Source organism: Trachypithecus francoisi, unplaced genomic scaffold (genome assembly GCF_009764315.1).
Source record: "Trachypithecus francoisi isolate TF-2019V2 unplaced genomic scaffold, Tfra_2.0 Lachesis_group16, whole genome shotgun sequence".
Classification (NCBI taxonomy): domain Eukaryota; kingdom Metazoa; phylum Chordata; class Mammalia; order Primates; family Cercopithecidae; genus Trachypithecus; species Trachypithecus francoisi.
Genome location: NW_022681461.1, coordinates 8,182,320 through 9,255,429, shown reverse-complemented (window position 1 = coordinate 9,255,429; position 1,073,110 = coordinate 8,182,320). Strand labels below are relative to the sequence as shown.

General features: G+C 44.2%; 7 protein-coding genes, 4 long non-coding RNA genes, 1 other non-coding gene and 4 pseudogenes across 43 annotated transcripts; 10 read left to right on the top strand and 6 right to left on the bottom strand.

The window, feature by feature from the left end:
- The first annotated feature begins 57,389 nt into the window (after nt 1-57,389).
- NXNL2 (nucleoredoxin like 2) lies at nt 57,390-93,473 on the top strand. Of its 4 annotated transcripts, XM_033236869.1 has the most exons (3): nt 57,390-58,027; nt 61,784-62,057; nt 66,640-66,763. In XM_033236869.1, the coding sequence occupies exons 1-2, from the start codon at nt 57,396-57,398 to the stop codon at nt 62,055-62,057; spliced, it is 906 nt and encodes a 301-aa protein (XP_033092760.1). In that variant the 5' UTR covers nt 57,390-57,395; the 3' UTR covers nt 66,640-66,763. The 4 variants fall into 4 exon arrangements, with proteins under 4 accessions (XP_033092760.1, XP_033092762.1, XP_033092761.1 ...); XM_033236871.1 differs by lacking the exons at nt 61,784-62,057; nt 66,640-66,763 and adding an exon at nt 93,368-93,473; XM_033236870.1 differs by lacking the exon at nt 61,784-62,057 and having other exon boundaries at nt 66,640-67,230.
- Nucleotides 93,474-140,093: 46,620 nt separating this feature from the next.
- LOC117099528 lies at nt 140,094-140,242 on the bottom strand (annotated as a pseudogene).
- A 9,584-nt stretch (nt 140,243-149,826) lies between these two features.
- Nucleotides 149,827-174,234, bottom strand: LOC117099299. Its single transcript, XR_004443750.1, has 4 exons — nt 174,058-174,234; nt 169,403-170,147; nt 150,891-150,980; nt 149,827-150,040 (listed from the first exon to the last, which is right to left on the bottom strand). It is a non-coding gene; the product is annotated as an uncharacterized LOC117099299 (long non-coding RNA).
- A 45,651-nt stretch (nt 174,235-219,885) lies between these two features.
- Nucleotides 219,886-228,202, top strand: LOC117099298. Its single transcript, XR_004443749.1, has 4 exons — nt 219,886-220,033; nt 221,680-222,188; nt 223,944-224,631; nt 228,024-228,202. It is a non-coding gene; the product is annotated as an uncharacterized LOC117099298 (long non-coding RNA).
- A 105,889-nt stretch (nt 228,203-334,091) lies between these two features.
- On the top strand, nt 334,092-349,603 carry LOC117099297. 3 transcript variants are annotated; one of them, XR_004443748.1, is made up of 5 exons: nt 334,092-334,278; nt 338,442-338,598; nt 344,141-344,308; nt 345,424-345,490; nt 349,068-349,603. It is a non-coding gene; the product is annotated as an uncharacterized LOC117099297 (long non-coding RNA). The 3 variants fall into 3 exon arrangements; XR_004443746.1 differs by lacking the exon at nt 344,141-344,308; XR_004443747.1 differs by lacking the exons at nt 344,141-344,308; nt 345,424-345,490.
- Nucleotides 349,604-365,303: 15,700 nt separating this feature from the next.
- LOC117099504 lies at nt 365,304-365,429 on the top strand. The gene has a single exon (XR_004443840.1). It is a non-coding gene; the product is annotated as a U6atac minor spliceosomal RNA (small nuclear RNA).
- Nucleotides 365,430-427,927: 62,498 nt separating this feature from the next.
- Nucleotides 427,928-462,434, bottom strand: LOC117098373. Its single transcript, XR_004443388.1, has 3 exons — nt 462,255-462,434; nt 429,387-429,556; nt 427,928-429,297 (listed from the first exon to the last, which is right to left on the bottom strand). It is a non-coding gene; the product is annotated as an uncharacterized LOC117098373 (long non-coding RNA).
- Nucleotides 462,435-517,529: 55,095 nt separating this feature from the next.
- LOC117099296 lies at nt 517,530-517,878 on the bottom strand (annotated as a pseudogene).
- Nucleotides 517,879-539,235: 21,357 nt separating this feature from the next.
- Nucleotides 539,236-541,630, top strand: CUNH9orf47 (chromosome unknown C9orf47 homolog). The gene is made up of 3 exons (XM_033236868.1): nt 539,236-539,457; nt 539,730-539,955; nt 540,120-541,630. Exons 1-3 carry the CDS (start codon nt 539,296-539,298, stop codon nt 540,185-540,187), a joined length of 456 nt encoding a protein of 151 aa, XP_033092759.1. The 5' UTR covers nt 539,236-539,295; the 3' UTR covers nt 540,188-541,630.
- On the top strand, nt 539,669-553,348 carry S1PR3 (sphingosine-1-phosphate receptor 3). The gene is made up of 2 exons (XM_033236867.1): nt 539,669-539,955; nt 549,400-553,348. The coding sequence occupies exon 2, from the start codon at nt 549,547-549,549 to the stop codon at nt 550,681-550,683; it is 1,137 nt and encodes a 378-aa protein (XP_033092758.1). The 5' UTR covers nt 539,669-539,955; nt 549,400-549,546; the 3' UTR covers nt 550,684-553,348.
- A 2,491-nt stretch (nt 553,349-555,839) lies between these two features.
- LOC117098371 lies at nt 555,840-557,973 on the top strand (annotated as a pseudogene). The gene has a single exon (XR_004443387.1). The product of XR_004443387.1 is annotated as an uncharacterized LOC117098371 (transcript).
- A 4,365-nt stretch (nt 557,974-562,338) lies between these two features.
- Nucleotides 562,339-861,256, bottom strand: SHC3 (SHC adaptor protein 3). 3 transcript variants are annotated; one of them, XM_033236864.1, is made up of 12 exons: nt 726,545-729,041; nt 663,143-663,213; nt 628,162-628,225; nt 625,442-625,561; nt 621,525-621,578; nt 615,234-615,285; nt 604,057-604,183; nt 597,744-597,894; nt 596,625-596,724; nt 592,986-593,144; nt 588,211-588,506; nt 562,339-562,781 (listed from the first exon to the last, which is right to left on the bottom strand). In XM_033236864.1, the coding sequence occupies exons 1-12, from the start codon at nt 727,016-727,018 to the stop codon at nt 562,653-562,655; spliced, it is 1,797 nt and encodes a 598-aa protein (XP_033092755.1). In that variant the 5' UTR covers nt 727,019-729,041; the 3' UTR covers nt 562,339-562,652. The 3 variants fall into 3 exon arrangements, 1 of the variants encoding a protein (XP_033092755.1); XR_004443385.1 differs by lacking the exons at nt 562,339-562,781; nt 588,211-588,506; nt 592,986-593,144; ... (7 more) ...; nt 663,143-663,213; nt 726,545-729,041 and adding exons at nt 772,132-775,028; nt 775,569-775,631; nt 785,620-785,756; nt 859,221-859,322; nt 861,125-861,256; XR_004443384.1 differs by lacking the exons at nt 562,339-562,781; nt 588,211-588,506; nt 592,986-593,144; ... (6 more) ...; nt 628,162-628,225; nt 726,545-729,041 and adding exons at nt 660,121-660,410; nt 859,221-859,322; nt 861,125-861,256.
- Nucleotides 861,257-861,551: 295 nt separating this feature from the next.
- CKS2 (CDC28 protein kinase regulatory subunit 2) lies at nt 861,552-867,038 on the top strand. Its single transcript, XM_033236865.1, has 3 exons — nt 861,552-861,775; nt 865,532-865,659; nt 866,719-867,038. The coding sequence occupies exons 1-3, from the start codon at nt 861,717-861,719 to the stop codon at nt 866,769-866,771; spliced, it is 240 nt and encodes a 79-aa protein (XP_033092756.1). The 5' UTR covers nt 861,552-861,716; the 3' UTR covers nt 866,772-867,038.
- A 2,040-nt stretch (nt 867,039-869,078) lies between these two features.
- On the top strand, nt 869,079-918,211 carry SECISBP2 (SECIS binding protein 2). 16 transcript variants are annotated; one of them, XM_033236841.1, is made up of 18 exons: nt 869,079-869,218; nt 875,809-876,058; nt 876,277-876,418; nt 879,088-879,320; nt 883,920-884,001; nt 885,532-885,740; nt 889,463-889,585; nt 890,891-890,980; nt 892,368-892,500; nt 897,968-898,134; nt 899,156-899,294; nt 900,863-901,016; nt 901,723-901,943; nt 908,456-908,610; nt 909,044-909,236; nt 909,781-911,010; nt 911,913-913,234; nt 916,437-918,211. In XM_033236841.1, exons 2-16 carry the CDS (start codon nt 875,831-875,833, stop codon nt 909,882-909,884), a joined length of 2,373 nt encoding a protein of 790 aa, XP_033092732.1. In that variant the 5' UTR covers nt 869,079-869,218; nt 875,809-875,830; the 3' UTR covers nt 909,885-911,010; nt 911,913-913,234; nt 916,437-918,211. The 16 variants fall into 16 exon arrangements, with proteins under 16 accessions (XP_033092732.1, XP_033092731.1, XP_033092737.1 ...); XM_033236840.1 differs by having other exon boundaries at nt 911,908-913,234; XM_033236853.1 differs by adding an exon at nt 870,629-870,774 and having other exon boundaries at nt 869,082-869,218; nt 885,649-885,740; nt 909,781-913,234.
- SEMA4D (semaphorin 4D) lies at nt 912,665-1,051,612 on the bottom strand. 8 transcript variants are annotated; one of them, XM_033236861.1, is made up of 22 exons: nt 1,051,446-1,051,612; nt 1,030,150-1,030,215; nt 1,009,749-1,009,814; nt 969,393-969,455; nt 956,512-956,860; nt 954,533-954,678; nt 950,236-950,298; nt 947,378-947,476; nt 944,333-944,426; nt 943,192-943,305; nt 942,031-942,182; nt 939,636-939,811; nt 939,399-939,555; nt 938,177-938,399; nt 937,186-937,301; nt 931,954-932,126; nt 931,836-931,879; nt 927,587-927,805; nt 916,774-916,920; nt 914,834-915,043; nt 914,521-914,618; nt 912,665-913,503 (listed from the first exon to the last, which is right to left on the bottom strand). In XM_033236861.1, exons 5-22 carry the CDS (start codon nt 956,615-956,617, stop codon nt 913,477-913,479), a joined length of 2,364 nt encoding a protein of 787 aa, XP_033092752.1. In that variant the 5' UTR covers nt 956,618-956,860; nt 969,393-969,455; nt 1,009,749-1,009,814; nt 1,030,150-1,030,215; nt 1,051,446-1,051,612; the 3' UTR covers nt 912,665-913,476. The 8 variants fall into 8 exon arrangements, with proteins under 8 accessions (XP_033092752.1, XP_033092753.1, XP_033092754.1 ...); XM_033236862.1 differs by lacking the exon at nt 916,774-916,920 and having other exon boundaries at nt 1,051,446-1,051,610; XM_033236863.1 differs by lacking the exons at nt 916,774-916,920; nt 969,393-969,455 and having other exon boundaries at nt 1,051,446-1,051,610.
- Nucleotides 1,002,854-1,004,744, top strand: LOC117098369 (annotated as a pseudogene). The gene is made up of 2 exons (XR_004443386.1): nt 1,002,854-1,003,072; nt 1,003,687-1,004,744. The product of XR_004443386.1 is annotated as a proliferation-associated protein 2G4-like (transcript).
- Nucleotides 1,051,613-1,073,110: the final 21,498 nt, after the last annotated feature.

Here is a 1,073,110-nt window from a genome sequence, read left to right as displayed (position 1 = left end):
TTTTTTGAGACGGAGTCTTTCTCTGTCGCCCAGGCTGGAGTGCAGTGGCCGGATCTCAGCTCACTGCAAGCTCCGCCTCCCGGGTTCACGCCATTCTCCTGCCTCAGCCTCCGGAGTAGCTGGGACTACAGGTGCCCGCCACCTCGCCCGGCTAGTTATTTGTATTTTTAGTAGAGACGGGGTTTCACCGTGTTCGCCAGGATGGTCTCGATCTCCTGACCTCGTGATCTGCCCATCTCGGCCTCCCAAAGTGCTGGGATTACAGGCTTGAGCCACCGCGCCTGGCCTAGATTCTTAATGTAGTCTAAATCTGGTGGATGCTACTAAGGACAAAACTGTGGTCATTTTCAGAGCAGTCCTTTAGGGGAGGGCAGCGTGTCAAAGACAAGTGAGCACAGTGCAGGCCTATGCCTGGCCCAGGGCGTGCCGCCGTTCAGCTGGCCTGTCATCATTGGGCGTCACTTAAGGCCTTACCATGTTTTGCTTTGTTTTTTCTTTCTTTTTTTCATAGATGGGTTCTCCACTGTGTTGCTCAGGCTGGTCCTAAACTTCTGGACTCAAGTGTTCCTCCCGCCCGGCTGGCTTTATTTTTGATGTTTGAGATTACACTTTCAGTTCCATGCAGTCAATTTTGCTTGTCATATAATGTTCGTTTTTAGGAAGATTTTAGTTGTTACATCTTTTTTAGAACACTAGCATCTTCTAGCATACATAAAAGTTGTAATAAGCAGTGTTAAAAGTTTAGTAGTATGTTTCACGTTTTCTACTTCATTGTGATTGAGAAGACTGTACATCTAACTTTTATGAATAAAGTGACACATCTATGTTTGTTTTTTCTTGAGACGGAGTCTCACTCTGTCGCCCATGCTGGAGTACAGTTTCATGATCTCAGCTCACTGCAGCCTCCACCTCCTGGGTTCAAGCTATTCTCCTGCTTCAGCCTCTCGAGTAGCTGAGATTACAGGTGCCTGCGACCACACCCGGCTAATTTTTTTATTTTTAATAAAAACAGTTTCACCATGTTGGCCAGGCTGGTCTCGAATTCCTGACCTCAGGTGATCCACCCACCTTGGCTTCCCAAAGTGCATGGACATGAGCCACTGCGCCCAGTCCAAAGGGACCCATCTGTTTTACGTTTGCTTTTGCATTGTCTTAGCGTTCATGAACACTGAATTGTCTTCTTAGTTCATTTGTAAAACATGGGGCTGGAATTTGCAGTCTAAGCTCATGACTAGATGAGTAGTGACTTAAATAGCAGGTCTGCTTTCAGAATGTATTCCTGCAGAGAGGGAAGCTGCATTCTTTTAAAACAGACAGTTGTGCCCAATAAAGTTTTATCTGTTGAATACTACAGAAAAGTAACCATCATCTTTGTTTCTACCTTTAAGCCTTAGATGCATGATGTATTTAATTAGTCTTTTTCTTTCAAATATAACCTGAAATAGTTGATCTTTGGAAAAGTGTTAAAAGTTGATTATATTTCTAGGGGGAGAAATTTGCAGATGTTAAAATTCACCTTGAATTTTTGGACGTCCCGGCCAGGCGCGGTGGCTCACGCCTGTACTCCCACCACTTTGGTAGTCTAAGGTGGGCAGATTACTGAGGTCAGGAGTTTGAGACCAACCTGGCCAACATGGTGAAACCTCGTCTCTACTAAATATACAAAAAAAATTAGCCGGACGTGGTGGCACACACTTGTAATCCCAGCTACTCGGGAGGCTGACGCAGGAGAATTGCTTGAGCCCGAGAGATGGAGGTTGCAGTGAGGTGAGATCGCACCACCGCACTCCAGCCTGGCCAACAGAGCAAGACTCTTGTCTCCAAAAAAAAAAAAAAAAAAAAAATTTTTTTTTTTGACATTGCATCACTAATTCAGTTTCTGGTATGGATTTATAACATTGGTCCTCACATTCTTAGTAAAGCTAGCTGCTTTATCACTTCCAAGAGAATCTCATTCTCTTAATGTATGCTCAAAAGAAATAACTATCAAGATTGCAGGAGCGATTTCTAAAGGCAAGTGGGTCATTGTATGTTCTACCATGTGGAGCTTTGTGACGTGGCAGAGGGTGTGAATGGTGTCAATAATATGGCAAGAAAACTTGCATCTTTTGGTCCCGAGAAAGTGAAGGTAGTAGGCTGCCTTCCTAAAGGGTTAGCAATTTAAGGGACATTCTAGACCTCTAGTCTAGAAAATGTAACTGTTGGCTGGGTGCCATGGCTGATGCCTGTAATCCCACACTTCGCGAGGCCAAGGTGGGCAGATCACCTGAGGTCAAGAGTTCAAAACCAGCCTGGCCAACATGATGAAACCCTGTCTCTACTAAAAATACAAAAATTATCTGGGTGTGGTGGCACATACCTGTAATCCCAGCTACTCAGGAGGCTGAGGCACAAGAATTGCTTGAACCCAGGAGGCAGAGGTTTCAGTGAGCCGAGATCACGCCACTGCATTCCAGCCTGGGGAACAGAGGGAGACCCTGTCTCAAAAATACAAAATACAAGAAAGTGTAACTGCAGGTGAAGGTTTAATTAAACTTCTTTAGACTGGAATTTCACATGTTTTACCTTCCAAGCATTGTTTTGTTTTGTTTAGAGGTAGGATCTTTTTGTCCCAGGCTGGGGTGCAGTGGTACAGTTACACCTTACTGTAACCTTGAACTCCTGGGCTCAAGTGATCCTCCCAAGTAGCTGAACTACAGACAGGTGCCAGCACAGCCAGCTGATTTTTCAGAGACAGGATCTGTCTGTGTTGCCCATGCTGGTCTTCAACTCCTGGCCTCAAGAGATCCTCCCACCTCGGCCTCCCAAAGTGCTGGGATTTGAGGCGTGAGGCACCCACATTCGGTATTCAAGTTTTTATTGTAACTTTTATAAGCAAGTCAGTTCCAACTTAAATTGGCTTCAGTGCTATTTATATAGTAGCAAAAGTGTATGTTTTCTTCTAGTATATTTTAAAAATGTGGGTATATATAAATAACTTCATAACCCACCTAAAATATTTTATGGAACAAAGTGGATATAAATAATTTTGTCCTTAGAAAGTTCTTTGCCATTTAATTATGATTTTTTAAACATCTATTATGCCATAAATTCATAGGTACTGGGTTCCAGCAGCCCAGGCTCCTTTCCATTGGTTCTCGCAAAGTGCAATTCTCTGAGTAGAGCAGGCTGGCGTTTAGTGGAACCCAGGCACCTTTCTCTGGCTTCCTCCTTTTTTCCAATCATTTTCCTTCACGAGTTTCAGGAAGCTATCCTGGCTCTTAAGAGTGCTTAGTATACTCTATACATACACACATTAATTGTCTTAAGAATCTTGCGCTTACCTTGTGTACAACAATACCAACAGCATGCTGGGTAACACTGTAGACTGCTCCAGTTTTGCCATGGTAACGTGGACATTCCTCGTTGAACAGTACCCATTCCCGTAATGTCTACTGTATCACCTTTCCTTACAGGTACACGTATATGTGGGCGAAGGAACAACTCCATGTTTTCTAAAAGGTTTAGAGGAAATGTATCAGGTGCCTCTCCTCTTCCCTTTTGTGTTCATAATTTTGGCAAATTACTGGAAGATGGTGGTTGGGGCCAAAAAGAATAATTACAAATTTTTAAACTGTCATGTTAAATAATTCTTTCTTCCTAGATAAATGTAAATTGATGTGGTGTTCCACCACCTATCTTCAGAGATGCAGTTAGCAGAAATGGCTCCTAAAATTTGCGGTTACTGTTACATTATAAAAATGTGCCAGGCTGGGTGTGGCGGCTCACGCCTGTAATCCCAGCACGTTGGGAGGCCAGGGCGGGTGGATCGATTGAAGTCAGGAGTTGGAGACCAACCTGAGTAACATGGTGAAACCCTGTCTCTACTAAAAATACAAAAAATCATTAGCCAGGCATGGTGGCTGGTGCGTGTAATCCTGGCTACTCGGGAGGCTGAGGCAGGAGAATCACTTGAACCCAGGAGGCTGAAGTTGCAGTGAGCCGAGATGGTGCCATTGCAACGGAGTGAGCAATGGAGTGAGACACTGTCTCAAAACAGAAAAAGCCTGAAGTTCTATGATAGTTGTGATTTGGGGGGATTTAGGGAGTACCGTCCCAGGTGACAGTTGGACTGAGATTCCGATAAGAATTAGCCTTAGGCAGGGATTTTGGAGTCCATTCTGTTCTCCCTTTTAAAATGTCTCTGTGCCTTAGTTTCTTTCCTTGCATGATTTTCTTAACATGTTTGACCTGATTTCTTTATCTAGAATAATAGTATGATTTCCTGTTTTTTTTAAAAACACTTTGGAAAGCTTAATTTGGTTTTGCAAAGTTTGTCACATTCAGTGACAGTACATTGCCCATAAAACTAGCAACATAATTCGAATCACGTTTGTTTGTTTTTTGAGACAGAGTTTCACTCTAGTTGCCCAGGCTGGAGTGCAATAGCATGATCTCAGCTTACCGCAACCTCTGCCTCCCAGGTTAAAGTGATTCTCCTGCCTCAGCCCCCCAAGTAGCTGGGGTTACAGGCATGCACCACTATGCTCAGCTAATTTTGTATTTTTAGTAGAGACAGGGTTTCTCCATGTTGGTCAGGCTTGTCTCGAACTCCTGACCTCAGGTGATCCACCTGCCTCAGCCTCCCAAAGTGCTGAGATTACAGGTGTGAGCCACTGCACCCAGCCACTAACATGTTGTTGTCTGTAAGTCATTTGTGTCTATTCTAAGTATGACTAGTGATAAGCTTTCCATTGTTCAGTTTTTTTGAGTTTTTTTTTTTTTTTTTGAGACAGAGTTTGGCTCTTGCTGCCCAGGCTGGAGTGCAGTAGTGCAATCTCAGCTCACTGCAATCTCCGCCTCCCAGGTTCAAGTGCTTCTCCTCACTCTCGGCCTCCTGAGTAGCTGGGATTACAGGCATGCACCCTCATGCCTGGCGAATTTTGTATTTTTAGTAGAGACAGGGTTTCACTGTTTTGGTCAGGCTGGTCTTGAACTACTGACCTCAAGTGACCTGCCTCAGCCCCCAAAAACTGGGATTACAGGCATGAGCCATCGCACCCAGCTGCTCACTTAGTTTAGGTACTTTGCACTGTTGGTGTCTTAAAACTAATAATGACATCTGGACTTTGGACTAGAAACGTCAAGCTGATGAAGGCATTAGGTCTTGTGGTGTTCTGTGATGATCCATTGGGGAGCTTAGGTCTAAAGATGGCCCTTTTGGTGTAGCTTTCAGGAAGAGAAAATAAAAAGTAAAATACCAGTTGAAGCATATTCTCAGTTTACAGTCATAATTCTCCTAGCTGAGCATTAGCAGACAGAATGTTAACACTTTGGAATCCACCAAGGCCGTTTCTGCATCTGCCCCAGAACCACACAAATGCACAGGATTTGGGTTCCAGCAGGATTCCTTCAGCTACGGTCAAGACCTTTGGCTTGTCAGGCACTGTATCTACTACTACTTATGTTTTATGCGCACACTATTCTGTAGTTTTATCACGAATTGAAAGATGAAGTTTTAGGTTCCTTCCACATTCCACAGAAAAATATCCAAAACCTTTCCTAGTTTATATGTCTTTATACTATAAAATTTCCTAAGATCATTTATATATATATATTTTTTTCTCCCTCTGTTTAAAAATAGCCGTAGTTAACAGTGTCAAATTAGAACAGGGGAACAAGGTGCTGATGTGATTCTGGTTGGACACAGTCTTGAAGGAACTGGGTGAATCACCGACTTAAAAGTCTCGTGTTCTGAGCTCTACTTCCATGGAAAAAATACCAGCTTTATCTTTCCGATGGGCATATTGTGGGATTTAATGGATTTCAAAAAACGTTCATAGAATTGTGGGAAACTATTAAAATGGGACTTTAAAGTTCCTTTTATAACTAACCATAATATCAGCTGCCTTTGCACTTCGTAAAAACCGGGATGTCTTAAATTTGTCGTACTTATTATTGAGGATTCTTGTGATGGTATAATTTTGTGCTGTATTTTTTTTTTTAGTTTTTAAAGGAACAATTTTAAGACTCATGTCATGAATAATTTTTTTCAGATTATGTTCTAGGTCATCAGTGTTTGGGAAGTACTATCTAGTGAAAACATTCTGGGTTTGAGTGAGTTTGAGAAGAAAATCCCCCAAAAAGAAACATATGACAGTACATAATTGAAAAAACAAGGAAGTTAATTGATATAGTGCCTGAGGTGCCTTTAAGCAATGGAAGAAATGCTCTGAGCAAGTTCCTCACAAGTTCAGCAGTCAGTCTTTAGATTGGTCTCCACATCAGACTTTCAGGTGCTGAGACCCAGGTTGTGGTTAAGGGGCACCTCCAGCTGTGCTATCAAGGCACCACCCCAGGTCCCCTCCATCGTGGTTCTCTGGCCGAGCATGGAGTTGGTTAAGTATAGCATTTCCTATGATGTGATGATGGGTGTTACAGGCCGCTTGAGTGTTGGTGGTGTCACCTACAGAGGCCTCTGTAAGATCCAAGAAGTAGTCCAGGCCTGGTGCCCAGCGAGGATTGTAGTCCCTGGTGAGGAAATGCAGTTCTTAATTGATAATGAACGCATCAGCTGGATGCAAGGATGACTCTTAAACCTCAGAAAGTCAAGGTATCTGCTTGTCCTGGAGCCCGTGCTGCCCGGCCACCCCTCAGGCTACTTTCTAGTGGGAGAAATGGTGCTCACTGAGTCATAAACGGAAGGCTGGACCTTTCCATGGTTATCCTCCTGTTGTGGATGGTCAGGAGGACTGTGGAAAAGGTCCTCACAGGTTTACAGACAGAAAAGCCTAATCTGAATCCTACAGGACCAGGCTGGATTTATAGCCTTGGCAGCGTCCCGGTTTAATGCTGTAGCAGAATGAGTGGTAGAAGGGAAGGCCGGTCAGGGTCTAATTGGTTACTTCTACTTTAACCACCTCTTGGAGACATGATTGCAGGGCAAAGAGCTGTCAGCCAGCCTCAGGTTGCTTGTTGGGAGTCGGCAACTAGCTAGGTATCGTGTAACTTAATTAGCTGCTGGCTGGCATGACCATTTTCTCTTATACAAATTATTCCCCAGTCTTTATGTTTTTTTATTTTTTGAGATGGAGTCTCGCTGTGTCGCCCAGGCTGGAGTGCATTGGCATGATCTCGGCTCATTGCAAGCTCTGCCTCCCGGGTTCAAGCAATTCTTCTGCCTCGGCCTCCCGAGTAGCTGGGACTACAGGCATGTGCCACCAAGCCTGGCTGATTTTTGTATTTTTAGTAGAGACGGGGTTTCAACATATTGGCCAGGCTGGTCTCAAACTCCTGACCTTGTGATCTGCCCACGGCCTCCCAAAGTGCTGGGATTACAGTTGTGAGCCACCGCGCCGGCCTCCCAGTCTTTTCATACCTTTATTTCCCTTGTCTTATCAACAGTTAACACTTTTTAAAAGGTCTTGAGCCCAAATCACTCCTTCCAGAAAATTCAGTTGCTACCTTAGATCCTTAAAAACTGGTGTTTTGTGTGCTTTTTGTTCATTAGTATCTGCTGAAGTGCTTCTAAGTCACCATTAAGTTACTCCTCTGGGACGGAAAAAAATTAAAGGTCCAAGAGACCGGAATTTATTGCACATTAAGTTTGTTACTCATCGGAGATGGATGGTCTGTTTTTTTTTTTGTTTTTTTTTTGTTTTTTTTTTTGAGACGGAGTCTCCCTCTATCGCCCAGGCTGGAGTGCAGTGGCCGGATCTCAGCTCACTGCAAGCTCCGCCTCCCGGGTTTACGCCATTCTCCTGCCTCAGCCTCCCGAGTAGCTGGGACTACAGGCGCCCGCCACCTCGCCCGGCTAGTTTTTTGTATATTTTTTAGTACAGACGGGGTTTCACGGTGTTAGCCAGGATGGTCTCGATCTCCTGACCTCGTGATCCACCCGTCTCGGCCTCCCAAAGTGCTGGGATTACAGGCTTGAGCCACCGCGCCCGGCCTGAGATGGATGGTCTTTAAGAGTGATCAGTAAGAATGTGAGATTGTTATTGCCGTTAAAGACAAAATTACAAACTTAGCTTAGATCTTAACTGGCATTTATTCAGGATTCTAGAATTGGATAGCTCTCCAAACCAGGATGGGTTCAAAGAACTCCTGTCACGTGGCCAGACAGCGTTTTTGAACAGAAAACAGAAATGAGGTAGAGAAAAACAACTGATACACAGAGACAGCTTGATTGAGTACAACTTGATGTTTACTTTTTTATATAATTTAAACAGTGCCCGTGTTGACTGAAGCTTGGCTGCTATGATTGTCTGAGACTGTTTGACACAAAGGTATGAAAACATATACCGTTATGCATTGTACTGTTATTCATCGCTTTTGGGGGGATACTTTTTGCAGAATTTTATATTTCATTGTTGTGGGAACATCTTAGAGTGTACTTACACAATCCTGGAAGATACAGCCTACTATACACCTAGGCTGCCTGGGATAGCCTGTTGTTCCTAGGCTACCAACCTGTATAGCGTGTCACTGTACTGTATGCTGTAGGCAGTTGGAACACAATGGTATTTGTATGTAAACATACCAAACAGAAAAGGTGCAGTAAAAATACAGTATTGTAATTTTTTTTTTTTTTTTTTTAAGACAGAGTCTCGCTCTGTTGCCCAGATTGGAGTGCAGGGACACAATCTCAGCCCACTGCAATCTCCATCTCCCGGGTTCAAGCGATTCCCCTGCCTCAGCCTCCTGAGTAACTGGGATTACAAGCATGCACCACCATGCCCAGCTGATTTTTGTGTTTTTAGTAGAGACGGGGTTTCACCATGTTGGTCAGGCTGGTCTTGAACTCCTGACCTCGTGTTGCCCACCTCATCCTCCCAAAGTGCTGGGATTACAGGCGTGAGCCACCGTGCCTAGCCTAGTATTATAATCTTATGGGACCACTGTCTATGTGCTGTCTGCTATTGACGAAAATGTCATTATGCCATTCATGACTGTACTCCTAAATTGGTCTTTTAGTTAGTTACATACTAAGTTACGCTGCAGTTCATTACCCTAAGGACTTAGATACTGAGGCGTCCTCAGGCCAGATACTTTTAACCCGCCTCAGGAGTGTGCTGAGTGCAGTGTGAGTGCCGGCTACAGCAGCTGTTTGAGGGGTATTGAAAGTGCAGATTCGCCGGGCGCGGTGGCTCAAGCCTGTAATCCCAGCACTTTGGGAGGCCGAGACGGGCGGATCACGAGGTCAGGAGATCAAGACCATCCTGGCTAACACGGTGAAACCCCGCCTCTACTAAAAATACAAAAACTAGCCGGGCGAGGTGGCGGCGCCTGTAGTCCCAGCTACTCGGGAGGCTGAGGCAGGAGAATGGCGTAAACCTGGGAGATGGAGCTTGCAGTGAGCTGAGATCCGGCCACTGCACTCCAGTCCAGGCGACAGAGCGAGACTCCGCCTCAAAAAAAAAAAAAAAAAAAAAAAAAAGAAAGTGCAGATTCCTGGGTTTCACCCAGACTGAAATTACGGCCCAGGAAACTGCAGTTTAAGAAGCACGTTCCCCCACCCTTAAATAATGTTAGAGGCACAGACCTACCATCACTCAGGTTTGAGAACTACCATTTTAGATTTTAGAGATAGTTAAAAGGCATGGAGTTTTTTTATTTTCGAATACTTGCAAGGCTATATCTTAGGGATGAGGAGAAAATGGTTTTATGTTCCTAATGACCTGAATCTTCCTGTTTTAAACCTGCAGATTAAGTTTTATATCAATATATGAATCTTAAAAGATTTCGAAACTGTGGGATCGATTAAAGTTGTTGAGTTTGGAGTTGTGCATGTGCCTTCCAGATTGCTGAGATTGTCAGCACATAGTGTTACAGTCCCTCAGTTTCCAGGACCCCTACAGATGCCAAAAACCACATAGGCTTAAGTTCCTCATGTAACATGGTGTAGTATTTGCATATAACCTGCCCACATCTTCCCATATACTTCAAATCATCTCTAGATTACTTATAATGCCTAATACAATGTAAATGCTATATAAATAGCTGTTCTGTACTTCTTAATGAATATTATTTTTGTTGTTTTTTTCCCCAAATATTTCTGATCCATGATTGGTTGAATCCACAGATGTGGAAGACCAGCTGTACCGTGACTTGCCCATTCATGAGCCAGGCTTTGTTTTACCTATAGCCCCAGCCAGGTGACCCTTATCTGCCTTTGGCTATTAAGAAGGGACTATTCTTGATGGGGAAAACCCTTCAGGCTTCAGTACAAGTGATGTTGGTAGTTTCATCAGCAATGAAGCTCAGTCACTTGTAGATGACCTCCGGTTTATTCCTGAAAGCATACAAAACAAGAAGAATGCTGCCAAACATTTAAAGAAGAAATACCATTTTTCACAGACTCAGGAAGCAGAAGAGTAAGGAATACTTACCAACTTATTCTGTGAAACCAGTATTACCCTGATAGAAAATCCCTCATGAAAATATTAATAGTTACAAAAACCCATGAACAAGTCAAATAACATATAGATTTAGATACATGACCAAGTGAGACATGTTTAATATCAGAAAAGCAATTAATGCATTTTACCATATTAATAGATAAAGGACAGAAGGCAGGAGTCATCTCAAATGATGGGGAAAGGGCATTTGACAAAATGTAACACATATTCATGAGAAAAATGGAAAAAAATTGGAATAGAAATTTTTTCAGCCTGATAAAAGACATCCATAGGCCGGGCGCGGTGGCTCATGCCTTTAATCCCAGAACTTTGGGAGACCGAGGTGGGCGGATCACTTGAGGTCAGAAGTTTGAGACCAGCCTGGCCAATATGGTGAAACACTGTCTCTACTAAAAATACAAAAATTAGCCAGGCGTGGTAGTGGGCGCCTGTAGTCCCAGCTACTTGGGAGGCTGAGACAGGAGAATCGCTTGAACCCGGGAGACAAAAGTTGCAGCAAGCCGAGATCGTGCCATTGCACTCCAGCCTGGGCGACAGAACAAGATTCCGTCTCAAAAAAGACATCCATAAAAAAAAGTTACAAATAAAATTATACTTTGGATGAGAGAATATACCCCTAAGGTCAGTAGTAAGTCAAGGGTGTCTATACACACCACTCATTGACATCGTACTGCAGTTTCTAACCAGTGCAATAAAGCAAGGGAAAACATCCAGATTGGCAAGGAAGAAATAAAATTGTCTTTGTTTGAAGATGACATAATTCTGTATGTAGAAAATCCTAAAGGGTACATATACTCACACTCCTGTGCACACAACGGAGCTAATGAGTTCAGCAAGGTTGCAAGATACAAGATATGCAAAAATCAGTTGTATATGTCTATATGCAATATAGCAATAAATTGTGAAAACAAAACTAAACAATACCATCCATAGTAGCATCAAGAAGGTCAAAATAGGGCTGGGCGCGTTGGCTCAAGCCTGTAATCCCAGCACTTTGGGAGGTCGAGGTGGGCTGATCACGAAGTCAGGAGTTCGAGACCAGCCTGGCCAACATGGTGAAACCCCATCTCTACTAAAACTATAAAAATGAGCTGGGTGTGGTGGTGTATACCTGTAGTCCCAGCTACTTGGGTAGCTGAGGCAGTAAAATCGCTTGAACCTGGGAGGTGGAGGTTGCAGTGAGCAGAGATCGTGACACTGCACTCCTGCCTGGGCCCCAGAGCAAGACTCCATCTCAAAAAACAAAAGTCAAAATACTTCAGAATAAATTTAAAGTGCACACTTTGTATACTGAAAACTGCAAAATATTGCTAAGAGGAATTAATGATTAAATAAATGGAGAGACATTCCATGTTCATAGGTTGGAAGACTCAAGATGGCAGTCCCTATCAAAATCCCAGCAGACTTTTTTTCAGTAATTAACAAGCTGATCCTAAAATTTTTACGGGAATGCAAAGGACTCAGAATAGTCAAAAAAATCTTGAAAAATAATGAATTTGGAGCATTTCCAAATAATAAAATTTACTATGAAGGTATAGTAATCAAGACAATGTGGTAAGGATAGACATATTCATATATATATATATCAATTGAAGATTTGAGGGTCCTGAAATTAGCCCTTAGATTTATTCTTAATCAGTTTTGCTCACAGGTGCCAAGGCATTTCAATGTGGAGAAGACTTGCCCTTTCAACAAATGAGGCTTGAAGAATTGGATGTTCGCATGTAAAATGATGGATTTAGATCCTTATATTTTCCACAAAAGTTAACTCAAAATGGACCATACACCCAAATATAAGAGCTAAAACTCTAAAACGTAGAAGAAAACATAGGCAAGCATCTTCATGACTCTGGGTTGGGCAAAAATTTCGCATGTGACACCAAAAGCACAATCTTTCAAAGGTAAAATGGATGAATTGGGCCAGGCGCGGTGGCTCATGCCTGTAATCCCAGCACTTTGGGAGGCTGAGGGAGGTGGATCACAAGGTCAGGAGTTCAAGACCAGCCTGGCAAATATGGAAAAACCTCGTCTCTACTAAAAATACAAGAAAATTAGCCAGATGTGGTGGCGGGTACCCGTAATCCAGCTGCTCAGGAGGCTGAGGCAGGAGAATCACTTGAACCCAGGAGGCAGAGGTTGAGGTGAGCCAAGATTGCACCACTGCACTCCAACCTGGGTGACTGAGCGAGACTTCATCTCCAAAAAAAAAAAAATGAATTGGACTTCATTAAAAGTTAAAAACTTGTGTATCATAAGCCACCATTATGGAAATGAAAAAAAAATCACAGATGGAGAAAATGTTTGCAAATCATATTGATAAAGGATTTATATCTAGAATATATAAATAAATCTTCAATAAGAAGTAACGCATGTAAAAGATGGGCAAAGGATTTGAATAGACAGACATTTCTCTAAAAGAAGATATAAGATGGCCAATAAATATTGAAAAGATGCTCAACATCTTTGGCCATTAGAGAAATACTAGTTAAAACTATGAAATACCACTTCTCTCACACTAGGATGGCTATAAAAAGAGAGATAACGCAGTAAGAAGTGTTGGTCAGGGTGTGGAGAAGCTAGTTGCAGCCCCTTCGGATAGCAGTTTGGCAATTTCCTATGGTAAATACAAATTTACCATATTCCTAGGAATAGAGCCATGTGAATTAAAAAAAAATACGTCTATAGGAAACTTGTAAACTAATACTTGTAGCTGCATCATGTAGTTCATATAGATCTTTGTATCTCTATTCTTGGTGCCAAACTGGACACAACCCAAATTTCCATAAGCTGGTGAATTGATAAACACAGTAGGTTATATCCACACATGGAATCTTACTCAGATATGAAAAGGGACAAAGTACATGCTACAACATGGATGAACCTCAAAAACTGATAAAATGAAAGAAGCCAAGGGGAAAATACCATGTATTGTATGGTTCCATTTATGTGAAATGTCCTGAAGAGGGAAAACTGTAGGGACAGAAAGTGGATTAGCAGGGGGCTGGGACTTGGGCTGGCTGTGGACAGTAGCTGTGAATGAGCACAAGGAGCTCTTTTGGGATGAGGGGAATGTTTAAGATTGGCTAATTTTTTTTTTTTTTTTTTTTTGAGACGGAGTGTCACTCTGTCGCCCGGGCTGGAGTGCAGTGGCCGGATCTCAGCTCACTGCAAGCTCCGCCTCCCGGGTTTACGCCATTCTCCTGCCTCAGCCTCCCGAGTAGCTGGGACTACAGGCGCCCACCACCTCGCCCGGCTAGTTTTTTTTTTTGTATTTTTTAGTAGAGACGGGGTGTCACCATGTTAGCCAGGATGGTCTAGATCTCCTGACCTCGTGATCCACCCGTCTCGGCCTCCCAAAGTGCTGGGATTACAGGCTTGAGCCACCGTGCCTGGCAGATTGGTTAAAATTTACGAAAATAAGTAGAATAGGTGATTTTATGACCTGTATGTAAATTCTACCTCAATAAAGCTGTTCAAGGCTCCTGAGATGAGACATGAATTCTAAAAGGAAAGTGTGGGAAGAAGTTTATGATTGTGGTTGTGGGCTGGTGCCTTAGAATTTGTTTTCTGTTTTTGTTTGTTTGAGACAGGGTCCTGCTCTGTCGCCCAGGCTAGAGTGCAGTGGCTCAATCTCAGCTCACTGCAGCCTCTGCCTCCCGGGTTAAAGTGATTCTCCTACCTCAGCCTCCCAAGTAGCTGGGATTACAGGTGCATGACACCGTGCCTGGCTAAGTTTTTGTATTTTTGGTAGAGATGGCGTTTCACCATGTTGGCTAGGCTGGTCTCAAACTTCCAGCCTCAGGTGATCCGCCCGTCTCAGTCTCCTAAAGTGCTGGGGTTACAGATGTGAGCCACCGCCTGGGCCTTAGCACTTGTATTGTTAACAAGCTCCCAGGTGGCATGTTGCTTCCATTCAAAGCCCTGGGGCTAGACCCAGCGCCTGTGTGGCAGGATATCCACTTGTGTCTGAATGAGGTGAATGCCTGAGGCGGCGGCGGTTGGGGGGCCCTGATCTCCATGGTGCTTTGGGTAAAATCTGGTGACCAGTGACAGGGCTGAAGTCCTGAAAAGCTAAAGGTTTCCCTTTTAGGAAAGAAAATGGTGAAAACCAAAAGATCCTGAGGAGGAGGCTGTCATGACCTACGAAGCTCTTGTTGAAAAGCGCAGAAGGAGTGGCTGAGATCAAGAGCAAGAACACAAGAAAAGAAGCTACAAGTGCTGGCTGAGCTGGGCGTCCGGGCACAGCTATGGAGATGCGCTCCAGGAGGCAGCTTGTCACTCGGCCTGTGGGCACTGCAGGGGACAGGGCTGAGTGAGCGAGACCGTGCAGCAAGGCCCACGAGTGACCAAGCGCTCAACGAAGTACCTCGGTCCCGGGCAGGCCCTCCTGATGCTGGAAGTCTGATCCTGCCCAGAGACTAGGAAGGGCTCAGTCTCAAGGAAGGTTAGCCAGTGAGAAAGGCAGATCCCCAAGAGGCGGCCCACGGACCAGAGACTGCAAGAGGCCGAAACCAAAACCCAAGAATAACAAGCAAAATAGCTAAGCTGACCGAGTGTGAGACCCTCATGCAGTTTATTTTCACTGCCTGTAGTTCTTTATCTGAAATCTGCTTTAGGTGAGTTTAGCTGGGAATTAAGTTGGTTGTGCCAGGGAGGTCACGGCCCTCAGGGTGGGAACTCTGAGGAGGTGGACTAGGTTCATCAGGCTGTGGCTAAGAGCGCCCTTTTTGCTACTATTGAGAAGTCTCCCAGGATTTCCCTCCATCAAAATTCGGGCCAGATGTGGCGGCTCAGGCCTATAATCCCAGCACTTTGGGACTACAAAGTGATCCCAACTTTGTAATTGGGAGGCTGAGGCAGGAGGATCACTAGAGGTCAGGAGTTCAAGACAGACTGACCAACATGGTAAAACCCCATCTCTACTACAAAATACAAAATTAGCCAGGCGTGGTGGCGCATGCCTGTAATCCCAGCTACTTGGGACGCTGAGGTGGGAGAATCCCTTGAACCTGGGAGGCAGAGGTTGCAGTGAGCCGAGATCATGCCATTGCACTCCAGCCTGGGCAACAAGAGTGAAATTCTCTCTCAAAAGAAAAAGAAGTTCGAGACTAGCCTGGCCGACATGGTGAAAATACAAAACTTAGCTGGGTGTGGTGGTGGGTACCTGTAATCCCAGCTACTCAGGAGGCTGAGGCAGGAGAATCACTTGAACCCAGGAGGCGGAGGTTGCAGTGAACTGAGATCATGCCATTGCAACAGAGCAAAACTCCATCTAAAAAAAAAAAAAAATTCAGGCTACTGCTGTGAGGAACCGGCTCTGCCAAGGAACCTTCCAGAGCCCACTTTGGGGATGGGAAGAAACTCGTTTGTCCTTGCTCCGTGCATATATGCCCCGCACATGTTTGTGTGGATTTGAAATGTGCTGGCTGGAGCAAATGTGAGAGCACATAGGTGACAGTGTGGAGGGCCAGAAACAGTGGTGGTCATCTGACATCTGTGGTTCTGTGGGGTGTTTTGAAAGATTTTTGACGAAAATTAGCTATGGAGGCGATCTTACAAGTCAGCCCAGCACCAGGGTCAATTTAGATGGAAAAATATCTCATCAAGGTCCTGCACCGGGCCGGGTGCACTCCCTAGCACGTCCACCGACACCAGACCATGCATGGGGCTCGCCTGAGAGTCAGGCCTGGCTCTTCACATTCCCTTGTGCTGCCTCCTTCCCATGTGCAAAATGGACATGGATGAGAGGAGGGAACAAAAGGTATGTTTAATCCTTTCCTGCCAAAGTCCCTGGACTTTGAGGGAGAAACAGATCAAACATGTCAGAGGCCTTTGGGGCGGGGAAAGGGAAAGTCATTTGAGAAGCAGAATGCCATCCAGGAGCAGATGCTGGTGGGGATAGTCTGCAGGCGAGATGTTACTGAGGCTGTTTGGGATAACAATTCGTATGAGTTTCAAGACTCTCTTCTACTGGAATCCCTCGCTGGAGGGAGCACCTTATTTTTGCTGTTCTAATGCCTTCCGTGTGTGCTTTTGGTCACAAGGTTTCTCCATGTGAGGTTCCACTGCTGTCATTCAAGGGATATTCTCACTTTACTGGTGTGACTGGGGATCCCCTCTACATTTCCCCGTGGTGGCTCACGCCTATAATCCCAGCACTTTGGGAGGCTGAGGCAGGTAGATCATGAAGTCAGGAAACTGAGACCATCCTGGCTAACATGGTGAAACCCCATCTCTACTAAAAATAGAAAAATTAGCCGGGTGTGGTGGCACATGCCTGTAATCCCAGCTACTCAGTTGGCTGAGGCCGGAGAATCGCTTGAACCAGAGAGGCGGAGGTTGCAGTGAGCCGAGGTCGCGCCATTGCACTCCAGGCTGGGCGAAACAGCGGGACTTTGTCTCAGAAAAAAACACAAGATTTATTTCATTTGATTTAAATAGCCATGTGTGGCCAGTAGCTCTTGTGTCAGTGCAGGCGAGGTGCCAGCAGTACTCTGCGTCTTAACCTAGGGGTCATCTGTTTATTGCTGTTCTTGAAGCTGTTTAGCTAAATGTTAATACTCGTTAGTATGCATGGTAAATCCCACACTTTGAAAGGTTGTGGTCCGCCTCCTCCAGCCTCTCCCTTTAGTCTCTGAGTATGACTTTTCCGGTGGCTTCTGTTCAGATCACTCCAGGCCATCTTGCTCCTCTTGCTCAAGTCAGTCACATATATAAGAGGGTCTCTGACTGGGGCCCTGTACCCCACCAGCTGTCTTTGAGATTGTCACTGTTTTATTTATCCCTTGATAAGATCACACAATAGCCAGTGGATCGCTGTTTCTAATTTGCTGCAACAAATGAAGTTGCTCTGCCGGGTACAGTGGCTCATGCCCGTAATCCCAACTACTCGGGAGGCTGAGGCAGGGGGATCACTTGAGGCCAGGAGTTCAAGACCAGCCTAGACAACACAGCAAGGCTCTGTCTCTACAAAAAACAAAACAGAGCAAAATTAGCCAGGCATGATGCTGTGTGCCTGTCATCCCAGCTACTTGGGAGGCTGAAGTGGGAGAATCACTTGAGCCTAGGAAGTCGAGGCTGCAGTGAGCTATGACTGCACCACTGAATGCATTGTGGGTGATAGAGTGAGACTCTTTCTCAAAAAAAAAAAGAAAAGAAAAGTATCTCTGTCGCTAATAGGAGCTTATTTCAAAGTAATAAGAAGAAACGACAGTTTACTGTTTTCAGGCACTTTTCAGGATGATTTACGTATGTCATCTCATTAATTCCTCATTTAACGATATTACTGTCTCCTTTTTATAGATGTGGAAATTGAGGCAGAGGGATGGTAAATAACTAGCACAGTCACTTTAGCAGGAATTGGGCTGCCTCATCCATGTGTCCACACCTCTTGAGCCACAACACTTGTGGGGCATTCGAATCTGTTTATTTAATTTAATTTAATTTAATTTATTTATTTATTTAGAGATGAAGTTTTGCTCTTGTCACCCAGGCTGGAGTGCAATGGCGCGATCTCAGCTCACTGCAACCTCTGCCTCCCAGGTTCAAGGGATTCTCCCACCTCAGCCTCCCAAGTAGCTGGGCTTACAGGCATGTGCCACCACGTCCAGCTAATTTTGCATTTTTGGTAGAGACGGGGTTTCTCCATGTTGGTCAGGCTGGTCTCAAACTCCCGACCTGAGGTGATCTGCCCGCCTCGGCCTCCCGGAGCGCTGGGATTACAGGCGTGAACCACTGCGCCCGGCTGGAATCTGTTTATTATTATGTGTCACTGAAAGAGTTTTAAAATTTGGGGATGATAGAGAGGAGAGAGAGATTTGCTCTCAAAAGATATGTATTCATACTTGCTTCATACCCTCTAGAATGACTCTAGTAAAAAAGACAATAACAGGCGCTGGCAAGGAGGTAGAAAAATTGGCACCCTTCTGCCCTGCTGGTGGGAAGCAACGCAAAGGGACGCAGCTGTGCCAGGTGCAGTGGCTCATGCGTGTAATCTCAACAATTTGGGAGACCAAGGTGGGTAGATGACTTGAGCCCAGGGACTGGAAACCAGCCTAGGCCACATGTCAAAACCTCATCTCTACAAAAGATACAAAAATTAGCTGGGTGTGGTGGCGCGTGCCTGTAGTCCCAGGGAGGCTGAGGTGGGAGAATCATTTGAGCCTTGGAGGTCGAGGCTGCAAGAGAGCCATGATCACGCCACTGCACTCCAGCCTGGGTGACAGAGTGAGACTCCATCTCAAACAATAAAAATAAAATAAAGATTCAAAAAATAAAAATCAAGTGGTGCAGCTGCTGTGGAAAACAGGAGGTTCCTCAAAAAGTGAAGCACAGGATTAGCATGTGACCCAGCAATTCTTGTCCTCAGTGGAAATGAAAAGACATACCCACACAAATGTTCACAGCAGCATTATCCACGATAGCCAAAAAGCAGAAACAAGCTAACTGTCCATTGGCTGGCGAATGGATATGTGGTTTATCTGTAGCATGGAATTTTATTTGGGCCATAAAAAGGAATGACATTCTGATACATCCTACAAGATAAACACATTTTAAAAATGTACTAAGTGTAGCCAGGCATTGTGGTTCACGCCTATAATCCCAGCACTTTGGGAGGCCGAGGCAGGAGGATCACCTAAGGACAGTAGTTGGAGACCAGCCTGGCCAACATGGCGAAACCCTGTCTCTACTAAAAATACAAAAATTAGCCAGGCGTGGTGGTGTGCACCTGTAATCCCAGCTACTTAGGAGGCTGAGGTGGGAGAATCTCTTGAACCCGGGAGGCGGAGGTTGCAGTGAACCGAGATCATGCCACTATACTCCAGCCTGGGCAACAGAGCAAGGCCTTGTCTCAAAAAAAAAAAAAAAAAAAAAGTGCTAAGTGAAAGAAGTAACAAAAGGCCACATTTCATATAACTTCACTGATGTTAAATGTCCCGAATTGGCAAATCTGTAGAGGCAGAACGTAGATGAGTGGTTTCCGGGGCCTGGGAGGGGCAGGTGAGAAGGGAGAGTAACTGTTCAGTGGGTCTGGGGTTTCTCCTGGGGACTATGAAAATATTCTGGAGATCGTTGGTGGTGATGGCAGTCTGACTTTGGGAATCTACTGAAACTCATTGAATAATGCTCTCAGTGGGTGAATTTTACAGTGTGTCAATTATCTCTCGGTTTTTCAGATCTCCATGGTCTAGCCTGGAGGACAAAGGCTGCGGCCTCTTTGTCATGCCAGCAACCTGACCTGGTGCTGCCTGTGTCCTGGGGACCTGAACAGATTCACACTGTGGCCTGGATAGCCGAGTCAGCACACAGGTGGCTGCCATACTCCTTGTGTCCCCCAGGCTGCGCCTCCTCCCCTTGTTCCTCACTTCGCAGCTCCATTTGCCCTCATATGTGCCCAACAGTTCCGGGTTTACTGGGGCCTTCCGGTGTGCTGGGCTCTGCTCTAGTCCTGCGTACACGGTGAGTGGGATGTGGGCTGGCCCTTGAGGCTCATGGTCTGGCAAGAAGACAGTAAGTCAGCAAGTCACAAGCAAGATGGACAGGAGGGCAGCGGGCCCAGGGTGGGGACGGTACTTTGGGATGTGCGTTCTCAAACATCCTGGGGAGGTGACATCTGAGCTGAGATTCTTACTGGGAGCCCCAGAGGCTTGCTCTGGGACAAGGCTATCCTCTGATTTATTGACCCATTACAGTGAGACTGAGGGAGACTGCTCCCTAAGAGAACCTCTGGCATCTTTAGGAAACAGGAAGAGACAACCCTTCTAGGATTGGGGAGAAGGATGGAGCTGGGGTAAAGTTAAGTGCAGCAATGTGTTGATAGGCTTGAAGCAAAGCAGGCCTGTGTGGATGGGGCCACAGCAGGACTGGACTGCAGAGTGACTGAGGCTGGTTTCTCTGGAAACAGCAAAGTTGAGAGAGACACGAATGTCCAAGCCACTGTCTGAGGCTCTCACCTCTTCCTGACTCAGGCCCTGGGCGACAGTGGACTGCTTCATCCTCACTACGGTCATTTCAAACATTTGAGCTCTGTAGCTGGTCTTACCTGGATGTCTTCAGGCAGAGGAAGGAGGGGCGGGGCCCATCCACTTTCACCGAAGGCTCTGCAGCAGCCCATCTGGCCAGCACTGAGCGACAGCCACCAGGCCCTTCGTGATGCTCAGAGCCATGGGGGGATGAATGTCACACTCCTCATTATGCTGCACACGTGGGAACCCTTAGACAAATGCATGTAACAGAGATTTGGCTGCTTCGCTCCACATGCAAAACATGCTGAGTGCCAATAGTATAGGGCACCATTTGAGCTAAACTGGCCTGACAGAGGCTGGGGAGAAAGATCCACCTGTGGAGAGGACACTGCAGGGAGGCCCAGGGAGCGGGAGGAGTGGGTTAGGGAAGGGGCAGAGGCCCTGGGCCAGGTAGCTGCAGCTGCTTCGGTTAGAGGGACAGAGGGCCAGGAGAAGGGCAAGGCCAGTCCAGGGAGCCTGGCCTCGCCCAGCGCTGGAGGCGAGAGTCATGCGTGGTGTGTGTGTCATGTATATGTGCTCGTATCCTTGTGTCCTCTCCTCCTTGTCAAACACAGGCACATGCACGCAGCATGCATGCACACGCACTGGTGCTTGTCTTCATTCTGTCACCAACAGACTTCTCTGTGAGGTCTCCTCATGCAGGTGGCCCCGCTATGCCACACCGTGCAGTTGTGTCCGCCAGAGAGGACCCTTTATGCGCTCTACCACCTCATTCAAGGGCCTCACAGGGATGTGAACTTGCCATCACAAATGCGGGGGACTGGGCCACCCATTCTCTTGTTCGGAAAGTCACCACCCCAGCTGATGAAGTCATTGCAGTGGGAGACTCGAAAGCTGGACCCTGTGAGCAGCAGGGCAGCTATAGAATCCGCACTCTGTACAGGCAAAGCACTAGCGAGATGGTGCGGCCACTGGGACGCCAGCACAGGCCCTGGGCCCTGCTCCTGATGTGTGGTGTGTGTGTGTTTGGGTGGTGTGTGGTGTGCATGTGTGATGTGTGCTGTGCGTTTATGTTACGTACAGTGTATGCATGCAGTGTGCGCGGGGTGTGTGTGTGTGGTGTGTCTGGTGTTGTGTCGTGTGTGTGGTGTATATGTGGTGTGTGGTATATGTGGTGTGTGGTGTGTGTGTGGTGTGTGGTGTGTATGTGGTATGTGGTGTGTGTGGTGGGTGTGTTGTATATATATTGTGTGTGGTGTATGTGTGGTGTGTGTGGCATGTGTGGTGTGCATGTGGTATGTGTGTGTTGTGTATGGTGTGTGTGGCATGTGTGTTGTGTGTGGTGTGTGTGTGTTTATTGTGTGTGGTGTCCTCTGTCCCCACCTGTCCTGTGTCATCCTGGGATCGGGGAGCTTCTCCCTTAGGGAAGGAGCTCACACCACAAATCCAGGCATGACCTGGGCTTTCACAGTGAGGCTGGGGCCCCTGCTGGGTCCTGTGTGGGTTCAGTAGACCTCAAGCCACATTAAGAAAACACTCCAGAGCCTCACAAACAGCACATGACTGAGCTCGGAAGGGCAGAGAGTCGCTACCAAAGTTTATTACCTGCCTATGTGTTTGGGATTGGCATAAAATAAATTCTCACTGGAGTCATGTTCCAAAAACCTTTGAAAAGTACTACTTTAGGCCGGGCGCGGTGGCTCACGCCTGTAATCCCAGCACTATGGGAGGCGTAGGCGGGCGGATCACGAGGTCAGGAGATGGAGACCATCCTGGCTAACACGGTGAAACCCCGTCTCTACTAAAAATACAAAAAATTAGCCAGGCGTGGTGGCGGGTGCCTGTAGTCCCAGCTACTTGGGAGGCTGAGGCAGGAGAATGGCGTAAACCCGGGAGGCAGAGCTTGCAGTGAGCTGAGATCCGGCCACTGCACTCCAGCCTGGGCAACAGAGCGAGACTCCGTCTCAAAAAAAAAAAAAAAAAAAAAGGAAAAGTATTACTTTAGTTGAATCATTGTGCACAGAATGAACATGGTTGGGTCTACCACAAAGACTCTCACCCACGGATCATTAAAGAAGTATGTTTGGTCTTGGCGTTTTCAGAGAATTATGTAACAGTGAGTGTGGACGGTGCATGTGGACGCTGTGGATGAGCAGTTGATCTAGTTGGTCCAGTGGCCCTATTCCAGAAGCAGAAATATATTTTGTTGGGTGTGATAACCAGCTCACACTGCCTCTAGACCCGCCTCATCCGTCATGGTAGCCACAGCCACGTGTGGCAGTGGGCACTGGAAATGTGGCTGATCTGAATGCAGACGTGCTACAAATGTGAGAACTGGAAGACTCGGCACACAAAATATCTCAGTAATTATTTACTGTTGGTTAGATGTTTAAATGATAGTATTTTTGGCACATTAGGCTCACTGTGCTATATTTTAAACATCAGTGTTACCTGTGTATACTTTCTGTGTTTAATGTGGCGACGGGAAAATTTAAATTTCCATTTGCGGCTTGCATTCTCTTTCTGGGGGCTGTACTGATGTCCATATAACTGGGTGCTGTTTGTCCGCTAACAGAGAGCCCCACAGGCACACTGCTGTCCTTGTTTGCAGCCCAGAGCCAGCCCCTTTGTGGCGTTCTCTTTCATCTGGTAGACAAACCCTTCCCAAACTACTCCTCGTTCAGTCCACGCTTCCTTAGGAGGAGCTAAGCAGAGCCCCGGTTCCTTCACTTCATTTGCTTTAGTTGCATGTGGCTTTGTTTAGCTGGAGACCATGACCCTGAAGAGGGTCTCTGCCAGGGCTGCTGAGAGGGGCCTGCGTGGGACTGCGCAGCTATGTCTTCCGTTCTGTCTGGCCTCACACCTCCTGCAATCTTGCCTTTCCTGCCCCTCGCTGTTGCAAGAATGCAAACGTATACTCCCTCCCTCCTCTTCTTGCTGACCTAATCTAGGATGTCTAGGTGACCTGGGCATAGCTCTTGAATTCTGACTGTTCACCTTCCAGTTTTACCAACTCACTATGACATTTTTCTGCCGAAATACAACAGATTTCTCTTCTCTTCTGATCAAAACTCTGTGATAGGCCAGGGATGGTGGCTCATGCCTGTAATCCCAGCACTTTGGGAGGCTGAGGTGGACGGATCATTTGAGGTCAGGAGTTCGAGACCAGCCTGACCAACATGGTGAAACCTCCTCTCTACTAAAAATACAAAAAAATTAGCCAGGTGTGGTGGCGCACACCTGTAGTCCCAGCTACTTGGGAGGTTGAGGCAGGAAAATCTCTTGAACCCGGGAGGTGGAGGTTGCAGTGAGCCAAGATTGTACCACTGTACTCCAGCCTGGGCAACAGACAGAGACTATGTCTCAAAAAAAAAAAAAAAAAAAAAATTAAACAAAAAAACCGTGTCATTCAATGCACGTCTTTTCCATCTAGAAGTCCCTTCAAATGTGCGGAAGCCCCAGGGTGCATCCTGAGGCACTGGGATTGTACAGTGGGCTCCCCCACAGTGGACACAGTTCAGGGAGTTGGTTAGCCTTGCGCTGTTTTTGGAGCTTTGCAAATGGAAAGAAACCCTGTTTATTTTCATGACTTGCTTAAGAGTAAAGATACTCAGGACATTTTTGTTAACTTTACATCTAGCATCCAGAGGAATGTGTCAGTGTTTTTAATCTCAGTGTGCTGTTAATCATGGTCTTATACAAAAAGGAGTGGGGAGGTTGGGTGCGGTAGATCATGCCTATAATCCTAGCACTTTGGGAGGCCAAGGCAGGCGGATCACTTGAGGTCAGGAGTTCGAGACCAGCCTGGCCAACATGGAAAAACCCCATCTCTGCTAAAAATACAAAAATTAGCCAGACGTGGTAGCACATGTCAGTAACCCTAGCTACTCAGGAGGCTGAGACAGGAGAACCACTTGAACCCGGGAGGTGAAGGTTGCAGTGAGCCAAGATCACGCCACTGCACTCCAGCCTGGGCAACAGAGTGAGACTCCATCTCAAAAAAGAAAAAAAAAAACGGTAAAAGGAGTGGGGAAAATCAAAACCCCCAAAGTATGTTAATACCACAAAATAGTAGTGATTTTAAACATACAGAAGTAAGGGAAATTTTTATAGCAGCTGTCACTGAGTCATTTTACAAACAGAAGAATATGAAATTACCCTTATGCACATACATAGCAATCCAGTGTTTTAAGAAGAAACCATCATTTTAAAGTCCTGATGCTATGTATGGTATTTTCAACAGGAATGAAAATGGAATGAAGCCAATAGGAATTAAATTGATGGCCAGAATGAGTGTCCTGGTTATTTTTATTAATAAAAATCCCCATTTGTGACAAAACAATTGAAATTCAGTTCAACCTCCAGCATGAAAATACTGCTGGTCTGTCCCACCAGGCTGCCGGTTATCTGGCCTATGTCCTGGTCATCAAAGCCAGCAAAGTGTGGCTTCTCTTTCTTAGGGCCAGGTGGTTTGTGAGTTAGTGGAAAGCTAAGGATGGGGATAGAGGAACAGGTTAAAGGCCACCTAGAGGAAGTGACTGGCCAGATTCCTAGTGTGAACAAGGCTTTTGGGCAACCACCAAGGAAGTGTCCACAAGTCTGTGGCATAAATAACTTGGGGCGGGAATGGGGGCGGTGGAGACTCTTATAGATTACAGACCTAAAAAAAAGAGACTTTGGAGGTATACAAACCAAACGCAAAGGGTGGACCTTGTTTGAATCCTAATTTGAACAAATCAATTATAAAAACATATTTTACAGACAGTTGGGGCAATAAATAATATTGTGCTCTGTTTTTGGAGCTTGCAAATTGGCTGTTTTTGTTATGTGTGAAAAGTTAACAATTTTATAAGAAGTATCAATGGGTGGAATGACACCATGTCTGGGATTTGCTTTAGAATGTTCCAGCAAAATGTTGGCATGTGCCTGTAATCGAGAATCCAAGGCAGAGGGGCCTGGCCTCGTTTCTGCTTCAGCCCAGAAGTTCAAGATCAGCCTGGGCAACACAGTGAGACCCTGTCTCAAAAAAAAAGAAAAGAAAAGAAAAAGAATGTTCCAGCAAAATGCATCAATAAGCAGATACATAAATGTTGCAGGAGTACACAAGAGGAATCCAGGATAAGCTGGGGTAGAGGAATGAAGCCACATAGCAAGATACAGTTGGTGGTTGGAACTGCGGAAGGGATTACTGGGATCCCTGCACTCTGCTTTTGTGCATCTTTGGAACATTTGTAAATAGCCTTAACAGCCCCCATTTATTAAATGCCTGCCATGTACAGAGCACAATGCCAGCTCCCAGGATACCTCCCACCCAGTTCCTCAGTCCCCAGCCATGTTCCCAAGCCACATCCCCCCCGGAGGGCTCTGCAGGCTGGGACTGGGGTGAAGAGGATCGAGGGATAGTAGGGTGACCCAAAATTAACATCAGGAAAAGTGTATTCCTTAAAGTAAAAACCATCAATAAGCATAAAAGAATGAATAAAGGAATGACTTCATTAGTTGATGATAAAAAGCAGCACCTTGTAAAGAATATATAATAATCCTATCCTGTAGATTCAAAATATATAAAACAGGCTGGGCATGGTGGCTCATGCCTGTAATCCCAGCACTTTGGGAGACCGAGGCAGGCAAATCATGAGGTCAAGAGTCTGAAACCAGCCTGGCCAATATGGTAAAACCCCCGTCTCTACCAAAACTACAAAAATTAGCTGGGCGTGGTGGTGGGCGCCTGCAGTTTCAGCTACTCGGGAGGCTGAGGCAGGAGAATCGCTTGACCCTGAGAGGCGGAGGTTGCAGTGAGCCGAGATCTCAACACTGCACTTCAGCTTGGGCGATGGAGTGAGACGCCATCTCAAAAAAAAAAAAAAAAAAAAAAAAATCTGATAAAATATACAAAACAGAAAAGGACAGAATACAAAGAAATTGCCAAGTCAGCTACCACAATGGGAAAATGGAACATAATTCTCTGAGAAACTGAGAGATCAGCAGAGAGAAATCAAAAAGGGCACAGAAGATTTGAACAATATAATTAATGAGTTTAATATAAGGACAGGCATAGATCCCTGCACCAAAAGGGATCTATGCCTGTCCTTATATCAAGCTCATTCGTTGTATGTAGCTCATATATTAATTATATGTAGGTAACATACACAATTGTTCCTGTTGTTAGATATGAGTTCTAAATTTCTTTTCTTTTTTTTTTTTTTTTTTGTTGTTGAGACGGAGTCTTGCTCTGTCGCCCGGGCTGAAGTGCAGTGGCCGGATCTCAGCTCACTGCAAGCTCCGCCTCCTGGGTTCACGCCATTCTCCTGCCTCAGCCTCCGGAGTAGCTGGGACTACAGGCGTCCGCCACCTCGCCCGGCTAGTTTTTTGTATTTTTAGTAGAGACGGGTTTTCACCGTGTTAGCCAGGATGGTCTCGATCTCCTGACCTCGTGATCCGCCCGTCTCAGCCTCCCAAAGTGCTGGGATTACAGGCTTGAGCCACCGCGCCCGGCTTCTTTTCAAATAATATGTCAGTATGTTCCATTATTTGCCTTCTACTTTTAAATTTAACTTCCTCCTAAAGCAACCTTTTTCGATTACCTGCTCCACCCTAACTCATTCCAATCACCTGCTCCACCCTGACTCATTCCAATCACCTGCTCCACCCTAACTCATTCCAATCACCTGCTCCACCCTAACTCATTCCAATCACCTGCTCCACCCTGACTCATTCCAATTACCTGCTACCTGCTTTGCCCTGACTCCCGCCAAAGCACTCATCCCATCAATCTCTTTAAATTAGCCAATCGGAATTAGTTTAGCCTGTGCGGTCTAACCCTAGCCAACAGGGGAAGGACACAGCAGCAGAGGCCGCCTGCGTCAGCGGTAAGAACCCCTTCCCCTCCCTTGTCCAAGTGTGCACTCACCATTGCTCCATCTGTGAGGGCGCACCCTTCTATACCTTGCCTTGCTGAGAATCAAAAAGAAAATTTTATATTCAAGTACTATTTCTTTTGCAGTACCCAAACTTTATATATAACACTCAGTGTCCACAGGGTACCAAAGCCAGGCAAGTTGATAAAAGAGAAGAAACAAACAATTTAAAGAAGAGTATCCGCCGGGCGCGGCGGCTCACACCTGTAATCCCAGCACTTTGGGAGGCTGAGGCAGGCGGATCATGAGGTCAGGAGATGGAGACCATCCTGGCTAACACGGTGAAACTCCGTCTCTACTGAAAATACAAAAACATTAGCCAGGCATGGTGGCAGGCGCCTGTAGTCCCAGCTCCTTGGAAGACTGAGGCAGGAGAATGACTTGAACCCGGGAGACGGAGCTTGCAGTGAGCCGAGATTGCGCCACTGCACCCCAGCCTGGGTGATAAAGCGAGACTCTATCTCAAAAAAAAAAAAAAAAAAAAAAAATCCAATTATGGATAAAGTAAATATTTTAATAGTTATGAGAGAATACTATGAATATTTTATACCTTTGAACAAAAGCCTTAGACAATATGAATAGCTTTCTAGAAAAATCAGTGACCAAAACTCATTGAATAAAATAGAAAACCTGAATAGGGTTTCTACCTATTCAAGTTTTCTACCTATTATTCAGTTTTACCAATAGGTTTTCTACCTATTCAGTTCATTTAACAGTTAAAGGAACTGAATCACCAAAAATGTATCCACAGAAACAAAACAAAAGGCAAGCCAAGATGATTTTGCAGATGTGACCTACCAAACCCTTCAAGGAACAGATCATCTCTACTTTTATACAGTTGCACCTAAGAATAAAAGAGAGAAAGCTCTTCAATTTGTAACTGCCCAAGGGGTTCTCCTTGCCCGCTGCCTGGACAGGGGGAATTGCAATAAAGAAAGAGGAAGTGTTTTTGTTTTTGTTTTGAGACGGAGCCTCGCTCTGTCGCCCAGGCTGGAGAGCAGTGGCGCAATCTCGGCTCACTGCAAGCTCCACCTCCCAGGTTCACGCCATTCTCCTGCCTCAGCCTCCTGAGTAGCTGGGACTACAGGTGCCCGCCACCGCACCTGGCTAATTTTTTTTGTATTTTTTAGTAGAGACGGGGTTTCACCCTGTTAGCCAGATGGTCTAGATCTCCTGATCTCGTGATCTACCTGCCTTGGCCTCCCAAAGTGCTGGAATTACAGGCATGAGCCACCGCGCCCGGCCCTAGAAAGAGGTTTACTTCACGCAGAGCTGGCTCTACGGGAGACTGGAGTCTTATTTTTATTCAAATCAGTCTCCTAGAGAATTTGGGGATCGGAATTTTTAAGGATAGTTTGTTGGGTGGGGAAGTGGGGAATGGTGCTGATTGGTTGGATTGGAGATGAAATCGTAGGGGATCTAAGTGAGTTTTTCTTGATGTCGTCTATTCCTGGGTGGGATTGCAGAACAAGTTGAGCCAGATTACCAGTCTGGGTGGCCTCAGCTTGTACATCGGAATGCAGGGTTTGCAAAATATCTCAAGCACTGATCTCAGGTTTTACAACAGTGATTAACATCCCAAGAGCAATTTGTGGAGGGTTAGACATTGCAGCTGGAAGCTGCGTGACTTCTAAACCGCAGTTTCTAATTTTGTAGCTTAATTTGTTAGTCCTACAAAGGCAGACTGGTAACCAGGCAAGAAGGGGGTTTATTTTAGGAAAGTACTGTTATCTTCTTTGTTTCAAAGTTGAACTATAAATTCCTCCCAAAGTTAGTTCAGCCTTCTCCCAGGATTGAACAAACACAACTTAGAGGTTAGAAGCAAGATAGAGTCGGTTAGGTCAGGTCTTTTTCACTGGCATAATTTTCTCAGTTATAATTTCTGCACGGCCGGGCGCGGTGGCTCAAGCCTGTAATCCCAGCACTTTGGGAGGCCGAGACGGGCGGATCACAAGGTCAGGAGATCGAGACCATCCTGGCTAATACGGTGAAACCCCGTCTCTACTAAAGAATACAAAAAACTAGCCGGGCGACGAGGCGGGCGCCTGTAGTCCCAGCTACTTGGGAGGCGGAGGCAGGAGAATGGCATAAACCCGGGAGGCGGAGCTTGCAGTGAGCTGAGATCCGGCCACCGCACTCCAGCCTGGGCGACAGAGCCAGACTCCGTCTCAAAAAAAAAATAAAAAAATAATTTCTGCAAAGGTGCTTTCCAATTCATTCCATGAGGCTAAGATTGTCCTGATGACAAGTGAATAGTGACAGTCTAGGGGCACCTCTTATGTTCCTGTTACTTATAAACAGAGGTGCCAATAGCCTTTGAACATCTTTGTTTATAGAGAATGAAGGATTTGAACCTAAGGGTTGAGGAGAAGATGTAGAGGAAGAAGAAATGAGTAAAAGCATTTTAAAGTTTTTTTTTTTTTTTGAGACGGAGTCTCGCTCTGTCGCCCAGGCTGGAGCGCAGTGGCCGGATCTCAGCTCACTGCAAGCTCCGCCTCCCGGGTTTACGCCATTCTCCTGCCTCAGCCTCCCGAGTAGCTGGGGCTACAGGCGCCCGCCACGTCACCCGGCTATAAAGTTTTTAATTCAGTTGATTTAGATTTTTTTACTTTAAGTAAAAGATTTCTAAAGTCTTATCTCTTGAAATCAATATTTTGATCTGCAGTAGGAGAGATCCTAAGGACTAAAGAACCACAAAGAAATTTTAAGTTGTATTCCTATGACTTAATTTTAGTAGTAAGATTGCTATTGTTATTTGGAAACTATTACATTTATACTGTAGAATAAAATAAATCAGTAATTTTTGATCATTGAGAACAAAACTTTACAGTGTAAAAGAAGACAGATATAGGTACAAAATTTTAAGTTTAGGGCCAGGCGCGGTGGCTCATGCCTGTAATCCCAGCACTTTGGGAAGCTGAGGCAGGTGGATCACCTGAAGTCAGGAGTTTGAGAGCAGCCTGGCCAGCACGGTGATGTAGCAGGACAAGCTGCAGAGCCGCAGACAAAACCCCTCAGACGCCGAGTTAAAGAAGGAAGGGCTTTATTCGGCCGGGATCTTCGGCAAGACTCATGTCTCCAACAACCAAGTTCCCTGAGTGAGCAATTCCTGTTCCTTTTAAGGGCTCACAACTCTAAGGGGGTCCACATGAGAGGGTCCCGATCGATTGAGCAAGCAGGGGGTATGTGACTGGGGGCTGCATGCACCAGTAATTAGAAGGGAACAGAACAGGACAGGAACAGAACAAAACAGGGGTTTCCACAGTGCTTTTCTATACATTTTTCTGTGATCTACAGATAACAGAACCAGTTAGGTCACGGGTCAATTAACTGCCAGACCCAGGGTGTGGTGCCGGGCTTGTCTGCCTGTGGATTTCATTTCTACCTTTTAGTTTTTACTTCTTCTTTCTTTGGAGGAAGAAATTGGGCATAAGACAATATGAGGGGTGGTCTCCTCCCTTAGTGAAACCCTGTCTCTACTAAAAATACAAAAATTAGCTGGGCATGGTGGCATGTGCCTGTAGTCCCAGCTACTTCGTAGGCTGAGGCAGGAGAGTCACTTGAACCCGGGAAGTGGAGGTTGCAGTGAGCCGAGATTGCGCCACTGCACTCCAGCCTGGGTGACAGAGTGAGACCCTGTCTTAAAAAAAAAAAAAAAAAAAAGATTTAGATTTAGTAAAACCTCTGTAATTTTAGATCAGAGTTAGAAATATCAGAATGAACTCAGGATTTATTTTTCTATTTTTACAACATAAATATTTCCTGGTTCTGGCCATGAAAACACCTAGAAGCCATGATAACCTGGTAGCAATGAGCACTTCTGTCAGGCGTGTGAACCAGAGCAACTCCATCTTAAACAGGAGCTGGGTAAGATAAGGCTGAAACCTACTCGGCTGCATTCCCAGACGGTGAAGGCATTCCGAGTCACAGGATGAGACAGGTCACAAAGACCTTGCTGGTAAAACAGCTTGCAGTTGCAGTAAAGGAGCCGGCTGAAACCCACTGTCACACGCGTCTGTGTGAAGAGACCACCAAACAGGCTCTGTGTGAGCAATAAAGCTTTTTAATCACCTGGGGGCAGGCGGGCTGAGTCTGAAAAGAGAGTCAGCAAAGGGACTTAGGGGTGGGGCAGTTTTATAGGATTTGGGTAGGTCATGGAAAATTACAGTCAAAGGGGGTTTTTCTCATGCAGGCAGGGGCGGGGGTCACAAGGTGTTCAGTGGGGGAGCTTCTGAGCCAGGAGAAGGAATTTCACAAGGTAATGTCATCAGTTAAGGCAGGAATTGGCCATTTTCACTTCTTTTGTGATTCTTCAGTTGCTTCAGGCTATCTGGATGTTTACATGCAGGCTTGGGCTCAGAGGCCTGACACCCACTAAAACCAAAATGGTGACGAGTGACATCTGGTCGTCCTCACTGCTATGCTCCCACCAGCGCCCTGGCGTTTACAAATGCCATGGAATGTCAGGAAGTTACCCTATATGGCCTAAAAAGGGGAGGCATGAGTAATCCACCCCTTGTTTAGCATATCATCAAAAAATAACTATAAAAATGGGCAACCAGCAGCCCTTGGGGCTGCACTGTCTACGGAGTAGTCATTCTTTCTTTTTTTTTGAGACGGGGTTTTGCTTTTGTTACCCAGGCTGGAGTGCAATGGCTGTGATTTCGGCTCACTGCAACCTCCGCCTCCCAGGTTCGAGGTGGCGTTTCACCATGTTGGTCAGGCTGGTCTCGATCTCCTAACCTCGTGATCTGCTCACCCTTGGCCTCCCAAAATGCTGGGATTACAGGCGTGAGTCACCACGCCCGCTGCTGGAGTAGCCATTCTTTTATTCCTTTACTTTCTTAACAAACTTGCTTTCACTTTGCACTGTGGACTTGCCCAGAATTCTTTCTGGCGTGAGATACAAGAACCCTCTCTTGGGGTCTGGATTGGGACCCCTGTCGTGTAACACTTCTAATTCTCTAATTTGGTTGCTAAATACCGTATTCCTCTAAAAAAAGAGTATGGCTCTTCGGAGCAATGGCTGATTCCGGTCTGGGGGCAGGAAATGCACGAGACAAACCTGAGGCACATTTTGTCCCAGGCAACAAAAACTACGGGGTCATTTTATTTATTATTTATTTTTTTATTTTATTTTATTTTTTTTTAAGATGGAGTCTCGCCCTGTTGCCCAGGCTGGAGTGCAATGGCGTGATCTCGGCTCACTGCAAACTTCGCCTCCCGGGTTCAAGCGATTCTCCTCCCTCAGCCTCCCCAGTAGCTGGGATTACAGGCGCATCCCCCCATGCCTGGCTAATTTTTTGTATCTTTAATAGAGAAGGGGTTTCACCATGTTGGCCAGGCTGGTTTCAAACTCCTGACCTCGTGATCTGTCTGCTTTGGCCTCCCAAAGTGCTGGGATTACAGCATGAACCACCGCACCCAGCTCTGGGTCATTTGAGAAGGACACAGCTAATTTGAAAGGAGCCCTACTGGTCACAGAAATGACAATTCGAGCATTAGAAAGAAAAACTACTACAATGCATCAAAGCACATCAAATTTATAAAATTCCATATGTATTAATAAAAATATTTAATAAAATGCATTAGCTCCCTTTCAAGGTTGGTGGGTGTAACTCGTTTTGAAAATTCATAAGGAATCAAACATGTGTCCAGCTTTTTCTGCATGAACGGCACCTCAGGGAAACCATACCAGAGGAGGGAAAGGTCTTCTTTATGGAAAAATGTCAGCGCAGAGAGCTAAAGGGAGGATTGGATTAGGAAGTCACCATGTTAAACACACTGAAGTAACAGACTGAGACAAAAATAATCAGTGGATGCTAAAGCCATGTGGGAAATTTTGATGGAAAACTTTTTTTTTTTTTTTTGAGGCGGAGTCTCGCTCTGTCGCCCAGACTGGAGTGCAGTGGCCAGATCTCAGCTCACTGCAAGCTCCGCCTCCCGGGTTTACGCCATTCTCCTGCCTCAGCCTCCCGAGTAGCTGGGACTACAGGCGCCCGCCACCTCGCCTGGCTAGTTTTTGTATTTTTAGTAGAGACGGGGTTTCACCGTGTTAGCCAGGATGGTCTCAATCTCCTGACCTCGTGATCCGCCCGTCTTGGCCTCCCAAAGTGCTGGGATTACAGGCTTGAGCCACCGCACCCGGCCGATGGAAAACTTTTAAAGGACAGATCAGGATGACAACACCTGAAACCACTGATCAGTTTTGATGGAAGTGATGCTGTGGGAAGCACTCAGCATCATCTAAGAGGTAGTCGCACCAAAAAAAGAAAAAAAAAGTTGATCCTCTAGTTTATTTTTTTAATTTTAATTTTAATTTTTTTTGAGATGGAGTTTTGGTCTTGTTGTCCAGAGCTGGAGTACAGTGGTGCGATCTGTGCTCACAGCAACCGTCACCTCCTGGGTTCAAGCAATACTCCTGCCTCAGCCTCCCTAGTAGCTGAGATTACAGGCATGCACCACCATGCCCATCTCATTTTTTATTTTTAGTAGAGACGGGGTTTCTCCATGTTGGTCAGGCTGGTCTCAAACTCCTCAGGTGATCCGTCTGCCTCGGCCTCCCACAGTGCTGGAATTACAGGCGTGAGCCACCGCGCTGGCCAAACCTCTAGTTTAAACCAATGTCTTACAGGAAATCAGGCATGGAGGGATAAATTACTGACACCACAAGGAAACAATCTGCCAAATCCAGACTTTAAGATTCTCTAAGCTAAACAACTCGGTTTCTTCAGTGAGTAAACAGTGTGGGAAAAAGTAGGCGGAGGAGGCTTTAATACTTTGAAAGAGGCCTGGAGACTAATCAACCACATTTTGTCCTTCCTTCCCTCCCTCCCTCCCTCCCTCCCTCCCTCCCTCCCTTCCCTCCCTCCCTCCCTCCCTCCCTCCCTCCTTCCTTCCTTCCTTCCTTCCTTCCCTCCCTCCCTTCCTCCCTCCCTCCCTCCCTCCCTCCTTCCTTCCTTCTTCCTTCCTTCCTTCCTTCTTTTAAGACACGGTCTCACTCAGTCACTCAGGCTGGAGTGCATTGGTGCAGTCTCACTGCAACCTCCGCTTCCCAAGTTCAAGCCATTCTCCTGCCTCAGCCTCCTGAGTAGCTGGTACTACAGGCATGCGCCACCATGCCAGGCTGGTCTTCAATGCCTGACCTCAGCCTCTCAAGGTGTTGGGTTTACAGGTGTGAGCCACCTTGCCCAGCCAACCATTTTTTTTTTTTTAATATACTTTAAGTTCTGAGGTACATGTGCAGAACGTGCAGGTTTGTTACATAGGTATACACGTGCCATGGTGGTTTGCTGCACCTATCAACCCGTCATATACATTAGGTATTTCTCCTAATGCTATCCCTCCCCTAGTCCCCCACCCCCCGACAAGCCCCAGTGTGTGATGTTCCCCTCCCTGTGTCCATGTGTTCTCATTGTTCAACTCCCACTTATGAGTGAGAACATGCGGTTTTTGGTTTTCTGTTCTTGTGTTAGTTTGCTGAGAATGATGGTTTCCAGCTTCATCCATGTCCCTGCAAAGGACATGAACTCATCCTTTTTTATGGCTGCATAGTATTCCATAATGTATATGTACTACATTTTCTTTATCAAGTCTATCATTGATGGGCATTTGGGTTGGTTCCAAGTCTTTGCTATTGTGAACAGTACTGCAATAAACATACGTGTGCATGTGTCTTTATAGTAGAATGATTTCTGATCCTTTGGCTATATACCCAGTAGTGGGATTGCTGGGTCAAATGGTAATTCTAGTTCTAGATCCTTGAGGAATCGCCACACTGTCTTCCATCATGGCTGAACTAATTTACACTCCCTCCAACAGTGTAAATGTGTTCCTATTTCTCCATATCCTCTCCAGCATCTGTTGTTTCCTGACTTTTTAATGATCACCATTCAAACTGGTGTGAGATGGTATCTCACTGTGGTTTTGATTTGCATTTCTCTAACGACCACTGATGATGACCTTTTTTCATATGTTTGTTCAGTCAACCACATTTAATGAGTGGTTTTCTTTGGGTGCACACCTGAGCAAACCAAGTGTAAAAAAAAAAAAAAAAAAAAAAAAAAAGACTTTTTAACCTTTTAAGCTTTGAAACTTGGGAGAATTTGAACAGGAATTTCCATTGAGTAAATTGGAACCTAGTTTGCCATTGGATGGGCCATTGGATGGTATTAAAGAATTATTTTACTTTTTAGTAGGTGTGGTAATGGCACTGTAGTTAATTTTTTAAAAGAGTCTTATATGTTTAGAAATAACATACTGGAGCAGTCATGTGTCAGTTAATGACAGGATATGTTTTTTTTTTTTTTTTTTTGAGACAGAATCTTGCTCTGTCGCCCAGGCTAGAGTGCAGTGGCATGTGGCATGATCTCCCCTCACTGCAACCTCTGCCTCCTGGGTGCAAGTGATTCTCCTGCCTCAGTCTCTTAATTGGAACTGCAGGCATTGCACAACCATGCCCAGCTTATTTATTTATTTTGTGACAGAGTTTTGCTCTTATTGCCCAGGCTGGAGTGCAATAGTGTGATCTCGGTTCACCACAACCCCCACCTCCCAGGTTCAAGTGATTCTCCTGCCTCAGCCTCCCGAGTAGCTGGGATTACAGGCGTGTGCCACCACCTCTGGCTAATTTTGTATTTTTAGTAGAGACGGGGTTTCTCCATGTTGGTCATGCTGGTCTCAAACTCCCGACCTCAGGTGATCCACCCATGTAGGCCTCTAAAAATGTTGGGATTACAGGCCTGAGCTACCGCATCTGGGCATGCTAATTTATTTATTTATTTATTATGTTTTATTTTTTAAGCAGAGATGGAGTTTCACCATGTTGGCCAGGTTGGTCTTGAACTCCCGACCTCAGATGATCCACTCACCTCAGCCTCACAAAGTGCTGGGATTATAGGCAGGAGCCACCATGCCCGGCAGACAGGAATATGTTCAGAGAAATGTGGTGCTAGGCGATTTTGTTGTCCTGTGAGCATCATGGGGTGTACTCACACAAACTTAGATGGTACGGCCTCCTACTCACTCAGGAGGCCATATGATAAAGCCTAATGCTCCTAGGGAACAAGACTGTACAGTGTGTGACTGTACTCAATATTGTAGGCAGTCGGAGCACAGTGGGAAGAATTTGCGTATCTATCATATCTAAACATGGAAAGGCACAGTAAAAAGACGCTATCATAATCTTACGGGACCACCGTTGTCTATGCCATCTGTAGCTGGCGGAAACATTATACAGTGCATCAATGTGTTTCTGAATGGTTAAAAAAAGGCTCATCTCAACTGAGAAGATGTGGCAGGTGAATAAAATGTCTGGTGAGGGCAGGTAGCCAATGCCTTGCTTGGATCTAAGAGTAGAGAAACGTGGGTTAGACTTAGTCATCAGGAAAGGGACCATGGAACATTCAGGAACATCCCTGCTTTCTGGTGACAGGATGTCCCTACTAGTGGATCCCAATTCTGGCCTGATCACTGGCATCCAGGCGTCATCTCAGCAGAAGCACAGAATAGGGGCTGGTTATCCTAGAATGTCCACCGTGGGGCCTCTTTCCCCTTCAGAAAAGTCTTCGGTTCCATAAGAAGTCAAGTGAGCCACAGATGTTGAGACACCCATGTGCAGGATTTCTGAGCCTGAATTCTCCAGTGACCCTGGCCATGGATGCTGACTGTCCACCTGAATTCCTCTGGGGGCTCAGATGTGAGGAGGAGCTGGTTTCTGCCCCTTGCTATGGTCTTGAAACTGCTTTTGTAAAAACTGTATCAGTGAGAAAATCATAACAGTGAAAGAGATCTGAGCTAACCTGCCCCGCATTTTGCCTTCCCCTTGATTATTCCTGGGCTATTGGGCTGAGCTAACTATGAGAGACTTTTAGGATATAGTGTTAATAGTTCTCCCTGCAAATTCAACCACTTTTGTAAAGCTAATGGGAGGCCATCAGGCTGGGAGGTGGAGAGCAGCCTGCATCTTGCTAAGGCGCAGACATAAATGATTGTCAGCCATTATTCTTGAGATTATAAGATATGCAACTTCCCCAATTACTCCTGCAAATAATATCACTATTGTAGAACCTAAGACATCTTTTCAGTTTTATTTTCATGTCTGACGTCTATGGCTCCACCGGGACCTACCAACCCCACTCCTGTGGCCCACCAGAAGCTATTGAGCCCACAGGAGGGCAGCTTCCACCCACTGTGATTTCATCTCCACCCCAACCAATCAGCAGCAAGCACCTGTTACCCAGCCACCCACACCCCTTTCCCCAGAATGCCTTTGAAAAACTCCTGACCGGGCATGGTGGCTCACGCCTGTAATCATAGCACTTTGGGAGGCCAAAGCGGGTGGATCACCTGAGATCAGGAGTTCGAGACCAGCCTGGCCAACGTGATGAAACCCCATTTCTACTAAAAATACAAAGAATTAGCTGGGTGTGGTGGCGGGCACCTATAATCCCAGCTACTCGGGAGGCTGAGGCAGGAGAATCACTTGAACCCATGAGGCGGAGGTTGCAGTGAGCCAAGACTGTGCCATTGTTCTCCAGCCTGGGCAACAAGATCAAAACTCCCTATAAAAGAAAAGAAAAACCCTTGACCCTTGTCAGGGGCGGTGGCTCATGCCTGTAATCCTTCCTAGCACTTTGGGAGGTCGAGGTGGATGACCAGCCTGGCCAACATGGCAAAACCCTGGCTCTACTAAAAATACAAAAAAATTAGCCAGGTGTGGTGGCAGGCACCTATAATCCCAGCTACTCAGGAGGCTGAGGCAGGAGAATCGCTTGAATCCGAGGGGTGGAGGTTGCAGTGAGCCGAGATTGCACCATTGCACTTCAGCCTAGGTGAAAGAGTGAGACTCGGTCTCAAATGAACAAACAAACAAACAAAAACAAACAAACAAAAACCCTAACCCACGAGCTTTGAACGAGACGATTTGATTATAAACTCCATCTCCCATGGTCGTGAACGGCCTCATGTCTATTAAACTTTTTCTTTTTTTTTTTTTTTTTTTTTTTGAGATGGAGTCTCGCTCTGTGGCCCAGGCTGGAGTGCAGTGGCCGGATCTTGGCTCACTGCAGGCTCCGTCTCCCGGGTTCACGCCATTCTCCTGCCTCAGCCTCCCAAGTAGCTGGGACTACAGGGGCCCGCCACCTCGCCCGGCTAGTTTTTTTGTATTTTTTAGTAGAGACGGGGTTTCACCAGGTTAGCCAGGATGGTCTCGATCTCCTGACCTCGTGATCCACTCGTCTCGGCCTCCCAAAGTGCTGGGATTACAGGCTTGAGCCACCGCGCCCGGCCAAAACTTTTTCTTTACTGCAATGCTGTGGTCTTTCTTTATGCAATGGGCATGAAGAAACAGCTGGGTGGTAACAACCTGACTGCGGGATCCCCAGGCCCTAGTGCCCAAAGGGTCCTGGTCTCTGCTCCTCCCCACACCCCCAACAGTGGGCCATGCTGATGATTATGCTATACGCTTTAGGACCTCACTGCACCCGGGGTCAGGACTCAAACATCAGCTGTTTGTCTTGTGGAATGAACAAAACTTTTCCATTTCAGGTGGTGGCACACAGACAGAAATTCTTGTGATTTAATGTTTTTCATTCCACCAGGGAAAAGCATTTTCCCCTTAGACACGCTCGTCCTGACAACCTATTTGTTTTCTCAAAGCAGTGATATTTCCAGAATTTGTAAGTGCCTGTGGTGGGGGAGGAGGGCTGATTGTAAGGGAGGAGACCACCCCTCATATTGTCTTATGCCCCATTTCTGCCTCCAAAGAAAGAAAAAGTGAAAACTAAAAGGCAGAAATGAAATCCACAAGCAGACAGCCTGGTGCCACATCCTGGGCCTGGTAAAGACTGACCCCTGATCTAATCGGTTATGTTATCTATAGATTACAGACATTGTATAGAAATGCACTGTGAAAATCCCTGTCCTGTTTTGTTCCGATCTAATTGCTGGTTCATGTAGCCCCCAATCACTGTACCCCCTGCTTGCTCAATCCATCACAACCCTCTCATGTGTACCCTCTTAGAGTTGTTAGCCCTTAAAAGGGACAGGAATTGTTCACTCGGGGAACTCGGCTCTTGCGACAGAAGTCTTGCCAATGCCCCCGGCAGAATAAACCCCTTCCTTCTTTAATTCGGTGTCTGAGGAGTTTTGTCTGCGGCTCTTCCTGCTACATTTCTTGGTTCCCAGACCGGGAAGCAAGGTGATTGGCAGATGGTCGAGGCAGCTCCTTAGGTGGCTTAAGCCTGCCCTGTAAACATCCCTGCGGGGAACTCTGACCAGCCCCAGCGACGAGGATCCTGAGAGCGCTCCCAGGTAGGCATTTGCCCCAGTGGGACACCTCGCCAGAGCAGTGTGTTGCAGGCCTCCTTGGAGGATCAATGCAGTAGGTGAACACCGGGAAGGAACTAGCACTTGGAGCCTGGACATCTAAAACTTGGTAAGATGAGTCTTTGAAACTTGCACGTTCCGTTTGAGTGGAAGCGTGGCCTGATCACTCACAGCATGCCTTTAGCAGCACTTTGGTTTTGGTTTTGGCTTTGACTTGGTTTAAATTGCTTGACAGGACCGGTTGTGGGAAGTTGCCCACTCCATTTGAGTGGAAGCGTGGCCTGATCACCCACGGCGTGGCTTTATCGGCACTTTGGTTTTGGTTTTGGTTTTGACTTGGTTTGAATTGCTTGACAGGATTGGTCTTGGAACTTGCCTACTCCATTTGAGCGGAAGTGTGGCCTGATCACCCACGGTATGCCTGTACCAGCACTTTGGTTTTTGTTTTTGACTTGACTTGAATTGCTTGATACTTTGGTTTTGGTTTTGACCTGACTTGGATTTCTGGATACTCCCTTGAGTTTGGTTTTGATTTTGGTTTGGTGCAAACTGCACAAGTGTGTGTGTGCCTTTTTTTACCTGTTCTTTGTTTTGTGGTGTGCATGTGGTTGGAGCATGGTGTTTTGTCTTGAAGAAGCATAGGTCAGGTACAAATAAGCCCATACTACTAGGACCTATGTTGAAAAATTTCAAAAAAGAATTTAAGGGAGACTGTGGAGTACTGTGACAGCAGGAAAACTTAAAACTTTGTGTAAGATAGACTGGCCAGCATTAGAGGTAGGTTGGACATTAGAAGGAAGCCTGGACAGGTCCCTTATTTCAAAGGTATGGCACAAGGTAACCTGTAAGCCAGGGAACCCAGACCAGTTCCCGTACATAGACACTTGGTTACAGCTGGTTTTAGACCCCCTGCCCCCAACACACAGTGGTTGAGAGAACAGCAGCATAAGCAGCTGGCAGAGGCAAGGAAAGACCAGCAGAGAGAGAGAAAGGAAAGAGAGAGGAAAAGAGGCAAAGAGCGAGAGGAAGAGATGGACAAAGAGAGAGTCAAGGCCAACATGATGAAAGCCTGTCTCTACTAAGAATACAAAAAATTAGCCGGGCGTGGTGGCACGTGCCTATAATTCTAGCTACTCGGGAGGCTGAGGCAGGAGAATCACTTGAACCAGGGGGTCGGAGGTTGCAGTGAGCCGAGATCGCACCATTGCACTCCAGCCTTGTGACAGAGCGAGACTCTATCTCAAAAAAAAAAAAAAAAAGAGTCAAATCGTATACTGGCATGGACAACATACAGGAAACCTCATATCAGTTACGAAAGGCCAATTGAGTGTCTTGCAGAAAATCACCCCCAAAGGAAGAAGGAGAGAAGGAGGCCCTCCTAACCTGAGTGCCAAGAAGGAGCAGGGCAGATTCAGGGGAGCCCAGACCAGGCCATGCGTTGGAGAGATGACCCGAGGGGCCTCTCCTTCTCTTCTTTTTCTCAGACAACTGGTCACTCCCCAGGGTTTGACTCTTTCATCCCCAAAGCAAGTTAAAATAAAGGCAGAGCCAGATGAGGACCTATCTTATTTATTTATTTATTTAACTTTCACTGCTTTACAAATGTTCATTTTTATGAGGAGAGTCTGGGACCATCCCACTCTCTCCAAGGGCCTCTAACTCCCCTTTATCCTGGCCAGACCGTGAGATCCTCCCTCTGGGAAGGTACAGGGTCACTCAGCTGAGTGGCTCTGCGGAACCCCAAATCCTGTCTTCTCCACAGTTGACTGCACCCTCCCTTCTGTGTGGCCAGTGGGGAGGAAGACAGAGAGGACACTGGTCCTGTCCTTGAGGGCCCAATCTAGATGCTGGCCTAGGCCACACTGCGTGGGTGACACGTAACCTGGGGCTGTGGTTGAAGGGGCTGTCTTGGATTGGGCTGCTTAGAAGCAACCCCTGCCCTGTCACACAGTACCTGAGGTGAGCACTTGAATGTAAATTATTATTATTATTATTATGATTGAGATGGAGTTTCACTCTTGTTGCCCAGGTTGGAGTGCAGTGGTGCGATCTCGGCTCACTGCAACCTCCGTCTCCTGGGTTCACGCCATTCTCCTGCCTCAGCCTCCCGAGTAGCTGGGACTACAGGCACCCGCCACCACGCCTGGCTAATTTTTATTTTTTTAGTAGAGACAGAGTTTCACCATGTTGGCCAGGCTAGTCTCAAACTGCTGACCTCGGGGGATCTGCCCACCTCAGCCTCCCAAAGTGCTGGGATTACAGGTGTCAGCCACCACACCCAGCTGAGTATAAAGTATTAATATTTGGAGTGATCTCAGGTAGCACAACCAGAGTGGGGCAGTGGGGCCAGCGACGGGGGAAGCTTCAACAGGTAAATTGTAAGGCAAATAAAGAGATGGACTTGGACAAACAGATAGAAACAGTGTCTAGGGATGCGGCCAGGGTGACGCACCAGGAAGAAATGTGAGGGGGCGATTTCTAGGGACATCAGGATGTGGCTACCTTCCTGGGGAGGGAAGGAGCCTGGGAAAACCTTGGGTGGGGGCAAAGCTTCTTCATGGCTTGAGTGAGGAGTGCAGGGGTATTCCTCTGAAGGTAACTCATTCAGCTGTATGTTTGTTTTGTGTGGTTTTCTGAATCTCATTTTTATTTTACAGTCAAAGCTGGAAGAAACACATGGATGAGATCAGGAAAAAAAATGGGGAGGACTGAGAAAATGTCTACGCGTAGGCTGCTGGAATGTGTCCTTTCTAGGGAGGTCTAGCAGACTTTTTACGCTACAGAGATTTTATGCAAAAAAGCTCTTGCCTTTTGTCTTTGACCTGGGTACCGAAGAGTTGAAATGATTTCCTATAACTATGAATTATGCCCCACTTCCTGCTTTAATTGCTTTTTGCTGAAGTTGATACAAAGATGAATGAGTCTGATAATGCAGTGGTTTCTCATCACCCAAATGCAGGTGACTTGAGGTCTCCAGGTTTGGTCTAACGTGAAGTCACGTGTTCTCAGGCGAGACCCTAAGACCCTGGGCATGTGCACATGCTAAAAATGGCCCAGGAAGGAGCCCAAGGAGTCCTGTATCCCTAATGACCTTTGGTGTGGCATGGAGGCATCCTAGCCATGGTACCCTCCACCCCAGGGGCTGGCCTTTAAGAATTCATCAAATCTCTCTCTCTCTGTCTCTCTTTTTTTTTTTTTTTTTTTTTTTTGAGATGGAGTCTTGCTCTGTTGCACAGGCTGGAGTGCAATGGCACGATCTCAGCTCACTGCAACCTCTGCCTCTCAGATTCCAGTGATTCTCCTGTCTCAGCCTCCTGAGTAGCTGGGATTACAGGTGCCCGCGACCACATCCGGCTAATTTTTGTATTTTTACTAGAGATGGGGTTTTGCCATGTTGGCCAGGCTAGTCTCCATCTCCTGACCTCAGGTGATCCGCCCACCTCGGCCTCCCAAAGTGCTGGGATTGTCTCTTAAAAGCAAGTAACTGGCCAGGAGTTGGGGAGGGAGGGGACATGGACAAACATTCTGATAAAATGATAAAACAATGACAGGTCTCAAAAGCTGAATACTATTGGGTTGTACTCAGGGGATACAAATTCAAAGGAAAAAGTTCCAAGTCAAAAGCTGTGTGAGTCAATGGAGTCCCCCACCTCATCCCGACATGAACAGCTATTTCCTGTTGACACAATTTTTGTACAGCTCCTTCTTTCTTCAAATTTCCCCTCACATGAAATGAGGTCTTTGGAGATGGTTTAATCTGGAGAAATAGTACATTTCATGAGGATGCGATAGGACGTGGGGCATGAACATCCCCTCTGGGTCAGCAGTCAGGTGTGTTGGCTCCAAGCAACAGTGAGTCTTTCTCAGAGGGGACAGGGGATGGTGGGGGGTGGGGGGCGGTGCATACAGATGCTTTTTAAAAGGTCCAAGAGCAGGTTTGGCTCTAGAAACAGGCATAACCCAGGGGTGGGGCCCTGCCCTGCACTCTGCAAGCCGCCACCCTGGCCCTTCCCACTGAGCGACCTCTTCCCTGTTACAGGACAAGAGAAGCCTCTCATGGGCTGAGCCCATGACTGTGCCAGGCTGTGGCTGCAGAGTCAGGGAGGAGCAAAGGAGGCTTCCACGGCAGGCAAGACCTAGCCCTGAGTCCTAGAGGGGCCATCCATGGGATTTGGAAGCTGGGACACACATGCATATATATACACTTATAACCCTTATGCACATGTACATACACACACAACACTCATATACACACCACCACACACACACACACACACACACTCTCTCTCACATATGGATGCATGCTAAGTTAAAGACTGAATTTTCTTCTTTTTTGTTTTTGTAGAGATGGGAGTCTTGCTATGTTGCCCAGGCTGGTCTCGAATTCCTGGGCTTAAGTGATCCTCCCGCCTTGATCTAACAAACTGCTGGGATTACGGGCATGAGTCGCTGCACCTGGACTGAATTTTCAACTGTGGGTTAGGACTATTGGGTTTTTGTGATTTTCTCACTTGGCAACGGTAGTTCTCTGGTCAGGCTTAACAGATGACTGAATGCTGTCTATGTCAAGGGCTTTGTTCTGAAACGAAAAGGACTTCGTGCTAGGGGGCTTGCTGCTGTCATAATTAGGAGTAGCTCGTGTGGTTAGTTTTGGGGAGTGTGATGAAGTGATGGTGACTGTTGGAAATGTTGTCTGTAGATGCTGCTGGAAAAATGCTGGAAAAGCAGAACAAAACAGAACACCAAAATCAAAAGCCCTGGGCACCTGGTAAATGTATTTTTAAAAATACAAGCTATAGAAATGTGTTCTATGTCATAGCAAAGCATCTTTCAGGTGCCCTGGTAGGTTTTCTCTTTTTATTTATTTTTTTGAGACTGAGTCTTGCTCGGTCGCCAGGCTGGAGTGCAGTGGTATGATCTTGGCTCACTGCAACCTCTGCCTCCCGGTTCAAGTGATTCTTCTGCCTCAGCCTCCCAAGTAGCTGGGATTGCAGGCATGCGCCACCACGCCCAGCTAATTTTTGTATTTTTAGTAGAGACGGGATTTCACCATGTTGGCCAGGATGGTCTTGATCTCTTGACCTTGTGATCCACCCACCTCGGCCTTCTGAAGTGCCGGGATTACAGGCGTGAGCCACTGCGCCTGGGCAGAGAGTGGGTGATTTTAATGTGACAAGTTACGTTTGCAGAGCAGACAGTCATGGCTTGTTCCCTCTTCATTTCCACCCTTCCTTGTGTTATCAAGAGTCCTGTCAGCTGAACCTCTTTCCCCCATACAGTCTGTTCTGTCGTGCCCTGCCTGGGCCGTGGGGTTTATCTCCTAGGAAATCCCCATAGGGGTTTGACCAGCTCCTGCTTCCTGGGCAACAGTGTGCCCAGCCCTAGAACTTGACAGTGGGGTCAGGTGTCTGCAGCCAGTGACAGCCACCCTCTTGCAGATCTTGCCACAGTGTGTTGATATTGTACATCTGTCACCTCTCTAGGTGGGAGCTACCTGGGGGCAGGTACTCTCTGACTTCTTGCCTTCCATCTTGGCCAGCTGGTACTACAGGAGGGCACCACCCATAAAGATTTGTGGGGAAATGCACAAGGGAATGAATGTGAGCATTTATTGGCTCACTGGGTTCACATTTCTTAAAATGATTTCTGAAGCTCTTTTTAACTCCAGTGATAGTAGCTGACTTTTGTGAAGGTTCCAGAGGAAGGTTTGAAGACAGATTTGCAAATTATTGGGAGGAGGACAGCTCTCTGGCCCTGAGGCCAAGCAGAATTGCTAGGAAAGGGTTGGACAGGGCTTGCTGGCGGGTAGGGAGGGCTCTGTTCTCTTGGATGGGAAGGAAAGCGGAAGGATACACACAGGAAATCCTCACTGAGTAACTGCACCATATGGCATGACTTAGAGAGGGCCTGGGGTCGATAGGGGCCCTTACAGCTATGTAGAGAAAAACCCCGAAAGAGCAGGAGAGTCAGCGAGAGATTCTCAACGCTCAGCTGCTCTAGGTAAGTTGCAGTTTTTGCTCTGTTCTGCACTGAGCCATCCTCCTGGTCCTATTTAGGTTACAGCTATCTTGAAATAAAAAGACAAGAATCACTGGGTCCGTTGGTGGATGCTGAACCATCTGGGGAGAGGAGGACAACACCTGGTCAAAGTGGACATGAAGGCTCCATGTGGGAGGGGTGTGAGGGGGCATGGGGGCTAATTTTTGTATTTTCACTAGAGATGGAGTTTCACTGTGTTGGTCAGGCTGAAATCCTGAACTTGAATTTCTGACCTCAGGTGATCCACCCACCTCGGCCTCCCAAAGTGCTGGGATTATAGGTGTGATCCATTGTGCCCGGCCAGAACTTTCAAATGTTGACCTAGTTCATATAACATAAAACATAAATCACATTTGTTAATGCCACCACCAGTCTGTCACGAGAAGTCTATAAGTATTGGGAAGCTGTCAAGCTCTTGGTGCTGGGTAGAAGCTTTTCAAAATCCTAATTTTTGCTTGAAATATTGAATGGTATCACTGGCAACAAAGGGTGTCAGTTGATTCATTTAAATGGACAGGTTCAAGTTATTCATGTCTAAGAAAATGTCTGTCACATACCTATGTCTAAATATCCATAGTTCATCTGTTGTTGTTGTTTTTTTTTTTTTTTTTTTTTTTTTTTTTTTTTTTTTTTTTGAGACAAGGTCTCACTCAGTCACCCAGGCTGTAGTGCAGTGGCATGATCTCAGCTCACTGCAACCTCCACCTCCTGGGTTCAAGTGATTCTCTCACCTCAGACTCCTGAGTAGCTGGGATTACAGGTACCCAACACCACACCCAGCTAATTTTTGTATTTTTTGGTAGAGATGGGGTGTCGCCGATGTTGGTCATGCTAGTCTCAAACTCCTGACCTCAAGTGATCTGCCTGCCTTGGGCTCCCAAAAGTGCTGGGATTACAGGTGTGAGCCACTGCACCCAGCCTCAAGTGTTCTTTCAAGAAGAAATGATATTCCATGAAAAAGTGGCTAGTTCAGCTGGTAACTAAAACAATCACACAACTGCATTTCCTCAAGAACACCCACGTACTTTGGTATGCAAAAGTGCCTTCTGCAAACTCCCCATTTTGTCCCACAGAATATTAAAAAGATTTGTACTCAGGGTTTGAGATGTAATAAAATGAGTAACTCTTGAGCATCACTGTGAACATTCTTAAGTGAAACTGGCTTATTTTTTATTGTGTATCTGGCAGAGAAGCATACAGTGACTACTGAGTATAGTTTGGTGCCACTGGCTTGATTCAGGTCCTGACAGCAGTTTATCCATCATTACTTTGGCATCATCAGGGCAAATGTCAGCACAGTGAATAAGACAAATATCATCTTTGTGTTATTAAGAAAACAGTTTTTCTGTATAATAAGTGGTGGCTGATGCCTGTAATCCCAGCACTTTGAAAGGCCGAGGCGTGGATCACCTAAAGTCAGAAGTTCGAGACCAGCCTGGCCAGCAAGATGAAACCCCATCTCTACTAAAAATACAAAAATTAGCTGGGTGTGGTGGTGGGTGCCTGTAGTCCCAGCTACTAGGGAGGCTGAGGCAGGAAATTGCTTGAACCCGTGAGGCAGAGGTTGCAGTGAGCCGAGATCGCACACCATTGTACTCCAGCCTGGGTGACACGAGTGAAAACTCCATCTCAAACAAACAAACAAAACAAAACAAAACAAAAAAGAAAAGTTTTGACCTTGCAAACCACCTCTATGGGTCTTGCGTCATCACCTGGGGTTCTGCAGAACATGCTTTGAGAACTGTCTACAGTTGGGATGTATTTTTTTGGTGAGCTGTGTGGGGATCGATCATTACTTGTTTGGGTTTGTAGATACAACAATATCAGAAGTTTAGGCAGATGTCTCTGAAATTCTCTTGGTCTTTTTTTTTTCCCACAGTGCTAAGATTGCTGCAGGAGCTCCAGACATCATGTCCTCATTCAGATTCAAAGTCATGAAGAGGGGGCAGCATGAGGCAGGGGATTCTTCTTATTCCTCTTGTATCAGAAAGAAGTATATCATTCAGGAAGAGCTTTATATCCTCCCACTGGCCAGGCCTGGGGAAGGCTTGGAAAGGACGTGTTGTGTTGTCCTGCTTCTGTGGAGGGTGGCAGGCAGGATTAGCCATGGAAAGCTACAGCGTCTGAACAAGCAGACTGCTTTTGGACTTCATGGTTTCTCATTTTTATATTTATATTTTTATTCATTATTATTTATATATTTTTTGATACAGGGTCTTGCTCTGTGCCAAAATTCCATTCTGTTCCTCTCCAGGCTGGAATGCAGTGGTGTGATCACAGCTCACTGCAGCCTGGACCTCCTGGGCTCAAGTGATCCTCTTACCTCATCCTCCTGAGTAGCTTGGACCACAGACATGTCCCATTAAGCCCAGCTAAGTTTTAGGTTTATTTTTTGTAGAGAGGAGTCTCATTCACTATGTTGCCCAGGGTGGTCTCGAACTCCTGGCCTCAAGCAATCCTCTTGCCTCAGCCTCCCAAAGTGCTGGGATTACAGGCGTGAGCCATTGTGCCTAGCCTGTTTCTCATTTTTAATAAAACCAAAGTCCATATTTCTGATATCATAGTTTCTTTTTTCCGAGTGAGGAGTTATATATATCATTTTGTTTCTGAAATACCTCACAGGAATTTTTTGAGGATTTAACAAATTAACATAAAATAGGTAAAGTGCCTAAAAGGGGACCTGGCACTCAATGAACACCATCATTGTTATTATACATCAGGCATCCAGGGCCACCCTGGCCACAAGCCACTTTCCCACTGTCTTCTCTACCTCCCAAACACCACGTTCACGGTAGCCAAACAGAGAAGCTCACTCTTCCCTCTCCCAATCCGCTCTGGCTCCGTGCTTGCCACCTCTTTCAAGGTCCAGCCTCCTTACAAACTCTTTCCCAGTCCTGCCCCTTGAAGAAACTCTCCTTCCTCCATACCTCTATTATGGGTTGGATTGCATCCCCCTAAAAGATGAACCCTTCTGAAGTCCTAATTCTCAGGACCTCAAAATGTGACCTTATTTGGAAACAGGATCCTTGTAGATGTAATAGTTAAAGTTAGGTCACACTGGAGGGACCCATTGTGACTGTGTCCTTATAAAAAGGAGACTGGTGAAGATCTAGGATTGGAGTGACACAGCCACAAGCCAAGGAACTCCAAAGATTGCGACAGCCATCAGAAGCCAGGAAGAGGCAAGCAAGGATTCCCTTAGGTTTCAGAGGGAGCACGGCCCTGCGCCACCCTGATTTCAGACTTCTGGCCTCCAGAGCTATGAGACAGCCCATTGCTGTTGTTTGGAGCTACCCAGGTTGTCTTTGTTACAGCAGCCCTGAGGAACTAGCCCAACCTCCATCCAGGAATGGACTGTATTTCCTGCTGCCAATGCTGGAGCAGGGTGGCTTCATGGCCATGCAGCCCCATGGAGGCACAGAGCCCTTCCCTTGGAGCTCAGTGCTCTGTGGTTGCTGTCTTGAAATTCTTAATTATTTTATCAGGCCGGGCATGGTGACTCATGCCTGTAATCCCAGCACTTTAGGAGGCCAAGGGGGGGCAGATCACTTGAGGTCAGGAGTTTGAGACCAGCCTGGCCAGCATGGAGAAACCCTGTCTCTACTAAAAATACAAAAAATTAGCCAGGCATGTTGGTGGGTGCCTGTAGTCCCAGCTGTTCGGGAGGCTGAGGCAGGAGAATCACTTGAACCTGGAAGGTGGAGGTTGCAGTGAGCCAAGATTGTGCCACTGCACTCCAGCCTAGGTGACAGAGTGAGACTCTGTCTCCAAAAAAAAAAAAAAAAAAAAAAAAAAAAATTCTTAATTATTTTATCTTTGAATTTGTGTGGTATGAGTGAGGCCTCATCGCACAGTGGAGCATATGTGAGCACTTGGAGCCTGTCTCATGTGTGCTCCCATCTGCTGCTGATTCGCTACCTCCCCCAGGCACATTCTTGACTGCTCATCTCCCTCCCTTTGGTGTCCTGGGCCCTACATGGCCTCCCCATCCCCACCCTCACGCAGCAACCACTGGTGCCCTCCATGGTCAGTGGGAGCCTGAGTGTGTATGTGTGGTGGGTGTGGGGTTGACATCAGATGCTTTTACTGCACTACCTGTGGCATCTCAGGGTGGGCATGGCCATGCAAGCAGCTGGTGGGCTGTGTACCCACCATGTCACTCGGCAGGGCCCCTGGGCAAGTGTAAAAGTTGACACTCACCCTGTCCCAAGAAAACATGATATTCAGTAGCAAATAAAACACCACGATCGGTCAAAAGAGACCATGGAAGAAAGGGAAAAGCCTTTGTGTATTTCAGTTCCTTTGCTGGCCCATTCTTTTCCTGCTTTTTGAACAAGGGGCTCTGCATTTTCATTTTGCACCGGGCCTTTCAAATGACGTGGCTGGCCCTGGTTGGGAGCTGCAAAGTGATGCTCCAACTTAGAAATGAGACACGGGATCCATCAACGATGATACAAGATGAACTCCTGGTGGATTGGAACCTGGCCAAGCAGCCTCATGAAGAAACAAGGTAGCCGGTCGCGGTGGCTCAAGCCTGTAATCCCAGGACTTTGGGAGGCCGAGACGGGCGGATCACGAGGTCAGGAGATCGAGACCATCCTGGCGAACACGGTGAAACCCCGTCTCTACTAAAAACACAAAAAACTAGCCGGGCGAGGTGGCGGGCGCCTGTAGTCCCAGCTACTCCGGAGGCTGAGGCAGGAGAATGGCGTAAACCCGGGAGGCGGAGCTTGCAGTGAGCTGAGATCCGGCCACTGCACTCCAGCCTGGGAGACAGAGCCAGACTCCGTCTCAAAAAAAAAAAAAAAAAAAAAAAGAAACAAGGTATGCATGATTCTATTAGCAGGCAAGGGCCCTGGTCAGCTGAGACGGTCCTGCTTCCTCTGGATAGGGTATCCTGGCCACTGGAATATTTAAAACCAGGAAATTCAGAAAGTTACGTTTGCACACTGGGATGTCTAATTTGTTTGTCACGCTGATCAATGCAAAAAATGTTTTCCATAATTGTATTTGAATATTCATAAGTTGCTAGAAGAAAAAGTCAATTTCACGTCAAACCACCAAGGATCACATTTTCTTCACATGCTGCTCTTTTGCCAGGGAGAAGCGATTCAATGTATGTCAACAAAAATCAAGAAGAGCGGAACTGGTCCAAGAACTTATGAAATACCCACATTCAGGGAGACTTTCTCTAAGGAGAAATATCCCTCTTCAGAAGTCCGGGGGGCTTGCATGCTGAGTAGAAAGGCAGAGCCATACCTCCCTGGAGAGTCTCTGAAGACCCCATCTGCCCAGCCATCCAGCATGATCTCTGGAAGCCTCTGCCTTTCAGTCTATGTCAAGGCTAAAAGCCAAGCAAGGTGTCACAGCCCTTCATAACTGTTCATGAGAAAGAGAACTGAATACTATCCAAGGCAAAAAGACTCTGTTCAGTACTACTGCAAAAGGAAAGCGCCAAGCACAATTCCCAACACAAGGACAAGTGGGAATTTACAGCCGAGGATCAGGGTGGAGGTGGGGGGCTGGCAGATGGAAAATAGAGGGGACCTTGATGGTAGGGGGTATCTTGCTAAACTAACTTAACAGGACGCTTGCTGCAGGCAGACCGGGGTGATTGGATACCAAGGGGAGAGAAGGACTTTACAGGATTCTTTGTTAAGACTGGCTCAGGCAGGCTGAGCACGGGGTCCAAGGACGAGGCCTAGTTGAAAAGAGTGATGGAGGAGCCTGTCTGAAGTTGGTCGAGCAGTGAGTTATTATCATGCTCTCGGGAGGAAACGCAGAAAAGATTACCCTTAAATCAGGGGCAGTGGGGTGGGGAGAAGGGCTCAGGGAGGGAGGGCAGGCCTGAGGGAGCCTTCACTGGGATCTCTCGGGCCAGCATCTGGAGTGGGACTGGCTGCCCAGTTTCCCTGTGGTTGTCCGAGGCAAGTAAAGCTGCTTACAGATGCCCACACTCATGTCACCTTTAGATGCCCTGGAAGGAGGTTTGGTATGAAAGTGACTTTGCATATCTCAGCTAGCAAAGCAGGGGCCACCTAATCTTGTTTCCAGGACTGCATTTGTGAGTGTTCCTGTGTGTGTCGTGCAGCGGGAAACATGAAGGAGAACTTGGCTCCGGCAGCGGTGGGAGAATGCAGGGCTTCATGCTGCATCCTGTGGCCCCTGCAGCCCACTCCCTCCCCAGGGAGAGGTCAGGGGGATAGCATTTGGAGGCAAATGATGCAGGCTTTCTGCAATAGGAAGGGGTTTGCAAAAGTCCATTGGAAGACTGGTTGCCCCGGAAGAGTCAGCAATGACCCTTGAGAATGCCCTTTACAGGTGGAGCTGAGTGAGCCAGGCTGAGCTATTCTGGAGTCTCTGGTGCACACATCTGAGGAAGACCCCTCTTCCTTGCTGTTTACACACAGCCGCTCAGAGCAGGCAGTCCAAGGAGAATCTGGGATGGGGGTGGCTGACTCCGTTCCCCCCATGATCACATCTCCCTGGAGGGCTTACTCGCTTCACCCAGGTCCCTGATATAAACTAAATATAAAATCCTAACCGTCTACTCACTGAACAGACCCCCTGTTGGCCAAGAGGATCCCAGAAAAAAGTTAAAAACCAAATTCCTGGCCACAGTGGGAAGGGAGGTTGGACTCATGCCTTGTTACATGCCCTCCCTTTTGGAGTTTAGGCAGAACTGACCAGCATAAATGTTAAAATAGAGATCATAAGACAAAACAAACTCTATGTGACAATATGGTACCAAATGATAAATAGGACCTAAGTCCATGTCAGGCAAGGATTAAGTCATACACCCCACAGGTCACTCTGACCCAGTGGTTTGGTTAACAGACTTCCTTATCTTAACTGAAAACATTCCTTTCTGCTGACTCAAAATTTTTAGACAAAGTTTTACTCTTTTAACCAATTGCAAATTGAAGACTCCGGAGCAACCTATGACCAGTAAGCCCCCACTTTAAGCTAGTCTGCCTTTTTGGGCCAAATCAATGTCTAATCTTCATGTACCGATTTATGACTTTTTCGTAACTTCTACTTCCCTGAAATGTGTAAGACAGAGTTGCGATCTAACTGCCCTGGGACCACTGACTCAGGCTTTTTCAGTTTATGTCTTTCCCTGGGCCGTGGTCACTCATACTAGCTCAGCATAAACCTCTTTCAAATAGTTTACCGAGTTTGGTTTCTCCTTTAACACTGAGTGGGCTGCTCTCTCCAGCAATGGAAATGCAGTGCCCCTTCCTTCCAGGAAAGGAAGGTGCCAGCAAAGGCACTAACATGCAAAAGCTTCTCTCTTTCTAGCATGGTCTTTTATTTACCATTGAATGTCACACTTTTTTGGGCACAGGGTGAATGTCAACTTTCACCCTTGTCTGGGGGCCCTGCCCAGTGACCTGGTGGGCATGCAGGCCACCAGCTATTCCTATGTCGTACCCACCCTGAGACCTTGTGGGGCAAAGGCATCGGACGTCAGTCTTCCCCCCAGCACCCGGGACCCCACTGACCATAGAGGACACTAGCGGTTCCTGGGTGGAGGTGGAGATGGGGAGCCCAGGTATGGCCCAGGACACCAAAGGGAGGGGGAGGATTGAGCAGTCAAGAACCTGTCTTGGGCTGGGCACAGTGGCTCACTCCTTTAATCCCAGCACTTTGGGAGGCTGAGGTGGGCAGATTACTTGAGGTCAGGAGTTCAAGACCAGCCTGGCCAACATAGTGAAACCCTGTCTCTACTAAAAATACAAAAATTAGTTGGGCGTGGTGGCGGGCACCTGTAGTCCCACCTACTCGGGATGCTGAGGCAGGGAAAATTGCTTGAACTCGGGAAGTGGAGGTTGCAGTGAGCTGAGATCACAGCACTGCACTCCAGCCTGGGTGACAGAGTGGGACTCCGAAGAAGAAAAAGAAGAAGAAGAAGAAGAAGAGGAAGAAGAGGAAGAAGAGGAAGGAGGAGGGGGAGGAGGGGGAGGAGGGGGAGGAGGGGGGGGAGGAGGAGGAGGAGGAGAGGAAGAGGAAGAGGAAGAAGAAGAAGAGGAGGAAGAGGAAGAATCTGTCTTGGGGAGGTAGGGAGGCAGTGGCAGGTGGGAGCACACATGAGCTAGGGTCCAAACACTCATATATGTGCCACTGTCCAAGACCTCTCATATACCACACAAATTCAAAGATAAGAATTTCAGCCCGGTGCAGTGGCTCACGCCTGTAATCCCAGCACTTTGGGAGGCTGAGGCGGGTGGATCATGAGGTCAGGAGTTCGAAACCAGCTTGGTCAATATGGTGAAACCCCATCTCTACTAAAAATAAAAAAATTAGGCAGGCATGGTGGCACACACCTGTAGTTCCAGCTACTCAGGAGGCTGAGGCAGAAGAATAGCTTCAACCCAGGAGGTGGAGGTTGCAGTGAGCTGAGATCATGCCATTGCACTCCAGCCTGGGCCACAGACCGACACACCATTAAAAAAAAAAAAAAAAATCACCAGACTGGGCAACAAAGGGAGACCGCCATCTCCACAAAGATTTTTTTTTTAAATTAGCTTTGTATAGTGGCTTGTGGCTATAGTCCTAGCTACTGAGGAGGCTGAGGCGGGAGGATCGCTGGAGCCCAGGAGTTTAAAGCTGCAGTGAGCTATGATCCCACTACTATACTCCAGCCTGGGTAACAGAGTGAGATTCAGTTTCTAAACAAAAAACAAAGCAACAAAGACTGCAACCGCAGAACACTGAGCCCCAAGTGAGTGCAGGGCCGCGTGCTTCTGAGGGGCTGCGTGCCTAGGAAGCCGCCCTGCCCCGACATTGGCAGCAGGAAGTGTGATCCATTCCTGCATGGAGGTTGGGTAGTTCCCCAGCGCAGGCAGGATTAACGCGAATGACTGTTGATTTTCTCGGGAGGGTGGCACCGTCAGCTAATTAGGAATGCTGTCTACTTTGGCTTATTGTGTGTTCAAGGATAAAACGACAAAACAAAATAGTCTGGATGATTTTGAGAGCTTAGCTGCATTTCATTCCTCTTATCTCTGAGTTTTAACGTAAGTCAGGGACCTCCTCATGCAAGATTTATACTGCTCACCGTTCCTCTCAATTTTTTCCTCCGATTTGTCTATCCATTTTCCCCAGAGGACAGTGAATCCGGGCTCTGACAGCCTGCTTCACCTAAGAGCGCCAATCAATCCTCCCGCAAGGGTTCCACTCAGCTTTGGCTGCTAAGTACATTTACGCAACCGAGCCCACGGGCTGTGCCTGCAGGCAAGGCGTCCGCCAATTTCCGTTCATTTAACGGCGAGACTAGGGGGAGCCCGCGCCGGTAGGCGTGTCCTCAGGAAGCGCAAATCTCACCTTCCCCGACTCCTCTCACAGCTAGATTAAAACTGCGCCCCTCGGTGGCTCAAGCCTGTAATCCCAGCACTTTGGGAGGCAGAGGTGGAGGGATCTCCTGAAGTCACAAGTTTGAGACCAGCCTGGCCAACATGGTGAAACCCCGTCTCTACTAAAAATACAAAAATTAGCTGGGCGTGGTGGCACGCGCCAGTAATCCCAGCTACTCAGGAAGCTGAGGCGGGAGAACTGCTTGAACCCGGGAGGCGGAGGTTGCAGTGAGCCAAGATCGGGCCATTGCCCTCCAGCCTGGGCAACAAGAGCCTCCGCCTCAACCAACCAACAAAACCAAACCAAAATAAAACAAAACAAAAACCTGCGCCCCTCCTCATGGCTCTTCTTTTGGCATAGCACCTGCAAAATATCTTATTTATTTTTTTGTGCCCATTAGAACGTAAGCTCTAGGCAGGCACAGGGGCAGGACTCAGGGGTCGGTGAGCGTGACGGGAGTGCGAAGTCAGTGGGGGATCCATCTCGTCTTAGTAGAGCAAAGACCTTCTCTCTACCCTAGTTCCATAGCTGGCTCTATGAAATTAACTGCCAAAGGGCAGTTGAACGGGGGAACGGGAATACACATTTATTAATCTTTAATATCACCTGCACAGGGGCATTGCAGGAAAATAGGTGAAAACCCCCCAAACCAGTGAATAGGGGAACTGGAAGCTGATGTAGGCCACTTAGGGGAGAGTAACCGACTTTTAGGAAAGATGAATAGGTCTTTATGAGTTTGTGACAGTTTGTCTAGGTGTGGTGTGGACTTCTGCTGTGAGAAGAGTCCATCCTCCCGGGATTCGGGAATTCATGACAGTTTCTTTTGGAGGCTCCGTCTTTAGACAGGTAAGGGGAGAAGGTCTCTCTGCATTTGCTGTTTTTCAAGTGCCTCTCGCTCAAAATAATCAATATACCAAAGCGGCATATTTTAGGATGGCATATTTTGGTTTCCTTCACTGTCTTAAGTTTTTGATATTTTGTTCATTATAAACTTTGCTTTGCATTCATTTTGACTTTTTAAGATACTGTATTAAAACATTATTTGCCCTGATTACGGAGTTTTTTGTCGCGCCCTTAAATTTTGCCCCCATGCGAGTGCCTCGCTCGCTTGCCTCCTTCTAGCCCGGGCTTGGCAAGGAGTTGCAACTATTTTTTTCACTGCTGAATTCCCAGGGCCTACAACAGTGCTCGCCAAAAAATTAATACTCTTGGTTCTCCAAATAAAACATTCTGTAAGGACTGCTCCCAAATTCTTCCTGAACTTCACGAACCCTCCCGGCCAGGACACAGGAGGTCAGGGACAAACACCCTGAACCAACGGAGCTCAGGTTCCCTACCGCCCCGCCCAAGTCCGCTCCAAGCCCAATTACCCTTCCCCTTCCTCATCGTCCCATCCTCCCCATGCCCCTTCCAGGGGGCTGGGTCGCGGCAAGAGCTCCAAGGCAGGATTCAAATGCCCTGGGATGACGGCTGCGGGACACTTGCAGCGGGGCCGGACAGGGAGCGCGAGACTGGAAGACAGCCCAGGAGGGAAGGAGAGCCACGCAGGGTTTCTGGGGAAGGGTGGCGTGGGGCGCCGAAGGGGAGCGCGAGGAGTGGGAGGAAGTGAAGGAGGAGGAAGAGCATGGTGTGCTCTGCAAGAGGCAGTAGGTGGGGCGGGACGAGGGGCGGGACGGAGGGCGGGGCGCTGCGTCCGGAGAAAGTGTAGACGCGCTGGGAAGAGTGCCCACTAAGGGAGAGCCCAGGGGCGGGAAGGCGCGGGAGTGTGGGCGGGGCGCAGTGGGGATGGGGGCGGGGGCGCGGGATGTGTGTGGGGGGCGCGTAGTGGAGCGAGAGTGCGGGAGTGTGGGCGGGGCGCAGTGAGGGGAGGGTGCGGAATGTGGGCGGGGCTCAGTGGAGGGAGCGTGCGGGCTGTGGGCTGGGCAACCAGTGGGAGAGGGCGCGGGAATGTGGGCGGGGTGCAGTCGGAATGGGGGCGGGGGCGCGGGATGTCAGCGGGGCACAGTTAGGGGAGGGCGCGGGAGTGTGGGCGGGGCGCAGTGGGGGGAGGGAGCGGGGGTGTAGGCGGGGCTCAGTGAGGAGTGAGTGTGGGGATGTGGGCGAGGCGCAGCTAGAGGAGAGTGCGGGGATGTGGGTGGGGTCCGGTGGGGGAGGGTGCGGAGATGTGGGCGGGGCGCAGTGGGTGGAAAGCGCAGGAATGGGGGCCGGGCGCAGTGTGGATGCGGGCAGGGCTCAATGGGGGAGGGTGCGGAGATGTGGGCGGGGCGCAGCGGGTGGAGAGTGCAGGGATGTGGGCAGGGCGCAGTGGGGGGAAAGTGTGGGGGTGCGGGCGAGGCGCAGTGGGGGAAGGTGCGGGATGTGGGCGGGGCGCAGTGGGTGGAGCGTATGGGATGTGTGCGTGGCGCAGTGGAGCTCGGGTGCGGAGGCCTGAGGGCTTGAGGTTGCCCGGCTGGCTCGGCTCCCAGAGGCGGGTGCCACGCTGTCGCCCAGGCATCTGGCGTCTCCGGTGTCTGAGTGTCTCATTGTCAGCGCTGACACTCTTGCCCCAGCCACAGGCGAGGCCGGCCCGAGGTGTGGGCGCATCTCGGGCAGGTCTTGAGAAGTCCAGCGCCCGTCGGTGCGGACAGTGGCGGGGCACCGCGGCGCTCGCCACCTCCTTCCCGCAGGTGATCATCCTCCTGCAGGTGTCCTCGGGCCTCAGGTGGCTGCGCGTCCGCGCCATGGTTGACATTCTGGGCGGGCGGCACCTGTTGACCCGTAAGGGCGCGGCGGTGGAGGCCGAGGCGGCGCTACAGAACAAGGTGGTGGCACTGTACTTCGCGGCGGCCCGGTGCGGGCCGAGCCGCGACTTCACGCAGCTGCTCTGCGACTTCTACACGGCGCTGGTGGCCGAGGCGCGGCGGCCCGCGCCTTTCGAAGTAGTCTTCGTGTCAGCCGACGACAGCTCCCAGGAGATGCTGAACTTCATGCGCGAGCTGCATGGCACCTGGCTGGCGCTGCCCTTCCATGACCCCTACCGGCAGTGAGTGGGGGTCCTGGGGGGCGGGGGCCTCCGGGCGCGTCGCCCCCATCTTCCCCCAGGCCTCCCACTCTGCACTGGGGAGCTCTTTATGACGTCCCCCTCCCCCATCACCTCCCGTCTCTTGGTTCACGTCTTGGACTCGGGTAAATCACACTCAGTCTCAGTTTCAGCCTCCCTTGGAGACCAGGGAGGGTGCAGACCAGATTCGAAAACCCAGGGCATCGGCACCCCCACGGGGCTCGTGGAGCATGGACGCGGGCCCATTTGTGCTTAGGGTCTGGAGCTCCGGGAATCTGCATTGCGAAGGAGCTCGCAGTGGTGTTGATGCTGTGGGTTCGTGGCTCGGCTCCGGGAGCCGCCGGCCCTGGGCGCCGCTGCGTCATCCTCCCAGTTAGTGGGCAGGAAGCACAGGGCCGGTGTCTGGATGCAGGGATGAGGGATGACCTGCGAGGACATCAGCTCTGTGACAGGCACCCACAGTGCAGGCCGTGGTTGGTGTGCTGGGAGGGAGGGACGGGGACTCCACGGCTGGCAGGAACTCAGGTGCTGGCCACCTTTGCGGTTTCATTTTTACCGACGCTGATGGAATTTCATCACTAGAGAGGCATAAAACTCATTACTATAAACTTTATTACTCTAGCTGTTGGAAAGGAGCGGGTAGGGATTGGCAGAGAGGGGCATACGGGGATTGATTGTTCTGCTTTTGGGGTGGGTCTCCTGTGGTCTCCTATGGTGTAAGAGTCCAGACTTAGGTTTAAAGCAGGCCTGGTCCATGCACACCACTCTTCTGTTTCTGATGCTCTGGTCAAGCCTGTGAGCTCCAGCTGGAGGCAGTGAGCTGCCTGACCTGGGTCAGCAGTGTGCTCCAATCTTCTCAGCCTGATTGGCCTGGGAGGGATTTTTCCTTTTGTAAACTTAGCTGTTTGTCCCTACCCCTTTCCACACTGAACGTCGTTAACCCTGTTGTTGTCATGTGTAAGCTAGGAAGTGGGATATTCTGTGGGAATTGTTGGGGCTATGCCCTAAATTCTGCTTATCCTGTCCTGGATTTGTGGAATCAGATCATGAGGAAAATGGAAATAGCCACCGCCAAGAAGCACAAAAAAATGCACAAAGGCTTCAGGGGCCTTTTGGGAAGTTGCTAATGTGTGCAGAATACAATACTTTGTGGTTGGTGCTGTGGAGAGGTGGGGCCCAGGTGGTTGGTATTATGGGAGCTCCACTTGGCAGGTACAGGGTCACAGGGCCTCGTGCTTCCTTTCCTCAGAGGCCTGAGCTCATCACCCTCCTTCCACTGAATTCCTGGTAAATCACCTGAGTCAAGGGAGGAGAAGAAAAATGGCTGCTTCCAGAGAGATCACAGAATGGCGCCCTTGGGAGTTACTCTTGGCGTGGCTGGAGGCAGATGCACCTGCAGGGAGAGGAGGCCTGGAGCCCTCACCTTGTCCCCTAAGCTGTGTAGATCTCAGCTTTTCAGTGTACCCTGCACCATACACTCAACACAGCAGTGACGGCTGCCTTCAGCCCCCAGAGAGGCAACTGTTTACTAACGTCCCTGAAAGTAGAGATGCGGGTGTGTGGCCGGGGCTAGCAGTTCCCTGTCTAAGTGTCCCAGTGCAGGTGGGCTAGGAGGAGGTGCCAAGCCTTAATATGGGGACAGCTGCGGTGACACATGCCAGCACGCCCTGGAGGCATGTTTCAGGATGAGGTTCCATCCTGCCCTTTCTTCCCTGCATTACTGGGTTTATGAGTAAAACTCATTATTTGTCCAAGAATAAAGTGACACGTTCTAGATTCACCAGCAGGAATTCCCATTACATGCTGCTGTTCACGAAAGACATGATCAATGGTGATTTTATATGATTTTATTATAATGATTGTCTCATAACAGCTCTCGTCCCTACTTGGCCTCCAGAGCATCAGTGGACCCCAAAGAGCACTGGAGCAGGCTGTCCCTTCCTCCTGCCTGCTCAGGCTCTTAACACTGCCTCCTGGCCATGGCTGGTGGTGCAGTGTGCCTCAACTTCCAGGCCGACAAGTTTAGATCCGATGGAAAAGAAAAAACTGGCTGAAAAAAAGGGCTTCATTTCTCGGGTAGGGAATGGCTCAGTGGGGGAAGAATCAGTGCTTGTGCCAACGATTCCTGACTCTGCCTTTCCATCCCTTGACCCTCTCCAAGCTCCGTGTTCCCACTGCTTCCTGGGCCCTCTGGTCTCAACACAGCCACTGAATCCACTGATTTTGCGGCTTCCAGATCCTTCTCTGTCTTTCTACTCATTGCTGTTTCCATCACTCAGGTTCTGGAGCTGTAGAATAGTCCCCTAAGAGGTCTGCAGGGCCTTGGTGTTCCCATCTGATTGGCTCTTGCTCCAACTCTCCAGGGGTTTCCTGAGTTTCTGCTGCCCACAGGACAGAGCCAGACATGGTTCGGTGCCTGGCATCCCCAGGGAGTGTGTTTGGTGAGTGGTTGGAGCGAGTGAGCAAAAGACAGTTCTGCAGAGAGATTTGCTTGGCCACAGCCTTCTCCTGGCTGAGGTAACAGAGACTAGAGTCAGGAGTTGCTATGGCAACCCAGAAGTGTGGTTTATGCCAGCCACAAGGATATGGCTGTGTTAGTTGAAGGCAGGGACCAACGTTGGTTGAAGCAGCACTGAGGACAAGGAAGAACCGGGCTCTTGGATTTTCCCCAAATGCTTGAAGTCCTAAGTTATTACCATGACAACATTCTCTCCTCCAGAAACAAGTTATTTTCTCTGTGGACACAGCTCAGGGCCCAGAGGGGACTGAGATGACATTAGGGAAAAAGTGTGGTTCTTTGCCTCTCATGGCAGCTCCAAGGTTACGTTTGTCCCCAGGCAGAGGCTGCCAGCCTGGGGATTTGAGGACTGGTACTGAGTGTCTCTTGGAATATCAGTGAAATGACTACCTCAAGCCTCCCTCATTCCTCAAAGCCCAGCCTGCTCTGCATCCCCCTGACTGTGTCAGAGCTTGATTTAATGTTGCAAGTGATTAAAACAACAACGAGAACAACTCAGAGAGCTTAAACAGTAAAGGTTATGGGCTGGCTTTAATGAAACACCCATCAGCCAGAAGATGGTTTCAAGGGAAAGTTGGAGGCCACTGAGGATGATGCTTTGTGGCTCGTCTTCTGCAATGTCTGCCCCTTGCTCAGGCTACAGGCAGTGGCTGCCTGGCAAATCCTGCTTCTCCTCACGCTGGCAGAATGGTTGCTGTGTCTCAGACTGCACATTCCCGTACCTTCCTCTTTCCCAGCACACAGCCAGGTGCTGCACCAAGCCTCGCTGATTCTGATTCGGCTAGTTCCCCATTTCTGTACTAGGAAGTGTAACCAGGGGCCACCACATAGCTATGCTGACTGTGCAGTCAGCCCAGGTGGAACTGGACAGGTGGAACTGGAGGTGGGTCTTTCCCACGCAGTAAGAACAGCTAGCATTTATTAAGTACTTATTATGTGCCAAGCCTCATTCTTCATCAAGCTATTTATTTAATCCTCACAGCAACTCCAGGAGGTGGGTTCTGTTATTCCCGTGGTGCAGATGAGGAACCCGAGGTGCAGGAGGTTAACTAGCTTGCCCATGACACACAGCTAGTTCATGCCAGAAAATGAAGGAGATATGGTTTCCCAAGGAGGGTCACAGATGCTGAGCACAGCAAACCATAGGCCTGTACCTCCCGTGCTGTCAGGGGCACCGTGCCCAGCCTCCTCTCAGCTCGCTCTCTCCTACCTCCTCCCAGTTGGTGCAGGGAATGCAGAAAGCCCTGGAAGACAGCCGCGGGGCTGGCCAACTTGAGCAAGCATAAACCACCGGATCTTGGGCACTGCCCCAGCGTCAGGGGTGGGGAGACTGCATTTCTGATGAGTTTCCGGGTGATGTTGGTGTTGCTGCTCCTGGGACCCCACATTGTTCCTGACAGTGCTGGTCAAAGGCTGGTGCATAGACCCGTGTCAGTTGGGAATCTGTCAGGAGTGCAGACGCTGTGGAACCTAGGGGTGCTCAGGAATCTGTAGGTGAGATACTGCTGCTACTGCTGGCATCCCAACCCCTTCACGACCCACCTGCAGCAGCCCTCCAAGGAGTCCTCATGACCTTGGGGAGGAGGTTCCAGGTTCCTGGGATGACCGAGTCCCACCTGGTCTGGCCCCAGCCGGACAGTCTACTTTCCCTTCTGGAAGTGACGTCTACGGCCCTGCCCTGTCCCACTGCCCAAAGAACAGATGCTGAAATAACCCGTTTGCCAAAACTGCAGGATAAAGAGCTTAAATCAGGCTGCTGGCCATTTTGCTGTAGTCTTTATGCAAAGAGCTAGTTGGTTGTTTCTCTTTTCTTCACTTTTTTCTTTTTCTTTCCTTTTTTTTTTTTTCTGAGATGGAGTTTCACTTTCGTTGCCCAGGCTAGAGTGCAGTGGCGTAGTCTCGGCTCACGGCAACCTCCGCCTCCCGGGTTCAAGGGATTCTCCTGCCTCAGGTTCCCAAGTAGCTGGGACTGTAGGCGCCTCCCACCACACTCGGCTAATTTTTGTATATTTAGTAGACACAGGGTTTCACCATGTTGACCAGGCTGACCTCGGAACTCCTGACCTCAGGTGATCCCCCCATCTTGGCCTCCCAAATTGCTAGGATTACAGGTGTGGGCCACTGCACCTGGCCACACATTTTTGTTTTATGCCTTTGGGAAAAGCTAATTGCTTAGGCATTTTAAATTTTAGGTGTTGTGCAGCCAGGTGCGGTGGCTCATGCCTGTAATCCCGGCACTTTGGGAGGCCGAGGCGGGCGGATCATGAGATCAGGAGATTGAAACCATCCTGGCTGACACGGTGAAACGCTGTCTCTATTAAAAATACAAAAAACTTGAACCCGGGAGGCGTAGCTTGCAGTGAGCCGAGATTGTGCCACTGCACTCCAGCCTGGGCGAAAGAGCGAGACTCTATCTAAAAAAATTTAGGTGTTGGGCAGGATTCTTAAGGTGCTAGAGAGGGACATCTCTGCCGCATCTTTCATGACCACTGCTGTTGTTCACTGACCTGTGCAGGCTCCATCCAGCCGAGTTCCCCACGAGCCTCCCCTGTTGTGAGCACTCATGGCTGTTCATGAAGGAGCTGGTGTCTCCTAAACCTGCAGTTTGACCTGAATTCACATCTGCTCTGTGTTTGAGACATGACTTTCTCAGTTCTGCAAATACAGTTTGGACTGAGTGGTCTCTGCTGTGTCTTGTTTTCGCTACGCATGATAGGTTTTAGAGAATAGTTTACATGTTTATTTTTTCCCACCTTTCCTTTCCCTCCCCAGGTGAGTCACTGGACACCACAGGAAGGAGGTCCGGAGCTGCCAGGGTGGGGACTGTGTCCACTGGTTCTTTGGGGAATAGGCCTTTCCTGGCAGGGGTCATGCATCCCCAGAAAGGCCACAACCCTCCCACCAGTGTCCCCTCAAGAAGGTTCAGTCCACACTGGGCCTGTGTAATGACCAGGCTGGCCTGATTTTTTATATTCTTGTGTCTTCTCTCTTTTTCCTTGCTCAATCTCAGTAGATTTTTTTTTTAGAGATAGGGTCTTGCACCATCATCCAGGCTGGAGTGCAGTGGTGCGATCACAGCTCCCTGCAACCTTGAACTCCTGGGTTCCAGCAATCCTCCTGCCTCAGCTTCCTGAGTAGCTGGGACTACAGGTGTGCACCACCACACTTGGTTAACTTTTTTTTATTTTGTGGAGACAGGATCTTGTCATGTCGCCCAGGTATGTCTTGAACTCTTGGGCTCAAGTGACGCTCTCACCTTGACCTCCCAAAGTGTTGGGATTACAGGTGTGGGCCGCTGTGGCCAGGCTCGGTAGACATTTCTTTCACATTTTAGTGTTTCCTAAGAACCAGATTGGGTTTTATTGCTCACCCCATGTTGGTTTTTGTTGGTCCAACAAAAAAATAATTTTTGTTGGAACAAAAATTATTTCAGTAATTTTTGTTTTCAATCTTATTCTGCCTTCTTTCTACTTTCTCTGTGTTTGTGCCATCCTTATTTTTCTGGTTTCCTGAATTAGATCCATAAGTCATCCATATACAAGTTTTGGATAAGCGTGTTTAAGGCTACAGCTTCCTAAGTGTGTTTAATGGTGTTTACAGCTTGGGATTTGTAGTATATTCCATATTGTTCTGTTTTAAATATTTTGTCATCTGCATTGCTGTTTCCCATATCACATATAGTTAGTTTTAAAACTCATTCTTAAAAATGATTTCTTTTTGGCTGGGTGTGGTGGCTCAGGCCTGTAATCCCAGAACTTTGGGAGGCCGAGGCAGGCGGATCACAAGGTCAGGAGATTGAGACCATCCTGGCTAACACGGTGAAACCCCATCTCTACTAAAAAATTACAAAAAAATTAGCTGGGCTTGGTGGCAGGTGCCTGTAGTCCCAGCTACTTGGGAGGCTGAAGCAGGAGAATGGTGTGAACCTGGGAGGCGGAGCTTGCACTGAGCTGAGATCATGCCACTGTGCTCCAGTCTGGGTGACAGCGTGAGACTCCATCTCAAAAAACAAAAACAAAAACAACGAAAAAAATCTTTTTTAAAAAAAAAATTTATTTTTGAGATGGAGTCTCACTCTGTCACCCAGGCTGGAGTGCAGTGGCGTGATCTTGGCTCAATGCAACTTCCGCCTGCCAGGTTCAAGCAATTCTCCGGCCTCAGCTTCCCCAGTAGCTGGGACCACAAGTGCGTGCCACCATGAAGGCTAATTTTTTGTATTTTTAGTAGAGACGGGGTTTCACCGTGCTGGCCAGGCTGGTCTCGAACTCCTGACCTCATGATCCGCCCACCTCGGCCTCCCAAAGTGCTGGGATTACAGGCTTGAGCCACCGCGCCTGGCCCCAAAAATGATTTCTTATTGGTTTCCAATTCCATTACTTTTGGTCTCATTAAGTGATCTGTATGTTACTGACCACTTGAAATTCATTAAGACTTCCTTTGTGACTGAGAACATGACTGATGTTGTCACTGCTTCATAGATGTTTGGAAACAGCATATTCTGTCTCTGTTGAGCATAGAGGACACTGTATTTTTTCCTGCTTGAGTGATGGTGTGTTTTTGATCTGGATGCCAGAAAGTGGCAGGAAGAGCTTGATGGACATGTCAGAGGGGAGATTTGCTAATAGGAGAGTCTCAAATGGGTTTTTCCTTCCACTCAGGTTCCCAATCCTGAGGGTGACAGATCAAGGAAATCCGATTACTGTCCCCGTGAGGCCCTCGTGACCTGGCCATGGTAAACAGGAAAGGGATTTCACTCAGCTGCCCTGTCTTGAGGGAGTAATCCCAGTGAAGATTCCAAGAACTGCAAAACCAAGAAGGCAGATGCTCCTTTCCTTAAATGAATACAAATAGTTTTGTAAAAAGACCACTCATCAGATTATAGATACCGTAAATGTAAATGATGTAAAATGAAGCTAAGAAACCTCTCATCATTATAATGGCAATTGGTGCATCATTGAATTTGTGGAGTAGAAAGTCAAATGAGGTTCTAGATGTATTTAGAACTCATGGAATTTTAACTTTTTTGTTGTTGTTGCTAGAAATGGGGTCTGTCGCCCAGACTGGAATGTAGAGGCACTAACACGGCTCACTGCAGCCTTGACCTGTGCTCAAGCGAGCCTCCCACCTCAGCCTTTTGAGTGGCTGGGACTATAGGTGCGTGCCACCACGCCCAGCTAATTTTTTAACTTTTGTAGAGACAAGGTCTCACTATGTTGCCCAGGCTAGTCTTGAACTCTTGGGCTTAAGCCATCCTCCTACCTCAGTCTCCTGAAGTGCTGGGATTACAGGTGTGAGCCACCACACCTGGCTGGAATTTTAACTTTTACCATTATATGTACCTGATATTTTTCAACCCCTTGAGATGTAGAGGACATAAAAAATTACTGGGTTTATTTGTGGGTTCAGACCTGCACTATCCAATCTGGTAGCCACTAGCCACTTGTGACAATTTAAATTTAAATTAAAAGTTAATTAAAATTAAAAATGAAAACTTCAGTTCCTCAGGCACACTAGCCACATTCTGAGCTCTCCCAGCCATATGTGGCCGGTGGCCGCTGGATTGGGTAGCACAGATATGGAGAGTTCACTGCTGCAGGCAGCTCTCTGGGGTGGAACTGGGTTAGAAATGGTAGCACCAAGGCTGGGCGCGGTGGCTCATGCCTGTAATCCCAGCACTTAGACCAACCTGACCAACATGGTGAAACCGCATCTCTACTAAAAATACAAAAAATTAGCTGGACGTGGTGGCACACGCCTGTAAGCCCAGCTGCTTGGGAGGCTGAGTCAGGAGAATCGCTTGAATGTGGGAGGTGGAGGTTGCAGTGAGCCGAGATCACACCACTGCACTCCAGCCTGGGCAACAAGAGTGAAACTCTGTCTCAAAAAAAGAAAGAGAAGTAGTAGCACCAAGAAGAAAGGAGCCCCCACCCCAGCAGGAGGGAAAGCAGGGGCAGGCGGGGTGGGGCACCCGGTGCTTCCTCGAAGTTGGCTGTACCTCAGGTTGGAGGGAGGGGGCCTGTCCCTTCAGATGTGCGTGTGGAAGTGCTAACTTCGGTACCACTCTTCTCTCCTGCAGTGAGCTGAGGAAGAGGTACAACGTCACAGCCACCCCCAAGCTTGTGATTGTAAAACAAAATGGGGAGGTCATCACCAACAAAGGGCGGAAGCAGATCCGGGAGCGGGGGCTCGCCTGCTTCCAGGACTGGGTAGAGGCGGCCGATATCTTCCAGAATTTCTGCGGTTGAAGTGGGAGGGACCTCAGAGGGCCAGGACAGGTGCTGCTTTTCCAGCACAGACACTGGGGCAGAGAGGAGTATGCTGGGTTCCTTCCTCTGTTGGTGTGATATTGTATTTCAGAACAGAAGCACTAAGCTGTGTTCAAAAGCAACTATTGCTCAGGAAATAATGCACTCCCTATTTTGATCACGCAGCCTGTTTGTATTATAGTTGTTTTTGTTATTCTTTGCATACCTTTATCCACCTGTGCTTAAGGAAGGATTCTCATATGTTCATCCTGAGCTGTTGAATATCTATGCAAGACATTTATTTGTACAAGTCTCTTCAGGTAAAATAATCTATTTATTGATAACATTTTCTGGTGATCTGTTTATTTTAATGATATGCTTTCACAACTATCTTAATAAAATTTGCAAACTGTGTACTTTAATAAACAAGCCTATTGCCTTCTTTCTCATTCCAGTCCAAGTGCCAGTAGGAAGAAAAGGAGTCTCTTGACAAATACCATGCTTAAATATGTTTTATTTGTCACAGGTGGTAGTTTTTAATTATGTGTCATCTTGGAATTTTCTTCTTCTCTTTGTTTTCTTCACACTTATTTGTAACAGCATTGCAATATCCTAGAAAGCAATGAAATTTTCAAGGGTGTGTTTTCACATCTTCAGGATCAAACCTCAGTGTTACCTAAAAGTTAATAATCCATCGAAGTAAACAAAAAGCCCATTTACAATCGTTGTTAATGGTGGGAAAGCCGTCAGTGGTTCAGATTACTGTCCCAGCCTCCCCTGTGGCCTCTTGCTGGCGGGTCTTTCCTCTTTCTTTCCAGCCTCATTCTTATCCAATCAGCTGGGGTTGTGAAAATGCCAGTACCCATCTCTAGCCAAGTCCTCACCTGCAGATCCGGTCAGCTTGCTGGGTTCCTCAGCTGAGAATCTGGAGCAAAGCTGACACCATTATGACCAGGGATAGCAGAGTAAAGAAGCCCAGTGGGTGACACTCAGTGAACCCGTGCAGACATAAGCTGTTAATTAATTAGTCCCTTCAATCTCCCTCACCCTCGGCGCTGTCAGTTAACTTCCCTGACCACTGAGACCCAGTCTCCTGGGGGCCCTGTAGGTTGACTAAGGGTGCATTTACGCTAACCTGATTGTTATTTGCCCCCCCAATAAGTCATGTAGGAATGCAGTTTTCTTCCAAAACTCACAGATGGGGTATTTTGGTATTTGGTAATTATGGTATTTTCTTTTTTCTCTTTCTTTTTCTTTTTTTTGAGACAGAGTTTCACTCTTGTTGCCCAGGCTGGAGTGCACTGGCACGGTCTTGGTTCACTGCAACCTCCGCCTCCCGGGTTCAAGCGATTCTCCTGTCTCAGCCTCCCGAGCAGTTGGGACTACAGGCGTGCGCCACCACGCCCGGCTAATTTTTGTATTTTTAGTAGAGATGGGGTTTCATCATACTGGTCAGACTGGTCTCGAACTCCTGACCTCAGGTGATCTGCCCACCTTGGCCTCCCAACATGTTGGGATTACAGGCGTGAGCCACTGCGCCTGGCCAACGCATACTTTAATATTATAAACATCCCAAACAATTTTTCTTGATGTAAGGCAAAGTATTCCAGCCTTCTGTCTGAGAACTGTGTAATTTGTGACTATTTCTACAAGACCTTGTGCCACTTGTGTTCCAGAAGCAATACGTGCTCACTGTGGACAAACATCTGGAAAAACATTCCATCATCCTGAGGGAAAGCCACAGTGGATGTTTTAGTCCATCTCTATGTCCCACTAAAGTCACCACTTTTTAATTTTTTCTGTGTGTACACATTGCTTTTCATCTTTATACACTTGCCACTCTGCGTGTGGACATAGACAAGCAGTGGCAGCGTGGTGTGGGCACCATGGGGTGGGGGTTGAAAGACATGCAGCATCATTGTGACCCAGCCCAGGCCCACATCTCACCCAGACTCCCTGGTTAGCCCCTTGGGCACTAACATCTGACAAGCATGGCTCTGCAAAGGTGTCTTGTCCACTAAATTTGTTGATGTCAATCCAGTGATTTCAGTCAATCCACAACTGAGGCATCTTTATCAAAGCCCAAGGTGCTCCACAAGCCATCAGGCCTGGGGCAGGTAGGGGCCCTCCCCTCTCTCAGGAGAGGCCCAGCCACTGGCACTCCTGTAGGAGCGCGTGCAGGCCTTGGGGAGACTCATGAAATGTTGGTCACTGTGCACTCGAGAGGGGCAGTCACTGAGAGAACACACATATACACCACACATACAACCTACACACACCACAAACACACACACAGACAGACATTCCTAGAGAAAGGAAGAGGAGGGGTGACACAGAGCTCACCAGTCAGGAGAATTATGCTCTGTTGGGCTGGGCTGACTTAGGCAGAATTTACAAACACGATGACTCACCATGGGAGGTACCTTAAAACCCCATCCTTTCAATAGGGTGTCCTATGCTAATTTTGATTGAAAAGAGCCTCTATTTTAATCACCTCCACTTTGCCAGCTATCTAGAACCTTTGAGCCATTTGGTAAACTGGATTACCCTTCTCTCCTGCATTTTTGTTCAAGAATTATCTTATCTGGGCCAGGCACTGTGGCTCATGCCTGTAATCCCAGCACTTTGGGAGACTGAGATGGGTGGATTACCTCAGGTCAGGAGTTCAAGACCAGCCTGGCCAACGTGGTGAAACCCTGTCTCTACTAAAAATACAAAAATTATCTGGGCTTGGTGACAGGCACCTGTAATCCCAGCTACTCAAGAGGCAGAGGCAGAAGAATCGCTTGAACCCGGGAGGCGGAGGTTTCAGTGAGCTGAGATCACGCTATTGCATTGCAACCTGGGCAACAAGAGCGAGACTTTGTCTCGGAAAAAAAAGAAAAAAGAAAAAAGGCTGGGTGCTGTGGCTCACGCCTGTAATCCCAGCACTTTGGGAGGCCAAGGTATGCGGATCATGAGGTGGGAAGATCGAGACCATCCTGGCTAACATGGTGAAACCCTTTCTCTACTAAAAAAAAAAAAAAAAAAAAAAAGCCAGGCATGGTGGCACGCACCTGTAGTCCCAGCTACTCAGGAGACTGAGGTGGGAGAATCGCCTGAACCTGGGAGGTGGAAGTTGCAGTGAGCTGAGATGGCACTGCTGCACTTCAGCCTGGGTGATAGAGCGAGACTCCGTCTCAAAACAAAACAAAACAAAAACAAAGAATTATCTTATCTGGCTGTTTGCTTTGTGTGTGTATTTTATTCTGTGTACTTGCCATGGTCTGAATGGTTCCATCCTGTGTAATTCATGTGTTGAAGTCCTAACCCCCAGGTGATGGTGGTGTTAGGAGGTGGGGCCTTTGGGAGGTGATCAGGTCAGGAGGGTGGGGTGGAGCCCTCATAAATGGGAGTAGTGTCCTCCTAAGAGAGACCCTCACCCCTTCCAATATATGAGGACACAGTGAGCAGATGCCATCTGTGAACCAGAGGTGGGCCCTTAGGAGACACAGAAAATACTGGCATTTTGACCTTGGACTTCCAGCCTCCAGAACGGTAAGCAATGGATTTCTATTATGATAAACAGCCTCGTCTTTGGTATTTTGTGATAGCAGTCTGAACAGATGAAGACAGCGCCTATAAGTAGTTTAACCTGAACCCTCCGCTGGCTCTCCAGGTCTTCTCTCGAGATACGCAGACACATGTTGTGGGGAAAAGAAAGATCAGACTGTTACTGTGTCTATATAGAAAGAAGTAGACAGAAGAGACTCCATTTTGTTCTGTATTTGAGATGCTGTTAATCTGTGACCCTACCCCCAACTTTGTCCTTGCAAGAGACAAGTGCTGTGGTGACTCAAGGTTTAACGGATTTTGGGCTGTGCAGGGTGTGCTTTGTTAAACAAGTGCCTGAAGGCAGTATGCTGGTTAAAAGTCATCACCATTCTCTTAATCTCAAGTACCCAGGGACACGTATACTGCCAAAGGTCACAGGGACCCCTGCCTAGGAAATCTAGGTATTGTCCAAGGTTTCTCCCCATGTGATAGTCTGAAATATGGCCTCGTGGGATGGGAAAGACCTGATCGTCCCCCAGCCTGACACCCGTGAAGGGTCTGTGCTGAGGAGGATTAGTATAAGAGGAAAGAAGGCCTCTTGGCAGCTGAGATAGAGAAAAGCATCTGTCTCCTGCCTGACCCTGGGCAATGGAACATCTCGGTGTAAAACCCAATTGTATGTTGTTTACTGAGAAAGGAGAAAACCGCCTTAGGGCGAAAGGTGGGACTTGCTAGGGCAATGCTGCTCTTTATGCACTAAAAAGGTTTATGGAGATGTTTACATATGCATATCAAGGTACAGCACTTTTCCTTAAACTTATGTCACAGAGATCTTTATTCATATGTCTTACTGCTGACCTTCTCCCTATGATGATCCTATTATCCTGCCACTTCTCATTTCTAAGATGGTAAAGATAATGATCAATAAATACTGAGGGAACTCAGAGACCGGTGCCGGCATGGGTCCTCTGTATGCTGAGCGCCGGTCCCCTGGGCCCACTTTTTCTTTCTCTCTACTTTGTCTCTGTGTCTCATTTCTTTTCTCAAGTCTCTCGTTCCACCTAACAAGAAACGCCCATAGGTGTGGAGGGGCAGGTCACCCCTTCACATATATTGGTCTGTCCCTTCTATCTTCTTGAGGAAACCTGTGCTGAAGCCTCCCGACATCTCCGTAGGTTCTAGTGAGCTATGTGCCTGGTGTATCTGTCAAACGCGATGTCACTCTTTGGAATGATCCCAAGGCTACTCCATGGCTCTCTCCTGCATTGAGTTTCTCTTTCCTGTCGTTCTGTTTCTTGGTTTCTACCCTTGTTTTGTTGGAATACATCCTCTAATAGTTTCCTGAGGATGGGTGAAAGAGGGCAAACTCTGAATCCTCCGGAGTCTGAAAACCCTCCATTCTATATATACTCACTGGATGAGTGGCAGGTGCAGAATTTAGGTTGGAAGTACTTCCCTTCAGTGATTTGAAGGCACTACCCCACAGTTTTTTTTTGTTTCTTTGTTATTGTTGAGAGATCCAACTACACTGTGACCCCTGGCCCTTATGAGTGGTTACTGTATTAGGCCATTCTTTTTTTTTTTTTTTTTTGAGACGGAGTCTCACTCTGTCGCCGGGGCTGGAGTGCAGTGGCCGGATCTCAGCTCACTGCAAGCTCCGCCTCCCGGGTTCACGCCATTCTCCTGCCTCAGCCTCCCGAGTAGCTGGAACTACAGGCGCCCGCCACCTCGCCCGGCTAGTTTTTTTTTTGTATTTTTTAGTAGAGACGGGGTTTCACCGTGTTAGCCAGGATGGTCTCGATCTCCTGACCTCGTGATCCGCCCGTCTCGGCCTCCCAAAGTGCTGGGATTACAGGCTTGAGCCACCGCGCCCGGCCATTAGGCCATTCTTGCATTGCTACAGATATCTGAGACTGGCTCATGGTTCTGCAGGCTGTACAGGAAGTATGATACTGGCATTTGCTTAGCTTCTTGGGAGGCCTCAGGAACCTTACAATCATGACAGAAGGTGAAAGGTGAGCAGGCATGTTACATGGCCAGAGCAGGAGCAAGAAAGGGAGGGGGAAGGTGCCGCACATTTTTTTTTTTTTTTTTTTTTTGAGACAGAGTTTTGCTTTTGTTGCCCAGGCTGGAGTGTAGTGTTGCTATCACCACAAACTGTGCCTCCCAAGTTTAAGCGATCCTCCTACCTCAGCCTCCTGAGTAGCTGGGATTACAGGCATGTGCCACCCCACCCAGCTAATTTTTTAGTATTTTTAGTAGAGACGGGGTTTCTCCATATTGGTCTGGCTGGTCTCGAACTCCTGACCTCAGGTGATCTGCCCACCTCAGCCTCCCAAAGTCCTGGGATTATAGGTGTGAGCCACTGTGCCTGGCCCGCCGCACACTTTTAAACTACCAGATCTTGCAAGAACTCAGTCACTATTGCAAGGACAGTACCAAGAGAATGGCACTAAACCATTCATGAGAAATCCACCCCCATAATCCAATCACCACCCACCAAGCCCCACCTCCAACAATGGGAGTTACAATTCAACATGAGATTTGGTAAGGGACACACATCCAAACTACATCAGTGACCAAGCTGAACCTGGGTCTGCCCACCTAGCACAGCAAAGCTAAACACTGACATGGTGATTGCAGTGAGAGAAAGTGAGGCATTTATTGCAGAGTGCCAACAAGAATCAGGCAGCTCAGGCTTAAGACCCAAACTTGATGGCTTACATGTAAGGTTTGTAAAGGTGGGAGGCAAAGTTTACATGCAAAGTAATACATGAATACATGGAAGCTATACATTGGTTTGGCCTAAAAAGGTGGGACATCTTGAAGCAGGGAAGCTCATAGGTCATAGGTAGATTTAAAGATTTCCAGTTTGTGATTGGTTAAGCTTTGTCTAAAAACTTGGGGTCAGCAGAAAGGAACCTTGAGTTCTGGCCTATGGGTGTGACTTCCTCCAGGCCCCTTAGTAGGAAGAAATTTAGAATAGAGAACGGTGGTCATAGGTTGGTCCTCAGTTCTCTCTTCTCTGAGGTCTATGCGCCAGTAGATGACATTTTCCATTTGGTATGGTCCAGGTTTCTGAAAAGCAACTCAAGAACATTGTTAAGGTGTCATCTTTAGTTTCTGTAGGGAACCGAACATTCTGTGGCTCTGACTTTCTTGGCTATTGTGTGAGACTCTCCTCACCTTCTTGTTTACTAGGTTGCTTATTTACTTCTCAAGGCTAGGTAGGTGCCTGGAATTTCCCTTAAAGAAACTCAAAATGTTCCTTTATTTCCATGCTTGTGGGGGGTGGCAGGCCTCCAAGAGGGGTCCCTGCTGCATCTCAAGTGTAGTCTATTCTTTCTCGGGAACTTGTCAGATATTCTCCTTGCCTGTTGTACTACACTTTCATGATGACTTAGCGAGCCTCTGTTTTCACCCTAGGGCCTGTTGGCTCTTGTGAGCTGTTCAATCTGGAAACACACTAGTTTTCTTCTGGGAAATGTTTCAGAGTTATTTTTCTTAATTTTCTGTCTTCTGTTTTGTTGGCTTTGTCTTTCTGCAGTTCCTAGTATTTGAATGTTGGACTTTCTAGATTGAACCTCTAACATTCTTATATTTTTCTCTTCTATCTACCATCTCTTTTGATTTTTATTCTACTTTTTGAGAGATTTCTTCAAATTGGCCTTCAAGCCCTTTATCTGTGATCAGGATTTTAATACATATGAAGAGTTCTTTGTTGTCTGAGTCAGTTTCTCTTTGTCTCTCTTCTCTCCCTCCTTCCCTTCCTATCTCTTTCTTTCATAGCATTCTGTTCTAGTTCCATGAAAGCAATATCTCCTCACACCTCTCTAAGGATATTAACCATATTTTTGAAATGCCTTCTTTCTGCACAGTTTCTGTTCACCCCAAGTGGCTTCCCCTTCCCCTGTTGCTTCTCTCTCCTGTTTACTTTGGGAGGGACTTAGCAGAACATCAGTGGGGCTTGGTAACGCTGAGCTTCCCTATAGAGTGATCCTGCTGCAACCATTCTGTTAGCAAGATTGCTCTTTCTGGCTTGTCACATTTACTAGAAAGCATCCTCTTGTCTCCCATCAGGAGGAGGGATGAAAGGCTCAGTGTTCTGGGACCTGGGTAGGATCACGGCTTTTCATGCAATTACCCTGATTTTACTCTGGCACTCTTACTTTCAGCCACGTATTTCTCAACCAAGAGAGCCCGTTTGACACTCCAGGGGTGGTGAGTTCAATCACTCAGCATGTGGAGGTGGGAGGGAGCCTGGAGATCGAACCACTGTGTAAACACATCACACTCTTCCTTACAGGTGCCTGTGTTACTACCTCAAGGAGGCTTCTGGAGCCACTCGCCCCCAGGCATTTGAGGGTTCCTTGGGATAAACCACTTGGTTCTCACATTTTCCAGCTCTGGCCCAGATCACGCTTGTGTGTCTGTGGAGTCAGCCTCCACTCCCCTTGTGCTTTTGCAGCTTCCAAACATGTTTTTGTTTTGTTTACTCTTTTGTTTTCCCCAACATTAAAAAACAAATCCCTTTGCTGTCATTTCAACGGCTCTATTAGGGAGTGAAATTACAGGCATGCGTTTAAACTGCCTATTTGCCTGATTGTTGAGAAAAGTTAATTTTATGTTTGTAATTCTACAAGGAAGACTCCTTTTAAAATTTTACTTAATTTAGTGAACTGACAAAATGCCATGTGAATCTAGTTTTCTGCTTTAAACATGCGTTCTTTTTTTTTTTTTTTTTTGAGATGGAGTCTCGCTCTGTCGCCTAGGCTGGAGTGCAGTGGCTTAATCTTGGTTCACTGCAAGCTCCGCCTCCTGGGTTCACACTACGCTCCTGCCTCAGCCTCCCGAGTAACTGGGACTACAGGCCCCACCACGCCCAGCTAATTTTTTGTATTTTTATTAGAGATGGGGTTTCACCGTGTTAGCCAGGATGGTCTCGATCAACTGACCTTGTGATCCGCCTGCCTCGGCCTCCCAAAGGGAGGGGATTACAGGGGATCACTGTGCCCAGTGAAACATGCATTCTTAACCTTTATAATACCTCCACAGTTGTAATGACAAGTTCAAAGTTATTTCTACAATATCTGTCTGACTTTGCCATTGGAATATGAGAAGGAGAAAAACTGTGCCCAATTGAATCTGACCACTTTACACCAGAGGTAGGAAGTGGTGGAAAAATTGCCCATGACTAAGACCTAAAAGGATGATTTTAAACTGGGTGCAGCTAGCTAGGAATCTTAGATCTAAAATCCTGGATAATACCCTTCTACTCCACATGAAAAACCCATCTATAATCTAATGTCCCATGGGACCCAGTCTTGCCTTCAGTGAATCCCATAATAATTGCAAAAAGCAAACTCCAATTGTTACTTGCATCATTTGAAAAATAAGAGGAGATCCACTTCACAACCCAAGGCTACTTGTCTAAAACCCCCCTTGCTAGCCAGGCATGGTGGTGTGCGCCTGTAATCCCAGATACTCAGGAGGTGGAGGCAGGAGAATTGATTGAACCTGTGAGGTGGAGGTTGCAGTGAGCTGAGATCGTGCCATTGCACTCCAGCCTGGGTGACAAGAGCGAAACTCGGTCTCAAAAAAGCCCAAAAAACAACAACAAAAAACCTTTGCTTCTCCTCTCCAAATAGCCCTCCAGAGTCTTCCATCCACTCCTTTTGAGGCCCAGCCCATGTGGCTCTGCTCCCCACCCTCCTTCTCCTTGTCTCTGAATTCCTTGCTACATAGTATGTTGCAGCACGTCTGTTGAATCTGCATTGCTTTATTTTTTTCTCCTGGTGCTACATCTGCTGCTGGGTCTAACCCAGAGGCTCTTTTTAGTGGGTTGGGGAGGTGGAGAGTCCGACAGGGTAAAAAGAACATTTTTCTTATCTAGCTGTGGAGTGACAGAGAGAGGGCTGGCTAGGGACATAAAAAATCATATCTCCTTTATACTTCATGTAAAAAATCTGATATTATTCCAGATGTATTTACCTGGAATAAATGTATTTACCTGGAATAAATCCTCAAGATTAAAGCCTTATAGTTTTTTTTGGGGGGGTAAGCATTTGCAGTGATAAGGCATAAGAGACATCATTTTTCATTCCTATGTTCTTTTTTCTTTTCTATTTTCACTTTCTGAAACAGAAAAGTAATGATCTTTATTCTTCTTTCCTTATGTATGTGTTATCATGATTTTATTTGTTACAAATAATCATCTTCAGATAAATGTATTGCATTAGTACAAGGTTTTAGATATCAATTAGTTAATTCATCCATTCATTCAACAGGCATTTGGTTCTTGTCTCTCCGGGCCTGGGCTGACATGAAACTCATTGTTATAATGGTGTATGATGAGGTGGTGGAGTCAGGGCCTCAGGCAGGGATGAAGCTCAGAGGGAGAAGGTAGAGTGAGGCTGGAGGAACCTGTAAGGACCACTGCCCCATTCTGACACCATGGCTCTTTATTTATTTTTATTATATTTTTGAGATGGAGTCTCTCTCTGTCACCCAGGCGGGAGTGAAGTGGCGAGATCTCGGCTCACTGCAACCTCCGCCTCCCGCGTTCAAGCGATTCTCCTGCCTCAGCCTCTTGAGTAGCTGGGACTACAGGTGTGCACCACCACAGCAGCTAATTTTTGTCTTTTTAGTAGAGACGGGGTTTCACCATGTTGGCCAGGCTGGTCTCAAACTCCTGACCTCAAGTGATCTGCCCACCTTGTCCCCCCAAAGTGCTGAGATTACAGACTTGAGCCACCGTGCCCAGACATGGCCCTTTAAAGAAGACCTCAATGACCACTTCCCGGAGAGGAAATCTGATGCCTTTGGCAGGGAATGATTTATTTCTTTAAGTTGATAATAACCATCTGCTGGAGTTGAACCAAGAATTATCTATCTGCACTGAAGGAAATCATTTAGGAATATTTCTCTGTATTGCACAGCCTCGAATATAAAAACATTGTGGCAACAAATACTAATTACAACAAGTATATTTGGCAGGTTGCCATCTCGTTTACGTATCTCACCTGAATGAGGCTCCTCTTTTTCCGGCCTCTCCCTGGACATTGTAAAAGAAAATAAAATTTCAGGACCCTATAAATTTTTATGCCATGGGAGAAGTTAAGCCCTGGAGACTGAGTCACGTAGCATGTTGTTTGCGATTCTGCTTCTTCTTATCGCTTAACTCTCTTACTCACTGTTCTTGTCCTAGAATTGACTAGGAGAGACCAGATACCAGATCCACCCACCTTCCAATCACTGGTCTTTGTTATAGATTGAACTGCCTCATTTATTGTCCTGTACCTAACTCAGACCAGATGGTACTCAAGACTTGATGATGTTGCAGGGTAAACCCTGAAACTGGGGCTTAGCCCAGGAGGTCACGTGGGTTTTTTGGCTTTGCACAGGAAAGAATTCAAGAGTGAGCTGACAGAGACAGTGAGAGCAAGTTTATTAAGAAAGTGAACGAATAAAAGGGCGATTACTTCATAGGCAACCCTCATGGCTGCTGGTTGGCTATTTTTATGGTTATTGCTTGATCATATGCTAAACAAAGTGTGGATTATTGGTGAGTTTTCTCGAAAGTGGTGGTGAATTCTCAAAACCAGGGATTCCTCCTCTTTTTGGACCCTATAGGGTAATTTCTGGAAGTTACCATGGCATCTGTTAACTGTCATGGCGTTGGTGGATTGTCTTTTAGCATGCTCATGCACTGTATAATTAGCATATAATGAGCCAGGAGGACAAGCAGAGGTTGCTTTTGTAGCTGTCTTGTTTCTAGCTGGTTTGGATCTGCTTCTCTGCCACATTAGCAGCGTCTTTGTGACCTGTGTCTCGTGAAACAAAGACACAAACTGCTTTCTCAAACTTGCAGACTCCTGTCTCAATGGCAGTTACATTTTCAGTGTGGAATGTAAATATACTTTTTCTGAAAAGAAAAAAGCACTGGCGATTCCTTCCGTGCTGCTTTGCCAGCTGGAAACCTCTGTCTGGTAGTGCCTTTGCTTAGGCTTCACTTGGCTCTCGGCTCGGCGCTGGCCTCGCTCCTCCCACTTAGCCTGACAGGCTGCGCTGAGTTCTTGCTACTGTCCCAGATCCTTCACCCTCTGTGGGCAAGCCAGGCGCAGAGCAGCAAAGGGTGTGGGAGCCAGTGAGCAGAGGGTCCGGCCACAGGGCACAGCCAGACATGCTGGCCGCCGTGGTGGAGTGGAGTGGGCAGCTCTAGGTGCCAGTACAGGCGTGGGCTCCATGCCAGGCTGCAGCTGGACCAGGCGTGTCTTGGATGGCTTCCACCTTGGGTCCTGGCATCTGGGTGAGGGCAACACAGTGGCTCCCAGAAACTTGGAGACACAGCAACCCTGGAGCCCCAAGGGGGTGTTACAGTGGGTCACAGCTCTGACTCAGGGAGTCCCGAGGTCTGGGCCCCTAGAGAGTCACAGCTCTTCTCTCATAGTCGGGTGAATGGGAGTGCATCATCGCCTGCAACTTAGTGGGCCAGCCAGGAATATGTTTCAGCTCGTTCGGTCCTGCCAGTCCACTTCCGCCTGTGGCTCCTGGGCTGGCCTGGCCCCACTGCTGCTTCCTGTCACATGGGGCGGTCACCTGGCACTGGCAGAGGGTAGGAGGGCTACAGTGTTACAGCTCCTTTCTAGCTCACTGTTTGGTGGGTCCCGGGTTCTTGTCCTGTGTCCAAGAAGAATGAGGTTACATGGACAAGCAGAGAGTGAGCAAGGCAGAGAAGAGTTTTATTGAGTGACAAAACAGCTTTTGGCATGAGAGGGGACCTGAAGTGGGTAACCCCTATCTGAAGGTGGGGAGTCCCAACATATAGCTGAGTCCGGGGGTTTCATGGGCTCCGAATGGGGGAATGTGTGCTGATTGGTCCATAAGCAGGCCTGGAAAAAGCACCATTTGATTGGCTATAAAAGCATCAAGGAATTTCTCACTCAGGTGATGGACTCTACCTGGAGCTGGCTGCTTGGTTTGCAGGCTTCAGGCTGTCTATGGTTTGAGGATCGGGTTTCACTGGAGACCTGCTCCTGTCTGCCTAGGAATTTGTCTGCCTCCTACTGCTATCAACACTTTGGCTCATCAGATTGTTGTAACTATGCATTAAGCCTTCCATAGAAAGATGTTAGGCCAGGTGCAAGTGGTTCACACCTGTAATCCTAGCACTTTGGGAGGCCGAGGTGGGTGGATCACTTGAGGTCAGGAATTTGAGACCAGCCTGGCCAACATGGTGAAAACCCATCTCTTCTGAAAATACGCACACACACAAAACTTAGCTGAGTGTGGTGGCAAACACCTGTAATCCCACCTACTTGGGAGGCTGAGACAGGAGAATCGCTTGAACCCAGGAGGCGGAGGTTGCAGTGAGCCAAGATTGTGCCACTGCACTCCATCCTAGGTGACAGAGCGAGACTCCATCTCAAAAAAAAAAAAGTAAGATGTTAAAATTCTGTTAGGTTTCCCTAAGCTTTGTTCACAGAAGCAATCCCAAACTTCTACTACACTTTGAAGCACTGAATTCCATTCTTCAGAATACATTCTTCCCAAGTGGACTGTCCTCAACTTTGTACTGTTGGGATAAATTCCTTTCAAACTAGATTCTGAACCTTTTGATTATTTTAGGTTGACAACACTGTTGGGACATCAGCTTTGAAAGAGACCTGAGAAATCATAGGCTTCGGTGGCTTTCCTTTCATGCTGGGCATCAAATTTTCCAAATTTTCCTAGTGGAGGCTCCTACACCAGAGTCAGGATTTCTGCAGAGCTCACAGGGTGAACATGTTCTTAAGGTAAAAGTGAATTAAGCAAATGCGCAGACACATGAACAAACAACCTTTGCTGTCAGAGTCATTCCAATTTGCAGAATCACTGGGCTTGAAATGACTTCCCTACTCCCCGTGTTCAGGTGGAGTGGAGCCACCAACAGCTGAGACAGGAGGCAGGAATAATCTAATTTCTGAACAACTGACCTTTGTGCATAAATGAGCACTGACTGGCAACCTTGGTTTACAGTTGTGCTTTACACCCCACACTACCCAGAGGGGGAGAATGGCAAAGCCCAGAAAACCAGCCAACCAGCAGCCACTCATCAGAATCCCTGCAGTCACTCAAGAATCTGTGGGTTAGATAGGGCGTAATTTCCAGGAGGGATTATTTCACTCTCCTGTTTGAGAGCATACAGTTGGAATGAGGGGCCTTTGCTCTCTCTTTCCAGGAAATTTCCCCTGCAGCAGTTTTTCTGCTCTTGCTTCATTCAGCAGACATCACTGAGAACACGTTCAGTGGGAAAAGGATTGTGCCTCTGTGACTCTGTGAAATATATATTTGGGCTTCATCTGTTTCCTGGAACATGGCTCATAAAACACTTGGCATCTCCAAAGTGATAAGAGTCTTTTGTATGTCAGTGAAATGACTGCTGGTTGGGGGTCCCTGAATAGCCTCAGGATGGGGCTGGTTCCCAGGGGAACCAAACATGTGGTCAGAGGGTTGGAACTTTCAGCTCCAATGGGACCTCCTGGGAGGGGAGAGGGGCTGAAGACTGAGTTGACCACCAGTGGCCAATGATGTCATCAGTCATGCCTACATAATAAAGCCTCCATGAAACCCCAACAGAACAGAGTTTGGGGAGTTTCTGGCTAGCTGAACACGTGGAGATTCCTGGAGGATGGTGTTCCCGGAGAGGGCATGGAAATTCCGTATCCCTTCTCTCATATGCATCTCCCTAAGCTACTGCAGCAGGCCCCTGAGCCAAACTCTGAGCACAGAATCCACACTCCATGCCCTGCCTGTGGTCAGAGTCTCATTCTACTTGCCCAGTTTGTTTAAATCCCACATTTCAGAACAATCACAAGTAAGTCCCTCTACCCTGAAATTGGAAAACAAATGGCCTCAGAAGAAAGAGCGTGTGTGCCCATCTCTCAGGACAGGCCTGTGCCCTTCCTGGCTATTTCCACTCCTCATACAGAGCAGAGTCACCAAGTGGCAGGTTTTATGAAGTCAGCCTGTCCTGAGAACATAAAAGGTTTGACTGAAATGGGACATGTGTAAACACAGGATGTGAATGTCTGGAGGGTCTGTAAAACCTTTTCGGGTTAACTTTCATGGCCTGCCCTGTCCTGGCCCTGCTGTGTGGCCTCAGGATCTAGTGGGGCTCACGGAAGGAGGTCTGTCGTTTTCCCTGGGAATAATTGCAGGGTCTTCCTGTCTTTCATCATCAGGAACCTAATACACGTCCTTAGGCAGCAGTTTAAACAATTCCCAGTAAATTCTGGCCTCAGCGAAGATGATGAAAAAATGTCTGGTCACTTTTGCAAGACAGTCCTTCCTGGACCTCTGGACATGGATGCATCTCTCTGCCAGAGGGAAGTTATCCCTTCAGATCCCCTTACTGCCTTTCTGCTTGTTGGAGCTCCTACCCGGTACTAGACAAAGACACAAACTGGCAAGCCACAGAAAAGAGATGGAAAGGTTGACGCCTCCACGAGGAGATGCTAAACCTCGCTTGTCATCAGAGAAATGGATCGCCGGGGCATCTTTGGAATCGGAGGGGCCTTGCTGTCCACCAAAGCAGAGATCCATATGGTGGATGCAGCATCTAGGATGCAGGGGACTAGATGTTTATGAAGTGTAACCAAATCAGTTAGAAAAGGGAAACTGTACTACCTGCGACAAACAGAGAGAAGAGCATGCAGAAATATCTTGGCTATGCAAGGTTGGAGAGCAAGGAAGACACAGGCCAGGTGCAGTGCTATGCATATAAATCCGTGCTATTCCAGATGCTGAGGTTGGAGATTGCTTGAGCTCAGGAGTTTGAGTCCAAGTCTAGCCTGGGCAACATAGTAAAGCCCAGTCTCTAAAAAAAAGAAAGAAGATTTAGGAAGCTGCAGACAATGAGCCTGGGAATGTTGAATGTCACTATAGGTTCTCATTCCTAGCATCACAGTGTAGAGTGGAGAGGGGTGGCCTTGGGCTGAGACCCAGAACATGATCCCGCTGCAGCAGGGATGGATAGTGAGAGCACTGCACTGGGGGGGAAAGCAAAACACAGGATGACACATGAGCTACGTGTGCAACATTCTCATTTATGCAATTAAAACTATATGTACACACACAAGAAAACCCCACACGTGGGTTGTGATGGTTAATACTGAGTGTCGACTTGATTGAAGGATGCAAAATTGATCCTGGGTGTGTCTGTGAGGGTGCTGCCAAAGGAGATGAGCACTTGAGTCAGTGGGCTGGGGAAGGCGGTCATCTTAGTCAGGTGGGCACCATCTAATCAGCTGCCAGTGAATGCAAAGCAGGCAGAAAAACATGACGAGATGGAACGGGCCTAGCCTCCCAGCCTACATCTTTCTCCCGTGCTGGATGCTTCCTGCCCTCAAACATCAGACTCCAAGTTTTTCAGGTTTGGGACCCGGACTGGCTCTCCTTGCTCCTCAGTTTGCAGACAGCCTATTGTGGAACCTTGTGATCCTGTAAGTTAATACTTAATAAGCTCCTCTTTATCTATCATCTATCTGTCAATCTATCAACCTATCTACTATCTATCTATCTATCTATCTATCTATCTATCTATCTATCTATCTATCTCTATCATCTATCTGTCATCTATCTATGTAATTAGTTCTGTCCCTCTAGGAGAACCCTGACTAATACATGGGACAATGACACACACAAACCAGTCTACACAATAAAAGCCTTAGAGTGAATTCCTAATGCTGGAGGAGGGGGAAATGTAGGGGTGTGGGGATACGAAGGGGCATAAATAAGCAACAATAGCAACAGGGGAGCCTTGTGTGGACAGTAATCCCAATGTACCGAGAACCTCCGCCCAGAGGATTAGAAACCAACCACGCGGCCGGGCGCAGTGGCTCAAGCCTGTAATCCCAGCACTTTGGGAGGCCGAGACGGGTGGATCATGAGGTCAGGAGATCGAGACCATCCTGGCTAACACGGTGAAACGCCGTCTCTACTAAAAATACAAAAACTAGCTGGGCGAGGTGGCGGGCGCCTGTAGTCCCAGCTACTCGGGAGGCTGAGGCAGGAGAATGGCGTGAACCCGGGAGGCGGAGCTTGCAGTGAGCTGAGATCCGGCCACTGCACTCCAGTCCGGGAGACAGAGCGAGACTCCGTCTCAAAAAAAAAAAAAAAAAAAAAAAAAAAAAACCAACCACGCCAGCCGTGACACACTGGTGCACACCCACCAGAAGGACTCTGATCCTAGAGGTGGGAAAACTAAGTCAGGAGAAGAGGCAGAATAACGGGAAGTCTCTGTGCTGCTGGTGGGGATGCAGACTGATACAGCCATGCAGGACATTGAATTTGGCTGATTGTACTAAAGCTGAAAGAGTGCACATCTAGGAATTCCAAGGTGTATCCCAACAGATCCTATGTTACCCAAAGACACAACCAGGAATTTGCATAGCAGCAATCGTTGTAACAGGTCCTTACTGGGAATAGCTCCATCACCCCTCAGAAGTAGAATGCGTAAATCATTTGTAGTATATTTACACAACAGGATACTACGCAGGGACAACCTACAATTACGTACAATAGAGATGAATCTCAACACTCAAAGTGGAGGAAAAGGAGCCAGACACACAGGTACATACGGTATGTTTCCATTGATAGAAAATACAAAAGCAGAGAAGATTGATCTGTGTTTGTTAGAAGTCAGATAGTGCTCGCTCTTGGTGGAGGGGTGGTTAGAAATGCAAAGGGCACCCAAGGGTGCGGCTGGGGGTGGCTGGGAGTGCTGGAGTGTTCTGCATCTCCATCTAGGTGCTGGTTACACGGCTGTGTTCACTTTCTGAAAATCCATCAGGCCCTTCATTTCTGTTAACTTTCAAATAAACAATAAAAAAAGAAAGAAAGAAACGCAATTTAAATTGTAGTAAGGAGGCTGGGAGCAGTGGCTCATCCCAGCACTTTGGGAGGCTGAGGTGGGTGGATCACTTGAGGTCAGGAGTTTGAGACCAGCCTGGCCGATATGGTGAAACCCCATTTCTACTAAAACACAAAAATTAGCCAGGTATGGTGATGTGGCCCGTAATACCAGCTACTTAGGAGGCTGAGGTAGGAGAATCACTTGAACCCGGTGGGTGGAAGTTGCAGTGATCTGAGATTGTGCCACTGCACTCCAGCCTGGGTGACAGGGCAAGACGCTGTCTCAAAAAAAAAAAAAAAAAAAAAAATTGTAGTGAAGCATTAAAAGAAATACAAATAGTGGGACAGAAGGCAGAGGAAATTTTGCTTATTGACAAAATCTCAGCACTTTGGGAGGCCAAGTCGGGTGGATCACGAGGTGAAGAGATCGAGACCATCCTGGCCAAGATAGTGAAACCTGGTTTCTACTAAAAATACAAAAATTAGCTGGGCATGGTGGCACACAGCTATAGTCCCAGCTACTTGGGAGTCTGAGGCAGGAGAATTGCTTGAACCCAGGAGGCGGAGGTTGCAGTGAGCCGAGATTGTGCCACTGCAATCCAGCCTGGCGACAGAGCGAGACTCCGTCTCAGAAATAAAAATAAAAATAGGCCGGGCGCGGTGGCTCAAGCCTGTAATCCCAGCACTTTGGGAGGCCGAGACGGGCGGATCACGAGGTCAGGAGATCGAGACCATCCTGGCGAACACGGTGAAACCCCGTCTCTACTAAAAAAAAAAATACAAAAAACTAGCCGGGCGAGGTGGCGGGCACCTGTAGTCCCAGCTACACGGGAGGCTGAGGCAGGAGAATGGCGTGAACCCGGGAGGCGGAGCTTGCAGTGAGCTGAGATCCGGCCACTGCACTCCAGCCCGGGCGACAGAGCGAGGCTCCGTCTCAAAAAAATAAAAATAAAAATAAAAATAAAAACAAAAATAGAAATAAAATAGACAGACTGAGGGCTTACCACATGTAGGGTCTGGGGTCAGAACACAGAGATAGACCAACTTGATTCCTGTTTGTGGTAATGGACACAATGAACAGACATACACACATATGCTCGTGCACACGCATGCTCACACATATATATGTGTGTACACACACGTGTGTGCGCTCTTGGCCACTTTCTATTCTGACTTTTCTGCGCCCTGAATTTCTCATGTCACCACATCTGCTGCTGACTGCTTTATATTCATACATTAATTCTTCTCCTGACTTCCCGTTGCTCAGTTCAAAAGCTGTGGAGTCATCTCCAGTGCCTGTTGTTCTTCACATCCCAGACCCGGTGCTTTGGGAGGCATCTATCTCTTTTTTTTTTTTTTTTTTTTTTGAGACGGAGTCTCGCTCTGTTGCCCAGGCTGGAGTGCAGTGGCCGGATCTCAGCTCACTGCAAGCTCCGCCTCCCGGGTTCACGCCATTCTCCTGCCTCAGCCTTCCGAGTAGCTGGGACTACAGGCGCCCGCCACCTCGCCCGGCTAGTTTTTTGTATTTTTTAGTAGAGACGGGGTTTCACCATGTTAGCCAGGATGGTCTCGATCTCCTGACCTCGTGATCCGCCCGTCTCGGCCTCTCAAAGTGCTGGGATTACAGGCCTGAGTCACCGCGCCCGGCCGGGAGGCATCTATCTCGAACCGCCCACTCCCATCCTCCTCGCGCCCCCTTACCTCTCACTTGCACGGTCACAGTTGGCTCTCCGCTGGATTCCCAGTACCCACTCTTGACCCCCTATAATGCTTTGTCCACTCAAATGAGCCTTCTGAGGTTTCAATTGGATCATGTGGTGTTGCTGTTTCTCAGTGCCTTTAGACTAAAGCCCAGTCCTCTCCCAACCGCTCTGCTGCTCCTCTATTTCTCTGCACCTCCCTTTCTCCCCTCCAGACACACCACCCTCTTCTCTCAAGAGCTTGCGGCTGGCTGGGCGTTCTCTCAGGAGCATCCTTCCCCACCTCTTTGCAGTCATCACTCTCCAATTGTTCGCACCTCTGCCTAAATATCTCCTCAGAGGATCCTTCCCTGACCCTCCCTTTCAAAACTGGCACCTGACTTCTAATGCACTTGAGTTTCATCAAAGCCCTTCTCTGGGCCGGGCGTGGTGCGTCACCCCTGTAATCCTAGCACTTTGGGAGGCTGAAGTGGGTGGATCACTTAAGATCAGGAGTTTGAGACCAGCCTGGCCAACATGGTAAAACCCTGTCTCTACTAAAAATACAAAAATTAGGCAGGTGTGATGGCACATGTCTGTAATCCCAGCTACTCGGGAGGCTGAGGCAGGACAATCGCTTGAACCTGGGAGGCAGAGGTTGCCGTGAGCTGAGATAGTGCCATTGCGTTCCAGCCTGGAGGACAAGAGTGAAATTCCATTAAAAAAAAAATGCCCTTCTCTAATGTTATCTATCTATCTATCTATCTATCATCTATGTAGAGCTATCATCTGTTTATCTGTCATCTATTACCTATCATGTCTATATGTACCCTGTGTGTACGTATTTATTTATTTTTTTTAGATGGAGTTTCACTCTTGTTGCCTAGGCTGGAGTGCAGTGGTGCGATCTCGGCTCACTGCAACCTCTGCCTCCCGGGTACAAGCGAGTAGCTGGGATTACAGGCATGTGCCACCATGCCTGGCTAATTTTGTATTTTTAGTAGAAACGGGGTTTCTCCATGTTGGTCAGGCTGGTCTTGAACTCCCGACCTCAGGTGATCTGCTCGCCTCGGCCTCCCAAAGTGCTGGGATTACAGATGTGAGCCACCATGCCCAGCTGTATCTGTCTACTAATTTGTCTAATCTATTATCTGTCGTTTATTTATCTTTCTCTTTCTCATCTATCTTTATCTCTGTTAATCATCTGTCCGTTATACATTTATTGATACTACTTTTTCTTTAGATCTCTCGATTCTTATTTTGATTTTATTTTGGTAAGAAGACTTCACATAAGATCTCCTCTCTTAGCAGATTTATAGTTGACAATACAGTATTGCCAACTATAGGCACAATGCTTTGGAAGAGATCTCTAGAACTTACTCATGTTGCACACATGAAACTTCATATCCACTGAGTAGCAACCTGCCATTTTCTCCTCCCCCAACCTCTGGCAACCACCATTCTACTCTCTATTCCTGTGAGTTTGACTACTTTAGACACCTTGTATAAGTGGAATCATGCAGTATTTGTCCTTCTGCACCTGGTTTATTCCACTGAGCATGATATCCTCAAGGTTCATTTGTGTTGTCACAGATGGCAAGGGTTCCCTCTTCTGTAAGGCTGAATAATGTTCCACGATATGTGTGTGCCCCACGTTGTAGCCATTCATCTGTCGATGGACACGATGGTTCCTTTTCCATCTTGGCTATTGTGAATAATCCTGCAGGGGACTTGGCACTGCAGGTATCTTTCCCAGATCCTGATCTCAATTCTTTTGGATAAATACCCAGAAGTAGGATTGCTGGATCATATGAGAGTTCTATTTTTAATTTTTTGAGGAATTGTTCCATATTGTTTTCCATAGCAGCTGCATCATTTTGCGTTGCCACCAACAGGGTACAGGGGTTCCAATTATTCCACATTCTCTCCAACACTTGTATTTTAATTTTAATTTTTTTAAAAAATTTTTGAGATGGACTCTTGCTCTGTCTCACCCAGGCTGGAGTGCAGTGGCATGATCTCGGCTCACTGCAGCCTCTGCCTCCCAGGTTCAAGTGATTCTCTTGTCTCAGCCTCCCGAGTAGCTGGGATTATAGGCGCCTGCCACCACACCTGGCTAATTTTGTATTTTAGAGACGGGGTTTCACCATGTTGGCCAGGCCAGTCTCAAGCTTCTGACCTCAGGTGATCCACCTGCCTTGGCCTCCCAAAGTGCTGGGATTACAGGCATGAACCACCGTGCCCGGCCAACACTTGTATTTTTGTTGTTGTTGACAATGGCCATTCTAAAAGTGTGAGATGATATCTCATTATGATTTTGATTTGAATTTCCCTGATAACTATGATGTTGAACACGTTTTCATATACCTGTTAGCCATTTGTATGTTTTTGGAGAAGTGTCTATTCAAGTCCTAATCCCATTTTTAACTGAGTTATTAGTTTCTTGTTTGTTTTTGTTTGTTTGTTTGTTTTTTGCTATTGAGTTGTATGAATTCCTTATACACTTTGGAAATTAGCCCCTTATCAGATATACGGTTTACAGCTATTTTCTCCCATTGCATAGGTTGCCTTTTCACTCTGTTGATTGTTTTCTTTGCTGTGTTGAAGCTTTTCAGTTTGATGTAATCTCACTTGTCTATTTTTGCTTTAGTTATCTGTGCTTTTAGTGCCAGATCCGTTAAATCATTGCCAAGGCCAATGTCATGAAGATTTCCCTTATGTTTTCTTTTCTTTTCTTTTTCTTTTTTTTTTTTTTGAGATGGAGTCTTGGTCTGTTACCCAGGCTGGAGTGCAGTGGAGTGAACTCGGCTCACGGCAACCTCTACCTCCCGGGTTCAAGCGATTCTCCTGCCTCAGCCTCCCAAGTAGTTGGGACTACAGGCATATGCCACCACACTCGGCTAATTTTTGTATTTTTTAAGTAGAGATGGGGTTTCACCATGTTGGCCAGGCTGATCTCAAACTCCTGACCTCAGGTAATCCACCCAGCTCGGCTTCCGAAAGTTCTGGGATTTCAGGCGTGAGCCACCATGCCCGGCCAATCCCTTATGTTTTCTTCTAGGAGTTTTACAGTTTCAGGTCTTACATTTAAATCTTTAATCCATTTTGAGTTGATTTTTGTGTACAGTTTAGACAAAGGGCACATTTCATTCTTTTGCATGTTTCATTCTTTTCTGGTTTTCCCAACACCACTTACTGAACTTCTTTCATCAAAGTTTGTAGTTTTCAGTGTTCAAGTCTTTCATCTTTTTAGTTACGTTTACTCCTAAGTATTTTATTACTTTTGATGCTATTGAAAGTGTTAATAATCTATCTTTCTATCGAATCTATTATCTATCTATCATCTCTCTATCATTTCTAATCTATGATCTATGATCTATCTATCTATCTATCATCTAATATGTTTTCTTTCTCCACAGACAGACTGTGACTTCCTTGAGAGCAGAAATTCCATCTGCCTGGTTGATAGAACTGGTATGTAGTAGACTCTCTATAACTATTTGCTCACTTATTGAATTCTTTTTTTTTTTCTGGGGGAGTCTTGCTCTGTTGCCCAGGCTGGAGTGCAATGATGCAACCTGGGCTTGCTGCAACCTCTGCCTCCCAGGTTCAATTGATTCTCCTGCCTCAACCTCCTGAGTAGCTGGGATTACAGGCGCCTGCCACCATCCCCAGCTAATTTGTGTGTTTTTAGTAGAGACAGGGTTTCACCATGTTGGCCAGGTTGGTCTCGAACTCCTGACTTCGTGATATGCCCGCCTCAACCTCCCAAAGTGCTGGGATTACAGGCATGAGCCACCACACCTGGCCTTGAATTCTTTTTAATGTCTATGCAGCATGTGAAAGTGGACATACTATAATTTATTCTCTACAGTCCTTTGCTGATAGAATTGATGCCAGTCTTTAACTATTACTGCAATAAATGTCCTCGTATATATGCCAACCAGGACTTTTGTTGGACTACAATCAACTTGAAGATAAATTGGTAAAAGAGTAAAATAAGTGATTCATCTCTGTTTTTCTAAACAGTGTGCCAGTTGTCCCATCCTGACTTAGGGAATAATCTGTCTTTCTCCCACAAATACAATAAGACACTAATACGTAAGGCACTAATCTCTCACTTGCACCATAAGGGCCTTGAGCTGTGACTTAAGTACTTGGGCCTTTCTTCTCTGTGTGGGGAGCAGCCCAGACTCCAGGCCAGCCCCTGCACTCTCTCCATCGGGTTGCTCAGCACTTCCTACAGCAGGGTCAAGACCAGCCCGAGTTGAGGGAGGCACTGATGCTCAGAATTCAGGGGGACCCTCACTTGGGTGACACTGGGTGCCAGTCCCTCCTTAAATTTTGCAACCTAGGTACGTGGCTTGCCTCACCCAGTCCCAGCCCTGGCCCTAAGGTTGTGTTCTTACTGTGTGACCACAGATGGTTACTACTGTGGGTGGAGCCAGGCTGGGCTGGGGAATACCCAGGGGAAGTGACTCGCTTTTAAGTTAGAGATGATCAAGTACACTGCAGTCACAGATACATGCGACTATTTGAGCACAAGAAATATGGCTAGTGCAACTAACTGCATCTTTAACGATGTCTTATTTTAATTAATTTAAATTTAAACGCTCACACGTGGCTAGTGGCTACTGAATGGGATGGCACAGGGGGATCCACACTCAGAACTTCAGCTTTCCCCTCTCTGGCCAAGACTTGGTCACATGGCCTGTACTTGAGTAGAGAGAGCCTGGAAGTGTCGTCCTTGGTCAGACAGCCATGAATCCAGCTCCGCACCGGGGAGAGCGAGAGGCAGGCCCGGTGCCACTGAAAAGACTGAGGGGACACTGGGCCCCCCAGGGGATCAGCAGTGGTGGCCACAACCTCGAACTCTGAGTTACCTGCATCTGGTTATCTTTCCAAATTTATGTTTATACATGGGCTTCTTTCCGGTCTTTTCATGGAGTCCATCAATCTGTTTGTCTTATCAAGCTATTTTAACTTCTGTGTCATTATAATGTTTTATCATCTGGTAGAGCAAATCTTCCCTGTTTTTTCTTCTTTTGCAGAACTTCCTTGGTATTCTCACATGTTTAGTTTTTCTGCAATAAGCTAAATGTCAATATGTAGTTCAGAAGAGAATCCTGTTGTTTTTACATCAATCCACATTCATTCCACATTCATTTATAATCGTTTATAATATGGTTTGATGAGAATCCACTTGGTTACATCATGGAGGTTTCGATCCAACAAGAAGATCTGAGTTATCTTTTATTCAAATTTTGTTTCATGTCTCTTGATGAATTTTTCTTTTCTTTTTTTTTTTGACAAGGTCTCACTCTACCTAGACTGGAGTGCAGTGGCACACTCATGGCTCACTGCAGCCTCAACCTCCCAGGCTCAAGCAATGTTCCCACTTCAGCCTCCTGAGTAGCTGGGAATACAGGCACCCACCACCACACCAGGATAATTTTTTTGTATTTTTTCTGTAGAGACTGGGTTTCGCCATGTTGCCCAGGCTGGTCTCGAACTCCTGGTCTCAAGTGGTCCTCCTGCCTCGGCCTCCCAAAATATTGGGATTACATATGTGAACCACCATGCCTGGCCCACTTGCTGGAGTTTTAATGTTTTTTCCATACAAGTCTGCATGGCTTGCAACTTTTCACGTATGTTATTGCTGTTGTCATTGTAAAGATAATCCTTTCTTCCTTTTTGTTCTTCCTTCGAACTTTATATATAGAAAAGAAGTTCTGTGTAGCATGTAGTTTCTTGCCGGCCACCTTATTGTTTTTAAGGCATTTCAGTTGTATCTGGATTTCCCAAGCACATGGAGGTACCATCTTTCAATTTTGTCTTCCTTTGTATAATTTTTCATCTCTTTGGCTTTTCTCTTGCCTTAAATTGACATTTAATAATGGCAGAGGTGTAATGAAAATATGTCTGGTGTTTTGGTATCAAGTTTAACACTTATTTTTGGCTTAAGATATGCTCTTTATAATAATATGCACTTATTGTTATTAAGTGTTTTAAAATTTTAATCAGGAATGCTGAATTTTTAAAGTGCCATTTTAGCTGTATGCAGACAATTATGTGGCTTTTCTTCTTTGACTTATTAATAATGTGAATTATGTTAATAGATTCTTAATTTGAATTTTCCTTGCATTACTGTGGGAGAAATTCTATTTGGCCATGGTTTATTATTATTCTAATGAGTTTTAGAATTAGATTTGCTAATATTTTATTTAGGTTATTTGCAGAGATTGTTTTTTGTATGCTGTTTCTTCTGCCCTTTTTGCCCCCAGATCTTGCCATTCCCAGCAATGTGCAGTCTTTTCTGAAGGCCTCAGCAGGGTGCCTCATGTCTGCAAACCTCCATGCCCATTCAGGGCTTCGTCCACCCACCCGTGTAGTTTGCAGTGTACTCGGTGGTTTTTCATAGGGTGCCACTCTTGGTTTTCCTTGTTTTAATTTTTTAAAATTATTTAACTTTTTATTTTTATTTTTATTTTTGACACAAAGTCTTGCTCTGTTGCCCAAGCTGGAGTGCAGTGGCTCAGTGATCTCGGCTCACTGCAACCTCTGCTTCCCAGGTTCAAGTGATTCTCTTGCCTCAACCTCGCAAAAAGCTGGGATTACAGGCACACACCACCATGCCCAGCTAATTTTGGTATTTTTGTAGAGAGAGGTTTCTCCATGTTGGCCAGGCTGATCTCAAACTCCACACCTCAAGCAATCCCCAAGCCTTGGCCTCCCAAGGTGCTGGGATTACAGGCGTGAGCCACCATGCCTGGCAGGTTTAACTTGTTTTTAATTTTCAAAGATGTACTTTTCTTTTTGGTGAATAGAGTATGGAGATGTACTGGGTTTGAATCCTTTATTTAGATGCAAACTCCTGGGCAAGTTTATTTACCTCATCATGCGTCAGTTTCCTCATTTGTAAAATGGAGGTAATTATCAAACTTATCTCATAAGGTTGTTGGGGGAATAGATGGATTGTGAATATATGCAGACTTCTTAGAAGAGCATCCAGCAACCAGCAAACATTATGTAAATGCTTGGTTCATTTGGCTAGCTTCAGAGAATCTCAGCTTTCACAGGAAGAGCCCAATACTGGTTTTTGTTTTGTTTTGTTTTGTTTTTTGAGATGGAGTCTTGCTCTGTCACCTAGGCTGGAGTGCAGTGGGGAGATCTTGGTTCCTGGGTTCAAATGATTCTTCTGCCTCAGCCTCCCGAGGAGCTGGGATTACAGGAGTGCACCACCATGCCTGGTTAATTTTTGTATTTTTAGTACAGACAGGATTTCACCATGTTGGCCAGGTTGGTCTTGAACTCCTGACCTCAGGTGATCCACCCGAGTTGGCCTCCCAAAGTGCTGGGATTACAGGTGTGAGCCACCAGTGCCAGGTCCCCGATACCGTTTTGATGCTTTCTTTCCTTTTTCTTTTCCTTTCCTTTCCTTTCCTTTTCTGAGACGGAGTCTTGCTTGGTTGCCCAGGCTGGAGTGCAGTGGTGTGATCTTAGCTCACTGCAATCTTTACTTCCTGGGTTCAAGTGATTCTCTAGCTTCAGCCTCCTGAGTATCTGGGACTACAGGTGCGTGCCACCATGCCAGGCTAATTTTTGTATTTTTAGTAGAGATGGGGTTTCACCATGTTGTCCAGGCTGGTCTCGAACTCCTGACTTTCAGGTGATCCACCCACCTCGGCCTCCCAAAGTGCTGGGATTACATGTGTGAGCCACGCGCCTGGCCCTGTTTTGATGCTTTCAAATGATCAGAGCTTGGAGTTATAGGTGCTTTGGAAGATGCCTCCACTGTGTAGGAAGAATGTTGAGGCCTGTACATCGGAAAATCTTAAAGACCTTAATAATCTTAAAGCTAGCTGGCAGAATCAGAACTGATGTTTTATTTTCCTGTTGAAATTCCCTTTCTCTCCTACCACGGTTTGGCTCTGGTAACCGTGCTGCGCGTGTGGAGTGGGCAGGGAACCTGTGATTCTACCGTTGCTATGGAAAGAGCTCCTGTTTCCAAGCAAGGGTTGAATTAAACTCAATGGCAAGTTCCTGTGTCAGTGGGTTTAGTCCAGTCCTGTGTCATTCACCAAGGGCTTTGCTCCATCAGGAGGAGGGGCCCAGTCCCACCATGAAGCCTTGAACACCTGAGGGCATCTCACTGGGCAACACCTGGGGGCATCTCACTGTACATTCCCATGTACAGGCCTTCAAAAGAAAAGAAAAAAGAAAGCATCAAAGAAAAGAAAGCAGGCCAGTCCTCCTCAGAATTGTGCCTTGCCCATTTAAAGTCTCCACCGGAGACCTTCAGCCAGGAGAGCCAGGACCACATCTATTCAGAGAAACATTCCCATCGTCAGAGGGCACGCAGGGAGGGGGTGGAAGCATAACTTGGTTACAGCGTGCCCGACTTTGAGTCCTGGCCACACAGGGTCCATGTTTATCTCTTCCTTACAGACTTAAGTGGCCTCTGGTCCCCAAACAAATGAAGAAGGTGAGTAGGTGTCCCAAGGCTGAGGAGCATGTGCCCAGAGAAGGCGGTTTCTCCCTCCCTCAGTCTCCCACAGCCCACCTCCAGACAGAATGCATCTGTAGCACTAGAACCTTGAACACTTTTGCTAGCGTTGTTTCTGGGGCATGCACTCATTCATTCACTCTGTTGTATTACGCGGGGCTTTCTCTATCCCAGCCCTTGTGCCTGCTCTTGGGACACACGTTCGGACTCTGTGGATGGGTGGAGTAGATCCTAGCTGGGGAGAGCTCCTAGGGCCCTCCGCAAACCCCTGTTCGGCCTCCCACCCACAGTAGGAAAGAGCCTGAAACGGGCCATGGGGGAGAATTCACAGAGCAGAAATCAGAAAACACTTCTAAGTGGCGGCTCCTCCTGCAGCTGGGTGTTAAACACGCACAGCACACCCTGCAGTAGTCACACATGTGATAAGTGACAGGCATTTGGAGATGCCCTTGGACCGGGTGAGCCGTGCCCCCACTAGGCGACATGCTCAGCAGTGGAAGCTCCTTCCGGCTGGAAGGAGCCGCCAACTCTGGCAAACCACAGGGCGACTGGCCCGGGTGTTGGGAGGTGAAGGGGGATCATGAGCTTCCCTCCTTCCCTCCGAGGTGAGGCTGGGCCTTGCTTTAATGACGGACACCTTAGATCTCCATCCTCCATGTCACCCTAGGAGTATCTGAGTTAGGAGAAGGAAGCCCAGCACTTTGACGGCACCCTCAATATTCTTCTTTAGTCTTCCTGGTGAAGAGGCGCCCAAAACAGAGATGGATTTAAATCAAGTGTGGCCGGGATGTGCTCACAGGCTGGTGCCATAAGCCTCAGTCTGTGTCCACAGGAGGCCGTTGTGCAGAGACTTTGGTGCCAGCACTGCAGTCTCTGTTCTGCACTGTTGAAATTGGCACCCTGTGTGGGCCTCGGTAATCTTGCTCGTTCCCATTAAAATGTCCAGTTAATATTGCCTGAAGGGCAGAGTTACCTGTGGACCAGCGAGTTCCCATCTGAGGAGCAATTACTAGCTTGCTATTGAACATTAATGGAAATTGTTCCTATGATTGATTGAAGGACATAAAATAGTCAAAAAAATTTTTTTTTTTTTTCCCCAGACAAGGTCTTGCTCTGTCACCAAGGCTGGAGTGCAGCGATGAAATCTCAGCTCACTGCAGCCTCTACCTCCTGGGCTCCAGCAATCCTCCTACATCAGCCTCCCAGATAGCTGGGGCTACAGGTATGCACCACCATGCCCAGCTAATTTTTGTATTTTTTGTAGAGAAGGCATTTTGCCATGTTGCCCAGGTTGGTTTCTAACTCCTGGACTCAAGTGATCCCCCTGCCTCAGCCTTCCAAAGTGCTGGGATTACAGGCATGAGTCATTGTGCCTGGCCACACAGTAGTCTTGAAACGTGAAACACTCATAATGCCTTGGGTGATATTGGAGAGATGCTCTAACAGAGATCGGTGTGCCAGAGAGTTCCATAATAAAATGGAAATGTTTTATGTAGTATCATCACACCGGGGGATTGAACAGAGTTACTCATTGCACTCAAGAACAGGTGGTCGAATGCATGGAAATGGTAGACTGGTGGTTGCCAAGAGCAGGGGGAGGGGAAATGGGGCATGGTTTTAGTGGGTATGAAAATGTTCTGGAGATGGGTTGCCCAACAGTGCAGACATACTGACTGCTGCTGAACTATACACTAAACTGGTTAGCATGGTATTACGTTATGAGCATTTTGCCACAATTTTAAAAAAGATCTGTATAGACAGTTCTCCAAAGAAAATATACAAGTGGTCAAAAAGGATGTGAAGAGGTGCTAAACGTTAGTAGTTATCAAAAAAACGCAAATCAAAACACCGTGAGATACCACCTCCCTGCCACTAGCATGGCTAGAATGAGAAAGACTATTAATAACAAGTATTGGTGAGGATATGGAGCCTCTGGAACATCTGTATTCCTGCTGGGATTGTAACATGGTGAGACCTCTTTGTAAAACAGTTTAGTGGTTTCTTTAAGAAGTTAAATGTTTTCATATGGTCCGGCAATTCCATATATATATATATATATGCCTTTCTAGGGCATATACACAAATGTTCCTAGCAGTGTTACTCACCATTGTCAAATACTGGAAGCAAGCCATATGTCTGTCAATTGATGAACAGATACACAACTGTGGTACCATACTGTAAACCGAAGAGTATCTGAGACAAGTTTCAATCAGTTTAGGAAGTTTATTTTGCCAAGGTTAAGGACATGCCTGTGACACAGCCTCAGGAGGTCCCGATGACATATGCTCAAGGTGGTCAGGACATAGCTTAGTTTTATACATTTTAGGGAGACATGAGACATCAATCAATATATGTATGATGTACATTGGTTTGGTCCAGAAAGGTGGGACAACTCAAAGCAGGGAGGGAGCTTCTAGGTCATAGGTACATAACAGGCAAACGATTGCATTCTTTCGAGTTTCTGATTAGTTGTTCCAAAGGAAGCAATTAGATGTGCATTTCTGTCAGTGTGCAGAGAGCTGACATTAAGCTCTGTCTGTCCTTCGTCCACAGGAGTTTTAGTAAGAAATAGAGCAGTGGAGATTTTGAGGCGGACACTTCCTTATACAGCATATTTGGGGCTGGATCCTTAGGAAGAGGATTTTTAGCTGATCTGAATAGAGGGAAGGAGCCAGCTTGTAGGGGAGAGGAATGTTTTCCAGACTTGAATGGATTTTTGCAAAGACTGGAAACTTGCAGAGGGCCAGGGGTGGGGGATCCTGGCAGGGGCCTGGGGGTCTGAACACATGTGTTTGCAGATGTAGGGCCTGTCCCCTGCCATCCTGAGGGCATAACTCTAAGGACAGTGCTGTTTTTCCAAAGGGCACATGTTGCATAACTTACTTTAAATCATTTTTTTCTGTAGGACTCTTTGATTTTGAAACCACATTTTCAAGCTTAAAAGGAGGTCATTATAAGATCTGGCATTAAGCTCACCCTCTCCTTCTTATTCCTTTGATGCCATTGCTGTGAATTAGGTGAGGGAAAGATCTTGAAGAGGAGTTGGACACCCTGAGAGTGCAGCTGTTCTCCCGCCGCACCGCCCCTGTCCTGCATTCTGCTAGTTTTTGCTCATCAACCATGTGCTGGAACCATGTGGCTCAGCAGTCCTACTGCTGGGTATACACCCGAAAGAAAGGAAAAGGAAACCAGTATATTGAAGAGATATCTGCACCCCCATATTTACTGCAGCACTGTTCACAACAGCCAAGATTTGGAAGCATCCTAAGTGTCCATCAACAGATGAAAGGATGAAGAAAACATGGTACATAAGCACAATGGAGTACTCCAGCCTTTAAAAAAATGAGATTCTGTCATTTGCAATAATATAGATGGAACTGGAGGCCCTTATGTGAAGTGAAATAAGCCAGGCACAGAAAGACAAACATCACATGTTCTCACTTATCTGTGGGATCTAACGATCAAAACAATCGAACTTTTGGACATAGAATGGAAGGCTGATTACCAGAAGCTGGAATGGATAGTGGGGTTCGGGGGAAGGTGGGAATGATTAATGGGTACAAAAAAAATACAAAGAATAAATAAGACCTAATCTTTGATAGCATAGCAGTGTGACTACCGTCAATAATCATTTGGTTGTACATTTAAAAATAACTATAACTATAGTTACATTGTTTGTAACACAAAAGATAAATGCCTGAAGGGATGAATACTCCGATTCTTCCTGACGTGATTATTATGCATTGCATGCCTGTATCAAAACATCTCATGTACCCCATAAATATACGCACCTACTATGTACCCACAAAAACTAAAGATAAAAAAATTAGGCTAGGCACGGTGGCTCACGCTTGTAATCCCAGCACTTTGGGAGGCTGAGGCGGGTCAATCACGAGGTCAGGAGTTCGAGATTAGCCTGGTCAACACGGTGAAATACTGTCTCTACTAAAAAATACAAAAAATTAGTTGGATGTGGTGGCATGCGCCTGTAATCCCAGCTACTTGGGAGGCTGAAGCAGGAGAATTGCTTGAGCCCGGGAGGCAGAGGTTGCAGTGAGCCGAGATCGTGCTACTGAACTTCAGCCTAGGCTGCAGAATGAGACTCTGTCTCAGAAACAAACAAACAAAAAAACCAACCAAACAAAATATTGAAAAACACAAACAAAAACCCAATGCGCTAGACCGTCCTGACACGTGAGCCCTCAGCGATGGACCTAGACTTCTCAAGATTTCTCTCCTGCTTTTATACCCGGTTCAACAGGTGGCTGTTTCTTTCTCATCTGGGGGCTCACACCTATGTGGTGGCCTTGGACCCCCAGCTCCCACGTGGGCCAGGTTTCCCCGTGACCTCCAAGACCTCCCGAATTCTCCCTGTGTAGGGTGAGCAAAGAGCTTGTCTGCTGAAGATAAAATCTCTCAGGGGTGCTTGCTGAAGGAAGAAGAGAGACCTCCAGTTTGCCAGCAGGTGACAAGGGAGACATGTCTGCTGTCCTGAGGGGAGAAGGGGAAGAGCGAGAATGGCCAATGGAGGTACAGGAGGGGCAGCTATTCCTTGGGGCCCACAGGCCTGGAAGGATTCTCCTGAACTTGTGTCTTCTTGGCTGGGACTACTCCCTTCCCCACCAGTCCCTCAAAGGGAAAGGGCAGAGCTTGTTTTCCTGGGACTATGGGGTAGACTAGAGGCAGCCTGTGGCAGGGAGGTCGGCCCTGCTTTCCTCTGGGTTCTCTGGGACATAGGAGCCTGAGCACCAGACACAGCCCCTGCCATGTTCCTGCCTGAGTGTCTCCATGAAGTGCTTCTTCTCGGCCATGCTTAAGGGGCTTCAACACTGTGTTCCCTGCAGCCTTATCCCCAACTGGGGTGCGCCATCCCCATAGATGGTAGGTAGGGGGGATCCCAGCTCCCATCCCCCAAGCTCCAGGCTACTGCTTATCGCTGCCCTCAAGGTAAAGGGTGAGGGAGGGTCCTTGCAAAGTGTCCCGGCCACGAGGAGCAGAGGGGAGGCAGGGGAGTGGGGTGCCTGTGCTGAAACAGGTTGAAGCACACACAGCTGCCATCCAGAGAGGGAGGTCTGTCAGAGCCCCAGACAAGTGAGAGGGGTAAAGTGCGTGGATTGCTGAGCAATTCTAAGCATTAGGAAGAGGAATTAGCTCCCTGATTCCTTTCCTGGACGCTTATTTCTACTACTGACGGAGGGGGAGTGTGTGTTTGTGGCTGGGGGCGGCATGAGACCATCAGGTGTTTGTGGTGCACCCCTGGGCAGGGTTCAGACAGCCCTGCACAGACGATGGACATGGTGGTCTCTGTTCCAGGTGAGCATCTCTACGGTCCTAAGAGAAGTGCCAGCTCAGGCTGCCTCACATGATACCACAGGCTGGGGGCTCAAGCGACAGACATTCATTCTCTCACTGTTCTGGAGGCTGAAGTCTGAGATCAAGGTGCTGGCAAATCTGGTTTCTGATGAAGGCCTGCTTCCTGGCTTGTGGACACTGTGTCTTCACATGGCCTTTCCCTTTGTGCTTATGTTGGTGGGGGGTGGGGGGGGGAGAGAGAGAGAGAGAGAGAGAGAGAGAAGAGCAAGCGAGTGCAGCACCATGCATCTCTTCCTCTTCTTCTAAGCGTGCATCATCATTGAATCAGGGACTCACTTATGCTCTTATTTCAAAAGTGAGTCCCTGATCCAGTATGTCCTTCCAAGGGCCATTTCCAAGCCATATTGGGGTTTAGAGCATCAACATATGAACTATGGGCACATGATCCTGTCCATAACAAGAACCCTGGGTGGCTGGGAGTCATCAATGCTTAGAAACCCTGGGTCCAGCGGCGGGTCCGGCAGCAAGAAGCCACTGTTGGAACTGCTGTGTCCTGCTGTGGGACCCGCCCACAGGCACAGGCCCGGCCACTGTATTCAGTCCTCATGGCACTCCGTGTCCAGTGTCTTCACGGTGGAGAAATTGGGAAGGCTTCATGTGAAATGACTGCGAATTTGGGAAATGTCGCTATGAAAACAAGTTAAGAGGGGGGGTAGTAGAGAGCACCCCCGGCAACGTCCTCAAGCATACACAGTGCAGGCGCTGTTAATCTCCAAGAGAAAATGGGGTTCCGTCACAACCAAAATAACTGGACTTAGGATAAGAGACGCCTGTCCTCAAGGCGAGGGTTCCCGGACCCCAGGTGGACTGCGCTGGACCCCAGGTGGAGACGGGCACAGCGGCTCCCAGGGGTACAAATCTCCCTTGCCTGAAGCAGTCCCTGCCGGTCCTGGAGTGGTCCGTGCCGCCTGTCCAGGATCTCTGTTGCTGGACAAATGTGTGAATTTGGATACAAATAATGCAGAAAAACAGGTATCTACTGATCTGGCTTCTTTCTTTCTTTTTAGTAATAAAACTTATTTGGTAATCAGTTACTTATCAATTACAGGAAATTTGGGAAATAAGCATAATCTGCCACCCGCCACTCAGGATTGGCTGTTGCCGCTGGCTGCCTATTTTCTCTTCCCTCCAGCTGAATTTCCTGTTGGGAAGTCAGGTCCGGTTGGTCAGCCAGGAGCCGCCGGCCCGGCCTACCAGCTGCTCCACACTGCCCCCTCGTGGTCATCCACTAGGCAGCCGGCCCCGACTTCCGGAAGGCTGGACGCTCAGCCCCATCTCCTGACTTTCTTAGGAGGCAGGAACTGGTGGAGAAGTTCAGCCTCGACTGGGGCTCAGACATTGTCCACAGGCCTTTCTGACCAACCTGGACTCCATGCAGGGAACTCATTCACGGGGAAAGGGCTGGCCACGTTCGGGGATGCCCAGGCCATCTGAGGAGCAGTGGACGGAGCAGGGGACCTTGAAGTTGGAGATCTAGGCACTGGTGGGTGGCCTACATCTGTGTCTATGTGACAGCCACTCTGCTCCCTGCCCAGGAACTTGCAAAGGATGAACCAGACACGGGGATCACAGGAAAGGCTAGATTTCCTGCTGATTAAGTGGGTGAGTTGTCAGAATACCAAAGTATGGGGGCTTGCTGGCCAATGCAAAACATCTGTCCTTTCAGAGGAACACTGGTGGCCTCTCTGCCCTTTCCTCCTGTCCTCACTGCCCCACTGATGCCTCCTGTCCTCACTACCCCACTGATGCCGCCTTTCCTAACTTGAGGCTGTGACACCGCAGCATGTGGTTTGACTGCTCTTGACTTTCTCAGCAGGAGATGGAACTCAGCTAAACATGGCTCTCTTGGTTGCCTGAGGCCCCTGCAATCTGGAGTGCCTGAAGAACAGGGGGCTTCCTGACCCCTTCTAGCTACAAGGCCCACGGGGTGGCATCAGGTGTGGCCTGATCAGGGATCGGGTGCTGTGGCAGGACTCATTTCTGCAGCTTCAGGGCTGGCTCCTTGCTGGGACAGACTCCCTCCTGCAGCAGCTGGTCACAGAGGTAGCTTTGGTCCCCATTGTACTCATCCAAGTCCAGTGGAGGTGGGGCTGGTCGTGACAGCCTCCTGATGCTTAAGCCAAACTCTCAGAATGAAGTCTTCTTCCTGCTGTCACATGCCCTCCGTGGAGGGCCATTGCACTCCAGCCTGGGCAACAGAGCAAGACCAAGACCAGGGCCAAGGAGACAGAATATGCTGCTGGGTAGGCTTGGGCCATACACCTCTTTCCTAGGGCTGGAGTTAGCAGCTCCTTCCCCAGAATCTTATGACTGCGAGTCAAGTGAACAATAGACTCCTCAATGAAAACCTGGGGCGAGAGAAGTGGGTGAGTGGGTGATGCAGGATGGCCCCAAACAAATGTCCACCGCATGGCTGTCTCTTAACCTTCTGAGGGCCAGTAGCCAAATGAATTCAAAAGTCATGGGTGGGCGTGGGGCTCATGCTTGAAATCCCAGCACTTTGGGAAGCCGAGGAGGGTGGATCACGAGGTCAGGAGATCGAGACCATCCTGGCTAACACGGTGAAATCCCATCTCTATTAAAAAAAAAAAAAAAGTTAGCTGGGCATGGTGGCACACACCTGTAGTCCCAGCTACTCAGGAGTCTGAAGCAGGAGAATCGCTTGAAACTGGGAGGCAGAGATTGCAGTGAGCCAAGATCATGCCATTATACTCCAGCCTGGAGTATAATACTCCAGTTCGACACGAGCCTGGCCAACATGGTGAAATCCCATCTCTACTAAAAATACAAAAAAATTAGCTGGGCATGGTGGCTGGTGCCTGTAATCCCAGCTACTTGGGAGGCTGAGGAAGGAGAATCACTTGAACCAGGGAGACAGAGGTTGTAGTGAGCTGAGATCACACCATTGCACTCTAGCTTGGGCAACAAGAATGAAACTCCATCTCAAAAAAAAAAAAGAAATTATTATTATTATTATTATTATTATTATATTTTTATTTTTTTGAGATGGAGTCTTGCTCTGTCACCCAGGCTGGAGTGCAGTGGCCAGATCTCAGCTCACTGCAAGCTCCGCCTCCCGGGTTCACGCCATTCTCCTGCCTCAGCCTCCCGGGTAGCTGGGACTACAGGCGCCGCCACCTTGCCTGGCTAGTTTTTTTGTATTTTTAGTAGAGACGGGGTTTCACTGTGTTAGCCAGGGTGGTCTCGATCTCCTGACCTCGTGATCCGCCCGTCTCGGCCTCCCAAAGTGCTGGGATTACAGGCTTGAGCCACCACGCCCGGCCAACTTTTCTTTGTCTCTAATGACCTTTAGACTTTTGAAGAGTACTGGCCATGACTTTGTGGCTCATTCCTCCTGATTAAATGTAGCTTATGCATTTTTTTTTTTGTTGTTGTTGTTGCAAGAATATCATAAGAGTGACATGGTGTCCTCCTCAGTGCATGGTATCAGAGGGCACATAAGGCCAGTATGTGGCATGACTGATGATGTTAATCCTGCTCACCTGGTGAAGGTGCTGTCTGCAGCTTTCTCCTCTAGACAGTTGCTATTTTCCCCTATGTAATTAATCTGTATCTCCACACTGGCCTTTTCATGCACTGACTCACAGTGTCTGTCAAGTTAAGTCTTTTAGCTGCTGTCCCAGCCACTGCCTTGGAAGGAGCTTCTGTCTGCAGGCACCCACTGTGGGAAACGGGTGAAGCCCAATTGGAGCTGCACTGAAACCAAGAGGACAAAACTGGCTGGGGGTCCACATGGAGTTCCTCATCAATGACCTCCAGCACCAGTGTGCCCAAAGACAAAGGCAATGCTACCACTTTTCGGGAGAGTTTGGCAATAGTGAGTATGAGTAATTTTAAATGAAGCAACCACTTTTTTTTTTTTTTTAATGGAGTTTTGCTCTTGTTGCCCAGTCTGCAAGAGTGTAATGGTGTGATCTCAGCTCACCACAACTAATCCCAGCACTTTGGGAGGCCAAGGCGGGTGGATCACGAGGTCAGGAGATTGAGACCATCCTGGCTAACATGGTGAAACCTTGTCTCTATTAAAAATACAAAAAAATTCTCACGCTTGTAATCCCAGCACTTTGGGAGGTCAAGGCGGGCAGATCACGAGGTCAGGAGATCGAGACCATCCTGGCTAACATGGTGAAACTCCGTCTCTACTAAAAATACAAAAAAAATTAGCCGGGCATGGTGGCAGATGCCTATAGTCCCAGCTCTTTGGGAGGCTGAGGCAGGAGAATGGTGTGAACCCAGGAAGTGGAGCTTGCAGTGAGCCGAGATTGTACCACTGCACTCCAGCCTGGGCAACAGAGCAAGACTCCGTCTCAAAAAAAACAAAAAACAAAAAACAAAAAATTAGCTGGGTGTGGTGGTGGGTGCCTGTAGTCCCAGCTACTCGGGAGGCTGAGGCAGGAGAATGGTGTGAACCTGGGAGCCAGAGCTTACAGTGAGCTGAAATTGCACCACTGCATTCCAGCCTGGGTGACACAGCAAGACTCTGTCTCAAAAAAAAAAAAAAAAAAAGAAGAAGATAAAGTCTAAATGGGGAGATTGCACCATTAGCAAGTGTTATGCATCATTTGCTGCATAGCAAAATATCTTAAAACTTAGAGACTTAAAATAATTCCTTCCTTCCTTCCTTCTGTCCTTCCTTCCTTCCGTCCTTCCTTCCTTCCTTCCTTCTTTCCTTCCTTCCTTCCTTCCTTCCTTCCTTCCTCCCTCCCTCCCTCCCTCCCTCCTTCCTTCTCTCTCTCCCTCTCTCTCTCTTTCTCTCTTTCTTTCTGTCTTCTTTCTTTCTTCTTTTGACAGTCTTGCTCTGTCACCCAGGCTGGAGTACAGTGGCACAATCTTGGTTCACTGCAACCTCCACCTCCCGGGTTCAAGCAATTCTTGTGCCTTAGCCTCCTGAGTAGCTGGGATTACAGATATGCGCCCCATACCAGGCTAATTTTTGTATTTTTAGTAGAGATGGGGTTTTTCCATGTTGGCCAGGCTGGTCTCAAACTCCTGACCTCAAGTGATCCTCCCGCCTTGGCCTCCCAAAGTGCTGGAATTGCAGGTATGAGCCATTGAGCCTGGCCCAATGATACCCATTTTCTTTGGCTTACTAGTCTAGGAGTTGGTTGGGCATTTCTTCTAGTTTGGGCCAGCTTGATGGTCTCTACTGGACAATTCCATGTGTCTGTGACCAGTGGGCAGCCAGGCAGCTAGGGCACCTTGATGCTGCTCTCTGTGGCCTCTTTTCCCCTGGCAGTCCCAGCTGGGCTCATTCCCACGTTGATTTTGGGGTTCCAAGCCTGTGCAGCACTCTTCAAGTCTCTGCTGCTGCAGCATTTGTTACTGCCGCACTGTAAATGTGGATGGAAGCCCTAATGCCTGGCATGCTCATGGAGACCCGCTCAGTGTTATCTTCTTGGTTCTTTTGGAATATCAGGGTTCACTCTGTCACCAGGGCACAACTTCCAAGAGTGAGAGGGAATGTTCTCTGAATTCCCCCAATCCATAGCTCACTTTCTTAGGTCTGAGCAGGAATAGTGGTATTCGATGCTATGTGGTAATCTGGCCCTAAAATGGATTTCCATCACCCCACTGGTCTCTAGTCAGCATCTGAGGGGTCTGACTGTTCACAGGTGACTCCACTCTACACAGACACACCCACTTTGGGGGCATGAAATCTTAGGATGGTGCTGAGATGGTGCTGCTCTGATGTTTTGGGATGAAAGCTAGACTTTGGTCATGGTGGTGGTGGTTTATCATTGCTGTGGATTGAATTGTGTCCTGCATTTACCAAATTCATATGTTGAAGCCCTCACGCCCAATGTGATGGTGTCTGCAGACAAGGTCTGTAGGATGCAATTAGGGTTAAATGTGTCACAGGGTAGGCCCTAATCTGATATGAATGTGGTCTTATAAGGAGAGGAAGAGAAAGAGCTTCTTTTCTCTCCACCATGTGAGAACACACTGAGAAGGCAGTTGTCTGCAAACCAGGAAGAGAGCCCTTGCCAGGAACCAAATCAGCTGACACCTTGATGTGGACTTCCCCACCTCTAGAACTATGAGGATGTAATTTTCTTTAATCTGTAAGCCACTCAGTCAGTGGTATTTTGTTTCAGCAGCCTGAACCAACTAATACCTGTGGCCACTCCATGCCTGCACTTTCTGTTCCAAGCCATCTGGTGGAAGCAATCCAATTGCCTGCAGAATCATCTGAAAGCATCACTGGGAAGAAGCTGGTGGAACTAAGAAGCAATTCTTTAGCCTGACAGCCAGTCTGTTTTTAGTATTTCTAAATATGAAATCATCTCAGAAGAAGCCAAGGGTTGTTGAGGTGATTTGCCCAAGGTCATACAACTCATCATTGACTGTGTTTGGGGTAAGGAAGTAATTAACTTTAAATGTGATTAAGAGGGTGGGGCCTTAATCTGATAGGACCTGTGTCCTTATAAGAACAGGAAGTGTGTGCATTCACTGAGAAAAAACCATGCAAGGACACAATGAGCAGGCGGCTGTCTGCAAGCCAGGAAGAGAGCTCTGCCTAGAAACCAATCCTGCCGGGCATCTTAATCTTGGAATTCCAGCCTCCAGAATTGTGAGAAACAAATGTCTGTTGTTTAAACTACTCAGCCTATGGTATTTTGTTATGACAACCTGAATGAACAAATACAGTCATCTAATGTCCACAGAGAAAAAACACGTTTGAGGCTAAGAAACCATCCACTCAGGGAGGATCAATCATCAGTCCTCCTGAGTCTGAGCCATCTGAGCTATCAGCCCAAGTTCCTAGAGGCTCTAATGTTGCACCCGAGCGAGTTAGAGAAACGCCACACTTTGAGACGAATTTAAGAGTCCTTTATTAGCTGGCGACCGAGAGACAGCTCATGCTTGAAATTCTCTTGGCCCCGAGGAAGGGGCTCGATTTTCTTTTATACTTCAGTTTAGGAAGGGGAGGGGAGTTCAGTTGCAACAATTTTACAGAAGTAAAAACATGCAAAAAAATTAAAAAGACAAATGGTTACAGAAAAACAAGCAGTTCCAGGTGCAGGGGCTCCGAATCTTTCATAAGATGTTAGATACGGGGGCTCTGCCAGACAAAAGCTCAAGGCTTTATGGTGTTATCTCTTGAGCAAAATCCTGGGAACTTCCTACATTGCTTACTTCAGTACCTTATCAGTTAATTGGTCTCTTTGATATGTTGAGAGTCTGCATACACAAGTTAACTCCTTGAGGAAGGGGGTGGGTAAGGAGTACTTGAAGTCTTGTAGATGAAGGAGCCAAATGGAGTTTGTCTGGCTTTCTCAGCTAAGGGAGAGCTCATTCATGTGGAAACAAGGCTAGGTGATTAAGGGAGAAAGGGAGAGTCTAAAAACCAAGTTAGTAAAAATAAGGTTAGGTATTACACTAAGGACAGGGGAGTTCACCTGTGGCTAGTCTCCTGAGCTACAATGAGGTATGGGGTGTGGGTGTGTATTTTCTCCTGTTGCATTTCTGTTTTTTTGTTGTTGTTGTTGTTTGTTTTTTTTTGAGATGAAGTCTCACTGTGATGCCCAGGCTGGAGTGCAGTGGCACGATCTGGACTCACTGCAAGCTCCACCTCCCGAATTCAAGCAATTCTTCTGCCTCAGCCTCCTGAGTAGCTGCGATTACAGGTGCACGCCACCATGCCCAGCTAATTTTTGTATTTTTAGTAGAGACGGGGTTTTACCGTGGTGGCTAGGCTGGCCTCAAACTCCTCACCTCAAGTAATCTGCCTACCTCGGCCTCCCAAAGTGTTGGGATTACAGGCATGAGCCACCACTCCTGCCTCTCCTGTTGTATTTCTAAGTCAGTTCAGAAGTGCGTCCTGATGAAGAGGGTGAAGGGTTAGAGGCAGCAGCTTTAGCTGTGTTTGAAGTCTTAACTCATGACATCTCATTTCTGAATGGTGAGACACAAAGATCACCGCCTACATGTCATTCAGCACAGACCCCTTGATAAATTAATGAGAAAGCACATTCTCACTTCGTTTTATGAAGTCTAGGTTATGTAGCTATGTCCTTTCTCACATACATGTATGTTAGAAGTAAAGACACACCCCAGCAAGTCAACTCAGTTTTCCATGGAGAAATTATTTTCTTACGTTTTTTTTTTGAACCAGACACACCAATAATACCAGACAGAGCTGAAATTCTGCCATCATTGTCTTGGAAAATGGTCAATTCTGTGCACTTATCCCGGATGATTTCTTTTCCCTGAGAAGTGATTTTAGCATTCTCTTGAATCCAGACAAACATGTAATGATTATATGCAGCATTTTCTCCAGAAACCATGTTTATTTTCACCACTGGGAATTACATGTCTTGGACTTTTGTGGCACAGTTTCCCTGAATGTGTTCCAGCCATGTGCATAAACACAGCAGCAGTGTGTTACAAACAAATTCTACTCCTTGCCAAGTGTCCAGGAATACCAAAAGCAAATATTTCCTAGTATTGCTTAGGAGAGTAAAAAAGGAGTAATGAAAGTGAAGACATTTCAGTTTGAATTGATACCACATTTGACAATAAATTTCTCCCAGCAGTGAAGACTGGACAGGGCTTGAATGGAAGGCCCCTCTCACCTTTCCCCTTCCACCTGAATTTTGCACTTGTCTCCAAGGGTTTGCCTGCATCTGTCCTCTGGAGGTCCTATCCTCCAGCCTTGGTTATTTACTGCATCACATTCACCACCAATTGCTACTCTACTTCCTTCTGCCCTTTCATAGGCCAGACGTTGGTTTGTTCATCCATTGGGAATATTTATTTATTAAAATCAATAAATATATATTTATCAATGCAAAACATACTTATTCAAAGAATCAAACAGAACTGAAAATCTCACAATGAAAAGAATAAGTCCCCTTGCCCCTCCCCAAGGTCCCCCAGCCCAGCTTCTCAGAGTCACTCACTTTTAAACTTAGCAGTTTCTTCTGGTAGTCACCTCCATAGCTTTTAGCCAGTATGCTCATATAATTACTTCTTAATTTGATCAATTTTAGAAAGTAATTGTGAAATGATTTTCTGTAATGACAAATTTTCTTGCCTCATGTTTTTGTCTTCTCTCACATCTCATCATACAGTTGAATCAATAATCAATATTTTTATTACTAGGATAGCTATTTACATATTGTTCACTGAGGCCCCAAGAGGTGAATACACAACGTGTCAATTTCCTGTTTTGTGGAGCTTTTTGTTTCTTCCGGAGTTTTAAATTGCCTCATTTTTCACTTGTATATTTTCTAGTCACATATTTTTGTTATTGTCTTCAAATGTTCAATTTTTATAATTTGTTCTACTAGATTTCTCCCTTTCCCCAAGAGCCTTCCCTTCTGCATACTTCTATAAACCCATCACATCTGGGTTACTTGCTGTCTAGGCCTGTGGCACATTTCTCACCCTGGAGCTGCTTCTTACTCTTCTGGGTGGGGCCTACTGTTTCTTTGCTTCCTAGTCTTCCTAATGTTACTGGAGATTATTTTCAGTAGCTACTTAAGGAAGGATCAAGAAAGGTCAATTTTATGAATCTTTATATGTATGAAAATGTCTTTAGTCTGTCTTTACATGTGACGAATAGTTTGCTGAATGTATAATTTCAGGCTGAAAATAATTTTCCCTTGGAGTTTTTTAGGTATTAGTGTCTTCAGGAAGATAGGAGGAAACATAACATCTTCACTGATGATGAGGTGGTAAGTGAAGGCCTTAACTTTAAAGTTAAAGATTTAAAGATGCCCCTAGTTCCACCTCCTTTATACAACCCATTCACCTGTTTGCTTAACACTGAGCCAGTGCTTAGTGCTTCACAGTGGTCATTGTTTACAGGCTGGAGGGTCTTTGCCTAGGTGGTTTGTGTCTATCAGTACATCCAGATATCTTTCCCTTTATAAAAAATAGTGTTTTGTCATTTTCTTAGCAGGGTTTTTTTTGTTGTTAATTTTTTTGTTAAAAGATAGTCACTGCCCCCTCCCCAACTTGTGGTTGTCTTTCCTTTCAAATTGGAATGACTCATCTATTTCTCAATAGATCTGAAGGACTGAATCAGGTTGTGTTTTCTTCTTCAGTGTTGCTGGCAGCCAGCCAGGGTTGGGTGCCAACAGCACAGGGTGACACTGAGGCCAGGGCTGCAGGCTGTGTTTGGGTGAGGGCTGCGTGTTTCCTCTATAGAGCTGCAGTGGAGACAAGAGCCAAGACAAAGAAATTAAGGAGCAGCAGAGGAAGTGTGGGCATGAGGATGTGCTCCTGGTTGAATTCTAACTCTCTCAAGCACCCTCTTGTGTCCTTTCTGCCCAGTGATGGAGCTCAGACACCGGGCTAGCATCAGGTCCCAGCCCACTGCTGAAGGTCCCAGCCCACTGCTGAAGGAGAATAAAACTTGGCCTGTGTGATAGCATGAAAACCAATGATAATTTTGAATTTAGAAAACTAGGCTCTGACCCTTGAAAGACAGACCACCTTCAGAAAGATGCTTCACAGACAAATTTAGGATCCAGGCAGGGAACAGCCTTTCATGTCACCAAAAATCCCCTGCAAGTTCATTTCCCTTCAAAACACAATTTCTGCAATATTCTGCTTTTCCAGGCACAAAAGCCAGTGCCTTAAGCTCCTGAGGTACATGGTAGAAGAGAACAAGGACAGTTGACTCTGATCCCTGGGTCCCTGAGTGTGTGGGTGGGCCACTGGTCCCATATCCCCGTGCGTGGATCAGGACCTGGTCTGGAGCGTCCCTGGGTGTGCAGGGAGGGCTGGTCTCAGGGTTCCCCAGGTGTCGGTAGTGGGATCTTGTCCTTTTTTTGCGGTCATCCAGCAGGGTGTGCATTTGTTCAGGGTGAAGCACAAGGCCCTCTCAGAACCTCTTCTTCACCATGAGGTGCGTGTGCAATGTCCCAGGCCAAACACAGCCTTGGTGGGTTCTGAAGGGTCCTCCGTGGCTGGAGCCCTTGCTCTTGCTAGGTGTGTTGTGTCTGTGAAGATGTTTGCATATGGATTTCAGGCTACTGAGCAGGTCTCTGCTCTGCAGGCAGGAGACGGGGTGGGGGTTGGTGAAGAGAAGATAGGGACAGGTGGAGGTAGGGTACAGATGGAGATGATTCGTTTGGTGATCTTCAGTGGTCAGTGCACTAAAGATCATGGGAAAGGAACTGTTATGGCCTCAATGTTTGTGTCCCCTGAGATTCCTGTGCTGAAACTGAATCTCCAGTGTGATGGCATTAAGAGGCGGGGCCTGTGGGAGGGGATGAGGTCATGAGGGTGGAGCTCTTGTGAATGAGACTAGTGCCTTCCTGAACGAGACCCCAGAGAGCTGCCTCACCTCTTCTACCATGTAGCGAGAAGGTGCTGTTTCTGAGGAAGGAGCCTTCACCTGGCCAGACAACAAATCTTCTGGTGCCTTGATCTTGGACTTCCCAGCCTGCAGAACTGTGAGAAATAAAGTTTTGTTGTTTATAAACCACATAGTTTACGGTATTCCATGAGAGACACCCGAACGGACGAAGACAGGAACTAATACCACTCGTGGGCTGAGCTTCCTCGAAGGCAGGACCCTGCCAGGGAGGTTGGTTGGTGGAACGGCGGGAGTGGCGTCAATCCTGCCCATTCTCTCCCAGCAGCCATGCAGACATACAGAAGTTTGTGGGTTTTGTGCAGAGGGGCCGTGCTCTGTTTTTAAAAATTCTACTATTGATATACTTCAACAGGGTCCAGGTTGTCTCATGACCTTGTCTTTAAAGTCTTCAACAATGAATAAAGTGAATAGGAGCTGGCAGAACAATCCTTACCTCTCTCCTGACTGTGGAGGTCTTGTGGGTGGGAGACGACACATTTCTATAGCATCCCTTTTCTGCCTACAGAAAATAGTGGGAAAAGATACCCAAGAACCTCACACAAAGGAAAGAGAGATTTGATGTGCATCTGTCTGCCCTGCACGGCTGTGGGGCAGGGTGCCCTGGGCCTCAGTGTTTGCTCTATGCATGAGCAGGGAAGGCAACCAGCTGTGGGCAAGGGGATATCACCCTAGGAAAATGGGCCCCAATTCTGGATTTAGCCACAGTAGCTTGTGCCGCCTAGAATTCTCCTTTGCTCGTGGCAGGTTGTGGTGTGTGTGTCCATGCTGGGACAGTGTAAGCACAGGGGTGGGGAGTCATTGGTTTCACTTGGTTCCATGGAGAAACCTCAAGAGAAACTGAACTTGGGCTCCAAGTCTTCGTTTGTTCTACCACTCCGTAGCCTTTTTCTGTCAACCCCATGTCCTGCTGGGACACCTTTGTGTCACAGGATTTGCTCTGGTGTGACGAGGGAGCCAGAGTTAAACAGAGAGGCAGAGAGGCTTAAAAACTGGAATATTCCCAGGGATGGTGCCAAGGCTGGTAAGCAAGGTTGAAAATGAGGCTGTGCACACACAGGGTACAGGAGAGAAGCTCCAGGTTCCTCTTCTCTGTAGGAACTAGAACCCAGCTTTAAATGTGCCCCTTGCCACATGCACACCTGTGATGCCTCCAGAAGTCCCCACTGGCCTGGTATAGGGCTGTGTAGACACCCCTCTTGCATACCCTGTCCCCCTGCGGTGAGCCTGACTGAGGGCAGGGCTGAGCGTGGTGTGGTGCAACCCCAGCATCATCCCTGTTCTAGATGCCTTCAGGGAGGGTGGCTCTGCAGGGACTGGAAGGCTGGCACACACAGGCTCCAGAATCAATGGAAGGCAGTGGGGAAGACCTCTCAAATTCCTTGTGAGCCACCCACTGTGCCCATCTGAAGACAAGGCCCAGCAGGGAGCCACTGGCCCCACTGCCTTGCCTGCGACCCACTGTACATTGATACCTGGAATAGGGCATGGCTGTCACCTTACTTACTTTTACTATTTCCTCTTGATAGAGGCAGGAGGCAGAGAAACTTCAGACAGACAGGGGTGGATCCTTGGCAAAACCCCACCTTCAAGCCAAAAAACCTGACACCCACGGCTCAAAGTGAGAACTTCCGTCTCTGTTTGCTCGCTCTCGCTGTTGGTTTTTTCTGAGTAATGCGTTTTTACCACTTGAATGTTGCCTTTTCCAAAACTACTTATGGCCTGCCCCACCCCCTATCCTGTGCTTGTAAGGACTGTACATTTAGCTGGTAGAGAGAAGCAGCTGTACTTCAGAGAGAGGCAACTTGATTTCAGAGGAGGGAGGCAGAGGCTGCTTGACTTCAGGGGAGAGTGACCTGTCCTTTTTGTCCCCTTTCCGTTTCCACTCTCTGCTGAGAGCCACTTTCATCACTCAATAAAATTCTCCACATTCACCATCCTTCAGTTTGTTCATGTGACGTCATTCTTCTTGGACACCGGACAAGAATTCAAGACCTACCAAATGCAGGTACCCAAAAAGGCTGTCACACTGGCCCTTTGCCCTCACTGGCAGAGGGCAGCTGCCCCACGCAGTGAGGCAAAAGGCCCACTGAGCTGATAACACACTGCTGTCTGTGGACAGCAGAGCTAAGAGAGTATTGCAACATGCCCTCTGGGGCCTTGGGATTGCAGGCACTCCCACCTGGATGCTGACGCAGGGCCCACACGGAGTTTGCTCTGCTGGTGCCAAAGTGGCCGGCTGGTTCCTGCACTAGCTCGCCTACGTGCTCCCTCTGGCAAGGGGTGGAGTGTGGTGGACTGGAGTAAACAGAGTTTGCTCCTGCTTGCACAGAAGTCAGAAGTGGCAGGCTGATTCCTGCACTGGTTCACTTGTGTGCTCCCTCCTGTGAGGGGTGAGCACGGTCAGCTGAGTACAAGGGGCACCCTTCTCATGAGTCCCACAAAGGGTCAAGAAAATATCCTGCCTCACTCTCATCCACATCCCCTGGAGAGCATGCACCTCCAATGCCGATGCTCTCTTGGGAGCAGGAAGAGGGAAAGTGGATCAGGAGTCTTGGGTGATTTTAACCTTTGGTCAGAGATACTTTATGACAAATTTCGGCCAAAGAGGCAATTTTAACAAATACAACATTCTGTGGCAGACACTGCTTCTTTCTCTAATTAGCATAACACTAAGAAAACATTTCCCCCTACAAATGGAGATAGGAAAGAGACAGATAATGGATCCACTGGCAAGATGTGGCTGCCCTCCACACTATTGATTTTTCTAGCCATGAAATGTCTCAGGCCAAATGCAGTCAGCTGAGAGGTGGTAATGGAGAGGGAAAGGGTCTATTGTGTGCATATGTAATGCATACTGCTAAGTTGATGAATCTTCTGGAAGGACTCTGTTTGCTGTGGAAAGTAGGCCGGGGTATGCAGGCCATCCATTTCGTGGAAGATTTCATTAGAAACAGAAATTCTCCACTCGATGTGGGCATCGTGTTCTGCCTGCCGACTCTGTGGGTTCCTGGCAAGGACAGTGAATGAGGACCCCGCAGCAGCTGCACACATTTTGAGAACAGTATTTTGTTGAGTCTCAACACAGAATTCTTTCCCTCTTCGATGGGCCTTACTATTAGCAGCAGAATAGACTTGCTTGGTTCCAGGCAGAGGATGGAGCTCAGAAGCCATGTCGTTGCTGTGAGGACACGAACGTGCCACACACGTGACTGTGGACCAGCTCCCTTCGTGTGGGCAGCGTCGCAACTGGCAGGATTGCAGCTCAACTTTGTGCTCTTTACTTTGACCTAATGTGTCATCACAAAACTCCACTATAAAATTATGTAGCTATACTTTGTTGTAAGTTAAAAATTATATGTTGTACATAAAACTTATCTATTTTTATATAAAATAAAACTTAGGCTTCATGGAGGAAATTGCCTGCTGTGTTCCAGGCAGGAGAGCTCATGAACCTTCCTGCACTTTGCAAGTGAGTGAGGGGCACCTCATCGCCCACGGAAAAGCAGAGTTTCCAAGTCAGGAACAACTCTTTGTTAAGAAGAGGGCTCATGTTTGAAGGAAACTCATATAACAGTCACATAGGATATCTGTGACTTAACCAAGTGGCAAACGAGCATGAGGTCCTGGCATTTTTGGGGTATGTTTTGAAATGATTTCTATCTATGTAGGACATTGTTCTTTTATGTTTTTGATTTTATTTTAGGTTTAGGGAGTATGTATGCGGGTTTGTTGCATGGGTAAGTTGCATGTTGCTGACGTTTGGGGTGTGAATACTACCATGATATCATCACCCAGGCAGTGAGCATAGTACCTGATAGGTAGTTTTTTTTTTTTTTTTATTCGACTTTTATTTTAGGTTCAGGGCCAGATTACAAAAAATCACTGGTGGGTTCTACGTTCTACGCTTAGTACCTGGGTGACAAAACAACCTGTATACCAAACCCCTGTGCATGAGTTTACCTGTATAACGAATCTGCAGCAGTGGGCACACAGAGGGGAGCAACATGTAGGATGGAGTTCAAACCTTAAGGGATCAGGAGAAGGAGAAAGAGTCGGTAAAAATAAAAATAAAAGTGCACCATCTGCGGCTAGGTGAAAGGTCAGTGGGCCGGGGCATTCCCAAACTATTCAAGCTCATTCTCGGGCCTCAGCTACCAGCAGAGGAAAGATACTATTGTTAGTTATGTACGTGTTTCAGTGTTGTGTTTTCCCTCTCAATTCCCGAAAAGCTGATCTCAGGAGCAGCTGGAGGAGCTCTGGGTTCTCCTAGACCAGTCTGAGGATGCCACATAATACAGAATTTTGGGCTTTTGGAAAGACACTGAGATGCGCTCCTCGAAGCCTTCTGAACCCTGATCAGTGACACAAGGAGGACGCTGGCCCAGGCAGCACAAGCCTGCCGGCAGCCTCTTTCCATGCAGCGCCGCAATTTCTCAAGAAGGGAATCCGCAGTGAGACTTGGGTATATAAGGCACTCTGGGGTCGAAAAATCGAAAGTCATGATTAAAAATGACCTATCAGCATCTGTGCAGAGCCTGTAGACTGGTGCTGGGGGCTATGTGTCCCCTCGGCCCGTCGGATCTTATTGATTTGTCTGGTCATTTAGTCTGGTCGTTCAAGCCCAGGCCAGGCAGCTGAGCAGGAGCAACAATGGCGAGTGTGGGGTGCACACCTCGCAGGTGAGGCTTCTGGGGCAAAAGGGAGATCCAAAAGCCTTTGCCTAGGACACTCTCAGAGTCACTGACTTACAAAGAGGACGAGATTGCTAACATTTTTAATCTTGTGATTTCGTGAAAAAGGAACAAGTGCGGATAATTTTGCAGGCTCAGGACCCTGAACGAATCTCCACTGGAGATACAGGTACACATTCCATCTGCATATTTCAGGCAGACAAGGGGAATGAGCCAGGAAATTCTTTGCCTTTTGAAAAAAAAAATGCATCTACAGAAAGGTGCAAAAGCAAACAAAGAAACAAACAAAAACCAAAGGCAAACCTCGTTCTGTGTCAAGGCTTTGCAAATGCCAAATGGAAACTTGGTTTTTCTTTGCAGCCCCCTGCAGCCTCCTCCACCTGCCCAGAAGCTCTAGAGGCACTGCCTGGGGCAGATTCTTGGCAGGTGGGATTTGTGGGGTAACGTGGTTCTCTTTTGCCCCTGGAAAGGGTAGGCTGTGGTGGGGAGAAGAATGTGTAGGTCCTCAGGCTCTTTGCTTTCTTGAGGAAAAAAATGACTCAGCTTTCTTGGTGGTTAGAGCCCACATAATCTCATGTCAAGGGCTTGATTTATATGTGGGAAAATTGCACATACACCCAATATACAATTGTTGAGGGTTTTTATAGATCCCCTTCACCACCAGGGGGCCCATAACTCCAGGTTAAGAATACCCTGAGAGAAAATTTTGCAAAGTGCAGGAAATAAAACCAAATCATATTTCCACAGCCACCACAGTTAACATTTTGCTTTTCTTCTCAGTCTTTCTCAAAAGTTTATGCTTTCAAAAAGCCCTTTTCCATAAAAATTCTTCATAAACTCTTTTTTGATGGCTACATAATACTCCGTCTCCGAACCACAGTTTACTGTTGGATTTTTAGACTGTTCCCATTTTTTGACCATAGAAACAGCACTCTTGTCATCACTGTGTGGATATAAGTTTGTCTCTTTTTCATTTAATTTCCCTTGTATATATTTTTAGAAGTGGAACGACTAGGTCAGAGATTTAAATAATTTTTAACCTCTTGATACACACATTGTTAAATTCTCATTTTCAGACATGCTGTCCCAATTCACAATTTCGACAGCAGTAGGGTGAGTGGAGTGGGCTTCCTATGGCCTCCTTGCTGTCACAGGCTGTTAGCATTTTCAATGTTTACAATTTCGTGGGCAAAACATGCCATTCCAGTATGGCTCAAAGCTGAACTTCTTTAATGACTGTGAGTGCAAACATTCATACAGGCATTTGTTTGCATATTGCTCTGCTGACCACGCTGGAGTGCAGTGGCACCATCTAGGCTTACTGCAACCTCTGCTTTCCCGAGCTAAAGTGATTCTCCCATTTCGGCCTCCCGAGTAGCTGGGATTACAGGTGTGTACCACGACGCCCAGCTAATTTTTGTATTTTTAGTAGAGACAGGGTTTTGCCATGTTGGCCAGGCAGGTCTTGAACTTCTGGGCTCAAGCAATCCTCCTGCGTCAGCCTCCCAAAGTCTTGGGATTACAGGCATAAGCCACCACACCTGGCCTCTTTTCCAATTAGGGTTTTCTCACCAAATCTGTGGGCTCTTGAAATATTATGAATATAAACTTTCTCCTATTTAATGTGAACATTTCCCCTTTTGCTTACTGCGTTATTTAATTTTATTTATGGTAATTTCAGTTCTATTAGTTTTTTTGCTGTTTTTTATGCAAAATCTCCTACTGCCATGCAAAAGGAAGATAACTATTCACCTACAGTTTTTCTAATACTTTTATGATTTCAGATTTATATTTCATCTTTTAATCCATTCCACATTTACCTTGATAACATATCTTGATAACATGAAGTTAGACTAGAAAGCTGATTATTTTTTCCCTCAATGAGGTCAATAATTTTCCTAGCAGTAAGTATTGACTAATCCATTACAGTTGGGTTTTGTTAAAATATGTTAAGTTCTTACCTATAGAAGTATGTGGTAGGCAGAATTATAAGACATCTCTGAAGATTATGCACATCCTGGGACTATGAATTTTCACTTAATGTCCTTTGTGACAAATTTCAGTCTTGTGATTAGCTTAGGGTATATAGCATGGTTGACCTCAGATAGGGAGACTGTCTCGTGGGTTAACCTAGTCACATGAGCCCTTCTCTGGCTCTGCTGACCTAGAAGACAGCAGAGTGCCTGTAGTCAGTCAGTGAGGGGACATGTACCCCAGGCCCATAGCTACAAGGAACTGGATTCTGACACTACAATAATGAACCGGTAAGCAAATATTACCCTAGAACCTTCAGATGAAGACTCAGCCTATCAATACCTTGATTTTATGCTTGTGTGACTCTGAGCAGAGAACCCAGCCATGCCATTGCAAAATTCTGAGCTACAGACCTGTGAGCTGGTGAAGTGTTGTTTTAAACCATAAGTGTGTGATAATTTGTTACACAGCATTGAGAACTATTACACCTACCTGGTATATATACACCTGGTATAACGTGTTCAAATTAAATTTGAAGAATACAAAGTCATTGCCAGTGGACAAACTGGGTGAAAGAGGTGGTTCCTTCCATGAGAGGGAGCAGTGTGTCATGCAGCACAAAGGACACTAACAAAACAGCATTTTTCCAGAATTACAAAAAGCACAGAAAGAGCCCCTGACACCCTTCAGCCAGATTCTCCAGATTTTCACATTTTACCGTATTTGCCTCATCATTCCTTCTCTCTCTGTAGACAGAGATGTAATTGTAAACACACATACACACACACACAGGTCTTTTTCTATTCACAATATTTACTTACACCAGTGTGTCAGTTTTCCACACCAACAACCAATTCTGCAACTCTCCAAACACAAACTGAGTGTCCAATAACTCAGTCCTATTCTTGTTGTGGGCAAGCAGTGACTGCCTGGGCCAGTGGTGCAGGGGTAAAATAATTTATCAAGACAGTTGTAGGCAAAGAAAGGCAGATTTATTAGAGGAAGTAGGAAAATACATTGTAAGAAAGCAATGGACAGAATCAGCAAGAGAGGAGCTGATTGCAAGGAGACAAAGGCTTGGTGGGGATTTTATAGAATAGTGTTGATGCTATAAGCTGAAGAAGAGTTTGTGCAGTACTGAAAATGCTGAGGTTGCAGTGAACTGGCTTGCAGGTATCTGGTGACAGTTGGGCACAAGAAGATTGTGAGTTATTTGCACAAGAGGGTTATGTGTCCTGGATCATGAAGAAAGGCAGACTTAGAGCTTATCTGTTTTCTCTTTTTGTTTTTCCTTGGTCCCACCAGTCTTTTCCCTAATTAGGACTCCATAATTCTGACATGAACTGCCTGGAGTTACCTGACCCCACAGGTTTAAGGGCTCAGTCCCACAAGATAATCCCCAGTTCAGACTCCAGTTGCAAGAACCAAATCCTCAAGTTGCCTACATTTCTGTCTAATTTAGCTACAAAACTGGGGTTCCCACACCCCCTCCCAGGTTTAATAACTTGGTAGAATGACTCACAGAACTTAGAAAAGTGCTTCACTTACTGTTACCAGTTAATTATAAAGGTTAAATCTCAGGAGCAGCCTGAGGGAAGAGAGATAGAGGGCAAGATGTGGGGGAAGGGCGGGGAACTACCATGCCCTGTTTGGGCACCTCATCCTCCCACCATCTCCATATATTCTCCAGCCATGAAGCTTTCTGAACCCCTAATTTGTTTTTATGGAGGCTCCATTACATAGGCATGGTTGATTATTGGTTATTAGTGATTAACTCCCCTCCAGCCTTCCCTTCCTCCCTAAAGGTCAAGAGTGGGGACAAAAGTTCCAAGTTTCTAATGAAGGCTTGATCTTTTTGGCCACTAGTTCCAATCCTGAAGCTATCTAGGGAGCCACCAAGAGTTGCCTCATTAGAACGAAAGATGCTTCACCCTCCATTCCAAGATGGCTGAATAGGAACAGCTCCAGTCTGCAGCTCCCAGCATGATTGACACAGAAGATGGGTGATTTCTGCATTTCCAACTGAGGTACTGGTTCATCTCATTGGGACTGGTTGGACAGTGAGTGCAGCCCATGAGGGCCAACTGAAGCAGGGCGGGGCATTGCCTCACCCAGGCAGCACAAGGAGTTGGGAGATTTTCCTTTCCTAGCCAAGGGAAGCTGTGACAGACTGTACCTCGAAAAATGGGACGCTTCAGCCCAAATACTGCACTTTTCCCATGATCTTAACAACTGGCAGACCAGGAGATTCTCTCCTGTGCCTGTCTGGGCAGGTCCCACCCCACGGAGTGTTGCTCACTGCTAGCACAGCAGTCTGAGATTGACCTGTGAGGCTGCAGCCCAGCAGGCAGAGGGGCATCCGCCATTGCTGAGCTTGAGTAGGTAAGCAAAGTGGCCAGGAAGCTCTAACTGAGTGGAGCCCACTGAAGCTCAGCAAGGCCTACTGCCTCTATAGACTCTACCTCTGGGGGTAGGGCATAGCTGAATAAAAGGGAGGCGAAACTTCTGCAGACTTAAACATCCCTGTCTAACAGCTCTGAAGAGGGCAGTGGTTCTTCCAGTGTGGCGTTTGAGCTCTGAGAACGAACAGACTGCCTCCTCAAGTGGGTCCCTGACCCCTGTGTAGCCTAACTGGGAGACACCGCCCAGTAGGGGCCAACAGACACCTCATACAAGTGGGTGCCCCTCTGGGACAAAGCTTCCAGAGGAAGGATCAGGCAGCAATATTTGCTGTTCTGCAGCCTCCGCTTGTGATACCCAGGCAAACAGGGTCTGGAGTGAACCTCCAGCAAACTCCAACAGACCTGCAGCTGAGGGACCTGACTGTTAGAAGGAAAACTATCAAACAGAAAGGAATAGCATCAATATCAACAAAAAATACATCCACACCAAAACCCCATCTGTAGGTCACCAACATGAAAGACCAAAGGTAGATAAAACCATAAAGATGGGGAGAAACCAGAGCAGAAAAGCTGAAAATTCTAAAAACCAGAGCACCTCTTCTCCTCCAAAGGATTGCAGCTCCTTGCCAGCAATGGAACAAAGCTGGATGGAGAATGACTTTGATGAGTTGACAGAAGTAGGCTTCGGAAGATTGGTAATAACAAACTTCTTCGAACTAAAGAAGCATGCTCTAACCCATTGCAAAGAAGCTAAAAAACCTTAAAAAAAAGTTAGATGAATGGATAACTAGAATAAACAGTGTAGAAAAGACCTTAAGTGACCTGATGGAGCTGAAAACCATGGCATGAGAACTACATGACGCATGCACAAGCTTCAATAGCTGATTTGATCAAGTGGAAAAAAGGATATCAGTGATTGAAGATCAAATTAATGAAATAAAGCAAGAAAACAAGTTTAGAGAAAAAAGAGTAAAAAGAAATGAACAAAGCCTCCAAGAAATATGGGATTATGTGAAAAGACCAAATCTACGTTTAATTGGTGTGCCTGAAAGTGACGGGAAGAATGGAACCAAGTTGGAACATGCTTTTCAGGATATTATCCAGGAGAACTTCCCAACCTAGCAAGACAGGTCAACATTCAAATTTGGAAATACAGAGAACACCATAAAGATACTCCTCTAGAACAGCAACCCCAAGACACATAATTGTCAGATTCACCAAGGTTGAAATGAAGGAAAAAATGTTAAAGGCAGACAGAGAGAAAGGTCAGGTTACCCACAAAGGGAAGCCCATCAGACTAACAGTGGATGTCTTTTTTTTTTTTTTTTGAGACGGAGTCTCGCTCTGTCACCCAGGCTGGAGTGCAGTGGCCGGATCTCAGCTCACTGCAAGCTCCGCCTCCCAGGTTTATGTCATTCTCCTGCCTCAGCCTCCCGAGTAGCTGGGACTACAGGCGCCTGCCACCTCGCCTGGCTAGTTTTTTTGTAATTTTAGTAGAGATGGGATTTCACCGTGTTAGCCAGGATGGTCTTGATCTCCTGACCTTGTGATCTGCCCATCTTGGCCTCCCAAAGTGCTGGGATTACAGGCTTGAGCCACCACGCCTGGCCTCAACATTCTTAAAGAAAAGAATTTTCAACTCAGAATTTCATATCCAGCCAAACTAAGCTTCATAAGTGAAGGAGAACTAAAATCCTTTAAAGACAAGCAAATGCTGAGAGATTTTGTCACCACCAGGCTTGCCTTACAAGAGCTCCAGAAGGAAGCACTAAACATGGAAAGGAACAACCAGTACCAGCCACTGCAAAAACATGCCAAATTGTAAAGACCATTGATGTTATGAAGAAACTGCATCAATTAACGGGCAAAATAACCAGCTAACATCATAATGACAGGATCAAATTCACACATAACAACATTCACCTTAAACGTAAATGGGCTAAATGCCCCAATTAAAAGACACAAACTGGCAAATTGGATAAAGAGTCAAGACCCATCAGTTTGCTGTATTCAGGAGACCCATCTCATGTGCAAAGACACACATAGGCTCAAAATAAAGGAATAGAGGAAGATCTACCAAGAAAATGGAAAGCAAAAAAAAAGGAGGGGTTGCAATCATAGTCTCTAATAAAATGGACTTTAAACCATCAAAGATCAAAAGAGACAAAGAAGGCCATTACATAATGGTAAAGGGATCAATTCAACAAAAAGAGCTAACTATCCTAAATATATATGCACCCAATATAGGAGCACCCAGATTCATAAAGCAAGTCCTTAGAGACTTACAAAGAGACTTAGACTCCCACACAATAATAATGGGAGACTTTAATACCCCACTGTCAATATTAGACAGATCAACAAGACAGAAGGTTAGCAAGGATATCCAGGACTTGAACTCAGCTCTGCACCAAGGTGACCTAATCAACATCTACAGAACTTTCCACCCCAAATCAACAGGATCTACATTCTTCTCAGCACCACACAGCATTTATTCCAAAACTGACCACAGAGTTGGAAGTAAAGCACTCCTCAGCAAATGTAAAAGAACAGAAATCACAACAAACTGTCTCTCAAACTGTCTCTACAAACAGTACAATCAAATTAGAACTCAGGATTAAGAAACTCACTCAAAACTGCACAACTACATGGAAACTGAACAACGTGCTTCTGAGTGACTACTGGGTAAATAACAAAATGAAGGCAGAAATAAAGATGTTCTTTGAAACCAATGAGAACAAAGACACAACATACCAGAATCTCTGGGACACATTTAAAGCAGTGTGTAGAGGGAAATTTATAGCACTAAATGTCCACAGGGGAAAGCAGGAAAGATCTAAAATCGACACCCTAACATCACGATAAAAAGAACGAGAGAAGCAAAAGCAAACAAATTCTTAAAAGCTAGCAGAAATAACAAAGATCAGAGCGGAACTGAAGGAGATACAGACACAAAAAACCCTTCAAAAAATCAATGAATCCAGGAGCTGGTTTTTTGAAAAGATCAACAAAACTGATAGACTGCTAGCAAAACTAATAAAGAAGAAAAGAGAGCATAATCAAATAGATGCAATAAAAAATGATAAAGGGGATATCACCATCAATCCCACAGAAATACAAACTACCATCAGAGAACACTATAAATACCTCTATGCAAATAAACTAGAAAATCTAGAAGAAATGGACAAATTCCTGGACACATACACCCTCCCAAGACTAAACCAGGAAGAAGTAGAATCTCTGAATAGACCAATAACAGGCTTTGAAATTGAGGCAATAATTAATAGCCTACCCACCAAAAAAATTCCAGAACCAGACAGATTCACAGCCGAATTCTACCAGAGGTACAAAGAGGAGCTGGTACCATTCCTTCTGAAAGTATTCCAATCAATAGAAAAAGAGGGAGTCCTCCCTAACCCATTTTATGAGGCCAACATCATCCTGATACCAAAGCCTGGCAGAGACACAAAACAAAAAAAGATAATTTTAGACAAATATCCGTGATGAACATCAATGTGAAAATCCTCAATAAAATACTGGCAAACCAAATCCAGCAGCACATCAAGAAGCTTACCCACCACGATCCAGTCGGCTTCATCCCTGGGATGCAAGACTGGTTCAACATATGGAAATCAATAAATGTAATCCGTCACATAAACAGAACCAACTAGAAAAACCACATGATTATCTCAATAGATGCAGAAAAGGCCTTCGACAAAAGTCAACAGTTCTTTATGCTAAAAATTCAATAAACTAGGTATTGATGGAACGTATCTCAAAATAATAAGAGCTATTTATGACAAACCCACAGCCAATATCATACTTAATGGGCAAAAACTGGAAACATTCCCTTTGAAAATCAGCACAAGACAAGGATGCCCTCTCTCACCACTCCTATTCAACTGTGTTGGAAGTTCTGGCCAGGGCAATTAAGCAAGAGAAAGAAATAAAGGTATTCAATTAGGAAAAGAGGAAGTCAAATTTTCCATGTTTGCAGATGACATGATTGAGTATTTAGAAAATTCCATTGTCTCAGCCCCAAATCTCCTTAAGCTGTTAAGCAACTTCAGCAAAGTCTCAGGACACAAAATCAATGTGCAAAAATCACAGGCATTCCTATACACCAATAACAGACAAACAAAGAGCCAAATCATGAGTGAAGTCCCATTCACAATTGCTACAAAGAGAATAAAATACCTAGGAATTCAAGTTACAAGGGATGTGAAGGACCTCTTCAAGGAGAACTACAAACCACTGCTCAATGAAATAAAAGAGGACACAAACAAGTGGAAGAACGTTCCATGCTCATGGATAGGAAGACTCAATATCATAAAAATGGCCATACTGCCCAAGGTAATTCATAGATTCAATGCCATTCCCATCAAGCTACCAATGACTTTCTTCACTGAAAAAACTACTTTAAAGTTCATATGGGGCTGGGCACAGTGGCTCAAGCCTGTAATCCCAGCACTTTGGGAGGCCGAGACAGGGGATCACGAGGTTAGGAGATCGAGACCATCCTGGCTAACACGGTGAAACCCCATCTCTACTAAAAAATACAAAAAAAAAAAACCTAGCCAGGCGAAGTGCTGGGCGCCTGTAGTCCCAACTACTCGGGAGGCTGAGGTGGGAGAATGGCATAAACCTGGGAGGTGGAGCTTGCAGTGAGCTGAGATCCGGCCACTGCACTCCAGCCTGGGTGACAGAGCGGGACTCTGGCTCAAAAAAAAAAAAAAAAAAGTTCATATGGAACCAAATAAGAGCCCACATTGCCAAGACAATCCTAAGAAAAAAGAACAAAGCTGGAGGCATCACGCTACCTGACTTGAAACTATACTACAAGGCTACAGTAACGAAAACAATATGGTACTGGCACCAAAACAGATATATAGACCAATGGAACAGAACAGAGTCCTCAGAAAAAACACCACACATCTACAACCTTCTGATCTTTGACAAACCTGACAAAAACAAGAAATCAGGAAAGGATTCCCTATTTAATAAATGGTGCTGGGAAAACTGGCTAGCCATATATAGAAAGCTGAAACTGGATCCCTTCCTTACACCTTATACAAAAATTAATTCAAGATGGATTAAAGACTTACATGTTAGACCTGAAACCATAAAAACCCCAGAAGAAAACCTAGGCAATACCATTCAGGACATAGGCATGGGCAAGGATATCATAACTAAAACACCAAAAGCAATGGCAACAAAAGCCAAAATAGACAATTAAGCTAAAGAGCTTATGCACAGCAAAAGAAATTACCAGCAGAGTGAACAGGCAACCTACAGAATGGGAGAACATTTTTGCAATCTACTCAGCTGACAAACGGCTAATATCCAGAATCTACAAAGATCTTAAACAAATTTTCAATTAAAAAAAACAGCTCCATCAAGAAGCAGGCAAAGAATATGAACATGCACTTCTCAAAAGAAGACATTTATGCAGCCAACAGACACTTGAAAAAATGCTCATCATCACTGGTCATCAGAGAAATGCAAATCAAAAGCACAATGAGATACCATCTCACATCAGTTAGAATGGCGATCATTAAAAAGTCAGGAAACAACAGATGCTGGAGAGGATGTGGAGAAATAGGAATGCTTTTACACTGTTGGTGGGAGTGTAAATTAGTTCAACCATTGTGGAAGACAGTGTGGCAATTCCTCAAGGATCTAGAATTAGAAATACCATTTGACCCAGTGATCCCATTACTGGGTATATACCCAAAGGATTATAAATCATGCTACTATAAAGACACATGCACACATATGTTTATTGCGACACTATTCACAATAGCAAAGACTTGGAACCAACCCAAATGCCCATCAGTGATAGACTGGATTAAGAAAATGTGGCACATATACACCATGGAGACACTATGCTGCCATAAAAAAGGACAAGTTCATGTGCTTTGCAGGGACATGGATGCAGCTGGAAACCATCATTCTCAGCAAACTATCACAAGGACAGAAAACCAAACACTGCATGTTCTTACTCATAGGTGGGAATTGATCAATGAGATCACTTGAACACAGGGAGGGGAACATCACACACTGGGGCCTGTCATGGGGTAGGGGGATGGGGGAGGGATAGCATTAGGAGAAATACCCAATATAAATGATGCGTTAATGGGTGCAGCAAACCAACATGGCACATTTATAACTATGTAACAAACCTGCACATTTTGTACATGTACCCTAGAACTTAAGGTATAATTAAAAAAAAAGTATATACTTGCAAATTGCCAAGAGAGTAGATTTTAAGTGTTCTCACCACACTTGATTTAGCCATTGCACCAACACTATATGGTACAATGTAAGTATATATAATTTTGACTTACCTGATAAATAAGTTTTTGAAAACAATAAGATACATCTATATGAGCTGACATAAAATAATAGACATGATATATTGTTGAGAGAAAATAAGTGGCATATATATTTTTATCTGATATAAATTTTTAAAATCATGCAGTTTAATTTATTCCTTCTGTAGACAAGTGAATAACATAGGAAAAGGTGGAGAAACATTGCATAGAGTATTTATTTTTGGTTCCCAATAATTTCCTTGCTACTCCAAATAAAAAACTGTTTTTTCAGAATCACCTCAACTACGTTCAACCTCTATCTTGTTAGATGGGGGAGAGCAGCCACCGTCACTCCTGGGTGAGAGAGGCTCACTCAGGGATCACTGTCCTTCACTGCCTTGTGTTCAGTCTAGAGAGGCTGGGTAATGTTTCTGAGGACACATAGCTTATAAGACACAAAGCAATACTAGACTCGGGTCTGTCTGTTTCAAGTACCCGCAATTGTAATCTTCACACCATAAAGCCAATGAGAGTGTATCTCAACAAAAAAAGAAACAGTATAATCAAGTCTATAAATGCCCTTGACTAAGACTTTCAGCCCACTGTGTCACCATGAAACTCACTCTTAATTCTTAGATACAGGACAAAAACGAAGGTGAATCACTGACATGCTTCCTTTGTATGAATAGCTATTGTAGGCAGCAGGAGTAATAGGGTGATAGGCCTGCATTGCAATAGCAAGCTCTGCAGTTGCTATTAAATCTTGATAGGCCCCACTGTGGGACAAAAGACATGCTTGCCATGCCAAGACTGGATAAGATCCAGAAAACCCCAGTCTCCACCTGTGTTCTAGACTGAAGTCCACAGATCTGGTCCTCAAGTCTCAGAAGGCTTATCTTCATCTTATCCCTGAAGTTTTCTAATTATAGTCTTTTCCAATCAGGGTCCCAAAAGAGAATTAGCCTACAGACAAGTGATTTCAGTGACTAATTCTCCATTTCCCCAAAATGCAACATAGCTAGTACCATTGTAGATGGAGAGGAGATAAGCTAATTTGTTACATATTTGGTTGCCTTAATGGACTGGAGCTTTTATTCTATCAGCAATCTTTATTGAGAAAGGTCAATTGAAGTTTCCAATGTAATTTGGTTTACAGTGGGAGTACACAAGGTTGATGTGCAGTCTTCTGCTTTATTTGGGAAGAAATATCTGGCTGTATTTGAATGGGCACCGAACCTGAGCCCCATGAGCCCAGAAAATGGTGTGGCTTCATCTAGTCCGGGCTAGACATGCCCCTTTCCCATCCAGCCCTTCCTGAATCATTGGGTGAGGATGCTTATCCAGGCCAGCAGAAGACTCAGGGTTATATTGGGAAGGACAGACACACATCCTCGTCCTGGGATAGGGCAGGCTATGATCACTGAAATGCAAACGTTAAACTTGTTACTTCTAGGATGTGCCCAACTCTCCTCCTCCTGCTCAAATTCAGTTCCCATAAATGGACAGAGAGCTAATTTCCTCTGGCTTCATCTCAAGACCAGGTCACTATGTTCCCAAAGTCTAACTTGGCTCAAATGTCTTTACCTACTAAGGTTATTTTTCTGCTGCTGTGGTGGAATTGCTATTCTCAGTAGCCGAGAAAAATTCAATATTTATTTTTCTTGGTGGGAAATCCACAGTGCAGTAGGTGGTTCCTGGAAGTTGTTTATTCCCCCTATTGTACTGTCTTGAGCAAATGACTATGATTAATAATATTTAAAGGGATTAATCTCATTCTGCAGGAGGCAAGCAGTAGAGCAGATAGATAGATATAAATAGAGATACTGAAACAGATATAAATACAGATATCTCTTGCCCATTTTAATTCTACATATTTACAGCCTCAGGGCATAATACAAATGGACAAAGAACCTAGTTGGCAACAACTGAATAAAATTTCAACAGGGAGATTTATTACTGCCTCTGGAAGTAAATCATAGCTGATATTCTGGACTGAGTTTACTCTGAGCATGTGATCTTACTCAATCAGATCATGCTAAATATAGACTTAGAGAGGACTCATGGCAGAACGTCGACTGAGGCCGTAAGCTGCCATCTGGATTTTTTGTATCTTTTTTCAGAAAACAGTGAATTCACCCCGGCATTCAGCTTCCTTAAGATCAAGCACAGAGGTCAACTGCTGTGGATTTGTAGAGGGGAGTTCACACTGCTGTGAAAATATATTCCCAGTTATATTTGAATTTCTAGTTTTAGGAAAAATTCTGCTATCTTTTTACAAAAAGGCCCCCTGCCCTCACACCCCATAACATGCCACTCTTCATAGGATTATCACTCTTGATTATTCTGATGACAGGAAGCATTGATGATGACTCACTGATTTTTTTCTATATGCCCAGAGGAGTTGGTGTGATCTTTCTGGAAAAGAAGACCTTCTTTGACACATAATATTTATGAAAATATCAGAGGTTCAGGTTTGCGTAATCTGTCTCAAACTCTCCCCCCAGCCCCTCTACTCCCTCCAGGAAGAATACAAAATGAATCCTGCAGGGTGACTGAAAACTCCTCTGTTGATCAGGGTGTTCAGCAAACAAGTCTGTACAGCCCTGCTCACAGTCACTCCATTCTGAAACCAGTTCTGCTCTGGGAAATTATTTCTTGGGTTTAACAAAATCCCTATGCTGACACCTGTGTATTTTTCTTTATTCTGTTTCAATGTAATGTAGAACTTTAGAATCATAGAGCACTAGTGCTGTAAGGGAGCTTAGAGCCTAGCCTTAGAATTTAACAGGAACAAAAGCTTGGGCCCAGAAAGCCTAGGTTCCCACAGCTAGTTAGGAATAGAAGAAAGGCTTGGTCTCCTTGGCCTTCAAGGATTTCTTTTCTACCATAATGGCTGTATTTGAAGATATATTTAAATCCCTCCTCAGCCTCCATTTTTCAAGTTGAGATGTTCTTTAGTCTCCCAATAAGTATAATTTTCCAAACATTAGACTCTTTTCTCATATTTTCTCCTCTTTCTCCATGTGCCCATTAAATTATGGTGCCCTGTGCTCAGAATAAGTAGCAGACTTTAATACTGTCTGGGATAGTATTGTAATTCATAATAATCCATTGACTATGTAGAAATAGCTCTTAAGCTCTTAATTCATAACATGTCAGACAGTGATATATACCCTGAGGGTATAGAAATGAATAACAATAAGGTTCATTCTTCAAGGACCTTGAAGTCATGCAGAAGAGATGTGTATTGAGTGGTTGACCATAGCTAGGTAGGAGGTAGGAGGTGTGCATGTGTGTTGGGTAGAAGCATTGGGGCACAAAAGAGGGTATTCTCATATGTATAGGATTTTAAGAGAAATTTTAAGTCATTTTTTAACCAAAAGTGGGGTGTTTTAGCTGGATCTGAAAGAATCCAGCAATATTTAAGAATTGAGATAATGCTGTTACTATTATTTGTGTATATGTTTGTGTATCTTGGGTATTATTCGGAGTCATGTGATCACATTAGTTATGGAAAGATCACTTTGGTTGCAATGTGAATAATGGATTGAAGGGGAAAAAAAAAGAAAATTCATTTAGGAGACTAAAGTAATATTCCAGGAAACAGATGGTATAGATTTTGGCAGAGCTGTGTCAGAAGACTAATCCTCAGGATTTAGTAACCTCTTGAATGCTGAGTGTTGAGGAAGAGGTCAGCAGTGATTTCCAAAGTTGTGCTTTGGACAACTGGGTTGACTAATAATAACAGGCTTGTGGTTATTCTTTTAAATATATCAAATAATCATGGAATAGTAGAAGGTTTTGGGTGGAAGATAAGGAGTTCAATTCTAGCCACGTGCAATTTGAACAACTTGGAATTATCCAGTTTGCATTATCCAGTGGGCAAAAGGATACATGGGTCTGGAGGGCAGGGGAGAATCCTGGGATAGGATATAAGGTGGCAGTTAAACCAAAAAGTGGATGACTGTATTCAGGGAGATGTTAGAGTATGAACAGAAGAAGGTCACTTGTCAAAGAGTAGACAGGAAGCCTCATAAAGGAGACTGGAAAGAAGTGCTTGGATGACATGAGGAGAACCAGAAGCATGTGGTCAACAGGCCTCATGTACTTGAGGGATCAAGTGACAAAAAGATTAAAATCTATTAAATTCTGCAGTGAACTTACAATTGGTGATCTTAGGGCAATTTATTGGGGTGTGGAAAGCTCTGAATCCAGAATGCAACCCACTGAAGAATCAGTTTCTTCCTTTGTTCTATTGACAATGCTGTGTTACTTTGATTGATTTTTATATGTTGGAACCACTTTCACATTCCTGGGATTACTCTCACTTGGTCATAATGTATAATCCCTTTAATATGCTCCTGGATTCAGTTTGCTAGTATTTTTTATTTCATTTTTTTTTGGGGGGGATGCAATCTCACTCTGTCCCCCAGGCTAGAGTGCAATGGCGCTGCCTTGGCTCACTGCAACCTCTGCCTCCCAGGTTCAAGTGATTCTCATGTCTCAGCCTCCCAAGTAGCTGGGATTACAGGCACACACCACCACACCAGGCTAATTTTTGTATTTTTAGTAGTGAAGATGTTTCACCATGTTAGTCAGGCTGGTCTCAACCTCCTGACCTCAGGAGGCCGAGATGTCTGCATCGGCCTCCCAAAGTGCTGGGATTACAGGTGTGAGCTACCATGCCCAGCCTTCAGATTGCTAGTATTTTGTTGAGTGTTTTGGCATCTATATCCATAGGAGACTTTGGTTTACAGTTTTCTTTTCTTGTGATGTCTTTATCTGATGTTGATATCATGGTAATGCCGACCTCATGGAGTGAGTTAGGAAGTTTTCTCAATTCTATGCTTTTGGAAGAGTCTGAGAAGAATTTCTACAAATTCTTTAAAATTTGGTAGAATTCACCATCTGGTCCTGAGGTTTTCTTTATTGGAAGTTTTTGGATGGTTGACTCAATCTCTTTATTTGTTATAGGTCTATGCCAGATTTTCTGTTTCTTCCTGAGTCAATTTTGGTAGCTTATGTGTCTCCAAAAATTGTCCATTTCATCTAGATTATCTAATTTTTTGGCATATAATTGTTCACGGTATTGTTTTACAATTCTTCTAATTGCTCTACAATCATTAGCAACATCTCCTTTGTTCCTGATTTGAATAGTTTAAGTCTACTCTTTTTTTTTTTTTTTTTTTGAGACGGAGTCTTGCTCTGCCACCCAGGCTGGAGTGCAGTGGCCGGATCTCAGCTCACTGCAAGCTCCGCCTCCCGGGTTTACGCCATTCTCCTGCCTCAGCCTCCCGAGTAGCTGGGACTACAGCGCCCGCCTCGTCGCCCGGCTAATTTTTGTATTTTTTAAGTAGAGACAGGGTTTCACCGTATTAGCCAGGATGGTCTCGATCTCCTGACCTCGTGATCCGCCCGTCTCGGCCTCCCAAAGTGCTGGGATTACAGGCTTGAGCCACCATGCCCGGCCTTACTCTTTTTTTTTTTCTTGGTTAGTCTAGCCAAAGTTTTCTCAACACTGTTGATCTTTTCAAATAACTAATTTTTTGTTTTATTAATTTTTTCCATTGTCATTCTATTCTCTACTTCATTTATCTCTCCTATAATGTTTACTTTTTCCCTTCTTCTTGTTTAGGTTTAGTTTGCTCTTCTTTTTCTAGAGTCTTTTAAAAAAAACTTCTATTTTAAGTTTAGGGGTATTTGTGCAGGATTGTTATATAGGTAAACTATGTGTCGTGGGGGTTTGGTGTACCAATTATTTAGTCACTCAGGTAATAAGTATAATACCCAATAGGTATTTTTTCTTGATCCTCTTCCTTCCACCCTCCGCTATCAAGTAGGCCCTGGTGTCCAGTTGTTCTCCTCTTTGTATCCATGTGTTCTCACTGGTTAACTCCCACGTATAAATGAGAATATACAGTATTTGGTTTTCTGTTTGTGCATTAGTTTGCTTATGATGATGATCTCCAGCTCAATTTATGTTGTTGCAAAGGACATAATCTCGTTCTTTTTTATGGCTGTGTAGGATTCTGTGGTATATACGTACCACTTTTCTTTATTCAGTCTACCGGTGATGGGCATTTAGGTTGATTCCATGTCTTCGTTGTGAACAGTGCTGCAGTAAACATATGTGTGCATGTGTCACTACGGCAGAACAAATTGTATTCCTTTGGATATATATCCAACAATAGGATTGCTGGGTTGAATGGTAATTCTGTTTTCAGTTCTTTGAGAAGTTGCCACACTGTTTTCCACAATGACTGAACTAGTTTACACTCCCACCAGCAGTGTTTAAGTATTCCTTTACTCTGCAACCTCAGCAGCGTCTGTTATTTTTTGGCTTTTTAATAATGGCTATTCTGTCTGGTGTGAGATGGTACCTCGCTGTGGTTTTGTTTTGCGATTCTCTAAAGATTAGTGATGCTGAGCAGTTTTTCATATGCATGCTGGCTGCATACATGTCTTCTTTTGAAAAGTGTCTGTTCATGTTCTTTGTCCACTTTTTAATGGTATTGTTTGTTTTTTGCTGGTAAATTTAAGTTCCCTATGGATTCTGGATATAAAACCTTTTTTAGATGCATAGTTTGCAGATATTTTCTCTCATTCTGTAGGTTGTCTGTTTACTCCGTTGATAGTTTCTTTTGCTGTGCAGAAGCTCTTCAGTTTGATTAGGTCCCATTTGTCAATTTTTGGTTTTGCTGTAATTGCTTTTGGTGTCTTTGCCATGAAATCTTTGCCAGGTCCTATGTCCAGAATGGCATTGCCTAGATTTTCTTCCAGGGTTTTTATAGTTTTGGATTTTACATTAAGTCTTTAATCCATCTTGAGTTAATGTTTGTATACAGCTTAAGGAAGGGGTCCAGTTTGAATTTCCTGCATATGGCTAGCTAGTTATCCCAGCACCATTTATTGAATAGAAAATCCTTTCCCTATTGCTCATTTTTGTTGGCCTTGTTGAAGATAACATGGTTCTAGGCATGCAGCATTATTTCTGGGCTCTCTATTCTGTTCCATTGGTCTATATATCTATTTTTGTACCCTTACCATGTTGTTTTGGTCACTGAAGTCAGGCAATGTGGCCAGGTGCAGTGGCTCATGCCTGTCATTGAGTGCTATGGGAAGCTGAGGCTGGTGGATCACGTGTGGTCAGGAGTTCCAGACCAGCCTGGCCAACATGGCGAAACTGTCTCTAGAAAAAATACAAAAATTAACTGGGTATGGTGATGCATGCCTGTAACCCCAGCTACTCTGGAGGCTGAGGCAAGAGAATCGCTTGAACCCTGGAGGCGGAGGTTGCAGTGAGCCGAGGTCACTCTACTGCACTCCAGCCTGTGTGACAGAGTAAGATTCTATCCCCACCCCCTGACCCCCCTACAAAAAAAAGAAAAGGAAAAATGAAGTCAGGTAACATGATGCCTCCAGCTTTGGTCTTTTTTTTTTTTTAAGGATTGCCTTAGAGAGCTATTCAGGCTCTTTTTTGGTTCTACATGAATTTTAAAATAGTTTTTTTTCTACTTCTATGAAGAATATCATGGTAGTTTGATAGGAATGATGTTGAATCTATAAATTACTTTGGACAGTATGCCATTTTAATGATATTGATTCTTCCTATTGATGAGCACAGCATGTTTTTCCATTTGTTTGTGTCACTTCTGATTTCTTTGAGCAGTGTTTTGGTATGCTGTGTTTTCAGTTTAATTCACCTGAAAATATGTTTTAGTTTCCCCTGTGATGTGCTCTTTGACTCGCCAGTTATTTAGGAGTGTTTAATTTCTACTCTTTGTGAATTTTCTAAATTTTCTTCTATTAATGATTTCTAATTTCATTCCATTGTTGGAGAATATACTTGGCATAATTTTTATATTTTTATATTTGTTGAGATATGTTTTTCTGGACTAATGTATGGCCCATTCTGGAGAACAGTTCACTTGAGAAGAATGTGTATTCATCTGTTATTGGGTGGAGTGTTCTATAGATAACTGTTAGATTTCATTGGCTTATAGTGTTGTTCAGGTTTTCTATTTTCTTGTTGATTTTCTATATAGTTTTTCTAGACATCATTGAAAATTGCTATTAAAGTCTTCAACTATTATTGTTAAACTCTATTATTTGGCCTTCAATTGTGTTAATTTTTTCTTTGTGTATTGTGGTGCTCTGTTTTTAGGTGCATATATGTTTATAAGTGTTATACCTTCTTTTTTTTTTTTTTTTTTTTTTTTTGAGGCGGAGTCTCGCTCTGTCGCCTGGACTGGAGTGCAGTGGCCGGATCTCAGCTCACTGCAAGCTCCATCTCCCAGGTTTACGCCATTCTCCTGCCTCAGCCTCCCGAGTAGCTGGGACTACAGGCGCCGCCACCTCGCCCGGCTAGTTTTTGTATTTTTAGTAGAGACGGGGTTTCACCGTGTTAGCCAGGATGGTCTCGATCTCCTGACCTCGTGATCCGCCCGTATCGGCCTCCCAAAGTGCTGGGATTACAGGCTTGAGCCACCGCGCCCGGCTATACCTTCTTGATGAATTGACTCTTTTATGTTAATAATTATATAATGTTCTTTTTATCTCTTTAATAATTTTTATATTGAAGTCTATTTTGTTTGATATGCATATAGCCATTCCAGCTCTCCTTTGATAACTATTTGCATAGAATGTTTTTTCAACATTTTACTTTCAACCTACTTACGTCTTTAAATCTAAAGTGAATTCTTGTAGACAGAATATAATTGAACCATGTTTTAAAAATAATCCATTCTGGCTGGGTGCAGTGACTCATGCCTGTAATCCCAGGACTTTGGGAGGCCGAGGCAGATGGATCACAAGGTCGGGAGTTCAATACCAGCCTGACCAAAATGGTGAAACCCCATCTCTACTAAAAATACAAAAATTAGCCAGAAGTGGCAGTGTGCACCTGTAATCCCAGAAACTCAGGAAGCTGAGGAAGAAGAATCACTTGAACCCGGGAGGTAGAGATTGCAGCGAGCTGAGACCACACCACTGCACTCCAGCCTGGGCAGCACAGCAAGACTCTATCTCAAAAAAAAAAAAATCCTTTCTGCCAGGCTATGCCATTTAATTGGATAGTTTCATCCATTTATACTTAATAGAATTACTGATAAGGAAGGACTTCTGCCATTTTGCTATTGGTTTTCTATATCTTATATCTTTTTTCTTCCTCAATTCCTTCCTTAATTTTTTTTTGTTGAATAGGTATTTTCTTGTGTTCCATTTTATTCCCTTTTCACTTCTTTTACAATGTTTTAAAATTTATTTACTTGTGGTTACCTTGGAAATTACAATTAACATTTTAATTTATAATAATTCATTTAGATTAATAACAACTTAATTTTCAATAGTATACCAAAACTTAGCTCTTATACAGCTCCAGTTCCTCTCCTTGTATATTATTCTCACAAATTATGTCTTTATACATTGCATGCTCAATAACATATATTTATAATTATTGCTTTATGCAATTGTCTTTTACATTATCTAGGAAAAACAGGGGTTACAAACAAGAAATACATTAACACTGTCATATTATCTATGTAGCTACTTTTACTGGTGTTCTTTATTTCTTCGCAATATTTAACTTACTGTTTAGTGTCATTTTATTTCAGCCTTAGGATTCTTTTAGAATTTCTTGTACGACAGGTCTGCTAGTGACAAACTCAGTTTTTGTATATTAGAATGTTTTAATTTCTCTTTTATTAAAAATAGAATTTACTTTTTAAGCAGTTTTAGGTTTACAGACAAATTGAGTGGAAAATAGAGAGATTTTCTATTTACCACCTCACTCCTTCACCCTTAGAATCTCCTATTATTAACATTTTGGATTACTGTGGTACATTTGTCACAATTGATGAACCAATATTGATACACATTATTATTAACTAAAGTTAGTAGTTCAGTTTACATTAGGGCTCATTCTTCGCTTTTTATATTCTGTGGATTTTGACAAATATACAAAAATTTATATTCACCATTACAGTATCATCCAGAAGTTTCACTGCCTTAAAATACCCTGTGCTCTATTTATCCCTGTCTTTCTCCCCAAAGCCCTTACCACCACAGATCTTTTTACAGTTTATGCAATTTTGCTCAATGTCGTATAGTTGAAATCATAGTCTGTAGCTGTTTCAGATTGATTTTTTTGACTTAATAATTGGTGCATTGCTTTTCTGAGACTGTATTTCTATCTCCTGATTAAAGAACAGAGCTGGCTATATAATTTGCATTTAAGATTCCTCCATCTCTTTTCATGGCTCAATAACTTATTCCATTTTATTGCTAAATAACATTCCACTGTGTGGATATGCTGCAGTTTATTCATTCACCTATTGAAGGACAACTTTGTTGCTTCCAACTTTTGGCAATTACAAATAAAGCTGCTATACATGCTTGTGAAGAGCTTTCTGTGTAGACATTTTTCAGCTCATTTGGGTAGATACCAAAAAATGTGACTGCTGAATCATATGGTAAGAGTATGTTTAGTTTTGTATAAAACTGCCAATCTGTCTTTCAGAGTAACTGTACCATTTTGCATTCTCATCAGCAATAAATGAGACTTTCTGTTGTTCATTGCAACACATCCTTACCAGTGTTTGTTTTTTCCCTAGTTTCATTGAGGTATAATTGACAAGTAAAACTGTATAAATTTAAGGAGTACAACATGGTGATTTGATATACATATATATTATGAAATGATTACCATAATCAAGTTAATCTTTTACCTCACCTAGTTATCTTTTTTCCAGTGCTAGTAGAACATTTCTGCATAGTAGAACATTTAAGGTCTACTCTCTTAGCAAATTTTTAGTATAGGAAAAAGTATTGTTAACTATAGTCACTACACTATTTTAAACTGATAACAACTTAACTTTGATTGCAAACAAAAATTTATACTTTTACTTCTCCCCTCACATTTTAGTTTATTGATGTTACAATTTATATCTTTTTACATTGTGTATCCAATAACAAATTATTGTAGTTACAGTTTTTTTAATATGTTTGTTTTTTAACTTTTATACCAGAATTAAAACTGATTTATGCATCATTATTACAATACTAGGGAATTCTGACATTGATTATATATTTACCTTTATGGCGAGGTTTATACATTCATATGTTTTTATGTTGTTGATTACTGTTCTTTTGTTTCAGCTTGAAAAACTTCCTTTAGTGTTTCTTATAAGGCAGGTCTGGTGGTGATAAACTCCTTCAGTTGTTGTTTGTTTGGGAAACTCTTTATCTCTTTTATTTCTGAAGAATAGCTTTTCCAGGTATAGTATTCTTGGGTCAGAGTATTTTTTCTTTCACTGTTTTGAATATATCATCCAACTCCTTCCTGGCCTACAAGGTTTCTGTTAAGAAAATCTACTGGTAGTCTTAAGGGGGCTTACACGTATGTAATGAGTTGCTTTTCTCTTGCTGCTTTTAAGTTTCTCTTTGTCTTTGACTTTTGCCAATTTAATTATAATGTGTCTTGGTGTAGACTTTTTGAACTCAACCTATTTGGAGACTTTTGCTCCTCATGAGTGTGGATGTTCATTTCTCTTCTCAAATTTTAGAAGTTTTCAGCTATTTTTTTTGTCCAATTAACACTTTTAAATTTTTTTTTATTTTTAAAATTAAGTTCTGGGATACATGTGTAGGATGTAGAAGTTTGTTACATAGGTAAATGTGTGCCATGGTGGTTTGCTGCACCTTTCTACCCATCACCTAGGTATTAAGCCCAGCATGCATCAGCTGTTTTCCCCAATGCTCTCCCACCCCTGCCCTCCCCCAACAGGCCCCAGTAAGTGTTCTTCCCCTCCCTGTGCCCATGTGTTCTCACTGTTCAGCTCTCACTTATAAGTGAGAACATGCAGTGTTTGGTTTTGTGCTCCTGCATTAGTTTGCTGAGGATAATGGCTTCCAACGTCATCGATGTCCCTGCAAAGGACATGATCTCATTCTTTTTTATGGCTGGATAGTATTCCATGGTGTACACGTACCACATTTTCTTTATCCAGCTATCACTGATGGGCATTTGTGTTGATTCCATGTCTTTGCTATTACGAATAGTGCTGCAGTGAAAATACATGTGCATGTATCTTTATAACAGAATTATTTATATTACTTTGGGTATATACCCAGTAATAGGGTGGCTGGGTCAAATGGTATTTCTGGTTCTAAATCTTTGAGGACTCATCACACTGTCTTCCACAATGGTTGAACTAATTTGCATTCCCACCAACAGTGTAAAAGCGCTCCTATTTCTCCACAACCTCACCAGCATCTGTTGTTTCCTGACTTTTTAATAATCATCATTCTGACTGGTGTGAGATGGTATCTCACTGTGGTTTTGATTTGCATTTATCTAATGATCAGTGATGTTGAGCTATTTTTCTTTCTTTTCTTAAACAGTTTACTTTAATTTCAGGGATACATGTGCAGAATGTGCAGGTTTGTTATATAGGTTTACATGTGCCATGGTGGTTTGCTGCACCTATCAACCCATCATGTAAGTTTTAAGCCCCACATGCATTAGGTATTTGTCCTAATGCTCTCCTTCCCCTTGTCCCCCACCCCCTGACAGGTCCCAGTGTGTGTTGTTCCTCTCCCTGTGTCCAAGTGTTGTTGTTGTTCAACTCCCACTTATAAGAACATGTGGTGTTTGGTTTTCTGTTCCTGTGTTAGTTTGCTGAGGATGAGGGCTTCCAGCTTCATCCATGTCCCTGCAAAGGGCATGATCTCATTCCTTTTTATGGCTGCACAGTATTCCATGGTGTATATGCACTACATTTTCTTTATTCAGTCTATCACTGATGGACATTTGGGTTGGCTCCATGTCTTTGCTATTAACTAGCACTGCAGTAAATATACGTGTGCATGTGTATTTATAGTAGAATGATTTATATCACTTTGGGTATATACCCAGCAATGAGATAGCCGGGTCAAATGGTATTTCTGGTTCTAGATTCTTTTTTTTTTTGAGATGTAGTTTCACTCTGTCACCCAGGCTGGAGTGCAGTGGTGTGATCTCGGCTCTCTGCAAGCTCCGCCTCCTGGGTTCATGCCACTGTCCTGCCTCAGCCTCCCAAGTAGCTGGGACCACAGGCGCCCGCCACCAGGCCTGGCTAATTTTTTTGTATTTTTAGTAGAGATGGGGTTTCACTGTGTTAGCCAGGATGGTCTCCATCTCCTGACCTCATGATCCGCCTGCCTTGGCCTCCCAAAGTGCTGGTATTACAGGTGTAAGCCACCGTGCCTGGCCTGTAGATTCTTGAGGAACCACCACACTGTCTTCCACAATGATTGAACTAATTTACATCCCCACCAACAGCGTAAAAGTGTTCCTATTTATCCACAGCCTTGCTAGCATCTATTGTTTCTTGACTTTTTAATAATCACCATTCTGACTGACATGAGATGGTATCTCACTGTAGTTTCGATTTGCATTTCTCTGATGATCAGGGATGCTGAGCTTTTTTCATATGTTTGTTGACTGTGTAAATGTCTTATTTTGAGACGTGTCTGTTCGTATTCTTTGCCCACATTTTAATTGGGTTGTTTGTTTTTTTCTTGTAAATTTGATTAAGTTCCTCGTAGATTCTGATTAAGTTCCTCGTAGATTTGTCAGATGGATAGATTGCACACATTTTTTTCCCATTCTGTAGGTTGTCTGTTCACTCTGATAAGAACAGATACTACACTTGATCTTAGCCAAAAGGCCGAGAAGCGATGTCTGTTCACTCTGATGATAGTTTTGCTTGCTATGCAGAAGCTCTTTAATTAGATCCCATTTGTCAATTTTTGCTTTTGTTGCAATTGCTTTTGGTGATTTCATCATAACATTTTCGCCCATGCCTATGTCCTGAATGGCCTATTGCCCGAATTTTCTTCTAGGATTTTTATAGTTTTGGGTTTTATATTTAAGTCTTTAATCCATCTTGAGTTAATTTTTGTATAAGGTGTAAGGAAGAGATCCAGTTTCAATTTTCTGGATATGGTTTCAGCCTTATTTATTTATTTATTTATTTATTTTTGAGACGGAGTCTGGCTCTGTCGCCCAGGCTGGAGTGCAGTGGCCGGATCTCAGCTCACTGCAAGCTCCGCCTCCCGTGTTTACACCATTCTCCTGCCTCAGCCTCCGGAGTAGCTGGGACTGCAGGCGCCCGCCACCTCGCCCGGCTAGTTTTTTGTATTTTTAGTAGAGACGGGGTTTCACCGTGTTAGCCAGGAGGGTCTCGATCTCCTGACCTCGTGATCCACCCGTCTCGGCCTCCCAAAGTGCTGGGATTACAGGCTTGAGCCACCGCGCCCGGATTTATTTATTTTTGATACAGAGTCTCACTCTGTCACCCAGGCTGGAGTGCAATTGCACAATCTCAGCTCACTGTAACCTCTGCCTTTCAGATTCAAGCAGTTCTCTAGCCTCAGCCTTACAAGTAGCTGGGACTACAGGTGCACCCCACCATGCCTGGCTAATTTTTGTATTTTTAGTAGAAATGGGGTTTCACCATGTTGGCCAGGCTGCTCTCGAACTCCTGACCTCAACTGATCCTCCTGCCATGGCCTCCCAAAGTGCTGGGATTACAGGTGTGAGCCACTGCAACTGGCCAGTCATTATATTTAAAAACACATTCTATCCTTTTCTCTCTCCATCTTCTCCTGGAATTTCTATAATGCAAATTTATTTCTCTTGGTTGTGTCCCATAAATCTTGTAGGTTTTCCTCACTGCTTTTTGTTTTTTTTCCTTTTGCCCTCTGATCAGATTATTCCAAATGACCTATCTTCTGGTCCTCTGATTCTTTATTGTGCTTGACTGAGTCTGCTGTTGAAGTTCTCTACTGACCTTTTCAGTTCAGTCACTGCATTCTTAATCTGTGGGATTTCTATTTGGGATTTAAAAAAATTTATATTGTCTTTTGTTTCTTTGTTGAACTACTCATTTTGTTCATGTGCTGTTTTTCTGAATATCGTTTAGCTATCTACTTATGTTTTCTTGTAGTTCATCAAACTTTCCTAAGAGGATTATTCTGAATTATTTTTTAGACTGTTTATAGATCTCCATCTCTTTTGGGTAAATTACTGGAGCTTTGTTAGTTTCCTTTGATGGTGTTATGTTCCCTGACTCTTTCCAGTTTTTGTATTCTTGTGTTTGTTTCTGTGCATTTGTGGAAGTGCTCTCCTTGTCTAGCTTTACAAGTTCACTTTGGCAGGGGTATACCTTAACCATTCAGTCCAACCTGGGGTCTGGACAGACCAGTTGGTAGTGTCATTGGGCAGGTGGGGCTTGCTATTAATTCTCTAGTTGGACAGGACCACTGACTGTACTCTGAGCTTGGGTGGGGTTGCTGGATGGACTCTGAAGTCAGGTGGGTCAGCTAGCAGGGCTTGTAGTCAAGCAAGGCTGCTGGCTGGGCTCCGAGTTCAGGCAGGTTGTTGGCTGGGCTTCTTAGTTGTGTGGTGCCACTAACTGGGCTCCACAATTGCCTCTGGTTGTGGAGTTGTGGGCTGTGGTCCTGGCAAGGTGATGATAATGGTTGGACCCCACAATTAGGTGGAATGTCTCAGCCTCACCCCCAGGTTCTGGGATTGTCATAAAGGTGTTCTTGTCTGTGAGTAGTTGCTAGTTGGACTTCGTGTGTTGGGAAATAAAGCTGAAAACTTCCTATTCTGACATCTTACTAATGTCACTAACACCTTTAGTGTTTTCAATTTTAGCCATTCTAATAGAAATGCAGTAGTATAGTATCTTATTGTTTTAATTGCTTTTTTATTTTTATTTTTATTTTTATTATTTTTTTGAGACAGAGTCTCACTCTGTCACCCAGGCTGGAGTGCAATGGGGCGATCTCGGCCCACTGCATCCTCTGCCTCCTGGGTTCAAGCGATTCTCCTGCCACAGCCTCCTGAGTAGCTGGGATTACAGGTGCATGCCACCATGTCTGGCTAATTTTTGTATTTTTAGTAGAGACAGGGTTTCACCATGTTGGTCAGGCGGGTCTCAAACTCCTGACCTTGTGATCCATCCGCCTCAGCCTCCCAAAGTGCTGGGATTACAGGTGTGAGCCACTGCGACTGGCCTTAATTGCTTTTCAAAAACTTCCTTAATGACATAGAATGTTGAACATATTTTCATATGCTTATTTGCTATCTGTGTATCTTCTTCAGTGAAGCGTCTGTTCAGATCTGTGGCCTCATTTTCAGTTGGGTTGTTTATTGTCTCATTACTGAGTTTTAAGAGGCCTTTGTATATTTTGGATGCCAGTCCTTTAACAGATATATGTTTTGCAAATGTTTTTTCTAGTCTGTGTTTTTTTTTTATTGTCATAATCTTTTGCAAAGCATGTATTTTTGATTTTACTGAAGTCCAACTTATCAATGTTCTCTTTCATGGATTGTGTCTTTGGTGTGGCATCTAAACACTAAATCCAAGGACACTTAGGTTTTCTTTTATATTACCTTCTAGGAATTTTATAATTTAGCATTTTACGATTAGGCCTATGATCCATTTTGAGTTAATTTTTGTAAAAAGCGTAAAGGCTATGTCTGGATCCTTATTTTTCCTGTGAATCTCCTATTGTTTCAATCTAATTTGTTGAAAACACTACCCTTTCTTCACCAAAATGTTTTTGCTCCTTTGTTAAAGATCAGATGACTGTATTTATGTGGGTCTGTTTCTGGTATCTGGATTCTGTTCACTGATCTATTTATTTATTCTTCTGCCAATACCACATTGTTTTTATTACTTTAGCTTTATCGTAAGTCTTGAAATTAGTTTCTGTCCTTCAACTTTGCTGTTTTATAATATTGTCTTGACTATTCTGGGTTCTTGCCCCTCCATATAAACTTTAGAGTCTTGTTGTCCTTATCCACACAATAGCTTGCTGAGATTATAATTGGGATTATGTTGAATCTACAGATCAAGTTGGGAAGAACTGACATCTTGACAATATTAAATCTTTCTATTTATATACATGAAATAGCTCTCCATTTATTTAGGTATTCTTTGACTTCCATCATAGTTTTGTGGTTTTTATGCAACTCATATAGGTCTTGTACATATTTTGTTAGGTTTTGTTTTGAAAGCCCCTAGCTAAATTGGTGTTCCAGTACCACAGTGGCTAGTAACCCTACCCTAACAGGAAATGAAGGGTAGTAGATGGGGGTGTTTATAGAATGGCTTTCATGGGATCCTTATTTTACTTGGTAGACAGCCTAATGCCTCATTGTCTGACCTATGGCCAGTGTCCCTCACACACACAGGAAACTTGTTTACCTTAGCAGATGACCTTGTGGTTCTTGTTTGAGCTGTGTCCGATTTATGCCTACCTGAGTATTGCTTTGGTGCTGGGAGCCCAACCTTGAGTTCTCCTCAGTTTCCCAGGGAAAACCCAGCCTGGGGTAGCCCTTGGTTCTTCAGATGGAAGGCACAAATTCAGATTGAGGGCTCATCTGCTTAAAGGAAGCAGTAGAAAAAACAGAGAGCCCAGTCTGCTAGGCAGGAGAGATACCTCTAAGTTCTTATCTTTGGCCACTGGCTTGAGCTATTTGAGCGTGGTGTTCTATTTCTAATGCCTAGACACAGCAACCTTTGCTGTGCCATTTCCATTACAGATTTATACCCAAGGACTTCACTTTTTGGTGATAATAAAACCAATGTTGTGTTTTTAATGTTCAATTTCAGTGTTCATTGTTGCTATGTAAGAAAGCAATTAACTTTTTAAAAAAATTATTACCTTGCATTCTGCAACTTGCCTGTAGGTTAATTCTCCTGTGGATCCTTGGCTGAAGAAAGCTGTGATGAGAAAGCTCCAGGAACAGATTTAGGCCTTCTGAGGTTTCTGAGCCTGTCATTCATTCAACAGATAATTATTTACTACTTCTCTATGACAAGGTACTGTGGGAGGCTAAAGATGCAGGATTCCTACCCTGGAGAGGCGAATAGCCCCATAGGCATTGCTAATGACAAGTTTGCACATGTTATCAGAGGGGAAGAGAAAGAATTTCCAGGTATGAGGGAAGACTCTTCTTCCTCTTAGATGTCTCACTAAGAGGAGAGCATAGTGGCCCCAGAAAATTAAGCCGACTGGGTGCCACTAGGAAGATATTTTCCTAGTCTATTTCTCCCAGGGCAGAACATTAAAAATTGTTTTCCTCCAATATACATTTTCATGGAAGATAAAGATCAGAATTATACTGACCAGGAGAGATGGTGAATTAGAATGAATCTCATCTTCAGTGCTATTGATTTTGTTCAGGAGGCTAATCTCCAGATAGGGGTCACAGTATGCCTAGGTAAGACACTGCAAATATCAATTCATGTAATGAAACACACAAGTTAGGAATAATTATGAAAATATATTTGCATAATGTGAAATAATCTTAAGTACATGTGAAAATACATTCAAAATGCCACAAAGCATTAACTGGACATATTGTTTGTGTGTTTTTTCTACTAGTCATTTGTTCTTTATTCATTTTGTTTTCTACCAGTTCTCAGTGGATAATTGGTACCAAGCTTCTAAATTTAAGAAAAATTTAGGAGAGAAAAACTTAAAATAAAGAAAATTTTATCCAATATTGTATAGGTATGAGTATTTGGTAAAAATTTGGCATAATTTAATTTTAGCAGCAGGACATCTTGTTCAGGGTAGAGAGAAAGGGCATTATTTGAAAACTACTAATCTGAAAATCATGGAGGAGGATCATGTAGGAAATTCTCCTGAAATGGCAGAAACCTTCTCTTTATCTCCTGCCTGCAAGTCATTCTTTTTTTTTTTTTTGGAGACGGAGTCTTGCTCTGTCGCCCGGGCTGGAGTGCAGTGGCCGGATCTCAGCTCACTGCAAGCTCCGCCTCCCGGGTTTACGACATTCTCCTGCCTCAGCCTCCCGAGCAGCTGGGACCATAGGAGCCCGCCACCTCGCCCGGCTAGTTTTTTGTATTTTTTTTAGTAGAGACGGGGTTTCACCGTGTTCGCCAGGATGGTCTCGATCTCGTGACCTCGTGATCCGCCCGTCTCGGCCTCCCAAAGTGCTGGGATTACAGGCTTGAGCCACCGCGCCCGGCAAGTCATTCTTTATTCCATCCCATGAAGAACTTCGTTGTGAACCCTCATTGCCTCACTCTGTAATGGAAAAGCAGAGGTGGAAAACCCTGTCAACTAAAAGTTCAAGATCTGGTCTCAGCTGCATCATTACTTGGTTACTTAGGGCAAGTCAAAGATTGTTTTTGCTTCATTTTTCTCATCCACAAAAAAGAAATAATACCTCCTTGCTGGCATCACATTAATTTTTTCCATGAAAATAAATGAACCAATGAATAAATATAAAGAAGAATTAATTTGGTTGCTTGAGGATTATGTGTTCATTGTTCTCTCTTTTCCTGGGTCATAAGATGATGAGTTCCTTATGGTAGACAGCCTCCATGGCAGTTCCCAACCTCCCAAGATTCCCACCTCCAAAGATTCATGCCCTTGTGGGTTACTTTCTGGATTGTTCTGTGTGATTAACAGAATATAGCAGGAGTAATGACATATCACTTCAATAGGCTATAAAAGACTGTTGCTTCTGTTTTTTTTTCTCTCTCTCTCTGATCACTCACTCTGGGAGAAGTCAGCTGCCATTTCACTAAAAGTCTATCATGTTAGTCTATTTGCATTGCTGTAAAGAAAACCAGAGGCGGCCGGGCGCGGTGGCTCAAGCCTGTAATCCCAGCACTTTGGGAGGCCAAGACGGGCGGATCACGAGGTCAGGAGATCGAGACCATCCTGGCTAACACGGTGAAACCCCGTCTCTACTAAAAATACAAAAACTAGCCGGGCGAGGTGGCGGGCGCCTGTAGTCCCAGCTACTTGGGAGGCTGAGGCAGGAGAATGGCGTAAACCCGGGAGGCGGAGCTTGCAGTGAGCTGAGATCCGGCCACTGCACTCCAGTCCGGGCGACAAAGCGAGACTCCGCCTCAAAAAAAAAAAAAAAAAAAAAAAAAAGAAAACCAGAGGCTGGGTAATTTATAAAGAAAAGATGTTTATTTAGCTCATGGTTCTGCAGGCTGTACAGGAAGCGTGGTGCCAGCATCTACTTTTGGGGCGGGCCTCAGGGAGCTTCCGATCATGGCAGAAAGTGAAGGCAGGGGGCAACATGTCACATGATGAGAGATGGAGCAAGAGACAAAAAGGGTGCCACACTCTTTTAAACAACCAGATCTTGTGTGAAATCAGAGTGAGAACTCACTCATTACTGTGAGGAGGACACTAAGCCACTCATGAGGGATCCACCCCCAAAACTCAAACCCTCCCACTAGGCCCACCTTCAACATTGGGGATTACATTTCAACATGGGATTTGGAGGGGACAAACCATATCATTCTGCCCCCAGCCCTCCAAATCTCATGTCCTTTCACATGGCAAAAAACAATAATCCCTTCTCAATAGTCCCCCAAAGTCTTAACTCATCCTAGCATTAACTCAAAAGTCTCAAGTTCAAAGTCCGAAGTCTCATCAGAGACACAAGGCAAGTTTTGTCTACCTATGAGCCTGTAAAATTATAAAAAACAAGTCATTTACTTACAAGATACAATGATGGAACAGGTATTGGGTAAAGATTTCCATTCCAAAAGGAAAATAATTGGGCAACACGACCCACACAAGTCTGAAACCCAGCAGGAGAGACATTAAACATTAAAACTCCAGCATAATCTTCCTTGACACCATGTCTAACATGTTGGGCGCAGTGGTGCAAGGTATGGGTTCCCCAGGCCCTAGTAGTTCTGCCCCTGTGATTTTGCAGGGCGCAACCCCTCTGGCTGTTTCATGGGTTGGAGTTGAATGCCTGGAGCTTTTCTAGGCTCAGGGTATAAACTGCTGATGGCTCTACATTTTCTGGTCTGGAGGGCAGTGACTCTCTTCCCACAGCTCCACTAAACAGTGCCCTGGTGGTGGAGACTCTGTGTGGGGGCGCCAACCCCATATTTCCCTTCAGCATGTCTTTAGCAGAGTTTCTCTGTGAGGGCTCCACCCATGTTGCAGGCATCTGCCTGGGCACTCAGGCTTTCCAATACATCCTCTGAAATCTAGGAGGAAGCTTCCAAACCTCCTTCACTTCTGCATTCTGCGCATCTGCAGGCTTAACACCATGTGGAAACCACCAAGGTTTATGGCTTGTGCCATTTGGAGTTGTGGCCTGAACTGTATCTGTGGTCCTTTTCACTGAGGCTGGAGATGGAGTTGCCAGGATTCTGGGAGCAGAGCAATGGAGCCCTGGGCCTGGCCCCTGAAACTATTCTTTCCTCTTGGCCCTCTGGGTCTGTGATGGGAGGGTCTGCCTCAGAGATTCTGAAATGCCTTCAAGCACTTTTTTCTGTTGTCTTGACTATTAGCACTTGGCTCCCTTTTAGTTATGTTAGTCTCTCTAACAAGTGGTTATTCCTTAGCCTGCTTGGATTCTTCGCCTGAAAATGCTCTTTTCTTCTCTACCACATAGCGAGGCTGCAGATTTTCCAAATTTTTACACTATACTTCCCTTTTAATGACAAGTTCCAACTTAAGTTTTTCCTCTGCTTCCGTGTCTGATCTTAGATTGTTAGAAGCAGCTAGGGCACATCTTGCATGCTTTGCTGCTTAGAAATTTCTTCTGCCAGATATGCTAAGTCATCACTCTTAAGTTCAACCTTTCATAAAACTGTAAGACATGGACACAATGAAGCAAAGCTCTTTGCTAGGGTATAATAAGGGTGACCTTTGCTGTAGCTCCCTGTAACTTCTTCATTTTTGTCTGGGACCTTATCAGCTTGGCCTTCACTGTCTGTATTTCCTTTTTTTAAAGTTTTGTTTGTTCTTATAGTTTCTTGTTAGAAAAACACTGTCTATATTTCTATCAGTATCTTGGTCACAACCAGTTAACCAGTCTCTAAGAAGTTTCAAACTTTCCCTTGTCTTCCTGTCTTCTTCTGAGCTCTCCAAACTCTTCCAACGTCTGTCTGTTACCCAACTTCAAAGCTTCTTTCACATCTTCAAGTATCTTTATAGCAGCATCCCACTCCTTAGTAACAATTTTCTGTGTTAGTCCACTTGTGTTGATATAAAGAAATACCAGAAACTGGGTAATTTATAAAGAAAAGAGGTTTATTTTGGCTCATGATTCTGCAGGATGTACAGGAAGCATGGTGATGGCATCTGCTTCTGGTGAGGGCCTCAGCAAGCTTCTAATGATGGTGGAATGTGAAGAGGGAGCAGTATGTCACATGGTGAGAGAGGGAGCAAGAAAAAGGGAGGAGAGAGCTGCCTGGCTCTTTGAAGTGACCACATCTTACGTGAAATCAGAGTGAGAACTTACTCATTACTGCAAGGAGGGCACTAAGCCACTCATGAGGGATCCACCTCCATGACCCAAACACCTTTCTCTGGGTCCACCTCCAATATCGGGGATCACATTTCAACATGAGATTTGGAGGGCAAGCACATCCCAACCATATCACCTATGGAGGAGTCTACATAATGAGAAACTGAGGCCTCTTGCCAATGGCATGTGAATGACTTGAAGTGGCTATTTCTTGGAAGCAGATCTTCCAGCCCTAGTCAAGCCTTCAGATAACTGCAGTCCTGGCCAACAACTCAACTGAAACCTCATAACAGAGCCTGAGTCAGAAAGACCCAGATAAACCACTCCAAGATTTTTGACTGTCCAGAACTTTGTGAATTAATAGAGAATTATTGCTTTAAGTTGCTAAGTTTTGGGGGTAATTTGTTATGCAGCAATAGGTAACTAACGAATTCCCCAAGTACGAAAATACATGTATTTGCCCATGGAATCCAACCCAGTGCTGGTCACATAGAGGGCATGGAATTCAACAAATACTTGAAAAACGAAGTGAAATGAAAGGGAAGAATGACAGGGAAGCAGAACGTATATAGGCACACTTGCCATTTATCCCCAGCTAGGAGGCTGGCTGTTTGTCTTACACAGATGGCCAGAATGGTGCCATGAAGGTCTTTCTTCCAACTTCCTTGGCCTGATAACAAATGTGCTTCCAGGTGTGACAACCTGAGCCATTGTTTCAAATGAGCCCAGCCTTCTTCCCCTCTTTTTTGAAAAAAGCTCTCACTTTATTGAGGTATAATTGTAACACAAAAAACTGTATTTAATTAATGTATACAATCTGATGAATTTGGAGATAAATATATGCCCATGAAACCATCCTACAATCAATCTGCCTCTTTGTGGATGCAGTTCTGTGTGTGACCCTGTAGTTAGGGCAGACTTTCAGCATAACAACCTCAGAAGCCCAAGCGTGGAAAGGCATGATAATATCACAACGAGGAGGAGGAGATCATTGTCTCTTTCAATATAACTGTGTCCATGACTTCCTGTCTCTGTACACACATTTTTCCTTCCCTACCTTTAGTTAGATCCTTTTAATTGCTCTAGTGTGTTATATGCCATTCAGGGATTTGACCTTAGGTAGGGGTGGGAGCTGGTGATGGCAGTCGCCTTCATATTTGGTGCTGGAGCTTGAAGGCACCCACATAAAGGGTACCTGGAAAATAAGATGAATATGGAAAGGGGAGAGCAAGAAGGAGCTGAAATGCATCTGCTGGAGCCCAGGAGAACAGATAGAAATGCAGACCCTTTATTGTGTTCCTTCTGCCCTTGGTGGTCTGCATGTCCTGGAGAAGCCAGGTCTTTCATCACACACAGCTGGCCCAGCAGTCAGAGAACCTGAAGGAGGACTGGGGGGAAAGTGGAGCAGCAGGAGGCCTGGCTGTGCCTTGCGCCAAGGAGGTGCATCCACAGATGAGGGGTGAATACCAAAGGCATGTGAATGACTTGAAGTGGCTATTTCTTAGAAGCAGATATGGTAAGGTGATTTACAAGATGGTGGTTGCTTCATGTCTGTGCTTCAAATACTGCACTAGAGCCTTTCTTTGGCTCCCTCTGGCCAGAAACACATGAGAAAGGCAACTGTGGAAATGTGGTTCAGCCTGGCCAAGTGGACACCTTACAAAGCTGCCATATCTAGCCCCAAAGAGATTCTATCAGACAAGGCCAAAATAAAATAAGCCAATTTAATAAAATTGTTTGTTTTAAATTGTACTAGAGAAGTAGTAATCAATTTTTCTATCATTTCTCTTTGACATTCTTAAACATAATTGAGGATCCCAAAGAGCTTTTGTTTATGTGGATCATAGCTATTGATATTTATCGTTTTAGAAATTAAAACAAATAAATCTAAAAATTAACTTATTTATTTAAAAATAAGAATATAAACCATTACATGTTAATATAAATAAAATCTTTTTATAAAAATAACTACATTTCCAAAATAAAGGCTATTTAGGGAGATGAATGGCATTGTTTTACATTTTAAAAATATCTTTAATGCCTACCTTAATAGAAGGCAGCTGGATTCTCATAGCTGGCTCTGCACTCAGTCTGTTGTGATGTCACCCATCATGTAGCCTCTGGAAAATTCCATTCTAGACTCATAAGAGGATGAGACAAATAATGTCTTAGTGTTATCATGAAAATAGTTTTGACTTCATGAATCCCTTGAAAGGATCTTGGAGACTCCTGGAGTCCCTGGACCATACTTTGAGAACCACTTTACTGGAGAAAAATGCGTTGTTCTCTAATATTGGTGAAGCACTCGGGAAAAAAACTACACTTGGAAGTTTTAGTTCTAAACCTCTGAGTTATAAAACCTACGGCTATCCACAAGTGAATTCCTGAGGCAATGGTCTGGATAATATAACTCCAAGCAATATGCTAATGGCTCCATTATTTGACTAACTCAGGTATTTGTCCCTATCATTGCAAGAAAATCACAACAACATTTTGTCTCTGTAGATACTAATAGTAAGAGACAAAATAATTGGGAAGAGAGAGGGCTAGAGAAAGAACAGGGACAGGAAGAGAGAAGAAACAGAGAATGTCACTGGTGCAAGCATCTGTCTGCAGACCCCAGAGCCCATTTGCTGTTAAGGAACATGCTCTGGAGTTATGTGTATGGACTCAGAAGAGGTTGACCTTAGAAGGCGTTTCACCAGCCTCAGGAATCAGTTTCCACGCATTTCCTGAAGTTGTAAACAGTGGAACAAGAATTTTCCTGGGTGGGAGGAGTGAGCTCGTTGTGAATATTTACAGATTTTCAATGCCCGTGGCTCATCCCTAGTATGTTTACCAGCAGAATGTAAACCACATTATTGTACCGTTTGCCTGTTTATCATTGAGGTTTTCATGTGACTCAAAATATTTTTGCAGGTTTCTTTCAAGAAGTATTTGTTTTAAAGATGATTATAAGGCAAAACTCTTTTCTCCTAGAAAATATGAACATATTCATTGAGCAGCTAACTGCTGTTCAAGATAATATAAATTTTTATAATATCCTTATTATAAATCAAAGCCCTTATTTGGAATCAAAGTCCCTAGAAGATCAACATTTTTTTGTTTTCATGAAGTCGTGGGCCTTAGCCCAGTTTTCAGAAATATTTTGGAAAAGTACCAACTTGTGATACTAATCATCCAGATACTATCTGGACATAGCCACTATTTTTATAATCATTACCCTCTCATTGAACCTTCATGGAATGAAGATAAAGTCATGGTCAATGTTTTCCTGAAAATAAACTTTAAAAATGCAACATGATTTTCTTTCAAATTAAATTAAAATGATGAGGCATTAAAAACAATTTTATTTCAATAGTTTTTGGGGTACAGGTGGTTCTTGGTTGCAAGGATAAGTTATTTGGTGGTGATTTCTGAGATTTTAGGGCATCTGTCACCTGAGCAGTGTACGATGTACCCAGCATGTAGTCTTTTATCCCTTACCCCTTTCCAGCCTTCCCCGCTGAGTCCTCAAAGTCCATTATACCATTCTTGTGTCTTTGGGTCCTCATAGCTTAGCTCCCACTTATAAGCAGGAAATATGATATTTGGTTTTCCATTCCTGAGTTACTTCACTTAGAGTAATGGCCTCCAGCTCCATCTAAGTTGCTGCAAAAGACATTATTTCATTCCTTTGTATGGCTGGGAAGCATTCTATGCTATGTATATACACTTTCTTCATCTACTTGTTTGTCCATGGGCACTTAGGTTTGTTCTATATCTTTGCAATTGCAAATTTTGTTGCTATAACCATGTGTGTGCAAGTGTCTTTTTCATATAGTGACTTCTTTTCCTTTGGGTAGATACCCAGTAGTGGGATTGCTGGATCGAATGATAGCTATGCTTTTAGTTCTTTAAATAATCTCCATACTGTTTTCCAGAGTGGTTGTATTAATTTACATTTCCAGCAGTAGTGTAAAAGTTTTCCCTTTTCACCACATTTTTGACTTTTTACTTATGGCAATTATTGCAGGAGTAAGGTGGTTTAAATAATCATTTCCCAGATGATTAGTGGTGTTGAGTAATTTTTCTTTTTTATTTACTGTCGAGTATTTTTATTTAATATGTTCATGACATTCATTCAAGTTGCTGCAATTAGCAGTAGTTAAGTTATGCTCTTCTTTTGGTGTTTTATTTTATGACTATTTTACAATTTATTGTTATTTTTTAAACTTTTAGGTTTGAGGGTACATGTGAAGGTTTGCTACATAGGCAAACATGTGTCATGGGGGTTTGTTTTACATATTATTTCCTCATCCAGGTATTAAGCCAAGTACCCAATAGTTATCTTTCTGCTCCTCTCCCTCCTCTCATGCTCCCTCTTTGAGCAGACCCCAGTGTCTGTTATTTCCTTCTTTGTGTTCATAAGTTCTTATCATTTAGCTCCCACTTGTAAGTGAGAACATACAGTATTTAGTTTTCTGTTTCTGCATTAGTTTGCTAAGGATAAGAGCCTCCCGCTCCATCCATGTTCCCACAAAAGACATAGTCCCATTCTTTTTTATGACTACGTAGTATTCTGTGGTGTATATGTATTTAACATTTACACCATTTTCTTTAACCAATCTGTCATTGATGGACATTTAGGTTGATTCCATGTCTTTGCTATTGTGAATAGTGCTGCAATGAACATTTGTATACATCCGTCTTTATGGTAGAATGATTTATATTCCTCTGGGTATGTACCCAGTAGCAGGATTGCTGGGTCAAATTATAGTTCTGCTTTCAGCTCTTTGAGGAATTGCCATAATGCCTTCCACAATGATTGAACTAATTTACACTTTCACGGACAGTGTGCAAGTGTTCCCTTCTCTGCAAACTCACCAGCCTGTGTTATTTTTTGACTTTTTAATAGTAGCCATTCAGACTGGTGTGAGATGGTATATCGTTGGCTTTGATTTGCATTTCTCTAATGATCAGTGATGTCGAGCTTTTAAAAATATGCTTGTTGGCTGCATGTATGTCTTCTTTTGAGAGGTGTCTGTTCATGTCCTTTGCCCACTTTTTAATGGGGTTGTTTGTTTTTCTGTTGTAAATTTGTTTAGGTTCCTTATGGATGCTGGATATTAGACTTTGTCAGATGCTTAGTTTGCAAATATTTTGTCCCATTCTGTAGGTTGTCTGTTTACTCTGTTGATAATTTCTTTTGCTGTTCAGGAGCGCTTAAGTTTAATTAGATAACATTTGTCAATTTTCCTGTGTCCAGGATGGTATTGCCTAAGTTGTCTTCCAGGGTTTTTATGGTTTTCGGTTTCACATGAAAGTCCTTAATCCATGTTGAGTTATTTTTTGTATATGATGTCGGGGTCCAGTATCAATCTTCTGCATATGGCTAACCAGTTATCCCAGCACCATTTATTGAATAGGGAGTCCTTTCCCCATTGCTTGTTTTTGTCAGTTTTGTCGAAGATCAGATGGCTGTAGACGTGTGACCTTATTTTTGGGATCTCTGTTCTGTTCCATTGGTTTATGTGCCTGCATTTGCACCAGTATATGCTATTCTGGTTACTGTAGCCTTGTAATGTAGTTTGAAGTCAGCTGATGTGATGCCTCTAGCTTTGTTCTTCTTGCTTATGATTGCGTTGACTATTTGGGCTCTTTTTTGGTTTCATGTGAATTTAAAATAGTTTTTTTTTCCAGTTCTGTGAAGAATGTAATTGGTAGTTTGATAGAAATAGCATTGAATCTATAAATTGCTTTGGGCAGTATAGCCATTTTAATGATATTGGTTCTTCCTATCCATGAGCATGGAATAGTTTTTCCATTTGTTTGGATCTTCTCTGATTTCTTTGAGCAGTGTTTTGTAATTCTCATTGTAGAGATCTTTCACCTTCCTGGTTAGCTCTATTCCTAGGTATTTTATTCTTTTTGTGGCAGTTATGGATGGGATGGCTTTTCTGATTAGGCTGTTGTTGGTGTATAGGAATGCTGGTGATTTTTGTATTGATTTTGTATCCTGCAACTTTGCTGAGGTTGTTTATCAGCTGGAGGTACTTTTGGGCTGAGACTATGGGGTGTTCTAGGTATAAAATCATGTCGTTTGCAAACAGAGGTAGTTTGACTTCCTCTTTTTCTATTTTATGCCCTTGATTTCTTTCCCTTGCCTGATTGATCTGGCTAGGACTTTCAATACTATGTTGAATAGAAGTGGTGAGAGACGGCATCCTTGTCTTGTGCCGCTTTTCAAGGTGAATGCTTCCAGCTTTTGCCCATTCAATATAATGTTGGCTGTGGGTTTGTAATCAGCGGCTCTTACTATTTTGTGGTGTCTTCCTTCAATACCTAGTTCATTGAGCGTTTTTAACATGAAGGGGTGTTGAATTTTGTCAAAAGCCTTTTCTTCTGCATCTATTGAGATAATCATGTGGTTTTTGTCTTTAGTTCTGTTTATGCGATGAATCACATTTATTGATTTGAGTGTGTTGAACCAACCTCTCATCCTGGGGATGAAGCTTACTTGATCTTGGTGGATTAACTTTTTTTTTCTTTTTTTTTTTGAGACAGAGTCTTGCTCTGTCACCCAGGCTGGAGTGCAGTGGCATGATCTCGGCTCACTGCAACCTCCACCTCCCGGGTTCAAGCAATTCTCCCGCCTCAGCCTCCTGAGTAACTGGGATTAGAGGTGCCCCTGACCACGCCCAGCTAATTTTTTGTATTTTTGTAGAGACAGGGTTTCGCCATGTTGGCTAGGTTAATTTTGAACTCCTGAGCTCAGGCAATCCTCCTGCCTTGGCCTCCTAAAGTGCTGGGATTATAGGCGTGAGCCACTGCACCTAGAGTGGATTAACTTTTTGATGTGCTACTGGATCCAGTTTGCAAATATTTTGTTGAGACCTTTTGCATCAATGTTCATCAAGGATATTGGCCTGAAGTTTTCTTTTTTGTGTGTGTCTCTGCCAGGTTTTGGTATCAAGATGATGCTGGCCTCATAGAATGAGTTGGGGAGAAGTTTCTCCTCAATTTTTTGGAATAGTTTCTGTAGAAACGGTACCAGCTCTTCTTTGTACATCTGGCAGAATTTGGCTATGAATTCATTAGGTCCCAGGTTTTTCTTTTTTTTTTTCTGGTTGGTAAGCTATCTATCGCTGATTTAATTTCAGAGCTCATTATTGGTCTGTTCCGGGAATCAATTTCTTCTTGGTTGAGCACTTTTTCATATGTTTGTTGGCTGTTTGTATATCTTATTTTGAGAATTGTCTATTCATGTCTTTTGCCCATTTTTTAATGGGATTGTTTTTTCCTTACTGATTTCTTTGTAGATTCTGGATATTAATCCTTTGTTGGATGCGTAGTTAGTGAATATTTTATTCCACTCTGTGGGCTGTCTGTTTACTCTGCTGATTATTTCCTTTGCTGTGCTAAAGCTTTTAAGTCTAATTAGGTTCCGTCTATTTATTTTTGATTTTGTCCTATTTGCTTTTGGGGTCTTAGTCATGAATTATTTGCCTAAGCCAATGTCAAAAAGAATTTTTCCAATGTTATCTTCTAGAATTTTTACAATTTCTGGTTTAGGTTTAAGTTTTTGATCCATCTTGAGTTGATTTTTATATAAGGTGAGAGATGGGGATTCAGTTTCATTCCTCTACATGTGGCTTGTCAGATTTTTCCAGCACCATTTGTTGAATAGTATGCCCTTTCCCCAATTTATGCTTTTGTATGCTTGTGGAAGATCAGTTAGCTCTAAGTATTTGGCGTTATTTATAGGTTCTCTATTTTGTTCCATTGACTGATGTGCCTATTTTTATACCAGTACCATGCTGTTTGACATTGGGTAATGTGATGTCTCCAGATTTTTTCATTTTGCTTAGTATTGCTTTGGTTATGCAGATTCTTTTCTGGTTTCATATAATTTTAGTATTATTTTCTAGTTCTATGAAGAATGACAATGGCATTTTGATGGGAATTGCATTGAATGTGTAGATGGCTTTTGGCAATATGGTCATTTTCACAATATTGATTCTTTCTATCCATGAGCATGGGATTATTTCCATTTGTGTCCTCTATGATTTATTTCAGCAGTGTTTTGTAGTTTTCCTTGTAGAGATCTTTCACCTCCTTGGTTAAGTATATTTCTACATATTTTACTCGTTTTTTTTGGCAGCTGTTGTGAAAGGGACTGAGTTCTTGATTTGACTCTCAGCATGGTCATTGTTGGTGTATAGCAGTGCTATTGATTTGTGTACATTTATTTTGTATCTTGAGACTTTATTGAATTCATTTATCAAATCTAAAGGATGTTCAGGGTGAGTCTTTAGGGTTTTCTAGGCATACAATCATATCATCAATAAACAGCAATAGGTTGACTTCCTCTTTTCCAAATTGGATGCCCTTTGTTTCTTTCTCTTGTCTGATTGCTCTGGTTAGGACTTCCAGTACTATGTTGAATATAAGGGGTGAAAGTGGGCATTCTTGTCTTGTTCTCGTTCTCAGGGGAATGCTTTCAACTCTTCCCCATTCAGTATAATGTTGGCTGTGGGTTTGTCATATATGGCTTTTATTACTTTGAGGTAAGTCCCTTCTATGTCTATTTTGTTGAGTTTTTTCTTTTTTTTAATCATAAAGCATTACTGGATTTCATCAAATGTTTTCTCTGCATATTGAGATGATCATATGATTTTTAAAGAAATTTTCTGTTCATGTGATGTATCACATTTATTGACTTGTGTATATTAAACCATCCCTGCATCTCTGGTATGAAACCCACTTGATCAAGATGTGTTATCTGTTTGATATGCTGTTGGATTCAGTTAGCTAGTATTTTGTGGATGATTTTTACGTCTATATTCGTCAGGGATATTGGTCTGTAGTTTTCTTTTTTTGTTATGGTTTTTTTTTCCTGGTTTTGGTATTAGAGTGATTCTGGCTTCATAAAATGATTTAGGGAGGATTCTCTTTATCTTTTGGAATAGTTTCAGTAGAATTGGTACCAATTATTCTTTGAATGTCTGACAGAATTCAGCTGTGAATCCATCTGGTCCTGAACTTTTTTTTGTTGTTGGCATTTAAAAAATTACTAATTCAATATTGCTGCTGGTTATTGTTCTGTTCAGCATTTCTATTTATTCCTGACTTAATCTAGGAAGGTTGCATATTTCCAGGAATTTATCCATTTTCCCTAGATTTTGTAGTTTGTGTGCATAAAGCTGTTCATAGTACCCTTGAATGATCTTTTGTATTTCTGTGGTATTGGTTGTAATATCTCCAGTTTCCTTCTAATTGAGCTTATTTGTATCTTTTCTCTTCCTTTCTTGGTTCATCTTGCTAATGGTCTATCAATTTTGTTTATATTTACAAAGAAACAGCTTTTTGTTTCATTTCTCTTTTGTATTTTTTTTCTTTTTGTGAGACTGAGTCTCCCTCTGTCACACAGGCTGGAGTGCAGTGGCATGACCTCGACTCACTGCAACCTCTGCCTCCCTGGTTCAAGTGATTCTCCTGTCTCAGCCTCCCAAGTAGCTAAGATGACAGGTGTGCACCACCGTGCCTGGATAATTTTTGTATTTTTACAAAAAAATTCAAAATTATTTTATATTCTTTTGGAGATGAGTTTCACCATGCTGGCCAAGCTCTTCTCAAACTCCTGAGCTCAAGTGATCTGACTGTTATGGCCTCCCAAAGTGTTGAGATTACAGGCATGAGCCACTGCACCCAGCCATTGTGTCGTTTTTGTAGTAGTTGTTGTTGTTTTCTTTCAATTTCATTTAGTTCTGCTCTTATCTTTGCTTTTTTTTTTCTCTCTTGGGTTTGGGTTTAGTTTGTTGCTGTTTCTGTAGTTCCTTGCAGTATAACCTTAGATCGTCTATTTGTGCTCTTTCAGATGTTTTGACGTCGGCATTGAATGCTATGAACCTTTTTCTTAGTACCACTTTTGCTGTATCCCATAGGTTTTGGTAAGTTGTGTCACCATTATTATTTCAAATAATTTTTACATTTCCATCTTGATTTGATTGTTAACCGAAAAATTATTTAAGAGCAGATTATTTAATTTCCATGTATTTGCATAGTTTTGAGGGTTCCCTTTGGAGTTGATTTCCCATTTTATTCTACTGTGGTCTGGGAAGATACTTTATATGATTTCTACTTTCTTCAATTTATTGAGACTTGTTTCATGGTCTATCATATGGTCTATCTTGGAGAATGTTTCATGTGCTGATGAGAAGAATGTATATTCTGCAGTTGTTTGGTAGAATGTTCTGTGAATATCTTTAAGTCCATTTGTTCTAGGGTATAGTTTAAGTCCATTGTTTCTTTATTGACCCTCTGACTTGATGATCTGTCTTAAGTTTATATGAATCCTTATGTGTTAGGTGAGTCTCTTGAAGTCAGCAGATATTTGGTTGGTGATTTTTTTTTATCCATTGTGTCATTCTGTATCTTTTAAGTGGAGCATCTAGGCCACTTACATTCAACTTTAATACTGAGATATGAGGTACTGTTCTATTTATATTGTTAGTTGTTGCCTAAATACTTTGTTTTTACATTGTGTTATTGTTTTATAGGTCCTTTGAAATTTATGCCTTAAGGAGGTTGTATCTTAGTTTATATTGAGCTTCTGTTTCAAGGTTTAGAACTCCTTTCAACATTTCTTGTAGTGTTGGTTTGTTAGTGGCAAATTCCCTTAGCATTTGTTTGTCTGAAAAAGAATTCATCTCTCCTTCATTTATGAAGCTTAGTGTTGTTGATTACACAATTCTTGTCTGACAATTATTTTGTTTAAGAAGGCTAATGATATGTCCTGGGTCTCTTCTGGCTTGTAAGGCTTCTGCTGAGAAATCTGCTGTTAGACTGATAGGTTTTCCTTTGTAGATTACCTGATGCTTTTGTCTCACAGCTCTTAAAATTATTTCCTTCATGTTGACTTTAAATAACCTGATGACTATGTGCCTTGGTGATGATCTTTTTGCAATGCATTTCCCAGGAGTTCTTTGAGCTTCTTGTATTTGGATATCTAGATCTCTCAGACCAAGGAAGTATCTAAGACCAGGGAAGTTTTCCTCAATTATTCTCTCAAATAAGTTTTCCAAACTTTTAGAATTCTTTTCTTCCTCAGGGGCACCAATTATTCTTAGAGTTGGCTGTTTTACAAAATTCCATATTTCCTGATGACTTTATTTATTTTGATTCTTTTTTTCTTTGTCTTTTCTGATTGGGTTAATCCTAAAGCCTTGTCTTCAAGCCCTAAAATTCTTTCTTCTACTTGTTCTAGTCTCATGGGCAATTTTTATGTCATGTCTTTTCTGATTCTAAAACTGTTGCATATTTATTATACCAAAATCGAATAAAGCAGGGAATTAAAAAATCACTTGTAAATCTACTACTACTCAAACATGTGTTTTAGTGTATGTTCTTCCAATAACTTTTTCTAACCCTATCTATATATACAGTATATACATTCATGCATATCTGTACGTATGACTTTTAAACAAAATTGAGTACTGCATCAAAGTTTTGATAAGCCCAGGGCATCCATTTTGAGTATCTCAATGAGTTGAAATTTCCCTTGTGTGAGAGAAGGAGCTGGCTTGCATCTCTGCGTGGTGATTTGGGCTGGGAGTGACTCCAGTATTGCTGCACGGTCATCAGCTTATGAAAAGCTCCCTGCAGGTAGGAGTAAGGTGCCCAGAGACAAAGTGGCTTTGAGTCCTTATGTGTCAGTAAAGGGCACAGGGTGAGGGCAGGTTTGGGATGATGGGCATATTTATTCTCAGCCAAGAGAAGGAGAGAACCTTGCCTACCCCAGCTCTTGGCTGGCAGCATGGCAGCACTGGGCACTCAGCCTCACAAAGGTGCTGGGCTCAGAGAGCAGGAATTGGTCAGGAAAGAGGGGCCAGAGACGGCAGCAGAAGCAACTTCAGTCTGCCACTCTGTCAGGGTCCCCCTTTAGTAATGAAGAGGACGCTCTCAGGAAACTAGCAGGAAGAGGGTAAGAGAAATAGTAAGAAAGAGGAAGAGAAAGAGCAAGTATGTGACTGAGAACATGTGTGTGTGTGTGATGTATGTGTGGTGTGTGTATAGTGACTGAGAACATGTGTGTGTGTGTGATGTATGTGTGGTGTGTGTATAGTGACTGAGAACATGTGTGTGTGTGTGATGTATGTGTGGTGTGTGTATAGTGACTGAGAACATGTGTGTGTGTGTGATGTATGTGTGGTGTGTGTATAGTGTGCCTAGTGTGGATGGTATGTAAAGGAGGATAAAAAATATCAGGACTCGGCCGGGCGCGGTGGCTCAAGCCTGTAATCCCAGCACTTTGGGAGGCCGAGACGGGCGGATCACGAGGTCAGGAGATTGAGACCATCCTGGCTAACACGGTGAAACCCCGTCTCTACTAAAAAAATACAAAAAATTAGCCGGGCGAGATGGCGGGCGCCTGTAGTCCCAGCTACTCGGGAGGCTGAGGCGAGAGAATGGCCTAAACCCGGGAGGCGGAGCTTGCAGTGAGCTGAGATCCGGCCACTGCACTCCAGCCTGGGCGACAGAGCGAGACTCCGTCTCAAAAACAAAAACAAAAACAAAAACAAAAACAAAACAAAAAAAAATATCAGGACTCCCAAACTGAAGCAGGGAGGCTGAGCCGGGAAACACCAGCTTCCAAATGAATAGCTCTAGCATTGTGCGCTAGCCAGGTCCCCATGGACAGGTAGGAAGCCTCAGGGATCTACCATGGGCTGCCCCACAGATCATTCAGGAGTAAATTTTTTGCTGGCCTCTCATAAACAAGGACATGCCCATTGTAATTTTAGGTGTACAATCTAAGTCTAGCTCCTAAAACTAAAGTCTACTCATTCCATATTGATAATGTCAATTACAAGCTTATCTTCCCAGGTTCGGAGTGAAGACTCCTCCCTCCTACCCAGAGGTGGCTGCATAATTCACTCTTCCTTTGCTCCCTTCTTTTCCCTTCAAATAGTCACCTTTTCTTATGTGAAATGTAGATTAACTGGGCACTAACTAAAGTCTAACAGGAATGTAACCATTTGCTTTACTACCTGCCTGCCCGTCTTTCTGTCTGCCATCCCTCAATTTCAGGAAATGTATAAATACTAAGTCTCCTGAAAACATCTTTGGAAAAACAGCCACAGATGTGTCTGTGGCTCATTTTTCTTTTTTTCCAGACGTGCCCTAAAGCTAGCTTAATAAGCCTTGGTACCTTAGTCACTCATCTTGGTTATCAGGTGTGTGCGTGTGCAATGTGTGGAGGGTGTGTGTGATGTATGTGATAAATAACCAGCATTTGGAAGCTGACACCACAGGAGTGGCCACTCAAGGCCCAGCCATTGGAAGGGCACACCAGACAGGGACAGAAGACCCCAGGAGTGACAGAGACTGACCAGTTCAGGGTCCAGAGCTCATCCCAGTCTCTCTTCTGGAGACCTCCCTCTTGGTCTAGAGCTGGTGTCAAGAACTCTAAGCCTAGGTGGAGTGAAGGAGGAGCAACAATGCCATACCTTGCCCGGAGCGCAGAGCGGAATGTGAGAATGAAAGTTCTGGCTTGAACTCCTCTAAGGCTCCCCATGTCCTCGGGATCGAACCCCAATCCCTCCCCAGGCCCCGGACTCTGCGGCTCCTTGTGGGTTCATCTGCCCACAGGCCACATGTGGGGGACTGCTGCTTGTGTCCTGTACCCTGCCTTGCTTTCCCAGCTCTGGGCTGTGAATCTGTCTCCTTAGGACATGTGTCAGCTCCCTCTGTTGAATTCCTTAGGATTCTGTCTCACTGCTTTCTTTCTCCAGAGACTTTTCTCTAATGACCCCCAATCTCGGTCAGGTGTCCTCTGTGTGCCCTATGGCCCCTGGTACAATCTCTTGTCTTGGCCTGCCCTGACCAGAGTAACTTTGAACAAACTGTTTTGCTTCAATGGGCTTCTGGCTTCTTCATCTAGAACATCAGAGTTGGACCATGCGATGTGAAGTCCTCTTGTGTGAGAACCTTTGTGATTCTCCAAATTATTTTTTAATATTAGTTATTTAACCAGCTTTTAACTTCTACTCCTCTAAGCAGCTGGAGGAGAGAGGAGGAGGAAGGTGACCTGGCAATTCACCTTTGGAAACTCTTTCAGCTCTTTGCCCAAAAATGGGAACTTGGTTTCTGGGCTGTCCTGGCCATATTCACAGGCTGGAAACTACTTGGATTGATCGAATGAGACCAAGGATATGAGGAGATAAGAAACTGTGTTCTGGTTCCTAGTTTTCCCTTCCAAGGTCAGTTGCTCCCCTGTCTTCATGCCTAGAGGGGCATGTGGTCATTAGCCAGCTGCTTTGAAAGGAAAGGAAATCACCTCTCTAGAAGCAGAACCCTCTCACATCCAGGTTCAGGAGGCTTCGGCAATTGACTCACTTTTCAGACCAGTGAGGAATGGTTTGGGCTTTTGAATCACAATCTAAGAAGAAGAAGGTCCAGCAGACGCCTGCCTTTAATGACAGGAAGAATTTTGTTTGAATCAGTTGTTTCATTACAGCTGCATGTACATGATAAGCTGTTCCAGGTTGTGAACTAGAGCAACACAGGAGCTCACCGGGTACTTCCACACATCCCACCCTGTTTTGTTATTGCTGCTGTCATTTCTTTCCTTTTAACAATTTCTCGTTTTGAAATAATTTTGGACTTACAAGAAATTGCAAAACATAGTATAATGTTACCGAGTATTTGGTTCTCATCCCAGTCCCGTGTGTGCGTGTGTGTATGTGTGCACACTTGTTCGTGTGTAGAGTTCACAGTTTTTGTTTTGACGTATTTAAGAATAAATTGCAGACATGTGGTTCCCTTATTGGAACACTTCACTGTGCATATCCAAAACCCAGGGGTATTCTCTTTTATAACTCTAGTGCAACTATCAAAGCAGGAAATTAACATCAATACCATTCTATTGTCTAATCTACAGACCTTATTCCAGTTTTTCTAGGTGTCGCACTATTGTTATTTTTCTGATCCAGCATCCCACATTGCTTTTCGTTGTCCCGTCTCCTTGGTATCCTTTCATCTGGAATAGTTCTTTAGTCTTTTTTAAATCTTCCATGGTTTTGATGTTTGTGAAGAGTGGTGTTCATTATTTTGTTGAATATCCCTCCAAATGGATTTGCCTGACATTTCTGCAGAACATGTGTGTGTGTACGTGTGTCTGTGCACGTGCGTGTGCGGTGTGTGTTTGTGATGCGTGTGTGGGCATACAGTTAATGCATTTTTGGCAGAGATACAACAGAAGTGGTGCTGTGTCAGATCAGGAGGAACGTGGTAGCAATTTGCCCCATCGCTGGTGATGGTAGCGAGAGTTACTTGGTGAACACAGTGCCACAGGTTTCTTCACTGCTAAGTTCCTATTTTCCCCTTTGTCATTAAGGAGAATCTTGGGAGGTGATACTTTGAGACTATGCAAATATCCTGCTTCTTATCACACATTTGCCAGTTGATTTTAGCATCTTTTGATGATTTTTGCCTAAAACAGTCATTACAGTTGTGGGTGCCAAGTGGTTTTCTAATTCTGTCATTCCTTTTGCATATATGAGTTGGTATTCTCCTGCAAGGAAGAGCTGGCCCTTCTCCCATATTTATTTGCTCATATCTGTGTGGGTGCATGGATTCCTTGTCTATGATATAGGTTATAATCCCTCATTATCACTATTTAGTTCAAATTATTCCAAATTTGACCAGTGGATGCCTTTTTCAGCTGGCTCCTGGGTCCTCTTGCTGTGTCTCCATCCTCTTCTAACACTTCCTTAATTTCCAGGGCTGTGTGACCCTCCAGGCTCATCTTATGTGTTCCCTGCACCAGACCTGGGACCAGATATTTCTCTGAGGAGCCCTCCTTCCTGTTGCTGGAGAATGGCATTGAGCAGGTGTGATGATCTGAGTGTTCTGACTCACCACCCCCAACCCAGCTTGTCCTGGGTTGGGGTTTCCTACAGCCACCTGCACCTCTCAATCAGTTTCCCTCTCAGACTCTCTGTCTCCCAGCACAGTGCCCTCCCAGCACAGTCCTCTCTTCTGTGCTCTAAGCTTTATGGTACAATGGCCTGATAAACATTTCCATTTGGATCTTAAAGGAAGCATGTCCTTGCTGTGGGCTGAAGTGCATCCCCCCCACCAAAAAAAAAAAAAAAAAAAAATCATATTTTGAAGTCCTAACCCTCAGTAATTCAGAATGTGATGTATTTGGAGACAGGGTCTTTAAAGAGGTGATTAAGGTAAAATGAGATCCTTCCAGTGGACTCTAATCCAACCTGACTGGTGTGTTATAGGCAGAGGAGATGCGGACGCAGACACACACAGAGGGATGACCGGGTGAGTATACAGGGAGAAGACAGTGATCTGCAAGCCAAGGAGAGAGGCCTTAGAGAAACCAACCCTGCCAACACCTTGATCTTGGACATCCAGCCTTCAAGACTGTGAGACAGTAGATTTCTGCTGTTTCAGCAACTCCCCCAACAGCCCATCTGTGGTCCTTTGTAATGACAACTGAAGCAGGTGAATGTAACCCTTAACAGAACTCATGCCTTCTCTCTGCCCTGCTTCTCAACGTAGTGTGCCCCACCTCGAAATGGCGCCACAATTCAGCCATTTGTTTATGTCTGTCCTATCAATATTTCTTCTCCATCTTCTTCTTCCTTTTCCTTCTCCTCTCCTCCTCCTCTGCCTCCTCCTCCTCCTCCTCTTCTTCTTCTTCTTGTTCCTTTTCCTCTTCTTCTTCTTCCTCTTCCTCTTCCCCTTCTCCTTCTCCCCTTTCCTCTCCCCCTTCTTCTCCTTCTCCTCCTCCATGTTCTCCTTCTCCTCTTCTTCATTTTCATCTTCATTTTTAAAGCTGGAATAATTCTATAAAGAGAAAGTTTCCTCACAAACTTTTTGTTGTTTTGACATCTCATTTGTATAGGAAAAGCAGGATTAAAATATTTGATTCTTTTTTATTTTCTAGTTTTCAAAATAATGAGTTGGCTTCTTAGCATCCTTTAAGTGTGGCAAAGAAGTTTTTTTTTTTTTTAAGTATTATTATGGACTCATGGGAATAAACATATTTTATGTACTTCAAATTGTTGCAGTTATTTTTATTGATGTTCAAATGGTCCCATCCTTGGTAAATGGGAGATTAACAAGGTGCCTCCTGAAACTCATTTGGCATGGTTCTAGTGGACCTCATAAGAGGCTTTTCTCTTTCTATAACAAGATATTCCAGGATTGTCCTATATATTTCCTGCTCAGATCTTGAAATGCACCTTTCTTTAAGGGTTCTTAGTTGTTGTTGTTGTTGTTTTTTTTCTGGGGAAAAGGTACTTAGAGACAACTTAGGTACTAGGCTAGGATGCTTATTGCTGTTGTGTTGATTTTTGTTATTTGGCCTTTTCAGTAGACAGAACTAGGAAATAGAAAAGTAAAATATAAAGATTAAATACATCATGAATCCAAACTGCGGCTTCAAATTTAAATTTAAGTGATAGACTTCCCCCCATTTTTTAGAGCAGTAATCTCTCTCTCTCTCTCTCTCTCTCTCTCTCTATGTAATACTGTATATGATTTGCCATTTAAGCCATTTTAAGTATACAATTAGTGCCATTAATTACTTTCATAATCTTGTGCACCATCACCACTATTTACTTATGATTGTTTCATCATCCCAAACAGAAACTCTACTCATTAAGTAAGAATGTTCTATTCCCCCTCCCCCCAGCCCCTAGCAACCTTTAACTTAACTTTTTGTTTTCAGGAATTGTCCTATTCTGAACATTTCATATAAGTGGAATCTACAGTATTTGTTCTTTTGTGTCTGGCTGATTTCACTTAGCATAATGTTTTCAAGCCTCATCCACGTTGTTACATGTGTCAGAGCTTCATTCCTTTTTATGGCCGAGTAATAAATATCCCACTGTAGGCATAAACAACACTTCATTTATCCACTCATCTGTTGATGGGCACCTGGCTTGTTTGCCCCTTTTGGCTGTCGTGAATAGTGCTGCAATGAGCACTGGCATAGAAGTATCTCTTTGAGTCCTTGTTTTCAGATTTTTTGGGTATATACCTAGGTGTAGAATTGCTGAGTTATATGGTAATTCTGTTTAGCTTTTTGAAGAACCACCAAACTGTTTTCAATAGTGCAGCACCATCTTACATTCCCACCCACAATATCCTAGCATTCTGATTTCTCCACATTCTTGACAACACTTGTGATTTTTTTTCCTTAGTCATCCTAACCTGTATGAAGTGATATCTCATTGTGGTTTTGATTTTCATTTTCCTAATCATTAATGATGTTGAGCATCTCTTCAGCTGCTTACTGGCCATTTATATATCTTCTTTGGAGTGTTGACTATTCAAGTCCTTCGACAATTCTTTGATTGGGTTGTTTGTCTTTTTGTTGTTGAGTTGAAGGACTTCTTTCTATATTCCCAAGTCCCAGCTGGGCTGCAAAGATCCAATTTCTTCAATCAGTAAATAGCAAGAAAAAGCAACACAAATGTAAATGAAATCTAGATATGAAAATCTTATTATCTGATTTGAACATATTTTCTCCCTGTCTGTAGGCTGTCTTTTCACTTTCCTGATAATAAGCCTTGATACACAAAAATTAGATGAAGTCTAATTTATCTATTTTTTTCTTTTGCTGCTGTTGCTTTTTAGTGTCATATCTAAGAATCCAGTGCCAAATCCAAGATTATGAAGATTTATTTCTTTGTTTTATTCTGAGGCTTTTATTAGCTTTAGTAGATGCTTAAATTATAATTTTCCGTTGTATGAGTCAGGATAAGTTATACTGTTTTGCAAACAATAAACCCTGAAATCTCAGGATATTAACACAATTTAAAATTATATATTGCTTGGCACACAATGCATTATGGATTAGGCAATCCTCCTACATCTTGTAGCATGGAGTAAAAAAAGCCTGTGAGAGATGTTTTTAAAGATCACCCTTGGGCTGGACGTAGTGGCTCATGCCTATAATCCCAGCACATTAGGAAGCTGAGGCAGGCAGATCACCTGAGGTCAGGAGTTCGAGAGCAGCTGGCCAACATGGTGAAACCCCATCTCTACTAAAAATACAAAAATTAGCCAGACGTGGTGGTGTGCCCCTGCAGTCTTAGCTACTTGGGTTGCTGAGGCAGGAGAATTGCTTGAACACGGGAGGTGGAGGTTATAGTGAGCTGAGATCATGCCACTACCCTCCAGCCTCCAGCCTGGGCAACAGAGCAAGACTCTGTCAAAAACAAACAAACAAACAAAAAACAAAAAACCCAAAACCAAAAAAAAAAAAAAAAAACAAAAAACAAACAAACAAACAAAAATCCCACACCTGGAAGTATGCGATTTTCACCTATTTTCCATCAGCTGGAACTCAGTCACATGGTCTCAACCTAACTGCAATGGAGGCTGGGAAACGTAGTCTTTCTGCCTGCCTACTTGACTATTTTAAATTAAGAAATTATTGGAAAATATCATTTAATCGGGTATGCTATTTTTGCTTTTTGTGTCCTTGAATATTATAAGATGATAACCCAATTCATTCATGTTGCAAATACAAGACAGTTTATTGTGTTAATTTTAATATTTTATAATTTATGTTAGTTGCTATTTTCTAGCACTGAAACCAGCACTCATTAGAGCTAATGACATTCTATAATGGAGAATCAGGCAATCCCCTTAGGGAGGGAAGGACTGTGAAGTGTTTACAATGCCCTTTAGACGGCAGCCTGCTACCAGATAAAGAATGTGAAACAGTTTTGTCACTTTTGGCTCAGAGGATGCTCTCTTTATAAATGTGTTTTGAAAGCAGGAAACAGGACAAAAGCAAAGAAGAAAACAGTGACAGGAAAGAAAGAAAAGAATGGAGATGAAGGGAAAGAAAAGAGAAGGATATGGGACAGACAGAGAAGAAAAGGGGGAAGGCTACAGGACTGCAAGAGATACACTCACTTGCTGCTGTGCCTGTCTCACCACTGCACCCGAGCCAGGACAGAAGAAAGCAGTGCTGAGCACTGCCATGTCCCCATGCTTGTTGAGAGAAACCTGTGACCAGACCTTGAGAACCTCATCACAGCATGCTTGTCATTTTCAAAAAAGAGACATGTTAGGAGGTCTTGATTAATACAAAGTTATCTTAGGATGGAGTATGAATCCAGTGGCCTCAAGAGGAAAGACAGGGCTATGTGTCCTTTGTCACCAGGGCAAACAGTGCCTCCATGCCAGGCAAAAAGCAAATCATGTGGGACCTCTTGCTTCAGTCACGTGGAAGATTCTCCCTGGCCAGAATGTGAGCCTGCAGTAGATGTGGACCATAGAGAATGAGCATCTACTGAAGGTCAAGCAAGTTTATGCAACTGGAGCATTTTATTGGGAAATCACTGGGGCTCTTCGATCTGCATCAAGGTTAAATTAATACAAAATGTGGTGAAATGCTGTGCCCCAAGGGCAAGAGAACACAGCCTTTATGCTCCCTTATGCTTTTGCAAGCTCAGATTCCTGGTGTCTCTAGTCTGTGGGTATTAATGAGGTCAGAATTCTCATGACAGTTATTTTCTTTGGTTCTTGCACATACCTGCACGATACAGAATGTCTCTCCATTGCTAATGCATTGCCCACCACAGAGGCTGTCCACCCTGTGCACATGGATCATCCTCATACTTTTCCCTTCTACACTCATTGAGCTCCGTCACTTGAGAAGCCGTTAGAGGGTGCAGCTGTCACCTGCGAGAAAGCTGATGTCAGGCATGACATCTCCCAGGGTTTCCAAATCACAATCCACCCAGCATGAGCACTGCTCAATGTTCCTGGACAAGAAGGTATCATCTCACAAACTTATTCATGCAAATAGAATCATTTGACTACCCCACCTGCTCACCCGATTTTCCTTTATAGTTTGAATCCTGGCTGAGTCCCAAGAAAGACCCTGTTACACAACTAGCACATTCTCAGTTTTGAGGACTCTGTATTCTGTAACTTCTTGCATTATAAACCAAACTAACATGATTTCCTGCCTCCCCTGATTTCACTGGTGCCATCATCATTCATTGAGAGGTTGATGTGCAGAGCTTTTCTCTGGACACATGATGGAGAAGATGACAGGCTGGCCAGCCACTGGGAAGCATGTCCCATGTCTGCCACTCATATAAGCTCTTCAATGTATTTTCTCTGTTTATCATCACACAAACATAATGAGTTATCATCGCTCCTGTTTTGTATCTGATGAACATCATTTCCAGGTCTCAGCAGTGAGTAAGGGGTTGGATTAAGCACTATGCTTTTCACTGCTATTCTTTGCTGTCTTCCTGCTCTGAGTTTATCTGAAACAGAAGGGAGAGAGAGTAAGTGTCTACACTGTGGTTCTCCAAACTGACCTCCTTCAATGTACCTAAGAAAGAAGAAAGAGTAATCATCTTATTATCAGAAAATGATTCTAATGATTGAGCTGCTGATCTCTGTTATGAACACAAATCTCAGCCCTAAAACTCAGATGTGTAGGTTTTTAAAAAATCACCTGTAATTCAGCTTAATATCTACGTCAGGCCTCATTCCTCTGAGCTGGTGGAGCAGGGTAATTCCATTTCTTTTAGGGCCCCCTCGCCCTGGAGACAGGGCTTGTGTGGTGACCCACTCTCAGGGTGGTGGTTGGTGCCCGGTTGATCTTCGTCATCTCTGTACAGAGGTAATAACTTGGTCTTGGTCTTAGTCATTGTCCTGGGATGAGGTGTAAAAAAATGTGTTGTTTTATGCCTCGCATTAAGCCACACCAATCTTTCCAAGGATGCCAAGGCAGGCAGGCTTCCACGCGGCCAGAGCCTTGCTGTTTCTCTGTAGTTTGCTGGAAAGCTTGCAAAGCCATGACCCGTTCACGAGAGCAGTTCCCCTGCATCCACCCAAACCACTTTCCACAAAAGCCATAAAACCTGGAAGCAATGAGACCAAAAATGGTCTCATAAAGCAAAGTAAAATCCTACCCAGCCACATAAATTAAAAATTTTCCAATTATTATAAAATGTCTTTCTTCTTCCCTCTTTCTCTTTATCTGTGCATACTCTTGGGGTTTAGCTCTCTTCTAGAAACTTTCCCTAATTGCTCTGATCCCAGAAATATTCTTTTGTCTGAACTCCCATTTTTCAATTAACATCTGACACATCTTTTATTAGCTTAAAAAACAAAGTTAGCGTCTTGTCTCCTTAACAGATTTTGCTCCCCTAGGTCTGGGGCTGTGTCCAACTTCTTTATCCTTTTTTTTTTTTTTTTTTTTTAATACTTATATAGTGCTAGGTATAGGGAGTAGCCTAAAGAAAAGTATATTGAATGTTTAAATTACTAAATAAGTACATGTTCAAATATACATGTGCCTATATAGGCTACATGTTGTATTATTTGATTTTTTTCAAATAATACAAGAGTGCATAAAGCCATTTCCAATTCCTTCTTTATCACTGGAAATATTCTTTACTCTGAAATAAACTTTGTCTGATATTAATGTAGCCACTTCAGTCTTTTGTTTTGTTTTGTTTTGAGACAGAGTCTCCTTCTGTTACCCAGGCTGGGGTGCAGTGGCATTATCTTGTCTCACTGCAGCCTCTGCCTCCCACGTTTAAGTGATTCTCCTGCCTCAGCCTCCCAAGTAGCTGGGATTACAGGCACCACCACCATGCCTGACTAATTTTTGTATTTTTAGTAGAGACGGGGTTTCACCATGTTGGCCAGTCTGGTCTTGAACTCCTGACCTCAAGTCGCCCGCCTGCCTTGGCCTCCCAAATTGCTGGGATTACAGGTGTATCCAGTCTTTTGTTGAGAAGGGTTAGCACAGTGTATCGTTGTTGAACATTTTAGTTTTAATCAGTTTGTCTATTTATATTTAAAGAGAATTTCTTGTGTTTATTAGGTCTTGTTTTTTTGATTCAATACGACAATCTCGGACTTTTTATTGTGGCATTTAAACCATTTATACTTAATATGATTATTGCTGTGGTTAGGTCTAAGTATCTCCTCCTGCTATTTGCTTTCCATTTGTAACATTATTCAGTGTTACCCTTTTCCTCTATTTTTGCCTTTTTAAAAATTAATTGAAAGTTTTTATGGTTCCATTTTATCTTCATTGTTGGATTTTAGCTGTAACTCCTTGTTTTGTTCTTTTACTAGTTGGTGTAGGGTTTAAAATCTTTCACTTAACGTAGTCTATCTTCAAATCATATCATACAGGTTCACTGACAGTGTAAGAAGCTTAAATAACATACTTCTATTTGCCCTTTTCTGCTTATATAGACCTTATGGTTTTGTTGTCATTACATTCACTTATACGTATGTTATGAATTCCATAGTACATTGGTATTACTCTTGATTAAACTATCATATTTTCAAAAGATTTAAATTCTAAAGTATATATATTTACAGGTGTATTTACTAGTTATCATTTCTGGTACAGTTTATTCATTTTCATCTGGTTTTCATTTCATTTTCCTTCTGCCTAGAAGACTTCTTTCAATCTTTCTTATAATATATGTGTAACTAGAGTCCCTAAAGGACAGAGGTTGTGGGAAGGGCAGAAAAAATATTTGAAGAAATAATGACTGAAAAATCTCCAAATTTGATAAAATGATAAAGCCACAGATTAAAATATGCTTAAGGAGCCCTTTGCACATGAGATATGAGTGTCACATAAAACTGTCCTGCCACTCACTGTTGCTATTTTTGTGTTTTTCTTTTAAATTCTTTTTGTCTTTTTCATTTTGAATAGTTTCTATCGTTATGTCTTCAAGTTCACTAAAAGTTCAGTTTGGATCTTTTTTTTTTAATCTTCTTTTAAGAGACAGGATCTCACTGTGTCCCTCAGGCTGGAGTACAGTGGAGCTATCATAGCTTATTGCAGCCTCAAACTCCTGGGCTAAAGCGGTCCTCTTGTCTTGGCCTCCCAACGTTCTGGGATTACAAGTGTGAGCCACCACACCCCATCAATTTGGGTGTTTTTTTAAAAAATACCTTTCATAAAATGCTCATCATCACTGGCCATCACAGAAATGCAAACCAAAACCACAATGAGATACCATCTCACACCAGTTAGAATGGTGATCATGGCCAGGCGCGGTGGCTCAAGCCTGTAATCCCAGCACTTTGGGAGGCCGAGACGGGCGGATCACGAGGTCAGGAGATTGAGACCATCCTGGCTAACATGGTGAAACCCCATCTCTACTAAAAAACACAAAAAACTAGCCAGGCGAGGTGGCGGGCACCCGTAGTCCCAGCTACTCGGGAGGCTGAGACAGGCGAATGGCGTAAACCCGGGAGGCGGAGCTTGCAGTGAGCTGAGATCCGGCCACTGCACTCCAGCCCGGGCGACAGAGCGAGACTCCGTCTCAAAAAAAAAAAAAAAAAAAAGAATGGTGATCATTAAAAAGTCAGGAATGCCTTGTTAGGCATTTTGTTTTGTATCTTGTGAACAACAGTAACTCTTTAAGGGCTTTACTTAAGCTCAGATTTGCAGAAAAATCACTCTGACTTCAATGTGAAGAACAGTTTGAACGAGTTTCAGAATAGAAGGGGTGTCGAGTTAGGAAGCCACTGTAGATTTCTGAGTGAGAGATGAGTGTAGTTGGGGCCAGGATGGGAGCAGAGATGGAAAGAGGTGGGCTGACCTGAGATACAAGGTGTGGGGTGACTCTTGACCCTTCCCGACTGTACCCTATTAGATCAATCACCAAGTTCATGTGAACGCCTTTCTAAGGGGAATATTATTTTCACAGAGTAAACACATTTTTTATTAATATGTTCATAAATATACTTTGTTACAGTTCTGACTATTGCGTGCAGTACCTCAGAAAGGAAACCTATTTATTAACTTGTACCCAGAAAGGACTCTAGTGAATCTCTTCTGATATTTACCCAAGAATTCCCCTAAAACACTCAGTAAAGAAAAACCTCATTCCAAAGGCCTAGTTCAATATTCCTCAAACTGTAGTGTGCATGAGAATCACCTGGCAAGCTTGTTCAAACAAGTATTTCTGGGCCTCATTCCCCAGAGTTTCTGATTCAGTAAGTCTGGGTTGAGGCCAGTGACTTTTCATCTCTATCCAGTTCCTGGGTGATTTTGATGCCGCTGGCCCGGGGACCACTGTGTGGGAATCACTGGTGAATCAGAAGCACTATAGCCAAGAGGTGAACTTCCTGGATTTGACACAAAAACTCTGTCCCTTTCCCGTGCTGTGACTTGGTCAAGTGACTCACCCCTCTGTGCCTTTGTCTCCTCATCTGGGTCTTGATGAGGCTTAGAGTGAGGACTGTTTGGAAAGCATTAGGACAGATGTATAAGGAACATATACAAGCTTTTATACATAAGAAAGTAAGTTCCATGTGCCTTGCATATTCTACAGTTCTCAGTGTATGGTGAGACAGATCCTGCTTTCAGTTCATTCTTGGCGAATGCTAGTCAAAATTCTATGTGATGTCACCACAGAAATCTTTAGTTAACAGTCTTGGAAAGGACCCAAACTCTGCTCCATTTCCACCTCCTTGGGTTTGGGTAAATTCTCAGCAGGACTGTGCATTAGGTGAGTGTCTGCTTCTCCCCTGGGTCCCCATAACTTTGCCTGCTCCTAAACAGGCAGTCACATCTGGGAAGAGACAGTAGATAATGGAGCCAGAGAGCTGACTCACCACGTGGGATGGCTGTGGGCATGTTTCCCAGGTTGCACAAGCCACAGGGTTTTCTGAAACAGATGGAAAGACCGCCTCTGCTGGCCGCTGGCTGACTTCAAGATAGTCGTGCTGTGTTAAGAGGTGTGAGAAGAAAAGACCCATAAGAGACCCTGTCATCCAAGTTTTAGATTCCTCCGGATTCCTTAGCGGTAAGCCATGCAGGGCTCATTACACATTCCATTTATGAAATTTCCACGGGCAAAGACTCGAATGCCCTTTAACTGGGTGTGCACATGGGCATCGCGTAGTTTTCCAGAGTAACCCAAGATACTGGGGTGGAGAGAAAAATGGAACCAGAAGACAAGCCGGCTTCTACAAAAGCCACCCAGCAGTCAGCCAGCCCAGACTCTCAAATTGGGACCTGGGGGCCAGCCCTAGGTAGACAGGCAAGACGTCTTCCAAAGGCTCCCATGTCCTCTTAAAGTGAGAGCCAGACATTAGCAATCATTCTTACAATTTTTAAAAACCATATTATGAGCTGTTATTTTAAATATCCCTAACCTAGGATAGTTAATAACAGAAACAGAAAACATTTAAGATTTTTAAGATATAATAATTGAAGATCTTGAGTCAGGCTTTAAAATTAAAGTAACTTTGAAATGAGGTCAAAGTTAGAACATTCAGCAAGGAATCTTAATTAGAAAAGTGTGACTGGGCAAGACTAGAACAGTTCTGAGCAAATGGTTTTGCTACCAGGAATGGTAAATTCCAAGGAGGCAAATTAGCAGTAAGTTGCAGAGATGGTCACTTGAGTAAAACACAGGGTTAATTTTTTTCACTCGGTCAATTGTATTTCTCATACCAAGCTGAAAAATGCTCTCTTGTAATTTTCATTTTATAATACTGATTCTTTTGTTTTGCATTGCCCCTGCCATTGCAATCTGGACAAAGCAACTTTTCCCATCCTATTTTAGTTCTCAAAGTATATTGATTTTTAATTTCCTGGAGCCAGTTTTCCACACAATAATATTTTGTTCACCATGAGAAGTAGTGTCAGTTTTAAACATTTATAGACTTGTTTCTCCAGGGAAAAACACAAGCTAGAAAGAAAAGCTAAAATTTCATTTGATGAGATTCAAGTGGCAGTTGGGGTTTGAATGTAGAAGTGTTGTTTTCTTATCCAGAAGAGTCACTGGAAGTCCATTAAGGAAATGCTATCTGGTCAATTTTTGTTTACTTTCTGGAGATATGACATTTTCTGAGGATTCAAAACAAGTGGGAAATTGCCAAAGTCTTGCAAGCCTGATTTCAGAAACAAAAAAGAAGAGACAACATATAAAGTTTTCTCTTTGTATATATGAACACACATATATATTTAAGTTAATACATTAATGGATCATATTATAACATTTCGTTTCAAAAATATTTCTGTATTTTTGCTCTTCTTCTTCTCTTTCCCTTCCCAAACTTTCCGCCTTCTGCACAGGTCACTCATCATAACAGTATGTGGCCTATAATTTTCAGCTCACTTGCACTTACCTGCATGTATGTGCACAGATGTTAGAGAGTGTTTTTCTTCATTTTTGTTAGAAATGGGATAAGAAAACAGACTTTTTTTTTCTGCATTTGGTTTTATTTACTCCATAATTGCTCATGGAAATCTCCCAGAGTCATCAATGTGGCTCTAATTCATTCTTTTCAGTGGCTGTAGAATAGGTTGTGGTGTGGATGAGCCAGAATTTATTTAGTCATTCCTCTGTCATTAGGCATTTGTTTGAGTTCCAGCTTTTTGCCATTGGGAACAATACTGCAGTAAATTCTTATGTCCTTGCGTTTTCATTGCAGTGGGCTAGATGAAGGTGGCTCTAGACATTTTAGTTTTGAGTTTAACCTCTTTTTGCCCATCTTTATTTGCTGTAGGGCTACAAAGATAAAAACAAGCAAACAAAACAACTTAACCTTTATCAAGCCCTCATAGCTGAGAATGGCCACGGAGCTCAGTTTAAGGCAGAGAAGTGGCTTTCGCTGAGCCTCTTCTGATACAGGCTGAGCATGCCTAGTGAGAAAATCCGAAATCCAAATGCTCCAAAATCCAAAACGCTTTGAGTGTTGATGTGATGCTCAAAGAAATGCTCATTGGAGCATTTCAGATTTTTGTATTAGGGATATTGAACCAGTCAGTATAATACATACATTTCAAAATTTGAAAACAATCAAAATTCAGAACACTTCTGGTCCCAAACATTTTGGATGAGGGATACATACCCAACCTGTACCTCTTTCTTCCTGCTTGGAATGCAGCTGTTGCTAAAAGCGGCAGAGGTGAGAGAGAGCGCGAAAGAAAGAAGGAGCCTGCTATGTATGATTTAGCCATGTTTCAACAAATATTTTTGAGCATCTAATCACAAAGATATGGAATCATTCTAAGTGTCCATCAATGGATGATTGGATAAATAAAATGTGCGACATGTATATATATATATGTAGGAATACTACTTAGCTATAAGAAAGAAGAAAATCACGTCTTGCAGCAACATGGATGGAACTGGAGGCTGTTATCTTAAGTGAAACAGATCAGAAACAGGAAGTCAGATACCACATGTTCTCACATAAGTGGGAGCTAAATAAAGTGTACACATGGACATAGAGTGTGGAATAATAGGCTTTGGAACTGGGAAGGGTGGGAGGGTGAGCAGGGTGAGGAATAAGAAATTACTCAATGGGTGTGCTCTATACTATTCAGGGGATGATTTCACTAAAAGCCTGGACTTCACCACCACGCAATATAGCCACATAACAAAGCTTCACTTGTATCCCTTACATTTCTAAAAATAAGAAAAAGAAGACTAGAGATACCAAAGAAAGAGACATGGTCCCTGGCTTCATGAAATGTGTAAGTGCTTTGCAGGTACAAGACGAGGTGGCATGAAGCCACGATGCACAGGGAGCTAGAGTGATCTGGGGCAGGTCGTGATCACAGAAGCCCTAAAGGAGGGTGGTGTTGGTTAGGAAAGGCAGGGTGGGGGTGGGGGTGGGGGAACCTTCTGGACAGGAGTGCTATAGTGGTAAGACCTTGGCTTGTTTCTTGGAACAGAGAAAAGGTCAGCATGGCCAAAGACCAGCACTGGAGGGGGCAGACCGGGTTTGGTCTTGTTGGTCTTTCAAGGAACTTGAACTTTCCTGTTGGTGAGGAAGAGAGGTAGGGGTTTCTGGAGGCAAGTGTGCGAGAGCCCTTGTGAGCGTATTGGGTGAGAGATGACACTGGGTTAGATCAACAAGGTGCAACTGAATTTAGAAAACAGTTGACAGTTTTGAGATATAACTTTCCTTCATTTTAAAGATTATTATAAAACAATGGCTGCAATGAAAACAACTTTTTTTTCTGACTTGCCTGATCGTCTTTTTAGAATAAACTAGAAGAGGCCCTCTTGGTTAGAATTGATGCCTATTGACTGGAAAACCAAACACTGCATTTCTCACCTATATATGGGAGCTAAGATATGAGGATGCAAAGACGTAAGAATAATTCAATGGACTTTGGGAATTTGGAGGGAAGGGCGGGAGAGGGGCAAGGGATAAAACACAACATATATGGTGCAGTGTATGCTACTCCGATGATGTGTACACCAAGATCTCACAAATCACCACTAAAGAACTTACTCATGTAACCAAATACCACCTGCACCCTAATAACTTGTGGGAAAATAAAATAAAATGATAATAATTAAAAAAAAGAAAAACAAGGATGCCCATTAAGATGCTGCCACCCGTGATCAGACTGCCATCCTCAACTGCTATGTGGTGAGCACTCCCACAGAGCAGCAAGGATGGAGTTTCCAAGACCCTCGTCAGCACTGAGGGACTGTGGTCCGACTCAGACATCCCCAATCCAATGGTGGAAAAGAGAGTTTTGGTGGTAATTTGGATTTCTTTTATTGGTACTGTGGTTGAATTTCTCAGTAATATTACAACATCACAAAACATTCATTTGCCTTTAGGAGTTTACAATTTCTTAAAATGAAACGCATAAGTAAATAAAATCCAAGAAGAATGAATTTAGGACTTTCCATCTTTTAAAACCACACCTCCCACTAGTTACCGTAGGATTTGCTCTTCTCTAGAGACGTAGTGTGCACTTGGAATAGGTTTAAGTTCACTTTCCGTAGTAAAAATGTGGTGCCATTACTAAAGGCTGGTGGGGAAAATGCCTTGACTTTTTTTTTTTTTTGAAACAGGGTCTCATTCTGTTGCCCGGTTGGAGTGCAGATCTCAGCCTACCACAGCCTTGGCCTCCTGGGCTCAAGGGATCCTCCCACCTCAGCCTCCCAAGTAGCTGGGATTACAGGCACCTGCCACCATGCTCAGCTACTTTTTGTATTTTTTTTGGTAGAGATGGGGTTTCACGATATTGCCCAGGCTGGTCTCAAACTCTTGGGTTCAAGCAATCCATCCATCTCAGCCTCCTGAAGTGCTGGGATTACGGGCATGAGCCACCATGTCTGGCCCGTAGTCTTACTATTATGGCTACTCATTTCCTCATAGAGTTACAGTGAGGATTAAACAAGAGGATATAGAGAGACACCCTGGTACAACACTCACTCTTTAAAAAAATTTCCACCAAATGCTATTGCTTTTTCCTGCTATTTGTTTTCCAAATATATTCATAACAATATCTATAAACCAATGAACCAGTAGCTTCAATAAACCAAAGGAAAAAATTATGGCACTAGGTTTTTAAAAACATGCATGTCATCAGTAAAAGCAAGGTGAAATAACAGATGTACTAAATAATTTTTATATGAATAATTTAGTATGTACCAGGCATGGTAGCATATGTCTATAATCTCAGTTACTCAGGAGGCTGAGGTGGGAGGATTGCTTGAACCCAGGAGTTTGAGACCTGCCTGGCCAATATAACGAGATCCCATTTCAAAACGACAATAAAATAATTCAGTATGAATTCGGCTTATCTTCTTGTTGGGCTACAGAAATGAGCAAAAGAGACAATTAGCTTCGAAAATACTGAATGTGTGAACTACCTTATCCATCATCCAGTAGGCACTGACCAGGTTCTGGGTACTGTGTGATGTGTGAACACATTTCTAGTTCTGAGATAGGCCTGTTAGTTAACAATGCTAAAATGAGCATAAACCTAAAAATACCAATACAAACGCCCAGATTATGCCAAAGCTCTGACACCTTGCGTAGTCCCGTGTCTGTCCACAGACAGTTATCACTGGTGGTGACCTGAAGCATGGAGTTGTCAATATAAATCCAAAGTTTGTTAATTATATACATATATGTATGTGTGTGTTTATATGTGTGCGTGTGTATATATGTATATATAGGTTATTGGTTGGGTGTAGATATGCGTATACACACACACAACCAGTAACAGCTAGTAGAAATGAGAAAAGTTTTTGAGAAAAGAATGTCAATTCCCTTCTCTCAAGACAAATATTTTTATGCCTTTGCAGTTTTATAGAAAATTCATTGCTTCTCAAACACTATTCTTCAAGCATTTAAGTTAATACCAATCAGATTAAATGGGATTCCATTGTAGAAAAGTAAACAGGAACATGGGACCCACAAGGAGTGTTTGTGCACGGTGAATGTAAAGCCTTGGGGTCAAAAGTTTCGGGAAATGCTTCAGCCTCCAGGCTCCTGGCCACCCAAGAGGCACAGCCTGGGAGAATCATGTCAGCATCATTATCCTGAAGTCACTGGCCTCGTTAACATTATCAGGGCCTGCTGGCATCTGAACCCAGGGAACTGATTCAGTTATAGATGAGCTAGTCTGAAAACATCCCCAGTGAAGCATCTGTCCTTTTTGGTTTCTTTTTCTTTAATGTGCCTTTAAAATTAGTGAGAAAATAGGCTGCTGTGTTAACCTCACATGCAAGGAACACCATTACATTTCCACATACTTACTGTTTTTTCCAGACGTTCAGAGAAAGGCACATGTTCATTAGTGATCTTGGAATCACTTCTTAGGCCTGGAGATAATAAACGATTCTAGAATATGCTCTGGGGACTTAGTTATTGATCAAAGCCTGGGTTTTCAATGGCAAAAAGCATGAGTCACAAATTAAAGAATCATTTCTGGCCAGCTCCCAATGTCATGCCATCCAAAAGGAGATTTGCTTGTCAAGAGTTTATGTTCTCTTGGTTCCGTTTGGTGGATATGGGAGGATGCCAACCATGCAAGTCAATTCAAAGCAGTAAGGTAGGTGCTTCACTGTGTTCGGTCAAGACAAAGGTTGGCCTTTTAACCTGGGCAACCAACCTCAGTGTGTGAGCAGGGAAAATGGGACGAGAGTGGAGTAGCCCTGATGTCCTCTTTACATAAAACCCTCCTGCCAACAGTAACCCACACGAGGGAGGCTAAGCAGTTAGGGAAAGTTCAGTTGGGGTGCTGAACGATAGCTTCCAGGTGGGTTATACAACATAGAAGGTTAAGTTTTTTGTAGGTAACCTTAATAATTCAACTTTTTTTGAGAATATGTTATTACAACATTTTAAAAAATTGGTACTTATGAAAGGTTTACATACATAGGTTTAAAATGTAAATGTAAGCACACTTCTTTAAATATGCAACTTGTGGTGTTTTCTCTAGTGAATAGAAGTGTTCAACAAAGAAAGAACGGTGGGATCAAGGAATAATTCAACATTTTATTCTAGATTATCAGTTTGATTTGGCTTACCAATTATGGAAATAAATTCTAAATAATTTTGCACTGATGTGCTGTTTCCATTATTGTGTTAGTATAGGAGGGGGATATTTGGGATAATATTCTTCCTGGCTGCTCCTGCAGAGAAATGAGTGATTGCTAATAAGCATCCTCAAGCCTGCACATGCCCACGAATGCCCCTCCTTCAGGTGGCTCTCTAAGAGGCTGAGCTCACCTGCCAAAGCTGCTGGCATGGCTCACAGCACTGCTGGAATCCTTTCTGGGAATTCCCTTCAGAATACGCATGACAGGCCTGTAATCCCAGCACTTTGGGAGGCCAAGGCAGGTGGATCAGGAGTTCAGGAGTTCGGTTGGGGTCAGGAGTTCAAGACCAGCTTGGCCAACATGGAGAAACCCTGTCTGTACTAAAAATACAAAAATTAGCTGGGTATGATGGCACGGTCCTGTAATCCCAGCTACTCGGAAGGCTGAGCGGGGAGAATCTCTTAAACTTGGGAGGTGGAGGTTGCAGTAAGCCGAGATCACATGACTGCACTGCAGCCTCCAGCCTGGGTGACAGAGTGAGACTTCCTCTCAAAAAAAAAAAAAAAAAAAGAAAAGAAAAAGTAAATAAAAAAAGAATACGCATGACAGCTTCAATTGCCAACAGTTCACCTTTGTTCTCTAAGATGAGTTTGAATCTAAAAATCAGTCAAGTATCAGTAGGTGTCAAATCTTATTAAGAAAGCTAGTCATGAAGCAGGGTAATCAAACAGAAGTAGAACAAACTGACTGCTCTTTCATCCATGATCTATAAACTGGTTGTGAAGTTGGTTCTGTGTGAGGAAGCTAGTATTTATGGTACCACATTTGGAAGGGAGGGGCTCCAGCAGGTATTCAGGAACTACCACTTCACTGTCAGAATTTAATGTGTACAACTCATTTAGTAAGTCTGATGCTCTATTTAAAGAGCACTCCTGGCCCGGTGTGGTGGCTCATGCCTGTTGGGGAGGCTAAGGTGGGAGGAGCACTTGAGACCAGGAGTTTGAGACCAGCCTGGGCAACATAGCAAAACCCTGTCTCTACAAAAATAAAAAAGAAAGCATCTGGGTGTGGTGGCATGTGCCTGTGGTCCCAACTACTTGGGAGGCTGAGGCGGGAGGATCACTTGAGCCCAGGAGTTAGAGGTTACAGTGAGCTATGATTGTGCCACTGCACTCCAGCCTGGGTGACAGAAACCCTGTCTCTCTGTCTCTTAAGAAAAAAAAAATAAATAGAAGGAACACTTCTACCTTGCAGGAGAGCTGGGGTAGCAATGTGGCAATGGAGACTTGAAATATCTCAAGAATACCATGAAACAGGACCAGCTGCAGGTTGAGTACTGTGTCTGGGCCCTAATTTCCTTGTGATTGGGCTACTGGTGATCATGCAGTTGTCTTCTGGATGAAAGGAGCTGGTCTGTGGAGAGATCTCTGGCCACCTGAAGATAAGGGGAAGAGGTGAGTCTTTGGGGCCCCAACCAAACTTCAACCAGAGTACCTTTTCTTTCATTAGTTTGATGTGGTTTTTAAAAATTAAAACAAACTTTTAATTGTTGTGAGTATACACACACACACACACACACACACACTTATGGGGTACATGAGATGTTTGGATACAGGCATACAATCCATAATAATTACATGATGGAAAACAGAGATGTTCATTCCCTCAAGCATTTATTCTTTGTGTTACAAACAATCCAATTGTACTTTGTAAGTTATTTTACAATATACAATTAAATTATTATTGACTACTGTCACCCTGTTTTGCTAGCAAGTACTAGGTCTTATTCATTCTTTCTATCTCCTCCTACCCCCTAGCCCCCTACTACCCTTCCCAGCCTCTCATAACCATCCTTCTATATTCTATTTTCATGAGTTCAATCATTTTGAATTTTAGATCCCACAGATAAGTGAGAAGATATGATATTTGTCTTTCTGAGCCTGGGTTACGTTACTTAACATAATGACTTCCAGTTCCATCCATGTTGTTGCAAATGATAGGATCTCTTTCTTTTTTGTGTGGCCGAATAATACTCCATTGTGTATATGTACCACATTTTCTTTACTTGTTCATCTGTTGATGGGTACTTAGCTTGCTTCCAAATCTTGGCTATTGTGAACAGTGCTGCAAAAAACACAGGAGTGCAGTTATCTCTTCAATATATTGATTTCCTTTTGAGCATGTACCCAGCAGTGGGATTGCTGGATCATATGGTAGCTCTATTTTTAGTTTTTTGAGGAACCTCCAGATTGTTCTCCATAGTAGTTATACTAATTTACATTTCCACCAACAGTGTACGAGCGTTTCCTTTTCTCTGCATTCTTTTCTGCATTTGTTGTTGCCTGACTTTTGGGGAAAAGCCATTTTAACTGGGATGAGATGATATCTCATTGTAGTTTTGGTTTGCATTTCCCTAGTGATCAATGACGTTGAGCACCTGTTCATATGTCTGTTTGCCATTTGTATGTTTTCTTTTGAGAAATGTCTATTCAAATATTTTGCCTTTTCTTTTGATTGGATTAGTAAATTCTTTCCTTTAGAGTTGTTTGAGCTCCTTATATATTTTGGTTATTGATCCCTTGTTAGAGTGTTAGTTTGGAGATATTTTCTCCCATTCTGTGAGTTGTCTGTTCACTTTGTTGATTGTTCCTTTGCTGTGCAGAAGCTTTTTAACTTGATGTGTTCCAATTTGTCCATTTTTACTTTGGCTGCCTGCACTTATGGGGTATTATTCAAGAAACCATACCAACGTCCTGGAGAGCTTCCCCAATGTTTTCCTGTAAGTTTCACAGTTTGAGATCTTAGATCTAAGTCTTCAATCCATTTTAATTTGATTTTTGTATATGGCAAGAGACAGGAGTCTAGTTTCATTCTTCTGCATACGGATATCCAGTTTTCCTGGAACCATTTATTGAAGAGACTGACCTTTCTCCAATATATGTTCTTGGCACCTTTGTTGAAAATGAGTTCACTGTAGGTGTGCGGATTTGTTTCTGGGTTCTCTATTCTGCTCCATTGGCCTATGTGTCTGTTTTTATGCCAGCACCATGCTGTTTTGGTTACTACAGCTCTGTAGTATAATTTGAAGTCAGGTAATGTGATCCTTCCAGTTTTGTTCTTTTTGCTTACGATAGCACTGGTTATTCTGGGTCTTTTGTGATTCCACATAAATTTTAAGATTTTTTTTTCTATTTCTGTGAAGAATGTCATTGTTATTTTAATATTGTTATTTAATAGGGAAATAGGGACTACATTTAATCTGTAGATAGATTTGGATAATACAGACATTTTAACAATATTGATTCTTCCAATCCATGGAAATGAAATATCTTTTCATCTCTGTTGTCCTCTTCAATTTCTTTCAGTCCCCTTGCCTCACAGACTGAATCCCAGGCTACCACATAGGAGTTGAAGAGGCCAGGCTCCTCTCTCCTGCCTGTGGCTCTGCCCCGTTCTTCCAGTACTCATGTGGGCATGCTCAGACAAGGCCCTGGGCAGGTTCCCTCATCTGCCAAAAAGCACCTGATGTAAACACTTGTGGGGTAGGTCGGAAATTCTCTGAGGACCCCTTTTTGTCTGCCTAGACATTTGGCCTTCTCATTTGCATGATGTTAAACGTTATCTTTGTCACCTAAATAAACTGCAAGTTCTGTTAATGTTACTCAGTCAGTCACTACTCACGCTGATGGCCTAGGTCTGTGCAACCAGAGTCTAAACTGCTCCTAACAATGAAGCCTTCAGCCTCTGTCACTTCCTCAGGGAGGCGATTGCAGAGCCGGATAGATCCCTTCGATTGGTTCTTAAGAGCTTTCCATTTTATCTCTCTCCTTTTTGTCTCTTTAAATGAATACATTTCACAAAGGTATAGAAGGTTACTGTGGGAGCATCTCTCTTCCTGAAAATGAAGGCAGCCATCACTGAAACATTGCTTAGAGCCACTTTGAGAGCAAAATGATGACAAGTTTTAATGACTACAAATGTCAACCTCAACCAGATATAAGATCAAGAAATAAGAACATTCATTACTATTCTTGTCAGCAATAAACAGCTGGAAAATAAAATGGCACCGTGAAAATGAACTACCTAGGCATTATCTAATAAGAATGTATAAGACATTTATGGAGGAAAAACTTAATTCACTATTACAGGACATGAAAGAAGACCTGAATAAATGGAAAGATAAATCATATTAATGGAGGGGAAGACATCATTTATCAAGAAGCTGATTTTTCAAATGTTTAACATAACAGCAATGAAAATCCTAGCAGAATATTTAGAGAACAAAAAAGTGATTTGAGGCCTGGTGAGGTGGCTCAAGCCTGTAATCCCAGAACTTTGGGAGGCCAAGGCGGGTGGATTGCTTGAGGTCTGGAGTTCGAGACCAGCCTGGCCAATGTGGTAAAACTCCATCTCTACTAAAATACAAAAACTAGTCAGGTGAGGTGGCAGGTGCCTTTAATCCCAGCTGCTAGGGAGGCTGAGGCAGCAGAATTGCTTGAACCCAGGAGGCAGAGGTTACAGTGAGCTGAGATCACGCCATTGCACTCCAGCCTGGGCGACAGAGTGAGACTCTGTCTTAAAAGAAAAAAAGTGATTCTAAAATTTATTTGGAGAAATAGAGATTCTCTATTTTGAGCAAAGAGCCAAGGGGATGGGTTAAGAAACACCTTACACACTGTTTAGACATAGCACAAAACCATAGTAGTAAAACAAACCCTCAAACACCATGGTACCACAAAGGATTATGCAAAGAGACCAGTGAAACAGAATGGAGGGCCCAGTAACAGATCCAAGGGTTCACGTATATCTTTTACATATGAGGTGACATCACAGCTTTACAAGAAAAGGTAGATTATCCAGTAAATGTTGATGGAAAAATTGGCTTTCTAAACTGAGTAAAATAAAGCTGCATCCTGATATTGTGCCATATTTGAACAATATGGATATAGACCTAAATGCAAAAGGTAAGACTATAAAGTAAACGAAAGAAAAAATAAAATATTTGAGCAATCTTGGAATGTGAGATGATGTTTTAAGCAAGGCCCTAAAAGCATGAAGAATAAGGCAAAAATTTAATAAATTTGACGGTATCAAAATTGGAACATTTTTCTTCCATGAAGAACATGAAATCTGTTCCATGAAGTTAACAGAAAGAACACTGGTAGGTGTTTGTAGTGTCTAAATCAGTAAGATGATTTACATTTAGAATATATGATGTATTCACACATCAACAAGGATAGAAGGCAAGAAACAGAGAAATCAGCAAAGGATATCATTAGGTTAATTTACAGAAAGAGCAATCTAACAAGACAAGATGCCATTCTCACTAATAGTGAGAAAAATCCAATTAATTCAATTCAAATTAGTCTAGTATAATCAAATTAGTAAAAATGTAATAGTTGACTAATAAAAAGATCTCTATTTGCAATGCATTTAACCATTTCTCCTTTTCCAAAACCTACTAAGATCACATAAATGTATAGTTTTATGTTTAAGTCTTTACTAAAGTGAACAAATAAATGAATCAGTAAATAAGTAAACAAGATCTACCTACAAGAACAAACAGAACAAAAGAAAAGAAAATGCAGATAAAAGACACCAACATTTTGGAGATGTAAATTGGATGGAGGATGTAGCTAACCTGACAGAGAAGATGAGATGAGCATCCAGTGCCTGCAGGAGGTGATACTGATGAAGAGTGAGCACATTTACCTTGAAGAATCGCTGAACGCTCCCAATGGAAGACAGCAGGTACTCTGGCAGGTGAGGTTGAGTGTGAGCCTGAACACAGCATGAAAGCTGGGAAGTCTCTGTGAAGCAGCTGTGTTTCCTGGGTCCCTATCTCCACCACCCCCTGCAGCAGGTGTCTGCATGTCTCCTTCTGCCCTCTAGGATCCCAGAGATTTATTCCTGAGATGTTGAAATACAGAGGCTTTGCACATGAGGGCACTTAGACAAAGGAGCTACAGATATTGGCTGGGAGACCTCAAAAAAAAGTGCTGCCTTATTTTGTTACAGTGAGGTGCACATACAGCACTACTAATAAATCTTTTAAGGCCTCCCTCAAGCATAAATGACAGTGATAAAACATCAAACACTTGAGGAAAACCTCCAATGTGAACAAGAAATATCTACCTTCCCCCTCCTTCTACCAAAAAAAAAAAAAAAAAAAAGAAAAAAAAGGAAAAAGAAAGGGGAATGGGTAAATCTATAGAGAAAGAAAAATTAGCAGTTGCCTTGGGCTGAGGGGATACGTGTTGGGGGAAAATGACAGGTATTTGCTTTCTTTTTGGGATGCTGAAATTTTTCAAAAATTGATTGTGATGACAGTTGTCTAACTGAACATACTAAAACCCATTGAATTGTATACCTTAAATGGGTGATTTGTATGTATGTGACTTATATCTCAACAAGGGTGTTATACAAGAACAATAAAAGACAAGGGATATACAATGAAAATACTTCAGAGTATAAGAAAAATTGGATTGTATACAATTAAGAATGTCTTTTAATCAAAAGATGACTTGTGGAAAGACAAGTCAGAGGGCAGGAGAGGCGTTTGCTCTGTGATGTGTGATGTGTGTATGTGTGTGTATAAATACACACATATATGACAGGGACTCTATCCAGAATATGTAAAGAACTCAGTAGGAAAAAGATAGGCAATGAGATAGAAAGATGGTCAAAACAGTTGAACAGGAAGTTCGATAAGTAAAATGTTCAATAATAAAAATATGAAAATTTCTCAACTTTGTTAGCCAGGGGGAACTGAAAATCAAGATCTCAATGTAATACTACTACACACTACCACATCGGCTCCAGTGAAAGTCATAAACATCACCACATGGTGGGGACACGGAGCTGGCACAAGTGTAAGTTGGTTTATCCACTCCTGAAAGCCTTCAGCAGAATCTCCTAAGGCTGAAATATACATATCTCCTGACCCTGCTATTTCACTCCCAGGTGTATTAGTGTGTTAATACGTTTACTAAGAAGCATATACATGTTTCATGGCAGCACTATTCGTAATAGCCCAAATTGGAAACAACTCCAAAGTCCATCAACAATAGAAATTTAGATTTCATACAAAAGAATAATATTTAACCCTGAGAAGAAAAATATAAATCTCTCTCTCAAATTATTTTGAGTGAAAGCAACGTAAAAGTGTATGATCCCATTGATATGAAATTTTTAAAAGTCAAAGCCTACCGGCAGGTTTAGAAGGCAGGATATTAACTCCCCTTTGAGGGCATTGATGGGGACTGGGATAGGTACAGGGCCGCTCTGGGGTGATGGTCCTGTCTCGTGATTAGGGTGCTGGTTCCATGGTGCATTTCATTTGAAAATTCACTGAGCTGTACAGTCAGGATTTGTGTACTTTTTGTGTGCATATTACACCTCGATAACATGCATTTACAAAACTGTACTTGGAAAGATAATAGAAAATACTTTGTTCATTAAGAAAAACAGGGTGCTATAAAGCAATAATAAGAAAAACTTATTGGAAACAGAAAGTTAAATAAACAGTGAAGATATCAATTATTAACAAATTGATCAATTCCTATCAAAGCCCTAGCAAGATTATTTTTGATAGACGTAAAAAAGTTTATTCTAAAATTTATATGGAAAGCCACAGACCTTAGAATGGCTAAAACACTCTTCAAAAAAGGTAAAATGAGAGGAATCACTGTAGCCAACATTAAGTCTTCCTCTATAGCCACAGCAATGAAGACAGTGTAGAATTGGCAGATGAGTAGAAACATTGCACAATGGGACAGAACAGAGAACCCAGAAATAGGCCCATACAAACATGCCAAACTTATTTTTGATCAATGTACAAAAGCAATTCAATGAAGGAAGGGTAAACTTTCAATAAAGATGCTGGAACTCCAGCCTGGGCAACACAGTGAAACCCTGTCTCTACAAAAAACACAAAAATTAGCTGGGTGTGGTGGTGCGTATCTGTAGTCCCAGCTACTTGGGAGGCTGAAGCGGAGTATTAAGTGAGCCTGGGGAAGTTGAGGCTGCCATGCGCCATGATTGCTCCACTGACCTCCAGCCTGGGTGACAGGGCAAGACCTTGTCTCAAAAAAAGAAAAAAAAAAGATGCTAGAACAATTACATAGCCATTGGCCAGAAAGAGAACCTTGACTTAAACCTTACATCTTATATAAAAATTAACTTAAAATGGATCTTGGATGCAAATGCAAACTATTAAAAAAACTTTTAGAAGAAAACATAAAAAACCTTTGGGATCTAGGTCTTGGCAAAAAGTTCTTAGACTTGACACTGAAAGCATAATTCATATTAGGAAAAATTGCCAAATTGAACCTTACCAAAATAAAAAAAATCTTGCTTGATGTAATATCTTGTTGGGAGGATGTACAGATCATCTACAGACTGGTAGAAAATATTTGCAAGCTATATAGTGACTGGATCATTCTACTATCTATCATATAATATATAAAGAACTCTCAAAAGTCAACAGTAAAAAAACATTCAAATTACAAAATGGGTAACAGACACTTAACAGACACTTTATTGAAGAGAATATATGGATGGCAAATAAGCACAAGAAAATGTTGAACATCACTAGTCACTAGGGGAATACAAATACAAATTAATAGCACAGTGAGATATCACTAGACACTTACCAGAATAGCTAAGATACATAATATTGACAAGAAAGATCAAATGCTAGTGGAGAAATTGCATCATTTGTACATTACTGGTGAGAACATGAAATGGTACAGTGACTTTGGCAACCAGCTTGGCAGCTTCTTATAAAATGATACATAAAACTACCACATGACCCAGCACTCTTGGGGATTTATCTCAGAGAAATGATAACATGGTGTTGCGGGTTGTCAGTGGGTGGTTATAAAAGGACAAAATGAGAGATCCTTGTGGTTATGGAAAAGGTCAGCATCTCAGCTCTGATGGTGGATACAGGAATGTATGCACGTGGTAAAATTGCACAGAACTAAACATATGCGCCTTCTCACAGATGAGTACTAGTAACTGGGGTGATCTGAATATGATCATGGAGTGTATCTGTGTTAATCCCATAGTTGCGATATTGTACTATAGTTATGCAAGATGTTGCCACTGGGGGAAGCTGGGCAAAGAGCACACAAGACCTCTCTGTATCATTTCTCACCACAGCTCTTACATCTACAATAATCTGAAAAAAAAATTAGTTGAAGAAACTTCTGTCTTCTTGACAGAATATTGGCCAGAGTGGAAAGGAGACTGAGTAAATGGTAAGATAGGCGAGAAACAACGATCTAGAGTGCAGTGTGGAGGAGAAAGGAGCCGTGAAGGAAATAATAGATTAATCTTACTGGCCAGTTAGGGTCCCAGTGGAGAGGAGTGGGAAATTGGGGCAGAAAAAATGTTTGAAGAGCTAATGCCTGAGAATATTCCCAAACTGATGAAACACACCAGTCTTTCCCAACAAATCCCAAGAGATAGTTATACAAAAAGACGTCCACACCCAGGCACAATATAATAAAACTGAAGTCTTCTAAAAGTGCTCAGGGCCAAGACAGAGCACTTGCAGATGAGCAGTGCTTCTACCAACAGCTGATTTCTCTGCATCAACCACTAAAGCTCAGAGACAACGTGAGGACTTGACATGAAAATAACACTATGCTTCTTTGTTAAGAAACTGCATCCATCCAAAAAACATGATGATGAACTGTGAGAACATCTTAAAATACAATAGCAAGAGTATGTATTAGACCATGGGTCCCCAGCCCTCATGCCACGGAATGCTACCGGTCTGTGTCCTGTTAGGAACTGGGCCGCACAGCAGGAGATGAGCGGCTGGCAGGCGAGTGAAGCTTCTTCTGTATTTATAGTTACTCCCATGGCTTACATTACTGCCTGAGCTCTGCCTCCTGTTAGATCAGCAGTGGCATTAGATTCTCATAGGAGTGTGAACCCTACTGTGAATTGTGCATGTGAGAGAACTAGGTTGCATGCTCCTTATGGGAATGTAATGCCTGATAATCTGTCACCATCTCCCATAACCCCCAGATGGGATCATCTAGATGCAGGAAAACAAGCTCAGGGCTCCCACTGATTCTACATTATGGTGAGTTGTAAAATTATTTAATTATGTACTACAGTGTAATAATAATAGAAATAAAGTCCACAATAAATGTAATGCACTTGAATCATCCTAAAACCATTACCCGCACCCACCCGATTTGTGGGAAAATGGTCTTCCACAAAACCGGTCCCTGGTGCCAAAAGGTTGGAGACTGCTGTATTAGAGAACAGACATGGGCCTGGTTGTGAAAGATGAGGAGGAAAAGTAATGAGGTCAAGTAAACCAAGGAGGAGTCTTGCAGGAGCCATTAACAAGCATATGCCATGGACAAGGGGACATCGTTTAGGCAGCTCTATGTATGTTAGCAAAGAAGAGAAAACAAAATAAAAGCAGTGAAGGTTGTTATAACAATTGAGACAATGAAAAGTCATCTTAGTTTAGGTTCCCCTAAAAGGAGACTTGAGGCAAGAAGTTTGTTTAGAAGGTGTATTAGTGCATTCTCGCATTGCTATAAAGAAACACTCAAGACTGGGTAATTTTTAAAGAAAAGAGGTTTAATTGGCTCATGGTTTCACAGACTGTGCAGGAAGCATGAGGGCATCTGCTTCTGAGGGAGCTTACAATTATGGCGGAAGGCAAAGGGGGAGTCAGCACCTCACATGGCTGCAGCAGGAGGAGGAGAGAGAGGGGAGGTACTACACACTTTTAAAGAGCCAGAGCTCATGAAAACTCACTCACCACACAGTACAAAGGGGAACTGATGCTAAACCAGTCATGAGAACTCTCCCCTTCTGATCCAATCACTTTCCATGAGGCCCCACATCCAATCCTGGGGATTACAATTCGACATGAGATTTGGATGGGGACACATGTCCAAACCATATCAGACAGTGATCCCAAGAGATGTTGGTGGGGCAGTAGGGAAGTGAGACAGGGAAGTGAGGACGCCCATAAAGGCGAGTTACCAAGCAAAACGCCAAGGAGGGCAACTAGAGCTTAGCTTAGCTCCCAAGGGAGCGCCAGGGCTGGTATAAATATCCCTCAGCTGTGTGCCCCAAGGAGCTGAGGAATTGAGGTATTTACATACCAACCTCCATCAGTCTGGTTGGCAGTTGCTTCTAGATGTGCATTCTCCGGCACTCCTGGTCTATGGCATGCTTGGGCTGGGTGCACTCCACAAAGCCATTTAGTACATGCACTGCACCAGCATGCACAGACGACTGACCCCAGGAGCTGTTGGGGGCATGAGGGCACCTGCCACATAGTGCCCACATTTGGAGAAAAACTCTTCCTGCATTTCCCTTCTCTGATTTCCACATCTCTAGAGCAACCATTATGAGCAGTTGTGTTTCCTCCCAGAATTGTTCCTGGCACATGCAAATTATAGGTACATGTACACATATGCAAACGCATTCTCATGTGTACACAAACGTGTTTTGCTTACAAAATGGAAACTCTGTATATTGTTTTTCAACTCACTTAAAAAAACCTCAACACATATATGGCCATTCTTCCACGTGTATTTCTGTCATTCTTTAGATTTGCAGACATTGCACAGAGTGACTCAATGATTATTTATTAAATAGAGTCTTTAGGGATGGAATTGAAGTTGTCTCCATATTTTGCCTCTATAAACAATTAACAACTTCCTGTCTATAGCCTGGAGGACGTGTGCAAATGTTTCTAAACTATGAATTCCTGGAGTTAAATCGCTGCTAATTACTCTCTAAAAGGTTGTTTCAATTTATGCTCCAATCCTTTCCCTCACTCTTTTTGTTCAATTTTTATTTTAAGTTCAGAGGTACAGGTGCAGGATGTGCAGGTTTGTTACATAGGTAAGTGTGTGCCATGGTGGTTTGCTGCACAGATCATCCCATTACCTAGGTATTAAACCCAGCATCCCTTAGTTATTCTTCCTGATGCTCTCCTTACCCCACTCCCCCTCTGACAGACTCCAGTGTGTTTTGTTCCCCCATATGTCCCTGTGTTCTCATCATTCAGCTCCCACTTATAAGTGAGAACATGCAGTGTTTGGTTTTCTGTTCCTACATTAGTTTGCTGAGGATAACGGCTTCCAACTCCATCCATGTCCCTACAAAGGACATGATCTCACTCCTTTTTATGGCTGCATAGCATTCAATGGTGTATATATACTACATTTTCTTTATCCAGTCTATCATTTACAGGCATTTAGGTTGATTCTATGTCTTTGATATTGTGAATAGTGCTACAATAAATATATGTGTACATGCATATTTATACTAGAATAATTTATATTCCTTTGGGTATATACCCAGTAATGGGATTGTTGGATCAAATGGTATTTCTGCTCCTAGGTCTTTGAGGAATCACCACACTGTCTTTCACAATGGTTGAACTAATTTACAATCCCACCAGTAGTGTAAAAGGATTACTTTTTCTGCACAACCTCGCTAGCATCTGCTGTTTCTTGCCTTTTAATAATAGCCATTCAGACAGATGTGAGAGAGTATCTCATTGTGGTTTTGATTTTCATTCTCTAATGATCAGTGATGTTGAGCTTTTTTTCATATGTTTGTTGCCTGCATGTATGTCTTCTTTTAAGAAATGTCTGTTCATGCCCTTTGCCCACTTTTTAAATGGGATTGTTTGTTTTTTGCTTGTAAATTTGTTTAAGTTCCTTGTAGATTCTGGATATTAGACAATTGTCAGTTGGATAGATTGCAAAATTTTTCTCCCATTTTGTAGGTTGTCTGTTCACTCTGATAGTAGTTTCTTTTGCTTGCACAAGCTTTTTAGTTTAATTAGATCCCGTTTGTCAATTTTTGCTTTTATTTCTATTGTTTTTGGCATTTTAGTTATGAAATCTTTGCCCAGGCCTGTGTTCTGAATGGTATTGCCTAGATTTTCTTCTAGGGTTTTTATAGTTTTGGGTTTTACATTAAAGTCTTTAATCCATCTTGAGTTAATTTTTGTATATGGTATAAGGAAGGGGTTCAGCTTCAGTTTTCTGCATATGGCTAGCCCGTTCTCTCAGCACCATTTATTAAATACGGAATCCTTTCCCCATTGCTTGTTTTTGTCAGATTTGTTGAAGATCAGATGGTTGCAGGTGTGTAGTCTTAATTCTGAGTTCTCGATTATGTTCCATTGGTCTATATGTCTGTTCTTGTACCAGTACCATGCTGTTTAGATTACTGTAGCCTTATAGTATAGTTTGCAGTTGGGTAGTATGATGCCTCCAGCTTTGTTCCTTTTGCTTAGGATTTTCTTGGCTATGCAGACTCTTTTTTGGTTCCACATGAATTTAAAAATAGTTTTTCTAATTCTGTGAAGAATGTCAATGGTAGTTTAATAGGAATTGCATTGAATCTATAAATTACTTTGGGCGGTATGGCCATTTTCACAATATTGATTCTTCCTATTCATGAGCATGGAATGTTTTCCCATTTCTTTGTGTCTGCTCTGATTTCTTTAAGCAGTAGTTTGTAGTTCTTCTTGAAGAGGTCCCTAACTTCACTTGTTAGCTGTATTCCAACGCATTTTGTTCTTTTTGTGGCAATTTGTGAATGGGAGTGCATTCATGATTTGGCTCTCTGCTTTCTTGTTGTTGGTGTATAGGAATGCTAGCAATTTTTGCACATTAATTTTGTATCCTGAGACTGCTGAAGTTGCTTATCATCTTAAGAAAATTTTGGGCTGAGACGATGGGGTTTTCAAGGCATAGGATCATGTCTTCTGCAAGCAAAGAAAATTTGATTTCCTCTCTTCCTATTTGAATATGATTTATTTCTTTCTCTTGCCTGATTGCCCTCGCCAGTACTTCCAATACCATATTGAATAGAAGTGGTGACAGAGGGCATCCTTGTCTTGTGCCAGTTTTCAAGGCCTTCCCCTCACTCTTGTCAACACTAGATACTTCTACTCTTCTACATCCTTGTCGGCCTAGTCAAAGAAAAATGATCTTATTGCTTTAATTTATGTTATTTGATCACTACCATGTCTTTGCATTTCTTCTATGTATTGTCTGTTAGCTCTTTGAATGATTTTGGTCAAAAAATGTCGACTTTCTCAGCGCGTCCTTTCCTAGTTTAAGATTGTTCATGGGCATGCAGTGGAACTTACTGTTTAGTGCTGAGGTGTGTGGCTGTTTTCTAAGGTTAACATTTATTGAGCACATACTATGGGCTAGGTACTAGACAGCACCTTCCCTGCCTTGTCTCATGTTACTCTCATCGTAATTCTTGGGAGGTGAACTGCGGTGAGACACTGAGACTTAGAGAGAGTGTCTCACTCTTCAACAGCTAATCACCTGCAGGATTACCTAGGTGCTTTATTAGCGTTATCTAAAGGTGACTACATCGCATATGGAGCAAGTTGGCAGTGAGAAAAAATGACTCTCAAGCATGGTGGGATAGTGGATTAACACATGGTGTTTGCTTTGGGCTCACAGTTATGCTCTTCCACCCTCAAGGCCTTGCTGCAGGGCCCTTATCAAGACTCAAGTGAATTCAAATCTGCTCTGTCTTTCTGGTGTGTGCGTGTGTGTACAGTGTGCGTAGTGTGTGTGAGTGTATGGTGTGTGTGTATGAATGTGTGTGCTGTGTGTGTGGTGTGTAGTGTGTGTGATATTTGTGTGAGATTGTGTGTTGGGTGTGTGTTGGGTGTGTGTTGTGTGCATTGCGTGCTTATGTTGTGGACATGTTTGTACTGTGTGTGGTGTTAGGATGTGTGGAATGTATGTATGGTGTATGTGGTGTGTCTACAGTTTGCGTGCATGGTGTGTGTATGTGTGTAGTGTGTGCATTGTATGTGTTGTGGATATGTGTGGTGTTTATTGTGTGTGGTGTATAGGATGTGTGGAGTGTGTCTATGGTGTGTATGAAGTGTGTAGGGGATGTGTTTCGTGTGTGTAGTGTGTTTGTGTTGTGGATATGTGTTGTGTGTATTGTGTGTGCTGTATGGGATGTGTGGGGGTATGTATGGTGTGTGTGTAGTGTGTGGTCTGTATGTGATTGTGGGGTGTGTGTGGGGTATGTATGGTGTGTATGTGTGTGGTGTAGTGTGTGTAGTGTGTTGTCTGTGTGTATTGTGTGTGGGTGTGTGTGGGGTATGTATGGTGTATGTGTGTTTGTGAGTGGTGTAGTGTGTGGTCTGTATGTGGGGTGTGAGGTGTGTTTAGTGTGTTTGTGTTGTGGATATGGGTTGTGTGTATTGTGAATGGATGTGTGGGGATATGTATGGTGTGTGTGGTGTGGTATGTGTAGTGTGTGTGGTGTGTGTGTGTGTGTGTGTGGTGTGTGGTGTGTGTAGTGTGTGTGATATTTGTGTGAGATTGTGTGTGGGTGTGGTGTGTGCAGTGTTTGGTCTGTGTATTGTGTGTGGTGTATGGGGTGTGTGCGGGGTATGTATATTGTATGTGTGTGGTGTAGTGAGTGTAGTGTGTGTGGTGTGTGGGATGTGTGGATATGTATGGTGTGTATATGTGTGGTGTGTGTAGGGGTATGTATGGTGTGTATGTGTGTGGTGTGTGTAGTGTGTGGTCTGTGTGTATTGTGTGTGGCGTATGGGGGGTATGGGGGGTATGTATAGTGTATGTGTGTGGTGTGGTGTGTTGTGTGTAATGTGTGTGGTGTGTGTAGTGTGTGTGGTGTGTGTAGTGTGTGCATTGTATGTGTTGTGGATATGTGTTGTGTGTATTGTGTGTGGTGTATAGGATGTGTGGAGTGTGTCTATGGTGTGTATGAAGTGTGTAGGGGATGTGTTTCGTGTGTGTAGTGTGTGGTCTGTGTGTCGTGTATGGGCGTGTGTGGGGTATGTATGGTGTGTGTGTAGTGTGTGCATTGTATGTGTTGTGGATATGTGTGGTGTTTATTGTGTGTGGTGTATAGGATGTGTGGAGTGTGTCTATGGTGTGTATGAAGTGTGTAGGGGATGTGTTTCGTGTGTGTAGTGTGTTTGTGTTGTGGATATGTGTTGTGTGTATTGTGTGTGCTGTATGGGATGTGTGGGGTATGTATGTGTGTGTGTGGTGTGTGGTGTGTGTGTGTGTGTGGTGTGTGTGTGTGTGTAGTGTGTGGTCTGTATGTGATTGTGGGGTGTGTGTGGGGTATGTATGGTGTGTATGTGTGTGTGTGTGTGTGTGTGGTGTGTGTGTGTGGTGTGTAGTGTGTGTGGTGTGTGTGTGTGTGGTGTGGTGTGTTGTGTGTAATGTGTGTGGTGTGTGGTGTGTGTAGTGTGTTTGTGTTGTGGATATGGGTTGTGTGTATTGTGAATGGATGTGTGGGGATATGTATGGTGTGTGTGGTGTGGTATGTGTAGTGTGTGTGGTGTGTGGTGTGTGTATGGTGTGTGGGGTGTGGAGTGTGTATGATGTGTGTGTGTGGTGTGGTGTGTGCAGTGTTTGGTCTGTGTATTGTGTGTGGTGTATGGGGTGTGTGCGGGGTATGTATATTGTATGTGTGTGGTGTAGTGAGTGTAGTGTGTGTGGTGTGTGGGATGTGTGGGATATGTATGGTGTGTATATGTGTGGTGTGTGTAGGGGTATGTATGGTGTGTATGTGTGTGGTGTGTGTAGTGTGTGGTCTGTGTGTATTGTGTGTGGCGTATGGGGGGTATGGGGGGTATGTATAGTGTATGTGTGTGGTGTGGTGTGTTGTGTGTAATGTGTGTGGTGTGTTGTGTGTAGTGTGTGGTCTGTGTGTATTGTGTGTGGCGTATGAGGGGTATGTATAGTGTATGTGTGTGGTGTGGTACATTGTATGTAATGTGTGTGGTGTGTTGTGTGTAGTGTGTGTGGTATGTGGGATGCGTGGGGATGTGTATGGCGTGTGTGGGTGGTGTGATGTGTCCAGTGTTTGGTCTGTGTTTATTGTGTGTGGGGTGCGGGGTGTGCATGGTGTGTGTGTGTGTGGTGCAGCGTGTGTAGTGTGTGGTCTGTGTGTCGTGTATGGGGCGTGTGTGGGGGTATGTATGGTGTGTGTGTGGTATGGTGTGTATGTGTATGTGTGGTGTGTGGTATGCGTGTATGTTTCACACGAGATTTGTGGAGATTGTTTACCAGGCTTTCCCTGGCAAACAGCCCAGGAGGCTGCAGGCAGAGGGATGGTTTCCTGGGACAGAGGAGGCAGCTCTGACTGCAGGAGGCGCCATTTTCTGAGACCAGGGAAGCCAGGTTGTGTGGGAGAAGCCATCTTGGGGAAGGCCCAGCTCCTCACCACCTTGGGAGAATGTTGCTTCACCCCATGGCCTATCCTAGCTGGAAGGAGAGCATCCCAGCAGTCAGGCATGTGAACAGAAAAATGAAAGAGCTTTCAGAATATTCTACTCGGCGTTAGGCCCCCAGAACAGTGTAGAGCTGAGAGGAGGTTCCCATAATGCTGGAGGTTGAATTTTACATCAACTGAGTGGGATGCAGATTCTGACTCAGATTTCATTTGCTTTTTGGGAAAATAATAGGCCCTTGTATTCCCACATTAATGTTTAGAGGTTCATTTTCACTACATGGAAAGAACACATTGTAGGCTTATGTTACTAATATATCCAAGGCATTAACACACAAAAAGATGCAGATGAATAAAATAACTTTAGCTCAGCAAGCAAATGGGTAAGTGGGTACCAGAACACTAAACAACGAAGTTTGGGTGATGCTTTGCATCTGGTTCCTATTAACCAAATTTGAGACAAAATATGCATTCCAAGTTTCCTGCCGCTTAATTTAAAAAGCAATTTGGATTTCAGGGGTCTCAGCTGAAGTTTGGTTTCAGCAATCCCATAGGCATTGAAACCACGAGCAGCCATAATGACCTAGGCAGGCTCATCATTTCTTTCCCATTTTGTAAAAGCGATAACAACCACCTCTCAGAATATTTGGAAAATAGATAGTCGTGTCTTGAATCTCCTCCCAAATATAACTTTTAACACTTTATGGGACATTCTTTCAGTGTTGTTCTTGTGAAAATGGAAAGGATGTTATGTATATATATGTGTGTGTGTATATATATGACACATACGCACACATATACACGTTTGTATTTATATTAGTATGAAAACATTCATACAATAGAAAATGGTGTGCACCATCTTTTAAGTTTTATTTTAATGTTATAACATGGACATCATGACCCATGTTTTTCTTCTTGCTTATAAATGTACAAGATGCTTCAGATGTATATCCTAGTTCCTAAACTATCTCCTGTGGCAGGTCATCAGGATGCCACTGATTTTTTGCTACTGGAAATAATGTTGTAGTCAAAACCTTTGTGCAGAAAGCTGCCAGACACAGGATCTTCTGAGGCTCAATGTTTTCCTTATGTTACCAAATCACTTTCTCAAGGGCTGTGCCATTTTTTATCCAGCAGAGCCTATTTCACATACCTGTATCAGCCCTGTCCACCTCACTCTGAGGGTGCCTGGAAGATTCTGCTGCCTCTTATCCCGCAGGACTACTGAGGGAGACTTGGGCACCAACCCGGGCCATGGTTTTCCTCTGATGTTCAGTGTGCTGTCACCTTCGATAGTCTTAATGGGAAACAGAGACAAAAACTCTTGGACCACAGCTTCTGCTTAACCTCCCATGATGGCTGGATTCCTGTGTCATCTCGACTGGCCACAGTCCCCAGTTACCCAATCAAACACTGACCTAGGTGTTGCTGTAAAGGTATTTTGTAGATATGATTAAAGTTCATCATTGGTTAATTTAAGTAAGGGAGATTATCCTAGATGATCTGGGTGGGCCTGGTTCGATCAGTCGGAAGGCCGCAAGGGCAGAGTGGAGGCTTCCCTGAGGAAGAAGAAATTCTGCCCGGGGACAGCAGCCTCTGCCCGTGTCCATTCCAGCTTGCCCGTCCACAACGCTTCCAGATGGATTTGAAACTTGCCTAGCTGGCCGCATAATCACGTAAGTCAGTTCCTTGTGATAATTCTCTTAATATGTGCCTCTGACTGGTTCTGCTTTTCTGGTTGACCCTGACTGATACCCTCCCCAGGACCCTTGCCATTTGCCTCCTGTCTTTTTGTCTGTCCCCCTCCTTTTCCTGTCTAACCCCTCTCCCCATTCCTCTGTGAAAGGACTTTCCTTACACCTTCCCAGAGCCATCTGAGCAGACAAAGTATATATAGAGAGAAATCAATAACTAATCAGGAGCCATAAATCACGAGGCATTTCTGCCTGTTTTCTTCACCATCAAACATTTCATTATAAAAAGTTTCAAACTATAAAACTTTGGAAATTATATAGTAAACGTCCACGCACCCAGATTCTATTAACATTTATTACACTCACTTCTGTTATCTATCCATTCCTGGATCCCCCTACTCATCCATTAATCCATCTTCTTCTTTGCTGCATTTCAGAGAAGAAATAGTAATTTCTTAGAAATTAATTAATTTCTGCAGGTATTAATACCCTTCTCCCTAAGTACTTCAGCATATACATCACTAATCAGAATTTAATAATTATTTGTAGCTCTTTTTTGGAGGAAAATTTTACAACAAAATGCTCCAATCTAAAGTATACCATTCAATGAGTTTTGACAAATGCATCTACCCATGTGACCCAAACTTCATCAATAGGACATTTACATCACCTGAAAGTCTCCCATGTTCATTTCCAACCTGTGTTTCACTGCAACAGAAGCAACTGCTAATCTGCTTTATTTTCCTCCACAGATTATTTTTGTGTGTTTCGGAAATGCGTAAATGTGGAAGGATAAAGAATGCACTCTTTTGAGTCTGGCTTCTTTCCTTCAGCACAATGGTTTGGAAATTCACGTGTGTTACTGTGTGTACCCCTTGTTTGTTCCATTTTGCAGTTGAGAAACATTTCCTTGTATGAGTATACTATAATTTGCTTCTTTTCTCCTATTGATGGATATCTGGGTTGTTTTGTCTAGTATAAATACAGCTGCTCTAAATGTTCTTGTGTAAATATTTTGGTGTATGTATGTTTTTCATATATGTTGCGTTTATATCTAGGTTGAAATTGTTGTGTCATAGGAGAGAATTATGTTTAATTTTATATAAAGCCACTGGAACGTTTCTCAAAGTTGTTGAGCTATTTTACACTTCCACCAGTGATGTTTGAGGATTCTGGGAGCTCTACATCCTTACCAACACTTGGTACAGTCTGTGTTTTATTTTTAGACATTCTGGTGGTATGTAGTGATACTTCATTTTGGTTTTAGTTGCATTTTCCTGATGACTAATGATGTTGAGCTCTTTTTCAATGTAACACTCTTTGAACATATGTTGTACACCCTGAATCATTGTTTACCCCATCTTCATGGGGAATCGTGGAGACCTAGTCAAGAACTGCATCCTGAGATTTTATCATGAGTAGAGTCTGCATGAAGCCAAGGTGGAATTCTCCACTCTAGTGGTAAATGTGGAACCAGAGAGGCCTCCTACACATGCCAGGTTCCCAGAAGTGGTGGCATCCAAAAAAAGGCAGTGGAACTTAGGTTCGAAGCTGTGTGTGAAGCAAAAGAGCAACGGGGCCAGTGAGGACCATGGGGTCAGTGAGGGCCATGGGGACAGTGAGGACCATGGGGACAGTGAGGACCATGGGGCCAGTGAGGGCCATGGGGTCAGTGAGGACCATGGGGTCAGTGAGGATCATGGAGACTGTGAAGACCATGGGACTCTGAGGACCATGGGGCCAGTGAGGATCATGGAGACTGTGAAGACCATGGGACTCTGAGGACCATGGGGACAGTGAGGATCATGGAGACTGTGAGGATCATGGGGACAGTGAGAATCATGGGGACAGTGAGGATCATGGAGACTGTGAAGACCATGGGACTCTGAGGATCATGGGGACTGTGAGGACCATGGGGACAGTGAGGATCATGGAGACTGTGAGGATTATGGGGACAGTGAGAATCATGGGGACAGTGAGAATCATGGGGACAGTGAGGACCATGGGACTCTGAGGATCATGGGGACTGTGAGGACCATGGGGACAGTGAGGATCATGGAGACTGTGAGGATCATGGGGACAGTGAGAATCATGGGGACAGTGAGGACCATGGGGACTGAGGATCATGGGGACAGTGAGAATCATGGGGACAGTGAGGACCATGGACTCTGAGGATCATGGGGACTGTGAGGACCATGGGGACAGTGAGGATCATGGAGACTGTGAGGATCATGGGGACAGTGAGAATCATGGGGACAGTGAGGACCACGGGGACTGAGGATCATGGGGACAGTGAGATCATGGGGACAGTGAGGACCATGGGACTCTGAGGATCATGGGGACTGTGAGGACCATGGGGACAGTGAGGATCATGGAGACTGTGAGGATCATGGGGACAGTGAGAATCATGGGGACAGTGAGGACCACGGGGACTGAGGATCATGGGGACAGTGAGAATCATGGGGACAGTGAGGACCATGGGACTCTGAGGATCATGGGGACTGTGAGGACCATGGGGACAGTGAGGATCATGGAGACTGTGAGGATCATGGGGACAGTGAGAATCATGGGGACAGTGAGGACCACGGGGACTGAGGATCATGGGGACAGTGAGGACCTTGGGGACAGTGAGGACCATGGAGACAGTGAGAATCATGGGTATGGTGAGGACCGGGGGACACTGAGGACTGTGGGGACACTGAGGACCATGGGGATTGTGATGACCATGGGGATTGTGTGGAACATGGGGAAAGTGAGGGTCATAGGGATAGTCATGATTATGGGGACAGTGAGTACCATGGGGATTGTGAAGACCATGGGGACTGTGAGGACCATGGGTACAGTGAGGACCATGGGACTAACGACACCCTTTGTTCTGGGATTTTTGAGTGTCTGATTTGTTTTCGTACATCAGCAATGGGCTATATAGGGATATCTTGAGGTGAACTAACGATTTGGAACAATTTTTCAATTAGGGGAATAGATTTTTCTGGATTAGCATGTAATCTTTACATAAAAACACTGAACATGTTTCTCTTGCCCTTACTGTAAGCATTTTCCTCAATCTGTATTTTAAGGTTCCATCTTCATAAGTAGGAACCCCATTTAAAGTGTGGGTGCAGGAGAGTGGAATTGTGTGGTGGCTATCTGATGTTTATGAGTAATTTTATTTTTTAGTTTTTATTTATTTTATTTTTTTTTTGAGGCAGAGTCTCGCTCTGTTGCACGGGCTGGAGTGCAGTGGCTGGATCTCAGCTCACTGCAAGCTCCGCCTCCCGGGTTTACGCCATTCTCCTGCCTCAGCCTCCCAAGTAGCTGGGACTACAGGCGCCTGCCACCTCGCCCGGCTACTTTTTGTATTTTTAGTAGAGACGAGGTTTCACCGTGTTAGCCAGGATGGTCTCGATCTCCTGACATCGTGATCCGCCCGTCTCGGCCTCCCAAAGTGCTGGGATTACAGGCTTGAGCCACCGCGCCCGGCCTATGAGTAATTTAATGTCTAACCTTTAATGCCTCTGTCATTCTGCCATCACTGACAACTATGATTAAGGAAGACTTTTAACTTAGATAAATGTGATAGCCTTTCAGGAAAGACAAAGAGGTTTGCTGGTGAGCATTACTCAAAGCAAGACTTCAGGCAGAATCTATGCAAGTCAAGTTCTTGGAGTGAAAATGGTTTGCTTCTCTTAGGACTCAAAATCATTCACCTCCAGAGGAAAATGGATGGGAGCTGTTGGGTGGTGCCCCCTGCTCTAAGAAAAGCATATTTCGCCAAGTTGTACTTTTACAAAGGTTATGAAAATGAAGGGTGCTTTTATATGTTAAACAGCTTTTGGCAGATAACAGCTCCCTAGAGAATTCATTCATTCAAATTCCAAGTCTTTCTCCAGTCAGAACAGAATTTGATTGTTAAAAATTGATCTCAGGCAACTGATTCCACCAGGCAGGCACAGCCTCAGTGCGAGAATGGGGCCTCTCTGGTTGCTGTGGAGCCGTCGTCTTCCCAGGAAACCTGGCAGCAGGGGCTAGCGAGCATGCCAGGTAGCCCTGGTTTGTGCGGGGCCTTGGTCCTCGGTGGCTGGGCAGAGCAAGGCAGGACTCACTGGGGTCTTTCTGATTCAGCCTTGGTTACATGGCAGTGACTAGGGGAAGTGAGGGAGCAAGTGATTGATTGATGGATTGAGTGAATGACCCTGAGGGGCTCACGAGGCCAGGCAAATGGTAAGAACAGGACTGCATGCTTCCCAGGGAGTCCCTCATGAATCCTTTGGACCCTTCAAGTCAGCTAACGTGGTTACTCCCGGCACCTCAAAAGGACCCATGGCAGGGCAACTGTAAGATCAGGGAAGAGGAGGTGGAATAGGAGTTGATGTGGTGTGGGGAGGTCAGTGGGTCCCTGCCCTTGACCTGGTATTGTCACCTCATCCGGTTTGGTCTTCTCACCATGGCTTGTAAGTCACCCATACTCTCCAGTCTGAACATTCTGCTACACCAAGACAAAAGAAAACACTCAAGAGTGGCCATAAAGCACCTGGTTTATTCTCACCTGTAGCTAACTTGCATTTTCCCTGTATCACTACTCATGCCTGCACCCAGGCTTGGAGAAAACCTATGGAATGCAGGCCCCAGAGCGAGCCCTGCCATAACCCACCTCCACTCCTGGCAAATAATGGGATCTGTGTTGTTAAAGAAAAAAAATTATTCATTCACTTGCCAAAGCACAGTAACATAGGCTTTCACCAGCACAATAGAATAAGGACCACTGCAATGGGGTCTTGCAGTGGGAAGAGAGATTGGGCCCAACTCTAAACAACAAGGGAAAGAGGGAGTCTATAGCCAAGGGGCGAGGTGGGGAGGGGAGTGGTCGGTGGATGGAAAATTACTAAGAGGAAACCTCAGGTGTGGGGGATTCTGGCTAAAAGACCTTTTGCTGAAGGCAGGCCAAGGTGACCAGACACCACCTGGGGAATGGCAGGGAATGGGGAACCCAGATTCTGAGAGTGATTGGATATCAAGGGTGGGGGTTTCTGACAACACCAATTTAGCAAGATTCTTGCTAAAATCAGACAATGCAGAGACAAGTGTGAGAGTCCAAAAGTCAGGCCTGGTTGGAAGAGTTCAGCAGAGCCTAGGTAGCGTTTGGCCCAGGAGAAAATCTTTGCCGTGTTTTCTCACAAATAGAATGGGTTGAAGTAAATGATCTCTAACAATTCTATGATCCTTTTGTTGTCCCTGTAAAGCTTCCTTGGGGCATTTCTTGGTTACTCAACCAGAATATCACCGTCTCAGGGTAACGCCGTGAAACCCACATCATTCCACAGCCGCCAACAGAGGCACTTAGTGGACGCTCACCACATGTGTCTTTACTGAATTAGGAGGTGGCAAGGGTTCCGATTAATCCAGCTGCTGGGATGATGGGCACGCTTCTGAAAAATTTGTTTCTGTTTAAAAGAGAATGCGGGATTAGCGAGAAAACCTCAGCTGATGTGGGAAGGGCAGCAACAGTCTGAAAAAAGCAGCTTGGGACTTGACTCAGTGCAGCAAACTGGTTTAAATTCAATCCCTGCCTCTTACCATTGCTAGTTCATTCCCTGAGGGAAATGTGTGTTGTTCCTGTAGCTCCTGCTTCAGTTCCCCATCATGTGGATAAGTTCCAGTCATATACAGAAGTAGAAGGGATGACACAATGAATGTAGGTATTCCTGCTGTAGCAGAGGCCACTGTGCCCAGCCCATGCCCTTGGTCTTGGCAGGTCCCAGCACAGTTCCTTTGGATGCTAATGGTCCTGCCCTGCTGTGAAACAGCCTGAGCTCAAGGCTGGCCAGACACCCTAGGGGCTGCCATTAACTGGCCAGAGGGGCAGAAATTGGCTGACAAAGACCCCTCCCTCTTTGCCCTTGAAGAATGACTCTTGGAGGTCCTGCAGTCTCTTAGAGTGTTCAGATGTCCACTCCTTAAACCCCCAGTCAGCCTCTCCTCCCCTGACTGACTTCCTGTCTCCCTCCTGTGTTTCTGGGTCACCTCCCAATTCCTGTGTCAGAGCTGGCTTCGGGGAACCCAAACCGAGACACTCCCACTCAGGACTCAGAAATGATCACGATTTTGCCACACTTGCTTTATGCCTTCCCTTTCTTCTGAAATATTTTAGAACAAATTCTAGACATCATGAAATGATCTGGATCTACTTCTGGGGGTAAAAAATAGAGCCACCCCCTGGATATGGCTCCCACACACACGATCGCAGGTTCATTCACCTTTCCCACCCTTTCCCTCATCCGGGAAGTGGGCCCAGACTATGTGTGTCATCTGGAGACAAGTTGGAAACATACCAATCCGTGTAGTGCTATTTTTCTTTTAACACATAAACCTAGAATCTTAAATTGTGGGCGGGTGTGATAAAGTGTGGGAAGATTCACTTTTAAAAAGGTCGTCTTTCATTAGACAAAAGATACGGAGTTGGGAAGAGGATTGGTCCTTAGTGAGCCAAGTCCAAATTGCAGCCTAAGTGGGAGAGGTTGGCTTGCTATAAAAGAGCAACAGAAAGACGTCACTTGGCACCAATGTTGCTTCACAAGGCATTGTTTCATGAGGGCCAGTTCCCCACAGTTACCTGCATTAATGCAGTGATGTGGTCTTGACACATGGCCTTTCCCTAAAGCAGGCCTTTCCTCTTTCTCTCAGCCTCCAGAGAGGCTTGGTGAGGGTGAAACACCATGGCTTTCTCTCTTTCGACAGTCGAGAGGCCAGTTTGCAAAGAGAGGTAGGTTCTTTCCATGTTGTCTTGAGAGCTTCCTTTGCCGTCGGCATTGGTAGTGAGAGAGAGAAGGGCATCAGGACATTTTGACAGATGGCAGGGACGAGCCTCCTGTCAGCACTGTCCTCTGAGTGGTGGAGTTGAACACAGGGCTGCTGCTCTTCACGACTGCGTATGGCATGTAATGTTTGGACTTTGAGCAGAAACCCTGTCTTGGTGTGTCTGTGACAGGTGAGCAAGTGGCTTTGTTCTGAGGATTTCATAATGCACATTCCCTTGTAGAGAGAGGTCTTGTCTTCCTGTTAAACAAAACGCTGCTTACCTCCTGGATCCAACCAGAAACCATGTGCTGCTGATCACCACCCAACTTGGAGATAAGTGCTCCCTGGGGTGGGGGTGAGAGAAGGTGGTCCGTGTGGCGAGTAAACAAATGGGGATGCCAGGGTCTGCTGGCTGTGGTGTCTGTCTGCTGTGAGTGCATGACAAATAATGTTTCGTCTCTCAGAGAGCCACTGAAGGCGTCAGTAATAAAATAAGATATATATTTTTATTTTATTTTCACCAGAAATCAAGGAGAAAGATAGAGAAGAAAGGTAGATGTGCTTAGAATCTCCATTTTACAGTTGGGGAAACTGAGGCCCGGGCTAGGAGTGCCTTTTTGATGGGGACAGACTTGGTTACAGTGCTGGGAGGCTGGGCATGGTATCTTTTTTTTTTTTTCAGACAGAGTCTCGCACTGTCGCCTACGCTGGAGTGCAGTGGCACAATCTCAGCTCACTGCAACCTTCATCACTTGGGTTCAAGCGATTCTCCTGCTTCAGCTTCCCATGTAGCTGGAATTACAGGTGCCTGCCGCCACGCCCAGCTATTTTTTTTTTTATTTTTAGTAGAGATGGGGTTTCACTATGTTGGCCAGGCTGGTCTCAAACTCCTGACCTCGTGATCAGCCTGCCTCGGCCTCCCAAAGTACTGGGATTACAGGCATGAGCCACCGCGCCTGGCTGACATGGTGTCTTTTAATCAATTTTGAAATGCAAGCGCTTGGAAGCTAGGATAGTCATCTTGCCTCTTACTCACCTCTGTCCAGGCTCTGTGGCCCTTCTGTGGAGGTCACTGTGCGGTGGCTGGGAATGCCCCGCTCCTGCCCCGTCAGTGGACATCAGGGGATTCTCACGGCTCTGGGCGCCGTGCATCAGAGCTTTCCCAGTAGAGACCTCTGCACAGCAATGCCCCTGGAGGTGAAGACAAAGCCAGGGCACTGCTGTATGTTTGTGCTCCCGGCTGATTTACGAGCCTCGGTTGGGAACATTTCACATAATCCACAGCACAGCGTGGGAAGGGAATCACAGCACGGTTTCCTGACACAGAACGGCATTACCCACAAAGGCAAGCCAGGGTGTTCGCAGGCTGGCTGAGAATCTGGGAAGCCACCCCAGTACCCAGTGAGGCGGAGGCAGTGATGTCTGAGGCCCTGGTGGATGAGGGTGCTGGGCTCCGGGAGCAGGAAGCTGCTGTGAACAGGCATGACCCTAAATGTACAGCACCTCCCCTCCTGCTGCCTGCTCCTGCCCCCTCCAGTCCCCCCAGAGCATGCTGTCCTGCAAGAGTAAGGGATCCAGGGCAAATGCTTCTTTGGAATAAGGTATGAAAACAATGTAACAATACAAACCCACAAGACTGGGGAGAACCACAGGGCAAATTTAAATTGAAAAAACATCTGTTACATCAGTTTTCATTCGAAACCTTTTGGAAGGAGGTTAGCTCTTTGAAAATAATAATAAAAAAAGTCAATAGGAAATAAGCTAAAGGTGGACTCATGGAAGAGGAAGAATAACGAACACTTTATCTCCTCTCTGTACCCACAAAAAGATGCTGCCGCCCTTGATCTATGGACTGAGACTGAGGCCGAGAGGCCACACGCAGGGCTTGAGGCCATGCAGCCCCAGCCTTGCTCTCTGAGAGCTGCTGGTTCTCTGTGTTGTTTCTGGAGCTATCAGAGAAGCTGCCGACGGGGAAGACCACGGAGCCTCTCCCCATGCAGCGCCGGGGCCCCAGAAGTCAGTGGTGCTCTGTTCTTTGAGGCTCAAATATATTACTCTGTAAACTGCCACTCTTTGACATCTTTTAGGGCCAGCTTCTCCGGACTGACAGATGCCATCTGCTGTAGGATGAACTGTGTCTCCCCAAAATAAATAAATTGAAACCCTAGGCACCAGCACCTCGGAATGGGACCATCTTTGAAGATGGGGTCTTTATAAAGGTGGTTAAGTTAAATGAGGTTGTGGCTGAGTGCAGTGGCTCATGCCTGTGATCCCAGTACTTCGGGAGGCCAAGGCAGGCGGATTACCTGAGGTCAGGAATACGAGACCAGCCTGGCCAACATGGCGAAACCCTGTCTCTACTAAAAATACAAAAAATTAGCTGGATGTGGTGGCATGCGCTTGTAATCCCAGCTACTTGGGAGGCTGAGGCAGGAGAATCGCTTGAATCCGGGAGGTAGAGGTTGCAGTAACCTGAGTGCCATTGCACTCCAGCCTAGGCAACAGAGTGAGACTCGGTCTCAAGAAAAAAATAAAAAAAAAGGAGGTTGTATGGGTGACCTTAATACATCAGGACTAGCATCCAATAAGGAGAGGAGATAAGGACACAGACATACACAGAGGGGTGACCATGTGGGGATGCAGGGAGTAGAAGCTGCCTGCAAGTCAAGGAGAGAGGCCTCAGAGGAGCCAATCCTGCTGCCACCCTGTCTCAGACTCCAGCCTCCAGCGCTGTGAGATAACGCGTTTCTGTTGTCTAAGGCACCCTGTAGAGCTTTGCTTGGGCCTCCTGAGCTGACTGAGACATCATCCACGGTTGTGCAAGTGCGTTTTCTTGAGCCAGTTCTGCCTTCTCCACAAAGCAGGGAACTGGATTTCAGGACACCCACAGATCACTGAGCTGGCTGCAGGGTATTCACTCAGGCTGTCACTGATGAGTCTATCATTCTCATTATTATTATTCTGTGAAAGATGTATTAGTTAATAATTAGTTTTGCATTTTTATAACCCACAAACAGAGCCTGTGAGTAGCACAGTGAGATTAGTTTTATGTGCAACATTGATGGAATTTCAAAATGAAGACCAGATAGTTTGGTCAGTAACCTTGGTGGTAAAGGTGTAAGTTCTACCAGGCTGCTTGAAAATAGCCTGTGGATGGTTGTGGTTGGCTTTTTGTCCCCTAGACCAGACATTGGGCAAATTTATGCCAGGAAAGGGAAAACCAGAGAAAAATCCAGGGCAGACAAGCACACCTAGTTCTTGCTGAGCCACGTGGAGTCACTGCTGAAAACGCTGACACTAAGGGAAAGTTGTTCAATGAAAAATATTTCCATGAATGTTAATGGTGAGACTTACGAAGCATTCCATCCCCACCCAAGTGATCAAACACTTTTCACAGACAGAAAAATAGGTCAATTGAACAATGAAAACAAATTTATAAAAGCAATAGGCAATCATTTGAAAGCAAATAATGGAGTCTGTATAGTAAACACAGCGTAACGAAGCTTCATTGTTCTGGATGAAGGAGAAAGCTAAGACCCGCAGGGGTTGGGGTGGAGCTGGAAGATGTGGGAGGATCTCCTGGGATGCGTGGCCTTCCTTATCCACCATTTTCTTCGACAGTTTTTGGCTCATGGTCATTTTTCACTCAAAGTACTCTTAAAAAATAAGACTGGAGCTGTTCTGTCTGTGGAGTAGCCATTCTTTTTTTCCTTTACTTTCTTAATAAACTTGCTTTCACTTCACTCTACAGACTCACCCTGAATTCTGTCTTGCGAGAGATCCAAGAATCCTCTCTTGGGGTTTGAATTGAGATCCCTTTCTGGTAACATCTTTCTGGTGACCATGGAAGGGACAATACTGAGGAACACCCCCGCCCCCCACCACCCAAAGGCTAACTTTAGGTAGGTGGTAGGGTCTGGTAACATCTTCCTGGCAAACCACAAAAGGGACGATACTGAAGAGATCCCTAACCCAAAGGAAACTCATCTGCATCTTTAGCTTGTTTCTTTTTCTTTTTTCTTTTCTTTTCTTTTTTTTTTTTGAGGTGGAGTCTCACTCTGTTGCTCAGGCTGGAGTGCAGTGGTGTGATCTCGGCTCACTGCACCCTCTGCCTCCTGGGTCCCAGTAATTCTCTGGCCTCAGCCTCCTGAGTAGCTGGGGTTACAGGTGCGTGCCATCACGCCAGGCTAATTTTTGTATTTTTGTAGGGACAGGGTTTCACCATGTGGGTCAGGCTGGTCTCGAACTCCCGATCTCGTGATCTACCTGCCTCGGCCTCCCAAAGTGCTGGGATTACAGGTGTGAGCCACCACACCCAGCCAGCTTGTATCTATATTGACTAAGATTTTTCTTTTTTAATTTTAATTTTCAAAGAGCTGACCTCCTTCTAAAAGGTTTTGAATGTATACGGATGTAACAGAAGTTTTTAAATATTTTAATTTGCCCTGTGGTTCTCTCCAGTCTTGTGGGTTTGTGTGGGCTTGTGGGTTCAATTGGCTAACTTTGGGTAAGTGGGGTGCATTTACCCTGGTAAAGGATGAGATTGGGTTAGAGGCCCAACTTAGGGGAGTTAGAGCCTCTCCTAAGACGGAGTGGGTGAAAGGCCCCTCTTAATAAAAGGCAAGGACACTTGACTGAATTTGGGTTTGAGGCCCACCTGAGGAAGGTTAGAATGATTCCTAAGATTTAGGGGGTTAGAGGCCCCTCTCAGTAAAGTCCCTCTCAGCTAAGACCGGGTTTGGCACTGTGGGATGTTAACTGCTATTCTCTTTGGAATAATCTGCCTTAGACTCTGCTGATGACTGTAGGTGATGGGACTAGGCATGTACAAGATCTGGGGAGATTTTCTCTCCCCAAAAGGGGAAACTTGAGAGCTGATGGAACTGCTAGAAAAGATCCCTTCATGATCAACAAGCAGCCACCTGAACTTTTGGTTCAGTGTTGCTGCAATGGATGGATCTTTCCCTGGCCTCCCTGAACACTTTGCCTTCCCACTCTGCCACAGGCAATGCTTTTCTCGCTCTCCATTCTCTTTCTTATCTTTTCTATTACTCAGGGGAACCATCTTGCCCAAGGACTACATGTTGGAATTTCTGGTTGGAGTTTGGATGAACGATAACGAGCCCATTTGAGTGCGAGTTTGAGCCATAGCAGTTTGATATTGGGTGCTAAGCAGGGCAGCTAGTGTCTGTTTTGTTGCATGTATTTTGTTCTGGCCAGAATGGAAAAAGATAATTTTTCTTTGTGTTGTGGCTTGGCCCCCAGGGCTGTAGTGCAGTTAGCTGGGTCACCAGGGCTGCTCAGGGAAAGGGATCCCAGAAGCCTGGCATGTCGGCCAAAGGGTAAGAATTTCTTACAAGCCAGATGTCTGGCCTCTCCCTGTTTCTTTCTGTGCAAACTGGTTGAATGAGTGATAAAAATTACTGTTTATCTCCTCTATAAGTTTTGATTAATGAAAAAAAAAAGAATTTTTGTGGCTAGTCTTAAGCTATAGCGAATCTAGTGTGCTTTGTGTGTCTTTCTGTATTGTTGTGTCATAAAGAGGGATGCCCTAGGATAGAACATGGGCATAGGAACCTATAAGCCCACTGTTCAAGATGGTCCAGTAAACTGGTCAGTTATAAACTTTGTGGCAGGTCCCTGAAAGCAAACTGGATGAACTTCTCTTGTTTTCTTCTGTGTCCTTGGGAGCTTGACCTTGTAACCATGTGGCAGTACTTTCTCTTGGTCTCTGCCATAATAATGGCAGCCTAGGTTCAGGATTCCATTCCTGGCTTAGGGAATGAGTCCCTTATCTTCTGTCTGTGTATTTACATGTGTTGTGTGTGTGAAATGAAAGAGCTTTCATTAATTGGTTTAAAAACAATAAGAGCTTAAATCAAATGTTTTTGTGAGAAAAGTAAAAAGTATAATGCCTTTCAACTCATGTGACTTTAGTAATCTTGGGGAAATAAAGACAGTTTTAAAGATTATCAGTAAAATAAACCTTTCTTAAAAAATGTAAACATTTGGTTGAAATGAGACAGATCAGCTATTAAATTTACTAAACACCTTAAGTCACAAATTGCTTATTTGACTTTTGAAAATTTGTCAGTTGGCCAACTTTGGAGCATTAGATTCTAGATAAAGCCTGGGGACATGTTGGGAGCCATGCCCCTTAGCTATGCTGGAAAGAGCCAGCTCTTATCTGCACTTCTGTCTGATGTCCTAGGCCTCACACCTGGGACATAATTATGATCACTTACTAACCAAGTTTTAACCAAAGTAAAAGTTAACATTGTAACATGTAGTTGAAACTACTGAAGAAACAGTTTTACATGCAAGTCCTATAAGGAAAGTAGAATATACTTTGGCCTGGAATAAAAGGTTAAAGGATTGTTTTAAGTTAAATAGGGTAAAGCTAAAAGTTTGAGCAAGTTATGAAAGGTTTGTATGAAAGTTATGAAAAGTTAATCTTGTGAAAAGAAATTCTATGTGTGAACGTGTTGAATAAAGTTAAAGAGGTATTCAGTTTTTCCATAAATTGAGTATTGGAATGAAAGTGCAACAGGTTTTTCTTAAAGAACTGATCTTCTCTTTAATAAAGAAATTTTCAAGGGTTAAAGAAGGTTTACGAGAATCTTACCTTATGGTAAGGCGTTAATGTTGGATAGATTTGTCTATAAGGTTTTAATGAAAATTGGATTTAACATTAATAGTATACTAATGTAAAGGTGACATTTGGCTTATTTGGTGTAAAAATCGTACAGGAAGTACTTTCAAATATGAAATGGTATTTGACTTTCTTTGAGCTGTATTTGTGTAACTATGTTATGCATATGTGTTTCAAAATTATAGGAAACTCCTAAAATTCTGATGTAACTAAGTGTATGTTATTAATAATTATAAAATTTACATAAAATTATTGTATGCTACAGAGATAACCAAATTTCTTTGTCAATCAATCATGTTTTTCATTATGGCTGCCCTGAAACATTTTGTCATTCACAGGCATTCGTTTTCTTGTTTTGGTCCTCTTCAAAAATGTGGTTTTATAAGCAACTCTAAAACTTTAACAGGTGTTCTTAAATGCAGGTTTCTGATAACGCTGGACATTGTGACATTAGAATAGAAGAAAAACACTTTCCAAACTTTCATGGAGTGCTGAAATGTTTATGAATATCAAGTAGAATCGGAGTTAACTTCATGGACTAAACTAATAGAAGCCTGAAGTAATCTGTTTTAAACTTTTGCCTAAAATATTGCTGATCCTGTTTTGTTTTTCAGAATAAGGAAGGAAACTTTTCTTTCAATCTATTTGTAGCTTAACAATTGAGTAAAGTGTACTTCTGTGAACAAAATGTGAAACATATTTGTTTTTCTCTACCTGATTTCTCCCGAATTTGGAAATTATTTGTGAATATTCGTATCTTATGGCAATATAGTTATTTGCTTAAGTGCAATAACAATCTGCTTTTTTTTTTTTCTAACAAGACACAATTGAAGAAACTGGTTATTTTACCAAGGCTTTGACTGAAATGGTGTACTTTCCTTTAAGGAATCAAACTTAACTTGTAAAGCCAATAAAAGTCCCTTGGGAAAACTGATCTCATATTTTATCTACAACAGTCCCTGTACGGGATTTCTGACTTGTAGTAAGTAAAGAATGTCATTTTCTGACAGGTCTTGGGACCTCAAGAGGAATGGAATTTACCCAACTCATAGATATTTGAGGGTACGAACAGGGCTGGGCTCAGCTTAAAAAAAAGTCTTATCTAAGATTCCTTCTATGGAACAGAGTTCCATCAAAGCCAATTTAGAAAGAGGTTATGTGAAAAATATTTATTCTTGCTGTATTTTATGCAAATAATCAGGCCAAGTAAAATAAAGCAACTTGGTCATACCATAATTTGCCTTTAGGAAAAATGACAAACTGGAGAGAGAAATATTGTGTTTCAAAACCTATGTACACCTCTTATTAGATTCTAGTCTCATCAGTTTTTTTGTTTTTGTTTTTGTTTTTTTGAGACAGAGTCTCCCTCTGTCTCCCAGGCTAGAGTGCAGTGGCACAATCTCAGCTCACTGCAACTTCCACCTCCCAGGTTCAAGCGATTCTCCTACCTCAGCAACTCCTGAGTAGCTGAGACTGCAGGTGTGTGCCACTATGCCTGGCTAACTTTTTTTGTATTTTCAGTAGAGACAGGGTTTCACCATGTTGGCCAGGCTAGTCTCAAACTCCTGACCTCAGGTGATCCACCTGCCTCAACCTCCCAAACTGCTGGGATTACAAGCATGAGTAACTGTGCCTGGCCCTCATCAGTTATTTTTAAGTTTTTTTCCCTCCAATTTAGACTAGCCTTGTTTGTTCTTGTGAACCAATCAATGATCTATAACTTCAGCTCAGAAGAAACACGAGAGTTGAGTAATATAAAAATCTAGATCAATATTCTAATTCTGGGCACACTGTAATCAGCTAGCAACCCCATATCTGCTTGGTTCCAACAACTGTTCAGTTCATGGAAAGCCTTATAATTTAGTTTACTTGGAATAATTTTACTTTATTTTGCTTTATTGTGGAATATATTGCTGTTATTCTCTTTGTGTAGGAATGCAGAATAAGCTTATTCAACATTTTTAAAAACTGAACACTTATTAATCTTCCAGATATCACCTTTTGTCAGAACTCAAGAGTCGTGAATGACTCTCAGCATACTGACACTTTCTGACTGAGCTCCTGTCTACCTGGAATACAAGAGACCCCACTAGTCAGGCAGGAATATCATCATCCCTGTTCAGCATGAAGAAGTTGCAGAAGATGGATCATCATCCCTCTGTAACCTTCAGGATAGAGGGTTCCCTTGTAAAAGGGAGGGGGAAAGTGTCAGAGGCATTTGAACCAGAGCAATTCCATCTTGAATAGGGGCTGGGTAAAATAAGGCTAAGGCCTACTGGGCTACATTCCCAGATGACTAGGCATTCCATCACAGGATGAGCTAGGAGGTCAGCACAAGATAAAGGATATAAAAACCTTGCTGATATAACAGGTTGCAGTCAAGAAGCTGCTAAAACCCACCAAAATCAAAATGGTGATGAGAGTGACCTCTGGTTGTCCTCACTGCTACACTCCCAACAGCACCGTGACAGTTTACAAATGCCATGACCACATCAGGAAGTTACCCTATATGGTCTAAAAAGGGGAGACACGAATAATCCACCCCCACCTTTTTTGTTTAGCATATAATCAATAAATAGCCATGAAAATGAGCAAGCTCAGGGCTTCTCCATCTATGGAGTAGCCACTGTTTTATTCCTTTACTTTCTTAATAAACTTGCTTTTACTTAAAAAACATAGTAAGAAGGTAGCACAGAAAAACAAGGCAAAATAAAGGGTGCACGCCAGAGTGCTTAAAAACAGGTGGAGATAGCATGGAGCACCCAAAAAATGAAGAGGTCATGGGGACTCTGCCCCTTGGCCATAGTCCCTGGTGCCTCACATGCAAAGCAAAATATTTGGATTCAGTCACCAAGGCCCCACCACCGAAACTGATTTCACGTGATATTTTCTGATTGGACACTGATGTCAACAAAAACTGGTGCATGTGTTGTGTCTTTGCTGGAAACTGTGAAGTCAAAACATTTCATGTATTAATTTAGTATGTTTTAAGGTGAAAAAAGTCATCATTCATAAAGCAGTCTTATGTTCTGAGTCGTAGCTGAGCAGCTGCATTGTGTTGCGAAGCACCACTGGGATGGTAGAGAGGTGGGTAAGTGTGCACAGGCTGAACAGATGTGAGTGTCCATCATGGGTAACATTGGGGTGGCAGCCCCTGGACTTCAGGTTCTGACTCCAACTGTGGGTAATCGATTCTCATCTTTGGCAAAACTGCTCTTCTTTTAAAGATCAGGTTGGTTTGCCTTGTGGACTCTATAATGCTTGTAATTAGTTGGTTTTCCTTGGCCAGTGGTCAGCTCAGAATCCATGTGCTCCACTTGGTGACCAAAGGCAGGCCACCCAGGTCACCCACCTGCCAGGCCACTCAGAACTTCACCTTCCCTGCTGTCTCCTTTCCTTGGACTTTCATTTTCGTGTCTTCCTGATTTCTCTATCTTTGGGTCTCTTCCATTATGATGAATATATTTCCTCAAACCTCTTCACTTATTTTTGGAATAAGGAAGAAAACAAGAGGTAGAAACATTTTGTTACTGGCTTGCATGAGAAAAAACAGCAAAAGAAAACAATGTTTTATTTCTTTTTTGAGAGGCCTTCATTTTTTATTAGTTTTAAAGATCAGTCTTCCTTTCAAATAATCACTTCATGTATTTCTTTTTGTTTTTCACTAACATTTGGCCAACTATTCAGTTATGACATATCTAAAGATTGGAAGCAAGATTTCCTAAAGTTCAGAAGTGAAATCATATGAACAAACATGGAGGGAGCTGAGTATATTGACCAGAGAGGAGGGGAAAATTCTGCCTTCTCCATCGAAGCCCCATTTTCTCTGCTCACATACCCGGGAAGGGTGGCAGGTGCAGTGAGGTTAGCAGTATCCCTGAGGAAGAGGAGAAATTCTAGACTGCTTCATATCAGAGCCAGGGATTGCCTATGAGAAATAACTGAGACTGTCACCCTGATTTGGTCTCTGAAAGCATGATTATTCAAGCAAAGGTGGTGAGACTATGCAGCCAGAAAACACTTGCCTGGGGCTGTGATTCTCCAACCTGAGACAGGAGAACCCCCTGCATGGCTGCAGCCAGAGGCTCTGCCACAGCAAGTGTGGGCTGGGCTGGATCATCTGCGCATGTAACAAGTTCCTGGGTGATGCTGTGTTGCTGGTCTGGTGTGTGGTTGTGCAGGACATGGTGATTCTGCTGGACAGAACATATATCCTCTCCCTGTGTGAGTGTCCAAACTCCTGACATCAGCTGTTGGGTGGCTCAGGGGAAAGAGTTATCCCTGACGCCTCCCAGCAGAACCCCTCTGTACCCAACTCAAGACAACCAGAAATACAGTTTTTTAAAAAAACTTAAAGGTTTGCAAAGAGGAGAAATCAGCTGTGAAGACTAATAAAACAGACCAAAAGCTAGTCAAGAAGTCTGCTTTTAGAAAACTTGTTGTCAATAAACAAAAGTTATTTTTGCTTATATTGCTGGTGCTTTTGTTGTATGTCCAAAAAATCATTACCAAGACCAATCTAAAGGAGCTTTTTCCCTGTTTTCTTCTAGGAGTTTTACTGTTTCAGGTTTTACATTTAAGTACTCAATCCATTTTGAGTTAATTTTTGTATATGATGTAAGGTAAAAGTACACTTTTATTCTTTTTTTTAAATGTGGATAAACAGTTTTCCCAGCACTATTTATTGAAGAGACTATCTTTTCTTCATTGAATTCCTGGCACCTTTGTCCAAGAGTAGTTGACCTTATATGGGTGGATTTGTTTCCAGGCATTCAGTTTGATTCCTTTGGAATATATGTCTGTTTTTATTGTTCCATTGGTCTATGTGTCTGTTTTTAACAGTACCATGCTGTTTTGAGTGCTATAGCTTTGTAATATAGTTTGAAAGCAGGTAGGTGATGACTCTAGTTTTGTTCTTTTTTCTTAATATTGCTTTGGCTATTTGGGGTCTTTTGTGCTTCCATATGAATGTTAGGATTGTTTTACTTTTATTGCAGCATTATTCACAATAGCCAAGATATGGAACCAACCTAAGTGTTGGTCGACAGACGAATGGATAAAGAAAATGTGTCATATATGTACAATGAAATATTTTTAAGCCATAAAAATAGAAGGAGATCCTGAAATGTGTAACAACACAGATGAACATGGAGGACATTATGCTAAGTAAAATAAGCCAGACACAGAAAGACAAATACCATATGATCTCACTTACAAGGAAAATCTTAAAAAGATAAATTTATAGAAGCAGAGAGAAGAATGGTGGTTGCTAGAGGGTGGGGGCTGGGGGAAATGGGGAAATATTGGTCAAATTGTACAAACTTGCAGTTATAAGATGAGTAAGTTCTGCAGGTCTAATGTACAGCATGGTAATATAGTTAACAATACTATATTGTGTATTTGAAATTTGCTAAGAGATTAGATCTTAAGTGTCCTCACTGCCCTCTATGCGCACACACCATGGTAATTATATGGGGTGATGGGTGTGTTCATTAATTGTATTGTGATGATCATTTCACAATGTATGTGTATATCAAATCATCACATTGTATACCTTAAATATATACAATTTTTTATCTGGCAATTGCACCTCAATAAAGCTGGGAAACAAAACCAAAAACAAACACCCCCCCCATCAAAAAACAACAACAACAACAACAACAAAACAAATGAAATAAATCAAGAGAAGTTCACACTGTCCATGGCAAGCAGTGGTAACAGGAAGATTCGGCCTGTTCCCTGGGGATGAGTAATAACATCATGGGATGAGAAGTGACCAGAAATAGCAAAGCGCAGCCGCCTCTCCCAGCTGGTTTCAGGAAGCAGCAGAGTCTGCGGTAGGGGCTTTGGAGCATAGACCACGTCCTGCACGGAGCAGGGGAAATTTCTCATTATTCAGGACTGGAGGCTTCTCTGTACCATCTGTCTGTCCTTGACAGAGTATTCTAAATATTCCCATTGATTTGAATAATCTGCAGCATCCATTTTCCAGCCAATGAAGACAGTGTAGTGAGGAAGCAGATGCCTCGCAGGCTTCCTGGAACTTGCCCAGAACCTAGGAACCTGTGCGGGTTCATCCAGGCAGCATCTCTGCTTGCCTTTCCCTCTGCTTGGTTTTCACCAACATCAGCCTTTTCTGTCCCCAGTAGGATGTGCAACATCCCCCTGAACTCTGCCCTGCTCTGTCATCCTTGGAGGATGGTGGTTGCTCTGGGCGCCATAGAGCCCTATGGATCCAGAATGCTGAATGAGAAGACAGAAGGGCTTGGGAAGTCATGAGGTTCTGATGGAGGAGCTGGGGATGTGTCCTGTAGAAACGAGGGCTCTAATTTCAAGCCTGTCCTTCCTTTTGCTCTTGAGGGCTCACTCACGCACACTGGGCAGACTTACAAGGGCCTCTGCAGAGCAAGAGTTGTCATAGGCACAGGTTGCTCTCGTCCTGCATCATGGTAGGTGGGGAGGCTCCTCTCTGGGAGGCAGGCGTTGTCCATTCCAAGTGAGAAACGTTCTCTCGAGGGACAGTCCCATGACAACGTGGGGCCGGTCAGGACCCCCATGCGTGCCTTCCTGAGAACATGTCCAGGTGGAGGCTGGTCACTGTCCACCAGGGCCTTTGCTAAGGGGCTTCCTTCTAATGGTAAAAGATAAAACTAAATTACCTTAACATTTCTTCTAACCTGGATTTAAAAACTTGATTTTGTGCAAATATCTACACTTACAAAAAATAAACCACTGAAATAATTATTTTAATAGAAAAAGAGAGATGATTAGCAGGACAAAACTTTGAGGATAGCAAACAAAAGCCAAAAATGTTTTTGAGAAGCAATGAAAAGATTCGCACTTAAAAGATGAAGTCTTTCCAAAGAAATAGCTAGACATTTAGGGTATGGAAATGGAGAATAGAATACCTACCCTCCTGTGGGTTTTGCCCAAGGGGATGTAACTTCTAACAGGATTCCTAAACTTTTAATGCAGAGTGTGGGCTTTGTGATTTAGTTTTGGTCAGTTTTGTGGGAAAATTATCATTTTTCTTCTAAAATAGCAACACTTAAAGTCTAATATTTAATTATAACTTGTAGATAAAGCTGTTTTCCATGGGAAAAAAAAAGTCTGATTTTATCACAGAAGTCAATGCAGAAATAGGGTTTAGTTTCCTGGAGTTAACTTTGCAGGCTATGGAACAAAACTATTCTTAAAGCCAATTGGAGAACCCCGGACCGGTGGCCTCACTCTCTGGGCATCATCTTCCAGCCTGAGCATGTCTCGCCTTGGCATGGCCTTCTCTGTAGCTGGGCTGGTGGTGGTCCAGTCATGTACCCCTGTGTGTGTGGGCCTTGAAGCCCACACAGCTTCTTCCAGATGCAAACACATCGCCACCCTTACAAAGCAGCAAGAACAAACCTGGGGTTTCTTTCGGATACTATTGAGGGTCTTCATCTGGAAAAAAATAGGAGAACAAGTAGGCTTCTAAGAGACTCTAAAACATCTTGAATTAGTGCTTCCCTCAGACACACTTGTCAACCAAGATGTGCAGGTACTTCTGGAAGGCGAATCCCATCAAACATCCTTCCAAATTTAAGAATGGAGCCAGGTAGAGCTCTGTGGGTGTGCAGTGCTTCTCACCAACCAAAGCACTCAGGACTCTGCTTCCCCAGTGATTGGCACCACAGTTTGCCTGGCACTTTCCACCTGGCCATGTCTGCAACTCAGAGCAGAGGCTAAGGGAATCCACCTGCAAAAGGCATTCCGAAACACAGGAGGGTTTCGAGGTTCATGCCTCTTTGACGTTTCCCAGGCTCCCCTCACTATATCGGCAGTGCCCACATCGCAAACTTCAGGAGATGGGAGCGAGAGGGGCCTGTTGGGGGACCAAGCTGTCGTGGTTGCAGGGCTCCCTCTTCGCGGCCCGTCAGCCCCACCCCGGGCATCCGCCACCTGCTGGTCACAGACTCTGTCTGCCTTGGCCTCCAGGTCCTTAACTCTGGCTCTTAGGAGCAATAAATGAGCAGCATGGGTCCTTGGCCTGCAGGAAAGAGTGGGGGCAGCCTTGGGGCTGCGATGTTATTTTATAACATTTATTTTTTTCTCGTTACAGGATGAATATGTGTTTGTGGTGAAAAAGTTATAAGAATAGAACCATGAAAAAAATGGGCTATACCTGTTCTGGCCCACTCAGGTCACCATTGTCTCCTTGCTTCTACTTCGAAGCCCCACAGCTGCTTCCCGCCCAGTGGGGTGGCATCATTTAAACGGGACCATTTTTCTACTGAAGCCTCTCCATGTACTTAGTATGAAACCCAAATCCCCTGGCCTGGTGGACGTGCCCTCCTTCTTTTGAATGCTGTTTGCACTCCTCTTTACATCTGTGCCCCTCATTGTCGGTGCCATCCCCGTGGGAGACATCCCGTCCCCTCAATCGTTAGTGCTGTAGAGAGTTGGCCCCGTACCCTCCATCCCTCTCTATGTTACACCCGCTTTACTCTCAGAACAGGTCTTACTGCTATCTGCAGTTACCGTTTTTAGTTACTTATTCACTGCCCTTTCCCACTGAGAGGGTCAGCGTCATGAGATCAGAGCTCGTCAGGTCGGTGCTTCGTCAGCGAGGTGAGGAGTGAGCGCCTCGAGGTCCCCTGTGGGTTGGGGATGGGACAGTTTCTGAGCAGAAGTGTTAAGTTGTCCTCCAGAGGATCTGTGCCAATTTCCATGTCCACCAGTGTGCTTGGGAGCACGTCCAGTTTCTCCACCCCTTGCGAGGCCTCTGGGGATCTTGGACTCGATTCCCGTGAGCAGCCTCTTGCGACAGCCATTGGTTGATGTTCACCATCTGTGTGGGTTCTTGGTTACCCCTGCATCAAACATCAACTCTGTGATGAATCCACTCATTCCCAACCACTGCTTTTCAAAGTCACCCCATCACCCTTCCCCTTTCCTCTGAGTTTCCCTGAAAGAGATGAAATTTCTCAGAAGGATTCGGTTGCCTTTAAGATGCCATGATGTGCTCGGTGGCCTTGAATTAAACACCCCACCACATGGTTACACCCGGGCTGACTGGCTGCCCATGCGCTTCCCACAAATGGCACGTGCATACATGTGTGTATGCTTTCTGCTTCCCTCATCACTGCAATCCAGAGACAGAGTTTCTGCATTTCCTGTTTTGCAGATGGAAACTGATTTTTTTTTTTTTTTTGAGATGGAGTCTTGCTCTGTCGACTGGGCTGGAGTGCAGTGGCCATCCTCTCAGCTCACTGCAAGCTCCGCCTCCCGGGTTTATGCCATTCTCCTGCCTCAGCCTCCGGAGTAGCTGGGACTACAGGCGCCCGCCACCTTGCCCGGCTAGTTTTTTGTATTTTTAGTAGAGACGGGGTTTCACCGGGTTAGCCAGGATGGTCTTGATCTCCTGACTTCGTGATCCGCCCGTCTCGGCCTCCCAAAGTGCTGGGATTACAGGCTTGAGCCACCGCGCCCGGCGGAAACTGAATTTTAAGCCACACGGCTACTAAATGCGTGAACCAGGATTTGAGTCTAATGTCTCCCGTGCATTTACGACTTCATTCATTCTGTGTCTACACCATGTGCAGCCCTGCTATTTGAGAGTGTGAGATGCACTGTGCCGAGTGCTGAGAATGCAATTCTGAACAAGACATACTTCCTGTCCTTGCAGAGTTTACACTTCAGTAGGGAGGACTGCTGTTAGACAAATAACTATAGGCTTTAAATTGCAACTGTAGTAAGTACAACAAAGAAGAAATACGGGGACCCATTAAAACATAAAACAGGGTTTGGGAACATTTTAGGGGTTCCATGAAGGTTTGGAGAGAGAGTCCTGTAAAGGGGAGCTGAGGTGGCCCAGCCACCCCAGTCCCCAGCCCCCAGCCTCCAGCCCCAAAACCTTTCAGCCCTTTTAGCTCAATTTAGCTCATGAATGACCCTATCCTCAGCTCATCCTCAGCTCAGTTTAGCCACATGAATGACTCTAAGCAAAATCAACAGAGGTCAAACCACTATAAGAAACACACATGATTGTTTTTAAGCCACTAAGTTTTGGGGTGGTTTTATACACAATAATAGAAAACCAAAATAGAATTCAATGGCTAAACAGAAAATTACATCTTACGTTTTTGCTTGTGGTCACTTGGATTGAAGTGCTCAGTCAAGTCAATGTTTTTGCAGCTCATTTGCTGCCATTATAAGACAACATATAGTGTATTAGCCATTCAAGACCCCTAGGTTCTCTAAGGGTAGAACGATTACTTTTACAGGCACTTGGATAAATGGAAGTTCAAATCCCAACATATGTCCCCAAACCAAAGTCTTCTGAAAATGTGTGTTAATAGAATCTCTTCTTTCTTCTTCCCACAGGGTGATGGTGGCCAAGAATCAGAAGTAGAGTTGGATCCAGTGGCTTGCCAAGTTGGGGAATAGAGGCATTGAATGCTGGAGTAGGGAGATTTGGGGGGATGGGAAGCCTCAGAGCATGTGAACCAACCCAGCCTCTTGCACGTATACACTCCCCATGTTTCTTTTTGAAGATGCTGTCATGTCCTGGCCAGAGAGAATTACCCTGAAAGAGGACAGATCTGCAATTATACTCAATCCTTGGGCGGGTGAATTTCAGAGTCAAATCACACGGGAGAAAGCGTTCTGTGGTAGTTTTAACACATCCACAGTTTCATGTGGTCTCCCCTTGAACCTGGGTGGGCCTTTGTGATGGTCTGTGACTTCTGAGGCTTGGTGAGCTGAGCGCACACAGCTGTGCCTGTTTCTCTCGGGGCATTTGCTCTGGGGACCTCCAGCTGTCCTGTAAGAAGTCCAGCTATGCCAGGGCTGCTGGGTGAAAGGAATACATACAGGAACGGGCGAGAGGCCTCGGCGGTGGCAGCTTCCAGAAGTTTGAGTTTTTCAAGCCCAGGAGCCAGACATATGAATGAGGAAACCTCAAAGGCTTCTTGAAGATGTCCCTCCATTGCCACCGTCTGACTGTAACCACATGAGAGACCTTGGTGAGAACAGTCCAGCTAAGCTCAGTCAAGCCACAGAATGAGGAGAGGTAATAACAGTGTGTGATTGTATTGTTCCGAGCTACTCTTTGGGACTCAGAAGGCTGGCATACTCATTTACCAAATATACCTTGCGACAATGCGTTTACACAGGGAATATCTCGGGAATAGGTGTGTGAACCTGCGCTAAGGGTATAGAAAGCAGCAAGTGTCTTAAGGAGGAGGGAGGAGAAATATCACAAGACAGTGAGATGGCTGATTTTTTGTGTCAACTCGGCTAGGCTATGGTACCCAGTTGTTTGGTCAAACATCAGTCTAGATGTTGCTGTGAGGGTGCTTTGTGGATGGCATTAACGTTTACAATCGGTTGATGTTAATTAAAATAGGTTACCCCCCGTAGTGTGGGTGGGCCTCATCCAATCAGTGGGAAGATGACTGCAACACAGAAATCCTACCTGACTTTCCAGCCTTCAAACTCAGGACTGCAGCATCAACTCTTCGCTGAGTCTCCCGCGCTGTCTTACCGTTGTCAGGCTTGCCAGCCTCCACAATCGTGTGAGCCATTTCCTTAAATCCTCTCTAGATACAGATAGACATAGAGATATAGAAATAGATTAGATATCAGATGTCGATACAGATACAGGCACAGACATAGACATAGATTAGATATGAGTTAGGCACAGATACAGGTACAGATACAGACACAGATACAAATACAAATGCAGATATACATCTAGATACCCTATTGGTTCCGTATCTCTGGAGAACCTTCACTGATGAAACAGTAAAACTTGGCACATGTGTGAACTTGGTGGAGGGTAATGGCAGCACATCCTCTCCAAAGGGAAGGACATTTTACTTGTCCTCGCACCCCCATTGCTAGGAAGGAAATATGATTCTGGTTTGGCTTCTTTAAAATGCAGTGGCAGGCCAAGTGTGAGGGCTCACACCTGAAATCCCAGTGCTTGGGGAGGCTGAGGCAGGAGGATGGCTTGAGGCCAGGAGTTCAAGATCAGCCTGGGGAACATAGTGGATCTTGTCTCTACAAAAAAATGTTTAAAAATGCAGCGGCATCAGGCACAAAGTTTGGGTATGTGTGTGGGTTCACCAGGTGGCTGGCAGCTGTGGGTGAAGCTCAGAGACACAGCAGGCTCTCCAGCTGGACAGGGCAGCACAGCCATGGCTCTGCCATGGGCCTTGGAGACATTGCATGTTCACGAGGCTTAGGGTCCTGCGTGGAGTCGCTGGCCATCCCATATGGAATCACAGGGCAGCCCCTGGCATTTGAAGCACACCAGAACCATTGCAGCTTGATGGCAGGTGGTTCTACTGCTTCAGGGAACTTAATTCTGCCAACAACCATGAGAGCTTGGAGGAGGACCCCAAGCCTTGCGTGGGACCTAGCCCTGGCTAGTGCTTTGACTGCAATCTTGTGAAACCCTGTGCAGAGATTCCAGCCAAGCTTTACCAGACCCCTGACCAACAGAAACTGTGGCACAGTAAATGGGTGTTTTCTTTTTCTTTTTTCTTTTTATTTTTTGAGACAGGGTCTTACTCTGTCGCCCAGGCTGGAGTGCAGTGGCATGATCTCTGCTTGCTGCAACTGCCACCTCCTGGGTTCAAGTGATTTTCCCATCTCAGCCATCTGAGTAGCATGTGCCACCATGCCTAGCTAATTTTTGTATTTTAATAGAGAAGGGGTTTCACCATGTTAGCTAGGCTGAACTTGAACTCCTGATCTCAAGTGATCTGCCAGCCTCTGCCTCCCAAAGTGCTGGGATTACAGATGTGAGCCACCGTGCCTTGCCATAAATGAGTGTTTTAACCACCAAGTTTGTAGAAGTATGTTATGCAGTAATCCAAAAATAATATAAATAGTAATTAACCATAAAGCCTTGGCTGCTGACTGAGATTCCGGAATCCTCTAACTCATTTTTTGTTAAAGTTGGGAGTATCCACAAGCACTTGTCACCTGGTGGCACAGGTAAATACTGGATGGGGCTTGGCCATTCCCTGAAGGCATCAATTCTCACTCACTCACTCTCTGTCTGTCTCTGCAAACTGAAGGGAGCCAGATTCTCTCTCGCCTGCCTCCTGAAAACTGGTGTGGGATTAAAAATCTAGGCCAGGGCAGCTGGAAGCCCCCACCAGGGGTTCTTTATTAATGATGCAAAGATGCTGGGTAACTCAGAGACCATTCCTGGGGGAGGTGGCTGAGCCAGGAGGGTGGTCTAGGGGTTGGGAGAGACTGTCGTGGTGGCAGTGATTTCTCCCCGCTGAAGACAGGAAACTACTCTCACTGCTTGTGCCCTTGGCTCCTGACCCTTCTCTGCTCCTGCTCTGCTTCTGACCCTGGCTCTCCTGATCTCCCCTCAATTCCATGAGTTGCCTACTAGTCTTCCAGTACATTGCTGAAGTTAGTTAGGATCTGTCTGCCTCTAAGAACCCTTCCCAGTTCAGCTGAGAAGTGCTGGCTCCTCTGCCCTCCTTACTTTTTCTTCTCTATGTCTCCTTCCTTGGATAAGTATTAGGTTAATCAGATTTGATCGATGACATCTCCATAAAGCTATCCAGTTGTTGTGTCTAAAATGAAGGCTGACTCAAAGCAGGAACTGAGTGATTTCAGTGCTGCTGGGACAAGCGGTTCTCTTGTCTTGGTCCCCATGTGTCCTGGTACAGCTTGCCCAGACACAGCCTGCTCTCATCATGCAGTGACAGAAAGAAAAAGCCTTCTTCCTGCTTGAGAGAAGCTTCTTCCTTCTTTCTGCTTGAATTGTTATTGCTTCTTCTCCCTCTGTGGGGCTATATCTGAAGAATAGGTGGTATTTTATATACAGAGCAACATGAGATTTCTCCAGAAGCAGCAGAATAGCAATGTCCTTAGCGTGGAGTGAGCTAGCACCTGAGTGATATTCATTAAAGAAATGCATTTCCAGAAGGGACCAGAAATGTCCTCTTAATGGAAGGAAATCGCTGCCATGTTAGGATCAAAGATGAAAGGGGAAGGTAATGTGTGCTTAGAAGGACAGCTTTCCATCTCACACACTTCCCATGTTGGCTGCAGAACTGGAGGGTGTCACAGGTATCTAAATGGACATCTGCTCCCTGGGCACCACACACTGGGCCCTTGACCACTTCTAGAGCATGGAGGAAGGGGTTTGAGGGGCATGATGAAGAAAATCTGACTTGTGTTCATTAGTGCTTCTGTAAGTCAACTTTCTGTAAAAGGCTGCATAATAAATATGTTAAATGGGCAAAAGATTTTTATGGGAGTATTTTATCACTGACATTATTTAGGTCTGTTGGCTCAGGATGTTAATAAAAAGAAGACCCACATGAAGTCACAATTCTGGTGAGTGGAATGAGCCACCCAGGGGAGCAGAACACACAGAAAATGTTCATTTTGACTGCGAGGTAGGTAATAGAGTTTCTTTACCTCTAGGCTGGAAGCCAGAATGTAAACAAAAGGCATAACCCAGAAATGGACTTCTGAGTGGGTCATTAAGACACAAATACAGCCCAGCCACTGAGTGAGGAAGAGCGAGAGCTGAAGCCTTGATGGCTGAAATAGAAAAGCCAGAGCTGGTGGAATTTAGCATCACCTGGAGTCCACTAGACCACTGGGAGGTGAGGTCCCCATGCCTGGGTCAGCTGCCCGGGACATCAGTACTTTGTTTGAAGCTGAAACTTTCTCTTAACTGGAGCTTCGATTTTTGAATTAAAAACTCAAGCCAAAAAAGAAATGTACTTTTTCAGATGAGAGAAGAAAGAATGGTTCAGAACTAGGTATATACACGGTAATTCATTAATAGATATTATAATAAAGCAGGAAGGTGAGTTTGACACAGTCATTTTCCCGTTTAACTATCATTAAACACTGAATTCACATGAGAAAATTAATTCTGCAGAAAATTTTATTTGGTTAAGTGAATACCGATGATAGAGAGTGATCAGCAGGTCAGGCACGGTGGTCCACACCTATAATCCCAGCACTTTAGAAGGCTGAGGCAGGAGGATCACTTGAGGCCAGGGTCTGAGACCAGCCTGGCCAACATAGCGAGACCCGACCTCTACTGAAAATACAAAACATTAGCTGGAAGTGGTGGTGCATGCCTGTGATCCAGGTACTTGGGAGGCTGAAGCACAAGAATTGCTTGAATCTGGGAGGTGGAGTTTGCAGTGAGCCGACACTGCTCTGCCGCACTCCAGCCTGAGCGACCAAGCAGGACTCTTGTCTCAAAAACAACAAAAAACAAACAAACAAACAAACACAACACTGATCAGCATTGCAAGTGGGATTATAAGATGAGGAAGAATAAGAAATGGTTTGTACCTGGCTGGGGGCCAGACAGGGCCAGTGGCAGCATCTCTGTGTGTTCCTGTGCCCGTCACAGAGCCTGGATGTGCTGCAAGTGAGCAAACAAGGACAGGATGTGAAAAACGCCAGAGTGACTGACTGGGATGCTAAGTGCAGTATTAGTTTAGAGAGGCGGGAAACAGGCTGGTGTTTTAAAAAGGATTGTATTCAAAGAATAGGTGGGAATTAGATCAGAGTCTCAGAATATCTGGGAAGGGACTCTGAAATGTTATTTGTTCTGGGCCTTGTCTGGTGACTATTCAGTCTACTTTTCAAATAATCCTTAATTTAAAATACAATCTTTTTTCTTGTAGCTGCCACCCTTGGGTGACAAGAGGCTCTGACCCTTGGAATTCTATAAATAGAATGATGGTTTTGCATGGCAGCCATTTAAATAGTTGAACCCAGCAACTGTATCTGCTTTTCCCTCCCTGGAGGTCAACGTCTCCGGTTTCTACAAATGTGTCCATGTGGCATGGTGCTCAAGACCTCCTTGCCCCTCTCTGGGTTCCCAGAACTGAACAGGTACTAAAAGAGGTGTGAACTTCATCAAGGACAGAGGGACATTTACCTTTTGTGGCCAAATCAGTGGATTGCAATATGGCAGTCATCAGAATCAGCCCTGGGGGCCAACCTGGGGCTTCTGGGGTAACCAGTCTTGGGGCAGGCACCTCCCATGATCCCAATGTGCATCTTTATCAGCCCAGCTCATGGACGGCTCCTCTGAGTTTACTGTTGATGAAATGGCCCCGGCCAGTACTTGAAGCACAAGCTGCAGTTGCTGTGTCTTTATTTTGTAATTTTGCAATTGATTGATTGAACTATAGGAGGGATTTTTTTGGGTGTTTTCTCAGAACAACTGTCTCTCCTCACAGCCTTATTTGGCAGCAGATTTGACCACGCTGGGGGCCCATGGGTGAGCTGGTCAGAGGCCCAAGATGCATGTGGCAGTGCTCAGAAGGACGAGTGAAGCCACTCCAACCCCTTCTCTTAGGATTTGTAACAGGGTTTCTGGTGGTGGGTCTTGGAGCTGGGAGTTCACATAGATGCTGGTAGCCATTTGAGGCCTTGTATAAAATGGGTAAACAGAAATATCCACATGGGTGGCCATTTTAGTGGTCAGTAGAGTGGCAAAAATAATATGCATGTGTAATATGGTGTGACATAATGAAAAATCGTTGTTTCAAATGTGTTCATTGACATTTGTCATTAATAGCTGCACTTGAAAATTTTTTCATATCCTTTACAGTGGTTTCAAAAAAGTTCTTTTCAAACTTCTATATATGGCCTTGGGATCTATGTATCCACTCTTATTAATCTGTGCATCACATAAGTGCAATGATATGACAGCTTACTGAATTAGGAATCCCAAAATGTTGACCTCAAAGACAGCCGCTATGAAACCAAAGATTACAGCTTCTAGTGAAGTTGGCCCCAAATAGTCTCTTTCCTTCCTTCCTTCCTTCCTTCCTTTCTTCCTTTCCTTCTTCTTCCTTCCTTCCTTCCTTCCTTCCCTCCCTCCCTCCCTCCCTCCTCCCTCCCTCCCTCCCTTTTTCTTTCTTTCTTTCTTTCTTCTTCTTTCTTTCTTTCTTTCTTTCTTCCTTCCTTCCTTCCTTCCTTTCCTTCCTTCCTTCCTTTCCTTCCTTTTCCTTCCTTCCTTTTCCTTCCTTCCTTCCTTTCTTCCTTCCTTCCTTTCCTTCCTTCCTTCCTTCTTTCTTTCTTTTCTTTCTTTCTTCTGAGTTTCGCTCTTGTTGCCCAGGCTGGAGTGCAATGACAAGGTCTCGGCTCACTGCAACCTCCACCTCCCGGGTTCAAACTGTTCTCCTACCTCAGCCTCCCGAGTAGCTGAGATTACAGGCATGCGCCACCACACCTGGCTAGTTTTTTGTGTTTTTGGTAGAGACGGGGTTTCTCCATGTTGGTTAGGCTGGTCTCGAACTCCTGACCTCAGGTGATCCGCCAGCCTCAGCCTCCCAAAGTGCTGGGATTACAGGCATGAGCCACTGCGCCCCGCCTCCAAATGGCCTCTTGAGGACCTTTGAGACTTGCTCCTGAGGTTTTCCTGTAAGTTGTAATCTCTGATCATTGAAACTACAAGTTATCAAGCATCTGCCTCCACCGACCCTTCTGCCAGGCCCTTCACATACATTATCAGTACGGTTAGTTTTTAGCACAAACAATGATTATGCTAAAAAATGCATAGGAGGGACATACACTGAAAAAATGATTTGTTGTTTAAATTTGAACTTAACAATTTAACTTGGTGTAGTGTCTGTTTATTTGTTAAGTCTGGCAGCCTTAGGGGATGCAGGACAGAGTGCTAGCCTCACTGGGTTTTGTTAGGTGCTTCCTAGGAGAAAAAGACTAGCCCTTTGCTGAGATGATGCCTCCCCGTTGGGGTGCCGCCGGTCCGTTTGCGAGGGAGGTGGGAACATTCGACTCATGCCTGGCACCAGGCAGGTCGCGCCAGCGCTCTGGGGCCCTTCACCTCCCCAAGTGCTTCTGACTCGCTCGGCCTCTCAGGGGATGAGAGGGGCTTTGTCTGAGCCATGCCTCATTTGCCACTTCAGAGCTTCATGTCTGTTGACACTGCAAAATAGCAGAAGAATTCGACAACAGGCCTTTTCAGAATGTGCATCACGACTGGACAAAGGGCAGTCCTAAGTGGGTCAGCGGCTGCCCTGGAGAGTTTTCCGGGTGAGGAATCACATCTGTTTACTCAGCCTTCACATGACCTCCATTCTGCCCACCTCCGCCGCCCACTCTGCCGACTCGAAGGAACAAAGGCACGGGGTGTGTCCCTCCCTCATTGTGTTGGCGCGCAGCTCCGCTGCCTGCGCTGAAGGGCACTGTGTGGGAGGCTCCCTGCATGGCCTCTGACACTTTCCAGTTCAGTGGCATTTAGTACCAAGTTAACGCATCAGTTGTCGGGGAGGTCCAGAGAGCCTCCGCCTTGTGTGTGGTGGGCGCTCACCGGAGGCTGGAACGCAAAGGGAGTAGAGCCTGCAGACAGCTTCTCAAGGCCCTCCTGCCACTGTCTGCGGGGAGTGGCCGTGTTCTGCGCTTAGCAGGCCCCTGCGTTACACTGTCAGCTTGCGAGGGCCTAGCAGGGGACAGGACATCTGCAAAGGGTGTACGGTGCCGGCATGGCCCCTCACTGTGCTGTGGAGGCAGGATGGGCTGGCCACTGCAGGGTTGGTGTGGGGCCGGGGACCGTTCACAACCAATGATCAAGGGTCCCTGTTGGAGGAAGCTCCTGAAGGCTGGCACTGTGCCAGCCCAATGTTTGTGTAGCAGAATCTTCCCCTAATTAATTTATCCAGAAGAGAGTGGTCCAGGAGGTTGAGATGCTCCACAAATTTTCATATTAGTGACGTGGGCAGCATTCCATGATAGGACCACAGGACAAAGCTGTTGCTCTTGGACGAGCAATACTTCTTTTTTTTTTTACTTCAAATTATTTATAGTTAATGATCCTTTGCAATAAAGACATAAATAAGCAATTTATGTCAGAAAGAAAAACGTCCAGTAACATAAGGCTAACCTTACTTGAAATCAAATAAATTCATATTAAAACAAAACATTTAGTTTATTAAATATTACTTAAAGATCACACTACTCAGAACTGAGAACCACGTGGAGAAAAGAGCCATATCCTATATTGCTGTTGGGAAAATGTTTGGAATAACCATTTAAAAGCACAATTTGGTAGCCCATCCCCAAAACCTTAAATACGTTTGTATTCTTTGACCCAGCAGTTCCACTTCCAGAAATTACTCCAGGGAAATAAATATGGATATGAATAAGGTTTTAGATACAAAGAAGTTCATAGCAATAAAAAGGCTGGAAATTCCAATGGTCAATAAACTATTGTATATCCACGTAATGGAATATTTAAATAACAATGCAGATGTACAAAAGCAACTGTATATGAATAGCCAAGAAAATTCTGAGAAAGATAAAGGAAAGGGGTTTGTTATATGAACACATACTACAAAGCCAGACATTAAAACAGTATGGTATTGATTCGGCAAGGATAGAGAGATAAATGAAATAGAGAAGAGTTCATAAAGTGAACCATTTATATATATGTGTGTGCAATTTTGTTTGGTCATGAAGTGTATCAAAATAGTAAGAAGAGGTTTTGGAATAAATAATTATCCATTGAGACCCTTACTATAGTCTCAAAAATAAATTCCAGGTGGATTTAGAGAATATCATCTGTAAACAGTAGACAGGAATATAGAAGAGAGAAACATTTTCAGCCTTTGCTGGTGGGGAAGGATTTTTGAAGCCAGACGCAAAGCCAGAAGCTGTGGCAGAGACTGCTACATCTTCATCAAATGATGCCCTGTTTCTACTGGGCACACAGGAAGATGGCATTTCCTACCCTTCCCTGTGTCTGGGTGAGACTATGTGAGTTCTGCCTGGTGGAAAGTAGGGGAAAGGGATGTGTACCCTGCCTGGCACAGCCCTCACTGACTTCTAAGTAGTGTTGCCTGCTCTGTCTGTCTCCCAAGGCTGGGGGGAACGCCTCTGGTATGGCAGAGAAAGAGCTCAGATCCCTGAGTCACTGCCTAGAGGAGAGAAGCCAAGAATGGCTGCTGGAACATAAACATCTGCATTAGAAATAAAAATAATTTGTGCATCTACTTACAATAGCAAAGACTTGGAACCAACCCAAATGCCCATCAGTGATAAACTGGATAAAGAAAATGTGGCACATATACACCATGGAATACTATGCGGCCATAAAAAAGAATGAGTTCATGCCCTTTGCAGGGACATGGATGAAGCTGGAAGCCATCATCCTCCACAAACTAACACAGGAAGAGAAAACCAAACACCACATATTCTCACTCTTAAGTGGGAGTTGAACAATGAGAACACATGGACACAGGGAGGGGAACATCATACACTGGGGCTTGTTAGAGGGTGGGGGGAAAAGGGAGGGAGAGCACTGGGACAAATACCTAATGCATGCTGGGCTTAAAACCTAGATGACGGGTTGATAGGTGCTGCAAACCACCATGGCACATGTATACCTATGTAGCAAACCTGCACGTTCTATACATGTATCCCAGAACTTAAAGCAAAAAAAAAAAAAGAGTGTGTGTGTGTGTGTGTGTATGTGTGTATGTGTGTATTCATCAGGGTTCTCCAGAGAAACAGAACCAATAGGAGATACAAGAGGAAATTTATTTGGGGTATTGGCTCACAGGATCACAGAGGTGGAGAGGTCCCACAATAGGTCATCTGTAATCTGGCGAACTGGAGCAGTGAAAACAGTAGCATGGCTCTGACTGGAAATCTCAGAACCAGGAAAGCAGGTGTTGTAGCCACCAGTTAGAGGCTGAAAGCCAGAAAGTCCCCAAGGGTGAGAGAGAGACAGAGAGAGAGAGGGGGGGAGAGAGGAGAGAGAGAGAGAGAGGAGAGAGAGAGAGAGAGAGAGAGAGAGAGAGAGAGAAAGGGAGACAGCAAAGCAACAAAGCAAGCTGAATACCCACTTCTCCCAGCTACCTTATCCTGGATGGTGCCCGCCCACATTATGTGGGTTTTCCTCTTGAAGTCCACTGACTGACATGTCAATCTCTCTAGGAAACACCCTCGAGCAATACTTCACCAGCTGTCCAAGCACTCCTCAATCCAGCCAAATTGACACCCAAAATTAACCATCATTGTGTGTGTGCATGTGTGAAGTCACTGACAATGGAGTTTACAAATAAATCCACAGCCAGAACTAAGAAATAGTAAAAAGAAAGATTGTCAGATTTGGTCACATGAAAATTTAGATGGCCGGGCATGGTGGCTCACACCTGTAATCCCAGCACTTTGGGAGGCCAAAGCAGGCAGATCTTTTGAGGTCAGGAGTTTGAGACAAGCCTGGGCAACATGGTGAAACTCCATCTCTAAAACAAATAAACAAAAAAATACAGAAATTAGCCAGGCATGGTGGCACACACTTGTGGTCCCAGCTACTTGGGAGGCTGAGGCGAGAGAATCACTTGAGCGGGAAGGCGGAGGTTGCAGTGAACGGAGATTGTACCACTGCACTCTAGCCTGGGCCACAGAGCAAGCCCATGTCTCAAAAAAAAAAAAAAAGAAAAAAAATTTACAACTTATGTATAACAAAATAGGTGATAAGCAAAGTTAAAAGACAAGTAATAGATTGGTAGAAAATATTTGCAACATATTTAAAAGATAAAATATTGGTAAACAAAAAGTGTGCCTATAAACCAATAATAAAAGGTAAAACAAATAAAAAACAGGTGAAGAATAAAACAAAGATATTCACAGAAACAATGTAAAGGACAAATACAAAAATATGATCTATTTTATTTCTAATTATAAAATGCAAATTAAAGCCACACTATACCCAGTAATTTGCTCATGCGACTGGGAAATTTTTAAAAATTTCATTATATTCAAAGATTTGCAAATTACGTGGGGAAAGAGGCATCTATATGCTGTTTAGCTTTATTTCTGAATTGTTTTGGCAGCATGTTGCAATTAAAAAATATTTTGACCTTGAACACATCAATTCCACTTTTCAGAGTCTCCAGTAAAGAAGAAGCTTAAATAGATTTTGACACCTTCATATATGGAATATAATGCAGTGGTATTTAAAAAAACTCAACTATAAGGAAAAAGCAGAGTTTTTTTTTCTTTTTCCACACTGTTACACAAAATGCCTTGCAATGTTCTTTGTATTTCTTCTGTTTATGTAAATGTTCCCCAAAATGTCTTTGGTGAAATATATAAGTATGTCAGCCTGTGTGTAAGGGAGTACAGGGTGTGGAGGGAAGTCCACTGGGTGGACATGACCACTACCAGGATGGAAATGGCTAGGGATGGTGTAGGTGGTGGAGGAGAGAGTAGCTGTGAGCCTGTAGGCTTCTGGATTATTTGAGTCATGTTATAAGAATCTAGGCCGGGCGTGGTGGCTCAAGCCTGTAATCCCAGCACTTTGGGAGGCCGAGACGGGCGGATCACGAGGTCAGGAGATCGAGACCATCCTGGCTAACACGGTGAAACCCCGTCTCTACTAAAAAATACAAAAAACTAGCCGGGCGAGGTGGCAGGCTCCTGTAGTCCCAGCTACTCGGGAGGCTGAGTCAGGAGAATGGCGGGAACCCGGGAGGCGGAGCTTGCAGTGAGCTGAGATCCGGCCACTGCACTCCAGCCTGGGCGACAGAGCGAGACTCCGCCTCAAAAAAAAAAAAAAAAAAAAAAAAGAATCTGCTGATGTATCATTTGTAAAATTTAAAAAGAAGATCACCTGAGGTTAGGCGTCTGAGACCAGCCTGACCAAAATGGTGAAACCTGGTCTCTACTAAAAATTCAAAAAATTAGCTGGGCGTGGTGGTAGGTGCCTGTAATCCCAGCTACTCTGGAGGCTGAGGCAGGAGAATCCCTTGAACCAGGGAGGAGGACGTTGCAGTGAGCTGAGGTTGTACCATTGCACTCCTGCCTGGGCAACAAGAACAAAATTCCATCTAAAAAAAAAAAAAAATTGCTGTAAGTTCTAAAATGTTCGTGGGAATGAAAATGAAAATGAACAAGTAGAGGAACTGGCATTAGAATGATAGTAACAAAAGCTGTATAGCAACAGGAAAAATGTCTATAACATGATGTGAAAAAAATTGAAATTATAGATATGCTGTGATGGTTAAATAGAAAACATATTTGCCTGGGGACAAAAACTGGGAGGAAATATTGTGATTCTTAAAATTAATTTTCTAAGCTTTTATTTAAGTATTAAGATGCAGTTCCTCTCTCTCCACACCTTGTTTCTTGGAGGAAGGCAGAGTTTTTTCTAGTCAATGTTTAACAACCCTGGGAGGGTAGGTGGAGGAGCCCCGATGAGCAGTACCTGCCAATTTCTGTGGTGTAACTACTCTCACCATAGCTGATTTCAAGCTAGCAACTCAATGTCAGCCAGCTTCTAAAATTCCTGGCAAATTAAAAATTGGCTCTCACCAACTGATATTAGCTGGCTTCAGTACATCATTGAAGATGGGGTGGGAGTGCAAAGGCATGTCTTCTCTTGAATTTCTTGTTTAAGATGTTTCAGGACTACTTGTGATGTCATCCTGACTTATAGTAGCTAATTGAGTGTGTGGTTTGGGATGTCAACTGTTGTGGGGGCTGGAGTACTTGGGCATGTAACAGAGATAATATTTAAGAGGAGATTTTCAGGCCTATCTTGTGAATGTTTTTGCCCTAAGTTTCCCACCCTTCAGAACAATGGGTTTCAGTGTGCTGGAGAAAGGCAGTGATGAGCTAGACTGAGGCATGGCTCAGTTGAGACTGCAGGTGATGACAGTGATGGTGGTGGCAATGATGGTGATGACAGTGGTGATGATGGTGATAATAGTGGTGATGATAGGTGATGATGGTGATGGTGATGATGGTGGTGGTGATGGTGGCAATAATGACAAGGATGATGGTGGTGATGACGGTGATGGAGATGGGGTTGTGATGATCATGGTAATGATGGTGGAGATGATTTTGACTTCATATCCAGATAATGGGCCCAGAGCTAACTATTTTTGAAAAAAAAAAGATTTTGAAAATTTACTGAATATATCAAGAGATAAACTTAGTGGAGTAGATCACAAAGATCCGTGTATGAGAGGTTCCAGTTAGAAAGAGGAAGAGGGCAAGGCCCCCCTTCTGGCACATTGTGGGAAGAAGAAAAGAGACAGAGGCAAATGGAAGAGTTTGAGCACAAATGGAGCTTCAACTGTGAAAGATATGTAGCAAGTACCACAAAATTTATGAAGTTTGGGTTGTGAGTGCATGGATGTCCATTATAGTTCAGTGTGTTTTAAATATTTTCTCATTTACAAGTGGATCACATAAAAGCAAGTCCTTTCTGCAAAATCACTATATTTATACAGTATATTCAAGGAGGCCACATCTCATATTCATAGTTTTGAAGATCTCATTATCACTGCACTTGCAGCTCAATTCTGTTGCAATGAAATGAGGACAAGTGGGTGAGCAGCTAGGAGAAATGAAGGCAGGCCTAATTGATTGTTCAGTAACTGTTTGTCAAAGAATTTTGAACCTGAACTTTATAATTCCCAACATTGTTCAAGCCTAGTTTGCGTGGGCTGGAAGTGACAAGGAGTTGAATATAGAGCTTTGACTACTACTGCTGAGGCTGGATGCTCAGTTTTGGCCATGTCCACAGAAAAGGGGAGCCATGTGAGTTACTTTGATGGGGTCCAGGTACCCAACTTTTGAGGTAAAATCTCTATGAGATGAAAGCTGATCGGTATTCATAGCAAACAACTGGAGTCTACAGAACATGGCTGAGGAGCAAAGACAATTTGGAAATCTCTATATGGCTAATGGGAATCTGCTCAAGCACTCTCTTGGTAATTTGTGTGTAGTTAAAAAAAATCCATATTGATTTGGATTGCCACAGCCTCAACACACAGAGTTGGCACAGATGAAGAGGGAAAGGTACACGCATGTGTGTGGGTATATGTGTGTGTGTGTGTTGTGTATGTGTGTGCATGCATGCATATGCATATATATGTGTGTGTATGGATATATGGGTATGGTATGTGGTATGCGCCTGTGTGTTTGGTATGTGTGTGATGCATATGGTATGTGCATGTGTGTGAGCACACCTACAGGCAACTGTGCAGATTGAGAAGTCATTTTCCTTCTTGTACCCTGCCCAGTGGTTTGGACATAAACCCCAGTATCCCTACTGTTTATATCTCAACTTTCCAGTCTGGAAAATTCCAATGTGAGTGGCGATCAGAGAACTGGGAAACATGAAACTGACTTTTCTGTCATGGATTTGGCTATAGTTAAAAATGATCTCAAGGTCTCAAGGTGTAAGCTGGATTTGTATGTGTCTGGGGAGCTTGGAGGAGAAAGGACAAAATGTCTGGGGAAATCCAGGTGTGAGAGAGACATTTCAAATGAGAGAGATGTGGAATTTTAAAGAGATGTTTTTTGTGTACTATGACAACACTTTCTTTTTGGAAATCTTAATACGTTGTAGTAAAATGTTGAACCTTTAAAAATTTTTAATGTGGCTGAACTGATGTTTAAAATGATACCTTCTGTTGAGAGGGGGCCACAGGATGGCTGGAATGCGTTTAATTTTACCTCAAATCATCAGCATTTACGGAGCACTCTCTACAGACAGAAGAAGGAACTAGGTGTTGAAAAGATTTACAAACTCCTTTTAAAAATGTCACCATTGGCTGTTGTAGACAATCTCTAAGTCCTGCCTTGCCCTCAACCCTCATGTCCAGGCATCCAGCCTGGCCTCCAAGCCCCTCCGGTCTCTTTTGGCCTGGCCTACATTTCCGGGTCCTCCCTGTGTCCTCACTGTGACTCTGCAAGGGCTGGTCCCATCAACCCCTGCCTGGACCGGTGCCTCTACCCTCTCCCTGTGCTGGTCACCATGGACACAGACTCAGGACATAATTGCCCTAAAAGGTCACTCCATGCCTTTTATCCCCTTTCCCCATGTTCTCCTGTAGTGTCTGACTATCTGCAGAATAATAACAAGTACCAATGATAAAGTACCAATGATATTAATCATCATAGTAGGAAATATAGCTGATGTCTAGAGTCCCTAGCATGTGTGTGCTCCTACCCCAAGACAGGGACTGGCTGGGTGCAGTGGCTCATGCCTGTAATCCCAGCACTATGGGGGGCTGAAGTGGGTGGACCTCTTGAGGTCAGGAGTTCGAGACCAGCCTGGCCAACATGGTGAAACCCCATCTCTACTAAAAATACAAAAGTTAGCTGGGTCTGGTGGTGAATGCCTATAATCCCAGCTACTCAGGAGGCTGAGGCATGAGAATCACTTAAACCTGGGAGGTGGAAGTTGCAGTGAGCTGAAACCACACCACTGCACTCTAGCCTGGACAATAGAGTGAGACGCTGTCTCAGAAAAAAAAAAAAAAGAAGACAGGTACTACCGTCATTCCACTTACAACAGGATGCTGAGGCACAGTTTGGTGAAATAATTTGCCTAGGATCGAGGAGGAAGAACTAGACTTTGAAACTGGGAACTGTGACCCCTAGAGTCCTCTATCTTAACCACTTTTGTTACTGGATTCCTTTATTTTATCTCATGTGTCCCCCATAGAAGTCCTTTGATTTTCTTATTAGTCCCCAAACATGCTAAACACTTTCTTTGTGTGTGTGGTCACTTGTTCACACTCTTTGTACATTCCTTTCTTTCTATTTATCTGAGGCTGGCCTTCAAGCTTTGTTCAATGCTCTCAATTGCCTCTGGTCAGTTATTTAATAATGTCCCCTCTTCAAGATAATCTGCCTTGAGCATACATTTTCTTATATGTATTTCTCTTCCAGGTCTACATGTTTTCCCATCTAGTCATCTGTGAGATCTTTGAGGTCCACACCCATAGTCTTATATCCTATTTTATCTCCAGCATCTAATTCAGAATCTCTCACAGAGTTACGGTTGTACAAAGCACTGATTCCACAGGGAGTTGTTCTTTAGCTCTATAATGTCCATTATTCTCTGCCAATCTTTGAAATTGAATACTTTTCTCAAGCTTATTGACAAGTGACTGGAGGTGTCTCTCTGGCTCTTTTGTATATTTACCCTGATGAAGAGGCCGTATCAAGAAACTGAGGGCATCCTTTGGTCAGCCAGGGACAAACAGAGGGCCTTGGACAAACAGCCTTCAAGAAGCAGAATTTTGCCAACAGCCATGTGAGTTAGCTTGGATGCAGATCACTTCCCAGTTGAGCCTTCTGATGAGACTGCAGCCCCAGTTGCCACTTGATTACAGCCTTGCAAGAGACTGAAGCCGAGGACCTAAATAAGTCATGCCCAGATTTACTGTCCAAATAAACTGTGAGATAACATGTGTGCATATTTTAAACTGATAAACTTCAGGGTACTGTGATACATAGCAACAGATCAGCAAAGCACACACCAAGGGTCTCAAATGTTTGTGACATAATAGCATAAAAATAATAAAACAAGTGGACAAACAAATCTATGATCAATGAATGTCATGAAATGTCTCAGAGACAACTGGGTAACCACATGAAGAAGTTGTCCCATGTATATGTGAGGGCCAATGAGATAAAGGAGCCCTAGTTAGCTAGTTTGACTTCATAGGGGTTACTCTTGGTTGCATACATTTAATTAATTATTTGTTTACTTTTTTGAGATGGAGTCTCACTTTGTTGCCCAGGTTGGAGTACAGTGGCATGATCTTGGCTCACTGCAACCTCTGCCTCCTGGGTTCAAGCAATTCTTCTGCCTCAGCCTCAAGAGTAGCTAGGACTACAGGCACATGCCACCACGCCTGCCTAATTTTTGTATTTTTAGTAGAAACAGGGTTTCACCATGCTGGCCAGGCTGGTCTCGAACTCCTGACCTCATGATCTGCCTGCCTCAGCTTCCCAAAGTGCTGCGATTAGAGGTGTGAGCCACCATACCTGGCTGGTTGCATAAATTTATATAGTAGATTTTGCTTCTTTGTCTGACTTCCTACTATTTCCCACCCTACTGATCGTTTTCTGGGCTGATCTTTTTTTTCTGCTTTTAATTTAATCATGTTATGCTGTAGATGAAGTGAAACCTTTAATGGGATAAATCAAACTAAATAAAATGTTTACTTACAAGGAATTCATTTTTGAGGACTGATTTGGACCCAATTCTCTTCCTGGATCTGGTAGCAAATTGAAAAATGTGCCAATTTGGTCCAATTCCCAGTTGTTACAGTCTTTTTGATATGATTTAAATGCCAGTGTAGAGTTCTGAAAAGAACTTGGTCTCCTCTTTGCCTGCAGTTTATCATTCTATCTCCTTTTAGATGAATTGTGTGTCATTCCTATAAAAATACCACAGTTGAAAACAAGCATTTCCCAGCCATGAGCAGTATGCTTCCTGAAGACATATTCCCTGGAAGGGAATGACATTGCTTATTTTTTCTATTGATCTGAGACAAAGTGGGTAGGACAGACAGCAATTAAAGAATTGGCATAATATAGAGTTTCTCTGTCTCAGCACTTGTGGCATTTTGGATCAAATAATCATTTATTGCGCACTGTAGGATACTTACCGGCATCCCTGACCTTTACCCACTCGTTGCTAGTAGCACTCTCAGGTCATGACAATCAAAAATGTCCCCTGGGGGTTGAGAACCATTCACATTATTCCACTAAATGAACAGTCTGCCTCTATTCTGATTTATTCGACAATCAATAACAGCAATGGCTATAATCTAATAATACATCTACAAATACATCTACAAATTATTTACTATATGTCTTATTTATAGATTTTTGAGAATTCATATTTCCACTTTGGGGGTAAGGGTAGTATGTTTCTCTGGCATATTAAATTGATGTTCATATTTCAAACAAAATTGTAATGAACAAATATTCCAAATACTGCTTTAAAAGAGAAGATACATATCTCTTCATTAAATGATATTTTAGACCCTTTTTCAGTGTTTTAAGAATGCTGTATTCTCTTACCTACTGAGGAGGCAAACAATGTGTGTGTGACTCTGTCATTTTTGGTTGTATTCAAGAAAAATATTCTGGGAGCCTCCATTCAGTAAATGAACTACATTTGCTTGAAGTCATTGTTTGGCAAGAAAAAGTTTTCACTTTACAGCTTTAAAAGCTCGTAGTTTTATTTTTAAAAGTTAGTCATTTCCATTAGCAGGCAAGTAAATAAATATAAGAAAACAAAAATAAATGTTTAGTATGTTTTTCCCCTAGTTTTTGATTATTGATTTGGTTCATTTTTGGTTTGTGGAAGCAAAAGAGCACATTAGAAATTTTATCCTTTCTGATTTGCCTTGTGCAAAATTTTTAAAATGCATTATATGGATTTAGTATCCTACAGAAGAGACATGGAGTGGGTGATCATGGAAAATCACCGTCTTCCACGTCACATGGACCTGAAATTCAGTCTTCAACTCCCTTAGCTGTAAAATGGGACAGTAGCGTCTTCTTCATGATGCTCCCAAGAACATTCAGTGATGGACCCAACCTTTGTGAAGTTATTTCTGATCTTGTCCTGCTTTGTTTTTTTGTGACAAAAAACACATAACCTACATTTAATGTCATAATCATTTTAAAGTGTATAATACAGTATTGCTAACTACAGTACATCATTGTACAATAGATCACTAGAACTTTTTAATCTTGCAAAAATGAAACTCTATATTCATTAAACAACTCTTCATTTTCCCTTAACCCCTGGCAACCATCATTCTACTTTCTGTCTCCATGAGGTTGACTATTTTCGATTCCTAGTATAAGTGGGGTAATACAGTATTTGTCTTTTTGTAACCAACTTATTTCACTTAGCATAATGTCCTCAAGGTTCATAATTTACTTCCTATACCACATTTTCTTCATCCATTCATTTGACAATGGACATTTAGATTGCCTCCATACCTTGGCTATTGTGAATACTGTGACGAAAATGAATGTGCAAATATCTCTTTGTGAGTCTCTTTTCAATTCTTCTCATATAAACCCAGCTTGTTCTACATTTTAACTTCCTAGTCCTGTGAACATAATTTTATGATTAGAATAATAGAATCTTCTCTAGTATTTTTTGGCCCTTTTTTGGTATCTCTCTTTTAAAACCATGCCTATCTTCTCCTACTGGTCAGAGTAACCTGATGTCAGAGACTGTGTCTTATTTATCTTTGGGTCCCCAGCACTTAACTAGTGCTCAATAAAGAATGTTGCTTGTCTGACTAATTGGACCAACACATTATTTAATTGATGAGTGTAAATGGAGATAGTGGCATAGAGAAGGCTCTTGATAAATGTAATGTTTTCTCCTTCTACAAGTTAGAGTCATGAAGATGGGATTGGAACAAATGCAGTACAAAAACGTCATTCAATAACGTATTCTCCATTACATATAAGTGACAGAGAACCTCCTGTCCAAATATGGGGTTTTGAAATGTAACAATACATATTCTGGTAAAAATCAACAGTATAGTTTGAAGGATACATGATTAGTGTCTTTTTCAGTGCATTGAATAGACAGCAAACAAAGTAGAACCAGTTAAACACCAATATTTAGTTAAAGACAGGCCACACACTAAACTGAGATATTCTTATTAAGGTAAGGAGAAATTCCTGGTATCATCTTCTTGTTTGAGTTTCCACATGCAGACCTCCCTGCAGTTAAGTCAGAGAAGGTCTGCATCTATTTACTTGTTCATTCATTCACCCCTGAGTTAGACAAATTTTTATCTTGCACTTCCCACATTTTCCCCCAGCCTCTGTGCCTTTGTGGGATTTAAATATCAATGGATATGGACAATGTTCAAATGATTTCTAGAAGTTTTAATGAAATTGATTGATAATGTATATGGAATTCCCATTACATGGAATTGACTTTTTCTTTGAATGGAATCAGGTCAAGTCAGAATCTAGTATTTGAGAAAAGGGGGACATTAAACATCTTTGTTTTCTGTTTTGTCTTTATTTGGTTGTTTTATGTAACGTGGCACTGGTTGGTATACCATCTAGTGCTCTGCCACTCTGGTATTTATTTCAAATGTTTTAGCTTGTCCTGAATTAGCTGTGGTTTCTAACATATGTAATTAAAGGACATCAGTACTGGTCTCTACCTGACCAGAGGCATGCCACAGACAGATGATTCTTGGCAAATTACAACCTTGAAACCAAGGAACTGTGCTGGGCTCCCTTTCTGGTGGTGCAGAAGCAGTGCAGAAGACTGCCGTGGGTGTATCAGGAGAAACTGATGCTGATAAATTTTATAACAAAAATGATACAATCATAATAAACATACTTTACAAGTGGACACAGACTTACACTCTTTACAAAATGATTTCCTGGTCTTACCGGACCCTCATGGCATCCTTAGGAAGCAGGTTTAGACTTCAGAGGAGTTAAGTGACCAAACCCATGCTCCTTCCGTGCTTGTTAAAGTAGAGCTGTTGGAAATGTTTGGGTAATTGTCCCGCATCACCAGCTAACATAAGGGCTGCCTGGTTTGTGAAGAGAACAAGGAGTGCTTTGGATTCAAATATACCCAAGTCCAAATCCTTGTTTAAGTGCTTATTCGCTTTGTAACTCTGGCAACTTCTTAGTCTCTTTGCTTCAATTTCTTCATCTACAAATTTGTAATATAATAGTTAACCTGAAGGGTTGTTTTAAGTTTGAAATTTTCATGTTCTTTCCCTAACCTCAAGTAATGGTATCTTTTTCAATATTACTCCCCCAACTCTACGGACATGAATTGGGTGTCCTACAATTTATCTCATCCTGTTACTAACTCCTAGAGTTATTGCAGACCCAAAGGTAAAGGGCTCAGACCCACAAGACCGCCCCTACTTTGGATGCCAGCCATAGTGGAGTGCTCAGATTATCCACACTTCTGCTCAGCTGGCTACAAATTCAGGGGTTCCCTTGATATCCTCCCTTCCCCCACCACCTGGTTTGTGAATTTGTAGAATAATTCCTAGAACTCAGGGAAACAGTTTACTTATGTTTACCAGCTTGTTATAAAGGATACAACTTAAGAATGGCCAGATGGGACCTCATGCAGTGGCTCACGCCTGTAATCCCAGCACTTTGGGAAGCTGAGGTGGGCAGATCACCTGAGGTCAGGAGTTCGAGACCAGCCTGGCCAACATGACTAAACCCCGTTTTTACTAAAAATACAGAAAAAGTAGCCAGGCATGGTGGTGTGTGCCTGTAATCTCAGCTACTCAGGAGGCTGAGACAGGAGAATCGCTCGAACCTGGGAGGCGGAGGTTGTGTGAGCCAAGATCACACCACTGCAGTCCAGCCTCGGTGACAGAGTGGGACTCCATCTCAAAAAAAAAGAAAAAAGAAAAAAGAATGGCCAGATGAAAGGCATACATAGGGCAAGGTATGGGGAGTAAGGAACATGATACTTTCCTGCCCTCACCGAGGCACCTCACCTCCCAGCACACTGAGCATTTACCAACCCATAATTTCTCTGCATCCCATCATTTAGGGGTTTTATAGAGGTTTTGTTACACAGGCATGGTTGATTAAGTCATTGGTCGTTGGTTGCTGAACTCAATTTCCAGTCCCTCTCTCCTCCCCCAGAGTGGGTGGGACTGAAAGTTCTAACCCTCTAATTCCAGGGTTGCTTTTTTCTGGCAGCCAGACCCCTATCCTGAAGCTAGTCAGGGCCCCACCCCCAAGTCATCTCACATCAGCGTATAAAAGACCCTCATCACTCAGGAGACTCCGTGGGTTTTAGGAGCTGTGTGCCGGGAGCCAGGAACAAAGTCAATGTATATATTATGCTTACAGAAATGAAATAACATCCTAAAATCCTGCTTCCAATGGGAAGTTAACAGCACTGTTTCTTTTTTCTAGTATGGAGTTGTTACCAGAAAGGGGCCCCTATCCACACCCCAAGAGAAGGTTCTTGAATCTCATGCAAGAAAGAATTCGGAGTGAGTCCATAGAGTAAAGTGAAATCAAGTTCATTGAGAAAGTAAAGAAAGAAAGAATGGCTACCCCATAGGCAGAGCAGTGGCATGAGCTACTCAAGCTGCTTATACTTACTGTTGCTTCTTGATTATATGCTAAATAAGGGGTGGACTATTCATGAGTTTTCTGATAAAGGAGTGGAAAATTCCCAGTACTGAGGGTTCCTGTCCCTTTTAGATCATACCCTCCAAAGGGAGGGTAACTTCCTTTGCCATCATATTTGTAAACTGTCATGGCACCAGTGGGAGTGTTTCTTAGCATGCTAAAGCATTATAATTAGTGTATAATAAGCACTGAGAATGTCCGGATGTCGCTCTGGTCACCATCTTGGTTTTGGTGGGTTTTGTCTGGCTTCTTTACTGCAACAGTTTTATCAGCAAGGTCTTTGAGATCTGTATCTTGCGCTGACCTCCTATCTCATCCTATGACTAAGAATGCCTTAACCCTGGAAATGCCCAGTAGGTCTCAGCCTCATTGTACCCAGCCTGAATTCAAGATGGAATCACTCTGGTTCAAATGCCTCTGACAGGATAGAGCCAGGACTGGTCCCCAGGCCATCTAGCTGACCTCATATTTTTACCTATGGCAAAGTCCTACATCACAGTATTGACAAGGTAGAATAAAGGAGTCCTACATTCCCACTCTCTGGAGCTCTGGCTCTAACACCATTTCTAACACATGCTAGACAGGATTAACGGAATCTTCATTGACAAACATTGAGGGCACAGCATTAAGAGGGATTTTCCTGTTATGACTCCTTATTTCCACAAGATGTGGAAGGTTGTGCAAAACAAAGCCACACGCACACACACTTAGGTCCTTCCTGAGAGCCTAGACTAAATTTTATTGCAAACAGAAAGTAGAGAGATATGAAGGTCCATGGCATGTAGGATAGTACAACACAACACAATACAATATGACATAATCACAGAATATTGTTCATTAAGGGATAAAGAAAATATTGTATTATAAAAACAATTGAATACTATTCAGCCTAAGAAAATGAAATATTATCATTTGGGACAATATAGATGAACCTGGAGGACATTACGCAAAATGAAATAAGCCAGGCATAGAAAGATAAATGCCATATGATCTTACTCATCTATAGAATCTAAGAAAGTCCAACTCAGAGAAGTGTAACTGAATACCCCCATTTTTCTAAGAGGTGGTTTAATTATTTTTTTTCCCTCTATCACTTTTTTTCTCATGTCTCTGGCTCCCTATTTCCTACCTAGCCCTTCAGAAATGCAAGTGTAACATTTCATGTCCCCCATCACCAGACATTCCTTACAGGGCAAATTCATCTAACTGTGCGCTCCAAGATGGATCTCTCCTGGAGAGCTGACAGTTGATTTGCACACCAAAGCATGCCCCATGGAACTTTCACTTGTAGGGGGTTGCCTTGGAGCTTTGATCCACTAGAGGGCATATGGAAAGCATGCCTGCTTGGCTACTTTTAGAACTTACATCTGCCCAGGAAGGTGCCAACTCAACTGTCAATAGACAAGGCACCAACCTAACAGGGGGAACCCTGCCCCCTGCCCTTGCTCATTCCCCACCCCGCCACCTTATAAAGGTGCCCGCTTTCTGCTCCAAAGGTGAAGCAGTACAGCAGGACATCTGTGCCTCTTCCCCAAGCTGGCTTTGGAAGAAATTCACTTTTTTAGGTATCAGACCTTTCTTTTTTTAACTGGACTCTAAATGCAGCAAGCAACTAAACTGCATTTCAGTTACAGAAGCAGAGAATTGAATGGTAGTTACCAGAGGCTGGATGTTTTGGGAGGAATAGGGAGACCTTCGTCAAAGGGTACAACTTTCAGTTATGGAGGACAAATAAGTTCTGGAGATTTATTGTACAGTTTGGTGACAATGCTTCATTGTATATTTGAAATTGACTAAGAGAGTAGGTCTTCAATGTTTTCACCACCCCCAAAAAAATAAGTATATAAAGTGATGTATATGTTAATTTTCTTGATTTGATAATTTCATAATATATACATATATCAAAACATCATGTAAATATGTGTACTTTCTAATATTAATTTTTACATTTTATTTTTAATTGACAAATAATAGTTCTATATATTTATAAGGCACAATGTGATGCTTTGATATACATTTATAATGTAGAATGATTAATTCAGATTCATTAACAAATTCATTACATGCTTTTCATCTTTGTGGTGAAAATATTTTAAATCTACTCTCTTGGCAATTTTGAAATATATAATGCATAATTTTGAAATATACAATGCATGGGACTTCCACTTATATGAGTTCAACTTTTTTAGATTCCACATATAAGTGATATCATGTAATACTTGCCTTTCTGTGCCTGGCTTATATCATGCAGCATAATGTACTCCAGGTTTATCATGTCTCAAATAACAACATTTCCATGTTTTTAAAGGCTAAACAGTACTCCCTTGAGTATATAGATCACATGTTCCTTATCCATCCATCTGATGGTGGACACCTGGGCTGCTTCCACCTTATTGATTGTGAATTATGCTGCAACGAACATGGGAGCGCCAACATCTCTTCAACATGCTGATTTCATTATATTTCTATTTGGTAATTATACCTCAATAAAGCTAGGGTGAGGAAAAATATGTCAGCCACTTGTCAAATTAAAAAAAAAGAATATTTCTCATGTTCTTTGTCCTAAAGCAAGAATAAATGTAATCAGTATTTCTGGGAGTCCACACGAACTGTCTGGGATGTGAGAACAGTCCTTAGTCACATATCAGCACTTATTTTCCTCATCAGCTCAGGGCTCACTAGCTGTGACGGGCACAAGCACGTTCCTGCCAAGTCCTTCATCAAAAAATGTTTTCCTAACTCAGGCAGATGGAGATTATCATCAACTTCAAGACCGCCCAAAAGAAGAACCGAATGCTTCAGTTAGTGGGACTGCGTGGAGAAGGGTTCAGACAGAGGGAACCTTGAGCAACTGGATGCTGTGTGAGCCAGGGGACACAGCCAGGGGAGGTCCAATGGAATCAAGCCAGAAATGCTCCATCCAGACCCTTTTTGCCCTGGGCTTAAAGGACAGAGCTTCCTTATTGGACAACTGCCTTCATCTTAACTCCTTCTATGTATTAATACACGTTGAAAGAAAATTTATTTCCCTGGTTGTTTTAAAATATAGCGCAGTGGGAGAAAACTTGAGGCACAGTAAGGCCAACAGATAAGAACATGACTGCCATTGAAAAGATAGTTTGCTTCTCACAGTTCCCAAGAAGAGAGCCCACACCATGCCATGAGGTGCCATATATGGAAACACCAAGACAGGCCATAGAATGAGGAATCGAGGGTACTGTGGGCAAGAGCCTTTGTTTTGTTTTGTTTTGTTTTTGTGGGAAGGGACAGGTGAGGCAGGGTAAGCAGGCTTGGGATTGGCTAGTATGAATCATTTCAGTGGGCTGTGGGATGGAGGGGCTCTCCCTGGTTGTCTGGTACCTTCCCTGGGGTGATGGGGGTAAGGGGATAGTGGCCCAGAGTATGAAAGCCCCATAGAGGGGGCGGTGGGGTGTGGGCTCTGGGTTGGTTGTTTTACATATGAAAGGTGTACTCACAGGGGTCCTTTACTCCCTCTAGGAATCAGCTGGTCCTTGGGGCTGGGGTGGGGAGAACAATTCCTACAGGGCCAGCAGCCCCCAACATGTCAGGGCATCAAAATACAAAAAATAAAATACTTGGTAATACACTGGCCAAATTTTTATATCATTATTGCAAGACCATCCCAGATTCACACTGGACAGAAACGAGTCACCTTGTCAATGTCTAGATGGGGCTTTGTAAGAAGCCCGGTCATCAAAGGCTCAGCGCAGCCATGTCTAGGGAACATGCAGTTGGGCTCAGTGGTTCTGTGTGGGGCTGATCAAAGGAGCCCAAATCTTAGGGGTCCCTCCGGTGAGGGAGGCTCAGCTGAGCAGCACAGAGAGGGCTTGGTGATGGTTCTGATATTTTAGAGTTAATTGAGTCTTGGTTCAATAAACTTTATGAAATATGTCATGTATCATCCAATTTCACAAGCATTTCTATGTCAATTTTATGAAGATATTAAATCATTTCTTGAACCTGAGATTTTTATCTGGAAGCCTTTTCATGACTCTATTAATCCAGAGCTGCCTTTTTTTCTTTTCTTCCTTTTCTTTTTTGAGTAGAAGAGTGATAACAGAACCTGAATAGTAAACACTGTTTTGTTTTGTTTTCTAACTTGAGAAACTCAAGCCCAAATAATAATTTAAAATCTTTAAGAAAAATAGAGATTTTTTTTCTCCCTCAGCTAAAATCTAAAATTCATATGGCTAGAGCTGTACCTTTTAGTATTCAGGCTTGATTCTTTCTAAAATGTTGACTGGGAATAAACGTGCAGTTTTAAAAAGAAGCCTGTTCTTTCCTTATATACACATAGAATGTTCATCTACATGTTTAAGGCAACTGCAAATATTCTCCAGGTGATATAAAATAAATGGTTCCTGAAATCTAAAGTAATTATAGGGATATAGTATAAAGAAAGGGTCATATGTAAAAATCAGGATTATACTCTTGTGCTTATCAAAATTCTCCAGATAATAATGTTTAAAGATAATTCAAAAACATCTACTAGGCAATTTTATAACTTAAAAAACTCTTAAAAATAAATTGTTTTAATCAGATCAATATAAATCTCTGAATCAAATTTCACTTTTAAATTGTGCCTCCTGTAAAACCTTCCAGGTAAGATGTAAAGTATTTGAATATTCAGTAATAATCACGGCAACGCTACATGAAAAGTCAGAGCAGGGCCTCAATCTCCTCTCTAAGATTAGAAAAATGTCTCTCTCTCCCTTTGTTCTCTCTCCAGATATTCTTCTGATTTCTGCTGGGACCCAATTTTGTCTCGCTTTCCCTCATCTACTTTTCTTTAACCAATAAACATTATGCACCTACCTATTGTTGACAAAAAGAGTCAAACTGTAAAATATTTGAAGACATTTATTCTGAGCCAAATATGAGTGACCAATGGCCTGTAACACAACCCTCAAGAGATCCTGAGAACATGCGCCCAGGGTGATTGGGACACAGCCTAATTTTATACATTTTAGGGAGACATGGGACATCAATCATGTACATGCAAGATACACATTGGTTCAGTCCAAAAAGGTGGGACAACTTTAAGAGGGAGAGGGCTTCCAGGTTAAGGGTAGAATTTCTGATTGGCAATTGGTTGAAAGAGTTATTATCAATAGAGAGGAGTGTCTGGGTTACAATAAGGGGTTGTGGAGACCAAAGTTTTCTCATGCACATGAAACATCCAGGTAGCAGCCATCAGAGAGAATAGATTCTAAATGTTTCTTAACAGTCTTAAGGTCTGTGTTGATGTTAATGCTGGTTGGCTTTTCCTGAATTCCAAAAGGAAGGAGGGCATAATGAGACATGCTTGATCCTGCCTTCCTGTCATGGCCTAAACCAGTTTTTAGGTTAACTTTGGAATACCCTGGCTGAGAGGAGGGGCTGATTCCAATGGTTGTGAGGTGCTCAGAATTTTATTTTTTGTTTACTCTATGCAAAGCCTGCATTACACTAGGTAATGGACATGTAGCATTAAACAGGGCAGACACAGTTCCCAACCTCATATCCTTAGCATCAAATGAAAGAAAGATAATTACAGGAGCAATTTCAGGTTATTCACTATGATAAGTGTTATGATAGGGAAGTACAGTGGATGATAGACCAGAATGTTTGAAAACATTTTGAGAGATGATTTAATAAAATTTAATGTAATTAAATTTTTATGTTTTAAATACAATTTTATTTAATTTAATAAAAAGAGAGTCATCTATTGTGGACTTTTGAGGATCAAAGCCATTGGTCATCACTGGTGGTGGCCTACCGATGTACTCCTTTCTGAGGGAAGCCCTGGTCTTTTGTGCAATATATGAGAAGAAAGAACTACCTGGCATGAGAAGAAAGTGATAGCCTGGTTTGCTGACACGCATCCCATCATCATTAAGGGAGCTGGCCTTATAATAGATCCTATTCTGCAGAAAACAGAAGGGATGGTAGAATTAAAAGAACATTCTAGAGGTAGTGAACGTATGTGGAAAGGCCCATGGCTGGGAATTGAGAGGGAAGAGAGGGAAGTTTGCAGGGTTGTGGAGGACCCTGCCTATGGTCTATCCTCAGGGTAGTGGGAACCCTCTCAAGGGTTTTATTAGGGGTTGTTGTTTAATGACATTGCCCTGCAGGAGAGTCACTTTGGCTGCAGAGTGGGTTCAACAGGAGTGAAGGAGACTGGCCACAAAGCTGTTCTGGTAAATCAAAGAAAGGTTCTCAAACATTTTGGTTTTAGGGCTCCTTTACACACAAAAAATACTGAGGATACTAAAGAGTTTTTGTTTTGTGGTTGTACCTACCAATATTTGCCAAATTAGAAATTAAAACAGAAAATTTTAAAATTATTTAACTTATTAAAAATAACATTAATTAAACCATTACATGTTAACATGACTTTTTGTAAAACAGAACTCTATTTCAAAAACCAAAAATCTAGAGATTTTTGCAAATTTCTTTAAAGTATAGTCTAATGGAAGCCTGATAGAGTCTTATTTGCTTTCACAGTCAGTCTGCTGTGAGTGCTTTTTAGTTTAAGTACACAAAGAAAATCCAGACTTAAGCAGATGTATAGTTGGAAGGTCTTTTCAGATAATTGTGCATATTATTCTTTGATACTGCACCAACATTCAACAGATGGTAGTTTCTTAAAGGAGAATCTGAAACCATATCAGTGCACTTAAATTCTGTACATTGAAAACCATTAATCTCTCTTGAACTTTGAATGGGTTTTATCCATGCATGATATGATCTTGTAGATACCTGCAAGGACCTTGGAGATAGATCCTTAGGGGTCCCTGAATCACCTCTTGAGAATAGCTTTGGAAAATCAAAGAAGCTATGATAGGAGCTTGAATGAGGGAGGTAAAAGGAACAGTAGAGATGTAATGAGAGATGGATAAATACAGCACTGCTGGAGAATTGGGGATGGATCTGATTTAGGTAAAGAGGAAGAGATGCCTCCCAGGTTCTGGCCTGGGTGAATGATGGTGCATTCATTGATAAGAGTGCATTCACTGATAAGGTTGAGAATCAGGTTTGGGCAAAATGAGGTGGATTCTTTTGGGCGTGTTGGAATTAGGGTGCTTTCAGACATCCTAGAAGTGATGCACACTTGAGCCTGAAGCTCATGAGAGTCTTCGCTCAAGTCCAAATCTCAAGGACAGATTTGGATTGAAAATCTTAAGTGTATGCGACAATGAGTAAAGCCAGAGAGCAGGCAAGGTAACCAGCAGAGAGTTCTCCACAAGCTCAAAGAGAGGAGACTGAGGGCAGAAACCTATAAAGTACTGACATTTGTGGGACAAGAAGGAGGAAGAGGAAATCTAAGAGAAGACTGAGATGAAGAAGAAAACCCAGAAAGATTGCATGATATGGAAAGCAAGCAAAGAAGGGGAGTGCTTCAAGAACAAGGAAGTGGCCCGTGGGGGTATGTGCTGCAGTGATTCAGGAATATACAAACTGATGAGCTCAGAGCATAGACCTGCAGCGGCAGCTCACGGTGGAGGGAAGTGCAGGAGTCAGGATACTTTATCCCTCACTCCACGCTTCATACCACTTGCCTTAGTTGAACACCTGCTCAGGTACAGGCATAGCATTTTTCTAACACGGCCCTCACTTTTATAATGGTTGTAGTTAATACTGTGGGGAAAGTAGAGAATAAACAAGTAAACCAATATGTGCTTATAATCTGTTTGGGAATCCCCAAACAAGCTCTAAAATGTAGAGAAGACCAATTCGCATTTCCTTACATTCAATGCTAAAATCCAAAATGCTCTGGAAACTAAAAAGTTGATCATATCTCATTTGATGTCAAAACCAAACTGAGAAGACTTTAGGATGGTTACAGTCTTGTTTTAGCCCATTAAGTTTCTATTTACATTACTCAATAAAAATAGTCAGTGTTCTTGTTTTGTGGTACTGCCTCAGACCCAGCTGGAGGTATATATAAATTACATCACCCCTTTGAAATCTGGCAATGTCTGAATCCCTAACAAATCCATAAGGATTGCATATAAGTGATCATGGACCTGTTTTGTCTCTGTTTTACAAGTGAATAAAAAAGAAACAAAGGTTAAATAACTTCTTCATATTCACACAGCCACACTAGGCTACTGTACCAAACTGTCTCTTAATTAGGATATCCAACATCAAGTAAAGTAGCTCATGTATCCATCCACCTATCCATATGTCTATCCATCCACCCACCAACCCACCAACCCATCCATCAATCCACCTATGCATCCATCCATCCATCCATCCATCCATCCATCCATCCATCCACCTATTCACCTGTCCATTCATCCATCTACCCATCCATCCACCCATCCTTCCACCTATCCATGCATCTATTCATCCATCCATCCATCTATCCATCATGCATCCATCCATCCATCCACCATGCATCCATCTACCCATTCATCCATCCACTCATCCATCCACCCATCCGTTTACCCATCCTTCCACCCATCCATGCATCAGTTCATCCATCCATCTGTCTACCCATCCACCTGTGCATTCATCAATCCACCCATCCATTTACCCATCCTTCCACCCATTCATCATCCATTCATCCATCCATTCATCCATCCATCCATCCATCCATCCATCCATCTATCCGTCCACCCATTCATCAATCCACTTATCCATCAACCCATCCATCTATCCATCCACTTGTCCATTTATCCATTCATCCATCCATCCATCCACCCATCCACCCACCTATTCATCCATCCACTCACTCATCCACCCATCCATCTACCCATCCACCTGTCCATTCGTCCATCCACCCATTCATCCACCCATCCTTCCACCCATCCATGCATCAATTCATCCCTCCAGGCATCTACCCATCCATCCACCCACTCATCCATCCACTCATCCATCCACCCATCCATCCATCATCCATCCACCCATTCATCATCCATCCACCCATCCATCCACCCATCCATCCATCCATCCATCCATCCACCCATTCATCCATCTACTCATCCATCCACCTACCATACATCCATCTACCATGCATCCATCCGTCTACTTATCCATGTATTTATGGATGAGTATTCATCCATCCATCCATCTATCCACCCACCCATTTGTTTGTCCAAAATATTTACTTGAGACTCTGTTATGTTTCAGACTGTTGAGGCAATGGTTCAAAGTTAGTGGAAAAGTGAAAACTCCTTTTTTAAAAAATAGGACTTGCAGAAAGCATTCTTCCACAGATGCTACTCAAGGGATCTGGGAACTGAAGGAATGATTGTTTGTTTGTTTATTTATTTCGAGACAGTCTCACTCTGTCGCTCAGGCTGGAGTGCAGTGGTGTGATCCCGGTTCGCTGTAACCTCCACCTCCTGGGCTCAAGCAATTCTTGTGCCTCAGTCTCCCGAGTAGCTGGGATTACAGGCACGTGCCACTATGCCTGGCTAAATTTTTTGTGTTTTTAGTAGAGATGGGGTTTCACCATATTGGCCAGGCTGGTCTCGAACTCCTGACCTCAGGTGATCCACCCACCTTGGCCTCCCAAAATGCTGAGATTACAGATATGAGCCACTGCCCTCAGCCTGAAGAAATGATTTAATTCTGAGCTGCATCCTGGCTGTATCAGGTATTGATCAACAGAGTTCTTCCAGCTCTCTTACCATTTACTCAAGGGCAAGAACCACATCTCATCTCCTATGTCCTTTATATTATCCTTACAGGGCCTATTTTAGTGTTTGGAGACTGTGGTCTCTCAAAAAACGACTAGGAGGAATCGAATGATTGATTTTCTTTGTGCTGTAGGAGGCAGAAGGATAAAAACAGGGCAGTACAAATGCATTTCAGATGGCAGCCTCCAAAGGAATTGCAGAACTATTTTCTGAAAAACAGAATAAAGAAAGCATGCCTTCAAATGTCATTAGAGAAAACTACTCTCCAAGGGAGAGGAAAGGCTATGGGAAAGGAAAATAGAAAAGCAGTACAACTAAGTGCATATTCTTGCAATTGTGGGGAGGCCTGTGGGGGAAGGTATATGTAAGAGTCACAGAGGGAACAACACACTCAAGAGGTTATAACATCACAACAGAAGTGCTTCACAGGCTCAGAGCCAAGAAACACATCCCTAAGTGCATGGAGGGAACAGTAGATGAGGAGACTCAATGTGGAGAAATTGAGGGCAAGGGCAAAGTTGCATTCCACGACAGAGAACAGAATGACATCTACTCTGGAGAGCTGGGCACAGGATCCAGTTGCCTGGGAAGTACCCGCACCATTTCTGGGAATTTGACTGAATCATGTGCGCAGACCTGGAACTGAAACTTCCCACAGCTGTTGCTTGCATTAGAGTGGCGTGCTTTGGATTTGAATAACTCCATGGATTTAACCTGCAGGTTCTGGAGAAGACCAGGACGTTTTGCAAAAGCATAATGCAAACCACTCTTGAAGGAAATGACTTAGACAAGCGAAGTCTTTGCTCCAATGCTGGTATCATGTCCATTTTTGACTCTTGACCAGGGGCTCACCCATAGATCTGGTGCTGGGACATGCCCTGCTTCCATGTTGAGGTCTCTTGCCCACATTGGACCCTGTGTCCACCTTGGAGCCCCACCTGCCACCTGGTCTTGGCTCAGCATCTTTCTCTTGTGACAGCATGTCCCACATCCTGAGCTATGAATAGGAAGGAACCCTGAATCTTAGGATGAGATTGTTAACTTTAAAACTATTTTTTTTTTTTTTACATCAGATCCTCTCCTTTTCCCACAACAAAATCTAGTGCCCAACCTCAATCCTTAAAACAGTTAAAAGTAGAGGCTTTTGGGTGGAAGCTAAGCAGTGGTGAGATGGAATGGGGTGAACAGAGTGAGCCCCATGCCCCTCAGCTTTCCAGGCCCTGGGACCTGAAGATATAGAAATGTGGTAGGTTACTATTTTAATGATTTACATGGAATTTTCATTGAGAAAATCATTAAGGGTATACTTGTATACACATACACACTTGTGATATGTGTATTTTCTGTATTCTGTGTTATGCTTCCGTAAAAGATGGAAATATTTCACCAATTAAAAGATAAAAAGGAAAGATCGAGATCCTAAGCATGCATTATCTAGTTGAATAAAATTAGAACTTGGATTTTTCCATATCACATTTCAGATGACATGCTCTTTAGAGATATTAGAATCACAAAGTTGAATCTAATCCTTGTATGTGTTGCCTATCAGTTTCCGAAAATGATTATTTTAAAAATCATATCATGTTTCTCTGGATTCTGTCACTACAGAATCCATTTTAATTTCCAAGGAAATTAAAATGAACTTTAGAGACCTCTTTAACCCCCTCTCCCCAAGAATAGTTCTTGAAAGGATTGCTTAAGAATTCACCACCACTGCTCCCCACTCTCAGCTTTAATTCATTTTTCCTGATTGAGGGGGAGAAATGGAACTTTAGGGACGGGGTAAGGGATGAAAGAACCAGAAACCCAAAGCCAGAACTAGGCTTTACTTTCATGTGGCTGCACCAGATTACTCAGGAACAGGAGGAAGCTCAGTGTTCAAACAGACATGCTCACACTGCAGGGGTTGAAGTGGGGAGGTGTTAGAGATCCCAGGAAGCCGGGGGGTGCCTGGGATTACTCAGTGTTCCCTGAGGGGGAAGGCATTTCACAAAGTGGGGTTGCTTTAACAACTTTTCTTCCCTTCCTTTCCCAATTTTACAAGTCATCTGTTGCTGTCTGGGACACATTGACCCTGTTCCATGCATGGCTGTCCCAGGGGAGCAGGCCTTGTAACAGTGGGCATGCCTTGTCATGGGTGTCGTCAGCTCGTTACTGATGGTGTGTGTTTGCCAAAAGAACTTGCTTTTTCTGCTAGTATTGCCAAGTTTTATTGGAAACATGTGGGTCCTATGTCTTTTGGAGGAAACAGAATATTCCCTGTGCCAAGAATTTTACATGTATAATCTTCTCATGTATGTCTCACAAATTCCTAGGAATGGCTATGATTGTCCTCTGTGAAATCAAGGTTTGGAGACATTAAGTTGCCTGAGATCACACAGTGAGTAGGTGGTGGAGGTAGGATTCTTACCCAGGCAGTCTTAATTAAAATCCTGGGACTCTTAATGATTTCACTGGCCATGCAAATGAAATACTTTAGTGTGGCAGGAGGAAAGAGACTATATGCCACTCTAATTAGTCACTGGAATGTGTAGTTAATGTTGGCAATGACCTCATTAATTTGTAAGCGTTTGATGGGAGGAAAGTCCCATTAATAAAATACAGTTTTAAAAAATGAGATTCAAGATTTCATTAGGAAAATATATTAACTTATTTTCTTGGAATTAGAATACATGTAATGCTTTATCTCAGTTACATAAGCAGAGCAAAAAATTAATAGGCAGTAAAGATCCAAAAAGGTGAAAACAGAAAAATAAAAACTCCCATGAAAGCAGTATAAGTCATTGAGAGACAACCACAGGTTTATTTTTTCTTTTTTAGAAATAAACAGCCTCAGATCTCTCTTTTCCTGCTTGCTTATCCTGTACAGACATTTCCTTTCAAGACTGTGAAGATGTCATGCCATTATCTTCTATTTTTACTGTTTCTGCCGTGAAATCAGCTGCGTGCATGTCTTCACTGTTGCCCCTTTGAGGTTAATATGCCCTTTACATTTTTTCTGGATGCTCTAAAGGTTTTTTCTCATTGTTGTTGATTTCCAGCATTTTACCATGATGTTCTCTAGGTACGGTTTGCTTTGTATTTACCCTGCTTGTGGTTCGCTGAATCCCCGACTCTATGGGTTTCATGATAGTTGAGAAATCTTCAAATGTTGTTTCCGCCATAATCTCTTTCTCCTTCCCTTGTAGCACTTCAATTGTATATATATTAGGCCACTTCATCATGTCACGTTTGTTTCTTATACACTTTTTTGGTATTTTATGCCCTTTTAAAGACTCTAGTTTTTATTCTGGATTTTTATATTGGCCAATCTTCCGGTTTCCTAATCTTTTATTTGACTGTGACCAATCTGCTGTTACATCTATCTATTCAGCTCTTAATTTCAGTTATCACATTTTTCAGTTCTAGAATTTTCATTTGGTTTATTGATTTGAGTTTTCTGCTAAATTCCCATTTGTCTTGTAATTTCTTGAATATATGAATCTTAGTTATTTAGAGATCTATTTTTGATCATTCTCATATCTGCATCTGTTTCTATTACCTATCTTTTTCTTTTGGTTCTATTTTCTTGTATGCTTGGGAAATTTTCATTGCATAGTAGATATTGTATATAGGAAACTGTAGAAGCTCGATCTGTGCTGTCTAGTAGAGTAGCTGTAGGTGGCTATTGAACACTTGCAATGTGGGTTGCTTTTGTGTCAAGTACCCACTGGTTCACATCAATGTACTCCTTTTTCCTTGGGATATTGGCCAAGTTCTAGCTACCAGGTGTCTTCAGACAGATCCTTTCGTATTTTATCCAGCTTTCCAATCAGACATCAGCAGGATCAGGCAGCTACAAACCAGACTATTGGAGCCAGAAGTGGGCTTCCATGGCCATCCTCCTGCACTACTTCCTCCCACATAAATATTAGCCTACTTGCTTTTCCTCTTCTCTGTTTATCATTTGGATTCACAAAATCTTCTAGAATGTCTCCTCCAAGGGGAAGTTTTCCAAAGTGAGACTGGACTGCCCTGTATTCTTCTGAAGGTGAAGCTGCCTAAACAGGACTTGACCAGTCAGGTCCCCAGGGAGGATCAGGCTTGAACTCTGCTGGGAAAACATATAGGAATTCTGACATCAGCAGCTGGACTCTTGACTTTTGTTACACTTGCTTTAAAAACTTTGAAGCTATAATAGCAGCTGGGTGGTGTATACTTGTAATCCTATCCACTCAAGAGGCCGAGGCAAGAGGATTGCTTGAGCCCAGGAGTTTGAGACCTGACTGGGCAACATAGCAAGACCTCGTTTCTATTTAAAAGATTAATGTTTAAAAAGTAAAGAAAAAGATATTTTGAGACTAACCTCCAGATCACCTCTTATGTTATAGAACTTTGGGAGCTGGAGTGAGTCCAGAATTACTTGTTTGCTGTCTCTAGAATGTTCTTTCCATTCCAACATCCCTTCTAATGTGACAGTGGTGACCAGTCTGTCTGCCCAGGTTGACACTTAGGTGTTCACAGACAAGCAGTGCCTTCCAGCTCCAGTCAAGGGGTGTGGCCTTGAACTTAGTGGTGCTCAACACGGGAAAAGGTAAGTGAAGAATGGGCATGTAGCCCAGCTTTCCCCTTACATACGCAACATCTGTGTTTGGACTACTAAATCAACCACATACTACCCTGAGTGTATCATAGTGCAACCAACCAACGAATCTTTATTGAATTTCACTTTGGATGAATGCCATCGGCAATGATGGAAGATGGCAAAAGAAAGAGCTGATTTTTCTTGTGGACATTTTTTGTTTTGTTTTGTTTTTTAATTGAGACAAGGTCTCGCTCTGTCACTCACACTGCAGTGCAGTGGCAGGATCTTAGCTCACTGCAACCTCAACTTCCTGCACTCAAGTGATCCTCCAACTTCTGTCTCCCAAGCAGCTGGGAGTACAGGTGTTTGCCACCATGTCTGGCTAGTTTTTGTAGTTTTTGTAGAGATGATGTTTCAGTCTGTTGCCCAGGCTGGTCTTGAACTCCTAGGCTCAAGTAGTGTACCTGCCTCAGCCTCCCGAAGTACTGGGATTTTAGACATGAGCCACCATACCCAGTCCATACTCTTACTATTATGGCTACTAATTTTCTCATAGAGTTATAGCTACTGCAGCTGTTTCCAGTCTTACCTCCTCTCCCCAATGTATTATCTACGCTAGCCAGAGTAATTGTATTAGTTATCTAGTGCTGCTCCAAACTTAGTGGCTTAAAACAACAAACATTCATTTTACCATGTTTGTGGGTCAGGAATCTGAACAAGGCTTCACTGGGTGCCTGAGTCAGGATCTCTTACAAGGATGCAGCAAAGGGGTTGGGTGGGGCTGAGTCATCTGCGGGCTCAACTCGGACAGGATGCACTTCCAAGCTCACTCACGTGGCTATTGGCAGCCCTCAGGTCTTGGCTGGCTGTTGGCTGGAAACATCAATTTCTTGACCCATGGATCTCACCACAGAGCAGCTCACCACATGGCAGCTGCCTTTCTTTGGAGTGAGCAACGGGTAGAGTGAGAGAGAGAAGCCAAGATAGAAGCTACAGGCCTTTTGTAACCTAACCTCAGAAGTGCTATCTCATTTTTTTGGATGTATTTTATTCATTAGAAACAAGTCGCTAAGTCTAGTCTGCACTAAAGGGAAAGGATCACACAAAGGCATGAATTCCACGATCTGTGGATCACCGGGGGCCATCCTACAGGCTTTCTGCCACATCCCCTGACTACACAAAACCAGCATGCCTCTGCTGGAAATCCTGCAGGAGGTCCACCGTGCTCTTCAGATGGAGCGCAGACACTGTTACGTGCCTGGCAAGGCCATCCAACCATGCTACTCACCACTGTGGGCTTGTTTTGAGAGGCTTCATTCCTGGCTCATTTGTTTTTTCTACAAAGAAGAAAAACGGATTCCATTAAGTTTCATTTTTTTCTCTGTCCCAGATGACATTTTCAAAAAGTAGCAAACTTACCTAAAAAGCACGAAACAGGATGCTGAAAATGTCGCCAGACTAATATATAATCCAAAAAGGGGTCCCTGAATAATTTACAGCTTACGTAACTGAACAGAAATGAGTAAAAGCAGTCAGCGGTTAGCACTCGCTACTGTGTGTAGGTACTGCCCAGACAACTTTCCATGGATTGACTCATTTACCCTCGGAAAGCCCTAAGCAGTGTCCTCATTTCACAGATGAGGGGCAGGCAGGTCAGAGGCAGAGGGCTCACTTGGAGCCTGCCCCTGTGCCATGCGTGCTGCCCTGGCCCATGGATGCGCCCAGATCAGGCAGGCGACTGCATGGAATCCACAGCTGCTTCCTGTGCATTTCACAATGCCCAGCACACCACTCAGGATGGGATTTGATTCCTGAAAATAGCCTTTGTTAACTACTTCAGCCTATACACAACATTTTAAGTGAAGGGGTGGAAACAACAGCTTTTGAAATATTTTTAACGTGTATTAGGATTTCGTAAATTTGATAACAGAAAAAGACTTTTTGTAGTTTGTTTTTTGTTTTACTTTTTTTCGAAGTAATCCTTTGGAACATAGGCATTTAAAAAAGAAATTAAAGTTTCCCTGGACACAAGATTCTGCTTTAGAAGAATTGCTCCAGAGAGTTCTCAAATCGATTCTTCTCTTTCCTGGAAAAATGTAAACAACCACAATTGTTGGGAATCATCCTGCGTTGGAAGATTTTGCCATTGGTGGTCTGTCCACCAATAAGATAAGAGAAAGATTTTAACTTTCTCGTATCTGTTTCTTCATTCATCTTTGAGCATCCATGATGATATTTTTGGGATTAAGTAGCAGATAATTTTTCAGTCGAAGGAATGAGTGACATGAAGAGGAGGCTGGTTTGGGCTCAACTTCAAGAACTCTCCTGTAGTGGGGCATGGCTTACTTACAATGGAAGGAGCCTGACTGCTGGATGGCACCAGTAGAGAGAGGTTGCCCCTCCTCTGATGCAATAGTTGGAACTCCTTTCCCAGCCCTAATTCTAAACCACTTACATTAAAATGACTTCCATGTGGTATGGACAGAAATGCAAATGGAACAATCACATGTCCTTTGCAAGTATTAGCCTGCACATTTTTTTTTTTTTTTAACAGAAAGAACGTTGATAAAAGATCTAGGTCTCTGATAACAACACATGGGCCCAATTATTTCAGAAACCAGTTTCATCCACATGATCCAGAGCACTGGGGACTTTCCAGTATTTTCCATTGCACAGTCTGTCAGTGTTCAGACTTAGGATTCTTACGTAAAGGGTCACTTTTTCACTTAACCCATCCTATTCCCCTGCCCCAATTCCAAATGTCTTTTTTTATTTCACATTTTTAAAACTTATTTAATTTTAAACTTATTTAATTGACAAATAATAATTATATATATTTGAGTACAGTGTAATGTTTTGATATACTTTTACATTATGGAATGTTTTAGTGTTGTTTCATTAATGGTGAAATGATGTCTGCTAACTATTCCTCATTTTGCAATCCCAAGCAGTTCATGGGAGAAAACAGAAACAAAAATTTATGCATCCCTAAGTAGCATGAGTTCAAACGGGCCTTGTCGGAATCTAAGTGAGCCATCTGCCAGTTAAAAGTTGGACTTTCTGTCTCTTCTAACCACGGAGTTTATTTTCCAGCTGAACACATTTTTAAAAGGACTTTTAAGAAGCTAATCATATTAGGGATTGTCTAGATATCATTGCCTGGGGTACAGGAGACCACCCAACCTCCTGTGTAGAGATAGCCTCACTCTGGAATCTCTTTGTCTTACCCCTTTCTAATGGCCACATCCCCGGGTGCTCTAGGACCAGGATCTCTGAAGCACCGGCCGTCTCTCCTGCCTATCTTGACATTTCTCTCCCCACTCATCACCAATTTCTCACTATTGCTCTACCCAGAAGCATATTTGCTAATAATCATTTTAAAAATGCACATTTTTGCACACCTCCCCACAGTTGGAAAAATAACCCTTTATGTCAAATGCACATCTGAGCTTCCAAAGCACAGTCATGTCTTATTCTCCCTTAATCTTCACCCAAACCCAATGAAGTTACTTACAGTCACTGCCTGCTTTTCAGAAATAAAGAAACGAGGCTCCCAGGACAATGAGATCAGCCCAGGGATGTGCCCTTTGTATGTGGTAGAGCCATCTATGGACACAAGGTGCAAATAGTATTCAGGATGCATAAGTCACTTGATTCAGGGGCCTTGCCACATCTGGCCGAGTCTTCCTTGTGCTGTGATCTCTTGCCCCAAGTCCCTCCCAGCTCCCGCCATTCTCTGGACCCCACATTCACATTGGCTGATCCCCAAATGTAGGGAGAACACTACATCTCTGAAATACATGGTTACTAGGGATGTGAAATTGTAATGTGCCAGGTCGGGGCAGATCCAGGACTTAAAATTACAAAGGCAAACTCACCTGAGAAAGGTTACTTAGAATGAGAAAAGAAATCACAGTAAATTATGTATTTTTGAACGTTGACAAGTACTGTGGATCTCACAGTATCATAAAAATAACATTTTTATAAATTGACACACCTCTGAAATACTTGCTTCTTGAGGAATTTTACTGCATTGGTGGTGATTTGCATGTTTCATCAGGAACTGTCTACTTCTTGAGGACAAGATTCATTAGAATTCCTAATTTGCCAATTGCTAGTCTCTGGTGGGTAAGATGTGCCTTTTAAAAGTAATGCTATGGTGCTTTGCCCGACAAAAGAGGAGTTCTGATAAGTTCTATTGCACGTGACTTTCATCAAAATGGAGAAATATATGCTGTGTTTATAATTAAATCTACTGCACTTTAAGCATTTTCCTGACAAGAAAGCATTGCTTTTGCCTAGACATCAGTGAGAACTACTTACTCCTTATAAGTGTAAAGACTGAGAGAATTTTCCATAGACTAGGCTCCTGGCCCTTTGAAGCGTGTTTCTCTTCTACCATCCACACGTATCGAGCTGTAGGAAATAAGAGCACCTTCACGTTGAGACACGAGAGGACTGGCACAGTGGGCAGGGTGCCATTCCACGAAGTCGTTCCTACTCTGGATTGGCTAGCAGTAAGTTACTTATACATGGAAGTGGCTAAGCCGTGAAAATATACTCCTCACACTCCAATTAAGCACGTCCCTTGAACCTTCCCATTAGCTGGATCTCAAAACGCCTGTAGCCACTCCGATGTCCCCCAACATGAGGGACAGTGTGAATGAAGGGCAGTGGGAATGAGCATTGGAAACCAGTTGCCATGACAACACTGCTCTTTTCAAATCTCACAGAAGCAAGACCATGCAAACACATTGTTAGGGGGTACCACCTACGGCCTTAGAAGGGTCCTGTGAGAGTGATGGGTTGGGAGTGAACACCTCATCAAGCTTCAGAGTTGGAGGGGGATGCTCTATGCAGGGGGCAGCGATTATGGGTGAACTGTGACTTCTCCACAAATTCATTTGTTGGAGACCTAACCCCGTACCTCAGAATATGACTGGAGTTGGAGATAGGATATTTAAAGAGGTGATTAAAATAAGATCATCAGGGTGGACCCTAATGCAATATGACTGACTGGTGTCCTTATCAAGAAGAGGAGATGAGGACACATGCATGGAAGGGTGACCATGTGAGGGCACAGGGAGAAGACAGCCACCTGCAAGGCAAGGGATGAATCCTGACCCCATGTTCCTCACAGTCCTTAGAAGAACCAGCCCTGCTGACACCTTGCTCATGGGGTTCCAGCCTCCAGAACTGTGGGATAAGGGATTTCTGTTGTTTTAGTGCCCCCTTGTGTGGTTCTTTGTTGTGGCAGCCCCAGGAAGCAAATACGGTGGGACACGTGGGATGTTGTATTGAATATTTGCAGTTGAGTTGTAGGCGAGTGTTTAGTTTTTCAAAAGTATTTTCTGTGTCTATGTATACTCTTTTACATACCAGCAATTAGAATTTGCACAAGATATAAAAGAAATCTCTGCCTCTTCTACTGACAGTCTAGTGGAAGACATAGACAGACATAAATTTGTTATCATAATTATAAATAAAATATGTGCACAACAATACATTAGTGCAGTGTGGCTGCATCATAATTTTTATGTCACTCTTAGTCACGATTCAGGCCAAGGGGTATGCCAAGATCGCATCTTTTTCTCTATGGGAGTCGGTGTGCCGCTAGAAGAAAAACGTTCCTTTTCAAAACAAATGCATTGCTTTTGTTTTCCCCAGAAGGTGCACTCTGTTTAGATTGTGACATCTGTAGAGCTTTTGCTCATTTCTGGTGTTTCTATTGTCTTTGTCCTTTTCCAAGAGAATAATGCATTCCATTAATTTATTTGTTTATTCCTCATTTATTGGACACCTGTTTTGCCAGGTGGTATTCTAGATTATGAGAATAAAGACATAAACAAAGCAGGCCCACGCCCCTGCCTCTCTGGGTGCATCTGTTAATTCCAGTGGAGGTCAAGGTAGCCAGAACCTCATGAGGTGGTAGAGACGTGTGGGCAAGGAGACGAGCGTAGTGGGGAAGCTGGAGCTGGGAAGCACGGTGCCCGCGGGAGTCTGCAGTTTTGAATATGGTGATCAGTGAAGGTCTTTCAGGGATGAGGTGCTGTCCATTCTTCTTGCAGTGAAGGGTTTTGTGCTTCTGCTGGTGTCTGAGGGGTCAGGAGTGGAGATGAGCCACTGTGACCTTGAGCCCACTGCCCAGCCCTGGAAACTTTGCTCAAGCCGATCATGGGTCAGTGTCCCATCTCAATCTGTTTGGTCCTCTGGGTCGCTCTGCTTGCAGAACTGAATGCCTCACACCGGCCTCCCGGCCCACATCTGAAGGGGGAAAGCACCAAGCAGCTCTTCATGCCTGGCGCTGGTATTAAGTGAAACGTTTGCTAAAGATTCAGCCAAGGCCAAGCTGGCAGTTTCCTGAGACACAGAGGGTGAGTGTAGCCATTTTGGTATGGAATCAGATGCATATAAACTGCTGTTCATCTCTCGTCTTTCATGACCAGAAACACAGTTTCAGTGGCAAAAAACACTTAGAGCCCCACCCTCCGGATGCTGCAGATGACTCGGACTGGGGGTTTCACAGAGATTCCGAGTTTTCTTTCAATCAGTCAAGATTTCTTTTAGAAAAAAACAGATACGATGGGGTTATCACAAGTGATTTCTATTCTTGTATTTGATACCTTTCATATTCTCCACATTTTATTTTATAACCTGGTTAACTTTTATAATAAGAGAAAAATTAAGCTGAAACAAACAGAAAACCACACTGGATTTGGATAAACTGGAGACTCCTCTAAGTCATCCTTGGTTGCTTCCAAAGCCTATCTGATGGAGTTGGAATTTTATGTTTAATTCCATTAAGCAGCACACTTCTGCTTCTGCACATTTTCCCCAAGAAGTCACAGAGAGGAAAGTAACAAAATTAAAGACAAATGGACTTCTTTAACTGCTAGGAAACATTTTATAAAATCTTATCTGGGCAATCTGGCCTCCTATTTGTTTGAGTTCAGACAATTGAGAAAGAATAACATTGTTTTTGCTTTTAAGAAAGGATAAGAAGGCCGGGTGCGGTGGCCTGTAATCCCAGCACTTTGGGAGGATCATGAGGTCAGGAGATCGAAACCATCCTGGCTAACACAGTGAAACCCCGTCTCTACTAAAAAGTACAAAAAACTAGCCGGACGAGGTGGCGGGCGCCTGTAGTCCCAGCTACTCGGGAGGCTGAGGCAGGAGAATGGCGTGAACCCGGGAGGTGGAGTTTGCAGTGAGCTGAGATCCGGCCACTGCACTCCAGCCCGGGAGACAGAGCGAGACTCCGTCTCAAAAAAAAAAAAAGAAAGGATAAGAAGAAACGTGAGCTCTAAAGATCATCGTGACAAAAGGTAGCCCTGCTTGCCTTCCAGTCAATGCCTTCCAGGCTGGTCTGTGCAAAGTTCCCGAGCTGCCTGCTGCTCCTCCCTTGAAATGCTTTGCTTGTTTTCAGAAATGCTGCATGGAGGCAAGAGGTTCTCTTCTTGGTTTTCTAAATTAACATCTATCTTAGGAAGGGGGTGGAACTGCACACCCTGGGCTTTGCTGTTAGTGGGAGATGACATGGCCATCCGTCGTCCCTCGGGATTGTGGACAGGGTGCCGGCCTGCAGCAAAGGACGTACTGGGGCTTTATCGCTTCTGGCCTGGGAGGCGTCTCAGGGCTCCGAAGTACAAACCCGTCTGAGGAAGCACTGCTGCGCTGGCCTGGGCCTTGGGCAGGCCGCATCGAATCCGAAGCTGGGCTCTCACACGCTCTGCTGGGGCATTATGGACCATCTTTGCAGTTTGGCATGTTCCAAATTAACGAGGGCTCTGCTCTGTGGCCTCTTCCTAGCTGTTGATTCTGAATGAGTGATCATTTTAGTAGAATTTAGATGTTTCAGCCTGGCATTCTGAGGCAGCTGTCCTTAAGTAGAGCAGAGACCGAGATGAAGCTACAGCTGCAGTTTGTGATCAAAGCCGAAGCATATGGACCTCCTGCAGCCCCTAGCCCTTCCGCATCGTGAGCACCTGAAACGGCAGAAGGAAGCTGAGGGGGCAGAGGGATATGGTGATTTTAAGCTATAAGGAACTTCCGGGCAAATTTTGCACTGATTGGAATCTTTGCAATGCAATTTTTCTTAGAAAGCTTGTTGCAAAAGCATAATTAGGATGCTTTGTACATTTCTTTCTGTTCAATGGAGAAATTGCCCTGGGTAGATGTCACTCAGAATCCAGGTCTGGCCCTTTCAGGGAGTGAGACTTAAAATAAGCGCACCAGGTCCCGCTACTCTTGGTGACACTAAATGGCATTGCTCAATTCCATTCCCAATCCCCATGGAAAGTGTGTTGTGGGCTTTCTCAAGTAGCAGCAGCCTGACAGTATTAAGAGTATCTCTACATTGTAAATACAACCATGGAGGGAGAAGGGAGGAGCTCTGTATAAACAGGCAAGTATAGATGGGGCAATCAGGGCTGGGCTGCACCTGGGTCAGTAAGGTGGCTGCTCCCTGAGTGCAGAGACACAGCCTGTCCTGCCAGGAGTGTGAAACCTACTCAATCAACATTTTTGTATGAATGTGCATCCATGATCCTCAAGATATTAATAGGAGTTTCAGGGGACAAAGACATTCTAGTGGCCCAATGAGTTTGAGAAACCCCGCAGTAAATAGGCTTAAATTCTTGTAGCATCTGTAATGTGCTGTGGGCGTCCAAAATCCCAAATGTGTGTTCAGAGACACTTCCTCATTCTTTGGAGAGGGGTCAAAGGGCTTATTAGTCACTCCCAACAGAAGTGTCCAAGGAACACAAATTCAGAAAATAGCAATTCCGCTGCACGTCCTTATTTTGTAGGTGAAAGCAGCCCTTTGGTTTAATGGGAAGAGGTGGTTTTAGAGTCAGAAGATTGAGACTGGGATCTGCCTCCTAAGGATGATTGGATGTTGGAAAGTCACACCTATGTATCCATTTGCACATCTGAATAGGGGTGTAGTTGTGGCAATGATCTGTAACTTTCACTCAGCACAAGGTAGGGTGCCTAGAACTCAGGAGGTGTTTAATAAATGATAGCTCTTAAAATTACCAATGGAAAACTGAGTCCTGGTGAGAACCAACTGGCCCAAGGCCACCCAGCAAGGGAGGTGCAGGCAGAGCTGAGTCTGGGTTTCTTGACTCCCCATCAACATTCTTTTTACTGTACTACACTAACTGAGAATAGAAGTTGTACATGGTTGTATTTCTCTCATAAGGATAACAAATCAAATAGAAGTTGCCAGATGTTTCTGTTTCACAGAAGAATGAAGTTAATGGTCATATATTAGGGCTCAAACCTAAGATTTAAAGAGAGATTGCTGAGCAAGAGCAGCCATAAAAGATGTCTAGGTTGGTATTTCAGCATTCCTGGGCAGCATTAAGCACCATTTGGTCACATCTGGTCTCCATCAGGCCTGAAGTGTTACATAAATACGTGCACGGTTTAAAGGGTAAGGAAGCCCTACTGAGACGGGCCAGATGTGATCTGTTTAGGCTCTGCAGACAGGGCCCAGGAAACTGCCTGAAGGCCCTGCACAATGCCTTCCCAAGGGACAGAGCTCTCTGCTGCCATCAGTGCATCTAGGACAGAGATACCACGCAGCTGCCATCACTCATGTCCAACAAGCTTGGTGTTCAACCTCCCTCTGTAAAAGCTCTTCTTACAGACACCCAATGGAGTTCAATTCAGAAGTTAGAGAACAAAATGCTTTAATGAACTTGTGGGCTCATCCATCCATCCATCCATCCATCCATCCATCCATTCATCCATCCATCCACCCATCCGCTCATCCATTCATCTACCCATCCACTTCACCCACCCATTCATCTATCTACTCATTCATTTATGCATTTCTGCAATCATTTACTCACATGCCCATTCATTCATCTACTCATCTATCTATCCCCATCTATAGTCATCCATCTTTCTATCCATCCATCCATCCATTTGCCTGTCTGTTCAATCTGTCCATCCACCTATCCAACTGTTCGTTCTTGTCCATGCACCCACCCATCCACCCACCCATCCAGTTATTCAATGAACATGAGCTTCTTGCATGTGCAAAGCACTAGTTGAGGCACAGGGAATCCCGCAACAAGCAAGTCAGGCATGGAGCTGACATTTGTATCATGTTCCAGAGGGAGAGACGACATTGAGTAATTGCACAATTATTCATTGGCCAGGGTAATAAACTCTCAGAAGAATTGTGAAATGCTCCAAGAGTGTGTAATAGGAGATGCCTCCTAACTAGGAGGCTAGAAAAGGCTTCCCTGAGCACAGTGGGAGTGCCGTGGGGAAGCCTGGAGCCCTGGCTACAGCCCTGCATCCACTCTGGCTACTGCTTGGTTGGTTTTGCTCTCCCTGGGCCTGCCGATTTTACAGTTAACTCTTTCCTCCGTATCATAAGCTTCCAAAACAAGGTTATCCCTTCTTTAGGTAAAAGCATTAAAATTTTCCTAGTATTAAGTCCTCCAAGCAATCTAACTAAAAGATCGAATCTCAAAATAGAAAAGTCCCTTATACCACAATGAAGGCTGGAGGAAAACTCCGGGATCCCTGCACACCACTCTCAGGGCAGCATGCCTTCCTCTCCAGGCCACCCGGGGCTCTGGGGAAGGCTGTCAGACGCCGGCCCCTTCCTGTGTACTGAGCTCCTGACTACAGTCTTGTGCCAGTTTTGCTTTTTAAAAGGGACAAGCAAACAGGAATCTTCCCCATGCCTACCCGCACTCACGCACACACAGTGGGCCTGGCTGTCATTTCCTCCTGGGATCTGATATCTGTTTTATGCCCCTGCTTGTTGATTCTGACCCAGATAAGCCATACAGGGAAAAGCCATCTATCTCCCTGCTCCTTGCTGCGGGGGAGCAGAGTCATTTTCACACACACAAACACCCTGTGCCCCAGCTGCCTGCTTTCAGAGGCGGCTTGCTTGTGGCCAGACAGCCGAAGACCAGGCAGGGCCCGGCCTCTGTTCTCAGGTCTCAGCAGTGATTATGAACGCGAGGTAATTACACTGGTCTTGTTTCCGTGCTCTAGGCCAAGCCTGGATATTCAAGGAAGGGAGCCTCTGGTTTTTTGCTACGTTATAATTTCTTTGTAGGGACAGGACTCTAGGCGACTCCCAAATGGGCTACCTGTGCCATGGCCACTCATTTCCTATTGTGCAGAGTAGCAATTACACAGCCAGAGGCTGGCCATGGGTGGGTTTGTTCTTCTCTGTGACATGTATTTTTATTTTGTGAAACAGAAGAGAGATCCTCTGTTTCTGAAAACAACTCTTAAAATAAATACACCAGGCTCCTCCAAGGAATATTTGCATGAGAAGAAGTAAACTACTATGTCTAATGGTTCTCAAAGTGCTTTGGAGGGTTGGTCAGTCGGTCCACACAGGGAGAGAGAGGCAGGACAAAGGCCTCACCTCTCACTCAGCACTTCCCCTCGTTTTGGGAAAGTTAGCATTTGTCCACAGGTGACATGTTCTCAGGCCTGACTACCTGTGGGTGGACACCAAGGGTAAGCTGTGTCCTGAATTTTTTTAAAGCTTAAAAAGCAATTATTTCCAGCTGTGCATCATGAGAAGACACTGGTTGGTGTGTGTGAACCGATTTGCAGGACAAAGGACCCGAGAGTACTAGACTGGGGCAGATAGTGATGGTGACTCATGCTGTCTTTGCAAGATAGTGCATAAACCAAGAGCGAGACAGAAGTTCTTTCCTCCCCACTCCACCCCCTGGCTTTACTGAGATGTAATTGACAAATACACTTGTATACAGTTAATTGTACAATGTGATGATTTGATGCATGTGCATATCGTGAAGTGACTGCCAAGATGAAGCTGATCGGCACTTTCACTGCCTCACATGGTTACCATTATTTTTGTGTGTGTGAGGACACTTCAGATCTGCTCTCTTAGCACATTGTCAACATACAGCACGGCATTATTAACTCTAGTTACCATGTTGTTCATGGATCCTCAGAACTTATTTATCTTATCACTGAAAATTTGTACCCTTTGACCAAAATTCACACACTTTTTTCCTACTCCCCAGCCCCAGGTAACTGCCCTTCTACTTTCTGCTTCTAAGAGGTCAACTTCATTAGAGTCTGGTGCATATCTATGTACTATGGAGTAGTATTCAGCCTTAAAAAAGCAGGACATCCTGCCGTTTGTGACAACAGGGGCAAATAAGGAGGGCAGTGTGCTAAGTGAAAGGTGCCAGACAAGAGAGACAAATACCAGAGGGCTGTTCTTGAGATTCGGAACAGGAAGAAGTCACCCTTGACACAGAGCCCCTCCTGTGGCCGGAAGAAGCTGAAGGCAAAGAGGGCAGGTGGACCGTCCAGGTGAGCGGCATCTGACTGCCGGCTGTACAGCAAGCTTGGCCTGGGGCAGCAGGGCTGATTGTGCAACCCAGCTTTTGGCTTCTCAGAGGCCCTGGAACAGTGCACATTCCCTGGTGGTTTGAAATCTGAGAGCTGGAAAGAGCTTTCTGCCTTTGCTTTTGTGTCAGCTCACTTCCTTGAAGAAGGTCCATCATCGCAATGTTTTCTTTGGGCCCTGCTTACAGATCTGGGCTTGTTTTGTTTTTCTTCTTGTTGTGTAGGGAGTGACCAGGGTGGGAAAGCAATGTCCCTTGTAATTGTTGGGGTTTGTGCTTCTCTTGTAAAGCCTTGGGCTCAAGACCAATGGTCTGCAGTATAATGAGACTCGGCCAGGCCCTGCTCCCTGGAGAGGGAGACAGAGGGACCATGCTGGTAACTTCCTTAACATCATTCAAAAGAAAGCCCAGTTTTTGTTTTCTCCTAAAGTGAAACTGCGGCTCTAGGTGAAAGGTACCTTGTAACTCCATGGATCTCTGTCTTCCACCTTCTCATTTCCCTTCTTCCTCTTCCTTTCTTTTGCCTTTTTCCCTTTCCTTGTTTCTATGTTCCATAATCTGGAAGATCCCATGTATTTTCCAACTTTCTTATTGTTTCCAAGAATTTGCATTAAAAGTAGCTGCTACAGTTCCTCATTAACTTGGACCCCATCTCTGGCAGTAAAGTGGGCAATTATTTCTCTGATTGACAAGGGAGGAAACAATGGGCACGGGGGCTCCTTCAAACCCAGACAGTGTTGTTTGTATCTAGATACTGTTGACCACTTATGTCATTTTGGTTTGGTTCCCACATTTAATATCTTCCCCAAGTCACGCTGAGCAGCTCTGACTCAAAGTCCAGGACTCTTGGTTGTCCCAAGGCTCTGTTTCCCCACTGTTGAGTTGACAAGCCCACGGGGATTTCCCAGGGGGATGTGTAGCTCTGAGTGCTGGATAGTGTTTGCCACAGGACAGGGCTTCTTATGACACCAGGAGCACATACACATTGCTTAGCAAGAGTGTGCAGCCTACAGGATGGCCAGGCAGAAGGTAGAAAAGAGAGAGAAAGAAAACCAAAACTCGAGCTCAATCCGGAGACTCAAGCAGGGAAAAGATGCAGTGATTCCAGAGCAGCATGTGGGCCTTCAGAGGTGAACTCACGGAGGAGATGTGCAGAGTTTTGTGTCTGTGCCATGTGGCACTCCACTGTTTATGACAGTGAAGTTTCAACCACCAACAAATGGCCGAAGGCAGTGGATTGTGACTTTTGGATTGCATGGGTCAGCAATATTTTAAAAGGAGAGTCAAACAGCATAACTGTTCCTTATCATCTCTTCAATTCATAAGAGAAAGGGCAGCTGAACACTCCAAAAGTGTAAAAAGTACATAATCTCAGAACAATGGACAATCTTTAAATAGGATAAAGTTGTCTTTATGAAAAATTTATTACATTGTTTATATTTATCTGGTTTTATTATGGACTTGGAGGAACTTGGTTTCTGAGAGCATTGGTCCCATGCTGTCTTGGGCCACTGGCCTAGAGCAAGGGTGTTAGATGGGCATTAACTTTGGGGCCAGCTCCAGCGATGGCCCGTGGATGACTGGAACACTGTTGGGAAGGATTCTGAAGTGGAGTCCCGGCTCAATCGTTAATTGGCAATATCTGACATGGGCATCATGGTCATCCTGAAGCACGTTCACAAATCCTTTTGCACTTCTTTCATTGAAAGGGGGAAATCTAACTTTTCGATATGGGCTGGCTTGCTCCTGACAGACAGAATATGACTTTTGAACACTCGCACTTGGAACCAAGCCACCATTGTGTGAAGAAGCCCACAGCATACGAGGCAGCCAGCAACACATGAGTGCCCAGAGCAAGGGCCCGGCTGAGGTCCCAGCTGACAGTCAGCGTCCCCACCCAGGCATGTGAGCTAGCCTACCTGTGATCCCACCAGCTACCATCAAGCGTCCCCAGACGGAAGTGTGTGAAGCAGAGGGAACTTGCTCCTGCCAAGTCCCTGTCAATGTTACAGATTTGTGGTGAAAAAGATATTACCATTATGATAAGCTATGAGTTTTTGGAGTGGCTTGTTATGCAGCAGAAGATAACCAGATCAATCCCAGGACGGAAACGTGGCAGCAAGCGCTCACTATCACTATCCAGAGCATTCTCAGCTATTATTCTTCCACCTCTTCTTCCCTTTTCCCTCTCTTTCAAGAGAGGTTGAAAGATAAATTCATTCCTGATTTTAGCCGAAAATTTAAAAATGAAATGTGTCTTGCCTACGTTGATGAAAAAGGCCAAGGTCCCATTGATTTCAGTAGATTACACTCAAATGGTCCAATCCTCCATGTTGAACTCAACTTCTGTTCACTCCTCTGAAAGATAGTGCAGGGTTACCATGACAACCTGAATGCATGCTGGGTGAGAAACACGAAGAACAGAGAGCAGGGGAGCACAGGGCCATTTTTTTTGCTGGGAGAATGTTTTCTAAAAACTATATATTTTTTCCAGGCCAAATTATTTGCAGCTGGTCTTCTCTTGGCAAACACCCTTCATCTGGCAATGTATTTTCTGTCCTATAGAAGCAAAACATTCCCTGTAAATAGCAGGGAAATTAAAAATATTCTCTTTGTGTCACTTTTAAAAACCTTCCACAACTGCTATGGGCAGAACAGATGTCTCCAGGGACCCCGAGGTGCCCTCTCTGCCCCTGAAGGCTCGGGCCCACCTGTCCACTCAGATGGGTCTCTCCAGAGTACTTGCCCACTCACCAAAGCCCTCTATGTAAAAGGTTGTTGCTGCTAACTGTATTCTGCTTTCTAAAGTGGTTGCACCAGAAGAATTCAATCTGAGGTTAAATTAGGGCATGAGAATTTCGGAATTCGGAAGAGAGAAGTCCTGCACCCCAACACTCAGAAACATGCTCCTAGGCTGAACTTTCAGACAGCTGAAGGACACATTCCTGTGCTTGGATCATTCATTAGAAACTTCCTTTCTCCAGTAACTCCAGGGAGTAAATGTGAAATGTTTTGTGCTGCAGGTGGTGGTTGTGTTTCTACCTGTAGTTAAACCAGCTGCCTGTTAGGTGCTGCCTGTGTGGTGACGATGAAAGACTTTGAAGGTTCAAACAGCATAGACATGTGGTCAGTCAGAAAACTGCCTAATTTTAGTGCAATTAGGGTGAACAAAGGAGCAGTGAGGCCAGCTTCCTGGAGCGTGCATCCTCTGTGCTCCTTCCTGGGGATGCACTGGGTGAGCCAGGCAGAAGCCCGGGAGGCCCAGGTCTGGCTGGGCCCAGGGTGAGCACAGGCCCAAGGCTGGAGACAGTATGCTGCTCCCTAGCTGGTGGGTCACTCAACATAGCCAGGGCACCTGCATGGCAGGAGCAGCCCCATGACCACCATGCTGGGAGGGAGGGCCCAGAGGCTCCTGCAGGGAGCCTGAAACAGCTCACCAGCAGGGAAGAAGGGCTCACTGAGGCTGGAGCCCTTCCTCCTCCTGCTGGAACTCCCGCTCCTGTCCCAGAACCTTCTCAAGAGAAGAGAGGTTGAAAGACAGCAAAAAGAAGGCCCCAACTTTGCAATGTTTAATTATTTACAGACACTTAGACTCCTTAGTGGAACTCTCAAACGCTTCTGGACCTGAGCCTGGAATCCCCACCTCACAGGCCGGGGACTGACCCCTTGAGCCTCCACTTCCACCTGCACAGCCGCAGCCTCCACTCTGTGCTACAACCCCTGAGGCCAGTGGGTGAGGAGGCTGGGATGAGGTGGGGTGAGGACCTATTAGTGCAGGCCTTGGCCCCAAGAGGGCCCACGAGCATGGGGGTGGGTAGACCCCTCAAGTCCCCAAGCGCATTCCTTCACCCCTTCCTGAAAGTTCTGGGGTCTGGACTCCACCATCCCTGACCTCTTCCTTCCCCTTGACACCCATCTGCAGCTCCTGCTCAGTCATGACATCAAAGATCACTGCTTGAGGGTGGCGCTCCCGGATCCCCAGGGATATGCACGCACAGCACCTTGTACCTCATATACATCTCAATTTAAAATTAATGTTTATTTGTTCACATTGAAGTCTCAGCTCTAGAATGCCTGCCTAACACATGGAAGGAGCCTGGCCCAGGGGACAAGAGGGGCAGGAACCGTTCACAGAGGAGCCATCCCTTCAGAGCTGGAGCGGGGAGAGGGAGAGAGAAACAGAGGCAGAGAGAAAGGGAGGGACAGGGAGAGACCGAGAAAGAGAGAGAGATGGAGAGAAAAGGAGAGAGAAGGAGAGAAAGAGGGAGGGAGAGAGAGAGAGAGACAGAGAGAAAGGGACAGACAAAGTAGGAGAGAGAGGAGAGAAAGAGAGAGAGAAAGAGAGAGGACCAGGTGGACTTGAGTTTTGCCTGTTGTGACCTCTCTTTGGAGGCCACACAGCATCACTTCCACTGCTTCCACCCCTACCCCACCCCAGGCAGTCACCAACATCCGAGAAAAGGAAAACAAACTCTCCCTACTCCTTTAAAAAAATTGTGTCATGGTTCACATAACAACATTTACCATCTTAACCATTGGAACATGTATACTTCAGTGGTACTAAGCACATTCACCTTCAACAAAACTGAGAAGAGGTACAGTTTGTATTTAAAATAATAGCCTACAGACTATACTATCATTTAAAATATTCGTGTGAAATTTATAAGGTTAATAATAAACAATAGTATAATATTATATATGTTACCTAATATATACTATAATATTATTATAAATAACATTATAATAAATGATACCCATGGGGGAAAAAAGTACATTCACAATGTTGCATAATCATCATCACCATCCATCTCCAGAAAGATTTTTTGAATTAACCATATTTAGAGAACCTAGATCTGCCACTTTCTGCAGAAGAAAAATTTGCTGCAAGAAAACTGGATCCAGCCCTCAGGAAGGCAGCCCCCTGGTCAGCACACGTAACCCTGGATTAAGCTGGCTCTGTGTGGCGCCTATCCTTTCTGGGGTCCAGATAGAAAGATGGAGGCTTGGAGCAAGTTCCCAGCACCCACGCCTCTGGGCTCGGACAGCTCAAGAAAGGTCAACGTTCGAAAGTCCCTCAGATCCTGAAACATAAACACAGCATAATAAGAACGTTTGGGAAAAAAAGATGGTTTCCATCATTTCCCAGCTGTCTGGGTTAATGGGCCGCTTCTCTGAGAACTAGAGAGATTAGCCATAATAAGAGACACAGATGGCCAAGTGTGAACCCAGGGGGATACAGCCCTGGACCTTTGCACAGCTGTTTCCTGATTCACTTTTCTTCTTCAGTAAACACTTTCCTGCACTCTGGTTTGGAAGCAGAGCCGGGCCATCTGAGGCTCTTTGATGTGGAGGAAGAATGAAGCTGGATGTAAATTTCAATGGATGCAGGAATGAGGCCAAGTGACTTAAAGGAACTCCTCCAGCCCTCTAGAGCTGGAGCCCTGCAGAGCTGGAGCCCTCCGAAAGCAGGGATTCCGCCATGCAGAGAAGCTTGGGGTGTTGTGTGGGAAGGCTGCAGATGCTGCATCCAGCCCACCTCATCCCTTGCCAAATAATGCTGACCTAAAAGAGTAGGTGGTTTATCTGGGGCCAATATTAATAGAAACATGTCCATTCTTGGTTTCCATAATTACAGGTCAGGGTTTCCCAGCAAGCTCTGTTGAAATATTCCCATGCTGGGGTTGGGATAGAAACATGGAAAAGGCATCCCAGAGGTGCCTGGGAACCAGGACTTGTGATAAAAGTGAAGTGGATGTGTCTGTCTAGGCCCTTCCCATTGGAAGCACGTGTTGGAAACTGGCAAGCAGAGTCACTGCTGAAACAGCAACAGGCTTCAGGTGAGCACTGCATGTCAGAACTTGGCACTATGATCCAGACTGCAAAAGGGTGCCTCGCTCTGCAAGTGTGACCCATGATGCTGTCAGGTCGCATGTTGTGGGAAAGTGCACATGGACAGAGGCAGAGCAGACCTGTGCCTTGCCGGGAAACAGCCTACTGTGTTGTCTGTGTGCCTGAGCGCCAGATCCGCGTGTGCAAACCGGCAGGGATGGCTCTACCTAGTGGGGCTGCTGAAGGATTGCACACATGTATGGTAAGCTGACCCCAGGGCACCCAATCAATGCCTGTTCCCTTGCAGCTTTTTTATCTCTTCTATCTGACTCTGGGGTGTCAGATATAACCTAGCATAAACATGCAAAAAACAGAACACAGTTTCCTGCTGTCTATTTTGTGTTTTTGCTATATCATGTTCTCAGAAGCTTCTTCTCATTCCTGAGCCTGCTATACAAGATCAAGGAGCCCATCCTCACATTACTCCTGCTTTCCAGGAGTTAAGAACTCAAGGCCTCTTTTAGCAAGCTTGGCCCTGGCGTGTTGCTAGAGACCACCCTCCCTGACACCGACTCCAGCCGGCTGTAAATTGCAGCACTCACGAGCTGGAGGACTTTGCTGGTTGGAAGAGAACCTAAACACTCTAATTCCAATACAACTCATAAAATACGAACAGAAGCCTAGTCCAATCATTTGTAATCATTTTTAGGGCAGATAACATTCTGTTTCAGTGAACTACATGGGATACGACTTTTCTTTTACACTTCTTATTTTAGAAAATTATAACACGAAGTGTCAAAAGCATTATAAAGATGTCTGTTTGTGGCCAGGCATGGTGGCCCACACCTGTAATCCCAGCACTTTGGGAGGCCGAGGAGGGCAGATCATGAGGTCAGGAGTTCAAGACCAGCCTGGCCAACGTGGTGAAACACCGTCTCTACTAAAAATACAAAAGTTAGCTGGGCTTGGTGGCACAAGCCTGTAGTCCCGGCTACCCTGGAGGCTGAGGCAGGAGAATCGCTGGAACCTGGGAAGCAGAGGTTGCAGTGAGCTGAGATTGTACCATTGGACTCCAGCCTGGGCGACAGAGAGAGACTGTGTCTCAAAAAAAAAAAAAAAAGTCTGTTTGCCCTCTACCCAGTCTCACTCAAAGCTTAGATCCTGTAAAACCACAGTCTGATACCGAGAGTGGGATGCTGAAGTTGGTGCAGTGTGTGTGCACAGCTCTGTGCCATTTGGTCACCTGTGTGAATTCCTGCAGTGACTGCCACAATTTAAGTAGTAGAGCTGTTCCTCTACTGCAAAGTCCCCCTCTTGCGGCACCTTTGTTTTCTGCCCACCCCTCCTAAACCCTCCCCACCTAACACTGGACACCACTAATCTGTTCTTTATCTCTATAACTTAGTCATTTTGAGAATGTCTTATAGATGGAATGTTTTGAGATTGGCATTTTCCACACAGCGTGATGCCCGGCCGACTCCTCAAAGCTGTGCATCGGTAGCTCATTTATCTTCACTGCTGAGTAATATTCCATGGTACAATGTAGTACAGTTGTTTCAGTTTACCCCTTGAGGTTGCTTCCAGGTTTTAGCTATTACAAATAAAGCTACTATGAACATTCATCTAGACGCTTTTGTGTGGAGATTAATTTTTACTTCCCTGAGATCAGTGCCCAGGAATGTAATTGCTGGTTTCATGGGAAGCAGGGTAAGGGTATGCATGGTAAGTGTATGCCTTAGTATTATTTTTTTCTCTTTTTTGAGACAGGGTCTTGGTTCTGTCACCCAGGCTGGAATGCATAGCATGATCATAGTTCACAGCTGCCACAATCTCCATGGCTCACTCAGTCCTCCTGCCTCAGCCTCCCAAGTAGCTGGGACTAGAGGTGTGTGCCACCACGCCCAGCTATTTTTTAAAAATTATTTGTAGAGATGAAGTCTTGCTCTGTTGACCAGGCTGGTTTTGAACTCCTAGCTTCAAACTGCTGGGACTATAGGCATGAGCTACCATGCCTGGCCTGTTGCAGTTTTTAAGAAGCTGCCACACTGTTTTCTGGGGTGGCTATACCATTACATAAGCATCCCAACAACGGATGAGAAATCCAATTTCTTTGCATCGTCACCAGTATTAGGTCTATCACTATTTTCTTGTAGTTGTTCTAATAAGTATGCAATGATTTTTCATCATGGTCTTAATCTGCATTTCCCAGATGGTTAACACATGATGTTTAACGTCTTTTCAGGGGCTTGTTTGCCATCTGCATTCTCCTCACTTAAATCTCTGTTCATGTCTCTTGCCCACGTTCTCACTGGATTGCTATTGTTGTTTTAACTACGGAGCTGTGAGAGCTCTTATATTCTATATTTAAGCCCTTAGTCGGGTTTGTGGTTTGGAATTAGGTATCTCAGTCTGTCATCCAGTCTCTCATCCTTTCACCTGGGCTTTCTCAAACCAAACGTCGTTAATGTGGATGAAATCCAACTTCTTGGCTTTTTTCTTGGATGGACTGTGTGTCTGGTGCCATGTCTACTCACCACCCTTGGGGTGTCTGGTGCCATGTCTACTCACCACCCTTGGGGTGTCTGGTGCCATGTCTACTCACCACCCTTGGGGTGTCTGGTGCCATGTCTACTCACCACCCTTGGGGTGTCTGGTGCCATGTCTACTCACCACCCTTGGGGTGTCTGGTGCCATGTCTACTCACCACCCTTGGGCCCTCGAGACTTTTCTCCTACATGTTCTTCTAAAAGCTTTATAGCTTTATGTTTTACATTTAAATCTATGTTATTTTGAATTAATTTTGTTGAAAATGTGAGGTGTATGTCAAGTTTTGTTTTTTTTTTTTTTGACCTGTGCCATCCGATTGCTCCAGCACTATTTGTTAAAATTGGTATGTAAGATTTGAAAAGAGTTTTTAAAATGCCATTTTGTTTGTGAATATATATGCGACATTACATTTCATTGAGGCATGGACTGATTGGGAGAATTCTCTTCAAGACGGCTTTCAGACTCCAAAATGGGAACACAAAAGCCTTGTGCCTGTGCCTCCTGGGCCAACCCCACTTGAGGGTAGGGCCTGGTTTGGTGGGTGGGTGTGTTACCTGTTGTGAGTAACATATAGCTGGAGGGCTATCTGCTGTGGGTACCACCTCAGCGGGGTGGTATCTGTTGGTTGATGTCTCAGTGAAAGCTGTCCCTGTGCTTGTTACCAGCTCTTCACCTGCTTCTTCAGTTAGCACAGGGCCTGCAGCCTGCCTAAGATGAGTGGAGTGGGCGTGTATAGGGCACATCTCTGGCATGGGACCGTGTGACTGCTGCTTGTAGCACTGGCCTTGTGCCAAGGTAGGAAAAAGAGGTGTTTTTGTTTTTTTTTCAGAGATGAAGTGTCACTCTGTCACCTAGGCTGGAGTGCAGGGGTACGATCATGGCTCACTGAAGCCTTGAGCTCTTAGGCTCAAGCGATCCTCTTATCTTGACTTCCTGCGTAGTTAAGATCACAGGCATGAGCCAAATATCTGGCAGTTTTTTTTTAATAAACATATTAAATGAATAAATAAATAGTAGTTAAATCTATAAAACATTGTCAACATGGCCTTTTTTTCTGGTGGATGACTTAATTTGATAAGGCAGCACATTTTACTGCATACTTAATACGGAGATTTAATTAAATTCAATTTTCCTCTCTCCCCATCGAAACAAGACTGATTTTCTATATCTGTCTTGAAGCACTTACACCTGGGCACTCATTTTACACGTGGGTCTGGTCTAGGTGGAAAGCAATGGGACAGGGGCTTTCCTTTTCCTGTCCTAGCAGGCTCTCTGGCGCTCTGACTTGTGAAGGTGGGGGCTCTGTTTACTTGTTACTCGGGAGATGTCTTGATGTGATCATTCCATTCTGTTGTTGGTTTTTTGGTTGGTTGGTTTGTTTTCGTATTTCTGTGCTTTAGGGGGTAGATCCTCTGAGGGCTGAGTGGATGGGCTCCAAGGCAGACAACCAGCGACAGAAAGACAATGATCCCTGGCACGGTGGCTCACGCCTGTAATCCCAGCACTTTGGGAGGCTGAGGTGGGCAGATCACCTGAGGTCAAGAGTTCAAGACCTGACCAACATGGTGAAACTCCGTCTCTACTAAAAATATAAAAATTAGAAGGATGCGGTGGCACACCTTGTAGTCCCAGCTACTCAGGAGGCTGAGGCTGGAGAGTCGCTTGAACCTGGGAGGCGGGGGTTGCAGTGAGCTGAGATCAAGCCACTGCACTCCAGCCTGGGCGACAGAGAGAAACTGTGTCTCAAAAAAAAAAAAAAAGAAAGAAAAAGAAAATGATCTCTGTGGCTGCTTAGTTGACACTGGTGTCCACCCTCTGGACTTCCCTCTGGTCTCCGCTTTAGGCCCCACGTGCAGGCTGGTAGGACTTGAAGCACTGCCCCGCCCTGGAAGGCAGGCTGGAGTACAAGACACCCAGATAGAATTCTCTGAAGGACACTGATGCTGGCTGCTTCTCAGCAAATCACTTGGTATGATTCTGTCATGAGAGCAGTGGGGACAGTGAAAGAAGAGTGTGAAATCTCCCCCTTCTACCTACCTCCGCATTGCTCTCTATTGCTGTTGAATAACCCAAGGGCCCTTATGTGTCTGAAACTGCAAGACATTCAAGGATACTGCCAATGGGCTCTTTCCTTCTTGTAATCCCTCCAGAATCGGAACTTCTAACAGAGTACCAATAACCCAGAGGGCTTTTAATGAATGATTCTTAATTTTTAAAAATACTCAAGCAAGTCATGTCAATGAATATTGCCAGACTTGAGAAAAGGGAGAGATGGTCCCAGAGTGATACGAACAGGGAAGCCATTATGGATCGGTGGCACTTAAAAGGGGTAATAAAGGGAAGGTGTAAATTAAACGGCGAGTCCCCCTTTTCCTCAGTGCCCTTGTAAGTCTCCAGAGGCCTCTTCATAGTGCAGGCACTGCATCAGTACCGTGTGTGAGCCAGCACTCAAGGACTCAACAGCAGGCAGGCTGCTTGTATAAACTGAGTTTCAGGAAGAAACTGAGTTGATACATCGCAGGTTCTATTACTTGGAAAAATAAAGAGAAAAAGGTAAATCCCAGATGGTAGTGCTAGAGAAAATCCCAAGAGAGGCCAACGTACAGGGATCGGAGAGGGGGCTGGGCAAAGAAGTGGATACCGTGACATTTCAAACTTGCAGTTCCAAATCCAGAGCAGATGGGGAGTGCTGAGTTGCATTTCTGAGCTGGGTTATAAATGGCGTTCATCAGCACAAGGTAGCCCTGGCATTTCCTGAAAGCGCAATAGCAGCCTCTTTGGGGTGGGGGAACATTCCACATTCCACTGCCTAGAGCTGCAGCAGACCCTGCCATTTGGAGTAATTACAATGAAAAGACACAGATTTGCAGAATGGATAAAAAGCCATGGCCCTACTGTGTGCTGTTTATGAGACACTCACTTCACATTCAATTACATAGATAGGGTGAAAGTAAAAAGAAGGAAAAAGGTATACTATGAGAACACTAATTTTAAAAAAGACAGAAATGGCTACATTAGTATCCAATAATACAGTCTTTGGAGGAAAGAAAATTCCTAAAGACAAAGAGGGATATTACATAAAGATGAAAGAGTCAGTCTACTAGAAAGACATAACAATTCTTAATGTGTATACAGAAAACAACAGAGACTAGAACACATGAGGCAAAAAAATGACAGAGCTGAAACGAGAAATAGACAAACTCACAATTATGATTGGGGACTTCAACGCAAACTTCTGATCAACTAACAGCAGTACTAGAAAGAAAATCAGCAAAGATATAGAAGATTTGAAAAGCATAATCAACCAATAGGATCTAATTGGCATAGATTATACTTCACCCAACAATAGCTGAATACACATTTTTTTAAGTGCTCATGAACAATTCACAGACCATATCCTGACCAAAAACAAGTATCAAAAATTATTTTAATCTTCTTTCTTTTTAAATTTTACTTTAAGTTCTGGGATACATGTGCAGAATGTGCAGGTTTATTACATAGGTATGCACGTGTCATGATGGTTTGCTGCACCCATCAACCCGTCATCTAGGTTTTAAGCCCCACATGCATCGGGTATTTGTTCTAATGCTGTCCCTCCTCTTGTCCCCTACCCCCTGACAACCCTGGTGTGTGATGCTCCCTTCCCTGTGTCCATGTGTTCTTATTGCTGAACTCCCACTTATGAGTGAGAACATGCAGTGTTTGGTTTTCTGTTCCTGTGTTAGTTTGCTGAGAATCATGTTTCCAGCTTCATCCATGTCCCTGCAAAGGACATGAATTCACTCTTTTTTATGGCTGCATAGTATTCCATGATGTTTATATACCACATTTTCTTTATCCAGTCTATTATTGATGGGCATTTGGGTTGGTTCCAAGTCTTTGCTATTGTAAATAGTGCTGCAATAAACATATGTGTGCATGTGTCTTTATAGTAGAATGATTTCTAATCCTTTGGGTATATACCCAATAATGGGATTGCTGGGTCAAATGGTATTTCTGGTTCTAGATCCTTGAGGAAATGCCACACTGTCTTCCACAATGGTTGAACTACTCCCACCAGCAGTGTAAGCGTGTTCCTATTTTTCCACAGTCTCGCCGGCATCTGTTGTTTTCTGACTTTTTAATGAGTATCAAAAATTTTTAAATAATTAAATCATACAGAGTATGATTATCTGAGCATAGTGGAATCAAGCTAGAAATCAATAACAAAGAAATGAAGGAAAATCTGGAAAATCTGTAAACATGTAGAAATTAAACAATATGCTTCTAAATAACCCATAAATTAAAGAGAAAGTCTCAAGTAAAATTAAAAAACCGTAGAATGGAATGACATATACATATGAAAATACAACACATAAAAATATGTGAGATGTAGCTAAAGCATTGTGGGAGGAAAATTTATACCACTAAATGCTTACGTTAGAAAAAAGAAAGTCTCATATCATAAATCTAAGTTCCTACCCCAAGAAACTGAAAAGAAGAGCAAAATAAATTAAAAGCAAGCAGAAGAAAGGAAACAATAAAGATCAAAGCAGAAACAAATGAAACTGAAGATAGGAAAACAACAGAAAAAGCTAATAAGACCACAAGCTAGTTTAAAACAAATCAATAAAATTGATAAACCTCCAGCAAGAGGTTTCACTAACATCAGTAATGAAATGGGGGAATAACCCTAAAGATCCCACAACCATGAAAAAGATTATAAAGGCAATAAGACAATACTATGAACAACTTTATGTTCATATAAACATGAATATTTAGAAGAAATGGACGAATTCCTTGATAATCTAAACTCAGTTAACATGAAACAAATAATCTGAATAGTCCTATAATGATTAAATGAATTCTTAATTGAAAACCTCCTGAAAAAGACAGGTCCGAGTGCTATCACTGGATACTTTTCCTAAATATTTTAAGATGAATTAACACTATTTTAATACAATTTCTTCTAGAAAACAGAAGATTAGGGAACATTTATTTCATTAGGTCAATATTACTCTATTACCAAAACCAGAGAAAGACAGCTCTAAAATAGAAACTACAAAACAATATCTCTTCTACAAAATATTAGCAAATAAAATCCAACAATGTATAAAAAAAATTATATACTATGACCAAATGGAATTTAATCCAGGTACACAAGTCTGGTTCAATGTTCTAAAGTAAATACAATCTACCATATCAACAAGGCAAAAAAGAAAAACCATATGATCATATCAATTGATACATAAAAGGTATTTGACAAAATCCAACATCGACTTTTTGATAAAACTCTCTCTCAGCAAGATTAGAAGGGAGTGGAACTACCTGAACTGGATAAAGACTATTTACAAAGAACCTATAGGGAGCATCATACTTTGTAGTGAAAGACTAACTTCTTTTTCCCTAAGACTGGGAGCAAGGCAAGAATGCCAATTCTCACTTCTTTTATTCAGTATACTACTAGAAATTTTAGATGGTTAGAGAAGGCAATAGATAGATAGATTAAATAAATAAATAAATAAATGGCATACCAATTCTTTTTTTTTTTTTTTTTTTTTTTTTTTGAGACGGAGTCTCGCTCTGTCGCCCAGGCTGGAGTACAGTGGCCGGATCTCAGCTCACTGCAAGCTCCGCCTCCCGGGTTCACGCCATTCTCCTGCCTCAGCCTCCAAGTAGCTGGGACTACAGGCGCCCGCCACCTCACCCGGCTAGTTTTTTGCATTTTTTAGTAGAGACGGGGTTTCACCGTGTTAGCCAGGATGGTCTCGATCTCCTGACCTCGTGATCCGCCCGTCTCGGCCTCCAAAGTGCTGGGATTACAGGCTTGAGCCACCGCGCCCGGCCTTTTTTTTTTTTTTTTGAGACGGAGTCTCACTGTGTCGCCCAGGCTGGAGTGCAGTGGCCAGATCTCAGCTCACTGCAAGCTCCACCTCCCGGGTTTACGCCATTCTCCTGCCTCAGCCTCCCGAGTAGCTGGGACTACAGGCGTCCGCCACCACGCCTGGCTAGTTTTTTGTATTTTTTAGTAGAGACGGGGTTTCACTGTGTTAGCCAGCATGGTCTCGATCTCCTGACCTCGTGATCCGCCCGTCTCGGCCTCCCAAAGTGCTGGGATTACAGGCTTGAGCCACCGCGCCCGGCCTGCATACCAATTCTAAAGGCAGAAGTGAAATCATCCCTACTTGTAGGTGACATGATTATATCTATGTAGACAACATAAAGGAATTCACAAAATAAATAAATAAAAAGACAACCTCCTAGAATTATTGTGAGTTAAGCAACACTGTGTGCTACAGGATCAACATGCAAAAATCAATTTCATTTTTATATAATAGCAATGAAGATACAGAATCTATAATTTAAAAATAGGACACCATTTAAAATAGGAGTGATGAAAATGGGGCTATCACTAGGACCCTACAGAAATTAAAAGGAAAATAAGAGAATATTATGAACAGCTTTATGCCAGTAAATTCAATAATTTAGATGAAATGAACAAATTCCTTAAAACATACAAACTAATAAAGCTTATTCAACAAGTAATAGATGGCTTGAATGACACTATGACTGCAAAAGAAATGAAATTTGCAGATAAAAAGCTTTCTCACAAATAAAACTTTAAACCAAGATGGCTTTGCTTGTAAATTTTACTAAATATTTAAGGAAGATACAACGTCAGTTTCACATAAACTCTTTCTGAAAACTAAAGAGTTGGGGATTCTTCCTGACTCATTCTATGAGGACAGCATAGAGCATTACCTTGATACCAAAACTAGATAAAGATACTACAAGAGAACTACAGACCAATGTTTCTTGTGAACACAGAGGTAAAAATTCTCAACAAGAATTTAGCAAATTGAATCTTACCAAAGAAAAAGGATAATACCTTATGGAATGCAAGATTAGTGACCATTAGAAAATAATCAGTATAATTCAGTAAATCAACAGACTAAAGAAGAAAAACCATATAACCATCTCTATAAATGCACAAAAGGCATTTGACAGAAACCCAAATCCATTCCTAATTTTTTTCAATGGAGAAACTTCACTAACTGCATAAAGGGAGTTTACAAAAAGATATGCAGGTTACATTATGCTTAGTGTAAAAGACAAGATCCTTTCTTCCTAAGATCAGTATCAAGGCAAGGATGTGTTCTCTCAGCATTTTAATTCACCATTGTACTGGGAGATGCTATCTGGTACCCTAAGGTGAATGAAAGAGAAGGAAGGAAGGAAGGAAGGAAAGAAGAAAGGAAGGAAGGAAGGAAGGAGGAAGGAAGGAAGGAAAAGAGAGAGAGAGAAAGAAAGACTAAAATTACACAGATTGAAAATGTAGAAATAGAATTATCTCTATTAGCAGCTGACACGCTTGTCTATACAGGAAATTCCAAAGAATCTTCAAAAAAAAATACCAACTCTAGTGAGTTTAGGACATTTTCAGTATTTAAAAAATGAATCATATTTCTGTATAGTAACAGAGTAAAGTTAAAGTTAAAAAGTAAAATATCATGTAATGTATGGAAATTCATAAAATACTTAGATAAAAATCTAACAGAATATGTTCCATATCTGTATGCTAAAACTACAAGTCACTGATGAAAGAAATCTTAAAAAGCCTTAAATAAACAGATAAATATACTATGCTTATTGATTGGCTTGTTAAGCTGTCAGTTCCTGACCATCTAATTTATAGATTCCTTGCTATTCCATTCAAATCTCATCAGAATTTTTTTGTAGAAATTGATTAGCTAATTCTAAAATTTATAAATAAAACTAAACAATTTTTGAAAAAGAACAAAGATAACTCAGACTACTTGATTTCAAGATTTAATTAGTAGCTTTAGTAATCAAGGCAGAGTGGTATTGGCAAAAAGTCAAGAGTGAGTCTAAAAATAGACCCACATGTATATGATCAGTTGATTTTTTAAATAAAGGCACAAATGCAATTTAATGGAGAAAGTACAGTGTTTTCAACACATAGTGCTGAAAGGATTAGATCTTCACATGTGATAAAAAATATAGATTCTTACCTTTCACCATATAAAAAAATTAACTAAATGTTAGCCATACACTGTAGACCTAAATATAAAATTAAAACTATAAAAGTTTAGAAGAAAACATAGAAGAAAAATTTTGCTACCTCAAATGAGGCAAGATTTCTTAGATAAAATAGCAAAAGCATGATTCATAAAAGAAAAAAGTTGATCAATTAGATATCATCAAACTTAAAAACTTCTCTTTAAAAATCACTGTTAAGAAAATGAAAAGACAAGAATGGCAGAAAAGATTACCCAGATGGCAAAAGCACATAAAATGATGGGCAATATTAGTCATTAGTGAAACCATGAATGAGATAGCAATACACACCTATTCAACTAACTCAAATTAAAAGAAAGAAACTGACAATCCTAAATACTGGTGAGAATGTGGAGCAACTAGAACTTTTATATGTTGTTTGTGGAAATGCAAAGTGGTATGGCTTCCTTGAGAAACAGTTCATCAGTTTCTCATAAAGTTAAACATAAAATTACCATAAACCCCACAATTTCACTACTAGGTTTTTACCCATTTGAAATGGTAACTTACATTAACATAAAAACCTGTATGCAGATGTTTATGTTTATAATGGCTTTATTTATAATCTTTCAAATCTGGAAAAATCCAAATGACCATGTCCTTCAACTGGCAAGTGGGTTAGAAAAAAAACCATGGTACAATAATACCCTACTAAGCAATTAAAGGGAATAAACTGCTGGCATGTGCAATAGTGTGGATAAATCTCAGATAGATTATGTTAAGTATAAGAAGCCAGACTCAAAGTCTACACAGTACGTGGTTCCATTTATATCACATTCCAGAAAAGGCAATCCCAGAGAGACAGAAAACAAAGCAGTGTTTAACAGCAGCTGAGGATGGGGATGGGGTGGTCACTACAAAGGAGCACAGAGAATTTTTTGGCTGATGACACTTCTTGAATTTAGTGACTTTATATTTGTCTAAATTTATAGAAGTGTACAATTACATGGGTGAATTATACTGCATGTAAATTATACCTTAATAGAAAATAGAAAAAAAAGTCAAAGATAACATTAAAAATAGTATCATATAAGACTAAATCTCAGACAATTTTGCCGGCCCTCTAGAAAAATAACTACAAAATGTTTGTGAGAGAAATTAATGATGAAACTAAATAAATGGAGAAATATACCATATTCATGGATTAGAAAACCAACATTATAAAGATTTAAGTCTCCCTAAATTGAATTATAGGTTAAATACAATAACAACCAAAATTCTAGCATGAAAATTTGTAAAAATTGACAATCTTATTTGGCATCTATATAAAAATACCAAAATAAAACAAGGCAAACAGGCAATACCCTCTCAAAAATAATTTGTCAAGATGGAAGAACTTACACTATAATAAAACAAGACTTTTAATAAAGTTACTACAATTAAGACAGAATTCCAATGACCGAAGAATAGATAATTGTACCAAGTGACCAAAATGTTGGGTCCAGAAACAGAAATTTGTATGCATACTTGATTTATGGCAGGGTGGCACTGCGGAATAGTGAGAAGAGGGGGGTCATTTTAAGAAATGTTGCTGGGCCAGTTGGATACCCATATAGAAAAACTAATCAGGTCTACTAGACACTGCGCACCAAAACTCAATTCCAGGTGCACACTCCATGAATGTGAATGTAAAAGTATGAACAAGAAAACTTCTAGAAGATAAAATACAAGAGTATCTTTATGATATTGTGCTAGGCAGAGAATGCTTAAATTGATCAAATAAAGCTCAACCATAAAAGAAAAATAATGCTGAGTTGTACTACATTAAATCTAAAAGTGTCTGTTAATTAAAAACACCACTAGGAACATTCAAAAGGTCAACCACAAATTTAGAGAAAATACTTGAAAACCCACAACTGATAAAGCCTCATATCCAGAAAATACGGATTTTTTTCCAAATCGAGAAAATGACAGATAAGCCTATTTTAAAAATGAATATAAGACTTGAGCAGACACCTCACAAAATATACTATCTAAATAACGTATGAATCTATTTAAAAATGGTCAACCACATTGGATATAGGGAAATAAAAACTTAAAATTGTAGGGAGATACCACTACAAATTATAAATTTGACAATGGCAAGTGCTGAAAAGGTATGGAACAATACAACCTCTTACATAATACTGGAGAGGAGTGTAAAATGAGTACAATCAGTTTATAAAACTGTTGACAGTATCACTATAGCTGAAACTAAAGTTAGCTGTGACCCACCAATTTACCCTAGATATAAATTCAGTAGAACTACATGTACCAAAAGGCATGTATAAAAATCTTCACGACAGTAATTTTTCTTAATAGCCTCAAATTAGAAACAGGCTCAACGCCAACAATATTAGCATCTGTCAACATTAACATTGGTAAATAAATTGTGGTACATTCGCACAATGAAAATGAATGTTCTGTAGCCCTATGCAACAATTTGGATGTATCTCAGAAACATAATACTGAATGAAATAAACCAGACAAAAGGAATACATATTATACGGTTCCATTTATATAAAGCTGTTCAGTAGGCCAAGTTAATCAATGGTTTTAGAAGTCAGGGTAATGTTTAATTTTGAGTGAAGGTGGGTAGCAATCAGCGTGGTCATGAAGGAATCTTCCTGGAGGTCAGTAAGTTTCCATTTCTTTACGTGGGTGGTGATTACAAGGATGTGATCATTTGTGGATGATTCACTGAGAATTTCTTGCTCTCAACAGATACTATAAAGAGGGCAAAAAGTCACAAGCAAGAAATATGTGCTGTATCTATAACCAACAAAGGGTTAGAATTCCAAGATGATAAAGAACTAAAAATGAATAACAAAGAGAAAAATGGCAAAATACATGAATAGGTACTTTCCAAGAAAAAGAGCGATGATTGATCCAAAACTGTATGAAAAGATTTCACATTTTGTTGTCATCAGTGAGATGCAAATATTTAAAACTATAATGCAATACCTTATTATATAAGGATTAGATTGAGAAACATTTGAAAATCAGAAAACGCCAAGCTTAGAGGAGGCTGTTGAACACTGGGAACTCTCAGACACAGCTGAAGGTGTAAAGAATTGGTGCAACTATTTGGAAAACATTTGGTATTACCTAGTAAAGTTGAACACATACTCACTACATAGCACAGCAATTTCACCCCAAAGAACATACCCTAGAAAAAACTCTTACATATGCAGGAGATATGTTCCTAGTAGCACAGTAATGTCAAAAACCTGATAAAACCTAAATGCCCACCAGTGTTAGAAGGTATGAGTAAGTTGTGGTTTATTCCAGTTCCTTGAGGATGGAGTAACTACATAAATTATTTGGAAGTCTATATGAGAGATTTGTTTATTCTTCCCCCACTTATTTATTTATTCATTCATTTATATCTGCATGAGCTCATGGATATTTATTTAATACTTTCAGTTATAATGGACCATTTAATTTATTTTGGTGCTCAAATCTTTCCAGTTTTGGCCATTGGGAGCTCTCTTTCAGTTTGCTCTTTTTGACATTATCTGCTCATTGTGGAATTTTTGTTGTTGTTGTTCATTTGTTTTGAGTACTTTTTCTTTTTTTCTGACTGTAAGATACTCCGTGTTCATCTCGTATATTTCCTGCTCCGGTCCAGGAGTCATTCACTTTTCCAAGGAGTCCCGGCACCTTTTGTTGGAGAATTATATCAGAGATGAGGATCTGGGCACTGGTCTGCTCATTGTTACTGGGGTATCACTGCTTCTGGGCTCACTCAGCTGGAAGGAAAAAATGTTTGAGTGTCTACTAACCTGTGTATATATGTATCTATAAATATTTCCACACATAACATTGTATTCGCAATAAGCTAAATATGAATTCATGTTGAGGTCTCCAACTCTAAAACCTTAATACATAGACCATTTCAGCCTCCTCCCTTTGCTTATGTGGAACTTCTTCTTCCAATAGTGAGAAATCTGGCTTCCACCATCCACCATCCATTTACTTCCATTCCAGTACACATGTGTAGCAGAATTGGAATTGCCAATCCATACTCCCAAGGAAAACATCTTTATCAACTGGAGTATAGGGCTTATGAACACCTTCTTTCATCTTACCAGCACCACTAACTTCCAAAGTTACTTAACTCAGCACATTTCTCCTTCACCCCCTTCAATGAGATTGTTACATATATTTGTAATACAGTTAGATTGTTGTCACATTTAACATTCCACCTGGAATTCTCCCAGCTTTCTAAGTGATTTTGTAGAAATTTGCAGACATTAAGGTTTGCACCCAGAACTTTGTGTTATAAAGTCGTACAGGTTTCATTGAATGTGTAATGTCATATATCCACTATTACAGAACCATGCAGAATGATTTTACCACTCCAAAATATCCTGTGCTCTCATAATCAAGCCTTTCTTCTCCCTTCAACCATTGTCAGTGACTGATCTTTGCATCATCTTTTCAGTTTTGCTTTTTCCAGAATGTCATATAATTAGAATCATATGGCATGTAGCTTTTTCAAATTGACTCCTTTCATTTAGCAATAAACATTTAAGATACATATATATATATTTTTGTGACTTAATAGTTCATTTATTTCTTTACTGAATAATATTTCATTTTATGGATGTGCCATAGTTTATCAACTTACCTATTAATGGATATCTTGGTTGTTGATAGTTTCTGGTGATTATGAATAAGCATTCACATGACTTTTTAATTGGTTGGATAAATACCTAGGAGTATGATTGCTGGATTTTATTGTAAAGCTATATTTAGTTTTATAAAAAACTGACAAATTATCTTCCAAAGTGGCTGTGCTATTTTGCATTTCCTGTAGCAATGAATGACAGTTCTTGTTGCTCTGCATCTTCAACAGTATTTGGTATTGTCAGATTTAAAATTTTAGTCATTCAAATAAGTGCTTAGTTTTGTTTCAGGGTGCAATTGCCTAAAAACAAATGACGTTGAGCATCTTTTAAAATGCTTATTTCCCATATGTATATTTTCTTCGGTGAGTTGCCTGTTCAGATCTTTTGCCCATTTTAAATTGGGTTGTTTGCTTACTTGTTGAGTATTAAGAATTCTCTGTGTATTTTCATACAAGGCCTCTATTAGATATGCGTTTTTCACACAAGGCCTCTGTAGATATGTGTTTTGCACCTATCTTCCAATCTGTGACTTGTATTTTTAGTCTCTTAGCAGTGTCTTTCAGATAAAGGAAGATTCTAATTTTAGTAAATGTCACATTAATTTTTTCTCTTATGAACTGTGATTTTGCTGCTGTATCTAAAATCTCATCACCAAACTCAAGTTGATTTTGGTTTTTCTTTTCTTTTGTTTTTGTATTCTTTTAAAAGTTTTAAAGCTTTCCATTTAGGTCTATGATGTACTTTGAGTTAATTTTTGTGAAAGGCACAAAGCCCGGGTGCAGGTTCTTTTCTTTTCTTTTCTTTTTTCTTTTTTCTGGGGGGGGATGGAGTCTTGCTCTATTGCCAGGCTGGAGTGCAGTGGCATGATCTTGGCTCACTGCAACCTCTGCCTCCAGGCCGATTCCCCTGCCTCAGCCTCCCAAGTAGCTGGGACTACAGGCCCGTGCCACCATGTTTGGCTAATTTTTTGTGTTTTAGTAGAGATGGGGTTTACCATGTTGGCCAGGATGGTCTTGATCTCCTGACCTTGTGATCCATCCACCTCGGCATTCCAAAGTGTTGGGATTACAGGCATGAGCCGTCGCGCCTGGCCCAGGTTCATTTTTTAACATATGGATGTTCTAGCACCATTTTTGGAAAACACTATGCTTTCTCCATTCAATTGCTTTTGCTTTTTTGTCTAAAATTGGTTACACTTATGTGGGCCTATTTCTGGACTTCCTGTTCTGTTTGTTCCTTCACCAATACCACACTGTCTTGAGTATTAGAGCTTTATAGTAAGTTGTGGAATTGAGTAGTGTGAGCCCTCCAGTTTTGTTATTCTTCCGTATTGTGTTTGACTTTCTAGGTCTTTTGCCTTCTCTATAGACTTTGTAATTACTTTGTGGATATCCAAAAAATGGTTTTCTGGGATTTTGACTCCATTGCATTGAATTTAGGAAGAATTGACATCTTAAAAAAATTGAGTCTGCTATTCCTTGAACACGGACTATCTCTCCATTTATATAGATCTGTTGTTTATATTTTTCATCAGAAGAGTGTTGTATTTTATGCATATAGATCCTATATATATTTTGTTATATTTATACTTCATGATTTCACTTTTTGGTACTATTGTGTGTTTTTTTAAATTTCAATTTCCAATTATTTATTGCTGGTGTGTAGGAAAGAAATTGACTTTTGTATATTAGTCTGATATCCCACAATTTGTTATACTTGCTTATTAGTTTCAGAAGTATTTTTGTCAATTCTTTGGAATTATCTACATAGACAAACATGACATCTGCAACAAAAAATAGTTTTATTTTTTCCTTTCCAATATGTATATCTTTTATTCCCCTTTTTTATATTTTGTTGAAAAAGAGTGTTAAGAGAAGACATTCCTACCTTGTTTCCAATCTTATTGTGGAAAACTCTAGTTTCTCACCATTAAGTATGATGCTAGCTTTAGTGTTTTGTTGATCTTTGTTATCAAGTTAAGGAAGTTTCCTTTTACTCCTCGTTTGTTGAGTATCTTTAATCATAAACAGGTGATGGATTCTACTAAATTTTTTTGAATCAATTGATATTGTCATATGATTTTTATTTTCCAGTCTTTTGATGTGGTAATTAATCTATTCCCAATATTAAACCAGAGTTATCAATCCTGCTTAGTGATGGTATAAAATTCTTTCTATAACTTGTTAAATTTAGTTTGCTAATATTTTATTGATTTTTATATCTATTTTAATAAAACATATTTCCCTTTAGTTTTTCTTTATTGTAACATCTTTATCTGATGTTGGTGTTAGAGTAATGCTTGACAAATAGAATGAGTGAGGAAGTATTCTGCTTAGTTTTTCTGGAAGAGATTATAGGAAATTGGCATCATTTTCCTTAAATCTTTGATAATATTCACCAGCAAACCCATTTGGACTTGGTGTTCCCTTTTAAAAAAAGTTATTGATTATTAATTCATTATCTTTACTAGATAGAGGTCTATTTAGGTTGTCAATTTCTCCTTGTGTGAGCTTCTGGCCATTTTTTTCTTTTAAAAAATTGGTCCACTTTATCAAAATTATCAAATTTGTGGGCATGGAGTTGTTCATAATGTTCCTTTATTATTTTTATTATCTTTTTCATGTACATGGTAGTAGTGATGATCTTTCCTTCGTTTCTGATATTGGTCACTTGCGTCTTCTCTCTTTTTCTCTTGGTTAGCCTGAGTAAAGGTTTATGAGTTTTATTGCTCTTTTTAAACAACCAGCTTTTGATTTCATTGATTTTTCTTTATTTTTTCCTAAGTTTAATTTTCTTGATTTCTGCCCTAATTTTTATTACATCCTTTTCTCCTAGCTTTAGATTTTAATTGTTCTCTTTAGTTTCTTAAGATGAAAGCCTAGCTTATTGATTTTAGATTCTCCCCCCTTTTAATACATGTATTTAATGGTATAAAATCCTTCCAAGACTACTTTCACTGTATATCACAAATTTTGATACATTCTACTTTCACTTTCTTTTACTTCAAAATATTTTAGCTTTCTCTTTGTTGACTTCTTATTTGACTCATGTGTTATTTAGAAGTGTATTGCTTAACAATTTTCTAGCTATCTTTCTATTATCAATTTCTAGTTTAATTACACTATGGCCTGAGCATATACTTTGTATAAATTCTGTTCTTTTAAGTTAATAAAGTGTGTCTTATGGCACAAAATATTGTTTATCATGATGAATGTTCTATGTTCCAGAAAGCAGGCAGATGTAACTCCTAATATATCAATGATTACTTTAAATATAAATGTTCTGAATACACCAGTTAAAAAGTAGAGATTGACCAAGTAGATAAATGCACACATACACACACACACACACACGCACGCACACCCCAATTATATCCTGTTTACGAGAAACTCACTTCAAATTCAATGACATAAGTGGTTGAAAGTAAAAGGATTGCAAAAAATATTCAATGCAAACAGTAATTTAAAAAAGCAGGCATTGCTATCCTAATATCTAATAATGTAAACTTCAGAGCAAAGGACATGACTAAAGACAAAGGGGACATTACATAGAGATGGAAAGATCAATCCACCAGAAAGACATAACAAACCTAAACCTGTATACAAATAATAAAAGGGCCTAAGGTACATGAAAGGAAAATGATAAAGCCGAAAGGAGAAATAGACAAATCCACAGTTATGGCTGTAGACTTCAACTTTTTCCTCTCAGCAACTGACAGAACGATAAACTGAAAATCGGTGTGGATACAGAAGATCTGATTAACACAATCAACCGACAGGATCTAATTGGCATTTACACAACATTCCACATACAACTGCATAATGTGCATTTTGTTCAAGCACCCATGGAACATTAACCAAGACTGACTATATTCTGGTTCATAAGGCAAGTAGTAACAACTTTTTAAAAACTGAAATAATACAGTGTGTTCTCTGACCACAATAGAATCAAACTAGAAATCAATGACAGATGGGTAACATGAAAATTTGTAAATATGTGCAAATAAAATAACACACTTCTAAATAATTCATTGGTCAAGGAATAAGTCTTGAAGGAAAAATTTTAAAAATAGAACTGAATGATAAATGAAAATGAAAACAGCATAAGAAACTATATAGAATACAGTTGAAAGAGTATTGAGAAGAAAATTTTCAGCAATTAATGATTACATTAGAAATAAGAAAATCTCTAAAATCAGTAATCTTTCTACCTCAAAAATCTAAAAAAAAAGGAACAGTAAAATAAACCCAAAGGAAGCAGAGGAAAACAAGAAAGTTATTTTGAAATCGAAAATAGGAAAACAATAAAGAAAATTAATAAAACAAAGCTGGCTGCTTGAAAAATCAATAACATCGATGTCTCTAGCAAGAATAACAAAAACAAGAAGAGAGAAGGCGCAAATCATCAATGTCAGGAGTGAAATGTGATATGTCACCACAGATCCCACAGTCATTAAAAAGATAATAACGGAATACTATGAACAACTTTGTGCTCATAAATTTGATAACTTAAAGGAAAGAAATTTCTTTTTCAAAAACTACAAGAAACAAAACTTACCCGAAATGACATAAATAATCTGAATAGTTCAACAATCATTAAAGTAATTGACATTGTTATTTAAAATCTCCTAAAAGTAGAATTACCCATTTAATGGTGGTTTTTCAGGGGCAAGAGATTTCAGATGTTGACTATAGTTTTTTCCCATAAGTTAAGGAAATTGGGCTTTCAGTTTACTAAATTTTTGAGTGAGTTTCACGGGTAAACATAGTGATGGATGTTTAAAGAGAGCCATGACTCACTTCACCAGTTACAGTAACATAGTTTCCCTTTCTGTGCTTAGTTTGTTACATTATGGAAAAGTCAAACATGCTATTTTTAATTTCACTTTTTTTCACAATGGTACTTTCGCAGATTTTCTCATCACCCACTGCCTCAATTCTTTACATGACCCTTCTGTGGCATTCTCTTTAACATCCTCTTTAATTCTCCTCAGGCAGAATTAATTACTCCCTTATCTAGGTTCCCAGAGGACTGAATGCACAGTGTGAGAATCACTTGTCTTCAGGACACCCTTCCCTTTACATGCCTTTGCAGCTTCTTTCTTTGCCAGAGATCTGGTACATGGCAGGCATGCAATGATTTTTGCTGACTTGAAATCTAAATACAGAAAATTGTTTAGGACTCAGCCAACAACAAAACAGAAAGTGGTATCCTGCCCTGGTTTTCACCAAGTTGGCTTTTGATTACCAACAGAGAACAAATGAACATCATTCTCTTCAAAAGCAGTTTGGAGGGGAAGGTTATCAGTCTTCATAACAATAACAGCATTTGTTTTGTGAGATCGATGAAAGATTTTGTAACCAGTCTTGTCACCACGGGATAAAAATAATTGGTTTCATGGGAATTGTATCTCTTGAGCTTATAAAATCTTACTCATTTTTGCACAGAAAGTCCCACTTTCACATTGCTAAAATAATATAGTTTGTGGATAGGAAATTGAGAAAATTGTGAGTTTGGCCATGGCTGAAATGGAATTGTGGTATTAAATTGTGTGGTTTCAATCCTACCATATTTATTCATTTCCATACAGTTTGGGGGATTGTTTGTTGACAGTCACATAATTAATTATTGACTGTTATAGTAGCATGCATTTTCTTGACAAACAAGATTTTGGTTTAATTCAGAGAGTTAAATCTGCTTTAATATCCAGACACCTGTGGCTACAGGGTCTCTTTTGGAGATTGAATTCATTAATAATTGGCTCTTAATTTTTTGCAACTGTAATGTCCTCAAAGTATACAGTAGCTCCAAACAGTAAGCTTGGGTCTCCAATACTTGATTTTTAACTGGGTTTACAAGGCAGTCGAGAAGGAGATGCTGAGGAGAGCCACATCAAGGAACAATTGTGATTCTCCCATCTTGCCCACCCCATGGAAAGAAGGGTCCTTCCTTTTTCATCTAACTGCTTGAGGTAATGACCGCAATTCTATAGTCTAGGATAGACAAAGACTCCCACAGAAAACAGAAAGAAATAAATGAAACCCTTTCTGAAATTTTTCCTCTTGAAATAATATTTTGTTTGTACTTAAAAAAAGAGAGATGATAACTTATTGCTAAACCTTTAGTGTGTCTGCATGGAAGGAGTGACTCAGCAGGTCTTTGGCCAAACTGCATATTTGTTTAACTTCAATCTCAGGACAGCCAAGGAGTAAAACCATGGCACTATCTTTGTTGCAACGAAGACTTCTTGCTTGATGAGCATTCTTGGCAAGGGAGCCTTCATATTTTACAAAGCTATAACTGTTTATGGCTGTCAGCTTATCACTCTAAAACCAAAGGAGGCCTGGGGACAAAGAGTGAGCCAGAGGGGATGTTGAGGGAGGGAGAGTACCCCAGGAAGCAGAGTCCTGGGCAGTCTGCAGTCTGGGCCCATCACACTGCACAGCTGGGAACGGTGACCGGGCGTCTGCAGCTTTCTTGTCTCTGAGCAAGTGGGAGTGCCGGCCCTTGGATACCAGCACCAGGAATGAGAGCAGACGATGCAGGAGGGTGAATGCAAGTGGCACTCAGGGAGAAGCACAAACAGAGCTCTACAGGGATTGAAGGGATACCATTTTCTGGGTGGGAATAAGTAGAGATTTATGAAAGAGGAGATATTCATACTTGGCCACAGGATTTTGACAGAGTGGTGGCAGCTCCTCCAGGTGGAAGGAATCAATGAGCCAAGGTGTTGAGTCCTTAGGCACAGATGATGCCACCCGATGTGTATTTTGTAGGAAAACACATATTTGTTAGCCGTGTGTGTGTGTGTGTGCGCGTGTGCGTGTGTGTGTATGTGTGTATATATATATTGCTTTTTGCTTAATGTATGCTGACTCATTTAACCCTCATAGCGACTGTTATCCCTGCTTCCTTTTTTCTCACCCTTCTCCTCTTTCCCCTCTCAACATCATTTCCTCTCGTCTTCCCTTCCTGCTGGGAAGTCAAGTGGACGGGGTGGATGGGGAGGAAAGAGCTGAACAACTCTACGTGGAATGTTCGGGGAAGGACTCTCTGAGGTGGAAACGTTTAAACTCAAATCTGAAGAGTGAGAAGGAACAAGCCAAGAGTGTGGATTGGGGGACAGAGCACATCGCACTCGGGGAGCAGAGAGCCACTGGGGGAGTGAGTGCAGGTGATGAGGTCACAGAGGGCCAGGGCAGCTTGCAGGCCATGTGAGGATTCTCCCAAACTGTCTGGGGATCCTTGGCTTCATGCTGAAAGGGAAGACAGAACCCAGGCAAGTCCCAGGCTGAAAAGGGCAGAGTCAGAAGAGAGAGGGCGAAGCCACCCCTCAGGGGCTGGATGGGGGCTGACGGGTGCCCTTGGAGCTGCCTCTCACAGGGGTCAGAACTTCCACAGATGAATTTGGGGGTGGGATACAACGCAGCCCATAGCCATGGCAAATTGATTGGCAAAGGTCATCTGCCTTCTTCAGTTGCTTTTATTTTTCTCTCCTGGAGAGCCAAGAGTCTGAAAGGCAGAATTGGGAGCCTAGAGAATCGAGCCCGAGACGCAGTGAGGATAATTCCTCAAACTTAATGGCATCTCCTAGATGGATTGAAACTGCCTGAACTGGTTCCCCCACTTTCCCTTTTGGAACCAGAATGTCTATAATGGCTCTCCTACACTTATCCCATCACTGAATTGGGGATCACATTCCTTGTTTTCTAGTTTTAGAGGGCTGCAGATAGACAGGGTCTGTGGCTCAGGGTGTATCATAGCAGAGCCTCACCTGACTGCTCAAGGCAACGGAAATGATCAGATTTTGGACTTGAAGTGGGTGTTCTAATGGAATGAGATCTTTGTTGTCATGAGATGGGATGGATGCATTTTGCAGATGAGAGGAATGTGGTCAGAGGGTAAACTATAGCAGACAAAATTTTGGCCTCCCCCCATTTTAGACTTGCCTTATAATAGACTCACTTTGTCCTCTACTCACTCGCAGCCATTCTTCAGGACAGATATCCTTGGTGCTAACTATGAGCAAACACAGTTCCCAGTACAGCAGAACAGAGAAACAATAATGTACCGGGTTAGATCAGAGCAAAGGAATGTTTGCAAACTGGAAACATCTCATATTTAGAAAACAAGAAGTGGGCAAGAAACCAGAGTGTCTGGGGAGCCTATAAGTGCATATGAAAAAGTAAGGGCCCACGTTGGGCATGGTGGTGCACGCCTGTAATCCCAGGAGGCTGAGGTGGGAGATCAGGTGAATCCAGGAGTTCAAGGCTGAAGTGAGCTCTGATTGTGCCACTGCACTCCAGCCTGGATGACAGAGTGAGACCCTGTCTCAAAAAAACAAAAAAGAAAAAAGGGCACGAACAGAAGGTGTTTGTAGCAACAGGGCCAGGGGCATGGGCTCTTGGAGTGCCAGGTGTCTCAGACTCAGCCTCAATAGTCACCAGTAGCTATGGTTCCTCCTCTTGCGTCGTCACCTGTGGAGGGCCTGCAGTGAGTGTGCATGTGTGTGTGTGCATGTGTAAGGGGGCACAACACAGGTGGCAAAGCATCAGGGGAAATTTGGGGCTTCTGTGTTCAATAAATTAGTTTTATTGTAATTGTACAGAGAGAAGAATCCTACTTTTATGGAGTATTCTTATGCACTACTTTCTCTTCTTGAAAATTTTGGGGGAAAGATTGACAATGTGTGTTTCTTAGCTGTGGCCTTTCCTAATTTCCAAAGAGCTGAATCTCGTCCTGCCAAGGTCTCCCTCAAGCCAGACTGATCTGCACTCTCCTCTGCACCCCTCCCCACGGCATGACGGTTACTGCCCATCTTCTGAGATAACTTCAAGGCAACTGTGGCAGCTTCTGTTTTATTTTCTTTTCCTGCATCTGTCTCTGATTCTGTCTTTCAGCATTTAAGGATTGTCTTAATTACTCTATTCAGCAACTCCACCAGGAACCTTGTGTGTTCTTTCGCTCTGTTTCTCCCCCACTATTTGGGGCCAGAGCCCTCTGAGACTCACACAATGAAATTCAGGTCACTGTGCAGAAAATATTGAGCACAGAGAAACAAACCCCAGGAGGCAAACTCTGAGGCCGGAAGGTAGAATTAGGAGCAGCCAAAAAGGACAGCAGGCGAGTTCAAGCGGATGCATGATCATTTCCTGTTCTTAAAATTCCCTTTAATATCCCAAGCCCGGCCCGCTGAGTCGGTGAGAAGCTGGGGAGGAAGGGCCCTGGCTGGGGTCAGGGGCCTAGGCTGCAGGCCCAGCTGGTGGCTCACTAGTGAGGCCCTGGGGAGACCTCTCAGGCCTGTCTTCAATTCAGTAAGGAGGGGCCAGTCCTGCAGCTCTACCCTTAGCATGGGTGGTGGTGATGGCGGCGGCAGTGGTGGTGGTGGTGGTGGTGTGTGTGTGTGTGTGTGTGTGTAAGGCAGGTCTGGCTCCAAGCACCAGGAAGTGAGAACTGGGGAGAGATGTCTTTCGTGGGGTTCACACCCTCCCCAGCCGGGTTCTCCCACTCTCCCTGGGGAGGAACGGGCAGCTAACACCTCAGAGCTCGTGTAACAGGCAGGGGATGCCCACCTCCTTATTTCAGGGAGTAACCTGTGCAGAGTCCTGGGAAAAGGCACGGTCATCATGGTGGTAGTGACAGTGTGGCCTGGCCTGCAGCAGTGAGTTCTGCACACTTCATCGAGGGGAAGCTGGATGATAGAAAGCAGAGACATTCAACCAAGATGACGCAGTTGTTCGCAGCCACATGTAGACTTAAAGCCTGTCTGAAAACCTCCCCACTGTTCAGCCACGAGCAGTGCTGACCCTCACTCTGTCCCTGGGCTGTGACTGACACACACAGGGTCACTCAGGGCTCCTGTCTCAGGGCTCCTGTCTCTCAATACATGTATTTTCACAAAAAGGATGCTCACTAAAGTGATGTCGAGAGCCATCTTGAAGAGGAAGAATGAAAGACAAATAGGCCGGGTGCAGTGGCTCACGCCTGTAATCTCAGCACTTTGGGAGGCTGAGGCGGGCAGATCACGAGGTCAGGAGACTGAGACCATCCTGGCCAACATGGTGAAACCCTGACTCTACTAAAAATACAAAAAATTAGCTGGGCATGGTGGCACACGCCTATAGTCCCAGCTACTTGGGAGGCTGAGGCAGGAGAATTGCTTGAACCTGGGAGGCGGAGGTTGCAGTGAGCCGAGATTGCAGCACTGCACTCCAGCCTGGGTGACAGAGCAAGACTTTGTCTCAAAAAGAAAAAAAAAAAGAGACAAATAGTGGAGTCGTGGGGTAGAACACAAATAAAGGGAAGTCCCAACCTGTGCCTCTTAATATCTGGTGTCATTGAGAATATTCTTCCTCAGGCTTCTTTTGAACCTATCTCCCAGGCCACGTGATGTGAAATAAATGAGAGCTCAGAGGCTTCTGCTGGACTGTGAGTCCACCCCTCTACCATGGCTTGCTCCCTCCAGCCCTGGGCCTGGATGCCAAGTTCCCTGGGGACATGGATGCCACTCACCAGGATGGGACCCTTGTGCGTTTCCTCCAAGAGGATAGAAAATGACCATTGTTCCTGACATTGCTCACTTGAATTAGTCCACTAGATGCTCCAACCCTTGAAGGAAACCATGTTTCATCTCCAGTTTACACACAAGGAACCTGAGGCTTAGAGAGCTCTGACTTTAGGAAGTTACAGGTAAACTCTAGAACCCATGTTCCCTAACTTTGAGCCCGTGGACTGCTCATTTGGAGTTCTCAGGCATAGGGTGGACACAGGTGCTAAAGAAATCCCAGGGTCATGCTTGATCTGCTGTGCAACATGTTCAGCTCCTCCTGGATAAGTGCAAGGCATGTGTTTTATTTATTTATTTATTTATTTATTTATTGTTGAGATGGATTCTCTCTCTGTCGCCCATACTGGAGTGCAGCGGCGTGATCTTGGCTCACTGCAACCTCTGCCTCCCGGGTTCAAGTGTTTCTCCTGCCTCAGCCTCCCGAGTAGCTGGGACTACAAGCACGTGCCACCATGCCCAGCTAGTTTTTTGTATTTTTAATAGAGACAGGGTTTCACCGTGTTAGCCAGGATGGTCTTGATCTCCTGACCTCATGATCCACTCACCTCGGCCTCCCAAAGTGTTGGGATTACAGGTGTGAGCCACTGCGCCCAGCTGCAAGGTGTTTATTAAAAGGATTCCTGCCTATTAATGAAGACCTATTATTCACACTTTTATTTCAAAACTAGTCGTTTTCCTTTTTATGTTTCCTAATTGTTAAGAAATGGTTTTATTTCTCAATTTGAGACATATTTCTCAGCCACAGTGTTTCTCTTTCTGATATTGATAATTAACTTTTTTTAGCCTATATTTAATGTTGGAAGGCTATACTATGTCCCAACCTATACTTGAGAAAATGATGATGGTAAACTTCATCTTTTCACATTTATTCATTAGCAGTTATCATTTGGATGCTGCTTTACAGTTCAGATCTTGTAACTTCACTTACTCCTCATAAGGATCTCATAAATGGACATTATTATTATTATTATTTCCTTGAGAGCTCAAGAGCTGATAAGTAATTTGTCCCAAAACCATATAGCTGGCCCTCAAGCCCCGAATTACAGACCTGTGTCCATCTCACTCAGCCAGTGTCCCCAAAAACAACCTGCAACTGTCTGCATCAGAACCACCGGGGGTGCTGACTAAGGAAAGATGAGTGTTTCCCACTCTGCCTGCCTCAGCTACAAAGGACCGCCACTCCCTTAACTTCAGATCTCCAGGGAGGGGGTTGGAGGAGGCTTTTAAAAACCTGCACCTCATTTATTTACTTGAAGTATACAAAACAGTAGAGAGAAAAATACAATCAAGTGCGTTGTACCTAGCAAACTGCCAGATTTACCAAATACAAATGCAGGACATTCAGTTAAGTTTGAATTTCAGGTAAAAAATGGATGCCTTTTTAACAAAAATATAATGTCACGTGGGACATACTTACACCGAAACATCACTGTTTTCTGGGCCATCCTATTTTCACCCCCACTCTGCTCCCTCCCCAATCCTGGCTTATTTTGAAGCCAATCTCAAAATTCCTAGCATTTCATCTTAAACATGTCAGAATATCGCTCTAAAATGTATGACAATTTATTTATTTATTTATTTATTTTTTGAGACAGAGTCTCGCTCTGTTCCCTAGGCTGGAGTGCAGTGGCGCGATCTTGCCTCACTGCAAGCTCCGCCTCCCCAGTTCACGCCATTCTCCTGCCTCAGCCTCCGAGTAGCTGGGACTACAAGCACGTGCCACCATGCCCAGCTAGTTTTTTGTATTTTTAATAGAGACAGGGTTTCACCGTGTTAGCCAGGATGGTCTTGATCTCCTGACCTCATGATCCACTCACCTCGGCCTCCCAAAGTGTTGGGATTACAGGTGTGAGCCACTGCGCCCAGCTGCAAGGTGTTTATTAAAAGGATTCCTGCCTATTAATGAAGACCTATTATTCACACTTTTATTTCAAAACTAGTCGTTTTCCTTTTTATGTTTCCTAATTGTTAAGAAATGGTTTTATTTCTCAATTTGAGACATATTTCTCAGCCACAGTGTTTCTCTTTCTGATATTGATAATTAACTTTTTTTAGCCTATATTTAATGTTGGAAGGCTATACTATGTCCCAACCTATACTTGAGAAAATGATGATGGTAAACTTCATCTTTTCACATTTATTCATTAGCAGTTATCATTTGGATGCTGCTTTACAGTTCAGATCTTGTAACTTCACTTACTCCTCATAAGGATCTCATAAATGGACATTATTATTATTATTTCCTTGAGAGCTCAAGAGCTGATAAGTAATTTGTCCCAAAACCATATAGCTGGCCCTCAAGCCCCGAATTACAGACCTGTGTCCATCTCACTCAGCCAGTGTCCCCAAAAACAACCTGCAACTGTCTGCATCAGAACCACCGGGGGTGCTGACTAAGGAAAGATGCGTGTTTCCCACTCTGCCTGCCTCAGCTACAAAGGACCGCCACTCCCTTAACTTCAGATCTCCAGGGAGGGGGTTGGAGGAGGCTTTTAAAAACCTGCACCTCATTTATTTACTTGAAGTATACAAAACAGTAGAGAGAAAAATACAATCAAGTGCGTTGTACCTAGCAAACTGCCAGATTTACCAAATACAAATGCAGGACATTCAGTTAAGTTTGAATTTCAGGTAAAAAATGGATGCCTTTTTAACAAAAATATAATGTCACGTGGGACATACTTACACCGAAACATCACTGTTTTCTGGGCCATCCTATTTTCACCCCCACTCTGCTCCCTCCCCAATCCTGGCTTATTTTGAAGCCAATCTCAAAATTCCTAGCATTTCATCTTAAACATGTCAGAATATCGCTCTAAAATGTATGACAATTTATTTATTTATTTATTTATTTTTTGAGACAGAGTCTCGCTCTGTTCCCTAGGCTGGAGTGCAGTGGCGCGATCTTGCCTCACTGCAAGCTCCGCCTCCCCAGTTCACGCCATTCTCCTGCCTCAGCCTCCCGAGTAGCTGGGACAACAGGCACCCGCCACCATGCCTGGCTAATTTTTTGTATTTTTAGTGGAGACGGAGTTTCACCGTGTTAGCCAGGATGGTCTCGATCTCCTGACCTCATGATCCACCCGCCTCGGCCTGCCAAAGTGCTGGGATTACAGGCATGAGCCACCGTGCCCGGCATGAGCCACCGTGCCCGGCCGACAATTTTTTTTAAGAAACACAAACACAGTACCATTATTGCACCTGAAAAACATAACAGTAATTCCTTAATACCATCAAAACCTAGTCAACGTCTAGTTATCTGGATAAAATAAAGCGGTATTTTATAGGTTGTTTGTTGAATCAAAATCCAAATAAGATTTTGTTAATCTATAGTTCTCCTCTCTGCCTGTCTCTGCATACACTTGTTGAGACAATAGGTCGTTCATCCTCTCAGGATAGAGTAGCTCTCAGTTTGAATCATGCTTTCTTTTAAGTTTTGCATCCAGGTGTTGTCATTATCATGTTCCTCTTTCCCATGTATTTCCTGTTAGTTGGTAGTTAGATCCAATTAGATAGATCTAGCTAGATCTAGAGGCTTCATCTCCTTCAGGTTTCAATTTTTATCGAGAATATAACCTAGGGGGTTGTGTCCATTTAGCAAGAGGCACAGAATGACTGGCTGTCTCTTTTTTGGAGATTAGCAACTGTTGATAATCAATACCTACAGTCATAATTCTTTAGGTGATCCTGATACATAGTGAGAATAAACACCATTGCACTTTTCCACATTGCTCAGAGCGGGGCGGCCATGCCAATGCTTTTTTTTTTTTTTTTTTTTTTACTTTTTTAAATGAGCAGCTTCCATGCTAAGAGGAACTATCTCTGGTCCACAGCCTCACAGAGTTTCCAGAATGAAGTATACACCCTCCATCTTTTCTGAGCCCGGCCTTTCTCCTGGAGCATTGGCAATAACAGACTCCCTTACTCCTTGCGGAACTGTCCAGATGGTTCACAGCCAGATGTTGAATGGATTTCTCTTTGAATGGATTTGTCCTCAAATGACGGGGGATTCCTTCTAGTTCAGCATTCTGTTTTATTCAGATGCTTAGTTGACACCTTTCCTCATAGTGTGTGGTAAACCCTTAAGAGCCTTCCCTAGCTGTTGAGTGATAACTACATAACCTACGGGCTGGAGTTGGGTTGGCCCAAGGACAACACTGCTGGATGAGTCACAGTGGGGCCTTATCTTAAATGTGTCCCAAAAAAGAGAAGAAATGAGGACAGGCAGAAACTGTGTGAGTGGGATGGAGACAGGGCACAGCTGAGGGGCAAAGGCGGCAGGCAGTGAGAAGCAACACAAGAGAGATGAAAGAAGACAATTATCCAGAAGACTTTTTGGCCTATTTTCTTATGTGTGGGTAAAACACAGCAAGTGGGACTTGCAAAACAATATTGCCACTGTAAACAGGACTCTGCCTCCATGTGTATGCACAAGGAACCAGATCGCATGTTCTATCTGCCAGCAGGAGGCCCCCTCCTCAGGCTCCTGCCGTCTCTGCATTGTTTGGTGAGTCCTAGGAGTAAGCTGCCTGGGAAACAGGAGGCTTTGGCAGACCAGAGCCGGACGGCTGCTGATCAAAGGGGACTTGTGAAGCTACATCTTGTGTGTTATCCTCACTGTGAAGGTCATGGCAGGTTGGACCCAGGACTAAACTGCCCAGGACAATACAGGAGACTTTATAAAACGTGTGGGTGGGCCGGGTGCGGTGGCTCACGCCTGTAATCCCAGCACTTTGGGAGGCCGAGGTGGGTGGATCACAAGGTCAGGAGTTCAAGACCAGCCTGGCTAAGAGGGTGAAACCCCGTCTCTACTAAAAATACAAAAAATTAGCCAGGTGTGGTGGTGGGCTCCTGTAATCCCAGCTACTTGGGAGGGTGAGGCAGAGAATTGCTTGAACCTGGGAGGTTGCAGTGAGCTGAGATTGCTCCATTACACTCCAGCCTGGGCAACAAGAGTGAAACTCCTTCTCAAAATAAATAAATAAATAAAACACACACACACACACACACACACACACACACTCTTAAAACGTGTGGGTGAAGGAGGAGTACATCCAGGGGCAGCTGCTGCAAGGGAAGAGTGGAGGGGAAGACCCCAGTCACTGGCCAAGCAAGTCCAGCTTCCTTCTGCTGTGTGGTCTGCAAGATGCACTCTCCTTTTTAAATCCCAACAAAACACCCGTCCCTTTCTAGCATGGTCGGGCTGGCTCATTCTTGTTTGGAGGATGAGACCCAGGCTGCCACTGGATTTACAGTGGGTCTGGGGGCAGGAAGAGGCTAGCCTTGTTGTCACAAATGGACAAGAGCATAAAGAGGAATGAATGGCCACCAACAGGGAACAATGTTTCTGTGCGGATGGTTTCCATCAAAAGGTAGCTTCATGGGGGAATGCCTGCACAGAGGTACCTCATTAGGGATTCCGAGGACTTTTGTGTTTTCAAATTAGACTCAGAGAACAAACCGACGACTCTGAACACAACTGACTGCTTTGCTGACACAACAAATAATGGCTTGAATAGTGAAAATTCCAAACCAGGTCTGTGGCCAACCTTTTTATAACAAAAAGATGACTCAAGTTTGGAAATAGTCACAGCGTCAGTTTTCTGATTGATGGCTGAAGAATGGGAGACAGCAAGGGGTCCTTCCCACGCTATTTTCCTCTTTACTTTTCCCTAATTCTTTTCTTTTTCTCTCCCAAGTAGGAGATTTGCTGTGCTTGATATTTTTACAAAGGAAGAAAATGGAGGAGGCGGGAGAGCTTCAAAGGGGCCACTGTCAGTTCACAGCCCCATCCTGACCCGCAGCCCTATTTGTCTCTCCCATACGCCTCTTCTCACTTCAGTAAGAGGTTGTTTCTCTTCCCTATAAGGGGCTTTTCCTGCTACAACTAAAAGCGAAGGTCGCACGTTCACCACATTCTCCAGCGAGCTGCCAGTGACCAGAGTCCTCTGTGCGGCTCCTGGAGGAGGCAGGACTGGCCTGTTGCCATGGACCCCGACCGCTCCCCAGGCTAAAGAGGCAGCGTGGGAGGGCAGTCACTGGCCTGTGTAGATAGCAGTGGTGGGGAGAGACTTTCCCTCCCATGGGGGAGTAAAGGGGGATTCGGTTTTAGTCACCTCCTCCCCACTCAGTTGGCGAGGGAGGGATTCCCTGCACTGGGTTAGGCAGATGGGCGAACGCAGCTCACCCAGTGCTGGGCAGGTCAGATGGACAGTGTGTAGAATCAAGCCCGGGAGGGAGGATGCCACAGGCCATGTGGGGTCACATGGGGGCTGCGTTGGGAACAGCATGAGCAGCCAGGGGCTGTGGGGGGCAAGCTCCAGAGTAACAAGAAGGGGAGCTGCCTCTTGCTTCCAGGGTGAGGTTGTGATTGGTTTTTGTAATAATTCTTCAGACTGGCAGAGAACCAAAACCTGCTATTCAGGGGTAGGTAGTTCACCTGCCATTTGATGAGAAGGTTGTTGGGCTGAGAGGTCTTATCCATGGGACCAGAGAGAAAAGAAGAACTTGCAGTTAGGCCATTTGAGGACCTCCCAATTTTGCCAGATGTCAAGGCAGCACAAAAACCTTAATTTCAAGCCTTGCATCGCAAATATCTCTAGAAAGAAGTCACTAGTAGTAACGGGGGCACTTGCCAGGAGGGAAGCTGGACACCTCACTGCTGACCTGGAGACGTATGGCTGTGAGTCCTCAGGCCCTGCCGGAGCTGCCGTCCTGGGAAGATGCAGACAAGGAGCATCGGGGAGCCTGAGTGCTGTCGCTGCGCAGCTCTGCACTGCTCTCAGAAAGTGCAGAAGAGGCCCCAGTGGTTCCTGTCACCTCATGTGAAGGGACACAGAAGTCAGCAGAGCACCATAGGTCAGGGGACTGCCCAGTGGCCAGAGCAAGTCACAGCCCAGCCAACGTGGAATAAGACTGAAGAGAGATGTGAGTGTCCCCGAGGGGGCCTGGTCCTCAGTGACTGCGGGTCAGGATGGCGTGGATGGCTTGTATCATGCAAGGGCTCCATGCAGATCCTAGCAGCAGATGCAAATGTACCAGCTTGAATCGTAGATCTTATTTTTCTTTTGCATATCTTGAAGTCCAGGGGCACGTTGCTCAGGGTAAGAGTGTGGCTCCAGGATGTTGGCAGAGAGCCCCAAGATGGCTGAACCATTTCTGCGGCCCATGCCCCCTCAAAGAAGGAGGAAATGGCAAAGGGCAAAGGCCAGTGCCAGCAGAAGGCTCCTTTGTAATAACAAGAGGCAAAATAGTCATAGAATTCCCATACATACTATTGGTCACACATAGTCACATGGCTGCTCTTATCTGCAAAGAAGGATGGAAAATACTGTTTTAAGTTCATACACTGCTAACTCCTACAGGAATAAGGTTCTGTAATTAAGGAAGAAGGAGAACAAGACGTATGCAGAGCTGCAACTAAGTCTTTGCCAGCGGGGAGAAACGCTGCTGGGTGGCACTCAGAGTAACAGGATGCTGACAGCAAGGAGAACATCCCTCCCCATTCACCAGCCCCGCAGGGGTTGCAGGAACAAGGAGAGAGGGAGCCACAGAGGAACATAGGTATGGTAATTGACCTCTATTTCAGATGGAATAAGAGAGGAAATGGTGACCATCTTGGAACGTGGGATGACATCGCCTCCTCTTCTACGGTGTTGGAATGACTTGTGGGGTGTAGCCGCCAACTGAATAGTGAACAGGGAGCTTCTACCAATGGCTAACCCCGTCAATTTCCAGAGTACCAGGGAGCAAATGGCCTCACAAAGCCCCTGAAAACTCGTGCCTGGAAATACAGAAAGTGGTAGTTTTATGCCAACATCAAATCAAGCAAATTGAGAGTTATGATTAGATAAGAGAAATGGTGGGGTCTAATTCACACACTATCACATGCCACCACATCTTGCATGTGGATACAGCAAACAGGTTTTGTAGACTGAGCCCGGCTGGTGGTAGCACCCAATGTTTGTGCTCTGAATACTGCATATAATGTTGTGCAATCATTTCTGCTAACGCTCTGAACAAAACTTTGTAGTAAGACGGCTTGTGCATATGTTATACACTACAGAAACGCTGGAAAGGTGGAGGTGAGGAGATATGAGGAACTTGGACATATTTCATTGAAATAATTACCTGGGAGAATAAAAATCTGTAACAATTGTGATGTTGTAAGATTAATCGGTCAACACCCCACCCCCCACATCTGAGTGGTTTTGCCTCTGGGATTCTGTTAGCACCAGGAGGTCCAAGGTGTCTTCTCCATCTAAAGTGAGCTAAAAACCTAACAGAGATGTGTTGCCTGCTAGAAAAAGACTATGAAACAAACATCCTAGAAACTCAAACAAGTAAATAATACTAAAAGTACAACGAGTGGTATGTTTTTTCTGTTCATCCCCAGATCTTTCTTAAGAAACGAAAGAAAAAAACACACCAACAAATGAGATCAAGTACAACCCTACGGTTTAGAAGTCACTGAAAGGGGTCGTCGCTGAACAGTTCTGAATGCTCTGAATAGGTACCCAGACTGGATGAGCACAGCGTGAAGCAGCCCATCAGGCTCAACCTGCCCCAAAGGGTGGGGTTCCAAGGGTCTCGTGGCTGTGTTGCTCAGGGACTGACCACTCACTGCGCCCGATGCTGGTGAGTCTCAGGAGGTAAGGACAGACACTGAAAGGTGGGAGTGGGCAGAGGGGAAATGGGTGGTCCTGGGAAAGCCAAGCGTCTGATCACCCTGGATGTTTGTGAATCCTGGTTTTCAGTTCCATTTCAGTAACTCAACACATCCACATGATGTCCACAGAACCTCCCGTTTTGTCAGAGGGCTGCCTGTCTCTGCTCTTGTGTCTTCACCAACATGGCAAAGCTGCCTTCCAGGCCCAACTGAGCAGGTTCTTAGGGGGTCTCCCATCTTACCATGGGTGATGCTTCCTTCCATTCAAATTAATTTGCATATCTGAACTATAGTTAAAATCCTCTGGACCTAAACCCACTTGTGCATGTGGGCATGCGTGCTTTCTCTCCCCCTCTCTCTTTTTACCCTTGGTCTGACCTCCCTCTAGTGGGGTCAAACATGTCTTTGGAAAGTCCAGTGAAGCCCTGCCCTGACTTGTTCTCTTTCATATCCGAGTGACATCAGCTAATGACATTTCAGATAAATGGATGGCTTCTCAGCAGAAGGGTGGCATTCTGTGTGAGCTTGAGCTGAAGTATGAGGATGAAATGCTTCGTGAAGGACGGCATACTTGGCTAGCTTCTAGTTTTCTTCTCCAAACTGACAGGCTTGGCTAAGCTTCTGTGAGAGCCTGTCTTAAAGGCAAAGGAAAAAGGGTGGTGTACAGAAAGTGTGGCTGCAGAGTGGCCCCCTCACACGTGACAGGTCAGCAATGCACATGGAGAAACGTGCCTGCACTTAATAGCAATTTGTTTTCAAAATTGAAAAGGAGTTTATATGTAGTTGGTCAATATGGAAACTTCAGAACTTGCTGCAGTCTTCCTAATTCTGTATTTTTAACTCAGGCTGATAGTAATCAAGCATCTCTCTCTGTGGGCCGTTTGCATACACACCCCAGCCCTGTGCTGCAGCAGCAGCAGTCAGCCCTCTCTTCTAGGCTTTTTCTTTCTTTTATCCAAAGAGAAAGTTGTGGCTGTCAGTGAATGGGAAGGTGGCTTCCTACTCCGAGAGCCAGGTAGGAAATGGAGCTCACCTTCCTGGTAGGGTGCTGGGGAAGGGCTAGGAAACATTTCCTACATTTTGTTGAATGTTGTTTATGTTTGTTACCCCCATTTTTTTCCTCTATCTTTTACACCAACTTCATCTGAGCTTTGTCTCCACCTCATCACCAGACTCTTCTTGTCAAGGTTATCTGAGATCTCCACTTTGCTGAATCCAGTGTCCAAGTCCTGGTTGCTATGGGCTTGACCTGTCACATCGTATGATGGAGCTGACTGCTCTATGCCTGAGGCACCCCTCCCTTTTTCCTGTGCATAGCTCTCCTCTCTCACAGGCCGCTCTTGAATGGTCCAGAGCTTGCCCTCAGAGGGTTATTTTTCTCCTCTATTCACCCTCACTCCCTAGGTCCTCGCTTCCAGTCTCACAGCTTTTCATACCAACTGTATGCTGATGATGCTCAAAGCTTTATTTCCAGTCCAACTTCTCTACTAAACTTCCTCCTCAATGGCTCCTCCAGGAAGTCTGCCGGGGCCTCAAACTTAGTCCATCCAGACTGATCCCATTTACCCATCTGATTATCCCGCAGTGCCATCATCTTGGAAATTGCTATTCCCTCCTTCCAGTAACCAAGGCAAACACACAGCAAGGCTTGTCTTTCTCTCATATCCCACCACCAAAGCATTAGCAAAGTCTTTGAGTCTACCTTGAAAATATACACAGAATCTGACCACTTGTCACCACCTGCACGTCAACACCCTGGTCCAAGGCGCCACCGCCTCTTGCTGGGATTATTTCTACAGCTCCTAATTGGCATCCCAATTCCTGCCATAGCCCTTCCATAGACCATTTTCAATACAGCCTCCAAAGACAATCTTTTAAAGCCTAAGTCAGACCACATAACCTCCTCCCTGGGGCTTTCCAGTGATGCTCCATTTCACTCTGAGTAACAGCCAAAACCTACAAAGTGGCCTCCAGAACAACCCGTGCTTGTCCCTGTTACTGCTTCCAACTCATGTCCACCTACTTGCGCCCTCACTCAATTCTCCCTGCCCATTGGCCCCTCTCTGTTCCTTGGCCACATGAGATCCAAGCCCACTTTCAGAACTTCACCCTTGCTGACCCCCCTCCCTGGAAGATTCTTCCACCAGTTGATCTCAAGTCTTCCAGTCTCTCCTTAAATGGCACTGCATCAGCAGATCCTTCCCTGGTGCTTTCTAAAGGAAAGCACCCCACCACCTCCCACAAAGACACACTCAGCAGTCTTATCCCCTTCATCCCATTTAGTTTTTCCATTTGCATATCACCATTTGTCATCTGCATGTGAACTTGATCAGTTTTTTTTAAATGGTCATTTTCTCTCCTGATGGCCACAAAGACAAGGACTTTGATTTGTTCGCTCATCTATCTCCAGTACCCAGAACCATGCTTGACAAAGATCAGACTCAAAAATATTTTTTGAATGAATTAGCTAATTCGAGCCTTGATTAATATTCTTTTGGAGCTGGGCATGGTGGCTCACACCTGTAATCTCAACACTTGGGGAGGCCGAGGTGGGTGGATCACTTGAGGTCAGGAGTTCAAGACTAGCCTGGCCAATATGGCAAAACCCCATTTCTACTAAAAATATAAAAATTAGTTGGGCATGGTGGCATGTGCCTGCAATCCTAGATATTCAGGAGGCAGAGGCAGGAGAATGACTTGAACCCAGGAGGCAGAGGTTGTAGTGAGCTGAGATTGCACTCCAGCCTGGGCAACAGAGTGGAACTCTGTCTCAAAAAAAAAAAAAGAAAAAGAAAAAAATTCTTTTGGTAGCATGCATACTTGTGTGTGACCAATTTTGTTACTACAAAGTTTAAAAAGAGCTAGAGAACAGCCTTCAAGAGGAGACTGCTGTCCATACACTGCCAGGTCCTATGCTTGGCATGGACACAGTGGGTAGGAAAGAGGTGGATCTTCTGGGTGTCTCCCGACAATGATACCCTGTATATCACCCACATCAGGGCTGGTCCTTTGCTATATCTGGGCCTGAAATGACCTGGAGGCCACACTAGGCAGGCTACTTATGGGTGGACAACTGTTCTACCAGAGGAATCTGGTAGCCTCCTTAATGAGCAGGTCCAATCCTCCAAATCCTACATTAATGAGAAGTAACTTTTGGCAATTGAGATCCTGAAAGTGTAAGTTAGAAAAACCAATAGTTTATTGGCCCCAATTCCCATTTCAGCCTTTCCTGCTTAAAAAAAGAAGGCTAGAGAATTGATTGTCCATGATGTGAGTACTTTTCACTTTTTAGAGAACAAGACAAAATTGCTGAGGGGATTTTCAGAGCTTTTTAATGATGGAGTTGTGTTTAAAAGATACAGGATTAAAGTTGTGGGGGTCTCTACTGGTCACATCTTGGGCAATTTGGGCATCAAGATAAATTATCATAGTAGTAGACCATAGCCCATTCAAGGAAATAGGCCCCTGTGAGTCCTCCCTGATATAAATGAATGAGTAAATGGGAAAATAGAAGCCTCTCCCTTAAAGTAGAATGTTGACTAATGCATGCAAAAGGAATGATGGAATTAGAAAATTATCACTTGGAAATCACCAAAAGGGTGGTGATTCAGGGAGGAGTCATTACTAGGTATTGTGGCTAGTAAGTGGGAGTTGATGAGAAAAGGGTAGAGTTGTAGTCTCAGTACATCATCCACACATAATCATCAATTGCAAAGGAGAAATGCTGACTTTGCCATGGAGAGGGCTGGCAGGCTCTGAAGTGATGAAGGCGACTCTCTGCAGGAGTGGGAAGGGCCCACGTTGTCTGCACTGAGCACTGCACGGTTTCCATCACGGAGACCTGGCCTGATTCTGTTGTGAGGATACATCATGCCCCAGTTTCTCTAAAACTACCAAGGGCATCAGAGACAGAGAAGGAGCAAGGAATTGCTACAGACTGAAGGAGACTGAAAAGACAGGACAACTGCGTACGGCGTGCAAGCCTGGATTGAATTAGGGGCCAGAAAGGAAGTAGAGATGGTGCTGGGAAAGCCGGCACAATTGGCATGGTGTCTGTGGGTTGGATGCGAATGTATTGGTGTGGGTTTCTCAGTTAGAGGAGTTGTGCAGTGTTTATGTAGGAGAGCGTCTTTAGGGAAAACACAGTGCAGTATCTAGGGGTGTCTGCAGCATGCTCACAAATGGTTCCAAAAGAGATAAGTGATTTATGATTATAGATGGATACAGAGAATGTGTGATGGTGAAAATGATGATAAAATTTAAGCCATCATAGGAGAAATGGGATTTTTTAAAAATAAAAAATATTATTCTGTTAATTTTTCTGTAAGTTTGATCTATTCCAAAATAGGTCATTAAAAAGAAAGTACAGAAATGCTGGGATAAATAGTATCCTGATAGAATGAGATAATGAGCTTTCTATCATTATCAGGCAAAAAATTCAATTAGCCACTAGCAGAATCTACTCTCCCAGGTTAATTATAGTGGAAATATCCCATAAATGGAAACGAGAGTTACTCAGTCTTCAATCAGGGTCACAGGGATACAAAACTCTATGACCTACGGCAAAGCAGTGCTCATTCACCAGGAATTTCCCAGGGAGACCTGAACATCTCTATATTTCATTTTAAATTTTAAAATAAACTTCTTTTCACCTTGAAAGTTCTTAAAGAAAACTTAAAAAATACCGAAAAGTAGGGAAAAAGCACAGAGAAAACCTAAATACAGCTCTTGTTAATATTTTGGTCCATTTTCTTCCAATGTTTTTGAAGCGGAATTTTGCTTTTTTTCTTTAAGGACAAGTCTAATCATATTTATGTACATTTTTATTCTCTGTGTCTTTCTTTTAGCATCTCAAGCATTTTCCCATGTTGTTATGTAGTCTTTTTCAATGACAACTTTATTGGCCAATAATACTCCATCACATACAGGTGCCTGCCGGGAGTCTCTTAGCCCTGCCCTGTGGATGGCAGAGGAGGAAGTGGTCAGGTCCTTGTCAAGCTTTTGAGTCAGCCCACCTGGGCATTCTGGGTCCAAGACAATCCCTTTTCCAACTAAGTTAACTTTTCTAGAATTTCCCGTTACTTACAACCCAAAGCATTCTATCTGCTTCAGTGGTCTCCTGAATTTTTGAATTTTGACTGGAGTGATAAAAGAGCTCACAGTTCAGAAGCTATAAGTAATTTGTCAGTGACAGAAGAACTCATGGCTTGGAGAAGACAGGAAAGCATTACCCTGCCAGGAAATGTTCTTATTCATGCCACAGTGTGAGGCAATGGAAGCAAACATACTCATTTGACTTGGGAAAGCTTTCAACTTGCATCCACCCACACCCAGGACCTTTCACTTTTGAATAACAAGTGCCTTTGGGGTTGGTTTGGGTGTGTGGATTTGAAGATGCTCTGTGCTCCTTTAGGCAGCAGGGAGTTTTTCCAGATGAGGAAGCCTGCAGACTTTCCTTCCTGAATGTTCTCCCTTCAAGATGCAGACAACTAATGATGTCTTCCTCTCACCTGTTGCTCATATGGCTTCCATAGCGCCTTGACTCCTCTTATCTCATGGGGTTCTGACAACCACTCGTGGAAGTAGATAACTCTCATTATTAACCTCACTTTTCAGATTTAGAAATTAGGGCCCAAAAAGTTTAAATGACCTGCCTGATGGTACACATGCAGAAAGTGTGGAGTTATTTGTACATCTGATTTTCTAAGAGTAAAAACATTCATGTTTGATGATCCACAGTGGTTAAGAATACAATACTGGGCTTTGTTGTCAATAGACAACAAACTAAAGTAAAATAAAAAAACAAAGTAAGCTGAAGTACTGTCAGTAATTTACTTTAAAAATTCTTAAGTTTTTAGAATGGTGTGTGTGTATGTGTGTGTATATGATGTGTGTGTGATGTGTGTGTGTGTTTAGAATGTGTGTGTGTATGTGATGTGTGTGTATGTGATGTGTGTGATGTGTGTGTGTGTGTGGTGTGTGTGTGTGTTTATGTGAACATTGATCTAAACTCCCAGGGCTTTTAGCTACCATTCGGAGGACACTAATGAGGAATCCTAGCTACCTTAATTTAGACCTTAATTTGGAATCAGTTTTCCAGAAACAACTAAGGCAAGCCTTTAAATATTACCATCAGAATCAGCAGTAACAGGTCCATTGATCAGTGCAAGGTATGTTGGATAATTTTTTTTGATGCAATAAGTGGCATAATTATATGTGATTTGTTGGAAGACTGGCAAAGGTGCCTCTACCCATGCATGAATGGAGTAAAAGCATCCAGCAAACCCAGTAGTCTCCCCACTTTGGAGCAGTGCTCAGGATGTGGAAATCTGTTTCATCCTTCACTTGATTGGACTGACAGACCAGCTGTTCCCGCCTTCCCATGATGGTTGCAATTGCCAGGGGTGAATTCTTGTATACTTAATGTGCTTCCCAGGGTGGCTTAAAAGGATGCAGCAGCATAGAGGCTTAAGACATCACACTGTATGAAGGATTCTGCCTCAGCTGGTTCATACATTGAGCTAACAAATGTCTGTGTGAGTTCAGTCTGAGACCTGCTTTCCACACAACCCCTGGTAAGGAAGGTTGGGAGAAGAGACATGGTTCCTGACCACATCTGATGTTCAGAGGCTGTCAGGATGTTGGTATTTCCCCCAAATTGTTTGGTATTTGGGAACAACCAAATAATCTTAGGTCAGAAGAAAACAATCAGGATTCTCAGATTTCACTTGGATTTTTGTAGTTAAGGCCCTAATATCAGCCCTAAACCCGGTCTTCTCATATTTAAACTACATGCACATCTCTGTCACACAGTCTCTGGCTCCAGCATGACCTCAGGCAGGGGATGGTCCAATCATGCCCAGTATGTCTGGATCTCCTGTAACCAGGAACCGCTGTGGGATTCCAAGGAGCTCCCCATGTGTTGAGGAATAGAGAAGAGATTGGGATCTAAGGACACTGAATTCTGTAGCACCATTCCAATATATAGATCCAAATCACAGGCCCACAGGGAGCATGCAAAGTGTTCATGCTGGATAGAGGATGAATGATTTAATCAGGGCAATCAGCCCACAGCAATTCCTCCAAACTCAGTAGGAGGTCCATTATGGTTTACTTTTTAATGGAGCTAGACTTCATTTAGTCTGGGAAATGTTCCTAAAAGGTAAAAAGAAAATTAATCAGACTCCCGGATTCAGCTTTGACATGTGAAGAGATTGGAAGTTATCAACAAGAAAAAGTTTCCCAACACTCTGGGAGGCCAAGGTGGGCAGATCATCTGAGGTCAACAGTTTGAGACCAGCCTGGCCAACATGGTGAACCCCGTCTCTACTAAAAATACAAAATAATTATCTGGGTGTGGTGGTACGTGCCTGTAATTCCAGCTACTTGGGGGACTGAGGCAGGAAAATCACTTGAACCTGGTAGATGGAGGTTGCAGTGAACCGAGATCATGCCATTGCATTCAAACCTGGGTGACAAGAGCGAAACTCTATCTTAAAGAAAAAAAAGAAAAAGAAAAAGTTGAAAAAAACTGAAAATCAATGACTTTTTCTAGACCCATCAGAGAACTGAGATTACAAAGCACACCCTGACATCTGTCAAGACAGGTGACTTCAGGGACAAAGCCAAGATCTACTGGCCTGGGGAAGAAGCTGCTGGAGCCATAACTGGCAGGAAGTCTTAAACATGAATTTTGATGACTTTCTGGAGGCTGAGTATGGACTGGTGTGAAAGTGGGTACTTTCTATGGGCTGCAGTCCTAGAGGGACCCACTGTTATGGTTTTTACCTTCAGAAATACCAACAGCTTCTCACAATGAAGAGAAAAGCAAGATCTCCTCCTGTTTCTGGTGAGGGGTGGGGAAGGATGATCCTCATGAAGCTCCCCTAGAGCCTTGTCCATAACAGAGACCTGCTCATCAGGGAGAAACACTATCACACTCTTCCCCCAGCTGGAGAGTGTGCATTGCTCCCACTCCAGCTCACTCTAAACTTCCTGTCTCACCAAAGAGGGAGGAAGCTATACGACTAGAGAAACACTTGTGAGGGTCACAGCCTTGAGACAGAGGCCCATGAAAAAAACTACAATTTAATCATAAGATTGTAGAATAATGTCCCCCCACCCCCACCCCAAGCACACTCCTCTTAGCATCACATCAACAGGACTATGGTAGAATAAGAGTGAATTACAGCTGGAAGAGCTGCAAGTCACAGACACTGTCTGAGGAAGAGTACTTAGGGAAGCCCAAAGTTAAAAATAGAGGAAAAGCAAGGAGAAATTTGGGGCTTGTGGCATCTACAGCTACAGCAAATATTAATCAAAGTCCAACTCCTAGCCTAATTAACATAAAATTTCAAACTAAAGACTAATTTACCTTAGTCCCTATTATTCAATAAAACATGTCCACTTTTTTTTTTTTTTTTTTGAGATGAGGTCTTGCTCAGGCTGGTCTCAAACTCCTGGCCTCAAGCGATTCTCCTGCCTCAGCCTCCCAAAGTTCTGAGATTACAGTCATGAGCTACTATGTCCAGACAACATATTAACCATTCAACAAGGCAATACTAAAAGACAAACAAGGAAACCAACCAACCCCCTCAAAAAATCCCACCAAACTTGAAGCCCATAGTCTGAAAAGACAGAGCAAGCATTAGAAGCAGAATACATGTTGGAATTATCAGACAGGGAATTTAAAATAGCTATTATTAATATGTGAAGAGCTCTAATGCAAAAAGTAGATAACCTGCAAGAAGATATGGATAATAAAAGCAGAGTGATGGAAACTCTGAAAAGAGCAGAAAAAGCTCAAAAGTCAAAAGCACTGTGACAGAGATAAAGAATGCTTTTTATGGGCTCATGAGTAGACTGAAAATGGTCATGGCCAAGAAAAAGATCAGTGAGTTTTTTTTTTTTGGGAGACAAAGGTTGGAGTGCAGTGCTATGATCGCAGCTCATTGCAGCCTTCACCTCCTAGACTCCAGTGATCCTCCCATCTCAGCCTCCCGAGTAGCTGGCACTACAGGTGTGCACTAGCATGCTTGGCTAATTTTGTTTACTCTTTGTAGAGATGAGGTCTTACTACATTGCCCAGGCTGTCAGTGAGCTTTAAGATAGGTCAATAGACACTTGCAATACACACACACACAAACACACACACACAAAATTCAAGAAAGGACTGTGGGGCAATTACAAGAAATATAACTAAGTGTAGTTGCAATAAAGGAGAAGAGAGAATGAAGCAAAATAAATATTTGAAGTAATAATGACCAAAAACTTTCCCAAATTAATAACAGAATACAAATCACAGATCCATGAAGTTGAAAGAACATAAAAAATCTAGGCTTGTAGGAAAAACATTTACACCATATCATGTTCAAACTGCAGAAAACTAAAGACAAAGATCCAACTTGGAAGTAGCCAGAGAGGAAGAAAAAACTTTACCTGTTAAAAAAATAAGGATACGGATTCTGTCCTCATAAGAAACCATGTCAGCAAGAAAAGAATGGAGTGAAATATTTAAAGTGTGAAAGAAAAAAACCCCACCAGACTAGACTTCTATATTTAGCTAAATTAATTGTTCAAAAGGGAGAAGAAACAAAGATTTTTAACAAAAACTGCACATCTTCCTCAGCACATCTTCCCTGTAAGAACAGTTAAAGAAGCTTTTCACGGAGAAGAAATGTTACATAGGTCAAAAACTCAGATCCATGTAAAGAAAGAAAGAGCCCTAGAGAAGAAAGAAGTGAAGGTAAAATAAGATACTATACTTTCCCTAATTGTGTTTGTATTCATCTGTTCACACTGCTAATAAAGACATACTCAAGACTGGGTAATTTATAAAGGGAAGAGGTTTAATGGACTCACAGTTCTATGTAGCTGGGGAGGCCTCACAATCATGGCAGAAGGCAAATGAGGAGCAAAGTCACATCTTACATGGTAGCAGGCAAGAGTGCGTGTGTAGGGGAACTCCCCTTTATAAAACCATCAGATCTCATGAGACTTACTCACTATCACAAGAACAGGACAAGAAAAACCCACCCACATGATTCAGTTACCTTCAACCGGTTTCTCCTACAACACATAGGAATTATGGGGGCTATAATTCAAGATGAGATTTAGGTGGGACACTGCCAAACCATGTCAGTATTAATGTAAATTGTACAATTTTCTGTTCATTTCTTGGTTTTAGCTCATTTTTTTGCCTCTGTGACAAAAAAGAAACACTTGAAGTTTCTTAGGGTTTCCTTTTGTGTTTTTGAGTATATCTTGTGGTTTTTTTTGAGTATATCATGTTGTGTCACTGTCTTCGTGGCTGGTCTAAATATTAAAATATGCATGTGACATCATAGTCTACTGATGTCAGCATTTCATCACTTTCAGTGAAGTGTGGAAACCTTAATTTTATTTAGGTCCTTTTGTCTCCTTATTTTTAAATACTGTCTTATGTATCAGATGGTGTGATGATATTTTTCAGCCATCATATATGATTTAGAGAGTTCATGACAAGAAGGATAACCTATTGCGTGTATTCACCTTATTCCCTTTGCACTGGTCTGTCTTCCTCCTTGATGGTCCAAGATTCCTTTTTTTACTTTGTCTTTCTGTTTAAAGAGTTACTTTTAACGATGCTTTAAGGGTAGGCCTGCTAACAACATGATATTTTGGTTTTCTTTCTTCTGGAAGTGTCTTTATTTTTCTCATCATTTCTGGGGTATATTTTCATACAGAATTCATGATTGACAATTCTTTTTCTTTTCAGTGCTTGAAAAATGCAATGCCATTTCCTTCTGGCCTCCAGGGTTTCAGATGAAAAATCTTCTGTCCTTTGAATTGGTGTTCACTCCTTTATAGATAATGTGCCATTTCTCTCTGGCTGTTTTCTATTATTATCTATTTCTAATTGGTAAAAACTAATTGTGTGTTTTTGTAGGGTACAATGCAACGTTTTGATTTATGTATACATTATAGAAAGATTCAATCAAGCTAATTAACATCCATCTCCTCACCAATTTACAATTTTTTTTGTGGTGAGAACGTTAAAAATATATTATTTTAACAGTTTTGAAATAGTGATTTTTTTCTTTGTCTTCTGTTTTCAGAAGTTTAATGAATGATATATTTTGGTATGAGTTTCTTTGGGTTTTTGCTATCTGTGGGTTGCTCAGCTTCTTAAGCCCATGGGTTTATGTATTTCACCAAATCTGGGTATTTACAGCCACTATTCTTTCAGCTACTCTTTTATGTCCACTCTCTTTTTCATCTCCATCTGGGATTCCAGTGATACAAATGTTGTCCATTTGTTACGGTCATACAGGTTGCAGAGTCTCTGTTCGTTTTTTAGGTCCATATTCTCTCTGTTAAGATTGGGTAAATTCTGTTGATCTGTCGTCAAGTTCACCGATTCTGTCCTCTGTCATCTGCACTCTACTGTTGAGCCTACTTAGAGAGTGTTTAACTTCTGCTATTGTATTTTTCAGTTCTACAGTTTCCATTTGCTTTTTTGATTCATATTTTTATGAGATTTTCTATCTTTTAAGTTTTTCAAGAGAATTTGTAATTGCTTGTTAAGTCACTATTATGATCGTTGTTTTAAACTTTTTGTCTGATAATTCTAACACCTGATTTGTCTCAGTGCTGGCATCAGTGGATTATCTTTTCTTATTAAAGTTTGTTATGTTTTTGGCTCTTGGTATGATAGATGATTTTTTAATTGTAAGCTGGACATTTTATCTATTATTTAGGAGACTATAGGTTCTGTTAAATTATTTTATTTTATTTATCACTTAAGTATATATGTATATATATTTGAGATGGAGTTTCACTCTTGTAGCCCAGGCTGGAGTGCAATGGCACAATCTTGGGTCATTACAACCTCTACCTCCCAGGTTCAAGAGATTCTTGTGCCTCAGCCTCCCAAGTAGCTGGGACTAAGGTGTGTGCCACCACACCCAACTAATTTTTGTATTTTTAGTAGAGATGAGGTTTCATCATGTTGGCCAGACTGGTCTCAAACTCCTGAACTCAGGTGATCCAGCTGCCTTGGCCTCCCAAACTTCTGGGATTACAGGCGTGAGCCACCGTACCCAGTCACTAAAGTCAATATTTTAAGTATTTATTTTCATTTTTAACTTGTTAAGGCATAGCACACAGGTCCTGGCTTACTTTTGTGGCACTCTAATTTGCAGAGCCCTACTGGTGTACATGTGAACTGGGGGTATACCTCATGCTGCTGGGCTCCCACCAGGCACCTCACATGTTGTCTGAGAAGGCAGATGAAGCTTCCCCTGGCTGGGTCTCTATAAAGAGGGACATCGGCATTTGGGGACCATGAGGCCTCCCAGTCAAGGCCCTTGCTGTGGCAGGATGCCTCCTGCTTGTGGGGTCCAGGCACATGTAGGGGCAGGATCCCCATTAGTGGTGCCCCAAGGTGGGTGGTCGGGGTGGGGGGGATCTCCACCCCTGTGTTAAAGGAAAAGAGCACCTCCCCTGGTGGCCTGTTGTCAACAGGGCTCCAACAGATACTTAGATGGTTGCTTGGCCCACCGGTGTTGATGCAGGACTCTGTTTGATTTGAGGACAAATGAGCCTACCTGCGTTACCTCCTATAGCTAGGTTGGGTATTAGAAACACCGGGTCTGGTGGCCTGCTTCTGTCGAGTGAGGGCTGTAAGACACTCTGCCACTGCGTTGTCCAGTCCCAGGCTCACAAACCAGTTCATCTTTCTCTTTTCATCTTTTGTTGTTTCTTATGTTATTTACAGGGTTTATGGTTGTGCTCCAGTGGGGAGGTGAGACAAGTCCAGACTAGATATTTGCTGGCTTTATTTCAAATAGCAAAGTCTGTAATCTTTTCTTTTCTTTCTTTCTTTTTTCTTTTTGAGACAGAGTCTCGCTCTGTTGCTCAGGCTGGAGTGCAGTGGCACAATTGGTTCACTGCAGCCTCCACCTCCTGGGTTCAAGTGATTCCTCTGCCTCAGCCTCCTGAGTAACTGGGATTACAGGTATACGCTACCATGCCCTGCTAATTTTTTGTATTTTTAGTAGAGATAGGGTTTCACCATGTTGTCCAGGTTGTTCTCGAACTCCTGAGCTCAGGTAATCTGCCCGCCTTGGCCTCTCAATGTAATAATTCTTTTCATCATAATATTATTCAAATAAGTGTCCTTTTAGCACTTTGTGCTGTGAATAAATAGCTTCATTTGCCAACTTTGTAAAGTTTCTTCTCAAACATTTAACAGTTTCAGAAATTTAAGAGAATTCCACCAGCCATGTTTTAAATTTGTAACCTTCAAAGTAACAAAAAAGTAAACTAAGATCTGGTTGGCATCTGTGGTTTGTTTCCATCTGATGAAGTAAAATGAGGTGAGAGGACATTCTCTTCCAAAATAAATAATATTCAGCAATGCTGGAATCCTTTAATGAATATTTCTGAAGTTTCCAAGGAAAAAAATCATTGACAGCCTCAGAAGGCTCAGTTTGAGACTAAAAGGAGGGGCACTCTTCTTGAATTTCCAAAAGGTCTACAACTATTCTGGCATTCCAACACCTCCTAACTTGCATTCCATTTTTCCCTTGATTTTTCCTATGATCACGTGGCTCTGGGCAATGAGAGGACCTGGCTTCTTCTCCCTTCCATGTAGCTCTGCAGCCAGGGTGACTTGAGCATCCCCAGCTTCCAGATAGGAGCTCCCCCAGCCTCAGAAACAGCACATTGATTCAACGTGCTAACAGCACCAGTCTCTTAGCCCTTTTTATACTAGTTTGTGGGAACATAATGCTGCCAATGACAGGGCAAAAGAGAATCCAAATCAGGTCCTGGGCCTGTCGGGAGCACTCTTCAATGTGCGTGGCACCTCCTGCCTCTCACACCCATCCTAGCTCTCAACATCCTTGCAACTGGCTACTTCAACAGGAGCAGGGGCCAGCCGGGGGATTTGTCTGTCAGAGAATCACAGAACGTACCATTGTCTCATAAAGACTGCTTTTAGTAAAAAAGTGAAAAAGGAACTTACATAGACAAAAAGACATCAATGTAGACTCCTCATAAAATTGGAATTTTATAAATCAAGGAGTGGGCAAGGGATACGTGTGCATGGGTCAGAGGAAAAGACAGAGAAATGAGTGGCGGGAGCCTTAAGGAAGGCAAATGAATGAGTCGGGGCTCTGAGGGGAAGGGGAGCACTCCTTACACTAACTGCTTTCTGAGTGGAAAGATAAGAGCAGCAGGAACTTTGTCACCCGATAAAGATCTTGAATCCTTGAGATGGGGGAAGCCAGAGGAAATTGGGCCAAGATTAAATAGTAACACATAAAAAAGGGCAAGATAAACTCCCACCAAGGCTAGTGTTTAAACAAATTATGTTGCATCCCTGAGTTATACACAGTTATTAAAAGTCATTTTTGAAGAATATTTAATGATAAGAGGAAATAGCATATATCAGTAATAATTACAATCTTCTTTCAAAAAAATATATGAACTTCAGTTTGGGCAATAAGGTAAACTAAATAATTTAAAAACTATTACCTAGAAATATAAAATAACAAATACTGCTTTCAATGCATAAGTGAGCAGAAAAGAATGGTACAAAGTGAGAGTTCAGAAAGAGGGCTAGTATGTTTGGAAATATGTGGCCTATGTGGTGTCCTATGCTGGGAAATACAGATTATTAATTAAATGGACTGGTCCCTTTGCTATTCATGGGCTGAAAATATAAAACCCAATCCCAGATATCCACATACAGAAATTTGATGATGTAAAGACCTATAAGAAAACAAGGAAGATCCTATGCCCTCAGGGTGGAAAAGCATTTCTAAGACAAGTGTCAAAAGCATAAACCAAGAAAGGAAAAAAAGTCATATCTTCTTTTAAGTGAAAGCTTCCGAATGACAAGGATACTTTAAGAGTTCCAAGAGATGGCCCTTGGTCTAGGAAGAATGTTGGCAATGCTATAACTGAGGCTGGATTAGTGAAAATATTTGAGTGTTTCTTCCACATTGATGAGAAGGAGATAAAGAAACCATACTGGAACAAAGAGGACCTGTGCATATCCAACTCTTCCTCTATTCACCAGCCTCCCTTCCTAGACTGGCCATGAGCCTAAATTTGGCCAATGACATTTGAACAAAGAGCTGTCCTTCATTTATAGGTCTGGCGTCTAAGATGTCCCATGTAATCTTCCATGGGCTCGGTCTTCCCCATCTTCATGGCTGGAAGTGAAGGCTTCAGAGAGTCACCCAGTGGAATATTCCTGGGTCCCTGGGTCCCCTTGGAGAGGAGTCATGGTCTGGGCTAGATCCACATCAGGCTAGCATGTGAAGAGGAGATAAATATTTACTGTGTTACAACACCAAGATGAGTTGTTTGTTGGAGCAGCCAGTCTTAATTACATTTATCTATTCAAAAACTAGTGCCAGGGGTGGGGTGCTTGCACATAAAAAACCTGAGATATATGGTATTTTCTTAGTTTTGGTGGTAGGCGGCAAAAAAACAAAAACCTAAGCCTGGAAACACGGACATCCATGTTATGAACTGGTACACATTTGGTAAAACTGTTGGCCATGATAATTAGGAGGCATATCACATGCCTAATTAAGCTGGTAGCTTGAGGAGAAGTGAATCAGAAAGATTCAAGGCGTATCTGGGCTCCTTTTGGAAAGGTGTTCCAACAATGAGGTGAGCCCAAGAAAAAACTGAGCTGTTTAGAGGGAGAAATATAATGGGACTGGGAAAGTCCAACATTCTAGTCACTGCAGGGTTGGAAGAGCCAACTGCTTTCAGATCACAAACAATAACACGAGACTTGAAAAGAATTTGTTCAACAACAGCCTATAAATCTTCTTCAGTGATTAAAGAGAAAGATCATAGTGAGGGTATGCCCTTCCCATGCAAGCCTGAAAGCCTCCAGAAAGTTGAGAAGAAGAGGAATAGGGGTGAGTAAACATAATACAGAAAGGTTTGAGTCTATATTCAGGAAAACACACACACACACACACACACACATACACACACACACACCCCACACATGCTATGAGCATAGTGACTGAGGTTTGAACCTGAATGGACGCCAATGGACCAGAAATCAATTAGGTTTTTGGGAAAATCATGTTCCAAAGATACCATTAACAGGAGCAACAGCAACAAAAATGTTGACTATTTGAGGCCCGAAGGCTTCTGTGGCAGATTACATTTTCCAAAATGATCACACTACTACCTCTCACGCCATCTGCTCTTTTGAGAAGTGACCAATACACCTCTCACTGAGGGATGAGGAGGAGGTTGTCTATGTTCTCTCCCCCTGACTCTGGGTATGCTTGTGACTGTGGCAGAACTGGTACTATATGATTTCCATGGTAACTCATAAAGGACGATGAATAGTCTATCCGATTCTCATGGGACATTTTTTCTTAGGACCTAGTCACCATGCTGTGGGGAAGCCCAACAGCCCTGGGGGGAGCTCCACATGGAAAGAACCAAGTCTTCTGGTCCTTAACTCGAAATGAACTCCTGGCTGTGGCCAGTACCAACCTGTCTGCCTTGTAAGTGAGCCATTTTGGAAGCGGATTCTCCAGCTCCCATTGACACCACCGAGCCCTGTCCTATTGCAGATTTGTGAACTAAATAATTTTTGCTTTTTAAGCCACTAACTTTTGGAACTGTTTATTACACAAAAATAGGTGACCAGAACAGCCTCAAGAGCAAGACTCAGCCTTCTAAGCTTGTACATTCCCAAGGAGGAATGTACATGTTCCTGCCCTACCCATGTTTCCCATATGACCAACAAAATATACAAGGAAAGGCACCTAGATATTGAATCCATGGGTCCCAAAAACAAGTGGAGCCCACTGCATCCAGTGGAAACCCATTATAACTTTGAACCAATCATTGCAATGTGTCTTCTGTACTTCCCTTTCTTGAACAAGGTTTTTACTGCAGGCATACAGCCCTGCTCTGCTGTTGTCTGTAGGATCTATGGGGAGGAGAAGTGGATGGCTTACGTTTAGCCCACAGAGAGATTTCCCATCTAGTCCTGGTGGAGAGAAACATGCATTACCTGGACCTTCCGGACTTTGAGCTGAGCTGAGTACAGACACTCAAGGGCATTTTGTAAGGTTTCTTTGGGGGGACATGAGTATGCTGTATGGATGGGCAGAGGGGAATAACCTGATATTTCTTGAGCAGCAGGGCAGAATTCACAGAGCTCATTAGTGCTCACCTGGATCCATATGCATCTTTACCTTCCCAGACTCCTGCAGTTAGGGTGATCAAGCGACTGACTTCTGGCCAGTGAAATGTAGGCAGCTCCTTCCCCATCAAGGCCTGGCTCCTAGAATGTCCCACATCATCTTCCGTGTTTTTTTTCACTCTTCTATCCTCATGACTAAAGGCAAAACTCTTAAGATGGTTGAGTCACTTGAGCCCAGTCTAATCCCAGATTAGAGAGAGAGAGAGAGAGCTCCAGAAAGAACTGGTTCACATTACACATGTGTTGAGCAAAATTAACCTTTTTTGATGTTAAGCCGCTAAGATTTGTGGTTATGCATTACACTATGTAGGGTTAATTAGCCTGTTGATTATAACAAGCAAAGAACATGAATAGATATGTAAAAGAGCAAATGAAAAGGCACTCAGCATGATGCAAATCAAAACAGCACTTAAATACCATTTCCCCACCATCAGATTGGCAAAAGGCGGTCTGCTAATACCAAGGAAAACAGAAAGTCTTCCACACTGCTGGTGGGAGTGTGTGGAGGTTGGAGTTCAGGGTTGGAAACAGAAATCAATCTATTTTAAGCAGAAAGAGATTTCCTGCAGATAGCAGTGTGCTGGCTGGATCAGGGGAGGGGGTGTGTTTCCAGGAATGTCCCAAGAATATGCAGAGCTCCACCTGGGCAGCTGCCAACCCTGCCATACATGGGCGGTGGGAAGTTGGGAGGCTCTGTTAAAATCATTAGATTTGAGAGCAAACCACTTTACCTGTGTCCCAGAGACAAGTGAGCTGGAATGGAGTGGCCATGGCTGCCTCATGGTGGGGTAGGCAGCTGAAGGCAGCAAGTGATGTCTTCCTCTGGTTCTAGAACCACTTATAGGAGCACTCTGCCAGTGCAATTACAGGTGAAAAGACATATAGCCTACAACTAGAAATCCTACTTCCTGGTGAGCACAGGACGATGTGGGTAAAGGGGATTTCTCAGTATTGTTTGTAACAGTGAAAATGTTGGAAACAACAAACTATCTCTCAGCATAGGAATGGATAAATGAACGGTTTCTTGACTAGTGGAATATTCTTTACAGAGCACTTAAAATAAATGAACTAGATCTACATACATCAACAAAGGTCAATGGCAAAAACACGCCAATTCAAGGAAAAGACACGACCAAAAGATGCATGAATATGTCAATGAGGCCTATTCTAAAAAGCATCAAAGCAATTGCCTGTCTTATTTTTAAGTACACACATTGTAGTGATTGTTCATGACATATATAAAACTAATTCAACTGAGGGGTCACCTCTATAGAAAGACGGATCGCTGGCAGATGATGAAGGGATTTTAACTCAAATATTTTATCTTAAATAGTTGTTTATTTTATTTATAAGAATTTATTAAGTTCTTACTTATTTATCTCAAATATTTTCTTTATGTTTGTTTGTTTGTTTTCTGGAACCTGGAGCAATGATGACACAACACATACAGGTATCAATTACTGGTGGTAGATGTGCAAGTGGCCAGTAAATAATTCCATGGATTGGTTGGCTTTGAACTATTTCTTAATTAAAAAGAAAATTAGAAAGTGTATAGAAAACTGAAAGTAACTGAGATTGCTCATACCTGGGAAAATGATAAACTATGATTATAATCTTAATTTCATGCAATTTTGTATTTTTCATATATGCATATATAACATTTACAACTCATGTTGGTATCTATCAGCTAAGGACCAGTAGGGACACATCTGTGGTGGACAAAAACTTCTTATTTGTTATAACAAGGGAGCTCACACACTATGAGGACCCATGTGTGACCTGGGGTGGGGCGTGGACCTTATTAGTGGTTTAGTGAGTATGAGGGCTGGAGTCAGCTGCAGGATGGTCTTACAGGCATTGGTCAAACTCTGTAAATGAGGAGATGCTGAAAGAGCCCGTGGCCTTATTTTTAGAGCATTTGTTTCCAAATAAAGTTTCATCTTGTAACACAGTCAGGGAACATTTAAGAGAAGGACCACTGGTTACCAATCAGTTGATGAAAATGAATTCAGCTCCAGTTTCTCGAGGAAGACCGTTGAGAACATGAACACCTTATATTTCTCTGGTTTTCCCAATGTAAAATATGGAGTCATACTGGAAGTTCTCTACAAAATAGAACCATATTTAACCTTTCTCCTTATACCTTGGTGACTGTACTTCTTTACAACTTGCCTACTTGGATATTTTTAAAACAGTGATTAGACATACTAGCTTTTGCTTTGAGTTTTATTTCTGGCTATTCTTTTTAAAGAAAAGAATAGTAGAGTGGGAAAGGATGACTGCTTTCTTCTCACTTCATTTTGCTTTGGAAAGACATGGCTGACTGTGTGGTGGTCACTTGTTTTCATGATAATTTATTCAGGACAAAATAAATAGTTTTGACATATCTGATCTGAAAAACGTACAGAGTGATACCAATGGACACAAGCAAAGGTCTCATGAGGTACACAAGCCAGATTATTTCTAGAGCCAACCAGGGGCCCCCCAAAATGTATAATTATGGTCACAAATTTATGGCCCTTTCTCCTTTCAGCTTCTGGCTTTGTCACTCTCAGAAATTATCCACTGGGAATACCAAGCTCTGAGTTTGTTTTTAAAAAATATTACTCTTTCATTATTTTATTTTTTTACTTTTTGATTTTTTGTAGAGATGGGGTCTCGCAATGCCGCCCAAGCTGATCTGGAACTCCTGGCCTCAAGTGGTCCTCCTGCCTCAGTCTCCCAAAGTGTTGGGATTACCCATGGGAGCTGCCGTGCCTGGCCTTATTTCCTTAATTTATGCTAGCAGAATATGGCCTTGAAAAGCTTGCCTCTCATCAGATCATTGGAGAGATCTTTTCCAGCAAGTTCACCTTTTCCCGTTGTCGTCTCTCTTACAGCATAATCATCCCAGCACACTGCAAGGATTTGTGTGCCAGGAGAAGCACCGTCTTCAACAAGAGACATGGAAAAATTTCAGTTTATGTTTGAAGGGAACATGGATTCATTTGAAGAGGGATCTTGGAGGAGGAGGGGGCTGATGCGGGGACACACCACCTCTGTGGTCCGCGTTCGGGAGGTTACAGGGCACATCTGCTCAGCCTCCACCCAGTGCAGCCGCGTTCTCCTGGATGGGGGCCTTCAGTGTCACAGTTCTCTAGGGATTGCCTCCCGACCCAGTAAATAGTAAGGCAGGATTAGAGTATCCCAAGTTTGAGAGTAACAGGCACTACAGCGGTGGGTTCCCGCTTCCTCTCTGTCAGTGTCTCCTCTTTCCTGGGTGTGCAGTTTGGGAGCAGTTGGCCCCACCTCCCAACCCAATTTCTAAGAGCCCATTGGGAGTGCCTTAAACCAATCAAGACATGAACCCCACCATGATTGGTTCAGGGATAATCATACGACTCAAGTCAGTCCAATCAGGTTCAGTAGTACTCAAGTGCAAGACATTTGGGTCCCAGGGAAGCAAAACACTTTCCTCCTGATTGGAAGCTGGCAGGGAGAGAGGAAGCTGCTGACCGCCATTTTGAGATGGTGGAGGGAAAGCCAGTGCTGAAGAGGCAATTTTGAGAAACCAAGGGAAGAAGTCAGTGCACAACATTTGAACACCTGGATCAGCTATGGCCCGAAGCCACCCTTGCCTTTAGACCTTTGAGCCCAGTAAGCCAACAAATGTTCTTTCCTTTTTTAATGCCACTTTAAGTTATGTTCTCCGTTACAACCAAAGCTCTAGGATAGGAGTGTGGCTATCCCGGGTCCTGCTCTTTGGACAGAGTCCAAAGACAGAGTCCAAAGGCCGTGCCAGAATCACCATGAAAGGAGTTCTTGACTTGGTTGTTGGGACATCCGAACCCTGATCTCATTTAAACTGAACTGGTTGACGGTCCTCAGGTGTGATAGAGATGATCCTTCCTGGCGTGCTTAACACAGAATTGATGTGAAGTTACCTGAGACAGAGAAGGGGAGAACACACTGAAGAGCCTGAAGCTAGTGAGGCTGCTGTGCTCCTGGGAGCAGGCCGGGCACTCCCTGGGGAGGCACGGTCGAGGCCAGCCTTCTGGAACCGGGCAGGCATGAGGCCAGGAGGTGCTGTGCCCTTGAAGGGAGAGGCAGACTAGAAGGAGGGGCTGCACGATGGAATGTCCGGCCTGTGCCAACACCTGTAGGCAGGTGAAGGTCCTGTCCTCATTGCATGTCCACCTTCAGTGTCTGTATTTCTGCTTACCATGACACGGGAGAATGGGAGAGTTTGCGGCAGAAACTCCTTTGACCTTGCTGCTATGAGTCCATGGAGAAGGCAGCCGCCTGGCAGGTCATTAAAAAGGATTCAAGGATGTGATTCTGTAGAACAGCTGTGCATGCCCAGGAGATTCCTTTCTCCCCACTTTTGAGAAATTCTTTGAGAGCGAAATTAATTCATGTAGTATCTGTAGGAAGCAAATTATTTTCTTGACTTGAAAAGAATTCAAAAGACATGAGAGGGCAAGCAGTTGGCGGCAAGCACATGGCCAATGAGAGACACAGGCGCTCCTCCTGCTGCAGACCACCGTGGTGCTGCCTGGTGCTGAGCTAGCTGCCTTGCTAGAGGCCCAGGTTGCCTCTGGACTGTCCATGGGCAAACCATCCTTGTCAAACTCCCTGGGGTCAGCTCCTCTCAGCCTTGGGGGTCTGTACTGTGAGAGAAGCCCCTAGTAATTCATCCCTCAGCCAGGGTTGTGGCACCACAGCCACCCTCTGTAGCTGCCCCAATGAACACAGCTCCATAAGACAGCTTTTCCCACATCTACAGCCCAGGGTGGGTTATGTTAACCATGTCTTCTATTTTCTCTATTTCTTAATGCTTTTGTAACCATGAGACCAGCTTAAACCTATTAACCATTGCCTAAGCTGTTATACAAGGCACAGGGCCAAAATTGCAAGACACGTATCCTGGGCACTCACAATGGGAAAAGGCTTCAGCCTCCTAATTGGTAACAACACCAGCCTGGCAGGCTGGCTGCACTGGCATCATCTGGGACTAGTTAGAATTGCCATAAAAGCTTGACCCACTCCCAGATAGGCCTAGATGGCTAGAGGTAGAGAATGCTACAATTTTAAAATGTCGTTTTGTGTCAGAGCACAGGGGAGACAGATTGGAGAACTGCCACTTATCTCCTTGCCAGTAGACTCACAATGGCATTGGCTTTTGCCTTTCTCAAAAGCCAGTGCCATAATGTTGGCTCCTGTGTTCACTGGACTATGAGTCCATTGCTCAATGGCGCTTTGACAACTAGGGCCTTGCTTGCCCTGTAGGGACTGCCCCTCCCAGGGTTCATCAATTTGTAAAAGTAGTAAACAACTCATACAAGAGATGCTTCTCAAATACAAACCAACCACTCCAGCACCCATACCCCATCACCTTCCTTACTGAATTCTCACACTCCGGGCCACTATGCCTCAGGGGCACCCCTTATGCCCCAGAGCCTGTTGAAGTTAGTATTGTTGCAAGCCAATCCTAAGCTTGCTCATCCTGTATCACCTATTCTTTCCCACAGAAACCTCAATAAAGGTTCTTGGCCATGTTTTCCTCCAGTTCCCTCTGCTCCCTGACCAACCTTAGTGCTTCCCCACGCACTCTGGCATGAGGCAGGGTGTCCCCTCCTCTTGGAGTCTGAGTAACTGAATTATCTTTTCAATGGCACCCCTCTCCCCTCTCCTGCTCTGTTGGCCTTACTATACCTCCAGTTTTCTGTCAATCCACTATATTTTGAAATCTGGGCTCAGTGACAACGGTCCTCACTCAGAAGGTTCCAGCCATACTTTCTAGGAGAGGCTCAAAGTTACATACCTTGCATTTCACAAATGCCAGTTCATTGTTTTAAGCCTCAAATTTCTCAACAGAGTGGGAAGCCATTGTTGTTCTTTCCGTGTCTCCACAACTCGAGATAAACATCAGCCTAGAGTTTGGACAGAGGGTTGTTTATTGTTCTTGGAAAAATAAGGAGAGAGGAGGCAAGTCTTGCATCAGTGTGCTCGCCCCTGGAGAGCTGTTATCATGACGGGAACCCCAGGAGGAGGCCATCTTGTGAACAGTGATAGCTTCTAGCTCCTTCCACTGTGCACTGGATGGGTCTCTTCCGACATGGAAGTGAGCCAGGCAGCTGTGCCCAGACTGCAGGGCTCAACAGCTTGAAAGCTTCCGCCCTTAGGAACATAAACCTTAGGCCCTAAGTGGTTCAGAACTTACTGCCACTCAATCCCCCTGGCACGGGGCTTTTAATTTATTTGCAACAGTTTGGGAAAACAGGATTTAAATGGATAAAGTTCAAATATGAGCCAGCCAGTCTTGTCATCTTCATCACTGTACATTATTTACGTCAACAACAATCATGAACTTGTATGAACTGTCAGGAACAGAACCCAAATGAAGTTTCCCCTCATCTATCATGTTTATTTTTCTTTGTTAGCACAGCCAGCACGTTTTGCATTTTTATTACCCAGTCTGCAACAACGCCAACATTCAGCACGGCAGACTTCCGCAGTACGTTAGGGGAGCTGATGACTTAGGAACAGCATCAAAAGACAATGAAGCAAATGAAGATGAATTGGTGTTCATTTGCTTGCTTGCTGCTGTGCTATGAACTAGGAGAGGAAGGGCAGATTTTATGGATGTTGAAAAATAATCTTGTGTCATTTCAATTAACTAGAGCACTCTGCTGAAATAATAAGCTTGAAATGGGAATTTTTCCACTCCTGGCTTCCCTGGAATCTCTGCAAGGACAGACATGGGCCAGTTCTGTGGGGACAGAAGGCCCCTACAACCCCTCTCCTCAACTTCTCGGTAAAAATTCAGTGCCAGTGATGATGCCCTACAAAACTGCAAATGAAAACCACATAATATCCCACGGTCCACCGTTTTTCTGATCTATGAAAGGGACTCTCATTGCAAGAGACATCTGAGGGCCACTTTCCATGTTTGTGGATAATGTGTCCATGTGGAGACAGGCTGTGGATACCTCTCCAGTGTGGATCTCCCAACAAAGACAAGGAGAAGACAGTTTGCTCTTAAACGTCTCCCCACACTCCTTCTGTGGATTCACTCTCCTTAGCCTCTCCCGTGTGCTTCCTGACTGCCTCCTGTCAAGAAACGGCTGGTTGCCTACCCAGCTCCCATTATGCCTTTATTCTTTAACGGGAGTCTGATTTTATTCTTGGAGTCAGCATTCCCAGGTGTGAAATGAAACTTTCCATCCTCCATTACAGCCAGGGGTGGGCAGCAGACCCAGTTCTAGCCAATAAGCCCAGTCGGAAGGGCTTCCAGGAATGATGTATAAAGAGAGCAGATGCCACTGTTTCACCCCTTCCCCTTCCTCCTTGTTTTTTTCTGTCTTAACCTGACCTCCATTATCCTTACACATGGCCTCCACCCTTAGGCTTTCTCTCCTTAGACATGGCCTCTGCCCTCGGGCTCTCTTTCTCTTTAGAAGTTGCCTCCACCCTCAGGCTCCCTCCTCCTTATACATGGCCTATGCCCTCAGGCTTTCTCTCCTTAGATGTTGCCTCTGTCCTCAAGCTCCCTCCTTCTTAAATGTGGCTTCTGCCCTCAGGCTCCTTCCTCCTTAGATGTGGCCTCTGCTTGGAAAGTTTAGGGACAGTGTTCGTCCTTCCAGCCCCTACCCGGTTCCTGGATCTCTAACACACTTGTTAAATGAATAAATCAGTGGTTGTGGAATGCCCTTCACATTTAGCTGGACGGATCTGTTGCAATGTTGTATGGTATTTGCTTAGATACTCTAAGATTGCCTGAATCTTGCTCTGACCAAATGACTCCTTGTTTCTCTAAGGAGACGGTAGAACATGGAATCAACATTTCCGGCTGAATAGTGAGGTCAGCTGAAAAACTGCCCCGTCAACCCATAGAACCAGGAGAAACAACAGCATTGCTGTGGATGGCCACTCAATTTTGGACTGGTTTGCTATGCAGATGCAGACAACTGATAGGTAATCCTTTCTCCTTAATTCCTTATTCCCCCACTAATGAGGCAACTTGAGCATGTTTCTTGCCTCCCGCGCCAAGCCCATATCCCATCCGGCCTCCTGCACCCTGAGCACAGCTGGCTGTGAGAGGGCATCACTCCCAGCACAGTGGGTCTCCCATTCCCCATGATCCTCACAGCCACATGAAGCAGCTCCTCACACGGAAGCGGGCAGGGCGAGCTCTTGACTTGAGCTAAAAGGGAAAACACCTTCCACCCTACAGGGGACTGGGATACACGCTCCAAATATTCCTCCTCACAGAGTCTCCCACCTTCCCCACATGATATACCCTCCAAATATTCCTCCTCACAGAGTCTCCCAGCCTTCCCCACATGATACACCCTCCAAATATTCCTCCTCACAGAGTCTCCCAGCCTTCCCCACATGATACACCCTCCAAATATTCCTCCTCACAGTCTCCCAGCCTTCCCCACATGAGGCCTGGATGCTCCAACAGGTCCTCAGAGAGCAAAACCCATTTTTAATGAATTCCGTTGTAAATGTTGCACAGACTCCGGCACCTCACTTGAAATGCAACCATTCCTGTGCCCTGCTTTCCCAGCAGTGCCTTCATGTTAACATCTTTTCATCTCTGGGAAGAAATTACTTTCCATCAAAAGATATGGAAAGCATGGGATTTATAATTCTCTTTAATAAGCAAAACGGGCATGCAGAAACTCTAAGAAATGGGTGTGTGGGGTTTCCCCACTCAGAGCCCAGCCCTGCACTCACTGTGTTCCCTCCTCACCCTGGTCAAGGTCAGAGCCTCCAGGGTCCCTATGTGCCTTAGTCATTCTATTTAAACAGTCCTCTACTTTAGGGCACTTTCTGGTGACCTATTGGCCACATACTTTTTTTTTCTTTTTTCTTTTTCTTTTTTTTTTTAAGCTGGAGCTTCACTCCTGTTGCCTCGGATGGAGTGCAATGGCATGATCTCGGCTCAGTGCAACCTCCGCCTCCTGGGTTCAAGCGATTCTCTTGCCTCAGCCTCCCAAGTAGCCGGGATTACAGATGCCCACCACAAAACCTGGCTAATTTTTGTATTTTTATTAGAGACAGGGTTTCACCATGTTGGTCAGGCTGGTCTCGAACTCCTGACCTCAGGTGATCCACCCGCCTTGGCCTTTCAAAGTGCTGGGATTACAGGCATGAGCCACTGCGCCTGGCCTGGCCATATACTTTTAAAGGAGGGGTCTGCTTTTTAGATTTGGATAAAAAATATAGAAAATTAACTGCATGAAAAAGGAATTTGCAAATGGGTGGTTCAAGTCCCTCTTAAAGTTTGATACGTCTTTCAAGCTGAGAGGAAGTCTACGTACCTCCACCATCTCCAGAGTTTGTTCCCTGCAAAAGTGATTTTAATCTAGAGCAATGAATTCTGCAAACTCACATCTCAGGCATGTTCCTAATAATAGACTGCCTCCCTGCCCCCACGCTGGCAGCCGAATGTTGCCGGTCCCAAGGAATGCTCCATCATGATGCCATTTGCCTGTCAGGACTCTATCCCAGCAGCAGCTGCAGCTGATTATGGCTCGGCTGTGGGCTGTGTTTTATTTATGATCCACCTCCTCCCTTTCAAAATCAATCAGGGCACACTCATGGAAGTAAAATGAGAGGCCCTGGCCAGGGCTTCAGCTTGGGAAATGCACTTTCCCCTCCTTTTCAGGGCAGTGGTGTCCAAGGAGGCCAACAGAGGGGTGGACATCCCGCAGGAAGCCCTGCGACAGCCTCCACCCCCCATGTCTCCATCTACACGCAGATGCTAAGAGGCTTACAATGCTTTTGTTCCTGAAGTTTCTTCTTCTTCCCCCTCCTTACCACCCTGGCTTGGCCCTCAGCTCTCAGTAGATATTTCATGTTCTGTGCTCACCTCCAACAATGTTAATTTCTGCTTTGGGATACTTGTTGGAAATAGCATGCCATTAAAAGTCACAGACTGTCACCTTGTCCTTAGTCACTGCCTGCATTTCAGTCCTTTTTTCCACCTATCGAGACTCACTGGCAACCACCATGTGGCCCCTCCCCAATTATCCCACTGCTGTCTGGGCGTGTCATCCGAACTCGGTTGTCCCTCAGCAGCCTGGGCCAGATCTGTCCTCTTTGGTTGATTCTTGAAAAATCCATCACCTTCACATCCCAACAGGACATTTCCATAAGATGAAACTGCATTCTTTATCCATCCCTGAAGGTACATATTCATTTTCAAAAGTGTTGGCTCAATTAAATCAGAGAGAGTCATTTGGTCGAGGGCTCTATGGAAAAGACATTATTAACTGGAGTATTCTTCTCTTCCCTGTGGTGGCAGAGAAAGCATTTTCCAATTAAGGCTCTCATTCACGTTCAAGAGGCATGTGCACGGTTCTCAGATGCGGTATAAAGGAGAGCCAGGGAGATCCGAAGCAAGTGAAAGGAAGAACTCGTGGAAAATTAAAAAGAAGCGAGAGTATTCAGATGCCAGAAGAGAAAATGAAAGACTGACGCAGCGATGCACTCCTGCTCCAGAAGCGGAGTATCTGCCCAGAAGCATGAATTTGCACAAAAGGGTGGGCACCAAAGCAGAAGGGATTCTGTTTGCTCAAATGCGTGTTTCTATGGATGTGCATAAGATTGGTTGTTCTAACAAGAAATTGCTGAGCATTTCCAGCAGGTCACTTAGGGGCGAAAGGACTCTGCAGCCCTCCTGGCCCATCCTCTTCCTAGGTGTCCCGGGGAAGGGGCATTTCTCATCTGCCTCCTCCAAAGCTGGGACTAGCACTGGGCCACCTGCTATCACCTCCCAGGTGATGTGCCATAAAGTCAGAACTCATGAAAAGTCTCCCGGGCAGCCTCCTCACTTTCCATGTCCATAACGAGTGGAGAAATTTTGGCCTGGGTCTCTCTTTCTCCTGCTCTGTCTGCCCCATCTTCCTCATATCAGATATTCCTAGTGTGCTGGTCCCAAAATACAGGGAGTGTAGGGGAGGGGTGGAGAGAGTGAGGCAGGAGCTCAAGTTGTCCCAGAGCCCTGCCTGGGAGCTGGTTGTTGCTTTCCTGGCCACTGACAAAGCGCTTCACCGGCCTCCAGTCTACTCTCATTTCCTGCCTTTGACTCCTCAGTAGAGCGCCGCGCATCATAACTGATGACTGATTCCCTTGCTGGCTCCCTGCGGTCAATCCCTGGGCTGGGTTGAGGTGGACACTCCATCTTCATGGAGTGTGATCTACTGTGGAATTTCCTGCTGTGTTGGTCTCTGCATCGGTCACTGTGATGGTCCCTGGTCTGGAACAGTGTAGACAACAACTGAATCTGAAAGGAGAAGGGTGGACAGGATCCAGATCCAGGGCTTTTCAAGTTGGGATTCCCCTGGGGCCAGGTAATCTATGTACTCCAACGGCTCACTTTTTGAGTGGGCAATGTCACAGCCCAACTCCTTTTCTTCAGGTATATCAGGTGTACTAGGGTGTGCCAGAGTACCAGTTGTGCCAAGGTACCAGGTGTGCCAGAGGGATCAGATGTGCCAAGGGTGCCAGTTGTGCCAGGAGAACAGGTGTGCCAGGGACAAGGTGTGCCAGGGACCAGGTGTGCCAGAGAACCAAGTGTGCCATGGGTACCAGGTGTGCCAGGGGACCAGGTGTGCCCAACAACCAAGTGTGCCATGGGTACCAGCTGTGCCAGGGGACCGGTGTGCCCGAGAACCAAGTGTGCCTTGGGTACCAGTGTGCCAGGGGACCAGATGTGCCAGAGAACCAAGTGTGCCATGGGTACCAGGTGCACCCAGGGACCAAGTGTGCCAGGGGTACCAGGTGTGCCAGGAAACCAAGTGTGCTATGGGTTCCTGGTGTGCCCAGGGCTATGCACATCAGGGGTACCAGATGTACAAGGCATCAGAAGTGCCAGAGGACCAGGTGTGCCAGGGGACCAGGTGTAGCAGGGATACCAGGTGTGCCAGAAGTACCAAGGGTAGCTCAGCTCTTCTCCAGCTGATGATGCAGTGTTGACTCTATTTTTCTTTGAAATAAGAATTTTGTTCTCTCCTTCTCACACACAAAAATTATAAGGAAATTTTATTTATGTTTATTTATGTTTGCAAGGAAATTTAAGGAAAAATTGTATTTATAGTAAATACAAATAGAAAAAAATTAAAACTCTCTAAACTACCTCATTTAGGAATAACCACTTTAAATGCTTTAATGTCAGTCATTCCAATTAATTTTTTGATTTTACATATAATGTTTTCGATACACTCTAGTTAAAAACAGAATCATGATTTCAAAGCCTGTTAATTCAAAAAACCTGATTTTTCAACATCTTTCTGTATCATTAACACACTCCTACAACATCATTGTTAATAGCCTTCTCGGATTCCATTACTATGAATGTAACAAAACTTTTTCAAGCAGTCTCTTCGTTTTGGACTTTCAAATTATTCCTCCCTTATTTGTCTAGCCTACTACTGATAGATGTTTGCTTGGGTGGTACCAACATAAAATAGCCTTGGCAGGAGCCAAGTGTGGTGGCTCACACCGGTAATCCCAGCACTTTGGGAGGCTGAGGCAGGAGAATCGTTTGAGGTCAAAGGTTCGAGACCAGCCTGGCCAACATGGTGAAACCCCGTCTTTACTAAAAATTCAAGAAAATTAGATGGGCGTGGTGGTGGGCGCCTGTAATCCCAGCTACTGGGAGGCTGAGGCAGGAGAATCGCTTGAACCTGGGAGGCAGAGGTTGCAGTGAGCCAAGATGGCGCCACTGCACACTAGCCTGGGCGACCGAGTTAGACTCGTCTCAAAAAAAAAAAAAAATTGTCTTCCAGGTTGCTCGGTGTAAGATAACAGCTCCTTGGTTTTAATTTGCATTTTTGCATGTGAATCATCCTTTGGTATTATTTGCCCAATTCGTTTAGTGTCTCAGTATTAGGCTTTAAGATTTAAAGTATAAAATCTTCACCATGCGGAGTGAAAAACATGGTTCTTTCTTGTCATCCATCTCTCTAGTTTGTTAGGAATGTTTAACTCTGTATTTTCTCATTTGTTATGCTTTGAGTGGAAGGAGAGAGATCAGATCCCTTATTTTTTAACCTTGTGGTCTCTGCCTTGAGGCCCTATGTAGAGGGCCCTTTTCACATCGAGATGTATCTACACGCTTACCTGTATTTTCTTTCATTACTTTTATGTTTTTACAGAATAATTGTCTTATATCCATTTATTGGTATGGCGTAAGGTATTTAATAATTTTCTCAAATGATTAGCACAGTTACCATTTTTTATAAAAACAAAATGTTTAAATGCTCCCTTTCTCCTACATTAAATTTTTATATACGCTTCGATCTTTTCCTGAAACGTATGATCTGTCTTACTCATCTATCTATGCATTCCTGAGCCATGGTCACAGCTTTAAATTATTGTAGTTTGCAAATATATTTTTATTTCTAGTTTTCAAATATAATTTTTTTCTTATATACTAGGTGGCTCCTTCTTTAATTACTTAAATAAAATTTATTATCTCCTCTGAAATATCTTTTTCTTCCAGGTAAAATTTAAAGTGGAAAAAAAGCCTTGTGGATACTGTTTTCCAGCAAACTCCTGCTGTGCTCTTGCCGCACACCCCTGCCAGCCTTGGGAGAGCCATAAGGAATGTCTCATATGTGCTGTAATCCTGCAGCACTGTCACTGTGCCGATCCTGAGTGCAAACAACAGGTCCTGCCTGCTCTTTTGAGTGTGTGCGTTCCCTCCTCTACCTACAGAACCGCAGCAACACAAAGAACCGAAGGGCAGAAGTTGCCTAACATTGCCTTGTGCAAGCCTGGCCTGCGAGTCCGCTCAGGGCACAATTGCAGCTTGGCAGAAGGCAGCCCCAGGGGACTCCTGGGCACAGAGAGCTAATACCAGCTAGGTGATCACAACTCCCCAAGAATGCTGACCACGGAGGGAGGCTGTCCAAGGGTCTACAAGATGGCATCCCTCTGTAGATGGCCTCCCTCTGTGGATGGCATTCTGTGGGTGAATTGATACAAATCAGTCATCTTGTTCAGATTTCCCTATTATCACATTACCGGTCCTCCATGGGGACTCATCAGGATTCCTTTGTGGTCTGAAATGCAGGAAATTGAGCTCTTTGGGTCAGAAGCCAAGTTAAACAAGACAGACTCCAGATGCTCTGCAAGATGGATGCAGATGCCAGCAGCACCAAGGTTGAGGTGGGAGGTGTTCACTCCCCTTCCTCCCACAGGTGTCTGGTCCTTCCCGGACAGGTGGGCACCGTTCTTCCCCATGCTGCAATGGTGCTGAACAATTCCTGGGGCTAAAATAAAGTCAGTAATGACAACAACTTTCTCATGTAATAAAAATTAGCACCAAAAACAGAGAACAAATCAGAGCCGCTTCATGGGCAAGCAACCCCTGCAGGTACACAGGGCTCCACTGTCAGACAGGCCCTGTGCTTGGCCTAATGCTCTGCTGTCGCCATCTTCAAATTCTAAATAACTGTGAACGAAGCCTCTTTCATTTTGCGTCATGAAGCTGGTCCTAATGATCAGTATGGGAAAAAGTAGAATCTTTAATTGCAGTCATCTGGCTTGGAGCCTTCTCAAACTCAGCCCCCACTTGTGCATCATGCGGCAGTGAGGGTTGGGTCTGCATTCTGTCTCCTAAAAACCGTATGTTTCCATGCAGTGAATGAGTCTCCCGTTCCTAACATGGATGAGGCTCCCAAGATGCCCGAGGAGTTGACCTCTTCCACTGTGGAATTTATCCAGCCTGAAACAAGGAACATCTGACTTGGGATTTAACAATATCATTTTGTTTTAATTCAGCAAAACAGGTTGTAGGAGGACAACATGCAAAATTCTTGTGGAATTCTGGTCCTTCCAGGGCAGAAAGGTAACCACTTCTACCTTTCTCCCTATGCCCATCCCTAGCTCCAGCAACCACTAATTAGTATCCCCATCTTATAGTTCTGTTATTTCAAAAATGTCTTATAAGAGAAATCATAAAGTATGCAGCATTTTACAATTGGCTCTTTTCAATCAGTGTAATTCCCATGAGATTCATCAGAGTTGTGGTGTGTTTCAATTCTTAATTTCTTTTTTACCGCTGAGGAATGTTTCATGGTAAAGGTATGCCAAGGCATGTAGGCCACCTGGGGGTTTTTGTTTCCATGTGGAGGAGTCAGTGGATAGGTATGATCAGGCCGCAGCTGCTAGGTCACAAGGGCATTGTGTTCTGGGGCCTGTGGCTTGGGGCAGCCTCTATCAGATGTCCCCACACAACGAATCCTACCTACAGCCAAGAGCAAACATGTCAAAACCCTTATCCTTCTGCAAAGTCCCTCCAGCACTCTGTACTAAGAAAGCGTAGCATGGGACATAGGAGAATAGCTTAATGGAACTCTGGGATTTATCATACAGCACATATGGAAGTGTTCTTTGGAGCTGAGAGGAAATAAATTGATAACTGACGTGATATACACAAACAGGCTTATTTCTAGGTCTCTCTTCTGCTCAATTTATCTGTGTATCTATCTCTTTGTTGATATGACACTGTCTTCATTACTTTAGCTTAGTAGAGAAAGTCTTGATATTGGTTAGAGTGATGGCTTATACTTTGTTTTTCAAATTGTTTTAGGTACTCTAGTGCATGTGTTTTTCCATATAACTTTTTTTTATATATACTTTAAATTCTAGGATACACGTGCAGAACGTGCAGATTTGTTAACACAGATATACACATGCCATGGTGGTTTGCTGCACGCATCAACCCCTCATCTACATTAGGTATTTCTCCTAATGCTATCCCTCTCCTTGCCCCCCCACTCCCCAGCAGGCCCAGGTGTGTGATGTTCCCCTCCCTGTGTCCATGTGTTCTCATCGTTCAACTTTAAGACCTGGAAATGGCACAAGAAGCCACCACAGGACTCTGTGTTTGGTTTTCTGTTTCATGTTAGTTTGCTGAGAGTGATGGTTTCCAGCTTCATCCATGTCCCTGCAAAGGACATGAACTCATCCTTCTTTATGGCTGCATAGTATTCCATGGTGTATATGTGCTACATTTTCTTTATCCATTCTCTCCATATAATTTGATAATACACTTGCCAATGTCTACAAAAAAAAAACCTTGCTGGGACACTTAGAGAAATTGTATTAAACCTATATAGGGGAAAATATATCTTTATTATGTTTACTCTCCCAATTCATGAACATAGTATGTCTTTTCATTTATTTAGTATTTTTTGATTTGCTTAATCAGCATTTTGTACTTTTTTAGTACACAGATTCTATATATGTTTTGGTAAGTTTATATTTAAATGTGTCTATTTTTCCTGTTTTACAGATTTGATAAATTTGATTGATCTGTCTTCATATTTATTGATTCTGTATTTGTCATATCCACTTTACTATAAGCCCATTTAGCAAGTTTTTAAAAACATTTCTGTTATTATAGCTATTAGTTCTATAATTTCCATTTCATTCTTTTTAAAATTTCTGTTTCTTTCTGAGATTATCTATTTTTAAATTTTATCAAGAGAATTTGTAGTTGCTTGTTGAATCATTTTTATGGCAGCTGCTTTAAAATTCTTGTCAGATAATTCCAACATCTGCTTCATCTTAGTGCTGGCATCAGTTGATTATCTTTCATTCAAGTTGTGATTTTCTTGGTTCTTGGTATAATGGGTGACTTCTTATTGTATTGGGCTGGTGCAAAAGTAATTGTGGTTTTTGCCATTCCTTTTAATGGCAAAAATATTAATATTGAGAACATTTTGCCTTTTGCATTTTTAGACTCTGGGTTCTATGAGACTTCATTTTAGGAGGCAGTTGCCATGCTTAGGGTTACAGGTGGCCTGGCCTGCTTTTGTGTGCTGTGATTTCAATCCCATGAAGGTGTTCACTGTTGTGGGGTCACCCCTATGGAGCTGTGTGGCCCCTCTGTGACTCTGGTTGGGTGAAGACCTCTTTGGACTTCAGGAGCAAAATGTGCTTCTTGGACGGGGCTACTGTTGTTGCAGACAGCCTCTGTGAGTTCTCCCAGCTGCCCAGTGTCTTTAAGGGCCAAAGAGCATTCTCCAGCCCATGCTTCCTGCTGGGCAGAGATTGCCCTGTCCATGCCACCCAATGTCCCAGTGTCTCTTGGTGGAGGAAGGGATTCTTCAGCCCTCAGGGATGAGAGTACCTCTCTGGCGGAGGCATGAGCTGGGAGGGACCTCCTAGTGCTGCCCAGCTGCCAAAGCCTCTACCTGGGAGAGGCGAGCTCAGAGCCAGTGGGGAAGAAGCATGTTCCTTCAGAGAGAGCCAGACCGCCACGCCTGCTGCCAGGCGCTCTGGTGGTGTTGGCAGGACTCTTCTTTGATCTGGGGCAGGGAGGAGCTTGCCCAGGTTGGCCTCCATTGCTAGACTGGGGGCTCAAGGAATGCAGGGTCTGGGTCACCTTCTATTGTTGGGGTCAGTGGCCATAGGACCCTCTGGCACTATTTTGTTCCCCTAGTCCTGGGGTTGCTGACAAGTTTGCCCTCCTTTTTCTCCCTTTCAGAGTCCTGTGGTGGCTTCTTGTGCCATTTCCAGGTCTTAGAGTTGTTCTTAGGGGGAGAAGCAAGGAGAGAGACTGGCTGAGGGAGAAGAAAATCTCACACAGGGAGTGATAGGAGCCATGTGTGTTGGGGTGTGTGCGGTGTGTGAGTGTGTGTGTATGCAGTGTGTGCATGGTGTATGTGTTTGTGGTGTGTGTGAGGTGTATGTGTGCTATGTGTGTGGGTGATGTGTGTTGTGTGTGTTGTATGTTGAGTGTGTGTGTAGAGTGTGTGTGGTGTGGAGTACGTGTGTGTAGTGTACCTGTGTGGAGTATGTGTGTGATACGTGTGTGGTCTGTGTGGCATATGTGTGTGTAGTGTGTGTGATCTGTGTAGTGTGTGTGTAGTGTATGTCTGTGTAGTGTGTATGTGCCACATGTGTGTTGTACATGGTGTATGTGTGTGTATGTGGAGTATGTATGGTGGATGTGTCTGTGTTGTATGTGTGTGGTGTATAGTATATGTGTGTAGTATGTTGTGTGGTGTGTATGTGATGTGTGCGTTGTGTATGTTGGTGGTGTGTGGTGTGTGTGGTGAGTGTGTGCGCTTGTGCGGTTTATATATACTGTGTTTGGTGTGTGTGTGCATGGGGTGCATGTGTGCTGTGTGTGGTGTGTGATATGTGTGTGAACATGCCTGTGTATGAGTGTATGTGTGTGTGAACATGTGTGTGCGGGTGTGTGAATAGGAATGTGTGAGTGATTATTTATAAAGGAGTATTCGAATGTTCTGTGCCTGTGTGTGAGTATGAACATATATGTCTCCATGATGAAGACAGCTGGGTAAGAAGTTAATAAAATTATTAAGTGGATTACTTTTAATACACCATGCCAAGCATAGAAGCATGTGGATCCTCTTGCTGACTGCTTGACAGCATCCTTTTTACTCTTCCAGATTGCCTCAGCCAGCTCCAGCGTGGATGTTGGAGCCGAGCCAGCAGCAGAACAGGAAGACAGAGTCAGTGCTGTATTCAAGTTCAGGCAGAAGGTCACCAGTCCCATCCACTGTATTTTATCTCTGATTTCTTATATGTACCCTGGTGACCTGAAACCAAAAGAGAGGCATTAACAAACCCAAACCTCCCCAAAGCGGGGAAGCTTCAATCCTCCAGTATTCACAAGTACCTGGGAGGGTGCGGAGCCTGAGCATCTGCTCGGAATGGGTGTGGTCCTGAGCAAAGGTTGGACTCTAAGACCAGCAAAATGTCTGATTCTTACCAACTAAGTGGGTTTGAAACATATGAGTTTAGCCTGCCATATATTATACAATGAGTCAAGTGTCAATTATCGGTCTCTCTGGCTTTCCTCTATTACCATAGATCAACAAAAATTGAATTTTGATAGTCTTCCAAGGAACTGAGATTTCCACTTAGCTCTCCTTATATTAATCGTAGCATAAAGAGAGCTACAAATATTTTGGAATTAAATGGCTGTGCTGCAAATTTATATTCATTCATTTCTTTGACATATGACCATGATAGTAATAGCAGATGTGGCAATGGCCCCCTGGTGTGAGCCCCTTCTCCTCTAAGTCCCCTTTCCTGTGTGAGAAGACTCTGATTTAGAGCAGTGGCCACCCCATGTCCCTCGTTAAGCCCAGGTGACTGTGGAAAGAGACCCTGTGTTCAGGGAGCCCACAGTCTAGAGAATATGATTCAAGGAGGGTTTTTGATACGCATTTTTCATTCTCACTCCTGAGTTCATGACCTTCCCCTGGTCACACTAGGCACCTACTTGCTTGAGATTGTGTGGATGGGGTGTGCAGATTACAGCTTCCCATAGGAATTGACACCAAGTCTACTGACGCCAATTCTCAGGTTTCTCAAAAGAAATAATGTTTTCTAAATTCCTTTACTGTATCAAGGACAAAGCCTGTTGGAACCAGATCATAGGGTTACTTTTAAGAGTTAGAGAAGATGCCCTTACTCTTTGGCAGCCTGGCCTTTGTGTCTGCTGGGAGAAGTGAGAGGAGGTAGAAGGGATAGGTAGGCAGAGGGAAGAGAGCAGGAGAGACAGGAGGGAGGAGATGCCCAAGTCGAGCTCACTCTGGCTCAGATTGAGTAAGGACAATGCTGGGTCAGAGGGCTTTGGGGATAGCTGTCACTGCAGGTCAGCTGCCCACATGCCAGCTGGGTTCAGCCACATCACAGTCCCCATAGTGCTTCAGCTTGGACCAAGAACCAAGGGACTCTGAAGCCGTGCTGTGTCTCTTTGGCATAGTGGGACCAAAGTGGGCTGAAGGTCTCTCTGGAGGGGCCACTGTGGGGTGGTATTAGAGTGGCCCTGAGAGTGGGGGTGGCAAGGTGGTCCCCTGAACTGACTCTATGACAAGGGTGGTTGCCAGGAGCAGCAAATGTTGCCAGAAGCTGGATCCCCAGATCTGGGCAGGGGAAGAGGGAAGAACAAAGACTCCAGTCTTTGTGGGCTGCCTGGATCCTACAGACACCAGGAGGGGAGATCAGAACAGCACAGGCTGGTGAGGGGCCATTTGAAAAATAAGGCTAGCCTGGGGTAGAATCTGAGATTCAGGGCCCGTGACCCCAGGTGCTGTGGGACTGGCTCTAGAGAGCCTTTTCCTTGCCATACTGTGAGTGGAGCGCTATACTGTCAAGGAAGGTTGCTGTGGACTGAATGTTTATGTGCCCCCAAATTCACCCAGGTTCATCTGTTGAAATCCTAAACCCAACGTGACAGTATAAGGAGGTGGGGCCTTTGGGAGGTGATTAGGTCGTGAAGGTGGCGCCCTCATGAATGAGATTAGTGGCTCTATAAAAGAGACCCCAGAGAGACCCTGCACCTCTTCCATCATTTGAGGCCATGGCAAGAAGGTGCCCTCAATGAGGAAGGGATCCTCACCAGACACAGACTCCATTAGCACCTTGATCTTGGACTTTCCTGCCTCCAGAACTGTGAGAAATACATTTCTGTTGTTCAGAAGCAAGCCAGCCCATGGCATTTTGTTATAGCAGCTTGGATGAACTAAGACAGAAAATTAGTACCAAGGAGTGGGGACTCCTGTATCAAATACCTGAAAGTGTGGAAGTGGCCTTGTCACTGGGTAGTGCATAGAGGCTGAAAGAATTTTAAAGTTCTAGCTAGGAAAAGCCTATTTTGCCATGGATGGAGCAGTAAGGGTGATTCTTGTGAGGAATCAGAGGGAGAAGAGAAGAGCTGTGGGAAATCTTCTGTCTTCCAGGAAAACACCTAAGTGTTTGATAGCAGAATGCTGGTAGAAATATGAACAGTAAAGGCCATTCTGATGAGGTCAGATGGAAGTGAAGGACACGTGATTGGACCATGGAGGAAAGGCCATCCTTGTTATAAGGTGGCAAAGAACTTTGCAGAATTGTGTTGTTGTTCTAGGTTTCTGTAAAAGGTAGAACTTATGAGTGATGAAATTGGATATTTGGTTTTAAAATTTGCATATTAGGAAATTTCTACATAAGATGTTGAAGGCATGGCTTGGTTTCTCTTGAGTAATTATGGTAAAGTATGAGAGGAGAGAAATGGCGCAAACACAATGTTAATCAAAAAGGAAACAGAACTTACAATTTTGGAACATTCTCAGCCTATGTATGTTGTAGAGAATGGAAAAGCATGTTCAGGAGACAACAGCACCCATGTGATCAAGCCACTGTTTGATAAAAAGACTCGAATGAGTTGGTATCTCAAGGGAAGCCAGGTACTATTTATCAAGACAAAGGAGAGGACCCACAGGCGTCTCGGAGATCATTGGGGCTGCCCTTCCCATCACAGTCTTAGAGTGCAAGGGCCTGGGTGGGGAAAGAAGGCCACTGTTGCCCAGTACTACCTCATATTGTGGACTCTTCTTCCTTCGTTGCATTTCAGCGCAGCTGTTGAGCCTCAAAATAGTGTGCCTCGTACTTGGCAAAGCTGGGGGAACATCACTGTCTCCACCTAGATTTTAAAGGATGCCTCCGAAAGCCACAGGGCCAAGGCAGAGACCTGCTGCAGAGGTCAGGCCACCCCAGAGACTCCAGCAGAGCCATGGAGGTGGACCACTCCTGAGACCCCTTCTAGAAGAGCCACAGAAGCATGATTCCAGGCCAGGAGAGCTGGGGATGCGACCCGGACATAGAGCTACTACAGAGGTGGGGCCGTGGCAGAAAACAGCCTCGGGGCAAGCCGACTGCCCTAGTGGGCCTACATGGCAGAACTTCCAGCCAAAGATGATTCTGAGGCTTTACAGTTTTAGACTTACTTGGGACCAGTTACCCCTTTCTTCTTTCCTAGTTCTCCCTTTTGGAATGGGAATGTCCATCCTATGCCTGTTTCACCGTTGTAATTTGGAAGCACATAACATGTTTGATTTCAGAGGCTCACAATTAGAGGGAAAATTACCTCAGGATGAATCGTACCTGCAGTCTCACCCATATCTGTTTTAGATGAGACTCTGGACTTTATTTTGTTTTTGTTTTTGTTTTTGTTTTTGTTTTGAGACAGGGTTTTGCTTTGTTTCCCAGGCTGGAGGACAGTAGTGCAATCACAGCTCACTGCTGCCTTGACCACACGGGCTCAAGCAATCCTCCCAGCCTAGCCTTCTGAGTAGCTGGAACTACAGGTGTGTGCCACCACGCCTGGCTAATTTTCATATTTTTTTGTAGCAATGGGGACTTGCTGTGTTGCCCAGGCTGGGATCAAACCCGTGGGCTCAAGTAGTCCACCTCCCAACGTGCTGGGATTATAGGTGCAAACAACTGTGCCTGGCCTAAGACTCCGGACTTTATACTTCTGAGCTGATGCTGGAAAGAGTGAAGACTTTAGGGGCTATTTGGATGGAATGAATATATTTTGCATGTGAGAAGGGCAGAATTTGAGAAGCCAGGAACAGAATGCTCTAGACTGAATGTTTGTGTTCCCACCAAATTCGTGTGTTGAAATCCTAACCTCCAAGAGGATGGTATTAGGAAGTGGGATCTTTGGGTGGGAGGTGATTAGGCAATGAGGGTGGATCCCTCATGAATGGAATTAGTGCCTTTGTAAAGGAGACCTCAGACAGCTAGCTGGTACCTTCCACCAAGTGAGGAGACACCAAGGTGCCATCTGTGAACCAGAAACTAAGCCCTTGCCAGACACAAAATCTGCTGGTGCCTTGATCATGGACTTCCAGCCTCTAGAGCTATGAGCAATGAATTGCTGTTTATAAGCCATCCACCCAAGCCACCAGGCTCTTTGGAAATAAAGGGTGTAGGATGAAAAACCTTGAGACATGTAGGTAATTAAGAGCCTACAATTACAAAAAGCAACAAAACAAAACAAACCAGTCCTTTTCAGGAATAAGGATGATCAGCTGGGCAGGAAACTGCGAGCTCTGGTCTCAGGCTGCTCACACTCATCCCAGCCCCTGAGAATCAGATGCAGTCTAATTCCCAGCAGAGATGCAGATCAGGGCTTGGACACACCTCTTACTCTCTTTTTATATTTCCTGCTAGTCAAACAATAAGAGCAAAGAACTGTGAAATATTGGTTAGGTTATATGCTATGGTTTCTTTGTTTGTCAGAAAAATATTTGTGGGCAAAATAAGGATTTGGAAACTGCAATCTAAGAGGGAAATAACTGTTTTCCCCAATGTCAAAGATAAAAACCACACATGTTGCATGGGTATGCTTATGAAAACATACACTCTCCTTCATTCACACAGCAAATGTGTCCTGCGCCCAGCCCTCCTGTGGGCCAGGCTCCTGCATGCTAGAGCACAGGGAGGTACTGCCTGAGGCTGTGGTTTGAGCTCCCAATCAGGGGAAGATGGAAAGCTGAATTTAGGGGATTCCAGAACAGCTCTTGCTGTGACAGTCATGCCCAGAGAGCTAACAAAGGGGACCCGAGGTCCTTAGAACAAGAGAGAGGGCCAGGAGGCCTGGGTCTTTTCCAGAGTCAGAGAGACCATCTCAGTGGGCAGATAGAAGGGCTTGGGGCCACACACACGTGGGCAGCACAGATGCCAGGCAGGTGACAGAGGCAGCATTTGTGCAAAGCACGTATGTAGGGACAGAGGCCCAGAGGTAAGAGGACAGCAGCCGCGTACATGGACGGAGGCTCCTCAGAACCGTATCTCCTCTTTTCAGCAAGTGGGTGCATGAAGGTCCCTGTAAAGGAATGGTACCCAGGCCAGGCGACTGTATGGAGGCCATGCTGAGGCCCGAGTGCAAAGCCATGAGACTGTTGGTTTGGAAGAGAAGCGAGGAGGCTCAGTGTGCTGATTCCAACTCCACAGGCAGTAGGCAAGGGCGGCTGAAGGGAGGGACCCTCATGGGGCACTGAAAGGGGGCTGCCCTCGCTTGCCCTAGGTGCACCTCTGCATGCTCCTGAATAGCTGTGGCCCCCTTCTTGAGCGCCTGGAATCCCAGCTGCAAGTGACATTCTCCAAACGGTAGGAGAAACTGGTAAGAAGGCAAGGATGGGGCCCTTGGGTGCAATGGGAAGAGCACCCAGTCTCTCATGCTGCAGAAGGGTGGCATGGAGGAGCAGGGCCAGAACATCTGGGAGGACAGTGGTGAGCAGTGCAGGCTTCCAGGGACAAGAGTAGAGACACGATCATTGCCACAAATGGAGTTGAGATATGCATGGGCGTGCATGTGCTGAGGATGGGTGGGTCCCTGGAGTTGGATGTGGATGGTTTAGAGAAACAGTGGGATGTGGATGGTTTAGGAAAGAGGTGGGAAAGGGCAGGATTCAAAATGCTGCAGGAGGATAGACCTAGTTCAGGAGTGAGAGACTCACCCCCAGGATGGAAGATGGTGAAGGAGCACCACTCTCAAGTCCCTGCTGCCGTGCGAGGCCTGCCAGTGGCCGGCACAGTCTGAGGTTGTCAAGCACACAGGGATGCTTCGTCATGAAAGGCACGGCACCGCTCATGCTGCCGGCGACGTGGGTTTACATCATTTCAGGACATAGCGGAACCACGTCCTGATCTGCCCTTGGGTACCTTATGGAGCCTGAAATCCAGGGCGCCTGCTGAGTGGGAAGGGGACTGACAGGAGGCAACTTCAAGGACTCTGTATAACTTGCAACTAAAGCAAAAAAAAAGATGGAGAAAGGAAAAGGCCGCCACAAGCAGTAAATGTCTCCTCTTTCTTCCTATTTTTCCCAAGCAATTTCAGAAACTGCTTGTGACTGTTACCATTCTGGAATATTAGCCAAGAGACCATTGTTCCCCAGGGAAAGAAAGTAACAGATGAGAAACTTTGGGTCAGGACTTATGCCGTCACTAATGTGCTGTTTTTATAAAACCTGACAGGCCAGGGCAGCCTAAATTAAAAAAAAAAGAAAAATGAGTGATTTAGTTCCCTTGGTATTGCAAAATACTCAGCAGAATAATCTCTTTCTGTACCCCATGTCAGATTTTCTTTAAAGTGCTGATGAAATGCAGACCTTGGCAATTTTTGTTTAATCCAAACCCAGAAGGACTGGCTATCAGCTCACGGCCACCAGTTAATGCAGGGCTTGGAAGGCCGTTTATCAATCTAGTTCGTCAGCTTGAATCTGTGCCAGCCATTTTCTCTCATAAAATAATATAGCACAGCCCTTGATCTTGCTGAAACTGGGGGTGACAGCGTCTGTTTGTGTGCATTCTGGGCTGACACAGACCATGGAAACAGCCGGTGCAGGTGTTGCTGGCTTTGACTGAAATCCACAGCCCACCACGGCGTTGTAGATGCATGTGCATTGATTTGAACCTAGATGCCTTAGGAGTTGTGTGGCGTTCAGTAACTGACTTAACTTCTCTGTTTCTCACAAATTAGCGAGAGGTCATAATACGTTTCTCGTGACCTAATGCCTATTGAAAGGAAATAAAGCTTTTTCACCTGTAGCACAGCCAGGCATACAAGCTATAAGTATGAGTGATCATTATTGCTTATTCTTCATTAGCATTTCCCAATGTGTTATATAATTGTTATTCAAAAGAAAAAAAATCTTACGAAAATCCAGTTACTGCTGGGACAGGACAGCCCTAGCCATAGTTCCAGGCACCCTGAGATCCGTGTGCCTGTGATGAGGTTTAGTGGCATTGGCTCTGTATTTCTCATGAAGCTGTAGGACAATGAACTGAGATAGTAAATAAGAAAGCACCTTATGTGTTATCAAACCACACACAGGCATGGGACGGGGTACGCACACCGTGGCGACAGCAACCGGGGTTAATAGATACATTCGCCCAGCTCCAGTGAATGTGTCGGGGATGAGGTGCCCCCAGCAGTTACTGTGAGAGCTGTGAGAACAGAGGCAGTCAGCGCTCCAGCCTAGGGCCCTCAAGGGGCACTTGGAAGGTCCTCCAAGTCAAATTCCCTCCCCTTAAGGCTGGGGCAGAGACTCTCTATCTTCTATGTCTAATGACTAACCACAGTGGGTGTTCAAAGTCAACTCCAGACATGGCTCCTCCCTGCCATCAGAGAGGAGACGACGCAGGGGAAGACTCGTAGGCTCTGGGCCATCTCTATGCCAAGATCTGTTTCCTCTGGGCAGCACAGGGAACGTCAAGGATTTATCCTCCCTGTGGAAAGGAAAGGTGTCAAGTGGGAATGCTAATGTTGAAATGTGTGCTGGGCACTTCCTGTGTCTGCACTGATGCTTCTAGAGGGCGTCTGGGGAGCTCGGACCCTGTCTGGCCAGGGCTGCCAGGCATTGTTTCCCTGGGTTCTTTCTCATCCTCAAGCCCTGACCAAGCCTCAGCCCTGACTTCTGCTCCCTCCAGCCAGTCCTCCTCCTGGCCCAAGCTCTTTGTCATACAAATGCGTCTGGGCTCTTTCTTCACTTCGCTGTTCCACATGGCACACATCTCCTGTCTCTCCACCTAGAAAGCCCCTAAGTCTCTGTGGCCTGCCTCTGTCCCTAAAATCTCTCTGTGAAGCCACTGACATTGTCACTGTGCTCACACTGTGTTTGTGCCTCCAGGTGGGGCTGGGGAAAGGACTCTGGGCTGGGGGGGTGTGGGTTTTGTGTTTCACCCGCATCACTTGGCAGTTCTGTGACCTTGATCATGTCTTTGGAACCCTTGTTTGTTTTTTGTTTTTGAGACAGGGTCTGTCTCTGTCACCCAGACTGGAGTGTAGTGACACAATCATGGCTCACTGCAGCCTCGACCTCCAGGGCTCAAGAGATCCTCCCACCTCAGCCTCCCAAGTAGGTGAGTGGCTGGGACTACAGGTGTGTGCCACTACACCTGGATAAGTTTTGTATTTTTTTGTAGAGACAGGGTTTCACTATGTTTCCCAGGCTGGTCTCGAAATCCTGGGCTCAAGTGATCCTCTAGCCTTGGGCTCCCAAAGTGCTGGGATTATAGGCATGAGCCACCACACCTAGCCTGAAACTCTTGTTTATTGAGATTTTCCCATGCTGGTCTCCTTGTCATTCTGACTTGGTGTTCTTATCTCTATTTCACGGATGAGAAAAACCATGTTTCAGAAAGTGGGTTTGCAGGCTTGCAGACCCTGTGAGCACCATGGGTAGAGTGCCACATCAGACCTCTGGGCGTCCAAGCCAGCATCTCAGGATGTGCCAATGATGCTTCTCGTCTTGGCTCTTCCAGTATGGAATGGGGTGGTGACCACTGCTTCTCAGAGTTGTTACAGGGAGCAAATGAACCTACAGGCTTCCTGGACTGTGGGGTTCATGGGAGATGCATGCTTTATTCACTGCAGTTGTCTTAGCATCCAGAACTGGGCCTGATGCATAGAATAAGTACAAAATAAGTATTTTTTTAAGTGGACCACATAAGCAAGCCCTCTGCTCAGCACCTGGCAAAGGCAGGCATTCCATAAACTATAGTTATAGGAGGAGGATTTTTACGTATATACTCAGCCAAGTTACTCGTCATCTATTTTCATCCACCCTTTGTGGTCAAGCGCCCTTAGTGCCCAGTATGGAGCCTGGCACACACTGGCCACTTAACAACGATGTTTGTGCTGCTGAGGAGGGTGGTGGCCACATGCAATATAGAAGGGGCATGCCAGCCCTTCAAATGCAGCAGCAATCCTGAACAAGTGGATCCACATGGGGAAAATTAACACATTTATTTATACTCACTGCTTCTTAAGCAATGCAAACTTATTTTGCTGTGATTAATTTAATTCTATCACACACACACAAACAAAGGGCTCTGCCCTTTTTACAGGGTAGGAGACTGAAGCCTCAAGCAGTTGAATTGTTCACAGGGCATGAAAATTAAATGAATTATAGAAAAAATAAGTTTACAATGCCTAACATAACCGTAAGTACCAAATAAGTGTTTTGATTTTCTTTATTTGGAAAGGATTGTTTGCTCTAATCCACTGCTCCACATAGCCACTGGGACACCTCCACTGACCATAGGTAGAGGGAAGGCCACGTCCCGAGAAGACCTTCTCCAGGGAGGAAAAATGCCCTGAAAACCGCCCAAAGGAGCTGTTCTTGCTGCATTGGAGCAGAAAAAGAGAACAAAGAACATCTGGGGATTCTTCCTCCTTTTCCAAGCACAATACAGGCTGCCATTTTCCATTTAAAAGCTTAAAAATTTTTTAGTTAATAAGTGAAAAAAAATCTCTCACAATTCTTAGGGGAAATCCAAAGACAGTTATTCTCATCATATTTTGAGGAAGTCTTGAATCCTTCACTGGCTGATATCAGATTCTCAGAAAGCAACTGACCTGCAAAAGCCATTAAACAGCCTCATCTGGATGGGGGTTCTGAGAATGAAATACGGCAGAAAAATAAACCCAGACATTGGAGCCTTCGAAGGGGGCCTCCCAGAGCACACACAGACAGGCAGACACACACATGTGGAGGAAGGTCTGCAGCTTCTCGTTCTCTCCTCCAGGCTCCCAGGTTCTGGAATGCTGTGCATTTCCACTCCAGCAAGCCAAGGTGAAGCTCAGAGGAATGTTACATTTCCCTGACGGGCCACTTCCTTTCTAGCAGGAGAGGAGCCCACGCTGGAATGTGTTCCCAGGGCTGCTTTTAGGGCTTTTCACTACAGTAAGACTTTTTTCCATAATAATGAAAAGAATAGGAACTCACATTTGCAGATTACCGTGGATGATTTACTCTGTTCAATGACCTCAGCTCAATTTATAGTTGTGGGAAATGAGAACTAGAGAGAGAAGTAACTTGCCAAGTTTGCCAAACTGATAGGTGGAGCCTGAACCAGAACCCCCCCTCACAGCCCACACCCTCCATCCCCGTCAACATTGTGTCACTTATCTACAAAACATCGCCTGGGTACTTTGAAAATTCACAGCCAAACTTGTCTGTTCCTTGCTTAGACCCTTCTACATTAGACTGTTCTCACATTGCTGTAAAGAAACACCTGAGACCAGGAAATTTATCAATAAAAGAGGTTTAATTGGCTCACGGTTCTGCAGGCTGTACAGGAACCATGATGCTGGCATCTGCCCAGCTTCTGGGGAGGCCTCAGGAAGCTTACGGTTACGGAGGAAGGCGAAGTAGGAGCACGCACTTTGCATGGCTGGAACAGGAGCAAGAGGAGTAGTGGGGGAGGTGCTGCCAGTGTTTAAATAAGAACTCACTCATTATCAAGAGAAAAGAACCAAGGGGATGGTCCTAATCCATTCATGGGAAACTGCCCCCATGATCCAATCACCTCCCACTGGGCCCCACCTCCAACACTGGGGATCAAAATTGAACATAAGATTTGGGTGGAGATGCAGATTAAAACCATATCACCTTCCATTCCTGCTAGCTTGGATGAAGCTCAAGCATTTTTTTGTGACTCATGGCTTCCTGGGCCAGGTCCACACAAACCACTCAGGGCAAGTGATAAAGGATGGTCCATATATCATATCTCTGCATATTTTAAAGCTTTGGTCTCAGCCCAGCCCCCAGCCCAAAGGAGAACCCTTTGTGCTCAGGTACTCAGGTTTTCATGTCCTTGCAAGTAAATATTCTGGCCTGAACATCCAACCTCTGAGCATATGTGTGTGGACACCTGTCTGGGTTCCCACTTGCTTTGTTCTTCCACTGAACACCCAACTTCCGAAATCCCAGTATGGCTCTTACCACACTTACCACCTTGTTGTGCACATGTCTGTGCTTAGTTACCCCTTGAGCCCAGGGTACATACTGGACAGTTGGTCAGCCCTCAGGAAGAGACCTACAGGAGGTGGGTTTGGGACGTTTGGGCAGTGAATTCTGGGTTTTGGGGTGTCACAAGCATGATCTAGAAGGAGGGGTACAGGCCCAAGGTGGGGACATCCCCTCTGCAGAAATGGACCCAGCAGAGCAGGACCAGCATGGACTCTCTAAAGGCCAGCCCAGGCCCCTCCTTTCAGGCTGAGGGCCTCCCTGGCCAGACCCATACCCACTGTCCAGCCTCATTTCCTGCTGCATGATGCCAGCGTTTGTAAGTCACTTGTAGTCCCCAAGAGCAACCTCTGTCTCCTATCCCCATGGACCCAGTTTTTATTATACGCCTGCCTGGGATCCCCCACTTGCTTTGTTCATCCACTGAACCCCCAACCAACACCAAAACTCCAGTCTGGTTCTTATCCTGTTGCACAAGGATGATTTTATAGTCTTCCTTCCAGACCAGATGGATGTTCTCAGTCCAAGCACAATGCCCAGCGTAGGGTTGATGTTTAATCAATATATTGCCTGAACAAATGCTTTTCACTTGCCCTGTATTCTAGAAAAAGTGAGAGACCAGCTTTTGTTCAGAGAGTCACAGATGTCTGAAAAAAAATAAGGAAAAGCTGGAATACTATGGGCTTATGTCATCTCCCTCCAGGCAGGCCTCGGCTGAAGCGCAGCAGCTCCATACGGGAGTTTTTCTCACCTGGGAGAAGCGTGTGAACTTCATTTAGCATCATCCAACAATAGATATTGAGCACTGACTACCTGTTCCGGGCCGTGGAGATACAAAGTACAGACAATCAGCAAAGATACATCTAGTGCTGCTCACCCTAAGTGGGAGCAGGTAAATACATACCCACCAATCCATGCATTTGTACCTGTGTGAGCCTGGCATCATACACTGACAAGTGGATAGAGCAGGTCTGGGCATCTGCTTCGTTCTGGGAGACCAGAGAGAGGAGATGGCACATTGAGTTCCAAATGCCATGCAGCGGCAAGCCACATGCAGAGCAGCAGCGGTTTTGAAGCAGAAGGAGGAGCAAGTGCTAACTACTGGTTGTGAAAGCTCAGTGGTGCTGAAAACAAATCAATGTGTGAGGTTGCAGCTTGATGGGGACCAGGGGAGCAAGGAAGAGATGAACTTGAGACATGGCCAGGGGCCAGCTTCCACAAGTCGAATGTGGGCAAGGGTATTATACCTTATTTTATGTATGACCAGCAGTGCACACCAGAAGTGGGGAGTAACAGTCACTGAGTGTTGTTTTTCAATAACCATCCTGGCTGAATGCACTGCTGGACACTGTAAGGTCATTCCAAGGTCGCTCAAGAGTCTGGTGACTTGATCTTGATGGTTGAAATGAAGATGCCAACACATAGAAAGAGCTGGGTTAGATTTCAGTTCTCTTGTTGACTTTGAGAGGAGTGAGGGCAAAAAGGACAAACGGTGACCTGCAGGTGTTTGAGCTGAACACCTGGTTGAGTAGTGCAGTGGTGCCCTGGACGGAGGTGAGCCAGTGCAGTGCGGGGTGTAAGTATTGGGAGGCTGGACTGGGGGAAGTGCCAGGTAAGCAGGAGTTCTGTGTGGCCAACGTTGAGGCAAAATTGTGCTTTCCAAAATTTCAATTTGCTTTCCAAAATTTCATTTGTCACTTTGTCATTTGGGACTTGAAACTCATTTTCCTATCAGAATGACAAAAACTGGTAAAGCCCAGGCTACTCCACAAATTCCAGTTTAATACACAATGCACTGATCACAGGACAGATGAGCACACCGCTGCAGGACTTACGTATCCGGGGAAATGCATCTGGAGTTCCAGAGTGAGGTGTTGGAATCATAATTCCCTCCTGCCCAGGGCCATTTCCCTCTGAGGCATGGGTGTAGCAGGCAGGGAAAAGCTGGGACTCCAGGAGGCTGAGGGGAGATTGCTACAACGACTTGACAAAAGAGAGCAGGGTAGTGGGCAGGAGAAGGCAGGGGCATGAGAGCTGAGAGCTGGGCCTGAAGGAATGGAAGTGCACAAGCATCTTTTCTCTTTACCTGTTGTTCCCCTTTGTAAAAATGAAATACTAACAGGTAAAAACTGCACATAGATTTTTTTATTGGCTTCAGTAAAGTGATTAATCCTTTTAAGAAAAAAATAGTAATATGCTATCATTTTCACAAAACGTTTTGCACTTAGGCCTAGTAAACTCATGGATAATCTATACTAAGGAACTAGTATGAGGAAAATAAAGATGACAGTCATTTCTTTATGCAGCAAATTTTTATTGAGCCAGATGTTCCATGCTTCAAAGAGATGGCAGTGAACAACAACAAAAATTCTTTGCTTTAGTGAGATTCTATTCCAGGGTGGGAATCATATAAGCAAATAATAAGGAAATAACCTCTATGCTATGCTAGGTACCAACAAGATTTCAGAGAAAAATAAAAACGGAGGACATCCGGTTCCTTGAGGTGAAAGTATCCCCATTTGTCCCAAGTCTTCCCTCTTCTAGGAATCTTGGATGTAACATGACAATAATTGTTGGAAGACTGAAAAGGTGGGAAAAAGAAGATGAATTGCCTTGGGACCTCACAACTTGCAGAGTGGCATGACAGTGAGTTCCTAGAGTGTGTTTATTGCCTTCCTTGTATCCTAGATAGAGTACTGTAGAATCCTCCAACCTGGGACTGCCAACAGGCGTAGACAAAGTATCTCCAAGAAAAGCCTGTTCTCTTAAAATACACACCTACCATTCAACTCAACAACTGTACCTTTGATTATTTCTCCCAAATAAATGAAAACAAAAGTACACATGAAAACGTGCACACAAATGATTAGAGCAGCTTTAAGAGCTATTAGTGACCCAGATATCTGTCAATGGGTTAAATAAGCTGGTACACCTATATCTTGGAATACTACTCAGAAATAGGAAGGAACAAACTATTTATATTTGTAATAATGTGGATTAATCTCCAAGGGATTGTGTTGAATGAAAAGCCAAGTTCTAAGATAACCTACTACATAACATTTATATAACATGCTTAAAATGACAAAATTATAGAAATGGAGGACAGATTAGAGGGTATCAGGAGTCAGAGATGGAATGAAATGAGGTGGGGAAGTAGAAGTGGATATAAAAGTATAATATGAAGCATCCCTGTGGTGATGGAAATGTTCTATGTTTTGACTACATCAATGACAATATTATGGTTGTGATATTATACTATAGTTTTGCAAAACGTTAACATTGGAGGCAACTGGGTGATTTCTCTCCATATTTCTTATAACTGATCATGAATTTATAATTGTCTCAAAATAAAATGTTTAAAAAGTGAAGGGGATAGTGAATGCTTAGAAAAAGTGGAGAGGAAAGGTCTCATGGAGAAAGTGATACGCAAGCAAAACCATGAAGGAATGAAAGATCTGGCTAGGAAAACATCTGGGGAAGAGCATGCCAAAAGAGGAAACAAAAGAGAAAATGTCTGTTTACCAAAAAACAAAGAAATGATGACGTTATCAGCAAAATAGTTGTTATCCAAAGAAACTTACAAAAGCAAACAAACAAAAAATCCAGAGCTGTTTTAACCAACTTCATAGAAGCTCTAGAATACAGTCAAAGGTTTACAGCAACTAAGAAAACACCAACTCAAAAGAAGTCATTATTAAAATGGTGGAAAGTTGTACAGTAAGATGCCTTTGCCCCATCCCCTCTCCAGCATGGCAGTGCCTTTTGTTTTGGGTTGTGACAGCTCTGTTCCCAGTCCCTCTCCACCCTAGAACCAGAGGAAGCAGAGCAGATATTATTTGCAAATTACTGTGCACATCTGTTCTAACTTGTTTGGGGAATACCTGAAGAACTGATGCAAGGCACTCATCTGTTTCATATAACTTGGGGCCCTGGAAGGAAATGTGGCAGAAACTACTTGTAAAAGCTGTAAGGCAGACTACAAGCTCACAGATGCCTGGACAGGTTGAGGCATACAATAGACCATGAAAGGCATAAAAAGAAACTAGGGTGAGACTCTTTGAGAAATGAAGACATTCAAAAGCAGCCACATACATGGGAGAATTTAGAAAGTCATGAACATGCACAGGCAAGAGTCATGCTCAGAAAAGTCTCAAGAAGACATTAAGCTTTCACCTGGGTTGATCCCTAGTCTCAAAGCAAGGCTAGCTAAAATGGTAAAAGAGTGCCCCAGAACAGAGATAATCTGCAGATACCGGCAGAAGTAGCTATCTTCTCTCTCTCTCTCTGTGTGTGTGTGTGTGTGTGTGTGGTGTGTGTGTGTGTGTGTGTGTGTTTCTTTGTTTCAATTTCTGGCATTAAAGGATATCTCTATCAAAACAACTGAACACAACCTAAAGGAACAGAAACTTTGGTGATCATACACGACAAAACATGATCTTTGAAAAATAGTTTGCAACATTTTAAAAATGAGTGAACTATTACAACTTCCAACAACTAAGAAAAGAGGAAGAGATAATCTGATTTCCAGATACAGATTATCATTCACATTATAGTTCACATTATAATAGTCAAATGCTTAATGTTTAACAAAATATTACAAGGCATACAAAGAAACAGGAAAACATGCCTCATTCAAATGAATAAAACAAAAGGATAAAAACCATCACCGAGGAAACCCAAAATTGGATTTACTATGCAATTTATTTTATTTTATTTATTTTATTTTTTTTGAGACAGAGTTTTGCTCTTGTCGTCCAGGCTAGAGTGCAATGGCACGATCTTGGCTCACTGCAACCTCCATCTCCCAGATTCAAGCGATTCTCCTGCCTCAGCCTCCCAAGTAGCTGGGATTACAGGCGCCCACCACCACACCTGGCTAATTTTTTTGTATTTTTAGTAGAGATAGGGTTTCACAATGTTGGCCAGGCTGGTCTTGAACTCCTGACCTCAGGAGATACACCCACCTTGGCCTCCCAAAATGCTGGGACTATGAGCATGAGCCACTGCACCCGGCCTACTACACAATTTTTTAACTGTCTTAAATATGCTCAAGAAGCTAAGGAAAAACATGGACAAAGAACTAAAGAGCCTTAGGTACTGTATGAAAGGAGAAAAAATTAGAGTTTCTCTCAACAAGGATAGAAGAGGCCCTTGGGTCTGACAACAAACATACAGGTAAGGTACTGCCACCTACTTTGTGGCATCTAACGATGGTTAAAAATAATAATTTAAAAATATGAGAGGATATCAAGAAAACAATATATCAACAAAATTAGAATGTCAATAAAGAGATAGAAATTATAAGAAGGAACTGAACAAAAATCTGGAGCTAAAAAGTACAATAACTGAAATAAAAAATTCATTGAAATGATTTATCAGCAGATTTGAGCAGGCTGAAAAAAGATTCAGTGAATTTAAAGGATAGGATAATTGAAATTATTGAGTCTGAGGAGCAGAAAGAATAAAAACTGAAGAAAAGTGATGTGAATTTAAAGAATTTATGTTGACACCATCAAGTGGACCAACATACATATTATAAAAGTTCCAGAAAGACAAGAGAAAGAGAAGGGGATGGAAAGATTATTTAAAGAAATACCAGCAGAAATTATCCCAAATTTGGTGAAAAATATGGAGCTACAAACCTAAGAAGTTAAGAGACACATATTAAGACACATTATAATCAGAGTTTTAAAAGACAAAGACAAAGAAACTTGAGAGCAGCAAGAGAGAAGTGACTCATCATATACAAGAGATCATCAATAAGATTATCAACCAATTTCTCATCAGAAACCTTGAATGCCAGAAGGCAATGAGATGATATATTCAAAGTGTTGAAAGAAAAAGAAAAAACAACCCTGTCAGCTGGGAATTCTACACCCAGAGGAAAAACAAAAGCTGAAGTAGTTTGCTACCCTTAGACCTGCTTTACTAGGAATGCTAAAGGAAATCCTACAGGTTGAAATAAAAGGATGCTAGATATTAACTCAAAGCTGTATGAAAGTGTATATGATCTCCTGTTAAGGTGAACACATGGTTAAGTATAAAAACAAGTATTGTTGTAATTTTGGTTTGTAACTTCACTTTTTATGTTATTGTGCTCACAGTGTATAAATATGTAATTTGTAACATTAATAACATAAAGAGGGCATAGGGCTGTATAGGAGTAGAGTTTTGGTATGTGATTGAAGTTAAGTGGGTATTAACTCAGATGGTTATGAGTTCAGAATGTTACATATATATTCTTACATAAAATACAAAGAAAAATATTATTTTATGTGTATATTATATACACAAAAGGTAATAAGACAAAAATCAAAAGGTACTAAAATGAAAGTCAAAGTATATCATTAGAAAAAAAATCAACTAGGCTGGGCATGGTGGCTCACTCCTGCAATCCCAGCACTTTGGGAGGCCGTGATCTGAGGCAGGTAGATCATGAGGTCAGGAGTTCGAGACCAGCCTGGCCAACGTGGTGAAACCCCATCTCTACTAAAAATACAAAAATTAGCCAGGCGTGGTGGTGCACACCTGTAGTCCCAGCTACTCAAGAGTCTGAGGCAGAAGAATCACTTGAACCTGGGAGGCAGAGGTTTCAGTGAGCCAAAATCATGCCATTGCACTCCAGCCTGGGCAACAGAGCAAGATTCCATCAAAAAGGAAAAAGGAAGGAAGGAAGGAAGGAAGGAAAGAAGAAAGAAAAAGAAAAAAATCAACTAAACACAAAAGAGGGCAGTAATGCAGAAAATCAAGTGTAAAAGCTATAAGATACACAGAAAATCAATAGTAAAAGGCAGAAGTAAGTTTTTATCAGTAATTACTTTAAATATAAATAAAGTCTTCAATCAAAAGGAATACATTGGAAGAAGGATATAAAACCACGATTCTGTTCTTAAACGAACAATGGGTCAAAGAAGAAATCACAGTAGAAATTATAAAATACCTTGGGACAGATAAAAACAAAAATGCAACATACCAAAACTTATGGAATGCAGCAAAAGCAATGTTCAGAGGGAAATTTATAGCTGTGAACACATATATTAAAAAAGAAGACTCAATAACATAACTTTACACCTTAAGGATCTATAAAAAGACTGCCGAACAAAACTCAAAACTAGTAGAAGGAAGGAAATTATAAAGCTAAGAACAGAGATAAAGAAAATAAAGAATAGAAAAACAATTGTGAAAAATCAATGAGATCAATAGTTTGTTTTTAGAAAAGATTTATCTTTGGCTTGATTAAGAAAAAAGAGAGAAGACTTGAATTACTAAAATTAGAAATGGACATTGCTATCTATAAATTTTTTAAAAACAGATAGAATAAGAGATTGCTTTGAATAATTGTTTGCCATCAAATTGGATAACCTAGATGAAATAGACAACTTTCCAGAAACACACAACCTACTATGACTGCATTGTGAGGAAACAGAAAATCTGAATAGTCTATAATTAGTAAGGAGATTGGATCAGTAATCAAAACCTCCCAAGACAGAGATTTGACTAGAAGGCTTTACTGGTGACTTCTACTAAACAGTTAAGGAATTATCATTCTTTTCCAAACTCTTCTTCTTCTTTTTTTTTTTTTTTTTTGAGAAGGAGTCTCGCTCTGTCACCCAGGCTGGAGTGCAGTGGCCGGATCTCAGCTCACTGCAAGCTCCGCCTCCTGGGTTCACGCCATTCTCCTGCCTCAGCCTCCCGAGTAGCTGGGACTACAGGCGCCGCCACGTCGCCCGGCTAGTTTTTTGTATTTTTTTAGTAGAGACGGGGTTTCACCGTGTTAGCCAGGATGGTCTCGATCTCCTGACCTCGTGATTCCCCCATCTCGGCCTCTCTTCTAAAAAGTTGAAGAGAACACTTCCTAACTCATTCTGTGAGGCTAGCATTACCCTGATATTAAAGCCAGACAAAGACTAAAAGGCAAGAAAACTAAAAACCAATATCACTTATGAATATTGACCCAATAATCCTAAAGAAAATACTAGCAAACTAAATTCAGCAAACAATTAAAAGAATTTTATACTAGGACTAAGTGAATTTATTCCTGAAATACAAGGATGGTTCAGTATATGAAAGTCAACCAATATAATACACAACATTAACAGAATGAAGAAACACACACACTCACACACACACACACACACACATACACAATTATCTCAATTGAAACAGAAAAATCAATTGAAAATATTCAATATCCTTTCATGATAAAAAAGTCAGAAAATTAGGAAGAGAAGCAAACATCCTCAACATGATAAAGGCCAGATATGAAAAATCCACAGATAACATGATAATTAATGGTGAAAAACTGAGAGCTTTCTTTTAATGTCAGGAACCAGACAAGGATGCCTGCTTTTACCACTTGTATTTAGCATAATATTGTAAGTTCTAGTTTCATCTTAAACTATATACAAAAACCTACATGTAAGTACCAAAATTATAAAACTGTTAGAAGAAAATCATTGGGAAAATGCTTCATGACATTGTACGTAGCAATGATTTCTTGGTTATTACACCAAAAGCATGAGAAAAAGAGGAAAAAAATTAGATAGATTGGAATTCCTCAAAATAAAAATTTTATGCATCAGAGCACACTATCAACAGAGTGAAAAGGCAACCCACAGAATTGGAAAAATATTTTCAAATCACATATTTGATAAGGTATTAATATCTAGAACATAGAAACAACAAAACTCACCACACTAAAAACTTTAATTCAAAAGTGGCCAAAGGAGTTGAACAGATATTTTCCCAAGGAAGATACACGAATAATCAGTAAGCCTGTGAAAAGATGCTCACTATCAGTACCATTAGAAAAATGAAAATCAAAATCACAATAAGATACCACTTTATACCCAGTAGGATGGCTATTATTTTAAAAAATAAAGAAACAAAAAGTGTTGATGAGGAGTTGGGGAGATTGGAACACTTGTGCTTCTGGTGGAAACAGTATGGCAATTCCTCAAAAAATTTAAACATAACATTACCATATGATTTAACAATTCCAATTCTGAGTATATACACAAAAGAATTGAAAGAAGAGACTCAAACACCAATGTTCACAGCAGCATTATTCACAATAGTCAAAAGGTGGAAGCAGCTCAAATGTTCGTTGATTGATGGATGCATAAACAAAATGTAGTATATGCATATAGTGGGTTATTATTCAGCCTTAAAAAGAAAGGAAGGTAAGATTCATGTTACAACATGGATGAACCTTGCAGACACACTAAGTGAAATAAGCCAGATGCATAAGGACAAATAAATAATTTCACTTATATGAGGTACCTAGAGTGGGCAAATTCATAGAGACAGAAAGTAAAACAATAGTTACAAGACACTGGGGGTAGTTGGGAGTTATTATTTAATGTGCATAGAATTTTAGTATGCGGCAATGAAAAAGTTCTGGAGATGGATGATTGTGTAACACTGTGAATATACTTAATGCCACTGAGCTATATAGTTAAACATAGCAAAAGTGGGTACCAGTTATATTATGTATATTTTACTCTCTGTATACATTTGTTTTTGTTTTTATGTAAATAGAGAAACAACAGTGAAAGGGTTGGCAGAAGTTAGTGCAATTGGCCACCTGTAGGAGTTGGAATGGAACTGGGAAGACAAAAATAAATAGAAGCACTAATTCTCATAACATATCTTGTTACTTTGTTTTGACTTTTTGAACCTATTCAAACCTATTCAAAAGAAGAATAAATAAAAGTTTCACTGGCTAAAAAAAATGAGCTGTAAACTCTTCTATTTGTATTTTGAAAGATATTGTGTAGAATTGGTGTTACTTTTTCTTTAAATAGTTAATGGAATTCTCCAGGGGCACAATCTGGACCTGGATATTCGTTTTGTGAGGTTTTTTCAAGTTGTGTGTTTAATTCAAACTTCTTTTTATTATTTTCAATTTCAATACTTTTTGGGGAACAGGTGGTGTTTGGTTACATGGATAAGTTATTTAATGGTGGCTTCTGAAATTTTGGTGCACTCTTCACATGAGGAGTGTATACTGTATCCAATGTGTAGTCTTTTATCCTTCAACCCCCTCCCACACTTCCCTCTGAGTCCCCAAAGTCCATTGTATCATTCTTGTGCTTTTGAGTCATCATAGCTTAGCTTGCACTTATGAGTGAGCACATACAATGTTTGGTTTTCCATTCCTGAGTCACTTCAATTAGATTGCTGATCTCCAACTCTATCCAGGTTGCTGCAAATGGCATTATTTCATTTCTTTTTATGAATGAGTAGTATTCCATTTTTTTAATCCACTCATGACTGATGGGCATTTGGGCTGGTTCCATATTATTGCCTTTGCAAATTGTGCTGCTATAAACATGCATGTGCAAGTAACTTTTTTGCATTACTTCTTTTCCTCTGGGTAGATACCCAGGAGTGGGAGTGCTGGATCAAATGGTAGATCTACTTTTAGTTCTTTAATGCATATCCACACTGTTTTCCATAGTGATTGTACTAATTTACTTTTCCACAGCAGTGTAAACGTGCTCCCTTTTCACTACATCCACACCAACATCTACTTTTGTTTAAATTTTTTTTTTTTTTTTATCGAAGATGGCCAAATAAGAACAGCTCCAGTCTCCAACTCCCAGTGCGAGTGACACAGAAGACCGGTGATTTCTGCATTTTCAACTGAGGTACTGGGGTCATCTCACTAGGGAGTGCCGGACAATCGGTGCTGGTCAGCTGCTGCAGCCTGACCAGCGAGAGCTGAAGCAGGGCGAGGCATCGCCTCACCTGGAAGCGCAAGGGGGAAGGAAATCCGTTTTCCTAGCCAGGGGAACTGAGACACACAACACCTGGAAAATCGGGTAACTCCCACCCCAATACTGCGCTTTAAGGAAACAGGCACACCAGGAGAATATATCCCACACCTGGCCGGGAGGGTCCCACGCCCACGGAGCCTCCCTCACTGCTAACACAGCAGTCTGCGGCGATCTATCCGCAAGGCAGCAGCGAGGCTGGGGGAGGGGCGCCCGCCATTGCTGAGGCTTAAGTAGGTAAACAAAGCCGCTGGGAAGCTCGAACTGGGTGGAGCTCACAGCAGCTCAAGGAAGCCTGCCTGTCTCTGTAGACTCCACCTCTGGGGACAGCACACAGCTGAAGTCCAATAGGGGAAGCAGCGGGGGCCGGTGCAGACGCGAACGACTCTGTCTGACAGCTTTGGGGAGAGCCGTGGATCTCCCAACGCGGAGGTTGAGATCTGAGAACGGACAGACTGCCTGCTCAGGTGGGTCCCTGACCCCTGAGTAGCCTAGCTGGGAGACATCCCCCACTAGGGGCAGTCTGACACCCCACACCTCACAGGGTGGAGTCACCCCTGAGAGGAACTTCCAAAGGAAGAATCAGACAGGTACACTCGCTGTTCAGCAATATTCTATCTTCGGCAACCTCTGCTGCTGATACCCAGGCAAACAGGGTCTGGAGTGGACCTCAAGCAATCTCCAACAGACCAACAGACAGTCCTTCTGACTGTCAGACGGAAAACTATCAAACAGGAAGGACACCTATACCAAAACCCCATCAGTACGTCACCATCATCAAAGACCAGAGACAGATAAAACCACAAAGATGGGGAAGAAGCAGGGCAGAAAAGCTGGAAATTCAAAAAATAAGAGCGCATCTCCCCCTGCAAAGGAGCGCAGCCCATCGCCAGCAACGGATCAAAGCTGGTCAGAGAATGACTTTGACGAGATGAGAGAAGAAGGCTTCAGTCCATCAAACTTCTCAGAGCTAAAGGAGGAATTACGTACCCAGCGCAAAGAAACTAAAAATCTTGAAAAAAGAGTGGAAGAATTGACAGCTAGAATAATTAATGCAGAGAAGATCATAAACGAAATGACAGAGATGAAAACCATGACACGAGAAATACGTGACAAATGCACAAGCTTCAGTAACCGACTCGATCAACTGGAAGAAAGAGTATCAGCGATTGAGGATCAAATGAATGAAATGAAGCGAGAAGAGAAACCAAAAGAAAAAAGAAAAAAAGAAATGAACAAAGCCTGCAAGAAGTATGGGATTATGTAAAAAGACCAAATCTACGTCTGATTGGGGTGCCTGAAAGTGAGGGGGAAAATGGAACCAAGTTGGAAAACACTCTTCAGGATATCATCCAGGAGAACTTCCCCAACCTAGTAGGGCAGGCCAACATTCAAATTCAGGAAATACAGAGAACGCCACAAAGATACTCCTCCAGAAGAGCAACTCCAAGACACATAATTGCCAGATTCACCAAAGTTGAAATGAAGGAAAAAATCTTAAGGGCAGCCAGAGAGAAAGGTCGGGTTACCCACAAAGGGAAGCCCATCAGACTAACAGCAGATCTCTCGGCAGAAACTCTACAAGCCAGAAGAGAGTGGGGGCCAATATTCAACGTTCTTAAAGAAAAGAATTTTCAACCCAGAATTTCATATCCAGCCAAACTAAGTTTCATCAGTGAAGGAGAAATAAAATCCTTTACAGATAAGCAAATGCTTAGAGATTTTGTCACCACCAGGCCTGCCTTACAAGAGACCCTGAAGGAAGCCCTAAACATGGAAAGGAACAACCGGTACCAGCCATTGCAAAAACATGCCAAAATGTAAAGACCATCGAGGCTAGGAAGAAACTGCATCAACTAACGAGCAAAATAACCAGTTAATATCATAATGACAGGATCAAGTTCACACATAACAATATTAACCTTAAATGTAAATGGACTAAATGCTCCAATTAAAAGACACAGACTGGCAAACTGGATAAAGAGTCAAGACCCATCAGTCTGCTGTATTCAGGAGACCCATCTCACATGCAGAGACATACATAGGCTCAAAATAAGGGATGGAGGAAGATCTACCAAGCAAATGGAGAACAAAAAAAAGCAGGGGTTGCAATCCTAGTCTCTGATAAAACAGACTTTAAACCATCAAAGATCAAAAGAGACAAAGAAGGCCATTACATAATGGTAAGGGATCAATTCAACAGGAAGAGCTAACTCTCCTAATATATATGCACCCAATACAGGAGCACCCAGATTCATAAAGCAAGTCCTTAGAGACCTACAAAGAGACTTAGACTCCCATACAATAATAATGGGAGACTTCAACACTCCACTGTCAACATTAGACAGATCAACGAGACAGAAAGTTAACAAGGATATCCAGGAATTGAACTCATCTCTGCACCAAGCGGACCTAATAGACATCTATAGAACTCTCCACCCCAAATCAACAGAATATACATTCTTCTCAGCACCACATCGCACTTATTCCAAAATTGACCACATAATTGGAAGTAAAGCACTCCTCAGCAAATGTACAAGAACAGAAATTATAACAAACTGTCTCTCAGACCACAGTGCAATCAAACTAGAACTCAGGACTAAGAAACTCAATCAAAACCGCTCAACTACATGGAAACTGAACAACCTGCTCCTGAATGACTACTGGGTACATAACGAAATGAAAGCAGAAATAAAGATGTTCTTTGAAACCAATGAGAACAAAGATACAACATACCAGAATCTCTGGGACACATTTAAAGCAGTGTGTAGAGGGAAATTTATAGCACTAAATGCCCACAAGAGAAAGCAGAAAGATCTAAAATTGACACTCTAACATCACAATTAAAAGAACTAGAGAGGCAAGAGCAAACACATTCAAAAGCTAGCAGAAGGCAAGAAATAACTAAGATCAGAGCAGAACTGAAGGAGATAGAGACACAAAAAACCCTCCAAAAAATCAATGAATCCAGGAGTTGGTTTTTTGAAAAGATCAACAAAATTGACAGACCGCTAGCAAGACTAATAAAGAAGAAAAGAGAGAGGAATCAAATAGATGCAATAAAAAATGATAAAGGGGATATCACCACCGACCCCACAGAAATACAAACTACCATCAGAGAATACTATAAATGCCTCTACGCAAATCAACTAGAAAATCTAGAAGAAATGGATAATTTCCTGGACACTTACACTCTCCCAAGACTAAACCAGGAAGAAGTTGAATCCCTGAATAGACCAATAGCAGGCTCTGAAATTGAGGCAACAATTAATAGCCTACCCACGAAAAAAGTCCAGGACCAGATGGATTCACAGCTGAATTCTACCAGAGGTACAAGGAGGAGCTGGTACCATTCCTTCTGAAACTATTCCAATCAATAGAAAAAGAGGGAATCCTCCCTAACTCATTTTATGAGGCCAACATCATCCTGATACCAAAGCCTGGCAGAGACACAACAAAAAAAGAGAATTTTAGACCAATATCCCTGATGAACATCGATGCAAAAATTCTCAATAAAATACTGGCAAACCGGATTCAGCAGCACATCAAAAAGCTTATCCACCATGATCAAGTGGGCTTCATCCCTGGGATGCAAGGCTGGTTCAACATTCGCAAATCAATAAACGTAATCCAGCATATAAACAGAACCAAAGACAAGAACCACATGATTATCTCAATAGATGCAGAAAAGGCTTTTGACAAAATTCAACAGCCCTTTATGCTAAAAACGCTCAATAAATTCGGTATTGATGGAACGTACCTCAAAATAATAAGAGCTATTTATGACAAACCCACAGCTAATATCATACTGAATGGGCAAAAACTGGAAAAATTCCCTTTGAAAACTGGCACAAGACAGGGATGCCCTCTCTCACCACTCCTATTCAACATAGTGTTGGAAGTTCTGGCTAGGGCAATCAGGCAAGAGAAAGAAATCAAGGGTATCCAGTTAGGAAAAGAAGAAGTCAAATTGTCCCTGTTTGCAGATGACATGATTGTATATTTAGAAAACCCCATCGTCTCAGCCCAAAATCTCCTTAAGCTGATAAGCAACTTCAGCAAAGTCTCAGGATACAAAATTAATGTGCAAAAATCACAAGCATTCTTATACACCAGTAACAGACAAGCAGAGAGCCAAATCAGGAATGAACTTCCATTCACAATTGCTTCAAAGAGAATAAAATACCTAGGAATCCAACTTACAAGGGATGTAAAGGACCTCTTCAAGGAGAACTACAAACCACTGCTCAGTGAAATAAAAGAGGACACAAACAAATGGAAGAACATACCATGCTCATGGATAGGAAGAATCAATATCGTGAAAATGGCCATACTGCCCAAGGTATTTATAGATTCAATGCCATCCCCATCAAGCTACCAATGACTTTCTTCACAGAATTGGAAAAAACTGCTTTAAAGTTCATATGGAACCAAAAAAGAGCCCGCATTGCCAAGACAATCCTAAGTCAAAAGGACAAAGCTGGAGGCATCACGCTACCTGACTTCAAACTATACTACAAGGCTACAGTAACCAAAACAGCATGGTACTGGTACCACAACAGAGATATAGACCAATGGAACAGAACAGAGTCCTCAGAAATAATACCACACATCTACAGCCATCTGATCTTTGACAAACCTGAGAGAAACAAGAAATGGGGAAAGGATTCCCTATTTAATAAATGGTGCTGGGAAAATTGGCTAGCCATAAGTAGAAAGCTGAAACTGGATCCTTTCCTTACCCCTTATACGAAGATTAATTCAAGATGGATTAGAGACTTAAATGTTAGACCTAATACCATAAAAACCCTAGAAGAAAATCTAGGTAGTACCATTCAGGACATAGGCATGGGCAAGGACTTCATGTCTAAAACACCAAAAGCAATGGCAGCAAAAGCCAAAATTGACAAATGGGATCTAATTAAACTAAAGAGCTTTTGCACAGCAAAAGAAACTACCATCAGAGTGAACAGGCAACCTACAGAATGGGAGAAAATTTTTGCAACCTACTCATCTGACAAAGGGCTAATATCCAGAATCTACAAAGAACTCAAACAAATATACAAGAAAAAAACAAACAACCCCATCAAAAAGTGGGCAAAGGATATGAACAGACATTTCTCAAAAGAAGACATCCATACAGCCACAGACACATGAAAAAATGCTCATCATCACTCGCCATCAGAGAAATGCAAATCAAAACCACAATGAGATACCATCTCACACCAGTTAGAATGGCAATCATTAGAAGTCAGGAAACAACAGGTGTTGGAGAGGATGTGGAGAAATAGGAACACTTTTACACTGTTGGTGGGATTGTAAACTAGTTCAACCATTATGGAAAACAGTATGGCAATTCCTCAAGGATCTAGAACTAGATGTACCATATGACCCAGCCATCCCACTACTGGGTATATACCCAAAGGATTATAAATACTCTACTACAAAGACACATGCACACGTATGTTTATTGCGGCACTATTCACAATAGCAAAGACTTGGAATCAACCCAAATGTCCATCTGTGACAGACTGGATTAAAAAAATGTGGCACATATACACCATGGAATACTATGCAGCCATAAAAAAGGATGAGTTTGCGTCCTTTGTAGGGACATGGATGCAGCTGGAAACCATCATTCTTAGCAAACTATCACAAGAAGAGAAAACCAAACACCGCATGTTCTCACTCATAGGTGGGAACTGAACAATGAGATCACTTGGACTCGGGAAGGGGAACATCACACACTGGGGCCTATCATGGGGAGGGGGGAGGAGGAGGGATTGCACTGGGGAGTTATACATGATATAAATGATGAATTGATGGTGCTGACGAGTTGATGGGTGCAGCACACCAACATGGCATAAGTATACATATGTAACAAACCTGCACATTATGCACATGTACCCTAGAACTTAAAGTATAATAAAAAAAAAAAAAAAAGATTTGCCCCTGAAGGGCTTCCAGTGAATTTGAAAGGGGCATAAGGCAGATGAATGTCTATATGCTCATCTAGGTGTTGGGCAACCACATGTATGTGTTGTCAATCTCATTCAAACAGATATATAAGATCTGTGCATTTCTTTATATGAATTTTACCTCTATTTCAAAGAACATATAAAAAAAATTTTTTTTTTTATCGTGGCCACTCTTGCAGGAGGAAAGCGGTATTGTATCGTGGTTTTAATTTGCATTTCCCTGACAATTAGTTATATTAAGCATTTTTTCATATGTTTGTTGGCCATTTGCATATCTTCTTTTAAGAATTGTCTATTCATATCCTTAGCCCACTTTTTGAGGGATTTTTTTTCTTGCTGATTTATTTGAATTCCTTACAGATTCTGGATTTTAGTTCTTTGTTGGCTGCATCGTTTGCAAAGATTTTCTCTCGATCTATGGGTTGTCTGTTTACTCTGCTGATTATTTCTTTTGCTGTGTCAAAGCTTTTTAGTTTCATTAAGTTCCATCTATTTATCTTTGTTTTTGTTGTATTTGCATTTGGGTCATGAAATCTTTGCCTAAGCCAATGTTTAGAAGGGTTTTTCTGACGTTATCTTCTAGAATTTTTATGGTTTCAGGTCTTAGATTTAAGTCTTTGATCCACCTGGAGTTGGTTTTTATATAAGGTGAGAGATGAGGATCCATTCTTCTACATGTGGTTTGCCTATTATCCCAGCACCATTTGTTGAATAGGGTGTCCTTTCTATACTTTATGTTTTTGTTTACTTTGTCAAAGATCAGTTGGCTCTAAGTATTTGGGGTTTTTTTCTCTATTCTTTTCCTTTGGTCTAGTGCCTTTTTTTTTTACATCACTACCGTGCTGTTTTGGTAACTATAGCCTTGTAGTTTAGTTTGAAGTTGGGTAATGTGATGCCTCCAGATTTGCTTAGTCTTGCTTTGACTATGCAAGGTCTTTTTTTTGTTCCATATGAATTTTAGGACTTTTTTTTTCTAGTTCTGTGAAGGATGGTGGTATTTTGATGGGAATTGCATTGAATTTGTAGATTGCTTTTGGCAATATCATCATTCTCACAATTTTGATTCTACCCATCCATGAGCGTGGGATGTGTTTCCATTTGTTTGTGTCATCTATGATTTCTTTCAGCAGTGTTTTGTAGTTTTCCTTGTAGAGGTCTTTCACCTCCTTTGTTAGGTATATTCCTAAGTATTTTATTTTATTTTTTTGAAGCTATTGCAAAAGGGGTTGAGTTCTTAATTTGATTCTCAGCTTGGTTGCTGTTGGTGTATAGCAGTGCTGCTGATTCGTATACATTAATTTTGTATCCTGAAACTTTATTGAATTCATTTCTCAGTTCTATTAGCTTTTCGGATGAGTGTTTATGGTTTTCTAGGTATATGATCACATAATCAGTGAATAGCAACAATTTGACTTCCTCTTTACTGATTTTAATGCCCTTTATTTTTTTCTCTTGTCTGATTGCTCTGAGGACTTCCAGTACTATGTTGAATAGAAGTGGTGAAAGTGGGCATCCTTGTCTTGTTCCAGTTCTCAAGGGGAATGTTTTTATCTCTTCCTCAATCAGTATAATGTTGGCTGTGGGTTTGTCATACATGCCTTTTATTACTTTAAGTTATGTCCCTTCTATGCCAATTTTGCTGAGGGTTTTAATCATAAAATAATTGTATTGGTCTGTTCTCCCATTGCTAATAAAGACATACCCACGACTGGGTAATTTATAAAGAAGAAGAGGCTTAATGAACTCACAGCTCAACATTACTGGGGAGACTTCACAATCATGGCAGAAGGTGGAAGAGCAAAGGCAGGTCTTACATGACAGCAGGCAAGAAAGAATGTCCACAGGGGAGCTTTCTTTTCTAAAATCATCAGATCTCATGAGACTTATTCCCTCTCATGAGAACAGCACGGGGAAGAACTACCCCCATGATTTGATTATGTCCCATTGGGTCCCTCCCAAGACACATGGGAATTATGGGAGTTACAAATCAAGATGAGATTTGGGTGAGGACACAGCCAAACCATATCATTCTGTCCCTGCCTCCTCCCAAATCTCATGTCCTCACTTTGAAAACTAATCATGCCTTCCAAACAGTCCCCCAAATCTTACCTCATTTCAGCATTAACTCAAAAGTTCACAGTCAAAAGTCTCATCTGAGACAAGCAAGTCCCTTCTGCCTATCATCCTGTAAAATCAAAAGCAACTTAGTTACTTCCTAGATACAATGGGGGTACAGGCAATGGGTAAATACAAACATTTTAAATGGGAGAAATTGGCCAAAATGAAGGGGCTACAGGCCCCACGCAAGTTTGAAATCCAGCAGGGCAGTCAAATCTTAAACCTCCAATATGTTCTCTTTTGACTCCATATCTCACATCCAGGTCACACTGATGCCAGAGGTAGGTTCTCATGGTCTTGGGCAGCTCTTCCCCTGTGGCTTTGCAGAATACAGTCTCCCTCCTGGCTGCTTTCACAGGTTGGTGTAGAGTGTCTGTAGCTTTTCCAGGGACACAGTGCAAGCTGTTGGTGGATCTATCATTATGGGGTTTGGAGGACGGTGACCCTCTTATCACAACTCCATCAGGCAGTGCCGCAGTGGGGACTCTGTGTGGGGACTTCAACCCCACATTTTCCTTCTAGACTGCCCTAGTGGAAGTCCTTCATGAAGGCCCCTACCCTACAGCAAACTTCTGCCTGGACGTCCAGGCATTTCTGTACATCCTCTGAAATCTAGGTGGAGGTTCCCAAACCTCAATTCTTGGCTTCTGTGCATCCACACTCAACACCATGTGGAAGCTGCCAAGGCTTGGGGCTTCACGTTGCCTCCTTTTAGCCAGGGCTGGAGCAGCTAGGACATAGGGCACCATGTCCCTAGGCTGCACACAGCAGGGGTACCCTGGGTCTGGCCCATGAAACCAATTTTTCCTTCTAGGCCTTCAGTCCTGTGATGGGAGGAGCTGGCAGGAAGGTATCTGACATGGCCTGGAGACATTATCCTTATGGTCTTGGCAATTTACATTTGGTTCCTTGTTACTTATGCAAATTTCTGCAGCTGGCTTGACTTTCTCCTCAGAAAACAGATTTTTCTTTTCTATCACATTGTCAGGCTGCAAATTTTCCAAACTCTTATGCTCTGCTTCCCCTTTAAACATAAGTACCAATCCCAGGCCTTATCTTTGTGAGTACATAAAACTGAATCCTTTTAACAGTACCCAAACTACCACTTGAATGCTTTGCTGCTTAGAAATTTCTTCCACCAGCCGGGCACGGTGGCTCAAGCCTGTAATCCCAGCACTTTGGGAGGCCGAGACGGGTGGATCACGAGGTCAGGAGATCGAGACCATCCTGGCTAACATGGTGAAACCCCGTCTCTACTAAAAAATACAAAATAGCCGGGCGAAGCGGAGGGTGCCTGTAGTCCCAGCTACTCGGGAGGCTGAGGCAGGAGAATGGCATAAACCCGGGAGGCGGAGCTTGCAGTGAGCTGGATCCGGCCACTGCACTCCAGCCTGGGCGACAGAGCGAGACTCTGTCTCAAAAAAAAAAAAAAAAAAAAGAAATTTCTTCCACCAGATACCCTGAATCATTTCTTTCAAGTTCAAAGTTTCATCTATTTCTAGGGCAGGGGCAAAATCTGCCAGTCTCTTTACTAAAACATAGCAAGAGTAACCTTTGCTCCAGTTCCCACCAAGTTCCTCATCTCCATCTGAGACCACCTCAACCTGGATTTCATTGTCCATATTACTATCAGCATTTTGGTCAAAGTCATTCAAGTCTCTAGAAAGTTCCAAACTTTCCTACATGTTCCTATATTCTTCTGAACCCTCTAAACCGTTCCAATCTCTGCCTGTTACATGGTTCTAAAGTCGCTTTCACATTTTCAGGTATCTTTACAGCAGCACCCCTCTGCCAGTACTAATTTACTGTATTAGTTTGTTCTCATGCTGCTAATAAAGACACCCAAGACTGGGTAATTTATAAAGAAAAAGATGTTTAATGGACTCAGTTCCACATGGCTGAGGAGGTCTCACACTTGTGGTGGAAGGTGGAGGAACAAAGGCATGTTTTACATGGTGGCAGACAAGAGTGTGTGTGCAAGGGAACTCCCTTTGTAAAACCATCTGATCTCCTGAGAATAATTCACTATCATGAGAACAGCATGGGAAAGACCCACCCCCATGATTTAATTACCTCCAATTGAGTTGCTCCCATATCACATAGGAATTATGTGAGCTACAATTCAAGATATTTGGGTGGGGACATAGCCAAATCTTATCAGCGATGCCGAATTTTATCAAACGCTTTTTCTGCATGTATTGAGATGATCACGTAATTTTTGTTTTTAATTCTGTTTGTGTAGTGTATTACATTTATTGATTTGTGGATGTTAAACCATCCCTGCATGCCTGGTATGAAACCTACTTGATTATAGTGGATTGTCTTTTTGATATACTATTAGATTCAGTAATCTAGTATTTTGTTGAGAATTTTTGCCTGTTCATCAGGGGTATTGGCCTGTCGTTTTCTTTTTTTAAATGTCTTTTCCTGGTTTTGGCATTAGGGTGATACTGGCTTCATAGAATGATTTAGAAAGGATTCCCTCTTTTTCTATCTTTTGGAATAGTACCAATAGGACTGGTACTAATTCTTTGAATGTCTGATAGAATTCAGTTGTGAATCTATCTGGTCCTGGACTTTTTTTGTTGTTGGCAGTTTTTAAAATTACCATTTCAACCTTGTTTCCTGTTTTTGATTTGTTTAGAATTTCTATTTCTTCCTGGTTTAATCTAGGAGGGTTATATATTTCCATGAATTTATCCATCTCCTCTAGGTTTTCTAGTTTGTGTGCATAAAGGTGTTCATAGTAACCTTGAATGATCTTTTGTACTTCTGTGGTATTGGTTGTAATATCTCCCATTCTGTTTCTAATTGAGCTTATTTGGATTTTTTTTCTTTTTTTCTTGGTTAATTTCACTAATGGCCTATACATTTTATTTATCATTTCAAAGAACCAGTTTTTGTTTCATTTATCTTTTGTGTTTTTTGTTTGTTTGTTTCCGTTTCATTTAGTTCTGTTCTGATCTTTGTTACTGTTTTTCTTCTACTGGATTTGGTTTTGGTTTGTTCTTGTTTCTCTAGTTCCTTGAGGTGACCTTAGATTGTCTTTCGTGCTCTTTCAGATATTTGATGTAGGCATTTAATGCTGTGAACTTTCCTCTTTGCACCTCTTTTCCTGTATCCCAGAGGTTTTGACAGCTTGTATCATTATTATCATTCAGTTCAAAGAATTGTTTTAATTTCCATCTTGATTTCAATGTTGACCCAATGGTCATTCAGGAGGAGGTTATTTAATTTCCATATATCTGCAGCATTTTGAGGGTTCCTTTTGAAGTTGATTTCCAATTTTATTCCACTGTGGTCTGAAAGAGTACTTGATATAATTTTTATTTTCTTAAATGTATTGAGACTTGCTTGGTGGCCTATCATATTCTCTATATGGAGAATGTGCCCTGAGATGATGAATATAATGTATACTTTACAGTTGTTGGGTAGAATGTTCTGCAAATATCTGTTAAGTCCATTTATTTGACATACAGTTTATTATTTGTTGACTTTCTATCTTAATGTCCTAACTAGTGCTGTCAGTGGAGTATTGAAGTTCCCCCACTATTATTGCATTGCTGTCTAACTCATTTCTTAGGTCTAGTATAATAGTAATTGTTTTATAAATTTGGGAACTTCAGTTTGAGGTGCATGTATAATTAGGATTATGATATTTTCCTGTTGGACTAGTCCTCTTAACATTATATAGTGTTTCTCTTTGTCTTTTTTAACTGTTGTTGCTTTAAAGTCTGTTTTGTCTGATATAAGAACAGTCACTCCTGCTTGCTTTTGTTGCTTATTTACATAGAATATCATTTTCCACCTCTTTACTTTAACTCTATGTGAGTCCTTATGCATTAGGTGAGTCTCTGGAAGACAGCAGGTATTTGGTTGCTGAATTTTTTTCTTTTCTCTTTTTTCTTTTAGATGCCGTCTCACTCTGCTGCCCAGGCTGAAGTGCAGTGGTGCAATCTCGGCTCACTGCAACCTCTGCTTCCCAGGTTCAAGCAATTCTCTTGCCACAGCCTCCAAAGTAGTTATGACTACAGGCAGGCACCAACATACCTGACTAATTTTTTGGATTTTCAGTAGAGACAGGGATTCACTATGTTGGCCAGGCTGGTCTCAAACTCCTGACCTTGTGATCTGCCTTCCTTTGCCTCCCAAAGTGCTGGGATTACAAGCGTGAGCCACCATGCCCAGCACTGATTGCTGAATTCTTCTCCATTCTGCCACTTTGTATCTTTTAAGTGGAGCATTTAGGCCACTTACATTCAATGTTAGCATTGAGATGTGAGGTACTATTCTGTTCATCATGCTATTTGTTACCTGAATACCTTGGGTTTTCTTTTACCATTATGTTGTTGTTTTATAGGTCCTGTGAGATGTGGGCTTTAAGGAGATTCTATTTTGGTGTATTTTGTAACTTTTGTTTCAATATCAAATACAATTTGGAAACCCAAGAAGAGAAAGAAATTCTTTGTATTTACCCATATTTTTACTCTCTCCATTTATTTTTCTTTCTTTTTTAATGTTCCAAGAGTTTTTATTTTTATCATATCCTCTCTATTGAAAAAAATTCCTTCAGTCATTCTTTTTAGGGTAGGTCTATTTGATTTTAAAAAATTACTTAATTTTTACTTTTTCTGAGAATGCCTTGATTTTCCTTTCATCACTAAAAAGTATTTTCATTGGATATTGAATGCTTATTGGTAGGGTTTCTTTTCCCAGCACTTAAGAAAATTGTAGAGCTACTTCCTGCTGGTCTCTGTGGTTTTTGATGAGAAATTATCTTTCATTCAAATAACTCTTCCCTTATAGGTAAGGTATTCTCTCTCACTGCTTTCAAGGATTCTTTTTTGTTTTAGTTTTCAGAAATTTGACTATGATGTGCCTTGGTATGAATTTTGAAGTGGGGGTTATTCTATTTAGCATTTGCTAAGCTTCTGGAATCTGCAAATTTTTGTCTTTGCCAAATGTGGAAAATTTTCAGCCAGTATTTATTTGAATAGCTCTTAACCCCACACTCTTTCTTCTCTCTTTCCTGCACAACAATGATGTGAATGTTAGTTATTTTGTTAAATTCCAAATGTTCCTAAAACTCTGTACCTTTTTAAAGTCCTTTTTCCTTTTTCAGATTGAGTAATTTATATTAGCCTATTTTTAAATTCACTGAGTCTTTCCTCTGCCTCTCCATTCCTTTGGTTAGCCCACCCACTATGTTTTTTATTTCAATTATTGCATTTTTCAGTTCTGCAACATTTACTTGGTTTCCATTACATCTTCTCTTTCTTTGCTGACATTTTCTGTATGTTCATGTTTCAAGTCAGTTAGTAATTGTTGAAGTCTTTTTATGATTACTGCTGTAAAATCCTTGTCAAATAATTCTTGCATCTGTGTCATCTTGGTGGTGGTGTATGTTGCTCATCTTTTCTCATTCAAGTTGAGATTTTACTGGTTCTTGGTGTGCTAGGTGATTTTCTATTAGAACCTGAAAATTTAGATATTATGTTAGGAGACTCTGGATCTTAGTTAAATCTTAAATTTTAGCAGATTTTCCCTAGCATGGCTGTCAGCATGGGAAGGGAGGTATATATTTGTTACTTACAGCTGGAAGTCTTGTATTTTGGGCCATACCTACCTGAAGATTAGCTTCCATCATGCTAATCTGAGCTGACTTGGAGATGGGGGTGAGAGATGAGGTGGGGGAGGTGTAGGAGGTGTGGGAATACTTTGGAGTATTGTAGGTTGTGGCCCAAGTGCCACAGAATCTTGTCATCCTTAACAAAATCTAGTAGATTTTTTTGAATGAATATTTCTTCATTTTCCTTATGTCTTTTGTACAATTTCCATACACTTTAGTTAAAATAGTTTATACCCATTAAGATTGTGTCACTGGAAAGCATGTCTGAGGAGCTTCTCACAATGCCATTCTGCAACTGAATCTACCATTTTTTCAAAGTTGGCTTAAGAAAGCTGAAAAAATTAGTAGCTCAGACAGTTTAAACTGCTATAACAAAATACCACTGGCTGGGTGATTTAAACAACAGGCATTTATTCTCACCATTCTGGAGGCTGGAGGCCCAATATCAGTTGCTACAGATTCAGTTAGGGCCCTCTACCTGGCTTGCGAATGGCCACCTTCTGGCTGTGTCTTCACATGGTGGAGAGAGGGAGAGCAAGCTCTAATCTCTTCCTCATCTTATAAGGACACTAATCTTTTCATGGGGGTCTCCCATTATCATGACCTAATTTAAACCTAACTACCTCCTATACTGCTCTCCCTCCAAATAACATCACAATGGGGATTAAAACGTTTTCTTAGTCCATTTTTGCTGCTATAACAGAATACCACAGGGCGGGTAATTTCTAAAGGACAAAAATGTATTGGCTCATGATTCTGGAGGTTGGGAAGTTCAAGATCAAGCAGCCAGCACCTGGTGAAGACCTTCTTGCCATGTTATCCCATGAAGGAAGGGCAAAAGGGACAAGAGAGGAAAAGAAGGGGGCCAAACACATTCTTTTATAGGGAACTCACCCCTGTGGTAACAAGTCTACTCCTGTGATAACAGCATTAATCTATTTATGAGGCCAGAGCACTCATGGTCTGATCAACTGTTAAAGATCCCACCACTTAATACTGTTGTATTGGGGATTCAGTTTCCAATGCATGCCTTTTGGGGGATACATTCAAGCCATAACAGGCTTCAACATATTTCAGAATTTGAGGACAGGCACAAACATTCTGTTTATAGCAACAGGTGAAGGAATTCTCCTAGAAGAGAGAAAAAAGACAGAAAATAAGGAAGACAAAAGACCTAGAAGATAAATCTGGTGGTCAAACCATTAAAAAACAGAAATTCTAGATGAAGTGAAAAGTAAAAGATTAAAGGGAAGAAATTACCCAAAGAACTTCTCAAAATGAAAGTACATGCATCTCAAGATTGAACATATCCTTGAAAAGTCTACCACAATAAATTTAAAAAAACAAAAACAGTCCAATGTATACAATTATGGAATTTCAGGACACAATTACAAAATAAAATTTGAAAACTCCAAAAGAGAAAAACACATCACCTTTAAAGGAACATAACTAAGAATGTCATTAGCCTGCATGAGGAAGACAATAAAGCAATGCCTTCAAAATTCTGTGGAAGAATAATTTGGAGTATATAATTCTAATATCCACAGCAGATATTGAATAAGTATGATTATGGAGTCAAGACATTTCAGGCATGCAAGAACTCAAAATGTTTACTTCTTATTCAATCTTTCCTCAGAAGTTACTTAAGGTTGCACTTATCTAAAATGAAATACTAGATCAAATCCACCAAATAGAGCAATGTGTAAGTTTTTAGAAGCTGTTGAGCAGTCCTGGGGAACAGCCAGCCAAGACCAAGGAGCAGAATGGAAGGGTTCCAGGAAGGACCTGAAACAATGAAGTTTGGAGGAAAAATAAGGACTATTAAAGAGGAAGACATTGTTTGATAAGAAGTCAAATTAAAAAAAAAAAACCTCTAGAAAACCAGACTCAAAAGAAAAGGAAATTGTGGTAAACCACAGTCGCATAATAGCAGGGTAATGTAAGTGCCCTCTATCTAACTTAAAGTAGTGTTATGACTGTACTTCAAGATAGATAAAGGGAGATGAAGTGTAGTTTGAGAGAGCTAGCTTCTCAATTATCAGAAGCTAAATAATATTTAAATATTGAATGAACCAAAAATAATATAAGCATACTATTTAGAGTTATAAATGTAACTACCCGAAGAAATAGCTAAAAATGTTAAAGTGTGGTTGTTACTGGAAAACATGATAAATTTGTTTAAGCAGGATTTTTATATGACAATATTTTATATTGATATAATGATACTTTACCTGTATATCACTCTGATAAAAATGTCTTAAAGGTTTATTTTAATATACTTGTAGCTTAGCTTGGATTTTTATTTTATATTTCATTTCAGAAACTAATGTGACACCCACATCAACCATTCTTGAGCTTCAGTAATGTACAGACTTGAGCAATTTGCCTACGCTTCATCAAGCAAAATTTTGTTTCCCAAATCCAATTATTCAACCTCTAAATTGCTTGCTTCCCACTTCCTTTTTGACATAGTCTCTTTATATTAATACTAAACTTAGCTTCTTTTCCTTCCTTTTGTGGCCTTTCGGCCCAAACCACCAGTCCCTAGATAACTAATTATCTGTGTCCTCTGACCTCATCCCAACTTTTTAGGGCAGTGAGCTAACACTTCTTTCTGTATGTTAGGAGTTCCCAACTTTTTTGAAGAAACATGGTGTTTTCTAAAATAAATGGGACAAAACAAGGTAAAGCAAAACCAGAAGAAAATAATTTTCTTTGGAAAATCCCAAACTTCAGGAAAGTTTCCTAAAGACTGAATATTCTTCCCAACCCATATTCACTCCTTTATTCATTCAACATTGTTTGAACCTTCACCCTGTAATGGGCTTTTTAATGGCATCATGGCTACTAATGTGAGGAAGGCCTGGAGAGCCACCTAACAAGGCTCTGCTCTTCTCTCCGCTGCCTGTTCCACAGGCGCTCATGGCAAAACACACCCAGATCTCTTCATGGTGACCGCTTGTTCAGCCTTACATCTTCCCTCACAAGCACAGCCCTTTTCTGAGAGTTGCATTTGCTTTAAAATTTTGAATTTCCAAATTCCCAATGTGGTTTACTTCATAATTGAGACATAAAGTTTACTGCAGAAGAGAAGACACCTCCACAAGTCAGAAAATGCTTTTTAATTGTTTGTTAAACATGAGAGTGGAAATTATTGAGCAAATCCAAATAGAACAAATCTAAAAAATCCATACCAAGAGACATTGTAGTCAAATTTCTGGAACCTAAACAAAGAAAAATTCTTGAAAGCAGTGTGAGAGAATGACTCCTTAACCTATAGAGGAAAAGTCAGTTAAATGAAAGATAACATCTCATCAGAAACCATGGAGACCAGAGGGAAGTGGCTTAAATTTTCTTTAAAGTACTGAGAAAAGAAACTCTACCAATAAGCGTTCAGTATCCAATGAAAATATTTTATAGGGATGAAAAGAAAATCAATCATTCTCAGATGAATTTCAGAAATCATCATTCTCAGATGGAGCAAAAACTAAGCAAAATTTTTACCAATAGACGTATCCTAAAAGTATGGGTAAGGGACATTCTTTCAGCAGAAAGGATATGATAAAAATAAGAAATCTTGAAACATATAAAAAAAAAGATAAATGGGGAGAGTAAAAATATAGTGAATACAATAGACTTTCCTCCTTCTATTGAGTTTTCCAAATTATGTGTGATATTGAAGCAAAAATTCTAACACTCTGATATTGTTCTCAGTGGATGTTGAAAAAATAATAGACATAATCATAAACAGGAAAGGATAAAAAATATGCTAAATAAGGGAAGGTTTCTATGCCTAATTTAAACTGATAAAATGTTGAAGCCTTTAGACTGTAGAATTATATATATACCAATATGTTATATAATAAATATATTTTATATATAAAAGTGTATATTTCTCTATATAATATAATTCTATATATATATAATCCTATATATTTTATATATATATAGGATTCCGTTATTGATTCCTGCATTCCCTAAGTAGTCAAAGGTTTCTCTTGTTTTCCTACACATTTTGGGTGTCTGGGCTGTCTACCTGACTCAGATCTCTCAGATTATGTTAGTAATCAACTCAGCCTTGAGGAGTTCCCTTCCCAGAAAAAGCTAAGGCCTTGCTGCTGAAAGCCAGAACGTTACTGGAGTACAAATTTGATCCTCCTCTGAGAGGGAGCTGGTTTTCGTTTCCAAGCACTGGGACCACACAGCTGCTGCTGGATACCCACAAGCGTTTCACAAAAGCATCCTGTGTCTGGGGTACCCTGAGCAAGCACTTATAAAATGCTGCATCTTTCTTTTCCCAGGAAAAAAAGAGAGTGTTCTGTGCCTGACTAGGAAGTGTTGGTGGTTTTCTTAGTTAGCACGTGAGAGGTTGACAGTCGCCAGTCTCCAGTGAAGCTGTCAACAGGTTATACACAAATAAGAAATTACTTTAATGCATACAACACTTTTCTTTAGAGGAATGCAGACAACTTATATTCAATTTCATTTCAAAATGCTACCGATTTTCATATTTAGGGAAGATAATAAGTTATGTAACAGCTCCTGAAATTAACTATGTTCCATAATTGTGTGTGTGTGTTTGCACAATCATGGCAATAGTGTATCTCTGTAAGATATATATTTTTTTCTTTTTTGAGACAGTCTCACTCTATCGCCCAGGCTGGAGTGCAGTGGCATGATCTCAGCTCACTGCAACCTCTGCCTCCTGCATTTAAGCAATTCTCCTGCCTCAGCCTCCCACGTAGCTGGGATTACAAGTGCCCACCACCACACCAGGCTAATTTTTGTATTTTTAATAGAGATGGGATTTCACCATGTTTGCCAGGCTGGTCTCAAATTCCTGATCTCGTGATCCATCGCTTGGGCCTCCCAAAGTGCTGGTATTACAGGCATAAGCCACCATGCCCGGCCACCAATTTATATTCGTTGAAAATGTTACCCACATTCTCGCCAACAATGGACAATATTAAACTTTTAATCTGAGAGGTGAGAAAAAGAATCTCATCATGGTTTACATTTGCAGTAACATTAGTGATGAAGTTGAGCCTCTGTTCATGTGTATACTGTCACTGATATTTCTTTTTCTATGAACTACTTATTCAAGTCCTTTGTAGTTTATCTTCAATAGAATTGTTTATATTTTTCTTATTGATTTGTATGAGCATTTTATATATTAAGGAATTCTCTCTTTGTTGTATGAAATACAACTAATTTCTACTTCCTAATAAATAATATGGCATTTGTCTACTTCCTTTGTTACTTTGTGGAATTATTATTATTATTATTATTTTGAGATGGAGTCTTGCTCTGTTGCCCAGGCTGAAGTGTAGTGGCATGATCTCAGCTCACTGTAACCTCTGCCTCCCAGGTTCAGATGACTCTCATGCCTCAGCTTCCCATGTAGCTAGGATTACAGGCATGTGCCACTGTGTCTGGCTAATTTTTATATTTTTAGTAGAGACGGGGTTTCACCATATTGGCCAAGCTGGTCTTGAACTCCTGATCTTAGGCAATCCGCCCGCCTTGGCCTCCCAATGTGCTGGAATTACAGACGTGAGCCACTGCATCTGGCTGGAAATTTTTTATAAAGTCAAATTGGTCAATCAACCTTTTCTTTTGTCATGTCTGGAATTTATAGCATATTTAGAAAGAATTTCCATAATTTGGAAAAATCTATACAATTTGCCTATTTGGTTTATAGTGCACCTGTGGCTTATTTTTTTGTACTTAATATTTTTATTTGTCTGAAATGTCTTTTGAAATAAGGTAGGAATAAGCATTTTTGTGATGTTTCAAATGACAAGCTATCTTTTTCTACACAGGCATACTTTCATTTCAAACACCAATTTTTGATCTAGGGACTTTTCACATGCATTTGGCTTGTTTCTGGGCTTATGGACTATGGTGCTGGGCAAAAACAGAACTAGTTCCACTTTCTATTAGTCTATTCTTGTACAACACTATATTGTCCTACATTATTAGCACCACAATATATTGTATTTAACAGATATAACTAGACTCACATCATTTTTTTAAAAAAAATTTTCAGGCTTGTCCTACACATTTATTTTCTTCTGGTTAATTTTAGAATAATTTTGCCAGGAGAGTTTTAGAATTGCATTCATTAATAATTTCAGAATTATTGTTTAAGCCTTCTTTTCTAAGCATAATGAACTCATGTTTTCCATTTATTCAAGTTTTCTGTCATGTCCCTATTGCCATCATCCTCAGTATTATTTTTGCCCAACCACTTTGGACTGCCTAGCTGCCATCATAATTTTCTAGGCACAGAGTCACAGCAGCTGGTTATACTCATTACCCTTTTTCTTCCACCTTCGTCTTAGCTCTTCTTTCACTTCATTGCTTTGACTAAGTATTTACGACAATACAAGGAGCCTAAGTAGGTGTCTCCATCTTTCATCTGACTTTACAGGAAATACTTGTAGTTTTTACTACTGAGTAGTAGTTGAGAAGCTGGGTTTGGAAATTACTTTCCTTGGATTCAAATACCAACTCTATTTCAAATGGATACGTGACTTGGAAAAAGTTCTCAACATCTGTTAAATGGGGATATTAATACTACCAATTTCTGTTTTTATTTTTTCCATTTTGTTTGTCAAGTGTTGTAATCGCTGTTATGTTCATTTCATAGTAGAAATTTGGATGCTTCCCATCTTCCTTGTAAGTTCCAAACCATATAAATATCATCAGAATCATGTTTTCTTTGAAAATGGGAAAAAATATGGGCTTGGCAATTTGCGCAATATCACTTTAGGAATCTTCACGATTTATTTTGCTTTTATTGGTTTCTTTACTTTTTAAAAAAATCTCTTATAAAATCAAATTTTGTAATTTATATTTTCCTAGAAAATCGTCTATTTAATCAAGTTTTCAAATTTACTAGCACAAATAGGTAACTGTCCTGTTATACTTCTTTTGTTTCTTTGTACCTCTGGCTACGTCCCTGCACACAGTGCTAAGTTTGTGGTGCTTATACCTTTCCTTACCTTGTTTATTAATGAGTCTGGGCAGTTGGTGCAGCTGTATCCTGGGATCTATAACGAACAAGCACTGAGATTTGTCAGTTCTATTATTAATTGTTTCCTAGTTCTTAAAATCTTGCTTCTTCTGTATTGACTTTTTCCTTGTTTTTCATTTCTTTGTAATTTCTTATTTTTCTTACTTCTGAAGATTATTTTTTATTTCTCATTTAGCAATGTAAAGATTTAAGTCTATGAAATTAACTTTGGGAATAACTATTCATATCTCATAGACTTTAAAAACAGCTTTATCTAAGTATAATAAAGCACCAACATAAAATAAATAATAAATTATGTATATTTAAAGTGTTCAGTTTAAGTTTTTGACACATACACCCATGAAACCATCACCATAGTTAAGATAACGAAGATATTCATTACCCCAAAGGTTCCCTGTGCCCTTTTTAATTCCTCCTATATGGTCCCTCTTTGACTTACCTCAATATCCCAAGGGAATCACTAATTTTTTTTCCGTCTCACTACAAATTAGTTTGCATATTCTAGAATACTACATATAGTAAGTTATACACTATGTATTTCTTTAATCTGGCTTTTTTCACTCATTGTAATTATTTTGAAATTCATCAATGTCATATAGTGTATCAATAGTTAATTTTTTATTGCTGAATAATTTTCCATTGTATGGAAATGTCAACTTTGCCGAAGTATTCATCTCTTCATAGACATTTGGCTTATTTCCAATTTGGGTCTATTACAAATAAAGTTGCTATGAACATAGTGAATACATCTTTGTATGGATATATGCTTTCATTTATTTTGGGTAAGAATCTAGAAGTGAAATGTTTGGATCAGAAGTGTATGATTAACTTTTGAAGAAGTTGCCAAACCTGTTTCCAAAGTGGTCTTGCCATTTTATATTCCCACCAGCAGTGTATGAGAGTTACAGTTGCTTCAGGTTCTGGCCAATACTCGATACAATTAAATCTGTCTAATTCAATCATTCTAATACATGTGTGATGATACCTCATTGCAGTTTTATTTTTTTTTTTTATTATACTTTAAGTTCTAGGGTACATGTGCACAATGTGCAGGTTTGTTACATATGTATATGTGTGCCATGTTGGTGTGCTGCACCCACTGACTCATCATTTACATTAGGTATATCTCCTAATGCTATCCCTCCCCTCTCTCCCCTCCCCACAACAGGCCCTGGTGTGTGATGTTCCCCTTCCTGTGTCCAAGTGATCTCATTGTTCAATTCCCACCTATGAATGAGAACATGCAGTGTTTGGTTTTCTGTTCTTCATTAGTTTGCTGAGAATGATGGTTTCCAGCTGCATCCATGTCCCTACAAAGGACACGAACTCATCCTTTTTTATGGTTGCATAGTATTCCATGGCGTATATGTATCACATTTTCTTAATCCAGTCTGTCACTGATGGACATTTGAGTTGATTCCAAGTCTTTGCTATTGTAAATAGTGCCGCAATAAACATACGTGTGCATGTGTCTTTATAGCAGCATGATTTATAATCCTTTGAGTATATACCCAGTAATGGGATGGCTGGGTCAAACGGTATTTCTAGTTCTAGATCCTTGAGGAATCGTCACACTATTTTCCACAATGGTTGAACTTGTTTATAGTCCCACCAACAGTGTAAAAGTGTTCCTATTTCTCCACATCCTCTCCAGCACCTGTTGTTTCCTGACTTTTTAATGATTGCCATTCTAACTGGTATGAGATGGTATCTCATTGTGGTTTTGATCTGCATTTCTCTGATGGTGAGTGATGATGAGCATTTTTTCGTGTGTCTGTTGGCTGTATGAATGTCTTCTTTTGTGAAGTGTCTGTTCATATCCTTTGCCCACTTTTTGACGGGGTTGTTTGTTTTTTTCTTGTAAATTTGTTTGAGTTCTTTGTAGGTTCTGGATATTAGCCCTTTGTCAGATGAGTAGATTGCAAAAATTTTCTCCCATTCTGTAGGTTGCCTGTTCACTCTGATGGTAGTTTCTTTTGCTGTGCAGAAGCTCTTTAGTTTAATTAGATTCCATTTGTCAATTTTGGCTTTTGTTGCCATTGCTTTTGGTGTTTTAGTCATGAAGTCCTTGCCCATGCCTATGTCCTGAATGGTATTACCTAGGTTTTCTTCTAGTGTTTTTATGGTTTTAGGTCTAACATTTAAGTCTCTAATCTATCTTGAATTAATTTTTGTATAAGGAGTAAGGAAAGGATCCAGTTTCAGCTTTCTACTTATGGCTAGCCAATTTTCCCAGCACCATTTATTAAATAGGGAATCCTTTCCCCATTTCTTGTTTTTGTCAGATTTGTCAAAGATCAGATGACTATAGATGTGTGGTATTATTTCTGAGGGCTCTGTTCTGTTCCATTGGTCTACATCTTTGTTTTGGTACCAGTACCATGCTGTTTTGGTTACTGTAGCCTTGTAGTATAGTTTGAAGTCAGGTAGCGTGATGCCTCCAGTTTTGTTTTTTTGGCTTAGGATTGTCTTGGCAATGCGGGCTCTTTTTTGGTTCCATATGAACTTTAAAGCAGTTTTTTCCAATTCTGTGAAGAAAGTCATTGGTAGCTTAATGGAGATGGCGTTGAATGTATAAATTACCTTGGGCAGTATGGCCATTTTCACGATAATGATTCTTCCTATCCATGAGCATGGTATGTTCTTCCATTTGTTTGTGTCCTCTTTTATTTCACTGAGCAGTGGTTTGTAGTTCTTCTTGAAGAACCTTCTTGTAGAACCTTTACATACCTAGTTGTAGGTAGTACATACCTAGTTGGATTCCTATGTATTTTATTCTCTTTGAAGCTATTGTGAATGGGAGTTCATTCATGATTTGGCTGTCTGTTTGTCTGTTACTGGTGTATAAGAATGCTTATGATTTTTTACATTGATTTTGTATCCTGAGACTTTGCTGAAATTGCTTATCAGCTTAAGGAGATTTTGGGCTGAGACAATGGGGTTTTCTAAATATACAATCATGTCATCTGCAAACAGGTACAATTTGACTTCTTCTTTTCCTAACTGAATGCTCTTTATTTCCTTCTCTTGCCTGATTGCCCTAGCCAGAACTTCCAACACTATGTTGAATAGGAGTGGTGAGAGAGGGCATCCCTGTCTTGTGCCAGTTTTCAAAAGAAATACTTCCAGTTTTTGCCTGTTCAGTATGATATTGTCTCTGGGTTTGTCATAAATAGTTCTTATTATTTTGAGATACATTCCATTAATACCAAGTTTATTGAGAGTTTTTAGCATGAAGGGCTGTTGAATTTTGTCAAAGGCCTTTTCTGCATCTATTGAGATAATCATGTGGTTTTTGTCTTTGGTTCTGTTTATATGCTGGATTACGTTTATTGATTTTCATATGTTGAACCAGCCTTGCATCCCAGGGATGAAGCCCACTTGATCATGGTGGATAAGCTTTTTGATGTGCTGCTGGATTCGGTTTGCCAGTATTTTATTGAAGATTTTTGCATCGATGTTCATCAGGAATATTGGTCTAAAATTCTCTTTTTTTGTTGTGTCTCTGCCAGGCTTTGGTATCAGGATGATGTTGGCCTCATAAAGAGTTAGGGAGGATTCCCTCTTTTTCTATTGATTAGAATAGTTTCAGAAGGAATGGTACCAGTTCCTCCTTGTACCTCTGGTAGAATTTGGCTGTGAATCCGTCTGGTCCTGGACTTTTTTTGGTTGGTAGGCTATTAATTATTGCCTCAATTTCAGAGCCTGCTATTGGTCTATTCAGGGATTCAACTTCTTCCTGGTTTAGTCTTGGGAGAGTGTAAGTGTCCAGGAAATTATCCGTTTCTTCTAGATTTTCTAGTTTATTTGTGTAGAGGTGTTTATAGTATTCTCTGATGGTTGTTTGTATTTCTGTGGGGTTGGTGGTGATATCCCCTTTATCATTTTTTATTGCATCTATTTGATTCTTCTCTCTTTTCTTCTTTATTAGTCTTGCTAGCGGTCTATCAATTTTGTTGATCTTTTCAAAAAACCAGCTCCTGGATTCATTGATTTTTTGGAGGGTTTTTTGTGTCTCTATCTCCTTCAGTTCTGCTCTGATCTTAGGATATGACATGGCTGCTTCTAACAGTTTAAACTCAGGTATGTGAGTAAAGGAATGATTTAAAGTTGAAACATATTTAAAAGGGAAGCAAAGCATAAAAGTTTGGAAAATTCGCAGCCTAGCCCTGTGGTAGAGAAAGAATCCAAGCAGGCTGCAGAGCAACCACTTACTAGAAAGATTAGCATGACTAAAAGGGAGCCAAGTGTTAACATCCAAGGCAATGGGAAAAAGGCCTGGAAGGCATTTTAGGTATCTTCAAGGCAGCTCCTCCCATCACAGGCCCAAAGATCTAGGAGTAAATAATGGATTCAGGGGCCAGGCCCAGGGCCCTGACGCCCTGTGCAGTCTCAGCACACTGCTCCTCACATCCTGGGTGCCCCAGCTTCAGTCTCAGCTCAAAGGGCTCCAGATAGTACTCAAGCTGCTGCCTTGGAGAGTGCAAGCTACCATAAGGCTTAGTGGTTCCCACATGGTGTTAAGTTTATGGCAGCATGGAAAGCAAGAGTGAAAGGGGCCTGGCAGCTTCCCCCTAGATTTCAGAGGATGTATGAGAAAACTTGGGTGACCTGGCAGAAGCCTGCCACAGGGGCAGAGGCCTCACAGAAAACCTCTACTAGGGCAGTACAGAGGGAATACACAGGGTGAGGGGCCCCACACAGAGTCTCTACTAGAGTACTGCTTAGTGGAACTTGGGGAAGGGCACTGCCACCCTCCAAACCCAAGAATGGTAGGTCTAACAGAAGCTTGCATCCTGAGCCTGGAAAAGCCACATGTACTCAACTCCAACCCATGAGAGCAGCCATGGTCATGTACCCTACAAAGTCACAAGGGGCAGAGCTGCCCAAGGCCTTGAGGGCCCACCTCATGTGCCAGAGTGCTCTGAATATGGTACGTGGAGTCAAAGGAGATTAGTTTGGGGTTTTAAGTAAAGAAAAAGGAATCACTTTTTTTTTTTTTTCATGCACGCATCACTTTCTTTTGCATGGATGGAGTGATTCATCCATCATTTTTTTTTTTTTTTTTTCGCCTGTCCTTTGAAGATTTGAAGCCAGGCATTGACTTTTCTCTAGCTATGAAAGTCCCAAATGGCATGTTCTTCCAATTTAAGGTAGTTTCATCTACATGGAAATCTGTTGATTAGAGTAGGCACCTTTATCAATAATCTTAGCTAGATTTTCTGTATAACTTGCTGCAGCTTCTACATCAGCATTTGCTACTTCACCTTGCATTTGTGTCTTACAAAGACAGCTGTTTTTTTTTCCTTTAAATATCATGAAACAGTATCAGCTAGCTTCAAATTTTCCTGCAGCTTTCTTACTTCTCTCAGCCTTCATAAAATTGAAGATAGTTAGGGTCTTTCTCTGGATTAGATTTTAGCTTAAGAGAATGTTGTGGTCATTTTGATCTTTTTTCCAGATCGTTACAACTTTCATCAGCAGTAAGGCTATTTTACTTTCTTACCATTCACGTGTTCACTGGAGTAACACTTTTAATCTCTTTCAAGAACTTTTCCTTTGCATTCACAACTTGACTAACGATTTGGCTCAAGAGGCTTACCTTTCTGCCTATCTTGGCTTTTGACATACCTTCCCCACTCAGCTTAATCATTTCCAGCTTTTGATTTAAAGTGAGAGACCTGTGACACTTTGTTTAACTTGAACACTTAGAGGCCATGAGGGTTATTAATCGGCCTAATTTCAATATTGTTGTGTCTCAGGGAAGAGACAGACCCAAAGACAGGGAAAGAGAGGGGAAAATGGTCAATGGATGGAGCACTCAGAACACACACATTTATCAGTTAAGTTCACAGTCTTTTATGTGTATGGTTTGTGATGCCTAACAACAATTACAGTAGTTCCATCAAAGATCACTGATCATGGATCACTATCACAGATATAGTAATAATAAGAAAGTTTGAAATGTTGTGAGAATTACCAAAATGTGACACAGAGACATAAAGTGAGCAGTGTATGTTTTGGGAAATATGACGTCAATAGGCTGTTCAAAACAGAGTTACCGCAAACCTTGCAAAAAGAACTTTGTAAAAAAAATAACATAATATCTGAGAGGTGCAATAAAGGAGAGCACCCTAAAATGAAGAATGACTGCATTTCATTGATTTTAATTTGTAGGTTTTTATTATTATTGTTTTCTCGATAATCTGATGTTTTAAAATTATACTATTCTTTTTCAGTCAAGAAAGTTATCTTTAAACATTTGGCTTATTAGGTTTTCCCAAAATGTTTGGCATTATTGGGTTTTATATTTATGTATTTATTGAGACAGAGTCTAGCTCTATGGCCCAGGCTGGAGTGCAGTGGCACAATCTCTGCTCACTGCAGCCTCTGCCTCCCAGGTTCCTCCTGCTTCAGCCTCCCAAGTAGCTGGGACTACAGGCATGCACTACCACGCCCGGCTAATTTTTGTATTTTTAGTATAGACAGGGTTTCACTATGTTGACCAGGCTGGTCTCAAACTCCTGACCTCAAGTGATCCGCCTGCCTCAGCCTCCCAAAGTGCTGGGATTACAGGTATGAGCCACTGTGCCCAGTGTTTTTTATTTATTTTTTTATCAAGGTAAAATTTGCACACAAAATTAAGCATTTTAAGGTAGACAATTATGTGGTATTTAGTACATTCACAATGTTTTGCAAACACTAACTCTATCTAGTTCCAAAATATTTTCATTACTCCAAATAAAATCCTATATCCATGAGGCGCCTACTCCCCATTACTCACTCTTTCCAGCCCTTGACAATCACCATTCTGCTTTCTGTACCTCTGAATTTACCTGTTCTGAACATTTCATGTAATTGGAGTCATACGACCAATGTGTGAACTTTTGTGTCTGACTTCTTTAACCTAGCGTAATCTTTTGTAATATCTGAGTGATGAAATAATCTGTACAACAAACCCTCATGGTACAAGTCTATGTAACAAACCTGTATTTGTACCCCTGAACTTAAAATAAAAGTTAAAGGAAAAAAAAAGAGACTTAGAGAAAGAAGAAAAACAAAGACTGAATTATGGATGGGTGGATGGTTGGATGGATGGATGCATGGATGGGTCAATGAAAAGATGGAAGGCTCATTAAAATCCTAATGAGACTATTAGGATTTTATTCTGTTTATCACCAAACATACCTGTTCAGAAAAAGTGTAGCAATGTTTACATTATGTGATATGCCACAAGAAAGTCATCTATGCAAATATAAGAAAATTTGAAAGATCAAAAAAACTTAAAAATTCATCCATATTATATATCGTTATTCATTCCTTTTTATGACTGAATAATATTTCACTGAATGTTTACATCCATTCATTCCAACATTTATATGCTGAATTCTGTTCATATCCATGATTAATCCATTCATCCATTGATGGATGTTTGGGCTGTTTCTGTCTTTTGACTATTGTGAATAGTGCTGCTCTGAACATTCATGTAGAGTATTTGCATACCTGTTTTCAATTCTCTTAGGTATGTACCTAAGTGGAATTCCTGGGTCATCTGGTTTGACTTACCATGAAATATGTATTCACAGTGACTGAATTATTTTACATTTCCCCCAGTAATACTTGAGAGTTCCAACTTGTAGGTATCCTTGCCAACACTTATGTTTCATTGTATTGATTATAGACATCCTAGTGGGTTTGAAGTGGTATTTAATTTTGGTTTTGATTTGGATTTTCCTAATGACAAATGTTGTTGAGCACCTTTTCATGTGCTTAATGTCCATTTTTAGATGTTCTTTGGAGAAATGCTAAGTCCTTTGCCCATTTTGAAATTGTCTTTTCTGTTGAATTTCAATTCTTTATATATTCTAAATATTAATCCCTTATCATATATGTGATTTGAAAATATTTCTCTACAGATTGTCTTTTCATTTTCTTGATAATATTCTTTGATGTTAATAATTTTTGTCTTTATATGTCCAGTTTGTCTACTTTTTCTTTTGTTCCATGTGCTTTCAGTATCACATCTAAGATTTGCCAAATCCAAACTCATGAGGGTTTGTCCCTATATTTTCTTCTGAGAGTTTTATAGATTTAGCTTTTACCTTTAGATTGACGGTTCATTCTGAGTTCATTTTTGTCTAGTGATTCAACTTCATTCTTTTGCATGTGAATATCTGGTTGTTCCAGCACCATATGTTGAAGAGATATTCTTTCCATAAATGAATTATCTTGGTACCCTCTTTTAAAAATTTATTAATTTCTTGTTTATTTTCATGTTAGATATTGAATGTAGTCTGTACCAGTTTCTTTTCTGTGATTATTTTTAAAATTCTTGTTCTCTCTTTGTGGTCAATTTTTATAAACATTGAATAGATGCTGAAAAGTAGATGTGTATGTCTGTAAGATACAGAAATTTGTGTATATATAGTATACAACCTTATATCACATATAAAATATTAGTAGTACTGCTTAGATTCTCTATATTTCTTATTTTGCTAAGTATTCTTAATTAGTGATGGATTGAAAGAGATGAGTTGATATTACTTATTACTATTACGCTTTTTGGTGTGTATTTATTTTCATATTGTCAGTAGGTTTTTTCTGTGTATTTTTGTTAACATATTATCTGAGTATAAAGGTTCCTGACATTTTTACATTTATTGTGAAATACTTTCTGCATCATTAAACAATGAGCTCATTTAGGATTTTTCATATCTTTTGCCTAAAATTAAAATTTGCCTGCTTATTAATACAACAATCCCCACTTAAGTTTGTTGGCATTTGCCGGATTTATCTTTGTCTCACCTTTAATTTGCAACTTTGTAATTTTTTAACATATCTTTTACTTTTGGCATGTAATTAACTTTTGGATCAAACAAAGAAATATTATTATTTTTTATTATTATTATTTTTGAGATGGAGTCTTGCTCTGTCACCCAGGCTGGAGTGCAGTGGCGCGATCTTGGCTCGCTGCAAGCTCCGCCTCCCAGGTTCATGCCATTCTCCTGCCTCAGCCTCCCAAGTAGCTGGGACTACAGGCGCCTGCCACCATGCCCAGCTAATTTTTTGTATTTTTAGTAGGGACAGGATTTCACAGTGTTAGCCAGGATGGTCTTTATCTCCTGACCTCATGATCCGCCCACCTTGGCCTCCCAAAGTGCTGGGATTACAGGCACGAACCACTGCGCCCAGCCAGAAATTATTTTTTAACAGATTTTATATCTGTATTTATAACAGATATGCTTTCTATATGTGTAATATTTTATAATGTAAAACTTACTTTTCTGTGTGTGTGTGTGTGTATGTGTATGTGTGCATGTTTAGTGGTGCGTATAGAAGGTGGTGCACTTACTTTTCTCCTGGTAATTGGAAAGTCTTATTGTTTGTTTGTTACAGACTGAATGTTTATGCCCCTCTAAAATTCATATGTTGTAGCCCTAACACCCAAAGTGATGATATTTGGGAGGTGGGCCTTCATGTGGTAATTATTTCTAGATGAGTTCATGAAAGTGGGGCCCTCATGATGGAATTAGCATCCTTATAAAAAGAGGAAAAGAGACCAGAGATCTCTCTCCACACCACCACCATAAGAGAACACAGCAAGAAGGTGGCTGTCTGCAAGCCAGGAAGAGAGCCCTCACCAGGGAACCAAATCAGTAGCACCTTAATCTTGGACTTCCCATCTCCAGAGCTGTCAGAAATAAATTCCTTTTGTTTAAGCTATCCAATGCTTGACTATTTTTTTTTTTTTTTTTTTGAGACGGAGTCTCGCTCTGTCGCCCAGGCTGGAGTGCAGTGGCGCGATCTTGGCTCGCTGCAAGCTCCGCCTCCCAGGTTCATGCCATTCTCCTGCCTCAGCCTCCCAAGTAGCTGGGACTACAGGCTCCTGCCACCATGCCCAGCTAATTTTTTGTATTTTTAGTAGGGACAGGATTTCACAGTGTTAGCCAGGATGGTCTTTATCTCCTGACCTCATGATCCGCCCACCTTGGCCTCCCAAAGTGCTGGGATTACAGGCACGAACCACTGCGCCCAGCCAGAAATTATTTTTTAACAGATTTTATATCTGTATTTATAACAGATATGCTTTCTATATGTGTAATATTTTATAATGTAAAACTTCCTTTTCTGTGTGTGTGTGTGTGTATGTGTATGTGTGCATGTTTAGTGGTGCGTATAGAAGGTGGTGCACTTACTTTTCTCCTGGTAATTGGAAAGTCTTATTGTTTGTTTGTTACAGACTGAATGTTTATGCCCCTCTAAAATTCATATGTTGTAGCCCTAACACCCAAAGTGATGATATTTGGGAGGTGGGCCTTCATGTGGTAATTATTTCTAGATGAGTTCATGAAAGTGGGGCCCTCATGATGGAATTAGCATCCTTATAAAAAGAGGAAAAGAGACCAGAGATCTCTCTCCACACCACCACCATAAGAGAACACAGCAAGAAGGTGGCTGTCTGCAAGCCAGGAAGAGAGCCCTCACCAGGGAACCAAATCAGTAGCACCTTAATCTTGGACTTCCCATCTCCAGAGCTGTCAGAAATAAATTCCTTTTGTTTAAGCTATCCAATGCTTGACTATTTTTTTTTTTTTTTTTTTGAGACGGAGTCTCGCTCTGTCGCCCAGGCTGGAGTGCAGTGGCCGGATCTCAGCTCACTGCAAGCTCCGCCTCCCGGGTTCACGCCATTCTCCTGCCTCAGCCTCCCGAGTAGCTGAGACTACAGGCACCTGCCACCTCGCCCGGCTAGTTTTTTGTATTTTTTTTTAGCAGAGGTGGGGTTTCACCGTGTTAGCCAGGATGGTCTCGATCTCCTGACCTCGTGATCCACCTGTCTCGGCCTCCCAAAGTGCTGGGATTACAGGCTTGGGCCACCGCGCCCGGCCGACTATTTTTTAAGGCAATACAAATTTACTAAGACACTGTGCTTATTTCTTCTAGTGTTATCTTTGTAAATTTAGAGATATATGTCATCTTTATTAATTCATGAATTTTAGTATCAACTATTCTTACACCATGAAAGATTTGATATTTAGTCTTGATAGATCAAATATTCAGTAATATGAATTCTACTTTTGGAATTCTCCGTTAAATGTGCAATTGATTGGATTTGTCATCATGATTTTTTAAGGATGAATAGGTGCTATGTGTACTAAGAATACATAGTTTAAGAATAGCTTTCTTTTGTCTTTTATGTGAAGGATAAATTGACTACCTGCATAAGTTTGGAGTCCAACTTTTCCGTCTCAGAATTATCTGTATATTTCTTCACTGTGTTCTTCCATTGAAAATAACTATTTGGGGAAATCTGAGGTCAGTCTGTTTTTCTTTTTCTAAGTAACTTGGCTTTTTTCTCACATTTTAATCTTTAAATGTTCTGAACACCATCAGGACTTCAAATATTTTTTCTTCCATGCTGAATTTTCTTAACTTGCTTTTCTATGTATTTTATTCTCTCCAAAACTTTTTTTCACTTCTTCATTTTGCTTATGTGATCTTGTTAAAGCTGTTCTCCTTGCATTAAATCTATTTCCAGCAATCTCTATCTTTATTCCTGCTGCTTCTATTGTGATTTTTATTTCTGTAACAGCTCTATTGTTATCTTGAATTTTCTTAATCTTCCAACTCACTTTTGACCTTTTTAACTTGTCTTAAAAAATTTGTTTTGGCTGCATATGGTGGCTTATGCTTGTAACTCCAGCACTTTGAGAGGTTGAGGTGGGAGGATCACTTGAACCCAGGAGTTTGAGACCTGCCTGGGCAACATACTGAGACCCCGTAGTGAGACAAAAAATTTTTTTAAATAGCCAAGTGTAGTGGTGCATGCCTGTAGTTCCAGCTACTCCCAAGGCTGAGATGACTTAAGTCTGGAAGATTGAGGCTGCAGTGAGCCATGATTGTGTCACTGCACTCCAGCTCGGGTGACAGAGTGAGACCCTGTTTCAAAAACAAACAAACAAACAAAAAACAAAATAAGTCTTTAATCTCTTCCGTGAGTTATTTTTTCCCCAGTGTCCATATTTTCCTTTAATTTCTTTAACACTTTAGATTACAATAATTTGAAATTTTTCTTGATGCTTGGAACAATTCTTGTCTTGAAATGTATTTTAGTATTATGATATTTATTTACTTTGTCCAATTTTTTTGTCTCTCTCCCTCTCTGAGTAGCAGTGACAGAGATGAGGGTAATATTTATGCACAGCCCTGAACATTTTGGGCTTATAAGTCATCTTTGAAAGAGGAAAATTCCATTCAGGTCTGTAATGATTTTCATGAACAGAGTCTCCAGATGCTAGAGAGCACAGAGGGTCAGATGGAAACTTCAGTGCAAGTCTGTTTCTTTAGAACACTTTGTCAGCACATTGCTGAGTCATCTGCCCTTGGGGGCATGCCTTACTATCCTCAAGTCTTTACTCAGCCACCTCCCTTGTTTGGTGATATATATTTGCCTGTGTTTTTTCAGATGACTGTGGTCCACAGCTGCATAAATGAGTACCACGTGTCCCAGGATGTGTGTTCCCCATCTCTCAGGGTAAGTCAACATGATTATATATATCCAGACTCTTCCAATTTCTCTCTTGTCTAATTTCATTTTTAGTCCCTTTTTTCTGTACATCATTTCCATTCATCATTTTTCCTTCTTTGCCTATTCATTTGAGTGCATAATATAGAGATAATCATTCCCGTGACATATGGGCTCAAATATCAAAATATTGATCACCTGTACTCCTAACTTTCCCATCCACTTCCTTTTACAGACCATGTGTTTTCTATTTTATACAATTTGCCTGGATTTTACACCATTTCCCAAATTCCCAGATGGATCTCAATATTTGCCTTAAAGTATACAAGCACTTTTGTTTCTCATCTTCATTTTCACATCATGCCTAAGTCATGAAATTTTATTTGCTCTGCTCAAGCTTATAGTTTCTAAGAATCTTAAGATTATTAGTTTATAGGAACTGTAAGTTTATAGTTCATAAGAGTCCTAAGAATCCCCAAATTGTCAAAAATTTAGTATAATGCAATTGTTTCCACAGAATCAGTGGTAGAGAAATGGAGTTAAGAGACAGACTATTTCATACTTGAGGTTTATAGACATTTTCTCACAAAGAATTTATATTAATATTTTAAATGAATGTATTTTATGCTTTTCTAGGTAAAAGTGTTATCAAATAATACTTTGTAAAATGATAAAAACATAATTATCCTTCAAGTATATAAAGTATATAGTCAGTGCATACCTAATGTTAAAAATTCTTTTTATTTTTATTTTTAATATTATTTTTGATGGGCAAATCATACTTAACATTAATGAGGGAACCAGCAAGTTGACAAATGTGATTCAAAGGAGAATGTAAGGGTCTTATGTAGATATGGTTAGTGAAAGAAAGGCTGCTGGAATATGGTGTCTAAGTTAGATGAAAAGAAGAGGTTAATACTTTACCTGACAATATAGCCCTAACCGCTGGAGTTTTTAATTTTTAATTTTTTAAAATAAAAAACAACCTTAAAGAGGCATAATTGATATAAAATAAGTGTGCATGTTTAACATGTACACTTAATACTCTACTGACATTTTTATGCACTCATGAAACCATCATCATAACCACAATAATGATCGTATATCTCACCCCCAAAAGTTTTCTCATTTCCCTTTGGAATCACTCCCTCTTACAATGTCCCATGCACCCACATCCACAGACAGCCACTGGTCTGTTTTCTGCCACTATAAGTTAAATAGCATTTTGTAGAAATTTATAAAAATAAAAGATGAGTATACACATTGGCTTTGATCTGAATTCTTTCTATCAGCAAAATTATTTTGAAATTTATCCACATTGTAGCACCTATCAATAGTTTACTCCTTTTATTTTTTACTGCTGAGTTGTATTTCGTTTCATGCATGTAACACAATTTGCTTAACGTATTTACCTTTTGATGATATCCATTCAGCTGAGTATTAATTAATCAATCCATTCAGCTGAGGAAATTACCCAAGACCAGTGAGTGAACTATCTAGAAATGTAAAGGTACCAGTGTTTGGTGTTCACAGAGGGCTGGGGATGGTGCCTTTCCTAACCTTCCAGACTGAAAATATACATTCATAGAATTCTGGGCACATTACACAGAACTGTCTTGCTTCAATGGTAGAGAACAATCATCCCTCAACTAAATACTATATTATTCAAATAGAAAGACAATATATTATGACCAGGTGGGTTTATTTTAGGAATGCAAGGTTGGTTTAACATTCAGAAACCTGTAAAATACTCCCACTTCCATTTCCATGAAGGTAAAGTGGATGTGCTTTTTCTTATCTATCAACTTACATATACACCAACACTCATTTCAAGAAATACAAAGACTCTCAAGGGAGGAAGGAAAAAAAGACCAGCTATTAATAGGTACCTCAGTCTAAGTAACAATACCATGGACTCCTGAGTTTACTTTTAGCTCATATCTCAGAATGGATGTTGGCAAAGTTGGCAGTACAATGATGCCAACAAGTTCAGACAAAAATAGCCCAAATGAAAACCTACTCTTGCTATCCAAAAGACCAGAAAAGGAGCAGCCTCACAAGATATTAAACTTTTAGACAGCAATTGCTCAATTCCAGCCAAGCAACACAGAAAACACTTTGACTCCATCCCCACCCACACCAGCAAAGGCCAAGGACCCCAAACTCCTAACCTCATGAGGTAACAAGGTGCTCCAAACACCCCATCCCCAATTTCTTCACCCAGGTTGGTATCAGAGCAGCTGGAGTTAAGAGTCTAGACTTTCATCCCCACCCAACAGTCAGACACCTCCTATTTCCATGCTGTCAGTGGACACCATGAAAGGAAACTAAATTTCTATCCTCATTGTCTGTAATAAGAGTGTAAGAATAGAAATGCTGCAGGAACAAATATGTATCCAAATAAGTAATGGCTGAAAATATCCCAAATTTGGCAAAAGACTTAAACTACAGATTCAAAAAGTGAAATAAACTCCAAACCAGATCAACAAAAGAAATCCACACCAGGACACATCATACTAAAGCTTTTGAAAACTAGAAACAAAGAAAAAATATTGAAAGCAGCAAAAGAGAAAGGATGTCTTACCTACAGAGGAAAAACAGTCTAAATGACAACGAGTTTTTCATTAGAACCAAGGAGGCAAGAAGGAAGGGCCACAATATTTTGTAAGCACAGAAAGAACAGAATTGTCAATCTTATATCCTTTAAGGATGAAGGGGAAATCAAGACATTTTCAAAGGAAGAAAACCTAAGGGCATCTGCTACCAACAGACCAACTCCAAAAGAATAACTAAAGGAATTTATTTAACCCATTTCCTGTTTGCCCTGAGAATACTCTTCTCTGTAATCCTAACATGACATCATATGCATTTCTGTTACATTAGTATTAGAAACAAGTTCTGTTTAGAAGTAACTCCAAAAACAGTTTTTATGTTTCATTTTCACACTGAAAATCAGTCAGATTTGACTCAGCTTCAAAGAGCATATAAAATTAAATGAGTGCTGGCAGTGAGCTGCATTTTTTTTTTTGTAAAGGGAAATGGGTTAAACATAAAGGAAATGATAAAATAAGAAACCTTGGGAGCTTGGAAGCAGAGACTGCTATACCAGCTGGCACCTTGATCTTAGGCATCTAGTCTCCAGAACTATCTGGGAGAGAAAATGGCGGAGAGGAGGAGGCAGTACTAACTTCCAACTCCCACTCAGATGGACAGAGCAGTTTATGGAGACACACATTGTGAAATTTTGCTCCAAGACCTGCCACAGGAACATGCCAGGAATGCTGAGAGAATCCAAAGACCCTTTGAATGAGGTGGATTGCTGCTGCAGGCTCCATGGGAGAGCTGAGGAATTCTGATGTGCTCTTGAAAGTGCCACCCCCTGGCTGGAGGCCAACGAACACAAAACCAGTGCACTAAACAAAAATACAACCAAGTACCCTCACAGAGTCCACTTTACTCCTTAGCTACCTCCACCAGAGCAGGTGCCGGTATCCATAAGTGAGAGAGCTAAAGATGGATCACATCATAGGACTCCTTGCAGACACTTTCTCCCCAGTACCAATCCAGAACCTGGTACTCCTTTTGGGTGGCTAGATCCAGTGGAAAAATAACAATCACTGCAGTTAGGCTGTCAGGAAACCCCATTCCTAGAAGGGAAAGAGCACCATATCAAGGGAGCACCCTGTGGGACAAAAGAATCTGAACAGCAACGCTTGAGTCACAGATCTTCCTTCTGACATAGTCTGCCAAAATGAGAAACAGCCAGAAAAACAATTCTGATGATATGACAAAACAAGGTTTTAACACCCCCAAAAGATCAAGACAAAAATCTCAGAATTGCCAGAAAAAGAATTTAGAAGGTTGACTATTAAACCAATTAATGAGGCACCAGAGAAAGGTGAAGTCCAACTTAAAGAAATCAAAAAGAAGCTACAGGATATAAATGGGAAAATCTTTAGTGAAATAGATAGCATAAATAAAAAAAAAAATCACAACTTCTGGAAATGAAGAACATACTTAGAGAATTGCAAAATGTGCTGGAAACTCTCAGCAATAGAATCAAAAAGCAGAAGAAACAACTTCAGAGCTCAAAGACAAGGCTTTTAAATAATGCAATCCAACAAAGACAAGGAAAAAAGAATAACAACAATAAAGAATGAACAAAGCCTCCAAGAAGATTGGGATGATGTTACATGGCCAAACCTAAGAATAATTGTGTTCCTGAGGAAGAAGAGAAATCGAAAAGTTTGGAAAACATATTTGAGGGAATAATTGACAAAAACTTCCCCAGCCTTGCTAGAGATTTAGACATCCAAGTACAAGAAGATCAAAGAACACTGGGGAAACTCACTGCAAAAAGATGATTGTCTAGGCACACGGTCATCAGGTTATCTAAAATAAAGATGAAGGAAAGAATCTTAAGAGCTGTGAGGCAAAAGCAACAGGTAACTTATAAAGGAAACTCTATCAGATTAACAGCAGATTTCCTGGCAGAAACCCTACAAGTTAGAAGAGATTGGGATCCTGCCTTTAGCCTCCTTAAACAAAACAATTATCAGCCAGGAATTTTGTATTCAGTGAAATGAAGCTTCATAAATGAAGGAAAAATACAGTCTTTTTCAAACAAACAAATGTGAAGATAATTCACCACTACCCAGCCAGCACTACAAGAACTGCTAAAAGGACCTCTAAATCTTGAAACAAATCCTCAAAATATACCAAAATAGAACTTCTTTAAAGCATAAATCTTCCAGGACTTATAAAAGAACAACACAATGAAAAACCCAAGGTATTCAAGCAACAAATAGCACAATTAATAGGATAGCATCTCACATCTCAATGCTAATGTTAAATGTAAATGGCCTAAATACTCCACTTAAAAGATACGAAATGGCAGAATGGATAAGAATTCAACAACCAATTACCTGCTGTTTTCAAGAGACTCATCTAACACATAAGGACCCACATAAACTTAAGGTAAAGGGGTGGAAAAAGCTATTCCATGCAAATGGACACCAAAAACAAGCAGAAGTAACTATTCTTATATCAGACAAAACAGACTTTAAAGCAACAGTAGTTAAAAAAGACAAAGAGGGATATTGTGTAATGATAAAAGGACTAGTCCAGCAGGAAAATATCACAGTCCTAAATATATATGCACCTGACACTGGAGCTCCCAAATTTATAAAACAATTACTGCTAGACCCAAGAAATGAGATAGACAGCAACACAATAATAGTGGGGGACTTCAATACTCCACTGACAGCACTAGACAGGTATCAAGATAGAAAGTCAACAAAGAAATAATGAACTTAAACTATATCGTAGAACAAATGAACTTAAGAGATATTTATAGAACATTCTATCCAATAGCTGCAGAATATACCTTCTATTTATGAAACATTCTCCAAGGTAGGTCATATGATAGGCCACAAAACAAGTCTCAATAAATTTAAGAAAATTATATCAAGTACTCTCTCAGACTACAGTGGAATAAAATTAGAAATCAACTCCAAAAGAAACCCTCAAAACCATGCAACTACACAGAAACCAATAACCTGCTCCTGAATGATCATGTGTTCATTGCTAGTACATAGAAATACAGCTAAATTTTGAGTGCTAAATTTGTATTATAAGACATTATAAATACACTTATTGGTTGTAGTTTTCGAAGTTTTTTGTTGTTGTTTTAGATTTTTTGAGATTTTCCACATAGACAACCATGTTATTTTTAAAAGGAATACAGTTTTCTTTCTTCCTTTCTGATTGCATGCCTATTGTTTGCTTCCTTTCCTCACTGCACTGGCTAGAAATTCCATGACTGTTGTATAGTGATGGTGACAGTAATCATCTTTGCATTGTTGTCAGTCTTAGGGGGAAGCATTCAGTCTTTGGTATAACAGTACACCATTAAGTATACTGTTAGCTGTATGTTTTTATAGATGTTCTTTACCAAGTTTAGAAAGGAGTCCTTTATTCCCATTTTCCTGACTGTATTTGTCATGCATAGGTATTGAGTTTAGTGAAATGCTTTTTCTGTCTTGATTGATATCATCATGTGATTTTTATTCTTTAGTCTGTTATTATTCTGGTTTACATTGATTAATTTTAATATCAAGTTAGCATTGCATCCCTGGCATAAACCCTACTTGTTGATAATCTACACTCCTTTTTATATTTGCTGGATTCTATTTGCCAGCAAATAGAACTTTGTTAATATTGTATCTATACTCATAAGAGATATTGTGTAGTTTTATTTTTTGTATTGCCTTTACTAATTTTCGGATTGCGGTAAGAGTAGCTTCACAAAATTAATTGGGAAGCATCACCTCCTTTTCTATTTTCTGGAGCAGTTTGTGTAGAATTGGTATTACATCTTTAAACATGTGGCAGAATTCTCCAGTGAAACCACCTGGAACTGTGGATTTCATCTTTGTGAATTATTACATTATATAATCTATGTAATAGTTATAATGCTATTCAAATAGTCATTTTCCATGTTGTGTGAGTTGTGATGGATTTTACTTTATTAGGATTTGGCCCATTTCATAACTATTTGTCAAATATGTATGTGTAGATTTACTCACAGTCCTCCCTTATCCTTTTGATGTCTGTAGTGATATTTGTTGCTGATTGCTGATATTGGTCACTTGTTTCTTCTGTTTCTCTTTTTTCTGTTGGCCTTATTAGAAATTTGCCAAATGTATTGATCTTTTCAAAGAATCAGCTCTTAGTTTCATTGATAGGATTCATTCTCTTACTGTTTTCATTTCTGCTCTTATCCTTATTATTTCCTTCCATTGGCTTGCTTTGAGTTTTTTTGGCTCTTTATTTTCTGTGTTCTTGAGGCAGGACACTTTTATGCTTTTCTAACGTGTACAGTAAGTGCTATAAATTTCCCTTTCACTACACCCTATTTTAGCTGTGTTACACCAATTTTTTGATATATTGCATTTTTGTTTTCATTCAATTCAGTGTATTTCTCAAAATTTCCCTTCAGTCTTCCTCTTTGACCATGCATTAAAGTATACTGTTAAGGGTTAGGCACAATGGCTCATGCCTGTAATCCCAGTGCTTTGGAAAGCTGAGTTGAGAAGATCGCTTGAGGCCAGGAGTTTGAAACCAATCTGAGCAGTACAGTGACACGACACTCCATCTCTTAAAAAAAAAAAAAAAATTAGCCAGGCCTTGTGGCATGCACTTGTAGTCCTAGCTACACAGGAGGCTGAGGTGGGAGGGAGGATTGCTTGAGCCCAGGAGTTTGAGGTTGCAGTGAGCCATAACCATGCCACTGCACTCCAGTCTGGGTAACTGAGCAAGGCGCTGTCTCTGAAGGAAAAAAAAAGTACGCTGTTAAATTTCACATGTTTGAAGATTTTCTTGTTATCTTTCTGTTATGGAGTTATAGTTCGATTCCATCATAGACAAAAAACATTCGGTGTGATTTCAATAACTTTAAATTTATCAAGGTTTGTTTTCTATGATCTATCTTAGTATGTTTCATGGAGGCTTGAATAGAACTGTGTTGTTGGATGGAGTATTCAGTAATGCCAATTAGATATTTTTTCATGGCGCTGTTTAGTTTTCTGTCTTTGCTGATTTTTGTCTAATTGTATTAATTGTTAGGAGAGTGGTGGTAGTCTCCAGTTATAATATATGGATTATATATCAGTCTACTCAATTCTGAGACATATTACATAGCTACAATAACCAAGAGTGCATGGTATCAGCAGAGGAATATACACATAGATCAATGAAACAGTAGAAAACCTAAAAATAGGTGGGAGGGATATGTGAGTAGCTATTAAAAGGCCGCAGGAGGGATCCTTAGTTGATGGAAATGTTTTATATCTTCATTCTATCAATGTCAATGTCCTGATTATAATATTATACTATAAATTTGCAAGGTGTTACCATTGGGGGAAATCAGGTTATTGGTACACAGAATCTCTCTGTACTGTTTTTTACATCTTCATGTGAATCTACAAGTATCTCAAAAGACAAGTATCTCAAAGTCTAATTAAATATAATTACCTCAATAGACACAGAAAATGCATTTGACAAAATACAACATCCATTAAGGACAGACTCTCTCAACAAGCTAAAAGAGAAGAGAATTTCCTTAGCTTCATAGAGGACATCTATGAAAAACACAGTTTACACACATAGTGATGAAGAACTGAATGCTTCCCACCTAAGATCAATATGTCCTTTCCTTAGGACCCCTTACCGCAGGACTTCTGACACATCCTGTCATATTTTTTTCCCCTTGTTCTAGCAAAGTACAAAGCCAAATAAGGGAGTTCTATTTGGATCTTCTTTTCCTTCCATATTCAGATAATCATTCCTGACAATATTCTATTATTACTATCTGCTAAATTAAAATTATTTCCTTAATTAATGGTTCATATTTTGAAAACAGGTAGAGTGGGACACTTGCATGAAAAATATGTTTTTATTAAAAAATTTCTTAGATCCAGAGGAATAATAATTGTTTATGCAAAGTGAGTCAAAACGTTTGTGAAAGATTAAATATGAGAACCTTTTTTATGGTTAATTCTAAATCAAAAGTGTAATGTGCTATTTTATTTTGTTCTAAGATTAACCTTCTTCAGTATTTTAATAATTGGGATATATTCTGTGTGCTGTGATTATTAAGGAAATTCATTAAAAAGGGAGAATGGAAAAATATTGATAGTCATGATTAAACCTTATCAATCAATCCCACCTAATAATTATTTGATGTTCTAGTCAACAGTAGCTGGTGGGCTTATTGTTTACTCTTATTTACTGCCAGAGTTGGTAAGGTTAGATATTAACTTAATAAAAAATTGATAAGTTATCAATAATTTTTGCCACTGGGTATGAAAATGACTTCCATGTATGTGGTGGAAATGAGTACCCCAAAGTGGCATTTTTTCCCATTGAATGTGTGCATGTGCATTTGTATGCGTCCTCATATCCTCCTTTGAAAGAGCTTTGCCATCCTTCACCTATTAGTTTTCTCCTTAATGAGTTAAAGAAATGTGGTCTTTTGACACCTTATGAATATATGAGAGTCAGATGTTCAGAGGTTTGATAGCTAAGCTTTGATGTAAAGGAAGAAAGAGGATTTAGCACGTGTGGGGCTGTGAGCCTTAACATAGAGCTAGCATGGAAAGGATGGGCTCCAGGCCAGGCTGTGGCCATTCTGTCCTAACAGACAGCATTAGTCCATATGCTTGCTAATGCTTTCATTTATATTTATTGTGTATCCGTTATATATACAGAATGTACTAGGAGTTGCAACTGTAATTTTGGTTACTTTAATGAGAATACCTTCTGTTAAATTTTTTTTTTTCTTTTCCTAAATATCACCACATAAGAGTTTATGGACAACTCTGATTCATGGGCTTAAATTATCTTTGTATGCTAATTATACTGGAGGACTGGGAGCATATACTAGACTGTGACATTCTGAAAATTCATAAGTGTCCCTGTTCAGTGAAAAGGGTACATTGGCTGTGTTGTGTGCAGAAGAAATATTGAGGCTGGCAGGGCGTTTACTTCTCTACTTGATTGAAAGCAGTTCTGGAAGGGAGCTATTTGCTCAAGAGTTTGAACCTCTAAGCCAAATTCTAGAAATTTAGGGATTTTTTATAAAGGAACACAGATTGGGGGTAAGAGCATGAGGTGGAAAAGAAATCTCCACTGATCGTCCCCCCCCAGCAAGAACATCAATTTAACAACTATCTGCACACAATAAAACCACTTTCATGAGAACCAAAAAATCAGGTGAGCACTCACATTACCTGGTTTTAACCACATATTGCTGAAAAAGGCACTGAAGAGGTAGGAGAAACAGTCTTGAATCACTAATGCCACTACTCCTTCATCCCCTTAGTAGTGGTGGCATGGTGTAGACAGCAGCTTTGTGCCCTGGGGAGAGGGAGAGCATAGCAATTATGAGGCATTGAACCCAGTGTTGCCCTGTTATATCAAAAAAACGAAACTAGACCAAACTCAGCTGACACCTGCCCACGAAAGAGCATTTAAACCAGCCATAGCCATTAGGGAATCACAGTCTGATTCCCTAATCTCAGCAGTCTGAACTTGAATTCCCACACGCCTCATCACTGTGAGCTAAAGTGCTCTAGGGCTGTAAATAAACGTGAAAGGCAGTCTAGGCCATGAGGACTGCAAATCCTAGGTAAGTCCTTGTGCTGAACTGGACCCAGAGCCAGCAGACTAAGGTGGGGGCATAAAAAATATGATTATTGCAACAGATGCTGAAAAAGCATTTGATAAAATTCAACATCCCTTCATGATAAACACCCTCAAAAAACTGGGTATAAAACGAACATACCTCAACATAATAAAAGCCATGTATAACAGATAGTATCATACTGAATGAGAAAAAAACTGAAAGCCCTTTCTTTAAGATCAAGAACACTACAAGGATGCCCACTTTCACCACTGTTATTTACATAGTACTAGCAGCCCTAACTAGAGCAACCAGACAAAAGAGATTAATAAAGGGCATCCAAACTTGAAAGGAAAAAGTCAAATTATTTTTGTTTGCAGATGATACAATCTTACATTTGGAAAACCACAAAAACACTGTTAGAACCAATAAGCAAATTCAGTAAAGTTGCAGGATACAAAACCAACATATAAAAATCAGTAGCATTTCTATATGCCAACAGTGAACAATCTGAAAAAGAAATTTAAAAAATAATCCCATTTACAATAGCCACAAATAAAATTAAATACCTAGGAATTAACCAAAGAGGTAAAAGATATTTATAATGAAAACTATAAAACACTGATGAAAGAAATTGAAGACGACACACACACACACACACAAAATGGAAAGATATTCCATGTTAATGGATTGGAAGAATCAATATTGTCAAAATGTCCATACTACCCAAAGCAATCTACAAATGCAATGCTATCCCTATCAAAATACCAATGACATTTTTCAAAGAAATAGAAAAAACAATTTAAAAATTTATATGGAATCACAAAAGACCCAGAATAGTCAAAGCTATCTTAAGCAAACTGACAAACAAACAAAAAACCAAAACAAAACTGGAGGAATCATATTACCTGACATCAAATTATACTGCAGAGTTATAGTAGCCAAAACAGCACAGTACTAGCATAAGGACAGACACATAGACCAATGCAAGAGAATAGAGAACCCAGAAACAATTCCATACACCTACAGTGAACTCATTGTCAACAAAGGTGCCAAGAACATACGTTGGGAAAAAGATAGTCTCTTCAAAATATAGTGCTGGGAAAACTGAATATCCATATGTAGAAAAATGAAACTAGACCCCTCTCTCTTATAATATATAAAAAAATCAAAATGGATTAAAGACTTAAATCTAAGACCTCAAATTATAAAACTACTGCAAGAAAACATTCGGGAAACTCTACAGGACATTGGTCTGGGCAAAAGTATCTTGAGTAATACCCTACAGGCACAGGCAACCAAAACAAAAATGGACAAATGGGATCACATCAAGTAAAACAGTTTCTGCACAGCAAAGGGAACAATCAACAAAGTAAAGAGACAATCCACAGAGTGGGAGAAAATGTTTGAGAATTAGTCATCTAACAAGAGAATATATAAGAATCTCAAACAACTTTATGGGAATAAATCTAATAATCTGATTTAAAAATGGCAAAAGATTTGAATGAACATTTATCAAGAGAAGACATACAAATGGCAAAGAGGCATACATAAAGGTGATCAACATCACTGATCATCACAGCAATGCAAATCAAAACTACAATGAGATATTATCTTACCCCAGATAAAATGGTTTATGTCCAAACGACAGGCAATAAGAAATTCTGGTGAGGATGCAGAGAAAAGGGAAACCTTGTAAACTGTTGGTGGGAATGTAAATTAGCACAACCACTATGGAGAACAGTTTGGAGCTTCCTCAAAAGCAAAACAATTGAACTCAAAGAGATAGAGAGTAGAATGGTTACCAAAGGCTAGGAAGGGTGGTGAGGGGAACAAGGTAGGTGGGGCTGGTTAATATATACAAAAAAACAGTTAAAAAGAATGAATAAGATCTAGTATTTGCTAGCACAACAGGGTGACTATAGTCAATACTAATTTAGTTGTACATTTTTAAATAACTGAAAGAGTATAATTGGATTGTTTGTAACACAGAATAGACACTTGAGGGGATGGCCATCCCATTTTCCATGATGTGTTCATTATGCATTCCAAGCTTGTGTCAAAACGTTTTGTGTACTTGATATACATATATACGTACTGTGTACCCACTAAAATAAAATTAAAATGAAAAAAACACAATATATAAGCTTAAAAATTTTTGAAATTGATCTCAGTAACATATATTAAGCTGAGATGAGGAATAGTCTCTGAACATTAGAAACATTGGAAAGTGATGGCTTTGTTTCTAATACGCAAGTTAGACAGAAAATACAAGCTCCATAATCTTATATTGCAGAAGCAATATTTGTTTTAAGTCCTAGAGTCCACGGCCTCCATTTCCTCATCTTGTGTGAATGGAATTGTATCTGCAGCTAGAGAAAGAGGTTTCTAGTTAGTGAATATTGGCAAAGATTCTAGGAGAGTTTAAGTTTTACTGATGAAAGAGTGGAATGCAGACAAGATTCCAACTGGAGTAGCCCAGGAGAACAGATTGTCAGATAAAGCTGAAAGGTAAATTCCTTATCTGCTTGTCTAATGAGACTAGGTATATTTATAACCTAGTAACTTAATACCTTATAACCATCAGTTCAGTACCAGAAATGCGTGAAACTCTGTTTTCTAGGGTTTTTTTTTAAGTTTGTATTAACAAATAGAGACATTAAAAGACACACATCGTCTCTTGAGGCGTGAGGTAGCCATTCATCTCCATTGCCATGAGAAATCATCTGCCACCTGCACCTTCGCCTTCTTCTGTGCACAAAGCACTTTGTTTGGCAGAAGACCCTCAAGAATCGGGGGAAAAGTCTTCTTCCTGTACACCCAGTTGAATTCCTAAATCAACACAATGCAAGATCCATTGCTTAAAAAGAACATGAATGGATAATTTTTTCCTACTCATGGGTCGCAGCCCAAGGGACTTGCTCTGGCTTCCGACCCTCGTGGGGAGGCAGCAGCCCTGGTTAGTGGGTGGGCTCAGTGGCTCCTCTTGTGGTGTTGGGTCAGCACAGCAGCTGCAAGCCAGAGGGTCACCTGTCCGTTCATATCAGCAAAGGTTCATTTTCCTCAGTGTTTGCCCAAGGGCAGGAACATACATTTACTGGTGACCAATTCAGTTTTTCCAGAGGTCCATGTGTTTCTGAATTCAGAATTTTAGAATCTAGTAAAGTGCATATTGTCAAATAATCTATTTAAAGAGCTAGGGAAAGACTTGGGGAAAGACTTTCCAATTTCTCACTTCACTTCCAGTGTGAGATGTTATTTATATATGCAAAACTGGGAGGTGTATATGTATATACACATCTAATAAGAATAACTTGAGTTGAGCGACCCTAAGATGCTACTGTTTGTTTCATCCTTTGTAAATGTGCGTGGCCCCTCTTCAAACACACATAAGCAGTTTGAGGCAGGGACTATACTTTGTACTTTTTGCCTTCAAAGGGCATGATCCATAGCAGGAGCTACTAATGAGTATTCAATTATCATAATGATGAATTAAATGTAGATATTTTGTCATTTATTTATTTATTTATTGAGATGGAATCTTGCTCTGTTGCCCAGGCCGGAGTGCAGTGGCGCGATCTTGGCTCACTCCCACCTCCGCCTCCCAGGTTCAAGCAATTCTTCTGTCTCAGTCACCCTAGTAGTTGGGATTACAGGCACCCGCCACTATGCCTGGATAATTTTTGTATTTTTAGTAGAGACGGGGTTTCGCCATATTGGCCAGGGTGGTCTCAAACTCCTGATCTCAGGTGATCCACACACCTTGGCCTCCAAAAGTGTTGGCATCACAGGTGTAAGTCACCATGCCTGGCCAATTTTGTCATTTTAAAAATGTATTTCTCCACCTTCAGGTGGAGTCACAGGTCTCAGAGGACACCCCCACGTGGAGAAGCTGTGAGATGCTGATGGCCTCTAGGAGGGGAGGCCACTGGGGACCAAGCCCTCCCCTGCAGCCCAGTGCTGCGTCCGCTGCAGCATGGGACCCTTGGGCCACTGGCTGGGGGCATCTGAAGAGGTCGTCGCTTCACTGGCATGGACGGCGAGGGTCACACTGCCCAGCTGTGAGTTGCCCCTCAAGCAGCACCCTGCCACCATTCCAGAGGCTGTGCTCACCAAATTGCCCTGGTTCTCTTGGGAAACAAGGAACTGAGCTTAGCCATCTCTGGTCTCTCCTCCTCTCACTTTGAGGCCTGTTCTGACCCCCCACTCCCCAGCCATAGCCAAGTCCTTAAATGGGTCTTGTTTGAAGGAAGAGCCCAGCCACTCAACGCCCAGTCTGTTCCCAGCCCCCGGTTTTGATCAAAATGCAGTCATGCCCATGAAACTAGGAATCTGTGTTTTTTTTAAACTGCGGTGAGAGACAAAGAGCTGCTTCTCTTTGTCAACCAGACATTCCCCTCCAGACATTTGCTTCTGCTCAGAGATCTTACAGCCGGAAAATTCACAAGGCCAAATCAGAGACAGGGGAAATTCCTCCGAGGGTTGGTGAATGGAATAGAAATCCTGCTCTGAAGTGGAAAACGAAGTTGTGGCTCAGTCATTATTCCTGTCAGCATTCCAGGCCAGTCTTTGTCATTAAAGCTGCACTTTCATCCTGTCCACACACTCAAGGCCACACGAAAGTAAGGGACTGCCCAACACTAAGCTTCTTTTATTTTTTGAGGGAAGGGGTACTCCTCTGTAGGGAAACAATACGTTTAAGTTAAGCAAAGACGTTAAAGGTATGAAAACCATCTCTGTGCATTTTCCTTTTCCCCATCTCCCCCCATCCACTCTTTCAACCGTCAGCACTAATTTCTTGTTACCAACCTTGCACTAATACGATGCGACATTCTCAGGCCTGGAATTTGGTCTTTCAAAGCTGGTTCTGCTCCAAGTCCTCTGTGACCTTTCATTATTTTCTTCCACACCCCCTCATCTGAGCTGTCCATGTCTAAATGGAACCTACAGTTCCCAGAGAGAGGAGAGAGAGAAAGAGAGACAGATATAAAGAAGAAGAGAGGGAGAAAGAAAGGGAGGGAGGGAGTGACATAGAAGAGTCAGGGAGAAAGAGAGAGGGAGAGAGAGAAAGAGAGGGAGAGAGAAAACAAGAAAGAGAGACAGAGAGGGAAGGAGAGAGAGAAAGAGAAACAGTCAAAGAGAGAGGCAGAGAGAAGAAAGAAGGGAAGAAGAGAGGAAGAGAGAAAGACAGAGAGAGAGGGAGAGGAAGATACTGAGAAAGAGGCAAAAACAGATAGCAGGGTGGGGAGAGAGAGAGAGAGAGAGAGAGAGAACTGAGAGGACCAGGCTGACTTGAGTGTCTCCTGCTGTGATCCAGCTGTGGAGGCCACACAGCATCGCTTCCACAGCATACCACCCCACCCCACCTAAGACAGTCACCAAGATTCAAGAGACAGAGAGTGGGAGAGTGAAACAGGGGGGGTGGAGGGAGGGAGGAAGAGAGAGAGAGAGAACAGAAGAAGAGGAAGAAGAAGAAGAAGAAGAAGAAGAAGAAGAAGAAGAGGAGGAGGAGGAAGGAGAAAGAGAAGGAAAAGGAGAAAGAGAAGAGAAGGAGAAGGAGAAGGAGAAGAAGAAGAAGAAGAAGAAGAAGAAGAAGAAGAAGAAGAAGAAGAAGAAGAAGAAGAAGGAGAAGAAGAAGAAGAGGAGGAGGAGGAGGAAAGGGAGGAAGAGAGAGGTAGAAAGAGACAGAGAGAGAACAGCAAGGCAGAATGAGAGAGAGAGAGACAGAAATAGAGAGAGACACAGAGAGACAAAGTAAGAGAGTGAGAGAAAGAGACAGAAACAGAGTCAGCAGAAAATCAAAGGAGATAAAGAGTGACAGAGGCAGAGAGGAGAGAGAGAGAGAACATGCACTGGCAAATCTGTTTCCCATAGGAGAGGGGAAAACAGAGCCGGTGTGTCTGGAGTCACTCTTCTTCCCCAATCTATAATCCTCTTCTATGTTTTGATTGGAAACACTGTTGAGATGGAGCACCTGTGAGTGGTCGTTTTCCTGGTATGGTCACAGCCTCATCTGGGCAGCTCTTGGCTCTTGGGCTCCTGCCCCGGGGCGGGTCTTCATGAAGCGCTCATGCTGTCGCCAGGAGCGGTCTGTCCAACTGCATCATGCACCTGAGGACCCTTGTGCCTGGGGGGTGTGTACTCTCACTGCTAGTCCCAAGGTAGCAGAGAGCCCCACCAACCCTACTTCCTTCTCCTTGTCCTGGCCATGCAAATGCGCTTCTCAGGAGGACCAGGAACTGCTGAGGAAGGGGAGTCTGATCGGTGCAGTGATCAGGGACTCCAGGCTCACACAGTTTCCCCTGGAGAGCCCCAGAGGCAGGGAGTCTCTTACACTGCAGAAGAGAAAGAGGGGCCCTTCAGGATGGCAGGTTCAAGGATGAAGGATTCTCTCTGTTTCTTAAAGCTTTTGGGGGATGCTAGTTATCATTTCCATTCTTTAACATACATTCAAACGTGGGCAATGTGGATAAATATGCATTGCCACTATCACTTCATGAGTGACTTGAGAACTTTGGAATTAGGCAGAAGGTATGGCCCCCAAACCTGCTATTTTCTTTTTAATTAGACAATAGAAGTACTTGAAGAATTAATTTGCTGTTTGCTTTCAGCGCTGACACATGAACAGTGAAGGGGATCAAATTGTGCTGTGGCCATCTCCCCATCTCCTCCCCTCGCCTGACCTTGACTCGCCTGTGACCTTGGCTCTGTTGGCACTGTGCTAACCAGACTGGGTCATAGTGATGAGCCAATGACACTCACCCGGTGGCTCAGCCACATACCACAGTATGAGGCAGTCACAGCAAAGGAGTGGCTTTAGAATATGTGGAAGGATCACCCCTGTAAATATGATTCTCTTTCCTGGGCAGGAGAAATTGGAAGTTCATATGTTACTGATGGCCACCTGGCATCTCTGCACGTACGTGCAGGGCCATTATTGAGGACGGCAGAAGTTGTCACTGTGACTGAGAGACTGTGGTTCTCCAAAGAGTGTCTGCCGACAGGGACCAGTCTCCTTCGAGAGTATAATGTGTCATAGCACTACTCACTTTTGGGGGAAAAGAGCTTTACTTTTTAGAGTAAACTTGTGTTGAAAAGAATTCTACCAAAGCAAACACTGTAACCTATTCACAGACTGAAATCTTGTTTGCCTCAGGGAAATACTGTGCAAATTATTCTACAATCTTGAAGGCGCCCTGAAAATGAGTACTCCCTGTTCCAAGTCCTCAGATCCCATTGACTCCAGAGAAGGCTCTGTTCTCCAATTTCACCTAAAAAGTAACAGATCTCCTTATGTTTTAAAACTTGTTGGTTAAGCAGGAGCCTGAAACATTTTTTTAAAAATCAACTTTATTGACTAGCCCCGGTGGCTCATGCCTGTGATCCCAGCACTTTGGGAGGCTGAGGTGGGCGGATCAGGAGATCGAGACCAGCGTGGCCAACATGGTGAAATCCCATCTCTACTAAAAATACAAAAATTAGCCAGGTACAGTCGCGGGCACCTGTAATTCCAGCTACTCAGGAGGCTGAGGCAGGAGAATCGCTTGAACCCGGAAGGCAGAGGTTGCAGTGAGCTGAGATTGCGCCACTGCACCCCAGTTTGGGCAACAGAGCAAGAAGTCTCAAAAAAAAAAAGAAAAGTCAACTTTATTGAGAGATTTACATATGTCAATTTACATATGACACCCTGCTCCCTCTTTTTTTTTTTTTTTTTTACCTCTTTGTGGTCCCTCCCTCCCTCTGCTTCTGGCCCCAGGCAAGCCCTGATTTGCTTTTGGTCACTAAAAATCTCTTTTGTAGAGTTGTATATAAATGAAAGCGTGTAATATGTGGCCTTTTGTGCCTGACTACTTTCACTCAGCATAGTGATTTTGAGATGCATCCATATTTTTGCATATCAGTAATTGTTCCCTTTTATGTTGAGTATCATTCATCATATGGAAATTCTACTTTCATTTTGTTTATTTATTCATCTGTTGATGGATGTTTGAGTGATTCCCAGTTTTAGGATATTATGAATAATGCCGCCATGAACATTCATGTGTATCTCTTAGTGTGGACATTTTTCATGGATAAATACTTAATAACATAATATCTGGGTTATACATTCATTTTATATTTAACTATATGTTTAAAGAAACGGCCAGTTTCCAAAGTGGTTGCACCATTCCATTTGACTCACATCTCTGCCAATACCTGGTATGAGCAGTCTTTCTCCTTTCTTCATCCCAGTGGGCATGGAGTGGTGTCTCATTGTGATTTTGATTTGCATCTCTCTGGTGACCGACAATCTCAAGCATCTTTTCAGGAGCTTGTTGTCCATCACGTATCTGCTTTTAAGGATCTGTTCAAATCCATTGCCTATTTTTTTTTAAAATAGGTTATTTGTCTTCTTATTTCCCCAGAGATTTCAGGTAGTTGCCTCTTATATCTTGTACAAAGACTATAAACACCAGTTTTAAGAGTTTCCATTTCCAAAATATTGGAATCAGAATTCCTGATTAATTTGGTAAATGGAATCCTCAGTCCAGAATCATGTGCAGAGTGCAAAGTGATTTAACAAATGGGTACACTCAGGAGTTACATCCTTTCATTATAGAAAAACAAATACAAGAATTTAATTTTCTAAGAAGAAAAGCTTAAAACAAAGCATTTTTTTTTGTTTTCTGGTGCTGTGTCAGCCAAAACAAGGCTCGTTTTTCCTTTTGGGCTTCCTGCTGGCCCCTGATGCTGTAATCCAAGGTCTCTGATATTTCATTCTCCACTGACATTCGTTACACCATCAAGATAATATTTTTTTCCAGTAAAACTTGGAACACAACTTTCTCCATGTCCTTTTATTATATTTTGAATTTTACTTATTAATTGGTTAATGACTAGTAATTTTCAAAACAACCTATTGCTTGAATTCAATTATTAACATAAAAAAAAATGGGTCTTTGGAGATATCTGACCTGATTAGAGCAGACTCGTCTCCATGGGATCTGCTTTAATATACACATCAGCATTACTTTTATTGGGCAAATGATTTCATTTCTTTACATATTATTTTAAGTACTTAAGCACTTTGATTCACAAAGGCTAAATATTATTTACACAGCCCTGGATTTGGCATTCATTTGTACAATAAACGCTTTACATAGTGTACCAACTCAAACTCTGTTACAAGTGTAACCTAGATTATTGTCAAGTTCTGAATTAAGAAATCCAAATTCAGGAGTTTGGCAGACTTGAGCAGCCATCTTCACCACCTGTGATTCAGATTGGGACAGTGTTGTACCAGATGTCAACAATGATGGTGCCCATATTTATATTCAATGTTGAATGTTCCTCTTTCTATACCCTACTTTAAAACAAAAGCCCCTAACACATTGAAGAAAGTAAAGTTTGTCTACTTGCCCTTTCCAAAGACATGGCTCTGCTCACTCAATATCAACTTTGATTTCGAAGCCAATCCAGATATTAAATAGAAGGAATGTTTGGACATATATTCTTAATTTGAAATTTCAAATTGATATGCTTTTGACATGCCAAGTCCTGACACAGACAAATCAACTAGAAAGAGCAGGAGATTCTACATTTAGAGGCTTCTGATCTAGTCTGTGGAAGAAATTAAGGATTCTTTATATATTTCCACTCAAAATAGTATCTTTCTGTCTTGCCAATGAAAATATTTTCTATTATTAAATGATTATAATAGATTAATAATAGTGTAGAGTTGACATCTTTATAATAATGAACCATGATTCCATCCTCTGATTATTCATTATATTAATGGGAACCATAATTTTATTATATTTTCTGATATATTTTCTTTGCCAGGCAATCAGTATTTACCTAACCCTGCATCCCATCTGTTATTATGATCAAGGGAATCAGGTTTATTACCAGAAGAGAAGGAACAGCAGATAGAGATGTGCTTAGGATTAAGGAAGTAAGAAAATATGATATAGGAAAAGTTCCCATCAGACGAGAATGGGATGTCCCCTTAGTGCATGGAAGGAAGAGAGAGAAAATTGGAGACTTCCCTGAATCTTTAATAAGTGACCTAGTACCCTATCCTTCTACATCTGGGCAAAAATGAGTTATAAGGAAAACTCTTTCTAGAAGCCCAGGTGGGCTGAGGGACAGCTTCCTTGCCCCTCCCACCATGCCCGAGACTGGTCGAACAGCAGAAGCAAAGGAGGTGTCTAGAAAGATGGACCTGAGGTAGCCAACTGGTCGCTTGAAGGCACACCTGTTGAGTGTAGGTGACCCAGGGATCTCAAATGCCCTGGACAAGAGATGTGAGCTAATGAAGAAGCCACTGGATGGTCAGAGGCTTGAAGTTGGGATGTGGAGGCCTTGGAGCGTGAGGAGGTCAGTGAGTGGAGAAAGAAATGTTAGAGACCTTGGGCTTCAGCATTAGGGGCCGGCAGGAAGTCCAAAAGGAAAAACGAGCCTTGTTTTGGCTGACACAGCATCAGGAGCTTGAGGAAAAGACCAAACACCCTTCAGTGGAACCTGTTCGGCCCCAGAGCCCAGACACAGAGCAACCTCCCTGAGGGTATGCAGACTCCCGCTCCACCTGGGCAGGCAGAAGGGAGGTGAGGAATGATGCTGAGCACTTCAACTTTGCACTCGTCTTACCCAAAGGGCTATTCAGCTGAAAAAGTGATTCAAATCAAATGGGCAAGCTCCCCATTAATCAATAACAGTGCTGATACTTACTGAGTGTGTGCTGTGTGACAGTCCCTGTTCAGAGTCCTCATGACAACCCCATTTATGGTAGGTGCTACTGTTTACCCCCATTTTCCAGACAAGGCAACTGAGGCTCTGAGAGAACCATGGAGCTGATAAGCAGATAAGCTGGATGTGCTCGCCATTGCCTGGGCTCTCCTGGGGACACTTGCTCCCCCTATCACGAGGGTAGAGGAGACACCAAACAAGATGAGCTTGATTGGGCACACCCACGCAAGGAAACACGCTTCTCACACATCTGAGTCATGTTCATGTCAATCCTCTACATGGCTTTCCAAGCATAGCCATTTCTTCCCCAACACAGGGACCAGGAAGGATGCGTTGTAGAAACAGAGCTCCACGGATGCGTCACTCTTTTATTTTAGCTAATAATAGTGAACACTTGTACCATCAAGGTATTGATTGTAGCTTCTAAAAAGCATATAGAACAACAGGTGCAGGTTAAAATCCCTGCCTACCTTCCTGGTATGGGTGTAAAGGATCCCCTCAATGTCCAAACTATGGCCTTCCTCACCCAGCCCTCACCAAGTGGGAGTGGCTATGGCCTTCTGTTCAGGTCACGTCAGAAAAGATGGGCATGAGCGATTACTGGGAAGCCCAGCTGCAGAGCTGAACTTAGGGCTCCTGCCATGGGTGTGAGCCCTTAGCTGCAGGATCATGAGCCAAGTCTGTCTCCCAAGCATGGGCTGCAGCCCTTGGGCCTCGCCCAAAGCTCTGCGCCAGCATCTCCCCACCCAGGAGCTGCTCCACTGCCTGGTCAGCCCTTGGGGCCTGTATTCAGCACCAAGAAGGCCCCTCCCATGGCCCCATCCTTCCCTGTCCTCCAGAGGCCACCTGGACTCAACTCTCTTCTCTGCTGTCTCATCAACTGTGAGTAAATAATGACCCCTCAATCATATCTGATACTTAGTAAGCGTTGCTGTCTTTGCAGTTGTCAACCTTGAGTTCACACTCTTATTTTAAGAATGCAGTGACTTGCCCAAGTTTCTTTGGAATTCCATAACAGAACCTGAGTCATTTTCCTTTGGGTCACGCAGTGGTGGGTCACTCATCATTGACTTTCAGGGTAGACACTCATTTTTAGAAATGGGACTCACCAACCCCGTCTCTATTAAAAAATACAAAAAACTAGCTGGGCGATTTGGCGGGCGCCTGTAGTCCCAGCTACTCGGGAGGCTGAGGCAGGAGAATGGCGTAAACCCAAGAGGTGGAGCTTGCAGTGAGCTGAGATCCGGCCACTGCACTCCAGCCTGGGCGTGAGACTCCGTCTCTCAAAAAAAAAAAAAAAAAAAAAAGAAATGAGACTCACCACTTTGTGGAGGCAGGAATTGTGGCAAGAGGAGCCACTGGGATCAGGAGAGATGCTTTGGGAAATAGAGTTCTTATGTCCTGTCTATATTCTGTGGACTTCTCAATGTGAAATTCTTTGTTTTCTGCATTCTGACCCTATGTGTTGTAATTCAGAACAATCTTCATGTTATTATACTAAAGCGTTGGAGCAGACATTAGAATCAGGAGATCCTCACCTGAGGTCAGGAGTTTGAGACCAGCCTGGCCAACATGCCAAAACCCCGTTTCTACTAAAAATACAAAAATTAGCTGAGCATGGTGGCAGGCACCTGTAATCCCAACTACTTGGGAGGCTGAGGCAGGAGAACCACTTGAACCCAGGAGATGGAGGTTGCAGTGAACCAAGATCAAGCCATTGCACTCCAGCCTGGGCAACAAGAGCAAAACTCCATCTCAAACAAACAAACAAAAAATCAGAAGATCCTCTGACAGCACATGGGAAGCCCCCTCTCCAGGGCCCTTCTAAACTTATATAACAGAAGACACTACAGGGGAAACCCGGTAAGTCTGCCATAGAAAAAGATGAAGTGATAAATGATGATGACAATGTTAATTACCACGTGTTCCGAGGGCCTCCTACTTGTCATACACTTCACACACTATTTCTAATTGTCATGCCTATTTTACAGACAAGGAAACCAAGGCTCAGAAGGTTTAAATAATCATCCTGTCAAAGGTAATTACAGCTACCATTTCATATTCACTTACCTTTGTCCAGGCATCCTATTCACTAATTTAAATGCATTGTCTTATTTAAACCTCCCAGCATCCTACTGATTGGTATTATTTGGTTATTGTTTTTGTTGTTCTAGTTTTACAGAGGACACTAATAGTTGGGGAAGTTGGGCAATCTGCTTAAAGGTGCCCCACTGATTAACTGCAGGCTGGGGTGGACCCAGGACCCTCTAGCTGGCAGCCACACTTACGTGGCCCTCCTTTCTCATGGCCTTCCAAACCCTACAGCCTGTTCTCACTGTGGAGCATCTGCCCCCCACTTCCTCTCCAGGTCTGTTCTTCTCTCCCAAGGAGTTGAGCAGCTATTACCTAGGAAGGCAGTTGGCATAAGAGCTAACTTTCCAAGCCAGGTACAGTGATGCATTCCTATTCCCAGCAGTTTGGGAAGCTGAGATGGGCAGATCTCTTGAGCTCGGGAGTTCAAAACCAGCCTGAGCAATATGAAGATACCCCATTTCTACAAAAAAACAAAAAACAAACAACAACAACAACAAAAAAAAACACACAAAAATTAGCCGGGTGTGGCAGCATGCACCGGTAGTCCCAGCTACACAGGAGGCTGAGGTGGGAGGATTGCTTGAGTCTGGGATGGGCTGAGACCATGCCACTGTGGGTTAAGGCTGTGGGTGGGCTGAGACCATGCCACTGCACTCCAGCTTGGGCAACAGAGTGAGACACTCATACACACAAAAAAATTAGTTAACTTTCCAATCCCTGTGAAGGCCCACCCAAACTTAGGAGAGAACTACTTCAAACCAGTCTTACTAAAGACATCTGAGGAGCTTTGAGAAGACATAGCGGAGCATTCAGTTTATAAATGTTTTAAATGTTTCCACAAAGATTCGAATACCTCAATGTTTGTTCAAATGGCAAAAGATACGTTTACGTGCCTTGGCATTTCCATAATGAATGAAACTTATACTGAACCCAGCATCTCAAGGATTTCTGGGGCAATGCAAATACACAAAGTCTGCATCAGGGAATATTCTGTGGTTTGAAAATGCTCTTGGGAAACAGAGCTCTTGTATCCTGTTTATATTCTGTGGACCTCTCAATGTGAAACTCTTTGTTTCCTGCATTCTGACCCTATGTGTTGTAACCCGGAACAATCTTCATGTTGTTATGATACAGCATTTGACTATGTGAATGGAGGCAAAAAATGTCTACAGAGCGATCCACAAAGACACATCACTGGTAAGATTACCAGCCTTACAAGGGCTGACCCAGGCCTGCACACATTGGGTCTTGCATATTGTCAGAGGCAGCCCTGGACCCTGCCTTCCCCCAAGGAGCTGGGAAGCGTCCCAGAAGGTATGGTAAACCAGCTGGAGATGGGTGTGAACGTCTCTTCTAGAGACTCACAAGGGCAAGCTCAAGATCTGAGGTGAGCAGGATGAGGTGTGGTACATTTCCTCCCACAGGCTCGGACTCAGTCGTTTGAATGGCATCCTCAAGTGTAACGTGCAATGGTGCAGTGATGCACGGGCTTGCCAGGGAGCAGTATGTCCCCACGTGAGTCAGTTTTTTGGGAGAAATGTCTGTGTCATCATTGAGAAAGTCTACTTTCTTAAATGAGTGCCCTAGGGGTCAAGTGCAAGAGCTTTTTGAGGATTCTTGTCAAGCTGGTCTAGCTGCTCTGAAATATCTTCAGATGTCCAGGCAGCTGGAGGTGTCATACCAGGCTCACCATTTGCAAGATGCCTCAGGATTTTGCTCAGACACCCTCAGGAGACACTCCAGAAGGAAGTCAGTCAGCTGCCATGTTGTTGGCACAATGTGCACTGGGGCATGAAGCTGAGACGCCGAGAGTCATGTGGGCATTCCTTTGGTGCCGGAGCATGCCCTGCAGCCTCTTCGTCCAGGTGTGGCACTCAGCTGACCACACAGACGGGGCCGAGTCTGCTCACGTAACTACCCAGGAGCTCTCACAGGTCCTACGGGAACTTGGACTCCAGACTCTGTGATTCTGGCTCCATCATGCAATATGTTGAAGTCTTAATTTTCTCATCTGTAAACTGAAAACAGGAAAACCCATAAGGCATGAGCTGTTATGAGATTGAATGAGATAGCATATGCAAGGTCCTCCTGCATGAGAAGCACTTACCATATGGATGGGTTTGAAGGCCATGGAAAAGTGGGTGGTGTGGGCAGATCCAGAAGCACCTGTGCATCAGCAGGACGTGAATGGTATGGGCAGGTCCAGAAGCACCTGTGCATCAGCAGGATGTGAATGGTGTGTTCAGGTTTCTCACACCCACATTGCCTTAGTGATGGCTGAAAAGAAGAATGGGTACCCCTTGTCATCAAGGTAGCTTTGAGGCCTAACCAAAGATAAGCAGCCTTCAGTCCCCGTTCGTGCATGACAGCTTGCATTGCCCAAACCACAAGTAATTTTTTTTTAATTTGACATTTATTTTCATACTACATTCAGGGAGGAACAGTTAGAAAGTGATAGAGTTTTTCTTGAAGTTCATTTTATTTTACGTATTTTTTATTTTTATTTTTAAAAATATTTTTTATTATTTTATTTTATTTTTCCATTTGTTGTTGTGGTACAGGTGGTATTTTGTTACATAAGTAAGTTCTTTAGTGGTGATTTGTGAGATTTTGGTGCACCCATCACCCGAGCAGTATACACTGCACCCTATTTGTAGTCTTTCATCTCTCACCCCTCTCCCACTCTTCCCCCGAAGTCCCCAAAGTTCATTGTATCATTCTTATGCCTTTGCATCCTCATAGCTTAGCTCCCACTATCACTGAGAACATGCGATGTTTGGTTTTCCATTCCTGAGCTACTTCACTTAAAATAATAGTTTCCAATCTCATCCAGGTCACTGCGAATGCTGTTAGTTCCTGTTTTATGGCTGTGTAGTATTCCATCATACATATATATCTATAGATATAGATATACCACAGTTTCTTTATCCACTCATTGATTGATGGGCATTTGGGTTGGTTCCATGATTTTGCACTTGTGAATTGTGCTGCTATAAACATGCGTGTGCAAGTATCTTTTTCAAACAATGACTTCTTTTCCTCTGGGTAGATACCCAGTAGTGGGATTGCTGGATCAAATGGTGGTTCTACTTTTAGTTCTTTAAGGAATCTCCACACTGTTCCATAGTGGCTGCACTAGTTTCCATTCCCACCAGCAGTGCAAAAGTGTCCCCTGTTCACTGCATCCACTCCAACATTTACTGTTTTTTGATTTTTTGATTATGGCCATTCTTGCAGGAGTGAGGTGGTATTGCATTTGTGGTTTTGATCTGCATTTCCCTGATAATTAGTGATGTTGAGCATTTTTTCATGTGTTTGTTGGCCATTTGTATATCTTCTTTTGAGAATTGTATATTCATGTCCTTAGCCCACATTTTGTTGGTATTGTTTGTTTTCTTTCTTACTGATTTGTTCGAGTTCACTGTAGATTCTGAATATTAGTCCTTGGTCAGATGTATAGATTGTGAAGATTTTCTCCCACTCTGTGGGTTATTTATGCCACTGACTGTTCCTTTTGCCATGCAAGGGTTCTTTAGTCTAATTAGGTCCAAGCTATTGATCTTTGTTTTTATTGCATTTGCTTTCGGGTTCTTGGTCATGAAATCTTTGGGTAAGCCAATGTCTAGATGGGTTTTTCCAATGTTATCTTCTAGAATTTTTATAATTTCAGGTCTTAGGTTTAAGTCCTTAATCCATATTGAGCTGATTTTTGTATAAGGTGAGAGATGAGGATCTAGTTTTATTCTCCTACATGTGGCTAGCCAATTATCCCAGCATCATTTGTTGAAAAGGGTGTCCTTTCCCCACTTTATGTTTCTGTTTGCTTTGGCTAAAACTGTTTAGGTTTATTTCTGGGTTCTCTATTCTGTTCCATTGGTCTATGTGCCTTTTTTTTTATACCAGTACTATGCTGTTTTGATGACTATGGCCTTATAGTATAGTTTGAAATCAGGTAGTATGTTGCCTCCATATTTGTTCTCTTTGCTTAGTCTTGCTTTGGCTATATGTGGGCTCTTTGTTGGTTCCATATGAATTTCATAATTGTTTTTTCTAACTCCGTAAAGAACAACAGTGGTATTTCAATGAGGATTGCATTGAATTTGTAGATTGCTTTTGGCAGTATGGGCATTTTCACAACATTGATTCTGCCCATCTATGAGCATGGGACGTGTTTCCATTTGTTTGTGTCATCTATTATTTCTTTCAGCGTTGTTTTGTAGTCTTCTTTGTAGAAAGTCTTTCAACTCCTATGTTAGGTATTTTATTTTATTTTAATTTATTTTTAAGTATTTTTTTTTTGCAACTATTGTAAAAGGGGTTGAGTTCTTGATTTGATTCTCTGCTTGGTTGCTGTTGGTGTATATAAGAGCTACTGATTTGTGTACATTAATCTTATATCTGGAAACTTTGCTGAATTCTTTTATCAGTTATAGGAGCTTTCTGGAGGAGTCCTTAGGGTTTTCAAACGATCATATTGTCAGCAAACAGTGAAAGTTCAACTTCTTCTTTACCCATTTGGATGCCTTTATTTCTTTCTCTTGTCTGATTGCTCTGGCTAGGACTTCCAGCACTATCTTGAAGAGGAGTGGTGAGAGCGGGCATCCTTGTCTTGTTCCTGTTATCAGAGGGAATGCTTTCAACTTTTCCCCATTCACTATTATGTTGGCCTTGGGTTTGTCATCGATGGCTTTTATTACCTTAAAGTATGTCCCTTGTATGCTTATTTTGCTGAGGGTTTTAATCATAAAGGGATGCTGGATTTTGTCAAATACTTTTTCTGCATCTATTGAAATCATCATGTGATTTTTGTTTTTAATTCTGTTTATGTAGTGTATCACATTTATTGACTTGCATAGATTAAACCATCCCTCATCTGTGGTATGAAGCCCACCTGATCATGGTGGATTATCTTTTTGATATGTTGTTGGATTCTGTTAGCTAGTATTTTGTTAAGGGTTTTAGCATCTATGTTCATCGAGGATATCAGTCTGTAGTTTTCTTTTTTGGTTATGTCCTTTTCTGGTTTTGGTTTTAGGATGATACTGGCTTCATATAATGAATTAGAGAGGGTTCCTTCTTTTTGTATTATGTGGAATAGTGTCAAAAGGATTGAGACCAATTCTTTGAAAGTCTGGTAGAATTCTACTGTGAATCTGGTCCTGGACTTTTTTTTTTGTTGGTATTTTTATTTACTTATTTATTTTTGAGAAAGAGTCTCACTCTGTTGCCCAGGCTGGAGTGCAGTGGTACGATCTCAGCTCACTGCAACCTCTGCCTCCTGGGTTCAGGCAACTGTCCTGCCTCAGCCACCTGAGTAGCTGGGATTACAAGCATGAGGCACTGTGCTTGGCTGGGAATTTTTAAATTACCATTTCAATCTCACTGCTTGTTATTGGTCTGTTCAGGGTATCTAATTCTTCCTGATTCAAGCTAGGAGGGTTGTATTTTTTCTGGAATTTATCCATCTCTTCTAGGTTTTCTAGTTTATGTGCATAAAGGTGTTCATAGTAGCCTTGAGTGATCTTCTGTATTTCAGTGATGTCAGTTGTAATATCTCCCATTTCACTTCTTAGTGAGGTTATTTGGATTTTCTCTCTTCTTTTCTTGGTTAATCTTGCTAATGGTCTATCAGTTTTATTTATCTTTTCAAAGAATCCGTTTTTTGTTTCATTTATCTTTTGTATGTTTTTTGTTTCAACTTCATTTAGTTCTGCTCTGATCTTGGTTATTTCCTTTCTTTTGCTGGGTTTGGGTTTGGTTTGTTTTTGTTTCTCTAGGTCCTTTAGGTGTGACCTTAGATTGTCTGTTTGTGCTCTTTCAGACTTTTTGATGTAGGCATTTAGGGCAATGAACTTTCCTCTTAGCACCATCTTAGCTGTATCCTATAAGTTTTGATAGGTTGTGTCATTATTGTCATTCAGTTTGAAGAAGTTTTTAATTTCCATGTTGAGTTCATTTTTTGACCCAACGCTCATTCAGGAGCAGGTTATTTAATTTGCATCTGTATGTGTGGTTTTGAAGGTTCCTTTTGGAGTTGATTTCCAGTTTTAGTACACTGTGGTCTGAGAAAATGCTTGATATAATTCCAGTTTTCTTAAATTTATTGAGGTTTGTTTTATGGCCCATCATATGGTCTAACTTGGAGAAAGTTCCATGCACTGTTGAATAGAATGTGTATTCTGCCATTGTTGGGTGAAATGTTCTGTATATAGCTGTTAAGTCTATTTGTTCCAAGGAATAGTTTAAATCCATTGTTTTCTTGTTGACTTTTTGTCTTGATGACCTGTCTAGTGCTGTCAGTAGAGTACTGAAATCCCCCACTATTATTGTATTGCTGTCTATCTCATTTCCTAGGTCTATTAGTAGTTGCTTTATAAATTTGGGGGCTCCAGTGTTAGGTGCATATATGTTTAGGACTGTGATATGTTCCTGTTGAACAAGGCCTTTTACGATTATATAATATCCCTCTTTGTGCCTTTTAACTGCTGTCGCTTTAAAGTTTGTTTTGTCTGACATAAGAATAGCTACCTCTGCTCACTTTTGGTGTCCGTTTGCATGAAATGCTTTTTTCCACCCTTTAAGTTTATGTGAGTCCTTATGTGTTAGGCGAGTCTCTTGAAGGCAGCAGATGGTTGGTGAGTTCTTACCATTCTGCAGTTCTGTATGTTTTAAGTATAGCATTTAGGCCATTTACATTCAATGTTAGTGTTGAAATGTGAGGTACCGTTGCATTCATCATGTTCTTTGTTGCCTGTGTATTTTTATTTGTTTGTTTGTTTTGCTTTTTTTTTTTTTTTATTTTTTTTATTTTTATTTTTTTTTTTGAGACGGAGTCTTGCTCTGCCACCCAGGCTGGAGTGCAGTGGCCGGCTCTCAGCTCACTGCAAGCTCCGCCTCCCGGGTTCACGCCATTCTCCTGTCTCAGCCTCCCGAGTACTGGGACTACGCGCCCGCCTCGTCGCCCGGCTAGTTTTTGTATTTTTTAAGTAGAGACGGGGTTTCACCGTATTAGCCAGAATGGTCTCGATCTCCTGACCTCGTGATCCGCCCATCTCGGCCTCCCAAAGTGCTGGGATTACAGGCTTGAGCCACCGCGCCCGGCCTGTTTTTGCTTTTAACTTGTGTTTTTGTTTTATAGGTCCTGTGTGATTTATACTTTAAAGAGGTTTTGTTTTGTTGTGTTTTTGGGATTTCTTTCAAGATTTAGAGCTCCTTTTAGAATAGTCCTTGGAGTGGTGGCTTGGTAATAGTGAATTCTCTCAACATTTGTTTGTCTGAAAACAACTGTTTTGTTCCTTCATATATGATTCTTAGTTTTGCTAGATATAAAATTGTTGGCTGATCATTGTTTTGCTTAAGGAAGCTGAAGATAGGGCCCCAATCCCTTCTAACTTGTAGGGTTTCTGCTGATAAATTGCTGTTAATCTGATATATTTTCCTTTATAGGTTACCTGGTGCTTTTGTCTCACAGCTCTTAAGATTCTTTCATTTGTCTTAACTTGGGATAACCTGATGACAATGTGCCTAGGTGAAGATTTTTTCACGATGAATTTCCCATGTGTTCTTTGTGTTTCTTGTATTTGCATGTCTAGGTCTGTAGCAAGGCCTGGGAAGTTTTCCTCAATTATTCCCCCAAATATGTTTTCCAGGCTTTTAGAATTCTCTTCTTCCCCAGGAACACAGACTATTCTTAGATTTGGTCATTTAACATAATCCCAAACTTCTGGGAGGCTTTGTTCTTATTTTCTTATTCTTTTTTTTTTTTTTTTTGTCTTTGTTGGATCGGGTTAATTTGAAGACCTTGTCTTTGAGCTCTGAATTTCTTTTGTCTACTTGTTCAATTCTATTGCTAAGACTTTCCAGAGCATTTTGTATTTCTAAAAGTGTGTCTGAAGTTTCCTGAATTTTTTATTGTGTTTTCTTTAAGGTCTCTATTTCCTTGAATATTTCTCCCTTCACTTCTTGTATCATGTTTTGGATTTCCTTGCATCGCGCTTTGCCTTTCTCTGCTCCCTCCTTGATTAGCTTAGTAACTAAAATCCTGAATTCTTTTACAGGTAAATCAGGAATTTCTTCTGGGTTTGGATTCATTGTTGGCAAATTAGTGTGATTTTGTGGGGGTTGAAAAGCCTTGTTTTGTTTCATTACCATGATTGGTTTTTCGGTTCCTTCTCATTCCCTCTGTCAGGGGGAAGGTTTAGGGCTGAAGGCTATTGTTCAGATTTTTTTGGTCCCATGGGGTGTTCCCTTGATGTAGTACCCCCTTTTCCTACAGATGTGGTTTCTTGTAAGCCAACCTCAGTGATTGCTGTCTTTTGGATTTAGCCACCCAGCAAGTCTACCCAGCTCTGGTCTGGTACTGGGGGTTGTCTGCACAGAGTCCTGTGATGTGATCCTCTCAGTCATGGGTACCAGTTGCTGTTCCAGTGGAAGTGGCGGAGGCTGCAATGGACTCCATGAGGGTCCTGACCTGTGGTGGTTTCATCCTCTATTTTTGTGCTGGTTGGTCTCCTGCCAGGAGATGGCACTTTCCAAAAAGCATCAGCTGTAGTAGTATGGAGTGGGACCAGCGGTGGGTGGGGCCCTAGAACTCCCAAGATTATATGCCCTTTTTCTTCCACTACCAAGGTGGATAGAGAAGGCCCATCAGGCGGGGCTAGATGTGTCTGAGCTCAGATTCTCCTTGGGCAGGTCTTGCTGTGGCCGCTGTGGGGGATGGGGGTGAGATTCCCAGGTCACTGGAGTTGTGTACCTAGGAGAATTATGGCTACCTCTGCTGAGTCATGCAGGTAGTCAGGGAAGTGGGGGAAAGCCAGCAGTCACAGGCCTCACCCAGCTCCCTGCAAACCAAAGGACCATTCTCACTCCCACTATGTCCCCCACAACAGCCCTGAGTCTGTTTCCAGGCCAAGGGTGAGATGGGCTTGAAAACTTGCCCAAGGCTTTCTGCCTCCCAGAGTATTTGGGGTGTCTCCTGGGTCCTGCAGGAGCAGTCTGCTTCCTTCAGAGGGTCTGTGGGTCCTCTCAGGATTGCTGGTTTGTTCTTGCAATGGATCTGGAGCTAAAATTCACAGTGCAAGCTTCTGCATGCTGCTCTGTCTGGAGCTGCAATCTAGTCCTGCCTCCCATCTGCCATGATCCCAAACTCCTGATGGGTGGTTTCATATGCCAACTTGACTGGGCTATGTAGTACCAAGATGTTTGGTCAAATATTATTCTGGGTGTCTCAGTGAGGGTGCTTTTGGATGGGATTAGTGTTTACATTGGTAGGCTGAATACAGCAAAGCACATGGCACTCCCCCATGTGGGTGGGCTCATTTAAGTCTTTGAAGGCCTAAATAGACAAAAGGCCTGGCCTCCCTGAGGCTTCTCTGAAAACTCTTCAGATGACTGCTTTTGGAAACTCTTCTTGCCTGTCCACCTTCAAAGTGGGACATTGGTTTTATTCCCATTTTTGGACTTGAATTGAAACACTGGCTCTTCCTAGATTTGGGCCTACCAGCCTTCAGACTGGAACCACACCACCAGCTCTCCTGGGTCTCCAGCCTGCCGACTCACCCTGCAGATCATAGGACTTGTCCGTCTCCATAATCGGGTGAGCCAATTCCTTATAATAAATCTCTTTCTGTAAAGCTCTATGCATCCTGCTGGTTCTATTTCACTGGAGACCCCTGACTAATATGCAACCATTTTTTGGTTCATTTTGGGTCATTTCAGCTGTGAAGGAATGTAGAGATGGAGAAGAGAGTCCTACTGTGTGGTGCCCTGGGCTTTCCACCAGACAACAAACAGGGCCCAGGCCAATGCAAACCAAAGACATGTGGCCCTCAGACTGCATTTGAGTGTCCTTGCCAGAGTATACAAACTTCTGGGTGGCTGCCTCCTAAATTTTCAATATTGCCCAAAGTCCACCAAATACTTTTATGAACTTCATGTCCTGACTCCTTGGTGAGGTGTTATTTTTTTGTTTTTTGTTTTTTGTTTTTGTTTTTTTGAGATGGAGTCTATCTCTGTTGTTCAGGCTGGAGTGCAGTGGCACGATAGCTCACTGCAACCTCTGCCTCCCGGATTAAAGCAATTCTCCTGCCTCAGCCTCCTGAGTAGCCAGGACCACAGGTGCGTGCTACCACACTCAGCTCATTTTTTATATTTTTGGTAGACACAGGGTTTCATCTTGTTGACCAGGCTGGTCTTGAACTCCTGACCTCGTGATCCACCCAGCTCGGCCTCCCAAAGTGCTGGGATTACTTTAACAGAGTTACATAATGATTGGAAATATGTGAAATGCAAATTTTTACCAACTATTTCACTAAATAAATGCAGCGTGCTAAGACATTTTTGTTCTTGATTTCTTTTTTGTTGTGATTTTAATGTTTTTTGTGGAGAGTTTAGAAAATGCACAGGGATATAGAAAAGGAAGCCTGTAAGTAGCTACCGTCTCAGTGCCCGCAGGTGGGGGGTGAGTGTGTGATATTTAGGGACCCAGTGCTTTCCCTCTGCATGGTGGACGGTGGCCCCTCGGGGCATCTATTTGCAGGATCGATGTGCAGGAAGGTTTGACTTTGGCTGAGAGAGTTCAGGCTGGGCCCTGTTGGGGATGGGAAAGGATGGTGGGATGGACCTGCCTCTACCCAGCCCCACAAGGACCAGAGACTAGCAGCCCCTTTTTGGACACTCTCGAGGGTGGGGTTGGGGCAGCGGTGCAGGGCCTGGGACCTGTGGGCTCCAGTTCCGGGGACCTCTGAGCACTTCCTGGCCACACACAAAAACAACTGGGGTAGTGAGACAGTGGGGGTCCGGAGGCCTCCTCAGCAGGTGACGGCCCAGAGCTGCCATAATAAGGGAGAAAAGAGAGCCTCTGCAAGCTCACTTCTGCTCCCAGGCTGGTGAGACTGCAAACACTCAGGAGGATGACATTTGGGCCTTCGTTCCTTTCACAGATGCAAAATCGTTACTGTTGTCTTACAAAATTGGGACACTTCATATGCCGTTTTGTATTCTTTCTTTTTTTGGGGGAGTTCATAATTTCATGTTTATACTTTTTCTTATGTTCTAAAGTTTCTATAATAAGCATGCATTGCTTTTAAAATCAGAAAAAGTCATGTGATTAATTAAAACAGGATGTAGATCAGTCACTGAGAGATTCTGTCTGCCGGCAACCTCAGCCGGCAGCCTGTGGGTGTGGTGTAGGGGGCAGCAAGAGACGAGTGGGCAGGCGGCCAGTGAGTGGACCGCACAGGGACGCAGGACAGCAATGTGTCATATCTTCAGAATCTCTGCAGCAGAACCTTTCAAGTGGTTTTATTGTCTTTTAGTAGAACTGTAAGTTTTTGTCTTATTTTTTCTCCTAATTCATGCAAGGCTATGAAGTGAGAAAGCTGGCATGGAAGGTTGCAAGTTGCTATTAGTGTCATGGAGGTTAAGTCTTCATCAGCCAAGCTGAGCATGTCCTGAAAAAACACCAGAAAACAACCAGGCCTGGTTTCTACAGTCTGCAAACTACCATTGAGAGCTTAGCACTCCACATTGTTTTTCCCAGCTTTATTGAGGTATAGTTAGCATATACAATAGTATAAATTTAAGGTATACAATGTGATGATTTCATATATGTATATATTGTGGAATGATGACCACAATCAAGTTAGTTACACCTTCATCGCTTTACATAGTTACGCTTTGTGTGTGTGTTGTACGTGTGTGCACATCTGTGGTGAGAACATTTAACATAAGGTTGACAGAGAAAGACAAGTACTGCATGATCTCACTTTTATGTGGCGTGTAAAAAAGCCCAACTCTTGCAAGCAGAATGGTGGTTGACCCGGGGCTGGGGTGGGGGAAATGGGGACATGTTGGTCAAAGGGTGCAAACTCTCAGCATGAGATGAGTAAGTTCTGCATTGCTAATGTACAGCATGGTGACTGCAGTTAACAATACTGTATTGTATACTTGAAATTCCCTTATATTCCTTTGAAAGGTCTGTTCTTACGCAGAGGCCAGCTGAAGTCAGTAAATTCCATTCAGCAACGTAGGTAGCAGCTGTCCCCGAAGACGTCACTGGCTGAGTTCATCAGCACCGCGGGGAGTGCCCTGTGGATTTTCGGAGCCCACCCTCCCTCCGTGTCTCTCGTCTCGCGGTCCTGCCACCTCTGCAGGCTCCAGCTCTCTGGGCTGGGGTTGGATAGGCACAGAGACTCCAGGTCACACTGAGAGCTGTGTGCCCCTCCTATGTCCATGCGCAGTTTTTATTGTCTTCATCGAGTTATTCCTCACACAAATCTTTTACAGCAGTGATTCTTAGGTTGGTTTGATTTTTTAGATCACTCATCTCTTTGAAAATCTGATGAGTCATGAATGCTTTTCTCAAGGAAAGAAAATATATATGAGTTGTGCACACATAAAATCTGACATACCATTTTGGGAGGGCTCATGCACCCTTAGAAGCCCACCTGTAAACTGTATGTCAAGAATCCATGGTCCCAGATGAAACACTGTGCAGTAGAGTCACCACAGCTCCCAGGGGCGACAGGGCCTGAGTAGACCTGATGTGACCCACTCATCTCCCTACTTGTTCATGGAAGACTCCGCCTCTAGGTTCAAGGAATCTCTTTCCTTTACTTCCGCTGTCTTCCTGGGAGCACCACTCGCACGGCTGACCCTTTTTATCTCCCAGTTCCTGATGTCCACTCCTCCATGACCCTTCACCCTTTGCTCCCTCCACATCCTCCCATGGCTCACAAGCTCACTCCTCCAGCATGCAGGGGGACACCTACATGATAAAGCAAACACCTCACTTCAAAAGAAACCCATGAGCAGTCCCTCCCCACTTCCCACTTTCTCCCAGTCCTTGGCAACCACTGGTTCTGTCTCTATGTATTTGCCTATTGTAAATACTTCACATAAATTTTGGATATTTTATACGACTTTTCACCTTTTGTGTCTGGCTTATTTTATTTAGCATAATGTTTTTAAGCCTCATCCATGTCATGGCATGTGTCAAAAAATTCCTTTTTATGACAGAATAAGATTACATTTTCTTTGTCCATTCATTCATTGAAGGACATCTGAGTTGTTTCCAGTTTTGGGGCTATGAGGAATAATGCTGCTATAAGCATGTATATGCAAGTTTTCACGTGGGCATACATCTTCCATTCTCTTGGTATATACCTATGATGGATTTTCATCGTTTCTTGCATTTAAGTATTTTGCCATATTTATGTAATCATTCTTCTACTACACTTAAACATTCTCTCATTATTGGATATTTATTGGACATTCTGTCATTATTGCTCATAATTCTCTTATCAGAAATGAGGGAGCTGGACCAGTTCATCTCTCCCAGCTTTAAAGCCTGGACTCGGGCAGCCTCCCATCCCCCGCTGTTTACCCTGTGGCCCCCAGCTCATCTCAGCGTATGTATCTCCTGCCCTACGGAATGGCCCACGAGGGGAAAGCAGGTGCACAGAAAGGCCACCTTGGTTACCAGCTACCATGCTTCATGCTCAGTGTTTTTCACAAGTTAAAATGGTCTGGAGATAGGAATTCCTTCTGACAGTTCTAGGATCTGCCATCACAAAAGCCTTGCCAGCCTGAGTCATGTCCCCACCTTGGTTGGGAGGGGTGGTGACAGCCCCTGAGAGCCAATCTCTGTGATGACTCCATTTGTGCCCAGTGAATGAAAATTAAGATGCCATGCAGAGCCCAGTCCGAAGCCTTGGTTGCATTGGTGATTACCTCTGTACCAGCCGCTGCCAGGAATCCAGTGCTGGGGGCAGGGGAACAAATGAATCACCAATGAGTGCTGTAACTCTTGTAAATCAAACCTACAAACACATCGGCACAAAGAAGAGCTGCGGTGTTACGGGATGAATTGTGCCACCCCAAACTCCTGTGTTGGAGTCCTGACCCCCAATCCCTCAGATCATGGCCATATTTGGAAATAGGCTCTTTTAAAAGGTGATTAAATTAAACCACGGCCATAGTATGGGTCCTAATGTAATGTAACTGGTGTTTTTACGAGAAAGAAATGTTTACACAAAAACACACACTGAAGGAAGACAATGTGGGGATGCCAGGAGTAGCTGGCCACTACAAGCACAGGGGAGCAGCCTGGAGCAGCTTCCCCTCACAGCCTCGGAAGGAAGCCACGCTGCCCACTGACACCTTGATCTCGGACTTCCAGCTTCCAGGACTGGAAGAAATGAATTTCCACGTTCAAGCCACTGAGTCCGAGGTACTTCATTCCAGCAGCCCCAGCAAGCAACTATAGGTACAAAAACCATTCTGGGCTTAAAAGAAAACCGAAAAAAATAAGTAGCCTTGTGTGTATTTCTAAAACTTAACTTAGAAAATGAGATAATAGCACAAGATTCTCTACCATTCTTAGGGGCCTTTTCTAGTTTTAAAACCCGTTCTGGTAAGATGTTAACATAAATCCTATCCAATAAATGCAAGCCCTGCTGCAGCCTCAAGGAGTAATTCAAATCCCACACAGCCTCGATGTCTGCCAGCCCTGGCTTGTTCTCCACCTCAGCCTCTCACCGGCCTCCCCCAGGAGGGCCACTCCGAGTCCCCGTGGATCCATTGTACCCTGTTCCCTATCGAAGGTCTTCCAAGCTATTGCATCTCCATTAGGAAAAACTGAAAAATATATGTAAAAGAAAAGATGAAAATCTCCAATAATCCGAACCCCTTAAGAAAAGTGTTGTTTATATTATACTGTGTATATTGCTTACATGTGATATATACATATAACTTATTCTAAAAATAAGTTGTGATTTCAAAAGTAATGCATTTTTTATTGTAGATGATTCTCTTTTTTTCAACTTTTATTTTAGATTTAGAGAGTACTTGTTCAGGGATTTTACCTGAGTATGTTGTGTGATGCTGGTTTGGGGTACAAATGAACTCATCACCTGGATACTGAGCATAGTACCCAGCAGTTAGTTTTTCAAACCTTGCTTCCCCTCCCTCTCCCTCTAGTGTCTGTTGTTCTCATCTTATTTTGTTGTTGTTTGTTGTTTTGGTTTTGCTTTTTTGAGACATAGTCTCACTCTGCCTCCCAGGCTGGAGTGCAGTGGTGCAATCTGGGCTCACTGCAACCTGTGCCTCCCGAGTTCAAGCAATTCTCCCTGCCTCAGCCTCCCAAGTAGCTGGGATTACAGGTGCACACCACGACATCCAGCTAATTTTTGTATTTTTATTAGAGAGGGAGTTGGCCAGGCTGGTCTCGAACTCTTGACCTCAGGTGACCTGCCTGCCTCAGCCTCCTAAAGTGCTGGTATTACAGGCGTGAGCTACCGCCCCCAGCCAATTGTTCTCATCTTTACATCCATGAGTACCCTTTGTTTAGCTCCCGTTTATAAGTGAGAAGATGTGGTATTTGGTTTTCTGTTCCTGTGTTAATTCACTTAAGATAATGGCCTCCAGCTGCATCTGTGTTGCTGCAAAGGACATGATTTCGTTCTTATTTATGGCCTCATAGTATTCCATGGTATATATGTACCACATCTTCTTTATTCAGTCCACCACTGATGAGCACCTAGGCTGACTGTATGTCTTTGTTATTGTGAATAGTACTGTGATGAGCATGTGAGTGCATGGGTCTTTTTGGTAGAATGACTTGTTTTCTTTACAAATGCTGTTTTGAGAAATTTCCACACTGCTTTCCACAGTGGCTGAACTAATTTACATTTCTACTGTCAGTGTATAATCATTCCCTTTTCTCTGCAGCCTCACCAGCATCTGTTGCATTTTGACTTTTTAATAGTAGCCATTCTAACTGGTGTGAGATGGTATCTCAGTGGAGTTTTTATTTGCATATCTCTGATAATTAGTGACGTTGAACACTTTTTAATATGTTTGTTGGTTGCTTGTGTGTCTTCTTTTGAGAGGTGTCTGCTTGTGTCTTTTGCCCATTTTTAAATGGAGTTATTTGTTTTTTGCTTGTCCAATTGTTTAAGTTCCTTATAGAGTCTACATATTAGACCATTGTCCCATGTGTAGTTTGAGAATATTTTCTCTCATTCTGTAGATTTTCTGTTTACTTTGTTGATCATTTATTTTGCTGTCTAGAAACTCTTTCGTTTAATTAGATTCCACTTGTCAATTTTTGGTTTTGTTGCAATTGCTTTTGACAACTTAGTTATAAATTCTTTCCCAAGGCCAATGTCCAGAATAATGTTTCTTATGTTTTCTTCTAGAATTACTAGAGTTTGAGGTCTTACATTTAATTCTTAAATGAATCTTGAGTTAATTTCTGTATGTGGTGAAAAGTAGGTGTCCGGTTTTGTTCTTCTGCATATGGCTAGCCAATTATCCCAGCATCATTTATTGACTAGGGATTCCTTTCCCCTTTGCTTATTTTTGTTGACTTTGTCAAAGATTGGATGGCTGTAGGTGTCCAGCTTTATTTCTGGATTCTCTGTTCTGTTCTACTGGTCTGTGTGTCTGTTTTTGTACCAGTGCCATGCTGTTTTTGGTTACTATAGCCGTATATTAATATTAGCCACAAATAATTGGAAGATAAAACTTTAATAATAATACTGTTTATAAAAGTGTCAGAAAACAATCAAATATCTAGAAATAAATTTACCAAACTATGTATAGGACCATTACACAACTATAGAATATGATCAAGAACAATTAAAGAAGACCAAAATAAATGCAAATTAAGATCATGTTTGGGGATGGAAGTCACAAAATGGCTAAGCCTTGATTGAGATTCAGTCCAATCAGCATAAAAATTATAGTAGGTGTTTTGGGGGAACTTGACAAGTTAATTCTAAAATTAATATAAAATGCAGAGTCAATGACAGCAAAGGTGATCCTACTGCTATATACAACATGAATAAATCCCATAAGTATGATGCCAAGGGAAAGAAGCCAGCTATAAGAATCCACCCTGTATCATCTCATTTCATAAACACTGAAAAACAAGTGAGACCAATTTATTTTAATGAAAATCAAAACAGAGGTTATCTTAGTGGTTGTAATAACTGAGGGTGGGGCTAGGGAGTTTTCTGTGGTGTTAGAAATGGCTACATCTTGATCTGAGTGTGTTCATTTTATACAGACTCAATATGACTGAAGACTCATGATTTGTGTATGTGGGTATGCATGTTGTACTATAATAAAATCTGTGTAGAGTTAAGACTTTGGTCTCTCTTAATCCAGCAATACCTTAGCTTAAATTTGTTGAGTATATTTGATATCTAATGATTTTGGCAAAGCTGCATGGAAAATGTACAACAGGCAATTTTGTCTTACAAGTTATAAATAAATATAGTTTAAGTCTGATTTATTAGGTAGGCAAATTAAAACAAATATCATCACAAGGATTACAACATCCAAATGGAAGGCTAGATCAAAATGGAAAAGCAAAGGAATTACACAATATTTTCACCACTTTTGGCCAATTTGTTGGCATTTGCTCTGCCTAACAGGGTAAAACTCATTCTCTCCCATTATTTATTTGTTTTAAGACTAGGGGGAAACAACATCAAGAAATAATTTTACTTCCAGTTTTTCAGAAGCAAGGGTATGTGACTTTAACTGAAATTGTAACTTTTTAACCAAGAAGCTACAGGCGTGAGTGACCAACAAACACATGAAATTTCTTACAACCAGCACAATGCTTCAAATACACTAGAATGGTTAAAATTAAAGACTGACAGTACAGGGCGGGAGAGGGGGAGATGGCTGAATAGGAACAGCTCCAGTCTCTAGCTCCCAGCGCCAGCGACACAGAAGACAGGTGATTTCTACCTTTTCAACTGAGGTCCTGGATTCATCTCACTAGGGAGTGCTGGATAATCGGTGCTGGTCAGCTGCTGCAGCCCGACCAGCAAGAGCTGAAGCAGGGCGAGGCATCGCCTCACCTGGGAAGTGCAAGGGGGAAGGGAATCCCTTTTCCTAGCCAGGGGAACTGAGACACTCAACACCTGGAAAATCAGGTAACTCCCACCCCAATACTACGCTTTACCAAGGGTCTTAGTAAACGGCACACCAGGAGATTATATCCCACACCTGGCCGGGAGGGTCCCACACCCGTGGAGCCTCCCTCATTGCTAGCACAGCAGTCTGTGATCTAACGGAAAGGCAGCAGTGAGGCTGGGGGAGGGGCGCCTGCCATTGCTGAGGCTTAAGTAGGTAAACAAAGCCGCTGGGAAGCTCGAACTGGGTGGAGCCCACAGAAGCTCAAGGAGGCCTGCCCGTCTCTGTAGACTCCACTTCTGGGGTCAGGGCACAGCTAAACAACAACAACAAAAAGCATCAGAAACCTCTGCAGATGCAAACAACCCTGTCTGACAGCTTTGAAGAGAGCAGTGGATCTCACAACACAGAGGTTGAGATCTGAGAATGGACAGACTGCCTGCTCAAGTGGGTCCCTGACCCCTGAGTAGCCTAACTGGGAGACATGCCCCACTAGGGGCAGACCGACACCCCACACCTCACATGGCAGGGTACACCCCTGAGACGAAGCTTCCAAAGCAAGAATCAGACAGGTACACTCGCTGTTCAGCAATATTCTATCTTCTGCAACCTCTGCTGCTGATACCGAGGCAAACAGAGTCTGGAGTGGACCTCAAGCAATCTCCAACAGACCTACAGCTGAGGATCCTGACTGTTAGAAGGAAAACTAACAAACAGGAAGGACACCCACACCAAAACCCCAGCAGTACGTCACCATCATCAAAGACCAAAGGCAGATAAAACCACAAAGATGGGGAAAAAGCAGGGCAGAAAAGCTGGAAATTGAAAAAATAAGAGCGCATCTCCCCCTCCAAAGGAGCGCAGCCTCATCGCCAGCAACGGATCAAAGCTGAATGGAGAATGACTTTGACGAGTTGAGAGAAGAAGGCTTCAGTCCATCAAATTTCTCAGAGCTAACGGAGGAATTACGTACCCAGTGCAGAGAAACTAAAAATCTTGAAAAAAGGATGGAAGAATGGATAACTAGAATAATCAATGCAGAGAAGGCCATAAACGAACTGACAGAGATAAAAACCAAGACACGAGAAATACATGACAAATGCACAAGCTTCAGTACCCTACTTGATCAACTGGAAGAAAGAGTATCAGTGATTGAGGATCAAATGAATGAAATGAAGCGAGAAGAGGAGTCTAAAGAAAAAAGAGGAAAAAGAAATGAAGAAAGCCTTCAAGAAGTATAGGATTATGTGAAAAGATCAAATCTACGTCTGATTGGGGTGCCTGAAAGTGACAGGGAGAATGGAACCAAGTTGGAAAACACTCTTCAGGATATCATCTAGGAGAACTTCCTCAACCTAGTGAGGCAGGCCAACATTCAAATTCAGGAAATACAGAGAACGCCACAAAGATACTCCTCGAGAAGAGCAACTCCAAGACACATAATTGTCAGATTCACCAAGGTTGAAATGAAGGAAAAAATGTTAATGGCAGCCAGAGAGAAAGGTCAGGTTACCCACAAAGGGAAACCCATCAGACTAACAGTGAATCTCTTGGCAGAAACTCTATAAGCCAGAAGAGAGTGGGGGCCAATATTCAACATTCTTAAAGAAAAGAATTTTCAACACAGAATTTCATATCCAAATAAGCTTCATAAGGGAAGGAGAAATAAAATCCTTTACAGACAAGCAGTTGATCGAATAGGGTACTGAAGCTTGTGCATTTGTCATGTATTTCTCGTGTCTTGGTTTTTATCTCTGTCAGTTCGTTTATGGCCTTCTCTGCATTGATTATTCTAGTTATCCATTCTTCCATCCTTTTTTCAAGATTTTTAGTTTCTCTGCACTGGGTACGTAATTCCTCCGTTAGCTCTGAGAAATTTGATGGACTGAAGCCTTCTTCTCTCAACTCGTCAAAGTCATTCTCCATTCAGCTTTGATCCGTTGCTGGCGATGAGGCTGCGCTCCTTTGGAGGGGGAGATGCGCTCTTATCAAAAATAAGAGCCTTTGTGCTTTGTTTCTATTTTCACCTTCCACTGTTTTTCTGCCTTCAGTAGTTTTGTTTATTTTGTATGATTCCATTTTCTCTCCTTTCTTTGCATATAAATTACACTTTTTACTTATTTTAGTGGTTGTTGTAGAGCCTACAATATACATGTACAACTACTTTATGTCCACTTTTAGATAATGCTATACTGCTTCATGGGTAATGTGAGTACCTTTTAAGAGCATATTCCCAGCCCTTCTGTCTTATCTCATATATCATTGCTGTTATTCATTTTACTTATCCACAAGCTAAAATCAGCAAACACATTGTTGCTCTTATTTTGAACAAACTTATCTGTTAGATCCATTAAGAATAAGAAAAATGCACATTGGGAAGCCAAGGTGGGTGGATCACGAGGTCAGGAGATCGAGACCATCCTGGCTAACACGGTGAAACCCCATCTCTACTAAAAATACAAAAAAAATTAGCCTAGCGTGGTGGCAGGAGCCTGCTGAAGCAGGAGAATGGCATGAACCCGGAAGGTGGAGCTTGCAGTGAGCGGAGATTGTGCCACTGCACTCCAGCCTGGGAGAGAGAGCGAGACTCTGTCTCAAAAAATAAAATAAAATAAAATAAAATAAAATAATTAAAGATCTTAGTTTTACCTTTATTTATGCATTCTCTAACATGCTTCCCTTTACATAGATCTACGTTCCTGAACTATATCACTTTCCTTCTCTCTGAATAACTTTAACATTTCTTGCAAGGTAGGTCTACTGCTGACAAATTCTCTTGATTCTTTACTGTCTGAGAAAGTCTATTTCTCCTTCACTTTTGGAGGATAATTTCACAGAATTCTGAGTTGATGGGTTTTATTCTTCCAACACTTTAAATATTTCACTCCACTTTCTTCTTGCTTGACTGGGGTCTGAGAAGTTGGATTTAATTCCTATGACTCCTGTATAGATAAGATGGTTTACTCTGCCCCTGGCTCCTTTCAAGATCTTTTCTTTGTGTTTATTTTCTGCAGTTTGGATATATTATGCCTAGGAGTAGATATTTTGTCATTTTTCATTCTTGATATTCTCCAAGCTTCTGGAATCCATGGTTTCGTGTCTGTGTTAAGTTTGGAAAATTCTTATTCTTTATTGCTTCAATAATTCTTCTGTTCCTTTCTCTCTTCTCCTTCTGGTGTTCCCATTATCCATATGTTACATCTTTTGTAGCTGTCCCACAGTTTCTGGATATTCTGCTCCGTTTTCTAAGTCTCTTCTCTTTGCTTTTCAGCTGTGAAGTTTCTGTTGACATATCCTGAAGCTCAGAGATTCTTTCTTCAGCCATGTCTAGACTACTAATGAGACCATCAATGATCTCTAGTATTTCTTTTTAATTCTTTCTTAGCATTTTCATCTCTCTGTTTACATTACCCATCTATTCTTGCATTCTCCTTACTTTCTCCATTAAAGCTATCATAATTTATATCACAGTTCTTTTAACCTTTTTTCCATTTGCCTCAAGAATACTTGCTGTTGGCTCTTGTGACTGCAATGTTTACCCTGAGATGACTTTGCCATGAAATATTATTATTTTCTCATTGCTCTAGTGTGTAAACTTTGGAAATAAAATACATCATTCCATTTATAGCATTGTTTTTAGTAGTGGCATTTCCATTTACAAAATATAGTAATTCTCAATTGCCGAAAATGTCAAATCTTAGAAAACAGCAATCCTACTTGTGATGTTAACATCATTCTCAAATAGTTGTTGGCTGAAGATTCATTTGATGAATCCGATTTTTCTGAAATAGATGATTCTGATGATTCAGATGATTCTGATGTTAATTCTGTTTAGAAATAATTCCATGAAAAGTTTTTATATTTTATTTTCACAGTGCACATCAGTCAGATTTGCTTCAGCTTCAAAGAGTGTGTTTATGTAAAAATTAACACACTTTACATTTATTTATGTAAAATAAGAGTGTGTTTATGTAAAAAAGAGTGCTGGTAGCGAGCTGTCTTTTTTTTTTCTCTAAATGGGAAAAGGGTTAAATTCTAGGTCTGATATGTAACCTCTCTACCACATCTGAGTCTGGTTCTGATGCTTGCGTTGTCTCTTCACACTCTGTGTGTGTGCATGTGTGTGATTTGGGGGTTTGTTTATTTATTTTTGATTTTTAGTATGATTTCTAATATTTCACTGAAAGTCAGACATAATGTACTGGGGGAAAACAACTGTGGTAAATAGGCTTTTCGTGATGTAGCACTAAGGTATGTGGAGCAATGGGAAGCATTCTATAATCCCATGATTAGTCTCAGTCTTTTAGAGAGCCTGTGCCCTGGATGGTGACTTTCACAGGTGCTGCTCAGCACCTCCTCTCCCCACTCCCTTTTCCTCTGGTCAGAAAAGCTGGAAGAGGCTTGGTTAGGTATTTCTCTTTTTCACATGGAGTTTAGAACAGGCTGGAGTGGACCATGACCTTTCCCCAGGGCTGCTTAGCTTCTGGTAAAATACCAGTCAGTTAGGTTCTGGTGAAACAGTCCTCTTGGAGGGTAGGCTTTTTAAAAGGAGAGAAGAATGCCCTGGGAGTATTTCAAAATCGTTACCTTTCCACCTTTCTCTGCTGGAGATATGGGGGGATTTTTCCTATGATCTTCACCCTGAGTACATCCTGGGGTTTTGGGAGACAAAACTTAGGAAAATGTGCCTCCCTACACACAATGTTCAGCCTTTAGGGTTTTGTTTTTTGTTTTTTATTTTTCCTTGCAAGTTAGTTCACACCCAGTCTCCAGCAATTAGTCAATACATACTTTTACCTGATGCTGGTTTCACTGTAGGTTTCACTCCAGGTAAATGGATTCTCTGTGTCTGTCTGTGTCTCCAGTGTTCAGGGTTGTGGTTTATCCTATGATCTAAATTATCTGGTGGATCTAAAAAGAGTTGTTAATTTTCAGTTTTTCAACTTTTCTTAAATTGTGAGAATGAATAGAAGTTGTGACTTGTAACCTCCTTATACTTTGTACTGACTCTTCTAGTGTTTTTAACACTTTTTTAAAAATTGAAATCTTTTATCCATCTGGAATTTCAGTATAAACTGTGATGTATAAATATAGATTTATTTTTTTCCAACTGGCCTCCTATTTGTCCTAAAGCATTTATTGAATGATCCACTTTTGCACTTACAAAATGACAGTTCTGTGATCTCGCAAATTTTCACAAGTCCACAGAGCTATATCTAGACATTTTATTCTATGGCATAGATCTATGTATCCATGCACCAGTACTATGTCATTTTAATTATTGTAGCTTCATAATATGTTTAAACATCTGGCAAGGTTAGTCTTGGTCATCATTTTTATTCTTTACATATTTTCTGCCTATTCTATCTTATTTATTTTTTCCATAAGAACTTTGCCTAGTTAGAAACAAATTTCAGTGATATTTTTATTGGATTCCAAATAATGTTAGAGTTTAACTTACTGAGGGAATTAATATCTTTGTAATATTGAGTTTTCTGGTTGAGTATGTAGGCAGTCTTTCCAGTTGTTCAGGTCTTTAAAAAATTATCTTTGGCAGAATTTTACAATTGTACAGTTTTTTTCATAGATTTTCCATACTTTTTGTGCAATTATTGATTTTCTTTATATTTTAATGGACTTTTTTCTTCAATTTAGCTCCTCCAAGTAATTCTTGCTTTTTATAAATAAAGTTATAGAATTCTGTATATTGATTGTGTATGAAGTCACAATATTGAATTATGTTATTGTTTGTAATATTTTTTCAGAAGATATCCTCATTTTAAGGTATATAATGAATTAATAAGTAAAATATTATTTGTATATTATGTATAACTAATTATAATATTTTCACTTTTCCAATTTTTATACTTTGAATTTCTTACTAGTACTTCTCATTGCATTAGCGGGCACTTCAAAACAAATCTAAATAATGATGATGAAAGTGGACATCCTGGCCTTATGATTTAATTTATGATAAGTACTTCTAAATAAGAAAGAAGCACTTCTGGTTCCAAGATGGCCGAATAGGAAAAACTCCAGTCTACAGCTCCCAGCATGAACGATGCAGAAGGTGGGTGATTTCTGCATTTCTAACTGAGCTTTGAAGAGAGCAATGGTTCTCCCAACATGGAGTTTGAGATGTGAGAATGGACAGACTGCCTCCTCAAGTGGGTCCCTGACCCCCAAGTAGCCTAAATGAGAGACACCTCCCAGCAGAGGCCTGCTGACACCTTGTACAGCTGGGTGCCCCTCTGAGACAAAGCTTCCAGAGGAAGGATCAGGCAGCAACACTTGCTGTTCTGCAATATTTGCTGTTGTGCAATATTTGCTGTTCTGCAGCCTCCCCTGGTGATACCAAGGCAAACAGGGTCTGGAGTGGACCTCCAGCAAATTCCAACAGACCTGCAGCAGACAGTCCTGACTGTTAGAAGAAAAACTAACAAACAGAAAGGAATAGCATCAACATCAACAAAAAAGGACATCCACACCAAAATCCCATCTGTAGGTCACCATCATCAAAGACCAAAGGTAGATAAAACCACAAAGATGGGGAGAAACCAGAACAGAAAAGCTGAAAATTCTAAAAACCAGAGTGCCTCTTCTCCTCCAGAGGATTGCAGCTCCTCACCAGCAATGGAACAAAGCTGGATGGAGAATGACTTTGATGAGCTGACAGAAGTAGGCTTCAGAAGATTGGTAATAACAAACTTCTCCAAGCTAAAGGAGGATGTTTGAACCCATTACAAGGAAGCTAAAAACCTTGAAAAGATTAGAAGAATGGCTAACTAGAATAAACAGCATAGACAAGATGTTAAATGACCTGATGAAACTAAAAACCATGGCAAGAGAACTACGTGACACATGCACAAGCTTCAATAGCCGATTCAATCAAGTGGAAAAAAGGGTATCAGTGATTGAAGAGCAAATGAATGAAATGAAGTGAGAAGAGAGATTCAGAGAAAAAAGAGTAAAAAGAAACAAACAAAGCCTCCAAGAAATATGGGACTATGTGAAAAGACCAAATCCACATCTGATTGGTGTACTTGAAAGTGACAGGGAGAATGGAACCAAGTTGGAAAACACTCTTCAGGATATTATCCAGGAGAACTTCCCCAACCTAGCAAGGCAGGCCAACATTCAAATTCAGGAAGTACAGAGAACACCATAAAGATATTCCTTGAGAAGAGCAACCCCAAGACACATAATTATCAGATTCACCAAGGTTGAAATGAAGGAAAAAATGTTAATGGCAGCCAGAGAGAAAGGTCAGGTTACCCACAAAGGGAAACCCATCAGACTAACAGTGAATCTCTTGGCAGAAACTCTATAAGCTAGAAGAGAGTGGGGGCCAATATTCAACATTCTTAAAGAAAAGAATTTTCAACACAGAATTTCATCTCCAAATAAGCTTCATAAGTGAAGGAGAAATAAAATCCTTTACAGACAAGCAAATGCTGAGAGATTTTGTCACCACCAGGCCCACCTTACAAGAGCTCCTGAAGGAAGCACTAAACACGGAAAGAAACAACCGGTACCAGTCACTGCAAAAGCATGCCAAATTGTAAAGCCCATCGATGGTAGGAAGACACTGCATCAACTAATGAGGAAAATAACCAGTGACATCATAACGACAGAATCAAATTCACACATAACAATATTAACCTTAAATGTAAATGGGCTAAATGCCCTAGTAAAAAGACACAGACTGGCAAATTGGATAAAGAGTCAAGACCATCAGTGTGCTGTATTCAGGAGATCCATCTCATGTGCAGAGACATACATAGGCTCAAAATAAAGGGATGGAGGAAGCAAATGGAAAACAAAAACAAAGCAGAGGTTGCAATCCTAGCCTCTGATAAAACAGACTCTAAACCAACAAAGATTAAAATTGATCCCTTTACCATTATGTAATGGCCTTCTTTGTCTCAATTAAATGAGAAGAGTTAACTATCCTAAACATATATGCACCCAATATAAATTCATAAAGCAAGTACTTAGAGATGTACAAAGAGACTTAGATCCCCACACAATAATAACAGGAGGCTTTAACACCCCACTGTCAACATTAGACAGATCAACGAGACAGAAAGTTAACAAAGATATCCAGGACTTGAACTCAGCTCTGCACCAAGCAGACCTAATAGACATCTACAGAACTCTCCACCCCAAATCAACAGAATATACATTCTTCTCAGCACCACATCACACTTATTCCAAAATTGACCACATAGTTGGAAGTAAAGCACTCCTCAGCAAATGTAAGAGAAATCATAACAAACTGTCTCTCAGAACTCAGTGCACTCAAACTAGAACTCAGAATTAAGAAACTCGCTCAAAACTGCACAACTACATGGAAACTGAAAAACCTGCTCCTGAATGACAACTGGATAAATAATGAAATGAAGGCAGAAATGAAGATGTTCTTTGAAACCAATGAGAACAAAGACACAACATACCAGAATTTCTGGGTCACATTGAAAGCAGTGTGTAGAGGGAAATTTATAGCACTAAATGCCCACAATGGAAAGCGGAAAGATCTAAAATCGACACCCTAACATCACAATTAAAAAAACTAGAGAAGCAGGAGCAAACACATTCTAAAGCTAGCAGAAGGCAAGAAATAACTAAGATCAGAGCAGAACTGAAGGAGATAGAGACACAAAAAATCCTTCAAAAAAATCAATGAATTCAGGAGCTGGTTTTTTGAAAAGATCAACAAAATAGACCGCTAGCAGACTAATAAAGAAGAAAAGAGAGAAGAATCAAATAGATGCAATAAAAAAAGATAAAGGGGATATCACCACTGATCCCACAGAAATACAAACCACCATCAGAGAATACTATAAACACCTCTAAGCAAATAAACTAGAAAATCTAGAAGAAATGGATAAATTCCTGGACACATACACCCTCCCAAGACTAAACCAGGAAGAAGTTGAATCCCTGAATAGACCAATAACAGGTTCTGAAATTGAGACAATAATTAACAGCCTACCAACCAAAGGAAGTCCAAGACCAGATGGATCCACAACCGAATTCTACCAGAGGTACAAAGAGGAGCTGGTATTCCTTCTGAAACTATTCCAATCAATAGAAAAAGAGATAATCCTCCCTAACTCATTTTATGAGGTCAGCATCATTCTGATACCAAAGCCTGGCAGAGACACAACAAAAAGAAGAGAATTTTAGACCAATATCCCTGATGAACATCGATGCGAAAATCCTCAATAAAATACTGGCAAACCGAATCCAGCAGCACATCCAACACGATCAAGTTGGCTTCATCCCTGGGATGCAAGGCTGGTTCAACATTCACAAATCAATAAACGTAATCCATCATATAAACAAAACCAAAGACAAAAACCACATGATTATCTCAATAGATGCAGAAAAGGCCTTTGACAAAATTCTACAGCCCTCCATGCTAAAAACTCTCAATAAACTAGATATTGATGGGACATATCTCAAAAGAATAAGAGCTACTTATGACAGACCCACAGTCAATATCATACTGAATGGGCAAAACTGGAAGCATTCCCTTTGAAAACTGGCCCAAGACAGGGATGCCCTCTCTCACTGCTCCTATTCAACATAGTGTTGGAAGTTCTGGCCAGGGCAATCAAGCAGGAGAAAGAAATAAAGAGTATTCAATTAGGAAAAGAGGAAGTCAAATTGTCCCTGTTTGCAGATGACATGATTGTATATTTAGAAAACCCCATCATCTCAGCTCAAAATCTCCTTAAGCTGATAAGCAATTTCAGCAAAGTCTCAGGATACAAAATTAATGTGCAAAAATCACAAGCATTCCTATATACCAATAACAGACAAAGAGCCAAATCTTGAGTGAACTCCCATTCACAATTACTTCAAAGGAATAAAATACCTAGGAATCTAACTTACAAATGATATGAATGGCCTCTTCAAGGAAAACTACAAACCACTGCTCAGTGAAATAAAAGAGGACACAAACAAATGGAAGAACATTCTATGCTCATGGATAGGAAGAATCAATACTGTGAAAATGGCCATACTGCCCAAGGTAATTTATAGATGCAATGCCATTCCCATCAAGCTACCAATGACTTTCTTCAGTGAAATGGAAAAAACTACTTTAAAGTTCATATGGAACCAAAAAAGAGCCTGCATTGCCAAGATAATCCTAAGCAAAATGAACAAAGCTGGAGGCATCATGCTACCTGACTTCAAACGACACTACAAGGCTACAGTAACCAAAACAGCATGGTACTGGCACCAAAACAGAGATGTAGACCAATGAAACAGAACAGAGCCCTCAGAAATAATACCACGTATCTACAACCATCTGATATTTGGCAAACCTGACAAAAACAAGAAATCGGGAAAGGGTTTACTACTTAATAAATGATGCTGGGAAAACTAGCTAGCCATATGTAGAAAGCTGAAACTGGATCCCTTCCTTACATCTCGTACAAAAATTAATTCAAGATGGATTAAAGACTTAAATGTCAGACCTAACACCATGAAAACCCTAGAAGAAAACCTAGGCAATACCATTCGGGACATAGGCATGGGCAAGGACTTCATGACTAAAACACCAACAGCAATAGCAACAAAAGCCAAAATTGACAAATGGGATCTAATTAAACTAAAGAGCTTCTGCACAGCAAAAGAAACTACCATCAGAGTGAACAGGCAACATATAGAATGGGAGAAAATTTTTGCAATGTACCCATCTGACAAAGGGCTAATATCCAGAATCTACAAAGAACTTAAACACATTTACAAGAAAAAATCAAACAACCCCATCAAAAAGTGGGTGAAGGATATGTACAGACACTTCTCAAAAGAAGACATTTATGCAGCCAACACACACGTGAAAAAATGCTCATCATCACTGGCCATCAGAGAAATGCAAATCAAAATCACAGTGAGATATCATCTCACACCAGTTAGAATGGCAATCATTAAAAAGTCAGGAAACAACAGGTGCTGGAGAGGATGTGGAAAAATAGGAAAACTTTTACACTGTTGGTGGGACTGTAAACTAGTTCAACCATTGTGGAAGACAGTGTGGTGATTCCTCAAGGATCTAGATCTAGAAATACCATTTGACCCAGCAATCCCATTACTGGGTACATACCCAAAGGATTATAAATCATGCTACTATAAAGACACATGCACACATATGTTTATTGTGGCACTATTCACAATAGCAAAGATTTGGAACCAACCCCAATGTCCATCAATGATAGAGTGGATTAAGAAAATGTGGCACATATATACCATGGAACACTATGCAGCCACAAAAAAGGATGAGTTCATGTTCTTTGCAGGGACATGGATGAAGCTGGAAACCATCATTCTGAGCAAACTATCACAAGGACAGAAAACCAAACACCGCATGTTCTCACTCACAGGTGGGAATTGAACAGTGGAAACACTTGGACACAGGGTGGGGAACATCACACGTGGGCCTGTCATCGGGTGGGGGCTGGGGGAGGGATAGCATTAGGAGAAATACCTAATGTAAATGATGAGTTAATGGGTGCAGCACACCAACATGGCACATGTATACATATGTAACAAACCTGCACATTGTGCACATGTACCCTAGAACTTAAAGTATAACAAAATATTTTAAAAATAAATAAAAAATTTAAAAAGTACTCTACACACAAAAAAAAATAAGAAAGAAATTGTTGTCTTGACATTGAAATAGGTGTATTTTATTTTACTAATGTAGCATATATATAGTCGCATTTTTAAGTGGTTTTTATCATGAATGGATTTTGAATTTTAATGAATGTCTTAGCATCCATGAAAATAAGCACAAGGTTTTTCAACTTAGCTTTATTAGCCTCATGACATTATTAATAATTTCCAAGCATTGAGGCACTTATATTTCCAGAAGAAAACATATTGGTAATGGTGAATTACTATTTTAATTTGTGGCAAATTTCTATTTAGTAATATTTTATTCATTAATTTTGAATCAATATTTATAACTGGCATTTATTTGTTATTTTCTTTTGTGCCATCTTTGTTTAATTTAATTACTATGGTGATTTCATAAAATGATTTAGAGGCTTCCCTTCTCTTTCTAAGTTCTAGAAGAGAACTATTTAGTAGTGTTGGGATTGTTATTCTATAAAGGTTTGATAGAATTCTCTTGTGAAAACATAAAACCTAGTGATTTCTGGAGATTCAGCTGGTAACTTTTTCTGTTTCTTTTCTGGAAATTAGTCTCTTTATATTTATCAAGACAGTTTCAGTTACTTACATATTCCTAAGAAATTATCTATTTTATCTAGGTTTTCAAACACAAGTGCAGAGAAGACATAAGCTTCTAGACAAATAAAGTAACTGCCACTGAACCTATCTCTCCCCACACATACGCAGAAATACAAGGACACACGAAACAACAACAACAAACTAACAAAATATATGAAATCACTGTTTTCCAGACACTGGACATCAGGTAACCAACGACAGTGATTCCTAAGAGACAAGAAGCAAAGTGAGCTGAACAGTTACCCAAGCTTGCAGCCTCAGTAGAGTTTTCATGCTGGGGTACAGGGAAGAACAACCTATGTGGAGCTCAATGAACTCCTAAGTCGAAGAGGTGGAGCTAGGAGTCTTGGGTGGTTAGAGTTCACAGAACAGAGTACTGGAGAGGATAAATGCATAGAGAGAGAAACTTGGAGTTCCATAGAGGGTTTCCCTCCAGTGTTCAGCTGAGTACTAGTCAGTATATATATATGTGAAGAAACTACCTGAGGCTGGGGAAAAAACCACCAGAGAGGGTAAAGGGAGCAGTGCTAGAAGCACATGCCTGTCCAGGAAAAGTGCCTGTTCCTATCAGCTAGACTAGAACATAGTACTTTTATGAAGAATAAAACAGACAGAAAAGAATTTTCTTTAATGAACAGATCATCAGTGAACTGTAGGCAATTTTAAGCAGCCTAATAAATGGAATCCTTGAAAGAGAGAGAACAGAAGAAAAAAAATTAATAAGATAGCAAAAATTTACAAAATATGAAAAAAACCAGAAATTCACAGATTCAAGAATCTCATTGAACCGTAATCACAAAAAAAACCATGAAACACTAAGACATATTATTATCAAATTGCTCAAAATAAGTGATAAAGAAAAAATATTAAAAATCCACCAGAGGAAAAAAAGAAACATTAGGCACAGAAGAACTAAGATAAGAATGACAGCACAGTGCTTGTCAGAAATAATGCCAGCAACAAGTCAATATAGAATCTTAAAAGAACTGAAAAAGAAAAACTATTAACCTAATATGTATGTTTCATTAAAGTATCTTTTAAAAACTAAGGCAAAGTGAAGACATTGCAGACATACAAAAACTGAAAGAATTCACCCACAGAAGACCTGCAAGAAATGCTCAATAAAGGTTGTCCTTCAAGCAGATATAACATGATACCACAGGAAAATATGCATCTATACAAACCAATGAAGAGTGCCAGAATTGGTAACTGTATGGGTAAAGATACAAGGTTTTGTTCTTATTATTTAAATATATTTAAAAGATAATTGACTGTTTAAACAAATAATAACAATGTTCTGTGGTGCCTTTAGTGTATGTAAAAGTAAAATATATGACAATAATAGAACAAAGTTGGGGAGAAGAAAAATATAAAAGTATTATTTTTAGGTTCTCATATGATATGGAAGTGGTATAATAGCACCTAAAAGATGTATATAAAAATTATAGCAACCACTAGAATAACAAAACAAAACAAAAGCCAACAAGGGAGATAAAATGAACATTTACCAAATAATTATGGTTAAGGAATTATAATAGTCAAAATTAATATATTAATTCAAAAGATAGTTTAAAAAATAAGAGAAAAGAAAAAAAGAACAAAGGGGGCAAACAGAAAACAAATACCAAGATGATCATGTTCATATCAACAACCATATTAATAATCACATTAAATGTAAATGGTCTAAATACTTCAAATAAAAAGGCAGAGATTGTCTTGCAAAAGCAAGGCCCAACTATATGCTGGCCATAGAAAATACATAATTAGAAAATACATGTTAACACTAATCAAATAAAGCTGGAGCTACTATATTAATATCAGACAAATTAGATTTTAAACAAAGGAAATAAGTAGAAATAAAGAGGTTTCATGACAAAAAGATTAAATTAACAAGAGGAAATAACAATTTGAAATATCAACAAAAAACAAAATAATTGAAGCAAAAACTGATATAACTGCAAGGAAAAACATATAATTGTATAGTAATAGAGAATTTAGTAAGCCTCTCTCAATAATTGATAAACAGGTGAACAAAAACTCAGTAAGGAATAGGTATTTAAATACCATTAACTAATTTGACTTAGTTGATATTTACAGAACACTCCACCCAATAATAACATAGTGTACATTATTTTCAAGTGCACACATAATATTTACCAAGATAGCTCAAATTTGGTGCCATTAAACCAGCCTCAAAAAGTGTACAATATTCCAAGTCATGCAAAGTTTGTGTTCTACTCACAATGAAATTACACTAAAAATTGGTAACAGAAAAATCTCTAGAAAATCCCTCAAACATGGAAAGTAAACAACACATTTCTAAATAAGCCATTAGTCAAAGAAGAAATTAGAAGGGAAATTAGACACTGTTTTAAAGTGGATGAAAATTAAAACATAACAATTAAAAATTTATTAGATTATCACTAAAGCGTTTGAGAGGAATTTAGAGCACAAAGCATTGATATTAGAAAATGAAGCTCTCAAATGTAAGACCTCAGCTTCCACCTTAACAGTGGGGAAAAAAAAAGATCAAGTTAAACACAAAGTAAGTAGAAGAAAGGAAGTAAAAAAGGTCAGAGTGGAAGCTAATAAAATAGCAGAAAGACAATAGAAGAAAATCAATAAAACCAAAAACTGTTTCTTTAAGATTAATAAAATTGATAGACATTTAGCAAGATTGATCAGAAAGTAAATCATAAACCACCAAAATCAGAAAAGCAAAGTGACATCAGAATCAAAAGATAATGGTAGGAAAATAAGATAATGTTATGAATGGTTCTATGTTAATTTGACAACATAAATGAAATGTACAAAGCCTTTGAAAAACCACAAACTTCCAATGCTTACTGAAGAAGAAATTGATGATCTGAATGACTATAAAGAAATTGAATTTGTAATTAAAAATCTTATCACACACACAATCTCTATTCCCAGGTAGCTTCACTAGTATATTCTACCAAACATTTAAGAGAGGATGAATTCTGATTCTACAAAAAATCTTCCAGAAAATTAAAAAGGAGGATATCCTTTCCAACACTTTCTGAGGCCAGCATTACTCAGACCCCAAATCCTGACAAATTTATTAGACAAAAAAAGTGGAGACTAATATCTCTCATGAACATAAATGCAAAAAATTCTAAACAAAATTTTTGCATTCTAGCTGACAATATATCAAAAACAGAAGATATTGTGACCAAGTGGTGTTTGTCACAAGCATGTAAGGTTGGCTTAACATTCAGAATTTAACCACTATTCATCCTATTAAGAAACTAAAAAAGAAAAAAAATTCTATCATCTCCTTAATAGACACAAACATGTATTTGATAATATTCAGTATATACTTGACATAAAAGCTCTTATCAAACAAAGACCAGAAGGGCATCTACCAAAAACCCACAGATGACATCATACTCAGTGGTAAATGACAAAATGCTTTCCTCTTGAAGATTAGAAATAACACATTTCTATTCAACCTGGAGGAGGTTCTCACCAGTACAATCGGGCAAAAGAAGGAAATTAAAGCCATTCATATTGGAAAGGAAAAAGTAGAACCTTTTATTTGCATATGACATGATCATCTTCGGAGAAATGCAATGGAATCTTCAAAGAAAGCTAATAGAACTAACAGGTGAGGTTAGCAAGTTTCCAGTATATAGGATTAATATACAGAAATCAATTGTATGTCTATGTACTCACAACAAACTATTAGAAATTGAAAATTAAATAACATTTACTTTAGCATACAAATGAGATACCTAGGAATTAGTCTGCTTCAAAGGAAGTAAAACACTTGTGTACTGAAAACTATAAAATGGTGCTGATGACAAGTAAAGATCTAAATGGAAGAAAAAATATACTATGCTCATAAGTTGAAAGACTCAGTATTGTTAAGATGTCAGTTCTCCACAAATTGATCCATAGGATCAATGCAATCCAAATAGAAATTCCAGTAGGCTTTTTAAAAAATTTGATAACTGAATCTAGAATTTACAAAATTCATACAGAAATTCAAAGTGCCTACAATAGTCAAAACAAATTTAAAAAATTAAAACAAGTTTGGAAAATGAATATTACCTTATTACTGGACCTGTAAAAAGCCTACAGTAATCAAGATAGTGTCGTTGTGGTGAAAATATAAGCAAAAAAATTAATGGAGTGTAGTAGAAAGTCCAGAAATAAAGCCACAATACATGAACAACTGATTTTCGACCAAGTTTCAAAGGCAACCTGATGGAGAAATAATAGCTTTTTCATTAAATGATACTGCAACAATTGTGCATCCGTAGGTAAAATGATGACTCCATGCTGTGTGATTCAAACTATAGGACCTTCTGGAAAAGGTGAAACTAGGGAGACAGTAAAAAGGCAATTGTTGCTAGGAACTGGGGGAAGGGAAGGAGGGATAAGTAGATGGAGCACAGAGGATTTTTAGGACAGTGAAACTACCCTGTATGATACTGTAATGGTAGATTCATGCCATTGTACATTTGTCCAAACCCAAGGGCTATGCAGCGCCAAGAGTGAACCCTAATGTCCACTATGGCCTTGGGTGAATAGTGATGTTTGCATGTTCATCACCTCTAACAAAAGGAGCACTCTGGAGTGGGATGTGGATAGTGGGGGAGGCTGTGCATATGGTGGGGGGAGGGAGTATATGAGAACTCTTTGTGCCTTCCTCTCAATTTTGCTGTGAACCTAAAACTGCTCTAAAAAGTAAAGCCTATTAATAAAAAGAAATTTAAAAGATGCTTAGAAATAAAAAGTACTCCTATACCTGTTACCCCTGGTCTCCATCTTCCTCTGGTGGAAACAGAGAGGCGGCTTGGTCTGGTGAGGGGTCTGTAGCCTCTGTAGAAACTAGGAGCTGCATCTGAGATATTTGCCTCCTCAACTGCTACCCTCCTCGCACTGTGGAGTGAGTGAGGAGAGGCTGCTCCTTTTCCTGTGGGCATACAGCTCTGTGAGGGTTCTCAGGCCTTTTTGTTTTTTTCTTCAGCAGGATTTCTACACTTGATGTTTATTTTACAACAGTGTCTTGTTTTTCAGGTTGCCGTGAACAGAAGCAAAATAGTAGGTATAAAAAATGTCTTTAGATCTTCAGAAGAAAGCCACCCTATAAACCCAAGGCATTATTACCAGCAATAAAATGATTCAGGACATTCATCTCCTATTTGTCCACTTTCCTAAGCAAAAAAAAAAAAAAAAAACCTTTTTCTTTCTTTTGCTGACTTCTCTACACCTCTTTCCTCCCACCTCCTCCAGAAAAACAAATATCTGGTTTCAATTATTTATGGGACATAGAGTTATTTTTGTTCCCATGGAGTCTCAGAGATTTCTCACATTTTAAACAATTTTGTAGCTTCCCAGGTAGAAATAAAGGAGGTCTGGGACCTGTTGCCTCACTTTCTCCTTTTCTCAAGATTCAAGACACCACATAGTACTCTGACTTCTGTAATTACTCCATTGGGCTCTCAATCCAATCAGAATGCTTTCCAAGGAAAGAGAACTAGATTTTTCTAATCTAATCTTAGCTATTTTAAAACAACTTTTAACCTGTCTGGCTATGGAATAATTCCTAGTATTTCAGGGTTTATTATGGGTGATAAATCACTGTAGCCTTGGAAACTGTGGTCATGGAGTTGGGGGAGTTGGGGGTCTGGGACTGACACTGTTTTTGGCTGCTACATGTGTGGGAGCTTCGAGATTCCACCTGGCCACCTGCCCAGGGGACACATTCTGGGCTCACCTGGTCTAGGTGGTCTCTGAATTCCCCAGAGCTTAGGTCTCAGGCAAATGCCCCTGGACTCAGCACCCTTGGACTCTGGCAGAGACCCTGGGCTCTTTTCATTGCAGAAGGGCAGCTGAGCTAGCTTTTATCAAAGGAGGATATTTTTGATAGTGTTAAACAGTTTGTTGTAGTATTTACTTCCGAGTTGAGACACCAACAGAGCTGGGAGGCATGAGATGTGTTTTCTGGGCAGACCGGTTTCCTCATTAAATTGGGGATAATCATACTTTCTTTTTTGAACTTCGCTGGTAAACCTGGCAAATGTTAGAGGTGGGTGGACTCTGAGGCCATATGTGCAATATAATTTCTCTGCAAGGAGTAGGTCAGCTGGCAGAGAATAAGGTAGCTTCCGTCACTCCAGACTGTTTTTTTCAGGTTAGGCTGTGTAAACAAATCAAATGTGAACCTGAGGGGTCCTTTGGGGAGGATCTGGAGTGGCTAATAGGCCTAGATTTAAAATAGTAGCCATTTCCTGATTAGAGGGACTCTGAAGTCCCCCAAAACCCTCACTGCAGTTCAGCTTTGGGACTTTCACGACTCATCTGAACCAACCAATCAGAACTTACCTGCAATCCAAAAATCAAACTCAGCTGCAATCCACCAATCAGAACGAAGCAAGTTTCAATCCTTCACTTGCATAAACAGATCCGATTGGGAACCTGGGTGGGAACTCTTTTTTGCTATGAAACCCAAACCCTTCCCTTGTTCTCTGGAAGGCAGATTTGTTTTACTCTGAAGGCCTACATCTCCCCAGTTTGCAGGGGATAATCTACTTCCTGCTCTTTTGCTTAGCCAAGATAGCTTATACTTTAGTTTATAAGATCTCTTCTGAGACACACAACAATCTTTTGGGATTGATGAGGCAGATATTGTCATTTCCAGTGTAGAGGGGTGGGGAGGTATCACCTTGCAGGTGGTAAAGCTCCTCCCAGGTGCACAGGCTGGTGGATAATGGAAGGAGGGAAGAACTCTCCCTTTTCCTAAGGCTCTTTGGAAGAGGTTCTCCACATTCTTCTGCGAGCAAAACTTAGTCTCAAGGCTATAGTGATCTCCATTTATCTAAAATAAAATGACATAATTGATTAATACATATTCCTTATAGAAAAGTAACAAAATGTAGATACAAAAAACAACATAAGCTTTGCTGTAGGAGTATGTATAATAGTGTACGTGTTATTGCTTTTCTGCATATGTATAACTGATTGTGATACAAAAAGCTGTAGCTGACCTTAGCGTTCAATGATTTTCACTAGTTGAAGGGGTGTCCAAGGGAGAGAACACGGTCATGGGTTTTTAGTTTCTGTTTCTGATTGGGCCAGTAAAGCCCCTTCCTCATCCCTCTTTTCCACTTATCATTACAGACAGAAACTAAAAACCTTGGCTTCAGACTGTTAAAAGCCTAAAACAAAACAGAACAGAACAAAAACAAAATAAAGCAAGTTGGACAAGCTTGCCTTAAAGAAAGCCTTAAAATCATTGAGGATCTGGAGAAAAAACCTTGGACATTCAAACTGACTCCACTGGTCAATTAAAATTCAAAGTAATGCCAAATTTTAAACTCAATCTCAAGGTATTTCAACAAGGAAAATCTTGGCACAATGGAGACCCCAAGGGCACCCAAGTCTTTGCCCCAGGAGCCTGGAGCCTGATGTATTGAGTAGGAGGCTGAGGGTGGAGGCATGCAGTAGCCAGCACTTAACTGTGTGTTTTCTTGTTCTTTTCCCTCTGTATAGGCACAGAAATCAGGGATCAAAGGTTGCCCAGGGAATGAGTGACAGAGGCACACTTCCAGCGCAAGCCTGCTGCCACCAGGCCCATGACAGAGCAAGGAGCAGAGCTGCGGAGGCAAGGGAGGCCACAGACCTTGAGACCCACCACTCCGGAAGGTGAGCTGCAGGTGCCCCTACACAGACAAACCCGGAACCATCTTCTCACATGAACACTGGTGAAAAGAGGCAGTCAGCTTCCAGACCCGCCCACAAACTTTTTTTCTCACATCAGATGTGGGAATGGTAGTTCAGCTCTCTAGTGACCGTCGGTGTGGCCAGCCTAAGAAAGTAGCTACAGGGACAACTATGTCTTCAATGAGATGTGACTCAAGCTCCAAACAACAAACTTGGAAACAAGCCTTTGAAACCCAGTATATTGGGAGGCTGAGACTGACACACACACAATGTTAGATTGGTTATGGGTCACTCACCCCTCTCTCCTTCACTGAACGATGCTCACCCTGCTCTGTGTTGACTCCAACAGGGTACAAAGATGGAAGTGAAGATATGAGTAGGGGTAGCCTCCTGTCCCCAGTGGCCAACCCTCTCAGGATCCATGCCTTTGAGTCATCCCCTCTCTTTGAATCTGGGCTGGGCTTGGGACCTGCTTTCAATGGAAGGTGGCAGAAATAATGTAATGCTACTTCCAGAATAAACCCTAGGAAGGCCTGACAGCCCAAGCCATGTGCTCTTTGGGTCCCTGAACCATGCTGTAAGAACACGGCTCCCTGATGAAGACACCCTGCAGAGACAATGAGGAGAAGCTTCATCTACAGGGAGAAGCCAGGGCTGCACAGAGAGAGGGAGAGACCCACCCAAAATCCAGTGGTTCAGTCAAATCTTAGGTCTCCAAAATAATTTCCTTTGACTCCATGTCTCACATTCAGGTCATGTTGATGCAAGAGGTGGGTTCCCACAGTCTTAGGAAGCTCTGCCCCTGTGACTTTGCAGGGTATATCCCCTCCTCCTGGCTGCTTTCATGTGATGGTGTTGAATGTCTGCAGCTTTTCCAGGTGCACGGTGCAAGTTGTCAGTGGATCTACCATTCTGGGGTCTGAAGGATGGTGGCCATCTTCTCAAGGCTCCATTAGGCAGTGCCCCAGGAGGGACTCTGTGTGGGGACTCTGACCCTACATTTCGCTTCTGCACTGCCCTAGCAGAGGTTCTCCATGAGAGCCCCACTCCTGCAGCAAACTTCTGCCAGGGTATCCAGGCGTTTCCATACATCCTCTGAAATCTGGGTGGAGGTTCCCAAACCTCAATTCTTGACTTCCATGCACTCACAGGCTCAATATCATGTGGAAGCTGCCAAGACTTGGGGCTTGCACCCTCTGAGGCAATGGCCTGAGTTATACCTTGGGCCCTTTTAGCCATGGCTGGAGTGGCTGAGATGCAGGGCACCAAGTCCCTAGGCTGCACAGAGCAATGGGCACCCTGAGCCCAGCCCATGAAGTCACTTTTTCCTTCTAGTCCTCTAGGCCTGTGATAGGAGGGGCTGCTGTGAAGCCCTCTGACATGGCCTAGAAACATTTTCCCCATCATCTTGGGGATTAACATTCAGCCTCTCATTATTTACCCAAATTTCTGCAGCCAGTTTAAAGTTCTCCTCAGAAAATGGGATTTTCTTTTCTATCACATTGTCAGGTTGCAATGTTTCCAAACTTTTATGCTCTGCTTCCCTTATAAAACTGAATGCCTTTAACAACACCCAACTCACCTCTTGAATGCTTTGCTGCTGAGAAATTTCTTCTGCCAGTTTCCCTAAATCATCTTTCTCAAGTTCAAAGTTCCGCAAATCTCTAGGGCAGGGGCAAAATGCCTCCAGTCTCTTTGCTAAAATATAACAAGAGTCACCTTTACTCCAGTTCCCAACAAGTTCATCATCTCCATCTGAGACCACCTCACCCTGGATTTCATTGTCCGCATCATTATCAGCATTTTGGTCAAAACCATTCAACAAGTCTCTAGGAAGTTCCAAACTTTCTCACATTTTCCTGTCTTCTTCTGAGCCCTCCAAACTGTTCCAACCTCTGCCTGTTACGCAGTTCCAAAGTTGCTTCCACATTTTTGGGTATCTTTTCAGCAGTGCCCCACTCTACTGGTACCAATTTACTGTATTAGTCCGTTTTCATGCTGCTGATAAAGTCATACCTGAGACTGGGCAATTTACAAAGGAAAGATGTTTCATGGACCCACAGTTCCATGTGGCTGGGGAGGCCTCACAATCATGGTGGAAGGCAAGGAGGAGCAAGTCATGTCTTACATGGATGGCAGCAAGCAAAGAGAGAGAGCTTGTGCAGGGAAACACTCCCTTATAAAATCATCAAATCTCGTGAAACTTACTCACTATCACAAGAGCAGTACAGGAAAGACTCACCCCCATGATTCAGTTACCTCCTACTGGGTCCCTCCCACAACACATGGGAATTGTGGAAGCTAAAATTCAAGATGAGATTTGGGTTGCGACACAGCCAAAGCATATCAGTGGTGTGTGGTGGTGCCAAATAATTAAATCCAAATGGTGTTAATATCCCCATTATATAGAGGAAAAGACTGACACTCAGGAGCTTCATAGATGGCACCCACTGCCAAGTTCTGCAATATTTTATGAATGTGTTTGTACAGAGCAGGCCATCTCCAGAGTACATCTAGTCTTTCAGAAATGGTTGCTTGCATTATTTTTATTTCTAAGCCTTATTTCTTGCATTTTTAAAATCTTACCAACTGTGCTTTCCTTGTTCTCATGCTGTTAAGAAACCTGTGCAGTCCTGGGCATCCAAAACTTAACAGATTTCCAGGATTCTATTTGGATCTCTGGGAAATTCTGGGGCCATCCTGGCATAAAGGTGGTGTGTTTTGAAAAGTCCAGACATTTTCATCAGAGTTGTTCTACCAGTTATGAAACGCATGGCAGGTGCGATCATGTGCACCAGTGACTAAGAAACCTGAGTTGGGAAGGGATAAGGGTCTGCCAAAGTCTTATGTGGAGGACAAAGGGCCAATAAGTGTCCTGATCTCACTTAAGGTTGTGACTCATGAACAGACCACCCTGACAGGAAGGCATTGCTGAGAAGAGAGCTACTCCTCTCCTAACTGGCAAAGAGAAATCCCATCTTAGAATAGTCCCAAATGGTCCAGTACAGTTAAGAAATTGGTGAGGCTGAACTTCACACCCTTAGTTTCACCTCCTCATGCATTGCTGGAGGCCCCACATCCTGGTATTCCTGTTTCCAAAGACCCAGCCCTACTTTCCAGCATCTCATTACCTCCACCTGGTGGGGCATGTCAGTGTACCACAAGTCCACCTTGATTTCAAGCCCACCTCCTAATGATGAAGTTAAATGTTTTTCCCTGCATTGAAAAAATTTCCAGTGTCTTAGATGGGGGGCTTAGGGAGCAGATGCTCATTTTTGTTGTGTAGTGGAAGTGATACCTTGTAGGCAGGCTGTATACACATAAGCTTGGCCCTTTCAGCCACTGGAAGGTAAGTCCAAACATTCAAGAGGGAAAGGTGGATGGTCGTGTTTGGCAGAAGGAGGGACACAGTGCAATAATTCTGCAAGTGTCACAGGGAGCCAGTCTCTGGGATGGCAGAGATAGGTTAGCTATCACTTTAGTGGGAAGAGAAGCATGTCTTTTCAAAGCTTCAAATGTGCCACATTTTTAAAAAGCATCAATTAACCTTCTACAAACACACACACACAAGCACACACACACACATATGAAAGGTTTAGAATTTTCGTCATCAGAAAAAGAGGAATGTTATTGGGAAGGTATACATTCCCAGCAAATTCTTAGCAGATGTGCTGGAGCCAACTTCCCAACTGTAAGGTCTACTCCACTGCAAAGTTTCTTTGTATGAATCAGAAAATGATGATGCAGAGGAGGAGGGTGATAATGTAAGGATCAAATTTTGATAATAGATTTTAATAGGAAAAAAATAGCCTCAAGACTCTAGAGATTCTGTGGAATTCAGTTGCTTTATTAGAGCAAAGAGTTCTCCTTTGGGTGGCATAATAGGAGACCGGTTGCTTAGGAACTTAGTCCCTCACACGGTCTAAGGACAGTGCATGTGAAATACTCTAGCATCTTGTTAAAATGCAGAGTCTCATTCAGTGGGTCTGGGGTGGGACCTAAGATTCTGCACGTCTAAAAGGCTCCTGGGCGATCCCTGTGCTGAGGGTCTGCAGACTGTGTTTTCAGCAGCAAAGTTAACACTGAACCCTCAAAGCAACCATAGACCGATGGCCTCAGATCATCCAGGCCCACCAATGTACTAAGCACAATGGGCATTGTAACAGCATCTGCCACCTGTTTGAGGGGCCAGCTAGGGATTCGTGGGCATGGGGAGGGCCTAGGAGTCTAAACATTTACAAATATCCAGAAAGTGATACACACACAAGTGAAAGGAAGAAGGGTGTGGGTGCAGGTTAGGACTTCAGCCTACGAATTCTGAAAGGACACAATTCAACCCATCAAACCCAAAAGATGGGGCCTGGGAACAGCCTGGAGCTATTGAATGTTGCAAGCTATAAAAAATTCTGGAAAGGATCTGCCCTGTGTGCACCTGGAGGCTCTGCGGGCACCATTTGCACAATCGAACTCCTTCCTTCTCTGCTGCTGCAGCAAAACTAATGAGCCACAAGAGCTGACTGGGTGGAGGCAGTAAACGACCTCCAGGCAAACACAGTGCCTGAGCCTTGACATTTGAGGTTTAGCTGCAATGTTGTAGGCCAGAAAGTTCACAAGCGACAGCCCTGAAGATGCACAGCACGTGAGACCGCAATAACCACGGCCTTGTTTCCACCTGCAGAGACGTGAGGGGTCGTTGGCCCCACCCGCTTTGAGGTTCTTTTCGTCTGTCTCACACCTATTTGACCATCTCTTAAATAGGAACATTTTAAAACCAAATTTAAAATTCCATTTTCTAATACATTGTCTCATTTGAATCCAATTTACTAAACATGTAATATGCTTTTTCCAATCTTATACTAAAATAATAAAGTGGGACTCTTTGAGAATGCGTTTATTTCTTCAGCTCAAAGAGAACTGAAAACTAACATTTTATTTCAAGGAAACATGGTTAAATATGGATCATTTTATTATTTTTATGTACACATGATACCTCAAATCTCAATGTTCAGATAATCTAAATGAAGATGTATAAAAAGAGCTCCTTTTTATTTTTAGCTGTGCCAAAAGGATTTTCTTGTCTCTCAGATATTCTCGTTTTCTTTGGTTATTCCCCTCTTTTCTTCTTCTTTCTCCTGTGTGGTTTGCTTTATGTTGCTAACTTTCTCCGATTTTCTGATTTTTTTTTGAGGTTTCTTACTTTTGCCTTTTCTCTCTATTCTTCTGTTCAATTTTCACTTTGTTCCAACAAAACACCCACTAAAATTCAGAGCAGGATGGGTCTTTTCTCTCTCTTTTTCTTTTTTTTGGTCTCCTAGTGTGCTCTGCCTCGTTGGATTATAAATGTTTATACACCTGTCTACATGTGGTCCATGCAGTGACAGAATTTTAGGACATTAGGAAGTATGGGATCTCTGGTCTGAAGGTGGTTTTAAGACACAGTCGTGCACATGGCATCACCCACTGCTGACCAGAGTCGCTAATCCCAGGGACCACAGCAGCCTGAGTTCTGAACCCTTGCCTTGTCTGTACTGTAGCTTTCAGGCTCGTCGGTGCCACTCCAGCTTCATAGCACACAGGATGAGAGAGAACACTTTATCTGCAAGACTCTGGTTGATGAAGCCATTTTTCCTCCAGGTGTTTCCAGGCATGTGTTTAAGTGTGTTCCTCATCTGCTCACACAGAGTTTGAAGCAGGTATGCTTCTTTCCTCTTCTCCTTCAGATACTTCACCACTTTCTGTTTTTCTCTCCTCAGCTGTCTGCAGAGAACAGACTTCTTCACCCTCAGGAACCTCATTGCAGCCCTACATCTCTGCGGCTGGACATCCCATTGGTCACGGACCAAGGCCAGGCTGTGCTCCACATGTCTTTCCCTTTCTGCTGTTTTCTGGGCCCGAGGAGTTGACTGTGGGTGTCCTGGCTTATCAGTGGTGCAGCGGGGGCTGCAGCGACTCTGGTGTTGTGGCTTCACTGTGCCTGTGGGTGGCCGACAAAGCCATCATCTTGAGTGCACAGTGACACCAATGCATGTGGCAATCAGACAGGACATGACATGGCTATATTGAAGGCCAGCCTCCAGCACTGTGGCTTCATTGTGCCTGTGGGTGGCCAATGAAGCCATCGTCTGAGTGCACAGTGTCACCAGTAGATGTGGCAATCAGACAGGAAATGACATGGCTATTCCGAGGGCCAGCCGTGTCTATGCTGCCTTCGGACAGTTGGATCAACCCTTGCCGGGGTCCAGACTCAGTCTCTGAAAAGGTCCCCCTTCCTCAGTGCTCCTGAGATTGAAGCAGCCACCTGGAGCTCACTGGGCCACTCACATGGGTTTCCGCGGCTATGCTACACGGAAAGCCAAGGCATAGTCAGAAGCCACTTGACTGATGTGGGAAAAAATGGCTTTCAACAAGACCAGCAATAAGCACAGCACATGTTCTCTGTTTAGACAGCCAAGAGTGGTTAATCCACTTGCCCAGGACAGGCCAGCTGGAGCTGCAGAGGGATGAAACCAGAGCCTGTGCTCCAGGCAGGCACACACGTGACCTCTGGGGTAGGGATGGGGGTGACTTGGGGCTGGGAGCCACACACACAGCCTCTGGGGGGTCACACACATGACCTCCAAGGAGCTTTCCATGCTGGTCTTGCACAAATCCCTAAGAGTTATTCCCAGGATATCGTATGCTGATAACCTGCGAACACATTTTAAAAGCTGATGATCGTTACTTAGCACGATGTCTGGATCTTTTTTGGTCAGAAACAAGAATTAGAAAGGATGAATCTGGAATTCAGAGAGAGTGCTGTAGAACAGTGGTCTCCAGATTTTTTTGGCAGCAGGTACTGTTTTCACAGAAGACGTTTTTTCCACAGCTGGTGGGAGTAGTGGGGATGATTTTAGATTGGAACTGTTCCACCTTGGATCATCGGGCAATAGTTAGATTCTCATAAGGAGCGCACAACCTATATCCCTCTCATGCACAGTTCACAGTAGGGTTCGTGCTCCTATGAGAATCTTTTGCTGCTACTGATCTGACAGGAGGCAAAGCTCAGGTGGTAATGCTTGCTTGCCCAATGCTCACCTCTTGCTGTGTGGCCTGGTTCCTAACAGGCCCCAGACAATGCTGGTCTGTAGCTGGGGGCTGGGGACTCCTGCTGTAGAATGAGCAGCTGCAACCAGCTCCACAGCTGAGTAGCTGCCATCACCAGCCTGCAGGGCCAGGCTGCCTCACGGGCCCTTCACTCCATTATTGGGCAAGTGAAAAGGACCCGCTCAGGCTGTCTCCTGGGGGAAAGGTCATAACGTGTGGTGCAGGAGCTTGTGTCTCTGATAGGCTGCACATTCCTTGCATGACTGACGGTCACCATGGGGAATGCTCCACGGGATTTTTAAGTGTGAGAGCCCGGAAGTATTTTAGTTTATGAAGAATGTTCATACATGTCATTTCATTCGTGGGTGAACTTAAACTCCAAGGACACAGAGGCAGTAAACGCCAGGTGGACTCCACATCAGGGCCCAACCAGGGTCCCAAGCCCAGTGCTCTCATGAACCCCCAAGAGCAGGCCTCCTCCCCTGGGCTCTGGTAGATGGCACTGGTAGCATACTCCCCACCCCTTCCTTGCCGAGGGCACCCACAGCCTGCCTTCATGCAGCAGAGAGAACCTCATTCAGGTCTTCAACTAGCCAGCTTTTATTTTTATTTCAGATTTAAGCCAATTCTTGTCAAAACCAATAGCATCTTGGTCAATAGAATTCTTTGAAATCCTTAAGATACATAACTTTAAGTAGCCTTTGAAATAATGCACTTTAGAAACCTTTTCAATGGCATGTGGCTGGGACAGCAAGGACGTTACTCTCACTGGAGCATCCTTTCAGGGAGATGATTTGGCAGTTCAGAGCCATTCGGGCAAGCGATTCATTCTCAGCAGACCACAAACATCCCCTAGCCCTTCCTCCATCTGTGTTCCAAACCTAACAAGCCTGTTCTTCTCCTGGGAAACATTAATCTGACTAATGGCCTCAATCCCCATCTCATACCCTTCCTGCGAAGACTGGATCAATATTAACAAACCCCCAGTCTTTCAGAACCTCCCTCTGACTGACCAACACTCATGTCCCAATATATGGACTACTTCCTCTCCCTAGATCTGTTTCTCCTGCCCCCAGTAGATCAGCTCTTGCCTTGGCTGGAGGCAAGTGGACTGTGCAGGGGACCAGGAGGAGCTGACTCCTGTACAGAAACTCCCCGGCAGTACCAACCCGCCTGCTGCCCAGATGCCCCTCACACCCTGCAGGGCCATGCTGCCAAAGGCCATGGCCTCCTGGTGACAGCAATACTCCTGAAAACATCGTAAACCAACCCCACAGCCTTTCCCAGCGTCTTCCCTGGGCAGAAGAGGAAAGAGCCCTGCTGTGAACAGTGTGGTCATGGGCCAGGTGTCCAGGAACAAGAGAAATTACCCCCATGCTTGCATTCCACAGAGGGCAGTTTCACTGGCCCTGGGTCTGCTTTCTGTCATGCAGGTGGCACTGGGTTTCAGAGTTTCTGAAGGGCGTTTTCTTTTGTTCTTACCCCTACCAAACACCATCTATGCAGGGTCAAATAAATTCATAGCATCTGTGGATCCCTCCAGTTGAGGATTGTGTAAGCTCATTCTCAAAAAAAAAAAAAAAAAAAAACCATCAAGCAGGCCAAGACTATGAAAACCATTGCTTCAGAGTATATCTGCCTCAGTCCCGTCTCCTGGGGGACAAGGGTGTGTAGAGAGCATGGCCACTGAGCCTGGACAGGAGCTGCAGGGTGGGTCTGCAAGTTGTGTGTCAGCAGTTGAGGTGAGGAAGGGTACAGAATGAAGACTGAGTCCCCTGAAACTCACACCATCATTTCAGGTCTTCACACACACCAAACAACCCATGTGATAACTTTTCCAAATTAACTGCAAGGAGTCTTTAAGAGGTTGTGAGGGAACTTTTTACAGGAGCATACATGGGGAATGCTTTGAGGGCATCTTATTTCCCCCATGACTATCAGAATTTTAAACACACAGGTCTCTCAGCAGGCTGCCTCTGCTCTAAAATGCTGAAAATTCTATAAATTCTCAAGGAGCTGTTATGAAGAGATTGTGCCATAGCTCTTTAAAAGTAGTGTACCTTATTCTGAAGGACTTAAAATGTTGAGAGGGAGAGCTTAATGAGGAAAGAGAGAGGAACAAGAGAGAAAAAGAGAAATTGGCTCCTTTAAGAAGTTTCTGGCAGAAAATCAGCTTTAAAAATAAGTTGCTCAACTCAAGAAAAAATTCTCTGCAGAATGAACAACTGTAAGTGGGGACAGAGAGAGAGGCGGGGGCTAGGCAGAATTCCGGATGGCTCCTGGGGTCTCCCATTGGTGCGTTCCCCCATGTGATTGCCTCCTCCTGAGTGTGGGAAGAACCTGTGACCTTCCTAATGGGATCTGGCGAGGTGATGGGCTGTCCCTTGCGAGATGAGGTTGCAGTATGTCTATATACTGTATAAGGTTTTGTCTTGCTGCGTACACAGGGAGACACTGTCGCAGCCCTTGAGGAAACAAATACCATCTTGTAACCAAGGACAGGGCCACGTGGTGTGGCTGGGAAATGCAGAAGGCCTTGGGCTTCAATCCTACTATCATAAGGAGCCACATTCTGCCAGCAGCCAGCGAGCTTGGAAGGGAACCCCAAGCTTCAGATAAGGACATGGCCTGATGGATCCCAGCCTTATAAGTCCCTTGGTAGAGGACTCAGGTGAGCCATGCCCAGACTTCTGACTCCTGAGATAATAGATGGGTAGTTGTGTGTGTGGATGTGTTTAAAAAATAACTATATTTTACACACATACAATTCACCCATTAAAAGTATACAATCTAACATATTATACTGTAATATATTCACAGGGTTATGAAATCATCAACACTATCTAATTTTAGAACACTTTCACTTCTCTTAAAAGAAACCCAGTCCTCATTAGCTGACTCTGTATTTCACTTTCTCTCCTGCCCAGCCCTAAGTAACCACAAACCTAGTTTTTGTCACCATAGACTTGTCTATTTTCTACATTTTATATCAATGGAATCATATAATATGAGGCCTTTAGTGACTACATGCTTTCACTTACCATATTGTTTTCAAGGTTCATCCATATTGCAGCACGTATTATGGCTTCATTCCTTTTTTATGGATGAATAATATTACATACGTAAAATGTGTTCAGTATAACGCATTTTATTTATTAATTTATAAGTTGGTGAACATTTGTCTATCTCCTTTGGAGAAATATTTGTTCAAATAATTTGCTCATTTTTAAATTGGGTCACTTATCTTTTTAATATTAAGTTGTAAGAACTCTTTATATATTCTAAAAACAAATTCTTTGTTAGATACATGATTTGCAAATACTTTCACCCATTCTTTTCACTTTCTTGATGCATCTTTGGCAGCACAAAAAGTTTTTAGCTTTGATAAAGTTTAATGTATCTGTTTTTATTTCTTTTGTAACCTGTGCTTTTGGTGTCATTGTTAACTATTATTGACAGTTAACTATTGTTAATAGTTAAGAAACTATTGCCTCACCCAACATCATGAAGATTTACTCCTATACTTTCTTCTAATAGTTTTATAGACTTAGCATTTACATTTAGATGGATGATCCATTTTCAGTTTGCTTTTGTGTATTGTGTGAAGTAGGAGAGCAACTTCATTTTTTTTTTTGGTGTTGATATTCATTTTTCCTGGTACCATTTTCTGAAAAGACAATGTTTTCTCCCATTGAATTGTCTTTGTACCCTTGTAAAAGTAAGTTGACTGTAAATGTAAAGATTTATTTTTTAACTCTCAGTTATATTCCATTGATATATATGTTTATTCTTACACCTGTGCCACACAGTCTTGATTACTGCAGCTTTGTAGTAAGTTTTGAAATTAGGGTGTAAGTTCTTCAACTTAGTTTTTTGCTATCAAGATTGTTTAGGCTATTCTGGGTTCCTTGCATTTCTGTACAAATTATAAGATCAGCTTGTCAATTTCTGCCAAAAACGTCAACTGGGATTTTGACATAGATTGCATTGAATTTGTAGGTGATTTGGGGGAGTATGACAATCTTGCCAATATTAATTCTCATAAACCATGAACATGGAATAACTTCCCATGTATTTAGATCTACTGTAATTACTTTCAACAATATTTTATAGTTCTAATATAAAAGTTTTGCACTTTTTATTGAATTTATTCCTATGTCTCTTATTCTTTTGATGCTATTGAAAATTAATTTGTTTCCTTTAATTTATTTTTCAAAATATTCATTGCTAATGTATACAGATATAATGGACTTTGTACCTTGATCTTGTATTCTGAGACCTTGCCGAACTTATTTATTAGCTCTCATGGTGGATTTTTATAGTGGATTCCTTAGGACATTTTTTATATGCAATGTCATGCCATCTGTGAATGTAGTTTTGCCTCTTCTCCAAACTGGCTGCTTTTCATTCTATCTTCTTGCCTAATTGCCCTAGCTAGAACTTCCAGTACAAGGTTGAAGAGAAGTGATAATAACATTTTCGTCTTGTTCCTGATGTTAGGGGAAAAGCATTCAGTGTTCACTATTAAGTATAATATTAGCTGTGGCTTTTTCATTGATGGCCTTTATCAGGTTGGGGAAGTTCTCTTCTTTTTCTTGTTTGTTGGGTGGTTTTATTATGAAAAGGTTTTGGATTTTGTCAAGTGATTTTTTTCTTGCATCTATTGATGTGGTCACATTTTTTTTGTTTTTTTATTCCATTAATATATTGCATTACACAAATTGATTTTGAATAGTTAACCCAACTTTGGATTCTTGGAATAAATCCCATGTGGTCATGGTATAATACTGTTTGTATGTTGCCCAATTCAGTTTGCTTGTGTTTTGTTAAGAAGTTCTACATCTGTATTCGTAATGGATACTGCTCTGCAGAATTTTTTCATTGTGTGTCTTTTTATGGTTTTAGTATTTGGATAATGCTGGCCTTTACTTGGCTGTTTATTATGTCTGTCATTTTACTTTTGTTTTCTGGTGTCCTGCTTTTTTGTTTCTCTTCCTTTGCTTTCTTGGCATGTAGCGAACATTTTATACTGTAATGTTTTACTTTCTTTGATTATTTTAAACTATTTTTAAAAGTTGTTTTATTAGTTGTTGTTCTGGAGCTTACAATATACATACTAATGTATTGTAATATATTTCAGATTAATTCTAAAGTGTTGCTAAACTTAATTACAGTGGGATTTGTATATTGCCTCTTTTTTAATACAAGTATTGTTATATATCTCATGTCTGTAGATATTACAAACCCAATAATATATTGCTATAATTTTTACTTTATAAAATTTTATATCTTTTAAAGAAGTTTGGAGAAAAAATATTAGTAAATATAGTATTTTTAAAGTTTATTCAACCACCTCATTTTTGTTGTCATTGTCAAATATATTTTATTTCAGGTATTATAGGCCCCAAAATACACATAGATAGATGAATAATTTTATACAATTGCTTCTCAAATCAGTCAGGAGAAAGAAGGAGAAGATATATGACATTTTAAGTTACCCATATAGTTACCTCTACTGGCACACTGTTTTTTCATGTGGATTTAAATTACCATCTGGTGTCTTTCAGCCTAAAGAACTTCCTTTAGTATTTCTTATGAGGTTGGTCTTCAACCAATACATTTTCTCAGTTTTTTTTTTTTTTTTTTTTGATCTGGGCATCTCCTCCTCTCCTAATGAATAGTTTTTGCTGGATATGAGATTCTGGTATGGTAGTTGTTTATCTTTTCTTTCAGCATATCCCACAACTTTTGGACCACCATTATTTCTGCTGAGAAGTCAGATATTAATTTTGTACATCATGACTCATTTTTCTTTTGCTGCTTGGAAGATTTTCTCTTTCCCTTTGTCTTTCAATATATTTACTATGATGTGTGTGTCTCAGTGTAGATAACTTTGTGTTTATCACACTTGGAGTTTGTTGAGCTTCCTGGATATATGAGAAAATGTTTTTCATCAAATTTGCCAAGTTTTCAGCCATATTTTTCTTTCAAATAGTTTTTTCTGCTCCTTTCTCACTCTCCTCTCCTTCTGGTACTCCCTTTATTTGTGTATTGGTATGTTTAGTGGTGCCCTACCTTTTTTATGATTCTGTTCATTTTGCTGGGTCTTAGAGCCACCTGCCTCTTACTAATTGCTCCCTACCCACAAACATGTAAACTGTTTTCCCAAACACCCTCAGGCATAGATTCTCTACTTTCTGTTCCAAGTAAAGCCAGTCCTCTCCAGCAAGACTGCAGAGCTACCTTGTGGCCTACCTATACCTCTGGACAAAACCCCTGCATCTCTGCACCACAACCAAAGGGCTGGGTCCTGCTTCTCCAAGAGTGAACTTTCCACTTTATAAGTGGGCACTGGTGGAGCTGGAGGTACCTCCTGATCTTCACTGCCTGACCCTCACAGCATGACTCTTCTATCCTGTAAGTAAGCTGGGACAGGGAGTGATTGGGACCCCTGCACATTCGACCTGTCACATCTGGAGCAGAGTTTCTATCGTATGAGTGGGGGTTGGGTAGAGGAAGCAAGTCATAGCCCCTTCAGCTGTGCTGGTCTGAAATAGAGCTTCTGTAACACAGGGCTGGGGGGATAAGAAATGCTACTGCCTGCCCATCCAAGGATGGAATTGTAACCCCAGACGAAGATCTAGGGGACGGGATACCCCTGACTTCTCAGCTGCATACACCCTGGGTAGAGGTTAACAGAGAAGGCCATAGCTCAAATGCAACAGATTCTCACTGTTCTTACGAGGTATTAGTAGATTTTCTGAAATAAATGTTCTCCATTTGCTGTATGGCCTTAGAACAATTTCCAGAGACTATAAATGATCTTTTAAAATAATATCACCAGGTAAATTGTTTTATTGGAGAGAGGGTTCATGGAGCTCCCTACTCCATCATTCCAGAAGTCTCACTGTCTGTATTTCTTCACAAAGCTCTTTGATGTGTGGTAATTTGTTTCATGGTAATAGGAAACTAAACAAGTGTAATTTGTGTTCTGGTTGCTATTCTATTGATGCCGATGCATTGACTGAGAAGTGATCACCCTCTGCAGAGACATGCTGTAGGAGAAACACCTCTCCAGAAGAGTCTCCCATGTGTGCCCAGAAGCAGGTGGCTGAGGGTGTGCCTCTCTGGAGACCCCCACCTTTTCTGAGTGAGCACACAGGGACCTGCTCAAAGCACAGGAGCAGCGTGACCCCAGAGTGCTGTAAAGGCCCTCGCTGCTCCTGCCCGGCACCCAGGAGTGTTGAGGAACACCCAGCTCCTAAAAAACGGGTACTTGTCACACGACAGGAAAAGTTAGGCATGCAGACACTTCGAAAGGTGAGGGGAACGGAATTCACTTGGCGAAAAGGAAAAATAACTCTCAGCAAAGCAAGAGAGAGCCCTGCTAGCAGGTTTTCCACCTCACAGATTGAATCCCAAGTCACCACACAGGAACAGCCAGGCACCTCCCGGCTGCAAACGGCGCGAATTCCCGGTGGCTCCACCTACTTCCCCCAGTGCTCATGTTGGGCTTCGGTCTGCTGTGAGCATGCTCAGACAAGCCCTGCGCAGGTTCCCTCATCTGCACAAAAGCATCCATGCAAACACTTGTGGGGCTGGTCGGAGATTCTCAGGGGACCCCTTTTTATCTTCCTGGACATTTCGCTATCTCAACACCACACCGCACCTCCGGCACGTCTTATGGAAATATAGCTACAGAGATAGTTATATATAGATAGATATTTTTAACTGGAATGCTAATAAAAACTGTCATTTATTTATTTTTAAAATATTGAGCTCTATTCAGTGGATATAGAACTGTTTACAATTTCTTTTTTCTTCCTTTCTTTCTTTCCTTCCTCCTTTCTTCCTTCCTTTCCACTTTTCTTTTTTTCTTTTCTTTTCTTTTTAGAGACAGGGTCTTGCTATGTTGCTCAGGCTACCTCAAACTCCTGGGCTCAAGTGATCCTCCCACCTCAGCCTCCCAACTGTAGGCATGAACTACCACAGCTGGCTAAAGCTGACTTTTACAGAGTGCCTATTTTACGTCCTGTCATGCACAGTGCTAGGTGCTTTGGAACAAGCATTTCATTTATTTCTGGAAACAACCCTATGAGGAAGGTATATACTGGGTTGAATTAGTGTCCCCAAAATTCATGTCTGTGCAGACCTGTGACTCTGACCTTACCTGGAAATGGGGTCTTTGCAGAAGCAATCAAGTTAAGTTCATGCTGGATTAGGGAATGGGTCCTACCCTGATAACTGGTGTGCTTATAAGAAGAGGGAAATGTGGGCGCAGGCACATAGAGGACAGGGTTGTGTGAAGATGGAGGCAGAGATTAGGGTGATGATTCACCTTGAAAACAAGGCATACCAAGGCTTGCTAACAAACACCAGAAGCCAGCAAAAAGACAAGACAGGATTCTCCCCCAGAGCTGTAAAGCAGGACGAGCAGCGGACAAAACCGCTCAGACACCGAGTTAAAGAAGGAAGGGGCTTTATTCGGCCGGGAGCTTTGACAAGACTCACGTCTCAAAAACCGAGCTCCCTGAGTGAGCAATTCCTGTCCCTTTTAAGGGCTCACGACTCTCAGGGGGTCTGTGTGAGAGGATCGTGATCAGTTGAGCAAGCAGGGGGTAAGTGACTGGGGACTGCATGCACCTGTAATCAGAACGAAACACAACAGGACAGGGATTTTCGCAATGCTTGTCCAAACAATGTCTGGAATCTATAGATAACATAACCGGTTCGATCGGGGTCAATCTTTTACTACCAGGCCCAGGGCACAGCTTTATGAAGGAGGAATGTCCTTCATATGTCCAGGGCTGACTGTCTGTGGATTTCATTTTTGCCTTTTAGTTTTTACTTCTTCTTTCTTTGGAGGCAGAAATTGGGCATAAGACAATATGAGGGGTGGCCTCCTCCCTTAGAGCCTTCAAGCTTGTGGACTCTAGAACTGTAAAAGAATGAACTTCGGTTCTTTAAAGCCACTAGTTTGTGCTGCTTTCTTGCAACAGCTCTAGAAAGCTAATTCATGGTATATTTATCCCCTTTTGATACATCAAGACAATTAGGATCAGAAAAATTAAGAAAACTTCCGAAGGTCACACAGTTCCTCACTAAAGAAACACAATTCAAACACAGCAAGGTGGTTCCCAGGTACCCCTGGAACCACAGGCCATACTACCTCCCAGTTTTTGGAAAATTCCACAGGAAATTTTTTTTTTAATATTTCAGCATTTATTTTGAGTAGTTGAACAGTAGATTACTTTTATTTTCTTCATCGTCATTTTTGTTGTTCTTAGTTTTTTACAGTGAACACAAAATCTTAGGGTTATACGGTTTATAACCCAAAGAAAATAGCTGTTAATAAAGAACTATGGCTCCAACCAAGGTGGGACCATGGTCCCAGGTACGGGCAGCCACTACATCTGTCCCTTCCATCAGCTCCCTCAGGACAGTTGCGTTGAGCCTAAATCCAAAAAGCAGTAGTGGCTTTCCCTCCTGTGAAAGAGCCTCACAGAGCAGCAGAGTCCAGTAACCAAACCACTAGTTGTTCGATCACCCAAGACAGTTTGGAATGAGCCTGGGTGGAATTTCCAAAAGAGTGGAGACCATCCTTCAAGACCCAGATTCTCGAGGAGCATTCTTTTACCAGGGATTGTCCTGCTTCATCTCACACCATCCTGTGACCCAACACCACTGATGTTGTCTGATTCAAAAAGACAGGGAGCACAAGTACAATTATTTCCACCAAAATTGATACACATTTCTGTTTACCAAATGAGGGCTTTGGAAATGCCACCCAGATGAGAACTTGGACACAGGTCTGTTGGCCTCCTTCCTCCTAATTCCACTGGAGTAACCACTGGACGCAATAGCAGGCTTAGCCTCTTCTTTTCTGCCCTTTGCTTTCCTAAACTCTGAGTGTATTAAAGAAGTTATCCTAAAAGCCTTTTTTGGCAACAAGAGGAAAGAGAGAGATTTCTCAGAGGCTAAGCAATTAGGTGGAGATAGGGAGAGGGGTGGTTGGGAGTAGAAACAAAGAACCCAGAGGAGGAGTGAGACCAGATAAGGAATAGAGGGTGAACCCAAGCACTGGGGCTCTCAGCCTTGGCTAAAATTCCTGTATCCCTCTCGGGTCATGGGAGCAGAGAATTTCCAGGTCCACTGGGCCACTGCCAGCTAAGACAGTGAGGAAGCCTGCAGCCTCCATGATGAATCTCGGTCTAGCAGCCCTTCCTATCACTTGGATGACCCTCGGGGTGTAATCTGGGAGAGCAAGAGATTACAAGACTGCCTGAGATCCAATTCTCCACCATCCTGAAAGCATAAAGATTTAGTCATATTTCAGGAAAAATAAAGAAATAGATATGTCTTGCTTAATGGAGGTTGGGGTCTGAAGCGTGCATCTACTACTTATCAACACACTTATGAGTTTTTCTTGTGATTGAGACTTTTCTTGACTTTAGGAAACCAAGTCTGAAACAAAAGAATTTGTGAGAAAAATCATTTGTATGAATATATGTGTGTGTGTGTATATATAGCAAATGCTATATATATATATATATCTCACTTCTAAATCTGACTACAATTAAATAGACTGATGATGGAATGAAGTTGAAAACTTTGGTATGAATTCATGCTTATTTTACTATAGATAGGGATAGACAGATACTGAAAAAAATGTCAGTGTGTGGACACTCAAGAGTGATTGCACACCCACATGAATATATTCACTGGCTCTGTCTGCCAAGAGGATCTGGAAGCACAACATCCCAGGGCAACAAGTGCATCCAGCACCCAGATCTTATTATCTAAAAATCATTTTCCAATAAAAGGAAACACAATTCCCCAGAGAACTGGCTGATTCTAGGACAGTGGCAGAGAAACTACAAAATGAGCCTGGAAAATCTTGCAGTGCCGGCAATTACGAAAGTGCTCACCAAAAAAAGGAACAAAAAATAACAAGTTGGAGGCATTTTGAAAGAGTATAAGGGCCAACCTGAAAAAAAAAATCCCAATAGCCAAAATCAGAACAAATTAAACAACACAATAAATAAGGAGAGTGTTCACTTGTGACCCAGAGAGTTAATAAATATCTGTGAGTACATAGTGGTATAAATGATTGAAAAATAAATAAATAAGGAAATAGACAAATCTTCCTTAATAATTTCTAAATAATTAATGTAGAAAGAATGAATGAATAGAAAATCACCATTAGAACAGCACAGTGGTAATTGCTACGGGCAAAATCCACTGATGGATGCTAAAATTAGTGAGTAAAACTTGAAAAAGAAGCAGGTTATCGGCATGGCCTCAAAGTATCTGCCCCAAAATAATTCTTAATTATCATGGTGGTTTTAATATGGATCCACAAATGTTTTGATCCACTTCCAGAAGTGAATCTTACTTCCCCTCCCCTGAGTATGAGCTGGACTTGGTGACTCTCATCTCATCAATCGTGTAACGAAAGAGAAAAACAGCAGCCTCACAGAGGAGAAATCTGGCAGGCACTCCCTCAACCATGTGGTCCAGGCTTCCATCAACAAGGACGTTGTCTGGCATCATGCACCCACGAATGGAAGGTAGTGAGGACGCTTGCCTCTGTCTCGTTCTCCCACAAATCCATAATCCCAGTATAACCAGAAGAAAACATAAGACAGACTCAAATGAAGGGACACTCTTCCAAATATCTGACCAGTGTTTTCAAAACCATCAAAGTCACGACAAGAAAAGGTTGAAAATTGCCACAGATTGGAGGGGAGTGAGAAGTCATGAAGACTAAGTGCAGGGTGGAAGCCTGGATTGGATTATTGGGCAGAAGGAGGACATTCATAGAAAAAACAGGTCATAGCTAGATAGTCTGTAGTTTAGTTAATAGCGTGGTGCAAATGCTACTTCCTTTGTTTTGTTTTGTTTTGTTTTATTTTGAGACGGGCTGTCTCTCTGTCACCCAGGCTGGAGTGCAGTGGCACCATCTCAGGTCACTGTAGCCTCTGTCTCCCAGGTTCAAGTGATCCTCCTACCTCAGGCCCCTGAGTAGCTGGGACTACAGGTGCCCACCACCACATCTGACTAATTTTTTATGTTTTGGTGGAGACTGGGTTTTGCCATGTTGCCCAAGCTTATCTCAAACTCCTGGGCTCAAGTGATCCACCTGCCTCAGCCCCTGAAGGTGCTGAGATTATAAAAGTGAGCCACCACTCCAAGTCACTACTGCTATTTTCTTTTCTTTATTTTATTTTATTTATTTTTTTGAGACGGAGTCTTTCTCTGTCACCCAGGCTGGAGTGCAGTGGTGTAATCTCAGTTTACTGCAACCTCCGCCTCCTGAGTTCAAGCAATTCTCTTGCCTCAGCCTCCAGAGTAGCTGGAATTAAAAGTGCACGCCACCGTGCCCAACTAATTCTTTTATTTTTAGGAGAGGCAGGGTTTCACCATGTTGGCCAGGCTGGTCTTGAACTCCTGACTCAAGTGCTCCTTCTGCCGTGGCCTCCCAAAGTGTTGGGATTACAGGCGTGAGCCACGCACCTGTCCACTAATGCTATTTTCTTAGCTTTGACAAACATACTGTGGTTATGCAAGATTTTAATGTTAGTGAACATGATAAATCACTGTACTATCTTTACAACTCATCCATAAATCTAAAATTATCTCAAAATTTAAAAAAATTAATTAGAAGAAGGTGGACCTTCAAATGCTGGAGAATGAGAGGCTAGGGAGGAACAGCCATGAAAAGGCCTGGTAATATACGAAATACTGAAAAAATGTAGGTTCCTCTCCCTTCACAGCCTAAGGCCTTTCCTTTGCTGAGGAAACAGGATGAGAACCCAATTCAATCCGACGTGGTAGCCATTTGGAGGTATTTTTTCCCCCTAGGAAGGGTTGTGACTATAATTGGAGAGTCATTTTAAGTACGATAAAGAGTTAGAGGTGAAGTTTCAAGTGTCAGAGACCAACTAGAGCAGGGGCCACCTTGCCAAAGTGAAAGGCTCATGCCCTGTGTGGTGACTAAGGGTGTGGCTCCACCATTGGATTTAGCAATTCCACCTCCAGGTAGGAATGTCTTCCATGGAGAAAAAAGAATCACATATACGTGCAAATATTTAGATAGGCAGACGTTCACTGCTGTGTTGTTTATAATAGTCAAAAATGGAAATCAAGTGATCACCTAAAAATAAAGAGTTACGTAAATCATAGCTCGTCTGCCTAAGACATGCTATGCAGTCATCTCAGAAAGATGTTGAAGTGTGATGGAATATTATTCAGCCTTAAAAAGGCAGGAAATTCTGACATATGCTACAGCATGGGTGAAACCTGAGGACATTAAGCTAAGTGAAATAAGCCAGTCACAGAAAGGCAAATATTGGATGAGTCCACTCATCTGAGACACCTAGACCAGTTCAATCCATAGAGATAAAAAGTAGAATGGCGGTTGCCAGGGGCGGAGCAAGATGGGGAATGGGGAGTTACTTAATGGGTGTAGTTTCAGATTTGAAAGATAAAAAGAGTTCTGGAGATGGATGTTGGTGATAGCTGTATAATATGAATGTGTAACATTTAAAGCAACTGAGCAGTATACTTAAAACTGACTGATGATAAATTTTATGTGTGTTTCACCACAATAAAAAAAAAAAGATGCTCAAGAACACAACATCACATGGAAACGTAATAATATGTTGTTAAATGGAAAAAACAAGTTGCAAAAATTACTTAAAATATGCCATTTTGTAAACACACACACACACACACACACACACACAGCCTGCGGAGAAAATGTTGGAAAAGGGAAGATGCTAACAAATTCACAAATCTGGGTAGTGGAAACAAAGTGATTGCTATTGCCTTCTTTTTGTTCATCCATATTTTCAAATCTTCCAAGAACTTCCCATTCTTGAAGATGACAGCAAATGTTGTGTTTGCAAGAGTGACATGGAAGGCTCCCTAAGCTATTCTGAGCCTCAGGTTTGAGGGCTTGGATGGAGGATGCCACCAAGCCCGGGGCCTCCAGGAGTTCTCTTCTTCCTGCCTGACTTCACCTCCTACAGATATTTCTGGAGATTTTCCCTCCCGCTTCCTTAACTTTTTAAAAGAATTTAATTTTTTTCATTTTTTTCCCATAGGTTATTGGGGTACAGGTGGTATTTGGTTACATGAATAAGTTCTTTAGTGGTTATTTGTGAGATTTTGGTGTGCCCATTACCCGAGCAGTATACACTGCACCCTATTTGTTGTCTATTTGTTGTCTAGCCCTATTTGTTGTCTTTTATCCCTCACCCCTCTCCCACCTTTCCCCTCAAGTCTTCAAAGTCCATTCTTACGCCTTTGCCTCCTCATAGCTTAGCTCCCACATACCAGTGAGAACATATGATCTTTGGTTTTCCATTCCTGAATACTTCACTTAGAATAATAGTCTCCAATCTCATCCAGGTAACTGCAAATGCTGTTAATTCATTCTTTTTTTGGCTGAGTAGTATTCCATTGTATATATGTACCACAGTTTCTTTCTTTCTTTTTTTTTTTTTTCAGTTGCAAGATTTAGTAGAGTGAAAACAGAGCTCCCATAAAATGGGAAGGGACCCAAAGGGGGTTGCTGTTGCCGGCTCGAATGCCTGGGTATATATCCAGATCATTGTCCCTCCTCTTGTGCTCTCAGGTGATAGATGATTGGCTATTTCTTTACCTCTTGTTTTTCCTAATTAACATTTTAGTGAGCTCTCTTTACTACATGATTGGTTGGGTGTGAGCTAAGTTGCAAGCCCCATATTTAAAGGTGGATGTAGTCACCTTCCCAGCTAGGCTTAGGGATTCTTAGTCAGCCTAGGAAATCCAGCTAGTCCTGTCTCTCAGCAGCCCCCCTCAACAGGAAAACCCAAGTGCTGTTGGAGAGGTTGGCTGATGTCCACTCTAACTACTTGCTGCTGAATTGGGGCATAGTAGGGGTTGTGCAGTTGAGATTTCCTCAGGTGGGGTGCCTTCAATGTCATTAATATCAGAGCATGGACTAGTAGGCCAGTCCAGGGGTCCGTGGTAGATCTTAGTCACGGACTGCACCTGGGGCTCCATTTGAAGAACCATTTGTAGTTTTACAGCTTCGATTCTGGAAGAGACAAACCTAACAAGGAGGTTAAAGATACAGGGATTGAAATGTATGGCCTGCAGTGCAGGGGATTATTTCTTTGGCACACTTCACAGGCCTTGACTATCTGCTTGATAGTCTTGAAAAGGCCTGGTCCAGTAAACAATAATTTGGCCATTCGATGGGTGTTATCAATGCCTAAGTGAAAGGTTTGGTGAAGGGTTTTAATTAATTTCTATTGGTTAGCTGAGGCAGAAGTATTTTTCCTTCTTCGGTGGCTAGCCATCCTGAGGGGAGGAAACCATGTCCTCGTGAGGTTCCCCATTCTATTATTTCTCCTGCTGAGCACTGGGGCTTGGTTTCCCAGAGGGGATTACCGCATACTATGGGTTCGTCTATAAGCATTTCTAATGAAGGCTTTTTTGGCTTCAACATCCGCTTGGCAATTCCCTTCTATTCTTCTTTCATTTCCTTTCTGATGAACCTGGTAGTGTAAGACTTCCACCTCTTGAGGTTTCCGTACAGCCAATAATAATCTCCTGATGGCCTCCTGATGTTTGATAGGTGTTCCCTCAGAAGTCAGGAATTCCCTTTCTGTCCATATTGCTTCGTGGGCATGGAGGACTAGGTAAGCCTACTTAGAGTCTGTATATACATTTACCATTTTTCCTTCTCCTAAGTCTAGTGTATAATGGCCCCTGCTTTTGCTAGAATGTCTCTTTCTAACAAGGGAGTGGGGCTTTCAGGCATAATTAGAAAAGCATGTGAAAAGAGTCAAGTTCCCCAGTCACAGCTTAGTGGCTGGGAGAAGTATCTAGTGACTGGCTGTCCTAGGACCCCTCGGATAATGATAGATCTGGAGGGCAGTTGTCTGAGACAAGAGAGTAAGACTGAGAAGGCCTCACCAGTGTCCAGGAGACAGTAAACCTCCTGGCCCTCAATGGTCAAGCACACCCCAGGCTCTGTGAGGGTGATGGCATGGGCTGGCACTTGCCCCGGGCACCCTCAGTCCTGCTGCTGGATCATCTGGTTAGTGGCTTCTGACTCAAAGGACCTTCATTCCCTGGGGCAGTGGGCCCTCCAGTGATTCCCTTGACATAAGGCACATGGACGAGGGGGTGGCTTATTTCTATTTGGACTGTCTTTTTTAAAGTGTCCTTGTAGGCCGCACTGGAAGTAAGCCTTATTAGGCATTAAATTTGCCCAGCCTTTCCATGTTCCAGAGCCTCCAAAGTCCGCTTGCCTGAGGGCCATGACTTAAGCGGTGGCCTTTTGCTTATCTCATTTGTCCTGTTCCGCCTGTTCCTCCTGTTCTCTATTATAAAAAACCGAGGTTGCCAAGTTCAGTAGGGTTTCTAAGTTTTGCTCCAGGCGTAAGGCAGATTTTTGAAAAATTTTTTTTAATGTCTGCAGCTGACTGAGTGATAAACTTATCCTTTAAGATTAGTTGGCCTTCAGTAGAGTCAGGTGACAGAGAGGTGTGCTTCCCCAGTGCCTCCCTTAGTCTCTTCCAGAAAGGCAGTAGGATTTTCTTCCTTTCCCTGTGTCATAGTGGACATCATTGAATAATTTATAGGCTTCTTTCTAGTTTTCCTTAGTCCTTCTAGCATACAAGTTAGTAAATGTCTGTGGCACCAATCTTCATGTTCCGATTCTGGGTCCCATTGAGGGTCTACACTGGGAACTGCCTGCTGGCCTGTGAGAATTGTTCTCTTTCCTCTGTTGTCATCCCATCGTTGACCTGACTGAGACACCAGAAATCACCAAACTCTCAGGCTGCAGTTATGGCGGCACTTCTCTCATTTGAGGTTAGCATCTGATCTACCAGTAACATTGTATCTCTCCATGTCAGATGAAAAGATTGTCTTAACCCTTGTAAAACATCAATATAGCCATCAGGGTTATCTGAGAATTTACCTAGGTCTATTTTAATTTGCTTAGTGCAAACAGCTCCCACGTTTGAGCAGAGCAATTATTAGGTAATTCTCCTAACTTTGCTTCTGCAAGGGTCTCCCTATAAATTACTGAATACCCACTGTGGTTTTTTTCTTAATCACCTGGGAGGAGCCATCTATCCTCCTGTACTGAAAGGAGTTTCTCCTAGGTCTGGTTGGACCTTTGTATGGTAATTAAGATTTAAATCCCCTGCTGGGATATCTGCTGGGTTAAGGGTGTTTTCAGGGGTTAATGTTAAATCACCTTTTTCTAACAGAATAGCCCCATACTTTAAGATTTGAGCTAGTAAGCTACCTTTTTGCTTTTTTGACTTAGGATAGTTGCGAACAGGTGGGTGTGCTCACAATGAGGTTTTCTCTAGAGGTTATTTTTCTACTTTTAGCAAAGCAGTTGCCACTACCAATTGAATGCATTTGCACAATCCACGGGTTACTGGGTTAAGGATTTTTGATAGGAAATCCTTATCTGACAACCTTTGGTAGGTTGTCAGTGGTCTCAGTCCTTTCAGGCTACGCTCTTGTTTACACTGACAACAAGTTGATATTGGAGTGTTATAGGGTCACAGAGAAGACCTTCAATGATCAATTATAGGTTTTAAATTTACCCTGGCTTTTAAAGGAATAGCGCACACTGTTTTTTCTTTATTACTTCTATCTTTCTCTTTCTTTCTTTTTCTCTCTCTCCTCTCTGTCTCTCTCTCTCTCTTCTCTGTCTCTCTCTCTCTCTCCCTTTTCTCTCCTTTCTCTCTCTCTCTTCCTTTTCTCTCTTTCTTTTTCTCCTTTACAAACTTTGGGGCCCTGGGAAGGGTGGTGGGGAGGGGAATGGGTCCCACATAACTGCCTGTGTTGAGAGCTGTATGCCTAAATTGGGAGGAACACAAGGGACAAGACTCCCTGAATTCATAACCTAGGTGCCTAAGGACACAGGGTAGAGCTTCCTTAGATCCCTTTGGAGATATGACCTTCTCTAATACTTGACAGAGGGAGTGAAAGTCTGAAGCACTAGTATCTAGGAGGCAGGGATGGGAGGAAGTTGATTCAGAGGTAAGGAGAATTCTGGGGCTACACTTTTAAGAAGGTCATGGTTGGGACCCAGGAGGTATGGGTGAGAAGGAGAGGTAGGGGCGCACCCATGGGCAACTGTTGAGTAGAGACTTCTGGCTACACCAAGATCTCAACCGGCTAATGCTGGGAGTCCGGGATGACAGCTTTCTGCCTCTAGTCGGCCCTCAGCTTCCCCAGGAAAATTGAAAGTGGAAGCTGGTTCCAAGCAGACCAACTTTCCCAACCCATAAGGGTTGGGGGCTGTTAGAAACCCCTTCCCCAGACAGCCTCACACCTGAGTCTTAAGTCTGGCAGCCACACTAATCATTTTTAACCAGCTGACAGGTGCCCAGTATTTTCCTCCAATTCTAAGAAAGGATAGGACAGAATAGCAAGTGAAAGTGGTCCAATATTACTCACTGCTTTGGAGATCCCCTCGTGGTCACCAAAATGTTACTGGGGGGGTCTTTGTTCTTAGAGCTCCCAAGATGGTGGTGGACTGCTTCCAAGATGGTGGTGGCAAGCCTCTTGTTCTCTGACCTGGGGTTCTTGGCCTCACGGATTCCAAGGAATGGAATCTTGAGCCATGCGGTGAGTGTTACAGCACTATTCAGCTCAATTAGGACAAACCCAGGCACTTAGCCATGCAGGAACAATGGCAAGCCTTCAGTCTGATCAGGACTTGCAATGGGCTCCTCGCTGGATCAGAAGCACAGCGGACACCCTGCCGGATCCAGAGGGGTGGAAGTCAGTGGAGGGTCTACGAAGGCGGCAAACAGCAGTGGCGGATGGTGAGCAAAAGCTCAGCTCAAGCTGTAACAAACACAGACCAGAAGAGTGTGCAGTTGCAAGATTTAATAGAGCGAAAACAGAGCTCCCATAAAATGGGAGGGGATCCAAAGGGGGTTGCCCTATATATACCACAGTTTCTTTATCCACTTGTTCATTGATGGGCATTTGGGTTGGTTCCACAATTTTCTTATTGCGAATTGTGCTGCTATAAACACGAATGTGCAAGTATCTTTTTCATATGACTTATTTTCCTCTGGGTAGATACCCAGTGGTGGGATTGCTGGATCAAATGGTAGTTGTGCTTTTAGTTCTTTAAGGAATCTCCACACTGTTTTCTATAGTGGCTGCACTGGTTGCCATTCCCACCAGCAGTGTAGAAGTGTTCCCTGATCACCACATTCATGCTAACATCTACTGTTTTTTGATTTTTTGACTATGGCCATTCTTGCAGGAATAAGGTGGTATTGCATTGTGGTTTTGATTTGCATTTCCCTGATCATTAATGATGAGCATTTTTTCATATGTTTGTTGGCCATTTGTATATCTTCCTTTGAGAATTATCTATTCATGTCCTTAGCCCTCTTTTTGATGGAATTGTTTGTTTTTTCTTATTGATTTGTTTGAGTTCATTGTAGATTCTGGATATTAGTCCTTTGTCAGATGTATAGATTGTGAAGATTTTCTCCAATTCTGTGGGTTGTCTGTTCACTCTGCTGACTGTTCCTTTTACCGTGCAAATGCTCTTTAGTTTAATTAGGTCCCAGCTATTGATCTTCGTTTTTATTGCATTAGCTTTTGGGTTCTTGGTCATGAAATCCTTGCCTAAGTCAATGTCTAGAAGGGTTTCTCTAATGTTATCTTCCAGAATTCGTATAGTTTCAGGTCTCCACTTCTTTCACTTTTTAACTTACCTTATGAGAATTAATCATTGTATCCCACTGAGCTTCCTTGGCCTCAGGACTTTTATTCAGAAGAAGAGTCATAGTGTGGGATTTAATCCTCAATTGTCCCCACTGCCTAAAACTGTATCCCCAGAAGAAAGAGCCCTCAGTACGCAAACAAGATATTCGAACTTCTGCTGACATTTTCCATCTCATCTTTTTTTATTCCTGTTTTTTGTAATGATTTGATCATGTACATAATATATGTCAGTCATGTGGTCTAGACATTATAAAAAGATAAATAAATGGTATACAGTGAGAAGGTGTACTCAAAATATTGTTCTGATGGGATGCTGGATCAAAATCCACTAGGGACCACTGGCCAACTGGAAGCTACCCCTACCACACAAATAAATACTGGAGCCCTCTCCAGTTTGGAGCTCCCTGCATACTCATCCTCTATTCTCTAATCAACTATAATTATTGATCTATCCATATGTTCCCACTTTTCCCATCTAAGGACTATTGCTGTTGGTGGTTCTTCTTACTAGAACTTCTTTTCCCACATTTCTTCCCTTCTTAGATCACAAGTTTCTGGAGAGTGATGTCATCACCTGCTCTGTCATGACTGCCTTCAAAATTTTGCAGAGTAAATGGGAAGTGGTTTATAAGATGAGTGATTGAATTATTGAACAAATTAGATGTTAGTTATTCCCATAAGCAATTAAACCCACCTGATAACTATTACAGTCAAAGCAGGAAAGTTAAGCACGCAAATCACAAAAATATAGCAAGATAGGAAATATTGGGATGATGGTGAAATGCTTATAGTGTTTTGTTTGAGTCACTGAGAGAAATAAACCAACATATCCTTTGGCTACTATGTGTATATTGTGTCTATCAGTCAAAATCAGCTTTCACTATGAACTGCTCTGAGACTGACATGGGTGGGAGCCTCTGCCCTGCCAATACTTGGTCCTGGGGTAGAAGGGGGCTGCTGTGCCTGAACACAGAGGGGGCTGGCACCTGCTCCCCCACAGTGTGGAGTCATGTTGGATCCATCAGAGAGCTTACTGGGGACACAAAGGCACTGAGCACTGGGACAAAAATCTGTCATTAGATTGATCCTTTGTTCTGATATGGGGATCTTTATTTTCTACCAAAACATACTAAACTAAAACGAAATTATGTTTGATGACAGATTGTAGACACAAATAGAAGCCCACCAGACCAAACAAAAATAGTTGATAAATAATAAAATGTTCCCCAAAAAGAACTCTTTGTGTAAACTTTCGATTGTTTGGAGGAGAATAAAACAGGTCAGGGGTCATGCAAAGTTTTACCCATTGTAGTCTTCAGGGAGGTTGTGCTTTGTAAAGAAAGTGGGGGTGGGGTGTTGACTTAGAGGAAACTTGAAATTGTATAAAACCCTTATTCAAATAGGGGTTGATTGTTCCTTGAAAGTCCAACATAGGTTTCCTGAGAAAATGCTGGATACACCACATGGATCTCAGCAAATATTTCCTGTTCCTTTCCTTGTGAGAGCCTCCTGGGCAGCTGCTTGCAGTATTCCTTGAAGGACAGGCCCACCTCATGCCCAGGGGCTCCTTGACCCACACTGGAAAGCAGGGAAGCCTGTACCACCAGGCACTCTCAACACACACAGGGTACAGGGACACACGGAGCACTTTCCGGGTAAGCTGGGCCCACTTCCTGGTCCGGCTGATCTCTACATTGCCTGGAATGAAAACCAACCAACTGAAAGACAAATTCCCTGGGATTCACTGCCTGGACAGGAAGAGCATAGGTGAGACAAACACCATCCTAATGCCAGCAATCACCTTCCACTCCAGCGGGATGGCTAGTGAGTCTTCTTTTTTTTTCAGAATATAACATTGTGTTCATTTAACACCCATGACTTGTGTAGAAAAATTAACACTTTTGCCTCTTTTGATTTTTAATTATTTTTTATTTATTCTATTTAGTATTTATGGCCATATGACAACATGATTATACATATTTATCATTATTAAATATTGCAGGTATATGAAAATGAATAACAGAAAATAAAATAAGCATCCTATCTGCCTGGAACACCACCTCCCCAGCAGAATCTCTCTCTGTGCTCCACAGAGGTCACTTGTGAACCCATTGTCTGGTCCCTCATTCCCAACCATTTTTTCATGCTGCATTTCCCATGAAATTTGCTAGAAGGTTCTGCGTGTTTGCTTTGTATGTCTTTAATGCTTTATAAATTGTGTCATAACACATGCATTCTTCAGCAACTTGATTTATCGTTGAGCATTTTGTTTGAGAGACTTATCTACCTTATTAGAAGTAAATCTAAGACCTTGTGTTTTTACTACTTTGAAACTATACTACCATGTATTTATCCAGTCTCCTGTTGATGGACACTTGGCTTGTTTCTAACTTTCTGCATTTAAAAATTGCTGCTACAAATCTCTTTGTGTGTGTCTCCTGCTTAGTCATGGACTTTCTCTAGGAAACAGACCTGACAGGAGAATTGCTGAGACAAAGGGTTCACATGTTAGGTAAGTTTTTTCAAGTTTGTTTATAACAAAACATTCCCTGGTTGTATCACAGATGTGAAGGCAAAGACGCCTTCACAGCTCCCAAACTCACCTGCCCCTGCAGGAATTTTGGCACATGTTCGCAGGAGGAGATGTGAAAACGCATCATAGGAAGATTCAGTGACTGTTGGGCTCAGAGATTTGGGGACTTTAACAAATGATAAAAGTCTTACTTGGTTTCAAACAAAATGAGCACCTAATTGAGGCGTGGGTCAGCAGAAGTGCAGGAGGTAGGAGATGGTGGGGATGGCAGGGGAATAGTTTCTCCTGGTCCTGAAATCTTTATGAGTAGACATTATGTCCCGTGGGGCCAGAATCTAAACAGGACAAAATGAGCAAAGGTGGCTGTGGGGCTGTTGCCATAAGATATGTGCTCAAGTGTGCCTGTGTGTGTGCCTGGATGTGTGTGTGTGCATGCATGTGCACATGTGTGTCTCTGTGTGTATGAGTATGTGTGCATACGTGCAGAGATGTGCATGGGTGTATGCGCACATACATGTCCATGGGTAGGTGTGCATGTCTGTGCCTGGGTATACGTGCATGTGTGCAGACATGTGCATGGGTGTATGTGTGTCTCTGTGTGCATGAGTATGTGTGCAGGTGTGAAGACTTGTACATGTGGGTATGTGTGCGTTTGTGCATGTGTTTGGGTGTATGTATGTGTCCATGTGCATGTGCATGCATGTGTGTGCATGCATATACACGTGTGTCTCTGTGTGCAAGTGTCTATGTCTGTGCCCACGTGTGGGGGAGGGGCAGAGTGTCACTTACTGCATCTCTTCCTATCAAAATTTACCTTCTACTTGGCTGAATAGATTCTTCTATCTACTTTTTCAACATTAAAAGATTTTTAAATTTTGGTATATTTTGGGGTGGAGGGGACAGGATCTCACTCTGCCACCCAAATGCAGAGGCGCAATAATGGCCCACTGCATCATCAAACTCCTACGCTCAAGCAGTTCTGCCCCCTCAGCCTCCCAAGTGGCTGGGATGACAGGCGTGTGCCACCACGCCCTGCTACTTTTTAAAATTTTTGGTAGAGATGGGTTCTTACTATGTTGCCTATGCCTTACCTTGCCTCAAGTGGTCCTCCCGCCTCAGCCTCCCAAAGTGCTGGGATTACAGACGTGAGCCACCACACATAAGATCTTTCAACATTTTAAAGTTACTTTTTAAGTTACTTCTTAAGTTACTTCTTCTCCTTTGTAATGGGAGAGAGGTGTTAGTTGATTTCCTCTGACTTTGGCTAATGCCTGCCAGTCTCAATTCATCAGAAGATTCGAATGCTCTCAAAGCCATTCGTACAGAGCCAGCCTCCTCTCTCAGGCTGTGATACTGTCTCTTACGGGTGAAGGCTTGGGTGCGGGAAAATTGAATTAGATGAAGAATATTAGCATAACCATAAAATGAAGTTTGCCAGAGAAGAATTCTTGAGTTTCTGGAAAGGAAAACAAGAGAAGTCGTAATGGGGTGCTGACACAGTGTTGATGCTGTTCTGAGTGTGTGTGTGCTGCAGTGGAGCTGTGTGCAGAACGCTGAGGGTCCTGACGGCCTGACAGCCGGCAGACATCCCTTCTGGAAACGTGCCAACTCCTCAACCAAGACAGAGCATCACTTCCTGAGGGGTTTTTTTTTCAGTCCCCCTCTTGCTGGCCGGTTATTGTTCAGCATCTGGAATCTGACCCTGGAGACACAGGTGCATTTTATTTTGAGACTCAGCTAATCACCAAGGCCCACACCCGCCTGATAGGGAAAGTGCAAAGGTAGGAGAGACTGTTCCCAGAATAGAAGCGTTTGCTGCTAGTCCTTCCAGAAACGCTGCCAAGTACAGAGCTGAATGCAGACTGGATTTCTTCAGTGGCTTCACCTACACTCCACAAATCGCTCGTCACTTCTTTTCCCAGTGCTCATATAAATACACCATGTATTTTATAATGTGTGTATGAATTCCCCAAGAGAAATCTAGTTCAAACTTCATATTCCAAACGTGCCTGGCCAACATTCTGGCACTCTGTGTACTCAAGTGTGCCCATGGTAAAATGCCTACTATTAAGGGATTACTTTGCCTCCTTTCGATTTTATAGATATGCAGACTTGAGTGTGAAGTGGCATATCCAAATTAGTGCCAGCTCATTAGGCCCATAAAAGCTGGGAATCAATCTCATTACTGTGCTTGCCCACTTCTGAAAAAGCTTCCAGCCACCAACCTGGCGGCTCAACTAGCAACTGAGAATCCTCATGCGTCATCCACACCCAGTGGGGCTGTTTCCACACTCCGGCCTCCACCACAAGGCCCTGCAGTCACACCTTCATCACACTCCAGCAAAACACCCAAATGAAGAGGGTCACAGATCTCTTTGAAACTTTGATGAAAGCAACCAAGACCAAAGGCATTTGCTCACAGAAGCATCTGGCATACTTGCCCTAGAATGGCCAGTGGCATCTTCTCAGCCAAGCTTAGCAGCTGGAGCTGCCCCTTCCTCCCCAACCGGAGCTGCTCCATGACCTGACTCTGCTCAACAGATATGCCCGGTTCCCAGAGAGGCTCAGGTTTTCCAGCAAAGTCCTCAGGGCTCCCTGCAGCCCCTGCTTAGGGCTGGGCTGGCCCCCTCCTCCCCTCACTACTTCATGCACAGCTATAATCCACTGGGCTGTGAGAGCTTGTTCACACGTCTTCATTGTTTATGCCTTTCACAATAGCACAGTTGTGAAACAGTTGTATAAACACATCGCAGACAAAGGCAAGTGAGACAAAAACAGTTTCAAAAACTTTCACTTAAATGTGCTCACTGTCATAAGTTTAAAATTATTGAAAACATCATGAATTTAAAGCCCAGGAAAACGAAGACTCTTCTATTACTTTGCCTGCAAGAAGGACACACCAGTGAGATCGTCCAGTGTGAGTCAGAGTGTTTAAGGAGTAGCTCTTTGATCACTTTGATTTTTACCCCCATTGTTTTTAAGAATGGAGAGAAATGGATTGCGGCAAAAAGACGTCACTGTCCACTAGAGGTCAAAATACTGCATTTAAACTCTTCACGGCAGGGATGGATTACATAGAATGCTTTTTGTAAGGTAAACACCATGGCAGAAAAGTAATGAGTCATACTAGCTAGGAATGGCAAACATGGCTTGATTAGCTGCAGATAGTGAGAATTTCATTCCTTATGCATTAAGGGTTAGTTTCTTAGAGAGGAGGATCAAACAGAAACCAGTAAACGTCCTTGGGTTGTGAGTTACAGACCTGGCCTCTGGGTGATGAGCTCTAGGCAGATGCAGAATGGCTTTTGACCTGCTTTGTGTTACATAGAAAAATATGTGTTTGGAGGATGGTCAAATCAAGACCTCAGTTTAGTGATTTCACTTCACGGGCACTCTTGGGTGGCCATTGCCACATGCTGTGATCCACACATTGTGTGTGTGTGTGCATGTGTGTGTATATGTGCATGTGCACATGTGATTGTAAATGCATGTACATATGTGTGTGTACACGTGCATGTCCTTGAGCAGATACATGCATCCAACGCAGTTTAACAATGTCTGCCACCTAACACTTCTCCAGATAGCTGCACAGTTGTGTTGCTCTCATGGTGTCACTGATGTGATGGTTAAGTTTATGTGGTGGCTTGACTAGACTATGGTGCCCACATATTTGGTGAAACACCTGCTGTATTTTTAAGAGTTGATTAATATTTCAATCAGTAGACTTTGGGTGAAGCAGGTTCCCTTCTGTAACATGGGTGGATCTCATGCGGTCAGGTGAAGGCTTAGGTGAAAAACTGACCTCTCCCGAGGAGGAGGGAATTCTGCCTCCAGACTGCCTTTGCCTTTGGACTCCAGCTGCAGCATCAAGTCTTCCGCTCTTCCCTGGTCTCCAAACTGCTGGCCTGCCCTGCAGATTTTGGACTTGTCAGCCTTCACGATCGCATGAGCCAGTTCCTTAAAATAAATCAGTATCTCTGTCTACACACACACACACACACACACACACACATACACATGCTATTGGTTCTGCTCCTCTAGAGGACGCTGACTAATACTCAGCACCTTTCTATGGGTGGAAGTCAAGCAATGTTTTGCCGGCAGTGATGACTGGCCAACTTCATGGTCATCGTGAAGACCATCATGGGAAGGTCATCCCCTTGTTCCCTGGCCTGTGCTATGTGTGATGCATGGGGCTTGCTCTCTGGGGTCTGCTAGTGAGAGAAGGAGGCCGAGGGAGCTGAGATGAGGCATTCATCACCCAGCCTTGGAGAAGGAGGTCAGAGAATGTTTCTGGCAGCAGACAAGCCAACTTGGAAAAAGACAGACAGATGGGATGCCTTCTGGTTTCCCTGGAAAATGGGCATCAAAATGATGGTGGAACAAGGCCACCAATTCTGGTGTTGGCGAACGTGAGCTGAATTTTCCCTCAGCTGGTCTGTATTGGTGCGAAACGTATTATTCTTCACTGAAGTGGTTCCCATGCAGCCAAATCCCCTGGAGGACTTTAAAAAATGCCCTACCCCAGAGACCCTGACTCAGCAGATCTATGGTGGGATCCAAGAATTTCAACTCTTAGCTGATGCTGTCCCTGCTGATCCTGGGACCACACTTTGAGAGCCATTGTCCTATCAGGAGAGATTTTTAAGGACCCATGATCCTCATAGACTGGGGGTTGGGTGAACCACCACAGGCCATTGGAAGACCAGAGCATTGGCTTGATAGTACCCAGAACCCAAAACAGGGGCACCCAAGAAAAGATCGGGTTGTTAGTACCAGCCTTTAATAGAAAAGAGCAGAAGGCCGGGCGCGGTGGCTCAAGCCTGTAATGCCAGCACTTTGGGAGGCCGAGACGGGTGGATCACGAGGTCAGGAGATCGAGACCATCCTGGCTAACCCGGTGAAACCCCGTCTCTACTAAAAAATACAAAGAAACTAGCCGGGCGAGGTGGCGGGCGCCTGTAGTCCCAGCTACTGGGGAGGCTGAGGCAGGAGAATGGCATTAACCCAGGAGGCGGAGCTTGCAGTGAGCCAAGATCCGGCCACTGCACTCCAGCCCGGGTGACAGAGTGAGACTCTGTCTCAAAAAAAAGAAAAGAAAAGAGCAGGAAGGCACAAGCAAGCTCCTTCTCATTTCCCACTGTCTTCACCACCACACCAGGATGGAGTGGGCATGGAGTGCAAAGGAATCCCTCAGCTCTCCCACCAGGGTGAGGTTGCATCCTTAATTGCATACAATTAAGCATCCACTCCTTTGTCCCCACAAAAAAACATAAGAAGCTCTTGCTTCTCAGGGCACTGTGCATACACCACCTGGGACTATTAATGTAAAAAGCTACTCCTAAGACCACCAAATGCAACGTTTGGGAGCCAGAGCCTGAGAACCTACATTTAACAGCACCCCATCCACGTCAAGCAGACTGAAGTTGCGACCCAGTCCTATTCAGCCTCCTCTTTGTGGGTCTGGTGCCCACAGTTCCCCGCCACTCTGCACCAGGCTGCTGCACACGTCCCTTCAATGCACCAGCCAGTCTGCTCAGGGCAGCTCTCACCTTACCCGGACCCTCTAAGGGACGCCCTGTAAGCCCACAGTCCTGAGTCAGTGGGATCAGTGGGCATTGGGAGACAGGGACCTGCCTGCAGAGGACAGAGGTGCCCTGGACAGTGTGGTGGGGGCCACACAAGAGCAGCCCTTGAGGGTAGATACACCACCCAATTCCACACTCATAACTAACCATGTTCATCTGGTGAGTTGGGAACAGTGGGACCAAACTGTGTTGCTCAGTGTTCAGCTTTACCACAACATTAGGGACCCACAGTCTGTCATCTGCTAGGCATCAGAGGGAATGAGGGATGTGAGCCCTGCCTCGCGATGTCCCATTCTAACATCATGGGATTCCTGGCCTCTGTCGGAACAGGAAACAGGCTTGTGTTGCATTAAGGATGCTGCCCTTGCGGCATGGACTCCTTAGGAAGGAAGGAGAGCAATTTCCCCAGACGGGGGCAGTTCCAGGTCTGGCCCTCCTTTCTGCCAGGCGCAGGAATTGGCCTTTGTGCTTAGGGAAAATGGACACTGGGCCTTGTGCTTGGAGCACCTACTAAACTCATCTGAGAACTAAACTCTGCCCAGAAAGTTGAACGATGGACCTTCTGTGTTAGAGAGTTTGAAAGTGAAAGTGGTCATAGAGTTGAATTTTTGGAGACAAGATTCTGGCTCCCTGAAAGACAGGAATTAAAGCCTGGTGGTGCACAACCCCACCGCCCAAACCTCAGGGGCCTTGCCAGGGAAGCTGGGTCCCAGGGCTGTCATCTGAGGAGCTGAGCTCTGAGTGGGGAGGGAGAGTTCCCCTGGTCCATCTCCACCAGGGCAGAGAGCTGGCTGCATGGGAGACTCCAGCTCCTGCAGGTGCCAGCCATGGAGAGCCAGATCCTGTGGTTCCTAGGAAGCAGCCACAACAGCTGCAACCTGGCTGAGTTGAGAGGGCTTTTCGTGATGGAGAACAAAAGCCTAGTAGACACATCTTCAGGACTGCAGAAGAGATGCTCTTGAGGTAAAAGCATCCTCCATAGGAAGGGACCACAACCCCTCAAAGTTAGTGATGACGGCTTCCTGCCAAGTTTGGCCAGTAGTGCCTCAAGCCAACTCTAATTAAATCCAAGCAAAGAAAGAAATGTGGCATTACTTTCAGGCTGTCAAGTAGCACGCCACATATTCTGGTGATTCAGCTTCCTCAATCATACACAGGAAGACAAGGCTCTCAGAAGCTGGTTGGAGTCCAGAGGAGAGAATGCTGGAAGGCAGATGGGCTCGTGATCTGGAGCTGCTGTAACAAATGACCACAGATCAGGAGTCTAAAACAACAGGACTCTATTCTCATGGCTCAGGAAGCCAAAAGTCCAAAATCAAAGAGTCAGTAATGTTGGTTCCTCCTGGAGGCTCAGAGTGGAATCTGTTCCATGCCTCTCTCCTGCTAGCAACCCTTGGCTTGGAGGTGCCTCGCTCCCATCACTCCCCGCATTGTCATATGCTTTCTTTCTCTGTGTATCTCCTCTTCTCATAAGGACACTGGTCATATTGGATCAGGGTTCACCCTACTCAACTCTAATTAAGCCCAAGAAAAGAAGGAAATATGCCATTACCTCACACGAGCACCCCACACTTCAGGGATGTTTGGGAAGGATGATGTACTTTGAAACTCCTCCAGAAGCTCTCCATCAGTACAACTGGAGGTGACTTTTGCCCCCTGGGGTCACATGGAAACCTCTGGAGACGTTTTTGTTTGTCACAACTGGGAGGAGATGCCTCTACTGGCAACTAAAGGGACCAGGCCAGGGATGCTGCTCAACCTCCTGCCACACCCAGGACAGCCCCACAGGAGAGAATTCTCCAGCCCAAAATGTCAATAGTGCCACGGATAGAGAACTCCACTCTAGATGATTTTTTTTTTTTTTTTTTTTTTTGAGACGGAGTCTCGCTCTGTCGCCCAGGCTGGAGTGCGGTGGCCAGATCTCAGCTCACTGCAAGCTCCGCCTCCTGGGTTTACGCCATTCTCTCGCCTCAGCCTCCCGAGTAGCTGGGACTACAGGCGCCCGCCATCTCGCCCGGCTAATTTTTTGTATTTTTTTTTTAGTAGAGAAACTGGGTGTTTTCTTAATTCAATCAAAAAGATTTCCCAAACATGCTGCCGTTCCCCCGTCTCCATGTTTGTAGAAGCTCTAGACCACCACAAGCGACCCTTCTCTGCTCGAGGCTCTGAAGGCTTGTGTCTTAGTTTGGGTTTTTCCAAACACAGGCACTAAGACAAAGTTTTGTTGCAGTGGTTTATTTGGAAGATGAATCTAGGAAGCACTTCCAGGGAAGGGAGGAAGTGAACCAGGGAAGGGAGGAAGTGAACCAGGGAAGGGAGGAGAACCAAGGAAGCGTGTGTTGATGAGGTGCTGTGGCCATGTGGGGCTCTGGGCTCAGTCCTGCTGAGGACCCCCGTAGGTCACCTTCGGTACTAGCCTCTCAAGGAACAAGGGAGATGGTTGTCACTGTCAGTTCCTCTTTGATAAAAGCTCATCCTGGGCATTGACTCCCCAGCCCTTCTGGGGCCCAGAGATGCCCTGAGGTTAGAGGCTGGGCCCATTCAGGGGCTGTTTGGAGGAGGCCACTGGAGAGGCCAATGGGGTAAAGGCCGGGAGCAGTCGACAGCAGCCACAGCTGACCTACCCGACCAATGTGAGCTGGAAGCCCCCTGAGCACACCTCTACGCCACAGCATCACATCACACTGCAATGATCACTGTTCTCTCTAAACTCCTTAAAAGCAGTGTTCTTGTCATTAAGCTTTGTGTTCCCAGACCCTGACACCTGCTAAGCCTCAAAAAATACTTATAACCGAGAAACGTATCAGTTACTCAGTTTTCACTGACCCTTGTGGTTTGCCAGTATCATGAGAAATGTACCCATGCAAGAGTCAATTAGCCAGTGCACTCAAAAATGGTATTTGAAAATGCCTTCTGTTCTCAGCATTGATCCAGACAGATAGGAAGACAAAAAAGAAAAGAGTTTGATCCCTGCCCAAGAGCCTGGGTGTCGACTGCGAAGACTCAACCCCACAGCTGCCAGCCTGAGAAAGCAGCCAGCCCTGGCCAGAGCAGTGAGTGTTCTGTAGCTCAGTGGTCCCCAACGTTTTTGGCACCAGAGACCAATTTTGTGGAAGACAGTTTTTCCACAGAGGGTGCATGGGGTGGGGGGGATTTGGTTTCTGGATGAAACTGCTCCCCCTCAGATCATTAGGCATTAGATTCTCAGAGGAAGCTCACAACCTAGATCCCTCGCATGTGCAGTTCATAATAGGGTTCATCATCCTGTGAGAATCTAATGCTGCTGCTGAGGTGAAGGAGGTGAAGCTCGGGCGGTGATGCTCCCTCACCCACTGCTCACCTCCTGCTATACGGCCCAGTTCCTAACAGGCCATGGATCAGTACCAGTTTGTGGCCCAGGGGTTGGGGAGCCCTGCTCTAGCTGAACTCTGCTGCTCTTTGCACAGAAGTCACTAGCAGGAAATAAAAATCACAAGAATTGTAAAGATCTTGAGCCATCATCCCATCTACCTCTGTCTTCCCCCACAGCTGTAACATTTTATTGTGTTTTCAAACATACAGAAAAGCCAAAATAATTCTACAGTAAGCACCAACAGGCTCAAACCCAAGATCCTGTCATCCAGATTTTACTCTGGTCACCTTCCCACGGGTGTCTCTGCACACACACCTGCCATCCACCCAGCTACCCCTCCCTCTGTCTTTAGGTTCAACCACAGATGTCAAAGGCAGTGAATGCAGGCAAAAAGACTTGAAAAAAACTGACCTTTTTTGAGAAAACTTCCCTACAGATCACATGATATGGATGTATAAAGTTATAAATTGCTTAAAACGTTTTCCAGAGCCAACCACAGCCAAGCCACCCTCATGTCTACCCTCAAAGCCCCTGAAGGTTTATCTCACCAATGAGAATATTGTAGGCAGCATGGTTCGAGCAGAACCTCGCTTCCTGGCTTTCAGGCTTGTAGAGGTTGGCGGGGAAATGAGGTGCCTCCTGGCTGTGGACTCCTGGCAAAGCCTGCTGTCGCACACATCAGGAGACAGTGCCACAAAAGCTGCACTGAAAACTCACCAGTGTGGACTTTAGCTTCTGGGAATTTACTTGCTTGCTATTTTGGAAGTTCAACTTTTCACTTTTATAGGTATTATTAAACATGTATCACTATTTTGAACACAAGATGAATAAGGCTGTATAAAAATCATGTGCATTTTTGAGCACTTCTTTACTTAGTTTGTGAATAGTTAGCAATTGTTTAGCTAATCAAAGGTGTGAGAGTGAAATGCCTGAAATGCAGTAAAAGATTAAAAAGGAAGGAAATAGTGGAGGACAGATACACAAGACCAACATAACATTTTCACATGACAAAATTAGATCAGTAAATAAATAAAGATGAAAAGAAACCCATTTAAAACCAGAAAAACATGTATCAAAAGCAAAACAAAACAAAACAAAAATGTAAATCAGCAACAAACTATCAGTCATGCTAAAGAGCAGAACAAAGGAAATGCATATTAAACTATCACCGCTGCAAACATAGGAAGGTACCAGGAGAAGAGTAAAGACATTTTATCATTCATCCTTGCAGTCAGCTAGGTGAGACCTCCTCTTCCAGTTTAACAAACAGTAATTCCTATTTGTTTCCATTGTGACAACACAAAACAAAGGCCCTGGGAGGGCTTACTATGAGCATTGTTGCCAGGGAAAAGTGAGAATCCAAAATCACAGCCCCAAACCTCTCGCCTTTCGCACCATCCATGAGGCATTGTGACTGTCTGACACTGTGGGCCCTGCAGGGTGGCCCACCCACTGCTGGTGTCTGCAGGGAGTCCTGTCCATAGTTGCTCCACTGATCTGCCACCTGGCACATGGTCAGAACAAAGTTGTCTCCTGAGAGACCAGTCTATTACAATGCTCAAGAAATACACAATAGGCCAGGTGTGGGGGTCACGACTGTAATCCCAGCACTTTGGGAGGCTGAGGTGGGCAGATCACCTGAGGTCAGGAGTTCGAGACCAGCCTGACCAAAATGATGAAATCCCATCTCTACTAAAATTACAAAAATGAGCCGCGTGTGGTGGCGGGCACCTGTAATCCCAGCTACTTGGGAGGCTGAGGCATGAGAACCACTTGAACCCAGAAGGTGGAGGTTGCAGTGAGCTGAGATCACACCACTGCACTCCAGCCTGGGTGATAGAGCAAGACTCTGTCTAAACAGACAAAGAAAAAAGAAATACACATTAGTCAGTGTTTTCAGCTGTGTCCAAACCAGCAAGCTTATCTTCCACTCCTGAAAAGAGTGAAGAGATATTCGCTAGGGTCAAAACTCCATCTCACACCCCTGGCCGCCTTGGCAAGAGCCCTGCTTTCCCTCACTCTTCCTGGTCTGGGGTTGCTGTCAAGTGCTGTAATCACTTCTGCAGAATCTGACAGTTTTGTAGGTAACCAGAATGCAAGCTGCTAAAGAGCTAATTTTCAGGCTTTCATGAAGTTTATCCCCAAAACAAAGATTTTCTAATTTCACCAGTTTTACTAACTTGTGCTAATTTACACAGTTTACTATGATTATAGTCATTTCCTGGCACTTTCTATGCTAGCCTATATAAACAGTTAAATAGGATGGCAGCTCCACTTCCTTCTTAAAGTTTATTATGTAAGAATATTGATCACAGCAAGTAGATCACTTAACATGAATGATTAAATAACTTAGGGATGACACTGAAGATGACTTTTTAAATGAGTGGGAAAGCAAGTGAGACAGGGTTACCGGAAAAAAAGACGGGAGTTTCAAAACGATCTGTTTCTTTCTTGCGAAATTGATTTCTAACTCCAAATCAATTCGAAGGTATTTTGGTTTTTCTTCTTATTTAAAAATCTCCAAAAGGTGGACATTTCACTACATCACTCTTTTGCTGAACGAATAACTCAGGTATGTCTGGAATGCAGGTGAGGCTGAATCAGGGAGAGGCCTTGGCCAGGCGCAGCTGGATGGCAGACAGTAGCCACTCAACTCTCCTTCCCCATGTCAAGGGACACATGGGGGGCAGCTGTGGCTTGAGATGAGCCCTAGGGAGGGCTGGCAGCCAGGGGGCTGCTCCTGTGAGAGGGGCCATGGTAGGCCCTAGGAACATCCTGAGGGTTCCCTAAACAGAATACTTCCCAACATAAATCCCTCCAATGGCATCCTGCCACATGCAGGATAAAAACCTACACTCCTTATTGGGCTAACAATGACAAAATAATGGCTCCTCAAAGATGTCCACATCCTAAGTCCCAGAAGCCATGAAGATGTTATCTTACATAGCAAAGGTTGCAGATGGAATTAAGATCACTCATCAGCTGACTTTGAAAAGGACGATCATCCCGGATTATCCATGTGGGACCTCATCCCAGATTATCCACGTGGGCCCTGGGTCCTCACAGAGTCATTGAAAGGGAAGGGAGAGCAGGAGAGATGGCAGCCTGAGACAGGATTGGGCTGACACGGACATCACTGGTTTGGAGTTGCAGGATGGAGGAAGAGGCCAGAAGCCCCAGAATGCAGGAGTCCTCCAGAAACTGGGGAAAGCAAGGAAACAAATGCTGCCCTAAGCCTCCAGAAAGGAATCAGCCCTGCAGACACCTTGGTCTTAGTCCAGTGAAGCCTGCGTCAGACGTTGGATCTACAGAACTGCAAGGTAATACGTTTATATTGTTTTAGTCACTAAGTTTGTGGTCATTTGTTACAGCCGCCCTAGGAAGCCAATACAAAGCATATAGGATCTGATCCTGACCTTGGCTTGAGCCCTTCTCACCCTGGCTTCACATGCTCTAGGCAGACTGATTTTCTCACTCTTCCCCAATATGCCAGGCTGGTTGCTACCTCAGGACCTTTGCACTGGCTGCTCTTTCTCCCTGCACCATTTGGTCATCCCTCATCTTTGCACGGCTCAACCTCCTAGCCAATCCATTAATCATAGATGAGCACATCCTCAGACATGTCTTCCTTGATCTCCCAGCTAAGGTGCCATCCAGTCACTGTCCTCATGCCATGATGATCTGTTCCTCACAGCATCCGCAAGCTGGCAGAGTAAGTAGAATGGACACAGCACCAGCTCAAGGCTCAGTACCTCTCAAGTGCTTTCATCAACCTCCCTCACCTGAATGTGCTCCTGTTAATTCCATTTTTTATTTGGTTGCTATTTTATCTGTTCCTCCCTGATAGTCTGTAAACAACCTCACCGGCCTTATGTAGGGACTGATGGAATGGTTTAGATGAGATGAATTTTACTTTCCATATTTTACATTACCATTAATAAATGGTTATGGAATAAATGGATCTTCCTGCTGGAATCAAGTGAAAAGGCAGAATATACTGAGGGTGACTTCTAGCTCTACAGGTGCATGATTCCATGTCATGAGCAGTAATATACTTTAATCTCCCTTTGCTTGTTAAAAAATACCTACCTCGCTTGGGAATCAATGGCTTAAAATAATGTCTCTGCTGAGGCAGGCTGTTGTCCTGCAGGAGTGAGGCAAGGTGTGGAAGAGCAAGCTGAGGGGGGAGGACTGCTGGTCTCAGAGCTCCAGCTCTGACTTGATATGACTTGGGGAAAAGGCACCTGCCCAGGCACACCACCCCACATGTCACACAGACATGCTCATGCACATATATAAACACTGTCACTCCTGGTTACTTTTATTTCTATCTGCCATCCTTGTTGCCATAGTCACTATTTTCCTCTTTGTACTTTTCCTTCTTACTCTGGTGGTTTGAAACTCAAACCGAAGCCTAGTTTCATCGGCTCCCTAACACCTGAACCTGGTAAAGACCGGAGCCCCTCAGCTCCCAGCTATATTGTAACATTCCAAGTATTCAGCATGGCTGCAAAATGTGCTGAGATAGAACATCCAGGACAATGTCCAGTACAATGGATCCCTGGAGCTCCCTGAGTCTCCACAGACCTCCCTTTCTCAGAAGCAGAAGAGGGGCAGTAAAAATCTCAAGGGTATAGTTTTAGAAACACAATTGTTTTACCTTCCAGAGATGGTTAATCTTGTAACAACCATATTTGAGATTGCTGCCTTGTAATTAATGCTATAAAATTCATTTAGCAATATTAATTCTTCCAATTCATTAAGACAAATATCTTCCCATTTATGTGTGTCTTCTTCAATTTCTTTTGTCAACGTTTTATAGTTTTTAGTTACAGATCTTTCACCTCCTTGGTTAAATTCATTCCAAAGTATTTTTTTGTTGCTATTGTAAATGGGATTGTTTTCTTGATTTCTTTTTTGAATAACTTGTTGTTAGCATATAAGAAATGCTACTGATATTTGAAGGTTGATTTTTTTATCCTGCAACTTATTAATTCTCAGCTTTTAAGTGGCAACCTTATGGTTTTCTATATGTAAGATCATGTCATCTGTAAACAAAGACAATTTTACTTCTTTATGTTTCTAGTTTGGATGCCTTTTTCCTTGCCTAATTGCTCTGGCTAGGACTACTAGTACTATATTGAATAGAAGTGGTAAGAATGAGCATCCTTGTCTTGTTCCTGATCTTACAAGAGATTCAATGCAATCCCTATCAAAATTCCGATAACATTTTTTTCACAGAAATAAAAAAAATCATAAAACCTATATGGAACTATAAAACACTTCAAATAGCCAAAGCAATCTGGAGCAAAAAGAATGAAGCTGTAGGCATCATACTACCTGGTTTTAAAATACACTGTAAAGCTGCTGAAGGAGTAAAGAATATGCCACCCCAAAATATGCTGCTCTGGCCTGTTGACCATGAAGAATCAAAGGCACTTTTTAACACAGCAGGTACAAGAAAATCATTCTGACCTTCATTCTGTTTCTGAAAAGCTGGAGACAGAATTTCTGTAGAAAAATGTCCTCCCTATACCACAAGGAAAGTAAAATTCTTCTTATCTAGGACAGGATGTTGAAGCTGAGGAATTCTGTACAAACAAATCTTGTTAAACTAACCCTTATCTTCCTAGTCACTTCTCTACCCAATTGACTCAGTTTACCACACCTTTGTCTGATTCAGTATATAAGTGTTTGACTCTAACTGCTTCTTTCAGTCTTCATTTCCTTATGAAGTTTCCTCATATACTTGTATGCTTTTCTCCTGTTAATCTGTCTTGTGTCAATTTAATTCTTAGACCTAGCCAAAAATAAAATCCTAAATGGGAAAAAGTAAAGTTTTGTCTCCTCTACACTCTCATAATCAAAGCAGCATGGTACCGACCTAAAGACAGACACACAGACCAATGAAACAGAATACAGAGCCCAGAGATAAACCCACACATTGATAGTTGATTGTATTCAACAAAGGTACCAAGAACACACAGTGGGAAGGAATAGTCTCTTCTATAAATGGTGTTGGGACAACTGGATATTCACATGCAGAGAGATGAAGTTGGACCCTTATCTCACAACATGTGCAAAATCAACTGAAAGTGGATTAAAGACTGATATGGCTTGGCTCTGTGTTTCCCCACCTAAATCTCGTCTCAAATTGTAATCCCCATGTGTTGAGGGAGAGAGACTCTGTGGGAGGTGATTGGATCATGGGGGCTGTTTCCCCCATGCTGTTCTCATTGATAGTGAGGGAGTTCTCACAAGAGCTGATGGTTTTAAAGTGTGCCTTTTCCTCACTCTCTCTCTCTCTCCTGCCATTGTATAAGATGTGCTTTGCTTCCCCTTTGCCTTTTGCCATGACTGTAAGTTTCCTGAGGCCTCCTCAGCCATATGGAACTGTGAGTCAATTAAACCTCTTTTCTTCATAAATTACTCATAAATTATCAGAGATAGTATCTTTATAGCAGTGTGAGAACAGACTAATACAGAGATTTAAACACAAGACCTGAAACCATAAAACTACTAGAAGAAACTACAGGGAAAAAGCTTCTTTACATCGGGGTGGCAATGAGTTTTTGGATATGACTCCAAAAGCACAAAGAGATATCACCTCACACCTATTAGAATGGCTGTGACCAAGCAGACAAAATAGATACCTCACACCAATTAGATGGCTATGATCAAGCAGACAAGATCAAGATAACAAGTGATCCTTGGGATGTGGAGAAGAGTGAGCCCTTGAATACTCTCAATGGGAATGTAAATTAGTGCAACCAGTATGGAAAATAGTCTGGAAGTTCCTCAAAAAATTAAAGCTAGAACTGCCATACGATTCAGCAATTCCAATTCTGAGTGTATATTCAAAGGACATGAAATTAGCACCTCAAAAACATATCTGTTCTTCCATCTTCATTGCAGCTTCATTCACAACAGTCAAGATAAGGAATCAGCCTAAGTGTCCACTGCTGGATGAATGGATAAAGAAATGTGGCACCGGCCGGGCGCAGTGGCTCAAGCCTGTAATCCCAGCACTTTGGGAGGCCAAGACGGGCGGATCACGAGGTCAGGAGATCGAGACCATCCTGGCTAACATGGTGAAAGCCCGTCTCTACTAAAAATACAAAAACTAGCCGGGCAAGGTGGCGGGCGCTTGTAGTCCCAGCTACTCGGGAGGCTGAGGCAGGAGAATGGCGTGAACCTGGGAGGCGGAGCTTGCAGTGAGCTGAGATCCGGCCACTGCACTCCAGTCCGGGCGACAGAGCGAGACTCTGCCTCAAAAAAAAAAAAAAAAAAAGAAATGTGGCACCTACATAAGATGAAATACTATTTTGCCCCCAAAAAGAAAAACATCTTGTCCTTTTTTACATGAATGAACCTGGAGTGCATTAGGTTAAGTAAAATAAGTCAGGCACAGAAAGGCAAATACTGCATATGATCTCACTGACATGTGGAATCTAAAAAAGTTAAACTCATAGAAGTAGAGAGTAGAGTGGAGGTACTAGGGTCTCGGGAGTGAGGAAAATGGGGAGATATTGGTCAAAGGGTACAAAGTTTTAGTTAGACAGGAAGAACAAATTGTGAAGATTTATCATTCAGCATGGTGGCTATAGTTCATATTAATGTAGTGTATACTTGAACATTCTAATACATTAAATCTTAAATATTCTCACCATAAAAATGTGATAAGTAGATGAGGTGATGGATATAGTCATTAGCTTGATTTGATCATTTCACAGTGTATAAACATACCAAAACACCATGTTGTACACCATGAATATATACAATTTTTATTTGCCTGTTATTTCTTAATAAACCTAGGGGCAAAATACATTTTGAAGTTACCACCAATCCTGGATGTTAGAGCTTCTCTGCTGAGCTCAGTCACGCCTGACTGGTGAATACTGTCCCCTTCAGCCCCAGAGATGGGGAGGCCCTGGCTTCAACTCAGGCAAATGAGAGGTCCAGCTTCCCCACTAGACTCTCCAAAGCATTTGGTGCTGATGTCTTCTTTTTGGTGGGGGCAGAGTTTTTGCTCTGTTGCCCAGGCTGGAGTGCAGTGGCACGATCTCAGCTCAATGCAACTTTCACCTCCTGGGTTCCAGTGATTCTCCCGCCTCAGCCTCCTGAGTAGCTGGCATTACAGGTACCCGCCACCATGCCTGACTAAGTTTTGTATTTTTAGTAGAGACAAGGTTTCACCATGTTGGCCAGGCTGGTCTCGAACTCTTGACCTCCGGTGATCCACCTGCCTCAGCCTCCCAAAGTGCTAGGATTATAGGTGTGAGCCACCACACCCGGCCAGCACTGATGTCTTTAGTCAAAAGCAGAATCAACCTAAAATTAAAATAAAAACCAAAAGCAGTACAAGGAAAGAAGCCCAAGGCCCTGGAGTAATAATGAGAAATGTTCTACAAAATCAAGTTGGATTATATATATGAGTTTCTGGAATACAGGGGGAAATCGGAGAGGACTTTCATAAATAATGAGCGATATACTGTACCCCTGGCAGAGATCTTTCAGCTGGCAAGATCAAATTAGACCAAAACTCGTTCCCCTTCAGCAGTGGGGGGTAGGGAGCAGAAAGTCTCAGGACATCTTGTGAGGGGCCCCTCCCACGGATTAAATGTAATGGAGTAAACATACCAAGTCACCCTGTACTACCTGCAAAGAGCCTCCCATCTCGGCCCAGTTGACTCCGTGTCTCTCTCGGGTAATACACACAAATCCTGCAAGGTGACTTGTGCCATCACTCTCTGCTGTCTGAATTCTGTCAGTGTGCTGCCTGCAAGGGCAGACTTTCAGGCCTTCCCTAGCATCCTGTCCCAGCTTTCGGCTTAGAGTGCTGGTAGGAGCCTCCGTGTCCTTAGAGGACCTATATTGCTAATCACTGTGAAGTGTTGAGTGACTTTAGGCAGGCTTCTTTTCTTTTGTATTCCCCTCCCCTTCCCTTTATTTTCTTTTTCTTTTCTTCTTCTTCTTCTTCTTCTTTTTTTTTTTTTTTAGATGGAGTCTTACTCTGTTGCCCAGGCTGGAGGCTGGAGTGCAGTGGTGTGATCTCGACTCACTGCAACCTCTGCCTCTCGGGTTCAAGTGATTCTCCTGCCTCGGCCTCCTGAGTAGCTGGGACTACAGGCACACTCCACCAGGCCTGGCTAATTTTTGTATTTTTTTTTAACTAAAGACGAGGTTTCACCATGTTGGCCAGGCTGGTCTCAAACTCCTGACCTCAGATGATCCACCCACCTCGGCCTCCCAAAGCACTGGGATTATAGATGTGAGCCACTGTGCCTAGCCTGTTTTCTCTTACTCTCTTTCCTTTCTTTCTTTTCTCTCTTTTCTCCTTCTTTCCTTCTGCTTTAAGGTCTCACTATATTGCTCAGGCTGGTCTTGAATTCCTGAGATTAAGGAAGCCTCCTGCCTCAGCTTTCCAAGTAGGTGGGATTACAGGCACACATCACCACACCCAGCCAGGAAGGTTTCTTAATTGTTCAGTATTTTTACCTTGAGGAACACTCTTCACAGTCTACCTTCTGCAAAGGACTGTAGGCGAGAATGCTACTCAGAAATCCTTCCAGTGCAGAACACATCTCAGAGACAGGCACTAAAGGGAGGAGAGAGAACCTCATAAACAAATTCACAGATTAACCTGAATGTCAACCTTTCGTTTAACCCTATGCCAAAGCCAAACATCGCTGCTTCAAGAGTCATCACTGAAGTGTCCAAAATGAGGCCCACCCTGGTTTCCGGATGGAATTTATTCCCATGGTGTTTGCTTCTCCTGATTGCATTGTCCTCACCTATCATTTCAAAGTACCTTCAAATTTAATTTTTTTTTTAAAGGGACATAGTGTCAGAAGACAGTCTGAGCATTCCCTTGTTATAATTTGTAACGTTAATATGGCACTGTACCAGCCAGCTGGGCAGAGACCTGTCCTCTCTGTGGGTCCCAGCTCTGGGTCCTGGGGCAGGACACTGGCCTTGCCCATTGCCCCACGCTTTCATGTCTGGCCATCTTTCCAGAGAGGAAACTCCTCCTGGAAGTATGACCAACTAGTCACTATAGCTGGCCACATCCTGCCCTGATCAAGGCCATTCTAGCAAGTCTTTGACCTCAGTTCCTGGTATCCCATCCAATGTGGGAGGTGAACTGCCTTCCCTCTGACCCAAGGTGGGTTTTGTTTGGGGCCAGGATTCTACCTGCACCTTCCTGGGAGCCATCTACAGTGCTGTTATCAGCTCTCACACAGTCAGGCTACCCTGTGGCAGATTCCCCACCTCTCAACTGGCCAAAACGCTTCACCGTCACCTTGGATCTCATGGTTCATGGTTATGTCCTTCCTGTAACTCACCTCAGAGTTTATGTTTCACCCTGATTAGGACAGCTGAGTCCTGGTGCATCACAATCCTGCCAATGCATGTGGTTCCTCTAGGGCCAGCCCCTGCTCTGGGCACTCAGTCCCAAATCCTGCAGCAAGCTGACCTCTGCCCATGCCATCGTCCTCTGCTACTGCTGCGCCCCAGGGCGTGGTCTGGCCATGTTTGCTCTTTGTTCTTCCTGGGTCACATGCCCTCAAGGCTGCTCAGAGTCCTGCACTAGGGGGCTTCCTCCAGGGCTTCTGGCCACCAGCTGTCATTTCCAGCCATCCCCAGGATCCTGCTCAGTGAAATCTTCTTTAGATGTTTGTGTTAAAGATGTAGCTGTAAACGCAAATTGTCAGGTTGGGCCAGGTGGCTCATGCCTGTAATCCCAGCACTTTGGGAGGCCAAGACAGGCAGATCACCTGAGGTCAGGAGTTTGAGACCAGCCTGTCCAACATAGTGAAACCCTAACTCTACTAAAAATACAAAAATTAGCCAGACATGGTGGCAGTTTCCTGTAGTCCCAGCTACTAGGGAGGCTGAGGGAGAAGAATCACTTGAACCCGGGAGGTGGTGGTTGCAGTGAGCAGAGATCAGGCCACTGCACTCCAGCCTGGGCGACAGAGTGAGACCCTGTCTCAAAAAACAAACAAAAAAGTAATTGTCCTCTGCAGTCACAGGAGCACCGAGAGGCCCCTGTTGCCACCACTTTCAGGTAAGAAGCAGAACCCTAGGATGCAGTGGGCTATTGTGTGGTCTCCCTGATGTCCTGGAATGTCCCGGCCAATGTGACGGTTTTTCTATCCACTGCATCCTCCCTGACCAGCCAGCTCTTCCCTCCCCAACTCTTGCCCTGCAGGGACTCTGAAAGCTTGTTCCATTTACTGTTTACACTCACTGTATTTCATAGAGTAAAAGGTGCTTCTCAAACATAAGTTTACGTTGTTCGCCTTCAGCTCCCCCTGTATTCTCTCAGCATGTCTTCAGCGTGGAGAAGCAGGAACCTAAACATGGGAAGTGTTTTGACTTTCAGAAGAGCCCATAGTGAAGGCTCTGTTTATTTGCTTTGAAAATGATAATCATCAGTCCACACCCCTGCAAAGAATCATGGGCAGGAAAAAAATAATAGTTATAAATACAGCTGGATTTTAATAAAATAAGCAAAACAATTCCCACAATCTTTACTCAGTAAGCAAAATGTTTAGGACTGAAATAGACAGATGTATGCACCTATGTATGAAGCTTATGGGCCTAAGTAAATTGATATATATGTTGACTTGAGAGGACTGTGTTGAATTTACAAGTATGCGCTCATGCATACCTGTGTCATATGCGTGTGTTGAATGCATGTATATATGCTGTTGGCTATTCAGTTTGGGATGTCCACTGGACATGTAGAGTCTGGAGTTCAGAGAGGGTTGAGGCTGGGGGTCTGCAGGTAGCATTTGGCAGGACATAGGTGGGGTTTAAAGCCCAGGGATGAAAGTGGAGGACAGAAAAGTGGAGGCTGAGCCCCAGGGGCTGCAGGGGTTGAGTAGCCAGATGAGGGAGGGATCCAGCCAAGGAGTCTGGAAGGAGGTGCAGTAAGGCAGGGCAGGTGAGGGAGGGCCACTCTATCCATGAAGAGTATTTCCAGAAGCAGGACGTGGCTACCTGTGTTAAACCCTCTGACAGGTCAGACAGTCTGGTAGGATGGTGGGAACCAAAGCCTGGGTCCCGGGGAGAATGGAGGAGAAGCAGCAGGGGTTTTGGCAGCATCTACTGTCCACAGAGAGACGGAGGGCCATTCCCCGCATGCTGAGCACTGATGGGATCCAGCCAGGAGAAAGGAGCCAGCGACCATGCCTCAGAGCAGGGGACGTACAGCAGCCAGGCCACTGACCAAGAGTGATGGATGGCTCAGGAGCCCACGGTGAGCCTGGCCAAGGAAGCTTTGGGAGTTTTTCCACTTCAGCAGGGAGGAAGGCACCATCTGGGACAGAGCCAGTGGTTGGTGGACAAGATGTAGGAGCCTGTAAGTGGTCCCTTTTGTTATCTCCTATTCTACGAGTGAAAAAGGAGCCAGGTTCTCAGCTGCAAGTGATGAGAAGGGCGAGGGCAGAGGACATTCAAGTACGAAGGAGAGGCGAAGTGATCACATCTGCACAGTATGAACAAAGAGACCAGGGAAGGTTGTCACCTCTCAGGGCTATGCTGACTCAGGAGAGTAACGTGAGACTAGTTAGCAAGAATTCTGGAGTTTCCTCCACCTGCACTGGGCTGCTTGGAGGCAGGAATGAAGTAAGCACAGAGTTTGATTAAACCAAGCTCAAATATTTGCCAAGGACCCCACAGGTGACAGGAGAAGGGAGGGTGAAAGTTGTAGCAGGGATAGGCAATGGGGGTTTATAATAATGCACGATGGACTCTTATCTGGGGGGATGGCAGGTGAGGATGTGCGGGGAGGTGGATGGCAGCACGTGCATGGGATGAATGAATTGAAAGATGACACTGCCCGGGCCTGCACCCAGAGGTGCTGGCTAATGGGTGCGGAGTGGCCCGAGCGTGGTATATGCAGAAAGGTTTCAAGATGCAGCTCTATTGAGAGTTGCAGAGGCCACACAGGAGAGTGAGGGTAGAGTGGAAGGTTCTGGATCCACAGGGTCCAGAGATGAATGTCAGGCAAGGACCATGATTAGCAACTATGCAGGTAGATGGAGATGCAGACTCAGGTGAGCTAAAGCCGGTGGGTGAGCCTGGAGCAGATGCTCAGCTCTGCTTGCCTGGGGAAAAATTAACAGATGTCCATGCAACCCGCCCTCCCCCACACCCTCAGGCACACTGGTTCCACTTGTCTGGGCTGTGCCCTGGACCTGGGAGTGTGAATAGCTCCCCAGGTGTTTCTGCATACAGGCTGAGAACAGCTCCAGCTCAGAGCTTGTTCTACCTCAGTGTTTCCAGGAAACTCCTGTGGGGTCTTCTTAAAATGCAGATACTGGTGCAGGAGGTCCAGGTGGGCGGGGCTGGGGACTCTGCCTTTCTTAGGAGCTCCCAGGTGCTCTCTGCTGTGGGTACTTTGAGGAACAAGGCCTTAGAAAGAGTGTGGTTTTGTTTGTTTGTTTTTTAATTTCAAGCTCTCATTTATTAGTGTACCTCTCAATCCTTTAAAAACAATGGAAAAGAAAAAAATCAAGCTGCTCCCAAAATGTCTTATACCATTCTTTTTGTTGTTGTTTGTTTGTTTTGAGACAGAGTCTCGCTTTGTCACTCAGGCTGGACTGCAATGGCACCATCTCAGCTCTCTGCAACTTCTGCCTCCCAGATTCAAGTAATTCTCCTGCCTCAGCCTCCCTCGTAGCTGGGATTACAGGCACCTGCCATCCCGCCCAGCTAATTTTTGTATTTTTTGTAGAGACAGGGTTTCACCATGTTGGCCAGGCTGGTCTTGAACTCCTGACCTCAAGCGATTTGCCCACCTCGGCCTCCCACAGTGCTGGGATTACAGGTGTGAGCCACCACGCCCTGCCTTATACCATTCTTTAAAAAAGGAAACTGTTTCTTTTCACTTTACACCCACCCCCATCCCAATTTCAAAATACATCATTTAATTGTCTTGTTCACGGACATTTCCAAGATGGGATTTTATATTTTGCTCCCTTAAATTCTAGTTACCACAAAACCCAAACTCCTTTATTGAAGGAGTTTGGTCCAGCTGATGTTGGTATATCCCTTCCAGAATTCTTCATCCTCATCTTTGCTTCTGGAAGCATTTCCTCGGGTTCATTCCCTGACCCGAGTGTGATGGCCATGGCTGATGCCTTCTTTGTCCTCTGACTACCTAGGGCAAATCCAGTGCGGAGATCTGTTGGGAGGTCTCCTCCCGACCTTTCTCAGGGCTGCGACTGGAGCTTTCCCCTCCATTACTAGAAGAAACGGTCTTCGTTTTCACAGGTTTTTCTGCTTCCTCTTCAGGTCCTCTGGCGGCTCCAGCTCGCTGAGACTTCTGGGGCTTCTCCTCTCTCGCCCTCCCCTCCGCCATTTTCCCCACCGTGGCCTCCCCTGCTGTGTTCCTGACAAAGCCTGCTTCTGCCTGACTGCCTATGCCAGCCCACACAAATAGACCTCCAAGTGTGCTTGCCATTGATGGATAACATACATGTTTATAGAAAGCAAGCTAACAAGCTACAGTTTCTAAAACATACCCCAAGAGTAAGCGCGGTGTTGTCCACCCACCACAGTCTGCCTCCGTCCCCGGCGCAGGGCTCCGGGGGCCCAGAGGGTGGCGTTTCTTGCAGGCTCCGCGGTCAGCCCAGGCCAGGCCTCCCCAGGCCTCTGCCTTCCTTCCCTATGAAGGCCGCGGAGGAAGCACCTCCTCACGGTGGCCACTCCGGCGCCGCAGGGAGACGCTGCCTGGTCACACCAGAGTGAGGTAACTGACCAGACTCAGCAGGGAAGGGCAACAGGAAACCCAGAACCAACCTGCGCCTGCCATTCCCGGCTCCGCGGCTCTCGCACAGCTCCTCCGCCTCCGAGCCCCTGAGGTCAGCTTCTGGGGCATTAGTTTGCTTTGGGAGAAGCTGTGGTGTGGACCAGGCTTCCGTGTCGAGGGTGCTAAGGGCCAGAGAGAGCAGCAACAGCTTTTCCCCAAAGCGTCTCTCTGGATGTCGCTGGTGGTTTTAGGGCTGCTTGATGCCTGGCTAGGTAGTGTCCCGGCTGGGTCTCTGTTCCAGAACTCGTGGAAGCCACCTAATATAATTTACTAAGACCCATCCAGCTTTTTCCTTTTTCAAAGTGGGTTTTGTTGTCTGCAGCCAAGAACTCTGACCAATGTTTCATCCTTCAGGTTCTGAGACATCACTACACTGAGGAGATACCAGCACATACCTCAGTGCCAGGGCCCAACGGCATGAAGCATTTGCACCCAGCATTGCACATGCAGCATTTACACCCTGCATCATACATGTAGCATTCACACACTGCAGTATACATGCATCGCCTACTCCCAGGGTATGATACACCCTGCAGCATGCATGTTTCACTCACATCCTGTATCACACATGCAGCATATATACTCTACATCATACATGTATCATTTTCACGCTGCACTGCACATGCAGCATTTGCACACTTTATTGTACACGTTAATTAGGCTGTCTGCCTCCCACATGTTTTTGACAACAGAACCTGCTCTTTTCATGGCTGTACCCCCCTAGAGCTCAGGCTTATGCCTGCCACATGTTTGATGCTTAGTGGGGCCACCCGCCTTTTTCGCCAGCCAAGCATCCTTTCTTTACATTTCCCTTGCCCTATGTGGAGTCCAACATGTTTGGTTTGACTGGGGTGTAACTAAAAATAACCTATTAACTGCATTGTCATATAGGTTTCCAGGCCCACCCCACTGCCTCAGACCCCGAGTCTGTGTTAGCTCTCAGGATCTAGATCAGTAACTTGGACAGTCTAGACACAGGTGATCCCAGGACCACACTATGAACCAGGCAGATCCTGGTCTTCAACCTTGGTCACAAACCTAGATACCTGGGTATCAAAACCACGAAGCCTGAAATTCGTGTTCAGCTGGGCTGGTGTCGTGAAAGTGCTGCTTTAAGTTCCTCTGGATTTAAATGTGCGCCATGCTTGTGAACCACTGTGCAGCCTCCAGAGGTCTCACTGCTTCCCGCAGCCCCTCTTCAGCCCCCTGCCCGGGGGTAGTCTCCAAAACTAGCAGTCAGCCTCCAGCCTCTCTTTTCAGCCTCCTCAGACACCTATTAGGTCCTGTTTAGCCTTTTCTTGGGCCATGGGCGCTTGGAAAAGGAGGATGCTGCAACGGCATCATTGCAGGGACACTGATCCAATATATGCAGAAGTGGAGGTGATCGGGCTTATCCAACAAGTTCCCTGAGCCTGTCTAGGAACCTTAATCACCAGCTTTAAAGAAAATGTCCACTTGGGATTTTCCCGCCTGCTCCTTCTAGGTGCCACTCCTCAGGGTGAGCAGAGTCTCATCCAGCCACCTCAGGAAGCTAAGGTCCCCAGCTTCCCTGATTCCACGGGGTCTGGCGCTCCAGCCTCATCATTGCAGCCTTGCTTGTCTAATGCCCCTGGGCCAGGACATCTACCAGCTGTGAAGCCTGCAAAAAGGCCGGGATACCTCCAGGAGCCAGGCAGGGATCCTCTTCAGCCCCCTGCCCGGGGGTAGTCTCCAAAACTAGCAGTCAGCCTCCAGCCTCTCTTTTCAGCCTCCTCAGACACCTATTAGGTCCTGTTTAGCCTTTTCTTGGGCATGGGCGCTTGGAAAAGGAGGATGCTGCAACGGCATCATTGCAGGGACACTGATCCAATATATGCAGAAGTGGAGGTGATCGGGCTTATCCAACAAGTTCCCTGAGCCTGTCTAGGAACCTTAATCACCAGCTTTAAAGAAAATGTCCACTTGGGATTTTCCGCCTGCTCCTTCTAGGTGCCACTCCTCAGGGTGAGCAGAGTCTCATCCAGCCACCTCAGGAAGCTAAGGTCCCCAGCTTCCCTGATTCCACGGGGTCTGGCGCTCCAGCCTCTCATTGCAGCCTTGCTTGTCTAATGCCCCTGGGCCAGGACATCTACCAGCTGTGAAGCTGCAAAAAGGCCGGGATACCTCCAGGAGCCAGGCAGGGATCCTCTTCAGCCCCCTGCCCGGGGGTAGTCTCCAAAACTAGCAGTCAGCCTCCAGCCTCTCTTTTCAGCCTCCTCAGACACCTATTAGGTCCTGTTTAGCCTTTTCTTGGGCCATGGGCGCTTGGAAAAGGAGGATGCTGCAACGGCATCATTGCAGGGACACTGATCCAATATATGCAGAAGTGGAGGTGATCGGGCTTATCCAACAAGTTCCCTGAGCCTGTCTAGAACCTTAATCACCAGCTTTAAAGAAAATGTCCACTTGGGATTTTCCCGCCTGCTCCTTCTAGGTGCCACTCCTCAGGGTGAGCAGAGTCTCATCCAGCCACCTCAGGAAGCTAAGGTCCCCAGCTTCCCTGATTCCACGGGGTCTGGCGCTCCAGCCTCATCATTGCAGCCTTGCTTGTCTAATGCCCCTGGGCCAGGACATCTACCAGCTGTGAAGCCTGCAAAAAGGCCGGGATACCTCCAGGAGCCAGGCAGGGATCCTCAACATCTCTCCCTTCCCACTGCCCGCCCCTGCAACGCAGACACACACTCACACGTTTGCGTGCCACACACACAGTCACACACACCACACAAACACATACAGACTACACAACACATACTCATATACACCACACACAAACACATGCACAAAACACACACACAACACACAAACTACACAATGCACACCAAAGCCCCCACACACAGACTACACAACACAGAACCCACACTTACATACACCACACACAAACACATGCACAAAACACACACATAACACACAAACTACACAATGCATACCACACTCCCTCACACACAGACTGTGCAACACAGAACCCACACTTACATACACCACACACAAACACATGCACACAACACACAACACACACTATACAAACTACATAATGCACACCACACACACCACACACACAAACACAGACTACACAGCACACACACAACAAACACATGCAGACTACACAACACACAAAACACACATCACACATATGCAGACTACACAACACACAACACACACATGCACCACACACAAACCCATGCACACACCACACCCCACAACCACCCAATATCCTACACAACACACACACCACACAAACTACACAACACACACAACACACACAAACACAGATGACACAACACATGCCACACACAAATACACACAGGCTACACAACATATACACATACACCACATGCAAATACATGCACACAACACACCATACACAACTCACCAACACATGCAGATTACACAACACGCACACCATACAAACACATGCAGACTACACAAAACACACACCACACATACACAGACTACACAACACACAACACATACATATGCCACACAAACACATGCACACACCACACCTCACAACCACTCAACAACCTATACAACACCACACTGCACAATGCACACCACACACAAACACACATAGATGACACAACACACACCACACACACAGACAACACAACACACACCACATATACAGACTACACACACAACACACCCATACACCACACACAAACACATGCACACAACACACCACATAGAACGCACACATACAGATTACACAACACACAACACACAACACACAAACATATGCAGACTACACAACACACACTACACAATACACATATCACACACAAACACATGCAGACTACACAGCACACAACACACAAAACACAAATATGTGCAGTCTATACCACAGACACACCACACAAACACATGCACATAACACAATACACACACCATATACACTACATACCACATACACCACACAGCACACAAGCACATGCACGCAACACAATACACACGTGATATATACTACATACCAAATACACACACCACACACCACACAAGCACATGCACACAACACCACACACAACACACTCATGCACCAGACAATACTACACTATACATACACATCACACACACTATATCCCACATGCATACCACATACACACACCACACAAGCACACACTACACAAGAAAAACCACACACACACCACACACACCATAGAAACACACACACTACACTACACACAAAACACACACTACACAACACATTCTTATATTCATACATGCACCACACACACAGGCACACACATTACACACCACACACACATATCACACACACTACACACCACACAAGACATACATAATTTTACACGCATTCTTACATGACCACATACGCATGCACAAACATGCACGTATAAATAGAGAGACACACACGTGTATGCACCCTCACACACACATAGAGATGGCAATGCTCAAAGAGCTGGAGCACTCCAGGCTGGCTCCATTTCCCAGCGCCCCTGAGCTAGGGGCTGGGGGCTGTGCCACACGCGTGCACGCGCCTGTGTGTGTGTGTGTGTCCTGCAAGCTGCAGGGTGAGCCCCTCCTCTGTCAGGAGGCCTTTGCCCCACTCTGCAAGCTTGCAGTCTTGCTGCTCCTCCTTGAGAGCAGCTGCCATACTTGTCACCACTTCTGTCTTCTGTTCTTCGCTCGCTCCTAGATTATAGGCTTTTTGAGGACAGATATTTGGTCCCATTCGTCACTGTGCTCCCAGTGCCAGTTCTGGGCCTGGCATGGCAACATTAGTTAATTGATTAAATATATAAATCAATGAATGATAGATGGGAGGTACAGAGAGAGGGAGGCAGAGCAGAAAGTACTTAGATGCCCAAACCCTGTGTTCTAGTTTCTTTCTACGGCGCACTGGAATTTACTCTCTATATGACAGAGTGCATGGCAGAAAGAACACTGATGAATGTAGCAAGTTTATGTTGAAAATTTCATTAAAAGTAACAAGAATATAAATAGATGTTGCTTGAATAATGAGTGGATGCTCACAGCATGGCTACTGTCCTGAAAATTGAGGTGAGCATAATATAATACCAGCAGCAATATTTTAAAATTCTAGGTTAGCACAGAAAACACCTCACTTTCTTGACATCTGAATCAAATAAGATTGATAGTGGGAGAAAAAAACAGCATTTTCATCTTAAATTTTCTTCCAACATAGTAGAAAATGGATTGAAAGTACCAGTAACTGCTGGGCATGGTGGCTCACGCCTGTAATCCCAGTGCTTTGGGAGGCCAAGGCGGGTGGGTGGATCACCTGAGGTCAGGAGTTCAAGACCAGCCTGACCAACATGGTGAAACCCCGTCTCTACTAAAAATACAAAAATTAGCTGGGTGTGGTGGTGGGCACCTGTAATCCCAGTTACTTGGGAGGCTGAGACAGGAGAACCACTTGAACCCGGGAGGCAGAGGTTGCAGTGAGCCGAGATTGCGCCACTGCACTCCAACCTGGGCAACTGAGTGAGACTCCATCTCAAAAAAAAAAAAAAAAAAAGAAAAGAAAAGAGAAAATACCAGTAACCAAAGTGGTAATTGGCATAAAACATTCCAGATACATTGTGAGATCCCCAAGGCATCAGAAACGACTGATCAGCAAGGAGTCCGATGGAGGTAAACAGGGCAACCACTTCAAATCAGCCTGTCCTGCCTACAGGAAACTGCCTTGTAATGTTCTGAGACCCTTGCTACACACACACACACACACACACACACCACACACACACACACACACACACACACAGTCTCTTTCTCCACCCTTTTCTCAGGGTCCTCTTGAGCTTCAGGACCACAGAGTTGCTGAGCCTACATTTCTACTGTCTCCAGGTTTTGGAATCTATCCAAAGTGGCTGTCTATTCTCCCAGGGCCCTGGTCCCTCCTGCCTGCTTATATTAAGCAACCAACTGTCAACCATTTTAATTTGGTGAATAAAAATCTCTTGACCCTGGAAGACTATAAGTTAGATGAAACCTAGTTCTTTCTCTGCATTGTGGCTCTGCTGGGCACATCTGGCCACCTCCGCAGCTCCAGCCCCGACCAGGAGGGTCATCAAGCTGAGACCAGGTAAGCAGGCAGGTCTGGATGAGGACTCCCCAGGAGATCTTCTGGGGCTCCTCAATGCCAGGTCCTGGCGCGGAGGTGGTTGTGGCATGCCAGGGTGAGACTGAAAATAGTCTGCACATCCTGAATGTTCATGTGTATTTTAATTATGTGAATTTTTAAAATAAAAAGATCAGTTCATGTGAGTGATTTGAAAAAAGATAAATCCTCCCCTCTCCTAGAAAGGTCAGGAAATGTCATCATGTCAAAGCAGGCAGCGGTGAATAAAAACTATGTTTCTACCACGTGGGAGGACAGAAACAACCGTCTGCACCTTGCCATGAAACTGGCTTGAATGAAGGAAAAACCTCACAGATGTGTTACTCGAGAGTAACAGAGATCCAAGCCCTCTGGAGAGTGGGGAGCAAGGTCTGAAGGCAGAGGCAGAATCCAATTTGGGGTGAGGGAAGGAGAATTAGGGGAGATTTACCTCTTCAATGGCCCGGAGGTAATACGGAGCAAATCAGACATATCACGGAAGGCTTCCTGCAGGAAGGGCCACTTGCCTGGAACATGTGTGGGATTTCATGTGGTAAGCAAAGAGGCAAACACTTAAGGAGAGAGGACAGCAAAAGCCCTGTGGCAGGAGGCAGCATGACAAGAATGAGCTTTCTGAAGGTGGGGGGGAGACAGCGGAGAGAGTACGGGTGTGACAAGGCAGAGATGGCTGGAGCCAGGACACACAGGGCACGTAGGCCATGGAAAAGTGTGGACTTTACCCCAGGAGCTGGGGAGCTATAGGGGGCATTTTGAGAAGACCCCTTTGGCTACAGTGTGAGGCATGAATTGGGAGGAGTGAAGTTGTGAATGATGCATGACTATTACGGAAATTAAAAAGAAAATTAAAAACGAGAAGGCCCTAGGTGCAGCCCTGAGTAAAACCAGAGGCATCTGCAAAGTAGAGCAAAGGAGTAGCAGACAGGAGAATCAAGAGATGATCTAGGGAAAAACAACTGCCCCAAAGCAGGATCCATACTGGCAGAGTCGGCTGGGCGGTCACAGTGGAGGAGAAGGGCAGTGGGCGTAGGCACCGAGGACCTAGGCAGCGTTAGCAGGAGGTGCTGTGCTTGCAGTAACGGATTCTAAGCTAAATGGGAGAGAGCTGAAGAGAGAGGAAATAGTACTTTTCTAGGAAGGAGAGGAAAGAGGTAAGATGGTAGCTGTGGCAGGAGGAAGTTGTCCAATGAAGGGCTGTGCTGTTGTTATTATTGTTTAAAATGAGATTATTTCCTTGTGCTTAAAACGCAATGCATTTTGCACCTCAATATATTGCATTCACGACACTTACCTTCTCACACTCCTGAAACTCCACTCTAGTGGCAATAAATTTACCAGATTTGAAGGCCAAAGGGACGAAGAAAGCTGGCGCAGTGACATTAGGGAGAAAGACAGCTCAGCAAACGTTTGGGAGAGAAATGGATGAAGGGGTGGAAACTGGCTTAGCAAAGTGGAAGAGGCTGTGACTCGGACTTGCTGAGGAGGATGCTGACAATGAACTTGCTAGATTGTCCTCCAGAACCAAGAAAGGGAACAACATGGGCCCTGGGTATAAGAAACCTGACTCAGGAGCACAGGAAAGCAAATCCCTGGGTGCCTGAGCTGGAATCTCAGGATGAAGCTATGCAGAAGGCTCATTAATGGTCATCTCCCCTTCTCCTCCTCCTCCTCCTCCTTTTACTGCCACTGGGAAGCCTGAAGGGTTCACACCAGGAGAATTCTCTCCCATCAGCTTCCTGTTGAGCCCATTCCCATTTGGTCTACAATGCTGATGTTTGCAAACCACATCAAATACTGCTGTCTCCTGGGAACTGGTAAATATTGTGGTTGGTTAGGATGGAAGCACTGGGATGAGAGGAGGCTTGTTGGAAGAGGGTGTCGAGGGACAAAAAGAGGAAAGATGATTGTGTGTTTTCGGTAGGGAAAGGACAGAGGAAGAAAGGCTGTTTCGCTAGAGAATGTGTTACACTGAGCCACGTGAAATGACCACCTGCACCGCCATTTTTAACGATTAAAATGGAATTTTATACAGTCGCCTAATAAGAATTGTACTTAAGAAACATTAAAGCTCTTCTTGATAAATACCCTCAGTCTTTCATAAACCCAGCAAACAAGCCCATCAACACCATCCCAGCCTCCCTTCCCCCTGACTCTCTTGTCTCTCGCTGTCCCAAACAATAAGGGAAGAAACCAAATGACCAGAGTCCTTCAACCCGAGGAGTCTAAGACAACTTCTGATCTTTGCTTTAGGACTGAAATCTCTAATTAGGAAAGCCCCCAGATGCAAGATCCTAGTTGTGGCCTTAGGATCTTGCAAAACCAGATAAAAGCAGAGGTAAATGATAAACCCAAAAGCTGCCTGCCTGCAGGGCCTAACCCGTTGTCTGAAGCCCCAAAGGTAATTCAGAATCCTCTATAATCACCTGAAAATAGATGCCACTGTGCTAGCAGGAATCATCTGTAATTCATAAAGAATAGAGTTAATTCCATTCAATAAAAGTTGTGGGGACTGTGGGATGTACCAGGGCTTCATTGACTATAATGGGTACATAGGCATTTAAGGATAAATAAAAGGGAAAAAAGGAAGGAAAAAATTTTGGAGCATTATGATTTTAAGTTTAGATGCTCAGACTAACCAAGAGGAGATAAGTGGATAAATTCAGGAAAAATAAAGACTCCAGCTGGGAGCCATGCAGTCATCTAAAAGTCAGAGTTAAGGGCAATGAGCCACTTGAGAAATGACAAGAAATGCTGGTGCCAGCTCAATTCCATGAAGCAGGAAATGGCCAAGGCAGCCACCAGGACTGAGCATGTCTCTCTGCACGCAGACAGCCTGCAGCCCCCAGCCTTCCTCCAGCTTCCCCAGTCACCACCATGGGATGCTGCGATCTGTGGCTCAAGGTTTTGGAGTTCTATGTGCTCTATTGCATTGTCTGGAAGGAGAATAGTTTAGAGAAAAGCCATTCGTCATTGAGACCGCAGGCTCTGGGAACAGCAGTGTGATTCCAAACCAAGTCCACGATATTTCTATGGGCAGTTTCCTGCCACCCACTTGCCTAATGAGGGGATAACTTGGTTCCTTCTCATTGAGGGTCTACTCTCCAATACTTGGGCATGGTCTTTAGAACACATTTACCCTTTAAACTGCCTAGTGGAACAGAGGGGCATATCTTGTTAAATTTTTCACACCCACAGACGAAAAGTGGGTTTTCTGATTTTTGATTATTTAAATTTCTAATTCTTTATGAGAAAGAACTGTAGAATCACAGGAATTTGCAAGTATAAGTAAAGATAGTACAGAGAGTTCCATGTACCCTTCACCCAGTTCCTCCAATGGTTACATCTTATATAACTGTAATATCAATACCAGGAAATTGACATCGTACAGCATGTCGTGTGTATGTGTGTGTGATGTGTGTAGTTCTGTGCCATTCATCACATGTATAGATTCATGTCACCATTACTGCAATTAAGTTACAGAACGATTTCGTTGCCCCAAAGATCTCCCTAGTCTCCTTTATGTTTACACCCATTTCTTTCTCACCACCAGCCCCTCAGTCCTGGCCCCTGGCAACCACTAATGTTTCCCATCTCCACGTATATTATATAAGTGAAATTGTTCCTGGACCAAACTGAGCGGGAGGCTGCTATTTCTTGTGGCCCAATAGCAAGATGCAGATGAACTGGGGAGTAAGAGAGTTCTTATTTCTGTAACCGGTAATAGGGAGAAGAGCTGGAAATTATCACCAGACGAACTCAAAATTACAAAGTTGTTCAGAGTTTATATACCTTCTAAGCTATATATCTATGTGTAAGTGTGCATTCATCTAAAGGCATAAGTGATTAACTTATTTTAATCTGTAAATTAGGTCTGAGTCCTGAAGACCTTCCTCTGGAGCCTCAGTAAATTTACTTAATCTAAATGGGTCCAGGTGCTGAGGTGATTACCCTTATTTTGTCTCCTGCTGAATCACGGGGTTCCTTCAGACTCCCAATAAACTTCTTTGTGGAGGCCAGGGGAGTTTCTTCAGACCCACAATAAAACTTGTTTAATCTTAAATGGGCCCTGTTAAGAATTCCTTCATTATTTTGTCATGCTTTAAGGCCCAGGAAAGGCCTAGGCCAAACTCCTAATGGGCTTTTGTTACATCCCAACCTTTGTATAAGGGCACTGGCTTCTAATATTTAACTTAACCACTCAGTCAGTACTGAACCAGTTGTTAGTGAGACCTGGCCCGCCACAAACATCATACAGATTTTGGGGTTTTTCACTCAGCATAATAATCTTGAGATTCAATCAAGCTGTTGCATGTATCAACAGTGGATTCTTTTTGTCGCTGAGCAAAACTCCTTGGTAGATGTGCCACCATCCGTTTAGTGATTCACCTCGTGAGCGTATTTTGGCTGTTTCCAGGTTTTGGCTATTACAAGTAAAGCTGCTGTGGTCCATCATGGGCAGGTTTTCTGTGGACATTCCATGGAATTCCACAGGGATGAATTTATTTTTCATTCCACTGGGATGCATGCCCAGGAGTGCAATTGCTGAATTGTTTGGTATTGTATGTTTAATTTTTTAATAAACCGCCCAATTCTTTTCCAGAGTGACTGTACCATGTAACATTCCTGCTAGAGTGATCCAGTTTCTCCACATCCTTACAAAAACATTTGGCATTGGCACTACCTTTTGTTCTAGCTGTTCTCATAGATCTGTAGTGAAATTTCGTCATGACCTTATTTGCATTTCCCTGATGGCTGGCATGTGCCATTATCTATGTGTCCTCTTTGCATCTTTAGCCCATACTCTATTTGAATTGTTTGATTTTCTTACTGTCAAGTTTTTAATATATTCTTTACAAATTCTAGTTACGAGCCCTTTGTCAGATCTGCAGTCTGCAAATGTTTTCTTCCAGTCGATAGCTTGTCTCTTCGTCTTTTCACCCTCTTCATAGTGTCTTTTGCAGAGCTAGGCTTCATTTTAATGAGGTCCTCTTCACTGACGTTTTTCTTTTGTAGATCATGCCTTGCTATCATTTTAAATTACTTTTCACCAAGCCCTAAGTTCCAAAGATATTCTCTATGCTATCTTGTAAAAGTTTTATTTAAATGTGAAGGGGTATTTCACTTAAATATAAAAACTTCATTTAAATGTAAAGGGAGTATAAACCCTTTACATTTAAATCTATGATCCATTTTGAGTTAGCTTTTGAAATAAGTGTAAGGTTTAAATCAAGGTACATTTTTTTGCTTATGGATATCCAATTGACCCGGCATCATTTGTTGACAAGACTATCATTCTTTCATTGGACTGCTTTTGCACCTCTGTCAAAAATCTGTTGACCACACCTGTGTGGGGCTATTTCTGGGCTCTCTACTCTGTTCTGTTGATCAATGTGTGTCTCTCTCTACCAGTATCACAGAGTCTTGAGCAATGTACCTATATATTAAGTATTGGAGTCTGATAAACTGATAGGTCTCATTATATTTTTTATCTTTAGAATTGTTTTGGCCATTCTAGTTCCTTTGCTTTCCTATGTAGATTTTAGAATAATCTTATTTATGTTCACAAAAAATCTTACTGAAATTGTGATAGTAACTGTGATAAGCCTGTTTACTAATTTGGAAGAATTGACACCTCTATTATGTTGAGTATGCCAATCCATGAATGTGGTATGTCTGTCTTTGTTTTTATTTTTGATTTTTCTTTTCAGCTTTGTCTTTTTCAGAATACAAATCCTATAAACGTTTTGTTGGATTTACACCTGAGAATTTTGTTTTGTGTTACTGATTGTATGAGATACTGTATTTTTAATTTCAGTTTCTATATGTTCATTGTGACTATATAAAAATACTATTGGGTTGGTCTTGTATCTTGCAACTTTATTAGTTCTAGGAGGTTTTTGTTCGTGTGCTTGTTTGTTTTGTCTTGTTTTATTTTGTTTTGTTTTTGCAAATGCCTTGAGATTTTTCATGCAGACTATCATATTATCTGCAATAGGGACAACTTTGTATCTTTCTTTTAGATCTACATGCCTTCATTTTCTTTTATTTTCTTATTGTGTTGGCTAGAACTTCCAGTCCTAGGTTGAATAGAAGTAGAGAGAAGGGATATCTTGTTTTTTCCCAGATCGCAAAGGAATGCATTCAGTCTTTCACCATTAACTGTGATGATAGCTGTGGCTTTTTGCAGATGCTCTTTATTACATTGAGGAAGGTCCTTTCTATTTCCAATTTCCTGAGAGTTTTATCATAAATGGGCCTTGAATTTTGTCAATTTTTTTGTATAAATTGATATCATCACATAATTTTTCTCATTAACCCTGTTAGTATTATAGACTACAGGGCTTGATTTTTAAAATTTTAATCCAGCCTTTTATCTTTGGAATAAACCCAAGTTGATCATAGTACATAATTATTTTTGTATATTGCTGAATTATATTTGCTGTATTTTCTTAAGAATTTTTGTGTCTATATTTATGAGGAATATTGGTCTGTATCATGTTTTGGTACTGTCTGTGTTTGGTTTTGGAGTAATATCCTACTTACCTCAAAAAATGAGTTGGGAAGCATCTCTACTTCTTCTGTTTTCTGGAAGAGATTGTGTAGAATTGTTACATTTTTTATATGTTTGGTAGCCTTTTGTAGTCACACAATTTGGGCCTTGAGGATTTTTTTGAGAGTTTGTAAATTCTGTTTTCTTAATAGTTAATAGGGTTATTCAAATTGCTTATTTTATATTTTGAGAACTGTGGTAGCTGTGCTTTTCAATGAATTGGTTCATTTCACCTACATCATAAAATGTATCTGTGTTGAATTGTTTACTGTATTCCTTTAGTATCCTTCTGAGGTCTGTGGGGTGCGTAGTGATAGCCTCTTCACTCCTTATGTTGGTAATCTCTGCCTTCTCTCTCTCTCTCTTTTTCTTTTTGCCAGTCTTGCTAGAATGTGCCAATTTATTGATCTTTTCAAAGATGTACCTTTTGTTTCATTGATTTTTTTCTGTTTTAATTTAATTTCTGCTTTTATCTTTATTGTGTCCTTCCCTGCTTGCTTGACATTCATTTTGCTCTTCTTTTTCTAGTTTCTTGAGGTGAGAGCTTAGATTACTGAGACATTTTCTCTCTTAAACTTCAGCTTTAGTTTTTTTTTAATTAAGAGGTAAGGTTTTACATGATTTCAATTCAACTAATATGGAATAAAAAACTTTTCACACATGTGTATATCGTGTAAAGTTTTAGAATCCTACTATTCTTTTAAATGCCCCAATATTTAGCATTGTACTGATTGCTAGAGTGTACCATTTTCAGATGAGGACAAACCCGGAGGTTAAGTAGTTTCTTTATTACCCAAGAGTTATGGTGAAAGCAAGACAAGAAGCAAGCCCTCTACCCTCTGCCCACCCCCACATTGTTCTTCCCACAGCAGCATCCAGCCTGTAACGGCTGTCCTCAAGGTCTGCAGCTGGGGCTGTCCAAAAGGGATCTGGGTGGGCTCCATCCAGTCTCACCCAAACCAACCCATGATATTCCAGATTTGAGAGTAGATGTGGAGGGTAGCAAGACTGAGGGTCTGTGATGGCATCTGTCCTCCCCACTCTGTACTTGGGCTCCAGCCAGAACCCCTCGCTCTCCACAGGCACCCTGGATGGTGGTCATCCACAAAAAAGTCAGCCCAGTGTCTTTCAGGAGTTGCAGCCTCCAAAGGGCTAAAACACATCAACAGACTTCAACTGGACAAGGCATCCCAGCCATCTTTACAGTATCCGGGGTCAAACCAGAGCTTGGCACTTACCAGCTGTGTGACTCTTGGCAAATGTATAAAGTTTCTCTGTATCTTGGTTTTCTCATCTGAACAATGGGATGATATTGGTATTGGTCTCACAGGGTTGCTATGAGGAGTAAGTGAGTCTGTGTGTAGAGCTTGCTGAACGGTGCCCAGCATGGCATAAGCACTAGGTCAGCAGTACTGGCTGGCATTTGCCCTTATTGCCCCATCAAAACTCCTGTCCTCTCTGCTTAAAATCCACTGCCTTTGATGTCAGAAGAGTAAGGAAATTGGCAATTACCCTTTATATTCATTTCCACCCTCTCTCTCCATTCCCACCATAAAGTAAATCTTTTGGTAGCCAAGAAGAAGAAAAGTTATTCAACAACATTGTCGGCACTTGTTCAAAAAGCCAGGGGCAGGGGAGGAATACGCCGAACCAGTCTATGCAGAATGCAAACAGGTTTGTGCATAACCACCGCATGCCATTGAATGAATGATTCCAACACAACTGGGCACTTCTGTTGACTTACAGTTTACAGTGTGTATCAACAGTTTGTAAGCAAAGAGCACTCCTCCAGCAAGCCAGCCCCCACCACGCCCCCCAGGTGTGGTATCCACAAACACAAGAAAGTTTTTTGGACTAATTTGACTCAGAGCATCAAGGCTGCTAAAAGTGGCACTGCCTGTTTGCGGAATTCATATGCAGACTTCACTATGAGCCTCCAGTAAGCCTCCATCAAAACAGTAGAGTGGGAATTAAGAGTGCCTTCCCCAACAGTGTGTCTTCCAACCTTTCTCCTGGCTCTCAGAATGTTCAGGCTCTTGAGAAAAACACATGTGCAAGAACATATTAGACCCTCGTCACCTCTGCTAGCGGAGTTCTTATTTTCCTGTCTGCTCCCACTGCATCTGAAAACCCTACATCCTGCCCAGTGTAAGTCCGATTCCTCATGCCAGAATAGTTTGTTAATTTTTCTCCAGATCCTAAAGTGATGCTTCAGGTAACAACCTCTGAGTCTGACCTATGTTCTCCGAGAATGCACTGTAGATAACAATGCTCAATTCATGTGATGGGGCATCTCTGTGCAGATGTCTCCTGCCAGCTGTTTGCTGCAATAATTTGGATATTTGCTCCTGTGCCTTTCATGTTGTGGTTGAACAGCATGTTTCCCATCACTGGCAAGAGGTTGGGAACAGAATGGAGAGAGAAAACAGGGTGTGGTTCTGTAAGAATCAATGGCTCTCTTACTTACGGGCTGTGTAGACTTGAATGAGGTCCCTTCTCCAAGCCTCTGTTTGCTCATTGCTGCAAATGGCAGCAACCTCTCTGCTTCACAAAGCGGCGTGTGATGCAACCCTAGCATGGCCTCCAACAGGCTCAGAGGGCCTTCCTTCTCTGCCCTATCCACCATATCCATATGGCCTTTCTACAACTATTTCTATGTTTAAAAGAGCTAAACCTATCTGTTTTCCCATTTATTATAAGTCTTTCATTTTGCACGTCTGTCTGCACATTGAGTCCTTACAATGCAGACGGATAGAGTGAAGGCTTTTCAGACCCTCAACTGATTAGGTGAGGCCCACCCACACTCGACGGGGCCACCTGCTTTCATCACATGGCTATGCTGAAGACAGATTGTTGAAATAGTCTTTGTTTTAAATTTAAACTTGTTGCATAATATTGGTTCTTTTGAGTGATTTTCATCTCACTTTCAGGTCGTTTGAGAGTTTCATCTTACTATATAATGGTTGAAAAAGGAAAGGAAGTCATCACTTGCCCAAGGTGGTGGTGAATTCCCATTCTGTTACCAGCCAAGGGAAGGGATTGGGGGGAAATATTTCACCCAGAAAAGTGCTGTGGTTGTTTGAGTTTGCCTTTTTGTTATTAAGGGTACTAATATATTTTTCATCAACAATGACTTAAGGCCCCTAGAAGTTCATGAACCTGGCCTGGGTGTGTGCTTCCCACTCAGATGTGCTGTGTAACTTGCACCTGAGTGTAGCACAGACTCTCCCTGGGCAAGATGTAACCCGGGAAAGGAAGGAGAAGGCAGAGCTCAGAGCAAGCAGAAAGCCAAGCAGCAGACCAAAAGAGGCCTCAGGGACCATGTTTCCGTCTTCCACAGAGGGACAGACACATTCCCTCCCTCTCCAGCAAACACACACATGCAAACATGCAGGCACACACATGCACACATGCAGACACACACATGCAAACATGCAGATACACACATGCACACATGCAGACACACACATGCACACACAGAGACAAGCACACACACATAGACCATACACACCACACACACACATACCACACACACACACAACTAGTTATGTTCCTGAATATTACAAATGTCATTACAAAATATGAAATGTTCAAAGAACAATTCCCAGTGCCTCACGCTTGTAATCCCAGAACTTGGGGAGGCCGAGGCAGGTAGATCACCCGAGGTCAGGAGTTCGAAACCAGCCTGACCAACATGGTGAAACCCCATCTCTACTAAAAAAAATCCAAAAATTAGCTGAGCATGGTGGTGGGCACCTGTCCCAGCTACTCAGGAGGCTGAGGCAGGAGAATCGCTTGAACCCGGGAGGTGGAGGTTGCAGTGAGCCAAGATCGCACCATTGCACCCCAGCCTGGGCGACAGAGCAAGCCTCCATCTCAAAAAAAAAAAAAAAAAGGAACAATTCCTGAAGCTTCTGATGGTTCCTGCTGGCTGACCGTGAGGTTGGAGATGGGGACACATTAAGGGTTTAATGATGGGGATACAGTGATGTAACCACCGTGGAGCCACAGTTGAAGTGCTGAGACTCAGCATTGGTAGACATCTCTGTCACCAAATGAACATGCCTCCCTAAAGAGCTCTGGCAGTAAGTCAAAGCCTTCATTTGGGTCAAGACAGGGTTATTGTAAAAAAAACAAAAAAACAAAAAGCCAAGTTTCATTCTACAAATCCACATTGGGGTCAATATTTTAAAGCGATTTCCCCCCAGTTCTGCGTAGAGCAAGCCGACAGAGAGGAAATGGCTCTGAGATAACTGGCGAGGCACAGATGGACTGACCACAAGCTGCTTGTCCCCAGTGTAGTCCCACGCTCCCTTCTACCACAGATATGGCTCCCTTCTGGCCATATCTGTGAGGTTCTGCCCTTTGCCTGGGGCCACTGCATCAGTCAGGGCTTTCCAGAGAAACAGAATCCACCGGAGGTATACCTATAGCATACACAAAGGCTTTATTATAAGGAATTGGCCCACACAGTTATGGAGGCTGACACATCCAATGTCTATAGATCCAAGGTTCCAGTTCCAGTCCTAAGAGGATTCTCCTAATTAGAGACTTCTAACGAGGAGAGTGTTGGCTTTTTGTCTTCAATAACAGGCTATTCAGGCCCTCAACTAATTGGGTGAGGCCCACCCACAGTAGGCAGGGCCATCTGCTTTCCTCAGTCTCCTGACTCACATGTCAATCTCATCCAGAAACCCCTTCACAGACACATTCGGACTAACGTTTGACCACATATCTGGGCACCCCATGCCCCAGTCAAGTTGACACATGTAATTAACCATCATAACTATCTATTAGACCTCACCTTGCAGGGGGCACTCCTCCTCTGGAAACCTTCAGGACTCGAGGGGTCAAGCTCATGTGTGCAAACTGTGACCAACACACATTTTCCTGAGAAGAGGGCTCAAACCAAAAAATAGCATGTGTGCACATTGACTCAGATATTGACTGTCTGTTGCAGCCTTTGTGCTAAACAGAGCTAAGAGTAGAGATAGTGCAGACTAACTCAGACCCAAAAACTTGGGGAGGCATCCTGGGATCCTGGAAGCAGAGGCTGGGAGGGCAGAAGGGAGGGAGAAAGGAGGTGCATTTATTCAGCTCTTCTGAGACAATTCTACTCTCCTGCAGGGCACTGGTTCCGCTGGAGAAAGGGCTCACTTTGAGTTCAAATCTTAATACTGCATGTCCTTTAACCATACTGTACCTGCTCACCAGGCTGTGGACACTAATTTGTTGGGAAAGTGAATGGATTTCATTTTTTAAATGAAAAAGCATGTAAGGTTATATTACATAATTATGATATGTAATATTTATTCAAATCATATTTAAGTTTGCAGCCACATGATTTTCAAAAGTATACAGATATAACTCATAGTATCTTTTAATTTTATTCCCATAAGCCTAGATTTGATTTAAAGTCTGCGTGCAAAGGTAGAGAAATTTTTTAGTTGTTTAGCACCTGCCATTTTATTTTTCTCCAACTTTTTTCAAAGATACAAAGAAAGGAACAGATTGTACAACCCCTTTCCTGTCTCCACCACCTAGAACCAGTAATCACCAACCTTTTGTCGTATCAGCTTATGTGCACGTAGTGTGCTGAACAATTTAAAATAAATTTTAGACATGAAGACATTTTACCCTTTAATACTTCAACAGCACCTCCTAAAATTAAAGCCATTCTCCTAAATAAACATTATACTATGATCACACTTAAAAACATTAACAATAATTCTATAATATCATTCAGTATCCCCTCCAATTTGTAATTTCCTGCAAAGTGTGTGTGTGTGTGTGTGTGTGCGTGTGTGTGCGCGCGCGCGCATGTGTGTGCGTGTGTGTGCGCGCGCGCGTGTGTGCGTGTGCGTGTGTGTGTGCGTGCGCGCGCGTGCGCGCGCGTGTGTGTGTGCGCGTGTGTGCGTGCGCGCGCGTGCGCGTGTGTGTGTGCGTGCGCGCGCGCGTGTGCGTGTGTGTGTGTGTGTGCGTGCGCGCGCGCGCGTGTGTGTGCGTGTGTGTGCGCGCACGCTGATTTCTCTGGCTGGGAGTCAATCCGCACTTGTACTTATTGTTATACTTCTTCTTTTCAGCTGCTCTTATACCAGAAAAATCCTTCACCCTTTTTCTTGACATTGATTTTTTTGGAAGAGATCAGGCAACTGACTGCAGAACGTCCACACTCTGACAGTCCGGTTGTTTCCCATGGTGTCATTTAACTCATTGCTCAAGCTCTTCCATTTCCTGTAAACTTGCAGTCAAGTCTAGAGGCTTTGCTATTGATTCAATGGAAGCATCTTTGGCAAGCACACAGCAACCGTGATGGTGTGTGTTTCTCTTGCATCACATAATGCCAGGCTGAGCCAGTATTAGTGACAGTGAGTTTGATCTTCCTTTAAGGTACAGCCAGATGTCTCCATAAAAAAAAATGGGAAAACCTTTTTCTTTTTTTTCCAATGAGCACCAGTTCACCTGCACACTTTCACCTAAGGGTTTGACACCCACTAGTGCACACTGCCTGACTTAATTATTTCATTCAGGGTTACAGAATGGGGATTTCCTCATTCTCCCATTTCTATGTTTATGAGCTGGCATTCTTCTGTTAAATTGCTTTCACTTGTGAACCAGGATGCAGGGGGAGACTTACTCAACAGAATTGTAGAGAGGGCTGTTTCTCTCGAGAGGAGTGGTGAGAAAAGATGGTTTCTATGGGGGCCTGGAGGACTCCTTGTCAGAGTCTAGTGTCTGAGCTTTAAGGCCCAGGAAGAGGACAGCAGATGGGGGTGGGGCAGTGGGTGAGTGTGAGGCCCGTGTGTGGGGAGACCCATTGAGGACAGGGACCTTTAGGGAAATGGAGCCTCACTGAAAGAGGAATTTCAGTGATGCCATGGGTCAGATCCCGGGTCTCTCTTAGGGAAACCCGCCATAAAGCATGAGAGCCACATGACTCCTCAGGGCTTCTGGGCTCCAATTCTGGAGACTAGTTTTGGAGGCATCACCACACCTCAAGGTTGCTCTATTATATCAGGGTAACTGACTTTCTCTAGGAATGGAGACTTGGGTGCCGGTTAAAACAACCCTCAGCCAGTACCCTAGCAGTAAATTTTTCATCATGGGAAGCAGCTAATTGAACAGATGTGTTCATGAACCTATTGACCGTTTTGGTGAGTATAGACACAGTGGCCACAGTATGCTGTATTGTTATCCCGGCTGCGACCAATGCCAAAGGAGCGTGTTCCCTTCTTTTCTTGACTTGATGCTGTAGGAGTCCAGCAAAGGGAAGCACATGCAGACCCACATGAAACTTGGGTCAGAAGTGGCTTCTCAGAGCCGTACACCAGACACTCTGAACAAGCTGGAAGTGCAGTGCCAGCAGACTCCAGAGTAACACAGGCAAAATGGCGTAGGCGAGACGCTGGGAAGTCCCCCAGCTCCTGAGGGCCAGAGCCTCTAGGGCCGGCAGCCTCCGCAGGCAGGGTCACTTGCCTGCTCCAGCTCAATTGCTGAGGGCTTGCGTTGCTCTGCAGGGAACAGGAGTGCCCCCGATTTCCACTCTTAGTGCCCCTCACCGCTCAAACTGCACCCCAAATAAGCATATGCACCCTGCTCCAAGGGAAGGATGCGCTGGGCTCATCCTCTGGAGGCAAGAGGGCGAAAGACAGAAAGTAACGAGCGGCCTTTGCACTAAGAATCCTCAACGCTCTGCAGCGGCCCCTGCGGCCCCAGTCCTGCCGGCCTAGGAATGTACAGTCGGATGACAGGCCTCTCCTTCCTTTTTCGTCTTCTTCCTCCCGCTTCTCTCCTCTCTCCTTTTCCTCCTCCTCCTTTTTCTTTATTTTTTCCTTTCTCTACAAGCTTCTAAAGTTGTTTCTGTATTCGCTCAATCATGGCCTTTGCCATTGATTGAAAATGTGGCAGTTCCTTCTCTGGGAATTTTTCTGTTTGAAGCCTTCATATAGATTTATTATTATTATTATTATTGCCACACAAAAGGGGCAAATCCGTGTGAGGAAGGGGGTCGCGTGGGGGCTGAGATCCCCCGGCTGCCGGTCTAGGAGGGGCGCTGCTCTGTGCCGGAGTGGGCGCTGGTGCACCAGCAGGGGCTAGGGGAGAGTGCTGCCCCGCCTGGAGTCCGAGTCTCTGCGTGCCTGGGAGTAGAGCGCGGAGAGGGACCAGGCAGGCGCCGGAGGGGACCAGTGCCTAGAAGGAGGAAGCCCAAACAAAAACGCTGTCCGGCGCCAGCCGCCCACCTACAAGCCCTAGCCGGTGGTTGGCCAGTTACAAAAGGAAATGGTCAGGATTGGGACCAACGATAATGATAGTATTAATTCTATTAAGAATCGGCCCAAACAAACTCTCGTTGTCAGCGCGGCAGGCGCCCGCCCAAGCCCAGACCTCCGACCAGGTTTCGAGCCTGTTCCGGCCGGGTCGCTGGGCGCCCAGGGTCGGCACCTGGAGCTCGCCCGATGAGGGCAGGGTCTAGAGGCTGGCCTGGGGACAGGGGCCGAAGGGCGAGCAGGATCCTAGGGGATTGGCGGGGTCAGGGAGAAGCGGTCCAGGGTGGGGGCGGGCTGGGCGCCCGCAGACCTGGCTGCTTGAGCCGGAGATGGGGAGCTGGAGGAGCGCCCGGTTCGGGGGCGGGGGGCGGGGGCGAGGGGCGGGAGTTGGGGGCGGCGAGGGGAGGGGCGGAGCGTGTGTCCCGCCCCGGCGGGCCGCTGGAAAAGTTTGGTCTCTGACAAGCTCGGGCAGAGGCCGAGGAAGCCGGTTCCGGGGACAGGGAACAGGGACTCAGGGACCCGAAGGCGGCGGCAGGACGCGACCGAGCAGGACCCCAGGCCCGGGAACGACGTCGCGAGCCCCGAGACTGCCGGGCTTCCCAGCCCAGCTGGCATTCGAGCGCAGGACCGGGCGCCCCGGCACCGTCGCGCGCCACCCGCCGGGATGCCGGTGGCCCTAGCGCCCTCAGCCGACGGAGGTGAGCGGCGGGCCCGGGCGGGGCGCGCGGACGCAGAACCCGGGTGGGGGACTGGGGGCCTAAGGACCCACCTTTCCGACAAAATCCCCACCGATCCCGGGCGCGACGGGGACCTGGGCGCGCCGCGGCGGCCGGAGCGCTCCACATCAGCACCCCTCCCCCAGAGCCGCTGCAGGAACGCGGAGGAGGCCTTTTCCACCGCACCCGGAGTGGAAAACGGGCTGGAAGCTGAATACCTGGATGAAAGTGGAGAGGCTGTTTGTGGAGAAATTCCATCAGTCGTTTTCCTTGCACAATTAAAAAGTTAGGCGCCCGCAGTGCCAGGGGCTGGGGACGCTGGACGTGGGAGAGGGTTGTGGTCGTTAGCCTGGGAAAATCATTCTTTTAAACAATATTCGTCGGAAAATCAGTTTTTTCCTAACATTTCTCAAACAAGGCAATTAGGTCCGTCAGAATCGGTGCTGGAAGACGAAGTCCCCACAATGCAATAATGAGGTTCCCACGAAAAATCAGTACGTTGTGTTCGTGAGATAACAGCTAGAGAAGGGGCTTTGGGCTTTTTGAGTCTCCCAATACACACACACACACACACTCTCTCTCTCTCTCTCTCTCTCTCTCTCTCTCTCTCTCTCTCTCCTTTCTCTCTTCCTCTGACTTTCTGGCTTTGGACACTCCCAATGGCACATTTCTTTGTGGTGTTTTTATATTTAGATATAAGAAAGGAACTTCTTGTTGGATTTTTTAAGGGAACACACCTCATTTTGACCCTTAAACTAAGGAAAGGGGCGCTGCAAGAACAGAGCGCTTTAGAAGGTTATTTTTAAGTGGAGGCCCACCCTATACATGGTACCCACTCCTACTTGGACCTCTGAGATCTCCAGAATTAGGTATCATTCTAAAATCTGGACATTAGAAGTCACAGACTCTGTATATGACCACATACTCATAATTTATCTTTTCAATATTTTTTATTCATAGAAGAAAATTTTGCAGGCATGGTTAAGAAAAATATAATTCCTAGAAAGTATAAGGGAAGTATTATGTTCTGCAGATATATGACTAACAAGAATAGCTGGCCATGCCCAGGGCTGGTGTTGGTTGAGGAGATGGTGATGGTGCGGGGCGTGCGTGTGTGTGTGTGTGTGTGTGCTTGAGGAGTTGTGCAAGTGTTCATATCTGTAAAGTATTATTTCATTGATGCAGACCTCAATGCTAGGTTGAATAACTTTGTTGCCATAGGAGAAGAACCACACATCAGGCTTTTTTCATTAGCAAACCAGTAAATACTCACTTTGGGCCTCTGAAGTCACGCCCATCACCTAATACCTGAGATACAAACTGAAGCTAGCTCTTAAGAGCCTCCCTCTAAGATTTAGAGAGAATGATTTCTCAACCAGTCTTCATCTTTGAAAATGCCGTTTTCCTCTTTATCATCGTGATTTTTATTCAAATGCATGAGTCTCTGATTTTGTACCATATGCAAAGGGTAGGGACTACAGTTTCCTGTAGAAGAAACTTTACATAGTGGCCTGAGGATCTTATTTCTCAGAATTCAGGGATTGGTTTTCCTCTTTCTGGAAATAATGACACTAACTTGATTTCATGGTATCTCTTTCATCTTCTTCAATACATGTACTGTATGTATATTTCTATTACATACTGTGGATATATTTTTATTACCAAAAAAAGAATTTGAGCATGCCACAATTTTGAAAAATCTGAGGTTGCCCTGTTGTAGAACCCTTTAACTGCCAGGACTTTGTACTGTTTCCCCAGTGTTACCAGAGCCAGGCCACCAGCCTTATGCAGTCTGTTTACCTTAGCTGGAACCAGGGTGCTGTGGGTTCTATGAGCCATTCTGTTCCTTCATATTTGGCTTCCTAATTCCTTTCTTATCAGTTTCAGAGCCATTTCCTATGATTCCTCTGCCGTATGTTTTCTGCCAAATTAATTGCCTTAAGATTTTCCTTAAGCTTTTGGAGATAATATAATGTTTGAGAAAAAAGAAAAAGAATAGACTGAGTGGAATCGTATCTAGTTACAGTTAATAACACGTTTCAGTTGATGTTACTGTTACAGCTACTGGGCATAAAGTCTCCTTCCCTTTTTTGAATCCTATTTTTGAGGAATTGAGTCTGTGTCTGTAACAGATGGTAGGCCAGTTGGGTCAAATCAGTGATGAGATTGTCCAGTGCAAATTGGTGCACAGTGAGTGGCTCTTCACTGCGCCACAGGCTGGGCTGGGGTCAGCTCACACAGCGAGGCGAGGACCCGCTCCTCAAGCAATGGGTGGTGCTCTTTGGCCTTGCAGATGCCGCTCCATTTTCCTGGCTTCAAAATTTTCCAGATATTTCAGTGCCCCTAGAATGACATTCTGACATTCCATGACATGCTGGCATGGAAGCATGAGGCAGTTTGTCTCTAAAACATGCCAGAGAATCTCTTGTCACCACCTAGGCAAAGAACCAGTGGCAAAGTGGCAGCCTCCCAAAGAGCTCATCCCTAATGTGACATCCTGGAATCAGATGGCACGGACACCAGCCCAGCCCAGCCTCTTCCAAGCTCTGTGACTAAGGACAAGTGGCCCCCCCGCCTCCCCTAGCGTTGGTATTCTCCTGTGTACATTCAGAAGGCAGATGCTGCTGTGGGGCCATGTGTGCTATGTCCATGGTGCAAGGTGGCACACATGCCGAGTTACCGGGTGAGACTGCCCCTTTGGGAAGGGGTAGAAAGGATCTCAGGTTGACTTCGTGGGCAGGATGGCTCTTATTTGAATGTGCCTTTAGCCCTCTCACAGAGCCTGTTTCCACATCCCTGTGGATTCATCCCTGCGGAAATCTTGAGAGTCATTTATCCTATGCCGTCATGAAGAAGCAGCAGAAGGGAAAAGGTTTAAAAACACTCATGGACAGGCAAAGGGGTCAAACACCTCCTGGATCAGATGCACTTGCCTTCCCACACACAAGTCTGGAAGCTCAGGACGGTGTTCACAGAGGCAGATGCTCAGGGCCGGGGCCTGAGTTTCCTGGGGCACAGCCTCCATATCTGGGGTTCCCTGGACTATGCCCAGATAGCTCATAATGTCCCAGCCTTATTTGTGATGGAGAAGGACTTGGGGAAAAGCCACCAGGAAGCAGTAAGTCTAACCAGGGAAGTGCACTGACTTGCATGCTTTGAAGAAGCGAAGGGAGAAAAGATACAAAGCCCTCACCTGGTTTGTCTGTAACAGTTGTTATTTCTCAGGGGAGCTGCATTAATGGGCCAAGCGTGTGCAGCCGGCTGTGTGAAGCATGCCTTTTGCAATGGACTATCTCCAAAAGCAGAGTGGGGTCACCCAAGAAATCCAGAGCAAGGGAAAATACTCATTAGCAAAGAAATTTTGCTGGAGCTGTGAAACGGCCAACTCATTTCCTTTTTAAGTTATTTTAAATGAAATTTTTTAAAAAATCTTGCTTTCCAAGAAATTTTGTTTGTTGGCATATGTTTGGTGTTTTAATTCAATTTGGAGGATGAGCTAGTTAATTTCCCTGGGAGTACGTGCCTATTAAAAATATAGCATCCTGCATCTGACCGAGAGAAATATCTTACTATCTTATTGTGCTCTTCTTTTATGCAGAGAGAGAAAGGAGGGTGTTGGGAAGGAGATCAGACTGTGGAAAGATTTTCTTTATTTTTTCTCTTTTTCTTCCTTTTATAGTTTGCTTATTTTTCAACTTGACATGGGTAGAGAGAGCGAATCTCTAGTATAGAAAGCACATCTGGAATCCATCCGGCCTCCTCTCTCTGGCTCACCCTCCCCCCAGCGATGCTTCTCCTTGAAAATGGGGGGAAGGTAGGCACCTCTGACCTTAGCAGGGTCTAACTTGGGGTCATTCACTGCAGACTTATCTTCTGAAGGTGTCTTATTCCTTCTCCACACACACACAAAAAAAGTGTTGCTATTAAAATGCTTTGAGGTAGGCTGGATGATCCCAGCTTGGTGAGGATGACATGAAAACTCTTAGCGAATGAGCTGTTTATTGAGCAGAACTGAGGGAAGCTCAGATGTGAGCAGTGTCTCTCAGTAAACATGGAAAGACTGAAGATGCAGACAATCAAATACTTAAGTATCTTGAAGAGCTGGGTGGTGGGCAGGGTCTGTCCAGTCAGTCAGGGAGATGTGTTAGTGCAGTACTTGGAAGAGAGTGGAACATCTAGGCAAGGACGTGCCATGGAGGTGGGCAGTGGGAGCAGCCCAGCGTCAGTGTCTGTATGGGTTAGAGACCACCGCTAATGAGGAGGAGCGTCTCTACTCTGCAGCTGTCCGTACTCCTGTGTCTTCCGTAATGTGCCCAGCTTTCTGAATATATACAAAACTAGTCTGCAAAGAGCAACATGTCTCAGCATCTGGCTTTATTTCTAAGTGTTCAGGTGGAATTTAAGCCGTGATCAAATTTACAACGTCATTGCCAGCTCTGGACACTTGCTTTTGGAATACAACAAAGAGTGAACACTAATACTGCATCAGTCTTGCCCTCTGTTGGGTGCCACCCCTCCTCCCCACACCAGTTTGGCAAGATGAGATGGCTGGGGTCTGGGAAGCCCAGTGCCTCCAAGTCATGGTTAAAGCCCATCCCAGACACCAACACACCGCTCACAGTTCAACATCGGCCCTGCAGAAACATGGACGTGTGTTCGCCAAGAGAACATCCTCAATCAATCCCAGCAGTGCTACCCGATGATAATCAACACATGGGCCATGGAAGAAATTACCCCATGTCCATAAACAAGAATGAATAGAGGGTAGTGTATCTGCCCACACCATGAGAGCAAGAAGGAATATTCAGCATGCAGGTGCATCTATGTGCATGACTCGTACAAGCATCTTGGGGAGAGGCAAGCAATGGACACAACTGTATCCTGCAGGGTTTCATTCATGTGAAGGTCAGAAGCAGGCTAAATGCACCTAGGGGAGAGTCCTAGCCCAGGTAGTGCTGATGCTTGGGGACAGGTGGTGACTAGGAGGGGCACAAGGAAGGCTGCAGGGTCCAGCCCATCCTCTTGCTGGCCTGGGTACTGGTCTCACTGATCTCTGTGTGGTGGGGCAGGCAGCCTCCCAGGCCTGCTGGTGCCTGCAGTGCCCAGTACTCCTGCAGTCCCTGGCAGTGTTAGTACCAATCCTCCAGAGTGGCTGACTCCCCTCTTGCCCTGAGTAGGGCTCGCTGACTCCAGGAGCCTCAGGTCGGGGTGGGCTTCGAGCTTTCTTCCAGCAAACTTGAGGTCTGTGGCTGGTACCCCTCAGGAGCGGAGGGGAACTCTTGTCCATGAGATGCTTTTAACCGTGTGCAATAATGTGTAGATGCATCCAAAATCAATCTGGCCTTTAGCCCAGCACTTAACTCTTGGGATGAGGCCTGCTTTGTAAATGTTGATAATCCAGAGAAAATGAGCTTTTAGATTAGAAAGATGCCAGATATCTTCCACTTAGGCAAAATGCGGAGAATCATATTTAACAAAAGATGTTCTGGACAAATATGCTTCTTGAGGGATGAATATTTAATTATAAGGGAAATGATAAATCAAACATTAATGGGAAAATATGTTTGCCCTCAAGATTCCTGGTTTTGATGGGTCTCTGGCAAATCTTATACTATGTTTATTGGCGTTATTTTATTGCTGGTTATTCGTCTTTAATTGTTTGCTTGTTTTCTGCTCTGCTCAATTTTGTATGAGCCTGTGGAGCCATGGGTCTATTCACCCTCTTCTCTCCACGCCCGGGAGCAAGTCCAGATCTGGCTGTTGGATGCATGGCAAAAGCAAAGGTGTGGAGAAGGTTCAGAGGAGACAGGACAAGTAAAAATGGTAGGGTCAGGTTGTCATGGGGGAAACTGAGGCACAGGAGGCAAACTGAGGTAGTACAAGAACAGTCTGAATTATAACAATATGCCAGTGTTACCTAAAAGGATGAGGAACATGGAGATGTGCTTGAATCCCTACCTGAGTGGGGGACAAGGGGCCTCAGGCATCACTGATTGGAACCAAGGTTTGTCTGCAGCTTGTCAGTTTCTGTCCCAGAAGCCCCACATACTGGAGTGGGTATCCCAGCGATGCTGTGGGATAAACCAGGACACTGTGGTGTCATGGACAGCTGTCTGTCTGCCAGGTGAAGGCCCCTCTAGTTGCAGTGTGAGCCGGGCAGGTCATCCGTTTGGCAGCATGGTGACGGCTCTGGCCCCAGCTGCTATGGGAGGGAGGATGCTGGCACAGGGCACTGCCCACAGACTGCCTTTGCTCCATGCCTTTTCCATGAACATGAGTGACTGTTCATGTGGGAAACGGCAGAGCCCTCGCGGCCCCCCTCAGCACTGTGCAATGGTACGGAGGTGGCAGGAGACAGCCTGAGGGCCCAGGTTGTCCTCATACCTGGCTTCATACCAGGGTGCATGCCGGGCACAGCATGTGTGTCCCCGAGAGGCCCCTGATCAGGGTGGAAACCCAGCAAAGTGAAAATCAGAAATAGTGATTCTCCAGTCCCTGCTCACAGATACAGAAAGAAAGAAAGAATAAGCAATACTAGGCCTGGCGTGGTAGTTCACACCTGTAATCCCAGCACTTTGGGAGGCCAAGGCAGGCAGATCACTTGAGGTCAGGAGTTCAAGACCAGCCTGGCCAACATGGTGAAACCCCGTCTCTACTAAACATACAAAAATTAGCCGGGCGTGGTGGTGGGCACCTGTAGTCCCAGCTACTCAGGAGGCTGAGGCAGGAGAATCGCTTGAACCCGGGAGGCGGAGGGTGTGGTGAGGTGGAGGGTTTGGTGAGCCGGGATCGCGCCACTGCACTCCAGCCTGGGTGACAGAATGAGTCTCCATCCCCAAAACAAAACAAAACAAAACAAACAAACACAAACAAACAAAATCTGAAGGGACAGTATCTTTTTAGCACCCGTCATTGTACAGGACGCTGGGGAGGGTACTGTGGACTTACCCTTGGTGGAAGGTCCCTGTGTGAATGGAGAAGCTCAATGCTCAGAAAATGCTGCTGCCTGTGGTACTGCCCCATTTAAAGAGACAGTTTGCAGCGCTTTTTCAAAGGTGGCATGCAGCATCAGAGAAAAGTCTCCAGGGCTGAGATGATTCCAGAAAATGTTACAGAGCAAGTAGAATTTGACTTGAGGTTTGAAGGATGGGCAATATTTAAATAAAAATCAGAAAGGGTAGAGAGGGAGGGGCTGGGGGGAAGGCTGCCCACTGGACTGTCCTGTTCACCTCCAGGAGAACCTACAGGTGAGACATGGTCTCTTCTCAGGTGAATGGGGAGCCAAGTAGGGCTGGCGTGGATGAGCCACGCTCGGGGCTCAGGGAGGCAGGCCCAGGGCCCTGCACTGCCTGTCATGGCTCATGAGTGATGGGAGAGACCTGGGCAGGCACCCCCCTTTTGTCCTGCATCATCAGCCCGACTTGGAACTTGGCTGCTTTTTCTTTCTGCAGTTAGCAGAGGGCCTTGACCAACACATAAGCCTTTCTGCCAGCACTTGGCATTCCGGCTGACCTCGACCCAAGGCCTCTGTGACTTCAGGAGGTGGCAGCTGGGAGGGGTCAGGGCAGTTCCAGGCAGAGCACAGACGTCAGCTCGGACATCCCACCCCCCACCAGCCCCCATCCCTGTGGTCTCCAGAACAACTAACACCTTCACGCTCCAGGACACTGGAAAAAAATCTTTGCAAAGAAGCAAGGGGCCATCTCAGAAAATGCAGGACCCCCAAAATGATGTAGAGAGAGGACTTTGACAGCATCCACCACTCCGGAGGGTCACGAGGATACAGAAACCATCTGGAGCCACCTCTGCTTCTCAGCCCCAACCAGGCAAGCCCCAGATCTTCAAGGGACTGATTTGTACCTGGGAATAAACTCATGGGTGGATGAGATTCAGTCTGTCACACCCTAAAATGCAGAGCCCGTAGTATTGGTGAGTGGTTCATGTGTCTCTGAAGCAAATTTACGGCTGTGGTTCAAACATTGTAAAAGGTAAAGAAAAAAAATCACTGGATACACACAGTGGGCTCTTTTAAATTAGCCTCATTTGAACTTAATTATATATTTAACTACTCAAATAATAAATGATGGCTGGGCGCAGTGGCTCACGCTTTAATCCCAGCACTTCGGGAGGCTGAGGCAGGCTGATCACTTGAGGTTCAGGAGTTTGAGACCAGCCTGGCCAACATGGTGAAACCTCGTCTCTACTAAAAATACAAAAATTAGCCAGGCATGCTGGTGGGTGCCTGTAATCCCAGCTACTTGGGAGGCTGAGGCAGCAGAATCACTTGAACCCAGAAGGTGGAGGTTGCAGTGAGCCGAGATTGCACCATTGCACTCCAGCCTGGGCGACAGAGCAAGACTCCGTCTCAAAAAAAATGTTTTTTTAATAAAAATAAAAAATAAAATAAAATAAATGAGTCCACTGAAAGCGGTTTCTACCTTGATAGTTGGGTATGTGGCATCATCGACATCACAGAAGGCTGATTGATATCACCTGTTACCAGTGTGGTTGAGTGCAAATGTTTGAGGTCTGGTGGGGGAAGAGTTTGGAATTCAGAACTCATCGAGGCCTTCACTTCCCACTTTCTGTCTCTTGCAGTGCTCCCAAATGGGCCGCTTCTGTTGGCTCACATGCTCCCGCGTAGTTCTATCTGATAGTCAGGGCTCTGAATTTCAAGCCAGACTCAGTGAGTGTGATTGTCACTGCTTTCCTGTCCTTCCTTTATCCTCTGTAGCCTTAGGTCCCGTTTTTGCAGGTTGATGTTCCTTCTTCTCTGGGTCCTGGACTCGCTGCTCACCAGTGCGGTGTCTGCATGGGCACTGCCCAGACTTGCACTGTTGGTCCCTCAATGACCGCATGGTCAGGCCTCAGGGCTCTCCGCCAGGCCAACCTACAGCCCATTCAGACCTGATTTCTGGGCCTGGATCCAGGGGACGCCATCTGGGAAGGGAGGGAGCTTCCCACGATACCACTGTGAAACTCACCAGGGAGGTCTTGGAAATTGAGCAGGCATCATTCAGATTCCATCCTGCTTTTTGGTCCTGAGAAAATCCTGCTTTTCCCTGGGTAACTGGGATAATGGGTCACCAGCTCCCGTGCCCTAGATGAGGACTAGTTAGCATTTTCTAGTGCCTGGAGATTTCCAGATGGAAGCTGTATTTGGGTCTGTGTATCTTTGTCACAGGATTCAATAATTCATGCACTGAATTTCCCTTCCCGGCAACTCCAGACACCAAATCGCTTCCCATGGTCTCACCCAATCACTTAGGAACTCAGCCTGTGTCTGAAGACCCTCTGCGCAGCCTGAGGTGGCCAGCCATCCCAATACTTCCACGTTTTTCATGCCTTTCTCCAACAGCGTGGCCGTGGCCCCTTAGGCGGCGATCGTTTTATCAATGGTCGCTCCCTCTTTTTATCTGTTGGCAGGAGCCCTTCTTCAATGCCCTCTCTGGAGTCTGGCCTGCACGCTTTGCTGAAAGAAGCCAGAGCCTCAGCCCTGCTTCCCTTTGAAATGAATGTTCCTCGAGCGCCCTCTCGTGGATTTTGGAGCTAATCGTCTGTGAATGCCCAGTGATGGCAACTGCCCTCCCGCCGCGTCTCCAGCCTGCGCGGGGGAATGAGACTCTGCGGGAACATTACCAGTACGTGGGGAAGCTGGCGGGCAGGCTGAAGGAGGCCTCCGAGGCCAGCACGCTCACCACCGTGCTCTTCTTGGTCATCTGCAGCTTCATCGTCTTAGAGAACCTGATGGTTTTGATTGCCATCTGGAAAAACAATAAATTTCACAACCGCATGTACTTTTTCATTGGCAACCTGGCTCTCTGCGACCTGCTGGCTGGCATCGCTTACAAGGTCAACATTCTGATGTCTGGCAAGAAGACGTTCAGCCTGTCTCCCACGGTCTGGTTCCTCAGAGAGGGCAGTATGTTCGTGGCCCTCGGGGCGTCCACCTGCAGCTTACTGGCCATCGCCATCGAGCGGCACTTGACGATGATCAAAATGAGGCCTTACGACGCCAACAAGAAGCACCGCGTCTTCCTCTTGATCGGGATGTGCTGGCTCATTGCCTTCACGCTGGGCGCCCTGCCCATTCTGGGCTGGAACTGCCTGCACAATCTCCCGGACTGCTCTACCATCCTGCCCCTCTACTCCAAGAAGTACATCGCCTTCTGCATCAGCATCTTCACGGCCGTTCTGGTGACCATCGTGATCCTCTATGCACGCATCTACTTCCTGGTGAAGTCCAGCAGCCGTAAGGTGGCCAACCACAACAACTCGGAGCGGTCCATGGCACTGCTGCGGACCGTGGTGATTGTGGTGAGCGTGTTCATTGCCTGCTGGTCTCCACTCTTCATCCTCTTCCTCATCGATGTGGCCTGCAGGGTGCAGGCGTGCCCTGTCCTCTTCAAGGCTCAGTGGTTCATCGTGCTGGCTGTGCTTAACTCGGCCATGAACCCGGTCATCTACACGCTGGCCAGCAAGGAGATGCGGCGGGCCTTCTTCCGTCTGGTCTGCAACTGCCTGGTCAGGGGACGGGGGGCCCGCGCCTCACCCATCCAGCCTGCGCTCGACCCAAGCAGAAGTAAATCAAGCAGCAGCAACAACAGCACCCACTCTCCAAAGGTCAAGGAAGACCTGCCCCACACAGCCCCCTCATCCTGCATCATGGACAGGAACGCAGCACTTCAGAATGGGATCTTCTGCAAGTGATCCTCTCCGTGCGCCCTGCTCTGCGGCTGTGTTCTTATTTATTGCATGCATGGCTGCCACAGGGGCCCCTCGAGAGCTGTGACTCGGGAGAGCTACCGTACTTTGACCAACAGCTGGCCCAGTGTGGACGTCTCTTACAGAGGGGGCCCAAGGAATCACCACCCCATTTCAGTGTAGACAACGTGCCTTGTCCGCTTTGGGCTCCAGAGCCTTTCAGATGTACTAAGCTGTTGACATCATCCACAGCCTTCTGCTGAATCCCAGACACCCTCCCTGTTGTTCACAGAGAGGGAAGGTCGTGGGCCACATAATGCTGTGTGATTCTCCATGTGCCTCTGAACGGTGTTTTGATGATTTACACTACATTTCCTATGCATAGAATGGATGCTTGTGTATTCGAACATCTCTGTGTTACACAGAATTTGTGTTGCAGGTGTTTGCCATGTGGTACATACATAGAATCTCCATACAACACACAGGTAACAGGTTATACAAGTGGGTTCGGACTGAACCCCCGGTACAAGAACGTGGTTGTGAACTAGGTGGACATGCCATCCCTGGTCTCCTTAGACTGACATGAAGTCTCATGTTCACCAAGTTTTTGAAGTTCAAATTCTCCAAAAAGGGCTTGTCCAAGGCTGGCCCCAGATGTGAGGGTCTGACCCACACCAGCCCTGTGTCCTTTCAGTCATTTGTCCCTGCGTAATTTTAATCATATCCCAAAGTCAAACGATGTGATGGTTTTCAGGTTTCTGCAAATCACAGAAAAGCCAGTCAAGATCACGCAGGAGCTTGTGCCCCCAGGCGGGCCAAAGAAAGAGCCTATGAGTGAGCAGCAGAAGCAGACGGCTGACCTGGCTCACCTTCCCATACCACTGGGGCAGGGGTCTGCTTCAGGAAACAGAGGGTGTCTAGGAAATGAGCAGAGATTCACAAGACAGAACTTTGATTCTATGTTGAGTTTGTTTCTATATTAGAAAAGCACCAAGTCAGTAATCCCCCGGGCGTCACAGCTGAGTAGCTGTGGCCACCAGCAGTTTCACAGCTTCCTGAAAGCTGGGACTGACCGTGACTATCAGTAAGAGAAGTTTGTCAGGTTAGAAAATGTGATCTGGCAGTTGATGCATTCTTCAAAGTGATCTATTGTAATAATACCTACATGATACTGTAATTTTACTTTTCAACATAAGTTGAACCTGTAGCAGTCTGTTTACCTTATAAAGGGATTACTTAGAAGACATTTTTGTACATGCTCTTCCCCAAGGATTGTACATGTTATACAAATAGATGGAAAGAAAAGTGAACACGTTTGTAGAACTATCAATAAGCACACAGTTGCCGTGTTGAGTTCTCTTTAAAAACAAAGACAAAACCAACCAGCCTTCAAAGGAAGCTCACATCAGAGTCCCCTAAAGTATTTTAGGTTCAGTGAGCATTTGCCTGAATAAAACCTAAAAGAGTGGTCTTAACACATTAATAACTTTTTCTAAGAGAAATTGATTCCTGTTTTGTCATCTGATGCAAGTTGCTCTTATAAAGAGACATTTTTGTGGGTTCAGGCTAACTCACCTCCATGGGCTGACCAAAGACTTTTCTAATTTTTGTTACTGATGAGATGAAACCTATTTGTAAGGAAATCTTCCCCAGGAGCATTTCTGTTGCCTTCTTGACATCAATGAAAACTAGCGTATCCTCTTGTGAAATAGCATGAGAAAACCCAGGGCATTTCTAGGACAGTAAAACATTAAAGTACTGGATTAAGAAAATGACAGCCCAGGCGCGGTGGCTCACGCCTGTAATCCCAACATATTGGGAGGATGAGGTAGGCAGATCACCTGAGGTCAGAAGTTCAAGACCAGCCTGGCCAACATGGTGAAATCCCATCTCTACTAAAAACACCAAAATTAGCTGGACGCGGTAGCGCATGCCTGTAGTCCCCGCTATTCGGGAGGCTGGAGAATTGCTCAAATCCGGGAGATGGAGATTGCAGTGAACCGAGATTGTGCCACTGCACTCCAGCCTGGGCGACAGAGCAAGACTCTGTCTCAAAAAATAATAATAATAATGAATAAAATAAAACAACAACAAAATGCATCGGAGAGCCAAAACATTCAGTATTGCATTTTCACATAGGTGATGAAATGACTTTGGAACTTTATCTGTGTTATAGTTATGAGTTGCTTTGGGAGCCTTGGAGCTCTCTCTAGCTATTGTTCATAACGCTTTGCTCCATAACCCTGATGTCCCCAATATCTAAGTATCTCAGCCTTCATCCATTAACTGTACTAGGGAGCCCACATCCGCCATTCCCACTAGGAGGTATCAGTGTTTGGTGTGACATAAGGCTCCCTTGAAATAACAAGACTTTTGAGCAATCTGAATTAAAAATACATCAAAAAAGTAATTGTGCTGATTTGCTAAATGCAAAACATAATCACCTTTGATACCAATGTGCTCCAATAAGTCTAACTAGCTAGCCAGCTGGAGATAATTTAGCAGCTGACTGTTTCAAAGCCCTAACCTTGAAGTTTGGAAACAGGTGGTCTTCTGTGCTGCAGAGAAACTATGCATTAGATCTCTTTTCAATTAGAAACCGTTACTATTTCTGATGTATGTTTGTTAAAAAAAAAATAAAATAAAACCAAAAGCCTTCGTGTAAACCCACTCTTGGGAGGCCGTGGGATGGGATTGTTTTATTGTTTTCACCGGGCGCCCTCCCCACTGCAGGGGTGCGCACTGCTGCAGGCTTGCTACCCACCTGTGTTTCTCAGCATTTCAGGAATTAAACCACATGCAGAACCCCAAAGAATCTTTCCCCTTTCTTCTTCTCCACTATCATAGGTGGTGTTTTCATGAAACTTTGGTGCATTGGGTGCTCTTTACACCAGTTTGGTAGGTCATACTGTTCTGAGAGTGGTCTTTTGGTAGGGAGGCATTTGTAAGAGCCATGGCAGCTCAAAGACATGGGACCTCTTGTCCTGCCCCATTTGCTCTTGTTTAGGCAGCAGGAGAGAATAAATCAGAGCCAACCCTTGCACACTAGCTTTCTCCCATACGAACGGTCCATTTTAGCCTCTCTGACCTGCGTGCTATGTAAAGAGGAGGCCAGTGCTCGGCATAGCTGTTCTGGTAGCGATGCTTGTTACAACTCATGATGAAATGCCCCAACGCAAGTGAGGACACAGCTGCCCACCTTGGTGCTAGAAGGTAAGGTGAGTCCTCCAGGAGTATATCTGCCAGGATACATTTTCATTCCACAGCCTTGGTGGATGGGACGAGGCTTTGTTGTAACTGTTTTTTAAAAAGTCTCCCAGGGAGCCACTGACAAGACCTCCTTCCTAGAGGAAAGTTTCAAGCTCCCCTCCTCTCTTTAGGGAGGCAATACAAAATCCATCATCCAAAGGAAAGACACTTTTCACAATAGCCTTTATTGCCTGCAGACTTACATGTATAGTCCTTGAAACAATTAACTGTTTAGAAAATGGTTGCTTTTCTCAACCCTTGAGCCAGTTATTCCACGCTGGTAAGACCCTTTCACAGAAATGTAACAAGGTGCATTTTATAAAAAACATCTAATTAAATCACCAATGTCATGCTTTTAAATTGTATCTACAAGTGCAAAACTGCAACACCCAAATGTTTTTAGTATCTAAGTCAGATATCCAAAGGTTAGCTACATAATCAGAAATGCGCACACCACTGTTCTGATAATAAAGGCACATTTTCCAATAACCAATTATAACAAGAAGTGCAGCATTACCTAAATTGGGTGTGTCATCTTCCCCTCGTGGGTCACAGGATGACACTGGGGGATGCGATGCCGTGCCTGCACTTGGCGATCCCAGGAGCACAGAGATGCACCAGACAGATCATGAAGGGCTCATGCTTGGAAACCACACCATTTCCTGACAGAGTGAAGGAATCGCCATGGATTCATCGAAAGGGAGGAGGGAATTTAAGCGAATTCTCTTCACCTGCTGTGTTGTCAAATCTCTAAAACATTGACCAGATAACTTAGGTTTTATCATTTGTCATAGAACAAAGATTAGAGAACTTGAAATTCGTTTTGTATTTCCACTCCTCAGGAACGTCCAAAAAGCCAGTTCTGTTCCAGTACAAAGTAGAAAGTGGTGAACTGGCAATACAAGACATAGACCGTTACCGTAATTATTTTTGTTTCACAAAAAGTTAATGGAAACAAAACAACTTTCAAATAATATTCATTTGTCAATATGTATAATTTGCCATCCAAATGCTTTTTAAAAAGTTATTATCCTATTATTACACATTAAATTTACATGGAGTTGTCTCCTAATCCTGGGATTTTAACACCAAATGTTTAATTCTGAATACAAAGAAACATTCACATACTTAATTTTACAATATTCTGGAACAAGTTATATTCAAAAGTCAAATGAACAGAGAACATTCCACTTGCAACCAACACATAGTTGTTAACAAAATTAACCCCATTAATATTTAAAGATGGATTTATCCATTAATGCCTGTTTTAATTGCCACTTGATTTTGGTGGTTAGAAACTTTGGTTATGGTAAAAATGACCACATGTGTGGGAATTCATCACCTCAAAGCTTGGGACCACAGCTCCCCATGCGTGTGTTTTTCTGTCTGCAGTGTTTCAAGGTGAGACAATAAAATAGTCACCTAAAATTGTATGAGATTTTATTCCTGGTGCTTTTTCAGCGAGAACCGTTTTTCCAGCCCTAGGGAAGGAGCCTGTGTGTTTTTGGCCGGAGGGATTCATCAATTCAGAACATCTGTGACAGCCAGGAGGAGGAAAGAAGGGAGGCTGGGATCACCTCCCGCCCCTTCTAGCATCTCTACTGAGAGTGGCAACTCCAGGCTGTCCCTCCCCATCCTGAACCTTCCACGCTCTCCTCCATGCCACTAACACTCAGTATCTGACACCTGCAGTGCGAAGCCTCCAGAGTCCCCAGACTCACCTGGGCACTCTGCTCTTGTTGGTTCTAGTTTACTTGGACACACGGTTACCTTAAGGCTTGTCACACTCCAACACCTTTGTGTGTGTGTGTCTATTTCTTTCTAGGTTATAAACTCAGGCAGAGGCCTCATACATTCACTTCTCTATCCCACGATTCCAGTACAGCGTTGGCCACATATTAACTAATGTGCAAATGAGCCCAAGAAGCTGGCCAGAAATCCCAAGAGACTGTGCCAAGTACATGCAGCTGCACCTGGGAATCCACCAAAGCATGACATCACGAGCACAGCCTCCTCCACCACACCTTCCCTTTCTCCTCCTTCCCCGCTGGCCTCAGACAGCTATGCATGGCTGCATGAACAAAGGTCTAAATCTAGACTTGTTTTAGCCTCCTCTTCCCTTCTTCTCATCTTTATTCTGCCTCCACCTTCTTCTTTCCATGTCTTCCCCTGCTGGCTTCTCTGTTGTTTCCCACAGTGGGTTCCCCCAACCCCTGTGGTCCTCATGTCCTGTTCTTGTTCCCTTTGTGCTGGATCCCACATCCTACAGCATCCAGGACCATCCTCCATGGCTGATGCCACAGCCTGCCAATTCCCAAATTCTTCACGTTTGTTTGACTTCCTAGTTAGTTGTAAAACCAAAGCCCAGGGAGGAGTCCCAAGGTGCACAGCACAGAGTCAATCTGCATGTGTACAGAGATGCAGATCCGTTTTTAATCAATGTAAGTATATGCATGTATGTATATACATATGCAATTCACATTCACAAGTCCTGGTATAAAGTTGCAATTTTTCTGGCTGCTATAAAATGTGCCAGTTTTAAAACTGTGCATTTGTTGCTTGCAAACTTATAAATATGTATAAACCCCATTATAAATAAATTGTGGCTGGCAGATGGCATTTAAGCTGCCAGCAATGGTTGCATGGAGTTATAAATGCTTATTAATTCTCCACTTTTAAATTCACAGCACGGACCCTGGGATCTGTGACATGAAGTGGTGTGAAAACATAATTATAAATTAGAGGGGGGAAAGCCATCAATAAGAGACAGGTAAGGGCTGGAAACTCTCACTAGTGAGTGATTCTCAAAGTCAAGACTTCAGAGCAGCTGCACCAACCTTGCTTGGAGAATTTTTGAAATGCAAATTCTCGGGCCCCACTCCAGACCTAGGGAGTCAGGAACTTGGCGGGGCCAGGGGGTGGCAAGGCCTGCAATCTTTGTCTGAACCAGCTCGCAGGGTGGTTCTGATGCCTGCCTTCCACTCCAAGTCTGCTTGTCATGAACGCCTGTCTCTCGGCCCAAGGACTTCCCCGGCTTGGGAAGCATGTACAGGTGTGTGCAGGGCCAGTCAGAAATTGTTTCCAGAAACAGCCTTCCATAAGTGATAGACTGGGTGAATAAATACCCCATCCGTCTCCCCGCTTTGCTGGGTTAACTCTGGGGTATCAGCTCTGTCTCTCAGGGTTCCCCAGTGGGATTCGGCTCCAGTTGTGCACACGATGGTAACTTACTTGATAATGCATGTCTTCCTCGTCAGCTTCCTTCTCTCCCTACTCCCGGGATCTTCACTCAAATAAACTACATACTCTCAAGTCCTCTCTCAGGGTTTCCCTCTGGAGAAATCCCAACTAAAACAGAGGAAACAGAAACACTGCCTCTCCCATCTGAATGACTCAGGCTTTTATGCATTTCAAGACGGAGCACAGATGTAGGACCCCAGGAGGGAAGCACTGCTCGCCACTTCCATGGGGCGGGGGGTGAGCTTTACATACAGGTCCAGGACTGAGAGTCCTGTGCTCTTTCCTAAGTTGATCCCCAGCCACTTGCATGGCTCCAGTTTCCTCTTCTGAAAAGCGGGGCCCCCAGCTGGGCTGTCTTGCCAAGCTCCCTGCCCTGTGATCCTTGTGGAGCTGACAGTTCTAGGTTGGCACTATGTCCAGGAGTGGGTTTGTCCACTTCATCTGTCTTAGAGCCAACTTTGAAAGTTCCACGGGAGAACCTGAGTATTACTCTGAAACCCACTGCAAGGTCTGTCTAGGTCCTGCAATGACCTCTTTGCGGTCTTTCCACAATCCTCCTACTCACTCCCAATCCTACTGTCACCGTCCACAGAAAGGGATTTATGGACAGCACGCAAAGTTGGGCCAGCAAGAGAGAACTGATGGGCACGTTGGGAATGCAGAATTTTAGAAAATCATTGCGCTTTACATGTTTCACATATTTGTCGATCCCCAGCACTCCCTCAAGCTGGGAACATGTATAGCCCTGCAGTGTAGAGCACACCAAGGCTCAGAGAATTCCAGCAACCCGCCTGAGTCCATGCCGTTCTGAGTCCATGCGGTTCTGAGTCCATGCCCTTCTGGGTCCATGCGGTTCTGAGTCCATGCGGTTCTGAGTCCATGCCGTTCTGGGTCCATGCGGTTCTGAGTCCATGCCGTTCTGAGTCCATGCCGTTCTGGGTCCATGCGGTTCTGAGTCCATGCCGTTCTGAGTCCATGCCGTTCTGGGTCCATGCGGTTCTGAGTCCATGCCGTTCTGAGTCCATGCCGTTCTGGGTCCATGCGGTTCTGAGTCCATGCCGTTCTGAGTCCATGCCGTTCTGGGTCCATGCGGTTCTGAGTCCATGCCGTTCTGAGTCCATGCCGTTCTGGGTCCATGCGGTTCTGAGTCCATGCCGTTCTGGGTCCATGCGGTTCTGGTCCATGCCGTTCTGGGTCCATGCGGTTCTGGTCCATGCCGTTCTGGGTCCATGCGGTTCTGAGTCCATGCCGTTCTGGGTCCATGCGGTCTGAGTCCATGCCGTTCTGAGTCCATGCCGTTCTGGGTCCATGCCGTTCTGGGTCCATGCGGTTCTGGGTCCATGCCGTTCTGGGTCCATGCGGTTCTGAGTCCATGCCGTTCTGAGTCCATGCGGTTCTGGGTCCATGCCGTTCTGAGTCCATGCCGTTCTGGGTCCATGCCGTTCTGGGTCCATGCGGTTCTGGGTCCATGCAGTTCTGAGTCCATGCCGTTCTGGGTCCATGCCGTTCTGGGTCCATGCGGTTCTGGGTCCATGCCGTTCTGGGTCCATGCGGTTCTGAGTCCATGCCGTTCTGAGTCCATGCCGTTCTGAGTCCGAGTCCATGCCGTCTGAGTCCGAGTCCATGCCGTCTGAGTCCATGCCGTTCTGAGTCCATGCCATTCTGAGTCCATGCCGTTCTGGGTGTGCAAGGGTGGAGGCCGGATGGACGTATCTACTCGTGGCCAGCACTGTCCCTGCCCCAGGAACGCCTACAGTCCGAGGCTTCTGCTCAGCTCAGCCCAACAGAAAAAAAATGTGTGACCGCCCTTCAGGTGGCAGCCGGTTTGGAGGAAATGAGGACCCAGACGTCCGTCTTAAAGCATTGCTTATAGAAAGAAGCTACCCAAGTTTCAGATGCTACTGAAAAGGAAAGCTTTATTTTGGGAGCCAGGGGCCACCTTCAGAATCCTAGCACCAGGCATGGAGGCTGGGCCGGACACACATGTCCACGGTGCCCCCGGCACATGGGCCCTTTAGGATCCACCCTTCCCTGAGCCTGTCCTTCCTTTTAAGTTAGGCCTTTACCTATACACACAGCTTCTCATTTCCTTTCTTCATTATAAATTACCCACGACCTCCTCCACCTCCAGGAGGCCCTAAAGAAGGCCACATATGGCCCAATCAGGCCTTTGTCCATTATCCCAACATTAGAGATGGCCTGACAAAATAGCTGCTCGCTCATCAAGGCTGAGCGGACGCCCAGTCTTTGGGTGCTTCTGATATAAAAAGCAGCAACAGTGGCGTCTTAAGCACAGGATTTAAGATTGAGTCATTTGACTGCAGTGTTTTTCACCTCCCCACCTGATTCTCCAGTGAGCTACTCAGAGGCAGCCTTGGAGGTCAAGAATCAAAGCTGAGTTAAACCACAATGAGCACCCCCATGAGAGGCCCAGCCGGCCTCCGCGGGACAGAGATGTCATTTGAAGCACAGCTGATTCATTCGTGGGGTTAAGGGAGGGGGGTAGGGGTCTCTAGGGCCACTCGGTAAGAGCAGAGGGGCCGTTTTAGGACTGCTGGCCCCCACCTTGTACTCCCAGAAGACATAGAGTTTGGGGTTAAGTGTTGGGGGTGCCCACTGGAGGGGGCAGCAGGGCCCAGGTGCACTCTGCAGGGCCACAGTGGCCCAGCACAGCAGCAGCGACTGTGCCCTAGAAGCCTGAGGCCCTGGAACGCAAGGTATAGTGCCATTCCCACTGCATTCATTGTTCAGCTTCCCTGCCCTGCCCAGGCAGAGATGTGGCCTGAGAAAGTGTGGGGAAGAGGGGCCCAGGCTAAACAGAGAGGAGGCTCCACTGCTTTTGCCTTGGAATCCTGAGCTCAAAGCACAGGCTGACACACAGCAGGGCTCAGGAAATGCTGAGTGAGCAGAAGGGCTCTGCAGCCAGATGACAACATGGCCTCCAGCAAGGTGTGGCACCAGCCCCAGCCTCAGTTTCCCCATGTGTCAGTGAGGCTCACAGGAATGGCCCAGCACACGGTGCTGGAGGGAAGAGTTGGGATAACTAATGTGCACTCTAATCCGCTTTACAAATGGAAGGGAACAAAGATTAGAAAATCGCTGCCATCTGCTATGTCTGAAGCCTGCTCATTTCACTGGCACTATTCTAGTGTAACCAATATTATAATCTGAGATTTAAAATGTATATTTTGAATTAATATTAAAAAGAAAAAATTTGACTCCAATACTTTGAATTTTTAAATTGATTCTCATGCAAAAAAAGTATTATATATATTTTCTATCACCATCGAACTAGACACTGACCTCACAGCAGGAGCTACTAAAGCTGCAGATTACCATTCAAGTCCCCCCAAGAGAAAAATAAAGTAAATCAAATGTTATAGCATTCACAGCTCCTAATTTGCGTTTCCTACTTTGCTATTGTCCCTGAATGTTATAATAGCATTTTGACCTTTCACAAATGGGGAATGCACGAATGTTGAAAGAAGGTCATTTCGCACATTTTTCTATGTGGTGCACATGCACACACAGGTGGGTCAGAGCTGTGTGTGTCTCTCCAGGGCTCCTAGCCTCCCAGAGGACAGATGTGCAGGGCGGCTCTCAGAGCATCCAAATCAACACTGTCTCGGGGCAGAAGCCTGATGCAGCTGCTGCCAGCATCCCCATGCAGCCCTCTGCTTCTAGATCACTAAGCAGAGTATCCACATGATGCCTGAAGTCAAAACCATTTCAGGAAACAGTAGCTCAGTCTACATTAGTGCCAGACTCTCCAGAGTGTCAATCCACTGCAGAACATTCTAGAACACTGACTTCACTGTCATCTCAAATTCATTGGACTCTCAAAGGCAAAACTCCCCTAGAAAGCCATGTATGAAGGCTGGGACCTGCCCTGACTCATCCTCACTGGTTAGCTCTAACCTATCCTTCCATCTGGCCACACGCACACCCCAAGGCAGAAATGGGGCTCACACCATTGGCATTAGAACTTAGCAGTATTATTATCTGCCAGAGTTTTCAGACTCCTTGTAACTCTCCTTACAGGGTCAGATTTATCACTATCCAACTCTAAACATGTTTAGGGTGTCTTTCTGTTCTGCTGACCTGTGCCCTACAGGGTGCTGTACCCTGTTGGGGTCTCACCAGAACGAGAGCCAAGCTGCCAACAAGCAAATGGATCCATCTATTCTTTAAAAGGTATCTGTGAAAATCACAGGGCAGTCTCAGCCGAGATAGTATTTGAAAGCCATAAACATTGCCAGTTTTCTAACACCAAATAACTCCTCAGGAAATGACAGTATTTTACCTGGAAGAAAGGGAGTCAAGACAAAGAATGGGGGTGGGCACAAGCTCTTCCCTGCAGCGACTGGGAAACCTTGTTGGGACAGCAGGCCTTTCCCCCATCCCTCGTGCCAGAGGCAGAACCTCAAATGGATTCCAGTGACTCCTGGGCTTCTGGCACATGCAGCCCCAGAAGCCTCAATGCCTGAGTCTCCGGGACTGAGCTCTGGGATGGGTGCCTGCTCTTGCTGTCACACAGGCTTCTCCCCTATTGTATAAGGTGGGAGGGGGACTTTACTAGCAACTACCACAAGCAGCCTGTAGTCAACCGCTGACCAGAGGGAGCTACAAACAGGAACTTGCCCCGGCCACCCTTCTACAAATACCCATTTTAGCATTAGATGCACAAGAACAGGGAAGCACTCGTCAACCAAGATCTTGGTTGGTGAAGCTTATTTTGTGCCATTTTGGCATGAAATGAATTCCCAAGTACTCCTCGCACAACTGGGGTCAAGGGTGGTGGGGTCCGGTGCTCAGCAGGACCCGGAGGAGCTGGAGTGCCACCTGTTCTTTAGTGAAGCTGCAGTGAGTTGTGTGGTGCTGGACACCCCAGGCACGTGGAGTGCAGTGCAGGGAGCACAGGAGGTATCCTAGGGAGGCCAAGGGAGGATGTCTGCTCCCACCAGCAAGCACAGTCATGCCTCAGGACAAGTATCTCATAGCTTTCAGTGCAGGGCTAGGCATGCTCTGAGCAGCACGCCTTGCAATTCCATCACAATTCTGTGCTTCTATTCCCCTCCAATTGTGCTTATTAGGTAAAACTGCAGGCTACACCTTCCTAGTGGCATTTCCCGGTGGAATGGGTCAGTTGAATTAAATTTTTGCCTGGACAACTACAGTCAAACTTATTTTTTTTTCATTAAAAACATACAGCACAGAACATTAGTCTTACATCTTTCTTAGTCTTAAAAAATATAAATATAGAGGGATACTTTGTACAGGATGTATAGGTATGTACACCTTTAATATGCATATGAGAAATTCAGAACCAAGTTTATGAAACTTGACCTTAAAGGAAGCCTTCCTTTTGAAGCTTTTGAAGAAGGCTCTGAGCCATAGGCAGCTGTCCCAGTTCCTGCAGCCCCGATTCCAGTCCACTCCAGGTCCTCCTGACCTGGTGCACAGTGCTGGGAGCAGCGCTGGCTGGGTCACTGCTTCCTCTCCACTGGCTGCTGGAGGCACAGCTCACTCCCTGCAGAGACGATGGGCAGGCTGCTCTCTAGGTGGTGGTTGATGAGGTGGCTGATACTGTCAAAGACTCTGTCTTTCGTCCGGATCTATGAACGAAGCAAAGAACGGTTAAGCACATCCCGCAGGCAGTAAAAAGAGAACATGCTTTGCTCAGAATCAGCCAGACCATCTGAACTGGCCCAGAAGGAAAGGAGGAGGGGACAAGGGGCTTCCTCCACTTTAGAGATGCTGTCTGCAAAGACCCTGGTCACTAGCAACGGCCAATCCATTTCATTGGTTGGGCTCACCTCCAAACTACCTGAAGACCTTTCAGTAACCATAAGCCCAGGCCCCTGGGACTGAGCTCTGGAACGTCTCAGCCCACTGTCCTATAGGCATGGCCTCCCCAACCTTCACCAACCAGGGCCACCTCACCTGTCTCTCCTGCTTCCTCCCTGGGAGGGAGCCCTGCACTGGGCTCTGCAGTCTCCCATGACCCTCCCACCTCTAGGCCTTTGCATGGCCATCTCCTGGCCCACAATGAGTGTCTTCCATCTGATCCTGGCCCCACCTCAATGCCAGCACCTCTGGGCTGCCTTCCTTCCTCCCCAGGCATCCTGGACACCCACCAGGGGCAAGCTCCACAGTTCCCCAGAGGAGCTGCTATTGCCCCTGCAGTCCCCCACTGGAGAGTGAGCCAGGTTGGGTCAGAGGTACAGGCTCCATGTTCCTGGGCTTTCAATTCTACAGCCTGCCCATAAACTTTTAATGCCATGTTAGGGGAGAGGAAGTTGAACACTCTGCCCTGCTTGCTGGCCTGCACTGTGGTCTCTGGGGTCCATCAGCTGCCTCTACTCTGAGCTGGCACATTCACAGATATGGCTCACACTTGAAAAAGGTGGGGTGGGGGCTGTCAGGAGCTGTCTTTTGAGGAATTCTGGACACAATCCCCTGGGACTTGCATGTTTGAGAAGTGGGAGATGGAGGCAGAAGGCAGCCACCTGGCTATGTCCATATTCACCCTCACAGGCCACCCTTGCGGTTACGCTCGAGGGTCAGTTGAATTCCCTGGCTTCGCTCTCCAGCCTTAGTAGGGGTCTCCTCTCCATCAGTGTGTGCAGATGAATTTCCAGGAGCCCATCCTTTCATGGGACACCCAGCTCTCCTCGTCCTCCTGCAGGGACTCCCGAGGCTATGTTCGTTCTCCGGTTTTCCCCAATATTATCTTTTCCCCAAATTCTCATTGTCACTCCTGCTTCCATTAATGTGGCCACTCTTGCCTCTCGCCTCCATCAACCTACCAAAGAAACATCAGCCTCTGGACTTTTAACCACCATCCCGCCCCTACCCCAAGTCTATACTTCAGGTGTGCATATTGGAAGTCCCTACCCAAGGTGCTCTGAGAAGCTCATACCATCTGCTCATGGCTCTACCAACTAGCAGCTGAAGGAACAGAAGAACTTTGAAATTAGAGTGTTTTCCTCCTGCAGGAACCCTCGCCACCCATCTCTGTAAGCACCAGAGGGAGAAGAGCTCTCTGGACCAGAGGGTCTCCTGATTTTTGGGCACTAAGCCTCACTAAGGATGTAACCTGTTGGGCAAGCTCAGAAAGGAAGCTTTTGGCAAGACTTCCCAGCATCTTTCTACTGAAGTTGTTTAATTCTCTTGGGGCTCCTCAGCATTCCTGCCCCAGAAAGACCCCTGGGTGACTCAAGCAGCATACTTATTTGGAAGCTGGGGGCACCCAGGAACTCAGCTTGCGACCAGTACTGCGGTGTTGCCTTAACATTGACTCCTTACTCTCATTCCTTAATGACTGACACTCACGTAAGTTCTGAGCAAACTGGAATGGGTGAAGCGTGGTTTAGGGCAGGGAAGTGTCTGAGACAATAGTCTCAACCTGGTCTCACCTCCAAACCTCCTGAGGACCTTTTAGTAACCACAGTCCAGGCCCCAGGCCAGTTCCATAAGGAGCTCAGGGTGTGGCCTGGGGACCAAGTGTCTTAGGCTCCTCCAGTGATTCCAACATGCTGTCAAAGCTGAGAACCACCAGTTAGCATATTTCAGTATATAGGCTGGCCAACATAAACACATATCTATGTATTTACTGACTAAGGAAGTAGAGAGGCCAGTTCACTTCTTTGCCATAAATACTGAAGTCTGGCTCCTGTCCAAAGAACTTACAGCCGACAGAACTCTCTGTGTGGACCCACCTGTTATGCACTAGAAATGCTGGTGGCTGATTAAAACCACTGGGCAGCCAAGACAAACCAAGACTCCAGACACACCTGCAAGGATTCTGCCACAGTGAAGACACATGGAATGTTAACCCCAGACAACTGGTTGAGGCTGTGCATATTAAAGAGGAAATAAAAATCAAGATGAAAGCCTTCATTCTAGTCAGGCTACAGAAGAGACGAAAATGTGCATATACTAGAAATTAAAAAAAGTCTAAAATTAATCATCTAAGCTTCCACCTTAGGAAGCTAAAAAAAAGAACAAATTAATCTAAAGTAAGCAGGAGGAAAGAAATAATAGGTAAAAATTAGGGCAGAAATCAATAAATTGAAAACAGCAAATCAATAGAAAAAAATAAATGAAACCAAAAGTTGGTTCTTTGAAAATATCAATACAATTGATAAACCTCTAGCCGGGCTAAGAAAAAAAGATGATAAGGCCCAAATTATCAATATAAGAAAGAAAAGAGGGGACCCCACAAGAGATCCCATGAACATTAAAAAGACAGTAAAGGAATACAGGAATAACAGAATTCAACCTTGTGGCCAGTTTATCAGGTTCTTATTTGCATTTGATTTACAATATTCCCAACATATGATAGGTTTATTGGGATGTAAGCTCATCCTAGGTTGGGGAGCATCTGTATTATGGATGACTCTATGCTCATAAATTTGATCATCTAAATTTTAAAATTCCTTGAAAGGCACAACCTTCCAAAACTCACACAAGAAGAAATAAACAATCGGAATAGGCATATATATATTAAAGAAATTGAACCAATAATTAATAACCTTCCAAAACAAAAAATACAAGGCCTAGATGGGTTCACTGGTGAATTCTATCAAGCATTTAAGGAATAATTTATTTCAATTCCCTACAATCTTTCTCAGAAGATAGAATCAGAGAACATACTTCCTCATTCTATGAAGTGAGCATTACCTTAATACCAAATCCAAAGACATTAAAAGAACTCTAACAGAACAGAGCCCTCAGAAATAATACCACACATCTACACCCATCTGATCTTTGACAAATCTGACAAAAAGAAGAAATGGGGAAAGGATTCCCTATTTAATAAATGGTGCTGGGAAAATTGGCTAGCCATAAATAGAAAGCTGAAACTGGATCCTTTCCTTGCTCCTTATACGAAAATTAATTCAAGATGGACTAGAGACTTAAATGTTAGACCTAAAACCACAAAAACACTAGAAGAAAACCTAGGTAATACCATTCAGGACATAGGCATGGGCAAGGACTTCATGTCTAAAACACCAAAAGCAATGGCAACAAAATCCAAAATTGACAAATGGGATCTAATTAAACTAAAGAGCTTCTGCACAGCAAAAGAAACTACCATCAGAGTGAACAGGCAACCTACAGAATGGGAGAAAATTTTTGCAATCTACTCATCTGACAAAGGGCTAATATCCAGAACCTACAAATAACTCAAACAAATTTACAAGAAAAAAACAAACAACCCCGTCAAAAAGTGGGCAAAGGATATGAACAGACATTTCTCAAAAGAAGACATTCATACAGCCAACAGACACATGAAAAAATGCTCATCATCACTGGCCATCAGAGAAATGCAAATCAAAACCACAATGAGATACCATCATACACCAGTTAGAATGGCAATCATTAAAAAATCAGGAAACAACAGGTGCTGGAGAGGATGTGGAGGAATAGGAACACTTTTACACTGTTGGTGGGACTGTAAACTAGTTCAACCATTGTGGAAAATAGTGTGGCAATTCCTCAGGGATCTAGAACTAGAAATACCATTTGACTCAGCCATCCCATTACTGGGGATGTACCCAAAGGATTATAAGTCATGCTGCTATAAAGACACATGCACACGTATGTTTATTGTGGCACTATTCACAATAGCAAAGACTTGGAATCAACCCAAATGTCCATGAGTGACAGACTGGATTAAGAAATGTGGCACATATACACCACGGAATACTACACAGCCATGAAAAAGGATGAGTTCGTGTCCTTTGCAGGGACATGGATGCAGCTGGAAACCATCATTCTCAGCAAACTAATGAAGAACAGAAAACCAAATACTGCATGTTCTCACTAATAGGTGGGAATTGAACAACGAGATCACTTGGACACAGGAAGGGGAACGTCACACACCAGGTCCTATTGTGGGGAGAGGGGAGGGGTGAGGGGTAGCATTAGGAGATATACGTAATGTAAATGACGAGTCAATGGGTGCAGCACACCAACATGGCACATGTATACATATGTAACAAACCTGCACGTTGTGCACATGTACCCTAGAACTTAAAGTATAATAATAAAAAAGAACTCTATAGCACAATATCTCTCATGAACATAGATGCAAAAATGCTCAACAAATATTAACAAATTGAACCCAACAAATGTATAAAAATAATTATAGACCACAACCAAGTGGAATTTATTTCAGGTCCAATATTCAGAAATCAATTACTTTTATCCATCATGTTAAAGAAGAAAAATCACATGATCATATCAATGGATGCAGACAAAGCATTTGACAAAATCCAACACCTCTTACCAAGAGATTTTTTGTTTAAAAAAAAAAGGGGGTCTTTTTTTACAAACAAATGGAAACACATTCCATGCTCATGGATAGGAAGAATCGATATCATGAAAATGGCCATACTGCCCAAACTAATTTATAGATTCAACTCTGTCCCCATCAAGCTACTGCTGACTTTCTTCACAGAATTAGAAAAAACTACTTTAAATTTCATATGGAACCAAAAAAGAGCCCACATCGCCAAGACAATTGTAAGCAAAAAGAACAAAGCTGGAGGCATCATACTACCTGACTTCAAATTATACTACAAGGCTACAGTAACCAAAACAGTATGGTACTGGTACCAAAACAGATATATAGACCAATGGAACAGAACAGAGGCCTCATAAATAACACCACACATCTACAACCATCAGATCTTTGACAAACCTGACAAAAACACGTAATGGGGAAAGGATTCCCTGTTTAATAAATGGTGTTGGGAAAACTGGCTAGCCCTAAGCAGAAAACAGAAACTGGACCCCCTCCTTACACCTTATACAAAAATTAACTCAAGAAGGATTAAAGACTTAAATGCAAGACCTAAAACCATAAAAACCCTAGAAGAAAACCTAGGCAATACATTTAAGACATAGGCATACGCAAAGACTTCATGACTAAAACACCAAAAGCAATGGCAACAAAAGCCAAAATTGACGAATGGGATCTAATTAAACTAAAGAGCTTCTGCACAGCAAAATAAACTATCATCAGAGTGAAAAGGCAACCTACAGAATGGGAGAAAATTTTTACAATCTACCCATCTGACAAAGGGCTAATATCCAGAATCTACCAAAGAACTTAAACACATTTACAAGAGAAAAACAACCCCATCAAAAAGTGGGCGAAGGATATGAACAGACACTTTTCAAAAGAAGACATTTATGCAGCCAACAAAGTATGAAAAGGGGCTCATCATCAGTGGTGATTAGAGAAATACAAATCAAAACCACAATAAGATACCATATCACGTCAGTTAGAATAGTGATCATTAAAAAGTCAGGAAACAACAGATGCTGGAGAGGATGTGGAGAAATAGGAATGCTTTTACACTGCTGGTGGGAGTGTAAATTAGTTCAACCATTGTGGAAGACAGTATGGTGACTCCTCAAGGATCTAGAACCAGAAATACCATTTGACCCAGCAATCTCATTACTGGGTATATACAAAGGATTATAAATCATTCTACTAAAAAGACACATGCACATGTATGTTTATTGCAGCACTGTTCACAATAGCAAAGACTTGGAACCAACCCAAATGCCCATCAATGATACACTGGATAAAGAAAACGTGGCACATATACACTATGCAACCATAAAAAAGGATGAGTTCATGTCCTTTGCAGGGACATGGATGAAGCTGGAAACGGTCATTCTCAGCAAACTAACACAGGAACAGAAAACCAAACACCACATGTCCTCACTCATAAGTGGGAGTTGAACAATGAGAACATGTGGACACAGGGAGAGGAACATCACACACCAGGGCCTGTCAGAGGGTGGGGGGCTAGGGATAGCATTAGCAGAAATACCTAATGTAGATGACGGGTTGATGGGCGCAGCAAACTACCATGGCATGTGTATACCTATGTAACAAACCTGCACGTTCTGCACAGGTATCCCAGAACTTAAACTGCAATTTTTAAAAGGGTCTTAAAAAAAAAAAAAAAACTCTTGATAAAGCAGGTTTTTCTTTTTTCTTTTTCTTTTTTTTTTTTTTTAAAGCCCTCTTGATAAAGTAGGAGAGGAAATTCCTCAACTTGATAAAGAATATCTATGGGTCGGGCACGGTGGCTCATACTTGTAATCCCAGCACTTTGGGAGGCCAAGGCAGGCGGATCACTTGAGGTCAGGAGTTCAAGACCAGCCTGGCCAACACAGTATAACCCCATCTCTACCGAAAAAAATTCAAAAATTAGCCAGATGTCATGGTGGGTAACTGTAATCCCAGCTACTCAGGAGGCTAAGGTAGGAGAATCGCTTGAACCCAGGAGATGGAGGCTGCAGTCAATTGAGATCATGCCACTGCACTCCAGCCTGGGCGACAGAGCAAGACTCTGTCTCAGAAAAAAAAAAAAAAAGAATATCTGCAAAAAAAACCCTACAGCTAACATTATATCTGATACTGAGAAACTCAAAGATCAAGAACAAGATAAGGATATTCCCTCTCACTACTCCATTTCAATATTGTACTGGAAGTCCTAATATTCCAAAGAAAACCTATAGAATTTATTTTTTGATTTCATCTTTGTAAACCATTATTGCTAAAACGTGTTGCCATTTTTAGGTAGAAATCTCCAAGGTTTCACAGCAGCTTAATTAAAATATGCCTCTTCTCTAGGCTGGGGGAAGAAGTGTATTGTGCTATAGAGTTCTTTTTTGTGTGGCCTGTGGTCAGTAGGCATCACCTACAGTGTCCAAAAGTAAGACAGTAAGACAGAAAAGAAAAAAAAAGGTATACTGATTGGGAAGGAAGAAATGAAACTACCTTTGTTCACAGATGGCATGATTGTCTAGAAGAAGATCTGAAAAAAATAAAAAAAATCTCCTTGAACTAATTGTGATTATAGTAAGGTTGCAGGATATAAGGTAAATATACAAAAGTCAATCACTTTCCCGTATATCAGCAATGAACATGTGGAATTTAAATTTTAAACACAATACCATTTACACTGGCACCCCGAAAATGAAATCGGTATAAATCTAACAAAATGCCTATGAGATCTATATGAGGAAAACTACAAAAGTCCGATAAAAGAAATCAAAGAACTAAATAAATGAAGAGCTATTTCATATTTATGGATAGGAATCCTCAATATTGTCAAGATGTCAGTTCTTTACAATATTTATTAAATAATATCAAATAAAGTCTATTTAAAAACCGAAAGAATAAATAAATATTCAGTTTGAGAGCACTGGGTGGGACTCGGTTTTCAGGGAGAGAAGCTGGAGGAGGTGAGGTTTTACAAAGAAATGAAAGCAACATCTCCTACTCCTAAAGCAAGAGCACTTTGGAGCCTCTGGAATGTCTTCTTTGATTTGATTTTTGTAGACCGTTCCTGTTAAAAATGTGTATCGTTTTTAGGTAGAGATCCCCAAGGTTTCACAGCAGCTTAATTAAAACATGCTTCTTCCCTAGGCTAGGGCAGAAATGCACACTCAGCTCTGTGTGGCGTGTGGTCAGCAGGAATCACCCTCAGTGTCCAAAAGTAAGGAGAATGGGGGTCAGGTTAAGGGGTGAAAGATGGAGAGGTGACACGGGGTTGGAAGGTGGAAGATAGGAATGGTGGGGTAAGAGGTGAGGGTGGAGGGTCAGAAGCAGCAGGGCAAGGAGGCGGGGTGCCAGTTGTGGGGCAGGCTCCTTTGTCCCATATTTTGGGTGTGGGGACCTCTGTGGTCTGTGGACAACAGCAGGTCTGGCTTGTCATTTTCATCATTCCCTCTGGGCCTCCCTCAGGACTCCCTAGATGGTTGTGACCTCACAGCCAGGGCTCCTCCTCTGGCTGTGACCTATATCCAAGTCAAAGCAGGACAAAACACGGATAGTTTCTGGTGCCAGGCTCTAGGGGGACACTAAACTATCACCAACAACAAAATGAGACAGATAAATCATCCTTAAAGAAGCCCTTGCAGGGGCTGGCACAAAACTGCCCTCACGTACAGTAGGAGATGCAGGCCCAGGAGGAGAGCAAAGTGGGCAGGCCGACCTCAGGATGTGGGTGTTGTGAGTGGAATGTACAGGAGTGGGGCAGGGGACACAGGTTAGTCCCCCTCATTGACTCTCCATGTCTCCTCCATCAGCAGTGACTAAGCTGGGCACAAATGTCTGCTTGCAGGATTGTGTGTCTGGGTGTAGCTCTGACACTGGGTGCTGTACCTTGGTGATCCTCCAAAGTTCCCAGTGGTGGAAGGATGCAGGGAGAGCCTTTTGCCGTATGGTGGCACATATGGGCCTCATGAGGACACTCAGGGCTTGGGAAGGTGCCCAGGGGAGCGGTAGGGATCTGCCGAGCTGCAGCCCCAGTTTGACCTCACAGGGACATTTCGCACTGAGCTGCAGTGCCCACACAGGAGATGCCCGCCAGTTGCACCAGCCTTCTGGAACAATAATATTCTAGCAGAATCAGGTTTGTAACTTTTGTTCTCACTGTATGGAAAGTACACTTGTTGTTAGTATTGACTATCGCTGCCAATTCCACCTTAAAAATGATTTTTCAGGAGCTCTGCAGCTGGATAGAGGGGTAGTCTCCTCCTGCCCCAGGGAAAAGCCCAGGCTACCTTGGGAAGTGTGCCGTCTCCATGAGACCTCCAGGACAGCATTTGATGAATCACTGCTCAAGAAACCACAAAGAAGTCTTCACTCAGCTGCCAGAGTAGGGAGGCCAACACCACCGCACTCAATGTCCCCACAGCCATGACCTCAGTGACCAAAGACAGCACCAGATCTGCTCACAGAGTGGAGGGCCTAGGCCCAGGTCACCCCTGGGAAAGCATAGCTGTCCCACAAAACTAACCTGAAATCCATGTAAAAACCCACAAACCAGAAGCAAAGCAGGCAGAGAGAAGGAAGTACTGCAGGAAGCTGAGCAGTGGCTCTCCCTGAACCCTGCCTGCATGCCTGGGCTCGCCTGCCTTGGGCCATCCCAGGTGAGGCTCCTCTGTCCTGCACTAGGTGGACACTGAGTGCTTCCAGCACCCCTTGGGGCCAGTAGAACACAGTGCTAGGAATTTGGATCTTGAGAGCTGGAGGGCTCCTTCCACATTGCCTGACGTTGCCCTCTAAGACATTTCTTTCTTAGCCATGGAACAACCCTGTCACACAGAGCCCTACCTGGATGCCCAGTATATATGACTTGGGAATAAAATGGGAGGAGCCAGCCCTGGAGCACTCTCAGGGCCCTGCCTGCCCCTGCGGGCTTCCAGAGCAAGACTACAGGGTGGTCTTTCCCACTGAGAACTTCCACTGTGTGGGTAAGTCACACGACTTGCCCGAGCCAGAGGTGACTGAATGGGCCGCATAATTTCCATATTTCCTTTGTAGTGAACAAAGGCATGATGTCAATGAGAGAAGTCAGCTGGTCCTCCAGCAAACAGAGCAGAGGCCTCAGCTCATTTTGCTGAGCAGGGAGCTCCACCCCACCCTACACCCCAGCAGGGCTGGACCATGATCTCAGCCAAGACCCAGGGCAGGAACCTGAAGAGCCTCGGGCAGCATTTAAACACTTTAACTGTCCCCTCGGGGCTCCAGGAGCCTAGAAGGAGATGCAAGGACCCTTCAGCCCAGGAAGGGAGGGTTGGGGGAGGCGGGAAGCTCCTCCAGTGGGGAAAGCTCAGACTGCCCACTTCCTTCTCCAAAGCCTGCTCCACCAGTCTGGCCACCGTCACCTGTGGCTTTGAGGCAGGATAGGTAGTCAAGGAAGTAACCATGTTTTTGGGATGTGGCAACCGTGGGATGTACAGCCAACACAGTAAGCATCAGCATTCACACTGTAGTCCAGCTAATTCAAGCACAGCTATCTTCAGTAGGGAATCTCCCCCTCTAGAGAGCACTGCGCATTTTAATTTTACTTGTGCTCAGACTGACCCTTTGCCCATTATAATAGCAAAAAACACATCCCTGGGTGGAGATTTAAGATGCTAATGAGATGTGACTTACGAACAAGCATGTTCAGCTACTGCGCATGTGCACCCAGAGGACCACCCAGAACATGCTTATAGCAACACCTCCTTATGAATAATCATGAAAGGCGCCCATAAAGGGAGTCTCCCTAGTGCCCGTCTTTGCTGTCTCATCCTTACCCTGCAGCCTGCCCTGAATTAGCTCTCTCAGGGTGTACTATCTATTCTGCACCTAACTTTCAAAATATTCTTTCTCCTTTGTAATAAATTGCACTATTTTGCATCTCCCTTGCTGTGTGTCTCTTGCTTAAATTCTTCTAAATCAAGAAGATAAGAACTGACGTCTCACAACAACCATAAACACCTTGGAAGGTTTTTCCAGGCATGCGATGGGTTTGAGCGAGTCAGCCGCTACTGGCCTTGCCTTCTTTGGAAGGTGGGGCAGGCACAGGCTTCCTCTATGAGAAGCGAACACTCAGGGAGAGAGGTCAGCCTGGGGCCTCAGGCCCACCCTGATCTTAGCATGAGAGCTGATTGCCCTTCAGGAGTCAGGAGCCCAGAATAAACTCTGAGGCCAGCTTGATAAGCCTTATCAACAAGGTCTCTTTGAGTTGCTTACAATATTTTTAATCATCTGAGAAAGTCTCAGAGTAGAAGAAAATCAGATCCCACAGATCAAAGCTGCCAGCCGCTCAGTGGGAAGGAACCAAGCTCCATGTCTTCAGAAAGGCTGGGTTTACTTAGGCCCAAGGATGCTTGGGAGCCTGAGAAGCAACTCAAAAGTGTGGGAAATTAAAATCATTAAGAAATATGCAGCGTATTCTGATTTCCCAAAACTGCCATTGAGGCTATAACCAATCTTACTGTTTCTCTTCTCTGCCACAACCTCCAGAAAACCGCTTGGCTTGGGGGAGGTGGAACTTCTTCCTGGTTACTTCTTTTACTGTCTATTCTTACCTACTTTCCAGAAATTCAGTAGAAATTAATTTTTCAAATTTTATTCATCCAAGCATCTAGATGATCTACTTCTGTGTTTAACTGGCCATAGGCAGCAGAACAGAATCAGAAGGTATGACCATGTAGAGGAAAAAAAACCACTGGTCAAGATATCACAAGTTGTCAGTTCAAATCCTGTTTCTACTGCCAATGTGCTGTGTTTGCCTGACAAGTTACCTAACATATCCTTCCTCATTTTTCAAAGGGTCTGTTGCCTAGACTTGTGGTTCCCAACTCTAGCCCCTGAAGAAGGGCTTGTGAAAGTTCAGTCTACTGCCTCACCTCCATCCCACACTCCCAGGCCCCATTCTGAGTTCCTGACTCAGCAGGTCTGGGGTGGGAGCTAAGGATCTCATTTCTAAGCAAGCTCTCTGATGCTGAAGTTGCTAGACTAACAGCTGGCCTAGAACAGCAGCTCAAGCTGTGGGTGTGATTTGTAAGTTACCTGTAATGCAACAATGCCTTCCCAGTTCACTCAGCCCCCTCTCATTGTCCAATCAGAAACACACAGCCCTTCTCAGGATGCTCCCCTGATGTGTAAAGGGCATGGTCATCCCAAGCCATTACCCTTGAAGCCCTTTCTCTCCTGGGTGCACAAGCAGCATCCTGTGCATCTTATTTATTTACATATTTGTTTATTTTTATTTATTTATTTAGAAAGAGAGTCTCACTCTGTCACCCAGGCTGGAGTGCAATGGTACGATCATAGCTCACTACAGCCTCAAACTCCTGGGCTCAAGCCACCCTTCTGCCTTAGCCTCCTGAGTAGCTGGGACTACAGGTGCACTCCACCACTCCCTGTGTGCTGTATTAAGTACTGCCTGTCCTGCAGTGCAGTGACAAGTGACGAGAAGACAGCTTTGAGCACCTGCCACAGCCTGGCCTGCCACCTGCTAATGACACTCCTGATAGCAAGTTACTGACCTCTCTGTAAAATGGCTATCGCGAGTCCTGCTTCACAGGACTGTTTTCAGAATAAAAGGATTAATACAAGTGAAGTAGTTAGTACAGTGTGTGGCATCAAGGACATGCTGGGGAATGTTTGCTATTCCCCACACTACACAGTTTAACCTTACACTGGAAGTGATGACATCCCAGAAGGATTCTGAGCAGGGAATGGATATCAGCAAGCCTCCTGCAGGGTGGGCGGGGGCTGTCACTGGGAGTCCAGGTGGGTCAAGAGGAAGAGGCAGCTTGCAGAGATATTTAGGGGACTTTGTTCAGCATCTGAATGCAGAGTATGAGAAGAGAGGTGTGGTGTGGAGGGGAACCCAGGAGGGGCAGCTGGGGCTGAGGAGATGCGGACAACACCTTCCACTCACTGCAGACGCCATGGGCTTCAATTGCCTGGGAAATGTGTAAGTGGAGCTGCCCTGTGGGCAGTTAGAAATACTGGTTAAAATTTTTCCATGAATGACGACACTCCATCAATGACAAAATGATTTCATCTGCCCCTTCTAAAGGGTCACACTTCTGGAAGAGGCAAAGTCATCAGATGGGGACATCTCGTGATTAAAACATTAATTACCCTGGAACAGGTCACACACACACATGCACGTGCACACACACACACAGACATACACAGTAGCTGGCCTTTGCCCACTTTCTCACTTCTGCTGGATCCACTGAGAGACCCCACCCCACCTCCAGGCTCATAGGCTCATGCCTGGATCCAGCCTAACCCAGGTGTGATATAGACCTGCCCCAGACACAGACATGCCACCCAAGCCTCTCCTACATTTGAAATGAAGATGTGGTCCAGGTCCATCCCAAACCTGAGCCACAGAGCTGGACCCACATCAGCCCCTAGGGCTGCATTGTGTAAACTAAAAATAAAATTTGAAGCCCCCCAACCATCAGCATGAACCCATCCTCTTAGCCAAGGCCATTCCAAAGTTAACCTGAAAAACTAGGTCAGGCCATGATGGGAAGTGGGGGTCAGACATGCCTCATTATATCTTCCTCCCTTTGGAATTCAGGCACAACTGACCAGCAGTAACATTTAAACAGAGACCTTAAGACTTTTGTAGCAAATAAGACACCCAATTCCAGCCTGACTCTAGCATAGCATCACATGACAGATAGCAGGCCCTGAAACAGATTGAAGTATTTTACCCTAAAATATAAGTCTTTGGCAATATGTCTTTGTCATATTTTGAAATAGCCCTGCAAAGCTGTCTCTTGTGGGGAAAATCTATATTCTGTGGAGAATCCCTTTCCCTTTCCGGGTCTTTTCCTTCATCCAGGAGAGAATTAAGTTAAGAGTCTGACACTTTTTAAGTCTGATGAAAAACATTGGCTGGGCACAGTGGCTCATGCCTGTAATCCTAGCACTTTGGGAGGCCAAGGTGGGTGGACCACCTGAAGTCAGGAGTTCAAGACCAGCCTGGCCAACATGGTGAAACACTGTCTCTACTAAAAATACAGAAAAAAAAAAAAAATCAGCTGGGCATGGTGGTGCATGTCTGTAATCCAGCTGCTCTAGAGGCTGAAGCTGGAGGATCGCTTGAACCCAGGAGGCAGAGGTTGTAGTGAGTTGAGATTGCACCACTGCACTCTCTAGCCTGGGCAACAAGAGTGAAGCTACATCTCAAAAAAAATAAAAAAGAAAAAAAAGAAACATCTACGATCTTTTCTTTCTGAAGCCTGCTACCTGGAGGCTTCATCTGCATGATAAAACCTTGGTCTCCACAACCCCTTATCTTAACTCAGACACTCCCTTCTATTGCTTCCAGGTCTTTAGATAAGCTCTTGCAACCAATACTCCCTTCTATTGATTCCAGGTCTTTAGACAAAGTCTTTCAACCAATTGCCAATCAGAAAATCTTTGAATCCACCCATGACCTGGAAGCCCCCTACTTCACATTGTCCCACCTTTCTGGACCAAACCAATGTACATCTTACATGTATGGATTAATATCTTACATATAAAATCAAGCTGTAGCTTGACCACCCTGGGCACGTGTTCTCAGGATCTCCTGGGGCTGGAGACCCTGGCATGTCACTGGCATGTCCTTAACCCTGGCTAAATAAACTTCTGAAATGATTGAGATTTGTCTCAGATATTCTTTGGTTTACAAATGCCAAGAGCCCAACTTGGAACCCTGTCCACCCAGGGCTTACATGCCCACAAGCAACCCCTTTGTCCAGGTGAGCACTCAGTTTCCACCTGAGGAGTGAGCCTGACCTTGAATCCCTGCACACCTGGGGCCTTGGACAAGTCCTCCCTTCCCTGCTCCTGTGGTTTTCTGGACCAGCCTTGTCCAGGGGATGGAGGAGACTCCTAGCCTCCCCTGGCCCCGTTCCTTCTGGATCTCACTTCCTTTCCTAGTTCTGAGCTACTGAGAAGTCCCTCATCACCTCTAAGGTTGCCCAAGAGTCTGCAAGGTCTGTTCTTGCCAATAGAAATGAAAAAATGGTAGAGAACTGACCATGCTGACCAAACAGGAAATATATAGGAAACTGTTCCCAGTCATGATTTCTTCAGAGCCTTGTCAGAGAAGAGCAGAGAAGCTGTGGACACAGCTCTGAGTTCCCCTGGGGCTAGACTCATTGTGCTGGTCATTTGTGTATTTACACAGAAAAGACAGGAAACTTCCTTACCAATTATTAAGTGGGCATGATGCTAAAATTTACCCATGTGTTTTCATTTGTTTAATTTTGCTTGATTTTGAAGTTTTTGACATTAGACAACTAGAGATGGATGAAATGCTGATTTTTTTATAGCAGTTAGGATGAGTATAGGAATTGCCCTATTCCACCTTCCCCAAACCCAGAAAAAGGACAGTACAGGAATTAACAACTTCTAAAAACAAAAGAGAAGGAGGCAGTGATCGCAACACATTACAGACTATCAGAAACATGGAAGTATGTTGAAGGATAAAAGAGAGTGAGGAGGAGGGCAGCCTAGAATGCATGGCAGGGGGGTCTCGTAGTGGAGGAGAGGGACCCTTGCAACAGTGGGAGGGAGGACAGCCAGGCTGCAGAAAGACTACTCCTCAGTAACTGAGCCTGCAGCTCCCACTGCTCCCAACTCCTTACAGCCAAACTAGCATTTTGCCTTTAGGGAAGAAGTCTGGGGAATACTTATCCAAAGAAATTAAACATGCTGCCTGGGGAGAATTAAGACAGTAGGAGGAGGATGGTGACCCTAAGTAAAGAACTCTTGGGAGGCACCCAGGCTAAAAGTCCAAGCCCCCTCCCCTTCTCAACCTAAAGTCTAACCTTCAGATGACAAAACCCCGCCCACACACGTCGTTCCCTCTATCCTCTGCCGACACCACCTCCACACACACAATTCACACATAATCTCAGTCAGTCCTCTGATACTGGGGACAGACTAGAGGGAAAGAGAACTATACGTATTGAAGCAGAAGAGAACAACCCCAGGAAAATCCATCCAGCCTCTTGTTCTGAAATCTCATGGTATAAGGACGCCAGACATCTTAAAAACACCAGCACCATGAAGAGAAAGATCATGATGAGCAAATCAACACCTGCCTCAGAAGATAATTTGGAAAACAGAAAAAAAAAAAGTTAACTTATATTAACATCAAAAACTCAAAAAGATACTGACTGCATGTATTAAAAAGAACAACATATGTGAAAAATAAAACAACTGCAGGACAACAAGAATCTTTTAGAAATTAAATATAGAATTTGTAAAATTATATCTATCTATATCTATATCTATCTATATACCTTTATCTATATATATCTAATCTATATCCAGATATAGATATAGATTATATCTAGATATATATCTAATCTAGATATAGATATAGATTAGATATATATTACACACACATAAGTTGTGTGTAATATATATACTATATATAGATATAGATTATATTTGTATATAGATATCTACATCTATATATACATCTAGATTATATCTATATTACACACACAAAAGTTTGTATGATAGTCAAGAAAAGCTCCTGGAACATAGAACATAATTTCAAATAACTGGAAAAGTTTTGAAAAGACAAGAAACAGAAGGTCAATACAGAAGATCTACTCCCTCAATCAGGAGTTCTGAGATGAAAAAATGTAGAAGGCAGGAAATTACAAAAAATATAAGAAAATTGTTCTGATTCAAAGAAAAACAGGTCTTCAGAATGAAAGGGTTCATCAAGTTCCTAGAACAATTAATAGAAAAAGACACACATGTAGATTCTTGCCTATGTCATTACAGAACAGAAAGATAAAAGAAAAAAGAAAAAATTTACAGAAAAAATAACCATAAGCGACAAAGAATCACACCAGTCATACTACAACTAAACATACTTTTAATCAAAAGTGACTGGAAAACATATTTTCAGACATGTAAGGATGAGAAAATTTATGCTCATGCACCTCTTCTGAGAAAGGCACTTAAGGAAGCAGTCCCGTAAAAAGTGAGTGAAAGCCAAGATATAGGAAGATATAGGATACAAGTCCAAGAGTCCAATGAAAATATGTCCCTGGGATGATGAGTTTGCTCTGGAAATTTATTAGTTCACCTCAGAAGAGGAAGTCCATCTGTCCATGTGTCCTAAATAATAGATGGAATGAGCAAGGCACTGGTTAAGGGTAAACACACTGTGAGGAAAACATAGCTGTCTTCTCTCAAGAACAGGGCAATTAGAAACTTCAAGATTAACTGATTTTAAAAGCATTTTGTATAAAAAAGCACATATGTAATGTAATGTAATGTTATGCCTAACATATAGAACTATAATATACATATTACATAAAAAACAAGTCAAATGGCAGCTATAAATCATACTACACCATAAATAACATTAAATATGAATGGATTAAAAAATACTATCAAAAGGCAGAGATTTTCAGAGTGGCTAAAATAAAACAAATAGATTGAAAATAAAGGAGAGAAAAGAATGTGTCATATACATAGCAACCATGAGAAAGCCGGAGTACATATACTAATACCAGATAAAATAGATTTTAAAACAAAAGCAGCAAAAAATGTTACTAGAGATAAAGAGGGACATTTCACACTAATAAAAGGTATCTCCATCAGGGAGATACAACACTTATAAACATATATGCACTTAATAACAGAACACCAAAATACATGAAGCAAAATTAATAGAAATAAAGGGAGAAATAGACAATTCAACAATAATAGAGATTTCAATACCTCACTTTTTAATAATGGATAGAACAACTAGACAAAAGACCAACAAGGAAATAGAAGACTTGAGTACCACCACAAACGGACCAGACCTAACAGATATCTATAAAGAACTCCACCCAACAACATTATTTATATATGCTAACCAATTTGATACTTAGGTAAAATGGACAAATTCCTAGAAAGACACAAAATATCAACATTGACTTATGAAGAAATAGATAATCTGAATAGACTTATAACAAGTGAAGATAATTCATAATTTAAAAAACTTACTAGAGATAAAGAGGGACATTTCATACTAATAAAGGGTCATTCCATCAGGAAGATACAACAGTTATAAACACATATACACTTAATAACAGAACACCAAATTTTTCTAATTGTCTCAAGGGCATTCTTTTCATTATCTGTTTGTTGGAATCAGAACCCAAATAGATGTAGTCTGCACTTGCATTTCATTATTTCTCTTAACACTTTTCTATTCTACTTATACTTTCCTTCCATTTTTCCTCCACATCAGTGATTTGTTTGAAAAACTAGGTATTTGTGGAATACCCCACCTTATGATTTGGCTATTGCTTCCTTATGGCATTGTACAGCTTGTTCCTCTGTCCTCTGTAATTTTTTTTTTTTTTTGAGACAGAGTCACCTGTCACCCAGCCTGGAGTGCAGCTGTATGATCATAGCTCACTACAGCCTTGAATTCTGCCTCAGTCTCTCAAGTAGCTGGGATTACAGGTGCATGCCACCATGCCCAGCTAATATTTTATTTTGGAGATGGGGTCTCACTATATTGCCCAGGCTGGGCTTGAACTCCCAGGCTCAAGTGATCCTCTCACCTCAGCCTCCCAAAATGCTAGGATTACAGACGTGAGCCCACACACCTGACCTGTATTTTCTATAAACTTGCAGATACAGAGATTCTTTTTACACAGCTTCATTGAGATATAATCTAGATACCACATTCATTTAAGGTGTACAATTCAATGGGCTTCAGTATATTCACAGATACATTCATCATCACCACTACCAATCTTAGAACATTTTTATCACCATAAAAAGAAATGCCATACCTTTCAGCTATCACCTCCCTATCCTCCCATCCCTCTCTCTCACCCAGCCCCTAGGAACCACTCATCCATTTTCTGTCTCTGTAGATTTTCCATCCTGAACTTTACTGTGAATAGAATAACATATGGTCTTTTGTCACTAGCTTCTTTCACTTAGCATAATGTTTTCAAGGTTCATTCAAGTTGTGGCATGTATCAATACTTCATTCTTTTTATAGCTGAATTATGCTCTATTGTATGGATATACCACATTTTACTTTCTTATTTATCTGTTGATGACACTTGAATTGTTTCTACCTTTGGACTATCATGAATAATGCTACTATAACTACGTGTGCACAAGTTTTTGCATGGGAATGGGGTGAGAGTGGAAATGGTTTGGGGGAGATCAGTGTTTTTCCTTAAAAGCCTTCTGCTGTATCTCCTTTGTTTATATTTTTCAGTGTTACATTGATAAAAATGTAAAACGCATGTTGCTGAGACAGGCTCTTGGATCAAATGCTCCATGTTTCTCAGCATTTCTCAGTTTTCTTGGAGTGAGGCTGGGACTCATGGACTAGAGGGAGCTGATGTGAGTCCCCTCCACAGCACAGCCATTGACAGCCCACGAGTTTCCTCCAGCCCCTCTTCTCCTTCGAGCTCCCATGTTGAGAAGGTGAGCCCAGGATATGGACAACAGCTCATCTGGATCCCAAGTCACCCAAGGACCTGTGGGACCTGGAGAGCCACACAACACACACGGGACTTGGCACACAGGGGACTGAGCTCTGCTGGGTTAAGCCACTGAGAATACAGATTTTATTTGTTATTGCAGAACAGCCTAGACTGGCTGATACAAAGGGAATTTAAAAATAACAACAGGACATTATAAAGTGAGGATTAAGGAACATTTAAAAATTACTCTCAAAAACTAGTGAATGTGGGGGTGTTGGATTGTCATCAATGTTTTCTGATTTTATGAACAAAATTCCCAGCATGTGCTCTTAAATGTGCAATGACCAGACACCATGTGAATCACGCCCACAGGAAACCCACTCACTGGCGGTAGCAACGCATTCAAATGCAAGCACAGTGCCCACCTCACTTAGCTGGTCCTTCAAGACCAGAGAGATGAATCAATGATAAATGACTCAGGGAATAATTTTAGACATAAGAGGGCTGACTAAACAATTCTGAAGATGTTGAAAAGTAAAGTGTTCCAGACTCCATCTCTGAGGCTTCTCTTAGAGACCCAGCTACTGGCACTTTCCAGATACTATTTTAGAGTCAGTATTCTTGACACCTTACGAACAGGGCTCAGAAGATGCCCCAGGCAGCTTCTCATCACGTTTCCAGTGATCTCAGTGAAAGGTGGGAAGGCACAAAGGTTGGTATACTGTGGAGTAAATTTAGATGCAGAACTGTTTTGCATCCTTATTTCTCTGAGTAATCTGTTCTCTGCCAAGTTTCCCCCTTTATAGTCAGGGACCAACCAATTACCATGAAAATCAGATGAATAAATATTGAAGAGAATGTGTTCATTGCCTATTTTGGTGTCCCCACAGCAAGAATGCAATGTTACATTTTTAATGAAGTCTTTCATTTCCATTTTCTTTTTCAGCTAAAGCTGTCCTCCATAGGATCAATTTAACTAAAAAATTAGATCCAACAAAAGAGCCCCCCCGCTGAAGAACAGTCATTAGTAGGTATGACTTGACAAAATTTCTCAACAGTACTACAAGTTTCTCCTCCAAAATTAAAATTGTATGGTAAACACAGCTTTGGGCATTGGCTCGCTTGGATACCTGGTTTAATCACATTTCCACAAATTCATACTCTCTTTATCTGCTACATTATGATACCAACTTTTAATGCATAATAATATGTTATTAGTAGTACACAGTTCTTTCTTAAGTCATTCTTTGACATATACAGACTAAGTAGACAAACAAATTCAATCATCTTTGTTCTATGACATCTTTAACTAGATTTTAGCTTTCTGTTTTTTTAAATATCTAAAGTTTTGAACTGAAATATTTATATTCTCATAGAATTGCCTGGGTATCTTCTTCCCTATTTTCTTTTAGATAACCACAACTGTTAGTTTATGCAAAGAGGAAGAAGTCCGAGTTGATTCTACTTCGAAAATTTTGTTTCTGATTCTACGTCTGCCAGTAGCATGTGACCCTCTCAGCACCCCATCACCTCCACAGGCTCTCAACTCTTAACCTGTAAAAGCCCAGGCCAATCTTTGTGTTTGTTCATCAAATGCTTGTTGAACACTGCTATGTGCCAGGCACTATTCTACACGTTGGGCGCTATGGCACTAAACAAGTTTGCTACCCTCATGGGGAATACAGTCCAGTAGAAGAAACTAGCCAAATAATGAAGAAATTAACAAAGAAACAAATATTTGTTTGCGGTAAGTGCTTTAAGGTAAAAACAAATCAGAATGCAGAAACAGGGGGTACAGAGGGAATCCTATTTGGGATAAAAAGTTAGGGAAGGCTTCTCTGAAAAGACTTCTCTGATGTGCAGGAAGCCTAGCTCATCTTAAGAGGTGAGTAAAATGGCAAAATCTTGATATCAAAATCAGATGAGCATATACAAGCAAAGGCAGCAAAGACAAGACAGGTTTTACTTACAACAGAGATTCAACAAAATCCTAAATAAAACATTCGGTGACCAAATCCAATAATGTATTTCACGAGAACGATGGCAAGGTGAAGCAGAGTTTATGACAGGATTACAACATCAAAAACATCTAGCTGTGTAATTCTCCATATTAACAATTTAAAAAACAATTATTATCTCAAAAGGTGCTGAAGAAGTAGTTGATGAAGTTCAACACCTATATATAATCAAAGTAATTAAATAATGTGTAAGTTCCATGAGAGCAGATATTTTCTTTTAAAACAGGTTCATAGACATTTTCCAGCTGCCAAAACACAATGTTTGGACATAGTAGACATTCAGTACATATTTGCTGAATGAATGAATAAATGGATGAATGAATTTTTTTAGGACAATCAATGAAAAGATAATCTCCCCAAAGCCTACTGCAACCAGTGCAACCATTCCTTTTCAGGTTTCGAGTGGACAAGGACACTCTCTCCTGGTCAGCCTCTGTAGGTGCCTCTAGTCAGAGCAATGGGGTGAGAATACCATGTAAGGGTGAGCCCTGGAGGGCAGGAGGTGAAACTGTCCAGGTCTGCAATGGCGGGACCAATGTTCCAGTAAAACTACTGGAAGAAGCAAAGTGTCCAGGCACAAGATCACACAACATTCCTCTCTCTCCAGCAAAAATGGTTGAGAAAAAGAAACTCAAAATAACATGCCACTTTCTTTTTTTTTTTTTTTTGTTTTTTGAGACGGAGTCTCACTCTGTCGCCCAGGCTGGAGTGCAGTGGCCGGATCTCAGCTCACTGCAAGCTCCGCCTCCCGGGTTTACGCCATTCTCCTGCCTCAGCCTCCCGAGTAGCTGGGACTACAGGCGCCCGCCACCTCGCCCAGCTAGTTTTTTTTTTTTTGTAGTTTTTAGTAGAGACGGGGTTTCACCATGTTAGCCAGGATGGTCTCGATCTCCTGACCTTGTGATCCACCCGTCTCGACCTCCCAAAGTGCTGGGATTACAGGCTTGAGCCACTGCGCCCGGCCAACATGCCACTTACAACAGGAGCTAAATCTAGACACTCTAGGACATAATCTAATAAAGGAGATAGAAGAATTTGTGGGAAAAATTTTACAACTCTACCAAAAAAAAAAAAACTGAGTTACTGGAGGCTTAATGCCATGCTTGTGGCTGTGCTGATCTAATACAGAAAAATTGTTGGGAAAAACCTGAATGTTGGGAGGGAAACTGAGGCAGGGCTTGCATAATGTCCTCGGGAATGTGTCTAGACTTGCTGGCTCCTTGCTTCTAGCCCTCCTAGGCTTCTAGATCAATTGTATTCCCATTATCTCAAGTAGCAGAACATGTTCCATATAAAAGCTGTAAATCATGTGCTTAATGCAACGTGTCCTTTTGACCGCCACATTCTCACCACCTGTTTCTTTGTTGGATTACCAGTAAACACAATGGGCTCCCAGAGCTCAGGGCCTTTGTAGCCTCCATGATCGCAATGGCCCCCTGGTGTCCCACCTTTCTCTCTCAAACTGTCTTTTTCACAATCCTTTGACTCTGCTGGACTTTGTCACCCCCACGACCTAGTGTTGGGTCTGATCTCCCCAACAAAAATGTCTGTTCTTCCTCAAATTAATCTATATACATTCAATGCAAGCCCAATTGAAATCCCAGCACGTATTGTTGGTGACTTGAAAAACTGATTCTAAAATCAGTGTAAAGAAGAATACATATATCTACAGCTCAGTAAAACAGTTTAGAAAAAGGAGAATCAAGGGGAAGGACTCACACCACCAGATGTTAAGAGAGTTCCAAAGCCATAAGGATGGAAACAGCATGGTACTTATACAAGGACTAAACAGATCAGTAGAATAGAATCCAGCATCCAGAAACAGACCATGATGCAAAGAACTTAGTATGTTTTCAAAGGAACATCAGGACAGCAGAGAAGAGATGAATGATTTAGCAAATGGTGACAGAAAAACTGGCTTACTCTCTGGAGATTTAAAAACATGTTGAACCTCAGCCAGGCGTGGTGGCTCACACCTCCCAGCACTTTGAGAGGCTAAGGCAGATTGATCACCTGAGGTCAGGCATTCAAGACCAGACTGGCCAACATGGAAAAACCTGTCTCTACTAAAAATACAAAAACAAACAAACAAGTAAACAAACAAACAAAAAATGTGTGTATATGTGTGTATATTGAGTCTCTATATCATTTCAAATTCAAAAGTACCTTCAGTTGGAATTAAAGCCCACATGTGAAAGATGAAACTATAAAGCTAACAAAAGAAAATATATATTCAAATCCAGTATATTTGTGATTTGTGGGGGAGAAAAACTTTAAAAGTCAAAACCATCAAGCACAAATGGGAAAACTGACAGATTCAGATGCATCCCATGAAAGACTTCTATTTGATGAAGACTATCACAGACAAAATTATCAGATGGATGACAAAAGCAAGAGAATACATATGAAAATTCTGTTGCCGAAAACCTCAACAAGAAAGCCCAATCAGAAAGTCAAAAGAAAAACATGGAGAAAGGATAAGAACATAAACTTTACAGGAAGAATCTGCTAATTTACTAATGAAGTGCAACCAAAGAATTACAAATCAAACAATGAGATATTCCCTTTCTCCTTACTCCCACAAACTAGCAAACCTAGAGCCTCTCTCAAGGAAGAGCAAGGATGTTGCTGGTGTGCACCTCAGTAGCTCAGCCATTCTGAAAGCAAATCCAAGCCCTAGTGAAATTCAACGTATGTGTACCCTGTGAGCAAAACGCCACTCTTGGCTCCTGTCCCAGAGATACCGTGCCCAGGTACAGAGAAAAACATGCATGAGAGTTTGCAGCAGCTTAGTCATCCTTCTCAAGAGAGCTCAGTAAGTGACATGTGGACTGCATATGTGACCGGCCCCAGGCAGCCTACCACAGTAATGATCTGATAAACAGAAACCACCACGGACACATCTCAACAACATGTACGGTGGTGGAAAAGGAAGAAACAAAATGGGATTTGTGGAACAATATCATGTTTGCAAACTTTTTTCTTTTTTTTGAAACAGGGTCTTGCTCCATCACCCAGGCTGGAGTGCAGTGTTGCAATCACAATTCAGGGCAGCCTTGACCTACTGGGCTCAAGCAATCCTCCCACCTCTGTCTCCTGAGTGGACTACAGGCAGTCGCCACCACGCCTGGCTAATTTGCAAATTTCTAAAAGGCACAAACACAAAATGTTTTCTCAGAAGGTCATGTATGTTAAAAAAGAAGATGGACTGGAAGGATATACATATATACGTTACATTCATGAGGAAGTGGCTGTCTCCATGGAAGGGAAAGAGGAAGTAGCTACTGGCTGGAAGTGGGAAGTGGCTGCTCCCAAAGAAACAGAAAGAGGAACTGTTTAGAGTGCCAGGAGCTGGGGTGTTCAGGCAACTGAGTCTTGGCACCTGAGGTAATAAACCATTTTGGATAACACCCCCACCCCTGACACATGCAGTTTAATTGTGTTCCACTCCAGCTGAAGACAAAGGCTTCATCCCTCCCTGTCAATCAGAAAATGCAATGTTTTTAATTCCTATTAAATAACTCTACCCTGTTTTGTTGTTTTCACTGGATAAAAGGTTTTAAACAATCCTGGAATTTCACTCAACAGTTAGGTTGATTTAACTACATTTATGAAGCTTTGCAATTCTTGGACTATGCCCCAGGTAAAGTTGAATGTGTTTCTTGACGGGAAGATGAAAAATTCAGCAAAACCTACAGGATTATTCAGATACAGTTATAGTGTCAGGGATGGCCAACATCACTAGGAGTTACTTCTCTAAACTGGAAAACAAGAGATTTAGCAAAGCGGGTTTCATTTACTGATCATCACATTTTACAGCCTTAGAACAAAATCCTCAGTGATTCAACTTTTTGACAGAAGCATTCAAGGTAAATATTAAAAGCCTAGACGCCTGTACTTCCTTGTCCACTAGAAACATGTTTGTAAGGAAAATGCTCTCAGTTTCTATATTTATTTACTTTAAAGGACATAAAAGTCAAGGCTTTCAGCCTAGGCCATAATTCTAAAAGTTTTAAAACTTGTGTGAGGCCCTGACCACTGGCTCCTGGCTCCTGGCTCTGGCCTAATAACAGGAGTTGTCTGTCCCAGGGTTCCCCTGAAGGACTCGGTAGGCACTTGTGGATAGAGGTGGGAATGTGGAGGGCATTTGACAAAGTGGAAATTGTTTAAGGCAGGTCTGCGCCCATCAGCAGGTCCGACCCCATCCCCACTGGGTGCTCACCGTGCCTTCCGGGTCCACGAGCAGCAGGTGCTTGGCCTGGCCATTGTGCATGCCCGTGAGGACAAAGGAGCCCGGGTTGGTGGTGCTCTTCCTGACCAGGAAGTCTCCATCTTTCTCCAGCAGACCCTCTGCCTCCTTCCTGCTCATCTCTCCTTGGTACCAAGTCTCAGCTTGCAGGTCCTCCAGCATCTTGGCATCCGGGGCTCTGGGTGACACAGGGCTGATGCACTCCACGGAGGCTGCCTTGCTTAACACAGGCCCCAAGGGCTGGTTCTTGAGAGCATCTTCAAAAGGTTCTGTCATCAACAACATTGACCAGCAACAAGTCAATCTCAAGAAGAGCAAATGATTAAAAAAAAAAAAAAATACAGTGAGAGAGATGGAAATGCAAAGGCAACTCCTCCAGAAGGGGAAAACAAAAACCACTGGAAAAAACTAACTGGCTGGTAATATAACAAGAGCCATCATAACAAGCATTGAAAAGCACAGCCCAAATTTTGGCATGACTTTCTGATGAGTCTGCTTTCCCAAGACAGCTGGGAGTTGTGCTATGTGCCAAGGAGTCAAGCACACCCTTTGTCTAGCTAGTTGGAATGACTTCATTTTTGCATGCTGCAGGAGGCCATGAATATCACATGCCATGTACTTTCTCTGGAACTTCAGCCAGCCTCTTTAACAAATTCTGAATAAAAATCTGCCAATACCAAAGGGAAAGACAAGCTACAAAGCTTTGATTTTATGCAAAACCGGAGCCCAATCCACCAAAGGTTTATTTCAAAATCTTTGCATCAGGCAAATTTTTAAAAGAGAAAGCTTATGGGTATTGGGTGCCTCTTGTGTGACTTGCCCCAGGCTAGGAGCTCCACCTCCCCTTAACCTTCACTTGCTTCCCTGTGGAACGAGGCTCTCGAATGAGTGCTTGAGACCATACTTGGTTTCATCCCCTTCAGAGCACACTTCTCAGTGCAAGGCATGTGTGAATGGTGAGACGGCTGCTCTAACAATAAATACCAGCAGCAAAAGAAGTAGCCAGGCATGTCTAACTAAATCCCGATGTTCGACTTTCACATAAGGTAGTGTGTATGAAAGAACTCTGAAAACTGCACACAGTGCTATGCAAGTGGAAGGTAGTGCGATGATTATTTCAGCCTACACTGTCTACCCAGCACAACATAAGCAGCACAAGAACAGGAATAGTTCTTTCCTGAGCATAACTACACCCTCAGAGCCCAGCATTGCTCCTGGGACACAGTTCATTCACTATAGTCAACAAATGCTGTAAAATAAGCCAAACTTGCGCATTGTTATTACAGGGTGGGCAGAAGTGAGGTGAATAAATGAAAGTAAAATTAGCTCTTTTTGAAGCTTATTAATCTTTGACAGATTTGGAGATAAAAATAAGTTAGAACCATTGGCAAAAATTATGTTGGTGGATGTTCTTTTTCATCTGACTTTTTTCCTGATTACCTGGAACTGACATACATTGACAAATGTATGTCAACACATACATAACAGTATTATACTGTTTCAACACCATCACCACCTTTGCTATCATCTACATCATCAAAATCATCAGCATCATCTCCACCATCACCACCATATCCACATTCACTTTTATTGGCACCACCACCAAAATCAGCATCACCACCATCGTCACCATCATCATCATCACCATTATCACCACCATCCCCATTGTTACCAGCATAACCATCATCAACACCATCATTGTCACCACCATCACTGCCACTACCACCACCAGCAGCAGCAGCAGCAGCAATAGCATCACCACCATCAACATCATCATCACTATCCCCTCACCATTATCACCACCACCACTACCATCAGCATCATCAGGATCATCACCATTATTACCACCATCCCCACTGTCATCATTACCATCATCACCATCACTGTCACCAGCATAACCATCATCATCACCATCACTGTCACCAGCAGCAACAGCAGCAGCAGCAGTAACAGGTGCAGCAGCAGGATCACCACCACCAGCACCATCATCACTATCACCATCACCATCATCACCACCACCACCACCATCGGCATCACCACCATCATCACCATCATTATCACCATCACCACCACCACCTTCACCATCAGCATCATCACCATCACCATCATCACCACCACCAGCACCATCAGCAGCAGCATCACCACCACCATCATCACCGTCATCATCACCATCATCACCACCACCATCAGCAGCATCATCACCACCACCATCAGCAGCATCACCATCACCATCATCACCATCATCATCACCATCATCACCACCACCACCACCATCGGCATCACCACCATCATCACCATCATTATCACCATCACCACCACCACCTTCACCATCAGCATCATCACCACCACCATCATCACCACCGCCAGCACCATCAGCAGCAGCATCACCACCACCATCATCACCGTCATCATCACCATCATCACCACCACCATCAGCAGCATCATCACCACCACCATCAGCAGCATCACCATCACCATCATCACCATCATCATCACCAGCGTCACCACCACCATCAGCACCATCACCACCATCAGCAGCATCACCATCACCATCATCACCACCACCATCACCACCACCATCAGCAGCATCGTCACCACCATCTCACCATCACCATCATCATCATCATCATCACTGTCACCAGCACCAACACCACCACTATCATCTGCAGCAGCAGCATCACCACCACCATCATCACCATCATCATCACCATCATCACCACCACCATCAGCAGCATCATCACCATCATCACCACCACCATCAGCAGCATCATCACCACCATCATCACCATCACCATCATCATCACTGTCACCACCACCACCACCACCATCAACATCATCACCATCCCTACTACCACCATCAATCACCACCATCATCACCTCACCATTATCACCATCACCATCAGCACCATCATCACTATTACTACCATCACCATCATTATCACCACCACCACCACCATCAAAATCACCATCAGCAGCAGCACCACCATCACCACCATCATCACATCAGCACCACTATTATTTAGAGCTACTGGTTCAAAATAAAGAACACAGAGTGCTGGCTTTATTTAGTTCCACACTTTTCAACAGGCACCAGCCTTTCTAAGGCTCTTTTTACATTCTGTTTCCCCTCCTTAGGTTTTGAGAGCAAGAGGAGAAATTAACTGATGGGAAAAGGGTAGCTCTGGTTCTCATTTTTTCATCCCAAACACCAGCCAATCTAACTTTCCTTAGGGTCTGAGTCCAGGAGTCATTGGTAAATTGACTATATTAAACAGTAAAAGTGGTCTAACCAAATATGGAACTATTAAACTGCAGTTTGGAGGTACTATAACAACTCCAGCAGAAGCTTGGAGAGCTACCACTGTGCTTTGCATCTTGAAAATGTGGCTTCACATTTCTCAAGCTGTTTTCACATTTTTAAAAATAAAGGCACTGACGGGACTGAATTAGGTGATCTAGCATTGATGGTGGCTTCAAGCATTGAGATTCTACAGTTCTTGCTTAGATGATTTCTGTAAGTCAAAATGGGGGTCCAGTATGTCTGGGAAGTCAAATTTGCTAGGGAGAAACAGTGTTGTTGTGATGAGGTTGCCTAATTATGAAGGCACTTAACCCTGTCCTCACTCATAGAAAATACCACAAATCACAGGTACTGGACCAGCAAGGCTGCCTTTCACAAATGATAAAGTTAGTTAACTTCTAGGATTCTTCATTTCCTCTTCTGTAAAGTAAAGATAGCAGTAGTTATCATAATACTTACCAGTAAAAATTTAAAAATAGGTGTTTAGCACATGGTAGAAACTCATTCAGAACTAGTCTCCATTCCCTCCCTCTTCAGCCTATAAAATTCTCAAGGAATATGAAAAGCAAATTTTAGGATATAAAGCTCTTGTGAGCTTGTGATGCTCTTTCAAAATTCTTTAACAAAAATTTTCACTTTCGTTAATCAGTTCATGAATGATTTAATTTCCTCAGTCTATATTACAAACAGAAAGTCCATGGTACACATCCCACTACATTGCTGTCTGCAATAGATTCCTATTACTCTCCTTATCCTGTTTAGTTTTCATCACTGAGGAGCACTTACTACTACCTGGTAATAGATACAGTTGTTTATTTAACCTCCATGAGGTAGAGACTTTGCTGGTTTTGTTTTCCTGTGTATCTCCATCAAGTAGAATAGTATTTGACAAATGGTAAGTGTTCAGTAAATATTTGGAGAGGGGTAAGAGGTGAGCAAGAGAGAAAAAATGAGAGAAAACAATGAGAGAGCAAGTGGGAGGAGGGGAGAAAGAGAGAAAACCCTCATAAGAGAGGGGTGTGTTGCAATTTCTTGCCTATATGTTAAATGTTGGTCTGCTTCATAGACCGAGAGCTCTGTGGGAACACGGGCCATGCCATTTCATCTTTGCATCCTTAGCAACTAATACACTAGCTGGCACATAATAGCCAATTACTATTTAAATGAATAAATAAACATTTGTGTATGTATATTGTCTCAATATATTTGCAGATCTTCAAGAGGAACGTCAATTCCAAAAAGAAGGGGAAATTGCTCTGTCTCTTGACTACAGAGAAGGCTATAATCCTAAACAAATCCAATCATCACCCAGAAACGTACAGCTAATCATCACCATTAATCAAAACCCTGCTATCAGAAAATTTAATAATTACACAGATTTCAAATAAAAGGCAGGGTAAAAAGCAACCTCAAAAGAGAAGAAAACCAGAGACAAACAGAAACCCACTCATGTCAAAGAGGTCTTTTCTCGGGCTGCTCTCAGCGCTGCTGACCGCAGTCGGCCAGGCCTGCGGTGGGATCTGCTGCGTGTTGACATAGGTGGGTGCTTCTCCTGTGGGGGCCACGTGCAGTTTCCCTTCTGGCATGCTGTAGATGTCCAAGGACCCTGCAAGAAGAAAGTGAGCCCCTTTTCTTTTATGACAGTGACACTACTCAAGCCACCCAGCCCTTCACAGAGAAGCTCTTCCGCCTGCAAATGGGAAAACTCCTTCAGATTCCTATCGGTGATATTGTCCTCTTCTGAGCTTGTCACCACACACTGCTGTAACCTGGCCAAGATGTTTTCCAGTCCTTCATATCAACAGGGGATCTGCCAGCCAATGTCAGGATGGACGCCTTGATGGCTCCACTGTGATGGCCTTAGCAACGATTCTGGCCCTTGCTGCCCTAAGACGGCAGGAGGCTGGCAGGCAGAACATGCCTGGTCTCCTCCTCTCCTTGACAAATGCTTCAAGATCAGATAACTGAGCAGAAGGACCACAAGCCTTATTTTAATTGCTCTTGTTTTTTTTTTTTTTAATATAAGCAAATGCTTTATAAATTAACTTCATTCAAGCAATACAATAGAAGCTCTGTTCTATTGTAGGAAGGAACTGAGAGAGACTCCTTCCTTACAAAATAGGGCTGCAGTTACTGCTTCTGGGTCTGTGAAGGAAGCCCAGGGTGGGTGTGCAAAGGAAGAGCCCCCTCTGCTGAGGCAGTGACGCTGCCTCAATGGGACTTCACAGCGAGGCAATGGGTTTGCTGAGGCTGGGCCCGGGCTGTTCTGTCACCCAGGCCCTGAGTGAAGGTGTCACCCAGACCTAGTAGCCCGAGAACGCCTGCTCAGATCCTTCTCAGAGTCTTTTTGCGTGTGCGCCCTGTCTCCAATCTTCTTACATAAACATGTTCGCAAGAACACCCTGTGGTGTTCACATTTCTGGAAAGAGGGTGTCTTTCATACCCTATGGGCGGTGGTATGTTGAAGCCAGCTCAATCCAGCTGGCAAGAGTTGGTTCAGGGCTTTTTAAAAAGCGTTCCCAAGAGCCTGTGGCTGGACGTTCGCCAGCACACCACTGTCTCCCAGCCCGTAGGTGTGAGAATGAAGTGTCGTGCTAACATTCCCTCACTGGGGAGCACCACCTGCACGGACTGTGTTTCTACTCTCCTATTTCTCAACATGCTTTCTATATTGAAGAGTCTAGTCAGATTACGCGTCCTCGCTTAGTGACAGCTATTTACAGTTCACACCTTTTGCAAGGTGATTTGATTGCAAACAAATCAGCCTTTAGAAAAGAATTTCACAAACAAAATGTTAAAAAGGAGAAGATCAGGAGCCCAAGTGTATAATCTTCCTGACTACCCTTTCCCACCGGAGATGACAGCAGATGCTGAGCCAGGGCAGGAGGACATGTGCCATGGTAATACCTGGAGTTCACGTCCATTGGGGATAATATCTGACAGCAAATTAATAAGTGACATTCTAATTTGTTCTGTGAGAAAAGATATTTATTGTTTAATTTTTTTTTTTTTTTGGCAGAGTTCTCACTCTGTCGCCAAGGCTGGAGTGCAGTGGCACGATATCGGCCTATTGCAGCCTCCACCTCCCAGGTTCAAGTGATTCTCCTGCCTCAGCCTCCCGAGTAGCTAGGATTACGGGTACGCACCACCACACCTGCCTAATTTTTTTGTATTTTTAGTAGAGACGGGTCTTCACCGTGTTGGCCAGGCTGACCTGGAACTCCTGATCTCAGGTAATCCACCTGACTTGACTTCCCAAAGTGCTGGAATTACAGGCCTGAGATACCACAGCCCGCCTATTTACTGTTTTCAAAGAAGATTTGGAAATTTATTGAGAGCTCTGAGTCTCAAGTTCCAGGCCAGGAGCTCATTCTGCTACATCATCTGTTCTCGATCTGGCTGGAATAACTTTAATATATCAAAAACAAGACCTGTTTTAAAATAAACCTGACATATTTTGCAATAAAGTAAATATCTAACAGAAATAATGTGTCTCCTTTATTCTTTAGCAGTTATTATATGTCTATGCACACACATGTAATGGAAATACATTTTAAATGTATATAGAACAAGGATAAATAGCCCATAGTGAAAATGTCCCTCTGGCAAACTTATGACTCTGATTTGCTATTTCCAGCCTATTCTGAGGCAGAACATGTGGTGGCTTCTGCCAGGCCTTATGTTTTATTGACTGGGCCAGCACTGTGGGTCTTCCTGCATCTGGCGCAGGCAAGACATGAAATTCTCTTACACAGAAGACATTTAAAAAATGTATTGTCATTTGCTTCCTGGCATAAATAGCCATAATGAAGGAATAAGCCTCAATATTAAACCAATAAATGTTTAAATTTAGATACACAGAAGCATCAGTTGCCCCATCCCCTTCAGATCTTATGGACTTAGTAGCCAGGATCCCAGAGCTACTGAAAGAGTTACAAATTTTTTTGAGAAGGGAAAAAGGTTAAAATTACAAGACATTCTTAAAGGATTAGACTGAGCTATAAATACATTCATACATATTCGTATGTGTATATATAACTGTCTAGAGAATAAAGACTTACGTGAGCAATTAGCAGTTACTTCTTAGATAGTTGTATCTAAATTATTATGGCTGTATCTAAATATATTTGAATTATTTACAGATATCTGACTTATAGACAGTTGTATCGACATTAGTTGTAATGTATGATGCAGGTGCATGTTATTATGACTGTAAGATGCAGAAGTGTTCTCTAAGAGTATCCAGGGCCTGTGAGAGACGTATCTCCCTGGTGCCACCTCTGCCTCAATCCCCAGCTTAGAGTAGGGGGCTTCACATTCCCCAAAAAGCGGACCCTGAGTAAAGGGAAGGACAATGAGACAAGGAAGGAAAGGCAACAATTTGTTGTGGGAATCACTGGGGCTCAACCTCAACCTTACAGTTGCCTCACGAGTTCCCATCAGAAACTGGGGTGAAGGTGTGCCTGAGATGTCAACTTCTCAGCACCCCTGGGCACGGAAGCTCTCCCAGCGTGGAGGTTACAGTCTCAGGGGCATGAGGCAGTGAGTGCCTATGAGGTGTGAATGGTCCTGGAGCTGCAGGGAGGCACCACATAATTGGTGCCAGGAGATATCTACAACACTATCGCTTTTTTTTTTTTTTGAGACAGGGTTTTGCTGTTGTTGCCAGGCTGGAGTGCAATGGCGTGATCTTGGCTCACTGCAACCCCCACCTCCTGGGATCAAGTGATTCTCCTGCCTCAGCCTCCCAAGTAGCTGCGATTACAGGCACCCGCCACCATGCTTGGCTAATTTTTTTTTTATTTAGTAGAGTTGGGGTTTCACTATGTTAGTCAGGCTGGTCTTGAACTCCTGACCTCAGGTGATCCTCCCGCCTCAGCCTCCCAAAGTGCTGGGATTACAGGCGTGCACCACTGCGCATTGCACCACATTGTTGCCTCTGTTTCTGTGGTCTAGTCAGGATTCTATAGCAACACACACAGCAAATATATCCAGGGGTCATTCTGTCAGTCCACAGAAAATAGGCGACCCAGTGGTGAGCATGTTACTTTTGAAAAGTGTCTTTTGTGTTTCTCACCCATCTCACCTTGTCTCTCACTTTGCCTGAAAGGTGTTTGCTGCCAGTCTTCGCCAAAGGTGTCTCCTAAGTGTCTTCCCTGGTAATAAGTCTGCTCTTTTCCTGCAAACTATAGACACATGTAAATAACACAGAATGAAAAAATTATTTTCTTCTCATTTCCCCACTTTTGAAAGCCACAAGACAGTCGGCAAATTGATCCTTAAGGTGGATCAAATCCTCTGATACACCCAATTTTCCCTTCATGCCTCACGGTTGGCATTAAGATTTGGGAAATAAGTTTGTGTGAGTGTGAGGAAAAGGCTGCATCTCCATCAAAATTACACATGCCTCCCTTGTTTTCATTACCCCCACCACCCCTCCCGAAGTGTGACTGTAAATCAAGCTCTTCCATATGTATGTCCTAAAATAAATTTCAATTACAGAGTATCTATGTGTCAGAACACACTTCCCACATAACACATACGCCCATGATTGTTCACACTTGGGCAAGTCCACTCTGTAAACCAGGAAGCTTCCTTCAAAAAATCAGGAAATTCCCTCTCAGTGTCAGATCCCTGAGCTCAATGTTATTTTGCCATTTTTAGCGGTGCCATTATCATTCACAAAAGGTAGTAATGTTAAAAATTTCCTATAACAAAATAGAAATATCATAACTCTAGAAAGCAATTGCTTTACTAGAATTTTGAGTTGGACATAAAGCAAGGGAATGAATAAAATAGAAAACTCATAAAATTCTCATCCTTTTAAGGGTCTATATTCACTCCTTTTCAGAGAACCCAATGCCTCCCAAGCCTTTTTAAAATCTTAAATTCTCTCTTTCCCTCACTGAGATCACAGTATGATGGAATACATCTGAGGGTACAGAGGATGCCCCCAGACGCATATCCCAGGAATCACAACACAGTTCCAAAGCGTTTGGCTAATGCTTTATGATGTTAACACAAAGCCTCTCCTCATCTACATGCCTCACGAAATCCAGTGAGAGAAAGTTCATGATTTACTGTGTCAAAAATGGAATAGAACATCAGCCTGAAACAAAACAAACAAACAAAAAAAACAAAACAAAAGGAAATAAAGTTGAGTTAGCCTCCATTCCTTATAAAGAGAAAAAAATATGAGACTTACCTGTGCAGTGTCAGGAGCATGGGGTCTAGGTTTCAGTCGAGCATCAAGAAAGCCCCCTGGAGGAGGCATCTTGCTTGGGATGCTGTTGTAGTACGGGTGGTCTGAGCCATCTCCCTCCTCTTCTGTCCATGGCTCATCCAGACTCTGCATTCTGTTAAAGGAAGATTTCCAAGGGCTTTAGCCAAAAGTTGAGCTTGCAGCCAAAACCAACAAATCTAATGTTAGCGCCTGTTATCAAGAAAAGAGAGTTTAGTCAGTGCCTCTTCAGCCATCCAGGTCTCATGCATAGATGAAAAGCAGATGAGTGGTTTAGCAAAATATCTCTGCCATATTCAGAGTTTCACTCACTGGAACATTTCAGTCATGTTTGAATGAGGTCCTTTTGTAAAAGTACATTTTAATTAAGAAAGAAATTATGCCTAAGGATAGCCAGCTCCTCAAGGGACAGCACACATTTTTGTAAGCCATGAAATTGATCCCAAACAAAACCAACTACAAAATGGAAATTTAGTGATATGAAGGAAAATGGTAGAATATGAATCTCTCAAAATTCTCCCTTCTGCTATTTGAAAAAACTGTTGTGCTTCAAAGGACATTATCAAGAAAGTAAAAATACAAACTGCAAAATGGGAGAAAATATTTGCTAACATGTATCTTAAAAGAGACATGTAACTAGAATATATAAAGTACTCCTACAACTCAACAATGAAAAGACAGCCTGATCTTAAAAAGGAGCTAAGGTTTTGAGCAGACTTTTCTCCAGAGATACACAAAAGGCCAATAAGCACATGAAAAGAAGCTCGACATCGTTAGCCATCAGGAAAATGCACATCAAAACCACAACCAGAGACCACTTCATCCCCACTAGGGTAGCTGTAATCAAAGAGATAGACAAGAAAAAGTGTTGATAAGAACATGGGGATATTAGAACCCTCACACATTGCTGATGGGACTGTAAAATGGTGCAGCCACTTTGGAAAATAGCTTTGCAGTTTCAGCATAACCATATGACCACAGAATTTCACTCCCAGTTATATACATAAGAATATTGCAACATATGTCCACAAAGAAACTTGTATACATTTTCACAGCAGCAATGTTCATAAGAGCTAAAAGGTAGGGCTGGGTGCAGTGGCTCACACCTGTAATCCCAGCATTTTGGGAGGTCAAGGCTGGCAGATCATGAGGTCAGGAGTTCAAGACCAGCCTGGCCAACATGGTGAAACCCCATCTCTACTAAAGATACAAAAATTAGCCGGGCGTGGTAGCATGTGTCTGTAATCCCAGCTACTCGGGAGGCTGAGACAGGAGAATTGCTTGAACCCAGGAGGCGGAGGTTGCAGTGAGCCGAGATCGCGCCACTGCACTCCAGCCTGGGTGACAGAGCAAGACTCCATCTCAAACAAAAAAAAGGTAGAAGCACCCAACTGTCCACAAACTAATGACTGGATGAACAAAAGGTGATATATCTATACATTCAAATATTACTAAGAACTCTAAAATGAAAGAAATACTGACAGATCTTACAACATGAGTGAATCTTGAAAATATTCTTCTAAGTGAAAGAAGCCAGATACATACAGTATGATTCCATTTATATGAAATATCCAGAATGGGCAAATCCATAGAGACAGAAAGTAGTTTAGTGGTTGGCAGGAGAGGTGGGAGTGGAGAATGGGGAGTAATTGCTGATGAGTATAGAGTTTCTTTGGGGGGGTAATGAAAATGTTCTGAAATTAATGGTGATAATTGTATAACTTTTGAATATAACAAATCAACTGAATTGTAAACTTTAAAAGGGTGATTTGGTTATATATGAATTAATTATCAATTTTAAAAATAATAATAAATGGAGTCTTAGTGGCATCTGATTTGTTTTTCAGTGTCTTCTTCGGTTTTGGGTTGAAATACCCTTGGATTTCTGCAAGGAAAATCCTCCAAGAAAAATCAGACCATACCAAAAATCCACTGATGGATTGAGTGATTGATTTTTTTGAGATAGGGTCTCGTTCTGTCACCCAGGCTGGAGTGCAGTGGTGTGATCACGGCTCACTGCAACTTCTGCCTCCCAGGCAAGCCATCCTCCCACTTCAGCCTCCTGAGTAGCTGGAACTACAGGCACGCACCCTTGCACCTGGCTAATTTTTGTATTTTTAGTAGAGATGGGGTTTTGCCATGTTGCCCAGGCTGTTCTCACAGTCCTGGGATCAAACGATCCACCCGCCTCAGCCTCCCAAAGTGCTGGGATTACAGGCATAATCCTGCAATCTATACCTGGCCAAAAATCCATTTATACAAAAGTACTATTTTTTCTGGGTGTGGTGGCTCAAGCCTGTAATCCTAACGCTTTAAGAGGCTGAGATGGGTGGATCACCTGAGGTCAGGAGTTTGAGACCAGCCTGACCAACATGGAGAAACCCTGTCTCTACCAAAAATACAAAATTCGCCAGGCATGGTGGTGCACGCCTGTAATCCCAGCTACTTGGGAGGCAGGAGAATCGCTTGAATCCAGGAGGCAGAGGTTGCAGTGAGGTGAGATCGCGCGACGCCACTCTAGCCTGGGCAACAAGAGTGAAACTCTTTAAAAAAAAAGTACTATTTTTTATTTCCAGTTAAAGATGTGCAATGAATCCAGATATCCAGATCAGAGTCTCTTCCCCAGTAATAACATAATGAACAACAACAACAAAAATTCACAAATAGTAAATCTATACACTCACCTGCAGTGAGAGAAGGACCGGAGAAGCCTGACTCCCCGACACTGAACGCACAGCTTGGTCGGCCTCACACTGCCACACTCCCTCTACCCTCACCTGCCCTCATCTCTACCCCAAAGAAACTAAGCTGAATGTAGCAAATCCCAATACCTCCAGGAAATATTTCCCAGTATGGAGACACATGGCCTGAGGGATTGAGTAGAAAACCCAAGAACTTCTCCAAAACAGAAGCCCCTGTCTTGCTGGCCCCTAAGATCTCAGCATCCCAGAAGGAAAACCTGCCAGGACGGCCACAGGTCAGGTTCCCAGAGAATGGGGCTGGAACAGCTGGATGCAGTGGGGTTCTCTCATGCTCCCAGGCGGCTTCCAGTTGGAGGAACGGAGCTGGAACGGAAGGCAGGGCAAGCCCAGGAGGTCCCCCTCGCCCCTCTCTCAGACAGTACCCTGTGGACACCAGCAGCCTCTGCAGGATAAGGTGAGGCGGGTGTCAGGTCACCGACAGTATGAAGCTACAGGCAGGGCCCCTTGTCGCTGTTTTGCTTTAGAAATGATAGGCCAGCTGGGGGCGGTGGCTCACGCCTGTAATCCCAGCACTTTGGGAGGCCGAGGCGGGCGGATCACAAGCGATCGAGACCTTTCTGGCTAACACGGTGACACCCCGTCTCTACTAAAAATACAAAAAATTAGCCGAGCATGGTGGCGGGCGCCTGTAGTCTCAGCTACTCGGGAGGCTGAGGCAGGAGAACCGCACGAACCCGGGAGGCGGAGCTTGCAGTGAGCCGAGATCGTGCCACTGCACTCCAGCCCGGGTGAAAGAGTGAGACTCCGTCAAAAAAAAGAAAAAAAAAAAAAACAAAACGGAAATGATATACCAATACTTGCATTTGGAGGTGACATTTTTCTCAGTGGATAAGATCCTGTCTACTACATTTTCTTTCCCCAAAAGTCCTTCAAACTTCACTGTATACAAACATGTACAGAACTTCATACTTTAGGTACACTGCCAAAGGAGTACGTATGGTAGTTAAACTAACTCCCTCCATTCATTTTTGTATGTATTATCTTAATAGCATTTATCTGGCTCTTATTCAACATTTCAGAAACAAAGGCTAGCATAATAATTAACATGAAATATACTTATGCACCCCCCATGGAGATTAAATGTTAACTTTTCGATCTATTATGTTAAATCAAGTTTAGCCTAAAGCTACCTCCTTACATATTTAAATTTGGCCTAAAGGTTTCTCTGTACATCCTGAACTATCCAAGTGGAGGTGTAAACAGACCATAGCCTACTCTTGTGACAATCACCGAGTTTTGGCCAATCAAATGCAGCCAACTGTTTGAACTGTGTTCAAATAAGGCAAACGCCAAGCTGTAACCAATCTAGCTATTTCTGAACCTCACTTCCATTTTCTGTAAGTCATTTTCCTTTTTCTGTCCATAAATCTTCTTCCACCACGTGGCTGCCCTGGAGTCCCCTAGTCTATCCTGGCTAGCAGGCTGCTCTGTGCGCGAAATTGTTCATTGCTCAATTAAACTCCTTTAAATTTAATCTGGCTGAAATTTTTCTTTTATCAATTACATGCTTCCCTTTTTAATAAAATTTGGCAAACTTACATTGGATGGATACATAGATAAGTTATATTATAAGTAAAATGTTAATGGTAGAAGCTAGATGGTGTCTATACAGTTCTTTGTGTATATTGGAACATTTTTATTATAAAATGGTGCAGGGGGGATATGCTTGACAAATACAGTCAAACACAACCCATCCACCCACACCCCTGCCGTGTCCTCACATACCCTGGAGTTATGTATAGTATTTTTGCATTTTTTTGTTGTTGTTTCTGTGTCTGATTTTTTGAGATGGAGTCTTGCTCTGTTGCCCAGGTTGAAGTGCAGTGGCACAATCTCAGCTTACTGCAACCGCCACCTCCCAAGTTCAAGTGATTCTCTTGCCTCAGCTTCCCAAGTATCTGGGACTACAGATGTGCATCACCATGCCCAGCTAATTTTTGTATTTTTAGTGGAGATGGGATTTCACTATGTTGACCAGGCTTGTCTCAAACTCCTGACCTCAGGTGATCCGCCCACCTTGGCCTCCCAAAGTGCTGGGATTACAGGCATGAGCCACTGTGCCTGGCCTTGTATATGTTTTTATACTCTTTCCACACATTTATTTATCCAAATACTATATATGCAATCATGTATGTTTTTAACATTTTCATAAATGGTTCATATCCTTTTGTAACTTGCTCTTTTTTATTTCACTATAAATTTTGAGATTTATGCTGGTAGTACATGTATATTGGTGAATTCTTATTAACTATTATGTCCTATTATACACAAAATAAAGAATCTGTTTCCTCACTCTCCTACCTACATTTGGGTTGCTGTCACTGTTTGCCTCTAACTCTTCTATACATGTCTTCCTGTCCCAATTTGTTGAAGTTTCTTTCTTCTTATTTTTTTTAATGTGATGGCCATAAGGGAGAATTGAATTCTAGCATTTTCAACCTCTGGAGTGAAGTTTTTAGCAACGTGGAAACAGTGGGTCCTGCAGAGGCACCTCCAAAATGAATGTCTTAAACAGAATTTTCCAGGGAAAGAGGAAAAGAAATGAAAAGTCTCTTTAAAGAAAGGCAAAGACTGAGAAGGGAGATGAAAGAAGGCTTCATAATCATAAAAGCAAAGGTAGAGTCTGACTCTAGAACTGAGGCATAGAAGAATGTGGCTTTAGAAGTTTGAAAAAAGTACAGAGTAAATTTAGCAACAGTAAAGTTTTGTTTATGGTGAACACATCATTAGAATAGATTTTCATTATACAAGTTCAATCAAGGACAGAATATTGAATGACCAAAATGCCCCATATTACTTTTCTTTTAATGCTTGATGCTGTATGGAATATTCTTACATCCTAAGGAAACTCAGTGATAGAACCTGAACATTTTTTATAACAAACTAAACATCTCCCAACTCCTCTTCACACTCACAATTTTGTTGAACATTAAAAAAAAAACCTATGGTGCCACTCTTATTTGTACTTCACAGATAAAGCTGCTGAGACTCAAGGAGTTTACAGAACTTGCTCAGGGCCGCCTGGAAGGTAAACAAACTACCAAGCCATTAAGCTGCAAAGGCCAGTGAAGCAGAAACTATGCTGGTAGCCAGCACAGTGCCTCACGGAGGGGACTTCTTGCAGCACGACTTTGGCTAATCGTAATGACAAGGACAATGGGACACACAGAACCGGTGGTGACATAGACGCAAAGAGGTGACATATGGAAGCATCACATGGCTGAAGAGGAAACAGAACAAAAAAATTTATAATGAAGTCGCTTTTCTGTAACCTTGGCGACCGTCACTATAGTTTCAAGAAAATGTTTTTCTACACATTCAAAGCATCATCCATATGTTGGCTTCCATCTGTTGGTTTTCTGTGCCATATCCCGGCACCGACCAGGTGTCTCAGAGCCCAGGAAGCCCTGTGATTAATTGGGCCTGTCCAGAGCACAGCTCAGGGATGTGGTTTTAAGAGGAAAGGTCATGAAACCCACGTAGGCTATTGCAAATGGTGTCACAGCACTACTCACCGATCATGGAGAGCGGGAATCTTGGTAGGACACTGTAAATATTGCTTAAACCGGAGCTCAAAGGCTTGTCCTATGGAGCCGATGACATCCTGGGCCAGCCCATCACAGCATTCCAAAATGTGACAAGCTGGGAAAGCAAGTGACATGGGCCTATTAGAGACAGACACTGGTGCTACCTGGGCTCCTCTACAAAGAGCCCTTGCTGAGGTCAGAGGCACAGAGAAGTGCATGCTTCTTCCATAATATGTCCTAGCAGATCCAACTGCAGCTTCATCTCTGGCTAGGGAATCCTATGGCTACAACATTTCACAGTAGGCATGCATTTCTTAATAGCCTATTGTCTACAAAATTATAGGTTTCATTTTTAAATAAATTAAATAATTTTCAAGTTCAGTTTGATGGTCTTCAATTTCTTTAGAGTCTATAAAGCATCAGTTTGGATATCAATAGGGAAAAATTGTTTAGAAGGAGACTTCAGCATGACAAAGAGCCTGATCTCGACATGAACTAGGCCCCTTTAAACCCATGAGGCCTTAAAAAAATGGACTGAAACCAGCACCTGATGAATGAATCTTGATTTATTCAGTGGACTTAGAGCAAGTTGTTCACTTACTTCTTAGTGGGGGTAAAGTGTTGACCACCTTATGTGGCCACTCAAAACAATAAGGAAACCTTTGAAGATGAATATAAAGAGATATTAATTATCAGTGTGACATGCCAATAACATGATACATGCATCTACATAAATTTGCGACTGGATATTCATGCAGATTCTCAGAAAAGCAGCTTGTGTAAAGAGTAGATAAAAGTTAGGGGTGGCGGTAGGCCAAAATGAGGCCACTCCAAGGCTGGTGGTGAGGCCTGGAGCAGTCCTTATGCTCGAAGCAGGCACCAGCTGTTATACAAGGACATGCTGTCCTAGTGGCAAGGCTGCGGGATTATCTATGTGAAACTTTCAGAGAAAAGAGGGCCAGCCTCTGCCTCATAAGGAAGTAGGACTTTTTCTCCAGGGTCCTGGAAAATACCTCTACTCTCTAGACCCATTTCCACCCTGCCCTACCACAAGCATCCACATGTCCCTCCTGAAAGAGCCACAGGGCTTCGCCATGAGGAGCCCAGCATGATCTTTTTACCAATGGGATAAAGGAATTCTCGGGAATTCCTGGGAAGGATGACAGCTGCCTTTATCACACCCCACCTTTCTCCTGCAGACAATCGTATGCCAAGGAGGGTTCCTCCAAAAGCCTCATTGGTCCCTGCAGTGAGGAGGACGCATTTCCTCATGAGTTGTTTCCCAGCCCTGGCAGTGATTAGGGAGACACTGAACTGTGCCCTCCCTATAGGAGAAGCCAGTACATACTGGAAAGATGAAAGCTGTCAGGGAGGAGACAGAGAGACAGACGACGCTGCCTCTGCACAGTGTGGAGCCTCTCAGCACAACACAGCACTGGGACTTTACCCCGGAGGCAGCCAGCTAGGCCCTGGGGCCTCAGCTACTTCTCCCCCAGACTCCAGGGCAGGGTGACTTCTGTGGACACAGGAAATGTATTTCCTCGGAAGAGCAAGTGCGAATGTATTGCTGCTTTGGGTGGCAATGCAATCCCTTGGATACAGCAGTCTTATTTTAGATATTGCCAAGAGATATGTCTACAAAGTTTCAGGCATCCTGGTTGTCTTTTGATGATCGATTATTGATATTATTTTAGTATTGACATTATTTACTAAGTATCGCCCCCAGGTCATCACAAAGCAATACCAAGCAGCTGTTACAGTTGTGCAGGTCATTGACAGGTACACATGCAACCATCTTTCCAGCTAAGAAGGAAGCAGGAGTCCAGGCCTGAGCAAGGGAAAGCCAGTGAGACACCTCGTTCCCCTGACCTGTCCTGTACCACGCCCCTCCCGGCCCTGCCGTCCAGCATCAGCACCAGCCAACAGGACCGGCTGGTCGGTGTTTTGGAGAACCAGAAAAAAGACTGGAAAAGGCTCAGAAAGGGTAGCCTATTTTTTTAAGGAGAAAATAGGTACCCTAGCCTTTAAGATGAAGAATGAAGAATACGATTTATTGAGAGTGGGCTGTACAGTCTCATCCACATGCCATTAACCTTCTACACACCTGAGAGCACGAAGCCTGGGAAGGGCCTCTGTGGGAAACGTCCAGGACATTTGGAGCAGGTCTGGGATTGAGGGAAAAGCACTCTACATGCTGAGAAATGGGCCATGTTGCTCTAAGTGACTAGTAGGGGGGCAGGCCCTGCAGATAGTGAGCAGACCCACGGACTCTCGGGAATTAACACATGCCTGCAGCTCCTGGCACCTGGCAGAGTCCTCAATGAACAGAGAAAAGAAGTCACCTGTTGCTTTGGTCTGAGGATTCCTTCTACAAAATGGCCTCTACACGTTCTAGAAACTCACTCCAAATCCAAAGTTAAACCTGGACTTTGTCTCCCTGGGCCTGGTATTTCTTCTGAGAGTATTGACACTTAGCCAAAAGTCACTGTCTTCTAGCCTGCCCTGTGTGATTTGATGTGTGTACCAAATAATGAGGCCTTCCCCAAAGGCAGTCATCAAGCCTGCTGGGCTTCACCTCTCCCTGAGGAAACAACAAAACCAAAGATGTCATTCAGAAGCAATGGAGAAGAAACCGAGAGAGATGTGCAGCGCATTCATGCACAGAATCAAGATTCCAAATGACGCAAAATCTAAAACATAGCTCAATGCAAAGGTCAGCTAAACAGGGAATTCCACAGTCCTTCTCATTTGGGGAAACTACCCATTGGTGAAACTCGTACCAACGGCCTGCAATAGTTCATTTACTTAAAAGCAAGGATCCTTTGCCAACAATCCTTTCTCTCTTGCTTAGCCCCGACCAATAAAAAAAGCTGAAGCCACTCTCTAAGAGGACTAGCCCAAGCTGCCCCAGAGCAGCCAACTGAGCAATGACATCAGCAAGGGAACTCTCAGCAGGTCACACCACAAGGACTACTCCATACCTGAGATGGGCAACTTGAGAGCAAACCACTCCCTTAGCAGTGTGTTGTGGCCCTGTAGACACACTGTAGGAGCTGGGAACATGGTGGCTTTCTGCCATATGGTAGCTCCTGGCATGTCAACTCTCATCTCCTGCTCCCTGAAGAATGGTTAACAGTGGCGGATGAGAAGGCAGTGCCTAGATGCATCCAATCCATGAGACTGCCAGTTCTCAGCATCATCTCCCCTAATAAGTCCAGAGGCTAGTAGCTGCTCCCAGCTTGGTGCTAAGGGCTGCTCCTGGCCATCTGCCTGCCACAACAGGGCCTCCAGTAAACTGGTGTGAGGCTTGTTCATCTGAGCACGTTCTCAATACCCTCCCTGTGACACCTATTCTGTGAGTCAGGGTGTGCAAGTTATGCCACAGTAAGAAACAATCCCAACGTCTCTGGCTGAAAGCAACCATTTCATTCTTGCTTACTCATTTCTGGGCACCTCTCTAAGGCAGCCATCCTCTTGTGGTGACTCAGTGGCCCAGGCTGGTTTGATCTTTTGATCCTGGTACTCAACACAAGGCCTTTCCCACAATCTGCGGAAGAAACAGACAGCAGGGCCTTGCACCAGTACCAAATGCACCTTCTGTTCTGCTTTCAACCCGTCACACAGAACCATCATGGGCTTCTCCCAAGCAGGAGGGGGCTTGCAGATGCCATCTTCTGCAAGTTTGGAAGGATAGGAGAGCAGGATATTAGGAATGCCCGTCACACCCACTGAACCCCTTCTCTAAGTCACAGGTATCCATGCTGCTTCTCACTCATGCCTACCACAAGAACTTTCCAACCATGCATCCCCATTAAGCGTCTATTTATAAATTATTAACATGCGTTCCTGTATTAATATTATGTGTATTATAAAAATATCTTTTAAAAGATATCTTTTGTCTTCAAAAAGGTTAAAATAAAGAAAAAAATAAAAGTTTAAGCTGTCTTGTTAGCCATGAAAGCATTACACTGTCAGTTAGTATCTCAAGACATAACCACATTAGGTGTGATCCATTGTTATTCCGATGGATAAAAATTCATCTTTCCATCCTGGAAATACATTTCTTAATCACTTTGAATGTGGAAGGACTGAGTTCTTACTTTACATGAGTAGATGATCAGTGTTTTTACTGTGAAATGCAGCCTGTGAAGTTTTCAAAATGGAAGTAAATGTTACCAGCTCTTCCATGTCTTGTTGTTTGTTTGTTTTTTGAGATGGAGTTTCGCTCTTATCACCCAGGTTGGAGTGCAATGGTGTGATCTTGGCTCACTGCAACCTCAGCCTCCCGGGTTCAAGCCATTCTCCTGCCTCAGCCTCTCTAGTAGGTGGGATTACTGGTACCCACCACCATGCCCAGCTAATTTTTAGTAAAGACAGGTTTTACCATGTTGGCCAAGCTGGTCTCGAACTCCTGGCCTCAAGTGATAATATGCTGGGATTACAGGCATGAGCCACCATGCCCAGCCAGCTCTTCCATTTCTTTCTTATTTGTTTGAGCTGCCATGATGAGTATAATCCCTAATGTACAGTTTCTCTCTGAGAGGTTTAGTTTAGTTAAAACTAGTTCACACAAGCTGAGAACCCACTTCGCTTCGCCGCTGCACCCCACGTCCCAGTACGTGGGCTGGCAGCAGAGAGCCCTGCCTGCTGCACAGCCATTGTGCCCTTCCTCTGCTATTATGGACTAAGATCATCCTCAGTTTCCAGATTAGAACTGTGAGCCAACGCTCTAGCCTTCATGTCCCACACAGTGGGCTGTTTGCACACTTCTGGCATAGGCCACTGCCTCGGCAAGCTTTGCATGAACAGCGAGACCCTGCCCAAGCCAAGGCAAAAAACTTCTCGGGATCGATGCCCCACTTTCAGGAAGCCACACCCCAGCCCCACAGTTCACAGGTCCCAGGTGCTGTCTATCAGCCTCTCCAGGGTGGCTTGGCTCCCACAGTCCATCTGGGGTTCTCCAGTGGCCACTCATCCAGACACCAGTAGCCTCTGATCCAGCCACATTCTAGAGCAGCTGGCCAGGGAATGGGGAGCCTTGAAGACACTTGAAGTCATTACTCAAACGAGGAAAAGTCCTGCTAAATAAGATTGGCTATCTTTTCCTCTTAGTGAGCTGATAACCCACACTCCTTAAAAGGAGTATCAAAAACGAATGAATTCTACCAGAGAGATGAGGGTTTCTCAATCTCAGACTGGTCAGACAACCTTAGTTTGTTTATTCAATGTAGCCATGCACTCTGAATTGATCCAGTTTTCTTTCTTTTTTTTAATCACAGAAGAATAAGAAATCCAACATTCAGCCACTCTGCTATGATGAGTTTCTTAGTACATGTCCTAGCCCCAGATAGGGCAAATTAAAGTAATAAGGATATAGTATTTTGCACCCATCAGATTTGTGGGAATTTAAAAGTCTAAAACTGTCAATTGTTGAACAAAAGGAGACCTCGTATACTACCCGTGGAATTATAAAGTAGAATGACCATTTCAGAAAAGTAGAAGATGTCCAAAACAGTGATTTGACCTCCAGGTACATACCCTAGGGAAATTCTTGGACGAGAGCACACACGCAAAAAATGTACAAAATATTTACTGAAGACTCTACTTAGCAGACATTTTTTGAGCATCTACTGTGCATAAGGCCCTGCCCTAGGATCTAGGGACAGTTTCAGTGGACACTGAAAATAAATAAATAAATAAAAATACACCTCTGTAGTGAATTGAAGGGTGCCCCCCACAAAAGTCATGCCCCCTGACCATCTGGAACCTGTGGAAAAGAGTTTTTACAGGTGTGGTTAAGGATCTTGAGATGAGATTATTCTGGATTGGGGAGGGCTCTAAATCCAAGGACAAATGTCCTTATAATAGACAAGAAGACGGGCCCAAACACACAGGAAGGGGAGGCAGGGAGAGGAGTGATGCTACCACAAGCCAAGGAATGGCTGGGCCACCAGAAGCTGGAAGGAGTCTCCCCTAGAGTATGGCTCTGCTGTTGCCTGACTTCAGACTCCTGGCTTCTGGAATGGTGAAAGAATCAGTTTCTGTTGTTTCAGGCCACCTAGTTTGTGACATTTTGTTATAACAGCCCTAGGACATGAACACAGCAAGGAAGACAATGTAAAACAAAGAAGATGGAGGGTGGTGGTAGAGGATGCTGGCATAGGACGTGGTGGAGGATGGTGGTGGAGGATGGTGGCATAGGACATGGTGGAGGACGGTGGTGGAGGATGGTGGTGGAAGACATGGTGTAGGATGTGGTGGAGGACAGTGGTGTAGAACATGGTGGAGGACGATGGTGGAGGATGGTGGTGTAGGACGTGGTGGAGGATGGTGGTGGAAGATGTGGTGGAGGGTGGTGGTGGAGGATGTGGTAGAGGACACGGTGTAGGATGTGGTGGAGGACGGTGGTGGAGGACATGGCGTAGGATGTGGTGGAGGACGTTGGTGCAGAACATGGTGGAGGACAGTAGTGGAGGATGACGGTGTTAGGAGGTGGTGGAGGACAGTGGTATAGGATGTGGTGGAGGATGGTGGTGGAGGATGGTGGTGGAGGACATGGTGGAGGATGGTGGCAGAGGACAGTGATGGAGGACATGGTGGAGGACGGTGGCGGAGGATGGTGGTGTAGGACGTGGTAGAGGACGTGGTGTAGGACAGTGGTAGAGGATGTGGTAGAGGATGTGGTGGAGGATGGTGGTGGAGGACATGGTGGAGGATGGTGGCAGAGGACAGTGATGGAGGACATGGTGGAGGACGGTGGCGGAGGATGGTGGTGTAGGACATGGTAGAGGATGTGGTGGAGGATGTGGTGGAGGATGGTGGTGGAGAATGTGTTAGAGGATGTGGTGGAGGATGGTGTTGTTAGGACATGGTGGAGGACATGGTGGAGGACAGTAGTGGAAGATGATGGTGTTAGGAGGTGGTAGAGGAGAGTGGTAGAGGATGTGGTGGAGGACGGTGGTGGAGGATGGTGGTGGAGGATGGTGGTGGAGGACATGGTGGAGGACGGTGGAGGAGGGCAGTGATGGAGGACATGGTAGAGGATGTGGTGGAGGACATGGTGGAGGGCAGTGGCAGAGGAGGGTGGTGTAGGACGTGTTAGAGGACGTGGTGGAGGACAGTGGTGTAGGATGTGGTAGAGGACGTGGTGGAGGATGGTGGTGGCGGATGGTGGTGGAGAATGTGGTAGAGGACGTGGTGGAGGATGGTGGTGGAGGACATGGTGGAGGACGGTGGAGGAGGGCAGTGATGGAGGACATAGTAGAGGATGTGGTGGAGGACATGGTGGAGGGCAGTGGCAGAGGAGGGTGGTGTAGGACATGTTAGAGGATGTGGTGTAGGACAGTGGTGTAGGATGTGGTAGAGGACGTGGTGGAGGATGGTGGTAGAGAACGTGGTGGAGGACAGTGGTGTAGGATGTGGTAGAGGACGTGGTGGAGGATGGTGGTGGAAGACGTGCTGGAAGACGGTTGGTGTAGGATGGTAAACAGGATGATCAAGGGAGGCAGCCCCAGAGGTGGCACTGGAGAAGATGCCTGAAGGGAGTCAGGGAGAGAAGTCCAGGAAGGCCAGTGGTAGAAGGCCAGGCACAGGGACCACGAGGCAAAAACTTACTTGGCACTGTCAGGGTCAAGGAAGACCCGGAAGCCAGTGTAGCTGGAGTGGCAGGGAGAGGGGATCATAGGAAGCGAGACGGGATGGAGTGGGAGTGAGGTCACAGAGGGTCCTGTGGGGGTTGGGGGAATGGGACATTTTATTTGGAGTGAGCAGAGGAGGAACAAGATTGCACCATTTTAAGAGGATCCTTCTGGCTGCCATGTGGATAAAAAAACTTTAGAGAGGAAGAGCGGGCATAGAGTGACCTGATGATTAATTATGGAGCCTGTCAGGGGGCAGCAGGGCAGTAGCAAGAACTGGTAAGACGGAAGGCTTTGCCACCAGGTGCAGATGAAGGAAAGAAGGCAGAGAAGTGGGGAAGTCGGGGAGGGGTTGCTGTTGATAGAGACCAGCAGGTGCTCCACAGGATGAAAGTGCTGGAATTGTCTGTGACTGCCTACGTTTGAGAGGCCTGTGAGACACCCAAGTGGAGCTGGCTTTCAGGCAGAGGCCAGGGCTGGAAAAATATGTTCAGCATAGGCATGGTATGTAAAGCACAGAGTCTGGCTTTGTTTGTAAAAACACTGCTCATAATAGCCAAATGTGGGAAACATCCATCCCTCAGAAAATTCACCTCCTGCCGTAAAATTTTACAGAAGACTTTCCAGGATGCGTTCTGTCCCTGATGGTCTTTAGGGGCTGTGCCTGTAGCCACAACACTACAAGGTCAGCTCATACACATAGGCCTAGGAGCCCCTGTGTGGGGACTTGGACATTTAAGAGCCCAAATAAGAACATTCACACCCAGAATTTCTTGCTACTCTGCCCAGTGGTAGAGGCCAATCTTCCTAAATTAACCCCTCTCTACATGGCTTAGGGGAGGAAGAAAGAAAACAGAGCAGTTGGGAGAAAGCCCTGCCACTGGCTCCTTCATGGAGGAAGTCATCCTGTTAAGAACACTGATGAGATGGAGCAGAACATACTCACAGCTGCGCTGCTGGAGGGATGCAGCTAGACCCACCTTCCCTGCCCACACTGTCATCTGGTAGGGCTGGGCCTCCTCATACATGGTGAAAGGAGGGGTGAGGGATAAAGATGGCTGCAAATTCCTTGACACCCTTTCCTTGAAGAGTACATGTGGCTTCCTTCCCCTTGAGTCTGAACTGGCTGTGACAGCTTTTTTTTTTTTTTTTTTGAGATGGAGTCTCACTCTGTCACCAGGCTGGAGTGCAGTGGCATGATCTTGGCTCACTGCAACCTCTGCATCCCAGGTTTAAGTGATTCTCCTGCCTCCACCTCCCACGTACCTAGGACTATAGGTGCATGCCACCACGCCCGGCTTATTTTTGTATTTTTAGTAGTGATGGGGGTTTCACCATGTTAGCCAGGCTGGTCTCGATCTCCTGACCTCATGATCTGCCCGCCTCAGCCTCCCAAAGTGTTGGGATTACAGGCATGAGCCACCGTGCCTGGCCGACAGTTGTGACTGGTAAATCTATGGCAGAAGTGAAGCTGAGCCTGGCCTTTCCGAGCACTGGAAGCATCTACTCTGGGTCTCATGGAACCTATAGCTGCCACATAGAAAGCCCTGCTTCCTAGAGGGCTGAAGGGGCCACTTGGAGAGTCTCTGAGACTCCATGGAGGGGGCTGAGCCTCTAGTTATCTTTGCCAAGGTCCCAGGTGTGGAAGCAAAGCCAATTCGGACCTTCTAGACCAGCCCAGACTCTCTGGCTAAAGACCACTTGGTGACCCCTGTCGATGCCACTTGGGCAGATGAACTGACCAGCTGACACTTGCCTGAATTCCTGACCCACATTCTATTATAATAAAATGGTTATTGTGAAGCCACTAAGCTTGAAGTAGTTTATTACAGGCCATAGATAGGTGGAAGTACAGAGTGAGGATCTCACACTAGCTGTCTCAAACAAAGGGCCTGTCTTAGTCAGCTGGGACTGCTGTAACACCACAGCCTGGGTGACTTCAACAACAGACATTTGTTTCTCACAGTTCTGGAGGCTGGAAGGTGCCAGCAGACTTGGTGTCTAGTGAGGGCCCTCTTCCTGGTTTGCAGACGGCGCTTGCTTGCTGTGTCCTTGCACGGGTGGAAAGAGGGTGAGGGAGCTCTCTGAGGTCTCTTTGACAGAAGCACCAAACCCATTCATAAGGCTTCCCCCTCATGACCTAATGACCTCCCAAAGACACCACCTTCAACTGGGGCCTTTAATTAATGCAATACCATCATATTGGGGGGTTCTATTTTAACATGTAAATTTGGGGGTGACATGAACATTCAGTCCATAAAAGGGCCCCTGTGTTGGTGGTGCCCTCAAGCACCAAAAATGGTGGAGATCCTTTTCTGCATCACAGGTCTGGCACTTGTCTTCACAATATCACTGCATGCAAACCTGAGAGAGTCTGGTGAGGCAGCCACGGGACATGTGGAATCAATCCTGATTCCCATGCCACTGGACAGGAACTGTATTGTGGGCAGAAAGTACTCTTGGTTTGCCCCCGAGAAACCAAGTCAATGACTCAGGGCTAAACTCCTTCAGGATCTGGACCTAAGGCTTATTTCCCAGCCTTGGCGGTACCTTGGAAACACCCGAAGAGCTTTTAGAAAATGTTGTCTGGGCCCCACTCTCTGAGGCCCGAGCATTGAGATTTCTTTAAGCTCCCCAGGCAGTGGCGTGGGGGAAGGTTCTCCATAGAGCCACATCAAGGATCAGTTCATCTGTTCTGTGTGGACTACCTTAAAAATATGTCCAACATACAGCATTGGAGGGTAAGTAGCAAAACAGAATATTAGGATCTCATTTGTATGAAAATGTTAAAAAGAGAGTGTATGTATATGGATAAAAATTACGCAAAGCAAACTAGAAAATCTGAGTTGGTACCTGGGGTAGGGGGCTCGTGGAAGGAAGTGCTGTTTTGTGCTGTTATTAATTCCATTTGTTATTTCATTAGTGAGTTTTAAATTGCAGCCGTGGTGTGGTGCATCAGTAGCTGCCTGGGATCCCAGGGTAGTGCACCTTGGTCAGTCCCACCCACCCCAGCCATGCTACCATCCAATGGGCTTTGGCTTTATAAATGACTCCCCCCATCCAGCCTGTGCCTAAGGACTTAGAAGCTGAAAGGGGTATAAGCAGACAGCACCTGAGCTTGGGCACCGGCCTCTAGGGCTGGCAGGGCAGAGTGAAGTAGCTCTGTGTGGCTTACTGGGCACCGGACACACACCAGGAGCTGAAGCTGGGCAGGAGGATGGGCAGCAGGTGGTCTTCCAGGTGTAACCGAGGCCACCGTCAGAATACGGGCAGGGGCTGTTTGTGTGTAAATCAATTGTACCAAACCAGCTATCTGGATACAGGTGTGTGTTTGGTGGTCAGTGAGGTCCAGTCCCTCCTAACTCAGCCAGGCGATCTACAATCCTTGCAAACCTCATTCATCCTTAGTAATACAAGATGGCACTGCTCATTGGTCGGGAGGGGCTGAGATAATGAGGACCAGCTCGTATAGAATGTGAAGGCTGGCTATACACAAATGAGAGACTATAGGGGTCAAGCACTTCTTACCTCTGCGATTAACAGGGTCCTTAGCCACATATGCAACATAGTCAGTTGTGTCCTGTTAAAGAAGAAAGAGATGTCTATATCACTAGTCACAAGTGAGAGAACACACAGTGAGGGGCACAGGGCACAAACCAGTGAGCTTAGAAGGACTCAACCACCAAACAGCTAAAGAATCAAATGCTGCCGGCCGGGCGCGGTGGCTCAAGCCTGTAATCCCAGCACTTTGGGAGGCTGAGACGGGCGGATCACGAGGTCAGGAGATCGAGACCATCCTGGCGAACACGGTGAAACCCCGTCTCTACTAAAAATACAAAAACTAGCCGGGCGAGGTGGCGGGCGCCTGTAGTCCCAGCTACTCGGGAGGCTGAGGCAGGAGAATGGCGTAAACCCGGGAGGCGGAGCTTGCAGTGAGCTGAGATCCGGCCACTGCACTCCAGCCCGGGCGACAGAGCGAGACTCCGCCTCAAAAAAAAAAAAAAAAAAAAGAATCAAATGCTGCCTAAGAAACAGCCCACAGAAGACTCAAACTATATAACGTGGGTAGTAACCACCCAGAGGGCTCACATTGCAGACTCTGACTCAGCAGGTCTGGGGTAGGATCTGAGGTCCTGCACTTCTAACCAGCTTCCACGTATACTGAGGCCGCAGTGTCTCAGTATCCCACGGGAGCTGGTTAGAAGTCCACTCACACTTTGAGCAGCAAGGAGAAAAGGCATGTTCAATCACCCAAGAAGCTTTAAAAACATTGATACCTGCGTCCCAACGTACAGACAATCCGATTTCATTGGTTTGGATGTGAAGCCTGCGCATTAGTTTTTAGATGCTCCCTAGGTGACTGTAACGTGAACCACAAGTTAAGAACCACTGCTCTCAGCTTTGTCTACACCAGTGGTTGTCCAATTTGAGCTGGTATCAGAATCCCCTGCAGGGCTTGTTAAAATAGAATGCTGAGCCATATCCCTGAGTTTCCAATTCGGTAGTAGTTCTGGGGTAAGGGCTCAAAATTTGCATTTCTGACAAGTTTCTAGCTGCTGTTGCTCTGGGGGCCACACTTTGAGAACTGCTAGGCTAGAAGAAAACCAGAGTGGATGTTCAAAGGCTGACTGCAAATGCTGCCTTCATAGTGGATGAGATATAATGGTTATTTTCTTCTTGGGTATACACAATGATCTTAATACTTTAATATGTTTTAAAAATATGAGCTCTACTGAGAAGTCTCATCCTTCTGTATGAAATGTGAGTTTCTTTGCCTGCCTTCTCACATAATCAGTGCACAGGGAAAATGATAACCTCAAAAGTAGACCAAGGCAACCACGTGCATTTTAATTCATTAACAAATAAGCAGAGGAACCAATAATTAGCTCAACCCTTTTTTTTTTTTTTTGAGACGGAGTCTCGCTCTGTCGCCCCGGCTGGAGTGCAGTGGCCGGTTCTCAGCTCACTGCAAGCTCCGCCTCCTGGGGTTATGCCATTCTCCTGCCTCAGCCTCCGAGTAGCTGGGACTACAGGCGCCCGCCACTTCGCCCGGCTAGTTTTTTGTATTTTTTAGTAGAGACGGGGTTTCACCGTGTTAGCCAGGATGGTCTCGATCTCCTGACCTCGTGATCCGCCCGTCTCAGCCTCCCAAAGTGCTGGGATTACAGGCTTGAGCCACCGCGCCCGGCCTAGCTCAACTCTTGAAAGCAGAAAAGACTCCTCTGCAAAGCTGATATTTTCAACATTCAAGACTCCATGGGGCAACTGGTAAAAGTCTACCCCATTTTAGCAGACATTTCCCATATGTTACTGCTTTGAAGGGCTTCACCAGCTTATTGATACACTCCCGATGTTGCCAGTACCTAAAGGCTCTGTTGTGACTTGCTCCACTGTTTTTTCTATGGGCAAAGGAGACATCCCCTTTCTCAACAGTGCCCTACAAAAGCTCTCCAAGGAGAGAGGGATGAGGGAGAGAGTCAGTATGGGGCGGCCATGTCACTGTTGTGGGACATCTGCTGTAGAATCAGGTGGGTGGTGCTGGGCACTTCTCCACACCCCATCCCGCTGGATCTTACACAGCCCAACAAGACCACACCGGTGTAGAATTCTTCCAGCAGCTCTTGAGATAATGGTGTTGTTTCCCCCGTCACTCTGCAGGGTGTGGCTCAGCTAAGTTGTTTTCTTTTCTGCTCAGGACACTGTTCCCTGGTGTATTCACAGGTTGACTAGGGAAGGGAAGTGAAAGATTGTCCACCTGGTCAAACTGGCTTCTGGTCATTTCCATCAAGGGGGATCTGGTCAGAATCTGAAGTTATTGGCAAAAACAAGGATGACAGCTTGTAATCATAGACACTTCCTGAACTCACGAGACATGAATGTCAGAAGGATCCTTAGAGAGCATCTAAGAGAGCACCAGTGTTTCTCAAGCTGAAATTCATGGAACCCTAGGGTTGGACAGGTGCCTTCTCCAGTGTCTGAGATGTCACCAGCGTTTGAAAAAATTTTCATTTTCATTTCCATGATTATCTTAAAAATTAATACAACAGTATGTGGGATCATTTAGATGACCACTGTGTTATCAAGTTCTGCATACAATCTCAATGCCAGGATTTGCATCTGGGTTTCCAACATTATGAGTACTAGGTTTTCAAATAATTAGAAAGAAAAGGACACAGGGTAGATTCCTCTGCCCACATAAAGCAAATTGACATTACATTTGTACATGATGTACAACTGAAGTTTTTCCTTGAATAGAAGAAATTAGTGGAAGAATTGAGTCATCCAGGTGCCATGGTAATGGAGAGACATTGAACTGAAAAAATTCTGCCCCATGGTGGCCAGGCCAGCATCACATTGAGAATGGAGATTTAGTTTCAGCAAACTTTGTCCACCATAGCAAAGCAATATTACATTGAATGTCATTGGCCTTACAATGTTTACTTGTATTTGACTTTCAAATTTAAGTAGGGGTTAGAGTTAACTAAAAAGTATAAACATTAAGAAGTTTATTTTTAATTTATTTTTGCACATATTCAGGTAACAAAATTAGAGTCAGCATTAGTAATGAATACAAGGAATTTTTTTTTGCATTCTTACTCTGGCTCAAAGTTGGGTAAAGAGGGACAATAGAGAGACATAATATGTCCCTGTCTCTCAGATGGTCAATGGCCAAGCTTTTCTGATGCCAATATTGATCCTTTTCTGGCAGAGCAGGCAAATATATTACCATTCAAAACAATGTTCTTGTCATCAGGAAGCACACTAAGTTCCAAAGACAGAGCTGCAAAGTGCTGTTCTGCATCTGTTCTATCCCTGTTCCCACTCCCCAAGAACCCCTGAGCCTGGCCATTGTTCTGCCATTCTTGGGGTGGTCTTTTAACACTGCTAATTACAGTAGATTATAATTACAGCATACCCTTTTTAAAGGGGAATTAATAAAGTTTTCTAGTCTATCTTGCTTGCTAGTTCAAAATACCATTTTCCTAATGGGTAAACTGAGGCACTAAGTCATTAAGTGACATGTACACTTAGCAGGAGAACAAGGACTAGAACATAGAATTGTCAGCTTTATTAAAAATGTCTACCAGTTATAATGTGCTAAATTCATGGTTACAAATCAATTTGGAATGTAATCTCATGTACAATATAAAATGCATTTGGATTGGTTAAAATGGAAAGTAACCAGGCTTCCTGTCCTGTGTTATGACATTTTATAAACCAGAAAAAAGAAATCACAGAAAATATAACAGGTTGTGGATTACTTTAAGGATTACTAATGTTTCTAATTTTTTTAAAAAAATAAGAGGTGATAAAGAAATCTGAAAAAAAAAAGAGTATAGTCCTATGTGCATCCTGAAAATAAAATAGTTTTGACACAAACCAATGTAATTGGCTCCCAACGACCTAGATACGTGTGTTTTCACTCATAATATCAACATTAAGACAGGTTTAAGGCGAGTTCTTGAAGGAAGCTATTAATGCAGATGTACAAGACATCTGCCTTTTATATGTCAAAACTGGGTTATCCTCCAAATTTAAGAAACTATGGTTGCAAACATCACAAGGGGCAAGCAATTTGAAAACTACTGCAAATTAGTTAAGAAATAGGTAGACATATACATATAGACAGCATCTGAAGAAATGCACCTTAGGCCAGGTGCAGTGGCTCATGCCTGTAATCCCAGTACTTTGGGAGGCCAAGACAGGTGGATCACTTAAGCCCAGGGTTTGAGACCAGCCTGGGCAACATGGTGAAACCCTGTCTCTACTAAAAATACAAAAAAACTAGCCAGGCATGGTGATGCGTCCCTGTAGTCCCAGCTACCTATGAGGCTGAGGTGGGAGGATCACTTGGATCCGGGAGGTCAAGACTGCAGTAAGCTGTGGTGGCGCCACTGCATTCCATCCAGCCTGGACGACAGAGTGAGACCCTATTGGATGAGTTCAATTGGGGAAGACTTCCACTTTCTAAATATGCATCTCAATGAGGACTTTCATCTTACAATAAAATGTAAGAAATTATAAGGATTAGAAAGAAAGGAAAAGCATAGCAAGGGAAGGGAAGTAAAAAAAAGAAGGGAAAGCCATTGTGGTTGACTTTTGACAAGAAGACCCCAAGTATGCAAAAGAGCCCAAGCCACTTGACCCTATGGAATGGCAGGTCTCAGGGCTAAATAGTGCTCTGACCATCCTTTGACAATTAAGCAGAGACAGCAGGGCAAATAACCGTCTGTTGGGTGGGCAAATCCCTTCCCCTGCAGAGTGCTCTTGGTTCAAGGGTCTGAGATGGGGTTGCTGAGAAGCAGCGGGGTCCAAGCCTCTCATGGCAGCTCATGCTGGCCCAGGCAGGAGAGATGCCCAGCATGGCCATGATGCCTGCCTCTGGCAGCTGCCACAGCAAGGCAGGAAGAAGTACCGCTTCCCTGTTACTGAGATTGGTGGCCCAATTGTACTGTCCTTTGGAAATGTCAAGGCTCTGGAGTCCACTTTGACATTGCTCCTTCAATTTGGTTTCCAATGTGCCAATGGTAATTTTCTAATCCAGTTTCCAAGGTAGAAGGGGTATGGAAAGAAAGGTAGAAAAGTCACAGGGAAAAGTCCCTACTTGGGCTAGTAAAACACAGGGTCCTCAACCTTGAGACGAAGACATCTTGGACCAGTAAACTTTTATGTAACATCTGAAGACTGCCTACTCATAATTTGGCTAAAGAATGCAAAACAGTGATAATAACAAAACACACCTCTAGGACATTATTTTATATTAAAAGGCTATTTAATACTAAAAAAGTAAAAAGGATGTCTTCTTAGGATATAAGATCATTTTTCAATTGAATAAATTTAGCTCCAGGGAAAACTCCCTCATTATCCTAATTTTAAAACTTTTCTCCAAACTGATGGAAACTTTACCCAGACACATGAAAATTAAGATGAGAACTTTCTGGAGGGTGAGCCTTCTTCCCCCTCACTTCTGGAAAGGGCTGACTTTGCTTTCTTCCCTTTGCCCTCTGTGCCTCGCTCCTTTGTGACCAATTTCCTGCCTGGTTTCTTTGCAGGCCCAGGCTGTCCACAGTGAGCAGCCAGTTTGTGTGTGGATTCCACTCCGTCCTGGGAGTGGGAGGTGGTTTTCTGAGTTCACCTTCATGACAGTACAGTTTAGATGACATGGCCACTCTGAAGCTGAATGCTGACATCCTTTGTAGCATTCCTGCCCAAATGTGGGAAGCAAATTTCCTTGTTATTCCGCCTTCTTCATTAAAGATGTGAAGCAAAAATAGAACATTCTCATTCTGTTCTCGAGTCTGCCTCTTACTCTCTCTCTCTCTGCAACTCCTTCCTTGTTGGCAAAGCAAACTATTAAAGGCTGCAGTATTACACTGGGAGAGAAAAATGCTGATTTTAAATGCTTATGAATAGAGCAGACTAAGTAAATTGACATTCTTCAGGCAGACTTAAAATATTAATATGGAGGTCAAATAAAAAAATAAAAAGTAGGGCAAGAGCAGAGTGACAGCGTGAGAAGCCCACGGCAACTCTGGGGCCGGGGGGACTATTTCATCACCTCGTAAGAATGCCAGTGCTTCCAGGATTTTTGACAGCTTTTGGCTAATGAAATGAAAACGAATGGTGGGGTCCTTGTCACAGGTTTCCCCTAAAAATAAAATGATGGCCAAGAAGACCTTTTATGGAAATCAGGAGGGGGAATGTGTTGGCATCACAAGTCACTTTTTCGACGGTGTCTTGCAAGGCGTATTTTTGAAGCAGGGATCCCTTCTCAGAAATTCCCGACAAGAGCAAGAGACCAACCCCAGGGGCACTTACCGGGTCTCCCCCAGAGGCGAAGGAGATGGACCGCATGTGGTGATTCGCTATGATCTGCCAGGCCCAAAACAAGAAACGAGATGTGCTGTTATCGCGCTTTCCACATTTTGGAAAAGCAACTGTCTGTTGGCAGGTATTACAAATTGACATGTTTTCCTGAAAATTGGTACCTATATAAAAATAATGATTATAAAAGTAATAGCAATAGATCACCTTTCACAATCTGATGACTGCTGTCCAGCTGCTTTGCCAGAATAGTGTCCGTGAAGCCTCGCTGCCGCCTGTGATGTGGGAACTATCACCATCCCACTTTACAGGGGAGAAGCCAGAACCCAGAGGGGTCAAGTGGCTTGCTCAGATTAAGACAGCTGGTGATTAGCAGAGCTGTGATCTAACACAGGGTGTGTATAGAGCACCCTTAACATAAGTGACTCCATCTTAGAAAAAGACTCCATCTTACATTTCAAGAAGCAACATGCCAACAGGTACCAGATGTTTGCCTAATGAATAAAGATGGCACCCAACAAGATAAGGACATAAAAAGGTATATTCTTTTACTATCAGTCCTTACCAGAGGACTTTGGTCATAAAAAGGAGGACTTCACCAGCTTGAAACAGCCTTCTTAACATACACCATCTTGCTGTCACTGGTGATGGGCAGCCAGCATCTGCCAGTGAAGGCTCTGCCCACATCAAAGACTCTTCCTTGCAAGACATTGTTGTCCATCTGGATCAAGCCAGGACACTCTCTTTGTCCACGTCACTTGCCCCAGAATGGTTTATTAACCCCTACTCCTATCTCTTTTTCTCTTGATGTTAAATGTTACTTGGTTTGCTGTGGAATGTTCAATCTGTAACATTTATATACTGATTAAGTATACTCTTAAGTATGGTTTGCAATATTGACTGACCTGGGGAGTGGCTTCAGCCTATGTGCCCACAGCTCTGATACGGAATGAACTCCATGTAGCTCATGGTTTTTGTTACTAAAATAGCTTCAGTGAAAGTCTGACCTTGTGGAAAGACACAAATGTGCGTGGGTCTGGTTATGTCTGACCTTGAGTCGCTTATGACAGGGAGGCCCACCCCGAGGCTAGGGTCTTAACAACCATGCCTCTTCCAGAAGGAACCTGTCTCACCCACACACCAAAACATCTCAACTTACAGATTATGTTTCCAAAAACACACTGGGGTCTCCGATATAGAACCCACAGCTAGAATGGGGGGAAATGTGGCCCGTCTTCCATGTTATCCCATTTGTATCATGTACATATAAATTAGAAAGCCAGCGTCCAAGATTTCACCTCGGCACTGTCTAAAGCACTCTTGTAATTTATCAATGCGAAATCCAGAGCAGACAATCCGTGTTAATTTTAAAATGGGCAATTTCCATTAGCTTTATAAACTGCAGCGTACAGTGGAATTTAGTAGACACTGAGTAAATTAGAAGCTGCCCGAAATTTCAGAAGCGACGTAAGTCTTCCACGCTAATTTTATCTTTTAAAAGACAATGTAATGACATTGAAGTAAATTTCTGGGGATGGGAACAGAGCTCATCTCTATCCCAACATAACCAAGTTCAGTTCTGCAGAGTCCCCTCGGGCCCCTGTCCTCGGGCAGTCAGTTAGAATTTACATGGCTATAATCACACTTCCCAGGGATTTGTCCAAACATGCTCCTGTGAAACTTGAAATAAAATATAATTGAATTATAATAGAAAATAAGATAGTTTTAAATGCCTACTTTGGTTATCGGCACTTACAACACCTCAGGATCTAGAAACCCCTGAGTACATAAGTGAATAGAAAATGAGGCTGGCTACATAGGTTGCACCCAAGCCCCAGCTGAGTTAAACTAAAAATAGTGGCCTTTGCAGCTCTCTGGAATCTTCCCTCTGGCGCAAAGGTAGAGGGCTCCTAAGAGAACAATGACAAAATAGCAATCACCAGAAAATGATAAACTATGGCTCCCAAAGTTTTACATTTTTGCTTATAAGGCAGGTCTAAAACTGAAGTTTGGAAATTAAATTGGAAGCTATGATTTGGAAAAAAAAATGAAAGTCATGTTTGGTCGACATGATGCATGGGCCTTATTCTGTGGTTGTATGTTATCTCTTTGAGTAAGACAGAAATTGAAAACCAGGGTAAGAAAATTAGAGCTAATTGACCTAAATCACATGTTTTGCCCTGAGGGTGTTGCGTCTCATTTCCACTTGGAACTCTGTACAGGGGAGCGGCTGTTGTCTTGCTGCTGTCTCACCGGATGGAGAAGGGAGTGTCTAGCCAGGCTGTTCTCAGTTTGCTACAGCTGGGCTCAGAAGTCAGCTGGAAGGGAGAGTCAGAACCCTGTGTGCTTGCCCCCCACCCAACCTTCACACACTCATCAACCAAACTACCAGTCCCCTGGGTGTTCAGAACCTGCCACTTTGCCCCATCCGCCCAAACCAAGAGCAGGCAAACATGAACTGGACACCCGCTTCGGCTGCCATGTTCCAGGACAGAGAGGGCCAGCCCAGTCTCATTCTGCAGCTCTTAGTTTGTTTTCTGTTTTACTGAGGTGGGAGGGGAGTTCAGGGAGAAGTTCCCACAGATTTAAGAAGTCTGAGGACCAAACAAAAGGTCCAGGAGACATAGGAAAGGAACAGCTCCAGGCATGAAGGAGAGTGCAGAGGTGAGCCCAGCCCACAAGCCTTCATGAACAGCTCAGCCTCAGGCCGTGCCAGAGAAAGGCTGAGCCTGATGAATATTCAGAATCCACAATCGCCAGTGCTAGTGAACTAGTCCCTTAGACAAGTTAAGATAAAAAGACACAAGGAATTATCTATCAGTCCCGTGAGGATAACAGGAGGCAGTGAGAAGTGGTATCTAGTTATATCAACACAAAGCCTGGGTTTTGCTTCCCATTTCTGTGCTAGATCTAGGATTTATTTCAACATCTTGGATAGCAGGTGGGGGAATAAACGAAGCTGAAGGTGCTGCTCACTAACCTGGGGAATATGGAAGTCAATCAATAGAAATATATATAGTAACATAAAGGTCACTGCGGGCATCCTTGGTGACAATGTCGGAATCAGGTATAGTATTATATAGAGAGGTCCCATTCAAGCTCCAGCTCCTACTGCCAGCCCCAAAAGCTGACCCAGAGCACAGCAAGGAAGGGGAGTCCACACTCCACACCCCACTGGATACTGGTGAAGTATTTCACCTGCGCCTCATTTGACCTTCAGAAGTGCCTTGTTGGTAGCTAAAATAGCTACTCAAACACCCATTTTTCCAGCTAAAGAAATTAATGATGACTAGATCAGAGAAATCTAAAAGATAGACACTGTGCAGGAATGCAACCATCCTCAATAAAATTAGCCTTAATGAACACTGTGGCTGTGATGTCTCAGTCAGCTCCAAATTCATTCCACACTGGCTATTCCATAGACAACACCGCTTCTCATTACCCCTACAACAGTATGTACTACAAGATGCTCCAAAACAATGAGCCACTAAAGGATAAAAAAAAAAAAAATCACCAATTAGACCATGACATGCTATCCACTTCAAAGGTAATAAAATAAAATATAGCCTGTAAAACAAATCAAATATGGTGTAAAAGAAAAAAATAAGGATAAGGACATTAAGAAGAGACTTTGCACACACATCTGTTTTTTGTTTGTCTGTTTTTACATTGCATGTAAACAAATGATTTCATGCATTATCCTCCAAAGAAATAAAAAGCAGAATTAAAGAGAGCCAGTTTCATTTATCATTCTCTTGGTGATCCTTCAAAGTGGCCAAATTTCATACTCTAGTAAAAATGTGACACAAACATCTGCTATGTGAGCTCAGTAAAGCTGCAAGGAAGACGCCTGCACAACACTCATCAGCTGGGGCTGTGGGCAGGAACAGGGGATCTGAGCACCCATGTACCTGTTTGGAGTCCGGAGTTCGCAGGTTCAGACTGGCCGTGGAGATGGTCAGAGAGATGCTCATTCCCGCAAACTGGAGGTTGCTCTTTCCCAAGATGCTGGACAGCATTTTGCTCGGAGGCTGTGAAATTGAAGAGCACTATTTTAGCTGTTTCATTTCCATCTCAAAGGGTGGGGAAGTAGATGCTTGCCATACCCCCAAACTCTCACTGATTGTTCCTCCCTCCTTAGGCATAGGAAGACAAAATGTGAAATGAATAAGCTGGGAGTGGGGGGATCCAAAGTTAATATGCAGATTTTAGAACATGCAACATGCAAATTATAAACCATGTAATATGCAAATGCTGAGGTGAGAACTGCTGCAGGTAGGCAGAGGCATCAGTCTTCCAGGCCTTTTCTCTGGCCCTGTTGGGAAGTGTCTCAGGGGAAGCCCTTGTATATAAACCTGGGAAAAGCCCATTGCATTTTGCAGGCTCAGCAACCTGGTATCATCACACCTACTTCAGAGGAAGAGTCAAACTAACTTAGAGGAAGACTAAAGCAGGCCAGCTCTAGGGGATTACAAGAATCCCAGAGAGCTGCAAGGATGTTCGCGGCCGAAGGGAATGGACCACAAATTTTTTGGTGCACTCTCCCTGGTCAAGGTTCTCATGAACTGCCCTATTAGAAACCCATGGGCCTAGAGCCAGCACAAGGATAGATAGACATGGCCTGGCTATAACTGGTGTATCCATTACCCTGTCAGAAATGTCTTTACAGGGGACTGACAGCCGTGTTTTGGGGCCAGGGACCTTCTTCCTGGGTACCTGGGTGGGCAAGGCCCTTTGGTACCAACCCATCCTTTCTTTTTGGATTAGAACACTCTCTCTTTTGATATGCTAATTAGTCCCTAACCAGGTGCACACCCTTTTTAATCTCCTGAAGGAGCTATTTAAAAACAGAGATGCTGAGGCCCCACCCATGAGATTCTGGGTGGAGCCAAGAAATGGGCATTGTTTCCACCAAGAGAACCATGAGGGTGCCCCAGGATGAGCTGGGACCTGCGAGATGAGATTCCCCTTCTCCGTTCTCAGTCGCCGTCCTAGTTCCTGTAGTGGAGACTCTGGAGCCTTGCTTGGTTCCCCATGGACTGGCCAGAACACAGGCTGGCACATCTGAATCTTCATTCAGAGTTCTCTGCCGGAAACCTAGCTGCCCTGTGGATGCATGAAAGTCCCCAAGACCTGAAGACAGAAACAAGCTTGAGCCTGGGATCAGCAGAGCCACACATGCAGCTGTTCAGATGATCTGGATCAGGAACGTGCAGCCTCAGGGCAGATTCAGAGGTTCTTTGAAGGACGTTTTCGCCACAATTCAGATGAGGCATAGAAAAGCCTTGATTGTGGATTTTGCTGGGTCTTCACTAGACACTTAACTGAAGAGGTTTTCACGGTTTCTCCTAATCCAGGCTTTTTTTTTTCTTTCTGGCTCAGATATCTTCAGGATGAAAATTCCTAGTGCAGTGTTTGAACATGCAGCCTGTGGAGCCCAGACCTCTGAGCTTGCTCTCAGACAACATCTACCCACACTGCGGCCTTTCCCCTCCGTGCCACAGTTGTCGTTGTCTGTAATATGGGGATATCCAGTGGTATTCTAGTGCTGGCTTGGCTCAGCTGATGGGAGCCAATTATTAAATTTTTCAGAATTTTATAATCTGACGATTAATCACAGTTGTATTAAAAATGAATGTACGTAAATTTGCAATTAAATAAATTACCTTTAAAAAAAAGAAACAGATGATAGGGCCGGGCATGGTGGCTCACGCCTGTAATCCCAACACTTGGGGAGGCCGAGGTTGGTGGATCACAAGGTCAAGAGATTGAGACCATCCTGGCCAATATGGTGAAACCTCACCTCTACTAAAAACACAAAAATTAGCTGGGCATGGTGGCGTGCACCTGTAATCCCAGCTATTTGGGAGGCTGAGCCAGGAGAATCGCTTGACCCAGGAGGCAGAGATTTCAGTGAGCCAAGATCATGCCACTGCACTCCAGCCTGGGGGATAGAGCGAGACTCTGTCTCAAAAACAAACAAACAAACAAACAAAAACAATAAATGCTCAACACGCATCACTTCCTAATTCTTTTGCTGCATTAACTACTAACTGCTTTCCAAGTTATTGATGCCCACGGCACCTGTATGGTGGAAACATTACATAACCATGAGCTACTACATATCCCTTCCCGACTCTGTCTTCGAGGGCTATCATTTTGAGAAACTGAAATCAGCCACAGGAGAAGTACTGAAGTCACAGAAATCAGAAAATGCTACAAACTCTACTTTTCATTCCCCTGCCCAACCTGGAGAGCGGGTTGTTAAACACTTACCAGCACACCACTGGGGATCTCTACCTCAGTTGTTGTAATTAAGTGAATTGATGTATCGAAAGTGCTTAAAGGAAAGCCTGGCCCTGTTTTAAGTGTCTGTTGTTATCATTGTCTTCAGAGTTTATGCCACAGTGCGTGAGTAACCAGGGTGTCTACTTCTGAGGCAGGGACAGCTAACCGTCCTCAACCACATGAGACAGAAAGCAAGCTAAGCCCTTTATGCTTTTAGAAGTAGCACGGGCCAGGCCACAGAAAGAGGACAATGAATAATTCTGTGTGACTGAAGATACCGAGTGGCGAAAAAGAGGACGCAAAGGGGGAGACACAGTTAGACACAGAGCATGGAGGACAGTACCTTTCTCTTCTTGAAGGCTCCCTTGGCACCAGGCACAGATTCACAGACACGGCTGATGGCTTCCCTTAGGACAGGAAGAAAAAGCCATTTTATCATGTGTCGGTGGGGATCATGGAACCCAGAGATGCTACACTTGCACATCCAAAGAAAATAACTGCCCGTTTATTTCAGTATAGAAAACAGACCTGCCAATTTGGAAGTCATCCAACTCTTCTTCTAAAACACAAAACTAAACAAAACGCAAACAGGTCATCATAAAACCTCTCCTGGCAATATTCTAGCTCTCTTTGTTGTGGCGGCTGGATGCTAACAGTGTCATCTGTGTCAATGCTACACTGTTTTTTGTTGTTGCTGTTGTTGTTTTTTAACATTTTGCTAAGATTCTGTTTTTGTAAGTCAGCACCCTAAAACACACTCTTCCCAACACTGTGATGCTGTCGATCTCCACGACTTTGGTCAGGACATCAGGCCCAAACCTAATCAACCACCTCGATTGATCAAGATCCTTCTTAAGTGAGTTAGAATGTAATTAAAAGAAACGTGGTCATCTGACTTTTATTCCCAGTTTCTGTGGTTAGTGAATCTCACAAAATCAAGAGGGGTTGGAAGGAGAAGAGGAACTGCAGGGTGTATAAAGGAGCCAGCAGTGAGGTGATGTGCAGGGCAGTTCCATGGAACAGCACTGGTGAGGCTGCTGGGACGTGCAGGCATGGTCCTGGTGGAGGAGGCAGAGTGCCCTGGTACTGAGTGGCCAGGAGGCATAAGTCCGACACACGGTTCTGCATGGGGGCAGGAGGGCCCCAGAGGGAGAGGAATCAAGACAGGATGGTCGCAGCTGAGGGCTAAGGTGGCAGGAAGGGGATGCTGGAGAGGAAACACAGCTCAATCTCATGACTCAACCTAAGTGAGAAATGCCTGGGAGGTGGGCAAAGGTGGCTCCAAGTCAGGGGTCCAGAAAAGAGCTGGTGACCCTTCCCACTCACACATGGAGGGGAAAATACTAGTACACAGAAAAAATCAACAGGGACTTGGAGACATGGTGAATGAGAGAAGGTAATAGGTCCTCAGAAACATTCTATAAACTTTCTAGGTTCAATACTTCTTCAAATTAATTTCTACCATGTGGACGAAAAATAATCACCATAACGACACAGTGCTTTTAACAGAAATACGTCCATATCAGTTAGGCGACTGACTGTTAGGACAAGCTTCCCATTTGCCACTCAATTCATTGTAGAGAGCAGGGAAGGAAACATTTTTCCTAAAACTCAGATGCCAGGAAAACTGTAGGCAATGAATCATCATGACATGGAAAAAGTGAAGCAGGAAACAAATGTTTTTGATGTTTATGCTTACTTCTACTCATTTTATAATAATATTCTAACTGTGGTTCTATCAAAGTGACCAATCACGTATCATCTAAAGTACTTTCTAAAAGCTAACTTCTTATTAAAGAAGGTCAAATTGTCTCTTTACAGAACTATATAAACCTATTATGTATATTTTATCTGTTTAATTTTTATAAAACCAGTTCAGCGAATCTCTGCATTGTATTTCTTACATTAAAGAGACATACTTAGTTGAGCAAGGCAGCTAAACCTCTGATGGTTCCAGCCGGGTAGAAAGATATTATATGGGGAAGTGTCTCCCTTTAATCACTCCATAAATATTCCTAATAAACACCATATTTATTTTACCATCCACCGACATGGAGTCTAAAAGAAAAAAATCAGACTCCAAGGACAGTTATCCAAAAAGACACACGGTTCCAAATGTCTCATTTAGTCAGCCCCTGGAGCTTGCAACAGGGCTCTGCTGCTTCTGTGCTACTTTGGGGGAAGGGAGGTAGAAACTATTCATCACCAGTTAGAAGGAATTACAAAGCTCTGAAAATAGTTAACATTTCTTTCCAATACCTTTTCACACAGAACGGAGTGCACAGGTCTCAGTGCACATTCGCGGACAGAAGAAGTTCCAAACATTTCTCCGAGCTCGCGTCCTCAGGGAAAATCCTAAGGATCTCACTTGCGAGCCTTTAGAATCCCCAAAGGAGTTTTCAAATGAAACTGCTTTTTAGAAAAAGGTTCTCTTTTCATCACTGGCATAAATTCCTTCCTAATGCTCATACGATAACACGTGTGTGTGAATTCTCATTTCAGCCACGCTGATGGTATCTATTTCTGTTTGAAATAGAAATGCAGCATAACTATTAATAACTGCAATATTTAGATGCCTGGAATGAGTTACTTTAACTCCAAAATCTAATTTTAAATGTAACTATTCTCAATTCCCCCCTCGCTGTTTAAGTGCAGTACATTTTGGTAAGCAGTACTGTTTCAATTTGTTCGTTTAGCAATCATTATTTAGCTTTATGTAATTCCACTTAATCCCCATTTGAGTCTCAGGTACCAATTTTGCCCTGTTTTTAATCATAGGGATTGCTTCTTAACATTCTGTTCAGTATGACCCTGTTTCTGTGAGCCAAATAATGACCTCAGAACTCGGCTAATATGAAAATGGGACATTTGGCAACCTCTGTGGTCATCTGAAAGTCTCGGAAGCCAGCCCAACCGCCAGATGTGAACCCTCATTGTCGTCATGATTTCACCATCTTCCCTTCAGAACTGGTAGTAGCATCTTTCTCCCTCCTCATCCATCTCACTACAGCCCATCCCAAGGCCCCACAAAGAATGGTCTATGTGACTGGCATGGATCAATGCACATCAGCAGAGAAAGAGTTACCCAAGAAGCAGCATTTGAGTGAGTGGGCAGCTACCCAGGAAAAAATTAGGTTGAGCTCCTATCTCTTGCCTTATATGCAAATAAATTATAGCTGGGTCACAAATTGAATTCATTTGTAACGAAACGATGAAAGTAGTAAAAGAAAACTGGGAAGAATATTTTAAAATTATCTTTTAGTGGATAGATGTTACAAAATCCAGAAGCCATAAAAGAAAAATATTGACACACTCAATAGCATAAAAAAATTATGGACAAGTAAATATGTAACACTTCACAGTCAACAAAGTAATTGTCTTAATAAAAGTCAGCAAGGACACTATCAAAAGCCCAATAGAAGGCAGAGCAAAGGATATGGATAAAGAGTTCTCAGGAAAGGCAATACGCACGGCTCCGAAAAACACAAAAACATACTCAACTTTAATCATGACCAGAATGTAGATTAAAGCCTGCACTGAAATTCTATTTTCATAGCCAAAGATTGAAGCTTTACAGTCCTTTGCAGGGAAGCAGGCACCCTTCTCAGTGCTCCATAATACCCTCCCACCTCCATACCCTGTGTGAGTTTCTTGCCTCCTCTGAGAACCCTGAAACTCTAAAGTTCCAGCCTCTAAACCTCCCCCTGCTCATCTCCTCTTCTGGCCACTGTGTGACCAGGACCCTGAGTGAGTGTGTGCTGGTACAATAAGAATATCCCACTCCCTTAGTCCTTTCTAATTCAATGCACTCAGTGGGCCCTGCTCCTCCCTGGGCTGGACGGAGCCTTGAATCTAATCCACTCGCCTCCACACAAGAAAAAGTCTTCCATCACTTACGTGTAACCCCATTTATCTATTTTTAGTAATAAACATGTCCAGGCCCAGCAGAACAGTAAAAACCCTGACCTTCATTTAAACCTCTCTTCCTCCCTCCGCAAGGCCTACCTAGGGAACCTCCAGGTGGCCACGGAAGAAAAGGCCTCCTAACCTTCCAGCTGCAGCTCCTGACCCCTTGGTGAAGTAGGGGTGACTGCAGGGGGTGGATAGAGAGAGGTCAGGGATGGAGAGGAGACACTGACAGCCCCAGTGCTGAGCCCTCTGGCTAGGCTGGTAGTACCCTGCAGGGAAACAGGCGACCCCCTTGGTGTTCCTGGATGTCCTCCCGCCCCCATGCCCTGTGTAAGTTACTTGTCTCCTTTGAGACTAAATCTCCAGTCTCTAAGCCATGGTGAGCACCTCCCCTCCAGGGCTCCACACCACCCCTCTCCTCTCAGGGACACTTTCCTTTTTTTATTTGAAGACTCCTCCCCAGGAGCAGGGAGGTGCCCATGGGTGAGATGGACAGTGTCTGATCTTCACTCCACATACCCACTCCGTCCCAGCATCCACACCAGTGGGGAGCTCCAGCTTCTTGCTGGTGACATTGCTCCTGTCATCAGCAGAAAGCCGACTGGGCCACATGGGTACCCGTCCCTGGAACCAGCACCTTTGCCGGGCTATAGCAGGAGGGCAGTTTCTCCTCAAACACAGCCACTCCTGCTGCATGCTTCCCTGTGTGAGTCAGACATCAGTCCATGGGGCCACCCAGGCCCTGGTGACATGTGTCAAAGTCTTGGTCATCTCGTAAGCCCCTCATTGACTCTGAAGCCAGAGGAACCATTGCCCCTCCTCCATGGGAGGACTCACAGGGCACTAAGGACTTGCTCTTTTCACTATATAACTTTGGGGTGAGGGTTGGGCAAAATACAGCAAAATAGATAATCACTCATCTTTCCAAGCCCTTTGTAGGAGGGCCAGCCCTCCCTTGAACTGTTGGAGTCATCCTATGCCCCATGGACTCCAGGCAAAGTTAACCAGAGTCCCATTTTACCCTGCGGTTGCCTCCCGCCCTCCTGTCTGAAGAAGCCTCAGGGTCTCTGGGCTCTGAATGCTTCAGTGGCCGGCAGCTCACCCACCTTCCCCACTGGCCACTCATCGTCGAGTACCAGAATTTTACAGATCGATACCACACCCAATTGCTAGCTCCGCTTCAGTGTCTTAAAATCATCACAAACTTGATGTTTTCAAACCCAGCCTTAATTTTCCCCATCAAAAATATTTCTCTCCTGTCTTCCCAGGGCAGAAAACAGCACCGTGGTCCACCTGGCAGCTCTCACCCCACCCTTACCAGCCACACACCAAACCTATCACAATCCTGCCTCCATGGGGAAGGTGAGCCAGGCTGCGCTCCCCAGAAGCCTTCATAGTGGAGGAGACAGGATAACACAGTCACACATGTACTATGAAGGACTGGAATGTGCGATTCCACCTTTCAGAGTAGCAAGAGGTCAGTTACCTGGTCAGCAAATAAGGCTCAATGCCAAAGAAGCAGGTGCTGAAAGAGGCAGTGGAGGAAGATCCTATAAAAATACAAACCAGACCAGGAAGGAGCACAGCAGGACGGTGGACGTGCAGGAGCGCCAGCTGGCTGGGGCAGGTGTGCAGAATCCTGGGAGACAGGCAGAGTCATGGAGGTTTCTGATTCAGGTCTTAGAGGCATTTCAGGATATGCCAAGGAGCAGGAAACAACCAACGCCTTTTTAGAAGACCCTGATACGATAGAAACAGCCGCGGTGTGCAGACAGGTAGAAAGGGCTGCGAAGCTGCAGGCAGGGAGATGAGCTGGGAAGTGACTGATGTTGTGATGGCCAGACTGGGATTTTGAGAGTGAAAATGAAAAGAAGACCATTTGGAGAAGAAGCCCACAGACCTGCTCCATTACGGAGACTGATGCTGAGGGCGGGCCCACAGATGACTCACTCTTTCATCTGGGGAATGGCCTCTCTCTTTTTCCGGAGGGTCATTTTCTCCATCCTGAAGCTATTGACACCAGGTAGACCGTATCTGAGAGCTGGATTTGCAGCGGGGACAGAGCTGGGAGGCTGCCAGGTCAGGTTGAGGGCACGTAGGAGTCCAGGCACCAGGAGTGAGAGTTCAAGGGCAGAGGGACACAGAAGCAATGGCTTCTTCCCAGTTTCATCCACAGCCAAGCAGGTTAATTTCCCAGCTCCTGCACGCTAAGCATCTAGCCATAACCAAACCATTCAGAGAAACTGAGTCAGAAATCATAGGCATCAAAAATACCATAAACCTGATTTTTTAAAAAGTCATTTGACCAAGATGTGTTGAAATCACTTCAATCTTGTATGTTGCAGACATAACGAAAAGAGCTATGGATTTCAGAATCTGCACACCGTTGGAGAAATTGACTTCCCTTACACCTTAGCAGTTCACCGGTGCCATTATAATCCCAGCATTCTCCTGAGACCTCATTCTGTGCCTCAGCCTTTGGTTTACTCCAAAAAGGTGTTTAAATATACACACAGGTGTAAATAAATACTGGTTGGTAATTATTAAACAGATGCCAAAAAGAGTATCCTATATATTCACATAAAAGCCCAAATAATGAAACTAGGAAAGAGATTCCTAAACCATGCTGAAAGAGATCTCACAAAGTGAAACAAAAGCTCTTGGGATTACTAAGAATGTATTAACCAAAAAAGTAAAGCCCAACAGAGACAAAATTGAGGCTAATTTTCCTTCTATGGCTTAAGTAACTAATTAATAAAGTTCACTTGAGGTCACAAGTCATGTCACAGGCATCTTCACTGGACAGATCAGAGACTTACTTTATTCTTATAAAACTTTCATTGAGTTTGTTTTCTCCTTTAGAATTCTAACAGTTGGGTTAGAATAAGCATTTTGCTCTCAGATTGACTGCTTCCTGATGCTGATATGCCAATCAAGGGGAGAAATCCACACTCAGTTTTCCCATAATTTTGTAAATGAGCCAAGTTCTCAGGCAATGAGGAAGGAGCCTCCAATCTGTGCTGCACCCTGAGGGAGATGGTGCCACGTCCCTCAGATGAGCCATTGAGAAGCTGGACCACCAAGGTGCTGGACCCGTGAGCAGCTGGACTGGGCTGAACGGGGCTGCCCAACACAGTGTGGAATCCAGAGACCCGTGGAAACCCTGCACACACCTGTCTTCACTGCTAGTTTTTAGAAATTACTTATCTTTTGGGAAAGATGCATTTTGTGAGATCAAATGTCACAGGTTTTAAAGATCTCAGTTCCACTGAAATCTGCTTCCTTAGTCGTAAAGCATGAATACAGGTGAAGTGAGCAATCTTGGCCCCAAAGGGGACCACTGTGGGGCCTGACACCTGGCTGGGACTTGTTCTAAGTGCTCTGAAGGCATTCTGTGTGCGTCCCATGAAGTTCAGGGCAAGTCTCCATCACAGCGTCTCCCTTTTGCACCAGTCTTGACTGAACCACGTAAACCTGGACTGAATCCCTGGTCTCTTCCCTCAGCCTTCTTTTCACTCTTCCTTGTAAAATGGCAGCTAAATCATTTCAGGTGCTTTCCTCAGCCAAGGCAGTCAGATGGCTCTAAGATGGAGAGGCCAGTCTGTCTCCCATGCTCTTGCAGTTCCCCATGCCAGATCCCTGAGGAAGTGAAGAAATGTGCCAATAAAATCTTCCCAATAACGTCTTTTTCCTTAGGATTCTGCAGGTGGACAGATACAGATCTCAGAGGCCACTAAAAATAGGCTGAGACAACAGGATTCCGAATGTAGCCCTGATGGGCAGTCCTGATCCACGCAGACATGCTGTCCATAATTGTTCCACTCGGGGACCTAATGGTTTCCATCCAGTTTCTGTTTAATTCAGCTTCATACAAGTCTTTCCTGGGGCACAAACCTGCAGAAGGTAACACTGAATCCACCTCCCAAAGACGCACATTGGCTCTCCAAAATAAGGACACAGGGCTCATCAACCCTCAAGGCATTAGAATCGTAGAAATGCTTTCCAAACACCTCCTCATCAACCTGGCGAGGACTGCCCAGTGAGCAACCACATAAGTTCCTTCCTCAATAAAATCCTCGGGATACCACATTTCCAGATTTACAGCAAGGGCTTCCATACAGCCCTGGATCTGTATAAATGATGAACAATCAAACCTGCACTGGGGGCTTTCTGTGAGGGTTAAATGACATATCTATGAATCTATAAAACTTAGCATTAACAGAGCCTGGCATGGGGCACATGCAAATTAACCATTCATGTTACCATCATCAATATCTCCACGGAAGAAACAAAACTATTTTCCTTTGCTGTCACATCACTGCTTGAAACAAGCCATCAGTTCTACAGCAGATGCCAGCTGGGTGTCCTCCAATTCAGATCCCCAGGCTGAGGGCTCAGTGTCCCCAGGACTGTGCCCCACTTCCAATGCCAATCTCAATCCTACTGGGGCAAAACAAAGTCCCAGTTTATTTTACCTCTCCTTCTGACTAACTGGCTACAAATCAGGGTTCCCACCACCCCCAGCTTGGGTTCAATTAATTTGTTAGAATGGCTCACAGAACTCAGAGAAACACATTTACTGGTTTATTCAAAGGATGCAGATGAAGAGATGCATAGGATGAAGTATGGGGGAAGGAGCGTGGAGCTTCCATGCCCTCCCAGGATGTGACGCCCTAGAGAGGATCCTCTGCATGTTCAGCTGTCTGACAGCTCACTGAATCCAGTCTTATTGGGTTTTTATAGAGGCTTTGATCATATAGGCATGATTCATTAAATCATTAACCATTGGTGATCACTTAGTCTTCAGCCCTTCTCCCCTCTCCAGAGATTGGGGGTGGGGCTGGAAATCCCAACCCTCTAATCCTGCCTTGATTTTTCCTGTGACAAGCCCCCAACCACCAGTCACCTCATCAGCATAAAAAACAACACCTTACCCTGAAGATTCCAAGGATTTCAGAATCTTTTAGTTGTATGCCAGCAAACAGGACAAAGACCAAACATATTTCACAGTACACAGTATCCATATCAAAGCTGCTTGTGCATGTTATCTTTCAGTTGTTGGGGGCACATGCATTGATCCTAAGATAATTTTATATGCAAATAAATATATACACATATACACAAGAAATATATACACATATACACAATAAATATATACACATACACACAATAAATATATACACATACACACAATAAATATATACACATACACATACGTGGCCCATGGGGTGACTGTGCATCCTCCTCACCACCATGGGTTCCACCATACATGCACACACCCATCCACCCACATGACACGTATGTGTGCATCACGGGGCTCCAGATGTTCTTGGCTATGAGGTACAAACCCTCAGGAAGTCCACAGGAGAACTGGAATTAAAACTAATTTTCCTATTTTCCAGTCAAGGAAACTGATGGCAACAAAGTCAAACACATAATAGTAAATGTCGTCAATCAGCAAATACCAGAAGTTCTTTCATCCAAGCAGCCTAACATGTTTCTCTGATTCCTAGGGTGAAGACCACCTTACCATAGCATAATTTCTCCAGCACTGGCCCCTACATTGGGAGGAACTAATACACTCTGTGAGACTAACCAGAGCAAATCAGAATAAATCAGAACTTTCCCCTCCCCTCACCAAGCAGTGCTTAGAGGAAAACAGAAGTGTGATGTCAGATGGCCTCCCTGCAGCTTGGAGGCCCTTTTAAGGAACTCCTCCCCCTGCTCTTGGGGTACCTGTAGGGGGACCAGATCCATCACAGAGCTCAGGCAATCAGTGTGGGAGGGAGGGCCAGGGGATCCCACATGCCTGCTTCTTGTGGTGGTCCACTTTGCTCATTCAAAAAGTTCCTCCCTTGTTGACATTTTATTTTAGGCATTTGTAAGGCAATGATAAATTATTATTATTATATACTAATTCTAGACGATGTAAACCAAAAATAAAATTCTAAGTCCACCAACCAACTGAATTGACCTTTCCTCTTAGTCAAGAGTATTCCAAAGTAAACCTGAAAAACTAGTTCAGGTCCTGATGGAAAGGGGGGTCAGACATGCTTCTTTACACACTCCTCCCTTAGAATTCAGGCACAGCAGACCAGTATTAAGATGAGAACAGAGACCTTAAGATTGATAGATCAGACTCTTTGTAGCAATAAAATACCAACATGACAGATAGCAGGCCCTGAAGGAAATCAATGTATTTTACCTCAAATTACATTTCTATGACATATTTTGAAATGGCCCTGCAAAGTTATCTCTTGTAGGGAAAATCTACACTCTGTAGAAAATCCTCTTCCCTTTCCCGGTCTTTTCCTGACCCAGGAGAGATTTAATTATGATTCTGGCACCTTTTAGCATTGGGTAAGTGACCTTTATCCATTTTCTCTGAAGCCTGCTACCTGGAGGCTTCATCTACATACTAAGAACCTTGGTTTCCACAACCCCTTATCTTAACCCAGACACTCCTTTCAACTGATTCCAGGTCTTTAGATAATAACTCTTTCAACCAATTGCCAATCAGGAAAATCTTTGAAGCTACCTATGGTCTAGAAGCTTCAAATTGTCCTGCCTTTCTGGACTGAACCAATGTACACCTTACTTGTATTGATTGATGTTTGCCTGTAACTTCTGTTCCCCTAAAATATATAAAATCAAGCTATAACCCAATGACCTTGAACACATATTCTCAGGACCTCTGGCAACTGTGTCTCTGGCCTTGGTCACTCATATTTGGCTCAGGAAAAAACCTCTTTAAATGTTTTACAGAGTTTGACCGTTTTTGTCAAGAAGACGAAAAACACAGAATACGAGAAATCAACATAAAGCTTCTAGAAATAAAAACTCCATGGACATAATGGGTCTGTTGTTTTTAAAAACATCTTTAATATCAGGGAAGGAGGTACAACGCAATCAGTAGAAAGGCCATCAGGAAAGAGGAAGGAGGAACAACGAGCTATGGAGAAATGCTGATGGGACAACCAGAGGGAGAGGGGCCTGCATGGACAGCAGGCAGAGGAGGGTATAGGGGAGAGGCATAGCATCATCGTCATAGCAAAGGGATGGGAACAGAGAGCACAGAAATTCCAGCAGGCAGGATGCATCCACAGCGCCCACAGGAGGACCCAGCAGAGGCCGTGAGAAAAGCCTGGGCACCACAGAAGCAGCAGGAACCATTCTGGGCGAGACCACACCTGCAAGGCAAGAGAGAAGATGCTGGTTTATTCTTCACGAACTGTGAACGGTGTTCCTCATCTGCAAAGCTTCCTGTGGGAGGTGCACTTTCCACAAGTATTTATTTAGACGGTGCTATCGACTCAGTGGCACTGTTCTGTGGCAGAATCTGCCTCCAAGAGGCATTTCCCCTTTCTGATCACTGGACAGAGCCTGTCCATTCCAGAGCAGTTCTACTGGAGGGTGCACCAGAAGCTGTCTGTCCCATCTTAGTCCTTACCTCTGACCTCTTTCTATCAGTATTTGTGTATTTCCACGTACATGTAAAAAGAAGCCCCACTGATAGAATTGGAGGAGGACAGAAAGCAAAGAGGGAACCTTAGAAAGGGCCTGAGTGAGACACAATAAAGTTTCTAGGAAGCATATCTTGGAGGTGCCACGTGCAACGCTGATCTTGGAGTTAGGAGACAGAACCTTGGGGGGTGGGGCAGGAGGGAACTGGGACCTAGGGCAGAGTATCTGGCTTTTTGAGAACCAGCTCCAGACCTTAAAGCTCACACACCACCAGAAGCCAGCACTGCCCTTAGGCAAGGGAGCAGCTGCTGGGTTTTCTGTCCCCTGACACACTGAACCACCATACCTAACACAAAGGAGTGATCCTTCCCATTGGGGAAAAATAAACCAAAATAAAAGGAAATAAACTCAGAGGAGGTTCTTAACTCTTCCCAGAATCACACAATATTAGTGGAGTCAAAATCTGAATTGAGTTCCTCCAGGCTTCAGAGCCACTTTTTCCCAGGTCCCAAGTCTTCTTGGGGGCATGGGGACGGGGAGGGGTCAGAGCCCACAGGAGCCCCTGACTGCTCTGACTTCAGCAGTCCACACGGTGACCCAGGAGGTCACACCACAGTCAGCCCCTTCTTGGAGTGAAAAGTAGGAAGCCCCCAAGGGCCATAGCTCAGGCGAGGCAGAGCGCCATCACCCAGAGGCCTGCCGGGCAGGGCCCCCAGCTCTTTTTTTTTTTTTTTTTTTTTTTTTGAGGCGGAGTCTCACTCTGTCGCCCGGACTGGAGTGCAGTGGCTGGATCTCGGCTCACTGCAAGCTCCGCCTCCCGGGTTTACGCCATTCTCCTGCCTCAGCCTCCTGAGTAGCTGGGACTACAGGCGCCCGCCACCTCGCCCGGCTAGTTTTTGTATTTTTAGTAGAGACGGGGTTTCACCGTGTTAGCCAGGATGGTCTCGATCTCCTGACCTCGTGATCCACCCGTCTCGGCCTCCCAAAGTGCTGGGATTACAGGCTTGAGCCACCGCGCCCGGCGGCCCCCAGCTCTTGACGAAAAGCACTAAATTAAACATACCTGCCCTGCTTTTAAAAATCACCCATGCACATCCTCAGGCCCACGAACAAATACACGGAGCCCCGAGCACCAGCATGGATAAATCATGGTCAGCGAGGCCCTGCAGACAGCATCTTACTTGATTTCTATGACAGTAGGAGATGTGGACGTTGCCCTTACTCCAAGGTGGAGATAAAATATATCTCCACCCATATATTATATGTAAAATTTTATCTCCACCCATTTCTCTTTCCTCCAGAGACAAAGAGAGTCTGGGACATTGGCCAAGACCACAAAGCTCTTGAACTGGGCTCTCTATGACACGAGAACATGAGACTAGATGCACGGAGTGGAGAGAAATGACAAAAATTATCCAGTCAAAGATCATGCCACCTGATGTGGCAACAGCTTTGGAGAAAGGCAAGACCATGGCCTCCCAGTGTAAGGTTATGGTTGGGAAGTAATTCTGCACCTGAATGCAAGCTGACCCCCACCCCAGTAGTTCTGGCCGGCTGCTCTGTTAAGTAGAATGCTGAGGTCAGTGTGATCGGTAACTGTCACTTTTCTGTCACTCTGGGGGACTTGGGGGTAATGGAAGGCTTCCCCCAGGAGGTGAGGCTGCACAGGACCTTGGAGGCTAAGGAGGTTTCAGAGAGGAGGGTGTGAGCTGAGCACACAGAAATGATGAAGAGAGAGGTCAACTGAGCCCACGTGGATTGGGGGTACACCAGGGTGCAGCCACAGAGAAAGGGAAGTGAGTGGCCTGCAGAAGGACCCACAACAGGGAACCCAAGAAAACAGGCAAGAAACCAACATGGGTGGTATCCTGAATGCCGGGTGAGATGACCTTCCCAAAGATTTAAGGAGTGAAAACTATAAGGAAATGAATATGAGGGTTTGCTGATGCAGAGCGAAATGAGGACGAATCTTTTCCCTCTAATAGAAATGGAAATGACGAGGGGAGGCTGGGGATCCCCCAGGCACATCTAGGACAAAACTGTGCAAGACATATCATAACAAGTCAGATATAGCCTGGGCGAAGAAAAGCACCACATTGTATTGAGAGACATAAAGCAAGATCTGAATACATGAAAACTCATGCTATGTTCCCAGAGAAAAGGATGAAACATTATTACGAAGTAAATTCTCCCCCAATTAATTTAGCAATTTAATTCAATTATAATTGTCAACCTAATTGAGATCTTTTTGCACTGAAGAATATGTTAGAGTGCATAAGAAATTTCAAAAATTGTGAAGAAAAATTTTAAAACAACAAGGAAGAATAGCAAGGAGAAATACGTTCTGCCAAATGAAAATCATGACTATAACACAACCAAAATCAGAACCAGAAGTTAATGGCACACAAACAAATGCCTCAGCAGAAAACAAATGTTATCAGTGGAGTGAAATTAAGTGTTTAGAAACAAAGTATGTGGCAATTGAAAATACAGTCCAATGGCATTTCAACACAGTGGGGAGATTTGGGCCAGGCTATCATTAAAATATTAGTTTGATCTACAGTGAAGCAGATTATCAAAACAGGAAAACTACAAGCCATAAAGGAATGACTGATGGATGCACTCTAATAAACATTTTTAATATAAAATTTACCATTTTAAATGTGCAGTTCAGTGGCATTAAGTACATTCACATTGTTGTGCAACCATTACCATTATCTGCTTCCAGAACTTTTTCATCTTCCCCAACTGAACTCTGTACCCATTAAATAATAATTCCACATAACTCCCCACTGCCTCATCTGGCCAGCCCCTGGAGACCCCTATTCTACTTTCTGTCTTCATGAATTTGGCTACTGTCTAATAAACCTTTTTAAAATGATATGGCAAGATATTTCCAGCACATACAAAGTATGCAAAAACTCCCTCAAATTGATAAGAAAGTAAAGAGACTCTAATAAAAAAAAATGGGTAAGTGATGTGAACAGGTAATTCATAAGGAAGAAAATGAAACCAATCAGCATATAGATGTGAAAAAGTGTTCACATTTCTGATATGTAAAAACACTCAAAGGAAAACAATAGCAACTATTGTTTTGATGATAAAACTGGTAAAAATTGATAGCATGATTAGCACTCAGTGCTGCAAAGTTGTGGAGGAAGGGCCACTTTCCTAAATTGCATGTGATATGTGAATGTCAGGAGTCATCTGCAGCAGCCCACCTGTTGGAGTGTGGTTCAGCACAAAAGGGTGGAGGGACACCGAGGGCCCTCACAGCATTGTTTTGCCTAGCAAAACAAAGCAAAACCAGGCATTGTTGACTATATTATCATATAGCCACATGATTTGCAACTATAAAAAAATCAGGTTTTAGACCCCAATCTACTGATCCATTCAAGGAAAAAGTAGATTGTGGAATGACGAAGATGGTATGATTCCCGTTTCTACCACTAAAGAAGGAAGGGGGGTGTGTGTGTACCAAAAATTCTGGAAAGCTATTAACACTGGTTATCTTTATCTTTTCTTTCTATACCTTTATCTTTTCTTTCTATACCTTTATCCTGTTTGACTTATTATGAAAAGCATCTATTGTTTTAATTTAAAAAAATTAGTTCATGTTGTTGCATGCATCGGTAGTTCATTGTAATTAATTCCTTTTTATTGCTGGGTAGTGTTTGTAGCATGCACATATCAAATGTGTTTATCTGTTCACTAGTTGATGGATCATTGGGCTGTAGTTTGAGTCTATTACAAAGAATGCTGCTATGAACATGGACATACTATGGACATACATTTTTATTCCTGAATAGTGTGGTAGATTTATCTTTAACCTTATAAGAAGCTGTCCACCTGTTTTCATAAGCACCTGTACCATTCTGCATTCCTACCAGAAATAACACACAACACGGAGCCCTCAAAGCCTTAAGCTAAGTGAAAGAAGCTAGACACAAAAAGCCTTGTACAGAATGATTCCATTTGTATTGCATAGAGTTGCACAGAATGGTTCCATTTATAGGAAAGTATGGAAAAGGCAGAATAACAGTGCCAGAAAGGTGGTTGCCTTGGGCAGGTGTTGGAAAATGCTGCTGACTGAAAAAGGGCGCAAGAGATTGTTGGGAGTGGAAGAAACGTTCTTGACTGCATGGATTAAGCAATCAGGAACCAATAATTCAGTTACTGTCTAATAAACATCTTTAAAATGATAAGGCAAGATATTTCCAGCACATATAAAATATGCAAAAAGCTCCCACAAATTGATAAGAAAGTAAAGAGACTCCAGTAAAAAAAAAATGGGTAAGTGATGTGAACAGATAATTTATAAGAAAGGAAATTAAACCAGCCAGCACATAGATGTGAAAAAGTGTTCACATTTCTGGTACACAAAAGCACTCAAAGGAAAGGACAGGGGCTTGGGAGGGGGTGTGTTACTGATGGAGTGGGGAACAGGGGTTTTCTCTGGTCTGGAATATTCTGACCTGGGTGACTATTACTTAGTGAATGTATACATAAAACTCCAATGAACAACACACTTAAGATTCGTGCACTGGTCAGGCACGGTGGCTCATGCCTGTAATCTCAGCACTTTGGGAGGCCAAAGTGGGTAGATCACCTGAGGTCAGGAGTTTGGAACCAGCCTGGCCAATATGGTGAAACCCCATTTCTACTAAAAGTACAAAGGTAGCTGGCCTTTGTGGCAGCACCTGTAATCCCAGCTACTTGGGAGGCTGAAGCAGGAGAATTGCTTGAACCTAGGAAGCAGAGGTTGCAGTGAACCAAGATTGCACCATTGCACTCCAGCCTGGGAGACTGAGTAAGACTCCATCTCAAAAAAAAAAAAAAAAAAAAAAAATAGATTTGTGCACTCTATGAGACCTCAACAAATTCGTATTTAAATCCCAAAATGAAAACAAAAACACCAGGCGGCAGGCTTGGGATGTAATTTGCTGCGTCATTAGGAGCCATTGTAGTTTTTGAAGCTAGGGAAAAATACGTCAAAAGTGATTTCAGAACAGGAATTGGCCATTTTTTCAGGAAGCCCTGGTCAGGGAAGAGTTGGCCACGTTCTCAGGGGATGAATATGAGCATCAGCCACTGGGTGAAGTAACAAGGCCTGGGAAGGCCTAAGGTGGGGTAGAAGGAAGGCAGGGGCCCAAAAAGCATTTCAAAGAACAGCACACACAATTTGAAGATGATGACTCAACGACATGCAAAAGGTAGGAAGATTGTAGAAGTAATAACAGCCACAATTGACATTTACAGAGTGGTTACTAAGTGTCTGGCCCTTTTCTATAACTTTGCACATGTTCATCTTTTAATATTGTAGGGATCATTATGATTTCCTAATCATTAGTGGAACCTGAGACCAGAGAGGGAAAGTAGCCTGTTTGAGGTCACACAGTAGGTGTGTGGTCACCTTGTGTGAGGTCACATTGGCAAGAGCCAATGTCAACTTACATGCCCAGAGACTTCAGGATGTAAAGCAAAACATGATTCAAGGGCAGAAGATCATTCCTGATAAAGCCACGATGCGATACCACCTCACATCCATCAGAATGGCCACTAACAACAACAACAACAACAACAAACAAACAAACAAACAAAATACAGAAAACAAGTGTTGGCGAGAATGTGGAGAAATATGAACTGGTTGGAGTATAAAATTGTGCAGCTGTTGCAGAAAACAGCATGGCAGTTCCTCAAAACATTAAACATATAATCCGCCATACGATCCAGCAACCCCACTTCTGAGTACATACCCATAATAAGTGACAGCAGGGACTCAAACACATATATGTACACCATGTTCATGGAAGCATTATTCACACTGGTTAAAAGGTAGAAACAACCCAAATATCCTCAGCTGATGAATGGACCAATGAAATGTGGTCCATGCAGACAAAGAAATATTATTCAGGCTTGAAAATGAAGGAAATTCTGACACATGCTACAAGATGGATAAACCTTGAGGATATTATGCTAATGGAAATAAGTCAGTCACAAAAGGACAAATACTATATGACTCCACTTAGGTGAGGATGCTAGAGTAGTCAAATTCATGGAGACAGAAAGCAGAATGGCAGTTGCTGGACTGGGCGGGGGAGGGGGAAGTGGGGAGTTGTTGCCCAACAGGGACAGAGTTTCAGTTTTGCAAAATGAACAGTTCTGGTGATGGAGGGTGGTGATGGTTGCACAACAATGTGAATGTTCCTAATGCCACTGTGAAAAACGGTTTCAATGGTAAACTTTATGTGGTATATATTTTACCACAACTTAAAAATAAGTAGCAACTAAGTAAAAGCCAAAAAAAATTATTCCCAGAAAAGCCACACACCAAGAGCTGTGGGCACAGTCACAGGGCTCAGGTGCAGCCTGACACCCCCACCTCCAGGGCAAGGACAGACAAACTGACTTTCATATTGATTTTTCTCTCTTTCTTCATTCTGAGCAAAATTAGACCTCCAGTATTCCAAATTCATCATCACTTTGCGATGCATTTTCATGCCTGTAATGATAGAATTCCTGCCTGAGGCTATAAATAATTGAGCTAAGACACTTCCAAACCTGGATGATAACATGTTCCTCGTGGGACACCGAGGCAGCATCCCTCAGCACTCCCTGTCCTCCGCAGCTATTAAAAGGCTCTGTGGGCGTCTGGCCACATGTCAGAAAGTGCTGCCTCAGATGTAAACAAACCACAGCTAGAAAATAATAAATAACACATAGAAAGCTATGCACATAGATTTCCAAGGAGCCAGTTCTCTTCAACTACCCGCACAAACGTTGAATACGCATGAGAGAGGCTTGTTCAGATAAAAACAAGAATTCAACCAAACATGTAAAAATGTTGCCTGCTACTAAGTAGGCATGAGATGATTGGAGATTCCTAGAAAACCGGGAAATCCTTACTTGCTTTGGTCCCTGGGGTTCCAGGAGCCCAGAGACGTGAGGCAGGCTCCATCCAGTGCACCCCCAAGGGAGATCTGTGCTTTGACTCTGCTCCTACTAAATGTATGAGGGCTTACAAGCTAATTTCCATGAACACTAAGCAAATGGATTGGAGGGGTAGATAGTGATAATATTAATATATGCATACAACATGCAATTAAATTAATGTATTGACATGATTACTTAATATTACTCATAAGAGGAAAATGAAGGGCGCAATATTCTGTATAAAGTGTGACTGAAAATACGTGGAAAATTAACTGAAAACCCCAAGCCCTCTTTTTGTATATTTCTTTGTTTTCTAAAATTTCTCTAGTTCATATGTATATACTACTTTTATAATGCAGTACAATTTATTTCTAAAGAATGTAAGTTAGTGTGGTGCAGCTATTTTAACCCCCAGTGGACATTTGGCAAAGTCTGAAGGTTGTCACAATGTTAGGGAGAGACATGCTACTGGCATCTAGAGAGTGAAGGTCAGAGGGGCTGCTAATCGTCCTAAAATGCACAGGACAGCCGGTCCCAGAGATCGACCACATCAAGATGGGGAAGTGAAGACCGCTTTGTTGAAACAGAAGAGAGCAAGACAGAATGGCCAGAACCTCATAAAAGTACCAGAGATAATGTGTGATGGTGACAGGAAGGCACTCAATCCTTGCAGGTGTTCAACTGCGTGGACCAGCCAGGGTCCACCAGAGAGGGCGCTGCAGAGACTGCTGGGTCAGGAGAGGATCTCAGCAGCAAGGAGGCCACCAACCAGCCCTGGACACCAGCAGGCAGCACCCAGAAGGTGCTCGCTCTCTTGAAAAAAAAAAAAAAAAAGGCCACAAGCCATCTCACAGAGGAGGCAGGATCAGATCCAACAGCCAACAAAGTACATCTCTCTTAGCAGTTATTTTAAGTATTAAAGTGCATTTAACTAAATTATAGGAAATTACAGATTGGCCAATTTAATTTAATTTTCAGTGCTCAAAGGCTTTACTTCAAAAGGAACTATAAGTTCCTAATCTTTATATAACAAGTCTTCATTTCTCAAGGTTATAAGCAGTAAAATGAAAACATGAAGAGAAAGGACTTTATATCAAAGCACTATGCCAAACAAAAGAAGCTGTGTTTTCTAAAATAAGTGACTTCCATCCTGCTAAGCAGATGCAGATGTACTAATCTTCATTTTTAAAAGGCCCTGGGGGCAGAAAGGAAGGAAGAATTATGGAATATAACTTTTTCACATGGAGTTTGTCTCATGAGTCACATCTTCTGAGCTGGTGCTCTAAGCAGCTTGCTTCATTTTTAGTCATTCCCCTGGATTCCTGAAAATGTAAGATTTTGACAAATAATGATTGAGCACCTACTATGTGCTGGGCCAGGAGCTCCTACAGGCCTTTTCTGAGGGCTGCCTGCCACCTCTGTGGGTCACCAGAGGACGCCTCCCCGTGGGTTTGTCAAGGAATTTCAGACCCAAGTTTGCAAAGTAATGGGGTTCAGTCTCCATTGCTTTTAGACACTTTAGACTTTGTGCTTTTCCAATAATAAACAAAAAATATTAATAGCATTTAACGATGAGAAAATGCTTATGATTGATTCTAAAGGAGGAAAGATGAATCCGACATTTTCTATACAGTTGGAACACTATTATATCAAAAATGCATATAAAAATATACCATCTTAATTAAATCATCAAAGTTGGCATCATCAATATTGGGCCACATCAATATTGGAGGTAATGAGGACATCATGTACCTCCATGATAATGCACTGGGGAAGGACACAACAATTTCTATTGTCTCCGGCCAGGAATGCATAACACAACACTAATCATGAGATAGCAATAGGCAAATTAAAATTGAGGGAAATTCTATAAAATAACTGGCATGCACTCTGAAAAAATGTCAATGTCAAGAAAGACAAAGAAAGGCTAAAGAACTATTCCAGATTCAAGGAAATGAAAGAGATGTGACAACAAAATGCAATGTGTGATTCTAAACAATCCTGGAATGAAGGAATAAAACCATCAACGAAGGACATTATGGAACAATTGATGAAATTTAGATTTAGGCTATTAAATTAGGTAATTGTGTTCTGTCAGTGTTAAAATTCCTGACTTGATCATTGTGCTGTGAGTATGTAGGAAAATAACATTGTCCTCAGGAAATGTGCACTTAACTAGTTAGGGTTGAAGAGGTATGACATCTCCAACTTATTCTCAAATAGTTCAGAAAAAAATTTGGGCTGGGCACAGTGACTCACGCCTGTAATCCCAGCACTTTGGGAGGCCAAGGTGGGCAGATCAGTTGAGGTCAGGAGTTTGAGACCAGCCTGACCAACATGGTGAAATTCCATCTTTACTAAAAATACAAAAATTAACCAGGCATGGTGGTGGGCACCTGTAATCTCAGCTATTCAGGAGGCTGAGGCAGAAAAATTGCTTAAACCTCGGAGGCGGAGGTTGCGGTGAGCCAAGATTGCGCCACTGCACTCTGGCTTGGGCAACAAAGCAAGACTCTGTCTCCAAAAAAAAAAAAAAAGGAAATATGCAGGATTCCTTTGTTGTACTCTTATATCTCTTTTATAAGTTTAAAATTGTATAAGAAGTTTGAAAATGCACAGAAAAAATGAAGAAATTACAAGCTATATTTAATAGAATCGAAGGAGCAAGTGATTGTAAAATAGATCATATTTTATGTTTCACAAGAAAAAATATAGTCAATAAAATTATGACACAACACTTTCCTATCACTTAGGCTTTTTCTTTACACTTTTAGAGAACTCTTTTAGACTTGCTAATGGATCAATTTTTATTCTATATCACTCCTTTGTATAAAAACAAATAGGTAAGTGAAATAAGTTAAAGTTATTCTCCAACTTCTCCACATGCCAATTTCAACACTTCTGAACCCTTTGATTCAGAATTGTTCACGTTTGTGTTTTTCCATGCAATATCATCCTCTGAGCCACCAAGAATGTAGATGATACAGCAGTTTTTCAAAAGAATATTCATGGTTATTTCCAGTATTTTCTTTCAAGCCACTGAAGTCTATCCTATAAGCTTTAATGCTTGACCTTTCCCGAAGGGATCAGGGAAAGGACTTTGGCCCACAGTGAGGACTGTCATTCCCTGAAATGATGTTGTACTGATCATTGAGCTAATTCTGCCAACACAAACAGCTCCAAGTGTGCCCATGCTCAAGACCAACAGCAACTATACAACTGCCATGTGCCTGGCAGAAGCAGCTGTGAAGACACCATGAATATAAAATGCATCAATTTCAGAGATATTAACATGTGAAAAGGGTGCATCTTGGAATTAAAATGTGATATTTAAAAATCTTAACAGTGTTGAGTTTGTGGATGGGAGGTCATTCCAATTTTGTATCAATAATCACATATTAATTTGTTGGTGTTTCTGTAATCAGAAAAAATGAATGCATTTTGATGCACAAGACATAGTTATTTTCTCTAAATTTCATGCCTGATTTTTATCTGTGCATTTCCTATGTTTCCCATCGCACAACCTTATCCATTAGCTCAGATCTAAGAAGATTTTCTACTGTAGAATTCATCAATTGACCCAATAAATGTTCATTAAAAGCCCATGAGATATAAGGAAAAGCCAAACTCAGATGGTGCCTTCAAGGGTCTTAAAGTCTGGTCACAAAGAGAAGGTACCACTTAGAACTGATTCAAGATGCATATTTTTTTTCATATTTCTGAAATCGCTGTGGGCCAGGCGGCAGTCATGAGGTAGTTACCATTTCCTGCACATATACATCAAAGCTTGCAGAATGGGTATCGTTAGTTTGAAAGAGAATTCCAAAAAAGTTGAGAACTTTTTTAAGAGTCAGGTTTATTAGGTATAATAAACCTTTTTTAGATGTTCAGTTATGAGGGTTTTGTTGCTGTTGTTAATTTTTTGCAGAGATAGGGGTCTCACTATGTTGCCCAGGTTGGTCTCAGACTCCTGGCCTCAAGTGATCCTGCCTCAGCCTCCCAAAGTGCTGGGAGCTACCATGCCCATCCTCAGTTCTATAAATTTTGAAAAACCCGTATAGTCACGTAACTATCATCAAATCAAGAGATAGTTCTTTTATCCCCAAAAGGTTTCTCCATGCCCCTTTTGTAATCAATATCTCTTTTCCCCACTTCCAGATCCTAGCAACCAGTGATCTAATTTGTTTCTCTACAGTTTTATCTTTTCTAGAATGTCATATAAAGGGAATCACATAGTATGAAGCTTTTTGTATCTGGCTTCTTTTACTTAGCATAGTGTTTTTGAGATCCATCCACATTGTTGTACATATTACTTGTTTTTTATTACTTAGAATTACTTCATTTAAGTCTGTTCTTATGCTGATTCTACACTGTATTGATGACTTCATACTGTGAATTCTCTTTGAACTGTTTTCAAAATTACTTGGTTATTCTAGATTTAAGAATCAGCTTGTCAATTTCTACAAAAAAGCTGACTGATACTTTTATTGGAATTGTGTTAAATTTATAAATCAATTTGGAAAGGTTTTCACTTTTTTTTTTTTCTTTGAGATGGAGTCTTGCTTTGTCATCCAGGCTGGAGTGCAGTGGTGCGATCTCAGCTCGCTGCAAGCTCCGCCTCCTGGGTTCACGCCATTCTCCTGCCTCAGCCTCCCGAGTAGCTGGGAATACAGGTGCCCGCCACCTCACCCGGATAATTTTTTTGTATTTTTAGTAGAGACGGGGTTTCACCGTGTTAGCCAGGATGGTCTCGATCTCCTGACCTCGTGATCCTCCCACCTCGGTCTCCCAAAGTGCTGGGATTACAGGCGTGAGTCACTGTGCCTGGCCAGGTTTTGACATTTTAACAATACTGAGTCTTTAGTCTATGAACACAGTATATCTGTCCATTTATTTAGATCTTTAATTTTTCTCATCAATGTTCAATAGTACTTAGCATGTAACTCTTACACATATTTTGTTAAATGTAACACTAAAATATTTTATGTTTTTATGCTATTGTAAATGGTCGGTTTTCAATTTTATTTTCCAATTGACCTTTGTTAGTCTATAGAAATGCAATTGATATTTGTATTTTCACATTGTATCCTAAAACCTTGCTAAACTCACTTATTAGTTCTAATAGCTTTCATGTAGATTTGTCAGGATTTTCTATGTAGATGTCCATGTTATATGGAGAAAAAAGATGTTTTTACTTTTTGTCTAATTTGAATGGATTTTATTTTTTTCTTGCCTTACTGCATTGACTTGCCTTGTTCTTGATCTTAGAGGGAAAGTATTCAGTTTTCACCATTAACTAAGATATTGGCTGTAGATTTTTAGTGGATGCCTTGTTATCAGATTGAGGAACTTTCCTTCTATTCCTAGTGTGTTGACAGTTTTTATGATGAATGTATGTTGAATTTTGTCAAAGGCTTTTCTGTATCTGTTGGGATTTTCATATACATATATATATATATATTTAATTTGATTTAATTTGCCAATATGGGGAATTACACTGATTTTTTTAAATGCTGACTTGAACTTACAATCCTTGGAGAACCCCAAGAGGGTATAATGCATTATTTTCTTTTTGACATATTGCTTGATCCAATTTGTTTATATATTGTTAGCATTTGTGTCTAGGTTCATACGTTTTCTTTTCTTGTAATGCCTTTGTCTGGTCTGGGTATCAGGATAATACTGCCTCAAAAATAAACTGGAAAGTGTTTCCTCCTATGTCCTGGAAAAGATTGTGGAGAATTGATGTTATTTTTTCCTTAAATGTTTGGTAGCATTCACCAGTGGTACTGGTCCTGGAGTTTTCTCTCTGAAAAATTTTATACAATCATTTAATTTATTTAACAGATATAGGCCTATTCAGATTATCTATTTTTTCTTTAGCAAACATTGGTAGTTGTATCTTTCAAAGAATTTGTTCCTTTCATCTAAGTTGTCAAATTCATTAGCATCAAGTTTTCCCTTATTATTCTCTCAAGTGTCTACAGCATCTGTAAGGATGATGGCCTCTCTTTTGTTCATTTGAATTTCTCTCTCTCTTTTTAATCTGTCTAACTAGCAGTTTATCAATGGCATTGATCTTTTTAAAAACCACCTTTGGTTTTCAATATTTCTTCAATCTTTTTTCAGATTCCAAATTTATTCATTTCCAATGCTCTTCAAATGACCTAATGGACAATAAAACAGGAAAAAAATAGATGGTAATGACTCTGGATCAAGAAATGATTCTGTATATTCAGACTCTGAATTTGAAGAAAATTTTAGCAATACCTTTTTTATATTGCTTATATTTTCCTTTTAAGAGATGTACAAGTGATGGCCGGGCGTGGTGGCTCACACCTGTAACCCCAGCACTTTGGGAGGTCCAGGTGGGTGGATCACGAGGTCAGGAGATCAAGACCATCCTGGCTAACACGGTGAAACCCTGTCTCTACTTAAAAATACAAAAAATTAGCTGGGCGTGGTGGCGGGCGCCTGTAGTCCCAGCTACTTGGGAGGCTGAGGCAGGAGAATGGCATGAACCTGAGAGGCAGAGCTTGCAGTGAGCCAAGACTGTGACACTGCACTCCAGCCTGGGCGACAGAGCGAGACTCTGTCTCAAAAAAAAAAAAAAGAAAAAAAGTGATGTACAAGTGTTATAATGATATGTCTGTGTCTGTAATAACCCCAAATAGCGTTTTCAATATATATAGACTGATTCTAAGTGATATGAAAGCATCGTGTCATATTTTAATTGGCAGTGCTTCTTTTTTTAGTAGTTATAAAATAATGAAGTATTTAACAGCAGATGATACAGTACGTCCTCACTTAATGTCATGTATAGGTTTTTGGAAACTTTGGCTTGAAGCAAAACTATGCACAGCAAAGTCATTTCATTATACCATTGGTGAGAAAAAAATATTGGTTTTGTTATATGCCATTTCACTTAAGGTTGCAGTTTCTAAAAACCCATTGATAATGTTAAGTGAGGACTTCCTGTCTTTAAAAGTAGATGAAAAATGGTCTGTGTCTTTAAAAATTCAATATGATGTGCAATGAAATCAAAGTCTAGATAAATACAGACATAGTGGCCTTGTAGCTCAGGACAAAAGTAAATCCATCTGTGGCTGAATATTTAGCCTGGAAGGTGATGGTGGAGCATGGACTGTGGACCAAGAGAATAGACAGCAGGCATTCAGTGTGGAGGATACACTGAACGGGAGTTGGGAGGAATGTTTGGAAAGGTGTGCTGCAGCCAGGCAAGTGGAACTTAACATTGAATGCTAAGTTAAGAATATTTTCATTGTGTTCAGCAAAGAATGGATAAGCAACAATGTTTAATAGGGAGTCATATGTTTGAGGTACATTAACCTATTGGCAGGAACAAAGGAAACTGAAGGAGAGAGACAGGAAAAAGAGAAATGACAAGGGAGCTTCGGAGGGAGAATCAACAGGTATTCGTAACAGAACAGGGAGAAAGATGAGATGAAACCAACTCCAAGCTTTTGAGTTTGGGAGACCATGTGGATTGCAGTTACAAGAAGAATTCAGAGATGGGAGCCGAGCCTGACTCCAGTAATGGAAGGGAGAATGGGGGAAGTTACGAGAAGTAATGTTGCAGAGCCAGGACTCAGGACTCAGCAGCTGCTTGGCTGCCTCCAAAAAGACATGTCCAGCAGGCTAGGCTACTATAACCCAGGCCTGGACCTCAAGAGAAAATTCGGATGTGAAGATAGAGATCTGTGACTTACACACCTGGAAGTGTTGTTTGAAGCAATGGGATTATCAATATGGAGAGGATAAAATAAAAATGAGAATATCAGTATTTGTCAACATGTTTGAGCCCTTGCATTTCCTAGGCAGCATGTTAAATGCTTTTCAGATATTAGCTCAATTAATTCTCAGCCCTATGATGGAGGTGCCATTGTGATTTCCATTTTAAAGATGGGGGAACTGAAAAACAGAGGACTTAAGTCATGTGCACAAGGTCATATTGCTGGAAAGTTGTGGAGCCTAGACGAAAACCCAGACAGTCAGACTCTAAACCTACTACCAGAGGCTGCCTCTGTCAACACCAAAGGGATCCCTATGGAATGATATGTTTGGGAGATAAGTGAACTCAGAGGAAGAGACAGAAAAGGAGCAGTCAGAGAGGTACACTGTGACACAAATGTGCTTCTGGCATGAGGATTATAAAAATGCTCCATGCCAGATGGTTCTCAAGGAGAGTAGGGGAATGAACACCACGGATTCATTTTATGGATTCTATTTAAACCATTCTCAGTCACCAAGTCATCTATGTTCTCCATTTTTAAAATTTCTGGATGAGTGGAATCAATTGAAAAAAAATAAACAGAATCGTTTTCAAAGCTGTGGTTTCATAGACGGTAGTTGCAAATGGTTCTAAAGCTAAAAACAGAACTCCAAAATACCGGTTCTCAAACTGGGGTACCTGGATGGGCAGCATGAGCAACCCCTGAAAACTTGCTGGAAGTTCACCTTCTCACACCTCTGACCTATTGAATCACAAAACTGTGGGGTCGGCTCAATCTGTGTTGTAACTAACTCTGCAGGTGATTTTGATGTACGTATGCTCCAGTCTGAGAACTACTATTCTAGAAAATGAAATGATTTAAGTATGTGTAGCAAATCTCTGAGCCCCTGTCCCAAGTCAGAGTGCCCACAGAACTCAGCCAAGCCCCGTGGCCCCTCTGCAACCAACCTGATGGATTCTTAAGGGAATTTGTGCCGCAGTGGAGCCCACATTAGGTGAGAAGTACTTTCCCTCTGTTGTGATGACAGAGACCTTCTGTAGTTTGCTGTCACCACCACCAAGGTAGCACCTTGGGGGTCTCCCATTTCCTCCCCACACCAAGCCCATCCTTCCTCAGGTTATCTATCCTCTCACCCACCAATCCCACTTTTCCCCACCCCATCCCACCCTTCATTTGCTATTTGAGGTAGTGAGTGCCTTATCTTTTCTATAAATTATTCATATTCAATTTTTAAAGAAGATTTCTATGTTGTTATATATCCTTTTACTACTTGGGGAAATTCAACTAAGAGTTTCTGAAGCACAGAAAGGAGGGGCGTCACGGTGCCTGGGATGAGCACAGTCAGGTGAACACAGGCAGTGAAGTATTCACAGAGGCCACACTGCCCCCACAGCTGACCCTTCCCCTTACATGCACTTGCCCGCTGCATCCCAGCCGACTGCAACTACCTCTCACAGACTCTACCCTTACACTCATTTTCTTTGTACCCTGCTCAAGACCATCACACCATGGAGGTCAGCAAATGCATCTTGATGGTCTTGTAATTAGTGGGTAATTTCCATCCTCCAAATGATGCCCCTCTGTACTTGTGGGGTTTGCCAGTCCTCCTGCCTTTCTGAAGGATGCAAGCCCCCTTACTCAAGCAGCAATATAACTGCTACTCTTGACTGTAGTCTCTGGGTTCAGACTGTTCTAGTTCAAATCTTGACTTTGCCTTTTCCTAGCTATCTGGTCTTACGACAATTTGCATAAACTTTCTGATCCTGTATCCTCATCCCCCAAATACATACAATCTGCCTCCCAAGGTTACTGAGAAAAGACCACACATACCCTCATCGTTATCTGAAATTACTGTGCTGAACTATATAAAATTGCTGATATTTGGATCATTTCATCTATAAAAATGGCATGTTCATGTGGTTCACCTTGATATCCTACTTAGGTATATGCTTGTGTATTTCCCTCTCCCCACAACAGAAGGTAAGCACTTACTTAATGTTTTATCTTCAATATCTAAACAGTGACTAGACATGGTAAGTGCTTGCTGTTGAATGTATGAATGACACTTTAGTGCAGTGTCTGGAGCAGGGTAAGTATTCCATTCTAGTGTCATCCTCATCCTCATCATTAGAATTAGTAAAGCAGGAACACACAATGAAATACTAGATAATATGAGCTCAAGTGAAAATTAATGCCACATCACCACATATTTTCAATAACTTCAGTTTGTTGCATCAAACCAATCTTTGTCTTCAGTTAAAGAAAACACCCTGGATTGAATTGGTTGATATTAATAATAGCAATACCAACCAGCAATTGAAATTATTATACACAGAATTTTATCAGGAGTGAGTAGCAAAAGGAGATTCATGGTAATAACCCCATGCAGATTTATTGAACATCTACTATGTGCCAGGTGCAACCCTAGCACTTTCAGGTCTCATTTCTATGCCTCTCAACAAGCCTTGAAGTGGGGGTGTCATCCCTATTCTCTGGATGAGGACCCCAGCCCTAGAGAGGCCAATCTCATTGGTGGAATGAGTGTCTCTGCTGAGTGTTAGTGTGGGCTAGTACCCAGGAACCCTTTCCTCACCCCCTAGAGTAGGAAGCTTACCCTACATCAACAGGCTCTGCTCCAAGTGGTCAGGAGTTTGCTGTCCAAAGACTGGACCAGGCAGCTGTTCAGAGGCGCCTCAACCAAAAAATCTGATTTAGGGAGTCAGACATGGGAGCTGAGTGCTCTGACACTGCATGGCTCCAGCCAGCGCTGTCGCCTGGCAGGCCGTGACACTCTGAGCTGCATGGACAGTCCCGTAAATGCTGCCATGCTCCCAGGAGTGCCTGTACCTGGTCTCTGCCACTCCAGTGGTGGCTTCTCCAGCTTTCTCAGCCCACACAGGGTAGCTTGCAGGAGCAGGGGACTGTCTTTCAATAGTGAGGGGAGGCAGTGGGTGAGCAGACATCGCAGCTTCCCCAGTTCCTACACACTTCCCCAGAGGGCCCAGCGCCCACAGCGGGACCCTGCTCCAAATGGTCCTGGGGGCGGTTCTCCCCTCCCACTGGCTGTGCCCACCCCTGCCACTGCTCCCTAGGTATCCTCCCAAATAGGCTCCTCGCACCAAGTCTCAGGGGCTGCTGGGGGAATGCAACTGAAGATACCTTTGGTCTAACCAAAAAAATGGCTTGTGGGGCCCTTCCCTGCACCACAGCTGGATCAGACATTTCCACAGTGATGTCTGTTTAACCTCACAAATGAAAATAAACCTACTAGATGCATTATGTTTGAAGGACTGAACATGAAAATAGAGCAGAATGAGGCCTGGAGGAAGCAGAGCTCCAATCCTTGTGTTTCAGGGCTCTGCTGGTGTTCTAGCAGCAGGGAGCCTCGAGTCTAATGGATGCAGACTGTCTCCATGGTCCTTCGCTGGGCCTGACTCAGGTTCCTACTCTTTGGCAAGCATTAGAACTGCTGCACAGAGTTGGATCAGCTAAGGGACTGTCAGGAGTGACCACCTACAGTCCAGTCACCCTGATAGGCTGCTGGAGAACTCAGCCCAAGTCGTACATCTGCCATATTGTTGGGGGAGAAATTCACTCTGGCTTAAATGTTCCCTCCCTCCTCTGGGAAATCTCCCAGGCTGGCAGGGATCCTATTCCATGTTTCTGGGGTAGTATCCCATGCCTGCGGTGAGTTTGTGGCCCCTTGCCCTGTGACTCTGGGCTTCTTTCCTGGGTTGTGGTCCCTGAGGACTCGTAATCCCTGCGCCCCTATTTCTTTCTTTCTTTTTTTTTTTTTTGAGACCGAGTCTCGCTCTGTCGCCCAGGCTGGAGTGCAGTGGCCGGATCTCAGCTCACTGCAAGCTCCGCCTCCCGGGTTTACGCCATTCTCCTGCCTCAGCCTCCTGAGTAGCTGGGACTACAGGTGCCTGCCACCTCACCCGGCTACTTTTTTGTATTTTTTTTAGTAGAGACGGGGTTTCACTGTGTTAGCCAGGATGGTCTCGATCGCTTGACCTCGTGATCCGCCCGTCTCGGCCTCCCAAAGTGCTGGGATTACAGGCTTGAGCCACCCCGCCCGGCCCTGCGCCCCTATTTCTAATGCATTTTTGCACACAAATGCCCATGAAGGCGACACAAGGGTATGATATTATTCTAGCTGGTGTTAAAATCAGAGTAACAGTGCAGAAGTGAAGTGGAGGCATCCAGCCTGCTTTATTCCAAAGGCAGGATGCACATGCACACAGGCAAGCTGGTGTTTTCAAAAAGGACTCTAAACCAAGACAGCACTAACCCCTTCCTGCCAGGCTTCACCCCTCTGTAGGTGCAGGCTGAGAGAGGCTTGACCATGAAACATGCTTAGAATAAGCACATTTAGTAAGAGCCTGTAAGGCTAAAATCCAAAAGCTAGCCATTCTGCACCATCCAAATGCACAGGGATCAGGGTTGGGGGTGGGGTGGGGTGGTGGGTAAATCACATGACTGCTCTCTGTTCTAATTCCGAGATTCAACCAGCCTCAGAGAATCTACAAAAATAGATTCACTCCTTTCCCTTTCCCTGGCACGTTTAACTTAAATCAACATTAAAGGTGTTTATTTTACAGTGAAAAAAGAATTTTGAAATATCATAATCAAGTACGTGTACCACATAAATATTTCAGTCAATGATGAGCCGAATATATCAAGGTGGTCTCATAAGATTATAATAGTGTATTTTTACTTTACCTTTTCTATGCTTAGATATGACAGATACACAAATACTTACCATTGTGTTCCAGTTGCCTACAGAATTCGGTACAGTCACATGCAGTGCAGGTTTGTAGTCTAGGAACAACAGGCTGTGCCATAGAGCCTAGGTGTGCAGTAGGTTAGAGCATCTAGCCTAAGCGCACTCTATGATGTTCGCACAATGACAAAATTGTCTAATGATGCATCTCTCCGAACCTATCCCTGGCCAGACACAGTGGCTCATGCCTATAATCCCAGCACTTTGGGAGGCCGAGGCGAATGGATCACTTGAGCTCAGAAGGCCCAGCCTGGCCAACCCCACTCTACCAAAAAAAAAAAAAAAAAAAAATACAAAAATTAGCTGGACATGGTGGTATGCACCTGTGGTCCCAGCTACTCAGGAGGCTGACGTGGGAGGATCACTTGAGCCTGGGAGGCAGAAGTTGCAGTGAGCCAAGATTGCACTACTGCATTCAAGGCTGGACGACAGGAGTGAAACACTGTCTCAAAAAATATATATACATATACATATATATATATACATACACACACACACACACACATACCTATCCCTGATGCATAACTGAAGTCTAATTGAAGATTAATTGAAATCTAATCTATGGGTAAGATTTCTTATCAGATCCAAGGAAACCCATGAGTTAAAGTCCACTTTGTTTTCTATACCATGTGCCAGTTGTAAAAATATCTTAGCATGGTTTATAAAATGGATTTCCAAATATGCGACTCTTCAGAGTTAAATCCCAGTATTTGTAAAAATGAGAAAGTCACCCTAACACTAACAGAATGCCCTTCCTTAGCATAGAACAGCTGCAGCCAATTCATGCCCACTTAGTAGAGTTCATGGTACCTACTCTCAAAGAAGAAATTATTACCACAAAATCTGAACAAAAAAATATTCAGATCCCACTGCCCTGCATACGGGAATACACATCATTCAACTGGGCGGGTGTAATGGAACCTTCAAAGCATTCCTAGACTTCTGACATTCTCTGTGGTTCCAAGGAGGCCTGACCTTACCTGCCCTTCTTCCTCAATGTCCATCTTCCACTCCACACAGCTTCTCTCAGCCTAGGCCAGGTCCTGGGGATAGGAAGTCCTCTACAAACAACACAAATATCTTGTTAGTAATGCAGTCTGTCTTAATACTGCACAATATGCATTGTTTCCATCCCCAAATGAACTTGTGATTAAATGTTCATGCAACACAGAAATGTCTGAAGAGAGAGGTAGAGGGGTCGCAGAGGAAGCATGGGTGAAGGAGGTCCCTCCCTCGGGTCATGGTATCCAGCATGCAGTCTGGTTGGCCCCTCCCTTTCAGGAAGTTCAATGAGGGTGCACATCCAGGCTCATGCACACAGAATACACACATAGAGTTGGGATGGAATGCACATGGATAAGGATGCTCAGAGACATGATGGAGTGGAAAGATTGTGTGGCGAAAGTTTTTACCTTGGGCTTCTGTTTTCTGAGAGTATTTATAGAATGTTGGAAGCCAGAAGTGACCTGAGAGCTGAGTTTTGCCAAGCCTTCCAAGCGAACTCTTAGAAGAGAAGAGAGGGTGGACAGAGTTGCGAAGCTGTGCTGAGGTCTTGTCTGGCCTGCTCTCCTTCAAGGTGAAGATGAAACCCACTGTGCAGAGGGCTGGCAAGCAGACCACCACCACGTATGCCAGGTTATGATTCTCACCAACATCTTCAGGCATCTCCAGGCTCCTGCTCCCTTCTTCATCTCACCAGGGCTTGTTTGCTCTTTTGTTCAGACTCAAAGCTCTACTGAATGCTTAACACTTTCATACCAAGATCACATGGTTACTCAGCTAACTTCTAAGCAAAGTCTCTCCCATGAAACATCCAACAGAAAAATATGCAATTTCATAGCATTCAGTCCACTCATGTACTGATGGTTAATCCACATGTTCCTTCATTTATACCTATACCTCATTGTTTTTTTAAGATAAGCAGGCAACACCCTGAACTGCAATACACACACACTGACATCAGTGGTAAATGTCTCCTCAGAACCCAGCCAATACACTGAAAAAGAACCAAAAGGAAATACCTTTCCAAAAGAAAGACATTTTCCTTTCACAAGTTTAATTTGGCTTTCAAACTAAGAAGATTTTATGCATATTCCTGGGGAGTTTTCAAAATACCTCAATTCTGAAGTGGAGTCCTCACATTTTTGTATACAAAGTAAAATATTGGGAGTGAAGTCCAGCTGCAGGGACAAAATTTTAAATTAAACAGATAAACAGGGACTAATTATCTGCTTATAAAATATTGTTTAATAAAAGTTGTGACTGGAGTGCCTTTGGAAACCAGTTTTCCTGGTGCCTGTATAATATAACCTAATTAGGACATTAGATTTCCCTATAAACTACAAACTTCCAAGAATTTCTTTAGTATATAAAGTAAACCATGGCAGTGGAGTTTAATCACAGGTATGTTTAACACTTAGTTATCATGGAGACCTTAAAAGCTCCACAGTGTGCTACATCTACAAGACATTGCTGTGTATTCTTCAACTGGATGCAAAGGGTTTCATTCTGAGGTTGATTTGTCAAATTGTTTCCTTTGAGTGACCTCTAGCTATTAGCTAAAGAAACATGTCATGTGCTAAAAATGATGCAAGAGACAGAAAGCATCATGGAGACAAGCAAATGTAGCTTTCAAGAAGTCTAACAAAACCCAAGACAATTCTGGCACAACTAGAATTCAACACCAAGTTTCTTATGTACAAGAATCATGCTTCATTTGCCCCATTATGCTGCTTCACCTTCCCAAAAATCTAAATGGAATGGGATTGAAGAAAGTCATCAAAACCTCCAAACCCATCAATGTCTGTTCCAACTGCTTTTTTCTACAATGTTATTATTACTTCTGCCCATTTGGGTTCTACCCCAGAGAGTCCCAGGAGTTGTATCCTCATCAATGAGCAAACTGGAATTATTCACTTGTTTCCCCACCCCACCACTACCTCAAGGAGCAGGACCTGTTCTGTGCCCCTCAAATGCCCCTCAATCATTTATGTATACACCTTTCTCCAAAACTGAGAGGCCTAGCAAAGCAGGACAGCCACATTATCCAGTGTGTTGTGTGTGCACAATCAGTAGTAGATGCTTAATAATTACATCAGGAGAACTAAAATGGCATGAAATCACCTCAGAAATCCTAGCGTCTAGAAAGGGAACCCAGTAGGAATGGTTGACTGTTCTCTCCCAATTAACTGTCATTCCTTTAAAAACAACCACCAAATAGGAGAACATGACCAATTTCACACAGTTCCCATATTCCTCCAGTCACTGGCACAGTGATCTGCCCACCATGATGCCACTGGCATGCCTTTTCATGGGTAAGATGAATAAATGACTAAGAAAACACTCAGGCTTCTCTTTTAACCACAGTGCTCTCTATTCAAAATACCACTCCATTGTCTGTGAAATTTTCATAAACCATTTTCTACAAATATGTGGAGATGGCTTTCTTCCTTCATGTAGATTACTGATATTGGTACTTTCATAACCTGTGTGTCTCAAGGCACTTAGGAAAGAGAAAAAAAAAAACATTAACTCTTTGACCATGAATTTCTTCAGTGAGGAGAAAGAGGTATTATTATGGTACTTACAACAGAATTGAGGTGTGTATGTTTCTCAGCATCTAATGACTACAACCAGTTGCTTTCTGAAGCTCAATCTTTAGACTTGGCTTGCTAATCCAAACATATACAATAGAATGATTTGAATAAAGCAAATATGAGGCATTTTTCTGAGGTCACTATTTAAATTAAGCTACTGCATAAGTGCCAAAGCAACCTAAGCTCCTGACCACAGAAATGTAGCAGTTTCACAGACTCTGTCCTAGCTTTCTAGTTCTCCTCTTCAAGCTGGCTTGAAACTGGCATGTTTATAAAGGTGTAAGCTCTACTAGAAGCTATACTAGAGTATTAAATTTTATTTTGAAAAAACCAGTGCTTAAATATTGCCCCCCAAGAAGCTTTCATTCTACTTGGTGGTGGAGAATCTATAAAACCTGTTCAAAGTCACAGACACCTTAAAGAATTGGTCTGCTTACTGAATGACCTACTCCCATGGCTGTTTCTGCTTCCAATTCTATGCATCTTACTCTCTGTGTATACTGTTGGAAAGTCTTTCTTGACATCTTGATTTTCTTTTTTAAAAAGTACATGGTTCAGTACATTTTAAAATACCAATCTTGTGTTACAGTTTCACACATTAAAGAAACAAACATAAATACTCAGCTGCTCCATATGTCTGCAGCTAAATTATAAAAAGAGCGTGCAAGGGCAGAGTGTCCTTCAAGGTACTGTGGTTGAGAGATATACATCGCAAATATGGATGAACAAGCCCATGTCTTGAGATGAGAACAGTCCTGACTCACTGTCACCAGTAACCAACCCTCCAAGGGCCGGTCTTTTCCTCTAAAAATGTCTCAGCTGTTAACCTCTGAAATCCTTCCTTCTGAAGTAAAATCACAGGAATCCATTTTCAAGAGAGCTTACCTGGTAATTTGTGTTCTTGTACTGAAGTCAAGAGACCTCATTGAGCGCAGAACTTCAATGCACCCCAAGTACTGCAAGGGGAAAAAATGTAAATCGTGAGCCCTGAGAGCTGAGAGAAAGAGACAACTCCTAACTACACAAGGGTATTTTGGGGAGCCATATATATTTCTTAAATCACATTTTAACTTTAAATTCTAGGGTGAGGCTTTGTTTTTGTTTCTATAAAAGCAATAACTCACAGCCACAAGAAAATATCATGAGTGGTTAGATTGGCACTACACTGGATTTTTCTAAAATTAGTATTAGTATTTTCATCTTATTTGGATGTATACTTTTTAAAGCTTTTATGGAAGTATAACTTACATGCTGTGAAATCCAAGGATCTTAAATGTTTAATTCAATGATTGTTTAAACATATATTTGCCATGAAACTACCACCCAGACCTCAATATTGCATTTCTAGTCTTTTATGAGGCTTCTACAGGTTTACAATTTTTAGAGAAAGAATGAAAACATGATATGACCAACATTTTCATCAACATTAAATGTCATTATCTAATAAACATATTTTGGGTTCTATGAACTATAGATCACCCTCAAAGGTGATTTGCTTTGGTTTATCAGAAGGCCCTCTTCTGCATGATCATAAATTTTTAGAAGCTCAGATTTATACATCTAAATGTATAGCTAAATTTTGATCAGTTTCACACATGAAAATGTACATGTGTAAGTATATGGACATAACTAAAGTTATGGATAAAGAACTAGATCCAATATTTATGTTCCAAAGCCCTTGGGGAGTTTGAAGATACAGATGTAAATTTTAGATAAATGCCTTAGATTTAGCAGGAGGAGATCTCATGGTATGGTACAGAAAAAACTGCATTTGAATTATTTAGAAAATGTGAATTGGAGGCTGGCTTTGTCATATCTTCTTATAAAACTTTAAAAAATATCTAGCCTGTCTGCACACCCATAAATGTGATTATTACTCCCACCATTGCACCAGTACCAATATCACTATTGTCACTAAGATATGTGAAGACCACAACAAACTTTGCAGACTCAGGGGATTACCATACCTAACACCATTAGAATTATATGACTACCACAACAAACATCATCATGGAATTACTTGAATACCTCAACCACCGTGGCTGTGTTAAGAGAATACCACTACCAAGGCAGATATTTGAATAGCACCACCATCATCACAGTTATGTGAATTCCATGACCAATGTCACAGAGAAATATGAATTAGGCTACCATCAACGTTGCAGAGTTATGTGATTACAACAACCAACATCACAAGTTCATGTGAATAATAGGACCAATGTCACAGAATTATGTGAATACCACCAGCATCAAAGCCACAGAATTGTCCAAATACCAGAGCCACCATTGCAGAGTTATGTGAAAACCATGACCTATGTCACAAAGTTATATGAATACCACAACTGACAACAGAGTTATCTGAATACCATGAACATCAATATCATAGAATTATGGGAATACCACCACCACCATGCTGTTCCAGAAAAATGAGAATTATGAAAATACCACAAAAAAACCAACGTGGCAGAGTTATACGAATACCACCACTATCATTGTGGAATTATGTAAATATCATGCCAATGCCATAGAGTTATTTGACAACTATGAACAATTCAGAGTTATATTAACACTACCACCACCATTACAGAGTTGTGTAAATACCTGCCCCACCATGGATGTATACAGTCAGCCCTACATGTGTGCAGGTCCCACATTCACAGATTCAACAAACTGTGGATTGAAAATAGAAAGAAAAACAATAAAGTAATGCAAATAAACAATATAGTAACAACTATTTACATAGCATTTATATTATATTAGGTATCATAAATAATCTAGAGAGGATTCAAAGTATAAAGGAGGCTATGCACAGGCTACATGTAAATACTATACCATATTATATACGGGATCTGAGCATCTATGGATTTTGGTATCCTACAGGGTCCTGAAACCACTCCATGGATGCTAGGGGATGAGAATATTTATATAAATAACATGACTAGAGTCACAGAATTATGCAAATACTCCATCCATTATCACAGAGTTAAGTGAAAACTATGACCAATGTTGCAGAGTTATATAAATACCACCACCATTGTTTCAGAGTTATGATTTGCAACCTCATCCAACATTACATGTTTATAAGAATACCACCAGCAGTAACACTGCAGTAACGTGAATATAATCCCCACCACTATCATAAAATTAGGTGAACACCACTACCACTGATGTCGCAGCATGATGTGAATGCCACGTTCAACATGACAGAGTTACGCGAATAGGCAACCAATGATACAGTTATGGGAATATCACCCACACTACCATCACAGGATTATGGGAATAGCACAACCAAGTTGCAGGGTTATTTGAATACCATGACTACCATCACAGTTATATGAATATCATGACCACCAGAGTAGAGTACCACCTGCATCAACTTCACAGAATATATGAATAACCTGACTGACATCTCAGAGTTAGATGAGTATTGCCTCCTCTGTCACTGCAGAGTCATGTCAACGCCACCACTAATAACCTCACAGATTTATTAGAATGACACAGCCAACTTTGCAGAGTTATCCATATATTACCATGACCAATACTACAGAATATTGTGAATACCACCATGACCAACACCACAGAGCTACATGAACACCACCAATGAAAATGATGCAAAATTATGTGAATCCCATAACTTGCAATGGAGTTATATTGACACCATGTTCACTGTCAGAGATATTATAAATACCACAACCGCCAATGCTGCAAAATTGCGTGACTATCATGGCAAATGTCGTGGGTTCATGTGAATACCACTGCCACCAATAGAGAATTATGTATATACCATCATCAGCAATGTCACAGTGCCATGTGAATATCACCAGCAGCATCAATGTATAATTATGTTAACACCATGATCATCTCAGAGTTGCATGCACATCATGATGAACTGCACAATGCACATCAACCCTACTACTACCAACATTGCAGAGTCACGCAAATACCAGGACCACTTTCAAAAGATTGTGTGAACACCATGAGTAATGTCATTGAGTTATATGACCACCAGCAACAACACTGTAGTGTCACACGAACAGCAATGACAATGTCACAGATTTACCTGAATACAACCACCACTCTTGCACTTAGAGTAACACAACCACCACCATCATCAGAGAACTATGTGAATACAATGATCAGTATCACAGTTACGTGAGTAGCACCATAAACATTGCAGAAATATGTAAATACCACCACCACCAATGTCACAGTGTTAGGCAAGTACCACAATTAATTTCACAATTATGTGACTATCAGCAGCAGAACCATAGCACAGTTATGTGTGTACCACCATCGATGTTGCAAAATTACATGATACTGTGATGAAGGTTGCAATGTGGGACTATTAGGACAAATTTCACAGTTATGTGAACCCCACCATCAACTCCAATATTGCAGTCATGTAAATACCACAATCATGAGTGCAGAATTACATAAACATCACCAACAACAATGTCACCATGTTATGAGACTAACACTACCACAGTGTTGCACAATTATGTCAATGCCACAGCAAATGTTGCCGAGTTATGTGAACACCATGACAAACTTTGCAGTCTGTGACCACTATCATGGTGTTATGTGAATACAACCAACATCACAGAGTGATGTGGATACACCTCCACCACTATCACAGAGTTATGTGAATACAACCACCACCACCACCACAGAGTTTATGGATACTGTGGCTATTGCCACAGAGTTGTGTGGATAACACAACCAAAGCTGCAGAAACATGTGAATACCACCAACACCAACACCACAACATCAACAGACGTGAAAACCACAACTGGCATCACAGTTATGTGAATACCATAAACAATGATGCAAAACCGTCAATACCAACACTCAGAGTTATATGAATACCATGACCTCCCATGTCACAGTTATGTTAGGACCATAAACAATGATGCAAAACTATGTCAATACCAACACTCAGAGTTATATGAATACTATGACTTCCACGTCACAGTTACGTGAATACCGTGAACAGTATCACTGAATTATGTAAATACCACCACCAACATCACAGAATTATGTGAATACCTCCATTAACGTCACAGAGTGAAATGAATACCATCAACAACATGGCAGAATTATGTGAATACCATGACAATACTGCAGTTATGTAAGTGCCACCGACACCATAACAGAGAGATGTTTGTACTACATCCACCAGCACAGAATCATGGGAATGCCACTGTCACCACTATCACATCAATAACAATCAGCATTGCAGAGTTACGTAAATATGACCATAATCAGCATCACAGATTTTTGGGATAACGCCCTGCTCCTCTGTCATAAGGTTACGTTAAGATCACAACCGAGGTAGCAGATTTATGTAAATATCACAATGTAGATATTAAAGAGTGATGTGGTTACCACCCACTAACACATAGTCACAGAATTACGTAAAGACCACCACTTCTTTTACAGAGTTATGTATAGCCTGAGCCTAATTTCTTGGAGTTATATTACCACCAACACCACCTTTGCAGTGAATGTGAATACCAGCACCAATGTCACAGGCCTGAATTGCCCTCTCAAGGGTGTGTGCAATTTGTCCTCTCAGCACCTGTGCATAAGCAAGCATAGTGGTCTCTGTCCTTCCCAAGACTGCAGTGTCAATCTTTTGAATCTTTGCCAAGGATAAGCAAAAGTAACTCATTCTGTTTTAGTTTGCATTTCCCTCAAATCTAATAAGGTGATTTTTCTTACATGCTTATTGGCCATGTGCATTTCTTTTTCTGTTATTTGATTGTTTATATCTTTCTGCCTAGTTTTCAGTTCAGTTATTTATGTTTTTCTTTTAGATTAATTGATGTTAACTTCTTATTCAATCATTTTTCTTTTGGTGGCATCTACATTTTATCTGACAAAAATTATTGCTTTCAGTTGTTAGAGGTATTTTGGGAAAAAAGAAAATTATGACTGTAGGTAATTACTATAATCATAGACGGTGGTTGTTTTCTAGATGGCTTCTGAGAGTCTTGTTTTGTTTAAGAAGGTCTTCCTGACCTGAAGTTCTTACTAATATTCTTTTAACCTTTATTTTAATAATATTTATCATTTATGCATTCATTTGTTTATTTAATGTTTTTCATTTAGCTTTTCAATTCATTTGAAATGCATTGGTCTACATAGGATACAGGAAGAGTTATGATATTTAGCTGCCAGATGGACTGTCATTCATGTTCATACCACTTATATAATAAGTCATCCATTTCTTCCTGAACTAAGGTACCAACTTGGCAGTATATTAAATTCCTATTTCTGAATGGATTTTTACCTGAATTCTATTCTGTTCATTTGTCAACTGCTGTCCCTTGTATGTATTTTTTCTTAAGAGATTTAAAATCATTTTGTGAAGTTTCCTTACCCCTCAAAAATGATTTAGATTCTTATTGAAATGTCATATTATAGTCTATACCTTTCTTCTATAGTGTATTCCAAGGCACTTTTTTTTCAAGCACTGGTCACCACTGGTTAATTTTTTTCCATTTCATCTCTACCTATTTTTTTTTTTTTTTTTTTGCTAACAGAGACAAAAATCTATTGACTTAGGGTAACGAGAAAACTCAAGCTGTGGGCTCCAGAGATGTACAAAACTGGATTATGAAAGCTGAACAATGGAGCCCAGAAAATCTCCTAGTGCCAAAACGACTGAAACACAAATGGAAATGTAAAGTGTTAGAGTTTAGATCTACCTGCCTCATAGGAATTCCAGAAAAAGAAAATTTTAAAAAGAAGAAAAGAAATATTAAAATATCAGCAAAACAAAATGTTTAGAGAGGGGGTGGTCACATTTTCATGGCTCCCAGGAGAAATGTGAAGAAAGATGCACTCATAGAACACAGTAGCCTCATTTCAGGACACACAAATCAAGAGAGAAACATTCTAAAAGTTTTCCAGGAGTAGGGAAAAAAAAAAAAGACAGGTTACTTAAAAAGGTAGGAGGTGTGGAATAATGTTAGTGTTCTCTTTCAGCACCAAATACATGAAGACAAATAACATCATCAAAAGTCTGAAGAATAGAAATATTGAGCCAAGAATCTTACATGCACCCAAACTAGCATCCCAGTAGGAGGGCAAAGCGAGGACTCAGAAAGTTAACCACCCACAGACACTCTGAAGGAATTATTCCAGAAAAACAATGAATACAAAGAAGAGGAGGATGTGGGCTGCAAGAAAAAATGACGATAAAAGAATCAGTAAAAGTTGCAGATACACCTTATGCCTTAATAATTATTGATGCATAACTTTAAATACATATTTTTTACAATGATCAGAAACTAGTATCTCAGGAGATCTAAATATGGTAGGTAAGGGAATGATGGCAAGGAGAGGTAGGAGAAGAAAAGGTAAAGCATGCCAAGGGCTGTTCAGTTTTGTGGAGGTAGATCCAGAACTGATTAGTTCTAGGTAGCAGTAAAAAATCATGTTTATATATGTGTGTAAAAATTTATATACCGCTGTAAAAATAAGAATAGAATAAGAGACCTTCAAACTACTACAGAACAGAAGAAAAAATAGCCCAGCCAGTAAAAAGAAGGGATACAAATAGAATATGCACAGATGAAAGGCAAAGATAAAATATAAACGTCAGCAATAGTTCCCAATACCTCAGTAATCACAATAACCATAAATGCATCAAACCTGCCAATTAAAAGTCAAAGCCCTTTACATTGATTAAAAATATGTATGGGTTAAATAAAGTGATGAAAAAAAAAGACAAAGGGAATACTAAATACATAAAACATTCTATATCAGACAAATGCTAGCAAAAGAAAACAGGGGTTTAATGTGGGGAAATATCTTGTTTACAATAGCAAGAAAGAAAAAACATAAAATCAATTTAATGAGAAATGTACAAAATCAAATAGAAGAAAACTTTAATGAAAGATGAATAAATAAAACAAAACATGCTTATGTGGAAAGACATGCCATGCTTCCTGGATTGGAAGATTCAATAGAAAACATGCCAATTCTTCCCCAAATTAATCTACAATTTAACTATAACAATTAAGCTCCAACAACACTTTTCCCCCAGAACTTGGGAAACTAATTCTAAAGTATATGTAATAAAAGATGATCCTTAAGAACACAAAGAAATTTCTGAAGAAGATAAAAAGGAACTCGTGAAAATAATGTGGGAACAGGTGAGTCAAACAAGGCATTAGAAGACAGTCTAGGAGAAAGAGCACACACGTCCATGGGAACCATTGAAGAAAAGATGAGCCATAAGGCGATGCTGTGATTAGCTAGTACATTAAGAAGAGAATCCATGGAGCAGCCCAGCCTAGCCCAGTGCCATTGTGCAAAGTTGTGTAAGGCGTGTGTTACTGTGGTGCAGAATGGGACATTCTCCCCGCGTGTCCAGTGTACCCCATACACAAATATAAAGGCTAAAATGGTTAAAGAGCCAAACCTAAGAAACAAGATATAAAAGCGTTATAAGAAACTAGAGAATAATATTTTTATAACAAGACCTAAAACTCAAAGGCCATAAGTGAACTCATGAAAATTAATAGTTTTTGTAAAACAGAACAAACAACATAGGTAGCATGAAAAGGCAAGTGAAAGATTGAGAAAAATGTAATAAATTGAACAAAAACTTTAATATCCAGGGTACTCAAAGAGTTTCTGTGAGTCATTAAGTCAGTCCATCAACTCTATAGAAAAAAATAGGCAAAGGGTACAAAAAGGAAATTCACAGAAGAAAGGCAATTGGCCAATATACATCTGTAAAGACTAGTAATCTGGGAAATTAAAATTAACGCTGAAAATGATACAATTTTCCACCCAGCAGAATGGTCAAATTTGGTGAGAACACAGGAAAATGTGCCTTCTCACATATTCTTCAAGCAAATGTACTTTGATGAGGCCTTCTTGGAAGACTATTTGGAAGTATCTATGGATATACAAGATGCACTTGCCCTTTGATACACTAACTTTATTTGTAGAACTCTATTCATGTGTAAGTGCCTAAAACTGTAAAGATATTTGTTACTTTCTTTCCTATACAGAGTGAGATTTTAGAATCTGGGCCATAATTCCGAGAGACACAATCTGGAATGCCATAACCCCAGATGCTGAAATCCCAGAAAGATCAAAATCCCAAAGATATAATTATGGAAAAAATTAATTATTTAAAATAAAATAAACATAAAATTTATTAAAAACTAAAAATTATTTAAAATAAATTTATTTACATTTTAAAAGAGAATTTATTTGAGAAACATAAAAACACCACTGAACACTGCATAGGCCACTAGGCCTATTGCCTATAAACTAGGCAATGATAACATACATATTTTTGTAAGCATAAACACTTAGGTATGCTAACAACAGTTACATGCGTGTAAGTTATGGGCCTACAAATCATATTCATATTCTTAAAGCTTATATAACTGCTGTCATCTGAACTATTGTGATGGACAATCTAAGATTTTTAATGAGATCAATCAAGAACTGTGATGGGTCACTACCACATATGCAGTCACCCAAAGAACTGAGATCAAGAAATTCTTTCACCAGTGCAAATGCACAAAAAGAAGGAAGTTTCAATTTTTTTTTTTTTCTTGAGATAGAGTTTCACTCTTGTTGCCCTGGCTGGAGTGCAATGGTGCGATCTCAGCTCACCACAACCTCCGCCTCCCAGGTTCAAGTGATCCTTCTGCCTAAGGCTCCCGAATAGCTGGGATTACAGGTAATGCGCCACCATGCCCGGCTAATATTGTATTTTTAGTAGAGATGGGGTTTCTCCACGTTGATCAGGCTGGTCTCGAACTCCTGACCTCAGGGGATCTGCCCACCTTGGCCTCCCAAAGTGCTGGGATTACAAGTATAAGCCACTGCGCTGGCTGGAAGTTTCAATGTTTTTAAGTACACACACAATGCTTACACACAAAGTCAATGTTGTGATACTGCACTTGTGTAGAGTCAAATTTGCATGAAAATGCATAAAACGAATTAGAACTCTCTAAAAGTCTTTACACAATTTATACTTCCAGTATTGGAAATGATGCAAAGATGAAATGCATAGCATGGTGAATTATAAACAAATAATGCTAACAATTTAAAGTAGTGGGGGAAAAGATTTTAAATACTTTATAAACCTAAAAAGAAAATCTGATATGAAGAAGTGTATTATAAGAATAAATTACAGCAATTGCACAGAGTTAGTCCATAAGAGCTGGCCAACTTTCACTATCATTAACTATATTTGGAAGTCTTGCATCATGATAAACTACTGCTTTTTTCTTTTAGGTCATGGCTCTCCTTGGAGAATAAATTCACATTCATTTTCTCCATGGTGATGCTCTTGAAATTCTTCCATAATTCTATATACCCCAACACAAGAATTCCCTATTAAATTTTTTCATCTTCTGAGCCATGCTTCTATGTTGTTTCGGACACCTGGAAATCCATTTCACATGCACTCACATACAGAGCACACATTTGGTGAAAATAATACCAGTGATAGAACAGCAACACCATTGCATAAATGTCCTCTTATCCTATCATGCACATAATTACTTTCAAAGCAGTCAGTAACTCTGCAACCCTCTTCAGGCAAATGAAGCTTTAATTCACTAAAAGCTGCTGGAATGTCACTAGCTGGCAGGAATGCCAATGCAGAGAAATGATGCATTTTTAAAACTTTCGTCATTGCCATATCATGTGGCCAATCCACTCATCTGAACTGTCTACCAAATGCATTGGGCTGAATTGAAAAAAACAACCTTTATTAGTAATAACTTGAAATTCACTTTTAGAAGGCTTGACAACACCTATTTCCAAACCTACCATTACAGCTTAGGGATTTAATTAAATGTTGGGGATTTTAGACCGAATGCAACAATTTTTAAAACGATGCACACTTAGATTCTCCAAAAGACACCAGTACTTCCTCCACTTTCTATGAGTTAAAGCAAGTCACGGGGTTAGCTAGATTCATGGGGAGGGGGGCCACCTAAGGGTATGAACCCGAGAAGACTTGGCTCACTGAGTCAGCCTTTGGAGACAACTGGGCAGAGAGGAGACTTGGATGGAGCAGGTGCTGCTAGGGTGGGGAGTCAGGTAGGGGAGTAGGAATTGTGGGAAGGAAGCCTTTTACCTCTAAATCTTCTGTTACCAAGGGATGGGCTTGCTTCCCGATCAGCATAGAAACCAATACTATGGCACCAGCTTTTGTGAAAAGAAAGGCTTTATGGCAAGTCGACTGGCAAGGAGACAGGAGGCAAGGCTCAAATCTGACTCTCCAAACTGGGAGTGGGTCATGCTTTTATAGCATTGCTAACTAGTCCCAGGTGATGCCAATGAAGCCGATCTGCTAGGTGGGTGATGTTACCAATCAGGGGTTTGAAGCTTTTCCCCACTGCACATGCCTGGGCTACGTGATACAATTTTGGCTCTGCACCATCGCTAACAACTTAAGCAATGGTTAATCAGCTTCAGCTGGTTCTGTGGTTATACTTGTGTTCTGTTTAAACATGTTGTAACAAGAATGTGTTTACTAATTACTTGCACAACTTCAAATAATAAAAAAACTAAAAATATTTTCCACCAAAAAGACCATGCTTAATAAAATTAGACCTCCATAGTGTGATCAGAATTGCTCACAAAGCAACCAATGGATATCTGGTGACTACAATTTGAAGCTATCTGGAACCTCTCTCCTCAATGATCCTCTTGAGGGTCATCTCATTCTGATGAAGGATGGAAGAGGGAAGGGGCAGCAGTGAGACCAGCCAGCTCTCTTCCTCTGACAAGTCTCGGGTGGGCTTGTCCATGTTCATCATTGAAATTCTTCCTCCTGGCTTCAGGAATTGGTCAGGGATGGGTGTGTGATCCCAGCCAAGCCAGTGTGTCAAGATCTGGGGGTGTTGCTAGAACTGCCTGGACCATCAACTGCTTTTTGTTTTTGACAAAGTCAAACCCAGCTTCAGAGAGCTACACATCATTCCATCCTCCTGTTTCTCAGCCACCAAACTTTCCTGACCAGAGGAGGTTAGAAGAATTCATGGATCATTAACCCTGGTGACTTCTACCTTCAGGGACTATTAGAGCCATCTTCTGAAGTCCATTTGGAATTATGGTGTGCCCAGACCTGTTGTTTCCAAGTAGGGCCCATAAATGGGAATGTTATCCATGCTAGATCTGATGGAAAATCTATTATAACGTGAACATTTTATTGTTAGTATGCTGACCAATTTGCCTTTTAGGCATCTGGTACTGGGCAAAAAGGGGTCTCTTAAATGACTTTAAAATATTTAAGCAATCATTCAATTGTAGCTAATAATAATAGAAGCATTTGTTTCCTAATAACATATAAAAACTCCTGCATTGCCAACAAACATATGAAAAAAAAAGCTCATCGTCACTGGTCATCAGAGAAATGCAAATCAAAACCACAATGAGATACCATCTCATGCCAGTTAGAATGGTGATCATTTAAAAGTCTGGAAACAACAGATGCTAGCAAGAATGTGGAGAAATAGGAACGCTTTTACACTGTTGGTGGGAGTGTAAATTAATTCAACCATTGTGGAAGAGTGTGGCGATTCCTCAAGGCTCTAGAACCAGAAATACAATTTGACCTAGCAATCCCATTACTGGGTATATACCCAAAGAATTATGAATCATTCTACTATAAAGACACATTAACACATATGTTTATTGCAGTAATATTTACAATAGCAAAGACTTGGAACCAACACAAATGCCCATCAATGATACACTGGATAAAGAAAATGTGGCACATGTACACCGTGGAATACCATGCAGCCATAAAAAAGAATGAGCTTATGTCCTTTACATGGACATGGATGAAGCTGGAAACCACCATCCTCAGCAAACTAACACAGGAACAGAAAACCAAACACCACATGTTCTCACTCATAAGTGGGAGTCGAACAATGAGAACACATGGACATAGGGAGGGGAACATCACATACCAGGGCCTTCAGGGGGTGAGGGGAAGGGGAGGGAGAGCATTAGGATAAATACCTAATGCATGTGGGGCTTAAAACCTAGATGACAGATAGATGGGTGCAGCAAACCACCATGGCACATGTCTACTTATGTAATAAAACCTGCACATTCAGCACATGTATCACAGAACTTAAAGTAAAATAAATAAGAAATCTGAAAAAAGGACAAAAATATCTCCTGCATCACTCAATTAAATGTGCATCTGCACCTATTAGGATGTTCTGGTAGGGAGGAACTAAATCTTGCATTGCATTCAAAGACCTTAGAATTTACTAGTCATGCCCGAAAAAGTCATCATGTGGGGCAGCAAGAAATACACAGAAGCCAGAATTAGAGATAAACTGCTGGGATTCAAGAAAGGGTACCATGGAACAACATACATGGGAGCTGTGGGTCTGCAGCAGTGGGTCTCCAAGTGCTCAGGCCAGCAGCATCAACATCAAACAGGAGCTTGTTAGTAACACAAATCCCAAACCTCCTGCAAGCTTTCCAGGAAATTCTGATGTCCAGTCAAGTGTGAGATCTACTTGTATGAGACATCTAAATTTCCGAGCTTGCTTTGTCTTGTCAGTGTTGTGTTCAGGCCAAGTAAGTTCAAATCTTGGTTCTTTAATTGTTTAATATTAGTTTCTTTTTTTTTTTCAATTAAGTCTCCTTGAACCTCATTTTTCTTAAATGAGAACAGTGATGATGGTGTCTGCTTTCTGGATTTATTGTAAGTCTAAGTATCTCACACAGCTCCTGGCACACCATATAGTCAGAGGCATTTGAACCAGACCAACTCCATCTTGAATAGAAGCTGGGTAAAATGAGGCTGAGACCTAAAGGGCTGTGTTCCCAGAAGGTTAAGGCATTCTTAGTCACAGGATGAGATAGGAAGTCAGCACAAGATACAAATCATAAAGACCTTGCTAATAAAACAGGTTGCAGTAAAGAAGACCCACCAAAACCAAGATGGTGATGAGAGTGACCTCTGGTTGTCCTCACTGCTACACTCCCACCAGCACCGTGACAGTTTACAAATGCCAGACAATGTCAGGAGCTTACTTTATATGGTCTTAAAAGGGAAGGGACCCTCAGTTCCAGGATTTGCCCACTCGCTTCCCAGAAAACTCATGAATTATCTACCCCTTGTTTAGCAAATAATCAAAAAATAACCATAAAAATGGGCAACCAGTAGCTCTTGGGGCTGCTCTGCCTATGTAATAGCCATTCTTTTATTCCTTTACTTTCTTAATAAACTTGCTTTCATTTTACTCTATGGATTTGCTTCATATTATTTCTTGTGCAAGATCCAAGAACCCTTTCTTGGGGTCTGGATCAGGACCACTTTCAGGCAACATCTTTCCTGTGAACCATGGAAGGGACTATACTAAAGAGACCCCTGACCCAAAGGAAAATCATCTGCACACAACACCAATTGGCTGACGTTGGGTAAACAGAGTGCCTTTACCCGGGTAAACGATGAGATACGGTTAGAGACCCAACTTAGAGGAGCTAGAGACTCTCCTAAAGACAAAGTGGGTTAAAGGCCCCGCTTAATAAAAGGCAAGGATGAGTGACTGAACTTGGGTTCAAGGCCCAACTTAGGAAGGTTAGAGTCCTTCCTAACATTTAGTGGGTTAGAGGCCCCATTCAGTAAAGTCTCTGTCTGCTAAGAATGGATCTGGCACCACAAGATATCAACTGTTATTCTCTTTCAATTAATCTGCCTTGCACTCTTTGCTAATGGTTGGGTGATGGGATTAAGCATGTACAAGATCATGGGACATGGGGAGCTTTTTTTTTTTTTTCCCCAAAAGGGGAAACTTGAGAACTGATAGAACTGCTGGAAAAGGTCCCTTCACTATGGACAAATTGCCTCCTGTTAATTCAGCATTTCTGAGATGGTTGGGTCTTCCTCTGGTCTCCCTGGGGTCCTCACTTTCCCCACCCTGGATGCAGGCAATGTTTTTCTCCCTTCCCTTTTTTTCTTTCTGTGCAAACCAGCTGAATGAATGATAAAAATCACTGTTTATCTCTTCTGTAAAGTTTTGATTCATTGGAAAAAGGATTTGTGAGGTTAGTCTTAAGCTGTCATGAATCTGTTGTAGTTTATGCTATGAAAGAGGGGTACCTTAGTATAGAACATGGCTTAGGACCCCATAAGCCTGCTGTTCAAGATGACCCAACAAACTGATCAGTTATGTCCTTGGGAGCTTGACCTTGTAACCATGTGGTGGTACTTTCTCTTAGTCTCTGCCACCCAGGGAACAGGAATTTTGGAATTCAAGTCATAGTTAGCCCTAAAAATTGTCTTAGGCAGTTACAAGCCTTACAAGCTCAAAATTGACTGCTTTAGGCTCCTTCTGGGAAAAGCAATGGAGACTGCCCAGTGCTGTAGCTCAATAGCTAAAGGCTTTCTTTTCAAAATGGTGGCCTGGGTTCAGGGTTCAATTCCTGGCTTAAGAAATGAGTCCTTTCTAGTTTGATATCTGTCATTTTTTAATTCTTTTCCCCTCCATGATGAACAACTTCTGGCTTCCCTTCTTGAATTTTTCCTTTCTCTAAGCACCTGGAAGGTTACCTTTGGTACAGTTCAAAAACCAGAAATATTGGCAGTTTGGCATGGCTAAAGTCTGGTAATAAGAGATTTAAAAGAATTTTTTTGAAACAGTGCTACAGTTAAAAGTCATACAACTACTGGATCTTCTTCTGTCTGTGTATTTATATGTGTTGTGTGTGTGATGTCTACATATGAAAGGACTTTGATTACTTGGTTTAAAAATAATAAGAGCTTAAATAAAATATTTTATCAGATAAGAAAAAAATATAATGCCTTTTGGTTCATGTGACCTTAGTAAGCTTTGAGAAATAAAGGCAGTTTTAAAGATTATTAGTAAAATTAAATTAAAATGTCTTCAAAATTTAGACATTTGGTCTAAATGACGCAGGTCAGATATTAGGTTTGCTAAATGCTTTTAAAGTCATAAACTGCTACTTTGACTTTTAAAAATTGTTCAGAACAAAAGTCAGCAGAAAATTCTGCAGACTTAAACGTTCCTGTCTGACAGCTTTGAAGAGAGTAGTGGTTCTCCCAGCATGGAGTTTGAGATCTGAGAACGGACAGACTACCTCCTCAAGTGGGCCCCTGACCCATGAGCAGCCTAACTGGGAGAAATCTCCCAGTAGGGGCCAACTGACACCTCATACAGCCAGCTGCCACTCTGAGACTAAGCTTCCAGAGGAAGGATCAGGCAGCAACATTTGCCGTTCTGCAATATTTGCTGTTCTGCAGCCTTCCCTGGTGATACTCAAGCAAACAGGGTCTGGAGTGGACCTCCAGCAAATTCCAACAGACCTGCAGCTGAGGGTCCTGACTGTTAGAAGGAAAACTAACAAACAGAAAGAACATCCACCCCAAAACCCCATCTGTATGTCACCATCATCAAAGAAAGACCAAAGGTAGATAAAAACCACAAAGATGGGGAGAAACCAGAGCAGAAAAGCTGAAAATTATAAAAATCAGAGCACCTCTTGTCCTCCAAAGGAATGCAGTTCCTCACCAGCAATGGAACAAAGCTGGATGGAGAATGACTTTGATGAGTTGAGAGAAGATGGCTTCAGACAATCGGTAATAACAAACTTCTCCAAGCTAAAGGATGATGCTCGAACCCATTGCAAAGAAGCTAAAAACCTTGAAAAAACATTAGACGGATGGCTAACTAGAATAAACAGTGTAGAGAAGACCTTAAATGACCTGATGGAGCTGAAAATCATGGCATGAGAACTACATGATGCATGCACAAGCTTCAGTAGCCAATTTGATCAAGTGGAAGAAAGGGTATCAGTGATTGAAGATTAAAGTAATGAAATGAAGTGAGAAGAGAAGTTTAGAGAAAGAAGAGTAAAAATAAATGAACAAAGCCTCCAAGAAATATGGGACTATGTGAAAAACCAAATCCATGTCTGATTGGTGTACCTGAAAGTAATGGGGAGAATGGAACCAAGTTGGAAAACACTCTGCAGTATATTATCCAGGAGAACTTCCCCAACCTAGCAAGGCAAGCCAACATTCAAACTCAGGAAATACAGAGAACACCACAAAGATATTCCTCGAGAAGAGCAACTCAAAGACACATAATTGTCAGATTCACCAAAGTTGAAACGAAGGAAAAAATGTTAAGGGCAGCCAGAGAGAAAGGTCAGGTTACCCACAAAGGGAAGCCCATCAGACTAACAGTGGCTTTCTCAGCAGAAACTCTACAAGCCAGAAGAGAGCCAATATTTGACATTCCTAAAGAAAAGAATTTTCAACCCAGAATTTCATATCCTGCCAAACTAAGCTTCGTAAGTGAAGGAGAAATAAAATCTTTTACAGACAAACAAATACTGAGAGATTTTTGTCACCATCAGACCTGCCTTAGAAGAACTCCTGAAGGAAGCACTAAACATGGAAAGAAACAACCGGTACCAGTCACTGCAAAAACATGCCAAATTGTAAAGACCACTGATGCTAGGAAGAAACTGCATCAACTAACAAGCAAAATAACCAGCTACCATCATAATGACAGTATCAGATTCACACATAACCATATTAACCTTAAATGTAACTGGGCTAAATGCCCCAGTTAAAAGACATGGACTGGCAAATTGTATAGAGTCAAGACCCATCAGTGTGCTGTATTCAGGAGACCCATTTCATGTGCAGAGACACACATAGACTCAAAATAAAGAGATGGAGGAAGATCTACCAAGCTAATGGAAAACAAAAAAAGCAGGGGTTGCAATCCTAGTCTCTGACAAAACAGACTTTAAACCAACAAAGATCAAAAGAGATAAAGAAGGCCATTACACAATAGTAAAGAGATCAATTCAACAAGAAGAGCTAACTATCCTAAATATATATGCACCCAATACAGGAGCACCCAGATTCATAAAGCAAGTCCTTAGAGACCTATAAAGAGACTTAGACTCTCACACAATAATAACGGGAGACTTTAGCACCCCACTGTCAACATTAGACAGATCAATGAGACAGAAAGTTAAGAAGGATATCCAGGAATTGAACTCAGCTCTGCACCAAGCGGACCTAACAGACATCTACAGAACTCTCCACCCCAAATCAACAGAATATACATTCTTCTCAGTATCACATCACACATTCCAAAATTGACCACATACTTGGAAGTAAAGCACTCCTCAGCAAATGTAAAAGGACAGAAATTATAACAAACTCTCTCTCTCAGACCACAGTGCAATCAAACTAGAACTCAGGATTAAGAAACTCACTCAAAACTGCTCAACTACATGGAAACTGAGCAACCTGCTCCTGAATGACTACTAGGTAAATAACGAAATGAAGGCAGAAATAAAAATGTTCTTTGAAACTAATGAGAACAAAGACACAACATACCAGAATCTCTGGGATACATTTAAAGCAGTATGTAAGGGAAATTTATAGCACTAAATGCCCACGAGAGAAAGCAGGAAAGATCTAAAATTGACACCCTAACACCACAATTAAAATAATTAGAGAAGCAAGAGCAAACACATTCAAAAGCTAGCAGAAGGCAAGAAATAACTAAGATCAGAGCAGGACTGAAGGAGACAGAGACACAAAAAGCCCTTCAAAAAAATCAATGAATCCAGGAGCTGGTTTTTTGAAAGGATCAACAACATTGATAGACTAGCAAGACCAATAAAGAAGAAAAGAGAGAAGAATCAACTAGATGTAATAAAAAATGATAAAGGGGATATCACCACTGATCCCACAGAAATAAACACTACCATCAGAGACTACTATAATCACCTCTACGCAACTAAACTAAAATATCTAGAAGAAATGGACAAATTCCTGGACACATACACCCTCCCAAGACTAAACCAGGAAGAAGTTGAATCCCTGAATAGACCAATATCAGGATCTGAAATTGAGGCAATAACTAACAGCCTACCAACCAAAAAAAGTCAGGACCAGATGGATTCACAGCCGAATTCTACCAGAGGTACAAAGAGGAGCTGGTACCATTCCTTCTGAAACTATTCCAATCATATAGAAAATGAGAGAATCCTCCCTAACTCGTTTTATGAGGCTGGCATCATCCTGATACCAAAGCCTGGCAGAGACAGAACAAAGAAAGAGAATTTTAGACCAATATCCCTGATGAACATCGATGCAAAAATCCTCAATAAAATACTGGCAAACCGAATCCAGCAGCACATCAAAAAGCTTATCCACCATAATCAAGTTGGCTTCATCCCTGGGATGCAAGGCTGGTTCAACACATACAAATCAATAAACGTAATCCATCATATAAACAGAACCAAAGACAAAAACCATATGATTATCTCAATAGATGCAGAAAAGGCCTTCGACAAAATTCAACAGCCCTTCATGCTAAAAAGTCTCAATAAACTAGGTATTGATGGGACATATCTCAAAATAATAAAAGCTATTTATGACAAACCCACAGCCAATATCATACTGAATGGGCAAAAACTGGAAGCATTTCCTTTGAAAACTGGCATGAGACAGGGATGCCCTCTCTCACCACTCCTATTCAACGTAGTGTTGGAAGTTCTGGCCAGGGCAATCAGGCAGGAGAAAGAAATAAAAGGTATTCAATTAGGAAAAGAGGGAGTCAAATCCTCCCTCTTTGCAGATGACATCATTGTATATTTAGAAAACCCCATTGTCTCAGCCCAAAATCTCCTTAAGCTGATAAGCAGCTTCAGCAAAGTCTCAGGATACAAAATCAATGTGCAAAAATCACAAGCATTCCTATATATCATTAACAGACAAACAGAGAGCCAAATCATGAGTGAAGTCCCATTCACAATTGCTTCAAAGAGAATAAAATACCAAGAATCCAACTTACAAGGGATGTGAAGAACCTCTTCAAGGAGAACTACAAACCACTGCTCAACAAAATAGAAGAGGACACAAACAAATGGAAGAACATTCCATGCTCATGGATAGGAATAATCAGTATCGTGAAAATGGCCATACTGCCCAAGGTAATTTATAGATTCAATGTCATCCCCATCAAGCTACCAATGACTTTCTTCACAGAATTGGAAAAAATTACTTTAAAGTTCATACAGAACCAAAAAAGAGCCCGTATTGCCAAGACAATCCTAAGCAAAAAGAACAAAGCTGGAGGCATCACGCTACCTGACTTCAAACTATACTACAAGGCTATAGTAACCAAAACAGCATGGTACTGGTACCAAAACAGAGATATAGACCAATGGAACAGAACAGAGCTCTCAGAAATAATACCACACATCTACAACCATCTGATCTTTGACAAACCTGACAAAAACAAGAAATGGGGAAAGGATTCCCTATTTAATAAATGGTGTTGGGAAAACTGGCTAGCCATATGTAGAAAGCTGAAACTGGATCCTTCCTTACATCTTACACAAAAATTAATTCAAGATGGATTAAAGACTTAAATGTTAGACCTAAAACCATAAAAACCCTAGAAGAAAACCTAGGCAATACCATTCAGGACATAAGCATGGGCAAAGACTTCACGACTAAAACAACAAAATCTATAGCAACAAAAGCCAAAATAGACAAATGGTATCTAATTAAACTAAACAGCAAAAGAAACAGAGTGAACAGGCAACCTACAGAATGGGAGAAAAATTTTGCAATGTACCCATCTGACAAAGGGCTAATATCCAGAATCTACAAAGAACTTAAACAAATTTACAAGAAAAAAATCAAACAACCCCATCAAAAAGTGGGCAAAGGATATGAACAGACACTTCTCAAAAGAAGACATTTATGCAGCCAACAAGCACATGAAAAAACGCTCATCATCGCTGGCCATCAGAGAAATGCAAATCAAAACCACAATGAGATACCATCTCACACCAGTTAGAATGGCGATCATTAAAAAGTCAGGAAACAATAGGTGCTGAAGAGGATGTGGAGAAATAGGAACACTTTTACACTGTTGGTGGGACTGTAAACTAGTTCAACCATTGTGGAAGACAATGTGGCGATTCCTCAAGGATCTAGAACTAGAAATACCATTTGACCCAGTGATCCCATTACTAGGTATTTACCCAAAGGATTATAAATCATGCTGCTATAAAGACACTTGCACACGTATGTTTATTGCAGCACTATTCACAATAGCAAAGACTTGGAACCAACCTAAATGTCCAACAATGATAGACTGGATTAAGAAAATGTGGCATATATACACCATGGAATACTATGCAGCCATAAAGAAGGATGAGTTCATGTCCTTTGTAGGGACATGGTTGAAGTTGTAAACCATCATTCTGAGCAAACTATTGCAAGGACAGAAAAGCAAATACCACATGTTCTCACTCATAGGTGGGAATTGAACAATGAGAATACTTGGACACAGGGTGGGGAACACCACAAAGCCTGCTGTGGGGTGGGGCAGTGGCAGGGATAGCATTAGGAGATATACCTAATGTAAATGATGAGTTAATGGGTGCATCACACCAACATGGCACATGTATACATATGTAACAAACCTGCATGTTGTGCACATGTACCCTAGAACTTAAAGTATAATAAAAAATATGGTTCAGAATATCTACTTTGAAGCATTCGATTCTAAAGAAGGCCTGGGGACATGTGAAGCCCCATGCCCCTCAGCCATGCTGGAAAGAGTCAACTCTTATTCGCACTTCTGTCTGGTGTCCTAGGCTCCACACCTGACACATAATTACAATCACTTATGAACCAAGTTTTTCAACAAAAGTAAAAGTTGCTAGAAGTTAACAGTGTAATATGTGTTTGAGACTACTAAAGAAACAGTTCTACATGCAAGGAGTGTAAGGAAAGTAGAATATACTTTTGGTAAAATATTATAAGAAAGCCTGGGAATGTGGATTTCTTGCCTAAGTTTAAAGGGTAAAAGGATTCTTTTAAAGTGACATAGAAAAAATTTAAAGGTTTGAACAAGTTGTGGAAAGTTTATAAAAATATTAATTGTTAAAAAGATTCTCTGTGTGAACATATTATCTAGAGTTAAAGGGGGTATTATTCAGTTTTTCTGAAAGTTGAACATTAAAATAAAAGCACAACAGGATTTTCTAAGAGGACTGATCTGCTCTTTACTGAAAATTGTAAGGGGTTATAAAAAGTTTGTAAGAATCTTACCTTACAGGTAAGATTGAACTGATTAAGATTGAATAGATTTGTCTAATAATTATAGTTGTTATGTTAAATTATTGTGTGTCATAGATGTAACCAAAATTTCCTTGTCAATTGTGACTTTAATAGTGACTGTCCTAAGAGTTTTTGCCATCCACAGACAATTGTTTTCTTGTTTTGATCCTCTTCAAAAGGCGGTTTATAGTCAGCTATAAAATTTGACAGGTACTATTGAACGCAAGTTTCTGATAACTTTGGAGATTGTAACATTAGAATAGAGGGAAAAACTTTAAGGGCTCTAATGGAGAGCTGAAATGTTTGTTAATATCAAGCAGAACTGAAATTAACTGCATGGGCTAAACTAATAGAAGACTGAAGTAATCTTTCTGACTTATGCTTAAAATGTAGCTGATCTTTTATTTTGTTTTTCAGAGTTAAGGAAACTTTTTTTTGAGCTATTTACAGCCTTTAGCAATTGAGTAAAGTATTCTCCTGTAAACAAAATTCAGAACATATTTGTTTCTCTTTACATGATTTCTCCAGAATTTAGAAATTATTTGTGAGTAATCTTAATTTGTGGTGATATAAATATTTGCATAAGTAAAACAATAATGTTTTCTTTTGCAACAGGAGACAATTAGAGAAACTGGTTACTTTACCAAGGCTTTGACTGGAATGGTGTGCTTTCCTCTAAGAAATCAAACTTGACTTGTAGAGCCAATAAAAGCCCCTTGGGAAAACTGGCCTCATACCCTGTCTAAAACAGTCCCTGTGCAGGGTTCCTGACCTGTGGTAAGTAAAGAATGTCACTTTCTGACAGGCCAAGAAGCCCCATGTTGTCTTCAGACCTCAAAAGGAGAAGAATTTATTTAATTCAGGTATTTGAGGATACAAACCCATTGCTGGGTTTGGCTTTTTAAAAGTCTTATCTAAGATTCCTTTTACAGAAAAGGAATTTCATCAAAGCCAATTTAAAAAGCCTGTTTAAAAAGGAATTATTTTTGATGCACCTTATACAAATAATCTGGTCAAGCCTAAGACTCAGGTTTATTTTTGCAAACAAATCAGTCTATTATGATTTGTCCTTAGTAAAAATGGGACACTAGAGAGAGAGAAAAAATTATGTTTCAAGTACTATGCTTTACCTGTTATAAAATTCTGGTCTCATCAGTTGTTTTTCAGGGTTTTTTTCTGCAATTTAGACTGACTTTGCTTATTCCTGTGAATCAGTGATCTCTGGCTACAGCTTAGAAGAATTGAGATGGATGGGTAATGTAGAAACAATCTGGATCAATATTCTAATCCTCGGCACATATTGGAATCAGTTAGCAACCCCACATCAGCTTGGTTTCAACAATTTCCCAGTTCATAGAAGGCTTTCTTATTTAGCTTACTTGGGATAATTTTGCTTATTTTGCTTTACTGTTGTGGAATATATTGCTGTCATACTCCTTGTGTAGGAATGCAGGATAAGCTTACTCAATATTCTCTTAAACTGAACACTTATTAATCTTCCAGATATCACCTTTTGTCAGAGATCAAGAGTCATGAATGACCCTCACCAAACTGATGCTTTCTGAGCTCCTCTCTACCCTGAAGAGCCCCAATAGTTAGGCAGGAATATCATTACCCCTATTTAGTCTGAAGAAATTAAAGAGATGGATCTTTGTCCCTCTGCAACCCTTAGGATTAAGGGTTCTCTTAGAAAAAGAAGAGGAAAAGCATGTCAGAGGCATTTGAACCAGATCAACTTCATCTTGAATAGGGACTGGATAAAATGAGGCTGAGACCTACTGGGTGGCATTCCCAGGAAGTTAAGCCATTCTAAGTCATAGGATAAGATAGGAGGTCAGCACAAAATACAGGTCATAAAGACCTTGCTGATAAAACAGCTTATAGCAAAGAAGCTGGCTAAAACCCACCAAAACCAAGATGGCAACGAGAGTGACTTCTGATCCTCCTCACTGCTACATTCCCACCAGCACCATGACAGTTTACAAATGCCATGAAATGTCAGGAAGTTATCTATATGGTCTAAAAAGGGAAGGAATGCTCAGTTCCTGGAATTGCCCACCCCTTTCCCAGAAAAACTCATGAATAATCTATGCCTTGTTCAGCATATTATCAAGAAATAACCACAGAAATGGGCAACCAGAAGCCGTTGGAGCTGCTCTGCCTGTGGAGTAGCCACTCTTTTATTTTTTCACTTTCCTAATAAACTTATTTTCATTTTACTCTATGGATTTGTCTTGAATTCTTCCTTATGCGAGATCCAAGAACACTCTCCTGGGGTCTGGATTGGGACCCCTTTCAGGTAACAATACGGCTGGAGTGTATTAGACCATTCTGCACTGCTATAAAGAACTACCTGAGGCTGGGTAATTTATGAAGAAAGAAGGTTTAATTGACTCACGGTTTCACAGGTTGTACAGGAAGCATGGTTGGGGAGTCCTCAGGAAACTTATAATCATGGCAGAAGGGTAAAGGGGAAGCAGGCACATCTTACATGGTTGGAGCACGATGGAGAGAGAGTGAAGGGGGAGGTGCTATATACTTTTAAACAACCAGATCTTGTGAGAACGTACTCACTATCACGAGAACAGCAAAGGGAAAACCCACCTCCATGATCCAATTATCTTGCATCAGGTCCCTCCCCAGAACTGGGGATTACAATTCAACATGAGATTTAGAGGAGGAGGGATACAAAGCTAAACCATGTCATGGAGATACCATTGTTATTTTTCCACTTTAGTCCAGGTTCTCAGGAGCATCTTTATACACATGGCTGAGGGTTCAGCAACAGTTCACACTTAGCTAAAAATAGCTTAAGTTTCAGTGTGTTTTATTTCTCAAACTCAAGATTACCTTGAGGATCCCAACACATTATGGCTTTTTGGCACCTCCAGTCTCCTGCAATAAGCCTTAGATACACAGCTTCCAGTTAGGGCATCCAAAAAATTCTGAATCTTAAGAAATTGATGGTACAATTGTGGCAGACAGACTTTGTGAAAGCTCAAGTTCATGATTAAAAAAAAATTCCAATCGAGTTTCTGAAACTTTTTTACTGGGAAACAGGAATATCAGAAAACTGCACTATTATTAAAAATAATAACTCAAGGGTACAGAATAAAATTAGCTTTCTGAATGAGAAATGTTAAAAGCAAAAACATCTAGGGGTGGAGACAGAGTTCCTGTAACAGAAATGAGAATGTCACTGATAGAATAAACTGAGCTAGCTTGCTAAAGAATTCAAAGAAATAATGAGAGTGTGTAGGCAAGAAATCAGAGCTATCAGAAGAGCTGCAACTTACAAAGACCCCACAAGCAAACTCAATTCATCAGGAGAAAGAGGAAAATAAATGAAACACATTGCTCCTTCAATCCATAAGAAAAGAGCAATAACAACCCATATTACAAAGACAAAGCCATTATTTTGTAACAGAGAGTCTTGACAAAGACCTTGCTCTGCAACTATGAGTCTGAGCAGGCTGCAAACGCACTGAAAGGGCAGGAAGCCAAACCAGAGTTGGGAAAGATTAGTCATAGATGTCACCCTTTGTAGATTCTGATGCCTCTCGCCTTGCCCTGGGAAGCCGTGAGCTGCCAGTTACAGAGACCTGGGGGACAAAGAACATGCATCTGAGGGCAAGGGTGACAGCAGATCTGTCCTATTGATGGAGAGAGGTCCCAATCCAGACCCTGAAGAGAGGGTTCTTGAATCTGCACAGAAAGAATTTGAGGCGAGTCCATGGAACTACGTGAAAGCAAATTTATTAAGAAAGTAAAGGAATAAGAGAATGGCTACTCCATAGGCAGACCAGCCCCAAGGGCTGCTGGTTGCCCATTTTATAGCTATTTCTCAATTATATGGTAAATAAGGGTGGGTTATTCATGCCTCCTCTTTTAAGACCATATAGGGTAACTTCCTGACATTGCCATGGCATTTGTAAACTGTCATGGAGCTGGTGGGAGTGTAGCAGTGAGGACAACCAGAGGTCACTCTCATTGCCATCTTGGTTTTGGTGGGATTTAACCAGCTTCTTCACTGCAATCTGTTTTATCAGCAAGGTCTTTATGACCTGTATCTTGTGCCAACCTCCTATCTCATCCTGTGACTTAGAATGCCTAACAGTCTGGGAATCAAGTCCAGCAGGTTTCAGCCTCATTTTATCCAGCCCCTATTCAAGATGGAGTTGCTCTGCTTCAAATGCCTCTGACATTTCCCCCTCCCTTTTCTAAGAGAACCCTTAATCCTAAGGGTTGCAGAGGGACCAAGATCCATCTTCTGTAACTTCTTCAGGATGATTAAAGGTGATGATATTCCTGCCTACTGGGGTCTCTTATATTGGGGTAGAAAGGAGCTCTGTCAGGAAGTATCCATATAGTAAGGGTCATTCATGACTCTTGAGTTCCGAGAAAAGGTGGTATCTGGAAGATTAATAAGTATTCAATTTAAGAAAATATTGAGTAAGCTTATCCTGCATTCCTACACAAAGAGTACAACAGTAATATATTCCACAACAGTAAAGCAAAATAAGCACAATTATTTCAAGTAAACTAAACTAGAAGTCTTTCCATGAATTGGGAAACTGTTGGAACCAAGCTGATATGGGGTTGTTAGCTGATTCTAAAGCCCCTAAAATTAGAATACTGATTTTATCTAGACGTTTTTGACATTACCCATCCCTCTTATTTCTTCTGAGCAGCAGTCAGAGATTACCGTTTGGTTCACAGGAATGAGCCAGATCAGCCTAAGTTGAAGAAAAAACTCAAAGCAACCAATGAGACTAGAATCTAATAACAAGTGTACCTAGTTCTTGAAACATAATCTTTCTCTATCCAGTTTACCATTGTTACTAAGGACAAATCATGGTAAGACTGATTTGCTTCATTTTACTTGGCCTGATTATTTGTATAAAGTGCAGCAAGAATAATTATTTTTCACATAAGCTGTTTTTAAATTGGCTTTGAGGAAACTCTGTTCTGTAGAAGGAATCTCAGATAAGACTTTTTTAAAGCTGAGCCCTGCCATACGTTTGTACCCTCAAATACCTACGAGTTGTGTCAATTCCTTTTCTTTTGAGATCCCAAGATAACTTGGGGCTCCTGGACTTATCAGAAAGTGACTTTTTTTACTTATCACACAGGTCAGGAATTCTGTACAGAGACTGCTGTAGACTAGGCATGAGGCCAGTTTTTTCAAGGGGCTTTTATTAGCTTTACAAATCAAGTCCGATTCCTTAAAGGAAAGCACACCATTCCAGTCAAAGCCTTGGTAAAATTACCAGTTTCTCCAATTCTGTCCTATTGCAAAAGGGCTGATAAAGGCTGACTTTTGAGCCTAGCTAGGGAGCATGGCTCTCCAAACGTCCCTAGGCCTTATTTAGAATCTAATGCTCTAAAGTAGGTAAATTGAACAATTTTCAAAACTTAAAGAAGCAGTTTATTACCTTAAAGCATTTAGCAAGCCTGATATCTGACCTGAGTAATTTAGACCAAATGTTTAAATTTTGAAGACATTTTAATTTTACCAATAATCTTTTAAAATGTCATTTCTTGAAGAGTACTAAAGTCACATGAACTAAAAGGCATTAGACTTTTTACCTTTCTGACAAAATGCTTGATTTAAGCAGTCATTATTTTTAAACCAATGAAAGCTTTTTAAATATATATATCACACACACAACACACATAAATACACAGACAGAAGAAGACCCAGTAGTTATAAGATTTTTCATTTACCAGTTTCTTAATTGGATTACTGACTTCAGGGTGGAGTCCAGAGCCAGGAAAGCATGCATTTTCTAGGGCTAATAAGCAGGCACAGCTGGAAGGCAAACAGATCCCCCCAAATTAAGGGTCCCACTTTTATACCAGATCTTGGATCCCAAAAAGAAGGAATCAACCCCTCCCCGTGGGAGTCTTATCTCTCAGTGGCGGTGGCGGTGCGGGGACATCTCTGTACTTCCTAGGTGGCCAAGAGCATGCATTTCTGATCCAAGCGTGCGTAGCTGAGTATTTCCCAATAACTGCCATTAGCCATCCCCAAAAGTATATTTCCTACCTAGTTATTACACACAAAACTCTCTCATAATGCAAAGCAATTTCTGATACCTGCAAAAGTCAAAAACATCAGATAAAGGCAATGCAAAACAGAACAAAGCCTTAGATTTTGAGAGGAAACTAACTGCTTTTAATTCCTGGGGTTTCATGAGGAAAAAAGAGAATTTTCCCAAAACAGGGTCCATGACACTTCCTCTGTTTTTCTCCAGGAGTTCCAGACTGTTAGTAATTATCTTAGGTTCTCAGGCATTAACAGTGGCAAGAAGAGAAAATGAAGAAAAACAGTTCAGTCAACTGAGAGGAACAACTTTTTTTCAGAAAAAACAAGATTCAAGAAGGGGAAAAAGATAAAGCCCTTTTAAATACAGATAGTTTGGATATCCATATTTTAAATTAATTAAGCGGATTTTTAACCATAGTGCTCTTTTAAAAAATCATTTAAAATTTCTTATTACCAGACTTTAGCCAGGCCAAACAGCCAATATTTCTGGCTCAGAGAAAGGAAAATACAAGATGGTTTTTGGAGGGTAAGAGAATCAACAAAATGGTAATGGTCGTGCAGATATCAAACAAGAAAGAACTCATTCCCTAAGTCGGGAATTGAACCCTGAAGTCGGGATGCCATTGTAACGGCAGAGACCAAGAGAAAGTACTGCCACGTGTTTACAAGGTCAAGCTCCCCAGGACATAACTGACGAGTTTGCTGGGCTGTCTTGAATGGCAGGCTTATGGAGTCCTAGGGCTGTGTTCTATCCTAAGGTACCCTTCTTTATGACAGAACAATACAGAAAGACACACAAAGCGCACCAGATTCACCACAGCTTAAGACTAGCCTCACAAATCTTTTATCTGTTAATCAAAACTTTACACAGGAGATAAACAGTGATTTTTACCATTCATTCAACTGGTTTGCACAGAGAGAGAGGCCAGAAGTCTGACTGGTAAGAAAGTTTTACCCTTTTGCCAGCATGCCAGGCTTCTGGGCTCCCTTTCCCTAGTGAGCAACCCTAGTGACCTGTTGGCTGCACCACAGCCCTGGGGGCCAAGCCACATCATAAAGGAAAATTATCTTTTTCTGTTCTGGCCAGAGAAAAATACATGTGACAAAGCAGACACCAGCTGCCCTGCTTAGCACCCAATATCAAACTGCTATGGCTCAAACTTGCTCCTGACTGGGCCCTGTCATCGTTAATCCAACCTCTGATGAGGAGTTTCAACTTGTGGTCTCAGAGCAAGATGATCACCCTGAGTAATAAAAAATATAGGAAAGAAAAAAGAGAGAGAGAAATGCATTTCCTGCAGCAGGGTGGGGAAGGCAAAGAGCTCAGGGAGGCCACAGAAAGACCCATCTATTGCAGCAGCACTGAAAAATTCAGGTGGCCATTTGTCAGTCATGAGGGATCTTTTCCAGCAGCTCCATCAGCTCTCATGTTTACCCTTTAGGGAGAAAAAAAGCTCCCCATGTCCCTTCATCCTGTACATGCCTAATTCTGTCACCCGCAGCCATCAGCAAAGAGTGTAAGGCAGATTGATTCAAACAGAGTAGCAGTTAATATTCTGTGGTGCCAAATCCGTTGTTAGCTCAGAGGGACTTTACTGAATGGGGTCTCCAACCCCCTAAATCTTAGGAATGACTCTAACCTTCTTAAGTTGGGCCTTGAACTCAAGTTCAGTCCAGTGTCCTTGCCTTTTATTAAGAGGGGCCTTTAAGGCTGGGTGCGATGGCTCACACTTGTAATAACAGCACTTTGGGAGGCCAAGGTGGCTGGATCACTTGAGGTCCAGGAGTTCAAAACCAGCCTGGCCAACGTGGTGAAACCCCATCTCTATTAAAGATACAAAAATTAGCCAGATGTGGTGGTGGGTGCCTGTAATCCCACAAGGCGGGTGGATTGCTTGAGATCCAGGAGTTCAAAACCAGCCTGGCCAACATGGTGAAACCCCATCTCTATTAAAAATACAAAAATTAGCCAGGTATGGTCGTGGGCACCTGTAATCCCAGTTACTCGGGAGGCTGAGGCAGGAGAATCACTTGAACCCAGGAGGAGGAGGTTGCAGTGAGATCACACCACTGCACTGCAGCCTGGGGGACAGACTGAGACTCTGTCCCTAAAAAAAAAAAAAAAAAGGCGGGGGATGCCTTTTACCTACGCTGTCTTAGGAGAGATTCTAACTCACCTAAGTTGGCCTCTAACCCAGTCCCATCCTTTACTCACGTATATGCACACCACTTACCCAAAGTCAGCCAGTTGGTGTGTGTGCAGATAATTTTCATTCGGGCCAAGGGTCTCCTCAGTATCGTACCTTTGGAATTCACCAGAAAGATGTTACCGGACCCCACCACTTACTGCAAATTAGCCTTTGGGTCAGGGGTTTCCTCAGTATTGTCCCTTCCATGGTCGCCAGAAAAATGTTACCAGAAATGGGTCCTGATCCAGACCCAAGAGAGGGATCTTGGATCTCGTACAAGAAAGAATTCGAGGTGAGTCCATAGGGAAAAGTGAAAACAAGTTTGTTAAGAAAGTAGAGGAATAAGAGAATGGCTGCTCCATAGACAGAGCAGCTCCAAAGGCTGTAGGTTGCCCATTTTTATGATTATTTCTTGATGATATGCTAAACAAGGGGTGGATTATTAATACCTCCCCTTTTTAGACCACATAGGGTAACTCCCTGATGTTGCCATGGCATCTGTAAACTGTCAAGGCACTGGCGGGAGTGTAGCAGTGAGGATGACCAGAGGTCACTCTCGTTGCCATCTTGGTTTTGGTGGGAATTAGCCAGCTTCTTGACTGCAACATGTTTTATCAGCAAAGTCTTTATGACCTGTATCTTGTGCCGACCTCCTATCTCATCCTGTGACTTAGAATGCCTAACCATCCGGGGATGCAGCCCACTACGTTTCAGGCTCCTTTTATCCAACCCCTATTCAAGATGGAGTTGCTCTGCTTCAAACACCTCTGACACTTCCATCCAGGAGTTTCAGAAGGTGAAGGGAGTTGGGAAACACATCTTTGGAGGCAGAATTGCAGAAGCTTCCATAGAATCTGAAAAGTTAAAGACAGAGGGACGGGGGTCCAAGTATAACAGGAATTTTTTTCGTGTTCGTGAGTCACAGGAGAACTGGTTGGTCAGAGATGGCTTTTAGGGCTGAATGAACGCTGCTGCTCTGAAATTGATCTTACTATTGCCTGTTGCTTGGAACCTCCAGGGACCCAAGGGGCAGACTGGCCTTTTTCAGGGTTAGTGTGTCAGTGTGCTTTGTAAACCGCAAGGTCATACTCAAAATATATACCCCTCATTTTCAGGCGAGAGGGAAGTACCACTAAACCCTTAGGCCACTGATATATGTCTGGACTCCATCAAAGGGTCCTGCACCCTTCTTGGGGGCCTTAGGGTGGTGGTGTGGTTTGTCTCTTGAGCCCTAGTGTTCACTCTTCAATATCAGGGCCTGATTCTGAGTTTTCACAAGGATCCATCCATAAAAGGTCTTATTTAAAGAAAGAAAAAGTATGGCTTGAGGTTCCATGAACCTGAGAAATGGTAGGGTAAGTCATAATAAAATATGTGTGCATATGCACAGAAAAGTCTGTGAGGACAGACACCAGGCTAGGAACTGCACTGACCATCAGGGGGATTCATGCCTGGTATGGGGAAGAGTGACTTTGGCTTTTTTGCTCTATGTATGTCTTACAGTGTTAAATTTTTCCAACAGGAATGTATTAATGTGTTACTTATGCAATTAGAAAGAACAAGTAAAAGAAACTGATGCCTAACAGGATGGCTCTCAAACTGGAGCATGCACTGGCACCCCAGGAGGGCTTGTTAAATGCAGGCTGCTGGGCCCCACCCCAGAATTTCTAACTCAATAGCTCTGGGTGGGGCCTAAGCCTAATGATCTGGTCAGAGGCCATACAGTGTCTTAGAAAGGTGGAATTCTGAGCTTCACGTTTCACTGGAGGAGCCAGGATTTGAGCCCAGACTACATTACATTAGACCTAACTCTTGACCTCAACCATCTGTTGACCAGGGCTACTTCTGTGTGATGGAATTAAGGGGAATTTGGTTTTTGATCATTTTCTTAAAGTATATTTTTTATGTATTTATTGGATTTTAAAATATAACATCAACTCATCCTGAAAGTCCTACAACTATGCTTTCTGTAGTTTTTCAAAGTTGTTAAGCATTTATTGCTTTGGTAATCTTTGTTAATTATGTCATAAGCCTTTTTTTGGGTCTCAATGCAGTGTATCCCCAAGATGACAACTCTGGTGTGAATCTGAACAGGACTCTAGGATGTGGGGATGCCCTCTCACTCCACACTACACAGGGCTGGCAAGGATATATCCTTTCTCTAACAAAAGACAGCATCCTAAAATACAAATAGGTTTCACCAACCCAAGGAAATCAAGAAGGAAATACATGTACATCATGATGGAGATAATTTTTTTTTCCATTTAAAAATCAGCTGAAGGTTCCGGATGACGTTGGCAGTCTGCATGCACACAGCAGCCTCTCCCTCCACCCACATCCCCAGGAGTACAGAAGAATTGTAAAGAATAAGCAAATCCCTAAAACAGAAGAAGGGGCATGTTGGTGGACCAGCTATATTAAGGCATCCCTGAAAAAGGGAAAGCCAATCAGGACAGGACGGAAGAGGAAATTCACAAACACCATGCTTCCATCAGAGGACTGATGCATTAGCACAGACAGCACCAAGAGACCGAAAGTAAAAGCTGCCAAGAGAATGCCTTGCATAGATGGACTTCATTCTGCTTCCTGAACCAATGATTTACAAGGGGAAAGTGATTACAATGATTTGTTAAAGTAATCAAGACCATCCCTAGAGACAGTGCACAACTCCAAAAATATATTACTGCTACACAATGGGAAAGGACCTTGAGGGATCAACCACAGTGAACACTAAACAGCACAAATAGACAAAAACGACAAGAGGAGTAAAAGAAAATGTAAGAGATATAAAGATAGATTCGGCTGTTCTGACTTCCATCAAATACAAGGTACAGAAGTAAGAATCTATAGGAGGAGTAATAGGACAAACTTTCCCAGAACTGAAGACCCAAGTCCTCATTTGAAAAGTTGCATTAAGTGCCTAACTAGAGTTTTTAAATAAATGAAAATAATCTCCATTCTTGGTGCAATGTTAGAGCAACACTGATAAAGAGAACATTCTAAAGTGCTCGGGGATAGGGGATTAGTATTAGATAAAGTAAGGAAGAACGAGACAACAATATGAATGTACTTAACGCCCCTGAACTTACATTTAATATGGTTAAACTGGTAAATTTTATATGTATATTTTACCACAAGTTTAAAAAATATATCTTTTTTTAAAAAGAATGAGCACATGGACAACAAACTTCTCATTGGCAACTTTAAACATGAAACACAATGAAGCAACATCCTTAAAATTCTGAGGGAAAATGAATTTTGAACTTGGACTTCAGCATGCAGCTACAATATGCTGCAGGGATGAGGGGGAAGTAGTGAACATTTTCAGATTCAAAAAGGTGACCTTGGGAGGCTGAGGCGGGTGGATCACAAGGTCAGGAGTTCGAGACCAGCCTGGTCAACATGGTGAAACCCCCGTCTCTACTAAAAATGCAAAAATTAGCTGGGTGTGGTGGCAGGCACCTGTAGTCCCAGCTACTCAGGGGGCTGAGGCAGGAGAATCTCTTGAACCTGGGAGGCGGAGATTGCAGTGAGCTGAGATCACGCCACTGCACTCCAGCCTGGGCAACAGAGTGAGACTTCATCTCCAAAAAAAAAAAAAAAAAAAACCTGACCACCCAGAAACACTCCCTGAAAACATTAACTGAGACTGTACTCAAGCAAGAATTTACATAAATCCAAGAAAAAGAAATGGAAAGCAAGAAGCAATGGTGAATAATCAATTAGGTCTAAATAAGTGCTGTGATTATGTTTTCATATGGGAATAGTCTGGAAGTAAAATCCCACATTAACCTAGAAGGTGGGGCGAACATGGGAGAGGGAGAATGGCAATGAGGGGAAGGGAAAGGAGGAGGAGGCTCTCATCTCCTTTAGGCTGGAGTCCTGCCTACCTTCAGATGTCAGAACTAACGTCAGAAAAATACTAGTTTAAATGTGTGCATTAAAATGTAAGGTCATTTGAAGTGGCAAAAATACACATGAATGGTAAAGTGAAATAGACACTATCAAGTGTGGGTGAGGACGTGGAGTAACAGGAACTTTCATTCACTGCTGGCGTGGGTATAAATTGGGGTAAACACTTTGGAAAGCATTTTCCGAACGTTTGGCATTTTCTTCCAAAGCTGAACATGTGCATGTCCTATGACCCAGCAGCTCCACTCCAAGAGAAATGAACCCTTATGTCCACCAAAACAAATGTACAAAAATATTCCTAGTAGCATTATTCATAAGAGCCTCAAACTGCAAAAGCAGCACATATCCATCAACAGTGTAACGAATGAACAAATTGTGGTCTGTTCATGAAATATAAGATCACATAGAAATGAGAACAGAAGAGCCTCAACTGCATGCAACAGCCTTTCTGTGACTGGCAAAAAAAAAAAAAAGCTCTTCAACCCTCACCATTCATTCAGTAAATGTTGTGTTGACTGAGCCCCACTCTGTGCCACATTCATCTTGGTGCTGGGTAGGGCACCAGTGAACAAAATTAGTGAGGTTCTACACTCACTGAGAATTCACTCTGCTCAGGAAAGTAGGTAATAAACATGAATAAATAATCAGCCTGGCTTCACCCACCTTCCGCCCTTCTTGTGCCAACTCCCCACCCATCCTCCTGCCAAACCAAATTTTCAGCAACATTGTGCCCCTTCACACATTCCATTTCTGCATATGCGATTCCTCCTTCCTGGAATCCCTTTTTCCCTTCCTTTCCTCCCTCCCCACTTCCCCTTCTCCACTTCTCAGATCTCCTCAATCCTTAATGATCCGTATCAAATATCATGTGGCCAAGAAAGCCCTCCTCACTCCTCGAGTAAAAACCTTTCTGATCTCTAAAGAGAGCGCTCTGTGTCCTGTTAACATTGACTGCTTTGCCAGTTTACACGACACCTTTTTCCCCTTTTATAACGCCAGAAAGCTAGGCACAGAGAATATAAGAAAATCATGCTGCAGAAACTAAAAATAAAGGAAATCTAAAGCTTTAAGGCTCGCTGGTCTCGATATCCCCTTTCTCCCTGATGACACCCTGACGCCCCAGCTCACCTCCTAAATGCTGAGTCGGTGTCAGCCTTGCCCCGTCATCCAGACACCATGCACAGGCTCCAGAACCCAGGTGTGCATTTTGTCACTCACATGGGCAGGCTGTGCATTCACTCCTCTGCCTATGACTAAGGCCTCACATGTAACGGGCACAAAATAAATGTTGTTGAATGTATTCACTAAGGGCTAATGAAGTTAAAGATGCTTTTGATAAACCCTCAGTGAGTAGGACTGGAAAGCTGATAGTACTTCATTTGATAATGCAGGAATCTCATGAATCATAATTTCTTCATTAACTTTTTATTTCACTTATTAGCACCAATTTGTATTGGTTTGCAATTTGTAATGAACTTGAACATTGTCTGATTGTGTTTCTGTAAAATCAGTCTGGAATTTCTATATTTCACGATTAAATAGGCCTTTCCCCTCAGCTATATGAATTCAGGTGGATGTTTGAGAACTTGTACATCGTAGTTCAAGAACAATGAGGGTTAAAAAACTGGAATCTGATCTTAGCAAAGAAAGAAAGGAGTAAAAAGTGCATTCTATTTATAACCTTCTGTGAGTCTGTAATTGTTTCAAAAGACATTGTTGAAAAAACTGCAGATTTTGGGGGAGAAAAGAAGACTACTATAGCACCATTGCTATAAATTTCAACTTTTCTCTCAGTTTACCTGGGTGCCCATTTTGTCCTGTATAGAGCAATACGCTGAAAAGGATACAGGTACATTCAATTAGGGCTCAGGTGTATTTCCTAAAAGATCAATAAGTTGACATTTTCCAAACTGAATCACAGGTTACGTAAGATGAATGTATATTCTATGAGTGAATTACCTAATCTCTAAGTCTAAATATTACCTGGTAGTACACTTTTAAGCTGAATTTACCACAATTACACCATTCAACGTTAACTGTTTCAACGTGCCAAGCACTCATATAGAAGAAGAAAAAGTCACTGACTCCAAATTTCACTCTATCTTCTGTTCTTTTAAAAGCCTGAGACCACAGATTTATGAAAGGCATACGTCACTTTCCCTGGTCTGGCAAGGGAAAGAAAAAGCCCTATATAAAACTTGCATGTATTTCTGTGTTCTGCTTTTTAGTAAGAAAAGAATAGAATCTGGAGTTGTACAGCCCTCAGTTGAAGGCCCACTTCATGGAATGTTATGTGTGAACATTCAGCAAATTACTTGAGCTTGTGGAGTCTCTGTTTACTCGCCTGAAGAATGGAGTATGGTGAGAATTACATGAGAAGGCATGGATTCTGGACAAGTGGCATCGCTCGGTGCATAATCAAAGCAAGTTAGACATGCTGCATTTTGGCTAATGACTAGTCTCCACCGCACACTGGTGTGGTAAGGATTTTCAATTCGCTTTTCCTAAAACTTGCACCAATTTACACATCCACTCATAGTGCACTAGGGCTCCTTCTCCTTCTGCCAGCTCTACAGGATGTGATTACAAGGTGACTTCTTTTCATTTTGTTACTTCTCTGAATATTATAATTTTTACAATGAACTTCATTGTAAAATAAAGCATTATAAAATGCTTCAGAAATTAGATTTTATTTAAATTTTAATGTCCCATCCTTTTCATTTAATCTAGGGAAATAATAAAAAATGCAAGAAGAAGAGGCATGATTGATCTCTCTGTACCCCACTTCCTAAGACCTTTTCACACTAGGATCCCATCACCTAAAGTCTTTTCCCTCCCTTCTTCTTCTAGATAACTGCTACCTACCTTTAGACCCTAGAACACTAATGAAGTCAAATCCCCACGTACCTCTGGTTCATATTATTTAACATGGCTGTACTTTTTACAAGTATTTTATATTGAGGTATAATTCACATGCCATAAATATACACCTTTTAAGAGTGTACAATTCAGTGATTTTTAGTATACAGTAGTTCCCCCTTATTTGTAGTTTCGCTTTCTGTGGTTTCAGTTCCCCACAATCAACTGTGGTCCAGAAATATTAAATGGAAAATTACAGAAATAAACAATAAGTTTTCCACTGCACACTGTTCTGATCAGCGTGATGAAGCCCCGCCCGCAGCGTGAATCATCCCTTTGTCCAGCATCTCCAGGCTGCCTATACTACCCATCCCTTAGTCACTTAGTAACAATTCCAGTTATCAGGCTGACTGTCATGGTACTGCAGTGCTGGTGTTCGAGGAACCCTTATTTTACTGATTAATGGCCCTAAAGTGCAAGAGTAGGGATGCCGACTTGTCGTCATAATTGTTCCCATGTATGATTAGTTATTGATGTTAATCTCTTACTGTGACTAATTTATAAATTAAACTTTATCAAAGGTATGTATGTATAGGAAAAATCATAGCACATATGGGGTTCAGTATTATCCATGATTACAGACATCCACTGGGGGTCTTGGAACATTGCCACCAGGGATAAGAGGAGACTACTGGATTCACAATGCTGTACAACTATTACCATTTAATTCTATAGCCTTTTTTCATAATCCCAAAAAGAAACCCCATACCCATTAACAACCACTCCACATCCTCTCCCACACCCAGTTCCTGGTAATCACTAATGTGCTTTCTGTCTCTATAAGTTTACCAGATCTGTACAGTCCATGTAAATGGAATAGTACAATATGTGCCCTTTTGTGTCTGGCTCCTTTGCTTGGCATAATGTTTTCAAGATTCACCATGTTGTAGCCTGGTCAGTACTTCACTCCTTTTTACGGCTGAATACTATTCCGTTGTATGTATCTACCACCTTCTGTTCATCTATTCAGCAATTGATGGGCATTTGGGTTGTTTCTATTTGGGGGCTATTGTAAATAAAGCTGCTATGAACATTTGTGTACAAGTTTTTATGTAAATATATATTGTCAGTTCTCTTGGATATATACCTGTGAATAGAATTGCTGGGTCTTATGGTAATTCTGTATTTAACTTGAGGAGCTGCCAAAATGTTTTCCAAAGCAGCTGCACTATTTTACGTTCCCATCAGCTGTGTATTTTAAGCTGGGTTTTAATTTCTCAATTCCACCAATACTTGTTATTGTCCATTTTTTAATTATAGCTATTTTTTTATTATACCCTGAAGGGTATAAAGTGGCATTTCATTATGGTTTTGATTCACATTTCCCTAATGAGTAAAGATGTTGAGCATCTTTTCATGTGATTATTGGCCATCTGCATGTCTTTTTTTTTTTTTTTTTTTTGACACATGGTCTTATTCTGTTTCCTAGGCTGGAGTGCAGTGCTGTGGTCACTGTTCACTGCAGCCTTGATCTCTTGGGATCAAGCGATCCTCCCACCTCAGCCTCCTGAGTATCTGGGACTACAGGCATGTGACACCGTGCCTGGCTATTTTTAAAAATGTTTTGTAGACATGAGGTCTCACTATGTTGCCCAGGCTGGTGTATGTCTTTTCTGAAGAAATGTCTATTCAAATCCTCATATGGTCTGAATGTTAGTGTTGCCCCAAAATTCATACATTGAAACCTGCTGCTGAATGTGATAATATAAAGAGGTTGGGCCTTTTGGTAACTGATAAAATCATGAGGGCTCTGTCCTCATTAATGGAATTAACGGCCTCATAAAAGAGGTTGAAGGGAGCACTTGCCCCTTCTGCCATGTGTGAATGCCACGAGAAGGATCCACTCATGAAGCAGAAAGCCCTCATCAGACATTGAGTCTGCTGGTGTTTTGATCTTGGACTTCAGGCCTCTGTTGTTTGTAAATTACCCTGTGTAAGGTATTTTTGTTATAGCAGCAGGAACAGACTAAGACAAATTTGGGGCTGTTTTAAATTCTGTTATTTTTCTTTTTATTCTTGAGTTGTAAGTATTATTTACATATTCTAGGATAGAATATTATGTAGCTATTAAAAATCATGTCTGCCAATAATATTTAACTATTTGGGGAATGATTGAGCCTGATCTCAAGTTTGCATAAATAAAAATAAGGGCTAAAATAATTCATGGAAATTCTAAGACGTCATCATGGAGGATTATGATTATAGGTGATTTAAATTTTCTTCTCTATGTTTTTCTCTATGTCCTACTTTTTCTGTAATTAGCATGTATTACCCTAATAAAAGAAAGCTAAATATTATTAACTAAAAATATTCAGATTCAGTAAGGTTGTGCCCAGATTTCTGAATTTGCAGTAATGTTTGATGATTCTCTTTCTAGGATTATATTGTTAGCAGAGCGAACCCCTATGAGTAGCTTCAGATTATATCAGGGGAAGTGGCCATATGTTACAGATTGCTCTCTGGAAAATTAGAATTAAAGATAAGGGATGTAAACTAACACTGCAATCAAGCTCCTAAGTCTTAACTCTGACTTAGTAAATTGTCACTTAATAAAAACGGGAGAATCCACAGCCCTGAGCATTGGGCATCTCTTTAAGCCAAATCCTACAGGTTGTTCTTCCTCTCCCCAGTGGTGGCCAGTTGGCCTGGGCATAGATCAATTACCATGCACTGTAAAAAACAAGAGGTCAAATGAAATCAATTGACAGGACCATTTGAAATTTAAGCAAAATTCTGCTCCAGAATATTTACGTTTTTAAAATCCTTCAGAATTGCTCAAGTTAGTTGTGGCTTGGCCGTCTTAGTGGGTCCACCACAGACATCCTCAACATCTATGTCCAACTGTCTTAGCAAGTCCACCACACATGTTCTAGACGCCTGTGTGCAATCGCACCTTCTCACAATTCTTTAAAGTCAACCACTGCCCACTCTCCAGCTTACATAACATGGCACATCCGTCTGATATTGGCATTGGAATAATGTGAAGTTCCAAAATGACTTGATTTAGTAATGTTAAAATTAGGATGATTTATTACCAGCATTTATATGTATTTGAGCAAAGGGAAACTCTACTTTTCAAAAATTAATTTGTCTAATGTACTTTATACAGGATTTTGCACCATCAAAGTTATATATTTATGAACCCCCTTCTAAATAATACCTTAAAGTGATTTAAAAGATACAATCCATACTTAGAAAAAATGGGCTATACTTAATAGTGCTAATTTGACCAAATATTATTAGTATTGTTTAATTTAAAAGATAATTGCCATAAACTAATCAGTGGTGACAGAAGTCAGAAGAGTGGATACCCTGGGAGGTATCAAATACAAAAGAAATACAAAAGAACTCAGGGGGTGGGACTGGAAATTTGCTTTAGATCTTAGTCTGCTGGTGTTTGCATGGGTATGATGTGTGTATAAATATGTGTTCATTGAGCTGATTTTAAGGTTTTGTGGTTTACTATGTATGTCATGCTCAATAAAAAAAATTTAAAAAGTTTATTTTAAGGGATCCCTTGAAATTATTTTCTTTCTAACGCTCACCTTTTTCTGATAAATAATGTATATTCATTGCAGAAAATTTTGGAAAATACAAACAAGCATCAAAACCACAATGAGATACCATCTCACACCAGTTAGAATGGCAATCATTAAGAAGTCAGGAAACAATAGATGTTGGAGAGGATGTGGAGAAATAGGAACACTTTTACACTGTTGGTGGGATTGTAAACTAGTTCAACCATTATGGAAAACAGTATGGCGATTCCTTAAGGATCTAGAACTAGATGTACCATATGACCCAGCCATCCCACTACTGGGTATATACCCAAAGGATTATAAATTACTCTACTACAAAGACACATGCACACGTATGTTTATTGCGGCACTATTCACAATAGCAAAGACTTGGAATCAACCCAAATGTCCATCTGTGACAGACTGGATTAAGAAAATGTGGCACATCTACACCATGGAATACTATGCAGCCATAAAAAAGGATGAGTTTGCGTCCTTTGTAGGGACATGGATGCAGCTGGAAACCATCATTCTTAGCAAACTATCACAAGAAGAGAAAACCAAACACCGCATGTTCTCACTCATAGGTGGGAACTGAACAATGAGATCACTTGGACTCGGGAAGGGGAACATCACACACTGGGGCCTATCATGGGGAGGGGGGAGGAGGGAGGGATTGCATTGGGGAGTTATACATGATATAAACGTTATGCACATGTACCCTAGAACTTAAAGTATAATAAAAAAATAAAAAGAAGAAAAAAAAAAAAAATTAAAATCATTCATAATCAATCCCCCCAGAATGACTTGGTATTAAGAGAATGTTGTCTGATGCCCTACTTATAAGGCAGCGGCCGCTGGGAGCTTTTTATGAACATCGCCTACTTCAACACTAACACCACAAACATCACCTACCCCAACATCCACGCTGCTCTCACTCAAAATGTTTCATCCACGCTGCTCTCACTTAAAGCATTTCAAAACTCCTCCCTGGTTATCACCTTGTCCTTTGCCCTCTGTGATCGGCTCATGCTGTTACTGCTGTGGCCCCAAAAGTCATTTCCCAAAGCTGTAAAGCTGAGAACCCTCATTCGGGCCAGGGAGGGCCCTCAGTCATCCAGCTTTCACCCCAGCAAGTCTCAACCTCCTGTCCACCTCGGGGGTGGCAAGAACGGTGCTGCGACATCACCTTCAGCAGAACAAATTTCATATGAGCTAAGAGGCTGAGCTGACACCCGGCTGGAGTCACTATCATGTGATATCACACTACTCTCTCTTGAATAAAGGAAATATGACTAAAGGCGAGATTGGCTCTGACTCATGGGACTTTGGAGAAGTGAGCTCTGGATTTAACAATAGGACCGGCAATGGCTCAGACTACAGACCCTCAGTGAGCCTCTGCCACCTGCCAGGCACTCTGCAGAGCCTTTCACAGACATTCCTTTCATTCCTCCTGATGACCTCATAAAGAGAGTGCTGCCATTACACCCATTTTACAGATAGAGAACTTGAGGCACAGGTGCACCTCCATATGACAGGCATCATCCAAGGGAAGTGGAAGGCTTAAAGCAAGCTGGTCCAACCCTTGGCCCATGGGCTACATGCGGCCCAGGACGGCTTTGAATAGTGGTTACCCCTGGGAGGTTGCCAACTGGTTGGAAGCCGTTCTGTTTCTTAAAACATTATGAGATTTTTTGTGTGTGTGATTTTTTTTAGCTCATCAGTTTTCATCAGTGTTAATGTATTTCATGTGTGGCCCAAGACAATTCTTCTTCCAATGTGGCCCAGGGAAGCCAAAAGATTGGACACTCTGATTTAGAGTTAAGTAAAGTTGTCCATGTGTCCAGGGTCCCAGTACCCGCTGCTAAGGGTGAAGTCAACTCCGAGCCGGAATGCATGTCAGCGCAGCCCGGCACACAGGTCCTGTGAGGAGGGGATGCCCCATGGTGTTTTGGGCATGGAAAGAGGGTTGGGTGTGAAAAGTGGTGCCCCCCTACGTTTGGTTTTCCAACCTCCTTTTCCAGGCTTTTCTCAGCTTCCATACATTACGTCAGGCAAAAAATTAGCTATTCCCCTAATGATGTATCTGTTTCCTCAGCTACTAAGACAACTCTCATTTAAATATCTCCCCTCACAGAGAAAATTATATTAATATAAATGCCATATAGGTGTTCATCAAAAGACCTAGGATGCCTTTGTAAATGTGAGCTGGTGGCGTGTGTCATCGGTCTCATGTACGACAAGGAAGCTGAGTCAGAGAGAGGAAGTATGACTGGGGTGTGGTTAAAAGTAAACCACTGTGCTTGATTTCATCTGAAAATCACAGCAATGCAATAGACTACATCTGCTATCCAAAGTCAAAGGAAAAGAGCAAAGGCATATTCCAAAAATACATATTGGTATTATGGCTAATGCCACGTTCTAGCTGGTGGGTGAGGCAGATAAAACTAAGCAGCCATCTTCATTCCAGTGTACTTCCACTTCTATTCTCATTTTCACTCTGCCACTAAGCTGGCTGCTTAGCCTTAGAAAATTCGTTATCTCCCCTTGAGCACTGCTTTTCTTCACCACACCCTGCAAAAAAGACTGCTAGTCAGGATGACCCTCTGTGGCCTGCTGACCCCCTCTCTGTGCAGCTGAAGCCAGTGCCACCAGCCAGGTTCTCAGTGCTGTTTCTGGTTCGACGGAGCCAGCCTTCTCTCAGCCTTGGGCCCCAGGTCTTTTGTATTGACAAACCTCCATTTCACTGGGTCGGACCATTTCTGAATGCTTGGCTTGCGTTCTACCCAATGCCACAGGCCCTTAATTCCTGGAGCCGGCTTCTCTCTCTTTGCTCTTAGGGAACAACCATTCAGCTATGTCCAGTATGGTGTGAATGACCAAGAAGAAGTCCAGTTGTCTCTGAAGCCTGGGCAAGAATGATGGTCTTGGGGGTCTCCTCAGTTCCCTAGTCCATTGCTTCTCCATCCTTACAGGATGTGCGAGTGTCACCCAGACCTCACAGGACTGCTTCCAGCTCCATTCCTAATGGAATGTCAGTAAGGTCCTTCTATCACCAGCCACTATGCTGGACTTGTTCTTGAGTGCCATTGAGCCCAAAAGGCCACCCTAAGTAGCCCATTGGAGAAGAAATACCAGCTGCTGACTCTGGCGTCAGCTCAGCCCCTGAACATGTAGCTGGCAAATCATCATCTACCTGCTTCTCCACCTGGTCACATTCACAAGGACTTTCCCTGCCTTGGGTTTTCCCCTCCTAAATCCCTACTGATTGTCAGCCCAGCTCTGGTTAACTGACTTGGCACCTGAGGGTTCATCTAGCACAAGAAATTCATGCCACCCCATCTACCTCTTTGCAGAAGAAAATTGTTCCTATTAAGCTTTTACATTCCATATTTTCTCATCAATGGATCTGATTCTTACTGTCATCCAGGGTATTTTTATGGTTTCTTCCAGCCTAAAACCCATGAATCTACACCCATAGCAAAAATATTTATGTTTCCAAGGCCTCCTGGCATTTGTGCCCTTATAGAGTACCCTCCCCCACTGAATGTGGCTGACCCATGTGACCAATAAAATACTGTGAAGGTGACAGTGTATACTTCCCAATGCTAGGTCATAAAAGATATTACTGCCTTGATTGCTGCACACTCTGGGGGAAGCCATCCACCATGTTGTATCAACACTCAAGCATTCCTATGGGAAGAATATGTAGCGGGCCATGTAGAAAGGAACGGAGTCCTCCTGCATATAGCCAGATACCACCTGCCAGTCCTGGGAGTTTACCATCCTGAAGTGGATCCTCCAGCCCCAGTCAAGCCTTTGGACGATTATAGTCCCAGCTGACATCTTATAACTTCATGGAAGACCCTGGACTGAAACTGAACTGAAACATCATAGATATGATTAAGCTAAGGATCCTCAAAACAGAGCAGGAATGCCTCTTAGGAGCCTGTGGTTCCCCCCACCGCCGACATAATTTTTTTTAATCTTAAGTGCATTCAAAAAATTCCAGACACCTACCTAGTCCTAAAAAAGTAAATAAAAATTTAACAAACCACAACAATAACAACAACAACAACAACATAATAGCCAAACAAACTAAAGTCACAAGACGTTTGGTTCCCTGTAAAAACCAAAGACAGCATCTTAAAATACGTCCCTGAGTTGTTTTCCAGAAACCTAGACTCCCACCAAATGGAGCCACTGGCACACAGATCTCAGATAAGGAGAAGCTGAGGACTCAACTCTGATTGCTATTCTTTGTTCTAAATTTCTTCCTAAGGGGCCTGGAGAAGATCATGCCCATGAACCAGAGCTCACCTTCTTTTCTGCTGATCATACATTCTTAGACAAAGCTTTGCCTCCTTAATCAATCACAAATCAGAAAATTTTGGAATCCACCTGCGACCTATGGGCCTCTGCTTGCAGATGTCCTGTCTTTTTAAGTCAAACCAATGTATAGCCTCCCTGTGTTGATTTATGACCTTGCCTATAACTTTTGCCTCCCTGCCTCCATAAACCCTTACCTTTAAGCCATCTGGGAGGTTGGGTCTCAAGCATAAGCTACCCAATTCTCCTTACTTGGCACCCCACAAGTAAGGGTTAGACTTAAATACCCTCCCACTAACACCCTCCTTTCTCCCACTTCAAAACTCAATAAATATTTGGCCCTACTGCACCAGGTGAGTGGACCCCAGTTCAGTTCAGTAACATCCTGAGATAGAAAGATCATTCTGGATTATCGGGTGACCCATACATGTAACTACAGGGTCATTATAAGAGATAAGCAAAGGAAAATCCAATCACAGATGAGAAAAAGGCAACATGAGAGTGGAAGCGGAGATTAATGTGGCCACAAGCCAGGGAATTCTCACAGCTAGAAGCCTTAGAAGCTGCTAGAGACAAGATGCAGACTCTCCCCTGGAGCCTGCAGAACAAATGAGCCCTGCAGATACACTGATTGTGGTCCTGTAAATCTTAGGGCAGACTTCTGACCTCCAGAACTGTAGGATAAATTTCTGTTGTTTTAAGCCACTAAATTTGTGGTCATTTGTTAGACTGGCAACAAGAAACTAATATATTGCCAAAATGTTTTTTTTAATTTTTGTCAATCTTCCTAAGTTTAACAATTTTTTTTTTAATTCAGGATCTCTTTCTGTTATCCAGGATAGAGTGCAGTGGTGCAATCATAGCTCACTACAATCCCCAACTCCTAAGTTCAAGCGCTCCTCCTGCCTCAGCCTCCTGAGTAGCTGGGATTACAGGCATCCTGCCACCAGGCCAGGCTAATCAAGAAAAAAATTTTTGCAGAAATAGGATCTGGCTATGTTGCCCAGCCTGGCCTCAAATTCCCAGACTCAAGTGATCCTCCCACCTTGGCCTACCAAAGTGCATGGGATATGTATAGGTGTGAGCCACCATGCCCAGGCTGCTGTATAAATTTTATTAATTTTTTTTTTCAAAAAATCTGATTGTGGTTTCATTAATTTTTTTCAATTGATTTCCTATATTTAATTTTATTGATTTCTGCTTTTTTCTTTGTTATTGCCTTCCTTCTGCTTGCTTTCATCCTTTTTTTAGTTTCTTGAGGTAGACAGTTGGATTATTGATTGAAGAACTTTTCTGTTTTCTTTTCTTTTTTTTTTTTTTTTTGAGACGGAGTCTCGCTCTGTCGCCCAGGCTGGAGAGCAGTGGCGCGATCTCGGCTCACTGCAAGCTCCGCCTCCCGGGTTTACGCCATTCTCCTGCCTCAGCCTCCCGAGTAGCTGGGACTACAGGTGCCCGCCATCTCGCCCGGCTAGTTTTTTGTATTTTTTAGTAGAGACAGGGTTTCACCGTGTAGACCAGGATGGTCTCGATCTCCTGACCTCGTGATCCGCCCGTCTCGGCCTCCCAAAGTGCTGGGATTACAGGCCACCGCGCCCGGCCGAACTTTTCTGTTTTCTAAGGTAAGCATTTGGTGCTATAAATTTTCCTCTTTGCACTGGTGCCATGTCTCATATATTTTGACATGTTGTAGCTTCATTTTCATTCAATTGTATGTATTTTTTGTATTTCCTTTGAAGCTTCTCCTTTGTCTCATTAATTATTTGCAGCCGTGTTGTTTAATTTCAAAGTCTGGAGATTTTCTTACTGTTTTTCTATTACCAATTATTGATTTAGTTCCATTTTAAATTGAATTTCATTGTGATCAGAGAACATGCTCTGTATGACTTTAATTCTTTTAAATTTGGTTAGATTTGTTTTATGACCTAAGACATGGTATATCTTGGTGAAGGTTTCACGGACACTTGAAAAGAATGTTTATTGTGCTGTGATTTTGTGGAAGTCTCTATGTATGTCTATTAGATTCTGTTGGTTCGTTATTTTGTTCAGCTTTTGTCCATCCTTGTTGATTTTCTGTCTAGTAGTTCCATCAATTACTAGTAGTATCAATTACTAGATTATTCTGTCTAGTGGGCTGCTGAAGTCTCCAACTGTAATTGTGGATATATACATATCTTTCTTGTGATTGCTTCTGTTACAAGGATGGGTTCATACACACGCTTTGTTTCACCAGGCTCTTCTCACTCAACAATTCCTTGTAAAAATCTTTTCAAATCAACCGTAATACGACCCTAGTTCACTTTTAGAAATGGCTACATAGTACTATTCCATAGTGTAAATGTACCAGAATGTACCCTACCACTCTATAGTGCTATTCCATAGTGTAAATGTACCCTACCACTCTATAGTGCGACCTTTGCTTTGATGGGTGGGCAACATAATCCCCAGTGAAAATTCCACTGGCTTTCTCAGTTACAAGCCTGAATTTTGATGACAGAGGCTGGTAGTTGAAAACTCATAGTAGTTAAGTGGACCACAGCATATAGTAGGGACTAGAAGGGTGCAGGGTAGACATGAGTCTGTATTGAGCCTTTTGAGAAAAGAATTGTGACTTTGAAAACCATCAGTAATTCTGCTTGTAGGTCATAATAAGCCATAAAGAAAGCTCTACCATTTTTTCTTTAAGAAAGAGTAGTGGTATCTTAGACAAAGATTAAATTATCTCTTAGTCATGCAGGCATATGAACTAAAGACCCAAATTATTCTTAGGACAGGAAAAAACTCTACAGATAGAATATAGGCCAAATCTGGCCAACACAGTAATTCAGCCTTATTCCTTACTATGAGCAGGGTCTCTTAAATTTAATTTACAAACCAGAATGTAAACAATAAGATAATCTAGATACAGTGGGATCACAACTGTTGAGGAAGTAAGAAATGTTTGGCTTGGAGAAGAGAAGGCTGAGGAAAAACAGCTCTTTAGCTACTTCAAGGACTGTCATCTGGTAAGGAAGGAGCTCCATTCTGCCGAGTTTGAGAGGGCAAATGTCACCCAGATGGAGGGGGGTTGTATTAGTCAGCATTCTCTAGAGGGACAGAACTAATGGAATAGACACATATATATATAAAGGGGAATTTATTAAGTATTAACTCGCACAATCACAAGGTCCCACAATAGGCCGCCTGCAAACTGAGGAGAAAGAAGAGCCAGTCCAAGTCCCAAAACTGAAGAACTTGGAGCCGGATGTTCGTGGGCAGGAAACATCCAGAACGGGAGAAAGATGTAGGCTGGGAGGCTAGGCCAGTCTAGCCTTTTCACGTTTTTCTGCCTGCTTTATATTCTAGCCATGCTAGCAGCTGATTAGATGCTGCCCATCCAGATTAAGGTCTGCCTTTCCCAGCCCACTGACACAAATGTTCATCTCCTTGGGCAACACCCTCAAGGACACACCCAGGATCAATACTTTGCATCCTTCAATCCAATCAAGTTGACACTCAGTATTAACCATCACAGAGGTCATGGAGTGCAAGGCACAATGGCCAGCAACACACTGGTCACTTGGTTCAATAGGGAAATCCCGGCCATGGGAGGACTTCACACAGAGCCTGCTTCCCGAGGATTTTAACCTTGATTGAGTGCATTCCAACTCTAAGGGGCTACAGCCCATGTTACAGACAAATGACAGCTGATATGTAGTGTCAGGTGTACCTGACTACAGCCATTCTTCAGTGGGACATCTTCCCCATCCCCTTGGCAAACACTGTGCACCCTCCCACCTCCAAGGAGCTTCTCACTCTGATTCTCCTGCTGTGAACACGCTCCACTCCTCCACCTACCCAGATCTGGATAGTCCTTCCAGATCCAGAATAAATCCCACCTCCTCAGTGAGGCCTTTTCTGATAACCCCAGCCCACCACTGATCTCTTACCACATAATTAACACCTTTTTAGAACATAGATTTTTTTTTCCCCATTCAACTGAATTAAAAGTTCCTTTTAGGCAATCACCCTGCACCTCTTCAACAACCTACAATACCTTCCACAGAACAAGACGTGTAATTGAGCTTTCAAAGATACTTGTTGATCCATTCATTTCCCCCTTTCTTTTTCATAAATCCATGTAATTTTAATTAGAGGTGGGGGCAAGTGAAAATGTTAAGGAGTTTAGCTTTCTGTTAGGAAATGTGCTGGTAAAATTTGGCTATACAATGTTTTAACTTAATAATGATCTCTCATGGCTGTCATTAAAATTGAGTCTCTTACTGAAACCTTTCTGTAATTAGCTGTCAAGAGAAAGGACAGGAGAACACAGAATTCAAGGGTCTGCTAACAGTGCTTTCCAACTACCAAACACCCTTTAAAGATTTTGGGTGGGCTGTGGTATACATAGTTCATGGAAGGAACAATTACCAAGGAATTTACTAATTGAACAGAATTCAAAATGTGCCTCCATGGAATTATGTTCTTAATCCCCAGCAGTACACAAATAGGCCCCAGGTCACCTTCTGGACCAGTCGCTGTTGATCAGGCACATCCTCCAGTGCCCTGCAGCCGGCTCCCATTCCTCTGTCATCAGTCGCATGTTAAGTATTCATCACAGGCTCCTTCTCCAGGGAAGCCTTGGGAGAGGCTGGCTGATAGAGTTTGGATCTGGTCCCCACCCAAATCTCACGTTGAAATATAATCCCCAGTGTTGGAGGTGGGTGCTGGTGGGACCCAACAGGATCATGGGAGCGGGTTTCTCATGAATGGTTTAGCACCGCCCCCTTCGTGCATCCCCACCGTGCTGTTCTCCGATAGTGAGTGAATTCTCGTGAGATCTGGTCATTTAAAAGTGTAGGGCCCTACTTCTCTCTCTTTCACTCCTGCTTCTGCCATGTGCCTGTTCCCTGCTTTACCTTCTGCTGTGAAGTCTCCCCAGAAGCTGAGCAGATGTCAACATCATGCTTCCTGTACAGCCTACAGAGCCAGTTAAACCTCTTTTGTTTATAAATTACCCAGTCTTGAGTATTTCTTCACAGCAATGCGAGAACAGGCTAATACACTGGCTGAACACCTGTCCCACAATCCATGGCCTTACATCATGTCGTTGTCAGCTCAGGCTGCCATAACAAATGTACCACAGACTAGGTGGCTTAAACTACAAACATTTATTTTTCATTCTGGAGTCTGGATATCCTAGATCAAGGTATTGACAGATTCAGTGTCTGGTGAGGGCTTGCTCACTGGTTGCAGAAGACTGTCTTCTTGCTGCATCCTTAACATGGTAGAAAGAGGGCAAGCAAGCTCTCTGGGACCTCTTTTATAAGGGCAGGAATCCCATTCATGAGAGCTCCACCCCTATGACCTAATCACCTCCCAAAGGCCTCACCTCCTAACACCATCGAATTAGGGGTTAGGATTTCAACAGATGAATTCCGGGAGGACACAGACACTCAGTTCATAACACATCACATATCAAAACTCATGGTCTGATGCTACACACATGTAAGCCCATCTAGATTATGGTTTCCCTGAGAGTGGGAACTATTCATCCAATTCATCTTGGATTATCCGGGGCTCCGGCATTGGGCATCTGGTAGAGTCTTGCTTCATATGGATTGACTTGAAGGCTACAGAGCTCTGGAGACCCTGAGCAGAGGGCACCAGCTGCCGGAATAGGAGAGGCAGGAGAGAACAGTTTGCTTATGTGAGCTTAATCTTGAAGGCCAAAGAGGATTATTTTAGGCCAAGATGAGAAGGGGCCCAGAGGGGAAGAGTTTTAGCTAAGCCCAGGAGTGCAACTGGTTTGGGAGAAAACAAGTTTCTCCTTATGGTTGGAGTATCGGGGTAGGGGTGCAGGAGATGAAGCTCCAGAAGTAAAATGAAGGCAAACTGAAAGTTTTTACACTCATAATAAGGAATTTGGATTGAATTCTGTAAGCAAGGCAAGCAAGCAGCAGAGAGCTTTTAATTAGACAGATGAGATGACAGACATGTATTTTAGAAAGATAAATAATTCACCACAATTACAGAAAAAGGTGAAAAATGCATATTTACCTTACTAGATGCTAAAAAAAACCTGATTTAATTCAGCAACTATTTCAGATTTCTAAAAAACTAGGATCATAGGAAAATTTTCTTAACTTGTAAAAATGTGTGTAATCGTAAATGTTCTTGATATTTGAACAGAAGAGCTCACTTTGTAGCCAGGAGCAAGAAAGTAGCCTTCACCAATAGAATTGATGACTGTACTCAAAACTCCAGCCAAGGCAATAAGAGAAGGAAAGGAATAAACTTATTATACACACAGTGAAAAATATCTGTCCAAGTGGAAAGATGAATATAGAAGAATATTCACTATTTTATAATTTGTGAGAAATTAGAAACTGTCTACCTGTCTAACAATAGGGAACTGTTGGAATAAATTTTAGTTCACCCATAATTTGAGTGCCAAGTGAATGCCCAAAAAAGAGACAGAATTATAGGTACTAATATTGAAAGATTTCCAAAGCATATAAAGTTAGAAGAGCAAGTCACAGATCAATGTATGTAGAATGTTTTGTATTGTGTAAACGAAAAGAAGAAAAGATGAAAGAAAGAAAAGAAAAAGACGTGTGTGTGTGTGTGTGTGTGTGTTTTCACACACCCTGGAAATATAAGTAGCAGATCATTGTTGGGGATTATGTCTGAGAAGAATAAAATTAGTAAGTGTCAGAAAGAGATCTGAGAGGAAACTTTCACTTTTCACCCCAAACAGTTGTGTATTGTTTGAAACATTCAGAGAGGTGGTATCATCTTTTTCTCTTATTTAATAAGAAAAGTCTTTCCCAAAGCAATTTTCTGGAAAAATCAGTAGTTTATTGCAATCATCAAGGCAAAAAAAAGAAAAATGGTGAGGGCACGAATCAGAATAAAAGGAAGGGAAAAGAAGAAAAACGTGAAACCCTTTAGAGGTGGAAATGAGAGTTGGTGACTGAACAGATGTAAAAGCCTTAGAGAAAGGACGTGTTCAGCAATGACTTGGGGGTCTCAGATTTGGGGAGAGGATGAACAGTGTGACACATAAACAAGAAACAGATGCCAGGGGGAAAAATCGTGAATTTATTTTGAGACACGCTACACTTAAGAGGCGTCCAAAATGGTATATGGGCAGGTTGCACCACCAGTTAGACACACATACCTGGGTAGATGTTTCAGTAGCCTTGAGCCCACGACGCTTGTCTCTGCTTCCATCATCACTCCTAATTGTCTTCTAATTGCCTCTACTTTAATTCTTACTTTTCCAATCATTTCTCCGCACAGAAGACAGAGTAACCTTTTGGAAAGTTGCCAGTGGCTTCCCACCACACTTGCCAAAGTTCAGTGAGCTGTAGGTCTCACCCCACACCCTGTCTGGTTCCACACACTCCAGCCAAGCAGGCGCACTCTGCTTCTGTCACCTCCTCCAGATGGGCCCACGCAATCAGGCACTGACACCTACACACACATGTCCCACCTGCCCGCCAGATAATCCTACCCGTTATTTTGGCTCCATTTCAGTATCCTCTCCTGGGAGAAGCCATCCTTGATTTCCACGTCACCACGACTAGCGTGGCTCCTGGTGTTTTCTCTCATCTGTCTCCCCCACTGGCACTGAAGGAGCAGGAAGCAAACAATTCACCACTGTATCCCCAATCCTAGCACAGAATAGGGGTTCAATAGATACCCGTTGAATGAAACAATTGATTTTAAAATTGATGAAGGAATACACTAGCCAATGGGTGAATGCGTAGGGCAAGACTGGAAAAAATCCAGAAACAAAAATGGAAAGCTAAGAGGAGAACCAAAGGACAAAACATTTCAAGGCCGAGACTGGGAGTCCTCCAGGGAGAGGACAACAGCATCGGGGTCTGCGGGGAGGGAGGTCAGGCTGCAAAAGAATCGAAAAGGGGTTTAGATTTCATACGAGGGGGCACTGATGGACCTTTTCCAGATCACTATTCACGGACCGGGAGAAGCCGGTCACTGCATATTGATGTGAATAAGAAGAGAGGCAGTGAAGTGGGAAGGAAAGGACGCACAAGGGAAGAGAGAGGGCTTCAAGCGGAGGCAGGATGGGAGGAAGGCTGATTTAGCGGGACACAGACCTAAGGAGTGCGTTCCTCTCCCTGTATATGTAATTATAAGACAAGCAAAGAGAGTAAGTACTAAAAACACAGAACCTCCTAATGACTGTATTACACATTGCTGCTGTCTGCACCTTAAGGTTGAATTCCCTGTACCGTGTGGTGTAGACTCTTCCAGCTGAGCTACTGCATTCCTCTTCCCGCCTCCCAGTGGCAGCAGGGCAGTGGTTCTTCACAGCACAAAAACTGGCAAAACTTCAAATCATGACTTTTTTGTCCCAAGAGCCAGATGATAACCATTGGCCAGCACACCCCTGCCCTGGGGGTCCAGCAGGAGGGAGGAGGGAAGGAGGGCAATGAGCGGGACAGGGGTTGTGGTCAACATCCGGACATCAGAATTCTCCCCTCTGGCTGTTAAGTTGTGAGTCTTATTTTCTCCTCTCAGCTGAGTTAATAAGTCATTCTGCAAATGAGGTTCTTATCTATTACAGGAGTTGCTACTTCCAGTGAAAAAAGTCACAGCTCAGTTCTCTAGATAGTGCAGCCATCACCTCCTTACAAATAACAATCCTTTAAAAAGCAGTTTCTCTATCCCAGAGAGCAGAGGAGACCCTGGAGAACTCAGCCCTAGGAAGGGGTGAGGCGGGCTGACTAAGCAAGGGGTACTATGATCCCATCAGACATATGACGTGGAAAGTCAGAGGACGAAAGGAGGCTTCTCAGCATGTGGGAAGCAGGAGGGACTCAGGGGCACCTGCCAGGCCCTGGGCCCTGCCAGCTCACCCACTTGACTAGTGACCTTCTGTTCTCAGCCCAGCTTCCCAAAAGAGGCGCCACCCTGCCTAGTTCCCTTTTCTGAGAGTACTTATTTACTCTTTGTTCTTTAATTTGGTCAAACCCAAATAGAAACATGCACCAATATACTTTTTAGAACTTCCATGATAGCAAATCTTAAATTGAGAAAATCACATCTGTAAATTATTATTATTGTTATTATTGTTTGCAGATTAGGGGGAAAACCCCATGGCTTTTCCATTTTACTGGTGAAACACCTTGACACAGAAGTGTGTTTCCCCTCCTGGGTGCCTCTGCCTCCTGTGACTCAAAAGCATCAATATAAGGTGGCTACATGTCCTGCTGCTGGGCTTGCCCCCACCTCGAGGGACCATATCAGGTGTGATGCCAGGGGCAGGCAGCCACCCGTGTCCGCGCACCCTGAACCAGCTTGTGAACCACAGCCATGGGCCCTTGCCACTTAGCCCCATAAAGACCTACTCACAGCTCCCCTTGTGGACAGAGTCACAGTTGATCTGTCTTATAGGTCAGACCCCTACTCTAGCATCCATCTATAGTAAACCCTGAACAAACATTTGAGGAATTTAAAAATGTTTCTCTATTTGGGTTGGGCACGGTGGCTCAGGCCTGTAATCCCAGCACGTTGGGAGGCTGAGGCAGGCGGATCACCTGAGGTCGGGAGTTCGAGACCAGCAGACCAACATGGAGAAACTCTGTCTCTATTAAAAATACAAAATTAGCTGAGTGTGGTGGCACATGCCTGTAATCCCAGCTACTTAGGAGGCTAAGGCAGGAGAATTGCTTGAACCCGGCAGGCAGAGGTTGCTGTGAGCCAGGATCACACCATTGTACTCCAGCCTGGGCAACAAGAGCAAAACTCTGTCTCAAAAAAAAAAAAAAAAAAAAAAAGTTTCTCTATTTGATACCCAAAAGAACAGTAATAAAATCTGAGACTCTTTCAGACAAGTTTATCTGATTATTCCTTATCCCATATTTCCATATTGTTAGGAAACAGAAATCCCTACAAGTGGTTCAGGTCAGTTAGTGGCTACTGTAGAAAATACTTCTAGAGTTTACGTGTATTTCAGAGGGTGAATTGTATATGTCCACTTGACTGAACCATGAGATGCCCAGATATTTGGTTAAACATTATTCTGGTGTGTCTGTGAGAGTTTTTTCCTTTTTGATAACATTAACATTTGAATCAGTAGTAGACTGAACAAACAGATGGCCCTCCCCAATTTGTGTGGCTCTTCTCCAATCCGTTGAGGGCCTGAATAAAACAAAAAACCTGACCCCTCCCCTGGATAACAGAGAATTCCTCTTGTTGGCCTTCAGGCTGGGACACTATTTTGTCCCGCCTTCAGATCAAACTGAAACATTGGCTCTTCCTGGGTCTCAAGAGGCCAGCATCAGAACTGGAACTGACACTATCAGCTTTCCTGGGTCTGGGCCACCCTGCAGACCTTGGGACTTGCCTGTCCAAAATTATGCAAGCCAATTCCTTATAATAAATCCCTTTTATTATAAGAAACTCTTGGTTCTGTTTTTTCTGAAGAACCCTGACTAATACTATTAAAAACAACTTGGGAGAACACCCATTTCCAGAAGGCTCCTCGGATACTGGAAGAGGCCCTGCCGGGCACTGAGTAGAGGAGGTTGGGAGGTGCGCCTCCCACCTCCCCACCTGAAGGCTAGGAGGCCTGCCCCTCCTCATAGCTCACAGTGCTTCCTGGGGACCACAGAGTCAAATCTAGGATGTCTGAGCACACTTGGGACCCTGAACCACTTGGCCATATTTGATATCACTGTTAAGCCCGAGGCTGCAACTTATTCGTCAAGAACATGGTGTGTTCTCCAGGCACTGAGGCGGAGGTGCCATCCAGACCTGCACAATTCTAGGGCCCCACTAACACACTTGTAAGTTCATTCCTGAAGGACAGTCACCACGGACCAACTTGAAGCCTGCATTCGGACTGCGTGAGGAGTGCCTTCATGTCTAGAAGGAATTTGGACATCCAGGCCACTGCTTGACCCACATCAGGGCAAAGACAGGCCCATACAAGTCCACAGAGGAGCAGCAGGCAAAACCTGGAAGTCTGGAAACTGCTCCTAAACAGTGCAGGGTGGGGTGGGGTGCAGATGGCACTGAACCGATGGCTGTTGAAGTTGGGTGGTGGGTGATGTGTCCCTGGGGCCTCATTTTACCATTCTCTCTGTTTTGTTGTGTTTATATGTTTCGTATGTTGATGTATGTTTTAAAATCCTCATAATAAATGTTTGAATTTTATAAAAGGGTGTTTTACAAGGCATGTTACAAGGTTGGCAGGTGACCTTGCAAGACAGGCAGGGCTGCAAGCAGAGGAGGTAGAGATCAGTGTGAGATGGGTTAGGCTCCCTCACCCCTCATGTCATGTCAGGGATGGGCAGGACGAATGGGCTCAAGGCTGTCTTTCTCCTGCTGCCAGTTTTTAGGGGCCTCTCCTGCTGAGTGGGTTGTGGAGGTCTTTTTGTTGAGAAGACCCAAGGCAGCCAAACCAAGACTCAAGGAGGGAGAGGCAGCAAGGACGGATGCGCTAAATCCTGGGTGGTGAGGGGGCTCTTTGGTATTTGACATGGTACAGCCCAAGGGCACATCCAGGAACTAAACCATGTGCCTGGCAGGGGCCAACCTGTATTTTTGCCAGCCTGAAGCACAGCTCATGCAGTCAAAATCAGCAGGGAGGGCCCACCATGGCCAGAAGAGAAACCTGCACTACTCACTTTAATCCTAGAAAGACGCCTGTGCAGGCCTGGCACAGTGGCTCATGCCTGTAATTCCAGCACCTTGGGAGGCTGAGGCAGGCAGATCACTTGAAGCCAAGAGTTCAAGACCAGTCTGGGCAACACAGGGAAGCCCCATCTCTACAAAAAGTAAAACAATTAGCCAAGCATGGTGGTATGTGCCTTTGTCCGAGCTATTGGGAAGATAGCTTGAGCCTGGGAGGTCGAGGCTACAGTGAGCCATAATCATGCCACTGGATTCCAGTCTGGGTGACAGAGTGAGACTCCATCTCCAAAATAAAAAAAAAAAAAATGCATATGCTAGGGAATAATGGAATACAATTGGCCCTCCAAATTCATGAAAATATTTTTTAAATACATGATAAAAATAACAATACAAAAATAAAAAATAACACAAATCAAACAATGCAGTATAACAAATATTTGTGTAGCATTTACATTATAATAAGTATTAGTAATCTAGAGATATTACAATTATAGTAAACGGTATATGGAAGATGTGCATAAGTTATTTGCAAATAGTGCATCAGTTTATATCAGGGACTTGAACATGCTCGGATTTTGGTATCCATGGGGTTCCTGGAACCAATCCCCCTTAGATCTCAAGGGATGATTGTACACAAATCCCTCATAATTCACTTACATTTTGTCCATCTTCCGGAGGGGCAATAAGTCATTGTGAAGGGCTGGATCTTCCAGGCAAAGAACACTCAAAACAACTACGTTTTCATTGTTTTATCTTAAGAAATAAAAGCCTTCTGTGACTCCTGCTTTGGTAAAAACTGTAAGAGGCCCAGAGTATATAGTACCTCTACTAAATACCACCTTGGGGGTAAATTCCTTGTCAACAGAGCCAGAACCATATTTTGATTTTTTTTTAAACAGAAAGTTTCTATTTGGGCAGGTGGCAGTGGAAATTTTTAATGTTTGCAAAGCAAAAAGCACTATTGTCAGTAGATTGCCAAGCAATTATATTTAATGGAATTTGATAAAATGAAGTTTGTCAGAATGACCTCAGAATAGAGAGCATTTCTGATGTGAGGCTGGGTGAAGGCCAAGTTCCAGAGTTTGAAGGGTTCATACGAGTTTAAATTCTTGAAATTTGGAATGGACTCTTTGCTTCTTTTTCTGCCTATTCAATAGACAAAAATGAGGAAAGCCTTTTTTGAGGGGTTCTCCACTTTGGGAAAGTGCATTGCATTTCAGATCATATCTGAGGATGGCTTCAAGTCTGAAGTAAGCAGCACTATAACAATGAGCTCTTTGAACATTTTTCTTCTTGGTTTTGAGGAGCTTCAGATATCCAGACAGCTGCTGGGGTGTCAGGCACCTGCAAGCACCAATGGACCGGGTAAGGCACCTGTTCGAGCTGTCTCCTCAACTTTCCTTTTCTGCAGCTTCTTCCAGCATCCAGGCTTCAATGCAGATCCTCACAGGCACCTGGGCTCATGGCTAGAAACCCAAATCTTCACTAGATGGCAGTGGTATTTGCCAGACCAGCTGTGATGCAGAGCAAGGCGTGTCTGAACCCAGAATCCATAGATCATAGAATCCATGGATCTAACTAAACTGCTGCCACCTGCCTTAAAAAGAGACCCCAGCCAGAGGTGCCATCCAGTGTTGAGAAGACGCTCACCAGCCAAGAAGAGCAGTGGTGGTCCCCTCTTCCAGACATGTCAGATGTACAGGAGGGCTGAGGTATATCCGGCACCTTCTCACCAACTCTCCTCACAAAGATGAAGAAGACTAGCATGGCCTGTAACTATGGAAACATAGCCTTTGGCCCCTGGTATCTCACTGGGAGTCAAGTGGTCCAAACAGGGATGCCTAATCCCTCTCACCCCAGTGTAACTGGTGCCACTCTGCTTATTTATAACCATGACTGCTCTGCAACTCTGAAGTGGCCACTCAGGGAAAATTCACCAATTCTAGCACTGGGAGACATGGACTAATGACTCCCAGTGGACCCTCACATTGTCACACTGTTGTTGTTTTGGTGGGGAGGGGAGAGGTGAAATCACAATGGGGTCAAAATGTTTTGTTTTGTTTTTTAACTCACAGAACATGAGTAATTATGATTTGTAAGACCAAAACCAACTTGTAAGGCATATTGTGCAGCTGCACATCCCCACACCTCTGTGACACACACACACAGACACAGAAACACACACACATGATGGTCAACATCCACCCACTCAGTAGGCTGTTCCTATGCTCACTGCCTCCCACCTTAAAGATATTATTAATCCACCACATATTGTAGAACTCTTATGATAAACTGCAAAATTGCCCTTTACCCAGGAAACATACATAACTGGTCACTTCTTTCCATTGCATCTGCAACCATTTTATTTATGAAGTAAATAATTCACTACCTCTATTACCCTTGGGTATTTTCATTGAACATGCTGGCTCCTCCCTGTTGCTTTCCTCTGAGCCCCACCATGGACTTGGGTCCTTGCACTGCAGGGTCTGACCCTGGCCCCCGTGATCCAGCAGGTGTCCCCCAGGTGAGCACACTCCTGATACTGCAGTGTGCTTCCCTGGGCCCATCTCTTCCAATTACATGAGGTGCTGGAGCAAAAAACGATACCGATTCTGATGCCACCATTTCTGCCTCGGCCAGGCCCCCAACCCATAGAGACCAACCCCAGCACAACCCTGCCTTCAACTTGCTGCAGCCGGGGACAGCCAGGTCCAGAGAGGTGAGTTGACTGCTCTAGTCCCACAATAAGGTAGTGGTGGAGCTGCAGCCCAGGTGTCCTGCCTTTCACCAGTCCAGGTGTCTGCTCTAATCTCCCCTACCCTAAGCCAGGCACTTCAGGCCAGCAGCACCAGCACATCCTGCAGGGCCAGCCTGTTGGCTGGAAAGCCAGTCTTCCAAGTGGGTTCACGTGTTTGCTGCCCAGGCTTTCTGTTCCCAGGACTCTGCTTTAGTGACAGTAATCATATATTCCTCAAAACTATGACATATACTCAAAGGTAAGACACCATGCGGAGGCAGAGGAGCAGCCATCTGTTCCTTATAGGATGGAAGTTTTGTCGTAGTTTATCTTTTTCTTAAACATGAATATAAAAGAAATGACTGAGACAATTGGATATTTCTAGAAATACGACATTTCCCATTTTCTAACAAGAAAGAAAACAGCCCCCATCCAAAGTCATCACAAGTCATCTACCTGTGGCCTGTGGGGGGTGTGTGTGTTGTGTGTGTGTGTGTGGTGTCTGTATGGTCATGTGTGGGCGTGTGGTGTGTCTGTGCATATGTGTGTGTATGTGTGAGGTGTATGTGTGGTTTGTGTGTATGTGTGGAGTGTGTATGTGCCTTTAACACATCTGTGCTTGTGTCACATAAAAAGAGATAACTCACTATCCAGATCAAATTAATAACTTTATCTATTAATGTCAAAAGAAATTCTTAAGCTATTTTTCAAACCATTTAGATATTTACATGTAAGCCATCCATAATATAAGATTTTTAAACAATTTTGAGAAAAAAAATCAACTTTAAAGTTCAACTCCACATCAAAAAACAACTTTTCAGTCTAGAAGTAAAATAAAATTCTACAGTATTACAGTAGAATTGATACAGTTGTTTTAATATAGTTAAAATAACTTTTGTATGATCTTTGCTCACAGTTACCGAAAGAATACAGCTCTGAGAAAATGAAAATTTAAGATATTTTATACACTTTGTCAAGTGAAAAAAAATTAAGAATAAATTTTTGAGTAAATGTAACTTATGAAGACCACCTATAAAAGGCAGTAGAGCATTTACAAATAAAGGAAATGATTTATACCACCCCAATCATTTGATGCACAAATGGGAGAAATAAAATAATTTTTAAAGAGTCCTTGTAAAAACAGAGCTTTGTTCCAAAAGGGAAGCATATCAGGAAGTGTCCAGTATATCAGGAAATAATGCAGTACTTTTCTGATCATTAAATCTCCTATAAATAGCTTGCCATTTTCACTGTCAGTAAATGTACAACACTCCACAAGCTGAAACCTATATAACTTCGCTGGAGCCTTCACAGGTGTTTATGAATGACATAATCTGCTGGCTCACTGAATGCTGACGCTGTTGGAACAGCTCTGAGCAGCGGGCACCTAAAACCATTGCTTTTACATTGGGCCTCCTGATTCTTGCCCTTGGCACTTGGGTCAGTTCTAAATATGGTCACTTCTTATCCTTTTGAAGTCTGTGCTATGATGTGCTCTAAGAAGGAGCCCGTCTTTTGGGGACCACGCTGGGGCCAAAGGCAAACCCGGTGCAGCCCACACAGCATTGCCTCCTGCTCCAGCCTCGCCCCCTCCAGCAGGCAGTTTCAGAGCTGAATGTCAAGGCTGTGTTTGTCTTCAGATGGCCCAGTGGCTCTTTAAAAACTGAACCCCTGCCTCCTGTCCCCTGCACTGTTCATATTCCTTCCTACAGTTTCCCCACCGTGGATCTCAGGACGGAGAAGGTGGAGGACCAGGATATTGTCTTTTGAACCTGCTAAAGACCAGCAGCCTCCTTGAGTGATGGGGGTCCTACCCAGCTTTGACTTTAGGATAAGATAATTTAAAGGAGAGCAGCACCGTAATCAATACTCATTTGTATTTCTTTTAGGTCAAAATATCGAACACTTTTAAAATGGAAATTTAATGAAACTATTCATTGTTCTTTGCTGTTGGATTTTTCTTTTCTGTCAAGAGCATAGTTTCTTGTTCTTTCTTTTACATCACCAAAAGAAAAAAGGAAATGTCAAGTACACTTAGGGGAGTAAAAAGGTGCTGCCAATGAGGCCCAGCTGAAAAGAATATAAACCTCCAGGCAGAGTAAGCTGCAGCCTTCCTGTGTGCATAGCCCCGTTCTGTTATTTAGCAGCAAACTCAATGATGGACCAATTAGACATGCTTAAAGCTTTGAATTCTCCTGTTGCTCAGGAACTTCTTCCATGTTTAAATTTTAAGTCCTTCATTAATTCACATTCTAAGCTGTTACTCAAATAGTTTAATGTTTCCTAGATGATCAAAATTCACCATACTTCTGTACTTTACAGTCCCTGTTCTCAGATTAAGTCGAAATATTTTTGAATTATAATTCATGTGTGCAATATCCTAATATCACCTGGTATTTCTTTGAGAGGGGAAAATCTATAATACAGTATATAAATTTTCCAGGAAACTAGAAAACATTTGGGGGCTTTATTTTTAATTTAGAAAAAAATTACATCAAAGAGAATAATGCATCCTTTCCCAAACCCTAAACCCTTAGTTTTTACGATTGGTATCTAGTCATATGATAAAGATGGCCCATTTCTATCTACCAGAAATCTTTTAAAGTAAGGATACCAGTAGAACTATTCAAAAATTCTAAATAATGCCAAATTAAGATTGTTTTCGGTTAATAATTTTTCAATAAAATAAGTTCACAGTTTTAAACTCAACATAGGCAATGCAGGAATTTGCACATGTGCGCCAACAGAGGGCCATGTGATAATTTGAATCAAACACACACACACACTTTAGCATCTGGTTTTCCTTCTGCGTGATTTCAAACTTCTCCAGGAAAGCAGAGGACAATGCCTGCGTTTATGTTCACATCACATCACTATTCACAGCTGCTAATGAACAAGGAACCAAACCATGGATGGTACAGAGCCCTAATTAGTCATGCCATGCACCCCTCAACCCGTCACTGCAACTCCTTAAATTTGAGGCAACACAAAGTAACCCCAAGACACAGACAAGCTCTGTGCAGATCCAGCCCTTTAACTATGAATACTACTGCTGATGCTGCCAGTAAGTTACAAACCTTACAGCAACAGATTGTCGAGGCAGAACTATCTTATTTTAGTACATTCATCATTATTTTGCCACATTTGACCTTTCAAACTGGATGCTGGCCTTCCTTCTTTAAAAAACAAAAGCAAAGTTCTAAGCAAAGTGATTCAAACAAAAATTTAAAGCCATAAGTTTGAGAATTCTCCCTCAATTTGAAAACTACTCTGTTAAATATGACAGGCAGAAAAAGCTTTTCCTAGGTCTATTTGTCTGTTTGAAATGTAGGTTTTTTAAAACAGCAATTATACTAACAACCCAGAAGTAAACACAACCTCAAAGCTGTCAGGGATTTTTGGTTTGGTTTTTTTTTTTTTTTCTTTTTGTTTTCGACCCCTGGTTATATAATTTAAATAAGCAAAACAAGAAGAATATTCTGTTTCTCTTAAAATAAACTAACCCAAATATGCATATATTATGCTCATCTATATCCCTTTGGTAAAATATAATAAAACATACTTAGAAGCTAAAATGAAGGTTAAATTCAAAAGCAGACTGAAAAGGTGAAGAGGCCCTCTTTTAACAACAATGGCCACATTCATCTTCAAGTACTTTTCATATAGTTAAAGGTCATCCACAAAGTTAAGTATCTCTTAATATTTTAGTTCCGACCAGATACTGCATTTTACGTGAGGATGCGTTCTGCTAAATTTTGACACTGGAATCTGCAGCCAATATTGACGAACAGACATCCTGGGGGGTTCTCAGTGTTACTGAGGACACTGTGGGGATCGAGTTTGTGTCTCGTTTCTTTCTCAATACAAAGCCATGCCTTGGAGTGGCAGGATTGAAACACTGCAACTTCCATCCTCAACCCCTCGTGTAGGGGGTGTCTGCTCGGCTGTGGAGGCTGGTAAAGCTCTGAGCTGCCCAACGGGCAGAAGGAAATAACCGTGTGGCAGATTACTTGAACTGTGCTGAGGCTTCTTCCTTAAATATCATAACACGCTTGCATGAGGGTGGAATTTTATTGACTACATCGTGCTTTTATCATCTTCGTGTTGGAGGAAAAAACTCCTTTCCAGCCTGTGGCTCCAAGCGCAGCGCCCTAGTTCCCTTTTAGCACATTTAAATGGAAGACTACAGTCACCAGAAAAATAGTCCCAGAATTCTCATTCCGCTGCTGTAAACGAGAACCTTTCCTTAGGGAATGAAAGACAAACCCCAAGAAAACCTGGCCTGGGTGAGAAAGTAAAGCCCGTCGAAGAGAAAGCAACACAACATTTGGCCTGCTCTGCAAGGAGCTGGGAATTCTTGCTGCTGGGTCAACAAGATGCCTACCCTCCCTCCAAGGAAGACACAGCAGGAGTAGGGCCGCCACTCAGTGCATCTCTCCTCCCGGGGGCTGCCCTGGTCTCCCCAGCGCGTTTCCTAGATACTAGGCAGGCCGGACCCCCGCTGTCCAAGGCTGGGCTCCCATGACACTGACCAGACATCTGGTAAGCCAGGTGGCAAAGGCGTGCCAAAAAAGTGGAGCCCATGGAAAACCAGGACGGAGCGGTCATCCGAGTGGTAAACCTTCTCCCAATGGATGCGGGAAAACCGCATTTGTAGTTCCCTCCTTACCGCTGTCAAGCGAGCTGATTGCTAAGGAGTGCGCATTTCCTTGCCTCTAACGTGACAGTCGCGGGTGCGCCCCGCACCCCGGACTTCAGGGAATGAAGGAGTCTGTCCCGAACTGGCCCCCACCCTGGCCCCAGAATCCCCAACCCTCAGGGTGGCCGGCGCCCGCACCCACCTTGACCACGTAGGTGACTCCGGGCCCCAGCACCTGGTCGCTGGCGTGCGGCGCCCCCCGAGGGGTTCTGGGCAGCGGCTCGTCGCCCGGCCGGCCCTTCCTGGCGGTGCTCATGGCCGGGGCGCGGGGCCGCGGGGGCGCGCTGCCGTCCGGGGCGGCCAGGCTGGGCGCGCTGCAGCTGCCGGAGAGCCGCGCGCCCGCCCGCTCCCGGGCGGCCGACGACAGGCCGCGGAGGCCCGAGCTGGAGAGTTTCAGGTGGGACACCTTGTGGAGCAGGTGGCCCAGGCTGCCGGGCCCATCGTCGGGCGCCTTGCGCAGCGCCTCGCCGGACACCAAGTAGGGAGCCGCCGCCGGGGTCGCGCGCGCCGCTGAAACCTTGCCTCCGCCGCCGCTCACCGACAGGCTGTGGAGAAGGTCATCGACCGATGTCACCGAGTCATTCCTGAAGCGGTTGTACTTGGTGCGTGGAAGCATGCCCCTCCGTGGGCTCGCTGCATCCGCCCGGGCGCTGCTGGTGCCGGCCCCGGCGCGGGCTGCCGCGCATAGCAGGCGAGCCACTGTCCCCGGAGCGGGACGGAGAGTGGGGGCCCCGGGACAGCCTTCTGGAGAGCGAGAGCAGAGCAAGAGGATGGTGCCCTCCCACCATTAAAAGCCAGCACAGCAGCGGCCGCGCAGTCCCGGCCCTGGAGACCGCTGCTTGGGGTTGCACGTTTGCTTTGCAAAAGTCATAGTTGCCTCTGATGGAGCGCCCAGCTGCTTGGGGCTGCTCACAGCAAAAGCATGACTCACTCTGAGAGGAGACCCTTCTCAACAAAGGCTCGGTGAGCACTGCAAATCACTTCCTGTAGCAGAAAAAAAAAAAAAAAAAAAAAAAAAAAGAAAAGAAAAGAAAAAAAGGAAAAAAAGAAGAAAAAAACGACATCCACCCGCTGACAGCACACTAGAGCCAATCAATTCTCAATTTCCTTTTTCTACCTTCCCTGATATTTCCTTCCAACCTTTGATTTTTCACCTTCCCATCCCCCACAATCTGCATTTGTGCCAAAGGTAAATCCAATCCAGTTCCTTCAAATCGTCAAATGAACTTTCTGAAACCCATTATTCTGTTAGGTTTTGCTCGTCCCTGCTCAGCCCATCTGTGTGAGCCTGTAAAAGTGTCTAACAGCGATGCGTTAAAATGTGACGAAGGCTTTTTCAGAATCAGATCTTCAGCGAATCCTGATGAATCCTGACTTGGAAGGCAGCAGGAATTTTTAAATAGAAAAAACAAAAAAGATATTCACCCTCAGGTGAACATAAAATACCAATTTCCTAGATTTTTCTTTTTCTTTTCAAATTAACAGAGCAGCGATGACAAGTGTCTTTGTGGCAATGCAGTTCCTCAAAAAAAAAAAAAAATCTGCATATGAACTTCTGCACAGTGCCAATCAAGGGGTCTTCCCTGCTAATTTACAGCAGTCTTTCTCAGCCAGGGTTAAGTTGAATATCCACTTCCAAAAAAGAAGAGTGCGTCTTTGACGAGTGGCAACAGGCTCCAGAAATCCATTCCAAAAAAGGGGCTGCATTTGAAGCTTTATTCCTACTGAATGTGTTTAAGCTCTGGAAAAACGCCTAAGAAATGCTACAAATACATTTCAATGTTCCTTCAGTTGCTGCTTGCAACCCTGCAGTCAGGAAGGAAAAAATGCAGCTGTTCTCATTGCACATCAAATCCACAGGGGGGAAAATATGCCTTCTTTTCAGGAGTCAGGCTCGGGCTTGCAAGTAAAATGCACAGGCCTTCTTTCTCTCAGTTAGGAGAGCAAGGCTTTCGCTGTCCCCAAAGGTCTGCCCGAGACTGAAGCCCTCTGACTCTTGACCTCAGTGGGCTCTGCCAGGCTTCCTCACGCATTAGGATCACCTGCTCCACAGTGAAACACTCACTATCAAAGTTTCCCCGCAACTTCTGAGCAAGCGAATAAATTCAGTTCTAGCACACTCTCAGGTCACCCTGACCTCTCACGCCCATGATCGAACATGTGGGGCACGTGAGGTCCTGAGTCTTAAACCCTGCTCTTCGGAGCAGAGTTTAATGAGCGCCACTCATGGCGGGCGAGCGGGTGAGGCCAACCCCTAGGACGCAAGAGCGCAGAGGAGCCGCGGCGTCCCCGGTACAGGAAACGCGTCCCCACGGCTCGCCTCCTGTGCCGCAGCCCTAGCAGAACAGCCACACGGCACTCATTTGTTCCCGTTCCCTGGCTTGCATAGCAACAGCAATTGCACACCCCATAGATGATTTTGATGGTTATCAGAGTCCTCCCCAGATCTGTAGCGAAACAGCCCTATCATTCCCAAAGCGAGATCTTCATTAGATGCAGACAAAAACAGCAAAATGTGAATGAAATGCTGTTTGTGTGAATGAAAAGGCTAGCGAGCGAGCCAGCGTTTCTGTGAATGAAGCAGGGCCTTGCAGCCGGTGCCAGGCAATCCCCTGGGCTCCAGCGGCCTCAGCCAATGAGCGGCCGCCCCGATGACTCATTCAACAAAGGCTTGCTCAATAGTGGAAGATTCCATTTCAATCAAAGGCGGGATCTTTTATCCAACGGCAGTGTGGGAAAAAAAAAAAAAAAAAGAAAAAAAAAAAAAAAAAAAAGGAAAAAAACACCCAGCCGGACTGCAAAGATACCGGGAGGAAGAGGCCAGCTGCTGTGGAGAGGAAAAGCTGTTTTACAAGGGAATTCGAGATCCCTTGGTCAGGTCTGAGTGTGAAGAGGGTCTCTCTTGGAGGTGAGCTGTGCCCCTAAACTTTCATTCAGCCGTTCATTTACACCAAGGAACAACCATGAATGTGCCAGTCGTTCAGCTTTTATTATGAATGTACACTAAATGCACGTTCAAAACGTAGGTTCCTAGCCCTTGATTCTTTTTTTGTGAAAGGCATGTAGAACACCTGTATACGTTCTGAGGCTCCAGGGAGGAAAAAAAAATCCAAAGCTAAGTACTTAACCCTTTAGCTAACAGGAGACTTTTATTTATTTTATTATGAGGCCAGTGGAGGGAAATTGGTCATTTTAAAATATAAATAGCAATATAAATTTACTATATATGAAAAGATACGTAATCAAAGATGGAAATTAATATTCCAAAAACACAGTAGTATGGTAAAACCTCACTTACCTGGAAAATAGTATCAACATTTTGGAACGTAGCAGAGAGGTGGAAAAAGAAAAACCCGAAGGCCTCTCAGCATCAAAAGGAGGCTGTGCAGCCCACACAGAAGCTTACACACCCTACTCATGAGAAAACCCTTTGCCCTTTCTGGGGAGCTGTTCATGTTTATTTTAGACCCTGTACCAGAAAGCCCACGTATCTGCTTGATCAACATAGAGGCAGATGAGAGATGAGACCACTGTGACAGAAAACGCTAAATGTAAATTAAAATTTCTGATGCTGGCTTGCTTGATAGCCTTCTGATAACATGGAAGGAAGCAGGAAAATGAACTCCATTTTAAAGTCAGCCTTGAGATTCACCAAAGCCAGGCAGTCTGGGGTAATTTACAATGAGAGCCTTTCTGGCATGTTGTGGTTTTTCTTTTTTAAATCAATGCTTAAACACGTATTTGCTTTCTATGGTTGCCATAACAAATTACCACAAAATCAATGGCTTAAAATAACACAATTTATTATCTTCCAGTTTGCAGGTAAGAAGTCCAAATGGGTCATGCTGGGATTTAGCAGGGGTGTGGGCAGAGCTGGTTCCTCTGGAGGCCCCGAGAGAGAATCCACAAATTTCTGAGAAGGTGCCATGAGCTGGGCCCTGGGGAAGGTGGTTTTGCCTTCTGGAAGGCAGAAAATCTGAAATTAATGCTATAACCTAGTTAAGGCTACGTGAATCTTTAAATATGTGTGAGATACAAAAACTTGACCAAAGGAGTGAGCTTGAGCTGAGGATGCGGAGGTGACCCCTGACCCCAGTGGAGGCATCCTCCAGGTAGACTTCACAGGAGGAGACTGTGTGGGCAAGGGCTCCAGGCCTGAACAGCCCAGAGTCTCCCAGAATCCCTGGTAAGTTGGTTGGGTTGGTGAGGGGATCAGGAGGGCTGGGCACTCAAAAAGGCTTAGAGGGGTAATGTAGTTTGGATGTGTGTCCCCTCCAAATTTCATGTTGAAATGTGACCCTCGGTGTTGGAGGTTCGGCCTGGTAGGAGGTGACTGAATCATGGGGGTGGATCCCTCATGAATGGCTTAGCACCATTCCCTTGGTGATGAGTGAGTTCTAGCTCTGAGCTTACATGAGATTTGCTTGGATAAAAGAATGTGGCAGCCTGGTGCGGTGTAATCCCAGCACTGTAATCTCAGCACTTTGGGAGGCCAAGGTGGGTGGATCACCTGAGGTCAGGAGTTTGAGTTCAGCCTGGCCAACAGGTGAAACCCCATCTCTACTAAAAACACCAAAACTAGCCGGTCATGGTGGCAGGTGCCTGTAATCCCAGCTACTCTGGGGGCTGAGGCAGGAGAATCGCTTGAACCCGGGAAGAGGAGTTGCAGTGAGCCGAGATCACTCCATTGTATTCCAGACTGGGCAACAAGAGTGAGACTTTGTCTCAAACAAAATAAAAATAAAATAAAATAAAAAATGTGGCACCTCCCCTCTCACTCTCTTTATTGCCTCTGCTCACACCATATGACACTCCTGCTCCCCCTTCACCTCCTGCCACAATTGAGGCCCTCACCAGAAGCCAAGCAGATGCCAGTACCATACTTCCTGTACAGTCTGCAGAACCATGAGCCAATTCAACCTCTTTTCTTTATAAATTACCCTCTGGCATTCCTTCATAGCCATGCAAGAACAGACGGACACAAGGGTCTTGAGAGAGGGTCACACAGTCAGGTTTGCCTTTTATGGAGACCACTTTGATAGTGACCTGCGGTGGCTTTAGGAAGTTGAGAGGAGTGGGAGATAATGGGACAAGTTAAAAAAGAACAAGGGCTTGAATAAAAGCAAGAGCAGTGGGGCTGGAAAGAGAGGGATGGATTCAAGATAGCTGGGAAGGTAAAGGATCTGTCTCCATGATGAGGAAGTGTGAGAGAGAGCGAGGCTGGGTAGGCTGTCTGCAGAATTTGAGACAGAGTTTGGAATGCAAGATGATTATTAGGGACCAAGCTCCATGGAAAGCAGGGGAGGTTGCAGGATGGAGCAGAGGCAGAAGTGAGTTGTGACCCAGGCCCCACACACCTTGGTCCTGCCGAGAGTTCTGGAGAAAGAGCGCCATTCAGAGAGTATCCCCTGGCCTGCAGGGCTCCTCATTCACTCTCACACACTCCCTCACTCTCCCCCATTCATCTCCTTACTGTGGGCTGCCCAGGGAGGAACAGCCTCCAGCAGGTGGCACTCTGCTGCTGAGTACCCCCAGAAAAAGTTGATATAAAGGCTGTGGGCCCATGGCACCCCGAAGCCCAGCCTCTCCCAAAGACAGGAATGCCAAGTAAAGCCCATGTTTCTAACTTGGACCATTGGGTTGAGTTGAGTGTTACCCATGAGGATGAGAAGCATCCCCATGACAGGCAGGTCGGTCACAGGGAAAGGCAAGGACCGGGCTTCGAATGTGTGTGAGGGGTGGGGATCTTCCATGCAGAGATGGCCAGAGCTGAAAAGCAGTCAGGGCTGGAAGTGGAAACTTGCAAATGCCAGATTTCCCAGATGGGAGCTAAGAAAAAAAAAATGGTCAGAAGTTGGAGGATAAATATGGAAACCTGGTTTGATGAATGTCATGGAAGAGAAAAACCAGTAATAGTTAACAAGTGCAGTGATGACAGTCATAATCACCTTGACTGAGTGTCCCTAGGCACCAATGCATGCCTGCTATAGATAGATGGTTTACAGCCTGTTTTGAATGAAAAGAAACCAAGGATCAGAGGAGTTACAAAATGTGCCAGAGCCACACTGGGTGAGTGATATGGTTTGGATTTGTGTCCCTGCCCAAATCTCAGATTGAATTGTAATCCCCAGTGTTGGAGGTGGGGCCTAATGGAAGGTGACTGGATCATGGGGGCAGTTTCTAATGGTTTAGCTGTCCCCTAGTGCTGTCTCATAATAGGATTCTCACAAGACCTGGTTGTTTAAAAGTATGCAGCACCTCTCCCTTTGCTCTCTCTTCATTCTGCCCCTGCCATGTAGACATGCCTGCTTCCCCTTCCCCTTCCGCCATGATTGTAAGTTTCCTGAGGCCTCCCCAGCCATGCTTCCCATACAGCCTGTAGAACTGTCAGCCAATTAAACCTTTTTTCTTGATAAATTACCCAGTTTCTGGTATTTCTTTATAGCAGCATGAGAATGGACTAATACAGTGAGGAACTGACAGAATAGTCTTACTCCAAAGCCATGTTCATGACCCAGCATCACCCCGATTCAGACAGCTTGTATAAGGTACCTGCTGAGACCCATCCTCGGCAGGAGGCAATCAGCCATTTCCAGACATCTTAGCAACGGGGATGGAGTGGTTTCTACTTAGGTAACAGGATGGTGCCAGCTGAATGAGACCAGAAACGAATGAAAAGATCATACTTTCCAGAAGACGGAATGAAATGAAAGGTAGGACATAGGGCAGTAGCCAGCAGTAGAGCAGAGAGTACTAAGCAGGGGATGGAAGAGTTACGAGTGTGTTTAGGGGCAGGGAGCAAAGCAGAGTGGGAGAAATCAATGCAGGAAGGAAACAGGTCAAGAGCGTGGGTAACTCTTGCCCTGTGGGGATGGTGGGATATCTCATCCTCTGGAGGGAGGGAGGACTTGAGCAGATCATTCAGGGTCCCAAGTAGAAAACAGGAGTCCGTCCCCTCTGAAATGGTTCAAAGGCAGAGACTTTAATATAAGAGACATAAAGATGGGGTTTACATAGCCCAAAAGGATGGTGATATACCAGGGATTCACAAGACTCAGAAGCCATCTCCACCTCTAGAACCAAAGCAACGGAAAGGAAATTGAGTCACTGGAGCCAGTAGAATTCCAGCTGGAACTTTGAAGTGGAGGGTGTCAGGGGCCGCTGAAGTTTCAGAGGGCAAAAGTTACTGACAAAGAGGAGGCCAGAGAGAGGAAATACCCAGCCTGTCTCTTTCCCCACTCTTCTCTCCTGTTGGTGCCTCCCATTGGCCACACCCATGGGAAGCCAGAGGTCCAGGGAGCTTGTGATGGGACCATGGGAAGAGGCAGCCCCCAGGCACAGAGCAGACTGGAAGGCTGAGGGGAAGTACATGCTGAGTGTGCTTGAATGTCAATTTGCCTGTGGCCATGGTAGGAAGCTCAAAGATTTTATGTCTGATTTGGATGTTACACTTGATTTTCACCATAAATAAAAGGCAGGGCTGTACTTAAAAAGTGAGAGGATTTCATTTCTGTAAGGCATTTGAGTTGCGGTTAAAGGTACAGAATGGCTGCAGAGGAGGGCGAAGGGTGCTGCCAGTGCGTCAGGATGAGCAAGGGATTGCTGCATGGCACCATGAACCAGCCATGGAGAGCCCAGATATGGGCATCCATCTGCCTGTGTATGAAATGGAAGACAGTGAATCGTTAACTAGAGGGTCCATTCCAGGATGAAGGCACATGAGGGAGAGCATGGAGGACACAGCCAGCAGGAGTCAGGAATGGATGTGGGGTGGAGGATAGGATGGCCCCTGAAGGAGGATCAAATGCAGGCACAGTGCTCTTGAGGCCCTGGAAAGACTGCAACCTGGGGTCTTGGGGTGCACGTCACAGAGAGGTACATAGGAGCAGGTCCCTAATGGTGCCTCTTGAGGTGTAGGTGGGGAGAAGGACAAGCCTCACCACAGTGTTGCGGGGTGGGGAGTCCCAGTTTTGTTGAAGCCAGAGGCTGGGATCATCCCTGGAGGAGGCTAAAACAGAAGAGAGCTTCTCCAGGACAATGTGGGAAGGGTGAGATGGCTGGGCACTCAGGGAAGAGCAAATGGGGGCACAAGTTATTTAGAACACAGAAGAGCCACACCTCGTATTGACAGTAGAGGGAGGGGTTCCCAGGCAGAGGGGCAGACGTACTCTTTGCAGGGACCCTCAGGTGGCCACATGCCCATTCCCCCATGCGAGAGTGGGGAGCAGGACTGGATGTAGGAATACCTGTGGTTAAGAATACTCTGGAACAGGGCTCCCAACAGCGGAACCCAGTGCTTCAGCACCAAGGAGAGCTCCTTACAACTGGAGGCCGGGGCCTGGCTCCCTGTCCTCAGAGAAGAACCTTGAACCTCCATCAGCTCCAAGGATGGGTCAGAGCGCTGACTCACTAGTCCCTAGTGCCCTCCATATTCTGTATTTCTAAGGTTCCAACGATCTAAGTTTCAAATTATCTTCCCTCCCTCCAAGCAGCTTCAACTCCCTACACATATGTGAGAGTTGGGGTGGAGGCCACAGTTCCTCAAAGGCTACTGCCCACTGGACCTGGCATTATGCTGAGCACTTCCTGTGGGTCCATTGTTCCTCACGACTCTACCATGACAGTCCTATTATCACTCCGCTTTACAGATGAGAACAATGAGGCCAGTAGAAGCCAGGTGACTTTCTACAGTGACAGGGCTAGCCGGCAACAGAGCAGGGAGTCACACCAAAGCTAGCCTGACCCAGTGCTCTCACAAAAATAATCACACAAAGAGGGTCCTCATTCCAGCTCTGTCACTGCTTAGTTCCCACCCTTACAGAGGGAGAAAAAAAAACAGCCTACCACTGCCTTACACTGTTGCCATGGTTATCAGACAGCAGAACACAAGAGCCACGTGGGCTCAGCATGAGGTATTTTTATTACTATTGGGGAAAGATCGACATGTCACTGCCTACCTTTTTACTGTAAAGTAATAATTTATAATTGTATACATGTACAGGCCACAAAGAGATGTTATGATTTATGAATACAATGTAGAATATTTCAATCAAGTTAGACAACATATCCACTACCTCAAATATTTAACATTTGAGTCACTGCCTACTTCACATACAGAAAAGGGACAAAGTAAATCTTGGGAAAAGTCCATCCCCAGGCCCATGCTGGCCTAGTTAGGTGAGATACAAGAGGAGAGGAAGAAAACAGAAACACTGTAAAGCAGACAATACTAGGAAATCAATTCTTGTTTCAGAAGGGAGAATCCCAAGGGACAATTCCTCAGAAAAAGAAGAGGGAATTGCAAGAATTTGCACTATATGGTATAGCTAGCACTATATTTGAGCACTGTGTGCTCAAAAATAGTTGCTGGATTGAAATATGTAAGAACCTTATTTCATTTGTAAAACAATAAATTACAGCTTTTCCTGAAGAAGAACTGCTTCATTTAGAAAAATTTAAACGAGACTCTGTATTCCTTTCAGTTCCTTGACTATCTGCATATCTAGTTTTATGTAGAAACAATTTACTCTTCCTCATTTTCCCTCTAAAAGATCTACTTTTAGAGACTTTTTGTCATATCATATAATCTCCACAAACATATTTCACGGCTGAATAATAGTCCATGGCGTCAAGACATGATCATTCCCTTAGACACTCTGCTATCACTGCACACTTGGTTGTTTCTAACTTACCAACACTGCAAATGTTGACATAAAAGAGAGCCTTTGCACATGCAGCTTGTATTATATCCACTGAATTATTTCTGAACCTAATTCACAAGGAAATGAACATTTCTACAACTCTTGATTGATGTTGCTAAATGTTTTGTCAGTTTTCACCACTAGCAGTAATCACTAGGAGCATATTAATTTTCCTGCAACCTCAGCAGCTTTGGTTTTTGCTATCTTTGCTGTCTTACACAGTTGCAAATGGTGCTTCATACTGAGTAGTTGTAATATGGTTATTCAAGAATTTGTGGCTTCTGATTGGTGGAAGGAATGTCAACTTTCTGACTACATTCTGACTGGTTGGCTCCAAACAAAAAGTGCTGAGATTTACCAGACCTCAGTGGGAGGCAGTCTGCCTGTGCACTTGAACCTTGTTTAACTTAACCTACATGTTCCATCAACAAACGGCCCTGCAGTTTGAGGCTTCAGTGAGCTATGATTGCCCCACTGGAGCCTAGCTTGGGTGACAGAGTGACAGCCTGCCTCTAAGTATATGTATATATTTATATATTATATACATGAATAAATATATTAATTTATAATTATATAAACATATTAATTTATAATTATATAATCTATATTTTAAATACAAAAAATTTTTAGTGGCCTGCTGTAAACTTGAGTCTCAGTTCTGGAGGCACAGTAATGTTTAAGCTACTTTTAATTAGATCATTTCTGCTAGACTGTCTGTGAGTTCTCCCTATAGTTGTCAAATGTTTACCATTTTTATCTTTCTTGATAAATATTTTTGCACATATATATTACGTATAATATAGTTACATTATGTGATATAATTTATATATCATATAAGATGCCATGCATTAAGATATATACATAATTATATATCCTTACATATAACCTATATTGGTATATTTATGTAAATTAATTATATGTATCATTTTAATTTCATGTGGCTAATTTATGTGCATAATTACATATTCATATGCATAGAAAGCCTACATTGGTACAATATTTACATATGTTCTATTTGTCTTTCATATGAGAATCAGTAACAGTGACATAGGGCGTCAGTCTGTAGATAGCAGACACTCCAGAAACGCCTTCCCTACCTGAAGAACTTAGAGAGGCGGAGACCACCGAGACTTTGTGTTTCCCACTACAAGCCACGAGCAGCCATTGCATGTTCTGTGGTTCTCAAACCTAAGCAAGCTTCCAAATGCTCCAGCAGGCTCTTTATCCACAGACCGCTGCTCCCACCCCAGGGTTCCTGACTCAGTAGGTATGGGTGGCTCCCAGGTGATGGGAGTGACACTCAGTTGATTCCCACCCAAACAAGGCCTTCTGACTGTTCAGTCGCTGTGCAGTCATTCCACACTGAAAACAAAATTTCTGGACACATTCCAAGCACAGGATAAAACAGACTGAACATTGCCTGCCCAGAATCTGGGGAACAGCAAGATGGTCAGCCTTGAGAAGGCTAGCAAGACAAAATCCTAGTGGAGCTGCTGACACGGCAGGTTCGTGGAGCTCAGAACCCTGTGACGAAAAGTCCCTCTGCAACAGAGTTCCCAGCCCTGGCCACATCCTAATTTAAAAAGCCAAGAATTTAAACCAAGAACCCCTCAAAATAATAGGAATAGCCAAAAATATCTGCCAGGTACTCTTCTAAATACTTTAAATGTGTGTTCATCTAATGATGTAGGTATTATCATTACCCCTGTTTCACAGATAAGAAAACTGAGGCATGGGGCAGCTAAGTAACCTGCCAAGGTCACAGCCAGTTAAGGCTATAGCCAAGACTCAACTCCAGCCACTCTGACTCCAGGCTGAGCTGTGAATGACTGACCTCTGTAGCTTTAGGAGTGAGCAACACCGGGTACTTGGGAAATGAGTGCAAAAGCAGGGGAGGTGCTAAAATGAGGAGGCTTGATGGAAGCCTTTTTAATAAGCAGTTTGATCTCCCCAGTCCCCTTCCCACTCTACACATCCAGGCCACAGGTGACGACCAGTATGATTCCTTTTATTTCTATGAAATGTTTAGACAAGGCAAATCTATTGAGACAGAAAGCAGATCAGTACAATCCCTGAGACTTGGGTCGGGGCAGGATTAGGAACTGATGACGAAGGGGTACAGGGGAGCTTCTGTGGTGATGGACACATTTTAGAACCGGATTGTGGTGGTGGTTTTATAATCCTATAAGTTTACTAAGATATTGAATTGTACACTTTAAATGAGGGAATTTTATAGCATGTAACTCATGCATGATAAAAACCTGTTTTAAGAAAACGCGTGTGGAAATACATTTATAAAAAAACAGAAACTAAGATGTTACTTTATAGAAAACCATTTCCATGGTGATTCTCCCAGTGATATTAGGGGCTAGGCCTTATAATCGTTTGTTTCTCATACAAGACGTGACATCAGGTCAGCTGCCCTGCACCTTGCTAGCAGTGTAGCTGCTGGGGTGGAGTGGCATGAGATGGGGAGAAAGGTATCTGATGAAATAAGGGATCTGCAACTTGAGCAAAAGAGAGATAATTAGTAAGTTGTTGAAATGAGGCGCCCTACACTTTGAGGTTTCTCTGAAGGAGCTGTACCCATGACATTAAATCTTGCAGTAAAAGTGACTCCCTTAGGGCACTTCTCAACATTAAAGGTTAGTCAGTGGTGGCAGTGGTGGTGTGACTGACTCCCATCTGGAGAGAGTGTTGGAGTGTACAAATGCGGAATGTTAGTCCCAAAGATATAACACTGAGAGAATAATTCACACAAAAACTAATGAAAATTGGTGCCTAATATTAATCCATGACACCCTAAAAAGTCCTTTTAAAAATTTTGCTTAAAAACTTGAATAATTTTTGTGTGACCTTCTTGCAGGTTTTGCTGATTGTGTTTCGTTTACCTGGCAGCTTTTATCAAACCAGAAAAGTATATACGTTTAAAGAGTTAGGATGGATTTGAAAGGAGATGACTGCATTTAGTGTCACCTGAAATCTCCCTTTCAAAGACAGAGAATAGCAGAGGACTGATTGATAATAATCTGTAATGCTACATATGAATAATATAATAATACATGAGTGATAGATAATGATCTGTAATACAACAGAAATCTGTAATGCTATAAGTGAGTAATATATGAGTGATATATAATCTGTAATATATATGTGAACATTTTCCTACCCTGAGCCTGCAGGCTACTATTTGATAATATTTAGTTGTGATTATAGGTTAGCAGTGCCTTGTATTTCCCTCCCTGCGTCAGACACTTGCTCTGGGGCTGTGTTCCAGGAGGAGACAGCCTTTCAAATCCACATGTTCCAAATGGGAGGTTAGAACAACCATTACTTAATACTACCTAGTATCCACATCTCCTGTAACGATTGTGTTAACTGATAGGAGAATAGAGCTATAGGTCAACATGTGATTGGCTTGGTATTTTCAGGATAGACTAGGTTATACTATGGTAACAAAAGACTCCAACATCTCTCTGGCTCATTTACTTTTCTCTCCACACATCCATCCCTGGTCAGATGGGGCTCTGTCCCCTGTTGTCTACTCTCTGGAATGTAGCAGACAAAGTAACCTCTATCTGGACTTTGTGCACACAACTGTGTGCACAAGAAAGAATGCTGGCAATGCTCATGCATCCCTTCAAGTTTCCACCAGGAAGCAATACAAATCACTGTTGCTTACATTTCACTGGCCAGAGCAAGTCATATGGCTATACCTGAGTACAGCAGGGTGGAGCTACACAATCCTTCCAGGGAGGGAGAGCAACAATTGGTGAATGGCAATGCAGTGTTCCACAGCCACTCAGGTCTACTGGCTAGGCTGCCCTAAGCATCTCTGTATCTTCATCATCTCCACTCTGCCTGGAACACATTACAGGCTCATTCACATCTCAGGAAAGACCACCCCAATGTATGGTAATGAATGAAGAACAATAAATCCTAAAGCCACATAGTCCAGAGCTTGACTACAGAAAGGCCCAGAGCGGTTACTATGAAGGAATGCCACCTACCATGCTCAAGAGCAACAGGGCCTGCCCGCATGGCCCCATGACCAAGTGAGAAGATAAATGTGGAACAGGTAATCATGAGATTACCTGTTATAAAACAAGAAAAACAGGGCTTCTGGGATCATTTAAATATACACCTAAAATAAAGGCATACATAAAGAAGAAATTTAAACCATGGTTAACATTGTCTGCTCTTTTATTCTCTGAGTATATTTTTCCACATGAATAAAATCATGTGGCTTCATTTCCTATTTTTTTCATTAGCGATGCGGTGACTATTTGATCTTACCAATGGACATTCTTCTAAGAAAGCTACCTTCTTAACCTGGAGTCCATGGAATGCCAATGGGAGGAAAATGAGTCATTAACTGTAATTTAGCATTTCAATAACATATGGATGCAGGCAATAGCCACAGTAGTTGGTTATCACAGTACAGTTGCTACATATCTTTTAAAATATCATTTATGTTTCTTACTCCCCCCAAATTAGAGTAGTAATAATTACCACCACTATATCTGGATATTTTATGAATTAATAAAGAAGCATCTATATTAGTATATGACATATGTTTTTTAATATTGATAATTACATTTCATATACAGTTGGCCCTCCATGTCTGCAAGTTTCACATCCTCAGAGTCAACCAATCACAAATCAAAAATACACTATTTGAGGGATGCAGAACTGATAGATATGGAAGGCCAACCTTCATATGGACAGGTTTAGCAAGACAGATTGTGGGACTGGAGCATCGGTGGATTTTGGTATCCATGAGGTTGTGAGGGGAGGTGTCTTGGAACCAAGTACCCATGGATCCTGAGGGACAACTGTAATTGGTTGTCTTTGAAATTCTATGAATTTTATTTTAAGATAGTATTCTGTCTAAAACTATGCTGCCTAAGGGAGACTTTAGGTCTAAGGATGCTCATAGGTTGAAAGTGAAATGGTGGAAAAAGATATTTCATCCAAATAGTAACCAAAAGAAAGAAGATGTGGCTATACTAACATCAGAACAATATAGACTTTAAGTCAAAAGACTGTTACAACAGACAAAAGGGGACATTACATAATGATAAAAGGGTCAATTCATCAAAAAGATATAATAATTATGAACATATGTACACCAAACATCAAAACTCCTAAATAAATGAAGCAAACATTGACAGAATTGAAGGGAGAAATAGCTCTAAACTAATAGTAGGAGACTTCAATGCCCCACTATCAATAATGGATAAAACTAGACAGAAGATCAATAAAGAATGAGAGTAATTGAACAATGCTATAGACTAAATCAATTAGCACACAAATATAGTACACTCCATTTAACAAAAGAATAATATACATTTTTCTCAAGTACACATGGAACATTCTCCAGGATAGATAATATGTAAAACCACAAAACAAGTCTTAATAAATTTTAAAAGACTGAAATCATACAAAGTATTTTTTTCTAATTATAATGAAATGTAACTAGAAATCAATACCAGAAGAAAAGCTGAAAAATCCACAAATATAAAGAAATCAAATAGTACACTCTTAAATAACCAGTAGGTCAAAGAAGAAACTATAAGGAAAATAAGAAAATATCTTGAGCCAAATGAAAATGAAAACAGCATACTAAAGCTTATGGGGTCTAGTAAAAATGGTACTAAGAGGAAAATGTATACTTGTAAATGATTACATTTGAAAAAAAAGAAAAGTAATTAGGCAAGAGAAAAAAATAAAAGGCATCCAAATTGGAAAGAAATAAGTTAAATTGTTCATTTGCAGACAACATGATCCTGCATGTAGAAAACCCTAAAGACTCCACTAAAATGCAGTTTGAATTAATAAAGAAATTCAGCAAAATTGTGGGATACAAAATTAACATACAAAAATCAGTAGTATTTCTATACATTAATAGCAAACCATCTGAAAAAGAAATTCAGAAACAATCCCATTTACAAGAGCTACAAATAAAATATTTAGAAACATATTTAACCAAGGAGGTAGAAGATCTTCACATTGAAACAAAACACTGATGAAAGAAATTGAAGAAGACACAAATAAATGGAAAGATATTCCATACTCATAGGCTGGAAGAATTAATATTGTTAAAATGTCCATACTTCCCAAAAAGATCCACAGATTGAATATAATCTCTATTAAAATACCAATTATAGTCTTCATAGAAATACAAAAAATAGTCCTCAAATTTCTTGTGAAAACACAAAATACCTCAAATAAAGCAATATTGAGCAAAAATAACATAGCAGAAGACATTATATTACCTGACTTCAAAATATACTATAAAACTACAGTAACCAAAACAGCATGGTACTAGCATAAAAATATACACATAAATCAATGGAACAGAATGGAGAATACAGAAATAAATTCATGTACTTGTAACCAACTGATTTTCCACAAAGGCACCAGAACACATAGTGAAGGAAGAACAATGTCTTCAGTAAGTGGTGCTGGGAAAACTGGACATCCATATGCAGAAGAATAAAGGTATACCTCTATCTCTCCCCATACACAAAAATCAACAAAACATGAATTAAAGACTTAAATGTTAGACCTGAAACAATAAAAATACTAGAAGAAAACATAGGGAAAATGCTTAATAAGATTAGTCTGGACAAGAGTTTTTTTCAAAAACTTGAAAAGCACAAGCAATAAAAGCAAAAAATAGACAAATGAGATTACATTTAACGAAAAATATTCTGCACAGCAAAGGAAACAATCCATAGAATAAAAAGACAATCTATAAAATGGGAGAAAATATTTACAAACTCTGCATGTGACATGTGGCTAATATCCAGAACATATAAGGAACTTGAACAACTCAACAGCAAAATAATAATAATAATAATAATAATCCAATTTAAAAATTGGTAAAAGATCTTTCTTACTCTGTTTGTGTTACTCTAAAGGAATACCTGAGCCTGGGTAATCTATAAAGAAAAGAGATTTATTTGGCTCACAGTTATGCAGGCTGTATAAGAAGCGTGACTACAACATCTGTTTCTGATGAGGGCCTCAAGCTGCTTCCACTTAAGGCCAAAGGCAAAGAGGAGCTGGCATATGCAGAGATCACATGGCAAGAGAAAAAGTAAAAGAGAGAGAAAGGAGGTGCCGAGTTCTTTTTAACAACCAGCTCTCATGGGAACTAATATATCAAGAACTCACTCATTACCTCAAAGATGGCACCAAGCCATTCATGAGCCATTCAACACCTTTCATTAGGCCCTCCCTACCTCTAATATTGAGGATGAAATTGTTTTCTTTAATTTTTTTTTTTTTTTTATAGTTTGTAGAGAGAGAGCCTATCTATGTTTCCCAGGCTGGTCCTGAACACCTACCTCTTTCTTTGGCCTCCCACAGCGCTGGGGTTAGAGGTGTGAGCCATCATGCCTGACCAAAGATCAGATTTCAACATGAGGTTTCAGGGGGCCAAACATCCTAAGTATAGCAAAACCTAAGTAGACATTTTTTCAAAAGAAGATATACAAATAACCAACAGATATATGAAAAAATGCTCAACACCATGAATCATCAGAGAAATGCAAATGAATATTACAATGAGATATTGCCTCACTCCAATTAGAATGGCAATTATCAAAAAGACAAAAAATAACAAATGCTGGCATGGATATGAAGAAAGGAAAATTCTTATATACTGTTAGTGGAAATGTAAATTAGTACAGCCATTATGGAAAGCAGTAGGGACGCTCCTCAAAAAATTAAAAATAGAACTATGTGTGAATCAGCAATCCAACTACTGAGTATATATCCAAAGTAAATGAAATCAGTATGTCAAAGAGATATCTGCACTCCTATGTTTATTGTAGCATTATTCACAATAACTGAGATATGGAATCAGTTTGTGTTCATCAACAAATGAATGGATAAATAAAATTTGGTACATATGCACAATGGAATACTACTCATCCATAAAAGAAATAAAATCCTGTCATTTGTAGCAATGTGGATGAACCTGGAAGACATCATATTACGTTTAATAAGCAGGCTCAGAGACATAAATAGCACATGATCTCACTCATACGTGGAATCTAAAGAAGTTGATCTCATAGAAGTAGAGAGTAGAATGGTGGTTATCAGAAGTTGGGAGGGGTAGAGGGAGATAAGATGAGACTGGCCAAGGGGTACTGTCTTTTGGTTTGATAGGAGGAAAATGTTCTGGTGTTTTATTGCACAGTAGGGCGACTACCGTTAACAATATTGCATTGTATATTTCAAAATAGCTACAAGAAGGGATTTTGAATGTTCTCATCTCAAAGAAATAATAAATGTAAGAGGTGATAGATATGCTAAATACTCAGATTTGATTTTTACACAATGTATATATGTATCAAAACATCACACTGTACCTCAAAAATATGTACAACTGTTATATGTCAATTAAAAAAAATTTTAAAACTTATCGCTGTTTCTTTTAAAATAAAAAAACAAATTATAAATCAACAATCAACCTTCTACATTAAGGAACTAGAAAAAGAAAAATAATTAAGCCCAAGTCTAACACAAGAAAGAAAACAAAAAAGATTAGAGCAGACATTAAACAAAATAGAGACCAGAAAAACCATGGAGAAAAAAGAGCAAAATCAAGAGTTGGTTCTTCAAAACAATCAACAAAACAGACAAACTTTTAGCTACACCGACTAAGATTAAAAAAGAGAGAAGATTAAAATAACTAAAATCAGAAATAAAAGAGATTACAATCAATTTTACAGACACTAAAAGGATTATAAATAATTGTTACACAATTATAGATCAACAAATTAGAAAGCCTAGATGAAATTGATAAATTCCTAGAAACACACTATCTACTTATACTGAATCATAAAGAAATAGACAATCTGAACAAACTTATAACTAGTTATCAGATTGAATCAATAATCAAAAGTATCCCAGTGAAGAAAAGCCCAGGGTCAAATGGCTTTACCAAGAATTCTACCACACATCTAAAACAGAATTAACACCAGTTCTCCTAAAACTCTTTCAAAAATTCGAAGAGGAAGAATACTTCCACACTCTTCTATGAGGCAGCATTGCTCTGTGTGTTAGCCTGTTCTTACATTGCTCTAAAGAAATACCTGAAACTGGGTAATTTACAAAGAAAAGAGGCTTAATTGACTCATGGTTCTGCAGGCCGTACAGGAAGCATGAGGCAGGCATCTGCTCAGAGAAGTCTCAGAAAACTTGCAGTTTTGGCAGAAGGGGAAGCAGGCACATCTTACGTGGCCAGAGCAGGAGGAAGAGAGAGTGGAGAAAGTGCGACACATTTTTCAACAACCAGATCTCCTGATAACTCACTCTCACCACACCACCAAGGCAGATGGTGTTAAACCATGAGAAACTGACCCCATGATCCAATCACCTCCCATCAGGCCCTGCTTCCAACATTGGGGATTACAGTTCAACATGAGATTTGGGTGGGGACACAGATCCAAACCATATCATCCTGACACCAAAGCCAAAGATACTAATCAGAAAAAGACACTACAGTTAAATATGTCTGAGAAATATTGATGAAAAAATCCTCAACAAAATACTAGCACAGAGAAATCAACAGCACATTAAAGGATTATACACCATGACCAAGTGAGATTAACTCCTAGAATGCAAGAAATGGTTCAACATATGAAGAGCAATCAATAGAATACACACATAAACAAAATGAAAGGAAAAAAGCCCAACATGGTCATCTGATTTCATGCATAGAAAGCATTCAAAAAAATTAACACCTTTTTATGATTAAAAAACTCAACAAACTAGAAGTAGAATAAAACAATCTCAACATAATAAATTCCATATATGAGGAGCCCATGCCTAGCATTATATTCAATAATAAAAAAAGAAAATCTTAGATTTTCTTCTAAGATCAGAAACAAGGCAAGGATGCCAGCTTTCACCACTTCTATTCAATATAGTACTAGAAGTTCTAGCCAGAGAAATTAGTCAAGAAAAAGAAATAAAAGGCATAAACATAGGGAAGGAAGTAGTACAATTATCTCTGTTTGCAGATGATGGGATCTTATATGTAGAAAATCTTAAGGGTTACACACACACACACACACACACACACATTAGAACTAATAATCAAATTCAGAAAAGTGCAGGATACAAAGTTAACATCCAAAAGTCAGTGGCATTTCTGTGCACTAAAAATGAACAATCCAAAAACGAAATTAAGAATACAATTTCATTTATAAAAGCATAAAAAATAATAAAATACTTAGGATAAACTTAACCAAGGAAGTGATAGATTTGTACTCTAAAAACTACAAGGTGTTACTAAAATAAAGAGGACACAAGTAAATGAGAAGACATCTATGTTCATGGATTGGAAGGCTTAATATTGTTAAGATGTCAATATGCCCAAAGTAACTTGCAGATTTAATGCAATCTTATCAGACTCTCAATGGTGCTTTTGTTTTGTTTGTTTTTCTTGCAGAAATAGAAAAGTCCATCCTAAAACTCATACAGAATATCAAGAGATCTGATAGCCAAAGCATTCTTGAAAAAGAACATTATATTTTAAAAGATACCTGTACTCATGTTTATTGCAGCACAATTCACAATTGCAAAGACATGGAATGAACCTAAGTGCCCATAAACAGATGAATGGATAAAGAAAATGTGATGTGATTATATATATATATATATATATATGCATGTATATATGTATCATGAAATACTACCTAGCCATTAAAAAAGAATGGGATAATGTCTTTGCAGCAACTTGGATGGAACTGGAGGTCATTATCCTAAGTGAAGTAACTCAGGAATGGAAAACCAAATACCTCATGTTGCCACTTATGAGTGACAGCTAAGCCATGGGTACCCAAAGGCATATAGAATGGTATAACAGACATTAGAAACTCAGAATGGGGGAGGGAGAGAGGTTGGAAAGGAACACAGAATCACCTATTGGGTACAGTGCACACTATTTGGGTAATGGGAACACTAAAAACCCAGACTTCATCACTATGCAATTCATCTATGTGACTGAAAACCACTTGTACCCCTAAAGCTATTGAAATTTAAAAAGAAAAAATTTAATTTAAAAAAAGCAAAGTGATATCACACTTTCTTATTTCAAAAATATTACAAAGCTACAGTAATCAAAACAGTGTGGTACTGGCATAAAGACAGACATACAGACCAATGAAACAGAATAGAGAACTCAAAAATATACTCTTGCATATATGGTCAAATGATTTTTGACAAGGGTGCCAAGACCATTCATTGATGAAAGGACAGTCATTTCAGCAAACGGTGCTGGGAAAACTGGATATTTGCATGCAAAAGAATAAAGTTGGACCCTTACTTTACACCATATACAAAAATTAACTCAAAATGGATCAAAGATCTAAATATGAGACCTCAAACTATTACACTTTTAGAAAAAAGAAGCAGAGGAAAAACTTCAGGACATTGGATTTGGCAATGATTTCATGGATATGACACCTAAAGTACAGTCGATGAAAGAAAAAATAGATAAATTGGGCTGCGTCTAAATTAGAAACTTATGTGCTTCAAAGGACACAATCAATATAGTAAAAGGGTAACCCATAGAATGGGAGAAAATACTTGCAAATGATATACCTGATAAGGGATTAACATCTAGATTATTTTTCTTTTTCTAAAAAATGATATGGCTCAAGAACAACAACAAAAAAGTAACCTGATTTAAAAATGGTGAAAGGAATTTTAAAGACATTTCTCCAAAGATATACAAACGTCCAATAACCACATGAAAAGGTGCTGAACATCACTAATCATTAGGGAAATACAAATCAAAATCACAATGAAATACCACCTCACACTCATTAGGATAGCTACTATTAAAAAAAAAACTCAGAAGATAATTGTTGGCAAGGATATAGAGAAATTGGAATCTTTATTGTTGGGAATTTAAAATGACACAGCCACTATGAAAAACACGGCAGTTCCTCCAAAATTTAAACATAGAATCACCATATGACCCAGGGATTCCACTCACTGGTATTATACCCAAAGGAACTGAAAGCAGGGACTTGAAAAGATATTTGTACACCCATGTTCATAGCAGCATTATTCAGTCACCCAAAGTGGAAGTAACCCAAGGGCCTTCAAGTAACACAGTAGCCCCAAGTGGAAGTAACCCAAGTGTCACTGTGTTGTTTCCTGTAGGAGGAGGATGTGCTGGCCTGGGGAACTCTGCACTGGTAGAACCCTGCACTGCATGTTGTAGTTCTCAGTAAATTACCTAGTCAGGATTCTGACCTACGGGTGTCTTCCCTTCAGTCCCCATTGGGCACTGCACTATGTATGGGGAACCACGTAGCCTGCCTTCACACAGGGAGCCTGGGTATACATGGGGAGATTGGTAAGGCATGGTGAGGGCACTGCAGAGAGTGGGCATCTGCATTAGAGCTTCACAGAGCACAGGTAACACAGGGAATGGAGAAGGGGACACAACTGTGCTGGTTGGGACAAGGTCAGACCCAGAAGAGGCCTCAAGGTGATGTGACAGGAAGGTCACCAGAATGGAGGCTAACCAAGCCTGTAAGCCAGATGTTGAGTCCGAGTCATAGGGATCTCTGTCTGCTGGAAGAGAGTCAGGGAGAAGGCTAGAGAGTCCCTCAGGCTGAACTAAGGGTCTGCACTAACTCTTTGGTTTCGGGGGAACCTCTAGAAGTATGATAAACCATCAGGTCACAGGACTAGGTTTAGAGCGTTGGAAAGCAGGATGGAGAATAGACTGGACAGGTGAGACTGGAAACAGAATGACCCCCTTGGAAATGTCTGTCCCCTGCCATCTCCCATGATGAGAGATGGTGACTGGATGGACAGAAGAGCTTGGGTGTCATCACCACATGAAACGCCTAGTCTGCAGACCAAAGGCCAGACACCTTGTAATGTACATTCTCCAAGTTAGAGCTTCCTGGGTATCCCACTCCATCAGAGGCCTCAGTCTCCCTGCAGCTTTCTCCATCTACCCACTCTAACCCCAAGTTTCCATTCTGAAAATTTTCAAACCTAGAGAAGGGTTGGAAGAGTAGATCAAAGAGGAATGTGTCCTTCACATGATTCACAATTGTTTACATTCTGCAATATTCGCTTGCTCTCTTCCTATTTGAGTACATTTTTAACCCTTTGAAAGCACACTGCAAACATTATGGCACTTTACCCCCAACTCTCTCCGTGTGCATTTCCCAATAACAAGGGTGCCATGTCATCCTTCGAGCATCTCATCATGTTCGTTTGATCCAGTATTGGTTAAATTTAAGCTTTTGGGGGAAGATATGCCCACCAGATTTCTCCATCAGAACACCCTTCATTTTTAAGAAATCATAGTTGTAACATGAGATTCTTTTTGAAAAGCATTTTTAGTGCTAATTTCATACATTAAATTTGTCTAAAGAGGACTAGGCTACAGCATTATCCCATCCTGATATTTGGCTTGCTTAAAGGAGGGAAAAGCACCAAGTTGTACACTTTATACCCTGTGACACAACACTTTGTTTAAAACTTTATTCCTATAACAAAGCTTCCTAGTGCTTCTATCACGTGCCTTGCAGTATGCTAATCAATGACAATAATAATGAAAGCTGGCATCTTCCTGATAAGGTTTGGCTGTGGTCCCACTCAAATCTCCTCTTGAATTCCTACATGTTGTGGGAGGGACTCAGTGGGAGGTAATTGAATCATGGGGGCAGGTTTTCCCATGCTGTTCTGGTGATAATGAGTAAGTCTCACGAGATCTGATGGTTGTTTTGAAAAGGGGAGTTTCCCTACAGAAGCTCTCTTCTCTTGTCTGCCGCCATGTGAGACGTGCCTTTCACCATCTGATGATTGTGAGGCCTTTTGGAAATGTAAGTCCATTTGGAAATGTATGTCCATTAAACCTCTCTCTTGTAAATTGCCCAGTCTTGGGTATTGTAAATTGCCTAGTCTTGGGTATGTCTTTATCAGCAGTATGAGAACTAATACGCTTCCCTTCAATCTAAGAAAGAAGTTCATGTATACAGCCAGCTTAGCACAATGTAATAAATGGTAAGAATTAAGAAATGACAAGCACAAACAGAGTAACTGTGCTGCCCAAGAGATAGGAGTTGGCAGGCTGGTTTGGGCTTCTTAGAATTTGGGGGTCTGGGGAGACAGAAGAGAGGGTGTCTTAGTCCAGCTACTATAGCAAAATACCATAAACTGGGTGGCTTATAAACAACAGAAATTTATTTCTCACAGTTCTGGAGGCTGCAAGTCCAAGATCCAAGGCACTGGCAGATTCAGTGATGGGGGAGGGCTCTCTTCCTTATTCGTAGGTGGTGCCTTCTCACTGTGTCCTCACATGGAGGAAGGGGTGAGGGAGCTCACTGGGATCTCTATAATAAGGGGACTAAGCCCATTCCTGAGGGCTTCAGTTAATTGCTTTCACAGTGCTTCTTGTGACTTTCTCTCATTCTATTTTCTCATTCATATATGGCCACCATCAGAATTGCCCTGCATCTTCCAGTTGTGGGGAGAGGCCATCTCATTGATGTGTGAGGCTAGTGTAGAACAAGGATGTTAGCAGAGTGAGAAAAGACAAGAGTCAGCCAGCAAAGTGTAACCCAAGTCCATCATTTCTACATTGTATACTGTATTACTTTCATAATTTAAAAAGACAAAAAAAAAATTCCAAGTGGAATGGGGTTACCAGGGGTAAGTGGGCAGGGCAGGAGAGACATCAAAGGGTACAAAGTTGCAGTTATGTAGGATGAATAGTCTAGAGATCTAAAGTACAGCATGGTGACTGTAGTTAATAATAATGTACCATGCATTTGAAATTTGCTAAGAGAGGTAGTAAGTGTTCTAATCACACAAAAAAACAAAGGTAACTATGTGAGGTGCTGGATATGTTAATTAGCTTGACTATAGTAATTGTTTTACATTGTTTAGGTATATCAAGCCATCACGTTGGACACCTTAGATACACACAATTTTTATTTTAAAGATAAATATATATAAGAGAATAAAAATTTAACAATTCCCTTTAAAAAAGTGAATCTATTTGGGGTTATACTACTAACTTAATCAGAGTTGAAGACTTCCTTTCAGTCTCTCTACCCAATTCTGATGCCTCATTCCCACACTAAAATGGAAAAATGAAAAAAGTTCTGAGGATTTTTTCAAGTCCCGAATAAGATCCAAAAATACCAATGATGTGAGCATGAAAGTGGCATGTGTACTCTTTACCTGTGTAAAACAGTATTATTTTGCACACTCTTAACAGAGCTTGTTCAGCAAATGGGGGTATTATCAATCATCAATTTAAAATGGGGAGGGAAATGTAAATCGCAACTTGGGATCTAAAGGAATCATCTGGGTGTATAGCAGCCCCTGGTTCAAGTCCAGTCCAGGCTGGGGAGAGGAGACTGAGAGTCCACTCTCCAAGGTCTATCATGTTCTAACGGACAGTCATACTTCATTAGGGGCAGTTATGCTCATCCCCCACCAAAATTTGCCACAGTGATACCAATGTAAGCAAACAGAAAAGGTGCCTTTGAGCTAATTGAGAAAATTATTTCCAGGTATGTATGCCTGGGAAGGTGTTTTTGTGAAGAGGTTAGCATTTGACTTGGTAGACTGAGTGAAGGAGATCTATCCGTACCAGCCTGGGCCCCTCGAATCACTTGAGGGCCTGAATAGAAGAAAAAGATGGAAGAAGAGTGAATTCTCTCTCTCTCCTGGAGCAGCTGGGACATTCATCTTCTCCTGCCCTCAGACTTTGGAGCTCCACACCACCGTGAGCCTCAGCCTCAGACCCAAATTATACCAAAGGCTTTCCTGGGCCTCCAGCTTGCTGATGGCATGTCATGGGACTTCTCAGCCTTCGTAATAATGAGCCACTTCCTGTAATAAATTCCCTCACATATTGCAGGGCCTCTCAGTTTTCCCCTACTTCTCCTTGTGCTGACTGAGAAATACAGGCCTGACCACTCTGTGACCCAGCCGGCTGCATATTTTCTCTTGCAGGCTCGAACTCTTGCAGACACCTGGAATGTTCCCAGGCACTGCAAAAGTTGTTAAGGTTGTGCCCAAAACATGAAAAGATCAAACATGTTGCTAAACATGTAAAAATGAACCCCCTACCCTGAGTCAGATTCCTTAAATGCTCATGTAAACTTCTTAATCCAATTCCCTCATTGTATACATACCTAGGTAGAACATCTCTTTTCTTGCTGTACATTGTGAGGATCCTGGAAGGACTTTGTATGTAAGTTCCCCCAATTCATGCTTTGGATTTATCACCCTGGCATTTAGTGTTTCTTTCTTAGAAACCCTAATCAGTCCCATCTCAGGACAGTATGGGGCAGTCGCTTACGGGAACTCCTTTGCCACTGTTTTTGGGGTGCCTCCATCAGGAGTTCAGCCAGACAGAACATGCACACACACACACATATCCTATTGGTTCTGTGTCTCCAAAACACCCTAACTAATATAACTACCATGTTTCCACAATACTCTAACTCTGGGAGGAGTCTATTTTACCAGAAAGCCCGAAGAAACTATTTTTCCAACAGAATTGCATGCTGATGTGTAGCCTATAATCAGGAAGCCAAACTCTGCATCCAGGTTAACTGCAAATGTCGATGTTAGTAATTAACTACTTCCATCTTCTTCCTTAAAGGGCACAGGTGGGATTGAGATGACTTTAAAATGACAAAATATGTTTCTAAGGGTCAAAGCCCTGAGAAGATGGCACACTGATGTTCCCACAGTGAGGATGGGAGACTTCCCTGGTACAGCATCTGGTGTAGCCTCATCTCATTCATGCAGCAGGGTCACCACAATCACAGTGGTGGTCCACTAGCCACTTGTGCTGGCAATACCTCCTGCTGCATCATCAGGCAGCAGAGACCCTGCGTTTGCAGGATGTGCAGCCCTCCCCAGCCATGACACTCTGCAGAATGACTCCCACTGGGTCCCTCCCTGAAAGGCTGTCTCCTTAGCAACATGCTCCCATGCCTTCCATAAACCCAAACACAATGGACAGCAGCTCAACACACATGGAAAACCTGCCAGCCACAGGAGCCTCACAAAAGGTCCAGCCAATCCCCTCCCACCTGTGAAGACTGTAGGGGGCTTGCAGAAATGTAAGAGATATAGCTGGGCTGATAAAAACCAAGGTCTACCACAAAACCAGTAGATACGGCAACTGTGTTATCATCACACTAAAGGGAGGAACAACACAACTCACGTAAATGAACTGATGCTCATGCTCAGCCTTAGAATGCAAGTAGAAAGAATTCCACATCCAAAGGCTCAGGAAAGATGTTACAGCCTGATGGGTTCTGCTTGCCCACCACCCTTAAAAACCAATGCACTGAGAACAGCAGGTGTTACAGGAAAGAAAGAGTTTAATAATTGCAGGGCCAGCCAAGCAAGGAGGACCAGAGATAATTCTCAAATCCACCTCCCCAAGAATTCAGAGGCTAGGGATTTTCCAGGGTAATTTGGCAGGTAGGGGGCTAGGGAATGGGGAGTGCTGATTGGTTGGGTTGGGGATTAAATCACAGGGGGTTCAAGCTGTCATTTTGTACTGAGTCAATTCCCCAGGTGGGGGTCACAGGACTAGTTGGGTCAGTTCCTGAGTAAGCATTACCTGTTCAGGTGGCCCCAGCTGGCCCATCAAAATGCAAGGTCTGAAAAGTACCTCAAACACCAGTCTTAGGTTTGACCATAATGATGTTATCTATAGGAGCAATTGGGGAGGTTACGCATCTTGTGACCTCTAGCTACATGACTCCTGAACCATAATTCTAATCTTGTGGCCAATGTATTAGTTTTACAAAGGCTGTTTCAGTCCTTGAGCATGGAAGGGGTTAGTTTTGGGATGGGACTGTTAGCATCTTTGTTTTAACATTAAACTATAAACTAAACTCCTCCTACAGTTAGCTTGGCCTACACCCAGGAATGAGCAAAGACAGCTTGTGAGGTTAGAAGCAAGATGGAGTCAGCTATGTCAGGTTTCTCTCACTGTCATAATTTTTGCAAAGGTGCTCTCAAATACTGGTTCATGTAATACTATATGTCATGCAAAATTTCCTATCAATTTTAAGCACTTCCTCATTCTTTCCTCTGGATGCAAATTATTACTAACTTTCCCTGGCAGTGAGGTGTCACTGGAAGCTTTTGGGACAAAGAGAGACATGCACGAACTCAAGTTCTTTGCCAAGCAGTGGCATGAGGTAGCCAGCCTGTATCATCTCATTAGAGCCAATTGTTAAATTTTCACTGATTGCGTGAGCCTCATGTTGAATCATCGGTGGTTTGAAATTGGCCACAGTAGGGCATTTATACCACAGAAATCAGCAAATACTGCTGATCATGGTTGGTTGGTTTGCTTTCCAGTAAAGTGGTTATTAAGCATTTACCAGCACCCACTGGCCATCTGCCACTGCTTGGGTGGGCTTGCCCCAGTTTTATCACCTTTCTAAACTTCATTTTTCTCTGTTTACACAATGAGAATCACAATTCCATTCCACAGAGCCATTTTGTTTTTCTAAATGAGGACAGTGAGTATGACAGTGCTTCGTAAATTACGAAGCAATTGACAATAACTGCATTTTTAATCCTCATACCGTTATCTATACAATATATGAGAATCTTCCTGCTTTTCTGTGCCTCCAGGAAACCAAGAGGTTCATACTGACCTTTCTTTTTTCTCTTTTTTAATGTGTATACCCCTAGTTTTAAATTTAAATGGAGGATTGCAAAGTTCTTTCTTTTTCTTCAAAAAGAATGCCAGAGTTAGGGACAGTGATATTTTCAAAGTGCAGGAAAGGCTGAAACACTCCTTCCATTTGCTGGGTTCTTGGCAAATGTGAACTGAGCGCCTGCTAGGAATCACCGTGAGCTATTTGGAAGGTGCCTGGCATCCAGGTGGCAAAGGCCAGGGCAGTGGAGGTAAGCCTGGGTCCACCCTGTGAAGTGGAATCCACTGTCATCTCCACATGATCACCCCATGCCTTGCTTTGGAATGGGTTTACCTCCATTATTCACGGGTCCAAATTCACTCATATCAGATGACTTCCACCAAAGGGGGTGATCCCTCAAAAATGCTAAACTCTTGTTCTCTTTTCTGAAACAAGGACTACCATTTCACTTTCAAAAACAGATGTGCTGTCTACCTAGAGAATGTGTTGAGCAGATGACCCCATCCATGGCAATCTTTGTAAACGTTGGCAGCTGCTCCCTTATATCCTCTCTTCTCTGTCACAGTGTTGCTGTGCAAATCCCCATAGCCTCCAACCCTTGGGACAGAGGTTTCCACAGAAGCACTTTTATCTCTTGGTCTTCACTGGCTTCAACAGTTCCCTGAATTTCTCCTGAGCACTGGGCTGAAATGGTCACTACTGATGAAGACTTTGAGCTACAGAAGGCTCTCCTCAGTCACCTGTCTCCCAGTCTTGCTGAGTACTAGGGAGGACCACAATGATATGGTTTGGGTTTGTGTCCCCATCCAAATCTCATATCGAACTGTAATCCCCAGGTATTGAGGGAGGGACTTGGTGGAAGGTGATTGGATTATAGGGCTGATTTCCCCCACGCTGTTCTCAGGATAGTCAGTGAGTTCTCACGAGATCTGATGGTTTCATAAGGGACTCTCTCCCCTTCACTTCCTTCACACACTCTCTCACCTGCTGCCATGTAAGATGTGCCTGCTTCCCCTTCAGCCATAATTGTAAGTTTCCTGAGGCCTCCCCAGCCATGCAGAACTGTGAGCCAATTAAACTTCTTTTCTTTAGAAATTATCCAGTCTTGGGCAGTTCTTTATAGCAGTGTGAGAATGGACTAATAAACCACATTACGGTGACTCTCACTTGGCAGGTTTTGCACCTTTTCCTAGTTCAAAATCTTTTCTACTCTCAAGTAGATGATGCATCTGCAATGTTTCCCAACTTCTTGAAAATGCAGTTTAGCAAAAGCAAGAATGAATGGGTCTAATCAACAACAGCTTCTGTTTGAGGCAAGCAGAGTCCATAGCTGTTTGCTCTATTTGAGAAGCTTGATTCCTCTCAACTATGCAAATATGTATTATTAAATGTCAGATTGTCTCAGTCCATTCAGACTGATATACCAAAATACCACAGACTGGGGGGCTTATACACAACAGACAGCTCTTTCTCACAGTTCTGAAGGCTGGAAGTACAACATCAAGGTTCTGAGATATTCCGTGACTGGTGAGGGCTCTCTTCTTTGTTCACAGATGGTGCCTCTTCACCGTGTCCTCACATGGTTGAGGGAAAGCCCTCTGGTTTCTTTAGCCTATGAGGGTCCTCATCCCCTCACGAAGCTCCGCCCCCATGACCTGATCACCTCCCAAGTGCCCTGCCTACTAACACTATCACATTGTGATTAGGATTTCAACAGATGAATTTAGGAGGACACAAACATTCAGTCCATAGCACAAAAGCTGAGGTAAGAATTTACAAAGATGATCTCTTTTAAGCCCCACAGCAGACCTATAGGAATTGTTATTCCCATTTTACAGATGAGGAAATAGACTCAGAAGAGGTTAAAACCATAGCTAAGGCCACATAGCTGTAGGTAGTGGCCAGATTCCAATGTATGTATCTTCAACTCCAGACCCAATGCTCTTAACCTCCAACCCATCCTGTCTCATTAACAACCCCAAAGGTAGCTCTTCCCAGCTAGTTCCTATTCTAAAATCATGTTATGATCAAGAAAATTTTCTATAAAAATTTTATTGTCAATTTAAACATACAATAGAAATTCATTTAAATAAACTACAGCATACTCATCTGCAATAGTATTATGCAATCTTTAAAAATTATGCATTATTTTAATATATTTTGTTAAATAAACAAGCACATCAGAAAACATCAAGTACTCGGCCGGGCGTGGTGGCTCATGCCTATAATCCCAGCACTTTGGGAGGCCGAGGCGGGTGGATCACGAGGTCAAGAGATTGAGAGCATCCTCACTAACACAGTGAAACCCTGTCTCTACTAAAAATACAAAAATTAGCTGGGTGTGGTGGTGGGCACCTGTAGTCCCAGCTACGTGGGAGGCTGTAGCAGGAGGATGGCATGAACCCGGGAGGCAGAGCTTGCAGTGAGCCAAGATCATGCCACTGCACTCCAGCCTGGGTGACAAAGCGAGACTTTGTCTCAAAAAAAAAAAAAAGAAAGAAAGAAAAAAAGAAAATATCAAGTACTCCAATCTCAAATATTTAAAGTGATATATACATAGACGTACATATGTAATGTATATTACAGTTATATGCATTTTATAGAAAATGTTAATATATTTTTGCTACATGGAAAACTATCTTGTTACAAAACATTATGAACTATGCTCCTTATACGACACATATTTGTTGAGAGAGACAGTCCTCTATGCATCTCTCGTGCTTCTACATATCTTACTGGGTATGACAAGAATAAGAGGCTGGGTAGGGTGGTTCATGCCTGTAATCCTAGCACTTTGGGAGGCTGAGGCAGGTGGATCACCTGAGGTCAGGAGTTTGAGACCAGCCTGGCCAACATGGTGAAACCCCGTCTCTACTAAAAATACAAAAATTAGCTGGGTGTGGTGGTGGGTGCCTGTAATCTCAGCTGCTCAGGAGGCTGAGGCAGGAGAACTGCTTGAACCCGGAAGGCAGAGGTTGCAGTGAGCTGAGATCATGCCACTGCACTCCAGCCTGGGCAAAAGAGCTAGATTCCATTTCAAGAAAAAAAAGAAAGAAAGAAAGAATGGGAGGCCCTAACTACTCTTTGCCAGGGCCACTTCTCAAGGTTGTGTTTGCAGCAAGCTGCACTGAAGGATGAGATCATGTTTCCCTCTGGAATAAGGAGCAGGCTTGCTTACTGCTTGCTATAAAAACAACAGATTCCCCCAAGCTTGCATTCTTCTCCTGTGTGCAACTCACTGCCTGTGCAAGTGCTGTGTGGGTGCACTGTGTCAGCCCCATGGGATCTGGGAGCAAGAGGAACCGATACAAACATGCTGATGGTCAGGCTGCTTGTCTCTGACCTAGAAGTCTTGTAGCATCTGTCAGAATCCACAAAAGACTAACAGGGATAAAATCAAATGCCAGACCCAACTATCTGTTTATATAATGTTTGTATACATATGAATAGATCCAAATATGTATATGTATTATACGTTAGTATATGTATACAAACATAGTTACCTCTGATGATAGTGTCACAAGTAATCATTTCTTCTTCTTATGCTCACATTCCACATTTCTATAACTGATATGTATTATTTGCAATCAGAAACAAAGCAATAAAAACACTTTTAAAACTATGTGTATGGCTGGGCACAGTGGCTCACACCTATAAAGACTGCGCCATTGAACTCCAGCCTGGCGACAGAGCAAGACCCCGTCTCAAAACAAAACAAAACAGAAAAACCATGTGTACAATGATTTCAAGTAAATAAAATTCATTAAAGGCATTCCACCATTTTTACATTTACTCCTCACTCTCCATTTAATCGGCGTGTCTCTGGTGACTGAGACATTGTAGTAACTAAGGTGATGTGGGTCTATCTCATGAAATTCCCTAGAATCTCATAGAATTTACATTAAAATGAGGAGACATTTAGGAAAATAAGGGATGAACAGGCAAATTTGCAAACAACATATCCAACAAAGGACTAGTAGCTCGAATATAGAAAGGTCTCACAAAACTCAACAGCAAAAACCCAACAATCCAATTAGAACATGGGCCAAAGACATAAGCAGACATTCCACTAAGGAGACACATAGATAGCAAATGAGCACATAGAAAATATTCAGCATTATTAGCCATTAGAAAATGCAAATTAAAACCACAATGAGAAATTAGATCACTCAGACATTGCTGGTGAGAATGTAAAATGTACAGCCACTGTAGAAAACAGCTTGGCAGTTTCCTAAAATACAAAATATGTAACTACCACATGACCCAGCAATTGCATTCCTGGGCATTTATCCCGGAGAAATGAAAACTTACGTGCACACAAAACCTATGCACCAATGTTTATAACAGCTTTATTTGTAATAGCCAAAAACTGGAAACAACCCAGGTGTCCTTCATCAGGTGAATGGTTAAACAAATTTGGTGTGTCCATATTATGGAATAGGATTCAACAATAAAAATAACAAACTGTTGTATACGCAACAGCCTGGATGGAATCTCTGGGTAATTACACTGTGTGAAAAAGCCAGTCTCAGAACATTACATACTATGTGTTTTCACCATGTAACACTCTCGAAATGACAAAATCATAGAAATAGAGAGCAGATTAGTGCTTGCCCCAGGGTTAAAGAGAGGACAAGAGTGGAAGGAAGTAGGTGTGGTATAAAAAGGCAACAAGTCCTGGCTAACACAGGTGAAACCCTGTCTCTACTACAAATATTAAACATTAGCCAGATGTGGTGGCGGGTGCCTGTAGTCCCAGCTACTCGGGAGGCTGAGGCAGGAGAATGGCGGGAACGTGGGAGGCGGAGCTGACAGTGAGCAGAGATCGTACCACTGTGCTCCAGCCTGAGCTACAAAGCTAGACCCCATCTCAAAAAAAAAAAAAAAAAAGGCAACATGAGAGATCAGTGTCAACATTCTGGCTGTGATACTTTATTACAGTTTTGCAGGATGTGGCCATTGAGGAAATTGGGTAAAGGTACATGGAATCTCTCAGTATTATTTCTCACAACTGTATGCAAATCCACAATTATCACAAAATTAAAAGTACAATCAAACATTTGAAAATTAAATGCAGACAAAAATACAAAGTAATTCCCCCCAAAAATGCAAGGTATAAAAGAATATATTTAGCATGCAACATTTAGATTAACAGAATGGAGGAAGTAAAAATTTTTTACATCAGCATGTAATTCCACCATTGTGGTAGGAATGCTGAGGAGCAATGTGAGAGTGAGGAGTGGTTTTGGAGAATAGCAGGCAAGGTTCCAGACTCAGGTTTTACCAGCTGAGCCCGGGGGCCTTTCCAATGACTTGCCTTTCTAACTGCCAGCGGGTCCCTCAGGTTGGGGGAAAGGTATTCCCAGCAGCTGCTGGGGGCAGGAGAGATGGACCCTCTGCTGGATCTGGTGGGTAGTGAGTGTGCAGGTGACCAGGAGGCAAGGAGGCCAGTGAGACTTCCCAGGCAGGGGCACTGAGAGTGGAGACAATGGAAGATTACGAAGCCCAGCTCTGCCATGTTGTCATTTGCATTTCAGAGTGCCCCTCTGAGTGCTGGGTCAAGACTGGATTGAGGCATGGAGGGGCAGCCAGGTGATAGGCCTGGATTCAGTGGTCAGGATGGAGAAAGGGACCGGTTCAGAGTGTGAGTCAGCAGATGTTCTGTGTACCAAGAGGAAGGACGCAGAAGAAGAGCCCAGTAGGGAGAGAAGATGAAGAGTAGGGCTTGAGCTTCCCTGAGAGTGGAAGACAGGGATGCAGAAGACAGGCCAGGCCGCAGTTGTCCAAACAAGATGGTGTTTAAAGAAATGTTAAGCACCACTTCAGAGTTCTGTAACAAAAAGGAAAGGGGGTCCCTGATCCCTGAACCTGCAGCATTCCACCTGGTGAAGCAGGAAGATGAGCCGACCCACTTAGCCCTAGCAAAATTCGTGAAGCCTCTGTTTCTTCCAGCCTTTTAAAAGGGTACAAGACAAAATTTCTGCTGACACCATGAAAGCACTTCCAACAAGGGCTTTTTCCTCTCAGTCTAGACCAGCATTAACCCCACATGGTACTGCGTAAACAGCAGCCATTCCCCACAAGTGATTGCGATTTCTGAAACAAAACAGGGTTTTACAACCCAGGAGGTACTGGAGGAAAGGAAGTGGGATTGTAACACATTGCTCCTAGGAGTTTTCAGGACAATTCCCCTTGGGTGGCACGTGAACTCAACAGTAGCTTCATGAAAACACTCCAGAGGGGTAATTTCCTTTAGATGTTTACCAACTTAGAAACCAAATGTTGGCCCTCAACTGACCAAGGGCCTGGGAATAGACTTCAAGGCGTTGAGACAGCACTGAGCTTAGTTTGCTAAGTCTTGTGTCTCCTTATTCAAGGGTAGTGTGGACAGATGGCAGCAGTGGTGAATAGTAGGAGCTATGGCCATTCAAATCTCCATTCACATTCACAGCAGAGCAGCACCCAACTTGAGTTTGCTTTTCACTTTCCTTTCCCAAAAGTTACACTTTTCTATACAAGCACTTACTTTTTATTCATAGTATAGACTCAATTAACCCAAACATAAAACTATGATTTCCTACTGTGATCTTCCCTGGCTCAAAAAGATAAGTGAAAACATGAAGGGGAGGCTCTCTATGAGAAGGGGAGCCAGGCTATCCCCATGGCCGTGTCAGGGGTTGGAGGACAGACAGTGTCCTTCATCTGTTCGAGAATGAGGGAGAGCTGGTCCTGTGGGCAAAGCCACATTGGCCATTGGGTCTCTGCCCCAACTCCTACCACCTTCTCCTGAAAATATTTCCTCCCCTGCTTCGTACCCATTAGGATGGCTACTATCAAAAAGGTAGGGGGAAAATTGGACCCTCACGCACTTCTGGTGGAAATGTAAAATCATGCAGCTGTTCTGGTAAACACTGTGATGGTACCTCAAAAAGTTAAACAGAGTTACCACACCACCCAGCAATTCCACTCATGGGTATCTACCCAAAAGAATTAATGGCAGGGTTTCAAAGAGGTATTTGTAGACACATGTTTATAGCAGCACTGTTATTCACAATAGATACAGTGTGGAAGCAACCTAAATGTCCATTAACAAATGAGTGGAGAAACAAAATATGGACATACATGTGATGGAAAATTACTCAGCCTTGAAAAGGAAGTTCTGATCCACGCTACGACATGGATGAAACTTGAGAACATTATGCTGAGTGAAATAAGCCAGACACAGGACAAATACCGTGTGATTCCACTTATATGAGGTACCAAGAGTAGTCAAATTCATAGAGACAGAAAGTAGAATGGTGGCTGGGTGGGGACTTAGTGTTTAATGGGAATGGAGATTCCACTGGGGACGATGAAAAAGTTCCAGAAATGGACAGTGATGATGGGTACACAACATTGTGAATGTACTTAATGCCACTAATTGTACACTTAAAAACAACTAAAATGCCAAGTGTTGTGCATATTTCATCACAATAAAAAACAGTTTTTAAAAATCCTCCCTTATCCTGCTGCCAGTAAACATGAAAAAAGAATAAAGTGTCCCAAGCACTTTCTTTGCAGTACGTAGTCATGGTCAAGGGACTCTCTAAGATGTCCACAGTAACACAATCAGCTTCCAAAGTCTCTTTGCAGAAAAAGGAACCCAGCCCTTGGTTAACTAGATTTAGTTAGAATTCTACCATTACTTGATTTTCAAGTCTTGACTCCAGCTGGTCTTTGGTTTCTAGACCAAGGCATCATACTCTGATGGCAGAGCCCACAGAAGCTCCAGGGGCAGGTGGACATAGCACCTCTCAGCTAAAATGCTGCTGTGGTTAACACAGTGAACTAAAACCACCACACTCAGGATCCCTAAATGGTAGAGGATTTAGACTCAATTGTATATTCTGCACTAAGCGTACACAATGTGATTAAATCGGCGAGGTGCATGGTTAGATGCTTTCCTCATTCCAGTAGTGTCCCTTTATTCGTGTTTTTGCTTTCTGAGGTTTCACATATCCTCAGTATGGTACAATAAGGTATTTTAAGAGAGAGAAAGAGAGAAACCATTCACATACTTTTATTACAATGTATTGTTATAATTGTTCTATTTTATTAATAGTTGTTGTCAATCTCTTATTATGCCTCATTTATAAATTAAACTTTGTCACAGGAATATGTATAGGAAAAAGCACAGTGTCTATATAGGGCTTAGTACTATCCACGTGTCAGGCATCCACTGGGGTTCTTGGAACATATCTCCCACAGATAAAGTGGGGGCTACTGTAAGGTCTTAATCTAACTGGTATAATGGTATTGGATCTACTGTCTTTACCTTATGTTTTAAAATCTGGACTTTTTACATCAAAATAGATGAAAATTATGACTCAAGAAATAAAAATAGAAATGTTTCCGGGTGGCTAGGGGCAGTGGCTCACACCTGTAATCCCAGCACTTTGGGAGGATGAGGTGGGAGTCTTGCTTGAGCTCAGGAGTTTGAGACCAGCCTGGACAACATGGCCAAACCCAATCTCTACCAAAAAAAATACACAAATTAGCCAGGCATTGTGGTGCGCACCTGCAGTCCCAATCACTCAGGAGGCTGAGGTGGGAGTATCACTTGAGCGTGGGAGGTTGGGGCTGCAGTGAGCCATAATTGCACCACTGCAGTTCAGCTTGGGTGACAGAGTATGACTCTGCTGAAATAAATAAAGAGAGAAAGACAAGAAAGAGAAGAAGGGAAGGGAAGTGAAGGGAAGGAAAAGAAGAAAAGGAAAGAGAAAAAAGAAGGTAAGGGAAGGGAGAGGAGAAAAGGAAGGAAGGAAGGAAGGAAGGAAGGAAGGAGAGAGAGAGAGAGAGAGAAGAAAGAAAGAAAGAGAGAGAAAGAAAAGAAAGAGAAAGAAAGAAGGAAAGAAAGAGGAGAAAGAAAAAAGAGAGAGAAGGAGGGAAGGAGGGAGGGAGGAAGGGAAGAAGGAAAAAGGAAGGAAGGAAGGAGAAAGAAAAGAAAGGAAAGAAACGAGAAGATAAAAGACAAGACAAGAAAAAGAAAAGAAGAGAAAAGAAAAGAAAATGGGCTTTATTTCTGGAAAACCTGCCCAGCAAATCTAAGCTGAGCTGGTCACTGTAAACTACTCTCCCAGGGGTTGAGTTGCTGGAAAATCACCTGAAGAAGTTAACATCACACATAACATACATTTTAAAATAGTATTTCTATAGTAAACACTGTAATCAATTTCTGCAAGGAACCCCCAAAATTTCAACAAATTAAAAAATCTAACTGGCATTTATTATCAACTCATGCATCAGGCAGCAACCCACCTAAAGATTGAGAAAGGCACTCAGATGGGTTCCTTATAGGGTTAAAACAGAGGTGACTTCCTTATCTTGCCTACTCAGATAAACTGGGTCCCTTCTGATAGGTCACTATGAATCTCCTGTCTGGGGGAAGATTGGCCTATTTTAAAGTTCAGTTTGATTACAAGCCACCTAGCCTGTGTGACTTCATTCTGATCTGGTCTGATCTGTTGGGGCCCTGTGCAGGAGCTCAGTCCAAAACAATGGTCTCCCATAATTTTTATTTAATGTCATAGAGTGCCATCTTCTTGAGTTAAAAAACTAACCTCTCTTTATGTCAAATTTGTTGCATCGTTTGCGCTTCGATTTTTCTTCTTGGCTGAAGTACTTATCATTTTTTACTTTGCATGTTAAATATATGTCTCCTAAATGCTGATCTGACCACAATTATTCAAATGAAGAGCAATGCAAACGCCTAAAATAGAGACTGAAGGAAAAATGCCAAAACCTTCATGGTGGTGATCCCTCAGAGGTGAGACTTCTGGGCAATCCTCATATTTGCCTTTATGCTTTTATATAAATGCTAAAAGTTCTACCAGGGAGAAACCTACATTTTTCTACATTATTCTACCAGAATGAAAGGCTACTTTTTTGGCGGGGGGGTGGGACGGAGTCTCGCTCTGTCACCAGGCTGGAGTGCAGTGGCGCGATCTCAGCTCACTGCGACCTCCACCTCCTGGGTTCAAGTGATTCGCCTGCCTCAGCCTCCTGAGTAGCTGGGACTACAGGTATGTGCCACCACACCTAGCTAATTTTTGTATTTTTAGTAGAGACAGGGTTTCATCATGTTGGCCATGATGGTCTTGATCTCTTGACCTCATGACCCACCCACCTCGGCCTCCCAAAGTGCTGGGATTACAGGCGTGAGTCACTGTGCCCAGCATAAAAGGCTACTTTTTAAGATAAAAATTGAGTTCTCACTGCAAAGAATTAGGAACAATTCCCTTAGTGCCATTTTATTATTATTTTAGATCTGATTCAGATAAGCACCTGCTTTCTAAATATAAACGAAATATCTCATGGCAACCGTAAAATTTCCTAAAAGATCAGACATTTTGAAGGTTAACCCTAGTTCCAGCACTGACATGATCCACCCATGCTGGGATAAATGGAATCAACCGCAAAAAGTGATCATTCATTATAAATAGTATTTAAGCAGAAGTGCAAATGGTACATAGTGGCTCAGTGAACACAAAATCCAGTTAGCTCTTTGACAAACCTGTCATAAAATCGGCACCTGCCGTGCATGGTGGCTCATGCCTGTAATCCCAGAACTTTGGGAGGCCGAGGCGGGCGGATCACCTGAGGTCAGGAGTTCCAGACCAGCCTGGCCAACATGGCAAAACCCCTTTTCTACTAAAAATATAAAACTTAGCCGGGCACGGTGCTGCATGCCTGTAATCCCAGCTACTCAGGAGGCTGAGGCAGTAGAATCACTTGAACCCAGGAGACAGGGGTTGCAGTGAGCCAAGATCGTGCCATTGCACTCCAGCCTGGGCAACAGGGCAAGACTCCATCTCAAACAAACAAACAAAAACAAAAAACAAAACAAACAAACGGCACCACACACCTCCTTCCTGTTGTGCACAAACACAGCCAGCCCCTTCCACGGGATTTTCATATCTAGGTAAACATTTAAAACACATATGTCTCTCCGTATTCTAGAAAAAATAATTGCCTCCAATTGTTTCTCAATCGTGTTTTTCAATAAATACATTATGATTTAGATTTAAAATAGTAAGCATTTGAGCAAAACTCTTTGGATGCAAGAATGTCACAAGCAGGCTTTGAAAAAAATTGTTTTAAAAAAACATGCTGCATTCATTTCTTAAACATACTGAGAACTACTGTAATTATTTCAATGAGAAATTCCTGCAAACTCCTGTCTCCTTATGCCTGCTTCCTCTCAGCGAGTCACAATCGGTTTCCATGGCAACTCTGTTGCTAAGGGGGGACCCCGTAAGTACATCAGCGTGTTATCTGCAGCGTTGAGATGGTGTTAGCCCGAGAGGCCAGGCTGGCTGGAATATTTAGATTTAATTTAGTGCCATTTTCTTTCATCTACTCACAATGAATTCACCAGAAACTGTTAGAGGTTGTCCCTGTCAGAAGGAGAACGACAGCCACTTCCTAGGTTATCCTCTGAGCTTTCATGCTGTTTCGATTACACTGACCTTCCTTTTAGAACGTATTCACCATCGTCCTGTGACTTAGATGCTAGAATCATAAGAAAAACAATAATAGCAATTACAAACACTACTAAAATGCCACATGAGACTGCTTTTGTTGAATGTTTATAAATGGCAAGTATAAACCAAACATAAGTTGTCAGAAATAAATAGCATTTGAATCATTAATCTGAAAGATATTAAACAGTAAATGTTTAGAAAGCCCCAAATGAAGCAAATCAAAATATTTTTGAAGTCTCCCTTTCAATGTCTCTGAAATCGTATTCTGGCAAACAGATTGTGTAACATTTCATCAGAAATCCTGATTGGAATCCAGAATCTTCCACCCAGTCAACTCTCATGGACCGTGTTATTTGTTGGGGACAAGTTTTATTATTGTAAAGGATAATTCCTTAAAGTGGCTCATTTCCTGATTGCATTTTCTTTAGCTCCTGACTCTGTATAATGAAAGAGGACCTTCCTGATAGTACTAAGGTGGTTGTCTTTGATCAGAAAACCCCTGAAAACCTTATGCGGGACTCACCCAGGGCAAACTGGGAAAACGCACTGCATCAGCAGACAGGCCTTCCTAGCTGCTTTGGGCACTCGCTGCCTTGGAAGAGCCGTGCTGATACCAAATCTCCAACCCTCCAGTTACATGCGTGGTGACAAAAAGGAAGTACGAGCCACATGCAAGTCTCAATGCCTCAGCAGATCCCCACTAGGGGGCCTGTTCTGGTGTCACCTGGTGAAATTGGTGAAATCGAGAAGCCAGGCTGCTGAAGCACCAGGAGAGGCAGCCACAACTGGCCAGGGCAAGCCTAGCCACCCAGGAATTCTCAGGCCAGTGTAAGTGTGGAGTTTCATCCAGCCCGGAATGAATGCCCACTCCTGGGGAGTTTGTTCTGCCCCACCTCCTTCCCGGCTGCCTCAGACCCATTCCCGCACTCTCATCACTCACCCCGACAGGGGAAGGTGTGGAGAAGAGAGCTAATGGTCAGGGCATTTGCCTCAGGGTGACCAGCCATCACAGTGCACCTGAAATTCCCCATTCCAAAGAGCCTATGTCTCCTGAAGCTCTTCTGGTTTCCATGCTGATGAATATGCGTCTTGTAGAGTTGACAGTTCTATCATCAGTCCCGACCTTCCCTCTTGGCTAAGTCCAGGCTATTCCTGTGCAGTCGACCTTCAGTTTCACTCAGAAACTATATCTCAACGTTCAGATTCAATTTGATATACAAATATCTACAAAATGAATGCGGAAAAAAGTGAAAATGAATTGCCCAAGTGTTTCCCTTTTAATTCACTGGCCCTCTCTTCATTTGCAAAAGAGAAACAGTTTCAGTTCATGACTGTGGGAAACCTGTCACACTGACAAGCCCCTGCGAGGCCTAAGTTGGCTGAACATCTGGCCCTGGCCCATGTGCCTGGTCAGATCAGCTTCTGAAAACCTGGAGGAAGCGCTGCGCTTGGTCCCAGCAGCTGCTGTGTGTGAACCTTGATGAGTACTGTTGAAAAGCAACCAGTGAATTTTCCCTGCAGAAAAAGCAATGAAAAGCCAGAGGGACCGAGCTTCACAAAAAACAGATTTAAAGCTGGCCTGTCTTGATGGGGAATGAAGGCTGGTGATGGGGGACTGTGAATGGGTCTTAGGACCTGCCCCTCCATGGCCCTCCCTGTTTCTACATCCCCAAGCCTGGAAAACAAAAACTCAAATCAGCAGCCACTTGCCAAGCAGAGACCATGTGGCAGGTGGGCTGCCAAGTTCTTCACACACCTGCCCCACAGCATTCTCACAAACCCAAAGGCAGTCATCACCCCATCTGGTGGCTTATGGAGAGGCCAAGGAAACTTCCTGATGAGGGACAGGTGAGGGGACACCAAGACATGAACTTGCTGGCTCTGATGCACTGAGTCAGTGACTCCAGGAGACATCCCACCCCAGGCGACCACCCTCCTTATAACTCCACTCCAAAATATGAAGATTGGCTCTTGAGGGCTGACTCATCCTGAAGAGGCACAATACTACGGGACCCCATCTCTACCGCAATGCACATCACACAACCCAAGGTAAGAAACTCATCCACTCTTATCCAACTTCTCCATGTTCAGTCAGTGTGCCCTTCCTTCCCTAAAGAGAGATGGCCCAGGACCATGTCCACCTCCTGTGTCCAGGGATGATGTCTTCAGGCTGTGTGCATGACTCCATGTCACACAGACACACAAATACACACACGCATGCAGACTCTACACACCACACTCACAAAATATATACCACAGACACACACCACACACTACACACACACGCAGCACACACCTACACACAACATGCAAACACACACACACCCCACCCCACACCAGCATCAACCCCAATACCTCAGAATGTGGCTGCATTTGGAGTCAGAGCCTTTAAAGAGGTGATCCAGGTAAAATGAGGCCATTAGGATGGGTGATGATCCGGTATGACCCATGTCCTCATAAAGAAGAGGAGATGAGGACACAGACACCCACAGAGGGGCAACCATGTAAGGACACAAGAGAAGATGCCATCTACAAGCCAGGGAGCAAGGCCTCCAGGAGAGACCATCCCTGCTGACACCTTGATCTGGGACTTCCAGCCTAGAAAATAAATATCTGTGGTGCTTTGTCATGGCAGCCCCAGCAAAGGGATCATCTGGATGCCTTACTCAATCATTTGCAGAGCCATGCAATAAAACTATAAAACTTTTTATAATTCTTTCTCATGAAACGCTTTCTTAAATGTGTTTCAAACTCCCTTGCCTTAATAAACAAAAATTACAAAGTGTGATTAAATGTTATTGTGATGAATGATTTCCTCCAGCCATCATCATAATTAATCCTTCTGATGTGTACGGTAGATGATATGGGAATTATTATAAATATGAATGCCATCCAAGATACAATGTAGAGTTTTCCTTGTCTTTAAGCTGCATGCATTAGCTTTATTTTGGTGTTATTTCCCCTTTTATCCTAAAATTAAGGTGAAGACGTGCCTTTGTAGTAACTTGTTTCCAGTGTAAGACCCCTGCCCTTTCAGGAGAGTCAAGTTGTAACTTGCAGAACAGAAAGGTCCTCTTGTAGGTGCTGTCTTTACCACTCACTGGAGTACCATATCACGGCCAGTTGCATCAGCTTCAGAAACACAGTTCACCTGTCCCTGTCGGGCCACTGCATTCCCAGACATTATCATCATGCATTATCATTATTATCGTCATTATTATCGTACAGGAGCGCTGCAGATTTTAATCACCACACTCTTTTTTTTCCTCAGGGAAAACATTGTCCTTTATGGTTTCTGTAGGCTACTGAAGACTCTGAAAGCCACAGAGCATCATTTTAGGTTCTTTACTTGATGCTAGGTACTAGAGAGCAGCTGACTTCAGAACAGACAATAGCAGCAGCCAGCAGGCAACTAGAGTCCAGTCAGGCTCTAAGAAAGACTTCCATATCGTCTTGTGTTCACCAAAAATATTACTGAGGAATGCATTTGGAGCTGTAAGAGAAAACCTAGCAAAACCCAGGCTTAAACTAATTAGGAGTTATTTTTTCTTTATACGAAAAGCTATCAGGAGCCACACAGTCCTAGCATTAAATCAGTAGGTCAAGGAGCAGAAGAGTATGTATTATCTTGGCCTTTTTCTCAAGTCAAGGGTGAAAGATGGCTGCTGCAGCTCCAGCCATCACTTCTACATTCCACTCAGAAAGGAGAAGGAAGCGACAAGGAAGAAAGGCTAGCCAAATTTTCCCAGAAACCCACAGCAGATTTATGTCTCAAGAGCCAACACTGTGCCATGGAGCCACCTCCAACACAAGGGAGTCTGCAAAATTCAGCACACTGGCTGTACAATGCTGCCTCAGATGGTGAGTGCTCATGATGAAGAAGATGAGGAGATATACGGTAAATTGATCCTATCACACAATAGGTAGACTCACAAAAATCTTTTTAAGTCATATATCCTTATAAAGTAAAAACATAAACTTCATAGGCTGTCTCAGTCTCATTACTTTATAGTCATGTGTTAATTATAAACATCTTGCACATAGAATATTTCAGTAAAACTCACTGGAATTTTGAGGGAAAGATGGCAGATTAAACACATTCCTTTAATTCCATCCCCTCTCAAGACTATGCTAAAGCAATTATAAATAGATTTTGTTTTAAGGCACAAATCTACAAGATAAAAGAGAATGGGAGACAACCGTGACAAAACTGAGGGTGTTGTCAAGCATCTGGTTTTGCAGGCCCAGGAGAACTGGATTCTAAGTTGGCTGTGCAGAGCTGAGCAGCAGCCTGAGTTTCAATGTGGAGCACCTAACAGGCTCAGAAACTGGAGGCCCCAGAGACCTCTGCAAGCAGGGGAACAGGTGGCCTGAAGAGGAAGATGGCTTGGCAGGCCAGGACCCACTAGATCCCAGCTGTCCTCCTCCCCAACCCAGCGCAAGACTGAAGGGTGGCTCTCTGGAGGCTTCTGGGCTGGCATGTGCCAGGTATGGTTGAGGGTGGGGGAAGTCTTAGGGAAAATGGGGGTCTAAGGAATGCTTGCATCCTAACTGTGGGGAACTTGCCAGCTTTCTTCTTCCACTTTGCTCCCAGAAACTGGCAACCAGGCTGGGAACCTCTGACAGAAAACTAACCTTGTGTGAGCTCTGTCCAACCCAAGAGGAAACCAAAGAGTTCTGACCTTGGGGAGTCCCCTGTGAAGGCCCCCTAAATCCCCACATGGCAGAATATGCAAGTGACATGCCCAGAACAAACCCCAGAGCTCCCAACCACCTCTGCAATGCCCTTTCCCCCAAAGTGAGCAGCAACCACGTGCATCTGGGGCAAGTCTCTTCATAAAGAAAGATTGGGAGACCAACAGGAAGAAGCAACTTGGAGGAAATGACCAAAACTAAGAGAAGAAAGTCTCAAAAGTGTCATGAATTTGGCCGTGACACAATGGTTCCCACCTTTTTAAATGGTTAAGAAAAATGTCAAAAGGATACCATTTAATGACACATGAAAATTATATGAAAATCATACTAAGGAATAAAGGCAGCTGGGCACAGAGCCTCACCTATGTGTTCACATTCTGTCTGCATACTGTCCACACCGCAGCAGCAGCGCTGAGTGGTTATGACAGGACTGTATGGCCTGCTAAGACTAAAATATTACCATCTGCCTTTTTATGGAAAAAAAAAAAAAAGTTGTTGGTCTCTTCTGTAGCCCGAGCAAACAGGGTAGACAGTTAGTGATTCTGTATCTCTGGGGAGGGACGTCTCCATGGAGAACATGAGAGACCCCCAAGTCAGCCCTGAACATGGATTGTTCCCAGTGCACTTCACAGCCCAAATGCACACTGTGGACACAGGAAGTTTGGGTGAGCTCCTCCAGCATAGGAAGGCAGAGGTTCTCATCTCTAATGATGGCCTATGGGCCTCATAATTTGATAGAAGTCACAGGCTATTCTCCACTAGTTCAATTCTTTCCCTCCTTCCTTCCCTCCCTCCACAATGTTCCCAGTGCCTCTTGATGGTGTTATCTCCTGCTTGCTCCTCCCTCTGTCTTCAGGAAGAAAAACACAAGGAAGACAGGGGAAGGGAATGGTCAGTAGATGATGCTTAACAAGGAATGGCTCACACCACTGCACTAAAGTCATATTCCATCTGAAGGAAGCCTCCCCTCTGAAGTGTGGGGCTACACTTCCCAAGGACAAGATTAAGCACATTAAGAGTTCAATTCCCACTCCTGGGACTTATCTAAGTCCCTTGTCTTAGTCTTCTCAGGCTGCTATAACAAAACACCATAGACTGTGGGGCATGAACAACAGACATTTATTTCTCACCATTCTGGAGGCTGGAAATCCAAGATCAGGGTGCCAGCATAGTCAGGTTGGGGTGAGGGCTTTCTTCCTGGCTTACAGCCAGCCACCTTCTTGATGCAGGGAAGGGAAAGAGACCTGAGAAAGCTCTTTTGTCTCTTCTTATAAGGACGCTCATCCCATCATGGAAGTTCTACCCTTAGACTTCATCTAAATATAGTTACCTTCTAAAGGCCCCACCTCCAAATACCATCACATTGGAGGAGAGGGCATGAATATATGAATTTTGGGGGACACAATTCAGTGCACTGCACCTATTTAGATTTAAGGCAGTGGCCCTCTTGCTGCTAGCTGATGATCAGAGCCATTTTGACTCTAGTTAGCCAACTGAGCGGCTATTAAGAATATTATGAGGCCTTCATGAAAGGTTCATGTGTTTAGTCTAACAACGGAATCCATTTAGGGGCAACCCAGCTGAGAATTCCAGATCACTCTGGCACAACAGTTATATTTTACACTAACAGTATTCATCGGGACTCATTCATTTACAAGTGACAGATACCCAATTCAAATAAGCTTTTTTAAAAAGGGAAATGTGTTGGCTTGTGTGGCTGGGAAATCCAAAGAGGGTGTATCTAGCATCAGGCATAGCAGGATCCAGGTGTTCAAGTGATGTCAGCACTTCTCTTTCTCTCTTTTCTGTTTCTTCCTCCCTGCTGGCCTTCCTTGACTTCATTCTTAGGTAGGTCCTCTCTCTCCATGTGGAAGCAAGATGCCCCTTTGGCTCCTGATGCATGGGATTCTTTCGGTCATCACCATCCAGAAAGAGTGAGGAATTTTCTGAGCTAAACTCCCAGGAAAAATGATGATTTGTCTGATGTGAGTGAAGGCCAGACCTTGAGCCCACCACTGTGCCCAAAGGACACACATCTGCTTGTCCAGGGCTGGGCCAGTGCCACATAAACCACATGATTTGAGCAGGACTATTCCAGAATGCCAAAGAGGGACTCTCCCCACCCTTCAAAAAACCACATTATTCTGGGCCATTTTGCTTTTCTGGGCCTCTCCACGACAGGCTCCTTGGTGAGTAGAGTCCACATTCTCACACTGACTGGACATAAGGCATTTTTGACTGGTTCTGGGGACCTTACTGCTATGAATTCACCATTAATTTGCCCCATTTTCCACAGAGGAAATGGACACATTTGATTTATTTACCCCCAAAGGTCACATAATAGGAGAAAAGGTATCAGACACAAATACTGGGTTCTACTTTTGTATTTATCTTTGAGGGTGTGAATTTCTCTCAGATATGTTAAACAACCAACCATCTTCTGTACCAGCATCCAGGGAACTTTCCATGTTCTCTGACATCACAGTCCTTTATAATTTATACACAGACATTGTTATGCAGTCATGTTTCTAAGCTTCCCTTGGAGGAATCCCTCCTGGACGCCTGCCTCCTGCAGCCCTGGCCTCCTCCCTTGCTTTTAATCCATGCAATCTGAGACATCCCTCAACTGCCCAGGCTGGACTTCCCTGCAACAGGAAAGAAAATGCTCAGAATGAAGGATTCAGGGCCACCCCTACCGAGTGGAATGCAAAAGTGCTCGGTAGTTAGGCTATGATTTTTCTCTTTCTCTGTTTCTCCTCCTGGGTCATCATTTTCCAGAGGAGGGGAGCCCCACAAGTTCCAGAAGATGCCTTGTCCGGCTGCTATTGGCTGGCTGGGCAGCCACGTACAGGCGTCCTGCCTTGGCTGACTCTTCTTTAGCAAATGAGAATGGCAGTCTCCGCCTTGCAGGGTGGTTTTCAGTTCCCAGTCCTGCTAAGCCAGGCAAAGTGGCTTCACAAATTCCCAGACTGTGTGTACATCCATGCACCCAAGCCAAAGGAGCTGCCGCAGTCATGCAGGGCCCAGTGGGCCCCCAGCCTCCCTGTTCTCTGTCTCCCCAAGTCCTCCTGCATGGGTGCCTTTCAGAAATGCTGCCTCCCAGGGTGTTCTCTGAGGAGCCGGCTGATCCAGGCATGCTCTTCTACCACCATGTAGATTTATCTGCCGGTAGCCTTTCAGAGCCTAATAGACTGCCAGAAGGGAGGGGCCTGTTGCCCAGGAAACCTAGCAAGCATTTGCTGCATCCAGCCCTAGACTCGCTCTCACCACTTCTGTGGTCACAAAAATGTGACCCTTCTTCCTCCCACCGGGCATCTCCTGCTGCTTCCCTCTGCTCCTCTCTAAAGCCTGCCAACCGACCAGTCTTTTTCTAAGTCTGCCAGTGACCCTTTCTTGTTAACTTAGGAGCTCTCTTTCCCTCCATCCATGCAGTGAACCTCCTTCTGATTTATACTGCCTGGTTTAAACTGGCCCAGAACTTCTCTCAGGGGACAAGTTCAATTAGATTTGTTCCCCACCTTTCTAACTAATGAAAGTTACTGAAATTTGACCTCTCAGTATGTAGGCTGTTGTCATAAAAATCAAAAACTGCTAATAATAGAGGAGAAAGTTCAAAAATAAAATACCTACAAGTGAGGAACATGTATGTATGCACCACTGCCTCTTTTTCTTGAAAGGAGAAAGAGCCTTTCTACTGCTTTTCATGGAGTGTCAGGAAACAGTGGAGCTCCAGAACCAGGTCATGCATCCCACCCAGGGGAATTTCCCGGCGGCTCTGGGCATCTCACCTACCTGGACCTCTGGCCTGCCTTGAGCCTAGAAGTAAGCTCTAGAAACCATTCAGAGAAATCGACTATTTTGCAATGATCTTTTTGCTTGGAAAAAACCCTCAGCTCAATTGGATGCATATTATCAAAATTAATAATCTAGGTTTTAAAAATGTCAGTTGCAGACTTCTGGCTCCAGAAGAAGATCTTGTAGACTCAGTTGTCCCTGCTCCTCCCCTGTAAATACAATTAAAAACCCTGGAAATAACTTAGCAGATAATGATAAAGGGAATTTGAAAGCAGGAATAAAGAAAGCAACTGACTACGGACTTCAGGACTTGAGGAATGACAATAAGGTGAGTTCCCTGGGTTTTCTTTTTAACTCTCATATATCTCAGAATAGGCCTTGAAAAAATCTACAACCTGGAAGAAACAGGTACAGGTAAAAAGAAAAGCACAGAAAAGGAAATAAAACAAACGCAAAATAAAGCCAACAAGAAAGATAGCCACCTCCCAACCCCCCCACCAAAGGACAAGGGAAGGAAGATCCCAAGAGACCTAGTAGGGACCCCCAACAGGGACCTGATAGCCTTGGCTGACTGATCCTGTGCCCAGCGGCAGCTTCAGAGCTCCAGCAGGCAACCCAAAAACAATTCCACAACCAGAGCACAGGCAGTTGGAACACTCTACCTGCAGGGCCTGCAACAGTGGAGACTGGCATCTCTCGACCCTCCAGCCAGGGAAGAAAACCCAAGCCAAGCAAAGTTTGCTCCTTACCCTAGAAAGTGGCCTCAAAAGTGGTCAGCAACACCAGGCAGCCCATGGAAGAGCCTTCTTTTCCTGCAGGTGACAACAGCAGAATCATGTAGGAGCTCTGGCAGCACCAAAATATGAAGCAGATCAGAATAACATTGCAAAAGCTCTGAAAAAACACCTGCCATTGGAACCATAGCCCATGAAAGTAGACTAGAACCTACACGCTAAACTTAAATATGACATTTAAAAAAGTATATGGTATATTAAAAACTTAAACAGGATAACTGCCTGCCAAAATAGAGGGCTTAAATAGGATCAACAGTCTCCTAGCAGATGAAATACTACCTATTCAGTACAATGCACACTCTTCGGGTGATGGGAATATTAAAGCCCAGATGCAATATATTCATGTAACACAACTGCACTTACACCCCTGAATCTATAAAAATAATAAATACAGATTCCCCTAACATAATAAATCAAATGCCCCAATACGATTGAAAAGTATTCATCCTACCAAGACTCAGGAATAACAATTACAAATGATCTCAAAGCAAGTGTTAAAAAATAGAAAATCTCAGCAAAGAATTAGAAGTTATAAAAAGAAGCAAATGAAAATTATACAACTAAAAAATGTAGTAATTGAAATTTTTAAATAACACACTGACTCAGTAGTAGAGTGGAGATGACAGGACACAATCAATGAACGTAAGGACTCATCAATAGAATTTGCTTAGCCAGGACCACAGAGATAAAATAAATACACTTAAAAAATAACAATAAACAGAGTCTTGGAGATCTGTGAAGCAGCAACAACAACAACAAAAATCTAATCTTCATATTATTGGAGTTCCAGAAGGAGAGGAAAAAGAGTGTAAAGCTCAAAAAGTATTCAAATAAATAATGCCTGACAACTTTCTAAATTTGGCAAAAGCCATATACCTATGAAGTTGAGCAAAATCTAAATTTGATAAACTCAAAGAAATCCACACCAAAACACATTATAATTAAACTTCCGATGAATAAAGACAAAAAAAAAAAAAAACTTCAAAAGTAACCAGACAGAAATGGCATATTACCTGTAGAAAGACATCAGTTAAAATGACAGAAGATTTCTCATAGTACACCATGGAGGCCAGAGGAAGTAAACATTTTTCAAGTTTTGAAAGAAAAGAATCATTAATTGTGAATTCAATATCTGGTAAAGACCATCCTTTGGGAATGAAGGGAAAATAAAGACATTCTCAGGTGAAAGAAAACTAAGATAATTTGTTGTTAGAGGACTTACCCTTTAAAAATAAGTAAGAAAGCTCTCCAAACAGAAAGAAAATACAACAGAAGAGGGCTGGGCCCTTAGAAATGAAAAAAAAAGAGCAACAGAATGGCTCAAATTAGAGGTAAATACGATAGCCTATCCTTATCTCATGAATTTCCATAACTATATTTTGTGATTGAAGCAAAACTTATAACACGTCTGATGCAGTGCTCAATGTATGTTGAGGAAATATTTAAGATAATTATACTTAGAAATTGCGGAGAATAAAGGGATCTCAACGGAATTATTTTTTCTTCACTTCAGTTGAGTTAGTAAAATGTCAGTAACGGTAGACTAATAAGTTACATAAGTATATTGTGATACCTACCTCAATCATCAAGTAAACTGTACTAAGCAATATACTAAAACACTCTAGTTTAAATAAATAAATACGAAACTAAAAGTTCAAGTAATCCACAGAAAGGAATAAAAGAAAGAGGGAAAGAAACAGAGGAATGAGAACCAGAAAGAATAAACAGAAAGCAAATATTAAAATAGTATACTTGAGGCTATCAACAATAACTTCAAACATAAATTATCTAAATCTACCTGTGAAAACACACAGATGGGCTGGGCGCAATGGCTCATGCCTGCAATGCCAGCACTTTGGGAGGTCAAGGAGGGCAGATCACCTGAGGTCAGGAGTTCGAGACCAGCCTGACCAACATGGTGAAACCCTGTCTTAACTAAAAATACAAAATTAGCCAGGTGCAGTGGCTCATGCTTATAATCCCAGCTACTTGGGATGCTGAGGCGGGAGACTCACTTGAACCCAGGAGGCAGAGGTTGCAGTGAGCCAAGATTGTGCCATTGCACTCCAGCCTGGATGACAAGAGTGAAACTCCATCTCAAAACAAACAAACAGGCCGGGCGCGGTGGCTCAAGCCTGTAATCCCAGCACTTTGGGAGGCCGAGACGGGCGGATCACGAGGTCAGGAGATCGAGACCATCCTGGCGAACACAGTGAAACCCCGTCTCTACTAAAAATACAAAAAACTAGCCGGGCGAGGTGGCGGGCGCCTGTAGTCCCAGCTTCTCGGGAGGCTGAGGCAGGAGAATGGCGTAAACCCTGGAGGCGGAGCTGCAGTGAGCTGAGATCCGGCCACTGCACTCCAGCCTGGGCGACAGAGCGAGACTCCGTCTCAACAAAAAAAAAAAAAAAAAAAAACAAACAAACAAAAACAACAAAAAAAGAAAATACAGAGATGAGCAGAGTGGATTAAAAAACACTATAACTATATGCTATCTACAAGAAACTCACTTCAGATAAATAACACAGGCTAGAAAGAAATATATCCTGCAAACATTGGAAATAAGAGTGGCTATATCAAAATCAGATAAAGTAGGCTTCAAAGCAAGAAAACTTACTATGGATCAAGAGGAACCTTGCATGATAATGAAATGATCCATCCAGCAAAAAAAAATAGCAGTCCTAAATGTTTGGGTCAAATCCATAGGTCAAAGGGAGAAGCCTCAAAGGAAATGTTAAAACACGAAATCAAATGAAAAAGAAAATACAACCTACCAAGATTTGTGGGATGCAAATAAACATAGTGTCAAGAGTTAAATTTATACTACTAAATAGTTTTATTAGAAAATAAGAAAGGTCTCAAATCAAATATCTATGTTGCTACCTCAAGGAACTAGAAAAAGAAGAGCAAAACGAATCCAAGGAAAGCAGAAGGGAGAAAATAATAAAGTGAAGAGACAAAAATCAATGAAATCAAAAACAGGAAAACAATCGAGGAAATCAATAAAACAAGTAGCTGGTTCTTTGAAAACAATCAATCAAATTGATACACCTCTAGCAAATGACAAAGATAAAAAAGAGAAGATATAAATCACTAATATCAGAAACGAAACGGAGGATATCACAACAGATCTTATAGCCATTAAAAGAAAAATAAGGGAATATTACTGTGAACAACTTTACATTCATATAGCCAACAATTTAGAAGAAATGTACCAATTCCTCAAAAACCACAAAAAAACTAAAACCCAGTCAAGATGATACACATTATCTAAGTAGTCCTATAGCCACTAGAAATTGAATCTGTAATTTAAGAGCTCCCCCAGAAGAAATCTCAAAGTCAGATGTTTTTACCGGAGTAATTTACCAACATTTAAAGAATTAATGCCAATTCTACACACTCTCTTCCAGAAAATAGAAGAGGAAGTTATAGTTCTCAACTCATTTTATGAGGCCAGTATTAACCATTAGAGTAATACTGGGTTTTAGCCAAATCCAGACAAAAACAGCATGGAAAAAGAAAACTAAGACCAGTATCTCTCACACATCTCATTAATATTTCATGAATTGAAATCCCTTGTTTGGGATCCAACCCAAATTGGATCCAACAATGTATAAAAAGTCTGGTTTAATATCAATGAAATCTACCAATGAAAACCAATGTAATCTACCATATTAACAGGCTACACATCGACATAATTATATCAATGAATGCAATTAAAATATTTGAGAAACTCCAACATTCATTCATAATTAAAAACTCTCAGCTCATCAGAAATAAAATATAAATAAAATAAAACTTTCTCAACCTCATAAAGAGCACCAATAAAAGACATCTACAACTAATATCACACTTAACAGTGAAAGACTGAGGTCAGTAATAAGACAAGGATATTTACCCTCACCACTCTTATTCAACAGATCACTGGAAGTTCTAGGCATTGCAATAAGGCAAGAAAAAGAAATAAAAGGCAATCAGATTGAAAAGGAAAAAAAAATCGTTCCTACTTTCAAATGACATAATTGTCTACCTAGAAAATCCCAAGGAATTTGCAAAAAACCTTCTTAAACTAATAAATCATTAAGATCACAGGATATAAGACCTATGTATAACACACAAAAGTCACTTGCATTTCTATCATAGATTTATGATAAAAAAATTTTTTTAAATCCTTATGAAAGAAATAAAAGAAGATCTAAGTATTTGGAGCTGGGCACAGTGGCTCATGCCTGTAATCCCAGCACTTTGGGAGGGCAAGGTGGGTGGATCACCTGAGGTCAGGAGTTTGAGACCAGCGTGACTAACATGGTGAAACCCCGTCTCTACTAAAAATACAAAATTAGCCAGGCATGGTGGTGCATGCCTGTAATCCCAGCTACTTGGGAGGCTGAGGTAGGAGACTCAGTTGAACCCACGAGGCAGAGGTTGCAGTGAGCCAAGATTGCGCCATTGTACTCCATCCTGGGCAACAAGAGCGAAACTCCATCTCAAATATATATATTTATATATATTTGGAGAGACTCAGTTCTTCCTAAATTGATCTATAGACTTAACACAATTCTTATCAGTAAGGTGTATATACATATATAATCCTATTCTAAAATTTCTGTGGAAAGGGAAAGATGCTAGAATTGCAGAAACAATTCTGGAAAAAAAGAATAGGGAGGCAAGAATCACTCTTTCTGATATTCAGGATTACTCTATAGCTACAAGACAGTGTGGTACTAATAGAGGGATAGACACATAGATGAATGAAATAGAACAGAGAATTCCAAACTAGGTCTGTACAAAGAAGCCAAAGAAATTCAATGGTGGAGGGACAGTCTCTTCAACAAATTGTACTGGAGTAATTGAACATCCAAGGAGGTGGGAGAGGAATACAGATAAAACTCATACCTTATTTTTAAAAATTAACTCATATTGGATCATTAACTTAAAGTGTAAAATTATAAAACTTCAGAAAAAAAGAGGAGAAAATCTTGGACTAGAACTAGGCAAAGAGTACTTAGATTTGAAAAGCACAATGCATGAATGGAAAAATTGATTTTAAAAAACTGAACCCTTTCAAAATGAAAAATGTTTCTCTGCAAAAGGCGCTGTTAACAAGGTGAAAAGACAAGTTACAACTGGGGAAATATTTGCAAGTCTCATAACTGACAGAGGATTCATCTCAAGAATATATAAAGGACTCTTAAAACATGACGTTAAAAAGTGTGAACAATCAGAACATGGAAAAAGATATAAAGACACATGTTGTTGGAAAGAATATACAAGTGACAAGCACATGGAAAGATGTTCAACTTTATTAGTTATTAGGAAAATGTAACTAAAACCATAAAAAACTATCACTACATTCCTATTATAATGGCTAAAATAAAATATAGTGATAATACCAAATGTTAATGAAGATGCTGAGAAACTGGATCATTCATATGTTGCTGGTGGGTACATAACATGGTACAACCATTCTGGAAAGTAGTCTGGCCTTTCCTTTCAAAACTAAAAATGGACTTATCATGTAACCCTGCAGCTGCACTCTTAGGCATTTACCCCAGAGGAAAGAAAACGTATTTCCATGCAGAAACTTGTACACAAACGTTCACAGCAGCAGCTTCATTTGGAATAACCAAAAAGGGGAAACTACCGAAGTGTCTTTCAGTGTGTGGTACTGTGATACCTCCATGGTGAGTACTAACTCAGCAATCAAAAGGAATGAGCTACTGAGTCAAGCAGCACCTTGGATGAGTCTCGGGTAATTATGCTCATGTAGTCCTCACAACAATCCTGTGGGACAGTTACTTTTGTTTCCTGCATTTTAGTGTGAGGTAATTAAGGCTTAGTGAGTCTATGTTACCTACCAAGGTCACCTGCTAGTTAAACAGGATTCACTCTGAAACCTAAGTCTGATGCCCCTGGCTCCTTTGCTGTACCAGACTGACTTTATGTCCTTCTTTTCTGCTCTTGCACACAGGCTGGCTTCTCTATCTCCTGCCCACTCCACTCTGAAAAGTTATTTATCCTTCAATTCTCACCTCAAACATCTCTGCTGTGTCTTCTTTCCCATGTCTAAATAGCTAATTTGGAGAGAGTTTTAGACTTTGGCATTAAATTTTAAAAAACTAAAATGTTTTTCATAATATTCTTAAATATATTAAAAATATTTTTATCCACACTTTAGAAAATGATCTATTATCATATTTGAACATTTTTTCAATATGAAAAAATTTTAAATCCTCTCATGCTGTGAGTGGGCAAAATAAAAAGTCATAAAAAGAGGAAAGAACACAAATTTCCGTTCAATAGGGATTGATCTTAAACATAGATTGAGGGATCAGACAAGGGAAATCACGTGATTTCATATAGTCTACTTACACAAGTTAAATTTTATGTAAACTATACTTACTTTTACTTAACCATCTTTCATTTCCTTCTGTTAAACTATACTTATTTTAATATATCATTTGCTTTTTCTTAATAAACAAACTAACCTCAGGATTAAAATGAAAATGTCTTTTGAAATTACAAATAATTCAAAAAGCCATTTGTGGCACTATATGTGAACACTGTGATATTACACATACATTTTAAAATACATTTACAAAACATGTCTGTTTTTAAATGATTGTTGAATATGGTTTCACTAACCTCATTTTTAAAAAAGAAACTTGAGAATGCAAAATAGTTAAATTACTTGCAGGAAATTTGAACTGTTTAGTCCTGCATATAGCAGCAATATACTTTATGTATAAATGTACATTGGTTATAGTGTACTAATTATATTTTAGTAGAAGGCAACAATAAAAAAGGAAGCCAATTTCTAAGTCTGTGCTGCTTTTTCTAGTGGTTGCTAATACACACCACCCATGGCAGCCAATTAAGGACATATTTCACTCGGAAAATCTGACTGCTCCTCCCGCTTCTCCCCCACCCCGCCCATTGCTGCACCATTATCTCCTGAAATGTCACTGCTCATGTCAACGCGCAAAGCAGGCTACGAATTGTTTCAGCATTATCGTTTCTAAGTTCTCATTAGTAAGAGGATTTAATCCATTTTAATTTCGCCGAGAAACTCATCGGATTCATAAGCGATTCCGATTCGGCCCTGGGTCTTTGTCATTTTAATGGCGAACGTGTGCCACTTGGACCCTCACCCTGCACTCCAGGAGCCGTTTGACTTGGGTGGTTATGGAAACGGAGCCCGATCTGCATAGGGTTAATCTGCGAGTCGTGACTATTTCTGTCAAATTCTCCCCAAGGGTAAACCCTGCGGGCTGAGGAGGCAGCGGCGGAGGCTGGGCGCACGTGGGTGCTGCAGTCGCCGGCGGACGCCCAGGGCACACGGGGGCGCACCGAGAGACCTCACCGAACCCAAAAGGCGTGCGCTTTCTTCCGCCCAAAACCACAGCGCTGGCTACAGAAACCCCTGAAATCGGAAATACTCTAACCAAAGGTGCTGAGAGCTAACCTCATTTTTCCCACCGGGGAAAGTAGATGTTATTGACACAACACAGAACCGTGACACAGCGAAATCCGTCCTGTCATCTCATTACCTCGTCTCCCAAGAGAGAAAGATAATCTAGGAAGGACCATTCGGCAATAAAGAGCTCAAGCAAGGGCTTCCCAAGGCATGAATCCAAATCTGCCTTTTCTTTTTTTAAAGATGAAAAGGGAAGAAGAGAGGCGGTGCTGGGGAGTGAATCTACTTCTGAAGTTGTCAGTGGGCTTCCATTGTTCAGTGTTTCTGCTGGGAAAAAATGACTCCATATTCTACACTGCTTCTACTTCATGCCCCTTTTTAACAGCTCTGATATAGTTGGTTCATTTATTCAAATGTTGTGTTGCAGGAACTGCAAATATAAAATACAATTCCCCCAAATTACAATACAATCATGCACTGCAAAGCACATCTTGGTTAATAATGGACTGCATATATGACCATGGCCCCATAAGGTTATAATACCACATTTTTACTATACCTTTTCTGTGTTTAGATACCCAAGTACTTAGCACTGTGTTCCAATTGCCTACAGTGTTCGATACAATCACATGCTGCACAGGTTTGTAGCTTAGGAGCAAAGCATATACCCTAGGTGTGTAGTAGCCTAGACCATCTAGGTTTGTGTAAGCACATTCTATGATGTTCCCACAACAAAATCACCTAACGAGGCATTTCTGAGATGGCATAGCACGTAAATAACAACATCCCACCCTTCACCTGGTAAAGCAGAATTTTCAGTGGAGAGTGACTATGAAGGAAGGAGGTTGGCACCAGGTGAAGCATGGGAGAATTGATCTCAGGTCTTTACCATCGTACTTAGTGTCCTCCCTCTGGATTTCCCACAAGGCAAGAGAATGAAAATGCAGACTCCTCCATCAGACTTTTTCTTCCCCAGAAACATGAGTTTTGCAAGCACATTTATCAGCGATGTTATTTGAAACATTCCAGTGTTGTCACAAGAATCTCTGGTACCATAAACTCTATTAATTTTAAACACCTGAATACTTGATACATAAACATTCAACGCTGGAGGAAAGAGCAACGCAGCATAAAATTAAGTGGATGGATGCTGAGAAAAAAAAAGCATTTTTCCCTTTGCAGTTCCCAAAATTCCAAAGGTAGGAAGTGGTTGCCACAGCGAGGAGGATGGGATCGACACTACTAACAGTTTTTCCCCTTCTGGATTTTTCCTTGATTTCTGGTCCCCACCATTGTTTGTCTCTGCCTTTTTCACCTTCACTCTCTCAAGACAGTATTTGGCTTTTTCAAAAGGAATGGTCTTAGGAAACATCAGGTGAGTCTGTGCAATGTGGTATGAAAGCTTAGCTTCAGGTGCACTGACTTGCTCCACTTACCAGCTCTGGATCCCACTCCTTCCTCTGGGTGTTTGGAACTGCCCTCCCTCACCTAGACTAACCACCCCATGGCTAAGCTTTGCCACCTTGGATCCGGGCTTTCCGCTGAGTGCAGCGTGTGGGGTCCAGACCCCCGGGGAAGACACCGTTTTCCCAGGAGCCTATCTGGATGGCTCATTCTCCCTGCCTTCCCTCCCACTTCCTCCAAAGACTCCTGCAATCAGCGCTTGTTCCCTCCCTGAGGACATCCTTTCCAGGCTCCCTTTAGTGACACACTTATATCCCGACTCTCCATCTCCCTGTCTCAGTATAATGAGAAAAGACAACCAGCATTGGCTCCTACAGGTGTGCAATATCTTATGAAAATAAAGACACCCTGCATATAAATAGCAATAATAGAGAAATGCCAGAGGAAAACTTATTTTCAACCAGTCGCTGACTGCTGTGCACTACTTATCCATCCTTAAATAGATAGTAAATGCTTTTCAATATTCCTTTGCATGTTGGATATTAGAGACCCTTTAAAAAGGCATGTGTTGTGCATGTTTATAAAACACACCCAACAAGCTCAACTGATGCAATGTAACAAAAACACATCTTTGTTTTTGCTTTCCCTTTATCTCTTTAAAAATTTACTCAGCAGAGGCTGTTCATCAGCACTGCCTCTGCTTGGGCAGGCCCCCAAACTTGCAGACCACTCCCAGGTTAAAAAAAAAAAAAATTCTTACAGTCATTTTAAGTGACCAGTACAGTCTCATTTGGGTAGCCCTGTCTTTTCTCTCTGAGCAGAGCTGCAGGAGGAACCTGCTGTCAAGCTTCCTCCTTCTTGCTTGTCACTGTCACCCCCACTGGCCAGCTGGTCTTTCTGACTTATCTGGGCTCAGCCAGAGAAAGGTGATGGGGTAACAATCTTTACCTGACAGAAACTATTGCAAAACAACTAAGTCCTTACTGGGACTGGCTGCCATCAAATGCCAACTCTTCCTCTCAGAAGCACTGTAAGGAACTGAATGTCTGTATCCCCACCAAAATCCTGTGTTGAAGCCCTACCCCGCAATGTGATGGTATTAGGAAGTGGGGGTCTTTGAGAGGTATTTAGGATTAGATGAGCTCATAAGGGTGGAGCCCTCATGAATGGGATCAGTACACTTACAGGAGTCACGAGACAGCTTGCCTCTCCACTCTGCGCTCTGTCATGTGAGGACACAAGGAGAAGGTGGCAGTCTGCAACTCAGAAGAGAGCCCTCCTCACAACCCAAAAATGCTGGCACCCGATTGAGGAATTCCGGTCTGCAGAAATATGAGAAATAAATTGACATTGTTTAAGTCACTCAGACTATGGCACTTTCTTATAGCAGCCCAACCTAAAACAAGCCCTTTCAAAGCAGTTAGGTGGTAGCCCTGACAGATCCCTCCTACTGCAACTCCCTGAATGTGGACAACACATCCTGTCTCCCAGACTGCTCTTGCTCTGTCCCTGGTTTTTGGTGGTCCTCTCACAGACTCACCAGGGGAGGGCCCATTGTCCTCCCAGTGGTCAGGCACTCCAGGTTCCTGCACTCTTGCCAATCGTAGAGTAGTCTCTTGCACCCTCTAACCTGACAAGCTGTTCTGGTTATTATCACTGCATCAAAAAATGCCTCAAAACTTAGTGGTATAAAACGATAATCATTTTCTTTTGATCATGATTTTTCAGGTAAGAAACAAACATCTCAATAAAAAATGAATAAAATATTAGAATACATTTCACCCAAAGAAAATATAAAAATGGCAAATGAGCACATAAGAAGTTCAACAGTATTAATCACTAGGGAAATGCAAATTAAAACTACAATGAGATACCACTACATACCTATTAGAATATTGACAATTTTAAAAGATAACCATACCAATTGATGAGGAGGATGCAGAAAAACTGGAGTTCTCATACACTGCTGGTGGGGATGTAAAATGGTACAACTGCTTTAAAAAAAGCAGTGAGGCATTTTTATTTAAAAGTTAAACACACATATACCATATGACCCAGCAATTTTACTCCTATTTATACAAGAGAAATGAAGGGTATTTACACAAGAGAAATATACTAAGACTTCTACATGAATGGTCATAGCAGTTTTATTTGGAATAGCCAAAACCTGGAACTAACCCAACAGTTGAATTGATAAATCATGGCATAGCCATGTAATACTGCTCAACAATGAAAAGGCATGAAATATTAATACACATAACAATATCAATAAATCTCAAAGTAATCAGATGACATTAAAGATGCTTGACAAAAAGGGAGTTTCCTTTACATAAAACTCTAGAAAATGCAAACCCATAAGCAGTGTCAGAAAACAGACAAGTGGCTGCCTAGGGATGGGGGAGGTGGGGAACGGCAGGAGTGAGCCTATGAAGGGAAAATGATGGATGTGTTAATTATATCAATCATAATAGTGGTTTCATGGGCATATTTGTATGTCAAAATTAATCAGATTCTACACTTTAGACATGTGCAATTTATTGTATGTCAATTATGTTTTTTATATCTTTTTAAGAAAAATATTATATACCCATCCTGTGGTTTAGGGAACCATAGTTCATTTTGTGTTCTCCAGAACTGTTATAAAATAGGGATTACATATTCCTTGATGTTGACAAAGCACACTAACAAATTAGCTGACCCTGGGAAAAAGGTGAAGGGTGAAAGTTATGGATAGACCTTTCACCACAAACTCAGTTTCTTAACCCATTACAGGACCATTAAAGTTTTTTCTTTCTTCTTGTGTTAGTTTTGGTTACTTGATCATTGTCAGTTTCATCTAAGTTTTTAAATTCATTGGCACAAAGCTAATCCTTAGATTCTCTTACTCTTTTTTGTTTGTATTATATTAATAATTATGCCCCCTTCTCTTTACTGACATTGTTTAAAAGCCCTCTGTTTTTCGTATCCTGATTTGGTTACTCAAGTATTTTCCTTTATTATTACTTTTGTTCAAAAATAACTTAATTTTGTTGATCTTCTCTATTTTTTAAATTAGTTTTCCATTTCCTTAATTTACATTTTCACACTTATTACCTCTTTATTTCTACTATTGTGGGTCTACTGTATTCTCTTTGTCTACCTTCTTAAGTTGAATGGCTGATTCATTAATATCTAATTTCTCTAATTCCAGAGTTTGGGTTCCGGAATCAGGTGAGTAGGGATTCCAGCTCTGTACTTACTAGTACTTACTAGCTGAGTAATCCTAGGTTAATTATTCGACTTGTCTCTGCCTCAGTTTCCTCATTATGTTCTGATTTAGCATGAGCGGGTCATGTAAAGAACCTACAATGTTGCCTAGCACATGGTAAGCCTTCAACAAATACTAGCAATTATTTGTATGGCACAAGATTCTAAGAACGTGATTTAGTTACAGCTTTTAATTTTGCCCTTCAAATATTTTATATCTTTACTAAATATTTGTCTGATTAATCTGAAAGAGATGTTAAAATCTGCCACTGTCTTTGTATATTTGGGCTTTATAGACCCTGAAGATGAGTTATTAGGTCATATAGTTTCAAGATTGGTGTATCGTCCTGGTAAATTATTCTTTTATCATCAAGTAATGACAGAGTCTATTTTATTGAAATTTTGTATTTCTCTACCATTTTTCTTTTGGTTACTATCAGAAAAAGTTGTCCATCACATCCCTGTCAACATATCTTGCTTATTATGTTTTAGGTGTCTCTCTCATAAACCATAGAACGTAATTGTTTTTTCTTATTTCAAATGACATTTCTTTTATTGGATGTATTTAATCCATTTTCATTCCTTGTGATTGCAGATATATTTGGTTATTTATTTCATCTGATTTAGTTTTTTGTGTACTTTCAGTTAAATTGGTAATCCTTTCTTCTTCTTATTTTTCTTCTGTATTTGTTTGGAAGTTATATTCTGCTTTTGCTAAGACAGACAGAGAAGAGACATAGAGATGTTTACAAGTAAGTAACACATCATGAGGAATCGAAGATTCAATCATGAAAAGTATGCCCCACTTACCAGCCTCTCTCCCAAGTGGCACCATCACCAGTTCCCTGAGGTTCCTTCTAGGGATAGAAATTTTAATTCTTCATCTTAATTTTCAAATCTACTATTTCAGTTTCCCCCTCTATTGTATTCCTCTTCCCCTATTCCTGTTATGCTTCCACCAACCTTAACAGGAAGAAACAACCAGAGAGAGGCTAGAAGTAGAGAAAATAATTTGGAAAAATTGAGGGAGAAAAAAAGTCACCAGAGAAACTTAAAACTCAGAAATAAATTTTAAGAGGGAAAAAATGAGCTAGAGACCAGGAGAAAATATTTGCAAACCATGTATTTAACCAAAGACTGGTATTCTGAATAAACAAAGAACTTGCAAAACTTGACAATTAAGAGAAGTCAATTAGAAAATGGGTAAAAAATGTAAACAGATATTTCGCTGAAGAGGCCATACAGATGGCAAATAAGCACATGAAAATAAGTCTAATGCCATTAGTCATTAGGGAAATGCAAATTAAAATCACAATGGGATATCACTACATATACATCTATCAGAATAGTTAGTGACAACACCAAATGCTGGGGATGATACAGAGAAACTGAGTCACTCCTACATTGCTGGGAATATGGAATGGTACAGTCACCCTGAAAACAGTTTGGCAGTTTCTTATATAACCAAACGTGCAAAATACCATATGACCCACAATTTGTACTCTGGGCATTTATCCCAGAGAAATAAAAACTTACATCCACACAACACCTACACACGAATATTTATAGCAGCCTTATTAGTAATAGCTGAAATCTGGAAACAGCCCAAGTGTCCTTCAATGAGTGAATAAACTGCGGTATGTGTGGTATAGTGCAAAGTACTACTCAGTAATTTTTTTAAATGAATGACTGACACAAGCAACAACTTGGCTGAATCTCCAGAGATTATGCTAAATTAAAAAGCCAGTCCCAAAAGATTACCTACTGTATGATTTCATTTAATAACATTCCCCAAATGACAAAATTATAGAAACCAGATTAGTGGTTGCCAGGCACTATGGAAGGTGGAGGGAGGCAGGGAGAGGTGAGCATGACAGGAGAACACGGGGTGCTTGTAGGGATGGATTATTCCATATCTCGACGATGGTGGTGGATACACAGACCTACATATGTGATAAAATTGCATAAAACCGTCAGAGGCATTTAAACCAGAGCAACTAATAGGAACTGGGGAAAATGAGGCTGAGACCTGCTGGGATGCATTCCCAGGAGGTTAAGGCGTTCTTAGTCATAAGGTGAGATAGGAGGTCAGCACAAGATACAGGTCATAAAAACTGCTGATAACAGGTTGCAGTCAAGAAGCTGGCTAAAACCCACCAAAGGCAAGATGGCAATGACAGTGACCTCTGGTCATCCTCATTGCTACACTCCCATCCACACCACAACAGTTTACAAATGCCATGGCAACATCAGAAAGTTACCCTCTATGGACTAAAAAGGGGAGGCATGAAAAATCCACCCCTTATTTAGCATATAATCAAGATATATACCATAAAAATGGGTATATATCTTTTGGGGTCTGGATCAGGACCTCTTTCTGGTAACAGAACTACACACACACACACATACACAAACAAGTACATGCAAAATAAAACAGAAGAATTCTGAATAAAAGAATTGGATTGTATCAGTGTCAACATTTTCCTTCACTGTTACTTTTAAAAAAAAAAAAAAAAAACTTAATTTTGGTGATCTTCTCTATTTTTTTTATTAGTTTCCGTAGCTGAGATATTATACTACAGTTTTGTCAAGATGCTACCACTGGGGAAAATTGGGTAAAAAGTGCACAGGATCTCTCTATATTATTTCTTACAACTGTATGCTGTTGACAAAAAAAAGCCACACTCTGTAAAATACTTAAAGGGGTTTATTCAGAGGCTTTATGAATGGTCATGGTCTGGGGAAGAGCCTCAAGGGGTCCTGAGAAAGTGCACCAGAGATGGTCAGGTATAGCTTGAGTTTTTGTTGTTTTTGTTGTTGTTGTTGTTTGTTTTTGTTTTTGTTTTTTGAGATGGAATTTTGCTCTTCTCGCCCAGGCTGGAGTGCAATGGCGTCATCTCAGCTCACTGCAACCTCCTCCTCCCGAGTTCAGGGGATTCTCCTGCCTCAACCTCCTGAGTAGCTGAGACTACAGCATGCACCACCATGCCTGGCTAATTTTATATTTTTAGTAGAGACGGGGTGTCACCATGTTGGCTAGGCTGTTCTCGAACTCCTGACCTCAGGTGATCTGCCTGCCTGATCACCTGATCATTTCAGAGAGGAGGGTCCAGGTCATAGGTGGATTCAAAGGTTTTCTAATTAGCAAATGGTTGAAAAGTTAAACACTGCTTAAAGAGTTAAAGTCAGGATAAAGAAATGCTTGAAGGTAAGAGGAGAAGCATTGTGGAAGCGGAGATGTAGATGAAGCTCTTATATAGATGAAGCCTCTAAGTGGAAGCTTTGGAAAGAGTACATGGTAAATGTCTCCTTTCAGACGTGAAAAGGTGTCAGATTCTTAGTTAAAACTCTCCTAGATCTAGGAAATACCTAGAAAGGAAAGGAAATTCTCTACAGAGGCAAGTTTGCCCACAACAGACAGCTTTGCTGGACCATTTCAAAATATGTCAAAGAAATATATTTTGGGGTAAAATACTTTAATTTCCTTTAGGGCCCATAATCTGTATGTGAGGCTGTACCAGAATCCAGTTGGAGTTTGGTATCTTATTGCCAAAGAGTCTGTTTTGTCAGTCTTATGGTCTCTATTTTAATGTTAATGCTGGTCAATTGTGCCTAGGCTCCAAAAGTGAGGTGGTATAATGAGGGTGTCTAATCTCTCCCTTCCCATCATGGCCTTAAATTTAGTTTTTCAGGTTTCCCTTGCCCAGAAAATGTCTGTTTGGTTGGTTGAGGAGCTTAGGATTTTATTTTTGTTTACAATGTGAATCTGTTAGCACTAGGGAACATATCCAAGTCACACAGCACCGAAGTATGTTAGTAGCGGCACGTATGGGTCTGCAGCAACCTCAGTTCTTGCCTCCTTAGAAGAAAGAATTTGACGAAGGTGTATAAGGCAGGGTGAGAGACTGAGGCAAGTTTTAGAGCAGGAGTGAATGTTTATTGGAGCAGGAATGAAAGTAAAGTATACTTGGAAGAGGGCCAAGAGGGCAATTTGAGAGATTCAAAGGCATAGTTTGACCTTTGACTTGGGTCTTAGATGTTGGCATGCTTCCAGGGTTGCATTACCTCTCCCCTAATTCTTCCTGTGGGGTGAGCTGTCCACATGTGTAGTGACCTGCCAGCACTGGGAAGGGCTGCATGCGCAGTGTGTTTGCTGAAGTTGTACACATGCTCACTTGAAGCGTTCTTCCCTTATCAGTCGAGTGTTCCTAGAAGAAGGTCATACACCAGTTAAACTCCACTATTTTGCTTATTATTGCGCATGCTTGAGGCCACTCACTCAACTCCTGAGATCTTATCAGGAAGCTGCTGATCACCAACTTTAGGTGTTTTTCTGTCTTCTAGGAGACTGCCTTTCCCCGGCACTGCCTGCGACCAATTAGACCAATTCTTATTTTAGAGAAACAGTTAACAACAACCTGACCATCACCTGATGGTCGCCTGACATTCCTGGGTGATGGGGCCCTCTCCTGCCCTGCTCATGTCTGACTTCATCTACCCACTGTAACAAATTTGTAATGATCTCTTTTAAGTTTAATAATAATACACCCATGTTCACAGCAGCATTGTTCACAATAGCCAAAAGGTGGAAGTCACCCTCATCCATTGACAGGTGAATGGATAAACAAAATGTGTCACATTCATACCATGAAATATTATTCAGCCTTTCAAAGGAAGGAAATTCTGTCACATGCTACAACAGGGGTGAACCCTGACAACATTATACTAAGTGCAATAAGTCAATCACACAAAAAAAACAAATACTGTGTGATTTCACTCATATGAAATGTATCTAGAGTAGTCACATTCATAGAGATGGAAAGTAGAATGGTGATTGCCAGAGGCTGCAGGAGGAGGAATGGGGATGTGCTGTTTAATGGGAACAGAGTTTTGGCTTTGCAAGACGAAAGGAGTTCTGGGGATGGATGGTGGTGTTAGCTGCACAACAATATGAATGTCCTTAATGCCACTGAATTATACACTTAAAAATGGTTAAGATGCTAAATTTTATGTTGTGTGTATTTTACCACAATTTAAAAATTTTTTAACTTTAATAATTTTTTAAAACTAGCTTAAGCAAAGAAAAACTGGAAGTGATTCATTGGTTTAGAGGTATGAGTCTGGGTTCAGGTGTGGCTGGCCCTGGGAATTCAAACGATGTCATCGAAATCTGTCCCCTCCAGGTTTGGGGGCTGCTCTCCTCTCTGTCACGTTCACCTCAGGCCAGCTCTTTCCACTTGAGGGCAAAGATTGCCAGGGGCAACTCCAGGCTCATATTGTTTACCACATACAACATCCAAAGAGAAGAGCAAAATCCTCCCTCCACCAATAACCACACCAATCCCTGAAAAGAGCTGGGCGTGGCCAACTAAGGTCACAGGTCATCCTTGGCATGGGGAAGGTAGGACAGTGTGACTGACCACCCTAACCTGTATTACCTGGAATGCCTTGGGAATCTATTGCAAGAAGGGAAATCCACAGGCAGACATCCACCACTGAGGTTGCAAATGAGGTTGCAAAATCTGTTGCAACGAGGTTGCAAAATTTGTAACATCAAAACTATATTTTGACCTGAGAGCACCACAGTGACAAGGGATTTTTCACAGAATAAGTAAATCCTAAACCATCTAGACGTAAAAACAGGTGAAATCACACACGCTCCTAGAAATAATTCTCCAGTGATAACTAAATCACTAGAATTCTATAGTATTAAAAGTTTTTGTTGTAAAGAAAATGAGAACTTATAATCAAAGCAGATAAAGAAAATAGCTTAGAATTAGGAACAAAAGTGTTCCGTGCCTCAATAGCATGTATTTTGGCTGTAATTGGCAGGAAGTCTCATCTCTAATGAGAGTCTCCCCTCCACTTGCTGTAGAAGGTTTCCTTGAAACAGCCTGCAGGGATCGCTGGGCTAGAGAATACTGGGGATGCACAATGTGGCACCATTTCTAACCTATTTCTAAGTGTAACTTAAGGTACTTATTTTTCCAAAGAAAACTTCCTTTGACCAAGACTTGTGCTAAGCAAGCATTCGCAGGACATGTACTGAATGCAGAAATGAAAAGATGAGAGGAGGCCAGGCACGGTGGCTCATGCCTGTAATCACAGCACTTCGGGAGGCTGGGTAGGGTGGATTGCAAGGTTGAGATCGAGACCATCCTGGCCAACATGGTGAAACCCCATCTCTACTAAAAATACAAAAATTAGCTGGGCATGGTGGTGCGCACCTGTAGTGCGGGCTACTCGGGAGACTGAGGCATGAGAATTGCTTGAAACTGGGAGGTGAAGGTTGCAATGAGCCAAGATCTCACCACTGCACTCCAGCCTGGCGACAGAGTGAGACCCCATCTCAAAAAAAAAAAAAAAAAAAAAAAGATGAGAGGAGCAGAGGAGCAGAGGAGCAGGGCTGTGGCCTGGGCTTACTCTGAGCAGCTGGTCATGGCTCCTGCTGTAGACAGGCTCCCCCAGCAGCCTTCCCACACCTGTGTCATGCCTTCCCTGTACAGAGCATGGAACACTTACAAGAAGGCAAGTGAGGCTGGCAAGTCCAGGAAACTAAGACTGGGAGCGAGTTCAGGGTCTGCTCCCTGTGACTGTGGCCTCCAGTGCAGGGCCCATGATGTTGCTGGGTGATTTCTCTGGCTGCACTGTTCCTGGTTGTGGCAGCAAGTCATGGTCCTCTGTACCTCCCAGGAACTCTGCCTACTGCCTAATACTCTGGATTTATACAGTTAGAGAAAATTCATTTGCAAAAGCCATCAGTCAGTCACATGAAGGTCAGGATTTATGGCTTGGTTGATTCCAAAGGCAGCAATCCAACTGACTCTCTCCATTGTGTGTACCAAGCTCTGTGTGCTGACAAGAATCACCCCTTAAACCCCTGGAGCCCCCTCAGTCCTCATTCACTTTGTCCCTCCAGGTGTGGGCCATGACTGGTGTTCTTACAGGACATGAGCATCAGTCAACTCAATACCCAGCCCTAATCATGCCTTTGCTAAAAAGCCTTATCCTACCACCAAGCCAACATTGTCACTTCTAGCCACGGTCTCCCCTAACACTCCGCACACATATCTACGTTGTGCCCCATCACACTAGTCTGTGATGGTCTGCTCCCTGGTTGCATGGACGTGCACAGAGGTCAGGATCATTCCCATCAAAAGGTAGGTTGTCAACAAATGCTTCTTAATGGACTTGAATTCATTTATTATATTAGCATTATCCACAGAAACAGATCCAATAGGGTATATGTGTGTGTGTGTATGTGTGTGTGTGTGTGTGCACAGAGAGAGAGAGAAGATTTATTTTATAGAATTGGCTCTCACAATTGTGAACGTATAATGTGAGGTCCAAAATCTGCATGATGGGCCAGGAGGCTGGAGACCTAGCGAAGTGTTGTGCTGCTGCTTAAGTAGGAAGCCAGTCTGGAGGCAGAATTCCTCCTTCTCAGGGGAGGCTGGTCTTGTTCTCTTAAGTCCTTCAACTGATTAGGTGAGGCCTGCCCACATTATGGAGAGCCATGTGCATTATATAAAGCCTGCTGATTTAAATGTTAATCCAGCTAAAAAAAAAAATACCTTCACAGTGACTTCTAGACTTGTGTTTGACCACCTATCTGGGTACCATAGCCTAGTCAAGGCGACACCTAAAACTAACCATATCCTTTTTATACATTTTATATCACATCCGTTTTATAAAATCTAGATGTTCAATAAGTGAGAAAGGAAGGGAGGGGACAGGGAAGAATAGAAAAAACAAATTAGCTGGTTCTAAAAATGCTTTGGTAAATCATAAAAAGTATTAAAATAAAAATGTAGTTTCCCTAATGCCTACTTTTGTCACAGCCCAACGAGTTCTTGTTGCCTGATTCCCTGAAATAAACGAACAACAACAACAAAAAAACCCACAATGAGAACAAATGTTGCAGCAAAGAAAGAATTTAATAATCACAGGGTCAGCTAAGCGAGAACAGGGAGAAATTTCTCAAACTCGTCTCCTTGAGGACTCAGAGGCTGGGATCTCTTAAGGGTACTTTGGCGAGCAGGGGTCTGGGGCACTGGAACAGTGGATTGGCTGGGGATAAAATCACAGGAGCCTCTAAAGCTGTCTTCCTGAAGCTGAGTCATCCAGAAGAAAGGGAAGTTCTCAAGACCAGGTGGTGTCTCTCGGTTTACTGAGATGTTAAATCTGAAAAAATGTCTCAAAGACCAGTTCTTTAGGTTTCACTATAGTTATGTTATCTATAGGAGTGGTTGGGGAAGTTATGAATCTTGCAATCCCCAGTTACATGACTCCAGGGCAGTCAGCAACTTACAGGAAAACATGCTCAGTAATGGCAGGTCATTGTTCAATCCTGCCTATTCTTTAGGAAAGTTCAGGCCCTTCCATAATTCTAGCCTCCTCTTATGAACGGCTTCAACCTCCTGACAAGGAGGCAGGTCAGTTTCCCTTGCCTCTAAGTTGAACTATAAACTAAATTCCTCTCGTGGTTATCTTGGCCTCTGTGCTAAAATATGCAAAAAAAAAAAAAAAAAAAAAAAATAGTTTAGCCTGTGAGGTTAGAAGCAAGATGGAGTCAGTCATGTTAGATTTCTCTCATTATAATTCTACAAAGGCAGTTTCACTTTGAAAGTCAATACCATTGGCTATAAAAGTTCTGATGTAGTCACTAAAAATAGATCTCATTAAGTTGTAAACATAATTCATGTAAAGCAGGACTAGAAAATTAAACACACACAATGGCACATGAAAGGACATCAGACAAAGTCCAAATTCCCCAGAAGGCATTCAGAGCCCTCCACTTATTAGGCCCCCTCTCCACCCTCTTAAGAGGCAAGACAAAGAATGTCTAAAGAGGAAGCTGGGAAAAACACTGATCCACCCTGAACAAACTTGTTTTTATTTTCCTCATATTTCATCCAGTCAGTAAACTTTCTAAGCAATTAAAACAAACGTACCAAACTGTAAAATTTAAACACTAAAATGATCTCCATTGACCCACAGTCTTACTGTTCTCCCCACTTAAAGGAACAGATAATATTGTCACTGAAGCACCACGTGGGTAGGCACAGTGGCTCACGAATGTAATCCCAGAACTTTGGGAGGCCGAGGCAGGTGGATCACCTGAGGTCAGGAGTTCAAGACCAGCCTAGCCAACAGGTGAAACTCCGTCTCCACTAAATACAAAAAATCAGCCGAGCATGGTGGCGCATGCCTCTAATCCCAGCTACTTGGGAGGCTGAGGCAGAACTGTTTGAATCTGGGAGGCGGAGGTTGCAGTGAGTCAAGATTTTGCCACTGCACTCCAGCCTGGTGGAGTGAGACTCCATAAAAAAAAAAAATTAAAAAATTAAAAAACCATAAAATAAGTAATGCTCTATCAGAAGGAAGCAATTTCCAAAGTCTTAAAAAGCAGTCTGGAGGTTTTAACATCAGAGCCTTCCACTTCCATTATTTCATCCTGTTTGGGCTCACTGCTAATCTTTAGTAACACACACATATTCATAAACCTACATAATTTACCAGGCTATGTTACCACATAGTAGCTGAAGAAACCATTTCATAATGCAAGCGCAGGCTTACATTAAAAACAAGACTTAAAAATGAGAAAAGGCCCATCACGTCCCAGCCAGCAAGTGAACTGGAACAAGTGTGAGCACGGCCAGTGGCCTTGCAGAGGAGCTCAGAGCTGCTTCAGGGCAGCTTTGCTTCCCTGCCCCCAGAAGCTAGACATGCCCAGATTCATGAGAAGGCATCCAGGTGCGGGATCCATCTAAACATGTAGCCAGGGTAAAAAAAAAAAAGTGATTCATGACACTCGTTAAAGCATGGGAAAGCACACTTCATTCAGAGGGAACGATCATGGCAGGTATAGGGACCACCACAGTGGGATTTTGCAAGTGGAGAGAGAAATTGGGCTCCAAATTATAACTCCAAATACAAGGAAGAATGGGAGTTTATAGCCAAGAAGCAGGATGGGGGTCAGTGGATGGAAAATGACTAAGAGGGAACATCAGGGGTGATGGGGGAATCTGGCTAAAGTGACCTAACAGAATTCTTGCTGAAGACAGGCTGGTGTGACCACACATGCCCTGGGGGCTGGTGAAGGATGAGGAACCCAGTTGGATATGTAGAATGATTAGGTATTGAGGGTGAGGGGTTCTGGCTAAACCCACTTGACAGGATTATTGCTAGTACTGAGTGCAGCAAAGAAGAACAGGAGTCTAAACGTTGAGAACTAGTTGGGAAGAAGGCTCAGAGGAGAGGAGCCTGACTAGCATTTGGTCAAGGAGAGTCCTTTTCACCAGGTGAAATAGTCCAGGAAAAGGACATTTTCTTTACCCAGTTTTAATGTCCTGACTTTTCTGGTGCTAAGTAAATGGGACACTTCACCGGCCTCCCTCCTGCGGAACTGGCCTGGCCTCTCCTGGGCTGCCTGGGAGAGTTAGAAACAACCATGAGTGGCTGGGCGCCGTGGCTCAAGCCTGTAATCCCAGCACTTTGGGAGGCCGAGACGGGCGGATCACGAGGTCAGGAGATCGAGACCATCCTGGCTAACACTGTAAAACCCCGTCTCTACTAAAAAATACAAAAAACTAGCTGGGCGAGGTGGCGGGCGCCTGTAGTCCCAGCTACACGGGAGGCTGAGGCAGGAGAATGGCGTGAACCCGGGAGGCGGAGCTTGCAGTGAGCTGAGATCCGGCCACTGCACTCCAGCCTGGGCGAAAGAGCGAGGATCCGTCTCAAAAAAAAAAAAAAGAAACAACCATGAGCTTGCTCTCTGTTGGTCCACTGGACCTGAAGGGAAGCAGCCTGCCTGCACATCTTTGCTCTCCAACAGGGGCCCCAACCCCCACTGCAATTTCAAATTGTGGCCCATTTTGTAAATCAATGTCTCCTCCTGGGTTCACATCTTAACTCTTCCAATCCAGAGGCTTCACGCCTCTGAGGGAGGACTAGGTTCGCTCTCAAAGTTACCTGCACCCTGGTGTATCTCTCCCAAAATTTCCATGCATTTCACAATGTCTGTATTTTAACACACCCCACACACTCTCAGTATGTAGTTTAAAATACATCAAATCACTTCCTTGTGATGCAGCAACAAAAACATCAAAAAACATCTAGTCCTGACAGACTTCATTAGGAAAAAATCTTGCTTTAATTTTCACTTCCTGCAACCAGTTACCTCTCTCTTAAATGTTGTTTTAAATTTTCTTCATTTGGAACCTGCTTTGCAGCATTGACGCCATTGAATTACATTCCTTATTCTTCTCCTAGATGAGACCTATTCTACATTTTCTTCCTGTTTTCAGAATAAGACAGGTGTCTGCAAAACAATACAGTATGTTCCCAAAGAAAAGTCTGAATCCCACAGTGCATTTCATCAGCAGATATCTTTTTTCCCAGAATAGAAAATGTCTCAGGCAAGGGGAAGTGTTTCGACTTAAATCCCTTTATGAAATACCCTGATACTCCAGGGGGGAGGGGGTGGGGGACAGCAGGTGGGGCAGCCAGGGCTCCGTGGCTCTCTGGCTGTGTAGGTAGAAACCCTCCACAGCACAGACCAAGTTCAGGGACCAGCCTGGGAGTAGGTCTCCCAGTCAGGCCCTGGCCTCTGGGTAGATGCTCTCATTATTTTATACATCATCCTTTCCCAGAATGATGACATCTATACAAAGCCAATACAATCTACAACCACACATTCTCAAACAGCTGAGACTGACTATAAAATGAGTGTAGACACATATGCTCACAGTGTACTTCCAACACTTCATCCGTGACTCGAATGGCATTTCTTTCCTTCACACTTGAGCACATGGTCAACTGGCTCAAGCCTTCAGTGAGCAATTGATCTCATTTGCCCAGGACTGATCCAGTTTTAGAACTGAAGGTCCATGTCCCAGGTAACCCTCAATCCCAGGAAAGCCGGGACAGCTGTTTACTCTGCTGAAGTCCAGTGGACTTCTAATTGAAGCCAACAATGTGAGACCCTCGAAAGGCACACACAAAACAGTACATACTTCATGATTCTACTGTACAAAATTTAAAAACAGCCCCAAGTAATCAATGCTGTTAGAAGGCGGGAGAATGCTGACAAGAGCGAAGGCTAATGAAGTGGCGTGGGGAGATTCGGGGGCTGCTGGGGGTGCTGGTGGCACGGGAGGGTCAGTTTGTGAAGACTGTCTGGGTTGCTTACCTACCACATGTGGGTATAGGAACCTAGAGCGGAAGGAGGAAGTAAAGTCTCAGCATGTAAATTTGGGAATGGTCAGCATTTCTGTGGTATCTAAATCCATAGACTAAGGCATGAGTGTAGACAGAAAAGAAAACAAACCCCAAATCCTGATTTTTGAAGGTAATCCAACATCTGGGGCTTGGGGAAAGGAGAAGGAGTCACCCAAAGCAAGGAGGAAAATGAGAAGGAGAGCATACACAGCTCTGCTAGATGGGGCTGGGTTAGACCAGGAAGGGGAACGGATCCTTGGATTGGGAGAAGTGTGCAATCCTTGGTGACCTAGATAAGGGCAGCTGTGGCAGATTGTACTGGGGCTACGGGAGGGTGGGCAGAGAGAACACAGAGACCATGCTTACAAGGACACTTGCTATATAGTATAAAATGAAGAAGCGATATGAAAAGGGGTGGTGGCCCGAAAGGGAAGTGGAGACAGGAAAAGAATGCAGTTGAAGAGGAGGTATGAGGAATCTTCTCTTTAGTTCTGCTAGACTATCGCTTTGGGATCTATTCTGAAGATGATGATAGATAGATAGATAGATAGATAGATAGATAGATAGAGACAGAAGATAGAAGATGGATAGAAGATAAAAGAGATGATTGATAGAGATGGTAGATGATATAGATAATAGATATAGATTGATTATAGAGATAGATAGATAGAGAGATAGACAGATAGATAGAATAGGTAGATTGATTGACTGAACTTACAGCTTAATTCTTTCAATTATTCCACTGATAAAGAAATCTCTGTTACCTATCGAATGTGTGGCCAGCCCCATGCTAACACCAGAAATCAAAGAAAGGAAGCAGAGCCCTGGTCTTCAGAAGCGGTTGGTCCAGTGGGTGCTGTCCTTTGCTAGACCAGCAAATACGTTGTGTTTTCAACAGCACCACTGAATGTAGTAATTATAGAGACCTCTGTGCTACCAAAATGGGGGTTGGGGGAAATATTTTTAAAGTTGCCTTCAATAATAATTCACATTTCCAATGACTCTCCTCAATATTTATGTGCAGTAGCATTCTGATATAAAATGGAAATCTGCATTACAGGAATGCAGATATACCCATAGATACATGGCAAATGGATAATCAAATTGTATTTCCACAAAATGTAACAACTTGGTACCGCTAAAGCCTGCTATTGCGTAGTTAAGCCACATCATTTCTCTAGATTCCTGAAACTGCAAACATGAAGGGGCCAAAGATGATTTTAATAATTGATGTTATTCCACACATGTCTCCAACATCTTAATGAGCATGAATTAAGTGCTTGGCTCAGAGCTAGGAACCAGGAATAAATGAGAACAGACTAACCAGCTCCTCACTGAAAATGTATGTACCCATTTGGAGGGATAGGGAAGACTCCCTGAGGAAGTGATATGGGAGTTGAGACCTGAAAGCTGTGAAGGTAGGAGGGTTCCCAAAAGTGGGAATGGCATGTGCTAAGGTCCTGTGGCAGGAGGGGCCTGGGGAATAGGGAGAACTGAAAAAGACCAGTGTGGCTGAACAGCAGAAAGGAAGGGAGATTAGAGCCCGGAGATTCCAGAGAGGCCAGCAGGACAAGCCATGAAAAGCCCTCTTACACACTGAAGGATCTGGACCTTGATCGTAAGTGGAAGCCCCTGCTTTTATGAACAAGGAGTGATGTGGTCACTGTGTACTCTGTGGAGATACATCAGAGATGGACGAGAGAGGGTGTGAGAAGCCCGGCAGGAGGCAAGTGCCTAGACCAGCGGTGCTTGATGCCTTGGACCCCAGCTAAAACCTGGAAATGGAGAGAAGAGGGTGGGTCCGGGGGAGTCATGATATAAAATGGGGAGAACTTGTGATGGAGCCAGGGTCGAGGGTGACGCCTGGATGTCTGGCTTGCCACACTAGATAAATGGCCACATCCTTATCAGCTAGAGAGCATTGGAGATGAGCAATCAGGGAGGAGGTGGCACATGTGATTCAGGATGCCTGAAGCCTGGCAGCAGCATTGCAGCAAAACCAAGGGTCTGCTGAGTAACAGAATAAGGTGGTGTCAACAGACTCCATCAAAAGCAGGAGATCCCTTTTACAAATGGATCTATATGACCTAAATTCATCTTGTTCACCAATCCTGACCCCAAACATAACTGTCTGAAATATGAGCTAGTTTCTACTTACACAAGTCTTTGACTCATGTCCACAGTCACATGCCTGCCTATTCCTAGTGGGTACCAGGAAACAGTGGGTGAACAGAGCATGTGCTAACCAGGTATCTGAGTTTCCCTATAAACCATGATATTCAATGTCTTCTTCCAGGAGGACTTGTCAAGTATACCAGCTTCTCCTTTAAAGTATCAAACCTATTGAATTCATGGAAAAATTTGCAACACTTAGAATTAGGCTCTTCTGCAAGTGACAAGCAAACTCCAGATAGTTTCTACTTCTTGTAGATGGAAGTTAATTTCTCTCACACATAAATCAAGCCTAGAGGTTTTAGCAGCACCACATGCTGGAAAGCAAGAGGAAGCAATAAATGAAGAAGACAGCAAATGGTGAAGGTTGCTGGATCTTAAGGACAGCTCCAAGAAGTTGAAATGTTCTGAAGCCCTTTGTGATGTGAGTCACACAAACACATGTAGCTGCAAGGGAAGCTGGGAAATGCACTCTTTGTTCTAAACGGCCATGTGCTCATCTAATATTATATTACCCTGGGGAGAACAAATTGTTAGTAATAACAAACCACTGACTTTAAGTTTCACCTTGTAATTTTCCAATGTTTAAAATACTCTACAAAGATAGCATAATTTAAATTCTGGTAATGCTTTAGAACATCTCTGTTGATTCATTTCAACATTTCAACATGTTTCAATAGTCTTTGATCATCCACAGTGAATTCTAAATAAGTTCCTGTATTTCATCTACCTCTATTCAACATTCTCCAAGTTTAAAAATATTATAGACTAAAATAAAGCACATTGTAAACTAAACTTTGGTGCTGAATTTACTAATTTTTGTGAGATATATATCAATTAAGAATGTTTAACACAATAATTGATACACCACCATACTGCTGGCAATAATTCATTATCATTCTAAATGGTAGGGCTTTGAAATGTGTTTATTTTTGCCTTAATTCTGCTCCAAATTTCTACCCCAATAAGACTTTCCTCTCAGTAGCTCCATCTGCTAATTGAAATTTTGTTTTAAGAAACCATGGTAACACGTTTTGCCATAACACAGAGTGGAGGAATTAATTCCAGGTTCTTTGGCCAAAGCCAAGCCTTCTGCAAAACACAAAGGCAATAAAAAATACCAGAAGCAGTATTTCTCAAGAAAACCGAACAGGTATTTTTGCAACTGATGGACTGCCCCCAAACAGTGGCTAGCATACCTTTAGAAATGCATGCTTTGAGCCTCTAGCAGAGTGAGTTGAGTCCATTGCATTCCTCAGTCTATGGAATGTAATTAGCATCAATGTGTGCAAGGAGTGTCTCCAGTTTCATGTCGCTGCCCCCTTCAGACCTCTCCATCCATCTCCTACTCCCTTTTCCACCTGGCACCTCTCAAATTGCTGCATCTTAGGCTTAGATGTGCTTGCCCCGTTGCAGTGCGGTGTGTGTGTGTGTGTGTCTGTGACAGAACGTGTGTGTTTATGTCGGTTGTGTGGTCTTATGTGAGTGTGAGTGTGTGGTGTCTGTGAGGGGTGTATGTAGTGTGGGGTGTGTTTGTGTGTGTGGTGTGTGTAAATGTGTGAGTATATGTGGCATGTGTGAGTGGTGCGTGTGGTGCAGAGTGTGTTTATGAGTGTGTGGTGTTTGTTTCTGTGGTGTGTGTATGGTATGTGTGTGTGATGTGGCTTCCTCCCCTGGCTGCACCGTGTATGTGTGGTGTGTGATGTATGAGTGTGTGTTTATATGATGTGTGTGTTTATATGATGTGTGGTGTGGTATTAGTGTGTATAGTGTGTGTGGCATGTGTAAGTGCAGTGTGCGCGTGTGGTGTGATTGTGTGTGGTGTATTCTGCATGAGTGTGGTGTGTGAGTATGTGTGTGTATGTGGTGTGTGGTATAAGTGTATGCGGTGTGTGCGTAGTGTGTGCTGTGTGTTTATGTGGTGTGTGGTGTGTGTGGTGTTCCTGAGTGGTGTGTGTAGTGTGTGTGAATGTGGTACGTGTATTTATGTGGTGTGTGTGGTGCGTGGCAAGTGTGAATGTAGTGTGTGTGGCATGTGTGCTTTGTGTTTATGTGCTGTGAGTGTGTGTGGTATGTGTGGTGTGTGTGTGGTGTGCGTATAAGGTGTGTGTGGTGTACATGATGTATGTGGTGAGTGTGGCATGTGTGGTGTGTGGTGTATGTGAGTGAGAGTGTATGATATGTGTGGTGTGTGTGATGTGTGTGGTACGTGCAGTGCATAAGATGTGTGTACTGTGTATTTATGTGGTGTGTGTGAGTGTATGATATGTGTGGTGTATTTGAGTGTGGTGTGTGTGAATGTGTGCTGTGTGTGGTGTTTGTATGTGATGTGTGTCGTGTGTGTGTGTGCTGTGTGTGGTGTGTGAGCATGTGGTGAGTGTGGCACCTGTGTGTGTGGTGTGTGTGGTGTGTGCATGTGGTGAGCATGGCGTGTGTGTAGCATGTGTGTGGTGTGTGTATGTGTTGAGTGTGGCATCTGTGAGTGTGTATATGTGGTGAGCATAGCATGTGTGAGTGTGGTGTGTGTGTGTGGTGTGTGTGTGGTGTGAGTGTGGTGTGTGTGGTGTGAGTGTGGTGTGTGTGCTGTGTGTGGTGTATGTGGTGAGTGTGGCGTGTGTGTGGTGTGTGTGCTGTGTGTGTTGTGTGTATGTGGTGAGTGTGGCATGTGTGTGGTGTGTGTGCTGTGTGTGGTGTGTGTATGTGGTGAGTGTGGCGTGTGTGTGTGGTGTGTGTGCTGTGTGTGGTGTATGTGGTGAGTGTGGCGTGTGTGTGTGGTGTGTGCTGTGTGTTGTGTGTGTGCTGAGTATGGCGTGTGTGTGTGGTGTGAGTGTGTGCTGTGTGTGGTGTGTGTATGTGGTGAGCGTGGCATGTGTGAGTGTGGTGTGTGTGAATGTGGTTTATGTGGTGAGTGTGGTGTGTGTGGTGAGTGTGGTGTGAGTGTGGTGTGTGTGCTGTGTGTGGTGTGTGTATGTGGTGAGCGTGGCATGTGTGAGTGTGGTGTGTGTAGTGTATGTATGTGGTGAGTGTGGTGTGAGTGTGGTGTGTGTGGTGTGAGTGTGGTGTGTGTGGTGTATGTGTGTGGTGAGTGTGGCATGTGTGAGTTTGGTGTGTGTGTGCTGTGTGTGGTGTGTGTATGTGGTGAGTCTGGCGTGTGTGTGTGGTGTGAGTGTGGTGTGTGTGCTGTGTGGTGTGTGTATGTGGTGAGTGTGGCGTGTGTGGTGTGAGTGTGTGCTGTGTGTGGTGTGTGTATGTGGTGAGCGTGCCATGTGTGAGTGTGGTGTGTGTGAGTGTGGTGTGTGTTGTGTATGTGGTATGGTGTGTGTGTGGCGTGTGTGTGTGGTGTGAATGTGTGCTGTGTGTGGTCTGTGTATGTGGTGAGCATGGCGTGTGTGAGTGTGGTGTGTGTGGTATGTGTATGTGGTGAGTGTGGCGTGTGTGAGTGTGTGCTGTGTGTGCTGTGTGGTGTGTGTATGTGGTGAGTATGGCGTGTGTGCTGTATGTGCTGTGTATATGGTGAGTGTGGTGTGTGTGTGTGCTGTGTGTGGTGTATGTCGTGAGTGTGGCGTGTGTGTGTGCTGTGTGTATGTGGTGAGTGTGGCGTGTGTGTGTGTTGTGTGTGGTGTGTGTATGTGGTGAGTGTGGCGTGTGTGTGTGTTGTGTGTGGGGTGTGTATGTGGTGAGTGTGGCGTGTGTGTGTGCTGTGTGTGGGGTGTGTATGTGGTGAGTGTGGCATGTGTGAGTGTGTGCTGTGAGTGCACGAAAGTGGTTCTGGGCTTCCTCCCCTGGCTGCACCGTGTTTTTAGTGCCATCATGTATTTCAGAACATGCCCCCACCTATTTTAATTTTCCATCCTCCCCAAGATCATCACACTGGCTGCCAACTCGTGGCCACAGCCCCGTGCCCTGAGCAGTGCTGCACCTGTGCCTCTCAGCCTGCCTGTAGATTCCTCTGGGATACGCAGCCCACAGTGTGCCTCAGAGACAAAGCCGACCACACTCACTTCAGTACCTCGTTCGGGTCAGCGTCCTAGCAGAAAGTGGACAAGGCCTCCACTACGGTAAGTGGAGGAGAGTTTAATAAGGAGATCACGCAAAAAACATGACCTGGAAACCACAAGGGTTGGTGCAAAATCCTTGGGCTGGTCACACCCTGGGCCCTACAGTGAGAGGGGAGAGTCCTGCAGAGAAGCCACCCTGGCAGGAGCAGTGGCCACCAACAGAGAGTCCCTGCCTGCCTGAGGCAGCTTGACCCCTCACCTGCCTCCCACCTCCAATTCCCCCAGATGAGCCCACCACCGGGTAGCCACAGCGACAGAGAGGGACCATGTGGGCACAGTCAGCTGCATTCCAAGTTGTAGTAAGTTCTGTCATTATGAACTCCATTCACCAAAAATCACAGCGCACTCACAGTCAAATGGGCTTAGGCCACTACCACAGAAAACAAACAAAACTTCTGGGTTATGGAGCTGGTAGAAGCCTTCCCTGTCAATCGATTCTGAAAAGCATCTGAAGCAATGTGAAATGTTGTTGTCGTTCTGTGTATAATGGAGTAACTACCACACCTTTGTGTCCACAGTTTTGAGGACTCTGTGTGTGTGTGTGTGTGTGTTCAGTTTTTTGTTTTGTTTTGTTTTTGAGACGAAGTCTCTCTCTGTCGCCCAAGCTAGAGGCAGTGGCTCGATCTCAGCTCCCTGCAACATCCACCTCCCGGATTCAAGCAATTCTCCTGCCTCAGCCTCCCGAGTAGCTGGGACCACAGGTGCATGCCACCACTCCTGGCTAATTTTTGTATTTTTAGTACAGACAGGGTTTCACTATGTTGTCCAGGCTGGTCTCAAACTCCTGACCTCGTGATTTGCCCGCCTCAGCCGCCCAAAGTGCTGGGATTACAGGTGTGAGCCACTGCGCCCGGCCCAGTTTTAAAAAATAACAATGCTCAGGACCCACTCTAACTAATTAGATCAGAATCTCTGGGGCTGAGAACTGGTATTGCCATAGTACGTGTGCATATGTGTATATGAGTGTGCACGTGTGAGCATATGGGTGAGTGACTGGGTGCGTGTACACACGTGTGAGTATGCATGTGCTTGTGCCTATGTGTGTACATGTGTATGTGTGTATGGAGGTGTATGTGCATACGTGTGCATCTGCAAGTGTGTCTGTGTGTATGTGCATGTTCCTTTTTTAATCTCAAAGGAAAAAATACGTAATTTCTAGACCTAGTCAGTGGCACCAAGTTGCCTAACAGGCCATCTAGAGAAGTATGGGGGAAGAAGGGAGACCACAGCAGCCATGCACCAGGTGCTGAACACCTCTTTTCTGTTACATCCTCCTCTTGTGCTGAGCAACACAGACAAGAGCAGCTGGCTCCACAGAGAAGAGGCAACTGCCTGGCCACGTGGCCCATGCATGGCTGAGATTCTGCTGGCAAGTGCCTCCACCATCAAAGTTATGGCTACCCCCTGTGGAGGAGCCTCCGGGAGGCACCCAGCAGGGCGTGAAGACATTTTTCAATTACCATTCAACAAGGTGTCCAATTAAGAATGTGGCGCAGCTCCAAGCCTCCACGTGGCTTCTGCCTCCAGAAACAATGCCACCTGCAGAGATAACAGACTGGCTTTAAAAGCCGAAATCCGTTACTTTAACATAGTTTTCATGCATTTTCTAAAGTAACATTATTCTTCATCTTTTTTAACTTACTGCATTTGAAAAGTGAAATCAAATTGCTTTTAAAACAAATATTCTTTCGAAAATCCTAAATCAGGATTCTTGTCTACAAATTAAGCTAGTCTAAGTTCACTATAATAACTTGAGTTTGCCTGGTGTTTGCACTTTTCAAAGCTCTCCCACGTGTTAGTCCTGCAAGTACCAGAAGCCTTCACAGAGTGTACTGGCTGACCCATGCCGGCCAGCTACCTTCTAAGACTTAGTCCTTTTAACTCTCCCACCCATGCTTAATTGTACTATCCTATTATAATTAAGTAAAGGGAAAGAGTGAATTTAGTGTCTTGGACTGAGTTCCCTCCTTGTACCAGGCTGGACTGGATTCCAGAACATCCAGGGATTCTGAGTGCTTCCCCTACACCTCTCCCACCCACTTATTCTCCATAGTCAGCTGCATAACAGCCCCCTACAGATAAGCTGTCCACACCTAATCCCCAGAAGCTGTAAACATGTTACCCTATCTGGCAAATGTGATGAAGGGTGAGACATGGAGAATTTGAGACATGGAGAATTCTTTGAGACACGGAGAATTTCCTGGACTATCCAGGTGAGTTTAATCTAGCCTCATGAGTCCTAACAGAAGAGAAGGTTTCTGACTGAGAGAGAGGAATTTGAGGATGGAAGAAGGAGTAGGGGATGTGAGATAAAGGATCTGCTGTTGCTGGCTTTGAGGATGGAGGAAGGGGCCATAAACCAAGGAATGCAGGTGGCTCTAGAAGCTGGAAAAGTCAATCAATGAAGACACAAAAATCAAATCAAGAAAACCATTGCATTTCCAGTAACATCAAAAGAATAAAATACTTAAGAATGCATTTAACCAAAGAAGTGCAAGATTTATACACTGAAAGCTACAAAGCACCATGGACAAAAATTAAAGACCTAAATGTAGGAAGACACCCTGTGTTCACGGATTGAAATATTTAATATTGTGAAGATCGCAAAACTTACCAAATAGGTCTTCAAATTCAACATAATCCCTACTTAAATTCCAACTGAAAAAAAAAAAGAGTTCATTGCAGAAATTGATAAGCTGATTCTAAAATTCATAGGGAAATGCAAAGGACTCAGAATGCCAAAACAATCTTGAAAAAGAAGAACAGGTTAGAGGACTCACTCCTGATTTCAAAACTTACCACTAAGTTACAGTAATTAAGGCTGTATGATAATAGAATAAGATAATAAGACATACAGATTAATGAAATAATGAAATAGTATTGAGAATCCAGAAACAAACTCATATCCATGGCCAATTGATTTTCACCCAGGGGTACCAAGACAATTCAATGGCAGAAAGAGCAGTCTTCTCATCAAATGGTGCTGAGACAACTGGATATCCACATGTAAAAGAATGAAGTTAGACTCCTCACACCATATACAAAAAATTAACTCAAAATGAAGTAAAGGCCTGAAGGTAGGACCTAACACTATAAAACTCGAGGGAGAAAAAATAGGCATAAATCTTTATGACATTCGATTGGGTAACAACAGTGTCTTAGATATGATCTCCAAAGTACGAGCAGCCAAAGGGGGGGAAAAAAGACAAATTGGCTGTCAAGAAAATCAAAAACGTTTGTGCTTCAAAGAACACTATCAAGAAAGTAAAAAAACCTCATGGAATGGAAGAAAATATTTCCAAATCATATAACCAGTAAAGGTCTAGGATCCAGGATATATAAAGAAGTCTCAGCCAGGTGCAGTGGTTCACACCTGTAATCCCAGTGCTTTGTGAGGCCAAGATGGGAGGACTGCTTGTAGCCAGGAGTTTGAGACCAGCCTGGGTAACACAGTGAGACTTTGTCTCTAACAAAATTATTTATTTTTATTTATTTATTTTTATCTTTATTTTCATTTTGAGATGGAGTCTTGCTCTGTCACCCAGGTTGGAATGAGTGGCTTCACCACGGCTCACAGCAGCCTCAACCTCCCAGGCTCAAGTGATCCTCCCACCTCAGCCTTCTGAGTAGCTGTGACTACAGGCATACACCATCATGCCTGGCTATTTTTTTTATTTTTTGTAGAGGCAGAGACTCACTACATTGCCAGGGCTGGTCTCGAACTCCTAGGCTCATGCAGTTCTCCCACCTTGACCTCCCAAAGTGCTGAGATTATCGGCATGAGCCACCACACCCAGCCAAAATATAAATTTTAAAAAATTAGCTGGTGGCACACACCTGTAGTCCCAGCTATTTGGGAGGCTGAGGCGGGAGGATCACTTGAGCCCAGCACCTCAAGGCTGTAGTCAGCTGTGATCCCGCCACTCTGCTCCAGCCTGGGTGACAGAGACCTTGTCTCAAAAAAAAAGAAAGACAAATAATTTGATGGGAAAGTGATTAGAATAGGCATTTCTCTAAAGAAGACACAATAATTAGTAAAATGGAAATCAAAACAAAAATAGGATACTACTTCATACCCACTAGGATAGCTATAACCAAAAAGTCAAATAATAAGAAGTGGTGACCAAGATATGGAGGAGCTGGAATCTTCATGTATTGCTGATGAGAATGTAAAATGGGGCTGCTTCTTTGGGAAACTGTGAAAATTCCTCAAAACTTAAACATGGAGTCACCATATGACCCAGCAATTCCACTCCTTGTTATATATCCAAAAAAACTGAAAACATAGGTTCACACAGAAACTTATCCACAATGTTTGTAATAGAATCATTTATAGTAGCCAAAAAGGAGAATCAAACCAAATCTATTCATCAGTTTATGAACAGATAAAATACAGTAAATCTCCACAGTGGAATAGTGTTCAGCCATAAAAAGAAGAGTACTGATGGATGAAACTTGAAAACATTATGCTAAGTCAAACAAGCCAGATACAAAAGACCCCCATGTATTTTATATTATTACATTTGTGTGAAATGTCCAGAACAGGCAAATCCTTACAGACCGAAAGTTGATTAGTCTCAAAATAAATACGTAAACAAATAAAGCTGTTACTTTTCAGTAAGTAGTTTTGGTGCAGTGTCAGTATAAATTGAAAATACATAGTTTATAAAATTGTAGGCTTGATACAATCTCATTTTAACTTAAAGTGTTTATGGGTGTGTGTGTGCGCGTGTGTGGTGTATGTGTGGTGTGGTGTATATGTTGGCAATGTGCACGTATATGTGTAGTGTGTGGTGTGTTGTGGTGTATGTGGTGTGGGGGGTATGTGGTGTGTGTATGCAGTGTGTGTGTGGTGTGGTGCATGCTGTTGTGATGTGTGTGGTGTGTTTATGTGATGTGTGTGCTGTGTGTTGTGTGTGTGCTTCATGGTGTGTGGTGTGTGTGTGGTGTGTGGTGTGTGTGTGTATGGTGTGTGGTGCATGTGTGCTGGATATGTGCTGTGTGGTATGTGTGTGGCGTGTGGAGTGTGTGTGTGTGTGGTGTCTTGTGTGTGTATGTGCTGTACTGTATGTGTGTGGTGTTTGTGTAGTGTGTGATATGTGTATGCAGTGTGTGCGCAGAAGGAAGGATATGAAGGTATAAAGCAACATTTAAATACAGGTATTATTTATTATATATTTTTGCTTACCTTTATTTTCTGTGTCTTATAGATGTATTAAAAATTATTTTAAGGTTTTGAAATAAGGATGTAGCTGACCCTGAGGACCATCCCTCTCTTCATTTCTCTTGATCTTACAAACCTCAGTCCTTCCATCAAGGTCATCAGACTTAAAACTTCCCACGCACTCAGAATCTCCCTTACAATCTGTACTAAAACATTTTCTGTCCCGGATAAGCTAAAGGAAGAACCAACCATGCACTCCTATCCTAGTAAGCAACATGGAGAATCATGAGGCCTGGTCCTCCAGGGGTCCTGGCTACGCCAGAAAAAACCTGGTTCCTCATCAGCCACAATCCAGGGGCTCAGCCCCACGTCCTGCTTTTCAGGAGCCCAGCCTCAGAGCCGTCATGGCCTCATCCACTTCTGGGTCTTCAGCATCTACCTTGCCTGGAAGTCCTACATGATCATCAGACCCAAAGCTATACCCCACCTGCTCTGCTAGGGTGGCGCTTCTGCATCCTTGCTCTTAGCCCTGACCAAGCCTTTCCAACCCCGCCACCTTTGTCCCAACCCAGCAGCTTAGTGCTGAGTATTGAAGAGTCCAACACTCAGCATTAAGCTGAGCACTAAGACCCAGCAGGCTTGGGTTTTCCAAGTGCCAGAAGGAAAGAGCAAGGACGAGGAAACTGACACGCACTGACCTGTCACTATGCTCCTTGCATAAATTATCTCACTTTTTCTTCACAATTGCACAGCAAATGTGTGATTGGTGTCATCTCCATCTTAAAATAAGGAAACTGAGATTCAGAGAGGCTAAATGACTTGTCCAACACATCAATGAGTAAACCCTAGAACTGGGATTCCAAACCCTTGTTTCTTCTGCTACTGTTACCTTTAAGTGCCCCACTGTTTTTTGTTGTTGTTATGAAGACCTATACCGATACAAGAGATGCAAGATTGAAGCAGAGATCTAGCAGAAACTGAGCTAGCTGGAAGGAAGAGCACATTGAATCAAGCCATAGATTAAATTAGATCAGTTCCCTGGGTGAATCATGAGTAAGGGAATCAAACATCTGATGTTTGACGCTGGGGACAAGGCAAAGATAAATAGCAAGAATTGGGTTGAGGGAATCAAGAAAGATATCAACCAGAGCAGAAAGCTAAGAACATGATAATGCCAGTTTAGGCTTCAGAAGAGGGAGGTATGTGTTCCTGAAAGCCAAAAAATGACTAGGAGCTCAAACAATTGTATTGATTGTGTGCTCAGGATTAGAGGACAACAGATAAAGAATGACCTAGAATGAGAGGAATCAGACAGAAAAAGACAGACTTCCCTTTGCTGGGGCCACTTGCTCTTAGAAGCTAGCCATCACGATGCAAAGAAGCCCAAGCAGGACTGTGGAGGCCCACATAGAGAGGAACCAAAGCCCCAGACAAGCAGCCAGCACCACAGAGCCTTCCAAATGCATGCATGCCAGTCATTCCTCCCAGGTGACATTGCATGAAACAGAGATGGCCAAGCTCTGCCCAATTCTATATTTTGGAGCAAAATAAATGGATGGCACTGTTAAAGGAAAAAGACACCTCCCTGGAAATTTAAGAGACTGATTCTAACGTTCAGTTTACAGATGAGGAAACTAAGACTCCAAAAAATTAAATACCTTTCCTAATGTTATATACAGTGGTGGAAGCAAATTTCCACACAGGTCTTAACATGAAGCTCATGGTTTCAGCCCTCATGCTGGATCTATGATACTACACCATCTAATATGTTACCATTCCTGCAAAATACCTCATGCTCATGAGAGCACGGCCCCCCCTCCACTTCGGCAAAAAAAACCAGAGCTCTCTGGGATTACCTATTAAGCTATCCTGAAGCTCCTTCAGGGACATCTCAGAAGAATGTGTGCACACTACACACAAACACCCCAAACACATGACCTGTTTTCAAGGTTCTAGACCTCTTTCTGCTCAAGTATTCTCAGGCAGGCATGCACTCCTACTCTTTCCTGCCCTCTGCAGCCCCACTAACCATGCAGAGACGACTGAAACATGTTCAGCTTCATGACTTTAGTCCAGCTAAAATGAATTTTTCTCAAAGTTAACTATTTTGTAGTACCCAATTATTTTGCCTTACCTTTCTTGAAATTTCTTTTATCCTGCCTTATAAAAGTTGTTCTTCTCATTTGGAAATGGTGTTTATGTAACTTATAATTAAAAATAACCTGGATTAATGTATCTGTCAAACAGATGCTCTTTTTAAAAGAAATCCACAAGCCAGGCACAATGTGGTGCATGCCTGTAGTCCCAGTGACATGGGAGGCTGAAGTGGGAGGATCAATGGAGTCTAAGGATGTGAGGCCAGCCTGGACAACATAAGGAAACCCCCATCTCTATTTTTAAAAATAAAAGAAATTCAAAATCATAACATGACAGTTTCTTGGCATATATAGAAGTGGCATATTTTATTAGATACTATATTATTATTTATTATTTATATTTATATATTTATTATTAATATTTGCTGTATTAAATAGTCATTTACTTATTGTAGTGGACATCTCTTGGACTGCCTTTCCAATCCTCTCTCTGAAGCTACCCTTTCTTCTTCTTCTCTATTCCCATAACTATTAGAATGAAAGCTGCCTGGGGGCAAGGACATTGCTTTGTTTACTGCTGTATCTCTATACTTAAAACACTGCAAGGTACCTGGAAGTACTTCATAAATATTTGCTGAATCAATGATTTTAGCAAGGAGTCTTCAGCAGTCAAGTGGCCTCAACCCTCTGGGTACTACGTCAATAAGTAATGCATTAGGATAGCAATGTTTGGAACTGCACTAAGAAAGAATGGTAGTCTCTATCCAATAGACTAAATGGATAATATATACCTTTAGGAGCTCTCTTGTATATCATGTGAACCCAAGATTCAGAGGAAGCTTATCGTCATGAAAGGCAAGAATTACAGGAAAAGAATAGTCTTAATAGTCTTTTCAACAAATGGGGTTGGAAATACTGGATATCCACATGCAAAAGAATGAAGTTGGACCTTTCCCCTACTTTCTACTCACTCAAAATCTATTGGAAACCTACATGTCAGAGTTAAAACTAAGAAACTCTTAGAAGAAGACATATAGGGGAGAGCTTTATGACACTGAATTTGGAAATGCTTTCTTGGATAGGACACCATAAGCACAGACAACAAAAGAAAAAAATGGAACTTCATGAAAATTAAAAACTTGTATGCATCAAAGGACATGATCAACAGAGTGAAAAGTCAACTATGACATGCAGAATGGGAAAAAGTATTTGAAAATCATATATCTGGTAATGGATTAATATCCAGACTACATAAAGAACTCCTACAACTCAATAACAACAACAAAAAGAACAAACAATACAATTAAACCATGGGCAAAGCAGGAGTTTGAGACCAGCCTAGACAACATAGGGAGACACTATCTCTATACAAAATAAAAAATTAGCCGGGGATTGTGATGCACACTTGTGGTCCCAGCTACTTGGGAGGCCAAGCGGGAGGATTACTTGAGCCTGGGATGTTGAGGCTGCAGTGAGCTGTGGATTACCCCACTGCACTCTAGTCTGGGCAACAGACTGAGACCCTGACTCTAAAAAACAAAAAATAAAACTAAAACAATAAAATAGGGAAATAAGACATGGGCAAAGGAACTTCTTACTACCTCTCATACTTCAGGTCTAATCTACCATCTCCTCTCCTGGCCTATTTTAGTAGTCTTCTAATTAGGAATCCTGCTTCTACTCTTTCCTCTCTATAACCTCTTGACAACATAAGAACCAGATAATCTTTTAAAATTATAAATAAGATTACTTCACTTCTCTCTTCAGAACTTTCCAAAGGCTTCCATTCTTAGAATAAAAGATACAGTTCTTACTTAGCTGACAGTTCCGTCAGAGGTGTTTGAACCAGAGCAACTCCATCTTGAATAGGGGATGGGTAAAATAAGGCTGAGATCTACTGGGCTGCATTCCCAGATGGCAAAGGCATTCTAAGTCACAAGATGAGACAGGAGGTTGGCACAAGATATGGGTCATAAAGACCTTACTGATAAAACAGGTTGCAGTAAAGAAGCGGGCTAAAACCCACCAAAACCAAGATGGCGACAAGAGTGACCTCTGGTTATCTTCACTGCTACACTCCCACCAGCACCATGACAGTTTACAAATGCCATGACAGCATCAGGAAGTTACCCTATATGGTCTAAAAGGGGGAGGCAGGAATAATCCCCCCCTTGTTTAGCGTATAATCAACAAACAACCATAAAAATGGGCACCCAGCAGCCCTTAGGATTGCTCTGCCTATGGAGTAGCCATTCTTTATTCCTTTACTTTCTTAATAAACTTGTTTTCACTTTACTCTATGGACTTGCCTGAATTCTTTCTTGCGTGAGATCCAAGAACTCCCTCTTGGGGTCTGGATCAGAACCTTTTTCCAGTAACATCTTTCTGGCCACCATGGAAGGAATGATAGTGAGGGAATTCCTGGCCCAAAGGCTAACTTTGGGTAAGTGGTGGGGTCCAGTAACAGTGCTTCCTGATCATGCCAAAAACACTCGCACCCCCCCAAAACACTCACACTTCTGGGTTTTGCTTTTGTTGTTCTCTTTGCCTAGAACCTGCTTTCTCGAGACCATTTCACAACTTTATCCTTCTCTTCACGTAAGTTTCTATTATGAGAGACTTTCCCTAAGGGATGGTTTTTAAAACATATTTGCAAATGTTTTGACACTCTTACCCCCAAGAGATAGAGTCTAATTCCTCTTTTCTTGAATATTGTCTAGCCTAACTAACTCACTTCTATCAAATTAAATGGGAAGGCAGTGATGCTGTTACTTCTTAGGCTAGGGCATAAAAGGCAACATGTGGGATGCTTGCCCTTGGAACAGAGTTGCCATGCTGTGAGGAAGCCCAAGCCACATTGATAGGCCACAGGCATTCCTACAACATCCTCCATTGTGGTCCCAGTTGACAGCCAGCATCAACCATCAGACACGTGAGTGACAAATCCCTCCAAATGACTCTAGCTTCAGTCCCTGTTTGACTGAAACCACATGATAGACCCTGAGGGAGAACTGCCCAGCTCAGCCCAGTCATCCCCAGAAATGCTAGAGAGAAAATAAATAAATGCTATTGTTTTAAGCCTGTTCAAAAAACTGGCGAAGGACTTGATTAGACATTTCTCCAAAGAAGATAAACAAATAATAAGCAAATGGAAAGATGCTAATATCACTAATCATTAGAGAAGTGCAATCAAAACTACAATGAGCTATCACTTCACACCCATGAGAATGGTCATTGTGAAAGGAAGGAAAGAAGGAAGGAGGGGAGGAAAGGAGAGGGAAGGAAAGGGAATGGGAGAGGGAAGGGCATGAAGAGGAGGAGAGGGAGGGAAGAAAAGGAAAAGAAAGGCAAAATAGGGCAAGATGAGACTAAATGTTGACAAAGATATACAGAAATCAGAACCCTTATACATTGCTAATAGAAATGTAAAATGGTGCAACTGTTGTGGAAAATGGTATGACATTTCCTCAAAAAAATTAAACATAAAATTACTATGTGATCTAGCAATTTCACTCCTGGGTGTGTACCCGAAAGAATTGTAAACCAAAAAGCATCTGAGATAGGTCTCAAACAATTTAAAGGTTTATTTTTGCCAAGGTTAAGGACCATGGCCCATGACACAATTCTCAGGAGGTCCTGAGAACATGTGCCCAAGATAGTTGGGTCACAGCTTGATTTTATATATTTTAGTGAGACATAAGACAGACATCAATAAATACATGTAAAGTATACATTGGTTCAGCCCAGAAATTTTGGACATCTTAAAGTGGGACGGGGGGAGGTGGGGCTTCCAGATTATAGGTGGATTCCAAGATTTTCTGATTGGCAATTGGCTGAAAGGTTAAACTTTGCTTAAAGAGGCAAAGTTAGCATAAAGAGATGCATGAAGTTTAAGATAAAAGGTACTTGTTATATAGATGAAGCCTCCAGGTAGCAGGCTTCAGAGAGAATAGACAGAAAACGGCTCTTATAATTGGACCTTAAAATGTGTCAGACTCTCTGGAAAAGCCCTAGAAAAGAGATTCTCTACAGAAAGCAAATTTCCCCCACAAAAGACAGCTCTCGGGGCCATTTCAAAATATGTCAAAAATATATATATTTTGGGGTAAAATACTTTGATTTCCTTTAGGGTCTATTATCTGACATGTGATGCTATACCAGAATCAGGTTGGAGTTTCATATCTTATTGCTACAGAGTCTGTTCTGTCAGTCTTGGGATGTCTATTTTAGCAATAATACCAGTCAGTTGTGTTTAAATTCCAAAGGGAAGAGGGTATAATGAGGCATGTCCAACTGTCTCTTCCCATCATGGCCTGAACTAGTTTTTCAGGTTTCTTTGGGAACCCTTTGGCCAAGAGGGCATCCATTCAGTTGGTTGGAGGCGTAGAATTTTATTTTTGGTTTACAGAATTGAACACAGGAACTCTAAGAGATAATGCTGCTAAAAACCCATGTTTAGAGAAGCATTATTTACCATGAAAGTACCTCACATGTCCATTGATGGAAGAATAAATGAAGAATATGTGGTATATCCATAAAATAGAATATTATTCAGCCTTAAAAATGAAGGAGGTCAGGCATGGTGGCTCATGCCTGTAATCCCAACACTTTGGGAGGCCACAATGGGCAGATCACTTGAGCCCAGGAGATCGACACCAGCCTGAGAAACATGGCAAAACCCTGTCTTTACCAAAAATACAAAAATTAGCTGGGCGTGGTGGTGCATGCCTGTAATCCCAGCTACTCGGGAAGCTGAGGCAGGAGGATCGCTTGAACCTGGGAGGTGGAGGTTGCAGTGAGCTGAGATAGCGCCACTGGACTCCAGCATGGGTGACAAAGCAAGACCCTGTCTCAAAAGAAAAAAAAAAAGAAGGAAATATGACACACACTACCACATGAATGAATCTTGAAGACATTATGCCAAGTGAAATGAGCCAGCACAAAATGATAAACAATTCCACATATATGAGATACCTGGGGTAGTCAAATTCATACCGACAGAAAGTAAAATGGTGGTTACCATGAGCTGGGGGAAGGGAGGAATGAGGAGTTGCTGTTTAATGGATAAAGAGATTTAGTTTTGGAAGATGACAAAGTAACTGGAGATGGATAGTGATGATGGTTGCAGGACAATGTGAATGCATCCAATGCCACCAAACTGTACACTGACAATGGTTAAAATGGTAAGTTTCATGCTATGTAAATTTAAAAAAAAAAAAATCATGGGAAACAACCAAGAGAAGACAAAGTTCTGAAGCATTCAAGTCCTTGGTTCCAGCTGCATCCTACTCCCAAGTTCCACAAAGTACTTGTTTCTCTAGTTGGTTTCTGTTGCTTGCAACCAAAGTACTTCAGAGATCCCCAGTGAGATCAGGACTTGAAGAATGTAGTTCTATCTCACCTTTGAAATGAGATGATTATTGATGAAATATAAATAAATATATAGACAGGAAAAAAGGATTGTCATTCTTGTAAATTATTCTCTGGGCTCATTACCATGGTCTACCCCACTGCATACATCACAGTCCTTTTGTGCAAGTCAGTTAGTTGAATTAAGGGTGTGAAATAAGAGATTACAAGGTCCCCAAATTAACCTAGGATAGAAAAAAATGCTTGCTGTAGAAACTAGCTACCATAATTTTCTAGCAACTGAGAGACTGAGCCAGGAAAACATATTAGCACATCTGCAAGTTTGCACTACCTGAACCCTTCTCAGTAACTATGGTAACTACCGATATGTGGGTAGAAATGAAACAAAGGCATTAACTTTTAATGCCTGTATAGCTAGTTTAATCAGTCTTTGCCTGAACACTAGACATTTTTACCAAAAAAGAAGTAAAGACTAAACAATAGATTTTTAACAAGGACATTATGAATTGTAACAAAAATCAGAAGCTGTGAATAATTAAAACTAAAATGCTTCGACCTTGAAAGTAACCAATAATGGGGACTCTGAAGTTTACAGAAACAAACCATTTTTTAAGAAGGACTGACTTACATAGAACATTAATGAGGATGAGTACACTATAAATGAAAACAAAACTGGAAGTTATGCATTAAATTAAAGCCATGTTTCAACCTGGAGACGGTTTAAATCTAACTAATACTGTGTACTCTGAAGTAATAAAAAAAAGAGAGAGATTTTATGAAAATAATCTCACCACCCAATGCCCTCTACCTCAAAAAACAGTTGCTTCAAAATGCAACAGAATGTTCTAAGGTACTGGTAACATTTTAGCTCTTAAACTGAGTGTTAGGAGCGTTAAGTGTTGACTTTATTCTTCTTTTGATTTTACATGTACATTAAATACCATCTTTTGCATCTAAAATTTATTTCATAATAAAAAATTTATAAAACATAGAATAGATAGAAGCAGCAGCTCCCTTTCAAAACACAAGGTCTGGGCCTTAGGCCAATATAGAGTAGGGCAGAATGAAAGTTGCAGCTCATAGGAAAAGAAATCCCAGGAGACTGATTCTTAGACTCACCAAGAGGGCTTGTTAAAGACACATGCTGCCAGGCCCCACCCCGGAGTTTCTGATCAGCAGATCTGGGTGGTCCTGAGATTCTGCATGGCTAACAATTTCCCAGGTGATGCTGCTGCTCTGGGGACCACACCTCCCGCCTTGGAAATCTGTGCCTTGGATCATTCATTCCGTGTTAAACCCACTCCACCATCTTCGTTTGTTCTATCCTTCTATTTTACTGGGTCAAACTAATTAGATGCCACAATGGACAGACTTTTACTATCAAAGACTATTTTTTTTCCAGCTTTACTGAGACATAACTGATTAAACGTGTATCTATTTCAGGTGTACAGTGTCAGGCTTTTTGTTTGTTTGCTCGTTTTGAGACATGGTTGCCCAGGCTAGAGTTCAGTGGCGCAATTACAGCTCACTATAGCCTGGACCTCCCTAGCTCAAGCGATCCTCTAGCCTCGGCCCCTCAAATAGTTGTGATTACAGGTGTGCACCACCATGTCTGGCTAATTTTTTTTAGTTTTTGTAGAGACAGGGTATTGCCATCTGCCCAGGCTGATCTCAAACTCCTGAGCTCAAGTGATCCGCCTGCCTCAGCCTCCCAAAGTCCTGGGATTACAGGCGTGTACCATGGTGCCCAGCTACAGTGTCCTGTTTTGATGTATGAATACCTTGTGAAGTGATTACCACAATCAAGCTAATTAACATATCCATCATCTCACAGGTTACCATTGTTTGAATGTGGTGAGAAAACATAAGATCTACTTTTTAAAAAATTATTATTATCGTGTTTAATAGTTTTGCGAGTAGAGGTGGTGTTTGGTAACACGAATTAGTTCTTTAGTGAATTCTGAGATTTCAGTGTGCCCATCACCCAAACAGGGTACACTGTACCCCATATATAGCCTTTTATCTCTCCCCACCCTTCCGAACTCCCTCTCCCAAGTCCCCAAAGTCCATTATATCACTCTGTATGTCTTTGCATCCTCATAGCTTAGCTCCCACTTATAAGTAAGAACATATGGTATTTGGTTTTTCATTCCTGAGTTACTTCACGTAGACTAATGGCCTCTAGCTCCATCCAAGTCACTGCAAAAGACACAATTTCGTTCCTTTTCATGTCTGAGTAGTATTGTATGATGTATATATACCACATTTTCTTTATCTGTTGGTTGGCTGATGGGCCCTAAGGTTGGTTCCATATCTTTGCAAATGCAAATTGTGCTGCTATAACCATGCATATACATGTGTCTTTTTCATGTAATGACTTCTTTTCCTTTGGGTAGATACCCAGTAATGAGATTGCCGGATGAATGGTAGATCTAGTTTTAGTTCTTTAAGGAATCTCCATACTGTTTTCCATAGTGGTTGTACTAATTTACACTACCACCAGCAGTGTAAGTGTTCCCTTTTCACCACATCTATGCCAACATTTATTGTTTTTTGACTATAATTACGGTTGTTGCGGGGGCGGGGGGGGTTAGTTGTGTTTTCTGTAGTTGTTGTTTTTTGTTTTTGTTTGTTTTGACAGTCTCACTCTGTTACCCAGGCTGGAGTACAGTGGTGCGATCTCAGCTCACTGCAGCCTCCACCTGGGTTCAGGCAATTCTCTTGCCTCAGCTTCCCAAGTGACTGGGGTTATAGCTGCGTGCCACCAGGCCCAGCTAGTTTTTGTATTTTTAGTAGAGATACGGTTTTGCCATGTTGGCTAGGCTGGTCTCGAACTCCTGATCTCAAGTGATCCACCCGCCTTGGCTTCCCAAAGTGCTAGAATTACAGGCACGAGCCACCACGCCCTGCCTGACTTTAATTATGGCATTGTCACAGGAGTAAGGTGGTATTTCACTGCGCTTTAAATATGCATTTCCCTGATGATTAGTGATGTCGAGCACCTTTTCATATGTTTGTTGGCTATATGTATAGTAAGATCTACTGTCTAAGCAAATTTCAAATACACAATACAGTATTATTAACTATAGTCAAAATGCTGTACATTATATTTCTAGAACTTATTCATGCTACATAACCAAAACTTTGTATCTTTTGATCAGTATCTCCCCATGCCCACCTCCAGTTTCTGGCAACCATCATTCTACTGTCTGCTTTTATGAATTCAGCTTTTTAAAATTCCACATGTAACAGATCATGTAGTCTTTGTCCTTCTGTGCCTGGCTTATTCCACTTAGCATCTTGTCCTCCAGGTTCATCTATGTTGTCACAAATGGTAGAATATCCTTTTCCAAGGCTGAATTTACAATAGAATATTGTACAATAGAATGCTATTGTACAATAGAATACTGCTGCAATGAACATAGAAAGGACAGATATCTCAGATATTTCTTTGAGATACTGATCTCATTTCCTTTGAATATATACCCAGAAGTGGTATTCCTGGGTCATATGGTAGTTCCATTTTTAATTATTTTAGGAAGTGCCATACTGTTTTCCGTAATGGCTGGACTAATCTACATTCTCACCAATAGTGTACAAGGGTTTCCTTTTCTCTATATCCCCACCAACACTGCATATCTTTTGTCTTTTTTATCATAACCATTTAACAAGTATGAGACAATATCTCTGTGGTTTTGCTTTGCATTTATTTGGTGATTGGTGATGTTGGGCACCTTTGCAAATACCTGTTGGCCATTTGTATGTCTTCTTTGGAAAAATGTCTATTCTGGTCCTTTGCCATTTTTAAATTTATTATTTTAAGGATGAGGTTTCAGTCTGTTGCCCAGGCTGGAGCGCAGTGGTGCAATCATAGCTCATTGCAGTTACAAACTCCTGAGCTCAAGTGATTCTCCTACCTTAGCCTGCAGAGTAACTAGGACTATCGGCACACACTACCACACCTGGTTATTTTATTTTTATTTTTTTGTAGAGACGAGGTCTCATCATGTTGTCCAGGCTGGTCTTGAACTCCTAGCCTCAAGCAATCCTCCTGCCTAAGCCTCCAAAAGCCCTGGGATTTTAGGTGTGAGCCACACTACCCATCCTATTTTGTCTTTTTGCTATTGAATTGTTTGAGTTCCTTATATATTTGGATACTACCCCTTATGAGATGTACGGTTTGCAAATATTTTCTCCCACTCCATAGGTCATCTCTTCATTCTGTTGATTTTTTTTGTTTGTATGTTTGTTTTGCTGTGCAGAACCATTTAATGCAGCAATCGCTCTTGTCTATCATTCTATCTTTGCTTTTGTTGTCTATGTTTTTGGGGTCCTATCCCAGACCAATGTCAAGCTTTTTCCCTAAGTCTCCTTCTAGTACTTTTACATTATTAGATTTTACATTTAAGCCTTTAATCGTATCCTGATTTTTTTATATGACATAGATAAGGGTCCAATTTCATTCTTCCGCTCATGGATATCTACTTTTCCCAACACCACTGATTGAAGAGACTACTTTTTTCTCATTGCATGTGCTTAGCATTCTTATTGAAAATCAGTTAATCATAAATGTGTAGATTTATTTTGTGGTTCTCTATTTTGTTCCACTGGTCTATATTCTATTTTTACTCTGGCATCATACTGTTTTGATTACTGTAGATTTATAATATATTTTGAAATCAGGAAATGTGATGCCCCCAGCTTTGATCTTTTTGTTCAAGATTGCTATGGCTATTCAAGGTCTTTTGTGGTTTCATATGAATTTTAGAATTTTTTCTTTTTCTGTGAAAATTGCCATTAAAATATTGATAGCGATTACATCAAATCTGTATATCACTTTGAGTATACACATTTTAACTATATTAATTCTTCCAATCCATGAACACAGAATATTTTTCCTTTTATTTCTGTCTTTTTCAGTTTCTTTTATTAATACTTTACGGTTTTCAGAGTACAGATCTTCAATCTCTTTGGTTAGATTTATTCCTAAGTATTTTATTCTTTCTGAAGCTCTGGTAAATGGAATTATTTTTAAACTTCTTGTTTGAATAGTTCATTGTTACTGTATAAAAAGCAACTGATTTTTTATATGTTGATTTTGTATCCTGCAACTTTACTGAATTTATTCATTAGTCCTAATAGTTTTTGGGGGTGTCTTTAAAATTTTCTCTATATAAGATCCTGTCATCTGCAAATAGAAAATATTTTACTTCATTCTGATTTTGATGTCTTTTTTTTTTTTTTTTGCTAATTGCTCTGGCTAGGACTTCCAGCACTATGTTGAATAAAAGTGGTGAAAGTGGGCATCCTTATGTTGTTTCTGATCTTAGAGAAATAGCTGTTTTCAGCCTTTCATAATTGAATATGATGTTAGCCTACAGCTTGTCATATAAGGTCCTTATTTTGTTGAAGTACATTATTCTGTTCCTACTTTTTATCACAAAAAATGTTGAATTTTGTCAAATGTACTTTCTACATCTATTGAGTTGATCATATAATTTTTATCCTTCATTTTGTCAATGTAGTGTACGATATTCCTTGATTTGAGCATGTTGAACCACGATTGCATGCAGAGATAAATTTCACTTCATCACGGTATATGATCCTTTTAAGGTGCTCTTGAATTCAGTTTTCTAATATTTTATTGTGGATTTTTCCATCTATGTTCTTCAGGGATGTTGGCCTGTAATTTTCTTTTCTTCTAGTGCTCTTGTCTCACTTTGGTAACCAGGATAATGTTGGCCTCATGAAAGGAGTTTGAGCCAGGCACGGTGGCTCAAGCCTGTAATCCCAGCACTTTGGGAGGCCGAGACGGGCGGATCACGAGGTCAGGAGATCGAGACCATCCTGGCTAACACGGTGAAACCCCGTCTCTACTAAAAATACAAAAAACTAGCCGGGCGAGGTGGCGGGCGCCTGTAGTCCCAGCTACTTGGGACGCTGAGGCAGGAGAATGGCGTAAACCCGGGACGCGGAGCTTGCAGTGAGCTGAGATCTGGCCACTGCACTCCAGCCCGGGCGACAGAGCAAGACTCCGTCTCAAAAAAAAAAAAAAAAAAAGGAGTTTGAAATGTTTCCTCCTCTTCAATTTTTTTGTAAGAGTTTGAAGAGGATTGGCATTAATTATTGAAATGTTTGGTATAATTCACCAGTGAAGCCATATAGTCTTGGGCTGTTCTTTGTGGAGAGTTTTTTTACTAATTCAATCTCCATACTCATTTTGGGCCTGTTCAGAGTTTGTTTTTCCATGGCTCTGTCTTGATAGGTTGTACGTTCCCAGAAACTTATCCACATCATCTAGACTATTCAAATTGCTGGCATATAATTGTTCATAGTAGTCTCTTATGATCTTTTATACTTCTGTGGCATTGGTCTCCTCTTTCATTTATAATTTTATTTATGTGTGTCTACTTTTTTTCTTGGATAGTCTAGCTACAGGTTTGTCCATTTATCTTTTCAAAAATTCAACTCAGTTTTTATTTTTAATTATCTTTCTAGTTTTTAGTTTATTTCCTTACATACTAACCTTTATTATTTCCTTCCTCTGTTAACTTAAGCCTTAGTTTATTCATATTTTTCTAGTTCCTTGAGGTACAAAGTTATGTTGTTTATTTGAGATTTTCTTTTTTCTTAATGTAGACATTTGTCACTATTGACTTCTCTCTTAAAACTGCTTTTGGTGCATCTCATAAATTTTGGTATTTGTGGCACTATTTTCATTTGTCTCAAGAGATTTTTTATTTGCCTTTTGATTTCCATTTTGATCTATTGGTTGTTCAGGAGTGTGTTGTTTAATTTCTTCATATTTGTGAGTTTTCTGATTTTCGTTCTGTTAATTTCTAGTTTCATGCCAGTGTGACTGAAGAAGATGTACCTGATAAGGTTTCAATGTTTTTAAAATCTGTTAACAAAAAGAATCTGTTGTTCTGTGGTCCATTGGAGAACAATCTGTGTGCACTTGAGAAGAATGTGTATTTTGCTGCTGTTGGATGGAATATTTTGTATGTATCTGTTAGACCCATTTGGTCTACAGTGTTATTCAAGATTCAAGTCCACTGTTTCTTTATTGATCTCTCCCTCTCTCTCTCTCTCTCTTTCTTTTCTTTTTTTTTTTTTTTTTTAGATGGAGCTTCACTCTGTCACCCAGGCTGGAGTACAGTGGCATGATCTCACTGCAACCTCCACCACCTGGGTTCAAGCGATTCTCCTACCTCAGCCTCCCGAGTAGCTGGTATTAGAGGCACCCACCACCGCATCTGGCTATTTTTTGTATTTTTAGTAGAGAGAGGGTTTCATCATGCTGGCCAGGCTGGTCTCGAACTCCTGTCTTCAGGTTATCCACCTGTCTCAGCTTCCCAAAGTGCTGGGATTACAGTTTACAGGTGTAAGCCACCACGCCTGGCCTTTTTTTTTTTTTTTGATATAAAGTCTCACTCTTTTGCCCAGGCTGGAGTGCTATGGTACAATCTCAGCTCACTGCAACTTCCGCCTCCTGGGTTCAAGCGATTCTCGTACCTCAGCACCCTGAGTAGTTGGATTACAGGCATGCACCACCATGTCCAGCTAATTTTTTTGTATTTTTAGTAGAGATGGGGTTTTGCCATGTTGGCCAGGTTGGTTTTGAATTCCTGGCTTCAAGTCATCTGCCTGCCTCAGCCTCCCAAAGTGCTAGGATTGCAGGCATGAGCCACTGAACCTGGCCTGGTTTCCTTTTTGGATGACCTATCCATTGTTGAAAGGGGGAAAATAAAGTCCCCTACTATGACCATATTGCTGTATATTTCTCCCTTCAGTTCTGTTAATATTTGCTTTATATATTTAGGTATTCTGATGTTGGTTGCATACATATTTACAATTGTTATACCTTCCGATTAATTGATCCCTTTATCATTGTGTGACATTTTTTGCATGTCTTGCAGCAGTTTTTGACTTAAAGTTTAGTTTGTCTGCTATAACTATAGCCACCCCTGCTCTCTTTTGGTTGCTATTTGCATGAAATATCTTTTTCCATCATTTCAGTTTGAGCTACTGTGTGTCCTTTATTAAAGCTAGAGTGAGTTCCTTGGAGACAGCATATTGTTGAATCTTGCTTTTATATCCATTCAATCACTCTATTTCAAACACTATTTTTTAATTATAAACTTTAATTCATTTACATTTAAAGTAAGTATTGATAGATAAGGACTTAATATCACCATTTTGTTAATTATTTTGTGTTTGTTTTGTGGTATCTTTGTTCCTTCCTTTCTTGATGTCTCCTTTGTGATTTGATAATTTTTTGTAGTGGTATGCTGTAATTTCTTTCCTTTTATCTTTTGTATACCTACCGGAGATGTTTTCTATGTGGTTACCATGAGGCTTACGTAAGACATTTTACAGTTATAAGCTGAAAACAACTTAATTTCAATACAAAAACTCTATATTTTACTTCCTTTCATCCTCACATTTTACGTTATTGACATTCCAGTTAATACCTCTTCATATTGCATATCTATAATGTTATTGTAGCTTAATTATTTTTACTACTTTTGTCTTTTAACTTTTATGCTATAATCAAAAGTGATTTATGCACCACCATTATAGTATTATTCTGATTTGACTATATACTTACATTTACCAGTGATTTTTATACTTTCATATGTTTTCATGTTATTAATTAGCATCTTTCATTTCAACTTAAAAAATTTCCTTTAGTATTTCCTGTAAGGCAGATATAATGGTGATGAACTCCCACAACTTTTGTTTAGGAAAGTCTTTCTCTCTCCTTCATTTATGAAAGACAACTTTTCCAGATATAATATTCCTAGTTGATAGTTTTTTCTTTCAACACTTTGAATATAGCATCCCATTCTTTCCTGGCCTGCAAAGGTTTTGCTGATAGGCTCATGAAGTTTCCCTTGAGTGTCATGAATCACTTTTTTCTTGCTGTTTTCAAAATTATCTCTTTATCTTTTGATAATTTGATTATAATGTGACTCATTATGATCTTCTTTGGGTTGATCTTACTTGAAGAGCTTTGAGCTTCATGAACCTGGATGTTCATTTCTCTCCCAAAATTTGGGAGTTTTCAGCCATTTTTTAAAATACATTTTATTCTCTTTTTCTCTTTTACTTGTGGGAATTCCATAATGTATATATTAATTCACTTGATGGTGTCCAGTAAATTTCGTAGGCTTTCTTCACTATTTATTTTCTTTTTTCTTCTTTGACTGAATAATTTCAAATGGCCTGTCTTCAAGTTCACTGATTCTTCTGTTTGATTGAGTCTGCTGTTGAAGCTCTCTATTGTATTCTTCATTTCATTCGTTGTATTATTTAGCTCTACAATTTTTATTTGGTTCTTTTCAAAGATTTGTTTCTCTTTTTTTGAACTTCTAGGCTTGGCACGGTGGCTCAGGCATGTAATTCCAGCACTTTTGGAGGCCAAGGCAAGCAGATCGCTTGAGCCAGGAGTTTGACACCAGCCTGGGCAACATGGCAAAACACCATCCCTACAAAAAACACAAAAATTTGCCAAACATGGTGGTGCATACATGTAGTCCCAGCTACTAGGGAGGTTGACATGGGAGGATCACTTGAGCTTAGGAAGTCGAAGCTGCAGTGAGCCATGATTGTGCCACTCACTCCAGCCTGGGCAACAGAGGAAGACCCTATCTCAAAAAAAAGAACGTTCAGCTTTGTTAATGTATTGTTTTCTTCATTTTGTAGTGTTCTCTATTTGTGTTCTCTTGTAGCCTGCTGAGCTTTTAAAAAACAATTACTTTGAAATTTTGTCAAGCAACTTGTAGATCTCCATTTCTTTGGGGATAGTTACTGAAAAATTATTGTGTTTCTTTTTTAGTGTTGTGTTTCCTTAACTTTTTATGTTTCTTGAAGTCTTATACTGTTACTTTCATATTTGAAGAGGCAGGCATCTCACCCAGTTTCCACTGAATGGCTTTGGGAAAGAAAAATCTTCACCAGTCAGCCCAGCTAGGGATTCAGGGAGTCTCTCAGACCTTTTCCATGGATCTTCCAACTCCAGTCCTCTTGCTTTCTCTTGGGGAAGGGAGAATAAGGGGAGTGTTAGGATTGTGTACCCTCTCTCAATCTCACAAAGCCAGGCCATGTGCTGAGGTCCCTCTGTTTATTTTCTCAAGTATAGTGGTTTATTAGTCTGTTCTCATACTGCCCAAGATTAATTTATAAATGAAAGAGGTTTAATTGACTCACAGTTCTGCATTGCTGGGGAGGCCTCAGGAAACCCACAACCATGGCAGAAGACACCTCTCAACAGGGCAGCAGGAGAGAGAATGAGTAACAGCAGGGGAAATGCCATATGCTTATAAAACCATCACATCTGTTGGGACTTACTCACTGTCATGAGAACAGCATGGGGGAAACTGCCCCCACGATCCAATTACCTCTACCTAGTCCCTCCCATGACAAGTGGGGATATGGGAACTACAAATAAAGATGAGATTTGGGTGGGGAAACAGCCAAACCATATCATTCTGCCCTGGCCCCTCCCAAATCTCATATTCTCACGTTTCAAAACCTCTTCAAATATGAAAGTAACAATACAAGACTTCAAGAAACACAAAAAGTTAAGGAAAAGAAACACAATCATGCCCTTCCAACTGTCCCCCAAAGTCTTAGCTCATTCCAGCATTAACCTAAAGGTCTAAATCCAAAGTCTCAACTGAGATGAAACAAGTTCTTGTCAAAAGCAAGTTAGTTACTTCCTAGATACAATGGGGGTACAGGCGTTGTGTAAATACATTTATTCCAAATGAGAGAAATTGGCCAAAACAAAGGCGCTAAAGGCCCCACGCAAGTCCAAAATCCAATAGGGTAGTCATTAAATCTTTAAGTTACAAAATGATCGCCTTTGACTCCATGTCTCACATCCACATCATGCTGAGGCAAGAGGTGAGCTCCCATGGCTTTGGGAAGCTCCACCCTTGTGGCTTTGCAGAGTACAGCACCCCCTCCTGGCTGCTTTCACAGGCTGGGGTTGAGTGCCTGCAGCTTTTCCAGGTACATGGTGCAAGCTGTCAGTGGATCTACCATTCTGGGGTCTGGAGGAGGGTGGCCCTCTTCTCACAGCTCCACTAGGCAGTGGAGATGTCGTGTGGGGCTCCAACCCCCACATTTCCCTTCTGCACTACCCTAGCAGAGGTTCTCCATGAGAGTTTCACCCCTACAGCACACTTTTGCCTTGACATCCAGGCATTTCCATATACCCTTTGAAAGCTAGGTGGAGGTACCCAAACCTCAATTCCTGACTTCTGCGCACCCACAGGCTCAACACCAAGTGGAAGCTTCCAGAGCTTGGGGCTTGCACCCTCTGAAGCAATGGCTCAAGCTGTACCTTGGCCCCTTTTAGCCACCGCTGGAGCTGACGCAGCTGGGATGCAGAACACCATGTCCTGAGGCTGCATAGAGCAGTGTGTACCTGGGCCTGGCCCAGGAATGCATTTTTCCCTCCTAGGTGTCAGAGCCTGTGATGGGAGGGGCTGCCATGAAGGTCTCTGACATGCCCTGGAGACATTTTCCCCATTGTCTTGGTGACTAACATTTGACTTCTTGTTACTTATGCAAATTTCTGCAGCTGGCTTGAATTTCTCCCCAGAAAATGGGTTTTTCTTTTCTATCACACTGTCAGGCTACAAACTTTCCAAACTTTTATGCTCTGCTTCCTTTTGAATGCTTTGTGGCTTAGAAATTTCTTCTGCCAGATACCCTAAATCATCTCTCTCAGTTCAAATTTCCACAGATCTCCAGGGCAAGGGAAAAATGCTGCCAATCTCTTTGCTAAAGCATAGCAAGAGTCTCCCTTGCTCCAGTTCTCAAGCAGCTCTTCATCTCCATCTGAGACCACCTCACCTGAACTTCATTGTCCATATCACTACCAGCATTTTGGTCAAAACCATTCGACAAGCCTTTAGAAAGTTCTACACTTTCCCACATCTTCCTTTCTTCTTCTGAGTCCTCCAAACTGTTCCACCCTCTGCCTGTTACCCAGTCCAAAGTTGCTTCCACATTTTCGGGTATCTTTATAGCAGCAACCCACTCTTGGTACCAATTTACTGTATTAATCTGTTCTCACACTGCTATGAAGAAATACTTACCTGAGACTGGGTAATTTATAAAGGAAAGAGGTTTGATTGACACAGTTCTGCATTGCTGGGAAACCCACAATCATGATGAAGGCACCTCTTCACAGGGCAGCAGGAGAGGATTGAATGCCAGCAGGAGAAATGCCAGACACTTATAAAAACATCAGATTTCATGAGACTCACTATCACAAGAAAAGCATGGCAGAAACTGCCCCAATGATCCAATTACCTTCACCTGGTCCTTCCCATCATACATGGTGATATGGGAACTAACTTGAAGACGAGATTTCGGTGGGGAAACAGTCAAACCACATCAAGTGGCCTGTGGTGTTCAAGGTTAAATGCCTTCTCCTAATTCTGCAGAGTTGACTTGGCTATCTACAGGTGTTCTTGCATGATCTGAAGAGACTTGTACACTGGCTGCAGGAGTGCATGGGGAGCACTGGCTATGGAAGGTGTGCAGAGTTCTGGGAGCACATGTGAGCTAGTTGTGGGGACAGTCCACATTCTATAAGGTTTGTGTGTGAGCCTCTTGATGAAATTTGCAATGTGGTTGGTAGAAACTGTGGCCCTTTGCTAAGTCCCATGTTCCAGTTGCTATGAGCTCCCACCACTTTTCACTGCTCCTAACTACTCAAAGACTGGTTAGCTGTGCCAATCCCTTCAACGTTTCAGGTAGAGTGAAAAGGAAGTGAACCTCCCACATGGCTGGGGAAGCCAGGTACTAGTACACTACACTTTGACTTTCACCTTTCCCCGCAGGAGAAATCACAGGCTAAGAGGGTCTCTCTTGTCACTGGGCTGTGCCTTTGGAGGAAGGTTGACGCAAGTAAAGTGAAACTGTTTTTCTTACCCATTTTTTTATTGCTAGTCTCAGATTTTTTGATCCTATGGGGTGCTGGAGCCTTTTTGCTGGACTTTCAGGCTTCCAGAAAGGTACTGTTGTCCATAGCAGTTGCCAAAATTGATGTGTCTGTGAAAGGTTAAGGACTGAAAACTCCTCTTCTCACTGATGTCACTTCTCAGTATGTTGGTTTGTGAGTAATAAAATTAATATCTTCTTTTTATTTTTGCCCCAATATTTGTTTCTTAATTTTTAATTTTAACTTTTCTTTTAAGTTTCACATAAAACCGGTTTACAGGGCCAAATCATTAGAAAATCAAATAATAGATTTTCCTTCTTATCCAGCACACTAAGGACTTCATATTTATACCAAAAAACACATTTTTTAATACACCAAAATAAACAGAAATTCAATTCTCTGAAGTTCTTGTGTGGATTCAACTGATTACTAAGCCAGTAACATAAAATATGAAATTAATCATAACAAGTTAAAACAATGTTCTACCTTTAGAAATTTATTTAGAAATGTATATTAAGTGCACGTGATTCAAGGATTTTAGTAGTATTAATACTTATTCCTAGGAAGGATATATAATATTCTTCTAAGTATCTTTAAAACTGGATTAAAGGAAAGTGTCTTCTTATATTTCTATTTTTCCTGCTTCCTGTTACCTATTTTTAAAAATATTTTATTTGTTAGTTTGAAAGTTACTAATGAGACAAGCCAACACTCAGGATAATGCTTTTCTAGTTATCTGTTCCTTCTCATTACTGCTCCCTGAGAACATCCAATTATCTTCTTCTGTCACCACCATTTCACTCCCCACACCCTACAACCAGTGACATGATGGAGTTGGCCCAGGGAGACCTGTTTTCCCCCATGGTTAAATTATTATAAATCCTGTGAGCCTGTTACTAAACAGTTGGTAGCTTAAAATCTGACACTGGAAGAGGATTTACACCAAGGAAATTGGCCAGTGCTACTAGGGCTTCCTCCACTCCTCCCAGAGCCCATTGTTAAATATTCACTTAAAACACCACTGCAGGCTGGGCATGGTGGCTCAGCCTGTAATTCCAGCACTCTGGGAGGCTGAGGTGGGTGGATTGCTTGAATCCAGGAGTTCAAGACCAGCCTGGGCAACATCATGAAACGCTGTCTCTATAAAAAAAAATTTTTTTAAAGGAAAAAATTCACCAGCAGTAGTGGCTGTGGTTCTAGCTACTCAGGAGGCTGAGGTGTGGGAGGATCGCTTGAGCCTGGGAGGCGGAGGTTGCAGTGAGCCCAGATCGCACCACTGCACTCCAGTGTGGGTGACAGAGTGAGACCCCATCTCAAAATAAAGTAAAATAAAATAAGAACACCACTGCCTACAAACACTCAGCAAAAAGCAAAGCAAAGTCCATCTTAAGCTACTGTTTATAAACAATAGGAGTAGCAAGCCCTCTCGTGGCTATTATCAGAACTGCAGAGGATAAGGAGATAAGGTAAAAAGATCAAGATTTCATCCCAAATATGTTTTATGTAAGGCTTTAGAATGATAGTGTTGATTGTTGTAGTTTAATATCTCCTGCCTCTGTGCAAGCTTTTCTCAAACTATCCAAAAAACACCACTTAGGTTTCCCTTTCTCATGAGTTGTAAATATTTCCTTAGTAAGAGCAGGCTTTTCTTTGTGTCCCTATAGCAAAGACTGTATTATTCACTTTTAAGGACATGCATTTTCTGTGGGTTACTGTGGGCATGTCACAGGAAAGGTTGTGTGTCTTGAAACTGTGTATCTTAGCCATACAATTAAGCCATATGAGGAATGCAAACCAGTCACCACTGCATATTAAAACACAAACCACATCAGATCACCCTCCTGCTTAGCAGGCTTCAGTGGTTTCCTGTTGTATCTAAAATAAAATCCAGATTCTTCACCAAGCCCCATGGGTCCTCAGTGGCCTAGCTCCTGCTGTGTCTCCTGCACTGCTTTTCCTTACTGTCCCCTTCCCGTTATACAAATGTTAGGGCAAAGGCCACTCCTCAGTGGGGTCTTTTCTGGTCACCTGCTCTGAACCAATGCCCACCCACCCATCTATTAATTGGTTACACCATCAGGCTTTGTTTTCTTCCCACCACTTATCTCCACCCAAAATCATCCTATTTGCTTACATGTTGAATCTGACCCACCCAGTGGAAGGGAAGCTGGAAGCTCAGTGTGGACAAGCCCTCGTCTGTCTTACACACAAGGTTTTCCCCATAACAGGCCCCTGGTGTGAGTCATTGGGAAAGCTACAGATGCCTACAGGCAAAAGAATTGGGAGCTCCACACCCATCCACCCTCCAGCACCAGCTCTTATTTGAGCATAGACTGGCTCATTTTGCCCGGGACTGTCTCTGTTTTACCATTAAAAGACCCCATTCTAGGAAACCCTTTACCCTCAGGCAAATCTAGAATGGTTGGTCACCTTATAGAGTTATAGATGTTATCTAGAATTGCTTTCTGGGATGATTTTGAAAACTAAATGACTTTTTTTTTTAAATATAAAAGCTTCCTCTGAATAACAAAATTAAATTTGAGATTATCCTTTAGGATTCCATAAAAAATATTATTTGTATTAGCAGAGTTGACTTTTCTTAGCATATACATTTGTATTTGTCTTAGCACTTAAAATATATATGAAACATGTTGTAGAAAAAGAAAAAGGATCATATTGTATTCACAGGTAATGTTTTTCATTTTAAATGTCATTGCAGAAATAATCTGGTACAAACATGGCACACATGACTCACTGCTGGTAGGGGTTAGAGACTTCCCACTTGAAGTCACTTTGATTCCTAAAATAAGTTTATTCATGTGTTTCTTTTACATTATATCATCCTGATTTTTTAAAAAAATTGTTATGTCTTCTTTTTCTTTTTCCTTTTAAGACAGAGTCTCACTCTGTTGCTCAGGCTGGAGTGCAGTGGCATGATCATAGCTCACTGCAGCCTCAACCTCCTGAGCTCAAGTGATTCTCCTGCCTCAGCCTCCCGAGATGCTGGGACTACAGGTGCATGCTCCCATGCCTGGCGAATTTTTTTTTCAATTAGAGGCAAGATTTCACCACGTTGCTCAGGCTGGTTTTGACCTTCTGAGTTCGAGCTATCCTCTCACCTCAACCTCCTAAAGCGCTGGGATTACAGGCATGAGCTACTGCGCCCCAGACCTTATTTTAAAAGATACATTTTTCTTCATTTCTCCTTGAACTTGGAGGGAACATTGCCTCAAAAGAAGTAATTACATTAACAACATTGGTAAACCTTCTAAGTCATCTAAATTAGGAAAGGATCGGTTGGTCTTCAGGTTACATTTATTAGAATGACTCATTGAAAGGAACACATATTTTAAAAGATAAAATTTAATTTTCAATGTAGTGAATGAAAATGCAACCACGTGATCAATCTGAACTCACCCACATGATCAGTGTACACAAGAGCTTTTGATTTGTATCATGTTGTTGAAAATTTGTTAGAGGCCAGGCAAGCATTTCTAACTGTTGGGTGTATCACCCTGTTGGCAGGAAAACAGCTAACACTGAGGCCAAGGGATGTGGAGGACAATAAGTAGTGACCAAGAATACATATCATCCTACTTGCTGTTTCCAGTCCTCATTCTCACTTTTGTCAGGCTTTCCATCTGTCCCCAGAAATCAGGAAGAACCAGCAGCAGGGCAAAGAGTGCAGGGGCAGTATGCAAAGCTTTACTAGTTGACATGGACTATTAATGTTGGAGAGGGAACCTGTGGATCTCTTCATTTCCCTTCTTCTTTTTTTTTTGAGACGGAGTCTCGCTCTGCCGCCCAGGCTGGAGTGCAGTGGCACAATCTCGGCTCACTGCAAGCTCCGCCTCCCAGGTTCACGCCATTCTTCTGCCTCAGCCTCCTGAGTAGCTGGGACTACAGGTGCCCACCACCATGCCTGGCTGATTTTTTGTATTTTTAGTAGAGACGAGGTTTCACCGTGTTAGGCAGGGTGGTTCGATCTCCTGACCTCGTGATCTGCCTGCCTCAGCCTCCCAACTCATTTCCCTTCTTGATCGCTGTTGACTATATTCCAAGGCTAACAAAAGGTTTGAAGGACAAAATCTTGAGCATGAACCTTAAATCTGTAAAGTCATACTCATGACATTTCTCCAAGTATGATCCAGTGAACATCCACAACCCAAAATCATATGGCGTGCTTATTAAGAATGCAGGTTTTTGGGTTCTGCTAAATCAGAATCCCTCAGGGGCAGGCTCCAGGAACCTGCATTTATAACGAATCCTTTGGGTGGTCCTGGCACATACTAGGGTTAAGCCTTCATGATCGTTTGCTATGGTGTGAATGTGTCCGTCAAAATTCAGGAGTTGGAAAATTAATCCCAATGCAGCAGTGTTGATGGGTGAAGCCTAAATGGGAGATGCTTAGGTCACGAGCGCTCTGCCCTCATGAACAGATTAATGTGGTTCTAAAAAGGGCTTGCAGAAGTGGGTTCTCTCTCTTCTGCTTTTCTGCAGTGTGAGGACAGAGTTTTTCCCCTTTTGCCCTTCTACCTTCTGCCATGTGAGAACACAGCAAAGCTCTCATCAGATGCTGATGCCTTGATCTTGTATGCCCCAGCCTCCAGAACTGTGATAAATTTCTGTTCTTTGTAGATTTCCCAATGTCAGGTATTTTGTTATAGCAGTATGAAACAGGTCAAGACTTTCTCAATCTTTAAAGTATAACTGACCAGGCACAGTGGTTCACGCCTGTAATCCCAGCAGTTTGGGAGGCCAAGGCAGGCAGACCACTTGAGGTCAGGAGTTTGAGACCAGCCTGGCCAATATGGCAAAACTCTGTCTCTACTAAAAGTACAAAAATTAGCTGCGTCTTGTGGCAGGCACCTGTAATCCCAGCTACTTGGGAAGCTGAGGCAGGAGAATCACTTGAACCCAGGAGGCAGAGGTTGCAGTGAGCTGACATTGCACCACTGCACTCCAGCCTGAACAAGAGCGAGACTCCATCTCTCTCTCTCTCTCTCTCTCTCTCTCTCTCACACACACACACACACACACACACACACACACACACAAAAGCATAACTAACTCTCAGACTCCCTCTCCCCAGCTAAAGAAATGTTTCTGGGCAAACTGTCATCCTGGTAGCACCCATGAGGAACCCCCTTCTCAACCTTCGGTTCCATGGAAAATTATCCATGAGCCCTGAGGATCTGAAATTCAGTGCACACAAAGTGCCTTCCTCACCTCATCTTATAAAGAACAAACAACCTGTCTCCCAAGTAAACATCTCATACAAAATAGTACTCAAGTCAGGCCACTCCAAAAACTTCACCTGGCCTCTTGCTTTCACATGGACATTAAGAGGCTAGGCCTCAAGTTTGTCTTTTCCTTGAGCCTGCTTTTCTCCGACACAGAAGGGGCAACTTGGCAGGTCTGGCAATCCCATGTTCCGAGCCTGGAGCTCTACAAGCTGGACTTGGAGCTGCCTGTGGCTCTATTATTCCTTACTCCTTGGCCAATACTCTTCACTTTGGTAATATTCTAGTAGGTATTGTTAGAAAGTAAATCTTCACTGAATTCTCAGAAAGAGTAAACCATTAAAGCATAACGAAGTAAATTAAGAGTAACTAACGTATTATGTGTAACTACAGCACAGAATAATGCTACGTAAGTTGGAGCAGTGGAGTTTAAAACAAAAATGAATTTGGATTAAAAAGCACTAAGTGTAAATAAAATTTAAAAGAGCAAATTCATTTACATATTTGAAATACGTAATTTAAGTATTGTCTTTATAAATAGTTTCTACTTTCTCATTTTACTGGTTGCCAGAATCATGTTTTAGACCAGCTAATTTTCAACTATCTCGGAAGACTACAGCTGGGACCTGAAAAGCATGAACAAGTTTAACTAGAAAACAGCCAACATTTCCTGGAATAGAAGATGACCTTAGGCTGAAATCGAAGACTTCCCACCTGTGTCCACGACTCTCAGACAAGTGATTTCCCATTGCCACTACCTGGGAAGAGGGTATTGCCTTCAAGAGTCACTCCAAGGAGGTTGCCAGTTCTAGAGAAGCTTGAAATATAAGCTCTAACAATACTCTGCTCTGCTGGAAAATTCTTGTCTTGCAAATCTCAACAAATCAGCATGCTGGCAGAAATTCAGAGTAAAAGGTATCTGGATAGCGAGAATAAATAACATAAAATTCTTTTACTATAATCCTCATATGAGTCCCTCAAAACCATCCTCAGAGCACACTCACTCTTCTCACTTGGTTTTCTGTGGCTATTTCAGATCAAAAGTAGCACCAGAGGGAAAAGTATGGGCGGGGACAGAGAGGTCCACTTAAGTAATAGACAAATGAATTTGCCAAAGATCAGGCAAAGAAAAATCGTATATATTAATACAATTAGGAGCTATTCAGTACCTTCTATAAACCAAGCATTGTGCAGACCCTGGAGAGACAAAAATGAACAGGACCTGATCTTGCCCTCATGATATACACAACCTTATATGTTAAGACTAACATATAAATGATTAACTTCAATAATCAATTGTTGTTATTTGGTGCAGGTATTAACCTTGGCCTAACTGGATCAAAAAAGAAATTCGCTGGAGCACTAGTAGGTAACTCATGAAACTGTTGGTCAATCTGAACAATCAGGCCAAGGGGAGAGAGCCACAGAAACCCAAAACCCTCAGGAACGAGAATTCTTACACTGTCGCCTAAGATTGCTGTGATTCTAGCTGCCTTCCATCTCTGGGTGTCTCCACTCAAAATTCACTTTCCTGCAAAAAAAACCAAGGAGCTGTTCTTATTCTAAGTTGCATTATCACCTCCTGTGGTCCAGGAACAAAGACCCCTGGACTGGCAGCCCAAGAATCTCAAAGGGTGAAGAATGAAGTTGGGAAACCCCTTGCCTTGCCAATACACATCTAGAACCTTCTTTCCATACAAATATTCCCAAGAGGTTTCTAACCAAACATGGTTGTGCATTGCTTGTGAGCCTTCAGATTGAGCATCTCCGTACTCCCCAGTGGAGCACAACCCAACATGACATCTCGCAAGTGCATCCGGAGGTGAGATGTGATGCCAAGTTGGGGGCTACAGACTGAATTATCTTGTTGGCAAACTGGGGACTCCGTGATGGCCAGGTGTGACTTATAAATAAATGTCCATGTTTTTTAGTCCAAGATAGCAGAAGACTCTTCTTATAATTGGTCATTGCAATGGTTTGAATGTGTTTCCCACAAGCCTATGTGTTGGAAACTTACTGCCAATGTAATAGTATTAAGAGGTGGCCCCCCCTTTTTTTGAGATGGAGTCTCGCTCTGTCACCCAGGCAGGAGTGCAGTGGCGCAATCTCAGCTCACTGCAAGCTCCGCCTCCTGGGTTCATGCCATTCTCCTGCCTCAGCTTCCCAAGCAGCTGGGACTACAGGGGTCCACCACCACACCTGCCTTTTTTTTTTTTTTTTTTTTTGTATTTTTAGTAGATACAGGATTTCACCGTGCTGGCCAGGATGGTCTCGATCTCCTGACTTTGTGATCCACCCACCTCAGCCTCCCAAAGTGCTGGGATTAAAGGCACGAGCCACCGCGCCCAGCCAAGAGGTGGCCCCTTTAAGTGGTGATCAGGCCAAGAGGACTCTGCCCTTGTGAATGAGTTAATACCATTATTGTGGGAGTGGGTTCATTATACAAGAGTGAGTTTGGTCCCCACACCCAACAATTCTTTGGCCATGTGAAGAACAGTGTTCTTCTGCAGGATGCTGTGTTCAAGGTGCCATCTTGTAAGCAGAGACCACGCCCCCATCAGACAGCCTCCAAAACTGTGAAAAACAAATGTCTATTCTTTATGGACTACCCAGTCTCAGGTATTCTGCTCCAGCAGCACAAATGGACTAAACAGTCATCCAGTTTACCTAGAATCTTTCTGTGATATACACAAACCTATTTGATTTTTGCACTCTATTCCTGGCACAGGGCTCCTAAAACCCTGAGAATTTCCTGAGTGAGGGGAGTTTCTGTTGTTACTCATAACAAGTCATCTTCCACTACATCTAGTACTACACCTGAGTTTATGTTACTGCAGTGACTTAGGGTGGTTCTAACTAGCCTCTAGAGGGTCACTAGAAAGACTAAAGAGGGTAGGAACTCTCAGCCTCTCACCCACTGGCCTCCCATGGATAGAAGGGGCCTGAAAATGGTTTATAAAGCCTCCTGAATGGTAGGCAATGAGTTTCTGGGTCAGTGAACACATGGAGGTGCCAGGAGGGTGGTATGCCTAGAGAGGGCCTGGAAGTTCTGTGCCACCAACTACCCGGCATACCTTGCTCTATGCATCGCTTTCATTTGGCTGTCTCTGAGTTGTAGCCTTTATAATAAACCGGGAAACGTTAAGTAAAATGTCTACCTGAGTTCTGATGAGCAGTTTAAGCAAATTACCAAAACTGAGAAAAGGGTCATGGGAACCCCTAAATCTGCAGTCAGTCAGGCAGAAGTGTGGATAGTCTGAACACCCCATTGTAGCTGGTGACTGAAGCTGGAGGGCAATCTTGTGAGACTGAGGCCTTTACCTGTGGGGCCTGCTGATAGCTGTAGGAATTAGTGACAGAATATAATTGAATTGTTGAACACTGGGTTGGTGTCAGAGAATTGGAGAATTGGTGTTGGAAAATACATCAATATTTGGTGTCAGGGGCAAAAAACAACAACCTTACAGTCTCCTACAGTGAGGGACTTCTGGTTAGCATTCAAATTGGGCATAAACGTTCTTGGGCTCTGGGCACATTCCAAATGATTTAGTCACATACCTCTGCCCCAGGTCTTCTTGCCACAAACTTTGGTTAAATTGTGGCCCAATTACCAAGTTTGGCCTAATTTTGATCCTTCCAATTACCTGATCATTGACAGGACCAGGATAAAGATCTAAAACAAAGAGTTTTCCCCTTGCCTTCTACCTTTTCCCCCTTTTCTTTCTATTTTGCTATTCACCTTCTCTATCCCATGACTTTAGACAAGGCGATAATAAAACGTGATCCTAGGCCAGGCACAGTGGCTCATGCCTATAATCCTAGCATTTTGGGAGGCCGAGGCAGGCACATCACGAGGCCAGGAGTTCGAGACCAGCCTGGCCAACATAGTGAAACCCTGTCTCTACTAAAAATACAAAAAATTAGCCGGGTGTGGTGGCAGATGCCTGTAATCTCAGCTACTCAGGAGGCTGAGGCAGGAGAATGGCTTGAACCTGGGAGGCAGAGGTTGCAGTGAGCTGAGATCCCACCATTGCAAGACTCCATCTCAAAGAAAAAAAAGAAAGAAAGAAAAAAAGCGATTGTAATCTCAGTGATTCTTCACTAGGTATTTGATATTAAACTGGAATGGTGCCAGGCGCAGTGGCTCACGCCTATAATCCCAGCACTTGAGGAGGCCACGGAGGGCAGCATCACCTGAAGTTGGGAGCTCAAGATCAGCCTTACCACCATGGAAAAATCCCATCTCTACCAAAAATACAAAATTAGCTGGGTATGGTGGCACATGCCTGTAATCCCAGCTACTCGGGAGGCTGAAGCAGGAGAATCGCTTGAATCCAGGAGGCAGAGGTTGCGGTAAGCTGAGATTGCGCCATTGCACTCCAGCCTGGGCAACAAGAGTGAAGCTCCGTCTCAAAAAAACAAAAAAAAATTGGAATGGTAATCAGCATTTATTGCATGCCTGTTGTGTACTGTACTCTGTGAAGCGCTTGATACTCATCACTTCACTTAATTGCTACAACAACTCTGTAAAGTAAGGAAAATTATCATCCCACATGAACATGTTGAAGGTCCGTAAACTTCCAGAATATGTCAAAGGCCACCGAGCCAGTAAGTGCACTTAAGTCAGCACTTGGGTCCAGATTTGTGGACTTCAAAACCCATGGTCTTAACTCTGCCATGGATGTCCTTGATTGACGAATGGGATTGCTTTCTGGAAGTTAATTTTTAAATTGTTAGTTTGGAACTCAAACTGAATTTTTCCCAGGTATTTTGTCATGAATCAGGTTTTCTACAACTCAGTAATAGGGACCCTATTATTAGGATGAAAATAATTTCTCAAGGATGCCTATAAATGCATGCCCACATCCCTGCAATAGATCCAACTTGAAAAACACAGACTTAATGTCTGAGTCTATAAAAGTGTCTCATAAGTGCAAATATCAGCTATTAAGACTAAGTGGCTAGCTGAGCGTGGTGGCTCTTGCCTGTAATCCCAGCATTTTGGGAGGCTGAGGCGGGTAGATCACTTGAGGTCAGGAGTTCAAGATCAGCCTGGCCAACATGGTGAAAACCTGTTTCTACCAAAAATACAAAAAAAATTAATTGGGCATGGTGGCATGCACCTGTAATCCCAGCTATTCAGGAGGCTGAGGCATGAGAATCACTTGAACCTGGGAGGCGAAGGCTGCAGTAAGCCAAGATCCTGCCATTGCACTCCAGCCTGGGTGATAGAGCGAGACTCTGTCTCAAAATAAATAAACAAATAAAATAAGACTAAGAGATTTTAGCATTTATAACCGACAAATCTATGTGTATATATTATTTTTTCTTTCTTATTTCTATGTATATATTTTGGATTATCATCAACATGAGCACACAACACTGAAAGAATTCTTCCAGAGCTCTCAAATTCTCAAGAACATATCCATTGACCTTGGGTGTCCAGGGATCCCAGTTTGAGAAATACTGCTAAACATGAGTCTTAATTTGCCAGGATTATCAGTTAGCTTTACTTTCAGCTTCAAATAACAGACATGGAATTACAGAGGCTTGGCCAAATATGTTGAGTTTCCTCATTTGACAGAACACCCAGAAGTAGTGAGCCAAGAGCAGCGCATCAGCTCCAGCATGCTGTCTAGGCTGCTGTGTTTGACATGCAACTTTCAGAATTGTAAAATTGTTTTCCAACATCCAGACACTGCATCATGATCCAGGCAGAAAGACAGGCAAAGAAAGGCAAAAATGTCTATGCTCAAAAGGTGTTTTCATTCTATTCCAGAAGGAAATTCCTCCCATGGAACATCAGGTCCCTCTTATCCCTCACTGACCAGAGCTCAGACACATGCCTGCTTTTAACTGCAAGAGAGGCTAGGGAGTTGAGTGGTTTAGTTTCTAGCCTCCAAAGTGGAGGAAAGCAAGGAAAACAGCAACCTTACCCATAGAACCCAGTGAGCCCAGGGGTTCTTGTCCACTTCCATGAGTACATTCCTTTGGCAGTCTGATGAAGCCTACGAGCCTTTCTCAGACCAGCATTTTAAATATGTAAAATAAAATGCATATTCAAAACAAAACCAATTGTACGAAAATGCAGTTGTATGGCAGCTTGGGCTGCCATAACAAAATACCATAGAATGGGTGGCTTAAACAACAGAAATTTATTTTCTCATGCTTCTGGAGGCTGGGAATCCAAAATCAAGGTGCTGACAGAGTTAGTTCCTGGTGAGGCCTCCGGCTTGCAGGAGGCCACCATCGTGCTGTGTTGTTCACATGGCCTTTCTTCTTTTTTTTTTTTTTTTTTTTGAGACGGAGTCTCACTCTGTCCCCCAGGCTGGAGTGCAGTGGCTCGATCTCGGCTCACTGCAAGCTCTGCCTCCTGGGTTCCCGCCATTCTCCTGCCTCAGCCTCCCAAGTAGCTGGGACCACAGGCGCCCGCCACCTCGCCCGGCTAGTTTTTTGTATTTTTTTTTTAGTAGAGACGGGGTTTCACCGGGTTAGCCAGGATGGTCTCGATCTCCTGACCTCGTGATCCGCCCGTCTCGGCCTCCCAAAGTGCTGGGATTACAGGCTTGAGCCACCGCGCCCGGCCCACATGGCCTTTCTTTAGTGCTTCCTAGTGCAGAGAAGGGGAAGGAGTGAGAAATGGGGAGATCCTTTTCTTAGAAAACTACTAATCCTATTGGATTAAGGTCTCTTATGACCTCATTTAACCTTAATTACCTTTAAAAGCCCTATCTCCAAATACAGTCACATTGGGGTTTAGAACACCAACATATGGATTTGGGAGGATGTGATTCAGTCTATAGCAAAAATTATCAAAATATTTAAAAACCAAGGCTGGGCGCAGTGGCTCACACCTGTAATCCTAGCACTTTGGGAGGCTGAGGTGGGCAGATTGCCTGAGCTCAGGATTTCGAGACCAGCCGGGGCAACATGGCAAAACCCCGTCTGTACTAAAAATACAAAAAATTAGCTAGGCGTGGTGGCACAGCACCTGTAATCCCAGCTACTCAGGAGGCTGAAGCAGGAAAATTGCTTGAACCCAGGAGGCAGAGGTTGCAGTGAGCCAAGATTGCACCACTGCTCTCCAGCCTGGGCGATAAAGCGAGACTTCATCTCAAAAGAAAAGAAAAAAAATTTTTTAACCATATGTGTGACACAGTATTATATATTCTTCTTGAACAGATTAAATAATGAGAGCTATCAAAAAGTCTAGTAACTACTATTAATTCTGAGGTAGTGAGGAGTGAAAATTATATCTCAGGATGTTTGCAAAAGCTGTAATAATATAACTAAAACTACTGCAGTTTGTCCCCAACATTCACAATTCAAGAAAATGCTAAACTTCAGTTACAGGAAATGTTTTTCCATCCAAAGGTATGGATTCCCTGGATTCTATCCATGAACTCCTTAAGGGATCCTTGCATCACAGGTTAGGGACGCTTGAATTTTGCCCGTAAGAATAATGAATTACAAAACGAACAGTACTGTCTAAGTTCTGTGGAGGCAAGGCTATTGAATAAAGGGAAAGTGAAGATAATTAAAGGCAATTTTTTTCTTAAATGAAGTTTGTTTTCAGCACTGTCCTTCTTCACTTTCTCAGCTGTCCAAAAGTTTAATACTTCTTCCAGGCATAACTTTGGGATCTCTTCCTGCCTACATCCTATTCTGCCCGTCCAATGCCTCTAAGTGTCCCACCATCAAAAATTACCACCTCCTCATTTCCACCGGCAAATCAGAACCTCTTCCCACAGGGCAATGTATTTCAGCTGTGGACTATTAGGAAAATAATCTAATTAAATGAAATCATCCCAAGGGGTCAGCTCCTCAACCTAGAATGTTTGCATCCATCTAAAACTTGACTTTGTCACCCAAATAAATCTGTGATTAGTAGGACTTTACATGAAATGTTTCCCTTTTGAAGGTGATTGCGTGAGGTTCCATCGCAGGCTGTCAGCACCTCTGCATACAGGCCAGCAGGCTGTGTGCTGCCACACTATCCACAGAGACTATAATTTGAATGCTGTTCCAGGTGCTGTGTCACACACCAGAGCCAAGGAAGTATATTGCACATTCTCGTGGAGATTTTCAAACTTGAGAAGTGTGTACTTTTAAGTGACTATAAATCTCTCAGATCCCTAGGGTTAACTTCACATTTTTACGCTGGGTATTTTTATTATGTTACTTACATACAGAAATAGAATTAATCAGGCTTATGTCCCTTAATTAAAAACAATAAAAATTTAATTCAAAACAAACTAAACGAATTAAGTTAAATTACAAAGGGTGGATGATGTTTTACTGAAATCAATCATGACTGCATGAGTATCATAAAGACCCTTAAAGAGAGAGGCTCATTTTGAGGTCAAGATCACTTAAAAACCATGGGCGCTATGATATATTAAATCCTTTACTACTTCATTCTAACAATTCAAAATCTTCATATGGTGTATTAGTTTAACCCTTGGTTTTCATTTGACGTTTTTTGTTTTGTTTTGTTTTTGTTTTTTGAGGCAGGGTCTCACTCTGTTGCCCAGGGTAGGGGGCAGTGGCGTGATCTCGGCTCACTGCTGCCTCGACTTCCCAGGTTCAAGTGATCCTCCCACCTCAGCCTCCTGAGTAGCTGGGATTGTAGGCATGAGCCACCACACTGGCTAATTTTTTTGTATTTTTAGTAGAGACAGGGTTTCACTATGTTGCTCAAGCTAGCCTCAAACTCCTGGGCTTGAGCCATTCACCCACCTCGGCCTCCCACAGTACTGGGATTACAGGCATGAGCTACCACACCAGGCTCATTTAACATGTTAAGTGTGACTCATTCATTTCTTTGGCCCATAGCTAAAGGAATACTAATGGGAACAACAACAAAAAAAACTTTGTCTCTACAACTGTCATACAGATGATGCAGAATTGATTTATTAATGAGCCTTATCACAATTGTAAATACATGTTATTTTTCACATATTTTCTATGTGAAAAAAAATTCTGGTTGCTTTTATTTATGTAAACGGCATTAAATTATAAATTTCAATCTATTTTTCACTTTTTTACTTAACACTTTCTAGATCAAATCATTTTGCTCTATATACACATAGCTATACGGTTACATATCTATAGATACATGAACCTTACAAATTTATGTGAATTACTTTCTGGAATATGGAACCACAAGTGGTGTTGCTATATACTAGGGAATATGCATACTCAATTTCACTAAGCGTAGCCAGATTGCTTCCAGAGGCATGTATCAGCTTGTCCTCTACCATGAAGGTTCCTGTACTCTGCTGTCCTCACCAACACTTGATAATATCTGACTTTCTGATTTTTGCCACTCTGATAGCTGTAAAGAAGTTCATAGTTGTCTTAATTTGTCTTTCTCTGATTACAAATGAGGTTTTTGTTTTTTTTTTTTTTAAGATGAAGTCTCACTCGGTTGCCCAGGCTGGAGTGCAGTGGCACAGTCTTGGTTCATTGCAACTTCCACCACCCTGGTTCAAGCTATTCTCCTGGCTCTGCCTCCAGAGTAGCTGAGATTACAGGCACACGCCACCATGTCTGGCTAATTTTTGTACTTTTAGTAGAGACGGGCTTCACCATGTTGGCCAGGCTGGTCTAGAACTCCTGACCTCAGGTGATCCGCCCACTTTGGCCTCCCGAAGTACTGGGATTACATGTGTGAGCCACCGTGCCCGGCCATAAATGACTTTTATATACTATTAGTCTTTCAGATGTTTCCCTTCTATGGATTGCCTATTAAAGTTTTTGCCAAAATGCTGTTGGATTAGCTTTTGCCAAAATTCTGCTATATTTCTATTTTTTCTTGTTTGTAAAAATTCTTGGTCAAATTTTGATATTAATTCTGTATTGACTTAAGTTCCTTGTAAGTTTCTTTTATCAGGCACCTGACCCCAGGTGTCCCTATTAAACAAAAATGCTTACTTTTCTTGTAGTCAAATTTGATCCTTTTTTTTTTTTTTTTGCCAAATGGTTACTGACATACATTCTGCCTTTTGTGATCCAAAGGTCACAAAGATATTCTCCAACACTTTCATCTATTAGCCCTATAATTTTGGTCACATTTTCTACATGTATTGGAATAATTTTCTCAACTATATACTTTCTTCACTGGGTATTTGGAACCATTCTTATCAAATAGCCACTCTCCATACACATGCATCTATTTCTACATTCCTTATTCTGTTGCATTGTTTTATGTTTTTTCTAGATTTCAGAATCATTTCAAAATTGATTTAGCTATTTGTGGATTTGTGATTTAGCTATTTATTCCTCTATATAAATTTTATAATGTTTTTCAACGTTCTCAAACAACTCTCTGGAATTTTCATTGGGATTGCAATGAATTTGTAGGGAGTATTGACATCTCACAATATTACATTGGCAGTACCATAAATGAGTTACATTCCTACAGTTATATAGATCCTCTTTTGTTGTCTTCATAAAGATCTTGTGCATTCATTGCTAGGTTAAGTCTTAGATACTTTACACCAGTGCTTGCAATCTTTTTCACATCATGGTATACATAGAAAATGATCATATTTGTATGTGGTAACAATGGGCATCATTGTAATATTTCCTGTCTTAAAGGGGATGTACCTAAAGTTTCTCCATTAATATGTTTGCTATAGAGTTTTGTACGTAGCTTTTACAAAATAAGAACATTTCCCTCTAGTCTGATAATTTTTATTACAAATCATGGTTCGGCTTCATCAGTTGCTTTTTCTTCATATATTAACATTATATTTCTTTTTTCTTCTATTAACGTGTGGATTACACTGATAGTTTGGCTCACTACCATAAATTCATTACCATTGAGTTTTTGAGAAAAACCTTACTTAATAATGATGCCATTTTTAATGCAATGTTGGGTTTAGTTAGTGAAATTCACATATGTGTTTTAAAATCTGCTTTTCTTGTACTATTTCCTCTCTCTGATTCCGGAGTAAAGGTTATGCTAGCCTCATTTTGTGAGTTGGACTTTTCCCTCTCTTTTTCTAGTATGTAGACCAGCTTGCTTAAAGATCTATCTTACCTAAGTTTTCAAATTAGTATATAGTTCATGTATTTCCTTCATGGCCTATTCAAATGCCCTTCCAATGCTTCAGAGGTTGGAAAAGTCAAAGCACCTCATGGATTTCATTGCAACTGTGATTCTGGATGTAATTAGGTATTCCTCAATCAGACATACTTCTATGAGACTTGAATTAAGAACAAAGATAAAAGGGGAATGTATCAGTTGTCTATTGTGCATAATAAACTGTCCCCCAAAATTAGCAACTTAAAACAATGATTTATTCCTCCTCAGGATTCCAAGGGGTGGTTGGACAGTTTCTATCCTCATTTTTCTTGGTCACATTAGGTGCTGCATTTTGTGCTGTAAGTGATAGAGCAGGAGCACAGTCATCAGGGACAAACACTGCCACTTTAAGGTCCAGCTCCCTTTCTAGCCTCACGCATTGCAAGGAAATCACTTCTCTCCTAACTAAAGCAGACAGAAAGAACAGACAGTAAAACACAGATAAGACAGCTCAGGCATAGAGGGAGGTGGGAGGGAAAGTCTCTTGGGTAACTGCCAAACCTCACCCTCATACAATGGGCCCCAGTAAAACCATGGGCCTTAATAAGCACATTCCTTTCCCTTCAGGTGCATTAAGATAGGGAAGCTAAAAGCAGTCTTGAGGGATATGTCTGCAGCTGCAGAAGGATGTATGGGAACAGACACACAACTCTCCCTCTCAGATAAGCACAACAAAGAGACACAGAAGCAGTCCAAGCCTCTGATAAACTCTCCCACGCTGAATCCTTAAAAACCCTTAGTCTGTCAGAAGTCCCTTCCAGGTTTGAAATAAACCTGTTGACTGTCAAGCCACCCTTTGTGTTTCTCTCCTCTTTCTTTAATTCTTACATTTGCTGCTGAAACCCAGGACGGGTGTTGGGGGCAGAGGCTCTCTTGTAACCCAGGAAGCAGTGAGCAATGGTAGCTGATCCTAAGTTAACTCCTGAATCCTGAGGGTCTCTGGCCACCCTCCCTGTCTTTTCTCCCACTTCACTTTTCAAGCAATTTGCATGAGGAGGACAACTAACCTGAAGGGAACTGCGAGGCTCAGGCCAGGGCTCTCAAAACCCTCAGGTCTCAAGAATCCACCTCTGACCACCCGCAACAGGTTTTTCGCTCCCTAACCCTTGCTCACTCTTCTTCCCTCTTTTCTCTCTCTCTCTCTTTCTCTTTCTCTCTCTCTCTCTCTCTCTCTCCCCCTCACATGGCTCCAGTATGGGAGGCCCTTTGCCAATTCCAACCAGAACATCCAACATCAGACACTAATTCAGCCCACTGGTAAGATCTGCCTTCTCCAGGCTGCCTCCTGGTACTGGAGAAAGTCCGGCCTGCCATCCAGGTCCTCAGAGGGCCAATGGGACTAAGATAGAGGAAATCTTGGGGACACCCAGTTCCTTCTCAGCTTAACTGGTCTCTTTCAGAAAGAGGGTTCTGGGTCTCTGTCTTTTGTCTGGGGACACCTAGAAAAAAACAGACCAACCTTGGCTTCCTTTTATCAGTCCTTCTGGGTGCCAAACAATCTCACATTCCTACATTCTCCCCATTGAACTGTTGTCTTCACAACCTCCCCAAACTTGGCTTATGAGGGACCCTAAAGCCAAAATATATGATTTTCTACTGCAACATGGCTTGGCCCCAATACAGACTAGATAATAACAGCCGATGGCCCAAATATGGCACCTTTAACTTTCAAATTCTCAGGGACCTTAACAACTTTATCACCAGCAACAGCAAATGGCAAGAGGTTCTCCATATTCAGGCTTTCTTCTACTTTAAACCCCACCCCTCCTCCTTCTCCATCTTTTCAAAAACTACCCCAAGCAGTCAAAGTTCCTCTGCCATTCTCCCTCTCCGGGAAGTGACCAGGGTTAAAGGCACTGCTCACGTGCATGTCCCCCTCTCCAAGTCTGATTTGTGGCGGATCGAACAGCTTCTGGGATCTTTCTGTAAAAATCCCTCGCATTATCAAAGGGAATTCCTGCACATAACCCAATCCTTTAATTTAACTTGGCATAACATTTATATAATTCTAACCTCCCCCCTCACCCTTAATAAAAAAGAGTGCTCAGCTTAATTAAAACGGATATACAAGCTAAGAATATTCAAAAGGCCTTTATGTTTTTCTCTTCATAAATCTTGTTTTCCTAAAAAAGGTTTGTTTCTCTCAGTTAAAATTACTTTTCTCCACTCTATCTTGCCACTCTTGGTGCATGCTTAAAAGACCCTAGAATAATTTCTGGTGGCCTGGGACTCCCTTGGAAAACAGAAAAGGCACCACAAATCCCATTTTGGGAAAAATGTTTTCCTTATGGAGTCCCTAGAATTAAAGGCGAATAAGTACCTCTCAAAATCCGTCTTTATCTTCTAGCTATGCTTGTTTATTAAGCCCTGAAAATTGTTTTCCTAGCCCTGCAATTTTTTTTTTTTTTTTTGAGAAGGAGTCTCGTTCTGTCTCCCAGGCTAGAGTGCAGTGGCGTGATCTTGGCTCATTGCAATCTCCACCTCCCAGGTTCAAGCAATTCTCCTGCCTCAGCCTCCCTAGTAGCTGGGACTACCATGCCCGGCTAATTTTTTGTATTTTAGTAGAGACGGGTTTTCATCATGTTAGCCAGGAAGGTCTCCATCTCCTGACCTCATGATCCACCCGTCTCAGACTTCCAAAGTGCTGGGATTATGGGCGTGAGCCACCGCGCGCCATGCCTAGCCCTGTTCTTTTTTTTTTTTTTTTTTTTTTTTTTTTGAGACGGAGTCTTGCTCTGCCACCCAGGCTGTAGTGCAGTGGCCGGATCTCAGCTCACTGCAAGCTCCGCCTCCCGGGTTTACGCCATTCTCCTGCCTCAGCCTCCCGAGTAGCTGGGACTACAGGCGCCCACCTCGTCGCCCGGCTAGTTTTTTGTATTTTTAAGTAGAGACAGGGTTTCACCGTATTAGCCAGGATGGTCTCGATCTCCTGACCTCGTGATCCGCCCGTCTCGGCCTCCCAAAGTGCTGGGATTACAGGCTTGAGCCACCGCGCCCGGCCTACGTTCTTAAAGGGCCTCACCTGGAAGCCAATAATCCAATTAGGGAATTAGCAAATGTAAATCTTTTAACTACTGGTTCTTCTGGTTGTCTGTGTGGCTATATATGTGTTATGTTTGCAATATCTATTAAAAAGAGCTCTAATTAATTAATTGGCCTAAGAAAAATAAGCACTTAAATAAAATATTTTTAAGGAAAATGTTAAGCAAAGTAATACTGTGTAAGTATTTAGGATTGAGAAAAAATTCATTACATTTGAGAGCTACTTCCCCCAAATTATAAAATGAGTCAGTGCTTTTAGTTTCACGTGACCAAAAAAAAAAAAAAAAAATTTAAACAGGTTTTACTTTAAAGTTAAAAATTGCTAAAAGTTACCATTGCAACATGTAATTAAAACTGATGAACATGGATTTGCATGCAAGGTATATAAGAACAGTAAAAAGCATTTTTAGTTAAAAATTATAAGAAGATATAAAAATGTACATTTTACTTATGAATAAAAAGTCATAAAATTAAATAAAAGTGAACAGTTTAATTTTAAAAACATTGTAAAAATTAATCCTGCAAAGAAAGCTCTGTGTGTAAACATATTAACTAAACTCAAAAGGGTATTTTATGGTTTTTTTTCTGTAAATTGAACACTAAAATAAAGGCACCACAAGATTTTCTTAAAATGCTCATCCACTATTTAGCAAAACTTGTCAAGGGTTATAAAGGGTATGTAAAAATCTCACTTCATAGTCAAATTGGTTAAAATAAAATTATCCATAAGGCTTTATTACAATTAGGGTTAACATTAAAAGCAAACCAATGCAAGGGTAAAATTCAACTTTCTCTCTTAAACAGAATTTTCATGTAATAGAAAAGGCTAAAAAATGGGTTTTGCTTTTCCAGATTGTTAACTCATCATTTTGGCAAAACAAAACAAAACAAACAAACAAAAAACAACTTATGGCAATCTAAAATTCTATTTCATAATATCAAGGGTTTTAAATTTTAAACATATTTAACAGCCTTCCCAAAATCAAACTTTAGTCTCAAGGTTGTCTTTCCCAACCCCTAGCTTTTGGGTGCTGTGCAGGACCCCCGAACCATCCGAAAAAGAGGTAAACAGGATTATTTAGCAACATAAGATTGCCAAAATAATGTTTGATAGGTTATATTTTAGGGAATAATACTGACATATGTTCCAAAACTGTATACAGTGTCTAAGGTTCTGTCTAAATATGTACTATTAATCATAATTAAAGTTGTTATGTTGGGTTATTGTAAATCACAAAAATGACCACATTTCGTTGTCAATTGCATTTCTAACTGTATCCAAACTGGACATCCTGTTATATATAGAGAGCTGTTATTTTGTTTTAATTCTCTTCAAAACATGGTTTATATTGAAGCTGGGGAACTTTAACAAGTGCCCTCAAATGCAAGTTATTCACAACAACAACAAAACGCTCATGAAAAGCTAAAATGCTTATAAATATCAAGCAAAACAAAGGTTAACAAAATGGACTAAACTAATAGAAGACAAAAACAAATTTTTATCTTTTGCTTAGAACACTGCTAATCTTTATCTTATTTTTCAGAGTCAAGAAAACTTGTCTTAAGCTAGCTGCCGCCTTTAACAACCAAGTATACTCCTGTAAATAGAATGTGAAGCGTGTTTGTTTCTCTCTGCCAAGTTCCTCTAGAATTTGAAAACTAGTTATAAGTATTCTTAAATCACAACAATATAGTTGTTTGTATCAGTGCATTTTCTTTTGTAACAGAACACAATTGGAAAACCTGGTTATTTTACCAAGGCTTTGACTGGAATGGTGCTTCACTTACGAAGCCAAGAAATCCCTTGGAAACTGGCCTCATATTTTGTGTACACAGTCGCTGTACAGGGTTTGGGATCTGTGGTAAGTAAAGACTAACTTTCTGACAGGCCAGGAACCCCAAGTTATCTTAAAACCTCAAGAGGAGAGGAATTCACCCAACTTACAGGTATTTAATGGTACAAATCCATGGCTGGGCTTGGCTTTAACAAGTCTTATCTCAAATTCCTTTTATAAAACAAAGTTCCATCAAAACCGATTTAAAAGGCCTATGCAGCAAATAATTATTCTTGATGCACTGTATACAAATAATAAAGCCAAGTATAATAAAGCAAACCAGTCCTACCATGATTTGTCTTTTAATAAAAATGGGAAACTGAAGAGTGAAAATTATGTTTAGAAAACTACAGCACACTTGTTAAATTCTAGTCTTCCCTAATGTTTTTCTATTTTTATTATTCTCTATATCTGTTACAGAAATCAACTCTTGGATACATCGCACTTAAGTCAAAGCCTAAAGAGCTGAGAGAGCAACCTCTAACACCCCTGGAAAACGTCCTATCAATGTAAAAAAATGAAATCTTAAGCCGAAAATCATAAAACATAAGTAACTAAGTGAAAATGACTCATCTTACTCAGTCTCATCCTTACCTCCCCAAATACTTCTTGTCGTTTCTTCCTCTCCTTTTAAGCCAAATATTAAAACTTTTTTAATGGAAATTATACTACTATGCCACCCTTGCAGGAATTGCTTTACTCCTTCTACTATTTGCAGTAGGACTATATACTGTAGCACCCTCAGGGTGGAATATCAGACAGAGAATCTCAATTACTGTAGTATTTTGCTTAATTATTATCCTCATAGCAGGAATAACAGTTACTAACGGAAAATAACACGTGGGTCTTTCCAAACATGCACCTCTGCCTGTCATTAGGAAAGAAATGTTACTTCTGTCTCAACCAATTGGGCCTAATAAAAAAAACTCTGCTGAAAAGCCTAGGACTGTTTTTACCCTGCCTAATTAACTTTTTTCAAAAAATGTTAACCCACAGAATCATGGCCACTTTGCAGACAACTACCCAAAAACATCTACAGACAGTGTTGCTCCTGCAGTCAATCCAAGACCAAAAAACTCTCTGCCCACACCATCAGCAGGAAGTAGCCAGAAAGAACACATCACCCCTTGTCCTTTTATAACTCTAGGGTCTGGAATGACAGAGCAGGAGCACCGTCATACGGGATAAAGACTGCCCCTTTAATTTCCAACTCCCTTTCTAGCCTCATGCATTTCAAGGAAATCACTGCTCTTCTAACTACAAGCAGCCAGAAAGAACAGACAGTAAAACACAGATAAGACAGCTTGTGCACAGAGGGAGGTGGGGAGAAAGTCTCTGGGCACCAGTAAAACAGTGGGCCTTAATAAGCACATTCCTTTCCCTTCAGGTACAATAAGATAGGGAAACTAAAAGCAGACACTGGGGGGGATATGCCTGCAGCTGCAGAAATATGTATGGGAACAGACACACAACTCTCCCTCCCAGATAAGCACAACCAAGAGACACAGAAGCAGTCCAAGCCTCTGATAAACTCTCCCACTCTGAATCCTTAAAAACTCATAGTCTGGGCCGGGTGCGGTGGCTCAAGCCTGTAATCCCAGCACTTTGGGAGGCCGAGGCGGGTGGATCACGAGGTCAGGAGATCGAGACCCTCCTGGCTAAAATGGTGGTCTCTACTAAAAATACAAAAAAACTATCCGGGCGCGGTGGCGGGCGCCTGTAGTCCCAGCTACTCAGAGGCTGAGGCGGGAGAATGGCGGGAACCCGGGAGGCGGAGCTTGCAGTGAGCCGAGATCGCGCCACTGCACTCCAGCCTGGGCAACACAGCCAGACTCCGCTCTCAAAAAAAAAACAAAAAAACCTCATAGTCTGTAAGATTACAGAGTGCGGCTTCTGACCTAACTTGGTCAAAAGTCTCTCCCAGGTTTGAAGTAAACCTGCTGAGTGTCAAGCCACCCTTCGTGTTTCTCTCCTTTCTCTAATTCTTACAGTAGGCACATGTTTAGCAGCTGGTGCTACTGATGGTCAAGCAACTTGGTTCTCTTCTATGTGTCTTGCTGATGATCACATTCACAGGCAGCCTTTCAAGACAGGGAAGGTAGAAACTGACATGCCTCTTAAGGACTAGCCTCAGAAGTGGTATAACATCACTTCAGCCACATTCCCCTGGCCAAAGCAAGTCATAAGACTAGACTAAGGGTGAAGAAATAGACTTCCCCTATCTATGGAAAGAGTAGTCAAGTTGCTTTGCAAAGGAGCATGCATATTAGGATAGGAAGTATTTGTTACAACAATTTCAGTTTACCCCAAGGAGGCATGCAGTACTTGAAGCATCTAATTTTGCTATTGCAGATGGTAACAGAAAAAAAGCTACTGTAGTCAATGGTTCTGGTAATGGATTCCTAATCTCTTTCAGCTTCCTAAATTTATCAGCAGTTGCAAAGATATCAGCAGACTGCAAAGCCTTAGCATGCACCGAGTTCCCTCTTAGCCTCTCTCTACTGGCCACATTCGTTTCTGAATTGGTAACAATAAACATTATTTACATCTATGCTTTTTTAGACAACAGTAAAACTTTGCTTTATTTTTAATATATTTTGCATTGTTGTAGTGAATTTATTTTTATTCTTTTATCCAATACATTCTCAACAGTAACCCATTTTCTTCTTGGAGGCAGTGAGGCTTTTGAGATTGCCATTGTCAATCTATTCATGCTGCCTTGTAGGTGATGTGCAATTTCTCCCTGAAAGCTTTTTGAATTTTCCTTTGTCTTTGATCTTCTTAAATTGCACAATAATCTTTCTGTGGTTATATATTTTTTTATCTATACTGTTCAGCACTCTATAAGCCCTTTCAATCTAAAGTATTTTATCTTTCTTTAAAACTATGGTATTCACAGCCATTATTTGTACAAGTATTTCCTCCCTTCTGTTTATTTTTTCTCTCCCTTTGGGACTCTTCTTTAATGACAGTTGTCACCTCTACTTCTAGCCTCCATGTCTTTTTACTTCATATTTTCCATCTCTTTATTCCTTCCTAATCCTTTCTGGGGCTGGAATTCAACATAATCTTCTAGTTCAATAATTAGCTCTTCATTTGTATCCACTACGCATTCAGTTTACTTATTAAATTTTTTATTTCAACTATTTAGTTTTCAATAACATTTCCATGTGACTTTTCCTTAAGGCTGCAGTTACTAAAATCTTTTCAGCTCTTTTATATTTACAACTTATATTCATAGTTGTAAAATAACTTTTACCTAACTACAAAACTAAAAGGCTTTAAAGCATTTGATGAAATACAGTATCTATTTATGATAAAAAATCAGCAAGCTAGGAACAAAAGAATTCTTAAAATGAGAAAGGGCATCTACAATTACAAAGCTGCAGTGACCATCACACTGGGATATTGTTTCTAATCTATTAGTGACATGCAGTTTATAGGTACAGAGGTCAAACATCCAAAATAGGTATGACCAGGCTAAAATTATGTCAGCAGGACTGAGTTCCCTCTGGAGACTCTAGGGAAGAAATCTATTTCTTTCTTTTTTCCAGCTTCAAAAAGCCACCTGCTGCATTTGCCTCGTGGTCACATTACTCTGACTTCTGTTTTCATCCCAGCTCCTTCACAGACCCTCCTGTCTCCCTCCTCTAAAGTCCCTTGTGATAATATTTGACCACTCTGATAATCCAGGATAACCTCCCTATCTTAAAATCCTTAATTTCATCACATTTGTAAAGTCTCTTTTGCTGTGTAAGGTAACATTCACAGATACCAAAGATTAGGACATGAACATTGCTGTGGTTTGAATGTGTCCCCCAAATTTCACGTGTTGGAAACATAATCCCCAAATTCATATGTTTATGAGGTGGGGCCTTTGGGACGTAATTAAGATTAAAGTCATCAGGGTGGGGCTCCCATGATGGGACTGTGGCTTTATAAGAAGAGGAAGAGACACCTGAGCGGGCTGGCCCTCGCCCTCCCTCCATGGGATGCCCTCCACCATGTTATGATGTGGTAGAAGGCCTTCACCAGATGTGGCCCCTCTACTTTTGACTTCCCAGCCTCCAAAATGGTAAGAAATAAACTTCTTTTCTTTGTAAATTACCCAGGCTGTGGTAGTCCTTTATACCAAAAGAAAATTGACTAAGACAGACATCTTTGTGGGCCGTTTTCCTGTCTACCACATTCATCCTCCTACATTCACTTCCCACAACTTTCCTTTCCATGACTTTTACACTCTAAGCCAAACCTGCTCTGCATTTTCTGTATGTACCACACTTCCTCATGCCTTCACAACTGCTAATGCTTCTACTGGAAAAGTGCTTGGCCCTCCTGGTTTTCTACCTGTGGAACTCTAAGAGACAGAACCCAATAGTGGGTAAGAGGCCTAACTCTGGAGTCAGACTGCTTGGGCTCAAATATGAGTCTGTCACTTACTAGAGATTTTTGGTAAATTGTTTTGTTTTGTTTTAACCTAGATCTAAATGCCAGATTGTAACAAACACAAGAAATAGAAAAACCAGGGAAACTGCACCACAAGGAAACAATTACACAGATCCAGAATGTGGAATGTTCCACAGGCAAAAATGACCTGGTTTGATGAACTGATGCTAAAAAAGGTGGCAGGGGTGTGTTTGGGGAGGGTGTCTACGTAGGTAGAGGTCGGGGGGTTGTTTAAAGAACACTAAAAGGGACAACAACAAAATGTGGCTGGGTGCGGTGGCTCACGCCTGTAATGCCAGCACTTTGGGAGGTTGAGGTGCCCAGATCATCTGAGGTTGGGAGTTCGAGACCAGCCTGACCAACACAGAGAAACCCCACCTCTGCTAAAAATACAAAATTAGCTGGATGTGGTGGTGGGCACCTGTAATCCCAGCTACTCGGGAGGCTGAGGCAGGAGAACTGCTTGAACCCAGGAGGCGGAGACTGCAGTGAGCAGAGATCGTGCCATTGCACTCCAGCCTGGGCAACAAGAGTGAAACCCCATCTCAAAAAAAAAAAAGAGAGAGACAATAACAAAATGAAAGATGTAGGCCCAAGTTTGAAAGCAGAGTTAAACAAACTGTAAAAAGCTTTGGTGGGGCAGTCAGGGGAATGTGAGTCTAAAACAGCTATCAAAGAGTATTAAGGACCTCTAAGTGTAATAATGATGTGGTTAAGTATTTTTTTAAAAATTTTCCTGAGATACACACCATAAACACAGAAATACACTGAAAAGTTTTATTCAGGAGTGAACTGACATATCTGAGATCTCTTCAGTAACATTCTAGGAAAAAAAAAGCTAAAGGGGAACAGATGAAACATGATTGGCAAATGGAAATTGCTGAAGCTAAATGACTGGAACAAGTCGAGTATTCCTTACCCAAAGCACTTGGGACCAGAAGTGTTTCAGGGTTTTTTGGAATTTGGAATATTGGCATTTTATTTACCAGTTCAGTATCTCTAATTGGAAAATCTGAAATCTGAAGTGCTCCAGCGAGCATATCCTTTGAGCTCATGTCAGTGTTGTTCAACGTTTTGGACTTTTGGAGCATTTCGGATTTTCAGATTAAGGATGCACAACCTACACGTGGGAGCTGATTATATTATACCATGTGTTTAAAATGTTCACAATACAGATGGTCCTTGACTTACAATGGTCCAACTTACAATTTTTTTTGACTTGTCAGGATGTAATCCCATTGTAAATTAAGGAGCATCTGTACATTTACTTAAAAATATATCTCTTAGGAAGTTTTTTTTCCCTCCAGGTTCTGCCAGAAAGTAATTTCCTTGTCCATTTTCCTTAACAGTTTATTCACATTTTTGTCATCATAGTAATTATTATATCTAATTACGCTTATGTTATTATACTGTGCCTAAAATTTACTTCTTATTGTGTGCTTATGTGCAAGGGATTCTACTATGTGCTGGGCACTGCATGGTGAACAAAACAGACATGGACTCTACACTAGCTTCACAGAGAGTTTTGTTCTGTTTTGTTTTGAGACGGAGTCTTGCTTTGTCGCCCAGGCTGGAGTGTAGTGACTCAATCTTAGATCACTAACAGCGAGTATTTTATAGTGCAGATAGGGAGACAAACACCTCCTAAGCAAACATACAATTGCAACAGCGGGAGGGAAGCCAACTGGAGTTGGTGGCAAGGGCATAATGGGGAAATTGAGGAACTTTCTCTAGAGAAGGTAATTAAGGAAGGCCTTTCAGAAAATGAAATCCTTAATCTGAGACCTGAAGGATTCCATCACATGTGAACGAATGTTTGTGTCTGCTCCTACTCACCAAATCGTGCGTGGAAATTCCAGGCCAGGTGCTGTGGCTCACTCCTGTAATTCTGTTACAGGAAAGTGGTCCGATCCAGATCCCAAGACAGAATTCTTGGATCTGGTGCAAGAAAGAATTCAGGGTGAGTCCGCAGTGCAAACTGAAAGTTTATTAAGAAAGTAAAGGAATAAAAGGATGGCTACACCATAGACAGAACAGCCGAGGGCTGCTGGTTGCCCATTTTTAGAGTTATTTTTTGATGATAAGCTAAACAAGGGGTGGATTATTCATGCCTCCCCTTTTTGGACCATATAGGGTAACCTCCTGACGTTGCCGTGGCATTTGTAAACTGTCATGGCGCTGGTGGGAGTGTAGCAGTGAGGAGGACCAGAGGTCACTCTCTTCGCCATTTTGGTTTTGGTGCGTTTTAGCCCGCTTCTTTACTGCAACCTGTTTTATCAGCAAGGTCTTTATGACCTGTATTTTGTGCTGACCTCCCATTTCATCATGTAACTTAGAATGCCTTAACTGTCTGGGAATGCAGCCCAGTAAGTTTTAGCCTCATCTTACCCAGCTCCTGTTTAAGATGGAGTTGCTCTGGTTCACTTGCCTCTGACAATCCCAGCACTTTGGGAGGCCAAGGTGGTCAGATAACTTGAGGTTAGGAGTTCGAGACCAGCCTGGCCAAAATGGTGAAAACTCGTTTCTACTAAAAATACAAAAACTAGCTGGGTGTGGTGGCAGTGGCCTGTAATCCCAGCTGCTCTGGAGGCGGAGGCAGAATGGCTTGAACCTGGGGGGGGGGGAGGTTGCCGTGAGCCCAGATCACACCACTGCACTCCAGCTTGAGTAACAGAGTGAGACTCTTGTCTCCAGGAAAAAAAAAAAAAGGGAAATTCCAAACACCCTCTTCCTCCAAGTCATTGTATTAGGAAGTCAGGAGGTGGGGCCTTTGGGAGGTAATCCAGATCTGTCATGAGGATGGGGCCCTCACCATGGAGAATATAAATGTCCTTAGAGGGCCTGTCTCCTCACTTGTTCAGAACCCTGGTGAAGTCCGTGGTCTGCAAAGTGGAAAAGGGTGCCTGGACCTCTCACTTCCAGCCTCTAGTCTGGAGACTTTGTCTAAGTCACCCCGTCTTTGTCACTTAGTCACAGCCACCCTGAGCCCACTAGCCTGTATTGCGCTGGAGCATTCCGCATAAAAATAAATTAATATAAAAAATGACACGTGCTCATTGTGGAAAACGTGAAAAAATACCAAAAAGATCACTTCTAATTCTATCGCATAAAAATAACCACCACATACATCTATAAGTTTCTTCCAGTAACTTTTTTATATGAACAAATGTTTTTAAACTAGGGTCAGTATTAAAAGACCAGAAGTAGTTTAACATCATTTTGAATCCCCTTATCCAGTAATTAGCATTGGTATTCTCCGCCGCTGCAGAATGTTATTTTAATCCCTCAAGCTTTCCGTGGCTTGGGTCTGCCCTGGTTTTGAATATTAGGTTAGGCTACAGAAAGCATCCTGGGTCTCTGGCCCATTTCCTTTTTCTTTCTAGAGACGGGGTCTAGCTCTGTTGCTCAGGCCTGTCTGGAACTCCTGGGCTTAAGCGAAACTCCACGTGGGCCTCCCGAGTGACTGCGCCGCCACCAAGCCGGCTCCCGCCTTCTCTCTATGCGTGGCTCTGCGGGCTCCATTCTCCACACACTCGTCTGGGGGGCGCCAAGAGCCCCTCACCGGCCAGGCCGCAAACTCAGTAAGTGCACGAGGCTGCGGACCGGTCGGCTGCGCAAGGCAGCCCCGGACACAGCCACGACGCGGCCGCCCCGCGCTCCTCTCACCTAGCCGACCGCGCAGCCCCCCTCCCTCTCATAACGCGGAGCCTTTCTGCCTTTTACTATTTTTCAAAGCGGACCTAGGTTCCTGGCTCGAGCCTGAGGGGATACAAGGCGTCACGAGGGGCGCCATCACCGCGCAAGATCGACAGCTTCCGCTCAAAGCCCTGTGGCCCACGCTTCCGGCCACGATCGATACGTCATCAACAAACCCCGTGATACCTCGCTCCACCCTCAGGTCCTCCGCCCCAACTGTTCCTTGTCCTGGAACGTTCCACGTTCCTGCGCACGCGCTCTGCGACGCTTAACGTCCAGACTCCGCCCTCCTCTGGCCACGCCCCTGCCCGTCAAGGGCACTCCCACCCCCGTGCCGTACCTATTCTCCACTTCTTCCCGCGGGCAACCTCGCAACAGATCTCTGATTGGCTGACCAGGGAAGCGGACTTCGTGAGGCGGGGGCGACGATAGGCTGGCAGCCGGCCGAGTTCCGCAGAAGACGATTGGTCGGCGCTGCTGTCCAATCGGCGGCGGGCTGTCGGATTCAAATCGGGATCGTTGGGACTGCGGTCGTTAGTCTCTGGCCAGTCGTTGCCTTGGCTGGACGTGGACGTGTCGACTGCGGCTCCCGCTTTTCGCGCTCTCGCGTTTCATTTTGGGCAGCGCGCCAGCAGGATGGCCCACAAGCAGATCTACTACTCGGACAAGTACTTCGACGAACACTACGAGTACCGGTGGGCGGCTTTCTCAGACCCAAGTCGGCTCTCTCAGCTGGGGCCCCCGCGGGCGGGGCGACCAAGGCGTTACAGGGTCGGGTGGGGCCCAGGGTCTGGGGGGCGGAGCCCGAGGGCGAGGGCCGGGGTTTGGGGTCGCGGCCACCTGGTGCCCCGCGTAGTGGGCCATGGTTGGGTGCCTGGAGCGCCCGGCCGATTGGGCCTTTGTTCGGTGTGCGCGGAGGGTGAGGGAAGAGCGGCCACGGGGCCGCGTTTGGTGCCCGGATAGGAACCGGCGCAACTTGGGGGTCCCGGGGTCCTCGGCCACGCGGAGTGACCATCCTGTCACTTTTTTCTCGGCCGTGGCAGAATTAATTAGGCCGTTCAGTAACTGGTCTCAGTTCCGGTTCTTTGAACCAGTCCAGGAAAACCCGCTCGGTTGCCGTCCTTTTCCGTTCGCACCGTGTCACACACTTCCCTGTTTCTGACGGGGTGATGCAACTTTTACTAGTTTGTGGTTTAGAGTGGTAATTTTCATCTGTTAACAGAGAGGAACACACTTCTCTTTTTCTTGTTTTTGAAGTGAGTGGTATAAGAATAAGCTTTGGGGGCGACCCCCCGAAAATGAGCTTGATGGGGATTCGAAAATGTTTACTGGGGATGGTGATTTGGGCCGTTATATGTTAGCCGCAGTCGTACAATCGAGGGCATTATGAAAGGCGTTCCATTTTAAGGCCGATTAAGAACTTAAGTGGACTTTCGGCATTATTTTCTGCTAGTCTACACTGGCCACATTTTGGGCTTCGAGGAACTTTTGCGTTTGAGTCCTGAAGCGATGTACCAGAACGTAGTGACTGTAACCGATCAGTAAAATTAGACACATTTTAAATGTCCCTATCCCCCAATTACACTAGACTGGAGGAAAGCGGGTAGGGACATTTAAAATGTGTTGTCCTGCTTGTGTGCGGGACACTTCATTTAGGGCGTGGCTTCAGAGACCAGTTAACCCCTTTTTCTTACTAGGTAGTGACTAGAACGCTACGTTCTGGGATACTACCAAGATTTAGGGGAGATAAAGCCCATGCCATCGTTGGCCAAATTGTGACCTTGTTTTCTGTCTGCTGCCCTTGTAGGTTAGATTTCTACGAATGCTATTTAAGGAAGAAAGAACAAAACAGTGGGTGGTTTCTCTTTTTCTCCCCCTCCCTAGTAGCATGGAAGTCTGTTTTCACATGAGGAATACTGAAGATTTCTATGGGTAGTAATAATTGCACCCTTTTGTATTCCTAGCTAGAAAAATGCCATGTTTTTCTGGCTGTAGATAAATTTCAAGTAGATTGTCTTAACTTTATAGTAGTAACTATACAGTTCTAATCGTGTAATATGCTGGCACAGTGTTCAATTATGTGATGCTAATCAAGAGCCATATTGAGGATATCCGATCATGAATACAATGTAAACCGTAATAACCTTACTAAAACCTGGAGAATTCTGAAACACATCTGGTGCCAAGTGTTTAGGATAAGGATTTAAGAGTTGGTACAAGTTTCTTTTAGGGCATGATATTGAAAGTAAGTGAAGCTATTTCTCAGACTTCTTTCTGATGGCAGTAGGTCCATTTTTTAGTTTTAATACACTCAAATGATTTGTATGTGGTAATGAAGAAAGTTTACATATCTGAAGTGATTTATTTTAATCCAATAAAAATTAGAGCTGGCATTAATTAGCCAAGGCTGGTATTAACCTTTATGAAACAGGATTGTAATTTCCACAGATAATTTTAGTGATAATATACCGCTAAGGCATGAGTCTAGGGTGGTTTGTATTAATATGTAATGGTGCAGCATGCAATGTAAACTTCAAAGGCTAGTATTTATTTTTCCCAGTGTGCAGTTATCTGTATCTTTCTTTGATTTTTCTTAATTGCAAACTTAATTTCCTAGTCCTTTTACGTGAAGGTCTTAATGTTTCTAAGGGCATAACAGTGGGTGCCCCCACCCCACATCATGGAAGTCTGTTTTCGCAGGAGAAAAACTGGTAGTTTCTCTGGGCAGGTTTACAAATTAGTAATACTTGCACTATTTTGCTCTTCAGCTGAAATAAACGTTAGATTTTGGAAAAATTTTCCTGATGTGTAGTTTGAAAACTCTGTGGCAAAATATAGGTAGACTCCTCATGTAGGCTTGATGCTACTTAAACAGTTTTCCTTTATAAAGAAACCCTGATGGAGGAGAGCCTGTTTCCGTGTTTATGGAGAAGGGTGGTAACTTCTATCTAAATAACTTGTTGGTAGATTTATGTACTCTGTAAATTTGAAAGACAAAAGGTACAAAAGCACTACATTTCTCTTTGTGAATAATCAACAATATAGAATATAGAAATAAGGTAACAGATTATTTGTAGAGGCTTAAAAAAGTTAGATGTTAAAGCAGCATTTAAAGAATGTGGGTGATAACTGGTAAGAATTACAAAGAACACCATATAGTTCACTGGAATTGGTGAAAACTCTGCAAATTATGGTAGTAAGCTATGACTTGGTGGCCTTAAGGCAATCTAGCAACATAATAGAATTTTTCTGAGGCTCACTTTGCCCTGCAAGTAAATTGGTACTTAACCAACCAGACTAAAATTTAAGTTGATGACAGCTGGGTGCTTATAATGGGTTAGGGGTTCAGTTTACTGCGTCTCAGAAAGTGACAAGATTGCACCTCATTCATTCCCATCCAACTGACTCACAGACACTGGTTAAAAATTTGGGTTGGTGGTTATGGATGGTTCAGTATAAAACTGTTGCTACTACTGGAGATGGTAAATATGGGGCTGAGAATTGTGACTTTTATAAAATCCTTTTTATGGTAATTGAGTAAAAATTCTTACTCAATTTGGGGAAGATTTGTCTGGCAAATCTTTGACAGAATGCTTTGGGATACTCTTAATGATACAGATTTGTTTTTGAGAACTCGTACAGTTTAACTTTGAAGGTTATTCCATGCTTGCCTAAGAAACTGAACAATGTAAGTTTTGGATATAGGTCAGTAAGTTAACTGGAAAACTGAGGTTGCACACAATGTGTATGTGCACTTAGTGGTTTTCTGTTTTTAATTCTGAAGACAGTACTTGAAGTACAAAGCAACTTCTGGAGCATACAAGGACTGGTAGTTACTACAAAGCTAGTGTTGGGAAGAGGAAACCCAAATTAACTGTAACTTACACTTTTTCCTTACATAAAAGTCTAATAATCTGGGACACGGATAACAGCTCTACAGTCAGGAAGTAGGCTAGGTCCTTACCTCTTGTTGCTTTACTGTTCTCAATTTACTGTTGCTTCTGTGGTCCTAGACTCCTGCTCTGGCTCCCTGATCGTATTCATGTACATTCAACAAGAAGGAGAAAAAGAAGAGTTCAGCATGTTCTTTCCCTTTGAGCAAACTTTTCATAATAAGTTACACATTTTCTTATATCTTGTTGGCTTATGATTTGGAGGCTTTTGTTAATCATATGCTCAACTTCTATTTTGGGGTTCTATTCCTGAAGAAGATTAAGGCAACTGGTAAGCATTCTCTGGTAAGAGAAAAAGATGAATCCTAAGGAAAATGCCTTCTGCTTTTGGATTGCGCACTCTTAGCTCCCTAATTTGAACATAGGCCATCACATCAGAATTAAAGGTAGTAGAGTGTAATTCTCAATATTAAAGCAACAGAGTTGCTAAAGGTACATGTATAAAGTGACAGTTGTAGAAAAGGCACTGGACTAATACTTGGCTGTATCTTTTAACAGGCATGTTATGTTACCCAGAGAACTTTCCAAACAAGTACCTAAAACTCATCTGATGTCTGAAGAGGAGTGGAGGAGACTTGGTGTCCAACAGAGTCTAGGCTGGGTTCATTACATGATTCATGAGCCAGGTAAGCTTTGCTATATTATAGTAGAGCAGTAATTGTTGAAATATTGGTGGTTATGGTTGTCAAAATTTTAAAAATATCATTGACATCAACTGATATCTCAAAGTAACTCTTCTGATAAGTTAGTTTTTTTAAATGACTTATTTCTTGACCCTGGAGAGAGATCCAATTTTATGGTAAAATAAAATACCACAGGAGTGAAAGTAACACATTATTCTACTTGGAAAATAATGTAAGAACTAAAAAAAGATATTTTAAAATCTGTATCGTTAACAGTATCCCAAAGCATTTTACCATAAACATATCCTAAGACAAGTGTTCTTTTCTGTGTGGAAATTGATTTAATTTAAAGTGATTCACTCTTCAGCCCTCTTAAAGGATATCTACCACATGAAGTTTAAATGAGGTAATAGCATATGAACTCAAATGTGCTTATGGGTATCTTATGCTATTATGTGGTATTAACAAAAAGTTGTTCGGGTATTAAATAGTAAACTCAAACTTTGTGAGTTTTCTAAACTAAAACAATGTGGGTTAAATTCTATTTTTGGGTTATCAGTAAATCTAACAGCATTTATAATGTTTTGAACAAAATTTGAAGACATATTATAGAAGTTGAAGTAGGTGGAACTAAAACTATTGTGCTTTCTACTCTGCTGTTAAAGAAAAACATTGCATTGAAAACTCTGAAAGAAGTCATCGCTTTCTTGGGATTGAGATACGTAATCCTGTTAGAATTCAGTCCAGATAATACAAAAGCAACTGAGTAAGTGTAGATTTCTGTGCCCCACCTATTGAAACAGAATCTTTGGGGATGAGCATTAGTATGAGATCCTGTAGGTGATTTGAAAGAGGTGTTTTTCCCTATAAAGAGGTAATCTTTTTACTTTTAATCTATTTACTGTAGATAGTAACTTTGAAGTAAAATTCATTTTAGATACCTCAAACCAGTTAATAGTGGACTCAGTTTATTTTATTCTGGCTTAGTTGAGAATGCTTTTGAATTTCTGATGAGTATATGAAAACCATATTAAAATGATTCAAAACATTTTCTTTCCACAGAACCACATATTCTTCTCTTTAGACGACCTCTTCCAAAAGATCAACAAAAATGAAGTTTATCTGGGGATCATCACATCTTTTTCAAATTTAATGTATATGTGTATATAAGGTAGTATTCAGTGAATACTTGAGAAATGTACAAATCTTTCATCCATACCTGTGCATGAGCTGTATTCTTCACAGCAACAGAGCTCAGTTAAATGCAACTGCAAGTAGGTTACTGTAAGATGTTTAAAAGTTCTTCCAGTCAGTTTTTCTCTTAAGTGCCTGTTTGACTTTACCTGTTACTTTTGTTCAATAAAGTTTGTATGTTGCATTTATCACTTTCAAGTTTTTGAGGTATATTTTCTTACAGTTAATTTGTGACTATTGAAATTGATTTCAGTGTTACAGTTTTAGCTCTGAGGAAGTTAACTTACCTTAAAGATCATGTTAAATGAGTTTAAAACAGCATGGTATGATCTGGATACCATTTAATTCACTTAATGAAGAAATTAAGAACCAGGGATATGTTTAAAGCCAAAGTAGATTTTACCTTTTGAATTCCTAGAGAATTGGCTAGAACAGGAAAGCCCAAATTAATACTATCTGGGCTACTTCACTGTCACTGGCCACTAGTGGTCTTGGGAGAAACCTCTTAACTTTTTTATCCTCGTCTACATTTCCAAGGTAGGGATAATGTTTCCTATAAAGTAACACCAGATTTTTAAAGGTTCAAAAACACTATGTCAAACACCTTTGCCTTTTTAACTTCTAGGAAAGTGTTTTCGGAGTTAGATGCAGATATAGGCTGTTCAATTAATTGCTATGCTATAGAAACAAATAAGCAGCCAGCATACATCAGGTCCCTTGGTTAAAAAAGGGTGTCTTTACACATGAGCACAATGAATTTTGAAGGTTGTGATTAGCAGCAACCTAGAATCTACTTCCCCCACCTCACTGCCACCACCATAGGATGTGTCCCGGGTAACCAACAGAAATGACAAAATTAAACTTCATTACACTTTCGGGTAGACCCAATAGTGCTGAAAGAAAGGTGACAGCTACCCCTCAACTTCCAGCATAAATTCCTGCTGGACCAGACCCTAAGGTTCACTTCTGCTAGAGGCTGTGTAGTGAACTGAGACCTGGACAGAAATCTGAAAAAACTGGAACTGCACCTGTCTCACTTGCTTGAAATACTTGGTATTCAATGGTAGAGTTAATAAAAGTCTGTGCAAGGGACAGAGGAAACCTACAATTTGCCTCAACCTAATCCCCATTCCTCAAATGGCCTATTTTGCTGACATTTTCTGTCCCTTAAACCCACTTGCACTTTCCTCCAAGCCTTTTTGAGTGAGGGAAGTTCCTCCTCCATCTATTGAAATCCACTGCATTCTTCCCTGTACTTTCGGTCAACCTCCTATCCCTGCGGCACCTTATACATTTCTCACAGTATTTAACGAATTTGCTCTGTGTAGAACTGTTGTTTCCTCGTGAAAATTATACTATTCTATCTCTTGACCATGTCTTAGCACTTTTTTTAATTTTCGAAAGAAACCGAGCGGCGATTTAAATTATTTTCTGTGGCTACTTACAAACTTAACGTTTCTGGAAATTTAGGATACCAATAGAGTCTTGTAGGCTTTCTAGGTTTGTAGGATCTACAGGGTATGCAATTCCTGTAAGTCACCCATCTTGAAGGAATTTTAGGGAAAGGCAGTGGCGGGGGTGGGAGTAATGTCGGCCTCCTCAGTTTCCTTATTAGTAAATCTTCCTCCTCTTCAGGTGACTGCTCAAAGGTCACCGCAGCGAGAGGCCTTTCCGGACTAGCCCATCCCGTCCTAACGCAAGACTCTTGACGCCCAGGGGACAAGAGTAAATCACGGCCGGCCGGGCGCGGTGGCTCAAGCCTGTAATCCCAGCACTTTGGGAGGCCGAGACGGGCGGATCACAAGGTCAGGAGATCGAGACCATCCTGGCTAACACGGTGAAACCCCGTCTCTACTAAAAATACAAAAAAAAAAAACTAGCCGGGCGAGGTGGCGGCGCCTGTAGTCCCAGCTACTCGGGAGGCTGAGGCAGGAGAATGGCGTGAACCCGGGAGGCGGAGCTTGCAGTGAGCTGAGATCCGGAAATCACGGCCTCTCAGTTTCTAGTCGCTGCTGCCTTGGTGGAGACTATCTCGAAAATCCCAGCAATAAAAGGCAGATCTGAGACTCCCGTAAGCTACGATGAATCCCCAGCCCAGAAGACTCGGGGATTCGCGTTTCCCGCAAGCTCCCCACAGCCCTCCACGTGCAGCCCGCGCAGGTCCAGTGCCACTGCCGCCACGTACTTCCGGCCGGAAGGAAGGGGAGGCTCTGTCGCTTTTCTGTGACGCACTTCCTGGCGTCGCCTGCGAGGGCGGAAACGCTTTGTCTGTCAGGCCAGCCGACAGCCGGCTGCTGGTCTCCCTGACGCGACCTCCTCCGCGCCTCACGCCATGGCGTTGGAGGGGCCGCGGGAGCCCGAAAGCGAGGTAAGGGCCGCCAGGCCGACGGGGACTCTCTCGGCAGCCTCAGCCCGTCGGCCTGCCTGGCACTGGGGCCTCGGTTGGACGGTGACGGGGCTGGTCCAGCGGGCGTGGGTCGGATGCTGTTGACGGCACGGGAGCGCCCTACCGGGTGGCCGCGATCTTCGCGCCCCGCCCAGGGTCCGCCTTGGGGTGGCGGTCAGCGGCCGCAGACCCCGCCCACAGTTAGCGCCGCGTCTACGGTGCGATGTCACCAAGCGCAGTGACTGCGGTCCAGCCCCGCGCTCCCCGCAGTCGGGGCGGGGGGACTCTGGCGAGCTTCCCGCGCTCTTGGGAATGGATAGATTGTTTTAAAGGACCCTGCGTTTTTCTGAACGTCGTTCTCCGGTCTGCGTACTCAGCGTTACCACTAGAAGGCGCCCTGGCAATCGCATGCATTATTTTCAGACCCATAAAATTCTCGGTGAAAGTCAATGTCTTACGAAGTAACTAAAAACTAAAGAAAGAAATCTATTGAATTCAAATTTCAAAGGCTCGTGGTGATAATATTTTCTGGCAAAGCAAGGTTTGGTATTTCAATAAAGCAAGACTTAGGGATTCATGAGTAAAATGCATATGCTTTTGTGTAACTTTTTCAAGAAAATGTAATGGAAATAAACGTCTGCAGTGTGTTTTGGGTGCTATAGTTAAACATTCCACGTGTATATTTGACTGCAATAGTTGTACTGTGTGCCTTCTACAGTTCTGTTACTTCTTTTTTTTTTTTTTTTTTTTTTTTTTTTTTTTTGAGGCGGAGTCTCGCTCTGTCGCCCGGACTGGAGTGCAGTGGCCGGATCTCAGCTCACTGCAAGCTCCGTCTCTCAGTTTACGCCATTCTCCTGCTCAGCCTCCCGAGTAGCTGGGACTACAGGCGCCTGCCACCTCGCCCGGCTAGTTTTTGTATTTTTAGTAGAGACGGGGTTTCACCTTGTTAGCCAGGATGGTCTCGATCTCCTGACTCGTGATCCGCCCGTCTCGGCCTCCCAAAGTGCTGGGATTACAGGCTTGAGCCACCGCGCCCGGCCAGTTCTGTTATTTCTAAGTGAATCTCTGGTAAAACACCCTTATTCCAAGGTTAAAATTGCGGAAACGTTATCAGATGTGATCTTAACTATAACCTGGGTTAAATTTTATTTCCACTTGAACTGGTTGTCCTTATTTTTGAGTCTTAATGTTTGTGGACTACTACCTTTTCTAACAAAAAAAGCATCGGGGAGAAGTCGTTAGCAAGCAGGTGCTTGTCTTTACGAGGCAGAAGTGTTTAAACAACATCGGGAACATTTCTGGGGCTATTAGGAACACCTCTTGGGTTTCTTGTTTGTTTACACTTGCTTGATCTCTGAATGTTTGTAGCCAAAACCTCATTTGTTTCCTCAGGGCATCAAGTTATCAGCAGATGTCAAACCATTTGTCCCCAGATTTGCCGGGCTCAATGTGGCATGGTTAGAGTCCTCAGAAGCATGTGTCTTCCCCAGCTCTGCAGCCACATACTATCCGTTTGTTCAGGAACCACCAGTGACCGAGTATGTATCTTTCTAAATGTCTTGCCTAGGGACTTGCTTTTTGGATTTAATGGTGATTAGACTTTCAAATACTCGGTAGTTACTGCTCTAAAGTTCTGCAGATGGCAGAGAATGCTCTTCAGTCAAGAAGAGTCTGAGCCAGTAGCACAACTTAACTGTATACTGTGCCAAAAAACAGAAGCTTTAACTCCCCTTTTTTTCCTTCGTATTCATTGTTATTTTCGGCAAAGAAGTGATAGAGACTACGTTGCATTTGTTAGTAAGAAATGCAGTTTCAGGCCAGGCGCTGTGACTCACACCTATAATCCTAGCACTTTGGGAGGCTGAGGCGGGTGGATCAATCACCTTAGGTCAGGAGTTCAAGACCAGCCTGGCCAATATGGTGAAACCCTGTCTCCACAAAAATACAAAAATTAACCAGGTGTGGTGGCGGACACCTATAATCCCAGCTGTTCGGGAGCCTGGGACAGGAATATCCCTTGAACGCAGGAGGCAGAGGTTGCAGTGGGTTGAGATCGCACCACTACACTCAAACCTTGTTGACAGAGCAAGGCTCTGTCTAAAACAAAACAAAACAAAAATCCCGTTTCAAGGTTCATTTGTTCATATGGTTTAAAAATATATCATGTATCTAATGGAAGATGAAATGTGGAAGGAAGGGCAAAGGAAGGACCAAATAAACATACTCCTCATTTTTAAGGTTAACGTTTTAAAATCTTGTTCAGGGAAGGGGAGGGGACTAGCAACCATAGCTGCCTCTGTGTGGATATTTTGGAAATTGTTGACTTTTGCTTTCCACCATTTTACTTTATATCTGTTATATGGAAATGAATTTTACACATTTCAGGTTTAAGTTCTTCTAAATTTGAGTTGAAAGAAGGCTTACATTTTTCCTTACATTTTCTTTTTCATTCTCAAGATTCATTCTCTAGGTATTTACAAAATGGCTTCCTCTTGTAGCTGAATTTAGACAAAAGCATATTAATCTTTCACATAATTGTGTAGATTTATTTGTAGATCTATTTTTAAAATTTGCATCAGGTGTAGTTCTAATCTAAGAATCCTTGTGCTTTATTCTTCTTTGATATGATTCAAACTTGTTTCCTTTTATTTGTGCCTGCATGGTGTGATTGAAAATAGTTTGTACTGTATATAAATTCTAGAATTATATTTGCAAGAATGAGAATTATAATGAATGAGAAAATCATTGAGTTGTCTGGTGTATTTAGGAAATACTGAAAGTTGTGTTTTTTTGACAAAAGTTGAAACACTGCCTTTATGTGCTGGAATTTGGTCTTTGGTAGGAATACCTTATTTTTCCACTGGATTTCATCCATTAGAAAGGGGAGTTTGGCATGGGTCTCACCTGAGTTGTTCCCTACCTTGAGTGTCTCACATAACAAAATACAAAAATATATGTCAGTGACAATAGCTCAAAACCATCTGCTAGGTGGTATTCCAGTTACTCAAAATTGTAGTGGAAAACTTTCACATGGCTGAAGCAACATTTTGGCAGTAACGTGAGTGGAGACTAATCAGAGACTCAAGAATGGGCAGTGCTGAATTTAAAAATTAGTTTTCTTGGCTGGGCGTGGTGGCTCACGCCAGTAATCCCAGCACTTTGGGAGGCCGAGGCAGTTGGATCACGAGGTCAGGAGTTCAAGACCAGCCTGGCCAAGATGGTGAAATGCCATCTCTACTACAAAAATACAAAAATTAGCCAGTTGTGGTGGCAGGCGCCTGTAATCCCAGTTACTCAGAAGGCTGAGGCAGAGAATTGCTTGAACCTGAGAGATGGAGGTTGCAGTGAGCCGAGACTACGCCACTGCACTCCAGCTTGGGAAACGGAGCATGACTCTGTCTCAAAAAAAAAAAAAAAAGTTTTCTTAACTCTCTTATTTTTTTTTTTTTTTTTAGCTTTGATTTATGACCAAGGAAAAGTATTCGTGCCTGGCAAGAAAACAAGGATAAGGAAGGCATTAAGTTGAGGAGGAAGAGTTAGAAAGGAAAAGAGCCTTTAAAGTGGGCATGAAATAATGAGACTTCACATAGTTGAGAATTGATTATCTGGGCAATTCTAATATATAAAAATTGCATTGCTATAGTCAAGATTACATGTAAATGGAGATCTCTTGCTGCTGTGACAAAAGGGATAGAAGTTTCTGAAACAACTATTTCCTTTTTTTTTTTTTAACTTATTCAACTACATAGCATCCTAAGTCATCTTTGTATGTCCCCTTCCCTCATCTTTCCTTAAAGAAGGTATAGTAACCTTTTCCAGAATCTGTCCTCCAGTACCTTTCACAGTGCACTCAAGGATACTCATTTATTTGTTTGGAATTAATTATTGAAAGTCTTCCATAGTTTTGAAGTGATGGAGATGAAAATGAACATACCAGACTCTTCCATATTTATGTTATAGGACAAGACAAAGAAAGTAGAAGTAGTCTGACAGATAACATTTGCCATGTTTGGAAAATATTGATTATTTACTGGTGTAATAATCAAATTTGCCTATGCAAACAAGTTTGTTCCAAGTAATGTCCGTTGTCATAGTATATCCTTTGTGACAAGTCCTGTGTAACCCATGTATGAGGATGTGTGCCTTTTGTTTGGATATTATTGTATACTTTCACTTCTTTCATGGTTACCACAATCCATGAGGTGGCAGGCAGATGTAATGTTATTTTTGCACATGGGAAACTGAAGCTAGAAATGTTTGTTCATACTGATTCAAATAGGTGACACCAGAACCAGAATTAACATGCTATTCTCCAAAACTGCTACCACTGTTGACAAGAGGTAGTTGAGCATTTTCACCATCTGTCAATATACTGTGAAAATTTTAGCACCAAATGATGCTTTTGAGTTAAAGCAGATCAGCTATGAGAAGAACTAGTGGTATACAACATATGTGGGTGTTGTAAGCAGAAAGATAAGAGGTTCTGACTCAGAATGTGTCTGATGGGTGACATGAGGAGGGTGCAGAGGAGACTGCACCAGGGAAAAAGACACAGAGAGCCTTGGAGGGCAGGTGAGAGCCAGGCAAGCAAAGTCCAGGCCAGGGAGCTTTTCAAGTCATGTGATGGTCAAGCCAGACCCAATGGGTGCCTGGAGGAAGAGGCAAGAAGGAGGTCCTGGGAGACCTGGAAGCCATTGGTAGGAAATGGGCAAAGGGAAGTGGAGCCAGGAGACCAGCAGGTATTGCACAGGTACTCAGACATTTTGATTTTATTGCGGATGGGGCAGTGTAGGACAGTGAATGAGAAACAGGTGTGTTACTGTGGGTTTAGGGTCATCTGGACCACTCCTGGCATCTGGAATTTCCCAGATATGCCATTTGAAGCCACACCAGATGCTGTGAGTTACTGCTTTGATATTTTGTATTTTGTGTTGTCTTCTGCATGTAATTGTGTTTGCACTGGATGGAAATGGAAAATACCAACTTTCCAGAGGAGGAAGGACCAGTGAGGGGACAGAAACCCAAATGACTTATTCAGAATGGAAAACTGGATTGTGATTGAGCTAGGACCCAACCAAGGTCTGCTGACTCCTGGCTGAAAATTTCCTGGATGACAGCAGTTGTCAAAACCAATGGACCCTGTCCCTGCTTTCCTTTTTAGCTACATTTCATTTATCTGTTCATGTATCTATTTGTTGGACTTGGGAATAGTCTTTTTCACATTTTTTTTTTCTGTCAACCCATCTTCTTTTATGAAGAACAGATTATCTACCTTCCCTGACACTTGCCCCCCACTAGCTTTTCTGAACTACAAACAAAATACAGCACAGAATTCACAGGAACATGTAGGCAGTGGGATGAGGCTTTGAGCCTCTTTTCTACAAAGAGCTAGTCCTCAGTGCTGTATATTTGGAGCAGTGCTAGGCCAGTTGTTTTGTGGGACAGACAAAGGTCAGTAAAAAGGGTTTTATTTGATTTTTAATGGGGAATATTTCATGTTAAAGTTACTTATCTGTAAGTAAAAGATCTTAGAAAATCTAAGTTAACATATCATGAAATAGTACACAGTGAGATGAGGTAATATATGATTAAGTTCTGGATAGAAGTGAAAGCAGTAAACATTATTACATTATAGGTAGAGCCTGTAGTCTTCCTTTCTTATTCAGTATAGTCTCTTACTTGCAGCGCGTTAGAAATATGATTTCTAGTAAACAGTGCTTATGCTCATAGCTCCTGACCGCGTAACAGTTTGAAGGTCTTACAGGGTGTGTCATGATTAGGTTTGGATTTTTCTGCCTTTCAGTGTACTGGTACATTTTGGAATAGCTCTGGAAATTAACAGAAACATTTGCTGGAATGAGGAGGTCACTATTTATGTTTTAAATCAGTTGCTTAGCATTTTGTCATTGTATCAGCTTTCATGGGAAAAAGGTTGAAACCTGTAGCATTGTATCAAATTGGCTAAAAAAGAAAAATTAGTGTTAAATTATATTTTGGTTCAGTCTAGCGGCTTGGGATAAATTGAGGCAATAGCAACTTTCAAAGCTGGCATCCATCTTGTTAGTAAAGTGTGTAGTTTCCATCCACGGTGCCATGCAGTGTCTCCTTTGCACTCTGGCCCTGACCGTCAGCAAAGCGCAGGATGTCATGGTGGGTTTGGAGCAGGGAAGGGCTGGAGAAAACCATTTGCAGGAGGCCTGATGAAGGTATTGCAGGCTATTGCGTCCCCCCTCAGCGAGAGAATGGTCTTTTGGGGCATGTTGGCCAGGGTTGCTGGAAGGGCTTTCCCAAATACTTGGTAGCAGCGGAGTGAAAAGCTGCTGGAGCATCTTCTGGCCCGGTTGATGTTTCTTATGGACTTCCAGCTCGTTAGTGACAAAAATAGAGTCAACCTGTTTCTTTGTAGGAAAGAAACACTCAGAGATTTTATTTGGCTTTTAATTAAGGATATTTCAAGGCTAGAGTGAATGGTCTCAAAAATATGAAATGTTAAGTTTGAATTAGTTTATTACAGAAAAGCTTCTTGGTTTGCAGTATGAAATCTGCAACTAAAGTTTACACTTTTTACTTAGGCAGAAAATATATACTGAAGACATGGCCTTTGGAGCTTCAACTTTTCCACCTCAGTATTTATCTTCTGAGATAACTCTTCATCCATATGCCTATTCTCCTTATACCCTTGACTCCACACAGAATGTTTACTCAGTGCCTGGCTCCCAGTATCATTATAACCAACCCAGTTGTTACCGAAGTTTTCAAACAGTGAAGCATCGAAGTGAGAACGTGTGCCCTCTCCCACAAGAAATGAAAGCTCTGTTTAAGGTGAGTAATGATGTCGTTTTGTTGTGTCGTTTAGTTGGTTGCTTTAATGCTTAAAATGTAAAGAAATGGTAAATTTGTACATCATATTTAAGCACTGTGTATTTTTTTGTATTTAACCTTTTAAAAAATGATTGAATTATGAATACTTAATATTTTGGTACTTTAAACTTTTTATAGTGGTGGTTTTATTTCATGTTGCTTTTTAATCTTTCCTGCAGAAAAAAACCTATGATGAGAAAAAAACATATGATCAGCAAAAGTTTGACAGTGAAAGAACTGATGCAACTATATCATCTGAGATAAAATCAGCTAGAGGTTCACATCATTTGTCCATTTATGCTGAGAATAGTTTGAAATCAGGTAAAAATAACCAACTATGTAGTATAATGCCAGCCTACCCTATGTGCCCCAGAGACATTCCTGCTGTGTATACAGCTGTTTCTGTGGGCTTGTTCATTATGACTGCTCCAAGAAATGAGAACTGGGCCTGACACAGCTTAGGGCATCCGACTTCCTAAGCAATTCTAGAGGTCTTTCTTCCCAGGGATGGGATAATTATTTGATACCTGTTGCATTATGGGATCTTAAGTGCCTATAATTTGTATTATTTGGTATATACATTTTTCTCTTTTCATTGACTTCACTGATAAACCATCTGGTACAAGGGATGTTTTAACTATTAACTGTAATAACTCTGGTCTTATTAAATGAGGGGCTTCATGAAGCTGCAGCCTACCTTATCCATTGCCTTTCAGGAGAAAGATGTGAAGAGGTTATGCAATTTATGCTACCTGCTTCCCTCTAGTTTATTCCAGCAAACTGAAAGATGGAAAGTTTACTAGCACAGAAAATTCGTTAGAGTCCCTTTAAATTTGCAATACTCTAAAATGTATATTAAGAAAAATTAAAATGCCCAGCTGCACAGTCAGGTTAAGGTAACTATCTCATCAGCCTTAGCATTACAGTGATGCCTCACTTACTGATGGGGACACATTCTGAGAAGTGTGCCCTTAGATGATTTCGTCATTGTGGGAGCATTTAGAATGTACTTACACAGAGCTAGATGGTATAGCCGACTACCTAGCTGGGCTATATGATATAGCCTATTGTTCCTAGGTTATAAACCTTTATACCATATTACTGTACTGAATACTGTAGGCAACGGTAACATAGTGGTAAGTATTTGTGTATCAAAATATAGAAAAGGTACAGTAAAAATATAGTAAAAAGATACAAAATATTTTACCTGTATAGGGCACTTACTGTGGATGGAGCTGGCAGAACTGGAAGTTGCTCTGGGTGATTCAGTGAGTGAGTGGTGTGTGAATGTGAAGGCCTAGGGCATTACTGTACACTATTGTAGACTTTCTAAACATTATACACTTAGGCTACATGAAATTTATAAAAGTATTTTTTTCAGTAAGTAATCTTAGCTTATTGTAACTTTTTTCTTTATAAATTTTTAATTTTTTTAACTTTCTGACTCTTGTAGTAATACTTACCTTTTGTAATAAAACACAAACATGCAGAAAAACCAAAAATATTTGGCTTGGACAAAAAATTCTTTCTTTACATCCTTATTCTATTAGCTTTTTTCTATTGAATTTTTTTTTTAAACTTTCTACACTTTTTAATTAAAAACGAAGACACAACCACACACATTAGCCTAGGCCTGTACAGGGTCAGGATCATCTGTATCACTGTCTTCCACCTCCACATCTCGTCCCACTGGAAGGTCTTCAGGGACAGGAACATGCAGGGAGCTGTCATCTCCTGTGATAACAATGCCTTGTTCTGGAATCCCTCCTGAGGCGCCTGCTTGAAGCTGCTTTATACTTAACTTTTTCTTTTGTCATTTTGGGTTTTTTTTTGAGACATAGTCTCACTGTGTTACACAGGCTGGAGTGCAGTGGCGCTATCTTGGCTCGCTCACTCCAACCTCTGCCTCTCAAGTTCAAGCAATTCTTGTGCCTCAGCCTCCCAAGTAGCTAGGGGGCATGTACCTCCACACCCAGCTAATTTTTGTATTTTCTTTCTTTTTTTTTTCTTTTTTTGAGACGGAGTCTCGCCATGTCGCCCAGGCTCAAGTGCAGTGGCGCGATCTCGGCTCACTGCAAGCTCCGCCTCCCAGGCTCACGCCATTCTCCTGCCTTAGCCTCCCGAGTAGCTGGGACTACAGGTGCCCGCCATCTCACCCGGCTAGTTTTTTTGTATTTTTTTTTTTTTGTAGAGACAGGGTTTCACCGTGTTAGCCAGGATGGTCTCGATCTCCTGACCTCGTGATCCGCCTGTCTCGGCCTCCCAAAGTGCTGGGATTACAGGCTTGAGCCACCGCGCCCGGCGTGTATTTTCAATAGAGTTGGGGTTTTACCATGTTGGCCAGGCTGGTCTCGAGTTCGTGGCTGCAAGTGATCTGCCTGCCTCAGGCTCCCGAAGTGCTGGGATTAAGGCATGAGCCACCTTGCCCTAGCCAAATTTTTCTTTTGTAAGTAGAAGGAATATATACTCCAAAGATAAAAAGTGTAATATATACGTAAACAAGTGACATAGTTGTTTATTATCATTATCGAGTATTATGTACTATACATCATCGTATGTACTATACTTTTATACACCTGTTAGCTCAGTAGGTTTGTTTACACCAGCATCACCACAAACGTGAGTAATGCATTGCACCATGACATTACCCATAGGCAGTAGGAATTTTTCAGCTTCATTACAATCTTATGGGACTGTTGTATACGTAATCCATTGTTGACCAGACCATCACTGTGTGGCACGTGACTATACATACTCCTAAAATGTACAGTGCATTTTGGTTTTTCTGCACGATGGCCCAACCAGAGTGATTGATACTTATGGTCATTTAACGTTTATACTTTTACAAAGGAAGGTGAACAACACTGGTGAGAATTACAGTGTTTTGACAACAACCTGTTGCATCAATAGCAATAGTCTTTCTACTCTGCAATTTTTGCTTGAGTACTGGTCATCAAACAGTAACTAAATTTTTATTCTTAATTTTGTAGTTACAGATGGTTACCATAAGCGAACAGACAGGAAATCCAGAATCATTGCAAAAAATGTATCTACCTCCAAACCTGAGTTTGAATTTGCCACACTGGACTTTCCTGAACTGCAAGGTGCAGAGAACAGTATGTCAGAGATACAGAAGCAACCCAAGTGGGGACCTGTCCACTCTGCCTCTACCAACATGTCTCTTCTAGGAGAAGTAGTAAAACCAGTTGCAGTGTTACCAAAGGTGAGGTGAGGGTTTCTCTCTCTCTCACTTTTTCTTTTTCCTTGGGACACACTTTTTAAATTGTCTCACTTCAAACATTACACATTAAATCCTGCTGTGGGCTTTGATGTCCATGAAGCTGGGGCGGATGCATTGGGGGAAGCCTTTCATTGTGCACTTAGATGACCTTTGTTAGAACAGTTTACAATGAGGCTGTAACATCTAGTGCAGCTATTGTTTTATTTGCTTTTTTGTTTTGTTTGTTTTTTTGGAAACGGAGTCTCGCTCTATCACCAGGCTGGAGTACAGTGGCACGATCTCGGCTCACTGCAACCTCCACCTCCTGGGTTCAGGCAATTCTCCTACCTCAGCCTCTGGAGTAGCTGGGACTACAGGTGCATGCTGCCACGGCCGGCTAATTTTTTTTTTGTATTTTAGTAGAGACGGGGTTTCACCATGTTGCCCAGGCTGGTCTTGAACACCTGAGCTATGGCAGTCTGCCCGCCGTGGCCTCCCAAAGTGCTGGGATTACAAGCATGAGCCACCGTGCCCGGTTGCAGCTAGTGTTTTAAAAGAATCACCTAGTATACCTTTTTTTTTTTTTTGCGAGGAGGGAGTCTCACTCTTGTCGCCCAGGCTGGAGTGCAATGGTGCGATCTTGGCTTCTTGGCTCGCTACAATCCCCACCTTCCAGGTTCAAGCAATTCTCCTGCCTCAGCCTCCTGAGTAGCTGGGACTACAGGTACACGCCACCACATCTGGCTATTTTTTTTGTATTTTTAGGAGGGACGGGGTTTCACTATATTGGTCAGGCTAGTCTCGAACTCCTGACCTCAGGTGATCCACCTGCCTCGGCCTCCCAAAGGAGTGCAGGGATTACATGATTGAGCCACCATGCCCAACCTGGTATACTCCTTTTTATGTGGTAGCTGAAAGGTGTTGTAATGCCTCAGAAGGAAAAGATTCTAGCAGAGGTTAGCTGCTTTGACGGCCCATTTTCAACACACTACTTCTAGCATTCTGATAGTACTTTTTCCAATACAGAAAAAAATACTTTTTTAAACATTGAAATACATTAAGTCCTCACATAATGTTGTCAATAGGTTCTTGGAAACTGCAACTTCAAATGAAAGGCCGTATAGTAGGTCCTCCAGTAACATTTTCTTCACTATCATTTTGATGGTGATAAAAAAATGAATTGGTTTTGTTTTATGTTGTTTTGTTTAAAGTCACAGTTTCCAAGAACCTGTCCATGGTGCTAAGTGAGGACTTAAGTGTAGTAATATTTATTTATTTATTTATTTTTTTTTTTTTTTTTTGAGGCGGAGTCTCGCTCTGTCGCCCAGGCTGGAGTGCAGTGGCGCAATCTCGGCTCACTGCAAGCTCCGCCTCCCGGGTTCACGCCATTCTCCTGCCTCAGCCTCCCAAGTAGCTGGGACTACAGGCGCCCGCCACCTCGCCCAGCTAGTTTTTTGTATTTTTAGTAGAGACAGGGTTTCACCATGTTAGCCAGGATGGTCTCGATCTCCTGACCTCGTGATCCGCCCGTCTCGGCCTCCCAAAGTGCTGGGATTACAGGCTTGAGCCACCGCGCCCGGCCGAAGTGTAGTAATATTTAAAACTGCGTAGTGTAACTTCTGAATTTTCCATGCTTTTATCTACATCTTTGTCTTGTTAATGATGCAGCAAATTCAGGAAAACTTATTACAGCAGGTAATTCACTTTGTTAAACATTTGATCTCAAAGTTTTAGTCCACCAAGTTGAGGCATTTCTCTCAAATGGATTGATTTGAGACTTCCAGGAAGAAATAGTGTCTGGTTAGTAGTTCCTAAAATGGCTTCTGATGAATTTCCACTGAAGGAGCAGTGGAGTACATGCCAGTACCAACGCAAGCAGAAAGAAGAAAGATAAAGAAAACAGGTCTCACCTGTTCACTTTACCTCTTGAGTTGAGAAAGAATTTGTTTCCTGCCCTTGGACTTCTGTTAGGTGCCTGGGCACTAAGGCCTGAAGGCTCGGTGACAGTTGCTGGTAATGTGTAGAAGATATGCCATTGTGTAGCAGTTTGCATGCAGGTCCCTCACACTGTTGAACCTCACACTGTTGTAGCATGGTGCTTTACTGTCAAAGAGCTGGGAGAAGTCAGGCCAACTAATGGCTATCTAAAAATCGTGGTGCCATCTGACCTGCTCCACAGACTCCAGGCTGGGTTTGTGCAGTGGCTGAATAGCCACAGGACTCCCGGTCTTCATCATGTACAGCTCTCACGAGTGCCCTACAGAAGCAGTCCACGATGCTGTGTAAGCCTCGGGGTCGGCTGGTGGAGTGAGCAGGAGTGTGACTGGTACTTTGTATCAAGGCCACTTGTTACATTTGACTGTTAATGTATTTGAACATATGAAGTAAGATAGAAGATACACATACAGATTGCTCTATTAGTAGTCACTTGCACTCTTGAATTACGTGTGGGCTTTTTAAAAATTTATTTTCCTTCTAAAAGAAACTTTTTCCTGATGATATTAGTAATGTCTGTAAATGACAAAAAATATATATATTTGTCTGAAATTGTACAACCAAAAGAAAAGCATGCTTAACACATAGTCTTTTAAAAATGGTCTATTGTGGGAATTTCCTTCACTTTAAGATTATAAATATGTACAGTCTTACATTTGAATTTATTAAAACTTTGTTGGTATTTTTTCCATGTCCTTAAGTATTTTTTAAAAACAGCTGTTGCATTGGATATCTCATACTGATATGTATAATTTATCTAACCATTCTTGAACAGGTAGGCTATTTCTAATTTTTTACTGGCCTTGGTGAGCGTAAAAGTTATGTTTACTAAAAGAACAGGCTGTGTTTTAATATTATTTTTTATTCCTGGACTCATGTTATGAATTGGCAAATGGGTAAATTTGTGAAGCATATGAATTTTAAAAATTATTTTAAATCCATTATCTACTTAATGGATTGAAGTTTGAATCTTTTAATTTACTTTTACCTCTGGTATTAGTCACTTGGAGGAGCCTTTTAATACACTCGATCCACCCATACACATAGTGTCATTATATATCTTATGTTTAATATGTGAGACAGCTTTCTGTCTTCATACACAGGGCATACATTGCAGGCTTACATTTGTCAAAAAACAGGGCATACATTGCAGGCTCACATTTGTTGTCATAAAACAGGGCATACATTGCAGGCTTACATTTGTTGCCTTTGTAGACATTTTGATGGACTATTGGACTTTGGTGTGTGGGCCTAGTGAATGATGGCTTTTGCATTTACATGGGATCATTGCAACTTTAAGAGTTGTGTGGTGCATCTGTGCCAACTTGGAAAGTTTGTCAGTGGTATGTTAAAGTTTTTTTAAAAGTTGCCACAATTATGTGTGGTGTGATTCCATTATGGGAATTCATATAAAAATATGATACACAAATGTTTATATCATAGGCAAAGAAATAGAAAGATACTAACGAAGCTATAGATGTGGGTGGTGTTTTCCTCTAGGGAGTGAGATTTAGTTGAAGGAAGTAATTTAACTTTTCACTTTGTGTACTTATATATTTGGAAATTTTAATCAGCATATATTTTGCAGATTTTAAGAAAGACAAGGGAAGCTATATTTTAAAATTAAATGATTACTTGGAATTTGAAATGGAAAGTAACTGCTTTGGCTTTTTTAAAAAAACAGATTTTATTTTCGAGAGCAGTTTTAGGTTCACAGCAAAGTTGAGAGTAAAGTACAGAGATTTCCCATATGCCCCTTGCCTGCACACACACACACACACACACACACACACACACACACCTTCCTTCATTATCAACATCTTGTGCTAGAGTGGTGCATTTGTTACAGTGGTCGTGACCTGCACTGACATATCATCATCACCCAAAGCCCATCGTTTGCATTAGGGTTCACTGTTGATGTTGTGCCTTCTAAGAGTTTAGGGAAATACATAATTATGTGTGTCTACCGTAGTAGTATGGTACAGAGTGGTTTCACTGCCCTAAAAATCTGTGCTCCACCTGTTTATCCTCTCCTCCCCTCCCCTCAACCCCTGCTAACTGCTATCTTTTTATGGTCTCCACAGTTTTGTCTTTTCTAAAATGTCATAGCTGGAATCATATAGTATGTAGCCCTTTTAGATTGGCTTCTTTCGCTTAGAAATGTGCGTTTAAGTTTCTTCCGTGTTTTTTCATGGCTTTGATAGTTCATTTCGTTTAGGGTCCATAACAGCTCATCATCTGGGTATACCACAGTTTACCCGCTCACCTACTTAAGGACATCTTAGCTGCTTCCAAATTGTGGCAGTTACGAGTAAAGCTGCTATAAAATCCGTGTGCATGCAAGTTTTTGTGTGGATATAAGTTTTAACCTCCTTTGGATAATTACCAAGGAGTGCAGTGGCTAGATCATATGGTAAGAGTATGGTTAGTTTTGTAAGGAATTGCTGAACTATTAAATATCTCCCAAAGTGGCTGTATCATTTTTCATTCTTACCAACAATGAGTAAGAATTTCTGTTGTCAAAGTGTTCTGGATTTTGATATGTAGTGTAATCTCCTTGTTTTAATTTGCATTTCTCTGATGACATCTAATGTGTTTGCTTTTTAGGGTGAAATAGTGGTGAAAAATAATAACCCAAATGAATCTGTGACGGCTAATGCTGCTACCAATTCTCCTTCATGTACAAGAGGTAAAAGTGGCTACAAAAATACTAACTTTTTAAATGTCGTATATTTTCTAAGTTCATTTTTAACTCCAGTGCAATTGAAATGGTTTTTGTTGTAAAACTTAAGACAGCTAATCAGTTGTGAGTAACCTAACATCAGTGTTAGTTTAGAAAGTTAAAGTAAATGAGATCCCACATCCAGACGCAAGGAGTATAAAATAAGAGACAGGAATTCTAAATGAAGTATACATCCAATTCAGTGAGAAATTTTATGAACTCAGCAGTGACTACTTCCTTTAGTATTGCCTATTCTCAAAAGCTTTTGAGACCGTTAAAAATTGACAACCCCAGAGAGCTCGTTTATTTGGATGATACCTGTCAACATTTGCCCTATTCAAAGTTCAAACAAATTTGCTTAAAAATAACAATAAGCATATTGCATTTTAAGATAGCATATTTTTATGAAAACCATTTTTCAAAATTAAAAAGCTGTAGTGCAGAGAGCAGCCTTGCTTTCCACTTGTGCACCTCTGCCATCTGGCTCTGTAGATTTGCCATGGCATTCACCTGCCTCACGGTCCTGCGTCATACAGCATTTGGAAGACTCCCAGGTAGTCTCATGAGAGAGGGAGAGTAGGGAAGGCAGCCAACACATTTGTACTCCAGAAGAACTGTTTTGAATCCTTAGACACCTGCAAGGGTCATGGGAGCCTCCTGTCACACTGTAAGGACTGCTCATCTGTCCTGTCCTGGCCAAGAAGTAATATACTCAGAGAGAGTCCCAAGTACCCTGCTTTGAAATTTTTACAGTAGCTTGTCCTAACAGACACTTTTACAAAATGATTCCAAATTTATTCATAGGGTGCTTCTTCTGTGTTCTCATGTTTGATATGTATGTGGTTGAGTGATGGTCTGTACTTCACAGGCTGCTCTGAGGATGTGTAGTTCTGTAGTGAGGAGAACAGTCTGTCTTACCCTTGGGGGTAGCCACAGGCTGCTGACAGGTGTTCACCTACCTGTGTCCTGATAGATGTCTTTTTGTTTTGTCTGTATATAGAGTTTCATGGGCACCTAAAGGAGTAGTGTTGCTGTACTTATGCCTCTGTTCTAAAAGAAATAAATTACCAGTTATTGTGATAGCTGAAGTCTAGTGATCTTTGACTTCTGATGTTAAAGGTACACTTCAAGGTTAGTAGGGACAAAATTTGATCTGTAGTTCGTTAATTTTGTGTGCTTGCCACGTGGACATTTATTGTGGATTGTTGTTTTTTGACTAAAACTACTGTTTGTCTACCCATCTCCAACCCCCAGGTTAAAAAACCAGTTTCCAGGAAAATTAACCTTACAAGTTAAAAGGGAAAAAAATGCAGCATGCATGCCCCAAGAAGAAAAACAAGTTTAGTGACTACTATAGTTTCCAAGAGGATGTTTTCATTGATAGCCTACATTTAATGATGCTCTGAGCAGTTACCTCATGTAATGCATGTTTGAGTAACTAAGGAATTTCTATTTTACTGTTGAGATTGTTCAACAATTTTGGTTATCTTTGAGCAGAGTTATCTTGGACACCAATGGGTTATGTTGTTCGACAGACATTATCTACAGAACTGTCACCAGCCCCTAAAAATGTTACTTCTGTGATAAACTTAAAGACCATTGCTTCATCAGCAGATCCTAAAAATGTTAGTATACCATCTTCTGAAGCTTTATCCTCGGATCGTTCCTACAACAAAGAAAAACACATTGTTCATCCTACCCAAAAGGTACGTGTCACTAGAGACAGAAAGTAGGATGGTGGTTGCCAGGGGCTCAGTAGAGTGGGGAATGAGAAGTTATGTATTGGTACAAAGTTTCAGTTTTGCAAGAGGAAATGAGTTTCTGAAGATGGATGGTGATAATGGTTGCACAACAGTGTGAGTGTACTTAATGCCATTGAAATGTTCACTTAAAAATAGTTAAGATGGGCCACGTGCGGTGGTTCACACCTGTAATCCCAGCATTTTGGGAGGCCGAGGCGGGCGGATCATGAGGTCAGGAGATTGAGACCATCCTGTTTAACACGGTGAAACCCCGTCTCTACTAAAAAATACAAAAAAAATTAGCTGGGCATGGTGGCAGGCGCCTATAGTCACAGCTACTCAGGAGGCTGAGGCAGGAGAATGGCATGAACCCAGGAGGCAGAGCTTGCAGTGAGCCGAGATCGTGCCACTGCACTGCGGCCTGGGCGACAGAGTGAGACTCCATCTCAAAAAACAAAGTAAATAAAGTTAAGATGGTGTGTTTTATGTTATATATACATACGTATATATGGTACTATTTTAAAAAAGGATTAGGGAAAAGGAGATGTGCATCACATTTTGATTACTTTGATTTTCTGTGCTACTACATAGTCTTTGTTTTTGAGATGGAGTCTCACTCTGTTGCCCAGGCTGGAGTGCAGTGGCATGATCTCGACTCACTGCAACCTCTGCCTCCCGGGCTCAAGCGATTCTCCTGCCTCTGCCTCCTGAATAGCTCAGATTACAGGTGCTTGCTACCATGCCTGGCTCATTTTTGTATTTTTCGTAGAGATGGGGCTTCACCGTGTTGGCCAGGCTAATCTCACTCCTGACCTCAGGTGATCCATCCACCTCGACCTCCCAAAGTGCTGGGATTACAGACATGAGCCACTGTGCCTGGCCAGGATAGTCTTTTTTTTTTTTTAATCCCTCTAAATCCTAACTGTAAGTGAGTTTCATTCTATACCGTAGTCACTAGTCTGAGTTCGTTGTACTTGCACGTTGAATAAAGAATAGGTTGTGAGTCAAGGAATACAAGTGATAGCTTTTCTTTATGAGTGAGAATGTACATTTTGGACCTGTCGACTTAAAATATCTGTGAGCCATTTTGAATTCTTTAAAGAAGAAATGTTGGCATAAGTTTATGCTCTGGTGTGTAAAGTTTCTGCTTCTTTTCCCCCCAGTCTTTGTTGAATTTAAATGACTTTTACCAGTACAAGAGTACTAGAAGCAAAATAATTGAATTCCACATTTTATGATAATGTGGTACATGGTACTGATTTTTGGTTAGTGGAATTTATTTACTTGTTATATGATAGCATTCGGGATAGATTTTTTTTTTTCCCTTAAGTAATTTTAGTGCCCTTTTTTTTTTTTTTTTCCACTGCAGCTTTGACCTCCCTGGCTCAAGCAATCCTTCCACCTCAGCCTCTCTAACAACTAGGACTACAGGCATGCACCAACACATCCAGCTAGTATTTGTATTTTTTATAGAGGCAGGGTTTTGCCATGTTTCCCAGGCTGGTCTTGAACTCCTGGGCTCAAGCAGTCCTGCCTCAGCCTCCCAAAGTGCTGAGATTACAGGCATGAGCCACCACACTCAGCTTTAAGTTACATTTTTATTGTTTCCTAGAACTGTTTCTTCAAGAGCCTTTTTTTTATTGGTCTAGATACGGTTCTTGATTTTCATTGTGTATGGATACATTATTTTGGGTTGAAATGTGGTCTTGTTTAGCGTAACATTTTCCTGGCTTTTTGAGTATGAGGATACTTTTTGATTTCCAAAAATGTAATTAGCCCATTCCACATAAATGGTAGCTGTGTATTTACAGTGGTGACAATTACAGTGAAGGTAGATGTGTGCTTGTTCCTCATTGCTCTGTGCATGTATCTGAGAGAAAGCAGTATGTGTAAGGGAGAGACCCTTCCTTTTGTGTACACACTGAGCTTGACTCTCAGTGAAGCCTCCTGCCTGTCTCTGTGGCTCCTCTGGGTGGCCAGGCGCAAGCTGGACAACAGCCCACTGTCTAATTTTTTTTTTTTTTTTTTTTTGAGATGGAGTCTTGCTCTGTCGCCCAGGCTGGAGTGCAATGGCATGATCTCGGCTCACTGCAGCCTCCGCCTCCCGGGTTCAAGGGATTCTCCTGCCTTAGCCTCCCAAGTAGCTGGGATTACACATGCCTGCCACCATGCCTGGCTAATTTTTGTAGTGTTTTAGTAGAGACGGGGTTTCACCATGTTGGTCAGGCTGGCTCGAACTCCTGACCTCAGGTGATCTATCCACCTCGGCCTCCCAAAGTGCTGGCATTACAGGCGTGAGCCACCGCACGTGGCCCCCGACTGTCTAATTCTTTGTTGCAGCTGCCAAGTCACTCTCAGAGCCAGTTTTCCTAATATGCAGTTAGCATTCTAAGAGTTAACAGATTTTGTTTTATTTTCCCAAGATCTTTTTAAAAATTTTTCTTAATTATAGGTCTAAGAAAAGCTTATTTTAGAAAAATTCTAAAAGATAAGAAGAAAATCAGCATCTCCTGTTATCTTCTAACCCAAATAGCTTTGCATTTTACATAGCTGGAGTGATAGTGATCAAAATGGTTTTTTTAGAAACTTTCTGTATTGTGAAATTATTACAGAAATGATAAATGTAACACTTCAAGGATCTGCTTATGGAAAAGGTCATCTCTCCCATACTTTTGATGCCTACCTTCAGAGAAACCTGCATTAGCAATCTGGCATATATCCTGCCTCAGGCTCATGAAAATATGAACAAAGAGGGAGGAGTTTCTCTGTTTCGTTTTGTTTTGTTTTTCTTAAAATGTGATCATTTTATACACATTACCCCTAAACCTGTCTTTTTCACTTAGAAAAATATCATGGACAGCTCCTGTGGGTCAGTAGATAAACATACTCTTTTTAATAGCTGCTGAGACTTTTACTTCTGAAGTGTAAATTCCCACTGGGTATAGCAGGGCCTAAAACAAAAAGTTCCCTGCCCTTTTAGAGCCTCCATTCTGATGGAGGGAGGCTGACAACATGCAGACAGGTGTAGGACATGTCAGAGAGTGATCAAGTGCTCTGAAGAGAAAACCATGGAAATTCCAAGGGTAGAAAGCAAGGGGTAGATAGAGATGAGGAGTGGCCCCAGCCTAGCCAAATTCTAGTGAAGGGGCTTCAGTGCAAAGGCCCTATGGCCAAAGCACATTCGACCTTGGATGAGGAGAGGCCCTGGGGGTTAGGGGCCTGTAGGAATGATGAGGTCACATTTAGCAGTCCTTGGATGGTCTCAGGTGTTTGTCTGATTTGAAGGTTCTATGGGTGATTCTGCTGTGCAGACAGGTGTAATGTGCAGATGAGGAACCACTGGGCTGTGCTGATGGAAATGGCCTGCCTAGAATTACATGGAGGGCTTAGACTGGGATCAGGAAGGTCATGAACACCATGATCTCGTCAGGCTGAAAACTAGGTTCTGTCCAAATCCACCAGTTTTCAAAAGGAATTGGGCATTACAACTATTTGAACAAACTTTTTTTTCCATCAGAACTATTCTAGTGAATCCTGGCTTTTTAAAAAACATGGATGAGGAACCTAACTCTGAATAAAATTGCCATGTGATTATAGGACTTGTTAATTTTGCTGATATGTAGTATTAAACATTCTATTGACCGCCCTAAAAACTGAGGATTTTTGCTTTGATTTTTTTGTTCTAGTCTAAAGCATTACAAGGTAGCGACCTTGAACAAAATGAAGCCTTAAGAAAGAGTAAGAAAAAGAAAGAAAAATTTACATCAAAATATGAAGTCCTGACAGTTCAAGAGCCTCCAAGGATTGAAGTACATTTTATTTATTACTCACATTGTGTGATATAATAAGTGGGTGTTTCTTAAGAGAAACTTGGGTTCATATTGGTTTCCTAAGTGAAAATCTCCAGGGCTTTTTAATGATCATTTTCTTAGTGCTAAAGAAAAGAGTAACCAGCCACTCTTCTCACCTCTTCATTTTGGCTTCCCAGTTTTCTCAGAGCAGCCACTCAGTGAACACCTGAATGAATGAATGGTCTGGAGACTAAACTACTTGTATCAGAGTTGAATAGCATATTACTAATATTTCCCCTCAGTTACCTGCTTTACCTGTTTTTGTTTTTTTAGTTTTTTTTTTTTTTTTCTTGCTTTAGAATGCTGGCTTTTGCAGGGCCTCCTTTTCTACCCAGAAGTCTTATTATAAAGTGCTTCATTATAGAGAGAAACATAGAATCCTATAGAACCATTGAGGGCCCAAATCAGAAGATTTCAGGAACTTCCAAAAGCATGCTTTAATTGTCTCATGATACTCCAAGTATTTCATGTACTCTAAGGAGCCAGCCTGGGTTCGGACTTAATTTCTCGTGTGCCTGGTCGTTTTCTTTACATTGCTGTACCAGACTCAGGTGGCCTGGCTGCTTGTGCGGGCCGAAGGCTCTCTCAGAGGTGCTGCCCGGGTGCCCAGCTTAGGGTCAAGCCCAGGGCATTCCCACATACTTGGGGTGGGGGTTCCCAAGGCTCTTAGAACATCATTCAAGAATAGCTGGGTTACATGTTTGAAAACCTACCATGGCAGAGCATTATGGTTTAGGCAAGTGAATAATTTATATTTCTGCCCCATGTTTCCCATCTTTTTCCAAGGCACCTAAAATATTGACAAAATGACATAGGCATTTTTAAGTGATTAAAAAATTGTCTTTTAGCAGGCCTGTTGCCTTTGACTCCATTTATTAGCCTGGGTTCAGCAGAGATAACATGTAAATCTACTGAATCTGGATGGTTTCTCTAGTGAAAAACAATCCTTTGAAGAACAGGTGGTTGAATACTCTCATGCCAAGGTGGTCCAACGTCAGTTCTGTAGACCCTTTGGTGTACCAAGATCATTGGTGGCACTCTCTTTATTGGGTCCGGGGGTATTAGAACGGTGGCCTTCAAATTTGCTCTGTGTTAAATAAAGCAGAAGCTCCTATGTGAGAGTTTTGCGACTTTTCTTTTTTTTTAATCACTTTTAAGAACTTTTGTGCAACCTTACTGAAGAATGAAAATATAAGCAAGGGAAAGGTTATACTTGGCATGTTGGCATTAACAAAGAGCTAAAGAGGTGTGTGGTTTACTTAGGATGCCGAGGAATTTCCCAACCTGGCAGTTGCATCAGAAAGAAGAGACAGAATAGAGACACCGAAATTTCAATCTAAACAGCAGCCACAGGTAATTTTTAGATTGAAGCCACAATTGCTTTAGGCTTAACTTTTCTGGCTCAACTAAATGCTTGAGAAAAACTGCTTTCCAGACATCTCTGTATGGAGACAGGTGGTTTTGTTTTGATTCATTCCTTCATGAGAGAACTGCACCCATCATGTTGAAACAGAATTGCTCTTAAATAACATTTTATTATTTTATAATGACTTATTTTATAAGATTGTGATTTTATAATAAGATTATTAGTAACTGTAGTTGCTAGGTCAGAAAGGAGAGGGATCATACTGCCTTATGAAACTTTAAAGGGAAAAAGTTGATTTCGTTTATTTGGGAAACAGAAGAATGTTTTTGCAAGTGAGTAATGTCTGACAGAAGAAAAATAAGAGAGGCACCACAATTTTACTCTATGCAGTCAAAACAAGCTAAAGTGGAGGTGATTCCCCTTCCATACTCCACCATCTATCCCACAGATTCAGGAGGGAGCTTGTGAGTCATAATTTAGATGGGGAACTTGTGTACTTGTAGACATTTATTTGCTAGGATATTCATTGTCATTTTGCCTTTTAGAGGGAGACTGTTGTTTTCGCATTCATGAAAAATAACATTCTAAGCCTTTGTGTGAGTTAACTTTCAATTCAATGTTATAATTTGCTCATCTTCCTTCCATGCAGTAGGCCTCCTTGCCTGTCCTTTGTTGCACTTGGTACTTTCCCCTGATGGGAGCCCTCAGCCAGTAGGGTTTTTGGTGTCCGGGAAGAGAACACTTGGCAGGAGAGCAGAGCAGAGGCACTAAAGCAAATGGGACACCATGCCTTAGGACGTATCACTGGGCTTCCTTGTACAGCTTTTTTATATAGTCTCAAAACCCAAATCACAACAGTTTCAAAAATAACACTTGTTTTAAGCATATCAGACTTTGAGCCTGCATTTAATATTATTTGCTGAGTATGATTTGGGCTTATGTAGACTTTGTATCACTATAATTTCATGCCATTTTGTTGGTTTACAGAGGCATTTGGAGAGAGAATGGGCTAATGAGGCAGTAGTACTAACCAAGTAGCCTCACGCACAGACTTTGTAGCCAAAGACTTTATACAAGTGCTAATGTCTTGTCTGTAGATGTGTATTGTTGACTACTCACAGTGGAGATATAGATATAGACAGTCGTGTAGGTGATTTAATATAAACCCAATGTTCTGAAAGAAGGAAGACATAAACAACCATGGTAATACTGGCAGATAATGTGGGATTGATTGTTTTTCCTTTCATTACTTGAATTTTTGAAAATTATTTTTTATAGTCTCTACTTCATTTTATCTTTACATCAATTTTTTGTAAAATGAAAAGCACAGTTTGTATAGTTTTATAAATAAACTTACGAATTTTGAACTTTCAGGATAACTTTAGAAACAATGTAAAGAAGAGCCAGCTTCCAGTGCAGCTGGATTTGGGGGGCGTGCTGACAGCCCTGGAGAAGAAGCAGCACTCTCAGCATGCAAAGCAGTCCTCCAAACCAGTGGTAGTCTCAGGTAAGAGAGTCTTTCCATGTCAGGCAAGTGATTGAAGTCTTTTTCAGCTAGATTATTATGTTAACATTTTCTCTTGTTATCAAAAGTTATTTATAGATAAAACAGCGTGATGCTGGAATAAGCATAGATATGGAACTGTGGAATAAAATTAAAGAGTCCAGAAATAAATTCATGTATCTGTAACCAATTGATTTTTCATGAGTATGCCAACTCCTTGAAAAGAAAAAAGAACAGTCTCTTTAAAATGGTACTAGAACATCTGGATTTCCACATGCTAAAGAATAATCATACCTCTTACCTCACACCATAGATCCAAATGAACTCAGAATGGATCAGTGAGCTAAATATGAGAGCTAAAACTATAAAACTCTTAAAAGAAAATGGGTAAATGTTTATGACCTTTTATTAGACATTGGATTTTTAGATATGGCACCAAAAAGATGAGCAACAAAAGAAAAATAAACTTTGGACTTCATTAAAATTAAAAATTTTTGCATACCGAAGGACATAAGAAAGTGAAAAGACAACTTACAGAATGGGAGAAAATATTTTCAAATCATATATCTGATAGGTGATTAATATTCAAATATTTAGGAACTCCAGCTGTATAGCAAACAATCCAATTTCAAAATGGGCAAAGGAGTGAGCTGAGATCATGCCACCACACTCCAGCCAGGGTGACAGAGCGAGACTCCGTCTCAGAAAAAACAACAGCAGCAAAAAAAAAAAAAAACGAGCAAAGGACTGGAAAAGACGTTTCTCCAAAAAAGGTACACAAGTGATCAATAAGGGCATGAAAAGATCCTGAACATCATTAGTCATCAGGGAAATACATATTAATCCAAAGTACAGTGAAATACTACTTCGCACCTAGTGGGATGATTATAACCCAAACAGAAAATAACAAGTGTCGGTGAAGATGTGGAAGCGTTGGAACCCCGTACACTGCCGGTGGGAATGGAAAATGGTACAGCCACTGTGAAAGACAATCTGGTGGCTTCTTAAAATGCTCCATGCCGTTACTACATGACTCAGCGATTTCACTCCTCAGTATTTACCCAAAAGAAAATAGACTTAGACACTTTTACACTGGGGTTTGTTATGGCATTATTCACAATAACCAAAAGGTAGAAACAGTGCAAATGTTCATTCCCACATGACGGTGTAAACAAATGTGGTATACCTACACAATGTAATATGCAACCTTAAAAAGAGAATGAATTCCTTTACATAATACAACATGAATGAAACCTGAAAACATTATACCATATAAAATTAGCCAGACACAGAAACACAACTACTTTGTGATTCCACTTAAAAGAAATATGTGGAATAGGCAAATTCATAAAAGCATAGATTAGAAGATACCTGGGGCTGAGGGGAAAAGGAATGGTGAGTTATTATTAATGGGGACAGAGTATTCATTGGAGCATGAAAAAGTCTTGAAAATGGATAATAGTGATGGTTGCACAACATTGTGAATCTAATTTATGCCACTGAATTGTGCACTTAAAAACAGTTAAAATGGTACATTTTATGTCATACATTACCACAATTAAAACATTTTTAAGTTATTAAAATAGGATGATTTTTAAAAATTGATCTGATTGAAAGATGAACTTTCCACTTGATGTGATGACATTGTATAGCTGAAAATCTCCTTATCTGTAAAAGTGCCCTGAGTTCCTAAAGATCTTTACCGTCTGGGTAAGGAAGCTGCATTCCATGGAAATGGTTTACTGCCTGTGCATGGGGCACCACTGGGAACAGTGTCGAGTAGTGCTTATGGCTGCGTCTTTCCTCTGACACATCTTCTCTTAAGAGCCAAGACAGTTAAAACGCACAATATGTCAAAAAGCAACTTGAAAATTGTCCACCATAGGCTTTTAGATACGTTTCTTCCTTTTGAAGTAGTTTATTATTTCAAAAAATACTACTTTTTTTTTTTTTTTAATCTGTGGATCTTCCTTTTTTAAAAACTTTTATTTTAGGTTCAGGGGTACACATTTGTTATATAGGTAAACTTGTGTCATGGGGGTTTGTTGTACAGATTATTTTATCACTCAGGTACTAAGCCCAGTAGCCAATAGTTATTTTTTCTGATCTTTTCCCTCCTCCCACCCTCAAGTAGGCCACAGTGTCTGTTGTTCCCCCCATGTGTCCATGTGTTCTCATTTAGCTCCCACTTGTAAGTGAGAACATGTGTTATTTGGTTTTCTGTTCCTGCATTGGTTTGCTAAGGATGATGGCCTCCAGCTCCATCCATGTTCCTACAAAGGATATGATCTCATTCTTTTATGACTGCGTAGTATTCCATGGTGTATATATACGATATTTTCTTTATCCAGTCTACCATTGCTGGGCATTTAAGTTGATTTCATGTCTCTGCTATTGTGAATAGTATTGCAGTGAACATTCACGTGCATATGTCTTTATAGTAGAATGATTTATATTCCTTTGGGTATATAACCAGTAATGGGATTGCTGGGTCAAATGATATTTCTGTTTTTAGATCTGAGGAATCACCACACTGCTTTCCACAGTGGTTGAACTAATTTACACTCCCAGCAACAGTGTATAAGTGTTTCTTTTTCTCCGCAACCTTGCCAGCATGTTATAGCCATTCTGACTGATGTGAGATGGTATCTCATTGTGGTTTTGATTTGCATTTCTCTAATGATTCAGTGATATTGAGGTTTTTCTCATATGCTTGTTGGTCACGTGTATGTCTCTTGAAAAGTGTCTGTTCATGTCCTTTGCCCACTTTTTAATGGGGTTGTTTTTTCTTGTAAATTTGTTTAAGTTCCTTATAGATATTGGATATTAGACGTTTTTCAGATGGATAGATTGCAAAAATTTCTCCCATTCTGTAGGTTGTCTGTTCACTCTGATGATAGTTTGTTTTGCAATGCAGAAGCTCTTTAGTTTAATTAGATCCCATTTGTCAACTTTTGCTTTTGTTGCAATTGCTTTTGATGTCTTTGTCATGAAATCTTTGCCAGTTCCTGTGTCCAGAATGGTATTGCCTGGGTTGTCTTTCAGTGTTTTTATAGTTCTAGCTTTTACATTTAAGTCTTAAATCCATCTTTAGTTGATTTTTGTATACAGTGTAAGGAAGGGGTCCAGTTTCAATTTTCTGCATATGGCTAGCCAGTTATCCCAGCACCGTTTATTGAATAGGGAGTCCTTTCCCCATTGCTTGTTTTTGCCGATTTTGTGATTTGTTCCTCGCTTCCTCCTTTACTGCCTTTGGTGTTAAATGTTTTTGGAGTACACTTTTGATTTCTTTGTTGATCTTTTTTAACTTTAGTTTGAAAAACTACTTTCTTAGTGGTTGCTATAGGGATTACAATATACATGTTAGTTTATATACTGGAGAAACTTTATTCCAATATGTCTCCATTTTCTTCCTCCCCCTTTATGCTATTGTTATATGGTACATCTAAATAGATTATAAACCAAACACTACAGTGTTGGAACTACTACTTTATACAGCCATATCTTTTAAAGAAGAGAAGGAATAAGGAAAAAAAATGTGTATTTCCCAGTTTCATATTTATGATTTTAGGTGTTCTGTATTCCTCTGGATTCAGTTGCCATCTTGTATCCCTTCTGGTAGTATTTCTTCTGGAGGACTTCCTTTAGTATTAGTGACACAAGCCATACTAGCAACAAATTCTCACGGTCTTTGTTTGTCTAGGAATGTCTTTATTTTGCATTCACTTTTTGGAGGTTAGTTTTGCTGGATGTAGAATTCTTGGTTGACCACCCCATAGCTCATCCCTATAGCGAGTCTTCCCCTGGACTCCGTGTAAGTCCCTGCTGGCCTGGCCATGTCTGTTGCTTGACTATACAAAACGGCAGCCTCAGACTGGCCATGCTGCCTTGCCTTCCCCATTTGCTGAAATCACTAATTTAAATGATCACACTCTCAATTCAGCAAGCCCCTTATGGCACTGACAGGGAAGCTGCTGGTTTTCATAGCCTTGGCACCTGTTGAATGAGCCAAAGCGGAGCAGGGAGAGACTGGGAAATGCCTCAGACAGGAATGTCCAGACTCTACTGTTCTCACCTGAAGGCTAGTCATCTAAGGAATAAGCACTCTTTGGTTTGTTGGAACCTTTTGGTCACTTTCCAGAGGACTGATGTGATTGTGTTTGGCAGTTCTCTTGAACTTCGTGGTTGTTTTTGTGGGAGGGAATGGTTGATCTTCCTCTGTTGTAGGAAGGACCCTCCTCAGGCCTGTTGTCAGTGCTTTGTGAAGAATTGCCTGGCAGTGGGGTGCAGGAGGTGTGTGTAGAGCTAGAGGGCTTGTGGCAGGTTTTTCGGGAGCCCAAGTGAGATGCTGAACTTGGTGTCATTGGGGACTGGGTGAGTGAGCACCTATGAGCCATACAGGGTTTTCCTAGAAGAGCTGAGAAAAAGAATAGTCACATGTATGTTTCAAACACCATGTGGAAACAAGGCTCCAAAGATGCAAGCAGCTGTGGTCACTAAGTCCAGAGCAGCCTGGGAGGCAGGTACAGTTGTCTTGGTTGACCTGTGCAGGTTACGTTCTGTGTTGCAGCAGTGAATCAGACAGGCGAGACTTACTGGGATTGCCTGATTGACGAGCACCAATTATTTTAAAAACGTGTTCCAAAATTAAAGGAGGGCAGGTAAAATACATTTGGAGAAATACTGATGATTGTTGAAGCTGGACAGTGGGCACAGGGGGTTTGTTTACCATTCTTTTTTCTTTGGCGTATGGAAATTTTCCAGATCAAAAAGTGAGGATAAAACTATAGAGGAATTAACTGTTTACTTGAAATAATTACTGAGATGGGAAATAGAACAGAAAAGGAGAATAAAATTGAACTGTTCAGTAGTAATCACAATAATTTATTGACTATATAGAGGGAGGATTACCAACTGCCCATGATGGGATTTCAGAAAGCATGTCTGGAAAACTCAAGAGAATTAACTAGAACTATTACTAGAATCTTATAGTGGCCTTATAAGGTAGCTAGATACAAGATACACATACAGAAACCAATAGGGCCAGCTTCCACAAAGGCAGTGTCAACTAGAAAAGGTGGTGGAGAGGGACGTGTTCACAGTAGCAACAGTGAGTGCAGACCACCTAGAACTGTCCTGAGTCAAAAAATGAGATCTATGTAGTATTAGGCTGTGCTGAGAAACATGGGAGATCTGATTACATGGATAGGAAGGTAGGTGTTCCTGAATTACTTGATACTTTTTGGGAATCTCATCCAAAAGATACTAAATTTCATTTGGAATTACTGCCAATGAAAAGAATGTGTAAGAGATTGTTTGACAAAGATGAGAAGGGTTGTGGGGACAGGCTGGGGGTGACTTGGCAAGCTCTGTCAGATACCCTAAGGCAGCCTCTGGGCGAGCTGTGGTCCAAGAGCTGGGTGGAGCGTCTGGGAGTTGACCTTGAGGCCTTTGTTCCACTGTGTTTCAGTTGGAGCAGTGCCAGTCCTTTCCAAAGAATGTGCGTCAGGGGAGAGAGGCCGTCGCGTGAGTCAAATGAAGACCCCACACAATCCCTTGGACTCCAGCGCCCCGCTGATGAAGAAAGGGAAGCAGAGGGAGATCCCCAAGGCCAAGAAGCCAACCTCACTGAAGAAGGTGTGTGGGCTGTTTCAGCCGAAGCGAGGCGCCAGAAAACTTAGTTTCACATTTCCATAGTTATTCTCCCAGCTCTTAGATTTTTAGATTTTACGACTTACATTATTTGAATATGTTGTAGTAAAACATGTTAATGATACTTTTAACAAATGATCCCTCAGCCTCCCAGCCTGACACGTGAGGGACATGTGATGTGGGAAATGCTTTAGCTACCTGACAAGAAAGGAACATCTTTTATGCAGTGGATGGATAGAAAACCAGAAATGGAAGAAGCTGCATTTTTCTTCTTCTTATGATCCCCTTTCATCCTACCCTAGCTGATCTGTCTGATGTTCAGAATCAGTAAATAATGCACACTTCCTTACAGACCTTCCAGGAGGACAGTCACAGGCTCCTTTGGTGATTTCCTTTTTTTTTTTTTTTTTTTTTTTTGAGATGGAGTTTTGCTCTTGTCGCCCAGGCTGGAGTGCAGTGATGGAGCGATCTCAGCTCACTGCAACCTCCGCCTCCCGGGTTCAAGCAACTCTCCTGCCTCAGCCTCCTGAGTAGCTGGGATTACAGGTGCATGCTATCATGCCCAACTAATTCTTGTATTTTTAGTAGAGATGAGGTCTCACCATGTTGACCAGGCTAGTCTCAAACTCCTGACCTCAGGTGATCCTCCTGCCTTGGTCTCCCAAAGTACTGGGATTATAGGCATGAGCCATCTCACCCAGCCTCCCTCCAGTGAATTCTCACAGCAGCCGTGTGGTGTGGGTGCTCAGGCGAGTGCTGAGCTGCAGAATTGTCTTCAGAGCTCAGGGCTCTCCTATGTGGCTGCTCTGCATACCTTGGGAGGAACGTGCCACTCCAAAACCAGCGGGGAGGGTTGGGTCAGCTCCCTAGAGTCTGGGGAGCACTTGGCTGCTCTCAGGACACAAATAGGTGCATTGCCAACAAGTTGAACTTAGGCAGTTTAATTTGCAGAAGAGCTTTTAAATACAAGTATTTAGGCATTTTAATTGTTTATTTAATTTTTAAGATTATTTTGAAAGAACGGCAAGAGAGAAAGCAGCAGCGTCTCCAAGAAAATGCTGTGAGTCCAGCTTTTACCAGTGATGACACACAAGATGGAGAGAGTGGTGGTGATGACCAGGTTCCTGAGCAGGCAGAGCCCTCAGGTACCAACTTTTGTTTGTGCCTTAAGAATAATTTAAACGGGAGCAACTATGAAAAGGATGATCTGTGCTGAGCAAACTTTCCAGGACTTGGCTGACGACTCTTGCCTTTGTGGGGAAAGTGGGTCAGCACTGAGCTTCCAGCTTTACAGGGAAGGGAGGTCCCCATGGATGGGGGCATGTTTCTAGTCCCTCTGGTTCTGGGGTCTGTGAGGGACAGAGGTGAGGATCCTCTCTTCCCACCAAGTTTGATCTGTGTGATGCTGGATGGTCCTCTAACTCGAAGTGGTCATGAGAATTAACACCGCTAGCTGCACAGCTGCTTACCAGCAGGTATAGGAGACGTGGGGGCATGAACACAATTGTGTGTTTTTATGTAAACTTCTTACTCAGTGATACTTTCAGAAAAGTGCACAAATCATCAGTGTACAGCTTGAGGACTTTTCACAGTGACCACTGCGTTCAGATCAAGAAGCAAAACGGAGCCCAGCAATTGCCTGCGCCCTCTTGTCAGAGGCCTCCCTAGGAGACCGTGCCCCATGGCAGCCCCACCAAGGGCTGTAGATGTGGCTCTGGTGCAGCTGTGTGTTGTGTGCTGCTCTCTTTGTCCCCTCTCCTTCAGCCTTGTTGGCAACATGGAGATGTTTATTTTCATTACTGTGTGAAATTCAGTTGGACGAATGTACAGGGTTGCGGATGGGCATTCAGTCATTTTCCAGTTTGGGTAATTAGTAACAGGGTTGCTGTGGACAGTGTTGTATGTGTCTTAAAGGACACAAGCACTCATTCCCGTGGGGCATTACCTGGGAGTAGAATTACTTGAGTAGCTCCTGCCCAATGGGTTTGTGACTGTTCTACCAGTTAAGGCCGGGGGCGGCTGAGAGTTGCAGGTGCTCCCCATCTCCACCAGCCCACAGGGCACTACCTTTTTCAACCTTGCCGTTCTTGTGGGTGTGGGATATGTTTCTTCATTCCTTCATTTGGTGATCTGTTACTGCAGTTGCATTTTGATAGTCAGTAGAAGTAACTAGTTGGGGACAGTATGCTATCGCTGCGTCAGATCTGGTGTGTTTAAACACACACCTCTTGAGTTTGTCATAGTTTAGATGTTGGAGTTCAGCTCTTTCTAAAGGATTATTTCAAAAAGAAATGGCCTCAAGCATTTGAGAAAAAACTTAGAACTAAAAGCCTGTTTTTTAAAACTCCCTGATAAGAGATTCTTCAGGTTAAATTTCAAAATCAAAAAATAAATTTGGCCACTTAACTGCACACTTAAAAGTGGTTAGAATGGTAACATTAATGTATATTTTACCCTAATAAAAGTGAATGTGTAAGTAAATTGGGGGGAGGCACACCTCCAGGCATGACTGCCTCCACCAGCTTTTCTGGTTTCCCCAGGCATCCTCGTCTGTTTTTGCTGCCTTCTGTAAACTTCTCTGCATGTTGTCTGTGGATGTGGTGGTTGTGTGCAGGGACGGTCTGGTTGCATCGGTGAGACGGTATTGGGCCAGCCCCTCACTGTGTGCACTGGGCCTCACAGATGTCTTATGATGACTTTTTCCTCCATGAAGGGCCAGAGGGGATGGACGAACCGATCTCCACTCCTGCGATTGAGGGCAAGTCTGAAGAGCCACCAGGCACAGAACTCCAGAGGGACACAGAGGCCTCCCACCTTGCTCCCAATCACGCCACCTTCCCTAAGATCCACAGCCGCAGATTCAGGGAGTGAGTGAGCCCCTGCCTGCCAGGGACTAGGGGAAGATGGAAGTGCTTCGGTTCAGTGTGGCATTGATACCTCCCATAAATCCTTGTTGCTGGACCACACTGTGCTTTAACCCTCATGGTTGAAAGAAGCCGGGTACCTGGTTACACACATTCAGGGAGAGCCTCATCGTTGTGTCTGATTCTGCTTCTACTGAGTTTCTTGGGGTGTTAATGATGGAAGAGGGGCCCTCAGTCCAGGTTTGAAGTCGGGAGAACGGATAGTGAAGTGACCACACATCATCTTTGGGCCCCTTTTCATGGTTTAATCTCTGTGTAATTTCTTAGGCGGCAGGATTCCTTTAACCTTGTGTGCTCTCTCTGCCTTCTCCCCTGCCCACTTTTCTTCCAGGGTAGTCTCCCAGTATTTGTCTTTATGACAGATTGATGCACAGGGTAGTGGCTGAGATGGGGACCTGTGGCAAACTATGGTGGGGGGTCAGGGACCAGAGAAATTTGTCCCTTGTAGTTGGGAATGGGGGGAAGATGCCCCAGTATTTACCTTCCGTGAAATTAAATCATCAGTAATTCCACAGTTCTGGTTAGTAGTACTTGTCGAAACGTGACTTCTTGTCTGATGCAGTCTACGTCTCTTCTCCCTGGGGTGGGATGGGAGCAGTGCTGCAGTGTCACAGCCAGTGGCACGATTCCTGATGTCTGTTTCTTTCAGTTACTGCAGCCAGATGCTTAGTAAAGAAGTGGATGCTTGTGTTACCGACCTACTCAAAGAACTGGTCCGTTTCCAAGACCGTATGTACCAGAAGGATCCAGTCAAGGCCAAGACTAAACGTCGACTTGTGTTGGGGTTGAGGGAAGTTCTCAAACACCTGAAACTCAAAAAACTGAAATGTGTCATTATTTCTCCCAATTGTGAGAAGATACAGTCAAAAGGTAAAGGCACCGTGGGGTCTTGTGACATGTGGGCCCCTGTGCGAGTGCCTAGTGTGCCCTCATGGTCGCCGCACACCTGGGTGGCCCATGCCACAGGCCTAGACTACTCGTTTTCTTTGTGGTTTTTGTTTTTATTGAGTAACTGTTTCCCAACTGCATTGACCATTACTAAATACCTCTGTAGGGCAGATGGGTCCTATGATCCTGCACGCCAGGGGGTCACCCAGCCCACACAGGCCTCTGGCATCAGGGAAAGACATGCCTCTGTTGTGCAGGCCACTACCCTGGGGCTGAGATTGTCATTGGTGACTTGCACCACAGAGATGCTGTGCCTGGCAGCCAGGCATTACCTACCTAGGGCTTTCGTGTACTTGACATTTAGTTGTTCAGTCTGGGGTTGACTCATCTGTTTGCTTGTTACAGATGTGGCTTTGTCTAAATACTTTGCCATTTTACTTAAACTGGAATGTGTGTTTTTGTTTTGTTGGATGTGATATGCTGGGTCAGGTAACTGAACCCTCACCTGTGACATCTCATGTTCACCCCCTGCTTGTGCTCTCTTGGCTCCTGGAGGACTTGCCTGTCTGTGTTGTGTCCTTCTTGAATTGAGCAATAGGAGAACTGATAAGAGCAGAGTGGCATCGCTCATGGACACCTGTCCTTCATCTCTGTCTAGGCTAGGGAACACTCACAAGCCCCTCCCTGACCCCATTCATTTCTCCTGCAGTGTCAAATTCAATTTGATAGAGTCCCACTTTGAGATAATGCATCCACATCCTGGGGCTGAACCCTCAGAGATCATGTTTTCCAGTTACCATTTCATATCTAAAGCCTGGAAGTTTTGTGACATGTCTGAGGCCCCTAGCCAGCAGTTCGTCCCTGTTCTAACTCAGTATGGGTCCAGCATTAACACTGACCAGAATATGACAGAATGGATCTCAGTGACCCACCCATCTGATTGTGCCCAGAGGCCTTTTCGGGTCATTGGAGAGGACAGACCACATGCTTCCCTGGCTGTTTTTGTCAATGTTGTACATGTCCACAGCTAACAGTTCAAGTAGTCCTATAGGGTTTGTTAAGGGAGAGGCAGGTTTGGGCTCTCTCCCTTTCCTAGCAACTCCACCTATCAGCTCTTAGCCACATTGTGGGGTATTTCCTCCATGTCTCCATATAACAGGCTTGTGAGCTACAGCTTCACATGTTTTCAGTTTTAAGTATTCGTCATCTTCCCAATAGAGCAAAAAGACTTTGCTGTTACTTACCCTAATGTATAGTTTGGGTTATTGTTCTTGTTTTGTGGTGGTTGCTTAATTTTCTATATACTTAGTATGAATGAAACCTCATGCCCTCAGCCAGCTGTCTCAGTCTCCCCTAAGACAGTTGGTTACACCAGGCGTTCTGCAGTTTCATCTGCTGAAGAAACCTTCATTCCCAGCTCGCTGCACCTCATGCAGTTGCCACCCAGGGATACCCTTGGCTCCCATCCTGCTCTTGATAAGGTGTTGTTTATGGACTCCTTCTTGGGCTGCACTCTTGTTTTGTTGGAGTGCATCCTCCAGTGGTTTAGGAGAAAAGGATTCATGGGAGGCATATTTTAAAGCTCTTGCTTGAAATCTAGAGTCTCTGATCCTTGATCCTTTGTGATCATTTTGCACCCCCCGCTCTCTGGGGGTTCACTGGAAGTGCCTTGTTCCTGGGGTTACAGGATGTGAGACAGTTTGCATCCAGTGTCTTTGGCTCTGGGACATGTTGAATTTTTGCTTTGAATCCCCTCCTCCAGGCCTTGCAGCTTTTCTTGGAACTATGTCAGGGTGGGGACTCCCGGACTGGTGTCCTCACATTACTTGTTTCCTGCTTCTTTTCATCTCTTTCTTTTGGTTTCATTTTCTGTTAGGATTTCTCAACCATATCTTGTAAACTTTCTGTATAATTTTTTACTTCTGATATTATTTTTATTTTTTGGGAGCTGTTTTTGTCCTCTGAAGATTCCTTTTTTTAGTCACATTGCTGTTGCCTCATGGTCGCCTCTCTGGGAATTTTAATGATGTCGAGTTCCTCTCCCTCCAGTGCCTCTGTTGCCGCCAAGTAATTTAGTCTTGTTTGTTTTGACCTCTCATGGTGGAGGTTTTCCACAGATGTCCTCTGTGTCCTGGTTTTCTGCGCCTAGTTAAGAGCCACTAAATAGCCGACTAGAAATCTGGGTGTGTGGCTGGTGTTCAAGGCTGTGAGCAGTATTGAGGATGATGATTCTCAAAACTGTAGCCAGCATCAGAATCACCCAGAGAGCTGGGGGAAACACAGATTCCAGAGTTTCTGCTTCAAGAGGTCCAGTGGGCCCAAGAATTTGTACTTCCAGCAAGTTCCCAAGTGCTGCTTCTGCTTCTCCAAGGAGTGTACTGAGAACTTCTGCTGTAGGATGATGTGGTTGGGCTGCTTCCATGTTGAAAGTGCCCCCAGGTATCTCTGTCTCCCCTAGGGCTGGTCACATCCCCAAGGAAGACTTCTCACTGCCTACCTGGAGGGACAGGCGAACTTCACCCTGTGACCTCATCCTCTCACCACCATTAGATGTGTGGTTCGTCATGTCCTGCAAACCTGTGCTGTGCCTTACCAGGGGGCTGCAGCTGAGGGACTGGACACCAACTTGCCTCTTTGCGAGTGTTCAACCAGCCCTCTTCACCTGTGCCTCACCCTGTGCTGCCTATTCCCGACCTTTGGGGGATTCTGGGGTCCAGGCTGTTCTAGGCTTTTCTCACTGTTGGCTTAGGTTGGCTAGCTCAGTTGTCCATTTGCATTTCAGCTTCTGAAACTTTTCGCTGTTGTCTCTCACGTTCTCCAGTGGATTTGTGTCTTTAAAAAACAAAAAGGTGGAAATGTATGTACTCAGCCTACAGTCACCCCACTTTCTTGGAAGACGTCATTCCCCTTCTCTGCCTCTGCCAGATCATGGGGCTAGGTTTTTACTTGGTCAGCATGATAAGGATTTGTTGTGTACTTAAAATTCATTTGTTTTGTGGTTCCAACACGTGTTTGCTTTGAGGCATAAGGGACTTGATTGTATATTTTATAAATATTTGCCAGATAAGATAGCCAATGGCTTGCAGTCATCTTAAAGATAAAAATTGATGTTATAGCCTTGAATTACGTTGAAGTACTGTATTGCTCTGAGTGGCATTTTGCCTAATAATTCTGAACTTAGACTTTGAAATGGAAATTATCTGAGCCAAGCATCTTGCTTGACGTAGGCTTTCTTGTGGAACTTGCCCTTGCCACGCGTGCTTTCAGCTCACTAATAACAGGTTGGAGGTTGTTTGAGCAAAACAGTCTGGACTTTGCTGCTTGTATTGGGTGTTCCCAAGGCTACCACCAGGCTCAGTGATGTGCCAGGAGGACTCACACGACTCAACATAGAGTGGTACTTTCAGCTGTGACTTACTACAGTGAAAAGGCACAAAGCAAAAGCACCAAAGAGGCACATGGAGTTAAGTGTGGGCGAAACCAGGCTCCAGCTTCCAAAAGTCACTTTTAGTGACGTCACAAAGGAGACTTACTATCCCAGAAACAAGTTAAGAGCCCGTGGGAAGTGTTGTCTACCAGGGATGTACATTAGAGACTCAGCGCCTAGGGTTCTGTTGGGGGCCAGTCACACAGGCATCCTCTGCGTAGCACATACAAAGTTCCAGACTCCAGAAGGAAAGCAGAACCACAGTGTTTGCACACCATGGAGACACAGTGAGTTACTCTTACCAGTTAGGGTGGTGGGAACCCTCCCAAAATCCAAGTTCACAGACCACAGCCAAGGGCCAACCTGGCAGGCAGTCTTGAGAGGATAGTAGCCAGGCCTACTCTGTCAGGGTGTTTCTGCACACTGCTCAAATAAATTTTCAGATCCACTCCCAGGAGCTAGGGTGGACACCAGGCAGAGACCCTCCAGTGGAGACATTCATCTGATGTTAGGGGGACTTCATATGTCTTCCCTGACGAACTGAATATAGATTTCACTGTAAGTGTATCTAAGGAACACAAAACACTCCACCCCATGTCTGCCCCATCTCCCCTTTTCCCAACCCATCCGGAACTGGTCTTTTTCTTCAAAGTTTCTATCCCAGGCAGCTGCCTCCTCATCACTTTGCATATGCTTTGGGTAGATCAGGGGCAGGGGGTGGGCAGAATAAGGGCTGTGGGCTTAGAAATTAATCTCCCATCCAACTAGATGCAGAATGAGTTCCCAGTTTCCACAGTATGGTAGGACATGCATTGGAGAAGTTTCTGTGTTGAAATGAGAGGATCGATATGTAATTAGGTTCCAGGTGATACTATGCTAATTGTAAACAGTTGTTGTTTCTTACAGTTGCTCTGTAAGGACTGGGTGAGTATCCTGTAGGCCAGGTGCCTGGCCTACAATGCTGTGTGCATTGGTAACTCAAAGACATATGCTGTGCCTTCCTCTAGAGACCACTGTATTCCCTCCCAGGGCCGTATGGGCATCCTCTCCAGGAGTTTTTATTAGCAGTTTTCTTATGAGGGAGGGTCAGCATCAGGAGCTTGACATTTTCTGTGAATTGTTCTTATTTGTTGCCCATTTGCTTTTGGGATGTTGACCTCTTTTAGATTGATTCATACCTTTTTTATAAGTTAGCCCTTTGGGTAAGAGTTGCAAGTGTTTTTTCTGGTTTGTCAGTTTTGCCATACACACACAAAAAAAGTGGCCATGCAGAGACTTTAGGTGTTATATATTTTGGTATTGAACTTTTTAATTGCATCTAGGTATTGTGTTATTTCTCAGCTTTCCCACTCCAGTGTTTAAAAGGTTTGCTTTTAAAAATCTGTATGTCTCCTGGTTCCTTCATTTGTATATGTTTAGGTAGGATTTATTGTGGTCTGAGATGAACAGGATGGGCCCACCCAGTCCTCTAGGATCTTCTCCCTGACTTATCCGAAATGCTGTTCCCATTAAACTCCAGTTGTTTCTGGCGTCCATTCTGTTCATCTGCATCACCTTGTTTACACTATAGTACCTTTATAGTAAACTTTAATACCTGACCATGTTAGCCTGACATCTTTTTATATTTTTTATTTCTCAATGAAATCCCGTCTATAGTAACTTACAGTATTTTAAAGCAGGGGTCCCCAACACCTGGGCTGCAGACCAGTATTGTCTGGGGCCTGTTAGGAACTGGGCAGCACAGCAGGAGGTGAACATTACTGCCTGAGCTCTGCCTTCTGTCAGAGCAGCAGCAGCGTTGGATTCTCATAGAAGCACAAACTGTTATAAACTGCGCATGTGAGGGATCTAGGTTGCGTGCTCCTTATGAGAATCTAATGCCTGATGATCTGAGGTGGAACAGTTTCATCCCAAAACCATCTTCCCCTGTCTGTGGAAAAATTGTCTTCCACGAAACCAGTCTCTGGTGCCAAAAAGGTTGGGGACCGCTGTTTTAAAGTATTAGATTAATGTGGAGTTGACATTTCATCATTTTGGATCATTCTATCCAGGATCATAGGTGCCTTTTCATTTGTTGAGATTTTCTGTTGCGGGGATGGTTTAAAAGACAGGGTCTAACTCTGTTGCCCAGGCTGGAGTGCAGTGGCATGATCATGGCTCATTACAGCCTTGAACTCCTGGGCTCAAGTTACTGAGCTTACCTCAGCTTCCTGAGTAGGTGGACTACAGGCACATACCACCACACTGGGCACATTTTTTTTTTTTTAGAGATGGGATCTTACTATGTTGCCCAGGCCGGTATTGTGTTAACAGCGTGTTGAAGTTGCCTGTAAATCTTTTCATGTTTCTTGAAAAATTCATTCCTACTGACTATAATCTTGTGCTGCTGTTGTAAATGGAGTCATCTCTTTGATATATGCCAGCTGGCTGCTGAGTGAGTGTGTATAGAGACTTGTGCCACACCCCTTTCTGTACTTCTCATGCTGTTAGGAGTACTTCTCAGGTGCTGTTGGGTTTTCCAGGTGCATCACCTGCACATGGTACTCATTTCATCTCCTTCCTCTCTCTGATGCACCAGCCTTGGCTGGTCCCTGGCCCAGAAGCCGGGTCAGGGAGTAGAGGGTGGTGAGCCCTCGGGAGCCAGACCTGTGCCTTCACCAGGGGTACAATGTGGGATAATGAACTTAACCTTTCTGTGCCTCTGGTTCTCCATCTGTCGGTGAGGACACAGCATCTGTCTGCCTTTTGGGATTTGGGGGAGGACACAGGAGCTAGTAGGTATGAAGCAGTTGATGAGTGGTCTGGCACGTGGTAAGTTTCAGTAATACTAATAGTTAACTTTTCCTGTTAAGATAATACCAGCTTTGTGTTTTCTTTCCCAGTTTTTCCCCATATTTTTGGAGAGTTGATTCTGCAACCTGCTTTCTCTTCATATTTTCAGGGACCTCTGCCTTGAGTATAAAATCGTACATGGGTGTGTTGCTAAGAAAAAGCTCTTTGCAACCAGTATTAATACCACACTCCATGTGACGTGTCTTCCTGTCATTTTTTATTGTCCTTTGACCAGGTGGGCTGGATGACACTTTGCACACAATTATTGATTATGCCTGTGAGCAGAACATTCCCTTTGTGTTTGCTCTCAACCGCAAAGCTCTGGGGCGCAGTTTGAATAAGGCAGTTCCTGTCAGCGTGGTAGGGATCTTCAGCTACGATGGGGCCCAGGTGAGCGCATAGGGCACAGGCCTCTTCAGTCACTGCCCATGGGAGGAAGTGGGGGCAGGTGGTCAGTGTGGGCTTGCCCACAGAGCAGCTCCAGAACCTCCAGTAGGCTGTCATTGAGGAGAAGCCACCACTTAGGCAGGACTTTCTTATAAAAAGGTAGCCTTTGTCTCCTTGACAGCATGGGGTGTCTGGTTCTGAATTGAGCTCTGTTCTGGGCTTGCTGCTGACATAGTGGCACCTCAGGCAGGCCCAAGAAATCGGCCTAGGCCACTCTTCCCTCTGGGGCAGCATCCCTGGTACCCATCCATAAGCATAAGGTCCACATGACCCCGTGTCAGCCCTGCTTCTCTGTGGAGGGTGCCATTGGTGAGTTGGAGGGACCCGTGTCCTCTGTCGCTGGGCTGTTACCTGTGTGCTCTCACTTGTGCCCAAGGATCAGTTCCACAAGATGGTTGAGCTGACAATGGCGGCCCGACAGGCGTACAAGACCATGCTGGAGAATGTGCAGCAGGAGCTGGCGGGAGAACCCAGGCCTCAGGCACCTCCCAGCCCACCCACACAGGGCCCCAGCTGCCCTGCAGAAGATGGCCCCCCAGCCCTGACAGAAAAAGAAGAGCCACACTACAGTGAGTGCTTAAGGGAGAGTCGTGTCAGGTCGAGTGTCCTCTAAATTATTTATTGACTTTAATTAGAGTCCCCAGGAGAGCAGCTTGATAATGCTGCAAGACCAGCTGAGTAGCAGGGCCCAATAAGTCCAGCTGAGACTGGCTGTAATAAGACCAATCCATTGCCTAAGAGGTATTATCAGACTTTTGCTTCTCAGTGGCTGTCTCAGACTTCAAGTCAGATGTCTCTTGACAATGGGTGGCCTTAAGGATAGCTATACCCAAGACAGTCTTGGAAGGCCAAGTAAAGGTTCAGTCCTCTCCTAGCCCACCCACACAAGGCCCCAGCTGCCCTGTAGAAGATGGCCCCCTAGCTTCTGTTCACTAAGGGGCAGCCTGGCCCAGCAGGCTGAGAACAGTGAGTGAACGCCTGCCAGGACACCTCTGAGCACCCTGAGCTGCTGGGCAGTGGCCACAGGCTCCCTTGTCCATGCTGCTGTTTTCTGACAGGAGTCTTCCTACTGGTTGATGCCTCTTCCTCACTCGTGCTGTTTTCTCATTTTAGTTGAAATCTGGAAAAAACATCTGGAAGCATACAGTCCATGTGCCCTGGAGCTAGAGGAATCCTTGGAGGCTTCAACCTCTCAAATGATGAATTTGAATTTATGAGAGTTCTTGCCTGTGTATCTGTATTTTGGGTAAGGAGGGGAGGTCTGAAAAAGACTTTGGGGCTTTTTCTTCTTCTCAGTTTTTCATGACAATGTAATTTGTGTAACTGTTGAATCTGGAAATTGATCAGCATTAAAGGGCACATGAAGCAGTATCTGTAGGCATTCAGTGCTGCGGAGCCTGTTAAAGGTTGCTCAGATGCGATGTGCAGGTGTTAATCTTCTCTAAAAGCCTGGTGACACAGCTCTGGCTTTCCGAGCACACTGTGGATCTGGAAAGTACTGGAAAATGTGATACTTAGAATACTTCGGCTGCTAAGGAAACTTCCTCTCCATTGCAGAATAACTGAGCCAAGTGAGTGAGTTTGCAGAAAGCAGGTGGTGAGCTCCTGCTTGCTGGAGGTGGCCATGGAGGGCCATTCCCACCTGGCAACAGCACCGTCCTGCAGGGAGCCACTTGGCAGAAGGATGCAGGGCTGCTGGTGTCAGAGCAAGAGGGCTACCGGGGAAGGGCCCTTTCTCAGGGGATGTAGCTTTTTTAAAAGATTTGGTAACACTTGGAGGATTTGCTAAAATGAGCCTCAGAAGGGAAATTGGTTTTCTAACCTGTGACTTTTTGAAATGAATTATTCCTTTCAGTCTTTATTTTTCAAAGAAACAATGTGTATTGAAGTACCTAGATTTGTTTGATAATCAACAAATCTTTCCTTTTTAAATGAACATATTCTGAATGTGGTTTCTGTCTTAGGCCAGGAGGACAGAGTTTACTTTCATATTTTCCCTGTAAGTAAGAGGGCTTATTTATTTTAAATAAAGAGTAATTATTAAATTTTGTTTCAGACTCTGGTGATTTTAGGCTTATCAGTGGTCTCTGTCTTACCTGATCATTCCTATGTCTTAATTTATCATACCCTTTGGACAGTCTAGGCCCTGAAATAAAAGGGGGCTGCGTAATGGGGATTCTGCTATCCCCAGCACTCCTAGGTCTGGAAGTAGTGATTGTCAAAAGCCTCCAACACTGCACAGACCTGCCGGGGCCAGATCCTGGCTCAGTCTCGACCTGTGCTTGCGTTCTTCTTACCACAGCCAATGGCAGGAAAGAATCTTCACTGCTTTTTGCTTGTCAGGTAAGCAGGGTATTGTTTTGGCTTTGAAAGTGCTTTTAATTGAATTCAGTCATGCCAATATTGTACCTCTGAGAAGTGGCCTGTGATGAGCAAATAAAATTGGAATAATGAGTCAGAAATGACATGCTATGGGCAGGGCTGGAAATGTGACCAGAGGTTGGTGTATGAAGGCACCGTCCGCCCTGTCATCTGTGGAGCTCACAGTGACCAGTGTGAGCCTTGCTGTTCTTCACACGTTCTGAGCTGTTTAGACATGGGAAGTAGATGTGGTCAGTCAGGCCGTCAGTAGTCCGAAAGCAGTGAGTCATCTCCACCCATTTATCTTTCAGGGCAGTCAGCAGGGCCGGCAGGAAAGGAGAGGTCTTTCCTGCTTCCTCCTCCCCTCATCAGTAGGTAGCAAGTCAGTTGTGGTAAGTTTGAAAATAGTAGATTATTTGAGAATAAAAGTTCCAAAATTAATTTGTGGGGAAAAAGACAAAATAGCTATCAGCTGCACTCAACAGCTAGAATTTTAAAATTTGATAAATCAAAAAGTTAAAGATCTCTACAGAGATGAATTCCTCTGCTCAAAGCCCCTTTTTAGAGCTCTCTAGGTGTGTGATGTTTGTTTTCCTAATCTTAAGATAAAAGCAGCTTAAACAGAGTAGGTAGGCTTTTCAACATTTCATGCAGCTGCTGAGAGCTTTCCTTCTGGGACTAACCAAACTCTCAGCACGTGGTTGCCCGGTGATGCTGTCATTTTCTTGGCAGTGAAGGACTCCAGCTGAAGCCACTGCTGCAGGTGACTTCAGCTCCCTCAACGTGCAGATGGTGGCACATGAAGCACGCAGCTCTGTGCCAGGGGCGCTAAGTACAGTCATTTAACTGAACAATGTACAACTCTTTTTACTTTTCCAGCAGAGTAAAGACTCAAAAATTCATCCTCATAACTACATTTCCCAATAGAAAACTCCACGTTATGAAAACTTCAAGTATGTAATTAATTTGTTAAGAGTGAAAGTGCTCGAAATCCAGACTTTAGAAGATACAGAAAACAGCACCAAGAATATAAGCCCAAAGCCCTTCACGCAGCAGTTTGTAGTGGTTGAAGCCACACCCAAAGCAAGAACCACAGTGAGCTGATGGATATTTTACAGGAAGACTTCAAGTTATGAGTGTGGTAGTTCTGTGAGCAAGACTGGCATCCTTGGCTGGATGGGCAAGCACACACCTCACAGGCGGCTAGGCCGCTTGACTCGGGGTGCGGAGGGGGGACGTGTGGAGACAACCAGGGTGTCTCCGGCGTCTTCAGGACACCTCTGTCGTGCTGGATCCTGAAGGAATTAGCAGGTGATGTATGCTGATCCCACACAAAGGCTGTTACAGAACTCGTCCAGCCCCAGAAAGAGGGGATGCAAAACAAGTCATTGTCATACTGCTGGGAAGACCCTCAGTATTTGTTAGGATCACCAGACGGGTGCGGCTTGACTTTTAACAGAGGCTTTGGTTTTATGATAGACGTGAAAACTGTCATTCTACAGACAAGAAGAGACGTGTGTATAAGATTAAAGGCTGAGCAGGTTTAGGACAAGTTCATACAGTGACAGTCTTCAGAGATACAGCTTTAATAATTAGAGACTTGAAAGCAGGTAGAACAAAACACTCATGAGACTCATTCCATTGTCAAGAGATTTAATATGGCACCAGGAGATTTGCATAATTGACCTGTTTGGCTTTCTGCAACAAGCTCGGTGTCCTGTTGCAGAAGCTGAGCATTGACAGGGGACAGAGGCATAAACTGCAGCGCTTGATAAAACAGAGCCCAGTATTCTGAGATTAGTGAAGAAAACACAAAGACTTGACAGATGCACTCCCAGATCGCATCTCACAGTCATTCAGGGTTTAAGGCAAGGCATTTTCGTGTGGAGTCTCACCTTTTCTTGTCCCAGTCATGCATCTTAAGAGTTCCTTGGCTAAGTCTGCAAGTGGGAGAAGCGGCAGGCTTGATTTGCATCAATAAAAGCAGCGATCTGTGCTGGCCATGCTAACCCTGTTGGCTGTTAGGGGGTGGGGCACTCTGTAAAGGGGAGTCACTGGGACAGTGTAGGATCAGCCTTCAGAGCCTGCTGCCTGACCCTAGAGGAGGAGCCTGCGCACATACTGCTGTGTTAGTTCACGAGCAGCTGTCAAAGCCTGTTAGCCATCCTGGTTACCTGCTTGTGCCGGACAGAACTTCCTGTCCCAGGTAAGCACCTAATTTTTTAAGTCTTAGTTCCTGTCACAGGCCCACTTGCGTTCAGGGCTTCTCCACTGCCCCGTCTCTGGGAGGTGCGCATCAGGTGGTAGCCTAGTGGCTGTGTTCGGAGCACGTTTGGGCAAGACAGCTCACAGTTGCGGGGGACCAGGCCTTCTCCAGGGGTGGCTGTGGTCAGTGGCAGCAGGGTCTGGTTGGGGTTGAGGTCGGTGTCAGGGACTCCTTCCTGGTGGCTACAAGGTGTCCTTGCTACAGCTCTCCTGAAAGAACAATGTGGTCTTTGAATCCTTGGCGGAACGGATGGGCCTTTCCTGCTCTGCAGCCCAGTCTGTCTCATAGCCCATCCCAGGCAGAGCACTCAAGGCCTCAGCCCCCTATTGTGGTTCCCCTCCTTGGGGTCTAAAGATCCAAATGCCAGGAGTGGTTCTCCCATACGTGACAGGAAGGCAGAGCAGCAGCACATTCACTCGACTCCCAGGTGTGCTGAGAGGGAGGAGGGCTGGAGGGAGGGAGACTGTGTGTGCTGAAGTACAGAGGATCAGCTGTAAATGCCCAGGCTTCGGTGGCAGCAGTTCGGCGGGGCTGCTGGCAGCCACGTAACCCACACACTTGAACGCACTCATTTGAGTGCTGCAGACCCCACCCTGGGTGGTAGCACACACAGTGATGAATCCCTGCCTTTGCCTTCTGTATCAGCTATTTGGGAGTCAGGGCTGAACAACTCTGTCTCCGTGGGGAGATAGGGAGCCTCTAGGGAGCCTAGCCTGTCTAGGGAGCCTCTGCCCTGCCGCCTGCAACTTCCATGCCGTAGCCCAGTCCCTGCCAGGGTTTAGCTCAGTAAGCCACTCCCCCGACCCCTCCAGCAGGTGCCGCAGGTGAGGCATCCCACCAGGAGCTACCTGGAGGGTTCCCCACCTGTCCAGGTTTCCTGCTCTCCTCAAAGTAGTGACCGGCTGAGTGCTCTGTACAGGGGGTTGGGTGGCCGTGGGGGCCCATCTGACCAGACAGCCCCCACCTGTGAGTCCCTCCCAATCTTGCCTCCCTTCTTCAGTCTCCTTTAAGGGCTGGGGCCGGATGCCCCTTGATCTGCAGCCTCAGCAACAAGACATGGGATTCCCCTCGCAGGGTTGCAGGTTTCATAAAGGAAACTGCTCTGGGGCTAAGAGGGAGCAAGTGGGGTCCATGCTGAATGGGTCCCTTGAAAGATCCACCGGATGTGGCAGGTGCCCTGCCCCCAGCTCCAGCCCTACTTTCTTTGCCGGGCTGCAGCCACGTACCCACGCCTTCCTCCAGCTCTGCATCATCCGGTCGTGCTCCCCAGCCACAGCCCTCCAGGCGGAAAGCTCTCTGCTCCACTTCTCCTGGTGGGCCACTTCTGGAAGACAAGCAGGGTCCTCAGGCCATAGCTCTGCGGGCCTTTATGGCACCCTTGATGCCCACTGGCCACCTTTTTCAGTGGAAAGCCAATAAATCCCAAACCCAAAATGCCACCGTGCAGGCATGCTTTCCAGCATGTTTTTTTCAACTGCCATTGTAAATAGTGAAAAATCGCCTCCTAAAAGTTTTCCAGTGGGCATGGGAATCACTTACCAGGTCTCATCACAGCAACCTGCACCTTCGAAGTCTTGTTCCCTGCTGAGGAGATGACAGAGCAGCGATACTCGGTGCTTTCCCTGATGGTGTCCTGCAGCCAGCTGAGCGCATGGGCCCTGCCATCGGGCAGTGCATGGGTCTGCACAGGGACACAGGTCTCCAGAGCTCGCCCATTCTTCTCCCAGACAAAGTGAATGTCTGCAGGACCTGGGGGCACAGACCGTTTCTACCTCTGAGTCCACATTTAGAACCCAAAGAAGCTACCCCACGACGGGTAGGGGGTTACTTCTGTTGTCCCAGCTGGACCTGAAGTGACTTGGGACAACTTCCAGTTCAGTCCCTGGGACTCCCCTGGAGGCGGCTTCCCCATGGCCAGCGGGAGCCTTGGCCTTGGCCCCTGTCCTGTGGACTTCCTGCCCTTTGACTTTAATTGCCATTTTTCAAAGTACACCTGTGTGGCTTGTGTCCCCGAGGACCCCTTTCTCACAGCGCTGTGCTGGTTTCCTGCAGAATGCTTCTGGGCCTTGGAACAGCTTCCCACCTCACCCTGGCCCTGCTGCCACACACGTGTCCTGTGACCACATGAACAGAGACATCCCAAAGGCTCTGCCATCACCAGGGCCACAGCACAGAGAGGCCCAGAGCTTGGCCAGCTGTGTGTGGAGGGGGCTGGGCCAGAGTGGGGACCATGAGGGCCTGTCTCTCCGAAACACTGGATCCTGGGGCAGGCTTGGAGGGGAGCACATGTCACAGGCTGGAGGGCTCTGACCCTGGCAGGGGCAGGGCCGGGCCCTGCAGAATTACACTAGGACCGCCAGTGCAGCACATCCAGGATGGGCTTCCAGCCTTGAGCATGGAACCTGGGCCTGACACTGGCCACTTCTACCCCAAACCTCTGTTGTTTTTTGGGCTTTTGATCTTAATTACTTACTGAAAAAAGTAGAGAGGCCAATTACTTCACATACACTCAGTCTATTGCGCCCTGCCAGAGTGGAGCCTGGCCGGCCTCAGCTTGCCTGTGGGAGAGATCAGGAGGGTGGGCGAGGCAGGGATGTTCCCCTGTGGCCCAGGCTGCCTTGCCTGAGGAGGCCAGCCTCGTCCCAGGGCAAGAAAGCTACATGGCCGACCCTGAGGGCTAACCCTAGACTCTGTATTTGTTCCAGGTGGCTGGGGTGGGGTTGTAAAAACCAGAGTGGTGGGGGTGGGGCGGGGGGGTGCCCATAAGCAAGGTCTAGTCATCAGGTCACCTGCCGGCCTTCCTTGCTTGTGAAGTCTGTTGGCCCTCCAGGGTCTGCTGGCCATGTTGGGACAGGCACAATTCCCTGTCCCTTACTGAAGGAAAAGCAAGCACATCCACTTTGATCTGCTTCACACACTGGCTTCCACTCAAATGCAGAAAGGGTTGAGGGGGGCCATGCTCCCACTAAGCTCCAGCCCCAGAAGTGCAGACCCTGGAGCTGAGCTGGGATGGTGGGGAGGGCCAGGCCAGGCCCTGGAGGGCAGGTGAGGGGGTGCAGATGCTCTTCTGTCTCCGAAGCTCCTACTTACGGTGGGGTAGGGGAGGCCGGCCAGCCTACGCTGCTGCTTCTGTCTCCTACAGGTGCAGCCTGCATCAGGCCAGGCACCCCAGCAGCATGGACCGGGGTGACACCCTCCCACCTCTTGCTTGGTGACCTGGCTCCCTGATCAGCACCTGCCCTTCCTCAAGGCCCCAGTGGGCCATGGGCCACCTAGACCAGCGCCGGGCATGGCCTCTGCTTGACCATGACACCTCATAAGAATCGGTCTTTAGAAGTTAGATTCGCCCTAGATGCCCATCAACCTTGGAATGACAAAATGAAATGTGGCTTCGTGCAGAATGTTCAGCAGTGAAAAGGAACGAGTTCAGAACACTGAGCAGGAAAAACAAATTCCAGAGCCAAAAGAGTCCAAAGTACCTGCACACACAGAAAAACTGGCCTTGTTCTCAGGTGTGGGGCAGGGGTGCATCCAGATACAGGTATTAAATGGTGTGGGAGGACCCACGCTTCCCTCCCTGGGCAGGACAGTGGTGGCCAGAGAGCTTTTCATTTCTGTGGCACATGCTGGATTTTTGAAGAGAAGAGGTCGCCAGTTTAATGAAGGTGACTTTAGTAATGCATTTTCCCTGCTTTACTGACTGTGGCATCTGCTCACCTTTGTCCAGTCTCTTGGTCAACAATTCCCCACTGTCCAGGATCATCAGAGAATGCTCCTCCCAAGGACTTGAGCTCCCAAGCTCAGACTCGTTAGCTGGACAATCCTAGGAAGGAGTCCCAAGGCAATGATGGGCCCAGTGAAGCCCTGTTTCTATCAGTGAGGAGTTGGGAAATGTCCAAGAAGGGGGCCGCAAGTCACTCATTCCAAGTGCCATCGAAGAATATTCAGCAACACAGAAAAATACTGTTACGTGAAAGAATAGGAGTGTGTGCATATATGTACACACCTCTGTATACATGTGTGAACACAGATACAGTCTTGACCTAAAAATGGCTGGGATGCTGGTGGTAACTGCCTCTGGATGGTTAAATTTGGGATTGTTTAAATTTTTTCTTTGTACTTCCCTGGAGTTTCCAACCTTACAACAAACAAGCATTGCTTTTATTATAATAATTTTTTATCAAAGTGTTATTTTGAAGGAAACATTCCATCAACTCAAGGAAATTTGGAAGGTGCTCCACAACTGTTTTGCCTGGCGGCCCATCTGGCCCTGGCCTGGTAGACAAGCCCTTGTGAACAGGTTTGGTTTTTGTGCATAATTAAGACCAAAAAAAAAAAATCTTAACACTCTATAATTTGTTTTTTCCCCACTCAAAATGTTTTGGACTCTAACCACAGATAACTCCATATATCTGTCTACAGATATAAGTACATATTACATGTCTCTATATACATCTAGGTGCCCATCAACTAGATAGATATTCCCTTCCCCAGCTGATGGGCATCCAGGTAAAATCTCATTTTAAGAAACAGATTTTTTGAGCTGTTACGATCAAGTAACAACACTTTTCTTTGAACAGACAGTGAAATGAGTTCCATAAAAGTCCAGTCTCCTCCCTCATGTGACCTGCACCAGAAACCACGCAGGAGACTGGAGTCACTGAGTCACAGGAGCCTCTGGAAGGTTCTCATGACCAAGCCCTTGAGACTAAGCATCTGGGTGGCCTGAGCTGGATTGGATTCATCACCCAGCACCCCATCATGGGACCACTGACAGCAAAACCCTCAAAGCTCTACACTCTTGAGGTGTGAGTAGAAACAGACACATGTGCTTACCACCGCTAACATGAGGCATCAGTAAATACTATTTAAATATGTGCTTGATCATCATAAGACATTAAAGATGTTAAAGAAGTACTTACGTTCCGTGTATTCCTTTTTAAACTATCCAACTCTTTCTGAATGCATGAGAGAGGGAAAGTGAGAGTTACCATTAGTGTGCAGGGCCACCCCATCAGCACCGCACCCTCAGCGGGACGGGGCAGCAGCTGCAAACCCAAGTCTGTCCCATGGAGGCCTGCTGGGGAGCTCCTGGAATCCTGGGCCCCCAGTGGGGAGCTGTCTTCCATCTCCCAGCAGGGCCCCCTGAAAACACCACTGGTTTCTTGTTTGGGCCAGTGCTCCAAGCCCCCTAACCGTCCAACCCTGTTACCTCAAGAGAGCAGCCAAGCTGGGGTGCTACTCCCGGATCACCCCCTTGGCCTCTGTGGGGTGGGGACAAGAGGCTGCTGTGATGCTGTGAGGCTGCCACCAACCTGGATGTGCCTTGGCTCTTCCCAGTGGCTAGCCAGGTGACACTGGTTGCACCCTCAAAGAAGGGAAGTTGTCGTGGCTTAGAAGGATCTAGGGTAGAGGTCCTGAGGACAGATGCTTCCCCCTGGCCCTACCTGTCAATGCAACCCAGTACTTTTAGAGAATTAGCTTAAGTTGGAGGCAAATAAACTTTAACTGCTGTGGCAGATGCTGTATGTAACAATCTCCCTCCTGCAGCTGGGACTGTCGTGAGATGACTGATCACCTTGGTATAAGCAAGGGCCAGGTTTATCCACCAGGGCTGGGTTTATTACAGCTACTCAGGAGTCAGGGGAGGCTGCTGGCGACCTGGGCTCCAGCACTCACCTCAGCCTGTTGCTGGGGCACCTCCCACCTTCTCACCCCCACCCCAAGCCTCTAACAGGGCCAGCTGGTGCCAGGACCACCATGGCTTCAGAGCTTTGTGGATGTGATCACAAAATGTGGAGCTCATTCTACTCTGATAAATCAGGTGCCCCCTGAGCAGTGGCCTTGCCCTGAGGAAGGCCTGGAGGGGTGGTGAGGCATCCACCCAGTGACTGAGTTGCTTGGGCCCATCCTGACAAGTGCCCCCACTGCCATCCCCTGCAGCACTCCTCTGTGTCCTCCCACCATCCCCATGCTTGTGGCCCACTCCCACCTCAGGACTGGCTGCCTTGGGGCCAGCCCATCTCCCAAACTCACATCCAGGTGGCCTTCCTGCAGCTAACGGGGCAGCCGGGCACATCCCCAGAGGGGCCATTCTTTGCACACGGTGCTGGCCGCTGGCCATCATGTCTTTCATGATGGGACTCCTGGCTTGTCCCTGCCCGTTCCTGCTGCCCAGGCCTCACCCTGACTCCCACTCCCAGTCTTTTCCTGAGGATCCCACTGCTTCCCTGGCCCATCTCTGTGCTCTCTCCTTGGGGCAGGGTCTTTTCTAATCCTGGCCCCGGCCCCTCCTTCCTCCCAGACTCTGGGGACAAAGACAGTGCAGCTGGGGTATGCCCTGAGGCCCTGTTGGTCATCCTTTCTGTCCTCTGTCGAAGTCAAGAGAGTAGCCAGGTGTCCCAAGAGGAGGGAGCAGAGAGTGAGACCCCTGCCACCCAGGTAGCAATTCTGACAGCTCCCTTCTCCGAGTCCTCATGTCCCTGATAGTCACCAGGCTGACGCAGCCTAACGTTTCACTCAGGTACGCTCTGACCACACGGCACTGGGCCAGCCCCAGTGCTTCTGGAAAGCACCTGTTGATGCCTGCCAAACTTACTGGCCAAGTCGCCTTGTCAATGTGGGCAGGAATTCTGAACTTCTCTGCAAAAGGACCTGAGCAAGTACCATTGAGGCACCTGCAGGCATTGCCTGGCTCCATGGGGGGCCTGTGGGAAGGCACTACTGAGGCACCGAGGGCATTTCCAGACCCCAGGTAACCAGACAGCTGTGCTGTAAAGGCACGTGGAATTATCACAGATAACAGAAGAGACATGGACAGCCTCTGGTGAAGCTGCCTCATCTAACATGCTAAGGACCTCAGGTCACAGGGAGTTCATAGCACTGCCTTGTCCTGTCCAGCAAGGGTGGCCCAACACACAGCCAACTAATTCCCAAGACGGCCTTGGCCTTTCAGGAGAGTCTGAAACAAAGGGAAATGTCACAGAGCAGCTGGAACACACACATACGTGCCAACAGGCCACGGTGGCCGCTAGGAACAGGGGCCCTCTCTGGATCTCTGGGCCTCTCAGAGAGGCCCAATGGCACCTTCTGCTGCTGCCCTCTGATCCCAGTACTTCCAAGGTATCTGATTTCTAACACTAGTTAAAACATAAAAGGTCATCCCAAATCCAAATATCCAAATGCTGCCTAAAGTATGGGGGAACCATTATTAGCTTTGAAAATGACACGAATCTAAACTTGACATGGAAGATAGTCCTGGCAGGGGTGAAGGCAGGGCCCTGACAGAGTAAAGACTACACTTTGGTTAAAAAATTATATCGATCTATGTGTGTGCACACTAATGTACAAGTGCATGATTTGTATCTGCATGTATACACAACCCATCCACCATTCATCTCTATCGATCCTTAGGTTTGTATGCCAGATGCACTATGTGCTGGCACACGGGTGGTGGGGTTATTTTTTCACCCATCTGTATTCCCAATGATCCATGAGGAACTTGGGTTCATCAGTTCAGAGGCGCAGAGCTTGGCCACATGCTAACTTTATTCCCCCGGCTCCGGAACGCTTTCCTCTCCTTGTCAATACGCATGCTCCTCCACTTTCCACGGGGTTGCATCCCAGTAAACCCACTGTGAGTTGAAACGATCCTAAGTCAACAACGTGTGTGTGTGTGTGTGTATGGTTGTATATGTGTGGACGTGATGGTGTGTGTGGTGTGGGTAACGTGCATGTGTCTGGTGTGTATGTGCTTTGGTGTGTGCAGTATGTGTGGTGGTGTGTGCGTGTCAACAGTGGTAGGATTGGTGTTTGTGTGATGTGTGTGGTATGCTGTGCTGTGTGTGGTGCATGTGTGAGTGGCTGTGTTTGGCATGGTGTGTATGGGGGTGGCTGTGTTTTAGGTGTAGTGTACAGTGTGTGTGGTGTTGGTATGTGTGCACATGTGCAGTGAGTGTGCATGGTCTGTGTGTATGGTGTTTGATGTGTGTGTGGTATGATTTGGTGTATGTGATTTGTGCTGTGCATTTATTGTGTGCATGCACATGGTACGTGTGTGTTGTGTGGTGGACATGATTGTGTTTGTGGTGTGGTGTGCGTGTCTGTTATGTTGTGTGGTGTGTGTGTTATGGTATATGTATCACGTGTGGTGCATATTGTGATGTCTGTATGTATGTGGTGTATCTGATATGTGTATGTGTGGTGTGTGGTGTGTGTTTGTGGCATGTGTGGTTGGTGTGTGGTGTATGGTGGTGTGTGGTGTATGGTTGTGTGTGTGGTATGGAGGGGGTACGGTGTAGTGTGTGTGATGCTGGTGTGTGGTGTGTGTTTGTGGCATGTGTGGTTGGTGTGTGGTGTGTGGTTGTGTGGTATGTAAGGAGGGGGTATGGTGTGTGTGTGATGCTGGTGTGTGGTGTGTGTGTGGTATATGTGGCATGTGGTGTGAGGGGGTGTGGTGCTGGTGTGTGGTATGCAGGGTGTGATATGTCTGCTCTGTGGTCTGCGTAGTGTGTGTGGTATGTGTGTCTGGGATGTGTGTGCTGGGGGTACGGTGCGTGGCATGTGTGCAGTATGTGTCATGCTCACGTGTGGTGTATGTGTGTCTGGTGTGTGGTATGTGGCTGGCATAGTCTGTGGCTAATGTGTGTGGGGTGTGGTGTGTCTGTGGGGTGTGGTTGTGGGGGGGTGTGATGTGTGTGTGGGGTGAGGTGTGTATGGGGGGTGGTATCTGGGCTGGGGTGTGGCATGTGTGGGGCTGTGGTGTGTGTCTGGGGTGTGGTGTGTGTCTGGGGTGTGGTGTGTGTGGGGTGTGGTGTGTGTGTGTGTGTGTGTGTGTGTGGTATATGTGGCATGTGGTGTGAGGGGGTGTGGTGCTGGTGTGTGGTATGTGTGTCTGGTGTGTGGTATGCAGGGTGTGATATGTCTGCTCTGTGGTCTGCGTAGTGTGTGTGGTATGTGTGTCTGGGATGTGTGTGCTGGGGGTACGGTGCGTGGCATGTGTGCAGTATGTGTGGTGGTGTGTGAGGTAGGTGTGTATCTGGGGTGGGGTGTGTGGGGTGTGGTGTGTGAGGTAGGGTGTGTATCTGGGGTGGGGTGTGTGGGGTGTGGTGTGTGTCTGAGGTAGGGTGTGTATCTGGGGTGGGGTGTTTGGGGTGTGTCTGAGGTGTGTGGGGTGTGGTGTGTGGAGGAATACAGTGTGTATCTGGGGTGGGGTGTGTGGGGTGTGGTATGTGTCTGAGGTAGGGTGTGTATCTGGGGTGGGGTGTGGCATGTGTGTGGGGTGTCGTGTGCGTGGGGGGCTGTGGTGTATATCTGGTCTATGGTGTGTCTGGGGTGTGGTGTGGGGGGGGCTGTGGTGTGTTATGTGTCTAGGATGTGTCTGGGGTGTGGTGTGTGTCGGGGGTGTGTGTGTCTGGGGTGTGGTGTGTGTCTGGGGTGTGGTGTGTCGGGTGTGGTGTGTGTCTGGGGTGTGGTGTGTCGGGTGTGGTGTGTCGGGTGTGTCTGGGGTGTGGTGTGTGTCAGGGCTGTATGTGGTGGGTGTGGTGTGTGTGGGGTGTGGGGGGTGTGTGGTGTGTGTGGGGGTGTGTGTATCTGGGGTGGGGTGTGGTGTGTGGGGTGAGTGTGGGGTGTGTGTATCGGGGGTTTGGCATGTGTCAGGGGTGTGTGTGGGGTGTGTAGTGTATGGGGTGTGGTGTGTGTCTAGGGTGTGGTGTGTGGGGTGGGTGTGTGTGTCTGGGGTGAGTGTGTGTATAGGGGGTGTGGTGTGTGTCTGGGGTGAGTGTGTGTGTAGGGGGTGTGGTGTGTGTCGGGGAGGTGTGTCTGGGGTGTGGTGTGTGTCTGGGGTGGTGTGTGTGTCTGGGGTGTATGTCGGGGGTGTGATGTGTGTGTCCCTGCCCATCCTTCACAGCTGGTACCAGGGTGACTGACGACAGTAAATGTGCATTGCTAGTCGCATGACAAAGCTTAGACAGCGGTCCATCCCAGGGCCAGTGTGGTGCAGGATGGCTGTGCAGCAGCTGTGAACGCTCTCAAGGCCGCTGTCCCTCCCATGGGACCACCGTGCACACTGAGGCAGTCGGCTGCTCCCAGATGCTCCAGGCCCTGCCTGTGCACTCAGTCCCCCAGGACTCAGGATCATAGGGCGAGTGGCTCCCAGGGCATGGGCCCCAAGGAAGTGCAGTCCTGACCTGCGACCCCTCTTGTCACTGAGCCCAGGGTACCACGCTTGGGGTGACACCCTGTGCTGTCTCAGCTGGGCACTGCAAAGGCATGACACCCCAGGCATGTCATAACCTCCCTTCTCAGGACCGTCCCATCCTGTCCCAGGGACAAGGCTGGCCTGTGCCAGGGCCATCAGTGGATCTTTCCATATCATCTTCCACTGATAATTCCACTTCCCAGAGGCGAGAACTGTGGTGGTGAAGGGACGAAATGTGTCTGGGTGGAGAGGGGCACTGGCCGCCAATCTCCCACCCCAGCTCCTGACACGGGCTCACAGATGTGGCCCTGTCCCTCCCTTGGATGGGCAGCGAGGTCCCCTGGGTGCAGGACAAGGGTGGGCCTCCACCCCACCACCAGGCCTCAAGCTCTCCCATCCCCAGGACACATGCCTCTCTCCACCCTACTCTGCCCATATGGCCACATCACCTCCACCGCACCCCACGTTGGGCCCTTGTGCCCTGGCAGCCTCTGCACTCTGTGCAGACCCACCCTGATCCCCTGTCAGGAAGCGCTTTGGCCTCAGAGGGCCCTCACCTCTCCTGGATGGCCGAGTCCCTGGGGTCACTTTCTGAGCACTGGCCAAGAGTGTGTTGGGGCAGGTGGGGACATCTCCTGGGTGACACATGGGTCTCCACCAGCTCTGGGGCAGACCCAGTCCCCAAGTGCGACCCTGACCAACTGACCTTCCACTGGTCAGCTGTCTCTGGGGGGTGAGACGCTCCCCAACACACAGGGTCACCCAGCAGAGCTACAGGCACCAGGACGCAGCATGGTGAACTGAAGATGCCACGAATGTCCTCTAAGCTTCATATTCCAAAGACACTTTGCTGGCCCTTTCATCAGACAGCCCCCAAACCACTGTGACAGCTACCACGAAAACAGCCATTACAGGAAAGAAAAACCCAGCGGAGTTCCAAAGCAGCCCTGCTCTGGCTGGCTGGGAGAGGACACGGGAGGAAGCGGCAGGCCTGTGCCTTCAGTGTACTGTATTGCGATCTCCAGGCCCTGGGCCTCCCCTGGAATGGCTCATTCCTGGCCCACAAGGCAGAAAATGGCACTCACTCTCCTCAGGAAAGGATCTCTGGGACTTGCAAGCCACACTGGGACCTCTGCCACAGGAAGCATCTACAGACTCCAACAGAACCCCGGAGCCTACTCAGGAAATTCACAACCACGGCCCCTCTGAGTTCACGGCATGCCCAGGATGCCCTGGCTTTGGCCCACCCTTGAAAAGGCCGAAGCCACTCTCTCCTAAGCTGGTCCTCCCTGGGGAGGTCTCACAGCCCTCGCAGGCTGTGGCCTCAGTGGAACAAGGGAATGGGAATGTCCCAGATGGGGCCAAATGCCTCTGGAGAGAAAGTAAAGACCATGTGAAAAGCGGGTAGGGTCCATCCTGAGCACTGGAAAAGTACCGCGCTCCTCTCTCAGCTCCCCTACCCTCTACACACTGCTCCTGGCCACGCTGCTGCAAGCCCACGGCTACATTCCCCATATCCATCTGTGGCCGCCAGCTTTGTTAGGTCCGGCCATGGGATGCATTGACAGGAGACAGGAAGGCAGAAAGAGAAATATTTTTGTGGCTTCTCGTAGGACCTCCAGCAGTGAAGGCAGTGTGATGGGCAGGGCAAGACCACAGCCTCGGTGGCACAGCAAGCGAGACTGAGGAAGTGTTTGACACGTCACTCTTCCTGCCCATGGCTGGTAATGGAAACCTCACCTTCCCACTTTGTTCTCAGCCCTTCTATCACCTTTGTCACCAATTCCCTGTGGTTGAAATACCTGGGTGGTTTCTGTTGCTGTAACAGTGATGTCCCTTCTCCCTGGGCACCCATCTTTCATTCCCTGCTGACCCCATGGGCTTGTGTGTATGCCCGCCTAGCTACAGGGGGCACACCTGGAGCCTCACATTAAGATTCTAACAGCAGCCGGGCGTGGTGGCTCACGCCTGTAATCCCAGCACTTTGGGAGGCCGAGGCGGATGGATCCCCCGAGGTCAGGAGTTAGAGACCAGACTGGTCAAGATGGCGAAACCCTGTCTCTACTAAAAATACAAAAATTAGCCAGGCATGGTGAGGCGTGCCTGTAATCCCAGCTACTAGGGGGGCTGAGGCAGGAGGATCACCTGATCCTGGGAGGTGGAAGTTGCAGTGAGCCAAGATCATGCCACTGCACTCCAGCCTGGGCAGCAGAGCAAGACTCCGCCTCAGCGATAAACAAACAAACAAACAAACAAATAACATCTCCTGACCATACGGCCTGCCTGCATCTGCTGGCAAAGGAGCCCTGGGTCCACGGCCAGTTCACAGAGACCCATTGCCTGCTTCCCAGCCTCCCCACCAAGGAGGCGCTTCCTGGGTCTGCCTGAAGGACTCCAGGGCTGCCACAGGACACAGGCTCCATGGAGACAGGGAGTCCTCCGGGATGCCTCACCAAGGGAAACCACCTGGCCGAGGAGCACCATTCAGCTGTGAGAGCGGCCACAGTCAGCTCAGCACAGGCTTGGTCCGTGGCACCCAGTGGAGGGGAGGAACCACACCAGCCAGCCCAGCAAAGCTCCGTCTCCACAGCGCTCCACGCTCACTGGCAGCTTCTCCTGTCCAGTGCTGGCTGCCAAGAGACATTCCGGGCTCAGCAGACATGGGCCACCTGGGGCTCTCAGAGCTTGTTTAACAGGAGAGGGCAGCACCTTAAAACTCTCAGGAGCTACTGAGTGTGTTTAACACGTTTTAAAAGAGAGCAATTGGGTTTGCTTTTCCTCTTCATTAACTTCATTCCTCCCCCCGGGCAGGCTCTAACATGCCACTTCCTTTCTTTCTGTATCCACTGATCAGTCAGATGACAACACAGGAGCCACCAGGGCGACCATGCACTGCCTGAAGCACAGGATACATCTCTGAAGTGTGGTTCTGGACATTCTATTATCTTTCAAGAGCAGACATCCCATCCAAATATTTTCCAATCCAGGGCAAATGGCTCCAGTGTCCCAGAGGAGTACACTAGACTCTCAGTCTTTTGTGTTTTTATTTTATGATGATGATGATTTTTGAGACTCTGTGGCCCAGGCTAGAGTGCAGTGGCACCATCATACCTCACTGTAACCTCAAACTCCTGGGCTCAAATAATCCTCAAGGCACGTGCCGCCAAGCCTGGTTAGTTTTTTTCACATTTTTTGGTAGAGATCAGGTCTCACTATGTTGCTCAAATTGGTGTGAAACTCCTGGCTTCAAGCGATCCTCCTGCCCTGGCTTCCCAAAGCACGGGGATTATGCCCGCCAATCTTTTCTGCTTTTAAAAACCATGAAGCAAGTCATTAAAACAACTCCCATTCTGGAAGCTCTTAATTTTTAAAAATTTCCAGATACCACGTGTATCAACCTCCAAATTGTCAGCAGAAATAGAAGCACTCTGGCTCCGGAGGCTGAGGCAGGAGGACAGCTTAAGCCCAGGAGGCAGGGGCTGCAGTAAGCTATGACTGTGTCACTGCACACCAGCCTGGGTGACAGAGGGAGACCCTGTCTCTTGACTATATATATATATATATATACACATATACATATATATATATATATATACACACATATACGTGTATATATATATATATATTTTTTTTTTTTTTTTAAGGGAGAAGCAATCCTATATACCATGGGTTGGGAAACTGGGGCCTTTGGGGCAAATCTGGCCCACTGTGGATTTTTATAAATAAAGTTTTATTGGCACATAGCCCTGTCCACTCATTGTATATTGACTATGGCTGCTTTTACAATACAACAGCAGAGCAGAGTGGCTGTGACAGAGCCTGCGGCCCACAAAGCCTAAATATCTAGCCCTTTACAGAAAACACGGGTTGGCCCCTGTATACGAGAAGCGGTTTCACACTGACTGTCTACACTTTCCCTCGGGATGGACCCACAATGAAAGCGTGAAATGGCTCAACCCGAGGGACGCAGCCAGGACGGATAAAGAAGGCAAAGGAACACACGTGGAGGGATGTGGAGGATGCCCCCGCCTGCCCCCCACCTGTGGGAGGAGACAGATGGATAGGGCACAGGGGACAGAGAGGGCCCAACTCACCTGTCGCCTGGCAGAAGAGGTGGAAGGTCCCCAGGGCGTGCACGTGCTGTGCCTGGTCACTCAGGAAGGGCGGCAGCAAGGAGACCCTCGAGCTGCTGTCGGGCCCCGCACCCGAGGCTGGCCAGGGGCTCCAGGGGGAAGAAGGCCTCCTGTTCCCCGCATGGCCCAGACAGGACAGGGAGGAGGAGCCAGGAGGAGGGAGGGGCTTAGGAGATGAGGCTGTGAGACAGAGAGGACAGAAAAGAGAGGGTACTGAGGAAGAAGTCGCCAAGAGCCCGTCACAGGCCAGAGAGGGCAAAACACAGCAGGAAACAGACAGAAAAGAGTGAGCCCAGCTGTGCCGCCTGGGCCATGCAGGGGCGGGAGGCTGCACGGCCTCCGCTAAGGAATGTCTTCCCCAAATCAAGGATAGAAGCTTCTCATTTATTTGGGTACTTTCCAAATGTATACAATTCAAAGTAGAAAAATAAAAACAAGGTAAATCTTATAAAACACAAATGTTTACACCAAAATGGTCAAATCCTATCATGCTGGAAGACGAGACTGTCCACACAAGCACACAAACATCCAGAGTTTATTGCTCTTCGCCATGGAAAAAGAAGTCTCTTCCCGATGGGTATTTACAAAGCGGGGAGATGGAGTGTGAAATTAACCAGTGTTGAAGTCGTACCACCCATTCACATCTTCAGGACAGTGGCAGGAACAGCGCCGTGCGCTTGAGGGTGCTGTGGCAGGAACAGCGCCGTGCACTTGAGGGTGCTGCGGTCGCAGCCCCGGCCACGGAGGCCCAGTTCCGTTCCAGTGGCGGGCAGCTCAGTGAGGCTGGATGGAAAGTCTGGGCAGGCAGTGGGTATGAAATTGAAGCAAGAGGAGAAAGGAGATGTTCAGAGAACCAAAGGCGCCCTTGTGAAGGTTCCATCTGTCTCACAGGAGGTTCTGACCGACAGCTGTGGGCTCCAGATTGTACCGCGCTCCCATCTCAGCTCTGGGCCAGCCTGGCTCCACTCAGCTCACCCAGCCACCTTCCCTTGCTCAAAACCCACCTCGCGGACGTGGGAAGGTCCTCCTCTTCAAGACAGTAAGAGTTAAAAAAAAGAAAAAGTAAAACGAAGTACAGAAAGAAAATCTCTCCAAAAACGATGCTTCCCTCCAGGAATAAAGTTAAAAAAAAAAAAAAGAAAAAGGTGAGTGGGCTCCGGGGAGTGTCCATGTCTACATTTCTAAAAGCAGAAAGAATCCATTTAGCAAAAGGAAGTTTATCCCTGAGAATCTTAAGCAACGTAAGCCATATTTTATGCCAAATATATAACAAAACCTGGAAGATATACATCTTCTTCTAAATATTAAAACATCTGCTTCTGTAATTAAAAAAAAAAAAAATGACCCAAGACATCAACACAATCAAAGCAAAATCCTAAAAAAATAATTAAGTGGAAGAAAAGGTTCGTGCCAATCTGGACAACAGGCGATAAGTTACCAATCTGATAAACTAAAACGTCATTTCCAATCTGGAATTAAATTATCTTTTAGTGGCTGCTACGGGGAGGGGAAGCTGAAGGGATGCTCTTCTCAGCCAACAGAGGTCCAGCCATGTTTCCCCCACTATAGAAAGGGCTCAGGAACTCTGTGCCACCCGCGGGCCTTCTTCAAGTACTCCGACTGACTGCGGAACACGAGACCGGGATGCAATGCTTGTCATTTTTCCAAAAGGACAAAGAGAAACCAAGTCACAGGCTCAACCCAAGAGAAAATAGACAAGAGGACTGAGGTTGTCTGCACGATGCGGGCTAACCTACGCAGCACTGCACGAGACTCGGATACTGAACAGGAGAAACACAAAACACTCCACGCCTGACATGTCGCAGCTGAGGCGCCGGCGGGGACGCACAGCCGGCCTCAGTCTCCGTCTGCGTCTGAGTCCGCGAACTTCAGCTCACACTTGACGTCGAAGGGCTTGTCCCTGGCAGAAAGGTCGTCGATCCTCTGTGAGTCCTCCCTGTCCGTGGGGACTTTGCTGGTGATGGTGTCTTGCTCGGTCTCATAGCCAGTGTCCAGGGCTGGCTTGGGGTGCTCCCCATTCTGCTGGGAGAAGCTCCCTGGCTCCACTAACGTCTCCTTCAGGCTCTGCTCACGGTCACAAAAATCTGACTTGGGCTTCTTCTTCCCGATCAGCAGGGCCGAGCGGAATTTCAAGCACTGTCTGGGCAGGTATCCCTTATAGCAGTTGTAGAAAAAGAGGCAGAGGAAGAGAACAAAGAAGAAGAGGAAGAGGGACATGAGGAGGCGGTTGTCGCTGGACTTAAGATACATGGTTTTCTCCGAGTGGAGCTGGGGGACCGTGTTGATGACAATCTTTGGTTCACAGGATGTGCTGGTGGGCACAGGCTTGGGAGGAAGGGTGATGGCCCCAGAGGAGGTGGCTTGCACGGCTGGGGTCGGGGGAGAAGACCCTTGGGTGGATGCCACCAACACTTTGGTGGCAATCCTACTACCTTCTGTCTGAACAACTGACAAGGTGGGAGCCACCACGGGCTTTGGAACCACCTTCACTTCCAGGACGTGCTTGGCGACTACTTGGAAGACCGTCTTGTTCTTAACCCTCTCCTCTGACAGGCACTGGTACACCCCACTGTCTCCTTCTGATAAGTTGAAGATAAGCAAGTTCTTTCTGCCCATAAGACCGTACTTGGGGCTCTCGGCCTTCAACACGCCATTCTGGAACTTCCAAAACACCCGGGCCAGGTTGGACTTTTGGGAGCATTTCAGTTCCGCTGTGCCACCGTGCTTGAAAAAATGCTGCCGGTAACTTCCTTTACTTTTATCTGGAACATCAAAATAAACGTGCACAGCGTCAACAATCCCCATTTGCTATTTAACAACTTCTTTAAAATACCCACAAGATGATGCAAGAGTTTCACCCACTGGAGCAACATGGAATCTTCCAGAACAACTAAGGAGATAAAGACATGCGTGACCAAAAAGCAAAGATGAGCCCTGGATGACAGCCCATAGGGACAAAGAAATCAGAGGCAGCTCTGAGCAGCAGAAATCGCATTTCTCACCCATGTCCCAGAAGAAAACGCGTGAGGCTGGAGAGGCTGAGCAGAGGCCAGTTCTGCGCCTAGTGTCGCTCTCTGAATCAGATACGAGATGCTTCTGCTAGTGGCTACAAGGAAGGCTGACCTTTCAGTGTATCTCAGCACTCTCCTCCTGCCTCAACTTTTTTCTTTTCTTTTTTTTTCTTGAAACAGGGTCTGGTTCTGTTGCCCAGGCTGGAGTGCAGTGGTGCAATCATAGCTCACTGCAGCCTCAACCTCCCCAGCTCAAGGGATCTTCCCACCTCAGTCTCCAGAGTAGCTGAGACTACAGGTATCTACCTCCAGGTCTGGCTAATTTTTGTATTTTTTGTAGAGACAGGGTCTCACCATGTTGCCCAGGGTGGTCTTGAACTCATGAGCTCAAGTGGTCCTCCTGCCTCAGACTCCCAAAATGCTGGGATTCCAGACGTGATCCACTGTGCCCGGCCAGCTTTTCTTTTCTTTTCAGAGTCTGGGTCTCACTTAGTCACCCAGGCTGGAGTGCAGTGGCATGATAAGCTCACTGCAGCCTTGAACCCCTGGACTCAAGCAATCCTCCTGCCTCAACCTCCCTAGTAGCTGGGACTACAGGCGTGTACCGCCATGCCCAGCTGCCTAAACTTTTCTTAGTCTGATGACAACTGTCTTGTCAGGGACAGGAGGACACAGAACCGAGGGTCAAGTCTGCCTTTAGCACCCTGGAAGGTGGCTGCTGGGGAAGGGGCGTCCTGGCCTGATGCCACCCCTCCCTCTGGGCGAGGCGCTATTTCAGACATCCACAGGCGGGTGAATCTCAGGTGGGAGCCCCAGGGGAGACACCACCCCAGCCCTTCCACTGCCTGAGGATTAATCACTCACAGGCTCCTTTCTCCCCATTTATAACAGACTTAGGTTTTGTTTAATGAGCCCCAAGCTAAGCAGAAAGAAAACAGGACGGTTTTGGAAGGAGACTGCTTCCCAGTAAACAGACATCCTCTAAGTGGCTTCAAATACTCTTCCGGCAAGAAAAAAAGACAGAGAAGACCACGAGTCTGCTACAGGACACTTGACCTCTATTCCAAGTGGAGAAAGAAAAACAAAACACACACAAATGCCACAGAACTGAAGCACCGTGAAATGGTTACAAGACCTCACCACTCCCAAAGGAAACAGGACGCCGAGGAGTCACTCACCCGGGCACACAGAAGCATCGCCGCTCATCTCCTGAATCAAACCCCTGCAAAACAACCGGCACGTGTTACTCACCCGCACACACGGGGACATCCCCTGGCAGCGCATCCCGCCCCATACCTGCTGGGGCTCTCAGTCTGGTGCAGAGCCACACACGTCGCTGTGGGTGGGCTCCAGGCGCAGTAGGGGTCCCGAGCCAGCACACAGTCCTCGCAGGTGCCGTGCTTCCCACAGAAGGCCAGAGGGGCCTGGACCACGCCCGAGTTAGAGCCAGCATAGACGAACCTCCTGCCCTGCGTGTGTGAGACACAGGAGAACTAGCATCAGGCAAGCAGGCATCCAGGAGCACGGCCTCTGCTGCTGCACCAGTGTGTGGGGAGCAGCCGGAATGCACCATCAGGGCACGCTGCAGTAAGGAGGAGAGGTACTCAGAACCAGAGGCAAACAAGGCAGGTCTGTGACCTCCGGCAGAATACACGTGCTATGTCAGGGCTTACTGGGCCTTAGATCCAAATCCCTCTCTCCCCTGTCTGGGCACCCACTGCCCGGGTCCTGCCCTCCAGCAGAGCACTTCTCTACATGTGTTTCTCTTAGCCAGTGGAGAGGCGGTTCAGTCCCCACCTCCAGACCGCCTCCATGTAGAGGGGGATGCATGAGCCTGGCACTCCTGGTCATCTTCCCGGCCTCACGACAGGTGAGACAGGGCTGCAGCCAGAGGCTGACGCACACCACCTCGAAGCCCAACTTTATCCCTCGAGCCAGAATGTGAGCACCGATGGGCAGGGAGCCTCTTGTGAGGGTCCGGATGCAGCAGGGACCTAACATAATGGGGATGCCAAAGGGACGACATGTGCAGGATGAGCAGATGGCGACACATAACATAGAAGAAGGAACAATGCCTTTGCTCTTCATGGGTCTACATGTAAAAGGGAAGAGCTCCAGAGCAGCCACACCCGCAGCAGAGGGCAGGTGAGACTCGCCACCTTCTAGGACACTTGGCTCCCAGGGACACCAGCTTCAGGCCAATCCCATCAGCCCACCTGGCACCAGCAGTGCCCAGCACACAGGCATCCAGGGCTGCTGAATGCTTTTGAACGGAACTCAGCTGGAAGGAGGGTGCCCCACACTGCACCCACCTGAAGCTCAGGGGCGTGCCACAGACCTGGAGGTGGCCCGTGGAGTGTGCTCTGTAGCCTCTGCCCAGGGCATCTGCCTCAACAGCCTGGGAACACCTTTTGGTTAACAATACAAGATTCTCAAATGTACACACGACTTAGTGGTTTACAGTCAGATAAAAGACGACCTTCATCCTCAGAGGATACGCTGGGAGTCAGCTTCAGAGTCTGGCTGGAAGATCACAGGCCCTGATGCCAACACAGAAGGCCCCAGGCCACACACCCGGCTGTGCGGGCACAGCCCCAGCAGAGAAAGGGAAAGCCCCCAAGGACGGAAACTGTGACAATACGCAGCAGAGGGAACCTGGCCCGGCACCGGCCTCGCAGCAGCAGCAGCAGCAGAGACCTGGGCAGATGAGGCCACGTGCGCACCACGTTTGTGGGCAGGATTGAGGATGATATCCCGGATCACAGTGCGGGCACCACGCGGCTTGGGGAGTGGCGGAAACGTTCTCTGGCAGCAAAGCCAAGCTAGGTAACTTCCAAGGGACAGCTGATCCTGCTGGGTCCCACGGGGGACACCTGCGAGGTGGCGTGGACACCATGCAGTGCAGAGCAGGGTGCCCTGGATGGCCAAGCAGGGCACGCCTGACTCCTCACCCCAAAGAGAGGCTTGAGGGTGGCTGTGGAGGGTGGGGTGGGCTGTGGGGGCAAGGCCCATCCCAAGGGGATCCAGACCACCTCCTGCACCCTGCAGGACACTCAGCCCCAATTTCCACTTCTCCTGGATGGGGCTGGGCTGGAGCCCACATGAAACAGCTGTAAAAACTAAACGACGCCACATGGAGACCAAGGGATGACTGTGGAAAGGAAGAGGGGACAGGGAAGGAGGAACTGGCCATCAGGACAGCCAGCTATAACTGCCACAGGCAGGACCCACTGATGGATGTGGATGTCAGTGGGTGGGAGGAGAACAGGGCATTTCTGTAGCCTCCAAGTCTATCCCTGCAAATAAGCATGAATGACTCTGGGGGTTTCCCTCATGCCTCCCCTGGGAGGTCGGGCTCACTCTCCCCCACCCCTCAGTGTGGACTACATGCCCTGACACACTCGGCATGGAAAAAGACGGCAGTGACTTGGACCGAATGACTGAGGTCATCACGCTGATGTGAGTCATACAGATGCCACATTCTCAGAAAGCACCTTCTTTGGTGCTCCCCGTAAAACCACGACCCCAAGATAATCACAAGAAAACACCAGACATGCTACAAAACACTGGACCACTCCTCTCCAGGAGTGCTGAGGTCAAGGAGGCAAGAACAGAGCAGAAGCCGAGGAGATGCAGTGTCCAGTGCAACCCGGGGTAATGAGCCAGGAAGGTGGTGGGTGGGAGGTGAGAGGGTCCAGGGTCTGGGGTTCAGGTAACGCACTGCACCATGACAGTACCTTGGCTCAGATAAATGCACACTGGTTATGTGAGACATCGCACATGTGGAGCTGGGTGGGGGCGCTCAAGATCCTTCTGTGCAATCATCAAAACTCATGCGTAAATTTAAAATTATTTCAAGACAAAAAAATTTTTTAAAGGCAAAGAAAACAACCTGACCGGGCACCCGGCAGCATGAGTGAGGCACACAGAGCAAGCCTGTCCTGTGTACTCCTGCCCGTCGACGCCCCCTGCCTCCCACTTCCCTAGGCCTGAGGATTGTCCCCGTGCAGGCAGCTCTCATGCTCCCATCTCAGTCCCTGCTGCTGTGTGTGCACATCGGACCCAGAGGGCAGGTTGGAGCGACAGTGGACGTGATCAGAGGCAACCAAGCTGTCCAAGTGCCTTCCTTGCCCTCTGCCACACTAGCAGCTCAGCATCCCAAGGAGCCCTGGTGAAAATACAGACACAGCCAACTCAGTGGGCTCAGAGCGGGTCAAGCAAACTGCGTCTGCTATGTGCACCCAAGGAGCGGAAAGCAAGGACTTGAGGTATCTGCACACCCATGTTCACAGCAGCACTGTTCACAGGAGCCAGAAGGTGGGAGCAACCGTGTCCATCAAGGGATGAACGCGTACACAAAACGTGGTCTTCACCTGCGACAGAGGAGTATGCAGCCTTGGAAAACCCTGACCCCTGAGACAGCAGGGAGGAACCTTGAGGACATTATGTTAAGTGAAATCAGCCAGTCACAAAGGATAAATACCATGTGATTCCACTTATATAAGGTACCCAGACAGAAACAGAAAGTAGAATGGCGGCTGCCCAGGGCTGGAGCAGAGGAGAATGAAGAGTTTGTATTTCATGGGTAAAAAGCTTCTGTTTGGGAAGATGAAAAGCGCCCTGCAGACAGACAGTGGTGATGGCTGCAAAACAACGTGAATGTTCTTAATGCCAATGACGTGCACAATGAAAAATGGTTACGACCGCAAGTTTCATCTGATGTGTATTTACCAAAATCAAACGCAAAACCCCATGCTTGTCACCGGGGAGAGGAGGTGAGGGTGGAGGAGCAGCGTGCCTCCCCAGCTGTAGGACAGCGGGAGGGCGTGAGGGTGGAGGAGCAGCGTGCCTCCCCAGCTGTAGGACAGCGGGAGGGCGTGAGGGTGGAGGAGCAGCGTGCCTCCCCAGCTGTAGGACAGCGGGAGGGCGTGGTACCGGCCGTTTCTCTGTTTGCTGATCGCCCTGAGAGAGCCTGATGGGGAGGTAGGGCACAGTCTTCTTACTTCCTGCTGCCATGGCCATGGAGCTGGGCCTTCCACTCCCACCTGGAGGCTACTGGGGCCCAAGGAGAAGGCACAGGACCCCACGGCAGGCAGGATGCATTTCCGCCTGTCCAGGCAACTAAGCCACATCCCCACCAATGGACGCTCCTACAGAGAGAGGCGGGTCGGGTGGTCCAGCAGGACCAGCAAGCACTTCGCCAAACCCACTGGCTCCTCCTCCTGGGCGTGAGGCTCCCTGTGTGGCCAACTGCCCTGGTGTGGCCACGTGACCGAGTTCTGGGAGATGGCAGGTGGGCACTGACCCGTAACCCCCTCTATGCGGCCCTCCTCTCCCTTCCCCCTTCTGCCTTTGAGGATCAGTGCCCATGTGCTCTGGAAGCCTCCACCAGCCCAGGTCCCTAAATGACCCTTGAAACAGTGTGTCATTCTCATAAATGTCCACACCAGGGGCCCAATCTTTATTCTAACGAGAAGTCCACATTTTGGAGACGTTATAGGTGCCTGCCCAGTCTGGCTGAGGCCACTGAACAGCACGATGGCCCCAGAACAGCTTCTGGGTCCCCTCCTTTCAACAATGAGGCTGGGGTGAGGCCCTGGGGGTAGCCAGTGGCTAAAGCATCAACCCTTCAAATCTCCAGGGCTCCCTGTGTGTGCTGGAGACGCAGAGGCTGGTGAACAGATGCCAGAACCCGGTGGCTTAGAACTCCCGCAGGCTATTTCAGTCTCTTTTCCTTTCAGATTTGAGGGAGGACTCTCCATTAACAGAGAAGGAGAGTCAAAGGGCCCAGGCTCCCAAGCTTTGTGGACACAGGGGAGGGAAGAAGACGGAAGACCTGGAGGGGCGTTTGCAAGTATGCACCTGCTGAGGGTAAGTATCTTACCTGGTCGGACAGGGGCCCCCTTCCTCTGCCCGTTGCTCCCGGCTGAGGGAGGAGGGGCCTGACTAGGCCTGGACCCCACAAGGTGGGTGGAGGTCCCGGTAGGAGCCAGGGCCAGGGAGGCAGCCCCCTAAAGGCCAGTGTAGATGCCCACCCACCCCTGCCAAGGGCTGCTTGGGAGTATCGCAGGCCGGACCCGAGAGTCTCAGCCACAGGTGGACACAGCTTTACAGATGAGACAAACCACTTCTCTTGCGGATTTTCTACGGTGACGAGTCAGCAGTATCACTATCATATCCCACAGATGCAGTGTGCACACCCCCCAAACTCAGGGCACAAAAAGGTGTCTTCATGGAGCACTGCCCACCTCTCCACAGCCTGTGAACCTGCACCAACAACTCAATGACAGTCCAGCAACTTCGAACAGAAAATCCCGTCTCCCCAGGTCTGCCTTCCTGCCTTCCCCAGTTCAGATCCCACAGCTCACAGAATGGCTTTGTGTCAAAGTCTGAAGGTTGGCTCATCCAGGGCAGACTGACAGAGGGGCCTGCCTAGGAGCCCGACCCCAGCTTGGCAACTCTCTTGTCACCTAGAATCAAAGTTACCGAGCGGGGAAGCCCCCCGTCCGGCTGCCTGCGTCACTTTACCTTCTTTGAAGACAGCAGCAGGGTCTGGACCGGTTCAAAGTCTTGGAAGAGCTGGGTCTCCTCGATGATGTGAACAGCGTGCTCGAGGCTGATGGCTTTGTGCAGAGCTCCCCGGTCTGCAGGGTCAAAGCTACAGGTCAGTGACACTAACCCAGACACAGAAACCAAGGACAGGGACCACAGCGGCAAACTTCACATTCTTCACTCTCAAGTCATTCCCTCCACAAGATACTTAGGAAACAATGATGATTTCACATCAGAAACAAAAAAAGGAAAAGCCTTTGGCAAAATAAACACCTGGAAACCCAAGTGTTATGGGTGATTCTGGTTTTTTTCCAAGGAAAATAAACTGTTCCATTGTTGACCCCAACAATCCTCATCGGCTGGGTGCCACATGAGGGGCCTCCACCAGCCCTCGAGGTGTCACTGGTAAGGGCCCTAGGCAGGCGGTGAGGGCAGGGGGCATGTGAGGTCGGCTGGGAGGCTCCGAGGGCAGGCCACAATGCACCGCCAGCCACTGTGGCTCCTGGCTCCTGTCCCTGTTCCAGAAGTGCTTATTTCAGAGTCCACATGCCAGGTCACATCCAAAACCTGGCTCCTCAGCCAGGAAGCAGGGACGTGGTCTTCTGCCAGCAGTTAGGAAACGCCAGGCTGATGCCTCCTCCCAGGTGGCTCACACCTGCCCCCTGTACGGGCATTGCCCCAACTCCTCAGCGGCCAGTACTCCTCTGCACCAGCCCAGCCCAGCCGCAGGCCGGGACTTGCATTTTTATTTTTAACAAGTATCCCCAGTAGCCTGGTGGTCCCAGATCTGAAAGCCACCTGGTGTGGTGGCTTCTCAGAAATCTTCTTACGTTCCCCCAAACCTCCCGGGTTACCTCAAGGGAGGCAACAGAACTACTCCCAAAAGAATAACTGGATTTGCCAGATTTCCTACCAAAGGACACAGATGTGCTGTCACTGTCAAGCCTGCCAAGCCCTTGGAACCCACCTGTGCTGACAAACATGACATCATAGACAGTCCCATCCAGGGCCTGGGTCCGGTCCACCACGATCTGGGTGTAGTTCACATCTTTCTTGATTAACCTGGGCCTGTTGTCTATTGGGGTTACCGAGTCATCCATCAAAGGGTGGTCTTTGACGAACTGCAGCGTCTTGTCTGGCAAATTCAAGGAGCTGGTGTAGTTGGCTGCCCGTGCCTCGCTGTCGATGCACTGCAGGGAGGAAATCCCCCGCTGTTAACGTGCTCGTGCTCCCACCACCCAACGGGTGCTTCCACACAAGCAGCCAACGCAGGCGGGCTGCAAAACCTGGAAACCACACAACGCATTCCTTGAAATGAGGGTAGCAGTGAATAACTTTACTAGGCCGAAAGGTGGCCTCTCCCCAGCCGGCAGAGGACACAGTTATAAAACCCATCTGCGAGAGAGAACTGCACTCACGATACATACTCAGGAAAGGAATTTTCATCTATTTGTAAGTGAAAAACACTGACTGAGGAACACTGATTTGCAGCTTTCTCATGAAAAGAATGCTAAACATGGCTAAAACCAGGCCAATCTTAAACAGCATAAGAGCCCGAGGGATTATTTTTTCCTGTTCTAGCTCCCTGATGTGTGTAAACCAAAATTTGTGGCCACGAGTGAACACATTTTACTAAGCTATGCACAGAAGGAGCCATGATGGTGTCAGGGACAGCGGCCCTTGGGAGGGAGCTGGTGCTGCAGTGAGCTCTGAGGGCCAGGTCACAGCCCCACAGAGGGCTGCGCACATGTCTGCCACACCCATTGCACCATGTGAGCGAGGGAATCGGCCTGGAAATTCCCAATTTCTACATAAAGTTCACTGTATTTAGGAGGAAAAAAGGTGACTCCTATTGACTAGTGGATGGTGCAGAGGCCTTTGCCAAGGAATCATGTGTTTCTCTGTAAGAAACTGAAAATGAAACAGGCCTAATTGTTATGTAATGTCAATTGTGCAGAACAGCTGCCCCAGCCTTCTTGTTTGTGCAATAGTGTAGCAACGGCTGTTACGTAACACGCCAAAGGGAAGAAGGATGAGCTGTGCTCATCGGCCGTCCCAGTCTCAACAATGCAGAGAGCCTTGGCGTGGCCAAGTACCCAGGCCATGAGCAGGCCCCACTGCCTGTACCGGATTCCATGCCCTGGGCCTTGAAGGGAAAGCATGGCCCAGCCCCAGTGCCCCCGGCTCACCGCTCCAGGCCGCGGCTTGGGTACCGGGCCGTTGTAGCGCACCCACTTGGTGTGGGACTGCTCCACCGTGGCGCTCTGCATGTATTTCCCGTGGGAGAACACCTCCTCGGCTGTGGACAGGTTGTAGGCGCACACTGCCGACAGCCCCACGTTGTTCCTGGGGAGGGGAAAGAGGTGACGGGATCGCCTGGCGAGCGTCGAGGGAGCAAGGAGGGAGACTCCACGCAGAGCACTTACAGCTGTGGGGTGAAGAGTGCGTAGAACACAGGCACCTTCAGGCCCGGGGACCTGAGCACGAAGACGTCCCGCAGCACGTTGAAGACCAAGCTGCTGTCTGGCCGGGAGCAGATGAGTCGGGCTTTCAGGAAGGAGGTCCATTTCTTCTGCAAGGTCCTCAGGCCGCCCTGGTCCCCCTAAAACCCCAACAACAAGACGTGGTGGGCCGAGAGCAGATCCCCTGTGGGCAGGCACTAAGGTCAGAGGTGCACCCCTCCATGGTCCAGCACAGCGCAGCTGTGCCTGACTAAAACAAAGCTCGGGCAACAGGGGACAGAGGTCGCAATGACGTGTGTGGCCCGCAGCACCGCATCCAGGTTCCAGCTTGGATCCCAGAACGCTCCCAGGTTAACACACAAAACAAAAAGGACAAAAGCCCTCTACCGAAAGCCCCTTTGATCGTCCGTGCCTACCTGTGCCCAGCACTCAGTCCTGCAACTGCAGAGGTGCTGCCGCACTCACACACTTCCAACTGCCAAGGCTCCTGGCATTGTGTGACTTTCCTGACCCGGGACCCATCAATGAACACGCTCTGGGTGGGGCAGGTGGCAGCAGCCTCCTTCCAGGGGACAGCCACCGGCCCTGCAGCCTGTCTTGGGCAAATGTGTGAACCTTCCTCCATTTGAGGGAACACAGCCTTCACTTCCTTTCTACCCAAAGTATCTGCTAAAGTGCTTTGAGCCTACTAAGTATAAAGAATAAATGCTTTTCAGGGATCCGATGACCAAGACACAATTATAAACTACACATGACTGTGTGTGGTCTGGAGAGAAATACTGAAATCACAAAACCTGAGTGCAGAAGGATATGAGATAGAAGCAGCCTTACTTATTTTGGACACAGGGAAAATGTTCCCTCTTCATCTTTGCTGTGTGACTACAGGAGCCCAAATTCTCTTTTTGATAAAAGGACTTCATTTTCCTCCTTGATGTTTTAGCAAAGAATAATTTCCAGTGCATTTATCGTCAGGGGTTTCATTTGGCTTTCAGGTCATGGGCAGCAGGTGAAGCGTTCATGTGTGCCTGGGCGGTAGGCAGGAGCTGTGGGGGCTAAGCTCAAACCACTCCAGTCCAGGAGTTCAAACAATCGTGGGGAAAAAAAAAAGGGATCAGAGGGGATGACAGCAGTGTGCCTACGACTTGCAGAGACTTGTGAGGGGTCAGGGTGGCTGCACCGTGCATCGCTGGATCTGCTCACTGATCCTGCTGCAAACCCTCATTGCTGGGTAATACGTCAAGGTCAAGGCAAGTCTGATCCTTGGCTTCCCAATGGCAGGGGAGGGCTCGAGTCCCCTGGCCAGTGCTGCTCTGAGGGCATTCTGAGCACTTCGCACACCTGCCAAGAGCCCTGGCCCTGCAGCACCCTCCCCATCTCAAGGGGCACTGGCTTGCCCCCGACACTCATACTGTTGATAGGATGGTTTCCTGGTCTGCAAGACAGGAGCATGGCAGCCATGGCTGGGGGATAGCTGGAAGATATGGTCAGTGAGCCCTGGCTACAGAAGGCCTGGGCAGGTAGCAAAGCAGGAGGTGGACACTCAGGTGTGTGCATCACCCACCTTCTTCCTTATGCAATGGTTGTTAAGGGAACGGCATCGAAAGCACTCACTTTTGTGAGCCATAAGCGTGAAAGGAACCCTCCTTCTCTGATGTCTTGATGGTCATCACTATATGAGAAAGGGCCATGCAGAAACTGTCTACCAATTTCCACAAGAGACGAATGGCTACCTGCTCTGAGATGAGCGCCCGGCCAGGGACATGGCGGCTGTGTCTCCTGTGGTTTCCCCCAGCTCCCGAGGCCTGTCAATCCACCTCCCAGAAACTGCCACTGAGCCGCCTTGAGATTTCCTATAATCAAGCCCACAGGCCGCTCTCCTGTGTGGAGCGCTCTCCTGCCTACAGTGTGTCATTTTAAAGGCAATCCCCCTCTACTTTTTAGATACTTAAAGATTTGTGTTTTGACAAACTTTGGTATTGGATCTCTCTTCTTAATCTTAAGCCGTCAGTTAATGTTTCACTCTTAGGTAGATTAAGAGACAAATGGTGAAATTCCAACAGACTTTGGTGAATGCATTCCACAAAGCCTTGCTTTTTATAAGCTGGGGAGGTTTGAAGAGGGTGCGTTAAAAGACGGAACCTCCTGAGAACAGGAGGCTAGTGAGTCATACATGGGGGCCAGCACTCCCTCGGTCCCCATAACCACCAGAAATAAGATCCACTGAGAGCCGCATCTGAGGCCCAAGGGAATAAAGTGCTAGGGAAAGTGACATTTCAGATGAAGGTCAGGAGCCACCCATCATCCAGGCACACTACTGCCATGGCAGGGGCCAAGCGAAGCCAGAGTGCCTGGCACTCACCTTGCACACTCTTGCTATCCGTGGGATCAGCACCCTGAACACAAACTCGTACTCCACAGACACCTCTGTGAAGAAGAAGTAGACCCTGTCATCCTCGCCGTCGGGGCTGTCTGGGCTTTTTCGAATCACGTCGGCAAACACAAAACTAGGCTCTGCAGAGAGAGGACAGTGATTATGCGGGAACACAGAGCTGGGGGCCTGCCTGTACCCACGAGGTCACGAGGCCAGCCTGCACTGCCTTGGGGGCCTGAGGGCTTCCCTGCAAGGACGTCTGGAGTGTGTACATGCCACAGCCCAAGCAGAAACTCCAGGGTCTGCGGATGATGACAGCACTGAGCCCAGAGGGTGCCTTACCCTCACCTCCTCGGCCTCAGAGAGGTGCCCCTGGCGGTGGTTCTGCAGCGCATCCCACCCAGGCCCACCCAAAGAACTGAGGCAGGGCCTCCTGACTGGAAGGCAGGGAGCCAGATCGTACCAGCATCCGAGGCCTACGTAAGGTATGCATTTGCTGGTTTAAACAACATATGCTTCAAAGCAACAAACTCTAACCACCAGATTCTGCCCCACCCCGAGGAATAGCCGAGTGTCCCTGAATCTTGGGTCTTGGGATCTCCCCTGAGGTCAAGAGGTTCAAAACCCAGGGCTCTACTGGCTGGCATCCACAAGAAAAGGCTCCATGAACAGCCACCAGCTTCTCTCTGCACAATGAAGACTGACATCAGACATGTGCCGCTGGCAGCAACAAGGCACCCAGAGCCCAACCGACCAGGCGCTAGAGGCTGGGCCTGGAGGCAGGTCCCACACCAGTGTTGGCACCACACTTTAATATCACTCCGGAAATTACACCATGTCCCCATCTGATTAGTCTGAGTTTGCCATTTACTATCAGATTCTCACTTTTATGACAGTCTCCCAAATCCATTTTTGAGGGGTTGGTGGTGAGCCATCTTAAGACAGTAATCTGTTAGCAGAGAGGACACCAAACAAGGTGCCCTGGGACTCTGGCCATTGCTGGGCAGTTTGGGAAGTGTCCCCCACAAACACGGGCTGACCTAAGCTGGGGGGGTCCCCAGGGCTCAGAGACAGCAAAAGGAGAGATCAACGAGCGTGCGCTCATGAGGAGACATGCACCTCCCACTAAGGTGTACTGCTCCTCCTTACCGTTCAGCCAAGGGATTGCGTATTCCGTCCTCAGAGGACTGTGGGAAGAATTTCGGGAGATGATGGGTTCACTTCCCAAAAAATTATACGACGTCCCTGAATAAAGTTCTCCATCTGCAGGGGCCCCGGAGAAAAGAGGAAAAGGGAACCAACCTCTCAGCCTATGGCACCAGCACTGGGAAAAACATTCAATACAGTGTTTTCCTTTATAACCCAATTAAGTGCCCCCCCCGGGGAAGGGGAAAGACAGTCTACTCAACTTTTGGGGTGTCCTGTGTCTTGTAGTTATTTCTTTTTCGAGATGAGGTTTTTTTGTTTTGTTTTGTTTTGAGACAGAGTCTCACTCTGTCACCGAAGCTGGAGTGCAGTGGTGTGATCTCACTGCCACGTCCGCCTCCCAGTTCAAGTGATTCTCCCGCCTCAGTCTCCCAAGTAGCTTGGACTACAGGCACGCACCACCACGTCTGGCTAATGTTTATATTTTTTTGGTAGAGATGGGGTTTCACCCTGTTGGCCAGCTGGTCTCGAACTCTTGACCTCAAGTGATCCAGGCGTGAGCCACCGCACCTGGCTTGAGACGAGTTCTTGCTGTTTCCCAGGCTGGTCTCAAACTCCTATCCTCCTGCCTGAGCCTCCCGAGTAGCTAGGACCACAGGCGTGCTCTCACTTTGATGGGAATAACTCTATGCTCCATGTTCAGCTGCATTTTAAGAGCCATGGGGCAATAAGTAAACATGAGCAAGTAATTCCCATAGCCAGGAAAATGCTGGCAGATGCAACAGTGGGTGCACACGAGGCTATGACCACTTGCTCAGGGGTGCAAGACCACCACAGACAGCATGTGGCTCGGTCAAAACCTTACTCTCAAACAGGAGCATTTGCTCAGCATGAGGGGATTATCCAAATGACATGAGCCAGCAATGGATACAAAGTGACGTTTACCATGGAGGCTACTATCCTTGCAAACAAGGAATTCAAAAGCTAAAGGGTCTATGCACTCACATGTGCCTTTTGTAAGGAGAGCTCCTATTTAAACAAAGCCAAGAAAGACAGCACTTCAGGGAAGATTCAAATATCCCATTTGGCAATTAACATGCCACTGTAATCTTCAGGGTGAAGGAACTGGAGGGGCAGGACTCACCAACCATGACGGATGTGTAGCTGTGTGCTGGGTCAAAGGGACATCTTCCTTTGCCATCTTCATTTTTCCCCAGAAACTTAAAGGACGTTAAGTTCTACAATTGAATAAAAAGAAAGCACATCATCAGATGGCTGAATTTCTGTAGTAATACTGAGACTTTGTACCATTTCCTTCTACAAATTTGCTATTCTCAGAAGACCAACAGGGCCGAGCAGATGGGTGTAGAAGCTGTGGCCAAGCTTCTCAAGATCTCAGACCCTCAATTTACTCATCTGCAAAATGGAAATGGCAATGCTGATGGCTCTAGGGCTGGAAAGCTGCCAGGACAAACCAAATACAGGACCTGCTCAGTATGTGATCGGAAGCCCATGAGCAGAATTTTAACATCAGTAAAGATGGCATTCTAAGCAGCTAGGTGACCCAATAAATAGGAAACAGAAAAACATAAACGGGCAGAATCCCTACCTCACTCCACCCACCAAAACACATTCTGGATGGATCAACGATCTGAATACTAAAAACAGAACAGCACTGTACTAAAACAAAGCAGCGGCTGGCGTTTCCATCTGGGGGTCATCTCTTTACCCGGCCAGAGTGCCCGCAGCCACATGAGGAAAAAAATGCACAGAGCAAACTACAGAGAGAACTGGAAAGTTCCACACAGGGAAATAACACGGCAAGGTTAAATAGGTGAGGAACTGGGGGGAATGCCGACAGAATGGCAGATGAGGTGTCTCCATCCCTGAACATGTGAGAAGTGTGGACAAATGAGTGAGAAAGGGCATCCAGGAGAAAAACAGGCAAAACCCAGCAAGTGACAGAAGAAACTCATCTGGACAGCACAGACGAGAGAGGGGCTGAGCCTGCCAGGAACCAGAGAGCACACAGAACACACATGGGGATGCCACTTGGCAGCCAATAGCCTGGGGATGCTGAAGAAGACAGGCAGGGCCCACCGCAGGGTGAGGGCACCCAGCATCTCTGCCGCAGGAGGCTGGCTGGAAACATGCTCTTGAAAGCAGAGCAGGAAGGCTCAGACCACGTGGAAGGCCACAGCTGACACCTCTGAAAGGCCACTTAAAGCAGCATACGGTTCTTCACCTGTTAGGTTAGGGAATGTGAACCCCACTGGATGTGACCATTTATCATACCTTGAAAGGAGGTTTGGGGGCTGTTGGGAAAATCTGAACAGGGACTGGAGACAGGATGATACTGGGGAATGATTGAACATTTTCTTAGCTATAATGACAAAACTGGAGTTACATAAGAAAATGTCACTATTCTTAGGAGATGCCTGTAAAGGCATTTGGGAGTCACGGGTCATAGTTCAGCAAGAACACATATGTGCACACATAGACATACATGTGGACACAGACATGCACAGGCACACAGACATGTGCACACATACACTCCCAATTGTGCAATCTAGGTTGCCAAGATACACAAGTGATACATCTTTTCTGCAGCTGCGAAAACTTTTATTAAAAATATTAGGAAAAATTGGTGGGGCGTGGTGGCTCATGCCTGTAATCCCAGCACTTTGGGAGGCCGAGGCAGGTGGATCACCTGAGGTCAGGAGTTCGAGACCAGCCTGACCAACATAGAGAAACCCCATCTCTACTAAAAATACAAAATTAGCCAGGCGTGGTGGTGCATGCCTATAATCCCAGCTACTTGGGAGGCTGAGGCAGGAGAATCCCTCGAATCCCAGGAATGGAGGTTGCAGTGAGCCAAGATTGTGCCATTCTACTCCAGCCTGGGCAACAAGGGTGAAACTCTGTCTCAAAAAAAAAAATTAGGAAAAATTATAGGTCTAAATTTAAACCAAATACAGTATCCTCTAACCTCAACAACTAACCTATCTATAGAATGTAAGTTTAAATGACAGAACTTTAAGCTTCTGATTGAGTTTAGCCAGAAAAATCCTTTGTTGTGCAAAATGTTTCTGGTCCAACTGCACTTTGGGCACAAAAGCAAATACAAACGACTGTCTTTGAGGACTGAAGGTCTTACCATCCCCAAAGCACCCCCACCCCCTGTCCGCTTTCGTTGCCAGCATCTGTGGTACAGGCAGCTGGGTAGACCCCTGCTACGAATCTCACCCCAGACGTCTGTGTGCAAATACCAGGCTTCCTCATCAAGTCTCTAATGAGGCCATACGTTGTCTTGTCATTTATCTCTGACTCAAGATTGGAAAATATTTTAATTCCAATTAATTTAGGGTTCTAGCAAATGATGCTTTTCACTGTGGCATATTTTACATTTATCAGGACTCATTCAAATCCAGGGACACACAGTAGAAAATGTGCTTCATTTTCCACATATTCCACTTATTTAAAATGCTACCTCTCCCTCTCTTTCTGATGATCACCACATTGCTCATCAGATTATCTGGATAGAAAGGACCCTCACACAGGGGGAGGTGCCAGACACCAGGCTGGGCAGTCAAGGATGTGACCCAGTGAGGGACACAGGCTGGACTTGCTTCTCGAGGAGCTCAGCACACTTGACCTGCTGCCCCTCAGTGGGTGGACCCAGGAGTGGTGCAGTGAGCAAGCTGCACACCACAGTCGACCCGAAGGGTGGCTCCCACAGCCACAGCACAGGTGCACCAACCAAGAACACACAAGCCAGGAGAAAGTCCTGACTTTTCCACCTGACCCAGATGCCCAGATGCCAGGCTGTCTGTCCTTCCCAGCACACCCCGCCATGGCACGTTCAGGCTATCTGTACTTTCCAGCACGCCCCTTCATGGCATGCTCTGTACTAGCACCAAGGGCTCCCAGCACCTTGAGCTGCACCCCAGGCCTCGCCCTTGGCCATGGACACCAAAACTTACAGGAGCCAAGTGGGCTGTGTGCCCCTGACAGCAGCCGTACAAGGCTTGCAGAGGGGCCACAAGCTGCCTCCGTTTTCTGCAGTTGGCTCTGAGGAAATCCTATTGTTTTTTACGGTGGAGACAGCTTTATGTCCGCTTTGAGCCCCCTTCTACTTTAACTGTTGACCAGGCTGGCGTGAGCACAGGGAGGTGCCCATCAGCCTTACCAGGTGGTCACAGGCCGGCTGGAATGCGTTGGTCCCACACACGTAAAGGGAAGTGGCACTGAGTGGCTGCAGCACCCGGATGTAGTTGAGGCACTCTGTCTGCAGGGAAGAGAAATGCACCATTAGCAACCGTCCAGCCCAGATACCCCCCACTATTCAAACTGCTCACCTCGTTCATCTCAGAGGCAGAGACCCACATTCACCAACACCAGCTCACACGTGGCCCCAGGCCAACGAGACATGTGTGCATTCTCAGCCTTGTCTTGTCATCTAGACCCTCTGCAGCTCCTCTTCACACACTGGCCTGTTCTCCTACAGTGGGAGGTTCACTGAGACCCCAACCCCACCCCTAGGCAAACCTAAAGCTGAAACTGGCCTAAGTAATTGTGTCTCTGCAGTGTCCACAGGCTGTTCAGGTGCCAAGCAGGATTTTGTTTCAGTCCCTAATTGATACTCAGCAAAGATGTGGTGACTAAAAAAAAACTCAATGAATGCTTACCTCAAATCTTACTGGGACACCCACTGTTGAGAGCAATATATTTTACTCTTGCTAAGTACATGGACCACTTGTTCTGTTGCCAGGCCTGGAGCAGTGTCTACCCTACAGAATTTCCTCTTTGTTTCTGGAGACCCCACCCTGCCTCCCACTTGCACAGAACTAGGAACAGTGATTCTAGGTCTACCCAACCCAGGGTCCCAGTCCAGCCCCCAGGGGAGAGGCTACTAGGACAGCCTGGAGCCCGGCTTGGCATCAGAAAGGCCCAAGCAGGAAAACAAAGATACCATTTCAGAACTCACTATTTTAAGCTAAAAGTACTTGCATTACATGTGCTATAGAGTCTGAAATTATCCCAGATTAGGAGATCTCTTTTTGCTTGACTGTTTTTAAAGTGCTTGGAAGTAATTCACTATTGACCCCAACGCACCTGCACACCCCCGGAAACAGGAGCTACACTGTGCTGCCTGCTTTTCCTCTCATTTCCTAAACTAACTTTGGATTCAGAGACAAACACTTCAGTGCAAGTGTTTGGCATTTTGCTAAGAAAGTTTAGCAAAGACTTCCTTGGGTTTTCTTTCTTTTCTTGCCGTTAACTCAGCTTGTCTTGACCGTCATTGGGGAAGACTGCCCAGCGCCACGTAGGGACATGACGGCTCAGAGGGTGGCAAGGACAACCTAGAGCTGCAGACAGGAACGAGTACTCGGTCCAGGGCTCCCTGAATGAGCACCACACCCAGGGGCCTGAGGGACTAAAGGGACGGACGTGTGCCAAGAATCCAAAAGTCCCAGCGATAGAGAAAGGAGCCAGAGAAAGTCTAGGCAGACAGGGGCAGGTCCCTGGCAAACCCACCTGCAAGCCAAAAAGCCTAAAGCCTGCGGCCCAGAGTGAGAACTTCTATCCCTGTTTTCCCGCTCTCTCCTGATTGATTCTTTCTGAATAACGTCTTTTTACGATCAAATGTTGCCTTTTCCAAAACTACCTACAGCCCACCCTGCCCCTCATCCTGTGCCTATAAAGACCCCAGACTCAGCTGGTAGAGAAGAGAAGGTGCTGGACTAGAGAGAGGCGATGTGACTTCAGAGGGATGGCTGGACTTTGGAGAAATGGCTTAACTTTGGAGAAGAGCTGGCCAGAGCCGGCCAGACTTCAGGGAAGATTATTTGCTCGTTCCGTTCCCTCTCCAGCTCCCCTCTCTGCTGAGAGCCACTTCCATCGCTAAACAAAATTATCTGACTCCACCATCATTCAAGTGTCCATGCGACCTCATTCTTCTTCGATGCCGGACAAGAGCTCAGGACCCTGAGCCTGTGTACTCAAAAAAGGCTGTCATACTGGCCCTTTGCCCTCACTGGCAGAGGGCAACTGTCCCATGCAATGAGGCAAGGGGCCCACTGAGCTTATAACACGCCACTGTCCATGGAGAGCAGAGATAAAAGAGCACTGTAACACGCCCTCTGGGGCTGGCGGGGGTCACAGGCACCCCACCCTGGGTGCCACCAGCAGGGCCCACACAAAGCCTGCTCCTGCTGGCACCCAAAATAGCCGGCCAGATCCCACACTCGCTCACTCACGTGCTCCCTCCTGCAAGAGGTTGAGCACAGCAGGCCGAATAAATGGGAGATCTCTGTCGCAAGTCCAATGAAGGGGTTGAGAAAAACTGCATTACTAGCAACTCCTCCAAACCTAAGGCCTCTGGGTGCAGGGAAGCAGAACAAACCCTGAATTGCTACACCATTCACCAGTGGGCTTCAGAAGTCGTGTTCTGTAGTCAAAGTTTCAGGCCATCTGAATACATTCAATTCATATAAACTTTTAAAAAGTATTTCTCGGCCGGGCGCGGTGGCTCAAGACTGTAATCCCAGCACTTTCTGAGACGGGCGGATCACGAGGTCAGGAGATCGAGACCATCCTGGCTAACATGGTGAAACCCCGTCTCTACTAAAAAAAATACAAAAAATACTAGCCGGGCATGGTGGCGGGTGCCTGTAGTCCCAGCTACTGGGGAGGCTGAGGCAGGAGAATGGCGTAAACCCAGGAGGCGGAGCTTGCAGTGAGCCGAGATCCGTTCACTGCACTCCAGCCTGGACAACACAGCGAGACTCCGACTCAAAAAAAAAAAAAAAAAAAAGTATTTCTCAAAGGCCAGCTATGTTTGGCACCTGATTTGAGAAACCCAATCTCGATGCTCAGGAATAGAGGGATAAGCTCCAAGATGTATCACAACAAAACCAAGCCCAGCAGAATGAACAGAGTCTGGAGAAAAGACAGGCCTGCACTGCAGGAATCCTGGCATTCAGTAGATTAAACCAACCAAGAAATACTTGAATGGGATTTTTTGTAGCTTGCAAAAGAAATTACCTGTTTTGATTTCCCCTTTTCTGCACATTTTGCTTTTTTGTCTTCTGAGACCTTCCAATACACCTGTTGGGAGAGAGTCCACTTCAGTGCATATTCTTTTAAAGAGATACTAGTATGAAAATACACAAATTTAAAAACACATGATAGAGTTTAGAGCCTAGAGGTTTCTCCTGAGAGGATCAATTCTCAGACTGCAAAGGAAGTTCAGAGAGCAGGGGAGCGGCCTGGGGCCTTCATGAACATCCTCACTGTGATCCTTATCCTAAAACCAGTGGAGCCTCGAAAACCAGCTCCCAAATTTCCATCACTCACCATAAAACAGCAGCAAAAATCAAGCTAGTGAAAGTGGAGAAAATAAAATCGTCAAAAACCTAAACCGTAAGTATTTTCAAACATCGAAGTGGGCGTTTTTTTTTTTTTTTGAGACGGAGTCTAGCTCTGTCGCCCAGGCTGGAGTGCAGTAGCACAATCTCGGCTCACTGCAAGCTCCGCCTCCCAGGTTCACGCCATTCTCCTGCCTCAGCTTCCCATGTAGCTGGGACTACAGGCGCCTGCCGCCACGCCTGGCTAATTTTTTGTATTTTTAGTAGAGACGGGGTTTCACCGTGTTAGCCAGGATGGTCTCGATCTCCTGACCTCGTGATCCGCCTGTCTCGGCCTCCCAAAGTGCTGGGATTACAGGCATGAGCCACCACGCCCAGCCCCAAAGTGGGCTTTTTTCCATCCATTCAAAGTGACTCTACAGGCCAGGTGTGGTGGCTCACACCTGTGATCTCAGCACTTTGGGAGGCTGAGGCAGGCAGATCATCTGAGGTCAGGAGTTCGAGACCAGCCTGGCCAACATGGCAAAACTCCGTCTTTACTAAAAATACAAAAATTATTTGGGAGTGGTGGCATGTGCCTGTAATCCCAGCTACTCAGGAGGCTGAGGCAGGAGAATCTCTTGAACCCAGGAGGCAAAGGTTGCAGTGAGCCGAGATCGCACCACTGCTCTCCAGCCTCATGTGCCTAGGCAAGAGAGTGAGACTCCATCTCAAAAAAAAAAAAAAAAAAAAAAGTGACTCCACAGTCCAGTTTAAAAAAAAAAACAAAGCCTCAATATTCACTGTATCCGTGGAAAGGGAGAATTACAATTCCTTAAACTTGCACGTCAGCAGCAGGAGAAAGTGATGAACTGACACCACCAGCTCAGTTCAGGCACCGTCTTAGTAAGATCCACGTTCCTACCACCTCTTCTTTCAAACCAGGGACAATTCGTGATCACAAACTGCCAGGGGGTGGGAGTCTTAGCCCCTTGCCCTCCAAAGCCCCCACAGGATAGAGAGACAAAAGGAAAAGAACAAAGGCTTCTATATCTATCCCTGCCTCACCTTCCACAAAATGCCCTATCTCTCTCTGTGATATTCCATAACTAATGCAAAAGAAACCAGTAACCATACATTTTTCTCCACCAAGAGGCTTGTAGTGGGTGTCAGGACTCAGAGGTTAGGAAGCACACAGGGCGTCTAGGAGGGAGAGTATGAGGAGAGGAACCCCACTTTACGTTTCTAACTAACTCAGTGGCTTCCTGCACAGTACCCAGGCAGCAGACACAGTACTAAGGGAGTGTCATTTCATAGCACTGAAAATCCTGATAGGGGCACACAAAAGCGGAACAGAGTCCCATTTAAAATAGCAACTTCCTTCAGCATTTAAAGTACACATGATTTCATCAACTTGCAGGAAATGCATAAGGACAAGGGACCATACACTTCAACAGACCCTTGATCACGTTTGCAGGGATTTTCACTGATGGGGGTCCCTTTATTTTTTCTTTTAAGTATAAGAGGTCCCCAAGCCTCTTCCCAACCCTGACGGACCACCATGGTGTCATTAACAGAGCAATGGCTGGCTGTCACTGAACACCTGTGGGGCCAGCACAACCACACTGTCCACAATTCCCCCAAGACTGAGTGTGAGTCTGTGTGGTCAGGAAGGCGCTCAGAGGAAGAGAATTTAACAGACATGCAAAGAGTAAGAGCTGAGTGAGGTGAGACCACCACATCCTTCTGCTCAGAGTGCCTCACAGTGCTAAATACTTTGTCTTTGTTTTTTTGAGACAGGGTCTCGCTCTGTTGCCCAGGCTGGACTGCAGTGGCATGATCTCAGCTCACTGCAGCCTCGACCTCCTGGGCTCAAGTGATCCTCCCACTTCAGACTCCCAAGCACCTCAGACTCCCAAGCAGCAGACTCCCAAGATCTCAGCCACTACACCTGGCTATTTTTTGTAGTTTTTGTACAGACAGGGTTTCGCCATGTTGCCCAGGCTGGTCTCGAACTCTTGAGCTCAAGTAATCCGTCTACCTCGGCCTCCCTACAGTGTTAGGATTACAAGGGTGAGACACAGCACCCAGCCAAATACTTGTTTTCAGAGCATAATGCTCAGAGCTCATTTATGTGTCAAACAGAAATTGAGAAATAAGCTAGACCCTGGAGATGAAAACAAAAAGAGATCTGGGCAGAAAATGTCCAACATGAACCTGGAACAGATTCCAGAGAGCAAGAAGACGACCCCATACCGCGAGGTCTCAGGAGCCAACCCAAACAGGCTGCTGCTGGCCGTGGATGCGACAATTTGAGCATGCAGCAGGGATTTCCCTGTGATGGGCCAAAGCAGAGCAAATATGTTTAAATCTATGACTTCACTGTGACACAAAAAATCAAAAACTCATTCTTGCCCTTCAGAGGGGAAACTGACTCATTAACTCATTGAAAACTGGTAAACAAAGGCAAAGATTCCAAGCATCGATTCTGCATTTCCCAAAGGAACTGGGACCTCTACGGACCAAAAAAGCTGGTGATGGGCACTTCCCCTTTTATCCGATTTCCAGCTAGCAAGTGGAGAAAGAGAGGTAGCATCAGAACATTGCGTTTTGCAATCTTTGATGAGAAGAGGCTCTAGATTTCGATGGTGAAAGGCCCCTGAGACTCAGGAGGAGGAACACCTGCCTCCATGGAGAAGCCCGCCTCACGTGGCCCCGAGTGGGGTGAGCCTGGACTTGAAACCCAGCTGGGGATGTCAAGACAGAGGTGCATGCTATAGACACCGTGAGTGGAGCTGGGTGTGGTGGCACATACTTACATTCCCAGTGACTCAGGAGGCTGAAGCAAGAGGATCACTTGAGCCCAGGAATTGAGGCCGCAGTGAGCTACAAATTTTAAATTCAAAATCTGATTTTGAATTTAAAATCAAATTTTAAATTCAGAATCTGATTTTGAATTTAAAATCAAATTTTAAATTCAGTTTGATTAAAAAAAAATGTTTAAAGACACTGAGGACTCAGGAGCAATGTGAAGGGTGGCTCATGGGATGGGCTGTGTAGAGTAGCTTTCTCAGGAAGGAAACCGAGGCTGGCTCTAGAAGCAGAGACTGAATGGACAGGGTGACCAGCTGCAATGGATTGGGACAGTCTGGTTGCAACATGATTCAAACTAAACATTCGAACCAACTAAACAAGAATCACCCACGAGATAGTCGGTGAAATATGAACACTGGCTGAATGGATGATGATGCAAATTTTGGAGAAGCTATTTTTGGTTATTTGCATGACAAGGGGCCCTTTCCTTTTTTTTTTTTTTTTTTTTTTTTTTTTTTGAGACGGAGTCTCGCTCTGCCGCCCAGGCTGGAGTGCAGTGGCCGGATCTCAGCTCACTGCAAGCTCCGCCTCCCGGGTTCACGCCATTCTCCTGCCTCAGCCTCCCGAGTAGCTGGGACTACAGGCGCCCGCCACGTCGCCCGGCTAGTTTTTTTGTATTTTTAGTAGAGACGGGGTTTCACCATGTTAGCCAGGATGGTCTCGATCTTCTGACCTCGTGATCCGCCCGTCTCGGCCTCCCAAAGTGCTGGGATTACAGGCTTGAGCCACCGCGCCCGGCCGGGGCCCTTTCCAATAAGAGATACCCAGATGAAGAATGTGGTGCCGGGATCTGCCTCAATGCCCCAGGAGGTGGAGGGCACTGTGGGCAGGACTGAACACCTGGCCTTGCATAAGTTGCAGTGGGTACAGGGTTCATGGAATTGCTGTCTCTGTGCATAGGTATGTTTGAGATTTCTTCAGAATAAAAAGTTCAGAAACAAAAAAAGCAAAGAGGGTGGTCCCTGGGTGAACTGCTGGTGGACACCCAATCATGGGGCTGCAAGGTCACAGCTACAGGACAGAGGCTCCAGGTAAGTCAGCCCCCAGTCCCACAGTGGGGCCAGGACAGGCTGCCCACTCAAGCCAGGCTGTGTGGACACGCAGGGGAGCCCAGGACATACCTCATGCTGCTTCTCGGAGATATTGAGTGCGTTCACAGCGAAGACCGCCTCCCGGGCGCCTATGTACAAGGTGTCCCTGTCCTCGCTCAGCAGCAAGGCTGAGTAGTTGTAGATGTCCGGCTCGTGAAACTGCACCAGGCGCACCTCTGGGATGCAAGGGCAGGGTCAGAGTGGGAGGAAGAAAAGAGCGATGGAATCATTTTTAAACCTGGGCACATCCTAGGTCCCTGTCTCAGTGACAATGAGCATATCTGGGTGTAGTCATGTCTCAGAGGCCACGTGTTGCTGCAACAGGCACTGCTGCAGTGGAGGTGGCCTCAGTCAACGGCAGACCCACAGTGCAGCCATCAAGTGCACATGGGAACCACAGCTTGAGCTCGAGCCTGGAGCTACTGTGCTCACTTTAAGACTGTGAGTCGGACATCCCTTCCTGCTCCCTCAGATCCCACAGAGTCCCAAACCCTGCTCTGCCAGATGCTTCCTGTGATGGCTCCCACCCTCTGCCCACCCAACTCTGGTCTACATGCCTTGTCATCACCCTCTGCCCACCCAACTCTGGTCTACATGCCTTGTCATCCACGGATGAGGTGTACAGGAATACAATGATTTAGGATTTTCTTATTCAGAAAAAGAATGTTTTACTTCAAAATCTTTACAAAATTTCTTTTGGAGAATATATCCATCAACCCACGCAATTCTCAGTGATCACCACCACCAACTTATAAACAGAGAAACAAGTGACGTCTCTTTGCTTATTAGGTTACTGTATCAATAGCTACTTAGGAATATGAAGATTTGAGCAATAGCTGCTTAAGAATAATATACGTGTATCAGCATTATTTTTTTTAGGACCTGTTTCTTCAACTGTCCTGACAACAATTTGAGCATTCTGACCTTGGCCTTTTACATATTACCAAGAGTCTGCTTTATTTAAGAGTCAGGTGGGCCAGGTGTGGTGGCGGGCGCCTGTAGCCCCAGCACTTTGGGAGGCCAAGGTAAGAGGATTGCTTGCGTGCAGGAGATCGAGGCTGCAGTAAGCTATGACTGTCCCACTGCACTCTAGCCTAGGCAACAGAGCTAGACCCTGACTTCGAGAAAAAACAAAGAGAGTCAGGTGTTCATGCTTTCTGTTCTAATTTTCCCATGTGGAAGAGAGATGCACACAGGCAGCAGGTCCTCTCTTGGCACAACAATGGCCTGTATTGCTAACAGCTCTTAGCCACCTGCAAGCAACAACTTGTTCAGGACCCAGGGTATAAGCTCTCACTCCACTGAGTGAGAAACCCGGGTCCCCAGACTCATACCCCAAGAGAAGAAACAACTAAAACAAAAACTAAACAGCAGCAAAGGAAAGTAGCTGGCATGAGGCTCAGCTGCACGTAGGACCAGCGTCCTCATGATGCCCCACTGTTCTCAGGCGCCTGGGCAGTCGCTCAGTGGGGCAGGTGCTTTGGCAGCGCACTGCAAATGTTACCAGGTACGAGGGAAGGAAGCTTCCTGTCGGGGTCCCCAAATTCAGAAACCAAATCAGGAGGTCTGCACGAGCCCTGCTCAGTTGCGTAGGCCTGTCTGCTCAGACAAAGTTCTCAGAGCAGAGAATCCAACAGATCACATGCCAGCATCCTCAGCCACCTGCCTCAGCATCCTAGGCAGCGGGGTCTCCGTCCCATCCCCAGCCACCTGCCTCAGCATCCTAGGCGTCCCGTTCCCAGCCACCTGCCTCAGCATCCCAGGAAATGGAGTCCCTGTCCTGTCCCCAGCCACCCACCTCAGCATCCTGGGCAGTGGGGTCCCTGTCCCATCCCCAGCCACCTGCCTCTACATCCCAGGAAGTGGGGTCCCCATCCCGTCCCCAGCCACTCACCTCAGCATCTCAGGAAGTGGGGTCCCTGTCCCACCCCAACCACCCGCCTCAGCACCCCAGGCAGTGAGGTTCCCCATCCCATGCCATCAGCACCCCTGCAGGCTTCATCGCTCACCTCTGTGCTCCCAGGTGATCCGGGGTATGGGTGCAAAAGCCATCGCTGTCCCAAACATCACTGCAAGGGCCATGAGCAGCCCCCTAATGGGGATGCACATCCTCATCAGGTAGGGGCGACCCCAGGGGCTTCAGCAGCAAAGGCTCACGGCAGCAGGTGGCCGGGCAAGTGTGCTATTGCAGATGCGGCTCAGCGCCCCAGGACCAGGGCCAGCAGCACAGCCTGGAGCTGGGGAACAGCGTGGTTCCTGAGAATCCACATTTCCCAGTTCTCCAGGAGAGGAGGGGTTGCTCTCAGCACTGCAGTGTCAAAGTCCACTGGATACTTCTTCAGGGCCTCAGAAGAAATGCTGGAAGGACATGAGAAAGAAGAGACAGGACCCGTGGTGAGTGATGACCCGCTTCTCACTGCTCTGTAGCCCCTCTGCTTGCCCTGGGTCCGCACCCGGGTCCATCTGCTGAGGAACATGGAAGGCGGCGGGGGACAAAGAGGGTCTTAGAAGTGGATAGCCCACACGGACACAGGAAAGTGAAGCCGGGGTCTTCAGGAGTCAGTGCTTCCCGCTCCTCCAGCTCCCAGCCCAGAACACAGGAGAGACACACGGAGGGGACCTGGTGTGGGGCACCCGGCAGACACACATGGCCGGCTGGCTGCCCAGCTTCCTTCCTGTGTGGCTGCTGTGTCCAGCTGGTAATGAGATGAAAATGAAGGAAGAAAACTCAGGTTTCAGTTTCCCTTAGAGACTCTGCCTTTGTAACGCTCAGTGAGGAAACGGCCAGAAAAACCAGAGGCTGCAGAGAGAGTTAAGCTGTACATATGAGTGCACATGCATGCACACACACAACATATGCATACACGTGTGCACACACATGCACGAATGTACACCTGTACAAACACACGCACGTGAGGCCTCACCATGCAGGAGTGTCTGACCTCCTGCCCCAAATGGGACTCTGCTGGCACTTCCAGTCTCACTTAAAGAAGTCTGCACCACAGAAACGGTGGTAACGCACTCGGATCTGCCCAGGAAGAAGTAGCCCTTAGTAAAAGAACAGGCTTAACGCTGCTTAGTGACACTGTGGAGCTGGTGGTGGAGGAGGCGTGCACAGGCCTCCTGGCCCCATCTCTCATGTCCCCAACATTCTCTGATGACTGCATGGCTCCTGTTCTGGTGTACCTTTGCTGGTCCCCACAGCCTAACCCGCCACAGGACTGGCCCAAGGGGGTCTAGCACCTTGATCTGGGGCCAGCTGCATCCCTGGGTTCACTCTATGAGAAAGTCCTGAGCTGGGCCCAGTGATTGGGCACTTTCACATTACACTTCTGTAAAAAGTTCACTCACAACAGCACCCTGGGACCCCTGAGTCCCTTGCTCCCCCTTCTATCCAGGAGTCCTGTGAGGGTCACGGAACAACCACACCCCTGAGCTCCAGACTCCAGAACCCCACTCCTCCCCACCACCTCTACACGCCACCTTCCACACCCAGCCAGACACAGCCGAAACGGAACCTCATTCTGCTTCCAGCCAATTCCTGCAGTCCGTGTCCTCACCTAAAAAAAGCACCAGTAGTCAGGGGCCAACCACATCTACCTCTAACTCCATCCCCACCCCCAATCCATAGATGGTGCTGGTGCTCAGCCTCAAACGCATCTGGGGCTTGTCTCCTGTCCATCTCCACCACCATCACTCATCTGAGCAATGCTCACCTCTCATCCTGGCATCTTCAGCAGCCTCCTACTCCCTTACCTCATTTTCGCTCTTGCTTCCGTGGTAGAGATCACTGGCTTCCTGCCCCAGCATCCACGTTCCTACACTCTCACTAACAGAATCCCGAGGTTACTTGGGTTGGCAGTGTGCCCAGCTCACTACATCTCCCAGCTTCTCTGGTGATAGTTCTGGCCAAAGAACTGTACGTGAATTTATTAGATGGCAATTCCAGGAAGGAGGCTGATTCAGCTAGCAATTCCCTCAGTCCTTCCTGCTGCTGCCTGGAACCAGAATGTGATGGCTGGAGCTCTGGCAGCCATGCTATGAACATGAAGACAAAAGTCTCATTCTAAGAATGGCCAAGTGAAACCCACAAGAGCCTCTGTGACCCTGATAACATAATGGAGACTTTGCACTTGCTTTCTGCTGTCCATTTATTAGCAAGTCTATGCAGACTTGCTAATAAAATTGTTAATCTCTTTAAATTACTTGCTTGCAGATTTTTGTTACCAACAAATACCATTCCAAACTGATACAACCTCCCTCCAATCCACTGCCACAAAGTAGCAGTGGCCAGAGTCATGCTCTTATCATAAATCAGATCATATCCTTTCCCCATGTGAAATGTTTCAACAGCTTCTCATCACTCAGAACAAGGCCCACATTTTTCATCACAGCCAGCAAGGCCATGGACAACCCTGCTCCACCTCCATCCAACTGCTCCTCATCCACATTCCCTCCACTGCACTGTCCTGGCTACACCTGAACACACAGAGCTTGGCCCCTCTGCAAGGCTGTGCAACAGCTGTCTCTCCTGCCTGTCAACACCACTTAGAACATTTCCAGATGTGTCTGTTCTGAAGCTGCCGGTCTAAATCCCACTGCACAGTCTCATTCATCTAAGAGGCTTTTCCTTTGTTTAACTGATCAGTAATTAGCAGTGGCTCCCAAAAGCTGCTCCACTTTGAGCTCCCAAACCAGCTTCTACATAGACTCCCAATGAAGAAGACTCAATAAATTATAGGCTCAGCTCTTCTGAATTCCAGGCACATTTGCAGTTCCTTCCCATAATGGTGTCACTTTTTGTTTGCAAACCAGAAGTAGACCTACTTGGCCTACAAAGTTGTTGTGAGAAACATCTGCTAAATGATTATTTAGCAGATAATCATATTAATATGTAATTAATCAATTAACATCTGATCATGTTTATTACATTAATCATGTTATAGATCTGACAAATCCGAATGGAGCTCATGCTACGTCTGGAACAAACCAGGCCTGGCCCCACGGAACCCACACCCTGGAATGGGACTGCGTGAAAGCAACCAGCCCAGGGCCTGGCACACAGAAACATCCTATGCCCCTCCAGGGTCCTGCTGCCCTTGCTCTTCTCAGTCCTCATTGCATGCAACGACATGGGAAAGGATGGTAACAGTGGTGACAAGCTGTCCACAGTCCCTCAAGAGAAAAGCTCCCATTAAAAACCATCCACCCCTCCTTTTGGAGCAATGATCCCCTGGCATTTTCAGGATGCTTTCTTTCTCCCGTTCCATGTAACAAACGTCACACAGCCAGTGAGAGCCAGAAGTGACAGCGTGGCCAGGCTGCCCCATCCCTTAAAGCAGAAGAGGATGGCACACTCGCACCGTGAGAGACCTCACGCTGGCTCCCACGCCACCAGAGGAGGAGGAGGAGGCAGGCCTGCGGCAGGCAGGGCCTCAAGGAGGGTTCTAATCATACATGCAGCAAGGACACCAGTGGCCTGGTCCATGTGCTGCAGTCCCAGCCCAGTGAAACCCAATGAACTGACACTGGCTCCTCCAAGCCACACCCAGCCCCAGGTCCCAGCCAATGCCAAGCTGTGTACAGCAAGGATAAAGCAGAAGCACCCGCCTTGGTGGCATGTCCCCCAGCTGGGCAAAGGTCCATACACACAAAAGAAACAGCAATGAGCTGCCAGGGGATGGGAGAAGGCGCTCTGAAGACGGATGCGGAGGCTGCAGAGATAAGGCGTGCCAACCACACAGGAAGGCAGCAGTGGGGACAGCCCAGGGGCAGGCAAGTGTGTATACAAACCACTACATCCAGACAGGGGAATGTTACTCAGCATTAAAAATAAATGAGCCATTAGGCCATGAAAAGACATGGAGGAACTTTAAAAGCTTATCATTGAAGAGAAAGAAGCCAATCTATAAAAGTACATAGTGCATGATCCCAACTATAGGACATTCTGGGAAAGGCAAAACCATGAAGACAGTAAAAAGATCAGTGGTTCCCAGGGGCTGGGGGGAGACAGAGTTTTTAGGGCAGGGAAACTACGCTGGCAGGGATGTTACCACAGTGGACACATGTCAGTATGTATTTGTCCAAGCCTACAGAACGTACAACACCAACTGGCAATCCTAATGTCCAGGTACAGATGTCGGGTGATAAGGCACCTATGTGGGTTCACTGACTGTAGCAAAGGCACCACTCTGGGGGCGATTCTGAAAGTGAGGGGGCTGTGCATGTGTGGGGAAGGAGCGTATGGGAAATCTCTGTACCACCTTCTCTATGTTTCTATGAACCTAAAACTGATCTAAACAATAAAGTCTATTAAAATCAGTAACAACAAGGAACAGGCCTAGGAGTTCCCTGCCAGTCACAAAAGAAGGCTCTGTGAGGGTTCATGGCCTGGACACGTGAAGGAGGTGAGTGTCCACACCAGAGGGCTGGGAGCAGAGACGCAAGGCCCACAGGGCCCAGTTCATTCCAGGCCAAATACCAACGATGCTGGGTCACTATTGGAGACATATGGTTTGCATAGGATCTGATTCCTATCTAGGTCCCCAACTGCAGTCAGTCCTCTGCGTATCCCAATAAGCATGCTGCGGGCAGGCCAGGCTAAGAGTCCAGAGCTAGGAGATGGGAGAATACAGAGATTTATCTCAACTCTCTCTGGAAACCTAATGAAATGACTCTAAAAGGATATGAACTTTAAGGATAAAAATGGAGGGAGGAGGTGACTTTGGAATCTATTAATAGGTGAGTAGTAACCAATGGTGTGCTGGCAAGCTGTTAATACTGGCTCTCCACGGGGTGGGCAGTGGGGGTGGGTGGTGGGGTAAGGTGGGGGGTGCCCAGCTTGTAGCACACGCTGATTTCTGTGGTGTAAATGCTGCTTTCGAGCTCCCAGAACGATGCCGCTGAACTGGGGAGAGGTGCACAGCAGCCCCCAGCACAGAGTACTGCCACCTCAGATACAAGAGACGAGTAACCGCAACCACACAGATAACAGCAGAATGCACACGATACTAGAAAGGAATGAGTTCTGAGTATTTTACCTTTTTAAATATAATTTGTTTCATTTTAAGTCCATATATTTAATTTTTAACAGTGGCTGTTACCACTGTTAAAAATTACCACCAGCCCTGTCACACGCCCAGCTCTGTCACACGCCCAGCCCTGTCACACGCCGAGCCCTGTCACACGCCCAGCCCTGTCACACGCCCAGCCCTGTCACACACCACCAGTGCTGACTGATTTGAATTTCGGACCAGAGTTGAGCCAGGGCCTGGAAGAAGTCACAAAGAAACACAACCTGAAAAACGAAAGCAAAAGCTTAAAAGTAAAATGTGGTGAAAGAAACGAAAGGCTGGAAAGTAAACTAAAGAGGCTTCTTGGAAGTTACACATGTAGCAGAGATGAAAAAAGGGGGAACAGACGACTGGAGAATCCATTCAGGAGTCCCACACGGGACTGGCAGGAGCTTCGGGGGAAAAAATGAGGAATTATTAAAGCAGTAATGAAAAGAAAATATCTAGAACAGAAGGGCCTGAGCTTTCGGAATGACAGTGCCCAGGAGCACAGTGAATGAAAAGAACCCACCCACACCAGACACATCATCCTGAAATGAGGGTTACATGACGCATCCAGAAACAGGCCACAAAGAAATTACCTTTGAGTGCCCCACTGGAGGCAGCAAAGCAATGCCTCTGAATCCCAGGGAAGATGACTTCACACCTAGAATTCCCCATCTAGTCAAATTATCAACCAGTATGAGTGCGGTACAGAACATTGCTTCAAACCTACAAGTTCTCAAATGTTTTACCTCCCTCAGCTTCTTTCTCAGAAAGCTACTGCAGGATTTGCTCCACCAAAACAAGGCAGCTGCTTCCCAGGTCTTCTTTCTTACGACGTGAGTGGAGGAGAGGCAGTCAGAGCGGGGAGCTGGGGAGGAGGCAGAGGCTCCAATGGGGTGGGGCAGGAGAAGGCACAGTGGATTACTGATTGCATCTGTGGCTTTGTTTTCAGAAATGCGTTTTAAGGCTCTGGCAAAGAGTCTGAAGATGAATTAGAACAGATACACAGATTAGAAAATGAAGTTATTAACCCTAGGGGAAGCAAGGGTGACCCATGAATGGAAATGTAACTGGAGTGTACTTATCGCTGCCCAGTTGCACAGCCCCCATGACAAAAATTACAACTAACTCCACTGGGAGTCTGGGGGAAGAAAGAGAGGGAAGGGGAGGGGACAAGAGTCGGAGAACACAATCCTGTCTTCCAGCACAGTACAACATCTAAGATAGAAAAGTCAGGAAATGTAGGTGTATCTAGTTTGAAGGAAAATACCAAAATGACGAAAATAGTTGAAACTCAGTGTCTCAGGGCAGCAGGGAAGGGGCAAAGGGACAAGACAAGCAAGTGCTGCTTCCTCTCTCAGGTAAAATAAGAACTATTTCACTTTAAAATTACATGCATTAATTTCCTTCAATAAAATGAATTAACCTTAAAAAGACATCCATGTTCTGGTTCCTCACAGCCTGGGGAAAGCAGCCCAGTGGATCCAGAAGCGGAAGACACGACCCCCTGAAGATAGGCTCCCAAGGACGGGAAGAGTGAGTTGCCTCTGCAGAGCCTGGGTCCCGAGAGCAGCCACATTTCGGGGCTCAAGCACGGTGTAAAAATAGGATTGTTCACCACAAAGCAGAAGCGCCGGGCAGTGGCACAGGATTTAATGCAGAATGCCGGCTCCTAATGTGGCCAGCCTCTTCTACTCCACTCCTGCCCGCTTCCTCTGATGCACCCCACCCCTCCCAGGCTGCCTAGCAGCCTTGGCACCTGCTGCTCCCTCTTCCAGACTGTTCTTCCCCCAGGAGCTGCTGGTGGCTGGCTCCATCCCACAGTCACTCTTTGCCTCCCGTGACCCCCACACTCCATGCCCCTCTTGCAGTACTGTTTCATAGCACTTGGCCTAAGGCCCTGAAAATGCCTCCCTGACTTAGTTGAGGCAGAACAGGAGAAACACAAACATCCCAGTGAGAAGACTCGGGCCAGACCTGGAGAGGACAAAGGTTAAGGCACCAAGAGTGGAAAGTCCCAAAAAACAAAATCGCCAGTGAAGAGAGATTTCAAACAAATCTTTTAATAGTATCCACAACCAAACCCAGGGATGGCAAAGTCATCCCTGAACGAATGTGGCTGAGAGAAGGTGTTCCAGGAGTGTCAGCAGGTGCCCAGGTGGAAGCCAGCGGGTTCTCCTGGGTGGCTTTAAATGGTTACGAAGAACTGTCAGGACTGGCGCTGTTTATGTGGTTATTCGAACTGGTTATGTTGAAAAGAAACCTTTTTCTTAATTGCTTTTACCTTGGACCAATCCAGACACTGTCATATAGAGCTCAGCAGGGCACGGGCACACCTACCTGGCTTCCAGCCAGGCCCTGCCCTGAGGACAATGATTGACCACCAGGCTTCCTGGTATGGATTTGTATCCAGGTCTGCAGTGTATTGATCTCATCAACAGACACCAGATTCTTAAAGGCATAAATCAGACCCTGCTGCTCTTCTCAAACGGCCTTTAAAACAATCCACATGAGTAGCCAAAGGTCAGGACAGAAGGCCCATGCCACACACTGCTCCTCCCAGGGAGGGGGAGGGGCTGCGCATTTTCTTTGTGACATTGGAGGGTTTTTTTTCCTTTTTCAACAAGAACGCATTGTTTCATATAATTTTAAAGTTGCTTTAAGCAAAGCACACACCACACTCACACAGATCTGCCGGTCCCGCGAGTTCTTTCAGAACAGTGGCTCCAAAATCATTGATGGGCGTTACATTAAGGACCTCACTCTAAATAGTTAAATTAAAACAAAAGGAAAAAGAGCCCATTTTGCTGGCTTTCTTCACCATTTCTGAGAAGCAAAGGTATCCTGCTGGGAGTTGAGCTGTATGCATGTGCATTTTGCCCTGACAGTGTGAAATTGCTGCCCTTTGCATTCAGGAAGAATGACTTGACACAGAGCCCATTAGAAAGACAGGATTATGAAATGTCACTCCCATTACTTACACGTAATTGGGGCTGTTCATGAGGGTGCCCCAGCCCACTTTAAATGTCAGGAGAATGAAACTCCGAGGGGACTCTGAGCCCCACACTCTTGCCTGTCAGTACGTGTCAGAAGGCAGCTCTGCCACCCCCAGGGGCCTTCAAATCAAGGCAGGAGGTCACAGCAGAGAAAATGGGAGTACCCAGCAACCACTGTGCATATATGTCTGTGTGCAGGTACATATATGTGGATGCACGTACATCTGTGTGTATGCATCTGTGTATGTGCACACATGTGCATCTGTATTTCTGTATGTGTGCATGTGAACACGCATTGATATGTGCACCTATCCATGTTTGTATATTTGTACACATCTTTACAGGTGTGCTGTATGCATGTGTATGTCTGCATGTCTGCACATGCATGTGTATGCCTGTGTGCATACACATGTGCACCTGCATGCATATGCATATGCATCTGTGTGTGCGCAAGTGCATCTGCTTGGATCTCTGCATGTGTGTACATGTGTATGTCTGTGCATGCATGTGTATGCCTGTGTGCATACATAAGTACATCCGTGTGTGCGCATGCGCATCTGCTTGGATCTCTGCATGTGTGTACATATGTGTATGCATGGGCATCTGTGTGTGTGTGCATAATGTGTGCACCTGTGCATGTTTGTGTATATATATCCATATATATCTGTGTATGCATATACATGAATGTGTGCACAGCTATATGCACACATATGTGCATGCATCTGTGTGTGCATCTGTGTGTGTATGCAGACATGTGTGCATCTGTGTGTGCATGTGTGTATGTGCATCTGTGCGTGTGTCACTCTGTTGCAGAACATACATTCTGACCTAGTGCTGCATCTAAGATGTGAATAGTGACTGCTGGCAAGTGTCCTGTAAGGCAGAAACCATGGACCAAAATGCCATCTGGGGACTGTCCAGTCACCCATGTCTCGGCTCCTTCCTGGGATCAGCTGTCTGGCAGCTAGGGCGGATTACAGAAGGGACACCAGTCACTACCACATAGAAGGTGTCAGTGCTTCTGCCAGCAACAGGATGCAACACTGGCATTAAAATGCCCTGGCCGGCATCCCAGGGAAACTGAAAGGGGATCTCTGGTGACAGCTGTGGACTGGCCAATCTAACACAGGCAGTCATTACCTGGACCCCTGAGCTCACTGCAAACCACTGCCTGGGGGAGTGTGTTCTCGCTTATTTCTTATCTCAGGGGTTTGCCCAGATGGGGCAGGTAAAGCTTAGAGCCTCTCCAGGCCCTGCAACCAGGACAGTGGAGGACACGCACTCACCACATCTTCCCTCCCAGCTGGTAGCAGGCAGCCAGGTGCTGGGAAACAGAAGACACCACAGCCCTCCCCGGCCATGCCTTGCCAGTGCCTGGCCACCTAACGTCTCCACCCTGGGATGTCCTCTGCCCCCAGAAACCCCTCTCCCACCTCCAGTTGGGATGCTGATGTCACCACCTTACAAACTGAGGATAAAATGGCCTTACCCCCACAGGAATCAGGAATGGGTTTCAGGAGCTGTCTAGGTCACAAGCATAATAAACAACTTATGGTTCCAACTTCAGTTTTCCTAGAGTTTAAAATTGATCCCTGGAGACCAGCGCTCCAGCTCTGCAGGGACGTGCGTGGCCCTGGACCTGTGTCGGGCTGGACACACCCAGCAGGGCAGCTGCCAGGACCGGTCCACTTCACCCTCAAGCCACATCCCTGCAGGAGCAAGTGAGGATGTCTCAGACATGCTCTTAACCCTCACCCACTTTGCAAACCCCTGGGTGTGGCATGTACAGAATGGGAAACCCAGGGAGAGAGACAGAGGATGGCGGGAGTGAGGGACACACAAATCCATCTATCAGAAATGTCGGCAGGGCAAGTGCTATGAGGATGCACACAGAGTGGCGGCAGGAACAGGGCCCTTCAAAGGAAGAGTGGAGACCCCTCTAAGCATCAGCCAGCATGGCATAGATGCAGATGGTCATGCCAGTTGTGTGACGTCACTCTACTCTTCAGACTTGGATGCAGACAATATTGTCTTTTCTGGAGGGTGTGTGGTACGTGCATGCGTCCTTGGGCCCAAGCAGGTTAGTGCTAGCAAAATTAATCATCTTCCACTGGCCTGATGTTGACCTGCTGCCGCCTCCAAGGGGGCCAACGGTTCCCCTACTGGACACTGGCTCCCAGGGACCATATGGGGCTGCTCTGGGAAGTGGCTGACCAGCCCCGCAGGGAGGACTGTGTTAACCCTGCAGCCCTACAGGGATGCCTGACGTCATGTCTTTCAAAGGTGATACTACGGTCTGAATGTCTGGATTACCCTCACATTCAGTTGTTGAAATCCTAACCACCAATGTGACGGCTTCTGGAGAGGGAGCCTTTGGGAGGTGACTGGGTCAGGAGGGCAGAGTCTTCACGAATGGAAGTAGTGCCCCTATAAAAGAAGTCCCAGAGAGCTCCCTCACCCTCAACCACGTGAGAAGACGCTGTCTGTGAGCCCGGAGGAGGGCCTTCACCAGACAGCAAATCTGCCAGCACCTTGATCTTGGACTTCCCTACCTCCAGAATAGAAATGTCTGTTTTGATGTCACCTCAGCACCAGACAGAACCCAGCCAGCAGAGATGCTTCCAGAATGCCAAAGGTCACCATTTACACTGGTAGAGCCTTTGATATGACACTAAAACGGGTGCTTCAGTTCCCCAGAGCTTGACCTGCAGGGAGGGCAAAATTACGTAAAAGACACTATATAGAAAAGTTGTGCTTTAAGTGGACTTTATTTGTATTCTTAATTTTCTCACCTCTTATAAAACTTTTCTAACTTCAAAAATAATTCCAAGGGTGCTTAACTCCACAAAACAAATGTAAATTAAAATAAAATACCCATGTATTGTCCACAAAGCAGGCTGAAATTTAGAAGTCTGCTGCTAGCCAGGGCTGGGAAGGTGTGGGGTAAAGGACTTCTGGGTGCAATTCTGAACTATCCAGATGTCTGCACACTCTGATCCCCTGGCAACTCTTGGGCAGCAAACTATGTGTGCACAGCTGCAGACGTGCAAAGCGATGTGTGGGAGGACCACCCTGCCGTGCTGTGACAGTAAAATGTGCAACCGAAGGGGATGCTCCTCAGTGAGAGGCTGGTTAACAGTCAGGCAAGGAAGACACCACCATCACAAAGACTAAAGCTGGTCTACACCAACTGCCCGTGAGCACATCACACCAAAGACAGGTGCAGAGCAACAACACACGAGGCACGACCCACCCGTGTCAACAGAGGATGCGTCAGTCTACACACAATCCACACACACACACACACAGCCACGGACACACACAGACATGCACAAATACCAGATACAGACTCACAAGAACACGCCTTCTCACACACAAGGACACACGGATACCAGACACACATGCACACATACGAATGTGGACAGACAGCCAACTGTTAACAATGTCGCTTGTAAGGAGGAGGAGGAGGAGGAGAACAGCCAGGAACTCAAGTTTTCTTGTTTTTTAAAAAATGAATCACACTTTTATATTGCTTCTGTAAAAAAATTTAGTTCATTAAGAGACTATGTTTCATCCATGCTACACTCAAGTCAGTAGGACCAAAAATTGAAACCCACCACATTAGTGTGTGGAGCTGCGAATAATGCAGTTTTTCACATTCTAATCCATTTCTTGGCTTAGGTGACTATTTCTTGCCATATCTTTGACCCTTTTTTATTCACATAAAAAATGAGAAGTGGCTTCCTTTCCCTATATATACTTCATGCTTTTTGTGACAGCAAAGTAAAAAATAACAGAAGGAGCCAGTCCTCCTGGGCTCTCACAATGGAATTCTCTTACTGCTTAATACAGCACAGAGTGGATAAAACTGTCCCTGCTTTCAATTACCTTATAGCTAAAGATTCCAAAATATTTTTTTATGAAGATACCAACAAAAAGCAAAACTCAAAGACAAATGACTTAAGGGAGGAAAAAGAAACTAGCAAAAAAAATACTTGTAAGACAAGTGCCAATTCCTAATAAAGTGATTTAACAAATGTCAGAAAACAGAGCTCCCATCCCAGTGGACCAGATAATATATCCAGCCAATAAGCACAGAAAGTGCTGTCTCCCTGGCAGTGTCACTGTGCTCATTAAAGCCGCCCTATCTAACTGGCAAGATGTGCTCTCATCACGGTTCCATGCATAGGAACCATGAAAGTCTACACTGGCAGCAGGACTCTTTTAAAAGCCAGCAGAATAAAAAACCTTGTGGGGGCCCATTCATGATACTTGAATAGTATGAAAATGATGAAGGAAAGATGGGGGTTTTGCTTTTGTTTTCACAAATTAAGCTGGTTATTTCTCTCTCCTCTGAAACGGAAATTGCATGGCTTGGAATGGACCAAAATTAAGATTAATCGCAAAATGGCCCAAATCTGAGGAAGGTGACCTGGAGAGCCCTCTTATTACACCACACCTTACCAGCCACCTCCCTGCACCCTCCAAAAGAAGAAAGTAAGCTTTCTGGTGTGGGCACCAGGGGCCAACAGCCACAGAGCTGCCACAAGCCCAAGACCCAGTGGGAGGAAAGGCCGAGAGAGCAGGGAAGAATACGGGGAGCAGGGATAAGCAGTGGCAGAGCAAGAACAGAGGCAGACCATCACTGCGGGTGCCCAGCAGCCACCTCCCCATGCCAGGCCCAAGGGATGGCAGCCAAGTCTGAAGCTTTGCCCCACGGGATATCCAGGGACCAAGGGACCAAGCAACCAATCACCTGCCAGATCCAGCTGAGGCCTCTACACATCACCAACTCTGCTCCACTGAAATTACAGATCATGAATAAAGAGGTTTTACCTGTATCTTACACCTCTTGAAACTTTCCAGTCGTTTCTAGAAAGAAGTCTTCAGAAATCTTTGCTGTGAAAATAACGGGAAACAAGGCTATTTAAGCTCTTAAATTGTCCATCCACTTAAACTCAGCAACACTCCTAGAAAGGCATTGAAAACAAATTATTGTGAGTTTAAACCTTCTAGACTTCCTTAGATGCAGGATCAGCTTGGCTTGTACGTGCTGGGGAAGACAGGAGGGAGGGGCTGTGAAACCGCCCACCCACGAACAGAGGGGAAGTGCAGCCCAGCCCGTCACCCGGTGCTGGAGATGAGCCCCAGGACCTGACCAGGTGCATTTTCTTGCAAACTAAGCCATTTCAGTTAGCAGAGTCCGTGAACCAAAAAAGTACTATCTAATTGTCTATTAGCTCCAGATACGTATTCTGTAAAATTCATCTTCATGAGGCAAAGAAGGAAAAAGCAGAAACACATATAGCATAATTACAAGAACCAAAGAGCTGTTCATCTTCCTTTATTTTTGGATGGTTGATTTTCAGCCAAACAGAACGACGTCCACTGTGGTGTGGCAAGATTCCATAGCATGGCTGTCGCTCCTCTGCAGTGTGGGAGTTCAGCCTCAAGACAGCAATCATGGGGCGCAGTAACAGCACCAACAGTTAGATCAAGAGAATCAGAATCGCAAAACCAGAGCCACGTGCAGGACTGCAGACGCTCAGGAGCCGACGCTAATCCCTCCATGATTCTATTAATACAGGAGCCACGTAATTGTTAAACCTCAGAATCAGACTCCAGCATATTCTGTGGTGAGGAGGATTTCTTTTTTGTTTGCCTTGTGCTTTCAGAGCTTATATGATCACGGCTCTTTTTCTGAAGCCAGCTGGGAAGGAGGCGGCTCTCCCTGGAAACGCAGGTGTAAAACTCCCGTCCCTCCCACCCAGGCCCCTCACTGGACAGTTCCCTCCTCTCCAGACGCCCTGCACACCCCTCCCCAGGGAGCAGAACCTTAGACACGGCCATCCAGGCACACAACATCCGGTCCCCCAGCCCCTTGGGGCCGACACATCCTCTGAACCCTGAGCGGGTGCCTGAGGTTAGCAAATGAACTGCAAAGGCAGTGACCAGAAATGATCACAATTCATCAGGCCCCACCGTAGTGGAGCTTCCAGAGACTGATACTGGGGTCTTCCCTCTAGCAGTGGACGGCTCTTATGGCCAATTTTATAAGCAAAAGTATGTTCACATGAGCAGCTATGAGAATCCTGGAAAAGGTCACATCCACCCAGGACCTGACGCCGACACTTCCTGTTGAAACTCTCGGGGTTGGGCTGGGCATTTGGGCACAACTGCTGGACAAGCAAAGAGGGAAAGCCCACGCTGCTGTGGGCACCTGCAAAGTGCCACATCGCTTGTTCCCACGAGGCTTTCCTGTCACACGGGAGGGAGAGGGGACAGCGGCCACCCGGGGACTATGCCAAAAAAAACAATTCAAGGCAACAAAGGCAGAGATTCATACAAAAATAAGAGGTTTAGGTAAATAATGTGAATATCAAGGATTTTAAAACTGAAAAACTGGCCGGGCGCGGTGGCTCAAGCCTGTAATCCCAGCACTTTGGGAGGCCGAGACGGGTGGATCACGAGGTCAGGAGATCGAGACCATCCTGGCTAACACGGTGAAACCCCATCTCTACTAAAAAATACAAAAAACTAGCTGGGCGAGGTGGCGGGCGCCTGTAGTCCCAGCTACTCGGGAGGCTGAGGCAGGAGAATGGCGTAAACCCGGGAGGCGGAGCTTGCAGTGAGCTGAGATCCGGCCACTGCACTCCAGTCCGGGAGACAGAGCGAGACTCCGCCTCAAAAAAAAAAAAAAAAAAAAAAAAAAACTGAAAAACTGGCTGGGCGCTGTGGCTCACGTCTGTAATCCTGACACTTTGGGAGGCCAAGGCAGGTGGATCACTTGAGGTTAGGAGTTCAAGACCAGCTTGACTAACATGGCAAAACCCCATCTCTATTAAAAAAAAAAATACAAAAATTAGCCGGGTGTGGTGATGCGTGCCTGTAATCCCAGCTACTTGGGAGGCTGAGGCAGGAGAATCGCTTTTTAGGAGGCGGAGGTTGGAGTGAGCTGAGATCGCGCCATTGCACTCCAGCCTGGGTGACAGAAAAAGACTCCGTCTCAAAAAGAAAAAAAAACTGAGGCTGGGCGCAGTGGCTCAAGCCTGTAATCCCAGCACTTTGGGAGGCCGAGGCGGGCGGATCACGAGGTCAGGAGATCGAGACCATCCTGGCTAACCCGGTGAAACCCCATCTCTACTAAAAAATACAAAAAAAAAAAACTAGCCAGGCAAGGTGGCAGGCGCCTGTAGTCCCAGCTACTTGGGAGGCTGAGGCAGAAGAATGGCGTAAACCCAGGAGGTGGAGCTTGCAGTGAGCTGAGATCCGGTCACTGCACTTCAGCCTGGGTGACAGAGCGAGATTCTGTCTCAAAAAAAAAAAAAAGAAAAAAAAAAAACGGAAAAACTCCTATTTTCTAGAAATGAAATAAGCCTTTGTCACTTTAATAAAGACCCAGAACTGCTCATCCTGTGGTTTAAGACATGTATCATATTCACGGTAATTTTGTGGCATCCAACAACAAATGTCAGCCAGTCTGGCGTCTCATCTCAATCGCCTCCAACAACTCCACCTGAACACCGGCATCCTCGTGTCCTGCCTCCCAGCTGGGGGTTCACATCTAGCCTCCAAAAACAGCTGCCAGCCCCAAGGTTGCTGAGTGGGAACACACTTCCTTTCTTTTTTTTTTTTTTTGAGACGGAGTCTCGCTCTGTCGCCCAAGCTGGAGTGCAGTGGCCGGATCTCAGCTCACTGCAAGCTCCGCCTCCCGGGTTCACGCCATTCTCCTGCCTCAGCCTCCCAAGTAGCTGGGACTACAGGCGCCCGCCATCTCGCCCGGCTAGTTTTTTGTATTTTTTAGTAGAGACGGGGTTTCACCGTGTTAGCCAGGATGGTCTCGATCTCCTGACCTTGTGATCCGCCCGCCTCGGCCTCCCAAAGTGCTGGGATTACAGGCTTGAGCCACCGCGCCCGGCCACACTTCCTTTCTTAGTGAACTGCCCAGGCCCCAACCCCACGTTGCCTTCACCCTGCATGACCAGGTTTTGTTTCTTCTTCCTCAGCATGCAACCCCACAGTTATGAGTTACCTGGCTGAAAAATGCAAACCCACACTTCTCGTGTAATTACTCATTGTGCTGTTTTATCTCATACCTCCCAACTCCTGACAGCACAGGTAAAAAGAATCCAATGGCCTGTTCACCAAAAAACAATGAAATTAACTAGAAGAGAGAGAAGCATTTCCCTCTCATGGCCTTCATACCCTCTCCTGGTGCACCCCCAATAGTGCAGGAGAGTGTGGGGCTCCAACGCCCAGGCCTTGCGAACAGGTATTTAGTGGTCGTTGATGGCAGCAGCACAGAGCCACGGGCAGTGCCTTCATCTGGCCTCCATCCTGCAGACATGACCTCACCTTCTGGGCGTCCTCTCTAAGCAGGGACCTGGTGTTCTTCAGCACACAGAGAAGACAAGTGGGATGAAGCAAGAGCAAGCGGCTCTGCAGTCAGAGGAACCTGGACTCCAGTCCCGGCTTCTCCAAGCTGTGTGTTCCTGGGGGAAGTTACTGAGCCTCTCTGGACCTCTGTTTCCTCATCCAAAAAGTGGGCACACTAATACAGCCTGCCTCATCTGGTTCTGAGGATACATGACTAATCATAGTTAACGTTTCCTAGTGCTTTCCTAGGTGAGGTGCCGGATGCTGTTTAAGCACTGGGAGGCATTAACTATCATTCTTACCACCTGTGAAATGAAGCTAGTTACACCTGCCTAGCTAAGAAGACTCAGAGAGATATAACAAGCATGGTGCAGCTATTAGCACATCTAACACCCCCTACTGCCAGGGACTGTGGGTTCCACCAGCCTCCTCCTGCACACACGGGGGATGGGGGCTTCCCCAGGTCCACATAGACTCCTGGGAGCAGAGCTTAGGCACACTGTGACAGGCAGCACTGCTGTGGCTGTGGACGTGGAGGGGGCCGTGAGCCCCTTCTGCTCAATCTCCTCATCCTGGCTCAGAAGCAAGTAAAGAAGTTTCAGGGGCAGAGAGCAATGGGGGACCTTCCACTGAAATTGGCACTCCAGCACACACCCCGATGGCGTGGGCATGCGTATTACAACACAATACCATTACACTCTGCTGAGCAGGGCACCCATGAGAAAGGCTGGCTGCAAAGTGCACAGAGAGGGCCTGGAGGACACGTTCCCGGGCCCTGCTGGGCAACATCTGCCAAGAAGCTCCATCCAGAACCTCTGACCCAGCAGTTCTCTACCAAGAATTCAGTGTGGATATCCCCCCATGTGTGCAAGATGACTGGTACGAGGCCACTCAACAGGTAAACTCCAAAGACACCCAGAAATCCGTCTGTGTGTGTGCGTCTATGTACATGGGTACACACAGATATAGCACAGAACGTTTTCTATACAAATCATAGCACATTCCAGAGGATGGAATACTATGCAACCGTTAAAAAGAATAAAGCTGCAATTGTACGAAAGGGCACCCCAGATCCATTGTTCACTAAAAAGTAAGGTTCCCAAAAATGTGTGTAGTGTTTCCACCTGTGCAGGCACATGGTGTGTGACTGTGTGTGTGTGTGAATGGGTGTGTACACAGGTTCATCAGAGGGATGATTGAAGAGATCACAATTTAATCAATAACCTGCTGGCAGGGGATGCCTATGGAGAGAATTTGATCTGCGAAAGGAGTGTGCTGCATTTTTCACTATTTGGATTCTTTAGAACTATTTGAATTATTTCCTTAATCATGTGGTTTTCTAACTAAAATATTTTAAATCTGATATCAAAAGTAAAATACAGTAATTGTAGAAAATTTGAAAAATGCAAGAAAGGCAAGAGAACACATTCCTGACAATCTCTAAAAAGGTTATACAGGTTATAACACTGGTTAAAGTAAGATTCCAGCTCGAGTGTCTTCTGTACTAACTTTACTAAGACGAAGATTTCATCAAAATGGAAATTTTTGAGAACAGTTGACAGACATGACATACATTTCTGGTCTTTTTGGCATTTTGTTGGAATTCCTCATTCTAAGGAACTCTGACTCATTCACTCAACAGTCACTACTGGAGGGTGTGGGGTGAAGGTGCGAGTCAGATAAAGACTGTAGACTCCCAGCCCCTGGTTTCTGGCTTGGGGAGGGGAGGCCACAGCAACCGCACAGCACAGCGGGGAAAGGGGTGCCCTGCTGGCTCTGTAACACGGGAGGTGGGAGAGGCGGGCTGGCAGCCATGCAAGAGGAGACCTGAAGTTCAAGAGAGAGGCTGGAGCCTACGGGCTGGTGGAGGGAGAGGGCCCGTGCGGGTCACGTCCTGGTCCCGTGTGTCTCTGCCCCGAGGACCATGCGAGCGCATCCCCGTGCTATTTATTACACGGTGCCCTCAGCAGCCTGTCACGGCTGTGCAATATTCCATCATTAAATATCATAATGTGGGACATTCAAATCCTTTCCAATTTTCCACTTACAATTCAGTTTTCTTTAACCACCAGCAGTGCCTGGCCAAGACCCTTTTCTGTCTGGGATGTTCACAGTGATGTTACAGAGGTCTAGGCACCACACAGAAGGCACCAGGAGACAGGCACAGGGAAATTCCATGGTTCCATCATGTCTGTCTGCTGTTCTTGAAAACCTCCATTTTGATGAAATCTCTTAATAAAGTTAGTACAGAAGACACGAGTGCTGGGATCTTTCTGTTAATAGTCATTACAACCTGTATAACCATTTTAGAGACTGTCAGCAACGTGTTCTTCTCCTGCCTTTCTTCAACAGAGGCTCAGGGCATCTACTGATCACGCTGACAGCTTTGCTTCCTTTTACTGGGAAATAATCACACATAATTTCCATGATTTATCTTCATTTGACTCGCTTCTAAAGTTCTCAGTTAGTTGAGCTGAAGTCATCTTTGCATCTTTGCAAAGTCATACGATCTTTGCTATAAAATACAAGTCACCTAGCTCAAACTTTTTTTTTTTTTTGGGGGGACGGAGTTTCACTCCTGTTGCCCAGGCTGGCGTGCAATGGGGTGATCTTGGCTCACTGCAACCTCCACCTCCCGGGTTCAAGCAATTCTCCTGCCTCAGCCTCCCAAGTAGTTGGGATTACAGGCATGTGCCACTATGCCTGGCTAATTTTGTATTTTTAGTACAGACAGGGTTTCTCCATGTTGGTCAGTCTGGTCTCAAACTCCTGACCTCAGGTGATCCGTCCGCCTCGGCCTCTCAAAGTGCTGGGATTACAGGCATGAGCTACCGTGCCTGGCCAGCTCAAACATTTTTTATGCTTCTTTCAAGTCTATTAGAAATCTTAATTGCTTCTTAATTTCTCCCCCAACTATAGAGGAAGCATATTATGATGGCTACACTGCCGGCTGTGAGGCCAGCCTGCCTGGTTCAGATTTCCATGCTGCCACATCCCAGCTGTGTGACCTAGAACAGGCCTCTGCCCCTTCCTATCCCTCAGCTACTTCCTCAGCACCTCCCCTCCCTCTGCTACTCCCTCAGTACATTATCTCCCCAGCTACTCCCTCAGCTACTCCATCAGCACCTCCCCTCCCTCAGCTACTCCGTCAGCACCTTCCCTTCCTCTGCTACTCCCTCAGTACATTATCTCCCCAGCTACTCCCTCAGCTACTCCATCAGCACCTCCCCTTCCTCAGCTACTCCCTCAGCACCTCCACTCCCCCCACGACTCCCCACAATGGCAGCCCACACCAAGGTGCGGGGGCAAATAGGTTTTCCTCGACCAACATCAATCCCCATTAAACCATGGTGGTTTAACTGCATGATTTATTCCTAAATTGAAGTTTCTTTCTAAAGTCCACGACCACATTAGCTTTTACTACTAACCTCAGTTCAATGAGTCCGAAATGATTTAAATCCAAGATGCTTCCATCCCCTCACTCCAAATTCCTTCAAGCCTTTTTTTTCAGAACCCTGCTCCCTTATTTCCTGAGCATTTCCTTTCTCTGACCAGGACCCTTCTCGAACCCTACTAATTGCCTTCCTCACTGTATCCTGCCTGGCTTTGGCCCCCTGGGCATCCTCTTTCTGTCCTCCTCCTCCCTCTGCCCAATGTCTCCCACTTCCCTCACACCCATGCTTCATACCACCATCCCTCCTGTGAGGCTCCACCTGGCTCCCACTACCTGGAAGGGAATGACACCACATTCTAAGAGCTCCACCTTCTTAAGGCCCCTGTGCCGCCCCGGCCCTTGGTCCTCCTACACACAGCTGTCATGCTTATTTCTTACAAGGCAGTTCACATCATACTATTATCTTGCTCCAAAGCCTCCTGTTTCTCCCCACGGCTTGCAGAGGCAGGTCCCAGCTCCCAATCTAGTATCCCCAAAGGAAGCCCTACAACTTGCTAGGTGTGCATTTTTCTCCTCTTTGTGTGGAACATCGAGAATACACCACCTATCTAGACCCAGCCCCCCAAATACTCTGATTCAGCAGCTCCCCAGCGAGGCCAAGGTCTGTCCGGTTTTACAGCAGCCCATGTAACCAGTAGCCAGGACTGAGAACTGGCCTGCATCCACCAGATTTCCGGCCTTTCCCAGTGTTACCCAGGCCTTGCCACCTCCCCCAGGTATGTCCTCAGTCCATCCCTGACACGCACCCACTGAAATCCTGGCTGTCCACTGTGGCTCAGCTCGAAGGCCAGGGCAACCTCGAACCCGCCCTCTGGGAACAGATGCCTCCCCTCAGCAGGTCTTCACTCTCGGGGACACTCGGGGGGAAATGTAAGCAGGAAGAATAACTAACACCCTCCATAAGGCAAGGGTGAGGAAGTGACTGTTCTACTGGGTTCTACAAGGGTCAGGCTGTGAGTCACCTGGAAGCAGCACACGGTCCTGACAGCTGGGGCAGGGCTGCTCACATCTCCCATGTGCACAGCTCCCTGGCGGGCTCCTCACTAACGTAACCCTCCTATCTGACATCTGACTGAATCCCAGTGCTCAAGAGGCCTGGGCAAGGGCAGCCTACAGGCCTGCTGCCTTGACATCAGGGGCGGGAGTCCTGAAAGCATGACCCTGTGGCCTTACTGGCTGTACACCCACCCCTCCCCCAGCGTGCCCCACTGGAGACAGGTTTTACAGCACTGCTGGGAAGAGGAAAAACAGGCTTAGAAAAATGCAACAACCATCTAGATCCACTGGGAGAGCTGAGACGCCCTCCTGGGTCCCGCAGTGACCCCAGGACCACGACTGGCACGGTGCTCTCCAGCTGTGCTGAGCCTCCGCCTGCCCTGAGCCAACAGCTTCCTGCTCCAGGGACACCAGGGCAGAGACAGGCCCTTCAGAAACAATGGCTCCTTCTCTTTGCCATCTGCTAGCAGGGAAGGCATCACAAAACCTGCCAGAACCATCTGGAACCCTGAGCTGGTTCAGGTCTACAGGCAGCCTGTGGAGGTGCCCTGCACTCAGAGGTATCCCTAGTCCTCACCAAGTGTCCGCAGGGGGAGCGCGCGCCGTTTCTCCAGGGACTGGACCCTCCAGGCCGGGTCTTCCTCCCCTGCTGCCCCCAGACTCAGCCCAGCTGCAAAGGCGCCAGAGGCCTGCCCGCTGTGCCACGGTGCAGGCACGGCATGAGGGGACAGGCCCATGCCCGCTGTGCCACGGTGCAGGCGCGGCATGAGGGGACAGGCCCATGCCCGCTGTGCCACGGTGCAGGCGCGGCATGAGGGGACAGGCCCATGCCCGCTGTGCCACGGTGCAGGCGCGGCATGAGGGGACAGGCCCATGCCCGCTGTGCCACGGTGCAGGCGCGGCATGAGGGGATAGGCCCATCCATGCCCGCTGTGCCACGGTGCAGGCGCGGCATGAGGGGATAGGCCCATCCATGCCCGCTGTGCCACGGTGCAGGCGCGGCATGAGGGGATAGGCCCATCCATGCCCGCTGTGCCACGGTGCAGGCGCGGCATGAGGGGATAGGCCCATCCATGCCCGCTGTGCCACGGTGCAGGCGCGGCATGAGGGGATAGGCCCATCCATGCCCGCTGTGCCACGGTGCAGGCGCGGCATGAGGGGATAGGCCATCCATGCCCGCTGTGCCACGGTGCAGGCGCGGCATGAGGGGATAGGCCCATCCATGCCCGCTGTGCCACGGTGCAGGCGCGGCATGAGGGGATAGGCCCATCCATGCCCGCTGTGCCACGGTGCAGGCGCGGCATGAGGGGACAGGCCCATGCCCGCTGTGCCACGGTGCAGGCGCGGCATGAGGGGATAGGCCCAGGAGCCTCGGGACAGGCCCCAGTCCACGTGGGAATTTCTTTTTTAAGACTCAAAACCACAAAATGCCACTTTCCTTGCTTTCATCTTGAGTGATTCCTTAAATATATACACTCAATTACAAAGTTAGGCCAGCATGACCACAGCTCGTAACCAGAATAGAGTCAACAGGGGACTGAGTCAACAGGGGGCTCTCCCTCACTATCCGGGCCTCCTCCCCAGGACATGGCTTTTGCCAGCCTTAGCTCCAGCGTGGCAAACCCACCAGAGAACCCCAAGCTCCAGCCACAGCTCTGCGAAGGCCCCAGCTTTGCCTCACTCCTGGAGGAAAACAAAAGGACGTTCGTCGTTTCATCATCTGGGGCTGTCAGTTCCCATCTCAGTACTGACCTTAAACTCCGTCTTACCATCGTGTGCAGACACCAGGTGCACGCAGCCTCGACCTGATCCACCAGCCCCCAAGGCCCCTCAGAGGCCATGAGAACCTCCCTCGACCTCAGTATCAGAGGAAGCAACTTCAACTAAGCTCATTATTTTGAGACTCTGCTACTTCTTAACCATATTTGAACCAAACCAACTCACTTCCCATCAACAGCAGACCAAGTGGTCACTGTGGGCAGGTGACCAGCGCCACAAAAGTGCTAAAAATAGATAATGTGACAACCACAACACCCGGCTATGATGGTAAGGAGCAAACACTGCAGGCCACACCTGTGCCCTAAGCCTGTCCCCAATGAGTTCCCTCTTTGCCACTAAGACAATTACTGCCCATGCGGATGGCCAGAATTTCAATCAATTTCTATTTCCAAATCACCAAATGACCCTCTAGCTGAATGTCACGAGCCCAGTACTGGGTCAGACGTTGATTCACTCCACTCTAATGAATTTTAGTCAATCCCCACGTTCAACTCACTAAATTCTTCCTCCCTTGCAGTGCAAGGGAAATGATATTTCTTCTCCTCTCTTCCAGATGCTTCCAGCCCAAGTGAGGTGGTTCCTCAATCCCCTTCCTGGGGAGTGAGAAGAGGAGGGCAGCCTAAAACGATACAGTCACTCAGGTCCATCCAACCCCAAATTGCCGTAGATGCTGGAAGAGGGTCAAGTGCATATGGACTACGGAGGCAGTGTGATCCCTGTGAGGTGCCTGTATCAGAAAACCACAGTCCCTGCCTCCCCGCTACAGCTGGGGCCGGGGAGTGACCTCTGCTGCCCTCTCAGTGTGAAAGGAGCCCAGGTAGGAATTCCCCACTGAAGTAGTCAAGCAAACCCCCAATTTCAGGATTCACTCTGCAGCCCCCAAATGGGAACAGACCTCACTCACGTTTCACTGCACTGCTAACAGGAACCTGGTCCTATTAACCTGGAACCCCCTCTCCAACCCTGGTCAGCAGCATCTGCAAGTGGAATTTAGTGGGACTGACTTCAAAGTACCCAAGCCTAAGGGTCTATGGCCCCACAAAGCCCCATCCTGGTGTCTGTCCTTCCAGCAAGCAGCCAGTGCCACAGCATGTGGGGGTTCTCATTTTCCGAGCAGTGTGTCACCTTCCAGATGATTCAGAATGTGTGTGACATGGGTCACACGTGGGGAGGAGCTGGTGAGTCATCGTCACACACTGCCCCACACACAGTCATCTTCCAGGTCTGAGAGCTCCAGGACGGGGGTTACCTGGCCATTGCTCTGTCTCTTGTAGGGCCCAGAAAGGAGATGTGTTTCCCCCAGGGATGCACTCACCACTAGGGTGACCACCTGTAGAGGGCCTGCCTAACCCTGAGGGGTGGGCTCCACTCTGCAGGCGTGGGTGGCTTAGGGCTGACCTGAGATGCTAGCTCCAAGACCCAGGCCCTTCTCACCCGCATGTGTCACTGAGGGCATGCTGCTGTCCATCTGACCACAGCTGACGTGTCATGGAGGGATACGGCCCCCACACTGAACGATTTCCTGGGCAGGCTCTTTCCAACCATCTCAGTGGTCACAAGTTGAGGACCACCACTGGCCACCAGCTCCCGCTGGCCCCTGCTATAGCCCATGCAGCTTCTTTCTGGGCCTCACATTTGATGCTGCCCAGCACTGCCCAAACACAGTCCCTGGCCCCGCAGGAGAACCTGAACTGGAGGGACGAGGGCAAGACCCGTACAACCTGCCGAGAGCCCAGTGCTACACCCCAGCCACTAGAGAGGGTGCCACGCGGGCAGCAGAGGGGAGGCACACATCCTCCACTGCAGCCAGCATGGATCTCAGGGCTACAGATATCCAGTCGCAGGAACTCAGAACCACGAGGAACCAGCCCCTTTGTCACAGTCAGGAGGAGGATGAGGCACAGGCATGGAGCCTGCTCAAGGTCACACAGCGCAGGCCAGCTCCCAGCCACTCTGCACATGGCCTGGCCCACCATCTCCAAGACAGCGCTTTCTCCTGCACCAGGGCAATGGCCCCCAGCCCCACCTACAGGACCATGCTGCATACGGCCAACCCACCTCCAGGGACAGGGTGACAGACGCCCCCCAGAAGAGCAGAAAACCAGATCCCAGTATGGGCTGGCCATGGGGAAGAACGCAACAAAGCAGCCACTAGGTCCTCATCTCCACCTTGTCAGCAGCCAGCGCCAGGCTTCTCTAGGGCTCCGCCCCTGGGTCCCTCAGGGCCCCTGGACCCTGCCAACCACACCACTGCAGGCTCCGCAAGACTGCTCCAGAGGTCCAGACGACAGAGAGGATGGACATAGGTCCCTGGGGCAGGGGTCTCCCTTTCCACGCTCACTCCTGGCCTTGGGTCACAGGGCACTAAGCGGTTCATCCAAGAGTGCAGAGAGTCAAGCATAACCCCCAGCTCCTTCCCCAAATGCAGGTTACCCATGGGGCAGCCTGGGCATGGGCACTGGACAGAAGTGGCATGTGGCCTGGCTCTCCTATCCTCCCTGCCCAGTCAGCCCTCCCAGACCCACCATCAGGAGCTGTACCAGGCCGGCGGCCACCTCGGCTGACTCTGCCCAGACCCCCCACCAGGAGCTGTACCAGGCCGGCGGCCACCTCGGCTGACTCTGGATGCCAAGAAGCCTCTAATCCTAGCTTCCCCCAAAGCAGACGACGTCTAGGGGAGCGTCGACATCCCCATCAGGACGAGTGCCTTCTTGCGGCCAGGAGAGGGGCCGTGAAGACAGTAACTCAGATCACCCAGCGACAACACCAACAGCAGTGGCAGGGGCTGGTGGGGGCGGCAGCTGCTGTCTACTGAGCACACCACACCCCAGGCCGGTGCCAGCTTCTTACAGGAACCCTTCCCGCTGCTCTAGGAGCCAGGACCCACGGCTGTCACCATCCCTCTTTTGCAGATAAGAAAGCAAGGCTTGGAAACTTCCAGAAGTCATATCAGTGTCGAGGGGTAGGGGGCAGTGTCTGATACTAGAGGTATGGAAAGCAAAGTTCCCCACCCTGCATCAGAGGCAAACCCAAGTGGGCCAAAGCAAGTGCCTGAGCACACCTGGGCTGAGCTGTGCTCATTCAAATCGTTTTCTTAACAGAATCTCAAGTTCACCTCAAGCTTGGAGCCTGGTGAGCACTTCATGAAGAGCAGGTTCCTGGGCCCCAGTCGGGTGACAGTGGCCGAGGGACATATCCGACCTCCGGAAGCTCAGGAAGCATGCTGTTCAGAGAAGTGCACGCTGCTACCAGCTCATTCCAGAGCGCATGGTGCAATAATTTTTTGCCAGCTTTAAAAAGCACAAGAAAGAAATTAAGCAGTTTGCAAACTGAAGTCTACATGGTAGATGAGGAGTGGCCAGTTACATGCTCAGAAGAATGAAGTTGCGGGTTTCTGTTTGGGGTCAAGCTGTGCCAAATAGTAGCACTCTGAAAATGCACACAACAAGAAAACTCATTGAAAACTCTGTAACCCTAAAAACTATATCAAAGCCTCCAAAGCTGCTGCTTAACCCTGACGGGCAGCTCTGTGGGCAGGAGCGGTCACAAGCCTGGCTGAGGAGAACAGGCCTCAGGCTGGGATGGCAAGTCATGCCCAAAGCATCTGCAAGTGACAGAAAGTTCTGGAACTATTTCACACAGGGAGGGGAATTACTGGACATTCAGAACATACACCACAAAATTTCAGAGCTAGAGGAAGTTTTCAGCAATACTCTTCAACTTGCGAGCCAGAAACTTCAAGCATCCGCCCCTGCTCCCCAACAGCCAAAGACCAAACCCTCCAGACAGCCCCCCAACCACATACACACTGTGACGAGGGGCCTGGACCCTGCTTAGTGGGTGAGTCAGATGCCCTCCAAGCGTTAGTGGGAGACAACTGACTGTTACTCTAGGGGTGGCTACTGTCCAGCTGCAAAACCCACCCAGGGCACGAGCCTGCACGGGGCAGCAGCCGGGCTGGGAGGACGAACAGCCAACATCTTCCCAAGCAGGGAAGAGGACCAGCCACAGTCACTGGGGAGAGGGAAACTGGCCTCTGATGTCTACAGAGTCTAACAGGGGTATTTCCGGGTCCTCAGTAACCCCACAAGCTCAGAGAGATGCCCTGCCCAGGGATGTTTCTCTCCATGGTGCCTTATCAGTAAAAATCTGTCATCCAAATATGCACCATTAGATGGGCCGGGAGCGGTGGCCCAAGCCTGTAATCCCAGCACTTTGGGAGGCTGAGGCAGGCAGATCACCTGAGTTCAGGAGTTCAGGATCAGGATGGCCTACATGGCAAAACCCCATCTCTACTAAAAATACAAAAATTAGCTGGGTGTGGTGGCTCGCACCTGTAATCCCAGTTACCCAAAAGGCTGAGGCAGGAGAATTGCTTGAACTCAGGAGGCAGAGGTTGCAGTGAGCCAAGATCATGCCACTGCACTCCAGCCTGGGCGACAGAGCAAGACTCCATCTCAGGGAAAAAATACCAAAAAACAAATAGGCACCCATCAGAAACAGGTTAAATCAATAATAACATTATAGCATGCTATGCGGCAGTACAATCCACGCAAGTCGATGTTTATTGACAAGTACAGATAAACATTTTATTAAATGCAAAGAGGAGAAGATAAAACAGCACTTAAGTGCAAGCTTACTCATGTAAAAAAAACCAGTCATAAAAGGTCACACCCAGGGAATGGCCTGGCTGGCACGTTCCAAGCTCACTCCCAGGCTGACTCCTAACCCTGGCGGCTCCTGCTCCTGCTCCTGCGGGTGAGCCACCCGGGGCACACCCAGGGCTGGCTAGAACACCACCCACAAATGCAGGTAGAGTGACCTCCAGGAGGAGGGACACCAAAATGTCAGAACAAATTCTGGGAGGTGGAATTTTAGGGGCATTTTAAATATCTTCTTGGAACTTCCCTGTATCTTTGAAATTTTTTTACTGGAGGCATTTTTCAGTATTGTTCTCCCAAACAAGAGCAGTTTTCCCAGAATCTCCCCCCGCCCTTTTTTTTTTTTTTTTGGAGACAGGGTCTCACCCTGTCACTAACGCTGCAATGCAATGGTGCAATCATAGCTCACTACAGCCTCGAACTCCTGGGCTGAAGTGATCCTCCCACCTCAGCCTCCTGAGTAACTAGGACTATAGGTGTGAGCCATCATGCCCAGCTAATTTTTTATTTTTATTTTTTTGTAGAGATGGGGTCTTGCTATGTTGCCCAGGCTGGCCTTGAATTCCTAGGCTCAAATGGTCCTCCCACCTCGGCCTCCCAAAGCACTGTGATTACAGGTGTGAGCCACCGTACCCAGCAAGATTCTCTCTTTTGATGGTTTCACCTCAGCAAAAAAGAAGGTGGCCCTGAAGCCCCCAGAGCACATTCCAGCCTCCTCAAGGACATGTTCCCAGCCCCTCCCTTGGCGAGACTGGGATCCGTAGAGTCAAGGCCCCAAAACAAGCTCTGGTTCATCTACGCTGTCCTCGTCTCTCTGTGTCCACACCTCAGTGCACCTTCCCTTCGGCGCTGCTCTGCCATGACAAGCCCTGACCTGTCCATCTGTTCCCCCAGGAGAGGCATGTTTACATGGCACAGGAGCCCGGCGGCCCAGCTGCACCCTCTGGGCCCACCCTTACCAACTGTAAAGTCCTGGACTGGCCACTTAGCCCTCTGCCCCTTGGCTTCCATCCATAAGACAGAGGTGGCCACAAAAGGTACTTGGATTATTCATAACACCGCTTGGCACCATAAATGTTAACTACTAATATAAGTACTATTATGTAAACGTATTACCATGGAATGGATTGGGTCATTTTTACTAGATAGTGGAATTGTAACCCTGACTAAGCCTGGAGATCTGAGGACAGGACCCTGGGGAGCTGGGAGCTGAGATCTGAAAACTCAGGATGATCAGGGTGGCCACAGTGAGGTCCTGAAACTGTCTGAGGCAAGTGTGAGGGGCACCCTCCAGCACTCTGTCATAAGGGCAGCAATAAGACCACTGGCTGCACCGCTCTTCCTCCTCTGAGTGCCCTGCCTCTATCTCTGGTCACCAGTGCAGCGGGCACACCCTCTGGGGATCTGCAGGCTCTCAATGATAAAAATAGATCTGGTGCTGCAGGCAAATGATACTTAATACCCATGTGAAAATGAGGTTAAAAAGCAAAAACAACCTCCCAACCTCCTCACACCAATCAAGGTGGCCACTACCAAAAAAAAAAAAACAGAACACAAGTGTCGGTGAGGATGTGGAGAAGCTGGAACTCTTGTACTTTGCTGTGGGAATGCAATATAGTGTAGCCACTGTGGGAATCACAACGGTCCCTTAAAACATTAGAATAACCATGTGATCCTGAGATCCCACTCTGTGTATGTACACAAAGAAGTCTCAGAGACATGTGTACACCCGTGTTTGCGACAGCACTATTCACCAGGGCCAGAAATCTCTTCTGCAGCCAGTCAGGTCCGGATAGTGACCCTACCTTTATAAGGCAACCTGAAGGGGACCTCTGTTATCATGGTGCGAACACAGAAGCGTCACGGTGTGCACGATGGTCGGGAACATAGCAGAGCTGGCTCTAGGGCTTGCCAAGTGCTGCTGGTGCATCCTGGGCACAGAGCAAAAGCCAGCTCTTCACAGGGACTTCTCACCTCACTGTCTACAGCAGGCTGGAGCACAGATGTGTGCATGCCCCTGCCATAGGGGCACGGATGTAGCAGTGACCCTCTGAGGCTGCCACAAGTCCCCCATGAGTGCAACTGCAGAGACCGCAGCCTGCGGCAGACGGACTGAGTGTGGGGCCACCAGGGGACCTGCCCACTTCCAGGGGGCCAGGCGGCCAGTGGGTCACTGCAGCATGGTCAGTACTGATGGAGTCCTTGATAGTGGGGAGGGGTCTCCAATCGGCGGGGAGGGGTCTCCAATCAGCAGAGAGGGGCTCCCATGACCTCTGTCTAACCAGCAGTCACTGCAGACTGTGAACACAGCTGGTGCCACATGCTATGGCTTCTGAGCCCAGGGTGTGTGTCCTGGATAGGGACTGTGCACAAGCACACCAGGTCAGATGCATCCACCTCCTGGCATTTTGCTTAACCCCCTCTGGGAGGGGCCTCCCGCCCCTGCACGTGGCTGAGCACGGGCTTCCACCAAAGCCATCAGGGACTGTCCAAGTACAGGGTGGACACCATCCAGGGCAGAAGCCCAGAGGGTCACAGGGTCCGGAGGCAACAGGGAGACACAAAGCCCTCTGCTGTCCCACTACACACAAGAGCATGGCCCTAGGTGCAGACTGTCCCGAGGCTAACTAAGACAGTATCTCTCAAAGTCTCTGGATGCTGGTACCAGTGAACCCCAGCAGCTCTGCACTAAGTGCGGATCACACTGGGCAGCTCCAGCCAGAGCGCCACCACTCCCCTCTGGACTGGGTGACATGGACGCTATGATGAGCTGCAGAAGCCAACATGTAGACATGGGCAGGAATCTGTGCATGACTCACACATAGCACTTGGCATGTGAGGACTACCCCGCTCTGGGGAGAGACGCCGTAACACATGGAGCACACCAGGAGTGCCAATAACGTGGACCACACATACCACAGTGTCTCCAGCTGTTCATGTTTTAAGACCAGCCAGACCTTGGTCCTGGAGCAGCAGTAATGTACGACAAGGCCCACCCAGTCTCCCCAGTCACCCGCTGCCAGCCAGTGGGGCCCATCCACCGTCTCCACAATGTATGCTGTCCCCATCCAGCACACGGGTAGGTAGAGGAGGGAGGGGTCTCGGTCTAGGAGCCAGCCAGGCCCCTAGAAACCTCTAGAAGAGAAGACGTCAGCATAATGGCATTGGGCGCCTTCTCAATCTCCACTGAGACCTTTGTCAAAACGGTATGCAGGCCCCCAAATCTACTGCGTCTTTGGGTTTTCACTTTCTTTCGTGAAACTTCGTGCATGTGAAAATGTTAGTCTGTCTTTTCTCCTGTTATTGTCATTCGTCAGTTTAATTGGCAGGCCCTAGAAACAGAACGTGAGAAAGCAGAGGGAAAGTTTTGCTTCCCCCGACCAGCAGTGTAGCACCGTCTCTCCTCTCTGCTCGCCTGCCTCTCTCTCATAAGAAACTTTGTGATTACATTTAGGGATCACCCTGGAAAATCCAGGAGAATTTCCCTATCTCAAGGTTCTTAACTGACTCGTATCTGCAAAATCCCTTTACTATGTAAGGAAATGTTCACAGGTTCCAGGCATGAGGGATGCCCCAAGGTACTGGGGCATCATTCATCCTCCTGCAGACCCCTGGCATGTGCAGCCATGAACCTTTGAGTGGAGTCTCCAGGGCCCTGTCAGGGAATGTAAAGGGGAGGCAGGGCAGCTGGGCCAGGTCCTGTCTGAAGAGGCCACTGCACCTCCCAGCCTTCTTAATGTGGCCTAGTGTGTGCCATAGTTCGTGATTTTTTTCTCCTGAAAAAAAAAAAAAAACCTTCAAATGCTGCGAGGTAATTAATCCATATATTTTTAATACTGGGAAGTTCCAACCAAACACATCTGAAGGCTGAGTTGCTGGTCTAAGAGCTCAGAGTCTACCTGGGCCCCTTGCATGGGGGAAGGGGCCGGCCAAAGCAGGGAGTGCACAGGGGCTACACACCCCCCAGGGCATGTAGAGGACAGAAATCCCCACTAAGAGAGTCACGATAAAGGCAGTCGTAAGGTAATATTAATTTTAAGAATGCTGGTTGAGTAAACATGCAAATGACCATTAAAAGGACCTGGAAAATAACCAGAAAACCAGTACATTCCATGGGAATCTTGACTTGATGAGTCATTCAGATGCAAATTTTACCCCAATTCTGGAAGGATTACAAGCATCCCCATTCACAGCCCCCATTCCGATGTAAATTCTAGTCCCAGAACTGGCCCTCCCGTTCCCAGCCTTCTGGCTGCTTTGCCCTGTTTCTTTCCTTGAGGCTCCTAAGCAGGAGCTGTGGAGTTTCTGGTTTGTTTCTCCCTTCCCCAAATCCCAGAGACGGAGACTCCCAGGGTTCTCTGACTTTCACACACCTGGACCATACTAGACACAATGCTGGGCATGTACTTTGATTTACAGAACCCAGTGACAACAGGCCACCCAGGTGTCTGTGTCAGCAAAGATCCTGAACAGCAGCCACACCCATGGCTTTATGCAGAGCAAGTCCTACAGGCTCTACCTACGCCCCACCCGGCCCCCAACCAGCCTGCTGCCTGCTCCTGGACAACCTGGTCTGGGTGCATCCCTCCCAGGGCCACGCCCACAGGTTGCAGGCCCAGCCTTTCCTTACAGAGGCTGTGCAAAACAGAGAAACTTAGAGATATATGAAATTTAAATGAAGGAAGGGCATAAACACTGCCCAGTGTCCATATCTGCAGTGCCACGTCCCAATCGGTTGTCCAGGTAAAGAAAGCAGGGATAGCCCCAGGCCAAGGAAGCGCTCCCCGCAACTCCCCCCTCGCCCCCCAACTCCCACCCCAGAATCACAGCCTCAGCCTTGGCTTCTCAGATGCTCTCTGGCCAGCTACAGATGGACGGAATTCTCAGACAACATCCTGCACTTCTGTTGCCTTCAAAGCACAGAAGTGCAAAGCTCTGGGGTGAAGCCTGTAAGGCCCACTCAAGTGTGTTTTTCATCTGGTTGGCCAGAAGGACAGCAGGTCATTTGGTCCCCTCACATTAGAATGAAGGCCACTTACTCAGCTCATTCTCACCCAACCCCAGTGAGCGGTGAGAAATGGGAACACAAGACCACTTACCAAATGACAAAGAAATCCCAAGCCCCTGCCCCTGCCCGGCTGGCCTCACCTTTCTAGGGGCCATGCTCCTGGTCCCACGCTGGTCAGCATGTCCCCAGCCACCACGGAGGATGGATACTCAGGACACCATCTGGCCCAGCCGTCCCATCCTCACGCAGGGCCTCTGCCCGCCTGAGACGTCAGTCCTGACTGCAGGGGTTTCAAGGGCTCTGTTATTAGTCGGGGCTCAGGCCAGGACTGCTCCAGCCACAACAAGGCGCCCTTCAGTGCAGGGACAAGGTCCCGTGGTGAGCCTTCTCCACAGGTTGTGGATCAAGCCTGTCCCATTCTCTTCCTTTTAAACAGCCGGACTGTTCAGCGATGTGGACCCGATTGTCTCCCTGTGTGGGCTAATTCAGGGGCTCATGGGGCAGGGGCCAGTCCCCGGGCTGAGGAAGGAGGAGAAAGCCTGCCTTAGAGGAGGGTGTGGGGGGTTGTGGCCCAGCACCCGAGCCATGCACACCATTGTCCACCCACGGAGCGGCAGGGCGCCTGGCAAGGGCAAGCTCCTTAGTGCCAGAGGACCCTGCAGGCCTGGCCACTACTGCAGTCATCCGGGGGCTCCATGGCAGGATGGGTGAGCTGCCTAGGGCCACAGGACAATGGGGCCAGAGCGGAAGTCCCAAGGAAGCAGCTGTAGCCCTGGGCAAGTCACTCAGGCCCCCTGAGCTCTCATGTCCAGCCTTGGACTCAGGAATCACGAAGGCAGCTCAGTCAAGAGATAGCAATGAGGGCAAACTTGGGAGGTGAGCATGCACAGAGCTGCTGGACAGTGCTGCAGCCAGTCGGCCTGCTCCCAGCTGGGCAGATGACCCTGAACCAGGAAGCACGTGGCCTCCTCTGTTAGGGGCTGCGAGGACCTGGCTGTTCTGTCGTCCAGCATGTTCACCCCCATGAGTGGCCTGATACTAGTAGGCATTGCACAGTGCAGTGAAGAGTGGCTCGTGCAGTTCTGGCAGTTTTTAGTTTTCTGCAGGCCAGGTTTTCCTCCCACAGCAGCAGGCACCTGTCCTCAGCCTGTAAGGAAGCACGATGCAGTGAGTACTGCCCAATCCTGGTCGCCCACACTTAGTATTGAATAAACAAACAACCACAGGACAAGCAGCAGGGCAGGTGTGAGGCTTGCCCTGAGTCTCTGACACTGCAGGTGTGGCCTCCAGATCCCAGCCTCTGCACCCAACCCCGCCGAGCACCAACCCTAGCAGGCAGCAGCAACAGGCACTCCCACTGCTGCAGTGCACCCTGAGAGGGGAGGGTGCAGGCCTGGGACATGGCTGGGCTCAGTGACACGGGCACCTGCCCATGTATGCCAGCAGCAAGGGGCACAGGTTCCCGGTACTGCCTCTGGTCAAGGGGTCCCAGGGAGGGAGGTCTGGCTGAGGTGTCCAGGTGCTAAAGGAAAGTAGCAATGCGACTTGAGCAGGCACAGGTGACAGCCACACAAATTAGGTCTCTGAGTCTCAGAGATGAACAAGACAGGGACACTGTATGAAAGATGTGGTGCTCTGCCCTGGCCCGCAGCTCGGGACATAGTCAGGACAGGGACACGCTTGAACCCAGATGCCAAGTCTAAAATTCCTTAAACTGAGCGACTCAGTCCCAAGGATGAGCCATCCAACCTGCTAACACGCACAGTGCCACCCGGCACCAGGCTTTGTGCCCTTCTCGCTAGAAGATTTCTAATAACCTACAGGGGTAGGGATAGAGGGACAGGGCCATCTCAGCAAGATGCAGAGAGGAAGCAGAGGACACTTTACCCAGAAGGGCACCCAGCTGCCGTGGAGGCAGCAGCCTCCCTGGGGGCTGAGGGTGGAAGAGGGAAGAGGGAAGCAACGAAGGCGCACTGTAGAGAACAGTCAAGCCAAGCGCCCTCCTTCTCTCCCAGGAGCCTTTTGTGACCATGAACGCAAACTTTAAGTTTGGAGATGAGAAACTGAAGACCCAGGAAGGGTGAAGAGTGAAGGGCTGGAGGTCAGCTGGTGCTGGACTTGTGCTCATGTGGATGCCACACTCAGGCTGGCCTGGAGAGAGCTTTCAGGGCGGAGCACCTCCCATGGCAGCTCGTGATGGCTGCCTCGCAGAATGGAACAAGAACGTGAGCAGGACGACATTCACCACGGGAGCCTGGTGACTGCAACTCCTGCTCACGACAGAGCTGGGGTCATGCAATTAGCTAAAATATTAATCCAGTACATCATGGGCTGAAAGCTATGCCTGTCAAACCCACACTATGAACGCTTTATTCTGTCATTCCTGAGACAAAGAACATTTCTAGTGTTAGGGATATTTGAGGCAATAAATCAAAATATTCTTTATATTCTTTGACTAGAATCAAATACAATGTATATTTTTACTTTTTCTTTTTCTTTTTCTTTTTTTTAAGATGGAGTCTCGCTCTGTCACCCAGGCTGGAATACAACGGCTTGATCTCCGCTCACTGCAACCTCTGCCTCTTGGGTTCCAGTGATCCTCCTGCCTCCGCCTCCTGAGTAGCTGGGATTACAGGTGCCCACCACTACACCCGGCTAATTTTTGTATTTTTATTAGAGACAAGGTTTCACCATGTTGGCCAGGCTGGTCTTGAACTCCTAACCTCGTGATCCGCCCACCTTGACTTCCCAAAGTGCTGGGATTACAGGCGTGAGCCACCACACCCAGCACAATGTATGTATTATTAAGAACTTCTATAAACTCTACAATATGCTTCACAATTTTCAGACATGTTTATGGATTCAGAATATATGAGTTACCTGGCTTAACGAATAGGGTTTCTTAGAATCCTCTAAGATCTAGTGGCTGAGTGGAGACCACTCTGGCCTGTAAACTGTCCAGGAAAGTAATGAGCCCCGAAGGTAATTTTCTTAAAGCAACGGTAGTATTAACAGAAACACTCAAATAGGAAAGTAGCATTTCTTCTGTGATTAAAGATTTCACAAAAAGTTAAGGTTTTTAATTATGCAAAGAAGCTAACACATGCATTCGCCACCCACAGAAACAATGTGGCGCAGCATTTACTCCATTTCCATCTAAAAGGTGTTAGCTCAGCCAGCGGCTGACCGGTCTAAAGACCATCGCTACTGGCCGGACCCCAGAGTGCACTGACAGGTCAATCTGATTTACAAAAAAGCAATACCAAGTGTCTATTTTTAAAAGCCTATTTACAGGTCATTTTCTCTTTACAAAAAAAGTCAGCGATGCCCCCACTGCACAAGTTTTAGCTGAATGGAAACCGACCGACCCACCGTCAGGCTTACCACATCTTAGTGTCAATTTAAGCGTTCACTCGCTTTAGTCATGTAGTCAGTCTACATTGGCATGCCGCCCCTCAATCACCCTCACCACAGCCAACAAGTGGACACACCTGCTCGGTGAGGAGCCGTGTCCAGGACACATGGAGACCTGCCTGCTCTTAGTTCCACCAAGGACAGTCCACAGAGAATGGAGCCACGATAAGTGGCCTAGTGTCCTCCCTGGGAGCCTGACCCTCACCCTGGGAGCCACCCGGGCTGCAGCACCTCCATCCACACCCACCCAGGACGAGCCCTGGAGTGGTGCTGGCTCCTCTGCCTCACAGACCCAGTTGAGGCTCCCTCCCCGCCCCTGCCAGGAAGCAGTGACCACACTGTCTTCCCTCCCGTTCCTCTCCAGCCCCTGCGCCTTCTTCCACCCACACTTTCACCCACCCCGATGGTATAGCTGCATGAGTATGTCAAAATTCCAAATCTGGTCTTGACATGCCTCTGCCAAAAAGCCTTCAGCAGCTCTCTGCTGCCTTTTGCTTAAAATCCCAACCCTTTACCCTCACAATGCCATCTGATCCAGTCCCACCCACACCCATGTTCCCATGCCCCTGGCCCCTGGGCCCTGCCCTCTGCTTGCCCTCCACACTCAGCCCCCAGGGAGGCTGCGTTCTCCACAGCAGCGGGGCCCTTCTGGGTAAAGCATCCCCTGGTCTCCCGGAAAAAAGGGAGGCCGCTTCCTCCTCTGAGCTCCCTGGCACCTCATGCAAAACTTATTCATGTTCCTCTGCAAGTATTTCCTAACTACCTGCTACATGCCAGGCACCGTGCTAAGTGCCAGCAGAGCAAAGTGGGGCTGGCTCCACCCTATGGAACCCATCCAGTGGGCAAGACATCAATGTCCCACGGCGTGTGCTTGCGTGTGTGTGATGACACACTGTGACAAGTCCTGAGTAGAAACACACAGGGTGCCAAGAAAACTACAGGAGACAAGCTGGCCTGGTGAGGAGGCTGAGTTGGACCTGAAGGGTGAGGTGTCAGAACTGCACAAGTACACTTTAACTGGACTACTGCCGCAAATTTCCACCCAAGAGGGCAAAGCAGCATGCAACTTGACTGATCAGAGCTCCCGAAAGTCGTCTGACCTGCTCACCCAGGGAGTCCTTCTAAGAACAAGCCACTCCCCTGGGCAAGTCGCTCCCTCAGCAAACCACCATCAGGCTGGCTTCACGCCCTCTGCTGTGTCCACTGATCTTAAAGTCTTATGACACACTGTAAACATGTCCCAATCCAAATCAGGCCAGCCACCCACATTGAAAGATCTGCCTTAAACCAAACTCCCAGACCTTACGAATACCAACCCCTGGCCTCCACTTCCACACACATGCAGGACTCAGCCGGGTGGCACTGTTCCTCCCAGCAGCGGGCAATTTCCACGGCTTCGCATGGTGGACGGGCCATCAGGGAGGACTCTTCAGGAATTGGGCACCAACAACATTAGCTTCCCAGGCAGACAGAACAGCAGGCAAGACAGAGCCCAATGTGTCTGGGATCAGAAGGAAAGGGGATGTGGCCCAGGTGATGATGGCAGAGGCAACGCTGAGCTCTGGCTGGAGATGTCTGTATGGGCCAGGCCCCCGTTCCCACATGATGGGCCACCCCTAGATCACTGTGTCAGGATCAGAATGCCCCAGACCATGGGAAGGAAGCAAGGGCAGCCTGGAGGCAGCAGGTAGGGAGGGGACCAATTCCCCACCACCCCATGTGTCCTCCTCAGGGCTCCTGGGACCTGCCTGGAGGCTGTGGCTGCGCTGTCCCTGGGTGTCCTCACTGGAGGCTGTGGCTGCGCTGTCCCTGGGTGTCCTCACCGGAGGCTGTGGCTGCTCTCTCCCTGGTGTCCTCACTGGAGGCTGTGGCTGCGCTCTCCCTGGGTGTCCTCACTGGAGGCTGTGGCTGCTCTCTCCCTGGGTGTCCTCATTGGAGGCTGTGGCTGCACTCTCCCTGGGTGTCCTCACTGGAGGCTGTGGCTGCTCTCTCCCTGGGTGTCCTCACTGGAGGCTGTGGCTGCGCTCTCCCTGGGTGTCCTCACTGGAGGCTGTGGCTGCTCTGTCCCTGGGTGTCCTCACTGAGGCTGTGGCTGCTCTGTCCCTGGGTGTCCTCACTGGAGGCTGTGGCTGCGCTGTCCCTGGGTGTCCTCACTGGAGGCTGTGGCTGCGCTGTCCCTGGGTGTCCTCAGTACCCTCTTTGTAGTTTCAGCCCCTAATACCTATCTAACCACTCTGCGTCCAGCTTTCCAGCCTGGGCCCTAACTCCCCTCCCACGCTCCCGTCCCACCCCACACTGTTCAACTTCAGCTTCTGATCTAAGTGAAAGGGAAGCCCAGCAACTCCAGGCCCCACCGTGTGGACAGAGGGCTAGAGGCTGGCAAGAGGGGCTCACGGCCATGTCCACCTTTGACAGTGCCTCACCAAGCACCTTCCCATGGCTGTGTTTAAACATTTCTCTTTCCCATCGGACTGTAAGGCTCTGTTACTTAACGTGCTGGAAATCTTGTACAGTTTATAGATGTGTAGACCAGCAATGGCCAGGCTGGTGAGCTCAGCATGCTCCTGATCACCCCTCCCCATCGTCAACACCCAGTGAGCTGGGGCTGTTTCCTTCCCTTTCCCCTGGCCCAGACCACATCTTCAGGCCAGAGACACGGTTTGCTGCCCCATATGGCCTGGGTCAAGTTCACTAGCCAAAGCACTGGGAGGGGCTCAGTGGGTTGGCCCTGGGCACCATGGCTGCCACAAGGATGGTAGAGGCTGCTGGAGCCCCCCTACTCCTCCAGCCCCACTGGCCCACCTGCCAGAAGAGGAGGAAGCCACCTGCTCTTCCCAAGCTTGCCAGGTTCCAAGAGTCCTCTGTTAAACATGGTGGCTTTGCAGGAAGAATACGGACCTCATTTGTCAAAATGCAGTAGAATAGAAAAAATTGTAAGAAAACCATGCAGCAGCAACATCTCAAAAGAGCGAGATGGTCAGCAGCAAGGAGGGGAGGAGGGGAGGCCACCATCTGAAACTATGCATAAAAATAAATCATCTGCCTGGCCGGGGTCCTCTTCCTCTACTTGCTAGAAACACAGAGTTCAAGGTAAAAATGGAAAAGACAATGAGTTTCACTTCCACAGGCCCCAACAGCTAGCAGAGAATCAGACCTACTCACCCTGGGCTGGCAGGACACATGCACGGGGAGGGGAGGGTTCCTGGGGTTCATAACCACAAGCATCCTGGAAAGGGATCAGCACCAGACAGTGTCTGGCATGGCTGCGGCCCTCCCCATCCTTCTCACCATTTCCCAGCGAGTAAACACCAGACTCGGGCAGATGTGAGTCAATGCTGGGGACCCTGGTGCACACATGTGCCAGTGTCGTCTGCAAACCTGGGCCCTGGGCCTGGGCTTGGACAAGCCTGTCATCACACAGTCGGTGAGACTTGAAGGGCCTTCACTGGGCTAGAGCAACCTCTGATGCCCACCAGGACCATGCTCAGCAGCACGAGGGCCCCCTGCACCCCTACAGCATGCCTGCACAGCCTCTGCCTGACCTGGAACTGAAGCCGCCCAGGAGGAAGGCAGCTCTTTTCCCCAGAAGGTGACTCACAGCCCAGAGCCCAGGCCCATCAGATCCCCTAGGGACTTCTCCACAGCTTCAAGAGTGAGACTTCCCGGTCAGTGGCGGGATTATGACCACCCACACTACCCCCTGGAAGGAGGCCAGGTCGCGAGGTGCCCTGGAGAAGAACAGATGCCAGTGCTCAACTGGACACACAGTCCAGCCACAAGTTGTGTGTGGGATAAACAAGGAGCTTAATCAGGGCCACCGGGATGCCCATGGGCCCAGTCTCCAGCCACCTTCCCATGGGACCCGGCTGTCCCGTCCACCTTCTCACTGACCATGGGCCCAGTCTCCAGCCACCTTCCCATGGGACCCGGCTGTCCCGTCCACCTTCTCACTGACCATGGGCCCAGTCTCCAGCCACCTTCCCATGGGACCCGGCTGTCCCGTCCACCTTCTCACTGACCATGGGCCCAGTCTCCAGCCACCTTCCCATGGGACCCGGCTGTCCCGTCCACCTTCTCACTGACCATGGGCCCAGTCTCCAGCCACCTTCCCATGGGACCCGGCTGTCCCGTCCACCTTCTCACTGACCATGGGCCCAGTCTCCAGCCACCTTCCCATGGGACCCGGCTGTCCCGTCCACCTTCTCACTGACCATGGGCCCAGTCTCCAGCCACCTTCCCATGGGACCGGCTGTCCCGTCCACCTTCTCACTGACCATGGGCCCAGTCTCCAGCCACCTTCCCATGGGACCCGGCTGTCCCGTCCACCTTCTCACTGACCATGGGCCCAGTCTCCAGCCACCTTCCCATGGGACCTGGCTGTCCCGTCCACCTTCTCACTGACCATGGGCCCAGTCTCCAGCCACCTTCCCATGGGACCTGGCTGTCCCGTCCACCTTCTCACTGACCATGGGCCCAGTCTCCAGCCACCTTCCCATGGGACCTGGCTGTCCCGTCCACCTTCTCACTGACCATGGGCCCAGTCTCCAGCCACCTTCCCATGGGACCCGGCTGTCCCGTCCACCTTCTCACTGACCTCAAAGCAGGTGTACCACGGTCCTGTTGTCCGTGCAGAGTGGAGCCTTCAGCCGTCTGACAGAAAAGGAGCCCTCCCAGTAAAGCGCAGCGTGGACTCCACCCGCCCATAATAGCCACCCGGGAAGCAGGTCGGGCCAGCAGCCGCCGCCAGAGGAGGATCTGCCCGGGGTAGGCGGGTGGCGGACAGCCCTGGCCCTGCAGCACCTCAGCCGCACCCCACCCTATGCCTGCCCCTGAGCTGGTGGCCAGGACCCGGCTGCCTCCTGTCCTGGCTGTAAGTCCTGTACGGGCCAGCACCTGAAACTCTCTACCCTCCCTCCATAGCATGGGTGGGGCTGAGGTCACCAGTGGGTAACTACAGGCCCTGACCTCCTGGGCTCCCTGCATGGGTGTGCCCTGCCCTGCTAGAGCTGTTCCATAGAAGACGGGGCACAGAGAGCATTTGGGGACTGTGAGGTGCCAGTTGCCAGAGGTGCCCTGGGCCAGGCACAGACACCTAAGGTGCAGTAACAGCTCACCCCACTGCATGCCCATGCATCCCCCCACCACGGGCAGAGTCAGGGCACTCATGCCCAAAGGAAATCCAAGAAACCAAACCCTGACACGAAGGGTTCTCTTTTCATTGCTCCCCCCATAATAAACCTGCTTTACATTTATTGTCCTGGACACTTTGCCTTTCAGAAATTATACCTAACTACCATAGACATAATTCTGCATCCACCGGTGGTCTCTGTTTTCCTGCTTCACCTGGGCCTCCCTCACCACCTTCACGGCCTCTTCCCTGGCTGCCCCTCCAGCACAGCTACAGTGCAGCCGCCCTTATCATGCTCTGCCCAGTAGTCACAAGGAGAAACACAGGCAAACACATACAGGCATACGCAGGAGCACTCCTGCCATCACAGCTCACAAAGCACGTCATCATACACGGAGCACGCAAGGGGACTCCTCCCAGCTATCAGCACATGCTCGGCGGCCACTACTGACGGGATGTGGGCACGTGAAGAGACAGGTGGACCAGCGAGTGGGAAGGAGGATCCCCAGACGGAGCCCAGTTTACATGAGACCCTAACAGACCACAGAGCTGTCGTTCAATGCATGGGTCAAAGGACGGATTATTGACTCATTAGTGCTGGCACACTGGAAGGAAACAAAATTGTCCGCCCCCACCCCAAGCATATTATTTCATGTTAAAAGCATTCTAGACACGTTCAAGAGTTTAATTCAAACACACAAAACAAGAAAACTCCTGCCAGAAAATCCCCAGACAACCCATATAATCTTCTTAACAAATGCTGGTACCCACGAGCCCTAAGAGAAGAGAGAGACACATTCGACCATAAAATGAGTTAACCTGGACAGCAAATGATACATTCATAAAAGAAACTGGCACAGAAGAGAATTAGGAATAAATGTGTTCCAAGCAGAAGAAAGAAGATCAGTATCTATAACAAATCCAGGGCTCCCCTGAACGTCCTGACACAACAGGGTCATAACACACAACAGGCGATTCACAGAAGATCCAAACAGCCACAGAACATCCAACAAGGACGTGACACTCACCAGGATCTGGGGGGACGCCATCAAGGCCACAAAGCTGTCACTCTGCCCCGAACACTGACAAGTCGATCTATAGTGTCTCACGCCACCGCCGAGAGAAGGTGCTGGAACAGGGAGCTCCCCGCACTCACAGGGAAGGATGAACTGTTGGATCTTTTCAGAAACGGATCTTGCAAGATCTATTACAATGAAGAGACACAGCTCTTTGGACCGTGAGTGCTGCTCCCTGAAACCCGTGCACTGAATGACAGCTCCAGAGCACGGCCAGGGTATTCACGGAAGCACCGTTTACACTGCCCGTATGGTTTTCGGGCGGTAGCTCTCACCAGTGACCACAAACTGGATGGCTTCCAACAGAAGTGTATTCCCTCACGTTCTTCAGGCCAGGATTCTGAGATCAGTTTCACTGACCAAAATCAGGGTGTCAGCAGGGCCATGCGCTCTCTGGAGGCCCCAGGGGAGACTCCCTTCCTGGCCTCTTCCAGCTTCTGGTGGCAGCAGCGTTGCTTGGTTTGTGGTTCCTTGGTTAGTCAGGGTTCTCCAGAGACGCAGAACCAACAGCATGTGCACAGGGAGAGACAGAGATTTATTATGCGCTCGGCTCACGTGATTATGGATCTGTCATCCACAAGCTGGAAACCCTGTGGAGCTTCCATTCACAGGCAGGTGAACTCCCCTCTGACTCGGGGAGCCGGGCCTTTTTGTTCTATCGAGGACTTCGACGGATTGGGTGAGGCCCACTCCCTTTGGGAAGGGCCACCTCCTACCCCACCTGCTACTTTGCACGCCATACTCAGGCCTCAGGCGAGTTCCCTACCCATGCTCCCCGCCTCTGCATCCAACTCAGAGGTCTCTGTAGGCTCAGCTGGGGGTGCCATGCAGGACAAGCCCTGCAGCCCCAGCAGGCGATGAGACGAGACCCTCATGCCCCGGACCCTCCCTTCCAGGCCTTGTCATGTGCTCTATCCCTGCGGGTCTGCCCATCCTGCCTCCCGGGCCACGGCTTGCCTTAGTCTACCGATTCTCACGCCAACCTCACCCAGGAATACCCACACAGACACCCAGAATAGCGCCTGACCCCTTACCTGGGCACCCCGAGGCCCAGCCCAATTGGCAGATCAAATCCACCCCACACCCACCACGACTGTGGCCTCCGTGCCGTCTGTGTCTCATCTCCCTCTGCTGCCTCTGAGAAGAACACTTTTGAGTGTACTTGAGGCCCACCAGATAATCCCGAATCATCTCCCCACCTCAAGATCCTCAACTTAGTGCCATCTGCAGACTCTAACTCTATATATAAAGTCACCCTTTCAGGCTCCAGGGGTTAGAACCTGGTATTTTCGGGGGCCATCATTTGTCCTACCACAAGGGGCAAAACCAAAGAACAAAAACACCCTGAGACTGACTGAGTGGCTCTGAACAGGGCCTGCTACAAGGCTATGACCCCACCCTACTCAACCATGGGCTAAAAAAACAAGACACACCATCCCGTCTCCACGATGAATACCACGGGGCCTCTCTCGGGCCACCAAGGAGGGCAGAGAGGGTAGGCTGCCTCCCAGGACTTCTCCAGGGCTCCGAGGCTCCCCGCACAAAGGAGCAGCCACTTCCCCTCGGCAGGGGTGTGGGCCATCCTGGACCCTGGCGGCCTCACTTCTAAGACAAGGCAGCAGCAGGAGGAGACTGAGGTGTGAGAGGGGGGTTGTATGCCAGGCACGCTGGCGGGGGAGAAAGGTGCCTCCCCTCAGGATGCACTTTCCACTCCCCATGCCACGCTGCACTCAGGCCTCAGGCGGGCTCCCTGCTCACACTACATCCAGCTCAGAGGACTCGAAGTCTCAGCTGGGCGTGCCCCTGTGGGATAGGTGCTGCCCCCAAAGACTGCAGAGATAAGAGGAGACCCTCAATTCCCCAGAAGCCTTCCCTTCCGAGCCCTGCCATGTGTCCTATCCTTGCGGATCTGTCCATCTCACCTCCCAGGCCCAGACCATCTCTCCCACCGCAGCCGACAGCCAGTCCAAATCCCGACCCGCTCTCGCACGCTGCCTATCTGTCCTTCCAATCTCAACAGAGGCCCCCGAAGGCTGGTCTCTCCTTGTGATCCTTGCAGGCCAGCAGGCAGCAGGAGCAGGTTCAGACACGTCCCTACCTGACAGCGAAGGAGCGAGGGCATTCTGAGGGGGCCTGCCCTGGGAGAGCTCCATGCCCCAGCTCCAGTCAGGACTAACCCCTGGGCTAGTCCTCAGATGTCTCCTCAACTCCAGGCTTAGGTACCCCACAGCCTCCTCCCCACTAATAAGCACCTCAAGCTTCCTGTGTCTCCAAACCATGCTCCTCACCTCCCTAAAGCTGAGACGTCTCTGAGAGAGCCCAGGCGGAAGCCCACGTGGAGCCTCCATCTTTCCTACGGCTCAGGCCAAAACCCAGGGCATTCTGTGCCCCCCGACCCACACCATGACCCACCCCAGATCCAAGCTGGCAGCAAGTCCTCCTAGTGCACCTCCAAATAAGCACCAAAGGGAGCCACTCCTCATCGGCACTGCCGCACCATGCCCGCACCAGCACCGCTCTCCCAGACCACCTCACAGCCTCCTAACTGGGTGCCCGGCACCCCCACCATGGCCCATTTTCCTCAGAAGCCGGGGGTCTTCCCCAAACACTTCAACCTCCCCAACCCACCACCTCCTCTCCGCCCGTCCTTCCTGATTCTGCCTTGGCCCACTGCCCTCCCCACCCCCACTTCAGTGCTCCCCATGCATACAGTGCTCCTCCCCAGGCACAGGCATGGCACCAGCCTTGGCTCCATCAATCAGCCCAACTCCCCTTATAGAGCCTATCTCATCTCTTTCTCTGTTTTATGTATTTATTTATTTGTATTTTATTTGGATGTATTTATTTGCATAGGGTCTTGCTCTGTCACCCAGGCTGGCATGCAGTGGTGTGATCATAGCTCACTGCAGCCTCGAATTCCTGGGCTTAAGTCATGCTCCCACCTCAGCCTCCTGAGTAGCTGGGACTACAGGTGCATTTCACCATGCCTGGCTAATTTTCTATATTTTTATAGAGATGGGGGTCTCACTATGTTGCCCAGGCTGGTCTCAAACTCCTGGCCTCAAGTGATCCTCCCGTCTCGGCCTATCAAAGTGCTGGGATGACAAGAGTAAGCCATTGCCCCTGGCATCTTTTTCTGCTTTATTTTTCCCCTTGTGACTGCAATCATACCTGACCCACTGATCTCCTTTGGGGTCTGTCTGCCCCCACAGTAGACTACTATTTCCTCTGCTGACGCCCCACTGCCCAGGCATATGGGACCCAGGGCAGGAGCTCAGTGAACTGCGGCATGGCAGGCCATGGAGGACCCACCCTCCTCTGGGCGATGTGGGATAGAGACAGGGAGGCAAGGTATGCCTATCCAGACCAGCCAGGCCCCCAGCACCAGGAACAGGCTGCTATGGGGGCCACAGCCCGCCTGCACTCTGAGGAACAGTGATCCACACAATGGCAGCAGACAAGGCGTAAAACCGCGAGGCCTCTGCACATGGATGAGAACATGTCAGACGCACCCAGAAAGCTATTCAATGAAAGGGCTTGTTTCACAGGCTCCACTGGTGGGCATGACAGCATTGCCCACATGTTCACTCTCTGCAAAGAAAAATGGGCCCTTTTGAGGGATATAAATAGCCTGGCCAGATGTGGGAGTGCCTGAGGGGCTTTTCCCAGGACTCTAGCGTGTGTCCTGCAGCTGCATAAAGAGCAGCCCCTCAGTGGGACCCCAGGGGCTGCCAAAGCAAGTGCAGGTCAGGACATGAAAGGGTTACGTGGGGACCCTCCTCCCATGGGAAGGCAGGATGGGGCTCATCACAAACCATCACTGACCTGCAGGCTGAGCATGCCCGTTGACGCATTCAGGGTACAGCTGGGACACGGAAAATCAGCGGCAAATCCACCGTGTAAGTCTTACCCACAGAAAACAAGGGAGACAGAAGGCCGGATAGCGCAGGGCCTGTTGGGGATGGATGTGCTCACTGAAAGCACAGGCCAGGGAGCCCTGCAGACGTACAATCTCAGTGGTGAAACCAGGCTATTTGGTAAGGCCCAGCAGGCTATTTTGTAATTGTCTGCATACATGCAAAGTAATAGCACTTAAAGCTGGCTAAAAACACTCTCAAAGCCTGATATGGTTGTTACAAGTCACTAGCTCCCAACTACAGGGGCGGGGCCTGGACAGGAGAGGAAGTCAAATCCAAGGGCACCAAAGAACAGTTTAGATCCTACACCCACCAGGCAAGCCACAGGTATAATTTCAGATGTTCCCAGAAGTCACGCTAAAACACTAAGTTTGTGGCTTTTGCTCGCCCTCTCCGGATCGAGGGAGCTCTAACCACAGCCTACGACTGGGAAGGGAGGCAGAGCAGCAGCTCAGGGGAAATGAGGCTGCAGTGGTGGTGGTAGGAAGATGTCAGGCGAGGATGAGCAGCAGGAGCAAACTATCACCAAGGACCTGGTCATGACCAGGTAGAAGATGGGGGGCGACATCACCAACAGGGTACTTCGGTCCTTGGTGGAAGCATCTAGTTCAGGTGTGTCAGTACTGAGCCTCAGTGAGAAAGGTGATGCCATCATTATGCAAGAAACAGGGAAAATCTTCAAGAAAGAAAAGGATATGAAGAACCGGGTACAGTGGCTCACGCCTGTAATCCCAGCACTTTGGGAGGCCGAGATGGGTGGATCACAAGGTCAGGAGATCGAGACCATCCTGGCTAACATGGTGAAACCTCATCTCTACTAAAAATACAAAAAAATTAGCCGAGCATGGTGGCGGACATCTGTAGTCCCAGCTACTCGGGAGGCTGAGGCAGGAGAATGGCATGAACCCTGGAGGCGGAGCTTGCAGTGAGCCGAGACGGTGCAGCTGCACTCCAGACTGGGAAAGAGAGACTCCGTCTCAAACAAAAAAAAAAAAAAAAAGGGGGGCCGGGCGCGGTGGCTCAAGCCTGTAATCTCAGCACTTTGGGAGGCCGAGACGGGCGGATCACGAGGTCAGGAGATCGAGACCATCCTGGCTAACACGGTGAAACCCCATCTCTACTAAAAATACAAAAAAAAACTAGCCGGGCGAGGTGGCGGGCGCCTGTAGTCCCAGCTACTCGGGAGGCTGAGGCAGGAGAATGGCGTAAACCTGGGAGGCGGAGCTTGCAGTGAGCTGAGATCCGGCCACTGCACTCTAGCCTGGGCGACAGAGTGAGACTCCATCTCAACAAAAAAAAAAAAAAAAAAAGGAAAAGGAAGAAAGGTATTGCTTTTCCCACCAGCATTTCGGTATATAACTGTGTATGTCACTTCTCCCCTTTGAAGAGCGGCCAGGATTATATTCTCAAGGAAGGTGACTTGGTAAAAATTGACCTTGGGGTCCATGTGGACGGCTTCACCGCTAATGTAGCTCATACTTTTGTGGTTGACGTAGCTCAGGGGACCCAAATAACAGGAAGGAAAGCAGATGTTATTAAGGCAGCTCACCATTGTGCTGAAGCTGCCCTATGCCTGGTCAAACCTGGAAATCAGAACACACAAGTGACAGAAGCCGGGAACAAAGTTGCCCACTCATTTAACTGCACGCCAACAGAAGGTATGCCTGTCACACCAGTTCAGGCAGCACGTCATCGATGGAGAAAAATCCATTACCCAGAATCCCACAGAGCAGCAGCAGAAGGACCGTGAAAAAGCTGAATTTGAGGTACATGAAGCATATGCTGTGGATGTTCTCCTCAGCTCAGGAGAGGGAAGGCCAAGGATGCAGGACAGAGAACCACTATTTACAAACAAGACCCCTCCAGACAGTATGGACTGAAAATGAAAACCTGACGTGCCTTCTTCAGTGAGGTGGAAAGGCATTTTGATGCTACGCCGTTTACTTTCCGAGCATTTGAAGATGAGAAGAAGGCTCGGATGGGTGTGGTGGAGTGCCCCAAGCGTGGACTGCTGCAACCATTTAATGTTCTCTATGAGAAGGAGGGGGCATTTGCTGCCCAGTTTAAATTTACAGTTCTACTCGTGCCCAATGGCCCCATGCTCATAACCAGTGGTCCCTTCCAGCCTGACCTCCATAAGTCTGAGATGGAGGTCCAGGATGCAGAGCTAAAGACCCTCCTCCAGAGTTCTGCAAGTCGAAAAACCCAGAAAAAGAAAAAAAAAGAAGGCCTCCAAGACTGCAGAGAATGCCACCACTGGGGAAACATTAGAAGAAATTGAAGCTGGAGACTGAGGTGGGTCCCATCTCCCCAGCTTGCTGCTCCTGCCTCATCCCCTTCCCACCACACCCCAGACTTTGTGAAGTGCAGTTCTTCTCCACCTAGGACCACCAGCAGAGCGGGGGTCTCCCTGCCCCCACCCCAGTTCCCCAACCCACCCCCTTCCAACAACAACCAGCTCCATCTGACTCCGGTCTTGGGAGGCGAGGCTTCCCAACCACAGAAGACTACTTTAAATGAGAAAAAGAAATGAAATAATAAAATCAGGAGTCAAAATTCATCGTCTTCAAGCCCCTCTTTCTAGCCTTTTCTACTACTCTCTGCTTGGTCAAAGTTTGTGACCCTACAATAGAACAGGGCTAAATTAGCCACCACCACCGAAAACTCGGTTAAATTTTTTTACACTACTCTGATGTCAGCATTTTCCCATCTGTTTGGGGCTTTTTCCTTTCTTTTCCATTCTCCCCAAGTATTTTATCTGGCTTCAAAATTAGGAGGATTATTTTTCAAATTGTTTTTATTCAGTGTGGCCAACTCCTCATCTGATTCAGGCTGTCCAGTTAGGCCCCTCCCATTTTAGGAGCTGGAGTCTTCATTTATGAAGCGATTCTCATCTATGAAATGGATCCTCATTTGTCCATCTTTTTTCTTCCATTTTCACAAAGCTGTAAAGGAATAATCCATCTCCACCTTACCCTTTTCTCTGGAGTGGGTCTTCCCTCGCTCCATCTTACACAAACCTGAGCTGGAAGCTCAACTGGTTTTGTTCCCTGTTTGAAACATTGTGATCTCCCTCCCTTGAAAGAAAAACCGAGAACCAGAGGGTAGACTGACTGAAGATATGACTCCTGGCTTTCTGAAGCTTCGGACTTGGATTGGATTGCTGGGGGTTTGTAGAGAAAGGTGACAAATTTCAGTACCTCTGGCATGCTGTCCCACGAAACTAGGGCTCCCACTAACTTATGAGGTTTTTAAACACATTGACAATGACATGACATTAAAATAAATTTGGATTTGCTCATTTAAAAAAAGACTAAGTTTGGTTTAGTAATATATTTTATCTAACCCAATACACATCCAAAATACAATCCTTCTACATGTCATGCACGCAGGTCATGAACAAGGTAGTGCATCTTGCCTCCTGTGTGCAAACTCTCTGTAACTGCTCGAGGCATCTCGGCTCTGATCAGCCGCACTTCTGGTGCTCCGTGTCAGGTGTGGCGTCCAGCTAGGACACCGAACAGGGACCCTATGAGGCATAGGGAGGCAGTACCACCCACACAGCCACTGGTAGGAGGAGGTGCTATGGATCTGAGTGTGTTGAGGGTGTGGAAGCTTCTGGTTACTATAAATGAACCCTTGGCCGCTGGCCCCTCCTGTGTGCAAGAGGCAGCTGGATGGTGCCCTACATGTCCTGACCTGTTTTTTTGTTTTGTTTTGTTTTTTGTTTTTTGAGACGGAGTCTTACTGTCGCCCACGCTGGAGTGCGGTGGCAGGATCTCGGCACTACAAGCTCTGCCTCCCGGGTTTCCGCCATTCTCCTGCCTTAGCCTCCTGAGTAGCTGAGACTACAGGTGCCTGCTACCAGGCCTGGCTAATTTTTTGTATTTTCAGTAGAGATGAGGTTTCACCATGTTAGCCATGATGGTCTCGATCTCCTGACCTTGTGATCCGCCAGCCTCGGCCTCCCAAAGTGCTGGAATTACAGGCGTGAGCCACTGTGCCCAGCCTTTTCACTCTGTCGCCCAGGCTGGAGTGCAATGGCGTAATCTCAGCTCACTACAACCTCCACCTGCTGGTTTCAAGCGATTCTCCTGCCTTAGCCTCCCAAGTGGCTGAGATTACAGACATGAGCCATCATGCCCGGCTAGTAGAGACAGGGGTTTCGCCATGTTGGCCAGATTGGTCTCGAACTCTGGACCTCAGATGATCCAACCGCCTCAGCCTCCCAAAGTGCTGGGATTACAGGCATGAGCCACCACATCTTGTGTCCTGTCCCGTTAAAGCAGCTTTGGGATACAGAGCTTGACCATGCTTCCTCTGCAGTGACCTGCTGCACTGTCTCTAGACTGCATGGCTTATCTCCAAAGCCAGGCTTCAGAGAAGAAAGCTCACATCGTTCATCATTAGTCAGAGCAATGCCCAGGACCCTGAGTGTCCACCAGGGATGGGGTCCTGGGCGTTTTCCAGGTAACAGCCTCACAGGACTGCAGCAGAGGACCTGGGACACCCTCCTGGGCCTCCTGAAACATGCAGAAGTAATTACCTCCCCTTTCAGTGTCATTTAATTAAATCTACAGTCTTTCTGCTCTCAGCTCTGTGAGACGTGGAACTGTACCTGCTAAAAATAAAGCCCAGCTCCTATGAACAGGGCTCCATCCCAGTGCAGGTGAAGCAGCCCTGCCTCCAAGCCGTGGGGCACACTCAGACCCTAGGGAGGCTGGGCAGCACCCACACAGTGCACTTTATGAAGACTACAGGGTTGTCTGAAATTAAGAAGGAAGAGCTTAAATGCAGGTGGTATCAAAACGACAACCAAACTCAAAGGAATTCACTTTCTGCACTCAACTCCCCTTAAGCACATGCAAGTGTTAAGAGTTTGGGTCTAAGAAATCACAAGCAGGACACAGCATTGTATCCTGTGGCTCTCTGGCTCCCCTGCACAGATGTCCAAGCCAACCTGTGCTTCCTCCTCTGAGGACGCAGAGCCCTTTGCTGCCTGTTATACCCACGCTTCTGGGGGAAGCTGCTGGAAGGCGATGGCCCCCAGGCTGTGTTCCCAGTCATGTCCAACAGGCCTGCAGTAAAGACCCCAGCGCCCCAGACCAATCTAAGCCAGGCTTCCCGGAACCATCTGGTCCCAGCCCTCACTGGGTGGACACACAGCCCTGACGGTCAGGTTCCTGTGGAGACTGTCCTCTCTCCAGGACCCAGCATCAGAGGGCCTGGCTCACAGTGACACTGGGAACCACACTGCCTGCTTTGTCCCCACCCAAAGGCCAGCAAAGCTGCTTATATGAGCCACTTCACGCTGGGAAAAGTCCCTTACAAGTGATTTTTGCTTCCACTTCAACCCAAGTTCAGGAATATATGTCTTTTTTTTGAGACGGAGTCTCGCTCTGTCGCCCAGGCTGGAGTGCAGTGGCGCGATCTCGGCTCACTGCAAGCTCCACCTCCCGGGTTCACGCCATTCTCCTGCCTCAGCCTCCCGAGTAGCTGGGACTACAGGTGCCTGTCACCACGCCCGGCTAATTTTTTATATTTGTAGTAGAGACGGGGTTTCACCATGTTAGCCAGGATGGTCTCGATAGGATATATGTCTTAATCTTCAGCATGTCCTTTGCAAATGGTCTTGTGTATGTAGACTATCTATGATGTGAAAGCTGCAGCCAGGAAAATCCCAGCCTGGGCAAGACCAGGAGGGCCGAGGCACCCCGAGGCAGTAGGAGTCACAACCTGGCTTTCTAAAGGGGATACAAGGACTTACATATCCTGTTTCTTACAGCTAAAGTCACATCTGGAAACACCTTCTAACACAGACACACCTGCATCAACCTTTAATCCACATCTCCAGGAGTGGCCACAGAAGTTGGTGTAGAAGTAGCTGAGGCTCCCCCAGCTTGGTATGACTGACGGGATCAGCCCCCCAAGATTTTCACTTCCTACCCTATTTCCACACCAGATCTAGCAGGAGTGGGCCTTGGGGGCCCTGGACAGGTGGGCCCTCCACCAAATCAAACAGCAGCTTCTTCTGATGATCTCTTCTCTTCTGGTTCCACCTGAGCACGTAAACAAGCTGGAAACGAGAGACCTGTACAGGTGGGTGCTGAGCCAAAGACGGTCCCTCCCAGGGCTACCGAGGGCACCTCCCATGCCCAGTGAGAGTGTCAAACTGAAGTCGGTGCCCCATGGTGACAGCAGGGTACGAGGCTGAGGGCGGCATTCTGCACAGGGTGAGTCCCCTGGAGCCTACAATCCTGCACAGCACAAGGACATGTCCTGTGCCAGCCCAGGCCACCTTCGGGGTGGCAGAAAGGCACAGCCATGCCACAGCACCCCCAGCCCTGAGCTGACCCAGTGGGGCCCTGGCACAGGACTCCACCCAGGCGTGTGCCCAGCACAGGTGAGGAAGCCCCACCCCTCAAGGAAGCTGCCAGGGTGGCTGTGCCTCTTCACATTTACAGAGAAGGAAACTGAACCCATGAAGTGGCGGGCCAGCCTGTGGCCCAGCAGCCCTGCAGGGCGGGCGGCCCCATCCCAACAGTTGGGAGGGGACAGGGCCAGAGAAAATGGGTGGCCTGGGTCATAGCCTACAACCACATCAGTTCATCACGCTGTGCCTCCATGGCCTCATCCACGACAGGGAGGGCCCCAGTGCCCTCTAGGGTTGCCATGACAGGCGGACTCGCACCCACATGCTGCCTGTGGCAAGGCCCGTGTGGCCTGGTGCTCTGGAATCTCAGACAACAAGGAGACCCTTCTTCCACTCTGAACATTTGAAGGGCAGGGGTGGGAGCAAGGGTGCAGCAGCCCGGGGAGCTGTCCCTGTCCACCTCACCCCAGCCCAAGCCACTGTCTTCCCCAGACCTCCCTGAACATGGGGCATGGGGGTGTGAGTTAGTGGACAGAAGAGAAGCAACTGCCCACCGGCTCCCGAAGACCCCTAGGGTCAGGTGAAAGCCCACCTTCAACAACCCAATATGAACTCCTCGGCGTACCAGTCTTCACGGGACAGTCCAGGCAGGGGCACCTCCTCAACCGGGGCCCTTCCCTTCCTGCCAGGGAAGCCGGTGCTGAGGCTGGGCACTGGGCTCACCACCCAACAAGCCACACCCAGCATTGCCTTGCTGATTGCCTCCCCTGCCCCCACCCACTCTGACTTCCTCTACAGCCGCATCCCCTAAACAGACCCTGACCACTCCAGGCAGAATCACCTGAGCTTTCGGAGACAGGCCTTCCTCCCTCACTCTCCAGACACCTGCCTGGCAGGTCACACAGTGAACAGGCATCGCTGCTGACTGAGGGATGGAACACCAGGACAAGACCTTCTGAAGAGCCAATTCCAAAAGGAACCATGGCTCTCAGGCAGACGCCATCACTTACCAAACCATCAGTGTCGTCAAACGTTTCAGCACACACTTTCTTTCTACTATCTGGTGTTAGCAGAGTCTGAAACAGAGTTAGAAAAGGGTGCATTTTAGCAGAATAAACTACCAGATTCCCTTACAATATACATACACACAATTCCATACCCCAACACTGTGCCAAAAATGTCCCCCAAGGACTGCAAGAGCATCGTCCTAGAGAACCGTCAGTCACAGGGTACAGCTCACCTGGCCAGGTGAGACCAGAGGAGGCATCACAGCTAACGGACAAGGATTAGCAAGAACTGGGAGGGAGGCATCATCTGTACCTTCCTTCACCCTGCCCATCTCTCTCCTCCCCTCTGCTCCTGGCCAGGCACCAACTCAGCAGACAGCCTCTCCTTGGCACAGCACACATTGGTGAGCATGAGCTCTAGTGCAGGAGGCAGCCAGGGTGGGCCAAGGCCTTACCCAGAAACCCTGTGACCCCCAGTGAAGGCGTAGTCAAGAAGGACACGGTAGCACAAGCTCCAAATCAGTCCCTAATTTAAAATCACATATGAAGGCAATGTCAGTGTTAGTACTCAATATTCTAACACTTTTCAAGTTTTAAAATTAATTACATACTTAAAAACCAAAATCAGGAGAAGAAGAAGGGGAGGAGAAGGGGGGCAAGGAAGAGAGAGAGAAGAAAACAAGAATCCAAACAGGAACCAGAATTTGGGAGGGTTTTTCTTTTTGAGACAGTCTTGCTCTGTCTCCAGGCTGGAGTGCAGTGGCGCAATCTCAACTCACTGCAACCTCCGCCTCCCGGGTTCAGCGATTCTCCTGCCTTAGCCTCCTGAGTAGCTGAGCTTACAGGCGCATGCCACCACACCCGGTTGATTTTTGTATTTTTTTTTAGTAGAGATGGGGTTTCACCATGTTAGCCAGGCTTGAACCCCTGACCTAAAGTGATCGGCCCACCTCGGCCCAAAGTGCTGGGATGACAGGCGTGAGCTACCACGTCCAGCTGGGAGGGTTTTTTTTTTTTTTTAAACAATCTTAAAAGTAGGGGAAGGCTTACTAATGCCCCCGCATAAAGGAGAAACATGAATCAACATGCTGAGAAAACGTAAAGGGCTCCTTCCTTCGTCACAGGCCTCCTGAAGCAGGGAGTGAGCATCGCAAAGTCCCCACCCACAGGGCACAGAGCCGCAAATGGCAAGTGAAGGGACAAGCTGTTCAATGTCATTAACGATGAAAGAAACCAACTGAAGCAGGACGGTCGTTTTCATCTTTCTGATGAGCAGCAACCTACAGAGCTGAGCAACCAGAGCCAGTGATGAGGCGGGGAAACGGGCGCCCGACAGTAGGGGAGCAGACCCAGTAAGACCTGACTGTGACACTCGGGATGCTCCTGAATCACATTCCACTCGGACACAAAGCTACACCACAAGGGTGCTTCCCGCATCACAGCAAAGCCATGGAACCCTTCAAAGTCCATCGGTAGCCGACCGGAATCAAATAAATGGTCTATCCAAACGCTGAAGTCTATGCACCCATCACAAAGAACAAGGAGGTCAGCTGGGCACAGTGGCTCACGCCTGTAATTCCAGCACTTCGGGAGGCCAACATGGGAGGATCGCCTGTGCCCAGAAGTTCAAGACCAGCCTGGACAACACAGTGAGAGCCCATCTCTACAAAACATTAAGTTAGCCAGGCATGGTGACATATGCCTGTAGTCCCAGCTATGAGGCTGAGGTGGGAGGATGGCTCGAGCCCAGATGTCAAGCTGCAGTGAGCTTTGACTGTGCCACTGTACTCCAGCCTGTGCAACAGAGTGAGGCCCTGTCTCAAAAAAACCAAATAAAAAAACAGGCCGGGTGCAGTGGCTCATGCCTGTAATCCCAGCCCTTTGGGAGGCCGAGGTGGGCGGATCACGAGGTCAGGAGATCGAGACCATCCTGGCTAACACGGTGAAACCCCGTCTCTACTAAAAATACAAAACATTAACTGGGCATGGTGGTGCACGCCTGCAGTCTCAGCTACTTGGGAGGCTGAGGCAGGAGAATCGCTAGAACCCAGGAGCCGGAGGCTACAGTGAGCTGAGATCCTGCCACTGCACTCCAGCCTGGTCGACAGAGCGAGACTGGGTGTCAAACAAACAAACAAACAAACAAGAAAAAACAAAAAAGAAACCCTGAGGAGGTTACCTTGTGTGGAAAGGGAACTGCCCAAGACAGAATAAAAAGGCAGGCTGTGGAGGGGCGGCCAGGGCAAGCCCACCACTCCACTGTGGCCTTACGTATGCATGTGCGTGGCTGCACAGGAAACACGGGCTTTTGGGAGGACAGTCCAGAGAGCAGTAACAGGTTTTTCATGCTGTGCAGTGGCCTAGGGATCCGAAGGCAACTTGGTCCCTACATTTCTGAGTTTCCGTATTACTGCCATTTGTACCCTGCACACTGCAACAGATACGTACCACAGTCACCCACATAGCACCACCCCTTTTCTTTAGTGGAATCTACAAATTCCACATGGTGCATACACCCTAAGGAAGGCCAACTCATGGCTGGTCACACAGTTCCCTTCCTGGGCCCACCTAAAAGACTGCCTGCCACACACACGCCACACACATGCCACAAATATGCATCACATGCATGCATACAGGCACATAGACACCCATCCATGCAGACACACACCTACCCACACTTACATGCATACACGTATACACCCATCCACACAGGTACACCAAACACCCACCCATGTAAGCACACATGTGTATTCACATACAAAATCACACACAAACCTACAGAGACACACATATGTACACATGCACATATATACATCCAAACATGCACATCCATACACACTCAGGCACACACACGGATATAGCTATATGCACACACAAACATATATGCACACCTATACATCTAAACACACACTCATATACACACATGGATACACATGCCCACATGGATACACATATACACACATGCACAAACATATGTACCTACGTGCACACTCATATAAAGACATACTACACACACCCACATGTACTCATATACACACCTACCTACTACACACATGTGCCTGCCCATACATGCACACTCAAACACACACTGTGCACGGTTCTTATTCTCTTCCCAAGGGAGCAGCAGCCCAGCATCCCCACCCACTCACACGCTGGGGAAAGCATCACCTCCTTCCTCCTCAGCAGCTCAGAGGCAGGTTCTCAGCTATCACAGCCTCCTGGAGACCCCATGTGCCTCTGGTCAGTGGTTTTCATACCACAGCCTGGAACAGAGCCCCAGGCAAGGATCTGCATGCCAGACCTCTGGGCCCCAGTTGGAGCCCAAGCCTGGTAGTGCTCTGGGGGGGCCAAGAACATGCATTTCTAACGGGCCCTCAGGTGACGCTGCTGCAGTGCCAGTGAACAGCGTCTGGTCCCTGGGGCATCTTAAGGGAGTCAGGGTTTGGATGTGGCTCATTCATTCTGTCGGTGAATGCTTTTTGCTCCTTTTGTGTGCCAAGCTGCATCAAAAGTCCCTGGCCCTCCTGAGGATGCAAAGAAACAACTGGAGAGGCATTTCAGGGAGTGAGATGCTGATAAGGCAGGAGCACATCAAGGTGAGGAAGAGCCGGCAAGGGTGTTGCGGGGGAGTCTTATTAACACTCCTGAGGGTCTTATCCTCCTGGAGGGATGAGAAGCCCCCTGCAGACCCAGAGCCTCTTCCCTGCAGCTGTCCCTGCTCAGCCCTGGGTCCCAAAGGGGGCTGACCCTCGTCCTCCCTGCAAGCCTTGGGGGCTGCCTTGTGTGGCAGGCACCTTCCTTCCTGTCTCCACCTGGCTCAAATGCCCTACCTAGAAGCAGGGACCAAGGTCCTCAGCTGGTCAGAAAGGCCCACACGCCACAAGACCTAGGCTGAGATTTGAGGGCCCATGTGGCTAACACGAGGGAGCCCAGGCCAGCATCCAGTTACCAAATAACACACTCTATTCTGTGTAAAACTCTGGGTGACAACTGCAACAATGCCACGCGCTCCTAGAAAACAGCAGGGGGTAAGAAATCCCCTGCCCACTGTGCTCCAGAAACAACCACTACAAAAAAAAGCCCTTCCCCACAGGACTGAGCCAAGGCTTACGACACCCCCATCCACCCAGGATAAGGCCAGACACAGAAACCCGCCAATGCCTGCTCTGCATCTCTCCATGACCAGTGGCACCGTGCGTCCCCCGCCCACTCCCGATCACTCGCAACAAAATGCTCATAACCAAACCTTGCTTCACTCTGTCCTTCTCCAGGTCCCTTGGGCCCCACGGAGCCAGCACAGCCCTTCCTGAGAAACAGCTGGCCTGAGAAACAGTAACGCATCCTCTGACCCTGCCACCCTCATCCCATATCCCACCTCTGGTTCTTCTAAGCCTCATCTACACCACCCTGCGCTTTGGCCTAACCTTTGAGACACGCGTGATCCCACGGTCAGTGTGTGGCCAGGCCCCGGCCCCTACTGTGATAGTCCATTCCCTCCTTTGCATACTCCTAAGAAAGCCTTTTCTTACTAAGTCTGGATTTTTTATTTGACAACTGCTTACTGATTACAAACAACATGAAACTCCCAAACGTGTCACACACCCGTGCAGTGGAGGCCCAGGTGAGAGCTCTGATTCTGCCTCCTGTGAGACCAGTACTCACAGGTTTAACTGAGGTTCCGCCGGTTCAGACCAACAGCTCATGAGATGGCTCAGGAATATATCAGAGATACCCCAGCCTCACACGCACAGCTGGTCCTGGAGGCCGCAGAGCAAGGAAAAAGGGGAGAAGCAACACTGAAGGCGAACCACACCCCTCACAAACATGGGCATCCTACATGCCCAGGAGAACCCATACCCTCCAGCGTGGAACTCAGCACACTGGGCATTTTGTGTAAGCCGCCCTCCTCCTGCAGACAGGCAGGGCTTGGCAGGACCAGCTGAAAATGACACCCAGCCTCATATGTGGCCACCATGCACACCAAGGTGGAGGACGGAGCAAGTGACCTGCTGTCCCATATACCCTGCAGGAGAGAGAGGGCTCCCAGGGCAGACAACCCCACCACCTAATCCTACAGTCACGCTCGGGGACTCTGCTGGGCCCCTCAGCACACTTACGAAGCCCCAAAGTCTCTCTTCTAAGATTACTGCAAACTGCAACTGAACGCAGGAAAGAAAATGTGTATCTCACTGAAGGTCAGAAAAATGCAGATTAAAGCAAGAAGCCACTCTCCTCCCATCAAATGACCAGAGAAAATAATCACAAGGCTTGAGGTGGTGTGCGAGTGTGAGCCCTTCCTGCTGTCGATGACTTTTCCAGCAAGCAGCATGCCAGGGATATCAGGAACCTTACAAGGGCACCTCTTAGCTATGGGCAACGAGCAGAAATTGGGACCAGTAATGCCAACAAAACGTTTCACCCCATATACGCTTGACTCTGTGAAACTGAAAAGTCTCCCACAGAGAGGAGCACGTCAATAGGTAAAGCAGCAGTCTGGCTCCAAATTGTATGTGTGCGTCTTTCACATGGATGGCTGCGAGCGAATGGCTGCAGTTCTGAGTCCTGACCACTGAGGAGGCAATGGTGACTCATCGCCCTCCCAGGACAGGTGTGGGCACCACAGGAAGGCTGCCAGAATAAACCTCCAAACACTTTTCTTCTATGCTAGGAGAGTAGCATATGGATAGAAATCATGGTGTCCTGGACATCCTGAACCCCCAGAGTCCTGGGAAGCCTGAATCCTAGGGCCAATGTGTATTTCTTTCTTTTTTTTTTTGAGACGGAGTCTCGCTCTGCCTCCAAGGCTGGAGTGTAGTGATACGATCTCAGCTCACTGCAACCTCCACCTTCCGGGTTCAAGCAATTCTCCTGCCTCAGCTGGGGTTACAGGCACGCGCCACCACGCCCGGCTAATTTTTGTATTTTTAGTAGAGACGGGGTTTCACCATGTTGGCCAGGCTGGTCTCAAACTACTGACCTCATGATCCGCCTGCCTCAGCCTCCCAAAGTGCTGGGATTACAGGTGTGAGCCACCGTGCCTGGCCTGATGTGTATTTCTGGAACAACAAATGGATAATTTTAAGAAGGCTAGGATGGGCCGGGCGCGGTGGCTCAAGCCTGTAATCCCAGCACTTTGGGAGGCCGAGACGGGCGGATCACGAGGTCAGGAGATGGAGACCATCCTGGCTAACACCGTGAAACCCCGTCTCTACTAAAAAATACAAAAAAAAAACTAGCCGGGCGACGTGGCGGGCGCCTGTAGTCCCAGCTACTCGGGAGGCTGAGGCAGGAGAATGGCCTAAACCCAGGAGGCGGAGCTTGCAGTGAGCTGAGATCCGGCCACTGCACTCGGCAGAGCGAGACTCCGTCTCAAAAAAAAAAAAAAAAAAAAAAAAAAAAAAAAAAAAAAAAGAAGGCTAGGATGAGTTTTACCAACCTGCTTTTCCTAGTGATTCATTAAACATGATTGGGTTAAGAAGGGAAATTCTCAGACTTTGCTGAAGTGGGGCTAAAGTCACTCCCTCTCTGCCCGGAGTGGTCTGCACACCCAGAAAGAAATGCCAGCAATCACTTGGCGTGGGTGCATTGCAAATTCTTGAAACTTGATTTCTCACAGGTATAGATCGTCTGGCTAACTCGGTCCAAAATTTAAATATGGTGCTATTATAATTCACAGTAACTAAGACTATCATCTATACATTAATGTACGGCACAAAAGCCCACAAGGCCAGCTTCCACAGAGAAGCAGGCTCCAAGGGAAGTGGCCACCAGCACTCTCTCTTTATCACACTGATGTGAGCAGCAGCAGGCAACCGGCTGATAAAATGTGGAAATGTTTTTTCCCTGTGGCATACCCACATAACAAGAGTCATGTTTTCTTTACAAAATAGGTGGGGTTGTTTTTGGCAAAATGATGGAATGTTTTCAATTGGAAGCAGTAAAAATTCTCCAATACCAGTCTACAGCAAACAACTCAAAACAACAACAAGCGAACACCACCTCCTATTTAGAGCTGTTCTAGCCAGAGGCAGTGGCTCATGCCTGTAATCCCAGTACTTTAGGAGGCCAAGGCGGGAGGATCACTTGAAGCCAGGAGTTCAAGACCAGCCAAGGCATCAAAGCGAGCGCCTATCTCTACAAATTAAAAAAAATTAGCTGGGTGTGGTGGCATGCACCTGTAGTCCCAGCTACTTGGGAGGGTGAGGCAGGTGGATCACATGAGCCTGGGAGTTTGAGGCTGCAGAGAGCTGTGATCATGTCACTGCACTCCAGCTGGGAAAAAGATCAAGACTGCTGGAAAGAAAGGAGGGGAGGAGAGAGGAGGGCAGGAGGGGAGGGGAGGGGAGAAGAAAGCGAGAGAAAGGGAGAGAGGTAGGGAGGGAGGGATGGATGGAAGGAAGGAAGGAAGGAAAGAAGGAAGGAAGAAAGGAAGGAGAGAGAGAGAGAAAGAAGGCTTCTAGCACTCTCTTCTCTGCATCCCCGTATCCACTTCCAGGTTTCCAACGTCTTGAGTTCAAACTGGGGAATACCAGATGGGGAAAAATGGCAGACTCATGCTCAATAGAGGAACACGTGCAATTTTAATCTCCCTCCCCAAACCACCTTCTGCTATATTCTTTTCAGAATCTTTGAATAGCTGCTGCCTGCATTTGCAGTGGGAAAGCCACAGTGGAACAGGCTTAACCCATCTTACCAACCAAGCCCACTGCTGAGCTAAAAATCTACTTGAGGCTCACATCAGCGATCTTTTCATGATCCATCTGGTCCTCCTCATAGACAGGGGTCCATTCCCCAGTGCTGAATCTGTTCAGCAGGGCTACTTGAGGGCTTTCCATGATCAAGTCCCAACCTCTCTCTTTCTCATCCAGGTCATGACTAGCCCTTTGTTGCTGCTGCTTTTTCACTTTTGCAGCAGAGGTGGGGACGTACTAAATTAATTAGCGTCAACCCGTCTCCAAAGTGTATTCACAACATGTCTCTCTATGTTGTGTTTAAAGAACCAAATGGTGGGCCGGGCGCGTGGCTCACGCCTGTAATCCCAGCACTTTGGGAGGCCAAGGCAGGCAGATCACGAGGTCAGGAGTTCAAGATCAGCCTGGCCAACATGGTGAAACCCCGTCTCTACTAAAAATACAAAAATTAGCTGGGTGTGGCAGCGGGCACCTGTAATCCCAGCTACTTGGGAGGCTGAGGCAGGAGACTTGCTTGAACCCAGGAGGCGGAGGTTGCGGTGAGCTGAGATGGCGCCACTGCACTCCAGCCTGGGTGACAGAGCAAGACTCCGTCTCAGGAAAAAAAAAAGAACCAAATGGTACCAACTAGAGCCAAAAGCTTAACTTCAACCCTTGCAGTCATGGGGGCACTTTCTTCACTTTCCACCTTAGACACGTGCTTTTGGGGTTCTATGTGCTTTTCTTAAATTTCAGAATCAGAACACCAGTCAAAAACGGACAGTGTGGCTCACCTTCCCCCACCCTCAAGAAAACTGTCACAAAACCACACTGTGAGCCTGTTTCTTCCTCTCTCCTCTCAGATGCACTATGCTCTCAGGGACCAAGGACAGTTTGTTCTAATCATGTTGAAGATGTAAAATAAAAATACTTAATTATAAATTGAATTATTTCACCAAGATGCTACCTGTGAGAAAAAAGAAAAAAGGAATGACTGGAAATCCTGCCTTCCCACTTGGGTTTCGGACGATTATAAACAGCTGGGGTGGGGCTGAGGCCCTCAGGGGCAAGGCAGCCACAGTGCGGGGGCCGAGGAGGGGCAACACATCACAAGTCCAGCAGCAGGGCGCAGCCAGGCTGCCTCTGGCCACCTCTCCAATGCCCAGGATCTGGACAGGAAAAGGAGTTCATCAATAAGGAGAGACCCCTCAGATGTGGGGTGCAACACCCCAGCTAGGAAGGACAGCAACGGGTCCTCTCCCTGCAAGTTCATGGGAACAAAGGAGAGGACAGCGACACTGAGGACAGGGTTCAAAACCCACTGGTCTCCCCAGAGTGAAGCGCTCCCAGGGGAAACTGACAGCAACTCAGTAAGTCACAGAGGTCAACCATCAGAGAGAGAGGTGAGAACTAGACAAAAACCACATCCTCATTCTTTGGGTGCATTAGGAAATGGCGGGGTTGCAGGAATCCTCAGCCTCCTGGACAGGCCTGGATCAGCCTGAGTTACCACAGGGCAGGGGGGTGGAGGTGCAGAGAGCACCCCCAGGGCAAGGGTCCTGCTTTCTGCTCAGCTCATGGTGACATCTCTAACACAAGTATATGCTGGCTCTAAATTATATTAGCTTGTTTGCTTTATTTGGATGCATCTCTGTTTTTGACACCATGTCCTCTCTATAGCAGTAAACATCTCGTATGCTTTACAAAGCACTGAGCACACAGTAGTTAACCCCATACTCACTGACCAACCTGTCAGGGGCAAAGAGGGTCAACCCAGGAGGGGGGCACATTTCCACGTATCACCCGAGAACCTCTCATGCTGGCTCAGAGCCACAGACAAGACTGGGAAGATCCACCCACAGAATGCTCCTCCTTGCCCTCCATGACCAGATTCTCACTTTAAAAAGAGCCCCTAGTCTGGTGCATCCTGCGGAGAACAGACAAGAGAGGCCTAAGTCCCCAGGAACCAGCACCATCCATCCAGTGAGAATGCTGGCGCCTCAGCTCAGGGGTGATGGCTGCTAACAGGTCACTTTAAAAAATGACCATGCGCTAAAAACATTGTTAAATCATCACTCCCAAGAGAGCCAAGGAGGTGTCACAATCCCTTCAGAGGAGAAGTTAAAGAATCACAAAAAGACATGGAGTTGGCTGGGGCAATGGGGATGGATTGGGCCATGATAGATTGATAATTAGGGGGCGTCCTTTTGGGGTGTTGGAAATGTCTTGGTTGCACAACATTGCGAATGTACTGTCATGGAACTATTCACATTCACTTTAGTATGATTAACTTTATGTTACGTGAATTTCACCTCAAGAAAAAAATAATACAGAGTAAAAGAATATTGACATGGATTTCCAATGGACATGATACCAGCTTTTTCCATGGGGAGTCAATTGTCTCTCTAGGAGGCTGAACCCATTTGCACATTTAGGGACAAGGATTATTTGCTTTGCCTTCAGATATCTATGACTTAGAGAGCTGTACAAACACAGGTGAGCCCTAGGCGGCCCCAGTGCTCCATTCAAAGGCTGCTTATGCCCAAGTCCAAGGTGGAATGAGGAGAAGACGGAATCCACAGGTTTAGGAGGAAATCGGCTTCAGCCGATGGTGAAGGTGATCCTGTGGAATGAGGCGAGTCTGGAGATGGTGTCAGGATTGACTCCTGCATTTCTTGGAGGCAGCGGGGAAGGTGGGCTCACTGGAGCACTGGGGCTTGAGGAGATGGTCCACCATGTGACAGAGTGAGAATCTGAGGTGGCCAAGGCACCATGGAGGAGCGGGGCCACACAGCGTGCACCCCGGGCAGTTTGCAGCTCTGGGCTGGCTAGGGGCTTCTGCAGCACAGTGCCGCAGCTGCTGGGACACACACCAAGGGACCAGGCACACGAAACACTCAGTGACACACACAAACATAATTTCCCCTGACGTGTACAAAAAATAGGGTGATCACTCCGCTCTGAGTTTCCATGCAGTGATGTGGACTCCTTTTCAGAAACACCTTTTCTTTCCGCCAATCTGGAATTCTCTCTGGGTTCCTCAAACACCTCTAAGAAACCACAGCCTCAGAGAGGGGTCTGCCTGGAGCCTCTCCCTTCCGGCTTTCCCCAGGCGTCCACACCTACAACACCTGGGACACGCTAACACTCACAGACCAGGTGAACACATGCTTGACTGCTCTCCACATGTACCGAGGGCTGCCCATGACCTCCGTGAGCGACCTTTCCATCCGGACCATACTTGGTGCATCACCGAGGGAGCACGCGGCCCCTGTGTGCACCAGGTCGTGCTCCAGAAGCATCACCCACCCACATGTGCACACTCTCAAGGCACAGCCAACTGCACTTTTCCACTGCAATGAGTACACAGTAATTATTACCCAAACCCAGCACGTGGGAACGTGGTCTGCAGCCTACATGCACTGTGTTTTGGTGAGTTCTGTCCTTGTGTGCAGCTGGGAGGCGGCTACCAGGTCACAAGCACTCACCTCGGAGCGCACAAGACTATGACCAACACGAGCTCGATGTTACTGTCAAAGTTTCCTTCGAGGATGCTGCTCCCTCCCCACAGTGGTCTTGTTACTCTATAACTAGAAGGTTCTGAGCCACCAGCTCCAGAAGGCAAGGCCCAAAAAGGGCCCTGTTACTCTTTTACAAGCAACCAGAGCAGAAATGAAAATGTCACCAACCTCCCAGAAAGAAACTGAATTATTCATCTGCAGCATTCACAGCCCCACGTGTGAAGAAACGAGAGTTGTCCCCCTCTTTGTTCAGGCTGAAAAGTTTCCATGACTACATGTGGGCACTCCTGTCCCAGCTTGTGCATCATGCCTGCCTCCTTCCTGGTGGCCACACGAGGACACAGGTACACGGCCCTTGCCCTGGTATGACCACGTGCCCACCCTTCTCCTCATGTCCTCACATCCCCAGCTTCCCGGCTTCTGACACCGCAGAACCTGGATGACCTTGTGAAAACACATACATCTAACGCTCCCTCCGAGGTCCCTATACCACAGCATCCTTAGAGCTCACAGCCATCCGGTTCCTACAGTTCAGCCCCAAAGGAGACTAGGGCCATCAGTTACATAAGAATATACACGGTGGAGGAGTTGATTTCATTCTCCTCCTTTGAGTTACCTGAACTTTTTACAGTAAATGTGTTACTTGTTTAATACAGGGAGGGAACCACATCTGTGAGCGCATGATTCTTTTTTTTTTTTTTTGAGACAGAATCTCACTCTGTTGCCCAGGCTGGAGTGCCATGGCACCATCTCAGCTCATTGCAACCTCTGCCTCCCAGGTTTAGCGATTCTCCTGCCTCAGCCTCCCGAGTAGCTGGGATTACAGGCACACACCACCACGCCCAGCTAATTTTTGTATTTTTAGTAGAGACAGGATTTCACCATGTTGGTCAGGCTGGTTTCAAACACCTGACCTGTGATCCGCCTGCCTCAGCCTCCCAAATTGCTGGGATTCCAGGTGTGAGTCATTGTGTCTGGCCTCAGGATTCTTATAAATTGCTGCAAGGATATGCCCACAGCAGAAACAGGGAAAGCTGGCAGTAGCACATCCTACAGCCTCAGGCTTGGACAGCAGCCCTCCCAAAGGGCTCTCCCAGGGCCAGCCATTTATGCCTACGTTACACATCCCTGCAGCAGAAAGAGAGCCTGCCTGTCCAAAGAGAATCATTTGCGAGAAGACACTGAGAGACTAGGGTAGTCACGGTGTCAGGCCTGCTCATCCAAACAACTTTGATCACTGAGAAAACTCAGCGCCGTAGGATGGCTCCAGGGGTTGCAGAGAACCCCACTCCACTCCACCTGCAACAGGTATTTCCAAACCCTCCACATTTGCAGAAACCTATTTTCTTTTTATTGCTCATAAATCATTCTATTTTAAACCCCAGCATGACACAGATTTTTTAATTAAATGAAGCAAAATCAATCTCACTTGAAGAATCACTACAAAACTGCGACTTTTTCCCTCACATAGGAAGATGCTACAATATCAGGGTCAGGAACTGAATTCCCCAAAGTCCATCAATGAAAAAATGTCTACTTTACAACCTAAGACGAAAGCTGACAACAGAGCATTCAGAAGGACACGCCGTCAACTATCTTCAGTCCCTGACCCACCAAATGAAAAGTGACAGCCAAGCAATCTCTGCTTAAACATCACACTAAAACATACCGCTCCATTTGGCCTTATTTTTCTTGGGTTTTTCAAACAGGCTAATTTGTGGCCTTTATTGGAAATAAACAAAATAGGCCGGGCGCAGTGGCTCAAGCCTGTAATCCCAGCACTTTGGGAGGCCGAGACGGATGGATCACGAGGTCACGAGATCAAGACCATCCTGGCTAACACGGTGAAACCCTGTCTCTACTAAAAAAAAAATACAAAAAACTAGCCGGGCGAGGTGGTGGATGCCTGTAGTCCCAGCTACTCGGGAGGCTGAGGCAGGAGAATGGCGTGAACCCGGGAGGCGGAGCTTGCAGTGAGCTGAGATCCAGCCACTCTGCACTCCAGCTCAGGCGACAGAGCGAGACTCCGTCTCAAAAAAAAAAAAAAAAAAAGAAAGAAAGAAACAAAACATAAATAAATTAGTACCTATTAACCTGCCACTCCGCATAATCACCTCAAATACCCTGGGAAAGTGGTGAAAATCTCATCCCCCGTCTAGGCAGTGACTGCAGGTTCTTCTCACTCTGGTATAAGGCCGCCCAGATTCTCCTGGCGTGTAATGCTTGTGGAATGCTGGAGGGCAGCAAATGAAACTTCTAGAGACACTGAAGTCCTGCAGGTCACCGGGGTAACTCCTATTAACTTACTACTCAGGCACCAAAGGCTACCCCAGGGCTTAAAAGCCTTAATGTCCCTCCTAAGGCACCTCATTTGCTACTCCCCAAGGGGTACCATGTAACCCCAGGTAATCCAGCCCCATGAGAATTTGGTAATACCCAGGACTACAGATTACAGTCCTGCTTAGACTGGTTCCACACAGAGGCTGCCTTTAAAACACTAGCTCTGAAGTCCTCAATGTTAATACATTCCCAATTCCCAATATCAGGAAAGAAGGAAATGTTATCACTACATGCCCCACAGACATTAAACAGGAACACTGCAAACAACTCCGTGCACAAGGAGTCAACAGCTTAGAGGAAATTATCAAATTTCTCCACAACAACAAACCACCAAAATTCACACAAGATGAAACAGATACCCGAGCAAAACTATAAACAGGAAAGAAACAGAATATGGAGTTAAATACCTTCTGAAAAAGACATCTGAAAAGGCCCAGATAGTTTTACGGGCAAATTCTACCAAACATGTAAGGAACCTAACAACAATTACATACACTCTCTTCCAGAAAAGAGAGGAGGAAAAAACATTTCCCAACTTAAATGAGGCCAGCACTACCCTGATAGCAAATCCAGAAAAAGACAGTACAAGAAGATTATAGGACAATACCCTTCATGAACACAGATGCAAAAATCCTCAACCAAATATTAGCAAACTGAATCCAGTAATATGTAAAAATAATGCACCACAGCCCAAGGGAGTTGATTCCAAAACACAAGATTGACTCAGTGTTCAAAAATCAATAAATGCAAGCCACCTATTCACAGAAGAAAACAGACACAGGCATATAAATTTATATAGAAAACACATTTAAAAAATTCAACATCCATTCATGATAAAAAGCTCTCAGCAAACTAAACCTAGAAGGGAACTCTCAGCCTGACAAAGGGCATCTATGGAAAACTCACAGCTAACATCATACTCCATGGTGACAGACAGATGCCTTCACCGCAAGTCGGAAGCAAGGCAAGGATGTGCTCTCACTACGTCCCAACATTGCACCAGAAGTCTTGGCTAAAGAAACAGGGCAAGAAAAAGAAAGGAAAGGCACACAAATTGAAAAGAATGAAATAAAATGGGCTCTTCACAGACAGCATGATTGCCTATGCAGAAAATTCCAAGGATTTCTTTATGTACAAAAAAGTTCTTAGAACTGATAAGTGAGGTTAAGTAAAGTCAGAGGGTCCAAGATCAACAACATGAAACTGGTCATATTTCTACGGACTCTATCAATATTTGGGAAACTGACAAAGTGAACTGCATCAAAATTAAAATGTTTGGCTCTGTGAAAGATGCTGTTAAAAGAATTAAAAGACAAGCTAAAGATTGAGAGAAAATATTTGCAAATCACATATCTGACAAAGAACTTGTATTTAGAATATATAAAGAAGTCTCAAAACTCAATATCAAGAAAATAAACAACTCAATTAAAATATGAGCAAGACTTCAACAGATACTTCACCAAAGAGGATACACAGATGGCAAATTAGCACATGAAAAGATGTTTTACATCATTAGCCACTAGGAAATGCAATTACAACCACAATGAGCACATTAAATACACATTAGAACGGCTTAAGAAAAAAACTTAACAATACCAGGTGCTGGTAAGGATACAGAGTGACACGGGTGGTGAGACTATAATATGGTACTGCCACACTAGAAAAGATTTGGGCAGTTTCTTATAAGGATAAACACACACAGACCATATGACCCAGCAATCCCACTTCTGGACATTTGTCAAAAGGAAATGAAACCGTGTGTTCATAGAAAAGCTCACACACAAATGTTTGCAGCAGCTCTGTTCAAACAGACAATGGACTTACTGAGGGACAAAAAAAAAAAAAAAAAAAAAACTACTGATACCTGCATCAGCTTGAATGAGCCTCAAAGGCACTGTGGTGAGTGAAAGAAGCCAATCTCAAAAGGCTGTGTACTGTGTGGCTCCATTATATAACATTCTCGCAAAGGTAAACATAGGAATAAAGAGTAGCTCAGCAGTTCTAAGTGATTGGGCAGGGGGGCGGGGTGGGGTGTGACTATACAGGGAAGGTAAAGGGAGTTTTCTTGGAGGACAGAATTTCTCTGTATTCTAACTGTGGTGGTGGTTACACCATCTGCACGTCTTAAAACTCACAGAAACGCATACTGAAATAATCGTTCTTACCGTGTATTAATTTTAAGAGGAAAAGGAAAAACAAAATAAAATGACTGCACCACTTTGATTGAAATGTCTTTCAAAATACCTTTATTTTTAGCTAAACACAAAAGGACAAACACTGCATGATTCCTCTTATAGGAGGTCCCTGGAGTAGTCAGTCACACAGACAGAAAGGGGAATCAGGGCTGGGGAGTTATTATTTAACGGGTACAGAGTTTCCATTTGGGATGATGAAAACCCATCTCCATTTGGGAGATGAAGGGTGGTGATGGCTGCCCAACAATATGGATGTACTTAATGCCACTTAACTATACCCTTAAACATGGTTAAAATGATCAATTTTATGTTTATTTTACCACAATTTTAAAAACTCATGTTCTTCCACAAGAATAGATTTAGAAAATTGTATTTGTTTAAAAATAAAATAAAAGAAGTTCAAAAAGCAAAAAGCTAAAGTCCTTCCCTACGACACTCTCCAGATAACATCACTGTCAATAGCTTGCTGTGCTTCCTGTCAGATGTTCACAATCTTTATCATACACACCGGCTCAGGTACACGCCAGCTCAGGTGCACGCCGGCTCAGCTGCATACAGGCTGAGGTCCACGCCAGCTCATGTGCATACAGACTGAGGTGCATACAGGCTGAGGTGCACGCCAGCTCGGGTGCACACCGGCTCAGGTACATACAGGCTGAGGTGCACGCCAGCTCAGGTGCATACAGGCTGAGGTGCACGCCGGCTCAGGTGCATACAGGCTGAGGTGCACGCTGGCTCAGGTGCATACAGGCTGAGGTGCACGCCAGCTTAGGTGCATACAGACTGAGGTGCATACAGGCTGAGGTGCACGTCAGCTCAGGTGCACACCGGCTCAGCTGCATACAGGCTGAGGTGCACGCTGGCTCAGGTGCATACAGGCTGAGGTGCACGCCGGCTCAGGTGCATCAGACTGAGGTGCACGCCAGCTCGGGTGCACGCCGGCTCAGGTGCACACAGGCTGAGGTGCACGCCAGCCAGCTCAGGTGCATACAGGAATAGGGGCTTCTAATTCTGTGGTTAAATGTGATGTTTCAGGTCCTGGGTCAATTTGTACAATCCTTTTGCCTTAATTTAAGAGAGTCATGTTCTTTGCTTCCCACAAGAGGCAACTGAAAAGTAAGTAAAACACATCCCAAGGGTGAGGGCACTGGTAGGGGGTAAAAACACAAGATGGCAGCCACCAAGGGCTGGGGAGTAAAAGTCCTTCACAATTTCTGACTGTTGTAAGAACTCGATGAAGGAGGAGTTCTCCAGAAAGGAGGAGGAGATGACAAAGTCAGCTGGGATTGAGAAGATGATGGAGACAAGACTCACAAGATGGACAGGGATGATCACTGGGCATTCAAGAACAATTTATGAAAGCCAAATACACAGCCTTAAAATAGAATGTGGACCTAAACACTGAGAAACACCCCCTTCTGTAAGATTTGTGACAAAAATTAATCTGAGTGGAGTCAACGGTCCTAATGGCATGGTGGACCCAAGAGCCGAATCAGCGCTAGCAAAACGGCAGAATTCATACAGCAAAGTTGTCCTGCGAGAGCTTCAGGGCCTAATGATGTCGGTGCTTCGGGGCGGGCGCGGTGGCTCAAGCCTGTCATCCCAGCACTTTGGGAGGCCGAGACGGGCGGATCACGAGGTCAGGAGATCGAGACCATCCTGGCTAACACGGTGAAACCCCATCTCTACTAAAAATACAAAAAACTAGCCGAGCGAGGTGGCGGGCGCCTGTAGTCCCAGCGACTCTGGAAGCTGAGGCAGGAGAATGGCGTAAACCCGGGAGGCGGAGCTTGCAGTGAGCTGAGATCCGGCCACTGCACTCCAGCCTGGGCGACAGAGCGAGACTCCGTCTCAGACAAAAAAAAAAAAAAAAAATGTCGGTGCTTCATGATGTCTACAGAATATATGAAACTTCCTCAGCTGCGTGAAGGACAAACTCCAGGCCCCTCCCCTTTTCCCCCATTCAACTGAAGTCGTCTTCACTTCCCACAGTAGTAAATTTTCTAGATACATCTTGTAGACCTCAAAGTACCGGAAAGGGCCGCGCGTGGTAGCTCACATCTGTAATCCCAGCATTTTGGGAGGCTGAGGTGAGAGGTTTGCTTGAGCCCAGGGGTTTGAGACCAGTCTGAGCAACACAGTAAGACCCTATCGCTATAAAAAAAAATTTTAAAAATTAGCCAGGCGTGGTGGCACACGCCTGTGGTCCCACCTACCCAGGAGGCTGAGGTGGGAGGATCGCTTGAGCCCACGAAGTTGAAGCTGCAGTAAGCCGACACTGCACTCTGGCCTGGGCCACAGAGCAAGACCCTGTCTCAACAAATAAAGTATTGGAAAGGAAGCACTCATTCAACTTATCTTAAGATACTGTAAAATACCTACCACTTTTCCTAAGATATTGTAAATGATACTACATTTTGAAATATATAAATTGTGCTATAACTACAACAACAACAAAACATCCTGAGCAAGCAGTGCTCCGTGTGGAGCTGACCCGAACATTAAAAAGAAATGAAGGCCGGACACAGTGGCTCACGCTTGTAATCCCAGCACTTTAGGAGGCCGAGGCAGGAGGACTGCCTGAGCCCCAGAGTGTGAGACCATCCTAGGCAACACAGCAAGTCCTCATCTAGAGGTCTAGAGGAGGTTTTCGTAGACTAAACATTTAAAAATTAGCCAGGCATGGTGGTGCACACCTGTGGTCCCAGCTACTCAGGAGGCTGACATGGGAGGACTGAAGTTCAAGGTTGCAGGGAGTCAGCCTGGGTGACAGAATGAGACCCTGTCTCAAAAACAAACGGCCGGACACGGTGCCTCACTGTACTGTAATCCCAGTACTTTGGGAGGCCGAGGCAGGTGGATCACCTGAGGTCAGGAGTTCAAGACCAGCCTGCCCAACATGGTGAACCCTGTCTCTACTAAAAATACATAAATTAGCCAGGCATAGTGGCACATGACTGTAATCCCAGCTATTGGGAGGCTGAGGAAGGAGAGTCACTTGAACCTCAGAAGCAGAGGTTGCAGTGAGCCGAGATTGCGCCACTGCACTCCATCCAGCCTGGGCAATGCACTCCACCTCAAAAACCAAAACAAAACAAAAAGAGGAAAGAAGTGAAGGCAGACAGTCAGGGGGCTACAGAGACTCCAGGCTGATCAATCAGTGACAGAAATTTGAGTCCCCTTTCTCAGGTCCTCCCCAGGCATCCCCCAGAGAAGTGGGGCAGAGAGAAGGGGGTACCATGCCCACAGCAACACTCTGGTTCCCCCGAGGGCTGCCTTCACAATCCCCATCCCAGCCCAAAGGAGTTCCAGCCACTCTGCTGATGTGTGGCACCAAGTTCTGGGCTCAAGTCCTCCCACCTCCTCCTTTCATTGCCAAGAAACCTCCTCCAAAGATGTCCAAATCCAAACTGCCGCTTCTAGACACCTGGCACCAATAAACCCCGAAGATAAACACAGCCTGACTCATTTACCCAGCCCTGTGCATCGCAAGCATCTTAGCCGTAATTAACCTTCGCTTAAACCCTGTGTTTGTGCTTGAGTTTAGAAATCACTAGCATTTGAATCCAAATAAGAACATCACAAAGATTACACTGGACAAATAAAATATAAACAGATCCAAATGCCTCCATGTTCTTAATTACTAGCTATGTTCCTTTGTATACACAGACGAAAGCAGCAACGAAATAGCCTGCGTAAACTGTGTTTACATGAATTTCTCTCTCTATGACTAGAAGCACTAAAACTCACCTTCAGAACCTGACTGAGCTTCAGAACCTGCCGGTGATTTTTGTTTTTTCAGTGTGTACACTTCATTATCGTTTTTAAGCCCACCCTGGAAGAGGACAAGGGCTAAATCATGAAATATTAAGCCACTGTCCCCCAAGCCTCTTCTGCCTGACAGACACATGTCCGTCAAAGAAGAGAGAAAAGCCAGACGGATTCTTCCCACACCACCACGCTCCTCCTGGCCAAGGCTTTCCGTAGGGGAAGGCCAAGCTGGGGTCAAGACGGGAGACTCTGCTCTCAAGTCTGTGACTATCAGCCCCTGCAATGGGGGTCCCTGCTGCGGAGGCCCCTGGTGTCCCACCCTGAAAAGTCCCAGAAAGCACTTCTGAGAGAAGCAGCTCTGGCTTTAGAACCTGAGGAGGGTGCCTGGGGCTACAGGCAGGGTTTCACAGCTGCCCTGCTGGCACCCTGTGGTCACCAGACCCTTCTTTCTCCCCAGCTCCGGGCCCACCTTGGAGGAGGCTCTCTTGGGGGAAAGGGTCGAGGTGCAGGATGAGAAAACCTGCAGAACCTGCAGCCGGAGGACAGACTAGCACAACCTGGAGGCCATCCTGGGCTGCCAGGAAAGACCTGGCTTTGTGAGAACCAGTGTCACAGAGGCTGGGCAGGAAGCCCCAAGGGCCTGAAAGCGGGCGGGACTGAGACTCATGTCCCCACCCACCTGGGAGCCAGAAGGGGCCTGCTAGGTCCCCAGATCCTGGTGGTGTCACCTCTCTGAGCCTCAGCCAACAAGAAACAGGGAAGGGGACACACGCTGACCACCAGTTCCAGGAATAAACACCCACTCCTGCCAGCCCAACCACACTAGGACCGGTCCATGGGTCACAGCCTTGGCATGGGCTCAGCTCCCCACTCCCACCACATGGCCAGTGGCCTGAGTCCTTCCTACCTCTGTGACCAGCTCCACTCTCTCACGTGTCCACCCATCAATCATTCATTCACTCCAACATTGCACCTGATGGAAAAGGAAGAGCCACCTTTACCAGTCCTGGAGCTGGCACTCCTCTGCGTCCCCCTCCTGACCCATCAGGCAGCTCCCATCCAGTCCAGACCAAGCCTGCCCTGGACCACCAGGCTGTTTCTCCTGCCTCACCGTGACTGTTGACGGCAGAATTCACAGGATGGCACACAGGTCTGATAAGCACACGCCAGGCACACAGGAGGCCGACGTCAGCAGCCTCACAGACAGCGGGAAATAAGGATATGACCACGGCTTGCACAAACATTGTTTTTCCCAGAAAAAGAAAATATCAGGGAGGCAGAGCTCCCAGGCTTTCTGCTGATAAATGCCTCTAGCATGTCCAAGCCATGTCACATTTTGACAGGAAAATGAAGTCGTTTTTGGAAGGAAGACAACAGGAATGGTCCCCAGAGGCACCTAAGGTATTACTGATGCTTAAATATGGGGCCAGTGGTGACCAGAATGAAGCAACCGTCCTAAGAAGCAGAAGGTCGGCTGAGGTGGGAGTGCAGATTGCACAAGGCCATTAGAATGTGAGAAGTGCCAATCTTCAGCCACCTCATGCTGGCCTGGTGATCTCTGGGCAAGAATGACAAGCCCTGCCTGCTCTGGGGCAGGCTTCCAGAAGCAGGGCAACACCTTCGTACTATACACCTTGAGCAAGCTCACACACCTCACCGAGGGCCTGCCCTGGCTTATAAAACACAGGCCGCCACAGGGCCCATGCACTGGAGAACACTGACCAGTGCGATGGCTGATGTCACAGGTCAACGTGGCTGGGCCGCAGTACCCAGATATCTGGCCAATCATTATTCTTGATACTTCTGTGGAGGTATTATTTTTTAATGAGATCAACATTTAAAGCAGAGGCTTTGAGTAAAGCAAATGACCCTCTGTAATGAGGGTGGGCCTTGTCCAATCAGTTGACAGCATGAATAGCACAGGCTTCTCACCCAAGGAGAAGAGCAGAAAGTTCTGCCTCCAGACAGCCTTCCAACAAGCTGCAGCTCTTCTCTGGCTCTCCAGCCTGCTGTATATTTTAGACTTGTGGCATCTCCACAATAGGGTGAGGTAATTCCTTGTAATGCCTACACATGCACACACACACACACACACACACACACACACGCGCGTACATACCCGTTAGTTTCATTTCTCTGGAGGACCCTGACTGACACAATCAGGGACATGGCAAAGGTATCATGCCAGGCTCCAGAGATGCCCCCAACCCCCACTTCGGAGCAGAACCTAACTGTGGAAGGAAGCTCCCATGACCACATGGGACCCACAAAAGTCATGCCTGTGAAGGGTCTGGGCACATACACAGTATCTAGCTGGGATACTGGGCTGACCTGTCCAGGGATAGGAAAGCCAACATATCTGACCCTAGACAAACACACCACACACCTCTGTACTGCCATGTCAAATTCTCCCCAGGCCATTCCACTTTAGACAAGCTGGAGGCATGCAGGAGAGTGGGGTGAGTTTTATCTTTTGGCTAAAAATACAACTAAGACTTCCGTAAAATAAGTTCCGTAAGCCTCCTAATGATAAGACTCCTAAATCCAAGAAACTCTCCCAGAATGCAGACCTCCAGCATGCTGTGCACTGCTATTCTGGGACCTATGGGCACACATGTACAGGCAGGCACTCACAAACACATGCGTACATGCACAAGGTACATGCACGTACACACACACATGCACACAAATGCCCACACACATTCACACACATACACCCCCCACACACACACGGCCCACTACAAACACTGCCAATTTCTTTTTCTGGGCTCCACCATTCACAGGGGCCATCACATATCCTGCTAACCAATGCCTTGACAGGAGTAATGTACATCAAAGAAAACCGTCAAGGGTGTGGCCGACGGGAGAGACCTCCACTGAAGGCTCCAGGGACACACGGCACACACAAGGGCACACGTGGCTTCGCAGCACACTGCAGGACATACACATCTATGACACAGTGGTGAGCGAATAAAACAAGGTGCATACGTCTGCGTGGCATGACCGCGGCTTTGGGGAAACAGCCCCTCTATGGATGTGCGTGTGTACTTACGCATGCACGCGTGTGTATGCATCTGAAAATCGCGGAGGAAAAAACTCAGAAAGGCAGGTTGTTAAGGGCGTTTACCCAGCACAATGAAAGCTTTCACTCTTTGCTTTCTGTCTTCGTTTTCTGAGCACTAAAAATGCCATTAAAAGAATGGAAAAGTTAGTCAGCACATCTTACTTCCCGTTCACACTAAATATCCAACAAGCATTCTTGTAGAAACAACTCCTTAAAAGCAAAGGTCCCACTGACAGAGAGAAAAACTTGCATAAAAAAGATAGAAGGCACCTTTCCTGTTTCCCCTCTGAGTCAACACGAAGTTATTTTACAAAGCAGAGAGTTTCCACTGTACTCTTATTTCTATAGCTTCCCACAAAGGCAAAAAGCAGCCGTGGTTTCCATTTTCCTGCTGATAAAGCCCTGCTGAAATATATCCTAGAGAAGGTGAAAGCCTGCCAGCCCCGCCTCCGCCCACCAGGGCCACCAGCCCAGCCCGCACAGTATTTCAATTGCCTTCTTGTGCGCTGTAACAGGTTGAAGAGATGCGATCTTGTTTGCAAAAAGGGTCTTTCTAGATGTCAGTAAGAATCTCAGGATGAGATCTCCCTGGGTTATCTGAGTGGGCCCTAAATCCAGGGACAAGCGTCCTTATAGATACACTCAGAGGGAAAGACAGACGCAGACACCATGTGATGTTGGAGCAGAGACTGGAGCAATGTGTCACAAGCCAAGGGACACAGGGCCCACACCAGAGGGAAGAGGCAGGACGGAGGCCCCCCTAGCACCTCAGAGGAGACCTGAATTTTTACTTCCGACCTCCAGAACTGGGAGAATAAATGTCTGTTGTTGGAAACCACCTAGTGTGTGGTACTTCTTATGGCAGCTACAAGAGATTCATCCCTGTGTCCCCTGTGCTCCTCTGAAAAGGGATTGTTTCCTTCATGGTTCATTTACAGGGGAAGCAAGAAAGCCCCCAATACACAGACTATGAAAATGCGTGGGATGAGCTGAAATGAATCATCCTCACTGCACCCTTGTTAGGGGTCTTCCCCTTGTTCACACTCCACTCTCCCACCCAAAACCTGAGTCCTAGGCTCCCTCATCCCCCACTCCACCCCAAGGCCCTTCCTTCCCCATCCTTGGGCAGCCACCGCTTTTGTTCCTGTCACTGCTGCTGTGTTGCATGCTACCCTGAACTCAGCAGCCTGCAACATGTTACTACATTCCTAATTCTGTGGGTGAGGAGCCTCAGCGGGTCCCAGCCTCAGTCAGCTCATCTCTGCTCCAATGTCCAAGGACACCAAAGCTGACACACCTAATTACCAAGGGCTACAGTCCTTGGAAGGCCTGTCCCCTCACTTATCAGGGTCCTGAGTGGAGGGGACTGAACACCAGGGCTGCCCACTGGAGTTCCCATGGCTGCCCGTGGAGCTTGGGCTTCCTCACAGCATGGCTACCACAGGGCCAGCTCCTTCCTTGGCATCACAGGGCTCCCAGAGCCAGCATCCTGGTGAACAACGGGGAAGCCACATTGGTGGTCACTCAGCCTCACACCCACCACATTCCACCAATCAAGGCAGTCAGGCGGTAACCCAGATCCACGGCAAGGGGACAGACACCCTGCATCTCAGTGACAGCAATGGCGAGATTTGCCACCATGTTTTAAAAACAACTACAGCTTTTTGCCCAGCTCAGCCACCAGCTGTTTCCGATTTGCTCTGAGTTCTAACTCAGTGTTTGTGACTTCAACACTTCAGCCCCGTCCTCGTTGGACAGCCTCACCCTCGAGATCCCCTCAAAGCCCCTGTATCCTCTATTGGTACATCCACACACCCTTCTCCTGCTAAAAGTAACACATCCTGTCCGTTCTCTTCCAACCCCCAACCTCTCACTGCCATCCCAGAACCTGGGACACACTAGGCAGGCACTGCACGCTCTCTGAGGCGTAGACGGCAGCAGATTCAGTGGACCCTGTGCAGCCAGAGACAGAAACTGTGAAGCTGAGAAACGCCATGTTAGGAATGACAGGGACGTGCTCACCTGGCCTGGGTGAGCAGGTGGCGGTGGGGCGGGATGCACAGAGGGCACAGCTGGAGAGACCCCCGAGGGTCCAGCGAGGGAGGCGAGGCCTATCAGCAAGCAGCAGGAGCTGGTTCAGGGGCTCCTTCTCAGAGGAGAGGGTTCAGAGCGGGGCTGGAAACAGGATGCCACATGGGAAGTCTGAGACAAAATTAAACCACAGGTGCCAGCACGGAGACAAGACCTGCCCCAGGAAGTGGAGCCATAAGAACTGGAGGGCCCCTGGTGTCCTGAAAGGAGAATAAAAAGCTAAAACACAGCCTGTGCGCAAGGACATTCAAAGTCTCCTTCCTAACAGCCTCAAACTGGAAGCCGAGCGGGCAGCACAGACATCCGTGGCAAACATAAATGTGCCTAAATTGTGGCAGACACACACCAGAATATGAGGTGGCAAGACAAGAGAAGAAGACCCTGGGTGAGCTCAAGCCAAATGTCACAGATGGATACTGAGTGACACACACGAGGATGTGCTGCAGAATCCAAGGCACACAGAGTCAAGCCAGCCAAGATTAACCTGCGCTGTGATCAGCTGGGGAGTGGTGAGCAGGAGGGCCCAGGGCCCCTGTGCTCTGCTCCTCTTCCCGGGCATCGCACGGCTGGCTCCATTTGTGAAGATTCAAGGGCCGCACACTGAAGCTAGGTATGCTTCACAGTAAATTCTGCAAATATCTCACTGCAGAAGGAAGGAGGAGATGGAAAGATGAAAACAGCAAACCGGGCGAGAAGGCTTTGCCGCTGCTGCTTCCTATCAATGACCTTCGCTTGACTCCAAGAGGGGAAAGGAGGCAGGGAGAGTGGTCACCGCCCAGACGGGTAAGGGGATCCACTGCAAAGCAGGGGCCATGGGGCCGACCCAGCTGCTCCAAGAAGAAAGCAGCGAAGCCATTTGAGGATCAACCAGCTCACACCAGTCACAGCACTTGCAATGCCCACCATCCACTGGCTGGCTGTGTCCTGCTGCCCTCCTGGGACACATCCTCAGAGAAGGTGCACCAGCAAGGCCAGCAAGCAGGCCACACCTGGGTCACTCTGATGACCACGAGGCCACAGTCTCAGATCACGGAATCTGCTCTTCATATCAGCTCTGATCAGACAGGCACTTGGAAGGGTCACAACGCAAAGAACAGCACGGGCCACACTTGTTAGGATTTACACAGGCGTCAGCCACAGCTCTGATCCTCAGCGAAGCCTCGCAGACCCCGCAGCGGAAGGCCCCGCAAAGCTCAGGATAACTGCACTGTAGCAAATGTCTCCTGTGCAGCAGAAGCCGTGCTCTGCCTCCTCCAGCAGCAAGGAGAGGGCCCCCAGCCTAGCAGTTTGGGGAGGGTGACACCAGCAGCCACGGACTCCCGGCCTGACACAATTCATGAATAAGGCTGTGCTTGGCTAAGTGTTTTTCCGTCTTTAGTAACTACAACACAAGTGCTGGAAAAGGCTTCAGAGTAGTCCTGACACAAAACGTCTCCGTGGAAGTCTCCAGATGACACCACCACTTACTTAGAGAATGCCACTGCGGCCTGAGCATGGTCTCCTCACTGAGAAAAGAGAAAGGGGAGAGAGTGTGTCTGGGTTCTCAGGGCTCCTTCAATTCCACCACGAGACGTCTGTGCTAAGCCATCTATCCCTTCTGCAGCCCTAAATGTGCTAATTATTAAATGACACTCTCTTCCAGTTGAAATAAAACCTGTACCCACTGCTGGAGTCACAGAGCGGTTACTTGTAAATAAATGGAGTCTGTATCTCCCCAAAGGCTTGTTTCCAGGTCCTGCAGCGACTGGTGTCTATTTTAAAAATCGTCTTCTCACCACCTCTCTGGTCTTGCCAAGCTGGCAGAAGCCAAGGCCTGCTCCAACACTGCTCTTGTGGAAGGAACTGGAACATGAGGATGGCAGGTCCTGCACGGAGAGACCTCAGCCCCACAGAACATCCAGGACGCAGCCGCTGCTTACAGGCGAGACCAAGGGAGCTGGGTGGCTTCACAGGATTCCACATTTGAAACCCAAGCCACTGCCCTCAGCATTCAAAGACAAGCCAGATATCCAATTCCGCCTGCTCAAGAGCTTTGCTTTGACCCAGTTTTCCTGCCCTGTTGTTCTCAGGCTTGCAGTCCAACACCAGCCCTAAGGCTGTAAGGCATGCCCAGCCCCAGAAATGTGGGGATTAGCCTCACTGAGAGGAAAATCAAGCGGTACAGGAGTACACGGTCAAAGTCAGCCAACGTGAGAAATAAGATAATAATACATAGTGTACACATATTGACTTCATACTAAAATTTTCACACTTCCATACAGCCAGATGTCACATGGGGGTCAGTATTTCTCAATCTGGGGGTTGCAAACACAGTTTTTCAACAAATACAATCAAATAAAAATAGCAGGGGGTGTCATAGATAGTTAAGGGTGGCTGTTGTGAGCAAAACTTTTAGTGGCATGTGTGTATCTGTGTGCGCGTATGTGTGTGCGTGTGTTTGTGCGTGTGCTGCCTCACAATATAAAACACTGTGGGTCACTGTCAGTGTCTGAAGCCAGCCAGGCATGAGACACCCACACAGCCAGGCTTCCTGACAGTCAGGAAGCTTTTGTATTGTAATAAAAAATGTTTTAGCAATATGGTCCATGCACTGAAACCTCTCTGAGGCTTGGTTTCAAACATGACACTGAATTCCACGTGCATCTCAGTTCAAACATAGGCAAGAAGGGCTATTACAGGAGTAATCTCATTTAATAGTCCCACAGTCCCCCAACAACCACTGAGGGACAACCCCAGTAAGGAAGGGGGTAGGCCCCACTGAGGCCACGCACAAGGTGGCAGGCACAGAAGGACTTCCAGGCTCCCCCAGGAACTGGAGCCTTGAAGAGAACGCTGCGGTCACCCCGCCCTGCAGGCCCACCCGCAGCTGCACTGTGTCTGGGAGAGGCAAGCAAGGGGCCAGCTGGCTTCACTGCCTGCGTGCCCTTTAGGAGCGGAGCAAGCTGCAAAACACCCACCTGTTCTGGGAACAGAGCACACACGACCAGTCTAGGAAAAGTGTGCAAGGCTCTCAAGACTCCATTGCATATGGGGTGCGTGTGTGCTGTATGTGCTGCGGCACGTGCAGCATATGGCTGTGTGGTATTATGTGTGGGGGTTGATATGTGGTGTGTGTGGTATGCATGCGTACAGTGTGTGTTGTGTGTGTTTTTGTGTGTGTGTGTGTGGCATGGTATGTGTATGTACCATGTGGTGGGTGTATGTAGTGTGTGTGGTGTGTATGGACTGGGTGTGTGGGGTGGGGAGGTATGCGTATGGTGTGTGTACACATGGGGGGTATGTGTGTAATATTTGGTATGGGGTGTTCATGGTGTGATGTGTGGTGTATGTATGCAGTGTATATGTAGTGTGTGTGTGGTGTGGTGTGTGTAGGTAGTGTGGTGTGTGTGTGTGGTATGTGACATGGTGTATGGATGGATGTGTTGTATGTTTTGTGTGTGTGGTGTGGCAGGTATGTGTGAAGTGTGTGGTATGGGGGGTATGTGGTATGGTGTGTGGATGTATTGTGTGTGGTGGGTGTGTGTGTAATGTGTGTATACTGGGTGTGTGTGGTGTGGGGGGTATGTGTGTAGTGTGTGGAATGGGGTGTGTGGTGTGATACGTATGTGTGTGTTGTTTGGTGTGTGTGTACTGGGTGTGTGGTGGGGGGATATGTGTGTAGTATGTTGTGTGCATGTGTGTGTGTTCTAGAGCTACATTTTTCAACCTTTTCCTTTGTATTTCTCCTTTGTGATTTCCATAACAAGTATTGTTGCAGAAAATCAGAAAATGCAGACAAGCAACAAGGAGAAAACAGAAGGCACGTCATCAACTAAACATCTGAGTCGCATTTCCGACAGTCTAGTGTTTTCTAGGCAGTTACAAGTCCTTGCCGTGCATGTTGGTTCACGAACTGTTCTTAGGACATGATGTATTAGGCTGACTTTTCATCCCATTAGGCATATTTTACACTAGATTTTTAAAGAGTGACCAATGTGACTATGGCACCTCCTGCCTATTTCACTGCAGTAGCTGCCCAGGTTATATCTGGATTTTCTATCTATAAACATTGAGAAGTACCTTTTTCAATAAATGCTTCTTAACATTCATGATTCTTTAAACAAACTAAATGTCTAGTTCATTCAGACTCCAATGGCCAAAGTGTACACACTCCTTAGTCTTTAAAACACTAACCAGGCCAGGCGCAGTGGCTCACGTCTGTAATCCTAGCACTTTGGGAGGCCAAGACGGGTGGATCACCTGAGGTCGGGAGTTCGAGACCAGCCTGACCAACATGGAGAAACCCCGTCTATACTAAAAATACAAAATTAGCCAGGCATGGCGTCACACGCCTGTAGTCTCAGCTACTCAGGAGGCTGAGGCAGGAGAATCACTTGAACCTGGGAGGGAGAGGTTGCAGTGAGGCGAGATCACATCATTGCACTCCAACCTGGGCAACAACAGCGAAACTCCGTCTCCAAAAAAAAAAAAAAAAAACCACTAACCAACTGCCACCTCCTGGTGCTTGCATTAGATGCTGGACCTCAGTACAGAGCACCGAATCACAACTCCTGGCTTCACCACTTCTTGGCTGAGCAGCTTCAAGAATAACATTCTTATTCTCTCTGTTCTCACCTATAAATGAGAAGGAAGAACTGACCCACTCTTACAGGACTGTGGTCGGAATTCCATGAGATGGACAGAAAACGTTTGGCATATCATTTATAACAAGGTCACCATGAACATCATCTAGCATTCTTGTCCCATAACTTCTTGCCTTTCTCTCCAATCTTTGTCTTTCCAATTCATCACTCTGAAATGCCAGAGTTACTCCTGAGACACAGATCTGATCGCTTTATTTACTGCTCAAATACCTGCACAATTATTCTGAGTGAAAGAAGCCAGACTCAAAGGCTATAAACTGTATAATTCCTTCTATATGAAATTCTGGAAAAGCCTACAGGGATGGAAAACAGGTCAGTGGTTGCTAGGTCCGGGGAAAGGAAACTGACTACAAAGGGGCACAAGAGAGAATTTTTGGAGTTATGAAAAATTTCCATACCTTGATTTGGTAATGGTTGCATTAACCAAAACTCACAGAATGGTACATTTAACAGGAAAGATTTCACTGTATATAAAATTATAGCTCAATAAATCACACAAATAACCAGAACTGACTCAAACAGAAACAGAAAATCTTCATAGTCCTATGTTAAGGAATTGAACTCATAATTAAAAGCCTCTCCATAAAGAAAACCCCAGACAGGCTGGGCACAGTGGCTCACACCTGCAAGCCCAACACTTTGGAAGGCCAAAGCAGGAAGATGGCTTGAGGTCAGGAGTTTGAGGCCAGCCTGGGAATCATAGTGAGACCCTGTCTCTGCTGAAATTCAGAAAAATTAGCCAGGCATAGTGGTGCATGCTTGTAGTCCCAGCTAATCTGGAGGTAGAGGCAGGAGAATTGCTTGAGCCCAGGAAGTCCAGGCTGCAGTGAGCCATGATTGAGTTATGATCGTACCACTGCACTCCAGCCTGGACAACATAGTAAGACTTGTCTCCAGAAAGAGGTGAGGGGAAGGGAGGGGACAGGCCAAGCCCAATCCTACAAAGACTATTCAAAAATAGTAAGAGGAACCACTTCCCAAATCATTGTGTGGGGCAAACTTTACTTTGATACCAAAATCAAAGATAGTACCAGAAAAGACAATGATATCCCTCATGATATAGCCACAAATATCCTTAATAAAATTGTGCAAATCAAATCCAGCAATATACAAAAAGGATACATCATGACCAAGTGGGATTTGTGCCAGAAATGCAAGAATAATTTAACATTCAAAAGTTAACCAGTGTAATTCACCATATTTACAAACAACAAATGAAAAACCACATGATCATCTCAACAGATACAGAAAAAGTATATGTGGAAATTCAACACCTACTCATGATAAAAGCTCTCAACAGATTAAAAAACTTCCACCGCCTGGTAAAAGGCCCTTCATATCTTTACCTAACATCATACTTAACAACAACAACAACAAAAAAAAAACTTGAAATTCTCCCTTCCTAAGATTGGAAACAGGCAAGAATGTCCACTTTTTACCACTTCTATTGATCACTGTGCTGAAGGTCCTAGAAGTGAAAGAAAAGAAGAAAAAGAAGTAAAAGGCATTCTAACTGGAAAGAAAGAAACTTGTCTTTATTCATAATCACCAGAATTATCTATATGAAAGATCTTGAGGGACTACAAAAAACGCTACTTAAATAGCTACTTAGTAAAGTTCACAGGATAAACAAAAATAGAAAGAAATCAATTATATTTCTATGTATCGCAATTAACTGAAAAATAAAAATTTTAAAATCCACGTATAATAATACGAAATACCTATGAGTAAATCTAATAAAACATGTGTGAGACTTGTACACTCAAAACTATAAAACACTGCTAATAGAAATTAAGGAAGATGAAAATAGAGGGAGATTCCATGCTCACTGGTCAAGAGACCAAATATTGTTACAACGTTTTTTCCCAAATTGATCTAAGGAGTTAATACAATTCTAGCCAAAATCCAAGCAGGTTTGCTGTAGAAACTGACAAACTGATCTTAAGTATGTAAGAAAATGCAAGGGATCTAGAACCGACTCTGCAATTTTGAAAATGAAGTAAAATTGTCACACTACCTGACTTCAGGAGTTACTACAGAGACAGTGTGGTACTGGGACCGATGAGGAACAAGCCATAATGGAACAGAACAGAATCCAGAAACAAAGGCACACAGATATGGTCAATTACTTTACAAACATGGTACCAACATAATTCACTGGGGAAAGAATAGGCTTGTTGTTGTTTTTATTTTAAAACAAATAGTGTGAGAACAATTGGATGTCCACATGTAAAACAAGGAACCTCACTCCTTAGCTCTTTCCATTAAAAATTAACTCTAAATGAATCATAGATCTTTGGTGTTTTTGTTTTGTGTGTGTGTGCGTGTGTGTGTGGTTTTTTTTTTTTTTTTTTTTTGAGATGGAGTCTCACTCTGTCGCCCAGGCTGGAGTGCAGTGGTGCGATCGTGGCTCACTGCAAGCTCTGCCTCCCGGGTTCATGCCATTCTCCTGCCTCAGCCTCCCGAGTAGCTGGGACTACAGGCACCCACCACCACGCCCAGCTAATTTTTTGTGTTTTTTGTATTTTTAGTAGAGACGGGGTTTCACCGTGTTAGCCAGAACGGTCTCAATCTCCTGACCTCGTGATCCGCCTGCCTCGGCCTCCCAAAGTGCTGGAATTACAGGCGTGAGCCAACGCGCCTGGCCAGGTCTTTTTTTTTTTTTTTTTTTTTTTGAGAATAGTCTTGCTCTGTCACTCAGGCTGGAGTCCGGTGGCGTGATCTCGGCTCACTGCAAACTCTGCCTCCCAGGTTCAAGTAATTCTACTGCCTCAGGCTCCCGAGTAGCTGGGATTACAGATGTGCACCACAACACCGGCTAATTTTTGTATTTTTTAGTAGAGACGGGGTTTCACCATGTTGGCCAGGCTGGTATCAAACTCCTGACCTCAGGTGATCCACTCGCCTTGGCCTCCCAAAGTGTTGGGATTACAGGCATGAGCCACCACATCCAACAGAAATGGATCTCAGATCTAAACATACAAGTTACAATTACCACATTTTTGGAAGAGAACATAGAAAGTCTTTATCACCATGGGTTAGACAAAGATTTCTTAAATAGGGCACAAAAAGCACAAACCATTATAACAACTTAAAACCAAAAAGTCTGCCCATTGAAACATATAACTAATAAAAAGGCAAACCACAGATTGAGAGAAAATATTTGTAATACAAGTATCTGACAAAGGGTTTGAGTCGAGAATATGTAAAGAACACTTACAACTCACATACAAGAAGACAACCAATTAAAAAGTGATCAAAGGATCTGAACAGACACTTCACAAAAGTGTATATAAATATACACAAATAGCTAATAAGCACATGAAAAGATGCTCAACTAAAACTGCATGGATACAGCACTACCACATTTCCACTAGAATAGCTACAATTAAAAAGACTGACAACAGCAAGTGTTGGCACGGATGTAAACCAACTGCAACCCTCATACGTTAGCAGTGGGAACGTAAAATGATACAACTGCTTTGGAAAGCAGTTCGCCAGATTTTCAATCAAGTTAAACATCTACTTACCATGAAACCCTGTAATTCCACCTATGGGTAATTACGCAGGAGAAATAAAAACATATGTCCACGCTAAGATTTGCCCACGAATGCTCACAGCATTTCTTATACCATCTTTTATTGTGGTAAAATACTCGTAAGATAAAATTTACCATTGTAAAGCGTATAATCCAGTGGCATTTAGTACATTCGCAATGTTACGCAACCATCACCACTATCTAGTTCCAGGACCTCAAAAGGAACCCCAATGCATATTAAGTGTCCACTTCCTATTTCCCCACCTCCCAGCCCCTGGCAATCACTAATGTGTTTTCCGTCTGGAAGGATCTGCCCATTCTGAACATTTCATATCAATGGAATAATACAATATGCAGCTACTAATCTGTGCCTGGCTACCTTCACTTAGAATAATCTTTTTGAGGTTAATTCACATTGTAGCATGTACCAGTGCTTCATTCCTTTTTATGGCTGAATCATGGGCCATGTATGAATATACCACATTTAGCTTACCCATTCATCCACTGCTGGACATCCGGGTTTCCATCCTTTGGTTACTGGAATAGTGCCACTATGAACAGCCACATATAAGTTTTTGTGTGAGTCCCTGCTTCCCATTCCTTTAGGTACATACCTAGGAGTGGGAGTGCTAGGTCATACGGTAATTCTGTATTTAGCTTTTTGAGGAATCTCCGAACTTTTTTCCAAAACAGCTACACTATTTTACATTTCTATCCGGAGTGTATGAGGGTTGTAATTTCTCCATAACTTCACCTACGCTTGTTATTTCACTACCCACTTTTTTTTTTTTTTTTAATTAAAGCTAGCAGGGTGTGAGGTGTTATCTCACTGTGGCTTTAATTCACATTTCCCTAACAACTAATGATGTTAAGCACCTTCTCACATGTTTATTGGCCGTTTGTATATATCACCTGTGCTGACATATTCACCCATGTTTTAACTGGCTGTCTTTGTTGTTGAGTTGTAGCTCCCAGCACTTTGATTCACAATAACCCAGAAGAGGAAACAATTCAAATGTCCACCAACTATTCAGCAATAAAAAGATATGAAGTGCTGGTATGCACAGCAACATGTAAGAATCTCAAAAACATTATGCAGAGTGAAAGGAGCTAGACACAAAGAGTATGCAGATGGTCCCCCATTTACAATGGTTTCATTGATGATTTTTCGACTTTACAATGGTGTGAAAGACATTCGAATCCAGTAGAAATGGTACTGCGAGTATCCACACAACCATTCCGCTTTTCACTGTCAGTGCAGCATTCAATAGATTATATTCAACACTTTATTATAAAAAAGGCTTTGTGTTAGATGACTCTGCCCCACTGTACGCTAACAGAAGTGCTCTGTGCACGTTGAAAGTGGGCTAGCCTAAGGTACGCTATTGGGTGGGTCAGGTGTATCAAACACATTTTTGACTTAGGATATCTTCAACTTAATGATGGGTTTATGATTAGGATGTAATCCCATCACAAGTCTAGGAGCAACTGTCAAATATATGCTCCCACTTTGAAAGTACTGAAGAAATAAATCCAATCTATAATAATCTAATCTATGCAGATCTGTAATTGCTGGGAAGAGGGGGTTGAGTGAAAAGAGGCAACAGGGAAATTTAGAGGGATGCTTAGGGCCACAGGGTCTCTGTGGCAACTGCTCACCTCTGCTGCAATAGCAAAAAAGCAGCCACAGACGATTCTGAAATAAATTGGCCCAGCGCCCTTGACCTGCAGGCCTAAGCTTACCAAATCCTGGTCTATATCCTGATTACGGTGTCAGTCACGTTGCCAAATACATGTGTCAAAACTCAGTTAACTGTGCATTTGAAGTGAACATGTTTTGTCATAATTCATGTTAATAAAACTGAGTAAGACAACATTGTCTCTAGTAGGACTCCATGTGGAAAGCACCCCGAGTCTAAGGTGCATCCAACCTGGGGACCACTACTTTCTCCCCGTGGGCCTGTCCCACCCACTCCCAAGTGCGGGCCTTTGTCTTAGGGCAGCAGTTCAAAAGCCTCTGGGGAGCCTGTTAAAACAGACGGCTGAGGCTGGCCACTGAGGCTCACACCTATAATCCCAGCACTTTGGGAGACCGAGGGGGGTGGATCACCTAAGCTCAGGAGATCGAGACCATCCTGGCCAACATAGTGAAACGCCGTCTCTACTAAAATACAAAAAAGCTAGCCGGGGTGGTGGTGTATGCCTGTAGTCCCAGCTACTCAGTAGGCTAAGGCAGGGGAATGGCTTGAACCCAGGAGGCAGAGGTTGCAGTGAGCCGAGATCACACCATTGCACTCCAGCCTGGGCGACAGAGCAAGACTCTGTCTCAAAAAAAACAAAACACAACAACAACAACAAAAACAGATGGCCGGTCCCACCCCACAGTTCCAGACGCAAGGGAGACTCTGCACTTCCCAGGAGTGCAATGCTGCTAGTGCAGGGACTACTCTCAGAGAAGCACTCTCCCATTCCTCCAGCGTTCAGTCCACGTGGAACTGAGAGTCCGTGTTGCGGGCAAAATGCAGGTCATCCCTGCCGGGCCTGGAGACAATGCCAGCACTCACTAAGGTGATGAGGAAAATGCTCACAGTCCACCAGTGACGGGACAGCCGCTTGCATCTGTGGGCTCCGGGCCAAGAGGAGGCACGACACACACCAAGAGTCAACAGCAGCTCGTGGAGACCCTCCACCGACGGGGCGGCCCCAGCCAGCCTCTGTCCCTCCTGCCCACCTCACAGCTTCTTCCTGCTCTGCTCCATCCTTCCCTTCAGGATGCAAACCTTCCAAGCGGGCCTCCCTCAGCCCTATCTGCCCATGATCCCTCTCTACTTCCCCACTCCCCTTCACAGCAGCAAAATTCTTGAAAAAGCTAAGGGCCCTGCTGTCCCAAATTCCCCTCCTTCCTTCTCTCCAGAAACTCACCCCATATTTCAGCCCATCATCCCAGACCATGTGGATAAACCCCAGGTTGTCCTTGGTTCTCACCTTCATGGCCTCCAGTCACCCTCCCTCTCTCGCAAGCTGCATGTGGCCTCCAGGACACCCTCGGACCCCTCTGGTTTTCCCCTACCTTGCTGGCCACACTTTCTTGGTTTCCTGTCCCAGGCTCCGTCCTTGGACCTCTTCTCCATCTACCTTGACTCCCTAGTGGTCTCATCCAAACTCCCTTCCAAAATGTCATCTCTATAGCTATAATATACTGCCAAGATTAGGGTCCCAGTTCAGAGCACTCCCCCAAACTCCAGACCCCTTCCTCCACCTTCCTCCTTCCCACCTCCACTGCGACACTTTAGTAGGGCTCTCACCTGTACTTTCTTGAGAGCCACATCATCCCTCTGAATCCTCACAACTGCTCCCCTGCAGACCTGAGCCTCAGAGCGATGGCAACTCTACCCTTCCAACACCACATCCAAGACTCTTGGGTCATCCTGGACCCCTCTCTTGCTGCAACAGCCCTCATGGGATCCATCACAGTCCTACTGGCTCCGTCTTCGCAGAACACCTGGAATCAGCCTGCCTCCCACCTGAGGAGGCTGCCCAAGCTCCTGCAAGGCCCGCCCCGCACCACCCTCCTGCCATGGCTCATGTGTGCCTAAGTGTCCCCTCACCACTCCTCACCTCCCCTACATCTAGGGCTCAGCAGGGCACAGGGGCCACCTGATTTTAAATCACAACCACCCTCTCAACAAACCACTGGCCCCTCAAGCGGCTGGACCTGGAACTATCTATCTCCCCTCTCGTTAGCCCCCCATCTCCCTCCACTTGACCATATCCCCCGGCACCCCCAGCCATCACTAACATTCAATACATGTTTTCTGGGGAAGCAGTGAAACTTCATCACAAGGACAAGTGCAAGAGTTGGGAGGGGCCCTGAAAGGTAAGCAGTTCCTTCACGTCGAGAACCCAAGACACAGGAGCATCACCCACCAGGGCCCAAAGGTGCCAGCACTGTGACCCGCCCAGATGGCTCAGCTCCTTGTGGGTCCTCAGAAGGAGGGGGCTCTACAGGATAAGAGTGATCCAGATGGGGGAAAAGAATGCGCATCCACCCACTGGGTGGTTCTATGCAGGCGTGAAGGCAGGCGGCTCCTGGCAGCACAACAATGAATGTGTGCCAAGACCCTCAGCCCTCAAAGATGGCCCAGGGCTCAGAGCCCCGCCACAGCCCTGCTGCAGCACCCGGCTGTGCCCTCACAGCACATGGGACACACCAGTCAGGAGCAACAACAAACAAAAGTTCCCAAACTCACAGTGAGAACCGAGTGGGCCAACTGCAGGCCTAACGGGAAACTTTCTGTCCTTCCAAACAAAATCAAAACACACATACAAATCACAGGGCCCAGCAAACACCCAAATTCTACATCAAGGCAAATTAGGTTCTGGCTGCTCAAGCAACTCTAATTTATTCTCGCAACAGATCAGGAAAACACAAAAACTGTTACAATTCTAAGCAACTTCTACTTTTTACTTTGTAGACTTCCATGCAGCTTGCACCACTTACGTTTCTGCTATAGCTTTAGGTTACTTAACATATTCTCTACTAAATAGAAAGAGAAAACAAAGGCACCGCGGAAAATGCTGGAACAAGCCCCAGGTCCAGGTTAGCCAACCGGCAATGAGGATCCCCCGGTGCAGGGTCCAGACCTGACTCGGCCTTCATTTCTGCACTGAGTGTACGGACGACCCTTCTGCGGCTGGACTGTACTATCATTTAATTGTCAGGGTCTTCATCTTGTCTCCCCTAATGCTAAGAGTAGCGTATTGATTTCTATCTTTCACAGTCCACAAAGCACATATTCAGAGGGTCAGTAACTATTGATGTATTGATTGCCTCACGGAAGCCAATGCATCTGTTATTAAGATGTGTAGAAACATGAACGTCCACAAATCAAATTCTATTTAAAATGCCAGAGGAAAGTATATGACCTAATGAAGACCACTTTTTAAAAATTCATTTTGTAATTATAAAAATAATTCTTTGTAACAGAAACAAACCATACATAAGTACAAAAAGAAGACAAAGTACAGGTTCCCTCTTCCTCTTCCCTCTCCTCCCCCCACACACACTCACTCACATTCACACACACCCCACCCTTTGCTAACTGTGAAGTGCTGCTTTCACTCGGGGCTGTGTCCCTAGAGCCTGGGGCAGCGCCTGGCACCAGGTCCACACACACACCATAATGATCTGCTGAATGCCAGGTGTGTGTCCTTCCAGATGGGCTTCCGTGCTGAGTGCCTGCACTTGTGCATGGAGAGGGTCCATTGTCTATACCCTCCACTAAGGAGTGATGTTTCTACTTAATATATTGGCACATCTTTTAAAGTAAACCTTTGAATGATGCCATCATGAAGTAAAGAATCCAATGGCATGTTTTACAGGGAGGAACTGGAGATCTCCGATTATTATTAACTTTTTATGATGGAGAATTTTCAAAGTGCACGGAAGTAGCCAGAACAGAACAAAGAACCCAGGCACTCTCATCCAGACCCCAAACGGTCCACTCAGACCATCTCGCCCCTCCTCATCCCCTCTGCTTCCCCACCTCACACTAATCTGAGGCAGATCCCAAACATCATTTCATCTATGAACACCCAGTATCTATCGCTAAAGGATGAAGATTATTCTAACATAACCACAATGCAGTGATTAAGGAATTCCTTAAAATCATCATTCACTCCAGAAATGTCCATGAGACACATCAATAGCCTAATTTTCAAAGGAGTGATTCTTGGATCAAATGCTGATCCAAGTGACAGCTCTGGATCAGGCTTTGATCAAAGCCAGAAATCCTGGGATGCCACTTAGATGTGACCCAGGGCAGGGATACAGTCATTGCTTTCATGGGCAGCATCTGAAACTTCTGGACCAAATAACAGGACCCTGCCTACCCCCAACTGAGGCTTGCACAGGTGCTGTGGGAAGGTGGCTGTGAGGTTCTACACCTTCAGACTGTTGTTGATGCCCCAGGGGTAGCAGCAAGGCAGTAGGAAGCTGGGCCCCCTGCTGCGAAACCCCCAGGTAAAGGCAAATTCGCTCAGGGAGGGTCACAGAAGCTGGAAAGTGAGCCACAAGCAGCAAAGCAATTTGCTTATCCTAAGGATCGCCTTAATTAGCGTGCGGAAAACACCACCCAGCTTCCAGGGAAGGCCCTGGCACACCCTCTCCACCTGACTGAATCAGCAGCTATCTCCTCCTAATAAATCTCTGCTTTCCCATGTCATCTCCCAATAGCAAAGTCCCCAGCAAACCTCTCCCTGTCGTGTGCAGGGGAGCCTGCTCCTCCCCTGCTCTACAAGCTCACCTCTTGAGTGACACCCTGAGACTTCCAGGACAGCCCTGGATGCTGGATGGCAATGGTGATGGGGATGGGGATGCAATGGGCAGGGCTGAGGAGCTGCACCTGCCAAGCCCAGGGCGGACCCTGGCCCAGGGAAGAGAGGACCCATCCCAGGTGCCTCTGCCACCTCCCTTCTCACCTTCCAGTTTTCTTCCTGGAATTGTCCAAGTTCAAAGAAGAAATAACTGCCCTGGTTGGGAACAGCAGGCAGCAGCCTTTCTCTCAGCAACCAAGCTCAACAGTCAGCCCATGGCACGTTTATTACTGTATTTCCACATGGCAAGTTTCACCCCCATGGGTCCTAGCTCCAACCCCGGAGCTCTGGCTCCAGGGGGTCAGGAGGAGAATCTGCAACCAACCTCCTGGACCCGCCCATCCCTCTCTCCCCACGAGAAATGGAGCCAAGAGAGGCAGAAGCCTGAACAGGCTCAATCCAGAAGCACAGAAGACAGAGAAAATCATTGATCTTTGCAATGCATTATTGATTTTGCTGTTGTGCTGGCAGCAGTGGACGTTCCCTCCCTCCTCAGTCAAAGCCAGCCATTAGCCTGCAATCCCAAGCTTTGGCCTAGACACACCCGCTTGGTGTGGGGAAAGTGGCTCTAGATAACATCTGCCTCCAGTGGTCCACATGGAAAGGACTGTCCACAAGTGGATGATGTCACCAAGGACATCTCCCTGGCCCCACACCCACTGGACAGCTAGTGCAACATGGTCGCTGGTCTTGCACTCCAAACCTCAGCCCAGGACCCCCGGCACTCAGAGAGGGGTCTGTGCAAGGCTGCATTTTCAGCAGACTCTGGGTGTGCTTGTCAGGAGGTGGGCCCCCTCCCATGGAGTCCCTCCCTTGTGCTGTGCTGCCAGACCCTGGGCTAGCATGGCAGCTGGGGCTCGGCTTCCCCACAGTGGCCTTTGCCTCTCTGCACTTTGAAATACAGCCACTGAGTTCCTCCGTCTACCAACTCCTAAGCAGCCCACCCTCCTGGGACCCCAGGGCTGCTCCTAGCACCAGTGATGTGTTTTTATTTCTTTGTTTGAGTTGCTGAGTGTACCCCATACACTTTTCTCAGTCTGAAGGTCTGGCCTTCTGGGGGGGCAGTCTATACCCATAGAAACAGGCCAGCGCATCCCTCATCCTCCCACCCCAGCCTCCCTGGAGGGTATGCTGAGCCCGCCTGCTTTCTTCTTCTGGCTGACGACTACCAAGACATGATATACACAGACACCAACTGTCAAAATGACAATCAGGGCATTATCATCTCTACCAGAATCCTGCCCCTGCACGGGCCAGAGCTGCCTGTTTCTGGGACACAGTAAACATTACCAAATAACCTCGCCTGGGCAGCCAGCAGGCAGGCCCCAGGCCTTGGACACATATGAGGTGACAGGCCACTAGTGTCACTTCACCCCCAGGAAAGGAAACTTCCGTTCAGTGGCGCCTGGTGGATTTGAAAAGACTCAGAGCAGCAGGGTGAGATGCTTGGCCCCAGGCCCCACGTCCAGCTTGGCCTTCGGGGGCCTGGCCACCCACCAGCCTGGGATGTGCTCAACACAGAGTGAGGTTTTCAAAACAAAAGCAAAGCAACTTCATGTGGCAAACGTTCCGGAAAGCAGGACACAGCCCTCAATACCAGGCCTCTTTTGACGCAAACTGCCCACCTACAGACTCCCATTCACCCACCCCCGCACCTATCCCCCAAAATACGAAGCCAGATAAATAAAGAGGACAACCACGAGCTCAATTCTCCTTTACATGTTTTTACTGGCATAACCCCAGTAGAGCCAGCCCCTTGCAGCTCACCAGGCGGCTGCAACAGGTGCAGCCCAAGCTAAGGCTTGTGGTTCTCCTGGGTTGTTCTACAATAATGCAACCAAAACCCTAAAGGAAACCGAGGCCTGCACCTGCAGCACTCACTGCCAAGGCGGCGACCTGACCACTGCGGCCCAACCTGCCCCACCTGTCTGAGTGCGCGGCGCCGGGGCCGGCGCACAGGGGCCGCGGCCTCCGCAACCAAAATAGAAGCCCGCGGGGGCCCGGCCGGAGCCCGGGCTGGCCGGAGCGAGGCCTGACCTGGCGGGGCCAGACCCGGCGGGCCGGGGCGCGACCGGGCCTGGCCGAGCGCGCCGCCCCCTCCCTGGCCCGGGTCTGCAGCGCGCCCCCGCTCCCCCGCGCCCAGGGAGCCACCTGCGCGCAGGGACTGGGGAGCCTACCGGGAAGGGGAGAAGGCCGGGGAGGGATCGGGGAGGGATCGCAGAGGGGTTCAGGGGGTCGGAGGGGTTCAGGGAGGGGTCCGGGTAGGTGTCTCCGGAAGGCGTCCCGGGAGGGGCCCCGGGGGGATCCAGGAAGGAGTCCAGGGGTCCAGGGGATCCCAGAAGGGGGCTCCTGCAGGGGTTCGAGGAGAGCCCCGAGGGTCCGGGGAGGAGCCTAGGGGTGTGGAGCAGGGGCTCCGCGGAGGGTCCAGGCCGCCCCCAGCGCACCTGCCCAGCCTCGCGCGCCCTCCCTCCCGCGCCAGCCCAGCCGCTTACCTGGAGCGCGCCTCCTGCCCTCGGCGGCTCCCAGCCGGGCGAGTTCGGGCGCCAGGAATGGCGGCGGCGGCGGCGGCGGGAGGCGGCCGGGCCTGGGAGGGGGCGGCGGGGAGGCCCGGCGGCGGCGGCGGCTGGGATGCTGCGGCGCGCGAGGGCGCGGAGGCCGGCGCGGGGACGGAGGGCGCGGGGCGGGCGCGGAGGCCCCTCCTCTGCTCCCCCTCCCTTCCCGCCTCCTCCCCTTTCCCTTCCCCTCCCCCTTCCTCTCTTCCCTCCCCTGGCCCCGCCCCTTTCTTCCTCCTCCCTCCTCCTCGCCCCGTTCACCTCCCTCCTTCCCCTCCCCCAACCTCTCTTTTCCTCCCTTCTCTTTTTCCTCGTCTTTCTTCACCTTCGTAACACGCTTCCACCTCTCTCTCCTTCTTCCCACTTTTGCTTCCCACTCCTTCCTCCTCACCTCCCATCGCTCTTGCTTCCCCGCCAGGCCCAGAGGGTTATCCCTCAGCCCTGTCTTGGTCTGTGCTGAGTCAAGCACCCGTTCCCAGAACCAAGAGGTGCCCTGTCACCCTCTTCCTCACCAGCTGTTAATAGACAGGCTTGCCCCTTCTGGTGTCCTGGATGAACCCCACCCTTTCCAGGCCTCCCCCAAATCCCCCAGGTTTTTTTCACCCCTAGACCCTGAGCCAGCTCTTCTGAGAACCTGACCTGCAGTGTGGGTGTGGCACGTGGCACCCAGAACACTTGGCTGCTGACTTTGGGCAAGAATATTTCACACCAGACTGCTCCCATTCCCCAGGAGGAGGGGCTGGCACCACCTGGAGTCTTGGTTTCCCTGAACTCCCATGCTAGCCTTTTGCTAAACGTTCGTTTTCCACGCTAGATGGCAAATGGTCCTCCTGTGAGGTTGCTGGTGAGGCATGTTTGTGACTAACCCATGGGTTTGGGGATCTGGGGTCCCTCAGAAATGGTGCTCCTCCATCCAGACCTCCTCCCTCTGCCCCCAGGAGAGGTGACAGGGCTCGCACAGTGACTGGCCAGGCCAGGAGGCCTATTGAGGAAAACACAGTCCTTAGAAGGGGACTCAGTTCCTGATGGAACCGGCTAGGATGTCCCCTAAATGTGAGGGCTTGGGGAGCCCCTCTCCAGGCCAGGTGATACCTCCCTGGACTACAGACTGCTGTTGAGGGGCAGGGGTCCTGAAGCTGTTTTCCTGCTGAGCACTGCTCTGAGAGCCAGAGTTTACAAATGAAGCCAGTCCCAGGCCCAACAGTCACAGAGTTAAAGGCCCAACAGTCACAGAGTTCCCTTCAGGGGCCTCCTGTGGTTCCTGTGGTTCAGTGCCGGAGCTCTAACAACAGGGCTTGGGCCCAGCAAAGACTAAGATGGCAAAGCTGGTGTCAAGCAGGGTGGGGTGCAGAATGCACCCCCTCCTCCCTCTACTGCGTGGCAGCCACCACCCTCCTGCTGAAGAGTCGGGGCCTGGAATCTGATAGACTCCCTTGACTCACAGCTCTGCAGTTTCCACGGTAACCTCAGGCCTCAGCCCTCTGTACCCCGCAACGGTCAGTGTGGTCATCCTGGAGGGTTTGGGGAGCACGGAGAGAGAATGGCAGGTAAAGCCCACTGCACTGTGTGCTCAGGTTCAGTGCTGGTGACTATTACAGGAAAAAACTGGAGAAGAAGTCTTTTCCAAGCTCTTTTCCAATTGTATGGGTCCACGAATCCATGTTCCACATCCCATTTGGATGGAAACATAACGGAAATGGATTAGGACAGAACTGGTTTAACAGCATTCTATGCCCAAGGAGGGATGCACACTTAGGATCTACACATGCAAGCATTGCACAGATCAGGGGGTGGGGGACTCTGTTTTGTTCCTCACTAGTCAGACACCCCTAGAATACCGTGCCCTTGCTTGGTGTCTAAGGCAGCCAGCAGTATCCCGTAGGGGGGCAGTTGACACACTGGGAGTCTTCAGCCTAGAAAATCAATGTGTGGAGCACAAGACAGCAGAACCCCACTATTTGCAAAACTGTCCAGGGAAGAAAGATTACTCTGTGGTGTGATGAAGGGCAGAATGAGGACAGATGGGTGGAAATTAGATGAGAAAGTGGATTTCTGCCCATTGTGGGCCCTTTCTGACAGACCTCACTGCGGAGGAGCAGGCTGCCCCCACAGGAGCGTGCCCTTCAGGGCCAGCGTCTAGACAGGCCTGGGGCCACCTTGGGAACACACTGCAGGGAGGGGACTGGCAGCAGAGGGGTGTGCTTCTCAGCAACTGCTGAATCCTCTCCTGGTTTTTAGACCCACATGCTCAGAATCTGATAGAGGGTAGCCCAGGGCAAAGAAGAGACTTTGCATGGCTGTCCTGGGACCCACATTTCTGGCATCATGACCTTCCAGAATCCTGTCCTCTCTAGCCTGTGTCCTAATGCATACAGAAGGACGTGAGAGAATTCAATAAAAACTCCGAAAAGTTTTCTACAATGCCCAGGCGGCAAAAGCAAGGGCTTCTTTGCACAGTGCTTATATAAAATTGCCCTCAAACATGTTTATTGCATTCATGAAGGAGACAGGACTCTTGGTTGTAAGTGACAGAACTTCAGCTTGTACTATTGGCTCACCTGCATCCAAAAATGCTCCGGGTGCCATTAGAACCGGGACTTGGAGGCCATTATGAGGTCTTCCCTCCTCTCTGACCCTCTTCCCTGTTCCCTTCTGTAAGCATGATTGCCCATGTCTCCCAAAGTGACCACGCTTGCCATTTTATTCTTGTTTTACACTTTGTAAAACAAACATAGACATAAAAGGAGCAGGCCGGGCGTGGTGGCTCACGCCTGTAATCCCAGCACTTTGGGAGGCTGAGGCAGGAGGATCACCTGAGGTCGGGAGTTCGAGACCAGCCTCGCCAACATGGCAAAACCCCGTTTCTACTAAAAATACAAAAATTAGCTGGGCGTGGTGGCACACACCTGTAATCCCAGCTACTCAGGAAGCTGAGGCAGGAGAATCACTTGAACCCGGGAGGCAGAGGTTGCAGTGAGCCAAGATCATACCACTGCACTCCAGCTTGGGCGACAGAGCAAAACTCAGTCTCAAAAAATAAAAATAAAAGTAGCTAAATGAACTCCAATCTTGCCTTACCTCTGACCCCCTTACTTTCTCCCTCCAATATTAATTTCAAGCGTATCAAAGATCATATTAACCAATGTATTTTCTAGTTTCCCCAGAAATGCCGAGTGTTTGGATACTGAGACCATGCTTTGGAAAGTTTCTCTGCATTTCCCAGCCAGAATGTTGACACCATCTATATGCAGATGAGCATGGTAACTGGATCAATAATAGTTAAGTCCCATATGAGAAAAAAACTCAAGTATGGCAGCACAAATAATACTCAGCTTCCAACACGGCCCAGGTGGACATAAGGAGAGACACTCCTCTGCTTCCACTTTGCAGTGCAGGAGGGAGCAGACATGTACTGGGCTGGGAGCCGTTTCCAGATTGCCCAGTGCGAAGCCTTACGCAGTGAAGGAGGTGTCTTCAGAAAGAGCAGGCCTGCTACCTCTCACCTGTGGTGGCGGGTGGAGTGTCCAGGCTAAGTTTAGAGAGAGAGTCAGCACAGCAAGTGGAGAAACGGGTCCTCTGAGGGGCTGTGGGAAGGTTGGGTCTGGGGCCTGCCAGCAGCTTCCAGAAAAGTCTGGGGAGATGTCCTTTGAATGTGACCACACTCTGCAGAGACGTGGGTGAGCCACACCTCCACTGTTACCATGCAGTGGCTGCTGAGACTATGCTGTGACTCCTACTCTTATCTCTGTCCCTCCTCCCACCCCAGGAAAAGCTGGTAAGAGTGTGGCCTTCCTGGCCAGCCTCTCCAAAATAAAGAGTCTGCACCGGTGTCTGTCAGGCACCGTGATTGTTAGAACAGGTTAATGAAGGAAGCCGAAAGGGATTTTGGAGGCTCTGAGACCCCCAGGCTCCTCCAGCACCCTCCTGTGTCTTTATTGCCACTGTGACTCCCACAGGACCCACAGAGCTCTTTTTGTTAAAGCCACACTTGGAAATGTGGGGTCACATCGGCAGAAGCATAGAAATGGAGGCCGTGTTGAGATATTGTTATTGCTCTGTGCTTCTACACAGCGTTCAGCTGTCAAACCACTAAGTGCTAGATAAATCCGGTGACGGGGTGTAATCCACCCTTGGTGCATACACTCATGGCGGCACTTCCCACGTCACTGAACATGCAGCATGGGTTACTAAGCCATACTTCATCATACTGGGGAGTGTACGGGATACTGGTGTGCGCCCCAGCTAACCATAGATCTGATCAGTGCTGGTGTCTGCCAGATGAACTTGCCCCAGCAATGCCTTTCTGACCTTTACAGTGACTACTGTCACCAAACGCCAGACCACGGACCTCCCCGCATCCTTGGCTGGATGGCAGACACCCACTTATGTGTCAAGGCTCCGCCCGGCACCATTTCCTCCAACACAAACCCACACACTCCGGGCAAAGCTAATATCCCCCACCCTGCTCTGCAGCTATAACGTTACCTTACACATCCCTTCCTTGGTGCCTGCACCAGCTTCCATTATAATTGTTTGTTGATAGTCTTCTTTCTTCTCCGGTCTACATTTTGAACTTACACAGAGTGGTGAAGTCTACAGAACTCCTTTCAGAGTAATGTGTTTAAATGCATAAAGTCAAATACAGGATTCAAAAGGAAACGAATTATACCAAAATACAGCTACCAAAATACTTTAAAGTGTGATCTATTTGCTTCTTTTTCAATAACATGCTCTAGCAGCAGATCTGATAGCTGTAGTTTCCAAGTCATGATAAGTCAGCCGATATTTTAAGGTCTGTGATGAGCATGGTGTGATGTGAGAATCGCTGTGATTTCTGCTGGGGAGAAGTCCATACGTACTGCTGATGCGGCTGTGTTTGTTGCCTGCATGTACACCCGAAGGAGATGCTTCCTTTCAGTTAGAGGTTAGTGGGGAAAAAATGTAATTCTTTTCTTATCATCCGTTCCATCTGGATGGACCCTTCAAAGCTGATCAGACTAAGAATTACTATTTTAAAGGAAAGGTGCTTGTGTCTCCAGCATCTTGCATAGTGCTTTATAAAATTGCCATCAAACATGTTTATGGTATTGATGAAGGAGACAGGACTCTGGGTTGTAAATGATAGAAATTCAGCTCATACTATTGGCTCACTTGCATCTAAAGGTGCTCCAGGTACAGTTAGATCCAGGGACTCAGATGCCATTATTAAATCTCCCTCTTCCCTCAGCTTTCTGACTCTTTCCTTCTTTCTCTCTGATTGGCCCTAGCTCTGTTTGGGTGTTGGTTTTATCCTCTCCTGTCACAAGGCTCCTGGCCACCAAACTCTAAAATGATGACAAAGACTCTTTCTCTCTATGTTGCAAATGTCATGGAAGGACTTTGATTGGTTCTGTTGGCTCTCATGCCAATCCCATTTACCCAAAATTCCAGACAAGGATGAGAAACCACAACCAGTCAGACCTGAGCCACATGCATATGCCTGCAGCAGATACAGTTCACAATCTCACAGAACTACAGGGCTGTGGGGGAGCAGTTCCCTAATGCACAGATGAGTGCTGAGCAAATAGGAACAACATGTGCCCAGGTATGTTCAAGCCAGAGGGCAAATGAGCAATCACAGAGTGTTTATTTGGATGCACGATTCCCTGCTATGATAAAAATTCAGTGGTTTGACCAAGACAGAAGTTTACTCATTTCTTATATAACATTATCAGAGATAGACATGTGGACCAGGACTGGTGGGGAGCTTTGCTGTCTCCCATTTGGATATTACCATCCATCTAGCTGGAAAAAAGAAGAGTATGATCAATAGATTTCAGAGGCCAGGACGAGTGTGATCAACAGATTTCAGTGCAATACCAGGAAGTAGCACACGTCACTTCTGTCACATACCATTGACCAAAACTTAGTCCTGGGCCCACATATAGCTGCAAGGGGGAGTTGGAAATATAGCTGCTAGTTGAGTGACTATGTAACCAGCTAAAAGTCTATAATTAATATATTAAGGAATGGAAAAACAGATATTCATGGACAACTGGGTGAGTGCCATACTCCCTGTAGTGTAATTAGTGCTATTATACATTTAAGTGGAAAATTGCTCACCTACTAGAATGTCTAAAAATGAAAATAGCAAGTGTTGGCAAGGATGTGGAGCAGCTAGAATTCTCATACATCTTCGCTGGGAGTGTAAAATAGTATGGCCACCTCCATACACAATACAGAGCAGTACTACTAAAGCTAAATACTCATATGCTCTATAATCAAGCAATTCCTCTTCTGGATCGAATGCACAAAATTAAGTGCATATGTTTACCAAAACACATATATAAGAATGCTCATGATAACTTCATTTGTTGTGACTCCAAACTAGAAACAATCCCAGTGTCTATCAGTAGTAGAAAGACAAATAGGCCGGGCACAGTGGCTCACGCCTGTAATCCCAGCAATTTGGGAGGCCAAGGCACGCGGATCACGAGGTCAGGATATCAAGACCACGGTGAAACCCCGTCTCTACTACAAATACAAAAATTAGCCAGGCATGGTGGCGGGCGCCTGTAGTCCCAGCTACTCTGGAGGCTGAGGCAGGACAATGGCGTGAACCCGGGAGGCGGAGCTTGCAGTGAGCCGAGATCACGCCACTGCACTCCAGCCTGGGCAACAGAGCAAGACTCCGTCTCAAAAAAAAAAAAAAAGACAAAATAAATGGTATTATAGTCACCCTATGGAATACTGCAAAGTAATGAAAAAGGGGGCCGGGCGCGGTGGCTCAAGCCTGTAATCCCAGCACTTTGGGAGGCCGAGACGGGCGGATCACGAGGTCAGGAGATCGAGACCATCCTGGCCAACACAATGAAACCCCATCTCTACTAAAAATACAAAAAACTAGCCAAGCGAGGTGGCGGGCGCCTGTAGTCCCAGCTACTTGGGAGGCTGAGGCAAGAGAATGGCGTGAACCCGGGAGGCGGAGCTTGCAGTGAGCTGAGATCCGGCCACTGCACTCCAGCCCGGAGGACAGAGCAAGACTCCGTCTCAAAAAAAAAAGAAAAAGGGAAAGAACTCCACGTAGCAAAATGGGTGAGTATCTTAGACATAATTCTGAAAGAAGTCAGACGTACACAAAAGAGCCCCTACTATACAATTCTGCCCATAAGAAGTTCTAGAGCAGGCAAACATAATAAAGGGATCAATGTCAGAATAGCAGTTACTCTCAGTTAGGTTCTGAATTAAAGAAGGCACAATGGGAGGCTGAAAGTGTTGAGTATGTGGACCTGGATGATGATTACCTGAGTGTATACATAGGTCAGAATTCACTGAGCTCTGCACTTTAATGTTTAGAATTTATCCTCAATAGAAAATTTGAAAATGCAAAGAAGTAAAGGGAAATATCTGTAATTAAAAATGATGTTGTGTTCAGCTTTCAGTGGGGCCCCTGCTCTGCCTTGGGAGAGCCATCCCCCACCCTGCTCTCTACACTGTATATCAAACATAGCAAAAGTCCTGGTGGAGCGTTCCTGATGGGCAGATGCTGCCTGCAGGCTGAGTTCTGTCCTTGGTAACACCAGACCTTAAGTTTCCCATAGAAAGATGCAGGGCAGGCCATGCTGTCCTCATTTTACAGAGAAGGAAACAGGGCAGGTCAGTGAAGTATATTCTTCACTGGATGTGCCCTTTCTGGGCACGATATTCACCTCGTGTTTGGACTTTCCAATAGAGTCTCTACACACATTTTAATGTGTGTTACAACTTCCAACAGGCAGTAAGAGGCCACCACCAATGCTGTGCGCAGACCAGGCAGGAATGCTGAGCAGGTGCAGGAGCAGCCCCTGCCCGAGGAACTGCAGGCCGGCCCCTCAAAAGGGAAGGGGCACCTCACGCCTGCCTCCCACCCAGTTATTTGTTGTCAGGAAAGGTGCTGTGAACCTGGGCATGGGGGAACTCAATGGTTCTGATTCCCTTTTGATTATTCAGGAATTTGGAGTGTACAAAGAATTGGATTTTTCAAAGAGAAACATTGAGAGCCTCATTGCTATTTTTATGACCCCATGGTTTTCTCCTTTCTCTGTCTGTGACTGTCAGGTGGCTGACAGCCATCTCCTTGTGGCACTGAGTTTTGCCTATTCTCCGTTCCACGAGTCTCTGCATCTGCCTTCTCCTTTACTCAGGACCCTTCATCCCGTTGGATTGGAGGCACTGACCGGACACAGAGTGTTCTCATGCTGTGTATTTCCCTGGCACAGAGGAGGAAATTGTAGGCTTTGAATGAAGGCACCGCCTGCCGCAAACAACAATAGCCCCACCTGGTTAGCATTCAGTTTGGAAAAGCCATTGTATGGAGTAGCCAAATGGAAAGATTCTGCTCTAAGAACTCTGGAACTTGCCAGCAGAAATTAAAAGTATGTTCAAATCAGGCCGTTGTCCAAGCATAATCAGACACCCAGACCTGCTGCTTTCCTGACCACGCCTCCAGAGCCAGACAGCCCTCTTCAAGGCCAGCACTTCATGCCTGCCTGGAAAGCACTCGACTGTTACTTTATTCAACAGAACCAGAATCGTTCGGAAAGAGAGTATGTTTGCAAAGATTGAGTTGTAAGCAAAATAAAGGTAGAATTTCCTATGGTTGAGGCAAAATACAGGAGTAAAAATAAGATATTGGTAAAATATTAGGTATTAGTGAAAACCTTAGTTTCAACTTTTGATATGTTACATATCAAAAGTAGCCACATAAAACAGAAGTAAACAAAAGAAAAGATGACAACTCTTCTTCCTCCCTCACTTCTGGGACAATCAGTCCTAGTGTTGGATATGCTTTATTCCAGGCCTTGTGCCCCTCAAATACATAAATATGCATGTACTGTCTTAAAAGGCCCAGTAGCAATCATTCAGTCTCTCTCTCTCTCTATCTCTGTTATTTATTTTAAAAGTGTGCGTGACTTAAATTTTGTTTTGCAATCTCAGAAACACCCTTCAGTTTGCATCTATACAGCTCTACTTCATTCATTTAAAGATAATTTAAAACTATTATAAAAGTAACACATGCACAAAGTAAAGACAAATCCAACAGTCTAGAAGTACATTAAACATTTATTTCCCACCCTATCTCCTATCCCAATCTCAAGAGAAAGCGTTTTTTGATTCTGGTAATTCGCTCTGTAACTCTAAAATAAGGTACTCTGTTTCCTGATTTATCAGTATTAGATAGTAGCTAACAACTTCTTGGGATGAGAGATAAGGATTTGGCATCCACTTGGCCCCATATCTCCTGGTCCCTTTGTGAACCCAAAATACCTAAGACAGGTCTCAGTCAGTTTAGAAAGTTTATTTTGCCAGGCTGGATGTAGTGGCTCACACTTGTAATCCCAGCACTTTGAAAGGCCGGGATCACCTGAGGTCAGGAGTTTGAGACCAGCCTGGCCAACATGATGAAACCCCGTCTCTAATAAAACTACAAAAATTAGCTAGGCGAGGTGGCTGGTGCCTGTAGTCCCAGCTACTTGGGAGGCTGAAGCAGGAGAATGGCTTGAACCCAGGAGGCGGAGGTTGCAGTGAGCTGAGATCGTGCCACTCTACTCCAGCCTAGTGACAGAGTGAGATTCTGTCTCAAACAAAAAAAAAAAAAACAAAAACTAAAAAAGGAAGTTTATTTTGCCAAGGTTAAGGACATGCCCATGTGACACAGCCTTAGGAGGTCCTGACATCAGGTAGTTAAGCTAGAGCTTGCTTTTATACATTTTAGGGAGACATAATATGTCAATCAATACATGTAAGCTGTTCATTGGTTCCATCTGGAAGGGCGGGACAACTTGAAGTGGGAGTGGGGGCTTCCAGATCATGGGTAGATTTAAATATATTCCGACTGGCAATTGGATGAAAAAGTTATTATCAGTAGAAGGGAATGTGTGGGTTAAGATAAGGCGTTGTAGAAACCAGGGTTCTTATTATGCAGATGGAGCCTCCAGGTAGCAGGCTTCAGAAAAAATAGATTGTAAATGTGTCTTAACAGACTTGAGGTCTGTGTTGATGTTAATGCTGGAGGGGTATAATGAGGCATGTCCAACCCCCGCTTCCTGTCCCAGCCTGAACCAGTCTTTCGGGTTAGATTTTAGAGTGCCCTGGCAGAGAAGGAAGTTCATTCAGGTGGTTGCAGGGGGAGGGGTCCTTCAAACTTTATTTTTGGTTTACACCTTCTAAATTCTTGAAAATACTAATATAATCATCCCTTACTATACATAGGGGATAGGTTCCTGGACTCCTGGGTATGCCAAAATCCACGCATACTCAAGTCTGGAAGTCGGCCCACAGAACTCACATGTAGGAAAACTCGGCCCCTCTCTATATTAGGGGTTTGCATTCAGTGAATACTGTATTTTCCATCTGTGTTTGGTTGAAGAAATTCCGTGTATAGGTGGACCCATGCAGTTCAAACTCTTGTTGTTCAAGGGTCATTTGAAGTATTACTAGGTTTCCTGTTTGTCTCCTACATACTGTCAAATACTAAACTTGAGAGCTTATTTTTTCCACTTACTGTAGGTAGTTTTAGGCAGTTTCATTTGACTCCTTGCTGTATTAGTGATCTCCAGAGAACAGAACCAATAGGTAATACGTCTCTGTATCAATCTACCTACCTACCTTCCTACAGAGAGATTTATTATAAGGGATTGACTTCAGTAGTTATGGAGGCAGAGAAGTCCCACAGCCTGCTTTCTGCAAGCTGGAGACCCAGAAAAGCAAGTGGTGTAACTCATTCGAGTCTGAATGCTTGAGAACCAGGGGATGCAATGGGGTAAATCCCAGTCCAAGGGCAAGACAAGGCCAATGCCCCAACACAAGTAGGCAGGTAGGAGGGGGACACATCGTCCCTTCATGCTCTGTTTGGTCTATTCAGGCCCTTAATGGGTTGGAGGAGGCCCAGGCACACTGGGGAGGGGAACTGCATTACCGAGTCCACCAGTTCATGATGCCAGTCTTCTCCAGAAGCGCCCTCACAGGCACACCGAAGAGAATGTTCAATCTGGGCACCCCAAGGCCCAGTCAAGTAGACACATGGAATTACCCTCACACCCCCTAAGTGAGAGGAGAAACCCATCCTTGTGCATCCTGCCCTTTCTGCCACTAGTCCACCTCCCTTTTCCCTTCATCCGCCTGCCGTGGCATTCTTTTTGCACATTTTGAATTTTCTATGTTGTACTCCATATAGGTTGATTTCAAATACAGAACAACCCCAAAGAATATTTACATGTCTATAATTTCACAACTAACATTCCCTGCAGAATGAAAGATGTGACTGAACCAGGTCCTAGGGAAGGACGTGGCATTCTGAGTCGCCGACGTGGTGCCCTTTAAGGAGAACGCTCCCTGTGCCAAGGACAAGCAAACTCTGCTGTTATCATTTATCAGTTCCCCAAAATCACGCCACCGCTTAGTTTGCTTCGTCATTGGGCCACAGCTTCGCTATTTGCATGTTTGTTTTTCTGAGACTTCTAATGCATTTTCCTTAGCACACACCTCCATTGTAACACTGAGGTTTCCATCCTGTTAGCTGGATGCTGTTCATGGCTTGGAACCCCGTTTCTTCTTGAAGGTGTGCTTCTCAGTGCTGACTGCCTTCCTGCTCCATTCAGACATGGAGGCAGGACCTTGAGGCCTGTTATCCTCCTGTCCACATCCCAACTTCCTCTTTTGTTTAGATGCCCTGTTCTCTAGATGAACATCTTGCCTTTCCTAGTTGACACCATCATTCTGATGGAGCACATCCCTCACTGGACCCCAACAAGGTGCATGGTCCAAGTAGGACTCCAGGTTGGCTGTGTGCAAGGCATGGCTTCCCTTTCTGACAGTGCTACTGTTGAGAGACTCATGACCTTGGCTAGTGATCTCAGACCTTGGCTAGTGACCTGTTTTTCTCTCTGGAACTTTTGGAATCTTATCTTCATCTCTGGTGTTCTAAAGTTTTGTGCTATACCTTGCTGTGGGTAGTTTTTCATCCTTGTTTCCTTTCTCTAGGAAAACTTTATGGACTACTTTAATAATTTTCTTTTCTCCGATATTTTTTCTTTCTGTAGCTCCTGATATTCAGATATCAGTCTTTGTGAATTGATGCTTTAATTTTCTTAACTTTTTCCTTAGCTGCTATGCACCTTTTGTTTTGTTTCAGACAGGGTCTCAGTCTGTTGCCCAGGCTGGAATGCAGTGGTGCAATCACGGCTCACAGCACCCTCGAACTCTCAGGCTCAAGCAATCCTCCCGCCTCAACCTCCCAAGTAGCTGGGACTACAGATGTGCATCACCTTGCCCGGCTGGTTTTTAAAATTTTTGTAGAGATGGGGTCTCGCTATGTTGCCCAGGCTGGTATTAAACTCCTGGACTCAATCCATCCTCTTGTCTTAGCTTCCCAAAGTGTTGGGATTACAGGCGTGAGCCACAGCACCTGGCCATTTGGTCTTTTTCTTCAACTTTTAGAATCCCATCACTTTCTCTTCTAATTCTATTACCTTTTTAAATTCTGCAATCTAAATTTTAATTTCCAAGAGCTCTTTTTTATTTTAAAAAGGTTGCTTTTTGGTAGTATGTTGTTTTCATTTAATGGAAACAATATCTGTTTTCACTGAGGATCTTAATTTTAATTTAGGGGGGAATTTTGAATTCTCTTCCATTTCCTCTGCTTCCTTTGAGTTCCTTCTCCTGGGTGGGTCAATGCGTTCATTTCTGTCTTCTGGTGGTGAGGCTTCCCCCACGGTGATCCTGGCTACACACCCAAAAGCAAGCAGGAGCTGCTAATTAGTGATCACTCATCGAGAACTTCACTGCAGAGTGTTTGGGCAGGGACCAGATACTTCTTCGGCACCCAACTTTCTGTATCAATAAACCTTTTCTACTTGGCTATACATTTCCCTGGGAAAGAATCCTCCACTCTCCTGTCTAGAGAGGGATGAGGGAGGAGTGGGGATCTGCCTGGTTGCCTTGTTCTCAGGGTGAATTGAGCATGGGGCTAGAGGGTTTCCTTGTCTACCATGATAGATTTTCATTGCCAGGCCCCTGCCCTCCCCTGCCCCTGGCATCTCTGAAGACAGAAAGTAACAGCTTGTACCTAGCTGCACACAATGGGAAATGGATGAGGAAGTCCTCCTCATCTCCACCTTCAGAGACCTCCAATTCCTGAGCCTTCCCTGAGTCCCGCACAAGACTGTTTGGGTTCTCAGCTCTTGCCCTGCAGGCTCTTAGCTCTCTCTGGTCTGCTAGGTCAGAACCACGTATCCGTCTGCTTTTTAGCTCCCAAAATTGTGTTGACATCTTTCAGCTACTGTCATCTCTTCTCCCATTCTCTTGAGTGCTCATTCGCCTCCACACACATTTTACTAGGGAAATTTCCAAACAGAAATGGTGCAACAATTGCATGGTGAATGCGCAGATACCCACCACTACTTCCCCCATTAGCAGGTGGCTACACTTGCTTTATCCCACATCCGTGCACCTGGCAATCTCTGCACCCAGCCATTAATCCATCTCATTTTAAAAAATAGAGTCCGACTGCAGACATCAGGACACTTCTCCTTTGAGATTTAATACTTTAAATAGCATTGGTTCTCTTTATGGCTTCAACTCCTTCCCTGATGTCTGAGGAAGCTAGTTGGAAACTAGTTTCCAACTGAGGAAACTTCTGTGCCTGCAGTTATCAAGAGTTTCTTCCTGGTCCGCTATTCTGCCTCTTTGGCAAGTTCCTCTCTCTCCTTGTGAGTTTTCCCAAGTGTCCAGTAATTCTTGGTTATCTGTTGATGTTTAAGAATAAAGACCTGGGTTGGCTGATGTGGGTGGCTGGGTTGACCTATGCTATCGTCTGAAAATGTCCCCCCAAATTCACATGTTGCAATTTTACTGCCAATATGGTGGGGTTGAGAAGCGGATCTTTTAAGAGGTGATGAAGTCACGAGGGCCGAGCCCGCTTGGATGGGACCAAGGCCCTTCTAAAAGGGCTTGAGGGAGTGGGTTTGCCCTCTTTCATCTCTCTGCCGGGTGAGGACAAGCGTTCCTCCCTTTTGCCTTTGTGAGGATGCAGCAATGAGGCACCCTCTGGAAAGGAGAGAACAACTGTCACAGATGCCCAGCCTGCCAGCACCTTGATCTGGGACTTCCCAGCCTCCAGAACTTTGAGAAATAAATTTGTATTCTTTATACATTTCCCAGTCTCAGCTGTTTTATTATGGTGGCAGGAATGGTCCAAGACAGCCTTCCTCGGCCTTTGGGCTTGTAGGTCTGCTTGCCATCAGAAACGGCTCCTAGACCTAGGTTTATGAAGGAGTGTGGTGCAGGTTGAGGGCTGCGGGTTGGGTGCAGGTATAGGGGTGGGGGAGAGATGACTCTTGGCCTGGGCACCAGCAAACTGTGGAATGGAGCAATTTGGTGGACTGCTATGGAGTCACCTTAGTGAAGCTTCCCCACGTTGTTCAGAGTTAGTGTGGACCATGCTTTTTGGAAGGCAGAAGGGAAACACAGAAACGTTTCTTTTATGCTTTAAAGGCGGGGCCAGGTCCACTAGATGCTGCTGCAGTTCACATGTCTTGGCTGGTCTGCTGTTGCACAGGCTGGGGTGGGCAGTGGCTGGGCCTGTGGCTGCTCCAGAAATAGCCAGATCCATCCACCCCAAGCTTCTCCTTCCCCTGGGCCAGGTACATAATTCACTCTGTGATAAGGATGTCCCCTTCTCCCCTAGGACACATGGATCATCATCGAAGTTGGCGGCCCAGAGCTAAGGAGCACACGCTGGGAACCAGCCCACCTTGGGGACGTGACTTGTCCTTACTCTTCTTTATACCCATGTCCCCTTCCCAACATTGCCCCAGGCTTCTGAGACAGCAGCCTTCCACAGGCTGGGAACTGTGGTGGGCGTCACACCTCGTGGTTCTGCATCCCTGATGGAGCTTGCGCTAGCCCCACGTGCCCACTAGAGCAACTGGGCTACTTAGGAAGTTTAAAAGTTTTTAAAATGGGGGTACTTGTATTTATGTTCATGGTTTCAGTGTATTCTTCTTTAGACATAATATAGATGGTGTCATTGTGTTTATAATTAAATTAAATATACCTAGTACTGTTTAATGACTGGAAGCATTTGCCTGCCAGGTGAAAATGGAGATCTGTTTGTTTAGTTATAATAGTTATCACCCTCCATAATACTTTAAAAATAGGAGTCTTGGGCTCCAAGCTCATACAAGTCAAGAGACTCCTGTACATGGACACATTCTTCCTCTGTGCGTCTCAGCTCCTTCCTCCTCCTGGCTTGGCTCTGTCCAGGCTCAGTCCAGAGCCTGGAGCCATGGACACTGAAACAAGGTCTTCTTAAGAGTCTGGAAGAGTTTAGGAGGCTTAGGATATCCATTCATTTACAGGTTACCAGGACAATCATCTCACCACAGACACCTGACGATGTCTAAAGATAGGGTGTCCCAACTTAGTGCTTACTGTGGGCCCTACATTGGGTTCAACACTGTATTTAAATATTGAAACTTTTTCATGGTGTGTTGAAAAGAACTGAAAATGAATGCAGCGAACACCAGTCCGAAGGATGGAGATGACCAGCGCGGAGCAGCCTCCTGCAGCCCCCGCCCGCTCAGCCTCCGCTCGCCCGGACAGGTGCCGCACAGAGCTGGGTGTTGCTTAGTCTCTTGTGTTGCTGTGTCGTTGTTGTAACCACACATGTATGTACCTTCAGGCATTTCCCTGCCTCGTTTTACAGACTTTAACTTTATGAAAATGGTTAATATGCCTAGCTCAAGGACTTCTTGGGAGCCAGAGGGTTACAAATGAGCACATGACCGCCTAGAAATACAGCACAGCCTCGGAAATAGGTATTCTCTCCATTTCATAATTCATTTTCCACACTCTCTTATAGGAGTTTTTTTTTTTCCTTCCCATTCTGTGTTTAAACCTCTTCTGACCTATAGCAAATCTCACTGTTTCGACATTGTCTTCTCTGACCGTATATGGCTTCTTCTAATTATTGCTCATCAAATCTATTTCTCAGCATTATGTCAAAATCAGATGGTTATTTTTTCCATCTGTTGCCACAATCTGTTCAAGCCATCACTCTCGGTGAACCTGCAGGAAATTGTATCAGCCAAAAGAGGAATGAATGTGCTTCAGCCAGACTTCATATGGACAGGGTTTTGGTGTGGAATACGATATTTGAGATCTTCTTAAAATTTGCTATTTTCTCTGGTGCCAGCAGTAACACAAAAGCAATGCTGAGACACAAGCAGGAAAGCCTCACAATATTCTTGCCCCATAATGTAACAATATTTAATAAAGAAGCGCTCCAGGCTCCTCTTCAACTACAAATACTCTCAACTCAGAGGGAAAATTGAAGCCCCTCTCTTTTATGTCAAAGGCTCTAAGTGAATTGGAAGGAAAAATTCCTCTTCTTGAAAGCACTTCACGTGGGCAGAGCGGACTCATTCCATGCTACGCTGCTCCTGTGAAGCGGAAAGCTGTGGTTCCTTCTTCATTAAGTAAAGTGGTTTGCAAAGCTCCAGCATCGTAGCCATGTGCTAATGGTATTAGGACTGAGGGGCCATTGGCAGCTCAAGGTTGGAGATTGAAGTGGAGCCCAGGCAAAAGGGGCCTTGACAAAGCCTACTGGCATTTTTTTTTTATTAGGGATGTAATGGTGTCTCTATTCACTGCAGCAGACACAGAATGCAGCAAAAGATTGTACTGGGAAAACCCACTTGAGAGAGAAAGACAGAAACCATCAGTCAAAATGTATTTTCCAAGAGAGACAAAGGGTGAGCCTCCGTTGTGGGACTGCATACTGGCCCCACTCCAGGATGCTCCCATATTGGGGTCAGGTTTTCGTGCTGCCCGCCGCCACAACCTGACTTCAGCCCTGAGGCAGAGAGGATCCCCATGATGCTACCACCTGTGGTGCTGGTCCCCTTTGTCAGTATCAACTTGAAGTAATTTATTACTTTGCCTTTCAGAGCAGATAATAGATTCATTGGTGGTTTGTAAAAAGCATGCTTTTTTTGTGAACTTATTCATATGTTTTACGCTTTTATTTTCCTTGTGCAATTATCGACTCTCACTTTCATTAAATTGTGTGAAACGGCAGCTAGCCCACGTTACAGTCATGTCTCTTGGTTCTCCCTGCCCCTCCCCCTTGGATATCCAAAGGCATCTGCTGTTCTAAAAGGCTGGATGAATGACAGACCGTGATGAAGGACCATGGCTGCCCTGTAAATGGCCCACTGCTTGTGCTGCTTGTGACTTACTCTTTCTTTTTGTTTTTGTTTTTAGAGACACTCTGTCACCCAGGCTTCAGTGCAGTGGCATGACCACAGCTCATTATAGCCTCTACCTCCTGGGCTCAGGTGATCCTTCCACCTCAGCCTCCCAAGTAGCTGGGACTACAAGCATATGCCAATATGCCTGGCTAATTTTTTAATTTTTTTGTAATGATGAGGTCTTGCTATGTTGCCCAGGCTGATCTTGAACTTTTGGGTTCAAGTGATCCATCTGCCTTGGCCTCCAAAATCTCTGGGATTATAGGTGTGAGCCACTGCACCAGGCTGGTGACTTACTCTTTCTAATATAATAATACAAAATCCTTGATCTGGAAAAACATTTCCTCTTCATCCTCAGCGCTGACTGGGTCTGAGAAACCTTGGCGGGAGGCTGTCAAGGAACCTTCTGCCCAGGTGGCTCAGCGCCAGTGGGCCCATGGAGTAGCAATTGGTCTCAATGATAGAACTGGCTTTGGAGCAGCAAATTTTAGGGGCACCAGGAAGGCGTCTTCCCCACCACAGTGTCTGCCACTCCACCGTGAGAATTTCTAATTTCTTTAGGGCTCAGGTCTTCAATAGTTCTGGTACTTCTAAGAGTATCTGAGCTTGAATCTTACTACCACTGTCTTTGGATGTAGGTGGTGGCCAAATGAGAGAAGAAGGATGTTTGGGAACAGAGCATGGCTGAAGGATGTTCTAGGAGCATCAGGGGTGGGGGATGGCTGGATAGAGGGAGGTGAGTATCTAGTCTCATGGTTTCTGGCTGCATCTCACCAGTCAGTGAGGAAGCAGCAGGAGAGATGGGGCTCTAGGTGGCCTGGCCTAGGGCTCCCACTCAGCTCTGGGTCTTCATCTCCACCCTCATCCCAGCCCTTGGGCTGCTCTCGGCTTCTCTGGATCAAATGCCCTAAGAGGCTTTGACACTTTCAGGGATGAAACAGTGGGATGAGGAGAGGAGAGAAAGGCTGTGGTAGTGGAGAAGGGGCCTTGAAAAAGTCCAGGGAGTAAGTCCAGAGCTGATTGCAGGGGTGGGTATGAGCCCTCACCTACAACTGTCTTCCCCACAGGAACCTCAAGCACTGGAAGAAAGAAAGCCCAGTCAGTGAGGCCAAGCCTTGGTTAAGGAATCGTGTCCCTGGGGGTCCACTAGGATGCATGCTTGTTATCTGGGATATATTTTTCTTTCTATGTTTTTAATTTTTAATTCTATTTTTTTCAAGTTTTAATTCGTTTCTTTCCAATTTTTATTTTAGGTTCAGGGGGTACATGTGTGGGTTGGTGACATGGGTAAATTACATGTCATGAGGGTTTGGTGTATGGATTATTTTGCCACCCAGGTCATAAGCAGAGTACCAGATAGGTAGTTTTTCAGTCCTCACCCTCCTTCCACCCTCCACCCTCAAATAGGCCTCAGTGTCTATTGTTCCCTTCTTTGTGTCCACGTGTACTCAATGTTTCTCTTCCATTTATTTATTTATTGAGACAGGGTCTGGCTCTGTTGCCCAGGCTGAAATGCAGTGGCACAATCTCGACTCACTGCAACCTCCACCTCCCAGGTTCAAGCCATCCTCCCACTGCAGCTTCCCAAGTTGCTGGAACTACAGGAGCAGGCCATCCAGCCTGGCTAATTTTTATAATTTTTGTAGAGACAGCATTTTTCCATGTTGCCCAGGCTTGTCTTGAACTTCTGAGCTCAAGTGATCTGCCTACCTTGGCCTATGGAAGTGCTGAGATTACAGATGTGAGCTGATGCGCCTGCCCCTGCTTATAAGTGAGAACATGCGGTATTTGATTTTCTCTTCTTGTGTTAATTCGCTTTGGATGATGGCCTCCAGTTCTATCTATGTTGCTGCAAAAGCCATGATCTTGTTTTTTTGTTTGTTTGTTTGTTTTAATAGCTGTGTAGTATTATGTGTATGTGTCACATCTGCTTTATCCAGTCTACCACTGATGAGCATCTAGTTTGATTCCATGTCTTTGTTATTGTGAATAGTGCTGCAATGAGCATACAGGTGCATGTGTCTTCCTGGTAAACCATTTATGGTCCTTTAGGTATGCACTCAGTAGTGGAATTGCTGGGTCAAATGATGCATCTATTGTAGGTTCTTTGAGAATGATCCAGACTGCTTTCCACAGTGGCTGAACGAATCTACATTCCTAACAGCAGTGTGTAAGCCTTTCCTTTTCTCCACAACCTCACCAGTATCTGTTATTTTCTGACTTTTTAATAATAACCATTCTGACTGGTGTGAGATGGTATCTCATTGTGGTTTTGATTTGCATTTTCTTAATGATTAGTGATATTGAGCATCTTTTCATATGCTTATGGGCCACTTGTATGTCTTTAAGCCTTTTTTAGCCAGTCTTTTTTTTTTTTTTTTAACAAACAAAAGCATATGTGTTTCCCAACATCTAACACAAGCAAAGTAGACCATCTCCATGAACAGAAGGTTGGGGGCCTGGAGGTTGTCTCTTTGTCGTGGGTGGGAACTGCAGCCTATACACCTTGCAGGGCTTCTGTCTGTGGCCCTTGTGCACTTGACACCCCAGCGAGGCTGCAGATGCATCACTGTGCTAACAGACTGTGTTCAAGGTGCTGAAGGCTCACTGATGTCCATCAAGGGCCTTTAGCCTCCATGGCTGTGGTCAGGTGCCTAGGAAAGAAGCCTGAAGAGAGGCAGGGAGGGTGGGGGAGGTCAGAGACTGCCTCTGTGCCACCCAGGTAAGGGCGCTGCACACAGCAAGCCACCTGCCACAGGCTTGGAGGAAGGAGAGATGGATGTATCCTGGATCCTCTGCCTCCTGGATACCAGTCCACAGGATAGTGTCTTTTTGCCCTTAACAGCAGAAAATGCTACCTGTTCCTGACAAGCGTATAGTTGATCTTTGCATATCTGCTGCTAGACCTTTGGAAAATGAGAGTGAATCTCAGCTTGAGGAAACTTCAAGAAAACCTGGTGACCCCTGCCAGGAGGGTGACAAATGAGGCCCCAGCACATCTGTCCCTAGTGCGAGGCACAGCCACTCTCCCGCCCCTGATTGTCTGTACATGAAAGGAGGGCCTGGAGCTGGGAGATGGCACACCCCAGCACCTGAGTGGGACCTTTCACAGAGAAATCACTTCCTTTTCGTGCTTTGTTGAGTCTTGGCAAATCTTAACCCAAGCCCTTCCTGGGGAGGGGGAAGGAAGGGGTCCCCAGATTGTCAGATGCACAGAAATAACTGAAAGTCCTTGGCATTAAATGCAGCCTTGAGTCTGGTTTTGGAAGAAATTGGCCTTCTTGGAAACTGTAGCCTCAGGGATGCAGAGAAACTAGGTCAGAACAGGAACCTGGGCAAGGAGTGAGCTTTGTTCCCTTCACCAGACCTGGGAGGGCTCAACTGTGTGGTCTGCAGCAGGTCAAGAGGCAAACTCTAGAAGGCCCTGCCCTCCTGGACTGAAATCTTCACTTCTCACGAGTGGATGGTCCAGTCTTCATGCAGCCAGGGCATGTCCCAGGAGAGCCCCCAGGGGGGCATGAGAAGCAAAAGGAGGTTTTCAGACCGCTTTACCCAGGAGTGTGAACCAGCAAAGAGTGCAACCAGTGTCTGTGACTTCCAAGGCCAGGGCATCAAAGGCTGAGCGCTCCCTCCTGCTGGGCTTGCTGAAGCCCTTATTCTTGGAGATCTGAGCCACCAAATAAGAAGGTGACCTTGGTGACTTCTCTGGTGACCTTATCCCACCATGCCATGGGAAGCCCAGGCTGCAGCAGGAGGCTACATGGAGAGGGTCCATTCAACAACCCTGGGCTACCAGCTGGCATTCAGCATCAGTGTCCAGCCAGGTAGGTGAGTCACCTGGATTGCTGGCCCAGTCAAGCCTTCTGATGACTCCAGCCCTGCCGATATCTGACTATTACCACATGAAAGACCCCATACAACAACTTACACAGCCAAGTCCTCCCCATATTCCTGACCCTACAATTGTGAAATGTCATATGATACAATGGTGTCATCTCAAGCTACTAGCTTTGGGTCATTTACAATGCATTCATAAGGCTGTGCACATGCTAAGAGGTGTGTGCACGCTCAAGAAAGACCTAAGAGCTGTTACTTCTGGTTGACCTTGAGGCCCTGTGCCAGCAGGAAGTGAAGGCCAAAGCAGAGTTGTCAATTAACTGGCTGGCTGAGTGTTGAAGGCATGCCAGACACACATACACAGAGCCCCGTGGCAAAGATCAGGGGACATACTGGCTTCAGGCTGCATTAGTCAGGATTTTCCAGAGAAACAGAACCAATAGGATAGACAGGTAGACAGACAGATAGATAGATAGACAGATAGATAGATAGATAGAT

Coding starts and splice junctions, on each gene's coding strand:
- CKS2 (XM_033236865.1), top strand. CDS start 861,717: ATGGCCCACAAGCAGATCTACTACTCGGACAAGTACTTCGACGAACAC. Junction 861,776..865,531: donor GACGAACACTACGAGTACCG/GTGGGCGGCTTT, acceptor ATCTTTTAACAG/GCATGTTATGTTACCCAGAG. Junction 865,660..866,718: donor TTACATGATTCATGAGCCAG/GTAAGCTTTGCT, acceptor TTCTTTCCACAG/AACCACATATTCTTCTCTTT.
- NXNL2 (XM_033236869.1), top strand. CDS start 57,396: ATGTGTGCGTGGCGCAGTGGAGCTCGGGTGCGGAGGCCTGAGGGCTTG. Junction 58,028..61,783: donor TTCCATGACCCCTACCGGCA/GTGAGTGGGGGT, acceptor ACCTCCTCCCAG/TTGGTGCAGGGAATGCAGAA.
- SHC3 (XM_033236864.1), bottom strand. CDS start 727,018: ATGCTTCCACGCACCAAGTACAACCGCTTCAGGAATGACTCGGTGACA. Junction 621,579..625,441: donor GAACTCCGGACTCCAAACAG/GTACATGGGTGC, acceptor TGGGCCTGGCAG/ATCATAGCGAATCACCACAT. Junction 588,507..592,985: donor AAAAGACCTCTTTGACATGA/GTGGGTTTCTGT, acceptor TGTTGATGACAG/AACCTTTTGAAGATGCTCTC.
- CUNH9orf47 (XM_033236868.1), top strand. CDS start 539,296: ATGATAGTATTAATTCTATTAAGAATCGGCCCAAACAAACTCTCGTTG. Junction 539,458..539,729: donor GCTCGCCCGATGAGGGCAGG/GTCTAGAGGCTG, acceptor AAGCTCGGGCAG/AGGCCGAGGAAGCCGGTTCC. Junction 539,956..540,119: donor AGCGCCCTCAGCCGACGGAG/GTGAGCGGCGGG, acceptor CCCCTCCCCCAG/AGCCGCTGCAGGAACGCGGA.
- SECISBP2 (XM_033236844.1), top strand. CDS start 869,183: ATGGCGTTGGAGGGGCCGCGGGAGCCCGAAAGCGAG. Junction 889,586..890,890: donor AAGAGCCTCCAAGGATTGAA/GTACATTTTATT, acceptor TGGTTTACTTAG/GATGCCGAGGAATTTCCCAA. Junction 898,135..899,155: donor AGCCAACCTCACTGAAGAAG/GTGTGTGGGCTG, acceptor TTAATTTTTAAG/ATTATTTTGAAAGAACGGCA.
- SEMA4D (XM_033236856.1), bottom strand. CDS start 956,617: ATGAGGATGTGCATCCCCATTAGGGGGCTGCTCATGGCCCTTGCAGTG. Junction 950,299..954,532: donor TCTCCGAGAAGCAGCATGAG/GTATGTCCTGGG, acceptor CTCTCCCAACAG/GTGTATTGGAAGGTCTCAGA. Junction 930,409..931,835: donor CGATGCTTCTGTGTGCCCGG/GTGAGTGACTCC, acceptor TTGATGTTCCAG/ATAAAAGTAAAGGAAGTTAC.
- S1PR3 (XM_033236867.1), top strand. CDS start 549,547: ATGGCAACTGCCCTCCCGCCGCGTCTCCAGCCTGCGCGGGGGAATGAG.